Genomic DNA, 922,892 nt, shown 5'->3' on the forward strand with positions numbered 1-922,892 from the left:
CATTCTGTGAACCCTCTAAGACTTCTCTATCTCTTTGCTCTGTGTCTTCCTCCGACTTCACTCAAACCATTTGCATTACCAAGCTGCGTGGAGGCATCATGTGCAGCTCTCAAAAACAGTATGAGTAAAGGGGATAGAACAAAATTTTCTTTACTTGAATTCCAATTTTATTCTTTGGTTCCAAGTTACTATTGTCTTTTGATAACCCCAACCTGACTTCCTGCACCTGGTCCCAATGCAATGTTGTTGTTTTGTGCCATCTAGTCGATTCTGACTGATAGAGACTGCATGTTGAAGAGTAGAACTTCCCCACAGGGTTTTCTTGACTGTAATCTTTATGGAAGCAGATGGCCAGGTCTTTCTCCCTTGAAGTCACCAGATGAGTTCAAGCCACCGACCTTTGGTTAGCAGCCGAGCACTTAACCCTTGTGCCACCGTGGCTCCCTCTCAATGCAAAATCAAACCTGTTGCCTTCAAGTCGATTCCTACTCATAGCAGCCCTATAGGACAGGGTAGAACTGCCCCGTATAGTTTCCAATAAGTGCCTGGTGGACTGAACTGCCAACCTTTGGTTAGCAGCCATAGCTCTTAAGCACTACGCCACCTGGGTTTCCCTCAACACAATAAAAAAAAGTGTTCCTCAATTCTGTATCAGTCCCAAAAATTTGCATCTTAAAGTTGAATTGATCAGGCTTGAATCTTAGTCCCATAGACCCGCAGTGGCTTTTCAGTTCTTTCATAATCAGTCCATCTGCCTTCTAAGTTATTACTTCCAAAATAGATTCTATGGCTCTTCATACATGTGCAGATTACCTTCTCCTCAGAGGAGCTTATTAATCCCTTGCAGAGCCCCCACAGCCTACACAGAGCTTCTGTCCTGAGTCCCCTCAGGTACCTCTCAAGAGGATACAACATATGTAAGTCTTCACATTTCCTCAGTGTGTCATGGCCATGACATAATGACATTTTTATTTAGTGGCCTCACGTAGGCTAAACGCGTATTTTGGGACAAAGTCTTAGCTTGTTTTTGTTTTTTAATTGCCACAAAAGGATTCTCCAGTGTCATCACGTTCAATCATGCTGAAACAGTTTCTTTTGTCCCAGTAGCCCCAAGATGAGAAATGTTATCCCCTGCCCCACTGATGGGCGTACATGTGATGGCACGTGTGATCTCAGGTAACATGGGGTCAGATCTTCATTGCTAATAAGACCCTTTCTAATTATATAAAACTTCTAGTTTCTCTCTCTCCCCTTTATGTCCATACTTTTCAAAAGCAGTCTTTCTTCTTCACCTCCAATACCTCACCCACTGCTCATCCAGTTTAGTGTTGCCAGATGAAATACAGGACATCTGGTTAATCTTAAATTTCAGGCAATCAAAGAATAATTAAATATTTTAAGAATTAAAAATAATTTATTGTTTATCTGGAATTCAAATTTAACTGGGTATCCTGTTTTCTTATTTGCTAAATCTGGCAACTCTACCCCTATTGCCGTCTGATTTGTGCCGCTACTACCTTGCTGATAAAGCTCTCCTAAATGCTGTCTAACCACAGACAAATGCCAACAACCTTTCTCAGCATAGTTTATTGACCCCTCTGTATCTTGGAAATTTTTCTTTACCCTACTCCCCCTACCTCTGCATTGTCCGAATGGATGGAGATTGAATTCTATTCCCAATTTTTTACTCCTTTTTGTTGGTGTGTGCCATCTAGTAGATTCTAACTCATAGCGACTCTATAGGATAGAGTGGGACTGCTCCATAGGGTTTCCTAGGCTGTAATCTTTACGATTACAGATCGAGAGCAGATCACCGGGTCTTTTCTCCCACAGAGCTGCTGGTGGGTTAGAACCACTGAGCTTTCAGTTAGTAGCAACATTCTTAACTACTGCACAACCAGGGCTCCTTTCTAAGGGAATTATATATCCACATCCATTGCTGTGTTACTTACTTTGCAGTATGTACAATAGGCCAGGCAGGAAAAATACATATATTTCTATCCCACTGACCTTGGGCTTGGCTAGATGCATTGCTTCTGTGTATCAGGGAAAGTTAGTGATGACACAAGTAGAGGCCATTCTCCATGGGAAGGACTTGCCACAAGTAGGCTTTGCCCTGTCAACCTGGTCCTTGAATGACAGACACATGCATCAGACCTGAACCCAACTCCCAGCCTGAAGCAGAGATACCCCAGCCAAACCCCAGATCCATGGACAAGAAAAAATGTTTTTGTTATGAGCCACTAAGATTTGGAGGTTGGTTGTTAATGAAGCATTATTATAACAAAACCTATTATATCATTCCATCTTTATCAGTTCCTCTTCATGCAACCACTATGTATGATTATTGTGCCAGGTACTGAGTAAGGAACCTTGTTTATTCCACAAGGTTCTGGCCTTGCTTTTCTTTTTCTGGTCTTTTTCCAGGATCTTATCTATTCCCAGATTTCAATTGTCATCTCTGTAAAAAAAAAAAAAAAAAAAAAAAATTGCATCTGTAGTACTACAGTTTCTCCAGTTAACAGATCTGAGTCTCAAACCACATACAGGGTATCCTTCAGTGATTCAGCATCTCAAATTGAACAGGTCTAAGCTGAATTAGATCATATACCCGCAGTCATCCTATTTCTGTTGAAGATCACCACCTTCCAACATTTCAAATATTTGATTAATTCCTGAAGTTGATAATAAAGTCAATGTAAGAATAATTAATGAAACAAAGTCCCTGAGGAGTTGAAGAGGATGGGTTTCATTCATACCTTATTCAGTCAACAGAGTTTTACTGAGGATTTATTTTATGCCGGATGCCTTACCATGTAACCAACCATATAATGTTAAAGAAATGGAGCCTTACCCTAAAGGAGCCTACAATCTAGTGGGGAAGAAAGGCATTATTCAAATAATGACTCATATACATAATGATAAATTATAACTAATTCTATGAAGTAAAATTACAGAGGGCTATGAAAGTATAAAACAGTCCACACTTGGGGCTAGGCTGAGAAAGTGGTGTGGCTAGACTGTGAAGACTTTCTTTAGGAAACGAAGTTTCAGTTAAGACCCATAGGGTAGAGGGAAGAATAAGACGTTCCAGGCAGAGAAGACAAGCTATACAAAGGCCAGAGTTAGGAGAGAATGTGGTAAATTCTAAGAACTGAAAGGAGGGCACTGTGAATGAAACACAGAGAACAAAGTGGCCAGCAAGGTAGTCAAGGGTAGGTCATGAGATGATCTCTTTCACCTCTCAAAAAATCGCAGGGCCTTACAACTCTCTATAGTTCTTAAAATTATTGTTGTTGTTGCTAGTTGCCCTAGAGTCGATTCTAACTCATGAAGGCCTCATGCGTGTTAGAGTAGAACTGTATTTCATGTGGTCTGCAATGGCTGATATTTGGAAGTAGATCACCAGGATTTTTTTCTAAGGAGCCTCTTGAGTGGACTTGAACCACCAAACTTTCCATTAACAGCCGAACATGTTAACTGTTGCACCACTCAGGGGCTCCAGCTCTTGCTGTAGAACTCCTTTAATTAAAATTATATACCTGTGCAGCCCTAGTAGCACAGTGGTTATAGAGCTTGGCTACTAACCAAACGGCTGGCAGTTCAAATCCACCAGGTGCTCCTTGGAAACTCTATGGGGTAGTTCTACTCTGTCCTGTAGGGTCACTATGAGTCGGAATTGACTTAATGGCAATGGGTTTGGGGTTTGTTTTTTTTTGTTTTTTTTTTTTTACCACATAGTTGGAAACCCTGGTGGTGTAGTGGTTAAGAGCCACAGCTGCTAACCAAAAGCTTGGCAGTTCGAATCCACCAGGAGCTCCTTGGAAACTCTATGGGGCAGTTCTACTCTGCCCTGTAGGGTCGCTATGAGTCAGAATCAACTCGACAGCAATGGGTTTGGTTTTTGGGTTTTGGTTACCACATAGTTGGTGCTCAATACTTAAGTGGTATATGTATGTTAGGGGAGGATAACCACTGTGAAAAATAGACCCCCAAACATATAATGCCTTAAGCACAACAGAGATTTACTTCTTACTAGCTAATGGTATTGGGAGGGTGAACAGGTCAGTGGAATGGCCCTCCTCTGCACAGTCATTCAGGAACTCAGGTTGATGGAGGCCCTGGTATCTTCAACACATGGCTTCGGAAGCTTCTTGGATATTGGTTCCATTGCTGCCATCTAGAAGGGGAAAAGAAAATGAAGGAACACAGTGGGAGATGTTTATAGGGCAGGTCTGAAGTGGGGTACATGACTTTCACTGACATTCACCAGCTAGAATTCAGTCATGTCCTTCACCTGAGTGCCAGAGAGGGTGGGAAGGCCCAGAGTGGAACATGGACTTTAATGAGCAATGAGCAGTCTCTTCCCAGTGAACAAATGAATTATGGAAGTCAAAGTACCTTTTTATGCCAGTACTGGTGTCTTTAGGTTTGAGAACTTTCCTTTTGGTTTCAGCAACATGGCTAACACACTGGAAGCAATTAGAGGACAAAGCTGAGGCTAGGATGACAATCCCAAGACACACATCAGTTCTTCAAAAACCACTCAGCTTTGGCATGACCTCATCTTCAGAACACTTTCACGAGGCTCTCCAAATTACTGGCCCCAAGAAGCTTTCTCTCACCTTCGACCGGATCCAAGCAATCGGATCAGCCGTCAATTATTCAGTATTTCCACCTGCTGTGGAGACATTCTGTTCTTCAGGAATATGCTTCTTATTTATCACCTAACTGAGATATACAGTACTAACAGATTCTGCGAAGGGGTGCAAGTGGTTAAACTTGACTACTAAATGCGCGGTAGAAAGCTCAAACCCACCCAGCGGCTCTGCAGGGACAGATTACCCAACAAGCAAGGTACATATGGGCTTACCTGTGCTTATTTAATAAGTGTAGTGCACAATTTCACCTGTGACTACAGAATAGTAAGTAAACACAATTAAACCTGTGCATACTTTCTTACTGGTTAATCTGCCCCTGCTACGTGGGAAAAAGACTTGACAATCTGCTTCCGTAAAGACTACAGCCTAGAAAACCCTATGGGGCAGTTTTCATCTGTCACATGGAGTCACTCTGAGTCAGAATCAACTTAGTGGTGCCTAGCCTAACAAGAATGCTTTTTGATGGAGTGATAGATACGTAGATGAAAGGCATAAACCAAAGAAAGGAATTTATGGACTCTTATAATAGAAAATTCTATAGGTAGATTTGGTTGAGATAGAATCTGGAGCTAGTGGACTAAAGATATCACCAACAATCTGTCTCTCCCCACCTCTTAGTTTTGATGTCCTTCTATTGATGTCATGCTCAGGTAGTTACCTCTCATGCTGTAGCAAAATAGCTGCTGGCAGTCCTAGACTCACAAATCTCAGTTTAGCAACCTCAGAGGAACAAGTACAAAAGCTCCCCAGGCATCCCGGCAAAATCCCAGCCCTGACACTTTTGGCTCATCTTGGGTCATTGCCTAACACTGAATTCAATTTCACTGGCCTGAGAGATGAAATACATTGATGGGTGCTTGTGTCAACTGTCCAGCCCTGGATCCAGGAAGTAAAATTCCATTCAAACCACTTTGAACAAGAGTGAGGGTGGTTTCCCCAAGGCAACTCTGGAAGTCTGGATGTTATTAGAAGAAAGAGAATGTTGCTGGTCTAACCTCTGTCAACTCTACATCTATTCTCTCAAAACTGGGGGGAGGTAGGACAAGAATTCTCCAGGCTGACCATGCTCCACCACACCTACCCCTCTCTCTAATGGTACTCATCATTCACTGTCTTACAAATTAGGGAGCCACTTGTCTGCCGCCTAAAAGGTCTCTAAAGCTCCAAGCTGGCTTTGGAAGAATATGCCATTGTGATACCCATAGCAAACAGATTTATTTTTATTTACCTGTGAATTCCCAAGGCCAAGTTGATAACTCACCTTGGCTCACGCTTCTGGAAATATCTGAAACTGGGGACAGCTGCTTTTAACTATACTATTCTATTAAGAGTTGAATTAGCCTAAAATGCTATACAACGTAGCTGTTAAATGGCATAACAATCGTACCGAATTCACAGAGTTATTTTGAGGATTAAAGTAGTAAATATTAAATTCTTAGGACAAAATCTGAACTCATAGTCCACTCAATAAATGTTCGCAATAATTGTTATGCATCAAATACTGATAATTATTCATCAAAGTAAAATGTGTGAAAACTGCACATGAACATAGTTGTCGTTAGGTGCCATCAAGTTGATTTTCGACTCACGGTGACCCCACGTAACAGAGCAGAACTGCCGCATAGGGTTTTCTAAACTGTAGTCCTTACAGGAGCAGATTGCGAGGTCTTTCTCTCATGGAACTGCTGGTTGGGTTGAACCACCATTGTTTTGGTTAGCAGCCAAGCTGCTTAACCACTGCACCACCAGGGTTCCTTATGAACACAGTATCCTTGGGCAGATCTAGCCTTTAGTGCCTGCTTATTTATCCAACCCACCATCACTGATGGACTGTTCCGATGCTGGCAGCAGGGGCAGATTAACCAGTAAGCAAGGTATGCATGGGTTTACTTGTGTTTACTTACTAAGCTGAGGTGAACAATTTCACATGGGTTTCACCTTATTTTTGATGTGGCGAAAAACAGGTGAAATTGTTCACTACAGATTAGTAACTAAACACAAGTAAGCCGATTTGCACCTTGATTACTGGGTAATCCAGGCCTGGCTGGCAGATAAGACTAGAGGAAGATTTTCTGTTCAAGCCACAGAAGTTATTAGCTTTCATGGTCCAACCACACATGCTTTCTTCAGCCCACTCCATGCGCCTTCAGTGGGGCTGACTGCTCATTCCTTTCCTAGACCAGCCCTCACTTTTAGTCAGCACCCCAACTTGGGAGAGGCAGAGAACATCCTCTCTGGCCCAGCCCAGCAGAACTGCTTTTTTGCCACCATTTTCAGCGCCATTACCTGATGATTTAATTAACAATCCCGCAAATTTCCTGTTCCAGATACTCTCCATCTCAAGGTTCTCTGACTGCTTCTGCTTTGTAAGATTACCAGCCCACTCGCTGCTCCCGTGTCACTCACTTCTTGCCAACTTCTCCAGATAGAGAGGAACATTTTTGCACTGAAATTGTCACTGTTTTCTCTCTCCCTTTCTGGATGCCCAATCTAGACCTATTTTTAAAGACAATGGGACATCTCTGAGGAGATGGTTATGCATTTAGCTGCTAACCTAAAGGTCAGCAGTTTGAACCCACCAGTTGCTTCATGGGAGAAGAGACCTGGTGATCAGCTCCAGTAAAGACTACAGCCAAGAAAACACTACGGCACATTTCTAGTCTGTCCTACAGGGTCACTGTGAGTCAGAATCCTCTCAACAGCACACAACAACAACAGGACATCTTTTCATCCTCCTCTATCAATACTTTCATTCCAGGAGACTCCTCCCCCTAATGTACCTCCTATAAGATGTGGCCATGGCTTTTCTGATTATTATTTGTTAGGTTATCTATCAATATATGAAATAAAATCACCAGAAACCACACTTTCGGATCATGCTAGTTTATCCCGTTACCATGTCCACACTACCATAATTTCCCTAAGATTTTCTCTAACGTTTTGCCTTGGCTTTTCACTGAGTGTGAATGAAAGATTCTTATTGCATTGGCTATATATTTTTCTCAAGGATATTTTCCATTATGTCACTCAATATCTTGCTTTTTACAAGTAGATGCACATGGCTTTTTGTTTTTCCTTTGTTTTATTGCTTAGTATTTAGTATTACCAATTTTTTTTTTCTTATGGACTTTTTATTCATTCCTGTGCCATGGAGTTTTTAACCTCTTTATGCTTTGAGCCTTTTTGAAGCTTATAGCCTCTCTCAGAAGAATGACATGAACTGCATTTTTAAAGTATGTAGGATTAAAAGGGAACTAATTACACTGAAAACTAATACTGAAATGAAACTAATTTAATACATGTATGTATGTAATATATGTAGCAATATATGTAACTTCTTTATTAATGTATTCAACAAAATCTAGAGTGGCAGGTCCAGTAACTACTATATTTTTTGAAGAAGTGATGAGTATAAAGGGTCAAGATATCTGTAACATGTATAATGTGATACCTGTGAGTTCTGTTGGTGTCAAGGTCAGGGAACTAACTACTACAATACTGTGATTTGTTGCCTACAGTGACAATTAAAAGAAATGCCAAATTGAAATTAGCGGTTAGGAAGAAAAACAGAGATGTAATTATTTTTCTTGGCCGACTCAGAGACCTCCTAAATCTTTCCTGGGCCCACAGCAGGAATTATATAACTAACTCATTACTGTTGCTGTTATTACGTGCTGCCAACGTGATTTTTGACACAGGGTGACCCAATGTGACAGAGTAGAACTGCCCCATAGGGTTTTCTAAAGAGTAATCTTTATGGGAGCAGATTGCCAGGTCTTTCTGCCGATTAGCAGCTGGGTGGGCTTGAACTGCCAACCTTTCAGCTAGCAGTGGCTGCTTAACCATTGCTCTACCAGGGTGTCTTAATTTGCCCTGGCTACCCATGACACTGTACAATTACATGATCACAACACCTGCCATAGAGCTCATGGCTGGCTTCTTTTTATGCCTGTCTTAGTTAACTAGTGCTGTCATAACACAGGAGCCTTGGTGGTGAAATGTTTAAGCGCTCAGCTGCTAACCGGAAGATTGGTGGTTGGAACCTACCAGCCACTCTGTGGGATAAAGATGTGGCAGTCTGCTTCTGTAAAGATTTACGGCCTTGGAAACCCAATGGGGCAGTTCTACTTTGTCCTACAGGGCCACTATGGTCCAAATAGACTCAATGACAGTAGGTTTGGTTTTTTACTTTGGTTGTAATAAAAATACCAAAAGTAGATGGCTTTAAAGAACAGAAATTTATTTTCTCATAATTTTGGAGGCTAAAAGTCCACATCAGGGTCTCAGCTGTGCCAACTCCTTCGATGTTGGTAGCCCCAGGCATTCCTTGGTCCTTAGTAATCCTTATATGGCATCTGTCTTCCCTAGTGTGTATCTAATCTGCTCTTTTTAGAACTCAAGAGTGATTAGGTTTAGGATACATCCCTCATTAACATAACAAAGAAAACCCTATTTCCAAACCAGATTATATCCACAGGAATAGGCGTTAGGGTTCTAATTTTTTTTTTTTTTTTTGGTTGTTGTTGTGGGGGGCGGGAAGGGATTCAATCTATAAAAAAGCCTTATTCCAATAATCTCATTATGAAATGGCTTGATGAATCTCCTTGTAAATATTTTTGAAAAGATTCAAGGAAAAAAGACATGAATTAGTACTTCCATGCCTGGGACATAGAATGTGTGCAAAAAGCATGATGGTAGAATGAATGAATGGCCAGAAGATTGAGGACTCAATGTTCTCCTATATCACTGTCTCTGTCTATTAAAATTTGACCTCCTTTTGATAAACATAAAAATCTCATTCTTCACTCCCAACAGGGCTACAGTTACAATGTCCATAGATCCACGTCTATTCCTACCATTGAGAATGAAGGGAAAGTTTACATTTCATGGTTGCCGCTAGTCAATATTTTCTTGCATGCTGCTCTCTAGCTTGTAGTCCAAAAACAATGCTTGTGTTTTGTTTTCCTTTAATTATATTATCCTATCGAAGCCACTGTTTTGCTTTCTCAAACTATGCATACCCATGTGGAGATTTCTATACTGGGAATGTAATAACCAGACTCATGAAAAGTCCAAGTATAACCAATAGGAAGTGTTCTATGACTCCAAGAAGGAAAAAAGTCCTCATTATTTTTTTTGCAACAGTATATTTTTTAAATTATAAGTTGATTTAAACTCTATAAATCACCTCCACTATTTCTAGCAGTTGGCCAGTTGGAGTCTTTTCCTTAGGGATTTCTTGTTCTTCTGAAAACAACCACAGCCTGAAGTCATAGTCTCAGCCAATCTGTTCTTTTGTAAAAGTGTAACAGCCACCCTGCCCCCACCTCCACCACAAGATGAAGTGAGGTGTGCTTGTTGGGAAAAAGAGAGGAGGGAAGGGACTTGAGAGCTTGAAGGGAAATAACTGCCATGGAGTCAGTTCTGACTCTGACCCTATGGAACTGCGTAGAACTGCCCCATAGGGTTTCCAAGGCTGTAATCTTTACCGAAGCAGACTGCCCTATTGTTCTCTCACTGAGTGGCTGGTGAGTTTGAACCTTTCAGTTAACAGCTGAGAACTTAACCACTGTGCCACAAGGGGCTCCTTCCTGAAGGAAAATAGAGAGGGCATTTCTGGAAACAGTGAGAAGAAATAAACAGCAACTTGCCCTGATCAGTGGAAATTCCTACCCCATTCCATCCAGTGGCCAAATTGTATCCCAAAGTAAAAAAAAAAAGTCATTGTTCAGTTTCGTTTTTTTTACTATAATGTTAGAACTGAGTTTTTAAACAATGTTTGACAGGTCACTAAGGTGTAAAAGAAATAGTAGCTACTCCCTGTATTGAATAGTCTACTCCCAATATTGTAAAATAATTTCTCCTTATTCTCCTTCTCTCTCCCCCAATTTAACCACCTCCCAGGCACCCCTACATACTAACCCTCTAATCAAAATGTCTTTCGTCGATTTCTCTGCTCTGAAGAGAGTGCAGATCTTCCCTGTGTTCTCAGCCAAGGACTCACATGTCAGTCACTCATCTGAGCCCTCCTAATCCAACCATGTAGCCTAGGCCATGGCCTCTCAAAATTTAATGTTCTCACCATTTACATGGATTGTTGTTGTTAGGTGCCATTGAGTCAGTTCTGACTCATAGCGACCCTATATATAACAGAAAGAACCACTGCCCGGTCCTACGCCATCCCCACAATTGTTATGCTTGAACCCATCATTGTAGCCACTGTGTCAGTCCCTCTCATTGAGGGACTTCCTCTTTTTTGTGACCCTCTATTTTACCAAGCATGATGTCCTTCTCTAGGGACTGGTCCCTCCCGATAACATGTCCAAGTATGTGAGCTGAAGCTTTGCCAACCTCAATTCTAAGGAACATTCTGGCTGTACTTCTTCCAAGATAGATTTGTTCATTCTTCTGGCAGTCCATGGTATATTCAATATTCTTCACCAACACCATAATTCAAAGGAATCAATTCTTCTTTTGTCTTCTTTATTCCTTGCCCAGCTTTTGCATCCACGAGGCGACTGAAAATATCATGACTTGGGTCAGGCACACCTTAGTCCTCAAAGTGACATTTTTGCTTTTTAACACTTTATTTAAAGAGGTCTTTTGCAGCAGATTTGCCCAATGCAATATGTCCCTGGTCATTGATTGTAGATCCAAGTAAAATGAAATTGTTGACAACTTCAATATTTTTTCCATTTATCATGATGTTGTTTATTGGTCCAGTTGTGAGGGTTTTTATTTTCTTTATGTTGAGCTATAATTCATACTGAAGGCTGTGGTCTTTGATCTTCATCAGTAAGTGCCTCATGTTCTCTTCACTTTCAGCAAGCAAGGTTCTGTCATCTGCCTATCACAGGTTGTTACAGAGTCCTCCTCCAGTCCTGATGCTTCATTCTTCTTCCTGTAGTCTAGCTTCTCATATCATGTGCTCAGAATACAGACCCAACAAGTATGGCGTGTCAAGGTACCTGGGTATCTCGTTAAAAATGAAGATTCTGTTTTAGAGGTCTAGGTTTTGGCCTCAGACTCTGTGTGTCGAATAAACTCCCAGGCAGAACCTGCCACACAGTTTAAGGGGACCAGTGCAAAGTGGGAGTCCCTGGATGGAGCAAACATCTAACTAAAAGTTTACAGGTCCACCCAGAGGCACCTTGGGAGAAAGGTGTGGCCATCTACTTCCAAAAAATCAGCCATTAAAACCCCATGGAGCACATTTCTACTCTCACACACACGAGGTTGCCATGAGTCGGAACTGACTACACTGCAACTGGTTTTGTTTTTGATTTAGTGTAAAACGAAAATGCAGGGACTCTTGTTCAAAAATTAGCAAGAATCTCAGAATGGAGACAACAGAAAATTAAACCAAGTCCAGGGGCCCTTCTAAGCACCCAGCCACCTGTGACTGCATCAGTAGAGCACCTGTGAAGCTGGCCTGCTCCCAGCTGAGGAGGGGCTGCTGGATCACACTTTCAGTTGAGAGGTGTGAGTACTCAGGCCTGGAAAGCAGAACCTTGTGGTCGGCCACTATTTCCAGGAGCTTTCTCCCTGTGCAGACTGAACAAACAAACCAGCAAACAAACCAGTTGCCATCAAGTAGATTCTGACTCATGGATATCCCATATGTGTTAGAGTAAAACTGTGCTCCATAGGGTTTTCAAGGCTGTGCCTTTTGGAAGCAGACCAGCCAGGACTTTTTTCCGAGTTGCCTTTGCATCGGTTCGAACCAAGCGTTTAACCTTTTGCACCATCCAGGTACTCCTTACCTGGACCAGTGCCCAGATAAAACTGGTCATGGTTTTTCAGCCCTTTAGATCTCTGACTCATTTGATTAAAATTGATAAGGTGATACCCCTGAAGCAATGTCTAGGAATTCATTTATTTTTCTTTGGGACAATGTTTTTCTTGACCAATGTTTTGCAAATTATGTTCTAGAGACACAAGGGGTAGTTTTTCAGCTTGCCTCTAGGTAGTAGTGAAAGAGATAAACGGGAACGACAAGCAAGGGGGACTCAGAGCTTTCACTCTTGCTCCACCCAGACCTCTGGGCTTTAATCTGCTTGGGGGTTTTATGGGGGTTAGAGAAAGGGAATGCTGACGTGTGCCAAGTGGGAAAGTTCCACTGTTATGAAAAATTAAAACAACAAAAACAAAAACTCCAGATGGAGACTGAGAATGACTCTTTGATAGCAACCACACACAAATATGACTCTGGGCTATATTAACCCTCTTTCGTAAGTGATTAGGCCATCAAAACCCTATTTGTTAGAATGTTAAACAACAAACAAATAAAATGACAGGCAAACAAAGCTTCACGAGTTTAGGGTTAGGTGGCCTCTCAGTTTCAAACGTAACAGGAAGCTCAGGAGCCGGTTGGGTATTAGCTGTTGTGTGCCATGGAGTAGATTCAGACTCATAGCAACGCTATAGGACAGAGCAGAACTGCCCCACAGGGTTTCCAAGGCTGACTGCCACATCTTTCTCCCACCGAGTGGCTGGTGAGTTCAAAGCGCCGGACTTTTGGTCAAAGCAGCCGAGCGTTTTAACCACTGCACCACCAGGGCCCCTCTGGGTATCAGCTAGCCTCCTTAAACTGTGACCTGCCTGCCTGTTACCACGACAGCATAGGATGGCTGGGAACTAAGAAAACTGGAAACTCAAAATAATTCATCCTGTGTCATGTTTTTTTACCTCCAGGGAGGCTGGGGAGTATTTGTGAATTTCCACTGCTTTAGCAAACAGCAATTGCATTAAATGGCTCTTACTCAATATTCAGTGTCAAAACGGTTAATATAAATTATAAACAAGGGTTTCAATCTCCAGTCAGGGGGCTCAATCCCTTCCTTTTGTGGATGAGAGTTAAACAACTAGTTGGCATAGAGTCATTCCGACTCATGGCAACCCTACGTGTTTCAGGGTGGAACTGCTCCATAGCTAAACCAAAAACCAAACCCAGTGCCGTCGAGTCGACTCCTACTCATAGCGAGCCTATAGGACAGAGTAGAACTGCCCCATAGAGTTTCCAAAGAGCACCTGGTGGATTCGAACTGCACTTTGGTTAGCAGCCATAGCACTTAGCCACGAGGGTTTGCCATAGCGGGACCTGTATGAAACAAACGGGTGTGGTGGCGCATCTAAGCCACAAGATGGCAGTCCTGCTTCATGCAGCTCTGGGAAGGGGCTAAAGGCCGGTCGTCGTCCTCTTGAGGAGGCAATACATTTGTGTAAGTCTTGAGCGAGATGGACTGTCTAAATTTTACGGTTAAGGACAAAACTGGAAAATTAGCCTTTTTCACGACATAAAAATATTTATCGTAATGTATAAATATTTCATAATTATAAACATGCACAAACTTTCCCATCTTTATCTCCATCAAGAATCCGTTAAGAGGTCTTATCTGTCGTTAAATTAATTCTGCATTGTGACTCATCTTCCTAGATTTAGTATGTTGAAACAGTGAGTTCATCTTCACTCCCTGAATGTGTCTGATCAGAGAATCTCTATTGCTTCTGTTTTGCTAATAGAACCCCCAGACCAATGGCACCGTGCTGCATGCCAGCCTCCACATAGGTGGTAGGAGCTGAAGCCCAGTGCCAGGACAGTAGGTAGGAGGACTTGCAACATCAGCAGCACTGAAGGACCTTCTCAAGGCTGGACTCTTTGGGGCCATTGAAAAGTTTGCAGGGGTTCGGGGACAGGTAATTCTAACAGCTTTTTAATTATTCTCATTAGCACTATGAACTTTCAATAAATCTGAACAAATGCCAACAAATATCTGGCCAAGGGAGCAAAGTTGACCAGACTATGAATGTATAAATTTCTCCAGACGAATCATTGGTAAAGAAACTCGCCTCCCCTGGAGATGTCCGAGTCTTCTGTGGTTTTATGAAATATTTCCTAATAACCTAAATGCAGGGAATGCAATGGTGTAACGGTTAAACGCTGGGCTGCTAACACACCCAGCAGCTCCTCGGGAGAAAGACCTGGTGATCTGCTCCCATAAAGATGACAGCCTAGAAACCCCAATGGGGAAGTCCTACTCTGTCAAGTGGGTTCACTTGCTATGAGTTGAAAATTGACTTGATGGCATTTAACAACCTAAACTCACTTGGTTTAGAGCATTTCAATAGTTTCTCTGTGTGTGTTGTTAACAGCAGTCATAATGATGATATTCTAATACATACGGGAATACTATAATAATGGTAAAAATACTCTGGTTAGTCTTTTATGGTGAATAGGTGTGAAAAATGGGACCTGAACTCTCGTTGGCTGTATGTCATTGGACAACTCACTTTACTCCTCTTTTTTGTCGTTGTTGTTTTTGAAAGTTGGGGTAATAATACCTACCCTGCTTACCTAAGAGGAATGTAGATAAAAGTGCTTCAGAATATAATAATAGCTTTCAAGAATGGCTGCTGTGCCTTTTTTGCCCTCTCCTACTTCAGCTGCACACACAGACACATGTGTGAGTGTGTGTACACAAACACAGCCTGAGCCAGTGTTCCTCACAATACTGGCCTCCGACCACCAGCATCGGCATCACTGGGAGCTTGCAGACGTGCAGAACGTCAGGTCCCGTCCCACACCGAATCTGCTGTTGATGCCCAGGTGATGCATATACATGTGAAAGTTTGAGAAGTTGTGCTCTGAAACGACCCCTGTTTGGTAAGTTGCAGATACTGAATAAACCAAAAAACCAAACCAGTTGCCGTCGAGTCAATTCTGACTCATGCCAATTCCATGTATTTCGGAGGAGAACTGTAGCTCCATAGGGTTTTCAAGGCTGTGGTCCTTCAGAAATAGATTGCCAGCTTTCTTCTCTGGCACCTCTGGATGAATTCCAACTGCCAACTACCTGGGCTCTTAACATTTGTACCACCTAGAGACTCCTACATATACCGAATAGGGATTCTCAGTATTTTTCTGACCATTAGGGTTTCCATGGGAACCCTCCAAGTATGAGCAGGGGCTGGCGGAGAAGGAGGAGGGAAGAGAAAGCACTTTTATTCCCTATGTGGTCCCTCTTTGCTGACCATCTCAACAAGCCAGATTGTGAAATGTAATTACATTGCCCTGGACATCAGTTGGGTTTGTTGTTGTTGTTAGGCGTCGTCAAGGTGGTTCCAACAACCCTAAATACAACAGAATGAAACAGTGCCCACCCCTGCCCCTCCTCACAGTCATTGTTATGCTTGAGCCCAGGTGAGTTTAGCTTTGATCAGTTTGGAAGATCCGTGGAGCTGTACTGACTTGGGAACCATACAATACTCTGTGATCTTGACTCTGGTCGTTGAATGTGGCATTTTCACAGGCAGCTGAAAGAGTAACTGCAAGGGAGTGCCATGAACATTGGGTAAAAAAAAGTTAGGAGGACAAAAAGGAGCCCACTGGAAAATCCTTTGATTTTCCTCACTCCTGATTCCTTATAAGAAAAATGTGAGTAATGATGACATTCATCTCAGAAGATGAATTAAGAGGGTAAGGCCTACGTTGTGAAAACATTCCTGCTCTAAGTTGTCCAGGTAAAAGGTGCTATAAACACGAAATGAGGGCAGCTGGGTTGGTATTTGAGCGGGAGAGAGAGTCTTCGGCATCATCTTTTTAAAAGCAGGGAGTGCAATGGCAGAGCTACAGGGTTTCACTGGGCTCTGTTGTGGATTGGCATGCTCTCTGCCTGGGCTCTGGTTGCCAAGGAAACTGCTGTAGGAAAGACTGGGGCTGCCGGGGTTCTTAGTCTATTAGTGGAGCTGAGAGCAGAATTTCATATGAACGACATGTATTTTCGGTGACAAGGGGAAAAGCAAAGCACGGCCACTGGTAGAGATCATGACTATCTTCTCCTCTAGTAGTGCTCATTCAGATGGAAATTATTAGAAATGAGGAAAATAGCCTCTACAAGATCAACAAATAGGACTCAGAAACCTTAAACTGGAGTTATGGACTCTATGGGGAGCCATTGTCTTAGCTGGTCCAAGTCTTACCCTGCCACTTTGAGGGAGAGCAGGGGAATGCGATGACTAGGCCAACCTCAGAAGCAGCATTGCCTGATCTTGGCGCAATGCTCAGTAAGGACCACAGAGAAATGTTGTCTTGCCATCTTCTCCTTTTGGGCAGGATGCAGGAGTGTGACTTGCGTTTAATTGTCTTGCTTACTAAACATCAGAACACTTTTCTTGACACCCACCCTCCCCCCAGGCAGATATAATTTTTCGTCTGTACTCCTATATTACAATATTCAAGACTTTATTACCAGATTCTATCGTACCCCCACGCGTCTGTCAGTTTGTCGTACTGTGGGGGCTTGCATGTTGCTGTGATGCTGGAAGCTATGCCACTTATATCCAAATACCAGCAGGGTCTTGCATGGTAGACAGGTTTCTACTGAGCTTCCAGACTAAAACAGACTAGGAAGAAGGACCCGGCGGTCTACTTCTGAAAAAAACTGGCCGGTGAAAATCTTATGAATAGCAGGGAAACATCGTCTGATATAGTGAGCAGATGAGCTGCTCAGGTTGGAATACACTTAAAATAAGACTGGGGAAGAGCCGCCTCCTCAACGTAAAGTTGGCCTTATGATGTGGATGGAGTCAAGCTTTTGGGACCATCATTTGCTGATGTGGCATGACTCAAAATGAGAAGAAACAGCTACAAATATCCATTAATAATTGGAACATGGAATGTCGTATGAAGTATGAAACTAGGAAAGTTGGAAAGTGTCAAAATTAAATGGAACACATAAACATCCATCGATATCCTAGACATTAGAGAGCTGAAATGGACTAGTATTGGCCATTTTGAATCAGACAATCATACGGTCTACTATGGGGTGAATAACAAATTGAAGAGTAATGCCGCTGCATTCATTGTCAAAAAGAACATTTCAAGATCTATCCTGAAGTACAACGCTGTCAGTGATAGGATAATATCCACACGCCTACAAGGAAGCCCTGCTAACATGACTATTATTCAAATTTAGACACTAACCACTAAGGCCAACAATGAACAAAATTGAACATTTTTTACCAATTTATGCAGTCTGAAATTGATCAAACATGCAATCAAGATGCATTGATGATTAGTGGCAATTGGAATACAAAAGTAGGAATCAAAAAAGAAGGAACAGCAGTTGGAAAATATGGCCTTGGTGATAGAAATGACTCTGGAGATCACAAGACAGAATTTTTCAAGACCAACGATTTCTTCATTGCAATACCTTTTTCAACAACATAAACAGCGACTATACACGTGAACCTCGCCAGATGGAATGCACAGGAATGAAATTGACTATATCTGTGGCAAGAGAAGATGAAAAAGCTCAATATCATCAGTCAGAACAAGGCCAGGGGCCAACCGTGGAATCAACCATCAATTGCTCAAATGCAAGTTCAAGTTGAAGTTGAAGAAAATTAAAGCAAGTCCAGGAGAGCCAAAGAACAACCTTGAGTATATCCCACCTAAATTAAAGACCGTCTCAAGGATAGATTCGATGTGTTGAACAGTAATGACCAAAGACCACAGGAGTTGTGGTATGACATCAAAGACATCATACAAGAAGAAAGCAAGAGGCCATTAAAAAGACAGGAAAGAAAGAAAAGACCAAAATGGATGTCAGAAGAGACTCTAAACTTGCTCTTGAACATAGAGTATCTAAAGCAAAAGGAAGAACGTTGAAGTAAAAGAACTGAACAGAAAATTTCAAACATCAGCTCAAGAAGACAAAGTATTATAATGAAATGTGCAAAGACCTGGAGATAGAAAACCAAAAGGGAAGAACACGCTCAGCATTTCTCAAGCTGAAAGGACTGAAGAAAAAAAAAGAGATCAAGCCTTGAGTTGCAATATTGAAGTATTATACAGGGAAAATATTAAATGATGCAGGAAGCATCAAAAGGAAATGGAATGAATATACAGAGTCACTATAACAAAAGAATTGTTCAATGTCCAGCCATCTCAGGAGGTAGCATATGATCAAGAACCAGTGGTACTGAAGGAAGAAGTACAAGCTGTACTGAAAGCACTGGCAAAAACAATGCTTCAGGAATTGACCGAATACCAATCTAGATGTTTCAACAAATGGATACAGTGCTAGAAGTGCAGAAATTATTGAACACTATCAGTAATATGGAAACCCTGGTTGCATAGCGGTTCAGTGCTATGGCTGCTAACCAAAGGGTTGGCAGTTCGAATCCGCCAGGCACTCCTTGGAAACTCTACGCGGCAGTTCTACTCTGTCCTATAGGGTCGCTATGAGTCAGAATCGAGGGCAGTGGGTGGTTTTTTTTTTTTTTTTTTATCATTAATATCACTGTGTTGGTTAAGATTGTGTGTCGACTTGGCTGGACTGTGATTCTCGGTGTTTATATGTGTTCACCTCCGTAATGGGATTTGCTGTGAGTAGCCAATCCGTTAAAAGGAATTTCCTTGGGCATGTGGCCTACATCTGAATATAAGTGGACGTTTTGGCTTTTGCCTGCTCTGGATCCTGCAGCTGCCTCTTGTTCATCTGACCTCCAGTTCTTGGGACTTGAGCTAGTGGCTTACCTGCCTATCTTGGGATTTGTCAATCTTCACAGCCTGTGAGCAAGAGCCCTTCTCTCCAACCTGCCGACCTTGGGTTCACCAGACCCTGCGGCTACTTCAATTAGGAAAAGCCTCTAACCTGATATGTGGGCTTGGGATGTTCCAGATTCTACAATCGTATGAGCTGTTTCCTTGATATAAATATATAGGTAGATTTATACACTTTACTGGTTTTTCTTCTCTAGAGAACCCAGCCTAAGACATTCACACACAAGTTAAATTTTGCTCAAGATCATTCGAAAGCAGCTGTAGCATTACATTGAAAGGGAACTGCCAGAAATTCAAGCCAGATTCAGAAGAGGGCATGGAATGACAGATATCATTGCTAATGTCAGATGGATCCTGGCTGAAAGCAGAGAATACCAGAAAGATGTTTACTTGTGTTTAATTGACTATGCAAAGGCATCAGACTGTGTGGAGCATAACAAAATTATGTATAACATTGCAAAGAATAAGAATTTCAGAACACTTAATTGTGCTCATGAGGAACCTGGACTTAGATTAAGAGGCAGTAGTTTGAACAGAACTAGGGTATACTGCATGGTTTAAAATCAGGAAAGGTGTGTGTCAGGGTTGTATCCTTTTACCATACTTATTCAATCTGTATGCTGAGCAAATAACCCAAGAAGCTGGACTATATGAAGAAGAATGGGGCATCAGCATTGAAGGAAAACTCATTAAAAACCTGTGATATGCAGATGATACAACCTCGACTGCTGAAAGTGAAGAGGACTTAAAACACTTACTGATGAAGATGAAAGATCACTGCCTTCAGCATGGATTACACCTCAACATTAAAAAAAAAAAGAAAAAATCCTCACAACTGGACCAATAAGCACCATTATGATAAACAGAATACATACTGAAGTTGTCAAAGATTTCATTTTACTTGGATCCACAATCAATGCCCATGGATGCAGCAGTCAAGAAATCAAGCAATGTATTGCATTGGACAAATCTGCTACAAAAAGCTCTTTAAAGTGTTAAAAAGCAAAGATGTCACTCTGAGGCCTAAGGCACCCCTGATCGAAGTTATGGTATTTTCAATTGCCTCATATGCATGCATGCAAAACCTGGACAATGAATAAGGGAGACAGAAGAAGAATTGATGCATTTGAATAATGGTTTTGGCAACGAATATTGAATATGTCATGAACTGCCAGAAGAATGAACAAATCTGTCTCGGAAGAAGTATGGATATAATGTTCCTTAGAAGTGAGGCTGGCAAAGCTTCATCTCACACACTTGGACATGTTATCAGGAGAGACGAGTCCCTGTAGAAGGACGTGTTCGGTAAAGTAGAGGGTCAGTGAAAAAGAGGCAGACCCTGGACAAGATGGATTGACACAGTGGCTGCAACAATGAGGTCAAGCATAACAATGATTGTGAAGGTGGTACAGGACTAGGCAGTGTTTCATTCTGTTGTACATGATATTATCATTAATATCATGTACAACATAAACAGCGACTATACACGTGAACCTCGCCAGATGGAATGCACAGGAATGAAATTGACTATATGAGTCGGAACCGACTCGAGGGCACCTAACAACAACAGCAACAGCAACCACAACCATAATTATTTTGGGGGTGTTGGTGGTTCGAACCCACTCAGAGGCTCTACTTCCGTAAAGATCACAGCCAAGAAAACCCTATGGGGAAGTTCTAGTCTGTCACATGGAGTTGCTGTCGGTCAGAATCAACTCGAAGGCACCCAACAACAACAACAACTCCCTTTATCAGTCAAGTAAATTCTCTGTTCTCAGTGCCTGGCACAGGACCTGACACAGCAGGACTTCCATAATTATTCGAGTAAGTTACCCTTCCCTTAGTGAAGGCTGAGATGAGGTGGAGCAGACACAGCCAACAATTATGAGATTTTTCAGAAAACCTCAATGAAGCAGAGTCAATGTAGTCATCACATTGAGGATTTATTATTTGCCAGCACCTTATATAGTTTTTTTTTTTTTATATAGTTATTGCATTTAACTCGTATATTCACAAAGTAGGTGGGGTTGTCCAACGTAATAGAAAAGGAAGCCGAAGGTTCAGTAACTTAATCAAGTGTCACAACCAGTCTTTTGCTGAATCAGGATTTGCACCCAGGTCTATCTTATGCAAAGCTATCTTCTTAGCCTTTATGCCAGACTCCCTCACTACCTTGAACTGTATCGTGTAGAGTCTCTCATATGGTGTTCTCCAGAGTGTGAAGGATACAGATTGCTTGTGGTACTGAAACCCTCCTTGATTAAACGGCATGAAGTAAGATAGCAGACTGAGTGGCATTCATCCAGGACCTGGTGATCAGTGCATGATGATGACAGGAGAATAGTATAGATGAGAAGCATTGGAGTCAAATCCAAGCTCCAACAATCCCTAACTTTGTAGCCTTTTACGAATAACTCAGACACTCTGTGCTCCAGATCCCTTATCTCCAAATTAGAGCAAATAAATATTACCTTCCTGTTAGAGATTGAATTGTGCCCCCCCCCCATATGTATTAGAATCCTAACCCCTGTGCTTGTGGATATAATTCCATTTGGGAATAGGTTTTTCTTTGTTATGTAAATGAAATCATATCAGTGTACCTTACGCCAATCACTCCTGATTTATAAAAAGAGCAGTTTGGCACAGAAGAAAGGAAGCACAGATGGGGGAAGACAGATGCCATGCCACATGAAGATCACCAAGGAACAGAAGCTGAAAAGAGGCAAGGACTTTCAAGAGCTGACAGAGAGAGGAAGACTTCCTCTAGAGCCAGTGCCCTGAATTTGGACTTCTGGCTCCTAAGCTGTGGGAAAATAAATTCCTCTTTGTTAAAGCCTCCCACTTGTGGTATTTCTGTTACAGCAACGCTAAATAACTAAACTAAAACATTTCCTAAAGGGTTATTGTGAGAGTTAAATTAGATCACATGTGCAAAAGTGCTCAGTACGATTTCCAGCACCTGGTATAACATTCAACTAATTATTATTAATACCTTTACGATAATTTAATTATTGGTATTATTTTTATAACACAATGTGTTACTTTTAAAGGCTTAAGGAACTACTCAGTTTGAGTGTCACTTGAACCTCCTTTCAAAATCACCCCTCCATTAAAAGCTAAGAGAATCCAGAAAAGTGTTACCCAAGAGAAGAGAAAGGATCCTGTCTTGGCAGTTGACATTCGCATCACAACCTGCCAACAGATCCTTGTGGATTTGCATAAGTCGTTTGACATCTTTTCCACATCTGTGAAAGGAGGTAGTAAAATCAAAGAAAAATTTGTGGAAATGCTTCAAAATCTAAAAAGCACCATGAAAAGACTCTAATTTCATGTTCCTCAGCTAAAATTTACACACACACACACACACACACACACACACACATCCCATTTCTGTCTTTTTCCCTACTTAATTTGGACAGATTGGAAAACCTTTGAATTTCCTTACCTTCCCCATTAGCTTGTCAGGGGCGAAGACAGAAAAGGAACATGTTTTCTGTCCATGAAACTCATTGCTAACTTTTTAAGGACGTGGTCTTTGCTTTATATTTTTTGGTGACTTTCCTATTTCTGTAAATTCATTATCACACGCTAATCCGTATCGCCATAATTAGAAGACTCTGTGTGGCCTGGAGAAGTTGTCTACAAGTAATTTGATAGCCTGAGAAGCACACTTTGTTGGTTACTTCAACCACTAGTTGCTGGAGGCTATGGGCAGAGCCAGTTCCCAGCTGAGCCTCTGTACTGCCTGTTCAGAGTATTTGCCTCCACAGCTCAGTCGTCTCTTCAGATCAGCTGCCTCAGCCTTTACTACTTAACAAGGGTACATAGCAGATCAATGGTTCTCTAGTTTCAAGCGTTCTTCTGGCTATCTTAAGACCGTTGTGCTGCAAACACCAAGTCAATGTTCATTTTAATTGGACATACTTGGTAACATTCACAGAACACAACAGCTCCAGTCCAATGATGGCTCCATGAAGATTGCTAACTTTCATCCTATAGTGTTTATACAATTGGGTTTACTTTGCTCCAGAATGTTCTTCAGTTGATGGGATCCGTGTAAGCAGAAATACAGGCAGTCCCCAGATTACTAAAGAGTTAAGTTCCTAAATCTGTCTTTAAGTTGAATGTGCACGTAAGTCGGAACATTTAGGTACAGTTCATATCTAATGTCATTAGTCAAATGTTTGCCTTAGTATATAGTGTACCTTTCTATGCATAAAAAACATTAAAGAAACTCTTCCAGATGCACTAAAACATCTTTAACATAATAATAAAGTAATAATAATAATAATGTTTTGATGCATGTTCCTGTTTGTCATTAGGAACCATTGTATGTACCTCAAATTTTTAATATAATAGACTTTATGGGGTTGGTTTGTAACTATGAGAGTCAGAAGTTCATAAGCCAGGGACTGGCCATATTACAGCTCCAATGTTCGTTCGTTTATTCCGTTAATACAATCTTTGCCTTTGCAATTATCGACAGTTATTAAGGCTACACCTCTGCTTGAGATTCCTGCTGCTTTTCCAAAGACAGTTCTAGAAAGCCTGCAGTTATAGGCAGCACAGTTTGAACATGTTCAACATGCTCAAGCTATCTAGTTTTGAACCAAACAGGCTCATCTTGGCTTAGGCAAAGAAGCCATAAACAGAGGCAGAAATGCAGTTTAAAGTATTATATTTAGAATTGCATGTGCTTCGGTCAAAACCAGTCTTACAAAATAACAGTGCCAGAAACCTGCTTCAACTTCCTAAATATGACTGAATCCTAAAGTGGTAAAGCTGGAAGGAACTACTAATTTTATAAATGAAGTAACTATACCTAGAAAGGCGATGTGAGCTTTTTGCGCTCCTAGTTGGCGACAGAGCCAGGACTGGCCCCAGATTATCATTATCTCCAGTACCACCCTCACCAGTGTCTCACAGTCTCTCATTTTGTTTGTGCATCAGCGTTAATAAATTGTCTACAGACGTAATCTCATTTGATTAGCATGCATGTTGTATTGATTTCTGCAACAGTCTCTCAAGTGAAAAAGGAAGCATCCTGAGCTCATTTACCATTCCCCCTGCTTCACTCCTGGAGTTCACTACCCAACCAGAAAGACGTCAGTTTGGATCCATGCCTGAAATGTCAAAATGCCGGAAGTCAGAGATCCAGGTGCATGGAGACAGCTTCGCTCTCTTGTTTTTCTTCAATACAGGTTCAGGGATTCAGAGTAAACTGAGCAGGCTCAGGAAGAATTATTCAGTGACAGATACACAAAGGGACAAGATAAAGAAGACAGCACATGAGAGGGATCTGTTTGGGGAGAGACTTGTTCCTCATCCCTGGCTGTTGCAGACACTCAGAGGGATTAAAACGGAAGGAAGGATGAATATCACAACGGCCTGCTCACCAAGAGTGCAGTTACTGTGGGTCCCTGCTCTGCGCTGGGGGTTCAGAACCCCTGCAGAGGAAGCAGAACTGCACAGATCTGGGTGGGTGATAGTATCAGGGGGCCTGGATTCCCACCCTGTTCCTGCCTCAAGCTTGAACAAGTCATCCACTCCCTCTCTACCCCTTTCCTCATCCAAGATATGGGAGAATTGAACCATATCAATGGTATTTAAATTTATTATTACTATTACTATTGCTACCGTTACTGCTACTGCTGTTACTATTAGCCACAGTAGAAGACTTTCTTCAGGGGTAAACAGAAGCCTAACTCATAAAGAATTTTTTTTTTTTTTTTAATAGAGCAGCTGGCTTTGATGGTCAGAGTGGATGAAAACTCTCCCATTACAGGCCCACCCCTGCCCAGGCACGGGGAGATGCCCCTGCTCCTCTGCTGGGCAAAGTCTGAAAGCAAAGGGCTGGTCTCAAAGAGTCTCTCATTTCTCACCTTATTATTTTCATGTAAACCTGTCCTCCATGTACCTTCTAACACGTCACCAGGAGAGTGGAGGGAATCCAGATGGTTTACTTCAGACTCTGTCATCCCTAGAGTCAACGGGAACATTGCCTCTCAGATGGCACTGAAAATAAGATTTCCCTCATCCTCCTCACAACTCAGTGTCTTAAGACTTATAGCTAAAAGGTAGGAGCCCTGGTGGTGCACATGGTTAAGCACTCGACTGCTAACCGAAAGATTGGTGGTTTGAATCCACCCCGCCACTCTGCAGGAAAAAGACCTGGCAGTGTGTTTCCATAAAGATTACAGTGTAGAAAACTCTATGGAGAAGTTGTGCTCTATCATGGGGGCCTATGAATCAGAAGAGACTTGTTAACAGCTAACACCAGCACCTAAAAGGTAGAAATTAAGGAGAATTTTTTAAAACATATATATAAGATGCCTTAAAATTTTTAGGCAACAATATCAATAAGGCTATTCCTCTTCTTGAATACAAGATATGAGCTATATGAAAATTGACATAAAAGTCTTTTTGTTAATAAGGATGATGTCAACTGGGTACATTTCTCAGTTTCATGTCTTGCCATTAAGAGTGCGTAGGCCTTTATTAGGTTCAGCAGTTTGTTTCGATCTCAAAAATCAAACAACTTATTGCATTGGGCAAATCTCCTTCAAAAGACCTTTTTAAAGTGTTAAAAAGCAAAGGTGTTACTCTGAGGACTAAGGTATGCCTGACCCAAGCCATGATATTTTCAATCACCTCATATGCATGAAATGGAAAAAGGTATTTGCAATGAAGAAGTCATCAGTCTTAACAAAATTCTATCATGTGATCTCTGGCATCATTTCTATCATCAAGGCACCTTTTCCAACTACTGATCCTTCTTCTTTGTTTCTAACCTTCATGTTCCAATCACCAGTAATTATCTTGATTCCATGTTTGATCAATTTCAGACTGCAGACGTTGAAAAAAATCTTCAGTTTCTTCATCTTTGGCGATAGTGACTGCTGTGTAAATTTGAATAATAGCTGTATTAACTGGCTTTCCTTGTAGGTTATGGATATTATCCTGTCACTGACAGCATTGTACTTCAGGATAAATCTTGAAATGTTCTTTTTGACAATGAATGAGATTCCTTTCCTCTTCAATTTGTCATTACTAGCATAGCAGACCATATGATTATCCGATTCAAAGCTGTCAATACCAGTCCATTTCAGCTCACTAATGCCTAGCATGTTGGTCTTTATGCTTTCTCTTTCATTTCTGACAACTTCCAATTATCCTAGGTTCGTACTTAGTACATACCACATTCTGATTATTAATGGATGTTTGCAGCTGTTTCTTCACATTTTGAGTCGTGCCACATCAGCAAATGAAGGTCCCTAAAGCTGAACTCCATCCATGTCATTGAAGTCAACTCTACTTTGAGGAGGCAGCTCTTCACCAGTCATATTTGGAGTGCCTTCCAGCCTGAGGGACTCATCTTCCTGGCACCGTATCAGACAATGTTCTGCTGCTATTGATAAGGTTTTCACTGGTAAATTTATTCAGAAATAGACTGCCAGATCCATCTTCCAAGCTTGTCTTAGTCTGGTTGCTCCACTGAAACCTGTTTACCAAGGGTGATCCTAATGGCATTTGAAATACCAGTGGCAAAACTTCCAACATCACAGCAACACATAAGCCACCATATTATGACAAACTGACAGATGCATGGTGGCAACGACTTCTTCATTGCAAATACCTTTTCCAGCAACACAAACAGCAATTATAAACATGGACTTCCCCAGATGGAATATGCAGGAAGCAAATTGAATACATCTGTAGAAAGAGACAATGGAGAAGCTCAATATCATCAATCAGAACAATGCCAGGGGCTGACTGCAGAACAGACCATCAATTACTCATGTCTAATTCAAGTTAAAGTTGAGGAAAATTAGAGAAAGTCCACAAGAGCCAAAATACGACCTTCAATATAGCCCACCTGAATTTAGAAACCATCTCAGGAATAGATTTGATGCATTGAACACTAATGACTGAAGACCAGACAAGTTGTGTTATGACATCCAGGACATTATGCACGAAGAAAGCAAAATGTCATTAAACAGACAGCAAAGAAAGAAAAACTAAAACGGATGTCTGAAGAGACTCTGAAACTTGATCTTGGACATAGAGCAGCTAAAGCAAAAAGAAGAAATGATGAAGTAAAAGAGTTGAACAGAAAATTTCAAAGGTGGGCTCGAGAAGACAAAGTATTATAATGAAATGTGCAAACACCTGGAGATAGGAAACCAAAAGGGAAGAACATGCTCAGCATTTCTCAAGGTGAAAGACTGAAGAAAAAAAAATCAAGCCTTGGCTTGCAATATTGAAGGATTCTACAGGGAAAATATTAAACAATGCAGGAAGCATCAAAAGAAAATGGAAGGAATACACAGAGTCACCATACCAAAAAGAACTGGTCAATGTTCAACCATTTCAGGAAGTAGCATATGATCAAGAACTAATGGTACTGAAGGAAGAAGTCCAAGCTTCACTGAAGCATTGGCAAAAAACAAGGCTTCGGGAATTGACAGAATAGCAGTTGATAGTTTCAATGAACTGATACAGTGCTAGAGGTGCTCACTCTTCTGACTAGACTGCCAAGAAATCTGGAGGACAGCTGACTGGCTAACCTACTGGAAGACATTCATATTTGTACCCATTCCAAAGAAAGGTGATCCCACAGAATGTAGAAATTATCGAATAATATCATTAATATTACACACAAGTAAAATTATGCTGAAGATCATTCAAAAGCTGTTGCAGCAGGACATTGTAAGCGAACTGCCAGAAATTCAAGTCGGATTCAGAAGAGGACTTGGAATGAAGGATATCATTGCTGATGTCAGATGGACCATGACTGAAAGCAGAGAATACGAGAAAGATGTTTACCTGTGTTTTATTGACTATGCAAAGGCATTTGACTGTGTGGATCATAACAAATTACAGATAATATTGCAAAGAATGAGACTCCAGAACACTTAATTGTGCTCATGAGGAACCTGGACTTAGATTAAGAGGCAGTAGTTTGAACAGAACTAGGGGATACTGATTGGTTTAAAGTCAGGAAAGGTGTGTGTCAGGGGTATATCCTTTCACTATACTTATTCAATCTGTATGCTGAGCAAATAATCCAAGAAGCTGGACTGTATGAAGAATAATAAGGCATCAGGATTGGAGGGAAACTCATTAAAAACCTGTGATATGTGGATGATACAGCCTTGCTTGCTGAAAGTGAAGAGGATTTGAAGCACTTACTGATGAAGTTCAAAGACCACAGCTTTCAGTATGGATTGCACCTCAACATAAAGGAAGCAAAAATCCTCAAGCAATAAGCAAAATCATGATAAATGGAGAAAATATTGAAGTTGTCAGAGACTTCATTTTATTTGGATCCACAATCAATGCACAAAGAAGCAACAGTGAAGAAATCAAAGGATGTATCTGCTGCAAAAGACCTATTTAAAGTATTGAAAAGCAAAGATGTCACTTTGAGGACTAAGGTGTGCCTGACCCAAGTCATGGTATTTTCAATTGCCTGATATGCATATAAAAGCTGGACAAAGAATAAGGAAGACTGAAAAAGAATCGATGCCTCTGATTTATAGTGTTGGTGAGGAATATTGAATATGCCACGGACTGCCAGAAGAATGAACAAATCTGTCTTGGAAGGATTACAACCAGGATGCTCCTTAGAATCAAGGATGGTGAGACATCATTTCACATCCTTTGGACACGTTTTTAGGAGGGACCAGTCCCTGGAGAAGGACATCATGGTTGGTGAAGTAGAGGGTCCGTGAAAAAGAGGAAGATCCTAGATGAGATGGACTGACACAGTTGCTACGACAATGGGTTCAAACATAGCAACAATTGTGAGGATGGTAAAAGACTGGGCAGTGTTTTGTTCTGTTGTACATAGGGTTAGTATGAGTTGGAACTGACTAGATAACACCTAACAACAATAGTTTCCATTCAGAAAAGAATGTTGTTAAGTGCTGGGCACTGACAATTTCTCCTTCATTCTTTTATTTTTTGTCTTCATTTTCAATATCTAGTGTTTGACAGCAACGGGTTAAGGGGTTAGTGTTTAAAAAGTCAGGTCCTATACCCTGATTTAATACAACAAAGATTTTTCTGAGTAGTAATAGATGGGATAGTAATAACCTTTTTCCAGCTCCCATTGGTTCCTTTGGCTCTAGGCCCTTAAAATCACTTGAGTCTAGTACTTTGTAAACTCAAATTGTGAGCCCTTTTCCATAATACCTCATATTTTTATATCAGTGTTGTGCACCTATAATGTTTGTTGTTTGTCCCCAAAATGTGATTTCTATTGATTCCTAAGAGGTTTTACAAAACAAACATCAATGACACTTGAGGTATAAGGAATAATAGATGTATAACAGATACATAAGCCTGGGAGTGGAAGGAATGAAGATGGAGATGGGGTGGGGTGAGGTGGGTGGTTATAAATGGATAGCCAGAGATAGCATCACTTTGCCTAGGAATTCAGACAGCAGGCAGTCCCACATGAAAGGGTTCAGAAAGTCTGAGGGAATCCATAAAAATAAAATGACCCCAAATCTAGCATTTGGGCACCTGCCACACCCAGGAGGGCACCAGTGCTAGAAGACAACCTTCTCAGTCCCTTACTTCTCCTTCTGGATCTTAATGCAGCCCTAAAGTAGCCAGAAGCAATACAGATATGGAGGTGAGGAGGAATTCAGAAATATATGAAAATGGAAAGAAACTGGTCACATTCTCCAGTCCCCACTGCAGGTTTCTGAGCCTGAATCAGGACCATATTGGCACAGCAAAAAGCTTAAATTTGATGAGAGGTTGAAATTTTGATATTGGACTGCACTAGACTTTTTAAAAACTATTATGGAAAATTTCAAACATGCTAAAACAGAAATAATAGTATAATAAACTTCCATGTACCTACCACCCAGCTCAGATAGTTCTTACCTATGTAGACACTGGAGTCTTTGGGTGGTGTAAATGGTTAGCTGGCTGGGCTGCTAAGCTAAAGGTTGGAGTTTTGAGCCCACCCAGAGGCACCTAAGAAGAAAATCCTGATGATTTACTTCCAAAAAATCAGCTATTGAAAATCATATGGGGCACAGTTCTGCTCTGACACACGTGGTATTTCCATGAGTCGGACTCAACTTCACAGCAGCTGGTGTGTCTAGAACCTAGGTACACCAATGTCCATATGAAGTTGAAGCAAAATTGTACTTGGCTATTTGAATACCTAAATGCAATAAAGAGCCTGACTCTGTTTTGAGGTTTGATCTCTGGAAGCTTTCAGGCCCCACTCCTCCCCCTTTCTTCCCCACTTCTAGGCAAACCAGTGAGAAAGCCCCTCTTGGTGCAAACCACGCATATATGTGATTGTGCAGACTCCACAAATCTTCCGGCCTCTCCTAAATACTAACAAATAGTCTTATTTTTAGTGTTTTGTGGTTGCTTCATTGAGGGAGGGATCAATGCCCCACTCAGTATTGATTCTGGTGTCAGGACTGATGATGATACCACATGCACCCAGAAGGTATGAAAAGACATATTACTCATATAATGGGACTTTCTGGGACCAGTAGGCAGGCATCCAAGGCTTTCTGGGCTGGCTTGAGCCAAGTGAGGAAGAAGTGATTTTGGTTTTTATTGTGCTGAGTGGGTGGGGGAGCCTGGGTGAGGCTCATGCAGCTCACCAAGCTCCCCACCCTGACCCCCAGACATCACCTCAGGGTGTCCACGCTTCCTGTGCCTGCGAGCTCTCCTGGCTGGGCCCTGAGGCAGTATCTGAACTAGAGACAAAAGTTGCTGCAAAGAGTGGTTCCTCCCAGCACAGCAGTCTTGTGCCAGAACACAGAGGCCAGCGGTGGTGTGGCACTTTTCCCAGTATCAGTTCTCACTGGGAACTCTGAACCTCCATTATATATTATAGCTCTTCAAAGATGAGTTTCTAGGAATATTTTTGTTCCCTATTTTTGTTACTCGTTCCTCCCTACTGATAGATGCTAGGGACCTTAACTGGCTCACAGGAGATTCAGCAAATCATCCAGCAACACCGTGGCTTCCGCATCTGGATAAATTCATTGTTTTCAACCCCAGAATTTTGAGATTAGCTCATAAACTGAGAAGCTATTCAAGGTCCTGATAACTTTTGAATGGAATATCATAAAAACTTCCAGGGAAAATTGCTTCTTCCCTCTGAATTTTTTCAGGAATGATCCCAGCCCTCAATATAGTTTCTTTCTGGGGTTTATCACTTCTCAACTAAGAGCCCATTTTGATGGTATAAACAGTACTGTATTGGAGCCAGATCACAAGAGCTAATTGTGCTCATTTCTTCCCAATTCGGCATTCAGTGATGTCACATTGGTAGCTTGAAATAGCCATGATGGGGCATTTACACCATGGGAATTGACAAATGTTACAAATCGGGGCTTCCATTTCAGACAGCCAGTTGGTAAACACTTACCAGCACTCTACCAGTTAAGGTAGAACTAGGAGAAAACCAAAATTCTTGTCATAGAGTTGATTCCAATTCATGGTGACCCCAACTGTTCCATAGGGTTTTCTTGGCTGTAATCGTTACAGAGTGAGCCCTGGTGGAGCAATGGTTAAGCTCTTGGCTGCAAACAGAAAAGTTGGTGGTTCAAACTCATAGGTTCCACAGGAGAATGAGCTGGTGATCTGCTTCTGTAAAGATTACAACCTAGGTGTGATGGTTAAGATTGTGTGTCAACTTGACTGGGCCATGATTCTCAGTGTTTTGGCAGCTGTATAATGTTAAGGTTTGATACATGGTCAACCCCATGATGGAATTTCCTATGGTACCTGGGTGGGTGGTGCCTGCGGCAGAACATACCACACTCCCCTCCAGCCTTCATCACTCTCTGCCCTTAGCTGCCTAGCACTTCCTGCTCACTTTGCCAGAGCTTTTGCTTGTTCTAGATCCTGCAGCTGGCTCCTGTTCATCTGACTCCCAGTTCTTGGGACTTGAGCTGTTCACTTGTCTGCAGTCTTGCGTGCCTATCCTGAGATTCTTCAAACTTTACAGGCCACAACCACCCTGCTCTCCAGCCTGCAGATCTTGGATTCACCAGCCCCTGTGGCTACATGAATCAGCAGAAGTCTGCAGCGGCCCAGCTTTCGGCCTGCTGAATTTGGGGACGCTGGCCCCTGCCAGTAAGTGAATCAGGAGAATCCTCTTTTTTGACCCACAGACTTTGGACATTACAGACCCTAAAGACCGTGTAAGCTATTTTCCTTGATATAAATCTCTCTCTCTTTCTCTCTCTATATATACTTTACTGGTTTTGCTTCCCTGGAGAAGCCAGTCTAAGACACTAGGAAACCCATGGAGCAGCTCTACTCTGTCCCATTTGGGTCATCAAAAATTGCCTGAAGTGCACCTAGCAACAACAATCTTTACGGAAGTAGACTGCCAGATTTTTCTTCCATAAAGCCACTGGGTAGGTTAGCAGCCAGACCGCTTGTACTAGGAGAGAGGGAAGTAAATGAAACTTTGAAGATTTTACCTAATCATGGCAAAAATGTATAACTTTTTAAAGTGGAATGCCTTAATTCTCATCTCTCTTTCCTTCACTTTTACTTGACTCATCTCCTTGCTCTTTCTATGGAACAAAGTTATGCACTGCCATTTACCTTCATAATTCCAGGTTTGGTGCCTTGTAGGAGACACTAAGGCATCTGATTTAAGAACTTGGGCTCTGAAGTCAGAATCCTGGTTCTGCCACTTTCTAATTATGTGACCATGGGAAATATCATTAAGCCCAAAAATCTGTTTCCACAGTACAAAATAGGGATAACAAGAGTCCTTATCCTGTAGAGTTACAATGAAAAATAAATAAGACAATGCCTAGCGTATAATGGGAACCTAATAGGTATTTCTTAAGTAAATGTATGTTATGAACTGAAGTGTGTCCCCCCAAAAGACAAGTCCTAATCCTCAGTACCTGTGAATGTGGCCTTGTTTAGAAAAAGGGTCTTTGAAGATGCTATCAGTTAACATGATGTCATACTGAAGTAGGGTGAATGTTAACCCCATCTGAGTGGTGTGCTTATAAAAAGAAGAGACACAGAGAGATACACAGAGGGAAGACAGCCCTCTGAAAATGCATCTACAAGCCAAAGAATGCCAAGAATCACCTGGAGCTCCTGGAAGAGACAAGGCAGGATCTTCCCCCAGAGTGGACAGAAAGAGAGTATTGCCCTGCTGATGTCTAGACCACCAGAAGTATGAGACAACAAATTTGTGTTCTTATAAGCCACCCAGTTGGTGGTGTTTTGCTACAGCAGCCCTAGGAAGCTAATACTGCATATGAGTGCTTAAAAAAGCATTTGGTCAATGCCTACCATAAATCAAGTGCTTAATAAATGTTAAATAATACAATTAGTAATTTTAGTAGCCTAGAATTATATTCAGTTATTAATTCATTCACTTTCTTAATCCTGTCCACATACACATTAGTTTCTCAAAATGGTATAAATTAGGACCTATTTTTTCATCTCTCAAAAGAATCAATACAAATTTATTTCCCCTCAAACAAAACTCCATTCACTGCTCAAATAAGCTGGAAAAGAAAGAGAGGCTAGATTGAGGATGGCAGATGTGAGCTGGTGCGTCCACGCATGACAGTTTGCAGATTCGGGATGGCTATAACATATCCTCAAGTAATATTTATCAACCATCCTTCTGTGCCTACTGCTTTATATGTTTTGAAAACATGACCTTTGAACATGCTTATCATAACACTCATTTTTATATTTGAATTTTAAAATTTATCTTAACAATCTTTAACTCTTACATTGTTCAGTTATCTTGGAACATTTAGAAAAAATATATAACTAAAGAAAACAACACAGCTTAAAATTGCAGAATTTTTAATTTAAGTACCTATATATTTCTTTGAGTGTCTGTCTTATCTGGTATTGGGGGTAGATTTATGTCTCTCTGTAAAACTCATTGGAGAGATTAATGGTAGCAATAACCATTACAGGAAATAGAGACAATAAGAACTATTTGCTGCGCCCCAAAAGAAGGAAAAATAGAAACAAATTGCAAATTTAATGCACTGGTAGTCAGCTGTCGGAAGAAGCTGTGCTTTCATATAGCAATGAGTATATAGCAGCTTATAAATCATATTTAGAATGGCGAGAACTTTCATAAGAAAAAGTAACCAGGATTAATGGAGGTCCCTACAGATTCTTCCCTGGTGATTTCCTTGCCACCACCACCTCCACTTCCTGTTTCTTTTCCATTCCCTGAAAATTGGTTCAAATTCAAGTGTCAGCAAATGAATTGCATGAGCAGTTAACAGCCTGTTCTGCAGGGAGATTTCAATTAGGTAACCCAGGTCCTTTCCTTCTTATAATTTTCCTCCTTCCTCTTTAGTACTCCTGTGGGAAACTGTAGCTCAAGCAATAAGTATGTGTTAAATATATTCTCAATGTTTTCTCAGGGTAGATACTACAAAAGTATGAAACATGGTGCCTGCCCCTCAAAGTTTTCAGCCTTTGTAGGGAATAAAGACTTAGACACATGCCACAATACTGAACAATATTGTTGTTATTAGCTATTGTCAAGTCTACCCCCAACTCATGGCGTACCCACCCCCCTGCCCCATGTACAAGGGATCGAAATGCTGCCTGCACCATCTCCATGATAGGTTGTGGATCAGATCACTGGTTTTTATTGGTTGATTTTTGGAAGTAGATCATCAAGCCTGTCTTCCTAGTCTGTCCTAGTCTGGAAGCTCCACCGAAATCTGTTCAGCATCACACAAGCCTCCACTGACAGACAGATGGTAGCTGGTTATGAGGTGCACTGGCCTGGGAATCAAACCCAGGGCTCCCGTATAGACGGGGGGAACAATACAGCACCATGCAATTTGAGATAACAGTCCACAACACCCAGGTGAAATAATTCAGATGCAGATGAAATCACTGAAACTCGAGGCCATCACAGTTGAGACAGAATTGCATTAGAACATTGGGAAGGGATAGTATTTGAATATTTAAGGGATATGAAAGATTTGGGAGTTGGGGTAGAGGCAAAAATGCCTGTCAATAGGGAAGCCAGCAAGGTTGGTCTATATTTGGTCCAAATATAGTCCTCAGGGCAAAGTTGGGGGGATATTCTACAGATCATCTCCAAGTCTCGTTTCCTCAGCACCTAGCTGATCTGTTTACTTTGTATTGGAACCCCAAAGTGTTGATTTTCCTTGTGAATTCTGTGCGCTTAAATGCAATCTGTTTATATTGGGTTTGAATCATTTTTACTTCTGCCAGGTACAGGTTTTGAGTAGACAAAGGATGAGCTAGAAATTTGTTCTTGAAAATTTGCTATAGCAAAATGTACCTGTATTTCTCTATTTACTACCTAGGTTATGAAAAAAAAAAATCAGAAATTTTCTTTTATATTTTATATAATAGAGTGGTGGTAAATGTTGTAATTGCTTGATTGTAATGTGCTTATTTTTTAATTAATGTAATAGTAGAGAATATAATGTCACATCACATAGCCACTATGGAAATATCCAGAGTTGGCTGCGTATTCTGTCAAAACAAATCCACAGTTGATAGACACTAAGATGCTAAAAGACCAGAGCACACCCATCCGGGGCTCTTAAAAGCACTTTTCTTTTTCATCATCAAATACAGCACACGATTTTCACAAGATAAGAGTGACTTGGGGGTTTTCATTTGCAACATCACAGAAATTGTTAAAATGGTGGTTATAGTGACTATCATAAAACTGAGAATATTGGTTTAAGCCAACACCAAGGATAGCCAGCCTGGACAGAATAGGGAATAACCAAAAAGTTTCACAAATCAGTGTGTTTTTAAAGAAGATTTAATACCAAAAGCTTGGGAAAACTTCATTTTACCTCATAGTCATCGTTACTTAACAGATGGTAATTTAAAAAGACTAAGTAGTAACCTAAGGGCACGTTAAGGAGCCCTGGTGGTGCAATGGTTAAGTGTAGCAACATTTAAAAAGCTTTACATTTGTCCAAAACTTCAGTGCTTGCCTATTTACAGTCTAATTAACCTCTGTTCATCACCTTTCATTCCTTGTCTTCTTAGTCACATACGCACACTCACCCTGACTCACTCAACCAATCTCTCACAACCCCGAAACACCAGAAGTCTTGAGTCCAAATAGCTATTGACATGATTTTTATAAATCATATATAGGCTATTTGGATCTTATATTTAGCCATTATAGTGATGGTTACAAATAAGGCAGCAACATGGGTTCAGTAACAGTAAAGTCTTCTGGTGTCCAGGAACTAAATCAGTGCAACCCAGCCAAAGGCCTTTTCATTTTTATTCAGGCATTTTTAGTGTGTCTCTCATATGTCCCTAAACTGCCATCCCAGCCCTCTTCACACCTCCCCATATTAATGTCACAGGTTCTTGCATTCTTGCCATTTCTATGTTGTCAGGGACAGAGATTTTCTTCCCATCTGTGTTGTTATACCCTGTTGCTCCAAATGAGGGCGCCATCACTTTCCGTTTCTAATAACCCTAGTGTTATGATTCTTTCCTTTTATTTTATTTCAGTTTATGATGTCATAATACACTCTCCTGCCAGGAGTATCTCATCCTGGAAGCTGCCTCAGAGGCTGAAGATGCCACCATGATTCCCTAACATTACTATGAGTTTCCTATGTTCTGCCATTCTCCCTCCCATGAGGTCAATGGTGTCTCTGGATACACATGACCTACTTTGGCCAGTCCTGCCCTGGTAATCTCTACCATTAAGGAGCTCCCATTTATAAGACAGTAGACATGCAAACTAATAGTTTTATTGCAGTGTTGTGAACACTTACACAAGTAAATATAACTTGCCATGGGAACAGAAAGAAAGGAGGTGCTGATTATGTCTAAGGTTGTCAGAAGAGATGAATGAGAGTATTTCCTATGACAGGGCACAGCACACTCATCAGAGAGGGTGCCATAGGTAAGGCATGGTACCAAAAAGAATATAAATGATTCCCAAAATTACAAATGGTGGACTGGAATTCCTACCATAGATGGAGAAGTCTTGAGAGATAAGAGTAGGGAGGAAGAAAACCCCAGATTTTGAAGTTTCTGTCATGCTTCGCTATGGGATTTGGGTTTTATTAAAGGTCCTGTCTATTTGGAGCTGTTGGTAACTTGCTGTGAGTTGAGTAGCCACCTACCACCAAAAAGAATCAGAAAGCTATTGATCTATACTAAGACAGGGCAGTGGAGATTATAAGGAAAATGTATAGAATATATTCTACATGTATTGGTAAATGATTAGATATGAGAAACAAAGTAAACTAGGATGACTCTTCTAGCTTGGACTATAGGAGAAAGGTATTACTATTCATATTATTGAAAAAGAAGAAGGAGAAGAAGGTCAGGAGGAGGCAATGACTGGTTATGATCTGGATCTTTTGAATTTAAGGTACCTGTGCAACACACCCAGGACAAGATACTCAATGGAGAGTTAAGAATCTGGTTTGGGGGCTCATGTCATTAGTGTGATTGCATCTCTGGAAGCCATGGATGTGGATGTGATTCACCCAGGGAGACCACGTAGAGTAACAGGAGGAGAGAATCCAAGAGTCGGAAACAATAATTCATGACACAGGGAGAGTAAGTAACAGTAAGGAGTGAGAGGCACTATTGTATTTCTTATTTAGAAAATTATTGGTGGTGACTTTTGTAAGCAAAGACATGGCACAGTGTGGCAGAGTCATGATGGCATGGGACTGAGCTACAAATTGGAGAATAGAAATCAGAAATATTGAGTATTGATTGATGTTATTCTTTCAAGAAGTTTGTCCATGAAGGAGAGAGAGAGAGTGTGTATTATACTTGTTACATTGGTCTATTTCTCTATTTGGTGACAAACACAATATACAAAAAGATAGGAAAGCATAGAGAAGATTAAAAACTTTAACGACAGTTCAGAAGGAATGAACATGACCATATTACTAGTGGAAGGAGAGTAATTGATTTAAAAGAAAAAAGTAAATAACTGCTGGCCAAATCTTTGGAGAAACCAGCAATGGTTGGGAGGGATTAGTTCTACACAGGGAATACGTTCCATGAAATTGGAAGTACCAAAGAAGGAAGCTGAAGGAAAGAATTAGTTTCTTTTCACTAGGGAGGAGGAGGCAAGGCCATCTGCCAAGAGGACTGGGGAGGGGACTTGAAGAATTAAACTGAGGCGTTGAGTTGAAGAGAGTGGTGGGAAGTGGGAAAGTGATGTTTCCAAGAACAAGGAAATCAAAGCTACATGAAAGGCTCAACTGACACTGGAAATCATACATTTGTACAAACTCCAATCTGAAAAGTTTTGAGATTTTTTTAATCTTTAGCAGGCCTCCCAAATCTTTGTGGAGGAGGAGAAAAGGTAGACAGATGGATGACTTGCTCAGAACTGTGTGTTTATAGAGCAGGTAGACCAGAAGCTCAAGTTGGCAAGACTGAATTATTGGGAAAGTTTAGTTGAAGTGGTTTGAATACAGTATTTGAGCAGTAAAGTTAACAAAGGAAGTCACCATAGGGAATTATCAATTGAATTAAAAGAAAGCAGTCAAAGAACTAAGGGTCTTTGTTAGTAAAAGGGCAGATTTAATGACATTAAATGAGTAGAGTGGGAAAAAAGGAGGTGTAGTTGTAGAGGGGCCTATCAATGCTATTTTTTCTAACAAGGATCCAATTAAGTTTCATGTAGTTGCATTTGGTTATTATGTCTCCTTACCCATTGCCATTGAGTCAATTTCAACTCATGGTGACTCCGTTTGTTATAGAGCAGAACTGCTTCATAAGATGTTCTTGGCTAGACTCTTGACAGAAGCAGATTGCCAGGACTTTCTTCTGTGACACTGCTGGATGGGTTCAACCTGCCAATCTTTAGGTTAGTAATGGGCTGCAAACCACTTGTACCACCCAAAGACCTAAAAAGGTTGTTGTTTTTATTTCTGGTCAATACAGATTAATAACAAGATAATGGTAATTGATTTAACATGGTCATGAGACTGAGCTTTGTCTATGAGATGGTTTATTTCCTCTGGAAATTAAATTCTTCCAGGGTTATGGCTGGAGGTGGGAAGAGCAAGATGTTTGAGCCAGATATTCAAATCCTCGAAGTGTGTCAGTGAACATGAGGAACTGCACATGACTGTATTGTTTATAACCAGAGAATGATAGAACGGCATGATATGATTCTAGAAATAATACTTTGATGTTCAGAAAAATGTGGGAAAGCAAGGACTCCAAGGGGCAATGGAGAATAACATGGATTTCTTCAGAATTCTTTTAGTTATTTAGGTGTTGGGCATGAAGAATAATGTTAAATCAAAATGCTCTATTAATAAACATAATACTTCCAAATAGTTTTTATAGCTCAGCTTTTTCATTTTTTAAGGTAGGTTCAACGTTCAGAAAACAAAATAAGTAAATAAAACAAGTTCTTAAATTTAAGTATGAGGATAATGGAAGCCATACTACGTTATAAGGAAACAGACCTGCTCAGTTCTAAAATAAGCAGTCATCCCTATCTGTCAATAGTAAAAGATATCTAGGAAACCCTAGTGGTGTAGTGGTTAAGAGCTACAGCTGCTAACCAAAAGGTCTGCAGGAAGTGGAGGTGGTGGTGGCAAGGAAATCAACAGGGAAGAACTCAGTAGAGACCTCCATTAATCCCAGGTACTTTTCCTTATGAAAGTTCTCTCCATTCTAAATATAATATATAAGCTGCTATATACTCATTGCTACATGAAAGCACAGCTTCTTCTGACAGCTGACTACCAGTGCATTAAATTTCAACTAGTTTCTATTTCTCCTTTTGGGGCACAGCAAATAGTTCTTATTTTCTCTATTTCCTGTAATGGTTATTCCCACAATAACTCTAGGAGGTAAGCACTGTTAATGTCTCCGATTAAACAGATGAGGAAACTGAGCCAAATGTAGCGTAGGCAACTTGCCCGAGTTTGTTGTTGTGGTGTGGTGGTGGTGTTGGTGTGCTGTGGAGTCCATTCTGACTCACAGCGACCCTATAGGACAGGGTAGAATTGCTGTACTCTTAAAGGGAGCAGATTGCCAGGTCTTTTCTCCCAAGGAGTTGCTGGTGGGTTCAAATCACTTACTTTTCAGTTAGCATCCGGGTGCTTAGCCATTACGCTACCAACGCCCCTTTGCCTGAAGTATAACCCTAAATAGTGGAACCAGGATTTGAATATAGGCAGCTTGGCTACAGAGCCCAGCTTTTGATCCCGATCAGTGTCTTGTCTTAAATGTGATTTAGTTTTTTCTGCTGTAAAAGCAATATATACTCACTGTAGAAAATTTGAAAAATACAGAAAAGAGAGGAAAACTTAACATTTGTGTATGTAGCTTCTAGAATGGCTTAAAACAACAGAAATGTATTCTCTCACAGTTCTGGAGGCTAAAAATGCAGATCTAGGGTATGCGCAGGGCCATGCTCTCTTCAAAGGTTCTAGGGGAAGAGCCTCCTTGTCTCTCCCAGCTTCTGGTAATGCCAGGCTTTCCTTGGCTCATAGCAGCTTAACTCTAGTCTCTGCCTCTGTCTTCACATGTCTGTTTTCCCTCTGTGTCTCTTTTCTTTTTATAAGGCTGCCAATCACATAGGGTTAGGACCTATCCCACTGTGGTGACCTCACGTTAACTAATTGAAAAAAAAAAAGAAAGTTTTTTTTTTTTTTTTTCAATTACATATACAAAAATCTTATTTGGAATATGGTCACATTCACAGGTACCAAAGGTTAGCACCTCAACACATTTTGGGGGGGGGGATACATTTTAACCCATAACAGGCATATTTTCTTCAAATTTAAAAAAAAAAAAATAGGAAGTATGTACAGAAGAGCTTTCTACCACTCATGGCTAGATCTTTAATTCTTCCCTGGCTTATAATTCAAGGCCCAGCTCATTCTTCCTCCTCTCTCCAGCACTAACTCAATTTGCTCTCATCTTCCCACTCCCTGAACTTCTCCAATGCTAGATGTATCACTCAATTTAGCACTTGAGAATTCTGTGATTTGAAAGACGAAGAGTTTATGCTTTCCTTTACAAAATACACGTGCACGTGCATATAGTAACAAGACACACTGTTCTTCTTGCCAATTGGTGAAACAGCATGTCTCCCATCATCTACTCCAAGTTCTGGACTCTGACCATCATATTTAAAACGCGAGCCAGGTTAGGACTCACACAGAGTTGAAATGTGAGTACAGTCCAGATTCTCCAGAGGCTAAATTGAACACTTTCCCCTGAGCAAACCATCGGCAGGGGTAGCTCACAAAAGGATGGAGATGAGAATCCTCCTAGAGGGAAGCATGAAGACATGCCACTCTTTCTTCTTTGAGATTGGTGCCATTAAGACCTCAAGAAAGATAAGCTCTGTGGCTTTGACAGTCAGTACCAATCACAATGTTTCAAAAGCTTGCTTGGAGTGTAGCATACTATTTATAGGATGGACTCACTCTTTCTAGGGAATTTGCTAAAATGCTTTTCTCTGCTCTGGGCCACCAGAATAGTAATCCTGTATAGACATATTTTTGACAATTAGACATAAGCATTGATAGTTGTTTTTCTTCAAGAAGAACAGAGTGCCTTAGTGAAATATGTATGTGTTTGTGTGTGTGTTTTCTAAAGGGAAATATGGATTTGTTAACCCTTTTTGTTTAAAATCAATTTCATAAGTAGTGAGTCCTTACTTGGAAGAGCATAGACGTTTGGTTTTGTTGATCCATGTAATTGAAAAAAAGCTCTGAAAGTCTAGTTTTGATTGGAACACATAGAACAGCATTTGATGTAGCACATAATGGATCAAGAAAAACGGTAGGGATTTGGCCTTACAAGGACTGGTTTGGAGGCAGTTTTGGGGGAGAGAGACGAGGTTTCCCAAAGGATTGTGTGCCTCTTGACATAGTTGGAGAGAGACTCTGAAAATATTTTCTTGTGATATGAACTAAAACCCCTTCTGGCACTGGGTTGAGCTGTGGCAGTAATGATTTAAATTTCTTCTAATTTTTTTCCTGGATTTGAGGTTTGTGTTTCTTTGGCTTCAACAGCCTGTTGAAACTGGCTTAAAGGCTGTCTGGCTTTGTGCAGGTTATACCAAACCATCAGCTGGAAAACCACTTCCACTAACCCAAAATACTAAACATGACAGAGGGTGCCATCCTATAGATAGTAACTATGACTGCACTTCTATTGAGAAGCAACTTCCCAAATGGGAGTTACACCAAGTGTGGATTTCAGGGGCAGATGCAATGGTGGATGAGTCCTAAGCAAATATAACAGATGACAAAGGTGAAGTCATCCTACGAGAAGGAAACAGAGCAGAGTGCTTCATGCCAGCTTCTTTGGCAAATACGTGTTAGAGTGAAGCTGAACAACTGAAGAGGCAGAAGAGTAAGCTGATGGAAAACTAAAGCCAGGAGGCTGTACAGGCTTTCTGGGAAGTGGCCAGGTTCTGTTTTGGTACGGTGAGTTCTACTTTTTAATTATATTTAATTAATCTTGGTTCTCTCCTGCTGTCCTTTTGGCATTTTGGAAACTGATAGATAATTCATTTCCATCATTTGTTTGACTTTAGAAGACGTAGTTAACCATTTTTTTTTTTCTCCTCTTTCTTACAGTTGAACCACTCAGGTCATAAGTAATGTTGTCAAGTGCCCATCTTCTATGCTTCTGAGACTTGCAGTTCAGTAACTTCCCAGAAGGTGACACATATTCTCTTTTCCCTAACTCCTCTTCTCTCTTCTTCTCCATTTCTCCCACCACACAACACCTGCCCAAAAGAAATCTGTGAATTTTGAACGTAACTATGGATGTCCTGGTCTTTTCACTTCTCTATATCCAAATAAGTTATATAAAAACACATCCCTGAACTTCTCGGTCAGGGCTAAGCCTCTGTTGTTATACCAGGAGATATGTTGTTCTGATTAAGAGTGCTGGTGGAATTATCAAAGGTCACTACTAGTAAGACGAGCATTTGGAGAAAAGAACCTTCTTCAAAGGCTTCAGCACTTTCTGACAGAGTGAAAATAAAAGAAATATTTCGAAAGAAGAAGAAGAAAAGCAAATGAAAGTCACTCCAAAAGAGCACCATATGGCCCACGAGATGTGTGGGTATGGAAAACTCATGTGCTGAGGGAAACACACAGATTCTGGAAATCAAAAATGAAAACCCCCCACAAAGTAGGTCATCCCTCATAACCAGATTTTAAGACCACATTTCTGTTGCATTAACATCTCATACTTCTAATTTAGTTTTCCTCTGCCGGCATAAGTGTATCTTTTAAAAGTGAATTCAATTCTCACCTCAGCGTGGTTCGTATTTGTGGATTGCTAAATGGCTTCATCTTAAGGGTGATGTTATGGAGCATATGCTCCTCAATTATAACATCATCTTCTGATTTAAAAAAAAAAAGAGAGAGAGAGATGTATGTCTGAGCTCATTTTGGAAGTATATATACACAAAATTACTAACCTTTGCAATAGCTCACATCGCCATAAAAGTTGAAAGTGGGTTAGGAAGTAGGAGAGAACACTTGTGGCTTACTTCAGGGTAGGATCTGTCAACCTTGGCACTACTGACACTTGGGACTGGATAACTCTTTGTTGTGGGGGCTGTCCAGGGGCCTAGTTGTGGAAAATAGCACCTACGGCAGTTAGTTTTAAATTGCTGAATGATCCTTCACAGCTGGTGATGGAAACTGCAATGGCCAATCGAAACTGCTCATTGGTGCCCTCCTCAAGCAGTGCCCAGGGCATGCACCATACCTTCATTATGCCTCTGGGAGCTGTCCTGTGCACGCAGTATCCACGAGCTCTACCTAGTAGATTCTAGTAGCACCCCTTCCCCAGCTGTGACAATCAAAAATGTCTCCCCAACACCACTGCTGCCAAGTTGATTCCAACTCATAGCAACCTTATAGAATAGAGTAGAACTGCCCCCAGAGGGTTTCCAAGGAGCAGCTGGTGAATTTGAAGTGCTGACATTTTGGTTAGCTGCCAAGCTCTTAACCACTGCAACACCAGGGCTATAGTGTTGCTGTGAGTTGGAATCGACTCAATGGCCGTGGGTAAACATATCTCTAAAAAAAAAAAACCCAGTGCCATTGAGTCAATTCTGACTCATAGCGACCCTATAGGGCAGAGTAGAACTGCCCCGTAGAGTTTCCAAGGAACGCCTGGTGGATTCGAACTGCCGACCCTTTAGTTAGCAGCTGTAGCACTTAATCACTATGCCGCCAGGGTTTCCAAACATATCTCTAAACCCTGGTGGGCAAAATTGTCAGCATTGAAAAATATTGTTTCAGACTTTATCTTTACCCCTGTAGGAAAAATAGGAGATAGATTCTCTCTTCTAGTTTCTTAAGAGGCATCATCTGTGACCCCTCCTTGACTAAAATAGCAAAGCCTGGCTGGTTGTTTTATAAATACTTAATAACTCCAGCTAAAACCACTATAAACTCATTATAAATATTTGAGAAAGATTAGATGGTTTGTGGAATGGGGTGACGGCAGAGATGTTCCTTAACAAAGACTTTCCACATGACAGTAATTCAGTGTCCTTCTCCAGGTTTATAAGACCAGAAGCTCAATACGTTTAAAATAATAAACATAGAAAAATTGATCAGACTCAAGGGTTTCAATTCACAGGAACAAAGCTCACAGGAGGTTATTAAACAGAACAGCCTTGACCATTCATTTGCAACAAGAAGCATCACTGTGAGAAGGACCAAAATCCATATTGGCTTTTCCTGCACAGTCTCCTCAAGTAGATCAGTTACATGGGGAACTAAACTGTCAGAGGGTGCTTAGTGAGCATGGCATCCAAACAGTCCAAACACTTCTATGGCCTCAGGATTTACTCAGCCTGATTACGCCCATCTCCACAATCAGGACACTGCTCTCTGCCCTCCGCTCTGTGCAGCCCTGGGGAGAGCAATGTTTGCATTATTGCTCCCACAGTTATTGTGCCAAAAAAGCATCAAGCAGCTAGTTAAAATTCAGATTCATGGGCTCCATGCCCAGAGATCCCAGTTTAATAGCACTAAGATGGGGCCCAGTCATCAGCATTTTAAAAAATCACCCCAGGTGCTGTGTGAAACATTGGTGTGTGGTCTCCTTTGCAACTGCCTTTTCCATCTGCTTCCCTGGGATTCTGATCAATCCTGCTCTCGTCAACACAATCATTCTTTTCATATATTAACACCTTGAGAGGTTGCAGCAAAGCCTGCCAGCCTGGAAAACTCTGTCAGGTGACTGAATATACGGGTATTGATTTCCACTTCATCAAAATGTAGTCATATCTGTCTTATTTCCTGGTGAGAATGGAGGGTGGAAGTAGGGTCCTATGGTATCAATCCCATGTGACACCTACATGTACTAAAAAAAATGTTTTTCATAAAATATTGTTGAAGATAATTAAAGAGAGGACGTTCCTCTCTTTTAAGCAGATTGAGACCATTCTGTCATTGGTTTTAGGGTGCTGATTTTAGTGAAATCACCTGACTCACGAGCAGAACTTTTCATACTGAGTAATAGGCATCGCTTCTCTCACCAGTCTTCCAATTACTAATCTGAATGTCCTGTTATTTGTATTAAAAGCCCATCTGTCCATTCATTTGAGGAACATTTGAGTGTTTATTATGGGGCAGCTGTGATTTTAAGTTTCTGAGACATAAAGCTGAGCTAGATAAATCCTCTGCTCTAAGGCTCACGGTTATAAGACTGGGGTTCAGGGAGGCAGAGACGTAAACAAAGCGTGCTCTGGGTGCAAAGAGGAGAAATATTAGAGTAAGGGGTGGTGTGGAGGTAGAAGGTGGGGCAGGCAAAGCTCCTCGAGGAGGTCATACCTGAACTGGGTCGAGAGGCTGAGGAGGAGCTCCCTAAGCAGAGCAAGGAAGAGATGACCTTCTAAGAAATTGAAACGGGATATGCAAGGACAGCGTGGTGGGACAGAGCCTGGCGCAGCCTGAGATCTCTCTGTTACTGGTTTGGCTGGAATATCGGATGCATGTGGGGATGCAATGGGCGGTGAGCAGGAGCCACTCCATGATCAGTGTGGAGATGAGTCATTAGATGATTTTAAGCGAGGAAAGTGACAGGAGCCGGTTTGTGTTTCAGGGAGATCACACTACAGCAGAGGGGAGCTTTCCTGATGAGAGACTTGAGCAGGGGCTGAAAGCTTGACATGATGAAAGAGCATGAACAAGGACAAGGTACAGGATTGTCAAGCAGTGTCGAACATCTTGCTGCAGTTGCCTTAAACAATACATTTGCTTTAGGGACTTTTTCTGGCAGTGCTCAGAAGTCCAGTTGTATAACAGAGAAAGACGATGACTGAATTAATTCACAATTGTCACATGTAATTATTTTAGGTCACAGATTTGAACAAGAGCTGTGGTGGAAGAAGATGTTGGACAAGGAGGAAGAGGAAGGATCAAATACTATTAGGCCTTAGTGAATTTGAAGAGGATGTTTGCAGTGGCAATGAGGAAGTAAAAAAGCTAGAGAGAGATTGATCATGAGAAAAAGTGAAATGTTAAAAGATGAGCATTTAAGAGGCTGAACCATTCTAGGTGATGTGTCAGTACTGTGTATGACCATGCCAGGAAGTCACTGCAATAGATACTTTTTGGGGTATCTTCCTAACCCACTACTCATTCCCTTTCTCTTACCCTTGAAACCACAGTGGGCAGAATAGTGGGCCTTGTGCCCATATTGATGATACTATGTGGCACCTTCCATTAAACTGGATCAATCAGTTTCTCACTACGGGGACTCTGAAATCAGAATTATCAGTCATTCTGTTTTGCTTGAACTCTGGCTCTATGGTGCATCATCTTTGCCATGTGCCCAGATCAGCAGAGGAAACTGGCAGAGATAGAAAGAACATGCAGAGAAAAAGAGGAATATGAACCCTTATACCCATGAGAGAGAAGAGCTGCTGTTTTTCCCCAGTGGCTTTTGAGTTCTCAATCCATTTCCTTGGATGTTTTTCCTAAGATTGGTTTTCCTGAGCTGGTCCTGTATGAGATAATTCCTTCGAGAAAAAAAAAATGCTCATTCACACATGTATTAAACCGTTCAAATCTAAACAACATGATTAGTTTATCAGATAGGCTAAAATGTTAGTGTTTGGTAATAGCTTCAGTAATAGAAAGGAATACATATGGGCACAATCTTTCTGAAGGGCAATTTGGCAATATCTGTAAACATTTCATATAGACCTTTCTTTTGACATAGCGATTCCATCTTATATATTTTCAAAAGTGCATGAATTTTCTGTATGTTTTATTATATCTATTGCAATATTATTTTTAATAGGAAAAAGAAAAAAATGGAAAGGTAGTTCATGTCAACAAATGGATGTTTGATTGTTACATTATGACACACATATATATAATGTGATATGCTTATTCTACAGCCCTTGAATGGAATGAGATAGATTTATATTTCCCGATATACTAGCATTTCTAAGAAATATTAAATGAAAAAGCAAAATCCAAATAATGTGAATACTGTAAATCCATTTGTATACAGTTTAAAAGTGTACACATACATATGCAGATAACACACATAGTATTTTTCTGACTGGATACACAAGAAATTGCTTGAAGTGATTTACCTTTGGGGAGAAGGGCTTAAGTAGGTTGTGAGATAGAGGAGAAGGGAAGCTTTTTCTTTTAGTTTCGTGTCTCCATTCTGTACTATTTTTATTTTATTATATGCATGTATTACTTTGGTTTAAAGAATAAAATAAACCAGATTTCAGTAACAGTTCTAATGTAGATCATTTATACTGGGGCTACTCAAAGTACTGGTTCATGACAAGCTAAGGGCCTTATGTAAATCAACACATTGCTTCCTTCACTAAGAAAGTCCTATGAGAAAATACTGTCAACTAAACAGTGTGCTTAGTGATATAGTTGACTTACACCCCAGTGCAAGCTTGTTATCCCTCACTGGCTGGCAACAAACAGTTCTCATGTGGTTTTCAGATCATCCTTTGAGTAACACTGATTTATACTTTAATATTATTTTAGGACAAATTCATACCTCTCTCAAGTGTACCTGTATATTAATGGCTCTTTCTTTACACCGGGTAATAATAAATTTCAGACATATGCTTAAGGCATTTTCTTGGGCAGAATTCCTTTTCCAGTGCCCCTGGTCCATGCAGGCACTCCGGGACCCAGGCTAACAGAGGTTCTGCCACCTTTAATAAGCGGCTTTAAGGGTAGGTCTCTGTGTTAACATCGAAATAGCAGATGAGGAAGAAAGAGAGTACACTGGCAAGAACTAGGATGCAGTCCTGCCTATTTGCAAAGGGGGAAAGGGGAGGCACTGGAATATGCAGTCCCTGACTAGGCAGCTTCTTCCTAGCAACAACATCCTCCATACCAAAATGAGAAATGAATCTTTGGGATATCTCTGGCACAGCAATCTGGATTATCTGTTCCTTACTGAAATGCAAAACTATAAAAATTAAATGTGCTTTTCCCAAACAGGCACTGACATAATCCCATTCCCATTACTATTGAGTTGATTCCAACTCATAGTGACCCTATAAGACAGAGTCGAACTGCCCCATAGGATTTCTAGGCTGAAATCTTTACAAGCCTACTGCCACATCTTTCTCCCGTAGAGTGGCTGGTGGGTTGGAATTGCCTTCCTTTTGAAAGCGCCTTAACCACTTCACCACCAGGGCTCCTTACTGATATAATACCAAGAAAAAGAAAGCCAAACCCATTGCCATCCAGTCGATTCTCACTTGTAGCAACCTATAGGACAGAGTAGAACTGCCCCCTAGGGTTTCCAAGGAGCTGCTGGTGAATTCGAACTGCTGACCTTTTGGTTAGTAGCCGAGCTCAACCAGTGCACCACTAGGGCTCCACTGATATAATAAGGAAAAAAAAAAAAAAACATTGCCACTGAGCCACTTTTGATTCATGGCAACCCTATACGACAGAGTAGAACTTCGCCATATGGTTTCCAAGGAGCGCCTGGTGAATTTAAACTGCCAAGCTTTTGGTTAGCAGCCATAACAACCACTATACCACCAGGGCTTCCACTGATAGGGGGTTATAATTCTGACCTTTAACTTTAAATATATCTTTTTATATGCTAAGTAAAATGCCTAAATCTCAACTCAAATCAAATATCAAATACTTACTTTTTCTGACACTATGAGGATATAACAAATCCCTACTTACCATGGCTCTCTTCAGCTCTGACACCAGATGCCCATGTGGCACTTTTTCCTCTGACCCTAACTACCAGAATCTAGGTCAGATCTCACAGGTTAAAGGACACAATCTGGCAGACTGTCAAGTAGGCCTAAGACTTCAGATACTAGCAGCAAGTTTGGGGGTCCATAAGCTATCCACACTTTTGACCTTCTGGCTACAAATTTGGGAGTTCCTTCTATCTTCTCAGTATACCAGACATAAGCTCAGGGGTTGCCAGTCCCCCTCACATTTGACCTGCTGGCTCCCAGTACTCTCTTGGTTTGATAACTGTTGGAATGACTCACAGTTATGATTACAACTTTATTAAAGCAAAAAAGAACATAAGCAAAGAGATATGGGCAAGGTCTGAAAGATTTCTCAACTTGGAGCTTCCATGTCCCAAAAAAGGGCTGCAATACCCTCCCATGTGCATCGATGTCTTTCACCAACCAGGAAGCTCAAGGAACTTCTATGGTCAAAGCCTTGACTTTGTTACATAGGCATGATTGGGGCCTCATTGCTTAGGCATGAGTGATTGAATCATGCTTCCCCATTCCCTGAGGTTGCCTGATATCAGGTCAAACCCGTTGCTGTCGAGTCGACTCAGACTCATAGTGACCCTATGGGAAAGAGTAAAATTGCCCCATAGAGTTTCCAAGGAGAGCCTGGTAGATTTGAACTGCTGACCTTTTGGTTAGCAGCTGTAGCACTTAACCACTACGCCACCAGGGTTTCTTGTATCTGGCCACCAGGTGGTATTTCTGGCTTGGCCAGCCCCCTACTCATTTGCACAAACCTTTAGGTGTTGTCTGGAAATCTTAGAAAATAACAGCATCTCAGTTACTCAGGAAATTTCAAGGGTTATTTCTCAGGAACATGGACAAAGGCCAAGTTACTTTATGTAAGGTAATTCTTTACCTCACACCTTGCTTAAGCTATGAATAATAATTGATGTTTAACTCTTCTAAAGTATATTTAATTTAAGAAAGCAGGGTACTATGGTAACTAACTTGGGATTTAATGTGATGTAGTAACCAATCCTACTACTGTTATAGATATATTTTTTGGTTGCCTCCCCAGCATATTTTGAGAATAGTTCATTCATCCAAGGGCATGAGCCCTGGCAGCCATGTTTAAATTGCAACATCCATTTCTTGTCCGTTGCCTGGAGTGAACTTGAACAACATAAGCCAATTCAATTCTTTTTAACAATCGGGATTGTTAAAACTAGTCAGTCTCTGCTGGACTCTTAATTAGGATATGATGTAAGGGGGGCTAAGGCAGCTGTGCTGGCAATGGAAGAAAAAAATTCAATTGGCAAAGAGGAGCAAATAAACATAACTGTCATGTATAAGCAGAGATGAGAAAAACCATGTGGCCCCCAAAACCAAACCAAACTCACCATCTAGTCAATTCCGACTCATAGTGACCATATAGGACAGTGTAGAACTGTCCATGGGGATTCCAAGGCTGTGATCATATGGAAGCAGATTGCCACATCTTTCTGTCACAAGAGTGGCGGGTGGGTTCAACCACCAACCTTTTGGTTAGCAGCCAAGTGCTTTAACCACTGCACCACCAGGGCTCATGTGGCCTCAGAGAGTGAGATTTACTGCAAAAGTAGTGTCTGGGTCCTCATGGCTTTCCCGTTCTTGTTTCTAGTCCCCCCCAAGGTCTACTTGTACTCCTTGGATCTTTCTGATTAATTACCCCTTCATTGTTTGTTTAATAAGTTAGTTTTTGGTGGGCTTCTGTTATTTGCAAACAGCTCTAGGACACAGTTTTATCATTCCTTCTTTCCACATTTCTTGCTTCTGCAAATCAGGGTGTGAAGGAAAATCTTTATTAGCCCATAGAATTTAGGTGTCTATAACTTTTTTTAGGAGACCTGACTTAGGACCTCGCATTTATTTTTGAGTAATTAATACAGAGGAGTCTACTCCCATGTTTTACTCCTGCAGACTTACTTGTTGCAAGCATAGGTGTGAGGCATAAAACCACTGGCAGTTCTGCTTTTTAAAATGATATTTTTTGCTTTCTTATGCTTTCATCTCATATAGCACTAGTTACTTCACCTTGTACCTTGCACCCTGACTCTATGCAAGACACTCCATACTTGACACATGAGCTACTACTCCAACCCACACTGAGTTCTTCATCTTTTGGCTCTTCACCAACTGTGGATTCACAATAAAAAGTACTCAAAGCTTTTGCTTGAATGATAACGAAACCCAAATTGCTGATTTTGATCCCAAAACCATAACTCCGAACATGAGCAATAATTTATTTTGTCCGTTTTCAAGGATCAGTTCTGTTATATGGAGGGTATTTTTCTTTCACTGACTTGCCTATCCAGATAAGTAATTTCCTTCTATGTAGTTTCAAAGGAAGTACATTTATACTTATTCCACAGATGCACCCAGTGGTGCGCCTGTCTTATGACTTTATCGTCATGAACAGACTTCCTCAGTCAAAAATACTTTCTCCCCTTTTCTACCTCTGTTTTATTCAGTAGTGCTCTCTGCTCTTTTTCTGCTCTGAATTTCCAGCGAGCTGTCCTGTAGCTTGAGAGACCCTGGGAAGAGACCTGTGAGCTGTGGGGCAGGCTGAGGTCAGGTGCCCAGGTCAGGCTGAGGAAAGGGCCTCATCGGGAAGCTTGATTGGCCTCTCTGTTTGTTGCAGATTGAGGTTAAGATGTTACTGTGTAAGGCTGGGGATGAAGATCATGAAAAGGGGAGGTTCTAATCAGTGTTATCAAAAAAAGTTTGTCATGGCTTGTTAAGGCTAATACCTTTAATACGCTCACCAAAAACCAAACCCAGAGCCGTCGAGTCGATTCCAACTCATAGTGACCCCAGAGAACAGAGTAGAACTGCCCCATAGAGTTTCCAAGGAGCACCTGGCAGATTCGAACTGCCGACCCTTTGGTTAGCAGCTGTAGCACTTAACCACTATGCCACCAGGGTTTCCTTAATATGCTCAGTTCATACTAATTCTTCCCCATTTGTCCTTGTTCATGAAAATCATGGTGTTTAAATATCTTTTCCAAGAGAATTGAAGTTTTCGTTAAGAATTTTAGGAAATCAGAGACGTATGGGTAAAACAAGATGAGGAAGAAATCAAGTCATATTTCAGCTAATAGCTTATTCCTTTTCATGATGTACTAAGATCATAGGAGCTCAGTGTTCTTACCCTAGATGACTTTTTTTTTTTTAATTAATGGCATGAAAACTCATTAGCTAAGGAGGAAGAGATCTTATTTTCTCAGCAAGCCTTTATATGAATCCCTAAAATCTAGCCTGTTTTTACATGCCCATCTTGTTCCTCTCTCTGCTCTTTCTCCTCTCTGCCCTACCCCCGCTTGACTGATCTTACTTAAAAGCAATTATTGCAATTATCTCTTCCTCTTCAGTCTTTTGTGAAGCTCCCTATCTTTTATACCTGCAGACCTACAGCCTCAGGAGATAGTGGCATGCATATCAAACTTGTTTACTCTAACGAAGACTTTAATTGGAGACTGGTATTTGCTCTCAATCTCATTATAAGTGAAATTGATTCTGAATGTCTAACTTTCTCCTCCTACAAAGGGTGGTCTCCCCAGCTCTCTAGTCCTTTAATATTATATTGCTCTGTGTAATAGCTTGTATTAAGAGTCTTAGCCCACTTAGCTCTTTCGTGACCCAATTATTTTTTCCTTTTAATTTTGTGTTGGTACCATGTGTTTTCAGTAGTGGAGGGCATGCTGAATCATTGCGTGTCTGAATTTTTGGTAGATAATATGGTTTTTGTTTTATGCCTCATTCCACAAATCATACCCATGGAGTCCAGTGGTACATATGTGTCTTTCTTGTGAACAAAAACTCCACCCCCAGAGCCCCGGAAGTACATATGTGTACCAAATAAAAATGTTCAAAATGCATGTGTTTCCTACCAAAAATTCAATGATTCAGCACCACCTTGAACAATGCCCTGTAAAAACAGTAATTTGTAATATGTACTGGTTTTTTCCATTTCAAACTGTTATATAGGGCCCTGCTTGCTAGCAGCACATACTGTCAGTGGGATAGTAGCTTCCCAGTGAACCCCAGAGGTACAAAAAGCAAGTGGTAGCTACATAGACTGCCTGTCCTGAAAGGGTTAAATGTAGTGGTTATGAGCTTAATGATTTTCTATCTTATGTATATATATATTTAAAAAAAATATATCCAATATCATAACCATTTTTGATTGGGTATTTTGGGGGGATTTTGGGGGGATACCAAGAGATATTTGGGTTCAGAGTTGACCCTCTCCCAGCACCATGGAAACAGGAAATTCCTGTCCACTACCTATCACTCTTCTTGCCTCTTCTGTTTTTTAAACTTCTCTGGCTCTCAGTTTATTCATCTGGGAAATCCAGGATATTTGACTAGATAGTTCATAACTGTCCCTTCCAGCTCTGAAATTCTTGTCACCTTGTTCGTAAGGCAGTCAATTTTCTTTGTTACAAATATCTTTAGAACGGCCCCACAGAGAACTAGCCAAGGATATGTGCTAAGACTGTGATTCATTACCAGTTAGTTTCTCTAAGCCCCAGTTTTCACATATATACAAAGAGATGCTTTCTAAGACCTGTTTAAGACCTAAAATCACTACTAGACAGGTGGTAGAGTCTTGCTGCCTTTTAATTTAGGAACATTTTTTCACTGCAGATGAATTTATATGTTTTCTGTTATCAGAAACCAGAAACTCTAGAGCCCCAGTGGATTTCCTGGCTATAAGAAAGTTTAGAGCCAAATCTATCCTCCAAATGCTGTAATATGCCAAATTCTGTAGCTGAGGAAAGCATCTATTTCCTTTCAGATGGATGGATTTTGTTCTCTATTATCCTCAAATGCCCCTACTTGGAGAGTTTTAATTTGTAGGTATGAGCAGAATGCAAGACTGAAATTCAATTCACAGTACAATTTTGAATTCTATGTTGATAAATTTTCAGGTTCTTGGTTACAAACTAATTGACTCATTTGCAATTGTTCACCTTCCCAATCTGCTGGGAGAAGTCTGTGAGCAAAGATCTATTATCTCCTGTAGGCATCTCATTCAGAGGATTAAGGGTCTATTGCAGAATTGCCATGCGAGAAGATAGTTCCTTAGAGATCGTAAGTCCATGGGGGCCAAAGTGGATAAGCTGTCTAGTAACTGTGGGAGTTTATGCAAGACATCTCCTCACCTGTGCTCGAATGGAACTGCTCTGCATAAACAGATCATATAGCTTCCCCTGGCCTGAAGTTTCCAATCTTCTATACCGTAGAGGGAGAGCCCTGGTGGTGCAGTGTAAAAGCACTCAGCCGCTAACAAAAAGATTTGAACCCATCAGCCTTTCTGTGGGAGAAAGATGTGGCAGTCTGGTTGCTTCTGTAAAGATTTATAGTCTTAGAAACCCCATGGGGCAATTCTACTCTGTCCTATAGGGTCACTATGAGTTAGAACCAATTCCATGGAGCTAAGTTTGGTTGGATACCCCAGAGGATAGCCCCAGTGGTTCGAAATATGTTCATATGCTGAGATCTGTCACTGGTTCGTTCTACTATATCTCAAAGGCCTTTTTTCTGGGCTCAGGGACCATGGGATTTTTGTGTTAAGTCAAAACAGTCATGTATAAGACTGAGGGTGCCCTAAAGTTGTGTAGTGCACTACCTGTACAACTGTAAACAGCTACCCTGCAGAATGCTTCCCTCATCTAGCTCAGGAGAGGTCTTTTTGATTCCCACTTTTAACTTTACTCAATCCCACACTACCCAAACTCAAATAAATGTCCAGAAATCAAGTTCTAACTAAGGATATTCCTGATGTCCTTAAAAATCACACAACATATGCTATTCATTGAATGTTAACCACCTCCTGTTTGTACTCCTACTCTCCTTTATCCAGTGTGAACTCAGTAGTAAAGGTGAACAATGGGGAGCATGGCAAAGCAACTACTAAAAAAAAAAAAAAGCAGCGGCAATATTTTTGAGGTATAATTAGGAAAAGAGAGATCAGTCAGCTTAAATAAATTAAATAATATATTCAATTACTGATATTATTTAAAAAATAACTCTAAAAAAGTAGAAATGAGTTTCAATTGCATCTATAGGAATTTAGTTTAGACTTTCTGCTAAGCCATGAAAAAGTCTCCAAGGAAATGTTAAGGATGTTAGTCTGTTCCTTAAAAAGCAAGTGAGATGTGAAAAGTGTTTTAAACTTCTATGTGTATTATCTCTGGGTCCCAGATCAAGGGCTAGGTTTTTGAGCTATGGATAATCTTTGATAAATTAGATTTTGTAAACAATTGTATTTATTTATTTTTATTTGCTGTCTGGCAGTTTTAGGGCAAAATAAATAAATAAATAAAAAGGGAGGCATTATCAAAGACTAGATTTATACTTTTCAGAGGAGGTTCTGTGGCTGGTACACATTCAGTTTACTTCTCTATAACATCAAAAGACAAAGATTGTTAAATTCTGTTTAAAACAATGACATTACAGCAGATGAGGGTCTAAAACACTAGCAAAACATTTAACTGTCTCAGCTTACCATTCTATTTCAGGCAGGATTAAAAAAAAAATGCGTGATTTAGAAAAAAGTCTCAATATAGGAAGAATTAAAACAAAAAGGTTTTTAGCTGACTGCTGAGTTATACACTACTTTGAAGCAATTTTTCTTAGAAAATAAAAATCTCATGATTTTATGTAAATAAAGAAACAAAACCCGAAAACCTCTGGTTTGAAACTAGTTTATAGAAAGCCTGAATTGGAAAAAGGGGATGAACCACTAGTTATTTCTTGAGGTTTATTTACGAGTCTCATGTCACTGCCCCATGCACGAAGAGTTTCCAATATTCTATACTCCAGGGGACATTCCCAACATTGGGAAATATGTTTTCTTTCTGAGGAATTTCCCCCATATACCCTGCAAATCAGCAACCCAACTGCATGAAGACAGACACTCAGCATTCCATCTTGCCTGAGTCTGTGCCCTCACTCTCTGCCCTCCACCCATCTTGTCTTCACAGCACTTACCACGCACGGCTTGCCTTGATTTTAACTGTTCATTACTTGTCTTCCAAATGAGAGCGCAAACTCTATGAGGGTAGGGATTTTTGATGGTTTTGTCCATTGTTACAAACCCAGAACCTAGAACAATGCAGTATACACAGAGATCACTCCATACTTTTTTGAATAAATAAATCTTGGAGAATTCTACTAGTGAATTGTCCTTTATTCAGCTTTATTATGTGTCTAGGAAAAATCAGAATGCTAGCTGGAATAACTCAGCTTTTATGATACTCTGAGGTATTAAGTAAATGCCAATGATAAAAGTTTTTTTTATTTAAAATCTCTTCTATTTTCTTTACTGTTTGATAGTGCTTTGCTTTTGATTGTTTTTTTTCCTAATTATTTGTCTAGACACTGAAAGATTTGAATGCTTAATATCAAAATGTAAGTTCATCTCTAGGAAATATTTAATTCCACTCAGTTGTTCAGGCAATCCATCACCAAAATGGAGACACTAAGCAGAGCTAGGCAGTGAGTGTTCAATGAAATATTTCGCATTAGACAACACACAATATTTTTTGTAAAATGCAAAGTTCTCTTAAGAACTGGCAATATAGAACTCTGATTCTCATTTTAACTGGTTTCATGAACATCTTTTTCTTAATTGATACTTGTTTGGGGTAAAGTTTAATTTTATTCAACTTCGTTCATCGAGTATTATATTTAAAAACAATTTTATAGTGAAATAGGATAAACATAACTAAGAGTACATAAAACATACATTAGCAGTTTATTAAAAAATAAAATAAAAATCTCTGTAATCTTCCCTCAGGTTAAAAAAAAAAAAGAGTATTACCAGCATCCTAGAAATTCCCTCAGACTTCTTCTCAATTCTTCCCACACCTGAATTTTTCCCGCTAGCCTGAATTTTATTATAATCACAACTTGTCTGATCTTCGGTCACTAGTGTGCAGCGCATCAAATATGTTCTTGAGATGATCTCTAAATTCAGGCGGGATATACTCAAGATCATACTTTGACTCTTGTAGACTTGTTCTAATTTTCTTCAGCTTCAGCTTGAGTTGCATACGAGCAACTGATGGTTTGTTTTGCAGTCAGCTTCTGGCCTTGTTCTGACTGATGATATTGAGTTTATCCACCATCTCTTTCCATAGATATAGTTGATTTGATTTCTGAGTATTCCATCTGGTGAGGTCCATGTGTATAGTTGCAATTTATGTTGTTGAAAAAGGTGTTTGCAATGAATAAGTCACTGGTTTTACAAAATTCTATCCTGTGATCTCCAGCATTGTTCCTGTCACCAAGGCCATATTTTCCGATTACTCTTCCTTCTTCTTTGCTTCTAATTTTCACATTCCCATTACCAGTAATAATCAGTGCATCTTGATTGCATGTGTTATCAATTTTAGACTGCAGAAGTTGGTAAAAATCTTCAATTTCTTCATCTTTGGCATTAGTGGTTTATGCTTAAATTTGAATAATGGTCATATTAATTGGTCTTCCTTGTAGGTATATGGATATTATCCTATCACTGACAGCACTGTACTTCTGGAAAGGTTTGAAGTGTTCTTTTTGATGGTGAATGTAACACCAATCCTCTTCAATTTGTCATGCCAAGCATAGTACACCATATGATTTTTCTGATTCATAATGACCAATACCAGTCCATTTCGTCTCATTAATGCCCAGGACATTGATCTTTATGCATTCCATTTCATTTTTAATGACATCCAATTTTCCTAGATTCACACTTTGTGCATTCTACATTCTGATTATTAATGGATGTTTGCAGCTATTTCTTCTCATTTTCAGTAGTGCCCCATCAGCAAATGAAGGTTCTGAAAGCTTTACTCCATACATATCATCAAGATCGACTTTACTTTGAGGAGTCAACTCTTCCCCAGTCATATTCTGAGTGCCTTCCAACCTGAGAAGCTCATCTTCCAGCACTGTATCAGACAATATTTCACTGCTATTCATAAAGCTTCACTGGCCAATTTTTTTTTGGAGACTGCCGAGTCCTTCTTCCTAGTCTGTCTTAGTCTGGAAGCTCTGCTGACACGTGTACTCCATCGGTATTTGAAATATTAGTGCCATAGCTTCCAGCACCACAGCAACGTGCAAGCCACCACCGTATGACAACTGACAGGTGAGTGGTGGAATTTTATTAGGTTCTTGATATTCTTGTTATTATACAAATGTATCTTCTATAAATTTAATTTTCTAATATTTGTTGTATAGAGATATACAATCAATTTTTATTGATCATGTATTTAGTAATTTTGCTAAACTCTATCAAAATTGAAAATTTATCAATAGATTCTTTTGAATGTTTTGTTTCAAAATTATATAATTTATAAAAAGTGACAATTCCTTGCTGATTCCTTTAACATATGTATATATATTTTCCCTTATTGCAATTACTAAGACTCTGAATACTGAGATGAGTGGAAGTGGAACAGTGGCACCCTCAGTTTCTGCTTCAAAGCATCGTACCAGTAAGTACGATGTTTCCTGTAGATTTCTTTGTACATACTTCTTTTCAACTACAGGAAAGTTAATGACAGTCTTTTATTCTTATTTTTAAAGTCTTTCATCACAAATGAATGTTGAATTTTGGCAAATGCTTTTTCTACACCTATTCAAATGGTAATATAATTTTCCCACTTTAATGTGTTAATATGCAAAATTATATTGACTGATCTTTGAATGTCAAGCCAATCTTGAATTCTGTCATTAACTCAACTTAGTCATACATATTACTTCTTTTATATATTGCTGTACTTGTTTGCTAATTTTTGAAGGGTTTTTGCATCTATGTTCATTTGTGAGATTGACCTATAATTTTGCTCCTGTGATTTTAGTACCAGGTTTATGCTATCCTTATAAAATGACTTGGGGAGTCTACCCTCTTTTTTTCTACTAGTTAGAAGAGTTGTAAGATTAGAGGATTTCTTCTTTAAATATTTGGAAGACCTCTCTGACAAAGCCACTGGGCATGGAGTTTTCTTTGTAGGAAGGTTTTTAATTACTATTTCTTTGATAGTTGTAGATGAATTATTCAGGTTTGTCTTTTCCTGTCAGTTCTGGCAAGTTACTTCAATTTTATTACTTTTTAAAAGGACTAATGTTTGGCTCTTTTGATCCTCTTTATTGTATGATTTATTTCCATTTCATGAATTTCTGCTTTTATAGTCATTTTTTCCTTACTGTTACTTTTCTTGGCTTATTATGCCCTTCTTTCAATTACTCTTGAAATAGTTGTTTACTTCACTTATTTTCAACATTTCTAATTTTCTAATAAATGTATTTTAAATTAAAAAATCCCTCTTAGTAATCATTTAACAGCATCTCACAAGTTATGAAATGTGGTTTTTTCATTATCATTTAATTTGAAATATTATCTAATACATTATGATTTCTTCTTTGAACCATATGTTATTTAGATGATTGGATTTTTTTCTTCTTCTTTGAACCATATGTTATTAAGATACTTTCCAAATATATGGCTATTTCTTACTTTTATTGTTGCTTTTCATTTTAAACATAATTCTTTTATGATTGAAAACAATGCTTGTAGCATTTCAGTCCTTAATGTGTTGAGCCATGCTTTATGGCCAATATGTGGTCAATTTTTCTAAATATTGGTATGTGCTTGAGAAGAACGTGTACTCTGCAGTTTATTTTATGAATGAAAGAATGAATCAACAAATACACCCTGATGTCATAAAATACTATCAAAGAAAAGAAATTGAGTTACCCAAGAAAGATTAGAAATCTCTTTTGTTCTTCTTATGCTGTGTGTTCTCCTGACTCCTTTACAGCATCTGGTGATAAGATGGAAAAGAAAGGGCCAGTTGTGTCTACAGTTACTGGTTCTATACAGTTCTTTCAACTTTGCTCAGCTGAGAGGCCCTCAGCAACGTGATTATGTCTAATCTTGTTTTATGTTTTTCCAATAAATGTGGAAACAGCATATTTTTAGAATTTCAAGTATGAGTAAAAAAATGCGTCTGGGAAAAAAGTTTGCTGTTAGTAACTCACGCCAGCTAACCTATAATGAATAACTATAAATTTCATGTTCTCCCTTAGAAAAGAGCCTCAGAGAGTAATATTTGAGATCGCTATTTTTTTTTAACCTGGGCATTTGTTCTTAGTTTAGCACTATTGTGAAAAGAACCAGTTTTACTTTCTGCCTCTAGAAAAGCCATTTTATTTTCCCTTAATAATATACCTAGAATCACAGCAGTGTCAAAACAGTAGGGATGCCATAAACCAAAAAAAAAAAAAAAAACCAAACCCACCACCATTAAGTCGATTCCAACTCATAGTGACCCTATAGGACAGAGTAGAGCTGCCCCATAGAGTTTCCAAGGAGCGCCTAGTGGATTTGAACCACTAACTTCTTGGTTAGCAGCTGTAGCACTTAACCACTATGCCACCAGGGTTTTCAGGGATGCCATGGCAAAGGAAAATCCAAGACAATGGGACCCCCTGAACAACGAATTTCCAGTGAATTTATGTAACTAGAAATATATAAGACCAGTTACAAGACACTGATTGATGTCCAGACAGCAAGAAGTAATGTGGTATAAAAAGCTTCTTTTGAATCTTGTTTTGAGTTTTCCAAATTCAGCTAGAATTCCATGAAGGCTGTGGCTCCATTTTTTAGTAAGTTTTCTATTATTTTGAATGGAAGGGCTTGAACAATATCCACTGAGGACAACGGAAATAATGGAGAGGTGGAGAACAAAGAGGCTGAGTGGAAATGAGTGTTTGTATCCCTACCCTTGGTGGCTGTGGCAACTTGAACAAAGGGCTTAACCCCTGTAGCCTCAGTATTCTCATCTGTGAAATTAGAAAAACCATACCTATATTGCAAGGTTGCTGTTGAGGGCTAAACGTGAGTATTCCTCTATGTGACTGCACAATATCCACGACACATTGTGAGGGCACAGCACTTTGAAGATTTGATTATTTCTGTGATTTTTAGATTAGTTTTAGCCTCTGGAGACCTGGAGGAAAGTGAACCTGTAACACCGGGGGGAGGGACTTGCTGGTATTAGGAGGCAAACGGATAAAGGCTTTTAAAATAGCCAACTCTCTCCTTATGACTGTTTCCCAAAAGCAACAATTTCCATTTAAATCTAAGGAATTACAACAAGACAAAGTGCTTTTCAAATGACAAGGTTCATGCCAAGACACAAGTGGCTTTTACACAGAAAATAACTGGATAATCAAAACAATATCCAAAGCCTCCTGTCAGACATTATCCTCTTCCACTGTGATTCATTTCATTTCAGGTACAGACATGTTGGTGTCATTGTGGGGTCTGGTTTCTTTTAGATGTCCTTTCAGGTACAAAGGAAAATGATTTTTCAGGCTTTCTCAGACAGGAAAAGCAAAACACAATTAATTTATTTATGATTCTGTTTTGTTCAACTCAGTGAATTTTTTTTTCTCTTAGCTTTGTTCCACAAAAATAAAAATATGGCTCTCTTTACCAGAAAGGTTTGAGAAGGGAATACCTTCCTGAATGCCATCAAGTAATTCATTGTATTACTTAAGATAAGCCACTTAAATTGTCTCTCCCTAACATTCTACCTTAGAAAAATGGATAGTAAAAATATTCCTTCCTTAAGCAAAAAGAGACAGAAAAAAGCAAAGTTAATACAGTAATAATAGTAGCCGATGTTTTTTGATCACTGTCTATAAACCAGGTATAATTATAAGCACTTCACATGTTGTTAATAATTTTTAATCCACATAATAACCCTATACGAATGCCTCTAGATTATCCCTATTTTCACATAATGAGGAAGCAGAGTCAGAGAGAGGTTAAATAACTTGCCTAAAGTCACAAAGCAGGAAGTGGTATTGTATTCAAACCCAAGCCATCTGTCTCCACAAGTGGTCCTTGCTGCTTTTCCAGTGAAATGACAGATATAAGTCCTCATCTCAAATACCAAACTTTAGTGGGTCAGCAGAGATCCACAAGTCTTAAAGTTAGTAATATTCTACCAATTTTATTTTTTAAAAGTAAGGCATCTTCTTCATGCCTCAGGCAAACATAGGTCTATGATTGCCTCTCTCTTTTGAGGAGGAAAGCCAGTACTTTGTAATCATTGTGATATATGAACAGCAAACATCTTACAGTTGTTCTGCAGTATCTTCAATGTGGCCCATCCTCTGAGCTCCAGGGCCTTATTCTGCATGTCTTCTCATGAGAGTTTCTTCTAGAAATCTTGGTTGAAGCGGAATTGGCCGCATGTCAGCCTTCCCCACCTGCATAGTCAAAGTCTCCAAAAGCTGGTTCCAGCTGTGCTTCATAATATTCTTGCAGCAACTTTCCCTCCCCACAATACACATATCTGGCTTGAGGGTGTTTCCATTCAGCTGAGCACAAAGTGTAAACTTTCACAACAAGCCTGCCAAGGCAAGGAAGAATTAAAATTGATGCTTCCTCGCTTGAGTTTCTCTTTCTGCTCCATCCCATACTCTGCTGTCAGAGGAATCTCCCTCCAGTATCAGGCAGGTTTATTGATTTCCATCATTCTGCCACAGAAAACAAATGCATTATCTTTCTTCCTAGGCCCCCTTGACCTGGTTGTACCCTGACATTCAACCCTGCCGTCACAGCTCTAGTTGGGCTGGACCACTCTCTAGTGCTGTTTTGCCTTTCTAGTTCGTTTTTTCCAATAAATACAGACTGAGCAGCTATTATGTGCTAGGTGTAGAGCAAAACATTTGTCAGGAGTGACTTCTCTCACAGTCTATAAGTTCTCACCCATATTTGAAATTCTCTCTCATTCTACTTCTTCCATTAACACCCGTTGGACTTTTTCAGGACTGATTGTTTATTACTAATTTAATCCTGTCTGATCAATTAGATAACAGCTACTTTTTTACTTATAGACTTTAGACTTCTGTATCCTTCCAAAGTGTCTAGCATTGTGCTGAGTAGATGCTACACCAGTTGCCACAGGGTTGACACTGGCTCACGGCAACCCAGTGTGTGTGGAGTAGAACTGTGCTCCATAAAGTTTTCAACAGCTGATTTTTTGGAAGTAGAACGCCAGGCTTTTCTTCCAAGATGCCTGTGGGTAGACTTTAACTTCCAACTTTTCCATTAGCAGCCAAACACACTGTTTCTACCACCCAGTGACTCCAAAGAGATGCTAAGTGAGCAAAAAACACTTATTAGTAGAGAAACTTCAGTGAAACCCTCAGACTTATTAGAGCTTCATTCCAGCGAAGTTCACCAACCTTTACTTACAAAGTGATGATGAATTGTTAGGAAACTGATGAATTATTGCTGCCATCTGTGCAGATGTAAGTGCGGAACATGGAGTTACTTTTGCTCGTTAAAAACGGAGGGTGTTGACATGTGTCTGAGGACAGCGGGGGCGGAATGCAGGGAGAGAGAAGGAACATACTTTTAATACGACCCAGTCTAAATCCTTTGGTTTTCTACCTTAGTACCTTGCCACTAGTACAAAACTTCTTTTTGACATGTTATTGCTCCCATTTCTCTACATTTTCTAAGCACAATTTTTAAGATCTAGGAATTAACCCAGAACTCTGACCCCTGTCTTGTAAGATCACACTTTCTAAAATTCTTATTTTATGCTTATCCAGCCCTGGTGCTGCACACATAGTGTTTTCTTCGTTTGCTTTGCAGTATCTCAGCTGTTTCCAACATATTATCATACCGTAAGTATTTTGGCTTGCTCATATAATGAAAAGCTTACTTCGTTAATTTTACTTTGTAATTCAGTTCTCAACTCATCTTTTGCAGCACAATTGTTACGAATATTCAATTTATTTTTCTATCTATTTTTATAGCTGCCACTTCTACAGTGTGGCAAGCTTTTTTCTCTTAACTTTAAAAACATCATTTCCGAAAGAAAGCTGTTCTAAAATCTGGCTTTTTCAGCAAACTGAACACCCACACAATGAAGATAGAATGACAGAACTTTGGGGTGGAAAGATGCATAAGGTCACCTTGCCTGTTCTTTTAGCAAATACAAAGATACGTGTGCAATGATGTCTGAGTTTATGTAACTTCTCTTTTTAGACTTAGAACATGTTGTTGGCCCTCCATTATCTATCCTCTTATCTACAGGTTTTTTTAGAACCTAATGAACTTTGCTATTAGTTCACATTTTCTTTGAAATTGATTTATATCCTTGTGGTAGAATCGGATAGTGTGATTGATTCCAAATTTACTTTGCCTTTTAAAGGACAAAAATAACTTTTTTCTTTTTTTTTTCTTAAACATGTCTTATTGTGTTTTTAGGAGTAATGTTCTCCTTATCTATTGCTTCATAACAAACCATATGAAAACTTTAATAACTGAAAACTGGGCTCAGGTAGGCAATTCTTGCTCAAGGTCTCTCATGCAGCTGTAGTCAGGGAGTGGTGGCAGCTGAAGGCATCTTAAAGGCTTCCTCACACACATAGCTATTGGCTGGAATTTCATCTGGGACTTTCAGTTGGAACACTTATTATTGGTCTTTCCAAATGGCCTGGCCTTCTCTCACAGCACGGGGACTTGATCTAAAGATCAAATATCTAAAGATAAAGGTGGAAGCTGTATTGCCCTGTATGAACTTGCCTCAATTAGTATCACTTTCACCAAGTAGTCACAAAGGACCACCCAAAATTAAGGGTTGGGAGGGAATTGAGGGTGTAGGGTGGGTGAGGTGGGGAAACAGACTCCACCTCCAGTTAAGGAAAGTAGCAAGGTCACATTACAAGAAGGACATGTGGGATGAGAGATATTGTTACTGACATCTTTGGAAAATATAATCTTCCACAAGTAATCACATAATCAACTACTTATTATTTGCCAATGGATAAGGAATTAAAGATTCCAATTTAGATACCAGTTTCAACCTCTTTTCACACCAAACCATACAAAAAACTAGTTGCCATTGAGTCAGCTCCAACTCACGACAACCCATGTGTGTCAGAGTAGAACTGTGCTCCATAGGATTTTCAATGTGTTTTGGAAGTAATTTTCCAGGCCTTTCTTCCAAAGTGCCTCTGGGTGGACTTGAGCCTCCAACCTTTCACTTAGCAGCTAAGCACATAATTGTTTGTACCAACCAGGCACTCCAAACCATATACAGGCACTACTAATAGATCTAGCAAAATGTAAAGCTCTTTACTTATTTTATCTTAGTGTTTCTTGATCATTCCCTTTAAACTAGATACAATCATCATAAAAGGGAGGAGAGGAAAAAAAGGCTTGCTAATTCACAGTCTGTACACTCTATCTTTGAACAATTGGCTCTAATCATATCCTTCTATGAGTGCGAGCTATTTCTCTACTACCTGTGTGACCTTGAGCATCTGTTGACTTACCTGGGCTACAGTGTAGTTAAATTATCTCCACGTTGTCTTCTAGCTCTAATGCCCTTATCTTTGCAGGTCTAAAACTAATTTCATCTGTTAAAAATGAAAGTGCATGTTTATTTTTCCATTTTGAACCCCATGGAAAATCATGAAATCAATTCATATCATATGCTCCCTATTCCCAAATGAGATAAGAGGATTATGTTTCCACCTGGAGTTGAGTTTATCTAAATTACACACATTACTTTTCCTCTCCCTTTTATCCTAGAACAGTCCATCAGCCTCAGAAGTTTTCCAGTGAAAATAATAACATTATTCAGAAAACATGTCCTTAATAGGCTTGTTGATAACATCTTTCTCTATCAAACATGAATCTGTGGTAACACGCTGAAATGAAAAATCTGGATCCTACCAGAAACATGAAACTCAATTGGGAAACTAGTTAGTAATGTGTGGGTCTTTCATAACACAACAATAACTTAGTGGATGTATAAATTTGTAAAACCCAAATCTCCGAAATAGCCACTTGTTAGTTGCTGTCGAGTCAGCCCCCAGCGCGTGGCAACCTCAGGCACAATGGAACAAGATGCCGCCCAGTGCTGTGCCATTTCCATGATTGGTTGGGGATTGGAACATTGTCATCCACAAGGCTTTTATTGCTAATTTTCAGAAGTAGGTGGGTAGATCTTTCTTTCTAGTATGTCTTAGTCTGGAAATTCCACTGAAACATGTTCAGCATCATAGCAACACACGGGCCTTCACTGGCAAATGAAGGTGGCTTCACATGAGGTGGATTGGCCCAGATCTTCTTCATGGAAGGCAAGGATTGTACCACTGAAGCCCATTGCCCCCAAAACAGTCACTAAAGCTACCTAAACTGATGCTAACCAGAGTTGGCAAAGCAATATTTAATATTGGTCCCTAATGCCATAGTAATATAGGAAAAAAAAAAAAAATATATTGCCAGCAAGCTGACTCACAGCAACCCTATCTGCTTCAGAGCAGAACTGCCCAGTGTAATCTTACAGAAGCAGATTGCCAGGCCTGTCTTCTATGGAGCCTCTGGTTGGATTCAAACCACCAATCTTTCTGTTAGTTGCTGAGTGCAAATTGTTCGCACCATCCAGGGGCCTTGTAACCCAAGAGTAATCTTTTATTATTAGTCCCAGTCACTCTGAGTAAAATACTTGGTTAAGTATAAAAACAAGACCTTTTTCTTTTCTCTCAATTATAATTCAAGAGTTTAATTCACACTTTCCTGTATCTCCTAAGAGCTTTTCTCTATTTCCCCAGACTTGCTGTTATAAATAAGATGGTTTTTCTCCACTTCTTCAGTTTTCCCTCTCCCACTTCTGAGAGTGACTCAAAGCATCCTTCCCCCCTTTTTTATACAATAAACCATCCCTCTAAAAAGTTTTCCTGGTTTTCTTTACCCTGTGTCTAAATACAAGTTGTAATCCTAGATGAAATCCTCTGGGAATGCTCTGCTTACATGTATGGCCCTACTTACAAACATATGTACTGACACTTAGTGGAGTACTGGGGTAATATAGCTATTTTCTCTATCTTTATTCATTGTGTTTTGGTAGTTCTAGCTCCAGTCTTGACTATGCCTTTGAATTGACTTGTGTAAGCCAAACCAAGAATGGCTCAGGAGCTCTTCATCCCTGGGTCTCTAGAAGCTTCTAGTCAAGGCCAAGTGCAGAGCAGGAGTGCAGCAGAAGACAATGAGTGTCGGCTGTAGAGTCTGGTCTCCTTTGAACCACCATGACTTATGCTCCTGAGGGGGAAAGTCAAAGCATTTTCTGGCTTTTCTCTCCATCCCTTATGTGTCATCATGCCTTGGAAGCAAAACATTTCTAAAGGCAGCTTGAGACTTAGGGGACAAAAGTGACCCACATTGAAAATGCCACTGTCTCATCACAGCCTGTTATCCAAATTAGCATTTGGAAAGTGGTTGGACCTAACACCCTATCAATGAACCTTGTTTACTTAATGATCTCATCCATAAATATCTGGCCAAGGAAAGGACGAGAAGGAATGTGTCTGCACTAACACTAGCAATATGTCACCTGGTGTACAGAAAGGCAAAGCTCCAGAGCAGCCCAGCACTGCACAGCATCCTTGCTATGGAAGGTAGTTTAGATGGCCCTTACCACTACTGCAGCCTACAGCTGCGGCTGCTTTTCTTTTTGTTGGAAAAAAAAAAGTACTTATTTGAGTACCCCATTAGGGAAAATACAGAGTTTTTTCTCTTCTTACCTATCCCTAAAAGCAGGAATGCTATTTTCAACATATAGAAAAAAACACTGAAACTCATAAAAATCAACATTGTTCTTATGCTTCCCCTCTTCCATCCGTAAACACTACTCTTTTCGTCCTTTAATGGCCAAGAGAATACATAAACGTAACTGAATTAAAAATTTTATTCTTAAAATTGAAGAGAATACTCATAATGTAAGCACATTCTGACAAAAAGATAGAAACATCTCTCTACGAATTATGGTATAAAAAAAAAAAGGAAAGAAAATTAGAGGAAAGACATATACACAGTCTGCACTGGCTCTAATTACAAATTAAAATCAAAAGCATGTTGGAGCAGACTAATAGGTAGGGTTGATAGATTTTTTGTTTTTTTTCTTTACCATTGAATGCTAGTGGCAGGGAAATGGAAATGGAGAGGCATTTAGGAGTCATGAGAATTAGCGATGTTTCTGATAATTGTTTCTGCTCATATAAACAAAATATTGTATTGCTAACGTAAATAGTTGAAATTCGAATGTATCTGCTGAAGTTACCAAAATTTCAAAAACCAAATATGGTGTCGAAGGAGGGGAACAGGACTGTTGGCATCATCTCCTTGGCAACCGTGGGCGTTTCTGTGGTGAGAGGACTTACTTATCCTTCTCACTAACCTATGCCATGAACTACATAAATGTCTTGTTCCTCAGAAACACAAGTCTGGGCTTGAGGTAGTAGACCAGGGCCAGCTGTGCTGATGGCCAAACACACACTCACTCACTCACAGACTCACACCCAAACCAGTTATGCGCGTGTACAGTATGGGGGCAGAAAATACATTCACGAATTGTAAGTAGTCACTACAGCACTTGTATTCCTAGAACTAAGAACACTTTGTGCAAAGTTTAAGGTCAAGCAGAATATAAGGTTTACTTTTTAAACGGCAAAATTGCCACAGTTTGCATTCTTGGATGCATCTGTGTATTTGTTTTTAAGCTAAAATAGACTAATGGATGTCTCAATAGCTTACCTTAGGATGGAAATGAAAGTTCTGGTCATTTAGAATTCAAATTAAATTTGACAAAAATATATTAAATAAAACTTATTAAATAACCATTTGCTCTGGTCTATGTCTACAAAATGATGTTGCATTAATTTTTAAGACCCAATATCCTCTTTTATGAGTCTCCAAAAGGAGGTTCTACATGAAACCACAACCAGTTTGTCAGCTGCAGTCTATACTCAATGTCTTCTACCTTCTTTTTTAGCTCCAGTTGCCACTTGTCCATGATCTCTGGTCATGAATCTCCATGAAGACTCACAGACATTGTTGACTGCACCTGTTGTGTGAACACCATTATAACATTAAAGTTGTGTTCTTGACCCTTCCAAAGCTTCCCAAAGCTGTTTTGAGTTGTCAGAGCAATAACGGTCTTAAAGAGAACGAGGTGCTCTCCCACTGTCTATCTCTTCTATCAGTTCAGGTTTAGATCTATCCAAACAATTTCTCCCTGATGCAATTTTTTTCCCTCCAAAGAAAATGTTTTTCTGTTAGAGCCACAGATTCAAAACAATCTGTATTTCAGTTGTGGGTTTTCTCTTACCTATACTTTACCAAAAACAAAGCAAAACAACCCCACCCCCAGCCACCAAATTGCAATCTTTTGTCTAAAATAAAGGAATGGTATGACACAAAAGTGATCTCCCTGAGGAGCACAAACAGTTAAGCACTTGACTACTAGCCAGATGATTGACAGTTGGAACCCACCCAGAGGCATCACGGAAAACAGACCTGGTAATGTATTTCTGAAAGGTCACAGCTGTGGAAACCCTATGGCGCAGTTCTACTCAGCACACATGGGGTCACCATGAGTTGAAATCTACTAGACAGCAACTAACAAAAACAACAGCTCTTGTACATAGAAAATAGCTTGAAGCTTTGAAATTACATTTTTTTTCCAATTTCTACTCTCCCTATGAAGATTCTTAAGTTTAATTCAAGCTACTTTCAAAGCCCATGTGCTTCCTCTCCTCTCAGCAGTCTCTGAAAGCAGATAGTCTTGAATAAGGACTTAAATTCTGAGATGATGATGGTGGGTTCTCAAAGGATGGGTTTTTCCATATTCCACTCTAGAAATAATGTCCTTTGCTTTTATTATGTAAAGCATCTTATTAGATGCTTTGAAACTTGCAAAGGTTAAATACATACCTATTGTCTATTGGCATATAGCCTGGAAGAAAAAGGAGACTCATATATACACAATTCAATTCCAAGGCAATCTGTGAATGACTATAGTTATTGCATAATTTTGATCTGAGTTTTTAAGAATTCTTGGAATGGTTGAGTTTTGACCTGGGCTTTCAAAGATGAACAGTGCATTGACAGGCAGCTGAAAATAGGAAGGGCATTGCAGGCAGCCCCGAGGTAACAACCAGGTCAAAGTCATGGAGGCAGTGAAGTAGAGGGCGAGTTTGTGAAAGAATGGATATGAAGTAAGGAAGGAATATTGAGAAAATTAAAAGTGGTTAATTGAGATAACCAAATTATTGAGACATGTCAGCAGCTGGCTAAGATGTTTGAACTTTATCCTTGTTTAAGTGATTGGATGTTGACTGTTTTGGAGCAGAGTAATATGACCAGATTTGGGTTTGAAGGAAAATAAAAAGCCCATGAGCTTAAAAAATAACTGATAACCTCAAAGTAGAGAGCTTGGGAGAGGCTAACTGTAATCCTTCATTCTACTGTGAAAAGCCAGTGATATCATGGACCCATCTGGGACTGTCGCATGACACCCAAAAATACTGGCTGTTAATAGGAAATAATGCTCTCAGTCTCTGCTTATCTCAAATTCAAATACCGATTTCTTTGCTTCTTGGCAAGAGAGCAAAGATAAATGTTGCGCAATTATATAAGGTTAAGTAAACCCTGTCTGGAAACAAACTTCTTCCTTTAAAGTGTTTTCTCCAAACGGTCTCATTGTTTATATAATAATAATCATGAATTGTGCTTGTGTGGTTTAGTAAGGATTTATATTTAGATATGATGATCTTAGACCATATTGTGGCAGTCTGGAAATATTTTCAAAACTGTTATCCCTTGGAATTTAGAAATATACTTAATGGCTGTGAACCGTGCAACCAGCTGAAAAAAATGACAAATGAAATGCATTTTATTATTCGAAGGAACAATTGGGCTAATCGTGCTGTCATCAAGCTATCAGTCTTGTATTGAGCTATTCACTCTCCCTGATGGCTTCATTACATAGCTAAGTCAGAACAAAAGCCAGTAAAAGGAAGAATCCCTTCCCTTAAAATCGAAACCACTGGAAGTGGAAATTCAGGAAGGAGAAAGCAGCAATTTATTGACCAGGACAGTTCTCCCTCCTTACTAAATTATCAAAAATAATAAAAAATTATCAAAGCAGTACATAAATTCAGAAAGTTCAATTTCAAAACTCCTTCTTAAATGGTACCGGTTATAATCCATAAATATTGTCTAAAGATTAATTCAAGCAATGCACACTTTGCAATCACGTAATTCAAGAGGTTGAAAGTGTTAAAAGCAGTTTCTTTGCTATTTTGCTTTTAGTCTTCAGTTTTATTCATGACTTTATTTTTCCATAGCAAGCAGATACTTTCTCCATATAGCTTCAGTGTTCTACTAGCATGTATATAGCAAAAGCTTCATCCAACTGAAAAGAAAAACTTTAATTTACAGCAGGGGTCAGCAAACTACAGCCCATGGATCAAATCTGGGCCATCATCTTTTATAAAGCCTGTGAGCTAAGAATGGTTTTCACATTTTTAAATGGTTGTAAAAAGTTAAAAGAAGAATAATATTTTGTGACACGTGAAAAGTACATGAAATTCAAATTCCAATGTCCATAAATAAAGTACTATTGGAACACAGCCATGCCCATTCATTTACATGGCTGCTGGTGAGCTATGACGGAAGTTGAGCAGTTGTAACCGGGGCCTTATGGTCCACAAAGCATAAGATATTTACTATCTGGTCCTGTGCAGAAAAAAGTTTGTCAAACTCTGATTTATAGCTTTCCTGAAACAAGAAATCATCGAGTCACTTTTTTTTTTTTTTAAGCCAAAGAGTTTTTAAAAATTATATTTATCTACCAAGAGAGCAAAGATTTCCTTCAGTAAGGTTTTGGGTTGTGTGACAATAAAGCCAGAATTCCTACATGGGTAGTTGAAAGTATGTGATTTTGAACTGAGGAAAAATACGGGTGAACAAGTAAAATAATATATGAAAGACCACAGTGTAGGCTTGAGAAAATATTACTCTCCTTACAGAGTGTGTGCCTGTTTGCGTTTTCTCTTTGGCAGGCACGTAGAACTGAACTATTTATAGTGTATCAAGCAATGGATAAATGCATGCTAGTTAAAGAACTACCTTAGAAAATAAAGGAAATGTTTTTTGTTTTTGTTTTTTTTGGGGGGAGGGATAGAGGAGAACGTAGAAGGAAAAGCTACCTTAAATGAATCATAATAGTAAAAAGTGAAAGAAAAAGAAGTAAGACTTATTTGAAAACATGCACGCAAGGGAATGGCTAAACCCTCAAAGGCCTCTTGGCTTTAACCTACTCTGACGTCCTTAATCCCTCTCAGAGTACGACTGACTCCGCCACAGGATGCTTCCGGTTTCAGTCCCCTAACCTGGTACCTGAAGTCCATTCCAGCACGCATAGCCAGTGGTTCCAATGTCTTTACAAGGCATTTCAGACAGAATTGCGATTTTTCCATTCAGACAATGACAAATTAACCATAACGCAACTGGCAAACCCCTTGTGGTCTAAAACGGAAGAGGACAAAACAACCTTTAGAGGCTTCTGCTTTTATTTGCTATTCCCTACAGATCAAGAAAACAAAACCAAGCTAAAGGATTTCAGGCTTCCATGGCAGCATGCGCTGTTTACTGGCATCACAGGACAAATGGGCTAATAAAACTGCCGCTCCTGTGAAAAAAGACGCGGAGCTCAAAGGGAGCCATTTGCAGCCCTCCATCATGACGCAGAACGTCTCATTTGGGCTTCCAGCGCCCTCCGGACATACCAATTTGTGCGTATTTTAATATACATCACTATGATTCATCTTTTCCTTTTTAAATCAGGGGCCAGTTCTGTACATCAGCACTCAGGCCCCCAGATGTCTGAATAGTGCCTCTGTTCTTTACAGCTGGCAGTGGGGAATCGGAGCATACTGCTTGCAGGAACAACTGTTGCTTTGGGGCCAGCATCGTTATTATTGCTTCACTTCCTTGGCATAGCCATTTTCTGTTTCACTACCTTAGCTTTGTGGCTCTGTCTAGCTTTTATTTGATTTCTCTATTTATTCATTGAATTTGAAGCAGCTGTTTTGAGATTCACTCAGACTTTTCTTGCTGTCTTTCATCCTTGCATACAGCTCCTTATTTCTCGAGTACTGAAAAAAGGAAAAGTATTTTCCTTGTATAAAAAAAGAAAATTGTTCTTAACTAACTGTGTGGGTTTAACCTGGTAACTCTAATTATGACATCTGCACTTTCCCTCGGTTGGTGCTACCACCATTTTTCTGAGGTCTTGCTCTAGTTTTTGCAGCAGTTTCCAGTAAAAGAACAACCAACATACTATAATTTGGCAATCTCCTTTTAGCCGTTGGTTAACTTTTCTCCAAGTGTAACACCTCAAAATCTTAATTTCTCACTCACGCATCCAGTTAGAGCCTTTATAATTAGGGGTTTCATTGTGTGAACCACTGACATTTTTAGCAAAGTTAGAAAATTGACAGTCATCATCTAAAATGTAACAAAGATAAGAAACAAGCAATAATATGATAGGAAATAAGTACTAAAAGTTGGCAATCAGTGAAAATACTGAGAACATCTTCTGTGCCTAAGACTTATAAAAGTAAAGGAATAAATCCAGTGAAGAGAGAGAAAGATTCTAATTTATATGAAACATTATACAGAATGTAAAAGTATAAGTATTAAAATGTATATCAATTTGATCGTAGAAACACCTAACATAGAGAGATTAAAGAAAAATTTTAACCCTCATTTTATTGCATCTTAAGCTCTAAAATAACACTTTATCTAGAAATTATTATTTTAGCAAAATGTTCAACACTGTGATGGCTAGGAATTAAATTATCTCTTTGTGGGAAGAGGAAGTAAAGATATTCAATGGGATCATTGCAAAATTTGTTCACCCAGTCAATTGTAAGTGGCAGACAGTGAGGTTGGGTGAATTTTCTGACAAATACAGATGCAATGTGTAATGCATGGTAAGCAGGTCTTTAAAATTATCACAGCCAGTTTGCAATCAAAAGAGCATAGGGTTTGAAATAAAATGGCTTGTATTTAATTACTGGTTTTATTCCTTATTCTGCAAAAGACTTCTTTAAAGTGTTGAAAAGCAAAGATGTCACTTCACAGACTAAGGTGAGCCTGACCTACGACATGGTATTTTCAGTCACCTCATATGCATGTGAAAGTTGGACAATAAATGAGGAAGACCAAAGAAGAATGGATGCCTTTGAATTATGGTATTGGTGAAGAATATTGAATATACTGTGGACTGCCAGAAAAATGAACAAATCTGTCTTGGAAGAAATACACCCAGAATACTCCTTAGAAGCAAAGATATCGGGACTTCGTCTTATGTACTTTGGACATGTTGTCAGGAAGGACCTGTCCCTGGAGAAAGACATCATGATTGGTAAAGTAGGGGGTCAGTGAAAAAGAGAAAGATCCTCAACAAGATGGACTGACACAGCGGCTGCAACAATGGGCTCAAGCATAGCAATGATTGTGAGGACGGTGCAGGAAGGCGCGGTGTTTTGTTCTGTTGTACATAGCATAGCTATGAGTAGGAACCAACTCAATGTCACCTAACAATTCCTTATTAGCTGGGTGATTTTAGACAAGTGACTTAAATTTCCCAAATTTTGGTTTTTTTGGCTTTAAAAGCAAGAATAGAAATACTTGTCTCCACAGAGTTTGAGAAAAATATGTGAAAACTCTTTGTAAATCAGGGAGCAATGACATGAAAGTGAGTTTTATTAGACAGACTTTCTGTCTAATGTCAATACTACTGACATTACTAATAGTTTGTGTTTCTTGAGCACCTACTCTATACTAGGCCTCCTGCTAAGGGCTCATAGTACATTTTCTCTAGTCTTCATAGCAACCCCGAAAAATTAGGTATTATTACAACTCTGACTACAGCACACACTTTCTGGGAACTTAGTTTTTATCTGTTACACATGCACAGCTTCTTCACCCACTATGTTGTAGAAGAAGTCCTAAATATCGGACTGTCTCTTATTCATCCTTCAAGAACTGACTTCAGTATTACCTGCACCCCCTGTCCTGGGCCCCCCCTAAAGCTCCAGGCAGGGTACCTTCTGTGAGGGTGAAGACACTATCACAGATAAACAGGGTAAGGTACATAAGGACCTTCGGGGAGAGAATGGAGGAAGGAAGATCTTTGGATTTTGTATATATGACAAAAATAAAAAAGTGATTTGGAGGAAAGGAATCAATGATGAATTATATTATGGGCCAGGGACTGTGATATTTACAGATGTGGAGCCTGGGTGGCACAAGTGGTTTGTGCTCCACTGCTAAGCTGAAGGTTAGCAATTTGAACCTACCCAGAGGTTCCGTGGAAGAAGGCCTGGTAAACTGCTTTCATAAGGATTACAGCCAAGAAAACCCTATAGAGAAGTTCTGGTCTGTAACACATGGGGTTGCCATGGGTTGGAATCAACTCGATGGCAGTGGGTTTGGTTTTTAATCTTTACAGAAGCACATTGCCAGGCCTTTCTTCCACAGTGTCGCTGGGTGGATTCAAACTACAAACCTTCAGGTTAGTAGTTGAGCACAAACTGTTTTGTACCACCCAGTGACCTTTTAAAACAATAAATTTGAGTTTGGTGCTGGCGAGATTTTTAGACTAATGGGCCTCAACTTGCTATGAAGAAATGAACAACCTGGGGCCAATACACAGAGGCCATTTTGATTTATTTGTGTAACAGTCATGATAAATGACAGTTAAGGCATATAGCACCATGGAAGGAACAACAGGTCTGTCATAGTGACAAGCACAGTTAACGACACAGCTCCCAGCCCTTGCTTGCTACAACATTGATTTGATACCGTCTTTTTTTTATAGGTACAAAAAATTTTTTCTTTTTTATAGGTGCAGTGGAAACCCTGGTGGTGTACTGATTAAGTGCTATGGCTGCTAATCCAAGGGTTGGTAGTTCAAATCCACCAGGTGCTCCTTGGAAACTCTACAGGGCAGTTCTACTCTGTCCTATGGGGTCCCTTTGAGTTGGAATCGACTTGATGGTACTGGGTTTGGTTTTTGGTTTATAGGTGTGCTGGAAATCTTGGTGGTGTAGTGGCTAAGAGCTACAGCTGCTAACCAAAAGGTCAGCAGTGCGAATCCACCAGGCGTTTCTTGGAAACTCTATGGGGCAGTACCACTCTGTCGTATAGGGTCGCTATGAGTCAGAATCGAATTGATGGCAATAAGTCTGGTTTTTTTTTTTTTTAATAGGTGAGCTACGAGTTGGAATTGACTCGATGGCAATGCGCTTGATTTTCTTGGTATAGGAGCCCTGGTTGGCCAGTAGTTAAGAACTCAGCTGCTAACCAAAAAGGTCGGCATTTCAAATCTACCAACTGCTTCTTGGAAGCCCTACGGTGCAGTTCTACTCCGACCTATATAGTTCCTATGAGTCAGAATCAGCTGCATCTCGATGAGTCTGGTTTGGCTATAGGGTCTTTAAGAAGCCCTGATGACCCAGTGGTTAAAGTGCTTGGCTACTAACCGAAAAGTTGGTGGTTCAAACCCACCAGCCACTATGCAGGAGAGATGTGGCAATCTGCGTCCACAAAGATTACAGCCTTGAAAACCTTATGAGGCAGCTCTGTTCTGTCCTATAGAAGTTGCTGTGAATCAGAATCAACTCAATGGCAAGAGGTTTGGTTTGGTTTTAGGGGTGCCTGCCTGAGTCCTCACTACACATTGCAGGTTTTTGTTATGGAACAAGGTAGAAACATACTGTGTTTAGATTAAAACCCTTGTTTTTTCACAAAGCATAATAAATTACCAGTCATCAAAGAGACACTACTAGATGTGTGCAGGAAAATAAAGTTATGAATGAGAAAATGAATCCCAAAGCAGGTGCTCTTATTCTCACAATGATCAAATACAGAGATTTCTCTGACACATTCTGTTAAACCTAAATGTTGCTAGAACGGTTGTCAAGCCACCAACTAAAGCAGGGTCCATTATGAGTTTTGTATGTTATAGACTCTTATGCCCTTCTGCCATTAAAAAAAAAAAAAAATACTAAAAATTATATATTATAACTGTGTTGGTGTACCCAACCCAGCCCAACTATATTCATATATTAAAAAACCTTATTCAACCTAAAAGTTTATTTTTTCTTCTGATTTTAAATGAAATGAAAACTTTTAAAAAACATTTTTAGTGTTCTTTAAGTGAAAGTTTAAAAATCAAGTCAATCTCTCATACAAAAATTATACACACCTTGCTATACACTCCTAATTGCTCTCTCTGTAACGAGACAGCACACTCCTTCCCTCAACTCTTTGTTTTCGTGTCCATTCGGCCAGCTTCTGACTCACTCTGCTCTCTCATCTCTGCTCCAGACAGGAGATGCAACATAGTCTCATGCGTCTACTTGATCCAAGAAGCTCATTCTTCACCAGTATCATTTTCTATCTCATAGTCCAGTCCAATCCCCGTCTGAAGAGTTGGCTTTGGGAATGGTTCCTATCCTGGGCCAACAGAAGGTCTCGGGACCATAACCTCTGGGGTCCTTCTAGTCTCAGTCAGACCATTAAGTCTGGTCTCTTGATGAGAATTTGGGGTCTGCATCCCACTGCTCTCCTGCTACCTCAGAAGCTCTCCGTTGCGCTTCCTGTCAGGGCAGTCATCTGTTGTAGCCAGACACCATCTGGCTCTTCTGGCCTCCGGCCGATCCAGTCTCTGGTTTATATGGTCCTTTCTGTCTCTTGGGCTCATAATTACCTTGTGTCTTTGGTGTTCTTCGTTCTGGCCTTCGAAGCATTCAGTTTTTTCAGGAAACTTCTTTGCTTTTAGTTCAGTCCAGTTGTGCTGACCTCACCTGTATTGTGTGTTGTCCTTCCCTTTACCCAAAATAATTCCTATCCACTATCTAACCAGTGAAAACCCCTCTCCCTCCCTCTCCCCCTCCCCCCCTCATAACTGTCAAAGAGTATTTTCTTCTCTGTTTCAACTATTTCTCCAATTATTATAATAGTGGCCTTATACAATATTTGTCCTTTTGCAAATGACTAATTTCACTCAGCATAATGCCTTCCAGATTCCTCCATGTTATGAAATGTTTGATGCATAATATTCCATTGTGTGAATATACCATAATTTATCCATTCATCCGTTGATGGGCACCTTGGTTGCTTCCAACTTTTTGCTATTGTAAATAGTGCTGCAATGAACAGGGGTGTCCATGTATCAGTTCGTATAGAGGCTCTTAATTCTCTAGGATATATTCCAAGGAGTGGGATTGCTGGATCGTGTGGTAATTCTATTTCTAGCTTTTTAAGGAAGCGCCAAATCCATTTCCAAAGTGGTTGTACCATTTTTCATTCCTACCAGCAGTGTATAAGTGCCCCAGCCTCTCCACAGCCTCTCTAACATTTATTATTTTGTGTTTTTTGGATTAATGCCAGCCTTGTTGGAGTGAGATGGAATCCCATTGTAGTTTTGATTTGCATTTCTCTAATGGCTAATGATGGTGAGCATTTCCTCATGTATCTGTTAGATACATGAATGTCTTCTTTAGTGAAGTGCCTGTTCATATCCTTTGCCCATTTTTTAATTGGGTTATTTGTCTTTTTGTAGCTGAGTTTTTGCACTATCATGTAGATTTTAGAGATCAGGCACTGATCAGAAATGTCATAGCTAAAAACTTTTCCCCAGTCCATAGGTAATTTTTTTACTCTTTTGGTGAAGTCTGTGGAAGAGCATAGGTGTTTGATTTTTAGGAACTCCCAGTTATCTAGTTTCTCTTCTGCATTGTTAGTAATGTTTTGTATACTGTTTATGCCATGTATTAGGGCTCTTAGCATTGTCCCTATTTTTTCTTCCATGATCTTTATCGTTTTAGGTTTTATATTTAGGTCTTTGATCCATTTTGACTTTGTTTTTGTGCATGGTGTGAGGTATGGTTCTTGTTTCATTATTTGCAGATGGATATCTAGTTATGCCACCACCATTTGTTAAAGAGACTCTCTTTTCCCCATTTAACTGACTTTGGGCCTCTGTCAAATATTAGCTGCTCATATGTGGATGGATTATTTCTGGATTCTTAATTCTGTTCCATTGGGCTATGTATCTGTTGTTGTACCAATACTAGGCTGTTTTGACTATTGTGGCAGTATAATAGGTTCTAAATCAGGTAGAGTGAGGCCTCCCACTTTGTTCTTCTTTTTCAGTAATGCTTTACTTATCCAGGGCCCCTTTCCCTTCCTTATGAAGTTGGTGATTTGTTTCTCTATCTCATTAAAAAATGTTGTTGGAATTTGAATTGGAATTGCTTTGTATCTATAAATAGCTTTTGGTAGAATAGACATTTTTACAATGTTAAGTCTTCTTATCCATGAGCAAGGTATGTTCTTTCACTTATGTAGGCAGGTCTCTTTTGGTTTCTTGCAGTAGTGCCTTATAGTTTTCTTTGTATAGGTCTTTTACATCTCTGGTAAGATTTATTCCAAAGTATTTTATCTTCTTGGGGGCTACTGTAAATGGTATTGATTTGGTGATTTCCTCTTTGATGTTCTTTTTGTTGGTGTAGAGGAATCCAACTGATTTTTGTATGTTTTTCAGTATCCTGATACTCTGGTGAACTCTTCTATTAGTTTCAGTAGTTTTCTTGAGGATTCTTTAGAGTTTTCTGTGTATAAGATCATGTCATCTGCAAATAGAGATATTTTTACTTCTTCCTTACCAATCTGGATGCCTTCTATTTCTTTATCTAGACTACTTGCTCTGGCTAGGACCTCTAGCACACTGTTGAATAAGAGTGGTGATAAAGGGCATCCTTGTCTGGTTCCCGTTCTCAAGGGGAATGCTTTCAGACTCTCTCCATTTAGGATGATGTTGGCTGTTCCTTTGTATAAATGTCCTTTATTATGTTGAGAAATTTTCCTTCTATCCCTATTTTGCTGAGAGTTTTTATCATGAATGGGTGTTGAACTTTGTCAAATGTCATTTCTGCATTGATTGATAAAATCTTGTGGTTCTTGTCTTGTTTTATTTATATGAGGGCTTACATTAATTGTTTTTCTAATGTTGACCCATCCCTGCATACCTGGTATGAATCCCACTTGGTCATGGTGAATTACTTTTTTGATATGTTGTTGAATTCTATTGGCTAGAATTTTGTTGAGGATTTTCGTGTCTAAGTTCTTGAGGGATATAGGTCTGTAATTTTCTTTTTTTGTGGTTTTTTTTTTTTTTTTTTTTTTTTACCTGATTTTGGTATCAGGGATATGCTAGCCTCATAGAATGAGTTTGGGAATATTCAGTCTTTTTCTATGCCCTGAAATACCTTTAGTAGTAGTGGTGTTAACTCTTCTCTGAAAGTTTGGCAGAACTCTGCAGTGAAGCTGTCCAGGCCAGGGTGTTTATTTGCTGGAAGTTTTTTGATTACCTTTTCAATCTCTTCTTTCGTTATGGGTCTATTTAGTTGTTCTACCTCTGTTTGTGTTAGTGTAGGTAGGTAGTGTGTTTCTAGGAATTCATCCATTCTTCTAGGTTTTCAAATTTGTTAGAGTACGATTTTTCATAGTAATCTGTTATGATTCTTTTAGTTTCAGTCAGGTCTGTTGTAATATCACCCATCTCATTTCTTATTTGAGTTATTTCCTTCCTCTTCTGTTTTTCTTTTGTCAGTTTGGCCAGTGGTTTATCAGTTTTGTTAATTTTTTGAAAGAACCAGCTTTTGGTCTTGTTAACTCTTTCAATCGTTTTTCTGTTTTCTATTTCATTTAGTTCTGCTCTAATTTTTATTATTTGTTTTCTTCTGGTGTCTGAGGGTTTTTTTTTTTTTCTTTTTTGCTCTCTTTCTATTCAAGTTGTAGGGATAATTCTTTGATTCTGGCCCTTTCTTCTTTTTGTATGTGTGCATTTATTGATATAAATTGACCTCTGAGCCCTGCTTTCACTGTGTCCCAAAGGTTCTGATAGGAAGTGTTTTCATTCTTATCGGACTCTATGAAGTTCTTTATTCCATCCTTAACGTCTTCTATAACCCAGTTGTTTTTGAGCAGGGTTTTTTTTTTTTTTTATTGTTCAGTTTCCAAGTGTTTGATTTCTTTTTCTTGTTTTTTCTCTTATTGATTTCTACTTTTATGGCCTCATGGTCAGAGAAGATGCTTTGTAATATTTCGATGTTTTGGATTTTCCTAAGGCTTGCTTTATGTCCTAATATGTGGTCTATTCTAGAGAATGTTCCATGTGCAGTAGAAAAGAAAGTTTACTTGGCTGCTGTTGAGTGGAGTGTTCTGTTTATGCCTGTGAGGTCAAGTTGGTTGATTGTGGCATTTAGATCTTCCGTGTCTTTATTGGGCTTCTTTCTGGATGTCCTGTCCTTCACCAAAAGTGGTGTGTTGAAGTCTCCTACTATAATCGTGGAGCTGTCTATCTCACTTTTCAATGCAGATAGAGTTTGTTTTATGTATCCTGCAGCCCTGTCATTGGGTGCATAAGTATTTAATATGGTTATATCCTGCTGGTATATTGTCCCTTTAATCATTGTATAGTGTCCTTCCTTGTCCTTTGTGGTAGATTTAAAGTCTATTTTTTTGGATAATAATTTTTTTTATTATTGTTTGCTTGATAGATTTTTTTCCATCTTTTGAGTTTTAGTTTGTTTGTGTCTCTAAGTCTAAGGTCTGTCTCTTGTTGGCAACATAGAGATGGATCTTTTTTTATCTGTTCTGCCACTCTGTCTTTATTGGTGCATTTAGTCCATTTACATTTAGTGTAATTATAGATAGGTATGAGTTTAGTGCTGTGATTTTGATTTTTTTGTGTGTGTGTTGTTGACAGTTTCTTTTTCCCAGTTAATTTTTTGTTCTGAGTAGTTTGTCTTTATATATTGTCTTTTCTTCTTATTCGTTCTTGTTGATTTTGTTTCTCCTGAGTCTATTTTTTTCTTGTGTTTTATTTTGATGAGTAGGATAGTTAGTCTTCTTTGTGGTTACCTTAATATTTACCCCTACTTTTCTAAGTTTCAACCTAACTTTTATTTCTTTAGTATCGCCTTGTCTTCCTCTCTACATGAAAGATCTATGACTACATTCCTTAGTCCCTCTTTATTGTTTTAATGTTGTCTTTTTTTACGTAATAACATCGCTGTTTCTCTGTTTTGAGTGTTTTTTATCTTGATTTATTTTTGTGATTTCCATGGCTGGGTTGACATCTGATTGTTCTGTCCAGTGTTCCAGTCTTGGGTTGATGCCTGATATTATTGATCTTCTAACCAAAGAACTCCCTTTAGTATTTCTTGTAGTTTTGGTTTGTTTTTTACAAACTCCCTAAACTTCTGTTTACCTGGAAATATCCTAATTTCACCTTCATATTTGAGAGAGAGTTTTGCTGGATATATGATTCTTGGCTGGCAATTTTTTTCTTTCAATGCTTTATATAAGTCATCCCATTGCCTTCTTGCCTGCATGGTTTCTGCCAAGTAGTCCAAGCTTATTCTTATTGACTCTCTTGTGTAGGTGATTTTTCGTTTATCCCTAGCTGCTCTTAAAAGTCTCTCTTTACCTTTGGTTTCGGTAAGTTTGATTATAATATGTCTTGGTGACTTTCTTTTAAGATCTACCTTATGTGGAGTTCGATGAGCATCTTGGATTGATATCTTTTCATCTTTCATGATATCAGGGAAGTTTTCTGCCAACAAATCTTCAACAGTTCTCTCTGTATTTTCTGTTGTCTCTCCCTGTCCTGGTACTCTAATCACTCATAGGTTATTTCTGTTGATAGAGTCCCACATGATTCTTAAGTTTTCTTCATTTTTTAAAATTCTTTTATCTGAGTTTTCTTCAGATGTATTGGTGCCAAGTGCTTTATCTTCAAGGTCACCAGTTCTGCCTTCCACTTGTTCAATTCTGCTCCTCTGACTTTCTATTGAGTTGTCTAATTCTGTAATTTTATTGTTAATCTTCTGAATTTCTGATTGCTCTCTCTCTATGGAGTCTTGCAGCTTATTAAATTTTTCATTATGTTCTTGAATAACCTTTTTAATTTTTTCAACTGCTTTATCTGTGTGTTCTTTGGCTTGTTCTGCGTATTGCCTGATCTCCTTCCTAATCTTGTTCCTGATGTCTTGAAGAGTTCTGTATATTAATCTTTTGAATTCTGCATCCAGTAATTCCAGGAAGGCACCTTGTCCTGAAGATCTGTTGATTCTTTGTTTTGAGAGCTTGTTGAGGCAATCATGGTCTGTTTCTTTATGTGACTTGATATCAACTGTTGTCTCCGAGCCATCTATAAGTTATTGTATTAGTTTGTTTTATGTTTGCTTACTGTGTCGTAGCTTCTCGCTTTGTTTTGATATGCCCAAATGGGTTGCTCGAGTGAGCTAGCTTGATTATTTTCACCTTTGAAGCTGTGACGTCTGGTCACCGGATGGCTAGAGCTCTTATCAGGTATATCAGTCTAGAATTCCATTCACTTTTCTTGTATGAATTCAGCTCATGTGTCCAGGTAGCTGGTCATCATGTGCGTGGTACATGCTCTGTCTTACAGTCATAGACGGGCAAGGGTGATTGGTGTAGGTACCTGTATCTGCTTGCAGCAGGGGGTCACACTCTGAATAAGGCAGGGGGCTGAGAACCATCCCCAAGTGTTTGTGAGGAAAGTGTGTCCCTGTTCTCTGGAGCATACAGGTGGGTGGGTTCTGCAGACAGACTATGGGCACCCAGGGCTTTTGGTTGTAAGGACTGGGAGGTACCAGTTATCCTTGGACCCCTGTCATGGGTGGCTGGGTGACCTGAGTGGAGCCACCAGGCCTTAGGCACCTGATGTGGGTAGGTGAGAACCCTGTTTTATAGGCAAAGCAGTGTCGAATATCAAACACCACCTCTTCACCACACAGCTGAAACGGTTACAATCTGCCAGCAAGGGCCTATTCTCCTGCAATAGGCCCACACAGGTCCATGCAAGGGGAAAATGTATTCAAAGTCCACAGACCATTTATGATTGGACAGGAGCCACTTCTGTCCTGATATCCCCCAGTTAGTGGCCCTGGCAAATTATCTTTTCCACCGATTGTGAATTTATTCCTACTCCGAGGATGGTTCCAGACACTCAACAAGGCCTATCTCAGGCCCAGGGAAATCAACAGCCTCTAAAGCCAGCTTGGGGGCAGGGGGCATGGTAAAACACATGCAAGTAGTTAGCTCTGGCTGAGAGCACCGTTCTTCTCTGGTGCCAGAGGTGTGAGTAGGCTGTGCAGCTGGCTGCTTCTCTCTGAGGAAACTGCAGCCAAATGCTATTACCAGCCTGCTGCAGCCACTCCTGGGAATGGTGCCTGAGGGATCCCGGCGATTCAGGTCCAGCAAGTCTTCTCTGTTTCTGAACCATCTCTCTCTCCCCCTTCTACTCAGTCCATTTTCCAACTTCACCTTTGATGTTTAGGCCTCCTAGGTTGTCACAGACATAATCGTTTCGCTTGTTTTTTTGGGTCTTTGTTGTATGAGGGATTGCAGGAAGAGTCTGGCTATTCTGCCATCTTGGCCCTGCCTCCAAATGAAAACATTTTTATGGACCCCTGAGAGTATTGTGGAACCTGGGTACTGTGTCTCCTGTGCCCATTAACCAAGTCGTTCCTGGCATAATTTCCTTTTTAAATGATGGATTTCTGTAACTATGTTCGTAAATAAGAATGCTTTCTAGGTTCAAAACAAAACAAAACTTAAGCTGCTTTTGTCACATTCTGACATCAAGGTTACACTAGCTTGATTTAAAAAAAAAAAAGGAATTTCCTTCTAATTTTTTTTTTTCTGAAAATTATGTGTTGTAGGAATCATCTTTTCTTTGAATTAAAACTTATCTAATAAAATTATTTGAACCCTGTTAGCACCTTGGGTGGTAATGAGGAAGAGAGAAGAATTCTTATTTTCATTTTCATTTCAATAACATTTTTTCCATTTCTTTTTTGGATATTAGTCTATTCCATGTTCCTTCTTCTACTTAGGCCAGTTCTCCCAGAAAAGTTATCCATTTTAGCACTTTCTTATTAGCCAGGACTTGAATATATTCTCCTAAAAATTTTATCTGCTTGGAATCCATGGTTGTCTAATAGTCCTCATTCTTAAAGTTCATATGTTTTCTTTCCCTGTTACTTGATTTGCTCTCTCAGAGGATTGGCTGTTTTAATCATCCTTTCAAATAAGATCTTTGAGATTATGGATCAATTCCACCATCATGATTTTCCTAATTTTTAAATTTCTATTTTATCTTTATTAAGCCTTTTGTCCTACTTTCTTTTTCTTTTATAAAAATAGATTCTTAGGATGAATGCTTATTTCATTAATTTTCATTCTTTTTAATTTAATAATGAAGTAATTTCAGTGATTTATTTCTCCTGATTATAGGTTTGGCTGCATGCTATGAGTTTTGTATATAGGAGTTTCTTTGGTGATTTCTAATTAATCTTTGTAATTTTAATTTCCTCTTAATCCAAGAGGAATTTTTTTTTTTTAAATGCCAGGTGGTTGCTTTTGTGGTAGTTAACCCTTTTAAAAATAAAATTCTGCTTATATTTCATCATGCCAAGAAAATGTAGACTGTACATTTTCTGCTTTGGAATTTACTAAGATTTCCTTTCTAGACTGATAGTTTTAAAATTTCCTGAAGGCACTGGAAAATCAGATAATTCACTGTATGATAAAAGTTCAATATAGATCTTTTAATTCCAGTTAATTACATTACCCAAATTCTATATATCTTGTGTGTTTATTTTTTTGGAATGTAACTAGTCAAAGATTAAGAGAAATATGTTAAAAAGCCCTCCCAGTATTATAATTTGTTAACTTTTCCTTTTTGTGTGTGTGCGTTTTTTTCTTTATGTATCTCAATATGAGGTATTCAGCTCATTAATGTTCATTAAAATTGTATCTACATAATGATTTGGACTCTGTCAAGATAACCCACCACTTCAGTTCCTCATTTAACATTTTTCCCTTCATTCTTCTTTGTTTGATGTTTACTTCAACTCACTTGATTTCTTGCTTTCTCTTTATTTACTTACTATCCTCGTATTTCCACCACGTCTCTGTCAGTTTGTCGTGCTGTGGTGCCTTTCCTGTTGATGTGATACTGGAAGCTTTGCTAGCCATATTTCAAATAGCAGCAGGATCACTCTTGGCGGACAGGTTTCAGTGGAGATCCCAGACTAAGACAGACTAGGAAGAAGGACCTGGTAATCTAACTTCTTAAAAAATGGCTAGTGACAATCTTATAAATAGCAGCGAAACATTGTCTGATACAGTGTTGGAGATGGACCCTTCAGGTTAGAAGACACTCAAATGAAGACTGGGAAAAAGCTGCCTGCTCAAAGTAGAGTTGACCTTAATCGCATGGATGGAGTCAAGCTTTCAAGACATTGATTTGCTGATGTGGCACGACTCAAAATGAGATGAAACAGCTGCAAACATCCATTAATAATTGGAATGTAAATTGTACAAAATATGAATCTAGGAAAATTGTAAGTCATCAAAAATGAAATGGAACACATAAACATCAATATCCTAGGCATTAGTGAGCTGAAATGAACTGGTATGGGCCATTTTGAATCAGACAATCATATGGGCTACTACGGGGTGAATAACAAATTGAAGAGGAATGGCACTGCATTCATTGTCAAAAAGAACATTTCAAGATCTATCCTGAAGTACAACGCTGTCAGTGATAGGATAATATCCATATGACTACAAGGAAGACCTGTTAATACAACTGTTACTCAAATTTACCCACCAACCACTAAGGCCAAAAATGAAGAATTGAAATTTTTACCAACTTCTGCAGTCTGAAATTGATCAAACATGCAATCAAGATGCATTGATAATTACTGGTGATTGGAATACAAAAGTTGGAAACAAAGAGGAAGGATTGGTAGTTGGAGAATATGGCCTAGGTGATAGAAATCACACCAAGATCTCTTGAAAGAATTTTGCAAGACCAACGACTTCTTGATTGCAAATATCTTTTTTCAACAACATAAACAGTGACTATACATGTGAACCTCACCAGATGGAGTACACAGGAATCAAATTTGTGGAAAGAGACTTTGGAAAAACTCAATATCATCAGTCAGAACAAGGCCAGTGGCCGACTGTGGAACAGATCATCAGTTGCTAATATGCAAATTCAAGTCCAACTTGAAGAAAAGCAGAACAAGTCCATGAGAACCAAAGTATGACCTTGAGTACATCCCACCTGAATTTAGACACCTTCTCCAGAATAGATTTGACGCATAGAACACTAATGACAGAAGACCAAATGAGTTATGGGATAACATCAAGGACATCATACATGAAGAAAGGAAGAGGTCATTAAGGAGACAGGAAAGAAAGAAAAGACCAAAGTGGATGTCAGAAGAGACTCTGAAATTTGTTCTTGAATATAGAGTAGTTAAAGCAAATAGAAGAAATGGTGAAGTAAAAGTGCTACAGAAGATTTCAAAGGACAGCTCAAGAAAAAGTAAAGTATTATAAAGAAATATGCAAAGTCCTGGAGATAGAAAACCAAAAGGGAAGAACACACTCAGCATTTCTCAAGCTGAAAGAACTGAAGAAAAACTTCAAGCCTTGAGTTGCAATAATGAAGGGTTCTATGAAAAAAATATTAAACAATGCAGGAAGCATCAAAAGAAGACGGAAAGAATACATAGAGTCATTGTACCAAAAAGAATTGATTGATGTTCCACCATTTCAGGAGGTAGCATATGGTCAAGAATCGATGGTACTGAAGGAAGAAGTCCAAGCTGCATTGAATGCAAAAAACAAGTCTACAAGAATTGACGGGATACCAATTGAGATGTTTCAACAAACTGATGCAGTGCTGAAAGCAGTCACTCATCTATGCCAAGAAATTTGGAGGTCAGCTACCTGGCCAATGGACTGGAAGAGATCCATATTTGTATCCATTCCAAAGAAAGGTGATCCAACCAAATGTGGAAATTATCGAACAATATCATTTATATCACACATAAGTAAAATTTTGCTGAAGATCTTTCAAAGCAGTTGCAGCAGTACATCCACAGGGATTGCCAGAAATTCAAGCCAGATTCAGAAGAGGACGTGGAATGAAGGGTATCATTGCTGATGTCAGATGGATCCTGGCTGAAAGCAGAGAATACCAGAAAGATGTTTACCTGTGTTTTGTTGATATGCAAAGGCATTCGACTGTGTGGATCATAACAAATTATGGATAGCATTGTGAAGAATGGGAATTCCAGAACACTTAATTGTGCTCATCAGGAAACTGTTCTTAGACCAAGAGGCAGTCATTATATCAGAACAAGGTGTTTAAAGTCAGGAAAGGTGTGCATAGGGTTGTATCCTCTCACCATACTTATTCAATCTGTATGCTGAGCAATCTGTATGCTGAGAAGCTGGACTATAAGAAGAACGGGGCATCAGGTTTGGAGGAAGACTCATAAACCACCTGTGATATGCAGATGAGAGTACCTTGCTTGCTGAAAGTGAAGACTTGAAGCATTTCTTTTTTTAAATTTTTTTTATTGTACTTTAGATGAAGGTTTACATTGAAGCATTTATTGATGAAGAGCAAAGACCACAGCCTTCAGTATGGATTATACCTCAACATAAAGAAAACAAAAATCCTCGCAACTGGACCAATAAGGAACATCATGATAAATGGAGAAAAAATTGAAGTCGTCAAAGATTTCATTTTACTTGGATGTACAGTCAATACTTGTCATGGATTGAGTTATGTCCCCCCCCCCAAAAAATGTGTGCATCAGTTTGGCTGGGCCATGATTCCCGCCGGTATTGTGTGATTTTCCTATATGTTGTAAATCCTGCCTCTATGATGTTAATGAGGAAGGATGGGCTGCACTTGCGTTAGTGAGGCAGGACTCAGTCTACAAGATTGGATTGTGTTTTGAGGCAATGTCTTGAGATATAAAAGAGAGAAGCCAGCACAGAGACAAGGGGACCTCATACCACCAAGAAAGCAGTGCTGGGAGCAGAGTGTGTCCTTTGGATCCAGGGTCTCTGTGTGGAGAAACTCCTAGTAAGAGGGAAGATTGATGAGAAGGCCGGCAGAGAGAGAAAGGCTTCCCCTGGAGCTGACCCCCTGAATTTTTAGCCTACTTTACCATGAGGAAATAAACTTCTCTTTGTTAAAGCCATCCACTTGTAGTGTTTCTGTTATAGCAGCCATAGAAGATTAAGATAACACCCATGGAAGCTGCAGTCGAGAAATCAAATGACACACTGTGTTGGGCAAATCTGCTGCAAAGGACCTCTTTAAAGTGTTAAAAAGCAAAGATGTCACTTTGAGAACTAAGGTGTGCCTGACCCAAGCCAAGGTGTTTTCAGTCACCTCATATGCATGTGAAAGCTGGACAATGAATAAGGAAGACCGAAGAAGAATGGATGCTTTTGAATTATGGTGTTGGTAAAGAATATTGAATATACCATGGATTGTCAGAAGAACAAACAAATCTGTCTAGGAAGAAATACAGCCAGAATGCTCATTAGAAAGAAGGATAGCAAGACTTTGTCTCACATACTTTGGAGAAATTATCAGGAGGGACCAGTCCCTGAATAAGGACATCATGCTTGGTAAAGCAGAGGGTCAGAAAAAGAGGAAGACCTTCAAGGAAATGGAATGACACAGTGGCTGTAACAATGGGCTGAAATATAGCAATGATTGTGAGGATGGCCCAAGAGCAGGCAGCGTTTCCTTCTGTTGTACATAGGGTGGCTATGAGTCGGAATCGACTGGACATCACCTAACAATAACATCCTTATTCTCTATTTTTTGATGTCGCTTTTTTTGGTGTAGTTCATACGGATAGCCTATCAGTGGATATTGCTTTTGACTCCATAAGAGTGTCTTCTTTATGTTTGTGTTTCTTTACTTGGAATGTTTAATCTATTTGTATTTTTCCTAAAACAAATATTGAGTCCTCTTTCTGTCATTTTATTCTAAGCTCTTTCATAGCTTTCTATATAATTGTTTTTGTGCTTTTGATGTAAGGACTATTCTTTTTTATTAATTTGTTTTAGTCTTTCCTACAAATTTGAAAGCTACATTCCTCATTTTCTCCATTTTACTGATACCTTGCATTTTGTAAAAGCAGCATTCCATAATCTCTTTTTCTGTCTAATTATTAAACTAAAGAATAAAGTGAAATATTTTGAATCCTCCATACTCAAAACAAAGATGTTTAAAATATTTTTATTTCTTCCCTTATCTCTTAGATTTTCAATCTTAGTAATACAATTGATGATTTCAAATACAGATTACTGCGATTAGTACTATTATTTTTACACTAATAATTTCTCTTTAAAATTTATATTTACTTTTATAAAAATCTTCTTTTTTCCCTCTTTTTCCTATTTTTATTTATTTTTTTAAACCTCTGTTATTGAGCCAAACCATGACCACCTGACTCAATCAGAGACAGTCTGAACCTTAAATGAGATTTTTATATATGAATCTGTCGAGAAAGAAGTCTTTCTTTCCTCTTGTGTCAGATGCTATAAGCATATGATTTAGATGGTCTCTCTTTATAGCAGTGCTTGAGATAGAGACAGGTTTACCAAAAGAAGCTGAGATAAGAGATGGAGAGAATAAGAGTTTTGAAAGTGTCACTTAAGTTGAAAGAGTGAAAGAGAGAAATGTCTAAAGCCAGCTTACTCTGTTTCCTTACACTATTACATTCCTTTAATTATGTATACTAGGGTTGCTATAGAGTCACTATGAGTCAGAATCAACTTGACGGCAAAGGGTTGGTTTTGGTTTTTGGTATTATGCTAATTAAACACTATTTTCTTATTCATCTTTCTATTAAAAATATTTACTGTGGTGCCAAACTTGCACATAACAAATAATAAATGTTTTTTAACATTAATTACTAGAAAAAAACCTGTCCCAAAGCTCCTAATAGAGATCAAATACATTGTAATAGAGAACAAATAGAATTATTTCTTTAAGTGTCACCTCCCTTGGTTGTACCAGGTTCTTGGATGAATGAAGAATTTCTATCTCTAGAACTGGCCACCACTTTACCAAATAACAAATGTAAAACTAAAAAGAACCTATTGCCCTTGAGTCAATTCTGACTCATAGCAACCCTATAGGACAGATTAGAACTGCCCCATAGGGTTTCGAAGGAGTGGCTGGTGTATTCAAACTGCCAACCTTTTGGTTAGCTGTGGAGCTCTTAACCGCTTTGCCACCAGGGCTCCATAGCAAGTGTAAGTGAAGCTAAACTAATGTCTAATATGGTTACTGAAGGCCAAGTATCTCTGAAGAGATAATAATATTCACCTACTCATCAAATACATGTTCATGGATTATCTACCACCTTCCAGGCCTATATCAAGTATTGGGTATATGCTGATGAGTAAGAAGACATGATGCCTATCCTAACAGAGCTTATAGTACTGTCTTGTTGATTCTCAGAAGTTGACCATATTTTAGCTATACCTTTTTGCTTTTTTGTACTTAAGAACTGTAGTCATCTAAAAATCAACATTGGATACTCATGTGTAGGTAGCAGTGAGAGAAGATGGGGTAGTAATATTTGGAACTAAAGAAAAAAATCTAAAGTCTTTTATATGTATGTTTGTCAACAAATCTCACCTCCCATTAGTAAACTAATAAAAGTAGAGATATGCATTTTATATTCATCTTATTTATTTATTTTGGTAGTTAAATATTTCTTTTCCATCTCCAAGCTCCTGCATCCAAAAACAGATCCATTTTCCTGCATTTCTTTTATATTTGCAAGCCATGAATTTTTGGAGTCACCACTGGAAGTGTGGCCCAATATGGGGGTTCTTTTTTTTTTTCTACTAAGTTAGCTGCCACACAAATTTGTACAGATTAAGTTAGAAAACATCATATGTTAAGGGCCGGTTCAAAATTTGCTACCTATCTGATGTTGCTCTCTATCCTATTCTTCTTCTTATCCATCCTCCACTCAACCCAAACTCAAAAAAATTAAGAATAACCTCTTGGAAACTTTCCATGAAAAAATTCCTGTCACAGCCTCAGAGGCTGTAAGAAGACATGGGCAGGGTGTCAGGTCCCAGTGACAGTCCTGTCTCCTCTACCAAATAATTGTGTGACTTGAACAAGCTGTTTTTCTTTTGGAGTTTTCAGTTTACTCATGCATAAAATGAAGATCTTGGTCAGATAATATCTAAAATCTCTTCCATCTCTGACAAGCTATGTTCTCATGAATGTTTGGAATCAAAGATGTTTCATCAAAATAAATTTGTTCCTTTTTTTCTGTGACACAATCATAGGACTACAGTATTCCTTGTATCTGCAAAGTTGGCTTGATGTTGATATTTGATCTTAAAACATACAGCATACACTCTGTCAACATGTGTCTCTAAAGATGGGTTGTACTTTGTGTATCTTAAATTTTATAGCAAAGACACACTTACAGATATAAATATCTACATGTAGGTTAAATACTTCTGTTGTCTAGCTTTTATTTTTAGGTAAAATTGAAAATGTTATTTGAATGGGTAAGAGTAATTACTTTCTACATTGTTATAAAACAATATTGACTGTAAAGGAAATCTCATTTTCCCATAGACCTACTTTTTAACGTAAAGGATTTGGCCTCAAGGAAAATGTCACTCAGTAAATTGACAAGGATACTTCTGACAAACAAGGGATTAAAATGATGGGCAAGACATACATCAGACTAGGCATCATAATATCATGAGTATTTTTATTGTACTTTGTAGATTTCTAGATCCTCTCCCCACTATTAATTTTACAGCTGTCTCCTAAGAATTTCTCCATATCTAGAATCAGAATTTCGTTCTCCTTCTTTTGGCTATAATTAAAAAGTGATTTATGAAGAAAGATTTAAAACAAGAAAGAGTTTGCACATATATAATGTCCCAATCATTCTCTTATCAATCACCTCATTTAATTTTCACACAATCTTTCTATATGTATTATTGTATAACGGAAGACATAGAAGTTCAGAAAAGTGAATTAACAGGCTAATAAATGGTAGAACAAGAATTGACGCCAAGTGTGTCTGACTTTATATACCATATAATAAGATTCTAGAAAGAAATGTTGAAAGGTCTTTTCCGTGTAACTGGGAAAGACTGTACAGTTTTTTATATGGTTTATCAAACATTTAAGAACAAATATCAGCTTCAAAAATTGATTAAAAATGAACTTTTGTTGTTGCTTTTTTTTTAAAAAACTAATGGTAATAACAATGTTATTACTACTTGGCTCTGAGTAAGGGCAACTTGAAGTTTAATAGAATAAAACATTGTCTGGTCCTCTCGGCGTCTTCATGATCATCAGTATGTTTGAGTCCATTGTTGTAACTACTTTATCAATCCATCTCCAGGGTTTCCTTTATTTTTGTTGGCCCTCTGTCAAACATGATGTCCTTTTCTAGCTATTGGTCTTTGTTGATAATGTGTCCGAGGTAAACAAGTAAAAAATGAAGCCATCCTTGCTTCTAAGGAATATTCTGGCTGTATTTCTTCTAAGACTGTTTTGTTAGCAGCAAGTGGCTTAAGCATTTGCACTATCCAAGGCCTCAATAGCTACCATTTATTTAGCACTTATTAAGGGCCAAGTACTGTACAAAATATTATATGGTATCTTTTAATCCTCACACGAACTTTGTGCAATGGGAACTCTTATTTCCACTTTACATATTTATATTTTAAGGCTCTGTAAGGTTAAGTAATTTGATTTGTTCAAAGTACACAGTTAGTAAGTAGAAGAGCTAGGAACTTAGGTCTTAGGTGTCCCTGGCTGTAGGGCCCAAGCTTAATCACTATACTGCAGTACTGGTCACTGGATTAGAAGGAGAGCTGGGTTCTATGCTGATCTCCCACTAACTCACTGAGTAACTTTGATAATTAATTTCAGTTCTCTTGGCCTCAGCTTTCTCCTCTGTAGAGTTAAGGGGTGGAACCAAAGTATTTTTAAGATTCTTTCCTCTTTTTAACATACTGTGAGTTTCCATGGCTTAGGGCAATTATCAAAAGTGCATAGACCAAACTCTCCAGACTTCTTCCACCCTGACTCAGAATGAAAAAAATTAAGACTCAGCCTGCCATCTCTGAACTTACCCCACGCTGAGTTTTGATTTGGGAAATACTACTGGTTTCCTACTGCCTGTGACACAAATAATGACTGAGTTCATAACTCAATCTGTACATGGTAGCCTCCTGTGCAAGTTTAGGATTTAGTATGAAAGAGTGGAGCCCTGGTGGCATAGTGGTTAAGAGAATGGCTGCTAACCAAAAGGTTGGCAGTTTGAATCTACCAGCCCCTCCTTGGAAACCTTGTGGGGCAGTTTTACTCTGCCCTATAGAGTCACTATGAGTCGGAATTAACTCAGTGTCATTGAGTTTATGAAAAAGTACAATGGTTTATAAAAGAGGGAATTTAAAATTATTGTATTTTAAAAATCAGAGTAAAAACAGCAGAATCTACAATAAACCCATAATTTTTTCCCCATATTTAAAAGTTTGAACAGGTAGGAGAAAAGTCTCCAACTATGTCAATAATCAAGATTGTTGGTGGAAGAAAATCACATATTCTTGTACTTTCTTTTTACAAATTGCAAAATATACAGACAGGAGCATTTTACATACATGTACAATGTGCGTACACAATTCATCTTAAGGAGTAGAGTATTACCAGATCCACTGAAACCCTGTGTGTCTGCCTCAAATCACAGCCCCAGTCATCCTCCTAGAGTTAACCTCTCAACCGATCTTTGTGTTCCTGATTCCCTTGCTTTTCTTTATGCTTTTGCCATTCAAGTGTATACCAATAGTGATTTAATGTTTAGTTTTGCCTGTTTGTGAACTTTATATAAATCAAATATTCACACTGAATATATTTTTCTATGACTATTCTATACATTTTCACACTTTATTCCTTAAATATTCATGCATGTAGCGTTTATAGCTATTCTTTCTTTGTCACTGATTTATAGCATTTTATTGTACTATTGGGAAACCCTGGTGGCATAGTGGTCAAGAGCTATAGCTGCTAACCAAAAGATTGGCAGTTCAAATCCACCAGGTGCTCCTTGGAAACCCTATGGGGCAGTTCTACTCTGTCCTACAGGGTCGCTGTGAGTCGGAATCAACTCTACGGCAATGGGTTTTTTGGTCTGGATTGTACTACTGCATCATGATTTATTTATCCATTCTATTGTTAACGGACCTGTAGGTTATTCCCGTTTTAATCCTGTCACAGGTATGAACACTCATCTACCTGTTCTCTGGAACTACAAGCAAGAGTTATCTAGCATTATACATGGGAGGGGGATTGCAGGAACTTTGGGTACACACATTTCAGTGGTTAAGAGCTCGTCAGCTAACCAAAAGGTTGCACTTTGAATTCACCAGCCATTCCTTGGAAACTCTAGGGGGCAGATCTACTCTGTTTTATAGGGTTGTTATGAGTTGGAATTGACTTGACAGCAATAGGTTATTATAAATAGTAAAGGAGGCCTGGTGGTGCAGTGGTTAAAGAGCTCAGCTGCTAACCAAAAGGTCAGTGGCAGTTTGAACCCACCAGCTACTCTGCAGGAGAAAGGTGTGGCAGTCTGCTTAGAAGCCCTATGGAGTGGTTCTACTTAGTCCTATAGGGTTACTATGAGCCAGAATTGACTCGAGAGAACAGTGGTTTTTTATTTTTATTTTTTATAAGTATTTAACTTTCCAGAACATGAAAGAAATCATAAAACCAGACTTCCTAACTGTACATTAAGCATATGTTGTTGTTGTTAGGTGCCATGGAGTCAGTTCTGACTCACAGCTACCCTATGTACAAGAGAATGAAACACTGCCCAGTTCTGCGCCATCCTGATGATCATTGTTATGCTTGAGCCCGTTGCTGCAGCCACTGTGTCAATCCATCTCATTGAGCGTCTGTCTCTTTTTCGCTGACCCTCTACTTTACCAAGCATGATGTCCTTCTCTGGGGACTAGTCCCTCCTGATGACATGTCCAAACTGTGTAGGACGTAGTCTCACCATTAAACATATACAAGAATACTATTCCCAGTTAATCTCAAATGTCTTGAACCATGATATTAGTAAAACCCATAAGGACAGCAGAACTTTACCCTGAGCTGGGCTACTGAAATAAGGAGAAATGGTCAGTTTATAAGAACTGTAAAAAAAAAATCAGCAAAGGCAGGACAAATGAAGAAAGTAGCAAGTAGGAACTTCAGGCTCTTCTCTCCCTAGAAAAATAACTTAAAAGTGTGGGCAGGTCTTGTTTCTTTTCTATGAAGGATTAGTTACTTATGTTATTTCAGCCCCCTGAACATGACCAGCTTTCTGTGAATTTTATATCAATGAATGTAAATATACAAACTAGGAACACCAAATAAAGAAACTACATTGAATTTACCTCACCCATAAAAAAAAAAAATTTTTTTTTTTTTTTTTTTTTATCCCTCTCATAGGAGCCCTGGTGGCATAGTAATTAAGAGCTCAGTTGCTAGCCAAAAGGTTGACAGGTCAAATCCACCAGCCTCGCCTTGGAAACCCTATAAGGCAGTTCTACTCTGCCCTATAGAGTTGCTATGAGTTGGAATCAACTTGAAGGCTTTTTTTTTTTAATCGTTGTTTGTTTATCCTTCTCACCCACACCTCGTCATTCCTCCTCCCCACTCCGCATACACCATTTCCATTTATGCCAATTCAGTCATTATCAATTCTAAGAATAAGTTTCTACTCATACTTTCGATGAAACTCCATGGAATTCATAGTGTAGAAGATTAAAAAAAGCTCAGAATATTCCAGGTAATTGACATCCTAAGGAACATATTCTTAGAAATGTAAAAGACAGTACGGAGTTTGCATTTATTTTATGAGTTTGTTCTGTTTTCCGTTCTGGAATCTCTTGGGAATCATTTCAAATGACTCTCAAAAAGAATTGCATGAATGTCCCTCAATACAATTCAGTATTGTCACTCAGAAACACAATTTCTTCCAGACCAGAAAATAATTATTATACTTATTACTACTGTTGCTAACTATTAGAAAGTAATTCATTAGCTGTGAATATACATGTAGATGTGTTTATTCTTTTTCTTCATTTGAACTTTTTTTCAAGTACTATAAAAATCACACCCCCTACATCTAACTCAATTTCATGATTGAACTCTTCAAATAAAAATAAAAATAACAAGAATGACTCTTCAAATGGCTAAGACTCAGCATAAGGATTTCTCTTGCTAACTCCTCTCAGAGAACTGCTAAGGAAAATAAATAAACTGGCTTCTGACAATGTTTTCATATATAAAACAAAGTATAAATAACAGTGTTTTCATTACTACTAATAATGAAAATATTACTGTCTAAATGTTTATACTCTGGAAAAACATGAGATGAGAGCTTGACTGAATTTTTAAAAGTTGTTGTTGTCAGGTGCCATCAAGTCGGTTCCAACTCGTAAGGACCCTATGTACAACAGAATGAAATGCTGCCTGGTCCTGCACCATCTTCACAGTCATTGCTACGTTTGAGCCCATTGTTGCAGCCACTGTGTCAATCCATCTTCCTCTTTTTCACTGACCCTCTACCTTACTAAACATGATGTCCTTCTCCAGGGACTATTCCCTCCTGATAACATGTTCAAAGCACATGAGACAAAGTCTCGCCGTTTTTCCTTCTAAGGAGTTTTCTGGCTGTACTGTTTCAAGACAGATTTGTTTATTTTTTTTGGCAGTCCATGGTATATTCATTATTCTTCACCAACACCATATTTCAAAGGCATCAATTCTTCTTTGGTCTTCCTTATTCATTGTCCAGCTTTCACATGCATATGAGGCAGTTGAAAACACCATGGCTTGGGTCAGGTACACCTTAGTCCTTGAAGTGATAGCTTTGCTTTTTAACACGTTAAAGAGTACATAAAAAATAAAACGTGTGTTGATCGCTGAAATCGATTTTTTTTTTTTAATTTATGGAACAATTGGTGTCTAATGCTCTGTGAGGAGTTGCGTGCTCTTAAGATGAGAGGATTCTTCAAGAGAGAGGGAAAAGTTGGGAGAGGAAAAGATGAAGCAAATATACCAAGGAAAATGATGAATTATTTTAAAAAATTCTTAATTAGATGATCCACAAGGTCCCCACTCTTGTTTTTTTCCATGGATCCGTCAATAAATAACAAGCTTGAGAGAGTTCATGTAAACAGTGTCTTGGCATCAGAGAAAGGTGAGATTAAAACTGACTTCTGGAAGAGGTCCTGGCAGCTTCTTTGAACCGAGCAGTTCCTTGGTGTGAGTTGATCCACAGAGATTATGTGCAGGACACTATTATAAATGTGACACAGTTTTTTCTTGCTTTACCTTTCAGTAGAAACTTTTCTTTTCCCACATAGAAAGAAAATTTTTGCAAGGGCAATACCAGGCTAAGGAATGTTAGTGTGTACCTTTTCTGGTTGGAGAGTGAGGGTGGTCTCTGTGTAGAATGTTTGGAGTCACTGACAACCCTAACTGCTAATAAGCAGGGAACGTCTACAAGGTCAGACTCCTTGTAGGAGGCTGGACCCTGAATCTTAGTAATAATAACTCCAGACAAGTTCCTGGACTCAAAAATACATGATTTCCTCAAAGCAGAGTGTTCCCAGGCAGTTACTTCCGATTACTTATTTCCCATTCTGAAAGGACAATGAAAACTCTCTTCCTCTTGAAATTGACTGCTTCCACATTGCAACAAGATCCCCTTAGCTACTAGATACATGCCTTGCAGTAACTTTATAGTGGTCCTTCTGTTAACCCAGACAGGTTCTGCTCGGTGTGGCTACTCGTCAATGAAGACACACTGAGGTAAAGAGGGAGGAAGAGCATTTATTGCAAGTGTGGAGGCAAGGAGCAAGGAGGTGTATATCTCAAATCAAGCTCCCTGGACAAAGGGAGGCAGAACCTTTCATACCGTCTCTCACAAAGAAGTACATACAAACATTATGGACTATGAAGTTTATGATGGCGCACAGGTGCAATAAGGCAAATTGCATCTTTTTTCCTTTGGCACGTAGGTTAGTAAACTGGGTTTGACTGGCTTGGGCCACACCCAGAACTTTGAGGACAACAGACAGGTGGGGCAGGTTCTGATTGGTCTGAGCATCTCCCAATTTAGCCACACCCACTGCTATCACTTAAGACTTTGTTTCATGATGGTTAAACAGCTCCTGGAGCCGTGGTCGTGCAGCGGTTAAGAGCTACAGTGAGCTACAGCTGCTAACCAGAAGGATGGCAGTTGGAATCCACCAGCTAGCTGCTCCTTGAAAACTCTGTCCCATAGGGTCACTATTAGTTGGAATCGACTTGACGGCAACGGGATTGGTTTTTGGTTTTTAAGGAGCTCCTGGCTACATTGGCTATCATTTCTACTAGACTGAATTGATTTTCTCCCCCAAAACAAGAGGGTGTGTTTTGTTATGTGTTCAAACTTTGCTTATATTTCAAAATTGTATCAACTTTCTCATCTTAGATTCAATTAGACATAATGCGCACCCATCCTGGCAATGCTTCTATTTTGTGAAACAGTATAACAAGCAATTAAGTACAACTATCAAACCATTCCTAATTCTCCTTGGCATCTGAGGCATTTAGGTTTCTGTGTCGACTGCTTTAGAGCAATCCTGCAGATTTTTGGCATTGTAATTTTGAATTTGTTTAAAATACAATGTTGAATTGTGTCATCCTCAAGGCTAACATGTGGGAACAAGTCACTTGGTCCAGCTGGATGCCCTGGGGTATAAAAAAAATTTTTTTTTTTTAATAGAACTCTCTAATTAAAATTGATTCATGTTACCACTTCGCACCCCCTAGGATGGCTACTATGAGACAAACTTCTAGAAAATAACAAATATTGACAAGGATGTGGAGAAATTGGAACATGCCATTGCTGGTGTGAATGTAATAAGGCTCGGCCACTATTGAAAACATTCTGGCTGTTCTTCAAAAAGTTAAATATAGAATTTTCCCATATGACCCAGCAATTCCACTTTAAATTTAAAAGATTTAAAAGCAGGGACTCAAACAGATACTTGCACATCAATGTTTACTGCAGAATTATTCACAATAGCCAAATGGTGGAAACAACCCAAATATGAATGGATAAACAAAATGTAGCATACACATACAATGGAATATTATCAACCATAAAAAGAAGTTAAATCCTGGTATATTCCACAACATGAATGAACCTTGAGAACATTATAATAAGTCAGACACAAAAGGACAATTTTTTTCTTTCTTTTTTTTTTTATAAAAGGACAAATATTTTATGATCCCACTTACATGAAATAACTAGAGTGGGCAAATGTATAAAGGCAAAAGTTTATTAGTGGTTACCAGAGGCTGAAGGAAAGGGGGAATGGGGAGCTATTACTTAAGGAGTACTGAGTTTCTATTTGGGGTGATGAAAAACTTGGAAATAGATAGTAATAGTGGTTGTACAACATGGTGAATGTAATTAATGTCACTGAATCGTACACTGAAAATGGTTAAAATGGCAATCTTTTTGTTATACAGTGTACATAATTTGCCACAATTAAAAAAAAATTGGACTCATGTTATACCAAAAAAACCAAACCAAACTCATTGCTCTCCAGTTGATTCTGACTCATAGCGACCCTATAGGACAGAATAGAACCCTACAAGGTTTCCAAGGAGCATCTGGTGGACTTGAACTGCTGACTGTTTGGTTAGCAGCTGTAGCTCTTAACCACTATACCACCAAGGTTTCCGACTCATGTTATAGAGTACCTAATCTTATGGAGATATGAAAACTCTGTTTCTTGTTGAAAAATGATTCCCTCAGAGAAGCCGTGCTTAATGTTTTAAAGAAATCATCCAAAATGAAAATGTCAAAGTTTGAGAGAGTACCCTACAAATAACAAAGGCTTGCGCAATTAATATTTTCATGTTTTCATGGTATAAAACAGTTCCTTCTAGAAACTTTTGAGAACATCTACATTAGGGTTCTGAGTTACATGAGACGTAACGAATTCAAATGAAAAAAGAAAAAAAAAACCCTGCCGTTGAGTTGATTCAGACTCATAGCGACCCTATAGGACAGGGTAGTACTGCCTCCACAGGGTTTCCAAAGAGGGCCCGGTGGATTCAAACTGCCAAACTTTTGGTTAGCTGCCATAGCTTTTGACCACTACACCACGGAGCTTTCCATGGGATCATTCAAAAAATACACAAATAAAGAGGAATTCAATGTTTCACGTAACTGAAAAAGTCCAGGGAGCAGGGATGGCTTCAGGTGTAGCTTGGTGTGGTGGCTTAGTAGGTATCACTCAGCCCCTTCCTCTGAGTGGGTGGCTCATGCGGGTTCTTATTTCCTAGTAGCAAGATGGCTGTAGCATTTATCCTCATATCCTCCTACCCTTGAGTCTAACGGAAAGAGTCCCTTCCTCCGTCATATATTCCCAGTGCAAAGTTTCATTATGTCTGATTGGCTCTGATTGTGACACTTATCCACCATTTAATCAATTACTGCAACAAGGAGAATACAAGAATTCAACGTGCTGTTGGTCTTAGGTCTTAATCACATATTCTACAGCTAGAGCTGGGCATGGAGGCCCATCAGACTAAAGGAAAAAGAGAGTGGGAAATAAATGGAGGCATAAACTAAAACTGGAAGCTTTTGCTGGAAGAGTGGTCACTGTTGGTAACACAAAATGCTCATTATTCCAACCTCCTGGAGACTTTTGCCATCAGCTCATCAGATACAGCTTCATCTAGTAATTTTCCTTATCCGTCAAGGATGGTTAAAAAGCTATGGATAAAGGTGTAATTTTATAGATCTAATAAAAACAAAATAAAACCCATTGCTGTCAAGTCAATTCCCACTCATGGTGACCCTATGTGTTACAGAGTAGAACTGCTTCATAGGGTTTTCTTGGCCGTAGTCTTTACAGAAGCAGATCTCCAGACCTTTCTTTTGTGGCATGCTGGGTGAGTTCAAACTGCCAACCTTTCAGTTAGCAGTCTAGAACAAACTGTTTGTGCCACCCAAGGACATTATGTTGTTGTTGTTAGGTGCCGTGGAGTTAGTTCCAACTCACAACTGCCCTGTGTACGACAGAACAAAACACTGCCCAGTCCCGCGCCACCCACACAATCGTGCTTGAGCCCATCGTTGCAACCATTGTGTCAATTCATCTCATTGAGAGTCTTCCTCTCTTTCACTTACCCTCTACTTTCCAAAGTATGATGTTGTGACTGTAATACTCCCCCACATGTTTTCTCTTTTTCAGAATGGGAAACTGAAAGCTTGTCATAACTAACACCATAATGAACCCATAAGTTCTTCTTCCTCTGCCCGCCTGCTCCTTCACATACCTTTGTTTGATCTAATGGCAATGACTTTGTTCTTTGTTTTGATCTGATGCTAATGACTTCGTTTTGTTCTGTCCAGCCACCTGTGACTTAAAACACCCCCCCTCCCATGGAGATTAGAGCCCAGGAGTCTGACATGAATATCTTTAGCCTGATAAGAACATACCCAGCATGTATCTCTTTAGTCTGGTAAAGAGTCTCTTGTCTCTATCTTGTAATGATTAATTCCTTCAGTCATGCCATCTGAGGGCTACAAAGACACTTCTAACTCTTGTAAACATTCTATGTAAGCTCTAACGTAAAAGTGCTTTTTGGGACTCCATAGAGACAGTCTGCACTACTGTCAGATCCCCAGTGTGTGGACAGCTCCTAAATAAACTTTCTCACTCTTTCTGACTTGGAGTACATTTCTTTGGCTTGGCTGCTCCAGGACACGGACCCTAATTGGGCAACAATGTCCTTCTCTAGGGACTGGTCCCTCTTGATAACATGTCCAAGGTATGTGAGACAAAATCTCACCATCCTCACTTCCAAAGAGCACTCTGGCTGTATTTCTTCCAAGACAGGCTTGTTCATTCTTCTGGCAGTCCATGGTATAGCCAATATTCTTTACTAACACCATAATTCAAAGGCAACAATTCTTCTTTGATCTTCCTTATTCATTGTCCAGCATTTGCTGTAATGTAAAAAAAAAAAAAAATTTTTTTTATTATTTAAATCACTAATAAAAGTAGTGTTTTTTTAAATATTGAATTCAGTATTAACTACTGCATAAGTGGGTTCTTTGTATTGATATGCACAAATACTTGTAATTTTAATCCAAAATGCAGAGTTCAAATTTTATTTTCTTCAATTTAGGGCAAAGGATAATATTAGGATAATTTATACTGTCATTAATGTAAGCAAAATCATTAAACTCTTCCCTCCCTGCCATGAAAGCATTGTGTAAAGTATTTTTTTATCAAGATTTAAAAAATAATAAGAGCAAGATCATTTAAAAACAGTATGAGCTACAAATAGTACAGAATAAAGATAAAAAGATATTACAAGGTGTAAATACTCCAAGAAGCACATACAGGAAAAAAAAAAAAAAAAACCCTCCATCATTATAGTTTTTAAAGTACTACCATATTTAATATCATATTAAATACTAATTTTTCATGGCTGAAAGGGACTATACCAAAAAACCAAAGAAAACCCACTGCCATCGAGTCAATTCTGACTCACAGTGCCCCTGTAAGACAGAGTAGATCTGCCCTGTAGGGCTTCCAAGGCTGTAAATCTTTACAGAAGCAGATTGCCACATATTTCTTCCAAGGAGCGGGTTTCAATATTGGATCTTTTGGTTAGCAGCCGAGTGCTTTAACCACTGCACCACCAGGGCTCGAAAGGGACTATAACCAAAAAAAACAAACTTGTTGTCTTCGAGTCGATTCCGACTCATAGTGACCCCATAGGGTAGAGTAGAACTGCCCCATAGGGTTTCCAAAGAGCAACTGGTGGATTTGAACTGCTGACCTTTTGGTTAGCAGCCTGAATTCTTAACAACTGTGCCACCAGGACTCCAAAGGGACTATAGAGCTCATTTAATCCTGAAATTCATTAATAAAAATATTTTCTCTGTAAGCTATTTGTAACCATTTTCTCCATAACACAGTGCAGCCAGGAAGACAAGGAAGAAATTTATAATTAACGTGTCAACTGAAATAGAGTAATTTGGGGCTGGTTTGGCCAAGAGTGACATTATTGGAGGGGAAAGATTTGACATTATATTTGAGAAAATTTTTGAAAATAAAATGTAAAGATACATTGGTTCTCAGCAATTTTTAAGTCACTGAATTCCATCAAGTTTTTTTTTTCCAGTGTACTTTTTGAGAGGTTCAATAACCTGCCTCAGCTTTCTGAATGAGATTCAATAAAACTGCCATTCTGTGACAGCCACATTCTTTTATTTTACAAATGGTATATAAGCAATGACACCCTAGGAACAATGATGCCTAAACTCTATAGTTTTCTGGTTAGTGCAAATAACTGTTGATGGTTGGCCTGTATTTCTGATCTGGTAAACTCAAGTCTCTTTGCTGCTGATTGAACTCACAGACACCTTTTGATGTGTAAAAAGATGCAATAACTCGGGGTGTCTGTATTTGAAAACCTTCTGAATCATACCATACTTTATAGATACCAGTTTATAAAATCCATACATTTACATGATACGAAGTACTTTACTAATCAGTAAAAGTAGTAGACATGATATATACACTCTGTGGATATTGACCCTTAAGCAAATGCTATTTCTTAAATTAAAAATGATGTTGGAATGATCACATGCTTTGCAAATCTCCCATTCTGACCCCACTTCCGCCTTTCCTTCCCTGGCTCCTTCAGTACTGGTCTTGCCCAGAGTCCCCTTGTAGGTCATTCCCAAATCACTGACACTGCTCCTGAGATCTTGACCTTCATGTCCAGCTACTCAGGTAAGAAATATTTTTGAGAACCTATTCTATCTCAGTCCCTATTAAATATCTCCCTAAGATGAACCTCCAGCAACTCAAAACCACATATCTAAAAATTAATCATCAGGCCCTCCTCAAATCTACCCTTTAAATATATCCACTATCTCAGCCAGGATTAACATAATCCGCTTGCTGTAGCTGAACAGCCCATTGCTTTACTCACCGCTTGCCTTCATCACTCCCTGCCCTCAAACTCCAGTCACAAGACCTACTGCTCTTCCTCTTAAAACTCTTTCAAATCTTCACCTTTTTCTGCTTTCACTAAATAAGAGCCTTGCTGCACACTCTTGTCAACTCTAATGTAATAAACTCACAGTGGGTTTCCTTTCTTCCAAGTGGGGCCCGCTTGCCAATTCATCCTTGCAATCCAAGCCATCTATTAGAAAGGCCGATCTAATGCCACTCGTGTGATTGAAAACTTCAAGCAGGATGTTTCCTCATTACTTTAGGATAAAGCACCTCAATTAGGAAACAGGACCCCTAGGAATGTGCTCTTTCACCCTTCAGCTATAATATGACGCCAGCCTTCCCCCACCCTCCAGGCTTCAGTTGCAAATGACTTCTTGTTCTGTGGGTACTTCAGTTTTCATGTCTATGCATTTGCCCCTCCTTCTGTCTCCCTGTCTTCATTACACTTCATCTTTCAAGACTCAGTTCTAATATTACTTCTCTGCAGAGGATTTTCAGTGCTAGGCCCACATGCTCCCCTGCCATAACACTTTGTCCATCTATTTACCAGGACACTTGCATGAAGTTTACTACAATCATTTGTTCATGTCTCACTCTCTCGCACTCAGCCAAACCTTCTGGAGCATGGATTACCTTTTTATCCTCCAGGATGCATGAAATATAATCAGTGTTCAATAAACATTTGTTGCACCAGTATTGGTAACTATAATAATATTTTTAAATGGCTACGATGCAATGAATTGGTTTTATAAGGCCTTTCTTTTTTTTTTTTTTTCTAGCCATGGTCTTGTAACTACCACAAAATGATTGACGGGGCCACAATCTTACAATGGATTGGTTGGATTAATATGCAAATTGTATGATTTTTTTATGATTTTTATGATTTATGGCCCACCAAGGGGATTGGTCAGTTTACTATGCAAATTGAGTGACTTACAGTCCTCTAAGGGGATTGGTCAGTTCATAGTCCTGGTGGGAGGGCCATGCCCTGAAATTGACAATGATTTTGCTAATATAAGGGCCAATCCTGCAGAGGTTTAGGCGACCTCACAGAGTAAGTCCTTTGCACCTAGGACCCAGGATCCCTGAGCTGAGAACCCCCTGGACCCAGAAGAAAGAGCAGATGGTAAAGATGGTATGAGATCACAAGACAGCGGCAGTGGGTTTGCTAGTCCGCAGAGCAAGGAGAATGTAGTGGGCGTGCCAGCCCGCAGAGCAAGAGCTGAGTGCCTACGGGCAGGAGGCTTGCTGGTGGAGCTAAAAGAGCTGTAATACTTGTCCATGCAGGGCAGAGGCCTGAGTATGGCCAGTGCAGGGGTTGCACACCTTCCCGCCCTGGGCAGTGGGGGCCCAGTAACATGGCAGCAAGACAGCCCTGCAGGCCTGGGTAGTATGGCAGAGGTTTGGAAGGGAAGCAGGCAGAGACATGGGAAATCCTGTGCAGGTGTCTTTCCACTGGCAAGTCAGAGCCCAGTGAGGCCCAGCAGCAGAGCAGAAACCTTGGGCAGTGTAGTAGTAGCCGAGGGCAGCAGTGACGTGAAGACAGCATCTGACATCTGACCTGAACCATGGTGTACCGGATTAATGATATTAGATTAAAAAAAAAAAAAAAACCCTGTTGCCATCTAGTCGATTCCGACTCATAGCAACCCTATAGGACAGGGTAAGACTGCCCCATAGCAGTTCCAAGGAGCACCTGGTGGATTTGAACCGCTGACCTTTTGGTTAGCTGCCATAGCTCTTAACCACTATGCCACCAGGGTTTCTGTGATATAAGATGGACCTGAGGGATAATCTGTTCTCCTTTAGGGAATCTGTTGTTCCTGTTTACTGTTTTGCTTTCTTGAAATAGTAATAATGGCTTTCACTTTGTCAACACTGTGTAAGTGTCTCACGTGTCTGGCTTGATCACAGATGAACACAACACCCATTGATTGATTGATTGACTGGTTGATGCCAGTGGGCGTGTGTGTCTCATTCCAAGAAGTCTTATGAGTGTCTGGAAGTTTGAGGCACAGTCTGTCTGTACATGCAATGCAGACAGACAGACATGAGCTAACTGCTTAGCGTGTTCTAAATGTTTTAGCAAGTTTGGGAGAAACACACACAAGATCAAGGAAAGAATTAAATTAAAGCTTGAGTAAGAATAAATAGGTAAACGTAATGAACTCACTATGAGGCTCGTTTAACAGAATGGCTTTCAATTTTTTTTTTTTCCACCACTAACAATAAAAATATATTTTATGTCATGGCCCTTCACCATCCAATCATATAGAAAATGGAAATAAAAAATTTAATAAGAACAATGACTCTTACTACGTATGATACATTCTTATATTTTTTCTATAACCGTTTCATTTTTTAAATGCTGGCTATAAACTACTAAATGTAGTTCTTGGCTCATTATTTTTTAATTCAGCTTTAGCACTTTTACCATATTTGCTTTATGCTGGTGTTCATTAGTACAACTTCTGCAAATAATTAATCATGCATATCAAAAATAAATAAGCAATTTGTTCATTTTTAGGGTTACTCAACACTCATCAATTTCCTAAACATGCCAATACCACCACTATTTTTAATGACAACAAAGAGCTGGTAATGAGAATTTTTTGACATATTTCATGCACCCATGAAGATCATTAGAAACAGAGTGAGTGACCCTGAGCAGGGTTTGGAATCACTGGATTGGCTGGTTCCCATTTTCAGTCTTCTATGTTGAGTCTAAACACTGAATCCACATTTCCTGTTATAAAAGAGTTAAGACTCTCTGGTGGCACTCCATTTCTATTAGATGTGCTTTCTTTCTTTTTTTTTTTTTTATAATCCTTTAGTATAAAACACAATTATGACATAGTTCTCTCGAAACTGGCGATACAAATCAATGCAACATATATATTCTTCCCAGAATATTATTTCCTATTTCTTTTCTTTCCTATTTCTCGGCAACTCTATTACTGTGAATAAATCACATATAGCTCTCCTATCACCATGAATGTTTGGCAAGGAAATTTGCAATGTTTCTTCTTTAATCTTCAGAAGCACGTGTCTGCCAAGTTTTATGTTGCTTCATGAAAAGTAATAAATACTACACTTCATATGTCACGGCTTCAGTGCCCGGGAAAGGAGTGAACAGTCATTGTTTTTCTAAATGAGAGTATAAAAATTTCAGAAAGGTAAAAAGATTTTTCTTTCAAAAAAAAAAAAAAATCTGTTACAAGAACTCTCCAGGGCTGGGGACATGGATGGTGATGATATATGCCTTCGCCACTAAAGTTGTGAATGTTTTAAACTGAGATTTTGAAAAGCACAATGTATATAAATAAGTGTTGTGCTTTTAAATAATTTACTGTTCTAAACAAGATTTAAGCTGTGTTGAGAAATTTGTCAAAATTAAATTTCCATCCCTATCCTCCTGCTAAGTATAGTAGCACAGATGCCATGAATCCTAAATTTGAGTACATAACTTGTATAATTGGGACATGGAATGCCTTTTCTCAAATAGAATATGAGGTCCTCCTGATATGTCTCAAGGCCATGAGTTTTCTTCTTACATTTTGCCAACTATTCTGGTGGTGATACTAAAACTGAAGGCTTCTTCATAGAGAATGTAGGTTATGTGATATCTATCCTCATATCGGTATTTTGTTAATGTATATGACTAAACAGAGGAAAATTATTCCAACTAGAAATGTCAAAGTTATTTATTGCAAATTTTCCATATTGTTTGTGGATTTAAAAAAAATAGGTGAGGATGATTTTTCATAGGAGGGCAGCCCCACTCAAGGTGCGGAAGGAGAATGTTCCCACCAAGGGTGCTCAGATAGTCCACAGGGTGGGGGGTGGCAGGGATCTGCAGTGGTGGTTTTCCAACATGGGGTGTCAGTGCCTAAGTGGGGTGAGGAAACCACTTGAAGAGAGATGACATAGAGTGTTGTAGCTACAGGGGGGCCAGTAGGGGGCTGCTTAGGGGACAGTAGTGATGGTACCCTGGCAAGTGGTGTGAGAGCCTAAGTAAAGTAGGAGGGTGTCAGTGTAGTTAGATAGGAGGGGGCAGCAATACTAATAATTGGCTATATAGAGAGGGTGTCTGATGAAAGAAGAAAAAATATTAAGGATAATGGGAGCCAGGTTTCTTACAGTCAGGGAATTAAACGAAAACCAAAGCTTTGCCATCAAGCAGATTCCAACTCATAGTGACCTTATAGGACAGAGTAAAACTGCCCTATAGGGTTTCCAAGGAGTGGCTGGTAGATTCGAACATGCCAACCTTTTGGTTAGTAGCTGAGCTCTAAACTACTGTGCCACCAAGGCTCTTCATGGTCTGAGTAGAGCTGCCCCATAGGGTTTCCAAGGAGTGGTTGGTGGATTCGAACATGCAAACCTTTTGGTTAGCAGCAGAGCTCTTAACCACTGCACCGCCAGGGTTCCTTAAGGTGGGAGAAGGGAGGTACAAATATGGAAAGGGAGAAAACTAGGATGTATCCTGTGGTATGACACTGAAATTGGAGATACTGATGTGAACTTATGCTCTTCAATATATTTAGATAGACATAGAAATAAATGTAGATGTCAGTGTGTGTGCATGCTTTTGTGTCTGTGTTTAAATGACCTAGCACCCAAGTCTTTGTTATTAAATACTCTTCTCCCTTAAGAGGAGTCAGGGCTATTTGGAGTGACAACTGAATGCAAGGGTGGACAAGGAAAGTACAATATGAGCCTGGAACATCTTGTAATGCCATAAAGTAAGGAAATGTTTAAAGAATGATGAGGACGTGTCAAAAGGAACCAGCTGGAAGAGGATTCCCCTGGCCAAATATGGGACAATTTGAACATCAAAATAATAATAGCAACAAATTATAACAGCATACTCATATTAATATTTTAAAAGTTTGGAGGAATGGGATATTTACATGATCTCAAAGTACATTCCCACTAAATATGTATTAATTTCAAAGAGAGCAACAGTCACTTTCCAGTGAAGAATCCTGGCAGACACTTCTTAAATCCAGTGGTCAATGTTAACATACACAGTAATAATAAAAAAAAAAAAAGGCCAAACCCATTGCCATCAAGGCAATTCCAATTCATAGAGACCCTATGGACAGAGTAGAACTGCCCCATAGAGTTTCCAAGGAGCACCTGGTGGATTCAAACTGCCGACCTTTTGGGTAGCAGTTGTAACTGTTAACCACTATGCCGCCAGGGTTTTCTACACACAGTAATAGGATGAATCAAATCATGGCCTAGCTGATAAGATGTGCAATGAAAAGAGCACAGTATCACTTCTGTAGTACTACTGCACGAAATAAAACGCATATCTTGAACCTAATTATAAAGAAACACAAGACTCAAGCATACCAACAATTATGAGGATGGCACAGGACCAGGCGACGTTTTCTTCTGTTGTACCTAAGGTCGCCATGAGTCTGAGCCAACTCTACAGCAAATAGCAACCATCAACTCCACCAACTACAAACTTGTATGTAACTGAACTGTAATTAAGATTTGAGGTTTTGGAGGAAAACTATAATTCAGAACAGAAAACAACTTGCAACCTACAATAGATGTTCCTAAAGATCGTAGACTTTTCCCCAACATCTCTTGTTAACCTTTTCTCTGCTCAGGCTCCAGCCTACCAATGTATTGTGAGACTTCCACCTCCACCGACAGAGATTTTTCTCCCAGCATATTCTCAATGCTTCATTGTCCAGAAAATTTAGCTTCACCTGTCTCACATTTTCTCTCTTAAATAAATCCATACATCTGATTCACAGAGTGCCACTAATATGTCTTTCCAAGCCAAAGAGCTATCCCCTACCCTTGATGGGAGAGTGGCTCTATTTGAAAAGAGCAGAGCTATTATATCCCTCATTTTAGATAACTGACTTCTGTCGACAATGTCTAATACTAAATTTAGTTTCAGATTAAGCACGTTACACAACTGACTCATTGAATACTGTTTAGATGAAATTTTTAAGTCTTTTACAAGGGTTGCCTTTAACTGCATCTCTCTCATACTACACTTGTTCAGTTGGAATTTTAACCAAAGTGCATAGCATTTATCCCTGTTAAGTTTCATCTTATTATATTTGGCCCATCACTTCAGCCTGTCAAGATCTTTTTGAATCTTGATTCTGGCATGCAATACAGTCACTATCCCTGCCAACTTCATGTCAAATGCAACTTGCTTAAGTATGTTCTTTATCCTTACATAAGCCACCCAAAATGGCTAATAGGCATGTGCTGTTTTGTTACAGGATTCCAAGAACTAAAAAGAAGATAAAATAACCAAATAATCGTGCTAAGGACAAGCATTTTCACATTGGAAGTGAAGGTCTCATGTTCAGGCATGAGCCTCATTTCTCTTTATAATTCCTTAACTACTTACTTTGAGTTATGAGCTGTTGTGGTGACGGAATGGATCATGAAATGGGTGGGAACCTTCAAAAATGTTATAATGTGGCAGGGCTAAGGTAAGGCAAGTGAGAGAACAGAGGCATACATTTTAAGGAGTCACTCATTCTCAGGGTCTTATAAGAGCAGGGTGGCCTCCTTAAATTTTGCATTCTAGGCTTCTTACTTGTCTCACCCTAGCCCAGGCCCTATAATGTGGAGAAGAATTTAACTTATAGAAGGTGTCTTTGTCAAAGATTTCTCTTTGAACGTACACTTGAACTGTCATATTACCACCTTCCTCACTGCTGGCTGAAAACTACACAGTCGATAACCCTGGCAACCTTCAAGCCAGGTTTAAATTTGTCTTCAGTTCATTTCTCTAGTGACCCAAAGTCACAGCTACTGAGGGAAATTGCAAGCAACAGTAATAATAAGTAATTGGCTTATTCCAACTTTTAATTAAGAACATACACCAACAAGGTCATATTTGTTATTCTTAAAACATTTTAGAACCCTCTGTGCCAGATACTGCATCATTTTCTTTGCTCTGCCTTCCCTATTTCTTTGCAGCTTGGTCTACCAATACCCATCATCTCCAGGAACACCAGGTTAAAAACCAATTCTGGCCTGGTTAGAAGTTGTATTGGGATCCTCATGGTATCCCTGTGTTGGAGCATGGGATTAACATGCCCTGTCCAGATCTGCTCAGCACCATTTCTGGGGATCTGTGTTTCTGCTACTCTGAATCCACTCCAGGACTAATGCCTAAGTGATTATGTAGCCCCAAGCAACGGCATTGCTCCCTTTCCCTTTCCCTTTCCTCAGGCCCATGACTATTTCACCAGTGTGTTGAGGGCTTGTGGAGGTTGTATGCTCTGCTAAAATACTGTATGTTGCTTGATCCATGCTGGTTTTCATATAGCTGTTAACTTGGTTTTATATACACAATCCCACCTCCTTTGCTTTTTTAAGTAGTAAGTATTTCATTGTTTTTGATGAGTGGATGGATCAACTAACGAGGATGAGCAATAGGCACTAGGGATCCAACACTCGTGATTAAATTAACTTCCCTTCTAAACTACCTTCCAGTGGAAATGCTTGGGAGCCAGGCATTATGGCAGCTGTGACACCTGGCATCTCCAATACAGCTGCTCCTCATCACCTGTGAAGAGTGCTTTACTTAATCACCCTATCTGGCCAAATCATAATTAACAACTTCAAAGCCGAATTAATAAAGAGGATTCAGAGAACTATAATGAAAATGGTGCACACACACCATTTAAATATAAATTCTAAATGGCAGCTACTCCCAAAACAAGCCAAGTTCTTTGCCAATCTTTGGTATTAAAAGTTTGCTCCAGTATCACCCTTTTCATTGCTCAGGAACAACTAGCTATGGTGGTCTCAATTAGCTAAAGTAGGTTATTACGTTAACATTTTCGGTTTTGATATAACTGGATTAAAAGTTAAATCTTTATTTTTGTATTTGCACATTCTCTTGTTAGGTCTTTACAATTTCTGTTTGCCCTTTCAGTGACTATATTTTAAGACATTATTAGACATTACGATAGGCACTGGGGATACAGCAGTGAAAACATTCATTATCCCTACCTTGATAGAGCTTATAAACTAGAGACAGACAGAATTGAACCTTACTTAAGGAAACATTCTATTAAAGATGTATTTTATCTTCTCCACAAAGATCCTCATTAAAATGATATGAATCCACTATTTGGAAAAAGAAGAGGAGAGGGACCATTGATAGATGGGAGATTTTAACAAATTTATGGAATGCATAAAGGAAGTGGAAGCATGGTAACTGGTGAGTTAGGTCAGAGGAGATCTCTAGCCTAGAACACACAGAGAGGCTTATAGTCTAATTTCATCTGAAATGCAGAATCTGGGATATGCTTAGGACTAAAAATGCTAGATTCCATTGAAGACAAAGTTAGGCAGGAACCTAAAAATAAGAGGGATAATAGAATTTCTGTATTTGGAACAGTTGACTAACTCCCACACATAAAGCTTCCTAACCCCCAAATGAAGATGCTCAAAAGGAGGCTCTGTGCACCAGGCAATGAAAGGAGGGTACGTCCCTAAAGTTGAGCAGCCCTAGAGAAAATAGCTTAGTTATTTTCCTCAGTATAAGAAGGAGCCCTGGTGGCACAATGGTTAAGTGCTAGCCTGCTAACTGAAAGGCCAGTGGTTCAAGTCCGCGAGCCCCTTTTCAAGAGAAAAGACCTGGTGATGGGCTCCATAAAGATTATGGCCTAGGAAACCCTATGGTTCAGTTCTACTCTGTCCTATAGGGTTGCTATGAGTCGGAATCAACTGAACGGCACACAACAACAGCATAAGAAACTTATATACAAGTAGGATTCCCTAAGTGTCCCCTACATTGCAATAAAGAAGTGCTTGTCTATCAGTTAACATGGTCAACATACACAAAGCCATCGACTAGCTTTTTTATTGCTTTTTTTGTAAAAATAAATGGATAAACAAGATGCAGTGAAACCTGCAAGAAGCCTTCAGTATTAAAGTGTGACCAAAATAAGCAAAAATAAAACCTAACCTCAACAAAAACATAATTGTTTTCCTCAGACTCATGAAGAAATTAGTCACAAAACTAGTAGCTACAAAAGCAACAAAGAATTAAAAGGATTTCTTTCATGCGAAATACACTGCTGCCAAAAAAGACAGATTAAAAGATAAAGATGAAGAATTCTCCCAGAACATACAGCAAAAAAAAAAAAAAAATACTGAAGATATGAGTAAAAACATTAGAAGCGTAGAAGAAGCAACCAATCCAGAATAGACTAATAGAATAGAATTTCTAGAAATAAAGAGTAGATAAAATAGATGACAGAAATTGTCAAATAAACAGTTGAAGATGAGTCTCCAGAGTAAAAGGTTCAAGTCTCCACATTGCAAGAGAACACTAACTATAGACAAAAAAAAAAAAAAAATTTTTTTTTGTTTTTTAAATGAATTAAAATAGACCTCATCTGGATTCCTCAATTCTGGAACTTTGGACCACTAAATATATAGGTAAGGTTTTTAAATCTTTCAGAGGGGAAAAGTCAAGGCATGTACAAAGGTGAGGGAATTGCCAAGTGTGAGTTTTTGTTTTGTTTTTTTAACACCAACTGTGGTTACTGGAAGGTAATGAAGTAATGTCATGGGAGTTATAGGAATTATTTTCAGCCTAGAGTTTTATATTCAATCAAAAGTTGTATCAAGTGAGGCACTAACCAACACTACCCCCTTTTTTTTGCAAAAAAAAAAAATTGCTGTTGACTCAACTCCATCTCATAGGGGCCCAGAGTAAAATTGCCCCATAGGGTTTCCAAGGAGTGGCTGGTGTATTCAAACTGCTGACCTTTTGGTTAGCAGCCTGAGCTCTTAGCCACTGTGCCACCAGCGCTCCTAGTGTGAAAAAAAAAAAATTTCAGACATGTGAGGAATCAGAAAAATTACCTTCCCACACTTACAGATAAAGGGAAGTCTCTAGACGCTAGCTGTGCATCAGGCTTAGAGAAGAACAAGTGCAGACTGAAGCAGAAAGATTGAGGCTATGCATGTAGCTTTATAAGAAGACAACAATTAAAATGTCCAAGCATGTGTAATGGCTGCATAAATCATGGCCCTTCTATACAGCCTGATAAAATAAATGTCATCCAAGACGATTTATGGTCATGTTCATTATATCTTAATTAATAAAAACAGGTTACAAGACAGCAATTTGCTGATTTAAGTACACTGTGTATGTGTGTACCTTTCCACACATACAAAAATTCTGTAAGATTGTACACTAAAATTTAAAGATCAATAGTGGTTTTCTCTGAAGTTGCAAGCGTTTCAACACCTGAAATTTTACTTCCCCGATGAGCCTATATTACTTTTATGATAAAGATACAAAGAAGCATTTGGTTGCTCTATGGTTTTTGTTCTTAAGTAGCCTACATATACTGTCTCCACTTCCTGTTTTTTTTTTTTCCAGTTCCTTCTTAATCCTCTGCAATCTAGCCTCTGCTCCCAAGTTTTCATAAAAACTTCTCTCACCAAGGTAATAAATGGCTTCCTAACAGCAAAAGCTGAAGCCCTGGTGGCACAGTAGTTAAGAGCTATGCTGCTAACCAAAAGGTCAGCAGTTCGAATCCACCAGCCGCTCCTTGGAAACCCTATGGGGTAGTTCTATTCTGTCCTATAGGGTCGCTATAAGTTGAAATCGACTTGACAGCAACAGGTAATAGCAAAAGCCAGTGGGTATTTGTTGTTATCATATTATTCAACCTCTCCATGCTATTTGGTATTATTAATTACTGTCCTTTTCTTTAAATTCTCAAACCCTTTGGCTTCCATGAGCCTACGTACTCTGGGCTTCCTTCCTACCCCTCTGTACTCCGCCAGCTGCTCCATGGCAGAAAGATGTGGCAGTCTTCTTCCATGAAGATCACAGCCTTCGAAACCCCATGGGGCAATTCTACTCTGTCCTGTACAGTTGCTATGAGTTGGAATCATGAATTTGGTTTTTGGTGGTTATATGCCGTTGGCCCTGTTATCTGTGTTTCTAATTCGGATTTCTCTTGTGGTCTCAAAAGAGTAGAGTTAAGCTGCCAGCTAGATAAGTCTACTTGGATATGTAAAACTGGGTTTATTATGTTCATCCTTGCCCTCATCCAGATCTAATTCTCCTGTAGTTCCTATCTCAGTTTTACATACCCAGCTTCTGGATTCCTCTCTCAGGTTCATTCCACACGAGTTCCTTATTTCCCTAGTGTAATTGACCCCACCTCACCACTTTTTTGCCATAGCTTTTGCGTAGATCATTTATCACTTCACATCTATAGTGAAGCAATAACTTCTAAGTGATCTCCCAGCCATTAGTCCTGTCCAACTAAAGCTCCCACCACCACCACCACTACCTGCCCCACACACTACTGCTAGAGTGATCTTCCCAAAATGCAAATCTTTCTTTTCATTTCCTCCCTCAAAATCATTTGATGTTACCCAGTTGCTCTCAGTAAAAATCTCTCTACCTAAGAGGCTTTGTGGTTGAAGGCTATTTCTCCAGTTAAACCAAAAAAGAAAGAAAGAAAAAAAAAGAAACCCGCTGCCATCTAGTCAATTCCAATTCATAGACTCATAGCAACCCTATAGGACATAGAACTGCCCCACAGCGTTTCCAAGGAGCACCTGGTAGATTCCAACTACCGACCTTTTGGTTAGCAGCCATAGCTCTTAACCACTACGCCACCAGCTTTCCATTTCTCCAGTTCGGACGCATCATTTTCCTGATTGCCTCCTAGAATTTAGATCTCTCCATGCATACTTCTCTCCCGTCAGAAAGGACATTCTTTTCCAGGAAACTTCACCCAGCTCTTCTCACTCAATCTTCTGGATGCAGCTCAAATATTTCCTCAAGGAAGCCTTCCAGAATCCCTCAAACTTATAATTTTGTTTATTTTGTGAGTTTTCTCTACTAGATTATGAGATCTTCTTGGAAGGAACTGCATTTTTCATTTCTATTAAATTGAAAATTGGGAAATTGTTGTTTTTAGGTTAAAAATGGTCATATATTAACAATTTCATGTGATTTAACTTAATTTATCCTAGCACATAATACCTGGCAAACTTGATGAATGTTGGTTACTGTTTTTGTTGAAGGAAAAATAGATTTTTACCAAAAATCAGGGAAAGTTACTCTTGACATCTGGATCTGAAATTTATCAGTACCATACAAGAATAAAAAATAAAAGCTTCATTGTTATACAGTCAATTATTTAGTGTTTTAAGATCAGAAACTAAACTGACAGTATTTATGTCAGTGAAGTATATTAATGATTCCAGCAATACTAGTATTTTTGGAGTGCAATCACAAAACCCCTCAAACACAGGAAGGGAATCATTAGTTGGAATACGAAGAATGCCATGAATATGAAGCAAAAATGCACTTAATTCTTAATGTATAAATTACAGAGTGCTTTTCTATATGATCTATGTGAAGAGATTTTTTCTTATGGAAGAGAGACATAGATTTGCTATTGAATGTTCTGTCTTCTGCCTCCCTGTGGTTAATTTTCAGTTAACAGTATGTGGTAAAATCGAACATATTTTTCAGTCGTTCTTGGTTTACATGGATGTTTAAAAGAATGCCACCCGCTGAATTGAGAATGAAAAACTATTGATTGGGCTTAGTGAAATCTGTTGGACCTTTTAGTGTTTTACATGTGTTTGTTTGTTTCCTAGTAACTTTTAAACAGTTTGACTGATTTTGACCGAATCTGCTGCACTCCAATTTTAAGTATCAAAATCAAAGCCACTCTTAGGAGAAACTTTTTGGTAGGCAAGGCTTGTCTTCAGGTTAGACTAGAGCATTTCTTGAGTGAAATCTTAAAGTGGATCCAATATGTCCCAGATAACCCTACATCTACATTTTCTCTATTTTCTGTTTACGGGACCTCCCTTTCCTTTCCATACTGGGATCAGACCCATCTCTAATTAGAAATTCAAAGGTCTTACTCTTGGCAGAGGAAGTGTAGGCATCAATGAACAAGAGCAAGGGATTAATAGAGGCAGCAGGCTTTCCACCACCTCTGAAAGCATCCCAGGTTCCATGGCATTTATTAGTAGCATAGGCTCTGGAGTCAGAACAATTTGTAGTTTGAATTGTTTTTATTATTTGTGAAAACTAGGGAAACTAACCTTTCTTAGCTTCTATTTTGTCATCTGAAATATGGGTTAATACCTATGTCACAAATCTGAGTATTAAAAATATCCATAGACCCATGAGTAAGACCAGTAAATATGGCTATTATTCATATTTACCCATCAACAACTAATGCCAAAGATGAAGAAAATGAAGAATTTTACCAACTTCTGCAGTCTGAAATTGATCAAACATGCAGTCAAGATGCATTGATAATTACTGGTGATTGGAATGCCAAAGTTGGAAGCAAAGAAAAAGGATCAGTAGTTGGAAAATATGGCCTTGGTGATAGGATAGAGATTGCATATAGAATTTTGCAAGAACAAGGACCAATTCATTCAAAATACCTTTTTTCAGCAACATAATGGTGACACATGGACCTCACCAGATGGAATACACAAGAATAAAATCAACTACGTTTGTGGAAAGAGACAATGAAGAAGCTCAATATCGTCAGTCAGAATAAGGCCAGGCGACAACTGCAAAACAGACCATCAGTTGCTCACATGCAAATACAAGCTGATGCTGAAGAAAATTAAATAAATCCAATAGAGCCAAAGCACAACACTGAGAATATCCTACTTGAATTTAAAGACCACTTCAAGAATAGATTTGACACTTTGAACACTAATGACCGAAGACCAGACAAGTTGTGGGATGACATCAAGGACAGCATAAATGAAGAAAGTAAAAGGTCATTAAAATGACAGGAAAGAAAGCAAAGGCCAAAATGGATGTCAGAAGAGATTCTTAGTCTCTTAGTGCATGGAGCAGCTAAAGAAAATGGAAGAAATAATGAAGTAAAGATAAAGTATTATAATGACATGTGCAAAGACCTGGAGTTAGAAAACCAGAAGGGAAGAACACACTTGGCATTTCTTAAGCTGAAAGAACTGAAGAAAAAATTCAAGCCTCGAGTTGCAATATTAAAGGATTCTATGGACAAATATTGAAATATGCAGAAAGCATCAAAATAAGATGGAAGGATTACACAGTCACTGTACGAAAAAGAATTGTTCATCAACAATCAACCATTTCAGGAGGTTGCATGTGACCAAGAAGCCATGGTACTGAAGGAAGAAATCCAAGCTGTACTGAAGGCATTGGCAAAAAAACAAGGCTCCAGGAATTGAAAAAATACCAACTGAGGTGTTTCAACAAATTAATGCAACAGTAGATGCTCTCACTCATCTATGCCAAGAAATTTGGAAGACAGCTATCTGGTCTACCAACTAGAAGCGACCCGTATTTGTGCCCATTCCAAAGAAAGGTGATCCAACAGAATGTGGAAATTATCGAACATTTCGTTAATACCACAAGCAAGTAAAATTTTCCTGAATATAATTCAAATGTGGTTGAAGGAATACATCGACAGGGAAATGCCAGAAATTCTACCCAGATTAAGAGGAAGATATGGAACTAAGATATCATTGTTGATGTCAGATAGATCTTAGCTGAAAGCGGAGAATACCAGAAAGATGTTTACATATGTTTTATTGACTATGCAAAGGCATTTGACTAAGGGAATCATAACAAATTATGGAAAACATTGTGAAGAATGGGAATTTCAGAGCACTTAGTTGTGCTTATGTGCAACCTGTACATAAAACAAGAGGCACTTGTTTGAACAGAAAAAGGGGATACTGCAGAGTTTAAAATCATGAAAAGTGTGCGTCAGGGTTGTGTCCTTTCACTGTACTTATTCATTCTGTATGCTGAGCAAATAATCTGAGACACTTGAGTATATGAAGAAGAACAGGGCATCAGGATTGGAGGAAGGATAATTAACAATCTGCGATATGCAGATGACACAACCTTGCTTGCTCAAAGTGAAGAGTCCTTGAAACAGTTACTGATGAAGATGAAAGACCACAGCCTTCAGTATGGATTACACCTCAATATAAAGAAAACAAAAATCCTCACAACCAGACCAATAAGCAGCATCATGATAAATGGAGAAAAGATCAAAGTTGTCAAAGATTTCATTTTACTTGAATCCACAATCAATGTCCATGGAAGCAGCAATCGAGAAATCAAACAACGTATTGCAACGGGCAAATCTGCTGCAAAAGACCTCTTTAAGGTGTTAAAAAGCAAAGATGTCACTTTGAGGATATAGGTGGGCCTGACCCAAGCCATCGTATTTTCAATTGCTTCTCATGCATATGAAAGCTGGATAATGAATAGGGAACACCTAAGAAGAATTGATACCTTTGAATGATGGTGTTGGAGAAGAATATTAAATATACTATGGACTGCCAAAAGAACAAACAAATCTGTCTTGGAAGAAGTACAGCCAAAATGCTCCTTAGAAGCGAGGAAGGCAAGACTTCGTTTCAAGTACTCTGGACATGTTATCAGGAGAGACCAGTCCCTGGAGAAGGACATCATGCTTGGTAAAGTAGAGGGTCAGTGCAAAAGAGCAAAACCCTCAACGAAATGGATTGACACAGTGGCTGGATCAATGGGCTCAAATGCAGCAATGAATGTGAGGATGGCTCAGGACTGGGCAGTGTTTCATTCCATTGTACATAATAGGGTGGCTGTGAGTTGGAACCAGCTGGACAGCACCAAACAACCAAACACCATATTAAAAAAAATCCATATATGTAGTTCATAGCAAAGCACTTGACATATATTGATTATTTGACAATTTTTAGCTATTGACATTATCCTTCCCCGAGCAGATGATATCTAGCTTACCCCTTAAAACCAGAAGTAGAGGTTCCACAACCTAATTTTACTAAGGCCCTTTTCTGAACTTTTTATTATTCACAGAAAGATGCAAAAATAAAGAAATAAATAAAACAAAAACTATATTATGGCGGTCCTGCATACCCTTCGTCTGATAACTTCTTGCGTAATTATAGTAGAGTATCATATCCAGGAAATTAACATTGGTACAATCCACAAAGCTTATTCAGATTTTACCAGTTTTGCATGCATTAATTTGTGAGTGTGCGTATGTGTGCATGTGAGTGTGAGTGTTGTCGCTGTTAGGTGCTTTAGAGTTGGTTCCAACTCATACTGACCCCACGTACAACAGAACGAAATGCTGCCTGGTCCTGAGCCATCCTCACAATCATTGTTATATTTGAGCCCGTTGTTGCAGCCACTGTGTCAATCCACCTTGTTAAGGGGCTTCCTCTTTTTGCTGGCCCTCTATTTACCAAGCATGAGTTCCTTCTCCAGGGACTGATCCCTCCTGATAACATGTCCAAAGTATGTGAGATGAAGTCTCACCATCCTTGCTTCTAAGGAGCATTCTGGCTGTACTTCTTCCAAGACAGATTTGTTTATTCTTCTGGCAGTCCATGGTATATTTACTATTCTTCACCAACACTATCATTCAAAGGCATCAATTTTTCTTAGGTCTTCCTATTCATCGTCCAGCTGTCACATGCATATGAGGGAATTGAAAACACCACGGCTTGGGTGAGGCATACGTTAGTCCTCAAAGTGACATCTTTGCTTTTTAACACTTTTTAAAGAGATCTTTTCCAGCAGATTTGTGCAATGACATGCGTCGTTTGACTTCTTGACTGCTGCTTCCATGGGCATTGATTGCAAATTCAAGTAAAATGAAATCCTTTACAACTTCAATCTTTTCTGTTTATCGTGATGTTGCTTAGTGGCCCAGTTCTGAGAATTTTTGCTTTCTTTATGTTGAGGTGTAACTCATACTGAAGGCTGTGTTCTTTCATCTTCATCAGTAACCCTAAGGGGCAGCTCTACTCTGTCCTGTAGGGTCACCATGCTTCAAGTCCTCTTCGCTTTGAGCAAGCTTTGATGTTCTTCTTATGAAGAAGATCTTTTATTATACTTCCCACATATTTCTGAAGCTCTGTTTATTTATTTTTTTATTCAGTCTATATCTCTCTATTGTTCAGATTGGGCAATTTCTATTGTACTATTTCTATTGTTCTATTTTCAAGTTCACACACACACACAAACTTTAAAAGAGTTTAGAAACAGGAGTTCCCAAACTGGAGATTAACCCAATTAACACTACCTTATAGAGATCTGACTTCCATTCCTGACTACATCCTTGCATTCTCCATCATCTTCACTCTTTAGGTTTTGGATTTCTGGCTTTTCCTGGAATATCTCAGGTCTTCCAAATGTAAATACATTGCTCACCCCAATGCCCATGCAGAAATATGTCTCTAGATGACCCATAAATTCTGTCCTAGGATCACGTGTCCTAGGATCACGTGTCCTTATCGCAGTGAAGTATAACAGCAGCAAAGGGAGGGAATGCTTTTAGTCCTTTAACACATCCAGAAGCCCTTAAAGATAGGTGAAAATAGCACATTGGAACAAACAAGAGTATTGGGGTCAGAATTCAGCAACCAGGAGCAACAAAATCTCTTTTCAACAATGTCTAGACGTAAGACCCAGATAAAAAGAGGATTGGAATCTGGAAGAACTGAAACAGAACACTCTCTCTACCCAACTCACTTATATTTCAATATCCCAACTGCTGGAGGAAAGAAAAGCAGCCTGATACCATCAGTTAATATATTTTTGTTCAACTTCCCATCCTGCACAAGGAATGTATGCAAGCTCCAAGTATTTGGGGTGCCAGTACCATCACATCTCTTTGATATCTCCAAGATAAATTTAAACCAACTCAATTGCCTCCCCAGTGAATTTGGCAGAGAGCCCAGGATCTCCCCAGGGTAAGAAAATGGCCTCTACCTCCTGGATTGTTCAAAAACTCTGGGGTTTATGCAGTCCCAAAAGGAAGTTTGCCCATCATCCACTTCTAACTCTTGCCAAAGAGGATAAGAGCCCTGCTGGCTTTCAGTCTGCTGCTGCCCACCCTATCCTGCTGTCACAGAAGATACAAAACCCTAAAACCCAAAAGGTGAATTCTACTCTCCCTCTCAGTTTGATTATCTCTGAGGAGACATGTTCACCATTTCTGGTACAAGTCTCTATGCAGTAGTCGAAAAGGGAGTTACTGTCTCAAGGTTGAGCAGAGGGATTTATGCTAAAGTGGGGAGGGGGGGTGGGAACAGGTTTAGCCTTCAGCAGGTAATATGTTACTTTCTTCTTTGTCAGGACTGCTTGCTACGTTCATTTTTCCCAATGAATTTAATCAAAGACTTTATTTTGAGGTAAAATTCTGAGTTGGTGAAACCCTGACGATGCAGTAGCTTAAGAGCTTGGCTGCTAACCAAAAGGTCGGCAGTTTGAATCTACTGGTCACTCCTTGGAAACCCTAAGGGGCAGCTCTACTTTTTCCTGTAGGGCTGCCATGAGTCAGAATCAACTTGATGGCAACAGGTTTGGTTAAGAGTTGGTCTGTGCTGAGAACTTAACTAGGTGTTATTTGGCTTAGGCTAACATAACTATGATTAATAGCAGTTAGAAAGTATTTATTAAAAAGAATCTAGAGTTCCTATGTACTTTACCTTACACTTCCTTTAGCTTCTTGAAGAGGTTATAATGGCAATTATGAAGAAGAAGCTATTAGTAACCAGGATATTTGAGAGAGGAACATTTTGTGAAATATGAATTCTCAGAGGAATTGATTACTAATAGTCTCTAAGTTAGAGTGACATTTGGTACACTTCAGGTAAGATTCCTAAAACCAAAGTTTCTCTTCCACTTCACCTATAAGAGCTCTTATGATCACTTTGCTCACCTAAGCAATCATACTTCACAAAAACCAAAGAGCTTTGGGCTCAAAATATCCCTTTTGGAAGAGAGCCTTGAAAATCTATGACAAGAAACCTCTATCTCCTTGTTTAAGTGCTTTTCAACTCCTGGAATGATTTCTTATTATTTCATTTTGTGCCTCACTGAGTATTTCTCACTTACTCAGCTCTCTTAATCCCTAAGCTGTGGGTTTTTTCCCCCTGTCATCCTTTAGCTTTTCATTTCTTGTCCTAAAGAAATATCACTCCCATAGATGTTTCCTTCTTTCCTGGGAGTGTAGAGACTTCTAAAATTGTTCCATTGTGCCAGGTGGTGAGATCTTTTCAACCACTAATGAAATGATGTTCACAGAAATTAAGCCAGTTTCATAAAATATATGGTATCCAGACACTTTACTCATTCGTAACTTTATTAACTATTCTCATGGTGCACCTTTCACAACTCTGTTTTGAGGTGAGCATAGATAACAGAGTCAAATAATGTGTGGAAGTTACAGGGAAGGGTCCAACTCTCTGGCACAGAAAACTGCAGAATTTATTCAAATGTTAAAATATCTACCTGTATTTAGAGAAATATAATTGGGCACTGCAAGTGACAAATAACAGTTTATTTATACAGAGGGATTATGACCACTAACGAGATCAAAATGGGAGAAAAATGATCATATGAACAAATTACATGAAATGAACAATTTTCTCTTTCTCCTTAAAAGAAGTTTAGCAATTACCTGTTTTTCAGCTTTTCTCTAAAAGCCACCACAGAAATTCAAGATAGAAGAGCTTAAATGGCCCCCAGATATAACCACATTCCTGAAAAATAATCTTTCAGCCTATTTCTAAGCACCTCCAGCAATGGAAAATACCACTTCCAAAGGCAGCCTTTTCCCCTGGATTTCTGACTTTCCCTGGAATAACTCAGTGCCTCTATGAATAAACACTTCAGATAACCACTGTCCCCACACAGGATGCTGCCTCCACATTATCTATAATCCTCCTTCATAGTAAACCAATATCTTTTTTCTCCCTAAAACTTGGACACATTGGTTCTAGCTTTGCCCTCTGAGGCTACACAGAATAAATCTAATCCATCTTTTTTAAACGTAAAAACACCATATTCAGAGACCACCCATCATGTGCCCTCCCTCAAGTATTCATTCCTATAAACTAAACATCACATTCTCCTACAACCATATGATATGTTTGTAGACCACTAGCCATTCCAAACCTCTCCTTCTGGACTCCCTTCAGGAATAGCTTTAATGATCACTGAACAGATGATTCCTGGTGAGGTCTAATCAGCACAAAATCCAGCAAGACCACTTAGACACTTTCCATAAACCTAGCCTAAACCACATGAGCTTTCTTGGCAGACACATCTGCTCTTTATTCATTAAGCTCACAGTTGACTAAGCCAAATATCCTCTACCCTAGATCTGTACCATTTGACTTTTCAACCTAAACATGTAACTTTGCCTTTAGATCTTATATTTCTTGGTTGCATTTATCCAAGCATTGTAACTTTTTAAAGTTAGACTCCTGCTTGTTTATCCAACATACTGTTTTTCCTAATTTTCAATCTCTGGATTTGATTGACATAATATTTCATTTGAACTGCTGAATAGAACAGGATGACTGACAGAGACTTTTGCCACGTTCCTACAGAAATCCACCCAGGTTGACATCAGTACAATGATCTTTCCCATTCTCTTCAGGACATGGCCACTGTAACCCAACAGATCCAGACTGTCTTGTTTCCTGGTGCTCACTTCATAAATAATCATCCTTCCCTGCTCTTTCAGTGTGGGAAAAGACAGGGAAATCTAACAATACTTTGCTGAGCTTTAGATACACCACTCCTCCCCTTGAGTACTCAAAGCCCTACTGGCCTGCACAGTGATAAAAACAGCCGAGATTGTTACTGGTGATGCAGGATGGATATATTTAGAGATTTTTTTTTTTGTTCCAGGATCCTTTTCATAGCATATCCTGTACATGTGTCATCCCAGCTGCACTGCACTCTACAAGAAAATAAAATCTAAGTGTGTTTGATCCTAAACCAAATTGGGAAGACAAAGGTTGTCCTCAGTGTGTTTCGCCTCTGTATTGCACCCCTCTCAGCATCTACCCTTGTCCAAGAGAGTGAAACAGGTGTCCCTCATGTCAACCTCCATCCTTCTACTATGGTGTCCAAGCCAAATCTCACAATACCAGGAATTACCACATACTCCAGAACTTCTTCCTTCCACACTCCTCCAAACTAAAAGCATATAGTCCATGTTTGATACTCTCCTAGAAGTTGCCTATTTTTGTAGGCAAATCTTATTAAATGTATTTGAGTTAAGGTGTTAGGGTTGGCAAGAATTAAAATACCACCACACCAACTAATATTAGCATTTTAGCAAAGGTTGTCAATGTCCTGACAACCACAGAAATAGGCATTGGAGAGGGGTTTGCTGTTAAGCATTCCAGTATTCCTTAAATCAAATCTTGTCAAGGGGGCAGCTATATACCTCCACTCACAGGCAAAGCCATCCCTTAAACCCACAGCCATCCTTGTGTGGCCAGGAAAGCTGACCTGTATGCAGGTGACTCCCCCCAAGGAGAATATTTCACTATCTTTAGTTTTATTTTATGTATTAATGACCAGTCCTGTTGAAATTTTGTTGCCTTCTTTAACATTCCTTAGTCAGAATTAGTGATTTTTTAAAAAAGCTACCTGTTCAGTAAGCATCCATCTTTTACCCCAGAGCTCAGTTTTCTTGTATACTTAAAACACTCAAGTTGAGAAAAAAATGTCAGAAAGATTTCAAAAGCAATATCCAAAAAACTATTATCCACAAAAGCAATAATAATACTGCCAATGTAACCAACGCATTGTACCAATAGCCATAAATGTCAGCTTTCACTGTAAAATATCTCAAACACTGTCTTTGATGCTGCATCTCATCTTCATTAAAACATAATCAAGCTTTTAAAACTGTCATAACAATACCTACATCCAAATATCAGTTTACCAGATCTTGAGTGTTTTATCATTTTTTACCCAATTTAAAGGAAATTAAGCTAATTCATATACATGCAAACATATATGCACATTTTTGGACTGCTTATAAGAAGTTTCAATAAAAAGTTTATTTGTCCCTAAAAATCTTATGGCAATTCTAGCAAGTTTAACAAAGAAAGGGTTTGTTATCAAGTGCCTACCTCAAGTGGTTTGTTAAAGAAAAATTATCATTAAAAATTCACAGCGTCACAGCTTCATAAGGATTTAGAAGGGATATAATAAAAAGTCATCTTTAACTGTTAACTGTGTAGGCTTAAACCAAAGCTAAACTGAAAGAGGTGAGTAACCATTCTTTTTTCTATAGAGATTTATTCCAAAGATTCCATAATCAAGAGCTTCCACGTTTGTCATCATCATTGTTATTAAATAAAAACAAAAACCTAATCACTGACCAAGAACATAACAACCCTGACTTTTTGAAAATCCTCTTTGTGGTCATCCTATTGTTAGTGGAGTGAGAAACTATTATAATGCATAATGTCCTTGGAAGCTCTTCTGAGGTTATCATGAATTGTCTTTTCTCAAGTTCAAATTCAAGAAAGAGGTAATGCAGAGAAGAAATTTGTCAAAATTTTATCCCCCGAGGAGTTTACTGAGGCTGTTAACCTTCGGAAGTCAGAAATTAACCACTACCACCAACCTTTGAATGTGCTTTACAGTGAAACCAAACCCATTGCCGTCAAGTCGATTCTGACTCAGCAACCCTACCCCTTCACAGCCACCCTAAATTAGTCACTATTACCATGTTGCAGGAGTGCAATAGGTAATAGCAAGGATCCTGGAATCAGATTATGTGGGTTCATATTATTGACTGTATACTACACTGATTAATTTGGCAAGTCACGTGAAATTTTTAACCTTCAGCTTAAGTTTCGGTTTCCTTTCTCATAAAATGAGTATGGTAACAAGATTGATGTGAGGACTTAATAACAAGATGTACGAACCTTACTGCAGTCCTCTGTAAACCTGTAAGCACTTCAGAAAATTTAGTTGTTTCTTCTTGTTCTTGATCTTCCTCCTCCTCACCATCATCCTTATCATCTCATAGCCATTATCATTTAGGCAAGTAACTTGCCCTGGCCACAATTACGTGTTAGAGCTAGACCTTTTGGCTCTAAACCCCAGACTTTTCCCTATACAGTAACTCTCCATTACACTTAACCTTCAACTGCATAGGGAAACGACAGAAGATAAAATAAATCAATCATCGCTGAAACAAGTGAAACTAACAAGTGAAAAGCCTCATGGGCCGAGAACCAGCATGGTCTACTTAAGTGGTTCTAGTATAATGTTGCCAATTCACCATATCATCCACCATAGGAGAAGAGCCTAAGACCTTACGGGACCTTCACAAAAACCTGTGTCAGACAGGGCTGCCAACAGGTTCAGAGGTAACCCAGGTTCAGAGAACTTAAATGTCTGTTCATATTGCTTAGGTAGTAAATATTAAACCGGGACCCAAACACAGGTCTCCAGCTTTTAAGCTTGGAACGTTTGCAACCACCTACTCTTCCCATTACTTACTATAAATCATTTTGCCTGAAGCCTAGCTTTACTTTCAATGTACCCACAGTGTTCTGCACATAGTCAGTGACACTGCTAAGTGAGAAGAGTCCATTATATTTTTTAGAACACTATCGGTTAAAAATCATTTTCCCATTCCACATGAAGGAAAGATTTTTCACTTTTATGCTACCCATGGCTTTTTAGCAGGTTCTAAATGGACTGTAATAAAATTAGCCTTACTGTTGATCACATAGATTTGGCTGATAATTTACCCAATATGCAGCCCCAGAGTCATTTCAGTCAGTGTCCCACATGACTGCAGCCTTGGCCCTGATTGTGAATTTCCTAAATAGCCATCATTTGGTTTTATATCTCTCCAGGTACTTGGTTGAGTTTAAACCACGCCGATCAATCTCTTTTGCCTTGCTGCTTTAAGCAATCTGTGTTGATAGTGCTATGCCACCCTCAGGAATTTTCGATTACAAAAGATTTGCCTATATAAAGATTCTGTAACTTAGTAAAGATGGATTTGGGCACAAAATCAGATTATCTTAGATACATATGTAAGAGCATTCACAAGTGCGTTTATTAATATTTGATGCACTTAAAAAAAACAGAATGGGGAGGGAAGCATCTGTGGTGAGATGAGCATATGTAGCAAGTTTGTTCATTGCTTGTTTGAGACTGTTGACCTGTCAACGTATATGCTCGGTAATTACTCAGCTTGTAAATTTAAGTGCTTAATCTGAGGGATCTGCTAAGAGAAGAAGTACAGCAAATCAGAGTTAGCTAGTATCCAAGAATAGAGACTATTAAAATGCATGGAGGTAAATCTTCCCAAAGGCAGTTCGTAGGTCCCTTGTTCAACCTTAGAAGAGAAGAACACAAGGATATAAATTGCTTTAGTCAACATCTTAGAATTTGCAACAAGGGCATAAAAAAAGATATTATCACTCCGCAATATAATTTTCTTAAAATGCCATCTTGACAAAGTTTTGAGGTCCTATCTGGAAGCTGTTCTCCTTCTTGAGAAATTGATTAAGTCCATTCTCCTATCACTCCCCTTATCAGGTTCTCACACTCCTGGGCCACTATGTACCCATCTTAATCACCCTGAGGCTAAGTACCCGACAGCTAGAGACAGTACCTACGTCCCCCGAGCCTGCAGAATTATTCATAATGCCCAGTCCCCCTCCTCACTCCCCAAGCCTGCACTACCTGGCTAACCTCATCCTACTTGCCATACATAAGCCCACTCCTACAATTGCAGCTTCATCCCTAGGTGCAACCCCCTTTGTGGCCCTGCATCAAGGCACACGGTGCCTGCTGGTTTCTGGAAGCTGTGAGTATAATAACCCTAATTACATTTCATGACCTCTGTGACTCCCCTTGCCTGCGTTGCACTAAATTACCATTCCCAAATTTGTTAGAACAAATTTCCTTATGAAAAATTCTTCCTGATGAGTTTTGGCATTAGTCTTCAAATATTTTGTTCACTGCGATCAGTCTTCGGAAGAAAAAGAAAAACCTGTGAGAGTCTATTAGGAGCAGAATAAACAAGATATGGAAGCAAGAGTTAAAGGGCCATTTAGGGGTTTTGTTGAAACAGTAAAAGTAGACTTGTGTTTATTTAATATCACCTTTACTTAACAGAGTGCTAATATAAATGGGATGAGTAATTTGCCTCCCTCGAAAGCCTGTATTCTGACTCTAAGCTGCTGAAAAGTTTGGTTTTCAAATTCAGACATAAACATACATCAACAACAAACCCATCTGCCAAAAGCATTAGTGTATAAAATTTCAGGTTATGCCTAGATATTTTTAGTAAATCTGCATTCTTTGGAATGTATGGAATGGTTTTTAGTTGATTTTAAGCTTTATATATGCGCCCAAAATGTTACGCTTGTGCAAACGTTTTGTGGTTTTTCTAATAGACTATGTGGCTACTTTTCAAGAGGCTCTATTAAACCAATTCCTCATTAAAACCTTTTTGGCTCTTTCTTTTTCACAAGTGGGAGGCATTTGGAAGTCTATCACTACCAGATGGAACAGAGAATATACACCCAGGCTGGATAATGCTACCGTGACATCGAGGGATAGAAAGGTTTCTAGAAGACTCTAAAAGTGGAAAAAAGTGCTCACTCTCCAATTGTTACTATTTGTTTTATCTTTTTGATGGGGGTTTTATAGAGGACAAGCATATGTAAACAATGTTTCCCAGATTACCACCCCCAACCAAGGGGAGCCAAGTAATACAGCAACAAAAGCAGCATTACAGGAATGCCATCCCTCCCACTTGAAGATGAATGGCATTGCATTCATCATCAAAAAGAACATTTCAAGATCTATCCTGAAATACAACTCTGTCAGTAATAGGATAATATCCATACCCCTACATGGAAGACCAGTTAATATGACTATTATTCAAATTTACGCACCAACAACTAAGGCCAAAGATGAAGAAGTTGAAAATTTGTTACCAACTTCTGCAGTCTGAAATTGATCAAACATGCAATCAAGATGCATTGGTAATTACTGGAGATTGGAATGTGAAAGTTGGAAACAAAGAAGAAGGATCCATAGTTGAAAAATATGGCCTTGGTGATAGAAATGATGCCAGAGATCACATGATTGAATTTTTGCAAGATCAACAACTTCTTCATTGCAAATATTTTTTTTCACCAACATAAATGGTGACTATACATGTAGACTTCACCAGACGGAATACTCAGGAATCACATTGACTACATCTGTGGGAAGAGACTATGGAAAAGCTCAATATCATCAGTAAGAACAAGGCCAGTGGCTGACTTCAGATCAGACCATCAATTGCTCATATGCAAGTTCAAGTTGAAACTGAAGAAAATCAGAACAAGTCCACGAGAGCCAAAATACGACCTTGAGTATATACTATCTGAATTGAGAGACTGTCTTAGTCATCCAGTGCTGCTACAAAAGAAATACCACAAGTGGATGGCTTTAACAAAGATAAGTTTATTCTCTCACAGTCCAGTGGGCTAGAAGTCTGAATTCAGGGTGCCGCCTCAAGGGGAAGGCTTTCTCTCTCTGTTGGCTCTGGAGGAAGGTCCTTGTCAACAGCCTTCCTTTGGTCTGGTAGCATCTCAGCAGAGGAACCTCAGGTCCAAAGGATGCGCTCTGCTCCCAGCGCTGCTTCTTGGTGGTATGAGTTTCCCTTGTCTCTCTGCTCGCTTCTTTCTTTTACATATCAAAAGAGATTGGCTTAAGACGCTACCCAATGTTGTAAACCTCATCAATATAATTGCTACTAATCCAACTTATTACATCATAGTAAAACGATTTACAACATATAGGAAAATCACATAAAATGGTGAGCAATCACACAATACTGGGACTCATGGCCCAGCTAAGTTGACAGATATTTTCAGGGGACACAATTCAATCCATGACAGAGACCCTCTCAAGAATAGATTTGAGCACTAATGACTGAAGACCAGACAAATTGTGGAATGACATCAAGGATATCATACACGAAGAAAGCAAGAGATCATTGAAAAGACCAAAATGGATGTCAAGAGAGGCTCTGAAAGTTGCTCTTGAACATCGAGTAGCTTAAGTGAAAGGAAGAAATGATGAAGTGAAAAACTTGGACAGAAGATTTCAAAGGGCAGCTTAAGAAGACTAAAGTATTATAGTGGCATGTGCGAAGACCTGGCAATGAAAAACCAAAACGGAACAACATGCTCAGCATTTCTCAAGCTTAAAGAACTAAAGAAAAAATTCAAGACTCCAGTTGCAATACTGAAGGGTTTTATGGGGAAAATATTAAATAACGCAGGAAGCATCAAAAGAAGATAGAAAAAAAATACAGAGTCAGTATACCAAAAAGAATTGGTCGATGCTCAACCATTTCAAGAGGTACCATTGAGCAGAAACCAATGGTACTGAAGGAAGAAGTCCAAACCGCACTGAAGGCATTGGTGAAAAACAAGGCATCAGGAATTGATGGAATACCAATTGAGATATTTCGACAAACAAATGCAGCACTGGAAGTACTTACTCATCTATGCCAAGAAAATTGGAGGATGATACCTTTCCAACCGACTGTAAGAGATCCATATTTATGTCTATTCCCAAGAAAGGTGATCCCACCAAATGCAGAAATTATCAAACAATATCATTAATGTCACACACAAGTAAAATTTTGCTGAAAAGCATTTAAAAGTGGCTGCAGCAGTATATCCACAGGGAACTGCCAGACATTCAAGCTGGGTTCAGAAGAAGACGCAGAACAAGGGATGTCATTGCTGATGTCAGATGGATCCTGGCTGAAAGCAGAGAAAACCAGAAGTATGTTTACCTGTGTTTTATTGACTAAGCTAAGGCACTCGACTGTGTGGATCATAACAAATTATGGGTAATGTTGCGAAGAGTGGGAATTCCAGAACACTTAATTGTGCTCATGTGCAACCTGTACATAGATCAAGAGGCAGTCGTTGAAACAGAACAAAAGGATACTACATGGTTTAAAGTCAGGAAAGGTGTGCATCAGGGTTGTATCCTTTCACCATACTTGTTCAGTCTGTATTCTGAGTAAACAATCTGAGAAGCTGGACCAGTTGAAGAAGAATGGAGCATCAGGATTGGAGAAAGACTCATTAACAACCTGCATTATGCAGATGACACAACCTTGCTTGCTGAAAATGAAGAGGACTTGAAGCACTTACTGATTAAGATCAAAGACTACAGCCTTCAGTATGGATTACACCTCAACATAAAGAAAACAAAAATCCTCACAACTGGACCAATAAGTAACATCATTATAAATGGGGAAAATGTCGAAGTTATCGAGGATTTCATCTTACATGGATCTACAATCAACCGCAATGGAAGCAACAGCCAAGAAATCAAAAAACGCGTTGCATTGGGCAAATCTACTGTAAGAGACCTCTTTAAAGTGTTAAAAACCAAGGTGTCACCTTGAAGACTAAGGTGTGCCTGACCCAAGCCATGGTGTTTTCAATCACCTCCTATGCATGTGAAAGTTGGATGATGAATAAGTAAGACCTAAGAATTGATGCTTTTGAATTGTGGTGTTGGAGGAGAATATTGAATATACCATGGACTGCCAAAAGAATGAACAAATCCGTCTTAGAAGAAATACAACCAGAATGCTCCTTAGAAGCAAGGGTGGCGAGACTACTCCTTGCATACTTTGGACATGTTGTCAGGAGGGATCAGTCCCTGGAGAAGGACATCATGGTTGGTAAAGTAGAGGGTCAGTGAAAAAGAGGAAGACCCTCAATGATACAGACTGACACAGTGGCTGCAACAATGGACTTAAGCATAACAACGATTGTGAGGATGGTGCCGGATGAGGTCCTGTTTCGCTTTGTTGTACATACCTAACAACAACAACAACAATTCTCCCACGCATCCTTTACCTCACTTGTAGGGTCCCACTGTGGCTCGCAACTTTACAATACTTTGCTGTTGACCCTACTAACCTTTCTTTCCACAGCTAGGAAATTTCTCCAAATCTGCTCCCAGCCTTGTGGCTCTTTGCTCCCCACTTGTACTGTTTTTCCCTCACAGTGGCCCAAATGAGCACTGTGGGGGGAACCACCCTATGCTCCCATCTCAGGGCTCTGCCACTCCCCTGTGTTCCCCCATCTCTGCATCTCCACAGTGCTCACACCCTTCCACATGGCTACCAGGTTATCTTCCTCTGGTGATGGTCAGCTTGCTAAGCTGCTGCTTTGGGGTAGGGGCTGGGCTTTCCCCTGACGCTGCCTTTCTGAGGGGATGCTTTTCTTTGGTATTAATCTCAGAGGAGTTTGAACCCTTCAGGGATTCACACATCATCCCTCCCCTCACATTTAGGGGTTATACTCCCTGGATGGTGCAGATGGTTAATAGTTAACATGCTCAGTCATGCTAGGCTGCTAACTAAAATGTTGGAAGTTTGGCAGTTCGAGTCCTATCAGAGGTGCCTCAGAACAAGGGCCTGGCAATCTACTTCCCAAACACCAGCCATTGAAAACTCTATGAAGCACATGAATCAGAACTGACTTGATGGAAACTGGAATAGAAAGCTCCTTTTTACTGGAGGGAGTTAGGAGGGACCATCCTTCAACATCCCTCTCAAAGTTTGAAGTGACTGGGTCTCTTCATGCTTCTACCAGAAAATTATTTTCCCTTACCTTGTGGTCTCCTCCTGCAGCTCAGCAAAATCGTAACTCTAATGGTTTTTTATATCTTCTGGATTCATTTCTTTCGTTGAAAACCTAAATTAGGGCCATGAAGAGAAGTGAAAGTGAATCAGCTATCCAGGTATCACATGTTAGCAAATAACTAGAAAGAGTGAGAAATGGGAAAAAGGTGGCATAGTGACACTTTCTTTAGTGTTAACAACCTGAGGCTCCACAGCCGAGCATAGAAGTGCTGGCTCATATCTGTTAGGGCCCCAGAAGCCATGTCTTCCTTTTACTTTTGTGTTCTACTGAATTACTCAGACTTCCTCCAGAAGCTGTATTGCAGAACAGTCCCCTCTGTACTTTAAGTGGGAAGCAATGACTTCTCTGGCTCTTGCAGAAGTCTCCAGCTGGCATCTTGTGAGTGATTCCTGCCCTGCAAATATGTTTACTTTAACCAAACTCACTCTTGTCAAGTTGATTCCAACTCATAGCGATCCAATAGGGTTTCCAAGGCTGGAAATCTCTACCAAAGCAGACTGCCACATCTTTCATCCATGGATTCGCTGGTGGTTTCGAACCACCAACCTTTTGGTTAGCAGTTGGTTCCTTTAACCACTGCACCACCATGATTCCTTATGTTTACTTTACCTACACGGTATTACTGAATAATCTAAATGTTAATGCCTTTAGGCGAGAGGGAGTATTGTCAAGTTTATTAAGTCCTCACCTTTATCTATCACAATACCCTTGGCTGACTTCACTTATTTGCATGATCTGAGTTTTAGGCCCTATAGGCTATGTGCCATGAAAATCTCAACTGCCTTTTTCACTGCGGGATTACTAATATGTTAGCATAATGCCTGACCCGTAAGAGACACTCAATAAATATTGAATGAATGAGTGAAAATTTCTATTTGAAAAAAATGTGTGTGATGGGTGAAGAAAAGGTTGCAAAAATATAACAAAATTTATTGCAATCATAAACCCTGCTCAAATTAGATTATCTTCCCTTTCCCCCAGCATTAATATGTTCCTGAACCAGTCTTTATTTCTGAAATTTAGTCCATCCCTGAATATCATCATGTCCCCTGTGTTCCCCCCAGTTCAGTTAGGCTTCTTTTAGTTGTGCTTCCTCAGTACCCTGTTCTTAAGGGTTAGAATAAATGATACAAAAGGGTGTGCACTATAATCACTACTTCTCTGAATCCTTCACTAGTTTTTATTCAACCTGAGGGCAGGGGCTATGTCCTATTCATATCTATATCTATAACCAAAACCAACCCAAACCCATTGCCGTCGAGTTGTTTCCAACTCATAGCAACCCTATAGGACAGAGTAGAACTGCCCTATAGGATTTCCAAGGAGCACCTGGTGGATTTGAACTGCCTACCTTTGGTTAGCAAGTGTAGCACTTAACCACTACACCACCAGGGTTTCTGCTATATCTGTAGCACCCAGCAAAATATTTGACACCTAGTGGACTCTCAATTAATTTTTGTTGTGTAACTAAATAAATCATTCATTGACACAAAGAATTCCAAAATTTTAGTCCTCATTTTATTTTCTTGCTGTTTTGTTTTTTGGAGCCCTGGTGGTACAGTGGTGAAGAGGTATGGCTACTAACAAAAAGTTGGGCAGTTTAAATCTACCAGGAATAAAGACAGACTCAGGAACGTACTGACACTGGAGGAAAGCAAAGACAATCTAATTTTAGGAGGGTTTATGATTTCAATAAATTTTGTTAAATCTGCCAGGTGTTCCTTGGAAACCCTGTGACACAGTTCTACTCTGTGCTATAGGGTCACTATGTATCGGAATCGACTCTATGGCAATGTTGTTGTTTTGCTTTGTTTTCATCTTTTATGTTGAGAGAGACCAGTCAAAATCACATTAAAATAAAAATACTTGAAAAAAAATGATTTAGCTTTTTTTCTAGTAGCTTAAAATTCATTACATCAGCTCTAAAACAATGACAGGTAAAGTTACTTCTGAGTTTTTGTGTGGAAAGGGAGAAAAGGACAAGAAAGAGAACTGGCTTCAGCGGAGGAATTGAATCTGCCCTTCCCAGATTGTAGCTTGTCTCTCAGGAGCAACATTCTAGCTTCTCAGTGAGATGTGAGGTTCTATCAAGTGAAAGAGAGAACAGCCTTCACCATCCCTCAGGAAGCTCTCAGGAAGAATATCTTCTTTACTCTGGGTATTTCACTGTAGTTTTAGCTATGCAGATTCTGTCAGAAGCAACTTCTTACTCCTCAGTTGTTACGGATTTAATTGTGTCGTCCAAAAATATGTATTAAAGTCCTAGCCCCTGTACCTGTAAATATGACCTGTTAGGAAATAGGGATTTTTCTTTTGTTGTGTTAATGTTATGTTAATGAAGTCATACCAGAGTAGGGTGGGTACTAAACTTAATCACTTGTGATCAGAATAGACACAAACAGAGGGGAGACAGATGACAAAGATCACCAAGAAAAGCCAAGAAACTCCCAGAACTATGAACAAGGAACAAGGAAGGATCTCCTCATAGAGATACTCCCTGAAGTCACATTTTTAGCCCTTTAAACTGTGAGAAAATAAATTCCTGTTCTTTAAAGACAACACTTGTCGTATTTTTTGTTACGGCAGCACTAGGTAATTGAGTTATTAGTGAGCTTGGAAAACAATAGTTCTGTAAGAATGGATCTTTAAAAGCTTTAATAGATTTTTCCTACTATTTTATCATTTTTTTCTTTTGCTTATCTCATTGGAATCCTACCTGTCTCTTGGAGCTTAATGTCCATCCTTGGAAAAGGATGCCTACAACCCTAAAAAATCCTGCTGCTGGCAACTCAGCCAAATCATATTCTAAAGTTTTCTTTCAGGAGAAATCTTAGGACAGACACTAAGACAGCTCAGGAGATCTGCTGAAATAATGCTATCTCATCTTTAATTTCATGGAGGTGCTAAGTGAGAAAATTTGTGCATTAAATTGCAAAGCCTCCAATAAGACGAGGTTATGAAACAAGAAAGAGGATGGATTTTCAGAAAGATAGAAGAAAGAATGGTTGCAGTATTCTAAATGAAATATGATGAGGCACTAAGTAAAAATAGAGACTATGGGAATGGAGAGACATCTGGATGTGGGACTATATTGCCTTCCATATCCACTAACCAAGTTCAGGTCATCATGTCTCCTTTGGCCAGCTTTATGAACCCAGAGGTCCACATGGTTCTGTCTCAGAGCAATGTTTTGATTCAATAAAGGTAAGATAGCAAGAAAAAACATTTTAAGTTACTCAAGGTCTTTACTAGTATTTTTCTAAAACCATGAAAAGGATCTAAATACACAGAGTGCAATTAACATATTTAGATCCAACTTCTCTCCTACTTCTTTCCCTTGCCAAAACTGCTCCCATACCTCTGTCCAAATGCTCTTCTCCAAATCATTTTCCTGCACTTCTAGCCCTGTGCATGTTTATTCTTTTTCCAGCCCTGGACTCTTCTTGACCTTTGTGACCCCATACTTTCTTGTCATCTCTCCCTATTATCTTTGTTTTGTATCACATGATTCCAAAAAGCTGATTGGGCATCTTCAGATCATTTCCCAGAGAGTGGTGGACAGAAAAGCCTGATGGACAAAGCCAAAACTCCCTTTAGTAGGAAGACTGGAAAAGTAAGGCCAGATTAAGAATTTTGGTTCTAACAGTTAACCAATATGACTGCCTTCAGCCTCTCTAAGATTTGATGGTGCAGAACAGAAAAAGGTAGTAAGAAAGAGGCACAAATTGAAGATTACTCAGATGGCTAGTGCAACCAAGTGGATGTTGTAGTAAGTGATCTAAGTGTGGCCCAACATTTTCCAATTTTCATCTGGGAGAAAAAACAAGAAGGTCCCTAAGTCCTTGGCCTTAGCCCCTGACTCTAGAACTACTAGAACCCATTACAGTTCCTCACCATCTTTGAGTATGAGTTTGCAAACTTTCTTTAGTAATCATTACATTTCTCTCACTGTGGCTATATACTCAGACTTTAATGATATGATTTTCAACATTGTCATGTAACGTTCCTGTAGATACTCTGAATTCAATATTAGGTTTTCACTATATAGACTGTTGTTAAGAGTGTAGACTAGTATACAATCCTGGGTGACTTTTTCCCTATTTCTACCCAGAGACCTGATTTCAATCTGTATAACCCTTTGCTGTCATGTCAGTTCCAAATCAGAGCAATTCTATAGAACAGAGGATAACTGCCCCATATGGTTTCCAAGTAGCTGCTGGTGGATTTGAACTGCCAACCTTTTGTTTAGCAGGTGAGCTGTTAGCCACTGTGCTACCAGGCCTCCTGAATCCATATAGTGATACCCAGTACCCCAGTGCCATCGAGTCAATTCCAACTCATAGAGTGATACAGTTACCTATATCTTTGATTGTCTGGGATCCGCATGTGTGTGTGTGTGTGTCTTAGGAAGGATTCTGTAGAGAAGCAAAACCAGCGAAGCATATATACATATATACATACAGAGAGAAAGAGAGAGGGAGAAAGAGAGATTTAGCCCAAGGAAATGGCTCATGCAGTTTTAGAGGCTGGCAAGTCCCAAGCCCGTGGGTCAGGCATCAGGCTGGAGGTAAGTGTAAAAAAGTCTCCTAACTCACATAGCTGCAGGGGCTGACAAAACCCAAGATCGACAGGTCAGAGAGCAGGCTGCTAGCCCACAGGCTATGGAGGCTGATGAATCTCAAGATCAGCAGGCAACACAGCCAGCTGCTGGCACAAAGTCCCAAGAACTGGAGATCAGACGATGACGAGACAGATGTAGGATCCGGAGTGAGTAAAAACCAGCGAGATTTGCCAAAACATCCATATATATTGGATGCAGGCCACATCCCTGAGGAAACTCCCTTTATAACTTATTGGCTGATCATATCAGATCACATCATGGAGGTGATTACTTTATATGACAAAATGGAGGATAACTACATCATTACATAACTGCCAAACTGTATCATTATATAACTGCCAAACCACTGAGAATCATGGCCCAGCCAAGTTAACATACAACCTTAACTATCAGAGTGTGTGTGTGTGTTGTGTTTTACTCAAGAGCTTAATCAGTGTAAAAGACTTTTAAATGTCTTCCTCAAGGGTTTGTGATGATCACAGAACACTCTCAAGCTGAACATTTCTCCCTTGAGACTAACACATTTGAACTTCAATAAGTAGGGACAAGCTTTGTTCTTTAACACAGCAGATTTAAAATCTTTTGACACCTCTTCATAATTTCTAATGTGAAAAAAGGCTTATGCTGATGCCTGTGGTGCACATTCTACTCCTAAAACTTTTATCCGATTTGTCAAGAGTTGGAGAAAATTTCTTCAGGACTGTTAATAGCTCATCACTATAGTCCAGGCATCTTTGCTATAGAATACCAATTGCTTTGGCTTTATATTTTACATATTACCTTCTCTCCTATAATGAAGACATCTTTCTTCTCTGTCGATGTCTAAAATTTATGTTATCCTTGACCTGTCATTTTCAGGCCTATGTATCAGAGTTGGGTTTGGTATTAGAATCGCTTCAGACTTTGCACCCTACCTCCATTCACACCTAAAAACCAGTCTCTCTTAATTAGTCGCAAATCTCAATTTAGGTGTCTATGTGTGGTTTATTTGTGATTAAAACCAAAAACCAAACCTAGAGCTGTTAAGTCGATTCCAACTCATAGGACCCTGTAGGACAGAGTAGAACTGCCCCACAGGGTTTCCAAGTAGCAGCTGGTGGATTCGAACAGCTGACCTTTTGGTTAGCAGGTGAGCTCTTAACCAGTGCAACACCGGGGCTCATATTTGTCATAAGCCCAAGCAAGTTTACCTTAAATCAAATTTTGGACATTCGTTGACTTTATGAGCACAAATGCTATCAAATGATGTGTTTCTATAATTTTTGGATAACATGTACTCAATTGCAGAAAATGAGAAACCAAAAATCACAGTTTAAGGAAAAGTCATCCTTAGTAACATCAAGTGCTTAAGTAATGCTTATCGTGTACCAGGAACTTCTAAAAGCACAGTACATTTATTTACTTACTTAATCCTCACAAAATCCTAGGAAATAGATATACATATTTTGGTATAATACAATATATGTGTTCCTGGAAAACAAACAAACATACTCATACTTTGCAGAATTACACACTAACAAGGCTTATTGGAAAAACAGGGTTAGGGCAGTCAAAATCTATATACCATAGTACTAAAAGAAACAATAATTGATACCTTCAGAGTCAACTTTGACAGCCTAGAACAGCCTAGAAAGTTCAGAATGGATGGAGGCTCTCTCAGGGTGGGAAATGCTCGTTTGTAGGCAATTTGGCAATACAGATGGACTTGAAAAGATGAGAAGGTTGGGCTGCATTCAATCTGCATAGCAATACAATTATCTATACTTTTGATTGTCTATTAGGAACAGGAGGAAGTGAACCTGCCAGGAGCTAAAAACCATGCGAGATTGGAGGTTTGCTGTCTGGATGGGGAGTCCCAAATGCTGGTGCTCATTTTCTTAAAACTGATCTGAAAGAGCTTCTGCCTGTATAGAGGCTAAGCTAGGGCCTTTCTTTTCTACTGAAGGTTATAAGTGTGTGTCTACTCTTCTAGTTTCCTTCCCTAGGAAATATCAGATATGAACCAACATAACTTCTGTGATGGTTAAGATTGTGTGTCAACTTAGCTGGGCCATGATTCTCAGTGTTTATATATGATCACCCCCATGATGGGATCTGCTGTGAGTAGCCAGTCAGTTGAAAGGGAGTGTCCTTGGGTGTGTGGCTTGCATCCGAATACAAGTGGATGTTCTGGCTTTTGTCTCCTCTGGATTCTTCAGTTGCCTCTTGTTCCTCTGACCTCCGGTTCTTGGGACTTGAGCTAGCAGCTTATCTGCCAATCTTGGGATTCGTGGATCTTCACAGTTTGTGAGCAAGAGCCCTGCTCTCCAACATGCCCATCTTGGGTTCACCAGCCCCTGCGGCTGCATGAATCAGGAGAAGCCTCTCTCCTGATCCATAGACTTGGGGTGTTCCCGCCTCTACAATTGCATGAGCCATTTCCTTGATACAAATCTCTCTCTATATATATTTATACAGTTTACTAGTTTTACTTCTCTAGAGAACCCAGCCTAAGACAACTTGGTTGTAATGCTACATGATTTCCTTATTTATCAATGGCATATGTGAGAGTTGTGTTATAGAAACCATATATTGTTATATTGTATCATAATAGATTTTACCATTATTATTGCTATTTCAGAGAAAACTGAGTAACAGAGAAGTTAAGGAAGTTGCCAAACACAGTTAATAAATAATGGAGAAGAGATTTGAGCTGAGGCTGTCTGAATCTAGTATCCAAGATCAACCACCATGACCTATTACTTCTTAATCATTCAAAGAAAATCACTAAATCTTCTATGAAATTAATTTCACATTGGGCATAATATTTTGAAATCTGCTTTGTACACTTACCAATATATTGTGACAATTTTCCTATGTCAATATTGTAACCATCACTTAGATATATAGAAATTATTGATTCAACCAAATATTACTGGATATCTACAATTTCCTGTGCATTTATATATTTTGCTGGGTGATTGAAGCATGATTTCCTTAATCCCCTATTTACAGTGTTTCTAAGTTTTTACACTTACCAATAATGCTTCAGTGGTGAATATAGTATATAGATTTCTATGTACATCTTCAGTTTTTTCTTTGAGAGAAATTTCTAGAAGTGGAACTGCAGGCTCAGAAAGAACATACATTTTTAAGTTTTTTATATGTATATTCAAATTGTTCTCAGGAAAGTGTATAACAATTACCATGCCTAATAAAATTATATGATTGGCCACATACTGAAGCTCTTTTTTCAAATTTAAAATGGGCCCTTTATTAGTGGTAGTAAATAAGGTTTAAGTTTTATAGGCTTATTGGTTGTTGGAATTTTCTCTTTTGTTAATCACTTATATCTTTTACTATTTTTCTGATGATTTGTTCATCTTTTTATTATTGAGCTGTAAGAAATCTTTATACACAAGGACAGTAACTTTTTTTCCTTTTTTGTGCTTTAAGTAAAAGTTTACAAATCAAGTCAGTCTCTCACATAAAAACTTATATACAACCTGTTACATACTCCCAATTGCTCTCCCCCTAAGGAGACAGCTGGGTCCCTCCCTCCACTCTCTCTTTTCATATCCATTTTACCAGCTTCTAACCTGCTCTACCCTCTCATCTCCCCTCCAGGCAGGAGACGTCAACATAGTTTCAAGTGTCCACCTGACCCAAGAAGCTCGCTCCTCACCAGCATCCCTCTCCAACCTGTTGTCCAGTCCAATCCCTGTCTGAAGAGTTGGCGTCAGGAATGGTTCCTGTCCTGGGCCAAAAGAAGGTCTGGGGGCCATGATCACGAGGGTCCTTTTAGTCTCAGTCAGACCATTAAGTCTGGTCTTTTTACGAGAATTTGGGGTCTGCATCCCACTGCTCTCCTGTTCCCTCAGGGGTTCTCTGTTGTGTTCCCTGTCAGGGCAGTCATCGATGGTAGCTGGGCACCATGCAGTTCTTCTGGTCTCAGGATGATGTAGTCTCTGGTTTATGTGGCCCTTTCTGTCTCTTGGGCTCATAATTACCTTGTGTCCTTGGTGTTCTTCGTTCTCCTTTGATCCAGGTGGGTTGAGACCAATTGGTGCAACTTAGATGGACGCTTGCTAGCGTTTAAGACCCCAGACGCCATTCTCCAAAGTGAGATGCAGAATGTTTTCTTAATAGATTTTATTATGCCAATTGACTTAGATGTCCCCTGAAACCAGGGTCCCCAAATCCCCACTCCTGCTATGCTGGCCTTCGAGTCATTCAGTTTATTCAGGAAACTTCTTTGCTTTTGGTTTAGTATAGTTGTGCTGACCTCGCCTGTATTGTGTGTTGCCTTTCCCGTCACGTAAAGTAGTTCTACTATCTAATTTAGTGAATACCCTTCTCATACCCTCCCTCCCCCCTCATACCCTCCCTCCCCCCTCTCGTAACCATCAAAGAAGATTTTCTTCTCTGTTTAAACTACTTCTCGAGTTCCTATAATAGTGGTCTTATACAATATTTGTCCTTTTGCAACTGACTAATTTCACTGAGCTTAATGCCTTCCAGATTCCCCAATGTTATGAAATGTTTCACAGATTCCTCACTGTTCTTTACGGATGCCTAGTATTCCATTATATGAATATATCATAATTTAGTTATCCATTCATCCATTGATGGGCACCTTGGTTGCTTCCATCTTTTTGCTATTGTAAACAGTGCTGCAGTGAACATGGGTTGCACATATCTGTTCGTGTAAAAGCTCTTATTTCTCTAGGATATATTTCAAGGAGTGGGATTGCTGGATCGTATGGTAGTTATATTTCTAACTTTTTAAGGAAGCACCAAATTGATTTCCAAAGTGGTTGTACCATTTTACATTCCCACCAGCAGTGTATAAGTGTTCCAATCTCTCCACAGCCGCTCCAACATTTATTGTCTTGTGTTTTTTGGATTAATGCCAGCCTTGTTGGAGTGAGATGAAATCTCATTGTAGTTTTGATTTGCATTTCTCTAATGGCTAATGATCATGAGCATTTCCTCACACATCTGTTAGCTACCTGAATGTCTTCTTTAGTGAAGTGTCTGTTTATATCTTTTGCCCATTTTTTAATTGGGTTGTCTTTTTGTAGTTGAGTTTTTGCAGTATCATGTAGATTGTAGAGATCAGTCAGTGATCGGAAATGTCATAGCTAAAAACCTTTTCCCAGTCTGTAGGTAATCTTTTTACTCTTTTGGTGAAGTCTTTGGATGAGCATAGGTGTTTGATTTTTAGGAGCTCCCAGTTATCTAGTTTCTCTTCTGTATTGTTGGTAATGTTTCATATTACTGTTTATGCCATGTATCAGGGCTCTTAGCATTGTCCCTATTTTATCGTCCATGATCTTTATTGTTTTATATTTAGGTCTTCGATCCATTTTGAGTTCATTTTTGTGCATGGTGTGAGGTATGGGTCTTGTTTCATTTTTTGCAGGTGGATATTCAGTTATGCCAGCACCATTTGTTAAACAGACTGTCTTTTCTCCATATAACTGACTTTGGACCTTTGTCAAATATCAGCTGCTCATATGAGTCGGAATCGACTTGACGGCACTAGGTTTTTTTTTTTTCATATGTGGATGGATTTATGTCTGGATTCTCAATTCTGTCCCATTGGTCTATGCATCTGTTGTTGTGCCAGTAGCAGGCTTTTTGACTACTGTGGCAGTATAATAGGTTCTAAAATCAGGTAGAGTGAGGCCTCCCACTATGTTCTTCTTTTTCAGTAATGCTTTACTTATCTGGGCCCTCTTTCCCTTCCATATGAAGTAGGTGATTTGTTTCTCCATCTCGTTAAAAAATGTCACTGGAATTTGGATCAGAATTGCATTGCATGTATAGATGGCTTTTGGTAGAAAAGACATTTTTACAATGTTAAGTCTTCTTATCCATGAGCAAGGTATGTTTTTCCACTTATGTAGGTCTCTTTTGGTTTCTTGCAGAAGTGTTTTGTAGTTTTCTTTGCATAAGTCTTTTACATCTCTGGTAAGATTTATTCCTAAGTATTTTATCTTCTTGGGGGCTACTGTAAATGGTATTGATTTGGTGATTTCCTCTTCGATATTCTTTTTGATGGTGTAGAGGAATCCAACTGATTTTTATGTTTATCTTGTATTCTAATGCTCTGCTGAACTCTTCTATTTCAGTAGTTTTCTTGAGGATTCTTTAGGGTTTTTTGTGTATAAGATCATGTCATCTGCAAATAGAGATACTTTTACTTCTTCCTTGCCAATCTGGATGCTCTTTATTTCTTTATTTACCCTAATTGCTCTGGCTAGGACCTCTAGCACACTGTTGAATAAGAGTGGTGATAAAGGGGATCCTTGTCTGGTTCCCAATCTCAAGGGGAAAGCTTTCAGACTCTCTTCATTTAGGTTGATATTGGCTGTTGACTTTGTATAAATCCCCATTATTATGCTGGGGAATTTTCTTTCTATTCCTATTTTGCTAAGAGTTTCTATCATGAATGGGTGTTAAACTTTGTCAAATGCCTTTTCTTAATTGATAAAATCTCGTGGTTCTTGCCTTTTGTTTTATGTATATGATGGATTACGTTAATTGTTTTTCTAAGGTTGAACCATCCCTGTATACCTGATATGAATTCCACTTGGTCATGGTGAGTTCTTTTGATATGTTGTTGAATTCTATTGGCTAGAATTTTGTTGAGGATTTTTGCATCTAAGTTCATGAGGTATATACGTCTGTAATTTTCTTTTTTTTGTGATGTTTTTATTTGGTTTTGGTATCAGGGATATGCTAGCTTCATAGAATGAGTTAGGGACTATTCAGTCCTTTTCTATGCTCTGAATACCTTTAGTAGTAGTGGTGTTAACTCTTCTCTGTAAGTTTCGTAGAACTCTGCAGTGAAGCTGTCCAGGCCAAGGCTTTTTTTTTTTTGTTGGGCGTTTTTTGATTACCTTTTCAATCTCTTTTTTTGTTATGGGTTTATTTAGTTGTTCACCTCTGTTTGTGTTAGTTTAAGTAGGCAGTGTGTTTCTAGGAATTCATCTATTTCTTTTAGGTTTTCAAATTTGTTAGAGTACAATTCTCTATAGTAATCTGATATGATTCTTTTAATTTCAGTTGGATCTGTTATAATATCGCTCATCTCATTTCTTATTTGAGTTGTTTGCTTCCTAACCTGTTTTTCTTTTGTAAGTCTGTCCAATGGTTTATCAATTTTGTTAGTTTTTTCGAAGAATCAGCTTCTGGTCTTGTTACCTCTTTCAATTGTTTCTCTGTTTTCTATTTAATTCTGCTCTAATTTGTATTTCGTGGTTTTTTTCTGGTGCCTCAGGGTTTCTTTTGTTGCTCTCTTTCTATTTGTTCAAGTTATAGGGATAATTCTTTGATTTTGGCCCTTTGTTCTTTTTGCATGTGTGCGTTTATTGATATAAATTGATCTCTGAGCACAGCTTTCGCTGTATCCCAAAGGTTCTGATAGGAAGTGTTTTCATTCTCTTTGGATTCTGTGAATTTCTTTATTCCATCCTTAACGTCTTCTATGACCCAGTCATTTTTCAGCAGGGTATTGTTCAGTTTCCAAGTATTTGATTCTTTTTCTTGCTTTTTCTCTTATTGATTTCTACTTTTATGGCCGTATGGTCAGAGAAGATGCTTTGCAATATTTCGATGTTTTGGATTTTCCTAAGGCTTGCCTTATGTCCTAATACGTGGTCTTTTCTAGAGAATGTTTCATGTGCACTAGAAAAGAAAGTATACGTTGTTATCGTTGGGTGAAGTGTTCTGTATATGTCTATGAAGTCAAGTTGGTTTATTGTGGCATTTAGATCTTCCATGTCTTTATTGAGCTTCTTTCTGGATGTCCTGTCCTTTACCGAAAGTGGTGTGTTGAAGTCTCCTACTGTAATTGTGAAGCTGTCTATCTCACTTTTCAGTGCTGTTAGAGTTTGTCTTATGTATCTTACAGCCCTGTCATTGGGTGCATAAGTATTTAATATGGTTATATCCTGCTGGTATATTGTCTCTTTAATCATTATATAGTGTCCTTCCTTGTCCTTTGTGGTGGATTTAAAGTCTACTTTGTCGGATATTAATACTGCTACTCTTGCTCTTTTTTGATTGTTGTTTGCTTAATATATTTTTTTTTCCATCCTTTGAGTTTTAGTTTGTGTCTCTAAGGTGTGTCTCTTGTAGGCAGCATATAGGTGGGTCATGTTTTTTTATCCATTCTGCCACTCTCAGTCTCTTTATTGGTGAATATAGTCCATTTATATTCAGCATAACTATAGATAGGTAAGAGTTTAGTGCTGTCGTTTTGATATCTTTTGCTGTGTGTTGTTGCCAGTTTCTTTTTCCCACTTAATTTTTTGTGCTGAGTAGTTTATATGTTGTCTTCTCTTATTCGTTGTTGTTGATTTTGTTTCTGCTGAGTCTCTTATTTTTTTCTTAACTTTATTTTGATGAGTAAGATAGTCTCCTTTGTGGTTACATTATTATTTACCCCTATTTTTCTAAGTTTAAACCTAACTTTTATTTCTTAATGTCATCTTGTCTGCCTCTCCATAAGAAAGATCTATGACTACATTTCTCAGTCCCTCTTTATTATTTTAATGTTGTCTTCTTTTGCATAATAACATCGCTGCTTCCCTGTTGTGAGCATTTTTTTATGTTGGTTTATTTTTGTGATTTCCCTGTCTGGTTTGACATCTGATTGTTTTCTCCAGTGTTCTAGTCTTGGGTTGCTAACTGGTATTATTGATCTTCTAAGCAAAGAACTCCCTTAATATTTCCTGTAGTTTTGGTTTGGTTTTTATGAATTCCCTAAACTTCTGTTTATCTGGAAATGTCCTAATTTCACCTTCATATTTGAGAGAGAGTTTTGCTGGATATATGATTCTTGGCTGGCATTTTTTTCCTTCAGCGCTTTATATAAGTCATCCTGTTGCCTTCTTGCCTGTGTGGTTTCTACTGAGTAGTCACAGCTTACTGTTATTGACTCTGCTTTGTAGGTGACTTTTTATTTATCCGTAGCTGCTCTTAAAAGTCTCTCTTTTTCTTTGGTTTTGGCATGTTTGATTATAATATGTCTTCGTGGCTTTCTTTTAGAATCTACTTTATGTTGAGTTCGATGAGCATTTTGGATAGATACCTTCTCATCTTTCATGGTATCAGGGAGTTTTCTGCCAACAAATCTTCAACAGTTCCCTCTGTATTTTCTGTTGTCCCTCCCTGTCCTGGTACTCCAATCACTCATAGGTTATTTCTCTTGATACAGTCCCACATGGCTCTTAAGGTTTCTTCATTTTTTTTTTTTTTTAATTCTTTTACCTGATTTTTCTTCAAATATATTGGTGCCAAGTGCTTTATCTTCAATTCTGCCTTCCACTTGCTCAATTCTGTTCCTCTGACTTTCTATTGAGTTGTCTAATTCTGTAATTTTATTGTTAATCTTCTGAATTTCTGATTGCTCTCTCTCTATGGATTCTTGCAGCTTATTAAATTTTTCATTATGTTCTTGAATAACCTTTTTAATTTTTTCAACTGCTTTATCTTTGTGTTCTTTGGCTTGTTCTGCATATTGCCTGATCTCCTTCCTAATCTTGTTCCTGATGTCTTGAAGAGTTCTGTATATTAATCTTTTGTATTCTGCCTCCGATAATTCCAGGAAGGCACATTCATCCAGAAGATCCTTTGATTCTTTGTTTTGAGAACTTGTTGAGGTGATCATGGTCTGTTTCTTTATGTGACTTGATAGCGACTGTTTTCTCCGAGCCATCTATAAGTTATTGTATTAGTTTATTTTATGTTTGCTTACCGTGTCACAGCTTCATGCTTTGTTTTGTTTTGATATGCCCAAATGGGTTGCCTGAGTGAGTTAGCTTGATTATTTGGAACTCTGACCTCCTGTCCCCAGATGGCTAGAGCTGTTATCAGGTATATCAGTCTAGGAGTCCATTCACTTTTCTTGTATGAATTCAGCTGAGGTATCCAGGTAGGTGATCATCAAGCGTGTGGTATAGGCTCTGTCCTACAGTCTTAGAGGGGCAGGGGTGATTAGTGTAGGTACTGGTACCTAGTTGCAGCAGGGGGTCACGTTCTGAACAAGCAAGGGGCTGAGAACCATCCTCCAAATGTCTGTGAGGATAGCATGTCCCTGTTCCCTAGAGCATACAGGTGGGTGGCTGCTAAAGATGGACCATGGGCACCCAATGCTTTTGTTTGTAAGGAATGGGAGGTACCAGTTATTCTTGGACCCCTGTCGTGGGTAGCTGGGTGACCTGAGTGGAGCCACCAGTCCTTATGCCCCTGATGTAGGTAGGTGAGGACCCTATTTAATAGGCAAAGCAGTGCCAAATATCAAACACCCACCTCTTTACTGCATAGCTGAAATGGTTGAAGCCTGCCAACATGGGCCTATTCTCCTGAAATAGGCCCACACAGGTCCATGCAGCGGAGAAACATATTCAACGTTCACAGCCCATTTATGCCTGGACAGGAGCCGCTCCTGTCCAGGTTAGTGGAGCTGGCAAATTATCTTTCCCCCCAGTTGTGAATTTATTCCTACTTTAAGGCCAGTAGGATGGCTCCGGGTGCTCAACAAGCCTATCTTAGGCCCAGGAAAATTAACAGCCACAGAAGCTGGCTTGGGGGCTAGGGGCATGGTCAAATACACGCAAGTACTTAGCTTTTGCCAAGAGCACTCTTCTTCTGTGGTTCCGGAGGTGTGAGTAGGCTGTGCAGCTGGCTGCTTCTCCCTGAGGAAACTGTGGCCAAATGTTAGTATCAGCCCACTGCAGCCACTCCCGGGAATGGTGCCTGAGGGATCCCAGCAATTCTGGTCCTTTAACTCCTCTCTGCTTCTGAACTGTCTCTCCGTACCCCTGCTTCTCAGTCCATTTTCTGACTTTGTCTTTGATGTTCAGGGCTCCTAGCTTCCTATAAATATAATCATTTCACTTGTTTTTTCAGGTCTTTGTTGTAATAGGGATCGCAGGAAGCATCTGGCTATTCTTTCATCTTGGCCCCCTCCTCCGAGACTTTCTTTAGTGCCTTGTACAGTATATAAAGCATAAATTCCTCAATATTTTGAGAATATTTTTCCAAAGTTTCCCAGGGTTATGCTGGTTTTTACGTTAGTATCTGAAATGACTACCATTCACCTGTCAGCTTGTCATACTGTGGTGGTTTGTGTGTTGCTGTGATGCTGAAAGCCATGCCATCAGTATTTCAAATACCAGCAGGGTCACCCATGGTGGACAGGTTTCAGTGGAGCTTCCAGACTAAGATAGACTATGAAGAAGGACCTGGCAATCTACTGCTTAAAAAATTGGCCAGTGAAAACCTTATGAATAGCAGCAGAACATTGTCTGAAATACTGTTGGAAAATGATCCCCTCAGGTAGGACCAGAAGAAACTAACCTGGTGCCCGTTGCATAGATTCTGACTTACAGCGACCGTATAGAACAGAGTTGACCTGCTCCATGTGGTTTCAAGGCTGTAATCCCTACAGAAGCAGACTGCCACATCTTTCTCCCACAGAGCAGCTGGTGGGTTTATATTGCCAATTTTTCTATTAGCGGCTGAGCACTTAAACACTATGGCACCAGAGCTCCTTCCTCAGATTGGAAGGCACTCAAAATACAACTGGAGAAGAGCTGTCTCCTTAGAGTCAATCTTAATGACGTAGATGGAATCAAGCTTCCAAGGCCTTCATTTGCTGATGTGATGACTCAAATGAAAAGAAACAGCTGCAAACATCCATTAATAATCAGAATGTACAATGTATGTAGTATGAATCTAGGAAAACTGGAAGTTGTCAGTAATGAAACGGAACACATGAAGATCCATGTCCTAGGCATTAGTGAGCTGAAATGGACTGGTATTGGCCATTTTGAATCAGACAATCATTTCGTCTATTATGCCAGGAATGACAAATTGAAGAGGAATGGCATTTTATCCATTGTCAAAAAGAGCAGTTCAAGATCTATACTGAAGTCATTGATAAGATAATACCCATAAGCCTACAAGGAGGACCAGTTAATAGACTACAATTTAAATTTATGCATCCACCACTAAGTCCAAAGATGAAAAAATTGAAGACTTTTACAACTTGGCCCCTCAGGTCTCTTCAGCCAGCCCAGCCTTTGCCCTGCTTGAGCAAGTATTACAAAGCTCTTTAGCTCCACTGATAAGTGCCCTGGAGCACCCCACCCCACCAGTAAGCCTCAGTTTGAAGGCACTCAGCTGTCTAGCTCCATGGGTTGGCAAGCCTAGCTCTGCCGACAAGTGCCCAGAGGTACCCCACTCCACCAGCAAGCCTGTCCCTGAAGGCACTCAGCTTTCTCTCTCCCTGGGCTGGTAAGCCCACCATGCTGCCTCCTGCTGGTCTCCTGGTCCTGCTGCCTTTGCTATCACCGTTTCTCTGCCACTGCTACTCACCATCTCTAATGTTACAGCTCTCTGTCTCCATCTCCTGGGTCTAGGAGGTTCTCAGTGCAGGGATCCTGGGTACAAAGGACATGCTCCAGTTGTAGCTCTTCTTTCTTGGTGGTAGTGAGGTCCCCTCTTTTGGCCTCTGGGATGGCTCATTTTAAGCCTACCAAGATGGCAAAACTGACCAATCTCCTCATTAGGGTTCCATACACCTTATTTGCATGGTCCCACCCCCAAAAGGTGTGATGTACCTTATTTGTATTATTATCAAGCTGTCCAATCCCCTTGGTGGGCCACAAGCACCTTATTTGCATAGTTTCACCCAATCATTTGGTGAGAACATGACCATGGCTAGAAAGGCCACATAAAAGTGATGCATTGCACCACAGTGCACCTGATCCAAGCCATGGTGTTTTCAGCCACCACATATACATGCAAAAGCTGGACAATGAACGAGGAAGACTGAAGAAGAATTGATGCATTTGAATTATGGTGTTGGTGAAGAATATTGAATATTCCACGAACTGCCAGAAGAATGAACAAATCTGTCTTGAATGAAGTATAGCTAGAATGTTCTTTAGAAGTGAGAATGGTGAGACTTCATCTCATGAACTTTGAATATGTTTTCAGGAGAGACCAGTCGCTGGAGAAGGACATCATGCTTGGTAAAGTAGATGGTCAGTGAAAAAGAGGAAGACCCTAAAAGAAATTGACACAGTGGCTGCAGCAATGGATTCATGTGTAACAACTATGGTGAGGATTGCACAGGACCGGGCAGGGTTTCATTCTGTTATACATAGATAGGGTCCCTATGAGTCAGAACCAGCTCAATGGCATCTAAAAACAACCTGAAGTGGTAAAATGTGTTTGCCACCTATGCATTTGGAAATGTTATTGATATTTTTACTACCTCTCTACAAAATGGATAAAATTAAGTAAGACTATGAAAGGATTAAATTATGTCTCAAGAGTATTTCTGTTTCTAAGAATTTATGAATTCTGAAATGGTTATGATCAGAAAATCATGATTTTACTAAAAAGGATTAAATTATGTCTCAAGAGTATTTCTGTTTCTAAGAATTTATGAATTCTGAAATGGTTATGATCAGAAAATCATGATTTTACTACTTCACTTAAATGAAAGAAAATTTAAGTGGTTACATAATCCACTTATTCCTCTCAGGGAAAATGATAATTAAATCACTTTTTATAGATGAGAATGTGTTCTATTTAATGTTTTCCAAAGAAAACAACTTGTTAAATACCGTGATTGTACTATTTATCATTTCTGTCTTTAAAGAAGCTTCTTTTGTGCTGAGCCTATGTCTCCTGTCTCTTAGTTATCTCAGGCTTTTTCTGACCTACATGAAGAGAAATGCCAACAGCATTTGTAAATATTCAGGAAAAAGTGAGAATAATTCCGCTTTCTACCTTTGATCAATAAACAATCAAAATCATTGTAACTTTAAGAGATAGATATGATGCAGCTCTTATGTTATCATCCATCTCAAAAGGTTACTATGACAACACCATGACACCAGGACCAACTGGCTTTCCACGTTTTTGAAGAAGCTTAATAAAATGTCTCCGAAAAAGAAAACAATATAACCATAAAAATCTAGCATTTTCTCTATCCTTTAAATACTAGAGCATTATTTTATTGCCCCAAGTTGTTGTTTTTTATGTAGTACTTGATGCCAGCTATTAAATCAGTCTTCAGTTTATTCTGCACCAGGCAAGTCAATCCCTATTCTTATCATTCCTTCTCACAAATCTAATTTTCTCATCCTTTAATATTGTAGTGGCTTTTCTCTGAAATCTCTTCAAACCTCTGCTCCTCTCAAGATGAGTCCTCATCATGTAACTTCCATCATCCATATATATATATATATCTTGTACCTCTGCATGGAAACATTCATATCAATATAGATTGATGTCTCTAAAATTTTTAATTCTAGTTTAACCTATAGATTTATTAATGTTCCTAAATGTTGAGAGCAATAAACCAAAGGGTTTCTGATATAAGGCCTTATCTAAGATAGCACTGAAATGGCATTAGAATCATAGGTTCAATCACATAACTTTAGAATGAATAGACAGATAAGTGTGTGATTTTTCTGAATTCTGTCACATATACTTTTTTGTGTGGTAAAATTAACATAATATTTACCATTTTAGCCATTTTAAAGTTTACAATTCAGTGGCAATTAGTATATTAGCAATGTTACGCAACAATAACCAATATCTACTTCTAAAACATTTTCATCATCCCAAAAGGAAATTCAGTACCTAGCAAGTAGCTCCTCATTCCTCCCTACCCCCAGCACCTGGCTACCACTAATCTGCCTTCTCTCTCCATGAATTTGCCATTTCTGGCCATTTCATATACATGGAATCACAAAATATGTGGCTTTTTGTGTCTGCCTTCTTTCTCTCAGCATAATATTTTCAAGGTTCAGCCATATTGTAGCATGTATCAGTACTTCTTTCCTTTTATGGCCGATGTATGCCATTTTGATTATCTGTTCATCAGTTGATGGACATTTGGGTTACTTCCACTTTTTGATTATTGTCAATAGTGCTATTATGAACATCCTTCGTACAATTTTTTATTTGAACATGTGTTTTCAATTCTTTTCAGTGTATTCCTATGAATAGAATTGCTGGGTCATATGGTAATTCTACTTGAGGAACCATAAAATTGTTTTCCACAGCTGCTCCACCATTTTATATTCCCATCAACAATATATGAACATTCTAATTTCTCTGCATCTTCATCAGCCCTTCTCATTTTCTTTTTTAAAATTATTATACACATTCTGATTGCTATAAAGTGCCATCTAATTGTTGTTTTGATTTGAACTTCCCTTTTTTGTTTTTTTTTAGTAATTAAGGATGTTGAGTGAGCATCTTTTCATGGTTTTGTTGATCATAGTATATTTTCTTTGGAAAAATATCTATTCAAGTCCATTTTTCAATTTGGTGGTCTAAGTTTTTTGTTGTTGAATTGTAAAAGTTTTTTTTTTTTTTAAATAAGTTCTGAACAGTAGACTCTTCTCACATATATGATTTGCAAATACATTCTCCCATTTGGTAGACTGTCTTTTCACTCCCTTGATTGTGTCTTCTGGTGCACAAAAGTTTTTACTTTTGATAAAATTATTATTATTTTTTTTCTTTTTGTGGCTCAGACTTTTGATGTTATACCTTGAAGCAAAATCCAAGGTTGCAAAGATTTACCTCTATGTTTTCTTCTAAGAGTTTTGTAGTTTTAGCTTTTACATTTCAGCTTTTAATTCACTTTTACTTACTTTTGCATATGGTGTGAGGTAGGGGTCTAATTTCATTCTTTTGCATGTGGATACCCAGTTGTCCTAGCACCATTTTTTTTTTTAATTTTTATTGAGCTTCAAGTGAACGTTTACAAATCAAGTCAGTCTGTCACATATAAGTTTATATACACCTTACTCCAAACTCCCACTTTCTCTCCCCCTAATGAGTCAGACCTTCCAGTCTCTCCTTTCGTGACAATTTTCCCAGCTTCCAACCCTCTCTACCCTCCCATGCCCCCTCCAAACAGGAGATGCCAACACAGTCTCAAGTGTCCACCTGATACAAATAGCTCACTCTTCATCAGCATCTCTCTCCTACCCACTGTCCAGTCCCTTCCATGTCTGATGAGTTGTCTTCGGGAATGGTTCCTGTCCTGGGCCAACAGAAGGTTTGGGGACCATGACCACCAGGATTCCTCTAGTCTCAGTCAGACCGTTAAGTATGGTCTTTTTGTGAGAATTTGGGGTCTGCATCCCATTGATCTCCTGCTCCCTCAGGGGTTCTCTGTCGTGCTCCCTGTCAGGGCAGTCATCAGTTGTGGCCGGGCACCAACTAGTTCTTCTGGTCTCAGGATGATGTAAGTCTCTGGTTCATGTGGCCCTTTCTGTCTCTTGGGCTCATAGTTATCGTGTGACCTTGGTGTTCTTCATTCTCCTTTGATCCAGGTGGGTTGAGACCAATTGATGCATCTTAGATGGCCGCTTGTTAGCATTTAAGACCCCAGACGCCACATTTCAAAGTGGGATGCAGAATGTTTTCATAATAGAATTATTTTGCCAATTGACTTAGAAGTCCCCTTAAACCATGGTCCCCAAACCCCTGCCCTTGCTCCGCTGACCTTTGAAGCAGTCATTTTATCCCGGAAACTTGTTTGCTTTTGGTCCAGTCCAATTGAGCTGACCTTCCATGTATTGAGTGTTGTCCTTCCCTTCACCTAAAGCAGTTCTTATCTACTAATTAATCAGTGAAAAACCCTCTCCCTCCCTCCCTCCCTCCCCGCCTCGTAACCACAAAAGTATGTGTTCTCAGTTTACACTATTTCTCAAGATCTTATAATAGTGGTCTTATACAATATTTGTCCTTTTGCCTCTAATTTCGCTCAGCATAATGCCTTCCAGGTTCCTCCACGTTATGAAATGTTTCACAGATTCGTCACTGTTCTTTATCGATGTGTAGTATTCCATTGTGTGAATATACCACAATTTATTTACCCATTCATCCGTTGATGGACACCTTGGTTGCTTCCAGCTTTTTGCTATTGTAAACAGGGCTGCAATAAACATGGGTGTGCATATATCCAATGTGTAGGTGGTCTTTTTACTCTTTTGGTGAAGTCTTTAGATGAGCATAGGTGTTGATTTTTAGGAGCTCCCAGTTATCTGTTTTCTCTTCGTCATTTTTGGTATTGTTTTGTATTCTGTTTATGCCCTGTATTAGGGCTCCTAAGGTTGTCCCTATTTTTTCTTCCATGATCTTTATCGTTTTAGTCTTTATGTTTAGGTCTTTGATCCACTTGGAGTTAGTTTTTGTGCATGGTGTGAGGTATGGGTCCTGTCTCATTTTTTTGCAAATGGATATCCAGTTATGCCAACACCATTTGTTAAAAAGACTATCTTTTCCCCAATTAACTGACACTGGGCCTTTGTCAAATATCAGCTGCTCATATGTGGATGGATTTATATCTGGGTTCTCAATTCTGTTCCATTGGTCTATGTGCCTGTTGTTGTACCAGTACCAGGCTGTTTTGACTACTGTGGCTGTATAATAGGTTCTGAAATCAGGTAGAGTGAGGCCTCCCACTTTCTTCTTCTTTTTCAGTAATGCTTTACTTAACCAAGGCTTCTTTCCCTTCCATATGAAGTTGGTGGTTTGTTTCTCCAACACATTAAAAAATGACATTGGAATTTGGATCGGAAGTGCATTGTATGTATAGATGGCCTTTGGTAGAATAGACGTTTTTACTATGCTAAGTCTTCCTATCCATGAGCAAGGTATGTTTTTCCACTTAAGTAGGTCCTTTTTAGTTTCTTGTAGTAGTACTTTGTAGTTTTCTTTGTATAGGTCTTTTACATCTTTGGTAAGATTTATCCCTAAGTATTTTATCTTCTTGGGGGCTACTGTGAATGGTATAGATTTGGTTATTTCCTCTTCGATGTTCTTTTTGTTGATGTAGAGGAATCCAAGTGATTTTTGTATGTTTATCTTATAACCTGAGACTCTGCCAAACTCTTCTATTAGTTTCAGTAGTTTTCTGGAGGATTCCTTAGGTTTTTCTGTGTATAAGATCATGTCATCTGCAAATAGAGATAATTTTACTTCCTCCTTGCCAATCCGGATGCCCTTTATTTCTTTGTCCAGCCTAATTGCTCTGGCTAGGACCTCTAGCACAATGTTGAATAAGAGCGGTGATAAAGGGCATCCTTGTCTGGTTCCCCTTCTTAAGGGAAATGCTTTCAGGCTCTCTCCATTTAGAGTGATGTTGGCTGTTGGCTTTGTATAAAAAAAAGAGACCCTTTATTATGTTGAGGAATTTTCCTTCAATTCCTATTTTGGAGAGAGTTTTTATCATAAATCGGTGTTGGACTTTGTCAAATGCCTTTTCTGCATCAATTGATAAGATCATGTGGTTTTTGTCTTTTGTTTTATTTATATGCTGGATTACATTAATGGTTTTTCTAGTATTAAACCAGCCTTGCATACCTGGTATAAATCCCACTTGGTCATGGTGGATTATTTTTTTGATATGTTGTTGAATTCTATTGGCTAGAATTTTGTTGAGGATTTTTGCATCTATGTTCATGAGGGATATAGGTCTGTAATTTTCTTTTTTTGTGATGTCTTTACCTGGTTTTGGTATCAGGGAAATGGTGGCTTCATAGAATGAGTTAGGGAGTATTCCGTCATTTTCTATGCTTTGAAATACCTTTAGTAGTAGTGGTGTTTGGGAAATGGTGGCTTCATAGAATGAGTTAGGGAGTATTCCGTCATTTTCTATGCTTTGAAATACCTTTAGTAGTAGTAGTGTTAACTCTTCTCTGAAAGTTTGGTAGAACTCTGCAGTAAAGCCATCCGGGCCAGGGCTTTTTTTTGTTGGGAGTTTTTTGATTACCGTTATCTCTTTTTTTGTTATGGGTCTATTTAGTTTTTCTACTTCTGATTGTGTTAGTTTAAATAGGTAGTGTTTTTCCAGGAATTCATCCATTTCTTCTAGGTTTGCAACTTTGTTAGAGTACAATTTTTCCTAATAATTGGATATGATTCTTTTAATTTCAGTTGGGTCTATTGTGATGTGGCCCGTCTCGTTTCTTATTCGGGTTATTTGTTTCCTTTTCTGTATTTCTTTAGTCAGTCTAGCCAATGGTTTATCAATTTTGTTAATTTTTTCAAAGAACCAGCTTTTGGCTTTGTTAATTCTTTCAATTGTTTTTCTGTTCTTTAATTCATTTAGTTCAGCTCTAATTTTTATTATTTGCTTTCTTCTGGTGTCTGATGGATTCTCTTGTTGCTTACTTTCTATTTGTTCAAGTTGTAGAGACAGTTCTCTGATTTTGGCTCTTTCTTCTTTTTGTATGTGTGCACTTATCGATATAAATTGGCCTCTGAGCACTGCTTTTGTTGTGCCCCAGAGGTTTTGATAGGAAGTATTTTCATTCTCGTTGCATTCTACGAATTTCTTTATTCCCTCCTTAATGTCTTCTATAACCCAGTCTTTTTTCAGGAGGATGTTGTTCAGTTTCCAAGTATTTGATTTCTTTTCCCTAATTTTTGTGTTATTGATTTCCACTTTTATGGCCTTGTGGTCTGAGAAGATGCTTTGTAATATTTTGATGTTTTGGATCCTGGAAAGGTTTGTTTTATGACCTAATATATGGTCTATTCTAGAGAATGTTCCATGTGCGCTAGAAAAAGAAGTATACTTTTCAGCAGTTGGGTGGAGAGTTCTGTATAAGTCAATGATGTCAAGTTGGTTGTTGTAGTAATTAGGTCTTCCGTGTCTCTATTGAGCTTCTTACTGGATGTCCAGTCCTTCTCCGAAAGTGGTGTGTTGAAGTCCCCTACTATAATTGTGGAGGTGTCTATCTCACTTTTCAGTTCTGTTAAAATTTGTTTTATGCCCTGTCATTGGGTGCATAAATATTTAATATAGGTATATCTTCCTGGTCAATTGTCCCTTTTATCATTATGTAGTGTCCTTCTTTATCCTTTGTGGTGGATTTAACTTTAAAGTCTATTTTGTCAGAAATTAATTTTGCTACTCCTGCTCTTTTTTGCTTATTGTTTGCTTGATATATTTTTTTCCATCCTTTGAGTTTTAGTTTGTTTGTGTCTCTAAGTCTAAGGTGTGTCTCTTGTAGGCAGCATATAGACGGATCGTGTTTCTTTATCCAGTCTGAGACTCTCTGTCTCTTTATTGGTGCATTTAGTCCATTTACATTCAGCGTAATTATAGATAAGTATGTGTTTAGTGCTGTCATTTTGATGCCTTTTTATGTGTGTTGTTGACAATTTCATTTTTCCACTTACTTTTTTGTGCTGAGACGTTTTTCTTTGTAAATTGCGTGTTCCTCATTTTCATAGTATTTGACTTTATGTTTGCTGAGTAGTTACGTTTTTCTTCGTTTTATTTTGAGTTATGGATTTGTTATACCTCTTTGTGGTTACCTTAATATTTACCCCTATTTTTCTAAGTAAAAACCTAACTTGTATTGTCCTATATTGCCTTGTATCCCTCTCCATATGGCAGTTCTATGCCACCTGTATTTAGTCCCTCTTTTTGATTACTGTGATCTTTTACATATTGACTTCAATGATTCCCTGTTTTGAGCATTTTTTTTTAATCTTAATTTGTTTTTGTGATTTCCCTATTTGAGTTGATATCAGGATGTTCTGTTCTGTGACCTTGTGTTGTGCTGGTATCTGATATTATTGGTTTTCTGACCAAACAATTTCCTTTAGTATTTCTTGTAGCTTTGGTTTGGTTTTTGCAAATTCTCTAAGCTTGTGTTTATCTGTAAATATCTTAATTTCACCTTCATATTTCAGAGAGAGTTTTGGTGCATATATGATCCTTGGCTGGCAGTTTTTCTCCTTCAGTGCTCTGTATATGTCATCCCATTGCCTTCTTGCCTGCATGGTTTCTGCTGAGTAGTCTGAACTTATGCTTATTGATTCTCCCTTGTAGGAGACCTTTCTTTTCTCCCTGGCTGCTTTTAAAATATTCTCTTTATCTTTGGTTTTGGCAAGTTTGATGATAATATGTCTTGGTGTTTTTCTTTTTGGATCAATCTTAAATGGGGTTCGATGAGCATCTTGGATAGATATCCTTTCGTCTTTCATGATGTCAGGGAAGTTTTCTGCCAGCAGATCTTCATCTATTCTCTCTGTGTTTTCTGTTATCCCTCCCTGTTCTGGGACTCCAATCACACTCAAGTTATCCTTCTTGATAGAGTCCCACATGATTCTTAGGGTTTCTTCATTTTTTTTAATTCTTTTATCTGATTTTTTTTCAGCTGTGCTGGTGTTAATTCCCTGGTCCTCCAGATTTCCCAGTCTGCATTCTAATTGCTCTAGTCTGCTCCTCTGACTTTCTATTGCGTTGTCAAATTCTGTAATTTTATTGTTAATCTTTTGGATTTCTGCATGCTGTCTCTCTATGGATTCTTGCAACTTATTAATTTTTCCACTATGTTCTTGAATAATCTTTTTGAGTTCTTCAACTGCTTTATCAGTGTGTTCCTTGGCTTTTTGTGTAGCTTTCCTTATTTCATTTCTGAGGTCATCCCTGATGTCTTTAAGCATTCTGTAAATTAGTTTTTTATATTCTGTATCTGGTAATTCTAGGATTGTATCTTCATTTGGGAAAGATTTTGATTCTTTAGTTTGGGGGGTTGTAGAAGCAGTCATGGTCTGCTTCTTTATGTGGTTTGATATCGACTGCTGTCTCCAAGCCATCACTAAGATATTGTAGTGATTTATTCTATATTTGCTCCCTGAGGCTTATCTTGTTTTGTTTTCTTTCAATATATGTAGATGGGCTACTAGATTGCACTGTCTTGATTGTTGTAGCCCTTGACTCACTTATGACCTATTACCAGCTGGTTTGGGCTGTTACCAGATATATAAGCCTAAGAGTCCATTCACTATTCTTGAGTAGAATCTGATTTTGGGTCATCAAGTGTGTGATGCACGCTGTCACCTATCCACCTTGAGAAGTAGTGGTGATAGTTGTGTGCACCAGGTTCTATTAGCAGCTGGGGTTCACACTCCAGGGGGGCAGGATGCTGACAGGCTTCCCCCAAGTGTCAGTGAGGTAGGTGTGTCTCTATTCCTAAAGCACCTTGGTGGGTGGGCTCTGCAGCTGTACCTTAGGCCCCTAATCCAAGTACCTCTACAGATTGGTAGATGTCACCCTCCTTAGACCCCTAAGGCAGGAGGCTAGGTGGTCTGGGGGGAGCTTCAGCCCTCAGTTCCCTGTTGTGGGTCAGTGAGGGCTCTGTTGAATACGCAGAGATATCAGACCTGGGAAACTTGTCTTTCCAGTAAATCGGCTAAAACAAATGCAGTCAGATCCCTATCAGAAATGCCTTTGCATTATAATAGCCACCCTGTTCCCTGTAGGGATGAAAGCCCAAGACTGTGGATCACATATGCTTGGCTGGAGCTCGTTCTGTGTTTTTAGTCCAATTAGGGAAGGATTTTTGGTCCCTGGGTTTTTGTGGTTGCTTCTCTCAGGCCAGAAGAATGGGTTAGGAAAAGACCAAAAAAAAAAAGAAAAGAAAGGAAAAGAAAAACCACGGAGCAGTTCTCCCTCTGGCTCAGGAAATTCCAATGTTAATGAAGCCACCTGGGAAGGGGAGGGGAGGGTTCAGAAAAACAGGAGAGAGTAGCACCCCGGAATATAGACAAAGTTACTTATCTTGCTTGGGATGACTCTTTTACCTGAGATTCCCAAGGGGCGCGTCGCCTGTGTGTGCTGGCTGGGTAGAGATTGCCCCCGAGGGTCAGGCCCGCATCCCGTGCTTGCGCTGTCTCAGAAGCCGCGGTCAGTTCCTCCACTGCCAGTCCAACCTAGCACCATTTTTTGAGAAGACTATTCTTTTTCCCGTTGGTCTTGGCACCCTTGTTGGAAATCACTTGACCATAGAAGTACCGTTTTATTTCTGGAGTCTCATTTCTATTTTATTGATCTGTATGTGTATCCTTATGCCAGTACCACACAGTTTTGATCACAGTAGCTTTGTAATAAATTTTGAAATCAGGATGTGTAAGTCTTTCAATATTGTTCTTCTTTTCCAAGATTTTTGGCTATTTGGAGTCATTTGTAATTCTATATGAATTTTAGGATTAGCTTATTAATTGCTGCCAAAAAAAAAGTCATTGGAATTTTGATAGGGAATACATTTAATCAGTAGATTGCTTTGGGAAGTAGTGCCATCTTAACAATATTAAATTTCCCAACCCATGAACACAGGATGTCTTTTCATTTCTCCTTACAAAGCCTTGTTCTATAGTTTTCAGTGTACAAGGCTTCAATCTTTTTGGTTAAGCTTAAAAAAAAAAAAAAAAAAAAATTTTTTTTTTATTCCTAAGTATTTTATTCTTTTCAGTGTTTTCATAAATGGAATTTTTTCTGAACTTCTTTTTTGATTGTTCATTACTAGTGTATAGAAATACAACTGATTTTGTGTGTTGATCTTGAATTGTACAACTTTGCTGAATTAGTTTGTTAGCTCTAACAGTTATTTTGTGAATTTTTCAGGAGTTTCTGTATGTAAGATCACGCCATCTGCAAATACAAATAATTTTACTTCTTCCTTTCCAATTTGAACATTTTTATTACTTTTTCTTTTTTTATATCATTTACCTACACTCTAATCTTTATTTCCTCTCTTCTGGTAGCTTTGGTTCCAGGTTGCTCCTTTTTTTCCTTGTTCCTTAAGATATAAAGTTAGTTTATTGATTTGAGATTTTTTTTTAATGTGTTTACAACTATAAATTTACCTATGAGCACTGCCTTTATTTCATCCTGTAAGTATTGGTATGTTGTGTTTTTGTTTTCATCCAACTCAAAGTAGTTTCTAATTTCCCTTGTGTTTTCTTCTTTGGCCTATTGATTGTTTAAGAGTACGTTGTTAAATTTATACATATTTGTAAAATTTCCAGTATTCATTCTGTTATTGATGTTTAGTTTCATTTCACTGTGGTCAGAGATGATACTTTGTATGATTTCAATCTTTTTAAACCTGAGACTTATTTAGTTGCCTAAGAATGGCCTATCTTGTAAAACTTTCCATGTGCGCTTGAAAAGAATATGTACCCTGCAGCTGTTGGTGGAGTGTTCTGTATATGTCTGGCAGACCTAGTTGGTTTATACTGTTGTTCAAGTCTTCTTTTTCCTAATTGATATTCTGTCTAGTTGTTCTATCCATTATTAAAATTGAGGTATTGATGTCTCCAACTACTATTGTAAAACTGTGTATTTCCACCTTCAGCTCTATCAAGTTTTGCTTGGTATTTTGCAGTATTTTAGGGCTCTATCATTAGGTGTGTATATGTTTCTAATCACTATATATTTTTGATGGGTTACCCTTTTACCAATATCTAATACTTTTCTTTGTCTCTATAAGAATTTTTGTGTTAAAGTCCATTTTGTCTGATATTAGCATAGCCAATCTAGCTCTCTTCTGTTTACCATTTGCATGGAATATCTTTTCCACCCTTTCAGTTTCAGTCTGTATGTGCCTATGGATCTAAAATGAGTCTCATGTAGATAACATATTATATATAACTGGATCATTTTTAATCCATTCTGCTAATCATTGCTTTTTAATTGTAGCATTTAATCTCGCTTAAAGTACATTTAAAGTAATTACTAATAAGGAAGGACTTCTGCCATTTTGCTATTTGTTCTCTGTTTTATATCATGGATCAACACCCTATTTTGTAAGTTTTGTAGGGATGCAGCCACACCTATTCCCTTGCATGTTATCTGTAGCTCATTTCATGTTACAACAGCATAGTTGAATAGTTTTGACAAAGCTTAAAATATGTATGATCTGACCCTTTATAGAAAAAGTTCACAGACCCCTGGACTAAGGTACTGATACTAAATTTTGAGAAAAAAAGATTAAAGTCTCTATCTCTATTACATGTGTGTATGTGTACATGTTATAATTACATTGCATTTCAAATACAGAGGAAGATGAAGAATAAATTATTAGAAGATATTTATTTCCTCTCAATATGGAAACAAAATCTCTTCATATAAAAGAGAAATTCCATAAAGGAAATATTGAAAGATTTGACTGCATACAATGAAAAAAATATTTATTAATGACAGTTAATAGGCTTACTGCATAGATAGCTTTTGTAAGTCAATGAGGAAAAAAGGTACATTGTAATATAAAAATGTAGAAATAACAAGCCTGGGCAATCACCAAATAAGAAATATAATAAGTAAAAATGAGGAAAAAAACATATTAAAAATGCCAATTAAAACTACAGATAACTACCGTTTATCACTTATCTATTAGCAAATATTTCTAAAACTGATAATACTCATTTTGGGGAAAGAAGCAATATCATATACTGTTGTTAGAAATATAAGGTTGTACATCTTTTTTAGAGGGTAATTTTGTAATACATATTAAATGCCTTAAAAATGTTCATTCTCGGAAATCTATAATTCTACGCCTAGAAATTTGTACTTATCAGACATGTGCACAAAAATTTGCCTATAAGTATGTTCAAGCAGGGCATTGTTTATAGCAATAGCAATTAGAAGCCATGTCACCTTTACTTGGCTAGGAATAACTGTACAATGGAGTGTTGTACAACAATTAAGAGTGCTTTTATAGAAGAATACTTAATGACAGGTAAAGATGCTTAGAATATAATATAAAGGAACAAAATTTGACTGTAAGAAGGTATGAACAGCATGATTCCATGTATTTGTGCAGGCACGCACATGCCTATCTATACATTTGAAAAACCTAAAAGGATAAACTACAAAATTTCATGGTGGTCATTTCTTAGTGGTAATTATCACTTCTTCCTTCTGTGTAATTGTATTGTCCACAATGACTACACATTACTTTTATTATAAGATGCTACTAAAAATAAAAACAAAGCAAAATCAATACCATAAATTAACATATTAAATGAACAATTTTTCTTGACAGTTGATAAATTGATTCATTCAATAAAATTGATTTGCTATCCACAGCATGCCACAGTTACAGAAATCTGTATGTGTGGATCTGATAAGGGAAAGATTTGTAAATTTACTTTGTGATTATCTAGGCCTACAGCTTAACCTTTGTGTATAAGCCTGAGATTTTAAATATAATTTGCACATCACTCTATTATTACATTTTACCCATACAATTCTGTGCTGAAAATCATGTCCTGATTTTAGGCAATAGAGGGGTTCTATAATTACCTAGCATCAGAAAAGATGTGTTCCAAATTTGCAGGATAGACTTAGCCTAAAGAGAAGAGGATTTGTTTGTATTAAGTCAAAGAATGATTTGATACAGTTTCATGAAGGCTATTATAGAAACATAACCACTTGACAACTGACTAGACATTGATGAGGTACTCAATCTTAAAAGCAAGTAAATCCACCCAGAGAGACAAGGAAGCTGGTGAGGGATTATTTTACTGACCTCAGGAAAGAAAAGAATTTCACACTCATTTGTCACTAACACAATGTCCTATAGGGAGGACACAGTTTTGCTTCTCAGAAAGAAGACCTCAGCATTATAATAGTACTGGTGGAGAAGTGAGTCCAAAGAAACTGAGAAAATTAGTACTATAAAAATTGTTTTAGCCACAACACTCTTCAGCACACTTCTAATCACAGTGTTTTTTGCCTCTCGGGCACAAAGATTAGAGATATACATCATTTCTTTGCACCCTAAAGAACTAAGACCAGCACTAGACTGCTCTCTAGAAAGTGCCTGAACCAGTTTACCTAAAGCCTGAAAGCAATTACTATAAAAATACCTGAGCTATGTATTGCTACAAGGTTAGAACTTCTAAGAGCACTGCTGGCTCATAAAATGACATAAGGCAATATGCTTTTTATTGTCTTTCTTAATCTTGAAAGAATTGCTGATTTAATTAAAACAAAGCTTTTTTAGAGCAAGACTCAAATCATCAATATAAAGCAATGTATTTGGCCATCTCCAAGGACACCATCTGTGGAAAAAGACAAAGGAGAAAAGCTCAATATCATCAATCAGAACAAAGCCAGGGGCCGACTGTGGAACAAATCATCAATTGCTCATATGCAAGTTCATGTTGAAACTGAAGAAAATTAGAACAAGCCCACGAGAGCCAAAGCATGACCTTGAGTATATCCCACCTGAATTTAGAGACCATCTCAAGAACAGATTTGATGCGCTGGACACTAATGACCGAAGACCAGGCGAGTTATGGAATTGACATCAAGAACATCATACATGAAGAAAGCAAGAAGTCATTAAAAAGACAGAAAGAAAGAAAAGACCGAAACGGATTTCAAAAGAGACTCTGAAACTTGCTCTTGAATGTCAAGCAGCTAAAGGAAAAGGAAGAAATGAGGAAATAAAAGAACGGAGCAGAAGATTTCAAAGTACGTCTTAAGAAGACAAAATATTTTAATGACGTGCAGACAGCTGGAGATAGAAAACCAAAAGGGAAAAACACGCTGGGCATTTCTCAAGCTGAAAGAACTGAAGAAGAAATTAAGCCCCGAGTTGCAATAGTAAAGGATTCTATGGGGAAAATATTAAACGATGCAGGAAGCATAAAAAAAAAAGATGGAAAAGAATACACAGAGTCATTATACCATAAAGAATTGGTTGACATTCAACCATTTCAAGAGGTAGCACACGATCAGGAACCCGTGGTGCTGAAGGAAGAAGTCCAAGCTGCGCTGAAGGCACTGGCAAAACAAGGCTTCAGGAATTGATGGAATATCAATTGAGATGTTTCAACAAATGGATGCAGCGTGGAAGTGCTTATTCGTCTATGCCAAGAAATTGGGAAGACAGCTACCTGCCAGCCAGCTGGAGGAGATCCATATTTATGCCTATTCCCAAGAAAGGTGATCCAACCAAATGTGGAAATTATTAAATAATATCATTAATATTACACACAATAAAATTTAGCTGAAGATCATTCAAAAGCAGCTGCACCAGTATATCAACAGGGGACTGCCAGAAATTCAGGCTGGATTCAGAAGAGGATGTGGAACCAGAGATATCATTGCTGATGTCAGATGGATCCTGGCTGAAAGAGAATAACAGAAAGATGTTTACCTCTGTTTTACTGACTATGAAAAGCCATTCGACTATGTGGATCATAACGAATTATGGATAACATTGTGAAGAATGGGAATTCCAGAACACTTAATTGTGCTCATGAAGAACCTGTACATAGATAAAAAGGCATACGTGTGGAGAGAACAAGGAGATACTGCATGGTTTAAAGTCAGGAAAGGCACACATCAGGGTTGTATCCTTTCACCATACCTATTCAATCTGCATGCTGAGCAAATAATCCGGGAAGCTGGACTATATGAAGAAGAACATAGCATCAGGATTGCAGGAAGACTCTTTAACAACCTGTGTTACACAGATGACACACCCTTGCATACTGAAAGTGAAAAAGACTTGAAGCACTTACTGATGAAGATTAAAGACTACAGCCTTCAGTATGGATTACACCTCAACGTAAAGAAAACAAAAATCCCCACAACTGGACCAATAAGCAACATCATGATAAATGGAGAAAAGATTGAAGTTGTCAAGGATTTCATTTTACTTGGATCCACAATCAACACCCATGGAAGCAGCAGTTAAAAAAATCAAAAGATGCATTGCATTGGGTAAATCTGCTGCAAAAGGCCTCTTTAAAGTGTTGAAAAGCAAAGATGTCACCTTAAAGACTAAGGTGTGCCTAACCCAAGCCACGGTATTTTGAATCACATCATATGCATGCGAAAGCTGGACAATGAATAAGGAAGAACTGATGCCTTTGAATTGTGGACTGTCAAAAGGACAAACAAATCTGCCTTGGAAGAAGTACAACCAGAATGCTCCTTAGAAGTAAGGATAGCAAGACTGCTTCTTACATACTTGGGACATGTTGTCAGGAAGGATCAGTCCCTGGAGAAGGACATCATGCTTGGTAGAGGGTCAGCAAAAAGAAGGACGACCCTCAACGAGATGGATTGACACAGCGGCTGCGACAATGGACGGGCTCAAGCATGACAATGACTGAGACCATGGTGCAGGACCTGGCAGTGTTTCATTCTTTGGTATATAGGGTCGCTATGAGTCAGAACTGACTCGACAGCACACCTAACATCAACGACAAGGACACCATGTTAACTTTGTCTTTTAATACAACATATGAATGTCAATTAATGTCAAATTAAATCCAAAAAGGACACATTAAATTTCCATTGGCTTGAAACAGTTAATTAGAAGTTTTTGAACATTTTCCCTCATAGAGATTTTTCTTGTAATCATTGAAGAATGTGTGTCAGAAGTTGAATCTTTGCCTCTCATGGCTATACTGCTTCCCAATCTTCTAAATGTTATGTTTTCCCTGGAATTCACAGGTGACGAGGCTGGCAAAGAAACTGAAGCAAGCAAATACTGGCATCTGTAAAATCTGAAACAAGATACTTTAACCGGGTGACAACTGACAGTGTTTATACGTGAATGTCTTTTCTATGGTTGAATATTATTCAGACCTACTTTGAGAACCCAGATTAATTAGCAATTCAACCTCTTAGCACTGTTAATACTCAAGGCATCATTACAAAGGGGTTACAAATCTGCAAAAGGAATTTTCTGTTAGAGTCTGAAATTATAAATGTTATGTTGTCTTAGAGTTTAATTTTGTTTGTCTTTGTATTTGTCCTAAAACAAACCAACCAAACCCACTGACATCAGTCAATTTCAACTCATAGCAATCGCACGTATTACAGAGTAGAACTGCTCCACACAGTTTTCTTGGCTGTAATCTTTACAGAAGCAGGTCACCTTTCATCTGTATAAAAGCAGATTGCGTTTCTTCCTTGAAACCACTGGCTGGGTTCGAACTGACAACCTTTAAGGTTAGTAGTCAAGGCAAACCATTTGCACTACCCAGGGATCTTGTATTTGCCCTACAACTTTGAAAAAACAACAGGGAACTCTTAGAGCTTTGCTCCTCTGTATTTGGCTCCCTGCAGAACTCCTTCACTTCACTCTGGTCTGACATCTTGTCTTCATCAAGCTTTGGCTCATTTGGTGCAGGAGAAGCATCATCAAACCTAGCTGAGACAGGGGACTTAAAGAATGCAAGAAAATAACAACGAAATCCTAATGCCATAGATCCAGGGTCAGGGTGCAGAGCTTATAATCGTGCATTTAATAGAGAAGAAAAAGTAGTTGATTAAAATTTACCAACACGTATGTCTGGAAATCACACAGTTCAAAGAGGCCTTTTCATTTTTTATTTTTTTTAAATCTACTTTCTGATGCTTTGGTAAGGGTAGTGATGGATTTGAGAAGAAAAGAGAAAGCAGACTATCAGAGAAAGGAGTATGGCAGTACCTTTGATATGAGACTCTGAAATAAGAGGTTGTAGCATATCTTGTAGGAACGATCAGCATTGCTGCACCAAATTTGGTGTGAGAAGGGATTATTTACAGTGATACCCAGAAAAATTATGAGAGGATGAATTTAATAGGATTATCTCCAAGTGAGTTGAACAAAACTCATAAAACATGGCCTTGGCTAGCAGTACTGGATCCTCCCTCCTACGCAGTAGGAACCAGGAAAGAGTTGAATTTATTGAGTGAGCTTTTGCAAACAACATTATGTTGTGTAAACAGAAACTATAAATACTGTGGGGAAGAAGAAGAAAAACAGAAACCTTGTCAAAAAATCAAACCCACTTGCCATCGAGTCAATTCTGACTCATAGGGGTCCCACAGGACAGAGCAGAACTGCCTATAGGGTTTTCAAGGCTGTAATATTACAGAAGCAGGATGCCACATCTTTCTCTCATGGAGCGGCTGGTGGATTTGAACTGCTGACCTTTTGGTTATGAGCTCTTTAACCACTGTACCACCAGGGCTCCTTTCAGGTATATTAGCACTGAAAATAATAGACCAATAAAAACTGAGAGCTGGACAAAGTTTTAATGATGCAAACCAAACCAAACCCACTGCCATCGAGCTGATTCTGTCTCATAGTGACCCTATAGGATGGAAAAGAACTGCCCCATAGGGTTTCCAAGGCCGTAATCTATATGGAGGCTGACTGCCACATCTTTCTCCCTAGGAGTGTCTGGTGGGTTTGAATCACCGACCTTTCAGTTAGCAGCCGAGTGCTTAACCACTGCCCCACCAGGGTTCCTTTCTTTTATGATACCTACTACCAAACCAGGGACCATGTAGTTGAGTAGTCACTATGACTTAAAATATTTTATAAATCACCAGGAAACCAAACTCTTTATAAAGTAAGAGAGTAATAGAATTTCTGACATATAAATATTTTATAACAATGTGCTAGAAATAGATAAATAAATATTAAGCAAGCACTCCATCTAATTAAACAGATCAGTGATAATTTGATGGGAATTAACATCATCTACGTGTGGTGATTATAGGCAGCTTCTGAGGCTGTCTTCTTTATCAAATTTGGAGCTAGTATTCACTTTTACATTTTGATATTTTGGAAACATTGTAAATAACTTTCCTAAATGTGAAAACCTGTTGCCGTTGATTCGATTCCAAATCGTAGCGACCCTATATGACAGAGGAGAACTGCCCTATAAGGTTTCCAAGGCTGTAAATCTTAATGGAAGCAGGCTGCCATATCTTTCTCCCACGGAGCGGCTGGTAGGTTCAGGACTGTCGACATTTCAGTTAGTGGCTGAGTGCTTAATCACGGCATCACCAAGGCTGCTTCATAAGAAGGGATAGAAAACACTACTAACAGCATTCACTAACTTTATGCCTTCATTTGATAAATTCTATGGCCATTATTCCTGGATATCACATTGTAATTTAATGTGCAGAGGCATGTAATAGGTGTAGAGTTTTTAGACCTGGAAAGAATCTTCAAAACGTTCTCATTCCACTTCTTCAGATGAGAAAGCAGGAACCAAAAGGTGAAGTTATTTACTTAAAATCAGTTGGCAAGTTAGTAATAACTTGAGATGGGACAAATGTGCTAATCAACATGTATAAATGTGTTTTCTCATATGCAATCAAACTAGAGAAGGAAAATAGGTATAGCTACCTCAGGAGTTCATTAAATATTCTAGGATAAGCATAAGCAAAAGCTGCCTCTAATACAGGATTTTGCTCATTTTGTAATTTTCTGTTTAATAAACCTTGCTTTGTCTTAGTTAATATCCAGCACTACCCAATGCTTCCACTTTCAAATTACAATTGAAATTCCTAACACTGTTCCTTACAAATAGAGCAGTATGAGAACAAGTGGATTCTTGCCAATTTCCCAATCACTCGTTTTGTAAACTTTCTATTTTTTGCCCTTATCCTGTGACTAAATCAAACCTATGAAGTCTGACTGCCTAATTTTCCTTCATCTTGTGTTGAAAAGAGTTCTCCCTGCAACTTAATGTACAATTGAAAAATTCAAACTGGTAGTAAATAGCATGGATTCCTGGGTTGGAAAGCAGGCCATCTGTGCACCAAACACCTGGGTGTAAGGAACAAAGCTTCTCATTATCTATTCAAAACATGAAGATAAATTGGAGAACTTTAGAATACCTCCAGACAAGACATCAGAAGGTGTTAATAAACTAAAAATTTCACACAGCGCCCTATAGATGTTCTTCAACTTCTCTTCAGTTTTTCTTCTTTTCATTTCTTTATATGTAGAGTTACCACCAGATTTAGCAAATAAAAGAACAAGACACCCAGTTATATTTGGATTTTAGATAAACAAATAATTTTTTTTTTGTTAAGTATGTCCCATACAATATGTAGGATATACCAAACCAAAAACCAAACCTGTTGCCGTCAAGTTGATTCCAACTCATAGCGACCCTCTAGGACAGAGTAGAACTGCCCCATGTGGTTTCCAAGGAGCACCTGGTGGATTCGAACTGCCGACCTTTTGGTTAGCAGCCATAGCTCTTAACCACTCTGCTACCAGAGTTTTCATGTAGGATATACTTATACTAAAACTATCTTTGCTGTTTATCTGAAATTCATATTTAATTGAGCATCATGTGTTTTCTCTTTCAATCCTATTTGTACGCAAATACATATAGGCTATCTCTGAAGATAATCTGGTCTTTTCTATAAAAAATGCATGTGATTTTCACAAATTTGGAGGAAAGAGATCTTCAGTCAGTGACCACCCCCCCAGCTCTATAAACTTTGCCTCAAGGACTAATTTGGAAATTTGCCAGATTTGATGAATAAGTTGTTCCAGGAGTTGGCAAGCTTTTACTCAAAGGGCAGAGAGCAAATATATTAGGCCTTGCAGGCTATACAGCTTCTGTCATGACTATTCAATTCTGCCTTTGTAGTATGGAAGTAGGAAAAGACAATACATAAATAAATGGGTATGGCTGGGTTCGAATAAAATTTTATTTACAAAAACAATGTCAGGAGATATTTGGCCCCCCAAAATCATAAAATAGCAAAATTATTAAGGGAAATGGAAATCAAAATTTTGCATATGCAATACAGTGAATTACTTAATATGGTTCTTTTAGCCATAGTCTTTGTAACTCACACCAAATGACTGAGACTATGCAAATGAGGTGCTTGTGGCCGACCAAGGGAATTGCATAGCTTCCTAATAATGTAAATAAGGTTTATGGTACATTTGTGGGGATGAGACCATGCAAATAAGTATATGGATTCCTAGTGAGGGGATTGGTCACTTTTGCCATCCTACTAGGCTTAAAATGAGCCATCCCAGAGGTGGGAAGGGAGGTTATCAACATTACCAAGAAAGAATAGCCAGGAGAGTAGTGCATTCTTTGGAGCCAGGATTCCTGTGCTGAGAAGGTCCTGGAACCAGGAAGACTGAGAGAGAGAGCCATAACACTGAGGATGGCAATAAGCACCAAAAGAGAAACAGCAGCAGCGGAGGCAGGAGACTGGGAGAAGACTGGCAAGAGACAGCGCAGTGGGCTTCCTGGCCCATGGAGAGAGAAAGCTGAGTGCCTTTGAGCCAAGGCTTACTGGCAGAGTGGGGTGCCACAGGCACTTATCAGCAGAGCTAGAAGAGTTTTATAACACTTGCCTGAACAAGGCAGAGGCTGAAGGGCCAGAGGATGGCATGCCTGTGGGCACAGCTGAGAAGAGGCTGTCCTGATTAAATAACTGTATCCTGAGCGTTCCTGAATCTGAATCATAAGCTTTTACTTTCCTAATAAACCCTATAATCCTATTTTCTGTGAGTTCCATGTGACCATTGCAATGATTTACCAAACCTATTTTTTTTTTTTTTTTTAGAGAAGTAGAGAGTGTTGTGGGAGGGCTGGTGCGTGTCAAAGTTGGTTATAAAAAAGAGACGGAGGAAGCATCTCTGACCTCTGCCTCACAGGAATCACCCCTGAGCTGTTGATCTTGATTTCCCTTCCCCCTTGTGAAGTTAGAGGAGCTGGCACCAGGAGCGGGATTTGTTGCAATAGCTCCAGACTCATGGAAGCATAAAACTTTGTAAGAGAAAGAATGAAGGGGTGTGGGAAGTGAAACTTTTGATTCTTAGATGGTTACTTTGGTTGTTGTCTGTAATGGCTGAAAGGAAAGTGAGAGATGTTATGCTACAGCTGAGGGGAGAAAAGCTGCATCTGGAGTGGCTTGGGGCATGGGCAGTCCTGTTAAATGGGATGATCGATAGGTGGCCAGGGTCATCTGGTTCAATCAAGCCAGAGGCCCAAGTCCATATGTATATAAATGGGAAGGTAGTCAAGCAGTGTAGAAGATAAAACTGAATGTTCTTAGAAAGGTTTATGTGTTTATTTGAATGTACTATGGATATTGCCTGTTTCTCCTACCTAGTGTTGTAAAACAAACCTAAATGTATGATAGAAATTAATATTGGGTATTAGAGATTACAGAGTGTGTAATCCTGCCTTCAGCCAATACTTGATTGGATATGCTAGAAAGGGAATTAGGATTTGCCCAAAAGAAACACAGGATGGTTTGAGTGCAGTAGCCCTGTGTAGAGTATTGGAGGCTTAGCTGGAAAACCTGAGCCCCACCCAGGAAATTGACATTTGAAAAGACATGCGGACCTACCCAGAAAACAGGAGATTCGCATTTGAAGGAAGGACCTGCAGGGAAAAAAAAAGGACTGTTTTGCTTTTGGAATTTCAAGGGTGCACTGAGGCAGGAAAAAATCAGTGCCCATCAGAAGAACCCCCTTCTAGGACTGGAAATTAAAGGAAGCTAATGATTTTTTTAATGACTAGACAGCCTGGTGTGCTTGTTTGCGGTGACCACTTCCGTGCACTAAAGTGGAAGTAGGGGAGGTGCAAGAAGATACGGTCTGAGTTTGGACATGTTCCTTCGGTACCTGTTGACCTAGCCCACAGAGGCTAGGGATGAGAGAGAGAAAGGGCTAGCTGGTCTGAAGTGCAGGGAGTTGTGTAGACTCCTGAGCCTACGGGTGGTGCCTGTTCACCTAGCCCAGGGGGGAGAGGGGTGAGAGAGAGAGAGACTAGGGGCTGAATGGTCTGAAGTGCAGGGAGGTGTGTATGGAGGACTCCTGACCTTATGGCTGGTACCCATTGGCCTAGCCCACAAGGGCTAGAGATGAGCTGACACCAAAGACAGCAAGAAGTGGGGGCAGGGAAACAGCAGCAGCAGAGGCAGGAGAATGAAAGGTAGGCTTCTCAGCTCATGGAGTGAGAAAGCTGAGCAGGAGTCTTGCTGGTGGAGTAGGGCTCCTCCACACAGTTGGTAGAGCTAGGTTTGCCCACCCACAGAGCTAGAGCTGAGCCCCTTCTAGTTGAGGTTTACTGGTGAAGTAGGGTGCCTCAGGGCACTCATCGGCAGAGCTAAAAGAGCTTTGTAACATTTGCCCAAGCAGGGAAGACGCTGAGGGGCCAGAGAGAAGCTTGCCTGAGAAGAGGCTGTCCTCATCGAAAAACCGTAACCTGAGCATTCCTGAGCCTTAATTGTAACCTGTTACTTCTCTAATAAACCTGTAATCATAAATATTGTCTGTGAGTTCTGCTTGACCATTGCAAGAAATTATCATACCCAGCAGAGAAGTAGAGTGTCGTGGGAGGAACGGTTGGTGTCAGAACTGGTAAAAATGGGAGCGGGGGAGGCATGTATGAACTCCATCTCATAGGAATCAGCCTTGGGCTGTTGGTCTTGATTTTCCTACCCCCTTGTGAAGTTAGAAGATGTCAGATGCTGCCCCCACCATGTCATTTTTAGAGCATATATACAGGCATATCCTGTTCGTTTTATCCTGCTTCACTTTATTGCGCTTCACAGATATTGCATTTTTTACAAACTGAAGGTTTGTGGCAACCCTGTGTCGAGCTCACTTCATGAGCTCGCTTCATGTCTCTGTGTCACATTTTGGTAATTCTCACAATATTTCATACTTTTTCATTATTATATCTGTTATGGTGATCTGTGACCAGTGATCTTTGATGTTACTATTGTAATTGTTTTGGGTGTCATGAACTGCCCCCATATAAGACGGTGAACTTAATTGATAAATGTTGTTTGTGTTCTGACTGCCCCACCTACTCCCATTCCCCCGTCTCTCTCCCTCTCCTCAGGCGTCTCTATTCCCTGAGACACAGCAATATTGAAATTGGCCAATTAATAACCCTACAATGGCCTCTAAGCATTCATATGAAAGGAAGAGTCATGTATCTTTCACTTTAAATCAAAAGCTAGAAATCATTAAGCTTAGTGAGGAAGACACATTGAAAGCCGAGATAGGCCAAAAGCTAGGCCTCTTGCACTAAACAGTTAGCCAAGTTGTGAATGCAAAGGAAAAGTTCTTGAAGGAAATTAAAAGTGCTACTCCAGTGAGCACACAAAAGATAAGAAAGCGGAACAGTTTTACTGATGGTACAGAGAAAATTTTAGTGGCCTGGATAGATCAAACCAGCCACAGCATTGCCTTAAGCCAAAGCCTAACCCAGAGCAAGGCCCTAACTCTCTTCAGTTCTGTGAAGGCTGAGAGAGGTGAGAAAGCTGCAGAAGAAAATTTGAAGCTAGCAGAGGTTGATTCATGAGTTTTAAGAAAAGAAGCCATCTCCATAACATAAAAGTGCAAGGTGAAACGGCAACTGCTGATACATAAAATGCAACAAGTTATCCAGAAGATCTAGCTAAGATAGTTCCTGAAGGTGGTTACACTAAACAACAGGTTTTCAATGTAGACAAAACAGCCTTATATTGGAAGAAGATGTCATCTAGGACTTTCATAGCTAGAGAGGAGAAGTCAGTGCCTGGCTTCAAAACTTTAAAGGATAAACTGTCTCTCTTGTTAAGGGCTAATGCAGCAAGTGACTTTAAGTTGAAGCCAATGCTCATTTACCATTCTGAAAATCCTAGGGGCCTGAAGAATTATGCTAAATCTACTCACCTATACTTTATAAAAACCCAAACCAAACCCATTGCTGTCCAGTCAATTCTGACTCATAACGACCCTATAGGACAGAGTAGAACCGCCCCATAAGGTTTCCAAGGGGTGGCTGGTGGATTTGAACTGCCAACCTTTTGGTTAGCAGCCAAGCTCCTAACCACCACACCACCAGGGCTCTGTACTCTAGAGATGGAAGAACAAAGCCTGGACGACAGCGCATCTGTTTACAACATGGTTTGCTGAGTATTTTAAGCCCACTGGTGAGACTTATTGCTCAGAAAAAAAGACTCCTTTCAAAACGTTACTGCTCTTTGACAATGCACCTTGTCACCCAAGAGTTCTGATGGAGATGTACAAGGAGATTAATGTTGTTTTCATGCCTGCTGACAGAGCATCCATTCTGTAGCCCATGGATCAAGGAGTAACTTTGACTCTCAAATCTTTTTATTTAAGAAATACATTTCCTAAGACTGTAGCTGCCATAGATAGTGTTTCTTCTGATGGATCTGGGCAAAGTAAATTGAAAACCTTCTGGAAAGGATTTACCATCCTAGATGCCATTAAGAACATTCATGATTCATGGGAGGGGGTCAAAATATCAACATTAACAGGAGTTAGGAAGAAGTTGGCTGCAACCCTCATGGATGACTTTGAGGGGTTCAAGACTTCATTGGAGGAAATAACTTCAGATGTGGTAGAAGTAGCAAGAGAACTAGAATTAAAAGTGGAGCCTGAAGATGTGACTGAATTATTGCAATCTCGTGATAAAACTTCAACAGATGAGGAGTTGCTTCCTATGGATGAGCAAAGAAAGTAGTTTCTTGCGATGGAACCTACTCCTGGTAAACATACTGTGAACATTGTAGAAATGACAACAAAGGATTCAGAATATTACATAAACTTAGCTGATAAAGCAGGGTTTGAGAGGACTGACCCCAGTTTTGAAAGAAGCTCTATGTGTATAATGCTATCAAACAACATCGCATGCTACAGAGAAATCATTCATGAAAGGAACAGTCAATCGATGTGGCAAACTTCATTGTAGTCTTACTATAGCCACCCCATCCTTCAGCAACCACCAGCCTGATCAGTCAGCAGCCATCAACATTGAGGCAAGCCCTATCACCAGCAAAAACATTACAATTCACTGAAGCCTCAGATGATGGTTAGCATATTTTAGCAATAGAACATTTTTTAATTAAGGCATCTACATTGTTTTTTAGGCATAATCCTGTTGTACATTTAATAGACTACAAAAAAAACCAAACTCATTGCCGTGGAGTCAATTCTGACTCATAGCGACCCTATAGGACAGAGTGGAACTTCCCCCGAGGGTTTCCAAGAAGCACCTGATGGATTTGAACTGCCAACCTTTTGATTAGCAGCCTTAGCTCTTAACCACTACGCCACCAGGGTTTCCTTGTATAGTATAAATATAACTTTTATATGCACTTGAAAACCAAAAATTCGTGTGACTCGCTTTATTGCACTATTCACTTTACCTCGGTCTTCTGGAACTGAACTGGCAGTATCTCCGAGGTCTGCCTAGTCTGAAATTTCGCACTTTATCCCTCAGCTATTGTAGGGAGATGACAATGATCATATGAACACTTAGGTTTGAGACACCACAGGAACTAATTAAATTTAGCACACTGTGCTGTTACATAGCTCATATTACAGAGTGACCCTGTAGAGACACTGTCTGTTATTTATAGAAATTATTACTTTTTAAAAAGGAAATTAATAGACATATTTAAAATTAAAAATGAGGGTGGGGACTGGCAGTTCATGGAAGATGGAAAATTTAAGTAAGAAATATCACGCTGAAAAAGGCAAGGAAAAAGGCATCTCATTACACAAGGGCAGCTGAGAGGCAGACAAATAACAGGATATGGCTGGTAGGATAAATAGAGGGAGACAAGTCTCGAGTAGTTTCCATGACTCATTGCTGAGCCGCAGTAACCAGAGAGGCTCAGAGACAGATTCAAAATGGATACAGGAAAAGTGTATATGTCACCAAAGAATGGGACAAAAAGAGTCAAGGACCAAGAGAGGATAAAATGGAGTGATAGCTTCAAGAGATACATTTCCCAGGGAGAAGTGTGGAAAATAGAAACACAGAGACTGGTTTCGTTTATGATCTCTTGCCAACAACTACTTGTTTACAATCCGAGGGTTAAGTAAAAGACGACGGGTGTACCTGACAATGACAGGAAAGCCTTTTTTTTTTTTGCAGTAAGTGTGGTGTGCTTGTCAGAGGGTTTAGTCTGGTGGGAAGGATTCAGGCATACGTTTAAAATCAATCATGCATATGACAGCCAACCAGGCATTTCAGATAATCCATGGGAACAAATGTTTCACTTGCTAAATTTGAGACTCAGATAAAGAGATGCAAAAGCAAATTGAGTGGGAAAAAAATCACATCATTAAATAAGTTTCTTTTTTCTTTCCATCAGCCTCAAAGCCAGAATAAACCTGACACTGAAATGAAGCGAACAGGTTATTGTCATTGAATAGATATTCCCATGGCAATAGAAATAGATCCTGTGCACTAAAGAGTGGAAAGAATGAATGAATAATGAATAAACAGAATATGTATTCTGAGAGAACTCAGAATCAAGCTGATGGTTGTGAGGATGTTTCAGAAAAGATACACAGGAGCCGTGGTATAGACAACCAATGTTCTATCTTTGTAATAATGTGAGACAAAATTCTCCCCAAATTAGAATGCATATATAAAGAAATGACACAGGATAGCTTTAACTACAGCCTAGTTATTATCACTAAAACCGTAACTGAGCTAATCTTAGGGAATTTATACACTCCGATCAAATAAACTTTTTTTTTTTTAATTTCCATTTCCTGTGTGGTTAGATGTATTTTGTGTTTTGCATTTGTCACGCTAAAATATGTACGAAAGTCTTTTTTCTGATGAATCCACTAGACACCATCGAAGGTTACATTTACCTTGTTGGAATCATAATAACCCTTATTGAGCACTTTTTTTTTAAGTATCAAGCACAGTGGTAAAAGCTTTTACATAAGTCTCACAGCAAGCCAGGGAAGAAGATACTGTTGCTGTATATATTTACATATGGAAAAAAAGGAGGCTTGGAGAGGTTTAGGAACTTGTTAAGAAGTGTAACTAAGAAGTGGCAGTGCAGGAATTATACCACAAGCTGCCTTGCTCGAAAGCCTGGGTGTTGATCACTACTCTACCTTAAAGGGTTTTCTGCGTGTCTAGACTGAAATTTGGCCACTCACCACCACAGGCAACAGCTGATGTGACCTTCACTAACTGGCATCAGTTGTACCTGGGTTCTGTGGGCAAGGTTTCCTGTTCCGGGTAACAAGCATGGCTCACCCCTTCACTCATGGTCCTGGTTCCTGGCTAAAAGAGTGGTGTGGTTGTCTCGTCTACTTCCACAGTTGATTCAGCTGATCCTCCTGTCTAAGCAGGGATCTCCTTCATCCCTTTCCACCCTGTGGGCAACCCGCCAGAAGCCCATTCCTTGGTTGTGGATATTCATAGAAGTCATTCCAGTTGCCTGATGGAATGAATCAGAGTGCAGTGACCACTTAGGGCAGTTCTGTTCCAAGTATGGTCCTCAAAATGACAGACCAGCAACACCTGAAAGCTTATTAGAAAGACAGCTTCTCAGGCCTCACTCCAGATTTACTATATCAGTATCTTTAGAGTCGAGGTCCAGGAATCTACATTTTACCAAGATTCTGGAGTGCTTTATAAGCATAGTAAAGTTAGAGAAACACCAACTTAGAGGACTTCTTATGGCTGTTACTTTTCCTTCTTTAGGAGATCCAAGGCTCAGTATCTGGGGTGTCTTCCAGGATCCATAATGATTTCTCAGAAGAGCCGAGTGCTGCTGCCATTCCCAACCTCAGCTGACCAGACATTTTTCTGGCTAGAGCTAATATATGTCAGTAGTAGCCACGCTTGAAAATGGCTCTTCTTTTCTTCATATAATTACAAATTGCATTTTTTCTTGGGAGGGAAGGTATAGTTCTCATCAGATTCACAAAGAAATCAATGACAAAAAGGATCAGGCCTTTTCCTGAATGTTGGTTTAATATTCAAGAGATTATGTCTGATTAAGAACGTAGTGCCAAATGAGGGGTTTGTAGTCTGCTTGAGGGAGCACTGTGAGTAAACTATACCAGGATAATAAAAACAAAACAAGAATTTGCAAACAAAATCATCAATTACTTATATTACAAGCTGTATCCAAACAGAACCTGGTCACTTTATTTACAAGCAAGCCCTTGTAAATAATTTGTGTTAAAATAAGGAAACTAGAGTTATAATTGTCCCGAGCCAGGGACCCTCAGTTAAAATCTCAGTATTTCAAAAGTGGTTAATATACGTTTCCTTTTATTTTAAAATTAAGTTTCTTACTATTTTTCATCTCATACTCAAGATTTACCCCCACCTGTCTCCACATCACACTTCCTCGTTGTCTATCTCTGTATCTGTCACCCCATCCTTGAAGTTTTTACATCTCTCTCCTTGTGATCACACAACTTATTTTAGATCTGGCCAGAGTTTCTTCAGAAGGTTTCAATCTGGACTCCTAACACCCAGAATTTAAATTCATTCTGCATCCTGGACAAAGCAGCCATGGAGACATGTAGAAACAGATGAGGCATGAAGGCAGATGCCAAACCATGGTGGGTTGAGCAAAAGACATGTTGAGAGAGCAAAATTCAGGTAGGAGAAAAATGAATCAATAAACACAAAAGCAGAAAGCTAGCTGCTCAAGGGGAATAAAGACTTTATGGAAAGAACTAAGGACAAAAGCAGAAAGCTAGCTGCTCAAGGAGAATGAAGACTTTATGGAAAGAACTACAGGACTTTACAAGGTCTAGTTAAAAGACTCTTTAAATTTCTGGGTATCTGAAACTTAGCCACTAAAATTGGTTTAATTGTTTTATAAATTAAATAGCATAATTTGACTTTATCTCAGGTGGAATGGTCAAAGTCACTGTTATATCAAAATTTGAATTCAATGATTTTACATTGTAATATTTTGCATCAGCAAAATTATTGCATATACTGTAACTTTCAAAAAAAACAAAAATAAAGAAATACTTTGGCAAGTAGGCAGAGTAGGATATATGATCCAAAATACAGTTTTCAAAAGTGTCTCCTAATCTGCTGTGGATCCAAACAGAAGCATATTGTCAAGTGTGCGACCATTTAGTCTACTAAGAAGAACTAACCACATAAATCTCCATTTTGGCCCTTCTGTGTTGTTGTTGTTGTTAGGTGCCATCGAGTCAGTTCTGACTCATAGCGACCAATGTACAACAGAATGAAACACTGCCCGGTCCTATGCCATCTTCACAATTATTGTTATGCTTAAGCCCACTGTTCCAGCAACTGAGTCGATCCATCTCACTGAGGCTCTTCCTCTTTTTTGCTGACCCTTTTCTACTATACCGAGCATGATGTCCTTCTCCAGGGATTGATCCCTCTTGATAACATGCCCAAAGTGTATGAGACTTAGTCTTGCATCCTTGCTTCCAAGGAGCACTCTGGTCATACTTCTTCCAAGACAAAATTTGTTCGTTCCTTTGGCAGTCCATGGTATATTCAATATTCTTCTCCAACACCGCAGTTCAAAGGTGTTAACTCTTCATCGGCCTTTCTTATTCATCGTCTAGTTTTCACATGAATATAAGGCGATTGAAAACAATATGGCTTGGGTCAAGAGAACATTAGTCCTCAAAGTAACATCTTTGCTTTTCAACACTTTAAAGAGGTCTTTTACAGCAGATTTGCCCAATGCAATACATGGTTTGATTTCTTAACTGCTGCTTCCATGGGTGTTGATTGTGGATCCAAGTAAAATGAAATCCTCGAAAACTTCAATCTTTTTTCCATTTATCATGATGTTGCTTATTGGTCTAGTTGTGAGAATTTTTGTTTTCTTTATATTGAAGTGTAATCCATACTGAAGGCTGTGGTCTTTGATCTTCATTAGTAAGTGCTTCAAGTCCTCTTTACTTTCAGCAAGCAAGGTTGAGTCATCTGCATATTGCAGGTTATTAATGAGCCTTCCTCCAATCCTGATGGCCCATACTTCTTCATATAGTCCAGCTTCTTGCATTATTTGCTCAGCATACAGATTGAAAAGGTATGGTGAATGGATACAAGCCTGACACACAATTTTCTGGACTTTAAACAATGTAGTATCCCCTTGTTCTGTTCCAACGACTGCCTCTTGATCTCTTTACAGGTCCTCATGAGCAGCACAATTAAGTATTCTGGAATTCCCATTCTTCATAATATTATCCATAATTTGATATGATCCACACAGTTGAATGCCTTTCTATAGTCAATAAAACACAGATAAACATCTTTCTGGTATTCTCTGCTTTCAGCCAGGATCCATCCAACATCAGCAATGATATACCTAGTTCTGCATCCTATTCTGAGTCTGGCTTGAGTTTCTGACAGTTTCCTGTCAATATACTGCTATAGCCACTTTTGAATAACTTCAGCAAAATTTTACTTGTTTGTGATAGTAATGAAATTGTGTGATAATTTCCACATTTGGTTGGATCACCTTTCTTGGGAATAGACATAAATATGGATCTCTTCTAGTCAGTTGGCCAGGTAGCTGTCTTCCAATTTTCTTGGCATAGATGAGTGAGCACTTCCAGCACTGAGATGTTTGTTGAAACATCTCAACTGATATTCCATCAATTCCTGGAAACTTGTTTTTTGCCAAAGCCTTCAGTGCAGCTTGAACTTCTTCCTTCATTACCATCAGTTCCTGATCATATGCTGCCTCCAGAAATGGTTGAATATAGACCAATTCTCTCTAGTATAGCGACTCCATGTATTCCTTCCATCTTCTTTTGATGCTTGCTGAGTCATTTAATATTTTCCTATTATTAGTTGAGCAGTAGGTAAACAGTTTTTATGTTTACTTCATATTTGAAAAATTAATTCTACAATCAAACACAACTAAATGTATTGTTTAGAGATACATGTGTGATATTACTAATTTTATGAAAGGAAGGGGATGATAAACATAAAATTTAGGATAAAAGTTACTTCCCACAATCTTTGATGGTTACTAGGGAAGGGAGGGATGGGGAAGGAAAACTCTAAATAGACAATAGATAAGTGGTAACTTTGGTGAAGGGTAAGACAGTACACAATACTGGAGATGTCAGCACAACTTGACCGAGGCAAAGTCATGGAAGCTTTATAGACACATCCAAACTTCCTGAGGGACCATATTATTGGGCTGAGGGCTGGGCACCATGGTCTTGGGGAACATCTAGCTCAATGGGCATAATATAATCTATAAAGAAAATAGTCTATATCTTACTTTCGTGAGTGGTGTATGGGGTCTTAAAAGCTTGTGAGCACCCATCTGAGATACTCCACTAGTCCCACCCCATCTGGAGCAAGAGAGAATGAAGAAAACCCAAGACACAAGCAAAGATTAGTCCAAAGGACTAATGGACCACAACTACCACAGCCTCAACCAGGCTGAGTCCAGAACAACTAGATGGTGCCCGGCCACCGTCACTGACTGCTCTGACAGGGATCACAACTGAGGGTCCCAGTAAGAGCTGGAGAAAAACGTAGAACAAAATTCTAACTCACGTTTGAATGATCTTCAGCAAAATTTTACTTGTTTGTGATATTAATGAAATTGCACGATAATTTCCACATTTGGTTGGATCACCTTTCTTGGGAATAGACATAAATATGGATCTCTTCCAGTCAGTTGGCCAGGTAGCTGTCTTCCAAATTCTTTGGCATAGATGAGTGAGCACTTCCAGGACTGAGATGTTTGTTGAAACATCTCAACTGGCATTGGCAAAAATTGACAAAGACTGCAGAAATCCCAAGAGTATGGCCCCTGGACACTCTTTCAACTCAATACTGAAGCCACTCCTGAGGTTCACCCTTCAACTAAGGGTTAAACATACACATAAAACAAAATGAAACTAAATGGGAACGCCAGCCCAGTAGCAAGGACGAAAAGGCAGGAGGGGACAGGAAAACTGGTAATGGAGAACCCAAGGTCGAGAAGGGGAGAGTATTGACATGTTGTGGGGTTGGCAACCAATGTTACAAAACAACGTGTGCATTAATTTTTTAATGTGAAGCTAATTTGTTCTGTAAACCTTCCTCTAAAGTACGATTTAATAAAAAGTTACTCCCCAGAAGAAGGCAATGGAATGCAATAAGGAAAAGCATGCAGGTACCTGAGATGGTATTAGTGATGTTCTAGTTCTTAAATTATATATATAGATGTTAATTATATATAATGAGTTATAAATTATATATAATGGGTATTTATTTTATTACTATCTGTCATAACTTACTATATAGTACATATTTTACATGCATCAAATGTTACATAATAAAAATTTTAATAAGTAATCCAAAATTTTCATTATCCTGCCAACTCTATAGAATGCCAGTTCAGAAAAAAAACCCAGAGTTATGGGAATTTACATGTTTAAACGCCAGTTATGTGGGGGATTAAGGAAGGTTTATGCCCTGAAATATTTTTCCAGTTCAGTTGAAAGCAGAGAAGACATTGCTTTGCCAAAGAAGTCAAGCAAAGGACACCTGGCCCTTCTGTTTCTTGGTTGTTCGTGAACGTAAGAATGACGATTTTTACTTTTTCCAAAAATAATTCAAAAGCAATTTCTCTCAGAAATATGTTTTGCAGATATGCTAATATGTATTTTAAAACTGAATATTTTTCCTTAAATACTGAGGTATATTTTAAAAAGTGTCATTTGAAGTGTTTTATAAACCTTACATCATTTAATCCTTCCTACAATCCAATGAGAGAGATACTATTATCATTTTCACTTGTCAGATAAGGAAACTGAGGCTCAAACAGCTCACACAGCCAGCAGGTGGTAAGACTGATATTCATTCCAATGCTGAGTCCAGAACCCATTTTCTGATTTAACTAATCCAGTCATTCTCAATTCTAGCTAAATACTGGGATCATCTGGAGCACTATTTAGAAACATCAATATCTGAGTCCCACCCTCAGAGATTCAAATTTAATTTAATGCCCAACCATTACTAAAAAATAAATAAAATTAAACTCTTTTCAAGGTGACTCTGATGTGCACCCAGTGTTGTGAACTACTGCACTAGGCTATTCTATTTCTCCTCCTACCATTTCTGTGGTAGAAATGATAGCATAAATCGATACCAACAAAGCTGCCTTTCACCAGCTACCTCTAACTCACCTCAGAACCTACCAAGCTGCTTTCATACTCACCATCCACTCAAACTGCTCATGCTAAGGCAACAATGAACTTCTCACTAACAAATCCACCAAGACCAAAAAACCAAACTTGTTGCCGTTGAGTCTATTCCGACTCATAGCGACCCCATAGGACACTTTAGAACTGCCCCATAGGGTTTCCAAGGAGCAGCTGATGGATTCAAACTGCTGACCTTTTGGTTAGCAATCAAACTCTTAACCACTGTGCCACCAGGGCTCCAACAAATCCACAGTCCTTTTAATGTTCTATCTTCCTGCATCATTTGACACTATAAATACAACATTCTTCTTCATTTTGTAAAATGTTCTATCTAGCTGTTCCTTCTCAGTTCCCAGTGGATTTTCTCCCTTGACTAATCTCTATAGTATCGGCGTTTTCCAGGTTCCATATTCAACCTTTACACTTCTCATTCAACGCATTTGCTTTCCTGTAGAGTTATCTCGCCCAGTCTTACACTATCAACTACCACCTGTAGAAAGACAAACTTCTAGTTCCTATCTCCAGTCCATTCTCTCTGCTGGGCCCTAAATCCACATATGGAGCTACCTGTTCCAAATATCTCCACCTAGTTCACTGTAGAAGAAGGTGCCTGGGCCTTGATGGAGTTAGCGCCAAGGAGCTGGGGGTGTCCTATTTTATGCAGAACCTCTTTTTCTATGCATTGTGTAGGGTGAAAGTATTCAACTACTCCTTATCTCCTGAGGGTGAGGTAAATCCATAGAGCTTTACAGCCCACCCCCTTAAGCCTCAGAAAGTATTTTTAGCTGTTGATATCAAAGCAAAAGATTACCAAGAAGAGTATTTTAGAAGAATGCTAAGGAAACAGAAATTAGGAGAAGCATATTTTGCTATGTTCTTTGCCTATTTCCAAATTCTCCTTCTATACACACTTATTCTACAAGGCCACAAGCCAAGGGAGAAACTACTCACAGTCATGGTTGATTTGCTGTATCTTAGATCTATTTTTATTTATTATAGCTATTGCTGATACCTATTTCCATATTCTATGGAAATACTCCATATTCATTTACCCTGCTACCTAGAACTGTTACATTCAGTTTTTTCCTTTTATTGCTTAGAACTGTTACATTCAGTTTTCTCCTTTTATTGCTTAAAATATTTAAGTAGGGAAATGTAATTTCTTTTCTAATTACTTAGTTAAAATTGATACATTTTCCTGCTTTTTCTCATTTCGAAGATCACGTTTGTTAAAACATGCTGCCTCTAATAAAGACATATTGTTAGTTATATGTTCCAATTTTATGATAAAATAATGGTCATTAATTTTACCATATAGAGTAATAATTATCCAAACTAAATCCCTTTATTATTTGCTATTTTTAAATTTCTTAGCATATTTCTAACACCCATGACACTGGTGAGAATAGAAATAATCGGTAAACTATTTTCTTTAGTGAAACTTTTTTACAATTTATATTGCCTATCGACTCAACGGCAAGGGGTTTTTCATTACTAGGATGCCAATCTTAAAATTTTTATCAGTAACATATCAGAAGAATATTGTATCATCTCATTCTTTATTTTTACTGGAGTTATAAATGACTAATAAAGTTATATAAATTAAGCTCCTAGCCAATAACTAAAGTTTAATGTATATAAGTTTTGAGCCCAGGAAGTGCTTTCTCAATATCAAGTGATAATTATCTGGGTCGATGCACCATTTTGTTTACAATAAGGCACAAGTGCTTTAGAATTTATACTAAGACAAAGATCCAAATGTAGTTATTCCATTACTGAATATATTAACTTTGTCATATTAAAATAATCTCCCTAGTGTTAAAATTTTTAATCCATTCCAGTCATAACTTCCTTGTGCTTACAAACTTATATGCATACCAGATACAAAAGCATTCAATGGACTCCTTTTTTGCTTCAGCAAGTCTTACACATGAGTTTAATATAAAAAACATGATTTTCACTGTGCTCCATGTAAAACTTGCTGAAACTTGCCTATGAGCAGTTTCTCCAAGGAACTGTAATTTTTCATTTCCCACTTCAAGTATATCCCTAAACCAAAAATTTTAGATAAAATGATTTATTATCTAATTTGTGACAGAAAAAGTTGACTCAAGAGTTGGAATCTATTGCATTTTTTGATACTAATCATTGTACAGGTGAATAACAGGGAGAAAAACTCAAGTAAGTAGTTTTCCTTGATAAGTTCACCCTAGGAATGTTATGTATGGCCTTCATTTAAGTATGGAATAGGTGAGTTAGAGATAGATTTCACTTCGCTTTCCAACAGGGACCAACCAAAAATCCAGTGCCATTGAGTCAATTGCAACTCACAGCAACGCTATAGTACAGAGTAGAACTTCCCCATAGGGTTTCAAAGGCTGTAAATCTTTACAGAAGCAGACTGCTACATCTTTCTCCCTTGGACTGGCTGGTGGCTTCGAACCACCGACCTTTTGGTTAGCAGCCTAGCACTTTAACCACTGTGCAACCAGGGTTCCTTTCCAACAGGGAAGCACTACCTAATTTGTAAAATAAAAAACCTCCTGAGGAATCCGACTGACTACTGATCTCCAGCTTTATTTCTGAGGAAGCATTTAAGGAAGGAACCAGAATTACTTATCACAGACTATCTGGCCTTGGTCAACCCCAGGAGTCAGGCATTGACCAGTGCCCACCTGGCCTGCTTTGACCCACAGACATTTGCAGTGACTACCAGAGAGTGTTCCAGGCACATTATTCCTTCAGCCTGTGGGCCATAGAAATGCCAATGGAAATGGGATTTATTTTTTCTTAGCTGCCAGAACAACTTCTCTCTTTGGCTATCAAGCAGGAATGAAAAAAAAAAAAAAAAAAAGCAGGAATACTCAGCCAAAATTCATAGTCTCCCAGCTCCATCCCTCATTTCGTTTCCCCATCAACACAACAACCAGTAATTAACAGCAAAGAATTCCTAGTTGATATAGAGCCCGAATACTAAAAACAGAAAATAATTAAGCCACTGGAATTTCAAGGGCAAAGACTAGGGGTTGGTTTCCATGTGTGTAGGTTAGGATTTTGTAGTCACTTGTCAAGGAAACTGGATTTCAGAAGAATATCCTATGGCTCTAACCGAAAGATGTGAAGAGTGATATGCTGCTGGTTTATGAAACTGAATACTGGGACTGCTAAGGTTTATTTCAAGTGAAGGGAAGTATTTGGAGGCCTCCATCAGTATAAAAAATACCAGACATAGGGAGTGCTCTGAACTCAGGCTCTACAGATTTCCCTCCCAGCTAAGCCCCTGCTCTAGGTGCATCCTTCTGGAAGTTAGGAATCAGGCCTGCCTAGGTTTCTTGACATTCTTTTCAGCACATCTTTTGTACAATGGAGATCGTATAATGTGTTGGTTAAGAGCATGAGTGAGCTTTGAAGCCAGGTAGCATGGACTTCAATCTCTGTTTTATCACCTGCTTAGCTGAGTGACTTCAGCAAGGTTATTTCACTTTTACCATTCTTAGCAGGGTTTTTTGTTTTTTGTTTAGCTGAAAGATGGAACAAGTAATAAGGTGGTGCGGTGGTTAAGCACCCAGCTGCTAACCAAAAGGTTGGCAATTCAAACTCGGCAGTAGCTCTGAGGGAAAAAGATGTGGCAGTCTGCTTCTGTAAAGATTTACAGCCTTGGAAACCCTATGGGGGCAGTTCTACCCTGTCTTTAGGATCTCTATAAGATGGAATCTACTTGATAGCAATGGGTTTTTAAGAGTTGTTGAAAAATCGTTTGGGATATGTGCAAAGAAATTAGCACTATGCCTTGCATATAATACTCAAATGCTAACTAATTGCCAACATTTTTATATTCTTTGATGATTTTTATACTCTTTAGAAGGTAATAGAATTGAGAGAGAAGAGAATGAGTCCTTCTGCCTTAAAGCCCTAAATTTTAACTCTCTTTCTACAGTGCTGAGCATCTTTCTTAATTTTCTAGTAGCTTTATTAGAGGGTTCCTCTTGCTCCAAGTATATGACTTTAAAAATTTAAAGGTTTTTGTGAGCTTGTGTGTTTAATTTCCTCCATTTCCCACTGTTATCTTTTCTGTGGAATGCATTTAAAGGTCAAGGGCAAGCTCTAATCTCAGTTTATCGGTAAAGGTTTTTCTGACCCTCTCAGAATTACAAGTTTCCTCCTCCCACAGACAGCATAGTTCTTAGTTTATTGTCTTTGGTTAATTGTATATGAATGTCTCTCCCTGGATAGCATGTAAGTTCCTTGAGGGTAGAGACTATGACTTATTTGTCCTTATTGAACTTAACAGTGTGAAAAACAGCTTTAAAATACATTTTTGGGGGAAACAAATACTGAGAGTCTTTCTGACCAGCAGTATCAGTTGGCATTTGGAGAGCCACTGGGGATGGAAAAGAGTGGTCAGATGTCTGTTCGATTTTTATAGCAAATGCCACAGTAAAAAGTGACTGGGCATTTGAGAGCCCCCCTGGAGTATCACATTTTGAAGCAGCAGTTTTTGAATGCTGTGTTAGGACTTGTCTCTGCTCTTGATAATTTGTTGTTCAAAGACTATGCACAGCAGTTTATAAAATGTCAGCAAATGGTTTTTTAATACTTTCCATCCTTTCTTTTCTTTTCCCCTAAAAGTAAGAGAAAACTATCTTTCATCTTTAAAGATCATTAACTGATCAAGACGTCAGCAATGATGATAATGTGGCTTTTGTTCCACTTCTAAAAGCCTCAAGACACAGAAATAACTTAATTCAGAGTTCAGCTTAGATTTCTAAAATATAAGAAAGATAAAAACAGAATAATTCATAATAACCGTACTCATGGGAGGTCAATGGCATTAGTGATAGCAATCTGAGTATTAATTTGCACTTGCTTAGTAGGTAACATACAACAATCTTTAACTATCCTTTGTAAAACTTATTGGTAATCCTGCTGCTTTAATAAATACTTTGCTCACATATATGGTATTTTTTTGGAGGGATGTAGAGGAGAAGCTCCAGCCAAGAAAGCCAAATAGCTAGTTCAAGAAAGGCACATCTTTCCCGATGTGATGAGAAAAGATCATTCTACTCCTAAATGCAACTTCACATCAATAAAAAATAAGAGAATCAGACTGGAGAATAGAACAGGGTAACAGCTGAACAAATTAAAATATAAATTAGTTTTGAATTTAAACCAAAAAAAAAAGCTTAACTACTAGTACATTAACAGAGGGGGCAAAGCAAATTGTATCATCCATTATTCTGAAGACTAATGACTTTGAAGTAGATGGTGATTTCTGATAAATACGTTTTAATAGAGAAGATTTTTAAATTTAAAATTATAAATTTTGTTGTGTTTGGGAAGACCTAACTGAGCCTCATGTTTAAAACAAATGAAAAAATTTTTTTTAATTTTTATTTTAACCCTGTTCTTCAGCAGAAACTGGCAAAAGATGGAGCTTTGAAAGGTAATTTCATTTTGCTTTTCAAAAATTACAAAATATTGTCTCTGCTTATAGGGTATTGTAGCTAAAGAAGAAATTAATATTCATTTCAGAAGAAAAAAATCTTTACCTACAATTCCTAGAACTGTGATTTCCATTAAATTTGCTATGGGGAATTACATACTTACCAGTCTAATTTTTCTTCTTGAAAAGCAAGAGCGACTTTAGGAAAATTTAAATAGTACTATTAAGTCTAAATATTCCCTTGGCATCTAAAATTTACCCAGGAAGAAATATTCCAATCAACCCTATAATGTAATGCTTTCCAAGGATATCTCAAAAGTATAAACTTCCTTTAAAAAAAAAAAAAAAACTGCCATCTAGTCAACTTCAACTCATTCCAATCCCATGTGTCATGAATTGATCGTTTCTCCCCCAAATATGTGTCAACATGCCTAGGCCTCGATTCCAAGTATTGCGTGGTTGTCTACCATTTCGTGATCTACTGTGATTATCCTACGTTTTGTAAATCCTAACCTCTATGATGTTAATGAGGCAGGATTAGAGGCAGTTATGGTAATATAAGGCAGGACTCAATCTATAAGATTAAGTTGTATTTTGAGTCAATCTCTTTTGAGTTATAAAAGAGAATCAGGCAAAGAGGAGCAGAACCTCACACCATCAAGAAAGAAGCTCTGGGAGTGGAGTTTGTCCTTTGGACCCAGGGTTCCTGTGCTAAGAAGCTCCTAGACCAGGGGAAGATTGATGGCAAGGAACTTTCTCCAGAACTGTCAGAGAAAGAAAGACTTCCCTGGGACCTGGCACCCTGAATTCGGATTTCTAAACTCCTAGACTATAAGAGAATAAATTTCTGTTTGTTAGAGCCATCCACTTGTATAAGAGTAGAACTATGTAAGGGGATAAATTTCTGTTTGTTAGAGCCATCCACTTGTATAAGAGTAGAACTATGTAAGGGGATAAATTTCTGTTTGTTAGAGCCATCCACTTGTGTACGAGTAGAACTATGCTCCATAGGGTTTTCAATGACTGATTTTTCTGAAGTAGATCACCAGGCCTTTCTGGTGGGTGGACTTTAACCTCCAACATTTTGGTTAGCAGCTGAGCACATTAACTACTTGCACCATCCAGGGACTCTAATAGTTACAGATGGTGATAAAAAGTGCTACCTGGCAACTTAAAAATCTTTAACTAACAATGCCAGTTATCCTCTATACCCTAAACACATTAAAACCCATTGCAGTCGAGTCAATTCTGACTCGTAGCGACCCTACAGAACAGAGTAGAACTGCCCCCATAGAGTTTCCAAGGAGCACCTGGCGGATTCAAACTGCCGACCCTTTGGTTAGCAGCTGTAGCACTTAGCCACTATGCCACCAGGGTTTCTTCTCTATACCCTAGTGCTTAAGAATTAGAAATGTTATCAAACCAACTACCCAACCAACCCAGTGCCGTCGAGTCGATTCCAACTCACAGCGACCCTATATGACAAAGTAGAACTTCCCCACAAAGTTTCCAAGGCTACAGCAAAATTGAAAATAATAGTCTAACTATATGTACACAAAAATATTACTTACCACATAAGATGTAAAAATTTTTCATTCATGTTTCTCTTCCTCTAACTGGTTTGCAGACTTTGTTATTCATGGACCATTGACAACCATGTGATTGCTCTCCAGAGTTGCATAATTCAAACTTATTTGATCCCCAAACAATTTAAAAGTTATAATGTATTGACATAACCACAGCAGGAACTCATTAATTTGTGAACATTTGATATGCCTTAAGTATTGAAAATATCACCACTGTGTGCTGAAGGTATAGAACCAGAAGATACAACGTGACCAGGTAGTCAATATCATTCTACCAGTGCCCAGGTGTTGGTGGAAACTGCTTCTGCTTTAACACATGGGCTAAAAGGCATGTGTTTATGTTACGGGTACTTTCCTTTTTGACTTCCTAGTTTTCTTGGGAATTTTCCTTAAAATTAGTTTGTAACTTAATAATAAAAAACAAATACATATTTTAGCTTTTTCTTAAATTTTGATAAAAGTATTATTAATGTTTTTACATAAGACGCCTGTTAACATCTTGAAAAACACTAGAATTCTAAAGAACCACACTTGAAAATCTCTGTGCTGGGTATTTAAGCCCCTTCAGAATCAAGGAGGAATATTCTATTGTAAGACCATAAGTGAACAAATAGTGTCTTCTCTTATTCTGGCAAACGTTGGCAAGAAAGTCAGCAGTGAAATTTGCTAAGCCATAGGGTCATGTCTTCTCTTAAGGGACACTGCAGGAAACAGTGCATACCATATTCCTCCAAAAGCTGGTAGTCTCCTAATAGACATATTCATACTGAGCATGTTAAGGGCGGCAAAAACTATTAAAACCTGTTGTTGAAGATGGAGAAGCTTCAAGAATTGATGACTACTAAATTCACAAATCTGTAGTCCATTGGTGCCACAGTTTGCTATATGGGGCTCCCAGGGCCTCAGACCTGATAGGCATGTGACTTCCTTCTTCCCTCTCTACACAATAATCCTAGAGGGATTATTTCTACCTAAAGAAAATGGAACAGTAGCAATTATATATCTCTACTTTGCAGCAGGTGTCATATTTGGTTTTGTCTGTGTTATACGTAGAATTAATTTGATTTAAAATGTTCAATTAATGACAACAAAAGAACATGTAACTATTTCATAACGGCTACTTTTTAGAACGTAATGATGACTAGTAGCAGGAAGTCAAGTAGGGCATTGAAGAGTACTGTGACCACAGGCTATTCACGGAGACAGGATATCATTGAGTGATGCAGGCTTTCCAAGCTCTTCCCTGCTTTGTACATCCATATCCTCCAATGAATCAATTTTTAAAAATAAAATTTCAATTACTTAAAGAGAAGGACTTTATAAGCTATTTTTCAATTGTATTATGTATGCATTTCAATACTCGTTGCTCTTTATGGTTTTGATATAAATGTATGCTACTGATGCAAAAAAATGAAATAAATGTAACACATGCACACAAAAAAGTGATGTAAATTTGCACTATGATTACAAAAAATTTAATCTATAATAGAAATTATTTTTAAAAGGGAGCACTGGCTCAGAAACTTGCTTGATTTTTATTTTCCATTGCAGGCATTAACCTAGTTCAGTCTTTTTCTGTAGTTTAGATAATATTATTGATACCTAAAGATATCACCCGCCATGCATCTGGTGGCTTGCCTGTTGCTGTGATACTGGAAGCTTTGCCACCAGTATTTCAAATACCAGCAGGGTCACGTTGGTGGACAGATTTCAGTGGAGCTTCCAGGCTAAGACAGACTAGGAAGAAGGACCTGGCAGTCTACTTCGGAAAATATTGGCCAGTGAAAGCCTTATGAATAGCAGCAGAACATTGTCTGATATAGTGCCAGAAAATGAGCCCCTCAGTTTGAAAGGCATTCAAAATATGACTGGGGAGGAGCTGCCTCCTCAAAATAGAGTCGACCTTAATCATATGGATGGAGTCAAGCTTTTGGAACCTTCATCTGCTGATGTGCCATAACTCAAAGTGAGAAGAAATGGCTGCAAACACCTATTAATAATCAGAACGTGGAATGTACAAAGTATGAATCTGGGAAAATTGGAAGCCATCAAAAATGAAATGGAGCATACAAAGATCAATATACTAGGCATTAGTGAGCTGAAATGGGCTGGTATTAGCCATTTTGAGTCAGACAACCATATGGTCTTCTATATAGGGAATGACAAATTAAAGAGGAATGGCTTCACATTCATTGCCTAAAATATTTCAAGACCTATCCTGAAGTATAACACTGTCGGTGATTGATAGGATAAAATCCATAGGCCTACAAGGAAGACCAGTTAATAAGACTATTATTCAAATTCACACAACAACCACTAAATCTAAAGATGAAGAAATTGAAGATTTTTTTTACCAACCCGAAGATTTTTTACCAACTTCTGCTGTCTGAAACATGCAATTAAGACGCACTGATAATTACCGGTGATTGGAATGCAAAAGTTGGAAACAAAGAAGAATTGGTAGTTGAAAAATATAGTCTTAGTAATAGAAATGACACTGAAATCATATGATAGAATTTTGCAAGGCCAATGACTTCTTCACTGCAAACACCTTTTTCAACAACATAAGTGGTGACTATACACACATGGACCTTGCCAGAAGGAAAACACAGGAATCAAATTGATTATATTTGTGGAAAGAGACACGGAAAAGCTCAGTATCATCAGTCAGGACAAGGCCAGGAGCTGGCTGCAGAACAAACCATCAATTGCTCATATGCAAGTTCAAGTTGAAGCTGAAGAAAATCGAGACAAGTCCGTGAGAGCCAAAATACAACCTTGAGTATACCCCACCTTAATTTGGAGCCCATCTCAAGAATATTTTAGGTGCATTGAACACTAATAACCAAAGATCAGATGAGTTGTGCAATGACATCAAGGACATCATACATGAAGAAAGCAAAAGGTCATTAAAAAGGCAGGAAAGAAATAAAAGACAAATTTGATGTCAGAAGAGACTCTGGAAATTGCTCTTCGATGTAGAATAGCTAAAGCAAATGGAAGAAACAATGAAGTAAAAGAGCTAAACAGAAGACTTCAAAGGGTGGTTCCAGAAGACAAAGTAAAGTATTATAATAAAATGTGCAAAGATCTGGAGTTAGAAAACCAAAAGGGAAGAGCATGCTCAGAATTTCTCAATCGAAAGAACGGAAAAAAAAAAAAAAATCAAGCCTTGAGTTGCAATATTGAGGGATTCTACAGAAATACTGGACAATGCAGTAAGCATCAAAAGAAGATGGAAGGAACGCACAGAGTTACCATGCCAAAAAGAACTGGTCAGCGTTCAACTCTTTCAGCAGGTAGCACATGATCAGGAACCAATGGTACTGAAGGAAGAAGTTCAAACTGCACTGTAGGCTTTGGTGAAAAAACAAGGCTACAGGAATTGATGGAATACCGATTGAGATGTTTCAACAAAGGGATGCAGCACTGAAGGTGCTGACTTGTCTATACCAAGAAATTTGGAGGAGAGCTGCCTGGACAACTGGCTGAAAGAGATCTATATTTGTGCCCATTCCAAAGAAAGGTGATAAAACACAGTCCGAAATTATTGAACAATATCATTAATATTGGAAACCCTGGTGGCGAGGGGCTAAGAGCTACGGCTGCTAACCAAAAGATTGGCAATTTGAATCCACCAGGTGCTCCTTGGAAACTCTATGGGGCAGTTTTACTCTGTTCTATAGGGTCACCATGAGTTGGAATTGACTGGACAGCAGTGGGTTTGGTTTTGGTTTTATCATTAATATCACACACAAGTAAGTTTTTGCTAAAGATCATTCAAAAGTGGTTGCAGCAGTACATCAACAGGGAGCTGCCAGAAATGAAGGGGGATTTAGAAGAGGATGTGAAATGACAGATATCATTGCAGATGTCAGATGAATCTTGGCTGAAAGCAGAGAATACCAGAAAGATGTTTACCTGTGTTTTATTGACTATGCAAAGGCAGTTGACTGTGTGAATCATAAGAAATTATGGGTAACATTGCAAAGAATGGGATTTCCAGAACACTTAATTGTGCTCATGCTGAATCTTTACATAGACCGAGAAACAGTCCTTCAAACAGAACAAAGGCATACTGCATGTTTTAAAGTCAGGAAAGTTGTGTCTCAGGTTGGATCTTTTCACCATATTTATTCAATCTGTATGCTGAGCAAATAATCTGAGAATCTGGACTATATGAAGAAGAATTTGGCTTCAGAATTGGTGGAAGACTCATTAACATTCTGAGTTATGCAGATGACACAACCTTGCTTGCTGAAAGTGAAGAAGACTTGAAGCACTTACTGATGAAGATCAAAGACTACAGCCTTCAGTATGGGTTACATCTCAACATAAAGAAAACAAAAATCCTCACAACTGGACCAATATGCAACATCTTGATAATCGGAGAAAAGATTGAAGTTGTCAAAGACTTCATTTTACTTTGCTCCACAGTTAATGCCCATGGAAGCAGCAGTCAAGAAATCAAACAATGTATTGCATTGGGCAAATCTGCTGCAAAAGACCTCTTTAAAGTGTTGAAAAGCAAAGATGTCACTTTGAGGACAAAGGTGTACCGGACCCAAGACATCGTATTTTCAATTGTCTCATAAGTTGGACGATGAATAAGGAAGACTGAAGAAGAATTGATGCCTTTGCTTTATAGTGTTGACAAAGAATATCGAAAATACTTTGGACTGCCAGAAGAGTGAACAAATCTGTCTTGCAAAAAGTACAGCTGGAATGCCCCTTGGAATCAAGGATGGTGAGACTTTGTCTTATGTACTTTGGACACGTTATCAGGAGGAATCAGTCCCTGGAAAAGGACATCATGCTTTGTAAAGTAGAGGGTCAGTGAAAAAGAGGAGGACCCTCACCAAGATGAAGTGACACAGTGGCTGCAACAATGGCCACAAGCATAACAACCATTGTGAGAATAGCATAGGACCAGGTAGCATTTTGTTCTTGTTGTACATAGGGTCAATATGAGTCAGAACTGACTCGATGGCACCTAACAACAACAAAGATATGATAACTTAACCATACATCCTGTAACAAATATCAGCTTGCTAAAGAAAAGCATGAGATAAAGATTGAGAGTGTAATAGACAAAAAGTTCTATAGCATTGCTTCTGTGGAAATGCAGAGAAGGAAGTAATGTGAAAGCATAGAGAGTTCACTGTGAAACAATGGGATATTTGCTTTGCCATCATTTGTATTACTCACCCCTTTTTCATGGAATATGAAAATTGCACACACTGTATTTTTATGCCTCCAAAGTTCTAACAATTTAATGCTTTTTAATCTAAGGATAAAAAAAGGAATAGCTGTGCTACCTCACATTTCAGAAAGTATCCCAATATTCTAATTTCTGGAAAAAGCATATTTGGAATATTGTAAGTTCTTCTTCTGAGTGGAAAGTAAAGTGTGTAGAACTTGCCGTATCCGTGATGTAACTTACCCTGAGAAGGTCGTGTTTAGTTAGTGTACCTCATTCTTCAGGCAATTTGCTGACCTTGAAGAGCAATTAAGGAAGGACTCTTCTTGGCTACTTTGCGAAATGTTCTTAGTGCCATCTGCTGCATGGTTTTGGCTACTGTACGGAAGACTACTGTACTTAATCACAGTTTATCTAACTAGAAAGAACTGACACCATATTTATCAATTTGCAGTCCATATGTGGAAAGAGAACACTTTATAATACCATCCTGACAGAAAACTCTTTTGAGACTCTCTTAGAATTAGTTAACTATAATGACTTAACTTTGTGATTCTTATACAAAAAATGTCTTTCATATACCCCATTTCTTCTATTAAAAAAACATTTATGTGTAATAATGTCATCGAATAAATGGTTTATTAGCAGTTTCAGTGCTTCTAAAAATGAAGCAATTTTTATCTTTCAGCTTGTTCTCAAAAGACTAAAGACTCTATTGTATTTGGAGGCAGCAAAAATAATTTAATGGTATTAATAACAAAGCATATGGGGTGATATTCACATTGTTTTCTTTAAGGACTTCTTTTTGAATAAAAAGAAAAGCTAAGAAATAAGTGGGATACACATAGAAACACATGCAAAAACAGATGAGCCCATTATTCTGAAAAGCGTTTTTAAAATGTATGTTGATAGCAAACTATGATCAAAGTGGAAATAAAAGTTGGCTTGTGAAGAGATTGTTTCGAGAAACAGGGCAACTTGTGTTCAGTTATGCAACCTGATGACTCTTTAACCAACGACACTATTTGGAGGGATGGTATATAACTCTTCTGAGGACTGGCGCATATCATATAACTATACCCCTTTGATTACTTCTAACTTAGGTCGTCTTTTTCTGATACAAAATTCATTGCTGTAAGATCTGATGTGTGTTTGGGTGACTGCCAGCTAGACCAAGCTCTTTTGTCTCCCCTGGTTCTAACTCATCCCTTGTTCTAATTCTGGGGGCCCTGAATCTTCCTGGTGGCGGAGTGGTTAAGAGCTCCCTGGAAACACTATGGGGCATTTCTACTGTGTCCTATAGGGTCGATACGAGTTGGAATGGAAGGGCTTGGTTTTTTTGGTTTTGAATCTTCCTAGGATTCAAGGAAGCATGTTGCCTAGAGTGCCTCCATTTTTGGATGGATGTTTTTCCAGTTCTTCACCTAGTGTATCATTCTTTGGAACACTTGCAAAGAGCTTAGTTAAGTACGAAATTTCAACTAGCTTTTCTCATTTGCTGTTAAATAAGCATGCTGATACATGCTTTGTGAGATAAAGATATCATTTATTCCTTGACAGTCAGATTCATTACCTAAAATATGCGAGTATAATATGCCCAAAGAGGATTAGCACAGTCTCTATCTCTAAAACTATCTACTAGCAACAGTCATTCTGTAACAATTCCTTGAGCTAGTTTTTCTTTTGGTTCCAGAGAATTACACCTTTCTTTTACCCTGACTGCAGACCACCTTCATCTGGTGCATAATCAAAATATTCAAGAACCCTATTCCCTAGAGCTTTTTGTTGTTGCTTTTTATTGTGCTTTAGGTGAAAGTTTACAGAGCTAATTCATTTCCCATTCGAAAGTTTACACATAAAGTGTTCCATGACATTGATTGGATTCCCCCCCATTTCTGCCCTATATCCCCTGTTTCCTTTCGTCTGAATTTTCTACTCCTTCCTGCCCTCTCAGTTTTGCTTTTTGGCAAATGTTGCCTTTTTCATCTTCTATAACTGATTGCTCTAAGGGGCACTTTCCTCTCTGCTGTTATTGTTTGTTTTATGGGCCTATTGTCTGGCTGAAATGTGGTCCCTGGGAATGGCAGCAGTTCCAGGTCAGAAGGGTGTTTTAGGGCCATAGTCTTGGGGGTTCCTCCAGTCTCTGTCAGATCAATAAGTTTGATCTTTTTTGTGAATTTGATTTTTTTGTTCTATGTTTTTCTCCCACTCTGCCCGAGGCCCTCTCTTGTGATCCTAGCCAGAGCAGTCACCCCTATAGTGTTTTAATAACATCGCCTCCTAAAATGCACAAAAGCCGTTTCTTAATATTGGAAATAAAGTAGACAATGTGGTAACACAAAAGGTGTTTAATTATGTATAAGACAACGTGTCTCAGTCATCTAGTGCTGCTACAACAAAAATACTACAAGTTGATGGCTTTAACAAAAAGAAGTTTATTCTCTCGCAGTCCAGTAGGCTAGAAGTCTGAATTCAGGGCACTGGCTCCAGGGAAAGGCTTTTTCTCTCTGTTGCCTCTAGAGGAAGGCCCTTCTCATCAGTCTTCCCTTGGTCTGGGAGCATCTCAGTGCAGGAATCTCAGGTCCAAAGGATGTGCTCTGCTCCCTGCACTGCTTTCTTGGTGGTATGAGGTCCCCCACTCTCTGCTTACTTCCCTTTTCTTTTACCACTAGTAAGATAAAACGTGGTGCAGGCCATACCCCAGGGAAACTCCCTTTACATTGGATCAGGGATGTGGCCTGAGTAAGGGTGTTACATTCTACCCTAATCCTCTTTAACCACAGGCAGAGACTATGATTTATAATACATAGGAAAATCACAAAATGGAGGACAACTGCACATGGCCTAAGTTGACACATATTTGGGGGCAACACAATTCAATCCACTGCACAAAGTATAGTGTCAAAATTACAATGAAATTTGAAATATTAGGGTAAAAGACTACAAGAAAAAATATGATCAAAAGCCCTGCAAACTGTAACAGATATATTACAAAAAGTACTTGGATTATCAAAACACTTGAAAGATGATATCACTCCTGGTTTCCAAAAGTCAACTGATCAGAGTTGAACAAAGTCTTTCCTAATGGTTCAGCAAATAAAATAGTGTTTCGATTGTCTTTTTCAGTCACTAAGGATAAATGTTATTTTGCATACAACAGAGATAGAAGTTCAGAGTGTCTAACGCAAGTGTTAATGTATTCCTTCCTAGGAATTTTTGTCATAACACCCTAAAATGATTTGGAAAAGAGCATTTGTTTTCCCAGAATGCCTAGAATATCTGCTCTATTTCTTTCCAAGATGTCTGTATTTCAGATTAGGAGTTAAAACTATGAGATGGCTACTGTATTCTGTCCCAAATCTCCCTTTTCTATCTTCCAGCCAATACCCAAGATTCTATGCTCTTCTGACCCTCTCATCCTGTTGTTGTTCTTAGGTGTCATCTAGTCGGTTCCAACTCACAGCAACCCTGTGCACGACAGAACCAAACACTGCCTGGTCCTGCGCCATCATCACAATCGTTGCTATGTTTGAGCCCACTGTTGCAGCCACTGTGTCAAACCACGTCATTGAGGGTCTTCTTTTTCACTGACCCTCTACCAAGCATGCTGTCCTTCTCCAGGGACTGGTCCCTCCTGATAACATGTATAAAGTATGTGAGATGAAGTCTTGCCATCCTTGCTTCTAAGGAGACCTCTGGCTGTATTTCATCCAAGACAGTCTTCTCCTTCTTCTGGCATTCTATGGTATATTCAATATTCTTCACCATCATTCAAAGGGGTCGATTCTTCTTCAGTCTTTTTTATTCATTATCTAGCTTTCGCATGCATATGAAGCGATTAAAAATACCATGGTTTGGGTCAGGCGCACCTTAGTCCTCAAAGTGACTTCTTTGCTTTTCAACACTTTAAAGAGGTCTTTTGCAGCAGATTTGCCCAATGCAATACGTAGTTCGATTTCTTGACTGCTGCTTCCATGGCGTTGAATGTGGATCCAAGTAAAATGAGGCTTTTGGCAACTTCAGTCTTTTCTCCAACTATCATGATGTTGCTTTTTGGTCCAGTTGCGAGGATATTTGTTTTCTTTATGCTGAGGTGTAATCCATTCTGAAGGCTGTGGTCTTTGATCTTCATCAGTAAGTGCTTCAAGTCCTCTTCATTTTCAGCAAGCAAGGTTGTGTCATTTGCATAACTCAGATTGTTAATGAGTCTTAGACCAATCCTGAGGCCAGGTTCTTCACATGGTCAAGCTTCTCCAGTTAATTGCTCAGCATACAGACTGAATACACATGGTAAAAAGGTAAAACTCTGACACATACCTTTATTGATTTTAAACCATGCAGTATCCCCTTGTTCTGTTCAAACAACTGCCTTTTGTTCTATGTACAGATTCCTCAGGAGCACAATTAAATGTTCTGAAATTCCCACTCTTTAAAATGTTATCCATAATTTGTTATAATCACACAGTCAAATGCCTTTGCATAGTCGGTAAAACACAGGTAAACATCTTTCTGGTATTCTGTTTTCAGCCAAGATCCATCTGACATCAGCAATGCTATCCATTGTTCCACATCCTCTTTCATAATATTTTGTCTTCTCAAGGTGCCCTTTGAAATCTTCTGTTTAGCTCTTACTTCATCATTTCTACCATTTGCTTTAGATGCTTTACATTCAAGAGTAAGTTCCAGAGTCTCTTCTGATATTCATCTTAGTCTTTTCTATCTTTCCTGTCTTTTGAATGTCATTCCTCTTTCTTCATGTAGGATGTCCTTGATGTCTTCTCACTACTTGTCTGGTCTTCAGTTTTTTGTGTTCAATGTCTCAAATCTATTCTTGAAATGGTCTTCAAATTCACGTGGGATATACTCAAGGTCACATTTTGGCGCTCGTGGACTTTTAATTTTCTTCAGCTTCAACTTGATCTTGAATATGAGCAATTGATGGTCCATTCCGTTGTAATAAGTAAGTCATTGGTCTTACAAAATTCACATCGTTTCTATAACCAAGGCCATATTTTCCAACTACCTATCCTTCTTCTTTGTTTCTAACTTTCACATACCAATCACCAGTAATTATCAATGCATCTTGATCATATGGTGTTATCAATTTCTGCAGAAGGTAGTAAAAATCTTCAATTCCCTCATCTTTGGCCTTAGTGGTTGGTAAATTTGAATAATTGTGGAATTAACTGGTCTTCCTTGTAGGCATATGGATATTATCCTATCACTGACAGCATTTTACTTCAGGATAGATCTTGACATTTTCTTTTTGACAATGAATGTGCCACCATTCCTCTTTAATTTGTCTTTCCTGGCTAGTAGATCATATGATTTTCTAATTCAAAATGGCCAATACCAGTCATTTTCAGCTCACCAGTGCCTAGGATATCGATCTTTATGCAGTCCATCTCATTTTTGATGACTTCCCATTTTCCTACATTCCTAGATTCATACCACATATATTCCATTTCTGATTATTAATGGGTATTTGCTGCTGTTTCTTCTCATTTCGAGTCTGCCACATCAGCAAATGAAGGTCCCAAAAGCTTGACTCCATCTACATTATTAAGGCCGACTCTACTTTGAGGAAGCAGCTCTTCCCCAGTCATATTTTCAGTGCTTTCCAATTTAAAGGGCTCATCTTCGGCACTATATCAGGCAGTGTTCTGCTGCTGTTCAGAAAGTTTTCAATGGCCAATTTTTTCAGAAGTAGACTGCCAAGGCCTTTTTCTTTGCCTTAGTCTGGAAGCTCCACTGAAACCTGTCCACCAAGGGTGACTGCTGATTTTTGAAATACTGGTGGCAAAGATGCCAGTATCACAGCAACATGCAAGCCACGACAGTATGACAAATGGACAGATACGTAGTAGCCTGTCATCCTAGATTCAATTAATCTGATAAACCTGTTCTCTAAAGTATGGTAATTTGATGTGTTTTTTTTTTCTCCCATGGGAGACTATACATTATAAAAAGCTATGGAGTACCTACATGGAAAATGTAATGCCTTCTAAACACTGGCATATGCGAAGTAGACCTGACCACAGCTGTATGTTCGGCGGTTTGTTTATCCTTACCTATTATGTTTAGAAAGTGTGTGCTGTATACACTATAAAAATGTTTTGATTTGACATTATTTAAGCCCTAATTGCTCAAGAGAAAGTAGTGGTAAAACTGGTATTTGGACCCAAGTCTGTCTAGCTCCAAAATATACCAACTAATATTAAAAGAGCTACATGAAACATAATGTTGGGTCATGAAATGGCAGATATTATCTGAGCACACTTATATGTAATATCTAAAATACACAAACTTATAGAGACCAAAGTTTATTAGTGGTTACCAGGAGGAGGAGGGAGGGGGAAAGGGGAGGCATTGCTTAGAGGACGCTGAGCTTCTGTTAATGTTTTCTATGATGTGTTATGATCCATACAGTCGAATGCCTTTGCATAGTCAATAAAACATAGGTGAACACCCTTCTGGTATTCTCTGCTTTCAGCCACGATCCATCTGACATCAGCAATGATTATATCCCTGGTTCCACACCCTCTTCTGAATCCAGCTTGAATTTCTGGCAGTTCCCTGTCGATGTACTGCTGCAACAGCTTTTGAATGATCTTCAGCAAAATTTTCCTTGTTTGTGGTAATGATATCGTTCAATAATTTCTACATTTGGTTAGATCACCTTTTTTGGAATAAGCATAATTACGGGTCTCTTCCAGTCGGTTGGCCAGGTAGCTATCTTCCAAATTTCTTGTCACAGATGAGTGAGCACTTCTCATGCTGCATCTGTTTGTTGAAGCATCTCAACTGGTATTCCATCAATTCCTGGAACCTTTTTTCTCACCATTGCCTTCAGTGCAGCTTGGACTTCCTCCTTCAGTACCACTGGTTCTTGACCATGCACTACCCCTGAAGTGGTTGAACGTAGAACAATTCTTTTTGGTATAGTGACTCTGTGTATTCCTTCCATCTTCTTTTGATGCTTCTTGCATTATTCAATATTTCCCTGTAGAATCCTTCAATATTGCAATTTGAGGCTTGAATTTTGTCTTCAGTTCTTTCAGCTTGAGAAATTCTGAGCATGTCCTTCCTTTTTGGTTTTCTAACTCCAGGTCTTTGCACATGTCATTATAATACTTTGTCTTCTCGAGCAGCCCTTTGAAATCTTCTGTTCAGCTCTGTGTGTGTGTGTATACCACAGTAAAAGAGTGAGAGACAGCTACATAAAAATCAGGGAATCAGAGTCAGGCTGAAGCCATTTCACAGGTTTCCGCCAGCGATCTACCCTATTCTGTTCAGAGACTTGGTCAAGAATAGAAAGCCAACATTTACGATTATTTTTCCACCAATGGTTTGGTTTGTTTATTAAAAGCTACTTTTTTAACTATTTGCCTGCCTACCTTCTTATGACACATTTAACATCTAGTCCTGATCACCAAAAAAAAAAAAAAAAAAAAAAGACTTGTTATCCTTTTCTAGTCCCATCTCAACACTTAGTTCAGCCTGGCTTTCCTGCTTCTCCTCCAAATGTCTTCCCCTTTGGGCTAACCCACATCCTCCATCACAATAACTCCTCAATCATATTTCTTTTCTCCGTTTGAGAGGAGGGTCTTCTTAAAACACTCGAGAAGAAAAGGCCTTGAAATAAATTCTGTCAAAAAAAGTGAGCTGAATATAAAATAAAACTTGCAGGAATAAGTTGGGATTATAAAACAGAAAAGAAGTTCAGGATTTACTGTGATGGAAGAATGGAGCTGAACATTTCTAGGTAATGCTGGCTTCACAAAACAGAAAAGCCTCTTGACAGTCAACAGGCATTTCAACCAACACCAGGTATACAGGAATAAACTTTCTGAGAGAGCCTTACTTTAATATTTTATCAAGCATAAAACATCTAATATCTACCAACAAAAATGTAGAAAGTCACTCTTAAGACCCTCTTGGATTCACGCTTTGTTCAATGCCTAAAAATTAAACTTCAGTTCTGTCCCACAAGAGAATATGCTCAGGTGTACATTACAGGAATGAGGCTTCAGTCCTCAGAAGATATCTGGGTAATCTTCTCAGACTCGTCCATTAGCATTTAACGGAGAAAACGCTCTCTGTCCACGGCAATATGTTTAAACATCTCATGCGCCTTAGATGAGACCATCTGCATATTTTTTTCATTTTTTTTTTATGCTGAATATTACTTCAGGATGGTATAGTTACCTTATTTCCTTTATGAAATCATACCCACCTCTTTCCTTCCCCCCGTCCCTAATCCATGCTAACCACTATTCTGTTCTCCATTTCTAAAATTTTATCATTTCAAAAATGTTATATAGGTGGAATCATACAGTATGTAACCTTTTGGAATGGTCCTTTTTCACTCAGCATAATTCCCTGGAGATTCATCCAAGTTGTTATATATATCAACAGTTTATTCTTTTTCATTCCTCAGTATATACCATGGTATGATATAACAGTTATTTTTTAAGAACTTTGAGTCGTTTCCAGTTTTTGACTATTACAAATAAATCTACTATGAACTTTCACACACAGGTTTTTATGTGAGTGTAAGTGTTCATTTCTCTCATATAAACTCGCCACAGTGTAATTTGTTGGTTTATATGTTTCTGCATGTTTAGTTTTATAAGAAACTGCTAAACTGTTTTACAGACAGGCTGTACCATTTTACATTCCCACAAATAATATATGAATACTCCAGCTTCTCTACATCCTCACCAGCATTTGGTGTTATCTCTTTGGTGTTACTTTAGCCCTTTGATACGTGTGCAATGATACTCGGGATTTAATTTGTAATTCCTTAACAGTTAGTGGTGTTAACGTATTTCCATATGTTTATTTTCCACCTGTACACAGTTGCAATAGTATATTGACAGCGAACTGCCAGAAATTCAAGATGGATTCAGAAGAGAAAGTGGAACCAGGGATGTCATTGCTGATGTCAGATGGATCCTGGCTGAAGGCAGAGAATACCAGAAAGATGTTTACCTATGTTTTATTGACTGTGCAAAGGCATTTGACTATGTGGACCATAACATTTTATGGATAACATTGCAAAGAATGGGAATTCCAGAACACTTAACTGTGTTCATGAGGAACCTGTATGTAGATCAAGTGAAAGTTGTTCAAACAGAACAAGGGGATATTACATAGTTTAAAGTCAGGAAAAGTGTGCATCAAGATCGTACCCTTTCACCATACTTAACCTGTATGCTGAACAAATAATTGGAAAAGCTGGATTATATGAAGAACTCGGCATCAAAATTGGAGGAAGACTCATTAACAACCTCCATTATGCAGACGACACAACCTTGCTTGCTGAAAGTGCAGAAGTCTTGAGTCACTTACTGATGAAGATCAAAGACCACAGCCTTCAGTATGGATTATACCTCAACATAAAGAAAACAAAAATCCTTACATCTGGACCAATAAGCAACATCATGATAAATGCAGAAACGATTGACGTTGTCAAGGATTTCATTTTACTTGAATCCACGATCAACAGCCATGGAAGCAGCAGTCAAGAAATCGAAAGACACATTGCATTAGGCAAATCTGCTGCAAAAGACCTCTTTAAAGTGTTAAAAAGCAAAGATGTCACCTTGAAGGCTAAGGTTCACCTGACCCATACCATGGCGTTTTCAATTGTTTCATATGCATGTGAAAGCTGGACAATGAATGAGGAAGCCCAAAAAATTGACCCCTTTGAATTGTGGTGTTGGCGAAGAATATTGAATATACCATGGACTGCCAAAAGAACAAATAAATCTGTCTTGGAAGAAATACAGCCAGAATGCTCCTTGAAAGCAAGTGTGGTGAGACTATGTCTCACATACTTTGGACATGTTATCAGGAGGGACCAGTCCTTGGAGAAGGACATCATGCTTGGTAAAGTAGAGGGTGAGCGAAAAAGAGGAAGACCCTCAACGAGATGGATTGACATGGTGGCTGCAACAATGGGCTCAAACATATCAATGATTATGAGGATGGCGCAGGAGTGGCCAGTGTTTCTTTCTGCTGTACATAGGGTTGCTATGTGTTGGAACTGGCTTGACGGCCCCTAACAACAACAATATAACTTCTTTGATGAAATGTCTGTTCATGTCTTTCATGCATTTTCCTACTGTTGAGTTTTGAGAGTTCTTTTTATGTTTTAGATATAGTCCTTGGCCAGATATATAATTTACAAATATTTTCTCTTGGTCTGTGGCTTATCTTTTCATCCTCTTCACAAGCCTTTTGAGGAGCAAAAGTTTTTAATTTTCCTGAGGTCAATTGATCAATTTTTACTCGTATGTGGCATGATTTTGGTGTGAACTCTAAGCACTCTTTGCCTAATCCTTTATCCTTAAGATTTTCTCCTACGTCTTTTTCCTAAAATTTTTATATTTTTAAATTTTGTATTTAAGTCTGTGATATATTTTAAGTTAATTTTTTATAAGGTGTGAGGCTTAGATCGAGGTTCATTTTTTGGCTATCATGTCTAATTTCTCCAGCTCCATTTGTTGAAAAGGCTATCTTCCTTCCATTGAGTTGTTTTCTTCACCTTTGTAAAAAAATATGTTTAGCATATTTATGTGGGCCTATTTCAGCGTTCTCTATCCCATTCCATTGATCTATGTGTCTATCTCTTCACCAGCTCCACACCATCTTGAGTACTGTGCTGTATAGCAAGACTTAATATCGAAAAGAGTGATTCCTCCCACTTCATTCTTCTTTGTAAAGATTGTTTTAGCTATTCTAGGGCCTGTGCCTTTTTGCATAAATTTTAAAATAAACTTGTCTGTGTCTACAAAAAAAATCTTGCTGGTATATTTCTTTTTATTTATCCTTCTTGGGATACACTGGGCTTCTTGAATCTGTGCATTGGTGTCTTTCTTCAATTATCAGAATTCGTCTGCCATTATTTCTTCAAATATCACTTCTTCCCCATTCACTGTTTTCTCTACCCTTTTGGGACTCAGATTAGATTTGTAATTCATATGGTTAAGTCCAGAACTAAAAGCTGCTCTTACCTGGAGGGTATTTTTCTATTGAAAGAAACAGCTGTGGAAAGGAACTGTGGTTTTGGTAACCTCCAGGGTCCTAAGGAGTCAGACTACCCATGTTATTTTAGATCTTCTTAGTCTAGGTTCTTTGTCTCTTAGTGTCTCTTTGCATTTTCCATTTTTTGTCCTTCAAGCTGCTTTCTGGAAAATATGCTCTAACTTACTTTCCAGTTCACTAATTTTCTTTTCAGCTATTCCTAGTCATATGTTAAACCTTTCCATTGAGTTCTTAATTTTAGTTACACTTTTAAAGATGAGGAAGATTTATTTGATTTCCTTTTTCAAATCGGTGTTGCTTTTTATAATCTTCTATATCTTAAGTTGGTCTTTTTATATTTTTAAACTTGCAAGCATTAGTTGTTTTCTAAGATGTTAATTTTAATACCTGAATTCTTTATGGATCTTTTTTATTGTCTACCCCCCCCCCACCCACCCCAGTTCTAATTTATGGCATCTTCTTTTCTTGTGTATTTGGTCATTTTTTTTTTTTTTTTTAATTGAAGATATAATTTGAGGCTACCAAAGAGAATTTTCATTTACTTCAGCCAGGGACTTGGGAGCATTAACAAGGTAGCTTCTACTGAAGCTGAAAGTTTGAACAAGGGCTTATTCTGGCTCACTGTAACTCTGAGAGTACAGTCTTCACAGACTCTGCAGTAGGGTAGAAATTAATTTCTGTCCTCTGTTCCTCTTGCCCCAGGAGACCGTCCAAACCACAACTCAGTTCCACAGCTGTTTCTTTCAATTGACAAATACACTCCAGGCAAAAGCAGCTTTTATTTCTGAGCTTGACCCTCTGAATTTTCACTTTATCCTTGATTTTGGTCAGTAATTCCTCTCACTATCTTGTTAACTCACCTCAGCTTTCAAGAAAAGTTTTTAATATTTTATCCAGCTCTTTTTAGTTGTTAGATCAGGACACTGAAGTCTCATTAAATATCTTTTTACATGTTTTTTAGATATCAAATCACATATAGTACAAGTTTAGAAATTATACACACACACACACACACAGTGGAAGGATTCCAAAGATACACTTGTGGGAGTAGGAAAATTTGGGAGAATTTTATCACAGCTACTCACACCATAATACTCTGTAAAACCAGCCACACAACCATGGAGTCTGTGTTTTGTTATTTACTTTTGAGGTTTTAAAAAAAGATGTACAGATTGCCAAGACTTCTTGGCACAAATACAACTAAAACACAGAATGGGGTGTAGGGGTGAGGAGAGCAGACTTATTTTCCATATTAATCACATTAGTGAGTTTACTCCTGAAAGTTTCTAAGGCAGTTGAATTTAAAACAATTTATGTTATTTTTCTTTAGTTTTAAAAACTGTGCTTCAAATTAATTAAAAAGAAAGATAACTGGTACCATTAAATTCAGTGTGCCCTCAGCAGCCTGCTGAGCTCTGGAAAAGTCACTAAATGGAGTCTATGAAGATAAGAGAGTAAGAGTGTGTCCTACACAAGAAAGCTCATGCATTGATCTACAATTAACGAAGGCAGATCTCTACACAGCAGCAGCAACTTCAAAAAACAATAGCTTATTGCCTTTTAAATGCGATTTCTTGGTCAGCAATTATTCTTTAAGCAAAGTGTTACAGATTATAAATTTCTTGGAAAGGGGAACAAAAGTAACACTAATAAGGATAGATATAAGGACCCATACAAAGCTGAAAGAAGAAAAGAGTACCTACTTGTTGTCTTAGGCAAGGTTCTCTAGAGAGGCAAAACCGGTGAATCATCTGCATAGAGAGAGAGAGAGAGTGAGACTTTTATCAAGGAAATGGCTCACATGGTTGTAGAGCCTGGAAAGTCTCAAGTTTGTGGGTCAAACTGGAGGCTTCCCCTGAATCACATAGCCACTGGGGCTGGCGAACCCAAGATTGGCAGATCAGACATCAAGCCTCTGGCTCACAGGCTGCAGAGGCCAACAAATCTCAAGATCGGCAGGTAAGCTGCTAGTTCAAATCCTGAGAACCAGAGGTCAGACAAACGGGAGCCAGCTTCAGGATCCAGAGCGAGCAAAACCCCACCAACCTTGCCAGAAAGTCCACCTATATTGGCTGCAGGCCACACCCCCAACGAAACTTCCTTTCAACTTATTGGCTACAGCAGATTACACCATGCAGGTGATCACATCATATCAGATCTCATCATGGAGATTATTACGTCATTATATGACTGCAAAGCTACATCATAACTGCCGCACCACTCAGAATCATGGCCCTGCCAAGTTGGCACATAACCTTAACAATCACACTTGTCAAAGATATTTCTACTTAATATCCTGTAACAAAAAAAAGAAGATGCTAAATCATTTATAATGTAGACTATAAAGCAATACTTTCACATAAAAGAACTATAATTTAAGACAAAATATGATACTGTGGAATGTCTATAAGTGAAACCCATTTAACATTGTCAGTAAGTAAATATCATTCAATTTTAGCTAAAGTATCCCAAATTCACTCAGAGATAAAGCTGCGCTTTTTCCTTAAGATATTTTAAACCTCCACTTACAGTAATCTTAAGAATGTCAAAAACAGTAAAAATTCACTACCAAAAATGGCTTGGTAAGGTCAGAGGGTCTCTACATTGAAAACAGATTCTTAAGAAACTACACCAGGGTTAACTTTTTCAGAATCAGATCTACTCCTTGACAGATGAACTGTTAAAGGAACTTCCTCCGGTTTGTACACTGTGAATATGAGTTTGCCCTACAGCACTTATTGAAGATATTTTTTCTTAATTTTTTTCATCAAATATTGAGTAGATACAAAAAGATAAGTATAAAATATGTGTAAAGTGTAAAAATGACAACACAACACTTTAATCAGCACATGTTTACTGACAACCCATTTTATACAACACAGCATGGCTACCGTTTTGTAAATTCCCTAAATGACCTTCTCCAATCCCATCCCATTTTCAGGCGTTCCTGCCCACCTCAGGCAACAATAATCATATTTCCCTTTGCTTTTAAAAACAGTTATTGCTTATTTTTGCATGGTTTAGCACTTTATATAAATGGATTTATTAGGTATGCCTATATCTCCCTGGACTTACCTTTTTTTGCTCCAGAGATTCATCAGCGTTTTTTTGTGGTTGTAATTCACTCATTTTACTGATGTTTACTATTCCATTGTATGAATATTCTACAGTTTGCTTATTCAGTCTACTATTGAGTTGTTACCAATTTTTCACTGTTAACAAACAGTGCTCCTAAAAGCATTCCTGCCCTATCTCCTGGTACTCATATGAATGTGGCTTCTAGAAATAGACAGGAGTGGAATAGCTAAATCATAGGACTGGGGCATATTCAACTCAATTAGAAAACGTCAAATGTTTTTGAAGTAATGGTTCCAATTTACACTTCCAACCAAGGGCCCATAGTGGTTTGGCGGCTCATATACTATCCAAAATATGATGTTCTTAAATTTTAAAATTTTGGCCAATCTAGTGAGTATGAATTAGCTTCTCACTATCATCTTAAATTCCACTCCCCTGATCCTTAATGAGATTGGACATCTTATATATTTTTTGTCTGCCTGTTTTCTTTCACACGAAATGATTCTTCAAGGTTTTTTTTCTTCTTCTTAGCCCGTTCTATTGGGTTATTTGTCTTTCCATTGCTAATTTTTATGACTTCTTTATGTATTCTAGACCCAAATGCTTTGTCCAAACTTAAGCACACCAAAGATCATGAAGATGGCATGGAACCAGGTAACATTTTGTTCTGTTACATATAAGGTCACCATGAGTTGGTATGAACTTGATGACAGCAACAACAAATCCTTTGTCACTACTGCATTGCAAATGTATTCTTTTAAATATGATTTATAATTTCATTTACTTTATGAATGCTTTAAGCAGTTCTTTATTTCAACATACTTATTAATGGATTTTTGGGGATCGTGTTTTAGAAAGACTTCTCTAAGCTGTGAACATAAGGACATTCACATCCGCTAGAAATTACCATATTTTTACACGAACAACGCGTACCTTCTACGTTTGTTTGTCAAATGCTCCCTCCCGCCACGAGGTATTTTGTAAGCATGCTAAAGCGAATTTTTTTACAGCAACATGTTAAAAAAAAAAAAAAACAATTGGCACAGCAGCTCTTTTGAAAATACCTCAAGGAGGGGAGGACGCGGTTGACAAACAAATGCAGAAGGTACGCATATAACTGAGTGATATTACATTCTCCTAGTTGTACAACCAATCTCGTTATCCTTTTCTAAATGATTCCACCACAATTAGCATAAACTCAGTGCCCCCTAAGCAAAAACTCCCCCTTCCCCCTTCCCCTCCCACTGCTAGTAACCACTAATAATTTTTGGTTTCTATATATTTTTTTATATATATATATATATATTTGCTTTTGGCTCTTGTAAGTAGTACTGCAATAAACATTAGTGTACAAGTATCTGTTTGAGTTACTGCTTTTAACTCTCTTGGGCATATACCTAAGAATAGAATTACTGGCTCATATGGCAATTCTATGTTTACCTTTTTTAGGAACCGCCAGACGATTTTCCACAGTGGTTGTACCATTTTATAATCCCACCAGCAGTGAATGAGGATTCCCGTCTCTCTACATCCTCGCCAATACCTGTTCTTTCGTTTTTAATCACAGCTATAAAAAAAAATTTTTTTTTTTCTATCCTAAAGGGTGTGAAGTGATACCGCATTGTGGTTTTGACCTGCAATTCCCTAACGACTGATGTTGGAAAACCTGGTGGTGTAGTGGTTAAGCACTGAGGCTGCTAACCAAAAAGTCGGCGGTTCGAATTCACCAGGTGCTCCGTGGAAATGCTCTACTCTGTCCTAAAGGACTCGCTGTGAGTCAGAAGCGACTCGAGGGCACTGGGTTTGGTTTCGGTTTTGGTTTTTGTTGTTCGAGTATGGAAATATAATTGATTTGTTTTCATTTGATTCATGTATCCACAGCTTTGCTAAATTTACTCAATAATTCCTGACAGGTTTCTATGTAGAAAATTATACCATTTGTGTAAAATTAAAGTTTTCCTTTTCTTTCCTATCCTAAACGTTAGTTTTCTTTTTCTTCTCTTACTGCTTGATAAAGTGTCCAACAGAAATAGTAAGAATCTTTGACCTTTGCCTTATCTTCGAAAGAATGCTTTCAAAGTTTTATCTTTAATTATGTTCTGGGGGTTTTAAGGATATCTTTAATTTGGGAAATTTTTTACTTTAAATTCTTGTTTTCATTAGACTTTTAACACAAACAGAAGCTGAATTTTATCAAATTTCTTATCTACATTTAGATGATTGCGCATTTGTTCTTAATTTCTAAAATTTATTTTTTGTTAAACCCCTTACATTATAAATGATCACTATTTGTCAGAATGATTCATCTCTTTTAAACTATGCCAATAATTTGCTTAAGATTTTAACATCTATGTTGACAAGTTAGTTTGGACAGTGATTTTCTTTTCTTATACTCACGGGTCTTGGAATCATGGTAATAAGAGCCAAACGAACAAAAAAGAATAAGAATGTTCCTCTACTTCTATAATCTAGAATAATTTGTGTACCATAGGAAGGAATTCAATTCTTTTAATTTTTGGTAAAATTCACAGGCAAAGTGTTTTTTTTTTTTTTTTTTTAAAGTGTTAGACCCTTTTAGGGGGAATGGGTATGAGGAAAGACTTCTAACTACTGATTCAGCTTCCTTGGTAGTGAAAAACTTATTTACTGTTATTTTCATTTCTCCTTAAATTTGTTTATTTTTTATTTTCTATGAATTTGTCTATTTTATCTAACTTTTTAAATGTATGATGTAAAGTTTTGAATAAAACTTATGATCTTTTTTTTAATTAATTTTTATTGTGTTTTAAGTGAAAGTTTACAAATCAGGTCAGCCCCTCATACAAAAATTTACATACACCTTGCTATACACTCCAAATTGCTCTCCCTCTGATGAGATAGCGCAGTACTTCCCTCCACTCTCTCTCCTTGTGTACACTCGGGTAGGTTCTGGCCACCTCTGCCCTCTTGTCTCCCCTCCAGACAGGAGATGCCAACATAGTCTCACGTGTCAACTTGATCCAAGAAGCTTGTTCTTCACCAGTCTCATTTTCCATCCCCTATTCCAGTCCAATCCCTGTTTGAAGAGTTGGCTTTGGGAATGGTTCCTTCCCTGGGGTAACAGAAGGTCTGGGGTCCATGGCCTCTGGGATTCCCCCAGTCCCAGTCTGACCATTAAGTCTGGTGTTTTTGCGAGAATTTGGGGTCTGCATCCCACTGCTCTCCTGCTCCCTCAGGGTTTCTCTGTTGAATTCCCTGTCAGGGCAGTCATCGGTTGTGGCCAGGTACCATCTAGCTCTTCTGGTCTCAGGCTGATATAGTCTCTGGTTTATGTGGTCCTTCTTGTCTCTTAGGCTCACAATTATTTTGTGCCTTTGGTGTTCTTCATTTTTCCTTCTTCCAGGTAGGTTGAGACCAATTGATGCATCTAGCATTTAAGACCGCAGACGCCACTCTCCAAAGTGGGATGTGGAATGTTTTCTTAATAGATTTTATTATGCCAATTGACTTAGATGTCCCCTGAAACCATGGTCCTGAAACCCCCGCCCCTGCTATGCTGGCCTTTGAAGTGTTCAGTTTTTTAAGGAAACTTCTTTGTTTTGGGTTTAGCCCATTTGTGTTGACCTCTCCTATATTGCGTGTCGTCTTTCCCTTCACCTAAAATGAAACTTATCTACTGTCTAATTAGTGAATACCCCTCTCCATCCTTCCTGCCCTCCCCCTTCTTGTAACCATCAAAGAGTATTTTCTTCTCTGCTTAAACTGTTTCTCCAGTTCTCATAATAGTGGTCTTATACAATATTTGTCCTTTTGCAATTATCTGATTTCATCAGCATAATGTCTTCCAGATTTCTCCATGTTATGAAATGTTTCATGGATTCAACATTGTTTTTTATCAACGTGTAGTATTCCATTGTGTAAATATACCATAGTTTATTTATCCTTTCATCCACTGACAGGCACCTTGGTTGCTTCCAACTTTTTGCTATTGTAAACAGTGCTGCCATGAAAGTGGGTGTGCATATATCTGTTCGTGTAAAGGCTCTTATTTCTCTAGGATATATTCCAAGGAATGGAATTGCTGGATTGTATGGTAGTTCTATTTCTAGCTTTTTAAGGAAGTGCCAAATTGGTTTCCAAAGTGGTGGTACCATTTTACATTCCCACCAGCAGTGTATAAGTGTTCCAGTCTCTCCACAACCTCTCCAACATTTATTATTTTGTGTTTTTTGGATTAATGCCAGCCTTGTTGGATGGAGATGGAATCTCATTGTACTTTTGACTTGCATTTGTCTAATGGCTAATGATTGAAAGCATTTCCTCACGTATCTGTTAGCCACCTGAATGTCTTCTTTATTAAAGTGCCTGTTCATATCCTTTGCCCATTTTTTAATTGGGTTATTTCCTTTTTGTGGTTGAGTTTTAGCAGAATCATGGAGATTTTAGAGATCAGGCGCTGGTCGGAGATGTCATAGCTAAAAACTTTTTCCCAGTCTGTAGTTAGTCTTTTTACTCTTTTGGTGAAGTCTTTGGATAAGCATAGGTGTTTGATTTTTAGGAGCTCCCAGTTATCCGGTTTCTCTTCAGCATTTTTAGTAATGTTTTGTATTCTGTTTATGCCATGTACTAGGGCTTCTAACGTTGTCCCTATTTTTTCTTCCATGATCTTTATCGTTTTAGATTTTATATTTAGGTATTTGATCCATTTTGAATTAGTTTTTGTGCATGGTGTGAGGTATGGTTCTTGTTTCATTTTTTTGCAGATGGATATCCAGTTACGCCAGCACCATTTGTTAAAATGGCTATCTTTTCCCCAATTAACTGACACTGGGCCTTTGTCAAATATCAGCTGCTCATATGGGGATAGATTTATGTCTGGATTTTCAGTTCTGTTCCATTGGCCTATGTGTCTGTTGTTGTACCAGTACCAGGCTGTTTTGACTACTGTGGCAGTATAATAGGTTCTAAAATCAGGTAAAGTAAGGCCTCCCACTTTGTTCTTCTTTTTCAGTAATGCTTTACTTGTCTGGGGCTTCTTTCCCTTCTATATAAGGTTGATAATTTGTTTCTCCATCTCATTAAAAAATGTTGTTGGAATTTGGATTGGAATTGCATTGTATATAAAGATGACTTTTGGTAGAATAGACATTTTTGTAATGTTAAGTCTTCCTATGCATGAGCAAGGTATGTTTTTCTGCTTATGTAAGTCTCCTTTGGTTTCTTGCAGTAGTACCTTGTAGTTTTCTTTGTATAGGTCTTCTACATCTCTGGTTAGATTTATTCCTAAGTATTTTACCTTCTTGGGGGCTACTGTGAGTGGTATTGATTTGGTGATTTCCTCTTTGATGTTATTTTTGTTGGTGTAGAGGAATCCAACTGATTTTTGTATGTTTATCTTGTATCCCGATACTCTGCCGAACTCTTCTATTAGTTTCAGTAGCTTTCTGGAGGATTCTTTACGGTTTTCTGTGTATAAAATCATGTCATCTGCAAATAGAGATACTTTTACTTCTTCCTTACCAGTTTGGATGCCCTTAATTTCTTTATCTAGCCTAATTGCTCTGGCTAGGACCTCTAGCATGGTGTTGAATAAGAGTGGTGATAAGGGGCATCCTTGTCTGGCTCCCATTCTCAAGAGGAATGCTTTCAAAATGTCTCCATTAAGGATGATGTTGGCTGTTGGCTTTGTATAAATGCCCTTTATTATGTTGAGGAATTTTCCTTCTATTCCTATTTTGCTGAGGGTTTTTATCATGAATGGGTGTTGGACTTTGTCAAATGCCTTTTCTGCATTAATTGATAAAATCATGTGGTTCTTGTCTTTTGTTTTATTTATATGGTGGATTATATTAATTGTTTTTCTAATATTGAACCATCCTTGCATACCTGGTATAAATCTCACTTGGTCATGACGAATTATTTTTTTGATATGTTGTTGAATTCTAATGGCTAGAATTTTGTTGGTGATTTTTGCATCTATGTTCATGAAGGATATAGGTCTGTAATTCTCCTTTTTTGTGGTGTCTTTAGCTGGTCTTGGTATCAGGGATATGCTGGCTTCATAGAATGAGTTAGGGAGTATTCCATCCTTTTCTATGCTTTGAAATACCTTTAGTAGTAGTGGTGTTAACTCTTCTCTGAAAGTTTGGTAGAACTCTGCAGTGAAGCTGTCAGGGCGCGGGCTTTTTTTTTTTGCTGGGAGTTTTTTGTTTAGTTGCTCTACTTCTGTTTGTGTTAGTTTAGGTAGGTAGTGTGTTTCTAGGAATCATTTCTTCTAGGTTTTCAAATTTGTTAGAGTACAATTTTTCATAGTAATCTAATATGATTCTTTTAATTTCAGTTGGGTCTGTTCTGATATGCCCCATCTCCTTTCTTATTTGGGTTATTTGTTTCCTTTCCTGTATTTGTTTAGTCAATCTGGCCAATGGTTTGTCAATTTTGTTAATTTTTTAAAGAACCAGCTTTTGGTTTTATTAACTCTTTCAATTGTTTTTCTGTTCTCTAATTCATTTAATTATGCTCTAGTTTTTATTATTTGTTTTCTTCTGGTGCCTGATGGTTTCTTTTGTTGCTCATTCTATTTGTTCAAGCTGTATGGACAATTCTTTGATTTTGGCTCTTTCTTCTTTTTGGATGTGTGCATTTATTGATATAAATTGACCTCTGAGCACTGCTTTCACTGTGTCCCAAAGGTTCTGATAGGAGGTGTTTTCATTCTCATTGGATTCTATGAATTCCTTTATTCCCTCCTTAATGTCTTCTATAACCCAGTCTTTTTTGAGCAGAGTATTGTTCAGTTTCCAAGTATTTAATTTCTTTTCCCTGGTTTTTCCATTATTGATTTCTACTTTATGGCCTTATGGTCTGAGAAGATGCTTTGTAATATTTCAATGTTTTGGATTCTGCAAAGGCTTGTTTTATGACTTAATATGTGGTCTATTCTAGAGAATGGTCCCTGTGCACTGGAAAAGAAAGTATACTTTGCAGTTGTTGGGTGGAGTGTTCTGCATAAGTCTATGAGGTCAAGTTGGTTGATTGTGACAATTAGATCTTCCATGTCTTTATTGGGCTTCTTACTGGATATCCTGTCCTTAACTGAAAGTGGTGTGTTGAAGTCTTCTACTTTAATTGTGGAGGTGTCTATCTCACTTTTCAATGCTGTTAGAGTTTGTTTTATGTATCTTGCAGCCTTGTCATTGGGTGCATAAATATTTAATATGGTTGTATCTTCCTGGTAAATTGTCCCTTTAATCATTATGTAGTGTCCTTCTTTATCCTTTGTGGTAGATTTAATTTTAAAGTCTATTTTGTCAGAAATTAATATTGCTACTCCTGCTCTTTTTTTGATTGTTGTTTGCTTGATGTATATTTTTTCCGTCCTTTGAGTTTTTGTTTGTTTGTGTCTCTAAGGTGTGTCTCTTGTAGGCAGAAAATAGCTGGATTATGTTTTTTTTTTAATCCAATCTGCAACTCTCTGTCTCTTTATTGGTGCATTTAGTCCACTTACATGCAACGTAAATATAGATAAGCATGAGTTTAGTGCTGTCATTTTGATGCCTTTTTTTGCGTGTTGTTGACAATTTCATTTTTCCATTTACTTTTTTGTGCTAAGTTTTTCTTTTTAAATTGTGTGTTCCTCATTTTCATTGTAGTTGAATATGTTTTTGCTGGATCGTTATGTTTATCTTGGTTTTTATTTCGAAGAGCAGAATTGTTAGACCTCTTTGTGGTTACCTTAATACTTACCCCTATTTTTCTAAGTAAAAGCCTAACTTGTATCACCCTATATCGCCTTGGTTTTCTCTCCATATGGAAGATCTATGCCTCCTGTATTTAGTCCTTCTTTAGTGATTATCATAATCTTTTACATAATGACATCAATGATTCCCTGTTTTGACCTTTTTTTTTAAAATTAATCTTATTTTGTTTTTGCGATTTCCCTATCTGAGTTGATATCAGGATGTTCTGTTCTGTGACCTTGTGTTTTGCTGATATCTGATATTATTGATTTTCTGACCGAAGAATTTCCTTTAGTAATTCTTGTAGCTTTGGTTTGGTTTTTGCAAATTCTCTAAGTTTGTGTTTATCTGTAAATGACTTAATTTCACCTTCATATTTGAGAGAGAGTTTTGCTGGATATATGATTCTTGGTGGCAGTTTTTCTCCTTCGGTGCTCTATATATGTCATCCCATTGCCTCCTTGCCTGCATAGTTTCTGCCAAGTAGTCTGAACTTATTCTCATTGATTCTCCTTTGTAGGTGACTTTTTGTTTATCCCTGGCTGCTTTTTAAAATTTTCTCTTTATTTTTGGTTTTGGCAAGCTTGGTGATAATGTCTTGGTGATTTTTTTTTGGGATCTATCTTGTATGGGGTTCAATGAGCATCTTGGATAGATATCCTTTCATCTTTCATGATGCCAGGGAAGTTTTCTGCCAACAGATCTTCAACTATTCTCTCTGTATTTTCTGTTATCCCTCCTTTTCTGGAACTCCAATCACACACAAGTTACTCTTCTTGATAGAGTCCTACATGATTCTTAGGGTTTCTTCATTTTTTTAAATTCTTTTATCTGATGTTTCTTCAAATATATTGGTGTCAATTGCCTTATCCTCCATCTCCCAACTGTGCATTCCAATTGCTTGATTCTGCTCCTCTGACTTCCTATTGAGTTGTCTAATTCTGTAATTTTATTATTAATCTTTGAATTTCTGAACGTTGTCTCTCTATGGATTCTTGCAGCTTATCAAATTTTTCACTATGTTCTTGAATAATCTTTTTGCTTTCTTCAACTGCTTTATCTGTGTTCCTTGGTTTTTTCTGTGGATTGCCTTATTTCATTTCTGAGGTTATCCCTGATTTCTTGAAAGATTCTGTATATTAGTTTTTTATATTCTACATTTGGCAATTCCAGAAACGTATCTTCATCTGGGAAAGATTTTGGTTCTCTGATTTGGGGGTTTGTAGAAGTAATCACAGTCTGCTTCTTTATGTGATTTGTTATCAACCGCTGTCTCCAAGTCATCTATAAGTTATTGTAATCATTTTTTTCATATTTGCTCACTGAGTCTTATCTTCCTGTTTTGTTTTATTTCAGTGCACCCAGATGGGCTACTAGAGTGCACTAACTTGATTGTTGGAGCCTTTGAATCACTTATGTCCTGTTACCAGCTGGTTTGAGCTGTTACCAGGTATATAAGCCTATGAGTCCATTCACTATACTTGAGTACAATCAGCTAAAGTGTCCTGATAGTGGGTCACCTAGTGTGTGGTGTAGGCTCTCACCTACTATCTTAGAGGGATAGTGGTGATGTTTGTATGCACTGGTTTCTAGTAGCTCCAGACGGTCACACTCCAAGGAGGGCAGGGTGCTGACAGCCTTCCCCCAAGTGCCAGTGAGGAAGGAGCATCTATGTTCTCTAGAGCACTCTGGTGGGTGGGCTTGGCAGCTGTACCTTAGGCACCCAGTGCTTGCATCTCTAAAGATTGGTAGGCATCACTATCTTCAGACCCCTTTAGCAGGTGGCTAGGTGGTGTGGATGGAGCCTCAGCCCTCAGTTCCTTGCTGTGGATCAGTGAGTGTTCTGTTTAATAGGTAGAGTGGTATCAGATCTCCAAAACTTGCCTTTCCATTGCTTAGCTATAACAATTACAGTCAGATCTCTAACAGAATTGCCTTCACATTATAATAACCACCTAGTTCCATGTGGGGGTAAAAGCCAAAGAATTTGGATCTCTTATGCCTGTATGGAGCTGGTTCTGTACTGTTGTTCCAGTTTAGTGAAGTTAGGAAAGGATTTTTCCCCTGATTGTTAATTGCTGCTTTTCCCAGGCCAGGAGAATGGGTTAGGGGAAAAAAAAAATCAAAAACCCACAGAGCACTTCACTCTCTGGCCCAGGGAATTCCAATGTTAGTGAAGCGGCTGGGGCAGGGAGGGGAGGGATCAGATAGATAGGAGAGAGTATCATGGTAAAATAGACAAAATCACTTATCTTGTTTGGCGAGGACTGTTTTATCTGAGATTCCAGAGGGGTGTATAGCCTGCGTGTGTTGGCTGGGTCCCCACAGAGATTGCCCCAGGGGGTTAGGGCTATGTCCCGTGCTTGCCTTGTCTCAGGAAGCCACCATCAGCTCTACGGCACTCTCTCCAAAGCCCAGCACCAGAGGATCAGGGCTGGGTGGTTGCTTATGTGTGGTATCTCAGTCCCCTGTCACTCAGGTTGGTTTGCAGCCTGTGTATGCTGGCTGGGTCCCTGTGGTAATTGCCCCTAGGGGTTAAGGCTGCATCCCGTGCTTGCCTTGTCTCAGGAAGCCGCTATCAGTTCCACCGCACTTAGTCCAAAGCCCAGCACCAAGGTCTCAGGGCTGGGATGCTGTGCACCAGCCTCCGGAACCAGTCGCTGCTTCCACACAGTCTTTCGTTTCCCTGTCAGCTGCGTCGGTGTATAGCCTGTGTGCACTGGCTAGGTCCCTGCCAACATTGCCCCCAGGGGGTTAGGGCTGTGTCCCCTGCTTGCCTTGTCTCAGGAAGCCATGATCAGCCCCACCACTCTGGTCCCAAGACCCCTCGAGGGCTCAGGTCTGGGGAGGGAACACCGGGCTCTGGAACTGGTTGCTGCTTCAGTGTGTGTTTTCTTGCTCCCCTGAGGGCTCAGGGCCAGGGTACAGCAAACTGGGCTCCAGAACTGGTCGCTGCTTGAGCGCATGGTTTCTTGCTCTCCTGTCACTCAGGTCAATTCCTTAGTTCTGTGTTTGATGGTCAGGGATCATAGATTGTCATGTATGTAATTGATTCACTTGGTTTTTTGAGTCTTTGTTGCAAGAGGGATCAGCAGAAGCTTCTGCCTAGTCAGCCATCTTGGATCCGGCTCAATAATAATCATGATCTTTTTATACTATACAGAATGCCTAGTTGTGTTCCCCTTCCCTTTTCACTGCTGTGATTGTTAAGGCCATGTGTCAACTTGGCTGGGCTGTAATTTTCAGTAGTGTGGTAGTCTTATTATGATGTGATCACTTCTATGATGAGATTTGATACAATGTGATCACCTCCATGATGGAATCTGCTGTGAGTAGCCAGTCAGCTGAAAGGGAGTTTTCTTGGGGGTGTGGCCTGGATTGAGTATAAGTGGACTTTCTGGCAAAGCTCATGGGCTTTTGCTCTCTCTGGATCTTGCAGCTGGCTCCTGTTCATCTGACCTCTGGTTCTTAGGACTTGAGCTAGCAGCTTACCCGTGATCTTGCCTGCTGATCTTGGGATTCATCGGTCTTCGCAGCCTGTAAGAGCCCTGCTCTCTGACTGGTTGATCTTTGGTTTGACAACCCCTGAAGCTACAGGAATCAGGAGAAGCCTCTGTCCTGACCCACAGACTTGGGATGTTCCGGCCTCTACAATCAGGTGAGCCATTTCCTTGGTATAAATCTCTCTCTTTCTCTCTCTCTGTATATATGTATATATATAAAAAAAAAAATTATTTATTTTTTTTTTATACACTTTACTGGTTTTGTGTATAGATAACCCAGCCTAAGATTTTTGGTACCAGGAGTTAGGTGCTGCTCTAATAGGTACCTAAAATGTGGAAGAGGTTTTGAAACTTTGCATGGATAGAAGCTGTGTTTTAAAGTGCCTAATAGTAAAAGCCTAGATTGCATTGAAGATACTGTTGGTGGAATTATGGACACCAAAGACAACCCTGGTGAGGGCTCAGATGGAAGCAAGGAGAGCTTTCACACTGGAGATGGCACAGACAGGAAGAAGCAGCAACACAGAAGCAGCAGCAGCAGAACAAGGAGACCAGTGCGAGACAGTGCTGGAGCTGACCCACAGAGCAAGAGAATTGAGTGCCTTTGCACAGGAGATTTCCTGGAGGAGTGGGGTGCCTCTGAGCAGTTATCACTGGAGCTAGGCTTGCCAACCCATGGAGCAAGAGAGCTGAGTGCCTTCCAGCTGAAGTTTACTAGCAGAGTGGGGTGCCTGCAGGCACTTGCCAGTGGAGCTACAGAGATTTGGAACATTTGTCCCAGCAGGGCAGATGTGGGCGGAGAAGTCTGAGGAGCTGAGAGGCCAAGAAACCAGGATTCAGAAGCTAAAGAAACAAGGAACACAGAAAGCAGAGCTGCCTCAGCCTGAAAAGGTAGGATCACGACTTCTGGGGCCTCAAAGTGTGGAGTCGCCATTCAAATGAACTAGGATAATGGTGCTGCCCAAAGCTAAGGGAGCTGAGTTGCCATTCCAGTGGGCCTGGAAGACAGAGCTGAAGCCCAGGACCAAGGGACCTCCACTCAGAATCCGGAGAATGTGGCCAATATCTAAAGTCTGGAGGGCAGGGCCGTTGCCTAAATGGGCACAGAGAACACAGTATTATTTTCAAGGTTTGAGAACTAATGTAATGTGTACTGCTGACTTGCTTGGTGCCTGTTATACCTTCTTTCCCTCCAGTTTCTCCCATTTGTAATGGAAATGTCCAGCTTGTGCCTATTACACCATTGTACTTTGGAAACAGATAACTTGTAGTCTAGATTTCACAGATGAAGAGGAATTGTTAGATTTTGGACTTGGAGTTGATGAAGACTTTTGCTATGATAGGATGGGGTAAATGTGTTTTACATGTGGCAAGGGCATGAATTTTGGGGGAGCCAAAGCGTGGAATGTTATGGATTGAATTGTGTCCCCCCAAAATTTATAGCAACTTGGCTAGGCCATGATTCCAAGTATTGTGTGATTGTCTACCATTTTGTCTTCTGATATGATTTTCCTATCTATAAAGCCTATCTCTATGATGTTAATGAGGCAGGATTAGAAGCAGTTATGTTAACGAGGCAGGATTCAATCTGCAATATCAGGTTGTATCTTGAGTCAATCTCTTTTGAGATATAAAAAAAAGAAGTAAGCAGAGAGACGGGGAGACATCATACTGTGAAGAAAGCAGCACCAGGAACAGAGCTCATCCTTTAGATCCAGAGTCCTTGTGGTTAGAATCTCTTAGACCAGGGGAAGACTGATGACAAGGACCTTCCCCCAGAGCCAACAGAGGGAGAAAGCCTTCCCCCTGGAGCTGGCACCCTGAATTTGGACTTCTAGCCTCACAGACTGTGAGAGAATAAATTTCTGTTTGTTAGAGCCATCCACTTGCGGTATTTCTGTTATAGCAGCACTAGATAACTAAGACAACTGCTAATATTAATTTTTTCACTTTTTTTTTCTCCCTCAGTCTTACTAGAGGTTCGTCTTTTTTGCTATTTATTTCAAAGTATCAACTTTTGGCTTTGTTGATTCTCTCTATTGTATGCCTGTTTAATTTTTTTTTTTCTTTTTATTGTGATTTAGGTGAAAGTTTACAGAGCAAATTAGCTTCTCATTCAGCAATTCATGCACAAATTATTTTGTGGTATTGGTTGCAATCCCAGTGCTCTGTCAACACTTGTCCCTTCTCCATCCCAGTTTACCTATTTCCATTCTCCCCATATTCCTATTCCTTCCTGCCTTCTCATCTTAACTTTTAGTAAGATGTCGCCATTTGATCTCATTTCCATGAATGAACTAAGAAACATTTCCTTACGTGTGTTATTGTTTGTCTTATAGACCTGTGTGATCTTTGGCTGAAGGGTAAACATTGGGAGTGAGTTCAGTTCCAAGTTAAAAGGGTATCCTGGGCCATAGTCTCAGGGTTCCTCCGGGCTCTGTCATACCAGTGTGTCTGGTCTTTTTTTGTGAATTTGACTTTTGCTCTACAGTTTTCTCCCACTGTGTCCGTGAGCCTCTATTGTGGTCCCTCTGAGTGGCCAGTGGTGGTAGCTGGGCACCGTCTAGTTGTTCTGCACTCAGACCGATGGAGGCAGTGGAACTTGTGTTCCATTAGTCCTTTGGACTGACATTTACCTTGTGTCTTTGGCTGTCTTCATTCTCCTTTGCTCTAGACAAGATGGGGCCAGTAGATATATCTTAGATGGCCACTTGAAAGCGTTTAAGACCCCAGACACTGCTCACCAAAGTCAGATGCAGAACACTTTCTTTACAAATTCTGTTATGCCAATAGACTTAGATGTTCCCAGACACCACGGTCTGCAGCCCTCAGCCCAGTAACTTGGTCCCTTGGGTTGTTTGAATGTGTCTAGAAAGCTTCTATGACTTTGCCTTGGTCGTGTTGTGCTGACTTCCCCTATAATGTGTATTTTCTGTCCCTTCACCAAAGTTGTCACTTACCTACTACCTAGTTAGTGATTTCTCCTTCCTCGTAACCATCAAAGATTGTTTCTTCCTGTGTGCAAAACTTTCTTCAGATTTTATAATAGTGGTCTTATACAATATTTATCCTTATGTGATTGACTTGTTTCACTCAGCATAATGCCCCCCAGATTCATCCATGTTGTGAGATGTTTCACAGATTCATCCACATAGTATTCCATTGTATGTATATACCATAATTTTTTTATCCACTCATCTGTTGATGGGGCACTTAGGTTGTTTTGATCCATTTTGAGTTGGTTTTTATATGTGATGTGGGGCATCACGGTTATGTTGGCTTCATAGAATGAATTTGGAAGTATCTCTTTCTTTTCTATGCCCTGAAATATTTTGAGTAGTACCGATTAGATCTCTTCTCTGAATGTTTGGTAGAATTCTCTAGTGTAGCCATCTGGGCCAGAGCATTTTTATTTTTTTGTTACAAGTTTTTTTAATTACCTTTTTAATCTCTTCTCTTGTTATGGGTCTGTGCAGATTTCCCACTTCAGTTTGTGTAAGTTTAGGCTGTGTTAGTCTGGGTTTTCTAGAGGAGCAAAACTAGTGAAGCATAAGAAAGAGAGAGAGAGATTTATGTCAAGGAAAGGGCTCATGTGGTTTTAGAGGCTGGAAAGTCAAGTCCGTGGATCAGGCTGGAGGCTTTGCCTGACTCACATCAATGGGGCTGGTGAACCCAAGATCAGCAGGTCAGACAACAGGCTTCTCACTCAGGCTGTGGAGACTGATGAATCCCCAGATTGGCAGGTAAGATACTAGGCCACTGGCTCACAGGCTGTGGAGGCTCACCCAAGATCAGCAGGTAAGTGGCAAGCTTGAATTCCAAGAACAAGAGGTCAGATGAAAAGCGAGATACAAGATCCAAATGGGAGCAAAAGCTCGTGAACTTTGCCAAAAATTACATATATATATATATATATTTATATATATATATATATATATATATATATATATATATATATATATATATATATATATGGTGCAGGCCACACCCCCAAGGAAACTCACTTTCAACTGATTGGCTGCTCATAGCAAATCTCATCATAGAGGTGATTACATAATCAGGTCTCATTATGGAGGAGATTACATCACTATACAGCTACCAAACTACATCATAACTGCCAAACCACTGAGAATCATGGCTCAGACAAGTTGCCACACAACCTTAACCATCCTAGTCCACCCCTTGTCAACTTGGCACGTATACACATCTCCCTGAAACATATACAACAACTAAATAAAGACAGTTATAAAGTCATACACCTGCCTAACATGATACAACTAACACACATACTACCGGAAACACTATTTTATAAGTGAAGAAAACAAAAATATTTGATGCACACATACAAAACAAATACTCATAACAATTACAGTCCTAATTTCTACAACTGATCATGTGGTCATAGCTGGTATATAGAACTGCCTTCTTCCACCACTCATTCCATATTCCCTTTATCCTCAGCAAGCACCTCAGTTGGTCCTGGTCCTTTGCTTGGTGAGGTGACCCAAACCTTCATTCCTGAAGGGTCTGGGCCATTAGTAGTCATGTTGGAATTGAGTTGCTATAGTTTTCCGTTGACGTTAATCACAGGGAATGGTAGCACTAAGAGATGTCCTGAGGGATCTCCTGTATTCCAGATATGCAGCTCTTTACCTCCATTATGTAATATCGATCCAATTTCCCCTTGGTAATCAGGATCATTTACACCAGCCAATACAGTAACTCCCTTCTTTGCCTGTTGATTCAGAGGCATGAGGAGCCCCAAGTGGCCAGGTGGCATTCTTAACTGCCAGTTCACTGGAATCAGTGTTGTATCTCCTTGTGGAAGCATTTCTCCCTTTGGAACTAAGACTTCTAGACCTTCAGAGCTCAGGATCACGGGGTCAGGGAGCCAAAGTTTTGCAAGTGTGTCACTAGGGGTAATAGTGAATGGTGCTACTCTCATTTCCACCTCCTGATTTCTGGACCCATGAATCCTGGCTATGGGAAAAACTGCATCATATATTGATGCTGGTTTAGAGCGTATACAGCCTCCTGGAGAACTTTACCCCAACCCTGCAAGGTATTGCCGTCTAGCTGGCACCATAATTGTGTCTTTAAAAGACCATTCCATCATTCTATCAATCCACCTGCTTTGCGATGATGGGGAACATGGTAAGACCAGTGAATTCCATGAGCAGGGACCCATTGCCACACTTCATTTGCTATGAAGTGAGCCCCTTGATCTGAGGTGATGCCATGTGGGATACCATGATGGTGGATTCTGTAAGTCCACAGATGTAGCTTTGGCAGAAGCATGGAATGCAGGGAAGGCAGTCCGTGTCCAGAGTAAGTGTCTGTTCCAGTAAGGACAAAATGCTGCAATTTCCATGATGGAAGCAGTCCAATGTAATCAATGTGCTACCAGGTTGCTGGGTGACCACCTAGAGAGATGGTATCATATTAGGGACTCAGTGTTGGTCTCTGCTGCTGGCAGATGAGCACTTATCGGTGGCTACAGTCAAGCTGGCCTTGGTGAGTGAAAGTCCATGTTGCTGAGCTCATACTAACCTCCATCCCTGTGACCGTAGCCACTTTGTTCATGGGCCCATTGAGCAATGATGAGAGCAGCTTGGAAAAGAGGATGACTGGTTTCTACAGAACACATTAGCCTATACATTTGATAGTTAAAATCCTCCTCTGCTGAGATCACCCTTTGGTGGCCATTCACATAGGACACAAATATTTTCACTTCTTTGGCCCATTTAGGGAGGTCTATCCACATTTTTTTTTTATCCTCATACCTTTCCCCAATCCCTCCTTGTCACCAATTTTCCAATCATGTTCCTTCCAAGTTCCTGACCATCCAGCTAAACCATTGGCCACACCCCATGAATCAGTATACAGACAGAAATCTGGCTATTTCTCCTCCAAAGCAAAGTGATCAACCAGGTGCACTGCTCGAAGCTCTGCCCTTGGGAAGATGTCCCTTCACCACTGTCCTTCAGGGAGATCTCAACAAGTGGCTGAAGTGCCGCCACAGTCCTCTTTCAGGTGGTACCTGCATATCATGCAGAACCATCTGTAAACCAGGCATGAGTTTTCTCTTCCTCAGTCCAACTGATCATAAAGAACTCGTCACGAAGCCACAGGTTTAAACTGGCAGAGGGCAGATAATGTGACAGGAGTGAAGACTATGAACATTTGGGCCACTTCCTCATGCAACTTACTTGTGCTTTCAGGTCCTGCTCAGGCCCAATCTCGTATATACCACTTCCATTTAATGATGGAGTGCTGCTGCTCATGTCCAACTTTATGGCTCTGTGGGTCACACAACACCAAGCTCATGATGGGCAGCTGAGGCTGCCTGATGACTTGGTGGCCCATGGTTAAGTGTTCAGTCTCTACTAAGACCCAGTAATAAGGCAAAACTTATTTCTCAAAAGGAGAATAGCTATCTGCAAAGGATGGCAGGGCTTTGCTCCAAATCCTAAGGGTCAGCACTGTGATTCACCAAGATGGGTCAGCCAGAGACACAACTAGCATCTCTATCTGCCACTGATACTTCAAGCACCATTGGATCAGCTGGATCATACAGTCCAAGTGGTACAGTGGCATTCATGGCAGCCTGAACCTGTTGCAGAGCCTTCTCTTGTTCTGGGCCCCACTCAAAACTAGCAGCTTTTCGAGTCACTTGATAAATAAGCCAAAATAGCACACCCAAATGAGAAATATGTTGCCTCCAAAACCCAAAAAGGCCCACCAGGAGTTGTGCCTCCTTGTTAGTTGTGGGAGGAGCAGATGCAACAACTTATCCTTCACTTTAGAAGGAATGTCTTGACATACTCCACACCACTGGACCCCTAGAATTTCACTGAGGTGGAAGGTGCCTGAATTTTTGTTGGATTAATTCCCCACCCTCTAGCAAACAAATGTTTTGCCAATAAGCCCAGAGTCACTGACGCTTCTTCTTTACTAGGTCCAGTCAGCATAATTTCATCAATGTACAGCATAATCTCATCAATGTAACGGACCAGTGTGACATCTTGTGGATGTGAAAGGTGATCATGGGCCCTGAAGATTAAATTATATCCAATATGGTAACCATGTCCACCTTGTCTTTGTTGATTGAGTGCTGCCATTTGGCCCCCATCATCAAGGGGTCCAATCAGCCCCATTGTAGTTAGGTGCCTTAGGTCAGTTAGGGCAGTTCCCACTGTCAAATCTGACTTATGTAAAATGGCAATCACAGCAGCCTTCAAGGATGCTGGGGATCCCTTCAAAAATTTGTTCCTCACTCTTGAGGTAAAATGTGTGTCCTCTGGGCACTCCATATGTGGGTCTGTGGGTCTAAGATGATAAATCCACTCTAACATGCCTATTTCCTGAAGCCTTTAGATACCTTCTTCTACAATATACCAAGGCAAAAGTCTGGTGCTTCAACTTGATTAGTGTAGTCTACTGAGTAATCCATGCTTCATCGAACCAACCAAATACACTATTAGATCCTTTCCTAATCTCTCAAGCTGAAACATTGAAAAAGAATCTGTGCTTACTTGGCCCATATCAATATTGTCAGTCTGACCCAACCTTCTGTTCCTTGCACCAGTATCCAACGTGTTTAATAGCCATTCCCATACATATTCCCCAGATTTTTGTCTGTACATATTAGAAAAGTAAAGCAGTTCTTTTGGGATGCACCGTGCCTCCTCCTGGGTCACGTTTTGTACTTTACCTTTTGGAGCTTGCTGGGACTTAAGTTTAGTGATAGGCCTAGAAGCAAAAATGGGTGGTAGGGATGCCTTGTAAGGCATCTGCCTCAGGCAATGTCCCAGGAAATGACTAAGATGCCTCTCCAGCAGATGACTCAGACTATGACTCTTCAAACACAGCTAGGTTAATCTCATCATATGGCATTGAGGGGTTAATAGTTCTACTGGGAAGGGTAGATTAGCAGAAAAAGATGGAGTAATCTCTTCAGATAGGAGTGAGAAGGCTGGTTCTGTCAACGGGAGTGATTGAATGGAATTTAGGGGCTCAGTATCCTGTTTCCTGATCATCTGACCATATGTCCCCATCCCATGTTTCAGGATCCCATTTCTTCCCAATAAATGCCATCTCTTTAGCTACAGACACTATTCAAGGTTAAAAACTCAATTGAAATTTAATTCAGTCACTCTTACATAAGACTCTGGGTTCAGTTTTCAACATTATCAGCTCTGTTACTACAAGAAATAAGGGTTTCCTTGTGAGCAGTCATGTAAGATGCATCAATTGGTCCCAACTCGCCTGGAGCAAAGGAAAATGAAGAACACCAAAGACACTAGGAAAATATTAGCCCAAGAGACAAAAGGGCCCTATAAACCAGAGACTCCAGAATAACTAGATAGTTCCTGGCTACCACTAATGACTGCCCTTACAGGGAACACAACAGAGAGTCTGTGAAGGAGCAGGAGAAAAGTTTGGTGCAGAACTCAAATTCACATAAGAAGACCAGACTGAATGGTCTGAGACTAGAGGAGCCCTCGAACACATGGCCTCCGGACCTTCTGTTAACCCAGAATAAAACTATTCCTGAAACCGACTCTTCAGACAAAGATTTGACTGGACTATAAAACATAAAATAATACTCATGAAGATTGTACTTCTTAGTTCAAGCAGGTACATGAGACTAAATGGGAGACTCCCGTCTAGAGGCAGAATGAGAAGTCAGAAAGGGATAGGAGCTGATTGGATGAACACTGGAAACCCCAGATAAAAAGGGAGAGTGTGCTGTCATATTTTAGGGGTTGCAACTGGTGTCACATAACAATATGTGTATAAGTTTTTGTATGAGAAATTAACTTGACCTGTAAACTTTCACCGAAAGCACAGGAAAAAGAAAAAGAAGAAATGAGGCTTTCTTTCAGGGTAAAAGTGGCAACTTTGAGGTCGTTTATGTGGCATTTGAGCTTTCACTCTGAAGCCCTGAGCTCATCTCCTTCTTTCACCACTTTGTACAGTGAAAGTAGCTTCCTTATACTTCTCATTTTAACAAAATTGTAGAAAAATATTGAACACATGATCACCCATGTCCTCGCCTCTCACCAATGCTTGATCTATTTGTGGTGATATTTTGCCCATTTCTATTGCCACCTAAATGCCACGGATTATCAGTGACCTCTTTACTACTGAATGTAGAGCCGTCAACATATTTAAGGCTATCCAGACTTGAGAACAAATTTACAAAACTCATCATTAAGTTTTTTTTTTTCTCTAGAGCCACACTTGGTACCAAATATTTAGGCTGGGTTCTCTAGAGAAGCAAAACCAGTGAAACTATATATATATATATATATATGTATCTGTCAATACATATCTGTCAATATGTATCTGTCAACATATATAAAACCAAAAAGCCAAATCCATTGCCACTGAGTCAATTCCGACTCATAGCTACCCTATAGGACAGAGTAGAACTGCCCCATACGGTTTCCAAGGAACCCCCGGTGGATTCAAACTGCCAGCCTTTTTGTTAGCAGCCGTAGCTCTTAACCACTATGCTACCTGGGTTTCCGTCAATATATGTCAATATGTATGTCAATATATATATGTAAACATATATATGTATGTAAAAACCAAACCCATTGCCGGTGAGTCCATTCTGACTCATAGTGACCTCATAGGACACAGTAGAACTGCCCCCACAGGGTTCTCAAACTGCTGATCTTTTGGTTAGCAGCCGAACTCTTAACCACTGCACCACCAGGTCTCCATGTACATGTATATGTATATGTGTATATATATAAGCACCCAGTGCCATATGTATATGTATATATACATATATATATATGGAAACCCTGGTAGCATAGTGGTTGAGTGCTATGGCTGCTAACCAAAGGCACAGCAGTTTGAATCTGCCAGGCACTCCTTGGAAACTCTACAGGGCAGTTCTACTCTGTCCTATAGGGTCGCTATGAGTCGGAATCGACTCGACAGCACTGGGTTTGGTTTGGGTTTTATATATGTGTATACGTGTATGTGTATACATATATATATATATACATATGTGTACATAGAGAGAGACAGATTTATATCAAAGAAATTGCCCATACAGTTGAAGAGGTTGGAGAGTCCCAAGTCCATGGGTCAGGCATCAGGCTGGAGATTTCACCTGACACCCATAGCTGCAGGGGCTGGCGAACACATGATCAGCAGGTCAGACAGCAAACTGCTGGATCATGTGCTGCAGAGTTCTCACAGATCCAAGATCAGGACGTAAGACAATAGGCTGCTGGCTCAAGTACCAAGAACCAGAGGTCAGATGATGGCAATCCGGATGCAGAATCCAGAACAAGCAAAAGCCAGCGAGCTTTGCCAGAAGGTCCACCTATACTGGATGAAGGCCACATGCCTAAGGAAAATCCCTTTCAACTGATTGGCTGCTCATCAAGGAGGTGACTACCTCATAACTGCCAAACCACTAAGAATCATGGCCCAGCCACGCTGACCCACAACTTTAACTATCACAAAATGATACCGAAATCAACAATAAAAATAAAAGATAAATTATAAATTATATATGTAGAAAATTTTTCCTGGGTCAGTAGATTGATAATGCAGTGGGAATTATGGTTTGCCCTGAACTTGAGGAGTTTGTAATGTAACTGGAGTTACAGAAACTGTAGTGATAGGCAAAAAAAAAAAAAAAACCCACATAGATCAGTGAATAAAGTAACATGTATGAAATAATATGACTTTTTCATTGAAATATATGGGAACGGACATTTCCTTTTAGTTACAGAATTTTTGAATCTTTATTAAAACCCCTAAATACATTGATGAATGCTAACGAACATAAAACTTTCATGTTCTGATCATTTACCAAAAGGAACTAGAAGTTAGAATTTTGATCCCTTTCAATACATGTTATCAATTAGCTACAATGATCAACATTAAGAAGAAGGAAAAAATTTACACCTTTTGGTTGTTAGCATTAGGATTGTTATTTAGAAGGTGAGCAGAATCCTCCTCCTTCTCCTTGTCTTTATCCTTGCTAACATGTATTGAGGGCTTTTATGAGCCTGGCACGTTTTGGAGTGTTTTACCTGTACTAATGTCTTTTTTTTTTTTTTAATGTCTTTAGTCCCACAACAATTCCAGGCGATAAGTAATGTTAATATCTCCAGTTAACAGATAAGGAAACTGAGCCAAATGTAGGGTAGGCAACTTGCCCGAGTTTGTTCTTGCGGTGGTGTTGGTGTGCTGTGGAGTCAATCCTGACACAGTGACCTCATAAAAAAAATTTTTTTTTTTTTTTTTTTTTTTTAGGACAGAGTAAAACTGTCCCATAGGGTTTCCTAGGTTGTAATCTTTATGGGAGCAGATTGCCAAGACTTTTCTCCTGAGGAGCCGCTCTTGGGTTCAAATCACCAGTCTTTCAGTTAGTAGCAGAGCACTTAACAATTGTGCTGCTAGGGCTCCTTTGCCTGAGGTGTAACACCCTAAATAGTGGAACCAGGATTTGAATATAGGCTGTGGGCTTCTTTGCCACTCTTTTTCTATTTGTTCAAATTGCAAGGTAAAGGTATTGATTTTGGCCCTTCTTTTTTGATGTGCGCATTTATTGCTATCTATTGACCTCTGAGCACTGCCTTTACTGAGTCCCAAAGATTTTGGTATGATGTATTTTCATTCTTACTTGATTCTAGGAATGTTTTGATTCCGTCTTGGATTCCTTCTAATACCCAATTGTTTTTAAGTAAGGCGTTATACAGTTTCCAAGTTTTTAATTTTTTTATTTCCCTTGCTTTTCTTGTTATTTTCTACTTTTATGGTGTTGTGATCAGAGACAATACTTTGTATTATTTTGATGTTTTGGATTTTATTGAGGGTTGCTTTGTGGCCTAAAATGTGGTCTATCCCTGAGAGTGTTCTACGTGCACTGGAAAAGAATGTATAATTTGCTGCTGTTGGATGGAGTGTTCTATATATGTCCTTGAGGTCAAGTTGATTGATTGTGGCCTTTAGATCTTCTGTTTCTTTGTTGAATTTCTTTCTAGATGTTCTGTCCTTTACTAAGAGTGGTGTGTTGTAGTCTCCTACTATTATTTTGTGGACCCGTCAATTTCTCTTTTCAGTGACTGTCAGACTTTGTTTTATGTATTTTGGAGCCCTGCCCTTGGGTATATAGATATTTATTAAGGTTATGTCTTCTTAGTAGATTGTTCCTTTAATCATTATATCATGTCCTTCCTTGTGTTTTATGGTTGATTTTGCCTTAGTATATTTTATCTGAGATTAGTATTGCCACTCCTGCTGTCTTTTGGTTGCTGTTTGCTTGATATATTTTTTCTATCCTTTGATTTTTAATATGTTTATGTCTTTGTGTCCAAGGTGTGTCTCTTGTAGAGACCAAATTGATGGGTTGTGTTTTTATTATCCATTCTGTCACTCTCTCTTTATGGGTGTATTTAAGCCATTTGCGTTCAGTGTGGTTATCAATAGCTGTGAGTTTTTGTGGTCATTTTGTTGTACTTTTTTCATGGTGCTGACATTTTCTCTGTTCCTCTTACTTTCCTGTACTGAGTTCCTCTCGTTTGTGAAATTTCTTTTCATTTATTTTGTTATTATAGGTTTTGTGTTTATTGAGTCTTTATGTTTTCTTCTTTTTTTATTTTGATGAGTAGGTTTGTTAACTATCTTTGTGGTTATGTTGATATTTATACTTATCTTCCTAAGTTTAAACGAGTCATTTATTAATTGAAATCGCCTTGATTTTCTCTCCATTTTAAAGTTTTTACCTACATCGTTTATTCCCCCTCTTATTGTTTTGATGTTGTCATCATTTACAGCTTGATATCTCTGGTTCCCTACTTTAAATCATTTAGTTTTGTTTTTATTAATGAGATTTCTTTACCTAGTTGATGCTGTCCTTTGTTCTAGCCTCAGGTTGTTGTCTGTTCTCTAACTGACGGACTCCCTTTAATAATTCTTGTAAGTTTGGTTTTGTTTTTTTTACAAATATTCTTAAATTCTGTTTATCTGGAAATGTTCTAATTTTTCCATCATATTTGAGAGAGAGTTTTGCAAATTGTATTATTCTTGGTTAGCAGTTTTTTTCTTTCAAGGCTTTATACATGTCATCCCATTGCCTTCTTGCCTGCATGGTTTTTGCTGAGAAATCAGACCTTAGTTTTTTTTGTGTCACCTTTGTAAGTGCCTTTTCTTTTTTCTTGAGCTGCTCTCAAGATTCTTTCTTTGACTTTGGTTTTTGCAAGTGTGATTATGATATATCTTGGTGACTTTCTTTTAGGGTCTATCCTACATGGGGTTCATTGAACTTCTTGGATGGTCAGCTATTCACCTTTCATATTAGTGAAGTTTTCCGCCAACAAATCTTCAACAATTTTGTCTGTGTTTTCCATTTTCTCCCATCACATGCAAATTTTTGCTCTTGATTGTGTCCCACATAATTCTTAGGTTGTCTTCATTTTTCTTCATTCTCTTCTCTGATTTTTCTTCAAAGTGGCATGCATGGGTTTGTCTTCAACCTCCCTAATTCTGTTTTCCCTTGTTTCAGATTTGCTCCTAAAACTTTCTATTGAGCTGTCCGTTGTTATCTTTTGGATTTCTAATTGCTGTTTTTTGTATGAATTGTCATTGTTCATTTATTTTAATGTTTTGTTCTTGTATTATTTTCCTGAATTCTTCTATTGTTTGTCTGTGTTTCCTTTGATTTTGGCTACGTTTTCACTGATTTCTGGATTTGTGTGTTTTTTCCATGCTTTTGTCTATTTTTTCCTTGAATTTGTTTGTATTTTCCTTGATCTCTTTCCTAATCTCTTAAAAAAAAATTTTTTTTTTTTGGACAGCTGTAAATATTAGTCTTTTGATTTGCATATCAGGTAGTTCCACTGTCTTTTCTTCTAATGGAATGTTATCTGATTCTTTATTTTGGTTACTGGTTGGAGCCATCTTGTCTTGCTATTTTATGTTTTGATATTGTCTGCTGTCTTCGAAACATTCAGGTATTTATTTATTGATTGTATGTTTGTTTGTTTTATCCTGACTTTTTGTTTTGTTTTGATATGTCTGGGCGGGCAGGCCAGCCATGCTTTGTTTCTTGCTCATCTGCGAGCACTACAGCTCTCACCACTTTCTGTGAATTGGCAGGGCACTTTACTCAGCTTTAATGCAGTGGGGCAGGGCCAGTGGATAGGGAGGGCATGAGGCCTGGTTGCTCAGCTGAAGGGCAGATTCACAGGGCTCGTGGGGAGGGAGGGATGTGGGGCTGGGTCACTCAGCTGTGGTGCAACTGGATATGGCCAGCAGGGAGGAAGGAGCACGGGGCCAAGATGCTCACCTGAGGTGCAGTAAAGTGGAGCCAGTAGGAATGGAGGAGCCTGGAGCTGGGTGGCTTTGCTGCAGTGCGGTAGGACAGAGTCAGTGGAGAGGTGGCAGTTTTCTCAGCTGTGGTGCTACAGGGGGGCTGGTGGGGTGGAGAGGTGCAGGGCCAGGTCACTTAGCTACAGCGCAGCAGGATTGGATGGTGGAGGGGAGGAGCCTCAAAGTTGGGTTGCCCAGCTGAGGTGCAGTGGGGTGGGAGGAGCACAGGGATAGAGGAGCACAAGGTTGGGTTGCCAGGCTATAGTACAGTGGAGCAAAGTCAGCAGGGGGGAAGGGGGCATGGGGCCAATTTGTCTGGCTGCAGTGCAGTGCAGTGGCATGGAGATGGCGTAAAAGGATGGGGCACAGGACCAGGTCACCCAGATGGGTTACAGCAGTGTGAAGCTGGCAGGGAGGGAGTGGCTGCCTGGGAGGGTCCCTCCTTTGTGATGCAGCTGGACTGGCCGAAAGGGAGGGAGGTGTTCAGAGCCAGGTCCCTTGGCGCAGCACAGCAGGGTTTGGCTAGTGGGAAGATAGAGGTGGAAGGAGGGACTGAGGGGCAGGAGCAGATGGGTATAGATGAGGAGGGAATTAGAGGGGTTGGTATTGTGGTTCTTGGCAGTTAGGGCTGCTGGGATGGGGCAATTCGTGCCACTACTCACCAGGAGGGCTGGTGTTGTAGGAGCGTGCTCCTCTGTTTACCATCTGAGAGTGTCTGGGCACTTTCATGAGCTGTAGCCAGTAAACGGGACTTTACTTCACTCTGGGTATGTTGCACTGTTCCTCTATCTTCTCTTGGGAGTCCCATGAAGAAGTCTTTTTGTGCACTTTGGAGGGGGGGACAGGGTTGGCTTTTTCTCAAGATGGCTGTGCTCCATCATGCCAGTTGTCAGGGAACCTTCATTCCGTATCTCTGCTTGTTTGCTATTTTCAATCAGTTTCTTCTTCTCAGTGACTTTCTCTCTAATACTTTATCCCTTCATTTAAAGTTCAGGGTTCCAGGATTGATGTCTGTATCTGTTTTACTTGGTTTTTCAGGTCTTTGTTGCAAAGGGATCACCTGGTACATGTGACTAGTCTGCTATCTTGGCTCCACCTTGTTTTCTTTTTATTAGTTCTCTCTTTGTTATTTTCTTCCCCTATTTGGGGAGACAAATTGATTTTTTTTTCTAATTTCTTAAGCTCATTCATTTTGAACATAAGGATTTAAAACTCTGTTTCCTTCTAAGAACCATGTTAGCTGCATCGCATAAGTTTGTTATGTGACCTTTTCATTATCATTCAATTCTCAGGGCTTTCTGAGTTTCATTCTGATTTCCTCTTTAATCAATGTGAGGATTTTTTTTTTTTAGAAATGTTTAATTTCTAAAAGTATGGATTTTATCTTGTTATCCTTTTTTAAATTATTTCTAACTTAATTTCACTATGGCCAGAGAATGTGTTCTATATTACACCAGTCATTCGAAGTTTGGTAAGCCTTGCTTTTATGGCACAATCTATGGTTAAATTTGTAAATGTTCTAAATGTCCTCAAAAGGAATGAGCATTTTGAAGTTGATCCATTAGGTTAACTTGTTAAGTGTATCATTCAAATCTTCTGTATCCTCACTGATTTTATGTACCTGATCTCTCAGTTATTGAGACAAATGTGTTCAAATCTCCCATTCTGATGGTGTATTAGTCTTTTCATCTTTTTCAGTTTATATATATAAAGATTGTTATTAAGTAGATAGATACATGTTAAAATGCTTAAATCTTCCTAGTAAATTGGAATTTTCTCCCCTTTTCAATTACCCTTTTATATCCACTAATGCTTTTTATCTTAAAATATATTTTGTCTGATATTTACATAGTTACATAATTCTTTTGATTATTGTTTTCCCAGTGTATCTTTGTTTTCATCTTCCATTTTCAACCTGTCTCATGATGTCTTACATGGGTCTTCTGTTATTTAATCAAAGCTGAAAATCTTTGTATTTTACATGGATCTTTGTCTATATATTATATTTCTCCATTCCTAGAAACAAAACTAGAAAGTATAATAATAATAATACAAAAAGCTGGATCAATTTCCTCAAACATAACTAATATACTCTCAAACTCATATAATAAGTCACCAAAGATTTCTGCATTATATAAAGCATTTAAGACACAAATTATTGAATTATTTAACAAATAATGGATGATTTATTGAGTATGTATTGTCTAGTGTGTGTATTCTGTGCAGTGTGGGATGCAGAGTACATTGAATTTCTATAATTTAAAATAAATATGTACTATTATGTAATTGTTATGGATTGAATTGTGTCCCCACAAAAATGTGTGTCTATTTAGCTAGGCCATGATTCCCAGTATTATGTGGTTGTCCACCATTTTGTGATCCGATGTGATTATCTTATGTGTTGTAAATCCTAATCTCCATAATTTTGATGAGGCAGGACTCAATCTACAGGATTAGATTGTATCCTGAGTCAATCTCTTCTGAGATATAAAACAGAGAATCCAGCAAAGAGGAGAAGGACCTCATTACCACCAAGAATGAAGAGCCAGGAGCATAGCACATCTTTTGGACCCAGGATCCCTTCACTGAGAAGCTCCTAGACCAGGGGAAGATTGATGGCAAAGGCCTCCCCCATAGCCAACAGAGACAGAAAGCCTTCCCCTGGAGCTGGCATCTTGAATTTGGACTACTAGACTCCTAGACTGTGAGAGGATAAATTTTTGTTAAAGCCACCCACTTGTGGTATTTCTATGCTAGCAGTACTAGGTAACTAAGACAATAACTAAACAAAGAAATCATATCTTAAATATAGTAAAGAAAAAAAAAAAAGAGACTATCTAAATTGAATCTAGGTGTAGTGCCTCCAGGCAACTGATAGAACCAAACACAGAGGCTAAACCCTTAGGAAAATAACATTAGCAGGAGTCAAAACATTATCAGGAAAACAGTGGAAATACTTCTGCAAGACCTGTAAAACCTCCTTCCTGAATATACGCGCAGCTAAACATTTTTGCTGGTGCATACTTGAATATATCCTAGTTGGTTTTCATTTCAGACAGTACATTATTGGTAAAATACAAGTCATTATTTCAAATGTCTAAATACTGACAATTCAGAAGTGAGGGATATCACTTCTTGAATTTTTGTAGGGAAGAAAGGGAGTTTATGTCTACTTTTCAAGTAAGGATACAGCCCTTTGGGGCTCTATGCAGGTTTTATCTCCTGTCACTACCTGCCTTACCTTGATGACAACTTGAGAAAATTAAATGTCAAGTTCACCTGAGTTTGCATATATTTTCAGGGTGATAATTCTGCTTGCCTGTCAAAATACATATTTTCATTAGTTTTTGGCCTCTGAGAAAGGCTGAATCAGAGTGTATCTTCTTCTACAACACCAGAAACAGAATACTAATAAAAAGTTTGTTACTTCAGTAATTTATATATATAAAACATCTGCCTACTGTGCATTAAAAAGTCAGTAATTATCTGAATTGCATGTAATGCTTATGTCTTAGGATAACATAAAGATACAGGTGTTTATTTAATAAGGATTTTTTATCATCTAACATTCTCATTTTTGGTTGTTTCACCTTTAGTTGCATTTGAATGCCATGGGAGCCCTTTGGGAAAATCCTCTACATAAAGCCTGTGACCCCTGACAACACCATATAATGATTTTACCTTCTCCTTGAAAGGAGATAAATGAAATTCACATTCTTGTAAATACGTAATGTCATCAAATTCCCTGTAAAGCCTTCGTTTTCATTTATCTTTCAAAATTACATTTGCTGTGTCAGAGTCCCCTAAGGTCTATGTAACAACTCACCTGCTGAATCAATCAGTCCTGAAAATCGATGATGCTGGAACATCAGGCCCATACCTGGCTGTCACTGGCAGTCAGGATGCCTATGAAAGGGACAAGAGCAGGAAGGGTGGCCATACGGCTGCCTGAATCCCTCAACACATGAGTGAAGGTGCAAAAATTCTCAACAAAACTCTAACCAATAGAATTTAGCATCATGTCAAAAAAATAATACACCAGAACCAAGTGGGATTCATACCAATCATGCAAGGAAGATTCAACATCAGAAAATCAATCAGTGTAATCCACCACATAAATTAGAACAAAAGAATCACATGATTATATCAGTCAACACACAAAAAAGGCATTTGATAAAGTCCAACACATTCCTGATAAAAATTCTCAGTAATATAGGAATAGAAGGGAAATTACTCAACATAATAAAGGGCATCTATACTAAACCAATAGTCAACATCATTCTCAATGGAGAGAGGCTGAAAAGTATTCCCCCTGAGAATGGGAACAAGACAAAGATGACCTTTATACCACTCCTGCTTAACATTGTGCTGGAAGTTCTAGCTAAAGCAATAAGGCAAGAAAGGGAAAGAGCATCCAAATGGGAAATAAAGAAGTAAAACTATTCCAGTTCACAGATATTATGATCTGTGGCATAGTGGTTAAGAGCTACAGCTGCTAACCAAAAGGTCAGCAGTTCAAATCCACCAGGGACTCCTTGGAAACCCTATGGGGCAGTTCTACTCTGTCCTATAGGGTCTCTATGAGTCAGAATCCGCTCAATGGCAATGGGTTTGGTTTGTTTATACATAGATAACCCCAAAGATTCCCCACCCAAAAAAACGATTGGAACCAATAGAAAGATTCAGCAGAGTAGCAGGATACACGATCAACATACAAAAATCAGTTGGATTCCTATACACCAACAAAGAGAACTTCAAAAAGGAAATCAGGAAAATAACACCACCTATAACATCCCCTGAAAAGATAAAATACTTAGGAATAAATCTAACCAGGGATGTAAAAGACCTATACAAAGAAAACTACAAAACACTACTACAAGAAACCAAAAGAGGCCTACATAAATGGAAAATCATCCCATGGTCATGGATAAGAAGACTCAACATTGTGAAAATATGAATTCTACCCAAAGTGACCTACAGATATAATACAATCCCAATTCAAATACCCATAGCATTCTTTAATGACATGGAAAAACTAATTGCCAACTTCATATGGAAAGGAAAGAGGCCTCGGATAAGTAAAGCATTATTGAAGAAAAAGAACAAAGTAGGTATCACACTACCTGATCTCAGAATTTACTATATAGCCACGGTAGTTAAAACAGCCTGGTACTCGAACAACGACAGACACATAAACCAATGGAATAGAACCAAGAATCCACACATAAATCTATCCTCCTATGGTCAGATAATCTTTGACAAAGTACCAAAGCCCATTAAATGGGGAAAAGAGAGTGTTTTTAACAAATGTTGCTGGCAAAACTGGATGCCCATCCACAAAAAAAATGAAACAGGATCCATACCTCACACTATACACAAAAACTCACTCAAAATGGATCAAAGACTGAAATATAAAACTTAAAATGATAAAGATCATGGAAGAAAAAATAGGGACAATGCTAGGGGTCCTAATACATGGCATAAACACAATGCAAACCATAACTAACAATGCACAAACACTGAAGAGAAACCTATATAACTTGGAGCTCCTAAAAATTAAACATTCATGCTCATTGAAAGATTTCACCAGTAGTAAAAAGAGAACCTACAGACTGGGAAAAAAATTTTGGTTATGACATATCCGATAAGGGTATGTCTAAAATCTACAAAATACTGTAACACCTCAACAACAAAAAGACAAATAATCCAATTGCAAAATGAGCAAAGGATATGAACAGACATTTCACCAAAGAAGGCATTCAGGTGGCTACAGACACATGAGGAAATGCTTGTGATCATTAGCCATTAGAGAAATGCAAATCAAAACTATAATGAGATACCATCTCACACCAACATTACTGGCACTAATTTAAAAAAACAAACAAACAGAAAACAACAAATGTCGGAGAGGTTGTGGGGAGATTGGAACTCTTAAGCACTGATGGTGGGAATGTAAAATGGTACAACTACTATGGAAAACAATATGGCGTCTCCTTAAAAAGCTAGAAATAGAAATTCGACTCCTAAAAATATATCCTAGAGAAATAAGAGTAGCCACAAGAATAGACATATGCATACCCATGTTCACTGCAGCATTTTTCACAATAGCAAAAAAATAGACACAACCTAAGTGCCCATCATCAGGTAAGTGGATAAACAATGGAATACTATAAAACAGTAAAGAACAATGATAATCTGCAAAACATTTTCATAACATGGATCAATCTGGCGGGTATTATGCTGAGTGAAAAAAGTCAATCACAAAAGGACAAATATTGTATAAGACCATACACAGAGACCAAACTGAAGAAAAGGTTTACAAACAGAAAAAAACAATCTTTGGTGGTTACCAGGGAGGAGAGGGTGGGGAGGAGAAATCACTAACTAGATAGTAGACAAGCGTTAACTTTGGTGAAGGGAAAAACAACATACAATATAGGGGAAGTCAGCACAACTTGACTAAGACAAAGTCATGGAAGCTTCCTAGACACATCCAAACACCTTAAGGGGCAGAATTACTGGAGCTGAGGGCTGGGGACCATAGTCACCTAGAGATATCTATGTAAAGTGCCATAATACAGTACATAAAGAAAATGTTCTACATTCTACTTTGGTGAGCAGCGTCTGGGAACTTAAAAGCTTTTACCTGGCCATCTAAGATACTTCTATTGGTCCCATTCCACCTAGATCAAAGGAGAATGAAAAAAAAAACAAAGACTCAAGGAAAATATTAGTCCAAAGGACTAATGAACCACATGAACCACGGCCTCCACCAACCTGAGCCCAAACAAATTAGATGGTGCCCTGCTACAACCACCTACTGCTCTGACAGGGATCACAATAGACGGTCTTGGGCAGAGCAGGAGAAAAATGTAAAAAAAAAAAAAAAAACCCGAATTTACGCACAAAAAAAGATCAGACTTACTGGTCTGACAGAGCCTGGAGGAACCCCTGAGACTATGGCCCCTGGACACTCTGCTAACTCTGAACTGAAGCCACTCTTTAAATCTACCTTTCAGCCAAAGATATGAGTTGGAATCGACTTGACGGCAATGGGTTTTATACAACAAACGATAACACACATGAGGAACATGCTTCAATCAATATACAAGACCAAATGGGCAACACCTACCCAAAGGCAACGATGAGAAAGCAGGAAGGGAAGTGGAAAAAAGGACGAATGGACACGGAACCTGAGGTGGAACGGGGGAGAGTGCTGACATATTGCGGGGATTGTAACCAATGTCACAAAACAATTTGTGTATAAATTTTTGAATAAGAAATGAATTTATGCAGTAAACTTTCACCTAAAACACAATAAAATAAAAAAAATACTAATGCCGCCATTTGTACAAAATAATAGAGACAAACGGTAAGAAATTTATGTTCTAATGTCACTCACCACCACCACCACCACCACCACCTGTTGCCATCGAGTCGATTCCGACTCAGAGGTATCCTGTAGGACAGAGTAGAACTGCCCCATAGGGCTTCCAAGGAGCAGCTGGGTAGGTTCAAACTGCCGACCCTTTGGTTAGCAGCCGAGCTCTTAACCACTGCACCACCAGTTCTCCTTGAATGTCACTATGAACCCACAATTTCTGCTCTGGGAAAAGTAATACAGGGTATCAGAAAATCTGACATCTTGGGCAGGTAGCTCATTCTGGCCAGTAGAGACAGGGCTACAAAGCTATAAGACATGCTGCTACTCTTTGCCCACCTGATCTCCAAAGGGTCAATGTCATCTCAGGATTCCAGAGCACTTGTATGTTTGAAAAATTTCACTGCAGGCAGAGAGCTGGAAGTACAGTATGTAATATTTAGGTGTTGATGGGCTCTACATTTGTAAGGAGTTAAACAGCATGTAAAATTTTCAGCCAAGTTCCTGCCTTTCATTATCCTGAAAATTTAATCTCACTACGTTATATTATATATTATTATATTTATGTTACATATTATTACATTTATGTTATATTATTATTATATATGTTCTATTATATTTATGTTATGTATTATTATATTTATGTTATATTATTATATTTGGAAACCCTGGTGATATAGTGTTTATATTAAAATAAGTTATTAAATAGAAAAACTAAACTGCAGTTTAGTCCCAATAAGGCAGGAAGCCCTGTGTTTGTCAAACCGCAGAAGAGTCAAACGTCCAGATGAAGTTGTTCAAGGGGAGTTGAACATTTACGTATAAATTTAAGTAAAAAAATTGCTTCCAAAGATAGATATTTAGGAATAATGACCATATAAGAATGACCACATAGGTGGGAGTTAAAGCCATAAAGGTGAATGATGTCACTTGAAACAGTGGGCCTCAAGCTTGGATGTATATGAGAGTCATCTAGAGGGAGCTTAAAACATACGTGGCTGGGCCCTGCTCCCATAGATTCTGATTCAGCAGAAGTGTAACTTAAAATGTATTTGACGGCAAATACCCAAACACCCAAAGAATAGTGACTTAAACAATAAGAACAGCTGTTTATTTAACAAGAAATCTGGAGGTGAGTGGTCTCAGGCAGCTCAATCCTTCTGCTCCACAATCCTGTAAAAGAAAATAAGAAATAGCAATAATAATAATTGTGTGTGTCCGTATTCCTATGGTGATAAGTATTATAAAGAAAATAATTCTAGTTAATGTGCTAGAAAGTGACTGGGGCCTCTAATTTCCTTTTCCATAATGTGTAAAGCACATCCATACCTCGGTGCCTTAACAGATACTATTTCCTCTCGCTTCAATACTCTCTGCTTTCATTCACTAGGGGACAATACACCTTCTGAAGGTCATCCCTTTTATGAAGTCTTCTCCAAACCTTCCAGCTTAGAAAGAATGACATTTTTTCTCTATTCCTGAAGCACTGTGTGCATTCTATTAGCAGAGTTTGGGGTTTACTTATATATTTTTCCCCTTTAGTTATATGCTTCAAGAGGGCAAACAACTATGAGCTGCTTAGCTACTTACCTTTGCAGACATAGGCTCATGACAAAGAAGTTTAATAAGTGTTTGATGAAATTTTATTTTCTTTGAAAGACACTCTCCCAGTATTCTAAGATATTAGCAAGTAATAATGTATTAGACACAAACTGCTGTTCAATTTTTTATATAAAATTCCATTGGGAAAATTTGTAAAGATTATTTGGGTATTTATACTGAATTTTTACTTGTTTTTGTCATATAAAAAAAAGAGGAAGTGATATGTAGGTCAGTTTATATAAATGAATAGAGAGACAGTAAAGCTTAGAATAACAATTTATCATCATTTGAGTAATAATAAGGAAGGCAGATATTTCAACCACCCATAATGATTATTGATCATTTTCAAATTTTAAAATAACATACTTATAATCTTAATTTTTTTTTTTAATTCTCAGTTGCCATCTAAATCTTCTTAGATTAAAAGAAAATTTCATGTAATGCTACTTGGATTATGAGCATTTTAGTTGTCAACTTTTACATCAGCCTGTTGCAGTTGTAGTCACCTTTTGAAACTGTGCATTTAAAAAAATAAACCTTCATATCTATTATTAATATTATTTCTCAGCAGTTGTTTATAGACGGTCAAGGACAATTAATTAAAATGAAGATTGTACTCATTATTTGCCAAAGAAAATAAGCACTCAGAGTCACAGGTATTTTTAAGAGATGCCTGAGCAAAGCTACTGTCTAGTACATGCCTATCCTTGAGATAATCAAAACAAAACAAAAAAGCAAAAAACCCACCAAACCCTTTGCTGCCAAGTCCACTCCAACTCATAGCGACCCTATGGGACAGAATAGAACTGCCTTATAGGGTTTCCAAGGATCGGCTGGTGGATTTGAACTGTGGACCTTTTGGTTAGCAGCCAAGCTCTTAAACATTGTGCCAAAATTTAAATTCACCTTAAAGAATGTCAGTTATATTTGTCAAATATACTTTACTCACCATTTTAATTTCTATATTGCAAAATTAGCCATTTCAGACAAAGTAAACCAAACCCTATTGCCATCAAATCGATTCTGACTCATAGAAACCCTATAGAACAGAGAAGAACTGCCCCATAGGGTTTCCAAGGCTGTAATCTTTACAGGAGCAGAATGCCACGTCTTTCTCCCTTGGAACAGCTGGTGGGTTTAAACTGCCAACCTTTCGATTGGCAGCCCTGCACTTAACCACTGTGCCATCAGGGCTTCCTCAGACAAAATAGGCCCCACAAAAAGTTTATTATTATCTTTATTCTGAATTTTGCTCTTCTAATGAAAAAAAAATTTTTTTTTTTTTTAATGATATGTAGCACATTTGGTACAACACTTTCAAAACCCTGGTAAAGTGTTCATTTCTTATAGCTTTCTTTACTAATAACACCTGCAGACTCTCTGAGATGGTTCATGCATACCATAATCATTGAAGTATAATAATAACAACAACAAATCTTGTTCTGGAGTTATTCATAAATAACCCCAGAAATAACAAGTGGCATTTTTTTCTTCAATCATCTACCAAAATTTTTTATAAATACTTATTTTGTGGCCACAATTCCGAGGAAGTGTTGACATTGGATATGATTCTGCCTTTATACCTTACAGTCTGTAGGAATTGGACTATCTCAAACCCTGGTGGCACAGCTGCTCCTTGGAAACCTTATGAGGCAGTTCTACCCTATAGGATCACTATGAGTTAGAATCAACTCAGTGACAACACATTTGTTTTTTTTTAAGAAGACAATTATAAGGTATATTTCTAGCTATTTGTAGTGGACATTGGTCACGTTTTCTAAAGTGCCAGTCTGTTTTGAGTGCTCTTTCTTTGGGGAATTCTCTGCTGTAACAGCCTTACAATACTAAGATAATGGCAGAAGATAATAGGATGTTCCCATTTGAGATTTTGATTCAAGAAGTGAACAACTTAAGGAGGGAGGCCAAACTCAGACTCCATTTTGCCAATGAATATGGCAACCAAGGCAGTTGGCTTTATGGGTCATTGCTGGTTACAAGACCAGCTACTGGCTGAAAACAGGCATTATGCTGTTGGCAATTATGCTATGGTAAAGAGAAGTTCCAGCAAATATTGATGGCAACTGTAGATTCAGTCTTCTCTGGAGGCGTTAGCCATGGGAGTTGTATCTTCATCAGACAAATTTTGCCTGGCGTGGCATATGTTCCTAAAAGCTTACTTTGGACTTGCCCTCAATAATATGTGCAACCCAATATTTTTCAGATAAACTCCTTTTTTAATTTAATTAGTCCGAGCCAGCTATTGTTCTTTGGATCTGAGAACCAGGACTGAAACAGAAGTTGCTGCCAGGAGTGCTACAGGTAGCAAAGAACTCAACAACTTGCAGCCTGGAAGGCTGGTGGCTTTTAATAGGTGTTAGTTAGGTGGTTGCATAGTAAGCCTTGGGTGCAGACAATGTGCCAACTGAGGTTGGAATGTTAAGGAAAATACCATCAAAAATTCAAAATATTTTTGTGTGGTGGATCCAACTTTCTGCTTTTAGCAAATTCCTAAAATAAATAAACTTAGACTAGGACTAGCTGGCCTCCAAAAAGAGATGGAAGAAAAGAGCTGTCTGCCTGTGATTGCAAGGCCCATAATAGTGGCACTGAAAGTTTGGCAGGCCGTCTTCTTTGGTACCTCAAATGGAAGTTGATAAAAGAAGCTGCTGCCAAGCAGTAGCTTTAGAACTGCATAGATCAGGTCCCCAGTGCTTTGCCAAGCAATCTCTAGCAGGAATTTTCAAGCAAATAACAGAAGTTGCCCTCTGGCAAAGATCACATTAAGGGCATTTGTTATTTTGAACTGCTTTAACATAGTGACCATTAGCCAAAGGGCTAGAAAGCTGATGGACAAAAGTTCCATGTCTTCTGGCCTAAAAAGTGAAAAGGTATTTTCTTGTCATTACTGGGAGCTAGAGATTATGACTGACGCTAGCCTACGACTGTTCAATGTTTAATATAATATCAGCACCCAAATTTGTATCAGTGGAAAATTGGGCTGCTAACTAGAAGGAGCCTTCCAGGAGGACATCTGGTGGGACATCCCTAGATGTGGCCATGCTAATTAATGGAGAAGTAAGATCCTTCCAGAAGGAGCTCTGGTGATGTAATAGTTAAGCGTTCGGCTGCTCACAGGAAGGTTGGTGGTTAGAACTCACCCAGCTACTCCTCAGGAGAAAGACTTGGTGATCTGCTCCTGTAAAGATGAAACCCGTTGAAACAAACCCATTGCCGTCAATTCAATTCTGACTCAAAATGATCCTATAGGATAGATTAGAACTTTCCTATAGGATTTCCAAGAAGCAGCTGGTAGATTCAAACTACCGACCCTTTGGTTAGAAGCAGAGCCCTTAACCACTGCGCCACCAGGGCCCCTCCCTAGGAAACACTGTGAGGGCAGTTCTACTCTATCACATTTGGATCTCATGAGTCAGAAGACTCAGTGGCAACTAACAACAACAACAACAAGATCCTTCCAGGGGGCAGGGTAAAGGGCTGACCTTGGAAGTTACTTCACTGACAGAACAGGAAATTCTTGCTCCCCCATCCAGCCTGATTTGACAAATTCTACCTCTACCATTCTGTCCTTTCCCATGTTTTCCTTTCTCCCCTTTTCTGAATGGGGAGTTTTATTATAGTTTTTTTTTTTTTCTTTTCTCAACACTTCTGTCCGAGGGTCGGGGACAAATAACTTGCTTGTACGTGTCTAAGTCACTGGACAGCTAAGAGTCACATCCAGACAGCTTGACTCTGAGGGAGATTTACTAGTTTGATAAGATTTAGAGAGTCAAAGGGATGGACTATCATAGCCATTATTGGTTGCATATCCATTTCTCATTAAGTGGATCTCAATTATTTTCCAATGGGTCCAACTAAATTTGCTTTCCTCATCTTAGTGAAGTTATACCTTACTTTGGAAACCCTGGTGGTGTAGTGGTTAAGTGCTACGGCTGCTAACCAAAGGGTCAGCAGTTCGAATCTGCCAGGTGCTCCTCGGAAACTCTATGGGGCAGTTCTTCTCTGTCCTATAGGGTCGCTATGAGCCAGAATTGACTCGACAGTACTGGGTTTGGTTTTTTTGATTTATACCTTACTTGGAGGAAACCCTGGTACCTTACTTGGAAAGCAGACATAATGCCTGGAGATACAGCAGCCATTGTTATGATTATAAGGATGAAAGACATGCTAAAAAGGTGGAAGTGGCAAACAGGACGGGCTTGGACTTGATATGCCCGCTTGTCTCAAGACTTCCTTACTTAAAACAAATAAAACTTACTTAAACCACTGTTTGGGGGGTGGGGAGCTTTCTGTTTTTTGCAGCTGAACACATTCTTAATAGATACAATTATAATCTTTGCATTCAAATTACTCAGAAGTAGGGTATATATGTACCTTACTTTTCCCAGAGACACCAGAACCAGCCCATGAGAAGTGACTGCCCATCTCCTTCTCTCCTTTTCATAACTCTGGAGTGATCATTTTGACCCAGTATGTTTATAAGCTTTTACAATTGCATCCTTTTACTTCTCCCAAGTGTTGCTGCTAATGAAATTTCTAAAAAGATACCCCTCCTTTGCTAAGAGTATTTTCCAATTTGGGGAGATGTTATGGTTTTGTGGCTAAGACCACAACCCCTGGAGTCAGATAGCTATTGTTCCAGTTCTCACTTTCTCATTCCTGCCTGTACGATATTGCGCAATTGCTTCTCCTTTCTGAGCCTATTTTCACGTCTCTAAAATAGAGAGCAGAATAATGCCCACCTCATACAGTTGCTGGCAAGATTAAATGCAATCGTGCTGCAAAACATATTATGAGAGAAAAAATACAGCACAGCACCTGGCACCTAGGCAGCTATCAAACATATATTTACTTCTTGAACAAAGAGTTACAATTTTTTCAAGTGAACTATATTTTAGAATTTTTGCATTGCTTGAAAGGGATCTAAACCTCATCCCAACTCTAAAATTCAATAACTCTGTCAAACATACGAGGGTTGTGGGGGCAGGGGAAATGCAGAACAGAATGTTGAAAAAAAAGCATTGAATTGGAGTAAGGAAGTGAACTTATTTAGATTCATGGACATGAATGTTTCCATATATTTATTTTAGCTTTGGAGCAATTAAAAACATGAGAATTTATACAGTTGGACTATTTTGGATGTGTCATTTAACCATGTTCTTTTAAAAGATAGATGTTTTAAAAACAAGTAAACATTCCAACAAGTAGTGACTCCTACAGCACTTTTTTTATTTTTCGTATACAAAAACTGCAAAGTATCTGTAAGCGTTATTTAACATTTGAAGAGCACCTACCAGGTGTAAGGCGCTTTGCATATATTATGTCATTTAATTCGTCTCCCAGCTCCAGAACCAAACCCATTGCTGACCAGTCAATTCCTACTCATAGCCACCCTATTAGGACAGAGTAGAACTGCCCCACAGTGTTTCCATAGAGGGCTGGTGGATTTGAACTGCCAACCTTTTAGATAGCAGGCATACCTCACCATATCTCTTAACCACTGCACCACCAGGGCTCCAAATCATCTCCCAGTAACCTTTTATTGTTTCCCAAACATTGTTTCTCTGGTGGTACACTGGTTAAGAGTTTGGCTGCTAACCAGAAATTTGGCAGTTTGAATCCACCAGCCGCTCCTTGAAAACCCTCTGCCCTACAGGGTCACTATGAGTCAGAATTGACTGGATGGCAATGGGAAAGGTAAGGTATTTTGAAAATAAGAAATTGCAGAACAGGGACTAAACAAAGTGTCCAAGTTCATGCGAATATTAGGAGGCACTGAAATTTGAACTACTCCAGGTTAAATCTCTGACTTTTTCAGTATAATACATAGCAGAAAACAACCTAGGACAAGTTCAAACATTTTCATTTAAGCCAAAAATTGAAACATTGTTCAAGGAGTATTAAGGAAATAGGAGTATTTTCACCATCCAAATTTGAAGAGCAGTTTCATTTTTCTTAAAGGAATGACTTTCTTTTCCAGAACAAAAAAGCTTAAGAAGCTTACTTAATCAGTGATGCGGAAATAAATCCAATACTATTTAGAGTCTCTATGTGTCCATGGGCAAGAGCCCTGGTGGCACATTGGTCAAGCACTTGTCTGCTAACTGAAAGGTGGGCAGTTGAGCTCACCATGAAAGAGATGAGGCAGTCTGCTTCTGTAAAGATTTACAGCCTTGGAAACCCTATGGGGTCCTATAGGGTTGCTATGAGTCGGCATCAGCTTGATGGCAATGGGATCGATTGGTTTTTATGTGCCCGTGTGTCTATAGCAAAGCTGAATATGCATATGTTTATACATACAAAATAAATATTACCTATAGAGAACCTGGAAACCCTGGTGGGGTAGTGGTTAAGTGCTACAGCTGCTAACCAAAAGGTCAGCAGTTGGAATCCACCAGGTGCTCCTTGGAAACCCTATGGGGCAGTTGTACTCTGTCCAAAGGGGTCGCTATGAGTCAGAATCCACTTGATGGCAATGAGTTTGGTTTTTTGGGTTTATAGAAAACATAGCTTTGAATTAGCAAAGAGAGCTTAAAAACAAGCTCTGCCATAAAAAAAAAAGTAAGTTTTGGGCTTTGGCCAAAAAAAATTCATGAATAACATGACAGCAAGAAAATTTATTAAGCCACTTTGTTGCTTTTAATATTTTCCATTCTAAGAAATTTCTTCTAACTCAGACCATTGTTATGCAATGAAAATTATTAACTACTATACTGCATTCATATATTAACTGAAGTAAAAAATATTGTCAGTTTGATATAGCTCTTAAGGTTATGATTACCACAAAGAATGCCTTTTTATTAAATATCTCAAAAAAAATGTAGCAACTTGAAATGGAAATAAACCCAAACCAAACCCATTGCCATCAAGTCGATTCTGATTCCTAGCAACCCTACAGGTCAGAGTAGAACTGCCCCCTAGGGTTTGCAAGGAACTGCTGGTGGATTTGAACTGCTGACCTTTGGTTAGCAGCCAAGCTCTTAATCACTGCACCACCAGGGCTCCAAAATGGAAATACCATACTAAAATGACAATCAGGCCAAAGGTTCATGCTTGGATGTCTCATAAAATACCTCTAGTGAAGTGTTGAATAGGCAACTATAAACCATGGTTACTTAAATTTGGTGATTGTCATTTTATTATCATCCTAATCTAAAGAGCTCTTGTATAAATTTATATGGAATTAGATAAGGCTTGATGAACCTATGGTGTCATGTGGAGGATTTGTATTCTACTGCAATCAAGAAATAATGTCTTGGGGCGGAGCCAAGATGGCGGACTAGGCAGACGCTACCTCGGATCCCTCTTACAACAAAGACACGGAAAAACAAGTGAATCGATCACATACATAACAATCTACGAACCCTGAACAACAAACACAGATTTAGAGACGGAGAACGAACTAATACGGGGAAGCAGCGATTGTTTCCAGAGCCTGGAGCCAGCATACCAGTCAGGTACGGCACAAGCACAGAGACCTGCTCCACCCCCCTGAACTAACCCCGGGAGGGGGACTAGCCGGTTCCACGGGCGGCGTGGGACGCAGCCGTTAGGAGAAGTCCCCGGGAGGCAGTGACTGATCTTGGAGCAGAAAGAGCAGCATCCGAGCCGGGGAACCGTCCCACAGGGATTTGGACTGCACGCAGGTACGCCATAAACACGGAGAGTTGCTCCACCCCCTGAACTAACCCCGGGAAGGTGACCATCCGGGTTGCGCGGGCGGCGTGGGACGCAGCCGGTAGGAGAAGTCCCCGGGAGGCAGCGACTGGTATTGGAGCGGGGAGAACAGCGTTCCAGCCGGGACACTCGGTCGCGGCACAAGCACGGGGAGCTACTCCACCAATCTGAACTAACCCCGGGAGGGGGCCCACCTGGTTCACGGGGGCGGCACGGCCACGCGGCTGGAGGGACGAGAAGTCCCCGGGAGGCAGCGACTGATTTTGGAGTCAAGAGTGCACCGTCCCAGTAGGGGAGCCTTGACGCTGGGCGTGGGGCTGGAAGCGGAGGATCTGACCGTGACTCCAGCGGGCCAGACCCCCCGGGGGCAATCTCCACACAGACAGCACACATAGGCGACGCGCCCGCGGGAATCTCAGATATAATAGTCATTCCAAGCAAGACAAGCAACTCTGGCTATATTCTGAGGTGCTACTCTCCTATCTCTCTGTTCCCTCCCCCACCCTCCCCAGGCGGCTTCATTAACATCTGAATAGCCTGAGCCAGAGGGAGAACTCTGATAGGGATCTGACTGCAGTTTTTTTTTTAGCGGATTTTCTGGAAAAACTAGTTTCCCAGTGATGGCTCGGAGACAACAATCCATATCAAACCACTTAAAGAAGCAGACCGTGACAGCTTCTCCAACTCCCCAAACAAAAGAATCAAAATCTTTCCCAAATGAAGATACAATTTTGGAATTATCAGATACAGAATATAAAAAACTAATTTACAGAATGCTTAATGATATCACAAATGAAATTAGGATATCTGCAGAAAAAGCCAAGGAACACACTGATAAAACTGTTGAAGAACTCAAAAAGATTATTCAAGAACATACTGGAAAAATTAATAAGTTGCAAGAATCCATAGAGAGACAACATGTAGAAATCCAAAAGATTAACAATAAAATAACAGAATTAGACAACACACTAGGAAGTCAGAGGAGCAGACTCGAGCAATTAGAATGCAGACTGGGACATCTGGAGGACCATGGAATCAACACCAACATAGCTGAAAAAAAATCAGATAAAAGAATTAAAAAAAATGAAGAAACCCTAAGAATTATGTGGGACTCTATCAAGAAGGATAACCTGCGGGTGATTGGAGTCCCAGAACAGGGAGGGGGGACAGAAAACACAGAGAAAATAGTTGAAGAACTTCTGACAGAAAACTTCCCTGACATCATGAAAGACGAAAGGATATCTATCCAAGATGCTCATCGAACCCCATTTAAGATTGATCCAAAAAGAAAAACACCAAGACATATTATCATCAAACTCACCAAAACCAAAGATAAACAGAAAATTTTAAAAGCAGCCAGGGAGAAAAGAAAGGTTTCCTTCAAGGGAGAATCAATAAGAATATGTTCTGACTACTCAGCAGAAACCATGCAGGCAAGAAGGGAATGGGACGACATATACAGAACACTGAAGGAGAAAAACTGCCAACCAAGGATCATATATCCAGCAAAACTCTCTCTGAAATATGAAGGCGAAATTAAGATATTTACAGACAAACACAAGTTTAGAGAATTTGCAAAAACCAAACCAAAGCTACAAGAAATACTAAAGGATATTGTTTGGTCAGAGAACCAATAATATCAGATATCAGCACAACACAAGGTCACAAAACAGAACGTCCTGATATCAACTCAAATAGGGAAATCACAAAAACAAACAAATTAAGATTAATTAAAAAAAAAATACACATAACAGGGAATCATGGAAGTCAATAGGTAAAAGATCACAATAATCAAAAAGAGGGACTAAATACAGGAGGCATTGAACTTCCATATGGAGAGTGATACAAGGCGATATAGAACAATACAAGTTAGGTTTTTACTTAGAAAAATAGGGGTATATAATGAGGTAACCACAAAAAGGTATAACAACTCTATAACTCAAGACAAAAACCAAGAAAAACGTAACGACTCAACTAACATAAAGTCAAACACTATGAAAGTGAGGATCTCACAATTTACTAAGAAAAACGCCTCAGCACAAAAAAGTATGTGGAAAAATGAAATTGTCAACAACACACATAAAAAGGCATCAAAATGACAGCACTAAAAACTTATTTATCTATAATTACCCTGAATGTAAATGGACTAAATGCACCAATAAAGAGACAGAGAGTCACAGACTGGATAAAGAAACACGATCCATCTATATGCTGCCTACAAGAGACACACCTTAGACTTAGAGACACAAACAAACTAAAACTCAAAGGATGGAAAAAAGTATATCAAGCAAACAATAAGCAAAAAAGAAGAGGAGTAGCAATATTAATTTCTGACAAAATAGACTTTAGACTTAAATCCACCACAAAGGATAAAGAAGGACACTATATAATGATAAAAGGGACAATTGATCAGGAAGACATAACCATATTAAATATTTACGCACCCAATGACAGGGCTGCAAGATATATAAATCAAATTTTAACAGAACTGAAAAGCGAGATAGATACCTCCACAATTATAGTAGGAGACTTCAACACACCCCTTTCGGAGAAGGACAGGACATCCAGTAAGAAGCTCAACAGAGACACGGAAGATCTAATTACAACAATCAACCAACTTGACCTCATTGACTTATACAGAACTCTCCACCCAACTGCTGCAAAATATACTTTTTTTTCTAGCGCACATGGAACATTCTCTAGAATAGACCACATATTAGGTCATAAAACAAACCTTTGCAGAGTCCAAAACATCGAAATATTACAAAGCATCTTCTCAGACCACAAGGCAATAAAACTAGAGATCAATAACAGAAGAACGAGGGAAAAGAAATCAAATACTTGGAAAATGAACAATACCCTCCTGAAAAAAGACTGGGTTATAGAAGACATCAAGGAGGGAATAAGGAAATTCATAGAAAGCAACGAGAATGAAAATACTTCCTATCAAAACCTCTGGGACACAGCAAAAGCAGTGCTCAGAGGTCAATTTATATCAATAAATGCACACATACAAAAAGAAGAAAGAGCCAAAATCAGAGAACTGTCCCTACAACTTGAACAAATAGAAAGTGAGCAACAAAAGAATCCATCAGGCACCAGAAGAAAACAAATAATAAAAATTAGAGCTGAACTAAATGAATTAGAGAACAGAAAAACAATTGAAAGAATTAACAAAGCCAAAAGCTGGTTCTTTGAAAAAATTAACAAAATTGATAAACCATTGGCTAGACTGACTAAAGAAATACAGGAAAGGAAACAAATAACCCGAATAAGAAATGAGAAGGACCACATCACAACAGAACCAAATGAAATTAAAAGAATCATTTCAGATTATTATGAAAAATTGTACTCTAACAAATTTGAAAACCTAGAAGAAATGGATGAATTCCTTGAAAAACACTACCTACCTAAACTAACACATTCAGAAGCAGAACAACTAAATAGACCCATAACAAAAAAAGAGATTGAAACGGTAATCAAAAAACTCCCAACAAAAAAAAGTCCTGGCCCGGACGGCTTCACTGCAGAGTTCTACCAAATTTTCAGAGAAGAGTTAACACCACTACTACTAAAGGTATTCCAAAGCATAGAAAATGACGGAATACTACCCAACTCATTCTATGAAGCCACCATCTCCCTGATACCAAAACCAGGTAAAGACATTACAAAAAAAGAAAATTATAGACCTATATCCCTCATGAACATTGATGCAAAAATCCTCAACAAAATTCTAGCCAATAGAATCCAACAACACATCAAAAAAATAATTCACCCTGATCAAGTGGGATTTATACCAGGTATGCAAGGCTGGTTTAATATCAGAAAAACCATTAATGTAATCCATCACATAAATAAAACAAAAGACAAAAACCACATGATCTTATCAATTGATGCAGAAAAGGCATTTGACAAAGTCCAACACCCATTTATGATAAAAACTCTTACCAAAATAGGAATTGAAGGAAAATTCCTCAACATAATAAAGGGCATCTATGCAAAGCCAACAGCCAATATCACTCTAAATGGAGAGAACCTGAAAGCATTTCCCTTGAGAACGGGAACCAGACAAGGATGCCCTTTATCACCGCTCTTATTCAACATCGTGTTGGAAGTCTTAGCCAGGGCAATCAGGCTAGACAAAGAAATAAAAGGTATCCGGATTGGCAAGGAAGAAGTAAAGTTATCACTATTTGCAGATGACATGATTATATACACAGAAAACCCTAAGGAATCCTCCAGAAAACTACTGAAACTAATTGAAGAGTTTGGCAGAGTCTCAGGTTATAAAATAAACATACAAAAATCACTTGGATTCCTCTACATCAACAAAAAGAACACCGAAGAGGAAATAACCAAATCAATACCATTCACGGCAGCCCCCAAGAAGATAAGATACTTAGGAATAAATCTTACCAAGGATGTAAAAGACCTATACAAAGAAAACTACAAAGCTCTACTACAAGAAATTCAAAAGGACATACTTAAGTGGAAAAACATACCTTGCTCATGGATAGGAAGACTTAACATAGTAAAAATGTCTATTCTACCAAAAGCCATCTATACATTTAACGCACTTCCGATCCAAATTCCAATGTCATATTTTAAGGGGATAGAGAAACAAATCACCAATTTCATATGGAAGGGAAAGAAGCCCCGGATAAGCAAAGCACTACTGAAAAAGAAGAAGAAAGTGGGAGGCCTCACCTTACCTGACTTCAGAACCTATTATACAGCCACAGTAGTCAAAACAGCCTGGTATTGGTACAACAACAGACACATAGACCAATGGAACAGAATTGAGAACCCAGACATAGATCCATCCACGTATGAGCAGCTGATATTTGACAAAGGACCAGTGTCAATTAACTGGGGAAAAGACAGCCTTTTTAACAAATGGTGCTGGCATAACTGGATATCCATTTGCAAAAAAATGAAACAGGACCCATACCTCACACCATGCACAAAAACTAACTCCAAGTGGATCAAAGACCTAAACATAAAGACTAAAACGATAAAGATCATGGAAGAAAAAATTGGGACAACCCTAGGAGCCCTAATACAAGGTATAAACAGAATACAAAACATTACCAAAAATGATGAAGAGAAACCCGATAACTGGGAGCTCCTAAAAATCAAACACCTATGCTCATCTAAAGACTTCACCAAAAGAGTAAAAAGACCACCTACAGATTGGGAAAGAATTTTCAGCTATGACATCTCCGACCAGCGCCTGATCTCTAAAATCTACATGATTCTGTCAAAACTCAACCACAAAAAGACAAACAACCCAATCAAGAAGTGGGCAAAGGATATGAACACACATTTCTCTAAAGAAGATATTCAGGCAGCCAACAGATACATGAGAAAATGCTCTCGATCATTAGCCATTAGAGAAATGCAAATTAAAACTACAATGAGATTCCATCTCACACCAGCAAGGCTGGCATTAATCCAAAAAACACAAAATAATAAATGTTGGAGAGGCTGCGGAGAGATTGGAACTCTCATACACTGCTGGTGGGAATGTAAAATGGTACAACCACTTTGGAAATCTATCTGGCGTTATCTTAAACAGTTAGAAATAGAACTACCATACAACCCAGAAATCCCACTCCTCGGAATATACCCTAGAGATACAAGAGCCTTCATACAAACAGATATATGCACACCCATGTTTATTGCAGCTCTGTTTACAATAGCAAAAAGTTGGAAGCAACCAAGGTGTCCATCAACGGATGAATGGGTAAATAAATTGTGGTATATTCACACAATGGAATACTACGCATCGATAAAGAACAGTGACGAATCTCTGAAACATTTCATAACATGGAGGAACCTGGAAGGCATTATGCTGAGCGAAATGAGTCAGAGGCAAAAGGACAAATACTGTATAAGACCACTATTATAAGATCTTGAGAAATAGTAAACCTGAGAAGAACACATACTTTTGTGGTTACGAGGGGGGGAGGGAGGGAGGGTAGGAGAGGGTTTTTTTATTGATTAATCAGTAGATAAGAACTGCTTTAGGTGAAGGGAAAGACAACACTCAATACATGGAAGGTCAGCTCAATTGGACTGGACCAAAAGCAAAGAAGTTTCCGGGATAAAATGAATGCTTCAAAGCTCAGCGGAGCAAGCGCGGGGGTCTGGGGAACATGGTTTGCGGGGACTTCTAAGTCAATTGGCAAAATAATTCTATTATGAAATCATTCTGCATCCCACTTTGAAATGTGGCGTCTGGGGTCTTAAATGCTAACAAGCAGCCATCTAAGATGCAGCAATTGGTCTCAACCCACCTGGAGCAAAGGAAAATGAAGAACACCAAGCCCACATGACAACTAAGAGCCCAAGAGACAGAAAGGGCCACATGAACCAGAGACCTACATCATCCTGAGACCAGAAGAACTAGTTGGTGCCCGGCCACAATCGATGACTGCCCTGACAGGGAGCTCAGCAGAGGACCCCTGAGGGAGCAGGAGAGCAGTGGGATGCAGACCCCAAATTCTCATAAGAAGACCAAACTTAATGGTCTGACTGAGACTGGAGGAATCCCGGCGGTCATGCTCTCCAGACCTTCTGTTGACACAGGACAGGAACCATCCCTGAAGACAACTCATCAGACATGAAAGGGACTGGTCAGCGGGTGGGAGAGAGACGCTGATGAAGAGTGAGCTAATTATATCAGGTGTACACTTGAGATTGTGTTGGCAACTCTTGTCTGGAGGGGGGATGGGAGGATAGAGAGAGAGGGAAGCCGGCAAAATTGTCAAGAAAGGAGAGACTGAAAGGGCTGACTCAAGACGGGGAGAGTAAGTGGGAGTAGGGAGTGAGATGTATGTAAACTTATATGTGACAGACTGATTGGATTTGTAAACGTTCACTTGAAGCTTAATAAAAGTTATTATAAAAAAAAAAAAAAAAAAAGAAATAATGTCTTAAACAGCCCTCAAAACTCTGAACCAATTGGCCTTTCATTTGTTCTCTGGCTCTTTTGCTGCCTCTTTTATTTCTGTCCTATGGTACAGGATGGAAGAGATGTTAATTTTTAGATAGAAAGAATACTGATATTGATTGCTAAAACCTAGAATATTATTGAAATTGCCGTGCTTACTTACCTGTTGACCTTCCCTGGTACAGTATATAATCAAAGTTTACATTTTAAATGGGAAAATATTTTTATATGAACATCTGGCATCATTTCCCCAGGCATACAGTGAAAACTAAAATTCTAACTGTAGAAACAAATGGCATGTAAACCAACATATATTACCAAATGAGGGCAAGCAAAACCCCCCACCTCAATACATTCAGAGGCTGATTTAAAGAGTTATGTCTAAAGCACAGTTTCTTAAGCTCGGCAAGGGGCTATCCTGAATATTATAGGATGCTTAGTAGCATCCATGACCTCTGCCTCTACAGATCCAGTAGTACTGTTCCCCATCCTGCCCCACTTTTGTGCCAACCAAAATGTCTCCAGATATTGCAAACATTCCCAAAGAGGGGGAGGGGGGCTAAAATCACCACTGGTATAAAGGATTGCTATGAATGAATGATTAAAAAACACATTGGTTGGTTTTGGATTATCAAGTTTTAATCTACAATTTCATGTTATGTGATTTAAATTTGCTCTAAAATCAACCAGAAGGTTTTAAAGTTTTTTGAAAATTCACAGTTCACTACAGTCTGCATTAGGATAGAGATAATGTCTTTCTTTTTCTACAAATTTTAGCTCATGGTAGCCACTCAATTAGCAATTATTGAATGAAATAATGAGTGGATGAATGAATGAATTCTCACTAAAAGAATGAGATGGGGTCTTATCTAACCTCAGGCATTAATCACAAACCAGCAAACCACTGTAGAACTGAGCCCACTGAGGGGCTGAGGCAAGGACTGGAGAGAACGACTCCAGATTTGGATGTGGTAGGAAATCTAGTCTAGTAGACAGGGAACAATATTCTGTTGCTACAGTACCATGCAGCAGAAGGTTATCCAATATATGTAACACGGTATCTAAAAGGAATAATGGAGACAGTGACAGCAAAGGTTCCAGTGGGTTGGGCAGGCAGGCAGTTGGCATTGCCAAAGTTGGGAACTCAGCATTAGACTCCAGTCACCATTTTGGGACTCAGGGTCAAGACTTCAATTCCTGGGAAAGACTTACAAGAACAAAGCTGAGAATTTCCCACCCTGGGGTATTAGTCAGGCAACAGTGAAAGGGATTTAAGCATAAAAACAACCATGTTTCATTCACCAGAGCTGAAGCCCAGGATGGGCCCATAATCTTCCCTGGTATTGCATAATTTGTTGATTCTTGGTGGTTTGCACATTTTGGTGGCAATATTTTAAAGCACTGGATTCCAATTATATTAATGTGTGTGTGTGAGAGAGAGAGAGAGAGATACTCACTTTGGATTTAAAATAACAAACTCTGGAAAATTGCTTTGGAACATAAATATCATTATTCTGGTAAATGTGCTCCTTTAGTATAGCCATATGAAGAAAGTATTGAGAGTTCAAGGACTCACACAATGCTAGCAGAAAGAGCCGTAACAGAGATTCAAAACCTCAGTTTTGTCAATTCAAAGGCTTTAGAATGATCATGAACTTTGCTGTCTAAGAACCCTCTTGATCAAGGCATCGTCAGGGTAATCTCAAATGGAGACTGAAAAATAATCATTCTAGGACTAATCTAGGGTGGTCAAGGAAGTTCTTGCTACTTCTGATTTTCTCATCTGTCTAACACAAGCCATCCTAAAGACAGCCTCTACAGAATCTCTGTAAAAGGCATTCTTCTGAGAGTACAGTCTAAGAACTCATAACCTGGGACCCATCCTGAGACTGGTTTTATTGATTATTTCAGAGTACCTGAGAACCCCAGAAGTAGTATGAACTATTATATGTATGTTTATCCGATTTTTTCTAAAGCTTTCATCAAATTTTCAAGCCTCCGATATCTAGAAAACCTTTAGAATCATAAATTCAGATATTTTAGAGTGATGAATTAAATACGTATCACCAGCAATCTAAAATATCACAGGTATTTTAGAGTGAAAGAATTAAACACCTTTTACCATTTGGATATTGCTATTAAAAGTAGAATAATCATTTCCAAAGCTATGCATGGTAAGGTTTACTTTGTTTTGTTATATCTAGTGGTCTTTAATAAAACACACGTCTAAGAGTGGTACATCATCAGATATCATTGTTTTCATTTGCTTTTCAGCTTCACAAATTGTTGACTTGAAAGCGCGCATCTGCAAAACTTAGTTTCACTTCTGGATTATCTCAAGGTTTATCCATAGGCAGAGCCAGATTAAGGCATGTGAAGGCCCTAAACACTGATAATCTGTTAAATGAATAATTTATAAGGACCAGCACAAAGCTAGTTCCTATGAGGCAGAGGTTAAAGATGTCCCAAATGTCCAGCTTTTCCAAGCTGCTGTACCACTCCATCATCTCTAACATCAACTACTGCCTCCCCCTCAATACTCTTGCTCTTGTCTTTGGGTTCCCTAATTCACTGCAACGTCACACCAAACTCACAAACTGAATAAAAGAAATGGCTCAGGTGCTTGTGGAGGCTGGCAAGTCCCAAATTTGTGAATCAGGCATAGACTTCTCCTTGGCCCTCAGTCTCTGCCTTGGACTGGGAAGCCCACTGTGCCGCCTCTTGCCAGTCTTTCCTTGGTGGTGGTGGCTCTTCTCTTTTCCTCCTCTGGGTGGCTCATTTCGAGCCCAGCAGAATGGGCAAAACTAACCAATCCCCTTGGTGGGCCACAATTACCCTATTACAAAGTCCCACCCAATCACCTCTGTGGGAGTTACAAGAACATGGCTAGATATGCCACACAAAAAGCAATCCATTACACCACATCTGCAGTGCTCCCTCCTCTGCTTACTCACTCATATGAACCAGATATGTGAGTTATATATACATAAGCCGATTGCCATTGAGTTGGTTCCAACTCATAGCGACTCTATATCCATATATATATATATACATGTATGTATATATGTGTATGTGTCTTAGATATCCATGATGTAACTTATTTTTAAATGTGACTCTAATATTAGCAATTGAATGCAAAAGTGGTGTATGCCATTTTAGTTGAATGAGATGAACTGGATTATAAAATTTTTAGAGGGTGAATGTAGCAAGACTTAAGACTTGACAGCCCACCCTCACCTCTTGTTTGTTAAAAAGAAATAGTATACTCCGAAGAGACCCACCAAGATAAGGTGCTTCAATTACACGAGAGGGGACCATAAGAAGCAGATGTCAACAAAGGTGTTGAAGTGGTAGAGGCCTTATAACTTAAAAAACCTTGCACCTTGTTTACCTACATGTACTTTATACCCAGCTGGCACATTATCACACACTGGAGCTAGTATCAATTTCATTTAGTGCCCTGCCAGTTCCCTTCCACTGTGATGGTCACTTTTCCTCGTGTCCTATCTGCTTGACATCTATGGGTCTTTGCTTTGGACAACTGGTGCCTCTGTTTTGTTGATACCCTAAGCACATGCTTACCTGTCATTTTGGGTAATCTGTCCCTGTCCATTTGTTGTTGTTGTTGTTAGGTGCTGTCGAATCAGTTCCAGCTCATACATAGCAACTATATATTTTTACACGTTTATGTATTGGTAAACTTTGTGTGTGCTAAATTCCCATTAAATGTTAAAAAACATTACAGAAGAAATTTTTTAGAAAATTAACTAGTTATTGTTTCCAAAGTGCAGACTAAGTTAGAAATTGAATATAAGGTAAATCTTCATACCCTTTGTATATTGAGCCATATTTGGCCAAAATCAGTTAATTGATTCTAAATTTATCATGGAATAAATAGTTGGCCATATGAGAAATGCTAAGTATTGAAATTGAAAAACAATTCAAGAATGTGCTTCCATGTTAAATGGCTATATAGTATTTTTGGACATGCCCTTAAGAAGTTTTCAATGTAACTAAGCAACTAGAATTGACATATAACCTTCAGAGAAGAATAAATGCTAAGCTTTGTGTTAATTACTGTACATGCAATGGGAGCTCATAGGAGAAAGAACGCGGTGTGGACTTGTATATGCTTACAAAGAAGGTCCGGGAAGAGGTAGAGCATGAGCTAGCCCATGATAGATAAATAATATTTGGGTAAATGTAATGGAGAGAGGGACATACCAGGTGAGAACAATATGACAAAGTATTACCTGTTGGGGATGGTGAGCAGCTATGCATCATCAAGTGACAATGTATACTCTGTTTAAAATTAAAGTTTTATTGAGAGCAAAAGCAGCTCAAGCCAGGGACACATTGGAATCACAAAGTGGAAAACAGTACTCCAAAATGGCAGAGTTACAGAAGCATTTTTATGAGGTAAAAATACAACATTCTGGGTGGAAGTTGCAAGATGAGGTAAGCAGGAGGTGGGACAACTCAAAGTGGGGTGGGGGTGTGGCTCTACAGTGATTGGTTAACAAAGTATGTGTGGGTTAAGGGGACTGGGTAAACTCACATAATTGTGAAAGTACATGCTTGCAAGAGGGTCAGAAGATGATTGATAGGGGTCCAGGGTCTGCTGGTTCCACACAGCCAGAGGTTGTATGCATATGAATGGAAAAATTAGTCTGCTGGTTCCACCCAGTCAGATGCCCAAGGCCATATGCATATGTATGGGAATAAGTTAGTCTGCTTGTTTCACCCAGCCATAGGCCAAGGACCATATGCATATGAAGAAGTCAAGGTTACAATCTCAAAAATACAGAAGAAGTTACAAGATGGAATTGGGCCTACACCTGAGCCAGCAAACCTAGGCATGCCAGGCACCTCGGTTTTGAGACCATTGCACACCTGCATAAATAATATTAGTAGCAGTAGTTAACATTTACTGAGAACCTACTGTGTGCCAGCGCTGTGCTAAAGTCCTTACATGCACTACTGCATTTAATCCTCACAAAATGCCTGTGGTAAGAGTAATATTATGCCCACTTTAAAATGAAAGAAATAAAGAACTAGATTCCAAAACTCAGCTAGGAACAAGAATCCCAGTTGATAATATTTTTTTCTGATTCCAAATCCCAAGCAAGTCTAAAAGCAGTTTACTGGAGTCTATCGTTCCACTTTAGATTCTGATCCGCCAAAACATCACAATATTGGGTCTTGTGGCTCCCAGCTTCCTCCTCATTTTTAATCTTCCTACTCACTTCAGGAAATTTCTTCTTCCTTAAAACAATTTTCAACTTTGTCTCTCTTTTTCTAAAAATGTTTTAATCTTACATACAAAATAATATGTGGAAACAAAAAGAAAAACCTTTAAAGCACACTAAGTAATACTCCCTCTACTTCATTTACCTTATAGTGTATTTCATCAAAATATTACCCTTTAGTGGCAAAAAAAACTTGCCTGGCATTCCGCTTTCCTTTGTTTGTTTTCTAAGGCATTTACCTCTCATTCAAATTAACTGTTTTTACTTTCGAGATTCCTAATGTCTCTTTGTGGAAATCCTGGTGACGTAGTGGTTAAGAACTATGGCTGTCAACCAAAAAGTCAGTAGTGTGAACCCACCAGGCGCCCCCTTGGAAACCCTGTGGGGCAGTTCTACTCTGTGCTATAGGGTAGCTATGAGTCGAAATCGACTCAACAACAACGGGTTTGGTGTTGGGTTTTTTTTTTTTTTTTTTTTAATGTTTCTTTGTAGCATCTTTTTCTTTCCTTTTTTTTTCCTAAGTGTGCAAATTAGTTTCTCATTCTAAAATTTATACACAGATTGTTTTGTGACATCAGTTGCAATCCACACAATGTGTCAGCACTCTCCCCCTTTCCACCTCGGAATCCCCATGTCTATTTGTCCACTTCTCTGTCCCTTCCTGCCTTCTCATCTTTGCTTTTGGTCAGGCGTTGCCCATTTGTCTTGTATACTTGGGCAGGCGTTGCCCATTTGTCTTGTATACTTCACCAAAATAAGAAGCACGTTCCTCTAGTGTGTTATTGTTTGGCTGAAAGATTTACTTTGGGAGTGATTTCAGTTCTGAGTGTGGGGTTCCTCCAGTCTCTGTTAGACCAGTAAGTCTGGTCTTTTTTTGTGAATTTGAATTTTGTTCTACATTTTTCTCCTGTTCTATCCGGGACCCTCTATTGTGATCCCTGACAGAGTGGTCAGAGGTTGCAGTCAGGCACCATCTAGTTCTTCTAGGCTCAGGCTTGCGGAGGTTTTGGTTCATGTGGTCCATTAGTCCTTTGGACTAATATTTTCCTTGTGTCTTTGGTTTTCATTTTCCTTTGCTCCGGATGGGAAGAGTCCAGTAGATATATCTTAGATGGTTGCTTGCAAGCTTTTAAGATCCCTGATGCTACTCAAAATAGTAGGATGTAGAACATTTTCCTCATGAGCTATGTTGTGCTAATTTACCTAAATGTCCCCCAACACCATGGTCCCCAGCCCTCAGCACCAGCAACTTGGTCCTCAAGGTGTTCGGATGTATCTAGGAAGCTTCCATGACTTTGCCTTGGTCAAGTTGTGCTGACTTCCCCTATATTGTGTGTTGCCTTTCCGTTCACCAAAGTTAACACTTGTCTGTATATATCTTGTTAGTGATTTCTCCTCCCCACACTTCCCTTCCCTTATAACTATCAAAGTTTTTTTTCTGTGTGTAAACCTTTCCTTGAGTTTTTAAAATAGTAGTCTCATGCAATATTTGTCCTTTTGTGATTGACTTATTTCACTTGCATAATGCCTTCCAAATTCGTCCACGTTATGAGATGTTTTGCAGATTCATTATTGTTCTTTATCTTTGCGTAGTATTCCGTTGTGTGTATGTACCACAATTTGTTTATCCATTTACCTGATGATGGGCAGTTAGGTTGTTTCCATTTTTTGCTATTGTGAATAATGCTGAAATGAACATGAGTGTGCATATGTTAATTCATGTGACAGTTCTCATTTTTCTAGGATATATTCCTAGAAGTGGGATTACTGGATCATATGAAATTTCTATTTCTAGCTTTTTAAGGAGTCATGATATCATGTTCCATAGTGGTTATACCATTTCACATTCCCACCAGCAGTGCATAAGTGTTCCAATCTCCCTGCAATCTCTCCAACATTTATTATTTTCTGTGTTTTTCAATAGTGTCGGTAATGTCGGGGTGAGATAGTATCACATTATAGTTTTAATTTGTATTTCTCTAATGGTTAATGATCAAGAGCATTTCCTCATGTGTCTGTTAGCCACCTGAATGTCTTCTTTGGTGAAGTGCCTGTTCATATTCCTTGTTCATTTTTCAATTGCATTATTTGTCTTTCTGTTGTTGAGGTGTTGAAGTATTTTATGGATTTTAGAGATTAGACTCTTAACGGATATGTTGTCGCCAAAAATTTTTTCCCAGTCTATAGGCTCTCTATTATTTTGGTGAAGTCTTTCAAAGAGTGAAAGTGTTGAAGTTTTAGGAGCTCCACGTCATCTAGTTTCTCTCTGGTGTTTGTGCATTGTTAGTTATGGTTTGTATTGTATTTATGCCATGTACTAGGGCCCCTAGCATTTTCCCTGCTTTTTCTTCTATGATCTCTATTGTTTTAGGTTTTATATTTAGGTCTTTGATACATTTTGAATTAGTTTTTGTATATGGTGTGAGGTATGGGTCCTGTTTCATTTTTTGACAGAGGGACATCCAGTTTTGTCAGCACCATTTGTTAAAAAGGTTGTCTTTTCTCCATTTAACGGTCCTTTGTCAAAGATCATCTGACCATAGGTAGATGGATTTACATCTGGGTTCTTGGTTCTGTTCCATTGGTTTATGTGTCTATTATTGTACAAGTACCAAGCTGTTTTGACTACCATGGCTATATAATAAATTCTGAGATCAGGTAGTGTGAGGCCTCTTGCTTTGTTCTTTTTCTTCCATAATTCTTTATTTATCTGGGGCCCTTTTCCTTTCCATGTAAACTTGGTCATTAGGTTTTCCATCTCATTAAAGAATTCTGTGAATATTTGAATCAGGATTGCATAATATCTGTAGAACACTTTATGTAGAATTCACATTTTCACAATATTGAGTCTTCCTCTCCATGAGTATGGTATGTTTTTCCATTTATGTAAGTCTCTTGGTTTCTTGCATACCATTTTATACTTTTCTTTGTATAGCTCTTTTACATCCCTGGTTAGTTTTATTCCTAAGTATCTTATCTTTTTGTTGTTGTTGTTAGGTGCATTGAGTTGGTTCCAACTCATAGTGACCCTATGCACAACAGAATGAAAAACTGCCTGGTTCTGTGCCATCCTTACAATCATTGTTATGCTCGAGCTCATTGTTGTAGCCACTGTGTCAATCCACCTCGCAGAGGGTCTTCCTCTTTTCCGCTGACCCTGTACTTTGCCAAGTGTGATGTCCTTCTCCAGGGACTGATCCCTCCTGACAACATGTCCAAAGTATGTAAGACACAGCCTCGCCATCCTTGCTTCTAAGGAACATTCTGATTGTACTTCTTCCAAGACAGATTTGTTCATTGTTGTGGCAGTCCATCGTATATTCAACATTCTTCACCAACACCACAATTCAAAGGTGTCAATTCTTCTTCAGTCTTCCTTATACGTTGTCCAACTTTCACATGCATATGATGCAACTGAAAATACCATGGCTTGGGCCAGGTGCACCTTAGTCTTCCAGGTGACATCTTTGCTTTTCAACACTTTAAAGAGGTACTTTGCAGCAGATTTACCCAATGCAATGTGTCTTTTGATTTCTTGGCTGCTGCTTCCATGGCTGTTGATCGTGGATCCAGATAAAATGAAACCCTTGACAACTTCAATCTTATCTCCATTTATCATGATGTTGCTCATTGGTCCAGTTGTGAGGATTTTTGTTTTCTTTATGTTGAGGCGCAATCCATACTGAAGGCTGTGGTCTTTGATCTTCATTAGTAAGTGCTTCAAGTCCTCTTCACTTTCGGCAAGCAAGGTTGTGTCATCTGCATAATGCAGTTTTTTACTGAGCCTTCCTCCAATCCTGATGCCCTGTTCTTCTTCATATAGTCCAGCTTCTTGAATTATTTTATTGGCATACATATTGAATAGGTATGGTGAAAGATACAACCCTGACGCACACCTTTCCTGACTTTAAACCAATCAGTATCCCCTTGTTCTGTCTGAACAACTGCCTCTTGATCTATGTAAAGTTTCCTCAGAAGTACAATTCCCATTCTTCACAATGTTATCCATAATTTGTTATGATCTGCACAGTCGAATGCCTTTGCATAGTCAATAAAACACAGGTAAACATCCTTCTGGTATTCTCTGCTTTCAGCCAAGATCCATCTGACATCAGCAATGATATCCCTGGTTCCACGTCTTCTCTGGAAACCAGCCTGAATTTCTGGCAGTTCCCTGTCGATATATTGCTGCAGCCATTTTTGAACGATCTTCAGCAAAATTTTGCTTGTGTGTAATATTAATGATATTGTTCTATAATTTCAACATTTCGGTTGGACCACCTTTCTTGAGAATAGGCATAAATATGGATCTCTTCCAGTCAGTTGGCCCGGAAGCTGTCTTCCATATTTCTTGGCATAGATTAGTGAGCACCTCCAGTGCTGCATCCATTTGTTGAAACATCTCAATTGATATTCTGTCAATTCCTGGAGGCTTATTTTTTGTCAATGTGTTCAGAGCAGCTTGGACTCTTCCTTCAGTACCATCCGTTCCTGATTATATGCCACCTCTTGAAATGGTTGAACATCGACTAATTCTTTTTGGTATAATGATTCTGTGTATTCCTTCCATCTTCTTCTGATGCTTCCTGCGTCGTTTAATATTTTCCCCATAGAACCCTTAACTACTGCAACTCGAGGCTTAAATGTTTCCTGCAGCTCTTTCAGCTTGAGAAATGCTGAGCGTGTTCTTCTCTTTTGCTTTTCTATCTCCAGCTCTTTGCACATGTCATTATAATACTTTACTTTGTCTTCTCGAGCTGCCCTTGGAAATCTTCGGTTCTTTTACTTCATCAATTCTTCCTTTGCTTTAGCTGCTCAGTGTTTGTGAGCAAGTTTCAGAGTTTCCTCTGACATCCATCTTGGTCTTTTCTTTCTTTCCTGTCTTTTCAATGCCCTCTTGCTTTCTTCATGGGTAATGTCCTTGATGTCATTCCACAACTCGTCTGGTCTTCGGTCACTAGTATTCAACGCATCAAATCTATTGAAATGATCTCTAAATTCAGGTGGGATATACTCAAGGTCATATTTTGGCTCTCATGGACTTGTTCTGATTTTCTTCAGTTTCAGCTTGAATTTGCGTATGAGCAATTGATGGTCTGTTCCACAGTCGGCCCCTGGCCTTGTTCTGACTGATGATATTGAGCTTTTCCATCGTTTCTTTTTTTTTGATTCCTGTGTGTTCCATCTGGCGAGGTCCATGTGTATGGTCGCTGTTTGTGTTGGTGAAAGAAGATATTTGCAATGAAGAAGTCGTTAGTCTTGCAAAATTCTATCATCTGATCTTCAGCATTGTTTCTATCACCAAGGCCATATTTTCCACCTACTGATCCTTCTTCATTTCCAACTTTCGCATTCTGATCACCAATGATTATCAATGCATCCTGATTTCATGTTTGATCAATTTCAGACTGCAGTAACTGATAAAAATCTTCCATTTCTTCATTTTTGGCCTTAGTTTTTCATGTGTAAATTTGAATAATGGTCATATTAACTGGTCTTCCTTGTAGGTGTGTGGATATTATCCTATCACTGATAGCATTGTACTTCAGGACAGATCTTGAAATGTTCTTTTTGACAATGAATGCAGCACCATTCCTCTTCAAGTTGTCTTTTTTTTTTTTTTTAGGGGATATTATAAGTGGTATTGTTTTCATGATTTCCTTTTCAAGTTCTCTTTGTTGGTGTATAGGAATCCAGCTGATTTTTGTATGTTGATCTTGTATCCTGCTACTTGGCTGAATCTTTCTATTCGTTCCAGTAGTTTTCTTGTGTAATCTCTGGGGTTCTCTATGTATGGTATCGTATCATCTGCCAATAGGAACAGTTTTACTTCTTCCTTTGCAATTTGGATGGTCTTTATTTCTTTTTCTTGCCTGTTGCTGTAGCTAAGACTTCCAGCACAGTGTTAAATGCCCAGTGCCATCGAGTCGGTTCCGATTCGTAGCAAGCAGTAAAAAGGGTATCTTTGTCTTGTTCCTGCTTTCAGCCTCTCTCTGTTGAGAATGATGTTGGCTGTCAGTTTTGTGGAAACCCTGGTGGCGTAGTGATTAAGTACTACAGCTGCTAACCAAGAGGTCAGCAGTTCAAATCTGCCAGGCACTCCTTGAAAACTCTATGGGGCAGTTCTACTCTGTTCTATAGGGTCATTATGAGTTGGAATCAACTCAACGGCAGCGGGTTTGGTTTTTTTGTGGTTTTTTGTTTTGTATAGATGCCCTTTATTATACTGAAAAATTTTCCTTCAATTCCTATTTTATTGAGAGTCTTTATCGGGAACAAGTGTTGGACTTTATTAAATGCCTTTTCTGTGTTGATTGAGATGATCATGTGATTCTTTCCTTCTATTTACTTGTAGAATTATGTTGATTGGTTTTTCTAAAGTTGACCCATCTTTTCATAACTAGTATGAATCTCAGTTGGTTGTGATGTATTTCTTTTATACAATACTGAATTGTATTGGCTTGAATTTTTCCATCTATATTCATGAGAGATATTGGTCTGTAATTTTCTGTTTTTATTGTGTCTTTACCTGGCTTTTGTATCAGGGCTACGCAGGCTTCATAGAATGAATTCAGGAGTATTCCTTCCTTTTCTATGCTCTAAATCTAAAATAATTTGAGTAGTGCTGCTGTGAACACTTATCAGAATGTTTGCTTGAATTCTCCAGTGAAGCTGTTGAGCCTGAGCTTTTTTGTTGTTGTTGTTGTTTTTTAAATTAATTCTTCTATCTTTTGTTATGAGTCTGTTCAGATTTTCTATCTCAATTTGTATTAGTTTAGGTAAGTACTGTGTTTCTAGAAAGTTGTCCTTTTCCTTTAGGCTCTCAAATTTGTTGGAGTATAATTTTTCATAATATTCTGTTATGATCCTTTTTATTTCAGCTGAGTCTGTTGTAATGTTCCTCATCTCAATTCTTATTTGGGTTATTTGCTTCTTTTCCTGTTTTTCTTTTGTCAGTTTGGCTAATAGTTTGTCAATTTTGTTGATCTTTTCAAAGAATAAACTTTTAGGCTAGTTGGTTCTTTCTATTGTTTTTCCTTTAACCCTGGTGATGTAGTGGTTAAGTGCTACAGCTACTGACCAAGAGGTCGGCAGTTCAAATCCACCAGGTGCTCCTTGGAAACTCTATGGGGCAGTTCTACTCTGTCCTATAGGGTCACTATGAGTCAGAATCGGCTCAATGGTGGTGGTTTTTTTTTTTTTTTGGTTTGTTGCATTTATTCATGCTCTAATCTTTATTGTTTTCTTTCTTCTGTGGGCTCCTTTTGCTGTTTTCTTTCTATTTGTTCAAGTTGTAGGGATTTTGTTTTGATTTTGGCCTATCCTTTTTTTAATGTGTGCATTTATTGCTATAAATTGACCTCTGAGTACTGCCTTTGCTGTGTCCCAAAGGTTTTTGTATGATATGTTTTCATTCTCATTTGATTTTAGGAATTTTTTTATTCCATCTTTGATATTTTCTATTATCCAGTTGTTTTTAAACAAGATTTTATTTATTTTCCATATATTTGAATTTTTTTTCTTGCTCTCCCTCTTATTGATTTCTATTTTTATGGCTTTGTGATAAGAGAATGTTTTTGTATTATTTTGATGTTTTGGATTTTATTGAGAGTTGCTTTGTGGCCTAAAATGTGGTCTATTCTGGAGAATGTTCCTGTGTTTTGGAAAAGAATGCATACTTTGCTTCTGTTGGGTGAACTGTTGTATATATGTCTATGAGGTCAAGTTGGTTGATTGTGGCCTTTAGATCTTCTGTATCTTTGCTGAGTTTCTTTCTAGATGTTCTGCCCTTTACCAAGAGTGGTGTGTTGCAGTCTCTTACTATTATTGTAGAACTGTCAATTTCTCTTTTCAGTGCTGTCAGAGTTCGTTTTATGCACTTTGGAGCCCTGTTGTTGGATGCATAGATATTTATTAAGGTTATGTCTTCTTGGTGAGTGTCCCTTTAATCATTTTATAATGTCCTTTTTTGTCTCTTATGATTGGTTTTCTCTTAAAGTCTATTTTATCTGATATTAGTATTGCCACGGCTGCTTTTTTTTTTTGCTTACCCTTTGCTTGCTACATTTTCTTCCATCCTTTGATTTTTATAATATTTATGTCTTTGTGTCTGTCATGAATTGAACTGTGTCCCCCCCCAAAATGCGTGTATCAGTTTGGCTAGGCCGTGATTCCCGGTATTGTGTGATTGTTCTTCATTTTGTTATCTGATGTGATTTTCCTATGTGTTGTAAATCCTGCCTCTATAATGTTAACAGGGATGAGCAGCATTTGATGAGGCAGGACTCAGTTTATGGTATTGAGTTGTGTCTTGAGCCAGTTTCTTTTGGGATATAAAAGACAGAAGTGATCACAGAGACAGGGGGACCTCATACCACCAAGAAAGCAGTGCCAGGAGCAGAGCACGTCCTTTGGACCCGGGGTTCCAGCATGGAGAAGCTCCTAGTCCAGGGAAAGGCTGATGACAAAGACCTTTCTCTAGAGTCGACAGGGAGAGAAAGTCTTCCCCTGGAGCTGACACCCTGAATTTGGACTTTAAGCCTACATTACTGTGAAGAAATAAATTTCTCTTTGTTAAAGCCATCCACTTGTGATATTTCTGTTATAGAAGCACTAGATAACTAATACAGTGTCTAAGGTGTGTCTCTTGAAGACAGCATACTTATGGGTTGTATTTTTTTCATCCATTATGACACTGTCTGTCTCATTATGGATGCATTTAAGCCATTTACTTTCTGTGTGATTATCGATAGGTATGAATTTATTGCTGTCATACTGTCATCTTTTTGTTGTTGTAGTTGTTGTCCTGACCTTTTCTTTGTTCCACTTACTTTCTTGTGCTTAGTTCCTTTTGTTTGTGAATTTTCTTTTCTTTCATTATTATATATTTTGTGTTTACTGAGTCCTTATGTTTTTCTACTTTTTTACCTGATTAGTAGGTTTGTTCACTTTCTTTGTGGTTACCTTGACATTTACCCTTATCTTCCTATGTTTAAACCAATCATTTATTACTTGATATTACCTTGACTTCTCCATTTGAACGTTCTGTACCTACACTGTTTATTCCCCTTTTTATTGTTTGATATTGTCATCATTTACAGGTTGACATCTCTGTTTTAAGTATTTTAACATTGTTTTATTACTGAGAGTTCTTTACCTCGGTTTGTATCTGGCTGATACTGTCCCTTGTCCTAGACTCAGGTTGTTGTCTGATGTCATTGGTTCCCTAACCAAAGGACTCCCTTTAGTAATTCTTGTCAGTTTAGGTTGGTTTCTACAAATTCCCTTAATTTCTGTTTATCTGGAAATGTCCTAATTTTGCCATTGTATTTGAGAGAGACTTTCCCAGGACATATTACTCTCGATTGGCAGTTTTTTTTTTCCTTCCAAGTTTTATATATGTCATCCCATTGCCTTCTTGCCTGCATAGTTTCTGACAAGTAATCAAACTCAGCATTACTGTTTCCTCTTTGTAAGTGACTTTTCATTTTTCTCAAGCTGCTCTCAGGATCCTTTCTTTGTCTTCGGTTTTGGCAAGCGTGATTATGACATGTTTTAGTGATCTTTTGGGGGGGTATATCCTATATAGGGTTCATTGAGCTTCCTGGTCAGCTTTTTGTCTTTCATAATATTTGACAAGTTTTCTACCAGCAAATATTCAACAATCACCTCTCCATTTTCCATTTTCTCACCCTGTTCTGGCACTCCAATCAAGCACAAATTTTTGCTCTCAATAGCATCCCACATAATTCTTAGGTATTCTTCATTTTTCTTCACTCCTTTATCTAATTTTTCCTCAAACAACGCAATGTCCATGGATTTGTCTTCAGTCTCACTGATTCTGTTTTATATTGTTTCAAGTTTGTTCCAAAAACCTTCTATTGATTTGTCCATTTATGAAATTTTGTTCTTTATCTTTTGGATTTCTAGTTACCATTTTTGTATGATTTCTAATTGTTTATTTATTTTGGCATTTTGTCCTTGTATTATTTTCCTAAATTCTTCTATTGCTTTGTTTGTGTTTTCCTTGATTTTATCTACATTTTGTTTGGTTTGTGTGTTTTCTATGATTTTATCTATTTTTCTGTGGTTTTGTGTGTTTTCCCTGATCTCTTGGAGAGCCCTAAACTTTTGAATTCTATATCAGATAGTTCAGCTGCCTTTTCTTCTACCGGAAGGTCATCTGGTTTTTTATTTTTGTCATTTGCTGCGGCCATATCGTACTGCTTTTATATATATATATTTTTGACATTGTCCGCTGTCTCTGAGATGTTGATATTATTTTTATTCATTGATTGTGTGTTCATTTGTTTTGTTCTGCTTTCGTTTTGTTTTGATATATAAGGGCAAGCGGGCCAGGAGCACTTTGGTGCTTGCTCATCTGGGGGCACGATAGGTCTCACCACCTTGTCCAGGTGGGCAGGGCAACAGCAGGCAGGGCAAGCCCACTTTGCTGTACACTGTCTTGGCTAAGTGGCTGAGGGTGAACTGGACAGGCCCTGTCTGCCTCCTGATGTTGGTCCAGTGGTATGGAAGCATTCACAGACTCTCGTTAGATGGGTGGGAGTGCTGGAGAGGAAGTGGTACAGATTCACTGCCCATCCATCGCCAGGTGGTCTAGTGGCAGAAGAGGAGGGGCAGTGCGGGCTTGGTGTGTCAGTGGGCCTGAGCACTAGTGGTGCTCTGGTTGCAGCAGTGGGGGCTAATGAGGAGGATAAGGGAGGTGGTGTATAATGCTAGGTTGGATGGAGAAAGAAAAGAAAAGAGAGAGAGTGAGAAAAAATGGCAATGCAGAGGGAGCTGGTGCATGGGCCAGGGTAGACCTGAAGGCCAGCAGGAAATGAGGGGCAGGTAGCATACTGGGAGGCAGAAAGAAAAGTGTCATAGGCTTGGCTCTCTAGAGAAGCAAAACCAGTGGAGCATGTAAATATATATATATATAGACAGAGAGGGAAAGATGTTTATATCAAGGAACTCACTCCTGCAGTTGTACAGGCTGGAAAGTTCCAAGTCTGTGGGTCGGGCTGGAGGCTTCTCTTGATTAACATAGCTGCATGGCTGATGAACTGAAGATCAGCAGGTCAGATGGCAGGCCTCTAATTCACAGGCTATGGAGGTTGAGAAATCCCAAGATTGGCAGGTAAGCTGCTAGCTCAAGTCCCAAGAACCAGAGGTTAGATCTGGGATCCAGAATGAGCAAAATCCAGCAAGTTTTGCCAGAAAGTCCACATATATTGGATGCAGATCACACCCCCAAGGAAACTCCCTTTCAGCTGATTGGCTACTTATAGCAGATCTCATCATGAAGGTGATTACATTATATCAGATCTCATTATGGAGGTGATTACATCATTACATAGCTGCCAGACTACATCTTAACTGCCAAACCATTAAGAATCATGGCCCAGCCAAGTTGACACACAACCTTAACCATCAAAAAAATTAAGAAAGGAAAAAAAAAAGTGCAGCCTGGAAGTAGTTGGTTGGTGGGGGCAGGGTGGACTCAGAGGCTGGTGAGAAATGGGGGAGGTGGTGCACAGGGCTAGGTGGGAGGGAGGAAGGAAGGAAAGAAAAAAAAATGGTGGCATGGCAGAAGCCTGTGGGTGCGGGCAGGGTGGACCCAGTGAAGTAGTGGGCCTGAGCAATGGTGATTCTCTAGCCTCAATGGTGTGGTGAGGGCTGGCGGGAATGGGAGGGGGGAGGTGGTGTATGTGCCTAAGTAGAAAGGAGAAAGAACAGTAACAAAGGGGGAAAAAAAAAAAACCCAGGCGGCAGGAGCAGGTTGGGTAGGTCCGGGGGGTTGAGGAGCTCGTATTGTGGACCTCTTTGGTGGGGGAATCTTACTTCTATTCACCAGAAACGGGGGGGAGGGAGTGTGTTTCACTGGTTACCAGGTGCTCTGTCTCCTGTTGGGAGCTCCATGAAGTTGCCTTTCCATACTCCCTGATCAGGGTCATTGCCGACTCTATCTCAAGATGGTGACACTGTGCTGTGTTAGTTGGCAGAGGGCCTCCACTCGTATCTCTCCTTATTCTCTATTTTCTGTCAGTTTCATCTTCCATTCAGTGTTTGATCTAGTTTTTACCCCTTCGTTTGATGCTTAAGGTTCCAGGATTGGCATTTGCATGTTTTACTTAGTTTTTCGGGTCTTTGCTGCATAGGGACGACATGGTACGTCTCTCTAGGATGCCATGTTGGCTCTGCCCTCTTCTGTAGCATGTTTTTTTTACTTTTTATTTTATTGTTTTAAATATATACACAGCAAAGGATATACCATTTCAACCACTTCTTCATGTATACTTTAGTGACATTGTTTACATTCTTCAAGTTGTGTAACCATTCTTTCTCTCCTTTTCCAAATTATTCCAACACCATCAACATATAATTACTGCCCCCTAAGTTGCTCATCTAATCTTTCAAGATGCTGTTGTCAGTTTGTTCATACATAGATAAATCTTTGAAAGAGCACAGTACTCAAGGAAGACATACTTTGACAGTTAAGCCAAATTGTTATTTGGTTCAAAGTGGGCTTCTGAGGAAAGTTTTGGGTTGAGGTTTAAGATCTAATGATTATCTCAGGGCAATAGTTTCAGGTATTCATTCAGCCACAAGGGACCCAAAAGTTCTGGATTCCATTGATAATTCTGATCCTAACCCTTTCCATAATCTAGCGCATCCCAGCCAGTGTGCTACATGCTTCAGAATGGCCAGAACCTTAGCCCTGTCTCCTCTGGATGCCATTGACCTCCTTCTTTTGCTCCAGTGGGCCATTGGTCTTATTTTGTTGCTGAGTTACAACTCAAAAAAGGCAGAAAATTTTATTCCAAGTACCCTTCAAAATAAGACGATTCTCCATTCTCTAGCAGTTTTCAAAATCAATTTTAACAGCTTACTTAGTGGTTGGAAACACTGGTGGCATAGTGGTTAAGTGCTATGGAGGCTGAACCAAAAAGTCAGCAGTTTGAATCCACCACACGCTCCTTGGAAACCCTATGGGGCAGTTCTACTCTGTCCTATAGGGTTGCTATGAGCTGGACTCAACCTGATGGCAAAGGGTTTGGTTTTTTAATTTATTAATATAATTTTATCCAGAAGTCTAATATATAAAAGAGAAAAACAAATCTCTGGTTGAAACTTCAGAAGTTTGAATGCCCCCCCCACTCCTGCCCAGCTCCTGGAGACTGTCTGAGAGATTCCAGATATTCCCTCTAGCTTTCAACAGCTCTGTTTGAAAACTGTGTTGAATATTTAGCAGATAAGTGCTTTTTTTTTTTTTTTTTCCAAAATGTTTTTTTTGCTGGATGATCTGGTCAGTTCCTCAGCCTTTTATTATAAATAAAATGAAACTGTTTATCCAACATGCATCTCCCTTCCAGTTAAAACTAAACGTGATAAAAACATATATGTACTAAATTGAATTCTCTGGATATGTTGGAAATAAAAAAATGATTTTTTTTTTAATTAAAAATGTTATAAAAGCACTGAATAAAATCAATAGAAGCGGTCCGAGTTCTTTCAGACCTCACAGTTGACAGTGAAACATTGTCAGGCAGAATCACAACTCAGTTGTTCAAATGTCTTGCAGACTCAGCAGAAGGACCTGTGAGAGTGGCTGTGATGGTGACTTGAATCTCATGAGTTAACGTGGTGTTTTATTTAGAATTGTTCTCAAATCCAAATCTTCTATTAGCTAAGTCTCTCTCCTACCTTTTCTAATTATCTCCATTCCTTCATCTTCAAATTCTTTCTTTGCACACTCTGCTCTGATTTCTATTTCTACAATTCTTAAAAAAAAAAAAAAACACAAAAACTAAAACTTTTTCTTCAAATGACTTCCTTGTTGCCAAATCCTAAATCCTTACCTTATTTGCTCTCTTTCCAGCATTTCTCTATTGAAATTCTTTCCTTTTTCTTTTTTTTGGTACTTGTGGCAGTAATCCTCTTTGGTTATTCCCTCTATCAACTTTCTATATTTCAGTGTCCTTTTCTTTTTTCTTGGAGCCCTGGTGGCACAATGGTTAAGCGTTCAGCTGCTAACCGAAAGGTCTGTAGTTGGAATCCACCAGCCACTCCTTGGAAACCCTATGGGGCAGTTCTATTCTGTCCTATAGTGTCACTATGAGTCGGAGTCAACTTGATGGTAATGGGTTTTGTTTTTGGGGGTTTCCTTTTCCTTCTTTCTCTCACATCCTAAATACTGAGTTTCACCAGGGTTGGGTCCTCAAAAAACAAACAAAAAAAATTTTTTTATATGGTTTCTCTCGATGGCATAAATGGTTCAGTGCTCCACTACTAGCTGAAAAGTTGGCGGTTGAAACCCACCCAGAGGTGCCTTGGAAGACAGGACTTCTGAAAGGTTGCAGCCTTGAAGTCCCTATGGAGCAGTTCTACTCTGTACGCATAGGGTCTCCATGGGTTGGTATCATTTCAAAGGCAACCATCAAGAACAACAACGTATGCTTTCCAGGTAATCTGGCAGATATCCATCCACCAACTGGATATGTCGACTGGGCTGTCTCAACAAGCCTGTCAAAACTCAATACAAAATTGAACTCAACATCTTCTCCTTCTCACTCCCCTTCGGTCTTTCCTAGTTCTGTGAATGATGCCACCATTCACACAGACACTTATGCCTGAAAAGTGACTTAACATCTGTCTGTAGATTGGTGGCTCTCACTAACCTCCAACATTGACACTGCACCGTTTTCATCTCTGAGACCCCAGGCTTGGAACAGTGTGTGCCATTCACAGGTGCTCCAAACACATTTTATTCATTAAACTAGGCTGTGCTTTTCTAAAGTACTCCCTGGGTGGTGAGATGCTTAAAAACTAAAGGTTGGTGATTCAACCCGCCCAGAGGTACTTCAGAAGAAAGGCCTAGACATCTGCTTTTGAAAGTTCACAGTTTTGAAAAATCTATGGAGTGCAGTTGTACTCTGAAACACATGGGGTCACCATGAGTCATAATTCATTTGACGGCAACCGGTGTGTGTGTATGCGTGCATGTGTGTGTGGGTGTGTATGCGTGCGTGTGTGTGTGTGTGTGTGTGCACATGTGCACGTGAGCTCTTTTAAGGTGCTTTTCTAAATATGAAAGTATGAACATGTAGATTTCTTGTGTAACATTCTTCAGTGGCTCCCACTCAATTCAGGATAAAACTCAATGTTCTTCACAACAGAGAACCCCTGAGGGAGCAGGAGAGCAGTGGGATGCAGTCCCCAAATTCTCATAAAACCAGACTTAATGGTCGGACTGACACTGGAAGGACCCTGGTAGTCATGGCCTCCAGACCTTCTGTTGCCCCAGGACGGGAACCATTCCTGCAGCCAATTCTTCAGACATGGATTGGACTGGACAATGTGTTGGAGAGGGATGCTGGTGAGGAGTGAGCTTCTTGGATCAGGTGGACACTTGAGACTATGTTGGCATCTCCTGCCTGGAGGGGAGATGAGAGGGTGGAGGGGTTAGAAGCTGGTGAAAAGGACACGAAAGAGAGAGTGAAGGGAGAGAGCAGGCGGTCTCATTAGGGGGAGAGTAATTGGGAGTGCGTAGCAAGGTGTATGTGGGTTTTTGTGTGAGAGACTGACTTGATTTGTAAACTTTCACTTAAAGCACAATAAAAATTATTAACAAAAAAACTCAATGTTCTTGCCCAGGCCCTTAGCCATACAGCCCCTTTTCCTGCTTCCAGCTTACAGACACAGCCACACTCTTCAAAGACACCCCTGATCCAGATGGATTCAACCCCTTGTCATTCTCAGAGGATGATCAGTTAGTTCTCAAGACTTCACATTTTCTCAAATGGTTTCCCTTCGAATACCCTGCCCCCATGTCTTCACCAATATCCAGTTATTTCTCAAGACTTAATCTCTGCTATCACATACTTCAGGAAACTCTCTGTAGCTTCCTACAATGTCATGCGCAAACCTAAGTGAACTCATCACTTCATTATAACTACCTGCCTATTTATCCATCTCTCCCACTATTCCCTTAACATGAGAAGAATCAGGACTGTTTTTTTTTTTAATCTCTGCACCTACTCCAGCTAGCACAGCACCTGCTGCTTAATGATTGCTGGGTGTAGGGATAAATAACATTTTGTGAGCTTGACCAAGGGTGCTTTCTTAATTCCCCTTTGAAAAATTAAAGGTAAATGTCAGTACCACTAGGGGGCACAGAATTATAACAGAATTTTCCAGTACACTAGCTCAAAGGAGATAGTTTGTATCAATCTCTTCACACAGTTTTTAAATACATGGGTCTTAAGAAAAGCAAATAACTTTATCCAAATTAATTCTAAAAAGAAATATTTAAGTAGTTAACTAAAAGAAAGTAGTACTGGCATGTTAGAAAACACGAAATTAGGTAGAAACAAATACAAAAAACAAACAACCCGCTGTCCTCAAGTCGATTCCGACTCATAGCAACCCTAAAGGACTGAGTAGAACTGCCCTACAGGGTTTCTAAGGCTGTAAATCTTTACGGAAGCAGACTGCCACATCTTTCTCTTGTGGAGCAGGTGGTGGGTTCAAACCACAAACCTTTCGGCTAGCAGCTGAACACTGAACCACTGCACAACCAGGGCTCCTCCAAATACAATAATCAGGGTTTTATTAATAAAACTGAAGGTAATGTTAAGAAAAAGATAAAAATGTAAACACAATTTCAAGGAATTGATACTATGAGACTTTGGACTGTTTCAAAATTTTCAATACAGAAAACAGTCTATGCACTGAAACCCTTCTGTAGGAAAAGTGAAGAGAAATATCGAAGACGTTTTTGTGTTTATAATAAAAGCCAAATTTCTGGTTCAAAACAATAGAAGCTTTTCAATACTTCTCTTTAGCAAAGAGAAATTGTCAAGATTATTAACACACAATAAGAGGCTAAGATTTTAATCTCAAATGTTGATTTCATTTAGTAGTTAAAAATCCATTTTGTTTTTGTTTTTGCTTTGTATGTGTGTGGGTGGGGGGATGGGGATTAGATAGCTCTAAGTTTAAGTCCTGACAGTGCTACCTATTACTAACTTGTCTATACCTCACCTATATGATTGTAATGCCTTCTTTATGAGACTATTGTCAGGATCAGATGAAATAATTCTTGTAAATCACAGTGCCTAGCACATAGTAAGGAGTTTCTGGATGGCTCAAATGGTTAAGCACTTGGGTACTAAAGATTGGAGGTTTGAATGCACGCAGAAGGGCCTCGGAAGAAAGGCCTGGCAATCTATCCCCCTGAAAGGTCGCAGTTATGAAAACCCTATGGAATGCAGTTCTATATACCGCAACATATGTAATCACTGTAAGTCAGAATGGATTCTTGGCAACTGGAACTGGAAGCACACAGTAAATACATGCTAAGTATTCACCATTATTTTCTTTCACAATGGTGATCACATTATTTTAGTCATTCCTAGAAAAGTAATTTTTTTTTATTTGTAATCTAGTAGCTGCTGGAATGAAAATGGTGAAACTTTACTGGAGCCCTTTTCCTGCTATTTTTCCGCCCCCTCCTACCCTCTCCTTACGTCCACATCCACTCACACCCACATCCTCTCTGCAACCGGGAGGCAGAGATCTTTCTGTAGGAGCCATGCCTCACTCCCTGTGTGATGCAGGTCTGGGGTCCCTACTGTGTTAGAACCTTCGTGCAGTCTGACCAATCTCAGATGACATCTGATATTGCCCTGGGTTCTCTGATTGATTTCTGCTTCTTCGAGAAACATTTTGAGAAGCTCTTATCTCTTAAAGATAAGAATTCCTGATTGACAAAAAAAAGTACTGTGGTACACTATGCTGATGCATTTAAAATAATAAGAGGTAAAAATATAAGTATTGAACCAATTGTTATGATAAGATACCTAAGAAATGCTATGTTTATTGGTTTTGTTATGACCTGATAAGAGGAGGAGGAGAAGAATAGAATAAGAAAGAGAAGGAGAAGGAGAAGAAGGAAAAATAATAATAATAAAACTAAGGAGAAGGGTGGTGTACTTTAAAAAGCATTCTATTTAGGAGTTAGGAGACTTTAGTTCTACTTTGAGGCATTCAAGGCAAATAGCTGAGCCTCGGGTAAGTCCATGAGTAGCAGCCAACCATGGATTTCTACTTCTTTATTAGTAAGTTCCCTTCTGCTCTAAAATCTGAGTATCCTGTTTATCATGACTGCTCTGGCCGGCCCAGGAATCTTCCCACTGGATGAAAGCGCATCCATATCACAAGAGTGGCACTATGCCACTCACTAGGTGGTTAGGATCATGAACATGGCTTGATGGGAGGGTGGGTTGGGGATGCAAGCGCTTGAGAAATTTGGAAAATGAAGAGGTATGGAGAGGGAAAGGAGAGTAACCAGATCACTGACATCTTGTGAAATCAGTCCAGGTTGAGTTATTCGGCCCCTCTGGTGGATGCGGAAAGCCTCTCTTGTGCACCTGTAGCTCATCTATGTAATTTTCAATATTACTATTTCAAAGGACCTTTTAGAAGAAAACTATTATGGGATAGAAAACACACCAAAATAAAACATTTCTAGTAAATATTTTCAATAGACGCTATCTCCATCTTCAAAGGATAAACGGCTCCAAGGTCATAAATTTCAGGCAGGTATCTTATGTGTGTGTAGAATGAATGGTTGAAAGCAAACCCATCACTGAAGGATGGGAATGGCCAATCAACTCACATGCTCTACACTGGAAAAATATTTTTCCTTTGAAAAAAATCAGTTTTCATCTACATCTTTACCTCTTGATAATGCTCTAATGTAATTTTCACTCACAGAATCTACACTATATTGTTTCACTCTGTTCAGTATGCCTACCCTTCTTCTGATATTGGGTTTTAGTATTACAGCAAAAAGAACTAATAAAAGGCAGTTTCCTAGCAACATCTGTATTCAAAGGAACAACAACAACAAAACACTTTACTTTCCCCAAAGTTAATACCTGCCTTTTGAGGGAAGTCGGCAAGGACATACAGAGCATCTTTGGGGGAGGCGTGCAGCCTCACCTGGGCTTTCCTTCTTGTGCATACCGTTCCTGAAAACAAGGGCAGGATGGTTAGCACTGGCAGCTAACCTGCCTTTCTGAATAGCAGTAAACACAGGCATTGAAAGAAGACCATGTGCTGTTTTTAAATCTTCTGCTGGAGATGCTCACTGCCAGGTGGAAGGAATACTGAACTGAAAGGCAAGGCTCTTAGAAACTCTCACACCACCTACCTGTGAACATTGGGTGGGTCCCCTTCTCAGGGCCTTATCTGTAACCCAGAGTTACTCTAGAATAGATGATCTCAAAGGTCCTTCGTAACTCGAAACCGCTACTGATCACTGTATCTGAGTTGTTATTTTAAAAAGTGTAATGGCATTTGCTTAATCAACATTACAGTTTCACTAACATTATTGCTGCACTCCCAGGAAAGCATCACTTGGAAGTTAAGCAACTGGCTTTGTTCCAGGGGAACGTGTTCCTGTGTCCCGCCTTCCCCAGACTTCCTGCCTGCACAAGGGATCCAGCCGGCCAGCTAGATGGAAGTGACCTGACCTACTCAGCAGTAGTTGAACTCTGCAAGACAGAAAACAGCTTGGGTAAGAAGAGGTGGTTTTCATTTTACTGTCTGCAGAAAAGCAGAGTTTTTCAGTTTTAAAGTGTGCAACGAGTCATTTTAAGTATCTAGATCTATCACCCTGAAAGTCCCTTGCACAGAAACTCTGCGGGGTATCTAAATATAGCAATAGCAAACTCCCCCTGCCCCCAGCCCGGGTCCCTGGGCAGCTCCAGGATTGGAGAGCTTGCTCTAGGGCGCTCTCTGCATCTGCCTCGAATAGCAAGGCACGGAGCATTCTCTCTCGCACCTCCACAGTGCGTGGGTGTGAAGTGTATTAGGGGAAAGCAAGAGTGACTCTGGTATTGGTGCTCGGCGCACAGTCAGTCACATGGCACTGCTGCCAGCTGCACCAAGCGGCCAGGGGCTGTTGCCTGTGTTGCTCTTCCAAAAAGCTTGGAGGAAGGGAGGGAGGGAATCAGGATCCTGCCGGTGGCCAGGAGCCGGTGAGGGGGCTTCACACAGTTAATAACGACAACAATAAAAAATAAAGCGTTTAAATGAAGCTACTACCCCAGGCGGAAAGCCAGAGAGGCACTGCCGCGGGCGTGGGTGTGTGTACGGGAGTGAGTTCAGAGAATATCAGCCTTGCAGGGGAGGAGCCAAGCTGCAATAAGACTTTTGCTTTATTGTTTCAGTTTTAGCTTACGGGAACGAAAAAAGCACACAGAATCACCACCTTGCAACTCTCTGCTACGGCTTTGTGGTGGAAGCTTAGTTCTCCCTTCATTTTAACTTGGCAATCGTTTTCTTTAATATTTTGGGGGGAAATGCACTCCGTTGGAAGAAGTTCCCAAGCCTGGCTTCTTTGCAGTTTCCCCATGCTGATTGTGATGTTTAACACAGTTTTAATACACTGTTTCTGAAGGCCTCAGAGGCCGCAGCCAGAGGCAAAGTGGCCTCCCTCCCGGTCAAGGGTGAGCGCTCTGGGCCGCCCGAGTGACAGAGGTGGGGGGAGACCCACACACAGTCGCTCCTCGTCACAGGTCTTTAGCCGTGCAAGTTACAGCATACGGGGTGAAGTGAGGACCACCAGAAGCCCGCCTCCAGGGCTCCCCACCCTTCAGGATTCTTCTCTCAGGCACTGGGGCCACAGCTGCCCCTGCCGAGACTTAGCAGTTTTATGACTTTCTCGGACTTACATGGAAATTTCTTGCCCGAGGTAACTGGGTTCGTTCTCCCAGGGAGGGATTCTCCGCCGACTTTGCGCCGCTGTCAGGCGGAGCTGGTGGACAGCTTGCTCACTGCGGAGGAGCCCCTTTGGAGTTTAACGACCTCCCCACAATCCACCATCGCGCTGGGAAGGATATGCAGTTACACGCGGGCTTCTTGTCTGATACTGGGCTGGGAAGTCACAGCTCGCAGGCTGGAGTGAGCCACAGGGAGATGCCAGGTCCCCACCTCGCGGGCTCAGCAGCCGCGTCCTGCGGATCTGCGCGTTGAAATGCCTAGGATTCCCCGGCTGCGTGGGGACCTGAGCGCCACTGCCGGCAGCATCGCCCTCGCGTCTGCTTGAGGACTGGCTGGTACCCAGAGGACAGGGCAGGGCAGGACGGTTTCTGCTCACACCCCAACGGAAGAATGGCAGGACCGGGAGCTGCAGCGTAGCGGCGGGACAGCGGAGCGACCTGGGTCTTCGGCTCCTACTCGGGGAACCTGGCTGACTTAACCTTCCAACAACCCTAAAGCCCCTAAGAGAACCAAACCAAACTCTCTCTTCTAACTGTAGCTTTGGAGCCCAGTCCCCTGCTGGGGGGGGGGGCGGGGGGGAGGTGGGGCGAACGCAGTCCAGGCGTGGGGAAGGCGAGAAGAAAAGGGGAGCCGGGGGTTGGGTGTGCGCGCGTGGGAGCGCGCCTTGTAGCGCCCCGCACTCCTCGTCTTAGCCTGGGGACACTTAGGGGAGGAGGGAGTAGTAGTCTCAAGAATAAGAGAGAGCAAGAGAAAACCTCTCAAAGTGACTCCCCAAACAGGTCCAGATTTTGAATTCGAAGCTAAAGGAGGCTAGAAATTGGGACGCTTCTGCCTCCTCCGCAACCCCCTGCCCCCGCCCCGAGGCCCCGCGGTTTGCTGGCTGACTGCTTCCCCGCCCCCGGCTCGGGAGGTCGCGGGCGGGCGCCCCGTCGGCCGCTGGCTTCCTCTTCGCAACTCGCCGACGCGCATGAGGCCGCTGCCCCCGCCGCAGGCGCTGGCTACCCCCTCGCGGTGACCGTGGTGATGCCATGCCCCGCCACCACGCGGGAGGAGAGGAGGGCGGCGCCGCCGGGCTCTGGGTGAAGAGCGGTGCGGCGGTGGCGGCCGCGGGCGGGGGGCGCCTGGGCAGCGGCATGAAGGATGTGGAGTCGGGCCGGGGCAGGGTGCTGCTGAACTCGGCGGCCGCCAGGGGCGACGGCCTCCTGCTGCTGGGCACCCGCGCGGCCGCGCTCGGCGGCGGCGGCGGCGGCGGCCTGAGAGAGAGCCGCCGGGGCAAGCAGGGGGCCCGGATGAGCCTACTGGGGAAACCGCTCTCGTACACCAGTAGCCAGAGCTGCCGGCGCAACGTCAAGTACCGGCGGGTGCAGAACTATTTGTACAACGTGCTGGAGAGACCCCGAGGCTGGGCATTCATCTACCACGCGTTTGTGTGAGTACCCGCGCCCCCCGCGAGCCCCCAGCCACGCCCGCGCCGAGGGGAGGGGGAAGGAGGGTCGTGCTCCTGGCCCAGGGGACGCGCTTCGCGCCCTGGCCCACCGCGCGCGCTCGCGCGCGTATACACACACACACACACAACACAAACACACACAACACACGCACACTCTCTCAGGCGCGCACACGTGGTAGCTTTTATTTCTTTGCACGTGTTTGTGATCTTCCCTCTAGAGCCTTCCGCCTCCCCTAGCTCCACTTCTCTGACCTCTACAGCTTGAACCTTCGCCCCTAGGACGCCCAGTGAGCTGCCTGGCAGCTCCAAGCACCGCGGGCGAGAGTACGGCAGATGCAACACTTGGGCGTCACGGATAACAGGGAGCGATTAGGTCCCAAGATACGTAAACTTCAACCGAGCGGGGCGCCCGGGAGCTGAGAAATGCAAAGGGAGGACGTGCGCCCGTGTGAGGCTTGTGAGTGTATTAGAGAGGTTAAGAGGTGATGGGGTAGGGCGAGGTGGAGAGAGGTGAAACGTTGGGTTGTGCCCTCAGTCCTGGGGGTGGAGCTGTGGAAGCTGTTACTCGTTGGGGAGAGCTACTAGTTTTTTAGTGCGCCCGGAAACACGCCTCGTCACCAACCCAGCCACCACCAAACGGAAAATCTGTCAGTGCATATAACCCTTCCCGCCACACCACAGAAAAGGTGGCCAAGGTCTAGAAGAGGCGAGCAGGGCCGGGCGAGGCTATACTCCCTCGTTGTGACCAGAGCTAGAGGGGAAACTGGGGTGCTATAGCGGACTCTCAAATGGGCCGCCTCGGACGGAGTTCAGGCAGTGGCTTAAGTAGGCATTTGTGGTGCTGAGTCAAAGTGTGTGAGTGTAAGTAAGCCCTCGCCATCTAGCAGAGAATGCTTAATGAGAAAATGATTGGAAGCAAATGTTTATTTTTCCCTTAGGCATTAAAAACCTTTCAGTGGCTTTAAAGTTTACTACTGTTTTTCCCACAACGTCCATTTATTCAGTCTCCTGCTAGAGTTAGGTTTATCTGGACATTTTAAGGTTGTTTTTACGCCTTTACGCTCAATTTTTTTTCTTCTTTTCCTTCTTTCCTTCCCTTTGCTTCTTTTTTTCCTCCTACTCTTCTCTCTCTTTTGTTTCCGCTTCTTATGTTAAAATGGAATGTAAAGGAATCAGCCTTAGCAGGCCAGTAGAGAGTTGTAGGCACTCACTGATGCATTACTTGTTCCTTAGTGAAATAGGTTTTAAACACACAAACTAGGTTTGTTTTTGAAATGAGGTATATCATCCAAACTTAACTCCCACCACTGATGGCATTCACACCAGAAACATTTTTTGAAATAACATGGGAGAAAGGGCTGGTTTGATAATAGGTGAACCTGGAATTTGACCATGGAGGAGTCAGGAAATTGGTGGAGTCTACAATCGTGGGGCTCTGGTGTCTGGAAAATTTTACAGTCCCAGATTGATGTGAACATGTAGCATTAGGTAGAATATTCCAGCCAACTTTCCGTTTTACAATATACACAAGGAGAACGTTGTGTTACATCATAGTTGCGTCAAACAGCACAACTTTTATTATTAATTCAAGTAAAATTGACATTGATTTGGGTGTGGTTACTGTAATAAATGATAAACAGAGAGAAATGCTACTGATACTTTTCATGTTCATCTCACCTGAGTGGATACATAATTTATCTTATTAGGTGATGAACCTGATAAATTATTTTCAGCATCAGAATTTATTAAAAACTTAGCAATAATGATCCGTGCTCAATTTGGGAGCAAGTATATACTGCATAGATAATGATTTTTTTTTCTACAGAATTATGCTCAGTATATTCTTCAGCTTTGAATTTACAGTATCATACCTTGTACGGCCATTCATTTTTGGAAAATTATGCATTGTGTTTTCACAGAGTGTTAGAGAAAACTTTGGTTAGTCCACATATCTTATACCTTCTCACTGTTGTCTTTGAAAATGAATGAGGATTTCTTGCAATTTAACATTTTCTTTTCAAAATATTAGTGTTTAAATAGGTTTCAGTGACTAAAGAATTTTAAAATTTTGATAAATGAGTTTTCAAAACGTTGAAGTTTGGATAATTCTTTATTCATCGGGCTTTATCAGTTTAGCCGTGTCTTTAGTAGTAGAAAGGAAGTGTATTCTTATCAATACAATGTTGCTAATATGAAGTTTTGCATTATATATTTCTAGAGTCTGAAACTGTAATGCCTGAGCAATTAGATGGGGGTGCTAGATTCACATTAGCATAAAGAGAGAATGGATAGTATCATCTTCTGGGAGGGTTGTGTGTAGCTATAGCAGACCCTGGGGAAAGAGACCGCCTTTGGCAGTTGCTGCTTATGATTTTAAATAAGCTTTAGAATAGCTGGACTTTACACATTAAATTAATAAACTCAAAGTTGCCTTGAGCTATAGGTCTAACAAGTTCATTAATAATAAAGAAATTAAAAGCAAACAATTTCTAGAAAGGTGTAACTAATTCCTTGCCAACCTGGGAATCCCCAAATCTTACTTTAATAACAGTTTTTGTAGCACATTAAGGTTCTTGCCAAGAACAAGTGCACTGTGATTAATGAGGTACTTCAGGGATGGATTTACTTGGTTGACCAGTATTTTCACTGCCAAGAAAAAAGAGAAGTATCTTTAAAGTTTGTGTTTCATGTAAGGAAAAACTTCTGTTAACTATGCAAAAATCATTATTATGATGATATTTTAATGGTATAAATGTGGTTTCAAAAGTATAGATCCTAGCCTACTGATGATATGGCTGGCAAGAGGTGACCTTACTCAAATACGTTCTCCCAATATTTATAAATTGTTGGAAATCAGGAGTGAGAGCCATGCTTGTTGTTCTTTAAGATTTACCAGATAGCCACGTGTCCTTTTTTCAGCTCTCAGATGAGCTCTTCAAATATGAGGTAGCGATTTTTTTTTTTTTTAAAATACAGGTTGCTCCTTTTTAATTTCTCTTCTAAAGAAATTTTTTCAAGAATGATGTTGGTAATAGAGGAACACGTGACAGGAGTCCATATGCAAATTTGCATTGATGTAGCAAATGTAGTTCTAAGAAATTACACAGGAAACAGCACTGTCAAGCCCAAGCCCACTGCCATTCAGTCGATTCTGATTCATATCAACCCTGTAGGTTAGAGTAGAATTCCCCTATAGGATTTCCAAGGCTGTAATCTTTACAAAAGCAGATTGCCACATCTTTCTCCTGCAGAGCAGCTGGTGGTTTCAAACTGCCAACCTTTCTGTTGGCAGCCAAATGCTTTAACCACTGTACCACCAGGGCTCCAACAGTGTTGCAGATACATGTAACTCATCGCTTTGTCTCCGGTATCTTTGCCTGGTTTAATGCTGTGGATCAGAAATTATAATAATTTAAACTAGAGAAGCTTTAGACTATCATTTGTAAATCTGTTTTCTGAAAAATTACTTACTAGTAAACAGAAAAATGCCACCCAAGCTAGGAGCCCAGAAGTTGTCCTTGATGCCTTCATTTTTCTCATCCCTGCTCCTACTGGCCATCCAAAAGGTCATTAAATTCTCATTTGTTCACCTTCTAAATATCTCTCAAATCTATTCCCTCCTCTCCTTTCCTACTGCCACAATCTCACTCTCTTTCTCAATCTCTTGGATGGTTTGTAATGTTTTCCTGACTGATGATCTGATGTATGTACTTAGCTTTCCAGCTCTCTGACACCATAGTGCTTTTCCTAAAATGCAAATCTTGCCATATCATTCCCTTGCCTACAATTGTTCTGTGACTCTCCATCATTCATTCATTCATTTACTCAGCTATCTATCATAGCCTACTGTGTGCTAATTCCCAAATTAATAAGGCAAAGACCTCCACTTCAAGGTATGAGAAAGACTTCAGCTTGGAATTACTACAAGTGTGTGAACAATTAAGTGTGAAACAATGTTACAGGTACCATTACAGAGGTACATTCAAAGTCACATAGGAAAAGAGAAGGAAGTGGGGCAGATGGCAGCAGAGAGGTCAGTTTACCCTTTAAAGAGGAAGTGAGGCATGAGCTGAATTTTGATAGATCAGCTATTAATTTTCAGGTGAGCAAAGCTTGAGGGGGGGTGATCAATCTTGATAGAGAAAACAGCTAGAGCAAAGATATGGAATTAGGAATTAGCACAGTAATTCTAGGTACTGTTAAGTATTTTCAGAATGAGGGCAGCACCAAGAAAAGAGGGGAAGAGCAAAGAACACGTATTTAACCTTGGATAGACTCAGATGTTGGCCATGGAGTCCGGTCTTTATCCTGTAGGTGGTAGTGGTCATTGAAAGGTGGTAAGTAGGGGAATGACATAATCAGATGAATTTTGGAAAGGTCTTTCTTTTAGCAGTTTGGTAAATGGATGGAAGGGTGCAAAAATGGAATTAATATGGCCTGTTGACAATTTTTCAATGAATTCATTCCACAAATGTTTCTTGACTATCCATTATGTGGCATGGACTGTTCTAGAAAAGTGAGAGATGGTTACCTAAGGAACTAAGGCATTAACTGTGGAGAAGAGAGAGGGTTTAATTAGAGAAATGTTAAGGAGGTAGAATTGGTATATAGTTTTCATGAGTCTGATATGTAGAGTAAGGAAGATGATTCTGGCTTGGGTAATTTGAGGAATGGAAGTGCCATTCACTAATACATGGGCCAAAGAATGAGGGACAGTCTTTCAAGGCAGTATAATGAGTTCTTGTTTTTACCATATTGAGTTTCAGATGTTTGTGAGTCATTTAGGTGGAAATTGTAAGTGGTAGGAGCACAGCAGTAAAAAAAAAAAAAAAAAAATACTCATTCTCTTTCCAGTGTACCTTAGATTGGCAACCAGAACCATTCCTGGTAGATAGCACTCAAATTTTTTTTTGAATGAATGAATGCATTTACAAATCTGGAGCTTAATCTGGATGTCTGGATCAGTGGCATCAGTAGGAGAATGTGAGGGGTGCAGACCCTACTGTGTGACACTGTCAGAGGGAGTGACAGCAAAATAACTATCTATAAAATTTTTGTGCAGTGTTTCAACAGAGATTTATTATTTTTTATAAAAATATTCCTGTAGTTAATTATAACAACAAAACCTTTTTTTTTATGAGTTCAGGTTATATATATCAGTATACCTGCAAGGCTAAAACTCTATGCTAATTTACTTTTTGAACCTTCTAATGTGCTCTGGTTAGAGCTGTAATTATTACTCAATTACAGTGATGCTTTGAATCACGTGATTTCATCTGCAGGCATGTACTATTGTTTTTGTTGTTGTCAGTGTTTTTATAGTTGCTGATTTTGTCAAATTTTCTGGTGTTTTAGCTACAATATTTTGGTAATTAGCATGGGGGTGTGACACCATGAGTTATCGTACTGTGTGACACCAATCCTAGTGGCACCATTGATCTGGATTTGAGATTTAGGTTTGAAGACTCTAGAAGTTTCATGCTTATTAAAACAGCAAATGAAATGAATGAGATAGCTCAGAAAATATAGAATGTGATGAAGACATGGTGGAGGACAGAGCCAGAGGAACACCAACATCAAGCAGTAGATGGAAGAGTAAAGGCCCACAGAGAAACCTGGAAAAATCATGACAGAGCAGCCAAAAGGCCAAGATGAAAGCCAGGAGAAAGCAAAGGAAGGAAGGTGTGCAGCAAAGAGGTTACGGTTAGCAGTTTCTAGTGCAGCAGAAAGGCGTAGAAAAGTTGGATGAGATTTCACGGTATTGGTCATAAAGTGTGTCACTGATGGCCTTTACTGTGACAACTTCAGTGGATCAGTGAGGGTCATAAATGTGATTTAAGTGGATTGAGGAATTGTTAAGAATTGAGACAGTGAAGACAGTAGTGTAAGTTAATTCTAAACTCTTTGAAATGGCTCCCAAAACCCTTCATGACATGGCCTCTGCCCACCTTTCCTTCCTCATCTACACACCCTCCTCTCTAATATGCATCCTGAGCTCCAGCCTTACTGAACTTCTCCATCCTTTATCTCACTACCATGCCTTTGCTCATACTGTTCTCTTGGACTCTGCCCACTCCTTGCACTCTGCCTACTTTTTCTTCAAAACAAAATTCAAAGATCACTTCCTCTTGGGCACACTTTACAGACAGTTCCCTCCATTTGCCAAGATGAGTTAGGAGCCCTGGTGGCACAGTGATTAAGCACTCGGCTGGCTGCTAACCAAAAGGTTAGCAGTTCAAACCCACCAGCTGCTCACAGGAGATAGATGTGGCAGGCTGCTTCTGTAAAGGTTATATATAGCCTTCGAAGTCCTCTGGGGACGTTCTATTCTGTCCTGCAGGGTCACTACGAGTCGGAATTGACTTGATGGCGCTGGATTTGGTTTGGTATCGGGTTCTATGGTACTCTGAAAATATTATTATAATGGCGCTTGTTCCAGTGTGCTGTAATTGTAGACTACTTGTCTATCCTTCCCACAAGATGGTGAGCTTCCCACATAGAAAATCCCTTACTTATCTCTGAAACTCAAACACTTAGCAAAGTGCCTTGTATCTAGTAGACCCACAATATGTGCTCTCTCAATGAGTAAGTAAATCATTTTCCTTGGAAGGCTTCCACGGAGGGCTTTCAGAGCAAGCCAATGTGGAAGGAACTACCAAGCCTTTCTGGTTGTCTTAGAAGTAAGACACTCCTCTGGACACCCTTTTAACTTAGTACTGAAGTCACTCCTGAGGTTCACCCTTCAGACAAAGATTAGACAGGCCTGTAAAACAAAACGAGACTAAATGGGCACACCAACCCAAGGACAAAGACGAGAAGGAAGGAGGGGACAGGAGAGCTGTTAATGGGGAGCGCAAGATCCGGAAGGGGAGAGTGTTGACATGTTGTAGAGTTGGCAACCAATGTCACAAAACAGTATATGTATTAATTGTTTGATGAGAAACTAATTTCCTCTGTAAACCTGCATCTGAAGCACAATAAAAGAATAAAATAAAGAAGTAAGATACTGATCATTCATTTAGAAGAGTAAAGTACGGGGCTGGAAATAGGAGACCAGTGCTTTGCTCTCAGCTCCAGCATTAATTAGCTTTACGATCCGGAGTAAAGTCACTTCACCGTCTGGATCTCCAGTTCTTCCTCTGTGAAGCAAGCACAATAATGTCTGTTTTCCATCAGAGACAGTGGAGGATACTGTTGAGAATCCAAAGCACTATGATAAAGTGAAGGAGTATTTGGAATAAAAAATAATCTGATTCTTTTATCATTTGCGTTCTTTATGTCTTAGTGCGAAAGCTGCCTCCTAACTGGTATCTTGAACTTTACTTTTCATCCATGTGGTCATGTGCCCCATAGTGGCCAGAGTGAGCTTTCTCAAGAGGTAAACAGAACATATCACTTCTCTGCTTGGAGGAAGAATCTGTTTATTGCCTGTCTCCCCTACCCAGTTTTTTAAACACCAGGGCAGTGTGTCTTGTTCCGTGCTGTATCACCAGAACAAGTGTCTACCACATAAAGATGCTCCGCGCATATATGTTCATTCACTTACTAACACCCCAGATCTCCATAATACAGTACTAGGTCACTGTTGGAGGATGGAATTTTACTCTCCTGGCCACTCTCTGTGTCAAGACTCAATGAGACCCAATGAATTACTTTATTATTTACCTACATATTCTGTTTTGAATTAAGTCTGTATCTATAGAAATCAATGTTTGCATTTCATTTTGCTCCTGTGTGCAGAGAGGCCGTACACAAGTTATACTGCACTAATATTGTAACATAAAATACTCCATACCCTACAAATCAATCTGTCTTCAGAAATATAAACAATGCTATAATATTTGAGAATCATAATTAGAAATTAAAAAAATTAAAATTTTAGTATTGGGAGTATTATTACTTCAAAAAACACACACACACACAAGAAAGAATATTTCAAAACAGAATGAAGTCTTGATACAAGAAACACTATAAACAAGGAATGTAGCCAGCAGCCTTTTGATAATTGCATTCAAAGTAATAGTGCCAGTTTTAATTTTTGGTTACAAATGGCTGTTTTGGCTGATGAAAATGCTAGCAGTGCGTGTTTTATCCTAGCCCAGTGGTGTGAAACAACTCGAAGTCCAACTGCGGAACAGCCACAGCTCATAGTTATGCTTAATGATTGGTAGATGCTTCCATTTTAATTTCCTTTTTGTTCAACCATTTATAAATATGTTAATTGAAATTTTATTTGGTTGCAATCTGGGGGAGAGATTGGCCACACAACTGCAGTTGTTCACAATTAGTGAAATCCTTAGATGGGTTTCAGAGTTTCAGGTGATGTTTTTATTCCTTTGCTAGCAGCTTGTCAAAAGAATGAGTTTTGTACAATGTTATTGAAGTCATCAGTTTATAAACATATGTATAATATATGGTAACTCTGGTGGTGTAGTGGTTAAGTGCTACAGCTGTTAACCCAAGGGTCAGTAGTTCGAATCTGCCAGGCGCTCCTTGGGAACTCTATGGGGCAGTTCTACTCTGTCCTATAGGGTCGCTATGAGTCGGAGTCGACTCGATGGCACTGGGTAGTGTAATATATGTGCGTATACACTCCATATACACACTTATACACACACACACTGTGTTCTTCAGCAAAGAAGTTACATTAGTGGAAATAATTATGTTTCCCTTCTTTTTGCTCCTCTAAAATGGAATAAAACACAAATTAAAAAAAGAATCTTAAGGTTAGTCTTGATAATGTGGAGATTGTACTGTATTTTGAAAGATATTTAAGTTTAATTCTACATGAAGAGAAGAGATAAACGTTTTAGAAACTCAGTCATAGAAGTCTTTGTTTCCATTTGTAGTACCTGTGAAATAATTCTAGCATCTTTATCCTTCATTGGCGGAATGGCCTTTTATAATTACGATTTTATAATCCCTTTCTCTCTCTCTCTTTTTTTTTTTTTTTTACAGTCCAGTCAGTTTAACATTTAATTAACAGCCACCCTGTGTACCAGGTAATGTACTAGATGCTGATGGCTCAGAAAAGGGGATGGATGATGTGGACCTCAAGGAAATTCTGTTGGGGAATATGATTCATATTTGGATTTAATTATCAACTCTTCCTTTGCTGATTCGATGACTCTGAGCAAGTTGCTTCGAATACGAGCTTTTTAATCTGTAAAAGGAGCCCTGGTGGTGCAGTGGTTAAGAGATTGGCTGCTAACCAAAGGTCAGCAGTTCGAATTCACCAGCCGCTCCTTGGAAACACTGTGGGGCAGTTCTACTTTGTCTACACAGGGTCGCTATGAGTTGAAATCAACTCAAAGGCAACAGGTTTGGGTTTTTTGCTAGTCAGTAAAATAGAGATGATCATATTACATCAACGTGTTGTGATATTTTTTAAAATATGTAACACACTTAGCATGGTGGCTGTTATATATCAAGGACTTAAATGTGTTAACTATGATATTATTGAAACTAGAGAGAAAAATAGAGAACATGTGGTAAAGGGCTGTACTTGCTATGATAAAGGCCTGAAATTTTATCTTGTTGGGGGGTGGAGTTTAGGCAGGTAATAATATCATTAGATTTCCAGTTTAGATTGATCACTCTGCCAGTTCTGTGAATGGTGACTTGAAAAGGACAAAACTCTTCATGAGGAGGTCACTTTTGAAACGGTGGTTCCACCACAGGCAAGAGATAATGAGGGCTACGAGTGGGGCAATGGTGGTAAGGATGGAGAAAAAGTGTGGTGATGCAGCTCAGATATATTAATGAATGATTGTGAAAGATGAGGAATTTATTTTTTCCAAACAGGAGTTTCCTAAAGTTCTTCTAGCTTAAATTACATAGCAATTTTGTATTGAGGATCCAAATTGCTATAACTTGTTAATATCATTTGCTATGAATATTACATTACCAATTTATGCTTTCATTACAGGATACCTAAGAATCGTTAACATGTAGCAGCAGTTGCTTCGTTTAAACCTCATAATGGCCGAATATAGAACATATTTATTTCGAACTGATTTAGTAGGGCTTGCTTTCTCTCTTCAACGAATAACACATCTTTTCTTCACTCTGATATAAATACATACCATTTACCTTCCATGCTTCTCCCTGTCTCTCCTCTCCCACATATACTTCTTCGCTGGACGTTTCTTCCTTTATTTTTCCACTCTGCCCTGTCACCCTCTACCTTCCAATTACAATATTCCTAGTTTGTTTTTTCCTCTTTCTCTGTGTATCTGCCTTTCTGGAATTGTTATTTCTCTTCATTCTTTTTACCGTGTTGTGTAATTCGATTTCTCTTTCTATTAAAGCTGTCTGCTCTTAATCAAGAGATGCACTGACCCTCTAATTACTGACGGAGACCAAGAGTGTAGTGCAGAAGCAGACTGGGCTACCTAATTTACATATCACTGTGCAGTAACTAACAGAGGTCTCCAGAAAGATGTGGGGGTTTGATGTGCAAGGGGAGAACCTTGTTTTTCTTGGAGTTTTACTTAGACTCAAATTTCTTAGTAAGGGGGTGAAGCCTTACAATTTTTCTGAAATCTGGGAATACTCAGATACTCAGTGAGTACTTTTTGAAAAGATTATGCTTTCCATTTGGGGAGTTGACTACTTTATTGAACTGAGAAATGTATCAGAAGTTAATTTTTATTCCAGAGAGAATTATTATAGAAAAAGGCACATTATTGTTCTTAGTTGTTGTCAAGCTCTGATGCATGGTGAGCTTATATATAACAAAACGAAACGTTGCCTGCTCCTCTGCTATCTTCATGATCGTTAGTATGTTTGAGTCCATTGTTGCAGCTCTTGTGTTCGTCCATCTCATTGAGGGTCTCTCTCGTTGTTGCTGACCCTCTCCTGTACCAACCATGTGTCGTTTTCTGGTCTTTCCTGATGATGTGTCCATCTTCATTTCTCAGGAGCATTCTGGTTGTATATTTCCTAAGACTGATTTGTTTGTTTTTCTGGCAGTCCATGGTTAAATGAATAATTTCTTTTATAAGGATCAGCACAAAGCTGGTTCGTGTGAGGCAGAGGTTAAAGATATCCCAAATGTTCAACTTTTCCAAGCCGCTGTACCATTCCATCATCTCTAACATCAACTACTCCCTCTCCCCTCAGTGCTCTCTCCCTCCTGTTTTGGGGTTCCTTAATTTGCTACAATGTCTCACAAAACTCACAAACCATATAAAGGAAATGGCTTACGTGGTTCTGGGGGCAGGCAAGTCCCAAATTCGTGAATCAGGTGTAGACTACTTGCTGGCCCTCAGTCCCTGCCCAAAGGTACTCAGCTTTCTGACTCCGTGGGCTGGGAAGCCCACTGCACTGTCTCCCGCGGGTCTCCGCTGTGGATCTCTCCTTCTTCAGTGGTGGTGGGCTCTCTTCCCTGCTCTGGAATTGGCGCTTTTTGAAGGCAAAACTGACCATCCCCTCGGTAGGCTACAATCAACTTATTTACACAGCTCTGCCCAGTCACCTGGGTAGGAGTCACAAGACCATGGTTAGAAAGGCCACACATAAAAGTAATTCATCACACCGCGATGGTATTTTCGATATTCTTTGCCAGCAGCACAATTTTAATGCATCAATTCTAAATAGGTTTGTAACATATCGTTACATAGCAGTTAACTTAAAAATATTTACCACTTAGACTGTTAGAGTTGGTGAGGGTTTCCTTGCTCAGTGAGCCAAGAAATAGATCTACAATTTGGCAGCAGAGAAGAGATCTGCAGTTTTCATGTTTAATTGGGAGGCTAAAAGGTGGTCTAAAAATGCAGGTGTATCGTCGGAGTACATATGAGGTAGAAAACCAACTGTATTTTTTCCTAGTTGAAGAATTTTCTGAAGCATAGGCTTTGGGAGAGCTATTCGCATAACCTTTTGTTGTATGGGAACAAAGTTTAGGGCTTCCTTTTCCCTAAACCTGTTTTCTTTTCACACCTGAATGAATAGGAAGACCAGATGGGCTTAAGAGTTTAGATTCTCCTCATGTTTTGAGTCATTGGATGCGTTTCTCAGCATTCTGACTTGTAAAATGAGTACATAATTCCTCAGTGTTGATTCGCTAACTCGACCTCAGGCTGTGTGTGAGACCCAGGAGTAGAAACTACAGGGCATAAAAGGTAAGCCAGACAAGTCTATTCCGTCAAGGAATTCTTAGTTCAGAAGGATAGTAGTTTATGATTTACTGAGCTGCAAAAACCTTCTCTCTGACATGACTTAGGATAAAAGCAAAGGTTGGCCCTTTTTCAGCAGCATTTAGCTATTGCTTCTCTTGAAGAGCTTTACAAGGTAAACTCCAGGATCACCATGTAGGGAGCTGCTGATTGCCAGTTCTCTTGACCCCTTGGGAAACTTTGGAGCTGGGTGTTCAGCGCCTGTGCAGGTGGGCGTTCTGCTCAGGGTATTCCCACGCGGAGACCCAACACAGGAGTTCCCACTGATCATAGTAATTTCTAAAGAGTAGTAATTAAACGAGTTCGACTAAACATTCTAGTTAATAAAGCATTCTGAATATGTTTAATTTGCTCCAAAGTATTTTTAAAAATAGAAAAGAAACCAATGCTCTTTCATAATACTTTGTTTTGGGATTTTGCTTCCCCCCCAAAAAATGGCTTAAGAAAAATAATGTGAACTAAAAGTTTATTTTTTTAATCAAATGAGATAATTAGATGCCTGTTTATTTTCAGCATACGCTTCCAATATTGTGGGCTTTTTTTATTTTAGTACATGGAAAGAAAATATTATACTAGTCTTCCATGAAGCCTAAAATATCTTTCTCCTCCCTCCTTCCCTCCCTGCTTTCCTTCCTCTCTTTCTCCCTTTCTTAATATTATTGAGTTCCTACCACATATCATGTATTTGGAAACCCTGGTGGCGTAGTGGTTAAGTGCTACAGCTGCTAACCAAAAGGTTAGCAGTTTGAATCCACCAAGCGCTCCTTGGAAACTCTATGGGGCAGTTCTACTCTGTCCTATAGCGTCGCTTTGAGTCGGAATTGACTCGACGGCAGTGGGTTTGGTTTTTTTTTTAATCATGTCTTTGGAACACTTTGGAAACACTTCTTCCCAATTGATCTTCTCAAGGAGTATGAAAAATGTCTCTTTTTTCCAACTAAAGCTTGGTGCTTAAGAGTGAAAGCTAAGGTCAGTAAGTTTTAACATGGGTGTTCATTGTGATCCGTAAGATGCTCTTGATCCATTTTCTTTAGCCTACATCCTTAAACTTCAAATAGATTTCTGAACTAGATCAGCAGTCAGGGAGAACTGCCCCGTAGAGTTTCCAGGGAGCACCTGGATGGATTTGAACTGCTGACCTTTTGGTTAGCAGACGTAGTAGCTCTTAACCGATATGCCACCAGCGTTTCCAGAGAAGTACAGGGAAAGATTAAACTAGTTTTAAATTTATCATGCCGGATGATAAAAATCCTATATTTCTGTTTTGCTCCATCAAATGGAAAATGCAGAGAAGTTGAATGACAATACAAATGATTTTTGGAGAACTCATTTATAACCTTCACGATAAGATCTTGAACCCAAGGAGCATCTACTGTTGTTCATGTAGTGCTGACATGACACTTTGTTTAGGGGCAGCACTTTTACCAAGCATGAACATTCCAGTGGGCATCCAAGTGTTTTCCCACAGAGGAAAGCCAAGTAAATTCCTTTAGATTCAGATCCACCAAGGGATACACAGAGTGAGATGGGTTAGAATCGGCCCAAAGGACCAGCCACCCTAGTCACCGGGTCCTACTTCAGGCTCCTACTGAGCTGGTCCTGCAGTCCTTTCAAAGTAGGACGTGAAACACACAAAGAGAAGTATCCAGTCTTTGTGTTTGTACCAGTCATGTTGACTTCTAGACAGTCACTCGGGCCACCAGTTTGATTTGACCATGCCACAGTATCCGTTTTTCCTTTCTTTCGTTGGAATGACCCTCAGCCATTCCACTGAAAGGTGGCAGTTAGAATTTTCACAGTAACTCTGACAGGGAGGATTTCCTTACATGGTTCTAGAGCTTTTGCCTCCCGTATTGGACTTGATAAGTTACTTTACCAATTACTGTTGCTAAACTAGTTGGGTCATGCTACTGAGAGCTGTTTTCCAGAGCTCGCGGGCATGGAGTTTTATTCCAGGCTTCAGGGCAGAAAGTGGATAATAAAAATAAGTTTATAGATGGCACTAAGTAAGGTAGCCTAGACAACCATAAACAAGAATAGTCAAGAAACTACCACATTGTGCTGGAGAAAAGAGACTATTCCTCTAATTCAGGGGAAAGTACCATAATTCACAGTTGTCATCAATGAGAGATCATACTTTTTTTTTCCTTCAAAAAAGGTTAAAGACAAGTGTGTTTTTTTTTTCCATGTTGCTTCAAAGTCCTTTTCCACATTGTAAGATTAACATAAATTTCCAAAGCACATGATGATATACTGAAAAGATTGTATTATGGATTTTTTATACTTGCTTCCAGGACCGCATGTAAAGGTAGTGGCTGCTCCAGAAGAAGTGTTTGGGAGTGGTACAGCAATGTAACAGGACAAGGGCCTGGCCTTGAGTATCAGCTCAGAAATGTGTAGGAAGGGAGAATAGGGGAGAGTTCAAAAGGAGAGCCTGAGTTCCTAGTCCCTGATGAGCTTCTGGTAGGCAAACGAGATGAAAGTCAAAATTTTCAAAGTTTCAAACAACTATGACTGTGACCAAGAAGAAGTCGATTAATTCAGTTTTAGGGAGACCCAGGATACACAAATGAACACGAATCCTGTTTGGACTTTGGGGGAGAGATAAAGACAAAGGGTTGACAGTTACCAAAATAAAGGAGATGGATGAAAAAATAATAAAGGTGCTAGGAGAAGAGAGTAGGGAGATCTGTTTGGGGAATACTGGCACTCGGGAGATAAGAGGAGAAAGAGGTTTGTGAGAGAGAAGAGACGGACTAGAGCAATATGGCATCCGCAGAAGAAAGGAGTCTCGAAGAAGGATTACAGTGGGGTGAGAGTATTAGAAAGAAGAGATGTGAAGATGTGAATTAAGAAAGCTAATAATGTGCATGGTCAGTATAAAGCAGGAGGGGACAGACCCTAGAAGAAAACTCAGTCATCTAGGAATGGCTAGCATCTGCATCACCATGTGTTAGGACATCCAGTTTCATTGGAAAAAAATAAAATAGGATGTCCTGTTAAAAAGCACTGCCCCCCCCCCCCGCCTCCAATCCAACAACTAGGTAGTGTGCAGTCACAGTAACCAGCATCACAAAAGGCACCAAGCATGGTGAGGGGTGTCCCAGCAGGAGCAACTGGAATGTAGACTCCAGGGAAGATGGTAATATTTACAGAGCCTAGTGGGAATGCAGGGACATTTGATTTTGAAAGCTATCTTCCATTCCCTGCTAGAGATGCTGGTAAGTGCAAAGCAGTTCAGAAGAGCTTGAGATAAGGCACAAAACAGTGCTTGGAGAGGGAAGGAGACAGATTAGGCTGCTTAATTGAGAAGTTTAGCAATGAGTGGATAAAGAGAGAGAGAAAATGGTAGTTTAGGGAGCAACAAAGTAAAGCTAAACATTTTATTTCTCTAAGCAGCTGATGGTCTACACAATTATAAAAGCATAGAGAGTGCTCCCCATAGAAGAGGAAAGATTAAAGCAATTGAGATAGCAAGACAGGGTGGAAAATAGAAGTTTGGGATGACAGCTTTGGGTGGTGGTAAGGTAGCCTTGACAGATGAATGACATGGTTTCTTGATAAGAGCAAAGGCCTTGATGGAGTTTTACCATGACCAGAGAGATGACTCTGTGTGCAATCCTGAGAAGTTCTCTAACAGAGTTATGCAGAGGAAGTAAAAATGTAAGCGGAGCCATAACTCAGAACTGGCAACTGTGTAGCCAAGGTAAAGGGGAATAAGGTCTCCAGATGTACCCACATTGAACATGTGTGACTTTGTGCAAATCATTAGTAACCTCTCTAAGTACTGGCATCTGACAAATGTGGAAATAATAAGGAAACAAGCTGTGAAAGCTCTTTATATAATTCCTGGCACGCAAATCGTAGTATCTATGCTCGCTGACCAAATGTAATGTATTGGCCTCTTCAGGTGAAGAAAGGCTGCAGTAATAGGCACACTTAACAGACATGTTCAGTGAATAAATGAGTGAATAGAGGAAGCCCTTCAATGAGATGAATTGACACAGTGGTTGCGACAATGGGCTCAAACATAACAACGATTGTGAGGAAGGCACAGGACTGGGCGGTGTTTCATTCTATCATACATAGGGTCACTGTGAGTCAGAACCAACTCAACAGTGCCTAACAACAATAACAACAATACTTATCTTAAAACAGCATTTGTGTGTACAAGCTCACTGAGCTTGAGTAAAAAAATTTTCTCAGAAATCAGGAACTATTTTATAATCTTTTTATTTTTGAATACTTGGAATAAAGCATTTTTTTAAAGTTTCAATTTGAAAAAAAAATATATCAGGGACTACTAACTGCTTTGGCAAGTGTAGATAATAGGATTATAGAGCTGAAAGGATCTGCTCTAACACCAATACTGTCCTTTCTTAGGTGGAAAAACTGAGACTGCAAAAATGTTAAGTAACTTGCTCAGATCAAACAGTTACAGTGGGAGCCAGCACTAATGGCCAGGTCTTCGTGCGGGGTACAGAAATCACTTCCATTTTTGATTATGTAATCTGCCTTAACCTTGCTCTTTGAAGGCACTCTATGCTTTTTAAAAACTCAATAACTCCCATGCCGTTGAGTCAATTCTGAACCATAGCGACCCTATAGAACAGAATGGAACTGCCCCACAGGGTTTCCAAGGAGTGGCTGGTAGATCCAGACTGTGGACCTTTTGGTTAGCAGCTGAGCTCTTAACCACTATGCCACCAGGGTTCCAAAAAAACTCATTAGTGACATTAATTTCAAGTACTAGTATTTGACTATTGGGTGAAGAATATTCTTTCAAAAAGCATTTTAGTAACTTTTCATTCTGTATACTAATAGAGCAAAATATATCTCCCTTTTAGAATAACCAGCAAAAGACAATTCCTGTAATTTTTTTTTCTTCTAAAGAAGATAAGTTCTGAAGAAGGGGTTTCTTTTGGGGTTAAAACATATATTTACTTGATCTTTAAAGGTTCCAGCAACTAAATATCTTAATCAAGGGGAAAAAAAAGTGTTTAGTTCATTCTTTTGCAGCACTGTGGTTTCTTTCCAGATGTGAAAATTTTTGTGATAACCATCTCCAGAATTTGAACAGGCAGTAGTGGGGAAGTGTGTGCTAATAAACATTACATGAGGATTCCAAGAGCATCTCTCTCTTGTCTCTCTCACACACGTGCTACCTGTGCATGTGCATAAGCAAAAAACAATATCTCGTTGTTGTTGTTGTTAGGTGCCATTGCGTTCGCTCTGACTCGTGGGGACTTTACACACAAGAGAATGAAACGTCGCCTGGTCGTGCATCATCCTTACAATCGCTGGCATGTTTGAGTCCATCATTGCTGCTATTGTGCCAATATTATCTCCGTCTCTGCGAGGTCCTTCCACACCCTTGTTGCCCTCTATTTCACCAGATATGATTTCCTCCTCTAGCAATTGATCCCTCCTGATGATGTGTCCAAAGCAAGCAAGTTGGACAACCTTCTGTTGTGACCCATAAGGATTTGTTTGGCTAAGTTTTGGAAGCAGATCATCCGGCCTTTCTTCTTAGCCTGGAAGCTCTGCTGAAACCTGGCGCCCGTGGGTGAGCCTGCTGGTATTTGAAATACTGATGGCTAGCTTGCAGCACCGCAACAACATGAAAGCCACCACGGCACCACAGACTGACAGACGGGCAGTGGACGATCTCATTACACGTGGTATCATTAGGCCAAGGCAAATGTGTTCCTCTAGAAATTCACATAACCTCAAACTTTTAAATCTGCCGTGTTAAACAGACCCAGCATCCTGTTTATATGCCCAGAAGAGGCTGTCCCCCAACAGGCAGACACGCAGGTGCAGCCAGGGGAGAGGACCCTGACTCCTGAAAATCGTTCTTGCCCTACTTCAGGAGAACTGAGGCACACTGCCGGCTCTGCAAATGTCTTTTTTTCTTATTGTGAATGATTGGTATTAACTTAAGCTTGGTTACCACACTCCTGGTTTTTTCTTGTCTATATTTAATGCGTTTTTTATGGTTACTATTACCTTTAGAAAGGTAGTAGTTTCACTAATCATTTGTGAATTAGGTGGGGAAATGGAATTTTGGTGGTGGTTTAAAATTGTTGACATGTAAATGAACATTGCAGAGGTCACATCATACATCAGTACATATATATGTTGTTATATGTGCTTCTTCAGACATCTTCCTTCCTTTTAGCTAGAAAAATCATGAGGCATAGAAGTGACTTAGAAAAAATGAAGGGTCCCCATTTATGTATGTACACATTTAGTATTTTGGGGCTCCTACTTATTTTTATGAACATTTCTTTTTGCCCTAAGTTACTCCTGTAACTTTTTAAACACCTAGAATATTCTTTCTCAGTTGTTAAAATCTCCTCACTGATGGTTCTGATTCAGAGCTACTTCATTCAGAGTCTACAGCCTGAAGGAAGGGACTAGGTGAAGGAGGGAAGACCTGATTCCCTTTGGTCTGTGACTTGATTTTTCCTTCAGGGAAGAGGGTTGGTGTGGTACTTCAAGACATAGAGCACTTCACAAAGGCCTCCCATCATGGAACAGATTTGTACACAAACACGAGCACTTACCCTCAGATAAAGGGGCCCTGAAGTAACCCCAGCCCTACTACCCAAGGTCTAACTATGTGACATTTGTTAAACACCCTCAGTGTGGTGGCCGCTGCTCAGCCACCTCAGGCACACATGCCAAATCTACACCTCACGTAGCAGTATCAGTCCACTGAAATTTTTGATGGTGCCTAAAGACAGTCACAGCTGTTACATATTTGTTACAGAGACCAGACTTTTCTGTAATTCAGAGATGCATGTTTGCAAAGGTGTAAGCACAAGAGTGTTTCCTGAAGCATTATTTTGTCATTGATAAAATCCTAGAAACAACATATAAAAGTGGCATGGGGGTGGAGTCTGACCTCCTATCTCTTCACAAGGGGGAAGGAGTATCAAGACCAACAGCCCAAGGCTGATTCGTGTGTGTCAGAGGGCGGACATGCCTCAGCTCTCTGCAATTTTTACCAATTCTAACACCAATCGTGCCTCCCCTGGCACTCTCTACTTCTCTGTTGGGTTCGATAATTCATTACAGTGGCCACACAGAACTCACAGACAATACTCAGGATTATGGGGTTTGTTAGGGAAGTAACAGGCCACAATTCAGGCTCAGGAGCACTCAGGATACAGTTTGTCCATCAGGACAGCTCTTCCCAGCAGTGCTTGCAGGCATGCCTCTCTGGCCTTTAGCCTCTGCCCTGCTCAGGCAAGTGTTACAAAGCTCTTTTAGCGCTGCTAGAGGCACCCTACCTCTCCAGCAAGCCTCCTGCCCAAAGGCACTCAGCTTTCTTGTTCTGTAGGCCTGGAAACCCACTGTGCCATCTCCTGCCATCATTTCTGTGCCACCACTTCTCGAGCTTGCTCTCTCTGTCTTCAGGTTCCAGGAGCTTCTCAGTGCAGGGATCCTGCGTCCAAAGGACACTCCTGGTTGTTCTTCCATGGTGGTGGTGGGCTCCTTTCCTTCCCACTTCTGGTATGGCTCATTTCAAGCCCATTGGGATGGCAAAACTGACCAATCCCCTTGGCAGGCCATAATTACGTTATTTACACTGTCCCATCTAATCACTTGGGTGAGAGTTACAAGACCATGGCGAGAAGACCACAGAAAGGTGTTCCATCATAGCACACAACATCAGACTCTATCATTAGCAATTGTTTAAAATCAATGATGGCAAAATCATCCAAGGAAGAACTGTGCAGCCTTTGAAAAGAATGTGATGGTATGGCATGGTTGCAAAAATGAATTAGTAAGTGAAAAAAAGTGTATATAATATACACTAGTATTCACTTTTGTAAAAAAAATACATACATATCTATGTATATGTATGCAAATAAGATGGAAGGTTTCAGAAAGGATCAAAAGGAGACTGCTTAATGGAAGTTATCTCTGGGGTATAGGACAGAAAGGCTAGAGTAGGACTGGATGCACTTCTCATTATAACCCTCTCTGTCTTATATGACTTTTTTTTTTTTTAATTTCTTCTTCCTTCTCTGTCCCCTCTCTTCCTCCTCTACCACCACTATTGCCATTTTTTCAACACACCATGTGCATTTTCATACGAGCTGTAGTGACAAAATTTCATTTGAATCATATTTATCATAGTGAGTACCCATTGAATCAGGCCCTTGGCAAAGTCAGTCAGTATAATTTTACAAATAAAGAGTGTTTTTCCAGTGCTTTTTTTTTTTTTTTAAGTATGACACACAGAAAAAGATCTCCAGGTCATTTGGTTCCACAGAATATTATTACCCTCTCTCCCAGCACCTCAGGGAAGATCTGGACTTTGGGGCACTTTGGAACTGCTAAATGCTCTTGCTTAAATTCTTACCACAAGGTTGTCAGAATGGAAGTTTACTAAATAGAAAATAGATAATATTAAAAATAATAGGTGTTAATTTAGTATATGCCATATGGTCTGGAAATTTCCTTCAGGTAGAATCCCCATTTCTGGTCTCCTTTCACCTTGCTTTTAGTGGCAGAAGAGTGCCCTGGGTTTGATCCCCAATGGCTTCATCTTCATGGTAATCTTATGTGTTACAGAGTAGGACTGCTGTATAGTTATTATTTTTTTTTTTTTCCTGACTGTATGGAGGTAGATCTCCAGGCCTTTCTTCCATAGTACCACTGGGTGGGTTCAAAACTCCAACTTTCAGGGTAGTAGTAGAGCCCAAACAATTTGCACCACCTTGCCATGAGTCAGAATCAACTTGAAGGCAACGGATTTTTTGTTTTTGCTTTTTTTTTTGGCTTCGTGCTGGGTCCAATTAGAATTCCTAAGTCCACCTTCCCCAGGACGTCCATTTCTGGCTTGTCTTCAGCTTGTAAGGCTTGTTTCTTGGGCTTTCTTGAAATCTTGCCATTCGTAATTTGAAACCTTAAAAAAAAAAAAAAAGGAGGAAAGAAGAAAAAGCTTTAATTTTTGCATATATTTTCCTTTCTTGCAAATGTCATAGTGTTCTTTTCTGTTATCACCTATGAAAAATCTGAATAGAAAATGACTTCTGGCCTCCCTGAAAGGCTTTCTTCCTAATTAATCTACAGGTCTCCAGCTCTCCCAATGCACTTCTTGTGATATACTGTATCCTTAGTTAAAGGTAGACTGAAACTAAGCAGACAGTGGATAAAGAAAAAATTGTAAAAGACATGTCCATTTCTAATTATAGTTAATTTGGGATATGTTAATATTAATGGTTTCCCATGGACTGTCACCTTATGTTCATTGTTAGTTTGTATACTAAAATAACTCAAATTTCTGTATAACTGGATTTTTGTCAGCAGTATTCCATCCATTATTGTACCTCTTCTCAAATATTGAGAACATTGTCTTTCAGATATTTTTATGTGCATATACACAAGTATAATCAAAACGTGTGAAACACCCCTTCATTTAAAAAAACCCCACAGGCTTGAGAAGAATAACTTTAGCAGCAAATGGTAAATTTATTTTAAGAATAAACTTCATAAATGTATGGATCTCTAAAAATAAAAATAGTAAAATTTCTCAAATGTTTATTTTCCTTAGCAAATTTGAGTTTTCCACAAGTGGAACAGATTTTGGTTATGCCTGGTCCAATGCCTGCAAAACCACACGTGTTTTGGGAAAGAGCATATGGATATCTATTGGTCTGTATAATTTACTGTTGCATCTGTACACGAAAGCCTTCAGTAAAACTAATGGTACCTTTCCTGATCACCTTGTGTAGCTGATGTGTCTCTACCAGTCCAGGCTCAGTTGAATTATTGAGAAGCCTTTCTGATAGGTAACTAGCTGGGAATAAGTTCTTGTGAGATTGGTTTGGTGTCTGCTGCCAGTGGTAGTGGCAAGTGCACAGCCCAGATGCAATGTCCCATTGACAAATCATCATTCAGCCATGTCTATGAACATTGAGATATGAGTCGCCATTATTTTATACATACCAGTCATATTTGAAGGCGTTCTTCTTGCTTACTAGCCCTGTAAAACTCTGAAATGAGTTAGAATCCTCAAATTCCCGTAACTAGCCTAATTCTCTTCATGAGTAGGCAGAACCATTTGCAAAATCAAACCATTATCAAAAGGTCTCTTGGCAAGCATAAGTAATGAACAGTCGGATTCTGTTCAGTCTATTAGTCATTGCCTATTTCTCTTCTGATTTGCTCTGAGGGATGTCAGTAGATGCCTCCCACTCACACTGCTTCAGGCTGCCATTGCCTAGGCTAAGGGTCAGTAACTCTGGCCTGTGGGCCAGAATCAACCCATCAGCTGTTTTTATGAATAAAGTTTTATTGGAATACAGTCATTCACACTTGTTATCTATTGTTGTTGAATGACTATTTTTGCGCTATGATAGTAGACCTGAGTAGTTAAGATAGCAACCTTATGGCCTGCAAAGTGGAAAATATTTACTATCTGACCCAGGCAACTATGTTTTCTGTCAAATGCCCCTGCCCTGTGGCAGATGACTTGTAGAGATCTGAGCTGAAAAGATGAACATGGTGAGCGAATTATCAGCAGGGTTGAAATTGAAAGGATGCCCTTAGGTGGAGTAAGGGTAATGGTGAGTGATGGACAGTGCAAGTTGAAATTATGAGGGAGCGGAAACCTTGAGAAAACAAAGGACCTGGAGACAGAAGAGTGGAGCAGACCCATAGAAAAGCAGAGCATGCCATAAGATGAGAGAGAGACCACATGGACAGAGATTAGCTCGTTTCTCAAGCTCTCTGGGTTTCTGACAGCTCCTGTGCAGTGCACAGGTATGGTTACATAACCCCCTTTTGGGCTATGTAGTACAAGGAGATCTCCTTGCAATCAAAAGAGAGGGGATAAAAGAGACCATTATGTGTTTGGCCGTTATGAGACAAATTTATTTCCCTAATTTCTAAGTTCCTATTGGGATGACTCCCCTTTTAGATCTCAGTATTGACAGTAAGCACTAATATGCTTAGGTTTTTTACTAATAAGCTGGTTTGAGTAGCAGTCACTTGATGTAACAGATAAGGACCATGCTGATAGGAAACCTAAATGTAATGTGGACTGCAGTTAAAATACCCCATACTTAATGAAATTAAATAACATTTTCCCATTATATCCCTTGTTCAGTCATACAGTAAATATTGAAAACCTACAAAGCATAAAAAACTTGTGCAAGACAGCTTGATGGGTGAGAACATGTATGTAACAAGACCCACTCCCGAGGAGTATAGGCAATCTCGTAAGAAGGTTGAGAGAGGTATACCAACATCTACCATACAGAGAAACCCATGGTAATTAAATTAATAAATATTTATGGCAGATTAATTATGTTTCAAAGTATAATGTCAGGTACCATGCATACTGAGATGAATGAGGCTGAGTCCTTGCCCTTGGAAGAACAACAGTGCTGTGCACGAGAAGGGAGAATCATTTCCTACATGGAGATGAGAGAAGGCATGATGAGGTATTGTGTAGATGAGTACATGGGATGTACTTAGAATGTTAATTGCAGCATCACTGGTAATAGAAAAAAATATTCATAAACAGAATAATGGGTAAATGAATAACATTGTCATCATATAGCAAAATACTATACAGTAGTTGAAAGGGATGAGCTAGATCTACATGGATAAATATTGAGAAATCTCAAGCCTAATCTTGACCAAAAATAAAGTTGCAAAAGCATTCTTACGGTATGAGACCAGTTATATAGAAATTTAAAAACATGGAAACCAATACTTATTATTATTTATATCAGCATATATATGTGTTATAAACATTTTTTTTTTAATGTTTAGAACAGATAGATACAACAATCACTTTTAAATCTAGGGAAAGAGAGAGGGAAATGGCATTAAGGATGGGAATGCAGGAGAGTCAACTGTGTCTGAATATTTTAATTCTTAAAAAAAGAAAAAAACCTAAGGCTGAAGGAAATGTGGCAAAATGGGTATACAGACATTCATTTTAATATTCTTAGGGTTTTTCCTTTTTTTTTCATATCTCAGAAAAACAGATAAGTATATGTTTATATGGAAACACAGCCCAAAGAAAGAAAACACGAGTGGTTATACTCAGCTAATCTCCCAAGCTGGATGATGCGGATTGGGACCCAATTTTAGTTCTGACCTCCCCAGTTTTATTATCTGCCTAATCATATTACCCATATTCGCTTTGTGAATAGAGTGAAGGCGCCACACCATGTGGTCCAGCTAATTAATGCACCCTGGAGATGGCTGTGTTTGAGCACAGGCTTTGTCCTGCTCACAAGTGTGCAGCTGTGCATCTATGGACAGAAGTAGAGGGATTTTGAGAACTCTGAGCAGCAAATATGTCAGGAATCCCTGGCCAGTTCTGCCACTACCAACTTTTTTTTTTTTTTTTTTTTTTATCACAGCCCCTTTCAGAATCGGAAGAAAGCTGTAAACCATCTCTGTAAACAAACATGCATACGTTTCCAGAGGTCTGTAGACATGGATTCTAAGAATACTAGTTAAGGGCCACAGGTATAGACACACTGCCTTAGATAAGTTTGATCAGAAGCTCCAGTGAAGACAATGAATGGTGGTTTCTGTGAATATACAGCTCCTAGTTTTTTTTTTTTTAGAGATGGAGCTGAAGACGCAGTAACGAATTTGTGCAACTCAGTGAGACACAGTAACGAATTTGTGCAACTCAGTGAGACTTTCTAGGTGCGTGGATTTAGATGCTCTGTTAACCACTATCAATCTTGGAGCACAAATGTCCAAAATATACAGAATCTATACTTGCTAATTGTTTTATAATGGTTCCTTAAATAATGAAGCTACTGGCCATAGAAAATCCTTCAGCCATGAGTTCTATCACCTTATAGGCAATCATTTAGGATGGTGTGATCCAGCAGAAGTATTACATGTGAAAAGGAAGCTTAGATGACAACCAAATTTTTGGCATAAAACCTTGACCACCAAGGCAGAAAATGACTAAGGAATGAAATTTTTAGTGAAAGGTCACAGACAACATGAACTTAACACATTTTTATTCACCAGGTGGCAAAATAGAAATGAAATTGCAGAAGCTTGGTTCATTGAATAAAAATTGTAGTGACTGACACATCCAAGTATATCTAACACAGACAGTCTCTCATTTGAAAGTGCTCTGTTTTTTTCTGACTGTTAGGTATTTTTCTTCATGATCTAAATACTTAATGACTTGAAATATTAAAGTCCATTTTCAGTTGTTCTGAAATAATGTTTACATCATTATTTGGTTAGACAATTAAAATGCACTTACATGAGATATAAAATTAAGTTTCCTTTTCAGGAAACTTTGGTGGCATAGTGGTTAAGAACTATGGCTGCTAACCACAAGGTTGGCAGTTTGAATCCACCAGGTGCTTTTTGGAAACCCTACGGGCCAGTTCTACTCTGCGCTATAGGTTTGGTATGAGTTGGAATCAACTCGATGGCAATGGGTTTGGTTTTTTGGTTTGGTTTTCCTTTTCTGGTCTTCTTTCTTACAGTTTAACCTGTATCAGATTATTCAACTAGTAATTGTGGTTCAAATAATTTACCCTAACTTTTTTTTTTTTCTCCCTGAACTGGCTGACTAGCTGAAGTATATAAAAGTAGTGACTCACGGACATCTATTTTGAAATAACCAATATAAATAGGTACAGTCTGGTTGTACCGCATTTAAACAACTGTCCACCCAAATGAAATGAAAAAAGTAAAAAGTACTGTAAATACCTGGAAATGTGTGTTTCAGGCTGACTTTCAGAATAGGTTCACATTTATATAGCTGTGTAAAAAGCAAGGAAAGGAGAAATTCCAGAATATTTTCAAACCACTTAGGGATCTTGACACTCTACTATAATTTTTCTTTGCCAGGAGAGTAAATGAACGGTTTGCTCTCTGGGGGAAATCCGCTTAAGAGAGAAAATATTTTAAATTCTTACCTTCATAGAAAGAAAAAATAAAAAGCATAGTCCTTGGTAGTGGAGGGCACAGTGAAATATATTAGTGTGGGGTCTTCTTCATTTGTAGTTGTTTTCTTCCTTTCATCATTCATCACACATTTACCAAGATAAGCACTATGATATAAAGACGAAAGAAAAGACAACTGCCCTCAAGCAGTTTATAGCCTTGAGGGAGAAACCTCAGGAAACAATGCAGTGTTACATCATCTTAGAGATGCTCTGAGAGTCCAAAAAGGAGGAGGAGGGGAAGCAATGCTTAAGTTTGGTGGACAGGAGGATATAGAGGGTCAGCCTGTTTGAGGGGAGAGGTGGGCAAAAACAGGAACAGAGGCCAAATGCAAGAGAAAATATTTTGTGAACTGTAAATTGTACCCTGTTTGTGGAAGAGAGGTAAGAGGTGAGATTTCTGTCTTAGAATCTTGTTCTCACACCTTTCGTTCAAATGTGTAGGGTAGCACTGCTCTCATTGCAGTATAATTACCTGATTATACTTCAGTCTCCTCTGTACAGTCCTCAAGAGTAGGAACAGTACCTTATTCATTCTTATCCATTCCTCAGTGCCTAGCATAGGGCCAGGCACCTGGTGGGTACAAAATGAATGCTCTTTTAGTTGAACTGAATGAATGAAAGGATGTATGGATAAATGGATGGATGGACGGATAGATGGATGGACGGACGGACGGACGGACGGACGGGTGGGTGGGTGGATGGATGGATGGATGGATAGATACGCTGTATTTAGAAAGAAATGTATTTGGGCCATGACTGCCTGTGGAAAAAAACAAGAGAGGAGGAAAAAGATGTAATACACTGGGTGTGGTGGTAGCATGTAAAAATATTTTTACTAGAAATCCTCTTGGACTTTTCTACAAATTAGAAATTATTTTCTCCTATGCTTGGCCCTCCGAAAATTTCACACTCATGCATACACTAGTGTACTTGTTAAATTATTTGACTGAAATTTCTTTGATTCAGGGGTATATTCTTTCATTGAGGTGACAGTTTTTAACTAGTAAATAATGTTTTCCAATCAAAATACTCTGATTTTGCAATGTGTACCTCAATTATGTGAAAATAAACAGCTTAATACCTTGGAAAATCTTAGTTCTGTTAAACTCTTTAAAATCTTACTGCATATCAAAGAGCACACCTTTAAACTAATGGAGGAAAATAAACTAGCAGTGGAGACATGGAGAGAGCAAGCAGACAGCTGGAATTTTTGGGAAATGTCTGTGGTATTTGGGTTTATTTTTAAGGGGAAGAAAATTTTTCCATTAAATTTTACAATGCAATAACATTTAAAAAACTTATACTCAATAAGAATCTTTATAATGCTGATGTAAAACTCATTATATTTTATTTATGAGTTATAGATCTCCTTTTTTGTTGGGGGTGGGTAGGGGAAGAAATAGGTTTTTGTAAATGTCTTCTACCTCCTTTCATTATTGCATCCTCCCGTCTCACTGCACACACTCACACACAGATAAAGACATCTTTTTATTTTTATTTTTTGTGCAATCTATGTGTAAACAACACACACCATGCATAAATTAAAAAAAACTGCAAATATTCACTGGAACATTAAAAGAAAATAAAACATAAAACATTCTGTAATGCGTAGGCAACTTTAATAGTGCTTGCAACAGAAGCAAAAAAAAAAAAAGTGAGAGAAAGAGGCTTGCTAGTTGTGTATGTCTTTTTTAGTTAGATATTTCAGAAGATTAAGAAATTTTAATTATGTGCTTCCTTAGCTGAGTGGGATATGCATTCTTCTGAATCATTCTCTCCAACTTTGAGTCCTACTTTCATTTTTCTCTCTTTATTTTCCCCAGACTTTCCCCTCCCCTGTCTTCTTTTCCTTTCCCTCCTTGCTGCCTCCACCCCCGCCCCCCCCCCCCCCAAAAAAAAGGCTGAAAGAGCTTGCTGGTAATTCTCTAGAATTGAGCAGAGTTGAATGGGTAGTAATCTTACTTTCTTACTACTCTCTACCTTATCCCAAGCACTTTTGGGGATTTGAAAAAAACCTATATATCCTTGAATAATTTAGACTTTTCTGGTCCATATCATAGTCAGCTGCTCACCTCACCCTGGCTCCTGGAATTGCTCAGGATATTGAAGGCACATTTATTAGTATCAAAACAGCTTCATTCTGTTTTATCCCTGAAGAGAAGCTGTGTGATACAGAGGAACAAGCTCAGTTTTAGTCAGAAGGCAGTGTTCAGTCCAGCTTCACAAGTTACTCTTGAGTATGGTCTTGAGCAAAGAAACTCATCTATAAAATGAAAATGAGTAAGTGTCATAAGGATTATGTGAAATGATTGTAAAAAGCCAGGCTCCCAACTAGTGCCTAGTACACCGTTCCTTCCCTCTGTGCTGTTTACGGTGTTTTGGATGTCTTCCCATATCTATCTGTACCATTTATTCACAGATAGTCACAGGTATTCACTGATTGTAAGAATCACAGCAGTAGTTGCTTACTGTAGTTTGTTTATTCCACAAGAGTGGTTTTAATTTATTTTACGAGAGACATCTCCCCTGGGTTTTCATTACAGTATGTCTCAGCTGCTACATTTTCTAAATCTTCCACATCTCAAAGCCTTTGTGTTGGTGTTAATAACTCACCTACAGTTTGTCAGAATCAGTGGAGCAGACCGTTTACTGCTTCTCTTAGGTACACTGAATGATTCTTTCTTCCTTTAGTGCTTCAGTTTTTGCTCTAAGGATCCTCTTTTGTTAAAGTACATTTTTCGTAGGTGTCTGCTTAGATAATTTTATCTCCATTTCTAATTGTGAAATTTGTTTTGTAGATGTTAATTTTCTTTCAGAACTATTCAGAGAGAAGAAGATAATGGATGACATCCAAAAGAGAAAGCTAAAAAATGCCCTTTTGCATTTTTACTGTATAGTGGCAATTTTTTTTTTATGAGCTATACTGTGTTATGGAGCTCTGGTGGTGCAGTGGTTAAGAGCTATGGCTGCTAACCGAAAGGTCAGCAGTTTGAACCCACCAGCCACTCCTTGAAAACCCTGTGGGGCAGTTCTACTCTGTCCTATAGGGTTGCTATGAGTCGGAATCGACTCGATGGCAGTAGGTTTGGTTTTTGGTATCTTATGTTATTAGTTGTGGTCATTATTCTGCTATTAAAAACAGTTGTTTGAAATTATCGCATTGTCAGTCCCTCAATAATGTATTTATAAACATAGCATTTCATTTTGCCAGTACAGTATGTATTAAATATCAATTCCTGTTGCGAAGTGTGGATACAAAGCAGTTCATTGTCTTGCTAAGGACATTCACTTATCAAAGTAAAGCAAAATTATCTTAACATTTTTTCAAGTCAACTGTTTCCAAAAGTTTACTAAGGAAACTCTCCTAGGAAGAAAATTAAATTGTAGATATCAAGTATTTTACTGTGATGGGAACTTAAGTAAATTTGGACATCTAATAGTTCCACATACAATTACATATCCTTGTACTCAATAAATATTAGAAAGACTCTGTTTTCTTATCTGTAAAATAGAGATAATATTAGCATCTTCTCATTAGGTTATTTTGAAAATTAATAAAAATAATACATACAGCCCTTTATCCCAGTGTACAGCATGTGGTAAACATTTAATAAATGTTAGATATTATTATTGAGTCATGCTATAAATGTAGCCCAGAACAAGACCCCAGAGACATAATAATATTAATAATCAGCATTTTAGTTAGAAGAACATAAAGGAAATGAACAGAAGTGACTTTCATGTTTTGAGACCATGTGATGTGAGAACACGAATAGGGAAAGGGGATTGGCAGGGTTTGGGGATTTGTGGAAGAAGGGGAAATACTAAGTTGTGTTTGGGATACAGTGAATTTAAATTGATAATAGGTCATCCTAACAGATGTACTGTAGTCATCTCATGGACTAGAACTTTTATGTTGTTGTTTATTTATTTATTCAGAAGATATTTATTATGGACCAACTATGTACTAGATATTGTGCTTAGATGAGAAACCTAGGATGGAAATATGTAAATTTGTGAGTCAGTGTTCTGAAGGAAGCTTAGGAGTGAGGAACGATGTATTAGGCATGAAGAGTTGGTTACTGATTATAAGTAACAGAGGAGAAAGAAGTCTCCATGAAACCAACACAGGAGGCTGAAGGTATATTATGAGTGTGCTGTATTAACAGGAGAAGAAAACTTCAAGAAATTGTGGTTGTTCAGCAGAATCACTTTATAAGAATTAAATATATTTTCTATAGTATAGGATCATTCTTATAAGTTATAGTGATAGAAAATGAAGATCAAGATAAATAGATTATTCTTGGCTTAAAACAAAACAAATGAACAAAAAACCAAATGTGTTGCCCTTGAGTCAATTCTGACTCATAGTGACCCTCTAGGACAGAGTAGAACTGTCCCATAGAATTTCCAAGGATTGGCTGGTGGATTTGAACTGTTGACTTTTTGGTTAACAGCTGAGCTCTTAACCACTGTGCCATCAGGGTTCCATTCTTGGCTTATATCTACCATATTTAAATATGAAAACAATGACATGTATCTACTTACTCTATTATGAAATCATTGTTTTTGTTAAAGGCATTGAAGTAGTTGTTTAGTGAACAATGAAAATGTTACTTTTGTCTAAATCCGGATTAAGTATGCTTTAATGCTTTAGTGTTTGAAAATGTTTAGCCCTGCGATTTTCTGCATAATTCATAGTAAACCAGATGCATTTCTGAGAAACAATGCTTACCTTCCTTATATTTAGCAACAGGGATTTTTTTTTTTTTTTTTTTAAGAAAAGTACTCTGGATGTTTTGGTTCAGTGGCTATGTTCAACCTAAAAGAGAAAAAAATCTGAAAAAAAAAAAAAGCCATAAGAATCAACTGTGATGGAGCTATAATGTTTATAACTCAACCGTAAGAATCACCGAAGGAGACCTCAAATACTATTAGATACAGTTCAATTCAAAAACTATGTATTGACCACCCCTTTTTGAATAATATGTTAGGTTCTACAAACCCTAGCTCACAATTTTCAAGTATGAAGAGACTGTTATATAAGTAACCATGATACAAATCACCATGATACTAATCACCATGAGACGTTTCTGAAGGATTATGAAGGTCCAAGGAGAAAGAGCCTATCCAGTTGAGAGACAGCAAGAAAAGGATCATGGAGAAGATAAAATTAGAGAGGACTGGGGAGTACAATAGTGAACAATGCCAGGTTCCAGGCAGCAGGAACAACATAAACACAAACATGGAGATGGTCTTGGCACGTGTTGTTCCTGGGAAAAGAGTGTCTTGTTGGCTGAAAGAAAAGAAACATAAAGGTAGGGGAGTGGTAGGAGATTAGGATAGAGAAGGAGGTGTGGGGGCATACTGTGGGTGCTAGGGTGTGGAATTCTGTTTGACTCAGTAGGCATGGAGAGCCATTAATGAATTCCACATAGGGGAATGACATTACTGGAGCTGCAATTTAGGAAAATTGATATGATAGCAATGCATAGTATGTTCCACAATGAAGACAGACAGGAGTTGGAGAAACTGACTGGGAACCTATTGTTATAGCCCAGCAGTTAAGGAAAGTCTGCACCAGGATGGAATGAAAAGGAAAGATTCTATCTATGGCTCTCTAAAATGCAAATATTTGCAAGCATTTCATGTGGAATTCCATAGAGCACACACTGGAGAGTTGTTTTAATTTTCTCCTTTGTTCTCAGATACTTGACAGACTGAACCATGCTCTGATTTGCCACGGGTGAATCTCTACTGCAGAGGACCACTTTTATTCTGATTTAAAGGTGTCGGTGGTTAAGTGTTTGACTGCTAACCAAAAGGTTGGCAGTTGGAATCCACCAACCGCTCCTTGGTAACCCTATGGGACAGTTCTACTCCGTCCTATGGGGTTGCTATGAGTCGGAATTGGCTTGATGGCAATGTTTTTTTTTTTTTTTCCTCACCTTTACTGAGCCACCAAAGTCGATACAGAAGAAAGGGCAGTTGCCACATCTAGTCAGCTTGTCCTGGACACTCACACAGCTAAATCTCACTGGGAATTCAGGACCACGAAACACAGTATAGTGTAGTGAACTGGTTGCCACAGGAGTTTTAGAGATGCTTCTTAATTGCCTTAGAGTGGAAGCTGCTCTCCTTATCCACGATGGTTTGGATAGTACAAATTTGCCCACTGGGTTCAGTCCTCAGATGCCCAGCATTCCATGAGGACTAATTATGACACCTTTGAAATTTATTGTTTTGTTTATTTTTCATGAATCTTAGTTTCCCACCCAGTAAAGAAAGTAATCTCTGAGCAAAGAACATTTTAGTTGTTTTCATTTATTCATCTGTTACATCTTTGCAATATTAAAACACATCTAATTATAATAAAACATCTAACAGAAGTAACTATGAAACAAGAATTTTTGACCATCAAAATCATCCTTAACCTTGTTTTTATCGAGCTTTTCACCTGATGAAAATTGAATTTAGTTTTCTTCATTTATGAATGAAACAAACATAAACTCAACTTCCTGATAATTATGCTCCATAAGGGTTTCTCTATCGCACATGTACATGCCCACTATTTCTGCCTCTCACACTTCGGCCTGACCCATTGACTGGTGGGATGCAGCTTGGCTCTGTCACTAGGTGCTTCAGAACATTATTACACAGCCTTATAAAACAAATTATTTTATTTTTGTAAACAAAATCCTGTGAGTTGAGGTACATTTTCAAGCCTAATAAAGTGATGAGGGGACCTTGCTTTTTTAATCCCATCCCACAAATTTATTTCAGCTTCTACTCAAATATAGCCAGTAATGATATTTTGTTCATAATAATTTTTTTAAGTGAGAGAGGACTTAAAAATGTAAGTAAGTGCCGATGCTGAACATTTAAGGGAGCCATTTATAATTTTTTTCTCATCTTCCTTCAAAATCCATCCCCTGATTGATAAATGGGCACTTTTTCAATGAAACAGTATTATAGTTTAGTTTCTTAGAGGAACAGAGGTTATCTGTTTTACTTTCAAAGTTTTCGGGGTTTGCTTTGTGAAGACTGTTAGCTCCTAAGTGAAAAAAAAAAAACAGTGTTTTGTTCACCCATAATGGTTCCTTGGAGATGCTCAGCAGTTGCAGAATGTGCCAAGACCATAAGAATTCTTTTCCTCAAATGGAGTCCTTTGTAGATAGATAGCTGATTTCCAAATGGTGTTATGACATAGTCGTGGCTTATTTTTGTAATAGTTAAAATTGCATAATTATTATAATTTTATAGGATAATTTAGTCACTTGTTTATTGCAGCTTATAAAATAACATTAGCTTTCTTACAGGGTATTTTGGTTGAATGATTTTCCATTAAAATATATTAATAGTCATCCTCCAGTACTTCGTGAACTGACACATCAGTTCAGAACTGTGAGACTCAGTTAACCCCATTTGCTGCAGATCTTATCAGTGCCATATTTGTGGCAGCACTGACTCTGAGATTTCATTAATACGAGTTGCAGAGAGCTGGGATGGCCAAATTTCAAGGCCTTTTTCAGCTTTGGTCATTAGAAATGTACTCAGGGAAAAATGATGAAATGGTTGTAATTCCTCTTTGATATTCCCAAATCTGCCCATTCCCAGTTGCTATTCTTACCCATCTTCACTTACTCCAACTTAACTTTTCTTGGGAAGATCCTTAGAAAAGGCTGTGATACACTCAGGTCCCACTAAGATAAAAATGATTACCAAACTTCTGAGTGTTTGCATTTTAACCCCGAACTTAGGTCCAGAGGAGTCATGGCTGTTTGTGGTATTTCTGCCATCTTCAGTTCAGGAGGTATGGTGGGCAGCCCAAGAAGCTTAACCCCTGAAATCCTTGCCGTCTGTGCTTAGAACAAACTGTCTGTATTGAAAAAGTAAATGCCCAAATAGGATTTTTTGAAAATAAAGTGAAGTTGTTCTCTGAATTAGATGCATTTCTTGTGGTCATTTTAAATAGCCAATTATTTAATGTTTAGAGATGTGAAGACAGATCAATTTAAAAAATAAGAATAGATTAGCTATAGGGGTGAAGGAAAGCCCATGAGGAAATATCTGCCATTCATATTGTCAATGTAGCAGGTTCCTAATTTTTTCTTTAGATCTACTTGAAAAGTCACTTCCTCTCTGAAACTTGTCCTGGGGTTGCTCGTTTTCATTGTGTGACTCTACCTCTGTGCTTCTCCTGAACTTTGAGAGAACATTTAGTAGGATAAATGGGAATTTCTCCCTCAACAACCACGTGTTCCCTACTAGACTCCCCTAGGTCCAGGTTTGTCTTTTTTATCTTTACTATCAGTGCCAAGTGACTGGCTGGCTGAATGAATAATGCTAAATTATTAGAGATTATAGCCAGGTTCCAATTTGAATTGGGAGGAGCCATTTTAATATTTGAATCTTGCAACAAACAATGACTAGTGTTCTTTGGATCAATAGCTAAGATCAGTTAACTTCTTTCCTTCCTGGGTATTGGCCACTTCCTGTCTTCTTACTCAAAAATGCTCATTTCATGAGAGACCTTTCTTAGAATCGTGAATTTTTTCACAGTGGTCTGTGGTTTTAAAGAGTTTGAGATTTCTAGATGTATTTAACAACACCAATGTCAGGAAACCCTGGTGGCATAGTGGTTAAGAGCTATAGCCTCTTATTATCATTCCTGTTGTACATGTGAGAAAACTTACCTGTAAAACTTACCTATAGAGAGAGGTTAAATAACTTTCTCAAGATCACTCAGTGAGGTGGCAGAACTATGCTTTGGATTTAAGCAGTCAGATTCCAGAGCACGGGCACTAAATAACTAAGCTAAATTTGTTTTTTTGCTATGAGTCAAAATCGACGCGACTGCAGTAGTTTAACTGTTCAACTTTGTGATATGATATATTGTTGTAAACAAGATCTATATGATAATCCATTTTTATCAATAAAAGACAAAAATAGCATGTAATATATTTTGAAGCAAAAAAAAACTCAGTGCGTCGAGTCGATTCCGACTCATAGCGACCCTACAGGACAGAAGAGAACTGCCCCATATTTTGAAGGGATACTTTATAATGAAATTTCTTAGCATCCTCTTCATGTAAGAAGTAGTTAGTGTGTTGAGTAAACACCTGATACATTGGTCCTAGTAGTGTTTTAATCTTGCTGGAGCTACCACTGGTAAGTTTTAATGTTTATCTTGCATTTCAGTTTTCATTGAAATTCTGCTAATCAATGTCTTATTTTGACTTTTCCACCATCATTGTGTAAGTGATGAGTATATGGTAAGTGCTGTTTCTGGAAAATTGCATTAATAAATTATATTCTTCATGAGGATTAACAGGAACTAAAATCCCTGTGAGTCAGAATCGACTCAACGGCAACGGGTTTTTTTTTTTTTTTTTTAAGCACTGTTAAAAGTGTATAGAAGAAGACCAATTTTTTGTAGGTGACAAAATTTTTCATATCACAAGTTGAATTATTATATGAACTTAAAAACCCCTTGCTGTGGAGTCGATTCCAACTCATAGCAACCGTATAGGACAGAATAGGGCTGCCCCCATAGGGTTTCCAAGGAGCGATTGGCACTATCAACCTTTTGGATAGCAGTTGTAGCTCTTGACTACTGCGCCACCAGGGCTCCTTATGAAGTTTAGGCAAGTATAAATTTCATCCACTAAAGAGCCCTGGTGGTACAGTGGTTAAGTGCTAACCAAAAGCTCGAACCCACTAGCCACTCGAAGGGAGAGTGATTTGGCAGTCTCCTTCTGGAAAAATGACAGCCTTGGAAACTCTATGGGGCAGTTCTACTGTGTCCTACAGGGTCACTATGAGTTGGAATTGACTCGACAACAATCGGTCTATTTGTTTGACCTAGCTAATATATTTCTTCTTTTCCAATATTTCTTAAGATATCCACACCTCAATTACTGTCCAAAGGAAACTCATTAAATATAGTGAGATTTAACCCCTTTGCCAAGAGCTAAGCCACTAATATATTCTTTAATCCTTACCTTTTTTAGAAATATAAGTCTACAGAATTCATTATTATTTCTATTTAAATTGCACTAACGCCCTGATGCATAGTGGTTAAAGAGCTTGGTTGCTAATGAAAACGTTGGCAGTTGGAATCCACCAGCTGCTCCTTGGAAGCCCTATGGGGCAGTTTTACCCTGTCCTATAGCATCGCTATGAGTTGGAATCAACTCATCAACAATGGGTTTGAATTTTTTTTTTCTTTTTGTTAATCACATACTGTGAATTTACTCAGTGAAGTACAACATAAAAATGACATGATTTTACATATTAATATAAAACTAGGTTAGTTTAGTTTTGCCATGCAGGCATATCAACTTTTTTAGCATGATCACTGTTGTAGAATTATGTAATGAAAATAATAAAAAGTGAATGCCTGCCTCAAAGTACTATTCTTAAATTGAGAATTACTCTTGGAAAAATACAAATTAATTTACCATCTGTAATATTATCAAATACTTTAAAATAGTTAAAAGCACATAGATGACTTTTTCCCATAGGAGCCAGCTTCCTTATATATGTTTTCCATTTATCCGGCTTCTTTTTTGTGTGTGTTAATTTAGGCTTGGAAATGTTTTGAAAATTGCCCTGTACTTTCAATGGCGCATACACCAATGTAGATCAGTAGAGTGCAGTGATTACATGAGCTTTAGAGACATAAAGATTTGGATCTAAAGGCTGGAACTGGAGTCCCTGGGTGGTGCAAAATGGTCAAGTGCTCACCAACTAGCCAAAAGGTTGGTGGGTCAAATACATCCAGAGGCACCTTGGAAGAAAAGCCTGACAGTCGGCTTCCTTGCTTCCGAAAGGTCTTAGCCTTGAAAATCATGTGGAGCGCAGTTCTCAGTTCTACTCTGAAACACATGGAGTTGCCATGAGTCAGAATTGATTTGATGGCAACTGGTTTTTCTTTTTTCCTTTTTTGGTTCTTAACTAGTTTTGTTGGCTTTGTAATTTGGTCTGGTTATTTCATTTAACCTCCTTACACTTGATCCTCATGGGTTCATACTTGTAAAACATTTATCATACTGCCTGGCATGTCATCAGCTATTTTTCTGGATTTCTAGAATCTGATCATGAGCTAGAATAAGTTCCTTGAGATGAAGCACTGTATTGTTTCCAATTTATGTATTGTCCTATCTATCACAGCACCTAATATGGTAGAGAGTGCCATGTACAAAATGAACACATGATAGAGGTGAGACCAAACATGTGGTTTCCCACATATTTGATCTTTTTTCATTCAGTGCTTAATTTTTGACTTTGCTCTACTAAACCCATCTTTGGCATGATCTTTCTTCCTATTTCTCTTTTCATCTGATGCATAATTTTTACCTGTTTGGAAAGCAACATCTGTGATTAGCTTTTTTCCTTTTAATACATTTACATCCTGAACCTGATTTTTTGGTGCAGCTGGGAAGAATAAATTATATTACCATGTAGGAATATTTACTTTATTCAAAATTAATGCTTAATTTTTTTTTATGATTACACGTAGCAAGCATGCAAAATAAATATTTATATTCTAGGGATAAGAAGAAAAGTAAACAAAATGTACTTTCTGTGTATAGTATTACATCTGTAGTTAGTGTCTATTTTATTTGTAACTACTTCAGAAGAGCAGTGGTGATGTGATGACGTAAATAACTTTTGTCTGGAATGAAGGCCTCATTTTTTTTTATTGATGAGCAGCTGGGGAGCAGCTACTAGGTGGATAACATTATACTACGTCCATAAGAGGCAATAGATAATTAAAAATTAAACAATATTCAAACTGAAGCAAGTAAGTGATCCAAAACTCCCGTTATCTCCTGGAAAAGAACATTTTTTTTTAATGTACTCAAGGAGATACTTTCCTTTCACCTTTAGAAAGGGCTCATGATGTCATTCAGCAACTACAGCATTTTAAGCAACCTAAAAACTGACTCATTCTTCATCTTTTCAGATTGCTTTTTATGAATTATTTTTCTGTTGTCATTGTTTCGTTTTGTTTTAACCACCTGTTATGGGTTAAACTGTGTCCCCCAAAAATATGTGCTGTAAATCCTAACCTCTCTGCCTGTGGTTATAATCCCATTTGGGAATGGGTTGTCTTTGTTATGTTAATGAGACAGGATTAGGGTGTGTCTTGAGTCAATATTTTACAAAATATGAAAAGAGTAGATTAGGACAAGCAAACAGAAACAGGGGAAGATTGATGCCACGCACCTGGAGATCTCCAAGGAACCAGGAAACAGAAGCTGAAGACACAAGGACTTTCTGCCAGAGCTGACAGAGAGAGAAAGCCTTCCCCTAGAGCTGGTGCCCTGCATTCAGACTTCTAGCCTCCTGATCTATGAGAAAATAAACTTGTATTTGTTAAAGCCATCCACGTGTGATATTTCTGTTGTAGCAGCACTAGGTAACTAAGACATCACCTTAATATATCGGTACAAGAGAAAAAATAAAGGCTGTATTTCATAGCTAAAACTTATAATGTGATGATCTAGAATAATTGCCAGACTTTCCCTGAATGTATAAAGGAATAAAGAATAATATCAGTGAGTTTTGTGCTGCTCTTTTAAAACCTTCCAACATGAAATATTTTAAAGGTTTTCCAGAAAACTCATACGTGGTACAGTAGTAGCTGCCTAATCATTAAAATAGTCATGTGTCCAAAGGAGACTAATGTTTCATTTCATTAAGATTTGCCAAGGTTGTGAAGTATCACATACTGGAATTATAATTATACTTGGTATTTAGCATAATTCACTTCTTGAGGGATATCCTTTCGGGTCAGTAATTTCAGAGTACTTTTTATCTTCTGCATATAAATGAAGAGACTGAGCCATGCTGAGTCCTGTCTTTCTAAGCCCTCTCCCAGTTCCTCTGCTCCTACAGCCATAGTGTGCACTCCACTCTTCTACGGCTCTCCCCCATTAGTAGTGGCTACTCCAAGGTTGGAGGTGATGTTGGGCCCTATACAAGAATTAATAGAGAAGTGTGGACAGCCTCAGGGTGCAAGCCCATGGCACCTTCAGGACCAGAGGACATTGCTGACTCTAGCTTAGGCCCCACATGTCCCGTCCACTTCTCCTCAGGATCGGTCTGGCCTCCTCTAGAAGTATTGTACAACCAGGTAACTGGAGGGCCATCGACACCTACAAAAAGGTGTAATTCCTTTAAGAAACCTCACAATTTATCCAGAACCCACTCTTTGGATACCTCTTTTATGGTTTTACAAAAACGAAGAGGTATCTCGTTAGAGGTCTCCTGTAAGTTATTTTCATCACACCCTAGAAGTAGAAAGAGAAGAAAACCTCGTGTGTTATCACCATCCTTGACAGGTCTAATAAGGAAACGCCTTAAGGAAAATATCTCCATGGGTTTCAGGGAGCAGTGATGCCAGCTTTTCAGGTAGCAGTGTTCTTCGAAGGTGTAGTATGAGGCCTGGAAGCAGATGACAATTTTAAACTTTCCCTCATATTGTACTGTATGTAGTTGTCATTAGACAATGAAATATAGTTTGTTCTGATACCTAACACTCTAAGATTCTTGCAAGATCACTTCAGAGCTGGAAAAAAATAAGAAAATGTTTACATTTCCATGGGTATATGGACAGGCAAATTTACCATCAAGTTAGTGAACCTTAAGTTCCATGGTCTCTCACTTGCACCTCCCTTTGCAAAGCCCTAGACTTAAGTTCCTAATTTTGTATTTGTAATATTGCATTCTTCTTTCTCGAGGAGAGATCTGTCTTTGTATCTATTTTATAGTTCTGTGATAAATTCTATCTAGTCTTAATGTAACCTTAGTCTTGTGTGAAGGAACTCTAGGAAGTAAGCTCTATGGTATGGTGGATGACATAATTTTATCTACAACACTTATAATCATTGTAGTGAAATTTAGTGAAGTTTGGGATTATCTCTGGAGCCCTGGTTAAGAGCTATGGCTGCTAACCAAAAGGTTGGCAGTTCAAATCCATCATCTGCTCCTTGGAAACCCTATGAGTTGCTATGAGTCGGAATTGACTTGACAACAATGGTTTTTTTTTTGTTTGTTTTTTGGTTATGTAAACCAACCAGTGTTGCCTCAGAGCCTCTTAGTAGATTGAACCCTCTGACTCCCTTCTCTAGTATCTTTGGCCTCCTACAGTGTTGTCTAAGACTGAAATTAGGATTCAAGAAGTGAGTACTCTGAAAATACAGTCAGTGTTATCTTAAATGCTGCCCAACATTAAGTTTTTAGGATGTTATACTTCCCTAAAACCAAGCAGAATTTTTTAAAGTATTATTCAGATTTTGATTATAACTATAGGATGTAAAAGAAGAGTAAATTTCAAATTGGCATATCAGGTCAAAAAGAGCCCAGGAACAACTGTCCAGATGGGGAAATTGCTTAGAGAAGAACTTTGCTTTTAAAGTATACTTAAGTTTTAAAATAAAATTTTCTTTGAAGGGCACCACTTTTTCAAATTTTGTGAGGTGAAATATGCAAATGTATTCTATAAAAATGCAGCTTATGTCAATGAAATACAATTTTAGTAAATATTATTTGGAAAGCTCTATGACAGAGGCAGGGAGAATAAGCTAAACTCACGAAATGTCAGGTTGAGAAAATAGTGTGATCATATACTTGATTTGAGGCCATGACTAAAAGGAACTTTATTGGAATAATGGGAATTAAATAAATAAAAAGAAATATGGTTGTTATGGATTGAGTTGGGTCCCCCAAAACTGTGTGTCAACTTGGCTAGGTCATGATTCCTAATATTGTGTGATTGTCCACTGTTTTGTGATCTGATGTGATTATCTTATATGTTATAAATCCTAACCTCTATGATGTTAATGATGCAGGATTAGAGGCAGTTATGATAATGAGGCAGGACTCAATATACAGGATTAAATTGTATCTTGAGTCAATCTCTTATGAGATATAAAAGAGAGAATTGGAGCAGAGAGGAGAGAGACCTCCTACCACCAAGAAAGAAGAGCCAGGAGCAGAGTGTGTCCTTTAGACCTGGGGTCTCTGCACTGAGAAACTCCTAGACCAGGGGAAGGTTAATGACAAGGACCTTCCCCTATAGCCAACACAGACAGAAGGCCTTCCTCTGGAGCTGGCACCCTGAATTCAGACTTCTAGCCTCCTAAACTGTGAGAGAATAAATTTCTGTTTGTTAAAGCCTTTCACTTGTGTTGTTTCTGTTTTAGGAGCACTAGATAACTAAGACAATGACTTATTATTTAAAACTGTTACTGTCGCTATTACTATTAAATCTATTTGTCAGCTTTCTTATAAATCTACCCTGCTAAATTTCTGAAAATATGAAGTGATTAGCTACATAGATATTTTATCTGATAGGCAGACAGACTATAGTTTACTATGTGCTAATTTATTTTAGGATAAAAATATTGTTTTAGAGAAAAACATAGGCTTTTTAAGTATACAATCAAGTCCTGCTTATAAATAAAAAATGTTCCCTTTTCATCAGACAGTATTTTGTATACTACCTGTTGCACCAATTAAGAATTTGAATTCCAAAACTGTGTATTTTGGGAGAAAAATCCATTCATGTAGTGTGATGTTTAAAAATTACCAGAGTGTATTTTTGTCACTTAGATCCACCTAAAAAATGCCATGAATTTCTGGGAAGAGAATTAGTGGCATCCTTATAAACCTCTCAGTAGCTCTGTGTGGATTATTCATATTGTAGATTGGGCACTATACAAGAAACCACTTTCAGAAGCAGGACTTGTAGGAGATCGTTAAAACCAGGGTAACTCTGCCCAAAGCAATCAAGTTTCTTCCTTCCTTTCCATGTAACTATATGGATAGTCCACCTTTTCAAATTTCCTCCTTGTTTATGCTCATTGGCACAGACTATGAAGGGCTGTCTGTGTAAGAGTAGTTATATCATTATGTAACCCACACCCTGTTTCCCTTGAGGTAATGTAATCCTGGGAGCCCACACAACTGGCATATTCCAGGGAGGCTATTTCTCAATGTCATTGAAATTGCCTTCAGAGTCACTTAATGAACCACATAAGAATTTCAGTCATTATTTGACTTCTGGTCATATGTGAAATAACCCCAAGCCTGTCACCTGTCTCCCAAATGACTTCATATTTTCATAATTAAATTAAAGAAAACAATTCCAAGCTAGGAGTTCCACAAAGAGCTTCAGTGGTAGGAGTAGAATAGGAATAATTTTATAGCTTCTCCATATAAGTGCATTTTATCCATGAGAGTAGAAGACTTGAGTCTTCAAGGATTTCATGAGGTTATTTCCACACTTTAAAAAATAAAATTAAATATCAGTAATTTAACAGCAAAGGAAAAACATAGAGACATCTTGATTTTAAAAAGGTGTTTAATCCTTTAATACCATTATAAATGATCCAGACTATAAACTTGTATTTATTTTAGAAGTCTATGAAAAGAAAATAACAAATGGAATACATTTTCATATTGATTTGTGGGGGAATCAAGCCTTATCCTAACTTCTTGATATTACCAACTCATTACTGTCAAAGTCATAAAACAAAACTAAAAATGAAAGAGGATTTAATTTTTTTCACCAAATTTAATAAACTGTTAAGTGATTTACCTCTATTTTGAATCGATTTGTCTATAAGTTTGAATCTCATTTGTGCCTTGAAAAAAAAAACTCTGGTTTCCTTTTGAATCACTTAAAATATTGAAACTAAACATAATGCCTATCATGTAGTGAAAAGATTCAGAATTCTTACAGGCTGTACTAGAAGGTAATCTGAAATACAGATTTATTCAGTGTTAACATGAAGACACAGGAAAAATTTTAATTATAGTGCTCTAAAGTAACTTCCTCATAAAAACATTTTAAGTGCACTATTGTAAAATTCACAATAAACTAATATGTAGAGAAAAGTTCAATTAGAAAATCATTAGGTATTGTCATGATATAATGGTGAACTAATTCCTAGGGTTCCAACTAAGTGTACAATTAAGTTACTAGGTTGTTGTTTCCATCTTCCGTAATTATATGTTCCATTATTAATACATGTACTGCAATAAACATTCCTAAAATATTGGCCGTGGTCAACCACCAAATAAATCTATTAAAAATTTTTTAAAAGATATGTGTTACTGTAACATTACCAAATATTCATTAAGAAATCAATGAAATGCCTTATTTACCAAAGGAGACATCAGAAACAGCCTTTGATAATGTGTCTGGTAGCTGCTGCCACTCTTTTCCCATCCTGCCCCTACATCTGTTTTCAATTCCTTTATAACAAACCTTAAAGCTGGCTCAGCTATAAAGCTGGATTCCATCGAATAAAAGGAGAAGAAAAGGAGCAGGATGGGCTTCATCTATCAAATTAAGGCAGCTAGCAAAGCTGACTTGAGCCTAATATCTGTCTCTGCTCTAGATTGAAACATCCTTGAGCTTCCTATTGTACTTACGTTTATCCCTCAGACTCTTATCCTGTCTTCATCCTTTACCTCAATATCTAGGGAAATCCAGGCCTTTGTCTTTTTCTTCCTCTAGAGAAGACTACAGTTGATCAATTTGTTTTGAAAGTTGACAGTTCAAAGAAAAGTTAAAAATCAGCATTAGGCAAAAACTGCAGAACTAATTGTTGCCGGCAAGATCTGTCAGTGAATACTAAAATGAGTAAATAAAATTTGGGGAGAAACAGGATATTTGCATAGTCACAAATACCTCCAAAGGTATTTATTAATTAAAAAGGGAAAAATAGTAACTTCAGAGTGGAGAAACCAAGCAGATACCACTTTAACCAAATGATCAAGATTAACAAAACCAGTAATAAGATGTATGTACATCATTTTTCCTGATCTGAAGATAATAGGATATACTGAATCACAGATCTGAAGATAATAGGACATATTGAAATCACATATTCCTAAATAATGGTATTCATGTTAATAATGCATAACCTCAGTATAATTCTGATAAAATATCAGACAACATCAAATTGAGGGACATTCTATAAAATAACTGACCAGTAATCTTCGAAAGTTTTAAGTTCATGAAAGGCAAGGAAAGACTGAGGAACTGTCACACATTGGAGGAGACTAAGGAGATATGGCAGCTAAGTGCAATGCAGGGTATCACTTTGTCTCCTGGAACAGAATGAGGACATTAGTGGGAAAACTGGTAAAATTAAAGCCTCTGGCTTAGTTATTAATAATGTAATAATATTGAATCCTTGGTTTCGGTCATTGTACTATGGTTATATAAGATATTGACACTGGGGCAAGCAAGGTGAAGGGTATATATATACCATTTTTGCCTCTTCTGTACATCTAGAATTAATTCAAAATAAAAAATTATTTTTTAAAAAGGAAAGTTGAAGTTCAAACCAATCTAATTCAATTGGACTGACTTGGTAATTATCAAGAAGTTAGGATAAGGGTATGTTGAAGATAATGTGCTCCAAGAATTTATGGTTGGCTGAGAAAAATAAATTAAGCTAGTCATATGAGTATTACAACCTGGCACAAAGGAGGTAGAGATGACTTTCTATTGGGGCTATATATGTGTGTTTTGGGGGGGGATAGTAAGTTTAGAAAAGAATTTTGGGAGTGTGGCATGAGGTGGAACTTGGAGAGTAAATAGAATTTTAACAGGAGGCAGAGAAGAAGCATTCCAGAGAGAGCAGCCTAAAGGAAAGGCAAACCAAAACTGAAACCATACCCGTTGCCATTGAGTTGATTCCAACTCATAGTGACCCAATAGGACAGAGTAGAACTGCACCCATAGGATTTCCAAGGAGCGGCTAGTGGATTCAAACTGCCTACCTTTTGGTTAGCAGCCAAGCTCTTAACCACTCTGCCACCAGGGCTCAAAAAGAAAGGCAAGGGAGTGAGAAATCGAGGGTGTTTGGGAATAATAGGTGGCCCAGTTTGATAAGGCGTAGAATCTTACCATGGTAACATTCCAGGTGACTGATTAGTAGATAACCTACCTGAACCTTGGGACAGTCCAGTGAGTCACTGGTTGAGGAGGAGAGGAGTAGGGCTACTTCGGGTGCTGATGAACTTCATAGGGCACCTACAGTGAGTGTTCGCAGGGCTATGCTGAGGGCTTAGATGTGCTTTTGTCAGAATAGTCAGAAGGTTTCTCAGTTATGATACCAGTGTTTGGATGTTGTTGTTATTAGGTGTCATCCAGTTGGTTCTGACTCATACCGACCCTATAGGACAGAGTAGAACTGCCCCATAGGGTTTCCAAAGAGTGGGTGGTGGATTTGAACTGCCGACCTCTCGGTTAGCAGACATGCTCTTAACCACTACGTCACCAGGGCTCCAGTGTTTGGGTAAAGTCACAGTAATTTGAAATACTCAGATTGTGTGAACCATTTCTCCAAACCATATACCTTTGCATTCCTTACTTGGGTTTTGTTTTTTAGAGAAACAAGGTAATGACAGTAAATACATTTTTAGTCATCACTTTAAAATTGTACTGCCTTTTGGATTTAAATTTCCAAATACCATTTATTCAAGAAATAGCATCAATTTTATATACAGTGTAGTAATTTCACCCATACGTACTGAAATATATTAGAATTGTCAAGAAGTAACCATGACAACAGGCTTCCTTGCAACAATGGCAGCTCATGTGGGATTCACAGATTCTTGGCAGGAAATAACATTTTTAAACACCGCTAAACATATCTGCTTTTGGTAATATTGATTATATATATCTTGCACCAAAAAATGTATGTGTGTATAAAACCAAAACCCATTGCCATGGAGTAAATTTTGATTCATAGCGACCCCATAGGGTTTCCAAGGCTGTAAATCTCCGTGGAAGCAGACTGACACATCTTTCCCTGGTGGAGCCGCTGGTGGTTTCAAACTGGCAACCTTTGGGTTAGCAGCTGGTCACTCTAACCACTGCACCACCAGGTCTCCTTGTATGTGTCTGTGTATGGCTATATATATGTATTTTTTTTAAGACAGAAGGCAAAAAAGATCCACAAATATTGTGTATTCTACACTGTGGTGTTAATGGACAGCACAGTATTTTAGAAATAAAAGTTTTGGGTCAGAAGACCCATGTTGTAGTTTAGCCCTTGGTAGTTTCTAGCTATACAGGCTGGTAAAATTACAACCTTCTGGGGCTTCAGTGTTCTCATCTGAGGAAAATGGGAGCCATATCCCCGTCCTGGAGCCCTGGTGGTAAAGTGGTTAAGAACTCAGGCAGCTAACCAAAAGAATCTACCAGTCGCTCCTTGAAAACCCTACGGGGCAGTTCTACTGTGTCCTATAGGGTTGCTATGAGTCAGAATCGACTCGACGGCAACAGATTTTTTTTGTTTATTCCCTGCCCTACCTTACAGAGTTGTCCTCATAATCAGAGGCCGTCATGCCCATTATTTCATTACTGTAATGATTATTTTATAATATTTCTCACTTTCAAGTTTCATAATCAAAGGTGATATTAAAAGTCTAGAGCTATCAGTATTACAGTAAAAATTATAGGAGTGAGAAAAAGCACTTGTAGAAAATGTTAAATGATTTGTAGAGATTATGCAAGAGGAAGAGAAGAGTGACAGGCTATTCAATAATTGTCTTCAAGCGCATGAAAACCATTCCAGAGAGTTAATAATGATGAGCAGATTGGGCAAGTTCAGCATGAGTTGTTTAGGCTAATTAAAGAAAATAATTTTCCAATAGTGAGAGTGAAATTGGCTTCTGGGGAGGTTGTGGAATTCTATTCTGTGACAACTGTCTCAATGGCTGGCACCATTTTCCCCTAACCTTGCTTGGAGGCGGGGGCCTGGACTCCAGGGACTCAGTCTCCCTTTCAGCTTTGTGCTGTTCCCTATGAACCTAGGGTGCTTGATAGTGGGTGAGAGAACTTTTAATTTTCCTGGTAATGATTGCTAATGCGCAGAGAAAGAAACAAACACTGGAAAGCCACACACTGAGAACAAAATTCATCAAATGTATTTCCCCCCTAAAAAATAAAATGTTCAATTTTTATTTTTAAAATATTGGAAACAAGATTTTTATTTAATAAGTATAGTAAAACATGCTGCTTTCCAGGGTTATGTCCATTTAAAGTGATGGAGTTGGGGGGAGAAGACAAAAGTGGGTGGAGTAGGAGGAGGAGAGGAGGAAGGAAAGGAGACCAGAGGGAGGGATCCGACAATGACGGTTGCATATTGAGGTGGAAATGGAGAGGAGAGTTGAAGAAGGAGGAATCTGAGTGAGAATATTTTAGGTTTAGTACAGGGCACACACCACTGGTGATGCAGTGGTTAAGCGCAGGCTGCTAACTCAAAGGTTGGTGATTTGAAACCACCAGCTTCGTCGCAGATGTGAACAAAGATGTGGCAGTCTGCTTCCATAACAATTACAGCCTCAAGAACCCTGTGGGGCAGTTCTACTCTGTCCTAAAACATTTCCATGAGTCAAAATCGACTCGACAGCAATGGGCTTTGGCAGGGCACACACTACTGTTCTTTTAGACTGTGGAATCAGCATTGCTATCCTTTATCTTTTGCCTTGGTAAGTTGGTTAGCTGATTAACCACTATGCCCAGATCTTCAATCCTCTAACCCTTACCTTTGTTGTTGTTGTTAGGTGCCCTTGAGTCGATTTCCACTCATAGTGACTTCAGGCAACAGAGTAGAACTGCCACATAGGGTTTTTTAGGCTGTAATCTTTATGGGAACAAATCACTAGGTCTTTCTCCTGAGGAGCAACTGGCTGAGTTCGAACCAGCAACCTTTGGGTTAGCAGCTGAGCACTTAACCGTTGTGCTATCAGGGCTCCTAATTCTTACCTTTACTCTGTGCAATAACTTGAGAAGGCCACGAGAGTGGATACTGGAAATTATTTTCTAGACTGGAATAGCAGTGACAAAGCAGTTTCACCCAAATTAAATCAAACCAAGTGTTTCTCCCCTTCAACTTTATGAAGAGGTTAGTATGAATCAGCTTTTAATTTTTAGAATTTCAACCAACCTTAGTACAATATACTATACTACAAGCATTGACACATTATTTTATTCTAATGAAACATTATTTTATAAATTATAGGCATTCCTGACATTGAAAACTTAAAAATCAAAACTATTCAATAAACAATAAATGAAGGAAAAAAAATCTGTATCTATATATCTGTATCATTTATCATCCCTTTTTAGGAAGAAATTATATTTCACTTTCCCAAAATTTTGATAATGATTAGAGTTCAATTTCTTAACTAGATGGATTGGAGGATGGATTCAAGAGATGCTAAATGGAGGCCCTTAAGAAGACTGGGTATAAAAAAAAAAATTGTCTTTTGATAGTCCAACTAAGGCTTATCTACTAATTTTGAGCCCCTCTTTTGTAGAATGTGTGTTTTATTGTTCAGTGAGTATATGTATGTATGTGAGCATAATTGTATGGATACTACTACATCTCTTTAAGTAAGATAATTATTACATAAAGACTTTTTGTAGAAAGTTCTTTGCTAAATTGCACTATAGATTTTTCATTACGTAAGGCACTGTAGTTCAGTCTTTAAAAAATACCAGTAGTTATTTTTTGCTTTGGTCAGGCCTTTCTGAGATTAAAAAAAAAAAAAAGACCCTCTTCTCTTTATATTTCCCAGAAGACGTTGTATATTGGTACCTGGGGATCTCTTGATTCTTTAAACTGAGTACCCAAAATAGTTTTAAGGACATATAAGTCTTAGTCATGAACTTATTTGTTAAATTATCAACTTAATTATACTTTCTGTCCAAGAGCTCTCCAAGAACTTATAAAATTGTCATCTGTTGTAAGTGGAAGTTTAATTCCCATGGAGAATTAGGGAAGGAGATCTAAATTGTATTAATTTATCTTAGAATTAGAGTGATATTTAGGTTAAAACACTGTGCTTTTGAATTCTGTTGTGGAAGGCCAGTCTTTGTTTATGGACCACTGACTGCCAGCTTTCAGTTCTAGCCCTGGTGCCTGCTCTCACTTTGTCTTGAAGCCTTGCTTCTTACACAGACAAACAACAGCCATCTGAGATTAACCATCCGTGGTTAAGATTGAATGACTGGACAATAGTGAGAAATACCAGTGAGATAATGACTGTGAACTTTTTTGGCATGCTTCTCATACCAATTTTCTGAAGGTATGTGTCACAGTTTTCCAGAATGACTGCGAGTAAAACTCTGCCTTTATGGAATTCGTCATCTCTTATTTTGTGTAGATTCTTTTTGACTAAGCCTTAGTTCTTATGTTCTTACACTATTAATTTTTAGAAGGGTGATTTTATGAGATGGGAGCAGTGGCTTTAGAAGAATTGAACCATTTTAGAATTGGGGGAATACATCAGTGGACATTTTAACCCAGTTTGCTAGGATAGTCTTTTCTTTGTTTTTAACATATATCCCGTCTGAGCCTCTTACTGATTTTGAAACTGTCCACTGCTCCTCATGTAACTGTTTAACTAAATTCAGTGCATGGTATTTTTGGAGTTATTGGAGTTACCTTCTGACCTTTGAGGTTACTTAATGGGAAGTGAGCAACCTGCTTTGATCTACTACCCATCCTATTTTGCGTGCCAGGAAAAAGACTTTGTTATCTTCTACTCTTATCTTGAATGCAAAGACACCTCTTAACTTGTGAGCTAGGAATAAGAGAAGTGTTTGGGAATACTGTGCAACCAAAAGAGTGGAAATTTTTTTCTCTCTCTCTTTTTTTTTTTTTTTCTGGATTATTTAAACACTGGTCTTCTCCAACAAGAACTAATAGAATAAAAATCCCATTATAAAGTACTGCACTCTGTTATAAACTCAATTATACTGAGCAGAATTTGCTCAGGGATGTTGTAGGAGGGATGTCATGTCCCTGTCATATGGTAAGTCTAAGAAGTAGCAGGTTGGTATTATATCCCTGAATTCCAGTTTTGGAAGTGAGTTTCTGGAATAAGCGTCTTAAACTTTCATTAAGAAGGAATATAAAGCTTTCCATGTGATAATGATGGAAGCCAAGACTCTGGTTATTCGAAAGGTTTATAGGGTTACCATGAGTTGGAATTGACTCGATGGCAACAGGCTTACTGGTTTTTAACTACTTCTTTATATTGCAGTTGTAACATTAATTTACCAATGTTACTTTTTAAAAATGCTGTCAGCTTTTCATTAGAATCTTACTTTTTCTCCTTCCCATAACTTTGACATTTTCTTAAATTTGGCAAGTAGTATATGTTATACTAATTTACCTTAGTTTCTTATAAAATGCTGATTTTTTAAAAAAACCTCTTTATATGGAAATGAAATTGATGTGTCTAGATCTTTTTTTTTTTTTTTTTCATTCAAAAGCCTGCTAGAAAATATAAGACAAAACTTTAAGGATTCTTGCTGGCCTAAACTCATAGCCATGTTTTTAGATAACAGAGTATTATATTTAGGTCTTAGGTACAATTGCTTTTCTGGTTAGTAATTTTGTTTTGGGTTTCATTTGAGGTTTTGTGTGTATGTCTGTGTTTGCATAACAAGCTTTGAGTTTTTAGGCTTATCTCTTTGGGCTTCCAAATCAAATTAGCTCAGTAATTGTGGTACCAGTACATTTTGTCTCCTAACAACAGGATTAGCCAAAACCTGGTTGACAGACTCAAATGTACACCACACATTGGTTGAGTCTCTGAAACCGCACCCCCCCGCCCCCGCACTGCTCCCCCGGTTTGACATGTGATCAGGTGATCCAGGGCTTGTAGCTGGGGAGTGAGCGTGCTGCCCCCGTCTAGAAACAAGCGTCAGCCTTTGGATATAATACCACCTGGTGTGATTATCTCCAGGAATGATGCAGGTGGGATAATAATTCCCAGGGATGGGAATGCTTATATTTAGATGTCATAACTTTCTTTGGTAAAAAAAAAAAATTACCATGACAATTTCTAAACTACTTAAACTTACCTTGAAATGTGACCTACATCTAATATCACAAAGAATAAATGTATCTGACATGAACATTTTACAGTCCTTGCCTTTCCTGAACCTTATCCTGTCGTTGGAAGAACTTGCTTATATTTTATTTGAAATACAGTCTGCCTTGGAAGGTTTAGGTAGGAAGACATGTTTTAACTTACTTTGTGTCTGTCACACCTAGCACGATACTAGGGAATTCAATTGAACAAGAGATTTATTCTGATGACCTACCATGTTCAAAGCACAGTGAGTACCTAGGAGTTACAGTATGAATGTAACACCAAACCCCTTGTTGCTGAGCTGACTTCAACTCATGGAGACCGCGTGTGTCACAGGGTAGGACTGCTCCATGGAGTTTTCTTCACTGTCATCTGGCTGGACGTAGATCACCAAGACTTTTCTTCTGCAGCACCACTGGGTGGGTTAGAACTGCCAACTTTTAGGATAATAGTCAAATGCAAACTGTTTGTGCCTCCCAGGGACCTTAGATGTAACACTGTAGAACTGTAAGTCAAATATGAACACAAAAAGTTGAATGAGCAGCCTTGTTTGTCCCTTTTCATTTTTTGTTACGTTGATGGATACCACATGTCTTCCTTATGTGATTTTTTGGGGAGGTGGTTAGTAATTGCTGCCATTATTGTCTGTGATACAGCAGTGCTCAGATAGCAGCTATTCAGCTTATAATCAGATGAACAAGATATTATGTTTGGCTTTGTTTATGGAAAAAAGATATTTTATGAAATTGTGGTTAGAGGCCTGTTAGCAAAAGGATGAATGGTTTCTTGGAATTACAATTTGAATCTTTCGAGAGAAACAAACGAAAAATGTCTCACTCTAGGGCTGAATTGGTTTGTGACCTTGCTTCTTTAGCTGAAATCTGTGTGCTCTTATCAGAAGTTTTATTGGAATAAGAAATGATCCTATAAAATGTACATAAAGCAATGTTAAGAAAAACATGATGATGATAATAATAATGCCTTTAGCTTGTTGTGTGCCCAGTATCATATTTTAAATACAGTATCACATTGAAGTACCACAGCCTTATATTATCCTCATTGAAGCCCTAGTGGTACAGTGGTTAAGAGTTCAGCTGCTAACCAAAAGGTTGTCCGTTCAAATCTACCAGCTGCTCCTTGGAAACCCTGGGGCGCAGTTCTGCTCTATCCTGTAGGGTCACTAGGAGTCAGAATCAACCCAACAGCATTTTACATTTTACTAATTTTAATGGAGAAGCTGAGGCCTAAAGACATTAAGAAGCTTTCTGAAGGGCACAAATAGGAGAATCAGGATTCGAATTAGGCAGTCTGACCCCAGGATTGTTCTCTTAACTGCCATATTGCTATGCCTTATTTTTCAATTATTAAATAAAACCCTGCATTAATGACACATTCAAATGTGTAACATTTAAAAAATAAAGTAGCACTGATCATTTGTGTGTGTATTTATTATAAAACTTAGGTTATTATTATTATTTTCTAATTGCATTAAGTTGCTAGAGGACCAAAATATAAAACTTGGCATTTCCTCAGCAAATGTGTATGATGCTTTAGTGTTTAAGATGTACTTGGAGCAACATTTAATTTGCAAAATCTTTTTTTATTAATATAATCAATTAAGTGATTTTTTCTTTTCCCACTTTGGATATGTTCCATATTTGACTTTCTGTTGCTTTCAAGAAGCCACACGATATAATTCTTACTGAATCCCATTATAGACTCCACTTCATTCCAAAAAAAAGAAAACGAAGCAGTTCTTTAATCCTATTAGAAAAGCAAATGAAAAGAAAGAGTCATCCAAGGCAGTTTTTTTTAAAATTTAAAATTGGCAGGAAATTTTGTTTATAAAACTATGGAAACCAAGTTGAAATTTATGTACAAGGATTTCAAAACTTGTTTTGGAAATGTAGTATCGCTGAGGAATGCACTGAACCTCCCAAGGTAAGCTCGTGGTGAATGTTTCTTTTGGGAAGGATGATTATGACAGGCAAGAATTTTCTAGGTAGAAAATTGAGATGTATTTCACATGCCATAAAACTCACCCTTTTAACATGTAAAATTAAGTGGCTTTTAGTATATTCAGAACTATGCAAATTTTCATCACCAAAAAGAAACCCCACATCCATTAGCAGTCACTCCCCACTTCCCACTCCCCACAACTGCCACCCTAGTCCCAAACAATCACCAAATCTACTTTTGTCCCCGCAGATTTGCCTGTTCTAGAGATACAGGGAATCAATATGTGGCCCCTTATGACCGGCTTCTTTCATTTACCATAGTGTTTTCAAAGTTCATCTGTGGGGTAGCCTATAGCAGTACCTCATTCCCTTTTTATTGCCAAATAATATTGCATCGTATGGCTAAACCATATTTATCCATTCATCAGTTGATGAGCATGATGGACATTTGGGTCCATGTATTTCTTTCATACTCAAACTTTAAAGGGTGGTAGCAAAAATGCAGTCCATGCTGGTTTCCAGCTAGTGAACAATAACACTCTTGCCTTCTCTCTTACATTAAACAAAATCACAGTCTATGAAAAGGAGATACCTTTAGGAAAAAAAAAAAAAAAAGAAAAATCCTGACTTTCATTATACAGGCAATAGAGAGCCACGAGGATTTTTTTCCTCATGAAACTGCCTCATCAAGTTAATTTTGCTTTTTCTCACTTTGCCTGACATCTGATAGTATAAATTCATTGGCTAGACCCCCCCCAAAATCTACATTAACAAGAATATAAGAAAAAATACCTCTTTGCACTATTGTGTACCAAATTAAGTCTGAAAATAATCAAAGTAGTAGAATGAGACCCAGAGTAGGAATTAGCATTATGTTTTCCTCATTGTCTTTGTTGGATTATTCCCAGATAACTCAAAAGGAAACATAAATTTCAATTTATAGTGAATTATGTGATCTGATACTTTAAGTGGGTGTTTAACAAGTGGCAATAGAAGAAAGAGCACTAGACTGCGATTACTTACTGCAAATCACAAGCTGCTAGAAATACCACTTACTAATTGTGTACCAAAGAGCTTCAGTAAAAAAAGTGTGGATTGGAAAGGAAAGGTTGCTCATCTGGTTACTTGCTTCTGCAAACCATGAAGCAAATTGAATGACCTGTGTGGTTACCATATGATCCTGTAGGGAGACAGACTTCCTGTGTGCTTGGGAAATCACAGTATTGAGGATATGAGAAGCAGGCATGAGGGCGTGCCATGTGATGATACTGTCTGTAACTAGTACTGTAACAACAGCAACGATAATGGCAATGATAATAACAGATAATAACAGCAACTAGTATTCATTGAGTACCTGTTATCTACTGGGCCATTTACATCTTTATTTACCTCTTAACTTCACAATCCCCCAAAATAAGTTTTATTTTTCCCATTTTACAGGTGACAAAAGGATGGCACTGTAAGAGTGAGGTGATTGTCCCTATGTCACATAGCTAATAGGTAATAAAAAGAAAAAAAACAAGCCCATTGCTGTTGAGTTGACTCTGACTTCTAGCGACCCTGTAGGACATTGTAGAACTACTCCATGGGGTTTCCAAGGAGTGGCTGGTGGATTCAAACTGTGACTTTTTGGTTAGCAACCAAACACTTAACTACTAGGTAAATAAGGCTGGAATTCAAACACAGCCTTGACCAATTCCAAAGTCCTTCTCTTTGCACTAGTCAGAGGTGAGTAATTTTAATAATTATTTAGATAATATATATACAGATGAAATAATTTTAAAAAATACATATACTTAATTAGATAATTAATATTTGTCATCAAAGCTGTAACTGTTACAAACCCGTGATGTTGATGATATGGTTTGCATGACCCAGAAGATGCAGACATTTCATGCATGCCCCAAGTAAATCCCTTTCACCTGCTTTTGTGCTGGATCTTACACCTTCACGACTGCACCTTCAAACTTATCCCTTGTGGCCTGCCGTCATCCCCGATATTGTGATCTTAGGATATTAGAGATAGAGTTTCAATGGAATCAGCTTGTGAACCATCCTCCTTCAGTAACTTTAGTGCCTATTTCTGACTTACAGAATCTGGAATCACCCTAAAATATCTTTATTTTTTTCTTAAGGAGTCTCTGGACATACCCTGGACTTACTACTGGATTGCCTTGGAGGGGGATGGCGTTCTTCTCCCTTGAACTTCTAGAGTTCTCCAGGATTTGAGGATTTCCTGGAACATCAGGAGCTAGCTTCTTGCCTGTGAGACCCTTCAAATCCTGTGACTGTTTTAAGCGCTTTGGAGGAAAGTGCCTCCTTAAGTTACCTGTTGCCATTGAGTCGATTCTGACTCATAGCGACCCTATAGGACAGAGTAGAACTACCCCATAGGGCTTCCAAGGAGCAACTGGTGAATTCAAACTGCTGACCTTTTGGTTAGCAGCCGAGTTCTTAACCACCATGCCACCATGGCTCCCTTAAGTTATCTCTGTACAAAGCCATATAGTAAATTATTTCTTTAAATATTTTAATGTTTAGCTTCCCATATGGAACACTGAAGGAATTGGATGAATTCGTCCCAAAGTCATGTTCTTTGGGCCAGTACAATTTAATTATTTTTAATTACATTGTTTTTAGGGATGAATGCATCATTCATCAACATTCTCCACAGTCCCTTCTCTACTCATTGCCATTGAGTTAATTCCAACTCATATAGTGACTCCATGTGACAGAGTAGAACTGTTATCTTTACAGAAGCAGACTGCCACATCTTTCTCCCTCAGAGCACTGCTAGGCTCAAACTTCTGACCTTTGGGTTAGCAGCTGAGTACTTTAACCACTGCGCCACCAGGGCTCCTTTTAACAGTTCTCTCCAGTCTGTTGTGACACATCCAGCCCATTACCCTCATTAACATTCCCTCATTTACATGCCTGACCCCTGAAGGCATTTGCATCTGAAGCCTCTGGAAAAGATAATCTAGATTTTGTCCAGCACTGTTGCTGTCTGGTTCTCTGATTATTCTGTTTACAAAACAGGACTTGCACTTTTTTTTTCCCCCTTTAGCCCTACAATCAGACCCTCCTTGCTTCCCTCCCACCCTCTTTCCTTTAATGCCCAGACACCCAGTGCCCTCTACTCACCCTTGGCATCAGAGTTCCTTGCCACAGTCCTTCATAAGCTCCTTGCCCTCTTGCAAAGACCCAGCTCTCAAAGGACTCTTCATGTAACTCCCTTTATCCTTTTATTAAATGGTCTGGATCCTCAGTGTATCTCTGTGAGGAGTCATGAAAGTAAGTTGTTTTACTACATCACACTGAGAATGAATGATTCCAAAGACCACAACCTTCAGTATGGACTACACCTCAACATAAAGAAAACAAAATCTTCAACTGGACCAGTAAGCAACATCATGATAAATGGAGAAAATGGAGGTTGTCAAGGATTTCATTTTGCATGGATCCACAATCAATATCCATGGAAGCCCAAAACCAAACCCAACCCAACCCACTGCCGTCGAGTCGATTCTGACTCATAGAGACCCTATAGGACGGAGTAGAACTGCCCCATAGAGTTTCCAAGGAGTGCCTGGCAGATTCGAACTGCCGACATTTTGGTCAGCAGCTGTAGCACTTAACCACTACACCACCAGGGTTTTAGCAGTCAAGAAATCAAAAGCCACGTGGCATTGGGCAAATTGGCTGCAAAAGATTTCTTTAAAGTGTTGAAAAACAAAGATGTCACCTTGAGGACTAAGGTGCGCCTGACCCAAGCCATGGTGTTTTCAGTCTCCTCATATGTATGTGAAAGCTGGACAATGAATAAGGAAGACAGAAGAAGAATTGATCCATTTGAATCGTGGTGTTGGCAAAAAAATATTGAATATACCATGGACTGCCAAAAGAATGAACAAGTCTGTCTTGGAAGAAGTACAACCAGAATGCTCCTTAGAAGCAAGGATGGCGAGACTATGTCTCACATACTTTGGGCATGTTATCAGGAGAGATCAGTCCCTGGAGAAAGACACCATGCTTGGTAAAACAGAGGGTCAGCGAAAAAGTGGAAGACTGTTGACAAGATGGATTGACACAGTGGCTGCAACAATGGGCTAAAGTATAGCAACAATTGTGAGGATGGCGCAGGACCGGGCAGTGTTTTGTTCTGTTGTGCATAGGGTTGCTATGAGTTGGAATCGACTCAACGGCATCTAACAAAAACAAGTACCTCCTATCTTATGGTTAGGGTGAGGGTGAGAAAGTGTTTATGAACGCCAATGATTCTTTAATTGGTGGAATGCCAGGGTGGTAAGGGTAAAGGGATTATGGAGCGGAAAGACAATTCTGCTTATTTTGTAGTAGTTCCCTGAGAGAGGAGAAGGGAAAGAGGAGGCTGTGACTCCCAGCTTCCAGGCAGCTCTTCTCCATCCTGTGATAAAAGAAGCAGCTGCTCCACTTACAGACTTTCCATTCCATTCCTCTCTGCAGTGTACACTCCCTCTAAGGACTATTCTGCCATCAGCACTACATGTCTGGGGACCTCACTGTGTCTAACTTGCACTAGAGGCAGTGGATGGACAATGTTGTGCTTAATACATTGCATGTTTTATTTTATTTGTTTTCAATTCTACCAACGGTTCTACAGTGTCTCTGTTCCAGATGTATAGTGGTCACACATTTGAGGAGCAGGTATTGAACCTGGTCCTCAAACTAAAATATGCCTGAACCCAAAGCCACACCTTTGCCTTCAAACTTTCTTGGGCTCTCAGAACCCCTTTTCAGACACCTGTGTTGGTGGGAGGGAGAAACCCGCATGCGTAGTCCCACCCACTCTTGGACTGTGGTTGTTACAGGGACCTTGAAGCAAGTTCTTGTTAGATACGTATACCCTTTCTCTTTGCCAGCCAATCTCAGTTACACATGGTTTAGCTTTCTCAGAAGAATGCCAAGGCAGCTGTTTGTGTAACTTCTTACCAACTGGGCCCAGTTACGATGAGCACAGGGATTATTTTTAAATGCTCAGATTTACATAGTCTAGAGCTTAGTTTTATAATAGTTGTTAACAACTAGATTTTTCTTTTAGATTTTAGACTTCCACAAAAATCATCATTTTCTTCCCTTACAATAACCCTGTTAGATAGACTTAGTATTTTTATTTTATCAATAATGAAACAGACTAAGAGAGTTACCTGACCTGCACGGTGAATGTTAACACCAGGCCTGGAATACAGGTCTTCTGACTCCAAATCTCATAAGTAAACTCTGGTCTATTTGTATCATGTCATCACCTATTATGTACCTGGTATGATCACCTGGTCTCTACAAGGCAAACAGGCCCACTGTGGCTCCCCCAGCCCCGCTTTCTGCATGAGAGTGATTCTGCCAGCCATAGCCACCAAGGGCCTTCTTCATTCAAGGCCTCTCCTTAGTCAGGTCCTGGAGCTCTCTTTTGGCTGATGGAGATCATATCCCACACTGTCCCCAACCCCTGTAGGTCACTGATGGACAAGACCCTAGCACTTGCTAATTTTAAAGCACGTTCACATAATGTGGTGAGAGCCTGCACTGACAAACTATTTTGATTTCTTCCCAAGATATTACTTAACTATTTTGTCTGGAAAACTGGGACAGAAGGTAAACCCTTCCAAGAAACTTTTAATCAACGGCTTTTGGGCAGACCTAGCTCTGCCACCCAAGCATTGTTATCAAGCCCTGGGGCATTGTTTTATTCCTTTTACATTTGGGCTGCATTTCTTGGCATACAGCATTGTCTCTCCCTCTATATTATTTGTTTATACATCAGGCCAAAATCAAACAAGCACAAATAAACGTATAGAAGAAGAAAAAAGGGTTTTAGAGATGAGATGATGAGAGTAGGGCGTTGGAGGTGTGGGTTGTGGAGAATGATTGAATCCAGGCAAGCTCTTATTTAGCTTATAACTCTTATCTATTTTAGCAACCTCTATTTAAAGTCTGGGCCCAAAGAGCTGGGGGCCTAGTCCAATGATTTCTGTCTGTGACACACAAAGTTGCTAGCTAAACGCTAAGTAGTTTGCTTAGCATAAATTTCTCAAACCAGCAAAGATCACTGTTTTAAGCTGAAAAGCTGGGTTTTTAGTTAAAAAAAAAACAAAAAAAAACCCATTGCTATTGAGTCAATTACGACTCATAGTGACCCTATAGGACAGAGTAGAACTGCACCATAGAGTTCCCAAGGAGCGCCGGGTGAATTCAAACTGCTGACCTCTTGGTTAGCAGCCATAGCGCTTAAGCACTATGCCACCAGGGTTAATATTTACCCCACGTATACTGGTTTTGTTTGTTTGAACTGGATATGCATGCACATAGCACAAAACTCGAAAGATACAAAATGGTTAACAGTGAGATGTCTCACCCATTCTTATGTGCCCAGATAACTACCTTCCTTCTCCAGGGGCAAACACTACTGTGGCCCTTTTTTTTTTTTTTTCATTTTGGTATCCTTCCAAACATGCTGTGTACCTTATGAGTATAGATGCAAGTTTTCTTCTTTTCATGTTGTGGTTGTTAGTTATCGTGGAGTTGGCCAACCCATGGTGACTTTATGTATAATAGAACAAAACCTCGTGTGGTCCTGTGCTATCTTCATGATCATTGTTATTGCCGTGGTTATTGTGTCAGTCCATCTCACTGAGGGCTTCCCTCATTTTTGCTAATCCTCTATTTTACCCACTTCTACTTTAATAACTTGCTTTCATAAATATTAGCATATCATCCATTCTGTATATTGTGCCATACAAGTTCATTTAGGGCTGCCTTGTTCTTTTTAAGAAACACTGCATAGAATTGCATTGTATTGATGTACACTAATTTATTTAACCAGTCCCCTGTTATTTCCAATATTATCTAATAACATTTCAATGAAAATACTCATATATATGTCATTTTGTTTTTTGTGTTAAGTATATCCAGAAGATAAACTCATAGAAGTAGAATGGCTGGGTCAAACAGTATTTACAAAATTTTGACATGCGCTGCCAAATTGCTCCACGTCAGGTCCTACTCATTTCCAATATACAAGTAAACCTTTGAAATGTTGCCAACGAAGTGTGTCATCAAACTTTTTGATGTTTCTCAAAATAAAAGGTCAAAAAATAGTAGCTCAGAGTAGTTTTAATTTACATTTCTCTTATTTTATATGAGGCTGAAGAACATTTCATATGTTTAGTAACTATTAGTATTTTCTGTGAATTAGCTTTTCACAGTCCTTGCACATTTTTCTGTTGAGTTGATGGACTTACTATTTTGTAGGAAATTCCTATCAGTCATGTAAATGTCCGTTGGCGCAAGGTATATACACATCCTTTATCCCTTCTGGCGATATCCGACCACATATACGTCTGTCATCCCATAAGGTTATTATTTTCTTTTTAAAGGGAAAGCAGCTTTCCTTTTGTTATTATTTCCCCCTAATGGTTTTAAAGACCCCAAACTCCCAGAGTGAACTAGCGGTGGGGCTCCAGGGCTTATCCCAATCTCTGTAGTCCCTCCTCCTCCTTCCCCTACTTCTGGTTTCATTCACCCACCCAGCAGCCATGTAGCTGTTCGTTCCAGCACAGGGCAGTGCCTGCCAGGCTCTTCTGCTACTGCCAGAGGGGTGCCAGCAGGCCCGGGGTGCTCATGGGCTCCGGCTCCAGGCAGCAGCTGCTCATGATCAGGAAGCGACCGCATCAACAGGGCTGCTGCTGCCACCGCCAGCCGCACTCTCCACCTAAGTCATGCGTAAAGTCCTGATTTGGTGATCTGGCTGCCGGCTTGGTGCTCACCTGGCCCGCAGTCACACACCTAGCATTGCCAGCCTCCTGTATCCAGTAGGTACAGCTCTTGGGCTTTGTCAAGCCACAGACTGCAGAGGGGGTCCAGGGCCTGGGCTGCTCTTGCCCCTCAGGCTGGTGAATAGTGGATGGGGCTGGGCACGTAAGGCGCGACCGACCTGTATGGAGTAATGTGGTGTTCACAGGACATCCAAATTGCTCAAGTCCTATTTCACAAAATTAATGTGGATGTTAAGCAACACATGACTTTATACTAAAAATTAGCCCTTTGTCTCTGATATGAACTGTAAATACTTTTCCCAGTTTGACTTGAAGCTTTTGATTTTGTTAATGATGTATTTTCCTGCTGAATTAAAAAAAATTTTTTTCTTGTGTCTCCATGCTGAGATTACAAAATATCTCATCCATCTTTGGTGTCAGAATCTTTATAACTTCATTTTTTATTTTTCAGTCTTTGATACATCTGGGATCATATTTATTTAAGATATAAGGTGTTGTTGTTAGGTGCTGTCAAGTTGCTCCAGCTCATAGTGACCTTATGTATGACAGAATGAAACATCGCCGGGTCCTGTGTCATCCTCACAATCATTGCTATATTGGAGCCCATTGTTGAAACCACTGTGTCAATCCATCTTTACTAAGGGCCTTCCTCTTTTTCGACGACCCTCTACTTTACCAAGCATGATACCTTTCTCCAGCAATTGGTGCCTCCTGATGACATGTCCAAAGTAAGAGAAACAAAATCTAGCCATCCTCTCTTCTAAGGAGCATTCTGGCTGTACTTCCTCCAAGACAGATTTGGTCATTCTTCTGAAAGTCCATGGTATATTCAATATTCTTCACCAACACCACAATTCAAATTTGTCAGCTTTTCTTTCATTGTCCAGCCCCTTCGAGGTGATTGAAAATACTATGGCTTGAGTCAGGTGCACCTGAGTCATCAAAGTGACTTCTTTGCTTTTTAAGACTTTAAAGAGGTCTTTTGCAGCATATTTTCCCAATACGTCATTCAGTTTCTTGACTGCTGTTTCCATGGGCATTGATTATTGACCTAAGAAGAATGAAATCCTTGGCAACTTCAATTTCTTCTCCATTTATCATGATGTTGTTTATTGGTCCAGTTGTAAGGATTTTTGTTTTCTTTATGTTCAGGTATAATCCATACTGAAAGCTGTAGTCTTTTACCTTCAACAGTAAGTGTTTCAAGTTGTCTTCATTTTCGGCAGAAATGTGTTATCTGCATACTTCGGGTTGTTAATGAGTCTCCCTCCAATTCTGATGTCACATTCTTATTTATATAGCCCAGCTTCTTGCATTATTTGTTCAGCACATAGGTTGATTAAGTAAGGTAAAAGAGTACAACCCTATCACGTACCTTTTTAAATGTTAAACCAGGCAGTATCCCCTTGTTGTGTTCTAACCACTACCTCTCGATCCATCTGCAGTTTCTGCCGAAGCATAACTAAGTGTTCTAGAATTCCCATTTGTCTTAGTTATCTGGGGCTGCTATAAGAGAAATAACACAAGTGGATGGCTTTAAAAAACAAATTTATTTTCTCACAGTTTAGGAAGCTAGAAGTCCGAATTCAGTCACCAGCTCTGGAGGAAGCCTCTCTCTCTGTGGGCTTTGGGGGAAAGTCCTTGTCTTCTTAGCTTCTGTTTCCTGATTCCTTGGAGATATCCCTGTGACATGGCATCTGTCTTCCTCCATCTCTGCTTGCTTAATCTGTTCTTTTTATATTTTGTAAGAGATAGACTCAAGACATGCCCTATGGTAATCCTGTCTTATTAACATAACAAAGACAACCCATTCCCAAATGGGATTATAACTACAGGCATAGAGGTTAGGATTTATAACACATATTTTTTTAGGACAGAATTAAGTCTGTAACACCATTCTTCACAATGTTATCCATAATTTATTTTGATCCACAGAGTCGAATGCCTTCTCCTAGCTTATAAAACACAGGTATGTTTCTGGTATTCTCTGCTTTTGGCCAATATCCATCTGACATCAGCAATAATATCCCTCCTTCCACATACCCTTCGGAATCTGGCTTGAACTTCTGTCAGTTTCCTCTCAATTTTTGGCTGTAGCCATTTCTGAATTAAATTCATCAAAATTTTGGTACCATGTGGTATCAGTATTGTTTGGTAATTTCCTCATCCTGTTTGTTTGATGGCCTTTCTTTGAAATGAGCATGGGTGTGGATCTCTTCCAGTCAGTTGGCCAGGTAGCTGTCTTCCACATTTCTTGACATAGACAAGTAAGAGTTTCCAGCATTGTATCTGTTTATTGAAGCATCTCAGTTGGTATCCCATTAATTCCTGGAGGCTTGTTTTTCTCCAGTGAATTCGGCATGGCTTGTACTTCTTTCGGTATCAGTGGTTCTTGATCATATGCTACCTCCTGAAATGGGTGAACTTGAACCAGTTCTTTTTGGTACAGTGACTGTGTATTCCTTTGATCTTCTTTCAATGTTTTCTGCATTAATTCAACTTTTTGCCCATAGATCTATCAATATTGCAATTTAAGGCTTGAATTTTCTCTTTAGTTCTTTCAGCTTGAGAAATGCTGATTGTGTTTTTCTCTTTTTTTGTTGTTGTTGTTTTTATACTGATTGTCACTCAGTTCTGTATCCGTTGTTTCTTTAAATAAAAGGTTAGTCTTATAAAATGAGGCGAGAAAACCTCATTAAGCCATAACAGCACTAATATAATATGAGCCGGTGTGATTAGCTATTGGTTTCAGTCACTCTAGAGACAATCTGGGTAATTCAGGTAACCTTTTATTTAAAGAAACCAGAGATAGAGAACAGTTAACTGACTGACAATCAGTATAAAAACAATAACAAAACAAAAAAGGGAAGAATGCAGTTGACGTTTCTCAACATTAATCTTTTTTAATCTCTTAATACAGAAGAGTAAAAAAAAAACTTATGGATTCCAGAATTTAGATTTACCATGTATATTTAAGAATAGTAAGATGTCATAAAGCTAGGATAAGTTTATGAAAGTCCTGTGTAACATTTTACCTCTGTTTATATTACATTGTGTCTCATGATAGTAGACTAATGCTTCATTTATTTGGCTTTTTCTTAAACAGTGTTCTTAAAATGTGAAAGGAAAAAGAACTTTAACCTCTAGTGTGCAAAATTTTAGCCTTTTTAGTGATCACTTTTCAAAATGTAAGTGCATGTCTTAATCTAATTATACCCAACAACAGATTTACACTTTTCTGGAGGTTTCATAAATGCCATCTTCTTTTATGTAGCACAGCACCTTCAGACAGTACTCAGGGTCCTCTGGGTATCGAGGTTCTTGAACTTTTTAAAAAAAATTTTTTTTCTGTTCCCTCTGTTGTCTAGAGTCTAGACTGGAATGTAAATGTCAGTTGCCAGCTTTCTTCTATCTCTACTTTCTCTTTTGCTGCTTCTTCTCATGTGTGGTTTGGGAAAAAAGATGAAGAATCTGGTCAGAATTAAGCCTAATAGAACTCACAGGATCCCTCTGGAAGCATGGAGGTTCCCCCTACACATGAAGTACACGGCTATTAGTGCCAGAACACAAGCAGTCAGTTTTGACTGTCATTAGATCTTTAAAATTATTGTTTATTTATCAGCAATGACCAGTACATTTGAGGTTTCTAGATAAGTTATCTGTGAATGGGTGAGGTATGGTCATACATAAAAAGTAAAATATAAAAAGATTTCCCTTAACATTTAATGTCATTCTTTCTACCACTTATTAAATTATGTGATATTTTCTACAAAAATATTTACTTTTTATTATATTTATCCATCAAACTTATTTTCTATGTTTTATAATAATGTAAAATCTCTAGGATTGCAAAAAAAAAGTGAGTTTTTTAAACTTTCAGGTTTAAAATGGTTTTTCCATTTTACCTGAGTTGCTAAAAGATACGAGCTCAGCGAACACCTATTACCTCTGGAAATATTTCATGTCAAAATAAATCACATGTAAAAGTAAAAATAATTGTTTAGAGTGCAAAAAACATATAGCTGTAAAAGTTATTGATTGAAGAGTTTTTACTGTTTAAAATGTCATAAGCCATTAAGCATTCTTTGCTCTCATTCAAAGTTTTCAAAATTGAGAAACTTAATTTACTGATGGGTCGTCTTCAATTACTTCTGAGGTTTAAAATAAACTTCGTAAAGGCAGCCCTCTAGAGTCCTCTGGTTAAAATATAAAAATCTTGCAGCAGCTCCCATCATTCCCCAACTGTGTGGAGAGCTCTAATATCGGCAGTTGGAACAGAATGAGTGAGGGCAGTGACAGCCATCCAGTGACTAATGGACCTTAAGGTCACAAGTCTTATTCCCCCGTGGACGACTTGGCCTTCACACAGGAAAAACAAAACAGAATATCTCCAGCAAAAAGAGATAGTCCACCATATCAGGCAACATCCCTAAACTCATTCAGGCCTCTCACAAACCTGGGTCATCTGTTACCAAGGGAACTGGGTGAGAGAGCACTGAGCATCCACTGAGAAATGAATGGCTCAGGAAGCATCCGGCCAGTCAATACAGGGTCCAGAGCAGCATCCTTGCTGACAGGGTGAAATGCGTTTGTAATACATCCATAGCGGAAGATTTCAGTCCCCTTGGAAACAGAAGTATCAGAAGTGACTGACTTACAACAGCTGAAAATCTGTGTTCAGATATAAAGACTGTATATACCCATGCTTACAAAGTATTAAACTGTAGTTTATTCTGTATCCATTACATTAAGCTTTTTATTAGTGTTGAGGTAAAATTTGCATACATAAAATTCACTTCAATTCAGTGACATTACATCAAGTTTTAAAATGATTTAACTATATTTAGTTTTTTTAAGATTAAAAACAACAATTTTAATGCAATCTCAATACTAAACGAAAAAAAAGAGCTGAAACAAAACAAAATAAAAAACCCACAGTAAATTGTCAGTAATCTGTTTCAGTAACTCTGATTTCTATTTAAGCAGTTGCTTAGAGTACAAGATTAAATTTGTAACACGTGACTTTCAAAATTTAGCTAGAAAAGCATAAAAGCATGCTGTTTTGGTAGAATCCTTTTATCATCTAATCTTACATAGTCACTCTCGCGTGTTCATTAATGTAAGTGAATCAGCCTCATTATCATCATATATGCAGACTGGAGTTGGGCTCTCCTTAAATTTCTTATCTGCTTCCGATTTTCTGTGTTTCCATTCCCGCTCTTCCCTCTGCCTTATCTCACTCACTGAATTTTGTTTTTTGAAAGTAGGGCTTGTATCCTATTTAGCTTTGTGGACAGAGCACTAGTAAAATTTTGAATTGAATGAACTTGTTGAATTGAATGGACTTAAACCGTGTAAAACACTGATGTTACCAATAACTAGGCATCCTCCTACAATGACTTACAAGGCAAGAGGCAAAGCCAGCGTGGTGTCAACATAGATGACGCCATTGCCAATGCTGATGTCAACACTTGCTCCCTGCAGACACAAAGCTCTAATACAAGATAGCATATGACTCCTGGGATCTTTTGCCAAAAAAAACCAAAAAACAAAAAAAAATAGTCTGATATTTTAGATTTCTTAAGCTGCAATGGCAGTGGAATTGCATGTGTATTTTTTTTTTCTAGTTCTTTTTATTTCTTCACTCATAGGAAAGATGCCAAGGTATACTCAAAACCCCCGTGCTATGAGTATAGGAAAGATGCCAAGGTATACCCAAAAGCCCTGTGCCGTGTGTATAGTATTTATTAAATATCTTTTAGAGCACTGCACATGAATTTTATACAAATGGGCTTTAAAGAGCACATAAAGAGTGGAAATTACATTTATTCTGTACTTTTTCTTAATAATACACTTAGATTGTTACATATCAGATAATAATTTTTAAAAATCTAGAATTATTTGCTTTGTAATCATTCTATTTCTTAGCTTAGGCTAATAACAGACAATAAGTTGGCTTTGCTTCTTAGCATCAATTCTTGGAAGCTTGAACTCAAGGATCAGTAATTTAAAAAGAATAATAGTTTTAGTGTACTTGGCATTTTTTTTTGGCATAATATATTTGAAATGAAGGTTTCTTTCTTTACCTATTTCGGGGATTGCATCTGACTTGTGTCAATTATATGGTTCTCTTTTTTTTTCCTCCATAGCCTTAATAATAAAGAGATTTCAAGTTGGAGTATGTAGTTCTGTTTTTACAAGTATTGTTTAGAAACCAATTTATAAATGCTGTGATTTATTAAATGTTTCCGAACAAAACTCTCAATGTCTTTGGAATGATCCAAATGAAAGAGGGTCTTATACTGAGCAATTTGCAGTTGAAGACCTGCCTTTTACAATGGCTGTGCAGTTGACCCTTTAGTCCTATTTTGAGTCCCAGATGAAAATACGGCTTCCCTTCAAGTGGTAGTTGCTAAGGGCAACTGGTACTGACGCCAAAAGATGAATACTCTACCTCCTTAGTATAATGCCTACTTTGTGAGCTAAATAAAGGGCTAAATTGCAGAGAAGAAAGCCGTATAAATGTGAAATATCAAGAGAGGAATGGAAACAGGAATATTAGAGATGTGGAAGTCAGAAAAAGAATTACTGTCAGTATTTTTTTGGTAACTGCCTGGCACTTCGGATAGATGGCCTCATCTCCTGGGCACCCTGTTCTTCTCTCTATCACAGCCAGCAGAGCATTGTTCACTGGAGTAAGACTCTTTTGTAACACAAATATGTTATTAGTTCTTAGTGGATTAAAAAAAAATGGAAGTGAGGCTCTCATAGGATTGCATAGGGACGTATTCGTCAAATTTTTTACCTTGGATCTTCACACACAAATATATTGTGCCAGCACAGTTGCCTTATTGCCAGAGCATATGCTATTTAGAAAACTTATAGTGGACTCAGTCAGTTATCTAACTGCAGTTCAACAATAGAAGGTTTTATATGTACATTAGTTTAATAAGAGAGACTTTATAGAATATACTTATAGCAGCATCCATAATCTCTGAAAAAAAAAGTTCTGTTTTAATATAGTCATTTGGGGTCACTGGTGGTTCATTGGTAGAATTCTCACCTTCCATGCAGGAGTTGTTGTTTGTGTTGTTGGGTGCCATCTAGTCAGTTCTGACTCATAGAGACCCTATGTACAACAGAACCAAATACTGCCCGGTCCTGTGCCATCCTCATAATTGTTGTTTTGTTTGAGCCCATTGTTGCAGCCACTATGTTAATCCATCTCATTGAGGGTCTTCCTCTTTTTTGTTAACCCTGTACTTTACCAAGCATGATATCCTTATCCTGGGACAGTTCCCTCCTAATAACATGTCCAAAGTACGTAAGACAAAGTCTTACCATCCTTGCTGCCAAGGAGCATTCTGGCTGTGTTTCTTCCAAGACAGATTTGTTTGTTCTTTTGGCAGTCCATGGTATATTCAATATTCTTCCCCATAATTCAAAGGCATCAATTCTTCTTTGGCCTTCCTTACTCATCATCCAGCTTTTGTATGTATATAAGCCGGTTGAAAACACCATGTTTAGGTCAAGTGCACCTTAGTCCTCAAGGTGACATCTTTGATTTTCAGTACTTTAAAAAGGTCTTTTGCAGCAGATCTGCCCAATGCAATGCATCTTTTGATTTCTTGTCTGCTGCTTCCATGGGTGTTGATTGTGAATCCAAGCAAAATGAAATAATTGACAACCTCAATCTTTTCTCTGTTTATCATGATGTTGCTTATTGGTCCAGTTGTGAGGATTTTTGTTTTCTTTATGTTGAGGTGTAATCCATACTGAAGGCTGTGGTTTTTGATCTTCATCAGTAAGTGCTTCAAGTCCTCTTTCAGCAAAGAAGATTGGCATTTGCACAACATAGGTTGTTAATGAGTCTTCCACCAATTCTGATGGTGCTTTCTTCATATAGTCCAGCTTCTTGGGTTATTTGCTCAGCATACAGATTGAATAGATATGGTGAAAGGATACAACCCTGACGTAAACCTTCCCTGACTTTAAATCATGCAATATCCTCTTGTTCTGTTCGAACAACTGCCTCTTGGTCTATGTACAGGTTCCTCATGAGCACAATTAAGTGTCCTGGAATTCCCATTCTTTACAATGTTATCCCTAATTTGTTATGATCCACATAGTTGAATGCCTTTGCATAGTCAATAAAACACAGGTAAACATCTTTCTGGTAGTCTCTGCTTTCAGCCAGGATCCATCTAACATCAGCTATGATATCCCTGGTTCTGCATCCTCTTCTGAATCCAGCTTGAATTTGTAGCTGTTTCCTGTCAGTATGCTGGTGTAGCCACTTTTGAATGATCTTCAGCAAAATTTTACTTGTGTGTTGTATTAATGATATTGTTCAATAATTTCCGCATTTGGTTGGCTCACCTTTCTTGGGAATAGGCATAAATATGGATCTCTTCCAGTCAGTTGACAAGGTAGCTATCTTTCAAATTCCTTGGTATAGACCATTGAGCACTTCCAGCACTGCATCCTTTTGTTGAATCATCTTTATCGATAGTGCTTCAATTCCTGGAGACTTGTTTATTGCCAGTGCCTTCAGTGCATCTTGGACTTCTTTCTTCCTTTAGTACCATTGGTTCTTGATCATATGCTCCCTCCTGAAATGGTTGAACGTCGACCAGTTCTTTTTGGTATAGTGACTCTGAAGAAGTATGTTATTGTCATTAATTTGTTACTACACCTTTCTCTTTGTTTAAGCAATCATTGTTATAAGCAAAGCATCATATATCTGTATTTCATGATTTTAGTGCTATTAAAAAAGGAAATTAACTTCCTACCTAAGCCCAATAACATTTTTATTTTTTATTATGAATTTTTTAAGCTCAGAAAAAAGTACAGAAAATAATATTCTTGTACCTTTCTCTTAGATAAAATAGTACTGCCATTTTGCCACATTTCTTTCAGATTTTGTTACAAAACAACAAAGGTTACAGATAACTGCTGAAGGTTCACTTCCCTATGCCTTTTTGATCTTTTTCTCTCCAAATGTTACCATTATCTTTAAGTTGGGGTGTGTCAGTCCCATGCATGTTTTTGTACTTTTACTACATGTGAATCTTTCCACAAACCATACTAAACCTGTACTTAAATTGTTTCATTCAACCCAAAATAATGCCTTGGGAGATTTATCAATATCAATACATATAAATGTAGTTCACTTTGGTAGAAGGCTAAATCCTACAAATTAGATTTGTAGAGCAAGTTGGCAGTATTGAATGGATTTTAGAGAGTGCATATCCTAAGGCCCAGCAATTCCATTTCTAGATGTAATCTTGAAAAACTCTCACACATGTGCACTAAGATGTGTGTAAGGTTGTTCATAGCAGTGATTTTAATAGTGAAAATGTGGAAGTAATATAAGTATCACTGTTTTTGGTGGCACAAGAGGTTGCCTGCTAACCAAGAGGTCAGCAGTTGACAATCCTGATCCAAATTCCAACAGCATTTTTTAATGAGATGGAGAAACAAGTCACTAACTTCATATGGAAAGGGAAGAGGCCCCGCATAAGTAAAGCGTTACTGAAGAAGAACAAAGTGGGAGACCTCACACTACCTGATTTTAGAACCTATTTTACTGCCACAGTAGTCAAAACAGCCTGGTACCGGTACAGCAACGGACACATAGACCAATGGAACAGAATAGAGTAATCCAGACGGAAATACATCCACCTATGAGCAGCTGATATTTGACAAAGGCCCAAAGTCCATTAATTGAGGAAAAGACAGTCTCTTTAACAAATTGTGCTGGCATAACTGAATATCCATCTGCAAAAGAAATGAAACAAGACCCATACCTCACTCCATGTACAAAAAGTAACTCACAATGGATCAAAGACCTAAATATAAAATCTAAAATGATAAAGATCATGAAAGAAAACATAGGGACAATGCTAGGAGCCCTAATACATGGCATAAGCAGAATACAAAACATTACTAACAATGCACAAACACCATAAGAGAAACTAGATAACTGGGAGCCCCTAAAAATCAAACACTTATGCTCATCTAAAGACTTCACCAAAATAGTAGAAAGACAACCTACAGACTGGGAAAAAAAATTTGGCTACGACAAATTCAGTCAGCATCTAATCTCTAAAATCTACAAGATATTGCAAAACCTGAACAACAAAGAGACAAATAACCCAATTAAAAGATGGGCAAAGGATATGAACAGGCACTTCACCAAAGAAGACATTCAGATGGCTAACAGATATATGAGGAAATGCTCACAATCATTAGCCATTAGAGAAATGCAAATCAAAACTACAATGAGATACCATCTCACCCCAACAAGGCTAGCATTAATCCAAAAAACACAAAATAATAAATGCTGGAGAGGTTGTGGAGAGACTGGAACACCTATGCATTGCTGGTGGGAATGTAAAATGGCACAACCACTTTGGAAATTGATTTGGAGTCTCCCTAAAAAGCCAAAATAGAAGTCACATACGATCCTGCAATCCCACTTCTTGGAATATATCCTAGAGAAATAAGAGCCCTCATAGGAATAGATACATGCACACCCATGTTCATTGCAGCACTGTTCACAGTAGCAAAAAGATGGAAACAACCTAGGTGCCCATCAGTGGATGAATACATAAACAAATTATCGTATATTCACACAATGGAATACTACGCAATGATAAAGAACGATAATGAATCCTCGAAACATCTCATAACATGGAAGAATCTGGAAGGCACTATGCTGAATGGAATTAGTCTCAAAAGGACAAATACTGTATGAGGCCACTATTATAAGAACTCAAGAAAAGGTTTAAACACAGAAGAAAACATTCTTTGATGATCACAAAGGTGGGGAGGGAGAGAGAGGGATATTCACTAACTGGATGGTAGACAAGAATTATCTTAGGTGAAGGGAAGGACAGCACACAATACAAGGGAAGTCAGTACAACTGGACTAAAGCAAAAGCTAAGAAGTTTCCTGAATACAACCAAATACTTCAAAGACAGAGTAGCAGGAGTGGAGTTCTGGAGACCATGGTTTCAGGGGACATCTAGGTCAATTGGCATAACAAAGTTTATTAAAAAAATGTTCTGCATCCCACTTTGGTGAGTGGCATCTGGGATCTTAAAAGCTAGCAAGTGGCCATCTAAGATGCATCAATTGGTCCCAACCCACCTGGAGCAAAGGAGAATGAAGAATACCAAAGACACAAGAAAAATATGAGCTCAAGAGACAGAAAGGGCCCTGTAAATCAGAGACTCCATCAGCCTGAGACCAGAAGAACTAGATGGTGCTTGGCTACCACCAGTGACCACCCTGACAGGGAACACAACAGAGAGTCCCTGACGGAGCAGGAGAAAAGTGGGGTGCAGAAAGGAGAAAAAAAAAAAAAGGTCAGCAGTTCGGTTCCACCGGTCGCTCACTTTCCTGTAGAGTTATTACATGTCGGAATCGACTCAACAGCAGTGGGGTTTTTTTTTTTTTGTCCATTATTTTATTTTTTTTTAATGAACAAATAATGGAATAGTATACAGAAGATAAGGAGTCCTGGTTTTTCAACAGTTAAGTGCTTGGCTGCTAACGGAAAGGTTAGTGGTTGAACCAGCCCAGCAGCTCTGTGGGAGAAAGAGCTGCGATCTGCTCCTGTAAAGCTTACAGCAGTTCTTCTCTGTCACATGGGGTCACTGTGAGTAGGAAATGACTTGATGGCACCTAGCAACAAAAACATACAGCAGATGGAGTCCCTGTGTGGTACAAATCGACTACTAACCGAAAGATTGGCAATTCAAACCCACCCAGAGGAGCCTTGGAAGTAAGGCCTGGCCATCTGCTTCTTTAAGGTCACAACCTTGAATACCTTATGGGAACATTTTACTCTGCACATATGGGGTCACTGTGAGTCAGAATCGACTCAACAGCAACAATGACAATAATACAGCAGATAAAATAGAATTTTGATTAAAAAATTATGTTAATATTAGAAAATTACCAAACCAAACCATCAGGTACGTATAAATCCGCAAACAATACTGGGAAAAATCTAGGTATGGATAATTTTTAAAAGATTAAACATTTTATAAAACAAGGCATATATTCTTATATTACATCTCACCATGATTTTTACATAATCCATCTCCCTTTTAAACCGATGTATTGGGATTACATGAAATAAGTGCAGGAAAAAATAAGGCATCTTCGAGAGATTAAAAAAAAAAAAATCACCGTCAAGTTGATTCCAACTCGCAGTGACACTAGAGGACAGAGTAGAGCTGTCTCCATAGGGTTTCCTAGGCTATAGTCTATACAGAAGCAGGCTGCCGCATCTTTCTCCGCTGGTGGGTTCAAACTGCTGGCCTTTCGGTTAGCAGCCATACACCTAACCACTGCCCCACCAGAGCTCCTTTCCTAAGAGATGGCTTAATAAATAGGCACAATCTACTTTCCAATTTATACACTAATGTTTTTATGCAACGCTACTTGACAACTCTTTGTACTATATCTTAGTGGACCACAATCAGAGAAGGTCTTTAACTTAGAATTATTCATGGATTTTCTGCTTTAAGACAATCTGACATGTTAAAACATGGACTTAAAACACATATTAAATTGAGGATTTCTCAAAACAGAAGTATACTTGACTTTACAATTAGAAACACCTTTGCATAGGGACACTGCAGTATCTTAAATATGATTTAATATAGAAAATTAATTTTTTTCAGGGCTTCAGGAAAATGTCTGTTGCATGGAGAAGTACATCCATACTTTGAAAGGTAGTAATTTTAAATACTAAACAATGATTGACACTTCAACACAACATGTTAGTAACAGCAGTGATAACTCCATTGAAGATGAGGATAACCAGGTTACTGCTGGCCCTTCCAAAGCCTGATATTTGTGGTCAATGGTGATTTCATTCTTCATTTCTATATTTTGACATGTTTATCACTGTAAAACTGAGATATGTTCTTTTAAGTCGTTCTATAGCACTAATATAAATCAGGTGGTCATTAAAGTCAAGCAGGGTTTATTTAGTTCTGTGATTTCATTCTACTTAAAAATTCATTTAGTGACCTCTCGCTTGTGAAACAGTGTTTCAGTACTCTTTGAAAACAGCCAATTCTGCAGCTATGTTATGACAGTTGTTTTTACCAGTCATTTACTTATGTTCAAGATCTTACCAATTATGCTTTTCTGGATATCATTGGAAATGTGGAGGGAGCATGTGAGATGCGGGAGAGGGAGAAAGGGTCACACAGAGTAATCACAGACTGGAATAACTCACGGTGGCTCACGACTGTGTTTATTTCAGCAACTTCTGCTGCTGAAGTTCGGAATACAGTTTCTATGGTTTATTCCTGAAAGGACACTTTTATTTGAACTATATGCAAATAATGCACATGGTGATGATAAAACCAACTATAATCCAAGATGAATTTCAGAACTGAAAAACTCAGAAAAAATGAAGATAAAAAATTCTTCAGGTTAGTGTGAAGAATAAACAAGGCAGGGGCGATGAGGAAGTATTTGATGCTGCAAGGCAAAGAGAATAAATCAAGAGGACAAAATGGAAGTTTTAAGACATGAATGTAGTTACTGCAGTTACATCGATGTTTACATTTTGAACCATGTAGTTAGTCATGGCTCTTACCTGCTATATGGTTTCCTTAAAAGGGTTCTTGACAAAACAAAATGACTTTTAAAAGTTGATGCATGCAATCGATTTCCCCTCAGTGCCCAATCAAGTCAGTATTTTCAGGATAAATTTATTCTTTGTCTTAAAGCCCAAATACGTAAATCACCACTAAAAATTAAGGTATTTACATATTTATGTTATTATTTATGGAAACCCTGGTGGCATAGTGATTAAGTGCTACGGCTGCTAACCAAGAGGTCAGCAGTTCAGATCCGCCAGGTGCTCCTTGGAAACTCGATGGGGCAGTTTTGCTCTGTCCTATAGGGTCACTATGCGTCAGAATAGACTCGATGGCAGTGGGTTTGGTTTTTTTGGTTTTGGTTATTATTTATGTTATTATTATTAGAGAACTCTTTGGGCATTATGAAAAGGGGGGATGTTATTATTAGATTATTATGTGATTATTAGATTAGCTATTAGTTAATCTCTAATAGATTATTAAAGATTAACAAGAGGTGGTTTTTGCAGAAGTCAAAAGTTGTAACTGCCCCAACACTTGGGCTAGTTTTTTCCAAGTTTTATATCAACTCACCAACCAAGATTAAATATTCATTTGTCCTGTCACAGCATATATGAACATGTTGACAAATATCAAAAAAAAGAAAAGGAGAATAAATGTTCCATGACAATTTGGAATAGATTTATGCTTTCTTAACGATTCATTATGATTAAAAAAGGCAGACTAGGATTTACAATCTCATAATTAAGAGGGAAAATCTATTTCTTATTGGAGGTTTCAGAAGGCGCCCATCCTAAAGCTTATTTATAAAGAGGACTCTTTGGAAAGACTAGAGGTGGGATGGTGCATGAATGGTTAAATATCTAGAACAGCTAGGTCAGGGCCAGATCAGTGGCTAAATGCTCACAGACTGCCATTTAAAAAAAAATAGTTTAGAGACTTACAAATACTCCAGTGGCCAAAAGAGGATTGAAACATTTCCTTATTTATGTCAGCTTGGCTCTTTTCTTTACTGCTAAAATTAACGGTCAAAACTTTTTTTTTCTTTTTTACAAGAGTGTTAAATTATACTACTTGGTTGCTTATATCATCAAGTTAATTAAAAGATCACCAAATCATCCACTCATTGTGAGCTAAATATTAAAATTGAAGAACAAATTAAGGCTCTGTTAATCTCAAGAATTTATAATTTGATGAGCTGAGTTTTGGATCCACATAGTTTTGATCCTTAATCACGTACTTGGTTGGTGTTGAGATGAAATGACTAACATGAATTCAGATTAATTCGAACATTTAGCATAATATAAATTAAGCTAAATACTCTTATATTGAAGTACCCCCCCATTCCTTACACTGTTAGATTACATTTCTGTGACCAAATACTTAACCTTGTTGAGTCTGTGTTTCAAGCATCGTGCTTTCCATGTGCCCTGCCTTACTTTTCATTCATATTTAATTGGTCTTTATTTCTGCTCCCTCATCTGTAAAATGGAGATAATAACTAGACCCATTTCAAAGGCTTGTTTAAGGATTAAATAAAATCATTTATTTTTTTTTTATATAAAGCACTTAGGATAGAACAGCAGAGAGTAATCAATGTAAGATATTAATATCAGCAATTTAGTTACTCAAAAGAGTCATATGAAACCAGTTGCCATTAAGCTGACCCTGACTGATGGCAATCCCATGTGTGTCAGAGTAGAATCATGCTCCATGGTGTTTTCAAGGGCTGATTTTTTGAAAGTGGATCACCAGGCACCTCTTTTGAGGCACCTCTGGGTAGATTTGAACAGCTAGCCTTTCAGATAGCAGCCGAACACATTAACCATTTGTCACCACCCGGGGACTCCACAGTCATACGAGACAGGTATTATTATCATCCCAATTTTTAAATGAGTAAGTATCTCACACAACTAGTACCTGGCAAAACTGAGATGCAGACCCAGTTCTGTTTGTTCCAGAGTCTAATCCCTTACCTTCATTCAAAGAGCTGAGTACCAATAAAAATTTTAATTTAACATAGTCCAAGTTTTTTAAACTAGTCATGCCATGAATAATCCCATCTCTGCTATTATTTCAATGGCACTGGGATTGGCTATTATTTACCTAGCTCAGGCCATTCAACTATTTCCCCCCACCCTTTTTTTTTTAAGCAAATTTAAATCGGGTTTAGTTGGAGTTTCTGTGTTAGAACACAACTTCCAGTTCTCTGCTTCTCAACCACAGTACCTGTGGTTCGGTGTGTCACAGGCCATTTTACTCATACCAGTAAAATAGTACAATAAAGAACTGAAGGTTATAAATGACTTTTTAAGCAAATTGCAGCAGATACAAGATTATTCCTATAATAACATCCCATTCATTCCCTTTGAGCCCTATATGCTTTCTTGAGCAGAAAGAAGAGCAAGGATGGAGTTAACCAGTCCTCTGGGAATCTTACACAAACCACAGACCAATCCATCAGTCTGCGTATACCCAGGAAAGGGTTTGCCATGTCATCTGTCATGATTAAAAGATCCAGAGTGGCTGAGCAAGCCCACTTCTCAGCTAAACCTTTACTGAGTGAGGTTTTCCTCTTACCTTGAACAGGTTAAAAAAAAAAAAAAAAGCATTACTGTACCTAGAATCATCAGATATCCTCTAAGTTCAGGACCAAACACTATGTTTTCATTCTTCTATTTTCAGACTAATTACTAAGTTCATTAATGGTTTCAGCTCATTTTAAAGATATGATAGCAACATGAACAAATTACTTCCAGTGGGCCTTTACAACCCAAACTAGGGAGAGGAGAGGGGAGATCCCTAATAGCTTTAGTTACTATACATGACTCTGAGAAGACTGATAAATTGTATTTTGGTGCACTTTGTATGAAAGACTTTTTGTTAATTACCAGCTCAGGATAAAAGGATGTTTATTTAACGCTTTAGATTCATTAAAATTTAACGAGGCAGTCCAGAAAGTCAGCCACTTTTTACATTTTCGTGTAGTTGTTCAAAGGTTAAACTTAACGTATACTCGCACGTAAAGTTTAAAGCTTTTTTGTACCAACTTCAGACCCTCTGAAACAAATGCCTCTTGGTTTAACCTCCAAATACTAATTTAGACCCCCCCCTTTTTTTTTTTACTTTCTGAAAAGGCAAGTACCAAATATTGTGATACCAGTTTTACAAGTAAAATACTGTCAAAGAATTAATAACAAATTTGGTAGTTTTATAAACAGCAGTACTGTGAACTCTGTAGTTTGGTATTATTTTGTGCTGCATACGTGTGAAGGAAAGAATAGAGCCTTGTAGACTGGGTTCTGACATAGTCAATGAATTCTGTACGGGCTATTACATCACTGTACATTACTGTTAAAGAGAATGTTCAACTAAATTGTTAAATTCTTTCCGCAGCAGATTATTATAGGATAATTCAAAGCAAATACAATATTATTTTCTTGGCTATTCTTAAGTGGTACATATTTTTCTAGAGTACCCTTTCAGAGGAAAGTTAATATTCACAAATTAATGACTGCTCAGTGAAGACCCATTATGAGGCTGAAGTAAGGCAATGGGAGGGGCTGCTTAGATGAAAGGTAGGGGTCAAATGCAATCCCCAGTTCATGTGGCTCAAGGGAAATAAAGGTGGGCAATCCTGAATTATTGGCCAACCTTAAGGAATACAAGGTTTCTTTCTTTCTTTTTAAAGGAGTACAGTATATAAAAGGGTTTAGAGAACAGGTAATTTTTTGCAAGTGATAAAAATATAAAATGTTGGGATGTTGCAATAAATAGCTATGGTTCAAATAGAGAGATGTGTTTTCTAATTTCAGGAAACAAAAACTCCCTTTGTTTGATTCCACTCTCTGTGGAAATACTTTTTTAAGACTAAGTAAGCCCTGAGGACTGCCTGGAGCATCAGATAAGTTCTGATGTTCTTCTCCCATTTTGTCCTCTGCATGTGACCCATTCAGATGTCAGAACATGCAGATACAAACATGAGTTCTAATTGTCAAGCAGTGCGCATTTCTCTAGATTTCATTGCAATGGAAAAAAAAATTGACTTTATGGTATAATTTCACTTCATAAAGCTATACTTTTGGCAGATCTAGGTGAAAAATCATTCGTATTTGTTATTGCCTCAACTGTTCAGCCTTTTCACCTCCCTAAAATCCATCCTGACTCCTTTTTAAAATGTCTTACTAACCTTTCTCCTCCTCTCCATGTCTGGCATCACTGGCCTTACTCAGGTCGTATTTAACCCTCGCCCAGTTAAACCTTCCCCTAACTGAATTGTTCCTTCCGCACTCAATTGTCCTCACAAGAGAGTGGTCTACTGAGGATGCAGATGGTCCGCCCCCTTCTGGAGCCCTACAGCGGCTCCCCATGACCAGGAGACAGAGGACAAGCTCTAATTGCAGGAGACCACACTGCTTGTGGGCAGGAGGGCCCTGGGATATTTATTCAACTCCAGCAACCTTACAGCTTGCAGTTCCCTGCCCTTAGCCATTGCCTTTACCAGTGCCACACCCTTAGTGCCTCCCTCTTTTCTTTCACAGGCAGTCCCCAGATTACGAATGAGTTATGTTCTTAAATCCGTCTTTAAGTCGAATTTGTACAGAAATCAGGACAGTTACATTAGGTTCGTATCTAATGTCAGTCAAATGTTGGTCTATGTACTATAGTATATAGCATACCTTTCTATGCATAAAAACGTTAAAGAAGCACTTCTAGATACACTAAAATATCTTTAACGTAGTAATACAATAAGAATGTTTTGAAGCATGTCACAGAGTATCGCCCGCCTGTTTGTTATTCCAAACCATCGTAGGTACCTCGAATTTTTAATGTAATAGGCTTTACGGGGCTAGTTCGTAACTACGGGTTGTAGGTAAGTTGGATGTTGGTAACCCAGGGACTGGCAGTACTCTGATTTACTTCTCCTTTTAGACTCAGCTCCTATGTCGCCTGCTTCAAAGGCGAGTTGAGTGGCTAGCCCTTGTGTTTGAGTCCATGTCCTGGGCATATCTCAGTTAGTGCACTTCCATGTTATTTTGTAATGTTTGTTAAATGTTTGCCTCCTTCAGTAAATTGTGAACTTTTGGGGGATAGAAATGATGTCATAAAAATCCAACAACACCAGAAAGGCTGAAAATAGCTAGTTAAACCATCTCTTAAAAAATATTTTATTTGTCTGGAACCGAACAACAGAGACTTAAAATCTTGCAAAGAAGCAAGTTCAGTCCATAAACTAAGAAGTTTCGGTAGTTTAGCTGTATGTCAGCATTTTTAGATATTCTTTCATCTCCATCTGATTTTCTTTTTAAGCATCTTTCCATTTGCCTAATTCTGTTTGCAATGTGTACTTTAATTTTTAACTAAATTGCAAGAATGTATGGGGCAGTGGGAAGGAAGCAATTACCCAGGATGAGGACATTGGATATATTTGCTCTTCCTATGGAACTTGCGGAAACCCTGGTGGCATAGTGGTTAAGTGCTACGGCTGCAAACCAAGAGGTTGGCAGTTCAGATCCACCAGGTGCTCCTTGGAAACTCTATGGGGCAGTTCTACTCTGTCCTATAGGGTTGCTATGAGTCGGAATCTACTCGATGGCAGTGGGTTTGGTTTTGGTTATGGAACTTGCAAAACTATTCATCCTAAGAGGTTTTCTCTTAGTAAGGAAGGTTTTTAAAAAGGGAAAATGTTAGTGATTTGCTTGTGACTGCTTTTAAATACCAATATTTTGTGCCACATTTTTGTGGGCCTTAAAAAATAGGGCCAAACCATACTTTTCTATGAAAATAAAAGTTAACTCTAATTTAGTTCTCTTTGAATATTGGTAAGTGTATATAACATAAGGTATGAGTTATATTTTTAAACATCTGATTAATAGTTTCTATTCTAGAATTGAGTTTCACATTTTTAGACAGTATGTTTTTATTTTCATAATCGGGTTTTAGGGGAATCATTTCCTATTTTCTTTATTGTATATGCAATAAGAAATCTTTAGAAAAAGTATTTCCCCCTATGTTTATATATTATATATTACATATCTAATATGTGTATTTCCTCATATATTTATGGGGTGATAATTAGGTCATGTTAAATTTATTTATAAAGCTTGTTTTCTAAAGCCCACAGAGACCAAACCAAAATATTTGCAAGTTCACTATTTAAGTCTTTAATAATACGTTCACAACATGCTTGTTCTCTTTATCTCTGTATAAATTGCCCTGTTTCTAATTTCTCAGAGATTACCCAATGAGAACCCTGGAGAGATAAAGCCTTCAGTGTCTCATCACGGAAAAGATTAGTACATGCTTGAAAGAGGTGCTCAATATGCTCTTTTAAGTGACTACAATGACTTTCTAAGTAGATGTATTTAGTATTTTGCAAAAATAAAAATCATATATAGATATTTGCCAGGAGCAATTTTATAATTTGAAGGGCTGGGAGCCTTGGTGGCACAGTGGTTAAGAGCTCAGCCGCTAACCAAAAGATTGACAGTTAAAATCCATCAGCCGTTCCTTGGAAATCCTATGGGGCAGTTCTACTCTGTCCTATACGGTCCCTATGAGTCAGAATCAACTCGACTGCAATGGTTTGGCTTTTTTGGTTTCTTCATAAAAAGAGAACATAAATATGAGTTTCAACTTTGCATATGCCTTGTTCTTGCTTTTTAAAAAGATAATCTTTGTTTTTCTCAAAAATAATTGTTGTAAATGATGAAAGTTATTTCCAGTCATATAAAATGTGAAGTTTCCTCTTAGCTTAAAATTACCATTTCTGTAACTAGAAGGTTTTTTAAACACAGAATGCTATTATTTGACCTTTATCTACCTCTGGCTTCCCATTCTCTCCTATTACAAATCTGTTGATTCAGTGATACTATGCAGAATATTGTTTCCCTTTTTCTTCTCTACTCCATTAAGTTTACTGCATTTAAAAGATAATTAGAATACTATTACATTAAATATAAAAGTTATTTACAGAGAAGATGTTACAGTTGTAGGTGTTATTATATCATCCCTCAGTTCTGAAACAGTGAGAGGCATTCCACCGCTTACATAATACCTTAACACAATTTTCAAGCTATTTCTGACTTGATTCTTTCATGGTGTCTTTACTCCAAATAAACTGAATTGGTCAGCATTTCTCCAACAATTTCTGTTCTTTTCTACCTCTCTGCATTTGTTCAATCTGTTTCTTCCACCTGATGTGCTTCTCTCTGATTTTGAACCCAAATCCCATCCACAGCAATCCCCTTAACCATAGAATGAAGGATGGCATTCTTGACCCTTGATCCCTGGGTGTCCTAAATAACTACTTGTTCAGTTGGGTTTAGGTAGAAGTTATAAGATCAGGTATCCTGGATAATTAGAATTCACTAAGTGTCTATTAATCATTAGTAAGTTAAAACAACAGAAGACAAACAATATGTTTTGTAGTGAGTTCATTTACTTTTGATCTCAGAGTTTGACTAGCACAGACATCCTTTGCAAAATGTAAATGGTAGAATGGCCTCTGTAGAGTAAAAGAAATACTTGTTGCTTCCTTATAGATTCTCTGTGCTTTCTTAAGAGTAGGAAAGTTTAAGTAGACGCAGGTTGAAATATTCAAGTTTCTTTAATTGTGTAACTTCTTAAAAATATGCCTAGAGATTTTACTGTCAAAGTGTTTTTTATGTAAAACACAACCAATAGCTTAATATCTCCTCCAGTAGAATTTTGTGGTCCGTTTAGACAAAAGGTAGGTGAAAAAATTTCAAAGCAATTACCTGTCCTAATTTTTAGCATAAAAAGAACTGTCGGATTTTAGTCCTTAATTACTTTAATCTGGGAGATAATTTCTTATATTGTTACAATGTTGACAGACTCACATTTCTTGAAATAAATGGTCAAAATAAGGAGTCTATTATAAGATAAAAAAAATTTTATCCTTTTTGGTTCTGCTGCTTGACCACAAAATATGAGTTTTTTGTGTGAAAAGTTAAAAGAAACAATGGCAAAACTATTAAAATAAGATATTACGCTTGCATGAATTGGTTTTGCAATAAGTATTTGACAAATGTTTGCTGCATGAAGAGCTTGGTTAATTTACTTTGGAATTTTGGTTAAATGAGGCAACAGAAAGTCAGAAATATTAAAAACCATAAAAATTAAATTTGATTAAAATGCCACTCAAAATGTACTTGTATTTTTTTCTTTTATAATGAATTTTTGAGTGGGTCAAAAAGAAGCACTTTTTTGGCCACTGCAAATCTGGCTGTTATTTTCTATAGAAGCCCTAGATATTCTGAGTGCATGCGGTGAATAAAGAATGTTCTCGGTATAGGTAAGGAGACTCTGATAAATTTAATATTTTATAAAACATCTGTTACAATAGAAATTTAGCAGATACCTGTTTTAAGATAAAAATTTTAAAAAAATTGTCTTTATTCCTTGGACATTTACTGGTGCTTCCCCTGTGACAGGTACTGTAGTAAACATTCAGCATAGAGAAATGAATTGTATACTCTCAGTCCTCAGAGATTTACTCTCCAGTGGAGGTAAATAGACCTGTAAGCAAATGAGTGCAATAGAAACAACATATGCTATGTGGATGTGTGTATAGAATATAGTGGAAGCACACAAACAATGACCTTACTTTGCCCATGACTTTGTGGTGTGTTCTGAATTATTTGTAACATGTTGATATAAATGCGTATTATATAAATATAAGTGCATATCTTTGTAATTGCAAAACTCTGAGTACATATGCAGACATTCATGTTTTTAATCAGTTGTGTGAATAACAGTCCATTGCCATTTGTTTCATATTCCTTTCATTGCACTAATCACTTCTTGATACTAGATTCAGTGTGAAACACATCAACTCCTTTACACAATAAGCCAAACCCAAACCCATTGCCATTAAGTTGATTCCAACTCATAGTGACCCAATAGCACAGAGTAGAACTGCCCCATGGAGTTGCCAATGCTGTAAATCTTTATGGAAGTCAGCTGCCACATCTTTCTCTTATGGAGAAGCTTATAGATTCAAACCACTGACCTTTTGGTTAGCAGCCAAGCACTTTAACCACTGTGCCACTGGGGCTCCTTCCTTTATCAATAGGTTCTTTATTTAGGTCATTTCCTAATGTGGTATATCAATGTGGTATTATAGTGGCCTTGAAAGCATCAAGAAGCCTTCCTATGTAGCTAAATTAAAACCAAGGCAGAATACCATAAAGGAGAATGTGAATACTGCACCTGTTTTTAATGTCCATAAAAAGAAAAGTACAGAATAGTTTTTCTATAGTAATCCACACCATTAGAGATTATAAAGTGTCATCTTTATCTGTTCCCTTCTTGTCAAAAGAACAATACTTACAACCACAGGTAATAATTTTCTATGCTCATTCATATTCATAAACATGAAGACACCCACACCAACGTAATCATTGTATCTGTGTTATACCTAAGATAGTTTCAGGGAAATTTTGTTAACTTAATAATTTCTGGGTTTGTATATCAGGGAGCGAGATGTCTAGCTAACATGGTCACAAAAGCTATGGGTGTGTTCCCTGTGTGTGTCCCTGTTTAGACGTGTGCACCAATCAGGGTGTCCACCTGCAAATGACAATTAGCTACTTCATGAATGGTTTTTGGATTTGCATCTATATTCACAAAGCCACCTACTTTGTCAAAATGTTGACCATTTCCGTTACTAAATGTGAAATTTTGAATTTTACAGATGTTGCCTATCCCAGGAGAGAGCCAGTATTGATAAATACTCTTAACTATCAAGCCAGAAGTCCCTCATTAAACTAACATAAATTAGTGTCAGTTTTTCTTTATATTGGAGGTATTCTGTAGATGATCACTGCTGTCTCACCTGTAGGTGTTGTTGTTGTTGTGTGCGGTTGAGTTAATTCCGACTCATAGCAACCTTATAAGACAGAGTAGAACTGCCCTATGGTGTTTCCATGGAGCGGCTGGTGGATTTGAACCGCAGACCTCTTGGTTAGCGGTCGTGCACTTAACCACTGTACCGCCAGGGCTCCCTGTAGGCATTAGCCAGTTTTTTTTGCATGTGTGTTTTCAGAAGTTTAAGAAATAATATTATTATGGTTTAATACAGATTCAGTAGAAAATGAATTAAATTTGTATTTGTTAAGTGAAACAGATATTACTGAAAACCATCCAAAATAACCCTTGAGATAAATTATTCCTAAGATGAAATGCTTAGGAATGTTCAATTTATTCTATGATCCCTGAAGCTCCTGGAATTTAAATTATACATTAACTTGATAATAGTTAATTTAGATCAGAATAGAAACTAGACACCAGTTATAATTTTTATATGTACACGTTTAACCATTAAGCAGCCCCTGAACTTTGTAATAAAATCTGAATCAAAAAGATTTTTTTTTTTCCATTAACTATCCACAGCAGGTAGACAAGTGTTCTAGGACAAGCTGATATTCAGACCTTTACCCAGCCATCCAGCACAGGCAAAAATCTGACCTTGTCTTGGCTTTGACCCAAGTTTAGCTGCAAAAAATATATTTTTTCCCCAGGTAAGATTCACATCTTCTCATTTCCTCCATTTCTTTTTCACAAGCCCTAATGCTGCAGTCCCACCTGGGATCACTCACATCATAAGCCTTCAAATCTGCTAATCTAGGACGTCCGACCACTTTAGCAGAAAGTCACCCACCTCTTCAAGTTCCAGCTAGAGTTTAAGAAACCCACCTCTGGCTTAAAAAAAACAAAAAAACCCTTTTTTTGTTTTTGTTTTTGTTTTGCTCCGGCTTAGCCATACCTTTATTTCCTGCCCATTGACATCCCGTCATATTCACCAAGTAACCCCCTAAAGCATTTTCTTCATCCTTTATTTCTTTGGTTTCTCTCAGTCTCTTAGCCCAGTTCTACTTTGGGCCTTTGCAGATATATTCTCCATGCCACATAAAAGGTAGTTTCCTCCTAATTTTGCCTTTCAAAATCCCATCCAGCTCCCAGAACCCATTCCAAGTACTTTTTATAAAGTTCTCCCAGGCATCTCCACTACTCTGGTTGCTCTCCAACTCACCAAACTCATTGCCATTGAGTCGATTCCAACTCCTAGTGACCCTATAGGACAGAGTAGAATTGCCGCATAGCAGTTCCAAGGAGCATCTAGGGATTCAAACTGCCGACCTTTTGGTTAGCAGCTGAGCTCTTAACCACTGCACCACGAGGGCTCCTCTAACTCACCAAAATATTTATTAGCAAGGTAGGACATCTGGGCATGTGTCTTGTGCTGTACTCAGTGGCATGTGTCTTGTGCTGTACTCTGATGATACTATCTCTGTAACATGACCTCAGCTTTTTAAGAGGAGTGTATCTTATTTTTCTATTTATCCTCACCTACAACACAAAGGGACAGAACTGCTACTCAGAAGATACTCCTTTATTGAGTAGGTTACATCATCATTATGAAACCTTGAAATCAGTGGTTCTCAATCAGGGCAATTTTGCCCCCTTGGGAATATTTGGCAATGTCTGGAGGTACTGTTGTTGTCACATCTAGGGAGGAGGTATGACTGGCAGCTAGTGAGTGGAAGTTGGGGAGGGGTCCTATTAAACACACTATGATATATAGCACAGCACCCACAACAATTACCCAATCCCCAAAATATCACCAGTACCAAGTTGAGAAATTGTGCTTTAAAGAAATGTTGCATTTAACTATAAGCAATGAAAAATTTTATATTTCCTCTAAAAAAAAAAAAAAAAAAGCAAGAGAAAAGAACTTCTAGGGATTTAGCTATGGAACACACGTGTCTGTAATTTCTCTTTCTTCTCACTTTTAATGGAGGATCAGAGAAATGCTCTAGCGATAGCGAGAGGTGATTTGAAAACTTAGTTCTTTAAGCCCTTGTATGGCTACCAAACAATAAAATAAAAGATAAACTAATTCTACACTGTATTTATAAAAATACAGTAGAAACCACTTTAACCCTTTGATAGCAGCTCTTTACTCTTCCTAAATTTACTTTGACCTGTGTATTCTGCAGGCTTTGCCCTCCCTTATTGATATTACCTCCTGTAATATGTTATTTTTTAAATGTATTTCTTGGTATTTAAAGTTTAGCTATAACTAAGTGGCAAAGCATTCATAAATTTGATTTTTTTTCTAGTAGTTTCTATTATTAAGACATATTTTATATGTATGAAGGTGTGAAATCAAAAGTCATGTTAGAAAGAAAATGTTGGAAATATTTTTAGAAGTGGAAAAGGGCTTTCCTCTAGGTAGAAAGGCAAAATAAAATGGCAATAGGTGCGCTTCCTCTTTTGGCTCATGCCATTTGCAACTAGGAAACAGGTTCCAATCAGGATATTTTGAGACAGAAAGGACACAGTACTCTAAGAACTTGAAAATGTTAGATACGTAGTTTTTATTAACATATACCTATTTTGACAGATTCCACAATAAATTGTCTACCTACAATATTGGTCAGTTTTCCTTACTTTTAAGATTCCCTAAAAATAAAACAGGCATAGAGAACATATCCACTTTCTTCAAAGTACTTGCTTTGGAGTAGGAGTGATTCTAAGTGTGTGCTTTTATTGCCTTGTTTTTAAGACGTTTATTCAAACCATAGAAAACATCCAAATAATTTGGTCCTGGAATCCCATTCATTGCTGAAGTAAAGAGACCATCCAGATGAATAATAATCTGGGATTACATTTGGTCCTTGGAAAGGAAATATTTCTAGAAACACAAATACTGTTTTTCTCATTCTCCTGTAATTTTCATAGCACTTTGATGGCAGTTTTATGGCCCCTAACAGAGATTTGGCCCGGAAAAGTCCTGCTTAAACTGAGGGTGCACCCCTGCTAAATCAAAATGAATTGTGAAGTAGCTAGAAATGCTACGACTTCTTTTCATGTTCTGCAAATAGGTTCAAGATGTTTTCTATAAACTTTCACTATTTTTGCTTTTATTATTATTTTTTCATTCATTCATTCAGCAAATATTATTAAGAACATACCACGTGCCAGCTACTAGGCCTTAAGTGCCAAATCACTGGCAAGTATAACAGACATTCTTCTTGCACTGTAGAGATTATGGTCTAGTGGCACAAACAGATATGAATCAAATAGTCATAAAAATAAGTACATTCATTTAATTATTGAAAACCTATAAAAAAAATTTTTTTTTTATGTATTGAGTACCTCCTGTGTTCCAGACTTGTTCTAGTCTTAGAGGATACTATGCCTGAACCCATGGAGTTTACATTCTGATGGACAAATAAGACAGTAAAAAAAAAAAATGAAATTATTATGGAAAGTGGTCCTAAGGGGGATAAAACAAGCTATGCGAGGGCGTATAAAATTTGGGGATTGGGGAAGTACGTTAGAATATGTTCTGTGGCCAGGATAGACCTCTTGAAGGGGTTGATATTTGAACAGAACCCTAAATGGAGGGAGGGGGCCATGAGAAAAGGATTACAGGTAAGAATATTAGAGGGTCAACAAGGACAATGGAATGAGTGAGGTGGAGAGTGCTAGATGAAGTCAGAGAGATAAGAAGGGACATGTCTTGTGCATGGCGAACAGTTTGGTCATTAAACTGCGGGAAGTGCCTTGTAATGAGTACAGAGTATTAAAAGAACAGGTAACTGGGAGCCTTAACCCACCCTGGGGAGTCAGGGGAGGCTTCCCTAAGGAGGCAACCTTTGGGCTGAAAACTGAAGAAAGAATAGGAGTTAACCACTTGAAGAGAAGTGGAAGGGAATATCTTGTACAAAGTTTCCACATTTGCAAAGCACATGGTATGTTTGAGAATCTGAAAGAAGGCCATTGGCTGAAAGGTTGTGAGTGGTCCATGGAGAGATGAAGGACGTGAAGGGGAACCAAGTCATGCAAAGTCTGGTAGGTTCTGTGGAAGATTTTAGTTTTTATCCTCAATGGGCTGACATGAAAATATGTGCATTTTTAAAACATCACCTTGGCTGTGGAGAATTGGAGTACAGAAAAGGTGGGTGCACAGGGTGGATCCCAGAAGAGATACGATGGCCTGGACTGGGGTGTTAGCGGTGGAGGTGGGAAGAAATGGTTGATACTTAGGGATAAATTTGACAGGACTTGGGGTTCTGTTGGAAATGGGGGAAGAAGGAGTGGGAGCAACAAAGATTACTTCTGTGTTTCTGAGCTTTCAGATGGAAGGAAGTTGGTGCCATTCTTGAGGTAGGGAACACTGAACTCAAGATTTTACCTCTAAAGATGACTAGATCAACTTTGGACATATTGAATTTGAGTTACTCTGAAAGATTCAAGTGGAAAATCAGTAGGTGGATCGATCTGGAGCTCAGTGGCGATATAAATTTGGCGGTCATTAGCACATATTGGAAACCCTGGTGGCGTAGTGGTTACGTGCTATGGCTGCTAACCAAAAGGTCGGCAGTTCGAATCTGCCAGGCGCTCCTTGAAAACTCTATGGGGCAGTTCTGCTCTGTCCTACAGGGTCGCTATGAGTCGGAATCGACTCGACGGCACTGGGTCTGGGTTAGCATATATTAGCTGCACTGTATGAAAAAGAACAGGGCATCAGGATTGGAGAAAGACTCGTTAACAACCTGGGTTATACAGATGACACAACCTTACTTGCTGAAAGTGAAGAGGACTTGAAGCACTTACTGATGAAGATCAAAGACCACAGCATTCAGTATGAATTATACCTCCACATAAAGAAAACAAAAATCCTCACAACTGGACCAATAAGCAACATCATGATAAATAGAGAAAAGACTGAGATTGTCAAGGATTTCTTTTTACTTGGATCCACAATCAACAGGCATGGAAGCTGCAGTCAAGAAATCAAAAGATGCACTGTGTTGGGTGAATTTGCTGCAAAAGACCTCTTTAAAGTGTTGAAAAGCAAAGATGTCACCTGGAAGACTAACATGCACCTGACCCAAACCATGGTATTTTCAGTTGCCTCATATGCATGCAAAAGCTGGACAATGAATAAGGAAGACTGAAGAAGAATCGATGCCTTTGAATTGTGGTGTTGGCAAAGAATATTAAGTATACCATGGATGGCGAAAAGAATGAACAAATCTGTCTTGGAAGAACTATACCAGAATACTCCTTAGAAGCAAGGATGGCGAGACTGTGTCTTACATGCTTTGGATGTGTTATCAGGAGGGATCAGTCCCCGAAGCAGGACATCATGCTTGGTAAAGTACAGGGCTAGCGAAAAAGAGGAAGACCCTCAACAAGATGAGTTGACAGTGGCTGCAACAATGGGCTCAAGCATAACAATAATTGTGAGCATGGCACAGGACCAGGCAGTGTTTTGTTCTGTAGTACATAGGGTTGTGATGAGTCGGAACCAACTCGAGGGCACCTAACAACAACTGCATATATATATATATATATGTATATATGTGCTAACGACATATATATATATGGAGCCCTGGTGGCATAGTGGTTAAGAACTCAGGCTGCTAACCAAAATGTCAAGAGTTTGAATCCACCAGCCTCTCTTTGGAAACCCTGTGGGGCAGTTCTACTCTGTTTTGTAGGGTCTCTATGAGTTGGAATTGACTCTACTGCAATGGGTTAGCATATGTATAGAAATTGAAACCTGCCACAATGTAAATTCCCTGTGGACAGGGATTTTGTCTGTTTTGTTCACTGATGTATCTTAAGTGTGTGGGACAGCACTGACATATAATACATATAATAAGTATAAAATAGATACGTGTTGAATGAATCCATGATTAGATTATATGGGGAAAGAAATCCAGAATGAATGAAATCTTGAGGAATACCAACATGTATAGGGTGTGGTAAAGAGAATGAGCTTACAGAAAAACCAGTAAAGGAATAGTCCAAGATAGGAGGAAAATCAGTATAGTCTGATGTTCTGGAAACCAGGGCTATAGAGAGTTTCAAGAAGGAAGCAGAGTCCATCCTCTGGAATGAGTGGCATGCAGCAGCAAGTCTGGCATGGGAATGAACATTTCTGGATCCTGAGGCCTAAATGAGCTTTAAAATACTTATATTTGTTACTGTTGTGACTCTTTGAATTTAAGGAAGATTTGATTTCTTATGTATAAGATTTACTTCAGACAGTAGCCTCTTGGAACCACCTTTGAAAAATATATCTCTAGCACATTCACAGCGTGGGTATGTATATATGTATATATGTATATATGTATATATGTATATATGTATATATGTATATATGTATATATGTATATATGTATATATGTATATATGTATATATGTATATATGTATATATGTATATATGTATATATGTATATATGTATATATGTATATATGTATATATGTATATATGTATATATGTATATATGTATATATGTATATATGTATATATGTATATATGTATATATGTATATATATGTATATATGTATATATATGTATATATGTATATATATGTATATATATATATTTACATTTTCATACTTTGTATCAAACTGAGGTCATAATGACAGGTAGGAAAAAATGTATTCAATTAACAGAATGCCAGTAGATACTCTTGACAGGTTCACTTGGAGCCTCCTTTCTGGATGAAAGCTCAACCCTTTTTGCCTGACTACCTCCTCCTTTCCTCCTTTTATTTCACTCTTACTTCCCTGCACTTCTGCGTAACAAAGGTTTTATTAGCTTCATGCATAACCACGTGATGAGTTATAATTAAGATTTGGGTGAGCGGTAAGAAATAATTTCATTTCACCACCTGTGTGTATACCTTTAAAAAAAAAAGAAACTGATTTAAAAATTTTTAAATGATATTCTGGTAAAGATTGTTGTATAATTTGTTTAATCCTAGTTATTGTCATATAGATTCTCTGCATTCCAGGATAGCTGTGGACCATTCCGGGGATTGTGCCTTACACTTATGAGCATGCTTTTCTTAGCACTAAATCAAAGCCACAAGTCTCAACCTAGAGATCAGGAATGTTCAGCAGAAAATCCTCCCTCTTCATCTCATCTGGATGACCTCTTCCTTGAGATGGATAATCTGCTCAACTTTCACATATTATCTGCAGTGGAAAGAAGAAAGAGAAAAGTCATTAACTAGCCTTTGGTTTAAATCTCAACTGTAGTTGACAAATATTTAGTTTAAGGACTATTTCTCCCTCTCTCTGCTTTATATTTCTTCAACATGTTTATCCTACCTGAAATTTTACTATACACACCTTCTCACTTATTGACTATGTTGTTATCTGACATTTCACATTTACAACAATAGTAAAAAATCTACTGTCCAACTATTTTGTGAATTAACGATGTACATCTGGCAGTAATGAATGCTGAGATATGAGGTGAGAGTAACACTGGCTTTGATGGTTAAGGTTATGCGTCAGCTTGGCTGGGCCATGATTCTCAGTGGTTTGGCAGTTATGTGATGATGTAGTTTGGCAGTTATGTAATGATGTAGTCATCCTACTTTTTGTGATCTGATGTGGTCATCCTCCATTTTTGCATAAAACTGATTTCACATAACAACCTTGTCTTTAAAACCTAACTATGTCGATAAGTGAGGAGAGGGCTATGTTTATTATTTTATTTGGTTTTAGTCAGTCTTCCCTTGGAATGTAAGCTCAGTTAGGGTGGGAAATTGGTCTCTCCTGTTTGCTGCATCCAAAAGTATGCCTGACATGTTATAGGTGCTCAGTAAATATTTAAAGAATGAATTGATGAATAGATGCTTAAAGCGTACTATCAGGTGGGTATTATGCTGGTTGAGTTTAGAACCTAGTATAGGATGCAATTTCTGGTATCAAGTCACATATTTGAAATCAAAGACTGGCTTGCTAACATCTCTAGCTGACTTTTCTCATAAAATCCAACCCCACATTGAATGTTTTTACATGAAGGTCCAACAAGCACTTTGAACTCAAGGTATTCCAAATACAATTCTTTTTTTTTTTTTTTGCACCCCATTACAATCCTTGCACCTCCTTCTTCTCAGCTCTTATCTTTGAGAAAAGTATTACCATCCATCTGCTCAATTGAGCTAAAAACTCCTGTCTCTCCCTTGCCTCAGGCATCCAACCAATCATCAAATCCTATTAATTCTGCTTCTGCAATGCCTTTTATAATCACGTTCACCTTCCAAACCACCTGGCCCCTGTCCTGGTTCATGGAATGACACCTGGCCCCTGACATCCCTTTTCTGGACAGTTGCAGTAACCTTCTACGAAGTTTTGGTGCCTCTTGTCTCTCTCTGGTCCAGTGCATATTCTGTACTGTCAGCTAACAGCTGTTAAAATAAGGTAGTAACTAATTGATGAGGCTATTCATGTGCTGATAAGCAAACAGTTAAGAGTCTTTTATGTGTCTTTTCTAGGCTCAAGGAATAGTCCAAACTCACAGAGACTTCTTGTCTCCTACTAGGGAGAGTAAAGACTAGATATGCTCATGTCACTTCTCTTTTCAAAAATATACAAGGACTTCTCATTTAGAAGAATAAAATTTAAGGGGATCATTCCAGGCTTTTATGTTCTGACTCTCTTGCCGTTCTAGCTTCATCCCAAGCCCCTAAACACAAACACCCTGCATCACACACCTGTGTTGTTTTCAGAGACAGACTGCACTTCCGTTTTCGGTTGTGCTTTCTTTTCTCTCGTTCCCCTAATTGGAATGATTTCCCTGTTCCTCTTAGGCATGTGTTAAAATCCCATTCATTCCTCATTCTTCGAAGCCCAATTTAATTACTAGTTGCTGTTGAGTTGATTCCAGCTCAAGGCAAGCCCATGTGTGTGAGAAGTGAACTGTGCTCTGTAGGATTTTCAACTGCTGATTTTTTTGGAAGTAGGTCCTCAGGCTTTTCTTCCAAGGAACCTCTGGGAGAATCAAACCGCCAGCCATTCTGTTAGCAGCACAGCATGTTAGCTGTTTGACGCAGCTGAGCATGTTAACGTTTTGATGTTTTTTGTTGGTAGGTGCTATTGAGTCAATTTCGACTCGTAGCAACCCCATGTGACAGAATATAAGAGCCTCATAGGATTTTATAGGCTATAATCTCTATGTGAGCAGATTACCATGTCATTTCTCCCATAGAGCCTCTGGGTGGGTTCGAACTGCCAATCTTTGGGTTAACAACTGAGTGCTTAACCATCATACCACTAAACCACCAAAAACCAACACCATTGCCATTGAGTTGATTCTAACTCATAGCAACCCTATAAGACAGAGTAGAACTGCCCCATATGGTTTCCAAGGCTATAATCTTTACAGAAGCAGACTGCCACATCTTTCTCCTGCAGAACAGCTGGTGGGTTCAAACCGCCCGCCTACCGGTTAGCAGCCGAGTGCTTAACCACTGTACCACCAGATCTTTTTGTACCACCAAGACTCCTTGAACCATTTGACAGAATTCATTTATTCCTTTGTAAGAGCACTTACACCCTGCTGCTGTCGAGTAGGGTGGGTTGAATGTGTAGCCCTCTTGCCAGATTCTGAGCACCTTAGAGAAACATGCTCCTGGTGAGTCCTTTTTTTTGTTGTTGTTGTTTTGCTTCATGTCTCTTCTTACGAAGTCTTAATCTTTGCTCTGTTACCTACTTGAGGTTTCCAGTTTTCATCAACTGATGTATTTCTAAGGAGCTCCTAGATTCCCTCCAATATGTTCTGTAAAGTGGTTAGCCATGGCTGTGCAATTCTGCAGTGGTTACTCTGCGTTTTTTTCTCTGAAATTCTTTGTCTCTGAGGTGTAGCAATGGAGGAACATTTTCTAGCCTCTTTGGTAGGAAGGCCCACACCCTCCTTGGAGTTCAATATGGAGATGGATCCTCCACTAAACCAAAAAAAAAGCATTCATAACACACTCTATGCAGTATCATTAAATACTTAGCTTTCCCTTCTCTTTCTGGTGTAGCTCAGGAATTGTTTGTGTACCTCATGCTTAATATTGTATGGGTTACAAAAGGAAATGAAAATATATTTTCATAAATATGGGAAGTGGTAGCCTCAGGTATTGTTTGATAGCTCTACTGTGCCTTTACTAATGACTGTGAGCCTCAGAGCTTAATTTTCAACTGATATATATCAGAACTCCTTAATATACTGGCTAATTTCCATCCATTTCTAAATGATAGCTGCTAATGCCAAGAGAGTTCAACAATAGCAAAAACTTGATTTCTCCTTAATATCCTGAGGATCATATTCATGGGCACCACAGAGGCCAGGCAATAAATCTGATGGATTTTTGCCATCATATTTAGAGCAAACAAATTAAGGCTAGAAACAGTTTCCTACTAGGAGATAATAAAGGAAATGGGCAAACAAAAATCAATGTTACAAAGAGGAAAAATACAGTCTCTGTGAGCAGATTAATTGTTTTCCCCTGCAAATTAGATAGAATTTTCTTAAATGTAGGAAAGGCTTTTTAAATTTTATGATTTAGCTAAATAACATAGCATGTGTTCCTATCTTAAATAGTTGTCTTTCTGTTGGGGCCAGAATTGATGCTTAAATATGTCTTATTGCAAAGAAGCACTTGCCAAATTATTTACTAGTGAATGTTTTTTTCATTGGACTGAGGTAAGTGAGAGTGTGATTCATCCCTAATGGGAGTGTAATTTCAGGTGGGTCGTTGAAGGGTGGGTTTGCAGGATTAATTTCAGTCCCTGTACCTACCAGTGAAATCATTGAAGAACCCACTGGGTGTTTGTAGCACACAAAACGGCCACACACCGGGGAGTGCTCACGGAGGTGCACCACCAAGTCCCCCAGGCTGTCCCAGATCCCTCAGGCCCCTGGCTTTCTCCTTGCTGTCTTTGGCTGTCAGATGCAGTTAAAGAGCCGTGTATGCTGCAGGCTCTCAATAAGTGTTTGCCCTTTGATTATTGCAAAGCTTTCTTGGAACTGAGATTCAGACTAGATCCTGCAGCCTGGGATGAAAATAGAGCAAAGGGCTTAAGGAGCCAATTCTAAACTTTGCTGAAGCCAGCTCCTGCCTTCACATACTCGTGAGCCTCTTTGGTCCTTTTCCTAAAGCATAAAGAAGATTGACTCTTCCTGGCTAGAGGCTACCCACCAATTTAATAACATGTAATTTACTTTGAATTATAGGTAACATGTAAATAAAAAATGGAAATCATTGATAAAATGACATTTACAAAATATTCTTTAAAGATTTAGTTCTACACTATGATATTTTAATGATAATTAGATAATAATCAAATACTATGATATTTTAATGACCTTGTAATAATGACCTGGTTCTGAAAGGGATAATTATTACAGAAAATCTGAATATTCTAATACAGTTCTCCATTTTTTATTTTTCTTGAGATAAGCTACATCTAAAAAATTTTTTCCTTCATAAGTTATGTCAGAATTCAAAATTTAGTGATTGATGTTTATAATATAATTACTTTTTTATTGTTACATGTCAAATTGTGAAAATATATTTGAGATCATAATTGAACACCTATTTCAAGGAGATAAGAACTCTCACACGGTTTATTAAGAATGGTAAATAGAAGAGAATGTTTTTCTCATAAAACTAGAATCCACATCCAGAAACATGTTATCGGTTGTTGTTAAGTGTCATCAAATCCGACTCATAACAACCCTGAATACAACGGATTGAAACACTGCCTGGTCCTGCACCATCCTCACAGTTGCTGTTTGAGGACATTGTTGCAGACACAACAATGTGTCAGTCCATCTCATTGAGGGTCTTCCTCTTTTTTGCTGACCCTCTACTTTACCAAGCATGCTGTCCTTCTCTAGGGACTGGTCCCTCCTGATAACGTGTCCAAAGCACATGAGACGAAGTCTCACCATCCTTGCTTCTAAGGAACATTCTGGTTTTACTTCTTCCAAGACAGATATTTTTGTTCTTCTGGCAGTCCATGGTATGTATATTCAATATTCTCAGCCAACACTGTAATTCAAAGACATCAATTCTTCTTTTGTCTTCTTTATTCATTGTCCAGCTTTCACATGCATATGAGGCAATTGAAAATACCATGGATATTTATGTGTAGAATAGACAAATTATGCGATAGATTTCATGTTTAAGTTCTGAAAAATAGATACCTTCACGTAGAACACTTTTTTTTTTTTCTTCTCATTAAACTATGTTTTAATGGGTTTCAAAATTCTGTGACAGATTTTTGGTCAAGTTGTCTCCATTTAAAAAGTACTGGTTTTAAAAAGTAGCAACTTAAAACTGCCACACAAAAAAAGAACCAAATGGCCCACAAAACATTCCTTTCCTCCTGAAGGTTTTACGATGCGTTGTTATCATTAACCAGTCTTTTACTATTAAACTTAAGTGGCCAATTGAGACAAACAGTTCTGAGACCATTATTCCACCATTGATTAAGACTGGGATGGCAGGTGTTACGGGTAACATTCATTTAGCCTTCTGAGCTTTCTGAGCAGACTTGGTGACCTTGTCAGCTCCAGTAGCCTTTTTGTCTACTGCCTTGATGACACCCACAGTAACTGTCTCATTGCAAACAGCAAAATGACCCAGAGGAGGATAGTCATAGAAGCTCTCAATACACATGGGCTTGCCAGGAACCATGTCAATGATGACAGCACCACCAGACTGCAAGAATTTGGGTCTGTCTTCTAGCTTCTTACCAGAACAACAGTCTTCTTTGAGCTCAGCAAACCTGCAAGAAATGTGAGCTTTGTGACAATCCAGCACAGGTGCATAGACAGCACTAATTTGGCCTGGATGGTTCAGGTTGATCGCCTGAGCGGTGAATCCAGCTGTTCCCATTGGTGGGTCATTTTTGCTGTCACCAGCCACATTGCCTTGACAGACATTTTTGTCAGAGACATTCTTGACATTGAAGCTTACATTGACCCCTGGCAGAGCTTTGCTCAAAGCTTCATGGTGCATTTCAACAGACTTTATTTCAGTGGTGGCATTGACTGGAGCAAAGGTGACCACCATGCCTGTTTTGAGAACACCAGCCTCCACTCTGCCCACAGGGGTAGTACCAGTACCACCAATTTTGTAGACATCCTGAAGAGGCAGGCACAGGGGCTTATCAGTTGGATGAACTGATGAAAAGATGCAGTCCACACCTGCAAGCAGTATGTTTCCACTGGCATTGCCATCCTTATGGGTGACTTTCCATCCCACGAACCAAGCATATTAATATTTGGCTCTAGTATGTTGCCACCATTCCAATCAGAAATTGGCACAAATGCTACTGTATCAGGGTTATACTCAGTTTTCTTAATGTAGATACTGATTTCCCTTAGCAGTTTCCTCGTATCTCTTTTGGCTGTAGGGTGGCTCAGTGAAATCCGTTTTATTAACACCAATGATTAGTTTTTTCACACCCAGTGTGTAAGCTGATTCTCGGAGATACCAACTTTAAATTCACCAACACCAGCAGCAACAATGAGAACAAGTCAGCCTGTGATGTTCCTGTAATCATGTTTTTGATAAATCCTGTGTCTTGTGTCATAAATGATGGTCACATAGTACCTGCTGGTCTCAAATTTCTCTAGGGAGCTATCGGTGATGATGCCACGCTCGCATTCAGCTTTCAGTTTACCCAAGACCCAGGCATATGAAGGGGCCCCTTCCCATATCAGCAGTTTCCTTCTCAAAATTTTCAATGATTCTTTTGTTGATCTCACCACGTTTGTAGATCAGGTGAACAGTAGTGGTGGACTTGCCCAAATCTATGTGTCCAGTGATGATGGTATTGATATGGGTCTTTTCCTTTCCCATTTTGGCTTAGATTTTGCAATGGTTTTCAGCAAAACCTGTGTTCTTGTGGCAAACCCTTTGTGAAAAATCTAGAACACTTTTAGTTTATAAGATTTACAACAGATTAAAAGATAGCTGATGAGCTCTTTCAGTGTTTGCAAATATTAATTTTCACACTTAAAACTTTTGCTGTCTTGAACTTTCCATATCCTTATTTGACTTTTTTAGTACAAAGACTTTTTATAACAGATGTTCACTAATTTAGGAAAATAAATTGCCATCTTTCTACTAACTTATGGCAATAATTCTATGAATGTTACCTAATTTAAAAAAATTCCAAAGAACTTATAAAGATTATTAAAACATCAAGAAGTCCTAATATCTGTTATTGCACGTAAATCAGTTAACAAGCTGCATGCCATGAATTGAATTGTGTCCCCCCAAAATATGTGTATCAATTTGGCTAGGCCATGATTCCCATTATTATGTGACTATCCACCATTTTGTCATCTGATGTGATTTTCCTATGTGTTGTAAATTCTACCTCTATGATGTTAATGAGGTGGGATAGGCAGCAGTTATGTTAATGAGGCAGGACTCAATCTACAAGATTGGATTGTATCTTGAGGCAATCTCTTTTGAGATACAAAAGAGAGAAGCGGGCAGAGAGACAGGGGGACTTCATACTACCAAGAAAACACCTCCAGGAGTAGAATGCATCCTTTGGACCTGGGGTTCCTGCATGGAGAAGCTCCTAGTCCAGGGGAAGGTGGATAACAAGGACCTCCCTCCAGAGCTGACAGAGAAAGCCTTTCCCTGGAGCAGATGCCCTGAATTTGGACTTCTAGCCTACTAGACTGTGAGAAAATAAACTTCTGTTTTTTAAAGCCATCCACTTGTGGTATTTCTGTTATAGTAGCACTAGATGATTAAGATACTACCCAGACAACCACTACATATGTCAATTTGGAAGAAAGATCTAATGCTTAAAGGAAATAATATAAAGAATTGGCTATGGGAAAATGATCCAAAGTTGAATATGAAGAACAGATCAAGTCAAGCACAGGTCAAATTTTCTTTCCCATAGATCCTCTAGGGGACATAAAAAAAAAATTTTTTTTTCATAGTTTCCATTATATTTGATATTTTAATACATTGTCTCTGATTGTGGATTATTTTTAGATCTATTATTAAAAATTATATTTCATTTCTAAATATATAATTTTAAAATGTTTGTAGCAATGTCATTACATGGAATTTCTTTGGGAGAAAAGAAATTCCAATGGTAACATTTACTTCATAACAGAAATCAATAAGGAAAAATCATTTCATTTAAAGCATGTCACAGTATAACCAAAGTTTTGGGAATGCATCTGTGGCAGTTAAGGTTATGTGTAAACTTGGATAGGCCATGATTCTCAGTGGTTTGGCAAAAGAAGAATTTTCTTGGGGTGGCCTGTATCCAATATATATGGATGTTCTGGCAAAGCTCTGTCTTTCTCTCAATCCTGTATCCTACTTGTCATCCTCTGACCTCTGATTCCTGGGACATGAGCCAGCAACCTACTGCCTGACCTGCAGATCTGGGGATTTGCCAGCTCCCACAATCCTGTGAGCCAGAGCCTTCCACCAGACCTGCTGATTTTGGGTTCATCAGCCCTTGTAACCATCTGAGTCAGGAGAAACCTCCAGCCTCATTCCTGACCCACAGATTTGGCACTTGCTAGCCTCCACAACTGTGTGAGCCATTTCCTTAAAATAAATCTCTCTATATATTTATTTTTATATATATTTATATATACACACTTTATTGATTTTGCTTATTTAGAGAACCCAGCCTAAGACAGCATCTTTAAAGGGTAAGTAGCAAATACTGAGATTCGAGAACACATACACATAAGTAAGACAGTGAGAACTGACCTTAATAACAATTACACTGATAAACTTTGTACTCACTCCAATGATATTGCTATTGTTCAAAATTATCTTAGAGCTCCTATTTTGGATTTTCTTTTATAACCAAGTTATAAAATCACATAAAAATTCCTAAAATTTTAGAGCTACATCTTGTTTTTAACTCACGTGAAATCACCCACCTTGATTATTTATATCATTTATTATAAATTATTTTCAAGGGGCTCCCCAAAATCAAATCCACCCTTGGAGTTTATTTATAAGAATGAACATAGGTTCTTTAGGTAGTTAAAAGTGATTTGAAATATTTCACTGGCTATTCATGAGAATACATGTATAAGCTCATAAATTAACTCTTTTATAGAAGAAAGTAATTATTTGGGTGAGTATAGCATGTACAGTCATATATTTTTATTCATTTATTTATGAATGAGCTACCATAATAGCATGAAAACTAGCAAGGAGTCATTTAAAATTTTTTTGGTTTTGTTTTAAGATTATTTGTTTAGTTGAATATTCATTTGACTTTTGCAGTACTGAAAGCGATGGGTGAATCCCTACCTTAGAGGCTTCTCCGTGGTCTGTAAGCCTTAATCTTAACAGATGCTTTACTTTTTACGCTTTAAGCCTGGAAAACACGTTTTGTGAAGGCTGGGCCTATAGCCACAAGATTAAATCTGTTTTCACATTTTTTTATGACATGGATAAGAGCAAGTCTTTTTGGTTCGTTGTGTATGGCCATGATGTTGTCGTTGTTACGTGCTGTTGAGTCATTTCCAACTCATAGTGACCCCAGGTGACAGAATAGAACTTCTCCATAGGGTTTTCTTGGCTGTAATCTTTACAGGGAGCAGATGTCCAGGCCTTTCTCTGTGGAGCCTCTGAGTGGATTTGAACCACTGACCTTTAGGTTAGCTGCCGAGCACATAACATTAAGCCACCAGGGCTCCTTATAGCCACAATAACCCGTTGCCGTCGAGTTGATTCTGACTTATAGTGACCCTATAGGACAGAGTAGAACTGCCCCATAGGGTTTCCAAGGAGCAACTGATGGATTCAAACTGCTGACTTTTTGGTTAGCAGCCGGATTCTTAACCACTACACCATCAGGGCTCCATCATACAGTAGGTACTGTATGTTGAGTGGATATCAGATGCCAGACACTCACCTTGACGTGTTCAGGTTTCCTGACATTTGAGAGAAGTGTTCAGCTTTGATGAGACAAGACAGAAAATTGTGTTTTAATAAATGCAATCTTAAAAATAAATAAATAAATTCAATCTTTAGAGACCAGATTATAGGGATACTTATTCATAAAGTGACATATAAACCTCATGTTCCATTTTAGTCATTGTTTCTTCAGCTCCATCTTAAAGCAGCAATTTAAATTCATTTATGCATTTAATCAACAAAATGTTTGTTAAACACCTACTACATTGCAGAGTGTTCTAGGGATTTGGAAAATAGCAATAAACAAAACAAAGCTCCCCATGGAGCTTCTAGTTTAGTCCAGGGGAATGATAAGGATTCCCAAAGATATTGGCCTTTATTTGTGAGCACTCTTTCTGATTGTTGACAAAACATGAATAATGATCCCAGTGTAGTGGGATCTCACTGTCATAATTTGATGAGCTTTATAAATTGTATCAGAGCAGGGAGTGCCAGTTATCCAGGTTGAGCAAATTGCAACAATTTTGATGCTAACACCTCCTGTACTTTCACTGATGCTGTACATGGACAACTTAAGAGGAATGTTTGACCACACTGGGTTTCCCAGGGGTTGCCAAGGAACACATTTCAGAGCACTCTTGGATGATATATGCTTTAGACAATAACACATGTGAAGGGTCAGAACAGGAATAATTATTTCTGGTATAAGCTTAAATAAAAGCTAAAGGCCTTGGGGCTCTTTAACTTAGCATTAACCATGTATTTAAAGGGTAATAGGCACCGCATCACCAAAGTCATTAATTTAGAATCCTTCTCCATGAGGTTGCCTCTAGCTGTTTTTACCATCCATCTAAGCTACAGAAATAAAAAATGAGTGAACTCTTCATTATATACTAATGGATGAGCTTCACAATAGCATGAAAAATATTCCTGGCACTTAAAGAGGTATTCGAAAACTTCCTTTATTATTTTTTATTGTGGTAAAATGTATATAACAAAACATTTGCCATTTTAACCATTTTTAAATGTACAATTCCTGACATTAATTGCATTCACCACATTACATAACTGTCACCCCCATGCATTTTCAAATGTTTTTCATTCCCCTAAACCAAAACTTAGTACCGCTTAAGTAATAACTCTCCATTTCCCTTTCCCCTAGCCTCTGGAAACCACTAATAAACTTCTCTATGCATTTGGCTGTTCTAAGTATTTCATACAAGTGGGATCATGTTTCGTGCCTGACTGATTTTGCTCAGCGTGTTTTCAAGGTTTATCCATGTCGTAGCATGTATCAGAATTTCATTTCATGGATATAGCATATTTTGTTTATCTGCTTACCTGTTGATGGACACTTGAGCTGTTTCCCCTTTTTGGCTATTGTGAATAATGCTGCAGTTAACATTGGGGTATAAGTATCTGAGTCCCCGTTTTCAGTTCTTTGGGGCATATACCTAGGAGTGGAATTGCTGGGTCATATGGTAGTTCTCTTTGTTTTATGGTAGTTCTGTGTTTAACCTTTTTTAAGGAATTGCTGAAATGTTGAAAACTTCCTTTACTTTTAAAAGCCATTTGTTTAGTAGAATACTCACTCGGCTTTTACAGTACAGTATCACCTACAGTAGCTGGAATCCCTCCCGGGAGTCTTCCCAGCATGACCTCACATGAACTCACATGATTATCTTTTTGCCAATCAAACAGCACATTGCCAGTTGCTAAATGCAAATCTCTGGAGGACAAGGATCGTGTTTTATGTGTGTAGTAGCCCTTCCACCCCCCCGCCCCATGACCACCTGAAAGCATACGCAATGACTCATGAGTAGAGCACTTGGATGTCTTTTAAAATTGACTGTGGGGAAGAGGTGTGCAGAGATACCTCTTCTTGCCTTGTATTGCTAAAAGTTTGCCTTGAGTAGCTTTCCTGAGAAAGTGAGGTGGCCCTGGCAGTCAGCATTTACTTTCTCTGAATTACTTTAGCTATCCGTCATCCTACAAAAGAGCTGCTCGGAACTTATTCCTAAGAGGGTCTGGATAGTTAATTATGGTACAAACATATGCAGGGAGTCCTTTGCTGGTGTCTGAGCTCCGCTTGCCAGTTTTCCATCAGCAGTTGGTGGCATTAAGCAGCAGCTGCCTTCTCTTTACCTTGCTTTTCACTTGGAGATTTGGGACCTAAGCCAGGTCTTGAGACTCTTCCCTTCTGCTGCTTCTTATGGTTTTATTTGAAATCCTTTCACATATATATATATTTCTATATATGTTATATAAAAAAATATAGTATATATAATTTATATATAATATATAGTATATAGTATTTTTATATAGTATATATAATTTATATATAATATAATATATATATAGTTTATAAAAATATACTTTTTTTGCCAATTCAACTTTTTACAGGTGTGCAATTTATTAACAGCAATTACAATAATTGGCTGTGCAATCCTTAATCAATGTGATATTTCAGTCATGGTAAACCCCCCTCTCCTCCTCCCTCCTGCCCCTGGTAACCACTAATAAACTTTATTCTCTATAGTTTTGACTTTTATTGTCTTCTTATGTAAGTGAGGTCCAATATTTGTCCTTTTGTAATTGGCTTATTTTACTCAGCATAATGTCTTTCATGTGTTTCTTCTTTCATATATTTGGGGTTGCCAGACAAGGAAGCACTAAAAAAAATAAGTTCTCCTCACTCCTCAATGGAAGTCTCGTTTTAGGTTGGATTTTGTATGTGCTTGTATTTTATAAGTTGCTGTTTTTTGCTCTGAAATATAAAAGTATTCTAGCTTTGTATTCTAAAACTAGCTCTTAAGAAATAGTTCAAACATGGATATAAAATCGTCAGTGGAAAAGAGACGCTACAGTGATCAGAGGAGAGGGGTGTTCATTCAGCATCCATTCATTCAGTATCTATTTGATGAGCGTCTACTATTTGTTAGAATCTGTGGGGCATAAAAAGATGAACAAAACATAATTCTACTCCCTTAGAACTTACAGTATAGATGAGAAAATTGTAATTTTGCCCTGAACCAGCAGGAGTCTGAACTCCCACACGGATTTTTTTAGACCCCCACTGTGCCAGATTTTCTGATGGAAACTCTTTGCTGTGAGAAATATTTTTAAAGACTTATTACTGTGTCCCTTCCCCCCAAAAGAATCAGGATGGAATACAGAACCAGAGCTCTCTCCAGAAATCAGACATCCCTTGTTGTTCCATTCTACCTGCTGCTTCCAAAGGTAACTCCACTCAGAAGCCCCATTTGTCATGGGTTTCTCTGGGTGCATCCCAGATTTCTTAGTGTTGATTAGAATAATAGTAATCATAAATTAGAAAAAATTTAAAATTAACTGAAAGTCAGCTATGTACCAGCAACATTTCATTCAATTCTCATAGCAACCCCTATATGTACATATTATTTCCAATTTTCCTGCTGAAAAACCAGGCTACTGAATGTCCAAGCTGAGCTGGGATTCAAAGCCAGGCCTAGGTGGCTCCAAAGCCATGCACTTTTTAAGTCCCAACTTTGTGGTCATCAGCTTACAGGTCCTTCTTTGTGAAGGTGGAATCATCTCTTTTCAGTGTTGGGTCCCAGTAGGCCCTGTGGAGGTGGCTCTCACAGGTCCCTCTGTCATCTCTGGTAACTCCCCTGCTGCCTCGAACAACTCTGCACTCCTCAGGGATTGGATATTGCAGTATTGCTCTCAGCATCATCTCCAGAACCCTCTGGTACTGGCAACAGGTCTCTACACCTCTCCTAAGGCAATTACTCAAGAATTGACACCCCTGACTTGGACTCTCCTGACTTAATACCACTCCTGACTTAATACCACACAGCCAGAGTCTATCACCAGTGTTTCAGACTATTGAAAGGTTTGACAGGAATCTCATCTTCTTCTGTGTGACTGCCCTTCCTATGCCTGGTATATAAACTAAATTCCGGTGGTGACTCAGTTAATGTTGACTCAATGATAGAGACATAATTCAAACCTGTATCTGCTAGCACCCAAGGCAGTGTCTGTTGTCATTCTACGAATAGGCCCCTGGGGTGTCTTTTGCCCCATACTAAGGAGCTTCAGACACTGTTTTTGAATATTGATTTTCATTGTTTTACTATCTTCTTCCTTGCTTTTTACTATAAGTATACAGCTCACTTAACCTTCTAGTAGGTTGCTGCTTCTAATCTGCTTTGGATTAGATAATCAGATTTTACAGTGCTTGTCCACACTGTATATAAAGTGAGTCTACAGGATTCCCAGTGAAGAATTCATCTATGAATTAGTGTATTAGCTTGAATTTCTGAATCTACTTGAATTGATTGTTGCCTGTTCTGAGGAAATTTTTTGTTTACACTATTGCTGTCATCTGCATCATCTTATTTTTGTTGCTGCATCCTTGGAAAAAGTGAATGGCAAGAGTATTTTTCCCTTCTTTGTTCCCACAGATTCTAGGCAGGGTTCAAGCAAGTGATTTTCTGCATTTTATTTCTTATTTAATCTAGCCATTTTCAGCCAAAGGGATTTCTGCTAACACACCTACTCATTTATCGACTATCTTATTACTGTCTACTATCTGACTATTTTGTGTATTAATGATGTACATCTGGCAGTAACAAACTCTGAGAAGTGAGGCAAGAGTAATGGTGGCTGTGATGGTCAAGGCTATGTGTCAGCTTGGCTGGGCCGTGATTCTCAGTGGTTTGGCAGTTATGTAATGATGTAATTTGGCAATTATACAATGATGCAATTTGGCAGTTATGTAATGATGTGGCCAGCCTCCATTTTCTCATAACACCAATTTTCACATAATGACCTAGTCTTTGAAACCTAACCATGTCAATAAGTGAGGAGTGGGTATACATAGAAATCTGTCTTCAAGGAAATCATAATCCTATCAGTGTGAAGGGGTACGTGATGTTTTATGTGGTACATAATTCCTCATAAAACTCCAGAAATGTAGAACGGTAAGGGATATTAGGGATTTTCTCATCTAGCCCTCTTATTTTCAGATTGGGGAAATACAGACCATAGAGATGAGGGGATTTGTTCAAGATCTCATAGTTAGTAGGCTGAGAGCCAGGATAAACCCCAACCTCTGTTAACACATTTCTTTTTCTTAAAAAGCTATGAAATTATTAAATAGCTGTTATGGTAGATTTCCTGTTTTTATTTTATGAGAAGAGTAGTTAATCCTCCCGTGGATTAGCATCCTCTGGAGGACAAATTAGAAAGCATATGAATTTAGAAGCCAGACAGACAATGACAAGTACTGTTGTTGTTAGCTGCTGTCAGGTCAGCTCCAGCTCATGGCGACTCCACGTACAACAGAACAAAACGTTGCATGGTCCTGCGCCATCTTCATGACCATTAGTATGCTTAAGTCAATTGTTGTGGCTACTGTGTATTTTGTGTGCCTTCCAACCTAGGGGGGCTCCTTCTAGTACTATATCGGACACTATTCTGTTGTGATTCATAGGCTTTTCATTAGCTAATTTTCTGAAGTTCATTGCGAGGCCTTTCTTCCTAGCCTGTCTTAGTTGGGAAGCTCTGCTGAAACCTCTGCACCACGAGTGACACTGCTGGTATTTGAAATACAAATGCTGTCACTTTCAGTATCATAGCAACACACCAGCCACCGCAGTATGACATGCTGACAGGTGGTGGGACTAAATACTAGTTCTGTCATTTTCTAGCTGTGTGACGTTGGAGAAACTGTTTAATCCTGTTTAACTTCAGTTTTCTCATCCATAAAGCAGAGATCATAAAGCTAAACATGTAGAGTTATTGTGAGGAGTAAATGAATTAATACTTTATAGTACTTAAAATGGTGTCATTCCCATGGTGTGTGCTCAATAAATGGATGTATAAGAATTCTCAGATGTCTTCTTCATCCTTATCAGAAACAGGTAACTTTTTTCCTTTATGCTTAAAGTAGTGACTTTATTGTTGTTATTGCATTAAAATTATTTTAGGCTTATGATAAATGTTGCCAACAGGTATGCTCATAATTAGATTTCAAATGTGTATTTGTTTTGTTTTTTTTTTGTTTATTTTTGATCCTGACCTGATTGCCTGCATGAATGCGAAAGGAGTGAATATAGAGTTATGAAGGGATTTAAGTGCTGTGGATCCACATTTCTCAATGCAAGATATTATCCCACTTGTGGGGCATCAGAGTCACCTGTGGGGCTGGTTTAAAAAGGAAGATTCTGGGCCCCACAGCAGACTGGGTGAATAAGAGTATCTTGAAACAAAGGAGCCCAGGAATCTGTATTTTATTGCAAATTAAAAATATGATTTTTATACCCTCAGATTTTAAGAATCACTGCTGCAGATGAATCATCCTAAAGGTCAGATTACTCAACCTAAATATTACTTTAATCATGCCATTTCCCTTTTTAGATAACCTTCAGTAGCTTCACTAATCTCCAGCTTGACAAGGAAGGTCATCCTCCATCATGCTGTACGAAGTTGCCTGTCCTTTCTTGTAGTAAGTTAAAAATGGCCCCCCAAAAATGTCCATGCTCTAATGATATCTGGAATCTGAGAGTATGCTACCTCACATGGCAAAAAAGACTTTGCAAATATGCATAAATTAAGAATCTTGAGATGGAGATATTATCCTGAATTATTCAAGTGAGCCCATGTTACCACAGGGTACTTAGAAGAGGGAGTCAGGAGGACCAGAGATAGTAGTGGGAGATGTGGTGATAGAAGCAAGATGTTGGAATGATCCAAGAAAGAGGTCATAAACCAAGGGAGGCAGGTATCCTCTAAAAGGCAAGGAAGTGGATTATCCTCTTGGATCCTCCAGAATGAAAAAGCCCTGCCAACACTTTGTTGTTAGCACATTAGACTAACTTCAGACTTCTGTCCACCAGAACTGTAAGAATACATTTATGTTGTTTTAAGCTACTAAATTTGTGGTAATTTGTTACAGAGGCAATACCCAGTAGGAAACTTATACTTTCCTTCCCTTTCCTCCAAATACTCATCTTTCCAGACTCTTGGCCCCTGTTATCTCACTGGTTCTTACACTTTCCCAGAACTAGCCTTGTACTTTCTCGTCTCTGAACGAGGGGCTCATTTTCCACCTGCTAGGAATACTCTCCCCTTTGCTCTCCTTCTGTCCCTGAGTTCTATTAATTTTTCAAAGCTTTGAATAAGTCCTTTCTCCTATCTATATAAAAGTCTTCCTTGACCCTCCCAGACAAGAGTGATTTTCCCTTCTCTGAAATTCTAAAGTAATCAGGATCTCTGCAATTTATTGCACATCCAATTATGAGAAGCTGGAGAGTTTAAGTTAAAAACAAAAAATCTCTCAAATAAGAATGCCTGGATTTAAATCTGCCATAACTACCTTGGAGAAGTTTCTTAAACTGTAACTCTGAGTGTCTGCACCTGTATTGACTGTGTAGGAGTGTGAAGTTTATAGAAGTGCTCCACCAACCTCAAAGTGAAGGTGGCATGGTAGTTGGAAAAGAGTAAGATCTCCATATGTGTTGACCATCACGTGAATTATCTTTCAGCATATCTCTACGTATTGTTTAGAACTGTTATTCAAACCGTATTGTTTAAATTTTCACATGTTCATGTTTTTGTTTCCCTATATGTTAACTCCATGAAAGGAATCAGGATGATAATGATGACAATGACATAGTGGTATAGTGGAAAGAATATGCGTGGCATTTTGGCAGGCTTTTGTTTTAGTTCTGGCTTTACCACTTACTGGTTGTCTAAAAAAAGAAAGAAAATTGAGTTTCTCCATCTGTAAAATGAGAATAATAATGGTACTTACCTCTTAAAATTGATGTGAGGATTAAGTAGGATGATAAATTTAAAGATCTTAGCACAGTGCCTAGCACATAGTAAGGGTTCAGTACATGTTAACTGTTATTAGTGTAGTCAGCGTTCGATTTTTTTTTACTTATTCTATAATATGAATCGTGTTATACCTGTTACTTCACATATGGCAATAATATAAGAAACAGGAGGAAGAAAATTTGTATATATCTACTGTCAAATGTCATGCCTTGCTATTGCATGTGTTATAGAATATGAATCCCCCAGGCTTTTAGGACTTGATGTTGGAGCAATGGTCAGATGACTAAAGTGTGCAAGAAACACCTCTAACCTTTCTTCCTTCACTTCTTCACTTCTTCCTTCACTCCTTCACTTCTTCTTTCCTTCCTTCTTTACTCCTTCCCTACTTGGCTCCTTTCCTCCTTCCTTCTATCTATCCTCTTTTTCATCTCTGTAGAATAGTTTGGTATTTTAAGTACTTTGAATACATTGGATTTAGATGAATTTCTGAAAAAAAAAAAATCTGTGATTCACTACATTGCCGTTCATCATTACTTTTCCTTTACAACCCTTCATGCTATTTTAGTACAGATGAGCGCCTTCCTATCCCAGCTAATTTGAATTCATTTTTCAAGTAGGGTTCATCAGCTACTATGCTAAAATTAAGGCCTGTTACGTCTTCTGTACTTCCTTTGTCTGCTAATATTGTAATATGATTTTTAAGTAATTTTCTTTTGTCATGATTTCTTCTTTAGAAACTTGGGCTTATTTATTTATTTTAATCTTTATAGGTGTTTTTATATTTTGTGTAGATATTTTCTCCCTCATTGCCCTCTAATTATTTTAGAGAGACATGGAATTACTCGTTTTTACTTAAACCATATCAAATAGTTCCATATTAGCAGGGAAATATGATACAAGAATGCTAGGGAAAAAAAGATAATAATGTCTACATTTGTCATTAGAAGGAAGGGAAAATAAACGAATTCCTATAAGAAAAAATAATGAGTATACTTGAATGTACTAAAGCGAAACCTCAGAACTCACCCCTTCTCATTCGTTATTTTTAAAGCAAACAAATATTACCCCCCTGTCTTCTTCCTTTGCTTCATTTATTCCGAGGTGTAATTTTTTGAATAATTTCGAGGATTAAATTTACCTAAAAGGCAACAGGGAATTTTCCTTATGACCCATAGAATAGTCTGTTCTTTGTGTCTTCTTCCTAGAATACAAAGGGAGCAATCACAGTGGTTATAGGCTCTCCCTGGAAACTTTGCCTAATAGCCTAGTGCTTTGGAAAATTGTCCCTTTTGCTTTAAGGAGACATCCTGTCTCTGGATACACACACCAATTGCGGATTTAATACGAGAATGGAAAATTCATTTGACAAAGTATAATACGTTTGCTCTTTTGAGAGACCTATGTCCCTTGAGTTCCTCTTTGGCCACCATGAATGAGTCCCATGGCTGAGAAGTAAGGGCCAGGGCTAAACAAAGCCCATACTACTTTATAGACATGGTGATGTGTGGTTTTACTTATGAATAAGCAACAACTCATGCTTGTACAAAATGTCTGTACTCTCTCACTGTGGGTCTCAGTTAAAAAGAGGCATTTGAAGTCAAATAGAAAATGCACTGTTTAATTTACCCTACGATTCAGTGCAGAAATACAAGTTATGTTTTAACTTTTATAAAATGTTTACATTAGAGAAGGAAAACAGCAAATGCGAACAACTCAGTTTAATTCTAATAATGTATTAATCTACCCATGATGAAATTAACAATCTGTCTTCAAAGAATGTTTTTTAAAATTAATTCCTTATGTACTAAAATAAGGATGTATTGTTTACTTACAAATTATACTCTTTACCCGTAAGCATGGCTCATTTTAAAAAATCGGCTATTAGGGGAAATCATGGTATCTTTTCAAATAGACTTTTTAATGCAGTATCAAATTATACTGCAATCTAATGAGTGATAAAATGACATTTATATTGAACTCAATATATATATTCTAAAAATGTACAAACTCAATATATGTAATGAAGGCCAAGTAGAATTCATTTTTCCTGTGTTTATGCAGATTTCCTCCAAACTGGGTAATCATATTAATTACTATTTTGGAGGGAATTTCACTGATTAATTTAAAAGTAATATATGTGGTAGAGTGTACTTTACTTGAAAAGTGTAGTAGTAAAAAGTAAAACATGTTTAAGAATTATTTTTAGTCACTGAAGATAGTATAACTTGGTTATTTTTATTCTTAGCAAGAACCACATTCCGGATTAGATTATTTGAAATTTACAGTGAAAATCATTTATGAAATCAATCGTGCATTTATCAGTTAGTTTACTGTATAACAAAAAAGTGGATGCACCATTGTCATAGCTTCTTAGTGCAGTGTCCTAAAATGCCTGACTCCCAAAGTAGTTGATATGCAGAATGCATGGATTCATTGTATATAAAAAATTCTCATTTCACATAACCCAGGAGAAAAATTATGCAGGTAGGCAAAAAATTTTACGTAATAACAATAAATGATCTCTTAAATTTGTCATCAGAGAAGCCCAGGTTTTTCACAAACTGTAAAGAACATGTTTTTAATAGTGTCAGCTTCTTACAACTCCTTTTCATAAATTGCAACATTCAAGATACACGGGCACCTTTTATTTTTCATTCCTGTCAAAAATGACTGGCCGATACAGAGGTGGAAAATAGGCAGAGATGGTTTGGCTATTAGAAAGAAATGTTACGTGGAGAATAAATTATGACATGTTATCAAAAAAATACCAAAAATATATAATATTTCATTCTATTTTGTGGTTAAAGAAAAGGAATAACAGTGAGGAATAAAAACAAAAGAAAAAGAGGAAACAAGAAGAGGGAGTGAAGACAGAGTGAAGGCTTTAAGTTTTGAGGTACGTTTATTAAAGGTAAGCTGTTCAGATCACACCTAGTTGTGGCATGCAGGGGAAATTAGTTCTTTCTGAAATATTAGTTGGTTGGTTAACTGCTGTAACAAGTCAGTCCTTAAACATGGAAAAGTTTCTTGAAATAGGGTAAATGTAACCACTAATTTTTTAATTCTGATGAACCATATTCCCTATTAGGACAGCAAGGTTTAAGTATCAACTGCCACAGGGTAGGGGAATGAATGAGTAGTGAGCTATATTCAGAGCAGTAACATTTCACATAGAGAAGACTGTGGACTAGAGATTTCTACTTTTCATCTTGACCAAGACTTACGGGGAAATAAAAAGTAGAGAAAATGTCAAACCCATCTCTGAGATAATGATTCCTAGTTTAAGATTTTGATTTCCTAATAGCCAAACATTGCATTAAGAGTAAATAAAATTAGCTAATTAAATTATGATATTTAGGTACTGAATGTCCCTCCCTCTCAAAAAATATCCCCATTATTTTCTGAGTGGCAGCCATTGGATTTCATAATTTTCCTGGATCTTTTTTGGGCTTTGGTAGACATGTACTAAATTGCAATGATTTCCCAACCATTGCTTCTGAAATAAGTTGGAATCAATATCTAGCAACTGGTATTCTTTCAATAATTCTTCAGATTCCCGGATTGGTATATTAGTTAGTTGTTGCCACAATAATACTGTGTAATAGATTACTAAATCTCAGTGGCATTTAGGAAGCATTTATTTCTTGCTCACATGTTGGTTGGGGTTTGACTGACCTAGGTTGTCTCAGCTGTGCTTGGCTTCAAGTTGCAGATTGAGTCCAGGTCTGCTGTACCTTTCTTTCATCCTCTTTGGACCAGCAACTATGTGAGGCATATTCTCATGGCAAAAGGCAGCGTAAATGTATAAAAGCACAGCCCAGCAAGACCATTTTAATCCTTTCCTATGTCACTTCTGCTAACATTTCACTGGCCAAAGCAAGTCATATGGCCAAGCTTAACATCAAAGAGGAAAGAAAATGCTTTGTCTCTAGTAAGAGGTTCTGCAAAGTAATGTAACAAATGACATGGATATGGGAAGGGGTTGAGCATTGGGAACAATAATTCAATAGGACATGCTCCATTTTCTAGATCACAGTCATTTATTTACATGTCTTCCACACACAAAATGCCTTAATCCTGATATCTTCTTTCCCCAAACATCCCAGAATTCTCATCTGTTTATAGCATCAGTTCAAAATCCAGGATCTTGTGATCTCTATCAGATCCAGATGCAGCTTCTCTTGACCTGGAGACTTATGAATTTAAAAGACAAGTAATATCCCTCCTTACTCTAACATACACTCCCAACATATAGTTGTGAAAGAGGGACTGGATTATCACAATGAACACTCCATTCAAAAAAGGATGAGAGGTGCATAGCAGTCACTGGTCCATAAAAAAAAAAAAAAAAAAAATAGCAATTAGGAAATCCTACTGGACAAATGTTGCCAGGTATCATTATGCTGGAGGGAAAGAATGTTCCTTGATTATGTGCTTATTCTGTTCCCTAATAATTACCCGGAAACCATGGTGGCATAGTGGTTAAGTGCTACGGCTGCTAACCAAAAGGTCAGCAGTTCGAATCCACCAGGCACTCCTTGGAAACTCTATGGGACAGTTCTACTCTGTCGTATAGGGTCTCTATGAGTCAGAATTGACTTGACGGTAATGGGTAAGAATTGGCTAGAGAGGAAAGGGGGTTGTATCAGCTCTTACCCTGGTGAATGTATTTAGAAGCCATCAGAGTTTTCAAGATAAACAAAGGAAAAAGTCCTTTTTGAATTACTTTTTACTTTTTCTGTGCTGCTTTAATGTGACATCTTCCAGGACAGAATCACATGGGTCTTCAGATTTGTAAAGTTTTCAGTGGTATGTAAAAATATCCTTTTGTTTCTATATTTTATTAAAAATATATCATTTTGTGATTGACTTATTTAGCACAGCATAATGCCACCAGATTCATCCATGTTGTGAGATATTTTGCAGATTCGTCATTGTTCTTTATCGTTTTGTAGTGTTCCATTGTGTGTATGTACCATAATTTGTTTATCCATTCATATGTTGATGGACACTTAAGTTGTTTCCATGTTTTTGCTATTGTGAATGATGCTGCAATGAACATAAGTGTGCATATGTCTATTTGTGTTATGACCCTTATTTCTCTAGGATATATTCCTAGGAGTGGGATAGTTGGATAGTATGGTATTTTTATTTCTAGCTTTTTAAGGAAGTGCCATCTTGTTTTCCATAGTGCTTGTACCATTTTACATTCTCACCAGCAACACGTAAGAGTTCCATTCTCTGCACAAACTCTCCAATATTTGTTATTTACGGTGTTTTGGATTAGTGCCAGTATTGTCAGGGGGAGATGGTATCTCAGTGTAGTTTTGATTTGCATTTTTCTAATGGCTAATGATTGTGAGCATTTCTTCAAGTGTCTGTTAGTCACCTGAATCTCTTCTTAGCTGAAGTGTCTGTCATATCCTTTGCCCACTGTTTAATTGGAGTATTTGTCTTTTTGTTGTTGAGGTGTTACAGTATCTTGTAGGTTTTAGAGGTTAGACCCTTGTCAGATATGTCATAGCCAAAATTCTTTTCCCAGTCTGTAGGTTCCGTTTTTACTCTTTTGGTGAAGTCTTTTGATGAGCATAAATGTTTAATTTTTAGGAGCTCCCAGTTATCTAATTTGTCTTCTGATGCTTGTGCATTTGTTGGTTATGGTTTGTTTCCTATTAACGTTGTATATTTGGGCCCCTAGCATTGCCCCTATTTTTCTTCAATTATCTTTATAGTTTTAGGTTTTATATTTAGGTCTTTGACTCATTTTGAATTAGTTTTTGTGTATGATGTGAGGTATGGGTCCTGTTTCCGTTTTTGTATAGACGGGCATCCAGTTATGCCAGCACCATTTGTTAGAATCTGTCTTTTCCTCATTTAATGGACTTTGGCCCCTTGTCGAAGATCAGCTGACCATAGGTAGATGGATTTACACCTGGGTTCTCAATTCTGTTCCGTTGGTCTATGTATCTGTCATTGTACAAATACTAGGCTGTTTTGACCGCTGTAGCTGTATAAGAGGTCCCGAGATCAGGTAATATGAGGCATCTGTCATGGATTGAATTGTGTCCCTCCAAAAATATGTGTCAGCTTGGTTAGGCCATGATTCCCAGTATTGTGTGGGTATCCTCCATTTTGTGATTGTAATTGTATGTTGAAAGGATTAGGGTAGGATTGTAACACCAGCCTTACTCAGGTCACCTCCCTGATCCAAGGTAAAGGGAGTTTCCCTGGGGTGTGGCCTGTTCCACCTTTTATCTCTCAAGAGATAAAAGGAAAGGGAAGCAAGCAGAGAGTTGGGGACCTTATGACACCAAGAAAGCAGCACTGGGAGCAGAGTGCATCATTTGGACCTGGGGTTCCTGTGCCTGAGAAGCTCCTTGACCATGGGAAGATTGAGGAGAAGAACCTTCCACCAGAGCCAACAGAGAGAAAAAGCCTTCCCCTGGAGCCGACGCCTTGAATTTGGACTTTTACCCTACTTTTTTTTACTGTGAGGAAATAAATTTCTCTTTGTTAAAGCCATCTACTTGTGGTATTTCTGTTATGGCAGCACTAGATGACTAAGACAGAATTCTACTTTGTCCTTCTTTTTCATTAATGCTTTACTTATCCAGGGCCTCTTTCCTTTCCATATAAAGTTAGTAGTTAGTTTTTCCGCTTTGTTAAAGAATGATGTTGTATTTGGATCAAGATTGAGTTATAGCTGTAGATCACTTTGGGTAGGGTTGACATTTTCACAATGCTGAGTCTTCCTGTCCATGAGCATGGTATGTTTTTCCATTTATGTAGGTCTCTCCTGGTTTCTTGAAGTAGTATTTTGCAGTTTTCTCTGTATAGGTATTTTATGTCCCTGGTCAGATTCATTCCTAAGTATTTTATTTTTTTAGGGATGATTATATGGTATTGCTTTCTCGATTTACTTTTCAAAGTTCTCTTTATGGGTGTATAGAAATCTAACTGATCTTTCTCTTTTTATTGTGTATCCTGCTACTCTGCTGAATCTTTTTATTAGTCACAGTAGCTTTCTTGTAGAATCTTTGGGGTTCTCTATGTATAGTATCTTATCATCTGTGATAGTTTTACTTCTTCCTTTCCAATTTGGATGCCCTTTATTTCTTTTTCTTGCTTTTTTGCTGTAGCTAGGACTTCCAGCATAGTGTTAAATAGGAGTGGTGATAAAGGGCATCCTTGTCTTCTTCCTGTTCTCGGGGAGAATGCTTTCAGCCCCTCTCCATTGAGACTGATACTAGCTTTGGGTTTTGTACAGATGCCGTTTATTATATTGAGGAATTTCCCGTCTATTCCTATTTTGCTGAGAGTTTTTATCAGGAATAGGTGTTGGACTTTATCAAATGCCTTTTCTTTGTTGACTGAGATGATCATGTGATTCTTTTCTATTATTTATGTGGCAGATTACATTGATTGCTTTTCTAATGTTGAGCCATCCTTATATAACTGGCATGAATCCCACTTGGCTGTGGTGTATTATTTTTTTCATAGGATGCTGAATTCTCTTGGCTAGAATTTTGTCAAGAATTTTAGTATCTATATTCATGAGAGATATTTGTTTAGTGGTGTCTACCTGGCTTTGGTATCATGGCTATGCTGGCTTCATAAAATGAATTTGGAAGTATTCCTTCCTTTTCTATGCTCTGAAATAGTTTGAGTAGTACTGGTGTGAGCTCTTCTCTGAATGTTTGGTAGAATTCTCCAGTGAAGCCGTCCAGCCAGGGTTTTTTGTTGTTGTTGTTGTTCGCAGGTTTTTAATTGCCTCTTCATTCTCTTCTCTTGTTATGATGAGTCTGTTCAGATTTTCTATCTCAGTTTGTGTTAGTTTAGGTAGGTAGTGCGTTTCTAGAAATTTGTCCATTGCCTCTGCATTCTCATATTCGTTGGAGTACAATTTTTTATAGTATTCTGATATTTCAACTTTATTTCAGCTGGGTCTGTTGTAACGTCTCATTTCTTTAATTTAGGTTATCTGCTTCCTCTCCTGCTTTTCAATTGTTAATTTGGCCAGTGGTTTGTCTATTTTGTTGAACTTTTCAAAGAACCAACTTTTGATCTTGTTTATTCTTTTCTATTGTTTTTCTGTTCTCTATTTCATTTATTTCTACTTTAATCTTTATTATTTCCTTCCTTCTCATGGCTGTAGGCTTCTTTTGCTGTTTTCTTTCTATTCATTTGAGTTGTAAGGCTTACATTTTGATTTTGGTCCATTGTTCTTTTTGATGTGTGTATTTTTTGCTATAAATTGACCTCTGTGCATTGCTTTTACTGTGTCCCAGAGGTTTTGGTGTGATGTGTTTCCATTCTCATTTGATTCTAGGAATTTTTTTTTATTCCCTCTTTGATTTTTTCTGTTACCCAGTTGTTTTCAAGCAAGGTGTTACTCAGTTTCCCTGTATTCGATTTTTTTTCCCCTTGCTCTTCCTGTTGTTGATTTCTACTTTTATGGTGTATTGATCAGAGAGAATGCTTTGTATTATTTTGATGTTTTGAATTTTATTGAGGGTTACTTTGTGGCCTAAAATGTGGTCTGTTCTTGAGAATGTCCCATGTGCATTGGAAAAGAATGTATACTTTGCTGCCGTTGGGTGGACTGTTCTATATATATCTATGAGGGCCAGTTTTTGATGTAGATCTTAAGATCTTCTGTATGTCTCTTGATTTTCTTTCTAGATATTCTGTCCTTTACTGAGAGTGATCCGTTGAAGTCTCCTACTATTATTGTGGAACTGTATATTTCTCTTTTCAGTGCTGTTAGCGTTTGTTTTTTGTATTTTTGGGCCTTGCCGTTGGGTGCACAGATATATTTATTAAGGTTATGTCTTCTTAGTGGGTTGTCCCTTTAATCGTTGTATAATGTCCTTCCCTGTCTTCTATTGTTGATTTTGCCTTAAAGTCTATTTTATCTGAGGTTAGTGTTGCTACTCCTCCCCTTTTATGGTTATCGTTTGCTTGGTATTCTCTCCTCGCTGCCTCTTCTCCGTCAGTTTCTTCTTACATTTGGTGCTTGGTCTAGTTCTTTATCCTTTCATTTAAGGCTTAGGGTTTGTATCTGTTTTACTTAGTTTTTTGGGTCTTTACTGCAGAGAGACATCATGGTGCTTCTGTCCATATCACCACATTGGCTCCTCTTTTTCTTTTAAGCAAACTGAGTTATTTTGATTTTTAAGAGTTAATGAATTCGGTGTTCTTTTGGGACACTTTGAAAAAATGAGAAAGACTTTGCTTATAATAATAGAGCAACTAGAACTTTAACATCCCTTTACTTGAATTTGAAAATTACTTTGAAAATTCATTTAAACTAAGATTATTGTTGATATATTTTAGTCTAAAAACTTTAAAAACAGAAAATTCTTAGTAGCAGAATTTGTAGTATATCCCCTTCAAAAACGGTTTCTCACATTTTGTTTCTTCTTTTGTTAATATTTTTATTTAAAAAAAAAAAACATAATTTAAGATTCTCTCTCACACAGACACATACACACATCGTCCCCAATTCAAATTTTTAACATAGAATTTGTGACACTGGCAATTTGTCAGAACACATCAAAAAATATAGGATATCTAATCTTTTGGATCCATGAATTCTGTTCTTAGGAGTGTATCCCAAGAATATAATTCAAAGGAAGAAAAATACTTTCCATGTTAAGAATTTTAGCAGTGTTATTTTTAGTATAAAAAAACTGGTAACAATCTAAATGCCCAATGATAAGAACATAATAAGTAAATTATGATACACTAGTTTTTTTTTTTTTTAGTGTTATGTTTTGCTGGGAGTATTATGTTTTAGTATTATGGGTTATTGTATTTTAGTATTTTTTTTTAGTATTATGTTTTGCTGGGAGTATTATGTTTTAGTATTATGGGTTTTTGTATTGGCATAAATATATTACTAAGAAGAAATATGGAAGCTGCTTATGAAGTAATGTTAGATGAAAAAGTATAAAACTAATATAACATAAATTATGTATATGCTATGTAAAGATCTCAAGGGAAACAATTTAAATAGGCAAAATGTTCATGTAAGTGGATCATCATTTTTTAAAAGTGTTTTAAAATTGATATGATGATAAATTAATTTATAGTATAGAGTTTTTAAAGAATTTTCAAGTTATTTTATATTAGTAGTAATAATGGTCACAACTTTTGTGTGTTTATCTCTATGGATATATAATTTAATATGAATAAAATAATGAAAGAATAAAACAGGAGAAATTAGAATTGCCACCGCAAGTGTAGTCCTCAATCCAGCAAGGCAAGCATTACCTCTGAGAGGGCAGAAAAGTACAAAGTATAAAGGTATGTGACTCCCTTCTCTGACGTAAATTTGAAAAAGTTAGTACTTTACCAACACCTAATTATAATTCACAAAGAGTTAATGAGAAAGCGGCTTGAAACCTGCATTTAGCTCCAAAGGACTTTGGAAAATGTAAGGCTTTTTTTTTTTCCCCTCTTTGGAAACCCCCAGACTGGCTAGAGTTAAAGGGTGCCTGAAGGGCCTTGGGTGAGTTTCAGAGGGTGATCTCCACCCTGTGGGTCCTGGTGTTTTCCATTATATTTAATTATTAATGAAGTCACAGTAGATATTGACTTTGTTATATTTTTACTAAATCACAGGTAAAACCCAAAAAACCTATAGGACAGAGTAAAACTGTTCCATAGGGTTCCCAAGGAGCTGCTGGTCAATTCAAACTGCCAACATTTTTGTTAGCAGCCGAGTTCTTAACCAAAATCACACATGGTATATTAGAAAACAAACAAACCCATTTCTGTCAAGTTGATTCTGACTTATAACAACCCTGTAGGACAGAACAGAGCTGCCCCAAAGGGTTTCCCAGGAGCAGCTGTTGGATTTGAGCTGCTGACCTTTTGGTTAGCAGCCACGCTCTTAACCACTGTGACACCAGGGCTCCTACACATAGTATCGTTAAGTATTATTTCATGAAATTTGTGTAAGTTGTGTGTGTGTGTGAGAGAGAGAAAGATACACAGGCAGAGAGAGAAAAAGAAGGAAGAGAAATAGAAGGGATGGCATAAAATGTATTACTTACTGAAAGGTCTAGGTGAAAAAAGTTTGAAAAATACTACCTTTTAAGGCAAAAATTATCTGTTGACAGGGAAAAGCAGTGAAGACCTTGACTTCCCAACTTCCTCAGTGTCAAAACAGCCTCAGGGTTTTTGTAACCTCATTCGTCTGAAGGAGTTCAATTTTTAGAGACTTCATTATAGAATCCAGATATTCTGGTTTGTACAATAATAATTTTATTATTTAAATGACTATAAAATATTTTAAAATTGTATTTAAAATTCTCAGCTTAAATAAATATATTATTTTTCAATATATCCAAAATGATATACAAATAAGCTGGTGAGGCTTTCCATTCACGTATTCCTGTGAATATCTTATTTTTCTTGATTTCTTTCTGCTTTTGCATTGTATTTATTATTTTTTATGCTCAATTACAAGAATTTGCGTGGTCACAAAAAATTATTTTAAAAAAGGAATTAGAAAATAATATAAGAACTCTGAAAAGAGTAAAATTATGGGAAATAATAGAAATCAGTTCTACGTTGAATAATTTCCATGGAGTAACTTTGCTGAAAAAGTCTGACAAATGTACTACACCTGAAGGCCAGAAGTTGCCATTTGTGATGTGTTATATGGGAACCAAAAAATAAAATAAAAAATTTTAATTTGACCAAAATTCTGTTTTTTCAATGATCTTTCCACTAACGGCTCATTTTAGTTTTATTCTGTTTAGCCTCTATTTCTTCTGAACTGTCATTTTATAACAGAACTTTTGCTGCTTCACTAACTTTCATTTAAAACCTATTCCTTGTTAGAAATAATAATATAGACAGAACTTTTACAAACACACGTTTAAAGAAAATCATAGCCCCTTAAATAATTTGTTTCTCTATCGGAGTAGGCAACAGAGGTACAGATGGTATGTTCAGTGAGCCGAGAATTTAGGGCTGAGGAGCTATTAATTCTCACGGCAGCTCTTCAGCTAATGTATTTCCTGGTCCCAGGAATTGATGTCATTCAGAATTGGCTTCATATACTATAAATCTATAAACTGAGAAAATAAAATTAGCTTTTGTGTTTTAAGACTATTTATAGCATATGATGGTTAAGGTTGTTTGTCAATTTGGCTGGGCCATGATTCTTAGCAGTTTGGTAGTTTTGTAATGGCATAGTTTGGCAGCTATATAATGATGTAGTTGTCCTCCATTTTGTAATATAATGTAATTACCTCCATGATGTGATCAGATGTGATCAGCCAATCACTTGTAAGGAGAGTTTCCTCAGGGATGTGGCCTGTAGCCAATATACATGGACATTCTGGCAAAGCTGGCTGGCTTTTGCTTGCTGTGGATCCTGCACCTGGCTCATCATCATCTGACCTCTGGTTCTTGGGGCCAGTGGCCTGCCATATTGCCTGCTGATCTTGGAATTCGTTGTCCTCCGCAGCCTGTGAGCCAGCAGCCTGCCATCTTACCTGCCAATCTTAGATTCATCAGCCTCCGCAGCTCATGTGCCTGCAGCCTGCCATATAACCTGCTGATCTTGGGTTCATTAGCCCCTACAGGTATGTCAGTCAGAAGAAGCCTCAAGCCTGACGCCTGACCCATGGACTTGGGGCTTACCAGCCTCCACAACTGCATGAGCCATTTTCTTGAGATAAATCTCTCTCTCTCCCTCTATCTATATATAATATATATATACACTTCACTGGTTTTGCTTCTCTAGAGATATAAGCCCAAGATACAGATCTATATGCTTAGGTTATTGTATTACTTATCTATTCCAATGTAACAAATTACCACGAACTTAGCACTGAAAGCAACAAATTTTTTACAGTAAAACCTGCGAAAGCTGGAACCCGTGTAAGGCAAAAACCTGTCAGAAAAGAAAAACTGAAATATGTATTTTCTACAAATTAGAGTGTGGTAGAAAACTGGTGACTGCGCCCTGTCAAAGGTGGAAAATTTGTCAGACCTAGAAAAACGAGGTCATCCTGTCGAGTTCTGGCTCTCACATTTTCACTGTATTTCAGTTTATGTGGGTTAGAAGCCAAGGCACAGCTTATCCAGTTTCTCTGTTTAGAGTCTTACCAGATTGAAATCAGTGTTGACCACCAAAGAGCTCACAAAAGATACTTACCAGGGAAATCGTTTTTCCAAATCTTTATTACTTTTGGTGGTCCTGTGGCCTTCTCAATGAGTGCATGATGTCTTCCGCAGATAGTGACATCTGCATAGAGCTGCTCGAATTTTTCCAACTATCTTCAGTTCAAAAATGTTTATTGAACACCTCTTATTTGTTAGTTCAATGCACTGGAGATACTGGATGAATAAGAAAATCTAATTTCAGGGAATTTATGATCTAGTAGTGAAGCACATTGAGGGCAGGATGTTAAGGGAGACTAAGCCTTAATCGCTTTGAGAGGAGGAAGGAAACTTGGAGTAGCTGCCATGATTAATTTTTCTTAAGAGAAACTGCTAAGTTAGTGAATAACTGGAAATTCTCTGAAGATGATAGATTTGCTGCAGGGAAGTATTGTACTGGGAAAATACAGAGCAGCCTGCAGAGCTCATCTGAGGTGACAAGGGTCATAGCAAGAATATAAGTCTGAGATGAGATTCCTAATGGAAGTCTTAAGTTAAAGCAGAAGTTTTATGATAGTGTTTGGAGAGATTGCTGGTGAGAGATTTCAGGTAATGGAAATACTTAGGAGAAGTGCCATGTTTGCCCAGCCCCTAAAGAAAAAAAAATTCTGAGTAGAGGATACAAAACATGGATGAAGTCCCCTCTTAGCATAGGTATACAATCCTGAAAACTTCAACAAGCAGCTGGTGCCATTTATGCCTTTAACCCTAGATAAAAACCTAAAACAGCAGTCTCTAGGGATCTTTGCTGCTAAGGCCAGTCAGCTCTTGTTTCCTTGTCCAGTTCTTTCACCTTTCCTCCATATTGCCTCCTCTAATTATGCTTTGGTTGATGTCAGAATTGAGCATCATTGGGAGGTCTAAGAATTGTTCTACAATTTTTGGTCATGATGGAGGCCACATTCTAGTGTTTTGAGTATAATGAACCTTGTAATTGAAGTAGTACCACTAAAGGGCACTCTCCTGGGTAAGGGCTTAAGCATGTGAGGATAGCATTGATCATCTATAAATTAGGGAAGACAGTGCATGATTGGTGTTCAGGTTAAGTTCTTGATGTGGTTGCCCTTTTCCTGAGGGTGGGTGGCAGGCATCAGAAGGTTCAGGAGAGTTGAATTGGCAGCAAGTTGAACCTTGGTTGGCTTGAACTTTGATGTCAGATTGCCCATTGAATGGGTTCTCAAAGGGAGCTCAGTGATTATGGTGTAAAGTGTCACATCAGATAACACAACGTTTCCTTTTCTATGGCCTTTCTAATAGTAGTGGATAACCACGAAGATTTTGTGATTTAATTGAAGGGATGGAGTCCCTCAACTTTTTAGTGCTTCAGGAGCCAGCACAAAAAAAAAAAAAAGAGTCCCAAGGGTGACTGAGACTCAGCCTCTAACCTGGAGAAGCAAAATTCCAAATATGTCTTTGGGAAATGCTTCGTAAACTTCTGTGAGCCTATGAATCACTTGGGGGGTCTTATTAAAATCCCAGTTCTGATGTAATAAGTTAGGGGGTGGGAAGGGAATTTTTATTTCTAACATATTTTTAAATGATACTGATGCTTCTAATATATAGACCATACTTTTTGTAGCAAAACTTGGAACATTAGAATAAAAAAGGCATACCTTAGAAAGTGTAATTATGGTCATTAATCACTGTGAATCTACAAAACAAGAGGAAACTTGGCTTATCCCATGAAGCTGATGTAATAAATTAAAGAACTCTTCAGGAATACTTCAGGATCTACAAGGAAATAACACAACCCAAACAAACAAAAACTATGCATATCTCTGTCGTTTATTTGTAGTCTCTGTCTTTCCTAAAGGTCAGAAATGACAAGAAAGAATAGGAACTCCGACAGTTGATACAGAAGCAGACAAACCTGACTTCATTATTCCCTAACTCTGAAAGATATGGTTCTCTGTTTTAAAACAGGGGCCACTTATCACCAGCTAGTTAAAAAACGCTGCTACCACCACCCCAACGCTCCACCTACCGTTGAGCCCATTCCTACCACTGGCTCTCAAGGGTTATCATACAACAAGGAAGCAACTGAAGGTTTCTTGGTTTGGGAATGGATAATAGGCTTGATTGTTAAATACTATAGAGTGATTTTTTGTGGGGAAGGGGACACGGAATCTCTCTATGGGTGGAGTGGTAGTGAAGGCTGTTTATAGAATAGCTTTAAAAAAAAAAACCGAGTGCCAATTAATATCCTTTCTTATAGTAGATCGATCCTTCAAGTATTTAATGTAATGAAATTCAAGGATCACCAAAGAATCTGTATTTCTCTTAAAACTTAGTGTGATGAGAATTCCGTTGTGCAATTCATACTGTTGTAATGCAATCTTGGTAATAGTTTTCAAAGTTCATTAGGGTGCAAAAGCTCTACTTGATCTACTCACGTATATAAATGTGCCTTCCCCTGGTTCTATTGCTATTTATATCAGCTGTCCTACAGGAGATCGGTTTTCTTCTCAGTATCTGATATAAATAACCATAGTTCCCTAAGTATAATCTGCAGAAGATTTCCAGGTAGTTTATGGACTGATACCTGGTTATTTATAGTCATGATTTGGCAGTGATATGCTTTTGTTACTAATATAAATTAATACTTTTCATATAAAACACAATAAAAGTTGTTATCTGACCTCAACAATGTTTTTATCACAGATTCTGCTTTTCTTAATGAGCAGGTAAACCAGGTTTGGTCACTGCAGGATCATTCAGAAACAAGCAGCAGTGGCGGTCTTTTTGAGGCCATACCCTTGAACAGGAATTTCCCCAGGAGACTTCAGTTAAGTCCAAATGCAGAAGTGAACATAACGTACTCAACAGGGTGCAGCTGTCTGATTTGCCCCAAGTCCGTTCTGATATCTTTCAGACGTTAAGGAGTGTGGGGTTCTGTTTATTTTCGTGCCCCTTACACTGTATAACTGTAAGAAATTTGAATTCTTCGTGTTTTCTTGAGAAAAGCATCAAAATACAAAAATCCCTTTTTAGGGGTGAAACCAATCAATGATATTTTTAGCTTAAAATTGCCAATGTTAAAGGCTACTTGGTCTGGCTTCTGCACAAAATTCTTCAAAAGCCTTTGATCACTTAAATCATTTTAGGTGTATCTTGATCTAAAATGCACTCTTGATTTTTGGATAATGTAGAAATAATCATTAAATACTTACAAGATTTAAAGATCAAAGTATGGAATAAAACCAAAACCAAACCAAACCCAGTGCCGTCAAGTGGATTCCGACTCATAGCAACCCTATAGGACAGAATAGAACTGCCCCACAGAGTTCCCAAGGAGCGCCTGGCGGATTCAAACTGCCATCCCTTTGGTTAGCAGCCATAGCACTTAACCGCTATCCCACCAGGGTTTCCAAGTATGGAATAGAACTATATAAATAAAAGCATTAATAAATATAGGCTATAGTTTTTCTCTACTGGTAGTGAATCCAAAGATTATTAAATCTAATTAATGAAATCTTTCATAATATAAATAATGCATTTTATTTTTTATTATTTTAGTCATTAAAGTCTAATTTAATTATGTTAATAGATTTCAATGGAGTTTAACATTACCATGCAGCTTCATAATTTGAATTTGAAAATGAGTTCACAGTAAATACAAATCCATTTTATTTTTCATTTTTCATTAAACAATATAATGTATTACACCAGAATGTAATGGCAATTTTTATAAATTCAACTTACTGACGTACTTAGTATCGACCGTATCACTATTACATTACAGTAAGCATAAACCCTTGTAAAATCCAAATCTTGTCCTTACTGTCAGGACTATGCTTATATTCACGTTGTGTCTATTATAGGTAACTTACAAAGGAAAGAATGCTGGATCTGAATTCAAATTCTGGCCTGTGTTCTAATCAGATCTGTGATATTAAGACTTAGCTTTCTCTTTGGTGAACTGGTGATTCTAATCTGTGCCCTATCTATCTTATGGAGGAGCATTAACTGAGATGAAAATAAAAATATTGGATGTGATATGAAGTTTTTTTTTTTTATTACATCTTTCATTGTTGGAATAATAACTGCAAAAAAAAAAAAAAAAAAAAAGCTCCAAATCTGAGTAGCTTAAAAAACAAATGTTTATTTCTCCCTCATGCTGCACATCTAAAGAAGCTCTGCTCATTGTAGTCCCTTTAAGACCCAGGCTAATAGAAGCTCCATCTTGACATGTGCTTCCACAATCACTAGGGCAGCTGGAAAAGTGCTGGTAAATTGTGCACTGGCGCTTAAAACTTCCTCTCAGAAATGACCCGCCAATTCTACTCACATTTCATTGGCCAAAGCAAGTCACATGGCTGCACCTAACTTCAGAGCAAGTGGAGAAGAACAGTCTTACCATGTACCTACCTGGAAGCAGAGGGGAAGAGGAATATCTGTGAGGAGCTCTAATGACATCACAGATATTTAAAATATTTACTCTGAGACAAATTCAATGAAGAAAGCATCTTTTTTTTTTTAGCTTTTTTTCATTGTACTTTATATGAAGGTTTACAGAACAAACTAGCTTCTCATTAAACAGTTGGTGCACATACTGTTTCATGATATTGGTTGTCAGCTCCATGACACCTTGGGTTCCCCATTACTAGCTTTCCTGTCCGCCTCCCTGCCTTCTCATCCTTGCCCCTGGGCTGGTGTGCCCCTTTAGTCTCATTTTATTTTATGGGCCTGTCTAACCTTAAGCTAAAGGGTGAACCTCAGGAGTGACTTTATTACTGAGCTAAAAGGGTATCTGGGGGCCATACTCTTGAGGTTTCTCCATTCTGTCAGACCAGTAAATCTGGTTTTTTGTGTATGTGTGTGAGTTAGAATTTTGTTCTACATTTTTCTCCAGCTTTGTCTGGGACCCTGTATTATGACCCCTGTCAGAGCAATTGGTGGTGGTAGCCTGGCACCATATAGTTGTCCTGGACTCAGTCTGGTGGAGGCTGTGGTAGTTGTGGTCCATTAGTCCTTTGGACTAATCTTTCCCTTGTGTCTTTGGTTTTCCTCATTCTTCCTTGCCCCAGATGGGGTGAGAACAGTTGAGTATTTGACATGGCTTCTCACAGGCTTTTAAGACCTCAGACGCTACTCATCAAAGTAGAATGTAGAACATTTTCTTTATAAACTATGTTATGCCATTTGAGCTAGATGTTCCCCAAGACCATGGTCCCTACAGCCCTCAGCCCAGTAATTCAGTGCCTTGAGGACTTTGGGTGTATCTGTGGAGCTTCCATGACCTGACCTTGGACAAGTTGTGATAGTTTCCCCAGTACTGTGTATTGTCTTGCCCTTCACCAAAGTTACCGTTTACACATCATCTTTTGCCTTGCAATGATAGGAGGGAAAGTTATGTAACTTTCTACTGTGAATTCTGGGTGTGTATAGTCAAGATTTGAGAAGGGAAGGTGTTTTGATAGAAAATTTAAAAAAAAAATTAGGATACTTCCTTCAAGGCATAGGCACTGTTATTAGGAGCATAAAATACATATATATAAAATAGAGAAAATGATAATAAAGGCATAGAGACAACAGGCTTGTGAGGAGTCCTATGGCTAGACTGGGGAAGGTTTCTTGGAAAATGAGTTAAGGACTGGATATTGAAGGATGAGAAAGACATAGATTTATGGAGAGGAAAAGATGAACTAAAATACAGAGAAGTCGAATTCAACAGAGAAATTCTGATTTCCAGGTTATTCTTAATGAGCACATTTATGTTGTTTTTGCAAAATATCAGGACCTTTTAATCTAATGACTCAGCTTTTTTGTGTTTCTGTTTCTGTTGAACTTTGTCTTCTTGCTTTGCCATTTAAAAGTCCACTCATGAGAGAAATTTTGGAAACTATGTCCATTTCTATGTATGCAACTGCACCTTAAAACTGTAAAGAACGTTTAGGAAATTATTAGCTTCTTAATACTTCTTTTGTCACCTCTGATCATTTAATTAAGGAGCCCTGGTGATGCAGTAGTTAAGCACTTGGCTGCTAACCAAAAGATCAGCAGTTTGAACCCACGAGTGGCTCCAAGGGAGAAAGATGTGGCAGTCTGCTTCCATAAGGATTACAGCCTTTGAAACATTATGGGGCATTTTTTTTTTAAGTTAATTACTTGAATTAAACTCTCCAGAATTAGCTGAATTAAAGATTAAATCAAGTGAGCAGTATGTAACTTTCACATTTCTTGTAATTTCTAGTTGCTACCCAAAATCGTTCAGCATTGACCTTTAATAGTAGCCTCAATCAAAACTTGGATGACTTAGGGTACTAGCAACTTTTCTTTCTTTCCTAAGCTTTAGCCAATATTTGTGAGGCTATTGGGACCATGTTCTCTTTAAACAGAATTTATATTTTGGTTTGGAATTAAAACAGCTTTTTGGGACAGAAATCAAGGTGCTGCCTTGGTACTGTTGTATTTAGTTGCCATCGAGTCTCCTTCAACTCATGACAACCTTATGTCTCCTTCAACTCATGACAACCTTATGTATACAGAACAAAAACACTTGCCATTCTCACAATATTTGCTATGTTTGAACCCATTGTTGCAGCCACCTTGTAAATCCATCTCATGGACAGTTTCCCTCATTTTTTATGATCCTCTGCTTTACCAGGCATCATGTTCTTTAGTAACTGGCCTTTCCTGATGGTATATCCAAAGTAAGCAAGACAAAGTCTTGCCATCCTTGCTTCTAAAGAGCATTTTGGCTGTACTTCTTCCAAGACAGATTTGTTTGTTCTTCTGGTAGTCTATCGTGTATTCAGTGTTCTTTACCACCACCACAATTCAGTTCTTCTTCGATCTTCCTTTTTCATCGTGCAGTTTTCACATGCATATGAGGCTATTGAAGGTACCATGGCTGGGGTCAGGCGCACCTTAGTCATCAGTGTGGCATCTTTGCTATTTAAGATTTTATAGAGATCTTTTACAGCAGATTTCCCAATGCAATACATTGTTTGATGTCTTACTATAACAGAAGTACCACAAATGGATGGCTTTAACAAAGAGAAATTTATTTTCTCACAGTCTAGTAGCTAGAAGTCCAAATTCAGAGCATGAGCTCCAGGGGAAGGTTTTCTCTGTTGGCTGTGGCCAAAGGTCTTTGTCATCAATCTTCCCTGAACTAGGAGCTTCTCCATGTGGGTACCTTGAGTCTGAAGACTCGCTCTGCTCCCAGCACTGCTTTCTTGGTAGTATGAGGTCCCCAAGCCTCTGCTTGCTTTTCTTTCTTTTAATCTCTTGTAAGATAAAAGGTAGTACAGGCCCCACTCCCGGGAAACTCCCTTTACATTGGATCAGGGATGTGACCTTAGTAAGGGTATTACAATCTCACCCTAATTCTCTTTGACATAAAGTTATAATCACAAAATGAAGGACAACCACACAATACTGGGAATCATGGCCCAGCCAAATTGATACATACGTTTTTTGTAGATATTATTCAATCTGTGACATTTGATTTCTTGACTGCTTTTTCCATGGGCATTGATTGTGGATCCAAGTAGCATGAAATCTTAACAACTTCAATTTCTTTGTCATTTATTATGATGTTGTTTATTGGTCCAATTGTGAGGATTTTCATTTTCTTGATGTTCAGGTGTAAGCCATACTGAATGCATCATCGATAACTGCTTCAAGCCATCTTCACTTCAGGCAAGCAAGGTTGTTTCATCTGCATATCACAGGTTGTTAACATCTTAAAGGAGATGGTGTTATTGAAGCTTTCATGTTATTCTCTGGTACTCTGTATGCAGGATCCTGTGGGATCTCTTCCTTTCTATCTGGAAAATATATGACAGATACTAATTTTATCAAAAGGATTCGCTTTGCTTCTGATTGCCACTTAATTTAAAATTCTGCATCATAGTTTACTTGCCCTAAGGCCTGGCTCCTTGATATCAGCTCCCCTCTTCCTGGTGATTTTTCTCAGTGGGACTTGTCAAACTTTTACCTTCTTTCAAAAACCACTCGAGGCAGCTTGGGTGTACCAGAATAGACATCGCAGTGATCAAGGGTGAATCACTATTTCCCCCCTGTCAGGGATCTGCTGTCAGATACTAATGGTAGCTGTCATTGAACTGAATCTGAAGCAATGGTGAAAGAAAACAAGGTTGGCCCTGTGTTTTAATGAAGCTGTGGAAAGGTTTTGTTGTTGTTTTTCCCTCTTGCTCTTCAATAACTACCTTGAATACATTTAGCTAAATGCTTTTTGTAAATTTTAATCTAAGCAAAATCTTGGAGCACCATCATTTCTTTCAAAGTAACATTAATATTTTGAGTATGAAAATAAGGAAAAAAGTTAAAAGATTCCCCTAAAGACAGTACATAAATTGAAGCCAAACAGTGTTAAATTATGTTGAACTAATATATGCCATATTATACTAATGTAGCAGTTGCCCAAATTTATGAAATTATTTGATTCTATCTAGTAATTTCTTTTTTACTGCATATTTTTATACTTACAAAAGAATATGTTACGAGTAAATATTGCCTAGAAGGGTACAAGAGTATAGGTTTTGATGTCTCTTGGAGATTATTTTAAAATTCTAATGTTTACCTGCCTCTAGTTCAGGGGTTCATAACCTAAGTTCCAGAACTTGGATATAAAAAAAAAAATGTGTTTTTGTCACAAGGCCAGTATGAGCCCAAGAAACAGAAAGGGCTGCATAAACCAGAGACTACATCAGCCTGAGACCAGAAAAGCTAGATGGTGCCCGGCTCCAACCGATGACTACCCTGACAGGGAACACAACAGAGAATCCCTGATGGAGCAGGAGAGCAGTGGGATGTAGAACTCAAATTCTCGTGAAAAGGCCAAACTTAATAGTCTGACTGACACTTGAAGGACCCTGGAGGTCATCATCCCCAGGCCTTCTATTAGCCCAAGACTGGAACCATTCCCAAAGCCAACTCTTCAGACAGGGATTGGACTGGACTATAAGACAGAAAATGATACTGGTGAGGAGTGAGCTTCTTGGCTTAAGGAGACACATGAGACTATGTGGGCACCTCCTGTCTGGAGGCAAAATGCGAAGTCAGAGGAGGGCAGGAGCTGTTTGAATGGACGTGGGGAATACAGGGTGGAGAGGAGGAATGTGCTGTCTCATTAGCGGGAGAACAGCTAGGAGTACGTAGATGTATGTAAATTTTTGTATGAGGGTCTGACTTGATTTCTAAACTTGCACTTAAAGCATAATTTTTAAAAAATTCATTTTTTTCACATACCTCTAACTGAAATTTGATATTTCCCTCAATCATGAGTGTACACAACAATAGATATTTTTTAATCACATCACAGTTATTGTAAATATCTCAAATATAATTTATACTCATAGCTACTTCAAAATTATGTTAGTTATTAGACCTGCTGTTGACCTTGCTACATAACGCATTAGCAAAGAATCTTCTAATATTTTGGTAGCTGCCTCTATTAATTGATTTTCATTGTAATTTTTTATTTTATGCATTTTAAAACATTGTTTCAAAAATGGTTCCATGGGCTTCATGGGACTGCGAAAGTGATTGATGGCACAGAACAGGATAAGAACCTCTGTGCTAGTTTAGAGCCCTCTGTTTCACAGTGGCACGTTAAAAGATAGGCTCAATGTGAGCAGTAAGTACAACAATTTCTTTTTCAGTCAACCAACTTATTAATCATCTGGAGTCCTGCTTTTTTCTTTTTATTTGTTTCTTTGGAATACTGTGATGCCTGCAACTGGGATAAGTGACTGAAGAGAACAGAGTTTTAAAAATGGACATATAGCATGTAATTCCTGCCCTTAATGAGGTTACAGTCTAGTTAATTAAGTAGCATATGAATTGCCTTTGCTTATGTTGTATCTTAAAATAAGGACTTATATTTGTTTGTATAAGGCTTTTAAAAACGTTTTCAGGATGGCATCCTACATAAGGACTCATTATATTGTTACCATCAAAGTGGTTGTTCCATTGGTAGAGCAATATCATACCTGATTTATAGGTAAAAAAGTAACTTTTTCTTAAGCAGCAAGAAGTAGAGTAAGAAAGGGTCAGCTCTTCCAAACTGTAATTCAGCGGGACTTCCATTTCACATTACTGTTACCTTAGAAAAACCCTCCATTAGAACAGCCTCAGTGTTTTGCAGTGTACAATCTATCCATCTCCTGAAAATGGCTTTTTAGGAATAAAGTAGGCTGATTATGTAAGACATAGAAGACCTCAGAAAGGGGAAAGAGAAAAATGGGGTATGATGATGGATAGGAGACTAGTTGTTGTTCATGAACTTTGATAAAGTTGATGTGTAATTGTTTTTTATCCCAACCTTTTCCTAAGTGCAAATACTGGCAAGAACTAGGGAAAGAAATGGAGTCACACTGAGATTAAACCCAATCTGGGTTCAAGATCCACTGGCTGGTTGTTATCCTCCTATCAAGGACCTGTGCCCTAGGCCCTTGCTACTCAATAGGTATGTCATAGACCAGGAGCTTGTTAGAGCATTACCTGGCAGCCTGTTACAAATAAGAACCTTAGCCCTACTCCCAGACCTACTGAATCAGAATCTGCATTTTAACAAAATCTCCAAGTGATTTGAATGCACATTAAAGCTTCAGAAGCACTGATGACTGTAAATTCAGCCATCATAACTGAGAAATTACCGTAAAGACCTACACCCTTCTCTTCCATGGTTTTAGGAATTTCTTGCCGTTGTATGTAAATTCATCAAGAGGGATAGGCCCATACTAATAAAAATGCATTTAATTATTACTTTGGGTGAAAACCTCATTAAATCAGGCAATTGTTATTAAAGAGCTTATAAACAGATTTTCATAATAGAGAGCACAGTGTATTAGAAAAGCCAGCCTATGTTGACTCCACACAAAGACTTGCCGGGAGAGCTGAGTGAATGTAAGCAGTAAATATTTAGAGGGAGTGAGAAAGGGCCAAGAATTGCATTTAGGCAAATCATGAGTGCATTGTGTGCCGGGGAAAACTAATGTTTTTCCTGCATCAACTCTGACATGTTCACGCATGAATGTATTTCATTCAGAAAAAGTAAAGGCTCTAGAATGGCATAGTCTGGTTTTATGAGAAACAGATGTGTCATGGTTCACCCACTCTGTAGCCACCTGTGGTTTGCCCATGACTCAACTTTCTTGAATAAAGGGAGTTAACTCTTGGACCCTAAACAAATTCTAAATTACCTATTTATTTTCTTTCTCCTCATATTTCTTCTCACTGCTCATTGCCATGACAGGACGTTAAGATCCAGAGAAGTCTAGATGAATTACAAAAGGAATCTCAACACTCCATGCCATTTTCATTTAAAAGCAAATCCTTGCTCTGATATTTAGATTGAGATTCTATTAAAAGTTCAAACAGAGTGCTAGTTTATCAAGTCAATTAGAAAGAATTATTTTTGTTTATAGCTTAAAACCACTTGGTTATGAGGTGTTTTTATATATTGCTTATTTTTTAGTTGAAGGAAAGAATTATTCTCATTCAGAAATATGTTTTTAGATGCCATTGGTCAGTCACTTAACCCTCAGTAACCCCTGTTCCTGGAATAATGTGGACAAATGAAAACCATTAGTATTCCTCAAAAAAAAAAGAAATTTTTTTTTTTTTCTCCTGTTAAATCTCACTCTGAACTGTTTGCTCCAATTGCTCACAAGTAGCCAAAGGAAGGATTTGAACTTCATTACATGTTATTTCTCCTGCCCTGCTGTGCTTTCCATTCCACAGCAAATGGGCAGGGAAATGGTCCAAGCATAGGTGAGTAGGTGGAAAAATACAAGGCACAAATAGACCACAGAGGCAATAATCATGACTTGGAACAGTCACCGATAATTTTTTTTAAATATTTTTATTTCCATTTATGCAATCAGCTTAGGGATGTTTTTGACATACCATTGAGCTACTTGGCTGTTTGTTGTTGTTATTTTCATAAAAGCTTCTTAAATAGAGTTCTTCAGAAACTGTCACCTAATTAAAATGCAAAGATGTAAATTAATGTAGCCAGTCAAGGAAATAGTCACTGTTTCCTGGGTCAGATTATAATCATAGTGACAACATTGTCAAAAAATAGTAAACACTTTTTTTAAATCCATAATTACTTCATTGTTTTAAAATGTTTAATTGAAATGCAAATAACGTGGAATTTAAATTCCATAAAGCCTTAGTCTGTATATCTTGTTATCGAAAAACTATTCAAAAATAGCCTGTCACAAGTTATATTTACTTTTAAAAAATGAAGAAACTTAAAAGACAAAGAAGCAAATAATCTGGCCACAATGTGAGTCATTGGCAAGCCTTGGAAGGGAACTCATGAACTGCGTTTCCTAAAAAAGTGTTTTACGAGTCCAACTACACCACCTCCGAAGTGGGGGTGTACTAGAAATCAATACTACGTAAAATCTAATACAAGTAAGTATTAACTATTTAGTAGTAAAGATTTGTTAGAAACCAATTTCAATGCTGTTTTGAGATTTACTTTTCAGAAAAAAATACCTCCTACTTCAAAACAATGGGTTTGGAAACTTAGCACTGCTTAAAGTTTACTCAGATCAGATAATCCTCAGTTGAATTATCAGTGTTCTTTGGGATTTATTAGTTTTATAAACAATAAAACCAAATGATGGTAAAGTTTGGTCATAGACTGAGCTGTAGAAAAGTAATGAGCTTTTTTAAAGACAGGTAGCTAAAGTGATGTTTTACAAGGCCACAGGTATGATGCTTCTTAAGTCCATTTGATTTAAAAAGTCACTACACTAATGTTTCCAGATGTAAGTTACTCTGTATGATCAAACATGGTTCTATTTGATACATTAAAATCTCTGAACTTGGAGTTAAAATGCTTTGAACTAAGTAGATATATAATACAAATACTTTATTCATTGGTCACAAGTGTATTGATTAAAAAGTGTAACTTGCCAAAAATAATCCTAATTATAGTATCCTAAAAAACTCTTTAGCTGTCCAGGACTTCCAGTGCCATCCCTTCAACATATATGGAGTGAGTGCCATCAATTCATAAGTCATTAAACAATGTACAACTTCAGAGTGTAGCAGTTGACCAAATATTATTTTAGATGTTTGCTTAGACAGAGCAGGTAGGTAAAGGATGTAAAAATGGCCAAGATAGGGTTCCTACCATGAAATAGCTTAGAGTTCGGCTGAGGAGGAAAAGTCTGTCAAAACTTAGCTTTACTACAAGAGTCATCCAAAGTGGTGGTGGTGGAAAGAGGGGAGTGGAGGGTGAGTAAGAAATAGCATTTGCACTGGGCCTTAGGGAACAGGCATTTTGATAGAAATGTTTAAAAGTAATTCCAGGGAGAGGGTACAGTGTGAGCCAAGGCATGGACTCAGGAAAGTACAGGGCGCAATTAGGTGATGAGTCATCTGGCATGATTTGAGCTCAGAGTGGAGAAAGGTATTAGAAAACATGGATGGAAATATAAGTTGAGTCAAAATTTGGGAAGACTTGAATGATCAGCTGTGGAGCTAAGACTATTTAGGTAATAGGGGACCAGGGCAGAATTTTTGGTGACTTTTTCTTTCATCAAATCACATTGATTATAAAAAAGAGAAAGGATATGTATAATACAAAATGGTCAAATATTAGTTTGAACTACGTGCAAATGCCATTTTGGTGGTTAACAACAGTCGAATATCAGCTATTCCGTATGATTCCAATACATTGTTCCTTGAATCTGAAACGTATATTTTACCTTTGACTTGTTTGATGAAAAGACATTCTTAAAATGTAATTAAGACTGAGAGAGCGATCACTGTGAGTTAGTGCAAGAAGCAATGAATCAATTCTATACTTTTTTGACCAGCTATTACGTACTAAATATACTGTGAGGTGTGTTGCATATCTTTATACGAACTTTGGGAGGAATTTTTACTAGACTCATTTTAAAGATAGGAAAATTATGCTTAGAATGTTAATATGAATTTCTCCAAATTATTAGCAAGTAAATGATGGCTTTGGAATTCACATGCACATGTTTTTGGCTTTGTTTCGGGTTTTAGTGATGGTTTTGCTGTACTGTACTCTTCACATTGGGGTTAAGCTGTCTCAGCAACATGACTAGTAATCCACCAGTGAAAAGTCAAGCATTTATTGAGCCCTGGCAGCGAAATGGTTAAGTGCTCAGCCGCTAACTGAAAAGTTGGTGGTTCAAACCCACCCAGTAGCTCTGCTGAAGAAAGACCTGGTGATCTTCTGTAAAGATTGCAGCCAAGAAAACCCTATGAGGTGGTTCTACTCTATCAAATGAGGTCGCTATGAGTCTGAATAGACTTGACAGCATACGACAGCAACATCCTGAACAAGGCATAGAATCAGGTGCTGGTGTACACTGGTCACCAAGACAAACATTGTCCTTTTTCTTACGTAGCTTGCATTTGAGTTGGAAGACGGATATAAAACACTAGTTACAAACTAATTACTTCACTAAAATTGTGCTGTGGGCTACAGATGAGGCAAGAGTGAATAAGGGGAGGAACTTGGTCCACGCTGGGAGACAGGAAGAATGGCTTCAGGTATTTACGCTAAGACTGAAGATAAGTAGGAGTTAATCAGGTAAAGGAGAGGAGAGGATTTTGGTGGGGTGGTTGCTGTTGAGTGGATTCCTACTACCTAAGTAAAGATTTTTGTTTTCTCTTGGCAAATGAGCTTGGAAGTAAAAGCCAGTTGCCATCAAGTTGGTTCCAATTTGATGAATTTAATTAATAAAGTCCAATTTAACATTTTTACAGTTTTCCTTTTATGGTTCTTGTGTATGTGTGTTATCTGAAAAATCCATTACAAAAAAAATAGTTATTTTTAATTTCTTTGACTCTAGGCTGCATGTACTAAAAACAAAACTTTGGGATTCTTTCAAAATTCTTCTTATTATTAAGGAGCCCTGGTGGTGCAGTGGTTAAGAGCTCAGCTGCTAACCAAAAGATTGGCAGTTGGAATCCACAGGCTGCTCCTTGGAAACCCGACAGCAACCGTTTTGATTGTTTTGGTTTTATTATTATTAAATCAGAATTGAGACCGGGTTCTGCATATCAGAAGGTATGTTCGAGCTGTGTGGAATGTGTATATATTCACTCAAATATAAAGAATAATATTGATGCTTATGGAATAATTTCACCTGCACTTATTCTGGGATAAAACATTGTGCAGAAATTTAACATTACATATGGATTAATATTAAAAAATGGGTGGACTATAATAGGGCATTTAAATTTAATTTTTCATGTAAGGTGCTCAGATGTTAGCCCTTAAAAATGTGAATCACCCAAAACTAATGCTGTGAGATAATCTTTAAACCTTTAACCAAAACTATCCCTTGAAAGTCCTCTTTAAATCAAACAACAGTTTGGCTTACCTAGTAAAGAATGTCTGCCTTGAGCATTGTGCTCTTTTAGAGAACTATGTATATGAGATCAAATTGACACAGTAACCCTGAAAGATTGGATAGGAAGCTTTGGGGGCAGTGAGTTTATGTCAATGCGGAAGGAATAATTCAGAAAAGGAGGGAGAGAATGGTTAGACAACTTGAAGAATGTAATCAATGTCAGTGAATTGTACATGTAGAAATCGTTGAGTTGGTGTTTTCTTCTGTGTATATTTTCAACAACAATAAAAAAAATTTGGAAAAAAAAACGCGAATCATACTAAATCACAGCAGCTTTTTTTTTTTTTCACAGCAGCAGTGAGTGATGATGCATAATTGCCCAGTGAGGCACCTGAGGAAAATGCTATCCACATAACATTGCCTAATCAGTGTGCGTTTTAGTTATATTTAAAGGAAAAATGTATATACGTTTGTATGTATGCCTTTATTATTTTACTTTTTAGAATTTTCTGCCATGAGGACGTTAAGATAATTAGGAAACTAACCCTTGATTTAAACCCATTTCTTGGAACAGAAGAAAAATTTTAAAAGAAGTTAATACATAAACCATAGCAATTAGCTCTTTTTGGAATTCACGTTTAGTATTTGAGTCAGAATGACTCAAGAAATATTTGAAAAAGACCAGACTTACTGACCTGACAGAGACTGGAGAAACCCTGAGAATATGGCCCCTGGACACCGTTTTAGCTCAGTAATGAAGTCATTACCAAGGTTCATCCCTCAGCCAAAGATTAGACAGGCCCATAAAACAAAATGAGACTAAAGAGGCACAACAGCCCAGGGGCAAGAACTAGAAGGCAAGAAGGGACAGGAAAGCTGGTAATAGGGAACCCAAGGTCGAGAAGGGTGAGTGTTGACATGTCATGGAGTTGTTAACCAATGACATAAAACAATAGGGGGAAAAAAAATGTGTACTGACTGTTTAATGAGGAATTAGTTTGTTTGTAAACCTTCATCTAAAGTACAATAAAAGAAAAAAAAGAAAGACATAGTTGTTTGTCAGGCACAGACCAGGTACTTCAAGCAATTTCAGACATACAGATTCTGTTCTCAAGTGGCTTCCAGTTTAGTAGAGGGATGAGTGAATCTCCACTCAAGCGCAGGCAAACAGACCACTAGTGTAAGTGCTGAAGAGGCATGCAGGAGTTCAGAATGCACCGAGGCCTCCTATGAGCCGGGAGCGGGGTCTGCAGAGGATGGAGATTATGGAAGGAGGGTAGTGTTTCAGGCAGAGGATAAAAAGGAATCCCATCTGCTTACCCTCATGGACTTAAAGCAGAGATTTTTTTTCTTTAAGAACAGGGAGTTCATGTGCAATTCACTAACATCTATCCAGCCCTCATTTCTGTCATCAGTAATTACTTTTTTATTTTGTTGTTCATATGGATGCACTTTAAAACCATGCTATTTTAGAACTACCTTTATTTATTTTTCTGAGTTTACATATGTATATATACATACATAACCCTAAAAAACCTGTTGCCGTCGAGTCAACTCCAACTCATAGCGACCCTATAGTTCAGAGTAGAACTGCCCCATAAGGTTTCCAGGGAGCAGCTGGTGGATTCGATTTGCTGACCTTTTGGTTAGTAGCTGTAGCTCTTAATCACTGTGCCACAGGGGCTCCATATATGTGTATGTGTGTGTGTGTGTGTGTGTATATATATTTACATATATATATATATAGAAGTTTAGAATGTTATAAATTTTTATAAGAAGATTTTAGTAATTTGAAAAAGCAGAATTCTATAGACTCTGTAGCCACAGATAATACAGGGGAGACATCCTGTTAGAATCAATGAAACATTTGCAGATTACCTCTTTCAGCCCCCAATAGTTACCTAACTATAAGCAAAAAAAAGAAAAAGCTTAGGTCAAACCAGAATTCGAGACAGAGTCGAGAGCTAAAGGCCTAACTCTCACCAGGATTCAGCAAGAAGCTTTTGATGCTATCAGCTACTGGCCAGGAGGAAGTGTGAGAAGAGGCATGCAAACCAGTAAGAGCAGAGCTGAGAGTTAGGGCAATTGTAATATTTTGATTCAATGCCTGTAATCATCTTTCATTGTACTCATTTGTTTAACCACTGCCGTCAAGTTGATTCCAACTCATAGTGACTCTATAGGACAAAGTAGAACTGCCCCATAAAGTTCCCAAGGAGCGCCTGGCAGATTCGAACTGCCAACCTCTTGGTTAGCAGCCGTAGTGTTTAACCACTACGCCACCAGGGTTTCCACTCATTTGTTTAGATTCTGTAATTTGTGATGTGTATTTATTTTTTAATATTTCCATTAGTTTACCATTCCAAAAACTCATTGCCCTCGAGTTGATTGTGACTCATAGTGACCCTTCAGGACAGGGTAGAACTGCAGCGTAGGGTTTCCAAGGCTGTCACATCTTTCTCCTAAGGAGCGGCTGGTGAGTTTGAACCTCTGACCTTTTGGTTGGCAGTAGAGTGCTTAATCACTGTGCCACCAGGGCTCCTAGTTAGTTTACCACTATAAAAATATATATAATAGCTTATGTATCCATAATAAGGAGGCATGTCAAGCTTAGACCGTCTCCAGAGTTCTTAGTAACTTGGTTGACCTGAAGATATGATCAGAGGAATGAAAGCATGTTAGGAAAAAGTGGTTATTAACATCACCCAGATTGGCCAGAAATTTCAACATGAGTAATTATGAGAGTCAGTTGAAACTAGAAGTTTCATGAGTAGGGGGAGGGGATCTTTGGCTTTCAAAAGGTTTGTACTTAAAGCCAAAGTCAAAGGCACCACCTAACGTTTCTTATTTCAGGTGAGCCTGGCTCTTCAGCCCAGCACCTCCGCTGAACCGCAACCAACACCTGAGGACTAAATAAGCACCTCATTAAGAGTCCTCTCTGACTTAAAGCTCAATAAAAATTGTTAAAAAACAAAACAAAACAAAAAAACAGGTAAAAAAAAAAAGAGTCCTCTCTGAGAATGTGATAGAATGAGGTCTAAACGCAAAGACTCTTACCCATAAATTTTTGGAGCTGTAAGTCTGCAGCCAAGAGACATCAATCTTAGCAAACAAATTTCCTTTTCTTGAAGGCTTTTAGTTTCTTTTCCACTCCAGTTATAAGCAAAAACTAATTACGGCTGAAGAATGAATGAGCAGTCAAGCAGATCTTGGCCAAGACTCAAGGAGCAGCATCTCTAAGTTCAGTTTATCCAGTAACAGTATATCTCTTTCCACTTTTATTTCTCCCCCCCCCCAAAAAAAATAATGATCGTGCAGCAACCATTTAAAAACAATTGTGTCTAATAAGGACATTTCTCAGTTCTTACCTGTAGACATGTGGAGGACTGTTTCCATATGGATAGGTAATCGGACCTCCCAGCTTGCCTGGTACAGTCCCAGTTTATGCCCCTTTTATTCTCAAAACATTGTAGTTTGGATATGAGTGTAAATAAATGGTCACCGTGCTGATGAACCACTCTTCTAGAGCTAGCCCATCTCTCAAGGGGCAACTAAGTAGCCAAAAGCACCCATGGAGAGTGTTACATACCACTGAAGCAAAAACTTTGTAAATTGTATAGCAGCATTAAAAGAACTAAAGTAGAAGACGTACAATATAAGTTAAAGAGATCTTCACACACATACCTACACACACACACATACATAATCACTTCAGTCTTTTTTTTTTTCAAAATGGCATTGAAGTGTTCCTATGAGACTTAAAAGTATGATTAGAAGAAAAGGGAGGAAAGTAGATAACACGCAAATGAGACAACTCTTACTAAAGAGTGCAAGGACAGGGAGAACCACGGCTATTGCTGAACAGAGCATAGTGGAACACTCAGCATTTCTGCCCCAAGAATGACACAGGGCTCCTCTGAGCTTATAATGTTATGAGAAGGGAAGAAAAGCCCATTTCCAGATGACGGGCTTGCTCTGCATGATGAGGCTGTGGTGCTATTGGACTTTGTCTATACTTGGTAACTTCTTTAATGAACCAAGTACAGTAATTCATGCTATACCAAGAAAGGCTCTTGTTGGCAGAGCAGCATTAGCGTTCCAGATTTTGGTCTAATAGATGGTGTAGCAAGGTCTCTTGGGTAAAGCTTTAAGAGCAATTAGAGCTAATTAAAAGGACAGACTTGTCAGCACCTGAACAATGTGGAAAAAGAGAACCAGTGATTTGGCTTTTGATTTTGAGCTGCACCCAAGTTAAAGCAGAATACAATTGGTTATTCAGGAGAGAGAGAGAAAGAGAGTTGGGGGTAGGAGGGTTCATAAACATAGATACCAGTTCAGCTTTGGAATAAAAGTGAAAGGCATTCTTAGTTGCTTTCAAATCCTCTAAAAATAGCCACAAGTCTCTGCCAAAGCTAATATAGACAGGATTCCCATGGAAACCCTCTGGGCTAGAAGGGGCGGGTATTATTTTTTCATCAGTTATTGGTTAAATGTCTCCTGCTCTTTTTCTCTTATAACACATCACTCTTCTTCATAATGCATGGCTGTATTTATTGTAAAACTGATGAACCAACTCCTTAAAAACACCTGCTTATCTGGTCTACATACCTAAAGGGGAGAAAAAGCACAGCAGTGTCTATACTTAATAAAAATTTTATTCAAAGAAAGCTTTACAGAAAAAAAAAGAAGCCTGCACTTGCCATGCTTGTGCTTTTAGTTTTTGTACCTATTTTTTAATTCCTTGTATGAGGCCGTTTATAATATTCATTCCATATATTTATTTGTGTTGATAGCCAACCTTCTTTACATTTTCTCATATTGGGGGTGCTTTTTTAGAACATATTTTTCAATTCTGAGGAACTATAAAGAATTAAAGATATAAGGTAAGCCTAGAATTTGGCATTGAAAAGCTAGCCCTTGAGCAGTATTTCTTCACTTTCAAGTTGAAGGTAAAAATTTCAAAGCATATTATGAGCCAAGAATGATCAATTTATTTGTCTCTTTTCTCTTGGAATTATAGCACCTTTGGGAAAAGAACTTTAACAAAATAACTAGTTGTTATCACTATCATTTTAGAGATACTGGCATAATAAGAACTTAAATATCTTTAAAGGCTACAGCAAAAACGAATACAGTAAAATTTATAAAACTATTTTCAAGCATTCTAATAGTTTCCTTCTTTCATTTTATTCTTTCCTCCTTTAGCCTTCTTTCTAATAATGTGTGTTTTCTAAGCCACGTTAGAAATAATAAACATATTCATGTAGTTCCTAATAGCCTACAAAATACTACCATATAAATCTAATTTAATCATCACACATATGAACATAAAAATTATGAAGTCGTAATTTTTTTCATGGTTCTCCCAGGATTGTTCAATAATATGCATATTCTTCATACCTCACTTCATTTCCTTATGCGGTTAACTTCATTTAACCTGTAGTTATAAAAGACATTTTAGTGGTAACTGCATTACGTGTGGAAACCCTGGTGGCATAGTGGTTAAGAGTTCGGCACCTAACCAAAAGATCTGCAGTTCAAATCCACCAGACTCTCCTTGAAAACCCTATCTGCCAGTTCTACTCTGTCCTATGGGGTCTCTATGAGTCGGAATCTACTCAACGGCAACCGTTTTTTTTTTTTTTTTTTTTTTTTTGGTTTGTAATATGTGTGTTTTATTTCTTTGCTTCCTATTTGCATCTTTAAATAGAGATTGGAGAGAGGACGGAAGGAGCCCTGGTGGTGCAGTGGTTAAGTGCTTGACTACTAACTGAAAGATCCACAGTTCGAACCCACCAGCTTTGGAAACCCTATGGGAAAGTTCTACTCTGTCCTATAGGGTCACTATGAAAGAACTGACTCCATGGCAGCCCTATAGGGTTTTTTTTCCCCCCACAGTTTGGAGAGAGATTATAATACCGGTAAATATTACAGCTTGCTCTCCCCAAATATATCTTATAGTTGCATTTGAGGATATTCTTATCCTCAAATGGCAATAGTATCAACTGAAAACAAACTTTTGATAAAGCAGATGTTGCTGAGATTCCTAGATAGTACATGAAAGTATCTCCAGAGCCAGTTGCTCTAAAGGTCTGGTTTTCTTCCCCTGTCACCGTGGTCAGGATGCCTATGCAGAGAAAGTTGTGGGTCCCACGCTTACCCTTCCCCATCACTAGAGCTGGATTAGGGGCAGATTCAGGAAACATTTTCCTTTTCCCCAGCCCCACCTGCAGGAGGCATTCACTGTTACCCAAAGAGAACCCCAGTGGATGACCCAGTCAATCTGAAATGTCTGCTGTTACTCTACATATGAAGAATTAGGAAAATTACATTAAAAGTTCATAAAGGTGAACCCCTAAAACCATTGCCCCGAGATAATCTTTAAACCTTAAACCAAAAATGTCCTCTGAAGTCCTCTTTAAAACAAACAACAGTTTAGCTTAACTAGTAAAGAATGTCTGCCTTGAGCATTGGTGCTCTTTTAAGGAAGTGTCTATGTGGGATCAAACTGACAACAGCAACTCAAAAGGGTAGATAGGAAGCTTAGGGGCAGTGAGTTTATGTTAATGGTGGAGGAACAGTTTGGGAAAGGAGGGTGAGAATCGTTGCACAATTTGAAGGATACAGTTAATGTCTCTCAGTTGTACATGCAGAAATTGTTGAAGTATGTTTTGTTGTGTATATTTTCAACAACAACAACAGAAAAGTTTGTAAAGAATTGGACATCACAGGTAAGAATGGAGTGTCCTTTAAAATAACTTTACAGACCTAAAATGAGTCACACATGACACCAGTTTAGTAGGAAGGCACAGAGAGGTAAGAAGTGGAGGCACAGTGTAAAAAACAAAGGCCTTGAAATTCCCCAGGTCTGGATTGGAAACACAGCTTTGCCACCAACTAGGTGGGTAACCCTGGATATTTTTTAAGTGTGTTTTTTATTTGGAATCTCTACATGTTTTGACTGAAGACAACACGTTTAGTGATATGAGATCACATCATTTATCATTATGATCATGGTCAAACAATGGTTGGTACTAAAGGGTGTTTAAAAATATCAGGACTAAAAGGCAGTGTAGTATGATAAAAAAAAAAAAAAAGATACTCTTGGAATCTACTAGAAAGTTAACTTAGATCCAAAAGTTGGCTATATTGTCTAAATAAGAAGGTGGCACTGTGTTGTGATTAAATGAGTAATACTACACATTCTTTGCTACTATTTGAATAATTTGGATTTATTTTTGTCTCACACAAATTACTTAGGTATATTACATTCGTTCATTTTAGTTCAATATTCTTTTTATGCCTTCTGCTAAATTGGCCTGTCGCTATCATTTGAATCTAATTTAAGCATTTCGTTTCATCTTCCAAACATATAAAGCTAATTGGGTAGCACTGAAATATTTTGGTGATACTTGAAGTAAACACACAAAATTATAATGATAATTATATTGATTAGCCATTGTCCAGAGTCAGATCTGTTTTTGTATAACAATACTGAAAATTGGTTCCTTAAATATGACCACTGTAAATGGCAGGTCTCACTTCACATAGGAACTGTCAACAATGTAATGCACAGCTTATTTATTACAAAGTTAAAAAAAAAAAAATCCACCTTTACATAAAGCAATAGTCTTATAATTTATTTTTCTGAGAAAGTGCTTGTGCCCTGGGCCTGGGGTCTATCACTTCCACAGCACATGGAACATTATTAACAAACCTTACATTAATTATTTTTTAAACAGGCTTAATAGCCACATAGGCAGGATGTGTTGGCCTTAAAGGGATGAGTTATTATAAACACTATCTGTGTAGACATTTGAAAGAAACAGCGTGGGAGTTAAAATTACAGGTTCAAGAACCTATTTTTCGTCTTTCTCCCACACATATACTCATCTCCTGTCATATTCTTTCCCAAAAGTTTGCAAATTTCCAGTGTTTCTCAGTAAATCTTTCTTTTAAATAAATGTATAACATGTCGGTTACAAGTCATGCTTGATGCCCTTTATTGTCTTTTGTCAAGAGTCTTCTTATATGAATGATTGAAATATAAGTTCTTAAAATTATAATACTTTAGCACCAGAACAAATCATGTTACTGGAAGAAAGGTGTTTGTTTCAATTCTGAGGCTTCTATTGTAATTTCTGTCACAACAGGAGAGTTCCAGGTGGTGCTTTCCCTCTAAATTTCATGGTATTCTAGTTAAATTTTGGCAAGTAAGGAGACAAAAAGCCTGAAGTTGGAGGAGACATATGGAAGAACATTTCTGATGTTCCATGTTTTCCAAGTAGTCCCTTGGAGGGCAATCATGAGCTATTGTGGAAAGAAGACATTTATGGGGGAAAAAATACCTAAACTGAGTCCTTGAGCAAGTCACTTAATCTCTGCACACTTTAGTCTCCATCTCGAGATAATAATGAAAATAGGGTTTTTTTGGCCAGATCAAGAGCTCTCTTTTGTAAGATGGCTCTGTAAACTCTAATTTATCATACAGATAAATGTAAGGTCTTATTATTTTGACAATAGCCACCTAGAAGAGGGAAAGAAAATCTAAGTAAGTAATGTCCCTAGAAAGACTGTGTTTACCAAGGTCACACTCAGAAGACCAAGCAAACATTGTTAATATGTGACTTCTAATCACCAGAAACACTTTGCTAGTTTAATTGGAAAATTTATTTCAATTAAAAATTACACTCATTTGGAATGACAAAGAGAAAAAAAAATTATAGTACTTTATCAGACTATATTCCTCTGACTGAAAGTAGGTGCTTGACATTAGACAAGGTGAAAGAATACAAGCAATTTCATGCAACAAATATCAAGCTTCTGCTATGGGCCAACTACTGTGTTAGATGTTAGGGTTACAGGGTTGAACAAGATAGGCATAAGCCTTGATCCCTTTATATTCTAGTGTGGGGAGGCAGATAATCAATCATCAGTAAATAAGAATATCAGGTGAAGATGGGGCTAGGCAGAAAACTAAAACAGAGCAACGAATTATAGAGCGACTGGTACTTACTTCCCACAGGGTGGTCAGGGGAGTCCTCTCTCATGACGTAATATTTAAACTGGTCTGAATGACCAAAACAAGCCAGCCCTGTGAAGTTGATTAAGAGTATTCCATGCAGAGGAACCAACTAGCACAAAAAAGCCCCAAAATATGAAGATCATGGCTGGACTGTATTGGCCAAGGTGGAAGAGTAGAGTAACCACTGATAGGCAGGAGGTAGTTCACAGAAACCTTTGTACACCAGTATTAAGGAGTTTGAATTATAAGTGTGATGAGCTGCCACTGGGAAGTTTTAAGGAGTTTTAGCATGCTTTTATGAACATAGTTAAAACATAATGCTGTCTTCTGTGTGAAGGTTAGAATTTAGGAGGCAAGAATGGAATCTGGGAGGCCTGTTGGGAGAATATTGCAGTGGTCAAGGCAAGAGATACTAGATGCTTGAACTAGAATGGTAGTAATGAAGATGTATTTGTTCACTTGTTTATTCACTCATTCAGTAAATACCTACTGATGACCTTCTGGAAACCCTTGTAGTGTAGTGGTTAAGTGCTATGGCTACTAACCAAAAGGTTGGCAGTTCAAATCCACCAAGTGCTCCTTGGAAACTCTATGGGGCAGTTCTACTCTGTCCTATAGGGTCGTGATGAGTCAGATTCAACTCTGCAGCAACGTGTTTTGTTTTTGTTTTAATCCTTCTATGGGCCACCTCCTGGGCATTGAGGATGTAGCAAGGATCAAAAACAAAGAACCTGCCCTAATGTAGCTTATATTCTAGTGAAAGATACAGACATAAAGGTGAATAAAGAGTGGTGGGGCTGGTTATAGATAGAGTGATCAGAGAAAGCCTCATATCAGACCTAAATAAAGTGAGGGAGCAAGCACTGCAGTTGTCTGGAGAAAGAAGATCTTGAGCAAAGGGAATAGCAAGAAGACTCCTGCATGGGAATGCAGGGTCAGGTATGCCATGGAAAGGACTTTGGCTTTTGTTCTAAATTTTATGAAAAGTATTGAAAAGTTTTGGCTGGGGGAGTGACTTGATATGATCTATATTTTAAAAGAATCACGCTAGCTGCTGTATGAAGAATAGATAATAGACAAGGGATGGGTGACAGATTGAAAGCAGAGACCCATTTGGAGACTGTTGGTGTAAACCAGAGGAGAGATGATGGGACTAGGTTGATAGCAATGGAAGTGGTAAGAAGTGGTCATATTCTGGATGTAATTTGAAGGTACAGCCTGCAAGATTTGCTAATGCACTGGATATTGAGAGAATGAGAATCCAAGAGAACTCCAAAGCTAGGACATTAAAAAAATTATGCTGGGTGAAATAAGTCAATCACAAAAGGACAAATATTGTATAAGACCACTACTATAAAAATTCCTGAAAAGTTTTACACACAAAAAGAAATGATCTTTGATGGTTATGAGAGAGGGGAAGGATGGGAAGGAAAAATACTAAATAGACAATAAATAAGTGGTAACTTTGGTGAAGGGTAAGACAGTACACAATACTGGGAAAGCCAGCGCAACTTGTCCAAGGCAAGGCCATAGAAGCTCCATAGATACATCCAAACTCCCTGAAGGGTCAGATTACTGGGCTGAGGGCTGTGGGGACCATGATCTTAGAGAGCATCTAGCTCAACTGGCATAATATAGTTTATAAAGAAAATGTTCTACATCCTACTTTGGTGAATAGTGTCTGGGGTCAGGGTCTTAAAAGCTGTGAGCACCCATCTAAGATACTCCACTGTTCTTACCCCATCTGGAGCAAGGGAGAATGAAGAAAACAAAGACACCAGGGAAAGATTAGTCCAAAGGACTAATGGACCACAACTGCCACAGCCTCCACCAGACTGAATCCAGGACAGCTAGATGGGGCCCGGCTACCACCTGACTACTCTGATAGGGATCACAATAGAGGGTCCTAGATAGAGCTGGAGAAAAATGTAGAACAAAATTCTAACTCACAAGAAAAGATCCAGACTTACTGGTCTGACAGAGGCTGGAGAAACCCCGGGAGTATGGCTCCCGGACATCCTTATTATAGCTCAGTAGTGAAGTCACTCCTGAGGTTCACCCTTCAACCAAAGATTAGAGAGGCCCATAAAATGAAATGAGACTAAATGAGACAAGGATGAGAAGGTAGGAGGGGACAGGAAAGCTGGTAATGGGCAACCCAAGCTCAAGAAGGGGAGAGTGTTGACGTGTCATGGGGTTGGCAATCAATGTCACAAAATAATATGTGCACTAATTGTTTAATAAGAAACTAGTTTGCTCTGTAAACCTTCATCTAAAGTACAGTAAAAAAAAAAAAAAAAAAAACCTCCAAAGCTTTTGTTCTTAACAATTAGGTGAAATGGTGTAAGTTTGAGATGTCTTATTAAATATCCAAGGGGAATTGTCTAGTAGCTGAATATATAAGACTAGATAGAGTTCAGAGTAGAAGAAGCAGCTAAGGATATAAATTTGTGTAGTCACAAGGATATAGATAGTATTTACACCATGGGACTGGATGAAATTACCTAAGAAGTGAAGGTAGATAGAGAATAGAGGAGATGAAGAGAATAGATTTGGGATGTGTTTTCAAGATAGAGATAAGAGAACTTATTGATAGATCAGGAAAAAAAATTTAATCAACAATAAAATATTGCTTCTGGGTGTGTGTGTATGTGCCTGTATGTGTGCATGCATGTGTGTGTGTGTGTGTATGTAGTGTGTGTGTATATGTAGTATGTGTAATTCAGTTGTAAAATCCAATTCTGGATTCCTTTCATCATATCCCAGTCTGGGACCATCCTACATGATTTACATTTATAAATATTTTACTATCCACCTCACTGTTGGAGTTATGTGTTCGGCTTCAGCCAACAATTCTTACAGTGGAGAAAGAGAGGGAAACATCTCATTATGTGGAAAAGAACCACTCCCCAAATACCCAGCCTTCCTAGCCTTGGCTGTAGTCAGGCGCTACCCCAACAGTCCTCCTCCCCTAAATACTTTTCTTTTCCCAATTCTACTCATGTGATAAGATGAGCCACCAATAGAAGATCAGGATAGAGTAAAATAATGTTAACTAGAACAGAAATACTACATCATGACAACAAATGGATGGAGACAAGTACATATATTCTCAACTCTGCTCATCTTTTCAAAAGTGACTTTGGATTTTTTAAAATAACATGGGAATAAAATCAGTGATGTAATGTTTAATAATATGTACATAGTAAAAACACCACTTTTAAGGTAACAGTTGTATTTTGGGTTGTTTCATAGAATTATAAATTGTCAAAATACATCTAGCCGTGATCCAATGCAAAATCATATATACATCACAAAATGTAAAGAGTTACCTGTATTTTTCAATCCTTCAAATCACTTAGGGAGCTTTTTAAAAAAGCTAAGTGATTCACCCCAGACCAGTTAAATTAGAATCTTTGGAAAGGGGCCTGAGCATTGATTTTTTTTTTTTAAGCTCTCTAGATGATTCATTGTGCAGCTAGAGTTGAGAGCCATTGAGCTGATCATTGAGAATTTTGGGCTGATCACTGGAAATGCACAGAACCGTATTACGAGCTCGTGTTCTGGACATTGCAAACTGCCTACCACTGCCATGTGGAGGGGAAAAGCACTAAAATATACTTGTCTTCAGAAACTTTTCTAACTTCACCGCATTGTCTGAAAAGTTTGTGGAAAGGACAAGAAGTTAAAATGATAGGCTTTTTCTCTTGGTTCATTTCAAGAGAAGGAACAATCTCACAATAAAAAGTTCAACAGACTTTGGAGATGTAAAGGATTCCACAGCTGTTAATTTGATTGAAGTGGGAAGCCAGCCAGACTATTTAAGAACTATTTTTAGGCACTGTGCTGACAGGTGTTATACCTTCTATCACACCCTCCTGGAGAGGGCTGGTCTAAAGTAGATGAGTTTTAAAATCTCTTTCGATTAAAAAAAAAAAAAACAGAAGCCTATAAACCTGTAAACAGAGAAACAGCACTCCCATGTCAAGCAATGTGTTGAGAAGGATGAAATGTGAGGTATGGCTTAAAAATGGATTTTAATGCCTCACTGACTTAATTTCTTTTAGGGAGAAAGAAATTTTAGAAAATATTGGTATCTCTGTCAGGCAAAATCATTCTGTTATCAATAATCCAAAAATAGAATCAATGGGAAGAGAGGAAAGAGGCAGAAGGAGAAGCCTGCGTAGTTCTGGAGACGACCACCGTGTGTTACCTTAGAAGACAACGGAGGACTTCTCTTCTGTGTTGGTATTAAGGGTGTTAAGGCATCGGTAGGTGATTGTGAGATGTTTCAGTGACTAGTTGATATCTGGGGAAGAAGAATGGCGAATAGATTTACTTTAAAGTAAAATTATTTAAAGAAATAAAATACAATGAAATTAAATATTATTGAAAGAAATAAAATACAATGACGTTAAATAATCTGCAAAACAGTTTTATTTTTTAAAAAGTCTGTAAGATGACCTCAATTATTTACAAATGAAGATTATATAGTATGAAGTCCATGGTTATTTCCAGTAGAAAGGAGCCAGTATTCATATATGGGGACCAGTTTTATTTTCTACACTTTTAGGGTGCTCTATCGTAAGTGACGGTTCAGTGATGGAACTCTCCCCTTCCGTGCCGGAGACCCAGGTTCAATTCTCAGCTAATGCCCCTCATATGCAGCCACCAACTCTCTGCCACAGGAGGCTTGTGTGTTGCTATGATGCTGAATGGGTTTTAGTGGAACTGCCAGACTAGGACAGACTAGGAAGAAAGGCCTAGCAATTGACTCCCAAAAATCAGCTGGTGAAAACCCTATGGATCATTAACAGTCCAATTTGCAACTCATCATGAGGATTGTGCAGGACCAGGCATCTTTTTATCACCTTGTACGTGGGGTCACCATGAGTGGGAAGCCAACTTGACAGCAGCTAACAGCAACAGCATTGCTGTGGACTTAGGTATTACCATTCCTTGTCTGTTATGATGATTCCTTTAGTACTTCCATGTGAAGTTTATAAAATAAACTGAAAAACTAAAAGTAGGCACTAAAGGACTCCTTTGTGTATATAATCATAAATTAGCAATATTAGCCTCTAAGGGAAGGTATATATAAATAAACGTACAACTGTAGGGAAGATTCCTTCATTCATTTATTCACTCACTCACAAACTCTTATTGTTGGCTCAAGTGATAAACAGTGTAGCAGGCATTCATATACTTAGCTAAATATGAAATCCTCAGTCTCGAGGGGCTCTCCATCTAGAAGTGGGATGGGAGAATTGTAATCAAACAATGGCAGTAAATCATGTGCGCTGAAATTCTTGCAAGTCTAGAGGAGGTACAGAGGCAACACTGAGCAGCTTTCTTGGAAAATGAGGTGAGGATGAAAGAGTCAGAAAAGGCTTTGCCAAGCACATCTACAGTTATATGTGGCTGTGATGGGGTGGGGGCAATGACAAGAGCAGATCTCAAAAGGTGAGTAAACACTCATGGATCAGACAAAATGGGGAGGGTACTCATTCATTCTAACTCAAGAAAATAGCAATTAACGTATTTTGACTTGCATCAAAAAAAAAAAAACCCAGTGCCATCGAGTCGGTTCCGACTCATAGCGACCCTACAGGACAGAGTAGAACTGCCCCATAGAGTTTCCAAGGAGCGCCTGGCGGATTTCAACTGCTGACCCTTGACTTGCATAAACCCTTGAAAAAAGGACTTGCTAAACATGGGGGCTGGGGAGTCCCCAGATGGTGCAAATGGTTAATGGAGCAGCTGGCTGCAAACCGAAAGATTGGAGGTTGCCATTCACCCAGAGGCACCTCAAAAGAAAGGCCTGATGATCTACTTCTGAAAAATCATTCATTGAGAACTTTATGGAACACAGTTCTACTCTGATGCACATGGGGTTGCCGTGAGCCAAGGGCCCCTGTTCCAGCAACCATGGGGGAGTGTTTAATCCACTAGGTAACCAAAGTGTTCTTCTGGAATTTGAAAATGGTTTCTGATGGTAATGTGGTTTATAACTGGAAACTTTTATTTCCAGACTTCATTAAAACAGGATTTCTGCAATTTTGAAAAGAGATTTATTTAGTAGTTCTTGAGAGCTGAGAAGCAGAGAGGGGCGGCACTAAATATGGAATCCATGAACAGGGTGTTTATACATAGAGAACAAGGAACCCTGAACTCTTGCATGCAAAAATGTGTGTATGTGTATTTTTCTGAGGCGATGGTCTGTAGCATTCCACAAATTTTAAAATGATTCACAACCCCAAAAGTCTTAGAATCTTTTGCTTTAAAATAAGACTTATTTTACATATTTTATGATTCAGACTTTGCATTAATTCAGTGTCATTATTATTCTGAATTTGTGAAATGTTGCACTATGAAATTTGGCCCTAAATTAGTGATTATATATCCCAAGGTATTTTTCTCTCTGGTACACTTGTTTTTTTTCCTTTAATGCTGTATAGCTTTTAGAATATTCGCCACAGAGAATACATTGATGTGAAAGATCTTACACAAAATTATGACTTCTGCCTGAGTTTATAATCAGCCACAGCAAAGTGCAATGAGGAAAGTCTTAAAGGCAATTATTGAAAAGTATAAATATTGACAGTTTTAGAAAGTTGATAGCAGTTTATAACATTTGTTCATAGTTCATTGTAAATTGGCAATGGGTTTTATATACCAAGCAGCAGAATTCCTTTTTTATCTTGGTGAAATAAATGGTTTCATAGAAGTGGAAGTTGTTTCAGTGAAGACACAGGTATTTTTGATGGCATTAACATGTATTAGCTTTGCAAACTGGGCATCCCTCCACTGCCTCCCTGGTTGTTGGAGCTGTTGAATGAGATAATATATGTGAGGTGCTGTGTGTCTCACATATACTGTTATCCAATACTAATTCAAAACTCCACTAAACTGCACTGAATGTATTGAAGGGGTGTGCAGAATCCTGACTGCTTAATCTGTCAGTTGTTGCTTGTTGGGCAATAAGACAATATTGTCTTTTTAAACCAGACTTCACTGAAATGAAACATTCGGTAAAAACAACAACAGTGCGGACCCCTATGACTTAAAACTCTATGAAATGTTTGTGTAGAGCTTTTTCGTAAGAATTTTGAAGCCACAGGAAAAAAAGAAAGAAAATTGTGTTATTGAGAAGATAATGTCAGCGCACAGCCACCCCCGATTTGTGATGGTTACCTTATGGATATCAACCTAGATATTTCAATGTCACAAGTAGCCTGGATTTTAGCTTGAGTGTTGCACTTTATAAAACACATTGTGGAATATATCAATAAATAAAACTAAGAATGTATAGAAACTATTCACTGGTTTCAGTATTTTTAAATTTCAAAATCGTATTCTGTTTGAAGCTTTTTTTCATATCTGAAAATATATATATAATAAAAAAGGAAACCTTTTTCCTACTTCCCTAACGATCCAGTTATTTGGAAAAATCAATATCAAACCTCCTAAAATGCAACTGGAAATGCAAAAGCCCAACATAGTAGAGGGTTTCCAGAGGATTTACGCTACCAAATGCAAGACGTTATAAAGCCATAGCACTGGAGACAGTTGCAAAGATAGACAGTAATAGATCAGTGGAACATAATAGAGAGCCCAGAAACAGACTCACGTATTACAGGTCACTTGATTTATGACAAAGATGACACTTCAATAAAAAAAGGATTGTTTTTGTTTGGTGGGTAAGTGGTGCAATATAAATTGGAAAGCCTTACGGAAAGATAAATGAATCTTGACCTCTTCGCAACATACACAAAAATCAATTGCAGGTAAATTGCAAATCTAAATACAAAAGGTAAAAAATAAATTTCTAGAATAGGGCTTGGGCAAACATGTCTAAAGGGCTAAACACTAAATATTTTAGACTTTATAGATCATGGTCTCTGCCACTGTAGCACCAAAGCAGCCATAGACGATATGTGAACACATGAATATGTCTGTGTTCCAATACTATTTATTTAGAAAAACAGGTGGCAGGCCAGATTTGATTTGCAGACTATAGTTTGCCTGTCCCTGCTCTAGAACATCTTTCTGATGTTGGAGTAGGCAGAGATTTCTTAAACAGAACATAAAGGTTGGTAACTGTCTTAGTCATCTAGTGCTTCTATAACAGAAATACTACAAGTAGATGGCTTTAACAAAGAGAAATTTGTTTCTTCACAGTAGTCTAAAAGTCCAAATTCAGGCCATCAGTTCCAGGGGAAGTCTTTCTCTGTCTGTTGGTCTTCTCATCAATCTTTCCCTGGACTAGGAACTTCTTCATGCAGGGACACTGGGTCCAAAGGATGCACACTGCTCCCGGCAGTGCATTCTTGGTGGTATGAAGTTCCCCCTCTCTGCTTGCTTCCCTTTCCTTTTTATTTCTTGAGAGATAAAAGGTGGTGCAGGCCACACCCCAGGGAAATTCCCTTTACATTGGATCAGGGATGTGACCTGGGTAAGGGTGTTACAATCCTACCCTAATGCTTTTTAACATAATATTACCATCACAAAATGGAGGACAACCACACCATACTGGGAATCATGGCCTAACCAAGTTGACACAAATTTCTGGGGGGACACAATTCAATCCACAACAGTAACCCAACAAAAAAAATTTTTTTTTTATAAAGTACATTAAGATTAAAAACTCCTGTTTATCAAAAGACAGTATTAAGTTTGTAAGAAGGCGACCTGTAGCTTGGAAGAAGATATCCAAAATACGTATATCCAGCAAAGGACTCGTATCATCTCACATACTTTGGACATGTTATGAGGAGGGACCAGTCCCTGGAGAAGGACATCATGCTTCATAAAGCAGAGGGTCAGCAAAAGAGAGGAAGACCCTCAACGTGATGTATTGACACAGTGGCCACAGTGGTGGGCTGAAGCATAGCAGTGATTGTAAGGATGGCACAGGACCAGGCAATGTTTCATTCGGTTTTACATATGGAAACCCTGGCGGTGTAGTGGTTAAGTGCTACGGCTGCTAACCCAGAAGTTGGCAGTTTGAATCCACCACGTGCTCCTTGGAAACTCTGTGGGGCAGTCCTTCTCTGTCCTATAGGGTCGCTATGAGTTGGAATCAACTTGATGGCAGTGGGTTTACATATATATATATATACATACACACACATATATATGTACATGTATCTAAGAAAAAAAGAGTTCAAAGTCTCACAAAAAGAAACTCCAAAAAAGATAATATTCAAATGGCCAATAAACTTATGATAAACTTCTTAACCTTATTAGTCATCAGGAAAATGAAAAAGAAAACTTCAATAATATACTACTACGTTCCTGCAGATGATAAAGTTGGACAATTCTAAGTCTTATCAAGGACATAGAGCAAATGGAACTCTCCCGCCCTGCTGGTGAGAGTATAAATGGCTACAACTCATTTGGAAACTGCAGTATCTACTAAGGTTGATTATATGCATATTTTATGATCTAACAGTTTCATTCTTAGGTATAAACTCAACACAAATATCTCTGTATGTTCACTAAAAGACATGTCCTTGAATATTCATAGTGGCAGTATTCATAATCATCCCAAACTGAAATCTACCCAATGCCTACCAATAGAAGAAAGCACAAATGCATTCTGGTACCTTCACATGATGGAATGCTATACAGCAATGAGAATGATCTCCACACATGGCATTGTATGGAGCACTGAAAATAATCTACAGGTAGACTTAGCAATATGAATGAGTCTCTCCCCTACTCAACCCCAAAAAATATTGAGTGAGAGAAGCCAGACACAAAATAATACCTATGATGTTATTTCACTTGGGTGAAGCTCAAAAACAGACAAAACATACCTATGCTGTTAGAATTGAGGAGAGCGGTTACACCAGCATGGAAACGAGGTAGTAAGTGGAAGGAAGTATGAGGCGCTTGTCAGAGTGTCTGTAATATACTGTTTCTTAAACATGGTTCTGGTCACACAGATTCGTTCAACTTGTAAAAATTCACTGAGCGGTACATTTAAGTGGACTTTTCTGTGTGCCTTGTACTTCGCTGTACTTTGCTGGATAGGGGCTTAAATCAGGTGATGAGAATTAGATTAGCATCAGGATAAATAAAAGTGATGTTCCTTCGATCCCTCTCCCATTCTCTGCTTTGTGTTTACTTTGTTCTCCTTTTACTTTAATATAAACTTCGTGTTTCAAAAATAACCCACAATCAAAGCCAGCACAACTTGAACAAGGCAAGGTCATGGAGCTCGATAGACACATCCAAACTCCCTGAGGGATCAAATTACTGGGCCAAGGGCTGTGGGGAACATGGTCTCAGGGAACATCTAGCTCAACTGGTGTAACATAGTTTATAAAGGAAATGTTCTACATTCTACTTTGGTAAAGAGCGTCTGGGGTATTAAAAGCCTGTGAATGGCTAACTAAGGTACTCCACTGGTCTCACCCCATCTGGAGCAAGGGAGAATGAAGAAAACTAAAGATACAAGGGAAAGATTAGTCCAAAGGACTAATGGACCACAACTACCACAGCCTCCACCAGACTGAGTCCAGTACAACTAGATGGTGTCCAGCTACCACCACTGACTGCTCTGACAGGGATCACAATAAAGGGTCCTGGATAGAGCTGGAGAAAAAAAGTAGAACAAAATTTTAACTCACAAAAAAAGATCCAGACTTACTGGTCTGACAGACTGGAGAAACCTCAAGAGTATGGCCCCCGGACCCCATTTTAGCTCAGTAATGAAGTCACCCCTTAAAGTTCACCCCTCATCCAAAGATTAGACAGGCCCATAAAACAAAACGAGGCTAAAGGGGCATACCAGCCCAGGGGCAAGGACTAGAAGGAAGGAGGGAGAGAGGAAAACTGGTAATAGGGACCCAAGATCAAGAATGGAGAGCATTGACATGTCATGGGGTTGTCAACCAATGTCATAAAACAATATGTGTACTAACTGTTTAATGAGAAGCTCGTTTGTTCTGTAAACCTTCATCTAAAATACAATTAAAAAGAAAAAGGCCTATAATCCATGAGGTCATGCTGGTATAAATAAATGATTGAATCAATTAATAAGTGGTAGAGAAGAGGCAAATGTTCAATGAAGAAGAATTCCAAATAATTTATGTGGATACTCTGCTCTCAATTTGATGATGCATAAACTTCCCTTCCCCGCCTTTCAGTTGGACTGCCCATCAGGACATGACTTCCTTCCAAAGATTGCAGTATGGAAAGGCAGGGAGGTAACTTTACAGTGGGGAAACCTGACAAACACTACCTCAGCCAGGTTAGCAAGGTTAACATCATCAGTGATGATTCATATTGATCATATGTACCTTTGATACAAGGAGTCCTGGGTGGTGCAAATGGTTAACACGTTCAGCTGTTAAGTGAAAGGTTGGAGGTTCAGTCCACCCAGAGGTACTTTGGAAGAAAGACCTGGTGGCCTACTTCTGAAAAATTAGCCATTGAAAACCCTGTGGAGCACAGTCCCACTCTGACACATATGAGGTCTCAGGAGTCAGAATCAACTCCACAACAACTGGTTCAGAATTTTTGGTTTATTGGTTCATTAATTATGACAAATCTACCATAGTGGTGTAAGATGTTTTAAAAAGGGGGGAAATTGGGTGTAGGGTATACTGGAACTCTTTGTACTATCTTTGCAACTTTTTGGTAAATCTAAAATTATCCCCATTTTTTTATAAAGTTTATTTAAAAGAAGAGATAACCTACATGCTTAAACTGTGAAGCATGACCTATGATGAGTTATTAACAATTAAAAAAAAAATACAAGGACAGGAAACAATGACTAGTTTTGTAATCCAACAGCCAGTTATAATGCAGTAACTATGCTTTGCCTTCTTTATAAATTTTAATGCTTTTCTAGTGATTAAACTTTATGAATGTGAATTACTTCTGTTTACTTCAGCACATTAAGGTGAGAGCTTTATGCAATGTGACTTACTCAGAGATATTTTAAGTTAAACTCTTTGCAGATTAAACTTCATGCAGAAGAGCTGAGTAGTGACATAGGGAATGTTTTTGTTAGTAATTGTGGACTATTAAAAATAAATTTTCACTCCATTACACTCTTTCAACAAACATAATAGAAGCATCATAGAATGTTGGAACTAAAAGGGACATTTAAGAGATTAGTTCAGCTCCTTAACTTTATATGAAATAACTGAGAACCACAGAGCTTGGGACTTGCCCAAGGTCATAATAAATCAGTGGGAGAGCTGGAATTCATTTATTCACTTGAAACAAGCATTTACTGAGTATTTATTATGTTTCAAGCACTGTGAGAGGAGCTAGAGATATAAAAATGAGTAAGACTATGCTTCAGGAAGAAGAGGTGGGGGTGGGGAGAGACAAACAAATGCATTTAAATACAGGATAATGTGGAAGCGATCCAATAGACATGTGTACAGGATGCCATGAAAATGAAGGAACAGATCACCTGAGCAGCTTGGTTCAGGAGTCATTTGGGCCTTTGGAAGATGGGCAGGATTTATACAGGTGAAGAAGCTGGGGATGGATATTCCAAGCAACACTGATCACAGGAGCCAAAGGTGGTGGTTGTTGCTAGTTTCTGTCTAGTCGATTCCAACTCATGGTGACCTCGTGTGTGTAGAATAGAACTGCTCCGTAGGGTTTTCAAGGCTGTGACCTTTTGGAAGGAAATCACCAGGCCTGTCTCCCACAGTGCCTTTGGGTGGGTTCAGATCGCCAGTGTTTTCGCTGATAGTTAAGTGCTTAACCGTTTGCACCACCCAAGGACTCCTGAGCCAAGGGTGAAAAAAAAAAAGGGTAGAAGAGGTGAAATAAAGTGTTATACAGGAAACTCTATGCTGTCTTCTGTTTCTGCGGAATAGTGTAAGCAGGGATCAGGGGTAGGTTAAATGGAAAGTGCCAGGTCACGGATAGGGTTTTGTGCCATTTAATGAGCTGGATCTTTATCCTGTGAGAAATGGAAAGTTTTTTGAAAGATTCTGAATTTTAGGGAAGTCACTCAGATGACTCTGTGGAGGATAGTTTTGAGGACAAGACTGTCGCAGTTATGGCATTACTTGAGATGAATGGAAAAGGCCTGGTTTACAAAAGTGGTGATGAATATGAAAAGGAAGAAGTAGAATCAGGAAATATGTAAGAAAAATGATTGGTGAAGAATTGGATAGAAGTGAGGTGAGTGGGGTGGGTAGATGAAGGTGATGGCCAAGGAGTCTTTACATGGGTCCCTAGTCTATACCCAGGTCTTGAGAACTTCAGGTCTCAAAGAACACATATTAGCCCTAGAATCCATTTACACTTATGTCCACCTCCACCTAGAAAGCAGGTGAATACCAACAAATGAAGCAAGTTTTTTTTTTTTAATAAGTATTCAAAAGAAAACAAGCGACAACCATGAAACTCTTATCCTAGGACAAAATATACCTTTGCCAATTTTTAAATTAAATTCTGTCCTATTTTCACATAATCAAGAGAGATCATCAAGGTGATTCTTTGCAGAACCAAGAAGATTTGCTTTTGTCTTTACTCCTAGACTCCAGAAAGCCTACCTAAATTTCAAGTATAGCCCTTAGTGGATATCACCTTTAATCTCTGCCCTAAGGCACCCATGTTATATAGACTTTGGTGACTTGGAGGATGATTGTGTGCCTAAAAAGAGAGAGAATATAGGGATATGAGCAGATTAGAGAAAAGATGATGAGTTCTGCTCTAAATAAGCTAGATTTAAGATGCCTGTAGAATTTCAGGTAGAGAAATGCAAAAGGCAGTTGGATAATTGACACTGAAACTCAGTGTTGGCAAACCAATTCAGGGAAGATGAACCAATCTGAGAGCCATAGGTCATGGTAAGAAAAAAATAAACAGGAAAGAGGAGGAGATTTCTCAAGGATAGGCTGTAGGATAAGAAGAACAGTAGAAAGAATAGCAAACCAAAATGTGAGGCAGAGGGTCAGCAGCATTCAGAGTAGAAGAAAAGTCTTCAATAGAAAGTTAAATGAAATAGAAATCTACCAGGAAAACTAGAATAGAGTCTTATTCCAGAGCATAGATAGTTTTTAGGACAAAGTGATCAATGGCATTAAATACAGAAGAGAAGCTACTAAAAACAGGACATAAAAGTTTGGCAGTGAGGAGGATATAAGGGATTTTAATGAGAGAAATTTCAGTGGAGTTAATGTCCTTGAATGCAGTGAGGGAGGGTTGATGAGTAGATAAGTGATGACAAAGTAGAGACCACTTTTCTGAATGATTCTTTGATGATATTGGACAGAGGAAGACCAGAAAATATATATAGGCAGAGCCAACAGAGACTCTTTTGTCTGTTTTATTTGAGATGAGATGTCTAGCACATCTGTAGGCTACCAGGAAAGATGCCCACTAGAAAGGGACATGTTGATGAAAGTCGACATGATGAGGCAGAGTCCTGGAGGAGGGGGGAGAGGGCACAGATGGAGGGGCTGGCATCAACAGGTGGAAGAGCACTTCCTCCTCTGAAACTGGATGAAAGGAAGCCAATATAAATAATTATGTAGAAAAGTTTGTAGGAGTGTGACTGTGTATGTTTGTCCCAGAGAGGGTGATGGGGCTGTAGGGAGTTGAGAGAGATCATGTTTGAAGACTTTTATTTGCTCTTTTTTTTTTTTTTCTCTAGTTGGAGCTAGGACCATTGGCTGAAAATGAAGAGGTTAAGTGGAGTCCTTGAGGAGAGAAGTGAGGATTTGAATGAAGGCTGAGAAGAGTGGGCAAAAAAAAATAACTGAAATAAAAGTAAAAAGCTTAAACTGAGGGCTTACTATTAAGGTCCAACTGAATGGGAGATCCTTCACTTTTGGCAGCAGTAATCTTCAGGCTTATATGATTTTTTCAGTTGTGCTCAGCTACCAGAATTTTTTTTAAGGCATTTATTGAGTTGTTATTTTTAGTTGACATAGAGTCGGCTCTGACTCACGATGACCCCATATACAGCAGAATGAAATGTTGCCCAGTCCTGTACCATCTTCACTGGTATGTTTGAATCCATTGTTGTAGTTATTGTGTATTTTGAGTGCCTTTCAACCTAGGGAGTTCATCTTCCAGCACCATATTGGACAATATTCAGTTGTGATATACAAGGTTTTTATTGATTAATTTTTGAAAGTACATTTCCAGGCCTTTCTTCTTAGTCTGTCTTCGTCTGTAAGCTCTGCTGAAACCTGTCCACCATGGGTAACCCTTCTGGTATTTGAAATACCCATGGCATAGCTTCCAGCATCATAGCAACACGCAAGCTACTATAATACGACAAACTGATAGATCTGTGGTAGATTGAGTAGTCCTTATTGTATTCTTGTCATTATGCTTTGCAAACATTACCTCAGCTTCAGGAGGTAGGTACATTTATTATCCCGTTTATAGGTTAAGAAACTTCTCCAAGGTTGCACAGCTGGTAATAAGGCAGAGCCAAGTCTATATGACTCCAAACCTTATGTTCCTAACCAATGTGTTATATTTCCTCCCAAAGAGTTAGAACTCTGAGGAATGATGAGATACATTGCCTGGCCTCAGGGAGCTCCATATCTATAGAAGGAAATATGCCTACTATGTGATTATTTATGCTGATAAATTATCACAGGCAATTATGAGATAATTATAATGCATATCCTCAGAGAGCATAAAAGAGGAGTCCATTACTCTGAGACTTCAGGAAAGCCTGCTTAGGGAGCTGGCACCTGAGAACCCGAGCAGGCCAGAATTGATATTCACCAGGTGGTCAAGGAACAGGGGACATTCCTGCCTCTAGGACTGTATGTACAAAGGCAAGGAGGCATGAGAAGGCATCAGGCTTTTTCTCAATGCAACTGGGACATAGGGTGCCTCTTGCATTAGGAGTGGGAGAATTAGAGAGATAGGGGACCAGATAATAAAGGGCACTATCTCTAGTGAGAACTTAAGCTTTATCTACTGCTTGACTGGATGCCATGTAAGGTTTTAAACAAGAGAATAACCTCAGACTTGAGTTTTAGAGACATGACTGTCTTAGTCATCTAGTGCTGCTGTAACAGAAATACCACACATGGATGGCTTGAACAAGGAGAAATTTATTCTCTCACAGACTTCAGGGCACCAGCTCCAGAGGAAGGCTTTCTCTCTCTGTCGGCTCTGGAGGAAGGTGCTTGTCATCAGTCTTTCCCTGGGCAAGGAACTTCCCAGTGCAGGGGCCCTGGGTCCCAAAGACATGCTATTCTCCTGGCTCTTGTTTCTTGATAGTATGAGGTCCCCATGTTTCTCTGCTCGCTTCTCTCTTTTACATCTGAAAAGAGATTGGCTTAAGACAAATCTACTCTTGTAAATTGAGTCTTGCCTCCTTACCATAACTGCCACTAATCCCACCTCATTGGCATCACAGAGGTAGAATTTACAACACATAGGAAAATCACATTAGACAACAAAATGGTGGAAAGTCACACAATACTGGAAATCATGGCCTGTGCAAATTGATACACTTTTTGGGGGGACACAATTCACTCCATGGCAATGACCCTGTCCATAATAGGAAAAATAGATTACAGAACAGAAAGACCATAATTGTAGTAATTATAAGCTGTCTCTTGTATGGTGCTTCCTGTGTGTCAAGCACTATGTAAGTGGTTGACATAGAGTCACTGATTTAATCATCATAGAACCCCTTCGAGGGAGGTATAATCATTGCCATTTTACAGGTGAGGAAATCAAAGCCCTCATAGGTTAAATAACATATTCAAGGTCTCAAAGCTAGTAAGCAGCAGAGGCAGAACTTGAACCCAGGTGGATTGGTTTAGGCAGGGATCTTGTTTGGGGGGCCGTAGCAATGGCCTTGGGCAAAAGATGCTAATGAGCAAGCCCAAGTTAGTAACAATGGAGCTAGAGAAGAAAAAACCAGCCCTAGGTTTCTAGCTCTGAGGCCAGTATCCTTTCCACTATTTCTCATTTTTTGTAGTTTCTTGTTTATATACAAACATAGATATTATGACACCTTTCTTTACTCAAGTTAAATTTGTAGTGTAAGTTATATTTGCATGTATTTAAAATTGCATACAAATAAGTGCATGGTTTATAAAGTATAACCACTCATGGTCGATGATTTCATGGCCTCGCCATGTTTACTGTTACCTCATTTCACTGCCATTTGCTCCATAAATTAACCAGATTTGGGTTCTCAGAGCAAATCTTGCTTTCATTTTTATATTGGTATTGTTACCAACACTCAAATATTTTGGGTTACAGTAACAATCTTTTTTTTTTTTTTTTACCCTAGCCTGACAGTCATATGGAGTTAAGACTTAATTTATAATTAAAACACCCAACTTTATGCCTGAAAAAAGCTATAAAAGTGCTCTAGGCTGGCTTTTGCACTGATCCAGGAGGTGACAGTCTGCTTTTATTCAAGACTGGAAATATCTGGAGCTGTTTGCAAAGTGCATGATAAGCAAGCTAAGCAATCAGACACAAAGGGAATATTTTCACATTTTATACAAAGCACTGAGTTTCCATAGTCTAGAATTGTAGAATTTTAAAGCTATCCAGATAGAATTGACATGAAACGAGTAAGAGTTAAAATCATTTTAATTTCCACCAATATAGTGATATCCACTTAACTTTAGCTCTACACCATTTGTTCTTTTCACTGTACATCATTTTCTTGTTGACATGCCACTTACATTTGCTACCTACTTTAAGAATGTTTCTGGAATGGGTTCTTTTTACCATTCATTTTTCACAGAGAAAACCTAGAAACAAATGTATTTGAGGCTTTCTGGGGCTGCCCACTCAGACTCATCAATCATAGAGACAGCCCTACACACACACACACACAAGTGCTTGGGATGCTCAGAGTATCTTCTCCACACCTGCTAAACCGATCCCATAAACCCAGTTCATTTTATGCTTTCCTATAAACAAGAGTATTGTAAGTTGGGTGTGCGCAAGGAGGTGAACACCTACACTCTTCTTCAAAAACAAAAATGCACTGTAGCAAACATGTACTACTTTTTAAATGAACTATTGTAATGTTCTTGCAACTGTTGTTTTGATGAATTAATAATATTAGGACACAGAGGGCAGGCCTTAGGATCCCTGATGAGATTACTGACTTTTAGATTTCAGCTGAAATGCCACTCCCTCAGGGAGATCTCCCATGCCTCTGTATTATAGGACCCCATTTTATTTTATCATAATACTTACTTGAGTTTTCTTATTCATTCATTAGTGTATTGTCTATCTGTCCAGCTAGCAGATCCTTAGCTGCCTCATTCACTGTCTAATCTTCAGAGCCTAGAACCATGCCTGGCACATCTAGGTGCTAATCAAATGTTTGTTCAATGAATACATTGGTGAATGCCAGCTAGATGTCCCAGGAATGGAAAAAGAGCTAGTGATAGAGGCAGGGAGAAAGGAGCAGTGGTGGAAGGTATAGGTAGTGGAAGACAGAAGTTCTTTAGCAGAAGAGTAAAAGCAGAGAAACTGGCGGAGATCTAGGGCAAAATCTTGGGTAACACTGAGTAAGTGTTGACTTCAGCTTCTGCAAGACAACAGAAGGAGGCATTCAGAGGAGGGACACAGAGCATCTATGGGTTGGGGAAGGAAAGGGCAATTCCTAAAGGTATGTTCTTGGGTCAGGTGTATAGAGAGGCAGTAAAAAATAAATAAATAACCAAACCCATTGCCATGGAGTTGATTCCAACTCATAGTGACCCTGTAAGACTGAGTAGAACCACAGCGTAGTGTTTCCAAGGAACAGCTGGTAGATTCAAACTGCTGACCTTTTGGTTAGCAGCTGAATGCTCAACCACTGCGCCACTAGGGTGTAGGGAATATGTAAGCTGAACTTTTCTAAAGCTTGCTTATGAAATGTGACAAGTAAATCAGACTCTCAAAAAAGGAAGTTACACCATTTCTAGAGGCTTTACAATAAGAATATGCTTTCGGAAACCCTATATATATATTCTCCATGTATCTATATATGTAAAATAGGAAATGGCATTGTAATATAGCAGTGGTGTACAATGCAGTAACATACTTAAAGGGCCTATTTTGGACTTTGAAATGAATTGACTACATTACAATACACAAAATATATTCAAGCAAATATCCAGGTAAAGTACCTGGCTATGGAATGTACCTTTGCTTGTTCCATCTGCCTCTGATCCCACATGACTTTTACAGGAAACAAGGGAGGCTTATTTCACCCAAAATATCCTAGGTATTTGCTTCCAGATGAAGAAATTGTAGAAAGAAAGCAGAAGATATCACTGTGTTGAAAGAACAGCAGCGAGCTGTAGCTACATCAACATTACCCAGTGTCACCTAGTTACATTTAAAAGTTCTGAATAAGCAGCTCGAGGGGAAAAACACGTTTTCCTTTTCTGAGTTAATATGCCTCTATGCTATTGTCTGGGCATCTTTTCAATTTTCATTTGTTGATTTTGCTAGTTTTGGATGGGAGGCTTCTTTTTCTATCTGTGGAGAGGAATGTTTTTGTAACTAGAGCCCGATGATTGTTCTGTGATGGCAAGACTTGTGTGGGTTTACCACAGAACGCAAAAGCCTGTGTCACCCATAAAAAACTGAAATATGTCCCAAACTGCTCAAGGGTTCACCAAATGGAGAAATAAAATCAACATTCCAGCACAGGGAGTTGCCACAACCACCTCTCCTGCTTCTACACCTCTGGTGGTGATTTTACCTTCCCTCTGATACTGGGCCTGAGCACATGAATTCAGCAAAGAGCTGTGCTGGACACTTTTTTGCTTGGGAAGAACACAAACAAGATCTCAGGTGGAGATGAGGAAAGGGAATCGGGGCTGCATGTGTTACTGATCATGGTTCTAAACTGTGTTGCTTTTTCAGGACACTGTATTTCTCCTTTGTGCAGGCTTTTCTGGGAATTCTGAATCTGGTGGGGAGGAGGGAAGGGAGAGAGCAGAGGAGAAGAGGCAGCTGGATGGAAGATGTAAGAAAGGCACAGTCATTAAGAGATTTCCAGGAAGGAAAAAAAAAAAAACTTTTATTGTGATATCATTACGAATAATAGTTGCAGTATTAGTTAAAGTTGTATTCACTGCAGGTCATAGAAAATTGGACTAACAGTGGCTTAAGAAGTAAGGATCTCTTTTTCTTACGCAAGAAATCTGGAGGAAGCGGGGCTTCAGTCATCAAGAACTGGGTCTGTGGGCTCTAGCCTCCTCAGTGTGTGATCCTGTTGTCCTCCCATGGTCACAAGATGGCTGCTCCACCTCCAGCCTCACAACTGCATTCCAGTCAAGTGGCAAAGGGACCAAGGGACTCCTTTTTATGGGAAACGATCCCCTCCCACAGATTTCTTCCAGTGTCCCTTTGTCTGGAACTGAGTTAAATGTCAATCCTTATCTGCAAGAGAGACTAAGAGCTTGGGGGTTTACTTTTCTCACCTCTGTGGTAGAGAAAAGCACAGGAGAGAGAGAAAGTGACGGTAATGGATTGTGAATGAACCACAATGGATCAAGGCCAAATTACCAAGTCATCAAAGGGAAAGAATAAATCTAAGCACCAGCCTGTGCAAAGCTAAGGAACACTTAGTATGATCAAAGGCCATGCAGGCAGAGGGCCACAACATCAGCCAGTTAGGATGGCAGCAATCACAGTCAATTGGCCAGTAACAAAATGCTTGTTGCCTTTCTTTGCTTTAATTTTCTGTCTTGTAAAACATTTCCATTCTTATACCACTGAAGAATAAATAGAATAGCAATATATATATTTTTTAATTTACATAGGCAATTTTCTCTCCTGGAATTTGGAGGGATTTGTGCCCACCTGAGTCTCTGAGGAACTATGCCTGTCTTCCTTTGCTCTGGGGAGAAGTAAGGGTTCTAGCAGCAAAGGCTGGCAACACCGTGGAGCTGAGACAGTGACTATAACATGTTACAGAGTTCCCGTAACAAAACAGGAACAGGGCAGAATTTATGTATTTTTCTCATCTGTCTTCTTCTTTGGTGAATTGGTGAACTCTTTGCCTTCAAGTCCAAGCTTAACTACCTCCTCCTCCTTGGTGTCTTCTCACATCTCATACCCTCTCTGGTAGCCTAACATAGTTGTCACTTCTATGTGCTCATATCACAGCTAGCATGTCCCTTTATTACAGTAACATCTGCCCACTAACAGAGAGTTATTTAGAGCCAACCATGTTCCAAGCTCTGTCACAAGCCCTGGGGGCAGAGCAGGTAGGTCCCTGTCCTCTAGAGCAGCACTGTCCCATGGAAACATAATACAAGCCACATAGGTAATTTTGTTTTCTATTATCCACATTTAAAAAAGACAAAAAAAAAAAAAGTAAAATTAATTTTAATAATATATTTTATTTAAACAAATATATCGAAAATATTATCATTTTGACATGATAGTTATTATTCCATATAAAGACTATTAGTGAGATATTTTATACTCTTTTTTTTTGTACTAAGTCTTCAAAATCTGGCGTGTATTTAACATTTATTAACGTTTATAGCACACCTCAATTTGGACTCGCCATATTTCAAGTCATCAACAGGCACACATTGCTAGGAGCTACCATATTGGACAGCACTGCTCTAGAGCTTGCTGTTGTTGCTATTGTGTGCTGTCAAGTCAATTCCAACCCTATAGGACAGTGTAGAACTGCCCCATAGAGCTTCCTGGTCTATAATCTTTATGGGAGCAGATAATCAAGTCTTTTCTCCTATGGAACTGTTGGTGGCTTTGAACTATCAACCTTTTGGTTATCAGCCAAGTGCTTAACCATTGTGCCACCAGGGCTCCTTGCTCTAGACCTTATGTACCTTAGAAAATGATTTATAATAAAATATGCTGATAATTATGTCTAATAAATGTCTAGTATGTAGAGAGCGTGGCATGTAGTAAAGGAGGAAGCAAACTCATGTGATGAAAGCCAGTTGTCTTCCTGGTCACTTTCCCAAAGGAAGATATTTATCTTAGTGACTTCACCTTTGCCCAGAATCCAAATTTCAGCCTCATGGATTTAGAAAAATTTGATTTATTCAGAGTTGATTTACTTCAGAGCTCTAGTGGCGTGGTGGTTAAGAGTTCAGCTTTGAACCCAAAGTCAGCAGTTCTAATCCACCAGCTGCTCCGAGGAAACCCTATGAAGCAGTTCTCTGTCCAATAGGGTTGCTATGAGTCAGAATTGACTCGATGGCAGTGGGTTTGGATTTTTTTGCTTTTAATTTGCTTCAGAATCCTGGCTCCCAATGACAGAGCTCCTGAGAGACTGGTGTCTGAGAAGGAGAATTTGCAATGAGGTGTGTCAGGAGGTGCATATTTGTGTCCTCTCCTTAGACCTGTGGTTGACCTCTCTTGCCTGCAAGCAAAATCCAGCCCACCCCGTTTTTGTACAGCTATGAGCTACGAATGGCTTTTACATTTTTAAATTTTGGAAAGAAGAATAGTTTTGTGAAATACACAAAAATTATATGAAATTCAAATTTCACTGTCTATAAATAAAGTTTTATTGGAACACAGCCATACTTATTCATTTAAGTATTGTGTATGGTGGCTTTTGTGTTACAATAGCAGAGTTGAATAGTTGCAACTGAGACCATATGGTCCAAAAATCCTAAAATATTTATTATCTAATCCATTACAGAAAACCCATGCCACTCCCTGCCGTAAACCAGTAGTTCTCAAAGCATGTTGTATATGTGAATCACTTGAGCTTTGAGGAAGTACAGCTATCTAGTACCCACCCCAATTACTATGATTTAATTAGTCTGTAGTGGAGCTGTCCAAGCAAACAAACAAACCTGTTGCTGTCAAGCCGATTCCAACTCATAGCGACCTTATAGGAGAGAGTAGAACTAACTACCCCATAGGGTTTCAAAGGTTATAATCTTTACAGAAGCAGACTGCCACACCTTTCTCCCTCAGAACAACTGATGAGTTTGAGCTGCCGCAGCCCAACGCTTTAACCACTGTACCACCAGGGCACCTCTGATATTTCCAAAAAGAAATTTTGGTTCTAATTCTACAGACAACATGTAGGAAGCCAGAGTAAACAGAAGATTGCCTGGAGAGCATGGACTCAGAACAAAGGGAATCAAGAAAGTAACTTGAATATTCATCTTCACAGTCAGTCTCAGCCTGTCATCATACAGGCTACTGAGTCAGCATGCCAAGGCACATTCTTCCATGCCAGTGCTCATACAGACCCTGTCAATATTCACCTCTGTGACCTTGATGTTCTTATGCTTCCAAACTTAACCAGCTCCTCTGCTGATTGACACATTCTTCCTGTGCATTCACCAGTTAATCCAGCCTGGGGCCTTTCTGTCTCTCTGACAGGGTTTTGTTTATGTCAGTTCTGATTCACTATGTGATGCTTTTATAGCTTTCTCAGGACCAATCTGATTTTCCTTTTTTTTTAACAAGTATTTCTTGTTTACCTCAGTGCCTGTGCCTTAAAAAAAAAAAAAAAAAAAAAGCCTTAGCTTAAATTCTAATCTTTGCCATCCTTGGGTATCTTTGCGCCTGACATAAAACACTAGTCCCTTAAATGTTTGGTGAATGGGTTCGTTAGTAGTTGAATGAATAAATGAATGAATGAGGAAAATAAGTTAGAAAAAATACAGAGGAACGTTACCGACTGTGAGTTGTGGCTATGGTGAGTTTAAAATCAGAACACCCGGATTCATATCCTGGCTCTGCTACTTTCCCTGGATAGCCCTTTGGGACGATCACTTCACCTCTCTGAAAAGAAGACTTTGAATAACAGTAAAATGGAGAAAGTAGCAGCCACTTCGCAGTGCTGTGTGAGGATGATTTATAAGGTAGCACCTAGCACAACACCTAGCCCATTGTTATTATTGTTGTTCGTTGCCATAGAGTCAGCTTCTTTTCATAGCAACCTTATGTTACAACAGAACAAATTGTTCCCCCATCTTGAACCATCTTGAGCCATCTTCATGATCATTGGTATGCTTGAGTCCATTGTTTAGGCTATTGTGTCAATCCATCTCATTGAGGGTTTCCTTTGTTTTTATTGATCTTCAACTATACAAACTGTCATGGGTTGAATTATGTACCCCCCAAGATGGCTATCAATTGGGCTGGGCCCTGATTCCCGGTATTGTACGATTTTCCTATAAGTTGTAAATCCTGCCTCTATGATGTTAATGAGGGAGATTAGGTGGCAGTTGTGTTAGTGAGGCAGGACTCAACCTACAGGATTCGATTGTGTCTTGAGGCAATCTCTTGAGATACAAAAGGTAGAAGCAAGCAGAGGTACAGGGGGACCTCATATACCACCAAGAAAGCAGTGCCAGAAGCAGAGAGTGTCCTTTGGACCCAGGTTTCCTGTGCAAAGAAGATCTTAGTCTGGGGAAAAATTGATGAAAAGGCTGACAGAGAGAAAGCCTTCCCCTAGAGCTGACACCCTGAATTTGGACTTTTAGCCTATTTTTCTGGGAGAAAATAAACTTCTCTTTGTTAAAGCCATCCACTTGTGGTATTTCTGTTATAGCAGCACTAGATGACTAAGACACCAATTGTTTTGTCCCTTACTAGTCTGCCCTGATGATATGTCTAAAGTGAACGAGCTGAAGTCTCACCATCCTTGCTTTTAAGAAGCATTCTGATTATATTTCTTCTAAGACTTGCTTTTTCATTCTTGTAGAAGTCCGTGGTATATTCAGTATTCTTCACTAACATCACAATTCGAAAGCATCAACTCTTTTGCCTTCCTTTTTCATTATTGAGATTTCACATGCACATGAGACAATCGAAGACCATAGCTTGAGTCAGATGTACCTTAATCATCAAAGTGACTGTTTGCTTTTTAAAACTTTAAGGAGGCCTTTTGCAATAGATTTATCCAATGAAATATGTCATTTGATTTCTTGACTGCTGCTTCCATGGATATTGATTTCTGATCCAAGTAGAATGAAATCATTGCCAACTTCAATTTCTCCTTTATTTGTCAAGGTGTTATCAGTCCAGTTAGGAGAATTTTCATTTTCTTTACATTCAGGTGTAACTCATACTGAAGGCTATGCCTAACCCGTACTAGGTCTTTAATAGAAACTTTCCTCCTCCTTTTTTCTGCATGACTAAGACATCGTTTTGCACTTAAAAACCAAAACCAAACCCATTACCATCAAGTCGATTCCAACTCATAGCAACCCAATGGGACAGATTAGAATTGCCCCATAGGGTTTCCAAGGAGCAGCTAGTGAATTTGAACTGCCAACCTTTTGGTTAGCACCCAAACTCTTAACCACTGCACCACCAGGGCTTCATTTGCACTTCAGGGGCCCTGAATTGTTTATAGTTATAAATAGCTTTAGGTCTTACTTATTAAATTGTGGTGCTGATAGCAGTCATTATTAATAATGGCTTGGTAAAATTATTTATTTTTAGAGCATATATTGTATAATACAAATTTTAAAATAATTTTAGATAATAAAATTCTATAATAAGCTTTGTACTTAAAAGTACCATGGCTCTAATATTAGATTTTTTTCTGTATAATAAAAGTATCACATAAAACTATTCATTTTGTATAACATAAAATTTTATCTGTCTTCAAAGGCTTCTTAGGTTTTGAGGTGGGAAATTCCTTCATTTGAACCTGTCTCTTATCTGATGTATTTAGGGAAAGCATGGTTGTGGTGCAATGGGTTTTATGTGGCCTTTCTGACCCTGGGTTTGTAATACTCCCAGAACGATTGGTTGGGCCACGACCTGCTAAAGGATGGGTCAGTTTACAATCCTCCTTTACACGAATTGGTTGGGGGTTTCCACCTAGTAGTTGACCTTTACTGGGATTAACTGGGGAAGCCTACCCAGTCTGACCCTTACCAGGATTGGCTGCCCCCCTCCAGTCAGAGACTGATAAAAATCCTAGAATGTGGGGGCTCCTAATCGACAGGGCCTGAAGAGGAACACACCCTTTGGACCCAGGATCCTTCTACTGAGGACCAACTAGATCCAAGTGAAAGGGCTGTACCGAGCTGGTAACACTGAAGACCAAGAGGAAGATGGCAAACACAGCAGGGCTAAGCAACAGAGAAATGGTGGTAATAGTGCAAGCAACAGGATTCGTGAGACCGGTAGACAGCAGTGGTGGGTGAGTTGGCCCACAGTGAAGACAGCAGCAGTGGGCAGAGTCAGCTTACAGAGTGGAGTTGGGTCGGTCCGGGCAGAGGTTGCCAATGGAGCAGGGCACCTCTGGCAGGAGGTCATCAGTGGAGCTGGGTGGCCTGTAAAGCAGAAGCAGCTGGGTCTGTGCAGGCGGATGCCCAAGAGAAAGAAGCGGCAGTGTGGGGATTTCACAAAGGGCCATTTTATAATAAACTTGGATGGGTCCCAGTGTAAGAGAATAGATGAATAGTATTGAGATGAGAGGATCCTGAAGTGTCCAAATAGAAGCAGAACTAGACTCAACTTGTTAGAATTAATGGTCTGTGTAATTTTCGTGTCTCTCCAAAATTCATGAAAATGTTGATTTAAACATTAACAATTTCTTATAGCAATACCCGTTAGGCTTAAAAAGTTATGCCAAGACATTATTCTTTATTCTTACTTGAATTCTAGATCTTTTGCTCTCTACAGAATGATAGGCCCTCAAAGTACTGAAAGTTCCTCTGTGTAAATGAAAAGGCCAGTGAAGCCCAGAGGAGCCAGCTAACATTACATGAATTAGAATGCAATGAAGGTGAATTTAATGGCTGATGCAGTTTGGCATAAACTTGAGCTACAGATTAAATACAGAAAAATAATGTATAGATGTGTCTTCCTGTGGAGCTTAACACCTATTTGGTAAAGCTAAAGTACCTTAAAAAGCTAAGGAAATGAAAAGTATAATGCACAAGATATTAAACATGAAAATAAAGAAGAGAATATTTAGGTTCAAAGAATTATGTTCAAGGTTCAGTTATTCAACAAAGAATTTTCTGAGTATCTGCTCTGTGCTGGGAACTGTACCAGGTCTGGAGGTAAGAGTGGTAAACAAGACAGTTGCTTATATTCTGATGTTGTTGTTAGTTGCTGTGAAATCATTTCTGACTCATGGCAACCCCCTGTATGCAGAGTAGAACTGCTCCATAGGGTTTTTAAGGCTGTGACCTTTTGGAAACAGATTGCCAAGCCTGTCTTCTGAGGCAACTTTGGGTGAGTTTGAACCACCGGCCTTTCAGCTAGTAGTCAAGTGCTTAACTGTTTGCGCCACCCAGTTTACAGCCCACTTGCCTTCTAGTAAAGGGAAATCATCAGAATATACCCAACAAGTCAATAAAAACAAGATCATTGTAGCTTTTCAAGTGCTCTGATGGAAATGAACAGGGTGTGGAGTTAGAGAGTGACTGATGGGGGTAGTGGGAATGGTACCTTCCACTGAGAGTCAGGGAGGTCTTCGCTGAAGAGGTAGCCTTTGAGGTGAGATCTGAAAACTAAGGAAGAGCCAGCCACTGGACAAGCCAGGGAGGAGCACATCAGGCAGAGGGACCAATTTGTGTAAGTCTCTGAGGTGGCAGCTTTGCATGAGGGCGGGAATAAAAAGGAGGCAGAGTGCATAGCACTATAGTACACACACACACACACACACACGTGCACATACACACGCGCGCGCACACACACACCACACAGGTTCAACACACACCCTGAGTGCCGATCAAGTGCAAATATCAGCTGGACTACTATCCAGAAATCAAGATGGACAAATTCATTAGTCTCATATTTTAGGCATTCTAACTTAGTCTCCTCCCCATGCCTTCTCCCTCTCCCAAACACACACACATAACTTTGGAAAAGATTAAATATACCAGCTTCCAAAAAGGTGCATCTTTATCTTTAGTTCGGAATGTCATATTAGATGACTCCTACCTGTGCTTGGGTGGTAAATGGTTTTGATAAATTTAACTGTTTGGAAGCCAGAGGACTAGTATGCAGGAGAAGAAGCCTATCTTTTCGTGGAAAGAAAACTAACATAATTGAACTGTATAAATTGACACTCCCAGAAAATAAACTTCAAATTTCATAAGTATAAAACCTTGTTTTGAGATTCAGTTCTTAGTCATGGAGGCAAGTTAAATTGTTGAATACATTTGTGGCTACATAATTATGGGAAAAGCTGTTGTTTTATAGTCCAGTGATCCTTAAATATTTGTTCCTTTTGATCTGTTTTACAGCGTCCCATCTTTTATCTTTTTCTTTTACCACCTCCATGTATTTCTCAAGACCACTGTTCAGGAAACTTCCAAAACCTCATTTTAAATTCAAGCTCCATGTTGTTGTTGTTTCTGCTTTGCTAGGGGAAGATCTTGCTATGTCGTCTTTGCCTTTGAAGCACGATAAAACAAACGTTAGAGATATCTTCTTGTACCAGGATTTTGGAATCAATGTTTTTCCACGTGTCTTACAAGTAAATCAGCTCTTGAATGAAATAGATCTTTAAATAAACATGACTCTTAAAATGGCTTTATTCTGGTAATCATGAAGTCACGAATCAGAGCAGTTCAATGACAGACCATGTGTTTTTAATCTTAATTTAGAATCTTTTCAATTGGTTTTGAAATGCTGTTACCATTCAACCTGCCTATGGTGTTTTATGTGCCTCAAAACTTGTTGCTACCGTATAATAACTAGGAGAGTATAACTGCAGGGCTCCAATTACTCTGGCAAAGAAACCTTATTACATTGTCTCTGATTAAGTGTGTAATTAATGTCTCTATTTCAAAGACATTTCAGCAAACTCAAAACTCAGAGACTATCCTATACATATTTAGTGATGCATAGGAATACATATTATGCCTGCACTGCAGTGGACAGTGATACCAGAGGAGTTCTTAGAAGAACATGGAATGAGTTACCATGCATTGCAAATAGCTTATTATAAATAAAGATGTGGTTTAAAATAAAGCATGTGTCACTCAGAAATCTCACTGGGTATAGAATCACCTTACCTCAAACCAAAAACCAAACTCATTGCCTTCAAATCAATTCTGATTCATAGCGACAGAGTAGAACTGCCCCGTAGAGTTACCTAGGGAGAGTCTTAAAAATGGGTGGAGGTGTTTTTACTTTGTCACAATGACTGAACAATGGTTGAAAATGCTAAACATCTCCAGTACATGAGCTAATTGCACTTTGAATATCCTGCCTGAACATTTGTGTAGGTGAAAATCTTGTTTAAAATCATCTTCATGTAAACCTAATTCCATTTTACATATAAACAGAAAGTATTTTAGCACAGTTTTAATATTCATGGCATTTTGCAGCAATGCAAATACCGTGTAAATCAAGAAAAGGTAGTAGTTAGTTGTGTTTGGAATTTACCAAGAATTGGTCACCATTTCAAAAAATCATGCTGTTGATTTCAACAACACAGCTTGTGGCATTTGAGTTGCCAATAAAACATGCCTGAATTATGATACATTTGCAGTAGCCGCAGTCACAAAGATTCTATGTATAGGTGCCACTGTCCAACTACTTGGAACCCTGCTGGTGCAGTGGTTAAGAGCTTGGCTGCTAACTAAAAGGCTGGCAGTTTGAATCCACCAGCTGCTCCTTGGAGACTCTGTGGGGCAGCTCTACTCTGTTTTGTAGGGTCACTATGACTCAGAATTGACATGACAGCAGCAGGTTTTATCTAAGTACTTAATTATGCCTTCTATTCAAGTGTATCATGCCCAAACATTTATTGAGATACATATTTTTTTATTTTGAATTATTTTACCTCATATTACAAGTTGTTTTTGGAATCGTGTGTTTAGGTAAATTGTTTTATCTATGAATTTCATTTTGGTATATTAAAGGGATATTAAAAAAATAATTGTATTTTCGGAAGGTCAGCTCAACTGGACTGGACCAAAAGCAAGGAAGTTTCCAGGATAAACTGAATGCTTCGAAGGTCAGCAGAGCAAGGGCAGGGGTTTGGGGACTATGGCTTAAGGGGACTTCTAAGTCAATTGGCAAAATAAGTCTATTATGAAAACATTCTGCACCCCACTTTGAAATGTGGCATCTGGGTCTTAAATGCTAACAAGTGGCCATCTAAGATGCATCAATTGGTCTCAACCCACCTGGATCAAAGGAGAATAAAGAACACCAAGGTCACAATAACTGTGAGCCCAAGAGACAGAAAGGGCCACATGAACCAGAGACTTACATCATCCTGAGACCAGAAGAACTAGATGGTGCCTGGCCACAACCGATGACTGCCCTGACAGGGAGCACAACAGAGAACCCCTGAGGGAACAGGAGATCAGTGGGATGCAGACCCCAAATTCTCATAAAAAGACCAGACTTAATGGTCTGACTGAGACTAGAAGAATCTCAGCAGTCATGGTCCCCAAACCTTCTGTTGGCCCAGGACAGGAACCATTCCCGAAGACAACTCATCAGACATGGAAGGGACTGGACAGTGGGTAGGAGAGAGATGCTGATGAAGAGTGAGCTACTTGTATCAGGTGGACACTTGAGACTGTGTTGGCATCTCCTGTCTGGAGGGGAGATGGGAGGGTAGAGAGGGTTAGAAACTGGCAAAATTGTCACGAAAGGAGAGACTGGAAGGGTTGACTCATTAGGGGGAGAGTAAGTGTGAGTATGGAGTAAGGTGTATATAAGCCTATATGTGACAGACTGACTTGATTTGTAAATGTTCACTTAAAGCTCAATAAAAATTATTAAAAAATAATAATAATAATTGTATTTGAAAATGAGAGTTAGGCATGATAGAGTGAAGAACAATTCTTCTAAAATATATCACTTCTCCAAGGAGAAGGGGCCTGATGTACATGTACATACAAGTGAATTTTAGCACAAAAGAAAAAAGTCAGGAGAGGGAGTCAGAGAATTGGCCTTGATGTGAGCTCCTACTGCGTGCCGGGCCCTGTGCCCAGCCCTTCATATGCATTATCTCATTTCTGTGCGCGGTGCGGGGAAATGCCACGTGTGTTTTGTACCTCCTGGCCACGCAGTGCCACGTTCTGAGCTGACTGCTTGACATTTGGAGAGCAGAGAAAGACAGGAAATGAGTAGATAAGTATTCTTGACATTGCCATAATGTTAAAATTATTTAAAAGTTCTATTAAGTAAGTGACAGTCTTGGAGCCTGATTTATGCTAGTTGATGAAAATTTTCACGGAAGAAGCATTATCATGAAATTTGAAAAATATAATAGGCACACATTTGAATTCAATACATATGAATGTAGGTGCATGTTGATGGGCTTGTGCTTTCTAGTTGGAACTTTCAGGACAAGTGATAAATGAACATTGAAATGTTACACATATGTTTATATCCGCTTTTAACTATGGGTTTGCTTCAAAAAGTGGTATCTCCTCTGAGCCAAATCTCAGACATTTAGAAAGTAAGAAAACTTTAAAATCTCTCAAGTGAACCAAAAAGAAGGGAGGAGGGGAGACAAGACTGAGAGATATGGCAATTGTAAATTTGATGCAAAACTATTTTTTAAAAGTACTGTATGGAAAATAAAACTTAACAACATTCATTAATAGTAAACCTCCTTTGTTGCTTGATTGTAGTTTTAAAGATTGATAAAAATCTGCCTTTCTGATACGTAGATATTACCTTGGCATTTTTATAAACACTGAAGATAATTTTATGGCATAATGTCTCAGAATTTTCATTGTAAACATATTATCATTTTGAATGGGTGACAGATTGCTTTCTTTTTAAATCCGCAGATAAGGCTAGAGGTTAGTGTTTCATAAGAAGTATGTATCTATGCATCTCATTTTTATTAACAAGAGTCTTGTTGTAAGAGGGGGAAAGAATAAAGTAGGAAAGGCTAAGTTCGGGAAAGACGGGTTCTGAGCTGAAAAGGTGGCATTTTGCAGCCACTGCAATAAAATTGAAGATTGCCTGAATCAATCTTTATAAACCTCTTGATCTTAGGATTCTTTGGGTTGCAAGTTGCAGAAAGTGAAATAAAAATGGTTTAAGCAAAAAAGAAAATGTGTTAAGCTCACCAAACTGAAAAGTCCAAGTGTATTTATTACTTGCTTCAGGCTAGATACAAGGACTGAAATTTTGTTATTAGGTTGGTCTTTTCTTCTCATTTTCCCATCTCTTGACTCTGCTCAGCTCCGTCTGAATTGGCATCACTTTAAAGTAGGCCTTCTGAACATGTTGGCTCACAGGAGCCTTATCCAAGTAAAATGGGAACTTTTTCCCCAAAATTTTAAGAATACTGGGTTGTGCCTTAGTGAACTAATTTGGGTCACATGCCCATGAAACAATGAGTGTTGGCCGGGGGATGGATGGGAGAGCAAATGGTTAAACACATGAGTACTACCTAAAAGGTTGGTGGTGCAAACCGACACAGAGGAGCCTCAGAGGAAAGGCCTGGCAATCTGCTTCCGAAAGGTCACAGCCTTGAAAGCCCTATAGAGCATGGTTTTACTCTGACACACACAGGGTTGTCATGAGTTGGAATCGACTTGATAGCAACTGGTTTGGTGTGCTTTTGGTTTGGCATATGGATTACGCTGTTTGCTCAAGCCAAGAGCATGTGCCTTCATGGAGTAGGCAGGAGTGGCTGTCAGCTCTATCAGAACCTGGACCCAACGCACTGAAATTGGGGGAAATAAAATTCTACCACCTCCAACTGCCCGTGACCCACCCCAGGAGGAACAGCTAGATATTGAGAAGAAATGTTTTACATATACTGCAGTCACATAAATCCTAATTCTGTTCATCTACTTCTTCAGATTTAAGGATGCATACTTAGGGAATATTTTTTTACTTAGGGAATGACAGAATTTTAGAACCAAAAGAAATCTTGTAAATTATCTAGCTGAACACCATCAACTTAATTTTTGAGAATTCTTCTCTCATCTTTAAATTGAGCCTCGCTAATTGCAAGAGCTGAGTTACCTTGCAGCAGTACAAAATACTGGAGAGGATTAATATAAAATATGAATCAGAAGTTTGTTAAAAGCATTCAGTGTGTGCCCCAGAGGTATTTTAGGAATCACTCCTAGGCTTGGACAGCAAGGCTTACTACCAAAAATTTGTACAAAATTAAAAAAATAAATAAACCCCACCTTTTTCCCTTCCCTGCTAGTTTGCCATTTCTAAAATTTTTATTATCATAGTAACTTGCTACTCAGTCTAAGATCTTTACTGAAAAGTAAATTCATTTTTTTCTTTATATTTTTGGTTCCTCTGATCGCTATTTCTCCTAACTAGCATACCTACGTACAGTTGATATGCCCCCTTCACTAGGAAAAATAATCGTTCCAAAATTATGTATTTGATCATTTCAGAAAATGAGCACCTTTAAAAGGCATCCAAAATGATTCTCAAATGTGGACAGTTTAACTCAGAGAAATAAAGCATTCGAATATGAATAGATCTAACTAAACAGAGAAGTACTTGTGATTCTAATCACCAATGAGTATATAAATAGTTATGTTTACCTACTATGAACAAAAAATTATTAGGAAATTATAACTTATGACAGCAGTTACAAAAATAATAGAATGTATATTGAACTCATTGCTGACTGCCCTGTACAGAGGAGGAGAAATTGGACCTTGAACCAATAATCTCCCATCATGTGAAGTTTACCCGCTGCCAATTTTGACTCTCCACATTTGAAAATCCTGTGACTGGCTGTCATCCCACTCCCTACCCCTGATAATGGTGTGAAGCAGGTGTTGTATTTCAAAGCCAGCCAGGACCCTGGGGAGCCAAAGGAACTTGTTTGCGTCTGCAACTGGTTAGGTCACTTCAGTTTATTAGAGCCGGTGATAATGAGGCCAAGGTCAGAGATCTGATCTCTTGGCATTCTCTGAGTGCTCTGTATCGGAGGCCACGGACCATAGCACAGTCATGGTCGTCAGGGGGTATACGACTTGAAAGGATACGGACAGGGTAATGCAGAGCCTCCTCCAGCTGCCAGCCCTATAAGGACATCACCCATCACACTATCCTGTGCTAGTAGCACACTCTTCTTTCCAGAGGCATTTGCATCATAAATGGAAATTGTAAGATGATGGGGAAATCACACTGATTCTTGCTGACCCGAGAAAGCCTATTTAAGGTTTCGACATAATGAGATGTCTTTGTCATATTAAAAACAGTCATATGAAATATCACAGGAAATACTAATTTAAAAAAATTCCAAAGGTCAAAAATTGAAATACAAATAGATACTGTAATAGGATTAAAGGGCAAGAAGAGCTAATGGTGAATCTGTTCATTGAATATAATGAGATTATTCTCCGGCAGATGAGTCCTTAGCTTCAACAAGAAAATGATCTATACAGAGCGGAGATGTAATACTGCATTTTCTATGAGCTCACTGCCTTTTCACATTTTGTTGATATACATTAATCTTGATTTCTTTTTGGAAAACAGAAATACTTGCCATAGAGTCTCAGCAAAGCTTCATGGAAGTAACTAAATTTTTATTTAATCTAAATTTACCTGTATTAACTAAAGTATTAACTATTCTAGTTAATTAATGCCTCATATCAGAACATCATGCCAAATAAAAACTCATAATGACTTGGAACTATGTCACTGTTGATTTATTGAAATCTTAAAAAAAATGCTGTTAGTTATAGTTATATCGGCTAGTGCCCCTAATATGCTATCAGAGCTCAACCAGTTAAGTTAATGATATATTTAATAGTTTAGTATGGTGCTATTTTTGGAAACTCTATGGGGCTAGTTTGTACTCTGTCCTGTAGGGTCGCTATGAGTCGGAATTGACTCGACGGCACTGGTTTTTTTTTTTTTTTATGGTGCTATTATTTAGTTCAATTGTGTTTTTCATTGCATGACTAGTATACATTACATATTAAGAAACTTTATTAGATTTCTATAAAATTATGACTGCAGTACAATGGATCACTTTTATATGACCTTTCTAGCTGTGATCTTGTAACTCCCACCAAAAGATTGAGTGGGACTATGCAAATAAAGTGCTTATGGCCCACCAAAGTGATTGGACAGCTTGCTAGTAATGCAAACAAGGTGCATGGCACACTTGTGGGGGTGAGGCCATGCAAATAAGGTATATGGAACCCTAACAAAGGAATTGGTAAGATTTCCCATCCTGCTAGGCTTAAAATGAGCCACTCCAGAGGCAGAAAGGGGGGACCTAACTACCACCAAGAAAGAAGAGCTAGTTGTGGAGCGTATCCTTTGGACCCAGGATCCTTGTGCTGGAAACTTCCTAGACCTAGGAGACAGAGAGAGAGCTATAACATGGGAGACGGCAAGACGGCTAGATGCAGCGGCACAGAAATAGTGGCAGCAGAAGCAGCAGAAGCAGGAGGCTGGCAGGAGACAGCACGGATGGTTTCCTGGCCCCCAGAGTAAGAAAGCTAAGCATCTTTGAGCAAGAGACTTGCTGTCAAAGTGGAGTGCCTCCAGTCACTTGTTAGCGGAACTAAGCTTGCAGACCTAGCTAGAGAGCTGAACGCCTTTGGGCTAAGGCTTACTGGTAGGGTGGGGTGCCCCTCAGCACTTATTGGTGGAGCTAAAGAGCTTTGTAATATTTGTCTGAAAAGGGCAGAGGCCAGGCCAGCCCAAGAGGCTCAAAAGGCCTGAGAGGCTACAGGCCAAGGAGAGGCCTGTCTGCAAGCACAGTGAGGAAAAAGCTGTCCTGATTGAAGAAATGTACCCGGAGTCATTTCTGATCCCGAATTATACCATTACTTCCCTAATAAACCCTATAATTATGGGTATTATCTGTGACAGTACTGTCTGTGAGTTCTGTGTGGCCATTGCAACAAGTTATCAAACCCAGCAGAGAAGTAGAGAATGCCGTGGGAGGGACAGCTGGCGTCAAAATTGGTAAAGGGGTTGGAGAGAGGGGGTATGCCTGACCTCCACCTCATAGCAATCTGCCTTGGGCCATTGATGCTGGTAATGATTCTCCTCCCCTCCTATGAAGTTAGATGAAGAGGCCCGATGCCATGCCGTCTGTACAGTAACTTATTCCATTAGTTACAACATAGATTTATGGTATGAATAAATAATAATAAATAAGGGTCAAACTTTGGCTAATATTTTCAGCAGAAAAAAATCAATATACTAAATCATTAATATCCTATTTGCAGTTTTTAAAACTCGAATTCTTCATTAGGATTATACCTTCTGTCTTCATTTCTAATCACCATTAATCAATTCTTGAGTGCATAAAATATGAATGTCACCAAGTGTAAGGCATTATGCTATCACTATGGGGAAACAAGTAAATATGAAAATTGTTGACCTTAAAGAATTTACAGCCTAGTTGGGTTTTAAGATGTAAAATATTTAAATAACATTAACAGTATAAAGCATTCTGTGATACCCAGTGAGTGATTTGGAGAGTGAATGCTCTAATAATTTAAAAACAGGGCAAGATTATTGTGGAAATTCAGCTAGTTCTTGAGAGATGAATATAATTCATATTGGCGGAATGTGTTTGGAAGTTCACAAGTATGTCCAGATAACTTTTTATCCAGATATTTCAGTAGATATAGTGATTCTACCTCTTCAAAAAATGTCTTTTTCACTTGAGACTGTGTTGGCATCTCCTGTCTGGAGGGGAGATAGGAGGGTAGAGAGGGTTAGCAACTGGCAAAATCGTCACGGAAGGAGAGACTGGAAGGAGGGAGCGGGCTGACTCATTAGGGGGAGAGTAAGTGGGAGTATGGAGTAAGGTGTATATACGCTTATATGTGACAGGCTGACTTGATTTGTAAACTTTCACTTAAAGCACAATAAAAATTATTAAAAAAAAAAACAAAAAAACTCCATAGAAGAGACTAGAGGAACTCCTGAGACTATTGCCCTATGATAGCCTTTGAACTTGGCACTGCAGCCACTCCTGGAGGTCATCTTTTAGCCAGATAATAGATTGGGTTATAAAATAAATAATATCACCCGTGATAAATGTTGGGTGAGTAATGTGCTGCCTTAAACAATTAGCTATGTGAGACCAAACTGTCAACATTTATCTAAAAGCAAAGATACACTTGAAGGCAAGGAGGGGAAGGGAACCTAGATCAATGGAAACAGAACAGAGTAGAAATAATGAAAATGCTGACACATTGTAAAAATTGTAACCCATGGCATGGAACAAGTTGTAAAAATTGTCAAATGGACACCTAATTTGCTATGTAAACTTTCACCTAAACACAATAAAATATTATTATTTAAAAAAAAAAAACCCAATGAGGAAAAAAAAATGTCTTTTTAAGCTGGTACTTCAGTTTCAGGTATGAGGTGTAACTTAAGCACATAGTAATATGTAATAATAATATTAAAATGTGAATATTGTCATAGAGGGCACAGAATTGGATGGATCAAGACCTCAGTTCATGGCACATTGACATTATTAGTCCAAAGACTCCATTTTTATATAAAATACAGTTTTTTAAATTGTATTTGTTTACTTCACCACTTATTTTCAATTCTGCTTTCCCACATAGGCACCTATCTATGTATATTTATATAGGACCTTTCACTCCACCTTTTAACTTACGTACATAACAATATACAATGTTTAGGATATTATTTTTAATTTCTAAATATTTAATTATATAAATGGAAGAGCATGGCTTCTGGTTCTCTGTCCTGCTTATCTCCCTTGCCTCATCATATAAATTTATTAACTAAAAATTGTGTGCAAATCTTCAGAGAATACATTTTGAACTTAACTAAGTTATATATCTTTTCTAACTGATGAACAAGGCAGAATCTGTATTCTCTACAGCCCAGTCTAGTAACATTTTCCTTAGATAAAACATAGAGGCTCCAGAGTTGGGATGTGAAATGGATATGAGGAAGGTACTGAAACTGGTTATTGGTGTAACAGTCCTTAACTCTGGGCTGCCCCAGAGTCCCGTTCTTGTATGAGAATAATAACCAAGCTTCATTGAGCACGTCCCATGTGCCAGACTCTGTGCCAAGTGGTTTTCATGCAGCTTCATTCAGTTCTCTCAGCAACTTGACAAAATGCTTCCAAATACTATAACATGACTTAGATTTTTGGCCCTCTACATGGTGCTGAAGAAGTATCAAGTCTACTTTGAAAAAATATATATTCTAATTTTATTTAATTATCCTTATCACACAATTTTCTAATTACTGCCTTTTGGAATTATTCAGAATAATTAAGGTTAAACCAAGAAGGGGGGTGGGAAGCAGTTGACTTTGATTACTAGTACTTTATCATTGTGCACATTAGATCATGTAATTTTAATAACCAGACTAATAAATATACTCACTCCTCATATATCGACATGATTAGGTTCCAAAGACCAGGTCATTTCGTGAAAATCAGCATTATATGAAAATGGAAGATTTTTTTTCTGTTTTCGGACCACCCATTTGTCCGATTTTACTTTATTTAGAAAATATGATCATTGAAATAATAACAGCTAGGGTTTACTGATGTGCTTATCACTGGGAGGAGTCCAGCTATGGATTATTCTTCTGAGGAGAAGAAGTCTTGGAGAAGAGAAAGCTGCATAAAGCCGGGCTATGTGACTGGAGGGCCCATGGCTTAACTACTTCACCTTCCTCCTGTGCTGGGTCAGAGCTCCCTCCCGAGCCATCTCCTGGGCTCCACTCACAACTTGTGCCAGCCCTGTGCTCACGGTCCCAGAGCCTGCTCTGCCCCTTGGGCCCACTGGATCACCAAGGCTCGTGGCTCTTGGGAGGGCACTGGGAGCCTGGCCCCGCACCCATCCCCACTGAGGCAGAGACTTCAGGCCCAGTTCAGCTCACTTTGGGTTATCCTTAAACTCACACACATTTATTCCAAACACCCTCTCCAATACCTTTTTCTTTCCTCCCTTCCCACCTCACAGCAATTTTGACTACAGGGCCTCAGGCCATATAGGACCTGGGAACAGGCACCCAGTGGTTCTGCTGCCTGAACTTCTACCCAGAGCCGGTGGCCATAGAAGAAACCAGCCCCACCAGCAGCTGCGTGTGGCAGAAGGGAGCAGCAGCGTGGCCCAGCTTCCTGGAGGCTGCCAGGAGACCCTCATCAAGGGAGGGAATGCTCTGCAGCCCTTGCCACCCATGCCCACTACCTCGTTAATGCACAAAATAGTCCGATAGTAGATCTTTTTGTCTTGTAAATGTGAAATGTCAGATAATGAGATAGTAGATAAGTGAGGAGTAGGTGTAATTATAAGGGAAAGGCTACCTTTATTTTCACCCACATGCCCCACTCCCTGAGTTACAGTTGGAGTTTCAAGGAGTAACGCCAAACAATTTTGAATAAAGTCTTATTTGATCTCTTACCCCTCGTGCAGCAAACAGTAGTAGTAATTTTAAATTACTCCAATATTTTACACGACAAAATAAACAGTCCTCTTCTTACTTAATCTGTAGTTGAAGTTAACCACTGACTCACTTCCTATCCCTCCTACATGCAAAGCAAAACTTGACTTCATATAATTATTGAAACTTAGAATTTTGTTTATTTTAGCTCTAGTCTCATTTCAGTAGCAAAGATCAATAGAAGACACATTCCTAAAGAAGGGCTTTTTGTATATTTCTGAATCGAGGTATTTAGTTTAGAAAGAATCTCGGAGTCCATATAGGGTAACCCTCTTGACATCTAAGAGCTCATGTCCTACAGCTAGTTAAAAATAGAGCAGACCAGAACTCTGACCCCCTACGCCAACCACAATCCAGTCCATCACACTGCGTTCTAGTCTTAATAGAGTTCAGTCTCATAAAATTTGTTTCTGCTTGTGAACTCTTCCCTCATATAAACATGCATCTCTGTGTTGAGCTTAAGGAGATTATAACATGTTATCATTATAAGATGATCACTGTTATAGTGAATGATCTTGTTTCCTTATGATTTTTCCACAGCTCTATCAATCCCCAGGCAGCACTGGTGTTAACGTTTCCAGAGGTTATTAGGGAGTTTTCTAAGCGATCCCACCAGCACACTTGTTCTGGTCTCTGACGGCAGGACCTGGCCTTAGTCTTGAGCTAACACAGAGTCCAGTGTCAGGCCAGCCACAATCAATATTTGTCTTGGACACAATCTTTGTTGTCTTCTTGTCATGCCCCTATTAATCCCACTGTTTTAAAATAAAATTCAAATGGGGAGTAGGGAGGTATGTGGAATGTCATCATATATAGGTTTATTTTCAACATTTTAATTTATAACGTATACAAATCTATTTAACAGCCTCAGGAAAAATCTAAGCCAGGAACAGGTACTTAATGGGAAAAAGTCACCAGACTGACTCATTGCTGAGTCCTAAGAACCATGCCTTCCAGAGAGTCATGTGGGAATTGCCAAGAGGATACATTTCTCCAGGAACCTTAACTTTCATAGGCTTTTCCAAGAGTTTATGCTGAATGGTTTCAGTTTCTAAAAGTAGGGCTTGCTACACCATCGAGGCCTACCCATTGTGTCCACACTGGAATACCCCCCAAAGGATCTGTCCTGTACATTTTGTCCAATACAAGATTTCCCTGCAAAAATCTCCAGCTACAGCTACATTGTATGAATGGCTTAATGTTTTATGTACTTGCAAGAAAAAGAAAAGAGAAGCCCAGTATTTTCACAGATCATAGTCACTACAAAGCATTGGTCCTGCTGTTTGTCATCAGAAACTTTGACTTAACTATTTGAGCACTTAATTCCATTTTATTTTCCTTGTGCGTCGGAGTCCTCTATGAGAAACTCTTCTTTCTTAGAAATATTTTCATTTGTGAAAAACCTAAGACCAATAATATTACTTTGAGGGTGCCTGGGTGGTGCAAACAGTTAAGGCATTCAGGCACTAATCTAAAGGTTGGAGGCTCGAACTCACCCAGAGGTGCCTCGGAAGAAAGGTCTGGTAATCTACCTCCAAAAAATCAGCCGTTGAAAACTCTGTGAAGCACATTTCTACTTCTGATACACATGGGGAAACCATGAGTTGGAATCGACTTGACAACAACTGTTCCCTCCCCCGCCCCTTGAATAACTTTAGTAACTGGATGCCTTTAAGGAGAGGAATAAAATAAAACTTAGACTCTTGAATATAAGCAAAAGCATTTATAATTCATTTTTTTTATGACCTTACATTTCACTGTTCTGGCTTTTTGAGAGATGCTTCACAATGTATTTTACTTCTTTCCTGGTGCTTGAAGCCAAATTTATCTGTGTAGCAGGCTAGGGATAGGTTTTCAAGCACTAATGCAAATGTGAATTTTAAAAATGAAACAATTTACATAGGATCTGTTTGGTGGTATGAAACTTAGCTGGTGTGCCCTTTCGGAGTGACATAATATTAAATATGGAAATGTTAATTACCAGGTAACGATGATCATCATTAGTGAATTATGTCATTACATTCATGGAAATAAGCACTCAGAATTTAAAAGAATTTAGTATAGGCTAATGAGAGCGAGAGCGAGAGCTAGAGGAGCCCTGGTGGTGCAGTGTTTAAGCCCTTGGCTACTAACTGAAAGGTCAGCTGTTCAAACCCACCAGCCGCTCCACAGGAGAAAAATGTGGCAGTCTGCTTCAATAAAGATTACTTAAGCCTTGGAAATCTTACGGGGCAGTTCTATGTCCTACGGGATCGCTATGAGTCAGAATCGTCTCGATAGCAACAGGTTTGGTTTTTGGGCTTTAATCTAAGCATTTTTTATGCAAGGAGCAAAAAAAAAAAAAAAAAAAAAATGGGACTGACCTGAAGGAATAGGAGTAGAAGCCCAGTACTAAACTTACAGGCCAAATACAGACTGGCATTTAATTTCCTAATTATTCATGCATTGACAAACTTCTTAGAATCTTGGAAATTTCAGACAAAGTTTTATTTCTCATGCAGGCCATCTCAAGATAACCTAATAAAGTTGTTTGAGCCTCATATTTTATGCTTACTAACATTCTATCTGTTGCTAGTTTTTCTTTTTTTTTCCCCCTGCAGTTTTGGTCTTTAGAGCTTTTGCTAAACTGACCCTAACTCCATATATTATTTTTTTGAGGCTAAATCATTTTCTTCTTCTCAATTTTATTGGCTAATTTTATTTTTCCATTATTATAAGAATAACATCTACAGAGAGACTTAGAGTTTGAAAAATCTATTTTTTTCTAGCCATAATAAACATTCAACACTACAAGCAGCCTTTGTCTCTCTTCCTATTTGTTATATGTATGTTTCATTTTTCATAGACACTTGTCAATGGGAATGTTCTCTCAATCTGTGTGGCAAGGTGCTTTATCCTACTTGTGTATTTATTTGTGTGTTTGTTTATTTGTAATGTCAGGAAATCCTGCAGTTCTAATTTTATGAGTTCCATTATTTAAATTAGCCAGCCAAGCCAAAAAACGAAACCCATTGATGGAGTCAATTCTGACTCATAGCAACCCTATAGGACAGAGTAGAACTGCCCCATAGGGTTTCCAAGGAGCACCTGGTAGATTCGAACTGCCCACCTTTTGCTTAGCAGCAGAAGTCTTAACCACCACACCACCAGAGTTTCTGAAATTAGCCAACAGAGTAGCTTTAAAACAGTGCAGGTTTTGATATACAAATATCTGGGTTCAAGTACCAGCTACCTCTTGTGAATACATACAGTATTCTTTCCTTAGGGCTTGGTTCTTCATAAGCACTCAGGAAAGTTTTATTTTTACCTCATCATGTTTATTTAGTGTTTATGTGTGTATAGTAATATAGTTTCATGGACATAATTGGTTTATGCAATAGTCATCTTTATTCTCGAGACATTTATCATGTCTCTTCTCATTTTAAATCAACAACATTTTTTTGTACTGAGACATTATTTCTCTATAGTACTTAATCTCTCTTATTCTAAATAATTTTGGGGTGAGGCACTTGTTCACAAAGTTTGGAGTGTATCACAACCACCTGGGGGAGCTTGTCAAATAGGTTTCTCAGACCTACCTCAAATCTGTTAAATAATAGGACTCAAGCAATTATGAGACTCAATAGGGTTTGTAAACCACACTGACTAACATTCTTATAGGGGTTTGTAGGCATCTAACTTTCTATTACTTATTCTTTGGCCCCCATAAACACCAGCTTCCTAGAAGAAGTGACATCTAAGCTAAGATCTGAAGAATAATAAGGAATTGGCCTAGGCAGGAGGCTGAGACAGGGTGCAGGATGGTGTTCTAGACAGAGGAAACTGCCAAGTACAAAGGCCTACAGGACAAGAGAATGTGGTCTTTGGGGATACCTGGAGGAAGTTCAGTATGTTATTGTTTAGAAAAGAAGTTGAAGTAAGTACTATTAAGTGATTTAGACTTGAGATTAATGGAGCCCTGGTGGCGCAGCGTTTAAGAGCTATGGCTGTAAACCAAAAGGTTGGCAGTTCAAATCCACCAGCTGCTCCTTGGAAACCCTATGGGACAATTCTGCTGTGTCCTATAGGGTCGCCATGAGCCGGAATCAACTCCATGCAATGGGTTTGGGTTTGGTTTTGAGAGTAACAAATTGCCAAAGAATAGTTTGAAGCAGAAGGTAGATGTGATCAAATACATGTTTTATGAAGATCATTACTCTGGCAGCAGTGTGGAGAGTTGACTTGGGGCGGAACGGGGGACAGAAATCAGGAAAGAGAGTGAATGGTGGCCTTATCCAGGGTAGTGGCAAAGGAAATGGAGAAATTGGCTTATCTGAGAAAGAGAATATCTAAAGAAGAGGAAGAAGTCCCTGGGTGGTGCAAATGGTTAACGTGCTTGGCTACTACCCGAAAGATCTGAGGTTTGAGTCCACTCAGAAAAAAAAAAAAAAAAATGATGCCGTCAAGTCAATTCTGACTTATACCGACCCTGTAGGACAAAGTAAAACTGCCCCCATAAGGTTTCCAAGGCTGTAACTCTTTACAGGAGCAAGTTGCCGGGTCTTTTCTCCTGCAGAACGCGTGGTGGGTTTGAACTTCTAGCTCCTCAGTTTGAAACCGAGCACTTAATCACTGCACCACTAGGGTTCCTTGTCCACTCAGAGGTACCTCGAAAAAGTGCCTGCCTGGGATCAGCCGTTGAAAACCTTAGGGAACAACCAAACAACAGTTTGGCTTAATTAATAATGGAAGTCCGCCTTGAGCATTGAGCTGTTTCAAAGATTTATTTATGTGGGATCAAATTAACAGCAGCATCTCCAAAGGTTAAATGAGAAGCTTAGGGGGCAGTGAGTTTATGTTAATGGTGGTGGAATAAGTTTGAAAACGATAGCGAGAACGGTTACACAACTTGAAAAATGTAAACTGTCACTGAATTATACATGTAGAACTTGCTGAAATGGTCTATCCTTTGCTATGTATATTTTCACCAAGAAAATAAAGAAAACCCTACGAAGCCTAGCTCTACTCTGATACACATGAGGTTCCCTATGAGTCGGAATCGACTCAACAGCAACTGATTTCTGTTTTTATTTTTTTAAGACGAGGAAGTTGTCAAGTATGATTTTGAATTTCCTACTTAGCACAAGTGAATGCATGGTTATGTCACTCCCTGAGGAAGGAAATGCAGAAAGAATATAGACTGTGGTTTGAAGAAAGTGGGGAGGTGCAGCATAATGAAGTAGCAACTGAGTTGATTTGTTCTTGTTTGGTCTGAAATATTCAGTTAAGGCTTATATATCAACCAAGTGAAAAACATAACTGTTAAAAACGTATTTGTTTTACGTCCATGTCACTGCATAAGGCGTAACCATCCCTAAAGCAGTGTTACCTTTTAATTAGCCAGAAATGTGTTCTCTTTCTTACGTTAGACATCCTGATGATCCACTGTTATTACTTAAAACAAATCAATTAAAAGCAAGAAAAATAAAAGGTGCATTTTATTTGTTATTTTTACGTCTTGTGCCTTTCCCAAGCTAGGTGGTGAATGAAGAATGACTGTAAAAACGGCACCACGTTTTTTTGAGTCACATCCGTGTTGACTAAGCAAAATCTTGCGCACAGAAAAGAACACGTGTAAAAATAATAATCTGTGCAGGCTCAGTATTGACTGCATTTGATGGAAATTTGCACATAGAGCGCATGTCCGCAACTTAATCCTAATAAAACACCAGAACAAAGGGGGGCTAGTGACGGTCCATCTGCCTCCATAACAGTGATACGCTGCTTTCTAATGCTTCCTCTTACTTTCACTTCTTTCCAAAGTTCACAGATGTGCTCTTAATGTGGTCCGGGTATTTTTGTGAACTGCTGGAAAATTTCACTCACACACTAATGGTTCCAATGAACACAAAATACCTCTTCCAGAGAGCAGCTGCCAATAAGCAGTATTTTTAGAGGCACATGTCTCAGTTTCTGTTTGCCTCTGTTGTTACTGTTAACGGGCCCTCAATGATTAAGAAACAGCCTCTGATAAAAGTCATTACCCCACTGCTTCATTATATACTATGGGCAGTAAATGTTTAGTACACATTGGGCTCAAGCGAACATGTCATTAAACCATGTTCCAGTCACCTAAATTCCCAGTGCATGGCTGTTACTCACTTGAACATGTTTGTTATTTCCTGTGTCTGAAATAGCAGATCATTCCTTTTGGGCCTTTACAGCTAAATGCCCCTTCACAATGATGTCATATCACTTAGGCATGCTTCCTCAGGGAAGTATTTTAGTTAGTTTTCTAAATTCTTTGGAAAACTTTGCCACTAACTCTAGGAGAACATCCCTGTTTCTGATAATACTCTCTGGCCTGTTGAGTAAAGGAATTCTTTTCAGGGAAGTGGGAGATGGAGAACTCACATTATATGGTTCTAAACACTAGAGATGCTGTGACATTTTATTGCACAGAATGTATATACAATGATAATGCCATATGTCACTGGGAGTATCTTTCCTCTGGGGATTTCAGAACTGGGATTTCTGGTAGCTGTCCAGTGTAGAAATCTATTTTCTTTCCCACTGTAGGAGTAGAGACAGTATCAAAATTCCACATCCTCCATGTCTTTAGGGAACCTTTCTGTTTCTTCGACTGTGTTTCGAAATGAAAAAGGAAATGCTTGCTATGGAAAACACTCCCAGCTCCTATAATGCTAATGCTAGAAAGTATGACTGTGAGCAATTAGAGGGGAAAAGTCATTCAGGTGCCATTTTGGCTTTCCGTAAGCTTGGCTATAAAAATACAGAGCCTCTTTGGGCATGCTTAGTCATTACTTTGGGGTTAAGAATAAAGACAGAAAAAAAAGAAAAACTATCTGAAACACAAACATCTGTTTTTCATTCTGACATATAAACCCACCAAGTTAACATTATTTTCCATAACTATAACTATAAAGGGTTAGTATCTTTTAATCTGTCCATTTTCTAAAACAACATGGTAACCTTTTTCTGCTGGTGAACCTGGAGGTGCTAATAATACCCTGTGTCTGGTCTGGTTCTCCTTGGTTCAGAGTATTCACTTTTATAAACTGATGAGGTTCATTTCCACGTGTTTATACAAGGGCAGGAAAAGGTCTTTTTGCCTAAAGCTGAGGCATGGCATCATCACACATGGCGTTGCTCAAACACAGACCTCGCCAGGTAGCTTCAGACATACTCAGGAGGGGAGGGTTGCCAGGGTCAGAGCCTGTGGGCAAAATAAGCTGCCGTTTGATCAGGCCACAGTTGGCAGTGAACGTCCACAACAATTCTCTGTGCTGGGTTTGAAGCAGAGGAAAATTCTGTTGATGGTCAGTTCTGAAAAACATACTTCTGGTAGAAAGGAAGAATTGTGGAAGGAGATTTTTTTTTTTCTTTCCCCCTCTTCCCAGAAGAATGTTTTGTTTATGCTTCTTAAACCCAAGGTAGTCTAAGAAAATCCGAATTCTAGAGAATAAATCATGAAGGCTTATTTTAATATCATCAGCTATTCAAGCATCATACATCCCCTCTTAGGAGAGGATTGTAATTTATTTCTCCTCTGTTCATGGGCAAATGTACTATAGATGATATGTGAGTGCATCTCTTTCCTTCTAAAAAAGAACACTATATTCCACCAGTAGTTTTCTTAAGACAGGCCCCTGTTAGAATTAAGCTTCTGTACTCCCACAACTGTATAGCAGTGGAGCACGACGTCTCTTGGTCGGCACTTATTAGAATTATTTAGGAATGATTCTTGCCCGCTGGATTGGGAGCCTGTGGGTGCTAAGTCCCAAGTCTCACTCATGCTTGGACTCCCACAATGCATAGGCCAGTACCATACCCATACCCTGGTGATGCAGAGGTTAAAGCACTTGGCTGCTAACCGAAAGGTCAGTGATTTGAACCCACCAACTGCTCCACAGAGAAAGGTGTGGCATTCTGCTTCCATAAAGATTTACAGCCTTGGAAACCCTATGGGGCAGTTCTGCTGTGTCCTCTAGGGTCACTATGAGTTAGAATCAACCCTATGGCAGTGGATTTGGTTCTGCCATACCCATAAACAAACACATTACTGTTCAGTAGATTCCGACTCAGCAATCCAACAGGACAGAGTAGAACTGCCCCATAGGGTTTTCAAGGAGCAGTTGGTGGATTCCAATTGGCAACCTTTTGGTTAGCAGCTAAGCTCTTAACTACTGAGCCACCAGGGCTCCTGCCATACCCAGTAGATGCTAAAACCATGTTTATTGAACAAAATCATATTGAACACAAAACACGCACACAGTGAAGTATTATTGATACTATACTGAAAACCATTTGGTGTCAGAAATCATTTAATGGCAAAACCCCTATTTACATCGTGTGTACTTTATCATGCACTTACTGCTAAAATCTATACACAGGTTAACTTGGAACTATCATGATAAAAATCAGTGAGAAAAAACTAAAGAACTACTTTGTGTGAGGAACGTCACTCCTGGCCAGGAATGGAGGCAGAGAAGGTAATTCACTTTGCATTGAATGAGTTAGGTTGATTGGATTGGCGTCAAAGGCAGGAGCTACTTAGAAGCCACAGTAAGTAACACTGTAAATGTACCGAAGCTTCATTTCTAACTGTAATGAAACATTACGAAGGTTTTAGAGAGCAAGTAAACAAAATAAGCAGCAAGCTAGCATTTAACCCAATACTATAGACCATCATGAGAATTACGGGGTCATCAGTACCAGTTGCCATTGAGTTGATTCCAACTCATGGCGACCCCATTTGTGTCAGGGTAGAACTGTGCTCCATAGATTTCAGTGGCTGGTTTTTCAAAAGTAGATCACCAGGCCTTCCTTCCAAGTTTGGGTGGACTCAAACCTCCAAACTTTTGGTTAGCAACCAAGCAATTAACAGTTTACACCATCCAGGGACTCCAACGGAGGGGTATTTTAAAGTGCAAGCATTATTTTTTGTTATTTAAATGGACTGCAACGTATATTTCCCAAGGTGATTTATAATCTATTGAGAATTTATTTATAAGATAGTGTTACAGCATAGTATACAATGTCTTGGAGACATTCCAAAGGTGATTGCTTTCCTGGTGAGCACACATCGAGCATTAGTTTTTCCTAGAGGTGCTGTTTATTCCCTTGGAAGGAGCTGTGGTATTTCATCCACTTGATTTTTGCAGTTCATTGTATTTGTTTTTATCAGCAACCTATGACTAAAGTGAACAGTCTGAGGAATGTATATTTAAACCAAACAAAACTTTTTTAAAATAGCCTTTTTTCAGAGACTTGCTTCCAGGATTCTTCTAGTGTGAAGGTCTCACTCTGAGAATCTGTTCAGCTAACTGGGGGAACATTTATTTCTGAAGCCTACTTAGGGATAGTTTATTGCTTTGTAACAGCGATATGAGTTTAAAAGGTTTTTCAGAGGTTTATTAGCATGCTACACATACCTGAGAATAGAGCTATAATAATTTTTATCCAAACGATCCTCTTCTTCCTTTACTTCCCACAATAACGCACATCATTTTATCTCATTCCCACCTCATTCACCTTCACATACCACTTCTTAGCACAAAAGTTTCTTTTAAATTATTTTGTTGGACTCCTTGGATCAGGCATTTATGAATCCTCTCTGGGATATTGATAGATTATTCTGGGCTTGCTGACCTGGTTCGTGCCGCCATCACCCAGAGCCTGTGGGGCCAGACGGGATCAGACAAGAAAGAGAGCTGGCATGGTTGCTGTCAGAGCAAGAGGAGGGCCCAGCCATGGATGCACAACAGGTCGGGGCAGGGAGCCGGATGGAAGCAAAGTGCAGGGACTGAAGACAAAGAATGGTTTGGTACTAGAGAACAGCAGAAACAGCAGAATAGAGCAGGCTCCCGGCTGAGGGGTGGTGCTCCTGGCCGTCGAGCCTCTGGGGAATGTGAATTTTCTGAGAATAGGATGAATTAGCTACCATCCACTGTCACCCACCACACCCTGTAAAGAAGCAGTTCTTTGGACAACTGTGCAGTCAGGCTGCCTGTCTTCAAACCCTTACTCTGCTACTTACTAATTATGTGGCCTTGGGGAGTTATTTAAGTGCTCAGTGCCCTGTTTCTTCATCTGTAAAATAGAGGTTATAAAATTATTACCAACCTCATAGATTCTTGAAAGATTACTTGGATAATATACGATGCAACACCTGACACAGGAAGTTAAGTATTTTTGCATTGTATTCGTCTCCTGCAACTCCAAGTGCATGCCATTAAACTCTTTAATTCTGCATGGCTTTCTTCCACCAATGGTATTGTAAAGGATTTTTGCATCCTTATCAAATCGTTGGCAGTAAATTAATTTTTAATTTTAAATCCAGCAGTTTGCTCATGTGGAACACCTAAACCTAGAGCTTTAGTCCCACCTATGCCTTTTTCTTCTTGTTAATTGACAAAAGGCACTATAGAAACTACCCATCCAGTCCATAGAGACATTAAGAAGAGTAACTTTTTCCTGTTTTATTTTATTTTATTTTTTGGAAGCATTTATTTTAAAGCAGAATAGAACTATTGCTTAGAGGTTTAAGTGAGAAAAACATTGGCAGAATAGAGCCTTCACTTAAAGTTTTAAGTAGGAAATAATTTCATATTCATAATTTTTCATGAGCTTTCGCTTAAAATCTGGTCAGCTGATTTCAGAAAAAAGAGCAGATACCAGCCAGTAGGGTGCATGGGATGGGGGTGGAAGAGTGGACTGTGGTCAGGAATCATTTGGGATCATTTATTTAAATTACATATGGCATTCCAGTACTTGGTGTTTTACCTACCTACTTGGTGTTTTAGGAGATGTTATATTGCTATTAGCAATTTCAGCACTAGAGGTACTAGTACAATGATTTGCACCGGTTAAACTTGAGCGTTCAATGAAAGAAGTTTATTCCGATTCACTGCGTTTTAAAAAGGAGGTTAATTTTGGAATTGTCTTTAGAGATTCACAGATCCTTTTCTTTTTATCTTCTGTGAGGGTTTGTTTTTGCTCTCCACTTAGTTATTGCCGTTTCATTTTACCTGTATATAAAATTATGTCATTTTTTAAATTTGGATCTACTGCCGCACATAAATTCAAATAATTGAAAATAAATAAAAATTACAAAACAAGTAAAATTTATAAAATATAATTTACATTTAAATTTGGACATTAACACAAAAATTTATATTTGAAAATTAGTAAGTAAAAAAATTGATTTCAAACATGTAATTTTGTTCTCGAGGTCTGAGATGGTCAAAAGAAATAGTACATACAAGGCAGTCAGAAATAATTTCATTCATCATATGATGTTTGTTGGCAGGCCCTTCACAGTTCGTTGGACAACTGCTGATATGAGATGGGAGTGAAAGTGATCACAAAGCACATGGCACAAATATAGGGGTATGCTCATCCTGAAGACATGTTTTGGTTCACTTTGCATAGGACCAGATACGTCACAAGTGACATGATTATAGTGCCACTGGCACATTCTTATGTGGTCGACAAGAGAGAATTAACTGAATGTGAGGTTATATCCAGTCAGTCCAAAATGAAAGGAAAAATATAATTATTATTGTGTATAAAATTGTATCAATTTCATTTAGTGCTATGCCAGTTCCCTTCCACTGCGGCACTTGTTTTTCCTTTTGTCCTTTGCTTGGCATCTATGGGTCTTTGCTTTGGACAACTGGTACCCCTATCTTGTTGATGCCCTAAGCACATGCTTACCTTGCTTGTTGGGTGATCTGTCCCTGGCAACAACACACAAAGAAATGGCAAGAAACCAGGAGAACACCTTGGAGTATCAGGGAAGCCTTGGAGGAAGAAAGTCTCAGAAAGGAAAGAGTTGTTGCAGGTAAATATGGAACCTGAGAATTGATGCTGAATTTGGTGACTAAGAGGAAACTAGTGACCTTTCATGAAAGTGGGAGAGTAGTGAGGGCCAAAGTTATGTTGTAAAAGATTAAGGAGAGAATATGTGGTGAGAAAATAGAATACATATACCAAAAACCAAACCAGTTGCCTTCAAGTTGATTCTGATTCATGGCCACCCCATGTATGTCAGAGTAGAGCAGTGCTCCATAGGGTTTTCCATGGCTGTGAACGTTGAGAAGTAGATCACCAAGCCTTTCTTCTAAGGTGCCTCTGGTTGGACTTGAATCTCCAACTTTTTGGTTAGTAACTGAGCCTGTTAACCATTTGCACAACTCAGGGACTCCAATAAGAGGACAGACATCTTGAAATTATCTTAATTCTATTACTTTTAGAAGTCACTAGTCTAGCTTGGCAACTTAAGGGAATAGTAGAATTCAGGTAACTTTTTAAGAACAGGAAGATTTCAACAGGCCTATAAACTGAACAGAACAGAAGATTTTATCGGGTGGCTCGAGAAGACAAAGTAAAGTATTATAATGACATGTGCAAAGAGCTAGAGATGGAAAACTAAAAGGGAAGAACACACTCAGTGCTTCTCAGGCTAAAAGAACTGAAGAAAAAATTCAAGCCTCAAGTTGCAATAGTAAAGAATTCTATGGGGAAAATATTAAACTATGCAGGAAGCACCAAAAGAAGGTGGAAGAAATACACAGAGTCATTATATCAAAAAGAATTAGTTGACTTTCCAGCATTTCAAGAGGTAGCATATGATCAGGAACTGATGGTACCTAGGGAAGAAGTCCAAGCTGCACTGAAGGCATTGGCAAAAAACAAGGCTCCAGGATTTGATGGAATATCAATTGAGATGTTTCAACAAACAGATGCATCACTGGAAGTGCTCACTGGCCAACTGACTGGAATAGATCTATATACCCATTTCCAAGAAAGGTAATCCAACCAAATAGGGAAATTATCAAACAACATCATTAATATCACACACAAGGAAAATTTTGCTGGAGATCATTCAAAAGTGACTGCAGCAGTATATTGACAGGGAACTGCCAGAAATTCGGGCTGGTTTCAGAAGAGGACTTGGAACTGGGGATATCATTGCTCATGTCAGATGGACACTGGCTGAAAGTAGAGAATGCCAGAAGGGTGTTTACCTGTGTTTCATTGACTATGTAAAGGTATTTGACTGTGTGGATCATAACAAATTATGGATAACATTGAGAAGAATGAGAATTCCAGAACACTTAACTGTGCTCATGAGGAACCTGTACATAGATCAAGAGGCAGTTGTTCGGACAGAACGAGGGGATACCGATTGGTTTAAAGTCAGGAAAGGTGTGTGTCAGGATTGTATCCTTTCAGTACACCTATTCAATCTGTATGCTGAGCAAATAGCCTGAGAAGCTGGACTATATGAAGAAGAACAGGCCATCAGGATTGGAGGAAGACTCATTAACAACCTGAGTTATGCAGATGACACAGCCTTGCTGGCTGAAAGTGAAGAGGACTTGAAGCACTTACTAATGAAGATCAAAGACCATAGCCTTCAGTATGGATTACACTTCAACATAAAGAAAACAAAAAATCCTCACAACTGCACCAGTAAGCAATATCATGATAAACAGAGAAAAGGTTGATGTTGTCAAGGATTTCATTTTACTTGGATCCACAGTCAACACCCATGGCAACCCAGACCCAGAACAACAGCGGTCAGGAAATCAAAAGACTCATTACATTGGGCAAATCTGCTGCAAAGGACCTCTTTAATGTGTTGAAAAGCAAAGATGTCAGCTTGAAGACTAAGGTGCGCCTGACCCAAGCCATGGTATTTTCAGTCGCCTCATATGCATGTGAAAGCTGGACAGTGAATAAGGAAGACCGAAGAAGAATTGACGCCTTTGAATTGTGGTGTTGGTGAAGAATACTGAACATACCAAGGACTGCCAAAAGAACAAACAAATCTGTTTTGGAAGAGGCACAACCAGAATGCTCCTTGGAAGCAAGGCTGGTGACACTGAGTCTTACATACTTTGGACACTTAGGAAGGATCAGTCCCTGGAGAGGGACAGCGGAAGACAGGAAGACCCTCAACAAGGTGGATTTACACAGTGGCTGCAACTATGGACTCAAGCGTAACGACGATTGTAAGGATGGCGCAGGAACGGGCAGGGTTTCATTCTGTGGTATATAGGGTTGCTATGAGTTGGAACTGACTCGACAGCACCTAACAACAATAACTTAAACTGAAAGAAAGGCTTTGGTGCACCGTAAGAGAATGAATTTGAAAAATAATAGTTGGTGGTGCAAAATCCCAAAGGACATGATAGGATATAGGATTAATGACATAACTGATACGATTCAGTTTTATTAAATCTGTATTATGCATTTAGATTGTTGTAAGGATTAATATGACCTACCTAACATCTCAGAACTGGTCGTGAAGAGAATCCCAGTGGTGGATGAGTTATTTTATGATCCAGCCACATGGATGCCCATGGATGTGGCTTATCTTCCCGTGGATGAATTGCTATATTTCTCTGTTACCATTGTCTTTCTATTAGTAGTATCAGAGAAATAGACTGAGTACTCTCTTCACAGGAGAGTTCCTCAAGATGTAATTAAAAAAAGACTCTCAATAATGTATCCACCAAGGAGGAAGGAGAGCATTCCTCCCCAAACCTGCTCTGCATTAGGAAAGACAGGGGTCAGGTACAAGTATTTCATTTACCTGGGAAATCCTGAAAGAAGACATTTGGAGTACTATCCAGGGGCTCCTAGGGTATGTTCAATGTCAATGCTGAGTAAGAATCACTCCAGAGTAAAATATTGGGAAAGACAGGATGAAGACTTGCCTACTTCCACAACCAAGAAAGGATATACAGAAGACTCCATCTTGAAAATATAATCATATTCAAATGCTACAAATTATTGTGGTTATTATTAATATTATTATCACTAATAGAAATGGTGAAAACTTGTCTTTCCTCTTGCTACTGTTTCTAATTGAGGAATGGTAGAGCTAAGGCTCAATTTATCCTAGTTTAACAATAATTCAATTCAGAATTCAAAACTGATCATGGTATGCTCATTTTCAACACCTTAAATGTAATATTTATTTGGTTGACATTACTCGAAATTAGATTCTAGAAACATGAAACGTATGTTGTTAAAGCAGAAGAACACAGGCAGCTAAAAATGCAACATAAAAGTAGGGATACTGGTTCAGAAGAATGTCTTAAAATTTAGCGTAAGATTAAGAAGTCTCAGGGAGATCGTAGAACTGGAATTACTGTAAAGCTAGGTGGGACCTTGGAGATTGTTTGACAGCAGCCTCCTTATTTCAGGATAGAAGAAACTGAGGCCAAGAACCCCATTGCATGAACATTACAGTTAAATCAAGAGCAAAACCCCTTCAGTGTGTAGGTAGAGCAAATTAAACTGTGACAGATTTTTACATTTACAAGTTAATTTTGTCAAATACATAAGCCCAGTTTCAGTGAACCTCAAGTTATGAGCAATATGATTTTCTTTTTTATCTCACAAGATTTAGGCAAATTTGTGAATAAGCACTCACACATGCTTATTTAAACTTGTGTTGAGTGTGAAGAAATGGTGATTAATTTTTTTAAAACTCCACCGAGAAGTCATATGTAAATTTCAGCATGGTTTTAAAAAACTAACTTGCTTGCTCTGTTGATTAAAACCATAAAGCTCCTTATTCAGTAGCTTTTATGGACACTTATTAATACATAATGCAATGTTGTGGGTAGTATTAAGAAACATCCATAGTTTTAAGAAACCGTTTACACACAGACGCATATTGCAAGAAGAGAGCTGCTAGGATGGGTATTTTTCTGCATTACACGTTTTAGTTTTGTTCATAGGGCAGAGGAAAGGATTTGAATTGTTAGTTTTATGAAAGCTAAGCCCAGCTACTTTAAATTCATATAAACATGACTATTAATATTTAACTGAAATCTATGCATTACTTAAAATGGATATGTTATACTTGACTGGTATTTTACGGAAGTCTAAGTGGTACACCATATGGGTGATACTCTTGACCTTTTTGTGTTAACAATTTATTTTAGAGATATTTTGGTAGTTTTTAATAATGGCACTGGTTGACTCGTACAGCTTCCTATTTCACAGTAATACTCCCACTGGATACATGAGAACACTTTGTTAGACTTGACACATGCTTTGAAAAGAGAGTTAATGTCCTTGCGTGCACTCATTACAGGGCAGGAAGGTCTTGCTATCATTGATGCCCATTGTTTCATGATTTGAAGAGTTGAGAAGTTAATAAGTTGTGTAATAGAGGTAGAGAATTAATGTTCATCTATCAATAAGCCCAGTTGCTGTCAGATCGATTCTGACTCATGGCAACCCTATGTGTTACAGAGTAGAACTGCTCCATATGGTTTTCTTGGCTATAATCCTTACGGAAGCAGTTTGCCAGGCTGTTTTTTTCACAGACCCACTAGGTGAGTTCAAACCGCCAACCTTTAGGTTAACAGCTGATCACAAACTGCTTATACCACCCTCATCCATCAGTAAGCTACTAATAAACAGTTACTCTGTGATGAAAGTAGCAAGAATTTTAAAGTGAAATCATGATATCACATAACGTTGTTCATATTTCTCCATAATTTAAGGGTCTTTTTTTTTTTCCACATAATCACTACTAAGATTGAAGCTCTGTAGTGTTTCTTCCAAAAGTAATCAAAAGTAAGAATTATCTAATAGTCCCAAAGCAACCCAAGTGAGGAATAACTAGGGTGAGTAATCAGTAAAGTTGATAGGGCCCTTTAGATGGTTCCCCTTGCTCCAGGAAAAACTGCTCTCCCTCATTTTCCACCCTCTGGTCTGACGCACGCCTCACTGGCACGTCTCACTCAGTGGAGTAACTTCTCACTTACCGTGTTTTGCCAGCTCAGTTTTGGCCTTGTGCCTCTTGAGCTTCTTTGAAGGTGACCTGGCTTCCTTTTTGCCTGCCTATTGCTGTAGCACCTAATTTCTGCTCTCTGGGCAGCCTGCTGACTTTGGAGCATGCCTCACACTTGGCTTCTCCTCCTGGTCTATTTCCTTACTTGTCCCTGGCTTCTCGCTCCCCTCTCAGCCACTGCCATTGCCTTATGAACCCCTTTATTGAGGCTCCTCCAGCTGGCATTGCACTACCCCTCCACTTTCCTCACTCTCTACTTTGGGGCCTTGGAGTCCATCTCCCTGGTACCAATGTAGGCCCATTAGGGGCAGATGGAGACACGCTCTGCCATCGTAACCCTGTCTCAATAAGTAATGATTCAAATTATCATGATTATTTAAGGTATTTATTTATTTATTTACAGTTTATTTGAATCAGGGTCCAAATAAAGTCCATTCAATTGTGACTGAATGGTATATCTTAAGTCCCTTTTAATCTACAGCTTTTTTCTTCATCTCTCTCTCTTTTTTTACTTACAATTTTTCTTGTTAAAGAAACACTAAACTAGCTATATTAAAAAAAAATTTTTTTATATACATGGAATTAAAAGTTTATTGCCAATTGTGCTAATGGAATTGTGGTTATGTTTTAAAAGAGTCCTTATCTTTTAGAAATAAATATTGAAATATTTACAAATAAAAAAACATAACGTGTCATGTCCTATTGTAGGGAGAGTAAAATGTATTAAAAACAGGAAAATAGAGTAGGCCTGGGGGAAAAGTTCAGAGGAGATGATAGTTTCTTTTACTCTCCCTGGCATCAAATCAAAGACAGAACTAACAAAAAAGAAATAGGCAACACTGGAGATATCAATGAAATGTATCATTCCCCTCTGTCATGAGGCTCTATCTCCAACCTCCCTATCCATCTTTAACTTACAGACCAGAGCACCAGTGGAGCCTTAGACTTATTGCACATGTAGCATTTATGAACTTAGAGTTTTATCAAAGTATCATAGAATTATTATTTTCCAAATAGTGTCTTGGATGCTCACCTTGTGATTGCTGAAATATTTTATGAGTATATTTTAAAACTGTGGAGGAGTTGCATTGAACTATCTCACTGGGCTTTTAGATGGACTTCTGGAGGAGTTGATACACAGGTTATGAACTTGCATGTTGCAACATGATAGAAGGACAGAGAAAGAAAACCAACAAGTTTCACCAATAACTCTGTGACTTCAAAGGCTGAGCGAAAGTGAAGATGATGTAGAGATGCTGAGTTAGAGACTGATAAAGCTGTAGTAGCTGTAAGGGACAGATGCTAGATGTTTGGCAGCGGTTGGGACTATATTGCTAATATAGTCGCAGCTATATTTTGGTGGAATATTCAACATAGTCACCTAACACTTGTGTTCTCTAAGCGATCTGAAACCCTCCAGAAAAGGTGCTCTCTATTAAAACTCCAGTTCCATTCACACTGTACCCGTTGAAGAGCCACTCTAAGAAAGGAATACCAGAGACCAGTCCTGGGTTTTAATTCTGTTCTCACTAACATGGGGCACTTCCAGATATTATCTTTTTCCTTGAGCTCAACTGTGGTATTCGTATAAATGAGACATAAATTTACTTGTCTGTCTGGCAAAATGCCTTTCATTGGGTTTCATGTATTGTTTCTGTCACTGTATAAGACGTTTTGAGCTAAATATTTCATCACAACTTAAACACCATAGCCATTTATCTCTCCTTATGAACAGTGTTCGTTGTGGAATGGCCACTCATGACATTTCAAGGGATTTTTTAAAGACATGTTATCCATTTTCTCTACAGATCCAGACTTTACCCTTTTCTCAAACCATCCCTCCATCTTATTAGCTCCTACTTTTATTAAAGATGCATTATTCTTTTTTTCTAATTTTGTTGTGGTAAATTTAAAATATATATAACATATAATTTGCCATTTTAACCATTTTTAAGTATTCAATTTAGAGGCATTAATTATATTCACAGTGTTGTATAATCATCATCACTATTTATTTCCAAAAACATTTTCATTACCTCAAACAGTAGCTCAGTACCCCTTATGCAATAACTCCTGATTCCCTCATCCCACCTGCCCCTGGTAACCTCTAATTTACTTTCTGTCTTTATGAATTTGCCTATTCTGGATATTTCATAAAAGCGAAATCATACAAAATTTAATCACACCTGCAGAAGGGAGCCCCGCATGCAGTTGGCACGGCTGGGCCTTATTTGAGTCTCAGACCCAGGCCTTTTCTGGGTTCACCAGATGCTGTACATTTCCCTTCGTGCCCTGCTTCTACGACACCACTGAGGTTTGCACTTTGTGATCCAAACCATATGCTAGCTCAAGGACTCAAAAATAGAGAAAATTAAGATGAATTAAAAAATTCTAATTAACTTTGTGAACCAAATATGCCTGAATGGGTTGTATGGGTTGTGAGGACAACTCAAAGAGACCAAAAATGGTAGCTAAATTAGGAAATTGTTAGTTTTTTTATTGTATCAAAATAATCATTAATTTTAACATTTATTATGTGTTCTTAAAAGAATATTTTTCCCATCAGTTTTCCTCCTTGTGTTTGGCAATTATTGTTATTTTCTGTTGCCTGAATAATTCAAGAGGCTGCAAAATTAACCTGCCTTTTAATTTACACATTTACTTATGAGGGTAAAATCATTATTTTTACCCCACAATTGAGTGTGTGTTTTGCAGTGTAGCGGTCAGAGGAACAAAGCCGTGTGTGCTGGCCAGCAGCAGAGATTTGCAGGTGGGAGAGGACAGGTATCACTCGGATATGGTTCCCTAACAGTTTGATATATGTGTTTACAAGCCAAGCCGTGCAGCCTGTGTCTGTGTCTCTTTCATCTTTATACTGCAGTTAATAAGGTTTGGATACAGGAATAGCCACTCTACTTATCTCCAGCACGGCTCTGCAATAATAACGCCTTACCAGCGAGTAGTGCTTTCATTGTTTTCAAAGCACCTTTATAGCCATTCTCTCCTTTGATCCTCGCAAGGGCCCTATGAGGTGGGCAGAAGGGATGTTAATATCCCCATTTTGACACATGAAGAGACCTCTTCAAGCATCAGTGTTTTCGGACCTCTGGGCACAGAAGCCTGTAACTGTACCGACGGAGTTCTGCTATAAGAGCAGTCTGGGGAGAAACAAAAAGTGAGAAAGCACATTTTGCCTGGTACACCTTTGGTAAACCCCAGCCCCCTCTTTCCTCTTTTACCCCACCTTCAAATGTTCGGTGCCATCAGGCTGTCTTCTTTCCCCATCTCCTCTCAAAATTCATTCTGCAGAGAGACTACAGTGCCCACCCACCACCTTCAACACTGTTCCCCTTCATTGTTTTTTTTTTTTTTTTTAACCGTTGGACAAACTATGTATTTCACTTATTTGCTTAATGAATTTGATGTGTGGATTCTCCCCTAGAATGTACCAAAAAAAAAAAAAAGCCCGTTGCTGTCAAGTCAATTCTCACTCATAGTGACCCTGTAGGACAGAGTAGAACTGCCCCATACAGTTTCCAAGGAGCGCCTGATGGCTTCGAACTGCCAGCCTTTTGGTTAGCAGCTATAGCACTTAACCACTATGCCACCAGGGTTTCCCCTGGAATGTAAGCTCCTTGAAAGTAGGAATTTTATCTGTTTTGTGCATATCTCCGTACCTCCCAGAATAGTGCCTGACTGCTGGCAAAGGGCAGCAAAGGTCAGTGTGAGTCACTGGCTGCAGACTAGAACTCAGGGCAAAAACGGTCAGGAGGTACTTCAGCTGGGGAGTTCTGTCTTTTTTGTGGGTAAGGGGAAAATAGTCTTGTAAGCAAGACAGGTACAGCCTAAATTAAAGTAACAAACTGTCTGACCTTGGAATCAGCCATTTATAGAAGCTTCTGGAAACCCCACTGTACAGCATGCAAAACCTTGAGAACCCATGATAAGCTGAGTTTGGGAGCAGGCTCTCCTGCTTGGAGGCAGGGAGTCCCTCAGTTCAGGTACCTCATTACTAGGCAATTTGGAAATAGTTGTTTCTAGAGTCAGTTCTGTTTGTCTATCCACAATGGCAGATGGGAGGTTCTCTGTTTGCCAAATGAATGAATGAAACCAGTCATTTGTACATTAAAATAAATCAATGTTATGGAATGCTTTGTTTTTAATTGTAGAGAGAAAGCCTTTAATTAGACAAAAAGGTAAGAAAGAAAAGACTAATGGATATCAGCAAGTATGGGAGGGTTATTTGGGGTCTGGAGGGTTGTCTGGTCACAGCTGCCTCCATGGGATCAACCTTAGGTGTTGTGCCAGCAAACACACTTCCCTCATTGAAGATCCACTCTCTCATTCTGAGCCCTTCTCCCACCACTTCGTTTTATACATCCATGGCAAGGATATTGACCCAGGAGACTATAATTCACACATACCAATTCAAGTTTGAAAAGCGAAAATCCAAGATTGCAAAGTAAAGATACCAGTTCAATCTGCTTTAACCATAAAAAAGATAGACATGCACATATATGACGTGAGGAAATACTTTAGTCACCAGTCTCTCTTCCTCTGAGATTAGCTATTAGATCCCCTGATTAGCCTTGTTAATGCCTTAGGAAAAAACAGATAATTATCATGACTAAATTTAGAAACAGCAGTCATTTTTTGTGGATTAGAAATAGTGAGAGTCAGTGTCTTTTATCAGTCTTTTCACCTCAGGAGCTACAAGAAAAGTAAAAGAAATAATGAATAGGAAGTAATATGGCCTGTGTCTATTTGAAAAAAATTGCTTTCATTTCCGTTCCCTTGTATGCCTATCAGCTTTTATTTAAACAAGTTTATGTCTAATATTATCTCCTCAGTATTCCTACTGTGGTCTTATTTTTTTAATGTTTTCCTGGTTTTAATATAACCCACCAAGTTTAAAACACACACATGCAAATATATGATATAAACCCAAAAACCTATTAGTCATTAATTTGTTTAACTGTGACTGGTGTGGCCCACATCTGCTTACTGCTTGCCCATTTCTTCTCCTAGCTTACTGTGGCTCTGCAGGGATGCTTTCATGTACTTCTCCCAGCCCCCCCACCCCGCCCAACCCCGCTGTTCCAGGAGTCCCACTCTGTAGGCAGACCTCTCATGGAGAGGACCTCATGAACTATTGTTGTTAATGGCTGTTGAGCAGGCTCCTAATCATGGTGACCCTATGTATAACAGAACAAACGTTGTCTGGTCCTGTATTATCTTCATGATTGCTGGTATGTTTGAATCCATTCTTACAGCTATTTCAATTTCATTGAGAAATTCCCTTGTTTTTGTAGACCCTCTCCTTTACCAAACATGATGTCCTTTTTCTAGTGTTTGGTCTTGCCTGATGTCCAAAGTAAGCAAGTTGAAGTCTTGCCATCCTGCTTCTAAGGAACATTATGGTTGTATTTCTTCTAAGTCTGGTTTGTTCATTCTCCTAGCAGTCCATGGTATAGTCAATATTCTTTGTCAACATTGATTCTAATCCATCAACTCTTCTTTTTTTTTTCGTTATTCAACTTTTGTATGCTTATGAGACGATTGAAAAGACCATGGTGTGGGTCATACACACCTTAGTCCTAAAAGTGACGTCTTTGCTTTTTAAAACTTTGAAGAGGTCTTTTGCAGCAAATTAGCTCAATGCAATATGTCATTTGATTTCTTGACTGCTGACGAATTGTGGGATGACATCAAGGACATTATACATAAAAAAAGCAAAAGTCATTAAAAAGATAGGTAGGAAAGAAAAGACCAATGGATATCCGAAGAGACTCTGAAACTTGCTCTTGAACATAGAGTAGCTAAAGTGAAAGGAAAAAATGATGAAGTAAAAGAGCTGAATGGAAGATTTCAGAGGGCAGCTAGAGAAGACAGAGTAAAGTATTATAATGACATGTGCAAAGACCAGAAGTTAGAAAACCAAGACGGAAGAACACATTCAGCGTTTCTCAAGCTGAAAGAACTGAAGAAAAAATTCAAGCCTTAAGTTGCAATATTGAAGGATTCTATGGGCAAAATTTCGAATGACACAGGACGCATCGAAAGAAGATTGTTAGCCCAGAACAGGAACCATCCCCAAAGCCAACTCTTCAGACAGGGATTGGACGCAAATATGGAATGGAAAATGATACTGGTGAAGAACGAGCTTCTTGGATCAAGCAGACACATGAAACTATGTTGGCATCTCCTTTCTGGAGGGGGGATGAGAGGGCAGAGGGGGCCAGAAGCTACCCGAATGGACAGGAGGAAAGAGAGTGGAGGGAAGAACTGTGCTATCTCATTAGAGGGAGAGCAATCAGAAGTGTATGGCAAGGTGTATGTAAATTTTTATATGAGAGACTGACCTGATTTGTAAACTTTCACTTAAAGCGCAATAAAAATTAATTAAAAAAAAAAAAAAAGATCGAAGGAATTTACAGAGTCACTGTACCAAAAAGAATTGGTCGACATTCTCCATTTCAGGAGGTAGCATATGATCAAGAACCAATTGTACTGAAGAAAGAAGTCCAAGCTGCACTGAAGACTTCCGTGAAAAACAAGGCTTCAGGAATTGACGGAATACCAGTTGAGATGTTTCAACAAATGGATGTGGTGCTAGAAGCGCTCACTCGTCTATGCAAAAAAATTTGTAAGACCGTTATCTGGCCAGCCTCCTGGAAGAGATCCATATTTGTACTCATTCCAAAGAAAGGTGATCCAACAGAATATGGAAATTATCTAACAATATCATTAATATCACACACAAGTAAAATTTTGTTGAAGATCATTCAAAAGCAGCTGCAGCAGTACATTGACAGAAATTCAAGCTGGATTCAGAAGAGGACGTGGAATAAGGGACATTATTGCTGATGTCAGATGGACCTTTGCTGAAAGCAAAGAATACCAGAAAGATGTTTACCTGTGTTTTAATGACTACACAAAAGCATTCGACTATGTGGATCATAACAAATCATGAATAACATTGCAAAGAATAGAAATTCCGAAAACGTATTCGTGCTCGTGTGCAACCTATACGTAGAGCAAGAGGCAGTCGTTCGAACAGAACAAGGGGATACTGCATGATTTAAAATCAGGAATGGTGTGCATTAGGGTTGTTTCCTGTCACCATACCTGTATGCTGAGCAAATAATATGAGAAGCTGAACTATATGAAGAACTCGACATCAGGACTGAAGGAAGATTCGTTCACAACCTGCTATATGCAGATGACACAACCTCGCTTGCTGAAAGCAAAGAGGATTTGAAGCACTTACTGATGAAGATCAAAGAGCACAGCCTTCAGTATGAATTACACTTCAACATAAAGGAAACAAAATTCCTCATGACTGAACCAATAAGCAACATCATGATAAACAGAGAAAAGATTGAATTTGTCAAGGATTTCATTTTACTTGGATCCCCAGTCAATGCCTATGGAAGCAGTAGTCAAGAAATCAAAGGACATATTGCATTGGGCAAAATATCTCTTTAAAGTATTAAAAAGCAAAGACGTCGCTTTGAGGACTAAGGTGCACCTGACCTGAGCCATGGTATTTACAATCACCTCATATGCATGTGAAAGCTGGAAAATGAATAAGGAAGACTGAAAAAGAATTGATGCCTTTGAATTATGGTGTTGGCAAAGAATATTGAACATACAACGGAATGCCAGAAGAACAAACAAATCTGTCTAGAAGAACTATAGCCAAAATGCTCCTTAGAAGCAAGGATGGCGAGACTTCATCTCATGTACTTGGGACATGTTATTAGGAGGGACCAGTCCCTGAAGAAGGTAAAGTAGAGGGTCAGAGAAAAAGAGGAAGACCCTCAATGAGATGGATTGACACAGTTGCTACAACAATGGGCTCAAACATAGCAACGATTGTGAGGACGGCATAAGACCAGGCATTGTATATTCTGCTGTATATAGGGTCGCTATGAGTTGGAACCAACCAATTCAAGGGCACCTAACAGCAACATAATGAAATCTTTAATAACTTCCATTTCCTAGCTGCTGCTTATTTCGGCACATTCCTGAAATCTGAAAAACCTCAAAACAACAAATGAATTCCTTTTTAAAAGTGGAATTTCATGCATCAGTTAGGAAGATGTGAAATTTTTTGGCCCAAGGCGTTTTTACAGCTCACATTATATAAAGGAACCTTCTTGGTTCTGCTTACAATTTACTTTTATTGTTGTTAGCAATAGTATTAAAGGCTCCTCTCTCTCAACTCTTTCATTCCTTCATTCAATACTTAATCACTGAATGCATTCTGTGTGCCAGGCACAGTGTTAGGAATGATAAGAGAGGTTTTGAATAAAAAAAATTAGACTCTCAAAAATTCTACCCAAATTTATGAATGAATTTGAATTTTCCACATGAGTAGTTTAGACAATTCTACAGGTGCCATATACGCTCTATAGAAAGAATCCTTCCTGCCCAACAAATCAGGGAGGCATTCAGGAGGAGGTGGCATCTAAACTAGCAGGAAGGTGTCTAAATACGAGTAGAAGTTCAGTAAATGTAGAAGGAGAGATCGCAATTCTAGGCAAAGGGAAAAGCACAATTAAAAGATGTATATGGGAAGGTGAAATGATGTTTGAGACAAGGCAATTTTTCATGTTTACCTGAAGCAGAAGATTTCTCTAAGAAAGTGGGATTAGAAGGGTTAGTGGTAGACAGATTGTGGATAATCCCAAATGTGGGTTGAGGGATTTTAGATTTGTTTTTTGATAATCCCAAATGTGGGTTGAGGGATTTTAGATTTGTTTATTGATAGGTAAGCAAAGCAATTAAAGAAGTTTCTAAAGGAGGGACAGGGCTATCTGGATCCTCTAGTAGGGTTAAGCTGGTGTATAGAGAAGTTCAGAATGGGGCTTTAGGGAGGTGATGCAGGCCTGATTTTAGGAAGACTTTAAAATCAGGGCAAAGCTAAGTGATTGCGAGGGAGGAACATGGAGGTAGCAGATAGTGAGGAGTCACAGGTAGTCAGGATGTTAATCCAGGATGTCTGGAAGGATAGTGACGCCCTTAATGGAATCAGAAAACCAAGAAGAAGGTAATGACAGTCTCAGTTTCCTACGGATGATAATAGGTCACCCATAGGGAAATAACCAGCAGGCAACAGGAAATATGGGATTAGGGTTTGGGAGGACAGTCTGAATTGAAGGCACATATTTGGGAGTCCCTCACATACAATCACTATTTGACGGCACTGGGTTTCACATACAATTGAGAATTGATGAGTTGTGACAGTGGATGAGGATTCAAAAGAATGAGAGGAAAGAGAACTGAGAACAGAATCTTACTAGTTTTTAATCCAAATTTTAACAGCCAGACCTAGCTTTTATTGTTCTCTCTGTTTTAGATGACTCTCTACACCAGTGGTTCTTCACTATAGGTGATTTTGTTCTCTTGGGGACATGTGGCAATGTTTGGAGACAATTTTGATTATTACAACTGGGGGAGGAATGCTGCTGACATCCAGTGGTTAGAGACCAGGGATATAGCTAAACATCCTACAATGAACAGGACACCCCCACAAGAAAGAATTATCAGCCCATAATGTCAGTAGTGCAGAGATTGAGAAAAACTGCTATGTGGTTGCCAAAAGAAAAGCCTTTCAATGTCTTCTTTAGTAAAACAAGTAATATCTCCCAAATGCTCTCATTTCCACAAGAATTGAAAAAGAAAAAAAATTTTTTAGAAACAAATAAGTTCTTCTACCAAAACAAAAACCAAACTCATTGCCGTTGAGTCGATTCCAACTCAGACAGACCCTATAAGACAGAGTAGAACTGCCCCATAGGGTTTCCAAGGAGTGACTGGTGGATTCAAGTTGCCAGCCTTTTGGTTAGCAGCTGAGCTCTTAACCACTGTACCACCAGGGCTCCAAAGTTTTCCTACAAGAGTCTCTAACTCTTCTCTCATTCTTCCCCATAAAAGAAAAACTAAGTACTCTAGATCAAAATGCCAGATTTGAGCCAAATTATTTTCACAAAAACAGGAAACAGTCTTCCTCTTTTTCAAGTAATTCCAATTAAACACATATGCAGTGCAATGAATTAATATGGCTCTTTCAGCCACAGCCTTTGTGATTCAAATGCAACGTTTGGTGGGACTCCGCAAATTCAGTGTATGCAACCTGTGATGGTTGCGGTTATGTGTCAACTGGCTAGGCCATGATTCCCAATAATGCATGATTGTCCTCTGTTTTGTGATCTGATATAATTATCCTCCACTTTGTGATGCATTGTGAATCCTAGTGTCTATGCCTATGGTTGTGTCAACAAGGCAGAATTAGGGAAGTATCTTGAGTCACCACCTTATTAGAGGGTGTGACTGAAGTCATTACCCTTACCCCAGTCACTACCGTTACTAAAGTTGTTGTTGTTGTTAGGTGCCATTGAGTTGTTTCCAACTCATACCAACCCTATGTACAACACAATGCAACACTGACCAGTCCTGCGCCATCCTCACAATTGTTGTTATGTTTGAGCCCATTGTTGCAGCCAGTGTGTCAATCCATCTCATCCGGGGACTTCCTCTTTTTCGCTGACCCTCTGCTTTACCAAGTGTGATGTCCTTCTCCAGGGACTGGTCCCTCCTGATAACATGTCCAAAGTAAAAAAAAAAAAACACGAGATGAAATCTCACCATCCTTGCATCTAAGGAGCATTCTGGCTGTACTTATTCCAAGACAGATTTGTTCATTCTTTTGGCAGTCGGTGGTATATTCAATATTCTTCGGCAACGCCATAATTCAAAGGCATCAATTTTTCTTCTGTCTTCCTTATTCTTGTCCAGCTTTCGCATGCATATGGGGCGATCGAAAATACCATGGCTTGGGTCAGGCACACGTTAGTCCTTAGAGTGATATCTTTGCTTTTTAACACTTTAAAGAAGTCTTTTGCAGCAGATTTGCCCAATGCAATACATCGTGTGATTTCTTGATTGCCACTTCCATGAGTGTTGATTGTGAATTCAAGTAAAATGAAATCCTTGACGTCAATCTTTTCTCCATTTATCATGATATTGCTTATTAATTCAATTCTGAGGATTTTTGTTTTCTTTATGTTGAGGTGTATTCCGAAGGCTGTAACCTTTGACATTCATCAGTAAGTGCTTCAAGTCTTCTTCATTTTCAGCAAAGAGTGTGACTCAAGTCATTGCCTTCTCAAGTAGGTGGAGTGTCTTAGGCCAGATTCTCTAGAGAAGCAAAACCAGTAACGTGTATAAATATAATAGAGAGAGATTTATATTAAAGAAACAGCTCACCCAATTGTAGGGGTTGGAACATCCCAAGTTCTTGGATCAGGATAGAAACCTTTCCCAATTCACGGAGCTGAAGAAGCTGGTGAGCCCAAGATGAGCAGGTTGGAGAGCAGGGATCCCACTCACAGGTTGTGATGGTTGAGGAATCCCCAAGGTCGGCAGGCAAGACTGCAAGGTTTCTCATGAGTCACTTAGCTGCAGGAGCTGGTGAACCCAAGATAGGCTGGTCGGGGAGCAGAACTCTTGCTTGCAGGCCGTGAAGATCAGCGAATCCCAAGATGGACAGGTAAGGTGCTAGCTTAAGTCCCAAGAACCAGAGGTCAGAAAAGAGACAGCTGCTGGATCTAGAACAAGCCAACAACCTTTGCAAGGTGAGCAGGAAGGAAGTAGGCGGCAGAAGGTGGAGAGATGAAGGCTGAGATGGTGATGAGCTGCCGCAGGCCCCACCCCTGCCGGTACCACTGAGCAGATTCCAGCATGGGGGTAATCACATATCAAATTTCAACAGGAAAGTGATCACAACATTATACAACTGCCAAAGCACTGAGAATCATGGCGCAGCCAAGTTGACACACAATCCTTAACCATCACAGGGAGTTTCCTTGAGGATGTGGCCTGTATCAAATACATATGAATGCTCTGAGGAAGTTCTCTTTCTCTCACTTTGGATCCCGCATCTGGTTCCTAATCATCTGACCTCTGGTTCTTAGAGCTTGAGCCAGTAGCTTGCTGCCTGATCTGCCGATTCTGGGATGTGCCAACTTATGCAGCCCCATGAGCCAGCAGCCTATCATCTGACCCATGGGATTTGGAACTTGCCAGCCTCCCCAACTGCTTGAGCCATTTCCTTGAGATAAAGTTCGTGAGTTCTGTGAAATGTTGGAGCAAATTATGGGACTCAAAGACAGGAGGGAGGCTACTAGGAAGGCGTAGTTGATGTCAGAGATGATGGAGTGGGACGGCAGTTTGGAAAAGTTGGACATTTGGGACATCTTTAACCTCTGCCTCATAAGAACCAGTTTGTGCTGATCCTTATAAAAGAAATTATTCAAGAAATTACTCATTCAACATCTGTGGTAAAAATCATTAGGAAGAAAACCAGGGACAAGTTCACATTTGATCCTGTTTGTTCAGGGTGTTCACTGATAACACATGATAAATCAAAAACTTGTTCATGTGCCTGAGCAACCCAGCCTGCCTTTAAGCTACCCTTCCTGCTTCCTGCTGATGATGAAAACAGTTTATGATTGGCTGGTAACCTAAACATTGATGGTTGAAACCCATCCAGCAGCTCTGCAGAAGAAAGACCTGGCAATCTGTAAAAATTACAGCTAAAAAAACCCTGTGGAGCAGTTCCACTTTGCTAGACATGAGGTCGCCATGAGTCATGGGCTGATGCAACAGCAGCCAACAACAACAATGGCTTGCTTGCCAATGGCAGCATCAGCACACCTGGGCTGTGGTGTGCCCACACTTCACTGTAACCAGTTATTGTATCCAGGTTCCTAGTGTTTCTGCCCTTGGAAATCAGATTTTATTTCTGTAACTTCCTTAATAGATGGCTGTTTGATTCATTGTGATAAAATTAGAACAGTAAATAAATGTGAAAGAGTCAAAATATGCATGAACTCTAAGTGAGAGCACAGTGTTTAAGGGAGGAAGTTCTGTGCTTGTCTGCCCAGATCCAAACCTCAGCCACAACTCTTATCAGTGTGAATTACCTAACATCTCTTTACCTCATTTTCCTCATCTGTAAAATGGGAATGATAACGTGCCCATCTCGCAGGGCTATTGTGAGGCCAGAATGAGGTAAGTGCCCTGCGCATTAGAAATCACATAGTGATTATTAGTTTTGATAGTTATAATAATTATGACCAATAAGCTACTTGTAAGAATTAAATGAATAGAAAATCTAGAACATAGTAGACATGCAAAAAAAAAAATGTTATCTAAGCTTGTTTGTATTCTTAAAGGTCTTGAATTTGTGTGGGTCCGACGTGATTGTCAGCAAACTATCATCAATAGCAGGAAAACGATGAGAATTTAAATATTCCTTATAACCTAGTTTATAAACAATTAGCTGTATTTCAAAAGATCTGGAACCATCATAATGACATTATTCAGCATTGCTTAGCATTTCACCAAACCAAATTCTTTGTATTCTATCATATTTTATGCTTTGAATTAAAATGGACCAACCTACAGGGGTACAGTTATTCCTTCCCTTGTGAGAGACATAAAAAGTGATCTCTAAATATTGCTTAGTGTGCCAAAAATAGCCTGTACATCAAGGGGTCATTTTGTAAATACATGTATCTTTAGAGCACCAGCATATCAAAAATATTAATAAGTTATTAATATTCATTCTACTTTCTACATCCCAGAATTAAAAGAGATTTTGTTCGTTTTTCACTTGGTTAATTTCTAAATTGTCCACATTGGGATTTAAGTTTTAAACTAGAAAATAGAAAAGAACAAAATTTTAAAGATTACAAATTGCATGTTGTTTCTGGGATTTTTTTAGAAAAATAGAAAATTAATTGTGGCTTATTTATATGGTGGATTAACTGTACAACAATTAAAAGGAATGACGTATCTGTATTTGTTAACATAAATAGATCTCGAAAACATTAAGTTGAACAAGTTACACAATAATATGTAAAATTATACTACTTATGTAAATTTAATATGAAACATTAAATAATACTGTATATGGATTAGATATGTGATAAAAGTATACAAATATAGTCTGCAAAGATATACACCTAAATTGTCATGGTAGTTGTATATGGTAAGAGAGGTAGAAGAATAAGCTTTATCAAGAGTTCTATAGATCTTTTATAAAACCAAATAAGTATATAAGAAGCAAAATGACAAAATATAACATTTGTTAATTTGGGGATAGATACATGAGTGTGGTTATATTATCCTCTGTACTTTTCTGTATTTTTTTAAGCTGAAAAGAAAAAAGTATTTCATGAATTGGGGCTTGAGTTTAGGAAAAAATCAAACTGACTAGACATTAACTACCCTAAAATTAAGGTAATTTTCTAAGACCTGTAGTGCTCAAAGGAAGTAACTCTTGTTCCCATTCCTGTGAGGGGTTCAGTATTGAATATTTGGGATGTTCATTTGACTCTGAAGTATGTACCTAACAGAATAAATGATTCTGTTTTTTGAGTAGAGACTCTAAAAGAATATATTTTAAAGATGCTTGGGGAATCTAGGGATTGCTTTTTATAATTTGAGAAGCCTGATTCCAGGTAGTCTGACACTTAACAAGAGCTTTACACAAAATAGACCCTGTGGTAAAATGGCTGAGATAATTAAGTTCTAACCAGTTCACATAAAACCAAAAAAAAAAAAAAGAACCCAAACCCGTTGCGTCGAGTTGATTCATAGCGACCCTACAGGACAGAGTAGAACTGCCCCATATAGTTGCCAAGGAGTGCCTAGTGGATTCAAACTGCTGACCTTTTGATTAGCAGCCATAGCTCTAAACCACTACACCACAAGGGTTTCCATAAGGAAACTTTAGAATTGGCTCTCTGATGTAAGACCCTACTGGTGTTCTTTCTTTTATGTGGAAATGCGATTGCTGTACTCTCTGAAAAGCCAAAGATGGGCCTATCATTTTAACATGCATGTGTAACTTATGCCAACTGATATCCCAGATAATATTCCAGCGTCGTTATTTTTCTTGTATGGCTTTAAAATGGAATGTAGAAATATAGCTAAGAATGTTAACCTTTCTTTTGATTCCAAGTCCCATTTACTTTATATCATTTTCCAGCTGTCCCTTCCTCAAAAACTGTTAAATCAAGCAAGTTTTGTTTTCTTGCTTGTACTCTGAACCATAAATTATATAAATCCTGCATAAAGTCAAAATCATATTTTAGTCAACCTCCATTTCAAATTTGTGACACCCTCAAATCCAGGATTATGTTCAAATGCTGATTTTGTGTGTGTGTCTGTGTGTGTGTGTGTGTGTGTGTGTGTGGAGTGATACTTAAATTTTCTTCAGACATTCTAAACACAGACCTAGATTAATTTGTTGAATGTACATAATAGTTTTTCTTCTCCATCACTAATGCTTACTTAATAAAGCAACCATTGCTTATATATTAAAGTACTCTTTCCTACTAAGCCTAGAAGCAGCCTCAGAATCTTTCTCAACATCAAAATTTAGCCTGGTGCTCTCTGTTAGTCAGAATTAATATTTCTCATTGTAGATGTATTGCAGAATGTGTGGCATCCCCTTCTGCTTTATGAACGAGTTCCCTTTCATGAAGGAGTTGATTTTAAAAAAACTTTTTTGTTTATATATGTTTTTTCGTTAATGGAATACATGCAGAATCATTGAGTATGTCTGAATTGTTGGTGGGTGTTATGGATTGTTTTCTTGCCTCATCTCACCGGTCCTACCCGCAGAGCCCAAAGGGACATATGGATTCCCCCAATTTTACCCCCAGAGCCCAGAGGGACATATGTGTCCCAAATAGTATTTATCAAAATTCATATTTCACCTACCAAAAATACTGATTCAGCACCACCTCATACAATACCCTGTAAAAACAGTAATTTGTGGCACACACCCATTTCTTCCATTTCAGTTACAAAGGTCCCTGCAGCATGGACTGTCAGCGTGGTACAGAAGCTTCCCAATAAACCTGAGAAGCAGAAAATGTAGATTGGCACTATGTGTCCCACTATTCATAAAAGGGTTAAAGTCCAGCTAATAAAACATTGCATCAATCATATTGGTTGAGACCATTTTCCCCTTTCAGTTTCTAGTAGATTGCCAACAGTGAACTGTGAAGCAAAATTGGGCTGTCACTTCTTAGATTACAAAATTAGAAATATATGTTCTCAGCAATAAAATTTCACTCATTTGTTTCAGCATGAGCAGCATGATTTTTTCAACCGTGTATTGTAGTAGTAACACTCTGCAATAATGCATTGATTGAATTATTATGTTTCAGACACTGTGCTAAAGGTCGTACTTTTTTTCCTTGTTTTATCTTTGCAATAACTCTACAAAATAGGCACTATTACTATACAGATGAGAACACCGAGGCCTAAAACGATTAAGCATTTTGATGAATAACACCTGAAAGTGGCAGAACTCAGCTTCAAATCCATGTATCACACCTTTAATGAGTACACTACACTCAGTGCTGTTCTGAAGCTGGCTCATACATGCCAACTATTGAATTTTCAGGAATTTTGCAGCAGCTTGTTGTTAAACATGGCCATTCTTAAAAATTAAATTATATAAACTTAAAATTAAATTAATTACATTAAAAACAAAGGTTTTTAATAAATACTCAGTGTCTATCACTTCCTAGTTATTGGCTGCATTTAGCTGTCATCACTCTCAAGTTTATGTAAATCTATTGTATCAAGTCAATTCTGACTCATAGCAACCAGAACGCTCCTTAGAAGCAAGGATGTCAAGATTACTTCTCACGTACTTTGGACATGTTATCAGGAAGGATCAGTCCCTGGAGAAGGACATCATGCTTGGTAAAGAAAACGGTTAGCAAAAAAGAGGAAGACCCTCAGTGAGATGAATTAACACCGTGGCTGCAACAATGACCTTAAGCGTAACAATGATTGTGAGCATGGTGCAGGACTGGGCAGTGTTTCATTCTGCTGTACCCAGGGTCACTATGAGTCAGAACCAACTCAACAGGACCTAAAAACAACAACACAGGACGGAATAGAACTGCCCCATAGGGTTTCCAAGGCTGTAAATCTTAATGGAAGCAGACTGCCACATCTTTCTGTCTCTGCTTGGCTGGTGGGTTGGAACCGCCAACCTTTAGGTTAGTAGTCAAACAGTTAACCACAGACCCACCAGGGCCTGGTAGAAATGCTATAGAATATGGTATTACTGATAGAATAGTGCATTAATGCATTCCTCTTTCCAGCTCCCCGTTCCGTGGCATCATGTTGGTAGCTTGAAATCAGCCATGGATGAAGAATTTGTGCTACGGAAATTGGTAAATGCTATAAATCAGGGCTTTTGCGGGGAGGGGAGAAGCTAGTTGCTAAACATTTACCAGAACACCACTGACTGCATTGGTTTCATTTTTCTTGTTGTTTGTTTGGGTGGTTGGTTGGTTGCTGTTTTTGTAGCTGTTTTCACCTTCATTGTAGTTCTCACTACCAACATCATTTTGGGTGTGAGTTGAGATTTTTGTGGATATGTGTCTAATAAGAGGAGTCCCTAGGTGATGTGAACAGTTAATGGGTTCACTGCTAACCAAAAGATTCATTGTTCTGAGGCTCCTTGGAAGAAAGGCCTGGTAATCTACTTCCAAAAGTCAGCCACTGAAACCCCTATGGAGCACAGTTCTACTCTGATACTCATAGGGTCACCATAAATAAGAATCAACTCAAGAGCAACTGGCTTGGTTTGGGTCTGGGTCTAATCAGAAAGTGAGAAGAATGATGAGGTTTATTGGATTGTCTAGTCCAGCTGTGTGTAGGTTACTAACAAAACAGGTTGAATTTTAAGAAAAGAAATATTTATTAGTTGAGAAATAGGAAAGTAAAGAATGGGGCTCCTGGGCATAAACTGAGGCCTATGGGCATAATATTGCTTCTGAGCATAATACTGACCCTCAGGTACTTATATGAAGTTTAGATTGTATTTATTAGAACTAAACGAGAAGAGAATTTGGAAATTGGGTAGTATGTGTATTCACTTTTATACAAGCATGATGGTTTACTTTGTAGATGCCAGCTACTTGCAATGCCTGGGACCATTATAAATATCAGATGATCAATTGTTTAAATTTCTAGAGGAAAGCTGTGAGTTTTTGAGAACAGGGTCATGCCTTTTTATCATTATACTTCCATTTGTGATCCCAGCCCTTTGTCTTTGGGTGATGCATTGTAATTTGTAGGTGCTGATAAATGATTGTGAAATTCATTTAGCCACAAGATTGGTGCCTTCAAATGAATCATTTATCACCTCCTGGAGAGCCATAGGAAGTAAAATTTTTAACTTCATAAAATTAGGTCATTATTCAGACTTTTTTTCATTCATTCCACAAATTTGAGTAAATACAATGATAATATAAGCATAATAATTACTATTTATTGAGCACTTGTTATGTCAGATCCAAACACATGCCCTTTACTTGCTCTCTTTTATGAAGTTGCTGTTATTATTATTCCCAATTAAAAGAAGACAAAAGTGTTGTTTGGAAAATTGAGGTTACTTGTCTAGATCTGAACCCAGAGAAGTGTTTCTTAATCCTGAGCTCTTAATCACCTAGTACCTGCCCCTATGCTTAACACCTAAGCCAGGCACTCTGTTGAATATCAGAGAAACATGCTATAAATATTGAAGAACTTTCAACCTCATTGTAGAAAAGACACATGGAAATGGTTACATAAAAAAAAAGATGAGTATATATACATTGACCAAATATATATATATATAAAAGGCAGAAATGAACAGCTTGCTTTTCAGTTTATAATACTGGTTTTGTTTTGTATATGATTTATTTTTTGCCAGTATAAAAAATTCATATTTTCAATCCCAGCAAGTAGATTTGAAAAATTATGTGTGTGTGTGTGTGTATACACTCTTTCCTAACTTATTGACTTGGTTAGTTAGCTTCCAAAGACCAGATAGTTACATGAAATCAGTGTTATACAAAAATGAAGGATGACCACATCAGATCACAAAATGGAGGATGACTACATCATTGCATAACCACCAAATTACATCATTACATAACTGCCAAACCACTGAGAATCATGGCCTAGCCAAGTTGACACATAACCTTAACCATCAAAGCCAGCATTACCCTCACCTCGCACCTTGGCCATTGTTACTGCCAGACATACATTGTTATTGCACAAAATAGTCAGTAGATTTTTTGCTATTGTAAATGCAAAATGTCAGTAAGTGACACGGTGGCTGCAACAATGGGCTCAAACATAACAACTATTTTGAGAATGATGCAGGACTGGGCAGTGTTTCAATCTGTTATACTTAGGCCGGCAGGTTGAATCCACCAGCTGCTCTTTGGAAACCCTGTAGGGAAGTTCTATTCTGTCTTATGAGGTCACTATGAGTTGGAATTGCCTTGATGGCAATGAGTTTAACATATATGTGCATATATGTATATGCATGTGTATATATATACACGCACACACACACACACACACACACACAAAAAACCAAAAAACCCAGACTTATTGCCATTGAGTTGATTTTGAGTCATAGTGACCCTGTAGGACAGAGTAGAGCTGCACCACAGGGTTTCCAAGGAGCAGCTGGTAAATTCGAACTGCCGGCCTTTGGTTAGCAGCTAAGCTCTCTCTTAACCGATGCACCTCCAGAGCTTCATACATACATTAATACCCTTGATATTTGAAGAATAGATTGAATTAAGATGGCTAAATAAAAACCTACTAATATATATCACAGAAGTATTCTATACACCTGGAAATTAAGTTTTTTGATATCTTTTGCACAGTTTCTTCAAACACCACTCTATATCAGCTACTCTCTGTGTCATTATCTAATACCTCACTAATTCTTTTCCTGTGCACACCACTACTGATTGAATAAATCCTTTGCTTCTTATATAATCTGCTAGAAAGTTCTCATCAAATATTACAAAATCGATCTGTGTTCCCTGAAGAAAAAACAAAATAATACTTTGTAAAAGGAAATCAATACATGGAATTCAAATTGTTACCAACTGAATTCTCAGTAATCAATCACGAATGCTCCTTAACATCTTTTCTGCTATGAATAATACGTACAAACTATATTTTAATAGCATTGTTCACAAATTATATCACTTTCTTTTTTCTTGAATTATTCTATTTATATATTTATATTATACAACCTAAATAAAGCACCAACGTTTAAAAGAAAAAGTTATAGACCAAAAATTTGTGAGAAATTAACTTCACACCATTTTATATAGCTGGTATTCTTTATAAATGTTGCTATATGTTGTATTTCCTGGAAGTCTGTTAGAAAATAGAACTGATTGAGAAATGTTGCATATGTCTGTTCTCACCTAAGATTGCCAAATAGTGTTTTAGCTTACTTCTTATACGGAGTTGATTCCAAGTACTTAAAAAGAGTTTTTCCTGGGTTAATTTTAACTGTTTTATAGCCTTTCAAGGGCAATAAATTTTATATTTTAGGATTTAGATTTTTCAGGAATATGTATTTGTCTGAAAACCCATTCAGCACTTTTGTGCAAACTAACAAAATACATCCCTTCCTCTAGACACTACTTCCATTTGTTTAGAAATTGTGTTAATATATTGGCTTTGGTATTTGTTTTTTATTTTGTCTGCTGAGATTTTATATCATTTTATTCACTATAAGCATATTTTGTTATATTCCATTGAGCATAGTTATAATTGCTGCTTTAAAATCCTTGTCTTATAATTCCAACATCTGGGTCATCTTGAGGTTAGCATCTGATATATTTTTCTCTAGAAAATGTGACACATTTTCCTGGCTCTTTTTCAAGGAATTTTAAATTGTATTCTGGACATTGTGCATGTTATATTGTGTAGACTCTGGATTCTGTTATATTACTCTAAAGGGTATTGATGTTTTTGTTTTAGCAGCAATTATCCTGGTTAGACTCCGACTGCAAACTGTCTGATCAGTAGTTGGCAGCTCAGATTGAGGTTCAGATTGCTTTTAGTGTGTGCTGCACATGCCTGCTTCAAGAGTCAGTCAGAGACTTGTGCAGAGTTTATACACAAAATTTGAAATTCTTCTTCTCAGGCTCTCTCCTTTCTGAAGTTCTCTCACTCTTCCGTACCTCCTTCCTCTGGTTCCTCTAGCCAAAAAGACAGAGGGTTTTTCCATTGGAAAGAATTGAAGCTACCCTGCCTAGGGTAAGACTGCAAAAACCTGAAACTCAACCCCTGTCAGTCACTTTCTCAAAGTTTTGACTCCCTTCAAAAATCTTCCTACTTTGGTCACTATCTAGGGCCCTCAGGTAGTTATATTCCTCTTTTTCATTAACCCTATACTTTATCAAGCATAATGTCCTCCAGGGACTGATCTCTCCTGACAACATGTCCAAAGTATGTAAGGCGTAGTCTCACCATCCTTGCTTCTAAGGAGCATTCTTGTTGTACTTATTCCAAGACAGATTTGTTTATTCTTTTGGCAGTCCATGGTATATTCAGTATTCTTCACCAACACCGCAATTCAAAGATGTCAATTCTTCTTCTGTCTTCCTTATTCATTGTCCAGCTTTCACATACATATGATGTGATTCAAAATACCATGGCTTGGGTCAGGCACACCTTAATCTTCAAGGTGACATCTTTGCTTTTAAACACTTTAAAACGGTCTTTTGCAGCAATTTGCCCAATGCAGTGCATCTTTTGATTTCTTGACTGCTGCTTCCATGGGTGTTGATTAGTTTTTGTAAAACTATCGTAATTCCCATTGTTATTGTTGCTATTGTTGGCTGTCATTGAGTCTCTTTTCACTCATGGTGACTCCATGTGTGCAGAATGGAACTGCTCCATAGGGTTTTCAAGGCTGTGACCCTTCAGAAGCAGACCACCAGGCCTGTCTTCTGAGGTGCCTCTGGGTAGGTTCCAACTGCCAACCTTTCTGCTCATAGTCGAGTGCTTAACCATTTACACCACCCAGGGATTATAATTTCCATTAGTTTTGTAAAAACATTATTTTGATTATGAACCTCTGATGTTGAAGACTGGTCAGGTGCCTCCTATTACTTAACAAATCGAGAAAAAACTTCTATCTAGCTTGAAAAACCTTCAGAATCTGTTCCGTCCTTCCAACTTTCTTTCCTACTGTATCATGGATAGAAACCCTGGTGGCATAGTGGTTAAGAGCTATGGCTGCTAACCAAGGGTCAGCAGTTCAAATCCATCAGGTGCTCCTTGGAAACCCTATAGGGCTGTTCTGCTCTGTCCTATAGGGTTGCTGTGAGTCAAAATCAAATCGACGGCAATGGGTTTTTGGTTTTGGTGTCATGGACATGCCCCATCCTTACCTAGTCATAGATATACCACATTATCCTCCATCCAGACCTTTTTAAAAAATGCTTAGAATTTTGAAAGAAATACCTCTATAATCTTTGCTTTAAAAAAATACAATTTTTATTCTTTTCAGAACGGTAATCCTTTAAAACTTTAGTGGCAAATTTTTATCTACATGCTGTTTTTATTCACCATGAACCCTAACTCCTTCTCTTGCCAGCGGTTCATCTAATTGTTCCTTAAAATTCATATATGCATGAAAATATTCTTCCTCTCATATAGATGTATAAAATGCTAATTAAACACTTAGTCCCAGTATTTAATTCTATTAAAATGTCGAACTCATATGTCCATTTTTATCAATAACAGATAAATTCTATACATTACTGTAAATCACTATGAAACATTTAAGTGATATTGTTATTTAAATTAATACAACATAAAACAAATGTACCAAATTGATGATGATGATAAATAATTTTCAGAAGATTGTGGGTCTTGATTGTCAAGGGATCCCCAGTTGCTATCGTATTGCTTCTTGACTAATGTACATGAAGCATAAAAATAATTTTTCAACAAAACTAACTCAAGAATAAAATAAATGATAATTATCATAGAATAAGTTCTATTAACTGGAGATTACTACACAGCAACAGTTCTGAGTGATCAGACTAAAAAATTCTAGTGGGGAGTGTCAAATCTAGGAAAGAGCATTTGGAAGTTGGTGGAATGTGGAAATGGGCATGCCAATATGTTGGCACTGCCTGTTGAAATGACTTCCAGAAAGAAAGGGAAAACCCTTTCTCCCTTATTAAGTTCATTGTCAAGTCTCCCATGTCAATTCTACTTTAACTCCAGCCTCCCTACAATAGCTGGAAAGTATTCACTCTATCCTTAGGATGAAACTAAAATTCCAGATAGCAATAGTAATGATCACAAGAATGAACACAGCTGTGAATCGTTGAATGTATACTCTAAGTATGTAATGTGCTAAACACTACATCCGTTAGTTCTGCAAGTGGCAGAACTGGGATCATAACCCAAATCCATCCAACTTTAAAGCCTGGGTTTGTAACTACTGCATGACACAGGCCCCTATGCTTTTGAGGGAATGAGCTCAGTGAATAAAAGCATACCTTGCAAGCTCTCTTTAGAAAGTCATAGAGATGTTGAAAAGCTTTGAAAGCCAGAGTGCTACAGAGATGTAAGGCATTGTTCCTCCTTGCTCGCTCATTTTTCTTTGTCTTTCCCCTTTTCTCTCATCACACTTGGTAAATAGATGAGTCATTCTGAAATTGTGCCCTCCTCTTCAGTTTATTCATCTCTGGATCTATTCTGTACTGAAATATATTCCTCAAAAATTGAAGGCAGCATAAAAATAGTAGAATTAAGGTCAAATAAGCCTCTATAATTCAAAGTCTACATATTAATCTATATTTTCTATTAATCCAACTTTCTGCAGTGCCAAACTGTAATACCAAAACATAGAAATCAACTAACCAATAAACCTTACTCGAGTCTTCACATTCAAGGACTACATAAAGGCAAAATTATAATGACAGAAATAAAAGTCCTACCTGAAAATCCTGCAGAGTGCATCATTTAAAAAACAGAAACGAAAACCCATTGATTGTAAACCGATCAGTCCTATAGAAATGACATCCCTAACCTTTCCCTAAATTACATGAAGGTTGTGACATTTCATGGCCACTGGCATAGCTAAATATAAACAGAGATTATTCTGTGCCTGCTCCCTGTGCTTTTGCTGACTGACACAACAATTAAGGAAACAAGTTTCCTTTGTAAATTACAGCTCCACACAGCTTTGAGTAAGCAGAAAGTGTACATTAGAAATATTTTTAGCTTGACATGAAACTTTCCAAAGGCTCCTAATTAAGTATTTAAGCCCCAGAAACTATAATTGCAACTGCCAAAATAACTGGGAAATCAGACCTTTAGTGGGATCAATCTTAAACTAAAGCTATTGTTTGGAAAATCTTATGGGAAGGCTTTATTATTCTTCAACATCCTCCAAAACAGAAGGGTACTTCTAATATTGCCTACCCTGTGAGGTATTCAGGTGCATTGTTTGTATACAGAAAGTAAATAGAACGAATATGTAACCACATACAAGTGAAAAGAATGGCTTTCAGCACCATCCATTTGTGACTTGAACATAAAGGCTTCAGAGTCTTGTCCTAGGGAACCTCAGGGCAGAGCATCGCACACCCAGATCCTGGCCATGCAGCTTAGCTATCAGAAACATTGACAGTGCCTTATTAGAGCATCGTCTTCACCTGTAACTTGAGATCCAAAACTCTTTTAATCCCCTAGGCTGTGTCCCATTTCCAACAGAATAGTAACAGAGTTTTATGCAGAGTATCTCTATACAACTCAGACTTCAAATATTGTTATATGAAGGTAATATGCTTTTTATAGTTTAAATGTTCAGAGCTTTCAGACTATAACATCAGTTGCTTTAATGAAGACTTTCAGGGCTATTAGTATATATGAATTTAAAATAACAATCGTCTAGTTACTGTTGTCATAACAAGTATGTGTGGGTCACTGGTGCAGCAACCTAGATAGATCTTCTGTGAATATTTTTGGAAGATTTACTATCCTTGAATTTCCAAATAAATAATAATATGACAGTAGTATGATTTATTTCTTTGTTATTTTTCATTTTAATTCATTTAAGCTATTCATCATTCCTATGATTTAGTTTAATCCCTGACCATGAATTTTGGCAACACAAAGTAGGCAACACAAATGCATGGCTCCCAGTAAAACTTTGGCGATGGCTGACGTTTGTGAAGCACTTACTGTGGGTCCAGGCAGCACATGTATTTACTCAATGAAGCCCCCAATAACACTAAGGATACGTACTATTGTTATATCCATTCTACTCAGTTGAGGAAACTGAGAGTCAGAGAGGTTGGTAACCTATCCAGGGCTCCACAGGGGAAAGTATCCTAATATGGATTTGAACCCAGCCAGTCTGGCTCCAGGTTCCTTCCTATGAACAGTGTGTTGACACATGGACCCTTGTTAAATTAGTGAATGAATGAATGATACTTCAGCTTATAGGAAGACATCAAAGCACTAAAAATATGACTAGAAAATGAAGCTTGTTTCTAAACAAATAACTGGCATTGGCTTTGCATGCATATAGTTTCAGAATAGACCCTTTGGGGTACTCATACACTCTTATTTTATACTAATGCCACCACCATTTCTCAAAACAGTTGTGGACCAGTCCTTGAGAATTGACTTTAGAGCCAATTTATAACCACAAACTCACACAACTTAGCCTTATTGTTTTATAGACCTACCAAAAGGGATAACCCTGCCTAATCATGCCCCTTCCTACCAGACTTGGTTCTGCATAACTTTTGGCTGTTACAAGAGCCAAATCGACCCTCAAACGGTGAAAATGTGCCAGATGTCAAGGTATTCCAGGGGATATGTAGCAATTTAATCAGTTCTGTAAATGTTTGGAGCAATAAAGATGTTATTATAAATGTATAATAATACACTAAGGTGGAAGCTCTGATGGAAATTCTATTCATTTGGATAAATAAGTTATTCAGAAGACCCCAAACAGGCTTCATTCTTTTAAAAACTCACGTGTGAAAATCTCTGCCTTGCACTATGTTCCGTGCTAGAGAATTGGGAATGGAGTAGAGAGCAAGGTGAATAGCTACCGGTGTTTTTTCCTAGAATGTGGAATGTTTTAAGGTTGATGTCCATGGACAAAAGCCTTTTCCTTTTGATATAGTCTTTTAATGGTGATGACGATAGATGAGTGATCAGTAGCAATTTACTGGAAATGGAAGAGTAAAGGATTTCGGGTAGCCATTGAGAATTAGCTTAGGCGAAATTTAGAAGTAGAAACTTTGTCTTTTGAATTCTTATTAGGTCCGCTTTCAGCCTGCTTCCTCTTCTAATTAAATTCTTCCTCCTAGACTCCTTTCCCAGGATCTCAATTTTTGTTCTATGCTGGCTGTCTGCTAACCAATGTTTGCCAAATTATTAACTGTTCGGGAAGGCACTAGCTAATAGCAGTTTGCCATATCAGCAAGCACTTACATTTGCTTTATACAAAGAAACCTTAAGAGAAGGAAAAAAGCAACCTAACTCTTCCACAGAGGAAGGCTCCTATACTCTCTACCCGCTGCTCCTCCCTGATGGTAAACAGAGACTTGCAAACGATCTCTGAACCTTACAAAGGGTGCCAGCCCCTTCCTTAGTGGGGAAATCAAATAGCTTAGAAGCTTAAATTAAACTTGCTGATATAATCAGAACAATATAGCACAAGTAGTGAATACATGAAGAGAACTTTCTTGAATTTCTGGCATTGTATCTCCATCCAGAAATGCTGTAAGAAAAACCATCCAGTTTCAAAGAAAATATCTGAAACCCCAATTTAGCCATGTCCTGGAAGGGGCAGGATACTAGGGCTGTGGTATTTGCAGAGCACTTGAAAGGCTGGCAGCTGCCTTCCTCATGTAAAATTGCCAGGATAAACTCTGAGGACACCCTTTTAACATCGATAACATTTTAACATTGGTAAACATTCACACTGATTAATGCTGATTCGTTAATAACAAATGTACTTAGTTAACAAGATTAAAGTTAAAATTTTCTTGTGCAATTTGGAATGAAGACAGGGGAAATCTAAACTGGCTTTATAACTCAAATAACTCCTTATCCATCCACAAAAGTATATCTAATCAAACAAGGAAAATGGTTACTAGGCAACTTATAAAGACATAATGTCAGCCTTCAGATTTCTGATAGACAAGGTTCAACATATTAATCCAAATCTGCTGCACTGTAAAACAGCCAATAGTGTATTGATTGAAAGAAAAACAAAAGAGAAATAGCCCTGTTTAATTAGCCAGATATCCAGCAGGATTTGGAATTTGAATTATTAAATCTAAGTGTGCCCAAAGCGATTATTAAATATTCAAGTAAATGGAGGAAGACCAAAGCAATGATCCAGGATCAAAGCTATTAAAATGTAAAGGAAAATGAGGGCAGATACTTCTGATTCCTCCTGAGGCACTTTTCTTAAGGAGGTTTGAGAGAAATACAGGTGGGTCATAAACAAGCACCATGAGGCTCTGTGTTGGCATGTGAAAAACTGATGGCGAGGTAGGAGGAGCTAGCACTAAATACTCGCCACACGGATTCAGGGGAAAGAAGATGCTATGCTTCTTTTAATCTAGCCCTGCATGACTGTAGAGAGAAAGTTCCTGTTCAAGCATTGCCCTGATGGCAAAATGGTTAAGAGCTTGGCCGTTAACCAAAAGGTTGGCAATACGAACACACCCAGCAGCTCTGCAGGAGAAAGACCTGGCAATCTGCTTCTGTAAAGATGACAGCCAAGAAAAGCCTATGAGGCAGTTCTACTCTGTGACATGGGGTCTCTGTGAGTCGAAAATCGACTCAATGGCACCTAACAACCGGAAGCATGATTTTAGAGAGACATCCTGTTCAAGAGCTGCCCATCATCAGTGGGAGATTCCATGAACCATCCATCCTATGACATCATTCTTCCCCACTCAGGAGCCTCCCCCCTGCGCCTACATTGTGGTAAACTTATTTCCAGTAATTACAAATAGCCCCAGAGTCTCTAACCTTTTGGAACTTATAATAAAAACTGAGAAATACATTTTAGACACTCCTCTAGTGTTTTAAAAATACTTATCTGCATCAAATATACTCTTTATCTAAACATATTGGTCCACTGAGTACATTTTTTGAAAATAGCAACTTTTTGCTGGTTACCTTCTTGTAAACTTAATCAATATATGATTTGGAAAAGGTGAGATTTTTTTTCCTTTAAGAAAATAATAATAATTATTCAGAAACATTCATGATTTCTAGGGAGATTTATTGTCAGATAAAGATATAAGTGAGATGGATTGACACAGTGGCTGCAACAATGGGCTCAACCATAGCGATGATTGTGAGGATGGCATAGGGCTGGGTAGTGTTTCATTCTGCTGTACACAGGGTCGCTGTGAGTCGGAACTGACTCAACAGCACCTAACAACAACAAAGATATAAGCACTTTACTGAAGGCTGGCACAATCTTGGATTAGCCATTTTCAGGGTGGACAGATGGAAGATGGTTCAATTTCTGCCCTTCAGTTTGAATCTAAACTAGCTTACTTATCTGGACTAACTGCACACTCAGTACCATCAAAAATGACAGTTTTTCAAAGTTGCTCAGGGTCTGCTTTCCATGTCAAGGTGAGGCAGAGCTGTGGCTTCTCACCTCCATCTCTGATTCAGATGGATTAAATGATATTTATTAAGAGCTCCAACCCGGGTGGCACAGTGGTTAAGAACCAAAAGGTCAGCAGGTCAAATCTACCAGCCGCTCCTTAGAAACCCTATGGGGCAGTTCTACTCTGTCCTGTAGGGTCACTATGAGTCGGAATTGACTCAACGGCAATGGGTTTGGTTTTTGTGTGTGTGTGTGTTTACTAAGAGCCTACTGCATGCATAGCAGAAGTGCTCTATTAATTTCTTTGTGACTCCTGGCAAACATATCTCCTGTATGACTCCTTGCCCCCGATTCTCCTGTGGGAATAATAATCTTTCACATTTATCTAGTTCCTGGAGATGCTGTGAAAATTGACAAGTGAAATATTTGTAAAGTACGTGAAATCCTCAGATGAACGTGTTATATAAACAGGGAAGAATACTGCCTTTCCAGGCCAGAGTCAGAACCTGGAGCTTCTCTAATGAGCCAGGTTTTCCTGGTTGGGTGCTACTTGCCTGGGGCTGTGTTATTCTGAGATAGCTGGGTGCCTTTTATTGATCCGTATCCCTGACACATGGCCCAGTGGGAGATAAGAATATAAAAATCAAATTATATTTTACATGGACTAAATGTCTCCTAATCTCTTTCACTCCTTCTGAGTGGAGTGCATCAAATCTTTGTGATTTATTATACATGATAAAAAGAATGTGCTTTTTGATGAACAAATATCCCTTGTGTTCAGGAAGAGTCTTGCAAAGATGTTCAAAACTCAAAAGTAATTGTTTGCTTAGAAGGTAGTTCATATATAATCAAAGTGAGTAATTTTTTTTTAAGTCCCATTGAGTTCCAAAGCAATTTAAGAAGTCATTGCATTAAAATGATTCATTACCAGATTAAGGATGGTATTGTTATCACCTTTTCAGGTAGTTCAGGCATTAAAAAGCAATTCATATGAAGGTTTTTAAATGGATTTACTGAACATCTTGTGGATTTATTTTGTAACTTGCAGAAAACCTCTACTATTTAAACTTGTCAACATACTTCTAAAATTATTAGTTCAATGACACTTTCTGCAAAATACAATTTCATGCCTCTTGTAATGTGTGTCAACAGTTAGCATTAATTAGCACTCGGCAGTCAGGAACTGAGCTCATTTCCAGCTGTTAATCTGGGACCAACTCAACAAAAGACTCCTATGATCTAAACTAGTCTGGCTACTCGTCCTTCAATAATTGGGAATCATTATAATATGTCATATTTTCCTGAGTAGAGCTTTATTCCCCGCCCCCCCCCCCCCCGCCTTTTTTTAGTACCTAAACCATTATTGCCACTGCTAGTAATTAACTCAAAAGGTCACTTTTGGAAGAAAATGTGAAAGGAATAGAGAGGACAAAACACAAAATCATACCTAAGGTGGATTGAAGGGCATTTAGCTTTTTGGCATAAATTCAATCAGTTTGAGTACTACCAACTTCTCTCTTCCCATTAAAATGATTAGTATAAAACCTAGCTATTCTATAAACACTACAGGGAAAATTAACTCTTTTTCAATGACCTATTTTTTATAGTTGTTCATAAAGTTAAGAATATTTATGATTAGTTTTGTAAAATTCTATTTTTAACGTTGTTTTATTGAAAATAATTGAGTTTTTTTCCAAAACATAGTTTATATTCATATGTGGATAGATATAGATAGATTTCACCATGTTAATCAATATACATTAGTTAGATGATAGATAGGCTAAGAAAAAAAAAAACCAAACCCACTGCCACGAAGTCAATCCCCACTCATAGCGACGCTATTGGACAGAGTAGAACTGCCCCACAGAGTTTCCGAGGAGCACCTGGTGGATTCGAACTGCTGACTTTTGGCTAGCAGCTATAGCTCTTAACCACTACACCACCAGGGTTTCCAATAGATAGATAAGGTAAATACAGACATATAGAGATGGAGATAGCAATGAGGTATTCACTACATATGTAAACACACCCACACATAGTATTAGTTAATAACAAACTATCCTTCTCATTTTTCTTTTAGAAAATCTAATTCTTAATCAGCAAATTTCTCTGTGGCCTTTCTAATAATGCTAAGAATAAACTCTTTAGCAATATTAAAAAGAGCACAAACGCTAATTCGAGCATAAATAAGTACGATTTACTTCATTAAGTTTGTAGAAACATAAAATTGGAGATGGCTCACACCACCTTGTGAGAGCTGAATGCTAAATTTTCGAGAATTTTGTGCCCCAGTTGTTAAACATAGACATATTAAAATTTTAATTGTATAAAATTGTAATTAAAGAAATTACATTAAAAGCACATATCATAAGTACTCAAAGCTCATCATTCTCTAATTGTTTTCTTATCTATGCCCCTGAGATTATATGCATTTATTATCTATCCGAGGGGAATATTATATAATAACGTGATAATGCACATGTGTTCCCAACTCCTCGTTCAGCATCATCACTTTGGTAGCTTGAAATTAGCCATAGTGGGAGTATTTATAGCACAGAAATTGGCAAATGCTTATTAACTGCCCCATCCCACTGCAGAGAGCTGATTGTTAAACATTTACCAGCACACTACTGAACTATCTTTATTGGATAAATATCTAATTCTTTTGATTTCTTTATACCAGTTTATTCTCCTTCTTCTGATATACTTTAGTAAAAGTGAGAAAGGACAATATTGTATTTTCCAATCAAATATGCAGTTCTCTTGCCTTCTATAAAATGTGCTTTGAGATTTTGTGACTCAGCCCTCTTCTAAACTTGAAATTCAGGTGGGCTTTTGGGTAACACTGAAAAATTCACTTTAAATGCAGGTCAGCAAATAATTTTTGTACCCTTCTCTAGAGCAACCCTAGCTGATGTGCAGCCAGGTTGTACATCTTGCCTTTAAGTACAGTCACAAGAATGAAGCTCAGTTCGAACATCCCCTGAATGAGGAAGAGGAGCAACCTTGAAAAAAGGTGAGTATTCTCAGTCTATATGTAACTCACCAATAGTAACTCATCAGTAGTACCCTTTCCATCAGTGGTCTCCAAGTCCTTACAATTCAGTTTCCATTCATTTTTATTTTGCAGCATATTATCATGTTTCTTGAAAACACTGAGAGAAATCTATAGTTGCATTACTAATATATACACTAAAACATAAAGTAACACTCTATTTATTAATGACTACACACCTTCTGGATGGAATTAATTTGCCTTTTTCTGTAAACCACTTCCAACAGGGACCATAACAGACCAGATTATGCCAGTCCCTGCTTTGTAGTGAAGTGTATGTGCATTGAGGTTACAATGGCCTAATAAATGGAAATACCATTAAAATAGTCCTCAAATTGTTAAACATAGAGTTTCCATATGACCCAGGTATTCCACTTCTAGGTATCTACACAAGACAACGGAAGACATATGCCTGCACAAAAAATTGTATTCAAGTGTTCATAGCAGCATTATTCCTAATATCCAAAATTGGAAAAAACCCAAATGTCCATCAGTTGATGAATGGATAAACAGAACGTGGCCTATCCACACAGTGGAATATTATTTAAAAAAAAAATTAAATCCTGATAAATGCTACATTAGGGTGAGCCTAGAAAACATCATGCTAAGTGAAAGAAACCTGTTATAAAGGACCACATATCATATGATTCCAGCTATGTGAAATATCCAGAATCTATAGACAGAAGGTAGATTAATGGTTGCCATTTTTTTTTTTTTTTAGGGCTGAGGTTGGGGAGAAAGGTGGGAGGGACAGTTAAGGAGTGCGGGGTTTCATTTTGGGGTAATGAAAATATTCTAAACTTGATCTTGGTAGTGACTGCACAACTCTGAATATTCTAAAAGCCATTAAATTGTATACTTTAAATGGGTGAATTGCATGGTATGAATAATATAGCTCAATACCACTCTTCAAAAAAAAAAGCAAAAAAAAATTTTTTTAAATATGCTTAGAGCATCACATTCAGGATTTAAATTGTTTTATTATTATTACTGTGTTTTCGGTGAATGTTTACAGCACAAATTAATTTTTCATTCAAAAATTTTATACACAAATTATTTTGTAACATTTGTTGCAATCCCAGCAATGTGCCAGGACTTTCCCCTTTTCTCTTTCCCTCTTGGGTTCTCAGTGTCCATTCATCCAGTTTTCCTGTCCCTGCCTTCTCATCTTTGCTTTTGGGCAGATGTTCCCCAGTTGGTCTCGTATACTTGACTGAACTAAGAAACATGTTCCTCAGAACTTGCTAAAAGAGGGAATAAGTGTGAGTAATGCTTGTTGTTTTTGTTAGGTGCCGTCGAGTCTGTTCCAACTCATAGCGACCCTCTGTACGACAGAATGAAACACTGCCCGGTCCTGAGTCATGCTCACAATTGTTATGCTTGAGCCCATTGTTGTAACCACTGTGTCAATCCATCTCATTGAAGGTCTTACTCTTTTCCACTGACCCTGTACTTTACCAAGCATGATGTCCTTCTCCAGGGTCTGATCCGTCCTGTTAACACGTCCAAAGTATGTAAGACGTATTCTCACTATCCTTGCCTCTAACGAACATTCTGGTTGTACTTCTTCCAAGACAGATTTGTATGTTCTTTTGGCAGTCCATTGTATATTCAATATTCTTCACCAACACCACAATTCAAAGGGGTCAGTTCTTCTTCCACCTTCCTTATTCATTGTCCAGCTTTCGTATGTACATGATGCGATTGAAAATACCATAGTTTCAGTCAGGCGCACCTTAGTCTTCAAGGTGACATCTTTGCTTTTCAACACTTTAAAGGGGCCCTTTGCAGCAGATTTACCCAATGCAATGTGTCATTTGATTTCTTGACTGCTGCTTCCGTGGCTGTTGATTGTGGATCCAAGTAAAATGAAATCCTTGACAACTTCAATCTTTTCCCCGTTTATCATGATGTTGCTCATTGGTCCAGTTGTGAGGGTTTTTGTTTTCTTTGTGTTGAGGCACAATCCATACTGAAGGCTGTGGTCTTTGATCTTCATTAGTAAGTGCTTCAAGTCCTTTTCACTATCAGCAAGCAAGGTTGTGTCATCTGCATAACACAGGTTGTTAATGAGTCTTCCTCCAATCCTGATGCCCCATTCTTCATATATATATATATATATATATATATATATATATATATATGCACACACACACACCTATATATGTATACACACACACATCATGTTGCATGGGTGATCAAAGCACGTAAATTAGTATTATCATGTTGGTTAAGAAGTGTCATTTATGGATACACAATTTTCCTATTGTAATTACTTGGCCTTGTGGAAGAAAAGGCATAATTATCATTCTCAGCGTCCCTAGCCTCATTGAGCAAATAGCTCTTGATATTGACATTTTGTACCACGGATAATGATACTCTTCCTTCTTTCAAAGGAACAAGAAGTGCTCTATAAGCACTCACTCATCAGTGGCCATTGTTTTATCATCAATTATCGCACATTAGAAAAGAAACAGCACCAAACTTCACCCAGCGCAAATTATTGTTTTCACCAAGCCTTGACAGTATTAACATTCAAATTAAGTTCACACTTTTAATAGAAAGATAAGAAACTATACTAGGATAGACTGAAATCTTTTTTATGTGTTCTAGCGTTTTAAACATCCAAAGTAAAATTAAAACAATTTGAAACATAAAATTCATTTTTAAGGACCACGCAAACCCTATGAGAATTAACTAGAAGTCTTAGTTACATTAAATGAATTATTTTACTAAGATGCCAGGTTAAAAATAAGGGTATCATTGCTAATGTCAGATGGATCTTGGCTGAAAGCAATGAATACCATGAAAGATGTTTACCTGTGTTTTATTGACTATGCAAAGGCATTCAACTGTGTGGATCATAACAAATTATGGATAACGCTGCAAAGAATGGGAATTCCGGAATACTAAATTGTGCTCATATGGAATCTGTACAGAGACCAAGAGGCAGTCATTCAAACAGAATAAGGGGATGCTGCATGGTTTAAAATCAGGCAAAGTGTGCGTCAGGGTTATATCCTTTCACCATTCTTATTCAGTCTATATGATGAGCAAATAATATGAAAACTGGACTGTGAACAAGGACGTGGCATCAAGATTGGAGGGAGACTTATTTAACAACCTGTGATATGCAGATGACACAACCTTGCTTGCTGATAGTAAAGAGCACTTGAAGCATTTACTGATGAAGATCAAAGATTACAGCCTTCATTATGGGCTATGTCTTAACATGAAGAAAACAAAAATCCTCACAACTGGACCAATAAACAACATCATGATAAACAGAGAAAAGACTGAAGTCGTCACGGATTTCATTTTATTTGGATCCACAATCAATGCCCATGGAAGCAGGAGTTAAGAAATCAAAGGACATTGGACAAATCTGCAGCAAAAGATTTCTTTAAAGTGTTAAAAAGCAAAGATGTCACCTTGAGGACTAAGGTGCGTCTGACCCAATCTATGATATTCCAAATCACCTCATATGCATGTGAAAGCTGGACAATGAATAAGGAGGAATGAAGAAGAATTGATGCCTTTGAATTATGGTGTTGACAAAGAATATTGAATATACCATGGACAGCCAGAATGCTCCTTAAAACAAGGATTGTGAGACTTTGTCTCATATGCTATGGACGGGTTATCAGGAGAGACTAGTTCCTGGAGAAGGACATCATACTTGGCAAAGTTCGGGGTCAATGAAGAAGAGGAAGACCCTCAGCGAAATGAGCAGTGGCTGTAAGGATGAGCTCAAACATAGCAACAATTGTGAGGCTGAAGCAGGACCAGATAGTATTTCGTTCTGTTGTACATAGGATCACTATGAGTAGGAACTTACTCAACAGCACCTAATAACAACAGGTTAAAAAGGACAGTTATTGAAATAAGTGGCAATACAAATGAGGACAGGTAATCTATGTTTCTGACTATATTGGTGCACAAACACACACTCACAAAAATAATTTAAGCACATCTTAATTCTATACACCTCAGTCCAGTAGTATGTAAGACTAGAGTACAAATATTTTGTTCAGTTCAGTCAAGTGTTTTCAGTTATTCTGACAAGACACCAAGGAAATGATATTCTTATGGCTTGATGGATCTTAGAAAGGCACTCTGGTAAAATTTTAGATAATGTTAGACCGGGAGAAAAATCACTATTGTATACATCAAGGACTTGGAAGTAAGTGGTTTGCGGGTCAGGAACATATTAAGCTATAGAAAAACTGAGTGCTTCCAGCTGAGATATAAAATTCACCCTGCAGATTTCACCCTCTGGTACAGATGAGATTTTAAATTAAATTTAGTTAAAGGCTTGTCTTCTGAAAATCTTTTCTTATCTAAAAATAGTGCTTTGAGTGTGCTGGTATATCTGAGTTTACCTTGAGAATTAACCAAGAATCGAATATGGGGTTCTGTATAAAGCCATTGTACATGTATCTGTACCTCTCAATAGAAGCAAAAATGAGGGATTTTGCTCCCTATGAATTGAGGAGAGAATGCACTTTCACAGTTTAACTTTTGAATGAACAATTTTATATTTATTTATTAGGCACATCTGCATACAATGGTGATTCTATTTTGGCTCTGTTGAGTTAAAAATTCTGTCACTGACTTTTTTCCTCATCTTCTTCAAGCATTCTGAAAGCAGTTTTTCTGAGCAGTCACCATACGTGAAATTTTGGGTTAGCTTACAGCCTGCCTGGCATGTATTGACTTGCCTAATTTTTTATTGTGCCAATGCTAGAGGCTGACAGTGCCATTAGTTGGTGGAGCCTCTTTTCCATAAAATGTTCAGATTGCCTAAGTAAATTTTAGACTCTTGGAGAAGGATTTTTTACATTGTTGGTAAAAGTATGATTTAAGAATAATTTAGTAATACAATTTAGCCAATTGTGGTTTCACCAAAGCCTTAATAGTGTGTTTGTATATACACATATACCTTTATATATATGGTGGTGCTGTGTGCTGTCAAGTCAATTCTGAGTCATAACGACTTTATTATAGGACAGAGTAGAGCTGCCGCATAGGGTTTCCTAGGCTGTAATCTTTATGGGTGCAAATCTCCAAGTCTTTCTCCCGTAGAGTCCCTGGATGGGTTTGACTGGAAAACCTTTTGGTTAGCTGCTAAGAGCTTAACCATTGTGCAACCAGGGCTCCTATATCTATCCCATTGCTGTTGAGTCTGTTTCAACTCATAGCAACCCTTTAGGACAGATTAAAACTGCTCCATAGGGTTTCGAAGGCTGTAATCTTTACAAAAGCAGACTGCCACATCTTTCTCCCCTGCAGAGCCTGGTGGGTTTGAACCACTGACCCTTCAGTTAGCAGCTGAGCACTTTAACCACTGTGCCTCCAGGGCTACTACATATGTTTGTGTGTGTGTGTGTGTGTGTGTGTGTGTAAATGCATGCATGCACGTGTGTGTGTGTATGTTGCTTGGTCTTTAGGTGCCATTGAGTTGGTTCCTACACACAACCACCTTATGCACAACAGAACGAAACGCTGCCCAGTCCTGTGCCATCCTCACAGTCATTGGTATGTTTGAGCCCATTGTTGTAGCCACTGTGTCAATCCATCTCATTGAGAATCTTCCTCTTTTTTACTTTTTTACCAAGCATGATGTCCTTCTCTAGGGATGGTCCCTCCTGATAACATGTCCAATGTGCATGAGGCAAAGTTTCACCATCCTTGCTTCTAAGGAACATTCTGACTGTACTTCTTCCAAGACAGGTTTGTTCATTCTTCTGGCAGTCCATGGTATATTTATTGTCCTTTGCCAACACCATAATTCAAAGGCATTAGTTCTTCTTTGGTCTTCCTTATTTATTGTCCAGCTTTTGCATGCTTATGAGGTGATTGAAGAAATATGTGTGTTGTGTGTTACATATAACTTAAAATGAAGAAGGTTTCAGTATGGTGGAGAACTTGGGAAATGAAACATGGAAATTTGCCAACAGTTACAGTACAGAAAAATGCATTAAATCTGCATATATGGTATTGAATATGGCCAGTAAATAATCCTTTCAAAACTTATCTAGTGATACAGGAATACTTGTAAATTAATTATGTAAATTTGTTTGATGAATATTCCTGTTTTGGTGCTAGTTCATATCTACCTTAAATAAACTGACTTTCCAAAGATTTCTTATGGTAACTCTTAGCATTAATATGCCAAACTATAGGCAGTCCTTGATTTGCAGAGTTTCTGTATAAACCAATTTCAGTTACTGTGGTTCAGTTTGAGGTCCTGGTAGTGCAGTGGTTAAGAGCTATAGTTGATAACCAAAAGGTTGGCAGCTTAAATCCACTAGTTACTCCTGGGGAACCCTATGGGGCAGTTCTACTCTGTCCTACAGGGTTACTATGAGTCAGAATTGACTCAAAGCAATTTTTTTTCATTTAATTTATATTTGGTATGGTTCAGTTAAATAATATCAGTCCTCGAACAACATAGTTCAGATTTCAGTTACCACAGTATATTAACTGTGAGTAATTGCATAAAGTAACATACTTCATTGCCAACTCTTCATTTCACTAATCGTTTTGTAAATTGCAGGTATGCATCATAATCAGTGATCAATCTTATCACTGCTTTCAAGGTCTGTCATTGTACATCTGCTATTCAGTTCACGCACAGACAGCAAAGAGTGTATTTGGGTTGCCTCCTTGTCTCCCAGTATATAAAAAAAAAACACAACACTGCCATCAAGTTGATTCCAATTCATAGCGACCCTATAGGACAGAGTAGAACCATAGGGTTTCCAGGAAGTTGCTGATGGATTCTAACTGCCAAGCTTTTGGTTAGCAGCTGAACTCTTAACCACTGTGCCACCAGGGCTCCACCAGTGATAAGCCATGTAACATTGTATAAAAATTGATAATCCAAAGAGGGAATTGGCCAACAAAAATGAAACTGCAGCAAAGATACAAAAAGTGATAATGCTGGAAGTTAAATTTGAATCAAACATAAATGAAGTTATGGAAGAAATAGCTGACCATGAGAATTTTGACACTGCCACTACTCAACAAATTCTAGGTATACATCCAGAGAAACTTAATAAAGGGAACTTATCAACATTCATGAGGAAAGTGGTAATGATAAAAAGGATGAAGATGTCCAAGGGGAAGTGATCCTAGAAAAAAAAAATTCTTAACAAAAGAATTCTGGGAGATATTTCATAACATCAGGATTGCAAAGGATAGAATACTGGAAGCTGATCCAAACTTAGGAAGGAAGATGACAATTTTCCAAGCCATAAAAAATTGTTCCCTATATCATAAGTTATATGATGAGAACAAGAAGGCAATTACTGTCCAAACTACCCTTAATAATTTTTTTTTACCAAGAAAGAAAATGCTTTAATTCTCAACGTTTCTAATGTTTTAAATTACAGTGTATGAAATAATTATCAAAGATCCCTGTGGTGCAGTGGTTAAGTACTTGGCTGCTAACTGAAATGTCAGTGGTTTGAACCCACCCAGCAGCACCACAGGAGAAAAGACCTGGCGATCTGCTCCCAAAAAGATTACAGCCTAGAAAACCCTATGGAGCAGGTCTACTCTGTCATATGTAGGGTCACTATGAGTCACAATCAACAACATACAACAACATAACAAATAAATATTCATTTCACTGTTTTTTTTTTTTTTTCATTTCCCCATTCATTTGTGAATGACAGTAAGAGAATTTTTCATGTTTTGACAAAAAATTTTGAAGGTCATGGAGCAATCGTAATTTTTCCCATTATTAACATCACTTTGCACAGTTTCATTTTCACAGTCCTGCACTACTGTGCAAAGCAAAAGCTACTGTAAACTTCTAATGTTGGCATCTTCATACAAGAAGAATAGTTTTACATGCAAAACAAGTTCACAAACTTATGTAAACTTCTCAGTCGTCCCAAATATTGACCCCGATAATCTGCCTTTTGAATTAAGTATAAAACTGAAAGAGCTTCGAGTGTAAATGAGCATCTACCCAGTGCAATACTTTGTATTTATTGCATATTTATAGGTTGGGGAGAGAAAACAATGGTGGCTTTGCTGACCCAGGATACTGCCTTGTGAGCATAAATAATGAGACTTCTCTCAGTATGTGTTGTATTACTCATCCTGGTTATTAAAAATCATTTACTGATAGCCCACTATGTACAAATATATTTACTAGTGTAAGATATTTCTTGCATCAAGTACTGGGTAAGTTCTTGGGAACATCAAAGAACAAAACACACAAAGAAATCTGCCTCATGGAACTTCTGTTCCACAGCACTGAGTAAGAAAAATATAGTTAAATGGAGAATAAATAAATACATAGTAAGGGCTTGAGAGTTTCTGGGGAGTCAAGGGAAAAAGCAGAATGTGAGCTGAATCCTAAGTAGTATGTTTATGTAAAAGCCAAAAAACCAAACCCGTTGCTGTCCAGTCAATTCCGACTAAAAGCGACCCTACAGTACAGAGTAGAACTGCCCCATAGAGTTTCCAAGGAGTGCCTGGTGGATTCAAACTGCCAACCTTTTGGTTAGCAGCCATAGCACTTAACTACTACGCCACCAGGGTTTCCTGGGGTTATATATGGGGTATATATTAAAACAAAATAATTCTAATTTTTCCTATGGCATTTAACTTTAAAATATTGTTTTGCCTTGGAGAATTAACATATAAATATGGAGGGAAAAATTGCAGATACTGAGCTATGCTTTAAATTGTTCTTATATTTCTATTAAAACACCTGGAGGCAACCATTACGAAGCTCTCTGTCCTTGTCAAATGCAGTGGTGACAGATGAACAAAGTTGTTTCTATCAGCTATAGTTCTTCCCCTTCAAAAGGTATAGTCTAAGACTGATGCTAAACCTTCCTTTCTCCATGTGGACACTGAACTTTCTTCAGGCAAGTGCAGACTTTGGGTAAAACTGAGAGACTCTCCATGGCTAGAGAGAACTACCATTGATTATCCAGACCTAGTGATTGTCCTATATTTATAGAACTTCCTGTCCTTTTTCTGCTTTCATTGGATAGAAAACACCACAGGCCCACATAATGTATATGTATACGTACATGTATATGTATATGTAGTACATGTATATGTATGTGTATGTATGGCACAGAATCATTCATAGTCATATAGCCAGAAAATAGCCTTTCTCTTACCAAAAAAGAGCTAATCTCTAAGATTTCCAGGGTCTGAATTTGAAAAATATATTCAGCCATAAAATGTTTACAAAGAAGCAATCCTCAAATGAACATTTACATTTTTCTGTTCTTTTACTCCAATACCCTTTTCATGCCTGCCTTCAATACCAACACCCCCAGAATTATAAATTTCTTTGTGTAAAAAAGAAAAAAAATCTTTGTTACAGACTTTTTCTATCTCTAAGATAAAACTGTCACTTTTTTGGCACATTTTTAGCTTTTGGTCATTTCTATTCCATTGGAAGAGGTATTAACATAAAGGGCAAAGTATAATGCTTGGCACAGAGCATGTACTTAGTAAACTATTACTGTATTGCTGCTCTGTGATTCCTGGGTGATTGAATAAGAGTACTTTGTTTTCCTGTAATAGAGTTTCTGGCCATACGTGACTAAAATAATAGGATATTTTTTCAGGTAACAAGAAATCCACACCCAGGGCAGATCTATGATTGGTTCAGTAGCCAGGGCTGTGGTTCAGCTTCTCTGGGGCTCTCTGGGCTTCCCCTCATAGTTGCAAGATGGCTGTAGCAGATCCAAGCATTTAGTACTCACAGAATGTCAATAGCAGGAAAAGAGAGAAGCCTTTCTCTCTCTCTTTTTCACCCTCTCTCTCTCAGCCAGAATGTTAGTAAAGCTGCTAACATCAACCCTTCTCTCTCCCCTACAGATATTACTAAGCAGACTCTTTGTCTCTCAGAACCCAACTCACTGAGGCCCTCCCTGACTGCCCATCTGTACTATTTCTCTATTCACTATCACACCACCCTGTCTTAATTTCTTCATAGAACATATTGCTATCTGGTATTTTCTTGTGCATATTCATATGTGTGTCCTGTCTTTCCCCACTGGTATATAACTTCCACAAGAGCAGGAACCCTGCCTGTCTTGTTCATGGTTGTATCCTCAGTGGTTCAGACAGTGCCTGATACGTAGAGGGTAATCAATAATAGCTGTTCAATGAATGAGGTGTGGAGGATGGAGAGAGTGTACATGACTGGAAGGTGAATAATAGAAGGGGAGGACTCTTGCATTTCTGTATGAGTTGTTCTTTCAATCCACAATGCAAGAAAATAGCATTTACTAGATTTTTGTCTTGGTTATCTAGTGCTCCTATAACAGAAATACCACAAGTGGATGGCTTTAACAAAGAGAAATTTATTTCTTCACAGTAAAGTAGGCTAAAAGTCCAAATTCAGGGCATCCAGGGGAAGACTTTCTTTCTCTGTTGGCCTTCTCATCTATCTTCGCCCAGACCAGGAGCTTCTCTGCGTAGGAATCCCAGGTCCAAAGGATGCACTCTGCTCCTGGCACTCTTTCTTGGTGGTATGAGGTCCCCCTTCTCTCTGCTCAATTCTGTCTTTTATGTCTCAAGAGACTGCCTCAAGACACAATCCAAACTTGTAGATTGAGTCCTGTCTCCCCAGTGCAAAGGCCGCCCATCCTCCCTCATTAATATCATAGAGGCAGGATTTATAATATATAGAAAAATCACACAATACTGGGAATCATGGCCCAGCCAAATCGATACACCAATTTTGGGGGGGAACATAATTCAGTCCATGACAATTCTCAATAAATTTTTGTTGAATCAAACTGAATTGAACTGAAGTAGTTACCTGTTAAAAAGCAGTCAAACTTCTTTTCAGTTTCTTTTTCCAACTCAGCCACTTGACATAGACGTACTATTCACACGTAGCAGCTTAGTATTTTCAGGCAGCATGTCTAATAAATAGTCCTTTTTTTTTTTTTTATTGTCCTTTAGTATTTGTTCCAGGGTCTTTCTAAGGCCTTCTTCAGATTCCAGCTTACTAAAGACTCAGCTTACTCCTCATAACTGCAGAGCAGTTCACCTACTTTGTGACTAAAATCTCTGGTGGTTTCTCTTTTAATAGTGCTGCTTATGTCTTGAGGCTTCCATACTTCCCTTGGCCAACTATGGCAGCTGAATTGCTAGGGTTTCCAGGCATATGTTAGGAAAGCTAAGAGCACACATAGCCCTGGCACATGTGTTGGAGTTCTGACTTCACCCTTCATTAAGTGTGTGACCTTGGTTTACTGGGTACGTAGTAGGTATTCATACCTAGCATTCAATTTTCTCATCTGTAAAAGAGTGGAAGTAATAAGATAGAGAAATTCTGAGGATTTTGAGGGATAATTCATGGAAAGCACTTAGCACAATATGAAAAAATTAATCAGCACATCACTGTGTATTATGTTCTTCTCCTTTCTTATTTATCAGGGACAGTGATTTTTAGAGAATCAATTTATTCATTTCCTAACTGTCAGAAATTTAATCAAACAAGTATCAAGAAAACATTCATTTTCCCCATAAAAATCCATTTATTCCAGATATAGTTCCCCTTCAAAAACATTATTGTATTTCATATACTTTGGGGTATGAATTTAATTCCTAAGGTCTTTATTTCTTTTATCTTGGTGTTAATGTATTTCTGACTCACCGCTGCCCCTTAATGCTCTCTAATCTATGTATGTGTGTGTTAGGGGGATAAAAAAAAGGGGGATAGAGAGAGAAAAGAGTTTGTTGTGGTTTGAATTATGTCCCCCACAAAAATGCGTGTATTTATTAGGCTGGGCCATGATTCTCAGCATTGTGTGATTTTCCTATATATTGTAAATCCTGCCTCTATGATGTTAATGACAGAAGATGGACGGCAGTTGTGTTAGTGAGGCTGGACTCAATCTACAAGATTGGATTGTGTCTTGAGGCAATCTCTTGAGATATAAAAGAAAGAAACAAGCAGAAAGACAGAGGGACCTCCTACCATCAAGAAAGCAGTGCCAAGAACAGAGCGTGTTCTCTGAACCCGGGGTTCCTGTGCAAAGAAGCTTCTAGTCTGAGGAAAGATTGATAAGAAGGCCAACAGAGAAAGAGAAAGCTTCTCCTGGAGCTGACACCCTAAATTTGTACTTTTAGCCTACTTTACTGTGAAGAAATAAATTTCTCTTTGTTAAAACTATCTTACAGCAGCACTAGATGACTCACACAGAGTTCATCCTCCACTCTGAGTAGTTTTCTGTTTGAATGATTTTTTTGGTTCATTTCATGGTGATTAGAATTGAAGTATACAGTATTAGAAACTTCATCTGAAGTGTCCTGTGTATATTGGGGTTGATGGCTCACATTTTCAGATGGCAACATGAATAGTGCTGTGCAGTCTCCTAAAGTATCCCAGGCTGATAGAATTAGAAGAGTGGCCACCAGGCAATTTGAAACCTTTCTAGGACGTGATCAGAATGGAGAAGTCTAGCCAAACAGAGAAACAGCATGTACTTCGTGAATTTTCTTCTTTCTTAATAATGACTCAAGAAGAAAGCAGATGGTTGTAACTAAACGGACCAACCAGCAGAGTTCCAAACACAGAAAATTACCATCAGAGATTCCTTTAAAAGATAATTTAAAACACAAGTAAATTCTCAGAAGGCCAGTAGCAAAACTGAAAAAGTAGAAAGACCAGCGAGGTGCGCGGGAGTTAGGCAATGACTTGGTGATGCCCTCAGGCTCCCAAGAGCATCTAAGGCTCCCAAAGGAATGGCAAGAAGAAAAGTGTCTTAGTTTCCTAATGCTGCTGTAACACGAATACCACAAGTGGTGGCTTTAAAGAACAGAAATTTATTTTCTCATAGTTCTGGAGCCTAAAAGTCTAAATCGGGGTATTGTCTGTGTCAGTTCCTTCCATGAGCCTCTTTCCTAGATTGTGGTGTCTGCTGGCAATCCTTGGTATTCACAGGATCTTCACAATTTTCTCTCTTTTCCTGTGTTTGTGTGAGTCTCTGAGCCTATTCTGGCCTTTTTATAACTCAGAAGTGATTTGGATCTACTCTACACTGGTCTGACCTCAACTGATTGATTGATTACATTATATTAGATTATATCATAGAAAGTAGCCTGCTCTGCCCAAGGCCAGCTGACTTAATCACATGTACTGATTTAATCACAACTGCTCCATGACAGGCAACTAGACTAGTGTTTGGCCCAACAACTAGGAAACATAGCCTAGCCATGTCGACAAATAAAATTAACTATTGCAAAAAGATTCACCAGAATGCCCCTAATTAGGTGTCTCTAGAAGATGATCCCTTAACCAAATCAGTCCTGAATCCTCCTGACCTACTGCAAAAGAACCCCCTGCCCCTTAGTATTGTTTTGGATTTTTTCATCGGAATCACTGGGTGATGAACAGAGGTGAATGTAAACCTAACAGAGTTTAAGCCGCAGAGCCCCTTACTTACATGGACCTCTATCTTGAACTTTGAATTGTAATTTTGAATTCTTCTGAAAGAGAGCTCCCAAAATGGTATACATTTTAGGCCCCAGGAAAAGTCAATTTACCTCCAGTTGTAAAACATAGAAACTCATTTAAACTAAATCAAGTAACTCATCTCTCACAGGTTCTCTAGTTTCTTCCTTCTTTTTCTCAGTGTGGGTACTCCATTTTCCCGCCTCTCTGAAAACCAATTTTCTCTGCCTACTCATGGCTTCCTGGCCCTACTAAATCTTGGGCTTATGTGTAGCTCTGGCTGGCAGTGGTGCCAACTCTGGCTTAGGCTCTGCATGAGCTTTCAAATTAAACCCCTTCAAGCAAGTCACCTGCTCCTGTCCTTGCTGCCCCTATTCTAAATTTCTAGGAGAGAACCCAGACTATCTGGCTCAAGTCAGTTGTCATGCCTGTTCCAAACAGCTGTGGCTAGTATAGTTGGGGAGGGTACTATCATGGGCTAATAGGGCTGTTGTGGGGGAACTAGGGAGGCAAATCCTCTAAGGAGAGGTGAGTCATGTGGCAATGAATATCATATCTACTGTATTTAAAAGAAGTTGACTCAGTGTTTTCAATCTACTTAAGAAATGCTAAAAATTGAGCAAGGAGGGGCAATAACAATTGACTTGCTTTCTCACTATAATTCACATACTGCTCAGAAACCTGTTTTCCAGCAGTCTTTTTCTTTGTGTTTTTTAATGATTTTGAAATCTTTCAGCAAGTAACTTTTAAAAGAGATTTTTACTAATTTAGAAAATATCTAAACTATTTTAGTGTTTAGCATCCTTATACTGATTCCACTGAATTAGAGAAATCCTTCTAGTGATTCCATTGGGGTAGGGGCAAAAAATCTAACCAGTGTATTTTTTATATCTAAAGACAGTAACAATTGTTTGTTTTTCTCTAGAGTGAATACCATGCACTGTTATTCATAGGAACATAGCCAAGTAGAGAAATGATGTTATTTTTCTGGATAACCTAGATTAAAAACTGGAAGAAGCCTATAGCAGGCTTATTGGCTCAGTTGGCTTTATGTGCATAAACATACTCTGTAATGTGGAGAGGATGCATTTCTTAGGAAGTAGGTATGCCTTAAATATGTTAGGTGGGAATGTAGGAAAGGTATGACCCCAGACTTCTAGGAAAAAATCAGGCTTTTTCTAATATCTCTGTTTGTATGTCAATACTGTAAAGCCACATAGAGACTTCACAATTTTTCCAGACCCTTAAAAGTTAGTTCTTGTAAGTTGCCAAGTAGCCCAACATGAATAGGGTCAAACAAGTCTCTTTCTCAAAAGGCAAAGTGTGTCATCCTGACACCTTAAATCATATCCACTTTAGAAATAAGTATTTCTTTGATCCAACTACCTTTTTTCAAAATATGTTCCTTAGACTTACATTTTTTGATTCCTGTTTTTGAATATGATTATGCAATTTTTTTTTCATCATTTAAATCAATGCATTTTGTTGAAAATACTCTAGAGGGCTTAAGGGATGACGAACTTGGTTGTTAAATTGAGAACCAGCTAGACGGTTATTCTGAAAAAATAATAAAACTACTTTTAAAAAATAGCTCAATGGATGGTCTGGGCTAAACATGTACCCTAACTTGCAGAGACTCAATTGTAAGTCCTTCTTAAGGGTAGTCTTCATACCTTAGGTAGCTGAAGGGCATAGTACTTCTAGTTAGCTCAGTGCAGTTGTTATTGACAGTGACGATGATGGTGACAATGATGGAGATCCTAGGAAAGGATTGAAGACATCAATACCCCTCCCCTCTTCCCATTAGGTAAGGAGGGATAGGTAGACCCAGCCGAGACTGGTCAATTTCTACCTGGACCATGAAGTAGTTTTCATTAGTTTCCTCCAGATACAGGTATTTCTGTAAAAAAAAAAAAAAAAAATAGTATTTTTAAAAAATTTGTTAGTGTTTCATTTATTCAAAAATTAATTTCTTTAAAAATATGGCTGAATATAGGTAACACAAAAAAATACAGCTGAAAATACCAAATATGATTTACTTACAGTATTATGGTTTACTTACAATATACAATACTACTAATGAATATTTATTAATATTGTATATTGTAAGTAAACCATAAAATTATAAATTTTCTTTTCTTTTGATTGCCTCTTCCTCCAAGCAGGGAAATAATGGCTCCCTGGTAGTGGCAGTTCATATTTGTCATGTCTCAGTTTGAATTTGTTGTCTGATAACTTGCATTGCTGAAATAGTACAGCCCCCCTCTGCAAGTAACTCAAGGCCCAAATATCAAAACTTTGTCTTGACTCTGCTGCTCATGTCACAAATGCTTTTATCTTAATATCTCATTCTCTATGCTTTACTTTTACTTACATTCTTGTTATTCCCTTATATCCATTCCCTTCTACTGTGTGTTATTATTGTTGTAATGAGTTGTTGACTCAATACCAACTCATAGCAACACCATATGACAGAGCAGAACTGCCCCATAAAGCTTCCTAGGCTGCAATCTTTACAAGAGCAGATCACCAGATCCTTCCTCCTACAGAGCCATTTGTGGGTTTGAACCACTGACCTTTTGGTTAGCAGCTGAGTACTTAACATTGTGCTACCAGGGCTCCCTCTTTTACCGTATACCCGTTACCATCTAGTCAATACTGACTCATAGTGACCCTGTAGGACAGAGTAGAACTACCCCATAGGGTTTCCAAGGCTGTAATCTTTACAGCAGCAGACTGCCACATCTTTCTCCCACAGAGTGGCAGGTGGATTCAAACCGCCGACCTTTCCATTAGCAGGTGAGTGCTTTAACCACTGCACCAATCCAGCATACACACTGGCCTCTTCTATATCCAGTGAATGCTGCTTCCAAAGCGACCTCACTCTCTATGCTGCTACTTTTTTGATAATCAGTAAGGTATTAATGAACCATCAGTACTACTCAGAATACAAAGCTAATTAGCATGCATATGTAGCAAATTACTTAGTGTTATCCTAGTAACCTTATTAACTTTAAGCCATTTCCAAAATGCCAAACTCTTTCCCCAAAAGCCGTGTTTGCTCATCAGAAAAATCTGGATCAGGACATGACCTTAGTTAGACTGCTTGTCTTTTCTTTATCTCAGCTATTTTTCTGTGGTATTAGCCTGGTTATTTGCAAAATAATATCTTCTGATACTCTCAGAGGATAATATTTAATAAACATTAATAAGTAGTAGCCAAATCTTGGGTTAATTTGATTTTAAGAAGCCATGGGGGATTATTTGAAAGTGCTAGTTTTTTTTTTTTTTTTTAGTTTATATCAATAATAACATCAATACATAATTTAGTTTCACACAGATGCATTTATACACACACAGTGTCTCAAAAGTTTTGATGTAGTTTTAGGCTTTGTTGTTAGTTGCCGTGAAATAGGCTCTAACTCATAGCAACTGTACGTATAACAGAACGAAGCGTTGCCCAGTCCTGCTCCATCTCCATGATCTTTGATATGTTTGAGCCCATTGTTGAGGATATTGCGTCAATCTGTTCTTTCACCCTGAGGAATTCATCTTCCAGCACTATATTGAACAACGTTCTGTTGTGATCCATAGTTTTCATTGGCAAATTTTCAGAAGCAGGTTGACAGGCTTTTCTTCCAAGTCTGTCTTGGTTTGGTGGCTTCTCTGATACCTGTCCACTATGGGTGACCCTGCTGGTATTTGAAATACTGGTGGCATAGCTTCCAGCATCACAGCAACACATGTCACCACAGTATGACAAACTGACAGATGGGTGGTGGGTTTTAGGCTTTACTAACTTAGAAATGGAGTCCCTGAGTGGTGCGAACAGTTAATGCTCTTGGCTGCTAACTAAAAGTTTGGAGATGTGAGTCCACCCAGAGGTGCCTTGGAAGAGACTCCTGGTGATCTACTTCTAAAAACTCAGTGGAGCATTGACACACATGGGGTCCTCATGAGCCAGAATCAACTCAATGGCAACTTGTTACTGGCTAACTTAGAAATATTAGTGCTACAAACTTACAAAAAAAATCAGCTGAAAGTTTACTTAGATTTCTTTTTCACTTATTTACTTTGTGAATTTTAAATAGTAAAATTTCAGTTTTAATTTTTTGATTCAGACATCTGTCACCTTCATTCAGAGGGACTGATGTGTGTTCTATGGAAATTGAAAAACTAGAGTAGTAAGAATTATACAGGATATTTCACATCTAAGTCAATATTTGAATATTGTTTCAATTAGCAACTAATAAAGTTTCTGCTATTTGGATAACCACCCCAGAATAAACATTTCATGTCTTTCACCCAATAAACATTTGTTGAGAACCTTCTACCTTTAGGGTCTGCATTCTGTGCTTGCATTGCCTCATTTAACCCTCACAGTGTCTTTGGAGGTGAGTGTTATAATCCTCACTTTGCAAATGAGAAACCTGAAGTCTAGAGTAGTGAAGTAACTTTACCATGACACTCAAATTTGTATGTAGGAACTTGGACCTGAATCCCAAATCACCTGGATTAGAATCTTAAATTCTTCCCATCGCACTGTGTTGCCACTCTCTTTTTTGATGTTGTACGTATAGACTTAGTTGCTATTATGTGTCGATATCTCTAAAGTCATCAGGAAAATGTATGTTGAAAGACAGTCTTGGCCAAAGGAAAGAAAATTAGTAAACACAGCATCTCATAAATGCGTATCTCCTTCATCCACCATAATTAAATGAACTAAGTGGAATTAGTGGATTCAGTACTGAATATTCAACCTGCCTCAGGGTCATGTAATAGTCCTGTCACCACCTGACTCTTTGTAAGATTGAGTGCATTATCTCTTTGACAGGCTAATCCCCATGCTGAGTTCTTTTGATCATAAGGGATCCCGAACAGGATGTTTTGCCATCCAGAAAACCAGCACTACTGTGATGCCAGCTGGAGACATGTCATGAAAACTTGGCCCCAGTTCCAAAGCCAACAGTGTGTTGAAATTAGGGCATATCATTTACTCAGTTCCTGGCTACATACTTTACAACTGACAACTGGAGATTATTAATAATGTCTTCTATGCATATGTACCCCTCATCCAGGATTACAAGTCATTATATCAGTGTTGTAGCTGTTATTTAACATTCTGACTATAGGATTCCTTTAAATCCCCAGAATCTTCAATGTGGGAAGATGAGAGGAGAAATAGTTTTCTGCAGAGAAGGGCTGCTGTACACATCTCCTCTGTGTGTGTCAATGGAAGCTGCAGAGCACATCAGTTCGAAGTGAAAGAGTACAAGCTGGTATTTGTAACCATCATTGGAAGCAAATAAAAATTATTAAAGATCTAAACCCAGCTATCCATTCCTTTAATCACCTCCTGGAAACAGATTACAAGTTCTGTAGAAGGATCCATTTTGTCTGCATCAACTTTCCTGATAGATAGATAGATAACAACCATTTTATTAAACATATATATCTCAGGAGCTTTACCTAATATAATCTTAATTAATCCTTCCAACAATGCTTCAAAATAGATACTATTAACCCCATATTATGAACAGGCGTGCAAGACTCAGATAGATAACCTGGTAAGATAAAGCGACAGTCAGGATTCAATCCATGCTGATTCTGACCCCCTCCACCCTTTTTATTTCAGCCATCTACCTTTTGGTCCTCTATCAGGGTCATAGTCTGATGTAAAAAAAAAAAGCACAAATGCAGCAATGATATAGATGTGTGTTAATAGCTCTGTCTCCACATAGCTCTGTCTCCAAAACCTACTTTAGTCAAAATCTTTAGTTCACTTCAGTCCTTGCCCCACATCCACATCATCAGTTGATTGTCTTAAAAGCATGGAAACATTTTGAGAATTGGAACTGAGTCATCATCTAGCTACACTGGCTAAGGACCATGAACTTCATGACCTCTCTCATCACCATTCTAAATACCACTCAAGATGTAATTTAGAAGGTCTTTGAAACTCTATGGGGCAGTTCTATTCTGTCTTCTTGGGTCGCTATGAGTCGGAATCGACTCGACAGCACTGGGTTTTTTTTGTTTTTTGGTTTTTTTTTTTTCCTTAATACAGAAAACTACATGAACGTCTTCGTTTTTACTACCTCCCCTTGGTCTGCATGAGCTTAAATTATTTGATTCCAAAATGTATTTAAATTTTTTTTCTGTCTAGAAATTATTCTAGTGCATTAAGCTCTGACACAGCTACAAGTGGTATAAGACAGAGATTACATATTACTTTAATAATTAAGTGATAAGTATGGGTGTGTGCAAAGACTTGAAGGGAGTAGTCTGAAATTATGTATGTGAATCCACATTTTCTTTATTGAGGAAAATAAGTTACTAAACCTTAATATAATTAAAATTTGCACACAAAATTGGCTTAAATTTTGCTTCTTCAGAGTAACTCAAAACTTTCTACTCCTTTAAAAAAAAAAGGTGATCTTAAGAAAACACATTTGTTTGATAGTTGGTTTGTTAACTTGGAATACTTGATGTTTAAACTTCATGGTCTCTCTTGCCAGCCTATTTCAATTCTCTGCAATCTGAAACTGCTTTAAAAGAAACACAGAATGTTGTGCACAAACCTAATTATGACCCCACTCTACTCCACTTTGGTGAAACCAGCCTGGAGTATTGCTGTGTTCAGTTTAGGGTATAGTTGAAGAAAAATAAGATAATGGAAGTGTCTTAGGCTGGGTTCTCTAGAGAAGCAAAACCAATAAAGCATATAAATATATAGAGAGGGAGATTCGTATCAAGGAAATGGCTCATGCGGTTGTAGAGCCTGGATCGTTCCAAGTCTGTGGAGCCAGAATAGAGGCTTCTCCTGATTCACATAGCCTCAGGGGCTGGTGAACCCAAGATCAGCAGGTCAGACAGCAGGGCCCTTGCTCACAGGCTGCGAAGATCAAAGAATCCCAAAATCGGCAGGCAAGACCGTGGGTAAACTCCTACTTAAAGTCCCAAAAACTGGAAGTCGGACAAACAGGAGCCAGCTGCAGGATTCAGAGCAAGCAAAAGCCTACAAGCCTTGCCAGAATGTCCACTTATATTCAATGCAGGCCACAAGCCCAAGGAAACTTCCTTTCGACTGATTGACTACTCACAGCAGATCCCATCATGGAGGTGATCTCATTATATCAAATTTCATCATGGAAGTGATCACAAAGTCATACAACTACCAAACCACCGAGACTCATGGGCCCGCCAGGTAGACACACAGCCTTAACCATCACAGGAAGCATGCTCCAAACAGAGCCAAAAGGAATATGAAAGGATTTGAAAATATTCCTGAAGTGGAATAATTGAAGGAACCTGAGATATTTAATCTAAAGACAAGAAGCTGCACAAGGAATAGAGTAGCTGTTACTAAATAATCGGAGAACTCTTCTATGCAAGAGCAGTTTAGACCTGTTATTTGAGAATTCAAGAAGCAGAACCAGGCCCAATCCATGGACCACCACATGGAGGTGTGTCGTGCACAAGGGCATCCAGTCAAGAGGATAAATGGGGATTGAAAGTTTTCCCATTCTCCTATGTCCATAGCCTTATTTAGGCTGTGGGAGGTAGACATACTTTTTTTAATTTGTCTGCCTAGAGGTGGTACCTTTTTCTGATTTTCACAAATGCACTGTGTACATTAGTGTATGCCCTGATTTCAAGTTCATATAATAAAAATATTTCCATTAGTCATTAGTCGTCATAAGATAAAATGATCTTCCTTTAAAATTAGTGGATTCTTGGACCTTGAAGGCTCAAGAAATTGGATGATAGCTTAATAAAAATATCATCCTAACCTATAAGATAGACAGACATATTAACCATAGGTAGTCTGGAAAGGACGGGACCTGAACCTAAATTCAGACACTAGCTTTGAGAGCTGGGGTGGGGGACAAGCTGGAAGGGGAGGAAATGGTTTTAGGCAGGTGCCACATTGCATTAAGTGGGTATTGTGACAGGCAACAGAGGGCAGCAGCTGCAGCTAGCATCAAGAGCCAGGGAAGGTAACAGACAGGTGGAGCAGGTCAGGGGAAATACAGGAGCCAGCAAAATCTAGTGATAGAGCCAAATGGACTGTAGTCTACATCACGAAAAGTAGCAGATCTCCCAGTAAAAGGCGATGTTCTGAGAAATGTGAGGGGAGCAAGGGAGCCCCCACTTTCTCAGGAAGTTAATGAAAATAGAGATTCAGGCACAAGAAACAATGTTGAGAGCCAGTTTCAGAAGAGGACTTATTCTCAGATTAAAAAAAAAGAAAATACTGAGCCAGAATTAGCATTCATCTATTGAGCAGGATTTGTGGTGAGATCAAGTACTCTGAGAGTTGAACTGAATTCCTTTTATCCTTGCTGCCTGGGGAGCTGAGCTTAGGGCAGATTGACTTTGCAGGTGAGGGTCAAGTGACTCTTACCTGAAGCAAGAGATGCCTTATAAGAGCAGCGAACCAGGGGGCATATGGAAAAGTCAAATATTCAATGAGGGTTTAGACTATATGGCCTTGTAGGTATTTTCCAGGCGTTTAACACACAGATGCTAATGTATGGACTTTTTTGCTCTTAATTTTTACATTTACTTTAGATAAATACATGAGAGCCTTTTCTTCCATAGGCTTCCTTGCTAATCTTTTATAATCTTTTATAAGCATAGCCCTTAATAAAGACACAAAATTTTGGCTCAGGCTTTTTGACTTTCTGTTACTTCAAGATGTAAAATTTTTAAAAAAATAAATAAAGGGTGCAGTGTTTTCCAGTAATGAGCAGAAGAGATGTTCCTCCCCGATGCCATCCATCCTCCATGCTGATCTTCATCGGGTGAGTGAGGTACAGTTTCAGGTTAAGGCTGGACACGCGTTGCTCACAAGCCAGGGACATAAGGAGGGTCAAGAATAAAATGGAGATGACTTTTATGCAAATAACATGGTATTTTAAGAAGTTGAGAATTTAATGGCTTGCTCTATAGGGCATATTGGAATGTTCCCTTGACAGAATAGCTGCATCAGAAAGTCCACAGCGTCAAAATGGCCACATCAGAATTTTACCTGCCCATGCTCACATTGTAAAAATACAACTATTTCTGAATTGGTGGCATTTTTAATATAATTTTATTTGACTACTTCTATTAAAAAACAAATAGTAAGACTTGAAATTGTGGTATAATGATTACATTCATATACCTGGATTTTTATTATGATTACCATGACATCAGAATAACCCTGCTACTCCAGCCATATTATGTCTCTTAATATTTCCATACTGATATGCTCTAAAAGCTTGGCAAAAACATATGTATATAATAAATCCCTCATCCTTGTTAAACTGCACCTGAATAATTAAAGTCATCACTCATTTTTAAAATCAGTTTATCAAAATTCTATTGCCCTGAATAAGTTTTATTACTTTTTTGAATGCCCTGTTATCTAACGTGTAACTACGTGGAAACTTTATACTCAGAAAAAAAAATGCACCATTACAAGTAACCAGTAGTGCTAATTTATTGTGTATGTCATCATAATAACTATAATTTATACTAAATAATATGATATATAAAAAAAAAACCAAACCCATTGCCGTCCAGTTGATTTCGACTCATAGCGACCCTATAGGACACGGTAGAACTGCCCCATAGAGCTTCCAAGGAGTGCCTGGTGGATTCGAACTGCCGACCTTTTGATTAGCAGCTGTAGCACTTAACCACTACGCCACCAGGGTATAGGCTTATAAAAATCAAATACTGAACAGAAGAGGATAGTGGTTATTTTCCCCTTGCTTCAGTTTTCTCTTACATTAATTTTTCCTTTTATGTTTTAGTCATTTGAAAAGAACAGGGTTTCTAGCTTCTGGGTAGAGACCCAAGAATTTGCATACATAGGCATTGTTTTGGACTGCCTGATGCTTCACATACGGTAAGAGTCAGTGAGGTGACCCTGGTCAATGCTCTAGTCTTGTTCTCTCCTCGGACTGTATCCCTAATCACCACCACGTCCTTTCCAGGAAGGTACTAGTGTCCCCGTTTTATTGACAGAAATTTGTAGCACCAAAAGGGGGTACTTTTTGATGAAATTATTTTTAATTTGGGATAAAAGGTAATTTAAGTATGTGTCACTTCTATATTTGACTTCTAAAGATAGTTTTGAAAAAGTGAAAGATTTTAATATTTTCTTTAACCACACAACATACTGTGATTCTGATTATGTAAAACCTAGTGAGAAATGTTGTTGTCAGGTGCTGTCCAGTCGGTTCCAACTTATAGCGACCCTGTGTACAACAGAACGAAACCTTGCCCAGTACTGCACTGTCCTCACAATCATTGCTATATTCGAGCCAATTGTCGCAGCCACTCTGTCAATCCATCTAGTCGAGGGTCTTCTTCTTTTTTGCTGACCCTCTATTTGACCAAGCATGATGTCCTCCTCCAGGGACTGATCCCTCTGACAACATCTCCAAAGTACATGCGACAAAATCTTGCCAACCTCGCTTCTAAGGAGCATTCTGTCTATATTTCTTCCAAGACAAATTTGTTTGTTCTTCTGGCAGTCCATGGTAAATTCAATATTATTCACCAACATCATATTCAAATGCATCAATTCTTCTTTGGTCTTCCTTATTCATTGTCTAGCTTTTGCACGCACCTGAGGCAATTGAAAGTACCATGCATCAGGTGCACCTTAGTCCTCAACGTGACATCTTCCCCAGTAGGGAATTTGCTAGCTTTTCTCTTTTACTATTATTTCTCTACTCTAACGTATTATCCATATTTTACAGCCTGGTGTGGTTAAGTGCTAGACCAGGGGCACACACTAGTCATTGTTAGGTCCAGTATTTCAACCCAGGTCATCTAGCTCCAAAACCTTTGCTTACTGCCTTAACAAAGAGAAAAATCATTCATTTCCCTATTTGTGCAGAAATGAGGACGTCTAGCTTCAGAGTTACCCTAATGAAATTTACTGCCATCTGTGGGGAGTATTCGAAGAGTATATCCTATAACCAAAATTTTAAAATAAATTTTCAAATTGTTTTCCATATGTTACACTAAATTATTTTTATATATAGTTATTCATTCATACAGATACTGGAGAACTATATATTTCTTATAGACTTACCAGGTGACCCTTTAATTAAAACAAAATCTGAAAGATATACGTGATTTTTCTGCACCAAAAGTCTCCAGAAATGAAAATGGTCAAATTTTTCTTGGAGACTTACTCCAGCATCTTGCATACGGAGAGGAACAATTTCTTCTCCTTTTAATCTAAAACCCTCCTAAAATTAATATTGCATGCTTTCTTTTCAGTTAATGAGATCAGATTTTCACTCTCTATAAGGATTTTACTTTCAGATAATTTTTCTATTCACCTTTTCTGTCTGGTATTAATATTGCTAAAGCTAAAATAAAATGTTCCAATTGAAAGTGATACGAAGATTTAATTTTTTTTGTTGTTTTGCGTACTTATTGGAACTTGTTAGATATGTTCTTCACCTAGAGAAATTTGAGAGCAATTATTGTAGGATATGGTTCTCTTTTCTATCTACCATAAGCATGATGTGTCCTTCCTGCGGGACATCCTCGATTTTCCAAAGCAACCTCAAACTCCACTAAATAAAGCAGTTTTACCAGTACCTGTGTGGTTTCGGTGAGACTTCCTTTGCACCCATCAGAAAACCCACCCCCAGTGCCGTCGAGTCAGAAGTCTTATTTTAATACAATTCTCCAAACTTTTATGGGCAAAAAAAGAACAGAAATGCTTATGCGATATTTCTACTTCCAGGTATCAGATGTGATTTATTACAGCCGGCAAAATGGTTTTAACTGGCTTAGAAAAGCCTAGCTCTACTTTCTCCTTGATCATGTTAGTAGCCATCTTGGTATTTAATTACATTTCCAGAGCATCTCGATAGGAGTAGAGTTTTTATAGTATATTAAAAATAATCTAGGAAAGCTCAGTTTTTGCCTCCTGAACAGTGAAAGGAGTGAGACCAGAAACATTCTAAGATAGCCATTTTAATAGGTACACGTTTATATTTTATAACTTTTATGAAACTTTAATCACAGTCAACAAATATGATGATAGTATAAGTTTGAGAAAGACTGTATCAACCATGACACCCAGTAATATATAGAGTCAGAGAATGTAAGAGATAAAAAGGTACCTTTGGTTTAGAGTTTCTCATTCTACAGGTGAGTAGGCCCAGTAGTTAAGAGCTCAGGCTGCTAACCAAAAGGTCCACAGTTCAAATCCACCAGTCACTCTTTGGAAACTATGGGGCAGTTCTGCTCTGTCCTGTAGGGTTGCTATGAGTCAGAATTGACTCAACGGCAACAGGTTTGGTTTTGGTTTTATACCTACATCTAGCTGATGTTATAGTTAATGTTTTAATTATAATGTCCTTTAAGCATTAAAAATCATAGTTATTTAACCCAAATCAGAGTGCCTCTTCCAATCTGAAAGTACAAATATTTTAATAATCTCAAAAACAATTAATCTTTGCTATAAAAAAAAAAATTTTTTTTTTTTTATATTCAGAGTAGGAATGTCACTTTTAGTTTTCTGGAAAACACATTATGGATAATCTTACCACATGAGTGAGATAAGCTAGATACAGAGTTTTTCCCCCCTTAGGAATATTTTATAAAGTGAACACATTCATCTACCTAAAAGAAATAAATATGTACTGAATTTCTTAGAGTAAATAAAGCCTTAAGGTGGTAGAAATTGTGGGAAATATAGTTTTCAAACTTAGTAGGTGGCCTATTGACATAAATATGTATTACAAATGATTTAACAGTCATACAATTCTTTTTTGCAGGGAAATTCATTTTCAGTTCAATGACTAAAATAACTAAAAACAAAATGTGTTATTTCTCAAGTCTAATGGGAATAATTTAGTGAGAAGAAACAAAAATCAACAGGCCTTTTGTCACACTACCAATAATAGCATAAATGATAATAATTGTAATCATAATAGCTGCCTCTTATTGAGTGCTTATCACAAATCAGGCACTGTGCTAGCCCACGGAAGTGTAAGTTCTCTCAACCCCATTTTACAGATGAAGAAACAGATTGTCATACACTAGTTAAAGGGCAGAATAAGAATTCAATCCCAGGCTGAATCTATAGCCTATGTGCCTCACTAAGTTATATTGTTATTATTAGGTCCCCTGGGTCACTTCCCACCCATAGCAGCCCCATGTATAACAGAACAAAATGTTGCCTGGTCCTGTGTCATCCTCACAATAGTAGGTATGTTTGAACCCGTTGTTGCAGCTACTACACTTCCATCCATCCCATTCAGGGTCTTCCTGTTTTTTGCCGACCTTCTACTTTACCAAGCATAATGTTCTTCAGGGATTGGTCCCTCTGATAGCTGTCGAAAGAAAGGGAGATGAAGTTTCACCATCCTCACTTCTGAGGAGCATTCTGGAAGAACAGCCAGAATGCTCATTGAGTTATATACATTCCCCAAAATATTTGTCTTTAGATGTTCACAGAAAAGCATAAAATGATCAGATGTGTGCAAAATGGAAAGACATTTCTCAAACAAGCATAGTAGGGCTTATACTCAAGCGTTATTTCCTTTAAATAGGCTGTATACAGTTCCACGACAACTTGTCTGTCAGTTTGTCATACCGTGGCAGCTTGCATGTTGCTGTGATGCTGGGCGCTATGCCACAAGTATTGCAAGTACCAGCAGGGTCACCCGTGGAAGACAGGTTTCAGCGGAGCTTCCAGACTAAGACAGACTGGGAAAAAGGACTTGGTGATCTGCTTCTGAAAAAAAACTGGCTAGTGAAAACCTTATGGATAGCAACAGAACATTGTCTGACATAGTATCAGAAGATAAGCCCTTCAAGTTGGAAGGCACTTAAACTACAACAAGGGAAGAGTGGCCTCCTCAAAGTTGAGTCAGCCTTAATGATGTGGATGGAGTAAAGGTTTTGGGACGTTCACTTGCTGATGTGGCATGCCTCAAAATTAGAATAAACAGCTGCATACATCCATTAATAATCAGAATGTGGAATGTACAAAGTATCAATCAAGGAAAATTGGAAGTCCTCAAAAATGAAATTGAATACTTGAAGATCGATGTCCTAGGCATTAGTGAGCTGAAATGTACTCATGTTGGTCATTTTGAATCAGACAATCATATGGTCTACTATGCTGGGAATGACAAATTCAAGAGGAATGGCATTATATTCATGACTGAAAGGAATATTTCAAGATCTATCCTGAAGTACAACGCTGTCAGTGATAGACTAATATCCATACACCTACAAGGAAGACCAGTTAATACAACTATTATTCAAATTTATGCACCAACCAATAAGGCCAAAGATGAGGAAAAAGATTTTTACCAACTTCTGAAGTCTGAAATTGATCAAACATTCAGTCAAGATGCATTGATAACTACTGGTGATTGGAATGGGAAAGTTGGAAAGAAAGAAGGGTCCGTAGTTGGAAACTATGGCCTTGGTGGTAAAAGTGATGCCAGAGATGCATAATAGACTTCTGCAAGACCAGCAATTTATTCATTGCAAATACCTTTTTTCAACAACATAAACGGCGACTATACATGTGGCTCAGGAGGTAGTATATGATCAAGAACTGATGGTATTAAAAGAAGTCCAAGCTGAACTGCAGGTATTGGCAAAAAACAAGACTCTAGGAATTGGCAGGATACCAACTGAGATGTTTCAACACACAGATGTAGCACTGAAAGTGCTCACTTGTCTATGCCAAGAAATTTGAAACACAGCTACCTGGCCAACCTACTGGAAGATATCCATATTTGTACCCATTTCAAAGAAAAGTGATTCAAAAGAATGTAGAAATTATCAAACAATATCATTAATATCACATGCAAGTAAAATTTTGCTGAAGATCATTCAAAACCAACTGCAGCAGTACATTGACAGGGATTTGCCAGAAATTCAAGCTGGATTCAGAAGAGGATGTGGAATGAGGGTTATCATTGCTGATATCAGATGGATCTTGGCAGAAAGAAGAGCATACCAGAAAGATGTTAACCTGTGTTTTACTGAGTATGCAAAGGCATTCAACTGTGTGGATCGTAACAAATTGTGGATAACATTTCAAAGAATGGGAATTCCAGAACACTTAAATGTGCTCATGCAGAACCTATACATAGACCAAGAGGTAGTCACTCGAACAGAGCAACGGGATACTGCATGGTTCAAAATCAAAAAAGGTGTGCGCTGGGGTTGTATCCTTTCACCATACTCGTGCAGTCTGTATGCTGAGCGAATAATCTGAGAAGCTGAACTGTAAGAAAAACAGGGCATCAGAATTGGTGGAAGACTCATTAACAGTCTGTGATGTGCAGATGACACACCTTGCCTGCTGAAAATGACATTTTTAAATTGTGAGGATAATGCAGGACTGGGCAGTGTTTTGTTCTGTTGTATGCAGGGTCACTGTGACTTGGAACCAACTGGACACAGTGATGTAGATCAAAGACCATATTCTTCAGTATAAAGTACACATTAACATAAAGAAAACAAAAATCCTCACAAATGGACCAATAAGCAACATCATGATAAACAGAGAAAAGATTGACATTTTCAAAGTTTTCATTTTCCTTGGCTCCACAATCAACGCCCATTGAAGCAGCTGTCAAGAAATCAGGTAACGATTGCATTGGGCAAATCTGCAGCAAAAGAACTCTTTAAAATGTTCAAAAGCAAAGATGTCATCTTGAGGACTGTCATGGATTGAACTGTGTCCCCCAAAAATAGGTGTCAACTTGGTTAGGCCATGACTCCCAGTATTGAGTGATTGTCCACCATTTTGTCATTTGATGAGATTTTCCTATGTGTTGTAAATCCTATCACTATGATGTTAATAAGATGTATTAGTGACAGTTATATTGATGAGATCTACAAGATTAGTGTCTTAAGCCAGCCTCTTTTGAGATATAAAAGTAGAGAAGCAAGCAGCGAGACGTGGGGACCTCATATCTATCACCAAGAGGACAGCGCCAGGAGCAGAGTGCATCCTTTGGACCTGAGGTTCCTGCACTGAGATGCTCCCAGACTAAGAAAAGACTGATGACAAGGACCTTCCTCCAGAGCAGAAAGAGAGTTTGGAAAGACTTCCTCTGAAGCCAGTGCCCTGAATTTGGACTTGTAGCCTCCTAGACTGTGAGAGAATAAATTTCCATTTGTTAAAGCCATCCACTTATGGCACTTCTGTTATAGGCAGCACAAGATGACCAAGAAAAGGACTAAGGTGTGCTTGACCCAAACCATCATATTTTCAATCACCTCACATGCATTGGAAAGCTGCACAATAGATGAGGAAAACCAAGGAAGAATTGATGCATTTGAATTGTGGTGTTGAGGAAGAATATTGAATATACCGTAGACTACCAGACGAACTAACAAATTTGTCTCGGAAGAAGTACAGCCAGAATGCTCCTTGAAAGCTAGGATGGCGAGACTTCATCTCACATACTTCGTACATGTAATCAGGAGGAATCAGTCCCTGGAGAAGGACATCATGCTTAGTAAAATAGAGGGTCAGCAAAAAAGAGGAAGACCCTCAGTGAGATGGATTGACAAAGTGGTTCAACAATGGGCGCAAACATAGCAACAATTGTGAGGATAATGCAGGACTGGGCAGTGTTTTGTTCTGTTGTATGCAGGGTTGCTGTGAGTTGGAACCAACTGGACAGCACCTGACAACAAAAGCAGCGTGCAGTCCCACCAACAATGTTCCCATTAATGAAAATCCTGTGGAATCTGGCTTCGGAATTGCCTCCAAACCCTGTAGCACATTCCTCTTGATTATCTTCACTGGTGGAAAATCTTCGTCCATTGAGGATGGATTTCATTTTTAGAAACAACCCAAAGACATTTAAAACTTTCTTTTGTGCACAAGGTGGGTGTTTATGGCAGTTAATGTACTATTTGCCCTTTTATAGAAAGTCCATTGTGAGTGGCAACATCGTCATAGCGAAGTCAGTCATGACACCAAAATCCCTTGACTTTATTTTAAACAAAATCTTTCAGATCCATCAAAATTAATTGAATATTTTACCCAGTAATATGAATTCTCTATGAATAATGTCATTGATATCACAGGAATAAATCAACATTCATTTCACTTAGATTTTGGCGAGAAAACTTTTCTCCATATTGGAGTTTCCACTGCAGACTTTTATAGTTTATTTCCAAGTTGTATTGGAAACAACATATTTCATTGTCACTTACTGTTTTCCTCAAATACACATTATTTTGTCCACTTTTCTTGACAGAACACAACAAATGTCAAGTTATCACTGTGTTTGTTCATCACTCATAATGTGTGAGACATCTTGGCAAAACCTTCATTCTTAAATTGTTTATTTTATTTCAAAAGAACATGTTTTGTTATATCATTTTAATTATTCAGCCATCCTCCTCACAGTTAATCTATTTAAACAGCCCAGATCTACTTCTGAAAATCAGCCAACGAAAACTCTATGAATCACAATGGTCTTATTTATTTCCATTGCAGATTACCATTCTTCTACCTTAAGTTGCTTAGATTCTATATCTATATGGGCTGCAACTGAGTTCTCTTTCTTTATATTAACCATCATTTTATAGTCATTTTTTAGATAAACATTATATTTACAAGATCTTTCCATTATGTTGTTGTTAACTGCCTGCAATGTCACTATATTCACAAATACTTAAGGAGCATTTGAGGCAAAGCACAGACCAGACACTTGTAATGGGTGATTAACAGGCATTTATTACTTACAGAATAAACAGGACAGGGATGAGCAGAGCAGCATACATCATTAGCAGCCTGGGTTCCCCAAAGTTAAACTCCCATCTTCAGGACTAGACTGCACCCAAGCATGTCCCCGTTCTCACCTTGGGAGGGAAACACCTAAATTCCTTTCTCCTGGGATTAAATACTAATCAGACAGCCATGTCTACGTGCTAAATAACATGTTCAGAAAATAGGTAGGGGAGGGGGCAATAAAAGGGGATAATAAAGATAAAAGGTAGTAGTAAAAGTAGGAGGCCCCCTGTAGACAAGGGATATCATTTATTGCCCCTGTTTAGGCTATTCTAGATTTACTGGTGCCGGAGAACAGCCCTTCTTCCTTTAACCACTAAGATATGGCTCTGGGTTTTTCCAGAGCAGAGGGCAGTCATCTCCCCCTAAAACACATACTTCATTTTATGTCCACTGGTAGCTATTATATCAATTAGCATCTAGGAAGACAATAAAGGGGCAATTATAGCAAGCCTGTGCATCTAATACTGCCATTGAGTTACCCCTCAACTCATAGTGACCCTATCTGTGCACAACAGAACAAAACATTACATGGTCCTGTGCCATCCCCATGATTGGTTGCAGACTGGACAGTTGTGATCTGTAGGGTTTTCATTGGCTAACTTTTGGAAGTAGATCACTAGGCCTTTGTTCCTAACCTGTCTTCGCCTGAAAGCTTCACTGAAACCTGTTCAGCATCATAGCAACATGCAGTCCCCCACTGGCAGATGGGTGGTTACAGCGTGTGAGGTGCATTGCCCGGGAATCAAACCCAGGTCTTCCACGTGGAAAGTGAGAAATCTACCACTGAACAACGAGTGCACCCTTCTTTCTGTTATATATGTGTGTGTGTATATGTTTCTTTTTTCATTTTAACTGGTAGTCCCTCATATGGATATACTGTATTTATCCATGAGATTTGTGGTTTGCTATTTTTTTTTTTTTTTACTATTAGAGAAATGCTGTAAATGAATATCCTTATAAATGTCTCTGTCACCATGTGCTAGAGTTTCTCTAGGGTTTATATCTAGAAGGACAATTTCTAGAGTATAGGTCTATTTACTTTCCACTTGACTTAATATTGACGAAATATTCTTCAAACTGGGTTAAGGATTTGCACTCCAGCCAGGAACATGTGAGATTTCTGATTTCTCTTCATTCTCACGGATACTTTATATTGTCAGACATTTGACTTTTTTGCCAGTCTGATAACATGAAATGATTCCTTTTCATTATTTTACTTTTCACTGCTTTGCTTGCAAGTGAGGTTAAGCATCTTTTCATTTGTTTATTTATTATTCTGGGTTCCTGTTTAGTGAATTTCCTGTTCACATCCTTGGCCATTTCTCTTTTGTGTCTTCTTCTTTTTCTAAGTGATGTTATATAGTCTAGATGCTTATTGTTATTACATAAGTTCATATATCATTTCTTTCAGGCACTTTACTTTTAACATTGTTTATAGTGTCTTTTATTGTGGAGGCCTTTTATTTTTGACTTAGCAAATTTATCAGATTTTTAGAATCCTGTGTTTGGTGTCTTGTATAAAAAATATTTTCCTGACTGACATAGTAAGGATATTCTCCTATAAATTCAAGAGTTTTCAAGTTTTTTTCACATTTAGGTCTTCAAATCATTTGGAGTTTATTTTTATATATCATATGAAAACAGGTCTAATTCCCTTTTGTTTTCACTTCCAAAGGCATTGGCCTCTTGTCACTTAGAGTCCATATTTTCTCTGCTGATTTGTAAAACCTCTTTGTCATATACCGAAATTAATATATGCTTCAGTAAAAAAAAAAAAAAAAAACTTTTTTTTTTCAGTAGGTGTTTGGGTTCTTTACTCTTTTGTAATACTGTATTATTTGTTTATCCCTGCACCTATACTCTTTTGATTACTATTTATAACATCTGGTAGAGTAACTCTCCACTCCTTGGTTTTATTTATTGTTTTTATTTCTGATGCTCTTATCTAATCTTAGATCTTTACTCTTTTATAGGATAATTAAATTTTTTAAAACTCTCATGATTTTCTTGGAAATTGACAGAATTTAAAAATTAATTTGGAAGAACTGATATCTGGAAAATAATGTGTTTTCCTGTCTATGAGTTAGTCTTATCTTGCCACTCATTCTGTTCTTCTGTGAGTAACAATATAGGTCACAGACACATCTGTGTTTGTTATATTTATTCTTGGGTACCTTAGGGTTTTAGCTGACACTCTCAATAGTGTCTTTCTACTAGACCTTTGCTGCTGTATAGAAACACTACTGATTTTTATATATTGGTCTTATATCCCAAACTTTTCACAATTGCCTTATTAATATTATCTTCAATTTCTCTGTGAAAATAATCAAATCCATCAATTATGTCAGCCTTTTTCTCTATATTTCCAAAACTCAGATTCTTGTCTTATTACTTTGGCTAGAATCTCCAGTATAATGTTAAATGATAGTATTGATAGCATGCAAATGGAAAATGGCAAGAGCAAAACAATGGACAGTTGGATTGATCCAACATTGATAGAAAAGAAAGGAATTAAGGATGTTGATGAAGATTATATTTGAAACTATTGACTGGTAATCCAGCTGGATGGTGATGATGATGATGGCCAATAGTTAATGAGTGTTACTACATTGCAGAAAACTGTGCTAAATATTTTACATTTGTGTCATATTTCATCTTAGGAAAATCATATAAGGTAACTACTATTATCACCACCTAAGGGATAAGGAAATGAGTCCTAGAGAAGTTTAGTGACTTGTTCATGGTCATACAACTCATGATTGATGGATCTAGGCTCTCTCCCTTAGAATCCTTAACATTAGATGATCTGTTGATTCTTTAGTTCTGTGAAGGACAGAAGTAAAGATAATGGACTTCAACTCCAGCCTAAGTGACTTTAAGGTCATTTTCACTTCTTTCTCCAGTATGTCTCTGATTACTTTCTCAGGGGGTTTTATAAACCAGAATATAAATCCATGTGCTAAGCATCATGGGACATCCAAAGATAGCTAAATCATCATTTCATCAAAGAGATTTCCATATATTGAAGGAGACAAATGAGAATGTGACCAATCATAATTTTAGAATAATAAAAGAAGTGTTAAAGGAGTGAACAAAATGCTACTTGGGAGAAAGCCAGGGAATAGATTTGATAACCTTTTGAGACACTTTACCACTGGTGATTCTGTAATTGAGTCTTGATGCTTCAACTTTCTGATAGTGTACTCACCGATAAAAGCAGCAAAAGGAGAAAGAGGGGTGAATTTCTATGAAGACTTGCCCATGTACTTTTTTTTTTCTTAAATGAACAGAATAGGAGGGAAAGAATGACAGTATACCATCCAGTTAAGTAATGATTTTATAAAATATGATTGCCACTTCAAAAACCAAAATATCCCAATTTAAATTTTAAAAGGCCAGCGCTATTATAGATATATTTAAGATCTGAATTTTAGTCCTGCTGTACAAAAAGAGCTTCATGTTACAAGTGGATGTGGATGTGGGCGGCTCTAAGTTTCATTTGCATAATTGTTAGTAATGCAGAGCAGGGTACAGGCATCAGCTGGGAAATAATCTCTTTAAAAGGCCTGAACTTGCATGAGCAAATCTTGGGTGAACTTCTGCTAAATAAACACAATAAAAATAAAGAAAAATGCACCCAAATGCAGTAGGGTGAAATGAAAGAATCCATCAGTTGGTAATGTCTTCAGGGAAAGCACAAGACAGCCATATCATATAAAGTTCTTAAGAGAATCAGATTTAAATGCACAGAAAATTTTGATAGGTTTACTTGACTTGTCTCTAACCTCCAGGTATTCACTTTTCTAAAAATCAGTGCTTTTTAAATACACTTTTCAGGCCTTTGGAGTAATAATTATGCACATGTATGCCTATATTAGAGATCGATTGCTCCGGAAGGTTAGCAGTTTGAAAGATGTGGCTGTCTGCCTCCGTAAAGATTTACAGCCTGGAAACCCTATGGGGTCACTATGCGTCAGAATCGACCAGACAGCAGTGTTTTGTTGTTACGTCTATATTAAGCAACGTCATGATAAATGGAAGAAATATTGAAGTTGTCAAAGATTTCATTTTACTTGGATCCACAATCAACACCCATGGAAGCAGCAGTCAAGAAATCAGATGAATGTATTGCAGGCAAATCTGCTACAAAAGACTCCTTAAAAGTGTTGAAAAGCAAAGATGTTACTTTGAGGACTAAGGTGCACCTGACCCAAGCCATGGTATTTTCAATCTCCTTATATGCATTCGAAACGTGGACAATGAATAAGGAAGACCGAAGAAGAATTGATGCCTTTGAATTTTATTATTAGCGAACAATATTGAATATGCCATGTCCTGCCAGAAGAACTAATGAATCTGCCTTGTAAGAAGTATAGCCAGAACGCTCCTTAGAAGCAAGGGTGGCGAGACTTTGTTTTATGTACTTTGGACATGTTATCAGGAGGGATCAGCTCCTGGAGAAGGACATCATCCTTGGTAAAGTACAGCATCAGCAAAAAAGAGGAAGACCCTCAATGAGATGGATTGACACAGTGGCTGCAACAGCGAGCTCAAACATAGCAATGATTGTGAGGATGGTGCAAGACTAGGCAGTGTTTTGTTTCTGTTGTACATGGGGTCACTATGACTCGGAACCAACTAGACAGCACCTAACAACAACATGCATATTTTGCTACTATTTTTTTCTTCTTTTCTGTTGCCACCATCAGCACATATCCTAGAAGCGATTTAACTCGTTTCTCTGCATTCTGCGTGGTTTTTGTTGATGGTGAGATGTTTTTCAGAGGAATTGAGGGAAGTTTGACAACAGAGTATGCATCATTTCAGGAGCTTTATGGTCTTTAATGTTGGAAGCAGCTTTTTTTTTTCCCATGTGGGAAAAATAGACCTATATCCCATTTTATTTTCAACTTGATTTAGATAGAGTTTTAATGTGACTAACAAGTTATGACTCATGCTGTTGTTGGTCTGTAATTAATCACAGGCCTAAGATCCATAAAAAACCCACTCTGCTGTGAGATTTCCAGCAGTTGTGAGACTTAGGCTCATCCATCTTTCTCTACCCTGAAGATGTATCAGGTAATCATTGTCTAATTAGAGCCGCTGAAAGTAAGAAAATCACCTGTGTACTACATGCCTTGAAATGTTAATTTAAACAAGATGGTATTTCCTCTTATGCTGCTTTCATCTATTTACTTATATCATCATTTCTTCTCAGAATAGTTGATGCCTCCTGTTCCCAAATGAACAATGTGTTTTTCCTGGGTGTACTGTCTGTATAAAACAAAGGGAGAATTATAACGTAAAAAATCCTGATAAGACTACTTTTCCTACTGAGCTCATGTTCTATTAAAAATCCCTGAAGCATCCATTGTTGGATTTTATAGACTTCTCTCAAAAAATCAAAGCCAAAAATTTTTAAAGGGATTAGGAAATGGAAGAAAAGAAAAAAAGGGGGGGAGGGGCAGGAAGAATCCAGTAGGAAACATGTACACTTGGGATGAAGCTGACTCGAAAAGAAAAAAGGAGTCATCAGAACAGAGCATTTGCAAGCCACAGGGATAGAGAAAGTCAGAAAGAGAGCATTGTATATGCATAGAGGCCAGGGTTGCAGGAGGACAGAACAGAAACGTTCCTATTGCTACCTGCAGGAAATTCTCATGCTGCAACTCATCACACAGCAGGCAATGGGTGAGAATGAGAGGAGACCTGGCAGCCACCTGGGTTGCCATAAAAGATAAGGAAGTGGAGAGAACAAAAAGAGCAAGAGGCTGCAACCTAAAATAAGGCAGATTAAGGGTACAGGGAGATTTAAAATGTCAAACAAGCAAGAGGGAGGCTGAATAAAGTACAAGTTGCTGCTGAATGGATGTCATTAGTGAAAGTAAATGCAACTATATATTACATAACAACTACTATTGACATTACTTGATGCAGATTAAGAATCTATACCGTGGGTGGGGGAGGCATACACAATATGTTTTCCTCATTTTCTCAGAATTTATATAAGATAAATCTCTGCTTCATCAAGTAGATGTTCAAAGATTGAGCTCCATTAAAAATTCACATACATGTAAAATCAAAGTTTGAATTCTTTTAGCAAAAGCTTTCACGTTATAATTGGAATGGCATTAAAGATTCTCAATCCTCAGTCCAGGATATGATCTCAGGACCCATCCTCAGGGATAATTCCCCTGTTTTCCTCAGAAATATTCAAGTGAACCTCTGAAACCATGCATAATGTTGTGTCTATAACAACAAGTGGCTATTTTAATAATTCAATAGAAAGATTGTTTAATTTTTTTTTTAAGTTAGGTCTTGGCTGGTTTATCATAATAGTTATGCACTCCTCTTATGCTCTAATCAGTCCCATAGGGTTGCTATGAGCCAAAATCAATTCGATGCCAGTGAGTTTGGTTTGGTTTTCATACACCACTTAGAAGTCTTTCTCTCAGCCTCAGGTTTCTTGATCTTTAAAATGAAATAACAATAATGGCAAACTCAAGAGGTAGCTAAAAACCAAAAACCCAGTGCCATTGAGTCGATTCCAACTCATGGCGACCCTATAGGACAGAGTAGAACTGCCCCATAGAGCTTCCAAGGAGTGCCTGGCGGATTCGAACTGCCAATCCTTTGGTTAGCAGCCATAGCACTTAACCACTATGCCACCAGGGTTTCCAAGAGATTAATACGAGACTATAAATGTAAGCATTTATCAGAACAACAAAGCCATTTGTTGAACTAGTGTAGTGATTTTGAGGGAGCTCAGAGCTGATCAAGGAAGAAAATATGACCACAAGATAGTAGCGTTGCACAACAGGCTATTTATTGGTGCCCACAGCATTGACAGCTGTGTGTAGGTGGGCAGTCCCACACAGCAGGAGGTCTTCCAGAGGCAAGCTGCAGCAGCAGCGCAGAGGGCCACCAGAAAAGGAAGAGACAAAGAAACTCCTGGAGAAGGGGTGGGAGAGAGAAGGCTTACGTATGCCTAGACGTTGTTCTTCTGCAGCAAGATGATGAGTCTCTGGGCCAGAGATCTCTGAGGAGAGCGGCAACTTGGGGCCCTTATAACTACAGGGTTTTTATCTTGTCTTTTTTTTTTTTATGGCTAGTAGATGCTAGGTGTGATGTGTAAAGCAGGCTGACCGTAAGTGACTAAAAACCTGCTTATTTGGGCTATTTTTAAAACAATTGCATGTACACAAATTTGAGTTTGGCACTGGCAAACTATTGTTGGGCTAATGGGTCTCAACTTGCTATGAAGAAGTAAATGGACTATGGCCAATACATAGAGGCCATTTTTTGCTCATTATATAACAAGTAGTAAGCCTAGGTGGCTACACAGGAGTTGGTGAGTAGTTGGACTTTCAGTATATTTTGAAAGTAGAGCTGATAGAATTTACTGATGGATTATATAATGTGAGAGAAAGAAAAAAATCCAAAGATCATTCCTTGATTTTTGGCCCAAGAAACTAGAAGGTCGGTGGAACAGATATGGGGGCGGGGGGGGCCTGGAATGAGGCCAGGAATTTGGTTCCAGACATTTTGAGTTTGAGGTCTCTTCTGAGACATTCATGTGGAGGTGTTAAGTAGACATCATAAAGTGAGCTTTCTGTAGAACTAGAATATAGTTGAAAAAGAACTACACCTTCTCCTCACTTATTGACTGTCTCATTGTCTGTCATTTCACATTCATCATTTCACATTTACGACAATAGTAAAAAACCTGCTATCTGACTATTTTGCACATTAATGCAGTCATCCTCCATTTTCACATAACACTGACTTTGCATAACAACCTGGTCTTTGGAACCTAACCATGTCGATAAGTGAGGAGAGGGTATATTTTGACCAAATAATCTGTACCAAATAATTCATATATATGGCCAACAATATTCATAAAACCAAGGATACAATATAAATCTCTATAATTGTTTAAAACAGAAAAATTTGGCCATGAGTCCTACAAATGAGCATATGTGAACTCAGGACATTGATTCACCAGGCCATGTAACTCAAGATTTTCAAAGTGAACTTTATTTTCAAGTACTGTATTTTGTGTATGGTTCTTTTAAACCTTAGAAATATTCTGGAAATTCTAATACTATAATATGCAAAATATAATATAAGACTACTTCTTGTATATAGAAGTAACCTGGAGTCCCTGGATGGCACAAATGGTTACATGCTCAACTACTAATGGAAAAGATTGCTGGTTCATGCCCAGCCACAGGCACCTTGGAGGACAGGCCTGGCGAACTGCTTCCAAAAGATCACAGCCTTGAAAACCCTATGGAGCAGTTCAACTTTGCACATGTGGGGTCTTCATGAGTTGGAATCAACTCCAAGGCTACTAACAACGACAACAAAAAAAAAGTAAAAGAAGTACACTAAATGTAAAATCTCTTTCAGTGCTAACATGCTGTGATTTTTTAAAAGTAAAATAAAAGTAGCCTAAACATATCTGGTCAGACAATATATTGCCATTTTTGGTTTGGAAAAGGTTAACACTGTAGTGTAGTATATTACATACAACACCTAAACCAATTCTATAGCATCATAAATTTAACCTGATTAATATATGGTTGTGCTAACCAACCAGTAAGTTTTTGCATGCTTATAGGATAGAAGGCCTTTTTACAGTTGATTTGGATGACCTAGAGTTCTTTAGAAAAATGATGATATTGTTGTTGTTAGGTGCCATTGAGTCAGTTCCAACTCATAGTGACCCTGTGAACAGAACAAAATACTGCCCAGTCCTATGACAGCCTCACAATCATTGCCATGTTTGAACTCATTGTCAGTCCATCTCATTGAGGGTCGTCCTCTTTTTCTCTGATCCTCTGCTTTACCAAGCATGATTTCCTTCTCCAGGGACTTGTCCCTCCTAGTAATATGACCTCAGAACTTGAGATAAAGACTCACCATGCTCACTCCTAAGCAGCATCTAGCTGTACTTCTTGCCAGACAGATTTGTTGGTTCTTCTGGCAGTCCATTCAATGTTCTTTTCCGACACTATAATCCAAAGGCATCCATTCTTCTTCAGTCTTCCTTATTCATTGTCCAGCTTTCGCATGCATATGAAGTGACTGAAAATACTATGGCTTGGGTCAGGCACACCTTAGTTCTCAAAGCGACATCTTTGCTTTTTAACACTTTAAAGGAATCTTTTGCAGCAGATTTGCCCAGTGCAATACGTTGTCGTTGGATTTCTTGACTGCTGCTCCCATGGGCATTGATTGTGGATCCAAATAAAATGAAATTGTTGACAACTTCAACATTTTCTCCATTTATCATGATGTTGCTGGTCCAGTTGTGAGGAATATCGTTATCATAGAAAAACTATATAATATCTGAAATGTCACCCTTTTTTTTCAATTTGTGTGTTTTTTCCTACAAAGCAGAGGTCATCATCTTAGAGTAACTCTGTCATTTACCTGCCCAACGAATACTTGTTATTGGTGGTGATTATGAGGCTGGTGATGTATCTCACAGATATATTCAAGTAAACACTTATCTCACATTCGCCTCCCCCCCCATTCACCCGCCTCTCTTACCATTGTTAGTTATTGAGCGTGTAAAACTGAGTAATGCACCAAGCAGAGACCTGGACAGTGGTAGGAGAAACACACTAACCTTTACTGAGCATCTATAATGTGCCAAGCAGTAGAAACTCTACTCTTTTACCTCAATTCAGCAGCAAAATCGATTTATCAGTTTTCTGTGGCACAAAGAAGTGAGCACTTCACAACTTTTAGTGAAAAGTTTTAAAGACAATTGCCAAACTGTAATGCTAGAATTAAAAAAAAAAGTCCCCAAGCCCTTTCAGAGATTTGATAAAGCACTCATTGCTGTTTGTATCCCTGTGTGCAAAAACCTCTGTGGTAGAACACAAGACAGAAAGAACTGAGATTAGAGCTGAATGGTGCTGGGAACCCACCCAGACTCCAAGAGACTCTGCTTATCCTCAGCCAGCAGGCACAGTACTCTCTGCCAGAAGAGGGCAAGATTAGCTCAGAATCATGGTTGGTCATTTGTGTGGCAACTCCCTGTCTTAGAGAGCTATTGTGGGAGTTGGTAGGGAGAGGGATGTGTGTGGCAGGTCAGGCTCATCAGGTTGATTAGGATGTGTGCTAGTGGCTGACTCTGCTGGAGGCTGTATGCAGGGTGGTATGAACTCTGCCTGACTGTGGCATCACTGGCACCATTTGAGGGGGTAAAACACTAGGACACATCATGATCAAAGCCATCTTGCCTAGATTTTCATTCTCAATGGAAACACGTTTGTATTTTAGAAATCATTAGGTAAAAACCTTTATCTCTTAAGTAAAAGTGAAGCAGGGTCCCAGTGACAAGCTCTGCAAAACCATCACATCACATCAGGAGGTTCTAGAAGGAATGCTGAGTATCAAGACTGAAGCCAAACGTCTGGCCCTTGTAAAAGCATGTAGCTCTCCTTAGAGAATTCAGGTCTTTGGAGTGGAATGAACTCTATTCCTGGTACCTGAAAAAAACTTGTAAATGAGATTAATAAACCATTGTCCACCATTGTAGGAGAACTTTAGAATATGGGAAAGGTGCTGGAAGACTAAAGATAGACAAATGCTACTGCTGATTTATTATTACTTGAGAAATTTCTGGAGCCAGTGAACTTCACATTGATTAAAAGCAGCATTTTAAAATTGGTTATTTAATAGATATGAGGTGTCCTTGGGATCCTGTAGGGACTCATCAAGAATAAATCACATCAGACTTACCTTATTTCCTTGTTATATAGATTTACTAAATATTTCTACTGTGTTTACTTTGATAGTACTCAAGGGCACTGCTACAGTTAAATCCAGGTTTCAGCAAAGCAGTTGACAAAGTCAGCATGAAAGTCTTAGGAAAATGTTGAATGGTTTAAGACTATGCTTAAGGGTAGGTATAAATGCTTGGATCAACATTTTCTAAAAGTGTCAATTCAGATTTCGTAGAAAGTTGTCAAAATTTGAATGAGAATATTCAGATAAAGGACCCTTCATACTCAGATTATCTATCATTCCAAGACTCATACCAGATGACTATGCTATAACCATTAATGCTGGTTAAAAAGTCTAGAAAAATGTAACAAATTAAACCCTATGTAACTGAAATTGCCTGCTATATAAAAAAAAAAAAAATTTTTTTTTATATAGACATGTAATGAATGCTTAAAAAAAAAAAGGAGTTGTATAATATGCCCGTTGATATTAGAAACCAACACCCACCTAAAAGGCAACCACATCATCTTGTTTAATCCTTACCACAATGAAAAAATATATCAGTATATATCAAAGCTCTAGAGGCTTAATTTTAAAACAGAATAATGTCATCCTTATAATCAAGCAACACCGTTCTAGAATTCTATACCCATCAATTCCTCATTCACCTTGAGATCTAGCTGATAGTACTCTTGAAAGCAGAATGGTTTGAATGTCCATACATTGACATCTAGGTTCTCAGAGGCTCTCAGATATAGGATTAATAATAACAATTGTTATGTTAACAGCATCGTGAATGCTACACTTTATGGTCAATTTAAAGGAGATTAAGGGTCTTTTTACCATGTGTAATTTCTGGTCTTATTATATTTAGAGCCTAACCTCCATTAAGATCCACCTGTACTGTTTGATTTAACTATATACGTACTATCTAAGAATAATGGACAAGCAGCTCTCTTTCCCCAAACAAAGAAAATCAATTAACATTTACTGGGTACTTGTTATATGAAGGAGCCCTTGTGGTGCAGTGGTTAAGACCTTGGCTGCTAACCAAAAGGTCAGCAGTTCGAATCCACTAGCTGCTCCTTGGAAACCCTATAAGGCAGTTCTACTCTGTCCTATGTAGTCGCTATGAGTCGGAATCAACTCGACAGCAACAGGTTTGATTTTGGTGTTTGCTATATGAAGAGCACTGTTTGAGGGTCCCTATGTACTTTAACTGAAACACAGACCCTTCCTTCAAGAAGATTCCCAGAACGTGCACTTGCAAACACCCCTTTTAGGTTCTTACTGGTCTACGCTATCCTGTGAGGAGCCAGGACCATGAATGTTACAGTCACATGATAGGTTAGATAGATGGTATAGGTCAAGCTCAGTCAGATAATTTGCAGCCCCTCCATTGGTGAGCCCCTGGGCTTTAAATGAATGTATTTAGACACACACAGGGCTTCCCTAGTTTGGAGGACGAACGTTGCTAACTCACATCTGTGATGAAAATTCACCCAGATGCCTGTAGCAAACAACTAGGACCTTGGCATAACTTCAGACATACCACTCTGGCAGAATTGGAGAATTAGAGCAAATGTATCAAACTGTAATGTACTATGACAGATTTCCTCCACCAATCACGAGACTGGAAATGTCTGGGAACTGTTACTGAATGGGAAGCAAAGCTCCTCCAGCTGAAAAGCAATTTGCAGACTGACACTTATGCTACAGCAATTTTTAACCAGACATTTGTACTTTGTATGGAACCTGCCTTTACAAAAAAAACACTTATATCATGACTTTTCTATATATTGGAACAGAATATCAATAGCAGAAAATATTTCTTTTGGAAACCTCATCTGCGCTATACTAAAATAGCAGGGGGTGGGTGTTCTGCTTAAACAAGAAAGAAGTATAGTGTTTTAACAAAGTATATTGATTATCACACATGATTACTAAGCCCATAAAATGGAACCATATGAATACAGTCCCTGTACAGTTATAATGAGAAGAATAGGCATATGGACATCCTGGCGTGAGAGGTGAGGAGTGGTTTTTCTATTTTCCCACCCCAGAACTTACCATTTTGAGTAAAATTTTCCATCCTTGTGTGTCTACAAAACATGAAAATAAAAATTTTAAAACAGCTTTCTGAACATGGAGCAAGCACAAGAGTAGAGTTAGGCTGGATGACAGAACTAACCACGGGAATGCAAGGAATGTTGGGAAGCAGTGTGGGTCCTGCCCAGCACACGTGCAGTTGGAAGGGGCCATAAACACACTGGAGACTTCTCCGTCTTCAGCTGCATTGAAATGAGCAAATCAGGCTTCTGTATTTTTTTAAACTGCCGATTTTTTCCTTTATATAAAAAAGCTATCAAAAAAGAAGAGTAGCAAAATGTTTCCTCCAGTTTGTGAGTTTCTATGCTGGGCTTTGGACAAGCAACCTGGCTGTCATCAGCAGGAAGGGAGTGGAATCATCAGGAGATTGGAAGAGATGCTTTTGTAACATAGTTGAGAGAAAATTTTGGCACATAGACGCACCAATTTAATCTGATGCAGTGCTTTAGGAGAGCCAGGTGCCATATTAGATACTTATTAAACTAAATATTGTACTGTTGTCTTGTCTTGGTATGCATTGACTTTGTGTCTTGTGAGAAAAATGATATCCTATATATAAATGAATTTGTGCTACTGGGCCACCTCAGTAAGAATATCCTTTGGAAGGTTTTTTTCTTCTGGTACTAATGATGGATTTATGGGTATTTATCTTCACCATTTTCTGCTATTCAGGTGACACTTTCAAGGCAGTTCACTCATGGTAAGTGTACAGTTCATAGCCATTCTTTCATTTAATAAATTTTAATTAAGCATCTACTATATGAGGGATGGAGCCCTGGTGGCACAGTGGTTAAGAGCTCAGCTGCTAACAAAAGGTAGGCAATTCAAATCCATCAGCTGCTCCTTGGAAACCCTGTGGGAGCAGTTCTACTCTGTCCTATAGGGTCACTATGAGTCAGAATTGACTTGACAGCAACAGTTTTGTTTTATGTGCCAGGCACAGTACCTGGCACAATCACGTTAGAAATGTTACCTCTACTACAAGCTCCTACATTTTGAAATTATATCTGGAAGCCTTAGTCCTTCCCAAGTCATCCCAAAGCTCTAACCACACAGCTCTTGTTACTATAACTTTGTTTCAATTATCAATAGATTTTTTTTCTCATAATCTATTCCTCCTACTCTAGTTACCAAAGCAATGATTCTCATGCTTTATGAAGTTCCAATCCTGTATAACCATTAGATATTGTGAGCTACTTTCACTTCTTAAAGTATTAGAAGAGTTTATTCTATAAATTAAATTGAAAATAGTTTTGTTTAGGACTTTATAGTTGCCTTCAGGATAACTGAAGACATTCTAGAACACTAAAATTCAAATAACCAAATGAATCTTGCCAGGATCCCTGGTATTGACTCAAGTGAGTTAAAGCAATTTTTTGACACTTGAAATTTTACCTATCATGTTTCCTAGGAAGCGTAGGCTATACCCACTCCTACCCCCTCCCATGGGGCCAATATATTACATTTAAAGAGGAAGTCATTTGGAAAACAGCCATGAATACACAGTTATTCATTGCCTTGATGTTTCCCATTTCTTTGCTGGCATTCAACCCAACAGCTGTCACTATTACCTCTTTTACAGCTACTTGAGTAGCAGTGAGCTTTAATAGAAGGTCATAACACCTTTGTTAGAAATGATATACAGTTTCCAAGAAGTTATGTCTCAGGTTTTTATTCTGAAAGCAAGAAAGGCCAAAACACAAATTTCTTTGTAAATCAAATATTAAGAGGTGGTGTAAATGAATTTTCCTCTAGCTTTGTCTTGGTTGACAGTTCTTCTGAGATAAGGTTGATTTTTTTATTATTATTATTTCTCATGGAGACAGATCTGTCTGATTAAATGAAAACTAAACGAATATTATTTACATAAAATCATTCACTTTTAGAGGCTAATGAGAAAATTTGTCTTACATAGAGGGAAATTCAGGTACTTTACATTGGTTGCCTTATTTTGATTATCAAAAATAACATTTTGAATTCAGTATGATAACTCCCATGTTTCAGATGATTATTAATCTCAGAGAGAGTAAATAACATGGCCACACAATTATTATGGGATTTGAATAGATCTGCCCCCAAAACTGAAGCACAAACTCTAAAGCAATAGGACATTGTCTCTTAGTTGTCTACGGTTTCCTTTGAATAGATCTGCCCTCAAAACTAAACCGCAAACTCTAAAGCAATAAGACATTATTTATTGCTTTGGTTGTCTATGGCTTCCTTCATAATGATTAGGGAAAGGCAATGATGTGACCTGAGGGTGTCCATGTGAACACACACAAGTTGGCCTTGGCATCACACGTTCTGATTCAGTAGGTTTAAGGTAGGGCCTTGGAGTCTTTCTGTTTAAAAAGTTCCACAGGTGATTCAGATGCTCACCGGAAGTTGAGAACCACCACCTGCCAGTTTACCTTCAGCTGGGCTGTGAAATGACAGGAATGCTGGACATACATCTGATAAATAATTCAGACATATGCCATTGAGAACATGATTTTTTTTTTTTTTTTTGAAGAGAAAAAAGGTGACATGCAATTATATGGTGTCATGGATTGAATTTATACCCCTGAAAATGTGTGTATCAATTTGGCTGGGCCATGATTCCCGGTATTGTGTGGTTGTCCTCCATTTTGCAATTGTAATTTTATGTTAAAGAGGCTTAGGGTAGAATTGTAACACCCTTCCTAAGGTCCTAAGGTCACATCCCTGATCCAATGTAAAGGAAGTTTCCCTGAGGTGTGGCTTGCACCACCTTTTATTTTACAAGAAATAAAAGGAAAGGGAACCAAGCAGAGAGTTGAGGACCTTATACCACCAAGAAAGCAGTGCCAGGAGCAGAGAGCATCCTTTGGACCTGGGGTCCCTGCACGGAGAAGCTCCTAGTGCGGGGGAAGGTTGACTAGAAGGCCAACAGAGAGAGAGAAAGCCTCCCCTGGAGCTCATGCCCTGAATTTGGACTTTTAGCCTACTTTGCTATGAGGGAATAAATTTCTCTTTGTTGAACCATCCACTTGTGGTATTTCTGTTATAGCAGCACTAGATGCCTAAGACATTCAGAACCTTTAAGAGAATACAAAACTGAAGAGAATCAGGGTAAGGAGGAACATTAACTGACACTTTGAATTATTCATTACCGTATACAGTATAATGAACTTGATTTACATGTTATCTAACCACTGATGGTATATTTATAGTCTACCCATAATAGACCTAACACATTCATTTAACTGTTTATATTGAAACTGTTAGTTTTTTTTAAAATGGAAAAAGGACTTTAGAAGCTTTTCTTTAAATCCAAAATGATCTATATTAATTCTGAAAGGATTTATAAAGTGTTAGAGCTCAGAAAGTCTTTTTCTCTACTCTAGAAAATCTATTTACTTACTAGAAAATTCACTGGGACACTTACTAGGTGAGTCAGACAAATTCCAGACTCCAGAGTTTTGGACATTGCAGATTTTTTTTTTTTTAATACAATTTGCTTGAGTCACAAAATTTTATATTTCAGTATATACATGGGTTAGATTCTAGTGCCTTTCTTTGCAAGCCATATTATTTTATAACAATGTTATTTATAAGTTATTATAAAGTACCCCAATGAGAGTTTGTGAAGGTGGCTACAATGTAACTGAAATATCATATATTTGCCCTAAAAAATAGTAGATAGTGGGTAAAGAATTACTTTACCTCCAGTAATTTGGCCTTTGTCTTTGATTCCTGAGGGATAACCCTTCCAAAATCCAGAGTATGTGGTGTGCTGTTATTATTCAAGGCCTCCAGACCACCATACCTGAGGGTTTGTGCTCATCTGGCCAGGCCACAAAGATTACCCGGTGACCTGATATCAGCTGAGGGGTCACCAAGAGGGGTAGGGGCACGTGTCAATCAATCATGCCTATGCCATGAGGCTTCAATCACACCTTCATAATGAAGCCACAAAGGTTCTGGACACAGAAGCTCCATGAGCTTTCTGCTTGTCGAAAAACATCTGCTGTCAGAGAGGGTTTGCGCCCTTTTTGGGACATGGAAGCTCCACATTCACACCCTCCCAGACCTCACCCTATGCATCTTTCTTTTTTATGCTGATCCTGACTTGTATCCTTTTTTGCTATAATAAACCTGTAATCATAAGTCCAATATAGCACTTGCCATGAGCTCTGTGAGCCATTCCTGCGAATCATCAGACCCAAAGAAGTGGTGGGAGCCAGCAAGTCAGAAGTGAGGGGGGCTGTGAACTCCTGAGCTTACAGCTGAATCCTGAGGGTAGAAGAAATGACCAGATTTGTACTGAACAGGTTAGAAATGAGGCTACTATGTGAATTCCCAAATTTGTGACTTGCATCTGCCTATTTGGCTGTCTGAAGGACAGTATCCTTCTAACCTCTAAGATCTGACCTAGCTCCTGGTAGCTAGGATAAGAGAAAGGAGTGCTGTATGGGCAGCTGCTGTCAGAATCGAACAGAAGTGAAAAGTAGGGGTTCTTTATATCCTTGTAGACAATGACAGAAAAAGTGGATGTTTGATATTATATTTGACATGTTATACCACACAGTAGAAAAGAATACTTCTATAAGCACATTATTTAAAAGAAATTTTTTAATTAATTCCTATAATAGGTAGTGGGTTATAATAGGTATAACTGCATGGTTGGAAATGTCAGAAAGAAAGCAAGCTTTAAGTGTGTATATGTACTGTACCCTAAAGACACCCTCTGTAGATTTTCTCGGAAAACTGTATTGATGATGATCTCCATTAAATGTTTAGAGGAAATTTATGGAAAAGGATCTGAAGGAAACATCTAGGTGTTTTATAAAGTTTTTAGGGTAGTGGTTCTCAAATCTCAATTAATAAGTAACTGAGAAACTTGTTTAAAATGAAGATTCCAGGCTCTAATTGCCAAGATTCAAACTCGGAAGGTCGAGAATCCAAGTGTCTATATTTTTTCACAAGTATAGAGCAAGAGGCAGTAAAAGCTTGTCCAGTACAGTTTTGCTTTTCACTTATTGCCGCGATATATTAATAATACCTACTTTCACTCTCAGTGCCCCAGTTTGAATGATAAATTATGGTCAGCTGAAGCTTAAAAAAAAAAATCTCCTTGCCATTGAGTCGATTCTGACTTATTGCGACCCTATAGTATAGAGTAGAACTGCCCAATAAGGTTTCCAGGGAACATCTGGTGGATTCAAACTGCCGAGCTTTTGGTTAGCAGCCTGAACTCTTAACCAGTGCCAAGAGCATCCAAAATTTCCTAAAGTCTCCCAAATGGTAAAAACAATCATCCTTCCTTAGTACATTTAAGATCTGTTTCTTTTATACATAATATTACAGTGAATATTACTGCATATGGCTTTTCCCTATTGCAGATCACTTACTAATGGTAGATTCATAATAGTAGGATTACTGGATCAAGCAGTATGAGGATGTTTGAGGCTCATAATACATATTTCCACATTACTTAGAAAATGAATTTGTACTCTTTACATATTCTGTGTATGTAAATTGCTGATTTATCACAAGTTTCATTATCTTTATGAGAAAATATTGTATTTATTTTTCTTAATTTACATTTCTTTGATTATTGGTTAGGTTAGACATATTTATCCATAATTTACCTTTTCGTAAATTTTCATTTGTATTGTTGCCTATTTGCTAGTTGGGATCTTAATGTTTTTCTTCCCAGTTTGGAAGAGTTTTATAGTCAGTGGCTGTCAGCAGATTGTTAACCATGCTATGCTTTTCCAGCCAGGTTGTGATCTACCTTTTAAATTTCAATGTATTCTTTTGGATCGCATAGAAATTTAAATTTTTTATTACTTTTACTTTGTCCTATTGTACATGCTTTTAAAAGTCTGCCTTCATATTGATTGTCCATAAATAATCATTTATGTTTTTATTTAGAGTGTTTTGGGCTTCATTATCTATAGCTAATCCCAGTATGGAGCCCTGGCGGCACAATGGTTAAGAGCTCGGCTGCTAACCAAAAGGTCAGCAGTTAGAATCCACCAGCCAATCCTCGGAAATCCTATAGGGCAGTTCTACTCCGTCCTATAAGGATCACTATGAGTCAGAATTGACTCTGTGGCAACAGGTTTGGTTTTGGATTTTGTAACCCCAGTTTATTTGGGATTTCTGAACGGTGAATGAATGATGTGAGACAAAGACTTCAGATGATTTTTTTCTCCATAAATAGCTAACCACTTGTCCTATAATGATTTATTAATTCCTTTCTTCTCCACTAATTGTGACATTACCTTCATTATAAGTAAAATGAACTCCTGTTTGTGTTTCTTTCTAAGGTATTTCTTTACTTCCTTGATATGTCTCTTCATCTATTCTTATGACAGCCATGTATCATCTTAACTGTTATACTTTATATTTTGATTAAAATATAAATTTTCAAAACAGTTTATGACAAGTCATGAGAAGTGATTTTACTTCATTTGGAGAAGAAATTCTCACCTTCAACCTTCATTTGCAAAATAGGTTAGTTCAGGATTCTAAGCAAGCCAGTAAAGATTTTCCATAAAAGTGAATTTTAAGTACTTTTTTTAAAAAGAGGCTGTCACTTAAAAGATTTAATTCCCCAACCCCACATCATTAAGTAAAGGCTTAAAGGTGCATAAAATCAAAAAACCCATTGCCATCAAGATGATTCCAACTCATAGCAAACCTATAGGGCAGAGTAAAACTTTCCTGTAGGATTTCCAAGGAGCAACTAATGGATTTGAACTGCTGACCTTTTGGTAGCATCCAATCTCTTAACCACTGCACCACCATGGCTTCTAAAGGTGCCTATTCTCTATTATTTCTAGTCAGCTTTCACACTGTGACACCAATGGACATGTAGTCTTTTTCTTTTCCTAAATGATTAGTCCATACAAGAAGCCATGACAGGTAATTATGACCCTTGAGATTTTAATAATTAGGGACATTGTCACATGGTGTTATTTTTAGACAGATATCCTAAATTGCTTTATGTTTAGTCTTTTCAATGACATATATCCTGTAAATTCTTTTTTATATCCTGTAAATTCTTAGGCTTCGAGTTAGGGTTTTTTGTTTTTATATCACTCTATTTAGGGTTATGTCTGTCCCTTGATAGAGTTCTAAAACATAGTTCTTGTTTATTGAAGTGTAACACGCAAGAGAGGTATGTATACATCATATATGTATAGCTCAGTGAATTATTGCAAAGTGATCACATTCATATAATCACCACTCCTCTCATGCTGCCATTTCCCCAGAAGTCTCTTCAAGTTAGTTTTAAATCTGCCTAAATGCTGGCATTGCACCTTACTGCTAAGAGGAAGAGGCCATCTGCTCCACTGGCTCCATCAGCCAAGATGAACAGTCCTAGTCCAAGACTGGCTTAAATTTACAAAGGAATAATGGTTAAGCTGGAACTTCAGTACATGTCTCCTGAATGTTGTTCCAGTATTCTCAAACCAGGCCCTCACAGTTTTTATATCATTCCATGCCATTGTGTTGTTGCCTTATTGAGGTAGAGTCACAAGTTAATTGCCATTCAAGATAGGTATGTGTATTTTCTTGTGTTAAAAAACAAAAATCACAGCCCAGTCTGAATCAGTAATATTAATAGAAAAGTTTTGACAAGCAAAAATGTTTCCTTCCACAACTGCCTTTGCCAAGTAAGTATATTAGTTCAACATTTCTACCATCAAGAATACGCATTTTGATCATTATTTTTCCCTAGACATTTATCTCCAGAATAGATTTGACACATTGAACACTAATGGCCAAAAACCACACAAGTTGTGGAATGACATCAAGAATATCATACATGAAGATAGCAAAATGTCATTTAAAAGACAGGAAAGAAAGAAAAGACCAAAATGGATGTCAGAAGAGATTCTGAAACTTGCTCTTTAATGTAGAGTAGCAAAAACGAATAAAAGAAATAATAAAGTAAAAGAGCTAAACAGAAGATTTCAAAGGGTGGCTCAAGAAGACAAAATAAAGTATTACAATAAAATGTGCAAAGACCTGGAGTTAGAAAACCAAAAGGGAAGAACACCCTTGGCATTTCTCAAGCTGAAAGAACTGAAGAAAAAATTCAAGCCTCGGGGTGCAATATTGAAGAATTCTATGGGCAAAATGCCAAACAATGCAGGAAGTATTAAAAGAATATGGAAGGAATACACAGAGTCATCGTACTAAAAATAATTGGTCAACGTTCAATCATTTCAGGATGTAGCATATGATCAAGAACCAATGGTACTGAAGGAAGAAGTCCAAACTGCACTGAAGGCATTGGTAAAAAACAAGTCTCCAGGAATTCACAGGATACCAATTGAGATGCTTCAACAAATGGATGCAGCACTGGAGGTGCTCACTTGTCTATGCCAAGAAATTTGGAAGACGGCTACCTGGCCAACCAACTGGAAGAGATCAGTATTTGTGCCCATTTCAAAGAAAGGTGATACAACAGAATGCAGAAATTATCAAACAATGTCATTAATATCACACACAAATAAAATTTTGCTGAAGATCATTAAAATCGGCTGCAGCGGTACATTGACAGGGAACTGCAAGCAATTCAAGCTGAATTCAGAAAAGGACATGGAATGAGGGTTATCATTGCTGATGTCAGATGGATCTGGGCTGAAAGCAGAGAATATCAGAAAGATGTTTACCTGTGTTTTATTGACTATGCAAAGGCATTGGACTGTCTGGATCGTAACAAATTATGCATAACATGGCAAAGAATGGGAATCCCAGAACACTTAATTGTGCTCATGCTGATACTGTATATAGACCAAGAGGCAATTGTTTGAACAGAACAAAGGCATACTGAGTGTTTTAAAATCAGGAAAGGTGTGTGTCAGGGTTGTAACCTTTCGCCATATTTATTCAATCTGTATGCTGAACAAATAATCAAGAAGCTGGACCATATGAAGGAGAATAGGGCATCAGGATTGGAAGAAGACTCATTAGCAACTTGCCATACAAGGAAGGGTCACTATGAGTCGGAATCGATTTGACAGCACTGGGTTTGGTTTTGTTTTTTTTTTTAATGAGAGGAAGATACAACCTTGCTTAGTGAAAGCGAAGAGGACTTGAAGTACTTACTGATGAAGATTAAAGACTGCAGCCTTCAGTATGATTATTTTTCAACATAAAGAAAACAAAAATCCTCGTAACTGAACCAATGAGCAACATCATGATAAACAGAAAATACTGAAATTATCAAGGATTTCATCTTACTTGGATCCATAATCAATGCCCATGAAAGAAGCAGTAACAATATTAAATGATATATTGCATTAGGCAAATCTGCTGCAAAAGAGCTCTTCAAAGTTTAAAAAGCAAAGATGTCACTTTGAGGACTAAGGTGCATCTGACCCAAGCCATGACATTTTCAATCACCTCATGTACATGTGAAAGCTGGACAATGAATAAGGAATACCAAAGAAAGATTGAAGCCTTTGAATTATGGTGTTGGTGAAGAATATTGAATATATCATGGACTGCAAGAAGAATGAGCAAATCTGTCTTAGAAGAAGTACAGCCAGAATGCTCCTTAGAAGTGAGGATGGCGAGACTTGTTTCCCATACCATGGACATGTCATCAGGAGGGAACAGTCCCTGGAGAAGGACATCACTCTTGATAAAGTAGAAGGTCAACGAAAAAGAGGAAGACCCTCAATGAGATGGACTGACACAGTGGCTGCAACAACGGGCTCAAAGATAGCAATAATTGTGCTTTGCTGTTCATAGGATCACTACGAGTCGGAACGGCCTTGACAGCACCTAACAGCAACAGACATTTAAAAACATGTGAGAGAATATACTTTATCCGCAGGCTGATTTTCCATATTCACTTAACTATGTCTCCAGAGAGCATTTATCAACAAAAGCTAAGCATACAAACAGTCTAAAATTCTTTTGGAACTTGAAGACACTTTCGAATAGGGCTGAATGCAACAAGCTGTAGTGAATTATTCAAAAACAGGAGATCAAAGGAGTAGAGAAAATAACTTTTTTTTGGTAGATTCAAAGCTCTGTAAATTGATATGTGATGATATTTAGAATCACTTAATTTGGTGACGTGGAAGAGAACCAAATGAATCAAAAAAATTCTTATAAATCATCTTATCTTCTTTTTAAAAAATTAAAGTTATCTGCTAATTGGAATATGCCACCTGTGCTTTACTCCAAAGATAAACAACTCCTTTTTATAAATTAAGAAAAATGCATCTAATTCACAAATATTCCTCATTCTCTGCGATTTATATATATATATAAAATATATATATATGTGGTCGCTATGAGTCGAAATCGACTTGACGGCAATGGGCAAGGCTATATATATATATATGTCTTAATATTCTTATGAAATTGAATATAAAAAATATGAGAATTGTAACACAGACCTTACTTTCTGGCCATTCTGTGTTCTCATATATTTTAAAATTGAAGCAATAACATTTCAATGGGGAAAGTTTTCAAATAAAAGGAAAAGCTATAGTGGCATAAGATAGTCAGATCTTAAATCATTTGAAAGAAAATGTAGGTATAAAGAAAAAAGTTACAGGTAATAAGATTTAATGGTTGTGAGAAATATCAGACAAAAACTGATAGCATTCTCTAGAGAAAATAGCTGTGGGGCAGAAGAGTAACAGAAGAGAAATGAGGTGTGATACTGAGTGAAGTTTTAAAAATAAAGAAAACTAAAACACTCATAGCAGAGAAAGAGCAAGAAGAAAAGAGAAGATTAAATCAGAGTATTGTATATAAAGAATCCTAAAACTTTTTCCTTGGTCAATCTAATGGAAAATGAAAACACTAAGTGTAAAAATTTTCTAAGTGACAATGATGATCTTTGACCAATGTCAGGTTACTTCCATGGATAAAAACTCAAAAATGGATAGGAATAAGTAAAGGTGACAGTTGTAGCTTATGTGGGGTGACAGCCTGCCTTCGCTGTGGCTCTGGTCTAGGGCTAGGGCCATAAGAACTATGACGAAAGCCAAGCAATTCAAGAAGATACTTTCTAGTCTGTTCAGCCTTCATTGAACCTTAAAGGAGACTGAAAGAGTAGAAGAAACAATGTACAAAGGTAAGCCAATAGGGCCATCATATCCCTATTGGGAAGTTTCTTGGCTTCCTTAATATAGAAGACAGACAATTTAAAGCTGACATACCTAAAGGAATATCTGAGACATTTTTAAATGAATAGACTGAGTATGGATAATGTAGAAAAGAAAAGGACTTAAACTGATAATCACGGGCAATATAAGCTTAAGAAAGATCAAAGATTTAGGACATTCCATCAGAAGGACTTTGGATATCAAGCTCATATTCAGGACGTATGGATAGAATAAAAGGTAGTCATCAGTTAGAAGGGTCCCAGAATTATTCCTTACTTCTGGATGTTACTGAATTTCTTCAATACAGAGTTCTATGTTTGATAATAAAATGTGAGGAAATATACTAATCTTTCCATCAGATACAACACAGTTTTTTACTTGGATTCCATGATACTAGCACATTACTACTGCCTGCTTGAGATACACGTAAATTTCAGGATTAACGAGACAGCTAATCTGATCATTGTGTGCGACATTAAACTCTGGAATTCATTATGCATTATTTCTTGCACATTTCTAAGAAAATGCCAATCAAATTATTTAATTTAGAGCTGGACACGACCGTAAAGTTCATTTCCTTTAAACTAGTCATCTTACAGTTGAGAAAATAAACCCATAAAGGTTAAATCTGCTCATGTTACCCAGTTAGTGACAGAGGTGCAAAAGGAACCATCTCCACTGCTTATAATGCTTGTTGAATATCATGAAAATAATATTTTTATTACTATCGCCTGTGAACCATTTTCTTACATGTCATCCTTCACCTGATGAGCTGATTTATGTATAGACCTTTATAAAATTAAAGCCATCCCTTTATAATAATTCTTACAGAATGAAAGGATAGTGTGTGTGTGTGTGTGTGTGTGTGTGTGTGTGTGGCTGATGAATTATGGTCTCCTGCGTACCACTCTCCTACCCATCATTCTTCACTTCTTGCCTGAACCTCCTACTCTTCTCACTCAACTCCCCTTGAGCTGTAAATTTGATTGCCCTAAGTCTCTGGACAACCTCCTAAATGAGAAGCTGAAAAAAAGAATAAAAATGAACACAAGTAACAATATATGTAAAGTGGTGGACATCACCATGACTTAGTACTCACCCTATAGACAGCATTGAGTCAGGTACTAAGATTCATCAGCATCACATCAGCCGATCACCTCAGGAAGCTGTAGAGAGATGACAGACATTGTCTTAGACACTTGCAAGGGAGAACGGATAGAGAGGCCTGAGTAAGGACGTGCATACACAGGATCAGCAACCATGACTCTAGATGAGGCTGGAGAGGAAGACCAAGGCCAGATTGTGAACAGCCTTATTACTCTACTAAGGAGTATTGAACTTTATCCTAAGATCAATGGAAAGCCCATGAGGGGTCTAAAGCAGGAAAACAGCATGACCAGGTTTCTATTGTAGAAAACTCCTTCTGGCTGTGAGGAATGGAGACAGAGTAAGTAGGGAGCACATGGTGAGCAAGACCAATGCCTAGAATGGTGCCTGGAAAATAGGAGGTGATTAATAAATAATTGCTGAGTATGTAAGGCAGCAGAGAGGTCAATTAGGATGCTATTACAGAAATCCAGGCAAGAGAAAGGATTTCCCAGCCAGTGTGGTAGCTGTCATTGACCATGCACTAGGATTAAGTGTCCAATACAAGTCTGCAAAACTAAGAACATCCTATATATTCATGCTGTGTACTGAAACCAGAGTAAAGAAAAAGTTCTCAATTTGTTTCACAAGATAGCACTTCACTTTGAGCAGTTTCCGTCCCTTAGGATTGTTACATTCTTTAACCACTAAAGTTACATTACTTCTGAGCTGGCAATTTTGCTGATGGCTTCTGTGCTTTAGAGGAGTTGTTCATACACTTTCTTCTTTCCCATTTGGCAGGACATATTTCCGCTGTCATTCTTCAGTGCAACATTCAAATACATAAGCTTTCTAACTACTAAAATTTAAAAGAGACGAAGTTGAAGAACAAACATGCAAATGTAAGCAGATGCACAGCTGATGAGTTATTGCAGAGGTTTTCTATTAATTGATGACATTATCATCCCAAACGTTGGTAAATCAAGCTTCAATAAGATCCAAAATACTTAGCATCACTGACAATATTTAATTACTTGAAGGGAGTTGTATGTTACCAACAACACAGGTCTATGCAAACAGAAGATACATGAAAAACACTTAATGAGTTTGTTGTTGTTAGTGTCATCAAGTCAGATCTGACTTATAGCAACCCTGTGTACAACAGAACAAAACACTGTGTCATCCTCACAATCCTGTGTCATCCTCACAATCTTTGTTATATTTGAGCCCGTTGTTGCAGCCACTGTGTCAATTCATCTCATAGGGGTCTTCTTCTTTTTCACTGACCCTCTACTTTACCAAGCATGATGTCCTTCTCCAGGGACTGCTGCCTCCTGATACCATGTCCAAAGCATTTGAGACAAAGTCTCGCCATCCTTGCTTCTAAGGAGCATTCTGGCTATATTTCTTCCCACACAGATTTGTTCTTTCTTCTGGCAGTCTGTGGTATATACCATATTCTTCAAAACACTGTAATTCAAAAGCATCAATTTTTCTTTGGTATTCCTTATTCATTGTCCAGATTTCACATGCATAAGAAGCAATTGAAAATACCATGGCTGGGGCCAGGCACACCTTAGTCCTCAAAGTGACATCTTCATTTTTAACACTTTGAAGAGGCGTTAAAATTGGATCAATATGAATCAATATGCCCTTTGATTTCTTGACTGCTGCTTTGATGGATGTTGATTGTGGATCCAAGTAAAATGGAATCTTAGACAACTTCAGTATTTTCTCCATTTATCATGTTGCTTACTGGTCCAGTTGTGAGGATTTTTGTTTTCTTTATGTTGAGGTGTAATCCATACTGAAGGCTGCAGTCTTTAATCTTCATCAGTAAGTACTTCAAGTCCTCTTTGCTTTCACCAAGCAAGGTTGTATCATCCTCATATCATGGGTTGTTGATGAATCTTCCTCCAATCCTGATGCTCATTCTTCTTCATATAGTCCAGCTTCTTGATTATTTGCTCAGCATACAGATTGAATAAGTGGGGTGAAAGGATACAACCCTGACACACATCCTTCCTGGTTTTAAACCACGTACTATCTCCTTGTTCTCTTCCAATGACTGCCTCTAGATCTATGCACAGGTTCCACATGAGCACGATTAAATGTTCTGGAATTCCCATTCTTTGCAATATTATCCATAATTTGTTATGATCCACACAATCGAATGTCTTTGCGTAGTCAATAAAACACAGGTAAACATCTTTTGGGTGTTCTCTGCTTTCAACCAAGATCCATCTGACATCAGCAATGATATTTCTCATTCCACGTTCTCTTCTGAATCCAATTTGAATTTCTGGCAGTTTCCTGTGGATGTGGATCACTTTTGAATGATCTTCAGCAAAGTTTTACTTGCGTGTGATATTAGTGATATTGTTCAATAATTTCTTCATTCCGTTGAATCACCTTTCTTTGGAATGGGTATAATTACAGATTTCTTCCAGTCGGTTGACCAGGTACCTGTCTTCCAAATTTCTTGGCATAGATGAGTGAGTGCTTCCAGGCTTGCAGCCATTTGTTGAAACATCTCCACTGGTATTCTATCAATTCTTGGAACCTTGTTTTTCACCAATGCCTTCAGTGCAGCTTGGACTTCTTCCTTCAGTAACATCAGTTCTTCATTATATGCTAGCTCCTGAAATGGTTGAACATCTACCAATTCTTTCTGGTACAGTGACTCTGTGTATTTCTTCCATCCTCTTTAGATGTGACATTCAATATTTTGCCCAAAGAATCCTACAGTATTGCACCTCAAGGCTTGAATTTTTTCTTCAGTTCTTTCAGCTTGAGAAACGCCAAGCATGTTCTTCCCTTTTAGCCTTCTAACTCCAAGTCTTTCCACATTTCATTGTAAACCTTGCTTTGTCTTCTGGAGCTTCCCTTTGAAATCTTCTGTTCAGCTCTTTTGCTTCATTATTTCTTCTTTTCACTTTAGCTACTCTACATTCAAGAGCAACTTTGAGAGTCTCTTCTGACTTCTATTTTCATCTTTTCTTTCTTTCATTTGTTTGTAATGACCTTTTGCTTTCTTCATGTAGGATGTCCTTGCTGTCATCCACAACTCATATGGTTTTCAGCCATTAGTGTTGAATGCTTCAAATCTATTCTGGAGATGGTCTCTAAATTCAGGTGGGATATATTCGAGGTTGTACTTTGGCTCTTGTGGACTTGTTTTAATTTTCTTCAGCTTCAACTTGAACTTGCATATGAGCAATTGATGGTCTGTTCTGTGGCCAGCCCCTGACCTTGTTCTTTCTGATGATATTGAGCTTTTCCATTGTCTCTTTCCAGTATCTGATTCCTGTGTTTTCCATTCAGTGAGTTCCCTGTATATAGCTGTCACTTATATTGTTGAAAAAAGTATTTACAATGAATAAGTCGTTAGTCTTGCAAAATTCTATCATTCAATCTCCAGCATTGTGTCTATCACCAAGGCCGTATTTTCCAGCTACAGATCTTTGTTCTTTGTTTCCAGCTTTTGCATTCCAATCACCAGTAATTATCACTGCATCTTGATTGCATGTTTGATCAATTTCAAATTGCAGAAGTTGTAAAAATCTTTAATTTCTTCATCTTTGACATTAGTGGTTGGTTCATAAATTTGAATAATAGTGGTATTAACTGGTCTTCCTTGTAGGTGTGTGGATATAATCCTATCAGTGACAACATTATACTTCAGGGTATGTCTTGAAAAGTTAATGGGTTTATGAATCCATGATTTTTTCGTAATGAGTATTTTTGGATTAAACCCAGTCACTGTTCAATAAATTTATAGAAATTTCCAACAGAGAATAAAGCTGTCGACTTCCTTGTTATTGTGGGGACTTTCTTGCTTAGTTTTAAAGTTTTTTGTGATTTCCCATCACTGGCAGCAACTGTTTTCCTTTTTGCTGGATTTATCAGAGAGTTTTGTAGCCTCATGGAGTGGAAAATGCTCAGGCTTTGACCATACTGATTTGGGTTTAAATTCAAGTCGTGGGACACTTCAGCTGTGTGGACATGTGCCAGTTGTCAAATTTCCTGAGTCTGAGGATCTCCTATCTTATAAGTAATAAGCACAACTTCAAAGTGGTGGTGAGGGGTTTAATTAGATGGTTTAAGTTAAAAAATGTAGTACAATGCGAAGGAGGTTAGTAAAAGTTGTGTAATATATACCTTCATGACCATTATGTCAAATAAAAAAGCACTCCCAAGATTTCTTTGTCATATTTAAAAACATTACATGGGCTAAAAGTATTTTTAAATAGCAGCTTAAAGAAAACCAAACTGGTGTTACTTGAATTCGGTATTATTACTTGGAAGACTTCATTAAATTCTTTAAAAATGACACATACTACTGCATCCTTCATTCACGATATCTGCTTTAAGCTTAATTTAATTTAGGTAAATATGCTAACTTGAAATGTTTGGAGTAATATCTACAATCTGAAATTCCAGGTATGTCTTTCTACTTTTTCTTTTCTCACCAGCAGTAGATTTTAGATTTTAATCAATGGAATTGTTGATGCTAAACACATCTAAGAAACTATCAAGTTAATCTCTGTGGCAAAATTACAAAAATTCAGACTTGAAATAGATCTTCAAGGCCACCTGGATCATCTTGAGAGTTTAGAGTAATAAGTGGCACCATGTCAACCGAAGTATTTTCTAGACCACTTGTTCCCATTATGTATCCTAAGGAGGATATTGTGACAAGGGGTCTACTAACAGTTGGCTGTAGAAAAGCAATATTGTATTTATGGTTATTTTACAAAAGCATATGAATGCTATTGTCATTAGAAAAATAAAAAGTCACTCAAAATCATTACTGAATTCGGGTAGTGTTTTATGTGCTTTCCCAACCAACAGTTGCATAAAGTATATCTACTTTCATATGGCACGTTTGGACATTTCAAATGGGTCCTTGTACTTGAAGATTAGGGGCTTGGAGCTGTTTACATGGGCAAGAGCTTGGAATAGAGAAACCATGAATATGTCCAGATTGCATTTGGAGTGGTTACTAACTCAGTCCAAGCTGGAGAAGACTGTAATAAGGAACTTGACAGAATAGAGTAATAAGAGTCCTAGAGAAAAACTGGGTAACACACTTTGGAAAGTTACATGTTGTTGTTATTGTGTGCTGTCGAGTCAATTTCAACTCATAGCAGCCCTATAGGACAGGGTAGAACTGCCTTTTAGGGTTTCCTAGGCTGTAGTCTTTATGGGAACATATCACCAGGTCTTTTCTCCTGCAGAGCTGCTGGTGGGTTTAGACCACCAACCTTTCCATTAGCAGCCAAGCACTTAGTCATTGCACCACCAGGGCTCTTTGGAAAGATACATAGATTTGTTTTATTGACAGGAGGAAGAGAAACAAGATAATTTGAAACTACAAGTTTTTTAATTTGTTGAATTACCAAAGGCAGTGCCTTAAGGATGGGGTTATCAAGGCTCAACGGAGGGCTGTCTTTTAGAATTCAGTCACTCTTGTGACCGCTCTTGTATAAAGAAAAAAAAAATTTCTTTTTCTTTATATAAAAGCGGTAAAGACCTCTTCAGAAGCGGGAAGGGGAAAAGCTGGTCTCATTTTTTCAGGCACCAGCTATCCACTGACCCACTGCCATGCTCCAGGGCTCTCTTTTCCCCAATTTAAGTGTGAAAATATAAAGCACGGTGAAAGCAGATAAAATAAAACTGGAAAACTCCTGTTGCTGTGATAAAAGCATCATCAAGGCAAGGCCCTAAATAACTGCCGAAGGATCAATCTTGGTTTCTTTACCAGGGAGAATGTTCTGTGAGGCTAAGTTGCAGGTGAGCTTTCCAGCCAGCTGTGGTAGCCCAGAGAGAGTCATTGGCCAAGTTCCTACACTCAGGCCTCAAGCCAGACTTGGACAGTTACATTTTTATACACCTGCCCTGGGGAGGGAGGGAGAAGCCTTACAAAAATGCAAGCCCAGCAAGTCTCCTAGTCAAAGGAGACAAGCAAGACGCAGACCACATAAACATTCCTGGCTCCTCTCTGGCTCCCTTTCTCTCCCCACTCTATAAAGAATGTTACCTTTTTTCTGGCTCTGCATTTTTGAAAAAGATGTGGGAAGAAAAGCTACAAGAATGATATAAGAACCAGAAAATAGAACCTATTAATTTAAAAAAGGTAAAAGGGAGTTGAGGTTATTTAGTTGAGAAAAGAGGTGCCAAAGGAACAACTTAATAATGGCTTTTAGCAAAAAAAAAAAAAAAAAAATTTGTTGCAGTGAAAATGTAGATTTTTTTTCACACTGAGACAAAATAAGGAGAAGTAGCCAGAGTTGGAAGCAAGCTATATTTAGGTTAGACATGAGGAAGGACTTTTCAGTTATAAGGATGTCTATTCTAATTATAAGGGGCGTATTTTTTTATAGCTTGGCTGCTTAAGATGCAGTCTGGCTTCTAGGATGTTTTGCCTCTTATTTTGAAAAGATTAACTATTGATTATTCTTTCCCAAAAAAAAGGCTCAAATTTTTTTCTTGTTTAAAAAAAACAACCAAAAGGAGTTATAAAAATTGACCAAGTTGCTTCTATGTTGAGTAATTTTTATGAAAAAAAATTTTTTTTTTTTTAGCTACCCTAAAATAAAATCAGACCTGTTGCTGTCAAGTTGATTCTGACTCATAACGACCCTATAGGACAGAGCAGAACTGCCCCATAGGGTTTCTAAGGAGTGGCTAGTGTATTCGAACTGCCGACCTTTTGGTTAGCAGCCATAGCTCTTAACAACTGAGCCACCAGGGCTCCACCCAAAAATAAGCATTCTTAAATCTTCCTGAAAATAGATGATTCTATGTCAAGTATAAATTTTACAAACATTATTTTTTAATAAGCCATGTATGTATCTTGAAGATTTATAGGATGGCAAACTTTTTCCAGTAATGTGTGTGCCTTACCTTGTACCCACGGACACTCACAAACAGGGACACTGACTAAATTTTAAGTGCTGTCAAAAATCTCCAACCATTAGAAGAATAACAAATTCATTCACTGTTCTTCTGTTTTCATGTCTAGCCTTGTGTAATTGTTTATGTAAGGCCCTATTTGAATATTAACACATAAAAATAAATCTGGCTTGAAATATAAGACCTACAAAATGTGCAGACGCTACTAAAAATCATCATCAGTACCAAGGTTCTCACTGGAACCAATACATGCTGGGAAATTCAAGTGCAAACGGAGCCCTGCACATGAATTTGGTAATTGAACCCATCAATAAAAAATAAATAAATAAAATAATATACTGTGGATATTAGGTGGCTTTGGGTTTTATCCTTGATATATAACCGTGGGGAATTGAGACCTAGCTATAGAATTGGTCTTTTGAAGACAAGTAACTTTTTTAATGTTAAAACTGAGCTCTTTTACACAACTCTGAAAACTATGGTGACAGTGCAGTTATTGGTAGTTTCTATGGCAGCGATTTCTCATTTTATGCCTTCTTCTCAGCCACTTCATTACTTACACAGGATTAGTAATGGGTATTAATTCCTAATACAAAGAAAAAAAAAGAATTTAGGTTTTACCCGAAGCATTACATGGCCATAACCCAATAACTCAGATATTGTGCCTTTTTGAAATATTTCAGATGCAGCTTATATTAGCTCACACTCTCTTAGACCTTTCAGGGGAATCAGGAGAAAATCTAAGTGAGCAAGAGGGAAATTAAAAAAAAAAAAAAAAAGAGAGAGATTAGGCTGATAGTAAGGAGGAGGAGGTTACTATCCTGAGAGACCAGTGTGGACAATCAACTTGCTCGTCTTTACAAACATTTGTGTGGATGCCATTGCTGCCTGAGCACTATCACAGAGGAAGAGCAGGTTTGCATTCAGCTTGATTGTTCGTTCCATCTATAGATCTTAGCAGTAAGCCTCTTCAGATCTAAAAGGGAAAGCATTCCCCCAGTTGTCAATCCATCCAAGGTGGAAGTGAGTCACCATAATACACACCCCTGTTTCCTGGGCCACTTCTGCCTCTGGAAATGATGTTTCCCAATAAGGAAGAATGTCGCTGAGCTGCATCCTCAAGTGTGGGAAGTTTCAACTTCTATAGTCACCTACAAGGCAGATTTGTGAGGTGCCAGGCAGACTCCCTCCCTCCCCCACCCCGCCTCCACCTACAGATACTTAATATTTCCATGTGAATGTTCATTTCTTTGTTGTCTTCCGGTACCATGAACATGATTCCTGACGATGGAGGAATTAGACTATAATTTTCTAATACGCTCACAGGAATGAGTTTTCTGTCTGGAAAAAAGAGGCTGGTAAGTCAAAAAGGAGCCCAGGGCATTTAAGGAAGAGCTGATATAGAAAGATGGCAAAGACAGGACAGTCCTCAAAATTGCCTCAGTCACACCACGGCCCCCTCTGCGGCTGCATATCTCCCACGGCATGTGGCAGAAATAAATTAGAGTGAGTAAATCTTGAAAAAGCATGAGGCTAGGGAAGAAAATACCAGTACTTATTTCACCCTTAACTTTTCCTTTTATGTTGTAAATTTGAAACATTTTTAAAAGAATGAATGTAATAGGACTAAGAGATGTGAAAAAGCTTTTTGTTAAACTGGGAACATTAGGGACCTGCAGAGAACTTATTCTGGTACAGATTCTGGGAGATTTAAAAGAGCTCTATTTCCATAAAGTGTTTTGCCCTGGGAAGGAAGGATGTGCCCAAGAAGCCAACTGCTACCCATCCTCCACCTCCTCCCTCACCCCCAGCTCCGCTGCTCACATTCCTGTTACTGTGACTGGACCAAGGTCATTCTAGAGCAGTGTTTCTCAGCTTTGGCACTATCAACGTTTTGGGTACAATGATCCTTTGTTGTGGGGGCTATTCTGGGCATTGTAGGATGTTTGGCCGCATCATGGCCTCTCCCCCACTAGATGCAATGGCACCGCTATCACCCCAAGTTAGGACAAACAGAAATGTCTCCAGGCGTTGCCAAATGTTCGCTAGGGGCCCAAATTATCTCCAGTCAAGAATCACTGATCTAGAGTAATCTGTCTAAAGTGTTACTCTGTTCCATGAAAAGTAGCCTCTTGGGAACTGGTGCATACTCTCTCCTCTTCTAAAAGACTCCTACTGCACATTAAACCAAACCAAAAACCAAACCTATTGCCGTGAAGTCGATTCTGACTCATAAAAAACCAAACCAAACCCACTGCCTTGGAGTCGATTCAGACTCATAGCGACCCTATGATATTAAAAGCATATTAAAATCTCTCAGAAGTGCTAGAGTAAACAAACCCGCTGGACTTTAAGAACATGCCAAATTTATTTAAGCATGGAGCCCCTGTTTTCCACTAAAGTCTATCAGGATTTTATGGAACTCTGTCCTTGAAACACACTTGGGATGGATTTCACGAAGTACGTAGTACTAGAGGACATTTTATTATTTGGTCAGTTTATGTGTTCAAAAATCACTGAGGAAGAAGTTAATCATTTCTGTGAACTTGTTTGGAGATCATGAGAGAAAAGGGCATTTTTATGAAGACAAAACCAAACCAAACCCATTGCTATCAAGTCAATTCCAACTCACAACCATCCTATAGGACAGAGTAGAACTGCCCCCATAGGGTTTCTAAGGAGCAGGCAGTGGATTTGAATTACCGACCTTTTGGTTAGCAGGCAAATGCTTAACCACTGCACCATCAGGAGAAAGGTAAATTTTATTCTTCTCAGAACCTTGAGAATTTTAGGGAAAAGCAGAGCAATAGGGAAGAAATAAAGATGGAACTGACAGTAAAGTACCTGATCAAAACTTTGAACGAAATTGAATGCCAGTTGCCCCATCTTCCTTTCCCCTCCATAATATCACACCAAACCAAACCAATCAAAACCATGAGAGGGAGGTAAGTGAAACACATGGTCTGGATGGCTACCAAGTAAACCTTTGGGATCCTGTCTCCTCAGTGTGGACCCTTATGCCGTATAGACGTTATAGTGAAAAAACAAAAAGTCATGCAAACAAGCTCAAGTAAACAAGTGGCAAGTATTGAAAAGAAAGGTTGAATAGAAACAAAGTCCAGAATAGTTTTATAGAGACTAGGGCTGGGAACCAGGAAGACAAGGGACTGAACTGTTCTCTCCCCTCCATCTCCCACTCTCCCCCTTCTCTCTCTCTCTCTCTCCACGTTTCCTCATCTCTTCCATTCTCACAATGGCTGCTCCATTCTCTCCACATACAGGCTTCTATTTCCTCATGGTTTCAGTTCTCATAACTTCAGCTGACACATAACTTTGTTTTGCCCTGGAGCTGACTTTGGCCCTGATTCTTTATGACCTTTTCTAAAATGACTAGTTTGTGCATAACCATCCAGTGTACTGGTTGGCCTTTGGTCAGGTGTGTACCTTTGGACCAGCCAGCTACAGCCAAGGCAAGACGCAGAATATGTATAGGGTCATCTAGACCTGTCCACTCAGCTGGCTCTAAGGGCCAAGGTAGCTCTTAAAGACAAAGCTTATGAAATAGACAGAAACCCAAAAACATAGCTATTACAACCCACTGCTGTGTTCAGTTTACAACAATAGCACTGACGTGAACTAGAATAAAAATAATAATAACAGCAACAATGGCCACCATTTTTTGAGTGATTGGGTGTTATGTCAGGCACCTTTCTGAGTGCTTTTTAGACAGTCACTCATTTTATTCTCACAACAAACTTATGAGGTAGATACAATTTTTTTTCCCATTTTATAGGTAAGGAAACAGAGAACCAGTGAAGTTGAGAAAAGTTTCCAAGATCGAGCAGCTGATAAATGATGGAGCCAAGATTTAAACCTGGACAATCTGGGTTCTAAGTTTATGCTTCTTAGTTTGCTGAATTTCCTTTCTGAAGAATAACCAGAAAATAAAATATAACTTAAGACAATCAAATGCCTAGATTATGACGAACTGTCCTGGATGAACTGGTATTTTAGAAAAAGAATTAGCCAATGTTAAGGGAAACCTGCCTTGGTTATAGATCAATTGTGAAGTTTGCATTGAGCTTCCATGCTCAAGATGGAGTGCTATATAAGGGCTCACTAGTCACTTACAGCATTAGAGTTTGCCTATTGATTAGATACTGATAGGCTCAAGCCCAGCAAGACTCTACCCCAACCCATGGCTGAGCCCTGTTACTCACTGAAACTGTCTTGTATTAGCATTCCCTCTGCCTCCACCTACATGAGAAGTGGTTAAATTCTTGACCACTTGCCAAAAGGTTGGTGGTTTGAACCCATCCAGAGGCACCTCAGAAGACAAGTCTGGTGATCTGCTTCCAAAAAGTCACAGCCTTAAAAACCCTGTGAAGTAGTTCTACTCTGCACATACAGGATCACTGAGTTAGAATCATCTGAATGGCAACCAACAACCACCTACGTGGGAGACGGGACCTTGCCTCCCTTTTCACCTCACAGTCTGCCTGTCCACCTGTATTCTGATCTGCCCTCTCTTCTGCATAGGCTAATCAAAAGAATTGTGTGAGCCCTTTAAATATAATGAAGAGTTTGAACCAGGGTGTTGGAATCCAAACCTAAGAAGACCTGTGACCTTACACGGATTATTTAGACTCTCCATAGCTTGCTCCATTGTTAATAGTGTGGCCTTACAAGCTACTTCCTGAAGACTTCTGCTCTCAGGTATTATTTCAGAATAGAGAAACTCTGATCTTTAACATTTTACTGGCATTTATTTCAGTGAAGAAAAGGCCCAATGCTCTTTTCTTTTTCTGTGTTCTACATTTTTGCTCAGAATAATATCATCCCCATCTTTTACCCAATTCCAGTCTGTTCTTTAGATTTTTTTTCTTACTAAATCTTAGCCAATCTCTTTTATATCTGCATTTAGTCTTTTATTTTTTTTAAATACGGTGGTTTTAATACACACTAAAATTTGAATGGATCAACCATCTTCCTCAACTATTGAGTCACTTGCTGCCATAGCATTGATCTAGCTTCAGTAGAAATAGTTTTAGGCTGTATATTTGAGTTGCATTCAACTGAGAACAAAAAAATTTATCTTAAACGTTATTCATTATGTGTTCAATTTAACTGAAATTCAGTGGACATTTATTGGAACACCTGAAACATGAAAAACACTATGGTGTTACCAATAGATTCAAAGAATAGTAAAACAAAGCCCTTCCACAAAGGGGTTTATTATCTGGTTACGGTGAGAAGATGGGGAGGAGAAGGACTTAAAAAAGTGCTAGAGTAAGCAACCCCAAGTTTCAGAATAAGACTGACTTCATAACATAGGGAAGAATATACACATTATATGATCAATATCGTACATTCCAGGTTCCGATTATTAATGGATGTTTGCAGCTGTTTCCTATTTTGAGTCGTGCCACATCAGCAGATGAAGGTCCCAAAAGCATTACTCCATCCACGTCATTAAGGTCAGCTCTACTATGAGGATGCAGCTCTTCCCAGTCAACTTTTGAGTACCTTCCAACCTGGGGGGCTCATCTTCCAGCACTATATCAGACAGTGTTCCACTGCTATTCATAAGGTTTTCACTGGCTAATGCTTTTCAGAAGTAGACTGCCGGGTCCTTCTTCCTAATCTGTCTTAGTCTGGAAGCTTGGATCCACAATCAACAGCCATGGAAACAGCAGTCAAGAAATCAAAAGATACATTGCATTGGGTAAATCTGCTGCTAAGGACCTCTTTAAAGTGTTGAAGAGCAAAGATGTCACCTTGAAGACTAAGGTGTGCCTGACCCAAGCCATGGTATTTTCAATCACATCATATGCATATGAAAGCCGGACAATGAATAAGGAAGACCAAAGAAGAATTGACGCCTTTGAATTGTGGTGTTGGCAAAGAATATTGAATATACCGTGGACTGCCAAAAGAACGAACAAATCTGTCTTGGAAGAAGTACGACCAGAATGCTCCTTAGAAGCAAGGATGGTGAGACTGCATCTTACATACTTGGACATGTTGTCAGGAGGGATCAGTCCCTGGAGAAGGACGTTATGCTTGGCAGAGTGCAGGGCCAGCGGAAAGGAGGAAGACCCTCAACAAGGTGGATCGACACAGTGGCTGCAACAATGAGCTCAAGGATAACAGTGATTGTAAGGATGGCTTAGGACCGGGCAGCGTTTCGTTCTGTTGTGCATAGGGTCACTATGAGTTGGAACCAACTCGATGGCACCTAACAACAACAACAACATGATCAATATCACAATAATGCTTGAGTTTAAAGGAAATAGCAATAATATTTTATCAGAAATGTATAACTGTATAGGAGAGGCTCCATTGGAGGGAACTGTGCTGGCAGTATAAATAGGAAGACAAAGTGGTCAAATATATGAGTGAAGATATGGAAATAGGAAGGAATATGGCAAGTTTAGAGAATGGTGTGATGGGTGATTGGGCTCAACAACATTTTAAATGTAGGGGAAGAGTGGGAGGTGTGCCAGAAGTATTTGATCAGCAACACTTCTGAAGAGCCCAAGTGTGTAATCAGTGGCAAAGAGCATGGCAGTGGTGCCAGGAGCATCAAGGCTCAAGTTTTGCCTGTGCTACTTACTAACTGTATGATCTCACTTGCAGAAGACACAAATCTCTTTGAGCCTCAATTTCCCTGTGTAAAATGGGGAAAATAAGAGAACCAACTTTACTAGTTTGTTGTAAGAATTACTTGAGCAAAACCATGTTAAGCACTTAGTACCTTACATATAAGGAACCCTGGTAGTGCAATGATTGAGCACTCAGCTTCTAACTGAAAGGTTGGTGGTTCAAACCCACCAGTGGCTCCGGGAGAGAAAAGACCTGGTGATCTGTCCCCGTAAAGATTACTGCCTTGGGAATTGTATGGGGCAGTTCTACTCTGTCCTATAGGGTTGCTCTGAGTTGGAATCAACTTGATGGCACACAACAACATAATAAGTACACATAGTAAGTATTCAAATTTTCTAGCTAATATTTTGTCCTAGAGAGCCTTGAATTGAACATTCTGACAGTAAATTTCCCAATAGACCAAATCAAAGCTGGGAACCAGGAATTCGTAACTCATGGAATCACTGTATGTAGACCTAACTTGGCTTCTTGACACTAATAAAGTAACATATGATTGATTGTCTCAGCTTGAAACTCTTGATACTGTCAAAAGATGTTCCTACAAAAGGGAAAATAGTACCAGGAAAATCTGTTTGCTTATAGCATACTGAATAACAGCAATGATACATAACTAGCAATTCACTCAAAAGGTATCAGAGATAGTAGCTCAGATTCTATATTAAGACTGACTTCATATTTGTGGTCATGTTTTATATTATTTATAAATTTCCTGAAGAATCTAAGTGCATAGAACACTCAGTCAATTCCAGTTGATTATTTTTAAAAGAGCCTATCACTTTTTTCTGTGCTTTAGTTGCCTATTCTATAATGTTCTACTTCTGGTAATATACAAACTTTAAATAAAAGAGAACTATAAACACAGTTTTTGTCTTTGGGGATGATTTTGAACACAGTGGTTTCATTTTTAGGTCAAGATGAGTTTGAAGAAAGGTACTGAAATAATTCAATCATAGTTTACAAATGAAAATGTTCTGCTAATACGTCATAGGTAACATTTAATTTGGGAGATATTTATACTAATTTTTATTTAAATTCTTTCCTAAAGAATTTTTAATGTGAAAAGAACTTTCCTTATAATTCATCTTCTTCTCTTCATTAAAAAAAAAAAAAAAAAATTTTTTTTTCTCGTCATTACATACCATAAATTCCTCATCAGAGACCTACCATTGTTTTCAAATAGCTTCGATGTGAACTCATAACAGGATTTTTTGAGACTATGAAGCAGAAATAGACATTTTTTCTGAATAGAAATTAATATCTACTGTAAACATAGACTAATACCTATTGGCTTGGATCTATCAAGTCAATAATTTTATATAAAAGTCAAAATTGTAGTCGCCAAAATCCCAACTTCATGTTGAAGAGTTGAGATAAAAATGCCTTTTTGAGATGGGACCCATTCACACCTTGGTTATAGGTGTCATCTTGTCCTTCCAGACCCCACTGCCTAATTATCATCAAGCACACATCCCTAGCTCTGTGATTAGTTCAGCATGTTTTGAAATCTGCTGTTCAGGCTCAAAGGCTTCTCTAGGTGGTAGATCCCTCCCTTCCCTTCCCAGAGCTGTGCAGAATCCTTCTTTCACCCATTCCCCTCTTCCCATCCCCCACATCCCACATACACATACCTACCTCTTCATCCCTCCAATCTCCCTTGTAGGATGAGCAACTATTCCAGTTTGCCTGCAACCACAGGATTTTTTGGAAAGTAATTCTAAAACCAGGAGAGTTGGTTACCTAGGTTGGTTACCTAAGGGGTTAATCTTTCAGCCATATATTGGACAATATTCTGTTGTGATCAATAGAGTTTTCATTGGGTAATCTTTGGATGTAGATCACCAGGATCCTCATCCAAGTCTGTGTTAGTCTAGAAACTTCACTGAAACCTGTGCACCATGGTTAACCCTGCTGCTATTTGAAATACAGGTAGCATAGTTTCCAGCATCATAGTGAAACCAGACCTATGGGTCCATGCCCAGTGTGCAAGAAGCGTAACTCTCAGATGCTGTCTTTGAGAGGAAGGAGTTTATTTTGCAGGCTAGCAAGCAGTAACTCAGAGATATTGACCTCAGGTTGAGTTCCCCAATCTGCGTAAGCAATGTATAATTTATACTTATACATATCCATTTAGGGGTGGAGCGAAATGGTAGGCAGGATCAGAGGTTTTACCTATTCATAATTTCTACCAACTATTTATTTTTATTTATGTATTATGAGGCGAAGCTAAGACTCAGCATGGAAGTGGCCAGCAGGCCAAACACTTTTGAAATGGACTTGACTATTGTCAATGATGCACTTCCGGTGATTTTGGTTCCTTGACATGAGTCTTGGTTTCTTGACATAAGTTCCCTTGCATTATTGAGCAGGTATGGCAGCCCAGGGTCGTTTGTCGGTCAACGTGGTCTGCTCAGCACATGTCAGGCTGCTCTGAGCCAGTTAGATCTGGACTTTTCCAGGGATCTCTGCAGGGTGTGAAAAACAACTTAGAGGAAGTGAGTGACGTGGTGGGGAGGTGACCAGAAGCAGCCTGATACCTGGTGAAGTACTAATTAATTAGATGTCTTCAGCCTCCAGAGTCCCCTAACAGTAGCACCATACGAGCCACCACAGTACAGCAACCTGACAGAAAGGTGGTAACTGACAGGTGGGAAGTAAAACATTAGGACCTCTTAATAAAAGAATAATTTTAATGATTTTTTTTCAGAAGGGTATATAAATAAGTATGCCCAATATTCTAGATAAGCCCATTCTTATATAGCACCCTGTGAACAGGTAGGAAAGGAGCAGTGGCAGGATATCAATCTACATGTTGTTGTTGTTGTTAGGTGCCATCAAGTCCATTCCAACTCACAACCACCCTATGTACAACAGAACAAAATATTGCCAACTCCCTTACCATCCTCACAATCATTGTTATATTTCAGCCTGTTGTTACAGCCACTGTGTCAATCCATCTCGTTGAGGGTCTTCCTCTTTTTCACTGACCCTCTACTTTACCAAGCATAATGTCTTTTCCAGGGACTGATCCCTCCTGATTACATGTCCAAAGTATATGAGATGGAGCATTCTGGTTGTACTTCTTCCAAGACAGATACGTTCATTCTTCTGGCAGTCCATGATATATTCACTATTCTTCGCCAGCACCACAATTCAAAGGTGTCAGTTCTTCTTCGGTCTTCCTTATTCATTGTCCACCTTTCACACACACAGAGGGCTATTGAAAATACTATGGCTTGGGTCAGACACACCTTAGTCTTCAAGGTAACATCGTTGCTTTTTAACACTTAAGTCTTTTGCATCAGATTTGCCCAATGCAATATGCCTTTTGATTTCTTTTTTTTTTAATTTTTATCGTACCTTAAGAGAAAGTTTACGAATTAAGTCAGTCTCTCATACAAAGAATTATATACACCTTGCTATATACTCCTAGTTGCTCTCTCCCTAATGAGGTAGCACACTCCTTCTCTCCATCCTGTGTTTCTGTGTCCATTCAGCCAGCTTCTGTCCCCCTTGGCCTTCACATCTCCCCTCCAGACAGGAGCTGCCCACATAGTCTTACGTGTCTACTTCATCCAAGAGGCTCACTCCTCACCAGTATCATTTTCTATGTTATAGTCCAGTCCAATCCCTGTCCGAAGAGTTGACATTGGGAATGGTTCCTGTCTTGGGCTAACAGAAGGTCTGGGGACCGTGACCTCCGGGGTCCTCCTAGTCTCAGTGAGACAATTAAGTCTGGTCTTTTTACGAGAATTTGAGGTCTGCATCCCACTGTTCTCCTGCTCCTTCAGAGATTCTCTGTTGTGTTCCCTGTCATGGCAGTCATCAGTGGTAGCCAGGCAGCATCTAGTTCTTCTGTTCTCAGGCTGATGTAGTCTCTGATTTATGTGGTCCTTTCTGTCCCTTGGGCTCATAATTGCCCTGTGTCTTTGGTGTTCTTCATTCTCCTTTGTTCCAGGTGGGTTGAGACCAGTTAATGGATCTTAGATGGCTGCTTGCTAGCATTTAAAACCCCAGACACCACTCTCCAAAATGGGATGCAGAATGTTTTCTTAATGGATTTTATTATGCCAGTTGACCTAGATGTTGCCCGAAAACATGGTCCCCAAACCCCCACCTCTGCTACACTGACCTTCAAAGCATTCGGTTTATTCAGGAAACTTCTTTGCTTTTGCTTTAGTCCAGTTGTGCTGACCTCTTCTGTATTGTGTGTTGTCTTTCCCTTCACCTAAATTAGTTCTTTTCTGCTATCTACTTAGTGAATCCCTCTCTCCCTCCCTCCCTCCCTCCTTCCTCTCGTAACCATCAAAGAATATTTTCTTCTCTGTTTAAACTATTTCCTGAGTTCTTATAATAGCAGTCTCATACAATATTTGTCATTTTGCAACTGATTAATTTCACTCAGCATAATGCCTTCCAGATTTCCTCCATATTATGAAATGTTTCACAGATTCATCGTTGTCCTTTATTGATGCATAGTTTTCCATTGTGTGAATGTACCATAATTTATCCATTCATCCGTTGATGGACACCTTGGCTGCTTCCATCTTTTTGCTATCGTAAACAGTGCTGCAGTGAACATGGGTGTGCATATATCTGTTTGTGTAAAGGCTCCTATTTCTCTAGGATATGTTCCAAGGAGTGGGATTGCTGGATTGTATGGTAGTTCTATTTCTAGCTTTTTAAGGAAGCACCAAATCAGTTCCAAAGTGGTTATACTATTTTACATTCCCACCAGCCATCTGTAAGTTTCGAGTCTCTCCACAACCTCTCCAACGTTTATTAGTTTGTGTTTTTTGGATTAATATCAGCCTTGTTGGAGTAAGATGGAATCTCATTGTAGTTTTGATTTTCATTTCTCTAATGGCTAATGACAGTGAGCATTTCCTCATATATCTGTTAGCTACCTGAATGTCTTCTATATTGAAGTGTCTGTTCATATCCTTTGCCCATTTTTTCATTTGGTTACTTGTCTTTTTGTTGTTGAGTTTTTGCAGTATCATACAGATTTTAGAGATCAGACCCTGATCGGAAATGTCATAGCTAAAAACTTTTTCCCAGTCTGCAGGTAATCTTTTTACTTTTTTGGTGAAGTCTTTGGATGAGCATAGGTGTTTGACTTTCAGGAGTTCCCGGTTATCTAATTTCTCTTCTGGTGTTTGTACATTTCTAGTAATGTTTTTTATACTGTTTATGCCATGTATTGGGGCTCCTAGTGTTGTCCCTATTTTTTCTTCCATGATCTTTATCGTTTTAGATTTTATATTTAGGTCTTTGATCCATTTTGAGTTGTTTTTTGTGCATGGTGTGAGGTATGGGTCTTGTTACATTTTTTTGCAGATGGTTATCCAGTTATGCCATCACCATTTGTTAAACAGACTATCTTTTCCCCATTTAACAGATGCTGGGCCTTTGTCAAATATCAGCTACTCACATGTGGATGGATTTATGTCTGGATTTGCAATTCTGTTCCATTGGTCTATGTATCTGTTGTTGTACCAGTATCAGGCTGTTTTGACTACTGTGGCAGTATAATAGGTTCTGAAATCAGGTAGAGTGAGGCCTCCCACTTTGTTCTTCTTTTTCAGTAATACTTTACTTATCTGGGGCCTCTTTCCCTTCCATATGAAGTTGGTGATTTGTTTTTCCATCTCATTAAAAAATGTCACTAGTATTTGGATCAGGATTGCGTTGTATCTACAAATTGCTTTGGGCAGAATAGACATTTCTACAATGTTGAGTCTTCCTATCCATGAGCAAAGTATGTTTTTCCACTTATGTAGGTCTCTCTTGGTTTCTTGCAGTAGTATCTTTTAGTTTTCTTTGCATAGGTCTTTTAAGTCTCTGGCTAGGTTTATTCCTAAGTATTTTATCTTCTTAGGGGCTATTGTAAATGGTTTTGATTTGGTGATTTCCTCTTCAACGCTCTCTTTGTTGGTGTAGAGAAATCCAACTGATTTATGTATGTTTATCTTGTATCCTGATACTCTGCTAAACTCTTTTGTTAGTTTCAGTAGTTTTCTTGAGGATTCTTATGTTTTTCTGTGTATAAGATCATGTCATCTGCATACAGAGATACTTTTATTTTTTTGCCAATTTAGATGCCCTTTGTTTCTTTATCTACCCTAACAGCTCTGGCTAGGACCTCTAGCACAATGTTGAATAAGAGCAGTGATAAAAGTCATCCTTGTCTGGTTCGTGTTCTCAAGGGAAATGCTTTCAGTCTCTCTCCGTTTAGGATGATGTTGGCTGTTGGTTTTGTATAAATGCCCTCTGTGATGTTTAGGAATTTTCCTTCTATTCCTATTTTGCTAAGAGTTTTTGTCATGAATCGGTGTTGGACTCTGTCAAATGCCTTTTCTGTGTCAATTGGTAAGATCATATGGTTCTTGTCTTTTGTTTTATTTACGTGATGGATTACATTGATTGTTTTTCTATGTTGAACTACCCCTGCATACCTGGTATGAATCCCACTTGGTCATGGTGAATTATTTTTTTGATATGTTGTTGAATTCTACTGGCTAGAATTTTGTTAACGATTTTTGCGTCTAAGTTCATGAGGGATATTGGTCTGTAATTTTCTTTTTTTTGTGGAGTCTTTACCTGGTTTGGTATCAGTGTTATGCCAGCTTCATAGAATGAGCATGGGAGTATTCCATCCTTTCTATGCTCTGAAATACCTTTAGTAGTAGTGGTGTTAACTCTTCTCTAAAATTTGGTAGAACTCTCTAATGAAGCCGTCAGGGACAGGGCTTTTCTTTGTTGGGAGTTTTTTAATTACTTTTTCAATCTCTTCTTTTGTTATGGATTTATTTAGTTGTTCTGCCTCTGTTTGTGTTAGTTTTGGTAGGTAGTGTGTTTCTAGAAATTTGTCCATTTCCTCTAGGTTTTCAAATTTGTTAGAGTACAACTTTTTATAGTAGTCCCTTATGATTCTTTTAATTTCAGTTGGGTCTGTTGTGATATTGCCCATCTCATTTCTTATTCAGGTTATTTGCTTCCTCTCCTGTTTTTCTTTTGTCAGCCTGGTCAATAGTTTATCGATTTTGTTAATCTTTTCAAAGAACTGTCTTTTGGTCTTGTTAACTTTTTCAATTTTTCTGTTTTCTATTTCATTTACTTCTGCTCTAATTTTTATTATTTTCTTTCTTCTGATGCCTGAAGATTTCTTTTGCTGGTCTTTTAATTTCTTGACTGCTGCTTCTATGGGTGTTAATTGTGGATCCAAATAAAATAAAATCCTTGACAACTTCAGTATTTTCTCTGTTTATCATGATGTTGCTTATTGGTCCAGTTGTGAGGATTTTTGTTTTCTCTGTGTTGAGGAAACTCTGTGGGGCAGTTCCACTTTGTTCTATAGGGTCGCTATGAGTCGCACTCAGCTCAACAGCACTGGGTTTGGTTTTTGGTTTGCTGTATTGAGGTGTAGCCTATACTGAAGGCTGTGGTCTTTGATCTTCATTGGTAAGTGCTTTGAGTCCTCTTCACTTTCAGCAAGGAAGGTTGTATCATCTGCGTAACACAGGTTGTTAATGAGTCTTCCTCCAATCCTGATCCCTGGTTCTGCTTATATAATCCAGTTTCTCAGATTGTTTGCTCAGCATACAGATTGAATATGTATGGTGAAAGCGTACAACCCTGACGCACACCTTTCCTGACATTAAACCACGCAGTATTCCCTTGTTCTGTTTAAACAACTGCCTCTTGGTCTATGTACAAGTTCCTCATGAGCACAATTAAGTGTTCTCGAATTCCCATTCTTCGCAATGTTGTCCATAATTTGTTATGATCAACACAGTCAAATGCCTTTGCATAGTCAATAAAACACAGGTAAACATCTTTCTGGTATTCTCTGCTTTCAGCCATGATCCATCTGACATGAGCAATGATATCCCTGGTTCCACATCCTCTTTTGAATCCTGCTTGTATTTCTGACAGTTCCCTGTAGATGTACTGCTGCAACCACTTTTGAATGATCCTCAGCAAAATTTTACAATCAATGTACGTAGAGTGTTGGAAATTTAAATGAGTTCCCAAGTGGAATTCTTCAATCTAAATGTGTCTCTTCAGTAAAGATGTTTACAAAATTCAGTCAAAACAGCAGTCAAGCATCTGAATCCATTAATTAAATGCTTTATACCTCAACTAGGTAATTTTGCATCTGGTAATTATACCCCTAATAAGCCAACATTGTCAGAATAGATCTACAAATAATCATTCATTTATGCATTCAACCATTTTTTTTAATTGATCACCTACTATGTGCCAGTTGCTCCTCTTGCCATATTCTAGGCAAGTGTTGGTGCCTGGACTCATGAAGTTTATAATATAGTGAGGTATAGAATGAAAAACAAATATTCCAATAAACATATAATTAGAACTCATGATAAGTGCTTTGGAGAATATAAATAGGTACAACAATGGAGAGAAAAACAAAGTGGCCTTGTTGAAATCTGAAGGTTGGTATCCAGGCAGGGGTGCAGGAGGATTCCAGTTGGAGAGTACAGTTTACAGTTTACATGAAGGAGGAGGTGGCTTGGTAATTTAAAGAATCCCAGAGAGACACTGCAACTGGAGTATTGTCGCAAAGGTAGAGATACTACAGAAGGTGACAGTCATCAATCATATAGAACCTTGCAAGATAAACAAATTTGTATATGAAATATAAAGAGAAGCCATCAAGGGGTTTTACACTTAAGACTCTTAAATATGTAGTCCAACTGATGGTCTATAAAAATTACTCTGTCCACCTTGGTGAAAACAGACAGTGGAAAAAGAGAGAAATAGCGGAGTCAGAAGAGGCTGCATCTCAGCAACATGGTGGGTCCAGGAATGGGTCTCCTCTGCAGTCGGCAGTTGGGGATTGAGAGCAGAGACTTGAGTGTCTGCATGCTCACTCCTTTGCCTTCAGTTACCCACCCTCACTCATTCCACTGACTGCCAAGGAAGAGGACAAACTACTGTGCCCCACAGAATTTTATTGGTTTGGGACACAGAACTAACTAGAAAAGATTAATTAATATTATGGCTGCTAGAAATTATCAGCTCATGACAAGCTACACTGTATTAAAAACTAACATGCTTACGTTGTTTATGGGAAACATTTGTCCAGAGTGGCTGCTGAGGCATCATTTCTTCCCACTTCTCTGTGTTCTCTCTTGTTTTCTAGAAACCGATGTATTTTTTACTTCAGTCATTTCTTCTGGTCATGTAGTTGGTTATGTAAGCAATAGTACCTAATGATTCCATTAATCTTTAATTATATGAGCAATACCTATCAGGTGCCAAAAACCCTAGTGTTCCCTAGAATTTTCAGTTTAATACTTTGGGGAAAAAAAGCCTCTACTTTTGAAAATTCAAAATCCTCATCATATAACACTTTTAAGGGAAAGATAAGAAGACTTACATTTTCATTAAAGGCATGTAGGGACAAGTGATGTGCTCCAACAAGTTTCTCATTATCATGGGGACTTCTTATCTTTTTTAGTTCAACAAGTCATTTTTACAACTTAGTAAATGTTAGATACTCAAGATTCAGAGGCTTCATTTAAAAAAAATGAAGTCTCAGAAAATTTTGACGCAAGGAATTAAATTTTACGAAACTGGCTAACTTTGGTCCCAAGGGGGGAAAATTTATAGTGGTTTCACTATTTAGTGTCTCTTCATTAGCTTTGAGGAAATGCTGAAACTTTTACAATCAGAATTCTGTAGTTTTATTATGTAGTAAATATCTCTGGACTAAGTCCCACTGCGCTCTTCAAATATTTCAACTATGATAAGTTTAATTTTTTTTTCCAGAAAATACAGCTTATTCATATCTCACTTTGGAAAACCAGCTTGTTTTTTACTACAAATCAGAGAAGCAAGTAATCTCTTATGATGAATTGTTTTTGTTAGGTGTTCTCCCACAACTCTGGAGGTCTTAGAGATTTCCGTAAACAAAGGCATTTAATGCAATGTACGTGACAATGAGACTAACACAATAAGAATTCAAATAAAATCAATGTCTCAGAATCATTTTAGTCTAGAAAAGTCTAGAGAAATGAGAAAATGGAGTAGGTGGGTAGGAGAATCTGGCTAATTTGTTCCTATGGGAAAAGAAGGTATTTAAGGATCCTGATGTACATGGAATGAATGACAACTCAAAAATACTCTGGCTTTTTTTAGTATTGCACACTTCGTTGCCTTCATTAATTTTGAGTTTTCTAAGTTTATATTGCGTTTATCATTTTTTTATTTTTTAATTACACATATTGATATTAATTCATAGGCATTAATAGGTGACCAGTACAAGTGTTTTTCCCCCAGCATATTTTGTAAATGGTAATTCTGAACTCACAGATCTCTAGGTCATGGCAGGTATTCAACAAACATTGGTTCCCATTTCTGTACCTGAGGCCTTCAAAGCACTGGCGGAAGAAATAATATGACCCTTGGAAAACTTAGTCCAGGGAATAAATAGGTGAAAAGAAGGAAGAATGGAAAAATGGTGTTAAAAAAAAAAAAATGTACTGCTTAAGAATTCTTCAAACAACAAAATTGTTCTTCCCAGCATAAGCAGACCTGTAAGGACGCCTGAAAAGGAACTGACGTCTTCATGTTAATCTCTTTGGTCACAAGTGCTCAAATACACAACAGATTCTGAAGTTCTTGGTTTGTGTTACTTTAATTCCACAGGCTAAAATCAGAATTACAAATTTGCTTTTAGCCAGTTATACTTGAAAAATACTTTATGGAGTGTTACACTGAATTTACAAAAGAGAATGTTTCAAAATATGCCCAAACATCTAATGGTAAGACAACAATAAGCAGTTGAAAGTTTCTATTCCAAAAAAAAAAAAACCAGAAGACTCCTGGAGATACCTCATACGGTGCTTCATAATTACTCTTTGGGTTACATTTATATTAATATCTTTTCTACATATGAAGAACCTTAGAGATTTTTTTTATGAGTCTTTTAACAATCCCCCAAAGTTTTGAAGAATATTCATCCAAATTAAATTTAATATGAGGGAATGTAAGCAGGAGGCTCCATATTTTTCAGATCAGTGGTGGCATAAGAAATCTTCATTTTACTTTCAAATAAGCCTCAATTTAAAAAAATAAATAAACCCCTAGATAGATAATAGGTTAGACGATAGATAGATACATAGATGAAAGGAAAGAAAGTATAAGTATAATCTCTGAAATATGTCTATATATGTGTCTATGAAGAAAAGTAATTCCTAGTCTAATTTCTATGGAAATTAGACAGAATAAATGGCTCATATACCCAGGACAATTCCCTACTATGCAGATGCCAATAAACTTTTGAGTTTTCATTCATTAATGTCTTTATTCAGTCAACCAGTAGGCAGTTTGCTGAGTATTAGCAATATAAAGGTAAGTAAGACTTGGTTCTTTTGTTGGAAGACTCACAAAGCATCCTGAGGCTAGCTCCCAGCCCTGAATCATGTGTACAGAAGTATAGCAGGGTTATTAAGATTATATAATTAATCAGTTATATAAATGAAAGGATCCTTGGTGGTACATTGGTTATAGTGCTCTACTTCTAACCCAGAGGTTGGCAGTTTGAACCCACCCAGCTGCTCTGCAGGAGAAAGATATGGCAGTCTGATTCTGTAAAGATTACAGCCTTGGAAACCCTATGGGGCAATTCTGCCCAGCCCTATAGGATCGCTATGAGTTGGGATTGACTGGACGGCAGAGGGTTTGGGTTTTTACCTAAATGATATTTTAAAACCCTAACCTGACTATAACTGAGGCTACTTAACTGGTGGTAAAGCCATAAACAAGTCGCTTAACCTCTTAATGAATTGGTTTAGATTTTAAAATGTGGTGTTCAAACTAAGATCTCTTCTGTATGTGTAGAATTCAGCTGAGAGTGATCATTGATCAAATGCCTCATTGATGTGGATGAGGAGAAGACAGATGAAAGCTTGTGTCAGCTAACCAAAGGAGAGAGAAAATAAAATTCTGTGGAATGAGACCAAACGGACAGTGTAAACTGCCCACCCTGCCTACAATCTCCCACAGGCATATAAAGTGACTGCCAGAAAATGCGCTTTCAGTTGACTGGGCACAAGGAACTATCTGGAATAGTCTCTTATTCGTTAAAACCCTAAACGTACTAATTAAGAACTTTATCTTTTGGAATTAACAAAACCAGCTCCATGTGCTTCATGTGGTTTTAAACTGCAAAGCTGTCAATTGGCAAACCTTCAGTTGTGCCAAATGGAATACATACAATACGTTAGGTTCAACCAGAAATTTAGTAGGGCATAGGAAAGTGACCCAGGGTAAGAATATGCAAAATCCAGAACATTAAAAATGTTCATTTTATCCAGGATCATTTAAATGTATGTAATTTATAAAATATAATTGTTGACAAAATTAATAAATACCATGAAAACCATTTACTAGATGTCAATATCAGACACAGCCTTGTGATGGGAAATACCAAGGGCATGGACTACATTTTATCCTTTTTTTTTTTTTAATGAAACCTATGTTATTTAACTTATTTTCTTTTTGCCATGACCTTCAGACAGTTTAGCATAAGATTTGATGCTCCATCCCAGTAACTGCTTGCTTTCGCCTTCTTTTCTTATTCAGTTAATTTCATTATTATTATATTAGTAAGCATTTTTATAAGCATTCTTGCAACATCTTTGCAAAGAGGTGGTATATAATAGAAAAAATGTATCTTTATATCATAGAGTTGAACAGTTTCTTGCACAGAGTAGGAGCTTAGCACACCTTCGAGGCAGTAGTGTTAATTAATTGGTGGTATCATTCATACCTAAAGCAAGTAAGGAGAAAAAGATATCAACCAATTTATTACAAGCAATTCAAATTCATCTTGGTAGAGCAACTACAATATGCTTTTTAATCTTAAAACTTACAGAGGGTAGTTTGTTTTATATAAAATGTGTTAGTTAAATCCAGAAAGATTGATACTTGATTGGCTTTTGTGTTTTTTAACCAGTCTTGGTTTACTAGGAAACCCTGGTGGCATAGTAGTTAAGAGTTCAGCTGCTAACCAAAAGTCTGGCAGTTCAAATCCACCAGGTGCTCCTTGGAAACCCTGTGGGGCAGTTCTGTTCTGTCCTATAGGGACGCTATGAGTTAGAATCGACTCAATGGCCACGGGTTTGGGTTTTTTTGTGGGGGAGGGTTTACTAAGTCATCTTGAAAACAGAGCACTTGATCCATGTTTGCTGCTACATAAGTAATAAAAGGTTTTAGTTAATTTTTTGAGGTCATTAATATAATGCACTAAATCACCTTAGTTAAGATTTATGAGCACTAATAAAAAAACCTTTGCCAGTGGTCCTTGAAATAAGGTTAAATAGATCTAATTTATGTTAAACTTTAATTAGCCATATGCATTCCTACACGATAACGTTCATGCATATGTTGCTTTCATTAATTGCCTTCATAAGTTAATTACTGCAACACACTTTGGCTTCTGTTCATTTGAAACTTAACAAATGTTCGCACCAGCTGTGGAAGTGATCGAAGGCAATAAATGAGTGAGTAAACCATTGGCTTACTTGTTTAAATTAAATCAGCTGTCTCAAGCTGTCCTGTGTCTTAATACATTAGAAAAAACACCTGGGAATTGATGGTCGTGTAATTCTAATTTTTATCACTCTTTAGTCATACTTGTTTAAGTAACAGAATTATTGAACTTTTACATTTGTTTGCTAACCTTTGCTCTGTCTAGTTAGTTGGGTCATCACCGACTGTGGTTTACTTCTGTTGTAGCAGAATTGATCTGTTCTTTCACACAATCAAACATATGCCTTGTGCTTCTCCAGAAATGCACAGACTATGCCATGTCTGCTGTCTTTTATGATCCACTTTTAATTGAACACTGAAGTCTATGTTTAGAGAGATGATTCATATAGACAAATGACACTTATAAAAATATTAAAACATGTCTTGTATTAACACAGAAGCCTACTTTTTATTACATCAGTTTTCCCCCTCTAGATATTTTTTTTTTTTTTTTTTTTTTTAGATCTATAGCATATTGGCCAGTGTAGTATGATAAGAAGTTACTACTGAAGTATCTCATATGAAAAACTATATTTTTCTTAGGAAGTATTTGAGTCACTTTTATTAAGAATCATATTTCAGGATGTTTGGTTAAAGGTGGTAGATTGAACGTGTGCATTAGGGTCTGATAGCCTTCTGAAACCACAATAAAATGAGGATAAGGAGTATTTTAAAAGGCCCTAATCACTCTTCCACTGCCGTCAATTCTCATTCCTAGCGACCCTATAGGAGAGAGTAGAACTCTCCCATAAGGACTCCAAGGCTGTAAATCTTTAGAGAAGCAGACTGCTGCATCTTTTTCCCCAAGGAGTGGCTGGTGGGCTTGAACCGCTGACCTTTTGTTTAGCTGCGGACTGCTTTAACCACTGTGCCACCAGGGTTCCTTCCTAATCACTAGGGCACAGAACATCAAAGAAGGAGCACAAACAACAACCCTGAAAAGCATATGGACAAGTGGTAACTGACTTAGCAGAACCTAAAACGTTAAATCCTAAGTCAGCAGCTGAGAAAGCTAAGAAGCAACCTGATTTATAATGCAGACCAAAAGGTACCAAGTACCACTGGAAGGGGGAGTGAAGGAGGGTTGCAACAGAAGGCTTCTTGTAAGTTTGTTTAAGGGCATTTAGACCCTAGAGCTCTGCCCCAATCCCATACAACCAGGTGACTGACCCTTCCCCACCCTGGCAAAAATTGGAGATGCATTCTCTAAAGAGGGTACAACAAGGAGCTTCTAGACTGGGGTCCTCAGGCCTAGTTGAGGGAGGAATACTGCACTAAAAACAGGGAGGTAAAATGAAAGTTGACATATCAGGGGTAAACTCTCTTCCGCCTAATTTCCAGAACATTTGTAAAGATGATTACACCATTCAGGCACTAGAAGAACCTTCTCTGGAAAATCCCTGTATCCTAAGATCAACGACATTACTCCATGGAAATGGGGCATTCCTTACGAAAACGCCCAGACAGTTTACCCAACACAAGCTCACAGAGCTCTCAGTCATCTTTTTAGCTCCTCACTCTTACAAGTGGTTAGCCAAGGAGAGTATCCAATATGAAAGATGGAGACAAAGCCAACAAAGAAACACTAAATCACCAGCAATGCCTTCAAGATTTTAGGGAAAAATTAAGCTGAATGTTAAATAAAATCATATTCAGATGAGCAGTGTGTCAAGAAATTTACCTCCCATACATCATTTTTTATGATGCTGTAAGAAGACCTTACGGCATCTACCAAACAAAGGGAGTAGAAGATAGGCAATGCAAGAAATAGGGGACCCAGCACAAGAGGGAGGTGAAGATAACCCCAGGATATTGGTTTAGATACCAGGATGGCAACTCTGTAAGTCTAGAGGTCAACCAATCTAGACTAGATCAGGTCAAAAGACGCCAGGAGAGACTTCTTCAAGAAGACAAAATTGAAGACAAATTTAATGGGTATAAACGTATTAAGTGGAGATTTATACAACTGGGAGAGAGTTTGGGGATAAGAAAGTGATGGGTACATAAATAAATATCAGATTAAAAAACCAAGACACATATTAACTGAAGGAAAACAAAAGGTTGTGCAGGAGAGCAAAAGCAAAGGGAGTCTACTACTTGACACTTGACTCAGCTGAGGATAGAAATCATATTGTCTTAATGGAAACACTGAACATGAGGTATGGGATGTATGTGAGTGTGCGTGTACGTGTGCCTGTGCATGTGTGTGTGTGTGTAGTGAGGATGAAGGAGAAATGATAAGAGAGGGAGCTAAATCCTTATCTTCCTAACAGGAAGTCAATAGATAACGTCCAAACCCAAATAATCAAGAAGCAGCAAATAGGCATCTTATTTAGTTTTTATTTTTTAAATAAATTAAAAGATTGGAAAGCAGTTGGCTTGTGAGCAGAAAACTATTTGACTGTCTCAATGACATGCATGTATCACTGTGACAAAAATAAAAACTAAATTTAAAATTATAATTCATACTTACATAGCTCTCATTTTAAAAACACACTTTAAAGAGAGTAAGGAAAAGATAGCTGCAGTGGGTTTATTCTTTCTTTACCAATTCCCCAGACTTTGTCCTTTATAACTTGTTTTCATGTATAACCTCATGACTGTCTGCCCCTTTAAGACCCTCCACAGCCTTAGGAATTATCATATTAAATAGCTTAAAATATATCTGAAGAATAAAGTTTATGTGATATAAAATTTAAAAGAATTTTTTATAATTTTGCTTTTGAAGCTTTATTGCTTCAAGGAATTTGTTCCCTTTATGACTTTCAGCTTCTCTGGACCTTAGTTTACACTAAAACCCTATGTGAAAATGCCTTGAAAATGTCTCTTTAAATTTCCCATGAACTAGTGTGTAATGTTTTCTCTCTCAACAAATAACACAAATCTGCCAATTGGCTGTGATTTATATGAAACACAAATTAATTCTATTGCTTTGAAATGGGCTTTAACATGAAGAAACAGATGCAGCACCATTCTTGGGTAACAGTGCTCAAAAAAGCAGCAAGAAGGGGGAAAAACTGAATTTTCATAAAGCAATGTATTTTGGAGCCTCTTAAATAAAAAACCACCTTCAGATTCTCAGATTGGAAGGAATTATGAACAGAATCTACTATGCTAATTGTTTTAGGACTTTAAATTAAAAACTTGATAGGTATTATGAAAACCATAGGCGAGAGCCAAGGGGAAATATGATATTATCCTTCTCTGGGCTAGAATGTTTTATTTCTCAGCATCAGGTTAGTTCCTATCATCTGTTGAAGGATTATGCCCTTGCTTCTGATCACAGTTCATTCTTAACACTCATAGGATGAGCTTCCCAGTCCCACAACGGAGGCAGCACGCTTATCCTTCTCGGGATTTGCAGCCTTGCCTCTGACCAGGTTATATTAGTACAGGCTCTGCAGTGAGCGCTAATTAATTCCTTCCCTCATCTGCTAAGATTCTACTTGATTGTTTCAAATTAGCTCTAATGAGTTGACCAATACTTACCTTCTACTCTACAGACCTAAATTTGGAGATTTTTTAAAAATAACTTCCATTAGAAACATGAGTTAATAAATAATAATCATGCAAAATAATCTCAATGTATAATTGGATTCTCTTCAAATTATAAACTGTTACTATCTACCTTTACATTGCATTGAGAAATATATCTTCCCATAATAATAAGTTACTGCTGCTAGAAGAGTTTGCCTTTTCATTCACGAATACTGATTCATCACTGCTATATATGCCAGTTATTCTAATTTTAGGCAAAGTCTCTAACCCCAAAGAATTTTATTTTTTGAGAAAGGCAATACAAACGGTAAACAAGTAAATGTATATTTCCCATTAACAATAAAACTCCATATGGCCGTAAGTGCAATAAGAAATAGGTTTTATGAATAGAATGTGAGAAGGCAGGGGGTCCTCCTTTAGTCTGGGTGACTGGGCTGCTCTGAGGAGGTGATATTTGAAATGAAAACAAAATAGCCCAGAGGAGCCTGCTGAGCAAAGATATGGGGGCAGGGTGTTCCATGCAGAACCAGTAGAAAGGCTCAAATTAATTATAGCAACCCATTGTAGTGAGGCTGATGCTGACAGCGGTGATGATGATGGTGGTGGTGGTGATGGTGATGATGACGATAGATCACTGGTAATGATAATGGTGATATTGGAGGTGATGATACCCTTCTTTCACAAATGAAGCTCAATACAATTAAATAAAATGTTCATGGCTAAGTGATTAGTAAATAGTACAGCCTCAAATCAAAACAATTATTGACAAGATTTAAGAGGTCACCTGGAATTTGGCCTCTTGGCTGTTGTAGCAGAAAGATTCTTAGAATACTGGCATGTTTTTACAGGAAACTCCTAACTTCAGAATTCCTCGTTAAGCACTTCCCAAATTACAGGAGCTTATTCCATGCCTAAGGACCCTAATGTTCCAGCTGGATAACAAGCCCACCGTCACTCTTTTCCGTTTGTCTGGGTTTTTGTGTTCTGCTTAGCTTCTCTAGGTGGTTTCACTGCACCAATCAACCATGTCACCTACTCTAAAAACTTAACTTTACCCCTCTCACTTCCTATCCTTCTAATACTTTGGTATCCCCAATGCTACTAAATCTTCAGCCCATTGGAACCTCCAATCCAGTAACCTTAACACTTTTCACTACCCATCACCACCCTCACATGTTCACTTCCCTTTTTTAGCCAGTGTGAATTCCATGGCCCCTCACTATGACACTCCTTTGCAATCCCCTCTCAGCAAACCTCAATCCTTAGTAAATACAAATATTCACTTTCTCCTAGCCTATGCTTGAGAAACTAAACTGCGCTTGAGAAAACAGTCTCATGTTGATTGGTCTCGCTTTAAATTCATGACCATATATCTCAAATGAGTCTTCACCGTTCAGTGTACTTTCCAACACTCAGAGACAATCTGCATCAAACCTTCTCTCCTTTGTGTTGTTAATTGCTTCCTTTCTACTACATCTTTTTTTTTTTCATTTTTTATTTAAGTGAAAGTTTACAAATCAAGTCAGTCTCTCGCACAAAAATTTATATACACTTTGCTATATACTCCTAGTTGCTCTCCCCCTAATGAGACAGCACGCTTCTTCTCTCCACTCTATTTTCAAGTCCATTCAGCCAGCCTCTGACCCCCTCTGCCCTCTCATCTCTCCTCCAGACAGGAGCTGCCCACATAGTCTCATGTGTCTACTTGATCCAAGAAGCTCACTCCTTACCAGTATCGTTTTCTATCCCATAGTCCAGTCCAATCCCTGTCTGAAGAGTTGGCTTTGGGAATGGCTCCTGTCTTGGACTAACAGAAGGTCTGGGGACCATGACCTCTGGGGTCCTTCCAGTCTCAGTCAGACCATTAAGTCTGGTCTTTTTATGAGAATTTGAGGTCTACATCCACGGCTCTCCTGCTCCCTCAGGGGCTCTCTGTTGTGTTCCCTGTCAGGGCAGCCATCGGTTGTAGCCAGGCACCATCTAGTTCTTCTGGTCTGAGGCTGATGTGTGCTACATCATTCTTATCAGCATATAAACATGATCTAATATCTCCCATTAGGAGCCCTGGTGGTACAGTGGTTAAGCACTCGGAGGCTAACAGAAAAGTCAGCAGTTCAAACCCACCAGCCGCTCCATGGGGGAAAGATGTGACAGTCTGCTTCCATAAGATTTACAGCCTTGGAAACCCTTTGAGACAGTTCTAGTTTGCCCTTTAGGGTAGCTATGAGTTGGTTCAACTGGACGGCAATGGGTAATATCTCCCATTAAAAATACAGAAAAAAGCAAAAGAAAACGAACACCTTAGTCTCAGACTGCCACCCAGCTTTTGCCTATCTCTCGGTTCCTCTTCACGCCAGAACTTCTCAAACGAATGGTCTGTGCTTTCTGTCTCCACTTCCTTAGCCTTCCATCCACTTTAATTCATTCCAGTTGAGTTTCTGTCCCCACCTTTCTACCGAAACTGCTTTTGCCAAATTCAAAGTCCTCATGATGCCAAATTCGCTGGTATCTCCTCTGTTCTCTCACTCTGCCTCACAGCAGTATCCCATATGGATAACAAGCTTCCTTCTTGAAATTTTCTTTTCTTGTATTTTAAGACTCCACACTCTCCTGATTTCCTCCTCTCTCTTAGAAAAACCCTTTCAGTCTCCTTAATGGCTTCTCTAATCTACAACTACAGGTGGGATGGCCCCAGGGCTTAGCGCTGGGCTTTCTTTCTGTCTTTATTTTCACATTTTCCCTACATGGTCTCATTTCATACTGTATTTGAATCATTTTTTACATGTTGCCCTGACCTTTCCCATGAACTCCAGGCTCACACAACTAAAAGCTTCTTTGACATTTCCACTTACTCGTGTCAGAGTCATCTCAAACTTAACACATTCAACACAGACTTTGATGTCACCCCAGAAATATTACTCTTCTTGCAGTGATCCACATCTTCAGTAACGGGCACCTTCCACTAAGTTGCTTATACTGAAAAATCTAGGAATCATTCTTGACCCTTCCCTTTTCCTCATTTCACATCCAGTACATCAGAAAATCCTGTCAACTCAACTTTTAGAATCTTTCAAATCTGTCTACTTTTCTAACTCTGCTACTTCCCTAATAACTCAGCTCCCATCGTTTCTGCCTGGATCACTGCAATAGCATACTAACTACTCCCTCTGCTTCCACTGTTGCCCTTTATAATCCTTTCTCCAACCAGCAGCCAAGATAACTTTTTAAAAATTAAGTCAGATTATGACTATTTTGCTTAAAATTTTCTTGGCTTTCTTAAAATAAGGTCTGCCTGTCTTAGTTATCTTGTGCTGCTGTAACAGAAATACCACAAGTGGATAGCTTTAACAAAAAGAAGTTTACTTTTCTCACAGTCTAGTAGACTAGAAATCCAAATTCAGGGTACCGGCTCCAGGGAAAGGCTTTCTCTCTGTCAGCTCTGGAGGAAGGTCCTTGTCATCAGTCTTATCCTGGTCTAGGAGCTTCTCCACACAGGAACCCCGAGTCCAAAGGATGTGCTCTGCTCCCAGCACTGCTTTCTTGGCGGTTTGAGGCCCCCACGTCTCTCTGCTTGCTTTTCTCTTTTATATCTCAAAAGAGATTGGCTCAGGACATAATCCAATCTTGTAGATCGAGTCCTTCCTCATTAACATAACTGCTGTTAATCCTCTCTCATCACCATCATGGAGATAGGATTTGCATCACATAGGAAAATCACCTCAGATGGCAAATGGCAAAATGGTGGACAATCACACAATACTGGGAATCATGGCCTAGCCAAATTGATACATATATTTTGGGGGGATACATTTCAACCCATGACACTGCCCTTAAAATAAAATCTCAACTCCTTATCCTGGCCTGCAAGAAAATACATGATCTGTTCCTTGACTATTTTTTAAATTATTTTACCACTTTCCCTCTTCCTCACTAATTTCCAGACACCTTGGCCTTTCTGTTTCGGAAATACGTTAGACGTCTTTTTGCCTCAGGGTCTTTGTTCTTGCTATTCACTCCACAAAAAAGACCCTTCACACTCTGCTTTTCTCAGGATTTTCTTCTCTACTCGGGTCTCAACTCAAACATCCCCTTCATAAAAAAGACTTCCCTGGCCATCTTATCTAAAATAGCCTCTTTCCCCAGTCACTATCTGTCTTGTTACCTTTTTTAGTTTTCTTCGTTACACATGTTGCTATCAAAAATTCTTATTTATTGATCTTCTTGCTTTTCCAACTAGAATGTAGACTCCACAGGGGCAGGGGACTCACCTGACTTAGTCTAGCATTAGTCCCAGAGCATACAATCGTGCCTGGCTCATAAGAGGCACTCAATAAATATGTTATTGAATTAGTGAGCAAATGAATGAATGAAAGATTGCAATACATTAAGCACTTCAATGTAACTCAAAAATACATTTGAAAGATTTTCCTAGAATGAGGGAGGATAGTATAACATTAGGTGTTGTATTAAAACAAGTCATATGCAAAGTTTTAAACTGATACATTTACCATTTTTCCAAACTCTTACAACTGAAATTTCAACCATGACAAATATGTTTGACATTCTATAATTCAGTACAAAATTTATATACATAGACAAAGGTATATATATAGATAGATAAAGATATATACATATATATACTTTTTTTTTTTTTTTAAGGAGCCTTGGTGTCTCATTGGTCAAGCCCTGGGCTACAAACAGATAGGCCAGCAGTTCATACCCACCCGAGCGCTCCACAGGAGAAAGACCTGGTGATCTGCTTCTGTAAAGATTACAGCCAAGAAAACCCTATGGGGCAGTTCTACTTTGTCACATGGGGTTGCTAAGAGTTGAAAATCAACTTGATGACACCTAACAACAACAATATATATATTAACCAGATTTTTAATTAATAAATTTACTTAACTCATTAAAATATAAAGTCTACATAGCAAATTCTTGGCTTTTGTCAAAACTTCTTTCTTGCCACTCTCTCTTCCTTAACTTAAATTTCCACAAGTTATTTAATCTCGCTAGACCTTAGTTTTCTCATCTTGGACTTGGTGACTTCCCATTTTCAAACTCTCTGACTCCATCTTAATGTTGTTTTTATTGTTGATAGTTGCTGAAGAGTCAGCCCCCAACTCATGGTGACCCCAAGTGTTACAGAGTAAAACTGCTCCTTAGGGTTTTCTTAGCTGTCATCTTCAAGGAAGCAGATCACCAGGCCTTTTCCTCCTCAGAGCTGCTGGGTGGGTTCGAATGCCAACCTTTCATTCAGCAACTGATGCAAACCGTTTGTGCCACCCAGGCTCTTAATGTTTGCCTGTCTCAGTTATTTCCCCACATTCTCGACTGTGCATTTTGCATAACTGAGCTAGAACAGAGGTTGTAACTTTAACCAGGGCTGTAAGAGTCCCCAGGGAACCATTGCTCTGAGATACTCTTTAAATGAACCAGAACTGACCCCTGAGGTCACCTTTTAGCTGAATAACAGATTGGCTCACAAAATAAAGAACATCACCGTGAGTACTGTACTCCTTTAGGAAATAACCTATATGAGACCAGACTGTCAACAATTACTTTAAAACAATGATGAGGAGGTATGGTGTCCTCAAAAAGCTGTGCACTCCTAAATTAGCCAAATAACAGGAGGAAATGTTTGGGTTTAGAAACCCTAAATAATTTCTTCAATTCTCTATTCTGCATGTGTAAGCCTAATATTAAATTAAAAATAAAAGCTTATTGTACTACCATTAAATAAAGCCAGAGTTAAAGATAGGGAGTTTTTATTTTGAGCTTTATGTAAAACTCCAAATGTAATTATGTAGATCACACATTTTCTCAAAATTGTATCATCCTCATGGAGTATGAAGTAAATACTTCATAAGTTCGCAAAAGTCATAGCTTTGCCCCTTACAGCTGGGTGATTTGAGCACCCATCCTCTCTGGGTCTGTTTTATCATTTTTGGAAAGCATCATCCTGCCCTGACCACCTCACAATGTTGTAATGATGAGGTGAGATGACACCATATTAAAGTACTTTGTACACAAATGAAAGGTAGGATTTCATTAGCAGAATGTGCTGTATTCCTAGTACCCAGTTAATTAATTAAGACATTGATTTAACGAATTTTTATTAAGTGCTTACTAGGTGCCAGGCATTTCCCTAGGCACAGGGGCTTCAAAAATAAATAGGACAACTCAACAATAAAGTGGTAAACAACTCAATTTAAAAATGGGCCAAGGACTTGAATAGGCATTTCTCCAAACACAGTGGCCAACAAGGACATGATAATATGCTCAGTATCATTACTCATTCGGGAAATGCATAGCAAAACCACAATAAGATACCACTTCACACCCACTAGGATGACTGTAATTTTAAAAAGCAGAAAATAAACGGAGAAATTCGTACCCTCATCAGTTGCTCATGGGAATGTAAAATGATTCAGTCGCTGTGGAATAGTTTGGCAGCTCCTCGATAAGTTAAAAATAGAATTACCATATGATCCAGCAGTTCCACTTCCTGGTATATCCCCAGAACAACTGAAAATAGGCGTTCAAACAAAGACTTGTACATGAATTATAGCAGCACTGTTCACAGTAGCCAAAAGGTAGGAACAACCTCAGTTTCCACCAAATGATAAATGGATAAACAAAATGTGTTCTATTCACACAATGGAATATTATTTGGTAATAGAAAGAAGTGAAATACGATACATGCTACAACACGGATGAACCTTGAAAACATTTTGCTGAGTGAAATAATTTAGACACAAAAGGACAAATACATCGTTCCATTTTTATGAAATATCTATTTTAGGCAAATTTATAGAGACAAAGGATATTAGAGGTTACCAGAGCCTGGGAAGGGGGTGGGAATGTGGAGTTAATTGTTAATGAGCATAGAGTTTCAGTTTGCCGTGATAAAATAGTTTTGGAAATAGAGAATGGTGATGGTTTCACAGCAGTGTGATTGTAATTAATGTCACTGAATTGCACGCTTTAAAATGGTTAAAATGGTGAATTTTTGGACATGTGAATTTTTCCACAATAAAAAAAAAAAAAAAAAAAACACTAATTGGCTAAAGTAGTTTACATAGTGGTTTCCTTCGGCCAGGGGTCAGAATGGGAGTGAAGGCATATGAGCACAAGGTTTATACTTGGTGAGATGAAAATTATTTAAAATAAAATTGTGATGATAGTTGCACAACTCTGTCAATTTACTAATGATCATAGAATTGTACAATTAAAACAGGTGAATTTTATGTTATGTATATTATACCTCAATAAACCTTTAAAAAATAAATAAGACATAGTCCCTACCCTCAAAAAGCTTATGGTTTAATGAGGAAGACATATATAAGCAACAGAGTGGTACAGTATGCTAGAGAAATGTGGATATTGTAGTCTACAGTTGTACATAACTATACTTAAATGTTTTAAGTGCTAAAAAGTAAACATTAAAGTACTACTAACTTTAGCAATACTGTTTCAAACCAAGAACAGATTTCGTGCTGTATTGAAAGACAACCAGTAAACCATTGTCGTAGAGTAGATTCCAACTCACAGTGACTCCCTGTGTGTCAGAGTAGTACTGTGCTCCAGAGAATTTGCAGTGGCTGAGGTTTTGGAAGCAGCTTGCCAGGACTTTCTTGCAAGGCACTTCTGGGTAGACTCAAACTGCCAACCTTTCGTTGCCAGCCAATCATGTTAACCATTTATACCACTCAGGACTTCTTGAGAGACATACAATGTCTAAATTGGCAAAACCCCATTAACCCTTATACCAATCTTGGCATGTATAGGACTGTATTTTAAGAAACAAGGCCTCAACCTGTCTAAAACTGTGTAGCTGGTACTGTCAATTTGATGTTCTTCAAACAAAAAAGAACCTTTAATGCTGTTTGAAGAGCAAGTGGAAGCTAGGCTGAGGAGAACGGCTGAGCCCTGGCACACTCATTTGCTTCAACCATTGATACTCATTTGCATTGTCCCCATGGGGACACTGGCTGGCAGGGCTCCCAGATTATTACAAAACAAGCAGGATAGGAGAGGACAGGCAGAGCGATGACCCCTATCCCACCCCACCTCAGAGGGAATGAATCAAAGATGCCAATTCATGCTGTCTCTTTTCTGCTTTAGGAAAATTTGAAAAACAACCTTGCTCTGAATTTTAAGTTTGCTATCAACACTTCTGAGTTTTCTCGTATTTCCAGCACTCAGCCCCTGGCCACCCCATAAGCCTGTGTTCCCTTAGCACAGAGAGGTCAGCGCTTCTTTACATTCGCTTCTGTTTAAGATGAGTAAAATGTGAAAATGAGTACAAAGATTAGTGGCAACAATCACATATTTATTGATTTTCTCAGCTTTGTAACTAAAAAAAAAATGTAAGGGTAGCACATAAAAAATGTTTATTCTCCACAGTATATTCCTCTTTCTGAGTCATTTTAAATCTGAGAGAAACATTCGTTCTTCTTAAACTGTCTTTCTGGGCCTTTGTTATGGATTAAATTATATCCCCCCAAAGTATGTGTTATAAATCCTAATTTCTATGTCTGTGGTTATAATCCCATTTGGGAATGGGTTGTCTTTGTTACGTTAATGAGACAGGATTAGAGTAGGGTATATCTTGAGTCAATCTCTTTTGAGATATTAAAAAAAAAAAACAGTGCCATCGAGTCATATAAAAGAGATTAAACAAGCTAAAAGAGGAGAGATGAGCTAAGATAGATACCAAGGCACATGGAGATCTCCAAGGAACCAGGAAGCAGATGCTGCAAAGACAAGGACCTTCCTCTAGAGCCGACAAAGAAAGAAAACCTTCCCCTAGAGCTGGAGCTCTGAATCTGAACTTTAGCCTCCTAAACTGTGAGCAGATAAATTTGTTTTTGTTAAAGCCATCCACTTGTGGTATTTCTGTTAGACAATCACTAGATAACTAAGACAGCCTTAGTTTTCTTTACTATAAAATGAGGGGATTGGTTTCATGACCTCCATGGCCTCTTTAAGCTTGAATCATCTTTGATACCCTGAATCATAACCAAAAATCAACATTTATCTTCACAGTGAAGTTTGAAGAACCAAATTGGCTGACCGTTCCCAAAAACAAGACTTAGTAACTTGACTATTTCTACCAGAGAAAACATTTTATCAACCTGAATTATTTATACATTGTCACTGAAATGGTTATCATTTCTGTCAAATTATTAAAGTTTCAGTAGGAAAAGTCTTTTTGCCCAGCTCTGATACTTGTTTTCATGCATAGAATGGATGTCATCTAATTTTCCCTGAATCTTGTCTGACTGGAGAGTATCTCCCCAGCCCTCCTAACATCTCACCCACCATGGCAGCAGTGCTTATGCCCATTCACTGGCAGTGTGGTCACTGGGGGAGTAGGAAGACAGGCCAGGTGTGAACCAGGATTCTGTGATGCTACCAGCTAACAGTCAACACTCCATGTTGGGGGCAGGCAAGACATTAGTATGTGTGTCCAGGCAAACCATTTTGGTTACAGTAATAAAGACCACTCAGGTATATCACCTGTTTGCTCAACAATTTGTTCATATGAAGAGGCAATATAAGGTAGTGGTTAAGTGCATGGACTCCAAATCTGTCCTGCCTGGCTTCAGATATACTAGCTCTGTGATGCTTAGCTTTAGTGTTTCCTATTGGTAAAATGGGAATAACATTAGGGTTGTTCTAACGATTAAGTGAAGTATATAAGGCATTTAGAAAAATGCCAGGCACCAATAAGCACTCTGTGTTAGTTATCTGCATGTTGTACCTTCATGTGAAAGAGAAAAAAAATTAAACCCACAAAGAAAATAACAGATGAGGAAGGAAAATGTGGTTATAAATATGAAGGGCACTGGCTTTGGATGGGGTATTGAGTTTGAATTTCTGTTTCATAAGGTTGTTATGAGGCTTAAGTGAGATGTTTATAAAGTGTCTACACTAAGGTAGGCCTCAGTATTAGTTCCCTTCCCCTAGCTTCAATTTCCTTTCTTTATATCCTTTTTCTCTTTCTTCTTTTCTTTATTTCCTCTTTCCTTTCTCCTTCCTTCCTTCCTTTATTTTTCTTCCTCCTTGCCTCTTTCCCTCTCTCCCTCCCTTCCTTCTTTCTTCCTTTTCTTCTTTCTTTCTTTCTAACTAATGATTGTTTGTTGCCTTCTTCATGATAGGCACTCTGTATATTCTGGGGATAAAATTGGGAAACAAAACAAACATTGTCCTGACTCTCATAGTCTAATGCAAGAGCGAGGTATTAACCAAATTACCAACCTAATGAATGTATAATTATATACTTTAGATAAGTGCTCTGAAGGAACAGAACACTTATGTAAGGGCATATGTCGGAAGAACCTGACCCATGAAGAGTGAAGGGAGTGTTGACTATCTCTGAAGCCAGAAAGGAGTTTACCAGGTCCAAAAGAAGGAACGGCCATTCTCTGCTGAAGCCATAGTTTATGCAGAGGACCTGTGGCTGGAGCAGCCATTTGAGGGACGTGGCTGGAGCTCAGGGAGGGAGGCAACAATGGTATGGAGGCTGAAGAGGGATGCAATGGAGAGATTTGAGAGAAATATCATAATATCTAGAAAAAAAATTCTTTGCCTTACAAGTAACCAAACAGTATCTTGTGATTTATTTCTAAATAAGATTTCTTTTCCATTTATGGAATAACGTATTTTAAAAATACATAAGAAGTAGTTCACTAATTTACCTGGAGTATTTAAATTAAACCTATTCCTATGGTTCTACAAATTTATGTTAATATAATTACCTTAATCATCCACAGATTTAGCCAAACATTCATCAAGGATTACTCCATTTAAAAATTGAAAAATGTAGTCATTCTTGACACATCAGCTCTGTACCTGTCAGGTAGGCATCTAGAATAGGCTCAAAAATACATTTTACAGATAAAAAATTAAAGAGATTGACAGACAAAAGAGTTCGAAAAATAACCTCAGTTGCAGAGAAATTCTGCTTTCGGTATATTAATTGCCTTCTAACTTTTCAGATTATTTGGGAAAAATTTGAATATAGAATTGAAGCTTCAAAAGTATAACTGAACTTTTTAAGTGGAAAGACCAGTTTCTTTTTCACTGAAAGAAAAAGCAAGCAAACAAAACAAAACTTTAATTTTTCCTTTGATATTCACTGTGATGATGTAGAGACACTGGTGACATGGGATTCCTGCAGTAGAAACGGTATCCAATCCCCTTGTCATCGAGTTGGATTCTGGCTCATAATGACCCTATAGGACAGAGCAGAACTGCCTCTTAGTGTTTCTAAGGAGTGACTGGTGAATTCGAATCACTGACCTTTTGGTTAGCAGCCAAGTTCTTAACCATTGGGCCACCAGGGCCTCTAGAAACAGTATCTAAAACCAAAACCCACTGTGGTAAGTCAATTCCAACTCATAGCGACCCTATAGGACAGACAGAACTGCCCCATAGGGTTTCCAAGGAGCAGCTAGTGGATTCGAACTGCCGACATTTTGGTTAGCAGCCATAGCTCTTAACCACTGTACCACCAAGGGCCCCAGAAATAGTGTCTAGAGCTAAATAAATAGTTAATTAGCCAAAAAAATTTATCACTTTAGTCTTGGACCGCATCTACATATATAAACCTATTTGGTGATTTTAGAAAGGAAAATTGTAATTTTTAATGGAAAATTAACCTTTCTCTAAAGTTTTAATTTTTCACTTTATAAATAGCCTGTTTGGCAAACTTGGCCAAGTTTCACAGGCTATTTAAACTGATGAAGTTAAACTGTTCTGAGGGGAGATTTGGAAAAGAGATTATCAATTTTTCTTTTTACCCTTTTCATAATCACATCATTGAGGCAGCTAAAGAGGCAATTCAGCATTAAAACAAACACAGTATCTTCTCATTTACTATTGAAATATAGTCTTCACTGCTTAGTAATACATGTTACTGTCCCGCTTTTTTGTTTAATTAAACGTGTGGTTCAACTATTTTTCAAAAGTGCCAACTTCCTATACATTGAATTATAACTCTTATATCATTGAAATATAATTTTGCCCTCCCTTGTGCCTTACAGAATGTGCATGAATCCATCCTAAACTACGGCTATTGTTGAGAATCCATCACTTCAGATGGACAATTCAGATGAACATAAGGAAGTTGTTAGTATCAAATGCATGCAGAGCTGGTCTCACTGAGATGAGGCTTATTTTTAGTCTAACAATTTTTGAAGACTAAATTACAGAAAATAGCAATAATTTTCTAGTGTACTAGCTCTTAAAATTAATCAAGCAACTGTGTTAATAATAGCGTATTTTTATTAATAACCTACAGAAACACCTGTACTTATTCATCAGAAATCTTCCAAATGATATGCTAGCCAAGGAGTGTCAAATTATCATTTGAAAATTATTGAATAAATTCTCGGAGCAATTTATTATTAAAAGTGAATTAACTATATCTTCAGCAAATTCATTTGGGGAAAAACGGTGGCATAGAGGTTAAGAGCAAAAACTCTAGAATTAGACTACCCGGGTTACAATCTTAGTTTCAATATCTACTAGCTGTGTGACCTTGAGTAAGTTATTCAACTGCTCTGAGCCTCAATTTCCTCATCTATAAAATGGAGATGATAATGATTGCTAACATTTACATAGCTCCCGCTTTGCACAAGGCACTGTTTTAAGCTAGAGACAGAGAGAAAGGCAGAGAGATGATAAATATTACATGCCTGATTCTATTCTAGGATTATTTGTACGTTTAATCTTCACAACAACCCTATGAGGCAGGAACTATTATCCCCTTCTCACAAGTAATAAAATTGGGGAACCAAGAAGTTAAATAACTTGCCAGAGGCAGCAAAGTGCCAGATCTCGTATTTAGACCCAGGCTGTCTAGCCCTAAAGTCCGTACTCAAACACTGCCCTATAATGCCTGATGCACACATCATAAAACCAAACCAAACCCATTGCTGACTAGTCGATTCCGACTCCTAGTGACCCAATAGGACAGAGTAGAACTGCCCCCATAGGGTTTTCTAGGACCGCCTGGTGGATTCGAACTGCCTGCCAACCGTTTGGTTAGCAGCCAAGCTGTTAACCACTGCACTAGCAAGGCTCCGCATAAATCACTGCCCATTGCTGTTGAGTAGATTCCAACTCATAGCGACCGTATAGGACAGAGTAGAACTGCCCCGTAGAGTTCCCAAGAAGAGCCTGGTGGATTCAAACTGCCGACTTTTTGGTTAGCAGCCTTAGCACTTAACCACTACACCACCAGGGTTTCCGCACACATCATTAGAGGGTTGTTATTTAATGAGGTTGTATAAATGAACCACTTAAACCATTGTGTGGTTCTAGAACGTATTCAATGAACATTGGTCACATTTATTATAGAGATTATTTGCATATTTTACTATATATTGTCTCTTTTATTAAACATTCATTTTCCAATAAAATTTTCTTTTTTTTTTTTTTTACACTATGTTTTGCTGCATTTTGTGGGATTTGGTAAGGTTATCTTGGGATCTACATATACTGAAAGGCATTACACATTTTTTGGTTTTTATAATTTCATACACCAAAGTGGGAAACAGTCAAGGTCGACTTTTTTAAAAGCACTGATTCATTTATTCTACAAATATTTGTTGAGCTTCTACTACATGCCTGGTGCTATTCCAGGACCAATTCTAGAGCATTCGGGAGAGAACAAGACAGACAAAGTCCTGGCCCTCACGGAGCTTGCCTTCTAGTGAATCATTTTATCACTTACTGCATTTAGTCTTGCCCCTTTAATCCTGGGAAATAATGCCACTACTAGAGTTGAAATCTTCCATTGTTGAACTTGGGAAACTAGCAGGGAGATGCACTACACAGACCACTGCGCTATTTTACAGGCTTTCCCCACCCCACCCCATGCACTTAAGAAACTGCTTCAGAGAAAACCTCTGACAAACCTGCCACCCACCTGTGCCAACCTGCCTCAAACCAGCGGCAAGGGACAGAGCACTGAGTCCAGAAATGAAGCCCATTCTAAAGGAATGCGTTTGGCCTTGTTTTTCTCCACTGGTGCATTAGTGCATGAAGAAAAGCCAAGATAGACACTGAGGATTCAAATCCCTGAAAACAGAATTTGATTTTCCATCTAGTTCCTTTATGTTATTTTCTCTTGCATTTCGTCCTTAAAAAAAAAAAAATCATATTCTGCTACTATCAATGTCGTGTGAAACGATTAAATTAGTAAAAGCTTTTCATTTCAGATTATGCCATTTGACTATACAAGGAATTGTTATAACAATATTATTATTTAAGATACTTATTTTAGCAAATTTATTATTTGAGGGAATATTTTTCAGTTTATAAAAAGTTTAATTCTCTGAAAATGTAAGGGGAGAGCACGTGTGTTTCCTTTTTCTCCAATTCTTGTGATTTTTTTCTTCACAGATTACTGGGGGAGAAAGGAAATGTACATTTATCGACCACTCACAGATTTAGCACACACAATCTCATAGAATTAAATGTTGTCTTATAGAATTAAATACACTTTCTTCCAGCGTAGATGTGAAGATTAACCTATCTACAAGGGAAGCAAATTTATTTAACCTCCATTTAACCAAGTGAAAATAGAGTTACAGAAAAACCATATAACTGGCTCAAGTTCACTCAGATAGCAAAGCCAGGAGTTGCCAGGTCTGCTCAAAGACCATGTCCTTCCCAGGAAGCCTCAGCAGTCATGAAGATAAGTGTAAGAACAATGCTGTTTAAAAGAGAAAGCAGTTCTGAACAGTTTTTATAGAGCTTATTCTTACATCCAAAAACCAAAAACCAAACCGAGTGCCATCGAGTCGATCCCGATTCATAGCAACCCTGGGTTTCCAATGAGTCTATGAGTATTGTTACATATATTGCATTAATATTAGCATGAAGAACCATCTCTACATTTTAAATTTGTAATTCACAGGATAAAAACATTAAATTAGTAGCCGTTTACAACATTTTTAATCAACTTCACTTCTCAGATTAAATGCTACATTTTCAACAAATTACTTGATAATTAGATTAAAAGGAGTAAAAATGATGTAATTGGCATAGATAAGATTAGCAACTTTCCCCATTTATTTTATGATATACCTTTAAACTCATCATCATCATCAAACAATATTTGGTGGCACAGTGGTTAAGAGCTCAGCTGATAACTAAAAGGTTGGCAGTTCAAATCCACCAGCTGCTTCTTGGAAACCCTATAGGGCAGTTCTACTCTGTCCTATAGGGTCGCTATGGGTCGGAATCAACTCAACGGCATTGGCTTTTTGTTTGTTTATACTTCATAAAAGAAGTGCAGGTTATGGACTGGTAAACATAACTGAGATACAAGAAAAATTTAAAAACCCATTGCGGTCAAGTTGATTCCAACACAGAGTGACCCTGTAAGACAGAGTAGAACTGCTCCAAAGGTTTCCAAGGCTGTAAATCTTTATAGAAGCAAACTGCCACATCTTTCTCTCGTGGAGCGTCTAGTGAGTTTCAACTATCGATCTTCTGGTTAGCGGCCGAATGCTTAACCACTGTACCATCTGGGCTCCTTCAGCAAATCTTACTACTTATTTAATAAGTCATGAGCCATTTTAACTACTGTAGAGGTGATAAGTATGTACTGACTTAGAATATCTAAAAATCAGCAGAGTATCTCTAACGAAACAACATCCTTAGAAGCGTTAAAGGGTTTTTCACTCTTAGTATAAGATTCTAATAGATATAATTGTCTGAGCCACACCCAGAACCATTATCTGTTTATGTCTCTGTACTTGGAAAAAAAAAAAAGATTTCCCTTATAAAGAGAGCTCCATGGCATATATCTAGAAGTTTATCAACCTGTTTTTCTATCTTTCGTTGCCATTTTTATTCTGTAAAATTTTAAATAATGAGATTTATTATTACAGCCACAGAGGGTAGGTCTACTTGGAAAATTCTATAGATAGGTTACATAGAGATAGTTTATCGTTCATTTTGTTTCACAACACAATGCTTTAACTAGACCTTTGCCTTGTGCACAATTTAGATACAGTAAAATATAAACAACTACCTAAAAAAACTTTATGGAAGTCTTAGGGATCCAATTATACAATGTTATGAAGAGGTTCCAACATGCTGGGGATTTCCCAGGACACCAAAAAATCAATTACTGTAGCACCACATCTGTTTAAAAAGCAATTATCAACTTTCCCTCCCAACTCTTGGTCAAATTTCTTGATGGTCAAATACTTAATTTTAAAATAATTACTGGGCTGAACTTTGATTAACAAGACCACAAATTTCAAAGAAAATTTAAGTTTCCTTGAGGTCATTCTTATGAGATTTAAAAAACAAGGACTGACTTTCCAAAGGTCCAAGACCTTGATAAAACCAGCTGGCTTACAAATTCAACTGACCTGTTGTTACTATACCTCGCAGTTAAAAATCTTGAGAACAACTTGTTCGGAATTTTCTGGCTGCCTCCCCACACAGAGTGAGCATTGAGTATCTTCTGTAATTAGCATATAAACAGTGTTTTACTGAGTTTTGGCTTCCTTTTCTCCTATGGAGCAGATAATTCTTTTTATGTTTTTTATATGGTCAGTACCAACTTTTCCTCTCAAAGTATGTATTATGGGATAAGAGAAAGTGGAGATCAATTTTATACTATCTTTACATCCTTGTCAGTTACTACATCTCAAAGCTGAATCTATCCCTAAATAATATGTTTTTATATTTATGAAAAATATTTCCGTATGTTATTGTCTGTATTTCAGTATTTAGGTTACGTGTAGTACTAATAGATAAACACATATCAAGAGTTTTTTTTTTTTTAATAGTCTCAGAAAGAAAAGCCTGAAAGAGCTAGAATTTTAACAAGATGAAGATTTTTATATGTGATGACTTTGATAACCAAAGTAAACTACATTATCTTCTTAAATTTCCATATGAGAGGATGAGAGCAGATCCGTGGGCCAAAGGAGGTTTTAAGCAGCAAATGAATGCGTGTATACTGTCTCTTTAGAGCCTGTAACACCAAGCTCCCCTTTTTTTCCTGTTTCTTTTTTAACTAATTTTTATACACATTCTTCTAATTAGTGTCATTTTGTTGTTAGTGGCCATTGAGTCAACTCCAACTCCTAGCAACCTTACCTGTAACAGAATGAAGCACTGTGTTTCTATGCCATCTTCATGATTGAGTCCATTGTCTTGGCCACCATCTCAATCCATCTCACCAAGGGCCTCCCTCACCTTCACTGACCCTCCACTGTTCCAACCATGACGTCCTTTTCTAGCTATTGGTCTTTCCTGATGACATGTCCAAAGTAAACCAAAGTCTCACCACCATCCTCATTTCCAAGGACCATTCTGGTTTTATCCTTTCTAAGACCGATTTGTTCATTCTTCTGGCAGTCCATGATATAGTCAGTATTCTTTACCAGCACCACAATTCGAATGCATCAATTCTTCTGTCTTCCTTAGTATTATTACTGAAGCAAAAATCAAAGCAGTGCCTCAACTGGCAGTATTCATATTTATTTATATTGACTTGGGGAGAAGCAGAACAGAATATTTTGGTTTTTAACTTTTTAAAATTAAAGCAAAACTCAGACACAAGATCTTTGGCCCTCTCAAATGGGTGCTCAAGCCTGGAAATTTGAGAGCTGGCTTGCAAATAATATTAATTCTTTACCACATTAAATAAAAAATCTGCCTGTACAGCCTCATATGAAATATGAATAGTGTAAATACTGCTTCCTTTCCTGGAGATAGTATGGCATTTGGCTTTCATGGTCTGAAGTCAAAGGGTGCAGAATAAAATTACATGTGGCAAATAGCATTTCCAACCATGTAAAGTGGAGTAGTAACACTTGAATCCCCCATGTTGGAACAGAGCCTCCCCTGCTATAGTGATGGGCAAGGACAGCTGTAAATACCCTTGAACTTTTACATCTCTCCAGTTTCTTTAAAAGAGACTACTGAAATATAAACATCAGTCAATGTGAGTTTATATACCGTATCCATATTGTAATATCAGTATTACGAAATGTGCAGTAAAAGTTTAACTACATTGGCATAGCTTTAAAGGATTTAAAGGCATTGATATTGTTCTCATTTGTACATAAACCTCAAGTCAATATTTGATCATATTCAATTGCTGGAACTTGAATATGAATGGACATTTCTGCAGTGAATAATAAATCATTTTTGCCTTTCTTTTTCATAAATCACAGTGGAATGAAGGTGGCTGCTATCCCCCCAAAGTTACACTGGGAAGCAGGAGCAGCATTTGCTTGACCTCTCCTTCCCCACCAAAACTAAATTTATTCTGGAAAATGATTATCAACTTAATGCTATATTTAATCATGAGGGAAGAACAAGAGATTTTTTTCCCCTCCAAAACTCCCTACCCTCTCAAATTGTTTTTTATTCAAAACTATCTTGCACTACGTTTTTTATTCAAATTCCCAAAGGAAATGCAAGAAATTTGGGTTCGTACCTTAAGAAGCAGAATTAATATATCACAGAAATTTCTCTTGAATATTTTTTCCAGCCACTATTTTGGTTGAACCAGATCACTAAAAATCAAGAATAGCTAAGAAAACTTGAAAGCTGTGCTGTTAAGGTCCACTAGACATTTGATCCCTTACTATTTTTTTTTAACATGTCTTAGTGGTAGTTTGTATTAAAAATTAGTATATACAATATCATTTCTTCATGACATGCCACTAGCAGCCGATCTTGGTAAACAGACTGATTAAAAGATTGTCTGTCACTCAGCATTTCATCATCCTCCACACACTGATTCACTTGTTTGGAGTCAGGGTACAGTCTGAGGTCACTGAATGTAGATGATGACATGAATCCCTTACGACATAGAAATTAAGATACCAAAATGAAAAGCCAAACCCAATGCCATCGATTCCGACCCATAGAAATTAAGATTAAAAAAACAACCAAACCTGTTGCCGTCAAGTCGATTCCAACTCATAGAGACTCTATAGGACAGAGTAGAGTTGCCCCATAGGGTTTCTAAGGAGCACCTGGTGGATTCGAACTGCTGACCTTTGGTTAGCAGCAGTAGCTCTTAACCACTATGCCACCAGGGTTTCCATAGATAGTTGTCTAAAAATTAGGCAGAAAATCCTCACCACTTATTGCCAACTTGTGTGATGATTGAAAGTAAATCTCAAACTGGTTGGGAAGACTCCAACTGTATGTTCTCCATTCATGAGTCAGAGGTGCCACAGGTTGTAACACAACTTCCCCAGCTGTCTCATTGCCCTGTGTGGCATGAACCACACGGTGACTGATGACTAAGACACTCACACCTGCTGCAACTGTGACCACACTGATGTTGTAGGCAGTTGTTGCACATCTGTGTGTGTGTTGGAGGGGATTGGAGAAGAGGTGAATTTCAGGGACTGAAGCAGTACAACAATTCTATTCTAGCATGTCTGTCTTGAATTCTAAGGATATATTTTCATAACTTGTATGCAGGTCATATGGAGGATAGAAACCCAAAAATTGACTGTATCGCCAATGAAGATGTCAGATGGATTAATTATCCAAACATAACTTTGTGAATGCTGAGCTCTACAAAAGGTCATGCGAAATCAAGTTTCTATTAATGATTAGATTAGAATTTGATTGTCAAGACCTTAAAACAAACTTCTCTAGCCCTTTCGCTGCTTCATAGAGCTAAGATTATAGATTGTTTTTCTGAAAACTTTGAGCCTGATTTCTAGTTCCTTCTGCTGCTTCCCAGATCCTGAAAAACCATTGTTGAGAGCTTCAGTATTTCACAGCTGAAGAAGCATTTGAACATTGAGCAAGAGTGGACACACTCATCGTAATCTGAAATTTCAACTCTTTCCTTCTTCCCAGATCCTCTTTTCCCAAAAATTATTCTCCCTTGATTTGACACCTCAGTCTTATAAAATAGAGAGAAAGATCTACATCCTCTAAGTATGTAACCTGTCAATAATAATGAAAATATATGTTCACCTTTTATTTAATGATAGTGTTTTTATCTCATTCAAATCCAGTTATTTTCCATAGAACATTCCAAGAACAAATACATTTAGGGATGAGGATTATTTACCTAAAACGAAGGCAGAGTTTAATTCTTACTACATGACAAAGAGATAAAGCTGATGTCATCCCTGAAGGGTGCAGAGAAATGTAATTTTAGAACTTCATCTTCTATCCAAAACCACTAAATTAAAAAGAGAGATTGAAGGGACTGGGTGGGAAAGTAGTTAACGTTTCACCAAACAAAATGGGAATCATCTCTCTGAAATTTAATAGGGTGGCTTGTATAACCCTGGTTAGATATGAAAGGGCCGTGTTAGTGCCTGACACTCTGAAGTAATAACTTAAGAATAATTTGTCCATGTTCATCCAGTTTGCTGAGTCAAAGAAGGGAAGCAAAGAGAAAGGATTTGGTAAGATTAGTAACATTTTGTTAAATAAAGGTAGTTGCTGTGTCACAGAAAGGAGCCAAGCCACAGCTTCAAAGAAAACTTTCCAAGAAAACACAGATGTGCACATACCCATACGTACTCAAAGTAAACACAGACACTCAGTACTCTCACTTTTACTTGTGCCTACAGTTTCTCCATTCTATTTGGCTGGTTGTTTTTAGTTGCCATGGAGTCTATTCCAACTCATGGAGACCCCACGTGTGCAGAGTAGAACCGCTCCATAGGGTTTCCAAGGCTGTGGCCTTTTGGAAGCAAATCACCAGGCCTGTCTTCAGAGTCACCTCCGGATGATTTCCACTGCCAGCCTTTCAGCAAGTAGACGAGCGTTTAAACATTTGCATCACCCACGGAGTCCCTCTGTTTGGCCTAGGATTCATTTTTTTATTTTTGAGATGTGTAATCATTTGCATCATTGAAAAGCAATTTTATTATATATGATACTAAGCCTACTTTTATACAAGCCCTAGTGGCATAGTGGTTAAGAGCTTGGTTGCTAACCAAAAGGTCTGTAGTTTGAATCCACCAGCCACTCCTTGAAAACCCTATGGGGCAGTTCTACTCTGTCTGATAGGGTCTCTATGAGCCGGAACCGGCTCAATGGCATCTAACAACAACAAACCTAGTTTAGGACTTTGCATTTGTATATTCCTGTAATGTACGTAGCTCAGAACTTCTCCTTACAGACCATAGTATTCTAAAATCTGTTTCTTGCAGCTGTTTCCAGAAGCACTCCAAATTTTTAGAAAGAAAATATTTTCACGGTGGTGTGAAATCACCTTAATGAAATATTAAACTTCATAAAAATACTTTAGCACCCTACACCAAAGCTGGAGTCCTGGTGGTGCAGTGGTTAAGAGTTCAGCTACTAACCAAAAGGTCCACAGTTCGAATTCACCAGCTGCTCCTCGGAAACACCGTAGGGAAGTTCTACCCTGTTCTATAGAGTCACTGTGAGCAGAATCAACTCTACAGCAACGGGTTTAGGTTTGGTTGCACCAATGCTGAATTCTAAATCTAAGTCCATTTTGTAAATTATTTCCCAGTTTGAACTGAGCTTAGATATTGTGAGACTTGAAGCCAGATTACCAGATTCTACCTTCTTTGAAGGAGTCCTGGTGGTGCAATGGTTAAAACACTTGACTGCTAACCAACAGGTCAGCCACTCTGCAGGAGAAAAGACCTGGCAATCTGCTTCCGTAAAGATTACTGCCTACTCTGTCTTACAGGGTCACTATGAATCGAACTCAATGATACACAACAACAACCTTCTTCAAAATTCCCTTTTCCCCCTTGATAATAACTTCTTCTTTCCTCAATAACTTTCTAATTAGCTAAGCTCTTGAAGACTTTTCTCAGAAATCTTCCATACTATTCATTTCCCCTTTCACCACTCTGCCAAAATCTTTCATCAACTGAAGCTTTTTTCTTCAGATAACTCTATTTTGTTGTTTTAAATCAAAAGACATAAGCTCATAAGCTACATTTAGGTTGTAAATTCCAGAAACAGAGATCTTCTCTCTTTCCCGATTTTTTGGTTTTTGTTTTTTTAAGGCCTGATAATGTTCTCCTAACAAAAAAACCACTGCTGCCAAGTCAATTCTGACTCATAGTGACCCTACAGGACAAAGTAGAACTACCTATAGGGTTTCCAAGGCTGTAAATCTTTACAGAAGCAGACTACCACGTCTTTCTTTTGTGGAATGGCTAGTGAGTTCGAACCATCAACCTTTTGGCTAGCAGGTGAGCACTTTAACCGCTGCACCACCAGGGTTCCTAATGTGCTCCTGGATGCAATAAATGCATAGTGATAAATCTCCACTAGCTGGTTCCACCTAATTCTCTCATCCACCCAGTCATCAATTATTTGTTGAGTACTTACGTATGCCAGGCACAGTGGTAGCTTCTAGATACCAGGTGAGTTGAAGACTTAACTTCTGCCCTCAGGGATTTTATAGTTCAGTGATGAAGATTACGTAGAGAGAATTTCTCCTAACACACATTTTTTTTTTAATCCAATAAAGACGTACGTATTTATATAAACAATTAGACTAATATTTTCCCAGATGGTCTTCGGCCTGACTCGCAATCAGTTTACTATAATCCAAGATTTTCTTCTCATGCGTAACAATTTCAGTTGGCAAAACTGTGAATCACAAGACCTTTCCAGCCCTCAAAAGAAGAGCTGGTGATGCATCCTTTGTTTCTCAAAAGGGAGATTATTAACATTACAAGGCCATTCCTATTGGACCCTTAAGTGTTTTAGTTGTTGAGTATCTTTCTAACATAGAAAATGACATTAACAAATTGTAAAATGTTTAAACCTCGCCAAAACAACAATTACACCTAAACCTACCTTCGAATCCAACAAGTCGTACTAACCTGTCAGCTCTGCCCCCTTTCTCCCACAGAGTGAATCCTCCTCTCTTAGGGCAGCCCCCACCCTATCCCTACTGCCCCACATAGGAATTCTCCATGTTCATCCTTCTTGTCACTAAGAAATCTTGGACCATTTGTACGTGCTTCAAGAAACACAGCAAGGACTCTCACTTTTGTGATTACCTCCCACTGATTACCTAGGGAAAGGGAAAAGAGCTTTGGTGGCACAGTAGTTAAAGCACTCAGCTGCTAACCAAAAGATCGGCTGTTCAAATCCACCAGCTGTTCCATGGGAGAAAGATGGAGCAGTCTGCTTCCATAAAGATTATAGCCTTGGAAGCCCCATGGAGCAGTTCTACTCTGTCGTATAGGGTTGCTGCGAGTCAGAATAGACTCAACGGGAGAGGGTTTGGGTATTTTTTTTTTTTTTCTTTTTTTATGGAAAGGAGAGCAGGATAAACAAAGTCAGTGGTGGAATGAGACTTCCTCAACATATACTTGTTACAAAATTTTGACTTTTGTGGAATGAGGGTATATTATCTACTCAAAAACAAAGCAAACAAAATTCAAAAGAAAATGAAGAGAAGCAACATGGTGAGAAAATGTACAATGTTGGAGGAGGCACCATAGCCAGTATTTCACTCTAAATCATCATCCATTACCTCATCTTTCTTTGCCTGGGGTGACTCAGGAGATTCCAGTTAACCATCCACTAGCAAAGAACAGTGGCAAAACTGAGTCAACAAATGTCCTTGGCAATCTGTCAAGGTTTTTCCTTGTAGGTTTCAATATGACCATGGGAGAATATAATGTCTTTGAGATCATCTTCGGGTACTTCACCCAGCTTCCTTGATTTGTGACACAGTACAGCATTCACTCAGAACATACCAAGCTGGTTCCAACTAAGGCCTGTGCTAGAGGGTCTCATGAGAAAAATCAAGTGTGTCGCATCCAACCCATATGACTCCAGAACTGTGTTAAAGAGGAACATGGAGGAGGGTAGAGGCTAGGAGAAGGAAGGCTTGGTGACAGTGGAAGTTGATGGTGAAGAATGACTAAAAAAAAGTACAAAACAATGTTGTCAGGAAAACAATTTGAGAAAACTAAGGCTGCATCCAAATGTGTCCACTTAAGGAAGGGTTATTAAATAATGCAGTTATATTTTTGTGGACAGGGGTTCACTTAGTATATAACTGTATTCTCGGAAAATTTTTCAAGATGTGTGTGTGTGTGCATAAAAAACTCTCATGTATAGCAAATGTCTTAAGCTATATCAGTGATTATGGAAAATATCACTCTATAGTAAGGGAGGATAGGAATTTAAGTATGGCTACACAATGTGCTTTTCTAGATATGCATCCCTCCTCTAGACAGACTTAGCAAAGCACAGAGTTAGCATAAATGGTTATCTCCATCTTTGTAGTAAAATTGTGTCTGACATCTGTTTAATAAGTGCATGGTGCTTGATAAAGATGGGTGAAGCTCAGTTCTGACCCTGACAGAATCTGGGAGTCATTGCACTGTGCGTACATGTGCCAGCTCATGAGCTCACTAGGTTTACCAGTCTTGTCAGCTGTTACTACCTTTTTATCTGGATCCTGTTAACTTGAGATTTGTTCTTAGCTCATGGAAAAGGTCTGCCTTTGTTTTCTCCCTACAGATAGGAGAAGTCTCTTGGCAGAGTTCTTCAAAGCCAGTGCACTCGGTAGCATCATGGAAATTTGGCAGCTACTTGAGTACTAGGGCAGCTTTAAACATTACTTTAGGTTATTTTCACAAGCAATTGTTCCATAATTTTTCATCCTTTTATTTCAGCAGTTAGCATAATCACTCACAGCCATCATTCCTAAAGTGATCCCTCTGGTCCAGTCTTATTGTTGTATAGTCTGAGTAACCATGAAATTTAAATTTAAATTGGATACATAAACATTATAGCAGAACATGAATAAATCATCCAAAGTTTTTCTCAGCTTTTCAGTTTACACCTCTTTAAACTCAATACAAAAAAATCGAATTGAAGACTTCGATTAAAAAAAAAAACGAACAATTAGATTACTTTGATGTATACGCCTCTGGTAATTTTGTCTTTTTGCCTTTTAAATCGTTTTTAATTGCTTTGAGTGTTGCCATAGTACATACTCACTCTAATCTATTACAACAGCAAGTAGGAACTTTGTGCTTCCAATAAAACAAAGAGGAAATGCGTATATTCTAGGTGATTTAATCTACCTTATACTGGTTGGGTTACTTGAGGAGTGGTGCCGATTAATATAGAAAGAATTAGGACCTGGTCCTTGAATAATGTCTTGGATATTAACACTCTTGAGGCTGAATTATTTTGTATCTTGTATTTTGTACTTTGGAAGCACTGTGATGCACTAAAGTAATGTAAAAATGGGTCTTCTAACGTTATATTTTCTAAAGATACTATGTAAAAACAATAAAGTTCTCAAATTAAGGTCAACCTTAAAATTGTTTAAGCACTAAATTCTTTAGCCTATAATCCTAAAGATTGTTGTTAGGTGCCGGCAAGTCAATTCCAACCCATAGTGACACCATGGGACAGAATAGAACTGCCCGACAGGATTTTCTAGGCTATAATAATTTTTACATAGACCAAGAAGCAGTCCTTGGAATGCGACAAGGGAATACTGCATGGTTTAGAATCAGGAAAGGTGTGTGTCAGGGTTGTATCCTTTTACCATAGTTCTTCAGTCCGCAGGCTGAGCAAATAATCTGAAACCTGGACTATATGAAGATGAAAGAGGCATCAGGATTGGTGGCAGAATCATTAACAACCTGCCATATGCAGATGAGACAACTTTGCTCACTCAAAGCAAAGAGGACTTAAAGCACTTACTGATGAAGATCAAACATTACAGCCTTCAGTATAGATTATACCTCAACATAAAGAAAACAAAAATCTTCACAGTAAGCAACATCATGATAAATAGAGAAAAGATTAAAGTTGTCCAGGATTTCATTTTACTTGGACCTACAATCAATGCCCATGGAAGCAGCACAATGTATTGCATTGGGCAAATCTGTTGCAAAAGACCTCTTTAAAGTCTTGAAAAGCAAAGATATCACTTTGGGGACTAAGGTGCACCTAGCTCAAGCCATGGTATTTTCAATAGCCTCATATGCATGTGAAAGCTGAACAATGAATAAGGAAGACTGAAGAATTGGTGCCTTAGAATTACCATGCTGGCAAAGAATATTGACTATACCATGGACTGCCAGAAGAACAAACAAGTCTGTCTTGGAAGAAGTACAGCCAGAGTGCTTTTTGGAAGCAAGGATGGTGAGAGTTTGCCTCATGTACTTTGGATATGTTATCAGGAGGGACCAGTCCCTGGAGAAGGACATCTCATGCTTGGTAAGGTAGAAGGTCATTGAAAAAGAGGAAGACCCTCAACCAGATGAACTGACACAGTGACTGCAACAATGGACTCAAAGATAGCAATGATTGTGAGAATTGCCTAGGGCCAGGCAGTGTTCATTCTGTTGTACATAGGGTGTCTATGAGTCAGAACTGCTTCGATGGCACCTAACAACAACAACAATAAATCTATACGAAAGCAGATTGCCAGGTCTTTCTTCTGTGGAGCTGCTGGATGGGTTCAAACCACCAACTTTGCAGTTAGCAGCTGAGCACTTAACCATTTGCGCCAGTAGGGCTCCTTAATCCTATCTAACCTTTTATTAGAAATTCTTCCATTGCTGTCAACTAAAAGTGAAGAGAAGAAAATGGAGCTAATAAATTTTGAGCACCTTCTTCATGTTGGAAGCTGCATTTTGTGCTTTACATATGCTCTGTTGTGCTAAATGTTTTACTACATTTATCATTTCATGTAATACTTGTAACAACAGAGGACAGTATCCTTATTTTGCATATGAAAAATCACTGAGGCTTAGAGAGGTTACTCAAAGCCAGATAGCAAATCAGTTATCACGGAAGAGGTCCAAATCAGGGCCAAAATCATTTAGCAACCTCATAATTATATTGCCTTCAATAAATAACCCTCGTTTATACATAAATACACTCTCAAGTATACCCGATACTCCTTGCCTTCTAGTCGATTCTGACTTATAGCAACCCTATAGGACAGAGTAGAAATACCCCCATAGGGTTTCCAAGGCTGTAGTCTTTACAGAAGCAGACTGCTTGCTACATCTTTCTTCCGTGGTATGGCTAGTGGTTTCACACTACTGACCTTTCTGTTAGCAGCTAAGCGCTTAACTACTGTGCCACCAGGGCTCCCTCTCAAGGATAGGAGTTCTTATTTAAATAAACATCTAAACAAGAACTCAAGCAATTATTCCTTAAGGGTAGGGAAGATGAAATTGATGTTCATTGTTTCAGCTTTTTTCTTTACATTAAATCCTATACAGAAAACCAATATATACAACAGATAAAAACTGAGATACTGTGCTTGAAGGAGGGAAGAAATAGAGAAGGCCAAACTCCTGAAATTCTGGCCTTCCCCCTTCCCTACCAGGATGGGCTTTTGCCATCTCAAGGGAGACATTTCAGGGGAATCACTGCTATAAGTTACATCAGACTTTCAGAATGTGTAGTAGAGATGATGTCGGTAGACTATCCAAAACCAATTGCCATCAGGTTGATTCTGACTCATGGCAACGCCATGTGTGTCAGAGTAGAACTATGCTCCATAGGGATTTCAATGGCTGGTTTTTCAGGGGATTGCCAGGCCTTTCTTCCTAAGTGCCTCTGGGTGCACTCGAATCTCTAACTTTTCAGTTAGTAGCTAGCGAGTTTGCAGTACCCAGAGCCTCCAAACCAAAAAAAAAAAAAAAAACTGAACTCATTGCTATCAAGTCGATTCTGACTCACAGCGATCCTATAGACAGGTAGAAGGGTAGAACCGCACCATAGGGTTTCAAAGGAGCAGCTGGTATATTCAAACTGCTGACCTTTTGGTTAGCAGCCGAGCTCTTAACCACTGTACCACCAGGGCTCCAAAGCCTCCAGAAAATTCCTCAAAAGTCAACACGAACAAAAGCAGATGTTTGGAGCAATAGGTGTTCAGGCCACTTTCATTACAGTATCTAGAACCTAGCAGTATGACCTTGGGTGTGTCACTTAACCTTGGGGATCTGGGTTTTCCAACCTTTGAGGTGAGTGAGGGTTGACCTAGAGTAGTAGATCTCAACCCTGGCTTCACACTAGAATTACACAGGGAGCTTTTTTAAGCTCACTAGGCCTCACCCCCAGACATTCCAGTTTACAGTGTTTGGATGAGGTCTGGACATGAGTATTTTTTAAACGCTCCCCAGATAATTCTAAATGCGCGACCAGAACAGAGAACCACTGGTCCGTGTGATCTCCCTGCTTCTTTCCATTTCTAAAATTGATGTTGCCGTTGAAATGCTAATGAGGATATTCTTAAGTGTCTCAGCCATCCTGCTCCAGAGCAGCTGGAGCTTAAGGAAAGTTCATTCTTGAAAATGTCATGCTCCTGGTGTTCCTATTATTCGTGGACTGCATGTAATCACCCGATTGGCCTTCCCACAGAAAACCTGAGGAAAGCAGATAGCTTAAGAGGTCTCCCAGGAAAGATCTCATTCCTGTCCTCATCCTTTTTTAGGTGATTTCAATGTTTCCTGTCAATCATTCTTAAGTCCTAAATCTTACAGATTTGAAAAAGAAAAATTCTGAGCCCTCTTTCAGAATGCCTACCTTATTTTACCAGATTCCTTGGGCAGGTACTATGCCTTTAAGTACTGTTGTGTCCCCATGCCTAACATAGGGAGTGCATAGAACATAACAGGTGCTCCTTTTTTTTTTTTTTCTTCTTTTAATGAATGAAAGGTATCTAACTCTAGCCAATGGAATTTTGAAAGTTGAGTAGTGTTGCAAAAATATGGTTCCCTCATGAAGCCTCAAACTACCCATAACAAGAGAATAATTTGGGCAACTGAGGTACTCAATGCTATCCCATCCCAAGCTTACCAGTTAGGAAAATGAGCGATTAATTTGCTGAATTACAGCATCAAAGATACAGATTGTCTCAAATAACCTATCTGTAACATAGAGGTAATAAAGCACAAAAATGTTATGTTCGGTTTATGTACATTGTTTCACAGTTTTTTTTTATGTGAGGTAGACAGCACTGGGTTCTGGGTTATAATATCCTGCCCATCTAGCTCCACAAAGCCATTCTACACTGCCTCTATAGTTCCCATAGGCACGAACAAAGCACTCTCCTCTATTATAAACATGCCCAGTTTTCTAGGTTTTCATTTGAAATTACATGTCTGTCCTGGGTGTTCTATTAAAGTCAAACATTGCCTCTCTATTGAACACCATGGTAGAGGAATTTAGATATTTTCATGTTGATATATTAAGGTACAACAATGTATGAAAACTGTGTGAGGGCTCACACACGACATGCACAATAAATATGTGTTAAATTGGTGTTGTTGAAAGGCCTTAAACTAAGGTCAAGAATCAGGCAGCAATCTTGTTGACATTAATGGGAGAACTGCCTTAATTGACACGAGAGAATTGAACACTAGGGAATATCATTTCTTACATTTTCAAAGTGCAATATATTATCTGAAAACAGGAAAACGTGGTAAACATCCATTAGTACCATGTTAGTACCACAGCTAGGATTCATTTTACTAATGACACCAACTAAAGCAAAGCTTCATGGAAACCTATATATGTGCTATCTGTTTAGTAAAATAGGATAAATGGGCTTGGAAATTGTTTTATCCATCTCTTTTGTCCTATATACTTTTGGATTCTATTTCAGTACACGGGGCATTAGCAGTCAGCCAGTACTCTTCACTTTCACTTTTGAAAATGTGAACTTTAAATCAGATTTTTTGCAGGAGAAAATGAGTTTAGTAATCTCTGGTCTTGTTAGGAGGCAGAGCATGCATCAATAAGCAGAATAAAATGCATTTAGCTTTCAGGCTAGGCTTGGACAGTAATGATCCTGCAAATCAGAGCTAAAATTCTCGATGTGCTGCCTGGGAATCTTGCCCAGGGCCTTTTGGGCTCTCATTTTTGCTGCTTCATATTTGTTACCTCATTTACATGCATTGAATTAACAGTAGCTTTCGTACCTCAGCAAAAAGAAGACAACTCTGGCAAGTTGCTAGAGCCAAACTCTCCAAAGACCGTAGCTCCTAATCCAGTCTCAGGTTTCCATATTTTTAGAAAATATGTATGTATGTATATACACACACACACACGGGTTATCTACAAAAATATTCAGCGTACACCTTTAATTCTAGAAATTGCACTACTGATTAAGGACAGCATAAAAATAATTTAGGAGACATGGTTTAGTATAACATATCTGAATCTAAGGAGTGTAACAAGCAATATCATTTAGCTTGTATTATATGCTGGACAGCCCTGATATACAGAAATGTTAAGGAAAACAAGAATTCTTTCCTGTGGGGCTAATGAATAAATCACACTTTCTGATTTCAGAGTTTACAATACAAGATGATAATCTTATCATTAAAAAAAAAGAAAAGAAAAAAATTGCTTTGGGGGAAACGAAAACAGAAATTGTTGGTGAGTAAACTTATCTGTAAGCTTGAGGATCTAGAAGATTCACAATACAACTCAAATCTAATTACAATACAGGAATGACATCCCTGAGCACAAAAGTGTGGGAAGTGTCTTGAATGTATTTCATTTCTAAACTGAACGTTCAGTAATAGCTTTCTTCATCTAACACTTTCTAAGACAAATAAATATAATATGGAGTGATTTTTGTGCTGTTAAAGATTTTCAAAAACATGTCAACATGGGTCAGAGTAGAAACAGAATGCTTCGATACACGTTATTTTGTGTTCTGAGTTTTCTTCTATGATATGCTGGAAGAAAGAAACTGAACCACACAGTCCTTCCACACACATTGCCATGACATCTGAGCCTGCCAAATAATGAGAATTACCAGCGTAAGTCTGAGAACCCAACCCATTGCCAGCGAGTCGATTCCGACTCATAACCGCCCTACAGGACAGAGTAGAACTGCCCCATACGGTTTCCAAGGAGTGGCTGGTGGACTCAAACTGACCTTTTGGTTAACAGTTGTAGCTCTTAACCACTGCGCCACCAGGGCTCCAATAAACGAAACAATCATTACCCATGATGTCAATTTATAAAAACATTTATTTATAAAATAGACTATTACTTTATTACCTTTTTAACAGCTATTAAATGTATTCCTCAATGTTGTTTTAATGCCCCCAGATCAGTTACTTTTAAACAGAAAATCACATTCAACAAAAAAGTAGCTATTCTTAATAGTTAATAGTTCAATTAATTCACCTGTGAAGCTGATGCAATTTAGTAAACTAAAAAATTATAAAATATGATGCTGCTCTTCAACATCTGTTATGGACAAGAATGACATATATAAATTCAAAGTTAGATAACAATGTGCAAAAGTATATAATCACTCTAGAAGATGAAATCTGAGTGAAGTGGAGTGGACTGGAGAAGGCAAGATTTGTGGGATTTTGGATGTATTGAGATGGCAGGGAAAGGTATTTCAAGTATGAACTTGAAGAAGAATGCAGAAATGGCCAAGAAAATGGTAAAACTCACATAGGGAATTCTGCCTATGGAGAGCAGTGGTTAACACATGACAATAGAAAGGCCAGATCTGGGTCAAGCATGATGGCCTTGGAAGGCAACCAAAACCTTGTTCAGTGCAAGAGGCCATACGGAGCCACTGAAAATTGTTGGAGTGGACTGATAAAAGGAGAATTTAGGAGTACTAATCTTTGCACAAGTGGTTAAGCACTCAAACTGCTAGCCAAAATGTTAGCGGTTCAAACACACCCAGAGGTACCTAGGAAGACAGGTCTGGCTACCTGCTTCAAAAGGTCACATCCTTGAAAACCCTATGGAGCAGTTCTACTGTGCACACATGGGGTCACCATGAGTCAGAATCCACTCGGTGACAACTAACAACAACAACCTGACGGGGAGTCCCTGGGTGGTGTAAACAGTTTAGAAGCTCAGCTGCTAACTGAAAGGTTGGCATTTTAAGTCCACCCAGAAGCACCTTGGAAGAAATGCTTGGTGATCTACTTTCAAAAAATCAGTCATTGAAAATTTTGTGGAACACAGTTCTACACTGACACACGTGGGGTTACCATGAGTTAAAGACGACTCATTAGCCACTGTTGTTTTTTGTTTGTTTGTTTGTTTTAATCTGACAGCAGTTTGTGGACTATGGCAGCAGAGAAAAAGTAAAACAAGAGAGACCAATAAGAACCAATTGCAGGATCCAGTTGTGACGCTATGGGAGCCTTGAGTGGATTGAGGACAATTTTATTGCTTATCAAGGCCTTACTCTCTCTCTGTAAAGAACATTAAGCTTATTAAATGCCTACTATAACTAATAACTCTCTTACATTCAGAAATTTTATTACCTGAAGACTTGGACTCATATTTCTGGTATTTTTTCCCACTAGTAATGACATTTATATGTCACTCTTTTCTAAGGAAAAAAGTTTCATCCATGGCCTAATATTTACAAGCTAAAACATTATATTCCCCACGTGTCTGTCAGTTTGTTGTACTGTGGGGCTTGCATGTTGCTGTGATGCTGGAAGCTATGCCACCAGTTCAAATACCAGCAGGGTTACCCAGGGCAGACAGGTTTCTCCTGAGCTTCCAGACTAAGACAGACTAGGAAGAAGGACTCAGCAATTTACTTCTGCCTCCAGTTGCAATATTGAAGGATTCTACGGGGAAAATATTAAAAGACACGAGAAGCATCCAAAGAAGATGGAAGGAATACACAGAGTCACTATACCAAAAAGAATTGGTTGACGTTTGACCATTTCAGGAGGTAACATATGATCAGGAACCAATGGTACTGAAGGAAGAAGTCCAAGCTGCACTGAAGGTATTGGCACAAAACAAGGCTCTGGGAATTGATGGAATACCAGTTGAGATGTTTCAGCAAACAGATGCAATGCTAAAAGAGCTCACTCATCTATGCCAAGAAATCTGGAAGACAGCTACATGGCCAACTGGCTGGCAGAGATCCATATTTATGCCTATTCCCAAGGAAGGTGATCAAACCAAATGTGGACATTATTGAACAATATCATTAATATCACACACAAGTAAAATTTTGCTGAAGATCATTCAAAAGCAGCTGCAGTAGTATATCGATAGGGAAATGCCAGAAATTCAGGCAGATGACACAACCTTGCTTGCTGAAAATGAAGAGGAATTGAAGCACTTACTGATGAAGGTCAAAGACTACAGCCTTCGATATGGATTACACCTCAACATAAAGAAAACAAAAATCCTCACAACTGGACCAATAAGCGACATCATGATAAACAGAGAAAATACTGAAGTTGTCAAGGATTTCATTTTACTTGGATCCACAATCAACACCCATGGAAGCGGCAGTCAAGAAATCAAAAGACGCGTTGCATTGGGCATATCTGCTGCAAAAGACCTCTCTAAAGTGTTAAAAAGCAAAGATGTCACTTGAAGACTTACATGCGTCTGACCCAAGCCATGGTGTTTTAAATTGCCTCACATGCATGTGAAAACTGGACAATGAATAAGGAAAACCGAAGAAGAATTGATGCCTTTGAGTTATTGGTGAAGAATGTTGAATATACCATGGACAGCCAAAAGAATGAACCAATCTGTCTCGAAAAAAGTACAACTAGAATGCTCTTTAGAAGCAAGGATGGCAAGACTGCTTCTCAACATACTTTGGACATGTTATCAGGAGGATAAGTTTCTGGAGAAGGACATCATACTTGGTAAAGTAGAGGGTGATCGAAAAAGATGAAGACCTTCCACAAGATGGATCGACACAGTGGCTGCAATAATGGGCTCAAGCATAACAACGATTGTGAGGGTAGTGCAGGACTAGGCAGTGTTCTGTACCCAGAACTGACTCGACAGCGCATAACAACTCAAAAACCTGCCCACGCATCTAGGTTAATATACATATTTGCAAAAGAAAAAACATTCTGGAGCTGGTTGAATTTAAGTGACTGGAGATATTTTCAGACATTTTGGAGTTGGTTTCCTTAGGAGGTAGCAATAATTTTCAAGTACAGATCTCAAGTAAAAATAGGAAGTTATCTAATGGAGAAGGGAAAACAAAATCTCTTTGGTTGATCACTATGCAACACATGGGCTGCAAATATGGAGTTCGTACTTGTGAAGAATCTGTTTAAAGCTGAGTGCAAATATGATTTAACTAATTTATTTTAATTCCTGTGTTTCATCAAACAAACCTTAGTCTTGCTGAAATTAAATTTTTTATCTTAATTTATGACTACCCTTTCTCACTAAATGCCATGGAAAACCAATTTATAGCTACATGAAAATACCTAAAATCTAGAACAAGTATAAACCCATTGCCGTCGAGTGGATTCCGACTCATAGTGACCCTATAGGACAGAGTAGAACTGCCCCATATGGTTTCCAAGCAGCCCCTAGTGGATTCAAACTGCCCACCTTTCGGTTAGCAGCCATAGCTCTTGACCACTGCGCCACTAGGGTTTCCAGAACAAGTATAGTTTAGCAAATACACATTTCTTAAAGGATAGTAGAAAACATTCATGTTAAAGACTGTTTGAAGCTTTCATTTAGAATCTATAGCTATTAACCACAGCTCTTGTGTTTTTCTAGCTAAGTTTATTTCTTGTCAAGTCGGTCATGACAAGTCTCAGTGCCTCACTATAGTTGCCACAATAATCTACTGTTCGGAAAAATGAAAAAGAGTGGATATCTGCCTAAACAGATCACAGCAGTGTTCTCTTGGCCACTTTTACAACCTTAGTTCTCAAGCCACAGAGCCAGTGCCTTGGCAACTTTATATTTATTCAGTCAGTGTACTCAGTAATTGTAATTGTTCCCTGATAGGGCACAATTACTTTTAAGTGTAATCTGTGAAACATTAAGAATAATGACATCGTCTAAATTGCTCATTTTATTCCTCTGTATGACCCTGACAGTTGTATGTGGGTTATAGTAAGGATGTGGTCGAATGATTTGTGTTAATCAATAGTAGGAAGGAACAAGCCTCATTACTCTTATGTTCCCCGAGAGCGTTTGCAGCCTCCATCATTTTTCATGTTGTACCAGCCATTTGTTGATTCAAAAAGAAACCACCTTTATTCCCAGTGAAATTATGTGCACATGGAGACATGATTTTTATGTGAACTATAAATAATTTATTGATTTCACATACTCTGTGTTTATTAGAAAGTATTCTTTTATGCTAATATTTTACACAAATGGGTAATACTAGTATCATTCTTTGCTTGTTAAGTGAAGAAAGTAATGATATTTAGACATTTGCGTATCTTGAAATTTATTTGCGGTTTATCCATACTTTCTTCTGCTTTGTTCTCTTCTAGAACCCGTTTTCCCAACATTTCATCATGAACCATGTGGCTTGGTTGAGAATGTGAAATGTATCATTTTAGCAGAAATTCCTATGCCCACTTTTCTTTTTTTTTTTTTACTATGAATTGACCCATAGCATCAAACGTTTTGCAGGCGAGAGGTAGCCCAGTAGTCTGTAGAAGTGTTAACCATTTGGTTGCTTATACACAATGATCAGACTGCTGTTAAGGCTTAGCTGATTATTAGGTTTACGCATTATCATTTAAATCCTTAGCATAAGTTTATAACTGGATTGTTTAAGTACAATAAAATCATATTGTTTTAGAGCTAGTCGTGCCTAACAAAGTGCTTTACGTGAAATAGAAAGTAACCCACTTTGTCTACATATAAAAGATTCTAGAGCATACTTTTATATGGAGCAGTAATGTCATGGATTTGGATTTAGGTGAAAGAGATGTTTGAGCTCATGCTCAAACTTTTGGTTTCACAAAAAAGAGATGCCAATTCCACGGAGGTTAAAGCCCTAGGCAACGAGCCCGGGGCAGAGCCAGAGAAGTGCTACCTTCCAGTGGTGGTTGTGCTTCCTTCTGTCAGACCGCGCTTCCTGTGAGGTTCTGAAGCCAATTACAGGGCAGAGCATACATTTTTACTACCTTTAAGTGTCACTCCAAACCCAGCAGGAATTTCTTCTTCATGTCTATTAAACATTACTTTTTTTTTTCATTAGTTAAGAACATGAGTTAAAAAAAAAAAAAAGCTGTTGCAATTGAGTCGATGCCAACTCATAGTGACCCATGTGCTACAGAGTAGAACTGTTCCATAGGGTTTTCTTGGCTGTAATCTTTATGGAAGCAAATTGCCAGGCCTTTCTTCTGCAGCACCACTGAGTGGGTTCAACCTGCCTGTCTTTGGGTTAGTAGTTCAGCCACCTAGGGATGAAGTCAAATATTCCCAATTAGTTTAGGATCAGATATTTTATTTTCTCTTGTCATTGTAAAAGGAAAACTAATGTTTTGAAAGGTACCCTTCTCTTAAATTTGTGGTGACAATCAAATATCTATATTAAGCTGAACTTTCATTAAGAAAACAGAAACTCAACTGTGTACAATTGAAACCCATGACTAGATTATGAACAGGTCAAAGTGTGAGACACTGTGGGCTAGGGTAGCATTGCAAAGCAAAAGCTTCAAGAAGAATTTATTCCAGCCCAGCACTTCCTCTGTTACTCAATAACTGGCACCGGTGATTGGCAGAGGCTACCAACAGCTGATTTCAAATAAAATGCACTCAGTTATGCCTTGAGGACTCACTGTTTTTGGAGGGAGTTGGAGAAGTTAAGGAATGAAAACAGATTTTTTTAATATATCTTGTAGAAGTCAAAAGAAGATATACAAGGACAGAGATATATTTAAGGAACAATATTATTCCTCTATTTTTTTTTATACATTTTATTATATGCAGCAAAATTTTAGCACTGGCTCTCTTCAGCTGTGACAAAAGAGAAAGTCAACAGTTACAAAGTTTTCCATTAGATTCCATCCACACATTGGAAGTGAACTGCCCGATGGTATTAATCTTAGGGTTTTATTTTCCCCTTTTTAGAGCCCTCTTTAGAACAGAAACATTTCTTGCCCTATAAATTTTCTAGTCAATAAATTTTTCAGGTTTTCTCAGTGATTTGATAATCAGTCTCTGTACTCCTCCCTATAATGACTTTTAATGAGTATACCAAAAACCAAAACCAAACTCATTGCCATCGAGTCATTTCGGACTCATAGCAACGCTATAGGACAGAGTAGAACTACCCCATAGAATTTCCAAAGAGCCGCTGGTAGGTTTGAACTGCCAACCTTTTGCTTAGCAGCCAAGCTCTTAACCACTGTGCCACCAGGGTTTGTTTGGTGAGTATAGTGAGTAATAATGGCATTATGTAATCTTGAGGTGGACATATAAAACAAGAGGCATCCCTTTAATTAAATATAAATCAATCAATGAGAAAAATGTTTGGTGAAAGTCTCTGGCACGTATTTACTTCTCAATATAGTTTTTATTCCTTTCTTCTTATTTTTTTTCAACCATCTGAAGCAGTCAACAAATATTTATTGAGTACTTCGATGTTTTCAGAACTATGTTATGCACTTCCAGGGTCTCAAAGGGAATAAAGAACATGATCCCTGCTCTCAAGAATGTAATGTTTTCCACACCAGGTTCTAAAGGAACACAGGTGTCACTTAAGGTGTCAATAACAGGTGGGTAGGAATGATATTCCTTGATCCAAGTTTTAGAAACATGACATATTAAAATCTCCCACTAGAAATACACCTTTTGGATTGAATGTTCAAATTTCTTAGAAGTCCTGCAATAAAGAAATCCAGTTACTGTCATTGAACCCAAAACCAAAAACACATTGCTGTTGAGTCAATTCTGACTCATCATGACCCTATAGGACAGACTAGAACTGCCCCATAGGGTTTCCCAGGAACTGTTGGTGGATTCAGTCTGCTGACCTTTTGGTTAGCAGCCAAGCTCTTAACCACTGTGCCATCAGGGCTCCTCACTGAATTCCTAAATATATTTGCCACAGAATTTTTTCTTCTTAATTTTTTTTTAGGAAGAGCTATAAAAATCTTTTGGGATGCTGGGACTCAGTGGAAAACAGTTTGGGAAATGCTGAATTAGAAAGCCATATGAGACAGTTTATTACTGAAGTTTGAGTGCAAATTTAAAATGCTGAAAGTGTACAGAAGAGAAAGATCATTATGACCTAGGCTGGTGAAGAAGAGTCTTAGAGGGGGCTGGACTTTAAAAGAAATAAAAGTATAGCTGAGAAAAGGCAAAACACTGGGGCGAGGAGAAGGAAACTATGTTTATATGTCCTAAGTAGTTGACACTGATTATTATTTTGAGGTCAAAAGTACAGGCAATGATCACTAGGGACTTTGACTTTCTACATTATACATTTTTCTATTGTTTGCGTTGTTGTCTTTTCAATGAAGGTGGCTTATTCTTATAATCCAGATAGTTTCCAAAAACTCACTAAAGTTTACCTATTCGATTATCTAAGAATGTGTATAGCTCTTTACTTCCGTATATAAACATGTACATATATATATTCAACATTTACAAAACCAAAACCTATTGCCACTGAGTCAATTCCGAGTCATAGTGACCACACAGGACAGAGTAAAACTGCCCCATAGGGTTTTCAAGGTTGTAATCTTTATGGAAGCAGGCTGCCACATCTTTCTCCTGCAGAGCCGCTGATAGGTTCGAACCGCTAACCTTTCAGTTAGCAGCTGAGCACTTTAACCACTGTGCCACCAGGGCTCCTTCAATTTTTACAAACGTGTGAAAATACAATATCTTGGCCAAAAACAAGTTGAAGCACCAAGTCAGCCTGAGTTGTAAACTTGGGCAACACCTGTTATTTATTCATCTCTCAAGTGTGGTTGATTTACGGATGAGAAATAAGCAAAGTGGTCTCTTACCAAGTTTCCCGTTTGGCTAGTCACCCAATCACTATGTGCTGACTTCATATCTGAAACTGAGTTGAGGAGCAAGCTGCCAGCTAGATTATCTGTGGGGCAAAGAACTACTTTACCTCAAGTAATTTTACCTTTGTCCTTAGTTCCTGAGAAACAACTCTAAACCCTTGGAGTTTTCTACGTTATCAGTTGTTATCTAGATCTTTAGACCACACCTGGGAGTTTGTGCTAATGGGGGGGGGGCTCACCTAACCAGAAGATCACCACTGGCCTGATACCAGAAGGCAGCATGATCCAATCAATCATGTCTATGCAATGAGGCCTCAATCATGGCTACGTATCTTAGTCATCTAGTGCTGCTACAGAAATACACAAGTGGATGGCTTTAGCAGAGAGAAATTTATTTCTTCACAGTAAAGTATGCTAAAAGTCCAAATTCAGGGCATCAACTCTGGGGGAAGCCATTCTTTTTTTATCCACCTTCTCATCAATCTTACCCCAGACTAGGAGCTTCTCCGCACAGGGACCCTGGGTCCCAAGGATGTGCTTTGCTCCTGGCACTGTTTTCTTGGTGGTATGAGGTCCCCCGTCTCTCTGCTCACTTCTCTCTTTTATATCTCAAAAGAGATTGCCTTAAAACACAAATCCAATCTTGTAGATTGAGTCTGCCTCACTAACACAACTGCTGCCCATCCCCCCTCATTAACATCATAGAGGCAGAATTTTACAACATACAGGAAAATCACACAGTACTGGAAATCATGGCCCACATTTTTGGGGACACATAATTCGATCCATGACACTATGTAATGAAGCCGATAAAAGCTCTGAACACAGAAATTCCATGGGCTCCCTGGGTGGTGAAACACATTGATGCATGTGGAGGGTAGGGAGACTTTTGGACATGGAAGGTTCGTGCTGGGAACCTCCCCAGACCTCTCCCTAGGAGTTTCTTTTTTTTTTTTTTTTTTGCTATAATAAACCTGTAATCGTAAGTATAGCACTTTCCATGAGTTCTGTGAGTCATTCCAGCAAGCTATAGAACCCAAAGGAGTAGTGGGAGCCAGCAGGTTAGAAGTAAGGATGTATGGACTCCCCAGTTTGTGGCTGACGTCTACCTATTTGGCAGTCTGAAGGATGGCGTCCTTTTAACTTGTGATATGACCTATTTTAGGGTCAGAGAAAGACAGGCAACTAATGTCAGAACTGAACAGAAAAGTAAAAAGTGCAGATATGTCCTACCCTCACAGTTAAGGAAAGAATAGTGAAATTCTGAGATTTCCACACAGCACAGTTTCCTAACTACAGTTTGGCTTCTGTGAGAAAATTTTGGTTGTTCCTCAATTTGAGTGTATTCATTTTTAAGAGGATATTTTATATTGACAAATTCAGGTATTCTTTAATACTTAATAAACTATTTATCTCCAAAACACAAGGTACATTTTTTATCTGGAAATATAACCACGTTTGAAAGTAACTGAACTGAAGTCTTGCTATCCCTTTAGACAAAGGAAATGTTTTATATATATATTGTAGTCAGCTTGGAAAGCCATCTCTTTCTTCATCTGCCTAAGATATTAGTCTTAGGGGATTTTTTTTTATTTTGGAAAAGGATATACATGAACTTTGTGTCGGAAATATATATAAATATGTATTACTGTTGGTGGTGCTGTTGAGTCGATTCTGATTCATACATAGCAACCACGAGTGTCAGAGTAGAACTGCTGGAACCCTGGATGGGTTCAAACCACCAACCTCAGTTAGCAGCCAAGCGCTTAACCATTGCGCCACCAGGGCTCCCTATACATATGTATGTATATTGTTGTTATGTGCCATCAAGTCATTCATAGCGACCCCATGTGACAGAGTAAATCTTCCCCATAGGGTTTCCTTGGCTGTAATCTTCCGGAGAGCAGATCTTCAGGTCTTTCTCCCTCGGGGCACTGGATGGGTTCAAACCATCGACCTTTTGGTTAGCAGCCAAGCACTTAACTGTTCTGCCACCAGGGCTCTTTATATATAGGTACATGCATACATACACAGCAAACTATAAGCACAATACAAGTATAACATATAAGGTGAAACAAGGTAAAATTGCTGAAATTTGATCATTTATGACCTATGATAATGGCAGTTTCATGGTTCAACCTGGGAGTTTAGTTCAGTCATTAGTTAGTGGTCCCGACTCACCTGGGTAAAGAATTTGCCAGTTATATTGAGGTGGTATTTTGACTCCTGTCGCATTCCCAATTTAGGTCAGAATTCCTCTCTTCCTGCCTCTCCACTTATATGCCTGTCTATTATCTTTTTGTCTGTTTCTAAATATCACAGTAATTGTTAATGGACGGGCTGATTACTTATAGCAGTCTTTATATGCTCATCCTTTTCCTGGTTGGCAGTTTCTCAGACCTCTAACCTTAAAGGTCTAACAGAGTCCTTGTGTTGAGTTCAGTATCATGTACACAGAATTCATCAGCCATTGCTAATCTTTCCCTATTATCTGTTCTTACTTCTATTACACTTGTTGTTGTCCAGGAGTATCTAGAATATCCAAAAACACAGATACCTGAGCATTGCCTTGGGATGATAGCCTCTGACGTCTGCTGTCACCACTGAACTGCTTGGCAGGAGTTCTAAAGACCTGAATAGAAGACTAGTTCTGGGACAGATACTCTTCCGATAATTTATACATGCATATTTCTATTTTGTTACCTGTATTTCATTCTCCATTGCTTCCCCCCACTATGACTGTGGATCAAAATAGCTACCACATTCCATGGATTAAGTATCTAAACATTGACTTGTCTGTTCAATCATTTGATTACCACTGTGTATATATTATGTGGAAACCCTGGTGGTGTAGTGGTTAAGTGCTACAGCTGCTAACCAAAAGGTTAGCAGTTCAAATCCACCAGGTGCTCCTTGGAAACTCTATGGGGCAGTTTTACTCTGACCTATAGGGCCGCTATGAGTCAAAATCGACTCGACAGCAATGGGTTTCGTTTTGGTTTGTTTTTTTTTTTTAATATATATATTATGTCTACACATGTATACAACATTCAAAAATCCTTCCAGCTTTCTACACAATGATCTGAAAAGAGAAAATTACAGTGGGTTTTTTCCAAACTTAACTTCAGTAATACCAAATCTAATTCCCTACGTGAAGAGAATTAGACTTTACTTGTTGCTGTTGATAGTTGCCGTGAAGTTGGCTCTGACTCATGTCAACCTTACGTGTAACAGAATGAAACATTGCCCATTCCACTGCCATCTTCATGATCGTTGGTATGTTTGAGTCCATTCTTTTGGCTATTGTGTCAATCCATCTCATCAATGGTTTCCTTTTTTTTTCACTGATCCTCTGTTTTATTAACGATGATGTCCTTTTATTAGTCTATTAGTTTATTAGGCTATTAGTCTTTCCTAGTGATGTGTCTAAAGTCAGTGAGCAGTAGTCTTGGCATTCTTGCTTATATTGGTTGTATTTCTTCTAAGACTGATTTATTCCTTCTTCTGGCAGTCTACAGTATGTTCAGTATTCTTTGCCACCACCACAATTCTAATGCATCTTTTCTTCTTCTCTTTTCCTTGTTCGTTGTCCAACTTTCACATGAATATGAGGCAATTGAAAAGACCATGGTTTGGGTCAAGTGTACCTTAGTCATCAAAGTCCTATTGTTAAGTGCCGTCTAGTCAGTTCTGACTCGTAGCAACCCTATGTACAACAGAACAAAACACTACCTGGTTCTGCGCCACCCTCACAATCGTTTCTATGCTGGAGCCCATAATTACAACCACTATGTCAGTCTTATTGAGGGTTTTCCTTTCACTGACCCTCTACCAAAGTCCTGTTGTTGTTGTTAGGTGCCATTGAGTCAGTTCTGACTCATAGCAACCCTGTGTACAACAGAACTAAACACTGACCAGTCCTGCGTCATCCTCACCATCATTGTTATGCTTGAGCCCATTGTGCAGCTACTGTGCCATCCATCTCCTTGAGGGTCTTCCTCTTTTTGATCACCCTCTACTTTACCAAGCATGATGTCCTTCTTCAGGGGCTGATCCCTCCATATAACATGTCCAAAGTATGTGAGTCATATTCTCGCCATCCTTCCTTCTAAGGAGCATTCTGGCTGTACTTCTTCCAAGACAGATTTGTCCCTTCTTTTGGCGGTCCATGGTATATTCAATATTCCCCGCCAACACCATAATTCAAAGGCGTCAATTCTTCTTCAGTCTTCCATATTCATTGTCCAGCTTTCACATGCAAATGAGGCAATTGAACACACCATGGCTTGGGTCAGGCACACCTTAGTCTTCAAGGTGACATCTTTGCTTTTTAACACTTTAAAAGGTCTTTTGCAGCAGATTTGCCCAATGCAATGTGTCTTTTGATTTCTTGACTGCTGCTTCCATGGGTGTTCATTGTGGATCCAAGTAAAATGAAATCCTTGACAACTTCAGTATTTTCTCTGTTTATCATGAAGTTGCTTATTGGTCCGGTTGTGAGGATTTTTGTTTTCTTATGTTGAGGTGTAATCCATACTGAAGGCTGTAGTCTTTGATCTTCATCAGTAAGTACTTCAAATCCTCTTCACTTTTAGCAAGCAAGGTTGTGTCATCTGCATAACGCAGGCTGTTAGTGAGGCTTTCTCCAATCCTGATGCCTGGTTCTTCTTCATATAGTCCAGCTTCTCAGATTATTATTTGCTCAGCATACAGATTGAATAAACAAGTCCTATAGACTTTATTGGAAACCCTGGTGGCGTAGTGGTTAAGTGCTACTGCTGCTAACCAAGAGGTCAGCAGTTCAAATCCGCCAGGCGCTCCTTAGAAACTCTATGGGGCAGTTCTACTCTGTCCTATACGGTCGCTGTGAGTCGGAATTGACTTGACAGCAGTGGGTTTGGTTTGGTTTTGCTTATAGACTTTATTAAAAAAAAAAAAAAAAAAAAACTTGCCATCAAGTTGATTTTCTTGGCTGTAATTTTTACAGAAGCAGATCACCAGGCCTTTCTTTTGTGGTGCCTCTGGGTGAGTTCTAACCACTAGCCAGCCAAGTGCAAACCATTTGCACCACCCAGGGTCCTTATAGACTCTATAAAAACCAAAACCAAATCCAGTGCCATCGAGTCGATTCTGACTCATAGTGACCCTACAGGACAGAGTAGAACTGCCCCTCAGAGTTTTCAAGGAGTGCCTGGTGGATTGGAACTGCCAGCCTTTTGGTTAGCAGCCGTGGCACTTAACCACTACGCCACCAGGGTTTCCATAGACTCTATAAAAAAAAAAAATATAGGAGGTACTAAATATGATCTAATGAGTTTTGTGGTAGATACTTTTTAAGCAGAAATAAAAACAATCATTTATTATGGCTTTTCCATGGTGGCAAAAGCGGCACTGTTTTCCTACGTATAAGGAAATTCTCTAACTGTAACACTTGTCACAGCCCCTACCTCTGGAAACCATTCTCGATCTGAATGAAATCTGCCATGCCAGAAGGCCAGTTTCCTTTCAGAATTCTAATTTAGAAACAGACACAGTCTTGTCAGGACCTGCGTTTTCTATTCATTAGTGATGGATCAATATTGATCTATCATTAAAAATAGCATTTAACCAAGAAAATTCAACAAATAAATATTGATCTGCTTATGTGCGTAAGGCCCTGGTATGCATCAAGTAGGTGTCCAACAAATTTTTCTTAAATTCAAAGAAGTAAGACAAACACCTGCTTTTAGGGACTTTATAATCCTCTCTCAAGAATGCCCTGTGTTTATATAATACTTTCATTTCATCACATACGTAATCAAATCCTGCTTTCACACAGCAGGTATTAGACTCCTCATTTTACAAATGAGGAAAACGAAGCCCAGAGGGGAGAAGGGCTTTGCCCAAGGTTCCAAGCTATGAACTAGTGAAGTTAACCTAAGATCTAGGCTTCCTGCTGCTAGTTCCACCGAATCTTACTGGCTCGCTAAATCAAACTGAAAAGGAAGAAAACAGTAGCCATTCATTCATTGATACCCCCAAATGGGTAGAAAAATCTGTCCCCTTTTTCTACAATGTGTGACTCTCAGTTAATAGTTTATAGGTCATAAGTTACTCGTTACCACAGGCATATCGTATTGCAAGGGCTGTAAATTTTTTTATCATTAAGAAAAACCCATATGTCTTAACATTTTTTTATTTTGCTCAGTGGAAAGAACCTTGGGGTCAACAGTACTTTTTTATAGATGCCATGAATTTTATTTAGAGCATTAAATGTTGGAGATTTAGTCTCAGAAGCATTAAAAAATGTGTGTGTGTGTGCATTAAAACATTTGCGTTTTTATTGCCATATAAGGATCTTGTGGAAATCCTTTAAAAGATTGAACGATTATAGAAAATCATGTTGAAACTTGAGAACACTATATTGCTCTGTTTCCCAAAGCTTCATGTTAAAAAAGGGACACTCTAGAAAGCTTTTCAAGTACTTAGGACTTTATAATGACATAAAAGTTGCCTGACACCCTTTACAGATAATAGGACCTGGCTAATGGCCTATTGCTTTTCTTTCAATTATGGTTTTCCACCAAGCAACATTAAACTCAGAAGACAAAGATCAAATACTCTTCTGATCAGCCAATACTCATTTTATCTACTACAAATGAAAAGCAATAATAAGAAAGAAAGGAAACTGATTTTCTCTGAGTTCTGTCAATCACAAAATAGCACTGAGGTACTTACAGAGAGCTTAGTTCCGCCAAAAGATTTCAAAATATGTGACACTGCTTTGCCTACATCTATTTGTCCTTTGGTTATTTTTGTATTTAAAGACACAAAAAATGTTCAGTACTGTGCATAAATTTTTTATGTGTTTTAAATCTATTTTTGAATGATAATCTTAAACTCTGCCATAAATTCTGAACTGAAAATGTATTCATAATGCACCCTTTATTACAAGGGCTTGAGTAGGAGGAGATACTGAAAACTTTTCTGGAGGATGAGTGGTAGATAGATGATAGATAAACAAATAGATAGATTTATTTCTGCCTTCAGGTTGACTCCAGCTCATGGTGACCTTACGCAGAACAGAATGAAATGCTGAAGGTTCTATCTCATCCTCACAGCTGCCTCTGTGTTCAAGTCGATCATTGCTGCTACTGTGCCAATCCATCTTCCAGAGGGTCTCCCTCACCCTTGCTGACCCTGTAGTTCGCCAAACTTGATGTCCTCCTCTAGGAATTGATCCACCCTGATAATGTGTCCAAAGTGAGACAGATAATGTGAGTCAGATAAATCCATAGGTTTTCGTTGGCTAATTTTTGGCAGTAGATCACCAGGCCTTTCTTCCTACTCTGTCTTAGTTTGGAAGTTCTACTGGAGCCTGTCCACCATGATGATCCTTCCTACTGATATTTGAAATACCAGTGGCATAGCTTCCAGCATCACAGCAACACGCAAACCACCATAGTGACAAACTGATAGAGGGATGGTGAATTATCATTGCCTTGCCCACTGAGACTGGGAAGCACGGTGTTGTTGTTATTACGTGCCGTTGAGTCGAATTTCAACTCATAGCACATCCATGTGACAGAGAAGAGCTGCCCCATAGGGTTTTCTAGACTGTAAACTTTATGGAAGCAGATCGTCACGTCTTTCTCCTACAAGGGCGCTGGGTGGGTTCGAACCACCAGCCTTTCAGTTAGCAGCCAGGCACACCATTGCACCACCAAGCTCCTTCAGGAAATCATATTGCTGCCCCTCAAAATACTATAGACCAAGAGTTGACAAACTGTGGCCTGTGGATGAAATTAGGCCTGCTGTTATTGGAACACAGCCTTGCCCATTCGTGTATGTATTGTCTATGGGTATTTTGTACTACAACAGCAGAGCTGAGTAGTTGCAATAGGGACAATATGGCTTTCAAAGCCTAAAATAATTACTATCTAATGCTTTACAGAAAGGTTGCCCACCCCTATCTAAACCTTTCCCCTTCTCTCCCACAGATGGCAATAGCTAGTGGGAAAAGAGAAAAAAAAAAAAATTTTTTTTTTCATAGCCTAAAATCTCTTATGCCGAGAAGTAGAACATAATGCATGTTTTTGCCAGGATTTTGCAGTGGCTATTTCTGGGTCCCTGCCAAGCACATGCATTTTGAAGTGCCCAGGAATCTGAAGCCATTTCTGGTCATTCAACAGCATGACCTTCCTGCCTCCCCTCTCTGAACAGAAGCAGAGACACCAGAGTACGCGTAAAGAGCTGAATGCTTAACTGATGGGACATAAGGGCTCATTTAGTGCATCCCTGCCTCTTTACTGATAAGACAACTGAGACGTGTTTCCACTTAAAAATAGAAAGAAGGATGCCCGTGAAAACTGAGAATTTGGGCTGAAATAGCCACACTAAGACCACTTTCTACTTTCACATCTCCCATTACTACTTAATTGTTTTTATTTCAATCACACACCTGCAACAATAGTAACAAAACTCAAGTAAACATCTCTGGAATTTTTAGTGACAGGTATAATATGTTAAAAATAAAATAAAATAATATGTTAGATACATCCAATTTTGTCTTTTTTTTTTTTTTCTTCAATGGTGTCTGTATCTACGTGGAATCACCAACTTCAACGTTTTGGTCAAAAAGATCCCTAATACCTCTCTATATAGCAGCACCATCAAGGGGCCCTGGTAGCACAGTGATTACGAGTTCAGCTGCTAACCAAAATGTCGGCAGTTCAAATCCCCCAGCCACTCCCTGGAAACCCTATGGGGTAGTTCTACTCTGTCCTATAGGATTGCTATAAGTTGGAATCCACTAGACAATGTATTTTTTATGTAGCAGCAAGGAGCCCTAGTAGCACAGTGGGTAAGCCCTGAACTGCTAACCCAAAAGTTGGCAGTTCAAACCCACCAGCCACTCCATGGGAGAACGATGTGGCAGTCTGCTTCCATAAAGACATACAGTCTTGGAAACCCTATGGGGCAGTTCTACTCTGTCCTACAGGGTCTCTATGAGTAGGAATCGACTCCCCGGCAATGGGTAATGTAGCAGCAGCAAGAGAAAATGTTCGCTTTTACTTACTGGACCACGGAGGAGTGTCTGCAGTTTTCAAAGCTGACTGTGAATATGTTTTGGAGGCTAAAGTACGTGTTCTCTACTGTCTACCCAATGCTTCCAAATTTTCTGGTCTTTAAAATATTTCAATGACTCCACATACTGCTGTGCTGGCTTTCAACTTCCTTTCAACTGTATTCACCAAAATCAACAAGTGCCACTGTATGGGGATCCTGGGAGAAATGGGTATCTTCTTTATTTCTTGGGCAGGTACTTACAAGTGTAGTAGTTTCAAAGTTTATGGTTATTACTCTCTGGAGACATCTGTCTGCTGGGTTTATTTTTTCCTGATGTTGTACCACATCATAAAGTCTCTTGCCAAGAGTACTTTAACTATTCAAGAAGATTTCATTTCCTGTTTTCACCACCGCTCTGTTTTAGCTGTGGCCTGGTGGCACGGTGGTTAAGGTTAAGCATTTGGCTGCTAACCATAAAGGTCAGCAGTTCAAATCCAGCAGCTGCTCCTTGGAAACCCTATGGGGCAGTTCTACTCTGTCCTACAGGGTGGCTGTGAGTTGGAATCAACTCGACGGCAATGGAGTTTCTGTTTTAGTCACTTTGATACTTAATTTCTCTAGGCCAAATAAGGTCAAGAAAATCAGCCATTCTCTGCTCCATAGCCCCCGTAGCATTACCTGGCTCGATTTGGTTGCAAGTTTTTATGCTGCAACAGCTTTAAAACACTCTCGTTGCTTGTGTTACAAAATGCTGTATTGAGATTTTTCATGAAATGTGAATGCCCTTCAAGGAAAATAAATTTTTTAAGAAAGTAGATCATATGGGTCTAATCAGGTGAAAAGAACGAAAACCACAATTGATTTTTTATTATCATATATGGCACTTAAAAATAGCTTCTATTTTTCTTTGCAGGGGAAAAAATCTTCAATTCTATTTTTGTTCTCTTTTATTTTCATTAGTAATATTTATATAAATGTACTCAGGAATTTCTATTTTTCATTTGTGGATAATATATCATATATTCATAGAAGATGGCAATGATTAAGTCATTATTTGCCTAATAAATTTGCAACCTTTTTAATGGAAAAATTATTCAGTCCAGACAACTATTGTCAAACATCTTTTAACATACGTTTTCAACCTTTGCCATGGCTCACTTTCTTGCATAAACAAACCTTTTGAAACAAAGCACGGAAAATTTAATCCACACGGGTTCATATTATCAAAACTATTAGCCTGGATTATTTTCCATGGTGTCAGCATTGAAACTATCTCTTGGAAAGATGACTTTAAAAGGAACACTCACATAGATTTCACAAATTTTTTCTCCCCCTCACTGTTATGGATAACTTTTATTTCATTCATGCCTCTAATTATGTATCCCTAGAGGCAGCCCCTTGCTCGATTGTGGAGAAGTAGATTTCCGGTTCATTGGCATGGCATCTCAGTCAGCAGGGTCATTAGTGGTCATTTAAATGATAAATTGGAATAGCTTTCTGGCTAAATTAGCCAAGGCTCGTTCCCGTGTATGACTGTAGCCAAGCAGTTTCACTGTGTTACTTAGAACAGTTTCAAGTTATTTCCCAGAAATTAGAATAAAAAGGGAAGGATACTGAGGTCCAGCTTACCAAAGCTGTTGTGTACTGAGAAGATACTGTGACTAGAGAACTTTTTAAACTTGGAGGTACATGTTCAAACTCAGCTGTTAGATCGTCATTCTTCAAAGGGGTTTACTTAGACACAGTCAAGTGACTTGAGCACCTCAGACCTAGTTTCCTGTTTTCAAACACCCAGCTTTACGTGCAGAGATTTTAAATGGTGAATCAATTTAATTTTTTGTCACAATTGTTCCAAGTGTTAACGGTTTAGTTACTACTGGTTTAACGGTATACCAGCCACTTTTTATACCTCTGGACCTCGTAGGGAACGCTTATCCTGGTTCTCATGCATTTAGCATCAAGGTGGCCCCCTTTTGAAATGAGTGAAGCTCATCAGACCAGAGTTGGAGCCTCATTGTTGTATAGGCTGAGCATTCTATTAGGTGATACTTCCTGGATGTGTTGGTTTTGTAAACTTTTGCCTTTTTTTTTCCCTCTTAATTTCTGTGTGATTAGGCTTGCAAGCATAATTATGGCTTTCCCGTGTGATAGGGAGTCCTGATGGCTGTGTTTTGGTTTTTCTGTGTCATATTTGGAAAAAAGAGATTCCCCATGTAACCTCATGAAAAGGCACCCACGATAAATTCTCTATTTAGTTCTTATGAATATATTGTCATACCACAGATCAGTGGCTCAAGAGTGCCACTCACTTTATTGGTGGCTTGTATTACCAGATCATGTTTCTCAAAATCCGTATTACCAAACAAAAATTTAAACACACTCAATTAATAGGCATGTATTCCAATACTGAAAACATGCCATCAAAAATGTGAAAAATAAAAATTTGGTAGCTAAAAGGTTTTAACAAAGACATGTAGAACATATGTAGTACTCATGTGTCAATGTGACACTCAGTAGGCATTTTTTAACTCAATCTGTGTATTCACTCAAGATTTTAAAACACAAATTCTCAGTTTGTCACTACTCAATCCTTAAAGCAACTCTAGGAGAGAGGCAGTGAGATCTGTGGAAAAGGAGGCCGTGAGGTATGGAAACAGCATGAGCTTGAGGATTGGCTGGCTGCACATGGGACTTGCTGACTGTGGCTAGGGCAGTGGAAGCAGCTCAAGAAAGGATGAAGTTCTGCTATTATATTACACTGTGATTTTACACAGAAAATAGAATGGAGACTGGTCTGCCCAGAAGGTCTACTCTGGAGGAATGTCAGAATTAATATTCTGGTGTTGGATCTTAAAACCCAGACAAAGGTGTTTGGAGGCAATAGCAAGAGAGAGGAACCATAACTTTTCTGACAAGGATTTGCACCATAGAAGCAATTCTTCAAGGATAAGGATCTGGAAGGCCTATGCAGGCTGAATTCCAAATGTGCCATTGCTTTCACTTGATAGAACATGGGATTTCACTTTTGCAATATGATGTCATCTTTTCAGTGAGACCTTCCCTGGCCACTCTGTCTAAAATGTCAACTCCCCCCATTTCTGCATACTATCCTCCTCCTTCTCTGCTGTGTTTTCTCCTTAGTGGTTATCATTCCCTAACACCAAACTATTGCTGTTGAGTCGAGTCCAACTCATAGCGTCCCTAGTACAGTGGATATTTATTTATTTATATTGTGTATGGGTGATATCTCCTTCTAGAATGTAAACACCATAAGGGCAGGGATTGTGTCTAGTTTATTCATTACTATACTCCCAGTACCTAGAACACTGGCTGGCACAAAGTTAAAGCCTGAATAATATATGTTACATGAGTAAATGAATTTACTAGCCTCTATTCTGGATACTAGTGATAAAGTGGTGAATAAGAAAAACAAGATTCGTGCCCTCATGGAGCTTACATTCTAGCAGAGGAGACCAAAATAAACACTCAGATAAATAAGATAATTTCAGATGGTGCTATTTGCTCAGAGAAAAATGTAAAAGGGTAACAAGAATATAAAATAAAGAAGGTAAACGTGGCAGAATGATAGCAATGGGTGAATCTAATTGAAGGGTGTACACTGTATTTTTTTTTAACTTTTCAATGAGTTTGAAAATTTCAAAATAAAGAGTTAAAAAACATAGAATTCACAACTAATGCACTTCTGTTGCATGCTTTGAATATTTGACAGTGGGAAAGGCTTTGTTTTTCTTTCTTTTTTAAAAAAAATTTTATTGTGTTTTAGGTGAAAGTTTACAGCATGAATTAGTTTTTCATTCAAAGATTTATATCCAAATTTTTTTGTGTGTGTGACATTGGTTGCAATTCCCACAACATGCCAGCACTCTCCGCCTCTCCCTTTCCACCCTGGGTTCTCTGTGTCCATTCATCCAGTTTTCCTGTGTCTTCCCCCTTCTCATCTTTGCTTTTGGCAAGTGTTGCCCATTTGTTCTCCTAAACTGAATTGAATGAAGAAGAACATTCCTCATGTGTCTTATTGTTTGTTTTACAGGCCTGTCTAATCTTTGGTTGAAAAGTGGACTTGGGGAGTGGCTTAGGTTCTGAGTTAGCAGGGTGTCTGGGGACCATAGTCTTCTGGGTTCCTCCAGCCTCTGTCAGGCCAGAAGTCTGGTCTTTTATTGCAAATTTGTATTTTCTTCTACATTTTTCTCCCGCTGTGTATGGGACCTTCTATTTTGATCCCTGTCAGAGTGGTTGGAGGTGGTGGCCAGGCACCATCTGGTTCTTCTGGGCCCAGGCTGGTGGAGACTGTGGTTCATGTGGCCCATTATTCCTTTGGACTTATATTTCCCTGGTGTCTTTGGTTTTCTTCATGCTCCTTTGTTCCGAATGTGATGGGACCAAAAGATGTATCTTAGACGGCCACTCGTAAACTTTTAGGATCCCAGACACTACTCACCAAAGTGACATTTAGAACATTTCCTTTATGAACTATGTTATGCTAGTTGACCTAGATGTCCCCCAACAGTATGATCCCCAGCCCTCAACTCCAGTAACTCTCCCTCAAGGTGTTTGGGCGTACCTAGGAAGGCTTCTATGTCTTTGCCTTGGTCAATTTGTACTGACTTCCCCTGTATTGTGTGTTGTCTTTTCCTCCACCAAAGTTAACACTTGTCTATTGTCTAGTTAGTGATTTCCACTCTCCATCCACCCCCTCTCGTAACCATCAAAGATTGTTTTTTGTTGTTGCTGTTGTTTGTTTGTTTCTGTGTATAAACCTTTTGTTGGGTTTTTATAATAGTGGTCTCATTCAACATTTGTCCTTTTGTGATTGACTTATTTCACTCAGCATAATGCCCTCCAGATTCATCCATGTTGTGAGATGTTTTGAGGATTCATCATTGTTCTTTATTTTTGCATAGTACTCCATTGTGTGCATGTACCATAATTTGTTATCCATTCATCTGTTGATGAACACTTAGGCTGTTTCCATCTTTTTGCTATTGTGAATAATGCTGCAGTGAACATGGATGTGCATACGTCTGTTCATGTGATGGCTCTTATTTCTCTAGGATATATTCCCAGGAGTGGGATTGCTGGATCATATGGTATTTCTATTTCTAGCTTTTTAAGAAGGAACCATATTTTCCATAGTGGTTGTACCAGTTTACATTCCCACCAGCAGTGCATAAACAGTCCAAACTCCCTGCAAACTCTCTAACATTTGTTATTTTCTGTTTTTTTAATTAGTGCTAGTAATATTGGGGTGAGATGGTATCTCATTGTAGTTTTTATTTATATTTCTTTTCTCTGTTGGTTAATGATAATGTCAGGATGGCCAAGTGGTCTAAGGCACCAGACTCAACCTTTGTTTCTGGTGTCCAAATGGAGGCATGGGTTCAAATGCCAATTCTGACATGGTTCTATTCGGAGCCCTGGTTGCACAGTGATTAAGCTTTCAGCTGCTAACCATAAGGTCAGTTGGAATTCACCAGCTGCTCCTTGAAAACCCTATGGGGCAGTTCTATTCCATCCAATAGGGTTGCTATGAGTAGGAATCGACTCAACGTTCACGGGGTACAGGTAATGGCTAATGATCGTGAGCATTTCCTCAGGTGTTTATTAGCCGCCTAAATGTCTTCTCTGGTGAAGTGTCTGTTCATATCCTTTGCCCATTTTTTAATTGGATTATTTGTCTTTTTGTTATTGACGTGTTGAAGTATTCTATAGATTTTAGAGTTTAGACCTTTGTTGGATATGTCATGGCCAAAAATTTTTTCCCAGTCTGTAGGTTCTCTTTCTAATCTTTTGATGAAGTCTTTTGATACCATCAGTGTTAAATTTTTAGGAGCTCCCAGTTATCTACTTTATCTTCTGATGTTTGTGCATTGTTAGTTATGGTTTGTATTGAATTTATACCATGTATTAGGGCCCCTAGTGTTATCCCTATTTTTCCTCCTATGACCTTTACCATTTTAGGTTTTATATTCAGGCTTTTGATCTATTTTGAGTTAGTTTTTGTGTATGGTGTAAGGTATGGGTCCTGTTTCATTTTTTTTCAGATGGACATCCAGTTTTGCCAGCACCATTTGTTAAAAAGACTGTCTTTTCCTCATTTAATGAACTTTGGCCTTTGTCAAAGATCAGCTGATCATAGGTAGATGGACTTATATCTGGGTTCTCAATTCTGTTCCATTGGTCTATGTGCCTGTAGTTGTACCAGTCCCAAGTTATTTTGACTACTGTGGCTATATAGTAGGTTCTGAGATCAGGTAGCTTGAGGCCTCCTACTCTGTTCTTTTTCTTCAATAATGTTTTGCTTATCTGAGGCCTCTTTCCTTTCCATATAAAGTTGATGGTTAGTTCTTCCATCTCCTTAAAGAATGCTGTTGGTATTTGCATTGGAATTGCATTATATCTGTAGATTGCTTTGGGTAGAATTGACATTTTCACAATGTTGAATCTTCCTATCCATGAGCATGGTATGTTTTTCCATTTATGTAGGTCTCTTGATTTCTTGCAATAGTGTTTTGTAGTTTTCCTTGTATAGGTCTTTTATGTCCCTGGTTAGATTTATTCCTTAGTATTTTGCCTTTCTAGGGGCTATTATAAGTGATATTGTTTTCCCGATTTCCTTTTCAAAGTTCTTTTTGTTGGTATATAGGAATCCAGCTGATTTTTGTATGTTGATCTTATATCCTGCAACTCTGTTGAATCTTTATTAGTTCCAGAAGTTTGTTTCTGGAATCTTTGGTGTACTCTATGTATGGGATCATATCATTTGTGAATAGGGGTAATTTTACTTCTATCTTTCCGATTTGGACGACCTTTATTTCTTTTTCTTGCCTTATTACTCTACTTAGGACTTCCAGCACAATGTTAAATAGAAGTGGTGATATGAGATATCTTTGTCTTGTTCCTATTTTCAGCCTCTGTCCATTGAGAATGATGTTGGCTGTTGGTTTTGTATACATGCCATTTATTATGTTGAGGGGTTTTCCTTCTATTCCAAATTTCTTCAGAGTTTTTATCAGGAATGGGTGTTGAGCCTTATCAGATACATTTTCTGCATTGACTGAGATAATCATGTCATTCCTTTCTTTTGTTCTATTTATGTGGTGTATCACATTGATTGATTTTCTGATGCTGAACTCTCCTTGCATACCTAGTATGAATCCCACTTGGTTGTGATTTTTTTTTTTTTTTTTTTTTGATGCTGAATTCTTTTGGCTAGAATTTTGTTGAGAATTTTTGCATCTACATTCATGAGAGATATTGGTCTGTAATTTTCTTTTTTGTGGTGTCTTTGCCTGGTTTTGGTATCAGGGCTATTGTCTTAGTCATCTAATGCTTCTATAACAGAAATACCACAAGTGGATGGCTTTAACAAAGAGAAATTTATTCTCTCACCATTTAGGAGGCTAGAAGTCCAAATCAAGGGGCCAGCTTCAGAGGAAGGCTTTCTCTCTCTTTTGGTTCTGGGGGAAGGCCCTTGTCATCAATCTTTCCCTGGTCTTGGAGCTTCTCATAGCAGGGACCCCAGGTCCAAAGGATGTGCTATTCTCCTGGCTCTTGTTTCTTGGTGATATAAGGTCCCCATGTCTTTCTGCTCACTTCTGTCTTTTATATCTCAAGAGAGATTGGCTTAAGACACAATCTAATCTTGTAGATTGAGTCCTGCCTCATCGACATAACTGCCCATAATCCCATCTCATTAACATCATACAGATAGGATTTACAACACAGGAAAATCACATCAGATGACAAAATGGTGTATAATTACACAATAAGAGGAATCACAGCCTAGCCAAATTGATACACATGTTTTTGGGAGGCACAGTTCAATCCATAACAGTTATGCTAGCTTCATATAATGAATTTGGGAGTATTCCTTCCTTTTCTATGCTATGAAATAATTTCCGTAGTACTAGTGTGACCTATGAGTTAGAATCGACTCGATGGCAGTGGGTTTGTTTTTTGTTTTAGTGTGAGCTCTTCTGTGAATGTTTGGTAGTATTCTCCAGTGAAGCTGTTATGGATTGAATTGTGTCCCCCCAAAATATCTGTCAATTTGGCTAGGCCACGATTCCCAGTATTGTGTGATTGTCCACCATTTTGTGATTTCCCTATGTGTTATAAATCCTATCACTATGATGTAATGAGATGAATTAGTGGCAGTCATATTGATGAGATCTTCAAGGTTAGATAGTGTCTTAAGCCAATTTCTTTTGAGATATAAAAGAGAGAAGCAACCAGAGAGACATGAGGACCTCATGCCACCAAGAAAGCAGTGCTGGGAGCAGAGCACATCATTTGGACCTGAGAGGTTCCTACGCTGAGATGCCCCCATTCCAAGGGAAGACTGATGACAAGGACTTTTCTCCAGAGCTGACAAAGAAAGCATTCCCCTGGAGCTGGCACCCTGAATTCAGACTAGCCTATTGGACTATGAGAGAATAAACTTCTCTTTGTTAAAGCAATCCACTTGTGGTATTTCTGTTATAGCAGCACTAAATAACTAAGACAGAAGCCATCTGGGCCAGCATTTGTTGTTGTTGTTGAGAGTTTTTTTTAATTGCCTCTTCAATCTCTTCTCTTCTTATAGGTCTATTCAGATTTTCTATCTCAGTTTGTGTTCGTTTCTGTAGGTAGTGCATTTCTAGACATTTGTTCATTTCCTCTAGGTTCTCAAATTTGTTGAAGTACAGTTTTTCATAGTATTCTGTTATGATCCTTTTTATTTCAGTTGGGACTGTTGTAATGTCTCCCATCTCATTTCTTACTTGGGTTATTTACTTCCTCTCCTGTTTTTCTTTTGTCAGTTTGGCAGTTGGTTTGTCAATTTTGTTGTTCTTTTCAAAGACCCAACTTTCAGTCTTTTTGATTCTTTCTGTTGTTTTTCTGTTCTCTATTTCATTTATTTCTGCTCTGATCTTTAATTTTTTCCTTTCTTCTGGTGGCTGTGGCCTTCTTTAGCTGTTCTCTTTCTATTTGTTCGAGTCATAGGACTAACACTGGTTACTTGCTGGAGCCATCTTATCCTGTTTTTTTAACTTTTGGTATTATCTGCTGTCACTAAGACATTAAGGTATTATTTTCTGTATTTATCAATTGTGTGTTCATTTGTTTCATCCTGCTTCTTTGTTTTGTTTTGATATGTCAGGGCAGGTGGGCCAGCTGTGCTTTGCTGCTTGCTAGTCTGGGCATGATAGCTCTCACCACCTTGTCTGAGTGGGTAGGGCAGCAGCAGACAGGGTGAGGCTGCTGCCTGTGCACTGGTTTGGTGAGGATGGAGTGAGTGGGTGCTGTCTGCCTCCTGCTGTTGGTCCAGCAGTGTGAAAGCATTCACAACCCCTCACCAGATAGGCAGGGGCATTGGACAGGGAGTGATACAGGCTCACTTCCCTCTGTACAGCAGTTGGTTGAGTGGCGGGAATGGAGAGGCAGTACAGGCTGGTGTGGCAGCCAGCCTGATCCAGAGACACTCTAGTTGCAGTTGTATGGCAAGGACTAGTGGGAGAGTAGGTGGCATACGGGGCTAGATGGGAGAACAAAGAAATGAGAGAGAAAGAAAAAAAAAGGGGAGCACACAGGTGGGGGTTTAGTGAGCCTATGGGCTGACAGGAAGAGGGGGAAGATGGTGTATGGACTTAGGTGTAAGGTAGAAAGTAAATCAAGAAAGGGAAAAAAAAAAATCATGCAGTGGGACCCAGCAGGATGGGGCAGAGTGGACCTAAGCTGGTGGTGGACCAGTGGCTCTCTTCCCACAGCAGTGTGGTATGGCCCACCAGGGAGGGGTAGTGGTGGCATGCAGGGCTAGATGGGAGGGAGAAAGAAAAGAAAGAAGGAGGGGGGAATGGCATGGTGATAGCCAGCAAGTGGTGGTAGGGGGGGACCTGGGATGGCAGTGGACCACTGGCTCTCTAACCAAGGTGGCACTGTGTGGCCTGGTGGGAAGGGGTAGAGGTAGAATATGGGGCCAGGTGGGAGGGAGAAAGAAAAAGAGGAAAAGGAAAAAAGGAAGAAAAAAATGGTGTGGCTGGAGCTGGTGGGTCGGGGCAAGGCCAACTCGGGGTGACAGCAGGTCAGTAGTTCCCTAGCCAAGTAGCCTGGCACGGTCTGTCAAGAAGGGGTGGGGGTGGAATACAGGACTGGGTGAGAGGGAGAAAGAAAAGGAAAAAAGGAGGAAAAAACTAAAAAAAAAAAAGTGCAGCAGGAACCGGTAGGTGGGGGCAGGGTAGACCCAAGCTGACAGCAGACCAGTAGCTCTCTAGTGAAGTGGCGTGACATGACCCACTGGGAAGGAGTGGGGGTGGCATACTGGGCAGAAGGGTGAAGGGTAGGAAAGTGTGTTTCTCTGGTTCCTGAGTGCTCTGTCTCCTGTTGGAAGCTCCATGAAGTTGCCTTCCCATACTCCCTGTCAGTGGTCATTGCTGGCTGTGCTCCAAGATGGCAGTACTGTGCCATGTTAGTTGGCCAGGGGTCTTCACTCCATATCTCTCCCCATTCTCTGTTTTCCTTTTGTTTCTTCTTCCATTTGGTGTTCGATCTAGTTCTTTGTCCCTTCATTTGATGCTTAGGATTCCAGGATTTGATGTTTTACTTAGTTTTACTTAGTTTTTCAGGTCTTGGATGTAGACGGGTAGCTTGTTGGTTCCGCCTCCTTGTTTTTCATTTTTAATTCATTGTCTCCGAGCAATATATTCTGGTTTTCAACCCCAGGTACTTTTCCTGGAAAGGACAGAGAAACAAAGCTTGGAGAGGCAAGAGCTTAACTGTGACAGATTTCTAAATGCAGGCCTCAGGCATTTTAAGAAATATTGTTCTGTTCCCTGCTCTATTCAGAGAAGCTATTCCCAGCCATTCCATTTACCCACAAACCTCTAGCCTCATTTTCTAGGATAAAAACATGCTTTTTTGGCTGCTATAGAAAATAGAGATTTTCAATTAACTTTGATGGGCCATGATCAATTCAATTCATTCTAGACCAAGTGAGTGTCTTCAGAAAACTCCATGTGATAACACATGGAGATGGGGCAGCAGTTGAGAAGAGCCTGGGCCTGCCCATCCTAAGGCCTCTTTTCAGGGGGGTTACAATCCTTTTAAAAATAAACATAATAATTATAATCTAGGAAAACAAATTTTTTTCATAATAATAATAAAAAAAGATATCTCAACCCCTGGACAGAGACCTATAAGAGAAACGAGCCTGGTGATCTCTAATAAGGTTATTTTCCAAACTTGAGGTCCTATGACCTGTGACTATAGATCAGAATGAATTTGAGGCTCAAAATGGAGAAATAAGCCCAATGGAAAAAAAAAAGGGGTGGTATCATGGAATGAAACCAAGCTTGTTCACCCAGAAATTCTACAAATGACTAGATTTTTATTTTTAAATACAGAGAAAATGAAAGGCATATAACTAAGGACATATACAAAAAAGAAGGAGATGTGGACTAAAAGCCAGATAAACCAGAACATGCCATCTCCACCCTCAAAAAAAAGTCTTTTTTCTTGGAAAAGAAAGAAAAGAATAGTAAGAATTAGTTCTACTGTTGGGGGCCATTATTATAAAGATAGCACAGAGAAGCAAAGCTTTTTAAATCCTGTCCTATTCCATATTTTCAATCAAAAAGGATTCCTTTCATATGAAAAGGAATAAAAATGTTATTATGAAAATATAAAATGGGCAAATCGTTGGCCATTTTTAATGAATTCATGTTATGGGGGCAGATTAATTGTATTTAACATTTGTGGATAAAATTTAAGAATTTTATTAATAAACTTCAGTAAGTCTTGATAAATGGGCTAGGTGCCAAAAGACTAGAGAGAGGAAAATACTATGAGCATCAAACAAGAGTACAATAGAAGGCCTTGGACTTTTATGTTGATAAACTTGATAACAATTCTTACAAATACGCAGATAGAACATTAAGTAAATGATTTATGGTAAATTCAGAAACGTAGCTATAATTACTAGGAAGCAATAGAATTTCCCCCATGAACAACAAACATTAAACTATGTTTACTTCCTCTTTGTATCCGTTTATTATCTTGCTGCATCAGGGGAAGAGAGTAGATAAAACGTCTTGATTTCAGCAAAGAATGGAAAAGTGGTTTATAATATCCTTAAGGAAAAGAAAAAACAACGCAGGCTGTATGATAGTACTCTTGGGAGGACTTGTAGCTGGAGAAAAGTCTCCAGAGACAGCCACAAGATTTGTAAGAAAATCCTGAATACAAGTTTTAGAGGATAGAATTTCATGGACTAGAGAGTTGGTTGCTCATGCTAGGAATAAATGAATCAAGATTAACATAATGAAATGTAAAAGCAACAAATATAAAGACTTACCAGCAATCCAAGGGGGGTAAAATCTGTGAGTTTTTGTTTACTTTAAGCTGATTTTGAGCCAGTAGTGTCATTTGGGTTTTTATAGGCTATATTAATAGCCCCTATTTTTATCAAATAGAGAGTAGTGACAGAAAAAGCACATCTTAATTGCTTTCATATGTTTTTAGTCAGGTATACCCTGCTTCATTCAAAAAGTATTTGAAGCTGCTAACAGAATATGTATAATGTAAATGGATGAACATAGGCAAAGGGTCTATCTTCCCACTAAACTGCAAGCCCTCTTAGGGCGTAGACTATGCCCAAGTCCCTAGTACCTGGTACAGTGCCTGTAAATATTGTGACTGAAATTACACAATGAAAGTAAGATAAGGTTTAAATAATATAAAGAAGCCAGAGTGGAGTTATTCCATAAACATATATACCAGAGTGATCTGCACCATTATTTTTGGTGGATCACAGATTCACCTCTGAGCTTCCTAGTAGTCAAAGCAAGAGATACATACATTAGAAGATCACCATCTCCATAAACTAAAACCCCATCTTTTTCTCCAGAAGCATAGATTTTTCTTGCAGTAAAATCCCTAGAGAAATTTCTCACATGATGGCTCACTGATTGACTACAGTGCGAAGTACTGAGAAACTGTTAAAACATAGTAAATTGAATGTTTTTATCCCAACTCAAGAAAGTAGCAGAAAACCAAATATTGTTTAGTCAAAGTAATTATATGAGGGAGTGAAAAAAAAAAGGAACAAGGTCCAAGTATACAGGTTTTTGGTGGCCTAGTTTACTCCAGGCTCTGGGGTGTGGTGGGAAAAGCATAGGAGATGAAGTAACTGCATATTCTCAAAACAATCCTCCATGAATATTATGTTTGAATCTTTACTGAGGAATAATTTATATGGAATACTATTTGCCAATTTTAAGTGAACACTGTGATGATTTTTCCCCCTTCGCTCCTCCCTTCAATCCCTTGGTAATCTTTTGTGTTTTGTGTCGACGGATTTACCTATTCCAAATATTTCATAGCAGTGGGATTATACAATATTCGTTCTTTTCTGTCTGGCTTATTTCACTCAACATAATGTTTTCAAGGCTCATCCATGTGGTAGCATGTATCAAAACCCCTTTTTTCGTTGTAACTGAAAAATATTATGTGTTTACCCATTGTTGGTGGACACCTTTTATCTACTGTGAATACCACTGCAATAAACATTGGTGTGCATGTGTCTTTGTGAGTTGCTGCTTTAAGTTCTTTTAGATATATACCTAGGAGTGGAATTGCTTAGTCACCTGGTATTTCTGTTTAACATTTTAGAAACCACCAAACTGTTTTCCACAGTAGCTGCATCATTTTGCATTCCCACCAGTAATGTACAAATGTTCTTATTTCCCCACATCCTCACCAACAATTATTATTTTCTGGGTTGTTTTTTGTTTCAACAATAGCCATCCTTGTGGGTGTGAAGTCGTATGTCATTATTGTTTTGAACTGCAGTTCCCTGATAACTGATGATGTTGAGCATCTTTTTATATACTTGTTGGTCATTTGTATGTTTTCTTTGGAGAAATGTCTATTCATGTCTTTTGCCCCTTTTTTGAATTGGATTATTAGTCACTTTGTTGTTGAGTTGTAGGAGTTCTTTATAAATTCTGGATATTAAACCCTTATCTGGTAGTTTCCAAATATTTCCACCCATTCTGTAGGTTGTCTCTCCACTTTCTTGACAATGTCCTTTGATGTACAAAAGTTCTGCATTTTGATGAAGTCCAATTTATCTATATTTTCTCTTATTGCTCATCCTTTTGTTGTCATATCTAAAAATCCATCGCCTAAAAGAAGGTCTTGAAGCTTTACCCCTAAGTTTTCTTCTAAAAGTTTCATGGCTTAAGGTATTACATTTAAGTCCTTGATTCATTTCGAGTTAATTTTTATATACAGTGTGAGCTATGGGTCTAGCTTCTTTCTTTTGCATGTGGAAATCCAGTTGTCCCAAATACCATTTCTTGAGGAGGTCTAATCTTTCCCTCATTGAATAAATTTGGTACCCTTGTCGAAAATCAATTGGCCAAAATATACAGGTTTGTTTCTGGATTCTCAGTTCTATTCCATTGGTCTATATATGTCTATCCTTATACCAGTGCCACACTGCTTTTATTTCTGTAGCTTTGTAGTACATTTTAAGATCAGGAAGGGAAGTGTAAGTCCTACTATACTTCCTACACTGTTCATTTTTTTCAACATCGTTTTGGCTATTTGGGGCCCCTCGCAATTTGACACAAATTTAAGGATTAGCTCTTCCAGTTCTTCAAAAGGGACTGTTGGAATTTTACTAGGAATTGCATTGTATCTGTAGATCACTTTGGATAGAATTAACATCTTAATAATATTAAGTCTCTCAATCCACCATAAATGTTATTTTTTAAAACCAAATTTTTGTTAATAACTGGGCATTAGAAAGTTTGAACTTTGATTCCCGGGCAAGAACCTACAATGCAAATAATTTTGTGTTAGCTATTAAATGCCAATTCTTTTGCTTTAGCTGGAGTATTATGATAGATGTGAGTCTTACTCTGAGGGATGCAATAACAAACTGGGTATACTTAAAGAACAGTGACAGGGAGAATGACAGATGTGGACATTGTTTCATATGCAGAATGCACAAAGAACTGGGCTTGATGTATTCAATCTGAAGACTGACAGGAAAGTCATGATAAAACCAACTTCAGGTATCGTAAGGAGGAGGAAGTACATGTCCTCTGTGGTGATCTTGAACCTGAACTAGGACTAGTGAGTAAAGGTCCTATAAGGAGACAAGTCAGAGGGGAAAATAGTTTTCCAACAATAGAGCTGTCTGTAATAGGACTGTGCTTCCTTAAAAATACCAGGGGTTCTGGATGCTGGAAGGTTGTGAGAAATTGCACAACCATTTATCAGTGATATTTTAAGAATAATCCCTACTTTGAAAGGGGGGCTTAATAAAAAATCCTTCTAGCTACAGAATAAAAAAATTCTGGGATGAGAATCAGGCGAAGAATGTTCTAGGTCTATGAATCCAACGACTGCTCTGAGGGAATGCTCTCAAACTGTCTGTGGATTCTCTTGCATTGCTCTAGCTACTTTACATTAGCCATACTCCTCTAACAAAACACACTTTGCAAGCAGAAAGCACTATTTCCTATACCCTCTAATTTCCTCTTAACACCACACACATGGAAAATGCAACCTTTCATTTTTAAAAACTGTTAGCAGATAGTCCTGTTTTTACAACTTCACAGAGGTTACAGGGTAGTGTTTATTGATTAGGGCCTTTGTTAATATTTAAGGTATATTGCACTTGAAAAATAAAATCTTGCACTGTTTTTAATCAAATTTCCAAATTACCTTTAAAGATGCTAAAAATGCCATGTGTAATTTTTATTGCTTTGCAATGGAAACTGGACTTGCTGTAGCTGTATTTCATGTACAAAATGCACTTCCTTTCTAGAAGAATTATGCAGAAAGGACATTTTACAAAGTATAAAGTTTAGAAAGAAAGTTAAATTTAGAATTTTGGAACAAAAACTGGGCCCACCCAGTCTCTCTTATGATGAGGTTTTAATTTCATTAGGTGGCATGTCTTCCAGGCAACATCATGGCCAGCGGATCATCTATGGTCACCAATGCCAGCATGAGTACTCCAGTCATCATAATTCATGATACACTCACAAGGTCTTCCATCAAATGTACTGAAGTGCATATTTTATCAAAGCAAAACTTAAAATTTTATGAAAAGTCAGAGGTACAGTTTTATAAAAGTCAGAGGCACAGTTAAATTTCCTTTGATGGTTGTTTTTGAAGAATTGTTTTCCAAAAAGAATCTATATCTACTTCCTATTAGCATCCTTTATTTTAACACCATGATTCCATTTAAGACCTTTCTCCCCTCCCAAGTGCTTTCTTAATGAGTATAATTGACTTCTATGGAAAGCTGCACCACTGGACCACCAAGACTGCAAAGCTTATAGACCACAAAGCTTGTAGACCACCAAGCTTATAGACCACCAAGATGCTTACGGAGCTCACCTTCCAGGTGGAAACGTGTGGCAATCAGTACCAAAGCCCATGCTGTTAATTTGCCTGCTACATCAGACAGCTCAGAGAGATGTCTTCTTTAAACAGCAGCTCCATTTTTCCTTTCTTTGTGTGTATCAGGCTTGCATAATTCATAATTGCTTGTGAGTGTCTGGGGGTTGTGTGTTTGTGTGAATGACAGTGATGTAGCATGCCACAGTTTGTTTGACAAAGCAACAGCGTAGTTTTTCTGAATGCTTTATTTTCATGCCGTTTTACTTCTTGCTAAAAGAATCCATGAAATGGCTTTTTAAAGTGTTTTGAGAGGATGGTATCGTCAGGATGGTATCATCTCCCAGGGACTAAAGCATGAACTTAGGAAGCTGGACATCATCTGTTTCACAACTACCCATGAGATGTCCAAGTAAAACATTTTATCAAATTAAATCTGACAAATGAATTCCTAACCAACCCATAAGAAAAGTTGGTGGTAGTTTCCTTGAGTAAACTTAGAGGACTCTGAACTGATTTTTTTTTTTTCCATAAATACCTTTCTTCTCCTTTTGCAATAATCAGTGCCTTCCAAGGAAGGCATTTTGGATAAAAGATCTACATCAAAGTGAATTTCCTCAGAAACAAAATATAAATGATTGCTTCAGGAAAAATAAAGGCCAAGAGTGGAAACAGAATAATTTTGAAGGAATATGCAGCCTGTGATATCTCAGGATTTATGTATAAAAGAAAAATATCCATATTTCTCAAACAGATCATAAAATTCACCTGTGCCAAAATGGGCCATTTTTTCCACTCCCAGCCCTGCCTTCCTAATCCTCCACCACAGACATCTTAACCTTTTGTGTGCCATGCACCTTATTAGCAGTCTGATGAACAATTCCTCAAAATATTATTTTAAAATACATAAAATATATATGATTATAAAAGAAAAAATATATGGAAATACTATTACTAAAATATTTTAAAAAGCAAATTTGTGATGTCATAATACATATGCTTTTTTATTAATGCATTTAAAAACAACATCTAGCAGTGGACCTAATAACTGCCATAATTTTAAAGTGTTGTTAGCTGTCCTCTCGTTGACTCCAACTCATGGTGACCTTAAATACAACAGAATGAAATGCTGCCCAGCCCAGGGTCATTCTTACAATCAATAACATGTTCAAGTCTATTATTGTGCCTATTGTGCCAATCCATCTTACCAAGGCTATCCCATGCCCTCTTTGATGCTCTACTGTACCAAACATGATGTCCTCTGCTAGCAATTGATTCCTCTTAATGACGTGTCTAAAGCAAGCTAGTTGAACAATGTTCTGTTACGATCCATAAGGTTTTTTTTTTATTATTTTGTTGCAGTTGTCTGGGATGTATACAGTAAAACATACACCAATCCAACCATTTCCACATGTACAATTCAGTGACACTGATTACATTCTTCAAGTTGTGCGGTCGTTCTCACTGGCCAGTTAACTGGGATGTCCATGAAACCAGGAACCAGATTCCATGAGGTTTTTAGTTGTTCATAAGCAGCCTCAGCAGCTACTCTTTTTATTTTTGTCATTGCTGTAAGTGTATCTATCACAAAACTTTTGCCAATTCAACTTTTTATGCATGTACAGCTATTGACAGCAATTTTAATAATCAATTGTGCTTCCCTACCCTTAATCAATGCAATTTTTCCATCATCCTTAACCCCTTCCTTCCTCCTTCCTCTTGCCCCCGGTAACCATTAATTAATTTTGGTCTCTATACATTTGCTTTTCTTTTCTTTTTATATAAATGAGGCCATACAATATTTGTCCTTTTGTGATTGACTTATTTCACTCAGCATAATGTCTTCAAGGTTTTAATTGGCTTATTTTTAGAGGTAGATTGCCAGACTTTTCCTCTTAGTCTGTCTTAATCTGGAAAATCTGCTGAAACCTGTCTACCACAGGTGAGACCCTGCTAGTATTTAAAATACCAGTCACATAGCTTCCAGCATCATAGCAGTATGAAAGCCGCTACAATATGACAAACTAACAGATGGGTGGTGGAATTTTGAAGTAGTGATGAACAAAAACAATATTCAAGATGGAACAATTACACTTTCATCAGCAACTGAAAATATCTGTGATTTCTATTAGTTACTAAATTACCCGTACTGCTAATACTATCATGGTTTGTTGCCAGGGTCCTTGGTTATTGTTAGGTGCCATCAAGTCAGTTCCAACTCATGGTGACCCTATGCACAGCAGAATGAAATGCTGCCTGGTCCTGTGCCATGCTCACAATCGTTGCTATACTTGAGCCTGTTGTTACAGCCACCGTGTCAATCCATCGCATTGAGGGTCTTCCTCTCTTTGGATGACACTCTATTTACCAAGTATGATGCCCTTCTCCAGGGACTGGTCCCTCCTGATAACATGTCTAGAGTAAGTGAGATGAAGTCTCACCATTCTCACTTCTGAGAAGCATTGTGGCTGTATTTCTTCCAAGACAGATTTGTTTCTTCTTCTGGCAGCCCATGGTATACTCGATATTCCTCATCAGCACCATAATTCAAAGGCATCAATTCTTCATCAGCTTATTCATTACCCAGCTTTCACATGCATATGAGGTAATTGAAAATGCCATGACTTGGGTCAGGCACTGCTACCTGTGGCATAGCTTCCAGCATCACAACAACACACAGCCACCACAGTATGACAAACTTACAGACAAGTGGTGGGTTGCCATGGTTATGAAATACAAATGTCTTTTTTCCCACCCAAGTTCTAAGACTCCCTAAATTCTATCCACAGACCCCTTGGAGGCACATGGACCCTAGATTAAGAAACCCTGAGGCCAGTGAGTCTTGCCACTGCTCCCACCTTTATCCAACCACTAGAAAGGTGGAAGTGTAATGGTTAATCTCCAGCAGGCACAGGTGTGCTTGGGACTCACAGAAGCAATGACATCAGCAGAACCACACTCAAACTCCAGCAATGTGCCATGTCACTGCCAGCGAGCCCAAAGTCTCAACACTGTGGCCTCAGAGGAGTCATTTTTTTGTCAGGCCAGTGCTTTCTTCACTGAAGGGGTCTATCTCTAGAAAGGCTATGAGGAGAGGATATGTTGGTCGTTCTCCATGAGATCATCCCCCAAGGTCAAGAATTGTTCCTGAAATAACCTTTATGTTTATTTGCCTAAACTTCTCCTAAACCTTACCTGCTTGGTCTCCACTGTCCTTAGTATAGCATATTCCATACATTTACTTGTTCCAGGAAAAAGGTACTTATATACCTCTCACTAGATTTTGTGCCCAAGGTTTATATCTACATTTCCATGTGGATGTCAAAAACTGAATTTATCATCTTCTCCCCAAAATTAGTTTTTCCTCCTGACTTCCACATTAGGAGAACCACGCATAACTACACATGAAAAACTTAAAGCCATTGGTCACTTTCAGCCACTATGCTCCCTTCCCAGCCTCTACTCCCCAGTCTTCTCCCCAGATGGTATCTCTGATGATAGTAGTATCTTGCTCAAAAGTCTTCAATGGTTCTTCACTACCTAGTGAACTAAATGCAGATCCCGCCATACAAACTTCTCCCCAGCATGGCCCAGACTTCCAAATCAGCTGCTGTGTCACCCTGTGCTACAGTCAGACTTGGTAGCTTTATGTTCCATGAAAACAAGGAGCAGAAGTTTTGCTTCATTTATTTTCCAGCTTGCTGCCTTTCTCATATTGTACACTCCTTCTGGAATGTGTTTCCCAGACACTTCTTTTGTTAAAATCCTACCCTTCAAAGCCTATCTCAAGCACCATGTTTTTTGAAGACTTTTTTGATTTGCTCCCACCTCCTCCAGTTGAATAGAGGCCATTCCCGCTTTCAGCCCCTATAGCTTTTTTCAGTGCTTATCTGCCTCTAACTTTCATCATGGTCCAACTTGTTCACCCTGCCCACTTCACTAGATTATAAATTCCTCAAGAGTACAGATTGCTTTAATTTATCCTTATACCTCCTGTAGTGTTTGGCATAGTACCTTTCACGTGCTACTCAATAGATGTTTTCAATTGAACTGAAATTATTTCTATGCAAAAAATAAATTCTCGGTAATGACCTGCCTTACACTTCTCATGTATTGTAGAATGATTAGCTAACTAGTGAGTGTTCACAAATCTTTGTTAACTGATTAATTAGTAAATTCTAATGATTCTCTTCTTCTGGTCTTCATCCTTACCATCTAATGGACTAGAGTGCTCTTTCTCCACCATCAGTACCCTAACTCTCGCTGGACCCTCAGGTCTCAGTTTGGTCAGCACTTCCTCCGGGAAGCCTTGACTAACCCCAGGACTGGCCTCATGGGTGTGCGTCTTGGTTTCATGCTCTACTGTTACCATCTTGAAATTCTTAATAATTTTTAAGCAAGACACCTTGCATTTTCCTTTTGCACTAGACCCTGGAAGTTAATAACCAGTCCCAGTTAACATTTTCCTCCTTGTATTTTCCATAGCTTTGTAATAATCATCACACAGAAATTTAATTTTTCATTTATATCTGTGTAGTTCTCTGTATGCTTCAATGGAACTTAGACTCTGTGAAGACCAAAAAAAAGAAAAGAATTAGACTTGTTTACTGTTACTTCCCTGTGGCTCATACTAGCATTACTATATGCTTAATCAGTATTTGCTGATTGGGTAAATGGATGAACAGTTGAATGAATGAATTCATGAATGAATGAGTGAATGAATTTTCCCATCAACAGCCCCTTGGACAGCCTAAGCTGCAGAGACACTCCTACGCACAGGTCTTTGACTTCTGCTGTGCAGATGGACCCCTGTAGAAATGAGAGAATGCTGGTACAAAAGCTACTCTTGTAAAAAAGGAGGATGAGATTATCTCAAAAAAGAAAATGGGCAAAGTGGGGACAGGAAAGAACAAGATTAAGCAAGACCAAATATTTATGAAGAAGAAACCCGCAGAGGACTCCTGATATAGATCTGTTTTGAACATAAGCATAACATCATGAAGATACTATTGGGATGATCTTGGAAGAAGAAGATGTCTCAGTTATTAAATAACCCCCTGCTTGCTTTTTAAAATGTTTTCTGGTAAAGCCAGAGTCAACAGGCATATTTAGATAGTGACTGTTCACCAGACGGGTAATATCTGTCACTGTCCATATTTAATGCCACATCCTCTTCCCAACTATCTTAGTGATCCCTGAATTTCATTTTCTAATTGGTAGTGCAGGGATGATGGAGGTGCACTAGAATTTGATTTCTAGTTTATAATTTCCTGTCTGTTCAGGCCCAGTTAAAGTATAACCCAGAGTATCCTGAACCACTAGATGCATGAGTCAAAAGCATGATGAGTAGTTACTAACATCAAGTTGTAAGTTCTCTTCGCTAGTAGGTTCTTTCCCCTTGGAGGCTTTCTGTTGAGAATGGGAACTACTTCCCTCTCTATTTGAGGAGATAGAGCAGTATCCCCAAGAGTCTTGCGGGGCCAGGAAAGTTACCTGAGACTCACCTATGAATGCCTATTCTTCAACACTGTGTGGCGGCTTACACTACACAGACAGTGCTTGAAAACCCTCCTTCCACTACACAACCTTAGGGTGAGTTGGTAAACATTCCCAATTCTCAGTTTCCACATCTATAAAATGGAGATAATGATATTTCTACTCCATAAATTTATGAGGATTAGGTGGAATAATGCATGTGAAAAGGGCTCCGCACAGTGTCCAGCATATAGGAAACTCCACAGTACATGAGCAGTTATAAACTTCCACTCCAGTTCTGTGTTGAGATAGATACAAAGAAATACAGGTCATACCATCTGTCACAACTACTCAGTTCTGCAGCTATAGCATGAAAGCAACCATAGATAATACATGAACAAGTGAGCGTGACTTGTGTTCCAATAGAACTTTATTTACAAAAACAGGCATTGGGGGCCATATTTGTCCTCCAGGCCGTAATTTGCCAACCCCCGGCTTTAAGCCCTTAGGAGACCCCAGTCAAGAATGGTAGAAAGACTTGTAATAGTTCAGTCAGGTCAAGCAAAGAAAAGGATGGGACTAACTCTGCTGCCATACTGGAAAACATGGAAGCTGATATTTTAAGGGAGCTTATTGTATAACTTCCCAGAAATTAGTGAAAATGAAAATTATAGACTACAGCAAGCAGGTCAAGTTTTTCTTTCTTTTTCAGTCTTGTTTTTCAGGATAAGTAACATCAACTTTGAAACAAAGCTTTTATTTTTATTAGATATTTTCTTCAGGAACTCAGCTCCCTCTCTGGATCTCAGAAGTTCATATTACTAAGAATAAAAATGAATGTAGATTAATTGGTAGAAAATGCCTGCTCCTGACTTGTACTTTCTGTCGTTATAGTAAGAACAGAGAGAGAGCTGAGGGTCATTTCTCTAAGCATTTGGCTTTAAGGAAGTGGAAAGTGCATGGGTAGCAAAGGAAATCATTCCCTTCCTCTTCTGTTCTTATTATCTTTATGAAGAAATGACAACTCCGAATCCATGAGCAATATCGGACTCTGAAAATGAGCCGTTGGCTCAGTAACAATCATTAGAACACTTGACGGTTTATCACAGCTACCAAAGGTGAGACAGACTCCGCCTCTTTGAAAGGAAGAAGGCTGTTAGCCTGTGCTCTTGGTATAAGAGAGTTAGAACACACTTTCTGGGCCTTTCTCAGGATTCCTGCTTGGGAAAGGAATTGTGTGGGAAATTCATGGATTCTTAGACTTGGATCTTAAAATACAGCACACAACACATGCACACACACACACACACAAACCCACACGTGCAACCTTTCATCAATAAATTTGCAAAAGCTCTTTATTTGCACTCTATATGGTATTTTGATATTCAAAATGTCAGTTCCTCCCAGTGATTTAATTGAACCTCTGCTAATTCAAATGGGTCTGGTGCTTTATTAGAAACAAGAAATTAAGTCTGTAATAATAAATCAGTATTCTTAAAATCAAATTCCTCTTTTTTTTTTTTTTTTTGTCTCTTTTACAGTTTCCTCCTTGTCTTTGGTTGCTTGATTTTGTCAGTGTTTTCTACCATCCCTGAGCACACAAAATTGGCCTCAAGTTGCCTGTTGATTCTGGTAAGTGAAACATATGAACAAGAATCTACATAAAGTTTATGTACTGTAAGAACTGTGTAAAATGTTTGTGTTATGCATTTTATCCTATAAAAAGTTCTATCTAGAAAAAAAGAGATTCAGTGGAGTATAAAATTTTCAAAGATCCTTGAAATATTTGTCAACTGTTTTAACCATTAGCCAATCCTCCGGCATACATACAAATATTTAGTGTTGCTATTACATAGCAGTGTCTTGTGTTATATGTACATCAGAAATAGAAGGCAATACTTGGAAGCAGTTTTAATTATGGTTATCACTGCTAATAAACAAATTATAAGGAGAATCAGTAGCTATGAGATCTCTTATTATATTGCTAAAGGTTAAAGGATAGAGAACATTTTCCAATAACTGCAACTTGGCTGTGTTGTTGTTAGGTGTCCTCCAGTTGGTTCCTACTCATAGCAATCCTATGTACAACAAAAAGAAACACTACCCTGTCTTGTGCCAGCCTCACAATCGTTGCTAGCTTTGAGCCCCTTGTTACCCCACTGTGTCAGTCCATCTCATTGAGATTCTTCTTCTTTTTCGCTGACCCTCTACTTTACCAAGTGTCGTGGATTGAATTATGTTCCAAAAAAAAAAAATGTGTGCATCAGTTTGGCTGGGCCATGATTCCCCCCGGTATTGTGTGATTTTCCTGTATGTTGTAAATCCTGCCTCTATGATGTTAACGAGGGAAGATGGACTGCTGTCGTGTCAGTGAGGCAGAACTCATCTACAAGATTGGATTGTGTCTTGAGGCACTCTCTTGAGACATAAAAGAGTGAAACAAGCAGAGAGACAGGGGTACCTCATACCACCAAAAAAAAGCAGTGCCGGGAGCAAAGTGTGTCCTTTGGACCTGGGGTCTCTATGCAGAGAAGCTCCTGGCCTGGGGAAACATTGATGAGAAGGCCAACAGAGAGAGAAAACCTTCCCGTGGGCCTACGCCCTGAATTTGGACTTTTAGCCTACTTCACTGTAAAAGAAATAAAAGTCTCTTGGTTAAAGCCATCTACTTGTGGTATTGCTCTTATAGCACCACTAAATGACTAAGACACCAAGCATGATGTCCTTCTTGGTCCTTCCTGATAACGTGTCCAAAGCATGTGAGATGAAGTCTCGCCATCCTCCCTTCTAAGGAGCATTCTGCTGTACTTCTTCGAAGACAGATTTGTTCCTTCTTCTGGCAGTCCATGGTATACTCAATATTCTTCACCAACACCATAATTTATAATTCATAATTTGCCAAGAACTATAAGAATGTGGCATCTCATAGGAAAACAGAAAACCCCTTCATGCTTTTTTCAACCAACAGACTGCGTTATGAGTTTTGCTGCTAATACAGTTACCCGGTGAGAAATTCTTCAGTTTGTTCTGTTTCTATTATGCTGTCAATCCTCAACCACACAGAATTGCTCAATTTACTTTAAAATGGAAAAAGACCCCAAGATATTTTAGGATGAATTATTCTGGGCATTTTAGCTCTAATACTTTCTATTACAACTAAACTATACTGCTGTGTACTCAAATCACATCTGATTGAAAGTTTGGTTCATTTACATTCATTTTGACCCATTTACTTAGTCCAAAAATATCAGACTTGAGAGTCTTGGGACTGTCTGAATGAACTCTAAATATGAACAACTCAATCCTTCTGTAAAGCCTGATGGACTATAGAGGGAGGAGAGAGAGAGAAGATATAGATGGCTTATGTGCCTAATAAACAGAAATTATGCATAGCAATAAGCATTTAATATTTAAAAATGATTCTTATCTTGAATGTGGAAACTGAAGGATGTCAACTCATACAACCTAAGAGGAGAGCAGATGCTTCTCCTACCTGGGCTTTCAGATGGCTAGTTTGTTCCTGAGGTTGTACTTGAGGCTGCCAAGATACCATCGAGTCTTGAAAGGGAGAAATCGTTTTTGAGCCTGGATTTGTTTCCATACAAGTTGTGTTCAGAGTATTTTGCTAATGTTTAGATTAATGTTTCAAAACTCAAGATAGACTAAAGAGTACATGAGGATTTTTTCCATTTATAAGGTTTCCAAGTGGGCGTTTAGCCTCATCTATCTCTTTGATAACAACGTAAGATCTGATCCCAAAGTCTAAGGCACAGCTGGCTTTTAAGTTCACATACAAAATTACAACCTGGAATTTTAAATTGAAAATATAAATCTTATTTTTAACTTGGGAACATGAAACGCTCTGTGCACTGCATGACCAGGGGTATAAATAATGAATAAATCTATCATTAGGAATCCAATAAAAAGGTTTAATCCAAAATTTAGGTTTACATCTTTCAGATCTATATCATATAAATTCAGTCATTGCTGGTAAGATTCTAAATTGTCCAAAGAAACCCATGTAATCACAAATACCAAAGCTGATTTGTATGTTAATTTTTAAAATCTGTTTAACAGTGAGCAATTGATCAGTTTAGTAACTAAAGTACATTTTAGTAGATAAAAATGTAGAGGTTGTCTCTCATCCCCAGGTCTCGAATGCCTTTGGATTTAGCAAGGGTCTGTGCAAATGAGACCTTTGTTTTAAGCAATGCAATTAGTGCTACAGATAGAATTTCTCAGAAAGTTGTTTCTACATGGCTTTCCATAAGGGAGAGATTTGTTCACACTCCTGTTTTTGTGCTACAGTGATAAATTATCAAAATGTGTGTTTTAAACTAAAATGTATTCCTAAAATCTGCCTAGAAATATGCAGAGTATGTTACATATCTAAGATTTATTCACCAATGTTTTCTCCAAAATCTGATTTACTTAGACCAAAAAAAAAAAAAACCAAATATAGGCATGGTTTTCCTTCTTTGTCTCAGTTGGAATAATAATATATAATAATAAATTGGAATTTCTATAACAAATTGGAAACACAGACACATTTTAATTATTTTGTTACAGTAAATTACTATAAACCAAAAAAACCAAGCCCACTGCCATCAGTCGATTCCAACTCATAGCAACCCTATAGGACACAGTAGAACTGCCCCATAGGGTTTCTAATGCTGTAAGCTTTATGGAAGCAGACTGCCACATCTTTCTCCCACAAAGTAGCTGGTGGGTTCCAACCACTGACCTTTTGGGTAGCAGCCAAGCGCTTTAACCACTGTACCACCAGAGCTCCTAGAGTTAACATAGTATATCATAAATATTCATTCAATTATAGAATATTGGAGAAAGCTTTGAGAAATGTTGGCATGCTTAACGATTTAGCAGATCTCTTATTATCTTTTAACATGTGTGTTTGAGCCAGTTAATCTGATTTCAAAGCCTGTCTGTCCTCTGAACATCTAATCAAACAGAATCCATACAACACAATTCTGACTAGCTGTGCCTTCAGTTTCCAAGATGGAGCATATTAAAGGGTTAGCATATCCAAATAGGAGTAGGAATTACTTTAAAAATATTTGCAAAAAATTACAACAAAGTCACTTTTGTACATAAATCAAATCACAATTTTTTATTTTTTCATAACTGTCCCATTTATTTGTTTATTTTAACGTTTTAAAATATGTTCAGAGATTTACCCATATTCTAACTCTACTTCTGTGCAAGTAAAAGGCACCCACACTACAGGCAAACTTGACCCCTGGACAAACTTCCCAGAGCCCTCTTTGGCACTCACTCTTTTCCACTGAGTTGTTTCCTCAAGGGCAAGAGCACATTGGGTGCATGCCATTGCTTTGAACTTTGTCTTACTCACCTCCTGCGGCACCCGTGGAGTCTGCAGCTCTCCATTCCACATTCCAAAGGAGACGCTCCCATTATTCTCATTATTCCACTCCCAATGCTACTCTTTAACTTGTAACTTCATGAACTTGCCTAGGTTGGAAGCCAAATGAATATCTATGTTATTTTGCTTGTTTAATTTTTTTCAGTTCAATGAACTGTGGTTTCATGCCATACACCAGATTCCCTTATTTCTCATCACAGAGGCAGTGGAGTATAGACTTAAGAATACAGACTCTGTAGCCAGGCACCCTGCGTTCAAATTCCACTTCTACTACTTTCTAACTGTGTGGCTTTGGGAAATCACTTAACTTCTCTGTACTTTAGTTTTCTCATCTGTTAAAAGTGTATAATAATATACCCTACTTCCTAAGATTATTGTGAGGATTAAATAAATTCATGTGCCTAGAGCCAGGTCTAGCACAAAGAAAACTCTCAGAAACTAGCTAGTATTATCATCACAGGTTCTTCCATATATAATTGGGACCTAATGGGGACACAAATACAGGTGACCCATGAAATATTTGAAAATGCCACATTCAAGAAAATATTGTACTTTCCAAATAGAAAGCAATTTTTTTTAAATAGTTTTCTCCTCACAATCAGCCACTATTAATTATGACAGCTTTCTACACAAACATGTTCATCTAATTAAATGTGACTGAACTTTTTTTTGGGAACGGCATGTGTTTAGCATGCGTCATATGTTCACAGTAACTCCTCATTTCGGGTGACTAACAAAACAGAAATGTATCTGATGACAGTGTTCATGACTCGATCAGCTCTTCTCTCAATGTCTGCGTTGGCTGACACCGGAGCACTGAGCAGCGCTAAGCCTGGACCTGACAGACTTGCTTGCTCTGATCTCACTCTGGGGATAAAACTTATGAACTCAAGAACATAATATGAAGCTGGGCAGCCAAATTCCAAGGACAGTTAAAAATTGATGCTACTTTGTCCTGTGTTTTGTAAATTCTTCAAAACTGAAATGGAGCTAGCATTTTTTAAGTACCTTTCTTATAAAAAAAATAAACAAAACTTTGCAAGTATTATTCTCTACCCTTCACCAAATGGTTGGATGAGTTGCACAAATTGTCACAAGCGTAAGACGGAGCCCAGATTCCAACCCAGGCCTGTCTAACTCAAGAGGCTGGGTCGTCACCAGTGCGTCTGACTGCCTTAGGTTCACTTACCTCTTACTAAGGAATGACAGGTTCACCAAAGTACATCTACCACCACCTGATGAAGCACTAATATCTAAAGCTGTTTTTTTATTCCAAGCATACAAATTAATGCTTACAGCTCTTTTAATTAGGGTCATTTTGTTTGTTTTCTCATAAAGGGTTCATTTACAAAGTTATCACAAATGGGTTAAGTCAATCAGAGCACTAAACTTCTTTGTATCAAGAATCTAAATACTATTTGGTAAAGATAGTTATAAGGAATTAAAAGACTAACCCACAGGATACATACCAAAATCAACCAAACCCATTGCCATCAAGTCAATTCTGACTCACAGTGACCCTATAGGACAGACTAGAACTGCCCCGTAGGGTTTCCAAGGTGGATTCGAACTGCCGACCTTTTGGTTAGCAGCCGTAGCTCTTAACCACTTCACCACCAGGGCTCCGCAGGATACATAGTCAAGTATAAAATTGCATTGAAGTCCATGGATGGTTAACACACTCAGCTGCTAATGAAAAGGTTGGAGGTTCGAGTCCACCCAGAGACACCTTGGAAGAAAGGCCTGGTGATTGACTTCTGAAAAACCAGCCATCGAAAACCCCATGGAGCACAGTTCTACTCTGACACACATGGGGTCACTGCAACAGCAACTTTACCTCCCAGACAACTAAGCCTGCTTTGTTCAGGTGAACATCATGTTGTTAAAGTAAACTCTCCTATTTCCAGATTCAACTATTATGGAAAGGTTTTGTTTTGACTTGTTTTAGGAGGTTTTGTGTTCTAGCATTTCATATACCACCTTCTTGAAAACAATGCTGTTTGGAGTGCATTTCTTCTCTATTGAACAACTCCTTGCCTTCCAGATTAATTTTAAAGTATTCGTTTTAGCCCTTTCAACATAGATTGTTTACTACATTGAAAACAGAAAATCCCTCTACTTCCTGGAAGTGACATATATTCTTTGCAAAATTTCCATTGAAGCTGGTCATTTCTAAAATTGCCCATTTAAAATGGTAGGGCTCCCCCACCACCCACAAGCAGTAAAGGGACATTATAGATCTTAATAAGATGAGAGAGTGTCTCAGCGTATTTGTTCCTCTGCCTTCCTGCTGCCTTACAAGCCTCCAAACCACAAATGCATTGTGCTGAGCAGCTGGATGAGTACTCAAACACGTGGTCAAATATCCAAGTTTTCCCAAACATCTGGGTGTCTGGCACCTTCTAGATAGAGCATATGCATATTTGCAGCTTATGCTTTATGTAACAAAGCAAACATGGATTTGCGTTTTCCTTGCACAATGAATGAATTCCTATAATGTGTACAAATCCAATTTAGGCAAATCTAATTTTATCTTAAAGGCACTGGTGGTGCTTACTATTTAAAGAAAATCTGTAGTGAATCTTAGAAGAGGAGTTCCCTTGAAAAGCTAATAGCAACTACATAATTAATCTGTGTCACATGTTTGCTTTGTTTTTTTTTTTCTAATATGGGTGCGTGTACTTTTTTTTTAAGCTACTATATATAAATATCCACTATATAACATGGTACTGAATAATTAGAAGAGACGTTGTTGCCATTTCCCAAAAAACCTGAAACCTGTTGCTGTCGTGTTGATTCCAACTCATAGCAACCCTACAGGACAGAGTAGAACTGCCCCATGGGGTTTCCAAGGAGCAGCTGGTGGATTCAAACTGCGAACCTTTAAGTTAGCAGCTGTGCTCTTAACCACTGCACCACCAGTGTTCCTGCCATTTCCCATCTACCAGTATGTTTGTAGAAGGAGAAAAAATGAGCCACAAACACATTTTCCAACCCTTGCAAAGTAGAAAGATTTGTGCATAAAATTGTATGGATTCAGTGTAGAAGGTATTATATAAAGTTTTTACATCTAAAGCTTCTGGCATTAAACATTGTAAGAGAGGATAACAGAGCATAAGGGTAAGAATCCATTCGAGGCTCTTAAATCTTGTGTTGGTAATGAAGTGACAGAAGATGAGATACGAAGCAATCAGATGTGAGGAATGAGTGATGCTTCTTTAGGTTCGTCACATCCCTGCAATTTACTGCAGAAAGCTCTCAAAATATCCCACTGAACATTGAAAACTGCAATTATTTTCCTTTGCTTTTCTTTCATCAAGGAAAATGCAAATAAACATTAAAGTGATTCATGGAGACTAACGACCCTCATCAATCTGCTGATGACTGAAAAGAAAAAGCAGGAGTAGTTTAACACCTACACTGAATCTTAACTGAGGGATGATAATATATTAAATTGCCCTGTGTAAAATATTTCAGATATTAGAGGAAAGAGTTGTTCAAGCTAAAGATAATGAAATCATACCTGAAAAAACCATGAAACTATCTACAGTTAAGAAACGAAAGAACGTTTCACATTTCTGGCACAAGCTTTGGTATCTAACCAAGTGATCCAGTCTATACTACAGAACCTCTCTGAACAATTTCCTTTCTAGAATTTATGGGCAGCCCAGCAACTATCTTTAGAGCTATCGATGAGCCACACTCATTCAGTTCCACACCGACGCCGATCTGCTGTGTGCTTTCTAGCTCCACAAAAGTATTCAACATAGAGAGGAAGAGAGACACAAGGTGGTAGGAAGAACATTACAGAATTGTTAGAATTCAAGATTGTTGGCAATGGAAGGAAGAAACCCTTCTCTTACCGTCTTTCCATGTTTAAATTATTTCCATCATTTGAAACCTGAACCAAACACCTCCTCCTTCCCGCAACAAGCTCTCTTTCCTCTAACTCCCCTCAGTGCAGTCTACTTAGCGTTGTAGTTCCTCCATTATTCACTTATTCTACAATATTAATGCAGCCCAATATGAGTAAGGCATTCTTTTCAGGACTGAGGATATATCAATGAACAAAACAGGCAAAATCTCTGTCCTCAGGTACCTCACATTTTTGTGGGAAAGATAGAATCCAAACAAATAAGTACTATGAATAAAAGTAAAGCAGGAATAGAATGCAGTAAAGTGTTTAGAAAGGTTATTTAGAGAAATTCACTCAAAAGAGTAGCATTTTAGCAGAAACCTAAACAGTGAGGCAACACACTATGCAGAGATTAGGGCAAAGAACATTCCAGACAGATGGAGCATCAAGGACAAAAGCCCTGGGCAGGAGCAGACTTGCTTAGCCAAGGAAGGGCAAGAAGGCCAGAGTGGCTGAAGGAAAGTGAGCTGGGGGCAGAGGAGAAAAGCACTAGTTGGACTGTAGACGTCTTGAGAATAGAATCCAAGGCTGATTCAGTGACAGCATTTAATACAGTGAGATAGATACCAGTAGCAAATTATCAGTAAATATTTGATGAAACATGACCAATTTTTAAATTGCACATCGATACTGAAAATTCTATAGTAGCATGTACATGGCAGCAAAATTAAAACAAGATGCGGGATTTGACTTTAGCTGCTATATAAATATTGACTATAGAACATGGTGGTCGTTCAGTGACAGAATTCTCACCTTCCATGCAGGAGCCCTATATTTGATTCCTGGCCAATGCACTTCATGTGCAACCACCACCTGTCTATCAGAGGAGGCTTTCGTGTTGCTATGGTGCTGAACAGGTTTCAGCAGAGCTTCCTGATTAAGACAGGCTAGGAAGAAAAGTCTGGTGATCTACTTCCGAAAATCAGCCAATAAAAACCTTATGAATCAGACTTCATCAGCCTGAGACCAGAAGAACTAGATGGTACCTGGCTCCCACCAGTGACAGGGAACACAACAGAGAATCCCTGATGGAGCAGGAGGAAAGTGGGATGCAGATCTCAAATTCTAGTAAAAAGACCAGACTTAATGGTCTGACTAAGACTGGAGGGATCCCAGAGGTCACGGCCCCCAGACTCTCTGTTTGCCCAAAACTAAAACCATTCTCAAAGCCAACTCTTCAGACGAAGATTAGACTGCACTATAAGACATAAATGATACTGGAAAGGAGTGTGCTTCTTAGCTCAAGTAGACACATGAGACTATGTGGGCAGTTCCTGTCTGGAGGCGAGATGAGAAGGCAGAGGGGGACAGGAGCTGGTTGAATAGACATGAGAAATACAGGGTAGAGAAAAGAAGTGTGCTGTCACATTGTAGGGAGAGCAACTAGGGTCACATAACAATGTGTATGTAAGTTTTTGTGTGAGAAACTGACTTGAATTGTGAACTTTCACTTAAAGCACAATTTAAAAAACTTACGAATCACAATGGTCCAATCCACAACCAGTCATGGGCGTGGTGTAGGACTGGGTGGCATTTCATTGTGCACGGGATGGTCATGAATTGGCTGGAGGTAAGGGGGCAACTCAATGGTAGCTAACAACAACAGCATATCCCACAGTATTGAAAAATTAGATGTCATTACCGCTTTCCATCTACCACTATTAGTAGATGGAAGAAAAAGAGCCACAAACACATTTACCAATCCTTGCAAAGTGGAAAGGTTTGTGTGTAAAATTGTATGAATTCGGTATAAGAGATTATATTAAGTCCAAAAGCTTCTAGCATTAAAAATTGTAAGAGAGAACAGTGTAATTTTTACTCATGCCCTCTTTGCAGCTAGATATAATCATGACTTTGATTCTTTCGTTTTCCCCTTTCTGTTTCTACCTTCTTTCTTTTCTTTCCATTTGTTGAATACCTACAGCATCAGTTAGGGTGAGAAAAGCTGCTATATGAAATAAACACTAACATTTCAGTGGCTTAACATAATAGAAATGTTTATTTCACATAGCAGTCCAAAGCAGGTGATCCTAATTGGTGGTGGCTTTCTGTTATTCAGTGTCTCAGGGACCAGGATCCTTCCACGATGTGACTCTTATGTGCATTAAAGCCCTGTCATCCCCTGTTCCCCTGTAATGGAGGGGAAAGAGACAGTATGGCAGAGGCACACCCATTTTAAAGACCTTAACCCAGAAAACAGACAATTCTGCTCATATTCTATTCTCAAGGACTAATCACATGACCTTTTTTTTTCTCGCCTTGCTGCCACAAGGCTCTCAATGTAGTCCCTGGCTGAGCAGCCACTTTATCAGACTATGATGTGGAAAGCAAGCTGTTTCGCACCTACTCGGAATAAGGCCCTGACCAGGATACTCATAGTCCCCTTCCGGGAGCCAACCACTGGGGCGGCAGAAGATCAATACCTACCCCTTCAGTTACTACTTAGCTACAGGTTGCTTGCCTCCTGCCTGGTTTCATGTGCTGTTTGCTCTGTGGCTCCCATTTGCCCTCCACTTCCTCACTATCTCTCTGGTTTAGATTCCACCATTTGCTCTGAAATAAGTAGCCTCCAAATCACGGGTTTATGAGTAAAAGGGGAAGTTAGGATGTAAAGAAGCAAAGGGTTAATTTATCGTTCAAATTTTTTCACCTCAAGACATAGCCACAGAAGAAAACAGCCCTATCTCAAGTCATCAATTTCTCATGAAAATTCAAAATACGATTGTAAAACCCTACTCTCACTGATAGGTTACTGTGAGCCATGCTCGTGGATTGAACATTGGTTTGGTGGTGCACAAAGGCAAAGACCGGAAGCAGTGGGGTGGCGTACCGTTCAGGCATACATCAGGGATCATAATTAAGGCGAGAGGGCACATCACCCTTCTGCAAAGTAGATTAGAGAAAAAATTTTCCGAGCTGTAAATGGCAGCTTGACAAACAACGTTACAGTCTGGATTCAATGAAAATGCTGCAGGCCTGACTTCCTCCAGGGCTATAAATCACAGTGAGTCCAGAGAACATCACTGGAAAATGCAGAATAGAAAAGAGACTGTGCGAGTGATACAGGGCCTCCAGCCTTGACTCGATGAAGACTAATTGAGGAAGATTCAGTGCTGCAAGATCTCAGCATCATGGGAAAATCTGCAAAGTCCTGCTCATGAAAGAGCACTGCAGAACAGCCTTAACAAAGAAACGGAAACTGAAGATTAAACAACCCTCAGGCGAGGCCAGGGGCCTCAACAGTGAGGAGCATCACCCCTCAGCTACAGTGCCGGACAGACGGAGGACTCATACTGCTTTCTCACTCCCTCCCCTCAATCTCCTGAATGTTATTTTTGGGTTCAGGTGAAATCAAGTACAAATCAAAGTCAAACGCAACCTCAAAATAAAGAGAATTCCCTCTATAGTTGGAATGGTGCTCTGCACAAGTGGGCCCAGGTGGGATGGAGGGAGCACCTGCCTCTTTGACTTAATCATATAATGACTGGAGAATTTTTAAGGTGATTAGACATTTATGATATGACAATTGGTGAAACCATCTGCTGCTCTCCAACAAGCTCCTTCCTGAGTCACTTTTCTAATCCTGACCTACAACTAGGGAAACTTGGATGCTCTGGGTCACAGCAGCCAGGCAGAGCTTGTGGGATGTATGACCAGGTAGGGAAGCTTGTCCATTTGTAGAGCTGAGTAAAAAGCTCTAGGCTGGAGGTCAGAGACAGGAAAGTTCTTGGGAAACCTCCAGCCAGGCCAGGCAGTGCCCAACACTGTGAGAACAAAGACTTCTTTGAGTCAACTCTGCAGACTGAAGGATATTTTTTTTTAGCCCTGAACGGCTTATTCATTCATTCATTTGCTCATCAAATATTCACTAAGCACCTAGCAGGTATGCTGTGAGCCGAGGCACTGCACACATTACACACCATTTGTACATTGAGATACTTGTATGTCCCGATCGCTGTCTGTGATGCTCTTTTAAAATTATTTTACTAGTTAAATCAGGTGGAGTTTAGGGTATTATGCATATACTGTCTGTTCTACTACCTCACGTGTTTCCTTCATACAAATTACCTCTCAGGCACTTGTAAATAGGGTAATTATGTCAGCGTAACATGGAAATTAGAGATGATTTTTCCCAAATAACAGAAGCTGCGCATAAAGCACATCGGCCTAGCTGAACACAAGCCTCAAGGGGTGCAATACTGTCCATTGTCGGCTTTCTTCTTTTTGACACTTGCTCTGTCTTGGAAGATCTTATAAGGCAACTCTCCCCAGTCCTTGAGCAAAAGACACAAACATAAGATGATAAACCAAAGCAATTCATGGGCAGCATCACTGTTTTTTGTGTAAAACACGAACTCTCTCTCTACCTGTGTCATGTAATGTGGGACCCTTGTCTCTATAACTCAGCAACCTACCCCCTCCTTACATCCCTTCCATCGAGCTGTCTTCGCCTTTGTTTAAGTGAGTGAGAAGACTAATATTACTGCCCACCACCTGTCTATCATTTGGTCATGCTGTGGTGGCTTGTATGTTGCTGTGATGCCAGAAGTTATCCCACTGGCGTTTCAAGTGCTTTGGTGTACAGGTTTCAGAGGAACTTCTGGACTAAGACAGACTAGGAAGAAAGGCCTGTCGATCTACTTCTGAAAATTAGCCAGTTAAAACCTTACAGATCACAACAGAATAATATTGATCTAGTGCTGGAAGTTGAACCCCATAGGTTGGAAGGCACTTAAAATACACAATGACCCCCCCACACCAATGATCATGCAGATGGCACAGCACTGGGCAACATTTTGTTCTGGTGCCATGAGTCAGAGCCAACGCAACGGCAATTAACAATATTACTCCAGCATTTCCTTATTAGAATCTGACATCTTTGGAGCCCTGGTATTGCACCGGTTAAGAGTTCGGCTGCTAACCAAAATGTTGGCAATTCAAATCCACCAGCCACTCCTTGGAAACCCTATGGGGCAGCTCTACTCTGTCCAGTAGGATCACTGTGAGTCGGAACCTAACAACAGTAGTGTATTAGGATTGTTGTTGTTTTTGCTAGAGCTCCGTTTACAAAGTTCCATAGGTTTTGAGTGGTTTGCCTTAGCTCTATTTTCATCATAAACTTTGTTCTTTTTTAGTGTGCAATCTTGCATAAAACCAGTTGTTTTGGGCACTGTGTATATTGCACTGGGCTGGGTATATTGCGCTGTGGCAGGAAAGCCAGTATTTTATAAAATGGATATGAATTTACCCATTCTGCCTATTCGGATGCAAATGTTGCATTCTATTTGAAAATATGGTCTTTTCAAGTGAAAGGCATCAGCAGTACAAACAAAGTTGGGTAGTATCTTTAGGATAAAAACCTATACCTGACCATGGTTTGGAATAGTCTTCATTCAATCAAAGTTTTCTACTCTCCCTTTATCAAGGTATGTTAAGAAACCTTTAAGATTTGCAAACCTATTCCTCTAAAGTTCAAATTTTTAAAATTTACCCAAATTTTAAGAAAGGAAACATATACAATTCAGACTGAAAAAATTTTTATAGGGTGCTGAGGGCAGAAACAAACTTAAAGAGTGTTAGAATAGAGCAAATTGAGGATGGTTTTATTGAAAATATAAGATAATTTGATTTAATAATTGTAAATAGTCCCACTTTAAGTATTTTGACATCTCAGTATGTATATCTGTAACATTTGGATTATTCTGTCTTTTCCTGCTTTTAACCTTAAGTAAAATTCCAAATAATTTCCAGACTTAAAAGATCCAATTCCTAACCTTGACACACATGGCTTCCCACACTCTGGTCTTTCCGTTATCTCTAGGTCAATTCCTACACCAGTTTGCCTTAAAGGTGCTCACACAGGCCCCAGTACCTACATGCATGTGGCACACACAGTCATTCTCTAAACTTTGGTAATACTGGACCATTCATATTTTCCATGCACACTGCCTCTGTGCCTTTATAAATGAGGTTCCTTCTATTTGAAAAGCTTAGTTCTACCATTTCCCTTTGCTGCCTTTTTAAGTCTCAGCTCAAGGTCCCTCTTCCTGAAAGCTTTTTCTGGCTCTCCAGGAGTTGTTAGATTCCTCTTCTCTATGTTCTGGCATCCAGCACAGCTTGGAGGGAATGGTCTTTAACAGTGATCATCACACTCTGGTGTAGTTATTGGCTTCCATACGTATGTTTTATTTCTGCCAGACTGAAAACTACAGAAGAGTAGGAACTGTGTGTCCTTAGTCTTTGTATTTCATAGTATCTATGACAGTGCCTAGCACATTAAAAAAAAAAAAAAAAACCTGTTGCCACCAAGTCAATTCCAACTCATAGTGACCCTACGGGACAGAGTAGAACTGTCCGATAAAGTTTCTAAGGAGCCCCTGGTGGATTTGAACTGTCAACCTTTTGTTTAAAAGCCTTAGCTCTTAACTACTACATCACCAGGGTTTCCACCTAGAACATAGGAGGTGCTCAATAAATGTGAAAACTAAATGACCTGACCATCCAATCTAAAGAAGTTGCCAGTAATTAATTCTCCATCATGTAAACCTGTCGTGTTGTCTTAATAGCATCTATTACTATTTGATATTTCCGTGCTTATTTGTTGTTGTTTTTTAAATTAGTGGTCTTTGTCATAAGAAAATAAGCTCCCTAAAAGGAAGGCTCTGGTTGTCTTGTTCATCACCCTAGCCCCAGTGCCTAGAACAAAATAGGTGCTCAATACTTGGATGAAAATAGGTGCTAGATAGAACTATCACATGAGTGAAATGAATGAGTATATCCAGATTTTGCTCTACTCTACTAACAGCAAGATTTTTAATAAATCAGCGTATAGGCTTAGTGCCTCCATGGGGGATTAAAATGCTCTGGTTTCAGATGATCTTTTAATTTTAGCAGTATTCAATTCTGAAAATAATTTTTCACTCATTTGGAAAACCTATAAAAGCAAGAACAATTAAATAATATGGGACACAAGTTTCAAAATCTAAAATAAATTTTTGCTAATTTTAGCCACTTTTCTCTCCCATTCTCATTTTTTACTAGGTTTCATTTACCCTTCTGAATCTGGGCTAATCCAGTATTTATGTTATTAAAGCCAATACTCTTACCTAATATCAAAGCAGGCTGATCATTAACATTAAATAATAATAGTATAACAAGTCTTTGGCCAACATCAAAAATGAATAGAATCATATAACAAGAGAGAATTACTGCATTGGCCTTGCCAGTTATTCAACACTAACATATTTTAATTAAAAAGTCATTTAGTAATGACTGAGTCATTCACTAATGGTCCCTAGAAGCAAAAAGAGGTAGAGACTCATGTCTCCAAACAGCTTCTTATGGTAACATTTTAGACCCACTGAGCCTAATCATACTAAGACATAGTTAGCACTCTTTCCTTAGACCGCTCACAGTGCTTTATTTAGATTTCACTTTCAGTACATAGTTTGCTTTAAATTTAAATAAAAGCATTTCTTGAGTACCTACTGTATTTTAGGCTCTGTGATCTAGTCTAATCCCTGATCTCATTCACACTTAAGTGACAAAACCAGAAGTAAATGGATTAGATAGATTAGAACTGCCCCATAGGGTTTCCAAGGAGAGGCCGGTGGATTTCAACTACCAACCTTTTGGTTAGCAGCCACGCTCTTAACCATGGCACCACCAGGGCCCCATTAGAGTGTTATGTGATACATAAATATGATAGTATAATGAAACCAAACCTGTTGCCATTGAGTCACTTCCAACTCGTAGAGACCCCATAGAACAGAGTAGAACTGTCCCATAGGGCTTCCAAGGAGAGACTGGTGGATTCAAACTGCCAACCTTTTTTTTAGAAGCTAACTCTTAACCACTTTGCCACCAGGGGAATGTGTAAAAAAAGCACAACTGGTTACAACAGAGGGCACGGCTAACTCTCTACTGGGAGTTGGGGAAGGTTTCCAGAGGTGGAGATACTTGAGTTGGTCTAGAGTCCTTGGGAGGTGCAAACAGTTAAACACAATTGGCTGCTAACCAAAAGTTTGGAGGTTTGAGTCCACCCAGAAGCACCTCAGAAGAACGGCCTGAAAATCTGCTTCCAAAAAAATCACCCAATAAAAACCCTATGGAGCACATTTCTCTCTGACATACCTGGGGCCATGAGTCAGAATCAACTCAATGGTAACTGGTTTTGGGGTTATTGAGCATCACAGAGGCCTGAGTTCAGTCTGACTAGATTTTAGGGGGGTCAGACAGACAAACAGAAACTCAGAGGAAGGTTGGGACTAGACAGAGAAGAACCTAGTTTTCTAAATAAAGTCATTTGGATTTCATTCTGTAAGTGGTAGAAACAGAAAGCATGCCTTTAAGTAGGCTGATGACCTGATCAAATTTGGTTTTGAGACAGATAATTCTGACTACTCTTTGGAGGATATCTGAAATAAAGAAGGAACAGTGGAGGACAGGTAAGAATGGAAACAGTGCATGCCCAGGTGGCCCATAATTTGAATGTCTGGACTAAAACAGAGGAAGACAGGATGGAGAGAAAAGGCTGAATTCAGGGCACATTTCTGAGACAGAGCCAACCAGGGGAGGTGATTGAGGTGAGAGACCAGAAGCTTTGGGGCAGAATGAGATGGTGAGGCCATTAGCCAAGACAAAATACAGGGCATTCAATAGATTCGGTGGAAAGATAGGCTGGTTTTTAATATTTGATTCATGTGGGGACCATCAAGAGATATTGAAAATATATATCTGTATTCCAAGAGATGTGGGTATCTAAATTTGGGGATCACAGGTATATAGGGGAAATGAAGGCAGAGAGTGAAAAAATTAGACAAGGAAATAATAGCTGGATGAGCAGACCACTCTGAGAACAAATCCAATATTAACATCCTTCTCTTTGTGTCACGCCCCTAGGAACCTTAATGTCAAGCACCATTCTGTTAAAATTCGGACTTGATCCACCCTTCAGCCAAAGATTAGACAGGCCTATAAAACAAATAAAAACATATGTGAGAAATGTGCTTCTTAGTTCAATCAACTATGTAATACCAAATAACCAACACCTGCCCAAAAGCAAAGACAAGAAGACAGGAAAGGACAAGAAAACTGAACAAATGGACACAGAGAACCCAGGGTGGAAAGGGAAAGGGGGAGAGTACTGACACATTGTGGAGGTTACACCCAATGTCACAAAACAATTTGTGTACAAATTTTTGAACGAGAAACTAATTTGTGCTGTCAACTTTCACCTAAAACACAATTTAAAAAAATTAGATGAGGCATTTCATTAGGTGGTTCCCCAGAACATGACTTACCATCTACATCATCCTCAACCACACCATTGAACTCACTGGAGTATTTGCTTACAGCTGCCTTCATCCAATTTTGGTCATCCCGAATGTCTGGAAGCAAAATTGGAATGGAGTTATATTCCTTTGAAGGAGCTATGGATCAAAATTGCACTGAGGACCCAGTGTGAATAATTAACAAAATGAAACAAACAAAAGCAAAATTTTAGAAAAAGGTTCACTGAGGACCATTCTTAATCCTGAATCTAGAATAAAAGTCGTGAAGCTTGAGACGACTGCAGTCACTGCTGTTGCTGCTCATTTTTCTGCAGGACAGAGGGATGAAGGTCTCCATGAAATGGAGCATCCAGGAGTGCTTCGTTTCTTCCATCTACATAAATGTCCAAGGTTGTATAGGATGGGCATTTTGCTGGACATCTAGTACCCTCTTCCCAAATGTCAGCTCTTTTGCCAAAAAATAATGGGTCAATCAAAATTGCCTCCCAGCACATCATAGGGAATGCCATGCCCCCTTTAAGTTTTTGTGAAACATAAGTAGTTAGTCTTTAGTCTTAATTTTCGAACATAAATAAGCCTGGTCAAATACCTGAGCAACAAATATAAATATTGGCACAACATCTGCATCATTCAAAAGGACAAAATTTTTTAAAGCTTTGGGTTAACTATATATGTGAACTACCCTTACTATGTCATCAAATGATGCATTGTTGTTGTTGCTAGGTGCCTTCCAGTAGGTTCCAACTAATAATGACCCTCTGTACAACAGAATGAAACACTGCCCAGTCCTGCACCATCCTCACAATCATTGCTATGTTTGAGCCCATTGTTGCAGCCGCTGCATTAGTCAGTCTCGTTGAGGGTCGTCCTCTCTTTCACTGACCGTCTACTTCACCAAGCATGATGTCCTTCTCCAGGAACTGATCCCTCCTGATAATGTGTCCAGAGCATGTGAGACGGCGTCTCGCCATCCTCCTTTCTAAGGAGCATTCTGGCTATACTTCTTCCAAGACAGACTTGTTCATTCTTCTGGCAGTTGATGGTATACTCAATATTTTTCACCAACACCATAATTCAATTGCATGAATTCTTCTTCAGTCTTCCTTATTCATTGTCCAGCTTTCACATGCATATGAGCCGATTGAAAACACCATGGTGTGGGTCAGGCACGTCTGAATCCTCAAGGTTACCTCTTTGCTTTCTAACACTTTAAAGAAGTCTTTTGTAGCTAATTTTCCCAGTGCAATGCGTCCTTTGGTGTCTTGACTGCTGCTTCCATGGGCATTGATTGTGGATCCAGGTAAAATGAAATCCTTGACAACTTCCATCAAATGATAGCTGGAGATTTTTTTTTTTTAATTTAAGTTTAGGGTTTGCAGTAGAGGAGGAGAGAAGGCAAGAGAGAATAACTAATTGCTTGGGAAAATCTCCAGGAAAAAAAGTCTGAAATGAGGAATTACGCTTTCTCTTGACTCAGTGATATTCAGAAAAGTAAAGGAATGAAATAAAATCTCAACATGATTTGGCCCTAGCCAGAGCCAGAATTCATTTTTATGTTTCTGTCAACTGCCAACACCTTTTTTTTTAATTATAAGATAGAACTATATAACCACTATGGTGGCTAGCCACATTTTGTAAGACTGACATTTCAGATTAACAATAAATTTACTTGGGTAGGTTCTCTTTCCAACAGACAAAATATAACTGAAGCAAATAATGCCACTCAACTTCTTTGAATCTGGCCCTGGCCTAGGATGCCCAGTGCACATTGCCTGAATGAGCGTTATCTTCACAACCCTCTTTATCACAGCATGGCACCATTGTTTTAGTCTCTCTCCTCAACACCCGAAGAAGTCAACATTTAAGTAGTAGAATCAATTATACCCCATATGTTTTTCTTAACATCTTGAACACTCGACATTTAGTTGACAGACAGGGGAAGATAGTACTATTTTGTCCCTAATCTCTTTGATAGTATCCCACTTGGTCACTCCATTACATGCAGCCCAAAGTTCAGAAAAAGGCAAATAAGAGAATTTTGGCTTAGCAGCCAGAAAAAGTGAAAAATGATCCAATTCTCACTATCTTCATACTCTTCTCCAGGGACTTCTGAGCCAGACATTTATCAAATTTGGAGAAAAAGAGAACAGTTTATCAAAATTGTTGCAACATGTTCGATGATCTTACTTCCCAGCAAGATGAATTTGAGCAGAAGACCAAGATAAGCAACCATTGTAGGGTTTATATCCTGTAAACCTATAAATAAAAACATTTAAGTGTTCTGGATTTCCACTTAAATTTATCTTGGAAAGTATATAAAAAATCAAATGTAAGATGATTCTTTCCATATCTGCTGTTTTTCTTTCCTTTACTACAGATAAACAACGTCAACCCTAACATGGTTTCTCATCTTCTCAAAGCCACTTTTGGAAGCTTGTCTGTTCAGGGAAGCATTGAAGACTAGGAATGAAGAACTGTGGCTTGGCACTTGACAGTGAGCAGAATAGCATCTACTTGAAGGTTCTGATAATTATGGGAAACCGTCTAATTAGGATATGATATGAGAATATATTTACATTTTTACACTCTGCTTTTAGCATGACAGGGAATGGAGTGTTCTTAGCTTAGCTTCCTATTCCTATTCCCTTGCCTAGAATAGACATATGGGCCCTGTCCCAGTTTCCATGCTCTGCTTCTTAGGTTATCTGTGGGTGTCCCGTTCCTCTCACAGAGATCTGTCACCTTTACCTAAGCCTGGTGAGTGACAAGAGCAGCTGTGGTGAAGGGACAGAGATTACAAACGGTTCTGCCTGAGGTCTTTGTCCTGGAACACAACTCTCCATTTGTCTCAAAATAAAAGCCATAGTTCTTACAATGACTTTAAAGAACCTACACATTCTGGCCCTCCATTCCCACCTGGCTTCACCTCCTACCACTATCCCTCTCAAAATTCGCTGAATTTCTGCCATCCCATCGCTCTGTTCCTAATTCATACCCCAGGGCCTTTGCACCAGCTGATCCCTTTGCCTAAAAGGCTCTTCTGTCAGATTTTTGTTTGACTCATTCCCTTAACTCCTTTGAGTCTGCTCAGAAAAACCTACCCTGACTCTCCTGTTTAAGGCTGTAAATCTGCCAGCTCTCATCACCTTTACCTCCCTCCCCCCACCTTTATGGTTCTCTATAGCACTTATCTTGTAATGTTCTATAACATGTACTTATTTATTATGTTTATCGTCTGCCTCCCTCCACTAGAAGCATCAAGAAGGCAGGGATTTTTGACTTTTTGTTCACTTCTGTATCCTCAGCATCTAGAAGAGTAAGCACTCAATAAATATTGAATGAATGAATTTATTATATTCAACAGTTATGAAGTGATTTTTCTGTATCAGGCACTGTTCTAAGCACCTTAAAAATATTCACTCATTTGTAAATGAGTTAACTCATCTGTAAACTCATTGGTTAACCCTGGTAACAACCCTGCCTAGAGTCCTTGGGTGGTACAAACGGTTAACTCACTTGGCTACTAACCAGAAGGTTGGAGGTTTGAGTCTACCAAGAGGTGCCTCAGAAAAAAGGCCTGGTGATCTACTTGGGGGAAAAAAATCAGCCATTAAAACCCTGTAGAGCACAGTTCTACTCTGACACACATGGGATTGCCACGAGCCAGAGTTGACTAGACGGCAACAGTTTTTGTTCTGTTTTATTGTTCATTTTTACTGGTAACAACCCTATAAGAAGGCATTATTATTCCCATTTTACAAAGAAGACTGAGGCACAGAGAGGCTAATTTAAATTGACCACACAGCTAGAAAATGACAGAGGCCCTGCATGCTCCTAACCCCTAAGCTCTGCTAAATGAGTGAATAAAACATGGTGGAGTCTCCATTTTCTGGACTTTGTCCTGAGCTTCCCACTGTGATGAAATTAATGACCCCAGCCTTAGACACTGACCTCATCACGTCACTGTGCTGGCACTCAGCTTTCCCTGGAATGTGAACTTGTAGCTTCTTAGGTCTCCAGGGGCCATCCCTCTAAGCCAGTTTCAATGAGAGAGAGGCAAGAAGTCCTGTCTACTGGGGCAGGTCACAAGACAGATACAAAGAGAATTAGAACAGAACATGCAGATTCAGGGCAAGGGACTGGTGAAGACTGGGTCATGGAAATGGACCTCGAGCCCCTTGGATCAGTCAGAGAGCCCCTTCCTTTAAAAAAGGTCCAGCGAATTATGCATCTACTAGGATGGGGGCTGCCTCTCAGGATCACAGGGGCCTAGAGGTAACTGTGTGATAGACTGACACTTATTTGCATGCTACCTTATACAGCTGGCTATAGCATATTGGAATGATTACCTCTAAGTTTGAGAAACATTTAAGATGACTGAAAGGGGGTAAATAGAATTTGGGAGGAGGCATATTTCTTACCAATTTTCCCTTGAGAAGAGATACTCTGCTAATAAACTGTTGCCAAATAAAGATCCTGCTGGGTTTTCTTTAATTAACGAGATGGCTTGGTATAATTATTCCATTAATTGTTTAAAGGCAAATAAGTGCTATTAAGAATCTTGAAAAGTGTTTCCTCTTAAATATAGTAAACCTTCCTGCTTGTCCTCTCATTTCCATTCTTAATTTGCCTAGTAAATCTTCTTTCAATAAATGGTACAAAAATAAATGTCAACCAAACTCTAGTGGAATGGTCACAAATTCTGAATTAGTGGAGTCTGAAGAGAAGTAACGAATTGTATTTGTGCTCTTGAAGAAGATAAGATTCCACTGAGCCAACTTTTATTATGCAAAAAGGAGACTAAAATAATAGAAGAAAGTATACTTTCAACAGCATAAACAATGTATATATGCATTTTGATAAAATACAAATCTTCGGTATAAAAGGTAGGCTTTGAAAACCATCTTCAGTGACTCATAACCAAACTAGTTGCCACTCATGGTGACCTCATATGTGTCAGAGTAACTCTGCTCCATAGGGATTTCAACGGCTGATTTTTGGAAGTAAATTGCCAGGCCTTTTTTCCAAGGTGCCTATGCATAGACTCGAACTGCCAACCTTTCAGTTAAGAGTTGAGCACATTTACTGTTAGGTACTATTTATTTTTTAAAAAACTTTAATACAATTCTATTACCTGCCTGCCAAAAGACAAGATTAGGGGATTATGAACCACAGGGAAGAGACTCCACAATTCCCACACCTGCTTAGAGATTAGTGGGGCTTCAGCCATGAAAAGAGGCTGCAATGGATGTGACTGCAACTCAAGCCACCTTGAGTTGAGGTGGGCCTCCCTGAGGGCTTCATGGACTGCCCTGGAAAGTAGGCAAGAGTGAAAAAGGAGGACACAGACAAGAGAGAGGAGAGAGCTGTTTCCCTTTCAGACAAGAAAACTTTCCCAGTACAATGCTTGTTTCAAGGGGAGAACCCACCTCTGTGTGTTCCTTGTTCCTTTTTCCTCCAGCTTAGCCACCACTGTTCACCCTGAGCCAGGCTGTAAATTTGCTTTCAACACACCTTGCTCCAGGACTTCTTTTGTCTAGATTTTACAAAAGGTCAGCGTGACACTTCTGTATCACTTTACGTCTACTCAGGCATTCCAGGCTGCTTAGGAAATACTAAGGAGTGCACTTTCTCTCGCAAATGCATCATTTCTGGGGCAGAGCCTTGCTTCTGAATACGTGGTTATTTTTGTTCAGAGCCTACTTGTTAATGGCCTGTAAAGTCAATGTATGAGTCTATATTCCCACAACTTTTGTCGCTAATTGTGCGCCGGATGCTTTATTCATTAAAATTCATATATTGTTACTCTACTGCCATGATCTCCATATCAAGTCTCACATTGCCTGGGTAGGAATAAGTCTACAACCAAATAAAAGACCAGGCAAGAAGAACATGGTTTCAAGTTACTGTGACGATCCATTCCCTCCTATACTAAGTGATTTTCCAAATCAGTCCAAGTGATGACAATTTATCCAGCTGATGCAGACCATCACCAATCAGGGGTTGTTTGGTGAGTGTGCATAATGAGTGACAAGCAGGCCGAAACCAAACAAAACCAGTTGCTATCGAGTCTATTCTGACTCTCAGTAAACCCTTGTGTTTCAGAGTAGAGCTCCTCTGTAGGGTACTCGTGGCTGTGACCTTTCAGAAGGCCTTTTTCTGAGGTGCTTCTGGGTGGGTTCGAACCACCAAACTTTGGTTAGTTCAGCGCTTAACCATTTGTACAACCCTAACTTTCAAGCTGAAAGAACTAAAGAAAAAATTCAAGTGTCAAATACCAATATTGAAGGATTCTATGGACAAAATATTGAATGATGCAGAAAGCATTAAAAGAAGGTAGAAGGAATACAGAGCCACTGTATAGAAAAGAATTGGTCAATGTTCAGCCATTTCAGGAGGCAGTTTATGATCAAGAACTAATGGTACAGAAGGAAGAAGTCCAAGCTGCACTGAAGGCATTGGCGAAAAACAAGGCCCCAGGAATTCACAGGATACCAATTGCGGTCTTTCAATAAACAGATGCAGCACTGGAAGTGCTCACTCATCTATGCCAAGAAATTTGGAAGACAGCTACCTGGCCAACCGACTAGAAGAAATCCATATTTATGCCCATTCCAAAGAAAGGTGATCTAACAGAATGCAGGAATTATTGAACAATATCATGAATATCACACACAAGTTAATCTTGCTTAAGATAATTTGAAAAAATTACAGCAGTACATCCATAGGGAACTGCCAGAAGTTCAAGCCAGATTCAGAAGAGGACATGGAACCAGCGATGTCATTGCTGATGTCAGACAGATCTTAGATGAAAGCAGAGAATACCAGAAAGATGCTTACCTGCATTTTCATTGACTACGCAAAGGCACTCAATTGTATGGATCGTAACAAATTATGGATAACATTGCAAAGAATGGGGATTCCAGAACATATAATTGTGCTCTTGAGGAACCTGTACATAGACCAAGAGGCACTCATTCAAACAGAAGAAGGGGATATTGCATGGTTTAAAATCAGGAAAGGTGTGCATCAGGGTTATATCCCTTCACCATACTTATTCAATCTGTATGCTGAGCAAATAATCCAATAAGCTAGACTATATGAAGAATTTGATATCAAGATTGGAGAAAGACTCATTAACAACCTTTGATATGCAGGCGACACAACCTATTTTGCTAAAAGTGAAGAGGATTTGAAGCACTTACTGATGAAGATCAAAGAGTACACACAGCCTTTGGTATGGATTATACCTCAACATAAAAAAAAGAAAAGAAAAATTCATAAAGCAACATCACGATAAACAGAGAAAACATTGAAGTTGTCAAGGATTTCATATTACTTGGATCCACTCAAAGCAGCAGTCAAGAAATCAAATGACATATTGCAAATCTGCTGCAAAGATCTCTTTAAAGTGTCAAAAAGCGAAGATGTCACTTTGAGGACTAAGGTGCACCAGACCAAAGCCATGGTATTTCAATCACCACATATTCTTGTGAAAGCTGGACACAAATAAGGAAGACTGAAGAAGAATTGGTACATTCGAATTATGGTGTTGGCAAAGAATATACCATGGACTGCCAGAAGAAGGAACAAATTTGTCCTGGAATAAATACAGCCAGAATGCTCCTCAGAAACGAGGATGGCAAGACTTCATCTTACATACTTCGGACATGTTATCAGGAGGGACCAGTCCCTGGAGAAGGACATCATGCTTGGTAAATTAGAAAGTCAGTGAAAAAGAGAAAGACTCTCAACAAGATGAATTGACACAGTGGCTGCAGTGATGGCTCCAAGTATAGCAATGATTGTGAGGATGGTGTGGGACCGGACAGTGTTTTGATCTGCTGTATGTAGGGTTGCTATGGGTCGGAACTGACTCAATGGCACCTAACAACAACACCAACAACCCTAAGCCATATTTTGATGATGTCTGCAGAGATGTTTAGCAGGAACAACATTCCAAATACAATTATGGACAAATAAAAGTGATGGTTTATGTACAGTAGGAGCCATCTCCATCTAAGTTAAAGGCTAGCCTTAAGAAGATAAGGCATTTCTCTCTGAACATTGAAGTTAGAAAAACAAATTGGGGTCAGAAGGTAGCTTGGTGAACAACACAACAGAGAAATGGATTATGATAGAAACAAGAGATACCCCCATGTATTCTTTATATTCAACTGTCAGGATAATTTACCATTAAATCAAATTGATAAATATTTACCACGTGGTATGTCTTATGCTTAGAGATCATAAGAAATAGACATTCTGAAACACAAAAATTTCTTTGGTAGTTTTCTTGTTTTTATCCTCATCTCAGTTTTTCTTAAGTCAGTAGGTATAGAAAACATATTCATTCTTAGTCTATTTTTTAGTAGTTCAAAATGAACAGGCATAGAAGCTCATTAAATTAGTCGAAGGTTACCTATGAACAGGCCTTTCATCTTACTCAATTTAAAAGTATAATTGATTTATGGCATGGCTGGTCTTGGATGATTTTGATGGATGACTAGAAACAATGAGAGACATAAATAAATATTCCAGAATCATGACAGATTTCATAAGGAATACAGTGTGACGATGCAGATGGTTAATACAATTTGAACTATTAAAACAATTGATCTTGCATATATTTGATTTTGCATGTGTATGATCTGGATGTTCAAAATGGCAGAAAACGTCAAAATTTCCTTCAATTTAGAAGGTGTTATTAATGGAATATTGTTATAATGCCATTGATTTCCATACTTTTGGAATACTTAATTTTTTATGTTTATTAGAGATTGAACTGTACTTTCTGTTTGTGGTGTTATGTTCTATTACTAGGGTCTGCTGTAGCTTTTGCATCCTTAGATTTATGTCCCACTTTTTCTTCTCCGTTAGCTTAATAGATTGAGTCCCAACATCAATTTTAAAGCTTTTGGGCAAATACTTGTACGAGTATGCATGCAACTATGTGTGCTACTGTGTGTGCAATATGCACAGACAGAGGTGTCTGTCTTCCTACCTCTCAAAGACCAAAAGATATTACTCAAGTTTCCAGAGTATGTTAACATCAATAACACATACTGTAGTAATGGGGAAAATGTACAATCATAGGCAATAAAATGCACTTTGGTGCTTATAAGGAAAAACAATCATCATGGGTAGGAGAGAAGGAAGCCGAGATTAAGTTTTGAATCAAATTAGCCCCTGTTCTTCTAGGAAGTCTAGAGGAAGATGGGTCAGATGATCCAAAATAGCACCGAAACTTTCCTCACTGGCACATGGGTGTCTTCAATGCACTCTGTAGTTTATAGGCATAGAAAGAAAGCAAGATAGCATCTGGTTCCCACTGGACTCCAGCACTACTCTGCCCATAGCCTCTGTTTTTCTAAAAGCCATGGTCCCAAATGCTTCTATTTCTCTCAAGTTACACCTGCTATTTTGAGCTTGTGCTACATATCCTACCAACAAGTGGAGTTTCTTTCTTACTGGACAGCTCAATAATTGAGGATCTCAGAGTTTAGCCTTTCTACCAACACAGCCTCTGCCTTCCTCATTACTGAGTAAACAAAGAACTGGCTGCTTCTGCTCAGGCCTGGGCTCCACTCTCAGGTTCCATTTACTCCAGAATCTAAGACAGTTGGGTTTTCTGCCAAAAACATGCTCAAATAAAAGAAATGAACTGTCCCTAGCTTTCCTTTTTTTTTCCCCTAGCCAATCTTAAGAAACTTTCTTAACCAATGATGAAAAATCCTATCATTCTTTAAGAAAGTAAAAAGATCAAAGATATCATCAAATGACCTCAAATTAAAACAAAATTGTTCAGTGTTATAAATCAGAGGAGTAAAATTAGATAATTACTGTTATTGACCTATAGATTAATCAAAACAAGCACATACTGACATGGAGACATCTTGTAATAAGAAGCCATTCACCCTCTTATTGCAATTAATGTCAATAAAGCTGAACATTCAAGTTAGAAAAAAAACATAGGCTAATTAACTTATTCCAGTATTTCCACCTTTGTTGTTATTAGTTGCTGTAGTGTTGGCTCCAACTCCAGGCAACCCCATATACAACAGGAAGAAGCATTGCCTAGCCCTGCACCATCTTCATAATCATTTGTATGCTCCAGGCAATTGTTGTAGCAACTGTGTGTTTTTAGTGCCTTCCAACATGGTGTATATTGGACAGTATTCTGTTGCGATCTGTAGGGTTTCCACTGGCTAATTTTCAAAAGTAGATTGCCAGGGGAGCCAAGATGGCGGAATAGACAGATGCTTCTGGCAAGCCCTCTTTACAAGAAAGACCCAAAAAAACAAACGTAATGAGTATATTTGTAACAAGCTGGGAGACCTGAGTTTCAAAGGCAACCTTAGAAAATGAACTGAGGGGCAGCGGGAGGAAGAGACGGTTCAGAAGCAGAGAGGAGTTACTGGATCTGAATTGAGGGGAACCCTCAGGCACCATTCCCAGAGCGGTGGCAGCAGGCTGGTACTAGCCATCGGCCGCGGTTTCCTCAGGGAGAAGCAGCCAGCCACACACCCTACTCACACTTCTGGAACCTGAGAAGAACGGCGCTTGCGGCAAAAGCAAGTCTTGCTTATATTTTACCGAGCCCCCCCTCCCCTCAAGCCGGCTTCAGCAGCTGAATTCCCTAGGCTTGAGATAGGCCCTGTTGAGCACCTAGAGCCATCCTCCTGGCCTTGGGGAAGGAAAAAACTTGCAAATGGAGGAAAAGATAATTTGCTAGATCCACTAACTTTGGGAGCTCAGGACAGAAGCGGCTCCTGTCCAGGCATAAACGGTCTGTGGACTTTGAGCAACTTTCCCTTCTGCATGGACCTGTGTGGGCCTATTCAGGAGAATAGGCCCTTGTTGGCAGACTCCAACTGTTTCAGCTCTGCGGTGGAGAGGTGGGTGTTTGATGTTTGACATTGCTTTGCCTATTAAACAAGGTCCTCACCTACCCACATCAGGGACCTACGGACTGGTAGCTCCACTCAGGTCACCCAGCCACCCGTAACGGGTCCAAAGATAACTGCTACCTCCCAGTCCTCACAACCAAAAACTTTGGGTGCCCATGGTCTGTCTGCAAAACCCACCCACCTGCACATTCTAGGGAACAGGGACGCGCTTTCCTCACAGACACTCAGGGTCGGTTCTCAGCCCCCTGCCTTGTTCAGAGCATGACCCCCTGCTGCAATCAGATACCAGTATATATGGCAATCACCCCTGCCCCTCTAAGACTGTGGGACAGAGCCTGTACCACACACTTGATATCAGCTACCTGGAAACCTGAGCTGAATTCATACAAGAAAAGTGAATGGACTCCTAGAATGATATACATGATAACAGCTCTAGCCATCTGGGGACAGGACGTCAGAGCTCCAAAGGTGAAAATAATCAAGCTAGCTCACTCAAGCAACCCATAGGGGTATACCAAAACAAAACAAAGCAAGAAGCTACAACACAGTAAGCAAGCATAAAATAATACAATAACTTATAGATGGCTTGGAGACAACAGTCAATATCAAGTCACATAAAGAAACAGACCATAATCACTTCAACAGACTCTCAAAACAAAGAATCCAGGGACCTTCTAGATGAAAGTGCATTGCTGGAATTACCAGATGCAGAATACAAAAGTTTAATATACAGAACCCTTCAAGACATCAGGAAGGAAATGAGGCAATACGCAGAAGAAGCCAAGGAACACACAGATAAAGCAATTGAAGCAATTATTAAGTTTATTCAAGAACATAATGAAAGTTTAATAAGCTGGAAAAATCCACAGACAGCAATCGGAAATTCAGAAGACTAACAATAAAATTACAGAAGTAGACAACTCAATAGAAAGTCGGAGGAGAAGACTTGAGCAAGTGGAAGGCAGAATTTCTGAACTCGAAGATAAATCACTTGGCACTAATATATTTGAAAAAATCAGATAAAAGAATTTAAAAAAATAAAGAAACTTTAAGAATCATGTGGGACTCTATCAAGAGAAATAACCTACAAGTGATTAGAGTACCAGAATAAACCAGAATAGGGAGGGATAACAGAAGATACAGAGAGAATTGTTGAAGATTTCTTGGCAGAAAACTTCCCTGATATCATGAAAGATAAGAAGGTATCTATCCAAGATGCTCATCAAACTCCACATAAGGTAGATGTTAAAAGAAAGTCACCAAGACATATTATAATCAAACTTGCCAAAACCAAAGATAAAGAGAGAATTATAAGAAAAGCGAGGAATAAACGAAAAGTCACCTACAAAGGAGAGCCAATAAGAATAAGCTCAGACTACTTGGCAGAAACCATGCAGGCAAGAAGGCAATGGGATGACATATTTAAAAAATTGAAGGAAAAAAATTGCCTGCCAAGAATCATATATCGAGCAAAACTGTCTCTTAAATATGAAGGTGAAATTAAGACATTTCCAGATAAACATAAATTGAGGAATTTGTAAAAACCAAACCAAAACTACAAGAAATACTGAAGGGAGTTCTTTGGTTAGAAAATCAATAAAATCAGGTATCAAACCAAGTCTAGAACACTGGGCAGGGCAACCAGAAGTCAACCCAGACAGGGAAATCCAAAAAACAAAGCAAGATTATTAAAAAAAAAAAAAGCTCAAAACAGGGTAACAGCGATCTTATTATATAAAAAGAAAAATTATAAAAGAAGACAAAATTAAAATAATAAAGAGGGACTAAGAAATATAATCATACACCTTCCATATGGAGAGGAAGATAGGACGATACAAAGAAGTAAAAGTTAGGTTTAAATTTAGAAAAATAAGGGTAAATAATGAGGTAACCACAAAGGAGACAAACTATTCTACTCATCAAAATAAAATACAAGAAAAAATACTCAGCAGAAACAAAATCAACAACAACAAATATGAGGAAAGGACAATATATAATCTACTCAGCACATAAAATTAAGTGGGAAAAAGGAATTGTCAACAGCACGAAAAAAAAAGACATTGAAATGATAGCACTAAATTCAGACCTATCCATAATTAGCCTGAATGTAAATGAACTAAATGCACCAATAAAGAGACAGAGAGTGGCAGAATGGATTAAAAAACAAAATCTGTCTATATGCTGCCTACAAGAGACACACCTTAGACTTAGAGACACAAACAAACTAAAACTCAAAGGACAGAAAAAAATATATCAAGCAAACAACAATCAAAAAGGAGCAGGAGTGGCAATATTAATTTCTGATAAAATAGACTTTAAAGTTAAATCCATCAGAAAGGATAAGGAAGGACAATATATAATGATTAAAGGGACAATATACCAGGAGGATATAACCATATTAAATATTTATGCACCCGATGACAGGGCTGCAAGATACATAAAACAAACTCTATTAGCATTGAAAAGTGAGATAGACAGCTCCACAATAATAGTAGGAGACTTCAACACACCACTTTTGGTGAAGGACAGAACATCCAGAAAGAAGCTCAGTAAAGACACGGAAGATCTAAATGCCACAGTCAACCAACTTGACCTCATAGACGTATACAGAACACTCCACCCAACGGCAACCAAGTATACTTTCTTTTCTAGTGCACATGGAACATTCTCTAGAATAGACCACATATTAGGTCATAAAGCAAGCCTTAGCAGAATCCAAAACATTGAAATATTACAAAGCATCTTCTCTGACGATAAGGCCATAAAAGTGGAAATGAATAACAGGAAAAGCAGGGAAAAGAAATCAAACACTTGGAAACTGAACAATACCCTGCTCAAAAAAGACTGGATTATAGAAGACATTAAGGATGGAAGAAAGAAATTCATACAATCCAATGAGAATGAAAACACTTCCTATCAGAACCTTTGGGACACAGCAAAAGCAGTGCCCAGAGGCCAATTTGTATCAATAAATGCACACATACAAAAAGAAGGGCCAAAATCAAAGAATTATCCCTACAACTTGAACAAATAGAGAGCAACAAAAGAAACCCACAGGCACCAGAAGAAAACAAATAATAAAAATTATAGCAGAACTAAATGAAATAGAAAACAGAAAAGCAATTGAAAGAATTAACAAGACCAAAAGCTGGTTTTTTTTAAAAATCATCAAAATTGATAAACCACTGGCCAAACTGACAAAAGAAAAACAGGAGAGGAAGCAAATAACCCGAATAAGAAATGAGATGGGCGATATTACAGTAGACCCAACTGAAATTAAAAGAATCATATCAGATTACTATGAAAAATTGTACTCTAACAAATATGAAAACCTAGAAGAAATGGATGAATTCCTAGAAACACAGTACCTGCCTAACCTAACACAAACTTCCTTAAAAGCTAGAAAGAAAACTACCATACGATCCAGCAATCCCACTCCTCGGAATATATCCTAGAGAAATAAGAGCCTTTACACGAACAGATATATGCACACCCATGTTTATTGCAGCACTGTTTACCAATAGCAAAAAGATGGAAGCAACCAAGGTGCCAATCAATGGATGAATGGATAAATAAATTATGGTATATTCACACAATGGAATTCTATGCATCAATAAAGAACAGTGAGGAATCTGTGAAACATTCCATAACATGGAGGAATCTGGAGGGCATTATGCTGAGTGAAATTAGTCAGTTGCAAAAGGCCAAATATTGTATAAGACCACTATTATAAGAACGTGAAAAATAGTTTAAACTGAGAAGAAAACATTCTTTTGTGGTTACGAGAGGGGGAGGGAGGGAGGAGGGTGGGAGAGGGGCATTCACTAATTAGATAGTAGATAAGAAGTACTTTAGGTGAAGGGAAAGACAACACACAATACAGGGGAGGTCAGCACAACTGGACTAAACCAAAAGCAAAGGAGTTTCTTGAATAAACTGAATGCTTCGAAGGCCAGTGTAGCAGGGGCAGGGGTTTGGGGACCATGGGTTCAGGGGACATCTAAGTCAATTGGCATAATAAAATCTATTAAGAAAACATTCCGCATCCCACTTTGAAGAGTGGCGTCTGGGGTCTTAAACGCTAGCAAACAGCCATCTAAGATGCATCAATTGGTTTCAACCCACCTGGATCAAAGGAGAATGAAGAACACCAAGGACACAAGGTAACTATGAGCCCAAGAGACAGAAAAGGGCCATATGAACCAGAGACTACATCATCTTGAGACCAGAAGAACTAGATGGTGCCCAGCTACAACCGATGACTTAACGGCACCTAACAACAGAATGTGCTAATTTTATTTCTGGTAGGAGTGTTAATTTTAAATTGTTAATTGCATTATTTGAGGGCAAACCCATAACAGGGAACATAACAGAGAACCCCCGAGGGAGCAGGAGAGCAGTGGAATGCAGACCCCAAATTCTCATAAAAAGACCAGACTTAATGGTCTGACTGAGACTAGAAGGACCCCGGTGGTCATGGCCCCCAGACCTTCTGTTGGTCCAGGACAGGAATCATTCCCAAAGCCAACTCTTCAGACATGGATTAGACTGGACAATGGGTTGGAGAGGGATGCTGGTGAGGAGTGAGCTTCTTGGATCAGGTGGACACTTGAGACTATGTTGTCACCTCCTGCCTGGAGGGGAGATGAGAAGGTAGAGGGGCTTAGAAGCTGGCAAAATGGACACGAAAAGAGAGAGTGGAGGGAGAGCGCGGGCAGTCTCATCAGGGGGAAAGTAATTGGGAGTGTGTAGCAAGGTGTATATAAGTTTTTGTGCGAGAGACTGACTTGATTTGTAAACTTTCACTTAAAGCACAATAAAAATTATAAAAAAAAAAAAAGTAGATTGCCAGACCTTTTTTCCCAGTCGGTCTTCATCTGGAAGCTGTGCTAAACCTGTCCACTATGGCAACTCTGCTGGTATTTGAAATACCAGTGGCATAGCCTCCAGCATCATAGAAACATGCAAGCCACCACAGTACAACAAACTGACTGATGGGCGGTGGTTTTCACCTTTAGCTAGTTCTTTTTTTGATCCTAAGGGGTTGATAAAGCAGTATAAACCCAGTGTCTACTGGCTGGTTTTTGCTGAACCAGAAGCCTTGAACTGAAGAAACCCCCAACAAACATTTATGAAGGGCCTGCCTAGGTAGTGGAGTTACAGCAATGGGTAAGTAGTTTCTCAAGGACTGCCACTTAGATAGTACTTATACATCATTGTGTATGTGTGCTAGTATGTGACTTTTCTTCCCCAAATAGATTATAAACTCCTCTAGGGTAGTAGAACATATTGTTCTTCTCCCTATGCTACATGCTATTGTATTCCGTATGCATTTGTATTTGACTTGCTTTCGTTGGACACATTACAAGAAAGAACAATTGCTAGAAAAGGACATCGTGTTTTGGTAAAGTGGTGGGCCTTCGAGGTCAAGGGAAGCCCTTGGTGAGATAGATTGACGTGATAGCCACAACAATGGGCTCAAGCATACCAACAATCATGAAGATGGTGCAGGACCGGGCAGTATTTCATTCTGTTATACACAGGGTCAGCACGACTCAGAGTCAACGCAACTGCAACTAACAACATACATTTGTAAAGTGAATTCATGAAAAACAGAACACCTATAAATAAACATTGCAGAGCAGTTAGTTATACTACATCATGTAAATACCTTTAAAAGAAAAAAAAAAAGGAGGGAAGTGACAGGTTTTCTGGAAGTCAAGGGATCTCTCAGCAATTTCTTTGGTCTGGGAAATGCCAGCTCTAAGGGCAGAGACCTAACTCCTGAGTAAGAAAGTAAAAAGTTCTGAAGGTTCACGAGTACCTCCAGGTCTGACCTGACTCTCAGTCTCTCAATAACACAGAAGCAGTATCCACCTCAACCCACAGGGTTTTTTCCCTATGGCATAAATATCACCTACAGAAGAAGATAAGATTTGCTTTATAGTCAACTTGGGTGGCATGTACCAATTTCTTAAGGCCAGAGATGTCTCTTTGGATTAAAATACATTATTTATTTGTTTTAAGGAATTTTAAAGTTTTACGAGTGAAAAAAAGGAAACTCATTGCCTTTGCATATTTTCTTATAATAAAACTAATAGAATGGCCTGGAGCCCTGGTGGCGTAGTGGCTAAGAGCTCTAACCAAAAGGTTGGCAGTTCAAATCCACCAGTCACTTCCTGGAAACCCTATGGGGCAGTTCTACTCTCTCCTACAGGGTCACTATGAGTCAGAACTGACTCGACGGCACCTAACAACAGAATGTGCTAATTTTATTTCTGGTAGGAGTGTTAATTTTAAATTGTTAATTGCATTATTTGAGGGCAAACCCATAAAATTCTTAAGAGAAATAAAAGCCTATAGGTTATTGAGAAATTGATGAATTAGCAATTTGAATCAAATGGAAACCTGGCTTGATTTAATTCATTTTGGGGACTATCATGATGTGCCTGTTTTGATTTGATTTGAGGCTTTCAGTTTCAATTCAAATTGAACTGGTTTATTTGAGATTATTTGCAACGTTGTCACGGAGTGAATATCTGGGTTCAGTTCAAGGTGCAGCAAACCATTTTCAATGTTTCTGGTTTGGAGTTCATGATCCAGAGGTTTAGTCCTAGTCCCTGCTATATACACATGTGTCTGCATGCATACACTACTACCAGTTACTGTCAAGTCAATTCCGACTCATGGCAACCCCATGTGTGTCAGAGTAGAACTGCACTGCATAGGGTTTTCAATTAGCTGATTTTTTGGAAGGAGATCACCAGACCTTTCTTCCAAGGGCCTCTGGGTGAACTCAAACCTCCAACCTTTTGGTTAGCAGCTGAGCGCTTAACCATTTGCACCACCCAGGGACTCCACATGCAGACACAAGCCAATATAAACCTCAAACAAATTAAGGTATAATTAGGCTTGAGGTAGGGGAAGGTGGACAACTGAAGAAAACTCAGTGAGTCTGTTTTCTGTTCCCTGTGGAGGGGCAAAGAGAACCTGAGTAAATCCCACTGCATTGCCAGCTTTGGCTCCTTAATGAAGGGCACCATTCTGATCCTATCCCGTAGACACACCTTAGCCCAGTCAAGTAGAAGGGAAAGCCTAAGACATCCCTTTCGCTGAAGAAGATGTGACTTTAAGAACACAAACATGAACACAGTAGGGGTCATTTGAATGGCTGCCTCATACCAGAGAGGCATTACAGAGTGTGACCGAAATCATTACAAGAGTTCAAAAGTCCTCACCACAGCATCCTAACTGGCAGCTAGGATGCACAGGACCACTCCTAGGCTAAACTGTGGGGTAAAAGAAGAATGTCCTGCTGTTCCCAAAGGCTGTAGTGCTGCTCTTCTCCCAACAAGAAGGCGTCCCCTGCTTGTCCCCAGCCCATAATGCTCTCAACCTGTCCTCCAACCAAACCAAACCCGTTGAATGGAGCCGATTCCGACTCATAGTGACCCTATAGGACAGAGTAGAGCTGCCTTATAGGGTTTCCAAGGAGCAGCTGATGGATTCAAACTGCCAAGCTTTTGGTTTTTAGCAGCCGAACTCTTAACCACTGTGCCACCAGAGCTTCAAATAGCTAGAAAAAATCTGTCTTTGATCCTTTTTCGGTAACAAAGTATAGATCAGTCATTTGCAACAGGGCATTTTCAAACTATTCTCTGTGCCTCTCTGAAGAACCTCTGAGGTAAATGAACGTGATCATGTAAGTGTGTTTAAAATGGATTACTTTTCAGAGGGAGATTTATGTTTTAACAGGTATGAAAAACGTAAAGTAAAGGGTCAGATCATTTCTAGAGAAAATTCAGGGTTCAAACCAACCAAAGAAGGGAAGACCTATGGAGACACTGGATTTTCCTGGAACTCCTGAAACAAATTCATCTACCAATGTCTTCCTACACCTTCTTGCCAATGATATCAGTTATACTTTCACAGGTGTCTCAATCCCTTTCCCCTGAGGCAGGAAGCATCTATGCCCCTTTACAATGTATTCTAGTCCCCCTCATCCCCATGCCACTCGACTTCTAGGCCTCCCTTCTCCCCACACTCCCACTCAGTGTCTACTAAGCATCTTAATATAGCAGGTCTGTCTTATTCTCATCACCATCCCCCACACAGGCATGATTCTTAAAGTACTGATGCATCTTCAACTCCAAGAGAAAAGCGGTCAAATCAACCCCTTTAGGTAAAAACATTCAGTCCTTCAAATGCTCTCCCAATGCACAAATAGTGGCTTAGAGTGTATATATTAGTGTATAACTATTAGTGTATAGGAAACCCTGGTGGCATAGTGGTTAAGAGCTACGGCTGCTAACCTAAAAGGTCGGCAGTTCAGATCTACCAGGCACTCCTTGAAAACCCTACGGGGTAGTTCTACTCTGTCCTTTAGGGTCGCTGTGAGTTGGAATCAACTCGACAGCAATGGATTTGGGTTTTTGGCTTTTTGTTTTAATCAGTGTATACCACTACCCATCTGTCAGTTTGTTGTGCTGTGGTTGCTTGCATGTTGCTTTGATGCTGGAAGCTTATGCCACTGCTATTTTAAATACCAGCAGGGTCACCCATGGTGGACAGGTTTCAATGGAGCTTCCAGATTAAGGCAGACTAGGAAGAAAGGCCTGGTGTTCTACTTCTGAAAATTAGCCAATGAAAACTTGATGGATCACAAAGTTTTCCTTGTGTCCAACTCGCTTTCTTTGGACACCTCTACAGAAGAGATTAATTGCTACAAAAGGACATCATATTTGGTGAAGTAGAGGGCCAGTGAAGGCAGGGGATTGGCACAATAGCCACAACAATGGACTCGGACATGCTGGCAATCGTGAGGATGTTGTGGAACCTGGCAACATTTTGCTTTGTTGTATGTAGGGTTGTTATGAGTCAGAATCAACTTGATAGCAGCTATCTATCTGTCTATTAGTGTGTATACCTTCTCAGAAAGTGAAGAGAAATTTGAAAGGTAACTAGATTGGTGATAGCATGGGATGTCTGTAGGTAATGGCTAGTAGGCTAATCTTAAGGATTTTTTCTGCTTTTCAAAGACCCAAAACTCCAAAAGATTATTTGCTTTGTATATTTATTTACACATTCCGATTTAAGTGTGGAGCTATCTCTAGATCTTAATTTCATTACCTTAAAATTTATTATACTGGTAGAATTTTCCAAACTACTAAGAATTATAACTGCAACCCTTCTGACTGAGGCCTTGCTTTGAGATTTACAACTCAGTTTACGTCACAAATTCTTTCCCTGCAGGGATTCTGTGAGGAGACTTGCTGGTCTGCTAGTCCTATGTTACTTTAAGTAGACACACACACAAAAGGAGCAAAAATAGCTGAAAATTGATTATGTTGATATTCTGAATAAAAGCGATATCTCCACTTTTGTATGTCTAATTACCCACAGCTCTTTAAGAATTGGTGCAAATGTCACACAGTTTTTATGTTGGCATTTCATCTTTACAAAAATGGTATTTGATGGCATGAAACCAGAAAAGACTAATGGTCACAGCAGACAGCTTGTACATTAGACAAAGGTCACTGTGTTTTAATCAACAGTGCTGTTAATTAACGAGAACCTGAGCTGTTAAAAAAAAAAAAAAAATAGGCACTGTGAATTTGCACACACAGATACACACATAAAATCAATCAATCTTTACCTAAAGCCACTTTGAGTAACTCAAAAAATAATAGTAACTGCAAGAACAGGTTTTACATCTCAAGTGATACAGCAAAGCCGCATTACAGTTCCAGGGCATGGCATATGAAGATCCTTCCTCAATATCTAGAAAAGAGGGTTCATGCTAAATTAGTATTCTAGATACATATTCTAGATAGAATCTAGGACTAGCTCTACCATCGCTTCTTGGGTTTCTCAATTTCTATATTCATTTCCTTCATTTTTAAGAAGAATAAAAAAGATATTTTTACCTTAAAATTTTTAACTTTTTATCTATTTTGCCAAAATTCTGTGAAGACAAATGTGGAAACACTGTAAGTCCACCGAGACAGGTGGTAAAAATAATAAACATTTCCTTTGGTTCAGTGGAGGGCTGTCAAAGCCAAGCTTCTAAGGGAAGGACAGAACCATTGTTAATAACACCAGCTTTACATCATAGCTTTCTTCCAAGTAGGTAACGTACTCTAAATATTATTCATTCTTGTTTTCAATTCCTTTAATAGCCATTTGAGTAATAGGGGGCATTTTATTTCAACACCAAGCCAGAGGAAATGAACCGATTCGTCTGAGGTACCGTAGCAAAGGCACCAGAACTTGACTCATTGCTGACCCAGCCAGGTTCTGAAGAACTATCCCTAGTCTAAATCATTTCAGGTGAATGTAACAGATTTTGTGTTTGAAAACAAAATGAATAGACCCCCATCCAAAGGGTGATTTAGAGAGAACCATCAGCCAAAACACAATGAGGTCAGATCTAGCATCTGAACTTGAAGGGACCACCTTTCTTCTTATGAATCTACCCCATTAGCTAGAATACTGGCAATGACTTTTTTCAAAATTGAAATTTTTATTGATATAATTGTAGATTCACATGCAGTCATAAGAAATAACACAGAGAGATCCCATAGACACTTTACCTAGTTTTCCCAAATGGTAACATTTTGCAAACTACAGTATAGTATCACAATCATCGTAATAATACTGATACTATCCACAAATCCTGGAGCCCTGGTGGTGCAGTGGTTAAGAGCTACTCCAGCTTAGCAGTGCGATGAATTCAAGAGCAGCTCCTTAGAAACTCTATGGGGCAATTCTCCCCTGTCCTTTAGGGTCACTATGAATCGGAATTGACTCAACAGCAATGGGTGTTTTTTTTGTTTTGTTTTTTTAATCCACAAATGTTACTCAGATTTCTTCAATTTTACTTGGATATGCTTATGGTAACCAATTGCTCCAACATCATTTGTTGAAAAGGCTATTCTTTCTCTATTTAGTTGCTTCTGCACTTTTATCAAAAACCAGTTGAGTATATTTGTGTGGGTCTATTTCTCAGTTCTCCGTTCAGTTCATTGATCTATATGTCTATCCCTCTACCTTACGGTCTTGATTTCCGGAGCTATGTAGTAAGCCTGAATGTCAGGTAGAATGATTCCTCCCATTTTGCCAAGATCGTTTTAGCTATTTTAGAGCCTGTGCCTTCCCACATAAATTTTAGATTAAGTTTGTTTATATCTACAAAAAAAGCCTTGCTGAAATTTTGATAGGAATTTCATTAAAACTACAGATCAATTTAGGAAGAATTCACCTCAATACTATGTTGAGTCTTCTAATTCATGAACATGATATTTCTCTCCACATATTTTTGGCCTTCTCTGATTTCTTTCACCAGCATTTTGTAATTTTCAGCCTATAGATCTTGTACAAGTTTTGCTAAGTGTAGACCTAAGTAATTTTCTTTGGAATGATTGTAGATGGTATTGTGTTTTTAATTTCAGTTTCCACTTGTTCACTGCTAGTATTGAGATATATGATTGACTTTTGAGTGTTGTCTTGTATCCTGCAACTTTGTTGAACTCACCTATTGGTTCTAAGGGATTTTTTTGTAAATTCCTTGGGATTTTTCTCCATAGACAATCATGTCATCTGCAAATACAGTTTTATTTCTTTTTTTTTCAATTTATATGCCTGTTATTTATTTTACTTGCCTTATTCCAGTAGCTAGAACTTCTAGTACTATGTCTAATGTTGTTGTTGTTGTTATTAGTGGCTATTGTATCAATTCCAACTCATGGTGTCCCCAAGTATGCGGAGTAAAACTGCACTCCGTAGGGTTTTCAAGTCTGTGACCTTTCTGAAGCAGATCACGAAGCCGTACTTCCAGGCACCTCTAGGTGGGTTTGAACTGCCAAACTTTTGGTTAGTAGTCCAGCACTTAACCATTTGCACCAGCCAGGGACTCGCCACTACATCTAATAAAAATGGTGAAAGTAAACATCATGCCTTGTTCGTGACCTTAGGGGAAAACCATTTAGTCTTTCACCACTAAGTATGCTGTTCAAAAAAACCAAACCCAGTGCCGTCGAGTCGATTCCGACTCATAGCGACCCTATAGGACAGAGTAGAACTGCCCCATAGAATTTCCAAGGAGCACCTGCTGGATTCGAACTGCCGACCCTTTGGTTAGCAGCTGTAGCACTTAACCACTACGCCACCACGGTTAAGCTATAGATTTTTTGTAGATGCTCTTTATCAAATTGAGGCAGTTTCACCATATTCCTAACTTGCTGAGAGTTTTTATCATGAATAGTTGTTGGATTCTGTTACATGATTTTTCTTTGTCAATTGAAATGATTATGTGATTTTTCCTTCTTCAGCTAGTTGATATAGTGGGTTACACTGACTGATTTTTAAATGTCGGATCAGCCTTGCATCCCTGGAATAAATCCCACTTGATCATGGTGTATAATACTTTTTACACATTGATGGATTCAGTTTGCTAATATTTTGTTGAGTATTTTTATATCCAAGTTCGAGAGAGACATTGGTTTGTAGTTTTTTGTTTTGTACTGCATTTGGTTTTATTATCAGGGAAATATTAGCATAATAAAATGAGTCAGGAAGTGTTTTCTTCTCTTCTGTTTTCTGGAAGAAACTGCAAAATTCTTGTTAATTCTTCTTTAAATTTTTGGTAGATTTTTCCAGTGCAATCATCTGGCCTGGAGATTTCTTTTTGGGGAGCATTTTAATTACAGATTTAATTTCTTTCATATTATAGGGTATTATGGACTGAATTGTGTCCCCCCCCAAAAATGTGTGTCAACTTGGCTAGTCCATGATTCCCATTATTGTGTGATTGTCCACCATTTTGTCATCTGGTGTGATTTTCCTAAGTGTTGTAAATCCTACCTTTATGATGTTAATGAGGTGGGATTAGTGGCAATTATGTTAACGAGGCAGGACTGTTTTGAGATATAAAAGATTAGAGAGAGAGACATGGGGGACCTCATACCACCAAGAAACAAGAGCCAGGAGAATAGCACATTGCTTGGACATGGGTTCCCTGCACTGAGAAGCTCCTCAACTAGGGAAGACTGGCAACAAGGACCTTCTCCCAGAGCCAACAGAAAGAGAAAGACTCCCCCTGGAGCTGACACCCTGAATTCAGACTTCTAACCTCCTAGGCTCTGAGAATAAATTTCTCTTTGTTAAAGCCATTTATATGTGGTATTTCTGTTAAACCAGCACTAGATAAATAAGACAGAGGGTTATTCAGATTATCTATTTCTTCTTGGTTGAGATTTGGTAGTTTGTATTTTTTGAGGAATTGGCTCATTTCTTCTAAACTGTCAAATTTATAGGTATAAAATTACTCAGTGCTCCCTTGTTATCTTTTTAATGTCTGCAGGACCTGTAGTGATATTCCATATTTCATTCCCGATATTGGTGATTTTTGTCTTTTTATTTTTTATCAACCTTGCTAGAGGCTTATCAATTTTATAGATTTTTTTTCAAATAGCCAGCTTTTTGTTTCACTGATTTTCTTTATTGTTTTCCTATTTTTACTTTCATTGATTTGTGATCTTATCAAAATTATTTCCTTTTTTCTGCCGTCTTTGGGTTTATTTTATTCTTCTTTTTTCTAACTTCTTGAGGTAGGAATTTCGACTGTTGCCTTGATACCTTTCTTCATTTCCAATATAAGCATTTAGGGCTGTAAGTTTTCCTCTCAGCATTGCTCCAGCTGAGTCCCACATATTTTGATATGTTCTGTTTTCATTTTCATTCATTCTATATATTTTTTTATTCCCTTTAAGACTTCCTCTTTGGCTCATGAATTATTTAAAAGTATGTTGTTTCATTTCCACGTTTATGGATTTGCTTGTTGTCTTTCTGTTATTGGTTTCTAGTTTGATCCCATTGTAGTTTCAGAACACACTCTTTATGATTTCATTCTCTTAAATTTGCTGCGATTTGTTTTATGGCCCAGGACATGGTTCAGCTTAGTGAAGGCTTCATGGCCTATATTCTGTTGTTAATCGATTGTGTTGTCCAGATCATTCTAGTAGTTATATCAGTTGCTGAGAAGGAGGCGATGAAGTCTCCAACTATAATTCCAGATTTGTCTGTTTCTCCTTTCAGCTCTATTAGCTTTTGCTTTATGTATTATGAGGCTCTTTTGTTTGGTGCATAGACATTTTGGATCATTATGTCTTCTTGGTAGATTGAGTCATTTATCATTATGTAATGTTGCTCTCTAACTTGAGTAATTTTCTTTGCTCTGAAGCTGATTTTATCAACCGATACTATGCATAGCCAATAAATTAGCCAGTCTACTTTATAGCCAAATCTGCTTTTTTTTTTTAATTAATGTTTGCTTGGTATATCTTTTTCTATCCCTTTACTTTTAAATTGAATGGCAGTGATTTTTTTATTCCTCATTTACTTCCAGATATTTTCTGAGAGTCTACTGTGTGCCCAATAGTGGGTAAATAGAGTGGAAGAAGGCTGGCATGTTTTCCTGCCCTAAAGCCCACGAGGCCTATGAAGAATGGTTGCACGTGCACTTGACATCTAGTAGACCATAGTACATGTTTGTTGAATGTTTATGTGAGGGTTTGTGAGAAAATTAGGTGCATCCACAGGAAACTCTGGACCCTGGCACCTTTCTTAAAGGCCCCATAAGAGTGAACTCAAAGCAGTAGATAGGAAAATTGGAAAAAAGTTATATTTTTTCCTACCTGTTCTAAGGCCTGCCAAATTAAAGACACTTTCCCTTTTCTAGGCCAATAGCACTTTGTTTTTTGTTTGTTTTGTTTTGTTGCTTTAATTGAAATAAGGTATAAATTTCAGAAACTAAGAGACAAAATCTGGTGAAAGTTTTTTCCCTGCAACATAAATGCCAAACCCAAGCCCTACAGAAACAACATCCCCATGGCCTGCAATTCTGGACTTGAAGGGAACTCTCAACAATCATCTACCAAGTTCTCATCTCATTGCTGCTCACTCAGAGATTGGAGGTTTTTTAGGTTTTTATTTTTCATCAGTCTAAAACCAAGCCCTTATAGGGATTACTAAGTGTTCCTGTTAGATGCTGTCGAGTCTGTTCCAACTCATAGCAACCCCATGTGCAACAGAATGAAACAATACCTAGTCCTGCACCATCCTCACAACTGTTGTTAAGCTTGAGCCCATTGTTTCAGCCACTGTGTCAATCCGTCTCATTGAGGGTCTTCCTCTTTTTTGCTGACCCTCCATTTTACCAAACATGATGTCCTTCTTAAGGGACTGGTTCTTTCCGATAACATATCCAAAGCAGTGAGACAAAGTCTCACCATCCTTGCTTCTAAGGAGCATTCTGGTTATACTTCTTTCAAGACAGATTTGTTTGCTTTTCTGGCAATGTCCATGACATATTCAATATTCCTCACCAATACTTCAAAGGCATCAATTCTTCTTTGGTCTTCCTTATTCACTGGTACATATGAGGCAATTGAAAATACCATGGCACAAGGAATAGTAAGTAATAGTCGAATAAGGAGAGGGGTATTCTGACCCTAGTATTTCTTTCATCAAGGCATAAATGAATCCAATTATGACTTCCTATTGCTTTATTAAGAAATGAACAAAACATTTTTCTAAGCTATAAATATAAAAAGGCAGCAACCAATATTCCTGAACCAGGAGCCTAAGAAAAGAATCTGTAGATGTCATTTATCCTGCCTAATGGCCATCCAAGTAGACCTGGTGGTTCAGTGGTTAAGTGCTTGGCTACTAACTGAAGGTTGGAGGTTCAAATCCACAAGCTGCTCCATGGGAGAAAGATGTGGCAATCTGCTTCTATAAAGATTACAGCCTTGGAAACCCTATGGGGCAGTTCTACTCTGTCATATACAGTATCTATGAGTCAGATTCGATTTGATGGCAACAGGTTTGGTTTTTGGTTTTAATGGTCATCCATCAATTAGCTTCATCTGTTCCCATGAAAAGGGAAAATCATATGGAAATACCTGGGCACTCAGGCCACATTTGGGATTTCCTTGGATATCCCTCATAGTATGACCTCTCACCCCTGGAGAGCCAAACTTACTGGCGTAAGTAGGAGTTAGGGACATGCATCAAAAAGTGGACCTGCCATTAAACCTAGATTGGGCTACAGAAAAAACCAAACCCATTACCGTCGAGTTGATTCTGACTTATAGCAACCCTGATTGGGGTACGGTCACGGTCAATGTCACCATGACAGGACTAAACATAAAGTCATGTTGGGCCTCGGCATGCTTTGTATAGGTGGAAAGATGTGTGGATTAAAGATAGGTGAGCTTTAGCCATTTAATGAATTAATAGAATCAACTACCTAAATATACTCTCAAGACCAAAACAAAACCCTCATATCACTAATGAATGTGTATTGACCATAGTTTTGGTTGTCTGTGTATGAAGTCATCTTCAGAGATTTGTACCGTAAGTAACTTTAAGCCATGGTAAGTAAACAATGATAATATTGGAGATTTGTTCCTCATCATGAAATAGTGCAAAATAAAAGAAGGGTGGAATGACATATCTCTACTAGACATTTCAAAAGTGCAGTATATCATCACTTGCTCTAACTAAAGAAACAGACATTTGCCAAAAGCTTACAACAAAAAGGCCGTTTTCTAAATTCATCAACAGTTTTTTTCTTGGGGCTTGGGGTGGGAGAGTGGGGAGTGGATTGGGACCTTTACTTTCTACACCTATATTTCTGCAGCATTTGAATATTTTAATAATGACCACATATTGCTTTTATAATTAATAAAAATGACTTAATACATATGCTCTTGTATTATAAAGATCAGGCCAACCCTTCTTTAAAAACAATCGAAGGAATTATTTTTAAAAGGAAAGCCAATTTTGATAAACTCAGTATCTGTCCCTAGGATGCTTTCCTCTTACAAATTCCATTTGGTTTTTCATTCTATGACTGACTGCTTAATGAACCACTTTAGTTGCCCTTTCCCCAGGGTTAACTCACGACTCTTCCTAAATAATCTCCAAATCAGTTTACTAGAGCAGGTGTTGTTTTCTAGGCAGCTCTTGCCAAAGGGCAGCATGATAATTAACAAGCTTCAGATCTGGAGAATTCAGGGTCTTATTTCTGGCAAGGAATACATGTGCTACATACACAATACAGGCAGTCTCCAGGTTGCAAATGTCTGACCAGTGGTTATGATCCAACCTCTATAAAGCCTAGTATATTAAAATTTTGAGGTACATATAATGGTTCCTAATAACAAATGGGCACTAATTTGTGATGTACATCAAATATTATTATTATTATTACTGTATTATCATGTTAAAGGTGTTTTATATTATCTGGAAGTGTTTCTTTAATGCTTTTTATGCATAGGAAGGTACACTATATACTATACACTAGAAGAAATATTTGACTAACTGACATTTCAATAAAACTCTACCTTACGGTTCCAATTTAAGTACAAATTTGACTTAAAGACAGACTTAGGGGAGGCGAGGCCAAGATGACAGAATAGCTAGATGCTTCCTGCAATCTCTCTTACAACAAAAACCTGAAAAAAAACAAGTGAAACGGTTATATGTATGACAAGCTAGGAGCCTTGAACATCAAAGACAAAGTTAGAAAATGGACTGAGTGGCAGGGGCAGGGAGAGACACTTTAGAAGCAGAGAGGAATTACCAGATGTGAATCGCCAGGATCCCTCAGGCACCATTCCCGGGAGCGGCTGCAGCAGCCTGGTACTAGCATTCAGCCACAGTTTCCTCAGGGAGAAACAGCCAGCCGCACAGCCTACTCACACCTCTGGAACCAGAGAAGAATGGCGCTCCCAGCAAAAGCTAAGTACTTGCGTATATTTTACCACACCCCCCCCCCCCGCCCCCAAGCTGGCTTCAGTGGCTGTTGATTTCCCTGGGCCTGAGATAGGTCTTGTTGAGCGCCCGGAGCCATCCTCCCAGCCTTGGAATAGAAATAAACTCACAACTGGGAGAAAAGATAATTTGCCAGCTCCACTAATCGGGGGAGCTCAGGACAGAAGTGGCTCCTGTCCAGGCATAAATGGTTCATGGACTTTGAGTACCTTTCCTGCCTGCATGGACCTATGTGGGCCTATTTCAGGAGAATAGACCCTTGTTGGCAGACTGCAGCTGTTTCAGCCGTGCGGTAAAGAGGTGGGTGTTTGATATTTGACACCACTTTGCCTATTAAGTAGGATCCTCACCTGCCCACATCAGGGATATAAGGACTGGTGGCTCCACTCAGTTCACCCAGCCACCTTCAACAAGGATCCAAGGATAACTGGTACCTCCCTGTCCTTACAAACAAAAGCATTGGATGCCCATGGTCCATCTGCAAAACCCACCCACCTGTACAGTCTAGGGAACAGTGATGCACTTTCCTCAGAGACACTCGGGGAAAGAATCTCAGCCCCCTGCCTTGTTCAAAGTGTGACCCCCTGCTGCAACCAGATACAGGTACATACGCCAATCACCCCTGCGCCTCTAAGACTGTAGGACAGAGCCTGTACCACACACTTGATGATCAGCTACCTGGATGCCTGAGCTGAATTCATGCAAGAAAAGTGAATGGACCCCTAGACTGATATACCTGATAACAGCTCTACCCATCTGATGACAGGACATCAGAGAATCAAAGGCAAAAATAATCAAGCTAGCTTACTCCAGCAACCCATTTGGGCATATCAAAACAAAACAAAGCAAGAAGCTACAATACAGTAAGCAAACATAAAGTAAACTAATACAATAACTCATAGATGGCTCGGAGACAACAGTCAGTATCAAGTCACATAAAGAAAGAGACCATGATCGCCTCAACAAGCTCTCAAAACAAAGAATCAGTGGATCTTCTGGATGAAGGTGCCTTCCTGGAATTACCAGATGCAGAATTCAAAACTTTAATATACAGAGCTCTTCAAGACATCAGGAACAAAATTAGGAAGGAGATCAGGCAATACACAGAACAAGCCAAAGAACACACAGATAAAATAGTTGAAGAAATTAAAAAGATTATTCAAGAACATAATGAAAAATTTAATAAGCTGCAAGAATCTATAGAGAGACAGCAATCAGAAACTCAGAATATTAACAACAAAATCACGGAATTAAACAACCCAGTAGAAAGAGGAGTAGAATTGAGCAAGTGGAAGGAAGAACTGGTGAGCTTGAAAATAAAGCACTTGGCACCAATATATTGAAGAAAAATCAGATAAAAGAATTTTAAAAAATGAAGAAACCCTAAGAATCATGTGGGACTCTATCAAGAGGAATAATCTATGAGTGATTGGAGTACCAGAACAAGGAGGCACAACACAAAATACAGAGATAATTGTTGAAGATTTGTTGGCAGAAAACTTCCCTTATACCATGAAAGATGAGAAGATATCTATCCAAGATGCTCATCGAACTGCACATAAGGTAGATTCTAAAAGAAAGTCACCAAGACATATTATAATCACACTTGCCAAAACCAAAGATAGAGAATTTTAATAGCAGCTAAGGAAAAAGAAAAAGTCAAAGGAGAGTCAATAATAATCTCACAATACTCGGTGGAAACCATGCAGGCAAAAAGGCAATGGGATGACTTATATAAAGCATTGACGGAAAAAAATTGCCATCTAAGAATCATATATCCAGCAAAACTGTCTCTCAAATATGAAGGTGAAATTAGGACATTTCCAGATAAACAGAAGTTTAGGGAATTTGTAAAAACCGAACCAAAACTACAAGATATAATAAAGGGAGTTCTTTGGTTAGATAAGCAATAATATCAGGTATCAACCCAAGATTAGAACACTGGGTAGGGAAATCAGATGTCAACCAAGACAGGGAAATCACAAAAATAAATCAAGACTAAGAAACGCTCCAGACAGGGAAACAGCGATGTTATTATGTAAAAGAAGACAACATTAAAACAATGAAGAGGGACTAAGAAATGTAGTCATAGATCTTTCATATGGAGAGGAAGACAAGGTGATATAAAGAAACAAAAAGGTTTAAATTTAGAAAAATAGGGGTAAATATTAAGATAACCACAAAAGAGACAAACTGTCCTACACATCAAAATAAAATACAAGAAAAAAGTAAAGACTCAACAGAAACAAAGTCAACAACGTCAAAGAAGAGGAAAAGACAATATATAAAGATAAACCACTTAGCACAAAAGTTAAGTGGGAAAAAGAAACTGTCAACAACACACAAAAAAGACATCAAAATGCCAGCACTAAATTCATAAAAAAAAAAAAAAATTTTTTCTATCCATAATTATGCTGAATGTAAATAGGCTAAATGTACCAATAAAGAGACAGAGATTGGCAGAATGGATAAAAAAACATGATCCATCTATATGCTGCCTACAAAAGACACACCTTAGACTTAGAGACACAAAGGATAGAGAAAAATATATCAAGCAAACAACAATCAAAAAAGAGCAGGAGTGGCAATATTAATTTCTGATAAAATAGACTTTAAAGTTAAATCCACCACCAAGGATAAGGAAGGACACTATATAATGATTAAAGGGACAATATACCAGGAGGATATAACCATATTAAATATTTATGAACCCAATGACAGGGCTGCAAGATACATAAAACAAACTCTCACAGCTTTGGAAAGTGAGATAGACAGCTCCACAATTACAGTAGGAGACTTTAACACACCACTTTCGGTGGAGAACAGGACATCCAGAAAGAAGCTCAATAAAGACACAGAAGATCTAAATGCCACAGTCAACCAACTTGACTTCATAGACATATACAGAACACTCCACCCAACAAGCAGCCAAGTATACATTCTCTTCTAGTGTACGTGGAACGTTCTCTAGAATAACCACATATTAGGTCATAAAGCAAGCATTACCAGAATCCAAAACATCAAAATATTACAAAACATCTCCTGTGACCATAAGGCCGTAAAAGTAGAAATCAATAACAGAAAAAGCAAGGAAAAGAAATCTAACTGTTGGAAACTGAACAATACCCTGCTCAAAAAAGACTGGATTATAGAAGACATTAAGGATGGAAGAAAGAAATTCATAGAGTCCAATGAGAATGAACACACTTTCTATCAGAACCTTTGGGACATAGGGAAAGCAGGGCTCAGAGGTCAATTTATATCAAATGCACACATACAAAAAGAAGAAAAGGCCAAAATCAAAGAATTTTCCCTAAAACTTGAACAAATAGAAAGAGAGCAACAAAAGAAACCATCAGGCACCAGAAGAAAGCAAATAATAAAAATTAGAACAGAATTAAATGAAGTAGACAACAGAAAAATAATTGAAAGAGTTAACAAGACCAAAAGCTGGTTCTTTGAAAAAATTAACAAAATTGATAAACCACTGGCCAAACTGACAAGGTGAGGAAGCAAATAACCCAATATCACAATAGACCCAACTGAAATTAAAGGAATCATATCAGATTACTACGAAAAATTTTACTCTAACAAATTCGAAAGCCTAGAAGAAACAGATGAATTCTTAGAAACACACTACCACCTAAACTAACCCAAATAGGCAGAACAACTAAACAGACCCAGAAAAAAAGAAGATATTGAAAAGGTAATCAAAAAACTCCCAACAAAAAAAAAGCCCTCATCTAGACGGCTTCACTGCAGAGTTCTACCAAACTTTCAGAGAAGAGTTAACACTACTACTGCTAAAGGTTATTTCAGAGCATAGAAAAGGGTAGAATACTCCCAAACTCATTCTGCAAAACCAGCATATCCCTGATACCAAAACCAGGTAAAGACTCCACAAGAAAAGAAAATTACTGATCTATATCCCTCATGAACTTAGATGCAAAAATCCTCAACAAAATTCTAGCCAATAGAATTCAACAACACATCAAAAATAATTCCCCATGACCAAGTGGGATTCATACCAGGTATGCAGGGATGGTTCATCATTAGAAAAACAATTAATGTAACCCATCATATAAATAAAATACAAGAACCACATGATTTTATCAATTGATGCAGAAAAGGCATTTGACAAAGTTCAACACCCATTGATGATAAAAAAAACTCTCAGCTAAATAGGAATAGAAGGAAAATTCCTCAACATAATAAAGGGCATTTATACAAAGCCAACAGCTAATATTGTCCTAAATGGAGAGAGTCTGAAAGCATTCCTTTTGAGATCGGGAACCAGACAAGGATGCCCTTTTATCACCATTCTTATTCAACATTGTGCTGGAGGTCCTAGCGAGAGCAATTAGGCTAGATAAAAAAATAAAGGGCATCCAGACTGGTAAGGAAAAAGTAAAAGTATCTCTATTTGCAGATGACATGATCTTATACACAGAAAACCCTAAAGAAGCCTCAAGAAAACTACTGAAACTAATAGGAGAGTTCAGCAAAGTATCAGCATACAAGATAAACATACAAAAATCGGTTGGATTCCTCTACCCCAACAAAAAGAACATCAAAGAGGAAATCACCAAATCAATACCATTTACGGTAGCCTGCAAGAAGATAAAATACTTTGGAATAAATCTTACCAGAGTTGTAAAAGACCTATACAAAGAGAACTAAAAGACACTACTGCAAGAAACCAAAAGAGACCTACATAAGTGGAAAAACACACCTTGCTCATGGATAGGAAGATTTAACATTGTAAAAATGTCTATTCTACCAAAAGCCATCTATAGATACAATGCAATTCCGATTCAAATTCCAACAACATTTTTTAATGAGATGGAGAAACAATCACCAACTTCATATGGAAGGGAACAAGGCCCCAGATAAGTAAAGCATTACTAAAAAAGAAGAAGAAAGTGGGAGGCCTCACTCTACCTGATTTTAGAACCTCTTATACAGCCACAGTAGTCAAAACAGCGTGGTGCTGTTACAAAAACAGATACATAGACCAATGGAACAGAATTGAGAATCCAGACATAAGTCCATTCATATATGAGCAGCTGATATTTGACAAAGGCCCAAAGTCAGTTAAATGGGGAAAACACAGTCTGTTTAACAAATGGTGCTGGCATAACTGGATATCCATCTGCAAAAAGATGAAACAAGACCCATACCTCACACCATGCACAAAAACAAACTCAAAATGGATCAAAGACCTAAATATAAAATCTAAAATGATAAAGATCATGGAAGAAAAAATAGGGACAATGCTAGGAGCCCTAATACATGGCATAAATAGTATACAAAACATTACTAATAATGCAGAAGAGAGAAACTAGATAACTGGGAGCTCCTAAAAATCAAACACCTATGCTCATCCAAAGACTTCACCAAAAGAATAAAAAGATTACTTGCAGACTGGGAAAAAGTTTTTAGCTATGACATTTCTGATCAGCATCTGGTCTCTAAAATCTACATGACACTGCAAAAACTCCACTATGAAAAGACAAATAACCAAATTAAAAAATGGACAAAGGATATGAACAGGCACTTCATTAAAGAAGACATTCAGGTAGCTAACAGATACATGAGGAAATGCTCACTATCATTAGCCATTAGAGAAATGCAAATCAAAACTACAATGAGATTCCATCTCACTCCAACAAGGCTGAAATTAATCCAAAAGCCACAAAATAATAAGTGTTGGAGAGGTTGTGGAGAGACTGGAAACTTACACATGGCTGGTGGGAATGTAAAATGGTACAACCACTTTGGGAAAATATTTGGCACTTCCTTAAAAAAGTTAGAAATAGAACTACCATACGATCCAGCAATCCCAGTCCTTGGAATATATCCCAGAGAATTAAGAGCCTTTACACGAACAGATATATACACACCCATGTTCATTGCAGTGCTGTTTACAATAGCAAAAAGATGGAAGCAACCAAGGTGCCCATCAACGGATGAATGGATATATAAATTATGGTATATTCACACAATGGAATTCTACGCATCGATAAAGGACAATGAGGAATCCGTGAAGCATTTCATAACATGGAGGAATCTGGAAGACATTATGCTGAGTGAAATTAGTCAGTTGCAAACGGACAAATATTGTAGAAGACCACTATTATAATAACTGGAGAAATAGTTGAAACAGAGAAAAATATATTCTTTGATGGTTACAAGAAGGGGGAGGGAGGGAGGGAGAGAGAGGAGTTTTCACTAATTAGGTAGTAGATAAGAATTATTTTAGGTGAAGGGAAAGACAACACAATACAGGCGAGGTCAGCACAACTGGACTAAACTATAAGTAGTTTCCTGAATAAACTGAATGCTTTGAAGGCCAGCGTAGCAGGGGCAGGGGTTTGGGAACCATCGTTTCAGGGGACACCTAAGTCAATTGGCATATAAAATCCATTAAGAAAACATTATGCATCCCACTTTGGAGAGAGGCATCTGGGGTCTTAAATGCTAGCAAGTGGTCATCTAAGATGCATCAATGGGTCTCAGCCCACCTGGAGCAAAGGAGCATGAAGAACACCAAAGATACAAGGTAAGTATGAGCCCAAGAGACAGAAAGGACCACATAAACCAGAGACTACATCAGCCTGAGACCAGAAGAACTAGATGGTGCCTGGCCACAGACAATGACTGCCCTGACAGGGAACACAACAGAGAACCCCTGAGGGAGCAGGAGAGCAGTGGGATGCAGACCCCAAATTCTCATAAAAAGACCACATTTAATGGTCTGACTGACACTAGAAGGACCCCAGAGGTCATGGTCCCCAGACCTTCTGTTAGCCCAAGACAGGAACCATTCCCAAAGCCAACTCTTCAGACAGGGGTTGGCCTGTACTATGGGATAGAAAATGGTACTGGGAAAGAGTGAGCTTCTTGGATCAAGTAGACACATGAGACTATGTGGGCAGCCCCTGTCTGGAGAGGAGATGAGAGGGCAGAGGGGGTCAGAAGCTGGACGAATGGACACAAAAATAGAGAGTGGAGAGAAGGAGTGTGCTGTCTCATTAGGGAGAGAGCAATTAGGAGTATATAGCAACGTGTATATTAATTTTTATATGAGAGACTGACTCAATTTGTAAACTTTCACTTAAAGCACAATGAAAATTAAAATAAATAAATAAAGACAGACCTAGGAGAGGAACTCATTCGTAATCTGGGAACTGCCTGTAATGCTTTTGAAACTTGCTATTTTATAAGGACATTTTGAATCCATAACAAAATAACTCAATATATTTTTAAATATGTCTTCTTCTCTGAGAGCAGCTCTTAAAGGTGTAGAGATTATGTCATTCCTTGCAGCAAAATGAAACTCTGTCTTTTGTAAAACTTGCCATTGTGTCTCAGGGCCCACTCTTTGATTTCAGGTATTTCACATGTTACCAGATAGCTAAAGTCTACATATGGCATATAAGCTAGATCAGTTATTCAGCCTGCAAGTTTAGTATTGAAACTGACTCCTAAATGTGCCAAGTGTTCGAGGCTTGAAAAGGAATAATGTTCTATGATAGATATGCAGACAATGTGCGTTTCAGGTGTTCTCCAGGTTTAGTTGATTTGGAGAAAAGATGTTCTTAACTTTAGACATTAACCACTAGACATTTTAAACAAAATGCCTAAATGCCCAGAAATATCCATAGAGTTTCTTGCTGTGGTTTACTCCATAATGCTTCTCTCTGACACATTTTATTTGATATTTTAGGAGTTTGTGATGATTGTCGTCTTTGGTTTGGAGTTCATCATTCGAATCTGGTCTGCAGGTTGCTGTTGTCGGTATAGAGGATGGCAAGGAAGATTGAGGTTTGCCCGAAAGCCTTTCTGTGTTATAGGTGAGTTTCAAAGCCTGAATATCAAAATCCCAGGATAGGCCTAAGTTTAAAGTACCACATCTTTCTTGTCTGTTTCTTGTTTTGCAACATTTGATTAATATTGAAAGCCAGCATTCATTGAGTACTAACCGTGGGTCAAGCAGTGTTGTGATTTAAAGTGTTGACTTATTTAATCCTCACCACAACACTGTGAGTTAGGTATTTTTATCATCCCCATGCTACAGATGAAGAAACTGAGGCAAAGAGCGGTGAAGTAAGTTGCTAAAAGTTACGCAGGCAGTAATTGGTGGAGCTGGGATTTGAACTCAGGTGTTTTGGCTCTAGAACACCAACTTTTATGAGCTAAGTTACACTGAAATATACAATAATAATAGTATAATAATAATTCGGTGTTACCCTGAATTAAGAAAGCGTTGATTACAATGAGTATAAAAATCCCTTTTTGCTCTGTGATATGACATCAGGCTATACTCTTGATCAGCTGGAATGAGTAACAGTGCATTAGCTCTGGTAAAGTACATCAATTAGAATGCTTCAAGAATGATTACAAGTGTGGTTTATTTTTTCCAATGATAACGTTAGAACTGATAAAGTGTTCTGAACTCTGAAATACGAGTCCTCCGTACCTGCAACCTCCAAATAAAGAGCACACCTCTATACCTCCCTAGCTGCTGTGATTTCAAAGGGACTCCATTCACCTGGGTACCAGCTTGAAATGACAATTCTTAATGAAAATGCCATATGACATTCTGGAATTAAGATCTGGCATCTCCCAGTAATATATTTAAAAGTATACCATAAAATTGTAAACCCTATGTATGTTATTACTATTATTATTAAAGTTTGATTCCCTTGGTCTTTTTCCCTTCTCAGTTCTTAGGCATCAATACAAACTCAAACACTGAAAGTTCTTGGTGAAGGTTTACTTATTTCAACTATTTCCAAGCTGGAAAAGTGAGTTTTGCAATTTGCAAGGTAGTTTAGATTATTTCAGATTTTCCATTTTAATAGTGAGGAAACGTTCGAGTAATCCTTTTATTTTCTCCTTTACCCCTTTTTCCTGTGGTGCAGGAAGCGTGGGTGAAGAAGGACTTGGACAAAGTGTCTCCCCAGACTTGGGGACTATTAAGAAGAGTCCTTTATTCCAGCCTCTCTGTGTAGGCAGAACACTCCCCTGGGAATGGAAGAACTAGTGGTCTCCCTAGACGTTCTCTGCCACTGAAGTAGTCCCACAGTATGCATACTTCAAAAGAGTCGCCATGTATTGAACCAAAACTTAAGGAAATTTGGCTGTTGATTGAGGCACTGGAATTACAAGAGTGAATCAAGAGAAAAATCTAGGTTAAATCAATCTTAAAATACCATGTTTGGCCTTCACTAGTGCAATGCTTGCCCAACCACCTCTCTTTTCCAAAATAGGATTTATTTCTTTTTGAAAGTTGTTAATGCTAAGGTGTAGAAGAAGGTAGGTGCTAAATTCCCAGCCTTGCAGGCCCATCAAGCCCCAAGGCATATTAATGAAGGCATTTGATTTTACACCCTGGAGGTTTTTTTCTCTTTCTGAATTCCCTGCTCATGCAGGATTATGAAGGACTGTAGCCTGATGTGAGGCTACTGCACAACAAGTACTTTCTGTCCCTTACAGGCCTAAACAAACCATTCACAAGGCAGATGGTTGGCCAAGATTCACTCAACTTCTGCAGGATAAGGTCGGTTCATGGATGACTACAGAAATGTTCCGTTCCAGATTTTAAAACCAATTAAAACTTGGTTTTGTTCCAATTCCAGAGGCAATGCCAACGTAGTTCTGGCCTCCAAGCTATAATGAAAGTTTCTCAGATGCCTGCTGCTTTTTGATAGCTGTTTTCAGCCATGGATACATCAGCCGATCTTAGTCCTTTAATCTTTCTTTTATTGTCTCAGATCCTCGCAGGTCTTCATAATAACATGTGATTCTAACAATGAGGTACGTTGTCTCATTTGCCTTTAGACCCATCAATAGTGACCTTACAAATTCAGTATGACATGGTAACTCCACTTCAGTTAGCTCTTCAGGCCTTTGCTTCATTTGGATATTTTACCTCTAATAAATTAATTGCTTTGGAGGAAAATTTCATAGATAAATAATGAATCCCCATTAGAACAAAGACAAGATTTATACTTCCATTTGTGATAACCATGCATTTGGGGGGGGGGGGGCGTCTTTTGTTGAATGCACGTGTAACAGTTTGATCCATGGTTCAAATGTGGCTCTTTAGTATGAGTTCAATAAAATTTAACCTACAGAGAAGAACCAAATGTCAAGCTACCCAAAGGCAACAGGTTTCACCGGATCACTGCTAAAAACCCTTTCTACACCCGTTTAATAGGTCCATAAAAATGATTGATGTCACAGGTAAAATGATAAAGTAAAATGAGCCTTGTGGTTTCCTTGTTCAACCTAATTTACCTTGGTGAAATGAAAAAAATAGTATCTCACTCATCTGTTCATCTCTCAACTGTTCTGAGAGTTGGGAAACATTGTTAGACCTCTCAAGATTCCATGCATTTATAAGATTTGATTCCTCTGAACATGTCAAATACACATCCAAATGTTTTTAGAAGTTTTGAGCATTCAAAATAACATAAAAAAAGTTGTGGTAGCTTAGCTATGTCTTCAACATGGGAAATGCATTCTGTAAGTACACCAATGATATTCTTTCCAGTTGGTAACAGATTGATGCTGCTACCGTGTTAGCTAGTGAGCCTTGTATAGTGTTGAGCTCCATAGACCAACTGATAGTATTTGGACACAATTTAATAGAGGCCCAAGAGCTAATTCCCAAAGACTTTAGCACTTCCCCCCCCCCCCCCCCTTAAACTGTCCACCCTCTTTACCTCTGCCCTCTAGCCATGGCCAGGAGTATTTCTAAACCTTGTTGATTTAAGAAATCATAAAATCATTGTAGAGTTGTGTTTGGAAAACATTTTAAACAATTGTAACCTAAAAGAAGAGTAAATCTATTTAATTTTTTTATTAGCTTGGTTTTGACAGTGTGTTTTATCCCTCTCAGGACTGGCGGTATGTAGCTACCACTTTTGTGCCCTGGGGTTCACTGGGAAGCTGCTGTCCCACTGACAGTATGTGCAGCCAGCAGACAAGCCCTATATAACAGTTTGAAAATGGAAAAAACAGGCCTGTTCTGCAAATTACTGTTTTTACAGGGTATTGTGTGATACAGTGCTGAATCATTGGATTTTTGGTAGGAAAAACATAAATTTTGAACTTTTTTTATTTGGTACACATATGTACCTCTGGACTCTGAGGGTAGAATTTGTGTCCACAAGGGGTACATATATGTACCTATGGATTCCGAGGGTACAGTTTGTGGAATGAAACACAAAACAAAAACCGTATTGCCTACCAAAAATTTACGCACATTCAATGATTACTGAAAATGCATAGCATCGGCAAAAAATTAAAAGGAAAAAAATAATTGGGTCATGAAAGGGTTAAAATTGGTAAAATCTTATTTTGAATTACAACATCTCTTCCTTATACCTATGTGTTCAATTTCCATCTCTCCCCTAAGACTGTATCTTAATAACATTACTACGGCTGTGGGCAACAATTGCTGCATTACCGATTTGGAGAGTCAAGACTATCTCGGGATGACGACCAAGTTGCCTTTCATTTCTCTGGGCTGGCCACCTTGCCGCATCACCAGTGCTTTATGATTTCTCTACATCCCAACACAAATCACTCACCCAGTGGCCTCACTGTTGAGAATGTGTGAAAGAACCCCAAAGACTGATTTCATAGTCATTCCTTTTCCCAACTTCCGTTAATGACCTACCTGAAAATTGCAAATAGTATGAGAGGCTGGTACTTAGATTGTAATGAGCCTAATGTGTCTGGAAGCCAACAAATTGCTCCAAATGGTGGCTTTTTTGGATTCTTTGGTGACTCCTTCTACAGACAGTTGTTAACAGGCCCATATTTTCCAGTCTTGCAGTGGATCTCAGGGAAGCAGAAAGTGCTGGCCTGATATTAATCTTGGATCTGTATTTGGTGCTAAATATAAGTTGATTTTTTATTGCTATTTTAAGAGTTTTGCTACAATGTAAAATTTCCGCAGGAGAAATAGAGAAGCAAACCACAGCACAGATGTTTCCCCCATGAATCGAGCATATACGCCTTTGACATGAGATAGCAGTCTCTCAGGAAAATACCAACAACTGCATTTTTTTAACGAGAGAAAATATAGCCAGCTTCTTACCTCCTAAAACAAAGTTAAAGCGTTTATTAAAATCAACCACATGGAGGAGGTAACGCTAATGTATCTGTGAGTTCATCTTGTGAAAAGGCAGTTTAAGCTGCTAATGTGTTCTAAAGTTAGATCGGAGACTACCAGAACTGCCACTGGCTTCTGAGCTGAAGACACAAGCCATCATTTGTCTGCTTCTCTGCCTTCATTATCTTTTGTTCTATGAAATGTGCTCTTGCATTGCATCATCTTCTATACCTTGTAATTTCTTCTCCCTTTTAGTAGAAATTATGTTCTCTCAGGTTATTTCCTGTCAGCCATGTACTCTTCTGCTCCTTCTCTTTACTTCTAAGTGTCCAAACTCCTCCAGCACACATAGACTCCTTAACTGGATCATCTGATGTTTGTTAACTAAACCCCATTAGGTTGATTGATCACCAAACATTAAAGCTATTTAAATCCCTTTAGTTAATAACAGCTCATGTTGATTGAGACCTATTATATGCTACATACTGCTCTAAACACTTTGTAAATATTGCCGTATTTATCCCACATAAGTACTATAATCTCCCATTTCAAGAGCTAGGAAGATAGCAAGTGAAAGAACCAGGATTCACTGGTAGGTGATTTCACTCCACCTGACTGTGAGAAAATTGCCCCTATTGTTTATTAGTATTTTAAAATTCATTTAAACTGAACCTGTCCATTGTCATCAACTTATAAACAAAGAACATCATACTTTTATGTTCACCATTAGCAATTCATAATCTTTGAATGAGAAACCAGACTTCACAGAATGACATTAATTGGAGAATAAACCTTAATTATATCAGCTGAATCAGGTAACTTTTGCTGCTTTCTCACCTGAAGAGGATCTCAAACAGACTTATTGGCCTTGTTTAAAATTGGCAAGTAAGCATACACTCTTGAGCAATGCTATTATGAGGTTCCCTGGGTATTTCCCAACTGGAAACATCTTCAGGCTAAACAATGTTATCCCTGTGACTGCCTTAGAATGTTTGTTAACATTAATAGACCATCAGGAGATCTATTTAGGTAATTGTTGAGCCGGTGCATGAACTTGAACGCATGAAATAGTTTGATTAGCTAATGTGACTTGACTATATAGAGAATGTCCTTAGAGATAAATGAGTAACAAAAGATTATTCTCACTCCTTCTATAAACTTCAGTAGAGCACTATGCTATAAAAAAAAAAATGTACTAATATTCTGTGCTATAATGTGTTATGTAAGAAAACTCCTTCACAAACAGAGCACGTCTCATGTGCCAAGCGCGACCGTAGGTGCAAAGGATACAAAGATGAATAAAACATGGTCCCTGCCTTTAAGGGTGCATAACTGGAAGAGGTAGCGTCCAGAGACAAGCCTCCTGGTAGAGACTAAGAAGTAAACTATAAAACATCATCAAAACAGTGTGGTAATTGCTATAATAGAGGCATATTTGGGAAGGTCGAAGAGTGCTTCCCAAAGGATGTGCTGCCTGAGCTTCCTTGAAAAATGAAGAGGAATTATCTAGTCAGTGAGAGAGACGGTGGAAAGATGGGGAGAGGCAGGATATACCAGGCAGAGAAGACAGTATGTAGAGATGCTTGGAGATGAGAGAAGGCATGATGTATTAAGTAATCTGCAAATATTGAGAGTGCCTGGAGGGGCGTGCTAAGAATTGAAGTTCTGAGGTCAGACAGAGGTCAGGTAAGGAGAGGTCTTTTAAGTCATTCTCGGGAGATTGGATTCTAACCAGCAAGATACAATAAGACACTGAAGGATTTAATCTGGAGAGTGGTATTGTTATGGATTAAATTGTGTCCCCCAAAAATATATGTTGACGTCCTAACAACTAGATACCTGTGAAAATGGCCATGTTTGGAATTTGGGTCCTTGAAGTGTTATTAGTTAAATTAAGATGAGGTCATATTGGAATAGGGTGGGTCCTAATCCCATCTGAGAGGTCTTATAAAAGAGAAAAGAAACAAAAAGGCGGAGGGAAAATGGCCATGTGAGAATGTAGTTGTGCTGCAGCTACAAGCCAAGGAATGCCTGAGGCTACCAAAAGCTGAACGGCATGAGGAAAATCTTCCTTGAGAGCCTTCAGAGAGAGCATGGTCCTGCCAAACCCACCAAAACCCACTGCCATCGAGTTGATTCCGACTCATAGTGACCCTATCAGGCACTTCTTGGAAACTCTATGGGGCAGTTCTACTCTGTCCTATAGGGTCGCTATGAGTCAGAATCAACTCAACAGCAATAGGTTATGGCCCTGCCGAGGCCCTGAATTCACATTCCTAGCCTCCAGAACTGTGAGGCAATACATTTTTGTTTTTTCAAGCCACCCAATTTATGGTACTTTTTTACAGTACCCTGGGAAATTAATAATGGTATATCTAGGTTTGTCTTTTATAGAGGTTCGCACTCACACCAATGTATAGATTGGCTTACAGAAGGACAAAGCTGGAAGGAGAGAGATTAATTATGGTGACATACACAGAAAAGGTGACAGAAGTAGAAGTAGCTATGGAAAGAAGGCTACAGAATTTCATAACTGAATGGATAGGGCAGAGGAGTGAAAGATCCCCCCCAGGTTTTGAGCTTAGTTTTCCAACAAACATGTGTGCAGTGGCCATTACATGCAAGCATGGTTCTGAATTCCGGGGAGGCTCTGATTTACCAAATGGACAAGGTCTTCGTTCTCACAGAGCTAACATTCCAGTGGGCAGAGATATACACGAACATTATTTAAAAAAAAAAAAAAAGACAATTTCAACTAGAGATGAGTACAATGAAGAAAATCTAACAGAGAGGGTAGGGGCTACCTTCGATTGGGTAGTCAGAGAGGGTCTTTTGAAGGAGTGGACCCTCAAGTTGATCTGAATATTAAAATAGAGATGGCCATGAGAAGCGTTAGGCACAGATCCTTCCAGGCCAGGGAAATGGTAATTGCAAAGATACTTTAGAGCCAGTGAACTTGGCCTATACAAGAAAGAGACAATTGTGGCTGGAGTTCAAAGAGCAGTAGGACAGTAGTAGTAGGTGGAGGGGGAGACAGGCAGAGGTCACACCCTGAGAGCCAGGTAGACCATGTGAAGGCATATATAATTTATCCTGATATGAGACAGCTTCCAGAGATGGACCACGAGGCTAAAGTCCAGTTGGTTACTGGCAGGCCTAACACTGACTATTTAGTTTAAAGAAACAACATTTTGATCAGATGACAAAAAGCATGACTATACAAAGCCATACTTTATATGGTTTAATCATCTATGCCCTTTGAGCTTCATATCAGCAATATATAAATTATTACCCATTCAAAAAAAATCTAAAATCATTCCCTCTGACTTTTCTACGTATCTGTATTTCTGCCCTGATAAACATGAAGTTTCAAGATTGAAAAGAAAATGCGTTATTTTCTATGAGCAACTAGAGTTAAGAAAATGCAATAAAAACTCTTTTACGGCTCCATTGGTAACTATCTCCAAGAAGCATTTCCCAAGAGCCTTCTTACCAAAGAACTGTTTCAGACTCTTAGTAATGATGGTTGCAATGCAGATTTATTTCCTTAAAGATTATTTATTTCCTTTGAGAAGTTGTCCCTTTTTGCCTTGAGATGTTATCTGAAGACATGTGATCAATACGAAGCATTAAACTGTCACTATGGGGTAAATTTTCGAAGTGGTGCTTGGAGCTTGCCAGCATGAGTCCCATTAACTTCAGTGGAAGTCCTGCAGTTAGTACTGCACATGGCTTTGGAAATGTTCTACAGTACATCTATAATACGTCTTTAATAAATATCACAGAGCAACTCAGTACACAGCTGATTGCAGTATTTAAGAACGTGGATAATGTACTGTTCAGTAGGAGGCTTTTAAAATTAGATTTTAAAGCTTCCTTCCTATTAAGAGTCATAACAATATGAATACATCTTTAATTCTTCAAAGAGCACCTTTATGTAGAGGAATTGGGAGCTTATTTGGAATATAGAGCTCATAAAACAGCGCTGTGTCCCTCAGAGACGTTGTTTATCTCACTCTATAGATGGAAAAATTGAGGCACCATAAAGTGGGGTGCTTTGTCCTCAGCCAGTAAGTCAGCAGTGAAGCTAGGAATAGAATACCGGCCTCCCAGTAGATCATTGCTCTGAGGCACTCACTGCCTCTTGTTAGAGTCAAATTTAATTACAGTATAATCCGTTTAATCTACTCATGGAAGAAAAATGAGGGAGGCAGGAAAAACTGAATTTATTAACAGGTTGGTGGGAGACCACGTTATGTAGATTAGCAACTTTCTTCTCAGGATTCCAATTTTCAACATGTTCTAGGTGGTGCCTGATGCCGTGATAGAGATTACTGTAATTCTGCTGACCACTATTAGCAAAGGACTTTATTTTTCTCACTTTGAAACAAAAGGAAAATTTCCGTTTGAAAAAGCTGCAGAGCCATCTTTTTTGGTCAAGAATAAAACTTACCGATATTTTGAAAAACCACTATGAGTAAAGAGTGCATACTTCCCCTCTGAACGCTTCTGAGCTGAAAGAATTATTTTGAGTTTAATGCTTGGGTCACAGCCCTCTTTGAAACAAAGATGAATGTGCCTTCTGTTTTTTGTTTTTGTTTTTGGCTTTTAATTACTTTCCCACTAATTCACAGTGACTGCGTACGTGCTAACCTATCCATTGTCTATATGTATTAGCGAAGGGACAAGAATTTAAGAGTTATCACAAAAAAAAAAAAAAAAAAACCAGGCTTACTGGTCTGACAGGGACTGAAGAAACCCCAAGAGTATGGCCCTTTGACACCCTTTTAACTCAGTACTAAATTCACTCCCAAGGTTCACCCTTCAGGCAAATGTTAGACAGGCCCATAAAACAAAATGAGACTAAATGGGCACACCAGCTTAGGGGCAAGGACTAGAAGCCAGGAAGGTACAGGAAAGCTGATAACAGGGAACTCGAAATCAAAAAGGGGAAAGTGTTGACATGTCGTAGGGTTGGCAACAAATGTCACAAAGCAATATGTGTATTAATTGTTTAATGAGAAACTAATTTCCTCTGTAAACCTTCATCTGAAGTACAATTAAAAAATAAAAAAGCTAATTGAATAACAGGAGCGCTATTGCTGATATCCCATTAAAAAAAAAAAAAAAACTTTTTTGTACTGCTATACAAACCTAATCTTTGGAACTATGTTACATGGTGTGACGACCAAAAAAATAATAATAATAATTTAAGAGCTCTAGTAGGAGTCCCTGAGTGATGCAAGCAGTTGACACACTAGCCTGCTAATCAAAAGGTTGTTGGTTCAAGTCCATCCATATTGGTGCCTCAGAAGAAAGGCCTGATGATCTACTTCCCAAAAACCAGCCATTGAAAATCCTATGGACCACAGTTGTACTCTGACACACATGGGGTCACCATGAGTTGGAATTGACTTGACAGCAACTGGTTTTATTTAGATAAGTAAATTTTCTTTGAAGTTGGGAATAACAGGAGGTCAGGTATTGGGCTACCCATTAATACAACATAAATGTGAATAAATTTTATGGTTCAGATTACAAGTTGTATTTCTATACTCTCTCATATAACTCCCATGACAACTTACTGAAGATGGAAGAAGTTATGATTCCCATTTTATGCATTAAAAAACTGGAACTTAGATAGATTAAGGACCTTGCCAAAGTTCACACAATACATAAGCAAAAGAGCCAGAACACCAAAAAGAGAGTTCACTCACTCCAAGTCCTGATTCTTTCCATAACACCATGTTATCTTCCCTGCACCATCCATGAGTGGGCCAGGCACAGATTAATAAACCGTATGATGAGGTCTACCTCCAAACTCCCCCTCCACCAAGGAGACATTATCTAACCTGAAATCTAAAAGAAAATAGATGTCGATGCCATAAAAGGTACAATTCCTTTTCTTCTCATTATATCTAAGATCTAATCTTTTTTAAACTTTATTTTGAGATAACTTTAGACTTATTTAGAAGTCACAGAAATAGTTTAGAGCATTCCCATGTACCCTTCACCCAGCCTCCCCCATCATAACATCTTGTATAGACACTGAGCAATTTTCAAAACCAGGAAATTGACATGGATACAAAACTATTAACCAAACTACAAAGCTTATTCAGATCTATGGAGCCCTGGTGGCAGAGTAGTTAAAAGCGCTTAGCTACTAACCAAAAGATAGGCAGTTCAAACTCCCCACGGGAGAAAGATGTGGCAGTCTGCTTCTCTAAAGATTACAGCCTTGTACACACTATGGGGCGGTTTTCTCTGTCCTCTAGGGTCACTACGAGTCGGAATCAACTCAATGGCAACGGGGTGATATATATATAGAGATATATATTTACATTTATATTGAAACATATATATCTGTGAAATTCTATCACATGCGTAGATTTGTTTAACCACCACCACGTCAGGATACAGAACTTTGCTATCACCCTAAAGTAACTCCCTTGTGCTCTTCCTTTATAGCCTACCCCTCCCCCAGACCTAACCCCTGGGACACATTAATCTGTTCTCCATCATTATAATTTCTTCATTTGAGAATGTTATATAAATGGAATCACACGACAGGTACCCTTTGAGGCTGACTCTTTTTTTCACTTGGCATAATGCTCTTGAGATCCAGTCAAGTCTTTTTGCGTGTCCATAGTTTACTCCTTTTTGTTGCTGAACAGTATTCCATGATATGGACGTGCCACAGTTTGTTTATCCATTTACCTGTTCATGGTCATTTATGTTGTTTTTTCATTTGGGCCATTACAAATGAAGCTGTGGTGAATATTTGGGTATCGGTTTTTATATGAATATAAATTTTTAATTTCTCCAGAATAAATACCTAGGAATAGGAATACTGGGTTATATGGTGTTTGTTTAACTTTATAAGAAACTGCTGGACTGTTTTCCAGTGTGGCCATTCCTTTAAAAATATGAAAATGCCAAGAATGTTTCATGGCAATAAATTATATCTATGCTGACTTGAAAGACATTTTTTTCTTTTTATAGAAAACGCATTTTTTGCTTTCTGTTTTTCTATGAAAATTATTTTAATGAGCAGAAGTTACTTAAATTCATATTTCACCGTTTCGGTCAAAAAACAAATGAAAACATAGCCAATTAAGGGGCAGTTCCTCCTGCTTTGATAAATGAAGGTCAGTTTTATGTTTATGTAGATGAAGTGTTTAGAGACCAGTTAATGTAAGAAGCCAATACTGTACAAATTCCTGAAGGACCATTACTTAAATTTAACTTTACTTTGTAGAAAAGTCCTTATTCAAGCAAACTTTAGTAGACCAATACTAATGATGCCTGACTGCTAAACAATACATGTAGTCATCACATTAGTTAGAACCTCAAACATGATTCCAACAGAATAAAATGTTTAAAAGCACCACCAAGGTCCAATGGTGCTTTAAAGCAAGTATTTAGACCCAGTATTCATCTTCATGGTTCTAACGTGATCTAAAAAAGGTCATTTTTCTACCCACCTTCAGAAATCCTCATATCCTTAAGGCAGTTCTCTAAGACTTTGCTTTTCCTCCAAAACTCTCCTTAGTTTCCCAGTGTATTTTCCATCGCAACCAACAGATAAGTCATTTTCTCAAAAGCTAATAACAACCCCAGGTGGCCAAATTCATGAGTTTCAACTTCATCCTGACTCTGGTTATAAATGGTGTTGGACGAACTAAATACAAATTTGGAGAAAGATTGGTTGGATCCATGTCTACTTACCATATTCCAAACTAAACTCCAAATAGATCAAAGATTGTATTAAACCAAAAAATACTGTTATGCAGAGATGGGTAAATTCCCTTGTTAATTTTGGAAGAGGAAAATCTAACTAAAAATAAAGAAATCATAGAAGAAAATATTGATAAATTAGGCTACATAAAATCAAGAAATACTGCATGACAAAGCAAAATAACAAGCGAAGTCAAAACACAAATGTGGAAAAATATTTATGACTCATATCAGAGACAAAGAACTAATCACCTTAAAATATGAAGAGCTCTATAAATCAAGAAACCTTCAACAACCCAGTAAAAAATAAAAGATGGAAAATGGATATGAATAGGTCACAGAAAAAGAAATGTATATATATAATATCTTAAATATACTCAACCTCACCTATTTAAAAAAAAAAAAGCAACGCAAATGATAGCATTTTATCACCTATCAGATGGTCAAAAATTCCAAATTTGACTCCTTACTTTTTTTTAGTGAGACTGTCAAGAAACAGACACTTATACAAAGTGGTATGACCCTTATGGAAGAGAATTTGTCAGTATCTCCCAAAATTACATGAGCATTTACTCTTTGACCCAGAAATTCTACTTCCTAATAGTGTCATCAATATATAGTAAGTATTCAGTGTTGAATGAACTAAGGTACATCCACACAATAGAACACAATGAGGAAGATCTCTCTGTAGAGCTATAGAAGGATCTCAGAATATATTAAGAGAAAAAAATTATAATACTGTGTATGTAATATGCTACTTTTTGTGCAAGAAGGAAAATAAGTGTATATATTCATATTGTTTTTTTTGTTTGTTTGTTTTTGTATAAAGAAGCATTAGAAGGATTTAAAAAAGGAAAGAAAAATGTTCCCCTGAAAAGTGGAGACAAAGTGAATGGTAACAGGAATGGGAGCAGGACTTCTCACTATTTACCTCTTTATATCATTTTGATATTTGAACCATATAAATATACTGGAAACCCTGGTGGCATAGTGGTTAAGTGCTACAGGTGCTAACCAAGAGGTCGGCAGTTCAAATCCACCAGGCACTCCTTGGAAGCTCTATGGGGCTGTTCTACTCTGTCCTATAGGGTCGCTATGAGTCGGAATCGACGAGACAGCAGTGGGTTTTTTGGTTTTATAAATATACTAATTATTCAAAGACTAAAAAGAACTGCTTCCTGGCACACAGTAAGTACAGTAGAAGTGTTGACTATTATATTTGCCTATCGATATTGGGGTGGATTGATCAGTTCATTCCTATTCATAAAAATATATCCTTGTGCAGAATCTCATACTCAGGCATGTTTGTCATTGCAAAGAACAATGTCAAGGGTAATTTGCCATGGATTTTTGTGTGAATACCCTCAGTTCTATGAAAAAGTAACACAGGATTGCATCTTTAACTCTTTAACAGATCTCTAGTCTAAAAGGTGTTTTGTAATTTGCCCTCTATAGATTTCTTTATTTTAAACTTGGAATTTTGGTTGTACCTTCTCAAATGATTGCCCAAGAAAATTAAATGATATAATTGCATGTAAATTGCTTGGCTCAGTGCCTGGTATTTAATAGTCTATAACTGGTAGTTGTATTAACCTAATCATAAGAGTGGATGGATTCAGTATAATCTCTGATCAATCCTAGAATAGAATAAAAAATTTACCATCTCCACAAGACCTCTTTATATTGTTTTTGTTGATTACTTGTCCTCAAAACATCTGCATCAATACCGTATTCCTGGAATTTAATGGTTATTAATCGCCATTTAGTCGGCTTCGACTCCTAGCAATCTTATGTATAACAGAATGAAACATTGCCCAGTCCTGTGCCATCTTCATGATGGCATGCTATGTTTGAGTCCATTGTTGTGGTTATTGTGTCAGCCCATCTCGTTGAGGGTTTCTGTCATTTTCACTGGCCTTCTATTTCACCAAACAAGATGTCCTTTTCTAGAGATTAGTCTTTCATGGTGTCCAGAGTAAGCAGGATGAAGTGCCACCATCCTTGCTTCCAAGGAGCATTCTGGTTTTATTTCTTCGAAGACTTATTTGTTTTTATTCTTCTGGCAGTCCACAATATATTCAATATTCTTTACCAATACCACAATTTGAATGCATCAACTCTTCTTCTTTCTTTTTCATTGTCCAGCTTAAGCCTGCATATGAGGCATATGTGAAAAGACCATGCCTTGAGTCAGGCGTAAGGTCCCCTGATGGCAAAAACGGTTTGCACTCAGCTACTACTCTAAAGGTTGGCAGTTCAAGCCCACCCAACAGTGCCACGGAAAAAGTCCTGCTGATCTGCTTTTCTAAAAGATTACAGCCAAGAAAACCCTATGGAGCAGTTCTACTCTGTAATACATGGGGTCTCCATAAATCGGAATTGACTCAATGGCAATGGGTTTGGTTTTTTGGGTTTTTTTGTTTTTGTTTTTTACTCAGGTGCACCTTAGACATCCTTTCTGTTTAAAACTTTAGAGTCTTTTGCAACAGATTTGTCCAATGCAATACTTCATTTGATTTCTTGATCGCTGCTTCCCTGGACGTTGATTGTTAATCCAAGTAGAATGAAATCCTTGGCAGCTTCAATTTATTCTTCATTTATCATGACAAAGAGAATTTGAGGTATATTTTTTTAAATAAGAGTAAATTTTATTTTTAAAACAGGGCGAGGTGGGAGAATGAATCAAGCCAGGTATTTTTTTAGTCTAGGGCTCTTTAGATATAATAAGTAATTTCAAGAATGGTTGTGTTATAGAACCTAAAAAAGTTGGGTTAATTAGAGGATTTTTTGTAGCTTTGGTTTTGATTGGTTGTTAATAGTGGCTTAACCTACATTTAAGAAGCCCTAGTCTTTTTTTTTTTTTAGTCTTACAGTTGGTTAAGCCCTCGGCTGCTATCCGAAAGATCAGTGTTTCAAACCCACCAGCCACTCCACAGAAGAAAGATGTGGCAGTCTGCTTCTGTAAAGATTTACAGCCTTGGAAACTTTATGGGGCAGTTCTACTCTGTCCTATAGCCTTGCCATGAGTCAGAATCATCTCGATGGCAATGGGTTTGTTGGTTTGATAACACAGGAGAGCTTTCTTGGCCTCTTAATGAGGTTAGCTGTCCCTGCAATATGCTCTTGTTTTTCTCCTATTACAACATCCAGAGGGTATCTGTCTTGCCTGCCCTATCAATGCCCTATCCGTGCCCTTAACTATTATATCTCCAAGTCCTAGCACACACAGTATGTCATCACTATAAATTTATATTGAAAGAATAAAAATTTTAGAAAATTGTAAGCTAGTAAACATGGACATGCAGGCCCCTTCCCCATCGCATCCCCTGCACACACAATGTAAAAATGACACATGCTACGTTAGCAAATGAAGACAAAATCTGAGGCAATTATCCAAGCAATGCAAGACAAAAATGAGTGCCTTTACCTCAGTTATCAGGAGTTTTCAGAAGAATAATTTTTTTCTGCATTATTTGTCTAATTGCTCTATTCTCTAATTTAGTTGTGTGAATGTGATTGCATTTTTTAATAAAGTGCCTATTTTATGTCTTGTCATTCTGGACTCCTTTACAGGAGGCTCTTCTACTCCCATACTGCCATTTTTACTTCTGGTTTTTTCATAAAATTTTAAATATTTGACTTTAGCCACTACCACAAACTCCAAATCTGTATTTGGAATTTGGAGATCAAAGTACTGTAGCTAATCCTTGGGACATTTGCCATGGTATGACTCAAGAATCCATCTCTTATCAAGTTTCTGTGGATTTCTGCAGTATTTACTTGTCATGATGTTAAAATGTACAGATCTGAAACTATTTTGAATTACGTTGTCTTGATTCTTTTCCATATTTAGTTTATGGGAAAAATATCCAGCTCCCGAATAGTATTGAATTCTACTAGGCCATGTCTAGCCTCTTTATAAAGAATTCCTAGGTTGTATCATCACATGTTTTCAATAAGCCTTGTTTTTTGTTCTCCTTTAAACAGAGCATGTCTTGTTCAAAAAGCTCATGATGGTAGGAAAGGAATTGATACTGAAAAGAGAAGTGAGTCCAAAGCAGGATTTTTCCCTGTAGCTTTAGGATTTGTTACGAGACAATGTGTTTCATAGTCTGAGCTGCAGCTGCAGCTTCGAGAGTTGGTTACCATGAATTCTAATCCTGTCTCTGGAAGTAACTCATTGCATTTTCGTATACAAGCCCTTCTGGGACATTATGTCTTCCCTCTTAAGCAGATAAGAACAGCAATACACTTTGTGGGGTTCATAGTCAGTAACACAGAAAAGCAAATATGAATTTATGAAGCTCTAACAACTGCCCTCTATCTAGCATCAATGAAAGCAAATTTTGGCAAGGATTTTATAAGATGGGATTTAGATGCATAATTAAACATGGTCTATTTGGCTGATAATCTCCCTGAAAATAGAGATAGTTCAGTACATGCAACAAGCAGAATTTTCAAAATTATAATGACTTTCAGGTATTTATTTGTGTCTTGTATGTACTCAAATTCACTCCTTTAAAGCACTATCTTTTTATTCTTTCACAGAAGGAAAAGTCCATTTTCACACCCCAATGTTTATCCTTATGGATTATCCTAGAGTCAAAACTGTATCCATTTCTTATTGCTAAAAATATGAAATTGTGCATCGAAAAAGATTAAGAAAGCCAGGTGAACTAGGTAGTTCTCAATTTCCCCGGATAATAGTTGGAATAAATTTCCACCCATAGGTGTCCATTGCTTAGAGATATTTTCGCTAAGTGGTGTCTCCATCTATAAAATCCAAATAGCACAGTCTATTCAAAGAACTTCCTGAAGCTATCCTTTCAAAAACTTTTAGTAGTAGGTGATGATTCATCATAACCTTCATGCCATCTGAAAAGAAGTATCAAGTTTCTCAGAGAAAAACCACGTATCGCAACACTACTGAACATAATCAGCTGCCAAGATTCAAAGAGTCACTATCATTCAACTGCTTAGAGGAAGTGCAAAAAGGGAGTATTGAAAGTTAGGTTTAAGTTTACAGAGTAAATTGTAAGGGCGTTGTTTGCCTGTTGATCTATAAACATTCAGGTTATGACATTGAACGAGATACCCAAGCATTGGATTTCATCATACGATGTTAGGGGATTTCCAGTAGACAGTTCGACTTTGACCATTCATTGGTGGAAATCCAAATCTTTTTTTAGATGTGTAGTCAAATACTGGCATGGGGCTGTATTTAGGAATTGAAAGTGACTGCAGTTTTGCCACTTGGTATGTATGAAAATAGGTGTGAGAAGAAAAATTTAAACAACTGAGAACATCAAAGCGCAAAATTGCTGCTTCTAAAGCCCTTTTTGAACACTAGTGCATTCTACAAATTTTAGAAACCTGAGGGATTTCTTTTTTTTTTAATTTTTTTATGTAATACTTTTTTTTTAGTTTTTATAGTTGCATTTATGTATTTTCCATATAAAAACCAACCAAAAATCAAACCCATTGCCATGGAGTAATTCCAACTCATAGCAACCCTATAAGCCAGAGTAGAACCAACCCAAAGCGTTTCTAAGGAGGGGCTGAAGGATTCAAACTGCCAACCTTTTGGTTAGCGGCTCAGCGATTAACTACTATGCCACTAGAGCTCCTTCTGTATAAAGGAACATCATTTAAAGCTGCTGTGGAAATTGCCCTAAAACATGTTCTGAATCATCCAAAAATACACTGGACTTTTCATCCCTTTGATTTATTAAGGACGATGGAATTACACCCAGGCAAGACCAATTACCCAATAAGCAAGGTACCCATGGATTTACTTGTACATACTTACTAATCTGTGCTGAACAATTTCACATGTTTCCCACCATGTTAATGCGTGGTGAAACCCATGTGAAATTGTTCACTGCAGATTAGGAAGTAAATACAAGTAAGCCTGTGTGTACCTTGCTTACTGGTGAATCCACCCCTGCACCTAGGTAATTTACTAAAAACAAGCCCTGCTAGCCAAAAGATCGGAAGTTCTAACCAATGAGCTGATCTGTGGGAGAAAGATGTGGCAGTCTGCTTCCGTAAATACTACAGCCTTGGAAACCCTATGAGGCAGCTCTACTATGTCCCATAGGGTCACTGTGAGTCAGAATTGACTCAACGGCAATGGGTTTAGTTTTGGGGTTTTTTTATTTACTCAAGATACTATAATGTGCCTTAAATAGGGTATGTTTGCCTCCTACTTATTCACAATGACTCTCAGGAGACAAATGCTTCTTTCTTGTTTTATAAGTACAGGAACACAGCCTCCTTACATCCTCCAATCTGTAACCCTCATCTGAAATTAAACATTTGTAATCACACTTTGAAGCAATAGTTTCAGCAGATTACTGATATTGGAGGGAATCTGACTTGATATTTAATGTCATCTAGTTCTGGGGCTGCTAACCAAAGGGTCAGCAGTTCGAATCCGCCAGGCGCTCCTTAGAAACTCTATGGGGCAGTTTTACCCTGTCCTGTGGGGTCGCTATGAGTCAGAATTAACTCGACAGCACTGGTTTATGGGTAGTTCTGGGGCATTAAAAAAAAAAAAAAAACTAAAACCCTATCACCTGACTCTGCAGCCCTGACTTCTCCCCCAAACTCTAGCCTCTCCCACTGTCTATTAGGCATCTCAAAATTAACATGGCCAAAACCCAGCTATTGATTTTGCCCCGCAAAACACCCTCCACGGCCCCACCGCACAGTGTTCCCTATCATTAAATATTACTAGATTCATCCTGGAAACCCTGGTGGCATAGTGGTTAAGAGCCACAGCTGCTAACCAAAAGGTCTGCAGTTTGAATCCACCAGGCGCTCCTTGGAAACTATATGGGGCAGTTCTGTTCTGTCCTATAGGGTCCCTATGAGTCAGAATCGACTCAATGGCAATGGTTTGGGTTTTCTGTTTTGTTATTGTTTTTTTTGGTTTTCATCCAAGTGCTCAGGCCAAAATCCCTGAAGTTGCCCTTGACTCCCTTCTTTGTCTCACACTCCACAACCAATCCTTCAGCAAGTCCTGCCAACTCTACCTTCACAACATGTCCCAAATCTAGCCCCTTCCTACTCCCCTCAATTAAACCTCACTTTTATAAAGCCACTTTTGTTCTTTGTCCAGACCACGGCAGCAGCTTAACTGGTCTTCCTGCTTTCACTCTTGCCACCTACCCCGTCGCAGTCTGTTTCCCACACAGCAACCCAAATGATCTTGTAAAACAAGAATCTGATCCTGTTATTCCTCAGCCCCAAACCCTTTCACCCCTGCAGATCACTCTTAGAACAACATCTAAAACCATGATCATGGCCTCAGGGCTCTATGTGATCTGGCCAGAATCTACTCGCCCCCATCCTCACTCCACTCAAGCTAAACTGACCTCCTTTTGAACACAGTGATCATGCTTCTGCCTCATCTTTATACTTTCTGCCAGGAATACTTTTCGCACAGATATGGTTACGGCCACCTCTTTACTTCTTTTGATCTTGGCTCAAATACCATCAGACGTGCTTTCCCTGACCATCCCTTCCAACATAGCACCCCCTGCTCTTATGTGACTGCACCTCTTACCTTGCTTTTTATTTCCCCAGGGCCCTTGTCACCATTTGACCTTACATTCTGTATTTACATATTTGTTTAATGTCAACCTACGAACATAAGCTCCCAGAGGGCAGAACTTTTCTCTGTTTTATTCACTGCTCTATCCCTGGTGTTTGGCTCAGAGCAGACATGTAATAAAAAATATTTGTTGAATAAATTAATGGATAAATAAATAAACTACCTTATCAATTAACAAGAAAAACCATTTCCAAAACACTCCTGCTGATGCTTTGTAAACCTGGCATTGTTCGATGTTCTTTATGCTCTCGCACGTCTGTTCCTTTCGAGAGGTTAGAATTTTGTTAGGCAGCTACAGTCGAATGACAAAATTTCAATTCCTCCTTGTCTTGCTGCTCTGCTGGCATTAAATATATCCAGGCACAATATATACATGGGACATTAAAAAATTACAAGGCCTTGCAGAAATGGTCCCATGTAGTCAGGACAAACTGGCCAGTCTTTACACCCTGCTGTCCCATTAGACTCCATCTAAAATATAAACGTTTGTTAATTATTGGATTTCTGCTAAATTTGTCTGCATGTCAAGCATTTGCAAGTAGTTATATTCCCTGTTACTAAATAATATTTACTCTTTGAGCTTTCACATTTAAGCTTTTATTAACTCTTTACCCCTGTTTACCTGTCTTTATCAAAAAAGAAGCACAAAATGAAATGTAAGTGCTTTGGAATCAGGCAGATGTGGGTTTGATTCTTGGCTCCATCTACCATGAAAATATCCCTGGACAAGATCTTGAACTCCCTTAGTATCTTACTGGTCTATAAATGTGAACGGAGGTGTACAAAATAGTTTTTTTTTTTAAGTCAACAGCTTAATGTCATCCCAAGCACGCTAAGGCAGACTAAGGGCTGTGTGGTATAATCTCATTTAATCCTCACAACAGCCCTATGAGAAAAATAGTTCTATCCCCTATTTACAGGTACGGATTCCAAGGGTCAGCAAGATCAATAGGTCCAAGGCCACACTGCTAGGAAAGGACAGAACTAGGAATCCCTGAGCTGTCTCACTCCACAAAGTCTACACTCATAACCTCTCTGTGCCTTCTCCAAAGGCCATTTCAGAGAAGAAGTGAAGTAATCTGTGAACTGAACACCCTGCATAGCCCAGTACATCAGAGGCAGTCAATGCATTTGCCATTTTCCTTTCTCTTTCCCTGCCACTAACTAGATAAATGACCTTGGTCAATTTACTAACCTTCTTGGGCTATTGGTTCTTATCTTAAATAAGTAATATTCTTCATTTTTCTCATTACAAAAGTAATACATCCTTAGTAAAGATCATTTGGACAAAAGGATATGTATCAAGAAGCTAAACTTTACCCATAATCCCACCCTCATAGATAACCCCTGTTAACACACTGGTTATATGTACTTACAGTATTTATTTTTATATATACTATAAGAATACGTACTCCTTTGGGGAGGCAAAATTGGAATCATCCCCTGTATGCTACTATCTAATCAATTCTTTGCATAATGGTGTATTGGAAACATTTTCTGATGCCACCAATATTCTTCTAAAACATTGTTTTTTTATGGTTAGATAGTTACTCATTATAATAATGATAGTAAGATTTATTATATTTTAGCACTGTATTGACATCTGTCACGTGTGTTAACTTGTTTAATTTTCACAACAACATTATGACACAGGCACTTTTATTATCCTTATTTTACAGATGAAGAAACAGAGACACAGAGAGGTTTAGTAACTTAAACAGGGTAATCCAGTCAAACTGAGGCAGAACCAGGGTTGGAACTCACACAGATAGGCTCCACAGTCCATGTTCTAGAATGCATATACCATATTGTATTTAGTGAATCCATTTTTATTAGAAATTTGGGTTGGCTCTAACTTTTTATATTATTAACAATAGTGTGATAAGCATTCTTGTGTAAACCTTTGTGGACATCTCTGTTTTCTTTTAAGATAAGTTTCTATAAGTAGAATTACTTAAATAAAAGATATTCACATTGTTAATACTTACAGCAAATAATGCCAAATTTCCCTCCAAAAAAAATTATACACTTTATCCTTGCAGAAAATCTTCATGAAAAGATTTTTTCTTCTCCTCTTTGTCAATATTAGCTATTCATTTTTTTTTTATTTTGTCAGTTCGATAGGTACCTTAGTGCTATTTTTTAAATTGCAAGACCAGAAACCGTAATGAACATCTTTCCATATATTTAATGGCCATTTTTACTTCTTTCTAGGCTAAATTTGAGGGGATGGTTCAGGAGTCTCTGGGTGGCACAAACAGTTAAGCGTTTGACCACTAGCCAAAAAGTTGTTTGTTTGAACCCATCCAGAGGCACCTTGGAACTGACAGGCCTGCTGATCAGCCTCCAAAAGGTCACAGCCTGGGAAGCCCTGTGGAGCAGGTCTACTCTGCACACAAAGAGTCACCATGAGTTGGAATCAACTCAGTGGCAACTAACAACAACAGTGGTGGCCCTCTGGTAGAAGCCTCACCTTCCATGAAGGAGACCTGGGTTCAATTCATGGCCACTGCACCTCTCGCACAGCCCACCACCCATCTCTTAGAGGCTTGCATATCACTGTGATGCCAAACAGGTTTCAGTGGAGCTTCCAAACTAAGATGAACTAGGAAGAAAGGTGATCTGCTTCCTAAAATCAGCCAGTGAAAACCTTGTGGATCACAACAGCACAATCCACAACTGCTCATGGAGATGGTGCAGGAATGGGCAGTTCCGTTGCATGTGGAGTTACCATACATTGGGGGCCAACTGGACAGTAACTAACAAGAACAGACTAGACTTATGTTTGTGTCTTCTGTCCATTTTTCTATGGGCATGATTTCTTATTAGTTCATTTTTATATCTTGGGTTTTTTTTTAAGGCTGTTAGCCCTTTGTTCATTCATCACATATGTTGTAAATGTTTTTTTCCAAATTTCTTTTTTGTATTTCAATCACTGTGGGGTTTTATTAACATAGAGGAATTTTGTATATTTTGTATATTTGTGCCTCAGTTTCTCAACAGCAAAATGACGATTTAACTTTATTGTTCCTAAGACCCTTGAAATTTTAAAACTGTATTCTGTTTTTTTGCTTATTACTAGTCACTCAGCCATCAAATAATTATTGAACATCTACAGTATGTCAGATACTGAGGTAGGCTCTAAGGTTACAAAGAAACATAAGCGCATCTACATGCCATCAATTTCTTACAGTCTTCTGGGACAGACCAGCAAGTAAACAAATTACTATAATAGTGGATACTAAGTGTTATGGCGCAACAGTTAAGTGCAGAGCTGAAAATGAAAAGTTGGTGGTTCAAACCCACCCAGCAGCTCCATGAGAGAAAGACTTGGTAATTGCTCCCATAAAGATTACAATCTAGAAAACCCTATGGGGCAGGTCTGCTCTGTCACATGGGATCGCTATGAGTCAAGATTGACTCAACATCAGCCAACAAGTGTTAACATAAGTGGGACACTAGTGGTATGATGCCTGTGCCAGTTTCTGGAAGCAAGGAAGAGTTAGCCAGGCAGGGAAGGGGGAAGGGCTTTCCAGGCAGAGCAGCTTGATTCTGTAGAGTGCTTCAAATGCCAGGCAGCAGCATTTGATCCTTTTTCTAGTACTGAAAAATTTTTGAGCAGGAAAGCAATATAATAGCTTTAACATTGTAAACTGGCTGTAGAATATAAAACGGTTTAGAGAAAGGAAAGACAGAAGAGTGGAGACCAGGTCAGAGATTGTAGAGATGGCCGGGAGAAAGGCAGCAGAGGCCTGAAGCAGAAGGAGACAGGATAAATAGAATGAAGAAAAAAGATGTAAGAGGTATTATGGAGGCTGAATCAATAGAACTTAACAATTCAGTGGATATGAGATGGGGGAGATAATGAAGAAGGAAATGTTAGTCTATAAATTGAATATGCTTCTAAGGGATGTTAGTGTATAGAAATATTTGTAAAAGGATAGACATTTTATTTACATGGTATTAGGAAACTTAGCTAGCATATGGGATAAAAACTGAGGTGAATTCTCTGCAGAGACGAAATAAATTCCATGAAAGTTAAAGACTGTTTGAATTCCAGAACCAAACCCATTGTTACTGAGCTGATTCCAACTCATAGAGACCCTATAGAACAGAGTAGAAATGCCCCATACGGTTTCCGAGGAGCGGCTGGTGGATTCGAACTTGCGACCTTTCTGGTTAGCAGCAGAGCTTTTAACCAATGGGCCACCAGGGCTTCACTGTATGAATTAGGATAATATTGTTATAACATACAAATCCCCAGATAGCATTAACTTAACAAGATAAAATTTTATTTCTTACTTGCATAATGGTTCAATGAAGGTGCTCCTTGTTGGGGTTTGGGGAATGCAATCATTCAGGTATCTAGGCTGACAAAAACATTGCCATCTTCACCATATGGCTTCTAAGGGCACCCTTGATACCAACTGGCAGATAGGAAACAAGAGTCTAGGTATGGCACAGGAGCTTCCACTTAGCCTGGAGGGGAAGTATCATTTCCACTTACCTTCCTTTATCAGAACTTGTTACATCACCCCACCTAGAGGCAAGGAGACCTAGGAAGTGAGGTCAGTAGCTTGGCAGCCACTTCTTTTGAACAGTTCTATACCCTGAAAGGGAGGCACACATCTGTGGTGGACAGCTGGCTACCTTTGTCACAAAGACATTCTCAATGGTAAAAGTAAATACATTTACTAAATAAACATACAAATACGTGAAAATGTAGGAAAATATTTTTTATGATCTTGAAATTGGGGAAGTCTTTCTAGATGACTTGACTTCTATGACTTGAAATCCAGAATCTGTTAAAAAAAAAAAAAATGAGGAAGAAAGAGGAGGAGGAGGAGGAGGAAAAAGAAAAACAATGATGTTTTTACCTATTAGACTGGCAAATATTAAAATTTATAGTATTCCATGTAATACAGGAAAATGCTTAAAACCATTCTACGACATAATAAACAGTAAATTTTAGGTGTTACTATTACAATTATTATTATCATCATTATTATTTTGTATCAGCAAGGAGAAAGAGAAATAGTTACTTTTATATGCTGTTATTGAGAATTCTGCCATCATTTGGCAGGCATATTTATATCCATCAAAATTCAAAATGTGCCAACATTCAATCCAGCAATCTAAACTCTAGGAATTTATTGTTAAAAAGAATATCTACAAAACAGATGTACAGGGCTGTTCATTTCAGCATCATTTTGATAGCAAAATTGAAAGTAACCTAAAAAATCTATTAATAGGTCATCAGTTAACGAAATAAATTTGTTTCCTACCTTATATACATTTCTATTGTTTTGATATAACAAATATCAAATACTTTTATGTGACTAAACCATGTATTTCATTAAAGTTACCCAAAATTTTTCTAATAGTGAGGCCACTGATGATAGCTCAAGGAATTGGAAGAAAAAAGATGAGGGAAGGGGAGGACCTAATCGCCAGAACATTGTGTTTGTTGCAGTTCTGTTTTTCCCAGGAAGAACAAAATAAAATGAGTTTAAAGTGCAAGAAGGAAGTTTATGTTAGACTCTAGGGGAAACTTTCTGAGACTCTGAATAATTAACAAAAATTTTAAAAGCCTGAAGTCTCTAGACAGTTTTTAGGAGTCAAGATACCGTCTCTGTGGTTTACTTCTAGAGAATTTGTCTATCCTTACAACTTCCACTTTTGAAGTGTTCAAACATGCTTTAATTCATATAGCTTAGTCCTTCCCATTGTGGTTTTAAGTTGAGCCAAGGGTATTAGGAAATCCTGGTGGCATAGTGGTTAAGTGCTATGGATGGCTATTAACCAAAAAGTTGGCAGTTTGAACCTACCAGGCACTCCTTGGAACTATGCTATGCTATGGGGCAGCTCTGCTCTGTCCTGTAGGGTTGCTATGAGTCGGAACTGACTCCCCAGCAATGAGTTTGGGGTTTTTTTTTTTCAAGAGTATTAAAATAAACTCTCTAATAGATGCATTATATCGTGTAATTTTAGCAACACAACATAGCTCTTCAAGCACCGTTGGTCTTATGTACCCCAATCCTTAGGTCCATGAGAAGGTAATCTTAGATAGGAATCCATCATATGTTGTTGTTGTGTGCCATCGAGTCAATTCCAATTCCTACTGACCCTATAGGACAGAGTAGAAGTGCCCCATAGGATTTCCAAGGCTGTTGTCTTTGCAGAAGCAGATTGACACCTCTTTCTCCCATGGAGTGGCTGGTGGGTTCCAACCTCTGACCTTTCGGTTAGCAACCAAGTGCTTAACCACCATGCTATCAGGGTTCCTATCCACATTATAAATGAGGGCTTTTGAATATTTTGATGACTAATCATTTTTAGACAAGGGCCCAGTGTGACCAACACATACTGATTTTGCAGACCAAATGATACTGGTGCAAATTTCCAGTGGAGTCTGATAATAAGCTCTTTCACAGTCCCTATGTGCCTTAAATATAATTATAGTATATACTTCATTCAAATCTTTGCAGTCTCCTCAAATCTCAAAAATTCATCTATAAATCATTGTTAAGTGAATCAGTAAGAATATGAACCTATTTCCAAATACCTATTAAGTCTGTATTTCACATTTACACTGGGCTGCTTTCAATCAATAACTGTTTCTTTGCTACTTCCCAACTTGTTCATATTTGTCTCTTTTGGGAGATGTAGATTTTAAGAGCTCAGGGATTACAATCTTTTTTTCATGCAATTTAGAGCTCCCCCTTGTTTATTAGCAGCTCTATTTCTTTCTCTAGCCCCATTTTCTCTTGATGCATCCATAAAAGTGCCATCTGTTTTTGGCATTTTATTTCTGCTTTATCCTCCCTGCACATCTTTCTTCCCTAGATGTTTTATGTGATAACAATTTGTTCTTGCTTCATTATCCACCTGTTTTCACAGCCTCCCCCTTCCTCCCCACCCCTGCCCTGAATTTTCTTTATCCAAGGTGTGGTGTACATAACCTTTAAGGGCCCAGCTTTGGAGTCAAATAAGAACAAGCTCTGCCTTGTGTGGATGTTGGGCCTTGGGCAGTTACTTGACCACTCACTACAAGCCTCAATTTCTTCATTTGTAAGAGAGAGATGGTAATAATACTATCTACCTCATATGGTTGCTTAGAGGATTAAATAAAACAATGTGTATAATGGCCTCTCAACCACATCACTGTTGACATTTTGGGCTGGATAATTCTCTGTTAAAGTCCCTAGCTGGCACTTGACTGCTACCCTAAAAGCTGGTAGTTCAAACCTGCCCAGCAGAACCACAGAAGAAAAGCCCTTAATGGGCTGCCTCTGTTAAGATTATAGTCAAGAAGACCCTGTGGAACAGCTCTACTCTGTAACACATGTGGTCTCCTTATGTCAGAATCAGCTCAAAAGCAATTAACAATATTCTTTGTCGTGGTGCTGTCCTGTGCATTTTTGGATGTTTAATAACATCTCTGGCCTCTACCTACTAGATACCAGTAACAACCCACCCATGCCCCTAGTTGTGATAACAAAACGTGTCTCTAGACATTTCCAAATGCCCCCTGGGAGGAAAAATCACCCCCATTGTACATAAAGCATTCAGCACAGTGCCTGGGTGCATAGAAAGAAAAAAAAAAAAAAACCATTGCCATTGAGTCCATTCCGACTCATAGCAACCCTATAGCACAGAGTAGAACTGCCCCATGGGGTTTCCAAGGAGTGCCTGGTGCATAGTAGGCACTTGATAAATATTTGTAGAATGGATGCATGAATGATGAGTGGATGGTCAGATGATGAATGAATATTTATGTTTAATCCAAGTGTCTAATATAATCCTCAACACTCAATAACTGCTTAATGAATGAGCAAATAAACAAATTAAGGCTGGAACCAATGAGCTCTGACTGTCTAGTTTCTACTTGTAGTTTCTGTACTAAAATGTAATGTGAACTCTTGCCTTAAAAGGCTCCTATGTTTCAAAAAATGTTATAGATAATTAACAAAATTGTGCAACTTAAGCTACTCTCTCAATTTAACATACATAGGTGTGTGTACATATAAATGTATATGTATATATATGTATTCTAAACCTTAGTGAGATTTATTTTTATAAACTCTAATGGATGATAAGAGCCCTGGTGGCACAGTAGTTAAGTGTTAGGCTGCTAACCAAAAGGTCAGCAGTTTAAATCCAACAGCCATTCCTTGGAAACCCTATGGGGCAGTACTACTCTGTCCTACAGGGTTGCTATTAGTCAGAATCAGCTCAATGACAACAGGTTTAATGGGTGATAGTTATGAACTATTATGTTGTAGTAGAATTCAATGCTAAATATGAAAGTGACCCATACATTAAGAGTATTTTAGACTGATGTACCAGTTATTAAGCCATTGATGTGGTAACAGAAAAAATCTCAAGCTACATTTAAGTGTTTATTAATCTAAGTACATTCTATAGCTATAATATAATTCCAGAAAGATATTTACCTATGTTTTATTGACTATGCAAAGGCATTTGACTGTGTGGATCATAACAAATAATGGATAACAGTGCAAAGAATGGGAATTCCAGAACACATAATTGTGCTCATAAGGAACCTGTATGTAGATCAAGAGGCAATTGTTCAAACAGAGCAAGGGGATACTGCATGGTTTAAAGTCAAGAAAGGTGTGCATCAGGGTGGTATTCTTTCACCTTACTTATTTAATCTGTATGCTGAGAAAATAATCTGAGAAGCTGGACTATATGAAGAAGAACAGGGCATCAGGATTGGTGGAAGACTCATTAACAACCTGCATTATGCAGATGACACAACCTTGCTTGCTGAAAGTGAAGGGGACTTACTGGTGAAGTTCAAAGACCACAACCTTCAGTACAGATTACACTTCAACATAAAACAAAAATCCTCACAACTGGATCAATAAGGAACATCATGATAAACAAAGAAAAGATTGAAGTTGTCAAGGATTTCATTTTACGTGAATCCACAATCAACGCCCATGGAAGCAGCAGTCAAGAAATCAAATGATGTATTGCATTGGGCAAATCTGTTGCAAAGGACCTCTTCAAAGTGTTAAAAAGCAAAGACGCTTGACTCAAGGTACGCTTGACTCAAGCCATGGTATTTTCAATCGCCTCATGTGCATGCAAAAGCTGGACAGTGAATAAGGAAGACCAAAGAAGAATTGACGCCTTTGAATTATGGTGTTGGCGAAGAATATTGAATATGCCATGGACTTCCAAAAGAACAAAAATATCTGTCTTAGAAGAAGTACAGCCAGAATGCTCCTTAGAAGTAAGGATGGTGAGACTTCATCTCACATATTTTGGACATGTTGTCAGAAGGGATCAGACCCTGGAGGAGGACATCATGCTTGGTAAAGTAGAGGGTCAGGGAAAAAGAGGAAGACCCTCAATGAGATGGATTGACACAGTGGCGTAACAATGGGCTTAAGCATAACAATGATTGTGAGAATGGCTCAGGACCCGGCAGTGTTTTGTTCTGTTTTACATAGTGTTGCTGTGAGTTGAAGTGGACTAGACGGCACCTAACAACAACAGTAACAACATAACACCAAAATATAGGTTCCACAGGGTTGGAACTTCGTTTTGTTCACTAATGTATTCCAAATACCAACGACAGTGGTAGGCACTCAACATATTTACAGAATATGTTGTTGTTGTTGTTAGGTGCCATCTGGTCAGTTCAGCATTTTACTTCATCATTTCTTCCATTCACTTTAGCTACTGTACTTTCAAGAGCTAGTTTCAGAGTCTCTTCTGACATCCATTTGGGACTTTTCTTTCTTTCCTGTTTTTAATGACCTTTTACTTTCTTCATGTATGATGTCCTTGATGTCTTCCCAGAACTCATCTGGTCTTCAGTCATTAGTATTCAATGCATCAAATCTATTCTTGAGATGGTCTCTAAATTCAGGTGGGATATACTCAAGGTTGTGTTTTGGCTTTCATGGACTTGTTTTAATTTTCTTCAGCTTCAGCTTGAACTTGCGTATGAGCAATTGATGGTCTGTTACACGGTGGGGCCCTGGTCTTGTTCTGACTGATGATATTGAGCTTTTCCATCCTCTCTTTCCACAGATGTAGTCTATTTGATCCCTGTGTTTTCCATCCAGTGAGGTCCACATGTATAGTCAGTGTTATGAAGAAGTCATTGGTGTTGCAAAATTTTATCATACAATCTCTGCCATCGTTTCTATTACTAAAGGCCATATTTTCCAACTACCGATCCTTCTTTTTCGTTTCCAACTTTCCCATTCCAATCACCAGTAATTACCAATGCATGATGATTGCTTGCGTGTTCCATCAATTTCAGACTGCAGATGTTGGAAAAAATCTTCAATTTCCTCTTCTTTGGCATTAGTGATTGGTGCATAAATTTGAAAAATAGTTGTATTAACTGGTCTTCCTTGTAGGCATATGGATGTTATCCTATCACTGACAGCATTGTACTTCAGGATAGACAGATCCCGGAATGTTCTTTTTGACGATGAACGCAACGTCTTTCTTCATTTTTTCATTCCTGGCATAGCAGACCATATAGTTGTCTGATTCAAAATGGCCAATATCATTCCATTTCAGCTCACTGATGCCTAGGATATTGATCTCTATGGATTCCATTTCATTTTTGATGACTTCCAATTTTCCTCTATTCATACTTCATGCATTCCATGTTCCTATCATTAATGGATATTTGCAGCACATCAGCAAACGAAGGTCCCAAAAGCTTGACTCCATCCACATCATTAATATTGACTCTACTTTGAGGAGACAGCTCTTCCCCAGTCGTATTTTGAGTGCCTTCTAACCTGGGGGCTCATCTTCCAGCGCTATATCAGACAATGATCCGCTGCTAGTCATAAGGTTTTCACTGGCCAATTTTTTCAGAAGTAGATTGCCAGGTCCTTCTTCCTAGTCTGTCTTACTCTGGAAGCTCCTTTGAAACCTGTCCACCAAGGGTGACCCTGCTGGTATTTGAAATACCAGTGGCAAAGTTTCCCGTATCACAGCAACACACAAAATACCCAGCAAGACAAACTGACAGACGCATCGTGCATCGTGTTATAGTCCCTAAAAAATGGGCAACTTAAGATTGAAGCCACACCACTAAAGACTGGGTAAAGTATCAGTGGAATATAAAATAATTGGCCAAAAAAAAAATAAAGAATACAAAATAAAGTTAAAGATTACTTACAATTTGTAAAATGTTGTTGTTAGGTGCCATCAAGTTGGTTCCGACTCATATCAACCCTATGTACAACAGAACAAAACACTGCCCGATCCTGTGCCATCCTCACAATCATTTTTATGCTTGAGCCCATTGTTGCAGCTACTGTCAATCCATCTTGTTGAAGGTCTTCCTCTTTTTGGATCACCCTCAACCTTACCAAACGTGATGTCCTTCTCCAAGGACTGATCCCTCCTGATAAAGTGTCCAAAGTATGTGAGACAAAGTCTCGCCATCCTTGCTCCTAAGGAGCATTCTGGCTGCACTTCCCTCCAAGACAGATTTTTTTGTTCTTTTGGCAGTCCACAATATGTTCAATATTTCCTGCCAATACCGTAATTCAAAGGTGTCAGTTCTTCTTTGGCCGTCCTTATTCACTGTCCAGCTTTTGCATGCATATGAAGCAGTTGAAACCACCATGGCTTGAGTCAGTAGTACCTTAGTTCTTAGAGTGACATCTTTGCTTTTTAACACTTTAAAGAGGTCTTTTGCAACAGATTTGCCCAATGCAATGCATCATTTGATTTCTCGACTGCTGCTTCCATGGGCATTGATTGTGGATTCGAGAAAAATGAAATCCTTGACAACTTCAATCTTTTCTTCATTCATCATGATGTTGCTTATTGGTCCATTTGTGAGGATTTTTGTTTTCTTTATGTTGAGGCAAATCTATACTGAAATATTAGCCTAGGAAATATTCTAGGTGGTACTGATGGCGAAATTACAGTGGATGATTCTAACCCATCCAGTGAATGACTCTAGAAATTTTTGTGACTGCTTTTACACTTTGCCACTTGGTTTCTCATCTATGGTTTTATTTTACTGTATTCTGACTTTCTCCTCTGAGCTGCATTTCAACAAGGGTATTAAATCAAACCTGTGGTTATGTTTGTGTATTTTGTGACTTCAAATATTTAAATCATGATTTACTGTTTACATAATTTTTTAATTGTCTGAAACCAGCAGTTTCAGGTTTTCTCTAATGAACTAATTTCATAGCATGCTTTTCGTGGTGTAGTCTATCAGATTTGTAGCAGTTTGTGTGTGTGTGTGTGTGCGCGCACGGGCACACAAGCTTTATGTGAAAGTTACAGCACAAATTAGTTTCTCATTCAAAAATTTGTACACAAATTTGTTGCAATCCCCGCAATGTGTCAGCACTCTTCTGCTTTCCCTTTACACCCCCGGTTTCCTGTGTCCATTCTTGCAGTTGTCCTGTCCGTTCCTGCTTTTTTGTCTTTGTTTTATGGCTGGTGTTGCATATTTGGGCTCATACACTTGACTGAACTAAGAAGCATGCTCCTCATTTGTGTTATTGTTAGTTTTATTTAAAAAACCTATTGCCGTCAAGTCGATTCTGACTCATAGCAACCCTATAGGACAGAGTAGAACTGCCCCATAGGGTTTCCAAGGAGTGGTTCATGGATTTGAACTGCCGACCTTTTGGTTAGCAGCCTGAGCTCTTCACCACTTCATCACCAAGGCTCTGTTTGTTTTATAGGCCTGACTAAACTTTGGCTGAAAGGCGGGCTTCCATAGTAGCTTCAATTCTGAGTTAGCAGGGTGTCCAGGGGCCATAGTCTCAGGGGTTCCTCCAGTCTCTGTCATACCGGTAAGTCATGTCTTTTTTGTGTGTGTATGAATATGAATTTTGTTCTACGTTTTCCTCCAGCTCTGTCCAGGACAGTGTATTGTGATCCCTGTCAGAACCCTCCATGGTATTAGCCAGGTATCACCTAGTTCTTCTGGGCTCAAGGTGGTGGAGGCTGTGGTTCATGTGGTCTGTCAGCCTTTTGGACTAATATTTCCCTTGTGTCTTTGGTTTTCTTGATTCTCCTTTGCTCCAAACATGATGAAACCAATAGAAGTATCTTAAATGGCTGCTCACATCTAAGACCCCGACCCTGCTCACCAAAGTAGGCTGTAGAACCTTTTTTTATGAACTATATTATCCCAGTTGACCTAGATGTTCCCTGACACTGTGGTTCTCAGCCCTCAGCCCAATAACTCTCAAGGTGTTTGGGTGTGTCTAGAAAGCTTCTATGACTGTGCCTTGGTCAAGTTGTGCTGACTTTCTCTACATTGTATGTTGTCTTTCCCTTCACCAAAGTTAACATTTCCCTACTATCTAGTTGTTGATTTCCCCTTCCCTTTACTCCCCTCCCTTGTAACCATCAAAGATTTTTTTTTTTTCTGTGTACACTTTTCTTGGGTTTTTATAATAGTGGTCTCATATAATATTTGTCCTTTTGTGATTGACTTATTTCACTCAGCATAATGCCCACCAAATTCATCCATGCTGTGAGATGTTTCACAGATTCATCATTGTTCTTCACCATTGGGCAATATTCCATTACATGTATGTACCATAATTTAGGTTGTTTCCATATTTTTGCTATTGTGAATAATGCTGCATTGAACATGAGTGTGCATATGTCTATTCATGTGATGGCTCTTATTTCTCTAGGATATATTCCTAGGAGTGGGATTGCTGAATCATATGGTATTTCTATTTCTAGATTTTTAAGGAGGTGCCATGTTGTTTTCCATAGTGGTTGTACCAGTTTACATTCCCACCAGGAGTGTAGGAGAGCTCCAGTCTCCCTGCAACCTCTCCAACATGTGTTATTTTCTGTTTTCTTTTTTTTTTTTTTTGGTGGGGAGGCTGGTTTTTGTTTTTTGGGTTTTTTTGTTTAGTGCCAGAAATGGGGTAAGATGGTATCTCATTGCAGTTTTGATTTGGCTAATGATCATGTGCATTTCCTCATGTGTCTGTTAGGTCTTCTTTGGTGACATGTCTATTCATATCTTTTGCCCATTTTTAAATTGGATTGTTTGTCTTTTTGTTGTTAAGGTGTTGAAGTATCCTACAAATTTTAGCAATTAGACCCTTGCCAGATATGTCATAGCCAAAAATTCTTTCCCAGTCCGTAGGTTCTCTTTTTACTCCTTTAGTGAACTCTTTTGATGAGCATAAGTGTTAAATTTTTAGGGGCTCCCAGTTATCTAGTTCATCTTCTGGTGTTTGTGCATTGTTAGTTATGGTTTATATTATATTTATGCTATGTATTAGGGCCCCAAGCATTGTCGCTATCTTTAATTCCATGGTCTTTATTGTTTTAGGATTTATATTTAGGTCTCTGATCCATTTTGAGTTAGCTTTTGTGTATGATGTGAGGTATGGGTCCTGTTTCACTTTTTTACAGATGGGCATCCAATTTTGCTGATACCATTTGTTAAAGAGACTGGGTCTTTTCCCCATTTAATGGACTTTAGTCCTTTGTCAAAGATCAGCTGATCATAGGTGGATGGATTTACATCTGGGTTTTTGATTCTGTTCCATTGGCCTATGTGTCTGTTTTTGTACCAGTACCAGGCTGTTTTGAGTACCACATCCATAAAGTAGGTTCTGAGATCAGGTAGTGTGAGGCTTCTTACTTTGTTCTTTTTCTTCGATAATGCTTTGCTTATCCAGGGCCTCTCTGCTTTCCATACAAAGTTGGTGATTAGTTTTTCCATCTCGTTAAAGAATGCTGTTGGTATTTGGATTATGTCTGATTTTTAAACTAACACAATACATGCTTTTTGTGCCTCTCTTTTTTCATCTGTAAAATGGGATCACAAGGTTGTTAAGAGGTTAGATAATATTAAGTCTAAAGAAAGTGCCAGGCACATAGTAAGTCCCTCTTTCTAGCTTTTTCTGTAACCCTATTAGTCATTTACTTATTTCGCCTATTTCTAATATTTTAACATAGTAAATGGGGTGTTATTTTTTTCTTTTTTTGTACAGTTAGGAGGAAACAGTGTGTTTAAAATGAGAAATAAGGTAAAACATATATTCGGTAGGGCCATATAAGAGATGTCTCTGTCTATAAACTGCTAATCTCAGGAGTAAATCCCCTCAAATGATGAAAAGGAATAGATATGTTTACACATAACTCTTTTTTAAAAAATAGATTTTTTCTAATTACAAAAGAAATATTTATAAATGCTTATAAATTTCAAGCATCACAAAAATGAATAATTTAGAAAGTAAAAAACTCTTTACCCACATACCCGCATCCTTCTACCCCTAGACATAATTGATGTTAATAATATACATATATTCTTGCACATTTTTTCTATTCCTATACTAATATATACTTTTATTAAAATAAGATCACATTTTACACACTGTTTTTGTAACTTACTTTTTTTTCACTTAAAGTATGTCTACAGCGTCTGTGTCAACACACTCGATTCTTTTTCATTTCCAACAGGACAGAGAGCTATAACTCAAGGATGCACTTTTGGCTCTCTGTACTTTCCCACAAACTCACCCAGTGTTCAGATTTGTTTGGAAAAAGCCCTTCAGCTGACCCTTGCACTGCCAACCACTGACACTCTCTCTCCAACCACTGACTCAAAGGGACACTAGGAGAGTGGCTTAAAAGATCATCTCAGTCCATATGAGGAGACCTGACAGGGGACCAGAACTTTCCCAGTGCTTGGAGCCAGACCAAAATGAATGATGAATACTCATTCATACAACAGTTAATCCTGAGGATCACAGACATGTTATAAATTCAACACCCTTGAGGTGTTTAACTCTTCTTTGGAGTATGGAAGCCCAGTCGTGCACAGCCAACTTGGAACAGGAAGGAAATTTTATTTGAAGATGTTAAGATCAAGCTTGCTTAAGTTAAAATTGCCATAGGAGGCCATTTATCCCCACTTCACTTCTCCCCCTTCAAAGTCTACTTCCCTCTTTTATCTTTTTTTTTTTTTTAATCTTTCCTATGCTTTCATTAGCTGCTCTTTTTCTCTTTTTAGCTTACAAAAGGGTAGATATTTTGTAAGCCAAATGTCAATATGTCAAATATTAATTATCCATTTCCATGCAATGCATAGAGTACATAATTACATACATTGTTATAACAAATGTAATATTATTTAATTTGTGCAGTAGACTTACATATAATTGACTGACCAGGTATAAAGAAGACCCTATACAGAAAGCAAAGCATATTCATCTTTAGATGAGGCCTTTGTCAAATAGTATGCAAAGTTGGAGACTCCGCAGCATAAGGAAATTTTTCACAGACTGTAACTTGTTTGAAGAAAAAGCAAGAGACATGATTAAACTAAGTGGTGCCTTCATGCCTGGACAGGCCACAGTGCCTCTGCTGCATCATCCAGGAAACCATGTCTTTAGGACTGAAGCAAGAGCTCTTTTCTGCCGAACAGTAATATTAATGAAACCAGAGATGTTATGGAAGGCTGCGCAATAGCACTAAGGTCTCCTGAATCACTAAACATTCTAGGGGCCATTGTCCAATTTGTTGAGGTTAAATATTATGTGGTTCAAAATTGGATATGTAGGACCCCTCATCCATTGCTGGTTGGATTGTAAAATGGTGCGGCTGCTGTAGAAAACAGTATGGATGTTCGTCAAAAGTTAAACATAGAGTTACCATTTGACCGAGCAATTCCACTCCTAGGTATATACCCAAGAGACTTGAAAGCAGGAACTCAGATACTTGTACACCAATGTTCACTGCAGCATTATTCACAGTAGCCAAAAGGTGGAAACAACCCAAGTGTCCATCAACAGATGAATGGATAAACAAAATGTGGTATATACATACAATGGGATATTATTCAGTCACAAAAAGAAATGATGTTCTGATACATGCTACAACATGGCTGAACCTTGAAAACATTATGCTAAGTGAAATAAGTCATACATAATAGGACAGCTATTATATGATCCCACATATACAAAATATCTAGAATATGCAGATGCACGGAGACCAAAGCCTGTTAGTGGTTGCCAGTGGCAAGTGGGAGAGGAAACATGGAGTACTGCTTAAGCAGTTTCTGTTAATTGTGCTAAAAAAAAATATTTGAAGTGAATAGTGGTGAACAGGACCAGATTAAGGCATGTGAGGGCCATAAAAACTGATAACCTGTAGTGCCCCTCCTCTGCCTACTCACACATTCGAATTGGATATGTGAGTTATATATATATATATATATATGTGTGTGTGTGTGCATGTATGTATATATATATATATATGAAATTTGAAATGTGATCACCTGCATGATGGAATCTGCTGAGCAGTACCGGTGGGGGTGGGGCCTGTGGTGGCTCACCGCCCCCAGCCTTCATCTCCCCGCCTTCCGCCACCTACTTGTTCCTGCTCGCCTTGCAAAGGCTTGTTCTGGATCCAGCAGCTGTCTCTTGTCTGACCCCTCCTTCTTGGAAATTGAGCTGGCAGCTTACCTGTCCACCTTGGGATTCGTCGATCTTCACAGTCTGCAAGCAAGAGTCCTGCTCCCCAACATGCCTATCTTTGGTTCACCAGCCCCTGCAGCTAAGTGATTCAGGAGAAACCTCGTGGTCTTGCCTACCGACCTTGGGGGTTCCTCCACTGTCACAACCTGTGAGTGGAATCCCTGCTCTCCAGCCTGCTCATCTTGGGTTCACCAGTTTCAGCGACTCCATGAATTGGGAAAGGACTCTATCCGATCCAAGGACTTGGGACATTCCAACCCCTACAATCACATGAGCTGTTTCTTTAATATAAATCTCTCTATGTATATTTATGGGCATTACTGGTTTTGCTTCTCTAGAGAACCCAGCCTAAGACATATATCTATACATATTCATACCCATATGTATATATGGAGCCCTGGCAGCACGGTGGTTAAGAGCTTGGCTGCTAACCAAAAGGTCAGCAGTTCGTATCCACCAGCCACTCTTTGGAAACCCTATGGGGCGATTCTACTCTGTCCTATAGGGTTGCTATGAGTCAGAATCAACTCGATGGCTATGGTTTATATACATATGTGTGTGTGTGTGTGTGTGTGTGTGTCTTAGCTGCCCATGATGTAACTTCTTTTTAAATGCGACTATAATATCAGCAGTTGAACACAAATGTGACATATACCATTTTAGCGGAATGAGATGAACCAGATTATAAAATTTTTAGTGGCTGCAGGGTACTAAGATTTTTACTATACACCACGTTTTCTACAAAAAGAATATTCTGCATATTATACAGCAAAGAAAAGGAGCCAGTGAACTTAGTTGTTTCAATAATCAATGTAAAATTCTGTTGATCTCCCACAACAAAAAGTTGACTGTCCACCAATTTTGTTTACACAGCTTGTATTTCAGTTGTGATGCTTTTTTTGTAATAAATGCTATCATTATAAATGAACAAATGAAAAGATGTCATAGAAGAAAATTTAATGATCAGAAAACAAATATTGCAACAAATTACATATTTTATTTTTAGATAGATCTTTCATCTCTAATATGTTATAATTAAAAACATTTCTATTCTTTGCTTTTAAAAATTCTTCAATGATGTCATCACCATTAAGCTGCCAAACAATATCTACTTCCATACATAACAAGGATAATGAATCGAGTCTTTCTTGGATCATTGTTGTACACTAAGGGTTTCTGGGTCTCTTTAGGGACGAAAATGAGCATTCTGTTGTACAGTTTATGATCATTAAAGTTAGGAATATGGGTAAAGCAATTTCAACGTTGGGAAATATGCACTGTGTTTTATCTTCTATTATGGAATTATGCATGCCTACATGAGTAAAATTTGTCATTCCTGAATCTAGAAACTTAGTTCTCATATAAGAATAAAATTGTTGTGCTTCCCTAGAAAGGTTTATATTTAAGTCATCTGGATAAGCCTGCACTAAGTTCTTGGATGTCTTCATACATTCTTTATCAGGTGAATTCACATTGTTTAAAAAGGAATTTATATGTGAAAGAACTTCATATACTTTCACGCGTCTTTCCATACAAGATTCAAGTGTGTCAATGATGGTGTATAATGTGGATACGCAAAATTGATCTCTGGCACTCAATGATACTTCTGGAGCACTTTCTTCATTTACTTGTTTCTTTCTTATGCTGCAACAGTGAATCGCTTAATTATCAGTATTTGACAGTATTTGTTTCATTGTGTTTTCAAAATTTTCAAAATCTACTCTTAAATTATGTAAATACCAAGGCGGGGCCAAGATGGCTGACTGGGTAGAAGCTACCTCAGATCCTTCTTGCAACAAAGAATCGGAAAAACAAGTGAATCGATCACATACATGACAATCTACGAACCCTGACCACCAAACACAGATCTAAAGAGTTGACCTGAGTGACAGGGGAGTGAAAAGCCATGCCCTGAAGCAGCGACCACTTCTGGAACCGGTGTCCCCCTTCACAGCCTTGAGCACTCGCAGCTCCCTGGTGCCAAGTGGCGGGGCTGATTGCGGCTGGCTGAGGCAGGGCAGGCACGGGACACAGCCCTAACCCCTAGCCCCCTGGGGTAACCTCGGTAGAGACTCAGCCAGTGCAAGCAGGCTGCACACTGACGCAGCTAACGAGAGAATAAGCAACCACAGGGAAGCAGCGACTGTTTTTGGAGCCTGGAGCCAGTGTCCCAGTCAGAAAACCTTGGCACCGGGCTCTGGACTGGGCACAGGGGAGCTGAGCATGGCTTCCTGAGAAGGTGCAAGCACAGGATGCAGCCCTAGCCCCCTGAAGTGACCTCGGGGGAAGCCCAGCCAGCATATGCAGGCAGCGCAATGATGCGGCAGACAGGAGGAGAAGTCACCGGGAGGCAGCCACTGGTTTTGGAGCCTGGAGTGCAGTGTCCCAGCCAGGGAACCTTGGCGCTGGGCTTTGGACTGGGAGCAGAGGAGATGACCCTGGCTTCTGAGACAGCACGAGCATGGGACGTGGGCCTGACCCTCGGGGGCAGTCTCGACCCAGCCAGCGCACACAGGCTACTTGTCCTTCGGGAATCTCAGATAAAACAGTCATCACCAAGCAAGATAAGTAATTTTGCCTATATTGCTGGGTGCTACTCTCTCCTATCTCTCTGATCTCTCCCCTCCCTACCCCAGGTGACTTCATTAACATTGGAATTTCCTGGGCCAGGGAGTGAAGTGCTCTGCGGTTTTGTTTTGTTTTTTTTTTCCTAACCCATTCTCCTGGCCTGAGAGAAGCAGCTACTAACAACCCAGGGATGAAAAATCCTTCCCTAACTCCCCTAAACTGGAATAAAAATACAGAGCCAGCTCCAGCCAAGCATATGAGATCCACAGTCTTTGGCTTTCATCCCTACAGGGAACAAGGTGGCTATTATAATACAAAGGCACTTCTCATAGAGATCTGACTGTAATTGTTTTAGAGGATCACTGGAAAGACAAGTTTTCCAGGTCTGATATCTCTACCTATTAAACAGAGCCCTCACTGATCCACAACGGGGAACTGAGGGCTGAAGCTCCACCCAAACCACCTAGCCACCTGCCAAAGGGGTCTGAGGATACTGACGCCTACCAATCTTTAGAGGTACAAGCACTGGGTGCCTAAGGTACAGCTGCAGAGCCCACCCACCAAAGTGCTTTAGGAATAGAGACACACCTGCTTCACTGGCACGTGGGGGAAGGCTGTCAGCATCCTGCCCCCACCCCAGAGTGTGACTCCCTGCCGCAACTAGAATCTGGTGCACACAACTATCACCACTACGCCTCTATGTTAATAGATGACAGTCTACACCACACACTTGGTGACCCAAAATCAGAACACCTAAGCTGATTCTATTCAAGAATAGTGAATGGATTCTTAGGCTTATATATCTGGTAACAGCACAAACCAGCTGGTAATAGAACATAAGTGATTCAAAGGCTACAACAATCAAGACAGCGCAATCTAGTAGCCCATCTGGGTATACTGAAACAAAACAAGGTAAGACTCAGTGAGCAAATATAAAATAAATCCTTACAATATCTTATAGATGGCTCGGAGACAACAGTCAATATCAAACCACATAAAGAAGCAGACCGTGATTGCTTCTACAACTCCCCAAATTAAACAATCAAAATCTTTCCAAATGAAGATACAATCCTGGAATTGCCAGATGCAGAAGATAAAAAACTAATATACTAAATGCTTCATGACATCAGGGATGACCTCAGAAATGAAATAAGGCAATCTACAGAAAAAGCCAAGGAACATGCTGATAAAGCAGTTGAAGAAATCAAAAAGATTATTCAAGAACATAGTGGAAAAATTAATAAGCTGCAAGAATCCATAGAGGGACAGCATTCAGAAATCCAAAAGATTAACAATAAAATTACAGAATTAGACAACTCAATAGGAAGTCAGAGGAGCAGAATCGAGCAATTGGAATGCAGAATGGGGGAGCAGGAGGATAAGGCAATTGACACCAACATAGATGAAGAAAAATCAGATAAAAGAATTAAAAAAAATGAAGAAACCCTAAGAATCATGTGGGACTCTATCAAGAAGAATAACTTGTATGTGATTGGAGTTCCAGAACAGGGAGGGATAGCAGAAAATACAGAGAGAATAGTTGAAGATCTGTTGGCAGAAAACTTCCCTGGCATCATGAAAGATGAAAGGATATCTATCCAAGATGCTCATCGAACCCCATATGAGATTGATCCAAAAAGAAAATCACCAAGGCATATTATCATCAAACTTGCCAAAGCCAAAGAGAAAATTCTAAAAGCAGCCAGGGATAAAAGAAAAGCCACCTACAAAGGAGACTTAATAAGAATAAGTTCAGACTATTCAGCAGAAACCATGCAGGCAAGAAGGCAATGGGATGACATATATAGAGCACAGAAGGAGAAGAACTGCCAGCCAAGGATCATATATCCAGCAAAACTCTCTCTCAAATATGAAGGTGAAATTAAAACATTTACAGATAAACACAAGCTTAGAGAATTTACAAAAGCCAAACCAAAGCTATAAGAATTACTAAAGGTCAGAAAATCAATAATATCAGATACGAACACAACACAAGGTCACAGAACAGAACATCCTGATATCAACTCAAATAGGGAAATCACAAAAACAAAATAAGATTAATTTAAAAAAGAAAAAAATGCTGAAAACAGGGAATAAGTGAAGTCATTATGTAAAAGATCACAATAATCAAAAAGAGGGACTAAATACAGGAGGCATAGATCTTCCATATGGAGAGGAAAACAAGGCGATATAGGACAATACAAGTTGGGTTTTTACTTAGAAAAATAGGGGGAAATATTAAGGTAACCAAAAAGAGGTCTAACAATTCCATAATTCAAAAAAAAAAAACCAAGAAAAACATAATGACTGAGCAAACATAAATTCACCTACTGTGAAAATGAGGAACACACAATTTACAAAAAACTTTTCAGCACAAAAAAGTAAGTGGAAAAATGAAATTGTCAACAACACACACAAAAAGGCATCAAAATGACAGCACTAAACTCATACTTATCTATAATTGCACTGAATGTAAATGGACTAAATGCACCAATAAAGAGACAGAGAGTCTCAGACTGGATAAAGAAACACGATCCGTCTATATGCTGCCTACAAGAGACACACCTTAGACTCAGAGACACAAAGAAATTAAAACTCAAAGGATGGAAAAAATATATCAAGCAAACAACAATCAAAAAAGAGCAGGAGTAACAATATTAATTTCTGACAAAATAGACTTCAAAGTTAAATCCACCACAAAGGATAAAGAAAGACACTACATAATGATTAAAGGGACAATTTACCAGAAGTTATAACCATATTAAATATTTATGCACCCAATGATAGGGCTGCAAGATACATAAAACAAACTTTAACAGAATTGAAAAGTGAGATAGACAGCTCCACAATTATAGTAGGAGACTTCAACACAGCACTTTCAGAGAAGGATAGGACTTCCAGCAAGAAGCTCAATAGAGACACAGAAGATCTAATTGCTACAATCAACCAACGTGACCTCAAAGACTTATACAGAACACTCCACCCAATAGCTGCAAAGTATACTTTTTTTTCTTGTGCACATGGAACATTCTTCAGAATAGATCACATATTAGGTCATAAAACAAACCTTTGCAGAATCCAAAACATCGAAATATTACGAAGCATCTTCACAGACCACAAGGCCATAAAAGTGGAAATCAAGAACAGAAAAATCAGGGAAAAAAAATCAAATACTTGGAAACTGAACAATACCCTGCTCAGAAAAGACTGGGTTATAGAAGACATTAAGGAGGGAATAAAGAAATTCATAGAATACAACGAGAATGAAAACACTTCCTATCAAAACCTCTGGGCCACAGCAAAAGCAGTGCTCAGAGGTCAATTTACATCGATTCATGCACACATACATAAAGAAGAAAAAGCCAGAATCAGAGAACTGTCCCTACAACTTGAACAAATAGAAAGCGAGCAACAAAAGAATCCATCAGGCACCAGAAGAAAACAAATAATAAAAGTTAGAGCTGAACTAAATGAAATAGAGAACAGAAAAACAATTGAAATAATTAGCAAAGCCAAAAGCTGGTTCTTTGAAAAAATTAACAAAATTGATAAACCATTGGCCAGACTGACTAAACAAATACAGGAAAAGAAACAAATAACCTGAATAAGAAATGAGATGGGCCATATCACAACAGACCCAACTGAAATTAAAAAAATCATATCAGATTATTACGAAAAATTGTACTCTAACAAATTTGCAAACCTAGAAGAAATGGATGAATTCCTAGAAAAACACTACCTACCTAAACTAACACAATCAAAAGTAGAACAACTAAATAGACCCATAACAAAAAAAGAGATTGAAAAGGTAATCAAAAAAAAGCCCTGGCCCGGACGACTTCACTGCAGAGTTATACCAAACTTTCAGAGAAGAGTTAACACCACTACTACTAAAGGTATTTCAAAGCATAGAAAATGATGGAATACTCCCTAACTCATTATACGAAGCCAGCATATCCCTGATACCAAAACCAGGTAAAGACACCACAAAAAAAGAAAATTACAGACCTATATCCCTCACGAACATAGATGCAAAAATCCTCAACAAAATTCTAGCCAACAGAATTCAACAACATATCAAAAAAATAATCCATCACGACCAAGTGGGATTTATACCAGGTATGCAAGTTTGGTTCAATATTAGCAAAACCATTAATGTAATCTACCATATAAATAAAACAAAAGACAAAAAGCACATGATCTTATCAATTGATGCAGAAAAGGCATTTGACAAAGTCCAACACCCATTCATGATAAAAACTCGCAGCAAAATAGGAATTGAAGGAAAATTCCTCAACATAATAAAGGGCATCTATACAAAGCCAACAGCCAACATCATTCTAAATGGAGAGAGCCTTAAAGCATTTCCCTTGAAAACGAGAACCAGACAAGAATGCCCTTTATCACCGCTCTTATTCAACATTGTGCTGGAGGTCCTAGCCAGAGCAATTAGGCTAGACAAAGAAATAAAGGGCATCGAGATTGGCAAGGAAGAAGTAAAATTATCTCTATTTGCAGATGACATGATCTTATACACAGAAAACCCTAAGGAATCCTCCAGAAAACTACTGAAACTAATAGAAGAGTTCAGCAGAGCTTCAGGTTACAAGATAAACATACAAAAATCACGTGGATTCCTCTACATCAACAAAAAGAACATCGACGAGGAAATCACCAAATGAATACCATTCACAGTAGCCTCCAAGAAGATAAAATACTTAGGAATAAATCTTACCAAAGACGTAAAAGACCTATACAAAGAAAACTACAAAGTACTAGTACAAGAAACTAAAAGGGACCTACATAAGTGGAAAAACATACCTTGCTCATGGATAGGAAGACTCAACATAGTAAAAATGTCTTTTCTACCAAAAGCCATCTATACATACAATGCACTTCCAATCCAAATTCCAATGACATTTTTTAATATGATGGAGAAACAAATCACGAACTTCATGTGGAAGGGAAAGAAGCCCCGGATAAGTAAAACATTATTGAAAAAGAAGAAGAAAGTGGGAGGCCTCACTCTACCTGATTTTAGAACATGTTATACAGCCACAGTAGTCAAAACAGCCTGGTACTGGTACAACAACAGGCACATAGACCAATGGAACAGAATTGAGAACCCAGATATAAATCCATCCACATAGGAGTAGCTGATATTTGACAAAGGCCCAGTGTCAGTTAATTGGGGAAAAGATAGTCTTTTTAACAAATGGTGCTGGCATAACTGGATATCCATTTGCAAAAATATGAAACAGGACCCATACCTTACACCATGCACAAAAACTAACTCCAAGTGGATCAAAGACCTAAACATAAAGATTAAAACGATAAAGATCATGGAAGAAAAAATAGGGATAACTTCAGGAGCCCAAATACAAGGCATAAACAGAATACAAAATATTACCAAAAATGATGAAGAGAAACCAGATAACTGGGAGCTCCTAAAAATGAAACACCTATGCTCATCTAAAGACTTCTCCAAAAGAGTAAAAAGACCACCTACAGATTGGGAAAGAATTTTCAGCTATGACATGTCCGACCAGCGCCTGTATGATTCTGTTAAAACTCAACCACAAAAAGACAAACAACCCAATTAAAAATTGGGCAATGGATATGAACACACACTTCACTAAAGAAGATATTCAGGCAGCTAACACATACATGAGAAAATGCTCTGGATCATTAGCCATTAGAGAAATGCAAATTAAAACTACGATGAGATTCCATCTCACTCCAACAAGGCTGGCATTAATCCAAAAAACACAAAAGAATAAATGTTGGATAGGCTGCAGAGAGATTGGAACTCTTATACACTGCTGGTGGGAATGTAAAATGGTACAACCACTTTGGAAATCTATCTGGCGTTTCCTTAAAAAGTTAGAAATAGAACTACCATACAACCCAGAAATCCCACTCCTCGGAATATATCCTAGAGAAATAAGAGCCTTCACACAAACAGATATATGCACACCCATGTTTATTGCAGCACTGTTTACAATAGCAAAAAGCTGGAAGCAACCAAGGTATCCATCAACAGGTGAATGGATAAATAAATTATGGTATATTCACACAATGGAATACTACACATCGATAAGGAACAGTGATGAATCTGTGAAACATTTCATAACATGGAGGAAACTGGAAGGCATTATGGTGAGTGAAATTAGTCAGATGCAAAAGGACAAATATTGTATAAGACCTCTATTATAAGATCTTGAGATATAGTTTAAACTGAGAACACATTCAGGGGGGAGGGAAGGGCGGTGGGAGAGGGTTATTTACTGATTAGATAGTAGATAAGAACTACTTTAGGTGAAGGGAAGGACAACACTCAATACAGGGAAGGTCAGCTCAACTGGACTGGACCATACGCAAAGACGTTTCCTGAATAAACTGAATGCTTCAAAGGTCAGCGGAGCAAGGGTGGGGATTTGGGGACTATGGCTTCAGGGGACATCTAAGTCAACTGGCAAAATAATACTATTATGAAAACCTTCTGCATCCCACTTTGAAAAGTAGCGTATGGGGTCTTAAATGCTAACAAGCGGCCATCTAAGATGCATCAATCCGTCTCAAGCCACCTGGATCAAAGGAGAATGAAGAACACCAAGGTCACACGACAACTATCAGCCCGAGAGACAGAAAGGTCCACAGGAACCAGAGACTTATATCATCCTGAGACCAGAAGAACTAGATGGTGCCCGGCCACAACCGATGACTGCCCTGACAGGGAGCATAACAGAGAACCCCTGAGGGAGCAGGAGATCAGTGGGATGCAGACCGCAAATTCTCATAAAAAGACCAGACTTAATGGTCTGACTGAGACTAGAGGAATCCCGGTGGTCATGATCCCCAAACCTTCTGTTGGCCCAGGACAGAAACCATTCCCGAAGACAACTCATCAGACATGGAAGGGACTGGACAATGGGTTGGAGAGAGATGCTGATGAAGAGTGAGCTACTTGTATCAGGTGAACACTTGAGACTGTGTTGGCATCTCCTGTCTGGAGGGGAGATGGGAGGGTAGAGAAGGTTAGAAACTGGCAAAACAGTCACGAAAGGAGAGACTGGAAGGAGGGAGTGGGGTGACTCATTAGGAGGAGACTAAATGGGAGTATGTAGTAAGGTGTATATAAGTTTATAAGTGAGAAACTGACTTGATTTGTAAACTTTCACTTAAAGCACAATAAAAATTATTTTTAAAAAATTATGTAAATACCTTGTTGATGACTGTAGAGAGCTGTGCGTGTCTTTAAATTTACTCCTGAATCTTGGAGAGCTTGACTCATCTGATGAAAATTCCGCAATGTATTATTCCACATAAAACCCAAACCAAGCCCATTGCCATCTAATCGATTCCAATTGAAGCAGAGTAGAATTGCCCCATAGGGTATCCAAGGCTGTAATCTTTGCAGAAGCAGATTGCCACATCTTTCTCTCGTGGAGTGACCGGTAGGTTCAAACCACTGACCTTTCAGTTAGCAGCCGAACACTTACTCAATGCACCAAAAGGGCTTCTTCATTATTCCGCATAACCAACATAAATACACACTCTAGTGTTTGCGTTTTGTTGGCAATGTTTTCACCTTCCTTTTGGTATCTCCTTTTTGTGTCTGGTCTTCAGCAATATTTTCTAAGGCATCTAGAATCTGGGTGTATGATTCTAGGATTACACTCATCGCTACAGCCTGCGCTTCCCAACGTGTATTAGAAACAGATTTTAATACTCAATCATTTGCCTGAATATATTTTTAAGAACTGCCCATCTGTGAGCAGAGGTGGCAAAAATTGTGTAGAGTAACTGAACAGTAGAAAAAAAAAATCAACTGCTTGGGAACAACAATCTACTGCTCTGGATTCTACAGGATTACGTGAATGCACAGCGCATGGTATGAAAATGGCACATTCATTATGTTCTAAAATTGTCTGTTGCACGCCTTTATAATGCCCTGACATATTGGCAGCGTTGTCATAGGACTGGCCTCTGCACTTAGAAAAATCAACTTTGCAAACTTCACATAAATAGTGAAGTACTTGATTTGCAGTTTCTTCACCAGCATGACTTTCTAAGCTAGTAAATGTGATAAATTGCTTGGCAGGTGTTCCATCTGTTGGAGATACATATTTTAAAACAATACTTAGCTGATCTGTAGGAGAAAAATCAGGAGTGGAATCGATAAACACACTGAAATATAGAGCTATACTTATTTCATTGAAACAAGTTCATGAACTTTATCACTTATGAAATTTATTTAATTCATCATGCATTGTTTTAGACATATACAATGGGTTGCCCTTTCCTGTGTTACCATATGTTGAGATGTGACCTGCTAAAAGTGGACAATAAGTTCAAGTAAACCCCAAAAATTTCCATTTTGTGGAAACCCAAACACTTCATTTCTTCCTCAAAAAGATAATCCACATTCAGCAATCATTACAATGACAGGAACAATGCTTTGCAAAATGAATTTGCAGTAGTGACGCTCTTCATTAATTAGTGTTTCCAGTTTAAGCCAAAACCATGTCTTTGGTTTAAATATGACAACATACAATCTCTGTGGATTGAACTGTTTTCATGTTAATCAATCATATTTGAGTGGCACCAATCGCTAAATCCAACCATAGCAAATTGAGAATTGAGTGATTTAGGACTGAATCGTTTGCAAACAAAGCAATATACAGAGCTGACTGATGGGGAATACGGTAGCCACACTCTCTTAAAATTTTCGTCATTATCTTTGCAGCCTAGAAATATATTCCGGCTACAGAACCTTGTTTGTTTACCATCCAGAAACTTTCGCCACAATTTTCAAATGGCCCACTGTGATGCTGACAATCACTTGGCCCCCTTTCAATCCAGTAATTTATATCATTAAAAGAAAAATTATTCCACAAAGCAGAATCTGTATTTCTGTTATTTATGAAGTAAGCAGATGCAACAATTTCAGATTCTAAAATTGTTTCACTTTCTACACCGTTATTAATTTTTTTACTACAGCAAGGAATGATGCAGAACTTGGACCAAATTCTGTCATATTTGTATTACTATTAGTAATTTCAGCACTAGCAGTACTAGTACAATGATTTGCACCCATGAAACTTGAGCATTCAGCAAAAGAAGTCTCTTCTGACTCATGTAAGTTTTAAAAAGGAGGTTCATTTTGGAATTGTTTTTTAGGAATTCACAAACCCTTTTCTTTTTGTCTTCTGTGAACTTTTAATTTTTCACTCCACTTCATTATTGCCGGAAACCCTGGTGGTGCAGTGGTTAAGTGCTACGGCTGCTAACCAAAAGGTCAGCAGTTCGAATCCACCAGGCGCTCCTTGGAAACTCTATGGGGCAGTTCTACTTTGCCCTATAGGGTCGCTATGCATCGGTATCGACTTGACAGCAGCGGGTTTGGTTTTGGTTTAGTTATTGCCATTTCATTTTACCTGGATATAAAATCATATCACTTTTTAAATTTGGTCCTACCATAGCAAATAAATTTGGGTAATTGAGAATAAATAGAATTTACAAAACAAGTAAAATTTATAGAATAAAATTTGCATTTCAATTTGGGTGTCAACACAAAAATTTATATTTGATAAACAGTAAGTAAAAAAATTGATTTGGGTCATGTGATTTTGTTATTCAGGTCTGAGATAGTCAAAAGAAATAGTACTTACAAGACAGAAATAATTTCATTCATTTGTCATACAATATTTGCTGGTTGGCCCTTCGCAGATCTCCACGAGTGCTTTTCATCTTGAAATAATACTTAAAAACTTGCACACTAACTTTCTGTCCTTTGATGCTACATCGTCACAGTTCATTTGGACTACTGCTGATACATAACGGGGGCAAGAGTGATCACAAAGAGCATGATACAAATGCAAGGGCATGCTTATCCTAAAGATGTGTTTTGGTTCACTTTACAAAGGACCAGATCCGAATCACGCGATTGTAGTGCTGCTGACGTGTTCTTATGCGGTCAATGAGAGAGAACTGAATGTGAAGTTATACCCAATTGGTTTGAAATTAAAAGGAAAATATAATTGTTATCATATACAAAATTTATAAAATGTTATCAATTTAATTTGTGCCCTGCCAGTTCCCTTCTTCTGTCGTGCTCACTTTTCCTTGTGTCCTCTCTGGTTGGCACCTGTAGGTCTTCTCTTTGGACAATTGGTGCCCCTATTTGTTGATGCCCTAAGCGTGAACTTGTCTTGCTTATTGAGTGATCTGTCCCTGAGGGTGATGGTTGCACAACGTAGTAAACATAATTAAAGTCACTGAACTGTTTACATGAAAATGGTTGAAATGGAAAATACTATATATTTTTCACCAATTAATTTTTAAAAAGAAAAGGATAATAAAACACATGGCCAAGGGGTCAGACCTAAGGCAATAGATAGGTCTAGGTCATGTGCTCTGTCTTCACTCTTCAGTCATCATAGAGCTCAAGTAGTGCTATGCAAGGCTAGGGTTCAGGTTCTGTTTATTTTGTGCCTTAAATCAAAGTGAACCTTTCTAACATATTGTTTTGAGAAATAAAAATTCCTAGTCATGTTCCTTATGGCTGTTTCAACCTGTTTCTTTCAGATACCATTGTTCTTATCGCTTCAATAGCAGTCGTTTCTGCAAAAACTCAGGGTAATATTTTTGCCACGTCTGCACTCAGAAGTCTCCGTTTCCTGCAGATTCTCCGTATGGTGCGCATGGACCGAAGGGGAGGCACTTGGAAATTACTAGGCTCTGTGGTTTACGCACACAGCAAGGTAAGATTTGCTTACTGAATTATAGAACAAGATCTTTAAACTTTTTCATTGATTGCTGCAATATTTAATGAACCTATCACAAGCAAACTAAGTCATTTCAGAAGTTAGTTAAAACAGTTTGGAGACATGGTATGTAACGGATTGTTGAAAATTCATCACAATTGTCCAAGAAGTAGCACAGTGAATGGAATCATGGGTCTTTTTTTTTTTTTTCAAATATTTTTTGCCTTTAAAAATCTTTCATTCTTCTTATATCTAGGAATTAATCACAGCTTGGTACATTGGATTTTTGGTTCTTATTTTTTCATCTTTCCTTGTCTATCTGGTGGAAAAGGATGCCAATAAAGAGTTTTCTACATATGCAGATGCTCTCTGGTGGGGCACAGTAAGTATACAAATCTGCTTTTTATTCATTGGATATTGTGAAGTGTTCCCTCTGAATGCCATGTAATGGTTCCTATGAATGATCTCAATAAAAATAGTAACTTTAGAATAGTAACTTCATATGAGGTAAAAAAAAAAAAAAAGGAATAGATGCTAAATGAAAGTTAGTAGAGGAGTAAAATCACAGCATAAAAGATGGAAAAGAGAAAACTGGTAATAGTGTTTCATATTAGAGATTACAACCTCATTTTTTTTTTAATTTTTATTGTGCTTTAAGTGAAAGTTTACAAACCAAGTCAGTCTCTCATACAAAAACTTATATATACCTTGCTATATATTCCTGGAAACCCTGGTGGTGTAGTGGTTAAGTGCTACAGCTGCTAAGCAAAAGGTCAGCAGTTTGAATCCACCAGGTGCTCCTTGGATACTCTACGGGACAGTTCTACTCTGTCCTGTAGGGTTGCTATGAGTCGGAATCAACTCGACAGCAGTGGTTTTTTTATATACTCCTAGTTGCTCTCCCTCTGATGAGACAGCACACTCCTTCCCTCCACTCTTTATTTTCATGTCCATTCAACCGGCTTCTGCCCCCTCTGCCCTCTCATCTCTAGATAGGAGCTGCCCACATAGTCTCATGTGTCCACTTGATCCAAGGAGCTCACTCTTCACCAGTATCATTTTCTATCCCATAGCCAGTCCAATCCCTGTCTGAAGAGTTGGCTTTGGGAATGGTTCCTGTCTTGGGCTAGCAGAAGGTCTGGGGACCATGACCTCTGGGGTCCTTCTAGTCTCAGTCAAACCATTAAGTCTGGTCTTTTTACAGGAATTTGGAGTCTGCATCTCACTGCTCTCCTGCTCCTTCAGGGGTTCTCTGTTGTGTTCCCTGCCAGGGCAGTCATCCGTTACAGCCGGGCACCATCTAGTTCTTCTGGTCTCAGGTTGATGTAGTCTCTGGTTTATGTGGCCCTTTCTGTTGCTTGGACTCATAATTACCTTGTGTCTTTGGTGTTCTTTATTCTCCTTTGCTCTGGGTGGGTTAAGACCAATTGATGCATCTTAGATGGCCACTTGCTAGTGTTTAAGACCCCAGATGCCACTCTCCAAAGTGGGATGCAGAATGTTTTCTTAATAGATTTTATTATGCCAATTGACTTAGAAGTCCCCTGAAACCATGGTCCCCCAACGCCTGCCCCTGCTATTCTGGCCTTCGAAGCGTTCAGTTTATGCAGCAAACTCCTTTCCTTTTGGTTTAGTCCAGTTGTGCTGACCTCTTCTATATTGTGTGTTTTCTTTCCCTTTCCCAAAATAGTTCTTATCTACTATTTAATTAGTGAAAACCCCTCTCACCCTCCCTCCCTCTCTCCTTCCCCACTCTCATAACCATCAAAGTATATTTTCTTCTTTGTTTAAACTGTTTTTCAAGTTCTTATAATAGTGGTCTCATACAATATTTGTCCTTTTGCAACTGACTAATTTCACTCACCATAATGCCTTCCAGATTCCTCCATGGTATGAAATGTTTCATGGATTCATCATTGTTCTTTATCGATGTGTAGTATTCCATTGTGTGAATATGCCATAATTTATTTATCCGTTTATCCATTGACGGGCACCTTGGTTGCTTCCATCTTTTTGCTATTGTAAACGATACTGCAAGGAACATGGGCGTGCATATATCTGTTAGTGTAAAGGCTTTTATTTCTCTGGGATATATTCCAAGGACAAACAACCTCATTTTAAAGCTTTCCACTCAAACCCTGCTTTTCCTTTATATTGTTGTTAAAGAATAATTTCCAAAAAAATGATAAAATCATGGCTTAAACAGATATTTAACTCATATTTTTAAAAGTTAAATCATTATTAATGAGGGAATTTAGTAAGGTGTTACAACCATCTCAAAGCCTATCTGAAGAACAGACACATTTAAAGATCAAGAATATTGAAATGCATGTGCAAAGAAAGACAAAACTGGCTTCTTCCACACAGTTTGGAGAGAAGTCATTTGAACCTCACCAGACAGAATTTAGTTACATGTCTATAAGACAAGAATTATTTTGCAATGCTACCTATCAGTTATCTACAACTTAAAACCTATTACTCTGGCATCGATTCTGACTCATAGCGACCCTATAGAACAGAATAGAACTGCCCCATAGGGTTTCCTAGGAGCAACTGGTGGATTCAAACTGCAGGCCTTTTGGTTAGCAGCCAGGCTTTTAACCATTACACCACCAGAGCTCCATCTAGAGCTTATAGAATTGTAAAACAGCTCAAAGGCCGTGAAATGTGGTGGTGTTTTTAGGTGCCATCAAGTCGCTTCCAACTTATATCGACCTTATGTACAACAGAACGCAAGGTGCAGAGTCCCATAAAATTGAATCAGATAATCCAGAGTTGTGCTCTACACAAGGCAGCGTTTTCCATGGAAGCACATTGTAAAGAATGTAAATATTGCAAAGAATTTATAAAGCAATTCTTTTTAACATGTACCCTAATAAGGATGTCATACAATATGGAAGTGCTTCCTGAAATGGGTAAACTAGATTTCTTTTTATTTTATTCCTTTAAGACATTCCAAAAGGGAGTTATGTGAAAATATACAGCATTTTTGTGATTGTGTAGTTTCTGCATCTCTTTGATCCAACAAAATTAAGTTCTTTTATAAATTTTCAGGAGTTACTTCTTGAGTGTTAGATTATTGCTAAAATAAAAAATATATCATTTTCTTAAACTGTCATTAAAACCTTAACAGATTTTTTATTTGTTTGTTTGTTTTTAATTTTATGGAGCACAGATTTAAGATACCAATTGTTACATTGATCCACCACTCATCAGAAGCTCATTAACAGAAACTAGAAATCTTCAGAAACAAGAAAAATTTGTCAGGGCTTGTATTAAGCAGAACATGGTATGTTTGTTGATTGCATAGCAGCAATAAAATGGATAAGAATCAGAAATATATTCACCTGAAGATTAGTCTGACTTTTTTTTTTTTTTCTTAAACCGTTGGAGTAAATATTGACAAGATTGGGCCGTAGGTAACAAAGCATTCTATTGGTAATAATTTGGTTTCCAACTCCTCTTCCCCACTCACAAGCAATAATGGACATTTTGGAAAGATGCAAGTGGAAAACCTGAAAGGGAGCAGTTATCGGACATTCTTAAAATACTTTGTATATGTACAGGGCAAATGAAACTGTATGACTCATGATCGATAAGTTATGTAAACTGAGAAAACAGAAGGCTTTCCATGCCAACAAGGGGAAGACAATTTGTCATTCCAGCCTTGGAAGCAACATTTGAATTCAAGTTTAGTTTTTGTTTCTTTTGGATAATTCTAACCTAAATAAATTACTGAGGTATTCAGGTGCACCTTTTCCCATTGAAATACTGGTAATGGTGAATTCAGCCTGGCAGCTCTCTATCCTTCTTCCCGTTGGTCTTCCTTTTCTCCTTATTACTGTTAAGAATTGCTGTATTGTGTGTTAAACAGTGTGTGGGACACTCTTAATATACCTCGCACTTAGTCACCAGCTTGTTTCTTTTCCCAGAATAGCCGACGTAGCAAGTTTTCAAAGGTCATATTTGTGACTTTCAGGGGGAAGTAACATATTTTCATTGATCTCTTTATTTCAGTAATGCTATTTTGATTCAAGTTTAACCTGTACTTCACAGACTGCTGAATGGCCTAATTATGCCTCTATTTAAACAAACAAACAAAAAATCTAGTTCTGAATATGAGAGTAAACACTTTTCCAGATGTCAAGCTTCTAGGAATAAAAAAGGGCTGTTATTTCACAGTGTTTGTTTATATTAGCTGACTCATTAATGAAAGTGTCTGAAGCCTAAAAAGACACAAAAAAGCAAACGAAAGGGCTCATTACTTCTATTTGTTATATGAAGAGCATAAACTAGGTCTCCAGTGTGAAATAAAATAAATGTAGAATATTATGTCTTTATCATACATTAATCGAGACCTTAAACAAAATATATGACTGGATATTTTTTAGTTAAAATTTTCCATGTTATGCATAATAAAAGCCTTAATAACTATGGAAGTATCCATAATAAATACAGAAATGAAAGCATTCTGCACTGAGTATTACTAAGTGCTAGGCTTTGGTAAAGAAAGGAAATCGCCTTCATTAAAAGAGCCCAAAGAATCAACATTAAGTATCGAAATGTAATTTGTGTCCTATAGATTAAGTATCCCAAGGAATTCCAACTACCAAACTCCTTCCATTAAGACGTTGCTGGTTTGTTCATCAAAAGATTTTACACACAGCACAACTTGACCAAAGCAAGGTTGTGTAAGCTTCGTCAAGAGAGCCAGTGCCGTCGAGTAGATTCCGATTCATAGCGACCCGATAGGACAGAGTAGAACTGCCCCCCAGAGTTTCCAAGGAGTGCCTGGCGGATTTGAAACTGCTGACCAAATTCCCTGAGGAATGAAAATACTGGGCTGAGGACTGGGGACCATGGTCTCAGGGGACATCTAGCTCAATTGGTATAACATAGTTTATAAAGAAAATGTCCTATATCCTACTTCGGTGAGTAGCATCTGGGGTCTTAAAAGCTTGTCAGCGGCCACTGAAGATACCCACTGATCCCACCCTGTTTGGAGCAAGGGAAAATGAAGAAAACCAAAGACACAAGGGAAAGATTAGTCCAAAGGACTAATGGACCACAACTACCACAGCCTCCACCAGACTAAAGTAATTCCTGAGATTCAGCCGAAGATTAGACAGGCCCATAAAACAAAATGAGACTAAATGGACACACCAGCCCAGGGGCAAGGACAAGAAGGTAGGAGGGAATGGAAAAGCTGGTGATGGGGAACCCAAAGTCAAAAGGGGAGAGTGTTGACACATCATGTGGTTGGCAAGCAATATCACAAAACAATATGTGTATTAATTGCTTAATGAGAAACTAATTTACTCTGTAAACATTCATCTAAAGCACAATAAAAAAAAATATGTTTGGAAAAAAAGAAAAGACTACAAAAAAAAGTGAAAAGACAAGCTACTGACTGGGAGAATATCTTAGGAAACCATATATCCAATATGCATCTAATAACCAAAATATACATAAAACTTTAGCAACTTAACAAAAAGACAAATAACTCAATCATAAAATGCGCAAAGGACTTGAATAGACATTTCACCAAAGAGAACATTCAGATGACCACCAAACACATGCAAAGATGCTTAACATCACTAGCCATCCAAAAAAAACCAAACCCATTGCCATCAATTCTGCCTCAAAGCAACCCTGTAGGCCAGAGTAGAACTGCCCCATAGTATTTCCAAGGAGCAGCTAGTAGGTTTGACCTGCCAACCTTTTGGTTACAGCTGAGCTCTTAACCACTGTGCCACTAGGACTCCCATTAGCCATCAGAAAGATACAAATCAAAACCACAATGAGATACCACTTCACTTCCACTAGGATGGCTAAGATTAAAAAAAGAAGAAGAAGAAAATAACAAATGTTGGTGAGGATGAAGGGAAATTGAAATCCTTATCCATTGCTGGTAAAAATGCAAAATGGTACAGCCATTAAGGAAAACAGTGTGACAGTTCCTCAAAAAACTAAAAATAGAACTACCATATGACCCAGCAATTCCACTCCTAGGTATATACCCAAAAGTCTTGAAAGCAGAGACTCAGAGACTTATACACCGATGTTCATTGCAGCCCTTTTCACAATAGCCAAAAGGTGGAAACAGCCTAAATGCCTATCAACAGATGAATGGATAAACAAAATGTGGTACATACATACAATGGAATACTACTCAGCCAGTAGGAGAAATGAAGTCTTGAAACATGTTCATTACTGAACATTGTGGTCAAAGATCTATAGCAGAATCCTGATCAAAAAGAGAAAAATGCAGAACAGAATCTCAAATTCTCATGGACTCCAGACTTTCTAGAACCATAGAGGCTAGACGAACTCCTGAAACTATTGCCCTGAGATAGAACGTGAAGACATTATACTGAGTGAAGTAAATCAGTCTCAAAAGGACAAATACTGTATGACCTTACTTATATAAAAAAGATAAGAAAAGGGAAATGTATAGAGATCAAAGTTTATTAGTACTTACCAGGGCAGGAGGGAGGGGGAAAGGGAGGTTTATTGTTTATGGAGTACTGAGTTCCAGTTTCTAGTAATAGAAAAATGCATTGATTAACGGTGGTGTTGCACAGCCAATTATTGTTAAGTGCTGTCAATAAGTTGCACAGTTGTACAAAGAATTGACAAAAGTTGTATGATAGACATATTTGCAAAAATGACCCAAAAAAAAGTAGCTGCTGAGGCTGCTTATATACAATCAAACACCTCATGGGATTTGGTTTCTTGATTTGGAGGTTTAAGGTCATGGTTTCATGGGCTATCAGTTAATTGGACTAATAACAAATTTAGTGCTTCTGTTCTTCCTCCTATTTCATTGCATAGTTCCTAAGGTCTTAGACACTTGCAAGCATCCATCCAAGACACAATGATTGGTCTCTATTTGACTGGAGCAACAGAGGAAGAAGCAGGAAGAGGAGGAGGAAATGGAATGAGTGGCTAATTGCCTCCATGAACAACTGCCTTCTATGCCATGAGACCAGAACTAGATGGTGCCCAGCTACCATTACTGAACATTTTGGTCAAAGACCCAATAGCAGAATCCTGATCAAAAGGGGAAAAATGCAGAACAGAATTTCAAATTCTCATGTACTCCAGACTTTCTCATAGAGGCTGGATGAACCCTTGAAACTGTTGCCCTAAAATAAGCTTTAAACCTTAAATCAAAAATATCCCCGGAAGTCTTCTTAAAACCAAACAATAGTTTAGCTTAACTAATAAAAAAAAAAAAGTCCTCCTTGATCATTATACTCTTTTAAGAACTATATATATAGGATCAAATTGACAACAGTAATGTGGAAGATTACATAGGAACCTTAGGGTACAGTTAGTTTATGTTAATAGGGTAGGAACAACTCAGAAGAGGAGGGTGAGAGTGGTTGCACAACTCAAAGAATGTAATCAATGTCACTGAGTTGTACATGTAGAATCTGTTGAATTGGTATATGTTTTGCTGTGTATATTCTCAACAACAACAAAATAAAATAAAAAAAGAAGATACAGAGGAGGGCTTCCTCCTGACTCTTTCCCTGCTCTTGAGACTGCCATCTGACTGGCTTTCCTCTATCCAGCATAGAGTTTGTCCTCTACAATCTCTGTTCTGTGTCTAAGAAATGGCCATAAGCCCTAGGCTCCTTTCTGAGAAATTCCTACCCCTCTCCAGAACAGGTTCAGAAACATTTGGCACTGGATCAGTAGTTTCATTTCAGAAAGGCAAAATCCAGACTATTAAATATAAGAAAGGAAAGTTGACAATCGTAGAAAAACAGCACTGACACTCAATGTCCAAGGACTTACTGCAGGTCAAGAAATTCCCATGAAGCCAGACCACAACACTGTATAGAACTTTCAGAGGAATGGGTATCTGGGACGAAAACTTTTTAGGCCTATTAGTTGGGTTGCTTTTGCTGCACGTAACAGAAAATCCCAACTTAAACTGAATAAAAGGAAATATATTGTCTCACATAAACAGGAAGACCAGAGGTAGGAATCTTAGGAGGAGAAGGCTGTCCCCAAGACAGGGATACCATGGTATGTTAAACACTACTCAAAACCCATAACAATTCAAAGAATGTTTATCCCTAAAAGCAATTCCATACAAATGAATAACAACACCAAGCTCATTGTGTATATGAAATATCCCAAATAAAGAGCCTGGTACCAAGACCATAGCAAGTGTCTAGTCAAAGATGGTGGCTATTGTTGTTGTAGACATTGCTGTTCTGCTTATTAGATGAAAGCTCCTGTATAACAAAAGGAAATGAAAAGGAGCTATATGCTTCAAGGCAGACTCACAGTTTAAGCACAAGAGGGGCTTGGGAATAGAGGGTTGTAATAAGATCACCTGGGTTCTACAGTGGCAACTAAAGAGTCACTGATGGCAGAAGAAGTGGAGAAGTAGGAAGAGGAGGTAACTCCAGCAGCTTGCAGCTGAGGCACTTGTAGCTACTGGAAAAGAGGATCTTTTGCTTGCCTGGTGGACCTACATTTAATGTTATTTCCTATTATTATTTTCCTACTTCTGAGTTGCTTTTGATTTATTCTGAAATAATTTAAAATTGGATTTTCCTGGAGTTATTTTCTATTGTTATCTCCTTCTTTCCTGTTATTATTTTTCTCCTTTTGATTTGCTTCATATTTATTCTGAAATAACTTAAGATGAGGTTTTCCTGAAGTAATTTTTTCTGCTAAAGACCTGTTCTTGAAGGCCAGCTTGTCCTCTTACTATTTACTGGTATTCCTGTGATGAAGATAGTGTTACAGGTTTATAAAAAAGATAAGTGCAACAGCAGATATATAAATCCGCTCTTGAGTAAGCATCTTAATAGAGCCTCCATCTGAGAGTATGTGCTTGAAATTATTACATCAGGCATGTAGAAAAATTTTATAGCAAGCTGAGTTAGTCCTGGAATTATACTGAAAATCTTACAATCTTTCTCAAAGTAATCAATATAGAAAGCTCTGAATGTAATGTACTGTGTACTCAACAAGTTGTGCAGGTCAAATATATACTGTGAGTCTTATCACCCCAAAACCATCTAACAGTAAAATAGTATGTAAATTGTGAACAAAGACCACCTTGTCCTTGATAATACCAGTTACTTTTCAGAAAATCAACTCTCCTTACATTGGGTTCACCAGCACAAAATATTTTCTGCAACAACTTACAAGCTTTCTGACTCTGTGCTGGTACATTAAATGAAAGTTAAAATTTGTTTCTTACTACCAGTGCATTATTTGATGGTATCAAAGCTTTACCTGACCATGAAATCATCAACACACCAGTTCATGACTGTTCAAGAACATTATCAAACACCAGGCAAGAACTGTCACATGCACTCCAGGCACTGCTTGCCAAATATCCTACTGTTTCATATAAGTCCCACACCTATCTTGATAGGATGCCTTTATGAAGTATATTGGTCATAAAGCTCTTTGGGGAATTCTTAAGGAGAGGCCTGTTCCTTTAATTATATCATCTCACACATGGCTCCGGAGCACTTTTGCTCAGTGAATATTATTCCATAACCACATGCTGTATTGAAAAGTATGGAAGAATTAGAGTCAGGAAACCTGGTTTCAGCCCCAATATTATGATTTAGCTGAGGTGTGATATTAAGCAATTATTTAACAACTCTACAAATGGAGACAATACTATTACCCAAGTACGAAGTTGTCATGTGTATTAAGTTAGATTAGGACATGTAGATGGACTTTATCAAGGCAAATGTTAGTCATTACTATTATTACATATTTGACAATAAGCCTGGAAGAATAATGTGGAATGCTAATGCCCTGAGCCACAGCAGAACCCAGATTATATGGTCTTACTTCTACAAGAGTTTCTGATATTTGAAAATGAAGACCTTTCTGATCCACTAGTTCAAGGTGACACAACCTTGCTTGCTGTAAGTGAAGAGGGCTTGAAGCACTTACCTCTGAAAATCAAAGACTACAGCCATCACTATGGATTACACCTCAACATAAAGAAAACAAAAATCTTCACACCTGAACTAATAAGCAACATCATGATAAATGGAGAAAATATTCAAGTCAAGAATTTCATTTTACTTGGATCTACAATCAATGCCCATGGAAACAGCAGTCAAGAAATCAAACAACATATTGCATTGGGCCAATCTGCTGCAAAAAACCTCTTTAAAGTGTTAAAAAGCAAAGATGTCACTTTGAGGACTAAGGTGCACCTGACTCAAGCCACAGTGTTTTCAGTCACCTCATATGCATGTGAAAGCCAGACTGTGAATAACAAAGACCGAAGAAGAATTGATGCCTTTGAATGATGGTGATGGCGAACAATGTTGAATATACAGGCATACCTTGGAGATATTGCGGATTCGGCTCCAGACCACCACAATAAAGCAAATATCGCAAGTCACATGGATTTTTTGGTTTACCAGTACATGTAAAAGTTATGTTTATGCTATAATGTAGTCTATTAAGTGTGCAATAGCATTATATCTTGAAAACCAATGTACATACCTTAATTAAAAAATACTTTATTGCTAAAAAATGCTAACCATCATCTGAGCCTTGTGCAAGTGGTAATCTTTTTGCTGGTGGAGGGGCTTGCCTTGATGTTGATAGCTGCTGACTGATCAGGGTGGTGATCACTGAAGGTTGGGGTGGCTGTGGCAGTTTCTTAAAATAAGACAATTCTGTTTGCCCCATTGATTGATGTTTCCTTTCATGAAAGATTTCTCTGTAGCATCCGATGCTATTTGATAGCATTTTTCCTACAGCAAAACTTCTTTCAAAATTGGAGTCAATCCTCTCAAGCCCTGCCATTCTTTATTAACTAAGTTTATGTAATATTCTAAATCCTTTGTTGTCATTTCAACAACATTCACAGCATCTTCACCAGGAGTAGATTCCATCTCAAGAAACCACATTCTTTGCTCATCCATAAGAAGCAACTCCCCATCTGTTAAAGTTTTATCATGAGATTGCAGCAATTCACTCACATCTTCTGGCTCTACTTCTAATTCTCCTTCTCTTGCTATTTCCACCATGTCTGTAGTTACTTCCCCCACTGAAGTCTTGATCCCCTCAAAGTCATCCATAAGGGCTGAAATCAACTTCTTCCAAACTCCTGTTCATGTTGAGGTTTTGACCTCCTCCCATGAATGGTGAATGTTCTTGATGGCATCTAGAATGTTGAATCCTTTTCAGAAGGTTTTCAGTTTACTTTGCCCAGATCCATCAGAGGAATCACCATCTGTGGCAGCTATAGCCTTACAAAATGTATTTCTTAAATAAGACTTAAAAGTTGAAATTACTCCTTGACCCATGGGCTGCAGAATGGATAATGTCGTGTTAGCAGGCATGAAAACAACATTAACCTCCTTGTACATCTCCATCAGAGCTCTTAGGTGACCAGGTGCATTGTCAATGAGCAGTAATATTTTGAAAGGAATCTGTTTTTCTGAGCGGTATATCTCAACAATATTCAGTAAACCATGTTGTAAACAGATGTGCTGTCATCCAGGTTTGTGACTGTAACATTTATCCAGCACAGGCAGAGTTGTTGTTGTTAGATGCCATTGAGTCAGTTCTCACTCACAGCGACCCCAGGTACAACAGAACAAAACACTGTCCAGTCCTACACCATCCTCATGATTACTGTTATGTTTGAACCCATTGTTGCAGCCACTGTGTCAGTCCATCTCATTGAGGGCCTTCCTCTATTTTGCTGACCCTCTGCTTTACACAGCATGATGTCCTTCTCCAAGGACTACTCCCTCCTGGTAACACGTCCAAAGTATGTGATACAAAGTCTCGCCATCCTTGCTTCTAAGGAACATTCTGGCTTTTCTTCCAAGACAGATTTGTTCGTTCTTTTGGCAGTCCGTGGTATATTCAGTATTCTTCACCAACAACAAAATTGAAAGGCATCAATTCTTCTTCAGTCTTCCTTATTCATTGCCCAGGTTTTGCATGCATATGAGGCAATTGAAAACACCATGGCTTGGGTCAAGTGCACCTTAGTCCTTAAAGTGACATCTTTGCTTTAGAACACTTTAAAGAGGTCTTTTCCAGCAGATTTGCCCAACGCAATATGTCTGTACACATGGACCTTACTGGATGGAATGCACAGGAATCAAATCAACTACATTTGTGGAAAGAGATGATGGAAAAGCTCAATATCAGTTAAAGCAAGGCCAGGGACTGACTGCGGAACAGACCATCAATTTCTCATATGCAAGTTCAAGTTGAAGCTGAAGAAAATTAGAACAAGTCCACTAGAGCCAAACTATGACCTTGAGTGTATCCCACCTGAATTTAGAGACCATCTCAAGAATAGATTTGATGCATTGAACGCTAATGACCAAAGACCAAGAAGAGTTGTGAAAGGACATCATACATGAAGAAAGCAAGAGGTCATTAAAAAGACAGGAAAGAAAGAAAAGACCAAAATGGATGTCAGAAGAGACTCTGAAACTTGCTCTTGAACATCAAGTAGCTAAAGCGAATGGAAAAAATGATGAAGTAAAAGAGTTGAACAGAAGATTTTAAAGGGTGGATCAAGAAAACAAAGTAAAGCATTATAAAGACATGCAAAGACCTGGAGTTAGAAAACCAAAACGAAAGAACACACTTGGCATTTCTCAAGCTGAAAGACCTGAAGAAAAAATTCAAGCCTCGAGTTGCAAGAGTGAAGGATTCTTGTGAACAACACAAGAAGCATCAAAAAGAAGATGGAAGGAATACACAGAGTCACTATACCAAAAATTGGTGGACGTTCAAGCATTTCAGGAGGTAGCATATGATCAAAACCTGAAGATACTGAAGGACGAAGTCCAAGCTGCACTAAAGACAATGGGCAAAACACAAGACTCCAGGAATTAATGGAATACCAATTGAGATGTTTCAACAAACGGATTCAGCACTGGAAGTGCTCACTCATCTATGCCAAGAAATTTGGAAGACAGCTACCTGGCCAACCAACTGAAAGAGATCCATATTTATGCCTATTCCAAAGAAAGGTGATCCAACTGAATGTGGAAATTATCGAACAATATCATTAATACCACAGACAGAGTAGTTTTAGTATAATTCTTAAGGGCCCTTGGATTTTTGGAATAGCAAATGAGCACTGGCTTCAAGTCACCGCTGTTACCCCCTAACAAGAGAGAAGCTTCGAAGCCAGACATTGATTTCTCTTTGGCTATGAAAGTCCAAGTTGACGTCTTCCTTCAATATAAGGTTGTTCCATCTACAGTAAGAATTAGTTGTTTTGTGTAACCTCCTTCATCAGTTATCCTGGCTAGATCTTCTGGACAACCTGCTGCAACTTCTACGTCAACACTTGCTGCTTCGCCTTGCACTTTTATGTTATGGAGACGGCTTCTTCCCTTAAACCTCGTCAACCAACCTCTGCTGGCTTCAGACTTTTCTTCTGCAGCTTCCTTACCTCTCTCAACCTTCATGGAATTGAAGAGAGTTAGGGCCTGCACTAGATTAGGTTTTGGCTTAAGGGAATATTGTGGCTGGTTTGATCTTCTATCCAGACCACTAAAACTTTCTCCGTATCATCAATAAGGCTGTTCTGCTTTCTTATCATTCGTGTGTTCACTGGAATAGCACTTTTAATTTCCTTCAAGAATCTTTCCTTTCCATTACAACTTGGTTGACTGTTTGGCACGAGATGCCTATCTCAGCTTTTGACGTGCCTTCCTCACTAAGCTTAATCATTTCTAGATTTTTATTTAAAGTGACAGATATATAACTCTTCCTTTCATTTTTACACTTAGCGGTCACTGTAGGGTTATTAATTGGCCTAATTTCAATATTGTCATATCTCAGGGACTAGGGAGGCCGAGGAAAGGGAGAGAGACAGGGAAACAGCTGGTCAGTGGAGCAGTCAGAACACACACAATATTTATCAATTAAGTTCATCGTCTTATATGGACGCAGTTCGTGGTGCCCAAAACAGTTACAATAGTAACATCAAAGATCACTGATCACAAATCACCATAACAGATATAGTAATAATGAAAAAGTTGGAAATATTTTGAGAATTACCAAAACGTGACATGAAGTAAGCACATGCTGTTAGAAAAATGGCGCCAATAGACTTGCTCCATGCAGGGCTGCCACAAACCTTCAATTTGTAAAAAACAAAATGTCCGTGAAGTGCAGTAAATCAAGGCACAATAAAACAAGCTATGCGTGTACTATGGACTGCAGAAGAATGAACAAATCTGTCTTGGAAAAAGTATAGCCAGAATGCTCCTTAGAAGCGAGGATAGTGAGACTTCATCTCACGTACTTTGAACATGTCATCAGGAGGGACCAGTCCCTGGAAAAGGATATCATGCTTGTTAAAGAAAAGGGTTGGGGAAAAAGAGGAAGACCTGCAACAAGATGGATTGACACAGTGGCTGCAACAATGGGCTCAAACAGCAATGATTGTGAGGTTGGCGCAGGACCAGGAGTGTTCTGTTGTACATAGGGTCGCTATGACTCGGAACTGACTTGACAGCACCTAACACACACACACGCAGTTCAAAGTGATCAAATTTTAAAATTAACTGCACAGATTCTATGACTACCCAGTCTCTGCAACTAGGTGATATAGAAATGGCATAGAGAGGGGAGCAGAAGAGAAAAGAAAGGAGAGTGAGAATAGAAAACAGAATTTTTTACAAACTGCCAACATGAATCATCTTCCCTTAGAGGACCCAAAACCAAAGCAAACCCATTACTGTGGAATCACTTTTGACTCATGGTGACTCTATGTGTTACAGAGTAGAACAGCTCCAGGGAGTTTTCTTGACTGTAATCTTTAGCTTAGGATGGGTTTGAACCACCAACCTTTAGGTTAGTAAAGGAGCATCAACCTTTTGTACCCCCCAGGGATCTTCCTTAAAGGATCTCATCTGAGGAAATCATGTTTTGTGGAAATCTACAGATAGTATAGTCTTAACTTGTTCACATGAATGCATTAGCTGTAACCTAATATTCTTAGTTGTATCCTTAAAATCAGGTCAATAAATATTTGTCGATTTGTTGTTTGAGAGAAGGGAAGAAGAATGGTCTGTAATTAACTATGCTCTTTGGGGGAAAAAAAAACTGTAGCATAAACCAGTGTCTAAATTATAATCTGAGCATAGCATCTGCCAGCCCATAAAAAAAATCAAGAAAACTTGGATCAGAATTTACATTTGTTTTGCAGTATTATCCCTGAGGAAGAATTCTTGATTGCCAAACACACTAGGGAACCTCCACTCTACCTCAGACTTTGCTAGTACAATTACACCTTTATGCCAACATTTGTAGCCTACAGATTTTCAGAAAATGTATTTTTTCACCTCGGGTTTATATTGACTGCAATTGAGCATATGGAAGCTGAAGACAAAAATGTATCTGAGCTATACCCATCTGCCAAATCACCTTCAAGTAAATGGTCCAACTGAAGAGATGACACTAACTACCACTCATTTCTAAGGTAGACTGAGGTGCGGCAACAGGGTAAAATGAAGTAGGCCCTACTCACTCAGGTCTTTGTTCTTTCTGTCAGGCTACAAGCTGAGAGTCATCTGCTAGCTTCACCTCAGTATAGCAATAAATGGCATCCTCTCAATTAAAGTATTCATCTGCCTAAAACTGCACTGAAAGAGATGTTGGAATTTTTTTTAGGCAGTGAATTCAAAACTTCAAAACCATCCCAATGATACTGGAAATGCCATATTCAAAAGTCAGTCTCTAGAGAACTTAAATAGACATTTCTCCAAAGAAGATATACAAATGAGCAATAAAACACACGAAAAGATGCTAGACTTAGTCACTAAAAAAAAAAAATAAATAATGCAAATCAAAACCACATTGAGATGCCACCTCACACTCACTAACAAAGCTATTATCAAAAAAAAAGGAGGGGCAGGGATAACAACTGTCAATTAAGGTGTGGAGCAATTGGAACTCTTATACATTGCTGGTAGGATTGTAAAATGGCGTAGCCACTGTTGATAACGGTTTGGTGGTTCCTCAAAAACTTAAGCATAGCATTACCTTAAAAAATAATAATAATGATGACCCAGCAATTCCTCCCCTAGGTACATACCCACTTGAAAGCAGTGACTCAAATAGATATTTATGCACCAATGTTTATTGCAGCATTATTCACAATAGAGGCTCTTACGACATTTCCTTTTCACTGACTGGTCTGACAAACCAACGCTCCGTACATCTTCCATGACTGACTGAGGACTGTGGCACACCAAATGCCCTTTAACATACAACATGATTTTTCTCTCACCAGTTGTTTGAATGCTTGCAAAGAGTCAGTCTGTTTGTTTCCAAACCTTTTTTATGCCCATTATAATTTGCAATTGTAATGGCATGGTTTAATTTAACATTATGGCATAAACCGATGAAATATGGTACAGAAAAAAAGGTTGACATTTTTATGAAAACTGAATATAATGCTTTAGAAAAAATCTGTAAATGCCAAATACTAAAAAATCATATGCATGTGAAAGGTGGACAATGAATAAGGAAGACCAAAGAAGAACTGATGCCTTTGAATTGTGGTTTTGGCAAAGAATATTGAATATACCATGGACTGCCAAAAGAATGAACAAATCTGTCTTAGAAGAAGTACAACCAGAATGCTCCATAGAAGCAAGGATCACAAGACTACATCTTACATACTTTGAACATGTTGTCAGGAGGGATCAGTCCCTGGAGAAGGACATCATGCTTGGCAGAGTACAGGGTCAGCGGAAAAGAGGAAGACCCTCAGTGAGGTGGATTGACACAGTGGCTGCAACAATGGGCTCAAGGGTAACAACGATTGTGAGGATGGCTCAGGACCCGGCAGCGTTTCATTCTGTTGTGCATAGGGTCGCTATGAGTCGGAACCAACTCGATGGCATCTAGCAACAACAACAACAAAAACTTACTGCTGTAGAATTGAGGAGCAGAACCACACAACTATGTGAGGAAAAAAATCCAAAATATCTAGGATTCTATACTCAGATGACGTTACAAAAGCCAAGTTCATGCTCTCCTAAATTAAGAAATAATAGCTGATGCAGTGTGGTGGGGTTCATGCAGAAAGACAAGGCAGAAACTCCATTGCAGAGCACATTCTTTATCAAGAATATTGGGAAATGAAAGTACATTTATGTACTTAAGTTAAAGTAAAACATTATATATATATGTTTGTATTTTGTGATTTTTGTGGTGTGAGTGTGATTATCTACTTTAATCATAATTTTCGATTAACCAACCAACTAGCTATCACAGGAGCCTCAATTAAGAAGGCTTCTTGTATATTCTCATGCATTAATATGTAATTTCAGAATACAAAGAATAATAGGACTCTCTCCTAAGGAAGTTAATTTTACATTGATTCACCTGTACCGTGTTTCAACTCATTCCCTTAAAACACATATGCTATGTAGAGGAACCCTGGTGGTACAATGCTTAAGCATTTGGCTGATTACTGAAACGTCAGCAGTTCAGACCCACCAGTGGCTCCATGGGAGAAAAGACCTGGTGATCTGCTCCTATAAAGATTACAGCCTGGGAAACCCTATGGAACAGTTCTACTCTATAATATAGGATGGCTATGAGTCGGGGTGGAGCCCTGGCAGCACAGTGGTTAAGAGTTCGGCTGTTAACCAAAAGGTTGGCAGTTCAAATCCATCCGCCACCCCTTAGAAACCCTATGAGGCAGTTCTACTCTGTCCTGTAGCATCACTATGAGTTGGAACCGACTCGACAGCATGTAGCAAAAACGTGAGTCAGCGTCAATTTGACAGCACACAACAGCAACAACAACATACAGAGTAAATGTCTGATGTATTATGATTCACTTTTAACACTGTGTACATTAGATGAGAATTACATGCTTTGACACAGGAATTATCAGCAATGTATTAGTATGAGAAGAACCCATTAACCAACCACACTTCCATTTTTTCTGTCGTCCTGAATTCCCCATTCCCATAATCCCACCCACCCCATCGTCAGGGCTCATCCAAGATGAAGAAGTCAGTGAGTTTGATTCCAGCATCATCACCTACTGGACTCAACTCTTGCACCCTAAGGCCATGTGCACATGTAGAACTGGCAGCGGATTACAAAACACGGGGATGAGGAAGGCATCTTCAGAGGAGGAACTGTATTGTTTACTTAATGTTGGACCTCTCAGTATACAGAGACTAGCCTTTTGGGAGAAGTGCATTATTTATTTGTTTTTCATTATAGCAATGCTTTATTATTAGATTTCATTTTTCCAAAATCAACTCTGGCTCTTTAGATTCATGCCAGCCCATATCACTGTGTTAACTGTGCACGGTAATTAATGATCACCACCTGTCCTTCTGGTTGGGTGTCACTGAGGTACTCAGTGTAGGAGCAGCTGCCACATCTCATTTCAGCTCTAGTGGCGAAGTGCTCCCAAGAGGTCTCCAGGGAGAGTTAGATCTTTTGACAAGCATTTCTTGTACTCCTGTTGCTCATTGGGCCCAGTTCACAGTCTTACTTTAAACCACTTCTAAAGGCAATGTAGATATGATGGATTCAATAGCATGAGTCATCTTGCCATGCCATCAGCATGCTACTATGTTCTTGCAGATTTGTGAAGATTTTTTCCAGAAAATGAATCAACTGCCCTATCAATCAATCCAGCCACAAAGTACAGGTGGGATTTTCTACAATCCCCTGAAGATTACCTATGCAATCTCACAGGGTTCTCTGAAACAAGCTGCTGTTCCCAGAGTTCCCCAAGGGTTAGGGTTCCTTCCTCTGACTCTGGACCCAAATGAAACTAATCATTCCAGGGTCAGCTACTGCAAGAGTCACACGATTCCTAGAAGGTGGAAATGGGTTCATTGTTTAGCACAACAATGGAAGAATAAACACCAAGAAGGTGTCTGCTACATAGTTCATGTGCAAAGGATCAACTGATGAACACTAGCAGGGCCTTCCAAGTGCTAGGAAAAGAAAAGGAACATAACATGTACTGTTCCAAGGAGAATTGCTGGTATATCAAGGACAGCTTGACCCAAAAATCCGGAAAATCAATGAATATCTGTGCAGTGCTCATCTGAGGCAAGACCACCTCAGGATTTTATCGAATGTGGCTGGTCATTGCCTTAGAAAGCCAGCAGCTAGGTCAAGCAGATTGGTCAGTGTGAATTCCTGGAGAAGGCTCACATCTTTTTGTTTGTTAGAAAATAGCTTCATCATTGGTGCTACTTCTCATGTTCACATCATGAAGCCCAGTTATCTCCTTTGTACCCACAAGAAGCGAAATGATGCATGCTCCAGGCATGAAGCAAGAAGAAATCCCCACCAACCCCATCCCAGGAATGCAGAGAGAAAAAACTCTCTCCAACCCTCTCCCAGGAATCAGGTCTGGAGGAAAATGAAAGGCTCCACCAACCCTCTCCCAGGCATGGAGGGAGAAAAAACTATCCCTATTTTGCCAGATCCTTCTCAGGCCTAGCCAGGCAACACAAGGCCCCTGAACATCCAACCAAGCAACTTCCCAAACTCTTTTGAAACCAGAGTGGAAAAAGTTGTAGAGGCAGGGGACTCAGCTCTTGGTCAGTCAGGTCCCCTGCACTCAGCAAAAAGTGATTATCACAGAAACCGAACCAGAGTGCAGACAGGTGAGCGGAGCCTATGCCCTGGGCGCTGCTCTCAGAGTTCACAACATACTACTGTCCCCCACAAACTACCCCTCTAAGAGGAAGGGACAACTCTGCATACAGAATGTAAGAAGGCATCACTTTTCTGCATCTCGTTCTTTGGAATAAGAGACAGTGGTTAAAACCTACTTTCTGAGCAACAGAATAACTTAAATGCAGTTTTTAAAATGTGAAGAAAACCGTGAAATATAACATTTTTGCTGTGACTAAACCGTGAAGTTCTTCCTTCAGATTATTGTTATGAATGATAATAAAAACACCCCATTGCTGTCAAGTTGATTCTGACTCATGGCAGCCCCATGTGTTACAGACTAGAACTGCTGCATAGAATTTTCTTGGCTGTAACCTTTACCGAGACAGATTGCCAGGCCTTGCTTCTGTGTTGCATCTAGGCAGGTTCAAACCATCAACCTTTAGATTAGCAGTCAAGTGCAAACTATTTGTGCCATTGAGGAAGCTACTGTAAAAAGATTAATGTCTACTTTGCAGAAAAAAATATAGTAGATTAATTTTTTCCCACAAATTTAAGATTACCCAAAAAACCCATTGCTGTTGAGTCAATTCTGACTCTAGTGACCCTACAGAACAGAGTAGAACTGCCCCACAGAGTTTCCAAGGAGCACCTAAAACCACTAAGAAAATTGAACCCGGAATTTTTTTTTTTTCTTTTGCCATCACAAGGACTTCTTTTGAGAGTCCCATATACTGCTGGTGACATCTAAATAACTTGGCTACTAGGTTCTGCTGCAGATTCCTTCTCTCTGACCCCGGAGAGCCTCATCATCCCAGTAGGCTTTTTGTTGACTTCTACTTGACATCCTCTCACATCTTCACAGCCCCAGATCTTTTTATCTTCCAAGCTCCTTTCACTCTTCACGGATGATCCCACCGTCTCTTTCATTGGAATTGAAGGTAATTGACACAAGCATTGCCAACCCTCCTGCTTGCCTCACACTGTGTCTGCATCTTTCCCCAAGAGTGGAAAAAGTATCCTTTCACATTGCCAAGGCTAACCCTTCAACTACATATTTCTTCTGCCTCCCTGGGCACCTTACCCCGTTAATTGAAGCCACGATTCCTTGCTCTTCAGTTTCACCCTCTATTCAAACATGCACAAATACATCCTAGAAACCTTCAGTTCAAGTCTGTGTTTCTCACTCTGATGCCAACCTTGTTGAAGTGATTCATTTATTTACTAAATATTTACTGAGTTCCTCCTACTTTGGGGCAAGCATCATGCTACGTGTTAGGGAGATCCTAAAGAGTAAGAATGATTCCTCCTTCAAGTAAAGAAAAACACAGCATATTACCACTTATGATAAGTGGTATTAAGAAGCAAGGTGCTGGGGGGAAAAAAAGAAACAACATGAGGAAATAGAGAGTGAGCAGGGACCCTACTGTAGACTGGTTGAGTAGGGCAGGCCTCTGATGAGAAAGTATTTTGGATAAGACCTGAAGGATGAAAAGGAGCCCTGGGAAGAGTCAGGGAGAAGAGTAATCCTGGCAGAGGAAACAAGATGGGCAAAGCCCCCGATGCAGGAAAGACCTTGGCTTGTTTAAGGAGATAAAAAGTCACCGTGGTTAAAGTACCATGAAAAAAAAAAAAAAAAGTACCATGAGCAAGGGGAAAATCAGGATGATCTTAGAGAGGTAGACAGAGACTACCTCATGGAGCCTCTCATTAGCTTAGAATTCATTATGAATCCAATGAGTAGTCATTGAAGGATTTTTAGAGGGGAGTAAGAAAGTGAGACACCTTGCTGGTGTGTGGAGAAGGAACTGGAGGGAGACAAGAGCAAATCAAGCTGCTGCCGAAGCATCCCGAGTGAACAAAACACTGACTTGGTCAAATCCTAAATCCACGGTGCTATCATTTCTGTATCACTGATGGTTATCTACTTACGTAAATAAACTTTCTTTGAGTACACTTAGAAAAGATGGAAAATTGTGTTATAGGAGAGGAACAAGTATGTAGGTTATTCCTGTCCTTAAACAAAGACAAGTTCTGTTATGCGTCACGAAAAATTAAAGCATAGTAATAAAATGTGCCACCAAGACGTGCTGAATAATGATTTAGTGGAAAGTTGCTTTGTCTTATGTTCATAGGTCCTAACTTTCCTCTCAAGTACTTAAGTTGCACGTTCTATTTATTCTGTTTTTAGATTACGTTAACAACGATTGGCTATGGAGACAAAACTCCCCTCACTTGGCTGGGAAGATTGCTTTCTGCAGGCTTTGCACTCCTTGGCATTTCTTTCTTTGCCCTTCCTGCCGTGAGTATCTTTGTAAAAATAAAACGGTTTGAACTAAGTCTTTAAGGTTTATTAGAGTGAAATGTCCACAAGCTGATATGCCTGTGAATATATCTATATCATTTACAAATGTAATTTTTATGATATAATGATGACTTTTTTCTAAATACTATATCTAGTTGAGTAATTTATAAGATGTGGTCTTCCCTTGGAGCCCTGGTGGCACAGTGGTTAAGAGCTTGGCTGCTAAACAAAAGGTTGGCAGTTTGCCAGCCGCTCCTTGGAAACCCTATGGGGCAGTTCTTTTCTGTCTTGTAGGGTTGCTATGAGTCAGAATTGACTCGACAGCAACAGATTTTACAGTCTTCTCTTAGAGATACTTAACCTGAGAATTTAATATCAACTAGGTGTTTATGACCAAATTATAACACAGAGGCATCACCTCTCAGTCAGCATGCTATGAATCCATTTTAAATGTTTGTAAAATTCTAAAGACATTTTATTTTTAAGCTGATAGCCCCAATTTGGCTTACGATGTGTGCTACTAAAGAGATGGGTGTGTACAAGTGGAGGATTTAACTCTTTAGGTCCATTTGAGTGAAAAGCATGTGACCTTACAATGTTTTAAATATGTCGGATGATTTATTCTTTGTGTCATCATTGATTTTTCTTAATGAGCAGTTTCTGCATCTTATTAGAATGATGTACACAATTATCTTGCCCCCAGCTTCTGATTACTTTCTCCTTAATAGATGAAGCTTGCCTTTCTGATCATTTTATCCTCTTATTTCTCTAAAGGCAGTTGGTTAAATATTTCAATTTGCCGCCATCCCCAAGCCCTCACTTCTGTTCATTCCACTCCAGGGAGAAGAGAGTCAACAAAAAGGAGTATTTAAGTGGTGGTGGCCCGCACACTTAAGGAGACTAGACCACCCCTCTTGTCCCAGACAAAAGCCGATGCTTTGGCACAGCCTCCACCAAGCAGAGACCTCAGAATACCCCTCAGAAAGAAGCCAAGAGAATAGGGAGGTCAGACGGGGATTTTCAGCAGTTTTAGCTCACAGAGCTTCTCCTCTTCCTGTTAATGAGTGCAGAGGACACTCTTGTCTTTCCTATAGCCAGCACCCAACTCTGGGTTGACCAGCTGGTTCTATCCAGACAAAACCAAATCAGTGCTGTTGAGTTGATTCTGACTTACAGTGACCCTGTGTGTATCCTAGTAGAACTGCACTCCATAGGGTTTTCAATGGCTGATTTTTCAGAAGTAGGTCACTAGACCTTTCTTCCAAGGTACCTCTGAGTAGACGCAAACCACCAGCCTTTTGGTTAGTAGTCAAGCACATTAACCGTTTGCACCACTCAGGGACTCCTGGTTCTGCCCTACGCCACACAAAAATCACAGAGACCAGAAAGACCATACATAAGCCTAACATTAGATCTCAGTTTGAATTCTGTCTTTGTCATTCACTACCTATGTGACCTTGAGTACATTTCTTCATCAGTAAAATAAAGAAATTATATGAAGATCAAGATGATGAACTAAGTGCTTGTCATGAAGAAATTTTTTTTAATTTATTGTGCTATAAATGAAAGCTTACAAATCAAGTCAGCCTCTTATACAAAAACTAATACACACCTTGCTATGTACTCCTAGCTGCTGTCCCCCTAATGAGACAGCACATTCCTCCTCTCCACCCTGTATTCCCTGTGACCATTCAGCCAGCTTCTGTCCCCCTGGGTCTTCTCATCTCTCCTCCAGACAGGAGCTGCTGACATAGTCTCATGTGTCTACTTGAGCCAAGAAGCTCACTCCTCACCAGTATCCTTTTCTGTCTTACAGTCCAGTCCAATCTCTGCTTGAAGAGTTGGCTTCAGGAATGTTTCATTCTTGGGCTAACAGAGGGCATGGAGGCCATGACCTCTGGGTCCTTCCAGTCTCAGTCAGACCATTAAGTCTGGTCTTTTTACAAGAATTTGAGGTCTGCATCCCACTGTTCTCCTGCTCCATCAGGAATTCTCTGTTGTGTTCCCTGTCAGGGCAGTCATTGGTGGTAGCCAGGATGAAGAAAATTTTTAGTAAATGTTACTTCCCTTTACCTGTCTAAATCTGGAAATGTATGTTTTTTATTGCAAAATGACAAAACCAAGGAGGATAATAAAAGCACCTCAGTTATCCAGAGTCAACTCCTCTAACAAACTTAGCAATCCAGAACAGAGCAGAGACTCACTCGATAACTAGATTCCCTAAGGTAAAATGTCTTTAAAAGCAATAAAATGCAGGCTTTTTTTTTTTTTTTACCCAAAAGAGTGGCATAAAATATCTGCTGATTTTGTGCTTATACTTTTCCTGAGACCACATATACAACAACTTCTGTGATCCAGAGAAAAACTAAGACAAGGAAGTCGGCAACCTCTGAGCTATTAAAATAGACAACAATGTGTTGCTGCCCTTATAGGAGAGTCTCCTCAGACCTAATTCATTGTCTATTCTTAATTTGGAGAATTCTGGCAAATGGGGTTATATAGTTTCACAATTCTTTGAAGATTAGAAACAGCATGTGCATGGGTGGCAAATAGTGCAACAGGAGCAGGAAGATGTGATGAAAGACTACCAGTGAGGGGGGGAAGAAAAAGAGGAAGGAAACAGAAATTTAGCATTAGGGTAAAACCACCTCTGGAAGTGTGGCTGGTTCCAGCAAGGTGAAATACCCAGCATCCATAATGAAAATCTGGGCAATCACAGAGAGGTTAAACTGTGTCTGTATGTTGGGATACATGTCAAAGACTCCATAGTCCATCTTGGATAGGTGTTCCACAAAGTGATTACATTTTTTTAATACGTGAATTAAATTAATACATGTTGGAAATCTGAAAAACTTTCTTGCCCAGAACAGAACATTCCCTAACAATGCCAAGAAAAGTAGCCTTTACAGTGGAAGTTTTGAATGCAACCTCACAGTAGGTGCTGAGATCTTGCTGATCAAATGAAAGACTAAATGGTCCATATGTACCTTTAAAAAAAAAAAAAACCAAGGTGGCTGGAAACGTCATCCTGTCCCATGCTTCCCGGCAATCAACAGTGTTGTCTGATTGAGAGTTGAGAGAGTACGTTGGCATTCTGCTAAGAAAGTTAAAGGTGAATCGTGTGCCATTCCTATTTGGGGTTTCCTCCCACCAGGAAACCTGAGGACCAAGGAAAAGAAGTTCCCTCATCTTTCCTTCGAAGCAGAAGGACTCTCCTTGACATCTCAGAGTCATACAGACCAAGGGGGTTCAGCTTTCCTGAGGCCCCAGCTCCTCTGTTTTGCCCAGACGAGCAGTTCTTCCTCTCTGAAGGACACTCCCTGCTACAGCTGAGACTATCTTTCAGCATTGCTTGTTCTTCATGTGTGGGGTACAAATTAGGTCATTTAATCTAAAAGATAACAGAAGGGTAATTATTAAGATTTACCAAAACATGTTTTCTTTCCAGTTGGTGTTTATTTAGCACTGCTTAGCATAGTCCTAAAACTTCAAACCTAACAACTTAAGTTTGATTATTTTAGAACATGAATTAAAACAAAACTCAGTTTGTAAGAATTTGCATCTATTGGTGTCAATATGTGAAGGGATGGCACGTATGTTCAAAGATTAAGTTGTGTTGTGTGTGTATTTGTACGTGTGTGTGTATCATGATAGAATATTTTAACCGACTTCTATTTAGGTGCACTGATCTGTGTTAAGAGTGGTGGAGGAAAACTGGAAAGGAGTCCTAACAAGACAATGAGCAGACCTGGTTTAATAACTGTTGTAATGTACAGTCTGGCGCAAGAGATTATGTAGTAAACATTTGCCATCTACTAATATATGTTTCTAAGCAATGCCAATGTGATTTTCAGCACATTTTCATTTGTTTGGCAGATGGTAGATTTATGCTATGTAAGGCCTGTGTTCATTTTCCAAAAGGGATTTAACTCTGAGACTCGTATCCATATAATAAATGCTCAAAAATGATAGCTATTGCTGTTAATTCAATGTCTACACAACCTGAATTATGCTCCAAATGAGTGGATGTGTATGCTTATGTATGATGTACTGTAAATATATTCTATGAATTCTGATGTTTCATATTCCCTCACTTGTTTGTACTTTATGGAAAATGACATTAAGAGAAAAAAATCATTTTTTCTAAAATGATCTTAAATAGAGCAGAAAAAAAATTAGGAATGTGCACAACTAGAGTTGATCTTGATTTGGAAATGAAGTGCCATTTTTATAACCTCTAAATGGAGGAAAATAATGTTTAAGTCTGCAAGCAGGATCACAGAGACCAGGTTTTTATAACACTCAGTTTGTGCAGTCACAACCTGCATGGGATACAGAGCCTAGACATAAGGCGGTCACTGGAAAAAAGATGGAAAACAGATCCTATGACGTCGTCTGTAATTTCAAGGCAGCTATTTATCATAATTAGTAATGGAACGGATCATTGTTCATTAATAGCAAATAGTATTATTGTGTAATTCTGTATTTTAAATATGATTGCATTATTTATTATCTGGTTATTGTCACAGATGTACTCACAATTGTAGAATCTCAAAGGAAGTTTAAGGTCTTCTAGTCCTCAAAAATATCACGGCCAAGTTGTCATCTAGCCAAGTCTTAACACCTCCTTAGAGATGAGCATCCATCACTTCTCTGGCAGCCTGTACCATCTTTAAACTGCTTTTTTATTTTATTTATTTATTTTTTTACTGTCTTACTTTTCACCAAAATTACTACTTATCTATTGTCTATTTAGTTAACCTGCTTTTTTAAAAGAAAGAAAACCATTCCTTACCTATGGCAAATATTTCATTAGCTCTTATAAGACACTGGTCTCTAACCTAAAGGTTAGACTCCTTGAAGTTTAATAAAAAGCTAATAATTTATAGCTAGCAAGAAAAATCTACAGACTTGAAAGCTGTGGGACTCCAAGTCCTGCACATATAGACCAAGTGCAGAGACTGAATTTAGCAAGTCCCAGTAGCCAACCCAAAGCTGAGACAAAGTGTCCTGGCCTCTCAAATGTTAGACCAAAGCAAATTGAAAAGAGGAGGCAATACTAAAGAACTAGAATTTTGGCAGATCAAGATGATAAGCCAAAGGAAAGCAAACCAGCCAAAAAACTACTGTAAACGTGGAAGGGACATACTAATCTTACTAGCACCAAAATCTGAATTAAAAAAAAGAAACCATTGCCATGGAGTCAATTCCAACTCATAGCCACCCTTTAGGACAGAGTAGAACTGCACCATAGGGTTTCCAAGGAGTGGCTGGTGGGTTCAAACTGTCAATGTTTTGGTTGACGGTCATAGCTCTTAACCACTGTACTGTACTACCAGGACTCCAAAATCTGATTAGGTGACCCAAAACCAAAAATGAATGCTCAGAATGTGAGAGTAAAGCTGAAGAAAATAGGAATGTGCTTTGCAGTAACCTACGTTCTTATCTTTATTGTACGAACACGGCAAAATAGAAAACCTTCTGCCTCTTCAGAACTGAATAACTGCCTCCACTCCCCATTATACTTTGTTTTGGTAGCTGTAAAATTATAGCATCATTGAGAACTAAAGCTAGGACAAATTTTAAACACTTCTCCCTCCATTTAATGGATGAAAATATAAAATTTTGTGATTTCATCATAGTAATTGAAATACTACCATGTCCACAGCAAGGCCTTGGTGGCTCACTGGTTAAGAGCTATGGCTGCTAACCAAAAGTTCAGCATTCGAAATCTACCAGGGAAGTTCTACTCTGTCCTCTAGGGTCACTATGAGTTGGAATCGACTCAATGGTAACGGTTTTGGTTTTGATATCCCAAAGTTAAGATCCTTGGGTGGTGCAAATGGTTTACGCTTGTCTACTAACTAAAGGCTGGTGGATCAAGCCCATCCAGTGGTTTGGTGGAAGAAAGGCCTGGCAACCTGCTTCTGTTAAGATCACAGCCAAGAAAACCCTATGGAGCAGTTGTACTCTGTAATACATGGGGTCAACATGAGCTAAAATTGACTTGATGGCAACAAGTTTGGTTGATTTTTTTTTTTATCCCAAAAACTTAAAACCTATCTCTGTTCAAAGCCAGAATTCACGGCCTGTCACTCCATCACTGAATAAGACCATTGACTTTAACTCAAGCATAAAGAAATGTCACCAAAATGGCCACACAAAAAAAAAAAATTTTTTTTAAATATTGTAGTTTTTATTTATAATTATGGTGCCTCTTAATATACCAAAAATGACATTGCCTAGCTGATTTACTAGAGAAAAGAAGTTGTTAGATTTTTGGCTGTATTGTCCCAACAACTTGCCATTAGCCAATGGCATTATAATAGTGATAGTGTTTGTTTTAATAAGTGACATACTTGTGGATAAGTTGCATAATGTTTGTGTTTTCTCAACCTCTGCTTAGAGGGTCTTTTTTAATATTCAGGTTATTTAACAGTGCTTTTGAAGTTTGTTTGGTTTTTTTTTTAAGTACTATTTTTATATTTTGTTCCAGGGCATTCTTGGGTCAGGTTTTGCACTAAAAGTACAAGAACAGCACCGCCAGAAACATTTTGAGAAAAGAAGGAACCCAGCTGCCAATCTTATCCAGGTAAATGTCAGTATAATAGGCAGATGGCAACATCTATCTCCATAAGTGCTTGTTGCCTCTTTTTCCAATCTCTGTTCTTCATTGCTTGGTAGAGCACTGTTTTTTGAAAAATGAAACCAGTACTCAATGCACTGTCTTGGATTTAGGCAGGTGTTCCCACCCACCCCCATCCCCACGAAAAAAATATATTTTCAGCAAATAGCACATACATTGTTCAGATTAATTAACAGTACCAGCAAAGCCGTGCAGAGGTTAGGAGTCATATGGCTTCTGGAATGACCTAATCTGTCTTATGAATTACTTGGTGAAGCATAATTGATCATTAAGTGATGGAGCAAAACGTGGCATTGTTCCCTGCATTACAATTGCTTTCTCTAGTCAAATGTATGACACTGCTCTAAAGAACAACCTATTTGTGTTAATTGTCAAGGTTTAGTACCTGTGGAATTGCTTTTAATACCATCTCAGGCAATTACTTGGAATAGTTATCCCATCTAAGAGCTAGTGGGACTATAGAATACATCAATGTTTGAGAATACAAACAATAAGCATATTATTTATATAGGTTTTGTTTAGCATTTAATTTTCTTTTCAATAACTTAGGCTTGGCTTCCTCACTAATAGGAATACTTTCTCTTTAACCATTCATACTTCTCGGGAGCAGAGCCATCCTAGAACCAGATTGTTTCAGAACCACAAATTATATTTTTCTCTTGATCCATAATGTGCAGTCAACTTTTAGATATGGACAAGATGATTATACAATCTAAAGCTTCTCCTTGTCCTGCCAGACAGTGAAAGCTCCAAAAACATCTAAACAGGAAGGGTTTGGGGTAACCATCTGAAGTGCTAGGAGACTTGTCTCACACTTCCAGAGGCGTGTTTCCAAAATATCCTAGGTCCAAAACTTATAGCTTGTCATTCTTTGGAGCTTCTTAACTGGTCATGAGGTGTTTCCACACTTCTAATGAATTTTTTTTCTTGCTATTCTTATTCTTCAATTTCCCTTTACTCTAGAACAATACCTGCCAACCTTGAGTGCAGAAGGGTTCCTTGCATGAATAGGGGCAGCAAGTCCTGTCTACGCATGGAGCCAAAAATACATCTTACACATAGTTAGACTTCTTGCTTTTAAGACACTGGAGATACTCTTGTAATTAGTAAGGTTCACATTTATTTAAAATCTCTACTAAATTATTTATTAGCCTTTTTATTGTGACTTTTCTTAATTGACACATACTCAAAATACAACCACTTCTGTGTACAGATCCCTGATACTTCTGAACCTTAAAAGGGAAACTCATAGCAAAAAACTGCAAAACTATCAGCTGTTCTGTTAGAATGTGAACCCTTTGAGGAATTTCTTGTACATGTAGTAGTTGTACACTGTCCAGTACAGTATCCATTAGCCACATGTGGCTATCTAAATTTAAATTAAATTAGAAATTTTTCCTCACTGGCACTAGCCACATTTCAAGTGTTCAATATTCACATGAGACTAGAGGCTACCAGACTGCATAAGACAGATATAGAGAATAATAGGAGGAACTTGTCTGATCTGACTTAAGTTATCCTTGATTACTGAATTGTGCAAAAATAAGTTCAATGGAACTTGAAAATAAATTTCTATTCCTACACCAAAACATTAGGGTAAAGGCATTTGTATGTCTACAGCCCTGGTGGCGCAGTGGTTAAGAGTTTGGCTGCTAACCAAAAGGTTGGCAGTTGGAATCCACCAGGTGCTCCTTAGAAACTCTATGGGGCAGTTCTACTCTGTCCTATAGGGTCGCTATGAGTCAATATTGACTCGATGTCAACAGGTTTTGGGTTAGCCAAAGCAAGGCAAGACCTCCCTCATAGGTAACTCGTAAGAGGTAGATAAGAGGCTGATTGGACAGTTTTGCTTGGAGGCCTAGAGGATTTTATGGCACTGAGTTATATAACATATATTGTGATCAATAATTGAACTTGTACAAATGTAGGTGATAAAAAAAATTTTCTTATACTTAAAACTCCAACTTAAATGTTCTTATCAAGCAAAAGCATGGAATCTAAAGCTTGAAAAATTCAAGTATACCTTAATATCTAATTTACAGTTTCCTTAACCAAAGTAGAATCTACTGATTTTTTAAAAGCAATTGCTACTCCATTCAAAGGCAATTAATGTATTTATCAGATTAGAAATAATAAGATGATTATTAAATTTATTCATTCTTCTTCCTTGCTGTGGCCGTTAGCCAGAATTCAGGGCTTTAAGTCTATATTGTATATTGTATAAATTTCTTTTTAAGGATGTACTAGATTGAAGAGCAAGCCTTATTTGCTGATCCATTCATTTTCTTACAGGCTTTGCTAAACACACAGAGCATCAAGACCAAGAGCAATCTCATTTGTTTTAAGCCAGAGACACCGTCTTTCTAAAAGGGCAACTGAGATGCCCAGGTTGCTTTGTCATTTGGTTAGTGAGACAACTAAATTAACCAACGTTGTAGGGTTTTTTTTGTAGGGTTTTAGGAAAAAGTTTAGAACCCCAGCAACTTGCAGCAAATTTAGCTGTGTCAATATCTTTGCATGATTCACTTAAATTAACTTTTCATTTTCAAGTAAAGCAGTCTGGGAAAAGAAAGCAGCTCTCTGTAACTTTTTGAATACCTGCCCAAATGTCACAGCTTTTATTAATAATGCCTCAGACTTGTGAAGTGCTATTTAGTTTGCAGAGTGCTTCTAATACATTGTCATTTAATCCGCAGGACAACCCTAGGAGGGTAGTGTTACCCTTAGCATGAGGAAGCTGAGCCCCAGAGAAATTACTGACTTGAGTTTATGCAATGATAAAATATGAAAGAGCTAGGACTCAAATCCCTGTTGTCTGAATCTGAATCTATTACTCCTCTCACTAGGTAACAGTTGCATCCTATATACACAGTACTGAATCTTTGAAATTTGCATTTAAAAGCTCATGTTAGAGGTTTATTTCTGGAGAAGTTGGACCTGTTGAGGGTGAAGACCAGACACTTTACTGAAAACAGAACAGAGAAATTAAGTGTAAGTTTGTGAAGTGAAAGCTAACAGAAAGGCATTTCCTTCAGGGAAGCGATTAGAAGATGCTGCTCTGGAATTGAGAACCCAGATATAAATCCATCCACATATGAGCAGCTGATATTTGACAAAGGCCCAGTGTCAGTTAATTGGGGAAAAGATAGTCTTTTTAACAAATGGTGCTGGCATAACTGGATATCCATTTGCAAAAAAAATGAAACAGGACCCATACCTCACACCATGCACAAAAACTAACTCCAAGTGGATCAAAGACCTAAACATAAAGACTAAAACGATAAAGGTCATGGAAGAAAAAATAGGGACAACCTCAGGAGCCCTAATACAAGGCATAAACAGAATACAAAACATTACCAAAAATGATGAAGAGAAACCAGATAACTGGGAGCTTCTAAAAATCAAACACCTATGCTCATCTAAAGACTTCACCAAAAGAGTAAAAAGACCACCTACAGACTGGGAAAGAATTTTCAGCTATGACATCTCCAACCAGTGCCTGATCTCTAAAATCTATATGATTCTGTCAAAACTCAACCACAAAAGACAAACAACCCAATCAAGAAGTGGGCAAAGGATATGAACACGGACTTCACTAAAGAAGATATTCAGGCAGCTAACAGATACATGAGAAAATGCTCTGGATCATTAGCCATTAGAGAAATGCAAATTATAACTACGATGAGATTCCATCTCACTCCAACAAGGCTGGCATTAATCCAAAAAACACAAAATAATAAATGTTGGAGAGGCTGCGGAGAGATTGGAACTCTTATACACTGCTGGTGGGAATGTAAAATGGTACAACCACTTTGGAAATCTATCTGGCGTTATCTTAAACAGTTAGAAATAGAACTACCATACAACCCAGAAATCCCACTCCTCGGAATATACCCTAGAGAAATAAGAGCCTTCACAGAAACAGATATATGCACACCCATGTTTATTGCAGCTCCGTTTACAATAGCAAAAAGCTGGAAGCAACCAAGGTGTCCATCAATGGATGAATGGTTAATAAATTGTGGTATATTCACACAACGGAATACTACGCATCGATAAAGAACAGTGACGAATCTGTGAAACATTTCGTAACATGGAGGAACCTGGAAGGCATTATGCTGAGCGAAACTAGTCAGAGACAAAAGGACAAATATTGTATAAGACCACTATTATAAGATCTTGAGAAATAGTATAAACTGAGAAGAACACATACTTTTGTGGTTACGGGGGTGGGAGGGAGGGTGGGAGAGGGTTTTTTACTGATTAGTTAGTAGATAAGAACTGCTTTAGGTGAAGGGAAGGACAATACTCAATACATGGAAGGTCAGCTCAACTGGACTGGACCAAAAGCAAAGAAGTTTCTGGGATAAACTGAATGCTTCAAAGGTCAGCAGAGGAAGGGCAGGGTTTGGGGACTATGGCTTAAGGGGACTTCTAAGTCAATTGGCAAAATAATTCTATTATGAAAACATTCTGCATCCCACTTTGAAATGTGGCATCTGGGGTCTTAAATGCTAACAAGCAGCCATCTAAGAAGCATCAATTGGTCTCAAGCCACCTGGATCAAAGGAGAATGAAGAACACCAAGGTCACACGATAACTAAGACCCCAAGAGACAGAAAGGGCCACATGAACCAGAGACCTACATCATCCTGAGACTAGAAGAACTAGTTGGTACCCAGCCACAACCGATGACTGCCCTGACAGGGAGCACAATAGAGAACCCCTGAGGGAGCAAGAGATCAGTGGGATGCAGACCCCAAATTCTCATAAAAAGACCATACTTAATGGTCTGACTGAGACTAGAGGAATCCCGGCGGTCACGGTCCCCAAACCTTCTCTTGGCCCAGGACAGGAACCATCCCCGAAGACAACTCATCAGACATGAAAGGGACTGGACAGTGGGTAGGAGAGAGATGCTGACAAAGAGTGAGCTATTTGTATCAGGTGGACACTTGTGTTGGTATCTCCTATCTGGAGGGGGGATGGGAGGATAGAGAGAGTTGGAAGCTGGCAAATTTGTCACGAGAGTCTGGAAGAGCTGACTCAAGTGGGAGTACGGAGTAAGGTGTATATAAACTTATATGTGACAGTTTGACTTGATTTGTAAACGTTCACTTGAAGCTCAATAAAAGGTAATAAAAAAAAAAGAAGATGCTGCTCTGGGGAAGCTAACTGATCCAAAATATATGTTGAAATGTTGGCTTTTCTTAGTGAAATACTTTGGCCTTCACCTAGTTACCCTAAAGTGAGACTGGCAGTCGAAAAGTCCAAACCACTTAAACAGAGCTTGTGTATCTTTTCTAGTGCCTCACTCATAAATAGAAACAGACTCAGAAAAAAAAAAAAAAAAATCCTAGATGTGAAAAACATAACAGTAGGAAAAAAAAAACCACTAGAAGACGGAATAAAGTTGTAAAAATCTCCCAGAAAGTAGGAAAATAAGAAAGAAATGGAAAATAATAGAAAAAGTTGAGAAAATCAGAATATCCTTCCAGGAGGTTCAATATCCAACTAATAGGAGTACATCGAAAGAGTAAAGGGAAACTGAGGAGAAGACTTTATTTAAAAAAAAAAAATCAAATTACAATTATCTCAAGCTGAAGGACAGGAGTGGCCACAGTGAAAGGGCCCACCAAGTGCCTATCACTATGGACAAAATCTTCACAGCAAGGATATCAGAATGAAATATCAGAACATCTGCAAAAAGGAGATATTAAATGCTTTCTGAGAGAGTGAACAGGTCATAGCCAAAGGATCAGGAATCCAGATTACATTGGTTTTCTCATTAGTAACCCTAAAATCTGAAGGCCCCCAAGCCCATTGCCACTGAGTCAATTCTGACTCATAGCAGAACAATATTTTCAAAATTATGGAGGAAAATTATATCCAACCTAGAATTCTATATCCAGCCAAACTATTCAAGTGTGAATAGCATCAAGACATTTTTAGACGTACAAGATCTCAGAGAACTTACCTACTATTTACCCATACTCAGGAAGTTACTTGTATAGAATTGCTTTTCCAAAACCAGAGGATAAATCAAGAAAGAGAGAGATGGGATCCAGGAAACAAGAGATTCCACACAGGAAAAGAGCAAAAGGCATACTTAGGATGCTGGTGAAGTAAAGTCCAGGACAAAAGGTACAGCAAGCCTGAAAGCACAGAGTGAACGGGAAGCTGGAGAGCTCCAGGAAAAAGGTCTTCAAGAAAACAAAATGGAACTGACAGAATTCATGATGTTTTTGATTGCTGTTGTTGTTAGGTTCCATCGAGTTGGTTCTGACTCCTACAACCCTATGCACAGCAGAATGAAACACTGCCCAGTCCTGCACCATCCTTACAATCGTTGTTATACTTGAGCCCATTGTTGCAGCCACTGTGCCAATCCACCTTGTTGAGGGTCTTCCTCTTTTCCGCTGACCCTGTACTTTGCCAAGCATGATGTCCTTCTCCAGGGACTGGAGGAATTTTATAGGTCTGTTGGAGAATTCAGGAATGTGCTCAAAATAGGTACATAGAAAACAAAGCAAACCAAAAATAAAAATAGTTTTATTAAAAAGAGTAGTCATAGTATATTACATTGCTGAACAGGGAACAATAGTTACATGGTCATAATAATGCAAACACTAAATACTAACTTAATTAAAAATTGTGATATAAAAATACGGAAAAGATGAGAGGAAAAGATGGGGTCTTTTAGGCGGGATATGTCATTTTTCCTGGTAGAAATTTCATTGATAATGCTTAAAATTGAAAGACGAGGAAATATAAGTAGGATCATAATTTTTTTAAATAAGAATCATTAAAAATAGAAAAAAACAACTATAAGAGTTGAGGGTGTTGTCTCTAAGGAACAGGAATTGAAATAAAGAAAGATTAGGAAAAGGTTTATCAGTTTTTTTCCTAAATATTTTAGGACCGTGACGTTTTAAACTCTGCACATGTATTACCTGAAAAAATTAAGTTTAATATTAATTACATCATTGGATAGTCAGCTGAAACTAAAATGTCTAGCAAGGGTCAAATGCGCATTAACTGTAATACTGGAGATAATTCAAATTGAATGCTCCCTGAAAACAATTATGCTGACACTGTATATATAATTATAGACCAAAGTTTGAATTTGTTTGCCTGCATAAAACACCTAGGGTCACCTGACAAGTGCTAAATTTGGCTTTCATTTTCTTTTTGTTGACTTGCCTTTGGAGTATTTAAAAAAAAAAAATCAAACCCAGTGCCGTCGAGTCCATGCCAACTCACAGCGACCCTATAGGACAAAGTAGAACTGCCTCATAAAGTTAGCAGCCAAGTTCTTTTGGAGTATATATGCCACTAAATTAACCCTAAGACATCTCTCCAGGGCATTATTTTTCTTTTGCCAAACATTTTGTGATTTTGGCTTTAAATATAAGAGCATCAGCTACTTGATCACATGGTTGTGGGCTTGAGGTTCAGCTACTTGAAGCAATTAGCTGAGAAAGAGAGAGCTAAGGACCAGACAAAGTTATAAGAGTATAAGAGTAACGGGGTTACACTTTCCACTTCCATTTTGACTGTTAGCTAATATCAGCCCTGAGATAGATGCCACTTGCCCCTTTTGCACCTCTCATCTACAAGACATTTTTAGAAGAGTTATGAAAGAAATAAGAGCTTAGCTGTTAAGATCAATTTGATTTAAAAAAAAAAGAGAGAGAGAGAGCAAGAAGCAGATCTCATTGTAAAGAAAATTTTTAATTTTCTCAAAGTGGCCTCTTTTGCCCTCAATTCTTTATAACATTGGCAGATAATGTCTTGGTCCCATTTGTTGTATGGTTGTTTGGGATTTTTTTCACTGATATCTGGCAGTGCACACACCTGCTGTATGCTTCTAGGTTGACTGTGAGTCTGGCTTTCAAAGTATCTGAGTTTACGAATATATGATGGTCTCTATAGAAATCATTTAATTAAAAAGCAGTCATCTGTACCGTCACAGAACTGGAGGATCTCTGGGCCTCACTACAGAAGAAGCAGCACTAATAAATCCATGTATGCTCATTGATTACTCTAAATCACTCTATAAATTGTGTAGTCATAAAAATTTGCAAAAACTAACATTTAAAGATGACAAAACAATAATTGCTTTATTCCCTACCAGATGTCAAGATTATTAACATAAGTTTTCACGGATTTGTATGAACCATGGAAGCAAGGCTCCGGGCAAAAATCCCTCCACCAATGATTTAAAACTTCCTTAATAATGTTAAAAAAAAAAAACCTCAGGCCCTACTGTATATTTTCCTAGTTTTTTGCTTCACATTTTGCATATTTTATTGAAGTATATTGTACACACAGAAAAGAACACATATCCTCAGAGAACCAAGTACCCATGTGTAATCAACACTTGGATAAAGAAACAAAACACGACCAGCACCTCAGATGCTTCCTGTATGCCCTTTCTCAATCATTGTACCCCAAGGATAACTAGTATGAGGTCTTCTAACAACAAAGATTAGTTTTCCCTGGTTTTTGCACTTATTGGAAACGGAATCATACAGTTTGTACTCTTCGTGTCTGGTTTCTCTTACTCATTATTTGTGTAAAATTCATCCATATTATTGAGTGTAGTTGTAGCATACTACTGTTGTGTACTATTCTGTTATGTGAATATGCCACAGTTTATCTATTTATTCTGCTTTTGATAGATATTTGAGCATTTTCAGTTTTGGTTTAATAAAAATAGTACTGTTTTGAACATTATTGTGCATGTCTGTTGGTGAACATATGTAAGCATTTCTGTTGAGTATATACTTAAGAATGTGTAGCTGTATCATAAACCAAACAAAACCAAACCCAGCGCCATCGAGTGGATTCCGACTCTACCCTATAGGACAGAGTAGAACTGCCCCATAGAGTTTCCAAGGAGCACCTGGTGGATTCGAACTGCCGACCCTTTGGCCGTAGCACTTAACCACTACGCCACTAACAGCACTTAACCAGCTGTATCATAGGATATGTATATGTTCAGGCTTAATAGATAACACCAAATAGTTTTCCAAAGTAGTTGTACCAATTTTTAACTCTTTTATCCAGCAAACGTTTATTCAATATTATCCTCAGGAAAAGGAATATTATTCCACCACTCGTGTGTCAGTTTGTCATACTGTGGTGGCTTGAGTATTGCTGTGATGCTAAAAGCTACGCCACTGGTATTTCAAATACCAGCAGGATCACCCATGGTGGACAGGTTTCAATGGAGCATCTAGACTAAGACAGACTAGGAAGAAGGACCTGACAATCTACTTCTAAAAAATTGACCAGTGAAAACCTTAGGATAGCAGCAGAGCATTATTATTAGATCATCGTTTTCTTTGTTGTAGTTTTCAAAATCGTGACTGATGGTTATATGATAAGAGATATGACTCATTTAAATTAGTTTGTCCTATAAAGTAGAACGTTCTGATTAATGAATTATAAAAGGAATTTTCTCTCAAGAAATTGGAGAAACACTTGGCCATTAGACATGTTTGCAGACTCATTACAAAGGAAGAAATCTAAAGAAACCTACCAAAACCTGCATGGCAAAGTAAGTTCAGACAACCTCTCAAATGAACACTTAAATTGGAAGCTTTTCCTACAATAGTCAGCAAGATACAGAAGAAAGATTTTAGGACCAAAAGCCAAGCAATCTGAAATATTGTCTCAACTCTATGAACCTTGTGAAAACTTCTTAATTTATCTGAGCCTTTGTTATCTAATCTACAAAACAGGGGTCTTCCGCATTCATTGCTGGTGGAAATGTAAGATGGTAGCCACCCAGCAATTTTATTCCTGGATATACACCCAAAGGAATTGAAAACATGGACTCAAACAGATACTTGTACACCAATGTTCACAGCAGCATTATTCACAATAGCCAAAAGGTGGAAAGTGTCCAAGTGTTCATCAATAGATGAATGGATAAATAGAATGTGGTATACATACAAAATGGGATATTATTCAGCCATAAAAAAAGAATAAAATGGATGGACCTTGAAAATATTATGCTAAGTGAAGTAAGCCAGACACAAAAGGACAAGGGTTATATGTTTCCACTTACATGAAATTTCTAGAATAGGCAAATTAATAGAGACAGAAAGTAGATGAGAGCTTGGAGAAGGGGGCAATGAGGAGTTATTGCTCAATAGGTAGAGTTCCTGCTTAGGGTAATGAAAATTTTTGGAAATAGTGGTGGTGATTGCAGAACGTTGTAAATGTAATTAATGTCACTGAATTCACTTAAAAATGACTAAAATGGTAAATTTTATGTTATATATATTTTAACACAATAAAGTCTTTAAAAATAGCAATTAGGTGTTCAATAAAGGCTAATCGAATCCTAAAAAAATAAAAAGAGGTCTTAATCTCTTCCTTGATTGTCAGGATCAAATGAAAATACTTTGTATTTTGTGTGTCATTTATAATGACATGAAGTAGAGAAAGCTTATGTTTTATGTCAAAGAGCTATAAACATATTCTTAGGCCCTCGCCTTAAATCCTTAAGTGCTTTCCAATTACATTCCTTGGAGAATGCGTTTTCCCTTACCTTGTTTTAGTTCTGCTTCTGATTACCATTATTTATCTTCATTTTTAGTATTAGAAGTATTGCACAGTCCAACTTTAGGGAATTTCACTAATTAAACCATTTACATACACTGGCAGTCATTAGTGGACTAGTTAGTTTACTAGTTGGATTGTGGATTTTCAGTAATTTTTAGTGTCTAACTTATCAAACATTAATTATGTGCAGCTGGTTCCTGGAATGCATGTTTGTGATAGGGTAATTTCTCTAACTAGTATCTTGGACATCAATACATACTGACCCGGCCAATCAAGACTTTTTTTGTTTCAGATAATATATCTTTCCCTAACCAATTCATGAATTACTTTAGGTTATACTTTTTGTACTTTCGGGTTTTGGTGTGAGTTGTTTTGAAAAGCAATTCTAGTAACGTGATGAAACATATTTAACAGCCAGCTAAAAGGTCAATGATAATCTTCTCCATCCTTTAGACATATGTCAAGGCCAAGTATGATAAGGAAAAGATTTTTAATGCATCTTAACTTAATAACCTTCTTTGTCATTTTCATTCTATCTTCTACTCTCTTTTGTTTTCCTTTTTTATGTTCCCTTGTATGCCATGTGCAGTGCGTTTGGCGTAGTTACGCAGCTGATGAAAAATCTGTTTCCATTGCGACCTGGAAGCCACATTTGAAGGCCTTGCACACCTGCAGTCCTACCAAGTAGGTATCAGTATGACAGCTGGTGATATAGTTGAGTCTCTTCAAGTTTATAAAATAAGCCAAATGCAAAAAAAAAAAAAAATGTTCATTTTGGCTTGTCTTAATCTCTGTCGCTCTTTGAGAGATTCAAGCTTGCTTAGTAGCAACTCAGGCACAAAACTAAATGATTCAGTATCATTCTTCACCATCCACAGACTAGGCTTAAAGACTAAAGCAATCTGAACTTTTGTAGAGATTTATTTTTGCTACTTCATGCTTATTTTCTAACATCTCATCTCTTAAAGCCCAACAGAATTCTAAAAGTAAGCACCATTGATCTTGAAAAACAGTAATTATTTATCATCCACCCATCACCCAAACCCAAAAGGTCAGTGCTTTGAGAGCAGTATATCTTCTCACATTTAAGTCTCTCAAAGACATTCTTCACCTGGATCTCCTTAGGGGATGGTCCTTGAGCTTTCACTTGCAGATCGAATTAATATCAATAGCAAAGGAAGAGAAGAATCAGAGTCTTAATAGGATTATAGTTCATGATGAGACAATGGGATTAATGAGACTAAAATCTGAAATTAACATTCAGAATTTTTAAATAATGAAATTACTTCCACTCACGTTTCATTGACCAAAGTAAATTAGATGGCCGTGCCTAAACTCAAAGAGGGTAAGGAAATGCAATTCTACCATGTGCCTGGAAGGAGAGAGAACCAGAGAAATTACAAACAATTCTGATAATTATCACAATAAACTTTAATTTAAAAAAAAAAAAATTCCTTAGTCATGGAATCCTGGACTCCAGTTCAAGCAGCAGAGCACATACATGTTACATCATACCAAATCAAAAATCCAGTGCTGTTGAGTCGATTCCGACTCATAGCGACCTTATAGGACAGAGTAGAACTGCCCCATAGAGTTTCCAAGGAGCGCCTGGCAGATTTGAACTGCCAACCCTTTGGTTAGCAGCTGTAGCACTTAACCACTCCGCCACCAGGGTTTCCATGTTATATCATTAAAAAAAAAAAAAGTTATAATCATAACCACCATTTAATTAAAGAAGCCGTCAGTTGAAACAACCAATGCAAATCAAGGGAAAGAATTTCCGTGAGCCATCCAGCGTGATTGGAATAGTCAGTTCCTCAGGTGGTTCCAAAGTTATCAAGCTGTTCATCTGAATTAGTATTTTAGCATACTTGCTGTTTCCCTTCATAGCCCAACAAAACTCGAATCCTAGGGCTTCATGGGTTTTGGAGCACCTAACTATGGTGACTCAGTCAGAAAGACCTCCTCTTTCTTCCTGATCTGGAAGGGTAATTGGCTAGGGAAAACTTTAAGACTTGTTCCCTGGAATTGGAGTCTTAAAGGAGGTTTGCAGTCCAGCAGAACACACACTGGGCTGGGAAGCAGCAGATCTAGTTTGCAGATCAAACTATTATCAGCAGCAAAAGCGAAGAATCAGGATCTTAATAGAATTATAGTTTACAATGAGACAATAGGACTAATCAGATTAAATTTTAAAGTTAACATTCAAATTTTTGCATTTGTCTATTTATATTTATTGTAAACAAATATTTGTATTATATTATTACTAATTGCATTGTTTCCCTGCCTTGCCCTGGACCTCAGTTTTCCCGTCCACAAAGTGAGGGACAAGGGCTGGGCAAGATAATTTTTAAACACTAATGGGACATGTCTCCTAGAGGTTGGTGTCTAAATCCTTGTCAACACCTGGGCCAGAGATATGCATAGACCCCTCTCCATCACCACCACCCCCCTCCCCTCCCCACGATCTTAGGGCTGGATGGAAACTTGGAAAGGCTAGAAACGCAAGTGCTGGTTGAATGAAAGTGTGGCTGAGAATCCTCTTTTTGTTTAGATCTTAAGATTTACTTGAATTGCCTTTATTGAGTATTAGACCCTTTCAAAATTGTGATATTAAAAAAAAATGAAGATAGCTCTTGTGCCAGCTATTCCTTGGATGTATGAATAAAAAAAGGCAATTATATAGAAATTGTTCTCCTTGTCTTCACGAAGGTTGCTAGATAAATGAAAAGGGGGAAGGTTAGTAGGCAAACCAAGAGAGGATTCTCAAGTGACAGAAGAGAATGGTCTATTATCATACATGATTATTTGGCTTCCCACTTAATGCAGTTTTTGGATGAAACGTCATTCAGAAGCCTGGAAAACTACTTAAATAGTGAGTCAAATTCTCCCAGTGCATAAACTGTTACTTTATTTTCTCTTTTCCTCTGATATTTTCTCAGCCTTAAGTGGAGGTAGGAGAATGGAAGGGTTTAGGCAAACACCTGCATACATCTTGTCCCACCATGACTATCAACCATCTCCCTCACTCTCCTTTCCCTGCACCTCTCATTAACTTCTGAGTCTCAGCTCCATTTACTGAACAACAATTGTTTGTCCAGAAGGACACAGCAGTCACTGGCAAAGAACATGGGAACCTGGATGTCCTAACATCGCTCCTTCCAGCATACTTCATTGTTTCAAATTGCAGTGGTTCTTGTCATTGTTGCTGTTCTTTGTTAAACCACCAAGAATGTGATGGAAATTATGGACTTTTTCTCAAGAAAAATATTCAATGCACAAAATATCAAAACTTTGAATACAATTTTAATGTATTCATATACTCCCTGAAGCCGAGTTCAGAACCTGTGCTTTAGAAAGCAAACCTGCTTTAATCAAGTCTGTAGATTTGTGAGGAGAATAATTCACAATGGTTTAGAGGGATATTTTTATATTTATAACTCACTGGCTTACTGAGTGCAGAGTAATGCCATGAGAAGCAGACTGGAACTTCTTTTTGTTTACATAGTTGCCTTTCCCTTTACATTTGGGATTTAATAACTTCTGGAAAGAAAGAGAATTCATTCATTCATGCATTTGATCAACAAGTATTCATTGAGCACCTATTATGTGCCAGGCACTGTGCCAGGCTCTAGGAATGCAGCAGTGCGAGAAAACAACAGGGTAAAATCCCAGCTCTCATAGAGTATATATTCAAGGGACCCTGGGAATAGACAATTAAAAATAATAAGTAAAGTGGTAAGTTCTAAGGAGAAAAGTAAAGTAAGGGAAGGATTTAGGGGGTATCAGAGGATGCAGTTTTAAATAGGTTGCCAGGGGAGAGATCATATCATCATCAGTGTCGTCGTCATCATAGTCTTCATCCTCATTTTTATGATCATCATAGAAAGGCACCAACCCTGTGCTCTTCTTGCTCCCCACAGTATTAAAGATACAGTGGGGTACTTTGACTCCACAACTTTATCCTGGGGAGTAGGATGGGAAAGAGTTCTGAGAAGCAACTGTTCCAGGGATGAGGGAGGAAGAAGAGAGAGAGGGAAACATGCCATACCCACTCAGATCTGCCAGGGATAGAGCCCAGCCATTTCCTATTCTCTTTCTTTTCTGCTCTGGTTTGCCTCTTCCATACACTTTGGAGGTCTTAGCAGTTGATATTTCAAAGTTTGGTTCTAATAGCAGAAGGCTTTATATAAGGAAAGTATTTGTCTTGATATTCTTATCAAAGGGAGTGCGGGCTATGCAAAGGGCGAAACACAGGTAAATGTGTTATTTTAGGGAATGAGTCAGATATTTTATGAAGCTATGAGGAACTTTCAAACTCCAAGGATACCACATAGTGCCTTAAGAAGTTAGAGATTAGCTAGTCCAGTGCCTTCAATTTATTCACGAGAAAGGCAGAACCCACAGAAAATGATGCCCAAGGATACACAGCTCATTTGCAAAGAGGAGGGACTCAGATGTGCCCCCTATACCATGTTGCCGAAACCTGAGTCATTAAACATGCCACTCAGCAGTAGGCTGGAAGAGTTCTAATAGATTTTCTATGTGCCAAATTTACTGCAAGGCAATTCATACTTTATACAATATGAAAAAAAAAATCTGCCTCAACAAGTGACTGAGGTACAAGGCCACAATCACACATGAATACGGATTAAGAAACTGAGATGTCCACCTAAAGCACAGGAACAACCGCTACAGTGTAACTAGCATTGTTCTAAGTGCTTTTGCTAATGCCAGTTAGATCAGAAACACTTTTTCTTAACCAAGGATAACTTTGGCTAAGAAGAATCTATGGGTTTTGGTTACATGTAGACCATATTGGTTTTAGAAGTTAATGTACTTTTTCAGGTCTGTGCCACAAAGAATATGGTAGAAAGTCAAGTGCCTTTTTAAAAAAGAATATTGCTTTTGTGGCTCTTGCTTGAAATGGGTGCTGAAGGTACCTGATTTCCCAATCTCCAATTTGGCCATTCTCAAGTGCTGTAAATGTATTCATCAGTTTATCATCATTTCTCTTCCGTCTGCACGCACCTGAAGGAAAGAACAAGGGGAAGCGTCGAGCAGGTTTGTGATTTCTCTTCTGCTACATGTTTGTTTATAAATCTGGTGCCTAACAGATGTTTTAAATGTGTCTTATATGAGTAAAATCGATCAACAAATACAGGATGATTAAAAGTGACCTTTCATAAGATTGCCTGCAAAGATTGCTGCTTTATTGATTTTTTTTCTTTTTTTTCTTTTTTTTTTTTTGTAACTTGGGAGCAGAAGTATCTTCCCCTAACTCACTCACTGCTTTTTAAAATCTGCAGGGTATGGAAAATTCTAGGGAGAAAAGTAATCATTATTGTCTTTGGTTATTTCTCGCTGCTATTTTCCCATAAAGAAGTCTTATCCAAGTGTTAGAATTCAGTGATCTAGGGGATGAAAGAAAGGAATTTTTTTTTTTTTTTCTGGATGTTATAGTCCCTGGAAACAATATAAGACATACGCCCCTTCATTTGGGCCCTTCTTCTGGGCTGAGAAATTGTTTTACTGGCAAAAGGAACACTGTGTACAGGAGCTGAGAGCAATATGTCTGTGACATCTCCAGCCCATTGGGGTTTGCTCTGATGATCTGAGCCCCCATCCTTTAGGACGAAAATAACCTTCCCAAAAACTTCACTCTTTAATGCCTCAGAAGATAGTGCATAATCAGACTAAATAGTAGAGTTAGACCTAGAAGGAATAGGAGGTGAAAGAGAATATTGATTTGTGTTAGAGAGTGTCAGAAAGTGTCCAGATATTGAAGGAAAGCCCTGAAGAATAGTTCCAGGAACATTCCAGCACTGATGTTGTGAGGAGTGGCAGAGGGAGAAGCAGAAGGAGAAGCCCAGGTGCCCAAAAGGGAAGAAGGAACATGTGTGTATGTTTTTTTTCCTATCATTGTCATTTGCTTCAATAAAGTGGAAACAAAGGAATCCCCCTGCTCAGAGTCAGTCCCTGAGTGGGGGTCAATGCAGGTCCAGGAGTTGTTCCCTTAGTTTTTTACTGTTTCAGTAAAAACATTAATAATAATATATTTATTTATACAGTAGTGAAACTAGTTGTGAAGGTTTACTTGGGGTGATGAGCCTTTAGGTAATCTGTTTCTGCTTACTGTTAATAACATAAAAATTCACAAACCAAAACATATATGTATTCATTTATGATGGGAGATAGAATAGATACAGTGGGACAAACATCGGGCACTCTCTCCTGGGTAGGTAGGCCTACACAAGGGATGGTATTAAAGATTCTTCTCTTATTTGGTAGACATAGAGTTAGAGCAAAGGGCATTGAATATTCCTGGGTGATATTTCCAGAAAGTTTTAGTAGCCTTAAGAGTTTCTCTTCTCCACTTCAGAGATATATTTCTGCCCGAAGAGATGTCCTCGTCATTAGACTCAGGGCGTTCTTTGCGTGGACACTGAAATAGGCAGGCTAATCGATTCTGACCCTTTAGCCCTCCTTTATCTAGACTCCATGCAGATCCCACCATCATTTTTTTTGTGACAGCTTTACTTTTTTAAAAAAAAGGCACTACAAAATAAATCATAGCCATTATTAGCTATGATATATATCATATATAATATAATTTTTTATAATAATTTATAAATTATCTCCAAGGGTGATTTGTCTCCACATTCTAAGGACAGAGGCCACCTTTGGGGTGAATGCTATCGCTACCTGAGAACCTGCCTCGATTCCATCCTTCAAAAACAAGGTTGTCGACACATAAAGGGGAAGTTAGTAGGTGCTTGAAAAGCAAAATCCCTGCAGCAGTCTTGAGTGAGGAATCACCCTAGACCAACTCAGTGATGTTACACTTTTTCGAATGTTAGCAAGGCGGAAAACAAAGACAAAATTAATGTGTAATTATTGAGCTACTGCTCCCCAGTCCAAAAACAAACCTCCTCATCACCTGTCACAATTCAAGGGCTACCAACCAAATTTTCTAAATGTCATGATGTTCACATATATGTAAAATGTTAAAATCTATTCTGCATGTTTATGACTGAGGTTTTCAAAGGTAACTCACATGTAGGTTCCAATATGCACAGAACGACTGAACTGGGTTGGTGATTAGGAGAATCACACGCAGATTTCTTGGGTTTTCTATGGTCGTTAGACATTTGGCAGAAAACCACACTGAACATGGCATATAGTACTATACCGTATACCTTACTTTATGCTTCATACACTTAAGTTTTTTATTCCTCCATCTGTCATGTCACCCTATATAAAGCCATGACAGAGAATGTGCTCCACAAGTCTTTATAAGTCATTTTTCGATAGAATAATAAAGTCCCTGACCTCAAGTAGTTTACATTGTAAACATAAAACAGCAACAAAAATGAGAAAAAAGAAGGAATATTAAAAGAGAAAAATAAAAACATTGCAATAATCTGAAGGAATAAGCTGAAGTTTCTATTTTAATAGTGCCTTAGCTTTTTTACCTTGTATTCCATATGCATTGCAATTTTCAGTACTGCATAATGAATGCAGAAAGACTGTCGTAATAGCAATAGCAGCAGTACCATCTTAGGAAATAACAAATTTGTCCTTACCAAAGCAAAACATGCACACAGGGAAATGCATTTATAATGAGAGCTCTCCCTTGGAAGAAAGCAGTTCTAGATCCAGAATATTGTTGATTAATTCTTGACTCAATTGCAGATAGGCTGATTAACACCACCCAAGTACAGAGCCATTTACTGCCGTTGGGTTATTGATTGTGATTCAGATAAACAGAATAAACAAGCTTCAACCCAAGTAGAGGCCAACTCTGTCATCTTTCAGGTATCTCAAAGCCTGAAATTTCCTACCTCCTTCTTCCTAGTTTTTATGGTTTGAAGAACTGGGGGTAACCTGATCATAGAGTAGTTCAATTTACCAGTGAGTAAATCTCTGTGGTGCCTGGCACTTTCTCCAAATGAGAGGGCCTTGTAGACTGGGCCATACTGAGATGCTCTTCTCTCTGCAGTGTGGATTGAGACATCACACACATTCATATACACCCTTAGTTAGCAATGTTCCCTGCTCTGGAATATTCTTGTTAAAAAAAAGAAAAGGAAATTTTGTTTTTCTGCATCAAGGCGAGGATATATTTAAACAGAATTCATCTACAATGTCTTAGGCAAGAAAAGACATCTGATTCCAAATGGGTTTGTGACAGATTCAAAATTTTTCTTTAAAAAATACAAACCATCAGTCACAAGAATTGCTTCTTAATGTAGTCCAACTGAATGATAGTGAAAATGTCTCTTTGACTCTCTTTGGCACAGGGTCAGGCACAAATCACTATTAGTCTCAACTGAGCCAGCTCTGTTCTCTTTCTACCTGCACCATAAATACAACTTCCTTAGCATCATTTAATTACCCATTTGTTTTTCTCTTCCCACTAAAACAGTTCTAATCTCATACTAAGTGAGGTATAAATTATAATTTGCAGGGAATAGAATTTACCCATCTGACCATGTTAACCCAGTGTCCTCATCTCGAGGTCCTATGTCCTCCTCCCTTCCTCCCTACCACCTTCACCAGAAGGTTAGTCATCAAATAGTTAGTTCTCACTTAGTCATTCAATTGGTAAAAGAAGGATTTAACTTCTTCCTGCCTGCTAAGTTTTTATTACTATAAGAGTAGATCGTACGATATGAGGTTTGGGAATTGTCTGTAATAATAATTACACTGTATAAATTTTATGGTGCATAAAAATACACTGTCTCGGCTTACCCTGTCTCCTTTATCAACAATGGTTGCCTATATGACCCCTTCATGTGCTAAGCTGCTTTAGCCACAATTTATAAAGCATTAACAGAATTCTTTTAAGCTTCTTAGTAAATTATCTAAAGTTGCTTTAACAGGTATCCCTAAGATTGTTATAAAGGTGCATGTCATAGAAGTTAAAGCACAAATGATATGTTTATTACGTTAGTCTTGTGCTATGATCTGCTGAGTGCTTTATCTGAACCACTCCTTCTTGGTTGGCCTTCTGATGAAGTGTGTGACTCTTGAGAGAAAACTCTAGAACAGTGGTAGATATGGCTGTGTGTTCTTTTTAGATTTTTTCTGCATTTATTTTCCAGTATTTACGTTTTCTTCCTTCTGTGTGCAATGAATGATCTGCATGTGTTGTTAAACTAAACCCAGTAAGACTAGACTCTTTTTTTAGCATAGTCAACTTGTGTCCTTATGGACAAAATGGTAGATTGTTTCAGAAACAATCTTTTCAAAATGGTCTATCCTTCTGTTCACCTGTATTGATAGAGGGAACACGTTTAGACTTTAAAAAACACATCGTAGGACTTAAGAAACTTAATTTTTTTTTTTTAATAAACTAGTAACCAAGAATTTTTTCTTCTGTCTTTTTGAACATGTATTCTATCTGATAATTGGTTACCTAGACTAACTATAACTGCAGATCTTTCACACAAATCAATAACTTTTTTTTTCAAAGCAATTAATGTTATCTACTACATTGATTTCTGGAAATATTTGTTTTTTAAAGTCCTGAAATATTTTATTCCTCAATCATTTATACTATGTTGTATTGATGTTTATTACCAGGGCTGCTGTATTCTAACATGTCTATCCATATATATACATACATAGATAGGTATTTTCATGTGAAACAGATGTTGGCACATAGACTGCCATCGTTTGTAATGCCTATTTCAAATCTAATTATTTGAAAGTAACCATTAAGAGTATCAGATATATTTCAAGCAGCACAATTAAGCTACAGAGTTAGTGCTTACTGCTAACATAGTCTGTGTATTTATATACGATAAACAGTAAAGCCAAATGGCTTTATTTTTAGAAAAAGAAAAAAAAAATCCCTAAGCACTTTCCTGGTGGTGAAATGCTTAGTAATGCCCTGCTCTATTTCCCTCACTCCTAGTAAGTTCTGTAGTAATAAGCAGAAGCTCTTCAGAGTGTACACCTCACGGAAGCAGAGGTACCCAGCATCCGGCTATTGACATGAGATTTGAGAATGCCAACTAACTTCAGGTGCATGACCGGGTTACACCGCCACCCTCACCTGAGCCCTGTTCAGAGACTCACTCTTCCTAGGGACTTCTTGAATGAGGTTTTCAACCCGCTTGTAATTTTACTTTGTTGCCTGTTGCCTGCTTTGATACTCTCTACCACTGGGGCAATAGGCAGGGTCCAGCATAGTGCTGGCAGTCAGCCCCTTGGCGCCCCCTTGTGGATGGACAACTGCTGAGCTGCTGCCCGCACTGGATTGTTATAGCTCAATTGCCATATTGTGCCTGAGGCGAGAATTTGTAGAATGCTTATCCTGTGAAGGGCTGAAACCCTAATTAAGTATTACAATAACTACAGCATTCTAAATCCAAGAGGATTACTGTGGGGTTACAATGAAGCCACAGAGTTCCCTGGCAGGGAATATCCAGTAATAGACTAAATGCTGGGCCATTTGAACAGCTCGCACATCTGGTTCCTAGAGAGGGAAGAATTCCCTTGCAGAGCGGTTGTGCAGGCTCCCCTAAGTACAGTCCTCCGCTGGGGATGCGGGACTGAATGCTAAGAAAGATGCTCCAATCAATGACCTTAGTGACCTTTTGGTTACTTTCTCTGAAGAGAGACCTTCTTGGTCTCCCGGGCATAATTCCTGGCTTTCTTCCTAAAAACACTGTTGCATAAATCTTCCTGAAAAATCATGCTTGTAAGATGCCACAAGAGAAAAGCAAGAAAATAATGAAAACTAATGTGCCAGTGGGAAAGTCTATATTTTTAATCAATGTGTGTTTTCAATAATAGCTACCTAATCAGTTTAATAGCCATCTAATCAAGATGCTCTGTTGATTTCCAAAGGGGAGAGGAAGTAGAAAACTAGTAAAAAGGAGCTTTTCGTAAGAGGACACAAGAACAGATCTTTGCCTTTGGGAAGAAAATTTTGCCTGGTTAAAAAGTTCTGGATTAGGATCTTATTTTTAGCTTTCATACAGTTATGTCAAAATGAAGTGAAAACATTGCATTTTTTCTAATTTAGTGTGTAAGACGTTGAGTTCATTTTTAAAATCGTTCTTGAGAATTTTTGTTTAATATTAGACATTGGCAAATAGTCATAGTCCAGAAGGATGAACAGGTAAATGATATCCAGAACTAATTTATATCACCTTTAAATACTTTTTAAATGCTACTGGGATTTGGAGAATAATATTTTCCCCATTTTTATTCATTCTTAAAGGTAATATCGAATGTTTTATAGGGGTAATTTTAAAAAGTGTTTTCACAGGAACAATTTTAAAACACACTTTTGTTATTTTAGATAAATCATGGTGGATTTGATGCTTATGCCTTCATTTTAGATATTTTTTGGTTTTCAGTAATTGAAATTTTTAAGAAGGAAAAAATAAGGTTCATTTTAAATGATGCTATGATGCTTTTACCGGTTTCCTGTTTGTTTAGTTGGCATAAGAAAGACATATCTTGAAAGTTTGAGAAAATAATTTGGTATTAACCAAACCCAGCCTTCCACAATAATCAGTACCTGGTAGTTCTAGAAAGTTCTAGAAAAGGCAATAGGATCAGAAAAGGCAGAGTGAGGACACTTGTAAAGATAGCTATGTCAACGTGAGCCACTCAATAATACTAAAGAAAGGGGGGCAGATCATGGTAATGTTAAGTGATGGAACAGATGTGCTGAAACTAAAAAGAGATTTGGAATTTTTACAATTTAAAAAAAGAAAAAGCTGAGGAAAAAATAGACATTTTGGGCACTATCCCTTTGATGTGTTTGTTTAATTGAAGGCTTTTGGATGACATTGAGAACCCAGCCTGAGAATAAAAAGATGCAGTTTTATGATGTTATTGTTGCTGTTGTTTAATATAATCTATCATTTAATCACATTCGTGGAGTACAGATAAATCCTTCGACTGATGGAATTGTTTGAAAGAACTCTTGAACCCACCTGACCCCATCGCAAAACTGCCCAGCCCGTTCTTTGCATGTTGCCGTTCGGCTAATCGTGCTAGACTTAGCCGTGTTTGCATTTCAGAAGAGGAGCTGACAGTTGCATGGTGAACTTGTTTATTGTTACCAGGACTCTCTGACCACCGTAGTTCACGATTTGATTTGTCTTCATATAAACACCCATAAAATGTGGTGTCTTCTTAGAATCTCATTTGTTAAACAATGAGGCATGGAAAAATAAATGTTGCTGTTTCTTCTTATACAAAACACAAATCCACTAAACACATTTGCTGTTGGCAAGCTGCAGTTTGGGACAGTGGACGTTGCAGTAAGTGGAAAAGGAAAGGCCTCCACTTCATCTCAGATAATTCTTGTCCATGACAACAGGTCTCTGTATCTCAAAGTGGTCGCTCCAAGTGGCTCCCCGTCAAGCCCACTGTGCCATCATTTCTTTAGGCCCTGCGGAGTCCTGGGTCTCTCACATTGCTAACAGTGTCACCATCTAATGAATATCACAAGTAGTTTCTGAAAGAAACAAGGAGACAAACAAAATGGGTACACAAAGCTTCTCACACATGACAACATTCCTGTGGAATGGAAAATAATCCCCATATGCATACGCTGAATGTGGGGTCAACCTCAACAGTCTATGCAGGGAACCAGACTTTTTTTTTTTTACTTTTCTTGTGTGTGGCAAATATATATGAACAGAATATTTGACACTTTGACAATTTTCATAGGTACAGCTGACATTTTGTTCATCATGTTGTTCAACCAGGGAACCAAACATTTTATCAAACGTTTACCATGTACCAGGCAGTTCACATACTCATTACAGTTCATTTGATCCTCACAAAAATCACTTAGCTATATTGCTATTTTTATCTCTGTGTTAGAGATAAGGACTCCAAAACCCAGAAAGGTGAAGTGACTTGGCTGATAAGGCAGGGAAAGCTCGGATTCCAACCCAGTCCAGGTCTCTCTGACCCCACCATGCACTTCCTACCACATCACAACACATCTCTTCGTTAGGAAAGTATGGAGTACACTTTGGATTTTGTTGCTGCCGTTGTTTGTAATGCTTCCTTTATCAGCCCACAGGAATTCAATCTTAGCTGGCATCTGAGAACCGAATGGCTGGACAAATATAATTTACCAGTAGCTGCCACAGCAAAATCAATAACCTGTTTAATAGCAGGAAATTGTCTTAGCAAACATAACATCTCATTCCGTTAATCAGTCATTACATTCATTATATGTTGGAGCTGTTCTATCTTGCCTGTTTTTGTCTCACGAGAATGAATGAAAGCATAAAAGAAATGTGATGTTAAGAGTCGTGTGTTTAATATTATGTATGCAGTGCTACCAACTGCTATGAAATTGCATGAATTTATGGATATCATAATCTTGCCTGAAATATAAAATGCATGCAGAATGTAAATATATATGAAATTGTCATCCCGATTTTCCAGTAGAAATGTTTAGAAATTACAGAGAGATATGCTCCGAAATAAGAATTTTTTTTTTAATCTCCAGAGATGAGGTTAAAACTAAAATCACCCACCTTTTTCTAAAGTGAACGCCAAACCAGTTCTTGGTTGTTTCCAGTGCAATTGTGTACAAACTGCTGTACTTTGTCTCAGTCCTTTCTATGATGAATTCAAGAAGGAGTGTGTATACCTGTAGAATGAGATTAATTTCAAATGAATATAAACATAGAGATTAAATAAAGCTCAAATTTTCAATAAGGGGAAAAATGCATTGCTATGCTCCTGTTTACTGAAAACATTTTATCTATCAAAACGTTTAATAACCATCTAGAGTTTCATCAAATTATTTACCCAAGTGGAGTGGAAGAAATTGCTTGAAATGGAATAATCATGCCTCTGTTCTCCACAGTCAGAAGCTAAGTTTTAAGGAGCGAGTGCGCATGGCTAGCCCGAGGGGCCAGAGTATTAAGAGCAGACAAGCCTCGGTAGGTGACAGGAGGTCCCCGAGCACCGACATCACAGCCGAGGGCAGCCCCACCAAAGTGCAGAAGAGCTGGAGCTTCAACGACCGAACCCGCTTCCGGCCCTCGCTGCGCCTCAAAAGTTCTCAGCCAAAACCAGTGATAGATGGTAAGGCCTGTTTTTCCATAACCATTCACTGGATAGGCTATAGTGAGAGGGATTATGAAGTCATTCATTCACCATGGTACCACTTGAAGATAGAAGGAAACAACCCCAGGGAAAGAATTATTTGTTTTGTTAGAAATTTATTCACTACCTTGGGCAAAGGTACAAAACGTTGTTTACTTTTGGAACCAGCTTTAGCAGCTAAATCTACATTTCAAAGAAGCCAAACAAAATTTTGTTAACTCCTCACTCAGATCTACAACACGCAGACCTGGTGTCACAGTGGTTAAGAGCTTGGCTGTTAACCAAAAAGCCGGCAGTTTGAACCCACCAGCTGCTCCTTAGAGACCTTATGGAGCAGTTCTACTCTGTCCTATAGGGTTGCTATGAGTCAGAATCGACTCAACAGCAACGAGTTTTTTGTTTTTTTAATCTACAACATATTATTTATTTCACAGACAAGATTTGTATCAAGATCAATGTGACTGTTCTGATATATATCTTGGATCTGAGAAGCAAAGGTCCAAGGACAATGGTGTTCTATGAGTGTCTTGAAACACAATTAGTTGAATAATAGCATCTTTCTGGACAACAGTGAAGGTGCCGTTACCATTTCCAATATGCTGCATCTACCGCTAAATCGAGACCACTGCTTACATTCTTTAGAAAGATTCCTGTTGAAAGTTCTTTCAAAATCTTCCAATGATAAATGAAATGCAAGTTCTTCTCCCAAGAGGAATTAACCTGTTTTATTTACCATATGATGTAGCAGAAGTTTAGTGGCCAACACGTTTTACTGAAAAAAAAAAAAAAAACCAAATTACTGAGTGCCACAGAATTTTCATGTTTATAAAATAAAACATTTTATTTTTCATTTAAGATTAGCTTGGCTTTCCTTTTAAGTATGCCCCCTGGGATCTCTTATGCTGGGCAAAGAACCAAAATCAAATAGCATCTTCTATTACTGTGTAAAAATTGCAAAGGCTATCAGCCCTTCTGTTCTCATTCCCTAGCATAACCTGTATTTTCCCAGGCCCTGGAAGCCCCAGGGATAAAATTAACAACTGTGGGTCAGTAATCGCAGTGGTCTCAGGCTCTCTGCAGAGAAATCCCTGGAACCCCAGCCCACGGTCCCTCCCTGATCATTCAGAGATCCTTGGGGACATCTCTCACACTCCCAAGTGACCAGTACAAGTCCCCTCTTCACATGTCCCCATTCCCCATGGACCGGTAGATCCCATGCTCTCCATGTCAACTCCAAGTTGTGACCTGGTTTGGCCCCTCCTGGCAGAGTTTACTGCTTCCATCTCAGTCCTAGGACTTGCTGATCCTGCTACGCTTCCCTTCACCTGTTGCTGTGCTAAGGTGGGAGACGCCTCTTCCACTGGCGCTCAGCACTCCTCCATCAAGCCACTCGTGGTGTCCTGAGTCACTGCCGGCACAGCTTTTCAGTGTACTCCGGTTTCCACTCTTCTCCCTAGGAATTTGGCTGAAAGCCCAATAGCAGCTGAGTCAAGAGTAACTAGTGACAAAGCTTTATGCTGCGCTCAAAATAGACTCTCTGGATGTAAATGGGTGCACCCTTTCTGGAAGGCAATTTGGCAATATATACCAAAAACCTTTAAATATGCATAATCTTGGACACATACCACGCACCAATTCCATCTCTAGGAACTTATCCTAATGAAATAACAAAGGACTTAATTACAAGGAAATTCCTCCAAGTATTGTTTACAGTAGTGAAAATTAGTAAATAACTTATATTTCCAGTAGAGTTTTGAAAACCTATATAATCAACAGGGATTTGATTAAACAAATTAAAAAAAAATAGGATGCATTAATATAATAAAATACTATCAGACATTAAAAATGATACTGTAAATTGAAATTTATTGACAGGGAAAGATGATCACAGAGAAATGTTCCATTTTTGTTTATATATATACATAATATATATTTATATATACACACCCATTCCTCACTTATTGACATGGTTCTAAAAACCAGGTGGCTTATGCAAAAACTGGAGTTATGCTAAAATGGAGGAGGACCACATCAGATCACAAAATGCAGGGTGACTACATGATTACATAGCTGCCAAATTACATCATTACATAACTACCAAACCACTGAGAATCATGGCCTAGCCAAGTTGACACATAACATTAACTATCACAGCCAGGGTTACTCTCGTCTCACACCTGGGTGTTTGTTACTGTCAGACATATATTGATAATGCAAAAAAATAGCTGGGTAGCAGATTTTTTACTACTGTCATAAATGGGATATGTCAGATAATGAGACAGTCGATAAATGAGGACTAGTTTATATTATATATATATATAACATGAATATATAAATATATACATATAATATATATTACATATATATAAATAAATACATATATAATGCATATATAATAAATTCATGTATTTATAAAAAAGGGTCTGGAAAGATTTACAGCCATGTTTGTTTTTTGTTTTTTTTTTATCAACAGTTACCTCCAAGTGGTGGGATGCTAGGTATATTTTGTTCCTTCATTTTTTTCATCTGTGTTTCCTACTATTTCTACAATGAACATGTAAAGATTTTATAATAAGAAAACAAAAGATTTTCCAGTAAAAAATTAGCCCTCCCTGTCACACATTGCCCTGTCCTCTTTGCCAACAACTGGAGGGGCCCTCAGTAGTTCTAACTGGAACTCACCAAACCTCTCTCCTTACGCTGATTTCCTCCCGACTGATGTGTTGCCTGGGTGGGTCCTGATGCTGGGGACCAGCCCTCATTGAGGGCAGCCATCTACTCTCTAATGAGATTTAACTGCTTCTGCTACAAACAGAGCTCCTGCTCACCCACATCACAGCATCCCTGGGTGTGCTGCGATGTAGATCCATATCTTCAACCCTGGCCCTGAGTTCACACTTTACAAGAAATGCATACATTACACACATGGGTCCATACTCTACTAAAGTGAGCTTCAAAGCACTCAGCTCCATGCTGTGAGGCCTTTAGGGTTGGCTTGGCACATTTAAATATAAAATTCATAGAACCTGGATCCTGAATATGGAAAATGAATTCTACTTGTACTGTTTGTCCAGAGGAAAAGAATTTTTCAAGGACTTGCTAGAGCTAGCCTTATCCATCACAGTATTTTCAGTATGTGCAAAGATATCTAATGGTCAGATAGATAGAAAAAAAAAAAAAGATAGAAACAGAAGTCCTATTCCCTCTCAGATCACAAATTGGAAAGGCCTTCTGTCATCTCTTTTATGCATCATTTCATACAAGTGCAATTCTGTTTGGTGAGACAGGGATTGCTTTTCCCTGGTTGATGACCATCTCAGTTGGTTCTGAGTTCCCTGAGGGATCGGAGGCCTGCCTGCGGCTCTGTTTCAGTACCTGTGCTGGCTGCCCACCTGCAGCAGGAGATCATGGTTCCTGACTCATTTTACCTGATAGTCCGGAGTCTTGACCTCTGATTTAACTCGACACTAGGTCTTTGGAAAACAGAAATTTTTGTTATTGTTGTTGTTGGAAAAAACTGATGTAGCTGTTGGAAAAAAGGAATGTAAAGTTCAATTATACATTTTTAGTTATAGGGTCTCTCCAGGTTTTAAGTATTTCTGAAACCACTTACTAGCCATAGAAAATAATGTGTAAACACTACAGCCAACTCCCAATTATTCCAGGCCTATTTGCTTGTTCATTTATAGAGCTCTTTTTTTTCCTACTTCTCTCTTTCCTGTACGTACTTTAGGCATTTCAGTGCCCCTTAGCATGCTCAGGGAGAGTGGATGAATAGCAGATAGAATAATGGAAATTTAGATCAATCTTGTAGTTAATAACTAAAAGTTACGTTTGGAAAATAATGGGCCTGTAACTGAAAGATACTATAATAGAAAAACAAAAGAAATTTAGGATTAATGTATAAACTCTAATAATTGCTGCCAAACCTGAACCCCTTTACTTCAGATGGATCCCTGGTGGCGCAGTGGTTAAGCGTTTGGCGGCTAACCAAAAGGTCAGCAGTTTGAATCCACCAGCCACTCCTTGGAAACCATGTGAGGCAGTTCTACTCTGTCCTTACAGGGTCACTGTGAGTCAAAATAGACTCAACAGCAACAGGTTTTGATTTTACTTCAGATGGTATTTTTTTTTAATTTAATGACTTACAAAAGGTTATTGTCTCGGTCATCTAGTGCTGCTATAACAGAAATACCGTAAGTGGGTGGCTTTAACAAACAGAAATTTATTTTCTCACAGTTTAGGAGGCTAACAGTCTGAATTCAGGGTGCTGGTCCTAGGGGAAGGCTTTCTCTGTGTGTGTGTGTATTCTGGGGGAAGGTCCTTGTCGCCTTTCAGCTTTTATTTCGTGGTTTCATGGCGATCTCATTTGGTATGACATCTATCTTCCCCCATCTCGGCTGGCTTGCTTAATCTGCTGAATTCATTATCCCTTTTTTCCCTTCAGTTTCTCCATTTGAAGTGGAAATATCTGCTCTTTTAAATCTCTGAAGAGATTGACTAATGCTGCCTCATTAACATAAAAAAAACCCCATTCCCAAATGGAATTATAACCACAGGTATAAAAAAAAACCAAACCCAGTCCCGTTGAGTCGATTCCGACTCCTAGCGACCCTATAGGACAGAGCAGAACTGCCCCATAGAGTTTCCAAGGAGTGCCTGGCGGATTCAAACTGCTGACCCTGTGGTTAGCAGCCATAGCACTTAACCACTACGCCACCAGGGTTTCCAACCACAGGTATAGGGGTTAGGATTTACAACAAATCTTTTAGGGGGACACAATTCAATCTACAACTGTTATCAAATATCCTATTGTTTTTCTTTGCTGTAACGTTTTAATGGAATTAACATGTTACACTTAAACCCAAACCAGACCCAGTGCTGTGGAGTAGATTCCGACTCAAAGCGACCCTATAGGACAGAGTAGAACTGCCCCATAGAGTTTCCAAGGAGCCCCTGGCAGATTCGAACTGCCAATTCTTTGGTTAGCAGCCGTAGCATTTCACCACTATGCCACCAGGGTTTCCAATTTAGAGGTAGCATAATTGTTTCCTGATATTCTACGCTGTGTGTACCGAAGAGGTGGAAAGTAGCAGGCAGATATAGAAGCCAGAGATTTACAAGTGACAAGGGAGAAAGTAAATTATAAGAGAGCCCTCGTGGCATAATGGTTAAGAGTTCTGCTGCTGATAAATCAGCAGTTTGAATACACCCACCACTCCTTGAAAACCCTATGGGGCAGTTCTACACTGTCCTATAGGGTCACTGTGAGTTGAAATCAACTAGAGGGCAATGGGTTTGGTTTGCGCTTAATGTGGTGTTGTCATAGCAAATTTATTTTGACCGATGTGATGTGAATAATATTTACAGATTATAAATCCTATAATAAGACACAGAAATGTTCCATTAGTTAACCAACTAGCATTTAAGTCTCCTCATGTAATTTTATAAATTAGGAAGAATGGAAATTATATCCTTATCTCATGTATATAAGAGTAATAATAATAATTAACATTTATTGAATGCTTCTTTGTGGCCAACGTTGTTCTAAATTACCTCTATTATCTCATTTAATCCTCTCAACACTCTATGAAGTAGGTACATTCTTATGCTCATTTTATAAATGAGGAAACTGAGACTTGAAGCTAAGTGCTTGCCCAAAGTCTACCAGATGTCAGTAAGGGAGCCACAACCAGCAGCCTAATTTCAGGGTCCTCCTCTAGGACAGACCCTAAGAAGTATTCCCAAACATCGTATCAATTTCCTTTAAAAAAAAAAAAAAAAAAAAACCATTGCCGTCGCATCAATTCCGACTCATTTAGGCACTTTTATTTCTTCTTCTCCCTCAGCTTTTGCTCTTCTATCTTCAATTGGTCAGATTCCTCTTCCCATAAAGACCTTTTAACCTTGCCACTATCCCATCCCATCTTTCTCCCAGCCCCAGCTCCTGAACCTTTCAACTATATCATTTTCAAAGGCTGCCAGAGCGAGAGGATTAAGCAAATTGGGGAAGTGGCCATTCAATGACCTTGTGTTTTGATCAGGTATCTGGAGGAGACTAAGGATGGCAGCAGTGCTGGTCTAGGGGAGGGAAGCAAGTGGTGGGTCATTTGGGACCTGTGTCAAGATGCAAAAAGGCAGTAACAGGAGGTGGACAGCAATCAACAACAGGAGAGCAACTGGAAGGTGGTAGATTGCAAGTAAAAGGGATAAAACGGGTAGAGCTAGGGGAAGTCTTCAGGTTTAGGCGACTAGTTTGATATCAAGGAGAGCTACACTTCCTGACCCTACTGCACTTGGGATTGCCTTTCAGAATCGCACTATAAAGAAGAGAACATAGAGGTAACTCCAAACTGTAAACAAAACCAAACACCAAACCTGTTGCCATCAAGTCGGTTCTGACTCACAGCCACCCTACAGGGCATAGTAGAAGTGCCCCATAGGGTTTTCAAGGAACAGCTGTTAGATTCGAACGTGCTGACCTTTTGCTTAGCAGTCGTAACCCGTTGCATTCAAGTCAATTCCAACTCGTGGTGATCTCATGTGTGTCACAGTAGAATTGTGCTCTGTAGGCTTTTCAGTGGCTGATTTTTCAGACGTAGATTGCCAAAACGTTCTTCCAAGGCACCTCTGGGTACACTCAAACCTCCAATCTTTTGGTTAGTAGCTGAGTGTGTTAACCATTTGCACCACCTGGGGATTTCATTTCGAGCTGTAGTGCTTAAAAAAAGAGATTGGCCTCATATACATGTGTAACTGTGTGTATTTTAATGTATTTAATATTGTTTCTGCTTAGGGGAAAGGTATTGTTCCTGCTGAGCAATTCTCAGGTCTCATGCTGGCTGCTATGAAAGGTGCATCCTCACCAGGTGTTTATGGGACAGACTGGCATGCTGTGGGTATAGGAGATGTGTGGGGTTCATCTGAGTGGAGGTAGGGTGAGCTGAACAGGCTGACTAACTTCCAACCCTGGGAGTCCCTTAAAGCCAGTCCCCTTGTTCTGAGACACCACTGATAGCTCTTCTCTCTTCTATTCTCTTCCATGCTCCTTTCTTCCCTCAGTAGGTAAATCTGTTAAGATGCATTTGGCTGCAAGTCATAAAGCAACAGCTTCAGATACTTCAAACAACAACAAAATTCACAATACCACATGAAAAGGAGTTCAGAGATAGGACAGCTTCCCACAAGGAGCATCAGGGCCCTAGCTTTGCTTCTCTAAGATCCTCTTGAGTGTTCTTTTGACTCTGCCCCATCTGTGTGTCACAGCCTCATCTGGCTAGGAGCAAAATGCAATTCCAAGCATCTTATCCAGACACAACACTCCCAGAGGTAGAAAAGGGGCCATCTTATCCTTCTGTTTCTTCTTAAAAGTGAGGAAACCTGAATGTTTGCATCTCGTTTTCCAGAATTGGGTCTTGTGCTCATTACTGAAACCATCACTGTTAAAGTGAAAACGGAACCACTGTCATTGGCAGCCACGTCAGGACCAAGTGTCTGGAGCTGGGTCAGACTCCTCTGTTGTGCATGGGTCAAGTATGGGGTAAGGTACCTACCTAGTTAAATTTAAGTATAGGGACTGGATATCAGGAAAGCAAGCTCTGTCAGTGTCTGATACAGCCAACAAATCTTTTCTACTTCGTGAGTGATAGTGAGGAGGAAGTATGCTCTTAAACGTGATGTTTTCTCCCAAATATTTTGTCTACATGTCATTTCTGTTCCTCTAAGGGCCTTTTTTTTTAAGGGCCTTGGCTTTTTAAACATAAAACCAGGTTTAGAATTCCTTTTTTTTTTTTTTTTTCTTTCTTTTCTGCTTTCTTTTGTCACATCACTTCCATAAGACAGTGAGCACCGACTGGCCTAACTCCTTGAGTTGCAAAGGACAAAGGGGTAAAGGAGCAACTAGGAAAAAAAATTAACTAGGATTGTGATAGTATAATCCCTCCTCACATACCATCGGCCCATGCATTTTCTTCACCACCACTGTCAAGAGAAAGCTGGTACATTTCCCTTCCTCACTACCTTGTCACCAGCCCCCACGACCCTTCACTCCCCAATCTGATTCCCTTGGTGACTTTGAGGCTAATGAAAACTTTAGTTTCACTAAAAACTGTAAAAATACACAATGTGGAAGATGCCAGAACACCCTAAAAGATAGCAAGTTCACCCCCTTCTTTTCTTCTTTAACCTCTCTTTTCTGGGCGCCAGACCCACCAGTCTACTAAATTGAGGCTATCAATTTAAAAAAAAAAAACAGACCCATTGCCATCGAGTCGATTCTGACTCATAGCTACCCTAAAGGACAGAGTACAACTGCCCCATAGCATTTCCAAGGAGCGCCCAGTGAATTTGAACTGCTGACGTTTATGGTTAGCAGTTGTAGCTCTTAACCACTACACCACCAGGGTTTCCGATTCAAGGTTGCTGAAAATACTGGCAAGGAAATACTGACATTTTAATGCATTGGCTTTGATACTGTCCTGAACTAACAATCTCCTATATCAACGATGGGATATTTTCTTCCAAGCAATATAAATCATAAACTATCAACATTTTAGAGTTGACTAATTTTATGCATATGGATCTTTTTTCTTAAACTAATCCCCTTTTGCATTTATTTTCCAAAGCACGTTCATCTCTCAGTCTCCCCAGTTGACATTTTTTGGTGTTTCCACAAAATACCAAGCAGTGCCCTAGACTTAACATTTTTTCTGACTTTCCATATTGATTGCCCAGCTTCACCCAGACCTTGGTTATAATTTTCCTCAGTATATAATACTTCCTGGCACTTTCTGAAATTGCCTGATAATGAGTCTGCAGTGTGTTGACAGAAGTAACTCTTGTTGAAGCAATATTCTGTTAGATCTTATACTTTATCTCTTTCTATACATTCTATACATTCCTGGCCTGGGATTCCTGACTAAGAAGTACACCCATTCCTGTCAGGTCTACCTGTGAAACATGCAGGTTTTCTTCAACAATTTTTTATACATTCTATACATTCCTGGCCTGGGATTCCTGACTAAGAAGTACACCCATTCCTGTCAGGTCTACCTGTGAAACATGCAGGTTTTCTTCAACAATGAGAACAAAAGGATTTATTGAGAATGGCTGGAAATATACACTCCATATTTAACTCTATACTCAACTTAATTGTTAACATAATTCTACACAGAAAATCTACAAAGGATATTCAGTAGGACCCTGAAACATACTTTCATGTCTCCCTCACTAAGGAATTGGTGAAAACCATTACCTGAAGGAATAGTCTCAGTTCTGGTCCATAGGTTTCTTTTCACTTTAGTTGTCCATGTTCTTCATTAAGTTTGTCAGCCGTTTCTTCATCCAAAAACATATTCTTATGCTCCCCTGTGTGTTCTACACTGTTCCTGTTCCCCGGAGGTCAGCTTCTGCATTCCAAAGTTCTTATTACTAATTGGGGGTGAGAGGATCCTCTCAGTGTCTGACTACAGACTCAAGATGACTAAGTATTTATGTTATTTCTGAGAAGGGTTGCTTCTTCTAATACTTTTAATGAAATGCCTGATCCTAGTTTTTAATTACTAGGGAAATGGCTTTTCTCTTTTTATTGGATTGGAATTTTTTCTGGCTTTCTACTTTAATGCAAGTGCTCTTTGTATTATACAAGATTTCTGTTCAGATTTCTCTAGGTTTTACCCAAATGTTTGCTGTCACCCTACAGTGATAGGGAAGATTATATTCTGTTCCTTTGGGCTAGAAAAATAGCACCCTGGTTGATATATGAGCAGTGAATGGATTCCACTGCCACCTCCCAGCAGAAACTAGGCTGCCAAATGACCTCTGAGTACAACCTTAAGCCACACCTTTCTGGCCTCCAAAGAACAAGACTTTGTTGAGTGACCCAGCATTGTAAAAAGGATCTCTGTATTTTGTTTCAAGAACAAAGTGTGTATGCATGTGTACATTGATGCTGTAAAATGAATTAGAATGTTATATTACTTATCTATTGCTACATAACCCCAACCCCCAGTGCCGTCGAGTCGATTCTGACCCATAGTGACCCTATAGGACAGAGTAGAACTGCCCCATAGAGTATTGCTACATAACAGATTATCCCAAATATAAAGGCTTAAAACAACACTTATAATCTCAAAGTTCCTGTGGTCAGGAGTTCAGGAATTGCTTAGGTGGGTGATTAAGGCCTAGTCAAGCTGTCAGCTGGGGATACAGTCATTTCAAGGCTCAACTCAGGGAGGATCCCCTTCCAAGCTCACTCATGCAATGCCTGGCACGCCTTAGTGCCTCAGCACATGGGCTCTCCATAGGTAGCCTGAATGTCCTTATAACATGCAGCTGGCTTCCCCCAGAACTAGTAATTCAAGAGAATTATGCATGCATGCATGAGGAAGGGACAGAGCACCCAGACAGAAACTTCAATCTTTTATAACCTAACCTCAGAAGTGACATCCCATCACTTCTGCCATATGCTAATGGTCACACAGACCAAGCCTAGTACAATGTAGGAAGGGACTAAGCCAAAACTAAAACCAAACCCGTTGCCATCGAGTCAATTCCAACTCATAACAACTCTATAGGACAGAGTAGGACTGCCCCCATAGAGTTTCCAAGGAGCACCTGGTGGATTCGAACTGCCAACCTTTTGGTTAGCAGCCATAGCACTTAACCACTATACCACCAGGGTTTCCAGGAAGGGACTACACAGGGGTAAATACCAGAAGGCGAGTGTCACTGGGGACCATTTAAAGGCTAGCTGCCACATATGCCTTTAAATTGGGTATGTCTCTCAAGTCACCAGGCTTCCACTTCTCCCTGATGTCTTTCCAGGAACCCCAATAACCAACTCTCCATCCCTTTCAAACATTTGTTTGCATTACCTGCCTGCCCCTAAAGGCACTTGAGTTTGTGACCTCTAGTCTAACCATTTCATCTCCAGTATCCTATGTATTATATCTGGGGGGAAAAAAATCACATCCTGGCCCTCAACATTGATTACATTACAGCTAAAATATTATATTCTATTCCTGGTACAATCTTTCAAAATTTGCTGTTATTGTCGTTAGGTACTGTCGAGTCTTCCAACTTATAGTGATCCTATAGGGCAGAGTAGAACTGCCCCATGTGGTTTCCAAGGAGCAGCTGGCGGATTTGAACTACCAACAGTTTGGTTAGCAGCCAAGCTCTTAACCACTTTGCCACCAGGGTTCCAAGTTAATATTAACAAAATATTGAGCATACAATTATTGTGATTTAAAAAAAAAGTGGGAGCAAGGAACCAACTAGTGTTCTTATCTCTAATCCAGCACTCTTTCTTTAACCACGTGTGGCTCATCTTCAGCTACTTCAAGAGGTTGAAGTTAATGTCCTTAGTTACTTCAAAGGGCAGAGCCAGCACCACAAGGTGTGCAATATGGATTTTAGTTTAATATAATGACAGCCTAGCAGAGATCCCACAACAATAGAGTGGATCCCATCATTAGAAGTATTCAACCCAAACTTGGATGATAGTCAGGGATTTCTGGACTCTTCAGGTGATTCAGTGGTAGAATTCTCACCTTCCATACATGAGTCCCGGGGTGGAACAAATGGTTAATGCTTGGCTACTAACCGACAGTGGTAGCTTGAGTCCACCCAGAAGTGGCTTAGAAGAAAGCCCGGCTATCTGCTTCTAAAACTTCTAAAAAACCAGTCATTGAAAATCCTCTGAAGTACAGTTCTACTCTGACACACATGGGGTTAACATGAGCTGGGATCGACTCAGCAGCAACTGGTTCCGCTATATGGGAGACCCAGGTTCATCTCCAGGACAACACTCTTCATCCACAACCACCACCCATCTGTCAGTAAAGGCTGGCATAGTTGTTATGATACTGAACAGATTTCAGCAGAGCTTCCAGACTAAGATAGACTTGGAAGAAAAGCCTAGCAGTCTACTTCCAAAAATCAGCCAATGAAAACCGTATGGATCAAAAAGATCCAGGGTTGAATGAGACTAAAGGGGCACTCCAGCCCTGGGGCAAGGACTAAAAGGCAGGAGGGGACCAGAAAGCTGGTAATAGGGAACCCAGGGTTGAGAAGGGAGAGTGTTGACTTGCTATGGGGTTGTTGACCAATGTCATAAAATAATATGTGTGTTAATTGTTTAATGAGAAACGGGTTTGTTCTGTAAACCTTCATCTAAAGTACAACAAAAAAAGAAAAATAGCAATAATAATAAAAAGAACCAGGGTTGGTCCTATCCCAGCTGGAGCAAAGGAGAATGAAGAAGATCAAAGACACAACGGAAAGATTAGTCCAAAGGATGAATGGACCACAACTACCACAACCCCTGCCAGACAGAGTCCAGAAAAACTGGATGGTGCCCGGTTCCACCACCAGCTGCTCTGGCAGGATCACAATAAAGAGTCCCAGACAGAGGGGGAGAAAAATGTAGAAAAAAATTCAAATTCACGAAAAAAAGAAAAAAAATACCAGGCTCGCTGGTCTGACAGAGGCTGGAGAAACTCCAAGAGTATGGCCCCCGGACATCCCCTTTAAACTCAGTACTGAAATCACTCCTGAGGTTCACCCTTCAGCCAAAGATGAGACAGCAGCACACATAAGGGATGTGCTTCATAGTTCAATCACGTATACAAGACTAATGGGCGCACCAGCCTAAAAGCAAAGATGAGAAGGCAGGAAGGGACAGTAAAAGTGGATGAATGGAAGAAGAGAACCACGGGTGAAGAAGAGGAGAGTGCTGACACATTGCAGGGTTGGCAGCCCATGTCACAAAACAATTTGTTATTAATTGTTTAATGAGAAACTAATTTGCTCTGTAAACTTTCACTTAAATCAGAATTTAAAAAAAAAAAAAAAAAAGGTCCGGGGTTGCCTTGAGTCCGTGGCCAAGTCCACAGCAACTAACAACAACAGCAAGGAGATCAAACCAGACAACCTCTAAGAAATTTTCCTCCAAAACTGAGTTTTCTATAATCTGCTCTTCTGGCCTGATGTAAAGTAACTTCCTTAGCCATTACCACTTATCCTCGCTGGCTAATACAAACTGAAACATGGGAAAGGGAGGGAAGGACTGACTGAGGAATGACAGGGACAAGTTTTCTGTTTTCTGTCATGGGCCTGGTCTCACCTTTCTTTGAGCCAGAAAAAGTGTTTCCTGTTGCTTCTTACCTCTTCACTAGTTCCACTCTTTTTCCTCCTGCTTCGCTGTCAGCGACAGCCCTTGATTTCCCCAGGAGTGAGTCATGAGTGTCCCACTTACAACTATGAGGTGTATGTGTGCCCCACACTGAGTACTCACAGAATTCGAGTGAACCCTCAACTAGCAGATTTCAGTTCAAGTCAACAAGTAATGTGGGGCTGCTTTTCAGGGCTAACGTTTTCCTGGGCGTGCTGTCTACACAACAAAGCAAGTAGACATCAGGACTGTCACCTCAAGAACTTGGTATTTGTTTTTAAGTTTCAGCTTTGCAACCCACCCCAGTTACAGCATTGATTGGCACTGGCAGGAACGAAAGGCATGTTCTTTACTTCTCAGACCTCACGCTTTTTCAGGAATAACCCCTGAGTGACCTCTGAAATTCACACAAAGTTAACTATTACACAAATCACAGGATTTAGCCCATATTTAAGAGAAGCACTTTTCAGCTGCATGGTGATTTTTTGTTCGTATATCTCAAATTATTTCCTTCAAAGGCACATTTAGTTGTCTGCTTCACAAAGAAAAACCAATATGACACAATTCTAAAATTATATTTAATCACTTCCGTGGTGTGCTCTACTTGGTAAAGAAGGGGAAAAAAAGGTTAGGTAAAGGCCAGTATCCTTTTTCTGCAATACGCAGCTGACACAGGAAAAAGACAAGTTACCCAGGTTGTGTTTTTTGCAATCTGCAATATGAAACTCACTTATATTGTCCCAAATTTCTTTATTTAATGTTCATTACCTAATTTTTTCCAACTTTTCTTCTATTGCCATCTTTTTCCTGTTTCCTCGTACAATGTGTAGCAACAGTTTCTAAACTCGGAAAATATATAAAATCTCAGAAGAATATTGCCTGGGGAAAATTAACCTCTGTACATCCAGGTACAAAGATTCATTTGCACATGAAACCCTTAATTCCTACCAGTGAGAGATTTGCATCTTTCATGGATCTAATGCAGTAGAACTAAAGGTGGGAACTAATCATTCCCAAAATTGTTTTGAACCTATGTTCCCATGATATTGTGTTTTGGTTGGAAAATGTCATGACCCCATGCCTTCTTACGTTTGTATCAGCTATCTGTTGCTGCAGAACTACCCCCACCCCCACCTGCGCCCTCCCCACCCCCCTCCACACACACACACACGCATAATTTAATGGCTTAAAACAGCAAGCATTTATTTAGCCCACAATTCTGCTGGGCAGTTCTTCTGGTATGGGCTAGACTCACTTACACATCTGTGATCAGCTGCTGGGTTGACTGGAGCTGACTGGCCTAAGGAGGCCTCAGCTGAGATGACTCATGTCTGCTCCATGTAGCCTCCAGCAGGATGGGCTGGTCACATGGTGGTGGCTGGGTTTCCAACAGCAGTAAGAGTAGAACCTAAAAAATGTCTTGAAGCTTAGACTCAAACTGTCACAGTGTCACTTCACAGCATTCTGTTGGTCAAAGCAAATCACAAGGACAGCCCAAATGCAAGGGGTAGGAAAAGGGACTCTACTCTTAGTGTGAGGAGCTGCAAGTATTGTGACCATTATTGCAATCTACCACCCCAGCTGTTTGTAGCTTATTCACTTTTACTATTTTCAACATCCTCTTGGTTCTAACAGACTCAACAATGGGCTCAAACATATCAAAGATCATGGAGGTGGCACAGGACTGGGGAACATCTTGCTGCCTTATGCATAAGGTCTCCATGAGTTGGAGCCAGCTCAGCAACTAACAAGAACAGTTGGTTCTATGAGGACAGTGTTAGGGTTTAATTAATTATGTATCTCTCTCTGTGCTTTCTTTCCCTTCTAGAGCCTAAGAAGCACTGTTAGCACTTAATATATGCCAAGGATTCACTAGGCATTTTATATCTACTGAGTCACTTAATACCCAAATGATTGTTTTGCAGATGAGGAAATGGAGACCCAGAAAATGTATATAACTTCCCCATTTAACTCAGTCAAAATGCCAGAACTGGAGTTTGAAATTGCATATATGTCTAACTCCAAAGCTTTACTCTATCATGCTCCCTAATTTGTTTTCTTTCATGTAATTCAAATTACTAATGAGTTCATGAATGAAGCAGTATAAATTGGCTGTATGTTTAGTGTTAGTCAAATGACCTGTTGTCTTCTTTTTCAATTAATATGCCAAATCTCCTCAATTCATATCCCTTTGTCATTTGTATACCAGTTGTCATGGAGTCAGTTTTAACTCATGGTGAACCCATGTGTGTCAGGGTAGAACTGTGCTCCATAGGGTCTTTAGTGACTGATTTTTCAGTAGTAGATGGCCAGCTCTTTTTTCCACGCACCTCTGGGTGGGCTTGAACCTCCAAACTTTCAGTTAGCAGCTGAGTATGTTAACACTTTGCACCACCCCAGGACTCTTTGTCATTGTATGCTCTACAAATATTCTTCCCATCCCCCTTCAAGTATCAATTAAGGTCATGTACCAGTAATCCCCATTATTCTTTTGAAAGCAACATTTCAGTTGCTATCTCTGGTCAAGCTAGTCTAAATGTATCCAGGTTAAAACGTTGGCATGGCATTTTCTGGCAGTATCACTGCTAGCCTAATAAGAGTTGAAAGTTGAGAATAATTTATCATTTCTACTTCCAGTTCCCCACAGATCTGATTAATGAATGATGCATATTCGTGATTCTGCAGTTCGTCAGGCCAATGCAAACCATGACTGGTTTGATTGGAGTTAGATGTCTCTGAACATGATTCAAAGGAAACAAATCTCACCTTTGTGGAGACAGAATTTAACAAGTCCCCATATGTCACTTTGCCATAAATTCAGAATGTTTCTTCCCAAAGTGAAGAGGCATTGGCTGTCTTAGCCTAGGCTGGTAAAATCAGTTGATCATTCTTTTCGAATTTGACCTAGTTCAGTTATGTTACTATTCCAACAAGGCTGTCTGAGATGATGCTATCAGGTGTGGAACAACTACTATCTCCATTATCTGAATGTGGTTGGTCACTTGGCTTTCCTGGAATTGCCCAAACATTTGTTCTAATCAAGGCATCCCTTCCAGGTTATGAATTTACCTTGCTTTTCTTGCAAGCACCTAGATGATTTACTGGTGGTACTACAAAAAATCTACAAGACTACGTTTTTTGTGTGTGAGCAAAATGCTTTCACAAAGCTTTGAGTTTTATGTCTTTGATGTCAATTGGGAAGATTCACAATGTCTTGAGTATGGTGAGTTCCTAATTAAATTTTTTATAAAAATTGAATTAATCAGACACAGTGGTTAGGAACATGATTCTGGATGAAACAGGCTTGGGTTCAAATCTTTGCTCCCCCACTTACTGGCTGAATGAGAGACGGTAAGTGACTTAGTTTCACTGTACTTTAGTTCTCTGTGTGTGTGTGTCTGAAGTAGCAGGAGTAGTACCTACCTAATAGGGCTGTCTGAGTACAAATGAGATAAAATGTATGTAAAGTCTTTGTACAATGCCCAGCACGCAAGAGGTTCTCAATAAATTGAAAATATTATTATTATTCATTCATTCATTAATGCTAATCTCTGTATCAATTATGATGAGTTAGAGTCCTAGGCTTGATTAATTTGCATGTTTTCCTCTTCCCTTCTTCCAGGACTTAGCAAACCCTATAGTAAATGGAAATCTAATATTAACAATTCAAACGTTATAGCAGCATACAAACTTTACTTCTGTATACCTTGGGGTGAGCTTTAGGAATCCTGACGTTGAAAAGCTACCTTCATTATATGCCATGCTATTACTATCCGTCAGGCATCACTACCTACATTAAAGATGACAGACCTAGTACATTTGCTCTGAGACAAAGGGCATCCATTTACTGTGACAGCACCGTGAGTGATAAGTAACACTTGCTTAGAAAATATTTATTATGAATGAATTAATAATAAGCAGATAATGAACAAATCAGTGATTTGATATTTAGCTATAAAGGAGTCAATTAATTAAACCTTATCAATAAAAATTTCTTTGGGATCGTGAAAAGCCCCCACATACGAATGAGATGCGTCAGCGAGGCACAGGGTGTAATATTATTAAAATTATTATTGCCAAGTCACAGAATACCAAGGTATTTAATAAAGTTGATATCTGAGTGATTTTTAAGAAGATAATGAAACCCCTGTATTGCTTTGTAGTGCCAATAATTTAGAAAGAACACGTAAAAGCATACTCTAGTGTTCTATTCAAATAAAGATTGCTAATATAGTAACATATGCCATTAAAAAGGACAAAGAAAACAAAATTCTTGCCTTTTTTTTCCTTTTTTACCTTATAAGCCATTATTATGGTGTGATTAGCAGTTTTAGCAGTAGAGACCGTATTGCTTTTGAAAACTCTCTAGTGCTTCATATCGTCCCCTGAAACAGAAAGAGTCCTTTTAATTAAGTGTCAGGAACTCTTCCATGAAATCTTGCCAGCACTTCTGCTAGCTAGTAAGGTTAATTGGCAACGCTTAATAAAGAATCTTAGAGAAATTCATATCATAATTAACGTAATTTAAGATGCTGTTAATGCATGACCTATCTACTCGGTGTAAATGGGGTACTTGATCTTAAAGAGAAACTGGTCAAGTGCAGTAGTATCCCCTCATTAGTGTGAATTAGTATTTCTGAATATTGCTAATTAGCAAGCCTGAGAACAAATGCAATAAAAATCAAGTTTGCCAAATCACAAAATAGTGCTAGTTAGTGTATTTGGTAAACAAGTTTTGATTGCTGTTTTCATTGACCCCTCCTAGCGTGCTGTGGTTGGCAGGCACTGTGCGGCGTTTCACTAGTCATAGGGATACTCAACCATGTACTGACATTTGTACTGACAGCTGAGATAATAACAATATTTGGGGAAGTTACAAAGAAGGTAGCTTTGTGAAGAATAAGGAGGTGGTGTTCTATTTCTGTGGTGACTGTAGAAAGGTACAGAAATTTGATAGAAGAGAAAATGACTGTCTTTCTCATTTTCCTGTTATGTGCCATTGACTCATAGTGGCTCTATAGGGCAGAGTAGAACTGCCCCTCTAGGGTTTCCTAGGCTGTAATCTTTACAGGAGCAGATCGTCAGTTCTTTTCTCCCAAACGGAGTTCAAACCACAGAACTTTTGGTTAGCAGCCAAGTGCTTAATTATTGTGCACCAGGGTTCCTTCTCGTTTTCCTAGGCCTTAAATATTTCTACTAGGCATTGAACCTACCCATATTCACTCTTGTACATTAAGGCAGTTATATTAAGCAGGCTGTAGGCCATGTGCGTATCTGGCCACCACTAAGGGAGCATGTGAGAAAGGAACACAAAATAAACCCAAGATAAAAAAAAACAGCTTTTTTACATTTTGCATCAAAGAGCACTGGGTGTTCTTTTAAACAGCTGAGATAGAAAGGATTATGGAGAAGGTAGAAAAGATGAAAGATTGGAGAGAAGTAAAAATGAGGGATGTAAATCAGGCAGGGAAGACTCTCTAGAGTGCTTTAAAAGCTATGATAGAGTGTCATGAAGTCAAATGAATGAGTTATGATCAGCATTTTTTAATGAAATGAAATGGGGAAGGATGAGAAGTTATGGGGTAAGATGGGGTGGCGTTGGTCAGAATAGAATAGAATATATCACAAGCAGTTAAGAGCCAGTTTATTTTATGAAATAAACTTTTAGGCTTTTTTCAGTGGTTTTTTTTATCTTACTAAAGTAACACATTTACCTGGTCTTAAAAGCCAAATAATAAAAATTAACTCAAAATGGATCACAGTCTTACAAGTAAAACATGAGACTATAAAACTTTTGGGAAAAAAAAAATCAGAGAAAATCTTTGGTGTCTAGGGCTAAGCAAAGAGCTCTTAGACTTGACACCAAAAGTACGGTTCATAAAAAGAAAATTAATAAACTAGACTTCATCAAAATTTTATAATATTGCTCTGAGAAAGACCCTCTTAAGAGGATGAAAAGACAAGGTATAGACTGGGAGAAAATATTTGCAAACCACATATCCAACAAAAGACTAGTGTCTAGAATATATATAAGGAACTCTCAAAACTCAACAGTTAAAAAAATTCAATTAGAAAATGGGCAAAAGACATGAACAGACATTTCACTGAAGATAATATACAGATGTCAAATAAACACTTGAAAAGATGTTCAGCATCACCAGCCACTAGGAAAATGTAAGTTAAAACCACAAGGAGATATTACTACATATCCATCAGAATGGCTAAAATAAAAAATAGTGACAACATCAAATGCTGGCAAGGTTGTGAAGAAACTGGATATTGCTGGTGGAAATGAAAAATGATACAGCCTCTCTGGAAAACAGTTAGGCTTTGTTTTTGTTATAAGTTGTGGTCAAGTCGATTCCAACTCATGGCAACCCCACATGTGCAAAGTAGAACTTCTCCACACGGTTTTCAAGGTTGTGACCTTTTGGAAGCAGATCGCCAGGCCTGTCTTCCAAAGCACCTCTGGGTGGGTTTGAACTGCCAGCCTTTCAGCTAGTAAGTAGTCAAGCACTTAACTATTTGTGCCACCCAGCCACTTAGAACAGGCAGTTTCTTTAAAAAACTAAATATTCAATGACCATACAACCCAGCAACTGTACTCTTCGGCATTTGTCCCAGAGAAATGAAAACTTATGTTAGCACAAAAAACTTATATACATATGTTCATAGCAGCTTTATTTATAGTAGCCAAAAACTGGAAACAATGTAAATATCCTTCAATGAGTGAGTGTTTGAACAAACTATGATACGCCCATACCACGAAACACTAAAAATGGAACACTAGACAGCAATAAAAGGAACAAAGTTTTGGTATATACAACAGTTTGGGTGAATTTTGTGGGAATTATGCTGAGTGAAAAAAAGCCAACTCCCGAAAGTCATATGATTCCACTTATATAACATTCTTGAAATGATGAAATTCTTGTAATAGAGACAGATTAGTGGTCACCAAGAGTCAGGGATGGGATAGGGAGGCCTGTTATAAAAGGGTACCATGGAAACTCAGTGGTGATGGCACTGTTGAGTATCTTGACTATACCAATGTCAGTATCTTGATTGTGATATTGCACTATAGTTTTGCAAAATATTACCACTGGAAGAAACCAGGTAAAGAGTACATGGAATCTCTCTATATTATTTCTTACAGTTGCATGTGAATCTACAATTATCTCAAAATAGAACATTTAATTTAAAAAGATAAAATTAAAGTAATCAATTAAATACTTATAACAGAATATGATGGTTTCCTGCCTCAACTCTCCTAATCCCTCCATTCTTCTTTCCAGAAGCAACCGCTATTTTTTTTTAGCTGTTTCTTCTGATATTTTATTTACATATTTTTAAATAATATTTGTGTACTACTAACTTCTCATTGATCAATTTTGAACATTATTTACTTCTTATTCTGGTAAATGAGGCTTTAGCTCTTTTTCACTGCCTGATCCTCTGCTTATCCTCCCCTGCCCTTCCTGTATAACTTACTGTAATTTTTTATAAGACAAAATTCAGTGTCTTATTATGCCTGTGTACTATACTGTACTATGATTGTTTCTTTTAGTTAATACCTTTTTTTTTTCATAATTCTTTTCACATCTTCCAGTGCGGAAGTAAAACTTTCTACAAGGTCAGTTGCATTAGGTAACCAATAAGTTCCATTGTGATTGCTCTTAGAAAATACGTCCTAAAAATCTCCATTCTCTTTTCATCTAAACTGGCTCCTCGCTAAGCCTACTGCACTATTCTTTGAATTCCCTTTGCCTTTCTCCTAGATGGGAACCCTGGAGGCGTGGTGGTTAAGTGCTACAGCAGCTAATCAAAAGGTCTGCAGTTCAAGTCTACCAGGCACTCCTTGGAAACTCTATGGGGCAGTTCTCCTTTGTCCTATAGGGTTGCTATAAGTTGGAACTGAGTCGATGGCAACGGGTTTAGTTTTTTGACTCCCCTAGATTGTATTCTCAACTTTCTGGATTTCATGTTTTCTCCTTTCTTGAATTACTCCCTTATTTCAGGAAGTAAAAGTGCAATATTTTTTCAGGTAAAAAATGATAGGTGACCAGGGCATGACAATGACAGTTGTCAACATCCCTGTCTCTTGATTCACACTAGTCCTATCTGGACTGATTACCCTCTACCCCTGGTGCACTGCTGTCACACAAGGAGTTTTCTTCATCAGCATCCTGTGATTCCAAGTGTTTCTCTCATGTTTTCTGTGCCTGTGTCTTCCTCTCTCTTGGTTTACTTACCCCATTTTGAAGTTTATCCTCCAATACATTCTTGAGAAAAAGTACATGAAAATAAATGTTTTGAGACCTTGCATGTCTAAAACATGGCTTTATTCCATCCCCACACTGATTGATGGTTTGGCTTGATGTAGAATTTTAGGCTGGAAATTCCTTCAGAATTCTGAAAGCACTGTACCCTTGTTTGCTTGTTTTCAGTATTGTTGTTGTAAAGTCCAAAGCCATACTCATCTTCATATGTGACGGTTTTTTTTTCTTTTTATAAGCTGGTAGAATCTACTCTGCGCCCCCAACATTCTGAAATTTTTTAATGATATTCCTTGGTGTGGGTATATTTTTATCCATTGTACTGGATACTCAGTGGGCCATTTCAAACTGGTAATTCTGGAACTTTTTTTTTTTTAATGATTTACTCCTTTTTTTTTTTATTATTCTTTCTTTATGAAAATCTGTTATTTTAAGATTGGACTTTCTGAACTAGGCCTCTGATTTTATCTTTCCTCCCCCATTTTCCATCTCTTTGTCTTTTTGCTCTGCTTTCTAGGTTTGGCCATCTTTATCTTTCAGCTGTCTTACTGAGATTTTCATTTCTAGGAGTCCCTAAGTATTTCCTAAGTATTTCTTTATTTTGGCATCTTATTCTTATCTCATGTATCTCATGTATACAATATCTTGCCTTAATTCTGTGAGGATATTAATGGCAGATTTTTGAAATTTTCTTTTCTTTGCATACTTTTCTGTTTCCTTTTAGTTGCTGTTGATCTCTATCTTTACAAATATTTCCTCAGTTATTTACCAAACCTTGGCTATTTCCTCATGATTAAGTGTGGCACACTTGGAAGTTCCGAGTGTATGGTTGAGGCTTTCATCTTCACCGTAGGTCGATCTGGTGTCAGTATATTTGTTTTTTTTTAATTCAGCTGGTGTCAGTATATTTAAGAATTCCTGGTGTCAGTATATTTAAGTTGTTTTTTTTTTAATTCAGCTGGTCAGATTTCTCAGAAAGAACTTATCCAAATTTCTACCTGGAGGATAAAAGTCTTGCTGCCATTGTTATTATGGTAGGGGAGTGGTAATGGGTAGTCAATGTTCAAGCTGTAGGTGGTCACTTAATGTCCCAGGTTTCCGTATAATACCCATGTCTTAGTCATCTAGTGCTCCTATAACAGAAATACCAGAAGTGGATGGCTTTAACAAAGAGATGTTCATTCTGTCACAGTCTGGTAGGTTATAAGTCCAAATTTAGGGTATCAGCTCCAGGGTAAGGCTTCCTCTCTCTGTCAGCTCTGGAGGAAGATTCCTTGTCATCAATCTTTCCCTGGTCGAAGAGCTACTCAGGTGCAGGGACGCCAGGTCCAAAGGATGTGCTCTGCTCCTGGTGCTGCTTTCTTGGTGGTAGGAGGTCGCCAACTCTCTGCTTGCATCCCTTTCCTTTTATCTCTTGATAAAAGGTGGTGCAGGCCATACCCCAGGGAAACTCCTGTTACCTTGGATCAGGGAGATGACCTGAGTAAGGGTGGTAGTACAATCCCACCCTAATCCTCTCAACATAAAATTACAATCACAAAATGGAGGACAACCACACAATACTGGGAATCACGGCCTAACCACGTTGATACACACATTTTGGGGGTGACATAATTCAATCCATGTACAACCCATCTGTCAACTGGGCTTGATGACCCCTAGTCCAGAGACTTCCAGTCTTCTTCGAGAAGAAGAGACAGCCATATGCCCAAGGGGGTGGAGTAGTCTGCACACAATCTTCCTCATCTTAATTATCCCCCTTGTACCCCCTGAATTCAAAGTTACCTAGTGCTACCAATTCCTGAGACTTTTGAGCATTCCGAAGCACAAGCCTTGTTGTTTCTTAGCTTTTTCCACTGTTGGCATAGAGTTTTCTCTCTAATATCAGCTAGCCAGTTGCCTAACTTGTCCATCTGCTTTCCCATTTCCAGATTTGTGTTGTTGCTGCTTCCACTCCTGTTCTCTCTTTCCTTTATGAGTTTGTGTCTTTTTTTAAAGTATATCATTACTATAGTTTCCGTGTGTTTTTCGGAGGGAACAAGATTAGATGTGTACATTCAGTCTACCATCTTAACCCAAAAGTGAACTTCTGTTTTATGCTAGTTGTTGTTAGCTGCTGTTGAGTGGGCCCTGACTCATGATGACCCCATGCACAATGGAATGAAATGGTGCCCAGTCCTGGGCCATCCTCATAATTGGTTGTGGATCAGACCATTGTGATCGATGGGGTTTTCATTGGTTGATTTTCAGAAGTAGATCTCCAGGCCTTTCTTCTTAGTCTGTCTTAATCTGGAAGTTCCACTGAAACCTGTTCGGCATCCCAGCTACATGCAAGCTTCCAGTGACAGACAAGTGGTGGCTGCACATGAGGTACATTGACCAGGAATCGAACCTGGGTCTCCCACATAGAAGGTGAGAATTCTACCACTAAACCACCTCTGTTGAACTTGTTTTAATTATAAGCATAGCAAATCTTTGTGTGTGTACTGTATCACAATATGAAATGTATTTCTTATTGTGGATGGAAGTCAAAAAAGTTAAAAAACCATTGCCAATAACATGCCAACCATGCCAACAACAAAATAGTCAAGCTCAGTCAAAGGTTAATGGTGTTTGCTCTTAACAATGAGTATCTCCTTTAATGCTCAGAGAGTTTTAAAGGTATATAAGACCTTTTTTCAGAATTTGGTATTCACAGAAAACTAGACCTAATTCTAATGAGGAAAAAAATAATGGAAGCTGCACTTTATTTCTGTTTTAGGTACTAAGACTACTATTCTGGGTCACAAATTTTCTGCTCCACGTCAAAGATGTCATATCACTAAAAAGTAAAATAAAATAAACAGCAAACCAGCTAAACTACACAATATCAATCGGTAATCTTCAGTTGTGCTAATAATATTTGCTACATGAATTACATCAACTTTGGTGAAAATATAAAGGACAATGCAATTACTTGTTCAAATATTAGAAGTAGCTCTTTAACTAGAATATCGCTTTAAAAAGTTCAAAAGGATATATTAATTTTGAAACCAGTGCCTGTTGCAGATATGAATTTCAGACTTTTTTCAATTAAATTTTTTCTATTTTTCAGAATTTTTTCAAATACTGTATTATTTTAATTTTGCAGACTAAAAAAATTAGTAATAATGTGTTTATTAATGCATCAGAAATTCCATATAGCATTATCTTTTATTTCTATGGGAACTCAATGAGATGATTTCCTAATTCTTAATAAGAATTCATTTATAAGCTATTTACTCCAAAATTCCTAGAATTCAGAGTTAATTAATTGTGGCTGAAATATCACAATTTGTCCCTGTAGTGCCAGTAATATACAGTGCTGGGATAAGGTCGTATTTGGAAAAGCACATGGGAATGAAAAATCCAAAAGGAACATATGAAGTTACACTATATCTCACTGTAATATTTACACTACCATTAATATTACATTGTCTCTGAAGACAAAATAAGTCTGGATTACCTTCTTTGCAGGAGTCTGGGTAGCACAAGCAGTTTGCAATCCACTGCTAACCTAAAAGTTGACAGTTCGAACCCACCCAGTGGCTCTGCAGAAGGAGGGCCTGGCAAACTGCTTCCATAAGATTACAGCCAAGAAAACCCTATGAAGTAGTTCTACTCTACAACACATGGGGTCTCCATGAGTTGGATACCAACTTGACAGCAACAAACAACAACCTTTCTTTGCTATAGTAATATGAATTAGAGAGAGAAAGGAGGGAGAGAGATCCCTCTTGCTTTTTGTACAGATGTTAAAATTCTTCTATTAGTTACAATTATAAACTCATTGACTCAAGAATTTAGAGCCGGTCTTTAAGTTGCATTTCAACGTAAAATAAAAAAGTGTGGTATATAATATTTGTTATAATTCAATAAATATTTCCTGAGTTCTACTATAGAAGTTATTCATTCTTTAACTTTCTTTTGCCTCAAGTATTTTCACTGGCTACTGGGAGGAAATCCTACAAAAATTATATAAAAATTAAACATTACATACTTTTTTTCAAAGTAGTATGCTTAGTAATGAATGGTCATCCTTAAAAAAAAAAAGACAAAAAATCCACAGTACAAGAAAGTGAAACTCATGGGATACTAGTCGTCAGTTATACTTTGTAGCCACTAAGATACATAGCGGGTGAGGTATCAATGTCATCCTCAATAAAGTTTAGCTTGCACCTGGAGCAGAGGAGAATGAAGAACACCAAAGACACAAGGAAAATATTAGCCCAAGAGACAGAAAGGACCACATAAACCAGAGATTCCATTAGCCTGAGACCAGAACTAAATGGTGCCCACCTACCACCAATGACCACCCTGACAGTAAACAAAACAGAGAGTTCCTGAAGGAGCAGAAGAAAAGTGGGGTGCAGAACGCAAATTCTGGTAAAAAGACCAGACTTAATGGTCTGACTAAGACTGGAGGAACCCTGGAAGACATGGCCCCCAGATTCTCTGTTAACCCAGAGCTACCAACTCTTCAGACAAAGATTAGACTGGACTGTAAGACATAAAATGATCCTCGTGAAGAGTGTGCTTCTTAGTTCAATTAGATACATGAGACTAAATGGACAGCTCCTGTCTAGAGGTGGGATGATAAGGCAGAAAGGGACAGGAGCTGATTGAATGGACACAAGAAATCCCAAGTGGAAAGGAGGAATGTGCTGTCGCATTATAGAAAGAGCAACTAGAGTCACATAACAATGTGTGTATAAATTTTTGTATGAAAAACTAACTATAAACTTTTGCTTAAAGCACAAAAAAAAAAAAAAAAAAGACTAGCTTGCTTACCATGCTCCGGGCATACTGTTCTAGATGCCGGAGATACATCAGAGAACAAAAACAGATACCACAGTCCCAGACTTAGTGGACCTTACATTCTAATGTTGTTATTGTTGTTTGCTGTGGAGTCGATTCCAACTCATACCGACCCCATAGGACAGAGTAGAACTGCCCCATGAGGTTTCCAAGGCTGTCACCTTTACGAAAGCAGACTACCATATCTTTCTCCCAGGGAGCAGCTAGTGGGTTCAAACCACCATTTTTTCAGTTAGCAGCCAAGCACCTAACCACTGAGTCATGAGGGCTCCATTTTACAGTCTAGGAGGAAGGGTAAATAATAAATAAACAACTAAATTATTTAGTATGTTGGAAGATGACAGGTCCTATGGAAAAAAAGAAAAAAGAGAGCTGGATAAGGAGATACAGATTGGAGTGGGGTGCGAAGGTTTGACGTGGGGCAGGAGTTGCAACCTTAAATAATCCAGTATGTCCTCCTGAAGAGCTGATATTGAAAAGAGACTTAAAGGAGCTAAGGAAGTAGCCAGGAGGCTATCTAAAAAGACAGGAATATTTCAGGAAGAGAGAGGTGGCTGGCTCTTTCAAGAAGCAACTGGGAGGCCTGGGTGGCTAGAGGGGCAAGAGCAAGAAGGAGAGTAATAAGAGATGTGGTCAGACAAGTAAGTGGGGGAGGAAGAAGATCCACAGGGTTTGTAGGCCCTTCTGGACCCTTGGACTTTTACCCTGGAAAAAAATGAGGAACCATTGAAAAGTTGTGAGCCAGAGAGACATGATCTCAATTTTGAAAGAATTGCTGTGCCCTTAATAGCGCAGTAGCCTTAAGCAGGCCTTGAACCTTGCTGAGCTGCAGTTTCTTCATCTGTAAAAGGATTATAATATTTCCAATCTGGCAGAATTATTTTTATAGTTCATATTTGTAAACTACCTCACATAGAAGGGCTAAATAAATTATAACTTTCACTAATAAAATAAAGGACTCAACTTCCTTCCTGTATAGTACTCAAGGCAAAAGCCTTGAATTCAGCTATCCCTGCACGGAAAGTTGAAAAGCCAGGGCCATCTTGACCTCTCAGCTGCCAACTTCTTCAGTGAAGACACTCATCACCTAATATCCAGGGGATAATTCACTAAGTGAGTGAGAACACAGGTCCGATCTGAAACAGATCATGGCAATGGCATAGGACGGGGCAGCAATTCGTTCCATCGTACGTGGGTCACCATGGTCACCATGAGTCAGGGGCCGACCCCATGTCAGGCAACAACAACAATAACCCAATCTCATAGTTAATGTATTTTTGGAATCCTAAATTGAGATATTGTTAAAGTCAAGGGAAATGCTGTCATGGTGCCAGGGGAAAACTTAAGCATTTGTTATGCAAACATGCATTTCATATCTTCTTTGCACCAGGTACCACTGTTCTAGGTGCAGAAGATACATAAATGAGACGGCATGGTCCCTGGCCTCATGAAGCTACTGTCTAGCAAGGAAATAAGCTTATGAACAATCAAATACATTAGTGTGTAAGAACTGTTGTAATAGATATGTGTACACAATTAAAAGAAGAAAGTTTGAGTCAGTGTTGGGTGATGAGGAAGAATTTCATAAAGATGGTAGACTCTTGAAGGGCTTGTAGACAATTGCAGCACTGGATTTAAGGTGCTAAACTCTCCTGTCATGCTGCCCTACATCCCTCTTTGCTTTGAATAAAATAACTGTCAAATTGCAAAATAACGATTTTCAAAGTGACATAAAAGTTATGTGTATTCTGAAATTTAAATGGTTTGTTCTAAATGTTCTGATATTCTCCCCCATTTTTTGGTGCCCCTTGCTATGCTGGTGCCCTATGCATATCATAATCTGTCCATTCCAAACTCAGAAGGGTGGGTGGGATATGCAGACAACATTCCTTGGGAGAGTATCCAAAACGAGGGCAATGATGCTTACAACACCTCAAGAAACTGCTTATAGTTTCTCTGTGGCTGGAGCATGGGATGAAAAGGCCATGATAAGATAGGAGGGCTCCTGGCTATTAGAATAAAGTTCCCTCATGGCAACCAGAGACGTTCAACTTTCGATCTTTGTTGAAAGATTGACTTTAAACGTCAGTTGATGCAAAGGAAAAGAGAGTGGAAGGGAATATGCCAAAATTTAGTATTATTTACCTCAGAGTGTTAGAACCATTTTTTTCTCGTTTTTTTATGATTTAATTTTCAAAGTTTCTACAATGATCATGCATTACTATTATAATGAGAGAAAAACTAAGTTAAAACAAAAGGTATTTGAAAGGAGAAAAGTCTAGGAAAAAATATTTTATCTTGAGCATTTTTCTGGGCTCCTTAGTAATGCCTGGGAGACCCAGTGAGTGTCCTGATGACTTAGCAGTATCTAGCATGCAACAGAAAAATACAGCTATAGCCAAGGACATAGAGAAATGAAATGGTGCTACAGCATCAGAGTCCAAGCAGTTATCCTAAGCTCTAGTTGGATTAAGGGAATTGCCTTTGGACTAGCACGTGGCTAAAACGTAGCCTCTAAATTTAGGATGATATTTAAGGTGTTGGGAATTTATAATGGGGGAGGCGAGAGGTAGAAGGTTATTGAAACACAACCAGCAGCAGAAGGAAAGAACCTTTGGAAAATAGATTACAATTCATGACAGGTTGTAATAAATCAGTGATCGTCGTCATTCTCAATGGCTGTTTTATTGTGTGTTCCCCATAGCATAACCAAATAGAATCATTACAAGCTTCATCTAAATTCCTAAAATAAAAATATATCATGGATTTCTAGCCCCATACTTTTACTGTAAGAAGCATACTACAATAGCATTTGCCTTTAAGTTGTAGAACTTGGAAAGATTTTTTTCTTCATTCTAATTGTTTTCTATTTTTCAAATACTCTGTTGCAAAAAGCATATATTATCTTTGTGGTAGAAAAAACATTCTTATATTTCTTAAGGAACTCTAAAAGAAATACAAATCATTTATACTCTCATGCCCTAGTACAGTTCACTTCATTTTTACATATTTTCTTCAATCGTATTTTTACACAAATAATGCTCACCTTGTACATTTGTTTGCCAGCCACACCTCCCTCCCCCGGCAAGGTATTTTCGTAAGCTATGCTCATCATTTTTACAGCAACATGTAAAAACAAATTGGCGTAGCAGTGCTTATGAAAATACCATGTGGGAGGAGGGCACAGCTGGCAAACAAACGTAGAAGGCGTGTGTTATTTGTGTAAAAATATGGTAGTTGGTTTTCTTTTCACATGTTATACATAATTATCAACATGAGGGTTTAGTTTCATATTTTCATTTTATTGAACATTTAAAAATACTTTCATATTATTACATACTATTCATAATTATCTGTTTCATAGTTGTGTAGTACACAATCATCGTCAAATAGAATAATTTATAGTCTTCTACTTTGGACGTTGACTTTTATATAACTTTCTACAGTAGGCAACAGTGTAATAAATATTATTGCAAGAAGCTTTCTTTTTTTTTCTTCTTGAAATTATTTCCCAGAGAAAACTTCCCTGGAAGATTGCACGGTCTAGTTTTTTGTTTTGTGTTGTTTTTTCCTTAATTTTTATTGGCATAAAAAATTTTGTTCCAATTTACATTGTTACCAAAAATGTCAAAGTGTACAATATTCACCTCAAATTTGCCAGTGTAAATTATTAGTCTTTTGAAAATTAAATAGGTATAAGTCCATACTTTCATATAATTTTTTTTTCCAGTAGGGTTGAATGGTTTTCAGTGATTGTTTGCTACTAATAGTCTCTCCTGACTCATTTATTTGCACATTTATATTTTAGATTGTGATCCATTCAAATAAACTCATGATACATTATAGATATTAAACCTTCCTTATATCTTGGAATTTTTTCTAATCAAGCATTTTTCTTTACACTGTAATTTAGTCATTTCTCCTTTTGAATTTCTTCTATTGCCCCAAGCCTAAGAACATTATCATTTCTCCACAGACATAACAAATGTTTTCTGCTAGGTTTTCAACAATTTAAATTTCTTTGATCCATGAAAATCCAAGCTTCTTGTGTATAATAAAAACAGTAATGACTCCTTTGAGAGAGAAAGAGTGCCTAGACCTGAAAAGAGGGGGATTTCAGTTGGCTGGGAGTGGAAGAAACCAACCGGTGTTCAGACGGCTGAGGGCTTCAGTCTGTAACACTGTGGCTAGACAAAACCTTGTCCCTATATTACCAATTTGTAAAGGGATGTAATTTTTTTTTTCTGTTTTTTTATGATACGGTCATTTCCTGTTGTCTTGTGAGGCACCAAATATTATCTCAAATTGTTTTTGTGGAAAATATGCCAGTGGCACCAGGGGAAACACAGAGAAAGGCAGATTTGTCAAACACACTCTTCACTCTGGCCGAGGGAACCCAGGGGATATCACTTTCCCACCTACAATCAGTGGTCCTTACCCTTGACTGTGCATTAGATTCCTCTGGGGAACTTAGGGGGAAAAAAAAAAACTCTAGTTTCTAATGTTACCGGGATTGGGTAAGTCCTGGATATCAGAATTTTTTTGAAAAAGCTCCTCAGGTGATTCTAATATGCAGCCAAGATCAAAAACCATTGTAATCATTTTGTCAAGAAATGTCAAAAAGGAATCTAATCTGAAATAAGAGGTAGCCAAGAAAAAGAACTAGAAACTGCCTTTCTGTCTTTCATCAATATCTGGACCTTGATGATGAAATTTCATAGTGGACACGGAAAAGCGGTCTTTGGCCATCACCAAGTTACTGTGTCTCACTTTCATAATCTCTAAAACAGGCAATAATAATAATAGATACCTCTTGGGATTTTATGGCAATTAATTAGAGCTCTTGGCACGTAATTAGATTTTCCTTAAAAACCTCTTATTTGTATTATTACCATCAACATTATCGTCCTTGAGTGAAAAGTTAAAAACCATGAAGAAAAGTCTTCCCAACTAAGACCAAGGTGGGTTCAAATTGGAGGAAGAAGTCATGAACAACTCCTGGAAGAACATTAGCTAACTTTGGGCGTGATGTTTACTGGGTAAAAGGGCTGTTTTGTGTGGGTGATCAATCAAGCAAATTGGGCCAGCTACCCTAGATGTCATCTCTGAGTCAGAACTATCAGAGAGTTCATTTGTGGCCAACTTCTCTGGAGAGAGTAGGGACATGGACAGCCTGCACCCATCAGGCAATATATGTTGGGAACTCTTGCCCCTGCTCTCTCGAGACTTGTTTTGTGCCACTATTAAACCCTGAACACATTCTGATTCTAAGTAATACAATTTAAAGGGCTTTAGAACCTCAGGGAACTGGATTTTATTAACACACACTGCAACTTACTAGCTCCACTTACCAGCTACATGGCCTCAGGCAAAGTACTTACTCTCTCTGAGCCTCAATTTCCGCATCTGAACACCGGGCATAATAATACCAGCGACTTTGTAGACTCCCCCTAAGTATGAAAACTAATATATGCAGAAGTGTCAATAGTGATAATAATAGCAACCCCTCATTGGATTTATGCCAGAGAGTGGTTGCTGTTATTATCACTATTGTAAAGTGGTAGTTATGCCTATCCACCTTACTAGGCTTGAGGGCAAGAAGGCTGGAGAAGATGCATCTACATGTATTCCATCATCTCTTCCCCACACCACCATCTCCACTCCCAGCACACAGTAAACTGAATAAACACTCAGTAAAAATTTAAATATAAGTCGAATTAAATGGGACACCAAATGCATTCAAAATATGAGTGTCTCAATGAACGGATCTCCAATAGCCTATCAAGGTTTTGAACCCAACCAGGACAGCCCATGGTAAAGTCCCTCCCTTTTGTGACTTAGCAAACGAACACTGGGAAGAGCAAAGGGGAGACAGAAAGCACTAATTAGTCCTTTAGTGTATGTCAGCTTTCAAAGAAGTTTGGACCATATAAAAATGGTATTTGGAGGCTATATAATTCATCTCTCATGAGTGTGTTTTCATCACTTTGTTGACTTTTTATTACAAAGGTAATACATGTTCATTGCAGCAATGTTAGAAAATATAGCTTAGCAAAAAAAAAAGAACAATTTTTAGTCCCAGATAGATCAATATACAGATCTTTTTAACATATTTTTACATTTTTCCAGTCATTAATTTTCAACATCATTTTAACAGCTTCATAATATTTTACTCTATAGACCTACCAATATTTATTTAACTTGTATCCTGTTGTTGTTTTGTGCTGTTGAGCCATTTCCAACTCACAGCAACCCTATAGGACAGAGTAGAACTGCCCCATACGGTTTCCTAGGCTGTAATCTTTATAGAAGCAGATCGCCAGGTCTTTTCTCCCTAAGAGCCGCTGACAGGTTCAAACCACTGACTTTTCAGTTAGCAGCTGAGCACTTAACCGTTGTGCCGCCAGGGCTCATTAACTCATGTTCTACTACTGGAATTTTAACTGGTTTTCAATATTTTTTATTTTGAAAACAGCCTCAATGATAGTTTATTCCTTACTGATTTTATAAAGCCTTCCCAATTTGACAATTATCCAACCCTGCCCGCTTTCCAAACTTTGCAATGAACCTCAAAGTAAATTTGCTCAGTTTATGAGGAATTGATTTTCTTATTCAAACTACAAATCTGCCTTCAGCTTTGGCTTTGCTATCTTAAGCAAACTCTGTCCTGGACTTCCGCATCTAGGAACTGATAAGTAGTCAGCCTTCTTGGGTCTGGCTGCTTAGCTCACTTGTTCAGGGTGTGGAACTAATAGGGACATGGTCATGGGATTCAGTGTCCGTATATACAGGCTAGTAAGTTAAGTGTCTAAACACACTTTCCCTAGCTCCAAACAGCTGTCATTTAAATACTAGCTGTTAATTTCACAAGAACCAGGCAAAAGATCATGGGTGGATCAACACAAATTTATCACCACTACTGGAAAGACTGTGTCAACAGCTTAATCTTCCCCTGGAAAACATTTTTTTTAAGTATTCGTGTCAAATCACATAAAATTGGTGAGATTGTAGAAAAGGAAGAAAGAATAATATTGGGAAAAACAATTGGCTAGACTCAGACCTCGGTTTACAAGCATTCCTATGTGAGACAAATTCAGCAGCATGTTTTAAATTGCTGGCTTGTTGTTTCTTAACTGGCACTTCTCTCTTGCAGCTGACACAGCTCTTGGCACTGATGATGTATATGATGAGAAAGGATGCCAGTGTGATGTATCAGTAGAAGACCTCACCCCACCGCTTAAAACTGTTATTCGAGCCATCAGGTTGGTAAAAACCTTTGATAAAAATGATTGAGAAACCTAAAAAAATAAAACAAACCTAATGCTGTCCAGCTGATTCTGACTCATTGAGACCTTATAGGACAGAGAAGAACTGCCCTGTAGGGTTACCAAGGCTGTAATCTTTTACAGAAGCCGATTGTCACATCTTTCTCCTAAGTAGTGGTTGGTTCGAACCACCACCAGTTTGGTTTGCAGCCAAGTGCTTTAACCACTGTGTCGCCAGGGTTCCTTCATTCAGAGACCTACTACTGGTTATTTGAATTACTGTGTTGATAAATTTTTTCCCTTACGGGTAAATCTCCTGGAATAACTAGTTTCACTTTCCTATTCATCCACATGCCTATTAAATTTTGAAATTTTTTGTCTTAATACAAAACTCTGCTGTGTTCAACACAAAGTATGTTACAAAAGGTGGGTGAAATTTGAAAAGCCAAGCCATGCCAGAGAGCTTACATGAGAATTGGCTTATCATGTGAATTCGTTACTTTAAGGACATTTAGTTTTATAGATACAACTGGATTTTTTTAATTATTTTCATGACTTGATGCTCCAATCCATGTTCAGTATTTTGAATCAAAAAAAAAAAAAAGACCCTTTCGGTCATTTTCAAATAGGTTGAGTTCTGAAAATGGGAAACAAAGTGTTTTGCAATGACTTGCTCCCATTTTGCTGAAATGTTAACTTTTAAAAGCAGATCTTAATATGTTTCCTCAACTGATGGCCAAGAGCTAAGAAAGTCACTCAGAGCAGCTTACATTTTGGACCACTCTCCCCGGCCACCCCCCCAAAAAAAATCCAGGTTCTGGACTATACTAACTGCTTCACGTTCAACATTCAGCCTGCCCAGTTTAATCCCTTTGGGAGAATTTGTACCTATCGGGGAATACTGAATATATTACAAAGAAATATCTCTGCTCTTTTTGGCTTTTTCTGCCTCTTACCAAAAAACCAAAGGAAAAGTTTAAAATATCTGAACCAATTTAACTATTCTTTCTAATCCCAGCTATCAGTATGATTATTTCCATTTTTTGTTAGTTGTTTGGTATCAAGTTAGATATTGCCTTTCTCTATGATTGAAGTCACGAGGAAGCAGAAATTTTTTATAAAGATTCTGGTAAATGTTTGGGGGGCAAAGAAAATCATGGTATGATGAATATATGTGTATTCCAGAAGTTGTTTTAAAACTCATCTGTAACAGCAGCCTAAAAACAAGTGAAGTAAAGCCCAGTTACTTCCCATGAGAACCCTCAAGAAACCAACCCTATGTGTGGGGAGACCACACTTTCTTAATTTGCCCTGGAGAGTCCCATATTATGCCTCTTGTCTCGTCATAATTATTAATAACATTCTCTGTCTTTCTCAAAGTGCCATGATTTGAGCAACAAATTATATGGTCACTGTACCCCTGGGGAACCTAGGGATGTTTTAAGCCCAGAAAACCCAAGAATATGTATTAAAATGATGCCTGAAGCTTCCAGTTAAAGCAACAGAAAGGATCCAGAACTGCACTGTGCAATACAGTAGCCACTGGCCACACGTGGCTATTTAAACTTGAACTAATTAAAATTAAAGAAAATTTTAATTCAGTTCATCCATTGCACTACCATGTTTCAAGCGCTTGATAGCCACAGGTGGTTAGTGGCTACTGTATTAGATTGAGAAGATATAGAACATTTCCATCATTTGCAGAAAGTTCTCCTGGACATGGCTGGTCTAGAAGTCACCGTGAAATTCTTTACATGCGTTAATTATATCCATCAAAGACCCTAAAATAAAGATGGGACAATTCAGTCCGTAGATTAGTCTGACCTGCAGCAAGTACCATAAAATCTTATCTAGTGGGAGCAGATTAGGTTTCCTAAATGTCATACTTAACCCAGTTGTGTGTCATTTCCCAAGACCTTCTGCAGCTTTCTGCATTTGCCTCACCACCTATAAAAAGAATTTTGATCTGCAAGGAAGAAAATGAAATAGATTTATTTTGCTAGCTTAGCAGTGTAGCAGCCACTTAAGATTTACTTTATTATGCCTTCCTCTTGAAACTTGACCGATTTTTGTAAAGTCCTTTGCAGAATTTCTTTGCTTTTCAGAACTCTTTCTTCCTCCTTATTTTTTAACAAAATTTTATTACTTACAGGTCTATCATTTTTGTGGGTTTCTGAAGCTTTGTGCCTCCTACTTTGTGACACTTGAGGGAAGGGATGTTTTTCTCCCCCATAACCTGATTCTGCTCCCTGGGTTTTTTTTGTTTTAGTTTTTTGGGTGTTTTTATATATTTATATATATATATATATATAATTTTAAGTTCCTTTTGAAATTATAGGGTTCTATAAAAACATAATAGATACATTCAATAGTTTAATAATTTAATTGGAACTCTTTGACTCTATATAGTGTTTAATTTCTAAAGATATTTGATTAAAAGACCGACAAATACAATTAGCACATCTGAAAATGAGTTTATGGGTTTAAGCACTGAGTCTTACGCAAAAGGGACTTTTCCTGAGGAGTTCAATTACATAAATAAGTTCAAGGTCAGTTGGTCAGATTTTTTTGCCAGAAGATGCCCATCTTTTGCACCTCACCTGAAAAGATATTTTATATGTATATTACACATTGCAGGTATGAACTATCTATTACTTTTCTCTAAAATTGTGCCTTTATTTTGGCATTTTCCTTGTTATGTTTTGGTTGTTTGATTGTTTAATATGAACACTTGAATAGGCCTTTTGTATTTCAGTAATTCTTACAATAGTAGTTTCTCATAAAAGCTAAATTAAAATGTGTAACCGAAAATATGTATTTCACTGCAAGGATAAGAGTATAGAAAATAATATTATTACATTCACAAAGAGCGAAGAAGAAAATCTTATTTTCATTTATTAAGACTTATTACTTGTCACCTTTTTCTAGTTACTTTTGAGAATAAAGATTTCTCAGGCAACGAGATGATTTAGGGCAGACTCCAAACTTGTCTGGATCGTATTTCTCAAATGAACTTGGAGACTTTTTTAAATGAGTAATGTCACTTATTAATTTTATGTAGTAAAAAACAACTGTTCTTAAACTATTTCCAAAACATGTTTTTTACTCATAAGAAAACTTAGCTTTGTACATTTCTTCCAGGATTACCACAGATTTTTCTCAAAATGTTATTTTGTGGACTTGTAGGAAGTAGTTGAAAATGTGTTTTCAAAATTCATCTCTGAGAGTGGAGACTATACTTATTTTTAACAAAATCTCTGTATCTTGTATCTTAGTTATCTAGTCCTGCAATGACAGAAATACAAGTGAATGGCTTTAACAAACAGAAATTTATTTTCTCACAGTTTAGGAGGCTAGAAGTCCGAATTCTGAGTGCTGGCTGTTAAGTGAAGGCTTTCTCTCTGTGTCAGCTCTGGAGGAAGGTCCTTATCTCTCCAGCCTCTGTTTCCTGGTTCCTTGGAGATCTCCATGTGTCTCAGGATCTATCTTACCCCATCTTTCTTCTGCTTACTTGATTAATCTGTTTTATATCTCAAAAGAGATTGACTGAAAATACACCCTACACTAATCCTGCCTCCTTAACATAACAAAGACAACCCAATCCCAAGTGGGATTGTAACCACAAGCATAGAATTTAGGATTTACAACACATATTTTGGGCAGACACAGTTCAATCCATAATATCTTGTTAATGATTCAGTTCAAACGATGTTAGGTTTCCTTTCATCCACTCACAGAGATTAGTTTCTAAAAGGAAAGATAAAATTATTAGGGAAGTAAAGTAATAAGCAAATTGATAAACTCTAGAACATTCTGGAAACCCTGGTGGCGTAGTGGTTAAGTGCTACAGCTGCTAACCAAAAGGTTCTACTCATTTGCTCTTATTTATATCATGGTAACACAGCAGTTTTCCTATCACTGTTTGAAAAATATTTTCTTAAGCACAACATCAAAATCTTCAGATGAAAAATTTTAAAACCCATCAGTTACCTGGATATGTTCCTTCAAAATGTCAAGCAGCTGAATATTTGGGGATATCTGAAGGAACTGACTAACTGTTACCCCTCCTCCTACTACTTGGCATCATGTAGACACTACAAAAGTATGACTCTCGGGCAAAATTTCATGCAAAAATTAATATGTCTTATTTGGAATAATAAATAGAATTTTGAAAGTCATATCCAAAACAACCAGAAAAGGATCTCAGAATAATATTTGTTAATACAAAAGAAATTGTGTTATAACTTGTTTTCCTGTACTGAATTAGCTAGATAATTTCTCAGATGTGCACACCAAGGCAACATATAAGTGCTGTGTAAAGGATGGGCATTTGGGGAAAGAGCTTTGTCTGTTTAGATGACACAATGCAAAGCTTACACACTTCTTACCAGTATCTTTTTGGTAGAAGTACTACATCTAGGACGGAGGCCACTCTTAATGAGATCCTCAACAACAATTTTTCTCTCATTAGCTTGTTTTATACAATCATGTTTTCTGTCAATCATCAAGAAACAAATCAAATTTATTGTACAACCCATTCTTCTTATGAAGATAATCAGAATAACCCAATGGAGATTACTCATTATTTTGAAGAGAAATGGCTGGGAAACTGTTGACTATATCATGTGCTTAACTTCTCTTAATACCTCCATGCAAAAATCGTCATGCCTGCTCTGTTTTACTCTATGCAGTCTTTTCCTGTCCAGGCCAAAACAAATAAAACTTGAAGATTTATTAAAGAAGAATTATTTGGTTGAAGCCGCAGCTTGACTTTACACTGGCACCATTAGTTGGTTCTGCCCTGGCTTTGCCCTTTCCCCAGAGCAGGTTAGGAAAGGTAGTCTAAGGAACGTGGCAACCTCTGTGTGCCTTTGGGTAACTCAGGTCACCTCCTTGTGCTTGCATGTCCTTAATGGTGAAGTGAGGATAGTAATAGTATTTACCTCATAGGGTTGTGGCAAGGACTAAATTAATTAAATTTTCAAAGCACTTGGAAGGGTATCTGGCACATGGTAAGCACTGTGTAAATGCACTATAATTATCCTTACTTTGTCTAGGCTCCTTAGTGCCTTCCCAGCATGCTGCTTCCAATGCCTATCCTCTGCTCTGTCCAGGTAGACCCTCTCCTCTCAGAGCTCCACCTACTCCCGTGGGGAGTCACCTGAGAGGAGCACTCCTTTCACTCTTCTGAGGGGTGCTCCCAACTTTCAAATGCTTACAGCCTTGTCTGCCTGCACCTTTTCCCCAGAAAGCACTCAATGTTGCCTCCTGACATTACCTCCTTACCACCTGGGCAGGGACATTACTTGGAGTAGTCACTTAGGGCTGGAAGAGCAATTTTTACCCCAATCATAAGGCAATGTTACTAGTAGATCTCTCCAACTTCCTCCTCAGGATGAGCTTGCTGCTTCCTAGGGATCTTCTCAAGGAGTTAGGGTGCAGTGAGAAGTAGAAGTTACCCTCTTTTCTCCCTGCTCCACCCCACGCAGAGGCCTGACTATAAACTCTTTTAAAGATTCCCCCCAGGAGGTCAGTTCATGCACTCAAAAAACACTTGCTGAGCTTCTCCTCTGCACCAGGCACAGGGATAAAAGTTAACAAGAAAGATGAACCTCTGCTTAGAGTCTTGAGGGGCAACCAGAAAAGTAGAGTCAGTTGTAACATAGAGTAACGTGTCACTGCAATAATAGAGGTGGAGGATGGTGTAAGCAGATGTAAGATCAGCACTTATGTGGGAGGTAGCATTCCAGAAGGCATCCTGGAAGAAAGAGTATCCAAGCAGAGATCTGGTGGACAAATAGGTACTGGGGAGCAGAGGGATGCTTAGGCAGAGGGAGCTGCAATTACAAAGAACCAGAGGTGAAGTTAGAGATAAAAACCATGTGCACTGGTAGAAGACAGAGGATGAGGAAAGTAGAGATTAGACTGGAGAGAGGAACAGGAATCCAAAGGCTTTTAAGTACAGAATTAAATTTATCAGATTGGTGCTTTTGATTTTAAACTTTAGATAGATGACTCTGATTGTAGTGTGAAGAATGGATTGGAAAGAGGGGACTATAATTGTAACAATAACTGTATCTGTTGGAACCTGAGCCAAGCAACCATGATGAAGAGTAGTGAAGGAAGGATTTCAGAGATCTTAGGAGATAGAAGGAGTCCCCGGGTGGCACAAATGGTTTGCATTGGTCTACTTACAAACCTGGATGTTCTAACCCGCCCAGCAGCACCATGGAAGGAAGGCCTGGTGGTCTGCATCCATAAAGATTACAGCTAAGAAAACTCTATGAAGCAATTCTACTCTGTAGCTCATGGGGTCGCCATGAGTGAGAGTCAGGTTCAGTGTATAAGAAATAACAGAATTTGTATACTTACTGGTGGGAGAGGATGGAGCGAAAGAGCTGGAGTAATCAGGGATGGTACATCTGGGAGCAGAGGGTGCATTATTGTGAGAATTGAGTTTGAGGGGTCACAGTGGGGCCCAGCGAGGAGATGGATGTCTGGATCTGAAGCCCAGGAGAAACATCTGAGTTGCAGACAAACTTTTGGTAATCATCCGCACAGAGAGAGATGGTTTACAAAAGTCTCACCCCAAGAGGCGTGTGCAAGTATAAAGAGAAGGTGGCCAACACAGAATTCTAAGGCTCACAGGCATATAAGAGGCTGTGGAGGAAAGAAGGCTGTAGAGGAGACAAATTTGGAGCAGCCAGACAGATGGAAAAGCAGCAGAGCATGGTATAAGACGAGTCAAAGGAGGAGAGGGTTTCAAGGAAGAAGCAGTGGTAAACTGCGTTCAGGGCTACTAAGTGGTTGAAGAAAAAAAGTAAGCAAGTCCTCTGAAGTGGCAACAAGGAGGTCATCAGTGCCTCTGGGGAGAAATTCGGTAGAAGGGTAGGGTTTGAAGCCAGATTGTAAACAGCACACTTTTCAAAATTATCAGAATCTTTCACTCAAATATGAACATAGATGAGACATGAAGAGTCACTTTATAACTAGCCGAGACTTATCAACTCTTCTAAAATAGCTCAGATCTGATCGGCGAAGTGAAGAAGCACTGATGATATTTCAGAGCTCCTGAGATGGGTATGCAAATCAGGCCTCACAGTAACCCTGAGCTAGAGGATAAGATTTTCCGGTTCTCTTTCCCTTGTGAGCTTCCTATTCTGAAGAGGCACCTGCGGGACCATTCTCTTGACCATTCCCTCAAATGCAATTTCAACTCTGGATCCTTCTTAAATCTCACTTTATACTTCAGACAAGAATACTCCACAAAAAAGACCAGAGGCACAGGTTTGCCCTCGTGGGTTTTGTTAAATCTACAAGCTGTTTAACCATCGCCAGTTCTGAATTTTACTTATGGCATCTCTGCTATTTTAGCCGAGGTGATGAGTCTTTGTTTGCAAATAACTATGAAGACATTCTTGACAGCCAAGTCTATGACATGTTAAAGTAAAGGATGCTGCTAGAGGAACATTTTATGGGTTGTTTAGCACATATTTTAAAAATCAGCCAATATATTCCCTGGAATATTCCTTTTATTTTGAAGATAATTATGTGTGGCCACATTCCGCTTTGAGGCTGCAATAAATTAGGGTTTTCATTGAGAACACACTTATTTCATGTTGTTTTTGGGTCCCATTGAGTTGATTCCAACTCGTAGCAACCCTGTGTACAACAGAGCATAACACTGCACCATCCTCACATTGGTTGATATGTTTGAGCCCGTTGTTGCAGCCACTGTGTCAATCCACCCCGTTGAGGGTCTTCCTCTTTTTCACTGACCCTCTACTTTACCAAGCATGATGTCCTTTTTCAGGGATTGGTTCCACCTGATAACATGTCCAAAGAAAGTGAGACAAAGTCTTACCATTCTTACTTCTAAGGAGCATTCTGGCTGTACTTCTCCCAAGACGGATTTATTCATTCTTCTGGCAGTCCACAGTATATTCAGTGTTCTTTGATTCTTCTTCGGTCTTCCTTATTCATTGTCCAGCTTTCACATGCATATGAGGCAGTTGAAAATACCATCGCTTGGGTCAGGTACACCTTAGTCCTCAAGGTGACAACTTTGCTTTTTAACACTTTAAAGTGGTCTTTTGCAACCGATTTGCCCAATGCTATACATCATTTGATTTCTTGACTGCTGCTTCCCTGTGCATTGATTGTGGATTCAAGTAAAATGAAGTCCTTGACAACTTCAATCTTTTCTTCATTTATCATGATGTTATTTTACTGGTCCAGTTGTGAGGATTTTTGTTTTCTTTATGTTGAGGCGTAATCCCTACTGAAGGCTGTAGTCTTTGACCTTCATCAGTAAGTGCTTCAAGTTTTCTTTGTTTTCAGTAAGTAAAGTGCCATCTGCATATCCCAGTTGTTCATGAGTCTTGCACCAATCCTCTTGCCACTTTCTTCATATAGTCCAACTTCTTGGATTATTTGCTCAGCATACCGATTGAATAAGTATGGTGAAAGGCTGTATATAACCCTGACGCACACCTTTCCTGACTTAAACCATGTGGTATCCCCTTGTTCTGTTTGAATGACTGCCTCTTGGTCTATGTACAGGTTCCTCAGGAGCACAATTAAGTATTCTGGAATTCCCATTCTTCTCAGTGTTATCCATAATTTGCTATGATCCACACAAGTAAATGCCTTTACATAGTCAATAAAACACAGGTAAATATCTTTCTGGTATTCTCTACTTTTTCAGCCAAGATCCGTCTGACATCAGCAGTGATATTCCTTGTTCCACATCCACTTCTGAATCCGCCTTGAATTTCTGGCAGTTCCCTGTCAATGTACTGCTGTAACCATTTTTTAATTGTCTTCAGCAAAATTTTACTTGCATATGATATTATTTGAAAATTTCCACATTCTGTCGGATCACCTTTCTTTGGAATGGACCCACATATGGATATCTTTTCCAATTGTTTGGCCATGTAGCTGTCTTCCAAATTTCTTGGCATAGATGAGTGACTGCTTCCAGCATTGCATCCATTTATTAAAACATCTCAATTAGTATTCCGTCAATTCCCGGAACCTTGTTTTTCACCAATGCCTTCAGTGAAGCTTCATCTTCTTCCTTCAATACCATTGGTTCTTGATCATACACTATGGTACAGTGACTGTGTATTCCTTCCACCTTCTTTTGAAGACATTGTTCAACATCTTGCCCATAGAATCCTTCAATATTGCAACTCGAGGCTTGAACTTTTTCTTTCAGGTTGAGAAATACTGATCATGTTCTTTCTTTTTGGTTTTCTAACTCCAGGTCTTTGCACATTTCATTATAATACTTCACTTTGTCTTCTCAAGCTGCCCTTTGAAATACTTTGTTCAGCTCTTTTACTTTATCATTTCTTCCATTTGCTTTAGCTACTCTACTTTCGAGAGCAAGTTTCAGAGGCTCTTCTGACATCCATTTGGGTCTTTTCTTTCTTTCCTGTCTTTTTAATGACGTTTTGCTTTCTTTATGTACAATGTCCTTAATGTCATCCCGAACTCATCTGATTTTCAATCATTAGCATTGAATACATCAAATCTGTTTCTTGAGATGGTCTCTAAATTCAGGTGGGATATGCTCAAGGTTGTACTTTGTCTCTTATGGACTTGTTTTAATTTTCTTCAGTTTCAACTTAAACTTGCATATGAGCACTTGATGGTCTGTTTCATAGTCAGCCCCTGGCCTTGTTCTGATTGATGATGTTAAGCCTTTCCATCTCTTCCCACAGATGTAGTCTATTTGATTCCTGTGTATTCCATCCAGTGAGGCCCGTGTGTATAGTCACTGTTCGTGTTGTTGAAAAAGGTATTTCCAATGAGTAAGTCATCGGTCTTGCAAAATTCTATCCTGTGATCTCCACTTACTTCACATCAGCTGATTTTTAACCTTTTATTTGGTTATAATTTAAACAGAATCTCCTATTCATTGCCATGACTAAAAATATTCAAGAGAAATCAACACTTTGGGGCACTTTGTTTGTTTACTTATTCATTTCAGACTTTAAATTTATCCAGGATTTTATACTAGGAAAACAAAATTCCCAAATTTAAAGTAAACAAAGTGAATCACTTCCAGGCTTACTTGGGCCCAGAAGTTCTTACTTGGGTTTTTCTACTGTTATGCCTTCAAAGGGGTCCCTGGGTAGTGCAAACGGTTAAGCAGTATGCTGCTAATCGAAAGATCAGAGGTTCAAGTCCACCCAGAGACACTTCAGAAGAAAGGCCTAGTGTCTGTTCCGAAAAATCAGCCATTCAGTGTCCTATGGAGCACTGTTCTACTCTGACACACATGAGGTCACCATCAGTCAGAGTTGACCCTATGGCAACTGAGTTTATGGGGGGTTATCCCCTAAAAAGAAACCCCAACAGAAAAAAAAAAAAAAGAAGAACCTACTAAATCTTAAATGTAAAGAATAATAATAACAAGCATTAGAAGACCAACCCTACTCCCATTGGTGGAAGAACTATGACCACAGAAATTGTCCCAATGCCGTGAGTCAGTCAAATGGAATATTTGCTTGCCCCTGCAGATTATACAAAAGTGGAGCTAATTAACATGTCTGTATTAAGAGTTGAAGGCAAGAAAATGAGACTGGCCTGTGTGTCCAGGAATTGCTGAGTTTCTTTAGTCACTGCCCAATCTGAGATAAAAGAAGAGTGGAGGAGTCTTGGGCATATAATTCTATCATTTTTTCAGTCTTTCAGCCTAAATACTGTATACCAGTTGCCATCAAGTTGATTCTGGCTCATGATGACCACATGTGTTTCAGAATATAACTTTGCTCTACAGGGTTTTCAAGACTGTGACCTTTCAGAAGCAAATTGCCAGGCCTTTTCTCAGAGGCACCTCTAGGTGCGTTCAAAACACCAACCTTTCAGTTAGTAGCCCAATGCTTAACCATTTGTTGAGGGACTCCTCAATTCTGGCTGTATACAGAGTGCAAATCTGTATTATCTAATCATAATTATGTATTAAAAGAAAATCTGTGTTATCAAGTCATACTTATGTATTAACAGGAAAATAGTATTAATAACACTTCCAAACAAGTAACATAGACACCTTTAATAGTGAACCAGATCATCGAATTCAGTAGTCCTAGTTGTCTGCTGAATTTGCTCCATGATCAACATCATCCCTTGACCAACCTCTAAAAAAATGAGAGAAAGCTGCCTTGGAGGAGTCTAGGCTCTGGGTCACCTCAAAGATGAGCCCTAGGACCCTTGCTTTCAAGCCAGAAGATAGATGCTGGATTTCTTGCAGAGTCAGAAATCAGGGAATAGAAGTTTCAAAATTGGGAAAAGGAGGTCAGGGAATGCCTGTCAGTAGAATAAATCTCCCCAACTTATCCACATAAAGTAAGGAAAGGGATGTGGGGACAAACATACATCCACACAAAAGCACAAGATCTGGGAACATAAGGGGCGCGTTTTAGCAGCCTTTAGAAACTTATGAGATGGGGGTACAGAGTGGGCAAATGACTGTCACCTCCTCCAGAAATAGTGTCCTATCACCTGTACCAGACTAGGTTAAACACCCCTCTCCTGCACTCCTGTATGAACCTGTGCCTCCCACCATCTCACAATGAAATTGGATTATAACTGTCTGCCCTTACTAGACTGGAAGCCCTCCAGCAACAGGGTTTATTTCTTCTTTCTTGTATCTCTCCCTGGCATCTAGGCACAGAGCCTAGAACATAGCCTGAAACTCCTCCATTGCTGTCGAGTCAATTCCAACTCATAGCAACCTTATAGGAGTAAAATTGCCCTGCAGGGTTTCCAAGGCGGTAATCTTTACAGGAGCAGATTGCCAGCTCTTTTCTCTCACAAAGCAACAGCTGGGTTTAAACCACTGACCTTTCAGTTAGCAGCCTGGCACTTAACCATTACACTACCAGGGCTCTTTTCATCACATAGTAGGTTTCTTCAACTCTTCCAGCCCCCTCCCACAGAGTCATTGCTCCTGTTCCTCAGAGCCTAGCACAGTAGCCAGGAAAACACAGTGAGTGCTCAATGAATATTTATTGAAAGAATGAAGCTGTAGATCAGTCACTCGCTTTCCCTTCAAGGTGGTCCTTCAGAAAAATACTGACACTTCTTAACTACTTCTTGCATGAAATTTCAGGCCTCACTCAGAGAAGAGGAAGCAAGAAGCATTTGGGGACTGAAGAGAGTCCTGACAGTAGGTGCACCAACATTCTGACTTAATGGTTTTAACCTGTTTGAGTCAGGAGGTTTATGGAAAACCCACCTTGGCTTTTTTGCCTGGAGGCATGGAGATTGCTCCACCCTCTCCAAGCTCACCGCTATTTCAGTGGTTCTCAGGGAAACCCTGATGGCATAGTGGTTAAGTTCTACAGCTGCTAACCAAAAGGTTGGCTGTTCGAATCTACCAGGCACTCCTTGGAAACTCAATGGGGCAGTTCTGCTCTGTTCTATAGAGTCACTATGAGCCAGAATTGACTCGATGGCAGTGGGATGGGTTGGTTGGTTCAGTGGTGAAGAGCTCAGGCTGCTAACCAAAAGGTGGGCAGTTCAAATCCACCAGCTGCTCCTTGGAAACCCTATGGGGCAGTTCTACTTTGTCATATAGGGTCACTATGGGTTGGAATCGACTCGAAAGTCTGGTATGTTTTGTTTTGTTTTGTTTGTTTGTTTTTTCAGAATGGGCTGCACCTTAGAATCACTTGAGGAGTTTTATAACATTTCTAGCCCACAGTCTAGACCAATTAAATCAGAATTCCTGGAGGCGGGGCCCAGGCATTAGCATTTCTTAAAGCTCCCTGGGTGATTCCAAGGAGCAGCCAAGCCTGAGAAGTACTGCTGGCTTTGCAGTCAATCAAAGTGCCTCCTCAGTTCACAGTCTGCTGCGCCCTCTCCACCCTGCACATGCTTTGGCTGCTGGCCGGGCTCGGCCATCTGTTTGGTGGCAGCCGTCACTGCTGCTTCTGTTTTCTAATCGTTCTTATCTCTGCATATTCATAGGCAATGTTTTTACCCTGATTTAGAGGGCTGGAACAAGACTTTTGCAAAATTTCATAACTCATGGCAGCACAACAAATGTACCTACATTTCCTTATAAGTGCACATGTGTTTGTGTGTATATATAGCTATAGTCTACCCAGAGTTTGACTTTGCTTTAGTTACTTCTCCACACTCAGAAAATTGTATGCTCAGACCGCCTTCAGTTTCCTGGCAAGTTGCCATTTAGGTTTGTAATGCATCTTTTCCACCCTCTAGTGGTATTATTGGGGCATGTCATTTTTGTGTACCAGGTTTACTTCTCTTACTAGTTACTAACAGCACCAGAAGAGACTGACTTTAGGGGTCTTTTGTTCTTTATTGTGGTGTAATTTACCCTCATGAAGATAAGAAACCAGTGAGAGGGTAACTCACTTTTAGGCCTCGTGTTAGTCCTCAATAGAGCCTTCCAACAGTACCAAGAACAGGATACTGACTTAGAAAAGTTTTACTGAGCACCTACTATGTGCCAGGCATATGTGAGTGAAAAAAGCCATATATAAACCGGTTCTTATTTTGTGTTAAAATATTAAAAAAAAAAAAAAAATCCGTTGCTGTCGAGTCGATTCCAACTCATAGCGACCCTCTAGGACAGAGTAGAACTTCCCCATATGGTTCCCAAGGAGCACCTGGTGGATTCGAACCGCTGACCTTCTGGTTAGCAGCTGTAGCTCTTAACCACTATGCTACCAGGGTTTCCTGTTAAAATATTAATATCTTAATATTAACACAATAGTAGAACATTGTAATTAAGAGATCAGCACTGGAGCCAGGCTGGTTCAAATCCCAATTTGATACTTACTAGGGTTCAACTTCAGGCAAATTACTTAACCCCTCTGTGCCTCAGCTTCCTCATCTGCAAAATGGGGATGATAGTAATACCCTTCTCATGAGTTTATACCATATAGTACTGCCTAGTATTACCATCATCTTAATCATTAAATATATTTTAAAGTGCTCATTTATGGATAATTGTGAAGAATGGGAATTCCAGAACACTTAATTGTGCTCATCAGGAACCTGTACGTAGATCAAGGGGCAGTTGTTTGGACAGAACAAGGGGATACTGAGTGGCTTAAAGTCAGGAAAGGTGTGTGTCAGGGTTGTATCCTTTCACCGGTACCTATTCAATCTGTATGCTGAGCAAATAATCTGAGAAGCTGGACTATATGAAGAACTGGGCGTCAGGATTGGAGGAAGACTCATTAACAACCTGCATTATGCAGATAACACAGCCTTCCTTGCTGAAAGTGAAAAGGACTTGAAGCACTTACTGATGAAGATCAAAGATCATAGCCTTCAGTACTGATTACACCTCAACATAAAGAAAACAAGAATCCTCACAACTGGACCAATAATCAACATCACAATAAATGGAGAAAGGATTGAAATTGTCAAGGATTTCATTTTACTTGAATCCGCAATGGACACCCATGGAAGCAGCAGTCAAGAAATCAAAAGACTCTTTGCATTGGGCAAATCTGCTGCAAATGACCTCTTTAAAGTGTTGAAAAGCAAAGATGTCACCTTGAAGACTAAGGTGCGCCTGACCCAAGCCATGGTATCTTCAATCGCCATGTGAAAGCTGGACAATGAATAAGGAAGACCAAAGCAGAACTGACACCTTTGAATTGTGGTGTTCGCAAAGAATATTGAATATACCATGAACTGCCAAAAGAATGAACAAATCTGTCTTGGAAGAAGTACAACCAGAATGCTCCTTAGAAGCAAGGATGTCGAAACTGATTCTTACATACTTTGGGCATGTTGTCAGGAGAGACAAGTCCCTGGAGAAGGACATCATGCTTGGAAAAGTACAGGGTCAGTGGAAAAGAGGAAGACCCTCAGCAAGATGGATTGACACAGTGGCTGCAACAAATGGGCTCAAGCATAGCAACAATTTTAAGGATGGCACAGGACCAGGCAGTGTTTCGTTCTGTTGTGCACAGGGCCACTATGAGTCGGAAGCAACTCGACTGCACCTAACAACAGCAACAGTTTTACTCTAAAAGTCCTGGGTGGAGCAAACTGTTAAATGATAGGTTGACAGTTTGAACTCACCCAGAGATACCTCAGAAGAAAAGCCAGGTGATACACTTCCAAAAGGTGACAGTCTTGAAAACTCTGTGGAATGCAGTTTCACTCTACAACACATGGGGTCACCATGAGTCAGAAACAACTCAACAGCAACTGGTTTGGTTTGTTTTAGTTTAATTTTACTCTAGAATGACTTGCTCAAACAATCCTTTCCACCAGGCCATATATAGATCATATTAAACTTATTTTATAAGCATGTGAGAGACCACCAAAGCCTTCTGCCCCCTCCCTTGAGCTAACTCGTGGTCTTTCATCTATTCCTGGCCTCAGACCTTCGTCATTCTTTTTCTTATCTAGACCAGGAGACAGCAAACTACAAGCCAAAGCCAAACTAGTTGCCATGGAGTCAGTTCCGACTCATGGTGACCTTGTATGTGTCGAAGTAGAACTGTGCTCCACAGAGTTTCCAGTGGCTGATTTTTCAGAAGTAAATCACCAAGCCTTTCTTACCAGGCACTTCTGGGTAGACTCAAGCCTCTAATGTTTCAGTTAGCAGCCAAGCACTTAACTGTTTGTACCACCCAGAGACTCCAGACGGGGCCAAAATCCAAACCAATGCCTGTTTTTGTGAAGTTGTGTAAATTCTATTGAAAGAGATCTACACTCATTTGTTTACAGATTGTCTGTCTGCTTTCATGCTATAGCAGCAGAGTTGAGTGGTTTCAACAGAGACTATAGGACTTCAAAGCATAAAATATTTACTATCTGGCCCTTGCCAGGAAAAGTTCCGTAAACAGAAAAAAGCAGCAAAGAAAGGTCACTCTGGATCTATGCCCAGCTGCGTTTTGAGAGTCGAGATGCGTAACGTTCAAGCTAGGCTGTGTGAGAACCAACACATGAAACCAGCTCGCTCTGCACCTGTCAACCCGGGACCCCCGCCCAAACTCGGGGCTCTCCCCTTCTCCCCTTCACCTTGTAGTTAAAAGTTAAAAGTACTGGAAATGCAATGGTCTTGGAGAGAAAAAAAAATTGAAGATTTGCACGACTTCAAAATCATAGTCTGACAACTACTTTCAGATATTTTCCTAAATTTTCTGCACCCTCATATTCTCCTGAGGTCTATAATTACTCAACTCTGGGCTCAGTTTCTCCCCCAAAGTAACCAGGAAATGATCTACTCTCTCCTCTGTTCTCAAAAGCAATTTTGGAGCCTTTTGCTTAGGATGTTGCTGTTGTTGTTAGTTGCCGCCCAGTCAATTCTGACTCATAGCAACCCTATGTACAGCAGAATGAAACACTACCCAGTCCTGCACTATCCTCACAATCGTTGTTATGCTTGAGCCCATCTCGTTGAGGTCTTCCTCTTTTTTTCACTGACCCTCTACTGGGTTTTTACTGGGCTAGTTTACCATGCATGATGTCCTTCTCTGGGGACTGGTCCCTCCTGATAGCATGCCCAAAGTATGTGAGACAAAGTCTCGCCATCTTGCTTCTGAGGAACATTCTGGCTGTACTTCTTCCAAGACAGATTTGTTCATTCTTCTAGCAGTCCGTGGTATAGTCAATATTCAAACAGTTTGCGCTCATCTACTTACCTAAAGGTTGGCAGTTCGAACCCATCCAGGAGTGCCACAGAAGAAAGGCCTGGTAATCTGCTTCCATAAAGATTACAGCCAGCTAGACAAAAGCAAAGCCATAAAAGTTTCCTAGACACATCCAAATACCTTGAGGGGCTGAGGTGCTGGGGCTGGGGACTGGGAACCATAGTTTCGGGGGACATGTATGTTGATTGGCATAACATAGTTCATAAATAAAATGTTCTACATCCTACTTTGGTGAAAAGTGTCTGGGGTCATAAAAGTTTGTGAGCGGCCACCTAAGATCCATCTATTGGTCCCATCCTGTCTGGAGCAAAGGAAATGAAGAAAACCAAGGACACAGGGAAAATATTAGCCCAAAGAACTAAAGGACCATATGAACCAGAGCCTCCATCAGCCTGAGCCCAGAAGAACTAGATGGTGCACAGCTACCACCACCGACCGCTCTGACTAGGGATCACAACAGATCCCGGACAGAGAAGGAAAAAAATGTAGAACAAATTCACAAAAAAAGAGCAGACTTACTGGTCTGACAGAGACTGGAGAGACTCCCGAGACTATGGCCCATGAACACTCTAACTCAGACCTAAAACCACTCCCAAAGCCCACTTTTCAGACAAAGATTAGACAGGTCTATAAAACAAATGGAAACCCTGGTGGCATAGTGGTTAAGTGCTCCAGCTGCTAACCAAAAGGTCAGCAGTTCGAATCCACCAGGTGCTCCTTGGAAACTCTATGGGGCAGTTCTACTCTGTCCTCTAGGGTCAATAACATACTTGAGGAACGTGCTTCTTAGTTCAGTCAAATGTATGAGACCAAATGGGCAACTCCTGCCCAAAAGCAAGATGAGAAGGCAAGAAGGGACAGGAACTGGACAAATGGACACAGGGAACCTGGGGTGGAAAGAGGAAGAGTGCTGTCACATTGTAGGGATTGTAACCAATGTCACAAAACAATATATGCATAACTTGAGCTGTAAACTTTCACCTAAAGCACAATAAAAGTTAAAAAAAGATTACAGCCAAGAAAACCCTATTGAGCAGTTGTACTGTGTAACACACGGGATTGCCATGAGTCAGAATCAATTCCATGGCAATGGGTTTGGTTTTGGGTGTGAGATGCTATGGTCAAAAGCAAGATCCCTGACATCAACAAATTCCAGTGGGTGAGATACACTCCACACCCACAGATTTTGCTATGTGCCAGCATTTGTGAACATAGAGTAAGGTCATCTTCCCCACTGGGGTGGTCACAGAAGATTTCCTAGAAAGTCAATGCATCAACTGAATCTGGAAGAGTTAGCACCTTGGAGGATGAGCACTTTGGTGATAAGACCATCCAGAGGGCTGGAGTGTGCAGCATCCAAAGGGATAGAGGCGCAAAAGTATGATTGGATCATGTGCCCTTCCTTTCCTTTGTAATAGGTTCAAGGGTTCTTTGCTTTTCTATGATGAAGTCTCAACACAGTGTGGGCTTGGAAAATACCAGTTAAGTTTATAGGTGGAAGCACCTGGGACAGGCCTAAACTGGTTATGGTTGTTTCTGGTTGACGGTTCTGGTACATGAAGGTGGGAAAATCTATGCGTGAAACACTGAGGGTGAGACACTACTACCAGAGGATTGGCTTGACCTGTAAAAATAAATAGTAAGCCTATTAACCAAAAAAAAACCAAACCTGTTGCCGTGGAGTCGATTGTGACTCATAGTGACCCTATAGGACAGATTAGAACTGCCCCATAGGGTTTACATGGAGCAGCTGATGGATTTGAACTGCTGACGGTTTGGTTAGCAGCCAAATGTTTAACCACTGCACCACCAGGGCCCCAGTAAGCCTATTAGGAATTTTAAAATCAATGTGGCATACCTATCATCATGTAGCCATACTGAAACTACATAAAAGACTAGATCATTGTTTCCTACTCAGTATTGATCAACATTATAAAACTGGATTTTATTTTGACTGGCTCATAGGTAGTGAATTATGTAGATAAAAGTGAAATTACTTAAGGTGGACATAAAATATTATGACTGGGTGAAGACTAGTGTGCAATATTGTCTATTGAATGCCTTAAAAATATATCTCCTGTTAAAACATGTATAAAAGGGAAAGAGAAAAGCAATGTGCAATTTTTAAACAAATTACCATGTAATGAACTCACAAAACTTCCCACCGAGGAACAAGGGCCGGTCCCCATTTGGGCAAGAAAAGATAATTCTCCTCGGAAGTGTGTGGGTCCACCTCTCAGCAGACATGACAGAGACCCCAAGTGCCTAAGCTACAGTCAGGGAACACATTAACTCATGCCAAAGCTTGCCCTTCTGCATATAAAGTAGCTTCTGCCACCGTGGGCAAGAAAGAACTCCCAAAGATGCTAGTCAGCTTTCAACTGGCCAGAGTTGACACCCCAGGAACCTGGAGATGGTCCAGGGGTGAGAACCAGACAGATCTGGGCTTCGCCTCGTACTGGCTACTTGTTTAGGGGAAAATCACTCCACTTCTCTGATCCTCAGTTTCCCTAAATACAAAAGGGAGCTAAGAATGACTCATTGAGTGCTATTGAAGGGATTAGAGATAAGGTATTTAAAGGACTTCACATAAAAAATGTAGCTCAGTAAGTGGTACACTGATGTTAATGAACACACAAGCAACAACAACAAAACTACCGGTTGTTGTGTGCTGCCCAGTTGATTCTGACTCCTAGAGACCCTATAGGACAGAGTTGAACTTTCCCATAGGGTTTCCTAGGCTGTACACAGAAGCAGATCTCCAGCTGTTGGTTTCTAACTGAGGACCTCTCGGTTAGCAGCCAAACACTTAGCCAATGCAGCACCAGGGATCCTTGAGAACCTGCTAGGGATACATAAACATGTTATCCCCTTTTTCCTGCCCATGCAAGCACCATTAGCTATTTCAAAGAAAAGCAAGGAAGGGTTTTGGACTGCTATGTTAGCTCTTCACCTAGTTTAATTCTTAGTATTATCCAGATTAGAAGACCTTTACTATTCTTTTCTCTCTTTCTTTCCTTGCCTTATTCAACAAATACTTCTTCAGCACCTGCCTGTCAGGAACTGTGCTGAGTTCTGGGCACACAGTATTGAAGAAGAACAGCAGTAGTAGCAGTAGGAGTAAGAGCAGTGGTGGTAACAATAAAAAAAAAAATAGCTAATGTTTATTAAGCACCAACTGTTACATGAGAGGCCCACCCCTGCCTTCACATAACTGACAGTTTGATGTAGGAAGACAGAGGTTTAAAAATAATCACTAGGACCAAACATTTGACAGAATATGCATTTCACTATTATTCTCAGCTTTTCAACATAGGAGACTGAGATGCAATCAAACCTAAGTGCTGGTAAACAAATTCTGAACCAAAGTAAAATACTAAGAAATTGAAACACAGATTTCCTTTACTTTCTGCAGAATAAATTTGCTCAAATGTCTTTCCAAATAAAAAGAAGAAAGGAAAAAACTAACCTGAATAAAGAGGAGATTGGTAAAAAAAAAATCTTAGAGAACAGGAGTAAGAGTATGATGGATAAAAGTGATTCAGGAACAATTACCAAAATCAAACCTGTTGCAGTGGAGTCAATTCTGAATCATAGCAACTTCAGGTGTTACACAGTAGAACTACTCCACAGGATTCTCTTAGCTTTATGGAAGCAGTTCACCAGGCCTTTCTTCCACAGAACCACTGGGTGGGTTTGAACCTCCAACCTTTAGGCTAGCAGCCTATGGCAAACAACTTTTCCTACCCAGGCTCCTTCAGGAATAATTAGGGTACGACTAATTTGAAGTTAATAATACAATTATATGGTGGGGTTCGGGGGTTTTTAACCAATAAAACAGTTTGGATTCCTTGTAATCAACTATCACTTAAGATTAGTAATGGGTATTTGCTTCTTTTTTTTTTTTTTTCCATCTCAACAATTTCTACTTGTACAATTCAGCAACATTGATTACGATCCTCAAGCTGTGCAACCATTACCACTGTCCTTTTCCAAATCATTCCAGCACCATTAACATAAACTCAATGACCCCCTTAAGAAAAAGAAAGAAAAAAAACCTCTTTATCCTTCCCTCCCACCCCTGGTAGCCGCTAATAATCTTTATTTTCTCTATATTTGCTTATTTCATATAGTTGAGATCATACAGTATTTGTCCTTTTGTGACTGACTTATTTCATTCAGCATGATATTTTCCAGGTTCATCCATGTTGTGGTGTGCATCAAGACGTCATTTCTCTTTATGGCAGAGTAGCATTCCATTGTGTGTATGTACCACATTTTGTTTATCCATTTATCTGTTGATGGACATTGAGATTTTTTCTGCCCCTCTATTTTTAATACATTACTTGTTTCTAGACACTAACTCCAAAGCTTGTCTTCATCATGACTTGCGGTAGTCCCGTACCAGTGGCTCCCTTTCTGCTCCTCACCCTCCAGGCAGTGGTAGGACTGAGTTTCTTGTGAAGGAAAGGGAAGACAGTCTGCTGTGTTGCTGTTGCCCCTGTAGTCTTGGTAGGTTGAAGGGGAAATAATAGGGCCCCTACACTGAGTTGCCACCATGAGGTGTTGCTGTGATGCTGGAAGCCATGCCACCAGTATTCTAACACCAGCAGGGTCACCCATGGTGAGGTATTTGCCTCTTAAACTCTACATTTGTTCTTAATTTTTCCACTTTCCACCAAGAGACGATAAATCTGGATAGCTTGAGCCTAGTTGACTGATTCCCAGACTAGAATCCGTAAGTGTGGTAATGGGAGTCTACGAACATTTCATAGTTGACAAATGACAACAGGTTTTACGGTTTACCTACAATAAGGCTACACAGACTAATCAAAATGTTACGTGTGCTTCTTCGCTTTCATCAGGAATCATATCAAATTATTGCAGTAACTGGTTATCTTAGGCAGATTGACTACTAACGACATCGTGGAATTTATTGGTGCAACACTGTTTTAAAACATGGGGTCCATGTTGGGGGAGGCATTGTAATAAAAGAGATCTCTGGTTCTGAAAAGCTTAGGCACCCAATCTTAGTTGATGAGTGCATTAGTTTAAAACAAAAGGAACTTGGTTAACTAATCAAGCAGTATTTTGCAGAAATAACATATGAAAAAAATCTTGTTCATAAATTTCTATGCAAATGTACATTTCTCTAGAGAAAATAAGAAAGTTTTACAAACATCTGCATCTCTAAAATGCATGCAGTTATGTTAAAAACCATTTTAATAGTTTAGGTTTTTTTTCTGAATTTTTTAATTGGTTTTCTTTGCATTGCTTTTGTAACTCATTCCCATCAGGTCTTTCACTTTTAAGAATTATTATTATTATAAGTTAACTATGACCACTCTTAAGTTTTGTCATCTGGAGATAGGTTTTTACTTCGCTGACTCACTGAAAATGCTTGACCAAAATATTTCATCAAAAGATAGACTATATGGCCATACAACAAGGTGGTGCCCAGCTACTGCCATTGACTGCTCTGACAGAGATCACAATAGAGGGTCCCAGACAGAGCTGGAGAAAAATGTAGAACAAAGTTCTAACTGAAAAAGAATGACTAGACTTACTGGCCCGACAGAGACTGGAGAAACCCCAGGATTATGGCCCCCAGACACCCTTTTAGCTCGGTAATGAAGTCACTCTGGAGGTTCACCTTTTAGCCTAAGGTTAGGCAGACCCATAGGACAAAACCAGTCTAAAGGGGCACACCAGCCCAGGGGCAAGGACTAGAAGGCAGGAGGGGACAGGAAAGCTGGTAGTAGGGGACCCAAGCTCAAGAAGGAAGAGTACTGACATGTCATAGGGTTGTTAACCAATGTCATAAAACAATATATGTACTAACTGTTCAATAAGAAACTAGTTTGTTCTATAAACCTTCATCTAAAGTACAATTTTAAAAAAGTGAGAAAAAAAAAAAGATGGACTACATCAGTCTTACGAAAAAGGACTGTGATAGATACTTTGAACATGGTTACTACTGGACTGAATCAACAGAACTCTTGTGTAGACACTGCAGCTAATCCAGAATTGCATGAAACAGAAATTAACTACATAGGACTGCGTGGACTAAAAAAATTATGGGTTTTATGTGGGGATATTGCTGATGTTTTAATGTTCTATTTTCTGGATTAAAAAAAAAAAAAAGTTTCTCCTTTCTCCTAAACTAATGGCTTTGTTTTTTTACATGCAGATTTGAACTGGTTCTTGTTATGCTATTCCTATGTGTTTATATATAGTCAATTAATGAACAGGACAAATAAGAAATATAAGAGGAACGTAAAATTGAGACCAAAAAAGAAGTTTTAGAAGGAATTAAAAGTAGAATTAAGAGATGAGGAAAACCCTTACCATAGGATATTGTGTAGCCAGCATAGTGCTATTAGTTATTGAAATAGCCGACTCTTGCATTAAAGGAAATGAGACTAAATGGGTTTAGAATCGTATCTCTTGAATTAGAAGTTTCTGTTGATAAACTTAGCAAAGTTGTAGATACATAACTAGAGAAGTACCTGAAGTTCGAGCTATGACTTTATAAAATAGATCAGCATTAGATTTCCTGTTAGTGTCTGTGAAATGGCAGTAGGAGTAATAGGAGTAGCAGTGTCCTAACCTGTCTAACTTCACCAGGGGAATGATGAGAATTACCATCAGCACAAAGCTGATTCCTGTGAGGTGGAGGTCAGGCATACCTCCACTCTCCAATCTTTTTATCAATTCTGACACCAACCATCCCTCCCACAGCACTCTCTACTTCTTTGCTGGGCTCAATAATCCATTGCAATGGCTACACAGAAATCGCAGACTGTACTTACAATTAAATTAAATGGTTTATTAAGAAACAGGGTGCAACTCGGGATCAGTATCAACAAGCTGCAACTCAGGATCAGGAAGCATGTAGGCAAAGTCTCCCGTCTTCAGTGCAGGACAGCCCTCTCAGCTCCTCTCAGCACTGCAGGTATCTCTCTCTCAGGACAATCTCCTCTTGGTCCTGCCATCTGTCACCACCTACTCTGCCATTGGGCCCCTTCCAGGCCTGTTGTTGTCTTCAGTGTTACAGTCCTTGACCCGTGTTATAGTTCTTTTAGGAGATTCCTTGCCTCCTCTGTTTGTTTCTTCTCTCTTCTTTCTTCCTTCTGCTTCTCTTCCTGCTTCTCTCTCTCTCTAAAAAACCTGTCTGGGGATGGCTGCTTAAGTGTACAAACTCCTTTTCAATTTTAAGGCATGGCCCTCCTACCAGGGCCGTGAACTGACCAATTCCCTCTTGGTAGGCCAGACACTTATTTTGCATGGTAGGCTACAACTCACCTCATTTGCATAGTCTATTGACCAATCCTTGCAAGGTACATACCAATCACAGGTCAGGCTGCGTACCAGGACCATAAAAAATGTATCAAACCAGGTTGTTTACAGCTTACCCAGGAAATATCAATCAACCTGGACAAAGGTAACAAATCCTCTGGGGTAGAAAACTAGGGCAAAAGTAACTCCTCAGGGCTTGGGGGAAAAATCTCTCAAGCTATTTTTCCAAAGGACCAAAGCAAAAGGCCACAAAATGAAGCTCATTTCATCACAGTCTCCCTAGGAGGAGTTTGTGCCTTGAAAGATGAATGTTGGTGATGGAAATGACTCTGGAGACAGAATGATCGAATTTTGTAAGAACAACAAATTCATTGCAAATACCTTTTCTCAACAACATAAATGGCAACTATACAGGTGGACCTCACTGAATGGGAAACACAGGAATCAAACTAACTACATCTGTTGAAAGAGATGATGGAAAAGCTCAATATCATCAGTCAGAACAAGGTCAGGGGCCAATTGCAGAACAGACCATCAATTGCTCATATGCAAGTTTAAGTTGAAGCTGAAGAAAATTAAAAGAAGTCCACAAGAACCAAAATACAACCTTGAGTATATCCCACCTGAATTTGGAGACCATTTCAAGAATAGATTTGATGCATTGCACACTAATGACAAAAGACATGACGAGCTGTGGGATGACATCGAGGACATCATACATGAAGAAAGCAAGAGGTTATTAAAAAGAAAGGAAAGAAAGAAAAAGAAAACACCAAAATGGGTGTCAGGAGAAACTTTCTCTTGAATGTAGAGCAGCTAAAATGAATGGAAGAAATGATGAAGCAAAAGAGCTTAACAGAAGATTTCAAAGGGGGGCTCAAGAAGACAAAGTAAAGTATTATAATGAAATGTGCAAAGACTCGGAGTTAGAAAACCAAAACGGAAGAACATGCTTGGCATTTCCCAAGCTGAAAGAACTGAAGAAAAAAATTCATGCCTCAAGTTCCAACATTGAAGAAGTCTATGGGCAAAATATCAAACGACCCAGGAAGCATCAAAAGAAGATGGAAGGAATACACAGAGTCACTGTTCCAAAAAGAGTTGTTCGATGTTCAACCATTTCAGGAGGTAGTGTGTGATCAAGAACTAATGGTATTGAAGAAAGAAGTTCAAGCTGCACTGAAGGCACTGGCGAAAAACAAGACTCCAGGAACTGACCAAATAACCACTGAGATGTTTCAACAAAGGGATGCGGCACTGGAGGTGCTCATTCATCTATGCCAAGAAATTTGGGAAACAGCTAATTGGCCAAGTGACAGGAAGAGATCCATATTTGTGTTTATTCCAAAAACAGGTGATCCAACAGAATGCAGAAATTATTGAACAATATCACTAGTATCACACGCAAGTAAAATTTTGCTAAAGATAATTCAAAAATGATTGCAGCAGTACTTCAACAGGGAACTTCCCGAAATTCAGGCCAGATTCAGAAGAGGGCATGGAACAAGGGATGTAATTCCTGATGTCAGATGAATCTTGGCTGAAAAAGTAGAGAATATCAGAAAGATGTTTACCTGTGTTTTATTGACTATGCAAAGGCACTTGACTGTGTGGATCGTAACAAATTATGGATAACATTGTGAAGAATGGGAATTCCAGAACACTTAATCGTGCTCATGTGGAACCTGTACATAGACCATGAGGCAGTTTTTCGAACAGAACAAAGGGATACTGTGTTTAAATCACCTAGTGCTGCCATAACAGATATACCACAAGGGGATGGCTTTAACAAAGTCAAATTTATTTTCTCACAGTCTAGTAGGTTACAAGTCCAAATTCAGGGCATCAGCTTCAGTAGCTTCTCAGGCACAGGGACCTTGTGTCCAAAGGATGCGCTCTGCTCCTGGTGCTGCTTTCTTGGTGGTAGGAGGTCCCCAACTCTCTGCTTGCTTCCCTTTCCTTTTTATCTCTTGAGAGATAAAAGGTGGTGCAGGCCACACCCCAGGGAAACTCCCTTTACATTGGATCAGGGTTGTAACCTGGGTAAGGGTGGTGTTACAATCCCACCGTAATCCTTTTAACATAAAATTACAGTCACAAAATGGAGGACAAAAACACAATGCTGGAAGTCATTGCCCAACCAAATTGATACACACATTTTTGGGAGGACATAATTTAATCCATAACATACTGCATGGTTTAAAATCAAGGAAGGTGTGCATCAGGGTTGTATCCCTTTCACCATACTTATTCAATCTGTATGCTGAGCAAATAATCCAATAAGCTGGACTATATAAAGAAGAAAGGAGCATCAGGTTTGGTGGAAAACTCACTAACAACCTACGATATGCAGATGACGCAAACTTGCTGGCTGAGACCAAACTTACTAATGAAGATCAAGGGCCACAGCCTTCAGTATGAATTACACCTCAACGTAAAGAAAACAAAAATCCTCACAACTGGACCAGTATGCAATATCATGATTGTTGTTGTCGTTGTTAGGTGCCGTTGAGTCGGACTCATAGCGACCCTATGCACAACAGAACGAAATACTGCCCAGTCCTGCGCCATCCTTAGAATCGTTGTTATGCTTGAGCTCATTGTTGCAGCCACAGTGTCAATCCACCTCACTGAGGGTCTTCCTCTTTTCGGCTGACCCTGTACTCTGCCAAGCATGATGTCCTTCTCCAGGGACTGATCCCTCCTGACAACATGTCCAAAGTATGTAAGACACAGCCTCGCCATCCTTGCCTCTAAGGAGCATTCTGGCCGCACTTCTTCTGAGACAGGATTTGTTCGTTCTTTTGCAAGTCCATGGTATATTCAATATTCTTTGCCAATATCATGATAAATGGAGAAAAGTTTGAAGTTGTCAAGGATTTCATTTTACTTGGATACACAACACCAATGAAAGCAGGAGTCGAGAAATCAAACGACACATTACAATGGGTAAATCTGCTGCAAAAGACTTCTATGAAGTGTTGAAAAGCAAAGATGTCACTTTGAGGACTAAGGTACGCCTGACCCAAGCCGTGGTATTTTCAATTGCCTCATATGCATGCAAAAGCCGGACAATGAATAAGGAAGACAGAAGAAAAATAGATGCCTTCGAATTATGGTGTTGGTGAAGAATATTGAATATACTATGGACTGCCAGAAGAAGGAAAAGAAGTACAGCCAGAGTGTTCTTTGAAAGTGAAGATGGCGAGACTTCATCTCTCATACTTTGGACATGTTATCAGGAAGGGCTAGTCCCTGAAGAAAGACATCATGCTTGGTAAAGTAGAGGAAAGACCCTTGAAGAGATGGATTGACACGGTGGCAGCAGCAATGAGCTCAAACATGGCATTGAGTGTACGGATTGCACAAGACTGGACAGTGTTTCCTCCTGTTGTACATAGGGTCACTATGAGTTGGAGCTGACTCGATGGCACCTAACAACAGCAGATGAATGTTGCTGTGTTTATATTAGTAATATTCAATCTGAGGTTTTGCAGAATGTAGCTGCTGTTGAAGAGTATGAAAAACAGTTCCTGATTCTGCTTGTGTGTAAACAAACACCTCATGGATTTGTTTCCTTAGTTCAAAGACCTAGGATCATGGTATTTTTGGTCATTTCAGTCACTTGGCCTAATATTATTCTCAGTGTTTCTGTTTCTACTGTGTAGTTCACCGTGTAGCATCTGGGGTCTTAAAAGCTTGCAAGCAGATATCCAAAGTGCAACAATTGGCTTCTGTTCATCTAGAGCAGGAGAGGAAAGGAGAGCCAGGCAGAGGAGGAACTAGACTTTATGTCTGAAGTCCTCTATTAACAACCGTCTCCTTTGCCATGAGGCCGAGAGAATTGGATGGTGCAGGCTCCCATTATTGAACATTTGTGATCAAATATTCTATAGCAGAATCCTGATCAATTGGGAGAAAATGAGAAACAGTTTTAATTTTCCTGGAATCCAGATTTCTGGGTCCATGGAGCTGGGATGACCCACTCAGGCCATTTGCCCTTAGGCGTCTTTTTGAACCTTGAGCCTTTAAGGAAGTGTTTCCATAAACCAAAGCCACTGCTGTCAAGTTGGTCAGACTCATAGAGACCCCATAGGATTCCTGAGGCTGTGAATCGCTATGGAACAGACGGCCACATCTTTCTCCCGCAGAGCCGTTGGTGGTTTAGAACCACTGGCCTTTTGGTTAGCAGTCAATCACTTTAACCACTATGCCACCAGGGTCACCTTCAAGTCAAACAATAGCCTAGTAAGCATCTTATTGGAGATCGTTTTGCCTTAGGCTTTGGGCTCTTTTGGAAACTTACAACGACCTTCAGGAGACTGGAAACCCTGGTAGCGTAGTAGTTAAGAGCTATAGGTGCTATCCAAAACGTTGGCAGTTTGAATCCTCCAGGTGCTCCTTGGAAACCCTATGGGGCAGTTCTACTCTGTCCTATACGGTCGCTATGAGTCAGAATTGACTCAACAGCCAAAGGTTTGGTTTTTGGGTTTTTTTTTTTTGGTTCAGGAGACTACCCTGCCCAGACCCTGCCTGTATAACCTGTTTTCACTATCCCCGCTTTGGAGCACTTTCCCAATACTTCCGTGTTAACACTCCCAGATTCAAATCATAAATATATTGTTACACTAAAAAAAAAAAGTTTTCATAACCTTCCTATTTTTTAAGGGAGGAGTCAGAATCGACTCGACAGCAACAAGTTTGGGTTGTTTGTTATCACTAGGGATTATAGGTGCCCTGATGGTGCAGTGGTTAAAGTACTTGGCTGCTAAAGGAAACGTCAGCAGTTCAAATCCACAAGCTGCTCCATGGGAGAAAGATGTGGCAGTCTGTTTCTGTAAAGATTACAGCCTTGGAAACCCTATGGGGCAGTTCTACTCTGTCTTATACGGTCACTATGAATCGGAACTGACTCCATGGCTAGGGGTTTGGTTTTTGTACTAGGGATTATATCTAGAATTTCTCAGGATAACATGTAAAAAGTACAATTGGATTTTGACTTTGATTTTAATCCAGGGTTTCAATGGATATTAAAAAGTTCAACACTTAGTATTTATAGTTTCCTTCTTAGTGTGATTTTCTATTCTCAAGGTCAGTCTCACATGAAATGTTCTTAAATTGTCTACCATAATATCAGGTTTTTATGTTGCATTTCTCTAGGAGCATAAAACAATTTGGTGCATGGCTTTTTCCTCCAGAGTTTCTAGTATTTTAGTAAGCTATTTCTTTCAGTAAAATTAGGAAGATTAATATGTTAATATGTTGCTTTTACAGAATTATGAAATTCCATGTTGCAAAACGGAAATTTAAAGAAACATTACGTCCATATGATGTAAAAGATGTCATTGAACAATATTCTGCTGGCCATCTGGACATGTTGTGTAGAATTAAAAGCCTTCAAACACGGTAAGCCGTGAAAGTGTTATTCTTTGTAGTGAAATGGGCATAGAAACTCTCCAGGAGACACGTCTCTTTAGTAGAGAAAATTTATGAATTCCATATATGAGTCGGAATCGACTCAACCACAGCAGGTTTGGTTTTGGTTTATATTCCTCTTCTAATCTATTTCTAATTCATTTTTAATGGACAGCCACACTTTTGCTTTTAACACAGATTTTATTTAAGGGTGTTAATCAGGCATTACAAGCCTCCAACTATACGCAGTGTCACAGTTTTCTCATCTGTAAAAATAGGGATGATATCCGTGCTTGTTTCAGAGGCTTGTCATGAAGATTAAATGAGTTAATACAGATAACATGGAGTACCTAATAGGTCTGGCACTGAGTGTTCAGTAAATATTAATGGTTGTTGCTGATATTGTTTGCATTATTGCTGCTGCTACTGCTCCTGTTGTTGTTTTTGTTGTTATCTAAATCCTAACCATCCTTCAGAAACTAGCTTGTCTTTCTCCTTCATTAAACTTTACCCAACTATCCAGCCCACAGAGCCAGACCTTGCCCTTCTCTGACCTCCTACCATAGTTAGAGCCTACTACAGAGCTTAAGAAGGAGCTCTGGTGGTACAGTGGTTAAGTGTTTTGCTGCCAACTGAACGGTTGACAGTTTGAACCCATCAGCCACTCCACAGGAGAAAAGACCTGGGGATCTGCTTTTATAAAGGAATACAGCCTAGGAAATCTTATGGGGCAGTTATAGTTTGTTATATAGGGTCACTATGAGTTGGAATCTACTCAACAACACACAGTAGCATCAACAACGTACAGCTTAAGTAGTTTGTGGGTGGCACAAATTGTTAAGCATCCAGCTACCAATGGAAAGGTTGGCAGTTCTAATCCACCCAGAGGTGCCTCAGAAGAAAGACCTGGCAATTTGCTTCCAAACGGTCACAACCATGAAAATCCTGTGGAGCACTGTTCTACTCTGAAGCATAACTGGTCACCATTAGTCAGAATCAGCTCAACCACTACTGGTTTGAGTGTTTTGTTTTGTTTTGTTTTGTCTTGTTTTGTTTTACAGAGCATATAACCACTCACTTTTGCTATGCTGGGTCAGATAGTCAAGACTTAGAATGAGTGGTTGGCTGTTGTATTGTTTCCTGGTTCCAAGCGTGTTCTCCTTGCTCTTGACTAAGACCGAGCCCTTCTTTATTGTCCCGTATGATGGTAGGTGGTGGATTCCCACCTAGCATCATATGGGACAATAAAGAAGGTAGGAATCCATAGGTGGTGCAAATGGCTGACTTGGTTGGCTGCTAACTGAAAGGTTAGAGGTTCAAATCTACCCACAGGTGCCTCAGAAGAAAATCCTAGCGATCTACCTCTGAAAAATCAGCCATCGAAAACCCTCTGGAGCACAGTTCTACTCTGACACACTGGGTCACCATGAGTCAGAATCAATTAGACAGCAACTAGTTAGGTTAGGTTTGTTTATGAAGCTAGATACACACCATCCTTCCCATGAGCATCTTATTGAGCAATTAAAAGAAGTGGGTTCAATATGCTAATTCCAACCACATGTGATGACTGTGTGGTCTCAAAGCCAAAATATTTAATCAATTCAGATTTTTAAGAGTCTTGCTTCACTATTAGGCACATAGTTACCTGCATTTGTGATTTAACAATTCTTAAAATGTAGGGACTGAGTCTTAAATATTTTTATATCCGCACAGCACACACTTAGCCAAGTGTGAGGCCTGTTCTAGACCCTTAATAAAAAGACTTGTTGATCAGTTATAGAGATCGCCATTTGTTCATTCATCCATTTACTCAGCAAATAACTACTGAGCCACTCCTAATCAGATTTCCTTTTTCTCTGACAGTGTCGATCAAATTCTTGGAAAAGGGCAAATCACATCAGACAAGAAAAGCCGAGAGAAAATAATGGCAGAACATGAGACCACTGATGACCTCAGTATGCTCGGCCGGGTAGTCAAGGTTGAAAAACAGGTACAACTCAACTACACTGGTTAACTTTTTAGCCAGAATTTTTTAAATCAAAATAGATTATGGGCAATTGGATGTATTTTGGTGATTAATATATTTTAAAAACAGTTTGCTCTGTAAACCTTTATCTAAAGGACAGCTAAAAAAAATTTTAAATACATATATATTTTAAAAAGAATAAAATCGAGAAAGAATTAATGAAATTCATCTGTGTGTAGACAGTGTTCTCTAAAGCACCTTTGGATTTTCATATAAGGAACAGACAATTTCATCTCATCAATTAATACTAGAACTGGAAGCAACTGTGGATTTTCATTAGTGAAATAACCGAAACATGGTTTTCATTTGTGTTTTGGTTGATTTCATTATCTCTTTTGGTCACTCTTTTTGAAAACAAAACAAAACCTCGTTACAATTATGATGACACATTTATTGTTTGTTAACCCTTAGGCTATATCTTCACATACAAAGACTTTTTTTCTAGAAATCATATTACTCCCCCAATTTAATCAGAAATATTCCATGTATTAATTTTGAAACATTTTATACCTTTATTTTTACATTCAGAATCACCTTGACTGATATCTTAATTTCATCATAAATTCCCTATTAGATTGCAGTAGAGATCCAGAATGTCTTCCTAGAACCGGATTAGGAAAGGTAATCTGATTGGGGTGGAGGTTCTTGAAGTTCCATTATATAGTGCTTCTATGATTTTGACAACATCAATTGTCCCTTTTAAGGAGTTAGGAGAAGGGGCTCCTGATGGTGATTATGTAGGAGCCAAAGCATCCATCTCCCTGTAAATTCTCCTTTTGCCCCACCGCCAATAGACTGTACATTCACTACAGCTCAGGACTGCATTGTACTTTACACTCAATGTTTATTTAACTGTGTTAACACACCTTGATTTCATTTTTTAATCCTAGAAGTGAAGTCCCTTCTTAATGACAGATTATACTCATGTGCAATCATTTCTCCCCTTTTAGGTACAGTCCATTGAGTCCAAACTGGACTGCCTACTAGACATATATCAACAGGTCCTCCGGAAAGGCTCCACCTCAGCCCTCACTTTGGCTTCATTCCAGATCCCACCTTTTGAATGTGAACAGACATCTGACTATCAAAGCCCTGTGGACAGCAAAGACCTATCCACTTCCGCACAAAACAGTGGCTGCTTATCTAGATCAGCTAGTGCCAACATCTCACGGGGCCTGCAGTTCATTCTGACGCCAAATGAGTTCAGCACTCAGACTTTCTATGCGCTTAGCCCTACTATGCACAGTCAAGCAACACAGGTGCCAATGAGTCAAAGTGATGGCTCCGCAATGGCGGCCACCAACAATATTGCAAACCAAATAAACGCGGCACCCAAGCCAGCAGCCCCAACAACTTTACAGATCCCTCCTCCTCTCCCAGCCATCAAGCATCTGCCCAGGCCAGAACCCCTGCACTCAAACCCTACAGGCTTACAGGAAAGCATTTCTGACGTCACCACCTGCCTTGTTGCCTCCAAGGAAAATGTTCAGGTTGCACAGTCAAGTCTGACCAAGGACCGTTCTCTGAGGAAAAGTTTTGACATGGGTGGAGAAACTCTGTTATCTGTCCGTCCCATGGTGCCGAAGGATTTGGGCAAATCCTTGTCTGTACAAAACCTGATCAGGTCAACAGAAGAACTGAATATACAGCTTTCAGGGAGTGAGTCAAGTGGCTCCAGAGGCAGTCAAGATTTCTACCCCAAATGGAGGGAATCCAAATTGTTTATAACTGATGAAGAGGTGGGTCCCGAAGAGACCGAGACAGACACTTTTGATACCACGCTGCAGCCCGCCAGGGAAGCTACTTTTGCGTCAGACTCTTTAAGGACTGGAAGATCACGATCATCTCAAAGCATTTGTAAGGCAGGAGAAAGTACAGATGCCCTCAGCTTGCCTCATGTCAAACTGAAATAATTTCTTCGTTTTCTTTCTAGACATAGCAATTCCTTTAGCCATACATATCATTGCATGAACTATTCTGAAAGCCCTTCTAAAAAGCTGAAATTGCAGTTATCAGGAAGAACATGAAAGGTAGTTTGTAAGCCCGTTATCTTTTAATTGCATGAAAATGCATGTTTAGGGATGGCTGAAATTCCAAGGTACATCGACATTAATCCACTCATTTAGTAACATACCTTGAGTTACAAATTCTGAGAAACCAAACACTGTTAATGCTGGGGGGTGTATGAAAAAGCCAAGCTTAGGTCAGTTAGAAGATTCGACACTGTGTCTTGAAATTATGGGTGGAAGCACCTTCAAATTTCAGGCATTTCTGCTTTGTGGTTAAATACAAAATACATTTTCTAAATTAGGCCATAATGTATATTTAAAAGCAATGGTTACCAGCAGCTGCTAGCAAAGAACCAAGTAAAGCACATTTGGGGAATAATAGAAATGGCTGCTTATTCCGAGATGTATTTACCAACTCATTCCTCTTCAGTCATTTTATTATTAATGTAATTTGAATGTCAATTTGTGTGCTTTTGGTGATTTAGTGCTGTGGCGAGCAGTTTCGCACATCATTTTTATATTGTTCTTTAAGATGAGAATGTTCTTCAGTTAGAAAGTGTGCAAATAATGAAATTCAGGGCCAGTGGAGCAGATAAACTATTTGACATATTTGACTTTATGGAAACATATTCCCTGCTGGCTGGATCAACTATATAAGTGGTCAACTTCTGCACATGCAGATAAACCACTGATAGATAGAATAGCCAATGTGACTGGGTTGATCTCTCTGCACTGGCGCCAACCCCAGGGGGAGTGTGAGAAGCTATTCTCATTAAGCTGGCATATGGGCAGGACCCTGGGCGGGGGCGGGGGGGACATTTGAGTGGAACTAGGATGGAAAAGGTTTGAGAAGAATGCAGAAACAACACCGGGAAGTAGATGAGGATAAAGAACGTGGCTTCCCCCATCAGAGGGGAATGAGAAGGAGAGAAACCAAAATAGAACTAGATTTTTTTTTAAATAAGGATCGCTAGGAAATTTAACTACTTAAACATCCCTTATTCTTATATATAAACACAGACTTTTGAAAGGTATTTATTTTTTAATACGCCCTTGAATGTCTTTTGCTATTATGTAGTACATTTTGCATATGAAAGTCTAAAGCTGAACTGCCTTTACTTTTTATACTATAGTGAACATTTTCTATCCTCCCCAAGAGTGTTGCCCCAGATCTGAAATCGCCCTGCCAGGTAACGCCGGCAGGGTCTGCAAATCAAAACACTTAATAATACAAGCAGGGCAGCAAAAAGACCAAGGGAAAACCAAATGGAAAACATTTGCCAGAGAGCAAGCAAAGCTGAACTGCTTGTTAGAAACCAATCTAGCTATCTCAGATCACCAGAACTTCAGCCAGAGTAATGGCCTTCTAAAGACAAAGAGAAGAGAGGTGTCATTTAAATTCAGCTAAAACCAGCCACAAGAAAGCAGGACATTAGCAGACATTAGTGCTGCCTTCAGAAAAACTTCAACAGCCAGGGAGAATAAGCAGGGATATTAACTCATTGTTCAAAAGAGGAAGGAGGTTGTACAACAGAAGATCCTTCCCAAGTCTCAACCCCAACAGTCTTCACCATTGAATCTCCTCCTACTTAAACTGCTTATTGGTTACCTGCCATCGTTTTGCTTCTGAACTTCACTAGGCTTCAACCAGCCTCCATTCCCAAGTCAATCACGTCTCCTCTCCACCTAAATTGTGCTTCTCAACGTTTTAAAATCCTTGTCCCTTTTGATAAGCACTGACATTTTAAAAGCTTCCTTTCCTCACCTCCCTGCATCCCAACACACTCCCCTGGAGTGTATCATTCAGAATCTTCTTGGCTGCTGGAGAGATACAGAAGACAGAGTCTAAATTTTACAGTACAGTTAAAAAGGTTTTGTCAAGCTTTTAAAGCAATTATTTTCTTTTTCCAAATTTAGTAAATTATTTTTATCTACCCATGTCTCCACTCATCCAGAAGCTGTGATACACCTTCCCAGGGAGACTGTACGGGCACACACAGGCACACAAACACACCCCTCCACTGTCCTAAGCCAGATACCTGCCATGCACTCAGTAGGCTCTTTCCAAATATTAGCGGAGGAAGAAAAAAGAGGCAGCAACTTTCAGGTCGCACTGATTCTTGGACACACTGTCCTGGGTCGAACCCCACTGGCAGCAGGAATTGTGAATGTACTGGGGACCCCTCCTTAGGCCTCTTCAGACCTCAAACACAGGCAGTTCATCCAGCACTGCTGAGGACTGAACATTCAAAAAACAAAACCTAAACTCATCACTGCAGTCTTAATCATAGCAAAATGTGATAAACCACGTTGTGAAAAAACTTTTTATACATTGAAGCCATTTTGTGTCTATCTTTCTCTAGCACAAAAACTCATGGATGTCAAAAGATAGTTGTATTGTGTGAAAACTGTAGGGTTTGTCTGTTGTGTTACTCTCTATGAATATTAGAGGGGTCTCCCATTTACACTTGGCAAAGTCCCATTGGTCAATCCCAGATGGTGTCTTGAAGCACAATTTAGTGGCAAACTGGGTAGCCATGTGCTTGCAGTTCAAGTTTGTCTGCCGCCTTCAATAGGTTGGGTTGATCAAGCTAAGACTTAATTGCAAACATCCCTTGTATGACGTGAACTAAAAAATTTTGGTGTGTCTGATCTAAATGTTTGCATTTTGTTCAACTAAATCAGTATCTGTAGATCGCAAGTTTTGTTAAAAGTAAGCCGCTTTTTTGAGTTTTTAAGTCTTCATCTCCTGCTCTAAGGTGCCTTTCTCACCTCCCATTGACTCAGCAATTCTGAAAGCTCTTAATTTGCAGGTAAAACAATCAGAGAGGAGGAAATCAGGCACAAAGTGACTAATTCTCATGCCCATTTGCAAAGCAAAACTACAAGGAATGATGAAATCTAGCCAACTAAATTAGTGGATCACTTCGTTCAATCAAATTGAGGAAATATCATAAATATTAACTTATCTCCCTAGAAGCTGAATTTTTTTTTTTTTGCCTTAAATGACATGGTTGTGTCTTTGTAAGAGAAACTTAATTTAATATAATTATGTGCGTTTAAGTGAGCAGTTCTAAAGTCATGTATGACAATGCAATTATCTGTTTCCTGAAAACAAATAAATTGGGAATATTATATCCATTTCAAGCTATGGTTAAAAAGTAATTTCCTTTGCTCTTGTACTGAGATTATTTGTTTTAAAGTAAAACATTAAAAAGATGTCTATAAACAGCTAGTGTGACTACTTTTATCTGGAACTAACTGGTTGCTTTGCTTCTGAACTGACTGGTGGAAGTCAACCAAACTATATACAGATTTTGGACTGAAATATAAAAGTTATCTTTTTGCAGTGTTGCTGAGGCAATCCTTAATAATTTGGGTAGGAGGAAGGTTTGCAAATGTTTTTTAAAGGTATCATAAGAAAAATTAATTTGACTCGATATTGATCAAAAGTCACATAGTAGCTCATATGAGCTTTGTGTTAGCTATACAAAAAGAGTTTGTGAAACAAGTGATAAGAAATGGGGAAGAGGCAGGTGACCAAATGCTGTAACCCCTGGCTACTCAGAACTACTACTTTTAGCACCTACCCAGCTCTACCATAACACAGGAGGGCTTCTGCTCCAAGGGGATCTTTTCTCCTTCCCTAAATATCCCGTTGCTTCTGTCCCACTAGCAAATGTGTACTAAGTGTCCATGATTAACTCCAGTGGAAATACCTTAAAGGAGGCTCAAAATGTTAGAACTTCTGATACAAAACACCAAAGTTCTAACAGTCATTTTGGACAGAGGGAAGAAGGAGAGAGTGTTATCTTGGGGGGGAGGGGAGACTTCCAGCATAGTTCTCATGAGATCAAACAGATACGTGCCTATTCTACGAAAATTGTGTGTGGAACATGCTTGCTTGACCAACTTAAAAATGTAAAGTGCTTCTAAACACTCTTAGAACTACTTTAGCAGTACCTCACAAATAAAAGCAAATAATGAATATGTTTACAACAATTATTCCACCATAACCACCTCTTAATTGATAGGAGTCATGGGTGGTGCAAAATGCTGTTAATTGAAAGGTTGGAGATTTGAGTCCATCCACAGATGTCTCAGAAGAAAGGCCTGGTGATCTACTTCTGAAAAATCAGTTCTTGAAAACCCTATGGAGCACAGTTCTGCTATGGCACACATGAGGTCACCCTATGGAGCACAGTTCTACTATGGCACACATGAGGTCACTATGAGATGGAATTGACTCACTGGTGATTGGTAACCACTGATAACAATAGATTCCCAGACCTTGAACTGGCAACTTTCATGTCTTAGACTGGGTTCTAAGCAAAACCAGAGAAGTTTTGGAGAGATTATCTCAAGGAAATGGCTCACTTGATTGTGGAGAAGGCAAGTCCCAAGTATGTGTGTCAGGTGTCCGGCTGGAAGTGTCTCCTGCCTCACACAACTGCAGAGGCTAACAAACTCAAGATTGGCAGGTCAGATGGCAGGCTGCCGAATCATGGCTGTGGAGGTGGACAAACCCAAGGTTAACAGGTAAGATGGCAGACTGCTGGCTCAAGCCCCAAGAACCAGAGGTCAGATGATGACAAGCCAGTTGCAGGATCCAGAGTAAGAGCCTGCAAGCTTTGCTACAACATCCATGTATATATTGGATGCAGGTCACACCACTGAGGAAACCCCCCTTACAATTGATTGGCTTATCACATCAGATCACATCATGGAGGATGACTACCTTGTTACATATTTGCCAAATTACATCATTACGTAACTGCCAACCACTGAGAATCATGGCTCAGCCAAGCTGACATGCAAACTTAATCACCAAAGTCCACCCCTTGTCAGCTTGGCACCTGTACACATCTCCTTAAGCCATACACTCTTTAAATAAAGACAATTAGAAAGTCATACTTGGGCCTAACATGATGCAATTAACATGCATATAACCAAAAACACACTAGCCCCATTTACATCTTATACTCTTTTTCACCTCCATTATGCAACATCAATTCGACTTCCCCTTGGTGGTCAGAGTCAATCACACCAGCCAATATGGTAACTTCCTTCTTTGCCTGTTGATCCGGAGGCAATAGGAGCCCAAAGTGGCCAGGTGGCATTATTAACTTCTATTTCAATAGAATTTGTGTTGTGTCTCCGAGTGATAGCATTCCTCCCTTTGGAACTAAGACTTCTAGACCCACAGAGCATGGGGTCATGGGGACAGGAAACAAAAATTTTGCGAGTGGGTCACCAGGGATGACAGGGAGTGGTACCACTCCCCTTTCCACCCCTTGATTCCTGGAACTGTGAATCCTAGCTATGGGAGAAACAGCACCATATATTGGACACCTGTTTAGAGCATATACAACCTTCTTGAGAACATTGTTCCAACACTATGAAGTGTTCCCACCCAACTGGCACTATGATTGTGTCTTTAGAATTCTTTTCCATCATGCTACCGAGCCAGCTGCTTCAGGATGATGGGGAAAGTGGTAAGACCAGGGAATTCCATGAGCATGGGCCATTGCTGTACATCATTTGCTGTAAATTGAGCCCATTGATTCAAGGCAAAGCTGAGTGGGATACCATGACGGTGGATAAGACATTCTGTGAGTCCACAGATGGTAGTTTTGGCACAGGCATTACATACAGGGAAGGCAGAGCTGTACTCAGAGTGTCTATCCCAGTAAGAATGAAATGCTGCCTTTTCCATGATGGAAGCAGTCCAGTATAGTCAGCCTGCCAACAAATTACTGGCTGATGACCTCAAGGGATGGTGTCATATTGGGAACTCAGTGTTGGTCTCTGCTTCTGGTAGATTGACCCTCAGCAGTGGTGTAACCAAGTCAGCCTTGGTGAGTAGAAGTCCATGTTGCCACGCCATGAAAAACCTACGTCCTAGCCACCGTGGCTACTTTGTTCATGAGCCCATTGGGCAAAGACAGGAGTGGCTGGGGAAAAGAGGATGGTTGGTTTCCACAGAACGCATCACCCTTCCATATGATTGTTAAAATCCTTCTCTGCCAAGGTCACCCTTATGTGAGAATTCACGTGAGACACAAATAACTCACTTCTTTGGTCCATTCAGAGAGGTCTATCCACATAACCTCTTCCCCATAACTCCTTGTCTCTAATTTTCCAATAATGTTCCTTCCAAGTCTCTGATCATCCAGCTAAACCATTGGCCACAACCCAAGAATTGAGATTTCCAGCCTCCTATACTGTGAGTGAATAAATTTCTGTTTGTTTGAGCCATCCACTGGTGGTATTTGTATTATAGCAGCTCTGAATTAACTAAGATATGGAGTAAGAGCTATTATGGGAGGAAAAGCCAAGTGGAAACCCTCTCTTTTCCTTTGCGTACACTGATGTAATACCCTTCCTGGATTGCCAATCACTGTCCCTACCTGTGCCCCCAAATTACTAGGTACTCACACCTTCCCCTTTCTGTAGCTCAGATTGCCACCACCCTCATGTAAGCCATGAGGACAGCAGAGGTGCTTTTGGGATCCCTAGATCTCCACCCCTGAGCCTTCTGGGTTATGCTCTGAATCTGCCTCCTGTTGCCAGAGATCCAAGAGCTCACATGGTGGGGGCAGATAGGGGACGGCAGGCAAGAGGGCCTCTCACAAGAGGGATGTGATGGCAACTCTTCACCTTTAAGGTTAACTAACTCTAATGCTCTGGGTCTACAAGCCTCTGATTGCCACCTATTTTCCCTCCCTTTCTTCCTATGTACAGCACCTCTCCCTCACTCTCCCCTGGAAGTCACTGTTTTCACTCAATCTAGAGCAGCAGAACCAGACTGCCAGTAGTCTGAGTGCAGCAGTGCATGTAAGAACAGTTTTTTGTGTGTTTCAGACTCCTTACCTTAGCTGGGCCCCCCTAGAGTACCCCAAAGGTCAGCCCATCACCTTGTCCCCAGAGCTGAGCACTGGGACTACACCCAGGAGACCTTCCTGGGCAGGATAAGCTCTCCAAAACCAATGAGGACAGCGCTTTTTTTTTTAATAATTTTTATTGAGCTTTAAGTGAACGTTTACAAATCAAGTCAGTCTGTGTCACATATAAGCTTATATACACCTTACTCCTTACTCCCACTTACTCTCCCCTTAATGAGTCAGCCCTTCCAGTCTCTCCTTTTGTGACAATTTTGCCAGTTTCTAACCCTCTCTACCCTCCTATCTCCCCTCCAGACAGGAGATGCCAACACAGTCTCAAGTGTCCACCTGATACAACTAGCTCACTCTTCATCAGCATCTCTCTCCAACCCATTGTCCAGTCCCTTCCATGTCTGATGAGTTGTCTTCGGGAATGGTTCTTGTCCTGGGCCAACAGAAGGTTTGGGGACCATGACCGCTGGGATTCCTCTAGTCTCAGTCAGACCACTAAGTCTGGTCTTTTTATGAGAATTTGGGGACTGCATGCCACTGATCTCCTGCTCCCTCAGGGGTTCTCTGTTGTGCTTCCTGTCAGGGCAGTCATCGGTTGTGGCCAGGCACCATCTAGTTCTTCTGGTCTCAGGATGATGTAGGTCTCTGGTTCATGTGGCCCTTTCTGTCTCTTGGGGAGGACAGCACTTTGAAAGGCCATGCACATTAACTTACTTTTTTTATTGGCTGTATTTCTGGGTAAAACACATTCTTCCATTTAGGAGACTTAGAAAAAACGACCAAATGGCAGTGGGATGCCTGCAAACCTCGCAAGACAGACGACCTCACCCATTCCAGAGGCCACTGCCACTTCTAGGGAATGAGGTCGTAGGATGGAAAAGGAGCACAGGTTGCTCTCAGTCAGGGGCTGGTTCCTGACATGCTGCAGCATCTCCAGGCCTGTAGGGAAAGAGAATATCAAGGGCTGGTGAAGCTGGAGCACAACTGGGGCCTCAGGGCAGGCCAGACCCCCATGGCATGCTGCCGGGGGTAGGAGAAGTCACACCCAGCCCAGGCCTTGCCAGAGGCACCCTTCACACAAGCTGGGTCATCCCCTTCCCTCTTCAACTGCAGGCAACCAAAATGTCTGTGGCTACAAGGCACCTCCCTCTCCAACAGGCTCCAGGAGCATCAATTCCTAGCCACCCCAATGGCTCTTGAGAAACCAGAATCCCCCACAACTCCACCAGAACTCCATCTCTGAGCCCTCAACCGATAATTCAGCCAGAAACACCTACCTTGTGCCTGACGTTTGAAGCCCTGAATGCCCAAGCACAGGAACATCTCCAGCAGCCAGCGCCTTGCCAATATCGGTCCAACTACTGTGACTCGCATCTGGCCCGAGGCAGAGAACCACGGTTCCAGCTGAATGAGGGTGCAGCTATGCTCCTCTATGCGACAAAGGTCAGCGTCGGATGGGCCTGTGAGCACAAGAGGTGGGAGGTGGGACATGCATAGACCCCTAGCACCTCCTTGAGGACAGAGATTCATGGGTAGGGACCTGAGACAGATGAGGTGGAAGGGAAAGGGAAGGTTTAAAGACCAGAAGAGGATGGGAAGGAGGGTGGGAGATGGGCAAGGACCACTCACCAAAGATATGCTCCTCTAGCTCCTGATCCATGTAAAACACCAACGGATCCACAAAGTTTTCAGGCACAGTCCACCATGGCTTCTCCCTGCGAGCCCTCTCCCTGCGACCCCTCTCTGCCATGTCTTCCTCTGCTCTGACCTAGTCCAGAATGGGGCAAATTAAGTCCTAGGCCCAGGGCAACCCATTTATAAAGGACTTGGATAAAGTCGAGAGGAACACACGCCCTATGCTAAATAATGACCTTTCACAGACCCACCTCTTAGACCACTTGTGGTTCGACTCCAGAAAATCCACTCTGATTGTCTACTCTGAGTGAGGAAAATCCTTTCATGCCAAACTGCATGATTGGATCAGTTTTTATTCCTCTGATCCCCAGGAAGCCAGAATTTTCTTCACTTTAATTTCAAAGGATTTTGTAGGCCACCCAAGCTGGGCATGAGCCAGAGCAGAGGTTGAGGGATGGAAGATACTGGAACAGGAAGACCCCAAAACTCCCTCCCTGGATTGGAACAGACATTGCCAGCCAGCCAATGACTACCTGGAACACAAGTGTAGTCAAACAATATTGGGTTTATTTTGTGTGCTGCAGCAAGAGAGAACAAACAACACAGGAACATAGAGCCTCCTTATAAGAGGGAATTCTGGGGAGATTCTTACAGGATTTGGGTGGTTGATTCTAAAGAGGGATAAGGGAAGCACAGGCCATTTCTATCAATGGTGACAACTCGGTGGTTATCCTTGCAATTTGGATCCAGGAGGTAGGGAGATTAATGTGGTCTTGATTGCAGAGTGTCCTTGTCTCTCTCTGGCTTCAGACATAGTTACTAAGCAGCCTTTTGTATATGTTGTTCCACACAGTCACTGAGCGGTCTTAATTGGTTAGAGTATTTTGCAAGAGATGTTTGTGTTTGGTAGGGAACATTAGGAGGCACAAAGGGTTTGCAGTGGACTCCTAGCCTAAAGGTTGAGGATTTGGACCCACCCACCTATACTGAAGAAGGAAGGTCTGGTGATCTGCTTCTGCCAAGATTACAGCCGAGAAAGCCCTCTGGAGCAGTTCTGCTCTGTCACACATGGGGTCACCATGAGTCAGAATCAACTCAAAGGTAATGTGTAGGGAACATTAGAGTCTACCCGTCAGCTTGCATCTGTAAGCTCCTAGAACTCATTCTTTGCTTTTTGGGTTTTATTTTTGCTTTTTCACTTTCTCACTCTCCCTATTTGGCCAAAGGAAGACAAACTCCGTCCCTAGGACGTTCGTCTGTGGGTTTCAGAGTGACACCTTTGTCAAAATCCATTTGTCAGAAGGCTATTCAGAGAACACTGTCTACATCTGCACTACAGTTAGTCTCTCCTGGCACTTTTGTTGAAAGATTAGATGTTGAATCATCTGAAAATGACAATGACTGCACTTAAGACTGGACATAATGCATTGGTCAACTGCAATACAGACAATTACAAGAAACAAAACCATCATCAGTCCTAATAACCTGCAAAGGCAGGGGCCTAGATTTCTAAACCAGGCCATAAAGTCACGTCCCAAAATCCATGAGAATCTGTCCTAGAGAGCCAGGTAGTCTTTTTCTTTGAATCTGGGCACAAATGGTTCTCTCTGACCAATAATGTTTTGAGTAGTTGCCTCAAGTAGTGTTTGCTGTTTAAATTAAAACAAACAACAAAAAAAAAACTTCTTGTCTAGTCAAGAGAAACCAAGGCTAAGGAATCAGCATGAAATTTAAACTAGTTTGTTGGGCCTCCAAAGCAGAGGTAGTGTCACTTATGACTTCTGCTAGGGTCATAAACAAATGTTGTTCCACCTTTTATGTTTGTATTATTCCTATTAGGAGATTGGAGCTCTCGGAAAATAGATGAATTAGGGAATGGATGATCTCTCCCGGGAGCTCTTCAGAATAGTGCACGCTTTTAGGTCTCTGAGTGTCTTTCTCAGAGAAACATATTTTCCTGTAGAAGTAGATGTTTTCAAATATCGGAAAGTCTCCAGTAGTTATTCCAACCATTTCCACAAGACAGGCTGGTGTAAGAATCAAGTGAAAGCCTCATGTCCACAAAAGAAGTTGTACCTTAGTGACCCACAAAATTTATGAGACATGTAAGTGTCATTTATCACAATGAAAGCAAAACAGTTACTGGGCCATTAAGGTGTGAAGACTCCTTATGATGGGTCTGGGAACTCACTGAAAATAACTACTGACCAATGCAGCAAGGATAGCCTCAATATTTGTTCTTGCCCTTATCATCCTACCCCTACTAACATTGCTGAAATAACTTCAGCAGAAGTATTTTGTTACTTGGGGTCAATGTTCAGTATGGATAGGACTGGAGATCAGGATTAAAACTGTGAGGAAAAGTCAAATTCCAGAAGGGACCTGTAGAAGGGAATCTGCCTTTCAGTGTTGAAGGGGACGGCTATTAAATTTTTGTTACCTGAATCAGGTGGAGGATGGTAGACCCTGTAATCCAATTTAGCACAATAGCTGTAGTCTGAGAAAAACACACAAGAGGAGCTTTTACATTTCCTGAGGTACCAGAGAAATACTACAGAGGATGAAAATGAAATATGGTTTGTGAGAGCATCTTGAAAGGTTTTGGTTGATCACTAGGGGGCACCAAACTACAATGATAAGTAGGGCAAACTGAAAAAGGGAGGACAGAGCTATCAGAAAATGAATCTTGCTTTTTTGTCTGGGAAGGAAACTATATATTTCATGTCATCTTCGGCTTAATGTGAGAGCTTTGGACCAGCAGTCTTCCTCCAAAGATCACTTGCTTCTGGAAGATACTTAACATTCCTCATTCAGATTTTCTGATGAATTCCTTTCCATGAAGTCCCAAGGCAGATTCACCTCTGATTTTTTGAAGTTGAGTCTCTTCCAAAAGATGAAATCTCCAGGTTTCCAGTCATGCAGAGGCTGACTAGCTGGCTCTTTTGGGAGGGCTGCTTATACCTATCAATGATAAGGCTAGATGTATCAAATGAGTCCTTTGTAATACTTTAGAAATCTGAGCTTGCTAACGTGGCAGTGTACAGGCTCAGAGGTGAAACTCTAAATGCATGAGGTAGCTTATGGGCCCTATCTTGGTTATCTAGTGCTACTATAACAGAAATACCACAGGAGGATGGCTTTAACAAAGAGAAATTTATTCTCTCACAGCCTAGTAGGCTAGAAACCTGAATTCAGGAAACTAGCTCCAGGGGAAGGCTTTTTCTCTTGGTCAGCTCTGGAAGAAGGTCCTTGTCATCCATCTTCCCTTGGTCTTGGAGCTTCTCCAAGCAGGAACCGAAGCTCCAAAGGACACACTTGGCTGCCAGCACTGCTTTCTTGGTAGTATGAGGTCCCCTACTCTCTGCTACCTTCCCTTTCCCTTTCCTAAGATAAAAGGTGGTGCAGGCCAAACCCCAGGGAAACTCCCTTTACATTCGATCAGGGATGTGACCTGGGTGAAGGTGTTGCATCCCAACCTAATCCCCTTCGATGTAATCCCATCTTGCCTCATTAACCATAGGCAGAGATTAGGATTTACAATACATAGGAAAATTATATCACAAAATGGAGGACAGCCACACAGTACTGGGAATCATGGCCTAATTGAGTTGACACATATTTTGAGGGGACACAATTCAATCCATGACAGGTCCTATGAGCATTTCATTTCATTGTCATCAAAATTAATACCAAGGTCTCGAGACCTTTCTCAAATTTAGTTTAAAATTCATTTTTTCTTTCTGCTGTTTTGTTTTTTTAATATTGACTTCTTCTTTTTTTTCCAAAAAGGTGATTTATTTATTAATGGGTATCTTGGACCTGTTTTTTTTTTTTTTTTAGCAATAGTCATATCTCACTTAAAAAAATAAGTTGGAATTTCCTAGATTCGGGAAAAAAAAATCAAGCAATGTTTTGTTACCATCAGAACCTTGGCTATCAGTCAACAAATAGCCTCAATCCATTCTAAAAATAAGCAAACCAAGTCCAGAACATATATCCAAGCTATTCCTGGGGGCAATGCTTTGGTGAATGCTACTTGTTCAGTTGGCTGGGACTCATAGCAAACTCTAGAGAACAGAGTAGAACTGCCCCATAGGGTTTCCTAGGCTGTAATCTTTAATCTACAGATTGCCTTTTGTACCCTTGGAGCATCTGGTGGGTTCCACCCCCTGATTTTTATGTTAAGAGCCAAGCACTTAACTGTTGAGCCACCAGGAGTCAAACTCAGCCCCTAGTAGCCAGCAATCATTGGTATTCCTGGGCTTCCAGATACATCTATCTGCCTCCATCATCTTCCCATAGTGTCTGTCTTCCCCCTGTATCTCCTTGCTTGTCTGTGTGCCTGATGTTCTTCTCTGGGGACTGGTCCCTCCTGATAACATGTCCAAAGTACACAAGACAAAGTCTCACCATCCTCATTTCCAAGGAGCACTCTGGCTATACTTCTTCCAAGGCAGATTTGTTTGCTCTTCTGGCAGTCAATGATTTATTCGATAATCTTTACCAATGCCATAAATCAAAAGCATGAGTTCTCCTTCAGTCTTCCTTATTCATTGTCCAGCATTTGCATGCATATGAGGCAATTGAAAATGCCATTACTTGGGTCAGACCCACCTTAGTGCTCAAAGTGATATCTTGTTTTTCAACACTTTCAGGAGGTCTTTTGCAACAGACTTGCCCAGTGCAATTCATCCTTGGATTTGTTGACTGCTTCTTCCATGGACACTGATTTTGGATCCAAGTAAAATGAAACCCTTGACAACTTCAGTGTTTTCTCCCCTTATCATGAATGTTGCTTTTTGGTCCACTTGTGAGTTTTGTTCTCTTCCTGTTGAGGTATAAACCATCCTGAAGGTTCTCTGATCTTCACCAATTAGTGCTTCAATTCCTCCTAGTTGTCAGCAAGCGAGATTGTGTCATCTGCATATTACAGGTTGTTAATGAGTCTTCCTCTGATCCTGATACCACTTTCTTCTTCATATAGGCCAGTTTCTCGGATTATTTGCTCAGCATACAGAATGAGTAAATACAGTGAAAGGTTACACCCTGACACAAACCTTTTCTGATTTCAAAGCACACAATATCCCATTGTTTGAACAACTGCCTCTTGGTCTAGGTACAGGTTCCTGAGGAGCACAATTATGTGTTCTGGAATTCCTATTCTTCCCAACATTACACATAATTTGTTATGATCCACACAGTGGAATGCTATTGCATTATCAATAAAACACAGGTAAACATCTTTCTGGGATTCTCTGCTTTCAGCCAGGATACACCAAAATAAACAATAATATATCCCTCATTTCACGTCGTCTTCTGAAGCTGGCTTGATTTCCTGGCAACTTTCTTTGATGTACTGCTGCATTGGTTTTTTAATTTCCTTCAGCAAAATTTCACTTGCGACTGATATTAATAATATTTTCAATAATTGCCACATTCTGTTGGCTCAGCTTTCTTTGGAATGGACACAAATACTGATCTCTTCTAGTCGGTGGCCAGGTAGCTTTCTTCCAAATTTCTTGGCACAGATAAGTGTGCATCCGTTTGTTGAAATATCTCAATGGATATTCCTTCAATTCCTTTGTTTTTCGCCAACGCCTTCAGTACAGCTTGACTTCTTCCTTCAGTACATCAGTTCTTGATCCTATGCTACCTTCTGAAATGGTTGAACATCGACAAATGGTTTTTGATAAAGTATATTCTTCCCGTCTTTTTCTGACTCTTCCTGTGTCATTCAGTATATCACCCATAGGATCCTTCAAAATTGCAACTTGAGGCCTCAAATTTTTCTTCCACTCCTTCAGCTTAGAAATGCCAAGCATATTCTTCACTTTTTGTTTGTCTAACTCCAGGACTTTCCACTCTTCACTATATGCTTTACGTTGTCTTCTCGAGGTACCCAGGTATGGAATAGAAATTCCTTCTTGCCACCTAATTAGACTAATGCAGGTCAACTGGGCATTCCTGGACCAGTAACAGTCACTATGGATGTGTGGGCCCTGATTGGCTTAGGCAGATTAGGATTCCTCCTTTGGAGCTAGGGAGGCTGGACAAACCTACTCAAAGCTGTAGTTCCATCAGAAAAAAAAAAAAAAAAAAGGGTGGTAGATAGATGTGGCCGAAAAAAAAATTTTTTAGTAACTTGCCCAAGATTATGAAGCTATGTAGTGGACAGGTAGGATTCAAACACATGGAGTCTCAGTCCGGTGTCTGAGCTATTAATATGAACTTGTTGATCCTGGGCTGTGTCCACACAGAAAGCTTTGGTGACTGGGATTTAGAGATCAGAATTACAGCCTTGAGAAGGCACAATGTTAATTTGATCATTCCTGGGTGTGAAAGTCAGAGGCAGAAAATATTCCTTTTGCAAGTGTCTTTTAAAAACAGAGCTTCGGGGCAAAGAAGAGGCACTTCACCAAAGACATTCAGGCAGCTAACAGGTACATGAGGAAATACTCACGATTGTTAGCCATTAAAAAAAAAAGAGAGAGAGAGAAACGCAAATCAAAACTACATCGCACACCAACAAGTCTGGCATTAATCCAAAAAAACACAAAATAATAAATGTTGGAGAGGTTGTAGAGAGACTAGAACACTTATACACTGCTGGTGGGAATGTAGAATGGTACAACTACTTTGGAAGTTGATTTGGCACTTCCTTGAAAAGCTAGAAATAGAAGTACCATACGATCCAGCAATCCCACTCCTTGGAATATATCCTAAAGAAATAAGAGCCCTCACACAAACAGATGTATGCAAACCCATGTCCATGGCAGCACTGTTAACAATAGCAAAAAGATGGAAACAACCAAAGTGTCTGTCCATAAATGGATGAATGGATAAACAAATTATGGTATATTCACATAATGGAATACTTCGCAATCATAAGGAACAATGATGAATCCGTGAAACATCTCATAACATGGATGAATCTGGAAGGCATTATGCGGAGTGAAATTAGTCGCAAAAGGGCAGATACTGTATGAGACCACTATTATAAGAACTCAAGAAAAAGTATAAACACAGAAGAAAACATTGTTTGATGCTTATGACAATCAGGGGGAGGAGGTAGAGGGGTATTCACTAACTAGATAGTAGACAAGAATTATTTTAGGTGAAGGGAAGGACAAAACACAATACAGGGGAAGTCAGTACAACTGTACTAAACCAAAAGCTAAGAAATTTCCTGTTACAATCAAACCCTTCAAGGGACAGAGTAGCACTTCAAGGGCAGGGGTCTGGGGACCATGGTTTCAGGGGACATCTAGGTCAATTGGCATAATAAAATGTATTAAGAAAATGTTCTGTATCCCACTTTAGTGAGTGGCATCTGGGGTCTTAAAGCTAACAACTGGCCATCTAAGATGCATCAATTAATACCAACCCACATGGAGTAAAGGAGAATGAAGAACACCAAAGACACAAGGGAAATATTACCCCAAGAGACAAAAGGGCCATGTAAACCAGAGACTCCATCAGTCTATGACCAGAAGAACTAGATGGTGCCTGGCTACCACCAATGATTGCCCCGACAGTGAATACAACAGAGAATCCCTGATGGAGCAGGAGAAAAGTGGGATGCAGATCTCAAATTCTAGTAAAAAGACCAGACACCTCAGCACCAGGCATGCACAGAGAAGACCTTCCTGGGCTGAATAACCACTTCCAAAGCAATGAGGACAACCATGTTAAAGGCCTTGTGCATTAGCTTGCTTTATTTTATTGACTATATTTGCTAGTGCAGATATCATTTACGAGGAGACCTAGGAGAAACAAGCGATGCCTACTAAACCACAATAGAAATGGGTGCCTGCGAATCCACAAGAGAGGCAGGCACACCCACTGGGTCTTCAAATCATGGCTTCAGAATGGGAAGTGAGCTGAGGACTTCATCCGTTAGGGGCTGGCTCCGGACACGCTGCAGCATCTTGAGGCCTGTGTGTGGAGAGAGAAAGAGAAAATAGATTCATCCCAGCCCAGGCCTAGCCTGGTGCCCCATCCACACCCACTCCATCTTCACAGTCCCTTCTCCACTACAGGCAGAGAAAAGGCTTTAGCTTGGGACCCTTCTTCTTTCCCTCCCCAACAAGCTGGAGGAGCCCAGATTCCCCGCCACCCAAGCAATTCTCGAGAGGCCAAGATGCCACATAACTCTGCCAGTGCTCCACTACGCATACCTAAACCCACAATTCAGCCAGAGTCGCCTACCTTGGGCTTGAAGTTCAAAGTCCGAGCTCCCCAA

At 38.7% G+C, this 922,892-nt stretch overlaps 3 protein-coding genes and 1 pseudogene across 5 annotated transcripts in view; 1 reads left to right on the top strand and 3 right to left on the bottom strand.

Moving 5' to 3' along the window:
- The first annotated feature begins 288,514 nt into the window (after window positions 1–288,514).
- Window positions 288,515–909,170, top strand: KCNQ5 (potassium voltage-gated channel subfamily Q member 5). Of its 3 annotated transcripts, XM_049895397.1 has the most exons (14): window positions 288,515–289,245; window positions 681,734–681,824; window positions 735,280–735,406; window positions 785,689–785,864; window positions 786,124–786,249; window positions 807,724–807,834; window positions 814,334–814,429; window positions 825,651–825,745; window positions 830,099–830,125; window positions 838,923–839,143; window positions 872,601–872,709; window positions 901,944–902,075; window positions 903,948–904,074; window positions 905,061–909,170. In XM_049895397.1, exons 1-14 carry the CDS (start codon window positions 288,845–288,847, stop codon window positions 906,021–906,023), a joined length of 2,802 nt encoding a protein of 933 aa, XP_049751354.1. In that variant the 5' UTR covers window positions 288,515–288,844; the 3' UTR covers window positions 906,024–909,170. The 3 variants fall into 3 exon arrangements, with proteins under 3 accessions (XP_049751354.1, XP_049751363.1, XP_049751371.1); XM_049895406.1 differs by lacking the exon at window positions 830,099–830,125; XM_049895414.1 differs by lacking the exon at window positions 807,724–807,834.
- Window positions 385,956–387,440, bottom strand: LOC126082667 (elongation factor 1-alpha 1-like; annotated as a pseudogene).
- Window positions 909,171–913,781: 4,611 nt separating the features above from the next.
- On the bottom strand, window positions 913,782–914,765 carry LOC126070016 (putative KHDC1-like protein). Its single transcript, XM_049873767.1, has 3 exons — window positions 914,645–914,765; window positions 914,293–914,475; window positions 913,782–913,954 (listed from the first exon to the last, which is right to left on the bottom strand). The coding sequence occupies exons 1-3, from the start codon at window positions 914,763–914,765 to the stop codon at window positions 913,782–913,784; spliced, it is 477 nt and encodes a 158-aa protein (XP_049729724.1).
- Window positions 914,766–922,505: 7,740 nt separating this feature from the next.
- LOC126070023 (KH homology domain-containing protein 1-like) overlaps window positions 922,506–922,892 on the bottom strand; it is an 824-nt gene continuing 437 nt past the window's right edge. The window contains exons 2-3 of the mRNA XM_049873779.1: window positions 922,859–922,892; window positions 922,506–922,585 (exon numbers count right to left, since the gene is read on the bottom strand). The exon at window positions 922,859–922,892 is cut by the window's right edge and continues 149 nt beyond it. Of these exons, the coding sequence (XP_049729736.1) occupies window positions 922,506–922,585; window positions 922,859–922,892 (114 nt within the window). The remainder of the gene's footprint in view (window positions 922,586–922,858) is intronic.

Source organism: Elephas maximus, chromosome 1, assembly GCF_024166365.1.
Source record: "Elephas maximus indicus isolate mEleMax1 chromosome 1, mEleMax1 primary haplotype, whole genome shotgun sequence".
NCBI classification, from domain to species: domain Eukaryota; kingdom Metazoa; phylum Chordata; class Mammalia; order Proboscidea; family Elephantidae; genus Elephas; species Elephas maximus.

What these genes read in the sequence shown, in the direction of transcription:
- KCNQ5 (XM_049895397.1), top strand. Translation starts at nt 288,845, where the DNA reads ATGCCCCGCCACCACGCGGGAGGAGAGGAGGGCGGCGCCGCCGGGCTC. An exon ending in TTCATCTACCACGCGTTTGT is followed by an intron (nt 289,246 to 681,733) that starts GTGAGTACCCGC and finishes TCTCTTTTACAG; the next exon opens with TTTCCTCCTTGTCTTTGGTT. An exon ending in CAAGTTGCCTGTTGATTCTG is followed by an intron (nt 681,825 to 735,279) that starts GTAAGTGAAACA and finishes TTGATATTTTAG; the next exon opens with GAGTTTGTGATGATTGTCGT.
- LOC126070016 (XM_049873767.1), bottom strand. Translation starts at nt 914,765, where the DNA reads ATGGCAGAGAGGGGTCGCAGGGAGAGGGCTCGCAGGGAGAAGCCATGG. An exon ending in GCTAGAGGAGCATATCTTTG is followed by an intron (nt 914,476 to 914,644) that starts GTGAGTGGTCCT and finishes TTGTGCTCACAG; the next exon opens with GCCCATCCGACGCTGACCTT. An exon ending in CTTCAAACGTCAGGCACAAG is followed by an intron (nt 913,955 to 914,292) that starts GTAGGTGTTTCT and finishes CTTTCCCTACAG; the next exon opens with GCCTGGAGATGCTGCAGCAT.